Genomic DNA, 1,070,633 nt, shown 5'->3' with positions numbered 1-1,070,633 from the left:
GTGAAGCAGAAGACTGGGGTCAGCAACCCCTGCTGCGTGTGCCAAGAATAGCATGCAAGACAATTTTCATCAGCATGCAAGGGGGGAGCTCAGCTCTGCCCCTCCTGTGCCAGACAGCTACCCCTCTTCCCACAGGTTCAAAAGTCATGGGGCTGCTTTCTTCTTTCCTGGCAGCAGCTGCCCACCTTGGTTCTCCCAAACCTCTCCCCTGGCGTTGGCAGCCAGCTGCTCTGGATGCCCCATGTGGCAGTATTTACTCTAACCCCCAGCTGAGCTAAACAGCCCAGCCCCTCTCACTGTGCTGAGTGGAAAATGACTAAGCTCAGAAGGGACAGCAGGTTACTGAGCTCCTATGCCAGGAAGCACAGCCAGGCAGATTGGGAGGCCAGTGAGGCTGCAGAAAGGGAGCACCACAAGCAGATCAAAACAGCCTAACCAGAGCTTTGGGGAAGAGTGGTAGGGCTCAGCCTGGCTCCCCGCAGGCCACCAAGGCAGAGCAGTCGCCTTGGAAGGCACAGTGCTGCCACCAGCCCTGTTAAGCAAACCATAGCATGCCCCTCTGTTTTCCAAGGGCCAGGGCCCAATTCTGCCTTTCCCTACTGCACGCCCAGGCCCCACCCCAAGGGTCGGTGGGGAAGCAAGAGGCACCAGCAGACTGGGCATGTCCTGGCAGTGTCATGCTGTGGAGGTGTATTGTGCAGAGTGCCAGGGCAGCATGGAAGAAGTTGCAGGTAGCTGCTGCTGCTGCCGCCTGAGTTCAAGTGGGGGCCAAGGGGCCGGATATCAGCTGCCACAGTCGGGGAAGCACTGATAATAGTTGCAGATGTGGTGCTGCCTGCCATCCAGCCTTAATTCTGGGCAGGGGAGGGAAGTGTGCCCCTGGCCAGTGCCTGGGCTGTTCCATGACTGTCAGACAGTGAGTTCCCCAGGCTCACTGTGGGGCACTGGGCACTCTGGCACTCATGGAGAGATACGAACAGAGGCGGATTCCCCTTGACTGACTCTCATTCACTGGGGCCATCCACTTTATGGAAGGCAGCAGGCTCCACCCTCCAGCTGCTCCCTGTCTTTGCCTGCTCAGTCTATCCTGTTTTCAGCTGCCTTTATACTCAGGAGCAGACCCACCAACAGGAAGGTGTCCTCTTCTCCTTGGTGATATGTGAATCCACTCACAACCCCTTAGTGATTTATCATGATTACTTACTATTAAAATATCTGGCCCACACGCATACTCTCAGAAAGGAGGTCCGATTCTGCATTGCACTTTGAGCACGTGCTCAACTTCCACCACCTGCCTATGTGCTCTTGACTTCAGGAATATTGACTGGAGGTTCAGCATGTTTAAGTGATTTGCTAAATTGGGTCCTGACCATAACCTCCCATTTGTCATAGCTCCCTAGCAATGAATGTGAAAGAACCAATTATCCTCTCCTACTGACAGAGAAACTGAGGGACAGAGAGAGACCGAGTCTGAGGTTCTCAAAAGTGCCTATGAGTTCTGTGCCCAGCTCACATTGGCCATGTCTACACGTGCCCCAAACTTCGAAATGGCCACACAAATGGCCATTTTGAAGTTTACTAATGAAGCGCTGAAATGCATATTCAGCGCTTCATTAGCATGTGGGCGGCCGTGGCACCTCAAAATTGATGCGCCTCGCAGCCGCGCGGCTCATCCAGACGGGGCTCCTTTTTTAAAGGACCCCGCCTACTTCGAAGTCCCCTTATTCCCATCAGCTCATGGGAATAAGGGGACTTCAAAGTAGGCGGCGTCCTTTTGAAAAGGAGCCCTGTCTGGACGAGTCGCGTGGCTGTGAGGCACATCAATTTTGAAGTGCCGCGGCCGCCCGCATGCTAATGAAGCGCTGAATATGCATTTCAGCGCTTCATTAGTAAACTTCGAAATGGCCATTTGTGTGGCCATTTCGAAGTTTGGGGCACGTGTAGACGTAGCCATTAAGTTTCAAAGGACACTAGTTGCCTAAATATCTTTGAAGATGGAGGCCCTAACTTACCAAGACTTCTTTGAACCTCTACCCCTGCCCCCAACTCTCTCCAGTGACCGGCCAGTGGATGCAGGGAGTCAGTAGCTCGGACAGGATTCAGTTGAGGTCAGATTTTAGGAGCTCTTTCCTCTTAATCTGGCTGCCTCCCCTGAACTTTCACCCACTCTGGCACCAAACACCAAGTAACCCTTTTGGCACTGTTCCAAAAATAGTACCAGAGAGGAAGCCGTGCTAGTCTATACACTCTCAAAACAAAAAGCAGTCAAGTAGCACTTTAAAGACTAGCAAAATAGTTTATTAGGTGAGCTTTCGTGGGACAGACCCACTTCTTCAGACCGTAGCCAGACCAGAACAGACTCAATATTTAAGACACAGAGAACCAAAAAGAGTAAGCAAGGAGGACAAATCAGAAAAAGATAATCAAGGTGAGCAAATCAGAGAGTGAAGGGGTGGGGGGGAAGATCAAGAATTAGATTGAGCCAAGTATGCAGACGAGCCCCTATAGTGACTCAGAAAGTTCCCATCACAATTTAAACCATGTGTTATTGTGCCGAATTTGAATATAAATGTCAGCTCATCCACTTCTCTTTCTAAAACTGCTTGTTATTACCTACAGCCCTCAGCTCAAGCCCCTGCAGCACATCATTAACAGCCTATACTGGAAAATGATACTACTACACTCTGAGAAGCTTTGTGTGAGAGGCCTGTTCTCTTCTACAGATAACCACATAACCTCAGGAAAATTCTCACTAGCAACCATGGCTCATACCACAGTAATACTAATCCTGGAACTTTTCCTTGCAACAAACCCTGTTGCCAGTTTTGGCTACATATGTATTCTGGAGATACCATCACTGGACCTAACTACAATAGTTACAGGATTAGGGGCTCATATGCCTGTACCTCAACCAATGTGATATATGCCATCATGTGCCAGCAATGTGCTCTGCTGTGTATATTGGAGAGACTGAATAATCACTTGCCAAAGAACAAATGGACGCAAAGAAGATATTAGGAATCTGAATATACAGCAGTCTGTCAGTGAGCATTTCAATGGTGTGGGCCATACTGTTAAAGATTTGAGAATATGCATCCTACAACAAAGAGATTATAACAGCAGATTACAGAAGAAGACATCTGAACTGCAGTTTATGCTCAAATTCGATACATTGACACTTGGCCTTAATAGAGATAGCAATTACTTTATGCATTACAAAGACAGCTTCCCCACCTTTGATATTCATAGTGTGTCCAGGCAGGACACTCACAGTTAGTAATTCTCTCCCCTCCTCCCTACCCTTTATTCCCACCCCCACCTCGAATCCTATGTATCTGATTTGTCAGTTCTTATTTCAACTTTTTTTTTAATCTCTTGTGTTATAAACCCGTCATGCCATTTCCAGTACAGCACTGTCTCCAGACCTAAAGAAGTGGGTCTAACCCATGAAAGCTCATCACCTAATAAATTATTTTGTTAGTCTTTAAAGTGCTACATGACTTCTGGTTTGTTTTGTTAGGATATAGACTAACATGGCTACCGCTCTGTTACTATGGTACAGTTAGATGTATTTAAAATTTTTACTTCATTTGATTCTATGCTTTCTTTCGCATACAGTGCCACTCTCCACCAGCATGCCCTACTCTGTCTTTCCAACAGATTTTGTACCCTGATATTACTGTACCCCTCTGGTTTTCCTCATTCCACCAAGTTTCACGGAGGCTGATCTCAATATCTTCATTTATGTAACACTCTGTTTCATCATGCTTCTTATTTAGACTTCTAGCACTGGTAAATACACACTTTAAAAATTGGTTGTGATTTAGCTTTCTGTCATTATATCATGTAATTGAATGGGGCTCTTTTTCATTTGGCTGTTTCTGATCAGATCCTGCCTGTGTTTTATCACTTTCTATTCTTTCCTCATTACTAGGACAGAGATTCTCCATTAATAGATCCCCCACATAACGGATGCCTCTGTCTGAATCAGGTAATCTCCTACACCTGTTGGCTTTCTCCTAGCTCTTAAAACTGCTTCACAACCTTCTTAATTTTAAGTGCCAGCAGTCTGGTTCCATTTTGGCTTAGGTGGAACCCAACCTTCCTGTATAGGCTCCTCCTTTCCCAAAAGTTTCCCCAGTTCCTAATACATCTAAACCCCCTTCTCCCTACTCCATTGTCTCATCCACCCATTGAGATCTTACAACTGTCTGTAAAGCACTTTGGGATCCTTCAGGAAGGAGGCTGCCAGATACAGGCTAAAAACAAGCAAATAGATGAACTGCAACCCAACTTATACAATATTCTGATGTAATTTGTCAAACTGATGTCTCTACCATCCATTTACTTCTGCTTTTGTTGAGACACAGAGCAAGTTGAATAGCTTTGGCTCACAGTAGTAAAACATGGTTAAGAACTTTATTACTTACAATGTACTTGAAAGCATAGGCATATATCATGGTTGTCATCAATAACCTACAGCCTGTCTACTCTCAAGGATTGGTCAGTTTTATATGTTTTCAAGTCAATTATCTAGGAAATCACTCATTTCATATTGTAAATTACAAAAGACATGTATTGGTAGGAACATCTTACTTCCAGAGCGGAATTGTTTTGCTCACATACAATGCCAATATCACCAGCGTACGCATATTCCTGTGTCTGCCTAGAACCTCACCAAAGTCATTTCAGATTATAGGCCCTGACTTTATCTGTTGATTTCAAATGGGCTTTGTATAAGCGCAGGGGTCTGTTTGCACAGATTTACTCGCATGGCCAGAAACTATAATCTGAAATATCATCAAAGACAATCTTTTTACTCGTGCAGCAGAGAAAACATGACATATATGATGCACTGTAAGACCATGGGTTATTCTGACCTCCCAAAAATAAATGATGGCACTGCCAATATCAAATCCATTTATTCTGTCCATCCAAGCTCCATATTACAGAGGGATTTAATAATATATCAGCACAGGTTGAAACTCCCAACTCCAGCATTCTCTCACCCAGCAACATCCATCATTGGGCAGGATCACAGATCTTGCAGGGCCAGAGAGTCATGGGCCTGGGAGCAGGAGGGGCCAGCAAGACCAATGGCAGAAGCCCAGACCAGGGCAGTTACAACTAGTCTGGTGACAAGAAGGGGCCAGCAGCAGCCAGGAAGCTCAGGCTGGTAAGCTGGCAGCCCAAGCTCACAGCAGCTCATCCCCAGGGGCCAGCCAGAAAGCTGTATCCCCAGGAAGCTGTGCCGGGGCTACATGCAAAGCCTTGGCCCCAGGAAGCTGCAGCTGGGGAGGAGTGGCTGGGGCAGGGATCCAGTGGTTGGGGAGCCTGTGGGTGGGGTGGGAGAGTCGGGAAGCTGTGGGTGACAGCTGGGAGGGAGCCCAACAGCAGGGGCTCAAGCCAACAGGGAGGGGAGGAATTCATCATCCCTAGTCTGGACAACTCAGGTCCCAAGGGTGCTGGACCACAGAGGCTGAACCTGTACTATTTTGATTTAATAACAATAATGTTGGGAGATTAAAATCTTTCTTTGGAGACAACCTGCTTTGCAAAGCAAAAAGAATTCAGTGAGAAATCTTCATCAGGCTCTCAAATTCTCATAATTTGAAAGAATGGATTTCTGGACAGTTAGGTGCATTCAGAAGAGTTTCAGCTTTATCTGAAACCTCAATGTGACTTTCTGAGACAGTACTCTGATCTGTTACGGCAAATTCCGTGGTCTTCTGACGTTTGGAACCATGTATCAAGTAAGTACTAAACCCTGCTAAAAACTATTCTTCTTTGTCACTTTCCCAACAATTCATAAATGTATTTTTGAGCAATTGGGCAATATCAAATTAAGAACTGTTGCAATTGCATAACTATTGTCACTCATTATCTCTTTTCCAGCTGGAATTTGCCTAAATTCTATTACTTTTATAAATAACTGTATGCCTCCCAAAGGTATACACAAACTTCCTGCATATTCCCTGGTTTCTTTAGATTTTTTTTCCCTCACCTTTCCATTCCAGGGTTTTTTCCCCCTCCCTTTCACATTATGGCCTGCCATCTGCTCAACCTTCAGTTTAGTGACAGTATGAAAAAATGAAACTGTTCTTGGGGTTACTCCTTTTAGAATTAAATTGTTTACCCATCAGCCTCCAAGTAGCGTGCCTGCATTAGGGATCCACTGTCAGAAATGATCCTTAGTTTAATAACATTTGCTGGATATAGCACACATGGATCACCAGGCATTTTATATTTATGTATCAAAACTCAGAGCCTAGCTAGGAGTTAAGCACCGAAACATTCATTTTACATGAGAAAAATAAGTCAGAAGGCATTCAAGTGTGTTATCAAAGTCACGCAGCAACAAGACTGTGGCAAGCCAGGAATAGAACCCGAAGTCAGGGTTTCCAATTTCGTTCTTTAAACACTAGATAACGCTGTCACAGTTCACAGTAATTGCAGCTGTACATCCCCTCCATGGTCCATCACAGCCACCTATTGTGAGGCTTTCACCTCCCCAGATGTCATCTCTCTTGGGCTGAGTCAAGCATCTCTCTCCCTCCTAACTGGATTAATAATTCCAGGCTGCATAGTTTCATGGCTACACTGAATTGTCCAGCAAGTCAGACTACCTAAGCAGGCTTACTTTGCCCTCTCATCAGAGGCTATAAACAGTATAATTATCTAGTTACGTTATAACACAGCCCTATCTGAGCAAGTATGTTTATTCTCAAAGTAAATACATTACAGAGAAAACCTACTACTAATCAATAAAAGAACCTACTACATGCATGATAATTAGCTCACCATAGAGATCAGGCTAACTGACAAGAACTGTAGCCTATGAACATTCCTTCAACCCATATGTCAGTGTTTTTCTTGTCTACAAGTTCATAACGCCTTTTGCTCAGAACAAGAACAGTCATGAGAAGTTTAATCCCTCTTTTATTCATCCTGGGTATTTGGCCTGGGAATAGCTAATTCATAGACAATGGGCTTCTCCTCCAGGTGTACCTTCAAAAGGTTGGGTCCAGATGTGGAAATTCGCGTTTCTTAGGAAATCCACTCAACTAAAAGTTCATTCTTAGAATCATAGAATCTAGGGCTGGAAGGGACCTCAGGAGGTCATTGAGTCCAGCCCCCTGTCTAAAGCAGGATCAACCTCAACTAAATCATCCCAGCCATGACTATGTCAAGCCAGGACTTAAGAACCTCCAGGGATGGAGATTCCACCACCTCTCTAAGCAACACATTTCAGTGCTTCACCAGCCTCCTGGTGAAAGAGTTTTTCCTCATATCCAACTTATACTTCTCCCTCTGCAACTTCAGACCATTGCTCCTTGTTCTGCCATCTGTCACCACTGAGAACAGTCTCTCTACATCCTCTTTAGAGCTCCCTTTCAGGAGGTTGAGACCTGCTATTAAATCACCCCTTACTCTTCTCTTCTGCAAGCTAAATAAACCCACATCTCTCAGCTTCTCATAGGTCATGTGCTTCAGTCCCTTAATTATTTTCATTGCCCTCCACTGAACCTGCTCCAATGTGTCCACATCCTTTCTGTACTGGGGGCCCCAGAAATGGATGCAATATTCCAGATGTAGCTTCAGCAGAGCCAAGTAAAGTGGAATAATAATGGCTCCAGGTCTGCTAGAAATGCTTCTCCTAATGCACCACAATATGCCATTAGTTTTGTTGATATGTATCCAGCCTCTTATCCACTATAATCCTCAGGTCCTTTTCTGCTACACTGCTACTTAGCCATTTGGCCCCCAGCCTGTAAGAATGCTTAGGATTCTTCCATCCCAAGTGCAGGACTCTGCACTTGTTCTTGTTAAACCTCATAAATTTCTTTTGGCCCAATCCTCCAATTTGTCTAGATCACTCTGGATACTATCTGTACCCTCCAATGTATCTACCTGACCCCCTAGCTTTGTGTCATCTGTAAATTTGCTGAGGGTGCAATCCATCCCCTTATCCAGCTCAGTAATAAAGATTTTTAACAGTACTGGCCCTAGACCTAATCCTTTGTGCATTCCACTGGAAACCAACTGTCAACCAGGCATTGAGCCACTGACCGCTATTTGTTGGTCCCATCCATCAAGCCATCTTAAAATCCATGTATCCAATCCATACTAATTTAACTTATGGGCAATAATGTTGTGGAAAACTGTATCAAAAGCTTTGCTAAAGTCAAAGTATAACACATCCAGTGACTTCCCCATGTCCACAAAGCCAGTTACCTCACCATAGACGCTAATCAGATTGGTTAGACATGACTTGCCCTTCATGAATTCACGTTGACTACACTTGATGACTTTTCCTTATTCCAAGTGCTCCAAAATGGATTCCTTGAGGATCCCCTACATGATTTTTCCAGGGACGGAGGTAAGACTGACTGGTCCATACTTCCCTTGACTGTCCTTCTTTCCTTTTTTAAAAATGGACACTACATTTGCCTTTTTCCAGTCATCCAGGATCTCTCCTGATCTCCACAAGTTTTCAAAGATAATGGCCAAATGCTCTGTAATGACATCTGCCAATTCCCTGTTACCATGGATGCATTAAATGTGGACCCATGGATTTGTGTACCACTTTCCTGATTACTCCCTGGCATTCTCCAGGAATATATTTATACTTGTTCTTAGTCATTCTTGGCTGGCCCATTGTTTAAGTATCTTAACAAAAGGTTAAAGAATTCACAGCATTTCCTGTGGTTTAGACATGGTCAGAGCCATGTCTTCCCCTTAAAGAAGTTACATTCAATTCCAAAATAATACATAAATATGTCCCTTTTTAATACATGAACTCCTAAGATACTTAAACATAATTCAATAAAGTTTGTCTAGGGTCTAACAAGAAATTGCCCTATCCATCACAAACACTACGGGTATGTCTACACTACACAGCTTTTAAGCTATGTCTACATGGACAGCTTCTGTTGACAGATGTTACTGTCAGCAGAATTACCCTGGCAAAACATCTGTTGACAGAGTGTCCATAGGCAAAAGAGTCTCGCCGCTCTGTCAACAGCGAGCGTCTACACAGCACCCAGATCTGTCGAAAGAGGGAGACCTTTAACCCCAGAAGCAAGGCATTCATGGAGGGTAAGCCCATGCAGGATCACTGGCTCTGAGTGGCCTGAAAGGGCCCCCCACCCGGCCTCAGTTCCTGTGCATGGTGAGCTTTGCAGAGCCCTGCTGGCTCAGCCAAGCCCCTGCAGGGACCACAGCCTCAGTTTCCAGAGCCTGTTGGTGACACCCCAGCAGCATGCCAGGGAAGCTCCCAAGCTGTCCCTGGAATGATGGGCAGCTGCTGCTCCCTCTGTCTCTGATCCTCATAGAGGTCTTCCATTAACTATGGGAGGACGACCCTGAGGAGGAGTCCACAGACAACAGCCCTGTGGCCCCAGTACCCAGGCAGCCCTCCCTACGTCGGGGCCCATGACGAGTCTGGCAGTATCCCAGCAGCAATGACTAGTGGAACTGTCTAGTGATGGGGCAGTGGGATGGCCATCGCCAGCTTCAGAATTTCCAGATGCAGAAAGCCACCTGTCTAGAGCTGTGTCACTAGCTCACCCCTGCCCTGCACAGACAGGATACAAACATGCCGCCCACCCTCACCCTCAAGAAGCAGGTGGCCATAGCTGTGTGGAAGCTGGCAACACCTGATAGCTACCGCTCTGTGGGTCACCAATTCAAGGTTTGGAAGTCCACCATTGGAGCTGTTCTTATGGAGGCAAGGCAGCCTCAGGCTGCGTTAGAGGAGAGGAGACAGGGGAAAGGGGAGGGCAGACGGGGTAGGGGAGGGGAGGAAGACCAGGTGGGAGGGCAGGAGGAGGAGAAGGGAGGGGGCTGTGGAGCTCCCCAGATCCTGGGGTGCCTTCCCCCAAGTGCCTCACGGCCATGTCCAGCGTCCTCTTCCCGCAGGTGGTACATGCCATCAATGACATCTTGCTCTATAGGCTCATCTGCATCCATGATGTGTACGCCCTGGTAGCCAGCTTCCACAACCTGGGCCTCCTCAGTTGTTTTGGAGTACTGGATGGCACGCACATCCCCATCTGGGCCCCAGAACACAGTGCTGGAAGCTTTATCAATTGGAAGGGGTGCCATTTGGTGATCATGCAGGTCCTGATGGACCACTGAGGCCAGTTCCTTGTCATCTACGTCAGGAGGTCGGCCAATATGCACGATGTGCTGGTGTTCCGCAACTCGAGCCTGCTCCGCAGGATGGAGGAGAGCAACTGTGTCCCCCACCAGGAGCTGGTCATGTGGGGAGACATGGATGTCTCTCTGCATTGTGGGGGATGCAGCCCGGCCACTCCTCCTGTGGTCCAGGAGGCCCTACACCGGCCACCTGGACTGCACACAGAACACCCCACCATGACCCTCTGCTACAGCCTCCCCCCACTCCAGGAGGAACAAAGGGGTTTGAGGAACAAATAAACCTTTACAGAAGGAAAATACCTTTACAATAAAAAGACAACAGTTACATATACAGGTGCCCTTCTAATTACAAATGGGGGAGGGGGGCACCTAAAGCAGTGGGGTGGATCAGTCAGGGGTTGACAGCCGTCACCCACAGCAGCTATGTGAGCCCCTCGCACCCAATGGTTGGCCTCTTCCATGCGGCTGGGTTGGGGCTGGGACTGGGGGATGTAGGGGGGCTGCTGCAGCTTCTGGCTCAGTGGGTGGGGCAGCAGGGCTGTTGGTGCCCTGGGGGCAATGGATTCCCACCATCTCCATCACCCACCACATGTCATGTGCCATCACCTGTGGCATGGGGCCTGGGGGATCAGGGGAAGGAGGGCCCTACAAGCCAAGGGTCGAGAGCAGCAGGCTCTGTGGGTGGGATGGGACAGGCTACCCAGGACTCCAAGATGTCTGGAGCCGGTCCACCCAGGCCAGCCACTGATCTGATCCATGTGAGCCATCCCAGTGCTGCTCATCCTTCCAGTTCATCTGCTCCTCGGCTAGTTCATTCTGCTGCCGGAGGGTGGTGGTGTATGCCCAGATGGTGTCCTCATCCAGACATTATTCCTGTATAGGCTCCTCCTTTCCCAAAAGTTTCCCCAGGTCCTAATAAATCTAAGCCCCCTTCTCCCTACTCCATTGTCTCATCCACCCATTGAGATCTTGCCACTGTCTGTAAAGTACTTCAGGATCCTTCAGGAAGGAGGCTGCCAGATACAGGCTAAAAACAAGCAAATAGATGAACTGCAACCCAACTTACACAATATTCTGTTGCAATTTGTCAAACGGATGTGTGTACCGTCCACTGAAGTGTCCTCCAGATGCCTGGATGTTCTGGGGCCAGTGGGCTGCCATCCCTCGAGGGTGCCGGTCATGGTTCCCCTGCCTCTGCCTCCTCTCCCGGGCTGCCTGGGTGCACAGCAGGGCTGCGCTGGCCTTCAGATGCTGCAGCTATGGGGAGATGGTGAGTCCTTCTCACAGCACAATCCTCAGGCCTCCTGGCGGTCACACCCCCCACCCCTGTGCTGAGAGATAGAGCTGTCCACAGTGCGTACGTCTGGGCCCCACGCATGCTTCTGCTGTCGGGAGGAAGGGTCTGACCGTGTTTTCTCCACCCCCCAGAGGCCTGTGGGATTGCCGGCATGGATGGCAGGGAGCCCAGTGCTGCTGGGGCCTCCCTGGGGCCCTGCCACATGTGTACGGCATGCACCACCATGCAGGGGCCTTAGCAAGGGTGGCTGCTCCCCAGTGACTCAGGATGTCACAGCCCCCCCACCCCCATGGTGCTGGCAGCAGCCTGGTGGCAGCCTGCTGTGCAGGTGGTATGCACTACCATGGCCATACACGTGAGTGGTGAGCCCTCAAGGGGCCTGCCCCCCTCAAGCCCAGGAGGATGGAACAGTCGAGGTACTCAATGGATGGTCCTGAGAACAGGTCTGGGGATGCCTGTGCAGTGCTGGTGGCACTGGGGGTGGTGGAGTCCAGGGCAATGGCCAGCGTGCCCTGGCTCAACTTGGGATCCAACGGGGGCTCCTTCTGGGGTGACTCTGGTGAGCTAGTGGGCTCCAGGGTGGCACCTTCTGGTGGGGGAGCTGCTCCCCAGTGTCCATGGGGGAAGTGCTGAGGCCCCACCCTTGCCCCTGAGGAGATGGTCTAGCTCCTTATAATATGGGCAGGTGGCAGGCCCTGCCCCAACTGCCGCTGTGTATCCTGGGCCCACACGTAGTCCTGGTGGCACTCTTTCACCTTCACCCACACCTGCTCAAGGGTACAGGTGGGGTGACAGCGCTCCACCAGGGTTTCGGCTGTCCATGCACAGCCTGGGGCATTATGGCACTTAGCGGTGTGGTCCAGGACCAACTCCTCTTGGACCCAGACAGCCAGCAGATCTTCAATTTCAAGGGCAGACCAGGAGGGGGCCCACTTCCTGCTGCCTCTCACAGAGGCCTGGGATCCCTTCCCTGAGCTGTGGGAGGGCCTGGGATGGTCTCCAGCTACCTGGGACGTTTTTTTTTCTACACAGGGAATGGCTGCCAGGGTGTGCCTGCAGCCACATGCAGCAGGCCTGTAGTCACGCCTCCGGCTTCCTGCCTGGGGCTGCTGGGCTGCCCACCCCTTTAAAGGCGGCCATAGGCAGGAATGATAGAGTTGTGTCTCTGGGGGAAGAGTGCCTCTCAGTGCCAGCTGGCCAGCGCCATGGAGGCCTTGTTCTGTCAACAGAATGGGCCCCAAGTATCTACACAGCAGTTTTGTTCATAGAATACTGTTGACACGGTTATTATGCCTGACTGGGGAGAGGTATAATGCTGCCAGCTGAAGAGGAGGGTTTTGCTGACAAGCTCGTGACAGAGCACTTTAACCGTGTAGATGCTCTGTGAGTTTTGTTGGCAACAGGCTTCTTCTGTTGACAGAGGGTGCCCATGTTAATCCAGCCTTAGTTGGCTGTGTTGACACAGCTGTCACTGGAAGTTATGCAGCATAAACAGTGGTTGTCTGCACTTTTCCCAACAAAAAGCTTCCATCCCCTAAGTTTTCTTTGTCTGCAGGAGTTCCCTCCTCAAGACAAAGCACTATACACACTAGTACTTTCCACAGCAAAGCTTTTGTCATTGCGGGTGGAGGTGGAGGGGGCAAGCACCTGTGAATGATAAAAGCTTTGTCACTCAATTGCCAGTGTAGACAAAACCTACTAAAGTGCTGTAAAAACTGGGAAATGGAGAAACTCCAATAAGATTTATCTTGCCCTTGAAATATGTGCTGACCTCCTCTATACAAGAAGATGGGGGGGCAGGGTCTAGTTAGTAGTGAAAACTTTCCTGTGGAGCACAGAGGAAGGTGCTCGTCAGATGGAACACTTGGAAATGTGCCCCCCCCCTTCTTTTAATTATGAGGTGTAAGAAACTCGCGCAGGCTGCTGAGTATAATGTCCTTAAACGACAAACTATACAAACTATATAAAAAGGGGAACAAGAATAACCCGGGAAACTACAGGCCAGTCAGCTTAACTTCTGTGCCAGGAAAGATAATGGAGCAGGTAATTAAAGAAATAATCTGCAAGCAATTGGAAGGTGGTAAGGTGATAGGGAACAGCCAGCATGGTTTTGTTAAAAACAGATCATGTCAAACCAATCTAATAGCTTTCTTTGATAGAATAACGAGTCTTGTGGATAAGGGACAAGCGGTGGATGTGGTATACCTAGACTTCAGTAAAGCATTTGACACGGTCTCACATAATACACTTATCAATAAACTATGCAAATACAACTTAGATGGGACTACTATAAGGTGGGTGAACAACTGGCTGGATAACCGTACCCAGAGAGTAGTTATTAATGGTTTTAAATCCTGCTGGAAAAGTAGAACTAGTGGGGTTCCGCAGGGGTCTGTTTTAGGACCAGTTCTGTTCAATATCTTCATTAACAATTTAGATATTGACATAGAAAGCACACTTATTAAGTTTGCAGATGATACCAAGCTGGGAGGGGTTGCAACTTCTTTGGAGGATAGGGTTCATAATTCAAAAGGATCTGGATAAACTGGAGAAATGGGCTGAGGTAAACAGGATGAAGTTTAATAAGGACAAATGCAAAGTGCTCCACTTAGGAAGGAACAATCAGTGTCACACATACAGAATGGGAAAGGACTGCCTAGGAATGAGTACAGCAGAAAGGGATCTAGGGGTTATAGTGGACCACAAGCTAAATATGAGTCAACAGTGTGATGCTGTTGCGAAAAAGGCAAACATGATTCTAGGATGCATTAACAGGTGTGTTGTGAACAAGACACGAGAAGTCATTCTCCCGCTCTACTCTGCGCTGGTTAGGCCTCAGCTGGAGTATCTTCCTTGCCTCTGAGGATAGAACAAAAGGCAATGGACTAAAATTGCAGCAGGGGAGGTTCAGGTTGGACGTTAGGAAAAAGTTCCTAACTGTCAGGGTGATCAAACACTGGAACGAATTGCCAAGGGAGGTGGTAGGATCTCCATCACTGGAGATATTTAAGAAGAGGTTAGATAGATGGCTTTCAGAGATGGTCTAGAAAGTGCTTGGTCCTGCCATGAGGGCAGGGGGCTGGACTCGATGGCCTCTCGAGGTCCCTTCCAGTCCTACTCTTCTATGATTCTATGATTCTATATACGTAGATTCTGGTATCAAATTATTCATAGGGAGCAACAGGTATAAAACAGATGAAACACCTGTGTAGTGAGAAATGTGCTGCAGCTAATATAAAGGATAAACTAGTTTTTAAGTCAATGTGAAAAAAGCAAGTTTAGGTTAAATGAGAACATGTTTTCTGTGATGCTTCCCAGAGCATCTCATTTGGGCCCCTTTGAAGTGCTGTGGTAGTGGTGCTCCAGCTGCACATGGCTATTGGGTAGGACCCCAGCATTGCTGTCTGGGTGGCACCAAGAGCTGACCCTTCTGGTCTCAGCCCTGCCCCTTCCCAGGGTACAGAGCTGGGCCCCCTTCCCACCTTGCCCCTGGGTGCCTGTCGGTGCTGCTGTATTCATCCAGGCCCTCTGACAAGTGGGGCAAAGGGAGCAGTTGCATTGGGCCACAGCATTTCGAAAGGGCCCAGAGCTCTGGCCACTACCACTGCTGCTTTGGCTTTGGCAGTGGCAGCAGCCTGGGCTCCGGTCCTCTTTAAAGGGCTGCAGCAGCTCTGCTTCACTTTGCTGCATGGCTGGGGTCAGGGGCAGCGCCATGGTCCAAGCAGTGCTAAGGGCTAACTGCCCTAGGCCCTGCACCTTCCACCTGGGCCCCCACTTCTGGGGCACGAAGCCACACCCCCCCTCCCAGTGTGCCTTGGGACCTACAGTGGCTGTCGGCCCTGCTGCATTCATCTAGCCTGAAATTCCAGATTTTAGAAACCGTAGCACCTCCTAGCATTTTATGGCATCGGGTCATTGCAGTTTTCAAAAGAAGAATTAAGTCTATTTCAGCAAAATTTAGAATATACAAATCTCCGCGGCGGTTACGTTAAATCTCTGTTAAAAGCCACCTGATGAAGATAGAATCATAAAATTTGAATTATTGTTTTAAACTGTAAATCTGTTTGTTGAAAAGCAAGAGAGCTAAAATTGCTTCTAGCAGAATTAAGTTCTTTCCAAATGAACAGGGTTTTTCAAATCAAGTGTTAATTTGCAAGTCACTTTACAAGCACAACTAGTCAGTTAATGGCATGGTAATATGCAAAGGAGGCAAATGGAATGAGATTAATAGGACAAAATATGTATATTCACACATGTAAACTCTGATTTATTTGTCTTCATATAAACATACATGGTGAAACCTATTTAGAAATGTATAAATGTTTCTGAAGGAAAGTCAGTATAGGTCACAGTAGAAAAATGCTGTCTGTAAAACACTTTGGTATTCATTAGAATGAAAGGCATCACATACAGTATATATTTTCTTTAAATTTTCACAGACATGAGTAGACAAACAATAATAGCCAGATGAATTCAGTTAATCTGAAATTTGCTCCACATTAGCAAAGGTATTTTGAGGTACATAATTCCTTTACTATACATATTGAATAGGAAAAAGCCAATGAATTAGTAAAATACAACTTTGGTTTCCTACATAAAATAATTTCCTATTACATTCAATGCTATATATAAAAACTCAGATGGTAAGTATGCAATGGATATTGAAAATGTGGTAACATTTTGGTGAAATATTCCAAGGAATACAGTTTTCTAATATAAAAGATAAGGATTAAATTCTAGAATTCCCTTTTTCCATATAGGCTAAGATGCATTTCTTGTTCAGATGGAAGTAACATATATCATGCCCTTTGATCAAATCATTAGAAAAGGAGAGGAAGATGAACTTTTACAGTGCACTCCCAACCCCACTAAGAACTCCAGTTGTAAGAAACTGTAGGGAAAGAGAGAATCAAAATGTTGAGCCCAAACGTTTTATAGAATCATAGAACACTAGAACTGGAAGGAACCTCCAGAGGTCATCGAGTCCAGTCCTCTGCCCTCACCATCCAGAGTCTTTAGACCACCACTGATAGGTGTTGATCTAACCTGCTCTTAAATATCCCCAGTGGTGGAGACTCCACAACCTCCCGCTTTTCTGAGAAAAAGATTCACATGAACCACTGGAAACATGTCCATGTGCACATACACATTTCTGTGCAGTACAACATTCTTGAGAAGGGATACTTGTCCCTTAAAGAGATTACTGTCAATAGCTGGAGGATGTTCAGGCTTATGTTGGGGAGAATATGGCAAACAGGATTCCTGCACTGGCTGGAAATGCATCTGCAATGTAGACGTAGCATATTAAGGCTATACAAGGGTGAAACAAGGCAGAATTATGTGTTGCAATTACTTTACTCATTTACTAGATCAAACGTAATACAAAAAGAACAGAGAAGAGCATGAATTTTTTGCTAACAGCTGCTCACATAACATTTGCAGCTGAAATGAAATAAGTGGTTCGGGAAAGAATATAAAGTGTTGATGAAAACAACCACAGACCCTTCGCCCCTACCTTCTGTCCTATGTAGCTGATTTGTCAGTTTTCATTTAATCTTTTTCGATCTTTCTGTTAAATTCTAGTTGTGCCAGTTTGCTTTCACCAGAATTTCTAGATGTGAAGAAGTGGATTTGTCCCCCGAAAGCTCATCACCTAATAAATTATATTGCTACTCTTTAAAGTTGTACTGACTGCTTTTTTGTTTTGTGAAGATACAGACTAACACGGCTGCCTTTCTGTGATAACCACACACCACAGACACATGAAATATTTTCAAATCCATTATTTGTTGAATTGTGTTCTGAACTTATTTTTAGATTGATAATATAATATTTCCGGGAGATGCACAGCTGTATATGAAGAAACAATGTCAACATTTAGTTGAGCAGCCAACATAAATAAAGAAACTAGCCCATGATGTTACAGCAATATATCACATTCCATTTGGCAAAAGCCTATATGAACAGATGGAGTTCTCCTCATGTTCTAAAAGTCACCACACTCTTGACTATTTCAGACCAGCAAAGGAAATTAATTCCAAAGTCAAAAACATTCCAGTTAATTTCCCTACCAGCAGCCAACAGACATTTTAATTTAGGCTTGAACATCTCAGCTGCCCAGGCAAAACTTGGGGAGAGGTCAGTTCTGACTTAACTAGAACTTAATTCGTACAAGCTGTTATCCATTGATAGCAATCTTGGATTTGAACTTCAAAACAAATAGGTAGCCAGTGTAATCAGTGGCTCCCTACAACCAGTTCATTAAACTACACAGGTGGCATAGGTATGACGTGGAGAGTCAACCACATTAACGTGATAACAGCTGTTAGTCAAACTTTCTAGGAAAGACAGTGTCATGTATAGACTTTCTTTCACAGGCCTGCCTCTGTATGAGAATAATGCAGAGTTTCAGTCCTTATTAAAGAACCTGAGGCCCATTCCCATTGTGGTAAAAAAAAGTGGAATTCCTTAAGAACATTTCAGAATAGCATTCCTGAATAGTACTCAATGATTTTTTCATAGGTGAACTTTGATACTACTGACCATAAGGTTTGATGTTCTGCTTGCAGTCTTTGGCTGGAATAGACAGGAGCATGCTTGAGTGATTGCTACAAGTTATAAGAGATATATCCAGAGGCTTTTAGGGAAGCTAAGGATCCAGAGAGGCATACGGAAACCATGATAATTGGGAGAGGCACTGGTATTATAGTACACATCCCTCTATGCTGCTCTAATTCCAGAATCAAGCCACACTATGGAGCAAACTTTTCATACCACACTCCAAGATCTGAGCTATGAGTCCTATCCATCTCTGCTTCATTTGTAAAATGAAATCTCATAGAGGCCCAGTGAGGATGAATTTGTTAATATTTGGTGTTCTATAGGCCTAGCCAGACTGCCTCATTTAGGGACTGAGAGGGGAATTTACCTCTGGACAATACAGGTCCATGCTTGGTTGTGTTTTGTACCTTCAACATAGCAGCCCAGTGGTCTGGTTGGTAATTTTGGGTTGCTAAAAGAAACAAACAAGCAAACAAGCCTACTTCCCAAAAACCTTTGTTGCAGTTTATTTTTGGTATCCAGTGTCGACAGAATCAGACAGTGACTAACCCAGGGGGTACCTGAGAACATGACTCAGGAGGCAGTGGCACCAAGTGTCACTGGTTTGGAGTAAGTGTAGTGATCTTGTACATATTAAGTCGATCCCTTGAAAATCTCAGCAACACGGTTTGATCCATCTGTACTGTCACAGAGCCTGCAAGCTGCACCAGTGAAAGAAGCTGCAACAGAGGGAATTATTTAGGCTGGGGGAGAGTAGGCTTTGTGTATACAGGCAGCTTGCTGTTGAGCACCCATAGAAGCCCATATGTGAATATTGTCTGGAAAATGCTCTGGATCAGCATATGGATGTACCAGATTTAGTATCGTGCTTGCTGCCACAGTTCACCCAACAATGTTTGGTTTGTAGATATTTGGTGTTGCTGCAACATTTCCACCCCCTGGGATTCCGAGCAGTAGGATCCTGCATGCTGGTTTTCCATGACCCCAGGTAGTACAGCCAAAGGCTGAACTGATTCTGTCTCAGAATCACTGCAACAGTAACACCAGATGAGAAAAAGTGTATAGTCCAGTCTGATTTGGCAGCCCTTAGTCACAACAAAGTTAACCCTTTATGGAGGAAGAACAAATTAATGGTTAACCCAGGCACCGGTAGATAATGTTACCACTTCTCAGTGGACCAGAGAGATGAAGCCAGGTGGGGAAGAGAAACAGAAGCCTATGCTACACAGAGCAGGAAGCAAGCTGAACTGTGTCACCAATTGGTATTTTTCTGCTTTCCTGTAGGTGACAGAACTAAGTCATCCATCCCTTGCTGATACATTAAAACACCACAGGCCACCAATCAAGATGAGGTAAGCAGCAATTACTGATGTTAATACAAGAATTGGTGTAATCATGGCAACTAAATGTGTGGGTGCTAATTGCTGGTCATTGACGCACTTCAGATGATGAGCAGCCTATTAACCTCAGAAATGCGGAATGTGTATTACTTTCACGTTCTGTGATCAGCACATCTTTGTTAACATAATTTCCTGTGGAATAAAAATCAAGATGAAATGAGCAGTTCCTTCCTTTCAGCAATACGAAAGATTATATTGGGATGTTGGAACATGTGTGGGTTTTTAAAAGGTATTTATATGAAATGTTCAGATGGATCATAATGAGGAGGGGGGAATTTCCTTGTTGTTAGCAAATTTCCATTTCCGCGTCTGGACACAGCAAAAGCTTCCCTGTCTCATAACAATATTTCCAAAGTTTGGACTGCAGCAAAGTGCATCAAATCTAGGCTTTCATCTGACACTCATCACTGTAGATTGAAATGCCTGCTGCAGCTGTAAACTACGCTAATGTTGGGCCAATTCATGTTAGTCCCACCAAAGTCAAAATCATTGCAACTTCTTGAATGAGAAAGCCAACAACAGAATTTGGTCTGTTGTTATGAGAGAAGGGCCAACATTAGAAATTTAAGTTCAAATCCCTTTGGCAAAAAGTTGTTTAGGGATATGAAAGCAAAAGACTCCATTTTAGATTCAGCCATTATTCCAGATTACTTTTGCCCATTTTTTTGTTAGCCAGGGATGTTTCTTTGGGTAGAAATTACATCAAAACTAAATTTAGAGTCAAAGTCAATTTACTCATTGTGTTTAGCACATATTTTTTTCTTTATAACTTTTTAAGATATAATTTCAAGTCTGTATAGCCACTTGCTTTTGCATTTGGTAATCTGCATTATCTGGCTTATCTGAACATTCAAAAATGAACATGCCTGCTATCTTTCCATCTCTTCTCATACAGAAATCTTCCCAATCTTAATTACTTCTGTCTCTGACCATGTTCTATTTCTGTACTCTTGCTCAAAAGAGATGGGATAACCAGAACTAAGGACAGAATTCAAGATGTGGGCATACCATTATTTTTTCTATGACTTTTTTCCTACCCTGTTCTTTATATATGATACCAGATGGTTAGTATCATGAGTCTCGTTAGGCACTGAGCAGATATTTTCAGTGAACTGACTGCAGTGATGTTCTTTTTCCTAATTACATGTAATTTAGAATGCAGAACTCTGTGTGAGAAGTTCAGATGTTTCCTTCTAGTATGTACAAGTTTCCAGTTGTCAAACACTGAATTTCATAAATCATTTTAGTTTTGTTTCTCTGAAGTTCTCACAGTTCTGATACTGATGTAACCTAGATGATTTTGTTACTTAGCATTAACCTCCCACCATGCTGAAAACTGACAGCCTGGTCACTTGGGTCAATACTACAAAGTTAGAGCATGTGCCTACACTCAAACTCATCTTCTACTTATGTAACTACTCCATCATAGTGAGGTAGTAAAACCACCTCCCGAAATGCCTTTGAGCCATGACTGAAGCAGTGTGAGACTAGATATTGGGTGGTCTATGTTGATAGCATGCTGAGATACGTGCTGGCAGCCAGGGTAAGTGAGTGGCCAAAGCTGCCAGGACTCCATGGGCTTATATATCTCGCTGCCTATGATGCCAACATAACTTGTATCAGCCATGGTTTTTAGTGTAGAGGTGGCCTCACTGGCACAGGCGGTGTGTGAAGCTTTCACTTGGGGGCGCAATTTCTCCCTTGCACAGGTCCCACCTCCCGCCTGACACAGGTCCTGCATCCTTCCCCCGCCTCCCTCCTCTCTTCCCTCCCCTTCCCAGCACATCTCTTGTCCCTGTTCACTGCATGCTTTTCCCCTTCCAACCAAACCCCTGAACCCAGGGAAATTATTTTTGAAAAAACCTTCCCCTTTTCTGCAATTTCTTTCTCAACAAAATGCACTATGTTTTGTACCATGAGCCAGATACGGAGAAGGTAACTCATTAAAAGCACTAAAATTTGGGAATCAGAAATGTCAGTCACAGGTTTTTTATATAGTTTGATTGCAAGTTGTCCGCATGTCAGCTAACACCACAAATCCCTCTCATTAATCCTGGGGAACGCATAATGGCGGGCAACAGTGAAAGCTAATTGAGAAATCTCTGTCCTTTCTTCAGGATAAGACCACAAGGTATCCAGGCCTCCCCATCAGCTGGTCTTTGCATCCTGACAGGAAGAAAACGACTGCAATACGACTGCAAAAGTTGCTACCTCATTCTCACTTCTTCACACAAACAAGCTCGAGCCCTTCCTGGCCACGTCTACACAGGCACTTAGCACAGTGCTGCTGCCGGCAGGACCATGCTAATGAGGTTTCTAGAAATTGCAAGTGCTTGGCCATTTGCAAACTTGCATGGCTCATTAGCATAGCCATGCAAGATTTTGCTGTTGGCAGAGGCGGGTGTCGGCAGTACAGAGGCTGTGTGGACATGCCTCTGTCAGGTAACCCCCCGCCGTCGCCAGCCCCTTATCCATGAAAAAATTCAGGCATAAGTGACTGGCGACAGAGGTGGTTTTTGATGGCAGAGGCGTGTCTACATGGCTTCTGTACTGCTGGTACCCCCCTCTGCCGACAGAGAAATCTTTTGTGGCTATGCTAATTAGCCGTGCAAGTTTGCAAATGGGCAAGCATTTGCAATTTCCAGAAACCTTATTAGCATAGTGCTGCTGGCAGCAGGTCTGTGCTAAGTGCCCATGTAGATGTGGCCACTATGTTTACTGTTTCAACGGCAGTAAGCACTTTAGACAATGAATAAGAATTGCAAAGGGACGTGGATCCTGTGGGTAAAATCCAGACTGTCTGCTACTGCTTTAAGAACAACAGCACCCATTCACCTCACAGAGCCAAGAGAACAAAATGTCCCATTTGAGGCAACATGATGGCTCCAGACCCTATGTCCCTGGGGTGACAAAACCAAATCACCAGCCCTGTTGTGACCAGGCAAATGTAATTTCCCATTCACTGAAAAGCATTAAGACCTATCCTAGCAATACCTCCTCACTTACCTGTCACCATGTCTTTCTTCCCTCCACACCCGCCTCTCTCAGGCTCACTGCCCTCCCCACCCAAGCACTTCTCCTGACCTGCCCATCAGAGAATTTGAACAATAAAAAACCTAACTGCCCTAGCCCAGGCCACTGCTTACCTGTGGGATGCTCTGATTGGCCCTAGGCCAAGTGACCGGGGATCCATTCCTCCTGGCTCTTTATTGCTCTGCCTGGTCCCAGTTAGCTGGCCCTGATGCCACAAATGACCCAGCCCTCCCTGTAGCACATGCACAGCATAAGGCTGGCTGGCCTACATGTGGCTTTGTGTAGAGCCCTTTGAAACATGATGATGGGTGAGGCTGGGTGGGACCCTGCTCTCACTACCCCAACCTCTTCTGGCAAATTACTCCAGTATCACACAAGGGGAGGAGGAGTCATCCCATAAAGCCCCAAACTGAAATTCTCCTGTTATCTAAGGCAGTGACTAGTGCATGAATGAAGCAGAAAGCTTTTTGAATTGTAAAAAACACTTTGCAACATTGCACTTCCCATCTACTGACCTCAAAGCACCTAGCCATAAACAGTGAATGTACACAAAATCCTCTGAGGCAGGCAAGTGTTATTAGTATCCCTTCTTTTTCCAGATGAAGAAACTGAGGCATAAAATAATTAAGTTCCTTATTCACTTTGGAAAAGCTCCTCTTGAGACCAAGCCTTAAGTGAGGGCTCTGCTGTCATACTGGAGGTCTGTGACAGGAGGACCATTAAGAAAACCTCAGATCTTCACACTTCCAACAGTGGGGAGCACAGGCCACTGGCTGCATTGAGGTGGGGAGATCTCCCAGAAATCCCCACCTCCCCCCGGACAGGAACTCAGCCGTGACTTTGAACCTGAATCGTACACTGTGTAAGGGCCGTTTCTGCCCCTGCACGCCAGGCATACCAGGTGTGGCTGGGCAGGCTCAACCCAGCATGATCCAAGTGTGGAGGCGCTTAGTGTAGGGGGGGTGGAATCCAGATGTAGGCAGTTCAGTAGAAGATCTGGATGCACAGGGGATCTTTGGGTAGGAGGGTTCTGGGTATAGGGCAATAGGACTCTGGCTGGGCTCTGTGGAGGGGTCAGTGGGGCTTGATGGGAGATGCAGGTGCTCGGGAAGTGGGGCTTGATGAGGAGGGAGGTCCAGGTGCAGCTTGCTGAGACTCAGTGGGCTGGGGGTCTGGGAGTGGGAGGCTTGTTAGATGGGTCCAGGTGTCAGGGAGCATGTCTTGTCAGGGTGAGGGTTAGATGGGCCTGCAGCTGTAATTCTCACTGACTTCTCTATGAAATGTGAGAATCAGGCCATTGATTTTATGTAATTTTAGGTAATTATGTTTGAAAATTATAGCCTATACTTAAAGATGCAGAAAATACCTTAACACAAAAAAGATGAAATTACCTCCGGATCTCTCTACTTATTGGTCTGTGTGCTATTTATGGAATCATTAAACTCTTTAAAAGACTCTTAAGCAGATTTCCTCTGAAGTTGTTATTAAAGGCTTCTGCTTAGTTAGCTGGATGACTTTCAGAGCCTCAAAACCCCTTTAAGGTATTTAATTTTGACAAGCCTGTGTACAGAATTTAGATCCAATCAAGCTTGAAAGTGGAAGCTGACCCAAGTGAAATAAACTTGTAAATGCATTTAATTCATATCATTTATTGTAGTTAGTATCAGAACTGGCAAGGAATGATTCCTTAGCAAAGTCATTTAGTTCAATCTATCCACCATAAAATTTCTCAAAGAAAATTTAGCATTTTGATACAAGATGAATATATATTTCTTTAAGGAAAATATATACTTTAGGTCAAATTGTCAGTTGTCTTTTGTGTAAAGATGAATTCAAGCTACAAAATTCAGATGTCAGGGGCCTGGAGTGTATTCACCATTGTATTACTATTGATAACAATGAATATTATAATTACTGTAGCACTTAAGAGCCCTAGTCATAGGCCAAGACCACACCATGCTACAGAAACACAGAACAAAAATATGCTACCATCTAAATAGTTATCGTGTAAACTGCAAATCCAGATACATTCCAAGCTGAAATTTTCCCTCAAGGGCTTTTTCTACTTATGATCATGCTGAAGTTTGCTTACAACTAATAAGATACTGGTGATATCTGCACCATTTATATCCTGAGATACTTCTATGGGAGTTACAGGTCCTCAGCATCTGACCAAAGTTCATTCTTTGTTTGCAAAGATCTGAAATCCAAATACATACTAGAATGCTCATTGATTATCTAAACCTTCAGACATGTTGTGGCCACTGCTAGGAGAAACAAAACTATATCATTGCCTACACATTATCTACGCCTACTTTTCATTCATTTCAAACTTTTGTAAAATATTTAAAACTCTGGTGTTTTGAGCTATATCTCCTTCTCCCATGTCATCTCCTAACAAAATCCAGCTTTTGTTCAGAGGGTTCCACTTAATAAAATGGCAAACATGGACATTGAGTAGAACTTATGTCTCTGTCAATTTTATTTCTTCCGTAATCAGCAACAGTTACTTTCGTATTATTCCTTTTTTTTTATTCTGATAGGAAAACATTAGATTACTATGAATCCCATAAAAATCAGAAGTTTATTCTCTGCATTCTTTTGACACTGGACATGCTAATATAGTGAAGCTGCAATATTTTATAAACATCAGCAAAATCTCTAGAATATGGCTAACATTTTAAATGCATTTGAACTTTAGCATAACAGTTTAGCGCGTGAAGAACTGGTGTGGGTTTTAAAATTTTGTTATTAATATGGATATTTTAAAATGGGCTAATCAGCATTCGCTAAGCAAATGTGCCTTTTTGTTGTTTAAATTTTATACCAAAGAGCTGAGAGAATAATGCAAAACTATTCATGAATATTCACTCAATATTTAAATGAGCGTTCCTCAGCTGTGATTGCATTGTCTTTTGTGTTCATTTTTCATGAACATTTTGAAAGACTCAGTTTTATTGACACAGATGTCTGCATAAAGTTAACAGCATGTTTCAGTGGCTATAATATCAACATTTTAACAGTCCCAAGCCTTCCTCAGTTTAGTCCAGTTGTGCTTTCCATATGTCCCAGGGCTCTTAGGTACAAGGTGTCTTTTGCATCAAGTCATCAGTCTACATCTTTTCCATCAAGACTTTATCTCATAGGCTACATCTACACTACAGAGATCTTTTGAAAGAAGTCCCTCCGGAAGATCTCTTCCAGAAGAACTTCTTTTGTAAGAGTAACAGAGAGGTAGCCATGTTAGTCTGTACTCCAGCAAAGCAAAGCTGCAGAAATGTAGCACTTTAAAGATTAACAAAATGATTTATTTGGTGATGAACTTTCGTGGGACAGACCCACTTCATCAGATTAATTTCATTTCCAATACAGACTGACATTAATAAGTACAGAGGACCAAAAAAAATATTAAATAAAAACTGACAAATCAAATAGGATTGAAGGAAGAGGGTGAGAGGTGGGAGGATGTTAATTGTGGTGTCTGAGATAATCACGAGCATCAAAGGAAGGGAAGTAGTCCTTGTAATGCGTGAGGTAATTGATGTCTCTGTTCATACCACCTGTTAAGGTGTTGAATTTGAATATGTACTCTAACTCGCAAATCTCTTGCTCTAATCTGTTGTTAAATTTTTTTTGTTCCAGGGCACATATTCTCAGGTGTCCTGGAACAAAAAGAATTTAACAACAGATTAGAGTGAGAGATTTGTGAGTTAGAGTACATATTCAAATTTGACACATTAACAGGTGGTACGAACAGAGACATCAATTACCTCACTCATTACAAGGATTGCTGCCCTTCCTTTGACACTCGTAATCAGCAATAGTTACTTTCATAGTATTCCTTTTTTTTCATTCTGACAGGAAATCACTAGGTTACCACTAAATCCCATAAAAATCAGAAGTTTATTCTCTGCACTTTTTTGACACTGTGATATAGTGAAGTGGAAATATTTTATAAACATCAGCAGAATCTCTAGAATATAGCTAATATTTAAAATGCATTTTAATTTAACATAACAATTTAGCAAGTGAAGAATTGATGTGGGTTTGGGTTTAGGTTTTAGGAAGATGGGGCTTTTGAAGTCCAGGGGTCCTTTCGAAAGGTACCCTTCTACATGGGCAGTGTATGATTCAAAAGCAGTGCTTTTGAATTGCGTGCAGTTGCCATTATGCTAATGAGGTGCTGCATACTCATGGAAGTGCCTCATTAGCATCTTCCCAACTTGTTCATTACCATTCTCCTTCCAAAAGGATGGGGCTAGTGTAGACATAGTCGACATGGAATAGCACTATTTCAAAATAAGCCAAAATGGCGTCCAATGACACTATTTCAAAATAGGCACTATGGGTCCAGACACACTGTTTCAAATTGCATTCTTGTGTGTAGCTGTGTTACTTCAAATAAGATATTTCAGAATAGCTATTCCAGAATGGATTATTTCAAAATAACGCTGCTGTGTAGACATAGCCACAATGTCCTGGGGCAGTAGGACAAGAGCTATGGACTGAAACATATAAAACATATAAAAAGATGGGTGCAAAGCTTGGGGTGAGGAGAAGTTCTTCTTGTCATCACCACTCTGCAGGAGTTAGTCTCAGCTGGTTGAGGAGACAGCGCCTCTCTCCAGGATGGGTAGCACTGACTGCTCCTGAGTACTACATTCATAAGGGAGGAAGCTGACAAGGGAGCAAGTTGGCAAGAGAGCATCTGACAAGGGGGGTTGCATGATCAGCTCGCTGCCCCAGATCCATGACTGCGGGCAGATACACTGTACATACTATGCCTTGGCTTCCTCTGCTGTCTCTGTCGCTCTTCTCCTCTGTAAGTTGCCTGTGTCAGGCTATGAGTACAAGAGGGTATGAGTGTTCATGTGGGTGTGTGCTTGAGAGCTAGTTTCCTCTTTTCCTTTAATCCAACAGCAGCATTTAATAAAATACATATGATTGTAACCTTGGGGTGGTCTTTTGTGGAAATAAGGTATCAAAGGTTCGAAGTCTAGGTACTTTTTAAAAAATCTCACTAGGCACCCGTCTACTTGGGTGGTGTGTGATTCAAAAGCAGCATCTAAATACCTTTCAAAAATCTGGCCCAAAGTGATTTAGAAACCTAACTCTTATTTAAGTCAGTAAGACTTAGACCCCTAATACCTAATTTATGTTTGAACATGGCTCTGTGTCTCACTGACTTAGGTTCAGCTTCTCCAAAGGTAATTGGGTACCTTTGTTCCATTGGAATGAGACAACTCACTATCTTTGATTATCTGGGCCTTAGGCACTTTTAAAAATTTCAACTTTAGTCCCAAAAATAGGGTTTATATTTTTAAAAAAAGTGTTTCATAAAATCTAGAATAAATAGAAATATTTACATTTCAGAAAATCAATCAAAACAGCTGTTGAATATGTAAATATTCACCAAAGTGAAAACAGCAGCATCAGGCTATTTCATTTCAGTGGGCCACAAAATCGTCATAACCAAGATGGTCTCCTGGTATAGGACAGTTTTGTTAACAGCGCTTGTGAGGTGTGTCAGCTGGCTCACAGTCAATATTGTGTGCAATCAGCACAGCTGCACTTCATGTATCCTTGCTTTATGTGCGTGTCACTTTAGTAATACTAGCTGGAAAAAAAGCTACCTGAATGGAAACCGGCATAATCTGGCAACCCCATGCCTGGACAACAGTAAACAAAATGTCTCAGAGGGCACACATGTAACCCTGATGGGCGCAGGTTGCAAACTGCTGGGCTAATGTATGAAAACCAGAAAAGGAAACTGCCTAGAAATCCTATTAAAATTAACATTTCCATTTTTAATGTCTAATCAAATGCAAAAAGCAAATTCCAGCATAACAAAAGTGAAAAGCAAATCAGATTTTAAAAATGCATTCCAGTTTAGTAATCTGTGGTGTTAGTTCTCTAAGAGATGTGGGACAGTTTAATTTTTTTTATTATGCCTGTGTTCCTTTCTGACTTTCTGCGTATGAAATTAGAGATAAAGACAGTTTAAATATTTTTATCATGTCTGTTCTCCTTCAGACTTTCTGGTTATGAAATTAGAAGGTTTGTACTGTTATGCATTTCTTTCAGTTATTTTAATTGTTACTTTTATTTTGTACATCAGTTTATTATTTATTATTGTATAAACAACAGTGCACTTCTCGCCCCTGGGAAGCAAGTCTGTGGAACACATAAAAATGCTGTACTGATCACCAGGGGACCAAAACTAGTTTTCGAACCACTGTTTCTGTCCACCCAATGTTATGTAATATAGGAGCTATCTAAAAAAGCTAAACATACATAAATCCATGGGCCCAGACCTAATTCATCCAAGGGTTCTGAGGGAGTTGGCGTATGTCGTTGATGAGCCCTTGGCCATTATCTCTGAAAAGTCGTGGAGATTGGGAGAGATCCCAGATGATTGGAAAAAGGCAAAAGGGAAGAAGGATGATCCAGGGAACTATAGGCCAGTCAGTCTTACATCAGTCCCTGGAAAAATCATGGAGGGGCTCCTCAAGGAAGTCATTTTGAGGCACTTGGAGGAGGGGAAAGTGATCAGGAAGAGTCAGCATGGATTCATGAAGGGCAAGTCATGCCTGACCAATCTGATTAGTTTCTACGATGAGATAACTGGCTCCGTGGATAGGGGAAAATCAATGGATGTGATTTATCTGGACTTCAGCAAAGCTTGTGATACGGTCTCCCACAATATTTTTGTCAGCAAGTTAAAGGAATGTGAATTGGATAAATGGATGGTAAGATGGATAGAAAGCTGGCTAGAAGGTTGGGCCCAGCGGGTAGTGATCAACGGCTCGATGTCGGGATGACGATCGGTTTCTAGTGGAGTGCCCCAAGGTTCATTCTGTGTCCTGTTCTGTTCAACATATTTATTAATGACCTGGATGAGGGCTGGATTAAGCTAGGGGGAGAGGTAGATATGCTGGAGGGTAGGGATGGGGTCCAGAGTGACTCAGACAAATTGGAAGACTGGGCTGCAAGAAATCTGATGAGCTTCAATAAGGAAAAGTGCAGAGTGCTGCACTTGGGCCAGAAGAATCCCAAGCATTGTTACAGGCTGGGGTCCCACTGGCTCGGTAGTAGTTCTGCAGAAAAGGACCTGGGAGTTATAGTGGATGAGAAGCTGGACATGAGTCAACAATGTGCCATTGTAGCCAAGAAGGCTAATGGCATATTAGGTTGCATCAAGAGGAGCGTTGCCAGTAGATCCAAAGAAGTGATTGTTCCTCTTTATTTGGCTTTGGCGAGGCTGCATCTGGAGTACTGTGTCCAGTTCTGGGCCCCCAATTATAGGAAGGATGTGGATACACTGGAGAGGGTCCAGCAGAGGGCGACCAAAATAATTAGGGGGCTGGAGCATATGACCTATGAAGAAAGGTTGAGGGAATTGCGACTGTTTCATCTGCAGAAGAAAAGACTGAGGGGGGATTTGATAACAGCCTTCAAGTTACTGAAGGGAGGTTGCAAAGAGGCTGGAGAGAGGCTGTTCATAGCGGTCACGGATGGCAGAACATGGAACAATGGTCTCAAGTTGCGGTTGGGAAGGTCCAAGATGAACATTAGGAAAAACTTTTTCACTAGGAGGGCGGTGAAGCATTGGAGTGGTCTACCCAGGGAAGTAGTGGAGTCTCCATCGCTGGAGGTGTTTAAGTATCGTCTCGACAAAGCCCTGGCTGGGCTGATCTGATGGGTTTGATCCTGCTTAGAGCACGGGGCTGAACTCAATTGCTTTTTTAGGTTTCTTCCAGCTCTATTGTGTGCAAAAGTACCTGGTGACCCTTAAGTGAACGGCCACGCTCAGGCATGTTAGGGTGAATTGCATGGGCACTTGAACAACGCGGTGAGGTAGGTGGGGTGGAGGCAGGGTCCAGAGACTCTTTTAAATTGTGATAGGGAAATATGCACAAAAGGCTAAACCATAAACTCCAGACCAAGAACTGAGGAACCAAGTGAATTGGGGAAGTCTAACCCAGTTAGCAATGGAATTTACTGACTTGCTTGCAGACTGCACTGCCTGCAGCCACCCCACCGGTCTAAACTTGACAAACAGGAAAACCCTATACAGAAAAGAGCCATGGCCTCTGACCTAGCAGCCCAGAGGCATCAGCTGCATACCTTAAAAGGGAAAAAGAAGTATGAGATGTATGGTTGTGTAAAAAGGGGAGGGGGCTGAGAGGGGCTGCAGGTGAAGAGAAGCAGAAGCAACCAGGATGTGATGTGTCAGGCCTCGGGTGGAGCCAGCAAACGGTAGATCATAAAAGGGGGCAACAAAGTAAGGAGGAGGAGGAACTCCCGAACCCTGGAGAGACCGGATGCATCTGTGACAAGGACTGATCACCCTTCGCTGCTCCTCCCGCCTGCTCACAAGTTAAATAGAGTAGTGTGTGAAAACCTATTGGTACCATGAAGAAATTTGTAACAGTATAGCTTAGATAGCCAGATGCAGTGTTTTATTGTTTTGCTCCTGTACCTGCTCAGCTACATAAGTAAAAGTTAGCAGTTGCATTTTATCTCTGGCTTTTCTTTTGATACCCTGCCATAGCTATGTGTATTGCTGTGTGTGTGTCTTTAGTTTTATGAGTCTGTAAGGGTCACGTGTAAGGCTGAGGCAAAGCTGCCCCAGGACCCCCGAGAGGGCTTTGACCCAATGACCAGGAAGTTCTGAAAGCAAGCTGCCTCAGCTGGGACGCGTGGTCCGCTGAACCTTCGTGTTCTACAGAACAGTGTTGTTTGTGTCTGTACGTCACTTTCTCCTATTAATCCTTAAGTCCTATCCCCTGAAACTCAAAACTCACACTTCTTGGGGATAGCTAACAGCTCTTAGAAATCAGGATAGATAACAGCCAATGAATTCCACCAACCCGTGGGCTATTTTAGAGAACTACTGGGAGTTAGAAAAACCCCAGAGGGTGTTTCTTTTCCTTTTGGGTGTAATCCTATTCCTCCTGTTAGTAGTGTCGTGTAAGCCACAGCTATAACTACGTCAGTTTCGTAATACATAGCACAATCACTCTCAGTGGAGCGGGCCATCACTGAGAAGCAGCCCCCCCTTTTCCCCAGTTCAACACTTCACCCACCCCTCACCTCCACCCTTATTTAGGACTTGGAGCACAGCATATTTGCTCCACATATTGTTTTATGATTCTATGATTACCTTTGCAATCATTTGTCACTTTCCCCACTAATGTAAGGATCATGTTCTCTTTATTATATTAGACTTTTTACACCTTCATTCGGCTATTGAAGAATTTTGGACCATCCCTTGAGGCTTGCAGAGAGCTAATGTTGGATGGAGTGCAGCTATAAAACAGAGCACAGTGGTTATTTCTACTTAGCTGTGTCTATACTAGCCCCTTCCTTTCTGATGGGGCATGGTAAAGAGCAACATCAGAAGATGCAGCTCATTAGCATAATGCCAGCCATAGCTATTTGAAAGTGATGCTTTCAAATCGCGCGCCGCCCGTGTAGATGGGAGCCTTTCGAAAGGACCCCCCAGTCTTCAAAAGCCCCTTCTTCATATCTGCACACAGCGCTCCCCTGGAATGGAGCAAAACAAACCTGTTGGAAAACATATTTTGTCCACTGAATGGCACTGGCTTCATATTCAGATATTTAGCAGTTATATTTCAAATCTGAACGCTTGGGCTTTATTGGAGGTGAAGGATTTGAGCAAATGTCCGAATATGCAATGAATGTCATCATCAATGAGCTTGCCACAAATGGGGTGCTCCTGCGGTCAGCTAGAAGTTTTGTGCCAAGACAGTGAAGTGGAGGGGAGTTGTAGATTGACCTATGCTCCACACAGAGCGCAAAGAGTTAAGTAAGTTTCCACAGAGCACACATACTCTTCAGAAGAATTCCACTTTATCTCTCAACAATTCTTGCTCTGGTTGAATCCTCTTCTCCAGATTGGCAAGTCCCCTTTTTCCTGGCACTGATAGACGTTTTACGACAGATTCTCTTCCCAGTGTAATTCTACTGACATCAATGATGAGACTAAACCTTTGTCAGTCTGTTGTAGGAACTGCAGGTGCCTTTGATATGGCTAGAGACAGATTTTAGGCTAAAAGGGTTCAGTAGTTCTTGAAAAAAATGTACTCTCCACACATCACATTATTGAAAGGGAATAATATCCTCACTATCACAACCTGGGCCTCACACTGTGCTTCAAATATTCTCGCAAGATTTCTGAGCCACCAGTTTGACCTATATGATATCTTAAACGTGTTATGGAAGACAGATCTTGCAAACATCATCTTTCACAGTGGGTAGCCAAGACTACAAGAGGAATCAAAAAGAATTAGATAAATTTGCAGTGTTCTTGCTAATACTTCCCAGAGTGTTATTTTTATTGGGTCCAGAAGTGTGGGCTCAATCTGGGGATCCAGGCTCAGGAGTGGGGCTGTAGTTGTGGGGCCCAGGCTAGATCAGAGGAGTTGGGTGCAGGGGTGTGAAGGCTCTTGCTGGGAGTGCAGGTTCTGGAGCAGGGTGGGGTACAAGGAGCTGGGCTGTCACAGAAGATTGGGGTAGAAGGGCTCTGACTGGCAGCAGGTTCTGGGATGGGGCTGGTGATGAAGAGTTTGGTGTGCATGTTGCATGGGGAGAGAAGACTACCCCCAGCCTTCTCTCACCACAGCAGCTTGGGGCCAAGTGAGAGGTGCCTCTCCAATGCTGCTGCCACTGCAATGAGAACAGCTAGGGAGGGGTGCTTGTTCCCCAGCTGGGGTCAGTTCCAGGCTAGGCTGGGTTTGGGCCATAAGAGGGACATCTATCCCATCAGCAGCAGTTCCAGGTTGGGTAACAGGGCTGTGGGGAGAGGCATCCTCTCCCTCCTCTGGCCAATGCAGAACAGCTGTGGCAGAGGTGAGGCACCCTCTTCCCCGATCGCAGCATGGAGCAGCCATGGCTGGGGGGTAAGGCACACCCATCCCCCTCTCCTGGCATGGAGCTGCTGCTGGCAGGTGGGAAGCACCCACGTCCTGTGGTCAGCAGCCAGGTGTGGAACTCTGCACAGCCACCCAGAGCCCCTGCATAGGGCTTGTAAGGCAACTGTGTGGCTGCTTGGCTGCATAGCTTAGAGGGAACTTAAGAGGATAGGTCCATCAATGGCTATTAGCCTGGATGGGTAGGGATGGTGTCCCTAATTTTCTCATGCCAAAAGCTGGGACTGAGCACAAGGGAATGGATCACTTGATGATTCCATGCTGTCCCTCCGGGGAACCTGGCATTGGCCACTGTTGGAAGACAGGATATTGGGCTAGATAGACTACTTACAAAAGAAGCAAACCACTCATGAAAGTAGTTTAAATTGGAAAAGAGAAGTCTCAGAGAGGACATGACAACAGCTGTCAAATACCTAAAAGAGTGTCACAAGTAAGAGGGAGAAAAATTATCCTCCTTAACCTCTGAGAGTAGGACAAGAAGCAATGAGCTTAAATTACAGCCAGGGAAGTTTAGGTTGGACATTAGGAAAAACTTCTTGCCAGGGTGGTTAAATACTGGAATAAATTGCCTCGGGTGGGTGTGGAATCTCTCCATCACTGAGATATTTAAAAGCAGGAGAGACACATATCTATCCAGGATGGTCTAAATGGTGCTTGGTTCTGCTGTGAGGGTAGGGGACTGGATTTGATGACCGCTCAAGGTCCCTTCCAGTTCTAGTGTTCTGTGATTCTATGGGCTCTTGGTCTGACCAGGGCCATCCCTAGGCACAAACACAATATATGGCTGCATAGGCCACCAAATTTTCAGATGCCCCTATGCAGCTGTGTTCTCATGTACGCCTGAGGATATGCGACTGCTGGTTCCTCTCTGGCCCCTCCATGGGACTGCTCTGTCCTATCCACTGCAGGGCTCTTAGCCAGCAGCAGTAGATTAGTGACAGCTCCCTGCTCCTACACTGGTGGCAGAGAGCAGTTTCCAGCCTCCATAGCTCAACTCTGGGTCCAGGGTAGACTGTGAGCCCCACTAGGAGCTGGGGATGGGGGAGAGTGAGGGAAGAAGCAGAGGGAGTGTAGTAGGGAAGCCCTGAACCCCAGGCCCCCAACAGAAGCTGCAGAGGAGCAGCAGGAGGGGAAGCCCCAGGTCCCCAGCAGGAGCTGTGAAATGTGTGCAGGTGGGAGAGGGCCTCGGTTGCTTAGCACCCTGTAATGCATAAGGCTAGCTCTCTGTTTGTCACAGTATGGCCATTCTGATGTTCAGACATTACTTGCTGCATTGTTATTCTTCATGTGCTGATTCAGAGAGTTGCAAAACTGGCAAGTTATTTTGTTGTCATACTACTAAGGTTTCCACTAACATTTGATGAAGCTGGGGTACATATTTCCTTTTGGGCAGCAACAAAGATGCAAAAGCCTCATGGTACACTGGCCTAGTAGTGTCAATGGTGTTTTTTATAAAGTACCACTTTTAAAAAAATGTAAGTACCCCCAGACTTCAGTTGTGTACCCCGAAGAGTACAGGTACCACTGTTTGAGAAACATGGTCCTAAGGTAATCTGAGGTCTTGAAACAAGTGCCATTCAACCCCTCCTGATGATTGTACCCTTTTCAGGAGTTAGATTTGTTTTGCGTGCCACCAAGTTACACCTCACTTAAAAACTACTTACTTACGAAAACATGCAAAAATATCATAGAAGACTATTACTGAAAATTTTACTGACTTTTTAGCATCTTATTATCAAATAAATTAATTGGAACAGAAATATTGTAGTTACATTTCAGCATTAGGCATACAAAGCAGCAGAAACAAGTCACTGAATGAACTTTTAGATTGTACTGACTCTACTAGTGTTTTTTGTGTAGCTTGTTGTAAAACTAGGGAAATGCTTAGATGAGTTGACATACCCCTTGGAAGACCTCAGTGTATCCCCAGGGGTAAACATGCCCCTGATTGAGAAACATGGGTGTATGCAACATGAAGTCTGAGGGGAATGCCCATCTTTCCCTTTATTTACATACTTTTTAAGTTTTGGGTGGATGTGGTGCGTCCTGCTGCACCCTTAATTGTCAGTGCATGTAACTCTTTGTTAAATTATAGACATGTGAAAAACAATCCTGTATTACTGCATGTTTGGACAGTCCAAACCTGACAGGTAATAAGGACTTCTGGGTTCCTTAACATGCCGCTGCCGACTCCCTGGGACACCAGCAAGTGATTTAAATTCCTTTCTACTTTGGTTTCCCCACCTGCAAAACTAGAATAATAACATCACATTGCTATTCTCATGATTCTTACCCTCTGGAAGGCCTTTTTCTGAAAAATTGCTTATCTGTTGAGTAATCAAATTGCCCATATCTGAACAGCCCTAATTCCTCTTTTCCTATGGAGTCAGCTGTAAGGACTTTCCTAAAAGCCATGATGAGCACCAAAGGATTAATTCTACTAACCAGAAATGTGAATGTCCACAGAGGCGTACAGTAACATTTTGATCCTTCCAATCAAATATGAAAAAAATTTCCCCCATGGCCTTTGGGGGACCGTGTATGTTGCGCTCACACTAAATAGCTCTAGGAGCGGGATGGGTTTGGATCATAGAATCATAGGGCAGGAAGGGACCTCAGGCCACCTAGTCCAGCCCCCTGGAGGCTAAATCAAAGTTCAAAGAGCGTTTTGAAATGAAATGGTCGCTGAAGAGGAGGCACCATGGCCGGAGCTCGGCTCCCCTGCGTTTGGGAGACACGCGGGTGAGCCAGAGCAAGTCGCGTGGCGCCCGATTTCCAGGCTTTCTGGCCCTACCCCTCCACCTGTGCTCAGAGCTGCAGGGGCCCGTCACCTTTGCTTAGCGCCGCCGCTTCCCCCGCCAAGGCAGCGCAGCGCGCCCCCGGCTCCGGGCCGCCCGGCTCCCCCCGCCCCGCAGCGGCCAGGCAGCCTCCGAGGCTGGAGAGGCGCCAGCGCCCCCGAGCAGCCCCGGAAAGCGAAACAAAAACCACGCGCTGCCGCCGGCCGCCATGTGACACTCGCGGCGGCTCTCCCCGCCCTCCCCACGACCCAGGGCCGCTTCCGCCCCGCGAATAGCAGCGCGAGGCGGGCAGCTGCGAGCGCTGCCGGCGCCTCCGGGACACGAGCAGCTGCGCTCGCCCCCACCGCCGCTCGCCCTGCCCGGCTGGGCCCCAGGAGCCAGGGAGACCCCGCCCCCTCCCACCTGCAGCCGGCCGCGGGCAGGAGAATGGCCCCGCTCGCTGCCCCCTCGCCGCGGGCGCTGCTGCTGCTGCTGCTGCTCCCGCTGCGCTTCTCCGCGGCCTCCAAGCTGAACATCCCCAAGGTGCTGCTGCCCTTCACCCGCAGCACCAGGATCAACTTCACGCTGGAAGCCAGCGAGGGCTGCTACCGCTGGTGAGTGCGGCGGGGACAGCCGCCAGCCAGCTCCCCGCCCGGCGCAGCACGTGCGGGGAGCCTGCGGCCTCGGGGCCGGCGCTGCGTGCGTTCGAGCGTGGCCAGAGCGCGCGCCGCTGCACCTTGCGCTGCAGCGGGGACCTGGGCCGCGCATCCTGCCCGGGCAGAGGAGCCTCGCGAGCTGGGGGCGGGGCCTCGGAGGGCTGGGGCTGGGCGCGGCGAGAAAGCGCGGGCCCTTGCACTGCCCCGCGGCTCCGTGCCTCGCGTGTTTGCAGGGGCCCGGGCCTCGGAAGAGCTGGGAGGGAGCGCGGTGTACGCAAGGCCTCCCCCGCCTATAGTGTGCTGAGTGGGTGTGAGGGGTGCGGAGCAGGCCGGGGGAGGAACACCTGAGAGAGGGGGATGCTTGTAGGTATTGACATTTTCATCTGTGAAAGCGACCTCAGGTAAACGGGCAACAGCAGAGCAATCAAATAATCTTATCACGTGGGAAGCACACCTGTTTTCTTCAAAACGTGCATACGTACAGTTTAACAAATAGACTCCGATTACTGCTTAAGACAGTAAACTCTCAATTTAGAGGACCTCAATTTAGCGGACTTGTGGAATAGCCCCCCCGCCCCCCCCAGGACAGTAAATGCCAGCGATTCGCCAGAGGAGCTGCACGGGGGTCGGGTGGGCTGGCAGTTGGGCGCAGGAGCTCTCTTCTCTCAGCCACATGTGTGCAGAGTGTGTCAGCTTCTGGACGCTGGAGCCTTCAGCGGCGCTGAGCAGCAGCCGTGGTGCCACAGGCTGCTCTGCTGTAGCATGGGCGGCTTGGAGCCTGGAAGACCGCACTGCTGACCATACGGAAAGATGTGGAAGGAGCCAGGCCAGCGTGCAGGTCTTCTCCTGATAACTGGGGGAGAGAGATGGAGGTGTGAGGGGAAGAATGGGGCAGGAGGGTGGAGAAAGGGAGAGGGGGCAGAGGACAGGAGTGAGTGATGAGCTGGTGAGGTCAGTGCACCATCATACAGTAAACCCTCAGATTTAATTTAATGGACTTTTGGCATTAACTAACTCCCTCTCCCTCCTATTAGGCTTTTAAATTGAGGGTTCATAGTAGTGGGAATCTAATATCTACCTTGGCCAGCTCATCCCAGGATAGCACATACGCTACGTTTTTTGGGAGCACCAGGCATTCTCCCATTCTGTGACCACTGGATGCTCACCTGCCTTTGTAGTGTAAAGAAAGGAGAGGAGAAAATCCATAAGGGCATGATTGTATATAGATTTTTTAAAAAAAGTCTCATGATTCTCTACCATTTGCATGAAGAATTCTACACTCAGTGGAATCTCAGCAGCAGATCACAGGAGAAGTTTGGATTTAAATAGCTTTTTGGCTCTAGGTCAGGGTCAGCAGTCTTTCCCAGGTCGAGTGCTGAAATTTGATCTTTTGACCTCTGTGTACAGGCCAAGTGCCAGTGATACTTTTTAAAGTTCTACTTACAACAGCATTAACAACTAAATTAAGATGCAGAGCTTTACTGTTTCATTCTTTAAATCTCCACCTAGTTAGGTTTTTAAAATATCTAAAACTCTCTGGGATTTTAATACAGGTTGAATGCTCTTGTCCTGGATTCTCTGCTCCAGCAACCTCCATGGTCTGGCAGGACCAGAGATGTGGCTGAATCAGGGAGCCTCAGCCACAGAGCTTGCCTGGAGAGAGGCGTGTCTTGCTGCTCTGATTGTCTGGAATTCCTGCCAATCAGAGCAGGTGGCAGGCAGCGTGTGGGAGCATGGAGAAAAAGTTGCTTTGGGGCAGTTTTCTCCTCACTGATGTTCCATTTGCCTAGACCACCACCCTCAGCCTGTCCCTGCACCCCCATCCCATCTAGATCCCAAACACGCATCCCCAGCTCACTCCTGCACCCTCTCTCCTGGCCAGAACCCCCTTCCCCCAGCCCGTGGGGGAGAAACAAGCCTGCAGCAGGATCTTCAGGGCTCCACGGTGAGGACTGTTGGCGGCAGGGGCTCTGGCCCCACCTCTGCACTGTGGTGGAATACTGGGGGGCTCTGACCATAGCCCCATACTGCTGTGGGGTCCTGTGCTGCATGTGGGGAGGAGGGGCGGCTCTGAGCTCTTGCCATGTGCCATTTAAAATCAGCTTGTTAAGGCTGGCTGTAAACCTTTTAATGTGGCTATAGGCAAGTTTGAGTCCCACCCCTTCCCTGAGTAAGAAGAACAGTAATCAGAGTTGCATCCAAAGTTTATTTTAATCTTAAACTGCATGTGCAGAAAAGAAAGAGGAAGGAAGTTATTAGGTACAACATAAAAAAAAATTGGTACAGATGCATCACAGTGGTATTTGGTTTGTATAAGCCATATATATTCGTTACTCCTAATATATGAAAAATAGCAGTGAACATTCTCACTCACTCACTCACATGTGAATAATTTATAGGGAAAATAATAAAACTTTCTCTCCACCAGCTTTCTCAGTACTAGTCAGAATGTTAATTTCTCTGTTCTGCATGATTAAAAGCTTGCAGTGGCAGCTACCATTGAGAGATGTCAGTCAGATATTGGTCACAGTGGAACTACTTCCTCAGGTGGTATGGCCTCGTGGAGTGGACACTGGGCTTGGTGAAAGTTGAGTTCTGTTCCCAGCCACTGGCATTTTGGATGACCTTAGGTAAATCATGGCACTGTTCTGTGCCTTTATCTCCCTATCTGTAAAAGGTGATTCATGGGATGCCAAACTCACTTTATAAGGCATTTTGAGATGTGCTAATGGTTTTATTATATTTGAAGGAGAATGACCCAAGATGTGGCATCAATTTGAGTTACTAAGATGTGCCCTCATTTCCAGCCTTTGTGATATAAACCAATCTTAAACTGTCTCTTGCAGAGTGACAGGCAGGATGTGGGTGACGGTTGGTGTATTCATTAAATCTTGTGGAGGAAGTAGCGGCTCTCTGAAGGGCTGAATACAGAAATGAAGATGGTTTAGGAAATCTGAAAATGATTAGTAAATTTCATTGATTAATCTTTTTTTCCTGTCTCACAACCACCTTCCAGAAAGCCAATCATATTTCTCTGAAGCATCTGATTCTGCCAATTATCAATGAAAAAAATTGGACTGGATGGATCATGGTCTGATCATCATCATCATCAATAACCGTGGGCTCAGCGCCTGTTGGTGTCTGATGCCTCTCTCACTATTTCCTTCCATCTTTCCCCATCCAGTGCAGAGTGGCTTAGTTTCTGTAGACGAGCTCTGCACCAGTCTACTATATCATCTATCTATTCTCTGTGGGGTCTGCCTCTCCTATTCGAACCATCCATTTTGTCGAATACTTGACTTGATTTTTCGTTCGTTGTTCATTCTGCAAATATGCCTAAATAGTTGTAGCTTCCATTTTATAACCTTCTGCAGCAGGTTCTCTTTCGGCTGTATCTTCCTATATAATTCCTGTATAATTTCTGTAGACTAGCTCCACACCAATCTACTACATCATCTATTACGGGCATCAGAACTGTGCATGCAAGAAAAGAACAGAAGATCAGAATTACAATTACAAGACACAGGCTTGGGTGTGTGAAGAGAGAACTGAGAATGTGTAATGTGCAGCAGTGCTACTAGATGACAGAGGTAACATAGTATAAATATTTAGGGCATTAGTATAGTTTTCATCAGTTTTACCCTGTGAAAATAAAACAAGTAGATAACAGTGAATTTTTCTTCTTTCTTGAAGAGCAGATACTTGCCTCTGTAAGGAATGCACTCTACATTATCAGCTAGGAGATGGGAAGTGGGTCTCTTCTGGGATGGTGAGGAGTTGTGAGGAGTTTTGTGTAGTTACTTTTTTCTCCTGCTTTTAAAGTTCCTTCAGATTTCTCTTTCTACACCTTCAGACGAGCCATATCTTGACTTCCCTTTTGATGATTTATGCAGTCAATCGTTAATCTGTTTAGATTGCATTATAATAATTGGATTATCTAGGTTGGTTTTTTTTCTTAAAAATACTAAGTTAGCTAGCAGTTGGTTAATGTGCTTGTAGCCTTTCTGTATGACTCTCTGTAGCTAGTGGGGAAAAAAGTTTCAGTAGTTACATTAAAATACTTTGTAGCCACCTATCCATGACAGTTACTTTTATCTTCCCCTTAAAAAAAAAATCCAGACAGTATCTCCAGTTCAGTTGGATAAAACACTGTTTCTTTGTGGAGAATTGACAGTTTGCCGTTACCATTAATAGGTCACAATCTATAACCATAGGGGAATGGGATATTCTACTTTAGAATTGGTAAGATGGCCTGGGAAGTCTGACACCAGCAGCTTCAGCAGAGAATTGCTTCTTTTTCAGGATAGTAATGTGATGGTTAATACAGTAAACGCTTTCTTATCTGGCATTCTGTTGTCCAGAACTCTCAAATAACCAGCATTTTAACCATAAATAAAGTACCGTGAAAGTAAATACAAATGAATACAGCAAATACAGTGTAAGTTTACAGTGGTTATGAAAGAGTTTACTGTATAGAACTTCTCTTAACACTAAGTAAAGTTCAATAACATCTAGGCAAAGTCAGACAACAGTAGTGGAGGGAAAAATCTCTGGCTGCTTCTACACATGCCACCATCCGTTGGAGGTGGCCTGGTAATGAGGCAATTCAAAGAAGGCTAACGAGGTGCTAACTTTCATATTCAGTGCCTCATTACCATAGGGGTGGCTGCGCATATTTCAAAGTGGAGACTTCAAGCTGCAGATTGACAGTGTAGATGAGTAACAGCAACGAAGGGTCCTGTTGCACCTTATAGACTAACAGAAAAGTTTTGAGCATGAGCTTTCGTGAGCACAGGCTCACTTCATCAGATGCAGTGGTCCGATTGGTGCCCATGACACCACAGAATCCCCATCCAACATGGCCCACCATCCAGGGGGCATGGGCACGCATGCCTCAGACAAACCCATCTCATGGCCCAGCAGGGGGCTGCTGCTTGCATGAGGGTAGACCACAGACGCTATGCAGCAGTATGACCCATGTTCCCCCCACTTCCTGCCCTACAGCTGCCCCATCTGGGGGCCAGGCTAGCCCCACTGCCCAGCCAGGCAGCCCCAGTGAGGAGCCCGAGGCAGTGGGACCAGGACAAGTGTCGCCCAGGGAGGACATATCACCACCCCTGGTGTGCACCTGCAGCCCAAGGGTCTGTCGCCACCTGGCAGACAACAGCTACTGGGTGTTGGCGGGTGTCCTGAACCTGATCAAGGCCTGGGTGACCTATCATCATCATCATCATCAATAACCGTGGGCTCAGCGCCCGTTGGTTCTCTTTCAGCTGTATCTTCCTATATAATTCCTCATTGGTGACCTTCTGCATCCATCCTATTCTCAGAATCTTTCTATAACAACTCCTTTCAAATGCCAATATTCTTCTCTTTGAATCTTTTTTCATCACCCATGTCTCACATCCGTACAACAGGCTGCTGAATACACACATTTTCAAGACGCTCAGCTTTGTTCTTAAGCTAATTGCATTGCTTTTCCAGATCTTATCCATCACCTTCAAACACGTTCTTGCTTTCACTATTCTAGTCACTATTTCCTTCTTACAGTCTAGATCATACGTTATGTTGCTCCCCAAATATGTGAACTTCTCTACATTTTCTAGTTCAATACCATCAATACTGATCTTCCTTCCTATTTTGTTATCTCCAAATGTCGTTGTTTTTGTTTTATTGATGTTCATAATCACTTCGTACCGCTTCCCTTCTTCATTTAACATCTACACTGTTTTCAATAGCTTCTCCTCATCTTCCTCAATGCTAACTATATCATCTGCGAACCTTAAATTGTTAATTGTTTTCCCATGCACAGATATCCCTTCTACCTCTTCCTTGATCTTGTCCATCACTCTCTCCAGATGTGCGATGAAGTTACTTGGCAATATTGGATCTCCTTGTCTTGTACCTCTGCTTGTTTTAAATCAACTTCCCAACTCTCTGCATGTTCTCACTGCTGCCTCCACATTGTCATTGATATCCTTCAGCAAATGCATCAGTCCGCTATCCACTCCGTATATGGACTCCAGCACCGCCCAAGTCACTTTCTGATGTATCCTGTCAAATGCCTTTTGAAAATCAACGAAGCAAGCGTATACGTTCTTGTTCTTTCGTCAGGCTTTTTCTGCTGTCAGTCTCAGTGCCAATATCTGCTGTATGGTACTTCTATGTTTTCTGAACCCGGCTTGCTCATCTGCTATATGTTCTTCTGTCTGTGATCTTGTTCTCTCAATCGGTATCATCATCAGCACCTTGCCTAGATGACTCGTTAGGGCAATCGTTCTGTAGTTCTTGCACTCCAGTGTACTTCCTTTCTTGGATATTGTCAGTAGCACATATCTTGTCAATACCTTAGGTGCCTTCCCTTCTTTCCATGCTATATTACATAGTCAGTGTATTTCCTGAATCATGCTTTGTCTGCTGTGTTTGATCATCTCTCCTGTGATCTTATAATTTCCAGGGCTCTTGCTGTGTTTTTAGTCATTTCACTGCTTTTTCTACTTCCTCCTTCCAAGTATCGGTCTCGCTCTTGATGCTCGGTTGAGATATCTTTTTCAGTTCTTCAGTCAGTCTCTCTGAGAGTCGGGTCCAGCTGTGCTTTGTATAGATCGGTGCAATTTCTCGTCCATCACTGCACAATCTTCTCCCTGTTCATGAGCATTTCTTCATTCTCATCTTTGATCGCCACCTGCTTCAGTTGCCATTTCCTGTTAATATTTCTAATTGTCTTATGCACCTCCCGGTCTTACATTCACTGTAATACCTCTCTATATATTCACCTTGCTTCTCTAATCATTTCTCCTTTATCCTTTCTGGCTGCTTTCCTTACCTCATTGCATTTCGCCCTATATTGCTGTTGTGCCATCTCAGAAATATCTCTTCTGATCTTCAACACTCTCTTCTCTTGAACCAACTGCAGTGTCTCCTGAGTAATCCACTTCTTATTGATCTTTTCTTCTGCTGGAACAGTCTGCTCAATTGCCTCTTCTATAACGATGGCTATCCCTGCGACTCTCTTCTCTAGGTCTTTCTCTGTGGCTATATTCTTAATCTTCCATCTGAGTGTTGCTCTGTATGCATTCCCTGGTTCTTCCTCACATAACCTCGCCACATCTCCTCTTTTCTTAAACTGTATCTTACGGGTTTTTTTTGAGTTTTATTTTGATGTTTGCGATCACTAGACTGTGGTCTGAGTCTATATGCACTCCTTGGAGAGGTCGGCACTGCTGTAGTGATGTTATCCATCTTCTTATCAAAATCATATCTATCATATTCTTGGACTTCCCATCATTTGATCACCATGTCCACTTTGTACAGTCCTTTTGTTGGAATCTGCTGTTGCAGATCACCATTTCATGCTCTGTAGCAAACTCTAGCAGTTTCTCACCTCGTTCGTTTCTGTCTCTATATCCAAACTTTCCCATGACTCTCCCCCAACCTTCATTATCTGTTCCAACCTTCGCATTCCAATCTTCTCTGATGATCAACATATCGTTCTTCAGTATCTCCTACACTGTCTTTGTCAAGTCTTTATCGAATAGCCCAGTCTCTTTCTCCGTACAGTTTGATGTGGGTGCATACACCTGAATGACTGAGTTGTTGAATGGTTTTTCTTTGAATCTCGCTACCACCATTCTTGCACTCACCAGTTTGTATCCTAATAATGCTCTTCTAGCTGTTTTGCTCAGAAGGAATCCAACTCCTGCTTCATGCTTCGTTTCATTTCCCGACCAAATGACTTCGGAACCGCATCTCTCTCTTGATTCCGTCCATCGCATCTCTGCCAGCCCCAGTAAATCGCATCAGTATCTCTCCCTCTCCTTCCAAAGCAGCTCTAATTTTCCAGTTGCCCACAGTGTTCGGACGTTCCACGTTCCAATGGATAGCATATGTGTTAGTTGTAGTTTTCTTTCGGTAGCCATCTTATCAACCCAACCCTGATCACTCAATTGCGGACCTTGTTTATCTGGGCAACGTTCTTGCCGGCATCTTTTATCATTTAGTTGTACTGGCATCAGATTTCATTTGTATTGTTGTCTGATGGTCAGCATATCGACACGCATCTGACTAACCCTCCTCCTTCATCCAGGCTTGGGCCTGACATGGATCTCATAGAGGATTCGTGGCAGAGTTCTGGGTGGCCTAGGGCCTGGTATCCTGGGGCCCTGCCCCCCTAAATCCCTGCTACCGATGTCTCCCCTGCTGTTCCCGTTGTCCCTGAGCACATGCCCCAGGTGCTCCTACAGGCCCTGCAGTGTACAGTGATGGTAGCCCATGCCTCCCAGCCCTCCCTGCTCCCCCCGCCCTACCGCTGAGCCCAACCCCACAGCTGACCCTCCGCCTCCCTGTGCTCCCAGCCCAGCCTCAAGGCGGGCTCCAGACTGAGGGTGGATGGGGAACTCGTGGCCGGCATGGTTCGAGACTATCCTCCCTCTCCCTAGGATAGTGCCTCCCTCCCAGTTCAGAGGCCCCTCCATTCTGACCCCCCATAGTTATGTATATAATTCACAGGTGTACAGAGTCCATATAGAAGTTTTGATTAATGTACAATTAGTTGGTTTAGGTCTTTCACAGTTACCTATCATTTGGCAAATGGTTTTGAGTTTTTTTTGTTGTTAAACTTTGGGGTTGTTTTAAGACTGAACCCGCATGCTTTGTTTTGGGTCTGGGTAGTGGGGAGGTGTGGATTGATGGGAAAGGTGATGGTGGTGTGTTGGAAGGGACGTAGGCACGGGGTGGCCCCCATAGGTGACCGAGGGAGGGTTATCAGGGGCCAGGGCGAGGTGCTCCTGCACCGCCTCCTGGATGTGGACCCCCTCAGCATGCGCCAGGTGGCTGGCCGAGGCACCCAGATGTTTGTAGGGGCTGCCGCCCTCTGGCTCCCACCCCTGCAAAAAGTCCTACCCTTTCCTCTCTACCAAGTTTATGGAGGGCACAACAGGCAGCCACGTCATGTGGAATGTTGCGCTCCCCCACCTCTAGCAATTCAGGAAGCACCGGAACCTCCCCTTCAGGTGCCTGAAGGTGAGCTCAACCGTTTTCCATACCCCCGTCAGCCTGGCATTGAAGTGTTCCTGGGTGAGGTCCAGGTGCCCTGTGTACAGTCTTGTTAGCCATGGAAGGAATGCGTAGTCTGCAACACTGACGATGCACGGGGCATTTGCATATCCCCTGTGGCCAGCTCCTGGCAGCGTACCCAGATGCCTGTCTCTATCCACTGGAACAGGCTAGAGTTTTGGAACACCCTCATGTTGTGGCTCCAGCCCGACCACGCGATGTAGATGTTGAGGAATTGTCCTTGGTGGTCTACCAGGACCTACATCACCACAGAGTGGTAGCCGTTCCTATTAAGGTGTTGCCCAGTGCTGTGGTTGAGGGCCCGGAGGCGGGTGTGGGTCCTGTCCACTGTCCCAAAACAGTTGGGGAAGCTAGTGTGATCGAAACAGGGGCTTCCACGAGCTGACAAGGGCCTCCATCTTGCCAGTCCACACCAATCTCCCCAGTAGGATGGTGTTTATGGCTCATGCCACCTGTGAGTGGGGGAGACCAGACATACCCATGAGGGTCAAGAGGGATGGGGCCCCTGAGCTACAGAGCGCCTCACATCCCTCTGCCCCCTGTCTCCTGTGCCTCTTCCCTGCCCCCTCCTGTCCCCCCTCCCCCTGTGCACAGCCTGCAGCTGAATGGTTTCCTTATCTGCATCATGATGGCCCTGATGGTGGACCTCCTGATGCTGAATTGGTGACCCATGGAGCAGTTGCTGTTGTGGGTGACCAGCTTCCAGAGGCAATGGTGACCCTCTTCTTCACAGGGATGGCCAGCCACGTGTTGGTGTCATGATGTCTCAGGGCAGGGGCAAGCCAGTTGCACAGTTCCAGGAATGTGTCGTTGTGCACCCTGAAATTCTGTGTCCATTGCTGGTCACCCCATTGCCCCAGGACCAGCCAGTCCCATCAGTTGGAGCTGGTGGGGTGCCACTAGATCCACCCAGTCACCCGAGGGGATGAGTGTGGTGGTAGCGCTATGCTGTCGGGGGCCTGCTCTGCAGGCTCTCTCTAGGGGCTGTTCCCCCAGATGTGGTCATAGAAATTGATGATGTCCAGTGGCAGGGCCAGCAGGAGCTGGTCTGCAATCCCGGGCATGCCCAGAGGCTGCTCTGCCATGGTTGCGGTTGGGATGGGTGGGTGCCAGATGTGGGGGTGCCAGGTAGGGTCAGGGAGGGTGTGGGGTTGGGGCGGTTGGGTGTCAGGAAGGTTGAGGGGTCAGTAAGGTAGAGCAGTTTGGAAAGAGCAGTGTCTCCCACAAACTGCAAGGAGCCCTGCAGCAGCTTAGAGTTCCCTGCAAGAGGTAGGCAAGCCTCGGCATGGGCAGGGAGCGTGGGTTGGGGAGGCCTTTTAAAGGGTGCACAGAGGCTGTGTCCTAGGAAGGGCTCTCCCTCTATGCACGCCTGCCTTCTGGGGTTATGGGGCCAGTTCTTTTGACAGAGTGTCGGGTGCATGTAGATGCTCTCCGTTGACAGAGCGGCTCATTCTTGTGAGCCGCTTTGGTGTGTAGACAGAATCTGTTGATGGAAGTATTGTCATGGTTTTTCTATTGACAGTGACCTGTGTCGGCAGAGGCTGCCCGTGTAGGTGTAGTCTTAGGTTGTAAGCTGTTTTAAGCCTTTTCGTCCTGTGTTTGTTCATTGCCTGCTGTGATGGATGCAGAATGATCCATACTTAGGCCTCCAAATCACAGCTCAGTATAAACTGTGTGCAATGGTAACATACCATTTGTACATTTACATGTTTGTGTAATTTTTGGAAATGTATCACAAATTAAACATTGGTTCTGGAACTGATCTGTTGTTATATGTTGCATTTGAGGAACCTGACTCTGAGCATTGCAACTGACTATGAAAATCTCTTGAACTTCCTTTGACTCTGCTTGGAGTTGATGGTGTTCAGTGCATTGTGAGGCTGGGTTCAATACAAAGATGGTGATTTTCTTCTGTTTGATGTTGCTGTGAGACAAAGAATTATGTATTTGAGTTAATATAACAGACGTGGTTCTGTGTTCTTCTTGACTGGGTAACTAACTGTAAGACAACTGCAAGTACTGCAAAATGCAGTATAGATGTAATGTGTTTTTAATGGGTGTGGATAAATCAAAAAGGAAGGGGCTGTTTTTCCATTCAGGCTCTTGCAGCATTTAATAAAATGGGCCCCAATGCTGCAATGACTTCTGTGTGGAAGCAGGGGTATGCTTATGCAGAACTCACTACATGATTGGAGTAGAAAAAGAAATACAATTTTGGGCAATTTTTTTAAAAGAAATACAATTTTGAGCAAAAATGGGGTTGGTCAAATTTTTAATGGTTCAAACTGCTGCATAGATTTAAATAGCACCAAATTGTATTACACAGGTGTTGAAACACACACTATGGCTACGTCTACACGTGCAGCCAACATCGAAATAGATTATTTCGATGTTGCGACATCGAAATAGTCTATTTCGATGAATAACGTCTACACGTCCTCCAGGGCCGGCAACGTCGATGTTCAACTTCGACGTTGCTCAGCCCAACATCGAAATAGGCGCAGCGAGGGAACGTCTACACGTCAAAGTAGCACACATCGAAATAGGGATGCCAGGCACAGCTGCAGACAGGGTCACAGGGCGGACTCAACAGCCAGCCGCTCCCTTAAAGGGCCCCTCCCAGACACACTTGCACTAAACAACACAAGATACACAGAGCTGACAACTGGTTGCAGACCCTGTGCCTGCAGCATAGATCCCCAGCTGCCGCAGAAGCAGCCAGAAGCCCTGGGCGAAGGGCTGCTGCCCACGGTGACCATAGAGCCCCGCAGGGGCTGGAGAGAGAGCATCTCTCAACCCCCCAGCTGATGGCCGCCATGGAGGACCCAGCAATTTCGACGTTGTGGGACGCGGATCGTCTACACGGTCCCTACTTCGACGTTGAACGTCGAAGTAGGGCGCTATTCCTATCTCCTCATGAGGTTAGCAACTTCGACGTCTCGCCACCTAACGTCGAAGTTAACTTCGAAATAGCGCCCGACGCGTGTAGACGTGACGGGCGCTATTTCGAAGTTGGTGCCGCTACTTCGAATTAGCGTGCACGTGTAGACGCAGCTTATATGGCATACATTAACTAGACATTGTCAGATTTGAATGTCTTAAGTAGAAGAATGTTACACATCGCTTTTTACTATTAATTGGTCTCTGGCACAACAAATCTATGGATAATGGTTATATTTTGTAATTAGGGAAAAAACAACATTTTTTCATCCATACCTTTGCCATGGAAGATGCCATTTTTGATTGCAAGTGATGAAAAGCATTTATCTTATGACTGTAATTGATAGACTTAGTCTTAGGTTGCATATCAGTATTTTGTTTGTGTTATGTCATACAATCTCTGCTCAATAAAGCACATGGTGAAGGGTTTTTTGGCTTAGTAAGTGCATCTCTTTTTTTTTTTTTTTTTAAAAAAGCTAAGTGGCTAGCATGAGCTGATGTTCTTGTGCTTCTGTGAGGTGTGTATGTTTGAACTGATAGAGGTTTCCTGGAGCCAGGAAGCTAAGGCTGCTGCCTTGCTCAGTTTCCCCTCTCTGCAAGTGGACAGGAGCCAGACTGCTGCCTGGTTCCCAGCTCCCTGCTGCTTGTGGCACCCAGGAAACTGAGTGCTGGGCTGGTCAGTTTCCTGGCTCCTGTAAGCCCAAGGCAGCTGGGAACCCTGCCTCCCGTCTCCCCTCGACTTGCACGAAAATTTGAGTTACGAGAGCGTTACAGAAACATAACCCCCATGTAACTTGAGGGTTTACTGTACTCTGCACTTGCAAAAGTCAGTCCCCTTGCCTGTAATATGAAGGTAAAGATTTTACAGATGGTAATGGTGGCAGTTTCGATAAAAAGCTTACTATTGCTTTTCAGTAAGTGTCTATGCATTTTTCCTGATAGCTGGCTTATATTTCAGTTGCTCAGGGTGATTCTCTTTGTAGGTCTTCGACAAGGCCAGAGGTTGCCAGCATAGAACCTGCAGATCAAGATGAACGTCAATGTTCACAAAAAGCTGTGGTCCAGGCACGTTCATCTCAGCCAACACGTCTGACAAGTATCATTTTTGCTGAAGATATATGTAAGTTTTCAGCTGTTTTTAAAGTTACATTTTGTTGTGTTGATTAAAAAAAATGTACAATACTGCAAGTTTATGAGCCCTAAGATATATTTAGGTATATTTAGATAAACTATGCACATAAAACATTCTTTCACATGTACACTTATATATAAACTCCTAGATGGAAAAGACCATGTGAACCCTGTTCCACAAGGAGGACAAGACATTTTGGGGTAGATGGTAGGTGTGTTTGAAATCCTCGCAAGTCTGGGGAGTCCTGGAAGTGAAGATTTCAATTTGAATTTTACATAGTTCAGTTTTGGATATTTGAGATTTGGAACATTTAAGCTGTGTCTACATGTGCACGCTACTTCGAAGTAGCGGCACTAACTTCAAAATAGCGCCCGTCGCGGCTACACGCGTCAGGCGCTATTTCGAAGTTAACTTCGACGTTAGGCGGCGAGACGTCGAAGTCGCTAACCTCATGAGGGGATTGGAATAGCGCCCTACTTCGACGTTCAACGTCGAAGTAGGGACCGTGTAGACGATCCGCATCCCGCAACGTCGAAATTGTGGGGTCCTCCATGGCAGCCATCAGCTGGGGGGGTTGAGAGACGCTGTCTCTCCAGCCCGTGTGGGGCTCTATGGTCACCGTGTGCAGCAGCCCTTAGCCCAGGGCTTCTGGCTGCTGCTGCTGCAGCGGGGGATTCATGCTGCATGCACAGGGTCTGCAACTCGTTGTCGGCTCTGTGTATCTTGTGCTGTTTAGTGCAAGTGTGTCTGGGAGGGGCCCTTTAAGGGAGCGGCTGGCTGTTGAGTCCGCCCTGTGACCCTGTCTGCAGCTGTGCCTGGCACCCTTATTTCGATGTGTGCTACTGTGGCGTGTAGACGTTCCCTCGCTGCACCTATTTCGATGTGGTGCTGCGCAACGTCGATGTTGAACATCTACGTTGGCAGCCCTGGAGGACGTGTAGACGTTATTCATCGAAATAGCCTATTTCGATGTCGCCACATCGAAATAGGCTACTTCGATGTAGGCTTCACGTGTAGACGTAGCCTTAATGTTTACTTGCATGCCTACATCAATACAATATGCTGTCTGATTTTAGAAAGAAAGATGTGCAAAGCAGATGAGTTATTAGACATTTATTTGTAATGAAATCATTGTATAATAAATTGGTTCAGTTATATTGTGCCCTTTACCTTGAAGGAATGTAGGGTGGTTTTTCTGAATGATACGCATAGGGCAGGGGGGTTTACCTGTTTCTGTCCCTGAATTGTATGTAGGGAGCTGCTGTTCTGAATCAGCAACATTATGCCAAAATTCTCTCGAGGGGAGGAGAGGCAAAGCAAATTTCCTTAACTGACAGTATGGTGGGTGTTGTAAATCCTCTACCAATACTTTTATTTTGAGCTTAAAAGGGTGGAACTACTTCTCTTGTCTTTGGGACCTCATTTGTTTTTCACTAGCTTTAAGGATTCCATGCCCTCACTGGCAAAGCTCTGTGCTGCTCTTACTTTAGATCTGCCAGCTGGTTAAAACATACTTCATCTTACTTGCTTAGTAGTTCTGGTGATAATCATGCAATCAGTGCTATAGGCTTAATGTTTTCTTTTCTTTGAGTGACTGGTCAAGTGCTTCGTTGTGATGCTATTGTTGACATAATTCATGATATCCAAATTGTGTCCACCACAAGAGAACTTTATCTTGAAGATTCACCGCTGAAGCTGAAAATTCGGGCTTTGGATTCTGAAGGTGAGAGCCTAGTATTAATATGGCTAAGATTTTTATTAAAGTCCTTTGTGTGTGAAATATAATGTGCTCAGACTTTACCTAGGACAGGATTGGTTTTGGAGACCAATCAAGATAGAATAAAGGGGAATTGTCCTCTCTGCATACAGGTACTAACCAATTTTAATATCTCTGGTTACGTATAAGCAGGCCAATCAAGAAATCCTATATTGACCAGTTAGACACTGTTTCATATCTGACAATCTCTGCTGATTTTTTTTCTGGGTTGTCCAGGAATCAACTAGAGTATTGATGACATTTTCAGCTATGAGAATCCCAAGTAAAGATATTTACATGTGAAAGCTTCAGAGGAAAGGTAGGAGGGAAATAAAAAACAGGAAGTAATAACATTTGACCTGTTTAAACATCACATCAGTGTCGGTCTGGTCTGGTCTGGTCAGACCTGCAAGGAAGTTTGAAGCAGTAGTGATACAAGTCTGCAAACTACACTATAACTTCTCTAGATTTTTGCTAACCTGAGGGAAAAAGGCAGCATTTTTAAGGCAATTTTGTAAAAAGACATTTTATTTAGCGCCAGATAAGTTTAATAGGGCTTCTTTACATACATCTGTCCCTGTTCCAGCCACCAACTGATGGCCTTCATATCCCTCATTCTAGCATAATTAAATGTTTATGGTTGGCTCCACCCAAGAGAGTCTGATCTTCTGGAGTCTGTGAGTCTCTTCAGTGGAAGATGGACTGTCCATCATATCTAGGGCTGTGTCTAGACTGTAGCGAGCTGTTGGCAAAGGATACACAAATTGCGGTGTACAGTTTGTGTATCTTTTGCCCACAGTTCTGTCGGGAGAGCCTTTTTTGACATTTGGCATGACCACACAGGGCCAAATGTTGAAGAGGAGTAAGGAGACTTGGAAGTACTGGCGGGTGAGCTGTGGCTAGACACGTGCTGGTACTTTGAAGTTAAAAACTTCGAAGTTGCTGTGGGGGAGAATTTGCTTAATGAGGTGCTGCCTATGCACAGCAGCACTTCATTAGTAAACTCCCAATACCCTAATTACCATCCTTCTTTCAAAGGAGGGTGGTAGTGTAGGCAAGCCCTATGTCTTCAGGACCTTTGTTTAAAATTTGCTTTCAATGTTTTATTAGATTTTGGTGGAGGTGATAAAATCACATTTCTAAAAATACCTGGCATAGATATTTAGATGTACAATCTGAGTATTCAGCTTTAGCCTTAAATGCTTGGACCTTCAAAAGGCCACCCTTATCTAAAAATACACTTTAATTACTACAGGACAAAAATTTGCTTTCATAGTCTTCCTGCCCTTTCTGTCTATCCCTCCTTACCTTTCACATGGTTGAAGGGCCAACATTCCTTTTCTTCCAGATAGCAAGATAAGTGAGTTTCCCTTTACTTCTGGCTATTTGATGAACTCTTTTTAATTGCCCCTCCACCAAACCAGTACCTTACTAAGATATAAAATCCTTTCATGTGCTTAAATCTTTGGAAGCAATATTTCAACATAAATATATAATTACATTTCACAAACATGTCTTGTTATGAAAATCACACGATTTAGTGTTCCCTTTTTTTTTAAAAAAAAACAAACAACTTTGTTATGAACACACTAAATTACTCTGAGTAATTTAAGTCTTAGCTTGGTGATCTTAAATGTGCATTAATCTGGAATGATGATTTTATGATGGCTTATCAGTAGATTTAAAACATAAAATCAGTTTAGAAAGACTGATGAAGAAGACGTAAAACAGAAAAGAGCTTCACTGTGTCTTCCATAATGTTTAATGTAGTCAGCAGAACAACTGACTTGCACTTTCTACAAAGTTTTTGCAAATAAATCTCTGACAAACTTCAGGTGATATTTAAAAAAAAATAACAAAAAACAAAACGAAACGAAAAAACACATGACTGACATAGAATCATAGAAGAATAGAGCTGGAAGAGACCTAAAAAAGCCATCAAGTCCAGCCCCCTGCCCTAGGCAGGACCAAACCCATCAGATCAGCCCAGCCAGGGCTTTGTCAAGGTGAAACTTAAACACCTCCAGGGATGGAGACGCCACTACTTCCCTAGGTAGACCATTCCAATGCTTCACCACCCTCCTAGTGAAAAAGTTTTTCCTAACGTTCAACCTGGACCTTCCCAACTGCAACTTGAGACGACTGTTCCATGTTCTGTCATCCATGACCTCTGTGAACAGCCCCTCTCCAGCCTCTTTGCAACCTCCCTTCAGTAAGTTGAAGGCTGTTATCAAGTCCCCCCTCAGTCTTCTCTTCTGCAGACTAAACAGTCCCAATTCCCTCAACCTTTCTTCATAGGTCATATGCTCCAGCCCCCTAATTATTTTGGTCACCCTCCACTGGACCCTCTCCAGTGTATCCACATCCTTCCTATAAGTGGGGGCCCAGAACTGGACACAGTACTCCAGATACAGCCTCGCCAAAGCCGAATAAAAAGGAATAATCACTTCTCTGGATGTACTAGCAATGCTCCTCTTGATGCCATCTAATATGCCATTAGCCTTCTTGGGTACAGTGGCACACTGTTGACTTATGTCCAGCTTCTCATCCACTACAACTCCCAGGTTCTTTTCTGTAGAACTACTACCGAGCCAGTGGGACCCCAGCCTGTAACAGTGCTTGGGATTCTTCTGGCCCAAGTTCAGGAGTCTGCACTTGTCGTTATTGAAGCTCATCAGATTTCTTGCAGCCCAGTCTTCCAATTTGTCTAAGTCACTCTGGACCCTATCCCTATCCTCCAGCATATCTACCTCTCTCCCTATCCTCCAGCATATCTACCTCTCCCCCTAGCTTAGTGTCATCCGCAAACTTGCTGAGGGTGCAATCCAACCCCTCATCCAGGTCATTGATAAATGTGTTGAACAGAACAGGACCCAGAACCAAACCTTGAGGCACTCCACTAGAAACCGATCGCCATCGCGATATTGAGCTGTTGATCGCTACCCACTGGGCCCAACTTTCTAGCCAGCTTTCTATCCATCTTACCGTCCATTTATCCAATCCACATTCCTTTAGCTTGCTGACAAGAATATTGTGGGAGACCATATCAGAAGCTTTGCTAAAGTCCAGATAAATCGCATCCATTGATTTTCCCCTATCTGCAGAGCCAGTTATCTCATCATAGAAACTAATCAGATTGGTCAGGCATGACTTGCCCTTCATGAATCAATGCTGACTCTTCCTGATCACTTTCCCTCCTCCGAGTGCCTCAGAATGACTTCTTTGAGGAGCCTCCATGCTTTTTCCAGGGACTGATGTAAGACTGACCAGCCTATAGTTCCCTGGATCATCCTTCTTCCCTTTTTAAAATATGGGCCGTAAATAGAGATACACATCTCCTAGAACTGGAAGGGACCTTGGGAGGTCATCTAGTCCAGTCCCCTGCCCTCTCAGCAGGATCAAGCACTATCCCTGACATCTATTTGCCCCAATGCCTTAATGGTCTCCTCAAGGATTGAGCTCACAACCCTGGGTTTAGCAGGCCAAGGCTCAAACCACTGAGCTATCCCACCTCCCCTACGCTACATTTGCCTTTTTCCAATCCGGGATCTCTCCTGATCTCCATGACATTTTTTGTTCCCAAATTTAGTGCTTTTAATTAAGTACTTTCTTCATGTCCAGTCTTCACAATCTGAAATGCAGTGGGAAAATGCTTCATTTACTTCATAAAGAAATTTTAGAAGAGTGTTTGGGGTTTTTTTTCCCCAAATGTCCTTTGCCACATTTGGGTTCAGGGATTTGGCTGGAGTAGATGAGCAGAGAGAGGAGGAAGGCAGTGGGAAGGTTTAGGGTAGTGGGGAGGCGATGTAGCCTGGGAGGAGCAGGGATGGTGTATGGGCAGGGCCACAGGCTCAGGAGTTTGCCTCGGAAGAAACAGCTTCACTCCCTACCTGTGCTTGACATGAATTATGCATAGTTGAATAAAGTGAAAGCTTCCTGTTAAATGCTTAAACTTCTAATTGTTGGTGAGACAGCAGATTAAAATTAAATTCTATCTCAATATTTTAATGTTCTTCAGACACTAATGAATGGGAAATAACTTGGCACACCTGGTTGGTCTTAAGTTCAAGAATAGTTTGTCACAGATGTAAGAGTGTGTAGGGCCAAGTCAAATGTGCAATTCTTATTAAAGGCAAATGTCCACTGAATTCCCATTGTTTATGGAAACTGGACCCAAAGTAATTTGATAAATAGGATTCTAAAAAAAGTGTTGGAACCAGTGAAGTTCCTTAGTAGAAATGAGTTGGCTGGGCCAGGATTTTTGGGGAAGGGGTAGAATTTCAGTTACTTAAGATAATGGGTTGTCTTAGAAATGATGAGCAATTCTTGATTTAGAGCGCCACTGGCAGGAATCATTGCAAAGTATACATTACACCTATTTTAATACCCTGAGTTCTGATCTTGCATTTGGTTACACATGGCTGGTAACTGTGCTGTGTTATCATAACTTTCTGACCTGTGTTAATTCCCTGCCTAGCAGTAGAATCAGAAATTTTCAACCTATTTCTTACATAGCTTTTCATCAGTGTGTCTTCAGGTAAAGTCAAGTGGGAACAATCGGAACTTATCACAGTCCCTGTATTCTTATGGCAAACTGACAACAAAAATTCAGAAGTATTTTGAAGGGAGTAGAAGATTTGAATTTGGATTTTGTTAAAAGAAACTTGTTTATCACCAAACTGAGGAATATTGAGAAACTTCCTTTGGCACTTCCCTATTTTTGAAGGATCTCAGTACCATCTGACAAGAAAACATACACAGTCCATTGAAAAATATAATTAATTTTTGTTTTGAAGTTGTATGCTATTTTTGGCATAATCTGAGAATAGGGAAAATCCATCTTTATCATAGTATGTTATGCCAAACAATTGGTATGGTTGTGGGTTTATAACCACTGTCAGAGAACTATTAGCAAGAGCAGGAAGGGGTAATACCAACGTATCTAAAATGATTTTTTAAACTCTTGTGCAAATTTAATCTTTACCTGGTTGATCAGAGTATTCTTGGCATAAACTTTATGTAAGAATTAATGGAGGCTAATCTAGTTATAATGGAACCAAAGACCTTTGAATTTCTAACAGGCAGGATGAAATTTAAAATATTATAACATTTTTGAAAATTGTACTTTGGACTAAATCCTTCTCCTAACTTAAAGTCCAAATGAAGTTTTTCCATTGACTGCAGAGAGATTAGGTTAGGACTTTCTAGCATTTATTTACCTTAAATAACTCAGAGGGCCTGCCTCTGTTGTTGAGAAGGGATTTCACTGTGCATCTGTTGCCTGTTTGCTGTGGCACTGTTCAGACACATCATCTCTGCATCACTACAAATTGCTTTTTTCTCCTTGCCCAGCTTACATCTTATTTTGAGCAAGAATAAAATACTTGTTTTAGCCTTGAAAAACTAAAACTTAGAATTGTTAGCAATTTACCACTGTGCATCTTAAATAATTCTCAAGCAGTTTAAAATGTGCTGCTCCTGTAGCCAACTGAGTTAAAGAAAGAAGCTTTAGAGTGGAAGAATAGAAGGGTGCTTCTAAATAGTCACAGTCTTGTTGATGCAGGATACAAAGCATTTGTATCTCTGTAATGTATATTTGGGAGAGGAGATATGTTTTGAGTTGTATTACCACTGTTACAACATTTCTATGGTTTACATGATGCAACAAGCCTTTAGTTGTAGGAAGCTGGCAATGAAGTTACAGTGATGATTGTAATTTGTCCATGAAAGGAGAATGAGAGAGGCAAACAAAGACTATAAAGGAAAATAAGTGTTTATTAATAAAAATACTAGCACAATATAAGGCTTCAGCCCTTCCTCCTTAAATTTTAATGGGTACTTAATTGATTTAAGTAGGAGCAGCAGCTATCCCAAAGACTGCAAGATCATTCTAAAAGACCTTTCAGATTCAGCATGTGACAATTATCTGGCTTCAGTAAATTTATCCTGTTTATAATCCAAAAAAATAAATAACTCAAATTTTTGTTTTTAGTGAACAGAACATTTAGTCTGTATTGTAGAAATATCCATTTAAGATTTAAAAAAGCCAGACTGAACATATATATCCAAAATGCATTTCATTAAAGTGTGGATCCCAAATATCAGGGAGTATCTCAGATCCACATGTTCCGAAGTGCTGGATTTTACACTTGAAAGAGGTGTAAAGTTACATGTAGGCTGATAGTTCCTTACTGATGTATGTGGCTTGTTTCCATTGGAATGTGGTGCTTTAGGAGATATGACATACACATGCCCTATAAGAGATTTGCCACTGACTTAAGGGGCATTAGAATCTGGCCTTCTGCAAAGCCAAGATGAAAGATTTAACCCTCTCCTTTTCTGACAGACTAGGACTTGAATATCATCCCAACATAGTATTAGTGAGTCAGCAAAATATATGTGCGCAGTCTGTTAGCACATAAGTTGCAAAGGAGCTTCTAATTTTAGTATCACAGAGACACTTGGGGATAGGAATCCATCAGATGTGTGAAAACAAGTTTAAGATAAATTGTATAGTAATGTTTTGGCATTTTAACAAAGATGTTTCATATCCACTTGCCCAAAAGATGGTGGGAGTTTTGTTGTTTGTTCCAGTGGAACCAAGAATGGATCCATTGTCACATCTGAATTTTGTAATAACCTATGTTGAAGACTGCATGTGTTCCATTGGTATCCACAAAGTAGCTAGGGAACCTAATCATAGTTTAGGAGGTTCTTGTTTTGAAGGAAGAAGGATGTGATTTGTCTATCTCAGAAGCATCTTATTAAACAATCAGTTAATTTAATTACCTTTTCTCTAGAGCAGACATGCTGGTACGCTTAGTGTGACCAGAAAATACAAATCTGAAGTTGAGCAGTGAGGGGCCTGTGATAATACCTGTATTTATGTCCTGGGATCCAAAGTGCGCCTAATGTCATATGTTGGGCATAAAGTGGAATAACTGCATTCATACCGCAGACATTTATGGTCACTATAGGTTACTGGGGCTATTGTCTGTACCTGGCATCTAATGCTTTTTGGCATCTCATGGGAATGCCACAAGATGTTCCAGCAACCCCTGTAGCATCCAGGAGGAACAGAGGCAGCCCCCCATTACATCAAGTCCAGTGCTGGATTCTTGGGCCATCAAACCCTTGCAGCTGCACAAAAAGGACCAAAAGGCAAATGATTTCTGCAACTGACCATTTGGCTAAGCACTGAAGAAGAAGCTCAAACTAAAACTATAAACTATTTTCTATTCTGTTTTGATTCTCCAAATCTTCCAGTTATCTGGCTTACAAAAATCCACTTCCATTTTAACTTTAATGAAGAAATTTCTTGTTTGAATGATTTTTTGCCAATTTAAGATGTTCCTGCTGCTGTTGATTGATATCCTGTGTTTGTTTCCAAGCAATAGAAGGACTTCATTGTCATTTTGAATTTTGTTACTAATTATTAATTTGATTTATAGGAAACACTTTTAGCACGTTAGCAGGACTGGCCTTTGACTGGACGATAGTAAAAGATACTGAGGCTGATGGCTTCTCAGATTCCCACAGTGCACTGCGGTAAGCAATATTTACATTATTTTCAGAGGTCCTGGGTTTAATCATGTTTTTTAAAATAGTGTATGAACCAAAATACCTTGCTAAATCTGGGTTAGCAAACTGAAATGATAATATCTAATATATTGTAGACGGGTTCCTTGTTTTAGATTTCTAACGGCTGATCCAGAGTTCTGGGCACTTTCATACCCATTTAAAGTTCTCAATAATGAAAATACAACTGTTGAGGTTCAGAAGGTGCCAAGACAGCTCAAAACCACCAACATAAAATGAACAATAAACTAAATTCAGCCAGAGCTGACCCCTACCTGAACAATTAGGGAAACAATGAGGTATTTGTGCTGTGATTGTTTTGTAATGATGTAGGGAATGGCTCTGGAGGTCAAAGATTACCCTCTCATTTGGAGCTATAGCCTCTCAGCTGAGACTGCCAGGAAGGTGGCTGAAGTGTGGTTGACGTGTTGGTGACTCTTGACTCTGTTTACAAGGGGGTGGACTGTGAAATGTTTTATTTTTAAAAAGGTTTTAATGAGGTTTCTGAAGCTTTCAGAGCAGGACATTTAGCATTCTAAAGTAGCAGATTTAGCCTTATACCATTTGGAAAATGCAAACCACTGTGTATTGATTGGCACTTTCAATCTGTAGGAGCCCTAAACATCACTCTGGGACCTGTGACTCCACTGACTCATAAGGAGGATGTGGCCCAAATGCTGCACTATAGTGGAAACTGCCATCCACATTCTTCGTGTTTAGCAGCTTCTTAACAAATTAAGCCTTGTAACTCTTCTGTTAGGGAGGGAAATGTTACAGGTTGCACCTCCCTCATCTAGCACCTTTGGGACCTGAATGGTCCTCAGTGAGGGAATTTACCAGATGAAGGGAGGTCCCCTGCCTCTGCCCCCCCAGTCTTCTGCTCCTTCCTGCCGCCAGCTCTGTGTCCTGCTGGCCCTCTTGCCTCTGGCACCCCCACCTCATACCTGTGCAGCCCTCTTACCTCTGACTGGACCCCTGCTGTACCGATACCAGCTGCCAGCCCAGACCCCAGATGCAGCTGGGGTGCTGGACGCAGCGCCGGATACTAGCTGTGCAGAGGACAGCTCTAGTTGGGCTGCCAGACACTGCCCCAGCCCTGGGGGCACTGGCCCCAGCCCTGGTTGGGCTGTTTAATGGGACCCCAACTCCGGGGGTGCCAGCTCCAGCCACAGTTAGGCTACTGGATGCGGCCCTGGGCCTAAATACACTCGCTTCAGCCCTGGCTGGGCTGCCAGCCCTGGTAAACAAGCCCTGCCAGAGTCCCCTCCTCACACGGTCTCTTAGCCCATTATGGTGCAGTTGCATCCATTGGGTGGTAAAACCTGTATTATCCCTGTTTAGCAGATGGGTAACGAAGACCCAGGTACGTCAAGTTCTGGCCAAACCTCATACTGAGAATTTGTGGTGGGGTTAGGAACGATGCTGCTTCCTTTGCTTACCCAGCAGCAGTCTTCCCACCCCTTGCAGGTAGTGCATAAGCGTCCACTATACTTGCTTTAGTATTCTGCTGATTTCTTTTGGCTGGGAGGAGTCACACTTCAGGGTTTTCGGTTTCCGCCCCTATTAAACTCATGAACTTTGAAGGCCACCCAGCATTGTTGTATCCGGGATGTTCCCAGTTCAAGTTCCGAGCATCCTGTTCAGCCCTTGTATTGATACTGCATGGTAATAGACCTTCGTAGAATCACAGAACACTAGAACTGGAAGGGACCTGAAGAGGTCATCGAGTCCACACCATGTAGACCATTCTCGATAGGTGTCTGTCTAACCTGCTTTTAAATATCTCCAGCAATGGAGATTCAACAACTTCCCTAGGTAACTTATTTCAGAGTTTAACCATCCTGACAGTTAGGAATTTTTTACTAATGTCTAATGTAAACCTCCCTTGTTGCAGTTTAAGCCGATTGCTCCTTGTCTTATCCTCAGAGGCCAAGGAGAACAGTTTTTCTCCCTCCTCCTTGTAACCCTCTTTGAGGTACTTGAAAACTGCTATCATGTGCCCTCTCAGTCTTCTCTTTTCCAGACTAAACAAGCCCACTTCTTTCAGTCTTCCCTCATAGCTCTTGTTCTCTAGACCTTTAATCATTCTTGTTGCTCTTCTCTGGACCTTCCCCATTTCTCCACGTATTTCTGGAAATTTGGTGCCCAGAACTGGACACAGTACTCCAATTGAGGCCTAGTGAGCGCTGAGTAGAGCAGAAGAATGACTTCTTGTGTCTTGCTCGCAGCACTCCTGTTAATACATCTGTTAGCCGGTGGCCGGGTAATGTGCGGTGAGGTACCAACTATGCCCTTGTTACCATTCGAGTTTAAAACTGCGAGAGCAGGGAGCTTGTCACTGCAAGCAGCCAAGACAGGCTGATGGATTTCCCTGGGTTCTAAACAACCCAGTTTTTTTTTACTGTTAGAGCAGGGAGCTCCTAGCACTCTCACCTACGGCCAGGCTGTGGTAACCAAACAGTTAAAGTTTTTTTTGTTGTGCCGGCTGTGTTGTAGTGACAAAAGGGTAACAGCAGTTAGGCTTAAATTTTAACTGGTTACAAGTTTATTAAGCTACAGTTATAAGCTTGTGGTTACAAAAAGCTATTGTTTACTTTTTATATGCTAGCAAAGTACATGTGTTAACAAGTTATATTACAATTCAACACAACAATATTTTAATACAACAACATTTAGTTACAAAGCTTTAATTTTTTAGCTGTGCACAAAAAAGAAACAAAACCTAGCATGGGTATATTTTACCCTCTCTGCGTCTTTTAATACCAGCGTAGCCAAGCCGAATTGGTCACTCAATTCCGCGAAAAAACAAATACAAGGTTGAGTGCCCCCAGTTGTGGACCTTGGAAGGCAATTACCTGACCCAACCAGCAAGTAGTTGGTAAAATGCACTTAAAGTTAAAGTTCTGCTGGGCCCACCTTTTATATCCCTTTTGGGTTACATATTTTTTTTTTTATCTATGGTGCCAGATTGTACTGGTCTGTCTTTTGTAACGCCAGTTTGTTACAAGGGCAATTCTTACTTAATTTGCACTTATAAAACAAAAAATAACAATTTAAAAGTACAAAATATTCTTTTTGTGTGGGCAAAAACTTTCTTTTTTAAAATGGTATGTGTGTGTGCATCAAATCCATCAATGCCAGCTGGGGTAATTTCCTAAGGTCCCCCCCCCTTGTTAACAGTTTGGCCTGTTAGCCTTTTATTTATACTTTCTGTTTCTTAGGGTTACAATAAGCTAGCACATCTGGGCCTTAATAAAAGGCATCAAAAACTGTGCTGTCAGCAGCCGTTTTCGTGCCCTGTGTGCTCCTTGGGGCGGGGGGGGGGGGGGCACCAAGCAAGCAAGCTGGCTTGTAAGGGGAAAACTTTGTTTGGCTACAACATCCCAGAGTCATGTTTGTTTTTTGTGCAACAGTATCACGCTGTTGACTCATATTTAGCTTGTGGTCCACTATGACCGCTAAATCCCTCTCTGCAGCACTCCTTCCTAGATAGTCACTTCCCATTCTATATGTATGAAGCTGATTGTTTCTTCCTAAGTGGAGTACTTTGCATTTGTCTTTATTAAACTTCATCCTGTTTACCTTCAGACCATTTCTCCAATTTGTCCAGATCGTTTTGCATTGTGAGCCTATCCTTCAAAGCATGTACAACCCCTCCCAGCTTGGCGTCATTCAGGATCTTCAGCAAAGCAGGATCATTTTACCTATTAGTATTATACTAGTATCCATCACTGTAAATGCTACAAGGAATATTTGCTTTGCTTGATTTGAATGTCAGCCCCAGAAATGCCTGCCTGACATACTTTTAAGGTTCTGGCTATACTAGAAACATATAAAATAGTAAATTAATTTCCTTGCATATCAAGCATTCCTTTGCTCTAGCCAAGTAGAATATTAAACTGCCATTCTTGTATGCTACATCTGCACAGTGTACTGCTGCCAGTTGGATCATGCAAATAAGGACAGTTGACAATACAAATGGCATCTTATTTGCATAGTCTCATGCATCATTTGCATAGTTGCATGAGATCGCTGTTCCAGCAAGATCTTCTGTCATTGCAAAACAAGTCCTGTAGATGGGGTTCTGTTGTCGAAAACCCCCTTCATTGACAGATCCTTATCCCTGGAAAAAAATGAGAGATAAGGGGCTATTGACAAAGGGGGTTTTCACTTACTGAACCCCATTTACACAGCTTCTTTTGTGACAACAGAAGCCTGTGCTGGGACAGTAATCTCATGTGACTATGCAAATGAGGTGCACAACTATGCAAATGAGAAGCCATTTGCATTGTTGAGTGTCCTCATTTGCATGACAGATTCCTCCCCCTCCCACCCGGCAGCAGTGCACCATGTGGCTGCAGCCATAATAGATAAAAGGGACAATAAGACACTGTAGATTTAACTTCAAGTGCCAGGATTTCTATTTACTTAAGAAAATAATATCTGGCAAAATTTGAAAATACCACCTATCTCTTAAAATGACATCCCCTCTATATCTAAAAACTCAAAGGGATGGAAACGCTGTCACATCCTTGTTAGTTTCTTTTAGTGATTGTTCTTTCTCTTTAAAAATATGTGCCTTTTTAATAAATTTGTGTATTCATGAGTTTGCAATAACATTATTAAACTCTTGAGTATAAGTGCTCCCCCCTACCACCCAAATGTTTTGAAGCAAGAAATTTGAAATCATAGAATCGTAGAGTCCTAGGGCTGGAAGGGACCTCAGGATGTCATCAAGTCTAGCCCCCTGTTTAAAGGGCAGAAGGGTGGGAGGGATAGCTAGCTCAGTGGTTTGAGCATTGGGCTGCTAAACCCAGGGCTGTGAGTTCAGTCCTTAAGGGGAGGCCATTTAGGGATTGGGGCAATAGATATGAGGGATGGTGCTTGGTCCTGCCAAGCAGGCAGGGGGACTGGACTAGATGACTTCCTGAGGTCCTTTCCAGTTCTAGGAGATCTGTGCCTCCAGTTGTATGTATTATATAAAGCAGGATCAATCCTATCTAAATTATCCCAGCCAGGACTCTGTCAAGCTGGGACCTAAAAACCAGGATGGAGATTCCACCATCCCTTTAGGTAACACATTCCAGTGCTTCACCATCCTGGTGAAATAGTTTTTCCAAATATCCAATCTACACCTCTCCCTCTGTCACTTACGATCATTGCTCCTAGCTCTGCCATCCATCACTACTGAGAACAGCCTCTCTCCATCCTCTTTAGAGCCCACCTTCAGGAAGGTGAAGGCTGCTATCAAATTGCCCCTCACTCTTCTGTTCTTCTAACTAAATAAGCCCACATCCCTCAGCCTCTCTTCATAGCTCATGTGCTCCAGCCATGTAATAGTTTAGGTTGCTCTCTGCTGGACATTCTCCAATACCTCCACATCCTTTCTATACTGGAGGCCCAGAACGGGACATAGTATTCCAGATGTGGCCTTACCCATGTCTAATAGAGGGGACTAATAACTTCTCTAGATCTGCTGGACATGCTTCTCCTCATGCACTCCAATATTCCATTAGCCTTCTTGGATACAATGGCACACTCTTGAGTCATATCCAGCCTCTCATCCACTGCAATCCCAAGGTCTTTTTCTGCTGTAGTGCAACTTAGCCACTCAGTCCCCAGCTTGTAACAATGCATGGGATTCTTTTGTTCTAAGTGCAGGACTCTGCAAGTGTCCTTGCTGGACCTCATCAGGTTGTGTTTGTTTTCTTTTTGGAGGGGGGGTTCCAATTCTCTAGGTGATTAAGGACCCTATCCCTACCCTCTAATGTATCTACCCATCCCCCTAGCTAAGTGTCATCTGCAAATTTGCTGAGGGTGCAATCCTTTCCCTCATCCAGGACATTAATAAAGATGTTGAACAGTATTAGCTGTTGAACAATATCAACCCTAGAATCAATCATTGAGGCATGCCGCTTGAAATGAACCGCCAACCATACAGTGAGCCATTGATAACTACCCATTGGACCCAATCATCTAGCTAGCTTTCTACCCACCTTACAGTCCATTTTTCCAATCCCTATTTCCTTAACTTGTGGGCAAGAATATTGTGGGAGATTGTATCAAAAGCTTTACTAAAGTTAAGGTATATCACATCCATTGACTTCCTCTTGCCTATACAGCCAGTTACCTTATCATAGAAGCTTAATCAGGTTGGTCAGGCATGACTTAGCCCTTGGTGAATCCATGTTGACGACTCTTGATCACTTACCCATCTTCCAATTTCTTCAAAATGGATTCCTTGAGGATTACCTCCATGATTTTTCCAGGGACTGACATAAGGCTAACTGATTGGTCTATAGTTCCCTGAATTGTCCTCCTTTCCCTTTTTAAAGATGGGCACTATATTTGCTTTCGCTCTGTCATCCAGGACCTCTCACGCTCTCCACAAGTTTTCAAAGGTAATGGCCAAAGGCTTTGCAATGACGTTTGCCAAGTTTCTCAGAGCCCGTGGGTGCATTAAATCCGGATCCATGGATTTGTATATGTCTGCCTTTTCTAAATATCTCTTAATCTGTTTGAGTTTAAGGCTGTTTTTAAGTAAACCCAAGAGAGTTAATTCAGTGGAGGTTCAATGCCTAACATTCAGCTCTTCGAAAAATTCCATCCTGAGTTTTGTTTTTGGTGGGCTTTTAGCAAGCAATTTTCAGAAATTGACCAGTATCAGCACCTACCCAGATATTGTCCACTGGAAATTCCTTTTGTCCTAATTACTGTATTTCATCTAAATTTCCAGCAGAGACTACAAAACGAACAATTTGCTTCCTGTCCATACACCTGTAACCAGCACGTCCTATCCACTTCCCGTTGAACACCCTTAAAATTCACTTGAGCAAAAATCCGCAATATCACCTTAATCACAAACAGAACCACAGGGCCTTTCCCATCTGCATCACTGATCAAGAGGGCCCTCCTTATGCTGACTAGGAACATGATTGGAGATACCTCATCCATGCTTCTTGTAGGTCTCTAAGAAGGTCCTACCTTTTATACATCGGGTTCAGATGCACTTTTGTCTCAGTCATTACATAGATTAGCCACAGAAGCCAGAGGACCACAGTGTCAAAGCACACAGAGGTATTGTGCACTCTATGCCCATTGCAGAATATATTGCAAACTCTGAATTATAATGGTATTCAGTATAGTTATGTCCAATAGTCACCGTACAGGTTAGGAAAGGGACTTGCACATTGGTATTACAGGTCTCTGTCTGTTCTAGTCTTACACAAGCCCATACAGCACCCATAACAGCTTAATATTCATGTGTTCAGGAATGTAAGTTGAAATTAAGCCTTTTCTTCTCACCATAGCACATGTCTCTTGCACTTGCTATTGGGATTAATGCTAGAAGTAGACAATACTGTTGTTCTGATCTGGGTTAGCATACAGTATTGAAGACTTGTCTCATAAAGTTCTGTTCACTTTGCAGTATACTGAGATTCTTAGAATCTACTTACATACCGCCTTCCTATATCTCAGAGATGGAAAAAGTTGCCAGACAAGGGGACACCATTCTAGTGGCTGGAATGAAAACAGGCAGTTCCAAATTAAAAGCAAGAATACAGGAATCTGTCTATAAGGTAAGAATTTTGCATGGCTCATTTATTATTTATTTTCGTGGCAGAACTTTCCTGGATCTCCATTAGTTCTCTCTACAATATTACTATGTACTGCATTCCATCATCTCTTCCTTTAACAGCTATTGTAGCACTTCCCCTCTTCCTCAGTGGGTAGATTATTTGGCTTGTTTTGTGGTGATTGCCAATACTACTGATTTTTTGCCCGGTGCTTAGGGTGACTGATACAGTTATCCTGTTCAGTGAGCACTCCAGAAGACGTGAATCCCAAAGCTAGTTTCTAAATCTGACTCTGTGACATGATGGTGTAGATAGCTCTTTTAGATGTTGTTATACAAAGGAATGCACTTTAAAGTCAGTTATTTTCCTTCTCTTAGATCATCCGTGTCCGATAGTATCAAAGGGGTAGCCGTGTTAGTCTGTATCTGCAAAAACAATGAGAAGTCCTGTGGCACCTTATAGACTAACAGATATATTGGAGCATAAGATTTTCATGGGCAAAGACCCGCTTTGTCAGATGCAATGTGTTCAATAGGAATTCAAAACTCATCACGCTTGTGGTTGTCATCTTTCCGTGTTCACCACAATATAACATACAAAACTTTGGTAAATAATATTAGAAAAATAAATACTTTCTGGCCTTTGAATGCGCACAAAACTGAGATGACATAATAATCGCAGACACAAGTATGTCAACAGGACTCGTAGCAGCAAAGAAAGGTGAACTATGGAAAGGCTTTGAACCCCGCATAGCCTGTAGCAACCACCCTCCAGGCATGGCTGGGAGAGGCACAGCTACAGCTGCTCCCTTCAAGTAATGTGTAGTCAGTGGTGCTGTCCCCACGCACTAGAGGGCATGATACCAAAACCCCATCCCTGCCACGCCCTGCAACGCTCCCTTTCAGTGCGGGCGGCATCAGTGCCCACAGGGGTTCCCTGCTGGCTGACAGGCTGCCTTGGCTCGGGGAGCACCTGCACTAATCATCTTAAGTACGTGTGATGAATTCAAAGAGTTATTATTTCGTATGAGTTAGGTATGCATACATTCGCCACAGTGCCATGTCCTGTTTGCCACACGTGGTGAGTAGCAAATGTATTGGACACCGCAGCCTTAGTTTGTTAGCTCTTCCAGATGGAGACTGCCTTTCACTCAGTTTATATGGTACCTAGTACGGTGAAGCTCCATTTCTTATTGGCATCACTAATCACTCTTGTTATACAAATGCTTAATAATAACACGAACTTACTGCAGTGATGAGCAAGCCAGAAGTAAGACATTTAACTGTTGAAGTCCCAGATTGTGCAAGTCTTCCAGTTATAAAAACAGCTGGTCACTAGTGCACTGTGCATGCTTCTACTGGAAGTTAAAAATGGCATCTTGGGATACCACGTTTTTCTTTCAATCAGAGTGCAATGAAATTTCGATGGTTGCATGGTGCTTAGATGGATGTTTTTAAATAAATGCTGTTATTAATGTTTGTTTATTAATATCCTTGGACAACATCTGCCAGATTCTGGCCTCCTCTTAATGCTGTACAACACAATGTAGCTCAACAGGGTGCTGATTCACCAAGACACCTAAACATGTATTTGTAAGCATTCAAATTGTCGTCCTGACTCAAGTGGGACCATTCATGTTTAAAGCAACACATATGCTTAGGTACTTTGCTGAACTGGAGCCTTGATCTCTTACTGCAACCAAATAGAAGCATTCCCAATGCTAAGTGACAAGTTTCATATGAGGCTTGGTCTGTACTAGGAGGTTAGGTTGAATTTAGGTGACTTAGACCGAATTTCTAAGGACTCAGCCCACACTACAGGGTCCATTCTGTCAATTTTAGGGGCTCCTAAGGTCGACTTTTCTACTTCAGCTTTTCATGAGTAGTGCCAAATTCGACCTTGTGTGGTTGTCCTTAGGGTAGTACAGATGAAACATTGTGAAATTTGACATTCTTGGCCTCTTGGAAGGGTCCCGCGGTGCCCCAATGTGACCACTCCAGCCACCACTTTAGCTGTGTTGCTCTCCAGGTGTGCAGGAACCAGCCTGGGAAAATTTGAATTTTGTTTTGTGTTTGGCCACCACGGTGAGCAGAGCAGACAGCACACCTCAGTGGTACATCTGGCCATGAATTTTCAGAGTTGCTGATGAGCTGCAGCATGGAGCATTCAGTATATCCAGGGACCTCATTGCTGAGTTGGGGGATGAATCTGTGCTGGGAAAACCATGAAACAGCAAGAGAAATGCAGGCATATACGACAAGATCTCACAGGGGATTGAGGAAACAGGATACACCAGATGTGCCTAATAGTGCCTTGTGAAAATAAAGGAGTTCAGGCAGGTGTACCAAAAAACAAAGGAAGCAAACAGAGGTTTCGGGTCATCATTGCAAATATGCCCCTTCTGTGCGAAGGTGGTAGGGATTCTAGGGAGTGACCCAATGAGTCTCTGGATACCTCCAAAGAGATTCCTTGGGAATCCTCTGGCAAATTCAAGGAGGACAAGATGGATGAGGAAGAGGAGGACAACAGGGGTCAGCAGATGAATGAAGTGGCTCATCTCACCGACAGCCAGGAACTTTTTGTAACACTGGATCTCATCTTCTCCTCCCATGACATTTCACAGGTGGATCCTGAAGGCAGGAAGAACACCTCTGCTGCGTTTTCCTTTTCAATCATGCCAGAAGTGGGCTAAGGCCATTGAGTTCAATCTGTGGTGGGTGCTGTACCTACACAAGTTGGGGTCCTTGGAAGAATTTGTTCATGTGTCTGGGGACAGAGCACTTGATCCTCCCTGCACATCTCTGTAAAGTCCTCATACAGGTACCCTGTAACTCTTCTCACAAGGTTTTTGGAGAGACCTGCCTTTTTCTGACCCCCTCAGTAGGACACCTTTCTGTGCCAAGCCACCAGTAAGTAATCTGGAGTCATGGCACCACAGAGCAGTGCAGCATAATGACCTGCCTTGTGCCCACTTTTAGTCAGCATCCATTCCTCATCAAAGTTTGTCCATCTAAGGAGAATAATATCTCTTTTGCAACCTAGAGGAGCAGGGGAAGGAGCATTACGGTACTATATGGTAACACAATCTTCTTGGCCATGCCTAGATTGCCATTCCCTTCCCTGGGCTGCTGGGGGAAGTGAAATTTTCGCTATCCCAGCCAAGGAGACAGGGGGAACCACATGGTGGTTGAGAGAGACAGGCACATGTGGTGACCACCACTGTCACAGCCCCTGGGCCCTCCCACCTCTATCTGCTTGCAGTGTGCACAGCTGCAGAAGTTGCTTTTGCGATAACACGCTTGAAAGCACGCCCCCAATCTGTGCCTTATCATAGCAGGAAGTGACCTGTGTCAAGCAGATCTCTTAAAATCTCTGTGTAGTACCTGCTTAAAAGCCAACATTTTTTCTTGCAGGGAATACATCCCTGCTGTCTTTCATAGAGGTTCACTCATCAGATGACTTTGTGTGTTCTTAAATTTATCTACAGTAAGTGTATCTCCTTAATGTCTGGCCTTCACTTTTGTTTTCTTGCAGTGTGGTCAAAGAACTTGCTGTTGAGCAAGGGGGGAGTTCTTTGTCCACACTCCCCTGCCCCCTACCCATCTCTCCACCAGCTGTGAGACGCACAGATTCAGAGGAGAAAATTAACATAGAAAGATATGTTCATAGAGCACATGGAAGCCACCTGCACAGAGAGGGCACAGTTAAATGCATGGAGAAGAACCAACCTGGATGAGAGCTGAGTGTATCAAGAACAAGGAGAGCGGATCGTGAGTTGAGGAGACAGCACAGAGACTGTGAATCGGAGACCCAGAGGGAGAAGTTGCAGCTGATGAGGAGGCAAACAGAGCTCCTGCAGTCTCTGCTGCAGGAGCACAGAGCCCCACTGCATCCCATGATGAATAACTTGCCTTCCTCATCATATTCTCCCTAACCTGCCTACTCAACAACCTAGAATGTGGGAGGTAGGGGTTAAGGACAGCCTTACACTCCTCTCCAAAGGATGCTTCTGAGAGCAGGCAGCTGACACCCCCCTCCTGTGATGCAAAATGCCCTTCCCATAAATTCCTTTAGTGTCTCACGAATAAAAAGTATTAACCGCAGAAAACCAGTGGTTTTATTGCTTGTGTGGCACAGGGATTTGGGGGTTTACAGGCAAGCACACATCATTAAGGCAAGACCTCTTAAGAGCAACAGACATGACTGTCATCTCGCTGCCTGGTCATTCATATAGCTGTTTTTCGAAGCCTTCCTGATTAGCTATGCCCCTCCCTGTGCTCTCCTCATTGCCCCCATGTTTGGCTGCTCATAATTACTGGCTAGATGATCTGCCTTTGCCCTCCAGCCTGGCATGAAATTTTCCCCCTTGCTGTCATATAAATTATGAAACACACAGCAAGCTGCCACCGTGAGGGGAATATTGTCTTACCTGAGGTCTAACAGAGTCAGGAGGTTCTTGAACCTGGCTTTTAAAGGGCCAAATGCACATTCTATTACCATTCTGCCCTTGCTCAGCCTGTAGTTGAACTGCTCCTTGCTGCAGTCCCGGCTGCCCATGTATGGCTTCATTAGCCAAGGGAGCAAAGGGTAAGCTGAATCTCCCAGGATCACTATTGACATCTTTACTTCTCCAGGGGTGATTTTCTGACCTGGGAGGAAAGTTCCATTCTGCAGCTTTCTAAACAGCCCAGAGTTCCTAAAGATACATGCATCATGCACTTTTCCCAACCGTCCCACACCGATGGTGAAATGACCCTTGTGATCCACCAATGCCTGCAACACCATGCAGAAGAAGTACCTCCTGTGGTTTATGTACTCTTTGGCCAGGTGGTCCATTGCCAAGATAGGAATGTGTGTTCCATCTGTCACCCTGCTGCAGTTCGAGAACCCCATCATGGCAAAACTATGCACTGTCCTGAATATTTTGCAGAATCACTGTCTTCTGTAGCAGAATTGCTTTGGCTACCTGGATCACAGCAACCTCCACTGTAGCCTTGCCTACTCCAAATTAATAGCTCTCTGACCAGTAGCAAGCTTCTACACAGCAATTGCCATGCACTTCTGAACTGTCAAAGCAGGTCTCATTTTGGTATTGCTGTGCTTCAGGGCAGGGAAAAGCAGTTCACAAAGTTCCATGAAAGTGGCCTGACACACGCAGAAGTTTTGCTGATTGCCCCACGCATGCAGAACAATACAGTCCCTCCAGTCGGAGTTTTTCACCGCACCTTACAGTGTACAAAACATCAGTGCAGCAAGCGTCTTCCTGTTCCTCCTCTCCATTGTCTTACATTCATACGTGTCCATGTCCTCCTTAGAGTCTGTATCACTCTCACGGCTGCTTAGGCTTTGCCCGTACTGCAACACAATGAATGAGGTGCTCATAATACTTGCCACAACACTTTTAAGTTGTATAAGCTCCGTGCTAACCTTGCAGTGGTGTCTGCACAGAAATGGAAAAAGGGTGGAAAAACAATTTTGTTATTTGTTTTCCAGATGGAGGGGCAGGAGAGAAGTGCATTGAAGGATGCTGACAACACACACCCACAACCATTTCCCCATCACATACTTGGGCAGAAACCCACAGTGTGGTGGGGCAGCAGTGCATTGCTCACAAAGTTGAACCTGGCAGGGCTAATGGGATTTTATGTTAACTTTATGTACCAGTGTGGACATGCACATTTAGAAAATTGAGTGCTAGAAAATCAACATTAATAAATTTCATCTCATTTTGTAGTAGAGACATACCCTTGTTCAGCTTCAGCAAAAATAACAAGGAGTCCTCTGGTACCTTAAAGACAAAGGCTGCATATACACTATGAGATATTATGAATTTGAATTGTGTCCACAAAGCTTCTTGAAATTAGACCCACCTTTTTTCTGTTTTGAGTTTCCGCATCCCCATGACCCTATGCAAGTTCGACAGAGTGAGCACTGAATTGTGGGTATCTATCCCAGAGTGCCTTAGCCTGGTTCGTTGTGGGCATTTCATGTTTGAATCCCATATTGCAAAGCACTGTCCCAGAATTCAGAGCACCAGTAACCACCCAAAAACAAACTGGAGATTGCACCATTTCCTGCTGCAGCTTTCAAGTGTAAGCATGGATCACCAAATACTTCAGCTTATAGCACATATCGTTTTGGCAATCACATTGGCTGTCGGGCAATTTTTCCTTCAATTACAAAGCCCAGTGATGGTTCAATAATCATAATGGTGGTGATGATGAGGACGATGATGGTTTGAAGAGCAAACCTCCCAACTGCAATCCAAGACTTCAGAGCTGCTGGCTGCGCTGGATGCATTGGTGACAGTGGAGTGGTGGTTTTGGACTCATGAGACCAGCACACACTGGTGGGACGCCACATCATTTTGGAGTCCTGGGATGACCAGCAGTGGAAGCAGAACTTCAGCATGTGCAAGTCCACACATGCACATGCAATGTGCTGGCCCACCCCCGAAGCGCAGCAACACAAGAATGAGGCTGGATTTAACAGTTCAAAAGCAAGTGGCAATCACACTGTGGAAGTTTGCAACAGCCAGCAGTTACCGGTTAGGGGCAAGTCAGTTTGGGTTGGGCAGATTTACAGCAGGGTCCGTGGTGATGCAGGTGGCCTATGCAATCTGTTGGTGTCTCCTCAGGAAGACTGTTACCCTGGGAAATATACAGGCCATAGCGGATGGCTTTGCTGTCGTGGGGTTTCCTAACTGTGGTGGGGCAATAGGTGGCGCACACATCCCCATCATGGCCCCAGACCACATGGCCTCTGAATATATACACCAAAAGAGGTACTTCTTGATGGTGTTGCAGGAGTTGGTAGATCCCAAAAATCATTTCACTGACATCATCGTTGGCTGGACAGGGAGGGTTCATGACATGCCCATCTTCCAAAATTCTGGCCTTTGCAGAAAGCTCCTGGATAGACTTTTTCCCCAATCCGAAAATCATGATTGGCGACGTGGAAATGCCTATAGTTATATTGGACAACCCCGCTTGCCCTCTGCTCCCTTGCCTTATGAAGCCCTGTACAGGAACCCTGGGCCCCAGCAAGGAAATCTTCAGTCACAGACTCAACAGGTGCAGAATGGTGGTTGAATACACCTTTGGCCATTTAAAAGCAAGGTTCAGATGCTTATTGACCCATTTGGACCTTTCTGAAACTAATGTTCCCACCGTTACTACAGCATGCGCTGTTTTGCACAACACGTGAATCCAGGTAGGAGATTTTCCCATCCATCTGGAATTCCAAAGCTGAGGCCATAGGAAGGGCTTACTTGCAGCCACCGATACAACCATCCCCCAGTAACCATGCAGAGGCAGCAGCAATAAGAGACACTTTAAAAATAGCTTCAGGAATGATGCAGCCTGTTATACCATTAGCCTTATTGGCTACAACAGCACGCTGTTGACTCATGTCCAGCTTCTTGTCCACTACGACTCCCAGGTCCTTTTCTGCAGAACTGCTGCTGAGCCAGTGGGACCCCAGCCTGTAACAATGCTTGGGATTCTTCCGGCCCAGTGCAGGACTCTGCACTTGTCGTTATTGAAACTCATCAGGTTTCTTGCAGCCCAGTCTTCCAATTTGTCTAAGTCAATCTGGACCCTATCCCTACCTTCCAGCATATCTATCTCTCCCCCTAGCTTAGTGTCATTTGCAAACTTGCTGAGGGTGCAGTCCAACCCCTCATCTAGGTCATTGATAAATAAGTTGAACAGAACAGGACCCAGAACCAAACCTTGAGGCACTCCACTAGAAACCGACTGGCATCCTGACATCGAGCCATTGATCACTACCCACTGGGCCCGACCTTCTAACCAGCTTTCTTTCCATCTTACTGTCCATTTATCCAATCCACATTCCTTTAACTTGCTGACAAGAATATTGTGAGAGACCATATCAAAAGCTTTGCTAAAGTCAAGATAAATCACATCCATTGATATATTTTTCCCCCTATCTACAGAGTCAGTTATCTCATCGTAGAAACTAATCAGATTGGTCAGGCGTGACTTGCCCTTCATGAATCCATGCTGACTCTTCCTGATCACTTTCCCCGCCTCCAAGTGCCTCAAAATGACTTCCTTGAGGAGCCCCTCCATGATTTTTCCAGGGACTGATGTAAGACTGACCGGCTTATTGTTCCCTGGATCATCTTTCTTCCCTTTTTTAAAGATGGGCGCTACATTTGCCTTTTTCCAATCATCTGGGATCTTTCCCGATCTCCACAACTTTTCAAAGATAACGGCCAAGGTCTCATCAACGACATACGCCAACTCCCTCAGAACCCTCGGATGAATTAGGTCCAGGCCCATGGATTTATGTATGTTTAGCTTTTTTAGATAGCTCCTAACCTGTTCTTTCCCCACCAAAGTCTGTCCACCTTCATCTGTGGGGCTGGAGCGGCAGGGTATCCTTGTCATCTTTCCCAGCATGCAGGGACTGCGATGATTGGGGGGTTGGTGACCTCTCCTCGGGGGACTCCAGGTATCAGCTTCTGCAGTGCTGTGTTGGGAGTCCCTCTGCAACTGCAGGAGGGATTGCAGGACCTCAGTTTGCTCCATAGCTGCCATTATGAACTTTGCCATGGCCTCACTCTGCTTTGCCACTTGCTGTTGCTGCAAGTCAAGCATTGTGTGATGCCTCTGAGCTGTACTCTGATGCCGCTGAGCAGAGTCCCTTTTCAGCTCGGTGTGCTCTGCTTCATTCCACTCCATGTGCTAGAGGATAACATCCTGCTTGCAATTCTTTCTTCTTCTGTTCTTCTCTGCTACACCAGGCATTGCCTCTGGAAAATGAAGGTCAGAATTAAGATAAAATTCACATAATGTGCTTTGAAATGGAATGAATGGGTCTCTTTGTCTACTATCAGGGAAAGTTAACTTTTTGAAGGACACTGAAGGGTTATTAAGGATGGGACAGTAAGCGTGCCTTTCACAATACGTCACTTGCCATCACTTATTCAGCACGTTTCTTTGTGGATGTGGTAAGCTATGAGCAATTGTCTGCTTTTCGTTGGAAGGGGAGGGCTGCAAAACAGGGGAAGCTGCCAGGTGTTCTGGGGGCGTCTTGCAGCAGGGAGAATTTTTTGTCCATTCCTGGAGCAATCCTGCACAGTGATCAAGCTTGGTTCAGGAGACGGGGGGCCTGGCATGGAGGGGACTGCTGTGGAGGAGACCGGTTCTAGGGCTATGGTGGAGAGTTTGAGGCTGTCTGGCAGAACTTTCTTGGTCCACTGCTCATTACCACTTCCTCCTCTTCATTGCCCTAGTACTCTGGGGCACCCAGCTCCTCTGGGCTCACCCCAAACTCCATACCAGAGCCTCCAGAAGTGTCATAATTCACACTGGGCTCTGTGGTGGAGTTGCTCCCCATAAGCATGTGCAGCTGTTGATAATAGCGGCATGTACGTGGAGCTGCCCCGACCATTGATTGGCTTCCCTGACTTTTTGATAGGCCTGCCAGAGTTCTTTCACCTTTATCCAGTATTGCAATGAGTCCTGAGACTAACCTCGTGTGATATTTGATCATAAATTGCCTCATTTCTCTCGGCCACTCAAAGTCTCTTCGGCACCAACTGGTCTTCTGAAATTGCAAGAAGATCCAGAATCTCCTGGTGGGTCCATGCTGGCGTGCTCTTGCAAGCCTGAGAAGTGCTAGGCAGATCACTGCGCTGAGTGGTTATGATTACAGTAGATAGTTAATGAAGTAATTGCTACTGATGCAATGTGATGGCTACCGATGTAGTGCGATGCAGTGAGCAAAGAAATTTTTTCTTAATGGGTGCCCTTTATATTTTCAGGGCTGGGCACTGCTGAAATCCAGTTCAAATTCTAATTCAAATTTGTGGGCTTGGTGGGCTTCCTGTGACCTTCTTCCTGTACACGTGGATGGAGAGCAGCATACAAGGAAGTGGCCATACATGGCCTGACGCTGTGTAGCTTTGTGGGATACGTATGGGACACTTCTGGAGGCTAATAAATTTGAATTAAGGACATGGCGCTTCCACACGAGCCTTGATTCAAGATTTTAAATTCGAATTTGATGCTATGCCCGTCCCGTAATATTGATATTTTGTTATCGGTATTACCACTCAATAAATCGAGCTAATGGTAATAACTGGGAATACACTGACATTTTAATATTGAGGTACTGCCTTCAAATTTGATTATATCTCACGGTGGAGATTCAGTCAAACAGATTTTTTTGGGCATAAGCTTTTGTAGGTTGGAACCTGCTGACTTCGTGCATATGACAAAATGGTATCCAGGACACGAAAGCTTATGCCAAAAGAAATCTTTTTGTCTTTAAGGTGGCATAGGGCACTTTGTTGTCATTGGCTCAGTGACTGTCAGTATGGCTCAACCAAATTCATAGAATCATAAATTCACAGCCAGGAAAAACACACCATGGGCCATGAATTCTGGTCTTTTGAGTAGTTTTATGGATTTCATGAGGAAGACCAGCATTTCCCAAACTGGGAGCTCTAAGCCAGAAACAAGCAATAGGAGAGGCTGTTGTAAGGGCAACACAGCATTACTTGCTTACTTCTTTTTTTACTTAATTACTTATTTTTAAAATTAATTAATTAATTACTTCTGTGCTGTCTTCAGAGGTGGGTGGCCTGAGGCGGGTAGATGCCCAGCTCTGAGGACAGTGCTGCCATCAGCAGCCATGCAGAAGTAAAAGTGCCAATACTGCAATTGTCCTGTAATAATTTTGCGGCTCCTCTACCTCCTCCTATGGGTCAGGACCCCTACAGTTAAAACACCCTGACTCTAGGGCTCTAGATAGCATCATTTATTGTGGGACAAGGTTTTGGCCCACTTGTTCCCTGTCAACAAATAGTAAAGATTTATCTTCAGAGAGTTTTGTTTTGTGTTGTCCATTATATTCCACTGAGACTGCCCATGTAGTTCACCGCATTATACCAATCCCTATTTTTTAATGAATTCAGTCTCTTTAAATTCCAGTAGCAGGAAGCAGTGAGATCAAATGTCAATATTCAGGTGTGTTTAACTATAGCATTGGCCTTTTTCCCAGCTCACCTATAGATTTATGCTGTTCGTTTCTTTGTAATCTACAGTAACCCTGTTTTCATTTGAACGCTGGTAATGGCTTTTCTGTTGATACAATCTGTTTAACAGACATTTATTGGTTTATAAACTGTTTTTTCCCCTACAGGAATGTTTTGCATTTCATTACTGTTTTAAACTTTTCAGTCTTTTAAGAAATAAATGTTCACTTACATGATGGAATTTTTTAAAAATACCATATCTGGATGCAGTTATTTGATATATTGCCATTTTTTCTACTAAATGAACTATCTTATCTATAAAATAAGTATGAAGGCAAAAACCAAAACCAACTACATGTGATGAAAGCAAAAATTAACATTATTAATACAGGGACACACTTTCATCAGCAATAGCAAGAATCTGGAGTAACTGCAAGGAGAGGGGCAGAATTCCTTTGCAATTGGGGCAGTAAAAGAAATATATGGTTCTTAAGATGCACTATTATCTTTGTAATTCTAGACACTTGGTCAAAACTTCAAAATGGCCATGCAAATGGCCATTGCAAAGATTACTGATGAGGTGCTGAATTGAATATTCAACGCCTCATGAGCATTAGGACACTTCTGGCTGCGCCGCTTCGAAAGCGCCGCTTTCAAACACTCGCAGCTCGGCGCAGCTCCACAGGGGTCCTTTTCAAAAGGACCCTGCACCTTTCGAAATCCCGTTATTCCCCTCAGCTTTCGAAACGGACCCCCCATGTAGTCACGCCGAGCTGCGAGCATTCGAAAGCGGTGCTTTCAAAGCACCATGGCTGAAAGCGTCCTAATGCTAAAGAGGCGCTGAATATTCAATTCAGTGCCTCATCAGTAATCTTCGAAATGGCCATTTGCATGGCCATTTTGAAGTTTTGGCCAAGTGTGGCCACAGCCTCAGTCCTCTGAAAATATCTAGAATTACAAAGATAATAGTGCATCTTAAGAACCAAATGTTTCTTTTACTACCCCAATTGCAAAGGAATTCTGCCCCTCTCCTTGCAGTTACTCCAGATTCTTGCTATTGCTGATGAAAGTGTGTCCCTGTATTAATAATGTTAAATTTTTGCTTTCGTCACATGTAGTTGGTTTCGGTTTTTGCCTTCATACTTATTTTATTCTGCATTGATTCTGGCATTAGTCTGTGAATTTTGATTGAAATGATAGTCTCCTATGCAGAACTTTTATATGACTTGCTTTGTTACTATTGCCTGTAAATCTTTAACTCTAGTCAGACTCTTGTTTTCAGCTGCATATCCCTCAAGCAAAAGGAACAGAACAAAATTTGGTTTTGTGTAGTGTATTGCATACGCCAAATATTTTCAAACTAAGGAGTTAGACACAGATGCCATGGCACAGCTTTAGAGAACATATCAAACAAATGCGTTGGACCACGTTGCAAAAACTCTCTTTCCAGATCTCAGGTTATTGTGTGCTTGTCTCCAAAAGTCCTCAGATGGAATGCGTTTGCCACAAGATTAAGCTGCACAGGTGCCTTCCACCCCATCCTACTTGCAGCATTGCTGAGCAATGTGTAATTTGGAATTGCTTCCTTGGGCTGTTGCAGGGGCAGGCTTTTTGCATCTGTAGGTATGGCAAAGTATGATAGGCGGTCAGCAAATTCTAAAGGACCACAGAATTTGTGGGCTGTGCCAAGATGTAAAACATAATTTCTGGCTGACTCTACTTGGGTGAATGGGAAAACTTTTATTGACTTTCGTGGGCCCAAGATATCACCCAGCTTCTTTGGTATTTATCTTGCTCTCCAGGCTCATACGCCTGAAAGGTGGTAGAAGGACAGGAATATTTTGCATTTCATGGTATTCACTGCTATCTGACGACTTAACATTTTTATGAACATTTTGCCATGTCTTTGGGCTACACCAGCAAATATAAATAGCTTGCACAGAAAGGAGAGAATGTAACAGATATCCATCTAGGCATAAACAAATTATATTCCCTGTTAATAAAAAAAATCCAAGAATTTTCTGTTACACTACTACCCTCTTTTGTGTGTGTGTGTGTGTGTGTGTGCGTGCGCGCGCGCTGTTAAGAATAAAGGAAACTATGAACAAACTTTCAGTGCACTGAGCCACCCAATTTGTTCTACCTGGATATGCAAAAGACCATAAGGAGAGAACATCTGGTTGTAAAGAGAGTCATGACTGAGAAGGTGAAAGCACAAACAGTTCAGGAATTCTTCATTGTACATATTCCTGGCTGCAAAGAGTTTGGATTAATTACTTGTACACCCTGCCTCAGTGTCTTTATCTGTGAAATGACGTTAGTATTCATAGTGTTGTGAAGTTTACTAATGTCAGCAAAGAATTTTCAGGCTCTTGATTTGAAAATGCTATGCAGTTTAAATTATTATGTTCTAATTGTGATTTTTGCCCCCCCTTCTTGGTACAACCACAACTTAGCAGCCATTTCAACTCAGAGTCATTTTTCAAAGTGCATTAAAATCATGCCACAGCCAGTTGTATTGAGCTGGAGTTCAGGGATGGTGTTGCTAAGCTAGATTTTTTTTTCTGATGGTTATACTGGCTATGCCAGCACTGTTGGCACCAGTTTGTGCAAGAAATAGCTGGCAAACTATCCATGAATCTACAACACACCAGCTCTTTGTGAATCAAGTTTCATGTGGGTACTACTAGTAGCAAACTGAATGTCCAGGGGTGCGGCTTGGCTTGAAAGTACTACATTTGAAAAGCATATTCCATTCCAAATGTCTCCTCTTAAGTATTTGAAACCTATCATACAATTAGAGGATTTAAATGTTTGTTGCCCTGTAATGTAAAAAGAAAAAACACTTGCAGCAAATATCTGCTGAGCTTGTCTTATTCTGGGAAAAAATATTAAAAATTCTTTAGCATTTTGATATGATCCATGGATATTCTGGGCTAGTGTTACTGGAAGAAATCAGGGATTGAGGGTTAAAGAGAGAGGGCATTTTTGCCAGCAGAACCATATCTGCAGGGCTTGTGTTTTACTGTGAATATGCAAATAAGCCACTCAGCTATTCAAATGAGCAGCCATTTTGCATTTTCAAGACTTCCCATTTGCATCAGGCTGCAGGTGCTAGGGGTGAGTGTAGTCCTAGTGTTGGAGTGCTGCTACTTTTAATCTGTGTAGACCAAAGAGAGAAAAATGTTAGATACGCTGACCTTTCTAGAGTTCTGCAGGAGACATGCACATTTTTTCACTGAAGTCATGTGATGTTCTTAGCTATCAATATTTACTGAATGGTACATTTCGTACAAGCGAAAAAACCCCAGAAGTGTGCCAACATTGAGAGTTTTCTAGTTGTTATGCAATTATGGGTGCAAGTGAAGAAGACTTTATGAAAACAGTGGTTGACCTTAAATAAGAGGTGCATAAGTACTGTTATAATGATTAAAGAAGAATGAATGTGACCAAAATATTTTGATTATCTTTTCTGTAATACCCTGTTCAGTTTTGTTTATTTTTGCCTGTCTTCTTTCATGGTAGAATACTCCTCAGCTCTGTATATCTGAAACCTGATCTTTGTGTTCATTTCTTGCTATTTTACACATCAGTCACTAAATTGACTGCTCATTGGCTTGAACCTGCTCAGATATATTCAAATGCTTCATTTTGCTTATCTCTTTTAGCATCCTTTGTAAGGCTGCAAAGCGAAGTTGTGTGACTGTGCATGGCTCTGAGCTCTGATGCTGTTATAAAAGTGATGATGTTAAACTGCTCTTCAGGACAGAAATAACTTTGCATATTTTTAATTTGCTTATTATAAATTTTTGTTGTTTTTATTTAATGCAAATGTTTGTTACGTTAAAATCTAACTTGTTTCTTCCTTTAACCAATAGAATGTACATCCTGCAGAAGTTAGGTTGCTTATTTTGGAAAACATCCTTTTAAATCCAGCTTATGATATCTACTTGCTGGTAGGAACATCTGTTCAATATAAAGTTCAGAAAATAAGACAAGGGAAGATTACAGGTATGTCATCCTCCATTTTTCTTAATATTCCTTTTTCGATAGGAATTTTTCACCTGGGAATAGAACATTAAAATATTGTGTATAATAATAAGGAAATGGTTTTAAATTTACTTTAGATTGTTTAATTTTCATAATAAAATTTTAATGAGACACCACTGACCTCCCTCCTTTCCCTCATCACACAAACACTTTTGCATATGCTTATCTTCTATGTAGGACTAGTTCTATTAAGAATTAGTTATGCCCATGAATTTGGGCACATGCATAACAGTTTGCAAGTTTGGGACCCAACTCTCTATCATTTAAACATGTTCATCTGTCTTTCATATTGGGGAAACCTTTGAATTGTTAGTACATTGTTTTCCACAGAAAGGCCTCACTCACTTTGTAAAATGCCTAATTTAGTTGTTAGTTCATTTTCTTGGCAAATTAAAATGAAAACTGGAAAAAAAAAAGTTTGAACTAGTTGCATACTAATTTCAGAGGACAAGGAGATTTGCATATAAAGTACAGACACAAGAAAGTTGCAGTATTGCTGATGGGAGTTGTTTTAAGAAACTAGATGTAAAATAATATATTCATTTAGACTTACGCCGGCTCTCTAGCTGTCAGTATGGGATGTGGCAGCATCCATTTCAGTTGCTCATATAAAAAGTTCCCTTCGCCAAGATCAGAAGTTGGTCCGATGACATTCTCCTTTAGGCAGAAAGGCAGTTTTAGTGTGACACTTCAGCAGTGGGAAGAAACTGTTGTTTTACTCATCTATCTCAGATTATGCTTCCTGCCTTGGTGTAGAAAATGCATTTTTTACACAGCACGAAAAGCCCAAGTTTAATGTGTGGTAGGCATCAAATAAAAAATTAACCAGAAATAATTAACAGATTTCAAACAGTGACATTAACTTGTGTTGTTTCATGTGTCTTCTTGCTTCATGTACAGAATTAATGATGCCTTCAGATCAGTATGAACTGCAGCTTCTGAACAACATCCTCGGCCCTGAGGGGGATCCAGCTCGGCCTGTTGCCAAACTGGATCAGGCAACATCGACCGTAACTGCACTGCAGCAGGGACACGTGAACCTAGTGCTGGGGCACAAAAATATCCTTTCTGCACAGGGTGCGCTTGAGTTCCATGCTGTACTCAGTGGTCTGAAAACCAGCACTAGCTGACAGATGTGTGGAAAGCAACGCTTCTGTGAATTCAGTCACATGCTGTCTCCAGGCACCTTGATGTGCTCCTAGAAATTACAGCTTTAGGGCTGTGCCATTATATTACGTACGAGTACAGTCCAATAGTAATTCAAGGATCACCACACTTGTGGTTATGATCCTTGCAGATTCGCCACAGCCTGACCCCCAAATGAATGACTTCCCCCTTCCCCAGAGACAGGCACCCCCAGGCTGCTCCCCCCGCCCCTTCTCTGACTTTACATTTTGGCAACTCGCTGGAGCTTCTGCCCCTGGATATATTATATTACAAGTTGAACCTGTCTAATCTGGAACTCTCTTGTCCGCAAACTCCGTAATCTGGCATCATTTTAGTCAGATGGACAACCACTTGTCATGGGTGTGTCAAAGTTTCCTGTGGTCCCTTGAAGTTTGTTTACAGCCAGCCACCAGTCCTGGTTCTCAGTGTTCTGTGCTGTTATTTAGCTGTAATTTACCTCTAAATGGTGTAAGAACCCAGTAAACAGTGGAAGTGGTGTTAATATGCTAGAAAGTATTGACCTCCAGTTGTCCGGCAAATTCGTCCAGTGCTAATCAGGTCTTGAGGGTGCTGGACAAGAGAGGTTCAACCTGTATATGTTCCCCTCCTGGGAAGGAGGAGTGAGGGGAAAGCAGCATATCCGGGAAATGTTCACTCTTAAAAGAGGTTTTTTTTGGTCTTTCTTTTCAGGAACGTGGAATCAGTTTTAAATAGCTATGAAATCAGTGATGGACAAAAGTTATCTTAATGTTCTTTTCTGAAAACCTTTTAATCCCTTGACTGAGATTGCAGGTATTCGCATGCAAGGTGCTTCCAGGTTACCAAACAGCACTATCTATGTTGTGGATCCTGGATACTTAGGTTAGTATTTTCCGGTTGTCTTTATTTCTTTAATACACTGGCACATAGTGTGAGTATTAAGATGCCTTTCTTCAGTATTGGTGCATATGGTATCTAAGTTCCTGTACGTGCTCACATATGTAAATTGCACATAATAGAAGTATATTTTTAATAAGAAAAGGTTTCATATTAAGCCATGTTGGCCTTAACTATTGATTTCCTCATTTCCACACTTTTAGTCTTTAGCAGTTAGAGCACATTTTTAAATTTTATGAACCAAAATGTTTGTGAATACATGGTATATAATAGTTCATCACATAAATAGCCTTCTGGTGTGTACTGTTAGATGTTTTCTGTTCACAGGATTTACTATTCATCCTGGTGACAGGTGGGTCCTAGAAACAGGAAGACTTTATGAAATTACAATTGAAGCATATGACAAATCAAGCAATAAAGTGTATTTATCCGATGTAAGTGCAGTATTGTTTTATGTTTCTGTTCTGTGTTACTGGATGTTGTCTGTGTATCCATCTGCCTATTGATCTATCTGTCTGTCCTGTGTTACTGGATGCTATGTATCTATTGTGTGTGTGTGTTAGCTGAGCAGTCCTCTATGTACACAGAATTGGAAAGTGGTAAACTTGCTGTTAAAAAACATGCTGGGTGGCTCTGTTAGAGGGCACATCTTAGTACATGTGAAAGAAAAACTGAGAGAAGTTTGGATGTGTGTGATGCCTGTTAGCATGTTTGTTGTAAAATGAGACTTCCAACTAGTTCAGCCATTGGGGGAGAGCATCACAGTGTAGTTAGTAGGTATCAAATCTTATTGCATCTCTTGTCAAAGACAACAAGTCCTGTGGCACCTAGAAGACTAACAAAGTTATTTGGGTATTATCTTTCATGGGCTGATGATGAAATGTGTGTCTCGGTGTTTATCCCTGGAAACACTTAGTAATATATTTTAATTCCAGAATATCAGAATTAATACTGAGTTGTCGAAAGAATATTTTGAGATTCTGAAATCCTCTCTGAATGGATCATATCACTATGTGAAAGCAATAAAGAAGGGTCAGACCATTATCGATGCTGCTTTAACATCTGTAGTAGATCAGGTATGTCTTATTGAGAAATGTTCTAGCTTGCTCAAATGCATAGAAAAATAATCATGTGCTCACACATCAGAGTTGTTTAAATTGGTACACTTTGCGAGCAGCAGGCACTCAGGAGATGAAGCCGCACACAAAATAAAGAGAAGAAAAAGGTGTTAGTCATATATAAATGGATGAGGGGCCAGAGCCTGAATTCCTTAATTAAACCACGCTCTCCACAAGCTGTTTTTGTTCTGCGTTTGTACCGTGCCTAAGACAATGTGGTCTTGGTCCACAGGGGGAGCTCTTGAATACTACGCTAATACAAATAACAACAGAGAGGAAGCCGTGCTAGTCTATACGCTCTCAAAACAAAAAGCAGTCAAGTAGCACTTTAAAGACTAGCAAAATAGTTTTGCTAGTCTTTAAAGTGCTACTTGACTGCTTTTTGTTTTGATAATACAAATAATGAATAATAGGTACTTTGCCTGAGTAAGGGATGTAAGATTGAGGCCTAGCAGTGTGCCGTTTAGTGTGATTTAAATGCACTACGCTGAATTTCTTAACTAGTAGGTATGTGGAATTTGTGGGTGTGGGTTGTATCAGGGTGCTGACTAACAGCCCAGTCACATACCCTGAGTAAATGTCAAGGCTTTGTCGTATGTGTCAGGAAATATTCTGCCGCTGCCCTGCATTACATTAGAGTTTGGGATGATTTCTGGCACTTGGTAAGTGATCGTTAAATGCTAGAAAGAAGATCTGCCAAACATACCAGCCTACAAGCCTCTTAAAAGCTAATATTGATTAACCTTTTTTGCTATCTGAGTAGCTGTGGCATCTGCCAAGCGTTCAACCCCCAGACACTTCAGTTTGGAAGGGTTCCTCTCCATTTGGCAGTTTGGATTTATGTCTGAAACTTCAGACATTTGTTCTGAAATTTCTTGCTAACCACTCCTTGAAAGGGATGAGCTAGTTCCACCCTCGGCTTCAAGCAGTCATCCTCCTTGCTAAAATCAGCTTCTCTCTTGGGCCTCCCCAAGATCTCTGAGAGGTCCATGCCTTCAGAATGCCAGGAGGAGTAATAGTGGGGAATTACATTTTTGTTGGGCATCACAGTCATGGAAGGCTCTTCAAAGCAGCTTCAGAGTATGGCATTAGGGATACCTTCCTCCGTCTACAATCTGCCCCTTTTCCCACTAAACAGGAAGTAGTCGCTAGGTACTGTGAAGAGTGTATAGAAAGGTTGCAGAGAGAGACTGAGACTTTTCAGTCTAGAAAAGAGGAGATTGAGGGGCGATATGATAGAGGTATAAAAATCATGAATAGTGTGGAGAAAGTGAATATTGAAAAGTTATTTACTTGTTCCCATAACATAAGAACTAGAGGACACCAAATGAAATTAATGGGTAGTAGGTTCAAAACTAATAAAAGAAAATTTTTCTTCACACAGCGCACAGTCAACCTGTGGAACTCCTTGCTGGAGGAGGCTGTGAAGGCCAGCACTCTAACAGAGTTTAAAACAGCTTGATAAATTTTTGGAGGTTAGGTCCATAAATGGCTGTTAGCCAAGGGTAAAGTGTGGTGCCCCTAGCCTTTGGTCAAAGGCTGAAGACAGATGGCAAGAGACAGATCTCTTGATCATTGTCTTCGGTTCACCTCCTCTGGGGCACCTGGCACTGGCCACTGTTGGCAGACAGGATACTGGGCTGGGTGGACCTTTGGTCTGACCCAGTATGGCCGTTCTTATGTACAGAGGACAAGGAGGGGAGGACAGATAACTGGGCTCCTTGTTTTTTAACTTTCCTGTAAATCGCCGTATGCATCTACAGCTCCATAGCGGTGTTTCCTCTAATATTTTCCATCCATAGGTGGAATAAATTTTGTTATGTGCATCAAGACATAAGCTGATGTGCATATGCCTATAGAAACACATGCTTCCAGCTGTGGGCACTGTGCTAATCAGCTTGGCTATACCTGAACCTCTCCTGGACAACTGCCCTAGCAAGGAACACTGCTCCGCAGTAATGACAGTAGTAATATTTATCTATTACAAAGTAGATATTGCTTCAATGAGTTGTTAATTTACTCACAGGAAGTACAGAGCTAATGATAACACAAATGGTGCTAAATTTATCTTCTTCTGCGTGTTTCTCAGCAACCTATTTATAAATATCAAAACAAAAAGCAGTCAAGTAGCACTTTAAAGACTAATTCCTCTTCAGAGGAATTATCGCACCATTCTGGAAAGAGAAGCAGCTGAGCTGGCTTTTATATTCAAATTCAGCACATTAACACATGGTTTAAATCATGATGGGAACTTTCTGAGTCACTATAGGGGCTCGTCTGCATACTTGGCTCAGTCTAATTCTTGACCTTCCCCCCCACCCCTCCACTCTCTGATTTGCTCACCTTGATTATCTTTTTCTGATTTGTCCTCCTTGCTTATTGTTTTTGGTTCCCTGTGTCTTAAATATTGAGTCTGTTCTGGTCTGGCTATGGTCTGAAGAAGTGGGTCTGTCCCACGAGAGCTCACCTAATAAACTATTTTGCTAGTCTTTAAAGTGCTACTTGACTGCTTTTTGTTTTGATAGTATATAGACTAGCACGGCTTCCTCTCTGTTACTATTTATAAATAAAGACAGAATTTTATTTTAAAAATGTTATGAATGTCATTTATAATTGTACCTGCTGTTACTTCTTATAGGATGGAGGTGTTCATACATTGCCTGTTCCAGTACGAAACCAGCAGGAAGTTGAAATTTATGTTCCCATTGTCCTTTCACCAAGAATTTTGACATTTCCATGGCAGCCAAAGGCAGGAGCCTATCAGTACACAATAAAGGTATGCTAAGGAAGCCATCTAAATTCCAGAAGAGTCAGTCTGGCAGATTCAGCGAGGTCAGTAGATGTTTGTGGAATCAGGTGCTACATATTAACTTGAGGTGCTGCAGGCATATTCACGTTGAAAATGTGTTTAGTGGAACTTTGCTGGAGTTCAGTTGAAATGACTGGTAATTGCTTTAAAAAGAATTGCACCTTTGTTATTTTTGTCTCTGGGTGTACTTGTAAAGCATAACTACCAAATAGCCATTCTGAGCAATGGTTGGGTATGACAGATTTCACACCAGGAGACAGAAACCTAATGTATTTCAAATAGGTTCCCTGAATTAGTTGGGATGACTACACAAAAGGCCTCCTAAGATGAATGAGCAACTCCCTAGAGCATAGGCCTTGGCTTCCTTTCTTCTGTCTCTCTCCTTTGCTTTACCAATAACACTAATATTTGAAGGCAAAGGACACAGATTTCTTTACAGTAGATATTTTAAATTCCCTCTTTCCTGTACTCCTGCTGTCCTCCTCTTGCTACCATACTTGCCAAGACACTCTATCAAATCAAACTATCTTCTGAGTGTGCTGCCCTGGAAGCAGAGTTTATTTACAAAGCAAAGCAGTATTTGCTTGTTACACAAAAAAGAGTGTAAAGAATGGCAAAGGTGGAAAATGCACCTTCTGTCTATCAGTTTTGTTTTCACTGCTTCAAAAAAATACTGACATAACACATAATCTTATTAGCCATACCTGGCAAACCTGCACCAGCATTGGACTGTTTAGGATGTTGCTTTGAGCTGCCTGTTTCTGGACACAGGTTTACAGCAGTGTTGCAAATTATGCAGCATTGACGAACTAAGCCAGACTCGTATTGGACAGAAAGAATAAGGTGAGCAATAGGAAAGGGGGAAAAAATAAGGTAGGGAGGGAACAGGACACATTTCAGGGGGAGGAGATAAAGTTTGGCATCCCAGGTGATCATCTCTCAGGATAAGGGAACCCCAGGTCCCAGCAGATGGTGAGTGTGAAAGTGAAGCTCACTTCAGGAACCAGTTTTTCTCCCAAAGTCTCTTTCTTTAAGGGTCCTCAAAGGAAGTGATAGGTAGAATTAGCCCATCCATTCATTAAATTGTCCATCAAGTGGGCCTAATTTCAGACACACACAGTTTGATTAATTGACTTTCAGAATTGTGCTCCAGTCACGGTTTTATCACGATCCTTTTTTGTTTGTTACCAATTCAGTCGTTCCTTCTCACTTTTCCCATCAATGCTTGTTGTAACAGGCTACTGTGACATTTTTATGAACTTGTACTTCCTACAGCTGCCTGTGCAATTATGGCAAATTTGTAGGCATAATTATCACAACAGCAGTTAGTGCTCAGTTGTAGTTGGTTATTCATGTCAGTAGACAGCTTATGACTGCCATTCTTGCTGCAAATCTTTCTCCTCTTCTTGCTCTCGATGGGTTTCAGATAAAGCCCTTTTAAGTCACAGAATAAACTCCCAGAGATTTCAGTGGCTTTGGACTAGTCCCAAAGATTATTTAATTTTACAAAAACATTTCTGCCCAAATGGCATCATGGGGATTCCATGTTGACTTTACATTGCTGATTTCTTGATTTTTTTTTTCCTTCCTCCCCCCCCCAACTGGCTATGAATACATGTAAAATAGAGTTTAAACATCTTTGGTACTTCACTTATTTCAGAAAAATCCAAGTGTCAAACCTGCAAAGCTAAGAATCTGAAAATCAAGTTGTTCTCTTTCTGACTTGTGCATCATCAGTCAAATCCTGCAGGTAGGGCTCAGTTAACAAATCCATGGATGATATGCAAGTCAGAAAGGAATCCAGTTTATTCACCCCGAGCTGTACAATAAAAAGTAGCAAAACTTTTTTTTTTTGGCTGCTTAGTAAGAACATGTTGACTCTTCATACACATTAAAAAGGTGCCATTTTTACAATCAGTTTTCTGGTTTTTATTTGAAGCTCTGTTTATCGAGATATATCTGAGATCTCTGAAGCATTTTGAACAAGCAATTTTGCATTTTCATAAGGAATCTGAGATTTCCCCCTCCTCTGGGCCTATCTCCCAAACTCCATCCAAGGCTCCTTTTCACAAACTGTTCTGTTTGGCCAGTAACTCTTCATTTTTTTTTTTCTGATTGTTTTCTCTTAATGGGTCCTGCAGGTGCACATGAGAGAAAAGGAATTACTTTATTAAATTACCTCCTGTTGGGTTCCTATGGGAAGAGCCTACAGATGTCTCATCTGTTCTTCCTTTTTGACCATCAGTTACTGCTCACATAAACTTTGTGTTTCTTTGTACTTTGGCTACAGCAGTTGAATGATGAAACTGGTTATAGAAAATGTTTATTATGCTACAGAAATTAACCACCACATAATTTGAAGCTTCGTTTAGTAGAATGGTTTTTTTTTTTTTTTGGAACATTATCTCTTAGGTAAACCATAGCATGTGGAGAAGGGCACCTGAGTGATAAAGGTACTTTTTTAGAAAAAGATAGGAGCTACAGTACAAGTTTTATTATCTGGCAACCCTAGCGCAACCACAGTCTCTCAGCATGCTGGTTAACCAAATGTGCTGGTTATCAATGTGCTGGATAACCAGGCTTTTACTCTATTCCCTGGACCTTTTGCTGTTCAGCATGATGTTGCCACAAATTGTTCTTGTAATTTACCATAATGCTGTTTAAATGCTATGAATTATATAGTAATGTTTTTTTAATATAAGAATGTTACAGATTGAGAATGACAATGTTCCTTCTGATGAGGAAAACTCAATGTTAATGTGGAATTGCAGCAGATAGCAGCAGATTGCTATGATATCAATATGCTAGAGAATTACTGTACTACTCAATGGGCAAAGTCATTCCTCTCTCTTTGAACGCTGACTGTAAGATTGTTGTCCCCACCTTGCTCTACAAAAATAAAGTAGCTAAATCCTGACAATTTAACTTAAAACTCTTCAAGATCTAAAGAGCTCTGATTCTTGGAAATGCCCCCATTGGACCTGAACATTTAGGTTTGAGAGCCTTGCTGAGGATGTCACTTGCCCAGTGTACACGTCTCTGTATTGCTCAAGGTGAATGTGGGCAGTCTGCATCTCTACCTGTCACTCCTGACTGATACATTGCTGGAGCAATATGTATGCTGTATGTATACAGAAAGACCTGCTAACATACACTTCAGGGTAAAAATAAAGGAGCAATGACAGCAAAAATCATTTTTCCTTTTCTCTGCCCTTTTTTTTTTTGCTTTTTAAAATTCTCAGTGATTTCCATTGGAAGAAGTCAGTTGGCATAGGTACAGTGGGTTGTTGTACTGAGACCGAAGATGGTCCACTTGATTGTCTTTGGCTTTCAGCAAAAGAAAATTAATCAGAGATTTGAAAAATACAGCAATCACCCATGCTGGGTCTGTGTTTGTGCTGACTTGTGAAGTGATATGCGGACTGCAAGTGTTATCAATCATAGGGCTCTTTGAACATTAGAATTTTGCAGCCATGGTAGAGAGAGACATTTAATTTAGCGGCAATGATTAACAAAATGTCCATATGTGAAGAAATTTGAAGTTAAAATGAATGAGGGGTGTAGTCTGCTAATCCCTGACTTTTCTAATTTTACATCTTGGGGCTTCAGTTTCATTGTACTTCACTGGTAGTACTCTTAACTGTGCTTAGTGTGTGTGTAGCATTTTATGCAATTTGTCCAAAAGTTAGGGTGGATAGTAACCAAGAGAACAGGATGCCGTATTAATACACATTGTTATTTTTTTCTTCATAATTTAGGCTCATGGTGGAAGTGGAAATTTCAGTTGGTCCTATTCTAACCAGGCTGTTGCTACAGTAACTGTCAAAGGGGTCATGACAACTGGAAGTGATCTTGGTGTCAGTATTATACAGGCAAATGATGTTCAGAACCCACTGCACTACGGAGAAATGAAGGTAAACTGCCTTTCCTCTGGTTGGTTCTGAAAGTTGGCTTTAGTAGCTGTGGAAAAGGCAGGGAGAGCTGTCAGTCAAGGAGCAGAATATCTCTTAAACAACAATCCCTTTTCATGTGCCCTACAGATTTCTGTGTTCATGCCTGCTGCAGGCAAGTAGAATTGGAACCCACACTAATTCATGTCATCTTCAGGGGTGAAACAGCCTTTCTCTTTTCCTCCTCTCCCAGGAAAGGAATTCTTTTTACTTCCTCTCCTAGTTGAATTCTTTACGTTTAAAAAAGGTAACAAGGCCTGTTGAGCTGTAGACCAAATAATCAGCCTGATAACCCTGAGTAAAAACACTGTTTATTACTCCTCTAGCCTCTCCCAGAAACACTTTTCTTTTTTCCATATGTTAAATGATAGAAGACACCATCTGTGTGGATGGCCGTTTATTTTCAAGTATAGAAGGCCAGAATCCCACACAAAAGACACGGTTGACATCCAGATACCCAAATGAGCTAAAGCTATGTTTAGAAAAAACACCATGATTTCTTCAGGGAGTTGTTGCTTCACTAAGGATGCAGGTGACAGAAAAATATACCACAGTCAGGAGGAATCTGGAAGTGTTTCCACCTGTCTACAAACCTTCCACCTGCTCTTCCTGCTTTTCCAGGATAATCTTTGCTTGGGGTAGTGACCTAGTGGAACAAATCTAGGAACAAGCTTCACAATCCACCTACAAGAAAATCTCTGTGAAAGGAGGTGTAAGAGGAGAAATTTCCTTGCTTGGCGCTTGGGATGGAGTTCCATGAATAAATACTTTTCCCTAGCATTTTGCAGTTGGGGGAACTTACAAAGCGTCCTGTTCCTTAATGGAGAGTTGTCCACTGCCTTTAACAGATTAGAGTTTAGTCGTCTTTAATAATAATAATAAACTGGTAGAAAATAAATTTCATAGGCAATTTTATTTTATTTTACAAAAGAAAAGCAACAGCCTCAGTTGTCCTGGTCAGATTCTGAAGTTGATAAATTCAGAAACTTCTCACTTCAGAAATGTTATTTTTATCTTCATTCAAATGTTGTGTAACATTCTTGGTGCTGTTAGGAATATAGGCAGCTCCAGGACAGCATGGTACATAAGCTCCTATTTTGCTTTTTAAGCTAGATTCAGGCCAAATTGATCACACTCTTGTCTGTCTCCATGAAATTCGCCTCTGAAGAGCGAGCATAGCCCAACTGCAGATTTTTAAAAGAGACAGAGTAGAAGTGCTGCTTTTAAGAGCTGCACATTTATGTGTGATTTATGTAACTACAGTCTTCCCCCGCCTTAAGAGGGTAATTCGTTCCTGAAAAACCCCTCTCAGGGCAAATTCTCGAAAGTCGAAAATGTAATTACTATTAATTTCAATGGGAAAAAATTTTATGCGTTCCTGAGCCCCAAAATTTACACCCATTTATGCTAAAACAACACCAAATCCCATTAAATCCGGTGCAAGGGGGTGGGCAGAGCAGGGCGCGGGGAGGCAGCCCGGCCTGAGCACAGCTTAGGTTAAGCGGGGAGGGGCTGCTGCCAGGAGCTGGCCACGCGGGGAGCTAGGCACGCACAGGGGGCTCCCAGCTGGTGAGGGGCGATGCCTCGCTCGTGTGGGGCTGTGCAACGGAGAGACCCTGCCGGCAGCAGCCGAGGGCAAGCCAGGTACTAAATGGGAGGGAGTGCCGCAGATGAGAAGCGGCGCCCGAGGCACAGCTGCGCAGGGTGGGCAGCGGCAGCCCCCTAGCTGCCCAGGGGGTGAGCAGCAGCAGCGGGACTGGGATGGGCTGCGCGCCCAGCGTCCACATCTCGCAGAGCGACATGATCTAGTGCCGGGACTCGGACGAGTCTACCTCCCCGCACCAGACTGCCGCCCTCTTGCAGGGCGCCGACGCCCCCCTGCACGGGCTCTTCGTCAAGACCAATGCAGTCGACTCCATCCCCTCAGTGCTTGCCTACGAGAGCCGCCAGCCTACAAATCGGTCCTCGTAAATGCGAAGAAATGGCTTGTAAGCTGAAGTAGGGGTATTAAATGAAACTCCTTGTAAAGTCGAATTCTCATAACTTGAATGGGCGTATCTCGGGGTATGACTGTATTCTGGGACCTGAAGTCTGTATATTTGCAAACAATATGGTCATAAATAGAAAACTTCTCATCTGGAATATGCCAAGCAGACAATACCCAATGTAAGACCCATGCTGGTGAACAACCTTTCACCCTTACATCCAACTAAGGTCATCATAAAGAAAATGCGGTCCGTCTTCAAGAGAAGATGGCAGTTGATTGATGAAGAGCATTTGTAGGCTTGCAAGAATTTGCCTGCATAACAGATGCATGCATATAATTTAACAGCTCACATGGAGTAAATTGATGGGATTAAAATTTCAGACATCGGTGACCCAAATGCCTAATTGTATTTAGGACCTTACATATCCAGCATAGAGCCCTGCAGGTTCCACGTTGTGCCCTGGTTTGCTTCAGAGTTCCTTCTGGCAAGAATGTGAGGCTGCATTTACGCTATGAGATAAATTCGATATATAATAAAATAGAATACTTTATTCAAATTCATGATATTGAGATTGTGTCCACAAAGCTTCTTGAAATTCGACCCACCTTTTCTCCATGTGGAATCTCCGTGTCCCCATTGCCCCATGCAAGTTCGACAGCATGAGCACTGCATTGTGGGTACCTGTCCCACAGTGCCTCAGTCCCTGTTCTTCTGGGTGTTTCATGTTGGAATCGTACAATTCCAATCAGTATCCCATAATTCACTGCATCAGTAACTGTGTGAAAAAAGAACTGGAGATTGCACCATTTCCTGCAGCAGCATTCCAGTACAACCATGGATCCACGAATGCTCCAACTCATAGCACGGCTTGTTTTGGCAACCACAGCAGCTGTCACACTATTTGTCCTTCAGTTCCAAAGCTTGATGGCGCTTGTCTATCCTGCTGCTGCTGCTGCTGCTGATGATGATGATGATGAGGATGGTGTTTTGGAACGGCGATTATGCCAACTGTGGACCAAGAACGCAGAGCTGGTGTCTACAACAAATGCATTGATGACAGTGGAGAGGCATTTTTGGACTCGAGAGCAGCACACATTGATGTGATCATGTCATTTTGGAGTACTAAGACGACCAGCAGTGGGTACAGAACTTTCGCATGTGCAAGTCCACCTTTATGGAACTTCGTGATACACTGGCACCTGTCCTGAAGCACAGCAACACCAAAGCGAGGCTGGCTTTAACAGTACAGAAGCGAGTGGCAATTGCACTGTGTAAGTTTGCAACCTGCAACAGTTACTGGTTAGTGGCAAATCAGTTCAGGGTGGGCAGATCTACAGTGGGGTCTGTGGTGATGGAGGTGGCCCATGCAATCTGTCAGCATCTCCTCAGGAAGATGGTGACCCTGGCAGATGTACAGGCCATAGTGGATGGCTTTGCTACCCAGGGCTTTTCTTACTGCGGTGGGGCAGTAGATGGCACATGCATCCCCATCATGTGTCTGGCACACCTGGCCTCGGAGTGTATTAATCAGAAGGGGTACTTCTCCATGATTTTGCAGGGGTTGGTAGATCACAAAAGTCATTTTACCGACATCAACATCAGCTGGTCAGGGACGGTTCATGACGCACATATATTCCGAAATTCAGGACGGTACTGAAAGCTCCTGGATGAGACTTTTTTCCCCTGATTGGAAGATGAAGATTGGCAATGTGGAGATGCGCATTGTTATATTGGCTGCACCTTCTTACCCTCTGCTTCCCTGCCTGATGAAACCCTACGCAGGAGCCCTGGACCACAGCAAGGAAACCTTTAATCGCAGACTGAGCAGGTGCAGAATAATCATGGAATGCGCCTTTGGATGTTTGAAAGTGAGGTTCAGATGTTTATTGACCCATTTGGATGTTTCTGAAGCTCATGTCCCCACCGTTATTACAGTGTGCACTATTTTGCACAACATATGTGAATCATGGCAGGAGAGTTTCCTGTCTATATGGCATTCTGAAGCAGAGTTATTGGCAGGGGTTACTTGCAGCCATCTACACTGTCATCCACCAGTAGCCACACTCAGGCTTCAGCAGTAAGGGACGCTTTAAAAAACAGCTTTATGAATGACCTTTAATGCACATGGTACCTATGTATGTTTCTGCCGTAATGCCAGTAAATCAACCATGCCATAATGAATGAATGCTCTTTTTTGGTGGGACAAGGCAGTTTTACCGCCCTCACCCCTCACCACCTGGTTCCCTCAGCCACACGTTTGCTGCGGACTAAGGAGGTTCACTGGGCAGCTGTGCCTTCAGTGACACTCACCCTTCCCACACCCAGCCATTTCGATTTGTCCTTCACCCACCCCCACTCCTGCAGGACAAGAAATCACACCGAGCTCAAAGGAATGATTTTATTTTGGGGTTAGGAGATGTTTAAGTGGCTAGGCAAAGAAGCCTTCTCAAGGGTGCTTGAATAGCCTTTTGCAGTGCCTCTTGGGGCTGGAGCGGCAGGGAAGCCTTGCCCTTCCTCCTGTGTAGGGGACCTTGATGATGGGGGCTGGGTGACCACCCCCCCCAGCGGACTCATTGCACAGATCACAACGACGGGGGGAGGGGGTGGCAGCCCTCTCCTCAGGGGACTCAAGCCAGCTGGTATTAGCTGATGCCCTGCTGGGTTGGGAGTCCCTCTGCAGTTGAAGCAGGGTGTGCAGGATCTCCATCTGCTAAGTAACAGCCTTTACAAGCTTTGCAGTGAGCTCGGTCTGCTTTGCCTTGGCCTCATTCATTTTGGACAGCTGCTGCTGCTGCTGCAGGTCAAGCATTCTCATTGAATTTTACTTGACACTGACACCACTCAGCTGTATTGTGATGCCACTGAGCAGTGTCCTTTGTCAAGTTCTCACACTCTGTATGAGTGTCTTGCATGTGCTGCATGATCATATCTTGTTTTGGTTTCCTGCATCTCCTGTTTTTTCCTGCAACACTGGGCACTGGGTCTGGAAAATGAAGGCCAAAACTAAGATACAATTGACATCATGTGCTTTGAAGTGCAATGAATGGGTCTTTCTGTGTACTACCACTGAACATATACATCACTTATCTAGCACATTGCTTTCTACATATGGTAAGTTATAAGCAATTGTTCTCTTTTGGTGGGAATGAGAAGGTCAGCAAAGCAGGGGCAGCTGCCAGGTGTGCTGGCCGGGTGTCCTGTGGCAGTGACAAATGGATGGCTGTGTGTGGGGCTTCGATGCACAATAAAAATAATGTAAAGAACAAATAATCCAAAGAGAGGCTGGATGTAAAGGGATGTGAGAGGGGAAAAGCACAGCAGAGCAATCCCATGCATGAAGCAGGGGGATTCTTCAGAACTGAAAACAAATGGTGCTTGGTAAGGGACATGAGAGCGGAAATGCCCAGCAGAGCCTGCCAGCTGGGTGACACCTGGGAGTCCTGCAAAATCCAAAGAAACGCTGGGAAAAGGGGGATTGGGAGGGGAAACACCCAGCAGAGCTCGGCAGCAGCATGGCGCAAGGAGGGTGGATCATGAAAAGTAAAAGAAATGCTGGTTGGAAAGGGACATGGGGGGGGCAGAGGTTGCAAACCGCATTGTGGGGTGGGGATCAGCATGTCTGCTGGCTTCTGCAGGCCAATGTGAAGGGACACGAAGCATGTATTAAAAAAAAAAAAGTGCGAATTCCCATACTTCTGTAGGTTGCCAAAGAAGACATCACCTGCCTAAAAGTGACAGATATTGAGAAAGAACAGCTACTCCTGCTGTGTGACCAAAAGCCTGGAAAACCTGCGAAAATGCTATGTGCGGCCATGGCACCAGATCTCTATCTTGTTGCCTGGCGTGGCAAGGTGCGCTACCATGGAAGCCACAACACATCAGGCCTGCCCAAGAATCTCATGAAAAAAATGCAAGAGTGCCTGGATGAGGCCTTTGAGGAGATCTTCAAAAAGGAGAAGCGCTGCATCCCAAGAAACATTAACACACTGTTCTGGGGGACACAGAAGCACAGCTAGCAGCCCTGTACCTATGCAAATCCCCTTAGTTATACCCACTTCCAACCCACTTTTAGCATGCAGATTAAAGACTCACCTGAACTGCTTGCTCCAGAGAGCTTGGTGACCAACATGGAAGGGCCTGCCGTGGTGTGGCCCACTATAGAGAGGACCAGTTCCATGTTTATGATGAAGAGCTCAGGGCTGTCTGGAACAACTTCCTCTGTCCCTTGCTCATTGCTCCCTTCGTCCTCTCTGTTGCCCTCTTCCTCTGGCCACACTACTCCTCTGTGCTCAACCCGGAATCCATACCAGAGCCTCCACAAGTATTGTAATTCAGTTTGGGTACCATGGTGCGGTCATTCCCATAAGCATGTGGAGCTGTTGATAATAGTGGCAGGTCTGTGAAACCGCTGCAGCCACTGGTTGGCTTCCCAGACTTTGTGATAGGCCTGACAGAGTTCTTTCATATTCACCCAGCACTGCACAGAGTCCTGGGAGTAACCTCAGGTGGCCATCTGATCATAGATGGCTGTTTCTCTCTTGGCCACCCAAAGTCTCTTCATGACCAGTTGGTCTCCCTAAATGGCAGTAAGATCCAGAACCTGCTGGTGGGTCCAAGCTGAGGCTTTTTTCATAATGGATGCCCTTTTTTTTTTTTTTTTGCAGGCCTGGGTTGCTAAATTCCAATTCAAATTTTCATTCAAATTCAATCCGAACTTTGTGTGCTTACTTTGACCTTCTTCCTGCATACCTGGCAGCATTACTCAACGAAACTGCCATACTGGAGGGTCACCGCATAGCTTTGTGGGATACATATGGGATGCTTCTGAAGGCTAACAGATTTGAACTAAGGACATGATGCTTCCACACAAGCTTTGATCTGAGATTTTAAATGCAAGATACACACTGTATCTGGCCCATAATATCAGTATTCTATAATCAACAATATGTCTCAATAAATCAAGTTAACAGTAATACGTGTGAAGACCATCGTATTTTAATAAGCCTTGAAATTCGAATTTGTCTCATAGTGTTGACACAGCCTGAGAGTGTGTGCTTGTCAGACTCTCCAGCACTGTCTCTGAATGAAAAGAAAGCAATTTCACCAGCCAGGCGTTTGTTTGCTCATATGTGCGTGTTGGTCAAAATCTTTCGAGACAAACCTTATTGCGTAGAACTGCATCTGTCTGTGCAGGGTGCACCAGCTTGCTTTTAATGTATTTTATGTTAACTACATCTGTTGTACAAAATGTAGTTTAAATGGACATTAAACATAGTGTTTAAATGTGTAAACGGTGGTGTTCTTCTGTCTGTTAAGCCAGTGTTAAAGCAATATCTTTCTGTGACTCTGTGCCCACAATATCTGTGTCCCAAATATGTCACTTTTTAACTAAAACTCTATTTCCAAATACAAAAATTTTATCTACAGGAATAGCTTGCATGGTTAGAAGTATTTTCTCAGGTTTTTAGAACAGTAGATGAAGCAAACAGAGAATTGTCTACAGGATCATCTGTAGACATATGTGGAATGTGCAGCTGCATAGGGCGCTGCTAAATTTGGGACAAAAGGGTCTGACTCTTCATTCCTTGTAACACTGATAATGATTTTTCATGCCCAGGTAATGCAGGACTGGGGCACAACAGGAAGTACTGCATAACTGCATTTAACTGTTGGACTGATTGTAGAGAGTCAGTTCTAAATGGCTGGATTTGTACAGTGCCCCAAATTCAGTGGTGCCCTCAACAGCAGCATGCCAGCCCGGGCCTCCCTTTCCTGCCCTCAGCTGAGCCCAGCTGGTGCTCATCCACTCTACTTCATTGGGGTCAGGAGCAGGTCCATGTATCTGGATGGTGAGGACCCTGATGGGGCATGGTGCCAAGGCTTGGTGCATGCGTGGGGCTGGGAGTGGAGCCTCAGGCAGTAGCTGGGACCCCAGAAAGGGGCTGTTGAGAGAGCTCTTTGTGCCGGCTGTGATCCTAGACTCATGCTCTTGGCAACAGGGAACCCATATAAAATGTGAAGGTGCTGCAGCACCCCCATTTTCTGCACCTAGTCTCTTTTCACTGCTCCTGTCTTCACAGCCCTGAGTGCATCCCCTACCCGATGGAGTGAGCGTTCCTCCATTCCCCACACCTCTGTGTAGGATTCCGTAAATCAAAAGAGTGGCTCTGATTGTCCAAAGATGTTAAATGTTCTGCTTGGAGCAAGTTGAAGTCTTTGGGGTAGGAGCTTTATCTGCTGACCTTGAGAAGCAAGTTATAAGAATAGTCATTTGTGTTCCATAAGGATTGCAGTTTTAACACCATACCATATGGTCGAACAATTTACCCTGAAGCTTTGGACAGATGGTTTGAAAAGTTAAAGATGCTGCAAATGAAAAGCTTTGATCACAGCAATATTATGAAGTGTTACAATCCATAGTGAGAATGTGACAAATTAGAGTAACAAATACTATTCAAAGGCCTGTTGAGCAACGCTTTGCATAATGTGTTTAAATATTGTATTAATCATTTCAGGTCACCTGGACTTCTAGGGTCTGATGCTGCCTTTCTTATTTACAGAGCTAAGCCCTTTGATTGCGCATCTCATGTTTAGGAGTGCCTGCATGAATGAAAGTTGCAGGATCAAGCTGAAGATTGTCATTTTAGTTACTGAGATTTCTGCTGGTGTATCAACCCCCACCCCCAAACTGTACCAACCACTGGACATCCCTGATAAGCTGCTATAGACCATTGAAAAAAGATTCTCTTACTCACAGTCTATTAACATAATTGTAGAAAAAATAATGTAAACTCCCACAAGCATATAACCCTCACTGAAGCCTGTTGAAAGAGTCACATTGTCATCAGTGGGGTTGGCTCAAGTCCTTACACTATTGGAATTTTAGCTCAGAAACTTCCACTGTCAGAATCTGTGGCACCACATCTTAAAATGATCCCAAAAGAAAATAGGCAGCAGGTAGAGTTCAGAAAAATAAGTACAGGTTCCAGAGCTCTCTTGAAAAGATTTCTAGTCTGCCAGAGTATTAATGTTTTAGATAGTACTTCTAGTCACTTTGTGGCACCCTCCTTGGCAGTTATGGGGAACAGCACTGGTAAGGCTGTTTGTAATCCCCTTTGCTCAGAGGGAAGTTGTCCGTGGTGAGGTGTCCTTGAGAGGGGGTGCATAGGGGGAAAACATGATTAGTTTGTCTTAAGCTTTCTCTCTAGTTCCTTATGTAGCAGTGTCTTACCTCATTGTTCCTTCTTGCCTCTCTCAGGTCTATGTAACTGAACCTAGAGGCATGGAGTTCACACCATGTCAAGTTGAAGCTCGTGTGGGTCAGATACTGGAGCTGCCCTTGAGGATTAATGGTGTAATGAATGTTGAAACCAGCGAGATGGTCACACTGAGCGATTGTTCACATTTCGACCTAGTCGTCGAGGTAGAAAACCGTGGTGTGTTCAAGCCACTCTCAGGTGAGTTCAAACAGACAAAAAAAAGAAAGCCCTTTGTATTCCAGTCAGATTTACAAAGCAAACAGAGGTATTACAAATATAAAGCATTATCTACTTATAAAGCTGTATTTAATAGATTCAAGGCAGATATCCAGAGGGGTTCCCAGCTGCAAATTCAGATACCATAGTATTTCTGTGAATTAAAGATGCCTCTTCTTTTATGGAGTAGCATTTTATTTATTTGTCTCTGGCAACAAATAAGCCTAGTACACTGAGGAGTGTTCAAACACAGGCGCGTGCACTGTTCTGCCTCAGATCTCTCCACTGTTTTTTCAAAGTCCTTACTATAGCAACCCTGATGGTCATAGCTGGTGAGGAACCCATTTCAGTCAGGTGTCTGGGAGTCACATTGGCTGACGTGAGGGTACCAAACTCTTGCCAAAGTACCCATTAAGTTCCCTTGTCATTTCCATTAAGCCATTCACCCATCTCATTGCTTGCTTGATGCTTTATGGACGAAGGAGCAAGGGGAGGGCGGTGCACAAGGGTAGCAGTTTCTTAAATTTCATTCTCTGCAGTCAATGCCCCTTGGAAGCTTACTGCTTTACGCAGTGTGTTTCCTGTCCTGCTTTCCCAGCTCTTTCCATCACTATAGCAGTTGTTTGACTGGAGTAGGGAAGATGCATTTTGTCATTAGTGAATCATCCTGCTCTAACAGGATGAGCAAACTTGTTGTAGTCTGGTGTCTGCTGGACCAGATTATGTTTTACCCACGATCTTGTCAGTTAGTTCTTCCTTGTGTTATACTCTTGAGCCAGCCAGAGCAGTTACTTATAGCATCTGCTTGCTGAAAAGTCATCTCTTTAAGATGTCTTTCTACCTAGTTATGTACCTTTGTTGTGTTAAAAAAAAATGTGGTCATACCAAAAAAAAAAAAAAAAGAGAAGCCCACAGAATGATTGGGTCAGTTAACAGACACAGGTAATGAAATTAATAACTTAATTTCTCCTGAATAAGCTTATCTCCTAGATAAACTTAATTTCTTCTAGATAAAACGTAGATCTTAATCATTAACTTGAATTTAAGATCTGTGCAGTTAAGATTGCTTTAATGATGTGTTTTATTTGGGCTTAATTGCAAGAAAGTTTCAATTTACAACAGAAAGGAAAAACACTGCTAAAAGAAGGACCAAATTATATTACTTTGTATCCCAAAGAGATGACTGGTATTCTTTTAGAACAATTAGAAAGGAAGAGAATAATAAAGTTTTGTGTTTCATAAGTCGACAGTTTTGAGGCTAATGACAATACGTTATTCGGTAGAAATATGTGTAAGGACCCACCAACTTTGTGGCAATGAAAGACACGTTCCAATGGTGTTTGTGCACTTTTACTCTGTACTATACAGATAATCTGAAGAAGTGGTTCTTATCCACAAAAACTCATTACATAATAAGTAAAATTGTTTGCCTTTAATGTGCGACAGGACTGCTTTCTTTGGTTTGCAAAGATACAAACTAACATGGCTACCCCCTGAGATCTCTTGGGGAAGACCATTTCTCGGATTGATGGTCCTGACTCAAAAGGGAGTTGCAGGTGGATTGCAAGGCTGCAAGGTTATTTTAGGGTTGTCTTAGTATTGTTTACCTTACTTCTGTGCTTCCAGTAGAGCTGGCTGGCCTGAGAGTGATGGCTGTTGGCTGGGCATTCAGCTCTGAAGGCAGTGTCCCACCAGCAGCAGCACAGAAATCTGGCTGGCAATATCAAACCATGTCATCCTTACTTTCTTGCTGCTGCCTGGGGGTGTGTTTTGGGGACTGGAGAATAGGAGCTGCTGTTGGAGGGAGCAGAAGAGTTGCAGTGCCATACTGTGCTATGCTTCCTGTACTTCTGCACTGCTGCTGGCAGCTGTTGTGGCTTCAGAGCTGGAGAGCAGCAGCTGCAGGCCAAGAGCCCAGCTCTGAAGGCCATGCTATCACCCCGACCAGCACAGAAGTAAGACTAGCAGTACTGCAACCTCTCCTACAGTGACCTTGTACCTACCCCACAACTTGTTTTTAGGTCAGGATCCCCACAATTACAACGCTATGAAATATCAAATTTAAATGGCTGAAATAATGAAATATGTGATTTTAAAAATCATAAGACTCTCAAGTTGATCAAAAAGGGCCATGAATTTGGTAGGACCCCAGCTATTTGTATTGCCTTTCCTCCAAGGAGTCACAGACAGTCTCTGTATGTATTCCATGACAATTTCTAGCACAAACATAGGACTGCTGAGAAGGTTATATTAAAATCTGTATTAAAATGTCTCATTTATTCTCCACAGATGTTTACTTTTTTTTTTTTTTTTGACAGGGAGACTTAAGCCAAGTTCTGATTTTTGCAGTGGTGTCAGAGTGAAGGCTGAGGCTCAAGGATACACAACACTTGTTGTTAGTTACACTCATGGGCATGTCCACCTTAGTGCTAGCATCACCATTGCTGCCTATCTGCCACTAAAAGTAAGCCTGTAGTAGGATAGTCTCTTTGATTGCTGCTTTTAAAACAGTCTACTCTTGAAAAGTCATTTAATCACAACTGAGTTATGATATTATGTAGCTAATATATGAAAATGAGATAGTACTTTGACTTTGAATGTCCCAATCAGGTAATCATGTTCCTTAAGTTTCTGCTCAAGTCCCAATGACTTAAGTGATTTTCTGAATCAGGCCTATACTGTGATGGGGTGGGGGTGGGGGGGAAGTGGTGGATGTGTGTGAGCGATAGGCTGGGGATGATCTCCTGCTGACTGTAACCTCTAAACCTGGAACCAGTCCCTGCAACAAACCTCACTGCCAACTCTGCTCACATATCTATACCAGTGATATCATCATAGGACCTAACATCAACCACACCATCAGGGGCTTTTTCACCTGCACATCTACTTACATAATACATACCATCATGTGCCAGCAGTGCCCCACTGAAATTTACATTGGCCAAACTGGACAGTCTCGACGTAAAAGAATAAATGGACATAAATTTATGTCAAATAAATGGACATAAATTTATTTTTTTCAAAAATAAAAAGGAAGAAATTTCTGAGGTGCGATTCATTTGCAAATTTGACTCCACCAACCAAGGACTGAACAGAGACTGAGAGTGGTTGGCCCATTATGAAAGCAGTTTCTCTCCTCTTGATGTTCACACCTCCACATTAGCATCTGACAATGGGCCGCATCCCTCCGATGAACTGACTTGTTTTCTCCTCTCTTGATGTTCACAACTCCACATAAACTGCTGATGATGGGCCATTTCCACCCTGACTGAATAAACGTTGTTAGCTCTGGCCCTCCCCTTTACTGAGACTCCCTCCTTAAATCCTCCTCTGAAACCAACAACACCCCCCCGCCAGTCATGTATCTGATGAAGCGGTTCTTTGACCACAAAGGCTTATGTTCCAAAATATCTGTTAGTCTATAAGGTGCCACAGGACTTCTTGTTGTTTTTGACCTGAGGACGTGGCTTGCGGACTGGAAGCCAGAGGACCCACACAGCGCAGGGAAAGCTGGCTGATGACTTCATGGACAGCCAGCCCAGGTGTGAAGGGGAATCCTGGAGAGACAGGGAATCACAGAGAGATGGGGATGTGCAATGAAAGAATCACTTGCAGAGTGAGCCCAGGAAATGGGCCAGCCATCCGCCCCCCAAAGGGCCAGCCAGGCCTGGACCGAGTAGCCAGTCCAAGGGACACAACGAGACCTGTTCTGTTATTGCTGTGGGCAGAAGGGGCATAGACAGGCCCGGTGCTCCAAGTCCCCAGACAGGCCCAGCTGGCAGAGGCCTCATAAAGTTAACTGGGTGGGGTCCCAGCAGCCAGAGGAGTCAGCTGCCCAGGTGGGAGGGACTGGTAATATGTCCTCAGGTTGGGAGGGGATGGAGCCACAGGCCAGCGTCTCTGGGAAACCTGACACGCCAGAGGTGGGCCTCACTGTGTACTGAGTGGGGGCAGGATGGCCCCTGCAGAGCAAGTGTCTCGTGCCCCTGGAGGTGGACAGGAGGAAGATGGTGAGCTTCTGGTACATGAGGGTGGAGGTGATGCTGGCCTGGCCTGAGCTAGTGGTCCTGGACTGCACAGTGTCCAACACCCAGCTGATCTGAGAGGCATAGATGGGACCCCATTCAAAGTACCCGTAGCCTGGGTGCATCTGAAATAGGGGGCTAAGGAGGGCCCCAGGAAAGTGAGGGTGCTCCCGCACTTGCTGACAGAGTTGCTGATGGGGGAGCAACCTAGTGGAGTGGCCTCACAGTGCTCTGATTGCTAGCTAGTAACCAGCGCCAGCGAGGAGTTAGCGACCCTGGCCCAGGGGACGGCACCCTGCAGGGGGCCCAGGGTCTCAACCTGACAGGCACAGGGCTCAACAGGGCTGGGTCTCCAGACCCAGGTAATAGTGGGAAACGGGTCCCTGTCCCGTCCCCAGCTGCCAGATTCCAGGCCAAGGTGTAGGCAGACTGTTCATTACAGATGCTGAAGGACCAGGCTGGCCGTGGTGTGGCTCAGCTCTGTGAGAAGGCTGTCAGGAGAGAGTCCTGTGGTAGAGGGGGTTCCTGTACTGGGAGTGGCTTTCCCCCAGGGAAAGCAGGATCATGGGGGTCCAGTGGCAGCTGGTGGTTCCCCAAAGGTATCACCCCAGATTGCTGCACCTGGCTTATGATGACCTGCTCTCAGGGCACCTGGGGATCCAGCGCACCTGGCTGAGGTTGCTTCAGACCTTTTACTGGGGATGTTTATGGCCTTGCAACGGTATTGCCAGGCCTGCGACTCATGCCAGAGGTGGTGGAAAGCCCAAGACTGGGGGAAGGCTGCCGTGAGGTCCCTGCCCTTCACAGAGGAGCCTTCCCAGAGGGTGGCAATAGATATAGGGGGGCCTACTGGTAAAGCGAACCAGATGGGGAAGAAATACATCCTGCTCAGGGGGTATGTCACTACCCACTACTCCAAGGCCGTGGCTCTGTCCTCTACTAAGGCAGACACGGTGGCAGGTGCTCTGCTAGCCATTTTCAGCAGGATGGGGTTCCCCAAGGAGGTCCTCAATGACCAGGGAACCACCTTCATGTCCGTCCTGGTTTGGTGTTTGTGGGAGAAGCCTGGAATCTGGTTCTCCTGGGCCTCAGGGTGTCACTTCCAGCCTGATGGGCTGGTGGGAAGGTTCCATGGGACACTGAAGCAGATGCTGGATGCCTTTATGCACCAGCATCTGCAGGACTGGAAGCAGTACTTGCCCCAACTGCTTTTTGCACACAGGGAGGTGCTCCAAAGGTCCACCAGGTTCCGCCTGACTGAGCCATGGTGCAGATGGGGAGGGGTCCCCTGGGCTTTCTGAGAGAGTTATGGGACGGGGAGGCTTCCCTGGATGGAAAGTCAGGAGTGTAGGACATGCTAGATTTCTGGAAAGGGCTTGCTGAGCTCAGGGGCCTGGCCAGGGAGACCCTGGGCAGAGCCCAAGTGAAGAGGAAGGGCTGGTACAACTGGAGAGAGTGAGCCTGCACTAACCCCCTCAAAGTCACCCAGCAGCCAAACAAGGTAGATCGAGCTCCAGCCGGACATTACTTCAGCAGGCCTGGGCAAAGGGGAGCACTGATGCCACAGTCAATGCTTTATCCAGCGGGGGAGGGAGGGCCCAAACTTCCCCAGGTCCCTGTCTAAGTGAACTAACTCAGTTTGGTCTGGAGGTGGGGAGAGATGTGATGTAGTGGCAGGTGGATGTGTGAGTGACGGGCTGAGCTGCTCACACAGGCTGTGACTGACCCCTTGCTGTCTGTAACCTAGGCTGTCAGGTAACACTTGGGTCCCTGAACAAAGAGCTGGGAGGAGCCCAGGTGGTTTTGAATGAGAGGCTGACAGTGAGAGAGTGAGGGGAGAGTAGGAAGGCAGTTAGCCTGTACTGAGGGGAGAGGGAGAAAGGTGGTTAGTCCCTAGGTGGGACACCCTTCAGGTCTCCTCTCTCCAGGACGGATTGGAATGACTGCCTCTGCTGCTGTACTGACACCTCTGCACTATGCTGTGTCTCTGTAGACTAACAAACTTCCTGTTGTACCTGCTGAGTGAAGATCACTTCTGGCTGCTGATGGGGCTAGTGCTTAAGGATCCCCTGAACCCCATTACACTTAGTGCAAAAAGCTGGATTTCTGTACCACAACTGATTTCACATCTTTGAGATTTTTCTTTTCCAAATCAGTGCCCCAAACAATACAAAGGGCTTGGTAGAAGTCTGTAGTAGGTTAGTGTATTTCTGTTTCTCCCTAAGTTCACAAATGAAAATGAGTTTGGTGCTCTCGCAAAACAACTGCGGGTAGACATGACTTGGGAAGAGATTAGGACTACACAAGCATGGGATCCTGCCAGCCTGAGTGTGGAGTTGCTGGCCGAGTGATACATATTTCATGTGAGCATAGGACAACTGGGGTGCACTTGCTATTCAGAGCATTCCTGTCTCTAGCTAATTCTGCTAGTCCCTAACTTTTATGAATGCTGGATTTGCCCACGATCATCTTTATTTTAAAAAGGAAATGTAAAAAGCACAATAATGAAGCAAAGGCAGTGGACTGGAGATGTCAGTAAGAATAATACAGATCCTGGGAGATGAAGATGAATTAGATAAATTAAACAGGGAAAGTGTGCTGCTACATAACATATAGTACATGGCTTATAAAGAGATCTGGACTCACTGGTTCAAGAAATCTAATCATTGTGAACTCAGCTACGTTTTGCAGAAAATTATTGTCACTCTGAAGTTAATGAGTTACTCATCAGTAAACTTCAAAGTGGTGGGTGATTCAAAGCCTTCATTTTACCCAACTGCCTGTTTAAAATGATTGACAATTAGCCTAATAAGCTGTTAATGAGAGTAGTCACAACTCACGGTCACAGCAGCAAGTAGAAACAATTATAGCCTGTGAACACTGCAGTCATAGCACACCAAACTATGATTGGTAAAATGCAGAGCCAGGTAGCCCAAATACTCAGTGATTTTGTATATACAGTTCCAGCTACAATCAACTTACCTGGCCATCCCCACAGAAGGAGGTGGACGGGAGAGTTTCCCTTATTCCTTGTGATATGGAGGGGTACTGTCAATCCGTGATAGTTTGATTTCACACATCCCTGTTAGGCACACAAGATGAGACTCTGGAATATTGACCCTGACCTGGTCAATTTTCTGGGTAGTAAAGGCATACCTCTGGTCAGTCTTAGCCCAGTCTACTTGGCTACCCTGGCCAAAATAAAATAAGGGTCCATTTGCTGCTGTGTCTCACTACCATCCTCTGAGTTCTGCTTTCCCTCTGCCAGTAAGTCTTCCATCTTCTTGATGGTTATATTTGTTGCAATTTTACTCTTATAAAGTATTCTAAATTGAACTCTGAGCATTACATAAAAGATGGCATGAATTTTCCATTGTGCATCTATGATTTAAGTAAACTGTTGGTCCCTGAACGGAACGGAGCATAGAGACTAAATTCAAATGATTAAATTGACATGTAAGAGTTTGTACAAGTGAATATAGGTAATGTATTAAAAGAGTGTGGGGGTTGATAGAACTGAGGAAAGAGTTATATGGATTGCATCCATTGAAGAATGAATGTTTCATTTCTTGGAGAGAGATTATAAAATGTAATGTATCCACATTAGAGAAATTAAATATAGCCTTTAACAGCAGGAAAAGCATATCAGATCAAAGAAGTCTTTTTTTAAAAAAAAATGAGAGCTTTATATGTCTTTCAGATAGGAAGATGTTGAGAGTTCCAGAGCAGAGTAAAAGATGTCTCCCATTGACTTAATACGTTATTTATAAAAACATGCAGAAAATAAGATGTTGGGTCATACATTAGAAGCATTACCAGTATGGCATAAGTGCTTCCCTTCTCCATGCAATGAATAAAAGGCGCATAGGTGTATGGAGGTGGGAGGTGAGTCTACTTTAGGGATTACTCAGTGTTACCTTTTTACTCAGGCTTACCTTTTTGGCTGATGCTTATATAGCACAGTGAAGGAGCTTTTAGAAGTAGTTTAGAACTGTGGTTTTCAAACTGTGATCCATAGCAAACTTGTTACCATGCGAAGAATGAAGTATTTTGATGTGTAAAAATGGGGCGCAGGTCAGACCCTGAGAGGAGTTGTTTTCCATCCAAACATCTCTAATGGAATGGTCCACAGAGTGATGAAGCAGAAGAATCCCTGCAATAAGCAGACAAATAGTTAAGAGCCAAGTAGGGACAGGACCAAAGTACATGAATGAATAAACTTTACAGTTTTGGCAACATGTGGATTTGTGAAATGAGAATAACCTATGTGCGCTAAGTGAAAATTAGCTTGTGCTTAAAATTTATAACCATGTTCCTCCAACCAGCATGCACAAATTCTCACAGAAAGAATTAAGCCATCCCGTGTCCAAATTGATTGTTTTAAGTCTTGGTCAATCTAATAACATCAGGTTGTGGAACACGTGAAACAAACAGTTGTGTATTAAAAATATCAAAACAATTCCTGTGTTGATTTCTATTGCAAGCAGGGTCAGCAATGAGATGGCCTAATATTTAAATCTGTGTGCGTGCATGCATGTGCACGTGTGTATACACTCTCTCTCTCTCATCTGAAGATACATATAGAAATAAATATGACTTTTGTTCATTTCCAGACTATAGATCCTTCTTCTATTGCCTTGGTAACTTTGGGTTCTTCCAAAGACATGTTGTTTGAAGGTGGACCCAGACCATGGGTACAAGAACCTTCAAAATTCTTTAGGAACATCACAGCTGAAGATACTGAAAGTATTGGTTTATCTTTATTCGGTCCTCCTACATCTCGGAATCATTTCCAGCACTGGGTTAGAGTATCTTGTAAAACCCTAGGAGAACAAGTAAGTGCCAGAAGGTATTCTGTATTGTTCTCTGTCAAATCCTGTACCAGGTTAATTGAAATGAGAATCCCAATTGTTTTATGGTAACGTATCGCCTCCAAATGATTACCAGCTTCTGTAATAAGCCAGTAGGAAATGTGAATGAGTACGTGACTGTTGCTTATACACTCTTCAGTCTGATAAATGTCAATGAAATTGCAATGGCTTTATTGTAGTATGAAGTATCATGGAAGGTATTCAGATAGACAGATCCTGATACCTGGTGTTGAATGGGTTTACCATCAATAGGATCACTGCAGAAGGTTTAAGAAGAAGCTGAACTCTTTAGTCTAAATTGCAATAGAGGACCAAATTAAACTGTGGTGTAACTCCATTAATTTGAATACATATTGCTAAGTTCTGTCTGTGGTGTACCAGCCTGGACCATTTGTCCAGTCACATATGGGAAGGTGCCCAGTTCTAATGCTCAGATTGGGTACACACAGAGACAGGTTCTATTAGTGCTTGTTTCTCTAATTTGTAGAAGTGACCTCCCCTGCCGGCAGACCCTTTTTGGTTTGTATATTGTCTTGCTTTGTTCTACATTTTGACCAGTTATCTAATCATCTGCCAAGGACCAGTCACTGCCCAATGTACTTGTCATCCCAAAATGCGCACTGCACAAAACCCAACAGAATTTAGCAGAGTTAATCCAAAAGAAACAGCTTAGTAGTGATGCCTCCCCACTGGGGACTTCTGTAACAAAATATAATCTGGAACTTCCATGATACAGAAATGGTCATATTTGAATGACATTGCAATAATTCAGACCAATAGCTGATAGGGATTATTCAGAGGCAGCCAGCAAGGGGAAAACAGCCCAAGGTGACTGCACTATTCGGTCTGATAGTATTGTGGGTGAAAGAAAGATATGCGGGGGGTGGGGAAGAAGGGTGGGGAAGAAGAGAGAGAAATGGAAAAACCAAATGCAGTTTTTAAAGCTGCTCAGGTGGCTACAGGACCTCCACCCCTGTAGCGCTATTGGCTCCCTTCCAGTGAGTGAGTGGCACCAGAAGACTGTCTTTACCCGCTCTGAAAGCCTCTTTGTTGTTTTGCTTTAAGATGGTGAGATACTAATAACCACGAAAGGGGACTGAGAATTGGTGCTTTGATAAGGGTCTGGGGCAGCTTTTAGAATAAATGAATCTGCTTCAGTTGTCTGCCTATTGTGTAGAATGTGACTGGAGCATGAACTCATGAGCCTTTTATATTATCACTTATTTATTCTGTCATAGCACTGGTAGATAACAGATGCCTCAAGCAGCGTAGTTTTACCTGTAAAAATATGCTTGCACTCAGTTCTTTGCTTTCATCTATCTGTCTTGTTCATCTATCTATCTTTCATCTTATCTTCTCAAATGTTACACAGGTCATTGCCTTGACAGTTGGAAATAAGCCCACAGTTACCAACCCTTTTCCAGCCATTGAACCTGCCGTTGTGAAGTTTATCTGTGCAGCCCCTTCACGACTCACTTTGACTCCTGTTTATGCAAATCCTCAGCTTGACCTCTCCTGCCCTTTGCTGCAACAAAACAAGCAAGTGGTAAGTCCAGTCTCGAAGAAGAGGCAAAGCAGCAGTCTGTTATTTGCACTTCTGAAAGGCAAATTGTGCCTCCCTATGGCTGTCTCCCGAAAGGGTCATGCTCACAGGCTGTAGGAGCAGCGGTAACAAGCCCATGTACTCTGGTGAGTACTCAATCCACCTCCACCCATGCTGGGAGCTAGAATAATTAGGATGTAGTGGCAGTAAAGGCATTGCTTGAGTGTGTGTATGTGTAGCTGCCATAGCAGATAGTATGATGTGTGTGTAAAACCACCTGGGTCATGCTCTTTGATTCCCTAGTGCCCCTGTCAAAAGGCCTGTGGAGTGAGCTCTTCTAGGATTTTGAGAGTCATCTTGAATAAGAACAGACGATCTCCCCCTTTTTACATACTCTGTGCTGTCCATGAGTTTCTTGTCAAATTTGATTTTATTTTGTTATTTTCCTTCATCTCATCCTGTTTTTGGAGTGTATTTGATAACATCCTTGTTTTGTGTTTTTGTTTGAAAGCACAGTACAAACAAATGGCAGGTAGCTACCTTATTCTTTAGACTTTAAACAAAATATGCTTTTGACATCTCTTTCTGAGTACAGCAGTTGATCCTCAGACCCTTTGGATAGTCCAAGTTTATTGTATATATACAGCCAGACTTTAAAATGTTTGTGGGTACGTATATGTGCCTAACTTGTATGAGCACAGCTGCTTGTGTACAAATAGCTATTATGTCCACGAATTAGCATGGGAGAAACTGTTTTGTGTTGAATTTGGGCATATGTAAAAGGACATGCATACTTGAAAATCTGGCCCAGAATATATAGGTAATGTCCTTAACATTGGCATACCAACCAACTAAACATCATCCAAATGAATAAAATTACGCTCCCCTGCTAGCATATGAGATTCCTGACATCCCAACATCAGCATTTGTAAGTTAGGCAGTGAGTCTTTCATGGAAATCACAGTTTCTGTGACTTCCCAGAACCTCTGTGACTTCTGCAGTGGCTGGTGCGGCTGACCTCAAGGCTACCTAAGCAGTTGGGTCAGCTCTAGGGCCAGCTGCACCAATGACTCCTAGGATGGGTCCAGCAGCTGGTCCTGGGCACTGTCTTGGAACAGCATTGCAGGGGTAGTGGCAGGGCCCTAAATATTGCAGCAGCAGGGCCCCAGTGCATGCCTCTTCCTACCCCAAGCACCAGTGTCCATGGGACTGCTCTCTCTCCCCCAGTGCCTAAGGTTTAGTTAGGGGTCTTTGTAGTAAAAGTCACCTACAGGTCATGGACAGTGACATCTTTTTGGTTATTGCCTGTGACCTGTCCATGGCTTTTACTAAAAGTAACTACGACTAAATCATAGCCTTTTTGATAAGTACAAAACATGTTAGTTTCACAAAATTGGAAAAGTCTTGCCTTTATGTGTAACTTTATATTTTCCTGCATAGATGAGTATATACATAGGAGGAGATCCTCTGTCCTTATTCAAGATGACTCTCAAAATTCTAGAAGAGCTCACTCCAGAGGCCTTCTGACAGAGGCACTACGGGGTCAGAGAGCATGACCCATGGGGTTTTGCTCACACATCATACTATCTGCTATGGCAGCTATACATACACACTCAAGTTTTTTTTAAAGACCTTGAGGTAGATATTTTCCCATGTTATGAAAAACAGTCTTGGACTGAACTATAGGTATAGGCTCCATCTACACTGGAGAGTTCTGTAGACAAAAAATGGGCTTTTGTCAACAAAACTCCTGGAGCATCTACACACAAAATGTGTTTTGTCAACAGAAACTGTCGACAAAAAAGCTGTGCAGATACTCTGGGGGCCCTTTTGTCAAGAGAGCAGTTCCGAAGATCACTCTGCTTTCATGTGTAGACATGACATGTTGACAGAAGTTTTGTCTGAGCATCTCTTCTGACAGTAACTTCTGTAGACAGATGCTTCTAGTGTTGGTATAGCCATAAATGCCTCAGGCTTCCAACTTGCAGTTTGATATCTTTAGTAGGCCCCTGAAAGATTTGTTACTTTGAAATGCATCCTGTGTATAATATCAATTGAATATCTCCAGACCTAGTAGACTCATTGGCTTAAAAAAGAAAAGCGGGGGGGCGGTGGGGAGAAAAATCTCATATGGCTTTTAATTGGTGGCTGGTTTAACATTATGTTAGTCATGATATGTTCTAATGACAAATCTTACCTTAAAAACCTCATAGAACTTAAGAAGGCAATGTCTTGGTTTGAACGTTGCCACTCTGTTCCACATAACTGTATTTAAGGGCTCAGTGGGATTCTAGTATCTCTTCAATTTCCAGTCGAAATTAATTTTTTTTTCAGGTTCCTGTTTCAAACTATCGTAATCCCGTATTGGACTTGGCTGCTTTTGACCAACAAGGGCGTAAATTTGATAATTTCAGTTCTCTTGCTATTATCTGGGAATCAACAAAAGTTTCCTTAGCCAGCATTGAGTCTAGTGTGCCGATGGAGCTGTCTCTAAAAGAAGATGGAGGTGGTCAGAGGAAAATGCATGGTACAGATCAGTTACATGATATGCTAAGTTGTTTAGAGGAAAACTGTGTTCACTATAATTAATAATATCTTTTGCTAGAGTCAAGAAAATGGAGTTCCTTAATCAGACCGACAAAACATTGTCAGTTGCAATTTTTTTTAAAGCTTGTGTTTCTAACTGGGTGTGAAATTTTTGCAAGAGAAATTTGCATATAAAAATTCTTGTGCTATTTAAAAATGTGCAAAATGAGAAGTGAAAAGATGTTGAACATTAAATGGCCATAACCTCCCTTATCCTCCTGCCCTGAAGCCTGATTAATATGACTTCAGTGGGGATGCTTTAAGCTAATATGTAGTAAATTGTTCTTCCTGTTGTAAATCTGTCATTTTGTTTTTGTTTCAGGCTTGCAAACTGTTTTAGTTCATCATGAGTCTGGAACAACTGCTGTCTCTGCTACTGCGACAGGATACCAGCAGTCTCATCTCAGTGCAGCTGAAGTGAATATACCGGTACTTTGAAGTATAATTTATTCTTTGCTTTTCCCAGAGTGCCCTAATGGTGGTTGCCCTATATATTCATTTCCTTGCTACATCACCCTTAATTAGATTTCAAAAAATAGTAGCCTAAACCTTCATTAGCATTTTTGCAAGGCAGAACCATGTCATTCTATTTGTATAATATTCCCATTTGTTTTATTTTTTCTCTATTCTTAGTTATTTACCTACATTAAACATAGCTGTTTTTCTTTTCACAATCTAGATAAGAGACTTATAAAGAATTTTCATAAATTGTTTCACTGAATTTTCTTTGCTACAGGGTGTTTTATGTACAGGAAGTCCCCAATTTAAAAACAGGTTGTGTTCCAAAAGTTCATTTTTAAGTCAGTTGTTTGGAAACTGGAATACATTTTCTAATAGAAACAGTGTTATAAATGGTACAACAAGAAGTCCTGTGGCACCATATAGACTAACAGATATCTTGGAGAGCATAAGCTTCTTCTTCAAGTGTCCCCGTGGGTGCTCCACATTACGTGTCGGGCTCGCCCGGCGCCACAGATCGGATCTTCCAAGCAGTTTCTGCCGGACCGCGCATGCGCCGGTGCGCGCTGCTCCCTTGCGCGCTCCTGGCCACGTGCGCGATCCGGTCCCCGCCAGTTCCTCTTAACCGCCGTCGGCTGCAGACGGAATCTGACTAGGCTATGGCCAAGTTAGCGTATTCAATGGTTTTAACTGTTTTTCTTTAAAGTTTTCAAGTTCTTAGGCTACTGTTAAGTTAGCCAGTTGTTATTTTCAAAAAAAAAGAAACAACAAGCGGGACGGCATTCAGTCCAGTCCTAGTAACAAGCGGAGCCGGAGGCCAGGAGCCTAGGGCCATTAGCCCTCCTGCCGTGGCAGGCTATCAGAGAGGGGGAAAACAGCACAGAGAAGGTGCTAAGTACCCCATTAACAACTGAAAGACTCACCAACAATGTCCTATTCAGGATTCAAGGAATGTGAGTCTTGCCGAGAGGCAATGCTAGCGTCTGATGGGCACAGTCACTGCATAAGGTGCCTGGGGGAGTCCCATGTCACGCAGAAATGCTCCTTCTGTGCAAAATTAACAGCCAGAGCAAGGAAGGAAAGGGAGATGCGGCTTGAAATGCTGCTCTTTGACAAGGCCCTCTAGCCAGACGTGCTGGAGCGGCCGCAGCAGGAGGGACCCTCTGGGGCCCATAAAAGGGAAAGCCGCCTCCCTCACCCCATCAGCGCAAAAACGGAGGAAAATCTCCCCAGCCCGATCCCTGCCGGCAGCAACAGCGAGCGGGACGGGAGGAGCGCACAGCCCCAGCCGCAGCAACAGCTGATCGGCGGCGGCACGGAGAGCCACGTGGAGGTGGCTCAGCCTCTGATAATCAAACAGCCGCCCCGCACCGCAGGCAGGGCAGCAGCTAAACAAGCGCCGGTACCGGCGGCACCGCAAGCAGCGGCACCGACCCCGGGGAACCGGCGGTGCAGAGCGCGCAGGCACGCAGCCTGCAGGCACCAAAGGACACTGCCCGTGCGGCACCGCCCATAAGCATGCCGAGCACGGCGCGGACGGGGCTGAGATCCCCTACACGTCAGGGGGCGGAGCTACTCCCTCAAGGGAGGGGGAAGGCTGCACACAAAACAAGGCACTGCAGCCCCTCTTCAGACGGGGCTGCAGAGTTGCTTTCTCTCAGCCCTCTGCTCATGCTGCAGACTCCGACTAGGAGGCAGGGGTCCCCCCTAGCCTACCTGGAGCCCCCGTCTCCATTTTTACAACCAGCCTCGCCCTGGCTGGGACCACCTTCACCCTTCCTGGGGTTTGAGCTGCTGGAGTACTATCACAAATCGCTCTCTCCAGTTTCCCAGGTCTCTCGACGATCTCGCTCCCCCAGACGCAGAGGGTATGCACCAAGGGAGTGGTCTAGGTCACCTTCCCAAGAGCAGTGCCCGTGCTGCCACGGTCGCCCCTATCATGCGGGGCATAGACACCACCGGCAGTCTACCAGGGAAAGATCCCCACAGACGGTCCCGTATCCCCGAGGGCCATTGCGAACGGGGACAGAGACTCAAGTATCTCAGGGGGAACTGGTTTTGGAACCCCGAGATTTTTCCCTTGCAAGCTTCCAGCAAGCGGATGTACCATCACCAACAGGAACCGGAAGGGTCCAGAGAGGCGTACCCTAGTGGTTCCTCGCTCTCCTCCCCGGACGAGGCTACGGCCCCGGGGGATGTCCATCCTCCGGACGATCTCAAACAGTTCCAAGAGCTGTTTTACGAGGGTGGCCTTGATGCAAGGCATCCAGACAGCAAAGGTGCAAGAGAAACACCATAAGCTCCTCAAAAATCTGAGACCTCCGGCCTCCTCCAAAATAGCAATACCGCTTGATGATGCAATCTTGGAGTCCACCACTATGATATGGCAGACTCCTGCAACTATTCCGCCTGTCCACAAGAGAGCGGATTTAAAAAAAAAAAAAAAAAATACTTAGTGCCGACAAAGGGCATGGAGTTCCTGTTAAGCCACCCACAACCAAATTCCTTGGTGGTGGAGTCGTCGCAACACGGGGGAACAGACAAACATGCCAAGAAGCTAGAGCTGTTCGGCAGAAAGGCCTACTCCTCCTCCACTCTACTGTTGCGAATGGCAAATTACGCAGCGCATCTAGCGAACCATAATTTCGACAACCACACTAGGTTAACCTCCCTCATGGACTCGCTTCCAGAGGGCAAGAAACCAGTGCTCAAGGCCATCATGCAAGAAGGCTACGCAGCCTCGAGGACGGGAGTTCAGATCGCCCTGGATGTTGCGGACACAGCAGCACGCTCCACAGCTACGGCAGTGGTGATGCGAAGGGAGTCCTGGCTCCAGACTCCGGGTATACCGAGGGCCTGCAGACAAAGATAGTCGATCTTCCCTTCGACTCACAGAAGCTGTTTGCTGAATTAACTGACTCGGTCCTTCATTCCAGTAAAGATTCAAGAGCCACACGTAGGACCCTGGGGATTTACACCCCTCCACACAGAAAGAAAAAGTACTACCCTCAACAAAGACGGTACCAGTACCAGCAACAGCGCCCCCAGTATCACAGGGGTTACGAGCAAGGGTGACATCAACAGCACCAGCAGTACAGAACTCCCAGGCGACGTTCCCAACAGAGCCGTGCGTCCTCGGGGCGGGGCCAAAGGCCACAAGTTTGACACACAGATCCAGGGCTGCGCCATCACTACCATTGCACAAGGTCATCCGAAGCGGTTATTCCACCATCGCCTCCGACCATTCTATAACCAGTGGCAAAGGATCACCACAGACAAATGGGTGCTGGAGATCATAGCCACGGGGTACGCCATCCCCTTCCAGTCGCTCCCACCGCCATGACCTCCACCCAAGCCCCACCTCCAGGAGGCCTCCCACGTAGCGAGGCTCAAGCAGGAGGTAGACCATCTCATGCTCATAGGGGCAGTGGAAAGAGTGCCGGAGCAACTGCAAGGGAGAGGGTTCTACTCGAGGTACTTCCTCACGGGGAAAAAGACAGGAGGCTGGAGGTCCATCTTAGATCTTTGAGGCCTCAACCGGTACCTGCGCAAGCAACGCTTTCGGATGATCACAATCACCTCCATCCTTATGGCACTAGAGGATGGAGATTGGTTCGCAGCCCTCGACTTACAAGACACGTATTTTCACATAACTATTCATCCGGCTCACCTACGATTCCTCTGGTTTTCACAGTAGGCAAAGAACATTTTCAATACAAGGTCCTACCGTTTGGCCTCTCCTCGGCCCCCAGAGTCTTCACGAAGACCTTGGCAGTGGTGTCAGCCTACCTGCACAGACAGGGGGTATTTATATTCCAGTATCTGGATGACTGCCTACTCAAAGGGGCCTCGAAGGAGGAGGTACTACGCATGATATGCGTCACAGCAGGCACGTTCTCTTCGCTCGGCCTGGTTATCAATCTGACAAAATCAAAGATAGACCCCACACAGGACATAGAGTTCGTAGGGGCACGCATAAATTCTATTACAGCGAGAGCGTATCTACCAGAGACTCGCTTTCGGGCCATCGGCTCCCTCGTGCAAGTCTTCACCTTCAGCCCTACGGTGCCGGTTCTGACGTGCTTACAGCTGCTGGGCCACATGGCAGCAGCGACGTTCGTAGAACAGAAAGCCAGGTTACACATGCGCAGCATGCAGCACTGGCTGGCGAGCGTATACAAACCGGCAGCACACACCGTTCACAGGGTGGCGTCGCCCTCAACAGAGGTGCGCAAATCCCTGCAATGGTGGGTAAACCCCGAGAACCTGCTAACAGGGGTACCCTTCCACCAACCACACATATTGGTTTTTCTTACTACAGATGCCTCCCTCATAGGGTGGGGAGCACACGTGGGCGAAGAGGTGATGCAAGGGCTGTGGTCCTCCACGGAGCAGTCACTGCACATAAATATACTGGAGCTCAGAGCAGTGTTCAACGCCTGCAGACACTTTCGAGACCATATAAAAGGCAAAGTAGTCGGGATCAGTACAGACAATACCTCCACCATGTTTTATATAAATCGGCAAGGAGGAGCTTGGTGCCGTGCCTTATGTGCGGAAGCAGTCCGGTTGTGGAACTGCTGCATCGCCAACAATATAACCTTGAAAGCCTCGTACTTACCAGGCACTCACAATGTGAAGGCAGACCAGCTGAGCAGGCGTTTCGCACTCACGCACGAGTGGCAGATCCATCCCGATCTGCTGCGACCGATTTTTCACGCATGGGGTTTTTCCCCAGATAGACCTGTTGGCTACTCAGTACAACAAGAAGTGCCCACGATTCTGCTCCAGGGCAGGACTGGGACGGGGGTCCCTGAGGGACGCTTTTGCGATCTCATGGAGGGGCCCCCTGCTTTACGCTTTCCCTCCCACAGTGCTCATCCACAAAGTGTTGCAGAAAGCCAGGAGGGAAGGAGCCCGAATGATCCTGATAGTCCCAACGTGGGATCGACAGCAATGGTTCCCCCTACTCCTGCGCATGTCGGACCGTCCACCAATGCCCCTTCCTGTGGCACCGGATCTGCTCACGCAAGCCCAGGGGTCCATAGTGCATCCGCACCCCCAAGGCCTGCGACTACAAACGTGGTTAATCCATGGCTTAGCTCCCTAGAGAGCACATGTACGGAGGAAGTGCAGCAAGTCCTAGAAAGTAGCAGGAGGACTTCCACCAGGAAGACCTATAAGCAGAAATGGACTCGCTTTACGGCATGGTGTTCTACCAAACAGCTAGCCCCCCTTTCGGTGCCTATACCTGTGATATTAGAGTATTTATTGGACCTCAAGAGAGGAGGAGACTCACTATCCTCGTTAAAGGTCCACCTTGCCGCCATTTTGGTGTTCAGACACGAAGAGGAAGGGCACACGGTGTTCGCCCATCCCATGGTTACCAGGTTCCTCAAAGGGCTGGTAAACCTATACCCCCCTCAGAAACCGCTTCCACCTTCGTGGAACTTGGACCTGGTGCTTAATGCGAAAACGGGACCACCGTTCGAGCCTTTGGCCACGGTTTCCCTCCGCCTCCTTATGATAAAGACGACCTTTCTTCTCGCAATCACGTCAGCTTGCAGGGTGAGCGAGCTTGCGGCAGTTATGGCAACGCCACCCTGCGCTGTTTTTTCCAAGGAGGCGGTAACCATACGGCTGCATCCAGCCTTTGTTCCTAAAGTTTCTTCTGAGTTTCATACTAACGAACCTATCGTTTACTCTCGTTTTATCCAAAGCCTCATAACTCTAACAAAGAGGCGCGCCTACACCTCCTGGACGTGAGGAGGCGCTAGCTTTCTATATAGACAGGACCAAGTCCTTCCGGAGAACGGATAGACTCCTAGTCTCTCTCACTCCCAAATCGAAAGGAGAATGTCTCTCTTCGCAGAGAATCTCGAAACACATCGTATCTTGCATAAAAATGTGCTACGAACTCAAAAAGACTCCTTTACTGGCCATGCCCAGGGCTCATTCCACTAGGGCGGTGGCGGCATCAACAGCCTTTTTTCAAGGGCGTTGCGCTAAAAGACATTTGCAGAGCGGTGACCTGGTCATCCTGTGACACCTTCGCCAAACATTACGCCCTTCACAGGGTATTCCAAGAGGATACCCGTCTCTCGGCAGCGGTCCTCTCGGGGACAAGCTGCACATAATCCGATTACCCACCTCCTATCTTGGGTTACTGCTGGGTAGTCACCTATTGTGGAGCACCCACGGGGACACTCGAAGAAGAAAGAAAGGTTACTCACCGTAGTAACGGTGGTTCTTCGAGATGTGTCCCCGTGGGTGCTCCACTACCCGCCCATCCTCCCCGCTCCGGATCTCTGTTTAGTGTTTTGCAGGAGCATCCGAGGCGGTTGGTCAAGGAACTGGCGGGGACCGGATCGCACACGTGGCCAGGAGCGCCCAAGGGAGCAGCGCGCACCGGCGCATGCGCGGTCCGGCAGAAACTGCTTGGAAGATCCAATCTGCGGCACCGGGCGAGCCCGACACCTAATGTGGAGCACCCACGGGGACACATCTCGAAGAACCACCGTTACTACAGTGAGTAACCTTTTTTTTCGTGGCCAAAGGCCCACTTTGTCAGAAGCATGAGTCAGGGGGTTTGAAGAGGGAGTTTCAGTCAGGGGCAGGGCCAGGACCAGAGCTGACAATGGGCCACATCCACCCTGATTGAATAGACCTTGTCATCTCTGGCCGTCCCCTTGACCGAGACTCCCTCTTTAACGCGCCAACTCATGCCTCTGGCAAAATGAGTCTTTGCCCACGAAAGCTTATGTTCCAAAATATTTGATAATTTGTAAGGTGCCATAGCACTTCTTATTGTTTTTGAAGGTACAGACTAACTTGGCTACCTCTGATACCTATAAATGGTAGCTATGTTTCTGGGGTAGCCCACAAAAGCCTATTTGACCTATATACTTAAAATACTTTATTTAACCTTGAGTACTAGTGTTTGAGGACAGACAGACTTAATTAGAGGAGGATGAGGAGGTAGGTAGAGATTCTTGAAGGGGACTTCTGGGCATACCCCACTTGCCACTCTCCTACCCCTCAACCCCCACCACCCGTGGACTCTGCACTGGCTCATGTGGTCAGCTCTTTCTTCCCCACCTCCACCCCACTACTTTCCCCTGGCACACTATTCCCAGCTCCCGCTCACGAGTGCAGGCCCGAGAACTCTGGAGGAGAGAAGCAGCTCTTGCCCCTTCAGAGTGCTACTTCTCTTTAGCCGTGGTTGCGTGAATGCCTCCTGTGGAATCCTCTGGCCAAGCACTTGCCATGGCCTGTGTCTCATGCCTGTTCTCCTTCACCTGCAGGTGAGCATTTGTTTGTATGGGTGGATGTTCATAAGTTGGATGTTTGTAATTTGTTGAGTGCCTGTACTTGGTGACAGGTTGTCCTTCCATAATGCAACCATTTGTTTGATACAACTGCCATTAGGAAAACAAATATATTTAGGATTTAGTTTTAAAATGGAGCAGAAGGTTTCAGCCTATGCAACTCTGACACACTGATGTTTGTCACACTGTATCTCTATAGTCTTACTTGACTTGTCTGTTAGAACCAGGAAGTTATTATTTATATAGGACTATCCATGTTCTAGCTGGGGGATGTACATAGCCATATCAAAAGTCATAGTACCTGACTTGAAATGCTTAACTAAGTAGATATTTTGCAAACACAGGGAAGGGTAGCAGCAAAAAGCAGCCTCTATAGCTAAGTCTCACATAAATTAATGACTTAATTTTTGAAAAATCATGTATTTTTAAATTGGAGAAGGCAGAGTGATGAGCGTTTTCTCATGGAGTGAACTAAGATTTGTACACAGCAAGTTATTGGCTTACAAAAAACAAATCCAAACAAACAAAAAGAACCCTGATCATGTATTGCTTGTCTTGGCGCTTGTGTCAAATAGATTTATAGTGTCAGAACTTTGCTAAAAAATGTCTAAGTGTTTCTTTAAAACCCGTTGAGGGTGGAAACTTATGTAGTATTCAAGCAAAATGCTTGGGAGACAGATGTTAACATAGCTGATAACAAATACATTCTGACACCAGTCGTGTGAGTTCCTCCCAACTTTGTCAGTATGCTCCAGGTCTGCTCTGGAGGTGAGATCTTTTAGAAGGGAGAGGATAATCAGAATTGCCATACAGGCCTTGGCTTTGCATTGAGAATGTCAGCAAGGATCCCAGTTAGTTCCAGCTGGAAAGTCATTTTGCATCACCTGGGCATGTGTCCAAACAGGATTTAGACTGAAACCACCTCTTCAATGCCATCCAGTGATACTAGGTTTTTGTTTTTGTTTTTGTTTTTGTTTTGAAGGGAGTCCACTGTTACGCAGTACTAGATTTAAATTGACATAGAGGGTTAATTGGTCTGTATCTCTTTTCCCACTGACCTATTCAGCCCCTCTTGTGTTGTTCTGGTCAAAACAAAAGAGTAAAGTAGCACTTTAAAGAAAAACAAAATAGTTTATTAGGTGAGCTTTCGTGGGACAGACCCACTTCTTGGTGTAGGGAAGATGGTGTAGGGAAGAGGGGTTTAGATTTATTAGGAACTGGGGACACTTTTGGGGTAGGGGGAGCCTATACAGGAATGATGGGCTCCACCTAAATCAAGGTGGATCCAGACTGCTGGCATTAAACATTAAAAAGGTCATAGAGCAGTTTTTAAACTAAGAGGTGGGGGAAAGCCGATTGGTGCGGGGGAGCACCTGGATCGGACGGAGACTTCTCTTACACGAGGCTCCATAGACAGGGATTCCCTAGAAGTTAGTCAGATAGGGAACGTGGGAAATAATATATGGGCAAGAACAGATGTGAAACAATCGTGCATAAAAAAATCCAACGCATCTGTGAAAGGCGGACATATAAATAGTGGTAGTTTTCTAACATGCTTTTACACTAATGCTAGGAGTCTGTCTAATAAGATGGGTGAACTGGAGTACCTCATATCAAAGGAGGAAGTTGACATAATAGGCATCTCAGAAACATGGTGGAATGAGGAAAATCAGTGGGACACTATCATACCGGGATATAAATTATATCGGAAAGACAGAACAGGTCGTGCGGGTGGCGGAGTGGTACTATATGTGAAGGATAATATAGAATCAAATGAAGTAAAAATCCTAAAGGAATCAAAATGTGCCATAGAATCATTATGGATAACAATTCATTCCTCTAATATGAATATGGCATTAGGAATATATTACCGACCACCTAACCAGGACAGTGATAGTGATGCTGAAATGTTAAGGGAGATTAGAGAGGCTATCAAAATAAAAAACACAGTAATAATAGGAGATTTCAATTATCCCCATATTGATTGGGTGCATGTCACCTCAGGACGGGATTCAGAGATTAAATTTCTTGATGCCTTAAATGACTGCTTCTTGGAGCAGCTAGTACAGGAACCCACAAGGGGAGAGTCGATTCTCGATCTAGTCTTGACTGGAACGCAGGATCTGGTCCAAGAGGTAACTGTTACTGGACCGCTTGGAAATAGTGACCACAATATAATAACTTTTAATATTCCTGTGTTGGGAAGAACACCGCAGCGGTCAAACACTCTGGCATTTAATTTCAAAAAGGGGAATTACACTAAAATGAGGAAGCTAGTTAAACAGAAACTAAAAGGTAGAGTAATTAAACTAAAATCCCTGGAAGCTGCATGGAAACTGTTTAAAGACACCATACTAGAGGCCCAACTTAAATGTATACCCCAAATAAAAAAACACAGTAAGAAACCTAACAAAGAACCACCATGGCTAAACAGCCATGTTAAAAAGGCAGTGAGAGAGAAAAGGGCAGCTTTTAAAAAGTGGAAGTCAAATCCTAGTGAGGAAAATAGAAAGGAACATAAACACTCCCAAATTAACTGTCATAATGTAGTAAGAAAAGCCAAAAAAGAGTTTGAGGAACAGCTAGCCAAAAATTCAAAAAACAATAGTAAAATGTTTTTTAAATACATTAGAAGCAGGAAGCCTGCTAAAAAAGCAGTGGGGCCCTTGGATGATAAAGATATAAAAGGAGCGATCAAGGAAGACAGTGCCATTGCGGAGCGATTAAATGATTTCTTTGCTTCAGTCTTCACGGCTGAAGATGTTACAGAGGTTCCTAAATCTGAGCCAGCCTTTTTAGGCGACAAATCTGAGGAACTCACTCAGATTGAAGTGACATTAGAGGAGGTTTTGGAATTAATTGATAAGCTGAATAGTAACAAGTCTCCAGGACCAGACGGCATTCACCCAAGGGTTCTGAAAGAACTCAAATGTGAAATTGCGGAGTTATTAACAGTGGTTTGTAACCTATCCTTTAAATCCACTTTGGTACCAAATGACTGGAAGACGGCCAATATAACACCAATATTTAAAAAAGGCTCTAGAGGAGATCCTGGCAATTATAGACCGATAAGTTTAACATCAGTACCAGGCAAATTAGTAGAAACACTAGTAAAGAGTAAAATTGCAAGGCACATAGAAGAGCACGAATTGTTGGGCAAAAGTCAGCATGGTTTCTGCAGAGGGAAGTCGTGTCTGTCTAATCTATTAGAATTCTTTGAAGGGGTTAATAAACATGCGGACAAGGGGCACCCAGTGGACATGATATACCTAGATTTCCAGAAAGCCTTTGACACGGTCCCACACCAAAGGCTTTTATGTAAATTAGGTGGTCATGGGATAGGAGGAAAGGTCCTTTCATGGATCGGGAATTGGTTAAAAGACAGAAAACAAAGGGTTGGAATAAATGGTAAATTTTCACAATGGAGGGGGGTAACTAGTGGTGTTCCCCAGGGGTCAGTCCTGGGACCGATCCTGTTCAACTTGTTCATCAATGATCTAGAAAATGAGGTAAGCAGTGAGGTGGCAAAGTTTGCAGATGACACCAAGTTGTTCAGGACAGTCAAAAGCAAAAGGGATTGTGAAGAACTACAAAAAGATCTCAGCAAACTGAGTGATTGGGCAGCAAAATGGCAAATGAAATTTAATGTGGGTAAGTGTAAGGTAATGCATATTGGAAAAAATAACCCAAATTACACGTACTACATGATGGGGTCAAATTTAGCTACGACAGATCAGGAAAGGGATCTTGGAGTTATAGTGGATAGTTCTCTGAAGACATCCACGCAGTGTGCAGCGGCAGTTAGTAAGGCAAATAGGATGTTAGGAATTATTAAAAAAGGGATCGATAATAAGACAAAAGATATCATACTTCCCCTATATAAAACTATGGTACGCCCACATCTCGAGTACTGCGTGCAGATGTGGTCTCCTCACCTCAAAAAAGATATATTGGCATTAGAAAAGGTTCAGAAAAGGGCGACTAAGATGATTAGGGGCTTGGAAAGGGTCCCATATGGGGAGAGGCTAGAGAGACTGGGACTTTTCAGTTTGGAAAAGAGGCGATTGAGGGGCGATATGATAGAGGTATATAAAATCATGAATGGTGTGGAGAAAGTGAATATAGAAAAATTATTTACCTTTTCCCATAATACAAGAACTAGGGGACACCAAATGAAATTGATGGGTAGTAGGTTCAAAACTAATAAAAGGAAATTTTTCTTCACACAGCGCACAGTCAACCTGTGGAACTCCTTGCCCGAGGAGGCTGTGAAGGCCAGGACTCTATTAGGGTTTAAAAAAGAGCTTGATAAATTTTTGCAGGTTAGGTCCATAAATGGCTATTAGCCAGGGATAAAGTATGGTGCCCTAGCCTTCATAACAAGGGCAGGAGATGGATGGCAGGAGATAAATCACTTGATCATTGTCTTCTGTTCTCCTTCTCTGGGGCACCTGGCATTGGCCACCGTCAGCAGATGGGGTGCTGGGCTTGATGGACCTTTGGTCTGACCCAGTATGGCCATTCTTATGTTCTTATGTTCTTCAGACCATAGCCATACCAGAACAGACTCAATATTTAAGGCACAGAGAACCAAAAACAGTAATCAAGGTTGACAAATCAGAAAAAAAATTATCATATCATAGAATCATATCATAGAACACTAGGACCGGAAGGGGCCTCGAGAGGCCATCGAGTCCAGTCCCCTGCTCCGACGGCAGGACCGACCACTATCTACACCATCCCTGATAGACATCTATCTAATGTGTTCTTAAATATCTCCAGCGAGGGAGATTCCACAACCTCCCTTGGCAACTTATTCCAGTACTTGACCACCCTGACAGTTAGGAACTTTTTCCTAATGTCCAACCTAAACTTCCCTTGCTGCTGTTTAAGTCCATTGCCTCTTGTTCTCTCCTCAGAGGCCAAGAAGAACAAGTTTTCTCCCTCCTCCTTATGACACCCTTTAAGATATCTGAAAACTGCTATCATGTCCCGCCTCAGTCTTCTCTTTTCCAAGCTAAACAAGCCCAATTCTTTCAGCCTTTCTTCATAAGTCATGTTCTCCAGACCTTTTATCATTCTAGTTGCTCTTCTCTGGACCTTCTCTAATTTCTCCACATCTTTCTTGAATTGGGGTGCCCAGAACTGGACACAATATTCCAGCTGAGGTCTAACCAGCGCAGAGTAGAGCGGTAGAATGATTTCTCGTGTCTTGTTCACAACACACCTGCTAATGCATCCCAGAATCATGTTTGCTTTTTTTGCAACAGCATCACACTGTTGACTCATATTTAACTTGTGATCTACTTGTGATCTACAACGTGAGCAAATCAGAGAGTAGAGGGGCGGGGCAGGGAGGTCAAGAATTAGATTAAGCCAAGTATTCAAAAGAGCCCCTAAAATGACCCAGAAAATTCGCATCGTGGTTCAAACCACATTAATGCGTCAAACTTGAATATAAAAGAGAGTTCAGCAGCCTCTTTTTCAAGACTGTTGTGAAAATTCCTCTTCAGTAAGATTCAGACTTTCAGGTCATTAACAGAATGGCCCACTCCATTAAAATGTTGGCTGACCGGTTTGTGGATCAGGAGTGTTGTTATGTCTGTTTTGTGTCCATTAACTCTTTGTCTAAGAGAGTTTGAACTCTGTCCAATATACAGAATATCTGGGCATTTGTTGGCACATGATGGCATATATGATGTTAGTTGAGGACTATGAGAATGTGCCTGTGATTCTGTGAATAACCCGGTTAGGTCCAGTGTTGGTATCTCCAGAATAGATGTGGACAATATTCCTTCAAATGTTACCTTATTAAGCCAAAAAAAAATTACCATATATTTCATCATTTCAACATCAAACATCAGGTAGACAATCTCGGAGATGGACAGATACCTAGAAATAGTGACTTACTAGAATTTGTCTTCATGAGTTTGGAAAACTCTGTGTTTTTCCCCAAAATATGAAGGGCTGATATCTTGGGCTATGCTTTTGATAAAACACCCCCTCAAAATTACTCCAGAGAGCTCTGAAGTACCAGGTTTTGGCTTTCGTTTATTATGAATTTAAGATATGGCAGAAACCTGTATTTTACAAAAGCAAAGATTGGTTGCAGAGCCAATTTCTGGTACTCGCACACACGTATCGGTAATTTAAATGATAGAAAATACAGGTTTGTTTGCTCATTCCTGTTGCAACGAAAACATGTCTAAGAAAGCTGGCATGTCTTAAAAATTCTTAAAAGCAAGAAAAGTCAACTCAAGTATCTGTTAAGTGCTATGCTAATTAAGATATCATGACTGACAGTTCTCTCTTTAAATATCCAAGCGTTTATTGTGTACAGCATCCCATCTACATAGAGCAAAACAATTTAAGTTGTTGGGTTGAGTTGGGATATAATACTAGCTTCCTCTGAAAAGGCTGCTGTGCATTTTTCCTGCATAACCTGAAATCTTTGAGTTCAATGATTAAGCCAGATCTTGACTACAATTTTGTACAATGGTTATGCAAGTAATTGTGGGATGATTTTATTTAATTTATTGATTTCTGTGGATAATTTATATGTAATTCTGAAATGGAAATGTGGAAGGACAAAAAGAAATTCAGCAGATAGGCTTACAACCTATTGAAACTTGCAACATCAAGCCTCCAAAATGTCTCTGGTGATCTAATAAGCCCTACACATTTATGTCAGTCATCACAAATTAATTCTTCCATGCCCTTAATGCATAGGCCTATCCTCTTTGTCTTGCCCTTTTGGGAATAATGCAGAATGCTTTGTGTGCATTGTGTACTTCTGCATACAGATAGTTAACTGCATCTATATCTTTATCCTTGAAGGTTTTCTGTTATGTAATCTCCACTTCTGTTGTTGTCTATTTACACATCTGGGTAATCCTCTGTTTCCAACATAGAAGAGTAACTTTTTTGTTTTGCATTAACTGCATGTTACCACAACTGATCACAACTGATCTATAATCTGCATTATTCCTTTCAGTATGAACCTCTTCTCCCTGTTTCTGCTACTATTGAGCTGATACTTGTAGAAGATGTGAAAGTGAGTCCTAGTGATGTTACAATCTACAATCACCCGGATGTCAAGGTAAAAAATCTTTGTGTATATTTTAATTTCTATCTGGGATAAGGTGAAGTGTCACAAATGTTGCGAGAGTGTTTTGCAGTTTTGGCAATGTTCTAAGAAGATGTAAGCTGTTTTTCCTTTTTGCAGGCAGAGCTGCTCATCAAAGAGGGTTCTGGGTATTTTTTCATCAACACAAGTGTTATAAATGTTGTAAAAGTGGCTTATCAAGAAGCTCAAGGCATTGCTTTGGTAAGTAGAATAATACTTTAGAGTGTGTTAATGATCTTCGTATGTTAATCTCGTTGTTCAGTGCGTCTTTTTCCTATGGTGAGAGAGAACTTGTCCATAAGAGTACTATTAACAAATTATACAGAGAAGAGACACACTCAACAGATTATAAAAATCCTTTGATTTTTATTACACCATATTTGACAGCAAGATCTAGTGGTTAACTTCTTGCACTCTTTACAGTCAAGATCTCTGAGCAGTGACTATAGATGGCCCATCATTTTGGTGAGGAAAAAGCAGGGGAGTTTACTTACTTTTGCATGGTAAGGACTTAAGAAAAAAAATCAACATTTGGCAGTAAATGCTTTTTCTAGGTAAAGTGTTTTAGGAGTTTTCAAATGATCATCTCTGATTGTGGAAGATATTCCAAGTATTTTATTAGTGCTAATTTGTTGTTCCTACTGTGGCAGGTCTCTTTCTACACCATACGTGGCTCAACTAGTAGGAGCACTTTTGTCATTTAAAACAAACAAAAAAAAAAGCAAATCTGCCATATTTAAATGTGTGTAGTTGAAGTTTAAACTCTGTCCTTTGAGAGAGCTCTTCTGAGACTTTTTGTAATGCTTCTTTTTGTTGTCTAAATCTGAGATTTGCAAATGTGCTCGGTACTGGCCTAACTTTTGCTCTAAGGGAAGTCAGTGGCAGTTTGACTTAAATGGAAGCAGCGTTAGGCCAGCTCTGAGTGATTTTTTAAATCCCAGCCTAAATGCTTCCCAGATAAATGAGACCTTCCTGGAGAGGCCCAGCATTGAACATGAGTGTTTTGTCCTTCTCCTATCCCTGGTAAAACAGCCTGGGAATGTCTACACTGGCACAAATCTTTGAAATAGCCATGCTAATGGCCATTTCGAAGATTACTAATAAGGCGCTGAATTGACTATTCAGTGCCGCATTAGCATTAGCATGCTTCCAGCTGCAGCGTTTCAAAAGCGCCATTTTCGAACGCACACGGTTCAGTGCAACTACACAGGTCATTTTTGAAAGGACCCCACACATTTCAAAATCCCCTTGTTGCTCTCAGGTGAGGGGTGTGCCAGTGCTAATGAGGCACTGAATATTCAATTCAGTGCCTCATTACTAATCTTCAAAATGGCGATTAACATGGCCATTTCAAAGTTTTGTCTTAATGTAGACATAGCCCCTGTGTCATGCTACATTTTGCTCAGGATCTAGACATTTTTCAGGTGTACTGTAACCAGTATAAGATCCTGCTTTTGTGAACACTCACGCACGTGCTTCATATTAGTATCCTGACCACCACCATTGATTTAAATTGAGTTACTGTTGGTAATAAAGTTAAGCAGAATTGTAAAACCAAATCTTCCTTCAGGCACTGGAATGTGTTGCCTAGAGAGGTGGTGGATTCTCCATCCCTGGAGGTTTTCAAGTCCTGGCTTGTCAAGGTCCTGTCAGGGATGACTTAGTGGGTGTTGATCCTGCTTGAAGCAGGGGGCTGAACTAGATGACCTCCTGAGGCCCTATGAGTCTGTGATTTTGTTTTAACAGGTGCCCGTGGAGTCGTACTTGTGCACTTGGAATCTTGATATTCCCATATAGGGGCCAGAGAGTGGGGCAGCTGCTATCCTGCCTCATTTTCATCGTGCTGCCCTGGGCTGCATGACTGAACTGGACATGGTGGCTGGCTCTGGTGCTGAGCTTATTATTTGACTGGTGCAGCTGGTGCTCTTCCTCCTATTATCTGGGAAGGATATTTCTTGCCTGTCACATACAGTGGGACCCATACTGATGCACACTCAAAGAAGTGAGAAACATGACTAATCCTGTAGTTAATGGTGGTTCACTGTCGAGTAGTGTCCCCGTGGGTGCTCCACTCTGGGCATTGGTGCATCCTCGCACTGGCACCTGGATATTCTTCTATAGCTGTGGTTTCCTGTGCTGCGCATTCACATGCAGTGCAGGCTCCTCAGTTCCTTCTCTACCATCCTTGGCTGCAGGCAGACCTTTGTCCGCTCTGTGAACAACAGAGTTAGAGAGCGTTAGTGGTTTTCTGTTGTTTCCCTTTTTCCAAGCTTATTTCCCAGGTCTGTTTGGCTGTTTAAATAACTACATAACTTTTTTTTTGTTGCTGCATCACTGCCATGCTGGGCTCCCCAGGCTTTAAGCAGTGCAAGACTTGCAGAGAAGCCATGCCAGTCTCCGACGGCCATGCTTCCTGCATCAAGTGCTTGGGCGAGGGTCATCAGATTCAGTCCTGTATGCACTGCTCCAGCTTGACTGCATGGGCTCAAAAGGATTGAGCCAATAGAATTAAACCCTACCTCTACAAAAAGTCTGTCCAGCTGATGGCTCCCCAGCAACTGCTTGCTAAAGACTCGGTGCAAAATCCCAAAGGTCTGGACTCTGTGCATCCTTCTGCCTTGGCAGGCACCTCTTCTGTGCCAGACACATCCCCAGCGTGCTCCTGTCCTCTGGTGCCAACATCAAGGGCCATGCCAGTGGAGAAATCTCCAGCAGCCTTCCCAGCACCATCCTCGTTGGCACCACCAAGTGTCAAAAGAGCATTTTTGGAGCCAAGCTGCAAGCATTCAGCACCTCTCACACTGTCACACCATCACCTCCACCAGCCCTGACTTCACTGACACCAGGGCATGGATGGTCTTCTGTCACCACGACCCTGCCCTCTGCACTGGGCTCAGAGCACCTGGCCTCCGCACTGCATGCACTAGCCACAGGCTTCAGCACTGCAGAAAAGCAGTGCTGCGACACTGCCCCATTCCCATGTGGAGTCAGTCATGGCACCGAAGCAGCACCACAACACTGTCTCATCGGAACCTTCTGCACTGGGGCACTCCGCTGGCTTCCAAAGGAGAAAGACCAACTCGTCAGGAAAAACGACTTACATGCTGGGTCCAACCCTACATGGCTCTTGGCATCGTTCTTCCCTGGGTCTGCCTACCTCCCTGTACTTGTCTCAATGATCAGGGTCATCACGTGCATCAGACACTAGACCCCTCACCCTGGGAAGAGGCGATTCCAATTGCCCACGTGTATTCTCCTCCCAGCATTCAAGCCTGATGCACGCTGCACGGCAGGACATGCCACCTACTCTGGCGTATCCTCCTCCGCCTCCCCCAGAGTTCGTGCAACGCTATTCCCACCACTGTGACCAGGCACTGCAGTGGTCCTTGTGACAAGTGCAGTCTGCCCCTTTTTACACCTAGTCCCATTCAAAGTGTCAGAAGACTATCTCCTGTCATCACAGCCACCAGCTGCAGCACTGGACCAGCCATGTCAGTTTTCAGGCACCAAGGACTCTCTTTTGGAAGCGGGACAGGACTCCCCACTACACCCTTTCTCATTCTCACCTGAGGGTGCGGTGCTTTCGGTATCTCCTCCTCCCACAGACAATGCCAGGGCCTTTCAGGACCTTTTTCGAAGGGTGGGCCGTGCCCAGGAAAAGGATTTGAAGGAGGTGCCCATCAAACAATATGGACTCCTTTGCAGGTTCAACCTCCCCTTCACCTCCAGAGTGGCGCTGCCGGTGGAGTAAGCTGTAATGGACCCTGCCAATGACATCTGGCAAATACCAGCCTCCATTTCTCCCACAAATAAAAGGGCCAACAAAAAGTATTTTGTGGCCTGCAAGGATGCAGAGTTTTTATTCACATACCCACACCCTCACTCACTGGTGGTAGATGTGGTCTGCAACAAAACCAGATCTTTCCACTGTAGTCCACCCTCACTTCCAGCCCCACCCCAGGACAAAGCCAGTAAGAAATGGGACATAATGGGGTGTAGGGTGTACTTGTCTGGAATGCTCCTGCTGTGGGCAGCCAATTGTATAACCATGCTAGCTGATTATGACCACCAAAATTACTTCACGCTTTGAGAGCTGGTTCCAGCCCTACCAGAACACCAGTGCCAGGTCCTTGTCAGTGTCATTCGAGAAGGTCACACCATTGCCAGTATGGAGGTACAATCTGCAATGGATATCGCAAACATAGTGGCTCAGGTTACTGCATCTACTGTAGTCATACGACAGACATCTTGGGTTCAGTCTTCGGAGATGCCTAAAGAGCTACAACAGAAAGTGCACAGATGACTTCCTTCGATTCACAGTGGGGCCCTGCCATTACCAGTACCAGGTCCTTGTGTTTGGCCTCTCCACCGTGTCCAAGGTATTCGTCAAGATTCTGGTGGTGGTGGGCCGCCCACTTGCAGTGACAAGGGGTCATTATTTTCCCTTACCTGGACAATTGCCTTCTAAAAGGCATATTGTTCACCAAAGCTCAAGACATGGTGTGCATCACCATGGAACTCTTACTCAGTCTTGGCTTTTGCATAAACTATGAGAAGTCCATGCTTCAACCCATGCAGTCTCTGGAGTTCGTAGGAGTGCACATAAACACTGTCACCACTAAGGCCACACTGCCTGTCCAGCAGTTTCAGACATTCTGCAACTTAATTCAGGTGGTGTGCCTATCACCCACGGTCATGGTGCGCACTTGCCTTACACTGCTGGGACACATGGCTGCTACCACCCATGCGGTCTGGCTGGCTAGACTCTGCATATGCTACCTCCAGGTATTGCTCACCTCCTGCTGTACCCCAGCCAGGCACCCTCTCTCCAAGACTGTGGCTATTCTGTTGCATGTCCTTGCCTTGCTCCACTGGTGGACATGCCCAGGCAATATTCTTGCCAGCGTGCCTTTTCACCAGCTGCCACCATCTGTTACCTTTCCTGTGGATGCTTCTCTTCTGGGCTGGGGGCCCATCTGGGTTCCTGTGTGGAGCAGGGCAAATGTCATTCAATGAACAGACACTCCATATCAAGCTTTGGCACTCCGAGCAGTTTGTTATGCTTGCAGGCACTTCCAATGGTTCCTGGCATGCAGGTCTGTCAAAATTCTTACCCACAATGCTATCTGCAAGTATTACATCGACCACCAAGGAGAAGTCAGGTTTCCATCCCGAAATGCAGAAGCCATAAAGCTGTGGACACGGTGCATTTGGCATCGGGTCACCCCCTTGTTCAGCAACCATCATGAATGGGACATCAATACAGCTGTTCTCAGTCAAGTGTTTTGTCTCTGGGGCCAGGCTTACATAGGCCTGTTCACAACCTGATGCAACAGGAAGTGCCACCAGTACTGCTCCAGGGCAGGACTCAGGACACACTCCCTCAGGGGTGCCTTTTCCATAAAATGGGATGTGCCCCTCCTTTACATGTTCCCTCCCATTCTCCTGATTCACAAACTGCCAACTAAGGTCAGACAAGACCAAGCCCACCTCATCCTGGTAGCTCCGGTGTGGCCCAGACAGAGTTGGTACCCTTACCTCTTCCAGATGTCAGCAGTGGCTCCTTACCCCTTTCCTCCTTATCATGACCCTCTGTCTTGGAATTTTGAACATACTCTCCATCCTGACTCCCTCAGGCTATGCCTTCATGTGTGGCTCCTTCATGGCTCCAAATGCCAAAATGTTATTTCTCAAAGGGAGTAAAGGAAATTCTCATCAACAGTAGACAGGAGTTGACACAGACATCCTGCCTCTACAGATGGTGGCAGTTTTCTGACTGGATGGACACTCAGCATTCCACACCCCTTCCTGTCTTCCTGGACTATCTACTGCACCTCCATGAGTTGAGCGTAAGCCTTAGCACTGTCCAAGTACATGCCAGAGCACTGGCGTCGTTCCACCAGATGGAAGATGGATTCTCATTCCTCGCTCATCCCATTACCAAACATTTGTGATAGGTCTCCAAAACATCTGTCCATCAGTTATTTCCCTGGTCTCCGCTTGGGATTTTAACCATGTACTTCATTGCCTTCTGAAACCACCTTTTGAACCCCTGGCGACTTGTCCCTGCTTCACCAGTCTGTGAAAGTCTTGTTTCTAGTGGCCATCATGTCAGCTAGGAGGGTAGGGGAGCTTGCTGCCTACACGGCCAAGCCTCCCTACACTGTCTACCAAGGATATAGTCATCCTTCTACTGCACCCCAGGTTTCTTCCTCAAGTTCCTTCTCCATTTCACATCAATGAACCTATCCACTTACTGATGTTTTTTCCAAAGCCGCACTCCAACTTTGCACCTGCAGCGTGGCACACCCTTGATGTTCACTGGACTTCGGCCTTCTACATTGACTGTATGAAGCCTTGGCACAAATCTCTGAGGCTCTTCCTGTCTTTCATGGAGAGGTCTAAGGGCCTAGCTGTTCCTCTCAATGGCTCTCTGAGTAGATTTCCACCTGTATTCAGACCTGTTACACAATTTAACATAAGGAGCTGCTGGGAGTTGTCACCACCCACTTAACCCAAACTGTGTCCTCTACCAACTTTCTCAAGAACGTGCCCCTTACAGACATTTGCAAGGTGCCCATGTGGTCTTCCAGTAATATGTTTGTTAGACAGTATGCTCTTTCATCTTCCATCACTTCCTCCATCCGAGTGGGCCAAGAGGTGTTGTCTACTGTGGCAGTTAGTGAGCTCCAAACCCACCTCCATTCTGCAACTACTGCTTTATGGTCACCCAGAATGTAGTTCCCATGGGAACGCTACTTGAAGAAGAAGAGGAAGGTGTGCAGTAATGGTGGTTCTTTGAGATGTGTGTCCCCATGGGTGCTCCACTTCCCTCCCTTCTTCCCCTGCTTCGGAGCATGCTACTCTAATTGTCAGGTAGAGAAGGAACAGAGGAGCCCGCACTGTGCAGACCAGATAACACAAGGAGGCCCTACCGCTCATTCGCAGTGTGGGAAACTTTGGCAATAGAAGGTGAGTAACTTCCTCTTCGAGATGTTGTCATCAGAGCATGACTCTCACCTCTCTCCTTCCATCCCCACCTCTCAGCAGTGTGGACTGAGAAGTGAGGGGGCACTGAGGCAGGGACATTGCCACCCTTCTTTTATAACCTCATGCAGGAGCATGAAGAGGCACAATGTAGTCCTGATGGACAGTGGTGTTTATAAGAATTCAGTGCTACATATTGTGCTTTCTCGGAGTGGGATCAACACTGACTACAGTGCCTCAGACAACTCCAGTTACTCTAGGGCCAGTAACTTCTTTCTCCAGCAACTGTTGAAAGTCAGTAGACCTTGGAACCAAATGTTAAGATTAATAAGAGAATCATGCTTCATATGAGTAAGATTAGAAGTTACAAACTACAATAATTTTCAAATTTAACTTGCCACCAGTGGCAGAGCAAATAGGCAAATTGTGGTGCATTGTGTGGGTGTATTGTTTTGGGGAAAGGGTAGGGGTCTGGTATCTAGATTACAAATTCCAAGTCTGACTGAGGCTTGTCAACTTTGCAAATAACCAAAATTTCTTCTCAAATACTTTTAAGCCCACATGAGTGATTTTGCAGAACTATACTTATAAATACACAGACACCTTGCAAAATTAAAGTTGCTGCACCCTGATTAAGAGCTCAGGCTGCATAATGTAAACACCACTTGTGCTCATTTGCATGCTATTACTCTAAGTGCCCTTGCAGCTCAGAGAACTGTCCCTTCCCAAGAGGTTTGATGAAAACAGCTGAAACAAGCTGAGTTTTAACCAAAATCTTATTACAATTAGAATCCCTACTTAAATAAGCAGCATTCATATAGTTATCATCCAACAAACAAGCAAGTAGTTAATCTTGCTGATAGGATAAAAGTTTGTATCTTTATACTAAACTTCAGGAAGTAGTAACAAAAAAGGAGTCTAATGTGATAAGAATATCTATAATAAACTCTTCCTCTACTGTTGGAGTGTTATAAAACCACAGATTTGTTCAGAAATAACATAGAGAAAAGATAAGCTGATTGCATCTGTATTAGTTCAGCAAAGACACTTGCCAGATCTTCAAATTCTTCTGATAATGTTAAGGGAGAAAGTTTTGATGTTTTCTCACCTCAAAAAGGTATAAATAATATTGTAGCTAATGATGGAAAAGATTTGTTTAAGTATCAGGCCAGCTTCTTACAGGTGTTTGATATAGTCCCCCGGAAGAAGAAGTATTAAGTATTACTCTCCAGCTATGCTTGATTTCATCCATCGATGCATTTGAATTAGGAGTTACTGCAATGAACACTAATACGGGAGAACCACGGTTATCCAACCTAACCGGGACCACAGGTTTGTCAGATACAGGGATTCTTGGTTAATACAGAGTGCCGATGAAAGAACACGCATGCATACTGTAGCTATAAACTAAATTTAGTGTATTACTAATCTGAGTGAAAAGACAGCATGGCCATCAAATAGAAAACAACATCACAAACAAACTTTACAAACAAACATAGCATTTATGGTTGCAGCACCTGATATTTAACATTACTGTAATATTAAAGGGCTCATTATGTAAATCATGGATGTCAGAAATGAAGTGAGAACGTTGCATCCAAACCAGCAAAAAAACAAAGTGCATGTTATCGGAGAAAGCGTTATGTTCTTTCACAGTAATTTTGTGAATAAAACAGTTCATTATTTAAAATTGTGAGTGTCTTGGATTTGGTTTTGAGCTTCCCTCCTTTTCTTTGTGTCAAGGTCACGCCAGCACCTGAAGAGCAGTACATCTATAGCAATCGCTTCCCTTTGTTGTACAGTGTGAACAAACTCAGCCTCCAGAGCCTTCATTCACTCATAATGACTCATTCCATCTGCTTTCTCTAGTCTGGTGTTATCGTCTTCCATATTGTCATCATCACCATGATTCACAAGTTCTATTATGTCATTATCAGTTAGTTCTAGTTCTTCATCTGTATCCATCCATTGCTGTATGTCGTCATTACTCACATTTTCACAGCCTGATATTTTCAATAAAGGCAAAAGACTTTCACAGTTTTCTTGTACTATTTCTTTGGTAGGCTGATCTTCATTTACTCTGTTTTCTTCTGGAAGCGGCTTTCTCTATGATTTTACCAGTGTTTTGATTTTTTTTTTTAATTTCTTCCCAAGGTTGCACAATCCCATGGACAACATTTTTTAGGTTTATTTTTTTAAATTTTTCTACTATGCTATCTCCATCATCAATAACTTCTAGAAGGCTACGGTTACATTAGAGCAATACTTCAAAAGAAGTTCTGCTGGAAGATCTCTTCCAAAAAAGCTTATTTCAAAAGACCATGTCCAAACACAAAAGAGTGGATCAAGAAAATAGATCTACTCTTTCAATACAGAGCGTCCACACAACCTCCACTCTTTTAAAAGAATGGGCCAGAGACTGAAAAATCCAGTGCCATGAGGACTGTTCTTTTGGGGAAAAAAAGGGCCCTCAGGGCATCTACAATAATTTTTTTCTGAAAAAATTAACCCTGATAACCCTTCATTTTTTTTTTATGAGTCTGAAATTGTTCTCTGAATTTTATAAATGGTTGTGAATCTGCCGATAATTTTTCTCCACAAATGTGGAGCTGCCTAACTTCATAACATCTTTTTAGTGATGTAGCCCACCTTCACTAGCGGTAAAACTGGATTCTCCTTCATTAAACTGCTTGGCTGGGTCTATGTGTGCCCCTTCCTTTCGAAAGGGGCATGTTAACGAGCCTGTTGGAAATGAATATTCATTGCAGTGCCTCATTAGCATCTTTCGAACAGGCTTGTTAACATGCCCCTTTCGAAAGGAAGGGGCATGTGTAGACAGAGGGCTGTGAAAAGCCAGCACCTTTTGTTGTAGAAGAGGTCCAGTTATTGGTGTGTTTCCCTCTTTGTTGTATGAACCACAAAAATAAGGCTTCACTTACCTTTTCATGCTCTCATTTTTTTCATTGTCTTTTTTTTGTGACCCACATTCGCAGCCCTACCTGAGCACCACTTATCAATTTCACTTCTGATCCTCTTCCAGTCACCAACAGTAACATGCCCCACACCATTTTCTGCCACCACTTTTTGCATAGTTTCGCCTTTATCTAGCCATTGTAAGGCTTCACAATTTTGTTCTGTGTAGACAACAACTTTTTCCCTTTTCACATGACGTTCTGATAAAAAGTTCAAAAGACAGCTGGCAATTATTGTCTTTACTTAAGGATGGAATTCTTTTGCATAGTCACAAGGGGCAATATTCTTGATTTAACCTCAGGTACAATGTAGTTCCTGTGATGCTGTATGGTAGCATTTTGAATACTGTAGGTGCTGTACTACAGGTTGAAAATTAGTTTTCCTTCTCTCTCCACTCCAAGAAAAGTGTTTATTGCGCTATATGATTTGTGGTTTGTTTGGTTTTTTTCACTGTCCTGATAGCATGAGAATACAGGACCCCAAGCTACCCCATGTTAGGGTCCATTACTGAAATTGTTACCCAGAAGCCATTTACTGTCTCTGAGTGGTGTGAGATTGCTTACATAAATTTTATAACGTTACTTTTGCTTCAGTAAATAAAATAACTGTATAACCGATACTTTGAGATGACGCTTGTTTATGTACAAGACTTTGTGGTCCAAATTGATCTGTACTATAGGGAACATTTAATCCATAAGAAAACACAAATTAAATTTTAAAAAAAATTAATAATTTCATCAACTAATAGAATTTTCTTTTGGCATTTTAGGTATATCCTATATATCCAGGAGCAGTAACACTGATGGTTCATGACTTGTGCCTGACTTTTCCTGCTCCAGCTAAAGCAGAAATCTACGTATCTGATATACAGGATCTGTATATCCGAGTTGTTGACAAGGTTTGTATTTTTTCAGTAGTCAATATTGAAGGCTCTCTCAGAATGTCATTGGCTTCAGTGCTTATTACTAGTGTATGCCTGAGGCACACAAGAGGTAGTGTGGACTGGTGGTTCAGTCAGTGGGGTTCTGTTCCCCTCTCTGTCCCAGACCAGGAGTACAACCTTGAACTAGGGCATTTCACTTCTTTGTACCATTGTTTCCCCACCCAAACTTGCCTATCTATACTGTAAGTGCTTCAGGACAAAATCCAGTTCTTACTATGTATCTGCTCAGCTTGACACTCAATTGATTCATGGTCACTTGGTGCTTCTAGGCATTACCATAGTACAAATGTTTATGAATAAAAACACATGAATACTCCTGAAAAAAATATTAATACACATCTTGTTTTTCTTAGTTTAGGAGAGCAGTCCCTGTACTAAAATATTTTCAAGGTCATTTTCCCTATATTATAAAAAATACTTGTATGTTTCTGTATGTCTTTTACAAAATTAAGTTTTGATATTTCCGGATGTTTGCGTTATATCCCTGCTACTTGAGTGAATTCAGGTGTTTCATTTCATTTGACACTAATGATGCCAGGCAGAGACGACTGTTTAACACTAGAACATTAGGGCCCAATCTTAAATTTTTATTAGAGCATTAAAGGTTTATTACTCATTCCAGTAAAAAGGCACTCATGGCACTAAATAAGAATGGTGATTAAAATGCCTTTTCAGAGAAAACGTGAATGATTGTGAATCTATATTTCAGGTGGAGATTGGGAAAACCATTAAAGCTTATGTTAGAGTATTGGATGACTCTAGGAAACCTTTTCTGGCTAAATATTTCACTGTCATGGATTTGAAACTGAGAGCAGCATCACAGATCGTGTCACTTGTGTAAGTTGATTCATGTTATGTTTTCATTAATTTCCAAGCAATTGTCTTTTAGGGAGAAGAAGCAAAAGTTATATTGTGGAAGTATTTTCTTGCCATTTGAAAGTTGATCATTTCTAAAAAGGCCCCCATGCAGCCTCCATCGTTTTATTCCCAGTCAAATTCAGGCAGAGAAGTACACTTAAAAAATGTCATCTAGAAAGAAGTGTTTCTGTAGGGCCTAGTATTAGAGGGGTAGTTGTGTTAGTCTGTAACCACAAAAAACAGTGACACTTTACAGAGTAACAGATATATTGGGGCATAAGCTTTCGTGGGTGAAGAACCACTTTTTCAGATGCATCTGACAAAGTGGGTCTTTGCCCATGAAAACTTATGCCCCAATATATCTGTTAGTCTGTAAGGTGACACAGGACTTCTAGTTGTTTTTGCAGGGCCTAGCTATGCTTGAGCAGTTATTTACTTCCCATTCATTTTCCAGATTTGATGCCTTAATCATGCACTATAGCACTTCATTCCATTCTGAACATCTCATTAGCAGAGAATGTGGTAATGATTTGATGTGATGTGAAGTGAATAAATGCCTACCTGGAGACCAGTATAAGCACATCAAACTCACAGTATGGTGTTGGTTACTGAGTCTAGAAATGGCAGAGCTGTGTCACCATGTCGTCTAGGAGCCCTTTATATTTTCTAACTTGAACGTAGATGATGGTTTCAGAACAGCTATCAGTAGAAACAGAAGCCTTCTGTCCTCTGACTAGTTAGAGTTCAGGCATCGTTGATGTAACCGCTGTATGTGCTGTACTATCAGTACTTCATCCTGGTTGCAAAGGTACTCCAGCTTCATGCAGTTTAGAAGTTAGTTTTCCTGCTGCTCCATGTTGAACTGAGATCCCTGCATATTATTCTGCTTGGGACTCTGTCACTTAAGACTCCTTGAGATGATAGATGAACCTCTTGTGTGCTAGGTCACTCCCTTATTAATGTAATTCATGCATTAACCTCCCTAATTATTGTATTGTCTTTGTTCCAGTCCTCTCAATGAAGCTCCTGATGACCATACTGCTGCTTTCCTAGTTCATGGCATTGTTATAGGTCAAACCAGCCTTACAGCAACCGTCACTGATAAAAATGGACAAGAAGTGAACTCTGCTCCCCAACAGATTGAAGTAAATAACTTCATTTCTGATTGTATGTTATTTAAAATGCTTGTTCTGGTGGGGCTGGAGCACTACGAAAGCAGTAATTTGCAAGGTCTGCATATGTTCTTTCCAATAAAAAGTCTGGAAAAATTATTTCTAAAATAACTCTTGCAGTATTTGAGGGGCATAGTAGTACTTGTCTGCACACTTAGCTAAGGGCCTGGAGTTAGCTGCACTTTCTAGAGACTCAGCTTGCCCAGGCTAAGCGAGTTGCCATGAACATCAGAACACACTCAACTGGAACTGGCTAGTGGTGAGAATCCAAATGCTTGTGCTTTCTTTCTAGGTCTTTCCTCCATTTAGGCTACTGCCGAGAAAAGTGACTCTGATCATAGGAGCAGTGATTCAGGTGAGGCATTTTTAAATTTGGTCCAAGGTAATTCCTGTCTGAGAAGTCTTGTAAGAGAAGCCTTTTTTTTCCCCCCTCCATTGTATTTGGTAGCACAGCTACATTCATGCCAGAACCTCTCTCCAGCACTTACACCATATAAATAGCTTCACACTTGACCTCCTCTCTGTTTCAGCATATCGTCAGAACAATATTTTGATATTTATTTCATTTGCACAAAGAGCCAGCTCTCCCAGGATGAATCCTGGTGCTCAGTAAACCTGTCATCAGTATAAGACACAAAGCGAGGCAAGCCACCTGCGAGGGAGGAATAGTTGCTTCCAGAATTCCCAGTCATGGGGCTGCAGCAGGCATGCTGCAACAACCTTTTGTGTGTGTAGCTCGTTGTCCCCATTTCCAGGTTCCCATGCACCAGTTCTCCTCTGTGTGCTGGTGTATGTGGAAGATGGAAGTCTGGGTGCCGCTGAGGGTGCCCACCTGATTGCCCTCTTGCAGTCTGTGCAAAGAAAGGAAGCTGTGAATAGCCTCTGCTGCTACTGTGCACCCCGGCCCTGTGCACATATTAACTAGCGAAGAGCTGTGATGGATGCAGTCTGTTGATGTGCATGTGTCTCTGTGTAACTACAGGTTACTTCAGAAGGAGGTCCTCAACCTCAGTCCAACATAATTTTCTCCATCAGCGATGAGCATGTTGCATCGGTGAACAGCACTGGCCTGGTCAGGGGAGAAGCAGTTGGAAATGGGACAGTAACTGGAGTGGTTCAAGCTGTTGATGCAGAGACTGGGCAAATCGTGGTGGTATCTCAGGTAGCATTTCGTTATCTCACGTGTCACAGAACCAGTTAAGAGTAACAGAGAGGGAGCCATGCTAGTCTGTATACTATCAAAACAAAAAAGCAGTCAAGTAGCACTTTAAAGACTAACAGAATAATTTATTAGGTGATGAGCTTTTGTGGGACAGACCCACTTCTTCAGACTGTAGCCATACCAAAACAGACTCAATATTTAAGGCAAAGAGAACTAAAAACAGTAATCAAGGAGGACAAATCAGGAAAAAAAATGATCAAGGTGAGCAAATCAGAGAGTAGAGGAGTAGAAGCGGGGCAGGGAAAGGTCAAGAATTAGATTAAGCCAAGTATACAAACGAGCCCCTATAGTGACTCAGAAAATTCCCATCCCGGTTCAAACCGCGTGTTAATGTGCCGAATTTAATGGGCACAAAACAGACATAAAAACACTCCAGATCCACAAACTGGTTAGTTAACATTTTAATGGAGTGGGCCATTCTGTTAATGACTTAAAAGTTTGCGTTTTACTGAAGAAAAATTTTTGCACCACTATTGAAAGGGAGACAGCCGAGCTGTCTTTTATATTCAAATTCGGCACATTAACATGTGGTTTGAACCGGGATGGGAATTTTCTGAGTCACTATAGGGGCTCGTTTGCATACTTGGCTTAATCTAATTCTTGACTTTCCCCCTCCCCCACCACACCCTTCTGCTCTCTGATTTGCTCACCTTGATCACTTTTTTTAAATTTTAAAACAGTGTTCTCTAGGGTGTTGCACTTGAAGCTCATAGCTCTTTGTGTTTCCCTGAGGTGGGGTTCGGGCAGCTACTGCACAATGAAGTCCTTTGGTCTTTGCTGTGAGGGGGTGGGAAGTGGTGTTCCACAGGGAGATTCCCAGGTGAGACCAGCAGAGGAGACAGATCAGAATTTTGTTGAAGGATTTCCTGTGTCTGCAGCTCAGTCACCAATGTCTGCCAGAAGCAGATTGAACTGGGAAACCAAATCTCCTGCCTTGTGACCACCAGGTGTGGTCCTTTCCCCACGACTGCACTGCAGACATAAAACACAGAGCAGAATGACAGAAGATGCACAGAAGAGAAATCAACAAGTTTCACATCTATCTGCCTCCCGGTCTTACTCCTCTTCTCTCTCGCTCTCCATTCTACTCTTATCCTCCTAGTTCTCTTACTCCTTTTCTTCCAGGTTGTAACAGGCTTGCTCCCTCTCTCTCTTATGCTGTTACAATCCCCACCTGGGATCACTCACTTCTCTTCCTCCTGGAGAGTCCATCTTTTGCTTCTTAGTTCTTCTTGTCATTGGCTCTGCAGTCGTGACAAAGACTGTTTATTATTTAAGTAGTGCTGATGACTTGCATTGCACCATACAGACATGTCTGAAAATACGGCCTCTTTTTGTTAGTTCATAATCTGTGATGGGACATGACTTACCACTGCCGTGCTTCCTACTGGCTGCCCTGGGGATTAGCTTTCTATTCCAGTGAACCCTGTTTTGGTAATGTCTCGCACCCGTCACTCCTGCTCCAGGGACCCAGGTCGCTCCCAGGACCACAGAGTCCTCTTTATGACAGCCCTCTGGTTGGGCCACACTTTGTGTTCCCCCTTCTGGGGGCAGAGTGTCACAGACCATCAGTCACTTCTTGACAGATGGGGATCGAGGGGACATGGACCCATCCTCCACTCTGGGTCTGGGCTTAGAGACCCTGTAGAAGACCACCACTTGCTTTGTCCCCTCTGATTCGTCTCTAGATCTCCCTGTGTCCCCAGCACCCTGTTTGCCCTTGTCTCAGGGTCTCAGCCTGCAGATCCCTGCTGCATGCCAGGACCTGCCTTTAGAAACCTGAGTTATTGCCTGCAGTACTGCTGTGTCTAGCATGCTGGCTGCCCTCTACCTTCAAGGCAGCCAGTCCTCCTCCTCCTCGCTCCAGAGAGTGAATCCAGCTGTTCTGCTCTGTGGCCCTCCTTACATGGGCTCGCCCAACCCTGACTGTCTGTTCCTTGTAGCTCCCCCTTTAATTGGCTGTCTCTTGCACATCCTCCCATGGATGCTTTAAGCCCTCATGGGCCAGTGTGGTGCAGATATCCCATCACATAATCATACTGAATTATGCCCATGTTTATATTGGTCTTCTGCGGTAGACACATTCCCTACAGATGAGCCTTTGGTACGGTACATGGTAGACACATTCCGTATTTTATCTAAGCCAGAATTAAACAGCAATCTCCAGACCATGTCCATTTAAAATACTCAGTTCTCATAAGGCTGCTTTTTAAATTATTCACCAACTAATATGCATGTGTGACTTTGTTTTCCCCTTCTGCTGTGGTGGTTCTTCTATCTGGGAGTGTAAATCAGCTCATGTTGTTACAGTGATATGCAGCTGAATTTTGATGTGTCCTTTAATGGCTAAGTGTTCTGGGGGCTGGTTTAGCTCAGTGGTTAGAGCATCAGCTTTGTAAACCCAGGGTTGTGAGTTCAGCCCTCAAAGGGACCTTTTGAGAGTTTTGGGCAGGTTAGATTAAAAAAAAATATATATATATCAGGGATAGTGATAGGTCCTGCTGTGAGTGCAGGGGACCAGACTCCGTGATCTCTTGGGGTCCCTTCCAGCACTATGAAATATGTGTGTATCTGTGTTTCATTTTATTTGACATTGGATTTATAGTGCATTGGTTTATATAAAATCTGTGATTTCATCTGTTAGATTTCAGTTAAATCACAATGATTTTTTTCCTTCCATTTTTTCCTGCAAATGTATCCGTTTATTTTTACAGGGAGAATAAGATAAAACAATCAAGTCATAATGTACCTGCCTTCAGGCATGCTCAAACCTGGCACCTCTGGAGCTTAGTGCAGGCACCTCTACAAGTTGAGCTAAAGGCCAGCTGGCTTTCGGTGTAGGCTGTAGAGGGGACACATTCTTTCTCTGTGAAGTGGTCTTGGTACCACTACATGGGACAGTGAACCACACATAGGTGTGTGGGTTGCAATAGCAGTTCATTACAGTGTGTGCTGAGGCCAGGGAGGAGTGGGGTGCCCCCACCTACCATTTATTTTTCAGGCTTCCACTTTAATGAGGATGACACAATTAAAAATAATCTATACAATGAGTCATTTTGATTTCTTATTGCAAAGAGATATTTTTGTTACACTTTTTAAAAAAAGTGTATTCTTTTAAACTTTTAATTGGGTACAAGGGTACAAGGGAGGTTCTGAAAACACACATACCAGTGGGAGCCACTTGTTAGGGGAAAAAGCGTAATCATTGTTTTCCTTGTCTTCTATTTGCCTCATGAAACTGGGAGGTTTACATCTTGTTATCTCTGCTGGAAGTTGGTGGTTTTAGTCTTTTGGAGAGCAAGATCCGTTCATCAGACAAAGATCCTGGCTGTGCCTCCCACTCATTTGTAGGCTGCTCCATTCCCAGCCTTGCAATTTTGAGACAACTGGTGTGGATCCATTGCAGTGCAGTGTTCATTACAAAGGCCCTGATCCTGCACTCAGCCCTGTGGAGACAGAAGGATCGGCTATGTGAACCTCAGAGCAGCCTGCAATAATAAAAGGACAAACCTGAAGTCCCTGTTTTGATATGTGTAGAATGGGAACTTGTCATTTAGTTCATACTAAAAATCACAGAAGTCATTAAGGCCGTGGCTACACTAGTCCCATTTGGTTTTGGGAAGAAGAGGCTTTCGAAATCCAGGTGTCCTTTCGAAAGTCCCCTGTCTACACAAGCAGCATGTGTTTTGAAAGCAGCACTTTCAAAACACATGCAGTCACCAATACGCGAAATGAGGCACTGCATATTCATGGCAGCGTCTCATTATCATCTGCTGAAGTGACTCATTAGCATCCCCCTCTTGAAAGGCAGGGGGTAGTGTAGCTACGGCCTAAATGAAAACGTCTGTCACTCTCAAAGCTGGTTTTTTTTTTTTCTTTTTTTCTCTTTAGGATAAAGTAGAAGTCGAAGTAATATGGCTTGTGGCTGTTAGAATCCGGGCACCCATTACACGAATGAAAACTGGTACCCAGGTTAGCAGAATTAGACTTTGGGGTCTTTCAACTCTTGTTGTGTGTTAGTTTTGTTAATTTTCAAATGTAATGTGCTAATGAGGATTACAAAGAAAAAGTTAATACTTGGCAAATATTTTCACATCAGCCAACCAAAGTTCTAAGCTTGATCAGGTGGAATAAAACATTAGTTCATGATTTTTTTTATATTAAGGATTGATGATACAAACCCTTCCTGTTAATTTGAGCATATCTCTAGTTAACTTAATGAGCCATTACTTGTGCCACAGTAAAGCACATGCTATTACACTCGTGTCTTAATTGTTAATGACAGCTCCTCCTTTGAGACAGTGTTTCTCCAACCACAAGTTGAGGAAACAAAAAAGCAGTCCAGCAGCACTTTAAAGACTAACAAAATAATTTATTAGGTGATGAGCTTTCATGGGTCAGACCCACTTCTTCAGACCATAGCCATACCAGAACAGACTCAATATTTAAGGCACAGAGAACCAAAAGTAGTAATCAAGGTTGACAAATCAGAAAAATTATTATCAAGGTGAGCAAATCATAGCGCAGAGGGGCAGAAGGTGGGGCGGGGGGAGTCAAGAATTAGATAAAGCAAAGTATGTAAAAGAGTCCTTATAATGACACAGATAATTGCCATCCTTGTTCAAACCAAGTGTTAATGTGTTGAATTTGAATATAAAAGAGAGTTCAACAGCCTCTGTTTCCAAATGGCTGTTAAAGTTCCTTTTCAGTAGAACGCAGACTTTCAGGTCATTAATAGAATGGCCCACTCCATTAAAGTGCTGGCTAATCAGGAGTGTTTTTATGTCTGTTTTATGCCCATTAATTCTTTGTCTAAGAGAGTTTGAAGTTTGTCCAATATACAAAGCATGTGGGCATTGTTGACGCATGATGGCATATATGATATTAGTTGAGGAACATGAGAATGTGCCTGTGATTCTGTGAATAATCTGGTTAGGTCCCGTGATGGTATCTCCAGAATAGATATGTGAACAAAGTTGGCAATGGGGCTTTTTGCAAGGAAAAGTTCCAGGATTGGTATTCTTGTGGTATAGTCTGTGGTTGTGGGTGAGAATCCTCATAAGGTTGGGAGGTTGTCTGTAGAAGAGAACAGGCCTGTCACCCAGGGCCTTCTGGAGTGTGGCATCCTGATTAAGGATAGGTTGTAGGTCTTTAATAAAGCATTGCAGTGGTTTGAGTTGGGGACTGTAGGTGATGACCAGTGGTGTTCTGTCATTGGCTTTTTAGGGTTTATCTTGGAGTAGCTGGTCTCAGGGTATTCATCTGGCCCTGTTGATTTGTTTTTTTATATCTCCTGGTGGGTAATTCAGGTTTATGAATATTTGGTAGAGATCTTGGAGTTTTTGGTCTCTGTCCGTAGGATCAGAGCAAATGCAATTTTACCTAAGGGCTTGACTGTAAACAATGGATCTAGTTGTGTGTGCAGGATGGAAGCTAGAAACATGTAGGTAAGTATAGTGGTCAGTGGGTTTCTGGTAGAGTACGGTACTGATCAGGCCATCCTTGATTTGTACTGTAGTGTCCAGGAAATCTCTCTCTCATGTGGAGTAGTTGAGACATAGGTTGATGGTGGGGTCCAGATTGTTAAAGTCTCTGGGGAATTCTTCTAGAGTCTCTACCACATCATAAAGATGTCATCAATGTATCGTAAGTAAAGGAGGGTTAATAGGGGGTGAGGAGCTGAGGAATCGTTGTTCCAGGTCAGCCATAAATATATTAGCATATTGTGGGGCCATGCGGGTGCCCATATCAGTTCCACTAATCTGGAGGTATAAATTGTCCCCAAATTGGAAATAATTGTGGGTGAGAACAAAGTTACAGAGGTCAGACACCAGAATGGCTGTGGTGACATCAGAGACAGTATTCCTGATCGCCTGTAGTCCATCTTCATGTGGAATATTAATGTACAGAGCCTCTACATCCATGGCGGCAAGGATGGTGTTGTCAGGAACTTTTCTGATGTTTTGTAATTTCCTCAGGAAGTCAGTGGTAACTTGGAGATAGCTGGGAGTGTTGGTGGCATAGGGTTTTAGGAGGGAGTCCACATAACTGGATAGTCCGGTGGTAGGGGTGCTTATACCAGAAATGATAGGGTATCTGTGGTTTCGAGGTTTGTGGATTTTGGGAAGTAAATAGCATAATCCAGGTTGGGGCTGAGATGGTGTGTCTGAGTGAATAAGGTCCTGAGTAGCAGCAGGGAGTTCCTGAAGTAGTAGTTGTAATTTCCTTTGGAATTCCAAAGTGGGATCAGAGGAGAGAGGTCTGTAAAATTTGGTGTTGGAGAGTTGTGGGGCTGCATCCTGTTCATAGTCTGATTTATTCATGATGACAACAGCAGCCTCTTTGTCAGATGGTTTGATTATAATGTCTGGGTTATTTTTGAGGCTCTGGACAGCATAGCGTTCAGCATAGTTGAGACTGTCTCTCGTTTGGTATTGTTTGTATATAATGTCAGTCTGAGCACGGTTGTGGAAGCATTGTACACAGAAATCCAGACTTGCACTATAACTATCTGGGGGAGTCCACACAGAGTTCTTCTTTTGGTGTGGGTGGGCTGTGGAGGCGGGGGGGCGGGTCGAGAGAGTCAGACTGCTGTTCGTAGGTGTGGTGGAAGAATTCCTTTAGATGGAGGCAGCGAAAGAAGGCTTCGGGGTCACCACAGAATTATATTAAGTTTGTGGAGGAAGTGGAACAGAAAGGAAGACCCCTGGATAAAAGAGATTCTTCTGCTGGGCTGAGTTGGTAGCTGGACAGGTTAACAATATTTTTAGTTGAGCTGTGGTGGTTGTAGTTGTAGTATCCTGAGGTATGAAGTATTTGGTTGAGGAAGAGGTTCTTACAAAAGGGAGTGGTTTAAAACTTTTTAATGCAAGGGTTATTGGCATTGTGAGAGTCCTATGCATGATATCACTTCAAAGGTTCACTTGGTAACCTATATTTTAAAAAAGCATTATTTCTTGAATAATAAATCTCTCAGTTTGGTTTGTAAATTTTATTTTGAGTTGTTTCCTGTCTTCCTTCCTTAATCGTGTAACAAATTTCTCTCCTGAAGTCACACCTTTTTCAAGCAAAACTCTGCTCGTCTGCTTTCAGATGCCAGTTTACGTGATGGGCATCACCAGTAATCAGACCCCTTTCTCATTTGGCAATGCATTGCCAGGGTTAACGTTTCATTGGTCTGTCACCAAGAGAGATATCCTGGACGTCAAGACAAGACACAACGAGGTAAATTCTACTGTGAACCTGGAAATGGAGTTGGGGGGAGTGTTTTGTTTTGTTTTTTTTAAAGAGGCCAAACTTCCCCAGAATGGGAATTGAGAAGATCTACTGCATCCATTTGACCCAGGAGGGATACCTGTGTTAGTGTCAAAGATGGCATTCCTTTCTTGCCAATTCACATTATCTCCTTGGACACAATTAATGAATATTTCCCATTTCAGGCCTTCCTTCAGCTGCCAGCAAAATACAACTTTGCTATGGATGTTTATGGCAGAGTGAAGGGAAGAACAGGGCTGAAAGTTGTTGTGAAAGCCACTGATCCTACTGCAGAACAGTTACACAGCCTGGCAGGGGAGCTCTCAGATGAAATCCAAATTCAGGTAAAGTCATCTGGCTGAATTGTCTCTTTTTAAACAAGAATCTACGTATTAATCAGTGTTACAGGTCTGAATTAAATACAGCGGTAAAAGTACATATCCAGCCTTAGACCCCACTAGATATAGATGCCATAGGTGGCATCTCCCACTGCTAAGTGAAGAGATTAATTTGGGGTTAAGTGTTTGGCATTCAGACCCTGTTAGTGTCTGAATATAATTTTGTTGTATTTTCTTTTAAAATGGGACGGTACTGAAAGTGCCTTTTGATTGGCTGTGGTATTAAGAAAAAGTAACCTTTAAGATGCTATGGTAGGTGGTTCTTTCAGACTACATGTCATTGGCCACATTAAGATTAATTTTGTGTGGTGGTGATGCGGGCTATGTCACTCAAGCCTTCAGTGCCATTTTACCAGTGTGGTCTGCTCTCAGTAATACAGATATAGAAAGATTTACTTGATAGTAACCGAGATGCGTATCATGCCCACTAGAGCCACTCAGAGAGGGAATTTCACCTTCACTACCTTGAGGTTCACAGAAGTGGAGTTTGGGTAAGAAATCCATCTTTCAGTAAGCCAGTGTGGGGAGAACATCTCCACCCTCTGGATTTTGTCACAAGAGGGAATGATATGAGGAGCACGTATTAAAAACAACGTATTAAAATCTCACGTGTCTATGAAGCAAAGTGACCTTCATTGTTGTCTTTTGAAACAGTGACTAAAGTCAGAGTTGCTGTGAGTTGAAAAATAGAGGATAGCGAATCCAGTGAAAAAATATTAGACAAGTATAGAATTTTAGTTAAATGTCTAGATTTATTGTGAAGAGAAATGCGTATTTGTCAAGAAATGAGACACCCAGCATTTAGCCCCCTCTTCACAAGCTGTTATGTTGAGAAGCCAGCTGTGCCTGGCTTTAATGAGAGAGACTAAATCTTCCCACATTCTAAAATATAAACACCACTGCTGCCTATTATTAAAAATCATATTTTAAAAGTTTCTCAAAAATTGCTGCCTTTGCATTTTCACCTTTGTGCCTAAGTGACTCTACTTCAAATGTGCACAGTATGTTGTTACAAGTAATTTACAGATATGAACAATTTGTGAATATATTTTTTTCTTTTAGTTTTTTTATAGCAGGGAAACATTTCAACCCTGTATTTGCATATGTGCATGTGAGTAACTTTACCCTCTTCATCGAGTGTCCCTGTGGGTGCTCCACAATAGGTGTCGGGCTTGCCCGGCGCCGCAGATCGGAAATCTTCCAGCAGTTTCTCCTGGATCGTGCATGCACCGGGGCGCGCCACTCCCCTGCGCGCCCCCGGCCACGTGCGCAATCCAGTCCCCACCAGTTCCTTCTCAACCACCATCGGCTGCAGACGGAATCCGCTCAGGCTACGGCCAGAGTCAGATTAGATAGTGTTTCTACGTGTAAATTGTTGTTTTTTTCCGGTTAAAAAAAAAAAAAAAGGACAAAGAGAATATCAAAAATATATATATATATATATCATAAAAAGAGAGAGAGGAGCGGAGAAGAAGAGTGGACGTAAGGCCAGTAGGCCTCCCGCTGCCCTGCAGGCCAGTGTCCGCGATTCGGGTAAACAGGCACGGATTAAGTGCTAAGTACCCTATTAACAGTAAAAGACTCACCGTGATGGCCTCTTCAGGCTTTAAAAAGTGTGAGTCTTGCCGTGAAGCTATGCCGGCCTCCGATGGGCACAGTGAATGTATCCGATGCCTGGGGGAATCACACATTACCCAGAAGTGTTCCCACTGTGCTAAGCTCACAGCCAGGGGCAGGAAAGACAGAGAAATGCGTCTTAAAATGCTCTTGTTTGACAAGGCCCTCCAGCCGGACTTGCCGGAGAGGCCTCAACCAGAAGGGCCCTCTGGGTTCCACAAGAGGAAGGCAGCTTCTTTGACCCCCTCGGTGCAGAAACGGAGGAAACTCTCCCCAGCTTGATCCTTGCTGGCGGTTTCAGCGAGCGGGACGGGCGGAGCACACAGCCCCCAGCCACATACTCAGGCAAGCGGCAGCGCACGTGGCAGAGGCTGAGCCTCCGGTTACAAAACAGCCGGCACGCACGGCGCCCAGAGCGTCGGCCAGGCGAGCGCCGGAACCAGCAGCACCGCCGCAGGCGGCACCAACCCCCACGGCACCAACGGTGCAGGGCCAACAGGCATGGAGCCTGCAGGCACCGGAGGACGTTACCCACGCGGCACCACAGCTGAGCGGTCCGAGCGCGGCGCCGAAGCGGGGCCGAGATCACCGGCGCGGGAGGGGGCGGTGCCAGCCCCGCAGGGGAGGGGAAAGGCAAGAACAAAAACCCGGCACCGCAGCCCTTCTCCAGACAAGGCTGGGCTGCTACTGACAACAAGCCCTCCCCCTGTGCTACACACGCCTCTCAGAAGGCCTGGGTCTCCACCGCCTATCCAGAACCTCTTTCTCCGTTCCTCCAATCAGCGTCACCATGGCTTGGGCCACCTTCACCCTTTCTGGGATTGGATCCCCTGGAGTACTACCACAAACCAGTTTCACCACTATCCGTGTCATCATGGAGGTCTCGCTCTCCTAGACATTGGGGGTACACACCCCGAGAGTGGTCCAGGTCTCCATCCCTGGACCCGTGCCCATGCTGCCATGGTCGTTCTTATCATGCTGGACACAGACACCCCAGGCCTACGCCCAGGGGCAGGTACCCCCCGGCCGTCCAATACCCCCGTGGACACTCTCTATCAGGGATGGAAACACAGTTATCTCAAGGGGAGATATTTTAGAACCCCGAGACTTTCCTTCGCAATCCTCCAGCGAGCAGGTGTATCATCGGCTGCAGGAACCTGAGAGTTCGAGGGAGGTTTATCCTAGTGGTTCCTCCTCATCCTCCCCAGATGAGGCCATGGCCCCCGGGGATGTTGCTCTCCCGGATGACCTCAAACAGTTCCAGGAGCTGTTTAAAAGGGTGGCTTTCACGCAAGGCATTCAAACGGCAGAAGTGCAGGAGAAACATCACAAACTCCTGAAAAATATGAGACCCCCGGCTTCATCCAAAAGTGCTATCCCGCTGGACGAAGCCATTATGGAGTCAGCCACTACCATATGGCAGACTCTGGCCTCCGCTCCGCCTATGAACAAGAGAGCGGATAAGAAGTACTTCGTCCCGGCAAAGGGCATGGAGTTCCTCTTCAGTCACCCACAACCAAATTCTTTGGTGGTCGAATCGTCCCAGCAGAGGTCAAAGACTTCTCAGTACAAATCGGGGGGATCGGACAAAGATGCCAAAAAGCTAGAGCTGTTTGGCAGGAAGGTATATTCCTCTTCCACCCTGCTACTGAGAATGGCAAATTATGCGGCACACCTAGCGAACCATAATTTTAATAATTACTCCAGGCTTACTTCTCTCATGGATTCACTTCCGGAAGATAAGTAGCCGGTGTTAAAGGCAATTGTGCAAGAGGGCTACGCAGCTTCGAGAATGGGAGTCCAGATCACCCTGGATGTGGCAGATACGGCGGCACACTCAACGGCTACAGCAGTGGTCATGCATAGAGAATCTTGGCTCCAGACATCGGGTATCCCGAGGGACCTACAGGCGAAGATCGTGGATCTTCCCTTTGACACGCAAAAGTTGTTTGCAGATTCAACCGACTCGGTCCTCCACTCTAGTAAGGTCTCGAGAGCTACACTTAGAACCCTGGGTATTTATACTCCTCCATATAGGAAAAAAAAATATTACACTCAGCAAAGACGCTACCCGTACCAACCACAGCATGCGCAGTATCAACGGGGCTACGACCAAGGGCGACATCAACAACAGCAACAGTACAGAACTCCCAGACGACGTTCTCAACAAAGCCGTACACCCTTGGGACAGGCCAAAAGGCAACAAGTTTGACGGGCATGTCGAGGGCTGCACTATCACTGCCATCGCGCAGTGCCACTCTCATCTCATGTTCCATCATCGCCTCAGACCGTTTCACTCCCAATGGCAAAAGATCACCGCAGACAAATGGGTGCTGGAGATCATAGCCACGGGTTACGCAATCCCCTTCCAGTCGCTCCCACCGATGAAGCCTCCTTCTAGGCCTCACCTCCGGGACGCTACCCACGAGGCGAGGCTCAAGCAGGAGGTGGACCACCTTATGTTCATAGGGGCGGTGGAAAGAGTGCTGGAACAATTCCAGGGGAAAGGTTTTTATTCACTCTACTTCCTCACAGAGAAGAAAACAGGAGGCTGGAGGCCCATCTTAGATCTTCGGGGCCTCAACCGCTACTTACGCAAGCAACGTTTTTGGATGATTACAGTCGCCTCCATACTCACGGCACTGGACGGTGGAGATTGGTTTGCAGCCCTCGACTTACAAGATGCTGACATTCATAAAACGATCCACCCAGCACACAGGCGCTTCCTCCGCTTCATGGTTGGCAAGGAACACTTCCAGTACAGGATTCTACCGTTCGGCCTCTCCTCGGCCCCCAGAGTCTTTACCAAAACCCTGGCAGTGGTGTCAGCCTACTTGCACAGACGGGGGGTGTTTATATTCCCATACCTGGACGACTGCCTACTGAAAGGGGCCTCGAAGGCAGAGGTCCTACGCATGATCCACATCACAGCGGACACGTTTTCTTCGCTGGGCCTAGTCATCAACCTCGCGAAGTCAAAGACCGACCCCACACAAGACATAGAGTTCATAGGGGCACGCATAAACTCTATCACAGCAAGGGTGTACCTACCCGGCGCCCGCTTCCACGCCATCATTTCACTGGTGCAAGTCATCACATACAGCCCCATGGTGCCAGTCTTAATGTGCTTACAGCTGCTGGGCCACATGGCGGCAGCGACGTTTGTGGTACAAAATGCCAGATTGCACATGCGAAGCCTGCAGCATTGGCTGGCGAGCGTCTACAAACCGGCATCCTACACTGTCCGCAGGGTGGTGTCACCCACGACAGAGGTGCGCAGATCCCTGGCGCGGTGGATAAACCCCAAGAACTTGCTAGCAGGGGTGCCTTTTCACCAACCACAAAATTCTATTTTTCTTACTACCGACGCCTCCCAAGTAGGATGGGGAGCGCACATCGGCGACAAGGTGATGCAGGGGCTATGGTCCCCTGCGGAACAGACACTGCACATAAACATACTGGAGCTCAGAGCAGTTTTCAAAGCCTGCAAACATTTTCGAGACCACATATATGGCAGAGTAGTCGGGATCAATACAGACAATACCTCCACTATGTTTTACATAAATCGACAAGGAGGAGCCCGATCCCATGCCCTATGTGCGGAAGCAGTCCGACTGTGGAACTGGTGCATCGCCAACAACATAACGTTGAAAGCCTCGTTCTTGCCGGGCGCTCACAACGTGAAAGCAGATCAGCTGAGCAGGCGCTTCGCACTCACGCACGAATGGCAGATCCGCTCCGATCTGCTACGACCGATCTTTCATAGATGGGGGTTTCCCCAGATCGATCTGTTTGCCACCCAGCACAAAAAGAAGTGTCCCCAGTGCTGCTCCAGGGCAGGAGTGGGACGGGGGTCCCTGGGGGACGCATTCATGATTTCATGGAAGGGCCCCCTACTTTACGCGTTCCCCCCCCACAGCGCTTATCCACAAGGTCTTGCAGAAAGCCAGAAGGGAGAGAGCTCGCATGATACTAGTAGTCCCAGCGTGGGATCGGCAGCAATGGTTTCCCTTGCTTCTGCGCATGTTGGACCGTCCACCGCTCCCTCTACCGGTGGCTCCGGACCTACTCACACAGGTTCAGGGGTCCATAGTGCACCTGCACCCTCAGGGCCTGCGCCTACAAGCATGGTTAATCCATGGCTCAGCTCCTTAGAAAGCACATGTACGGAGGGAGTACAACAAGTCCTGGAAAGTAGCCGAAGGACCTCCACGAAGAAGACTTACAAGCAGAAATGGACTCGATTCACAGCCTGGTGTTCCGCCAAGCAGTTAGCTCCCCTTGACATTCCTATACCGATAATACTAGAATACTTATTGGACCTCAAGAGGGGCGGGCTTTCCTTATCCTCGCTAAAAGTCCACCTCTCCGCTATATCAGCCTTTCAGCATACAGAGGAAGGGCCCACGGTATTCGCCCATCCTATAGTTACCAGGTTCCTGAAGGGGTTGGTAAACATGTACCCCCCTCGGAAACCGCTTCCAGCATCGTGGAACTTGGACTTGGTGCTCAGCACACTAACGGGTCCACCTTTTGAACCATTAGCCACGCTTCCCCTATGTCTCCTTATGACAAAAACAACCTTCCTCCTTGCAATTACGTCAGCTCGCAGGGTCAGTGAGCTCGCAGCAGTTATGGCAACGCCGCCCTGCACAGTATTCTCAAAGGAGGCGGTAACCTTACGGCTGCACCCAGCCTTTGTTCCAAAAGTTTCTTCAGAATTCCATCTTAACGAACCAATAGTTTTATCCTCATTTTACCCGAAGCCTCACAGCTCCAGCAAAGAGGCATGCCTGCACCTCCTGGACGTGAGGAGGGCGTTGCCCTTCTATGTAGACAGAACTTAATCCTTCCGGAAGACGGGCAGGCTTCTAGTGTCTCTCGCTCCCAGGTCAAAAGGGGAAGGCCTCTCTTCACAGAGAATTTCAAAGCACATTGTGTCCTGTATAAAAATGTACTACGAGCTTCGAAAGACTCCTTTGCTGGCCCCGCCTAGGGCTCACTCCACCAGGGCGGTGGCAGCGTCAGCAGCCTTCTTCAAGGGCATCGCCTTGAAAGACATCTGTAGAGCGGCGACCTGGTCATCCTACGATACCTTTGCCAAACATTATGCCCTACATCGGGTATTCCACGAGGATACCCGTCTGTCGACAGCAGTCCTTTCGGGGGCAAGCTGCACATAAACCAATTACCCACCTCCTTTCTTGGGTTACTGCTGGGTAGTCACCTATTGTGGAGCACCCACGGGGACACTCGATGAAGAAAGAGAAGTTACTCACCGTAGTAACGGTGGTTCTTCGAGATGTGTCCCCGTGGGTGCTCCACCACCCGCCCATCCTCCCCACTTCAGATCTCTGTCTAGTGTTTTTCAGGAGCATTCGAGGCGGTTGGTCAAGGAACTGGTGGGGACTGGATCACGCACACGGCCGGGGGCGCGCAGGGGAGCAGCGTGCGCCGGCGCATGCGCGATCCAGGAGAAATTGCTGGAAGATTTCCGATCTGCGGCGCCGGGCGAGCCCGACTCCTATTGTGGAGCACCCACGGGGACACATCTCGAAGAACCACCGTTACTACGGTGAGTAACTTCTCTTTCATCTAGACCCATTAAAGCCATGCGATTAAAGTTATTTACATGCATAAGTAAGCACATGCAGGATTCTGACCTTATTCCATCATAAAGGACAAGGTGGTGCAAGATTTAACACAACCTTCCTGGTTAGAATGCTTCTGATTCTTACATCATGGCATATAGCATGAATGGTGGGCTAGTGCTGTTTGGCTATGGATTTAGTGGTTAATATGTCACCATAATAAATGAAAAAACTCAGAGGTTGCCTTTTTTAAAAAAGGTTCATTTGAGATCTTGACTGTTGTCAGACTTAAGATTGCATGGATGATTTTGATAATAAGAGTTGGCAGCTTTATGAGTCAGTTGTAGTTTCTCAGCTGAATTCTTTGTATTTCTCCTTTGAGGGGTGTCCCTGAGGGTGCTCTACATAAGTTGTTTCAGCACCTTGCACTTCTAGTCAGAAGATTTTTAGCAGTGGTACCCCAGCGGCAGTGCTTGCCCGACACACAGATCACGCAGCTGTTGCACACCACCTACCATCCTCAGTTCCTTTCTACTGCCATTGGTTTAGGTCAGAACCCTTGCAGCTCCCAGTTTACCTCCCAGTTAGTTTTTCTCTAAAGTACTTTTTTCTCTTTTTCCCCTAAAAAAAAGTTTCACTTAGGTCTTCGTTAGACAGTTTAATTTTTTTTCTCTTACTGTTGGATTCAGCATCCATTGGCACTATTTCTGCCATTATGTCTGGTCCCCCAGGCTTCAAAAAGTGTTCCTCATGCTTTCTCTCAATCCCAGTTTCTGACGGTGATGACCAATGCTAAGGCTTACCCCAGAAGTGCATTCACTGTAAAAAATTGTCAGCGAGGCCCTTAAAGGCAAGGGGTCTCCAACTAAAACTTATCCTAATGGAGAAATCCCTCAGACTGGCTTCGGGCCCTGATGTGAGCTCCCCACCAAGGCAACCTTTGCCCACAGCAGCCTCTGACCAAGTGTAACCCACACACCTATGTGTGGTTTGCTGTCCCATGTTATACAAGGAAAGAATGAGTTTCCTCTCCAGCTGTAGCTGCATGCCAGCTGTCTGTTAGCTCAAACTGCAGAGGCTCTCCACTAAGCTCCAGAGGACCAAGGTTAGAGTCTGCCCCTGGGCGGTTACACAAGAACCAGCTAAATAGAAGTTAGCCGTGAAGCACAGACTCTCTGCCTCGCCACATGGAGAACAGCCCAAGAAGAAGCATTCTCCAGCACATAAATCTGCCTCAGTACCAACAGGAAAGTCTTCTGTGGACCTCGAGGCACCAGGCCTGCCTGATACTCAGATGGCCTGAGGGGATGAGGCAAAGCAAAAGCTGGCCCTGATTCCTGCAGCACAACCAAAGAAACAAGTGGCTCTGGCACCAAAAAAGTCAATACTGACTCCTGATAAGCCATCTCAGCATAGTTCACACCGGTTCCGACTTACAGATATCATCAGCACCAGCAATGGTACAACCATCCATTCTGCTCACCCCAGGTGCCTTGGTACCAACCCCTGCTGTACCACTGGTACTGATTGTCTCTGCGCTGGCAGCTCTATCCACCCAAGCTGACCTTGCAGTCACATCAGTGCCCAGCACACCACTCTTCAGCACCAACACAACCCTGATGTGTGCCATGCACCAGTGCTGATCTTCAGATCTTTTGGGGACCTGTTCAGGCAAGTAGCTGAGTCCTTGGAGATGTCCCTCTCTGAAGTGCCTGAACCAGTGCATAGACTGACTGATATCCTTCATCGTTCCCCAAGCGCTGAAGTGGCTCTTCTAGTTAACCATTCCAGAATAGACTCTGCTAAGGAGCTATGGCAAACCCCAACAACCATCCCACCAAAAGCTAAGCGGGCAGATAGGAAATACTATGTCCTGGCGAAGGGAGTAGTTTCTGTTAACGCATCACTGTCCTAACTCCCTTCTGATAGACGCCATTCATAACGGGGTAAACAGACTCAATTCTGCTACACCTCATATGACAAAGACCGGAAGTCTATGTCTGTGCAGCAGCGTTACTTCACAATAAGCTATTCTGAAAAAAGATTTTCTAGAATAGCTTATTCTGAAATATATCAGAGAGGTAGCTAGCTGAGTTAGTCTGTATCTTCAAAAACAACAAGAAGTCCTGTGGCACCTTACAGACTAACAGATAAGTTGGAGCATCAGCTTTTGTGGGCAAAGACCGCTTTGTCAGATGCATGAGTTGGGGGGTTTCAGAGGAGGGTATAAAGAGGAAGTCTCAATCAAGGGTAGGGCCAGAATTGACAAGGTCTGTTCAGTCACAGAGGATGTGGCCCATTATCAACAGTTTGTGGGAAGTTGTGAACATCAAGAGAGGAGAAATCAAATCAGTTCAGTCAGGGAGAATGTGGCTCGTTATCGGTAGTTAATATGGAGTTGTGAACATCAAGAGTGGAGAAACTGCTTTTGTAATTGGCCAACCATGGCCAGTCTCTGTTCTGTCCTTGGTTGATGGAGTCAAATTTATAAATGAATTGTAGCTCTGAACTCTCTCTTTGGAGTTTATTTTTGAAATTTTTTTGTTGTAGGACTGCTACTTTAAAAGCTGTTACTGAGTGTCCAGGGAGATCGAAGCGTCCTCCTACCAGTTTTTGTATGCTACCATTCCTGATGTCAGATTTGTGTCCTTTTATTCTTTTATGTAGAGACTGTCCAGTTTGACCAACGTAAATTGCAGTGAAACTCTGAAATAGTGCAGCTACTCAAAATGCATTTTGACATAGAGCTGAGCTATTTAGAAATAGCACATTTACACACAATAGAGCCTGTTTCGAAACAGAGACATTGGATGCACTATGGTTTATTTTGAAATAGGCTCTACTTCCTGTCTACACAGCCCCTATTTCAAAATAGGTGTCATTCCTCATACAGTGAGGTTTACCATTTTCGAAATAAGACACCCTTTGAAATTATTTTGAAATTTGAAATTTTGGAATTATTTTGTAATAGCTGTTGCATTGTTCAGATGCTTCCAAAATTATTTAGGAATAGCAGCTCTCATTCAGAGATAACTTAGTTGCGTAGACACACCTGAAGGCCATGTCTACACTTGCCCCCTCCTTTTGGAGGGGGCATGTTCATGAGGCACTGACATAACTATGCAGTGCCTCATGAGTGTAATGGTGGCTGCACGTTATTCGAAAGTTCCACTTTCGGAATATATGCTGCCAACGTAGATGGGGGCCTTTCAAAAAGATGCCTGACTTCAAAAGCCCCTTCTTCCTAAAACCAAATAGGAACAAGGGGCTTTCAAAGCCAGGGATCCTTTTGAAAGGCCCCCATCTACATGGGTGGCATGCGTTCCAAAAGTGGCACTTTCAAATCGCACGCAGCTGCCATTATGCTAATGAGGTGATGCATAGTCATGTCAGTGCCTCATTAGCATCTTCGGAACTGCCTCATTAACATGCCCCCTCAAGTGTAGACACAGCTAAAGAGATTAGACCTCGTAGACCAAAAATCCCATTCTTCTGCATCTCTTCAGTTTAGAATTGCTGACTACTCAGCCCTGTTAACAAAATACACAAACAATTTATTCCAGAAAATGAATGTGTTTATTGAACAGCTGCCAGCAGACTACATATCTCACTCCATGGCCAACTTGTCAGAAGGTTCTTTAATAGCCAGAACAGCCCTTCAAGCATCTCTGGATTCTGCTGACACTGCAGCCCATTCCCTCTCCTCTGCAGTGATAATGAGACAGGAGTCCTAGCTCCACTTGTCCAGTTTTCCTAAAGCATTGCAAACCAGAATTGGAGAACTTTCCTTTGAAGGCCACAATTACCTGCTCCACGGATGTGTCCCTACATGCTGTGAAAGGTGATATAATACACTTAAAACATTGGGGACATGTCTACACTTTCTAAAAACTTTGAAATAGCTATGCTAATGGACAAATCAAAGAATACTAATGAGGCGCTGAAATGCACATTCAATGCCTCATTAGCATGCCGCCGGCCACGGCACTTCAAAAGTGCCGCAGTTCACTCACCCGCAGCTCGTCTACGTGGGGGTCCTTTACGAAAGGACCCTGCCAACATCAAAATCCCCTTATTCTTGTCAGCTATAAGGGGATTTCAATGTTGGCAGGGTCCTTTCGAAAAGGACCACCGTGTAGATGAGCCGTGGGTGAGCAAACTGTGGCACTTTCGAAGTGCCGTGGCCGGCGGCGTGCTAATGAGGCGCTGAATGTGCATATCAGCACCTCATTAGTATTCTTTGATGTGGCCGTTAGCATGGCCATTTCAAAGTTTTTAGTAAGTGTAGACATAGCCTGGGTGTGTGTGTGTATCTCAAACCAAAAAGAAAAAAGGATATTACTATACCCAGCACTTCCACCTGTCTCCCTGTCAGCAGTCATGCTCCTCTGACCAAAGGAAGAGGCAAAGACAATCTAGAAGGCAGCCGCAGCAGGAACGATCTTTATCTTCCCAACAATCTACCTTGAGACAATTGTTTTGAATTATCGGGCAAGGGTTCAACAGATCTCCCTTGCCAGCAGCCTCCAGAGTACCAATCTTACCACCACCAACTCCCACTTTTCTACCTACTACGGAATTCTGTAACTCTTCTTTGAGTAGTGTCCTTATTGGTGATCCACTCTGGGTGTCGGTGTGCCCTTGAGCCAGTGCTTGGAGATTCTTCTGAACTTGTGGTTTCTCACACTATGCATGTGCAGTAGTGCCTCCTTGTTCTGTCTGGCACATGCATAGCACAGACCCCTCAGTTCTTTCTCTACCATCTTTAGCAGCATATGGAGTTTCTCTCTCTGGCTGCGTCTACACGACAAGATAAATTCAATTTTTAATAAATTTGATTTTTTTTAACCTCGTTCTTATGAGTTCAGTTTTAAATGTCCACAGAGCTTCTTGAAATTCAACCCATTGTATTTCCATGTCGAGTTTCTGCATCCCCATTACCCTGTGCAAGTTCGACAGTGTGAGCAGTGTATTATTGGTGTCTATCCCACAATGCCTTAGTCCCAGTTGCTTATGAATGTTTCATGTTTAAATCCCAGAATGCAAAGCACCATCCCAAAATTCAGAGCATCCTGTAACTGCATGAAAACTAACTGGAAATCATGCCATTTTCAGTGGCATTTTCTCTCCCAGTGCAAGCATGGCTCCCCAAATGGTTCAACTCGGCACACATCATTTTGGCAACCACACGGGGGCCATGGCTACACTAGCTCCGCTCTTTCAAAAGGGGGATGCTAATGAACCACTTCGTCAGATGCTAATGAGGTGCTGCTATGAATATGCAGCACTTCATTAGCATAACAGTGGCAGCACAGGTTTCGAAAGTGTTGCTTTTGAAACGCATGCCGCCGGTGTAGACAGGGGCCTTTCAAAAGGACCCCCTGGATTTTGAAAGCCCCTTCTTCCCAAAACCAAATGGGAAGAAGTGGCTTTCAAAATCTAGGGGGTCCTTTCGAAAGGCCCCTGTCTACACCGGTGGCATGTGTTTAGAAAGAGGAACTTTCGAAAAGCACACGGCCACAATTATGCTAATGAGGCACTGCATATTCATGGCAGTGCCTCATTAGCATCTGCCAAAGTAGTTCATTAGCATCCTCCTTTCGAAAAGGAGGGGGCTAGTGTAGCCACGGCTGGGATGTTGCACAATTTTGCCTTCAGTTAGTTCAGTATCATGATGATGATGGTTTTGAAGAGTAAATCTCACAGCTGTGGTCCAAGAACTCCCAGCTGCTAGCTGCCCTGGATGCACTGGTGACAGTAGAGCAGCAGTTTTGGACTCAAGATCTGCACACCCTGGTGGGACCACATTGTTTTGGAGTCCTGGGACAACCCGCAGTGGGTGCAGAACTTTCGCATGCATAAACCTACTTTTATGAAATTTTTTGATGTGCTGGCCCCCACCCTAAAGTGCAATAACCCAAGAATGAGGTGGGGTTTAATAGTTCAGAAGTGAATGGCAATCGCTGTGTGGAAGCTTTGCAGTGCCCCACAGTTACTGGTCAGTGGCAAATCAATATGACATGGGCAGATCTACAGTGGGGTCTGTGGTGATGCAGGTGACCCATACAATCTGTCGGCGTCACCTCAGGAAGACTATGACCCTGGGAGATGTACGGGCAATAGCAGATGGTTTTGGTGCCCCAGAGTTTTCCTAGCAGTGGTGGGTCAATAGATGTCACACACATCCGCATCATGGCCCTGAGCCACTTGGCCTCTGAGTATAGAAACCAAAAGGAGTACTTCTCCATGGTTTTGCAGGGTTTGGTAGGTCACAAAGATTGTTTCATCGACATCAACATTGGATGGTCAGGAAGGGTTCACGAAGGGCACATTATCAAAATTCTGGGCTTACAGAAAGCTCCTGGATGGAACTTTTGTCCCAGGCCAGAAAATCCCAGCTGGTGCCGTGGAGATGCCTATTGTAATATTGGGCAACCCTGCTTACTTCTGCTTCCTTGCCTTCTGAAGCCCTTGACAGAAGTCCGGGACCCCAGAAAGGAAAACTTCCATCAGAGACCCAGCAGGTGCAGAATGGTGGTTGAATGCTCCTTTGGCCATTTAAAAGCGAGGTTCAGATGCTTATTGACCCATTTGGAACTTTCTGAAACTAATGTCTTCACCATGATTACAGTGTGCCCTACTTTACACAATATTCGTGAATCCAGATGGAAGACTTTCCTGTGAATCTGGAATTCCGAAGCGGAGGGCATAGGCAGGGCTTACTCGCAGCCACCTACACAACCAACCCCCAGTAACCACACTGAGGCAGCAGCAGTAAGAGCCACTTTAAAACATAGTTTTATGAATGATCTTTGGCACACATGCTACCAATGTATTTCTCTGTCATAACGCCAATAAGTTATACCATGTCTTAATGAATGAAAGTTTTTACTTAGTGGGAGGCAATTAAGTTGCAGTAAGTAGAATGCGTGTGGCGGGCAGCTGTGCCTTCAGCCCTCCCCCAACCTGCCTGGTTCCCTCAGCCATGCATCCACTGTGGACCTGGACATATCAGTGGGCAGCTGTGCCTTCAGCCTTCCTCCCAACCCCCGCAATGATTTGTGTTCCCTACCACTCCTGCATGCCACAAAATCTCACTGAGCTCAAAGGAATGATTTTATTTTCAGGGGAGGAAAGGTTTCAGTGGCAGGGAAAACAAAGCCTTCTGAAGGGTGCTTGAATAACCTTTTACAGTGGCCCTTGGAACTAGACTGTCAGGCTATCCTTGCCCTCCCTCCCCACGTTTGGGGACCACAACAATGGTGGGTAGGCAGCCTCTCTTCAGGGAATGCTGGCCAGTAGGTATCGGCTCCTGCAGTGCTGTGTTTGGAGTGCTTCTGCAGCTGCACCAGAGAGCGCAGGGGCTCCATTTGCTCCGTAACTGCCATTATGAGCTTTGCCACAGCCTCACTCTGCTTTGCCACTTGCTGTTACTGGAAATCAAGCATTCTCTACTGAAACTCAACTTGACTCTGACACCAGTGAGCTGTACTATGATGCCCTTTGTCAGCTTACTGTGTTCTGCTTCATTCCTCTCCATCTTCTGCAGGATGAGATGTTGCTTGCACTTTTTTCTCTTTCTGGACCTGTCTCCCACGCTGAGCCTGATAGCTGGAAAGTGAAAGTCAAAATTAAGATACAGTTCATATATGGAATGAATGTGACTCTGTGTCTACTATCGAGGAATGTTTCTATTTTGAAGGCCGCTAGAGGCTTATTAAGGAGGGAATTCCAAGCATGCATGTCACAATACATCATTTGCCATCACTTTTGCAGCACATTTCTTTGTGGACATGGCAAGCTATAAGCAGTTGTCCACTTTTTGGGAGAAGGGGTGAGCTGTGAAGCAGGGGAAGCCATCAGGTGTCCTGGGGGTGTCCTGGGGGCAGGGGGAAAATTTTTCAGACAGTCCTGGAGCAGTCCACCCCAATGAGCAAGGAACACAGTGCCTGGCAGCCACATGTCGAGAGGGGATGCGGGGAAGCGTTTGGTTACAGCCACATGGATGGCTGCTCAGGGGGTATCCCACGAACAAAAGGGCAAGCAAGAAGTACTTCATCGCCTCCAAGGACACAAACTTTTTGTTCATTCATCTGCAGCTTAATTCACTTGTGGTTGATGATGTCCCAGCTAGTCCAAATCATTTTGCTCTAACCCTCAGGACAAATCCAGTAAAAAATGGGACATTATGGGGTGCAAAGTTTAGTCATCAGGAACATTGCTCCTTCAGGTAGCCAACTGCGTGGCCATGCTGGCTGACTATAACCATTCAAATTACTCAAAGCTTCAATAGCTTGTCCCATCCCTGCCAGGACAGCAGTGCCCAGCTTTCCTAAATGTAACTCAGGAGGGGCACACTGTCGCCCATATAGCACTCAGTACACTGTGGATGTTGTAGACACGGTGGCAAAGGTCATAGGCTCTGCAGTGGTCATGAGGTTGCACCTTGTGCCTCCAGTCGTCGGGGGTGCCAGAGAACTTCAGCAGGAGGAGGACCTACTGTTCAAGAAACATCATTTGTTCACCGACAAAAAAGATGAGGTCCTGCATTCCATGCAGGATTCTTGTATGATTGCTTCGCACAATGAGGATATACATCCCCCTATTCAAATGAGCCCGAAACTCTCCCTATCAGAGACCACAGGGGCTGTTCCAGCAGCAGTGGAAGTGTTATCAGTCCCAACAGCAGCACAGGCCCCAGCTTCACAAGCTTCATCGGCAATAGCACCAACTGTCCAAGGCGTCCCATCCTCAGCAACCTAAGTAGCGGTTTTGAGGCTTTGCTCGGGAGCCCAAGAGATCTTTAATTTAATCAGGCCATTTAACAGCCTGGTTGCCATCAGCTCCACCACCAGTTCTGCCCCCTTTTTCCATTACTGGGTTGCCATTACTGCAGAAAAATGGGTCCTAGAACTAGTGGCCCTTGTGGAATTCTATCCCATTTACCTGTACCCTGTCACCTGCCCTCCCTGCCTGGTCTCTCTTCAGGGTCCCTTCTCATAAGAATCTGCTTGACCAAGATGTACAGCAGCTCCTGTGTCTGGAGCCGTTGAGATGGTCCCAGCAGCGTTTCAAGGCAGGGTGTTCTACTCCACCTACTTCCTAACTCAGAAAAGAAATGGGGTGGGGTGGAGGCCCATCTTCAGCCTCCAAAGGCTCAACAAATACAACCTCTATCAACACTTCAAGATGGTGAAGTTCACGATCATTAGTCTGACACTGGACAAAGAAGAGTGGCTCTCAGCTCTCAACCTACAAGACGCTTCTTTCCATATGACCATCCATCCAGCGCACAGGCACTTCCTGTGTGTCATGGTGAGGATCTGCCACTACCAATACCAGGTTCTTTCATTTGGGCTCTCAAACATGCCCCGGGTGTTCTCCATCAAATCTAGTTTTAATAACAGAAAATACGTACCATCAGTGTATTTTTCCAAACACTGGCAATACACCTATGTATTGTTCATGGGACATCAGGTTTCCAAGGAACATAGTTTAAAAAACACTGCTCTATACCATGACATCATATCCTTGTAGTGAGAAACAATTGATGCAAAAGGGCTTCCATGTTTGTAAAAGTGCACTTTTTACAGAAATAACAGGGACAAAAAAAACTGTGTAGCATAAGTGAGAATTTCCATATATAATATTTGATTTTCCCATTACATTATATAAGAAAAGTATTTTATTTATTGTTTTCAAAAGATTTTCACGCATGATTGCAAATTCCTACTAATGAGTACAATCGAAAAACACAAAGCTGACAACAATGCAGAGATAAACATGCAGGCCACGTCTACACTACAGTAATCTTCTGCAAGACTATCTTCCAGAAGATCATGTCTACACACACAAAAGCGGATCGAAACAGCAATCTGCTCTTTCGAAAGAATGGGCCAAGGGATTGAAAAATCCGACACCATGAGGACCACTCTTTTGAGAGAAGGGCCCCTGGAGTGTCTACACACACTTTTTTTGCTGAAAGAAGCTTTTGGAAAAAGACGTTTTTCCTGATCTGGGAGTGGAACACCGCTTCCGGAAGAAGAGTCACATTTTTTCGATCTCTTACCAAAAGAGTACATTTCTTGTGTAGACGCTCCACATGCTCTTTCGGAAGAGGCTCTGATTTTCCTGAAGGACTTGCTAGCCTAGATACAGCTGCAGTTTGCATGCAGGGCTCTGTGCAGAGAGCTAGTCCATCCACTATACATTGAGAAGGCATACTATTTCTCAACACCTACGTAAATAAAAATATCCTGCTTCAAACAGAAACAGAGCACTTACGTATTAAACAGATTAAATAGGTGATTTTTGTTGCAGTTTGTTCTGTTTGCAATGTTAATTCTTTTTTCTTTGACTATACATCTTTTCAGTACGCCATACATAGAGTGATAGAACCCATAGAAATGTAGGTCAGGAATGTGCCTGGAGTGAGTCCAACCTCCCATGCTGAGGGTTGGACCAAATAAAGCTAGACCATCCCTGATAGGTGTTTGTCCTGCCTGTTCTTTGAAACCTCCAGTGATGAGAATTAAACAACCTTTCATGGAAGCCTATTCCAGAAATCAACTACTCCTATAAGTAGGAAAAAACTTTCTAATTATCTACCCTAAATGTCTGTTATTGCAGAATAAACCTGTTGCTTCTTGTCCCAACTTTAATGGACTCAGAGAATAATTGATCACCGCCCTCTTTGTAACAGTCCTCGTAACACACTAGAGGATTGTTATAGGGATGCCCCTTCTTTTCTGGAGACCACACGTGTGCAGTCTGCTTTGAACCATTCTTGATAGGTCACATTTTCTAAACGTTTAATAATTGTTGCTGTCATCTGGACTGTCTCTCAGTTTGTTCACAACATACCTAAACTGGCGCACAACTTGCACAACATACCTAAACTGGTGCACAACAATATAGCTAAGGCATTAGCACTGAAAAGTTCAAAACAGTTGTTCTGATGTCCTTATGTTGTTTTTCTTTTTGTTTCTTTTGTTTTTGAAGAGGAAGAATAAATATTGTAAATAAATAGAATCAAATGCTCATAGAAATAAATAAGGCTAGCTTTTATTTTCCAGGTATATGATAAACTTCTTCTGATTACTCCACAAGTGGATGCAGATCAGATCTTAATGTCACCTAACTCATTTATTAAACTTCAGACAAATAGGTAAGTGATAATTTTTCACAGCAGGACTGTGTGCCAGCAGTTTATTGAAGCTGTAATGTAAATTCTAGATATTTAAAGAAACTTTTTTTTGATCTTTCACTTGTTTAAACAAGTTCCCCTGTATATTCTTACATTGAAGGATTTGTCTTCTTTAGGTCTGCTTAATAGACCTTCATGTCAACATTTCTTTTGTCAAATGTTGTGCTAGTCTTTCCTTGATTAGAAAACTGAAGCTAGACAGACATACAGATCTTGGCTTTAAGGGGTTCTGGGAATTTGTAGCTGACTTCAGCTAGAGGTTTGGGTGAAACCAGCTCCTAGGTGTTCTTCTGACTGGGAATCAGGGGCTAAATTTAGCAACCAGAATGTGTTTTACATAATGATCACAGCCTAAATACACTGATTGTTGTGGGCGTATTACATTTTTATGTAAAAAAACTTTCAAGCCACCATAATAAAATCTACATACTTTTGTTTTTTCTTAAAATGATAAATATAGGTTTTTGTGTCTTATGATTTTCTGTCACAGTCACTAATAATGAGCATATTTAGAGATGTAGCTGTGTAAAAATGGCAGATATATTATTTCCTAATGCTTTCCAACTCCAATTACTACCATTTACAACTAAGAAAAGATGCCATTATTTTTTGCTTGACTCATTTATGATCACTGATAACTCTGGTATTAGCATACAGAGCTGTAAGGGGGGGGTGGGGGGAGCCGCAGAACAAGGTTTTGCCCTGCATTTGAAACTTAGGTGATAGCTCTGATGATGGCTTGTGAGTCAGAAAGGAAAGCTGCTTTCATGCCCAAATGCTAACACTCGACATACAGACCTCTAGAGATGGAAAAAAGCAGAAACATTTATCCTACCGCAAGCAGATCTGCGGAATAAGGAGCTGCCCATTCTGTATCATCACTTTTCAAAGCTGTGTTCTTTAAACTTATTTCTGTCTTAGTGGGTGAACATTTCAAGCACAGTGTTAGTGAGGGCAGCTGTATTCCAGGGGAATTAACTAGGAGATCAGGGCAGGTGGTGTTTGTACCACTGCTTTCTACAAGGGAGGAAAACTTCCAAGTTTGACATGTCTTCACTGGCTGCAGCATCTAGTGGCAGCCTGAGGTATAATGCACAGAATTCATTCACATGTCTTACCAGTGAATATATTACTAAATCAAATTCCAATCCTGGTGCAGTAAACACCCTGCAATAAAGAATCGTCACCCACTCCCAGAAGACTAGCAGAGTTAACAAGATGCATTCATGCCTGAGCAGTCCTATGAAATTAGTTGTAATCTTTGTTCTCCCTCTCTGTTTTCTCTCCCTTATTCTTACTACCAGCTGTGGTGTTATTTCTATCTCTTAGCATATTGTTTCTAACGCTCCTCTCCTTTCTCATGCTGAATAGCGAATTACTCAACACATGGCACTATTGGCCTGCTCATTTTATAAACCGAGTAAGAGTATCAGAATCTGCCCTTTCCCTATAAGTTATCAGGGACAAGAGCCGTGTGTCTTGTTCCCTAAATGGCCCATCACACTTAGCATGGTCAGTAAATTAAAGTAATCCTTGTGGCTCCCTGGCCTCTCTGCTGAATCGTTTTTGCAGTTTACTCTGAGCAGCCAAGGGCCCAGCCACTGGAGATAATGTGCATGTGCCTTTTTACTACACATCTTCTACAGTGGTCAAATCAGTTTCGCTGTCCTGAGATATGCCTGTCACAATGAGCCCTCCCCCCTGTCAGAGCACGAGTGGTACGTCTAATAGCCCGGGGAAGGCCACACAGCCCATGTGGCCCTACCCAAACTACATCCACAGGCCACCTCTTGCTACTAATTGGGAACAGCCTAGACAGGATGCTCGCTTTCTGGGAAGGGGGCATCTGGGACTTGGTGTAGCTGCAGTTGCCCAGTTCTGAGCCATGCCACTGAGTGCTCCAGGGCTACAGGGTGGGAGGGGGCACATGCCACCTGCCAGTCCAGGGCTTGGCCGGGAGTCTGGATGGGTTCTGGTAGGCTGCCTGGTGCTCCTGGGCTGAATGGGACAGTGGGGGGTGGAGAGGAGCAGGAGGGGCTCAGTGGAAACCAGGTTACGCCACCATAATACACAATAATCTTGTCAGGAGAGAAAGCTGCGGGATGTTTCTAAACCTGGCACAAGGCCACCAGAAACAGTTTAGCCCCATGGTATAATGAAGCCTGAGGGCACTTTTGCTGTTTGACCAGCCACCAAGGACCCTCAGGGTAGAGTTTGATTGTAGGTTCCACAAAAGGAAAATGTTTATTTGCAGCTGAATGGAAAAGTACATGGGGGGGAGCAGGAGAAAAAAAAGAGCAGGATGTTTATAAGTATTGTGGAAAACATGTAAGTGGTTCTTGAAAATATCCAGTGTGTCAGTGTGCCTGCTAATTAGAGTTTGCATGTTTGCCCCCTTTGCTTATTACGTGCTCATACCATGGAGAGCATCAGTTCAAAAATGAACCTGGTACACAAACAAACAATTTCCAGGAAAATCCTGAGAACTACTTAGTCACGTCTCTGTCTTTATCCTCAGTATCAGCGTTGACCCTGGCAGACTAATCTGCGGCTGAAGACTGTTGATAGAAAATGTCCATGAGAGCTGCATGCTGTACCCTTATACATTAGTATTCTGAATCAAGTTCACATCAGTGAGTGATGACACTGCAAGGTAGTGGACAGCAAGTGGATTTTAATATATGCCCAAGCACAGAGAAGACTTTCTCTAGGAAGGCTTGAATGAGGGTCTGAACACTTGATTCTTAGATTAGATCAGAACTCTTTGTGGCTTTATAGCAAAAACATAGTGCGCACACACACAAATTAGATAACAATAGCATACACTTGGTATAAATAAATCTCATGAATGTAGATTTTTTTTTAAAAAAAACTTTGTTTTTGCTTTGTCAAGGGACAGTGTCGCTTCCCTGAGTTACCGTGTCCTGGATGGTCCCAGTAAAGTTCCTGTTGTGCAGGTTGATGAGAGAGGCCTTCTGAATTCGGGGTCCTTGATAGGATCATCAACAATTGAAGTAATTTCCCAAGAGCCACTTGGAATCAACCAGACCATTGTAGTTGCTGTTAAGGTATTATTTTTCTCTTTATCTTCACTAGGGTCAATATACTAATAAGGCTAACACAGTTTTGTCTGTTAAAAACATACCTTCTTCTTCGAGTGGTCCCCAGGGGTGCTCCACAATAGGTGTCGGGCTCGCCCGGTGCCGCAGATCGGAATTCTTCCAGCAGTTTCTCCTGGATCGCACATGCGCCGGCGCGCGCCGCTCCCCGCTGCCCCTGGCCATGTGCGCAATCTGGTCCCCGCCAGTTCCTTCTCAGCCGCCATCGGCTGCAGACGGAATCCACTCAGGCTAAGGCCAGAGTCAGATAAGATAGCTGTTTTTCGTGTAATTTGTTGTTTTTGTCATTAAAAAAAAAAAAAAAAGGGAAAAGGAAAAGAAAACAAGGACAAAGAGAATATCAGCAAAAAAAAAAAAAAAAAAGAGAGAGGAGCGGACGAGAAGGCCACTTAGGCCACCCGCTGCCCCGCAGGCCGGTGATCGCTATTTGGGGCGAAAAGGCACTGATTACGTGCTAAATACCCTATTAACAGTAAAGGACTCACCGCGATGGCCTCCTCAGGTTTTAAAAAGTGTGAGTCATGCTGCGAAGCTATGCCGGCCTCCGATGGGCATAGTGAATGCATCCGCTACTTGGGGGAATCACATGTTACCCAGAAGTATTCTCGCTGTGCTAAGCTCACAGCCAGGGCCAGGAAAGTCAGAGAGATGAGGCTTAAAATGCTCTTGTTTGATAAGGCTCTCCAGCCGGAGTTGCCAGAGAAGCCTCACCCAGAAGGGCCCTCTGGGTTGCATAAGAGGAAGGCAGCTTCTCTGACCCCCTCGGTGCAGAAAAGGAGGAAACTCTCCCCGTCTCGATCCTTGCCAGCGAGTTCAGCGAGCAGGACAAGCGGCGCGCAGAGCCCCCAGCCGCGAGCTCAGGGAAGCGGCGGCACGGCAGCGCACGTGGCAGAGACTGAGCCTCCGGTTACACAACAGCCGGCACACAGGGCGCTGAGAGCACCAGCGAGGCAAGCGCCGGAATTGGCAGCACTGCCGCAGGCGGCACCGGCCCCTGCGGCACCAACGGCGCAGGGACACCAGGCACGGAGCCTGCAGGCGCCGGAGGAAACTACCCGCGTGGCACCGCAGCTGAGTGTGCCGAGCGTGGCGCCGACAGCGGGGCCGAGATCCCCGGGCATGGAAGGGGGCGGTGCCGGCCCCTCAGGGGAGGGGCAAGGCTAAAGCAAAAACCCGGCACCGCAGCCCATCTCTGGACAGGACTGCACTGCCTTTAGCACCAAGCCCTCCCCCCCGTGATACACATGCCACACCGAAGGCCTGTGACTCCACTGGCTTATCCAGAACCTCCCTCTCCGTTCTCGCTGTCCCAGACATTGGGGGTACACTCTCAGTGCGTGGTCCAGGTCTCCATCCCCAGGCCCTTGCCCATGCTGCTATGGTCGTCCTCATCATGCTGAACAGACACCGCAGGCCTACATCCATGGGCAGGTCCTCCCCCCACTGCTCAATACCCCTGTGTACACTCTCGATCTGGGACGGAAACACAGTTGTCTCAAGGGGAGTTAGTTTTAGAACCCCGGGGCTTTCCTTCACAGTCCTCCAGGGAGCAAGTGTATCATCGACCACAAGAGCCTGAGAGTTTGAGGGAGGTTTACCCCAGTGGTTCCTCCTCATCCTCCCCAGATGGGGCCATGGTCCCCGGGGATGTCTCCCCCCAGGATGACCTTAAACAATTTCAAGAACTATTCAAACTAGTGGCTTTCACACAAGATATTCAAATGGCAGAGGTGCAGGAGAAACATCACAAACTCCTGAAAAATTTGAGACCCCCAGCTTCATCCAAAATTGCTATTCCACTGGACGAACCCATTATGGAGTCAGCCACTACCATATGGCAGACTCCGGCCTCTATCCCGCCTACGAACAAGAGAGCGGATAAGAACTATTTCGTCCCAGCAAAGAGCATGGAGTTCCTTTTTAGTTACCCACAACCGAATTCTTTGGTGGTCGAATCGTCCCAGCAGAGGTAGAAGGCCTCTCAGTACAAATCGAGGGGATCGGATAAAGATGCTAAGAAGCTAGAACTGTTTGGTAGGAAGGTATATTCCTCCTCTACCCTGCTATTGAGAATGGCAAATTACGCGGCACATCTAGCAAACCACAACTTTGATAATTACTCCAGGCTTACTCCCCTCATGGATTCACTCCTGGAAGACAAGAAGCCAGTGTTAAAGGTGATTGTTCAAGAGGGCTACGCAGCATCACAGATGGGAGTACAGATAGCCCTGGACGTGGCGGACACGGCGGCATGTTCAGCAGCTACAGCAGTGGTCATGCGTAGAGAATCCTGGCTCCAGACGTCTGGTGTCCCCAGAGACCTGCAGGCGAAGATCGTGGATCTTCCCTTTGACACACAAAAGCTGTTTGCAGACTCCACCGACTCAGGCGTCCATTCCAGTAAGGACTCGAGAGCCACACTTAGAACCTTGGGCATTTGTACTCCCCCATACAGGAAGAAAAAATTTTACCCTCAGCAAAGACGCTACGCTTATCAACCACAGAGTGCTCAGTATCAACGAGGCTACGATCAGGGGCACCATCAACAGCAGCAGCAGTACAGAACTCCCAGGCGACATTCTCAACAAAGCCGTACGCCTTCGGGGCAGGCCCAAAGGCAACAAGTTTGACGGGTATGTCGGGGGCTGCATTATCAATACCATCGCTGAATGCCACTCTCATCTCATGTTCCATCATCGCCTCAGACCGTTCCACTCCCAATGGCAAAAGATCACCACAGACAAATGGGTGCTGGAGATCATAGCCACGGGTTACACGATCCCCTTCCAGTCACTCCCACCAACGAAGCCTCCTGCCAGGCCTCACCTCAGAGACGCTGCCCACGAGGCAAGGCTCAAGCAGGAGGTGGATCACCTTATGTTCATAGGGGCGGTGGAAAGAGTGCCGGAAAAATTCCAGGGGAAAGGTTTTTATTCACGCTACTTCCTAACAGAGAAGAAAACAGGAGGCTGGAGGCCAATCTTAGATCTTCGGGGCCTCAACCGTTACTTGCGCAAGCAACGTTTTCAGATGATCACAGTTGCCTCTATATTCATGGCACTGGACGGTGGAGATTGGTTTGCAGCCCTCGACTTACAAGATGCTTACTTTCATATAACAATCCAGCCAGCGCACAGACACTTCCTCTGCTTCATGGTCGGCAAGGAGCACTTCCAGTACAGGGTTCTTCCGTTTGGCCTTTCTTCAGCTCCCAGAGTCTTTACCAAAACCCTGGCAGTGGTGTCAGCCTATCTGCGTAGACGGGGGTGTTTATTTTTCCATATCTGGACGACTGCCTGCTGAAGGGGGCCTCGAAGGCAGAGGTCTTACGCATGATACACGTCACAGTGGACACGTTTTCTTCGCTGGGCCTAGTTATCAACCTCGCAAAGTCAAAGACCGAACCCACACAAGATATAGAGTTCATAGGGGCATGCATAAACTCTTTCACAGCAAGAGTATACCTGCCCGACGCCCACTTCCGTGCCATCAGTGCGCTGGTGCAGGTCATCACATACAGCCCCACGGTGCCGGTCTTAACATGCCTACAGCTGTTGGGCCACATGGCGGCAGTGACGTTTGTGGTACAGAATACCAGGTTACACATGCAAAGCCTGCAGCATTGGCTGGCGAGCGTTTACAAACCGGCATCCCATATTGTCCACAGGGTGGTGTCGCCCATGACAGAGCTGCGCAGATCCCTGGCATGGTGGGAAAATCCCAAGAATCTGCTAGTGAGGGTGCCCTTTCACCAACCACAAATTTCTATTTTTCTTACTATCGACGCCTCCCGCATAGGATGGGGAGCGCACATCGGCGACAAGGTGACGCAAGGGCTATGGTCCTCTGCGGAACAGACACTGCACATAAACATACTGGAGCTCAGAGCAGTGTTCAATGCCTGCAAACATTTTCGAGATTACCTTCACGGCAAAGTAGTCAGGATTAATACCGACAATACCTCCACTGTGTTTTACATCAATCAACAAGGAGGAGCACGATCCCGTGCTCTATGTGCGGAAGCAGTCCGATTGTGGAACTCGTGCATCGCCAACAACATAACGTTGAAATCCTCGTACTTGCCGGGCGCTCACAACGCGAAAGCAGATCGGCTGAGCAGGCGCTTCGCACTCACGCACGAATGGCAGATCCGCTCCGATCTGCTACGGCTCATTTTTTGTACATGGGGGTTTCCCCAGATCGATCTGTTTGCCACCCAGTACAACAAGGAGTGTCCCCAATACTGCTCCAGGGCAGGAGTGGGACGGGGGTCCCTGGGGGACACATTCATGATTTCATGGAGGGGCCCTCTATTTTACGCGTTTCCGCCCACAGTGCTTATCCACAAGGTTCTGCAGAAAGCCAGAAGGGACAGAGCTCGCATGATACTCATAGTCCCAACTTGGGATCGGCAGCAATGGTTTCCCTTGCTTCTGCGCATGTTGGACCACCCACCGCTTCCTCTACCGGTGGCGCCGGACTTACTCACGCAGGCTCAGGGGTCCATAGTGCACCCGCACCCTCAGGGTCTGCGTCTGCAAGCATGGTTAATCCATGGCTCAGCTCCTTAGAGAGCATGTGTATGGAGGGAGTACAACAAGTTCTGGAATGCAGCTGAAGGACCTCCACCAGGAGGACTTACAAGCAGAAATGGACTCGATTTACATCCTGGTGTTCCGCCAAGCAGTTAGCTCCCCTTGACGTTCCTATACCTGTAATACTAGAATACTTATTGCACCTCAGAAGAGGCGGGCTTTCCCTATCCTCGCAAAAGGTCCACCTCGCTGCTATATCAGCCTTTCGGCATACAGAGGAAGGGCCCACTGTATTCACCCATCCTATCGTCACAAGGTTCTTGAAGGGGTTGGTAAACCTGTACCCCCCACGGAAACTGCTTCCACCATCGTGGAGTCTGGACTTGATGCTCAGCACGCTATCGGGTTCACCTTTCGAACCATTAGCCACAGTTCTCTTCCATCTTCTTATGATGAAAACAACCTTCTTCCTTGCGATTACATCAGCCCGCAGGGTGAGCGAGCTCGCAGCAGTGATGGCAACACCGCCCTGCACAGTATTCTCAAAGGAGGCGGTAACCTTAAGGTTGCACCCAGCCGTTGTTCCAAAAGTTTCTTCGGAGTTCCATCTGAACGAACCAATAGTTTTACCCTCGTTTTACCCGAAGCCTCACAGCTCCAGCAAAGAGGCACGCCTGCATCTCCTGAACGTGAGGAGGGTGTTGGCCTTCTACATAGACAGAACTCAGTCCTTCCGGAAAATGGACAGGCTTCTAGTCTCTCTCACTCCCAGGTCAAAAGGAGAAGGTCTCTCTTCACAGAGGATCTCAAAGCACGTTGTGTCCTGTATAAAAATGTGCTACGAGCTTCGAAAGACTCCTTTGCTGGCCCCGCCTAGGGCTCACTCCACCAGGGCGGTGGCGGCGTCAATAGCCTTCTTCAAGGGCATTGCATTAAAAGGCATCTGTAGAGCGGCGACCTGGTCATCCTATGACACCTTCGCCAAGCATTATGCCCTACATCGGGTATTCCAAGAGGATACCCGTCTGTCAGCAGCAGTCCTCTCGGGGGCAAGATGCACATGAACCGATTACCCACCTCCTTACTTGGGTTACTGCTGGGTAGTCACCTATTGTGAAGCACCCACGGGGACCACTCAAAGAAGAAAGAAGTTACTCACCTGTAGTAACAATGGTTCTTCGAGATGTGTCCCCGTGGGTGCTCCACCACCCACCCATCCTCCCCGCTTCAGATCTCTGTCTGGTGTTTTTCAGGAGCATTCGAGGCGGTTGGTCAAGGAACTGGCGGGGACCGGATCGCGCACGTGCCCGGGGGCGGCGGGGGGCGGCGCGCGCCGGTGCATGCGCGATCCAGGAGAAACTGCTGGAAGAATTCCGATCTGCGGTGCCGGGCGAGCCCGACACCTATTGTGGAGCACCCACGGGGACACATCTCGAAGAACCATCGTTACTACAGGTGAGTAACTTCTCTTTCTTATGACACCAACTGACTAAAGTCAATTTCATCTTCAATTCTGCAGAGTATAAAGTACACAGATTAATTGTCAGTTCAGTGTTCTTTTCAAGAAGGTGTTGGAGTACCAGTTTGGTGCTGGTCATAAAGGATTAAAATATGCTTCTTCTCAACACCAGACAATTCTCAGCTTTAGCACAGTTCACAAAATAATGTGCTTGTGAGTTGTATATGTACTTGTAAGACAGAAAAACGTTGTCCTAAAAAAGCCCTGTTCAGAAATGTTTTCTTTTAAAAGTGTTTGATGCTCTGTAGCTGCTGACATCTGTCATAGGCAAGTCATTCCTCAAGGAGGGGAAAGGGATAAAGCCAGCTAGAGTGATGAATACTGTGTCAGCTACAAGGTGACTAGCAATGGTGCTTGAATTTTCAGCAAGTGTCTGTGCAGAAATCTCATTTTCTTCTGCTCCCAAGTACGATAGCTCTTAAGAGACTCTTCCTACCAGAGAGTGACTGCCCTGAGCTTCACATTTAGGTGTTGTCCAATGTACTTAGTAAGCTGGACAAGAAGCATGTGCATTGCCGGCATGTGTGGCTTGTAATGCTAAAGTTACAAGAGAAGGCACGAAAGTTTCAATTGGAACCAGCAGCGAAGGGATTAAATCAGGGGTGGGTAATAATTTTTGATGGGGGTGGAGGCCACTTCAAGATTTTGGTAGATGGTCAAGGGTCTCACTTTTCTAGGGAGGGGGTGCGGGTTCTGGTGTAGAGGCTGAGTACAGAAGGGAGCTCAGACTGTGGTGCTTGAGAGGCTGCGAGATTGGAGAGGTAGTTTGGGTGAAGGAGGGGGTTGTGCCCTGGGTGGGGTATTGGCATGCAGGGTCCAGAAAGGGGCATGGGTGCAGGAGAGGATTCTGGCCTTTTGGAGGAGCAGAAAATGAGTCCTGGTCTCCAGGGTGACAGTAAGCTAGTTCTCACTGGGCCATCCTTCCTCTAGCTAGTTATACAAATCAATAAACACATGCAGGTATTTTGGCAGTCTTTACTCAGGAGAGGCTGTGCTCCTGAAACAGCAGGAGGCAGTGGAAGTAAGGAGTGATATGCCAGAACTTTGTGAGGAGGTAAGCTCAGCACTTGTTCATGTGCCGTCTGGCACCAGTCCACCCAAGCATCAAAGCATTAATACAAGAAATATTCAGACAGTCAAGACGTTCTTAAAAATAAATAGCTGTTTCTTCATCAATATTAGATTTAGCAGTTGTTTCTTGCAGACCCTGTTTTGAGACTGTTTAGCAAACCAGGCTTGACAATCTGTCATGGAAAGTGGCATTTTTGTTATCTTGCTACATCAGTTAGTTGGGCAGATGGCCATATTCACTGATATTTTAGCTTATTACATCAGCTTGTGGAGTAGACAGCTGTACATACTGATATTTTAGCCACAGTTTTCAGACACAACAAAGATGCAGTTTCCTTGAGGCCAAAGCTGTCTTTTCCTTTTCAAGTTTTGACAAGTACATTTTGAGATAAAATGTAAAACTGTTATCTGAGCCTCTTAACTCCAAAGAAGGGAATTTCCTACAAGGCACGCTTAAGGCGGGTATTTTAAATGTATATGGTTGAAGCTTGTTTTTTCTTCCTTTATCCTTCAATTATTTATTTTCCAAAAGTTGTATCAGAGAAAACCCACATTGTCCCTTTATTTTTGACCGCTAACCTAGATAAGTCAAGCAGATTTTCTTGTGATTAATAACAGAAATACATTTTCATAACAAATCATGAGTGACTTCCCCATGGCCAGAACGATTCTGTGCAGGTTAGTACTGCTGCCAGAATGGTCTTTGTTTTTGCACAAATACTTATTTCTTCCAACAGCTTGAGGATGGGAGTAGGGATTGCAAACACATTTCAGTTTTCTTGGATTGGGAGCCACTGAAGCAGTGGAATGCAGCATGCTGACCAGTCAGGGCTTGGTAGGTGCAAGGTGGGCCATAATTGGCAACCCCAATCAGTCAAGTCATAGGAGAGTTGATTTCAGAGTGACCTGGGCCCTTCTGCAACATCAGAAGTATGCCCTCCCTTTGAATGTCCTGGCTGAGATTCTGTGCTGTGCCTCTCAGGGATGTAACACAGAACTCATAGCCCAGTGGAAGTTACGTAGCTACAGTAGCTTTAAACCAACTTTGTGCCTTTCCAGTCCTGGGCAACTCTAGCAGCAGCTCTAGCATAACAAAGACAGCCCAGGGGAGCTGTCTGAATTGCACCAGCGTCTATTTGGCTGTCTATAATCTCCACTGTTCTGCAGCCACACCCTTTTATAGCAGGTCTTGAGAGGTGGTCATCAGAAAGCAGCCTTATAGATGTCTTCCCCCTGCCATTTAGGCTTTAGGAGTCTATTTGTGCAACACCAGCCCTTTTTCCTTGTATAGGGGGACTAGCGCAGATATTAGAATCTCATCCCTTGTTCATATCAAAACAAAAAAGCAGTCATGGAGCACTTTAAAGACTAACAAAATAATTTATTAGGTGATGAGCTTTCATGGGACAGCCCACAAAAGCTCATCACCTAATACATTATTTTGTTATTCTTCAAAGTGCTCCATGACTGCTCTTTTTTTTTGGTAGAATACAGACTAACACAGCTACCTCTCTGCCCCTATCCCTTGTTCATATTTACCTCGTGCAGCACTCGCCCACGGACTGATATTTGGGCATATCTAATATTTATGTATCCACCTTTGCTGGGGAGAAGTCTACAGGTTATTAGCTGAGTTTTATATCTGTTTAATTGTCTAGTTTTGTTTTACAGGATAATCATATCATCTCTAATTTTGTTCATTTGTTATATGTCGTTATTACTCCTCAGCTCCTGTAGCTATACAAGCAGGACACACATTGCAAGGATTGTGTGAAACATAATGTGCCCTTTATGAAATTAAAAGCTCCATCTCTTAATGCTCCTGTAATATCCAGGCTAAAAAAATGTAGTTCATAAAGAATTCTACATGTACCAATGTCTGGAAACTTATTTAATGGATTTAGTTAATAGGCACCCTACAGAGGAGGGGGAAGGCATATTACAGAATGTCATATTTTTATGAATGTCATGCAGGTGTCTCCTGTTTCCTACCTGAGAATCTCCATTAGTCCTGTTCTGCACACTCAACACAAAGAGGCTCTGTTGGCACTGCCATTGGGTGTGACACTGACCTTCACGGTCCATTTCCATGATAGCACTGGAGATACCTTCCATTCGCACAATTCTGTGCTCAACTTTGCAACAAACAGGTAAGTATCTACATCAGGATTTTAATTATTTATAGGGGCAGCAACGAAATGTAAAGTGTGCTGTATTATACTAGTCATGGGAGCTGCCACATTAAAGGAAAGGGGATAAAGGTATATCAACAAGAGTATGGCTGTGCTTCGGGTGGCAGACTGAATTCATTGATTGACTCATGAAAAGTGTGCAGCCTTCAGAGGTGCCAGAAGGAAGGGCACCAATTATCACAAGCTGATAGAATGGAGTCATGCCTAAGCAAAGGGCCAGTGGGAACGGGATATATATGTGTTTATTCTTCCAGTGATTCTGAACCACGAAGTTGTACAAATTATTGGCCTATGTAACCAGTTGATCTTATTAGTGATAGTCTTTCCCTTCCTCTGTCCTGCCATTTGTCACACTCGCTGCAACTTGTCTTAAACTAGATAGTAGGATATTTGGAGTTGGGACTGTCTCTTCAGCTATGTTTGTAAAGGCTATAGTACGGTGGAGATACAATCCTGACTGGGGCCTTTGGGCACTACCAAGATATAGTAAAATCATATTTGGACAGTGGGGTTTTTGTCAAATTCCACCAGAAGATTATTGACGAAAGTTTGTCTTCCACAGAATTCCTTGTGAAAATACTTGGCTGATAGTTATGAGGAAAAGAGGCAGGAAAACTATCCTGTCTCTCTTCCCCCCCCCACCGCCAACTCTCATGGAGGCATCTTCATATTAATATGGTCAGGAATGTGCAGTGTCAGTGGGTGCACATACCTCAGTAGAAATTTGAAGACACTGCCCTAGTAGAGTTAAGAAACTGTGGCTGACCTGCTGCATTTAGTGTTAGACACATTTGTAGGGTTTTCATTTTGTTGTTTCCTTCATCTCACAAAGTAGAAGAGGAGGCTTGTTGTCTCTCCTAAAGAACGTCTTCAAAGGCTTGAAAATGATATATAAGGTCATGATTTCCTCTTCTGAACTCTTAGGCTTTAAGATTAGAAGGGACCACCATGCTCATCTAGTCTAACCGGCTGCCCACTGCAGGCCTCAGAACTTTGCCGCTTCCTGAAATAGACTTTTACCCTCTGGCTGAGTTACTGAAGCCCTCAAGTCATGGTTTAAAGATTTCAAGTTACAGAGAATTCACCATTTATATAGTTCAGACCTGCAAGTGAGCCATCTGCAGAGGACAGTGGTTAGGATTCAAATTTTCTTAAATGATAGCTAAATAAAGCATTTATATATTTTGTTCCTTTTGGTTAATCTGTTAGTTAATAACCATTCCAAAAAGAGAGTCAGGCAAAATGAGGTTTTTAAAAAATACAGTAAATATCTGTTAGCCAGGAGGAGAGTAAAGGGAAGGGTAGAATTTTCTGGAGACAAAATCTTTGGTTTTGTTTTTTCAATCTACAGAGATGACTTTGTGCAGATTGGGAAAGGAGCCACGAACAATACATTTGTAATTCGAACTGTAAATGTAGGCTTGACATTGCTTATGGTTTGGGATACAGAGCACAGTGGAATTGCAGATTATATTCCCCTTCCTGTGCAACATGCCATTTTCCCTGAGCTCCGAGATGTGGTAGTGGGTGATGTCATCTGTTTTAGTACCTCGCTGGTAAATCAGGAAGGTAAGAAACACAAGCTATTTAAATGCATGTCAGCGCTGGCTCTGAATTACCATGGAAACCGTGTAGTGCTGTGCATTGCGACATTTTAGGAAAACCAAATACATTATTTATGATGATGATCAGAATCAAATGACACTCCCTTTTCTTGTGAATACGACAAATAAGTTTGATCAACTGTAATTTTTAATTATATATTTCAAAAACTTAACATGCATTTAGCTCTGAGGCATCGAACAGCTGCAGTTTCCAATTCAATTGTCTTAAAATATAAAACATTCTGGAAAAAGCTTAGTTACATTTTTTTAACAAGGATAATAAGACAAAGGTATAGTCTTGAGGCCTCTATTCAGTCCTCTACCTAGTTCTTTGGACTTAAGGGGATTTTTGTAGAGTGGAACTTTTGCTGGTGTAACTGGGAGCAGAAGGTGGCTCTGAAGCATGGAACTCGGAATCTAGCTCCCCCCCCCCACCCCCAATTGGATTGCATAGCTCATATCACACACACACACACACACACACACACACACACACACACACACACACACACACACACACACACACACACACACACACACAGAGAGAGTGGTAGGAATTGGTGTATAAAATGGTGGATACCTGGAAATAAACACTTCAGTTTAAAAGCAACCATGGCCAGCATATTGCACCCCTGTTAAACAGTTAATTTACAGATAGTCTTCTTACAGGCTTGTCAGGAGTCTGGAGCTCTTCACTGAGCAGCGTTCTTCAGGTTGACCCAAGGACTGGTGTAGCTGTGGCGAAGGATTCAGGAATTATCACTGTTTATTATGAGATTCCTGGTCTCCTTAAAACATACATGGAGGTGAGAGACTTTTAACTTTCACTAGTGTTGTTGTGTTTTGTTTGCTGTCTGATGGACACATATTTCTACTTCTAGTCAGATACTTTTTTTAGTAACAAAATTTTAATCTCCTCTTGCTACGATTTAATTTTTTTTCTTAAAAATGTATAAATGTGTTCCTATATCTGTATTGTTAGGGTTACCATATTTGAACTTTCAAAAAAGAAGAAACCCCTGAAAGGGAGTGTATCTGTATCAGTATCTACCAACTCATGTTGTCTGAATGGGTGCGTCTACACTAGCCCCTTGTTTCAACATTAATTTTGAAAGGGGGCCCAATTTCAACAGAGGCTGCGGAGCATCTACACGCACAACAGCCTCTTTTGAAATTGTTTTTGGCAAAAAGAGGCACAAATTTCGAAATCGCTCTTCCCATCCAGGATCGGGAAGAGCAGCCCCTTTCAAAACCAAATTTCGAAATAGGGCATGTGTAGACGCTCTGGGCCTGCAATTTCAAAATTGCAGGTCTGCCGGGGTGGCATCTTCAGGGAGTTTGGAGACACACTAGCAAGCCCTGGCGGGGCTCTGTGGTCCCTGGGCCAGCCCCTTAAAGCCGCACAGCACCAGAAACCCCATACAGGAAGCTGTGAGTGTACCCAGGGCCTGAGGAGCACGAGCTCTGCCTGGCACACACTCCAGAAGCCCAGACAGATGTGCCACACAGCCCATCAGCTGGATGGCGAGCTGCCCACACTCCAGGGACGCCCAGGAGGCCCCCACCTCCCAGCCTGAGGGGTCACCCTAAGAGAGCCAGGGCCAGAAAAGGAGGGGCCCCTCCTGGACAGAGGCCAAGGTAAAAGACCTCCTTGGCCTCTGGGCGGAGGAGGAGGTGCTGCTCCGTAGCACTGGGCGGCTTCGCAACATGGATGTCTTTGAGCGGCTGTCACTGGGGCTGTGGAGGCAGGGACACCCCCAGCACATAGCCAATCAGATCCAATCCAAGGTGAAGGAGCTGAGGCAGTCCTATAGCTGGGCCAGGGACACCTGCAGGCAATTGGGGGCAGGGGCCAGCCTGAGGTGCCTGCATTACCAAGCATTGGAACAGCTCCTCGGCCCGAAGGACATCCCCAAGCCGTCGTCGGTGGTCGACACATGCGGGCCCGACACCGACTGGGAGACAGACCTGCATGACCAGCTGGGACCCTCAAGCCAGACGAGACCAGCGGAGCCAGGGAGCAACTGGGAGGAAGGCGGGGGCCGCTCATGATCACTGTCAGCTCCAGTACCTCCAGCCAGGCGTCCCCAGACCTGTTCTCCGGAGCCCTCAGTAGGTAATGGGTGGATCAGGCAGCCTCAGGGGGGTGGCCTATCCCACGGTCCCCTGCCCCGTCCCAGACCCAGGCATGGCACCATCCAGCACCCGTGCCCATGGACAGCGCCCCAGCCCTCCTGACCGGAAAGGGATGTGGGGGCCATGCTGCAGCTGGCAGTCGCCCCACAGATGCGGTCCCAGCGGGCACATGGGAGCCCCAGGCGGTGGAGGGGGGTCACTAGGCGAGGCACCACCTCGGGGGATGGTGGGGGTGGCACAGGCGACAGCACTGACAGGAGGCCTCTCTCCCCCTTATGTCTCCACAGCATCATCCTCTGACGGCCAGACCACACCCGCCCCACCATCCGATGGAGCCAGAGAGCTCTCCACCCCATCGCCTAGGCTGCTGCCTGCCCAGCCCCAGAGGACCCAACGGCGCCGCCGTTACGACCCTCAGGAGGCAGCAGAGGCCCACACTACAGCCATCTGGGAGCAAACCTTTGTGGATGAACAGGGCCTGGTGGAGGGAGGTCTGGGCTGAGGTGGCCGCAGCCCTCTGACAGCTGGCCCCCCGAACCCGCTCTCGCCACCCCCAGTCTCACCGTCCTTATCCCACCCACCCTCACCCTGTCCTCCCGGCTCACCTTGGGCTGCTGGCTGATTTGCCGGTGCGAGCCTGGGGGAGGATCTCTCCCCTGCCTCACCCAGCTCACCCCATTCCCCCTGCCTCACCCAGCTCACCTCATCCCTTAGCCCCTGGCTGATCCTACCTCCCCATCCTGCCAGCCCCCTCCCGGCCCCAGTAGGGCCCCTGCACCCAGGGCGGCAGGGGTACCTGTACCTGCTGGGGGTCTCACTCCCCCACCCCCACTGGGGACTAGGCCTGCCCATGCCTGTAGCCCTGGCCACACGGTTGTGCCCCCGCCACATTATATATAATTCTCCCCTGTTCTCCACCATATTTAGCTCCCAATTAGGAAGACCTCACACCATATTTTCTAGAGCTGTTTATTCACATGTATATAGTTGGCTCCCAGTTATTTAACCCATTTTTTGTGCACCCCAGTGTGCCCTGTGTGTTGGGGGCCATGCTGCAGGGTGCGTGTGAGCCAGAGTGCCAGGTGGAGGGCAGCGTGGCTCCTGCTCGAAGGCCTCCTGGAGAGCTTCCCAGACCCTAACCCCTTTGCGATGTGCTTGGCGGCACTGGGCCATGGTCAGCTGCTCGTAGCTGGGGCTGTGGTCCTCAGCCCACCCTGGCATGTAGCACTCATGCTTGCTGTCCACCATATTGTGCAGAGCACAACAGGTAGCAACCACCCCAGGGACGTTGGGCAGGCAGGCTGACGTCGAGCCGTGCATTCAGGCATTGGAAACACCCCTTGAGGTGCTGAAGGCCCTCTCTACAGTGTTGCGGGCGTGGTTCTGGCGGTTATTAAGTGTCCTGGCTGGTGGTGGTGTGCCCAGTGTAGGGGCGCATCAGCCATGGCTGCAAAGGGTACGCCCCATCAGCCACTATTCACGGTGGCATTGTTGGGTCCCCTAAGGGGAGCTCCTGGGCAGGGATGTCATTGTCTTCCTCCATGCGCCGCCCCAGCCAGGAGTTGCATAGTACCCAGGCATCGTGGGCTTGCCCAGACCAGCCCACGCAAATGTCACAGAACCGGCCCCAGGCATCAACGAGCACTTGGAGCACCACCAAGTGGTACCCCTTGCGGTTTATGTAGCGTCCCGCACTATGGTCCAGGGTGCGGATAACTATGTGGGTGCCATCAAGTGCGCCGAAGCAGTTCGGGAAAATGAGGACTGTGAATCCCACCATGGCATTGTCCAAGTTGCTGAGGTAGATGGCCCTCCGCAGGATAATGCTATTGATGGCCTGGACCACCTGTAGAAGGGGGGGCATGACGTGGGGTCTGCACATGGGGGCTCCCTCCCCCTTCTCCTGCAGGCCCCCCACTCAGGGGTCCCCTACCCCCCCTTCCCAGGGTGGGTGTGGGGCCCTGGTCTGACTTACCTCCAGAAGGACGGCTCCGACGGTGGCCTTGCCCACCCCGAATTGGTGCCCCACTGAACAGTGGCTGTCTGGGGTGGCGAGCTTCCAGAAGGTGATCCCCACCTGCTTCTCGACTGGGAGCGTGGGCCGAATGCGGGTGTCCACGTGCTGCAGGGTGGGTGTGAGCCATTGACACAGCTCCAGGAATGTCTGCTTTGTCATTGTAAAGTTCTCAAGCCACCTTTCATTGTCCCACTGGCCCAGTACCAGCCTCTCCCACCAGTCCCCACTGCTGGGGTGGCTCCAGAGGTGCTGTAGGGGATGGGGAGCGGAGGTTGCCCCATTGCCAGGGCCTGCAGGACTCCAGTGGGGGGGAGGTGGACCCCAGTGGGAGCCGGAGGTGGGCCCCAGGGCATTCACAACACCCAGGATGGCAATCACCACCTGGCTCCTGGTGTGGGTGGGGGCATCGGCCTCAGGCAGCTGCTGTTGCTCCATTCTCCCCCTGTTCTTGGAGCACGGTCCACGCAGTGCTGTGTACTGCTCTGCGGTGCTCTGTGTGCGCAGGGTGGGTATGTTTGGGAGGGGCCTTTTAAGGTGGCTGCTGGCTGTGGGACCCGGAAGGGCTTGTCGGCCATGTGACCCCCCCGTGCATGGTGTTTCCCAGCTGCTTATTTCAAAAGGGCCTGCGTTCCTGTGTGGATGCTCCCTTTCGAAGCATGGGCGGGTGGTCTTTCGAAATAGCAGATCGGTACAGGGATCTGTTTTGAGTGTGTAGCCGCACTATTTCGAAATCGCTTATTTCGATTTTATTTTTCAGTGTTCCCCCTTTTGAAGTTTCTTTGTAGCTAGACACAGCCAAGCTGTGTCTACACGTGCATGCTACTTCGAAGTAGCGGCACTAACTTCGAAATAGCGCCCGTCGTGGCCACACGCGTCGGGCGCTATTTCGAAGTTAACTTCGACGTTAGGCGGCGAGACGTCGAAGTCGCTAACCTCATGAGGGGATCGGAATAGCGCCCTACTTCGACGTTCAACGTCGAAGTAGGGACCGTGTAGACGATCCGCGTCCCGCAACGTCGAAATTGTGGGGTCCTCCATGGCAGCCATCAGCTGGGGGGTTGGGAGACGCTGTCTCTCCAGCCCGTGCGGGGCTCTATGGTCACCGTGTGCAGCAGCCCTTAGCCCAGGGCTTCTGGCTGCTGCTGCTGCAACGGGGGATTCATGCTGCATGCACAGGGTCTGCAACTCGTTGTCGGCTCTGTGGATCTTGTGGTGTTTAGTGCAAGTGTGTCTGGGAGGGGCCCTTTAAGGGAGCAGCTGGCTGTTGAGTCCGCCGTGTGACCCTGTCTGCAGCTGTGCCTGGCACCCTTATTTCGATGTGTGCTACTGTGGCGTGTAGACATTCCCTCGCTGCGCCTATTTCGATGTGGTGCTGCGCAACGTCGATGTTGAACATCGACGTTGCCAGCCCTGGAGGACGTGTAGACGTTATTCATCGAAATAGCCTATTTCGATGTCGCCACATCGAAATAGGCTACTTCGATGTAGGCTTCACGTGTAGACGTAGCCCCAATGTGTTAGGCTATGTCTACACTACAGCATAAATTCGAATCTAAGGCACTTAGCTCACTTTTAAATTGTGACTGTTCACACATCAAATACCCTTATTTTGAATTTAGGGGGCACTATGGCCAATATTCTTACTCCAGCAACCTGAGTGGGAGTAACAGAAGTTTGAATGTAAGCATTCACGTTAATGGTAGTGTGGAAACAGCTTCCGCTTAAACCTGTTTTATTGGCCTCCAGAGGCGTCCCACATGTATCCCACAATGCCCCACAGTTGTCTGTTCTGTCCGGTTGCAGCTCCAATGCTCTCCAGTTGCACAGGAAGTAAGGTGACAGGAAGCCCACGAATTTAAGATTTCAGGAGCTGGCTGTCACTGGGTGGGGAAGTCTCCTTCTGAAAAAATTGACATTTGCTTTCCACAAGAGGGAAATAAGGGCAATGCAATGTGGGAAGATGCCATCACATACCCATAACCATTTGCAGGGCATTTTTTTCCCCATACTGCACCAGTGAAAAAACCCAGAATGCTACCAGGCTGATGGAACTGTGGGATAGCTTCCCACAATGCACTGCTGCAGCAGTCAATGTTTAGCGATTTAGTGTGGCTGCACTAACTCGACTTCGTCTGGGCTTTGTAGGGAGGTGAGGACACTCAGGTTCAAATATATAAAACCCAGAGTTACAAAATTGATTTTAGTACAATCCAATTTATTTCATAGTCTAGATGTAGCCTTATAGTATATATAGTACATTAATATAAGGTGAATTGCTAGATACTGATACAGATATACTTCCTCTCAGGGGTGTCCTCTTTTTTGAAAGTTCAAATATGAAAATCCTAAGTTAATATTGAGCAGGAGATGAATCGATGGGGAAAGTGTTGGGCATACTTCCAACCGCATCATGGTTATAGTTTGTGGTAAAGAAGGCAATTTTACTTAACAGTTTGCAGTTTGAGTTTGTACTGTTCTTTTATGGCACATTTCACTTGTTTGCTTTGCCAAGTTGGTTCCGGATGCGAAACAACTTTTGATTAAGGCTGTGCTTTTCTGAATGAAGGTTTGCTGTTTGAATGAGATACCAACTAGATTTTTTTAATGAGGTACCGTATATACGGTGCATTGGCCTGCCAGTATTACTGAATTTAAAGGGATTTGCATGTATTTGATCTTCATTGAAATAGTTCTGTCTATGCTGAATTCACTGTATCAGCAAACATAAGAGCACCAGACATTGTTTTTAATTAAATACAGCACTTTTTTGTGCCTGTTAAGCAGACTGATTTATGAGGATTTAATGGAAATAGTAAAATGTTTTTCTAATTTAAATTACTGAGAAGAACAACTTCTAAAATTAGAGAAATGCAGCATTTCTTAAAAAAAAAAAAAAAAAAAAAAGCATCTTTTTTTGGTGTGTATAAGAGGGGAATCAGTGTTTTGACTTGTTAAAATCTATTTCTGCCTTGACTCCTCCTGTTCATTTAACGGTCTTCTATACCAGGGTTCTTTGATGTCTTTTTTTAGGTTTCAATCAGTATTCCTCAAAGGACGATGGCCATGCATGTTAGTGGAGTGAAAACAAACTTACAAGAAGCAGCAGCTTCAAAAGTTATAGTTGCAATTGGTGACAGAAACAGAAATTTGAAAGGTACGGCACTGAATCATCTTCTGCTTGCCCCTTCATTACTTAACTGCACGTGCACCATACACTGTCTTCTAATGTTTAGGAGTGAAATAAGAAATAATCCTGCACTCGTGTTTCACTACTGCCTTGAAAGCTGTGTGCCAGTCATCAGGGTTATATTGCTAGTGTGTAGGGACTTACTGTTTTTATCCTTACTTTCCAAAATCTCAATGTGAGATGTCCATGGACATACTCCTGAGTCAGCTCACACAGCAATGGGGGAATGCACAGCCAATGAGAGTCTCTGGGCAGCTGGACTAGAATCAGGAGAGAGGGGAGAAAAAGCCCACTCTTTCCCTTCCAGTAGTCATGAAAGATGAAGTGCTGAAAGTCCCTGTCACTCTGAGCAGTGGTGTTAAGTGCAGGAGATGTTCATAATGCTACAGGGTGAATTCAATGCAGAGATTGCACAGTGTAGAGATGCTGAATAACAGTGAAGCATCATCCTATAGTGATATACTGCTGTGATTCCAATGTTGCCCTGCACTGTCCGGTTGTCCCAGTGTGACTCTTTTGTGGCCAAGGAGCTGCCTAGCTATTAATATGGAAGTACTGCTGTCCTGTGCAGGGAGTTTTTTCATAATCATTGTGAGGCCTTTGGGTATGACTTTACAGGTTGAACCTCAAACCCTGTTGCACTGGGTCTCAGAGCCTGCGTGTATAGACCTAGAGGTTCCTTCTGCATAGGCTCTGAACCTCTATTGCTGGGTTTCAGACTCTGTGCAGGAATATCTGCATGGATGCGTTTAGCTCTGTAGCACAAGCACTGTGCCACCTGCAGCCTTACTGCTGTGGGGTTTTTTTTCTCAGTGCAGATGTACTCTTCGTACGGTCAGTCACAGTACTGTCACAACCACTAGGATCTCAGAAGAAGGTCCTGACATGTTACATATTACACTGGAAAAATCCCTCATCCTGCAGGATAGGTAGAGCACAAACACAGTCTATTCAAGCCTTCTATATGATATCTGAACCTTGTGGCGGAGGAACCACTTCCATAGTGAGAGGAGACATTACTCTCCAGGCCGAGGCAGATCTTCTGATCTCTGCTGAGATTGCCAGCAAAAGCAGTGTTTGTTTTGATCTAGACACTTGTCTGTGAGCACAAGGAGTGATGCTCTCACTTCATCCACAGAGGTCATGTCAGAAGCCTTTCATTCTGTGCTGACAGGCTGGATTCAAATGGGGAACCTAGTGAAGAAATACTCGGTATCTCATTAGCAGTTCCCTGAGCCATCCAATATGCAATTTTGCCCTTATGAAAACAAAACAGATTTTAAAATAACTCCAATCTGTTCTGCTTAACTACTGAAGAGTGCAGCTTCTGGTCAGGATGTTTTAGGATGCTCTGGAAAGATTTTTAATTGAGGGCCATTATGTACAATTGCCAAAAATCCAATGTTCAGCTTTAACTGGTATGTTCTGATTTTGAAATTTGTCCTGTATGGAAAGAGAGAGAAAAGAGATGCTTGTAAAGTTTGCTTTCTCTTGATTAAGGTTAAGTCTGACCCAAACCATCATTTTGCAGATTAATCTGTAAGCAAAGCAAATATTTGTTTTCAGAATTTCTAAACTTCAATTTTCTTTTTCTTTTTAAGACTGGGCTTTTGTTTTTCATTCCATGGGCATGGAGTTATCATGGACTAGTCTGTTAACGCTTTTGTATAGAGCTCTTTTTGAACTACTCTCATTCATTATTTTTGTGACTTATGGACACTTCATGATTTTTGAAACCAAAGAGATCAATAAACGTCTTATTTTCTTACTGATGAAAAGGTGCTAGCCAGTAGCTTGACTGGTTTGCTGCTATAATGTAATTGATTTTCGAAAGTAATAAATTTAGCATTAAGCTTGCTTACTGTGACTGACAAGGATTGCACCAAAAATATTACTGGCTTTTGGAACCACTTTACAGGCGATGTTAAAACATTGTATTTTCTCTTCTGATTAATGAGCCATACTTGAATTAATCACAGTGCCTTTTTGTTAATATTGAACAGTCTGAACATTTAGTACTTGTTATTAATATATTTTTGTGTGGAAATATTCACCTGTTGAGATCCAATAATAAATTACATACATTTCCTTCCTGGCAACTACTAAAAATACATTTTAGTAAGGTCTTCCAGAGTCTGCCTAACGTATGACCTACAAGCTATAGCAAAAAGTAAAAAAGCTGAAATCTATTGTTCAATTTGTATCACTGATAAAAAGTTTTTTTTACTTATCTAAATTACCATTATAAAATTTCTAGTTACTCACACTGCATCAGGCTACATGAGACAAGACAACTGCGTTAACTTATTGGGAGATATTTCTGTAGTACAGTAAACTCTCAAAATACGCATCTTCAAGTTGCATATAACTTGCTTTAACAGGAGTTAAACACAACTTAAAGCTCCTCTATGGCTGTCAGCCTGCCTAGCTGCCTGCAGCTATGGGCAGCCAAGCAAGCTAAGAGCCCCTTCTCGTTGACTTTCCCCAGTAGCACTGCTGTCAGCCTGACAGCACCACTGGGGTAAGGTAAGGAGAAGACCATGAGCTGGTAAGTTTCCTGGGCCCCCAAGCAGCGGAGAACTGGGAACCAAGCAGCAGCCTGGTTCCCGGCTGTCCTGCACTGGCGGGAACCAGGAAACTGCCCAGCCATGAGCTGTCACTTGGTCCCAGCTCCCTGCTGCTTGAGGGACGCAGGAAACTGACCAGCACGTGGCAGGTCAGTATCCTGAAGCCCACAAGCAGCTGGGAGATGGGAACAAGGTGCCACTCTGGGAGCCAGGAAACTGACCAGCCCTGGGTGGCTGGTCAGTTTCCCAGCTCCTGCAAGCCCAGGTTATCCAGGAACCAGGCTGCAGCCTAGTTCCTGTCTACCCACTCCCTATGACTTGTACAAAAATTTGAGTTACACCAGATTGCAGGAACACAACCCCTGCATAACTCGTGTTTACTGTATGTCTAAGATTGTAATGAAGGTGGCAGAACAATGTGAAATTCTGTCTCAAAGATGATGTTGAGCCATCCTTTTGTGTTAGCAAAGTTCACTTTTTACCTTACTCGCCTGTTTTTTTCCCCTTTTTTTACCATTAGGGGACTGTTCACCTATTCAGATTGAAGCCATTGCAGAACTACAGCCAGAGTCTAATATCCGCTGCCACGTTCATTTTAATAATGATGCATTTGATTTCCAAGCATATGATATTTTCACTGCAGAACCTGGATTTGATGCACTTTCAGGTAAGAGCAGGAGGAAGCTGAAATTGCAGATGCAGAGCTATGGTGCTACTGCAGTTTGTTCTAACATTCTTTGTGCATCCAGGACTCCTGTTGGAGCCAGTGGGAGTCTTGAATGCATAAGGAGTTAAGGAGGGAGTCCCAAGCATAACTTAATTTTTAATGTCAGACAACTACACGTAATTAACAAACTGACATTTGTATCATCTGTTACAGTTTGATCCATGCAGCAGAAAAAATCTTAATATTTTCAAACAGGTCCTCAACAAGTGGGGTTTTGTTAATTTCCACCTGGATTCTCCTATGTATATAGTACTGCTATGAGAAATTTTATGTGATATACCACCCCAGGGATTTCATTAAAAGAATGATGCACCTGGTGGAAATTTGGGGTGCCTCATTAGCCCAGACATTAATGCTAAGAAACCACTACCTAGGTCACTTCCAAAAAGGCTGAGGATGCTAATTAAGGTCCTGATACTGCAAACACATGTGAGTAGCTGCACACACTTGATTCTTTCCAGTGCACCTTGAAGTGGATGAGAAGTGAATGCTATCTTTGAAACAGAGACATCCCATGCTTATGCTGACTCCACTCACGTTGGGTGGCCATGTTTTGCCTCAGTGAATTGTATAAAAGTAGCCCTGACTTGTTTGCCTTGCAGTAGTTCAGTATGGAGGTGGGCCAACTTCTGTGAGAAAAGGCTTTAGTTTCTTAGCTAAATACAGATGAAAAAAATCCAAAAAGTGCAAACAGCCACTGTTACCTGAGCATGCCTGAGCACTCAGGTGTCAAAAAACACCCTGACATTGAGAGCCTTTGAGAAAGGAAGAAACAGGTAGAACAATTATAATTCACATGATTTTGTCTAGCTGTTTTCCCTGCCAAGCACAAATGCCTTTGTCTTCTGTCTAGAGTCCGCCTCAGACTCAGTTTATGCTCAGATGGGACCATTAAATCAGCTGGTCTGACCCGTACAGCACAGGCCACTGAATTTCACCCACATACCCCTTTATTGAGCTCAAATATTTTTTGGGCTAAAGCCATTCATTGTCCTTGTCTTGTGCAGGTATTGCAGTATCCCCAACCCAAGGATTCAGAAATCACAAGAATAGCTTAAAAATTTAAAATTTTTATCTAATTCATTTTAAATTCTTCTTTATTTGGTTTCAGGTATCAGAGAGGTAGCCGGGTTAGTCTGTATCTTCAAAAACAACAAGAAGTCCTGTGGCACCTTATAGACTAACATATTTCGGAGCATGATGAAGCTGGTCTTTGCCCATGAAAAGCTTATGTTCCAAAATATCTGTTAGTCTATAAGTTGCCACAGGACTTCTTGTTTTTTTTGTTTGGTTTGTGAACATTTTAGGACTTCATGTTTTCAGGTTTTGCTCTGCAACCAATAGGACTAGAAATCCTTTTTTGTTTAAATGTATTAGGTAAGATTCTCCTCTGACACAGGAACTAGGGCAATGAGACGCACTAGGACATAGTGGCTACATCTACACGTGAAGCCAACATCGAAATAGCTTATTTCGATGTAGCAACATCGAAATAGGCTATTTCGATGAATAACGTCTACACGTCCTCCAGGGCTGGCAACGTCGATGTTCAACTTCGACGTTGCGCGGCACCACATCGAAATAGGCGCTGCGAGGGTACGTCTACACGCCAAAGTAGCACACATCGAAATAAGGGTGCCAGGCACAGCTGCAGACAGGGTCACAGGGCGGACTCAACAGCAAGCCGCTCCCTTAAAGGGCCCCTCCCAGACACAGTTGCACTAAACAACACAAGATCCACAGAGCCAACAACTGGTTGCAGACCCTGTGCCTGCAGCATGGATCCCCAGCTGCCGCAGCAGCAGCCAGAAGCCCTGGGCTAAGGGCTGCTGCCCACGGTGACCATAGAGCCCCGCAGGGGCTGGAGAGAGAGCATCTCTCAACCCCCCAGCTGATGGCCGCCATGGAGGACCCGGCAATTTCGACGTTGCGGGACGCAGATCGTCTACACGGTCCCTACTTTGACGTTGAACGTCGAAGTAGGGCGCTATTCCGATCCCCTCATGAGGTTAGCGACTTTGACGTCTCGCCGCCTAATGTCGAAGTTAACTTCGAAATAGCGCCCGACGCGTGTAGCCACGACGGGCGCTATTTCGAAGTTAGTGCCGCTACTTCGAAGTAGCGTGCACGTGTAGACACAGCTTATGAGACTTGTGATAAAATCATGGGAGTTGGAATACTGGGGAAGCCGGGGAAAGGGTAGATGAATCATGGTATAGTTTTTAAAAAGCACAGATTATGTGAAGAGAGCTTTCTTAGAATAGTGACTTAGACCTGCCACTCTGCTTAACAAAGGTTGCCTTTTTTGGACGGTGCTGCAGAAGGTATGCAGAAAGGGGCTAAGACATGTCCAGTTTCCTTATACAGACCAAAAAGGGGATATCTGTCTACCCTTGCTTCAGATCAGTGCTCAGACACATGGTCAGCCAAACCTTCCAAGGTGTGATTGTGTGCTTACTCCCTCCCCCTCAAATTCTTCTAGAGACAATCACTCGTCTTCTGATGTACAAAATGAGAGATGAAGAAAATGGCCAAGGAATGGATAGATTTGAGAAAATCAGCTTGTACTGATCAACTCCACTCGATTCACTTTTTATTTCTTATTTTCTTAATCCTCAGTAAGAGAAAGGGATGACTGTTAAGGGTTTGGTGACAATCACTTACTATTTAAATGTAATGGACTAGCCTTTACTAAGGTAGTATGCAGGATGAGTTTCTAAAGGACAAATCATGCCAGACAAAGTTGATGCTGATGGCTTCAGGCTAGAATTATGGCACTGGATGATGAGAAGAGTGTATATGTTTGTGTTTGGATTGGAATAAAGCAGTTGATTCAATGCTCCCAGAAATCATGTGCTCAACATTTAGTTCAGACCAACTGAGCCTATGAACAGTTTCACATGGATTGAAAATGGGCCAATTGTTCTTCATCATACTGGGGAGTGAAGGGAGTCTTCTAGTTCATTTCCACTGGGAATTGGTGGTGGGCCCTAACCCATTTGCCCACTGTACCTGCATTCCTTTTTCAACTCTTGGAACACCTCGGGCATTGCAATTTGTCAGGATGCTGCCCTCTGCTTCTTCAGTTCCCCTCTGAAGTCTTCCCTCTTCCACAAGAAGTGTTCTTGGGTGCATATGTGTTGGGGTGGGGGTGGGAGGCATAAAGAAACACAAGTAATGCAACAAGGGATGAACTGTTTTTGTCTTTGTAGGACATTATACCTGTTCCATCACAATGCACAGACTTACGGACAAGCAGCTAAAGCACCTAAGCATGAGCAAAACTGCCCTCCTCATTACAGCTTCTGTCCAGGGAAGCCATTTCTCTGGAGAGCAGATCAGTGCCGAAGTGCCGTTCAGTCCCGGGTTTTATGCTGATCAGACTGAAATTCTCTTAAGTAACCATTACACAAGCTCCGACATGAAAATATTTGGAGCCACTGAAATTCTTGACAAACTAGAGGTGAGTCTGTCACAGGAAATCATCATTATATGTTTAAGGCTATATTGATCTGTTGTGTGCAGCTCTGAGCAAGGGACAGTAGTGTAAACTTCAACATGCCCTGGAGGCAGTGAATTTCTGACATCTCTCTCAGGCATAATGCCCTCTGCTTTCCTCTTGCTCCGGAGAAGGAAGCATGTTTGGCAGGCTTATACCTATAGCAAATTACACCACACAAACATATGCCCCAATTGGCTCAGACGTGCTGGCCAACTGGACACGGGGACTGGTGCCAAAGCTGTGCCTGCCTGGTCTAGGGAATGTTTGTCCATCTGTGTGGCCAGAACCCAGGTAGCCTGTGCAAGATGTCAGAAATGGCTCTTGCTTTCCCATGTGTGGTTGTGATCGTGCAGGTAAGTGACCAGCCCAGAATGTAAGTGACACTTTAGAAAAGCAACAACAGCACAAGGTAAAGGCATGTGTACGACGGTAGTCCCAGCAGGCAGGGTGAGGTATAAACTGATGGGGTGACTTAGAAGAAATCAGTCAGTAATAATTGGCAGGATTGTTCATCATGGTTAAAACCTTCCTCTGGATAAATCGAAACAAATAGCCCCAAGTCAAACAAAATTTCCCGTCCTGGGGTTCAAACACCCTCCCTCTCTGCTCCCCCTGAGCTGTGCTAGCCTGGAGCATTCCCAGACCCTTTCTCTCTTTCCAGCAGCTTTTCTCAGTAAAATTCCCCTAGCCACTGTTCAAGGGGATGTGAAATTGTAGCTGGAATTTAACCCCCTATGTATTATGGGACAATTGTTACCCCTACACCAAGTCACAACCAGCTGTAACCTGTAACCCATTGTTACATGTTTGTGGATTTTCAGATTTTTAGATCCATTCTTAGTAGCTAGTGTGAGAGCCCCAAACAGACTTGCTTTTGAATAAAAATAAAGTGTCGTCATGCTTTCTAGTTTAACATCTGTCCAGGGACCATGCGCTGCACTTTCTGTGGACTGAATCAATTCTTTCCATTTCTAACTGCTGTGATTCTGTGGTTTTATGTATTAATACATGCGTAACCTTTAAAATTCAAACATCTCTTCTGATACTACCTGCTATGGCATGAACTGTGGATGTTTATAATCTCTACAGAGAGGAAGGATAATACATTAGGGCTATGTCTACGCTAGCCCCAAACTTCGAAATGGCCAAGTAAATGGCCATTTCAAAGTTTACTAATGAAGCGCTGAAATACATATTCAGCGCCTCATTAGCATGCGGGTGGCCGCAGCGCTTTGAAATTGACGCGGCTTGCCGCCACGCGGCTTGTCCCGACGGGACTCCTTTTTGAAAGGACCCCGCCTACTTCGAAGTCCCCTTATTCCTGTGAGCAGATGGGAATAAGGGGACTTCAAAGTAGCCGGGGTCCTTTCAAAAAGAAGCCCCGTTGGGACGAGCCGCGAGGCGCGTCAATTTCGAAGTGCCACGGCTGCCCACATGCTAATGAGGCGCTGAATATGCATTTCAGCACTTCATTAGTAAACTTCGAAATGGCCATTTACGTGGCCATTTCGAAGTTTGAGGCTAGTGTAGACACGGCCTAGTTTTTGTAATTGTACACAGAAAATTGTGTGTGTTTTGTCCAGCAAAGTGAACTATATTTGATATATTTTAGGATATCTAGTATTTAATTATTTTTCCTCTCAGTTAACTCCAGAGCTTGTGTAAAAGGTAAGGAGCTGGGAGTGAAAATATATTTCCGTTTTCTCTGTTTCTCAATGGTACAGTTTAACTGTTTATTGGATGGTCACTCATATTTGGTTCATGCGCTGGCAGGACAATATTGCTTTCATATGCTACTGTGTGGGAAGATCACCTGCATGCTTTTCTTCAGCTTTGCACGAGGCCATTTATCAAAACATGCACTGGATAAATAGTCAAAAGACAGTTTGTTTGAGTAGGGCGAGGGAGTGAATCTGAGGGTACTGCTCTATGGTTACAATGTAGGCTCCTTTTTAAAGCAAATAATTTACTTTCATTCCGAGAGAGTGGCAGTTCTTCTGCAGCTCCTCCACATACAACCAGTAAAAGAAGGCATGTCCAAGCGAGCACTGTGCAGTATGTTTGTCTTGCAGGTGAAAAGTGCATCCCCAATGGTGAAGGCTCTTGAGAAGGAGAAATCGTATGGATTGCCTAGTTATGTAACCTACACAGTTAGTGTGTCTGATCCAAGAGTTCTGAGCCAGGAGTCCTTATCAACCATCCTTACCATATCTAGCCCAGTGACTGACCAGTCTATCACTGTTCCGGTGACAGTGATTTACAGAGCTGACAGAAGTGAGCCAATGAGACGTAAGTTTATCTGTATATTTCATGTATCAGAATAAATTCCAATATCCATTAGTGTTCTTTGGTGGTATGGACTTCAGTGCAGTGTAGATTTGAGCCAGCGAAACAGTCAGCTAAAAAGTTGTTGCTGATGTGTAAAATAAACCCTAACATCCTGACAGCAAGCTTTGCATGCCAGTGCTTCTTGTGGCTGAAGCTGGACTGGTTTCCCTTTCTGGGTCGGTCCAATTACTGTCTTTGGAATGTGCTCTGTCTAATGGCTGCTCGCCCACCCCAGCTGGCACAAGTTGCTCAATGCTATAGTATCCAACTGCTCTCCTTGCTTTATTTTTACATATTCTCAAACATGGCTTGGCATTTACAAAACTGATTAGTGGGTTGGGGATATGGGAACACTGTGTGTGACATTTCAATCTATTCTGAGCTATCACTGACAAGCACATTTTGAACATTATGTTGGAAATTGCCATTGTAATCTAAGTCTTTTGTGCTATTTATACTAATAAAATATATCATTCACAAATAAATATTCAAAGTGAAAAAGAAAAAACTAGGACAAGAGCCCAGTTGTCATTAAAGGGGGTTAGAGAGCCAGTGCTATTTATAACATCATACGGTATCTCTCCTTTTCAATTGGTTCTACAGATGGAGCCAGCTTATTCCAACACTTCCTTGATTCCTATCAAGTAATGTTCTTCACGCTCTTTGCACTGTTGGCAGGGACAGCTGTTGTGATCATAGGTAAGGAAGGAGAAAACTCCAATAATATTTTTTCTAACTTTTAAACATTTTAACTGTGATTTAAAGGAATAATTTCCACATTGAAATGGTTTTGATAATGTCTTTCAGCCTACCATGCAGTTTTCTCCCCAAAAGAACAGAACACTTACCCAGCCTTTACCCAAAGGACAACGCCTCAGCACAGCTATAACAGTAAGCAGCTGTCACCCAGTTATAAATGAAATTAATTGGTTACTGTAGATAGTGCATCAGAATTAATGCAGGCAGTTTCGCTAAGAGAAGCCTGTCTCCTGAAATGGGTTATAAGGCTGGCATCTCTTCACCATGCAACTGTTGTGGTCCTGGTTCTGATTCTACACACACCTGTTTTACACTGATATAACTACTTACACCTCAGTGGAAATAGTTGTAATTTACCTTTTGGACCTGGAGACTAGAATCAGGATCATGAAATGGTCACTTGGAAGAAAAACTTGGGAGAAAAAAAAATTCACTGCTGTAGTGGGACAACTGAGATCTAGAGCAGCAATGGGCAACCACAAATCATGAGCGGGCCACACAACTGGCCCTCCTTCGACTCAGTGGGCCACAGCAATCAGCAGGCCACTAGGGTTTCACCCATGGTCCCTGCCCCCATGCACTTCTCGTGCCCTGGGGCACTGGAGCTCCTCCCCCCACCCCCGCATGTTCCTCTGCTCCTCCCCTTCCCTCCTAGCACTTTTGGAGTGGACAAACTGCCTGATTCACATTCCATCCCTGCCCTTCTCCTGAGATGGATCAGCCACAAACAGCTGATTTGCAAGATTCCAGTTCTGGAAAGGTGGAGGAAGGAGCAGAGATGGGGTGTGAATCAGACAATTCACAGCTCCAGAAGTGCTGGGTGGGTGGGAGGGAAAGGAACAAGCGAGCGCAGACCTCTGGTACAGCGTGCCAGAGGCGTGTGAGAACTGGAGGAGAGCCAGACAGGCCACAGGTGGAGCCCCAATGAGCTGCATGCACCCTGCAAAATGCAGGTTGCCCACCACTGGTTTAGAGCCTGCTTCTATGGAATCCAATGACACAACCTTGGTGACTCACTATGCACCTTCTGTGGATGTTGTTTTGCCTTTTATGTAACAGCAGAAATCCCAGTGTTATTTTGAGTACACACTTAGGTTCGATCAGAAACATAAGGAAAAATCAGAGTTCTTTGACCTTCATATTTGTTTATTTTTAAAGGAGCTTTAGCGGAATGAAAGCTAGCCGAAAGAGTACCGCGGGTAAAAATGTTTAATGCTTCAGGCTCCGTTCATGAAAAGCACATTGTGGATCCTAGAAGATTCAGGCAAAGTCAAGACTCCCAAAGCTTTACCATCATAAATGTCAAGTCTGTTGAGAGAAAATAAATGTGGAAAGTAGTGGAATGTTCCTTTCCTTAAAAAAGGAAAATGATGAACTGAGAGATTATTTAATTTTTCTTTGGAAACTGAGCCCCAGGATAACTGGGAAATACTCAAAATTCTGTTATTGTTATATTTAGTAAAATGAACTTAAATTTTCTTTCTTCCTCCTTGGTTCTACGTTTCCCTTTATTAAAGCCTGCACAAGGGCCTGCAAAGAATCAGAATTAATTATCTCAGTTTTCCATTATCTTAGTGATCTTCTCCGCAATACCTTCTACAGTGTTTCATTTGTTAAATGACTCTTGTGAGATAACTGGCTTACTGCAGAGGAAAAGTCCCATTCTCTGCATAGTTCTACATAGTACAGAAAGGCAGCTTCTTCACTCTAAAGTAAAGGTTCCAGAAGGGGTTGCAGAAGGGCCGGAAGGCTCACTAGCTGTAAAAAAATTGCTGAAATAAAAAAGGAAGAACATATCACATCAGGGATGAGGGAAGTGAGTAAGAAAGCCAGGTGCAAGGAAAACTAAAGAAGCTGTTTATTTGCTTCTCCTTGTCTCCTGCTTTCCCATACAATAGAAAATCTTAAAAATAAATTGCCATAAGCATCACTCAACTGCAGCCAGTGATCAGTGAAGAAAAGGTGAGATAAAAGAAATAAAATTACCAGACTTCCAAAGAAATTCTTACTTCCCTCACGTATTTTCAAACGGTACCTTTGGGACCTCCCATCTTTCCTTGTTCCTTTTTCCCTCTGGCCAGAGAAAGTAATTATTTAAAACCCAGTATTAATGAATTCAGACCAGATAGACCAGCTTGTTCAGTTGATGCTGTTAGGGTCAGAGCTCCCACTACCATATATCCAAAAATCCAAGCTTTGGGTGTCAATGTGCTATTTATTCTGTTTGAATAAGACAATGTAACTGACACAACTACAGCTGCCTAAAATTTTCATACCAGATTTTTTTCTTCACACACGTCTGGTTTAGAGTTTGGAAGAGTTCACAAAATTTTGTTCAATTTTATTAAATTTTGAAATTACTTGGGAGAAAAATAGATGTAGCTGTCAGGAGGCTTGGCTTCTGATCCTTTCTCTGACACTGTGTGGCCTTCAATGTAATTGTGCAGCTGGAGTTCCCCTTGTGTTAAATAGGAATACAGAGACTGTTTCTACACTATGAGATAAAATCGAATTTAAAGGCGTTAGCTCGATATTAAAACATAACTCTCTTCACAGTTAATACTATTAGCTCAATTTATTGAGCCATAATATGGATACAAAATGTTGATATTCCGGGACAGGTAAAGCATCAATTTCAAATTTAAAATCTCAAATCAAGGCTAGTGTGGAAGTGCCATGTCCTTAATTCAAATTTATTAGCCTCCAGAAGTGTCCTGTATGTATCCCACAAAGCTACACAGTGACCCACCATGTATGGCTGCTTCCTTGTACACTGCTTTCCATCCAGGTGCACAGGAAGAAGGTCACAGGAAGCCCACAAATTTTTGATTGAATTAGAATTTGAATTGGAATTCAGCAGTGCCCAGCCCTGCAAATATAAAGGACGCCCATAATGAAAAAATCCCTTTGCCCATCGCATCCCTCTTCCAAACTATCGTCATCAGAATTGGCAGCATCATTATGATACTGAACCGTCACTGAGCTTTGTAATTGAAGGCAAAGTTGCGCGACAGCTAGTGTAGCTGCTGAAACGATGCATGCTATGAGTTGAAGCATTTGGGGATCCATGCTTGTGCTGGAATGCTGCAGCAGGAAATGGCGGGATCTCTGGTTCATTTTTGCATGGTTACTGGTACTCTGAATTCTGGCACAGTGTTTTGAATTCTCAGATTCAAACATGAAACACCCACAAGCAAAGCTGGGCTATGGCACTGTGGGATAGGTACCCACAATGAACTTCTCATGTGTCAAACTTGCACAGGGTAATGGGGACATGGAAGGGTAACACGGAAAAAAGGTGGGTTGAATTTCAAGAAGCTTTGTGGATGCTTAATTTGAATTTATAATAACGAGATTAAATGTCAAATTTATTAAAAATTAAATTTATCTTGTAGTGTAGACACAGCCAGAGATTGACCTGCTTCCAGTAAAGTCCTAAATTTGCTTACAATTCATTGAGGTGATGTGAGAAGATAATTCACAAATCCCTTCTTCCCCAGTATCACAAACCCCACCAGCTACTCATCCTTTTATTTTACTTTTTACAATACTGTTCAAATTGTTTTTGTTCCTTGCTGTGAATTTTTGTTTGAATTTGAGTTGCCATGTAGCTGCCCATGACAAATTTTCTGTTGCTTGAACTGCCATGGAACATCAAAACATCAGGTTCTCAATAGCCTTATAAAATCAGATTAACTTTCATAAAAACCACCCTTGAGATCTATCAATTTCATAGATTCCTACAAATGAGTAACTGAATACATATTGTGGTATAGGACCCCGAACCAGCAACACACTTAAGTACACAAATAATCCAATTTACTGTAGCTGAACTACTTACTTATAAAAACAAAAAAAGCAGTCAAGTAGCGTCTTTAAAGTGCTACTTGACTGCTTTTTTGTTTGATAGTATATAGACTAGCACGGCTTTCTCTGTTACTTACCTATAGTTATGAACATGCTTGAGTATTTTGCTGAACTGGAGCCTGGCTTTGTAATAATGACATTTGAGTATTCAGACTGAGGTAAAAAAACCCAGATTATTAGTTATTGTCATTCTTACTGAAATGAAATTTATATGTGGGTCTCAGGAGCTTTAGCACTGCATTAATTCATGCAGCTTGTAAAAAGAAATACGAGATTTTCATGTTCTCATTTAATGAAAATGTACCTGAAAATATAAAGGTAGAGAGCTTTTTTTCAGTGAATCCTTAAGAGTCTCTTCCCAGTGTAATTCATTCTAAGAGAAGCTGTTTTTTTTTTCCTCCTCCCACTTCTTTAATATGATTGTTTCCTCTCCTTTTCCATGACTTCAGGTTTTTCTATTTCATCTGCAACTTCGCTAAGTCCTTCATCCTCAAATCGGAAAAATAGCCCTCCCTCCAGGCTATGGAGTACTGGTTATGCTTCACATTAAAGAAAGACCACAGGATTCATCTGCACAAGGATGTATACTTGTGTTAAAAGAAAAGTCAATGTTTTTACTAATAGCAAAATCATTTCACACTGGGAAATTTTTCAGTTAGGCTTAAAATTTTTCAAATGCTCAGTGTAATACAAATCATCTTAAAAATGCAGTGTAATATACTGTGCAACACCTCTTTAATGCATAGTGCTCTGCAGTATTTTAATGGGATGCTTTCAATCCTATAAAATCTATTCTTGCTTCTTTTATTTTATGCTCAATTGACCAAAATGCCTGGACAATTAGCTATCTTTGTGCTAAGCTAGCTTTCCTGTGTACTTTACCCAGTTAGAAGAAAGTAGATAAGTATTAAGGTTTTTTGTTTGCTTCGTGTGCAAAGAAGGGAAATAGTAAAACAGGTAAAATGTGAACCAAAAATGTGAAGGAGTCTGTGGTTCAAAAGACTAAAGTTTTCTTTGGGCTTGCATATTATTATCATGAGACTCAGGAACTTACTGCACTGATAAGTGTTCTTATATTTTAGCCTTACAATGTGATTTATCTTCATAATTTGCCAGTTTAAGAATAAGAAATGCTGGAATAACTGTGAATAGATTAGTCCATTTTCTTTATTTTTTTATGCAAAATGTTAAACTCAGCTCCACGTAGGTACAATTGCAGTATATTTATGGTTGCTGTACTCTGCTGTGCTAATGACCGAGAATGCTACAAAGCATGTGCCTTTCTCGAGTAACAATGATTTATGAATGAAGATTTCTAGAATTGTTACAAAAAAAGGGTGCAAATCATTTTGTTTGAAGGCACTTGTTGTTTTTGGTTTTCTGTTTGGTAATACAAACATGAAGAACAGTTATTTTTACAGGTTGGTTTAGAAATATAAGTACCTCAGCAGACACTGAGCCTCCATGCACCTCCACTGCCCCAGTGACTTAAATGACAAAAGTGAAGTGAATTTCAGTTTCTTTAACCTGTTTGTCTCTGATAACTATAAAGGCACACTGAAGACATTGACTTCTACTAGTAGATATTAATGGTGTATATAAGCAGGACGTGCTGCTAGTATAATTAATATCTAATAGTAAAAAGAGTGCTTATTGTATAATAACTGTATAATAAAATAAGTGTATTTGGCATAGTGCATAGATAGTACATTGTTGAATTTTTGGTTCTCTTTTTTTTTTTTTTTTTTTTTAAGTTTTGATTGGATAGAACCATAGACACCAACTGCATTATTGACATTAAAATCAGAAGGTACTTTACCAAACCATGAGGTGGTTAACTGCATGTGCTCAGACATGCTGAGATTGCTCCTAGGATGGAAATATTACCTCAGTTGTGGTATCTTAAATCAGCTGATTAAAACTGAAGTCTTGGTCACTTTCTTTTATCATGCAGGCAATATTTGGAGCTATCGCTGTCAGAATCAAGCTTTGTTTACATATATGTAAGACTGTCAGGGTATGTCTACACTAGTGTTACGCTTTTGAAAGAGGCATGCAAATGAGGGAACTTGAAAATGCAAATGAGGCACAGATTTACATATCTGGCACCTTACTTGCATATTCTTTCGAAAAAGCTTCTTTTGAAAGAAGAAAAGCAGTGTAGATGTGGCTCTTTCGAAAGTAAGCCCCATCTTCGAAAGAACCCTTCTTCATAAAAAAAAAAATTGGAAGAAGAGTTCTTTCGAAGATGGGGTTTTTCTTTCGAAAGAGCTATGTCTACATTGCTTTTCTTCTGTTGAAAGAAGCTCTTTTGAAAGAATATGCAAATGAGGCACCAAATAGGTAAATCTGCACCTCATTTGCATGCCTCTTTTGAAAGGGCAGTCCTAGTGTAGATGTAGCCTGAGAGTGGTAACTGTGAATAATTGTCACAAAAGAACAAAAGGCTCAGTTAAGGTAGTCAAAGTAATCTACTTATAAAGAACAGAACATCATGGCTACGTCTACACTAGCCACTTCATTTCGGAAGGGGCATTGTAATGAGCAAGTTGGGAAGATGCTAATGAGGCGCTGCGAGGAATATGCAGTGCCTCATTAGCATTATGTCAGCCGCACGCAATTCAAAAGTGCCACTTTTGAATCACATGCCACCAGTGTAAACCGGCACTTCTAAAAAGGACTCCTGAACTTCGAAAGCCCCTTCTTCCTAAACTGAATAGGAAGAAGGGGCTTTCCAAGTCTGGAGGGTCCTTTCAAAATCCAGAGGGTGCTTTCGAGAGGCCTCTATCTACATGGGCTGTGCATGATTCGAAAGTGGCACTTTCGAATCATGTGCGGCCACCATTATGCTAATGAGGCACTGTATATTCCTAACAGTGCATCATTAGCATCTTCCCATCTTGCTCATTACCATGCCCCTTCCAAAAGGAAGGGGGTAGTGTAGACATAGCCCATGTCATTACAGTGTGAAACAATAAAACCATTCAGCTGTTCTTGTGTTAAACATCAAATATAGAAAATTATACAGGCAAATATTCAAAAGATATGAATGTACATATAGACAGATTCTCTGGCGTATAATTTTCCTTTGATATTACTGGAAAATGCCACCTTGTTCAATAGTGTTCCTTTGTGGGTTTTTGTATAATTTATTTACTAGTACTTGAGAATTACAGATGTGCCTTACATGCTGGTGTTCCTTAAAATTGACAGTTTGAATGTAAATATGAGCATTTATACTTATTTTATTTAATAAAGCTTTATAAGATTCCTTAACATAATATTGCTGGCAATTTTTGTGTCTTGGCTGCTTAATAGCGAAAAATACATTATGAATTGTTTGTCTTTTGTTATTCATGTCCCATGCTGTGCCTTTTATTGTAATTAACATGCAATTCTACACTACAAGGTGACTGTAAACATGTCATGTTTATTGGCTCTGATGATTAACAGGCATATCAAATTTGCTTAGGGTAAAAGCAATTTCTTTTCTTACTGTCAGTCCTGAAAATTCACCCTACTATTTGAACAGTCTCTTTTGAAAGGCTGTTTTCCTCTGACCTATCACGAACACCACAAAGAGAGATCCTTTACCCTAAGTTATTTCCTCGGTGACACCTGTGCAGTTCTGTTGTCACCAAACCAAGCCCCTCGATTTCGCCAGCGTAGTTTCTTTTTCTTTTGTTTATAACTGATGTAATTTATTCATAACTTGGGCTATGTCTACATTAGCCCCAAATTTCGAAATGGCCATGCAAATGGCCATTTCGAAGTTTACTAATGAAGCGCTGAAACACATAATCAGCACCTCATTAGCGTGCGTGCAGCCACGACACTTTGAAATTGACGCGGCTCATCCAGATGGGGCTCCTTTTCGAAAGGACCCCGCCTACTTCGAAGTCCCCTTATTCCCATCTGCTCATAAGAATAAGGGGACTTCGAAGTAGGCGGGGTCCTTTCGAAAAGGAGCCCCGTCTGGATGAGCTGCGCAGCGGCGAGCTGCGTCAATTTCGAAGTGCCGCGGCCTCCTGCATGCTAATGAGGCGCTGAATATGTATTTCAGCGCTTCATTAGTAAACTTCGAAATGGCCATTTGCATGGCCATTTCACAGTTTGGGGCTAGTGTAGACACGGTCTTCGAGACACTGGGATTATGGTATTGTCACTGAAAGTGCATTTGCCCTACAGGATTTTATCTATCTTGACTGTTCAAACCCAGAATAAATATCTACACTTGCCAAGTAAGAAGTTTTGTTATTAGTCTTTTATTAGTAAGATGAGTAAATTTGACTCACTGCAATACAGGCAACCTGGAACCCTAGGATGCCATTTTTCCTAAGGTACTTTGCCACATTGAACTTGATGAAGATAACTGCAGAATAAAGTAAAACATTTGGGTAAGTCCATGAACAGCAATATTACATGCAAGTTAGTGGTTTCCACCTGCACTTGCATCTTGCAGGTGACTTCTGACATATCCAGGTGTGGGGTCCAGATTATCCTTTCATTCTGTTCTTTAATATGAATTTGACAGGGAGTGGCTGAGAGTATCCTCCTGAAAGAGGTGAGGATTTCCATAAATCTTCTGTTATTGAAATGGTGGGAAGCACTCTGGGCCTCTTCCCTGAGATTCCTCAATGTTAAGAGTTGGTCGAGATTTTCCAAGGGGTAGTTTGTTAAATCTTTCTTCAAGAATAGATTTTTCTATTTAAATATATTTTCTCAGATTTTCAGGGTTTTTTTTTCAGGTACCTCTGCTGAACTTCCCAACCTCCTTGTATTCAGTGACGATAAAAAGAACCGTAGTTTCTACACCTATGACTTGGGTTTTTCAAAAAAATGCCCTTTCCCCCCACACTGAGAGAGAGCTGAAGAGATCTGAGAGATACCAAGTTGCTATGGTGATAACTACTTTGGAAATGCTTAAAGACAGGTTTATTCTCCTCAACATAAAAAATCATCCTCTGTTCCAGTATTTAGTTCCTTTGTAGTCTAAATCATCAGCCCTGTGTTGCATGTATTTAATTAAGTAAGACCCCAGTGCAGTTTTTTGGCATGCACCTAGCTGAATTGTGACTTACATTAACCTGCTAGTGGTAGAGGACAGGGGGGATAAAAACACCTTAAAAGCAGGATGGCTTCTTTCATGAAGCGTTTGAGTTACAGAACCCTGTACATACGGTTACATCAAACCACTGGTGCACTGGAGGATTATTTCAGGCAGTGAATATTCTTTTCTAAACAAATTGCTGCCACTTTAACTCAGTCTTTTCTTGAATGAGCAATTTGACTGGACTAAGGTTCAGGCTTTTTGCACCTATTGCTGAGTTTTTCTCATACATTATTTTAAGCTAAAGAATTGGCAACTATTATGAGTAAGACTATGTTTTAATCACTGATGTTTTTGGTAAAAGTCATGGACAGGTCATAGAATCATAGAATCCTAGGGCTGGAAGTGGTCTCAGGAGGTCATTTAGTCCAGCCTCCTAACACACAGCAGGACGAACCCTAACTAAGTCATCCCAGCCAGGACTTTGTCAAACTGGGACATAAAAACCTCTAGGGATGGAGATACCACCACCTCTCTAGGCAATGCATTCCAGTGCTTCACCACCCTCCTGGTGAAATAGATTTTCCCTAATATCCGACCTGGACCTCTCCCATTGTAACTTGAGACCATCCTCTTCACAACCCACCTTCAGGAAGTTGGAGGCGGCTATCAAATTGCCCCTCACTCTTCTCTTCTGCAAACTAAGTAAGCCCAAATCCCTCAGCCTCTCCTTGAACCTCATGTGCTCCATCCCACTAATCATTTGGGTTGCTCTCTGCTGGACCCTCTCCAGTGCATCCACCTCCTTTCTATACTGAGGGCCCAGAAACGGATGCAAAACATCAGATGTGGCCTCACTAGTGCCAAATAAAGGGGAATAACAACTCTAGATGTGCTGGAAATGCTGACTCATATGCAGTTTCTCATTCACAGTAATCCCTACATCACAGGCCCTGGTTCTCATGGTGGATTTTAATCACCCTGACTTCTGTTGGGATACCAATGAAGCAGTACACAGACCATCCCAGAAGATTTTGGAGAATGTTGGGGATAACTTCCTGGTATAAGTGCTGAAGGAACTGATGAGGGGCAATATGCAGCTTGACGGGCCACTCACAAACAGGGAGGAGCTAGCAAGAGGAATATATGTGGGTGATAACTTGGGTTGCAGTGATTCTGAGATGGTAGATTTCAGGATCCTGACAAAAGGAAGAAAGGAAAGAAGCAAAATATACACCCTGGATTCAGAAAAGCGCATTTTGACTTTTTCAGGAAAATGATGGACAGGATCTTCTGCATAGCTATTACGAAGGGGAAAGGAGCCCAGGAGAATTGGCAGTATTTTAAAGAAGCCTTATTGAAGGCACAGGAATAAACCATCTTGATGCTCAGTAAACAAAAGTAAATATGGTAGGCAGCCTGCTTGACTTACCAGGGAAATCCTTGGAGAGCTTAAACTCAAAAAAGAAGCTTATAAGAAGAGGAAAGTTGGACAGGTGACTTAGGGGGAGTATAAATATCATAGAATTCTAGGGCTGGAGGGGACCTTAGGATATCTTCTAGTCTAGTCCCCTGCCTAAAGCAGGATCAACCCCAGCTAAATCATCCCAGCCATGACTATGTCAAGCCGGGACTTAGAACCTCTAGGGAGGGAAATTCCACCACCTCTCTTGGTAATGCATTCCAGTGCTTCACTACCCTCCTGGTGAAATAGTTTTTCCTAATATCCAACCTACACCTCTCCCTCTGTATCTTCAGACCATTGCTCCTTGTTCTGCCATCTTTCATCACTGAGAACAGTCTCTCATCATCCTCTTTAGAGACCCCTTTCAGGAAGCTGAAGGTGGCTATCAAATCACCCCTCAGTCTTCTCTTCTGCAAACTAAATAAGCCCAAATCTCTCAGCCTCTCCTCATAGGTCATGTGCTCCAGCCCCTTAATAATTTTCATTGCCTTCCGCTGAACCCTCTCCAATGTGTCCACATCCTTTCTATACTCAGGGGCCCAGAACTGGACACACTACTCCAGATGTGGCCTCACCAGTGCGAAGTAGAGGGGAATAATAACTTCTCTAGATCTGCTGGAAATGCTTTTCCTAATCCACCCCAATATGCTGTGAGACTTCTTGGCCACAAGGGCACACTGTTGACTCACATCCAGCCTCTCATGCACTGTAATCCCCAAATCCTTTTCTGCTGCACTGCTATTTAACCGGTCGGTTACCAGCCTGCAACAGTGCTTGGGATTCTTCCTTCCCAAGTGCAGGACACTGCACTTGTTGAACCTCATCAAACTTCTTTTGGCCCAATTCTCCAATTTGTCTAGATCACTCTGTACCCTATCCCTATCCTCCGATGTATCTAGCTTACCTCCTAGATCAGTGTCACCTGCAAATTTGCTGTGGGTGCAATCCATTCTCTCATCCAGGTCATTACTAAAGATGTTGAAAAATACTGGCCCTAGAACTGAACCTTGAAGTGTTCCACTGAAACCCGACTGCAAACCAGACATTGAGCCATTGATCACTGCCCTTTGGGCCCATCCATCATGCCAGTTTTCTCTCCACCTTGCAGTCCATTTATCCAATTCATACTTCCTTAACTTATGGACAAGAATGATGTGGGAGACTGTATCAAAAGCTTTGCTAAAGTCAAGGTATGTCACATTCCTTGACTTCCCCATGTCCACAGAGCCTGTTACCTCATCATAGAAACTAATCAGATTGATCAGGCATGACTTGCACTTGGGAAATCCATGTTGACTACCCTTGATCATTTTCCCCTCTTCCAAGTGCTCCAAAATGGATTCCTTGAGACTTCCCTCCATAATTTTTCTGGGGACTGAGGTACAGCTGACTGGTCTATAGTTCCCTGGATTGTTCTTCTTTCCTTTTTTAATGGTCACTACATTTGCCTTTTTCCAATCATCTGGGACTTCTCCCGATCTCTGAGTTTTCAAAGATAATGGCCAAAGGCTCTGCAATGACATCTGCCAATTCCCTCGGTACCTTTGGATGAATTAAATCTGGACCCATGGATTCTTTTCTAAATAGCTCTTAACCCATTCTTTCCCCACTGAGGGCTGCTCATCTCCTTCCCATACTGCTTTGCCTAGTGCTTTAGTCTGGGAGCTGACCTTGTCCATGAAGACAGTGGCAAAAAAAGCATTGAGTACTTCAGCCTTTCCCACGTCATTTGTCACCAGGTTACCTCCCTCATCCAGTAACAGCCCCATACCTGCCCTGATAACCCTCTTATTGGTAACTTCCTGTAGAAACCCTTCTTGTTGCCAGTAAACCCTCAAAATAAGAAGCTTCAAGTTGCACGTAACTCTCTTTAAGGCAAGTTAAGCGCAACTTGAAGCTGCTCTGAGGTTGTCAGCTCATCTGGCTTCCTGCAGGTGTGGGCATCTAGGCATGCTAAGAGCCCCTTCTCCCTGTCTTCCCCCAGTAGTGCTGCTGTCAGGGTGACAGCTGTGTGGCTGGGGCAAGGCAGGGAGAAGCAGCAAGGAAACTCAGCAGCCCTGGTGAGTTGTTCAGTTTCCCAGGCCTTGCAAGTGGCAGGGAGCTGGGAACCAAGCGGCAGCCTGGTTCCTGTCTCACCACTCTGATTTGCACAAAAAATTTGAGTTACACAAGGGTTGCAGGAACACAACCCCCGTGTAACTCAAGGTATTACTGTATTGCTCAAGAATGCAGGAGAGCAATCAGGATGCTGAAAACACAATTGGAAGGAAGGAATTGCTAGCAAGGAATGTGAAAGGTAACAAGAAAGGTTTCTACAGGCATTTTAACAATGAGGGGGGTGATCAACGAGGATGTGGGGCCCTTACTGGATGAGAGAGAGAACCCTGTGATAGATATAGGACAGTCTGAAGTTCTCACTGCTTTTTCTGCCTCTGTCTTCACAGACAAGGTCAGCTCCCAGGCTACTGCGCTAGGCAATGCAGTATGGGAAGGAAATGGGCAGCCCTCAGTGTGGAAAGACCAGCTTAAGAGCTATTTACAAATACTAGATGTGCGCAAATCCATGGATCCATATTTAATGCATCCAAGGGTACTGAGGGAGTTGGCAAAAGTCACTGCAGATTACCTGAATGGTCTACCTTCTCCATTCAAATCACACCCAATGAACTCAGTCATGGTTTCCATACTTTTCTCAAGAAAAACTAGAGTCCTACAGCACCTTATAAACTAACACATTTATTTGTTAGGTAATGAGCTTTTTTTGTGTAAGATCCGCTTCAGTCTTACCCACAGAAGTTCATTACTTAATAAATAAATGTGTTAGTCTTTAAGGTGCTGCAGGACTGCTTGTGTTTTGTGAAGCTGCAGACTAACACAGCTACCCCTGTGAGACTTTCCTCAAATATGCTTGGCCTTTCCATCTGCGAGGCTATTTTTATTGCAGGTGGTGAATATTACTGTTTCCCTCTGGTCTAGAGAATTTTGTGTTAATCATCTGGTTCCTGCAATTTATAGTGTCTCAAAACAATTCAACACAGCATCTTTTTCTCTCTCTTGTGTGTTGTTTAGCTTGGACATTAGTGGTTCAGCGTGTATTTGGTTTGTAGTAATTACTCCATAGCATGCATTTAGCAACAACTGCATCAGTTTATCATTCACTCAGGTTGTTTCTCTTTCCTTTTTCTCTCTTTTTTTTTTCTGCTTCATCTTTTAAATGGTGCTTCTGCTCTGCTCTAGCTCAAATGGCTGTGTGGTCACTCTGGCTCTTACATTTTATTGATGTAGTTAGCACTGATAACTGTATTTCCTGGGACCAGTAGTTGCTGTTGTGTAAGTAGTGGCACTGTTATGACTCACTGAATTTTTTGTGATTCTTGAGTGCTTCTGGCCTCACTTGCTTTTTCCTCTGGAAGAGGCTCTTTACTGAAATAAGATGTTTCATGGAACAATCTGTAGTTATAATTCAACTTGATCGTTACATGCTCTTTTCCAGTGCTTCTTAGAATGGCATTGTTAAAACACAGCAGTGCCCCTGAGGAACTTCAGAACTCACAAGATCCCACTGTGAGGTTAGAACTTGTCTAAATTCAGACATTGTGCCTCTTTGGCTGCAGTGAAAGCAGCCTAGCTCCTGTTGTGTGGATGCGGCTCTGTCAGTATAAAGGTGGGTTTTGTACTAATACAACTATTCCTATACAAGCAGACAAGGAAGTTATACCTGTGTAAGGCCCCTTTCCACAGCTCCAAATGCAGCCATGTGGGATGGGCTATGGGATATACTGTTGTGGGGGTCTCTAGAGCTGTGTCTACACGTGCACGCTACTTTGAAGTAGCGGCACTAACTTCGAAATAGAGCCCGTTGCGGCTACACGCGTCGGGCGCTATTTCGAAGTTAACTTCGACATTAGGCGGCGAGACGTCGAAGTCGCTAACCTCATGAGGGGATCGGAATAGCGCCCTACTTCGATGTTCAACGTCAAAGTAGGGACCGTGTAGACGATCTGCGTCCCGCAACGTCGAAATTGCCGGGTCCTCCATGGCGGCCATCAGCTGGGGGGTTGAGAGATGCTCTCTCTCCAGCCCCTGCGGGGCTCTATGGTCACCGTGGGCAGCAGCCCTTAGCCCAGGGCTTCTGGCTGCTGCTGCGGCAGCTGGGGATCCATGCTGCAGGCACAGGGTCTGCAACCAGTTGTTGGCTCTGTGGATCTTGTGTTGTTTAGTGCAACTGTGTCTGGGAGGGGCCCTTTAAGGGAGCGGCTTGCTGTTGAGTCCGCCCTGTGACCCTGTCTGCAGCTGTGCCTGGCACCCTTATTTCGATGTGTGCTACTTTGGCATGTAGACGTACCCTCGCAGTGCCTATTTCAATGTGGTGCCGTGCAACGTCGAAGTTGAACATCGACGTTGCCAGCCCTGGAGGACGTGTAGACGTTATTCATCGAAATAGCCTATTTCGATGTTGCTACATCGAAATAAGCTATTTCGATGTTGGCTTCACGTGTAGACGTAGCCTAGCTCTCCTGTTCAAACTATTCCACTGTGGATCAATAATGCAAGCAAGAAGACTGAACTGTGGGTCGCCTGCCACCAGGTTCCTACCAGGTTAGTCTCTCTTTCTGGCCTGGTGATTTCTTAAATATGTATCCAGAGTGAAAAAGCTTCAGCATGAGAGACTGAAAGAGACCATCACTAGACTATCCCATAGCCTAGTGGTTAGGGCACTCTCCAAAAGCAGAGGAGACTCATGTTCAGTTCTTTTTTCCCCATCAGGCAGAGAAGGGAATTGAATTCAGATTTCCTGCATCTCAGGTAAGTGGTCTAACCAGTAGGTAATAAGTAAGGCTGCTCCTTAGATGTCTGACTCCAGGAGAGGGTTCAGGGTTGTGAATTCCAAGCAGCGAGATACACCTTCATCCAGCCCATCTACTTTCTTCAGAAGCCTGGGGCTAGATTAGGTAACACCTTCCCGCACACACCATCACCACCTAGCATGCTGGTTTTTGTGGATTTCATTTTTAGGCACCTCTCCATGCATTTTTGTGTAGGGAGCCTTTACTCCTGACTCAGGATTTGTGGATTCCAGTAGCTTTTCCAAAAAGTAGGCACTGCAATGCTAAGCTCTGCAATGCCTGCAGTCATGTTGTGTATATGGGCCTGAGATCCGATCATGGATGAAACTCAACCCAAGAGCAAACTGGCTAAGCCATCAACAAATAACTCGCAGTATGTCCTGAGCTAAGAAGTGTTCCACTGTACCTTGTTTGGCGATAACAAGGGAACTTTCATCTTAATGTCATCGTAAAAGCCAACAATTACCACAATTTTTTAATAATAATCTGAGTTGAATTATATTAAATCCCCCACCCTCTGGATCATCACCTTGTTGTGGTAAGTGGGTTTGCATGTTCCATTGAACCCAAGAGCAATTCTGTAGGGAGTCTTGTACTCCCAGCAGGGTTGCCCATGGTGGCCAGGTTAAGGGGGAGGGTCCAGATGAAGAATGATCCTAAACGACTTCAACAGCACAACAAGTGATGGATGGGAAGGGTAATGTTACAATGGCTGTGAAGGCGAATGAAGGCTGCAGCAGACAGTAGAATTCCAAACGTCATGGATCCCATGTCATTGGACCTTGGCCTTGTATCCATCAAGGATCATGTGGTGGCTGCAGTGCAACAGTCCCACCATGTTAAAAGAAGTCACACACAGGCATCTTTCTATGTACTACTCTCTTAAACTTAAGCCCTACAGCGAATGGCAACAAGAGCAGGATGTAAAATCTGGAAGTTTTTAGTCATCGATCAGTTCATAGGCAGTGGATGTATGTATCAGTCATTTCATTTCAAGGACTGAAGTGGTAAAACAGCCCAGCTGCTGTGTCCATGACTGAGCATCCCAATTTAGAATCAGCTGTGCTCACCCCACTTGGGGAGGGGGTTCGAAAAGGTGCCCTAAACAGCAACTTCGTTGGAGTGCTCCTCCTTACATGTGCAGCACAGGAGCTTGTCATCACAGACACCCTCTTCCACCAGAAAAACAAATTTAAGATCTCATGACAACATCCTCTATCAGAGCACTGGCACCTCAGAGACTGTCATTGTCTTTGCTTGGGACTGACCCGATGTCCTGCTCACACATGCAATGATTAGGGCTGATGACTGCTTAACTGATCTCCGCCTTATTTGATCCACAATGGCAGTTTGGATGGACACCAAATGGAGAAGTCAGAGAAAACAGATCTGACAAAAGATCAACGGAAGCCTTGAAGGACCCCATCAGACAAAGTGACTTCCAGAGAGCACTCTAAAGAAAGCTCTTTATAATAAGACAAAAGATATCATACTTTATAATAAGACAAAAGATATCATACTTCCCCTATATAAAACTATGGTACGCCCACATCTCGAGTACTGCGTGCAGATGTGGTCTCCTCACCTCAAAAAAGATATATTGGCATTAGAAAAGGTTCAGAAAAGGGCGACTAAGATGATTAGGGGCTTGGAAAGGGTCCCATATGGGGAGAGGCTAGAGAGACTGGGACTTTTCAGTTTGGAAAAGAGGCGATTGAGGGGCGATATGATAGAGGTATATAAAATCATGAATGGTGTGGAGAAAGTGAATATAGAAAAATTATTTACCTTTTCCCATAATACAAGAACTAGGGGACACCAAATGAAATTGATGGGTAGTAGGTTCAAAACTAATAAAAGGAAATTTTTCTTCACACAGCGCACAGTCAACCTGTGGAACTCCTTGCCCGAGGAGGCTGTGAAGGCCAGGACTCTATTAGGGTTTAAAAAAGAGCTTGATAAATTTTTGCAGGTCAGGTCCATAAATGGCTATTAGCCAGGGATAAAGTATGGTGCCCTAGCCTTCATAACATGGGCAGGAGATGGATGGCAGGAGATAAATCACTTGTCTTCTGTTCTCCTTCTCTGGGGCACCTGGCATTGGCCACCGTCGGCAGATGGGATGCTGGGCTTGATGGACCTTTGGTCTGACCCAGTATGGCCATTCTTATGTTCTTATGTTCTTATGCCAACAGCACACCCTGAAGAGGAGGAAGTACTCTGGTGTCAATTGAAAAATGCCATAATCAGAGCTTGTGGAGAAACCATTGGCTAACAGTCCAGGAAGCATGAGGACTGGTTTGATGAGAACAATGTGGAAAGTGAACACCTGATTGAGGTGAAAAAGAGAGCCTTTAGGCTTGGCAAGGCAACATCAACCGCACAACAAGGAGCATCCTCGAAGAGTCGAACATGACCAGGATTGAAGCCATTATCATTCACCAACAACTTTGTTGGACAGGTTACGTGGTATGATCAGCCCCTCCCAAAACAGACTCTGGTTTTGGAGTTGAAGGAAAGATGGAGGAGCATTAGGGGCCAGAGGAAGTGGTTTAAGGATATGTTGAAGGCACATATGAGGGAGTGCAGCATTGGTGGCAACGCTCGGGAGAGTTGCCCGGGAAAGTCTTGCCCAGGACTGTCCCCAGTGGAGAGTGGTAATCCATGAAAGGGTGGCACAATGTGAGAAGTCCCATTGCAGTGCAGATGAGGAGGGGCGGAGAAGAAGAAAAGAGCAGCAAAAACTGTGCGGTGCCCCTCCACCAACTACCAGTACCTGCCCCTTCTGTGATATGACCTGCAGCTCCAGAACTGGGCTGATCAGCCATCAACAGACCCACGAATAGGAGGGTCACATGAAGATGTCCTATTTGTTATGGAGTGACCACCAAGAAGAATATTAAATGCAATAACAAGAACAAATGCTACAAACTGTGATCTTTTAGGAGAAAGAAAGCTTGTTTACTTTAGGAAAGAGTCACTCATAATTTGATAGCATGAGTCACTCAGAAATTGAGCTCAGAAATAGAAGAGGCACTGAAAATGTTATTTTAAAAACCTAATTGGGATAATCGGTAGCTCACAAAATGTCAGTAGGAGGGGAGTTAGCTAAGCTCCTTGGAAATCAGTGGGAGCCTTTCAGTCACATTGGATCAACGCCCCGGATCTGATCATACAATCTTAAGTCTCCCAATTGTTAGCTCTTACAAAACTTTGGTAGGTAAGGCTGGTAATTTCTCAGACACAGGATGCTCACATTTGTAGTACAGCAAAAAGGAACAAAGTGATCATGACAGAAGTGGGGGAAGGCAAATGGAATGGAAAGAAAAGAGCAAAAATTAAAGATGAGAGGAAGTGTGGGGAAATGAAAGAATTAAAGTAAGAGAGAACAAAAATGTCAGTGTGACATTTATTTTGCTGTGTCCTAAATTTAGATCAAATATTGTGTTATAGAAACATTCTGGAATCATACATCATCAGAGGAGTTAGAATTAAACTGGCTACGTGATACTTCTACAAAGGTTTAAGAAAGTCTATTAAAATGTTCTGCAATTGCTCTTAGTTGTGTAAAGAGATTGTTTCTTGAAGGGTCAAAAAACTTGAAACTCTGTTGACCAGGTTGGTAAGGTAGAAATTTGCTTCATATGAACATCTTAAGATTAATGGCAAAACTGAAAACTTTCATGTGCTATGAAAGGAATTTGTCTCTTAGATAACGGAAAAGGCAAGTGAGAAATTGAAATTTTGCTGGAAAGTGAGTGAAGTGTAATAATTCAGACCTTATTTCCAAGTTAGCTTGTCAATTTTTATTATGTACAGTTTTTGAATCAATGGCCATTATAAAATATAATAAATGAAGAAAGTTTTCAGTTATTTTTCCTACCTATTCTAGCAAACGTGGAGCTTGATCCTAATTCCATTGTAGTCAACCAGAATTTCAATGGAAGTTAGATCACAGCCGTAATTAGGAAAATATTCCATATTGAAGGCCCTGGTCCTATGAACATTGTTGATGCTTATGTGCCTGTGGAGTTTGATTAAAGTCAATGCCAGCAGCAGTGCTTCTGTTCACAGTATTTGTACTTAGCTATGTAATCATAGGAGCTTGAGAAGTAATGTTGCTCAGCCTCTTGTGCTGAAGCAGAATTAAATAGAAGTTTGAACAGAAATTTGTCTAACCTGTTATGAAAAACTTCCAATGATGCAAGTTTTACAGTCTCACTGGGTAGCCTGCGGCAGTAGTAAGAAAGCTTTTTCTAATAGCTAACCAGACTCTCCCTTGCTGTAGACTCAGCAAATTACTACTTGTTCTGCCCTTAGTGAATATGGAGAACAGTTCATCACCATCTTATTTTCTCTTGCACGGTGTTCTAAAATGGTTTAATTGGATTAGTCTTGGGTTCCTCATTAAATGAACCTACACATTGTACATTTGGATGAGTGTAATCCATTTACTGGTTCACTTACCCAAAGACCTCCACATACTTTCTCTAATTGCTAGATATGGCATAAGGATTTCCGACTGAGCTAAAAACTAGATAAAAAAATGCACATAGCCGCACAGCTGTCTGTTGGCCACATTTCTCAGGAGACCCAGGAACGTATGCTAGTCCAGTTAAGAGCTGCAATGATATTCTATACACTAGTTCCAAACTAACCTATTCAGAGGTCAGCTTAAAAAGCATTGTACATTTTTTTGCTAGATCTAACTCCTGGGACCAAACTGTGCCTCTGGAAGAGATCTACCAGCATGGAAGAGCAAGATTTGGGTGATCTTGCCATTCCAGGAGATGGCAGAAAGCTGTGATGACCCTCTCAGCTCCTCTGTGTCTATGCTGTATGGATGTGATGGCACAGTTTAGTCTTGAAAATGGTTATGTGGAATGCAAAAGCACCAGAAAAAGATGTTTGTTTTGGCAAATTGCAAGCCAATAAAAGTTAAAGAAACAATTGGATTTGCACTGTGTGTTTTACCTCTGGACAAGGTATGAACTACCCCTATATTATCTGGCTCTTTCAGCCAAGAGACCCATGTTAAGGACTGTAATCTACTTATGGAGCTATGGCCCTAAAGTGGGAATTTAGTGGGTGACTGGGTGCAGCTGTGTCCTTTCAATGCCTATTTCCCATTGTCCACCAAAAAGCTATAATTTAGCCCATTAATGTCTCCTTAGCTGCGTCTACACGTGCACGCTACTTCGAAGTAGCGGCACCAACTTCGACGTTAGGCGGCAAGACGTCGAAGTCGCTAACCTCATGAGGAGATAGGAATAGCGCCCTACTTCGACGTTCAACGTCGAAGTAGGGACCGTGTAGACGATCCGCGTCCCGCAACGTCGAAATTGCTGGGTCCTCCATGGCGGCCATCAGCTGTGGGGGTTGAGAGATGCTCTCTCTCCAGCCCCTGCGGGGCTCTATGGTCACTGTGGGCAGCAGCCCTTAGCCCAGGGCTTCTGGCTGCTTCTGCGGCAGCTGGGGATCTATGCTGCAGGCACAGGGTCTGCAACCAGTTTTCAGCTCTGTGTATCTTGTGTTGTTTAGTGCAACTGTGTCTGGGAGGGGCCCTTTAAGGGAGCGGCTTGCTGTTGAGTCCGCCCTGTGACCCTGTCTGCAGCTGTGCCTGGCATCCCTATTTCGATGTGTGCTACTTTGACATGTAGACGTTCCCTCGCAACGCCTATTTTGATGTTGGGCTGAGCAACGTCGAAGTTGAACATCGACGTTGCCGGCCCTGGAGGATGTGTAGACGTTATTCATCGAAATAGCCTATTTTGATGTCGCAACATCGAAATAAGCTATTTCGATGTTGGCTGCACGTGTAGACGTAGCCCTTATGACTTAGAAGCTGAAAGAATGAGATCCTCTGCTGCTCTATTCCTTCAAATCAATGCAGATATGCCTATTTACCCCAGCTAATGATTCGGCTCATAGCAAATAAACAGGAAAAAGCTGCAACACAGCGTCTCCCGGGGAGAAAGAGAGACTGTCTGTTAACTTCAGAGTGTGGCTCCTCCGTAAGCATTCTCGCTGCTAGTGGTAAGGGAAAAAGTGAGCAGAGTGACCAAAAAACAGGGCCATCTCCAAATATTGAGGGCTGAATTGTTCCTCAGGAGCCATAGAGACTGATTTCAGGTGATCAGCTAAACTGAGGGATTATCTTGGCAGCAATATGGATGTGTAAAGCTGCTGGAAGAGTCCATATGTCAAAAAGGGACTTTCCGTTTCTGAAACTGCTTCATTCTGCCTTTTGGATGTGGCATTTGGTCCTGATGCATCCAATTCAGAAGTCAGAACTTCATGGTACATAGATTGTAAAGCATCAGTAATCGCAACATACTCCTCTGCAAGAGAGAGAGTGAAAATGGAACAAAAGATTAGTCTCTGATTAATAGTAAACTGGATTAAGTCACTTGAATTGACCAAGAGCTATTTTGAAAGCAAAACGTCAACAGATGTTTTCCTTTATTTCCAGCTTCTTTTTCACTTGCGTCATGAAAGCCAACCAGATTTTTGTTTAAAAAAGTTTGTGTGGTAACAGTGCTGCAAGAATCCCAGCCTCTTCAAACGTTATGTTTCAGCAGCAATTGCTTTCTGTAGGGTTCATCTGACAGTTCCACCTATTTTGCATAAGTCATACACTTGGCCCCCCCTTCTCTAGCTCTAGGGAGGGTTTCTGCAAGGGCAGAATCTGTACTGCCGTGCAGCTTGCAATATGGGAACCCTGTGAGTGCCATGAAGTACACTGCATCAGAAAACAAGTTTTCTATGCAGCTCACAGGTCTAAAAAGTTAAGGAAACAGAGAGGGAGCTTGTTTTTTGCAGCATCTGAGATCGAAGTAAGAGTCAGAAATCTACATCAAGCAGGATGAATATGACCTTAGCCTCGGGAACAAAAGTAGGATAGTCCTGGCTGAATTGTTCACATTTGCATTGCAGCAGATTGTGGGTGTAAGACTGAGATTAATTTTAAAAATCAAGCCCTTAATATTATATTTACACCTGGCAGTCGTGGCATTCACTTACACTGAAGTATTATGAATACCCCATGCAGTACATTCATCTCAAAGCCTGAGTCACTAGTAAGACTTAAATTTGAGGGCCTTTTCACCCAAGTGTCTTGTTAGTTTAAAATAGCAGCTCTGCTGTTTCAAAAAGGACAATGCTGAACTTCACCTTCATCTGAGATGCCATATTTTTAGTTGGTTAAATACCTAACAAAAAGTTCCCATCAGAGGGTGACTGGATCCTTTAAGTGGACACAGCTCCACTTGTGATTAATCAGCTGCCTCCCAGCTGAGCTTGTGGGACAAAGGATCAGGTCATGACAGCTGAACCTTATAAAGAGCTCAGTTCAGTGGGTGAAGTGCAGGGGCATGAGTTTAGCTAGTAGTTGACTTTCAGGTCAGATAGTATGGGCAGTGTAAATCGTAGGGAGCAGGCTCAGAGAGATGAGGAGACTGTCTCAGGGAACTATAGCCCCTAGTGAGCAGAATGAGTACTTTATTTTGATATTTTGTCCTTGCTTTTGTTTAATCAACGAATTGTGCCCTGAGGCAAGGCTGTCAAACTGACTGTCACAGTATTGATTTCTCCTGAGCAGGTAAGAGCATCCACCAACTTACAGTTCCCTAAGCATGGGTCAGTCTGAAGATAACTTGATTGTACATATGTGAAGTACTTTTTAAACTGCTTGCCATTTCAAAGTGTAATTTGTGAGCTGGAAGTGCAACATTCTGAAATGAAAGTAATTTTATTTGGAGGTATGGAAGCCAGACTAGTGTTTACTGAGATATTGAATGTGTCCCATGATCATTTACCAGAAAGAGAGAATACATGGTTCAATCTATGCAGCATTTGACTACATTTCATAGGGTTCATTCTTGGTATTAATCACAGGTTAGATCTGAGAAATAGGAAAATCATCTTGTATAAGAATAATTTTTATTTTCCATGGTGCAAGTAGGGATATAAATTAGATGTATTATCCTATAGGACACTGAGATACTTTAAAAAAAAAAAGCAGTCCAGTAGCACTTTAAAGACTAACAAAATAATTTATTAGGTGATGAGCTTTCATGGGACAGACCCACTTCTTCAGACCATAGCCATACCAGAACAGACTCAATATTTAAGGCACAGAGAGCCAAAAATAGTAATCAAGGTTGACAAATCAGAAAAATATTATCAAGGTGAGCAAATCAGAGAGCAGAGGAGCGGCGAGGAGTCAAGAATTAGATACAGTCAAGTGTGCATAAGAGCCTGTGTAATGACCTAGAAAATTCCAATCCCAGTTCAAATCATGTGTTAATGTGTTGAATTTGAATATAAAAGAAAGTTCAGCAGCATCTCTTTCCAAACTGTTGTGAAAATTCCTGTTCACTAAGACGCAAACTTTCAGGCCATTAACAGAATGGCCCACTCCATTAAAGTGTTGACTGATTTGTGAATCAGGAGTGTTTTTATGTCTGTTTTATGCCCATTAATTCTTTATCTAAGAGGCTGGGTCTACATGTGCCCCTTCCTTTCAAAAGGGGCATGTTAATGAGTGGGTTTGAAAGATGCTAATGAGGCTCTGCAATGAATATGCAGTGCCTCATTAGCATAATGGCAGCCGCAGTGATTCAAAAGTGCAGCTTTTTGAATCACTTGCCGCCCATGGAGATGGGGCCTTCCGAAAGGACCCCCCTAGTTTTCGAAAGCCTTTCTTCCGATCACCAGATAGGAAGAAGGGCTTTCGAGAACTGGGGGGTCCTTTTGGAAGGTCCCATCTGCACGGGCGGTACGCGATTCAAAAAGCCACACTTTTGAATCACCATGGCTGCCATTATGCTGATGAGGCACTGCATATTCATTGCAGCTCCTCATTAGCCTCTTTCGAACCCACTCATTAATATGCCCCTTTCGAAAGCAAGGGGCACGTGTAAACATAGGGAGAGAGTTTGAAGTCTGTCCAATATACAAAGTATCTGGGCATTGTTGGCACATGATGGCATATGTGATGTGAGCTGAGGAACATGAGAATGTGCCCGTGATTCTGTGAATAATCTGGTTAGGTCCAGTGATGGTATCTCCAGAATAGATATGTGGACAAATTTGGCAATGGGCCTTGCTGCAAGGAAAAGTTCCAGGACTGGTGTTCCTGTGGTATAGACTGTGGTTGTTGGTGAGAATCTTCATAAGGTTGGGAGGTTGTCTTTAGGTTTACTAATTTAGTAATTACTAATTTACTAGTTTAGGTTAACTGATTTACTTTAAGTACTGAACTCTGTATATGTGTATACATAAAAAATGGAAGCCATTCGCAGAGTGCATAGATATTGCATAAGGAGAAAGGATAAGGGATTATGTGCAAAAGTTTTAGCTTAATTTGCTTTGGGTGAACTAAGAAATTGAATTAAGGCTGCTTTAATTCTGAATGAGTGTCCACACAGTAGTTTAATGCAATTTAGCTAATCCACTTTAAAGTCACACCCTTAACTAATCCAGAGTAATTTTTCTGGATTTTTGGTTGAACTCTGGTGATCTATTCTTTATGATTTATGTGATTTATTCTGGGGATGGGGGAGGGGGAAAACAGAACACTTATTTGAAAAAATGAGAACCGTAGTATAATCTGCTCGGTCTTAAAGGACACTTCTAGTCTGAAAAATGACAGTGAAAAATATCACCAACCTAATCAAAAGATCATTGTGTATATTAAGAGACATCTGCTCAATGGACAAAGTTTACGGTTGAGGATGTTCTTATATCTGCTAGCACTGCAGCACAAGCAGAGGTAAGAGTGATTATATAGTAGGTTCTGTCCTTGTGTATGTTCACTGGAATTGTTTGCAAAGTTCCAGTCTGTGATGCCTGCATAAGATTACTAAATGGCAGGGGGATTTGTTGGTCTTGCTAAGGCCCAATTGAGAGACCAAGGTCTTGCACACATTTTAACAGAGGGCCTACTTTGGCCAAAGAACACTTATTGCTTGTAATAGTTCTTTAGAACCAAAAGAACCAAGCAGGATGCTTAGATGCAAAGAGCAGCACACAGATGAGTTAGGAAAATACCTCATATTTCTACTTGTCAGTTTATCACATTGGCTATGGAAATTAGAGACACTAACATGCAGTCTTCGTGGTACTATTTAACAGTAAAGTCTTGTTTTCAATTTTTAATCTTTGGATATTTGAGTGAAATTTGTACTGACAAAACAGAGAAATGTGTCCAAGGAGATGCCCAACAGCTATAGAACCTCCTGCACCCAAGTAGAAGCAGCCCTACTGAGCCACATGCTGGCTTCAAACCATCACCTGAGATAAGTTCAGCAGAGCCTAGTTAGGCTGAGAGTCCACTGAGATGGGTGGAAGGGAACAGCCAGGACACAGAAGAAGAGGTGCCTTGATTTCAAATGTTTTGTTTGGTGTCCATTATGACAGACCCAGGCCAGTGGGGTACAGTAGAATAGTAAAAGGTAGATTTACTGGCCATTGTATAAGCAGTTTTCTGTAGTTGGAACAATCCAGGAAAAAGTCTACTCTAAGCGAATGTGGTCACCTGACTCCAATTAACATGCAGAGAGTCACTTGTGGCTGTTAGTCTAATACAGACACCTGCTTCCAGTAAAGGCCCCCCCACCATACTATTTAAAAGCTCACCTTCTAGTCAGTCTCAGTGAGGAACCACAGGTGAGGAAGCACTGGACGTAAAACGCAAACTAGCCACAGGGAAGGAAGTCCTGGGGTAAGGCAGAAGGAGACAGAGAGGCCAAGGAGAAGTATCTCCAGGAAGTGTAGGTGCTCCAGTAGTAAAGGGAAAGCTGCCAACAGCTCTTGCCACTAGCATCCCTGGGCTCAAATCTGGAGTAGAGGATGAGCCCAGCCCCCTACAGCAACACCCTTTGGGTAAAAAAGGGGACTGGCTCCTGCTAGAACAGGAGGCCAAGCTATTCTCTAGCCTAATCGGGCAACAGACTGGGAATTCTCTCAGAACAAACCTTGCCAGCCTAAGACGGGAGTGGCTCAGTAGGCTGTGATACTTGCTGAGAGAGAGAGGCTACAGTGAGTCGCTGAGAGAAGCATAATCTGCCAGGAAGCACAGGACCCACCGAATCCAGGTTGGAGCCTTGTCGCCGTGCATACTGATGAACTAAATGGAAGACACATGGTAGAATTTTCTTGGGTGGTGATGTGATTAAACTGGCGAGAAAATAGTAGGACTTTTTTCCTGGCAGGACACAGTGGAACTGTCCCCCACCACCTTTATTCCCAGCATAATTTTTAAAAGGCACCACTGCCACCGCTCTGCCTCCAGCTCCCCGACTGCAGAGGAAAGAGGAGAACTCTAGTTAATTGGCTGAACAGCCAGCCAGACCATTAAACCTGTTAAATTGACTCCTGCTCTTCCAGTGCACAGGTCAGAGAGCTGCTTCTGCGGCTATATGTGGGGGGAGCCACTCAGCTGGGGAAGGAGCATGAGCATGTGGAGCTCTTTTTGAAATGTAAGCCCTGGGTTTGGGGGAGGACGGTTGGGGAGGGTTAAGCCTGGCGGTGAGTTGAGCCGGGGTCATGCAGCTGCACAGGGGGTTTTGCCTGGTGTTGGGGAGCATTGAGCCAGGCGTGGGGCTGTGGGTGGGGGTAGCGTTAAGCTGGGAGGGCCAGAGGTTGTGGTTTGGGGCTTGAGTTCCAGCACCATTTTATGTAGGGAAAAAAGTACTGGAAAATAGTAAAACACAAACTTGAAAATACATAGAGGGTTTTTACTGAATAGCTTGTGACCTGTGATCACCTGAGAGAGTAACGTGGCCCAGCTGCTTGGTTCTGCTTCTGAATACTCCTGCTTCGTATAGGGCTAGGGTGCCATTGAACTTGCTTGGGAACTATCCATCTGTTGTGTTCTTACCACCAGCCTTTATGTTGACTGTTAGTGTTTTGGTCACAGTGAGATTTCTTTATATCTTGGCTTTCCTCATACAATTCCATTAGGATCTCCAAAGAAGCTGCTGTTGTCTCACTGTAATGATGGAAGACTGACAAAATTGACTTTTTAGTACTATCGCTTTCCTGTTTTCCACTGTACAAATTAGCAATGTGACTGGTGGTACACATCCATATAGTGCTCCTTAACTAATTTTACAATGTAAATTTGTATATAACAAAAGAAGGTTCTATAAGACATGATCACTGAGCTTCAAGCTCCATAACAGAGAACTTTCTTGATTTTACAAGGTGGTTGTAAGGCTGAATATTTCTTGGTGAGGAGACAAAGCAGACCCCAGACCAGTCAAAGACATCATGGAGTAATTTCTCCACAATTTGTGCAACTCCAGCATTTCAAGTCTGAGTTAAAAATGGGAGGAAATTAAAATGGAATAGTGCAGTACATGAAGCATTAAAGCAGTAAAATGTCCTGAACTAACATAGCACCATTAAATTATAAAGATCAAGGACAGAGCTTGACTGAACAACTTAATAAAAAAAATCCTCTATACCTATTGTTCTCTCAAGACCGTTCCCCACTCTGGCACTTAAAGCTTTTTGTTGGAATGTTCCCATTTGGATAAAAACGTTAGTGAGAATTCTGAAATGGATTCTTCAACGTGAGTCATCAGTATAGCTAATTTCTCAGTGGTGAGGACACCCACATTGGTTGTTGGCCCCCCCCACCCCTTATTCCATCACTGCTCTTCCAGATATGCAACAGGGCTTTGAACCTGGGTCTCCTATATCCCATGTGAGCTACATCTACACTTGAAGCCTACATCGAAGTAGCTTATTTCAATGTAGCGACATCAAAATAGGCTATTTCGATAAATAACGTGTACACGTCCTCCAGGGCTGGCAACGTCGACGTTCAACATTGATGTCGCGCAGCACCACATCGAAATAGGCGCTGCGAGGGAACGTCTACACGCCAAAGTAGCACACATCGAAATAAGGGTGCCAGGAACAGCTGCAGACAGGGTTACAAGGCGGACTCAACAGCAAGCCGCTCCCTTAAAGGGCCCCTCCCAGACATAGTTGCACTAAACAACACAAGATCCACAGAGCCGACAACTGGTTGCAGACCCTGTGCATGCAGCATGGATCCCCAGCTGCAGCAGCAGCAGCCAGAAGCCCTGGGCTAAGGGCTGCTGCACATGGTGACCATAGAGCCCCGCAGGGGCTGGAGAGAGCGCGTCTCTCAACCCCTCAGCTGATGGCCACCATGGCGGACCCCGCTATTTCGATGTTGCAGGACGCGGATCGTCTACACGTGCCCTACTTCGACATTCAACTTCGAAGTAGGGCGCTATTCCCATCCCCTCATGGGGTTAGCGGCTTCAACGTCTCGCCGCCTAACGTCGATGTTAACATCGAAATAGCGCCCAACACGTGTAGCCATGACGGGCGCTATTTCGAAGTTAGTGCCGCTACTTCGAAGTAGTGTGCACGTGTAGACACGGCTGTGATGACCTATGTTATCACCTCCCAGTGCTGCAGAAGGGGGCATTTTCTTTGGCTATGCTGTGGAAAGGTATGTGTTCTTTATCTCTCTCTCTCTCTCAATATTTCCGGAGGAAAGAAAGGTCTGGTTTTAGTTCCAGACTTTGAAAACAAATATAAAAAACCCTAAGCTTTCTGTGAGACAATTCTTGTTTCCCAGGCAGCTTTAGACACCAGTTGTGACAAACACTGCAGTCTCACACAGTATCTTTGAGGAAATACTCTTAATGGTTTATATATGATGGTGGGCTAAGGATTATAGGCAACTCCATAGGGGGAGGGTTACCAGGAGTGAGGCCTTTAGGCAGCTCCAGGAGGGCAGGTTGGTTTTATGTGCCATTTTTACCTTAAGAACGAAGATGATTGTTGAGAGAGCAGTGCAGTAATTTGAAAGAGCTAGCATGGGTGGCTTGTAGCCCTTGGGAAGAAAGTAAAGTAGAGCTGCTGGCCATTAGGCATAACAGCTTGTGGGGAATGTTCCCTTGGATGGCAGGGGGCTACACAGCCTTGAAACTCCCTGGTGAAAATCATAGGACAAGGGAGATGAGCTGGAAATCTGAGACTTGGCTGGGCACCCTGGAGTGGAATTTGCTGGGACTGAGTAACTGGCTCAGCTCACCATCATGGCACCTCTTCAAGGCCACTCCAGGAATTAGCTTGGTCCAGCTTCAGCGGTCCTTCTCCTAGTGGTCTCGTGCTGTTACCTGCTTGCTATCAACCTCCATGCTTTGTCAGGACATGTGTTCCTCTCAGACCATAGTGCCCTTCCCTCTGTTTGCTGTTGTCTGGTCAGTGCCCACGTCTAGGTTCCTCTCCTCCCAGGGAACACTGAGCCCACCTTGCCTCAGTGACCCATGACCATCCTTCAGCTTGTCCCTTCCCTCAGGTCCAAACACCAAGACTTAGCCACTCTGATTATTGGCACTATTACTACCCTGGGCTGCCCCTCTGCAAACCTGGCACCTCCTCAGGCTCCTGTATCAATCCCTTAGCTTGAGGGTTGACCAGGCCAAACTCCTTTGTCTCTCCCAGGCCCACTCCAGCACTACTCTGTCCAAGGTATCCTTCCCTCTCCCAAGCTGTTGCTCTGCTGCCCCTTTTTATAAGGCTTAGCCTGGCCCTGATTGGCTGCCTCATGTCCTCTTCTGATTGGCTATGGAAATTAGCCTTCTCCCAGGACTGTTTTAACTGTTCAGACTGGAGTTTCCACAAACTGGGGCAACCACCCTGTCACCAGTTGATAATAGGTGCATTTCCCTTGAAATCCATCTGTGTTGTGGAAGTGATCCTTGGGAGCACCAATCTTATATCACAGCTTATTCTAGCACAAGAGGGAGGGGGCCTCAACTGGCACTTCTTCCTGAGCCCCAGATACCTTGCTGCTCTCCTCCCCATCCACACAGCCTTCCCTTGGTGTTACTTTGAGTTGGAAAATAAAGAGCAACAGTAGTTTCACCTCATTGTCCTCATTCACCTCATTGTGGCTTAGCTGATTCACCACCTGATGATATGCAAAACTTCACCTTCTGGGCAAACCCCAGGTGCTCTTTTTTTCCTCATCTATATAGAGGAGTGGCCAGCACTCTTGCCTAAGCGCTGTGTGTATGCAGTGATTTGCTCTGTTTAACACACAGCATTGTATTGGTTTTGCATAACTTCAAAACCTGTGCTGAGCCATGTGGCTCTCAGGTAAATGGTAGGGATATCTAGCATTCAGGGCGAGTGAGGGCAGGGTGTGAGCTGTAACTCAAAATATAACCGTCTCCGTTTATAGTTTCCTAAGTGTGAATTACAACTTTTTTTTTAAAGAGTTATCCTAGATAATAAGTTTGAGAGTGAATAGCTTGATACTGGGCTATCTAACCTGACTCTATGCATCAAACAGGATCTAAGAACACTCTGCTCTTGCCATAATCTTATTTTACCTTGCCATTAAGTTGTGTAATCTTGTTGTAATTTTAAAGAGACTATTACTGTGTGTGACAGGGTGCACCCACCCTGCACTGAGCAGGGCAGTGGGGGCCAGGCCTATTGGGTGGAAAAGGCCCTGCCCCTGAGACACTGCTAGGCATGCTTCAGCTGCAGCCCAGATAGAAAGGTCGGGGGAGTCTGGCAGTGGGGGTCTGGTCAGCAAGGGGGAGGGAGCTTCCGCTGGATTCTGGGAGTGACAGCCACCGGAGGACCAGCCACGGCAGCTACCTGAACAGCAGCAGCAGTAGCAGCCACCGCTGCAGTAGCCATTTACAGCAGGAGCAGCTGGAGGAAGTGCCACCAGAGCTGGGATGACGGACTGCACCAGGAACAGGGTAGGAAGTAGCCCAGAATGGGGAAGTGGAGAAGGTTGCCAGAGAGCTCAGTGTGTTGTGGTGAGGATCCCTGCTGAGCTGGTGGCTGGGGTCACACACCTACCACCAACAGGGCCCTGGGCTGGAGTTTGGTTGAGCAGGAGGGCCCAAGCTCTCCCACCCCCAACTCCCTGTGAGCCTGAGGCTGGGAGAACCTCAGCCGCCCAGGCCTGTAAACAGGGACTAGGCCACTGAGGGCTGACTGGGCTGGGAGACCTATGAAGTTTGATTACTTTGCGGAGGCTGGACTGTGGCTATAAGGCCTCACTACCCAAATGTAGGGGTCATGAGTAGTGTCTTTAGCCATTAGGCTACATTACCCTGGCATCAGAAGCAAGGCATGTTAGACAGCCAGGCCTGTGGACTCTGACCAAACCCCCTGAGGCTCGACGAGGGTGTAAAGCCCAGGCGGACTGCGCAAGCACCCTTGGGAGCAACGCAGGGCAGGAGAGCCCACCACACTGTGCTACATAGTTTGAGATCCACTCCTACTCTAGGGGCAGTGAAAGGTCCATATGCTCAGGAGGAATTCATTCCCCTGTCATGCAGTCAGACGCTGCTCACAAGCTGCTTGCCAGTAGTAGACCTTACATTTGTCCCCTTAACTCCTTCAAACTTTTCCACTTTGTTTTAGCATTATGTAAAATATGTACTGTATCATTCCATCATTAACATAGTGCCTACATCACTGGGCTAATTTCTAGTCAACTGAGACAATCTACTTCTACCATCCAACTACATGCCTTTCTGTTGCTTTAAAAACATAGTAAAAATCCTAGTGAAAATGAGGCCTGTACAAATCAATCACTGGTTCTGCATAGCAAGCTAATTAATCGCTGTCAGTCTGAATTCCGTCCACTTCACTCAACTAGTGCTACTCTTGTGGGTATACCAGAGCTCTCATGGCCATTATTAATCACTCCAAGTGCTGCACGGTTTTTATGCTTTTGGCATAGTTTTCCTATCCAAGCTAATATCCACTCCTGTGTGACTTTTCTTCCCTTGCAGTTACTCTAAAGGATTTTCCATTACAGGAAGTAGTTTCCTCTGAAGGATTTTCTATGTCTTGGGGTGGAATTTCAAGGGTTGTTCTTTATCAGTTTTATCAATAGCATAGCCTAGTTGAGGGATTGGTGCATCAATTATTGATTGATGTCTTAGGCTGCAGTGATCAATAAAGATTCAGCCTCTTTAACAGCTAGAGCATCAGGAAGATTATTGCCATTGTAATTAGAATGAAAGGCCCGAGGAGCACAAGGAAAGAACTACTCTTCATCACAAGTCACTTTATTAAAAATCCCGTTTGGCAGACAAATAAAGAATCCCACAAACGCTCAGGTATAACAGCAGGCAAAGTGCAAAACCAGTAGTCCTATGTCTGGCATCATTCCTCTCTCCTAAGGGGAACTATGGAGTGTCCTTTATTGTTGATGGTGACAATGAAGATAATGGGTGTCATCCTGGCATTTCCTATAACCCAAGATAGCTTTCATAAGGAGTTTGTGTTGAAGCCCACTGGACTTGATACATGCTTATGAGATCTTCAGTTTCCTCACGGGAAACACCACACTCTGACTTTGAGTGCCCCATTTTTCATAGTCCAATTGTTGTTTTGTTTATACTTATTAGCATGAATATCACTGTGACAACCTATGATTACTACATTGCTGACACTCTACACCTGCATAAGTCTCAATAATATTCTAACTGGTTTTAACTGGTGCAATGCAAAACATATTTCCTTCATCTTGGAATTTAACAATGCTCACTTAATGCAGGGTTTTATCGCATGGCATCTTGTGATGAAGGGTCATTGCTATCTTGTGACAACTTATGTTCTACGGTCACTTACTGGGTAGCTGTTTTTCAAGTCTTCAGGCACTGTTTGGCTAAGCTAAATGTCTTACAGCCTTGTAGCCCACGTGTTAGAGCATCAAGTGACCCGTTTCACATCTATAGCCTAAATACACTGGATGTGCCATAGTGTGGCTACAAAATCAAATGTGTTTATGCAGCTCAGGTGGGATGGGAGAGTTGCAGCTGAGAACCAGTCTCAAGTTGCCTGCCCCATGTTTAGAGCTAGCAAGGATGGGCTAGCTAAGAGGAACTAATTAATCTTCCAACCCACACTATTGAAGAGAGATGCTACAAGGAACTAAATTTGACTGCAAGTAGTGAGAGTCACAGAAGTGGGAACTACTGGCTAATGGAGAACCAGGAGTTCCTTTTCACCCTCCTATTTTAGCAAGGAAATGCTGGACTTTACTATGTGCTGTGGCTCTTGGGGCATTAGCTGAAGTAAGCCATCATTTATAACATAGTTCGGGGGGGAGGGGAGGGGAGCCTTTTAAAGGTAGGACGCTCTTTAGGTACATCTGCCCTTCAGGCTGGAGGTATAAATCCCAGCTCAAGGAGACGAACCCATGCTAGCGCTGAGCTAGGACACTAAAAATAGAATACCTATAGTTGCACTAGGAACCCACTTATGTATCTGTTCGAGATACAACGTACGTATTTCAATAGCTGCCCCTCATGCTGCTGTGGATTCACTGCTCTTTCTAGCACATTGGCTCAATCAGAGCTGGCATAAGAACGTCATCTTGAGCTGGAATTCACACCTCCAGTGCCCTTTGTGTTGCAACAAATGCTGGAGCTGGAGTCCTTCAGTAGCCCCGCGGTGACCGGGGGAAACACCAGCCTGAAAGCAGGGCTGGAGCTGAAGTCTCCCATAGTTCTGCGGGTTTAGCACAGGGCGAGGTTAGGGATGGAGCCACAGCCAGAGTCCCCCAGCACCCCCACAGGGAGAGTAGCATAGGGCCAGATCCAGAGTCTCCTGGCAGCCCCACAGGGGTCAGCAGTGCAGGGCATGTCAGGGTTGGAGCTGGACCCCCCTTCCCCACAGCAGCATGGGTCTGTGGCTAGAGCTCCCTGTGGCAACATGGGCTGGGCCAGAATCTGGCTGCCCCATGTAGCAACTTGGTGAGCAGCAGATGGAGGTCGGGGGGCATGGCAAGGGACCGCTCATGGTCTGGCAAATTCTATTCAGGGCCAGTCAAATCCCAACCATTGTACCCAAGTCTCATGTGACAGGGGAAATCTTGTGCAGAACAAGCAGTGCAGCCTGTAGTTCTCTCCCCTACGCTTAATGTCTGCTAGTAACAGAGAGGGAGCCGTGCTAGTCTATATGCTATCAAAACAAAAAAGCAGTCAAGTAGCACTTTAAAGACTAACAAAATAATTTATTAGGTGAGCTTTAATGGGACAGACCCACTTCTTCAGACCATAGCCATACCAGAACAGACTCAATATTTAAGGCACAGAGAACCAAAAACAGTAATCAAAGTTGACAAATCAGAAAAAAATTGTCAAGGTGAGAAAATCAGAGAGCGGAGGGGCAGCGCGGGGGAAAGGCAAGAATTAGATTAAGCCAAGTATGCCAAAGAGCCCCTACAATGTCCCAGAAAATTTTCATCCCAGTTCAAACCACATGTTAATGTGTCAAATTTGAATATGAAAGAGAGTTAACAGGCACAAAACAAACACCAAAACTTTCCTGATCCACAAACCAGTTAGTCTACATTTTAATGGAATGGGCCATTCTGTTAATGACTTAAGAGTCTGTGTTTCATTGAAGAAGAATTTCCAGTCTGCTTTAGAAAGAGAAGCTGCTGAACTCTTTCATATTCAAATATTCATATTCAAACTCTTTCATATTCAAATATTCAACAAAACCACAAAGTGAGCACAATGTAAAAGTTCATTCAGATAATGACTTGTTTTTACTGCTTCATATGCCTGACACTGAAACAAATTGAGTCTGTTCTGGTATGGCTATGGTCTGAAGAAGTGGGTCTATTCCACAAAAACTCACCACCTAATACATTATTTTGTTAGTCTTTAAAGTGCTACTGGACTGCTTTTTTGTTTTGATAGACTATAGACTAACACGGCTATCTCTCTGTTACTATCTAACACTGAAATGTAAGTACAAGATCTCTTTCAAATTATAAAATGGTAGAAAGTCAGCAAGTTTTCAGTAGTAATCTGTGATACCTTTGTATGTTTTTGTAAGTAAGTAGTTTTCAAATGAGGTGTAACTTGGTGGTATGCAAAACAAATCTGGCTCCTGAAAAGGGTACAGTCATCTCAAAAGGTTGAATGGCCTGTTTGAAGAACTCAGATTACCTTAGGACCATGTTTCTGAATTGATGGTACACATACCCTTAGGAGTAGGCAAGAGAAGTCTGGGGGTACTTTTAATTTTTGTTTAAAACAGGAGTATTTTATAAAAAATGGTTGAGGAGCACTGAACTAGCTTAATAATATGTGGTACCTGACTGTCAACACAAAAAACACTGTAGCTTTTCTGCTTTCTGGTAAAAGGCCAGTCCATGTAATAACCTTAGAATCTGAGATTTGGTGGCTTCACCTTGACCTACATGTTATGTTGAACCACATGCCACTGCAGTCTTGTGTGCTACTTCATCATCCAGTAAACACACTGATGATATGACAGCCAACATTTTGCCAAATGGAGCTTTTTGTGCAATGTTCAAGTATTGCTTCAGCACTGAGTCATGTAGTAGAATGAGGTGGAACCTCAGTTGTTTTAATATGGCTGGGCTGTACTGCGATGTACACAACGTGAACAAATCTGTCAACAGCACTTTCAAGCCATTAAATGTGCTGGGAAACAAAACAGCCCGAATTACAGTGTGATGTTACTTTTGTGAATGCTATCGTAAATGTGTCAGAAGTCATTCTGGCTATTAACAGGTTTTTCTCTGAATAGCATCTACAATTACTAATTGTTGTCATCAATAAAAACTTATTCTGGTTTCAACAGTAAAACCAGTCTGCTTGTATAGAGAACCCAAAAAGTGAATAGTACCTTAAATATTTATTTCCCTGTAATCTTACCTCGCAGCCTGCCCCTTTCACTAAGGCAGGTACCCAAACAGTAAAACACAGAACTTCAAACTGCCACTATCTTACAAATCAAAGCCAGTTTAAAGTAGTGGGGGCAGGCTGGCTGTCCTTCCAGCACACTGTCAATGCCTCCTGCTGAGACCCATTGTTAATCTGAAGGTCTGCAATGGAGAGAGGATTAGGATTAATCACCCGTTAACAGAAAACCAACCCATGTGAAGAGAGAGTCCCAGACCCAGAACACTATCTGCTCTGGCAGATGTAAAGCACTGGAAGTTGTTGTATGGCACACAGAGCACACAGCAACTCTTGTGTGTTAACACTGTCAACAGCCAGTGCAGTAGCATGACCATATTTGCAGAAGTTGCAGCAATACTAAACCTTGGTCTACACTAGGAGATTAGGTTGTGTTTTTTTTTAAGGTGACTTAGGTCGATTTTTGTCTAAGCAGTCAGTCCATACTACAGAGACTGTTCTACCAATTTTAAGGGCTCCAAAGGTCAACTTTTGTACTCCTGCTTTCCATGAGGACTAACACCCAATTCTATCTTGCATGATCAGCTACCATAACCTGTGAGATCTTGGCACAGATATCTACATTTCTTTTGCTGCTTCATAGTTTTGCCAGCACAGATTCATACCCCCCCCCAAAGAGGGGTCCTAGATCTTCTTCATGGTCCATGCTGGATCTCGACTGCAACCCTGGGAATTCATGGCCAGATGTGCTGCCCACGCCACTCACCATGGTGGCCAAACAAGAAATGAAATTCTTACTTTAAACATTCCAGGGCTGAGCTGAAAGTGGTGGCCAGAGTGGTCACATTGGGGCAGTGTGGGATACCTCAGGGAGGTCACATTGGGGCAGTGTGGGATACCTCAGAACATCAAATGTCACAGTGCTCCATCTGTACTATGCTAAGGTCAACCATGCAAGGTTGAATTTGGTGTTCCTCCTTGTGACAAGCAGGAGTACAAAAGTCAACCTTAGGACCCTTAAAGTTGGCAGAAGGGATGCCTTAGTGTGGCTGCATTGCTTATAAAATTGACCCAAGTCACCTAAATCTGACCTAATCTCCTAGTGTAGACCAAGCTTCTGTGTTGCCATAGAAATTTTGTCTGTCTCCAACAATTTCCCAATGACCAGTGTTCAGATAACTGTGCACTATAGTTTGATGTCCCATGACTTAGGTTGTATCCTTGATATGAAACAAGCCAGGGCTCCATTTTTCAAAGGAGCATTGAGGTTATTCTCTTCTTTCTGGGATCATTGTAGAATTCTTAAACTGGAACTCCTTGTCTGGTTTGTTGATAAAATTGAAAGAGGCCATAAATCATGGTATAGCACCCAAATATATAAATCACTTTGTAATTGTATTCAACCTGGTCATAAATTATTCTCATTTTCCTATTGTATTCACTGATAGCTGACAGCTTTTCATAAAATTAAAACATTTTAGTTTCACTGATATTAAATTACTTATAATGAATATAGTAATGACTTTGTTCATGCTCTCCTACATTAAACTGTTAAATTTATGTATGTCAAAACTTATCCGGTAAATGTAATATTACAGAAATATCTTTCAAATGACCCTGATTGTCTATAGAGTACACAGATAGTTTGACGATTAGAAGCACAATTCCACCCTAAGACAATCTAATGTACAAACACACACTTTGGGCTATGATTTCCCCAAATCTTAAATGTTAAACTGGGTTTGATCTGGACAGCATGTAGCTAGGAGAGCCCTAAATCAGCAGGCGTTAGTGTTGATGACATAGTAAGTCCCCTAGAAGGTACACTCCAATACTGAGTCATATGTTTCAGTGAATTAACTAACAGGGTTGTAAAATTTTCTGTAGCTAGAACATGTTCATTATGAGTCATGTTTGGGGTCTGTATACACTAAAAATTACCATTGCGTGACTAAAAATTCAGAAGTGATTATAGTTGATTGAACATCAACATATGCCTCAAAATGATGGTAGAGGATGCCATGCTATTTAAATTCCTGCTCTAAATAATTAAAGCATTATGCGAGAGCTTTTAAGAACCATGAACGTGTGGTGGAGGCTGGGTGGGGGGGTCAAAGGGGACTAAACGGAGGTTCACTTTCATCATGGATGTATCTCCATTGCAGCTCCAAAGACTCTACTCTCCCCATCGTGATGCTGGAGTCTGAACAATACCTTAATGGAAGGATAACTTGGAACCAGGCCCCCCAACAGCAATTTGCAGTCCCAGGACAGAAATCAATGGGCCCCCTACCCCAACGCTCAGCAGGGGCCACAAGCCTCAACCCCCCTGCACAGAGAACCCCCAAGTACCCTTCCCCTTCCCCACCCCCTGCTAGAGTTGTTACTCGCAGCCCCTGCCCAAGATGGAACATGCTTGCTCCAGGGGAAGCTGCAGCAGTCTTTTGATTGTAAGTTGCTTTTCGTATGGTCCATGAAGTTTGTGGTCAGTGGGCTTGCTTAGAATAGGGGATCTGTGCATGGAAAAGCAGCAGTCTGAGGCTGCCAGCTTCTTAGCAGATTGTCCTAGGGTATGGGGTAAAAGACAATGTGCACAGTGCCTGTAAGGTAGTACAGGACTTCTTATAGACTGACAGATATTTTGGAGCATAAGGTTTTGTGGGCAAAGACCCACATGCATCAGATGCAAGCGGGTCTTTGCCCACAAAAGCAGCGGCTTTATACAACACTTCTAAAACACCTTCAGGGTAAGGAAATGATATTTCCACCACCACCACCCTCTGCTGCTATTTTACAAAAAAGGGGAATAAGGTATAGAGAGCCTAAGGGTCAGATTGTTAAAGACATTTAGTAACATAACTTCCATTTGAATGAATGGAAGTTAAGTCACACAGAACTTGTGCTAGAGCAGGGAATGTCAAGGAGGTCTCTTGAGTCCAGAGCTACCACCTTAGCCATTGAGCTATTTGTCCATTCTATACAGTATGCTCTCATTTTTTCACAACAAAATACAAAGTTCCAAAGTAGTATTCTACAACACTTAGAAAGGCCATCGGGCTATTGTCATGTCTCTCCAGATTCTCAAGTTTCCCATCAAGGTAACTTTACATTCTTTCATATATAAAAAAAGAAATCTTGAACATCAAAATTAACAATATTCCATGGCAGCAATAAACACAGCAAATCTACTCTTAGTTTATGGTATCTAGTGTGAGTCTGTACATTTCTGTCACCTGTTGGTTCCACTTGCCTACGTTGGTAACATTTAGGACCCAGTTCAGGAAATCCTCACTATTTAGGAAAGCATGTCAGAGTCCAACTGAAGTCAAAGTGCACATACATGAAGTTAAACATGCTCATGTGCTTTCCCAAATTGGATCTTAAGAGAGCAAAGTCTTCCTTTATTGCAAATATACAATACTGACAAGTTTAGTGAATGGCACTGGTAGTAATTCTTGCTTTTTTTTAAAATATGTTCTGTTAATATAGTTACAAAGTTCTTAGTATTTGTCACACATTTGCTTAGTACCCAGTATACACACAATATACACCTGGCAAAGCCCTTTATAGCTCAATGGACATACATTATGCATCCCTCATGTTTACTAAAAATTAGTAGTGCTGTATTAAAATTGAGAGAGGTATCAGACACCCACGGGCACTGAGTCCATGGTTAATGATGATGATGATGATGATGATTTAAATTGCATATACAGGATTAAGACAGCGTGTTTTTGCAACGAAGGTGTTACTAATACAACTGAGGAAAACAGGCTGTCCATGTAAACTAGGACAGTTGCTGCATCAAGTAATTATGTGCTAGGAAAAGCAGGTGGGAATAGAACTGGATAAATATTTCATAGGGAATTACTTGATTTTTTTTCCTCTTTCTTTTAATTTTTTACTGTTTTTTCCAAATATACTAAAATACTGGCCAATCTGTGAGGGCCAATCTAAAGTCAGACCTCCTGGAAAACAGGGTAAATGGGTTGCATATTGTATAATTAGATTTCACCAAGCCAGTAACAATTGGGATTACTATGGAATCCCAGAGCCCTTAGGTCTCCAGCCTTTCTTGCCACCTAGACAAACTGGACTTCGATACTGGTTCCTATACCAAATATCACCTCACGTTAGATTACTCTTAATCCCAAAGGGTCAGTCACTTAACTCCAGTCTATGGATACTCTTAATCTTACACCAGCAATGAAGCTGGCAGTCAATTTCACTAGTATAGTGGCCATGGGGTTATTAGTTAAGAAAAAAGAACTTAGAGGTTAACGCAGGTTAAGTATATTTATGTAGTCAAAGTCTATAAATCCAAATGCTAGCAGTCATGCAGTAATTTGGTAATTTTCTATAAGTCTCTTAGATACCCCTTAAGTAACCCTGTCTGGCATTTGGAATGCTTCCTGTGAGTATTCATGTAGCTTAGAGATGCAGGATCACCCCCTGCCCCAGCCCCCGTAAGCCAGTATTTATCGCTCTGGCTCTCAAGAAGGCAATCTGACCAGAGTTTTTCATCCTTGTGGGTTTTCATTAGTAGTAATTGCAGACTGAGTCTGTGAATTTCCATTGACCCTTGCTCTGAAACTAGCATTCTGTTCCGTTGCATTCACGAGTAGTTTAGTTACAGTGATATACACAAGACAATTGCCTGCCGTTCTATTATAATAGGACAGGTAACTGGAAAATATTAGGAGTTGTCATGGAGTTTACATACTTCTCATGGAAGTACTAACACAGGCTTTGATCTAGGAATATCTGATTACCACTGACCCCACAGACAAAGTGAGGAGCTAAAAAAGAAGAAAAACCTCACTGTGTATGGGGGCCAGGGCTATGGGGTCTGAATGGCAGGAGGTACAGGAGTAGGCTGTAGATGGGGGATCTGAGCAGTGGGGCAGGAGCAGGATGAGGGTATGGGTCTAAGTGGGAAGAAGGGTACAGGAGGGTTTGGGGTGTTGGGAGGGGACAGAGTGGGAGGGAGGGCATGAGAGCAGGGCATGGGTGGGGAGCCTGGGCAGGAAGGGGGTGCTGGAGGGGTGTAGGATCTGGGCAGGATGGAGGGCTTTGGGGTGAGGGGTCAGGAAGAGAGTGAGGGGCCTGAGATGAAACAGTCAGGGTGTGGGTGTAGAGTCAGGGTGGGAGGATGGGTTCAGGAAGGGGGTGGGTCTGGATGGGAGGGGACATGAGCAGTTGAGGGGAGAAGGGCCTGAGCAACAGGGGTGCACTTACCCGCTCATCACAGGATGCACACGGGTCTGCATCCCCTCCCTCTGACCCCAGGCACTGTCCTCCATTTCTGTGATTGGCAAGAATTCCAGCTCATCTGAGCAACAGTATGAAGCTTCTGGGCAGGCTGCTGAGGCTGCTGCTGCTTGTCCTCTTCTTACCCAGCTGGAAGAACAGCAGCAGAGCCAAGAACTGACTCCTGTCTCCCCAGCAGAGGCTACTGTCTGAATCTGGCCCTGGTTTGCCTGATCCAGCCCACAAGACTTGGGACTCCAAACCCTCCACCCCACTGCAGGCTGGGGAGGGGAGCCCTGAACCTCAGGGTCTGGATCCCGACAAGGTTGGGTCTGGATCTGGACCACAGGCCAGGGCTTTCCCATCCCTGGATTACAGGTATGCATAATGTAATGGAATAGCTATCAGTAAGTTATAGATAAGTGGAGACAAGGACATTCACATTTCCTTTGAACTAAACCAGCACACAAGTGAATTAGCACATTTACCATTTTGTTGATATTCACACAAAAGTGAATTGTCCTGAGACTTTGGAATGTGCTGGCATCTGGCCTGTCAGTGTCACTCATCATACTACAGAGAATAAATGAAGAGGGTAAGGATAAAAGGAGGGTGGGAGAGTCACACATATATTCAGGATCTACATTAATTTTTTTTTTTGTAGGTAGACTGTCATCTCCGATGATGACATCTTGAGCTTGCACAGGCTTATTGGTTGTGGACTCACATGTGGCTGAGGAGTCCAAGCTTTGAACAGCATGGGCATTCACAGTGGGGGGCAAGGGAATTGTCCTGGCTCTGTTGGTGCGACAGCTGCTGTTGCTGTCTTCCTCTCACGAGCATCAATGAGGCGTACGCATCGCTGCTCTTCAAAGTTGTCATACGCATGTTGTACATTAATTATAGACCTCCAAAAAGTTGACCCAAAGTGCTATACATTTTTTGGGCATTCTCTTTCTGCAGAATGTCAGTTGTTTACTAAGGTGCAAGCTTAACCATATCAGTGATAGCAATATTTGATTTGGAATCTAGTCTTCCATCTTTGCTAGACTTTTTTTTTTCTTTTAGTAACCAAAGCTGCACATTGTAACCTCATGGCCAGGTAATCTACAGGTACCAGGAATATATTCAAGAATAAAATATAAAGAGAAGATAATATACTGGTCCTCATTTAATCTGCACTGATGGAGGTCTGTGAAGTCATATTTAACAGTCACAAAGATGCCGTGTCTAATAAAAAGGAGCTATGGCGACTTTCACAGTCAGAAAAATGAAATCCTTACAGTGCTAGGATGAGCTATAATTTGTTCAGAGCCTGTCTAGTTTTCTTACCTGTGCCTCCAAAGAAATGTTCTGAAAATATTTGAAGAATAGCACTAGAGAGACCTTTCAGGATGTACAAAATTTTGAGGACATTCCTTTTCAGTTTTTCAATGTAATATTTTACACTGCAAACTGAGTGTTTACAAATTCCATCTACCCCAAGTCATTAGCTATTTGGGCAGTAATTGGTTCTAAATTTATCTTGGGAATGGCTTGAATAATCTGGGGAATCTGTATTGACAATGGGTAGAAGAAGGTTGCCACTGAAAGTCCCTGTTTGGGGACAAAAATGTCTTTTTGGGCATATTTGTTAATATCTATTGTTTCTGATAAGCCCCAGTAAATTTTATAGCTTGAAAGAAGTGCCAATTATAATGGTTAGATAGCAATACAAGAGCATAATCTGCAAAAACCATAATTTTGTGCTTTGTTACTTAGATGACAATAGCTAAAGGTTATAAACAGAAGAGTAAAAAGAAGGCAAACCTGCCTCATACCCCTCTGCATGGGAAACAGGGCAGAAATAATAATACTGGAAGTTGGTTGAGAACGACTGCAAACCTTCTTTATCCTTATGGGCCACATACACAGCTCTCTACATATTACGTGGACCACATCCACACAATATATGTATTACCTGGATGGGCTTGAGGATGTCATGTGGATTACAGATATATGCTGACTGAGCTACAAGTGGCCCATGGGTTGAGACCCAAAGGGTTAGAGAACAAATGTTTAATCTAAGCAATAAATTGTTTACCAAACTTTGCTAACATATGAACAAGGGAGTCCCAGAATATTCAGTAAAGGACCTTTTCAGCATCTAAAGAAATGACAGCTAAAGGTTCTTGAGAATCTCTTGACATGGCAATAATAGCAACTAGCTGACACAAATTAACATCACAAGATATTTATTACCATGGAAGTCTAGCTTCCCAGTATCACCATTCATTAAAGAACTTGGTCTGTATTTACTACATACTCCAAGGTGCAAGGTGACCATCTGTCCCATATTTGGTGGGATGGTCCTGTATTTGGGACACCAAAAAGGTGTCCCTACTTATTTTTTAAATTGGGCTTAATTGTCCCATATTTGCCCCCACCCTGACCTTTTCTGCCAGCAGCTGCTGACCAGAGAGCACTCAGCTGCCACATCCACGCTACCTCCCCGGGGCTTGGGTGGGTGGAGGCGTGCCGGCGGCTGCTGCTTCCTCAGGCTGCAGGGTATGTAGGGGCAGCGCTGGTGGCTGCCACCTCCTTCCTGGCTCCCTGTGGCTTGGAGGAGCTGGGAGGAGATGCAGCCTCCAATATCTCCCCACATTTGGGACAGGGAGATATGATCACCCTATCAAGGTCTTTCCCAGGCTTAGGAATAATTTCTGCTCTTAGAGTGGGTAAAAGGCAGTGCTCATTCTTGGCCTCATTGAACACCTTCACTAATGAAGGTATTAAAGTTTCAGAGAACTATTTTGTAAAATTCACTTGGAAACCCATCTGTACCAGGAGTCTTTCTGACCTTCATTTTTTTAAATAGCCTGAGTCACTCCTTTGATTTGTAGAGGGGTAACTAAAAGTTCCTTCTAGGAGTCAAGAGAACAGTGGCAGAGAAAGTCCACTAAAAAGTTATCTAGGACTTCTGCAGTGATTCCCTTTTCAGCCGATTCTAGTTTTCAAAAAACTGCTGACATTTGTTAATGTCTGACTGTTGGATATAATATGCTACTACTTACGTGAACAGCAGCAGTCTTACTTTTAAAACCTTTTGCTTAAGTCTGTATGCCAACAGCTCTCCAACTCTTGCCAGATTTCCAGTAGTTTTGCTTCAAACAGAAACCTATTAGGATAGAAGTTGATTTCCTGTCTTAGGCTGGTGAAGGTTCTCAGTTTCTCTGTGGAGGGGGCAGAATTATTAAATGTAGTGCCCATCTTCAAAAAATGGAAGAAAGAGAATCTGAAGAACTACAGACCAGTCAGCCTTACCTCTGTCCCTGGAAAAGTCATGGAAGGCATCTTCAAGAAATCCATGTTGAAATTCTTAGGGGAGAGGAAACCAATCAGGAATAGTGAACATGGATTCACCAAGTTCAAGTCATCCCTGACCACTTTGATAGCCAGTTACCTCATCACAGAAGGCAATGTGGATATGGAGCAGGTGGTGGATGTAATATCATGAATTTAGCAAAGTTTTTGATACAGTCTCACACTTGCCAGCAAGTTATAGAAGAATGGATTGGATAAATGGACTATATGGTGGGTAGAAAACTGTCTAGATTGTTGGGCTCAACAGGTAGGGATCAACAGCTCTGTATCTTGTTGGCAGCCAGTATTAAGTGGAGTACGCCAAGGATAGGTTCGGTGCCCAGTTTTGTTCAACATCTTTATTAATGACCTGAATGAGGGGTGGATTGCACTCAGCAAATTTTTTGAAGAACACTAAACCAGAGGGACAGGGTCATATGTTGAAGGGTAGGGATAGGGTCCAGGGAGAACTGGACAAATTGGAGGATTGTGCCAAAACAAATTATGAGGTTCAACAAAGACAAGTGCATATTCCTGCACTTGGAAAGGAGGAATCCCAAGTGAATCAACTGGCTAAGAGTCCTGGAGATTATAGTGGATGAGACGCAGGATATGAGCCAAGAAGGCTAACAGCATAGTGGGATGCACTAGTGTGGCAATGCCTGCAGATATAGGGAAATGATTATTCCCCTTTATTTGTCATTAGTGAGGCTGCATCTGGAGTACTGCAACCAATTTTTGGCCACCCATTACAGAAAGGATGAGGACACTTTGAAGAGAGTCCAGTGGAGGGCAAAAAAATGATTAGGAGACTGGAACACAACTCATGAGGGGAGGCTGTGGGATTTGGGCTTCTTAAGTCTACAGAAGAGAAGAGTGAGGGGGGATTTGATACCAGCCTTCAGCTACCTGAAGGGGGGAATTCCACAGAGGATGAAGAGAGGCTGTTTTCAGTGGTGACAAATGACAGAATAAGGAGCAATGGTCACAGGTTGCCATGGGGGGGAGGTTTAGGTTAAAGAGAAGGAAAAAAACATCTCACTAGGAGGGCGGTGAAGCACTAGAATGGGTTATCTAGGAAGGTGGTAGAATCTGCTTTCCTAGCGATCTTTAAATCCTGTCTTGACAAAGCCCTGGGTGGGACTATTTTGTTGTGATTGGTTCTGTTTTCCGCACAGGGTAGGACTCAATGACATCCTGTGGTCTTTTCTAACCCTATGATTGGAGGATAAGTATAGTCTACGTTCAAAGCCTCAGTTTTCCTAGAAAGGGTATTAATTCTGTTCTCTCTATTTCTCTTCTGGTCTCTGGTGAAGGCTTTAGAAGTTTTCCAAAGTGTGGCAGCTGAAGAAGCAGTGAAGGCATTTGTTTTTTTAAAAAAGTTCTAACACTTGATGGATGAAGTTAACAAATGATGTATTTTAACAGCGAAGTATAAATTCCCCACATTTTATTTGGTGGCACACATATCCCAGGAGGCTAAAGGTAAAGGAATAAAAGCATTGTCACAACTATAGTACTAGTGCCATAATCAGTGACAGAATTTATCATCCTGTCTTGTAACACTAAGCAATAGTTCAGTATAGAATATGCTGAATGATCTGCAAAAAAGAGGAGGGAAAAAAAAGCCCAAAACATCAGAACTATAGTCTCTGGCCATTGGATTAGTCTTCCTACATTTTATAAATCTTAATCAGACACATGTGCAAAGTACCTCTCTTGTATTCATATATGGAGATGGAGAAGATTTATGAAGGATGGGAACTAGAGTTTCTTTAAAGTCTCCAACCCTCATAACAAAGAAGATTGGTCCATGTCACTTATAAAAATATGAAAAAAAGATTTGGAATCAACCTGGCTTGGCTGTTAGAGACTGGCAAAGATGATCATAGCATTGCCAAGTTCAACCTAGAGAAGAATAAATCTGTCCTCACTGTCAAACTTTGTGCTCAGAACGTTAACATTCACCTTTTTATCAAAACAAAAAGCAGTCAAGTAGCACTTTAAAGACTAGTAAAATAGTTTATTAGGTGAGCTTTCGTGGGACAGACCCACTTCTTCAGACCATAGCCAGACCAGAACAGACTCAATATTTAAGACACAGAGAACCAAAAACAGTAAGCAAGGAGGACAAATCAGAAAAAGATAATCAAGGTGAGCAAATCAGAGAGTGGAGGGGTGCGGGGGAAGATCAAGAATTAGATTGAGCCAAGTATGCAGATGAGCCCCTATAGTGACTCAGAAAGTTCCCATCATGATTTAAACCATGTGTTAATGTGCCGAATTTGAATATAAAAGTCAGCTCGTCCACTTCTCTCTCTAAAACGGTGTGGTAATTTCTCTTCAGTAACACACATACCTTGAGGTCATTGACAGAATGCCCCATTCCATTAGAATGTTGACTAACTGGTTTGTGGATCTGGAGTGTTTTGATGTCTGTTTTGTGCCCATTGACCCTTTGTCTAAGGGAGTTAGAAGTCTGTCCAATATACAAAGCATCTGGGCATTGTTGACACATGATGGCATATATGATGTTAGTAGAGGAGCATGAGAAAGTGCCCATGATTCTGTGAGTAACCTGGTTAGGTCCAGTGATGGTATTTCCAGAGAAGATATGTGGACAAAGCTGGCAGCGGGCTTTGTTGCAGGGAAAGGTTCCAGGACTGGTGTTCCTGGGGTATAGGCCGTGGCTGTTAGTGAGGATCCTCATGAGGTTGGGATGTTGTCTGTAGGACAGAACAGGCATGTCACCCAGGGCCTTCTGGAGTGTAGCATCCTGATTAAGAATAGGTTGTCGGTCTTTAATAATTCGTTGCAGTGGTCTGAGTTGGGGGCTATAGGTGATGACCAGTGGTGTTCTGTTCTTGGCTTTTTTGGGCCGATCTTGGAGTAGCTGGTCTCTGGGTATGCGTCTGGCCCTGTTGATTTGTTTTTTTACTTCTCCTGGTGGGTAATTCAGGTTTATGAATATTAGGTAAAGTTCTTGTCGTTTTTGGTCTCTGTCATTTGGATCAGAGCAAATGCGATTGTACCTAAGAGCTTGACTGTAAACAATGGATCTAGTCACATGTGCCGGATGGAAACTAGAAGGGTGTAGATAAGTATAGCGATCAGTAGGTTTTTGGTACAGTGTGGTACTGATCAGGCCATCCGAGATTAGTACTGTAGTGTCCAGGAAATCTCTTGCATGTTGTAATCGAGGCATAAGTTGATGGTGGGGTGTAGATTGTTAAAGTCTGTGTGGAATTCTTCTAGAGCCTCTGTACCATGGGTCCAAATCATAAAGATTTCATCAATGTATCTTAAGTAGAGGAGTGGTAATAGGGGACGAGAGCTGAGGAATCGTTGTTCCAGGTCAGCCATAAATACATTAGCATATTGTGGGGCCATGCGAGTGCCCATAGCAGTTCCACTAATCTGGAGGTATAAATTGTCCCCAAAACGGAAATGATTGTGTGTGAGAACAAAGTTACAGAGGTCAGACACCAGATTGGCTGTGGTGGCATCAGGGATGGTGTTCCTGATTGCTTGTAATCCATCTTTATGTGGAATATTAGTGTACAGAGCCTCTACATCCATTGTGGCAAGGATGGCGTTATCAGGAACTTTTCTGGTGTTTTGTAACTTCCTCAGGAAGTCGGTGGTATCTCGGATATAGCTGGGAGCGTTGGTGGCATAGGGTTTGAGGAGGGAGTCCACGTAACTGGATAGTCTGGTGGTAAGGGTGCCAATACCTGAAATGAGAGAGCGTCCAGGGTTTCCAGGTTTGTGGATTTTGGGAAGTAAATAGAATAATCCAGGCTGCGGCTCAGATGGTGTGTCTGAGTTAATGAGGTCCCGAGTAGCAGCAAGGAGTTCCTTCAGTAGTAGTTGTAATTTCCTTTGGAATTCCAAAGTGGGATCAGCGGAGAGAGGTCTGTAAAATGTGGTGTTGGAGAGTTGTCTGGCTGCCTCCTGTTCATAGTCTGACTTATTCAGGATGACAACAGCACCCCCTTTGTCAGCTGGTTTGATTATGATGTCTTGGTTATTTTTGAGACTCTGGACAGCATAGCGTTCAGCATAGTTGAGATTATGTCTCATTTGGCATTTTATGTATTATGTATTTTTATGTATTTTTATGTAATACTTTTTATGTATTACTCAAGCAATTCCCCTCACTTTAGACTTAAACTAAGTATTGAGAAGGCCACCCAATCTCCATTCAGCTGACAAATTTCAAGTTCTGTCAAATGTGTCTCCTAGAACACAGCTCTGCCAATGCTCTTTTTTGAAGCAGAGAGCGAGTGAGCATGCAAGAAAGAGAGAATGTGTGTGCCTCTATATATTAAAACTATTTATATTCAGGAGACATTTAATTATCAGAGCCATCATTGTTAGAATATAAAGTCATTTTGGGAATACATATGAAATTGCAAATTCTGCAAAGCAGCACGCAGTTCCTGCATATCTAATCAGCAAGAGATACAATCTAGGGGAAAGGTGCTGCTTCCCAGTATACACCCTACAGGCGTAGGAAGGAAATCCCCAGAGGCAAGGTAACAGGAGGGAGACAGAAGAATTGAATTCAATAAATGAGAAAACAAAATGGAAAAGATAGTGGAGATAGAAACACACATTAGTATCATGCAATCAAAAAGAAGACTCTATTAACAGTTCAAAAACGTATACTTGACCCCAAGAAGGGTGCTGCTGGCTCAGCTGAAACCTGGTGATTCTCTGAGCCTCAGGAGCTCGAAACCTTACAACTCCAGTGATCACCTGTTACCAGTAGAACCTTAATGCCAGTCTCCATAAGGAAGAACCAACTAATAAAGCAGTAATACAACTACCAACCAAATGCTAGAGATTACAGTGATGCTGCTTTCCTATGAGTCAAGGCAATGGTAAGTAAATGTATGACAAGCCTTTGACCCCAATGACCAGGCCTCTGGGTGCGGGGGGAAGTTGAGGGGGGCAAAGAGGGCAGTTGTCCCAGGGCCTGGCATTTCAATGGGGCACAGAGATCCAGCTGCCACAGCCACTACTTTGGCAGCAGTTACAGCTGGAGCCCTGGGAACTTTTGAACTGCCATGGCAGCACGGCCACTCCACTCGTGCCACTGACAGAAGGCAGGAGCCAGAGGTGGAAAGCCAGCATGGCCATCTGAGCAGTGCTAAGGGCTAACTTCCTTGGGCCCTGCCCCCTCCACCCATGGCCACGCTCCTTCTGAGGTACAGAGCTGAGCCCCACTCCCATCTTGCCCTGGGGCTAAGGTGGCTGTTGACTCTGCTGTCAATGACAGAGGTGAAAAAAAATCAAGTACAGGAACTAACACATGATTATCAGCTAGTGCCCATCAGCTTGTTCGGAGCAGCCATATCAAAAAGCAGAGAGCAACACACAAATTCCGTCTGGTCAGCTCATTCAATAGTTGTCTCCCATTGGCAGGGAGGAATCTGCAGATTTTTGAGTGAGTTTCCTGCCTCTGGAGGGGAGCTGATGATTAATACTATCTTCTCGTCACTCTTAATAGGGAGGGAGTGTTGTTGATCGTAATGGAATACTTCCTGGTCAATTGTTCTGCTCACATTATGGGCATAATATTGAAAGAGCCATTTTTTTCATTGCTGCTCATCCCCAGAGCACCTCCTTTCTTCCTCTGTTTGGCTATATCTGCACTAGCACAAATCTTCCAAATGGCCATGGGATAGGAATAAGGGGATTTCGAAGTTGTCAGGGCCCTTTTGAAAAGGACCCGCATCTGGATGAGCTGCGTGGCAGTGAAAAGTGGCAATTTCGAAGAGCTGCAGCTGGCGGCATGCTAATGAGGTGCTGAATATGCATTTCAGCACCTTATTAGTAATCTCTGAAAGGGCCATTTGCATGGCCCTTTCGAAGATTTGTGCTAGTGCAGACACGGCCTTTCTGCTGTATAAGGGCCTTAATGGTGAATTTTGCACTCAATGCTCAAATCTAGAGTGAGCTCCTGGAGCTGGCCTGGGAGCAAGGGCCAAGTGTGCCCATTCAATATCAAAACAAAAGTCTACTGACAAGTCCAGCAACTTAGTTAACAGTTTAGGGACATATGAGAGGTTTAGCTCTGTCAATTCCCATAGGGGCACTAATAATTCTGATGCTACATCATTGCAAGTGGCTGTCTAGATCAATTAACTTGGTCTTGGTCTCATTACACTTCAGGTCCTCCTCCCACCTTGCCCTGCAGCGGCGGTTGGCACTGTTGCTTGGCCCTTAACCTGTTTGTGTGTTCGTTTGTATATGTGAACTTTCCAATCTTTAAAACGGAGACAATAATACTGAATATATAGATGCTGAGGTGATGGTCACACTGCAGTTATGAAATCTGGATATAGTGCTTCCCTTTCCTCATGGGACTGTTGAGAATTAGTGACTATTTGTATAGAACTCTGGATCTGTAAAACACTGTTATAACAACACCTAGCAGCTGTACAGCCCTCTTCATGAGTAGAGCTCAATGAGTGCAGTGTCGATAACCGTATTTTATAGTTGGGAAAATTGAGACACACAGCTAAGTGATTTGGTCAAGGTCACGAATAAAACTCAGGTCTTCTGAGTCACAGTCCAGTGCTCTATCCACTAGATTACACTGCTTTGAAGAAAAAGCAGAACATAAGGAAAGGATTATTACATAGACACCTTCATAAATGGTCATATAGTCAAAGTGACATGCAGTCCTTCCACACTTCTGGGGATAAAAACCTGTTAACTTTGTAGAAAATGAGTTGCTGTGCTAAAAGAATAAACCTGTTAGCTGAAGAAACTGCCTGTGAGCCTATGGCAGATATAAAGCAACGTTTCACCAAGTTCATTTTAAATAATACCATGCTTGATAAAGTAATAGGACTGCATCTGTTTTTAGTGCATTACTCAAGATGATTTTGTGTTTCTCTGAATCCATCAAACTTCTGTTTTCAAGATTAGTCATGCGTGATAAGAGTAACCTAAGGCTCTGAAAGAGAAGAGACATGCCATTGGTTGACTACCTGTATTGGCAGGCAAGCAAATATATCTTTGCTGGAAAACCTTGCAGCTGCAGAATTTTTTGGCTGCAGTGCAGCTAAAAAAGCTTAACAACAATAATGTCCACAAGTTAAAAGCACTGTGTTTAGTGGGATTGTTCGTACAGAAAATATTTGCATGTTGAAAGCAGAATTGCGAAACTAGCTTATTTCACTTGCAGCTTTATTTTGCTTTTAATTTAATATACTTGAATATTATTGCTCATGCACTGACAATCATATAGGGCTGAGTATAGCAGTATACCACATGGGCAGTATTTCATAAGTACAAATGTATTTGAGCCTTCACTAGAGATTTGACAGCCATGTCCAAATGGGCTTTTGTTGCATGAGCCATGTCTACACATGCCGGCTACTTCGAAGTAGCCGCACCAACTTCGAAATAGCACCTGTCTTGGCTACACGTGGCGGGCGCTATTTCGAAGTTGACATCGACGTAAGGCGGCGAGACGTCGAAGTTGCTATCCCCATCAGGAGATGGGAAAAGCGCCCTACTTCGACATTCAACGTCGAAGTAGGGAACGTGTAGCTGTTGTGCGTCCCGCAACATCGAAATAGCAGGGTCCGCCATGGCGGCCATCAGCTGAGGGGTTGAGAGACGCTCTCTCCGGCCCCTGAGCTCAATGGTCGCCGCATGCAGCTGCCCCTTAAAGGTCCCCACCCCCTGCCTTCCTGTGCAGGAAGCTGAGAGAGCGTGCAGGTGGCAGCCCAGCCACGTGGCCAGCCTGCATTCTCCTCTGCAGCCACACAAACCCCCCACCGCTGCGATGGCCGCCCCCCAGCCCCCTAAGTGCCCCCAGGGCACGCCCCCCAAGGGGAGCCAGGGCTCCCAGACCGGCAGCCAGGCTGGGAAGCGGCAGTGGGGCCCCTCCTGGACGGAGGCCGAGCTTCAGGACCTCCTGGGGCTCTGGAGCGAGGAGGAGGTGCTCCAGGTAATGGGGAGCAAGAGGCGGAACGCAGATGCATTCGCTCGGCTGGCCGAGGGCCTGGCCGCCCGGGGTCACCCTGCCCGCACTCCTGACCACGTCGGGAGTAAGGTGAAGGAGCTGCGGCAGGGTTACGTCCGGGCCCGGGATGCAGCCGGCCGATCTGGGGCCGCCCCCATCACTTGCCCCTTTTACAGGGAGCTCAGGGCCATCCTGGGCCCCCGGCACACCTCCTCCCCTCCGGCCACTCTTGATACCTCGGCCGACGAGCCCCAGCAGGCCCCGGAGGTGGAGTCCGCCCCAGAGGTAAGCCCCGCACCCCAGGCGCCCCCCCAGGAGCCCAGCCCTGGGGCACCGGAGGAGGAGGAGGAGGAGGAGGGGGGATCCTCCTCCAGCAGTGGGGGGCTCCAGATCCACATCCCATCCCGGAGCTCCAGCAGGGCATCCTCCCACCGGGTGTCCCCGGACTGTGGGAGCGGACCATCAGGTATGTACCCCCCTGGTGCACAGCCCCCGGGGTTGAGGGGCGGGGGTAACAGATATGACCAGGGCCCACCACATACCCAGATGACCATGTCCCAAAGGACAGCAGTGGCATGTCTCTCAGAAGAGTGCATCAGCCCCTGCCCCCCCAGCAGGACAGTGCCATGCCCCATCCCTGGGGATGCAGGGAGTGGAACCTAGGGTCCCCCAGGGGGCGGGGGTGGGACACCCATCATCATCAGCAGCAGCATCTCCCGGGGATGGGGATGGGGAACCTGCAGCGGGGGGGGGGGACAAGGGCCACGGCTCGGGGGCCACACTAACGGCTGTCTCCACTCTTCTTCCCCCCCTGTGTTCCGCAGCTGCACCACTGGAAGGACCGGAGAGCGCCAGTGAGGTGTCAGTGGTCCCGGAGAGCCCACCGGGGCCATCACTCCAGGCCAGCCCCTCAGCGGAGCACCGACTGGCCCCAGGGCAGGGACGATGGCGGAGCCAGCACCATCCGAGGATGGCGACGGACCCCCAGCTGCTGGCCATCCTCCGTGGGCAGCTGGAGGTCTCTGAGCAGCGCCTGCGGGTGGAGGAGCGGCACCTCCAACTCCAGGAGTGGGCGCTGGCTTGGCGCCAGGAGGCATGGGGGGCCTTTATGCGCACATTTGAGCGCATCGCAGACTACCTGGCCCCCTATGCCGCGCTGGCCACCGCTCTGCCCGTCCTGCCTGCTCCACCCGCCGCTCCACCCGCTGCTCCACCTGCCGTTGCACCGCCGTCCACCACCGAGGGCCCTTCCGCTGAGGGGGACCTGGGGCCAGCTGACACCCGCCGGCCTTATCTCCTGGTCCACCCAGCCCCCAGCCAGACCCAGCATGGTCTGCGGCTGAGGTGCGGGTCGCAGCTGCCCACCCCCAGCGCTGGACATTAGGGGGTGTGGGGCCCAGGACGTGCCCCCCCTTTATATATATCCCCTTCACCTATCTTTTGTAAATAGTTTGTATTAGACGCCTGTTCTGTTATGTTATGATGATACCTGCCCCCCCATGTAAATAGTTCTCCCCTTCCTTGTCTTCCCCTTTTTTTTCCTTTCATCTTATAATACGTATATATATAATATTTATTTTGGCTGTACATAGTTATGATATAATAATGAGTTCAACATATATATTCTGGTTTGACGAAAAACATGTCTATTTTTATTTACAAGAAAAGTGGGGGGGGGTGCTCTTGGGTGCTCAGTGGTGTGGGCGTAGGGGCAGGGAGTGTTGTGGAGGATGGGAGGGTGCAGTGGGGGGCCTGCCAGCGTTCACCCCGCAGCCTCGTCGAACTGGGCCCACAGGGCCTCCCGGACCCGGGTCCCTTCGGGGTCCACCTGGCGACTGGGGGCAGCGGGTGGCTGCACGTCAGCCCTGAAAGAAGGCCTCCCCCTTGCTCTCAACAAGGTTGTGGAGGGCGCTGCACGCGCCCACAATCTGGGGGGATGTTGGTGGGACCCGCATCAAGGCGGGTGAGGAGACACCTCCAGCGCCCCTTGAGGTGGCCAAATGCGCGCTCCACCACCTGGCGCGCATGGTTCAGGCGCATGTTGAAGCGCTCCTGGCTGGCTGACAGGTGGCCCATGTAAGGGTGCATGAGCCAGGGCCGGAGGGGGTATGCCGCGTCTGCGATGATGCAGAGGGGCATGGTGGTGTCCCCCACAGGGATCTTCTGCTGGCGGATGTAGGTCCCCACCTCCAGCCGGCGGCACAGGCCCGAGTTCAAGAATACCCGGGCATCATGGGTGCTGCCAGGCCAGCCCACATATATGTCCAGGAAGCGGCCCCGGCTGTCCACCAAGGCCTGGAGGACTACTGAGTGGTAGCCCTTCCTGTTTAGGTAGCGTCCTCCACTGTGCTCCGGGGCGTGGATGGGGATGTGCGTCCCATCCAGAGCCCCAAAGCAACTGGGGAAGCCCAGGGTGGCAAAGCCCGCGATGGCGGCATTCGGGTCCCCGAGCCTCACGAGCCTGTGGAGGAGCAGGGCATTGATGGCACGGACGACCTTCAGGGGAAGCACATGGGAGAGCACCAGTGAGGGGTGTGCAGGGTGTGTGTGGCCGTCCCTTGCCAGGGCTTCCCTCCCATCCCAGGGCTGCCTCCCCCTCCTCCCGTGGGTCCTCTTACCTCCATGAGGACAGCCCCGATGATGGCCTTGCTGACGCTGAACTGCTGGCCCGCGGATCGGTAGCTGTCTGGAGTGGCCAGCTTCCAGACAGCGATGCCGACCCATTTCTCGATGCTGAGGGCACGCCGCATGAAGGTGTCCTGGTGCCTCAGTGCGGGGGTGAGCCACTGGCATAGCTCCAGAAATGTCTGCCTGCTCATGCGAAAGTTCTGGAGCCAGCGGTCGTCGTCCCACTCTACGAGCACCAGCCGCTCCCACCAGTCAGTGCTCGTCGGGTAGCTCCAAGGCTGGCGGCGTGTGAGGTGGCGGGGGGGCGGGGTGCTGCAGGGTTGGGGGTTGCTTTCTCCTCCCCTGCGGGCAGCTCCTCCTCTGTGGCTAGGATGTGATCAGCTGCCTCCTGCATGGCATGGAGCAGGGCGAGCACCGCTCCTACAGGGGCGGCTGGGTAGACCTCTGGCGGCGGCTGCTGCTGCTGCTGCTGCTGCTGCTGCTGCTGGGGGAATCCATGACTGCGTCGCTCGAGGTGTGTGTGCCTATGGCTCTGCAAACAGCGTGCTGTGCAGGCTGAGTGTGTCTGGGAGGGGCCCTTTAAGGGAGCGGCTAGCTGTTGCCCCAGACGTGCTAGTCCACCCTGTGACCCTGTCTGCAGCTGTTCCTGGCACCCTTATTTCGATGTGTGCTACTTTGGTATGTAGACATTCCCTCGCCACGCCTACTTTGATATGGTGCTGTCCAACGTCGACGTTGAATGTTGACGGCACCAGCCCTGGAGGACGTGTAGACCTTATTCATCGAAATAGGCTATTTCGATGTAGCGTTCACGTGTAGACGTAGCCATGATCAAATATCCACAAGGGACAAAGTAGAGACCATTAAACTAATATTCCTTGTAATCTAAGTGCCAGGTAAAATATGAATTGACTCATCAACTGATATTTGTAACCACTTTCTCCTTAAGTCTCCTTAACTCTTCCACCTGTGCAATGAATGGCGCTTGGGCGGCTGGCCCGCAGCTTGGGCAGGTGGCTGGCCCCAGCAGCATGGGGCTTGGGTGGCTGGTGGCTGGCTCTGGCAGCGTGGGGCTCAGGTGGGCAGCTTGGGTGTCTGGCTCACGGGGCTCGGGCAGCTGGTGGGCAGGTGGGTGGGCAGCTGGCCTTGGTGGCTGGAGGGCAGCTGGACCCAGTGGCTGGTGGGTGGGCGGCTCTGGCAGCACAGGGCTTGGGCGGGCAGGCGGCTGGCATGGGAAGCTCTGGTGGCTGGCATGGAGCTCAGACAGCTGGGCAGCTGGGGCTGCATCAGGTACCCACAAGGGGCCAAGAAAAACTATTTCTGCTTATTTTTAATTTTCAATAACATTTTTATATCAAGTTTTTGTGTTTATTTTAAATTACAAATTGAATTTTTTGTTAAAAGGGGGGTTGGATGATGGTAAAGAAGAGGTGAGGGGGGTTGAGGGTTTCTCAAACATCAAAAGCAGCGTGTGATGCCAAAAAGTTTGGGAACCATTGGTTTATATACTCTACTTTAGCTCTGTTTTAGAAGTGGGCAGCAAAGAGTTTTCAAATATTTGGCTTAAAGAAAATGAACACCTGTTGGAAAAAGGTGGAAAGCCATGAGAGAGCTTTCGTTATTCACAATGCTTGAGAATCAAACAGGATTGAGTGAATCCTACCATGAGGGCAGGGGGCTGGACTCGATGACCTCGCAAGGTCCCTTCCAGTCCTAGCAATCTATGATTCTAAGTGGTGCTGTATAATTCCATGATATTTGGATGTAATTTACTTTCCCGCATACCAGACCATGCTTCCGTGTACTGCAGTTAGAGCGACCTGCTTTTCTTTATCAGGGGGAAAGTTACTTGCACTACATCCAGGCAGGAAAGATTTGCCTGTGGGCCAGAACTGGCCTGCCAAGTCTTTTGGTTTGATCCACCTTGCCAGGACCCTGAGGCAGGCTCACTGCCTGCTGCAGCCCACGCCTGTGCCAAATGACTGGCAGCTCCCTCTAGGCGCTGTGTGCCCCCTCCTGGGAAGGGTCTGGGTACAAGAGACTGTGTACTGCCTCTGTCCCCAGCCCAATCATAGCAGCTCCCACTGGCTGGAAGTCTCTCCCCTCGCCCACAAGGGGCACATGGCACAGAGGGAGCCCTCAGCCATTCTGAGCAGCCTGGGGCTGCAGCAGGTAGGGAGCTTTGGTCACATGGGGCTGCTGGCTGGGAGCACCCAAACCCTCTGCAGCCACCTCCCCCAGGTCACAACTCCATCCCAGACCCTGCACCCCCCCAGGTCCGAAGACGCTCCTGCACCTATAACCCCTGCTTCGGACCCTGCACCCCAACCCTTGTCCCACGTCACAAACCCCTTCATCCGAACGCCCTCTCACACCCTACACCCTCTCCTGCACCCCATTCCCCTACCCTGAGCTCCCTTCTGCACCCAAAGTCCATCCCAGAGCCAGCAAGCCCTCTGTAGAAAGTGCAGCCCTCCACCACCTTCCAAAGGCTTCATCAAAATTATTGCCCACTCCTGCTCTAGAGAATTCCCTCAAGAGGTGCTACGTGCCCCTTGTCTTCTCATTCTTGTTGTAGCACAGGCAGTAATTACTGGGGTGACATTGACTTAGCTCAGGTGTTGGCACCAGGGTGCTGTCCACCCCCAGTTTGAAGTGATTGTCCTCAGATACAGCGTTTGCAGTTTGGCTCAATGGCTGTCAGCTATATAGATGGCTTCAGTGCCACGGTACAAGGGGGTTAATACAATGTGCGTGGGAGCCGGTTGTTTGTTTTGACTGGCTTTGGCACAATGTTGATTCTAGAGCCTGGGCAGCAAATGTCCCTCCACAATTAAATATTTTTGTTTGTACCATGCTGCTGTGTCTGTGTGACCACGTATGTGCGGTGGCCTCCAGCTGGAGATTACTGTAGGCCACTCTATGGCCCGGAAAATCATGACAAACACTGAAAGTTGCATAATGCTGCTTTGAACTACCATTGTTTTATTGCTGCAGTAGTTTTGAAAGGGAAGACACTGGGTTTATTCTTTTCACATTTGACTTAAGTTAGGCAAAAGGACAGCAATAGAGCAGTGAAACTGGTCCAGAATCCATGACAACCTATTGGGTTTGAGCAGATTTAGAGGTGCTGAATAAAGTGACTGCAGAGAACAAGAATGCAAAATGAATGTAGGATGATTAGTGGGCTTGTTTAATAAACCAAACACCAGTGTAATCGGAGTGTTTATCACCAGTTTTTGGTTATTAAAAAAGCAATTACAGGTATATGACAGCGATTTAAATTCTAATAGGCAAGAGCACTGTGTGTGCAGCTTATTGTGTGTTTACACAGGGAGCCACAGAGAATGCATGGAGGGTTACCGTTAGCATGAAGTGGCAGCAGGGGGCTTTAAATGGCCTGGGGCTTTGTCTTTATTGCCTCAAAGCAGTGCATTGATGGGGAGAAAACTAATGCCAGGTATCCCCTGCTGTACAGTCCAAGTGGCACCTATGCTTTCACTGTAGGTTGGCATGTGCAGCTGACCTTGCCTAGCTTCCTCCTGGTAAGCAATAAGGGACCTTGTATCCATAAGGAGTCGATAGTAGGATAGCATTGCACATCACTTACCTTGTTCTAAAAGGCCACTGTTTTGTGGCGGCAGTGAAAACATTGCTCTATCTCCACACCCCCACTCCCAAGGCAACAACCTCCCAACAAGCCGCTCCTTCGCTCTCCAACGCTTCTAGAGGGGACAAAAAAAAAAAACGCGCACACACATGCAAAAAGTTTGCTCTGGAACTGTCTGTCACAATTACCAGCCTCGCTTTCAGTTAGATGCAGTGCAGGGCTATGAGCAGCTTGTGTGTGGCCCTCTCAGTCCTTTCTCTCCTGTTTGTAGGCTGCAGCTATGCAAGCAAATTGAACCAGATGTCAGCACTGGTTCGGTGTGTCTAAATTAGAGCTGGATGAATTTTTTTTGGACTAATAGTTTATTTGGTCAAAAATATAGACTGGATCAACCTGAGTCGGTTTAAATGTAACAGGAATAATCTGGGCCTGTTACTGAACAGGAGGAGGAGGAGAAGAGATCTACTACCTTAATGGCTAGCCCTGGGCTTGGTGTGCTTAGCTAGAAGGTGGCCAAAGGTGCATTCAACCACCATTCTGCACCTCCTGAGCCTGTGACTGAAGTTTTCCTGGCTGAGGTCCAGGGCTTCTGTGTAGGGTTTCATAGGGCACGGCAGCAGAGGGTAACCAGAGTTGCCCAATATAACAATAGGTATCTCTACATCACCACATGATTTTCCATTGGGGGTGGGTGGGGGAAAGTCCCATCCAGGCACTTTCTGCACAGCCCAGAATTTCAGAAGATGTGTTTATCATGAACCTGGATAAGTGTAAAGTAATGCACATTGGAAAAAATACCCCAACTATACATACAATATGATGGGGGCGCTAATTTAGCTACAACTAATCAGGAAAGAAATCTTGGGGTTATCGTGGATAATTCACTGAAAAATCTGCATTGTGTGCAGCAGCAGTCAAAAAAGCAAATTAGATGTTGGGAATTATTAAAAAAGAGAGAGAATATAAGACAAAGAATATTTTACTGCCCCTTTATAACACTATGGTGAGCCCACAACTTGAATACTGCATACAGATGGGGTCTCACCTCAAAAAATATATTTTGGCATTAGAAAAGGTTCAGAAAAGGGCAACTAAAATGATTAGGGGTTTGGGATGGGTCCTGTATGAGGAGACGTTAAAGAGACTGGGACTTTTCAGTTTAGAAAAGAGGACACTGAGGGGGCATATGAGAGAGGTATATAAAATCATGAGTGGTGTGGAGAGGGTGAAAAAAGAAGTTATTTACTTGTTCCCATAAGATAAAAACTAGAGGACACCAAATGAAATTAGTGGGTAGCAGGTTTAAAACTAATAAAATAAAGTTCTTTTTCACACAGCGCACAGTCAACCTGTTGAACTCCTTGCCGGAGGAGACTGGGAAGGCCAGGACTATAAAAGAATATAAATAAAGAGCTAGATAGATTCATGGAGGTTACGTCCATAAAAGGCTATTAGCCAAGGGTAGGAAAGGTGTCCCTGGCCTCTGACTGTCAGAAGCTGGAGATGGATGACAGGAGACAAATCGCTTGATCATTGTCTTCAGTCCACCCCCTCTAGGGCACCTGGCACTGGCCACTGTCAGCACACAGGCTACTGGGTTGGATGGACCTTTGGTCTGACCTAGTATGGCCGTTCGTATGTTCTTATGGATGATGAATGTGCATTTGGATGCTTGAAGGCAAGGTGACACTTCTTGTATGGGAGGCTTGACCTGTTTCAAGACCATAAAAGGCCAGGGGGTAGAATGGTATCCCTGGCCTCTGTTTGTCAGAGGCTGGAGATGGATGGCAGGAGACAAGCTACTTGATCATTGTCTTTGGTCCACCCCCTCTAGGGTACCTGGCCACTGTCAGCAGACAGGATGCTGGGCTAGATGGACCTTTGGTCTGACCCAGTAATTAATGGCCATTCTTATGTTCTCCTTGATCATCCACTGTTGATGTCGGTGAAACGACCTTTGTGATCTACCAACTCCTGCAACACCATGGAGAAGTACCCCTTTCAGTTTATATAATCAAAGACCAGGTGGTCTGGGACCATGATGGGGATGTGCATGCCATCTATTGCCCCACTGCAGTTAGGAAACCCCTGGGCAGCAAAACCATCAACCATCAACTATTGCAAAACCATCAACTGTTGCCTGTACATCTCCCACGGTCACGGTCTTCCTGAGGAGATGCCGACAGACTGCAAGGGCCACCTCCATCACCACGGACCCCACTGTAGATCTGCCCACCCTGAACTGATTTGCCACTAACTGTTGGAGGGTTGCAAACTTCTACAGCACGATTGCCACTAGCTTCTGAACTGTTAAAGCCGGCCTTGTTCTTGTATTGCTGCACGGCATGGCAAGGGCCAGCACATCGCAAAGTTCCATAAAACTGGACTTGCACATGCAAAAGTTCTACACCCACTGCTGGTTGTCGCAGCACTCCAAAGTGATGTGGTCTCACCAGTGTGTGCTGGTCTCACAAGTCCAAAACTGCTGCTCCACTGTCACCAGTGCATCCAGGGCAGCCAGCAGCTCTGAGTTCTTGGACCACAGTTGGGAGATTTGCTCTTTCAAACCATCATTGTCATCATCATTATGATATTGAACAGTCACTGAGCTTTGCAACTGAAGGCAAAAAATTGCACGACAGTCAGTGTAGCTGCTGAAACGATGTGTGCTATGTGTTGAAGCATTTGGGGATCCATGCTTGCGCTGGAATGCTGCAGCAGGAGATGGCATGATCTCCAGTTCTTTTCATGCAGTTACTGGTGCTCTGAATTCTGGAACAGTGCTTTGCATTCTGGGATTCAAACATGAAACCCCTCCTAAGCAACCTGGACTAAGGCACTGTGGGACACGTATCCACAACGCACTGCTCATGCTGTCGAACTTGCACAGGGCAATGGGGACACGGAAAATTAACATGGAAAAAAGGTGAGTTGAACTTCAAGAAGCTTTGTGGACACAATTCAAAATCATAAAAACAAGGTTAAAAATCAAATTTATTAAAAATTGAATATATCTTGTGGTGTAGACACAGCCTTTGTTAGTAGCTTATTTGACTTGGTTCCCAACCGGCTCCTCTCTTAGGAGCTCTGTAGCCAGCTCAATTTTTTGGAACAAAGTGTTATTTATTAGTTTACAGGAATGCAGTCAGAGATGAGAATAAAATTGGAGAGGGCCTAGGCACATAAATCTTGCTGAACATTTATTTGTTCCTTGCTAGCTGTGGCTAACTTCCACTCAGTGCTGGTATTCCTCCTTCTGGGCTGAGAGAGACATACAGTCCCTGCAGCACGTTCTGTCAGGCTTCCTTTGGGTTGCCAACCCTCCTATTTTCACCGGGAATCTCCAGAATTGGGCTCCAGCTCCTGAAGGCTCCTGAAGCCAAACTAGGACATCAGCTTCTAAAAACCCAGTGGCCCAGCCTGGCTAAGGCAGGTTCCCTGCCTGCCCTGACTCCGCTGTTCCTCTAAGTTGGTAGCACAGCCTACCCTGTGACCCCTAGGTGTGGATGGGCAATGGGGTTTTGAAAGTTGCCCCTACCCTGATCAATGACCCTGCAGCTCCCACTGGCCATGTCACAGCTGAGGCAGCTCCACAAGACAACATTGGGTGCTCCAGAAGGACACAAGCCAAGGCTAGCAGTTGATGCAATTGTTGCTCCAACACTCATGCCCCACCCAAACCTGGACCAGGCAAACTGAGCTAAGCTGAAGGAAAGATGGGTGGCTGAACTGGAGCCTGACCCGCTTGGCCTTGCAGAAAACTATTTGTTTCCTCAAACATTCAGGTGCAGGAGTGCTGGTCAGCTGAAATAACTGCAAATCAGAGTGTGAAATCCTGGTCCCTCTGAAGTAAATGGCAATGTTCTCAATGAACAGGTCAGGACACAGTTTACTCAAACTGTATCTTCTCCCTCCCTCCCCGCCCCCATTTGTGCTGAAATGACAGTAAGCAGGAAAATATCACAAGCCCTGTTTCACTTAAAGGACTTAAAAGCAGTCATGTAGCACTTTAAAGACTTCTTCATTTTACTTAAGGGACAGTTCATGAAATTGTGCTGCAAAGGGATGTTGTGTCATTGGGATACTGGTTTAGGCAGGGGGCTGGACCCTATAACCTCCTGAAGTCCCTTCCAACCCTAGGATTTTATGATTCTATGAATAGCCACGTGGGTTAAATAGCCCCATTTCTAGAAGGCAGTTGTAGTGAGGCTGAACAAAATATCTGACATAGCATTAGGAAGGGCAGTGCCCCAAATGCCAGAGGCCTGTGCTTCCTCCATATCCATTGGATTAGGCAGCCACTCACACATCAATGAGGGATGAGACTGCATCCCAGGGCTGGAATGGGCTGACTGCTCCATAAAAATACAGCCATGCTTCCTCAGACCATCTCCTCAAGATCTTCCATCTCCACCTGGTCCTCTGTAAGTGGTGCAGCTAGTAGAGTTCTGATCAGATGGTGGGGATGGATTTTTGGTCAACCAGCTACTTTTGCAGCAGGGATCACTTGAGTAATGGCAAGAGATGCATCTCATAGACAGGGCACAGGGTTTTGGCAGCCTACAGGAGGATTTTTAGGCTAGCAGGAGGGGGGTGGGAGTTTCTAATATTAACTGCAGTGCAGTTGAATGGTAATTTTGCTTTGTGCTGTTTGCTCTCCTGGCAAACACACAGACCCTCTGGGGATGGTTTGTCTTGATGCTTTTTGGTAGGTTATTTGTAATGAGGTCATTTCCCTGCATGCCATTTACATATACAATGACAAACACTCATGGAAGAAAGCATTCATTATTGCTATAGTATGGCCCATGCCAGTAAAATCTGCTGCTTCTGTTAATCAGCCCCATATAGTACAAGAAATGCCCTGTTTCTCTTTCTGTTCAGAGTTCAGATCAGTCACAAAAACAGTAAAGGAACAGGTCATCCTAATTATATGGTGTTCAAAAGCTGGGGAGTTGACTTGGAATTTATTGTTCTTTGAACCATAGAATTATTCTGCTAATCAATATAATCTGAGTCTTTTTATGGCCAGGAAAATTTTCTGTCTTTTCTACTGCATCTGGAGTTGAAATGCTCAGCCACTTGAGTAACCAAACAGTCTTGTAAAGTGAATGGATCTTGCTGTTTCAGGGAACAAGCCAATGTGACTGAGATGTACATTTCAGGCATAGCTCTTACAGAGTTAGGTTTTTATTGCTTATTACTCTAGGTAGGAAACAACATTAGACAAGTGTACCGTTCATATAATATATTCTCTGTACATTGTTTGGAAAGCTCAGTGTCCTTGACAGAATATTAGAATCAAATAATTAGGAACACTTAATCTATACAGCACGCCTATGCCCATGGGAACATGCTCACCACCCTCCTACGTGCAGTCCTCATTAGTATTTATCCTCCTTTTTCAGTGAACCACCATTTTGTATGTGAGACACATCCACAGCTGCATGACAGACTAGTTGGGCAGCTGGGAAGGGGCAATTTGAGCTTTTAACACCAGGCTAGCCAGGGAATTTCGTTGTTTATCATCCATTCCTTACCTTTGCACATTCAGTCAGATGATTCACTGCATCTTGTCCCAATATTTGCCACTTCCTCCTCCAACCATGGGAGAAGCAGCTCAACGTTTCTGCTAAAATAGTCAGCAGTGAAAAAAGCAAACAGTGACCTATGGCCTTGCCTCATTAGGTTTGAGCCTGTTCCCCATTTGCAATGAAAGGAGTGGGGAGCAGGGCACACTAATTTCAAAGCTGTTATTTCAGATTGTTGGCAGACTCTAGCAAATGCTAAATGATTGTCAATAATTGTCAACTTTGCACCTCGAAAGGTTAGAGGCATTTTACTTTTTAAAATACCAACCTAGATTTTGGAATATAGCAGCTTTTACAAGGAAGGACACGTATACAGCAGCAAAAAGCTCTGTTTCAGACTGGAAATCGAAAGATAGAGGAGAGACAGTTTATAATTGTCTGTCTGTTTCCTGGCATCTTTATTGCACTGGGCTGGATTACAGGCCCACCTGAGGAACCTACAGTGTAACTTTCAATATAGTTTTCATGCCGAATGCTGACTGGTTTTGTGTGTGAGAGAGCCCAGGAGAGGAATTAGCCCTTTTAAAGAAGAAATTGCTTTCCTTCAAAAACTTATACTAAAGCAGCATACACTTTCATGACACACTCTCTAATTTCAAGTCTGCAAAATCCCGCCCCCCTCACCACACACACACATGTATTTCATAGAATCAGAAGGTTGGAAAAGACCTCAGGAGGTCATAGAGTCCAAATGCCAGCTGAAAGCAGAACCATCCAAACTAAATCATCCCACCCATGGCTTTATCAAGGTGGGACTTAAAGACCTCTAGGGAAGAAGATTTTACCATGCACCCAGGTAACCCATTCCAGAGCTTCACCACCCTCCTAGTAAACAGTTTTTCCTAATAGCCAACCTCTCCCACTATAACTTGAGACAACTGCTCCTCATTCTTTCATCTGTGACCACTGAGAACAGCATCTCTCCATCCTCCTTGGAAACACCCCTCACATAGTTGAAGGCTGCTATCAAATTCTTCCTCTCTTTTCTTTTCTGTAGACTAAATAAGCCCAAATCCCTCAGTCTCTGCTCTTAAGTCAGATACTCCAGCCCCCTAATAACTTTTGTCACCCTTGGCTGGACTCTCTCCAGGGCACCTGTATCCTTTCTGTAATGGTGGACCCAGAATTAGATACATAATTCCAGATGCAGCCTCACCACTGCCAAATAAAGGGAAATAATCACTTTCCTAAACTTGCTGGCATTGCTCCTCCGAATGCACCCCAATATACCATTTAGCCTTTTTGGCCAACAGGGTGCCCTGTTGCCTCAGATCCAGCTTCTCATCCACTGAAATTCCTAGGTCCTTTTCTGCAGAACGACTGCTTAACCAATCGGGTCCCAGCCTGTAATTGTGCTTGGGGTTCTTCTGTCCTAAGTTCAGGACCCTGCACTAGTCCTTATTGAACCCCATTATTTTTCTTTTGGCCCAATCCTCCAATTTGTCTAGGTCACTCTGGACTCTGTCATTACTCTCCAGTTTATTAGCCTCTCCCCCAGTCATCTGCCATGGATGCAATCCAACCCTTTGCCTAGGTCATTTAATAAAGATGATGAAGAAAACCCTTGGGGTGCTCTGCTTGATACTAGCTGCCCACCAGCCATACAAGTGATTGATCACTACCCAGCCAGCCAGCATTCTTTCCATCTTACAGCCCATTTATCCAATCCATACTTCTTTATCTTGCTGGCAAAGATAATGTGAGAGACCATATCAAAAGTCTTGCAAAAGTCAAGGTATATTGTGCTCGTATTTCAGTGCACATGAGAGCAGGAGATTAGGCAGTTCCATGCTCATCTGCACATGCAAATTTAATACCTGTGGGTTCAATTTTTGTTTTTCCTAGAAGGCAATCTCCTGTGCACGCTACAGCTATGCTATGTAGTTTCAGATAATATGGATTCTGTTTACAAAAAGATACTAAATATCAAGGTCCCTTTCTGTGCCTTTCTTTTGACTTTTCACATAGCCTTCATCTACACTAGCGGGTTTTGGCAACCAAACCGGGGTTTTGCCGACAACTCGTGGCACTGATAGAATGTGTTTTGTTGACAGTGTGTTGACAAAACTTGGCACTTTCATTGACAGCCGTCTGCCTCTCCCCCCATGAGGCAGAATGCCTTTCTCAGCAGAATCTGACTATAAAAAAGCCATGAGGGACGCTCCAGTGGGGCCCTCTGTCGAGACAGGGCTTCTGGGTCAGCAAGCAGCCCTGTCTGCTGTGCTTCCGATTGGCCGTTCTGTCAAGAGAGTGGCTGGGCAGTCCAGCCACTTGCTGCTGACACAGTGGATGACTTTTTTTAATCCACTTTTGTGTGTGGCTGCACTCTGTCAACAGAAGTTTTGTCAGAAGATCTCTTCCGACAGTGACTTCTCTTGATAGATTGCTATGTCTACACAACAACAGTGCATGAAAAATATACATTAGCTTATAAAATATAAACAATCTTTTAAACAAACTGGAAGTCTTCCCTTAAATCGGAAATCTGCATTAGCTCTACTTCTCTGCAACTGGTCTCGAATCTCTGGCAGACTACCATTGGAAAACTCTTCATAAGCCCATAAATCTACCTCTACTATCTTGCTTCACTTTTGCAACTTCTGCCAGGTAAAATCTGGACTTTACTTCACAAGAAGGTTGTGAGGAACAATGGTTTAGCAGATGCTTTGAGGCCCTTTTAGACCAGGGGTCTGCAACCAAAATAGCAAGAAAAGCCATTTTTTCAAACTGAGTTACAAAATCAATACTTCAAGAGCTGCAATGCAGTGAATACGAGACAGTGCTTAATAAATAATACCAAACCATACCTTTTGTAACCTCTATTTTAAGAACAGCACTCACACAATGATTTCTACCAGTTAGAAAGTTGTGACTCCCATCTCCAGGCCTTGTCACCCATCCCACAATCCCCCCATCCCCACCCCAAGGCTTAACCTCTCTCAGCCCCAAACCCTCCCGCCTCGTCCCTATAATTAACCTGCCTCAGACAACACTGCTCCTTCACAGCCACTGCCTCTTGTCCCTGCCTTCTCCTTCTGAGCATGGCTCTGGCAGGGGCCAGCTCAGCTGCCTCTCCCCTCTGCTCTCCTGCAGGCTTAGACTTCCCCCATATGCAGAGTGGGCAGCTCCCTGCCATGCCAGCTTTCTCTTCCAGGTCTCCCTCCCCTGCTGGCTGACTTCTCCAGGACTGACTGTTCACTTAAACAAAAAGCCTAAACTCAGTTGGTTTAATGGTGGGCAACTGAATTTAATTTTTTTGTTTAAGAGACAGTAGCCTCTGGCGCCACAAGAGGAGTCAGTGGCAGCAGCACTCAGAGCTGCAAATGGCTCCTTAGAGAGCTACATGTAGTTCCAGAGCTGCAGGTTGCTGACCCCTGCTTTAGACTATATGAACTCTCATCTTCAACTATATATTTGAGTGTTTTGAGCATCTGTCTGTCCATCCATCTGTGAGTCCATTTGTTCAAGAGCTCCTCCTAAACTGTAAGAGCTAGGACCACCAAATTTGGTATTGAGCTTATTGTTGACTTACTTGCCTTGTACTCCGGGTGGGACATAAGTAATCCGCAAACCTTCTTCACTCTGTCTCGGGACAAAACTTCTGGCTGACACCAGTGGTAAGCCAGTTGTTGTCCTTCACAGAATCATAGAATCCCTGGGCTGGAAGGGACCTCAGAAGGTCATCTAGTCCAGCCCCCTGCTTCAAGCAGGATCAACCCCCACTAAGTCATCCCAGCCAGGACCTTCTCCAGCCAGGACATAAAAACCTCAAGGGATGGAGAATCCACCACCTCTCTAGGCAATGCCTTCCAATGCTTCACCACCCGCCTGGTGAAGTAGTTTTTCCTAATATCTAACCTACAGCTCTCCCTCTTCAACTTCAGACCATTACTCCTTGTTCTGCCATCTGACGCCACTGAGAACAGTATCTCATCCTTTTTAGAGCTCCCCTTCAGGAAGTTGAAGGCTGCTATTAAATCACCTCTAAGTCTTCTCTTCTGTAAGCAAAACAAGCCCAAATCCGTCAGCCTATCCTCATAGGTCTTGTGCTCCAGACCCTTAATCATTTTTGTTACCCTTCACTGAACCTACCCCAGAAAATCCATATCCTTTTTAGACTGGGGGGCCCAAAACTGGACACAATATTCCAGATGTGGCCTCACCAGTGCCGAATAAAGAGGAATAATTACTTCTCTAGATCTGCTTGAAATGTTCCTCCTAATGCATTCTAGTATGCCGTTAGCCGCCTTGGCTACAAGGGCACACTCTTTACTCATATCCAGCCTTTCATCCACCATAACCCCTAGGCCCCTTTTCATCGTACTGCTGCTGAGCCAGTCAGTCCCCAGCCTGTAACAATGCTTGGGATTCATCCGCCCCAGGTGGAGGACTCTACACTTCTCCTTATTGAACCGCATCATATTTCTTTTGGCCCAGTCCTCCAATTTATCCAGGTCCCTCTGGATTCTCTCTCTACCCTCCAACGAATCTACCACTCCCCCTACTTTTGGGTCATCCGCAAACTTGCTGAGGGTGCAACCCAGTCCCTCATCCAGGTCGTTAATAAAGATGGTGAGTAACACTGGCCCCAGAATCGAACCGTGAGGCACTCTGCTTGAAACAGACCGCCATCCAGATATTGAGCCATTGACCACTACCCATTGGGCCCGACCATCAAGCCAGCTTTCTATCCATCTTATAGTCCAAGGATCCAATCCATATTTCCTTAACTTATGGACAAGAATGTTGTGGGAGATCGTATCAAAAGCCTTGCTGAAGTCAAGGTATATCACATCCACTGAGTTCCCCATGTCCACAGAGCTTGTTACCTCGTCTTAGAAGCTAATCAGATTGGTCAGGCAGGACTTGCCCCTGGTGAATCCATGTTGGCTACTTTTGATCACTTTCCCCTCTTCCAAGTGCTCCAAAATGGATTCTTTGAGGATTCCCTCCATTATTTTCCCAGCGATTGAGGTAAGGCTGATGGGTCTATAGTTCCCTGGACTGTCCTTCTTTCCTTTTTTAAATATGGGCACTACATTTGCCTTCTTCCAGTCATCCAGTATCTCCCCTGATCTCCAAGAGTCTTCAAGGATAATGGCCAAAGGTTCAGCAATGACCTCCGCCAATTCCCTCAGTACCCTGGGGTGCATTAAATCCAGACCCATGGACTTGTGCACATCTAGTTTTTCTAGATAGCTCAGAACTTGTTCCTTCCCCACTGATGGCTGCCTTCCACCTTCCCATACTGCATCGTCTAGGACGGTCATGTGGAAGTTGACTTTGTCCATGAAGACTGAGGCAAAAAAAGCATTGAATACTTCAGGTTTTCCTGCATCATCTGTCACTAGGTTACCTCCCTCATCCAGTAATGGCCCCACACCTTCGCTGATAACCTGCGTAATGTTCACATGCCTGTAGAAACCCTTCTTGTTACTCTTCACATCCCTTGCCAGCTGCAGTTCCAATTGTGCTTTCGCTTTCCTGATAACTGCCCAGCATTCTCCAGCCATATGTTTATATTCCTCCTTAGTCAACTGTCCACGTTTCCATTTCTTGTATGCATCCTTTTTGAATTTAAGATGACTAATGATTTCCCTATTAAGCCAAGCTGGTTGCCTACCATATTTGCATTTCTTACTATGCAGCAGGATTGTTTGTTCCTGTGCCTTCAGTAAGACTTCTTTAAAATACTGCCAGTTCTCTTCAACTCTTTTCCCCTTCATCTTTGTTTCCCAAGGGATCCTGCTCATCCATCCTCTCAGGGAGTCAAAGTCTGCTCTTCTGAAATCAAGGGTCTGTATGTTACTGCTCACCTTTCTTCCTTTTGTCCGGATCATGAAATATACAATTTCATGGTCGCTGCAGCCCAGGTTCCCTCCCACTTGTATTTCTTCTACTAGTTCTTCCCTGTTTGTGAGCCGCAGATCAAGTTGCACACAGCCCCTGGTTGGTTCCTTCAGCACTTGTACCAAGAAGTTATCCCCAACATTCTCCAAAAACTTCCTAGATTGTCTGTGTGCTGATGTATTGGTCTCCCAACAAATGTCCAGATGATTAAAGTCTCCCATGAGAACCAGGGCCTGTGATTTGGAAGCTTTACTTAGCTTCCTGAAGAAAGGCTTGTCTATCTCATCTCCCTGATCTGGAGGTCTATAGCAGACACCAACTACAACATCATCTCTGTCACTTCCCCCTCTAAGCTTAACCCAAAGACACTCAACTGGATTTTCTCCCTCCTTATACTGGAGCTCTGAGCAATCATACTGCTCCCTCACCAAGAGCGCAACTCCTCCTCCTTTTCCCCCCGTCTGTCCTTCCTAAACAATTTATAACCTTCCATGACCATGCTCCAGTTATGCGAATTGTCCCACCAAGTCTCTTCACCTTCAGTAGCTCTTTTCCACATTGTCCAAGGTCTTCTCCTTTTGCATTTTCCTTGTGGGTTCCATTTGAGAGCTTGACGGACTATGCTGGATGATGGTTTTCTGAGAATGTGGCCTACCATCTCTTCTTTCTTCTCTTGATTTGAACGTCAATTGCTTCTTGTCCTGCTCTGTTCCAAAGCTCCTCATTTGTAATGAAGTCTTGATATTTGATGTGACGGATGTACCTCAGGCATCTATTTATGAATGTCTGTAGCTTGTGATTTGAAGACTCTTTTAGTATGCCAGGTCTTACATTAACACAAATGTGAAGAGTGTGCTCTCGTATGGAAGAGCCGAAGTTTCGTCTCCGCAGATAATTGTGAACTCCATACGGGATAGCGAATCTTGAATGCAGCCGTTGCTTTCTGTATCCTAGCATTGATATCCTTGTCTGCTCCTCCATCTCTGTCCATAATTCAGTGGACACTTTTCATACAGCTGGAGGACATTGATTTTGCTGGTTATGTCGCCCTCCTTTCACAGATATATGAAAGCATGGAAGAAAAGGTTGCAACACTAGACATAACTTCTTCAATGGACTGAGCATTAAGAATGGAAAGACCAAGACAATGAGGATCAACCAGTCCAACAACAAAACCATCACTCTGGGAGGGGATGACCTGGAAGATGTAGAGCAGCTCACCTATTTGGGGAGTATTAGGGACAGCTTCCTTTTATGCTAACTTAAAGCAAGGTCAGGGTTTGATTGTGCTAGGATAACGGGATGTGTGTGGAATGTGTTTGCTTCTCATCAAATAGACAGGGAGGGGTCTATTATCTGGGACAATTATACTGAAGAATGACCACAGGAGAGAAGCATGAGCTCTCCAGAAAGCTGCAGAGCAGCCGTTGGCCAGGCAGCACAGCCCCTGCTGCCCTGGGCTAGCAATGGAGAGCAAAACCAGTCAGCACGGCACTCACTGTCCTGGGGAGCAGCTGCTTACCCTCTCCCCCTGCCCTGAGCCCTTTCACAGCTCTCAATACCCTGCCCTCACACCCGTACCTCCCTGGCCCCCAGCCCTGGCTCCTGCAGCCCCCCACACCTCTTGCTCCGAAGGACCCAAACAACGCTGGGCAAATGTAATTTAGTATATATTTGTAAAGAACCTAGCACAACCTGTTTTTTATCTGATTTTAGATCTCTAATCACTGCTTCACTGCAGATAACTTCTTGATGTGTTCCTCAGTATTTATTAATGCTTGCTTGTGGATACAGACTTATGCTTAAAAAAACAGATAACATCAGTATGTCTTACTGCCGTAAACCTATCCTGGTTTGATGTAAACTATTTAAATGTCATGTACATTTCACTGTACATCTTTTAATATACGCTTTATGCTTATACAGTGCATGATTGTCTAAAGCCACACTTTATCTCTGACTACGTACAGGTAAGAAAGGACCTTTGTAAGAGAAAAGAAATCTAACTCTCCATAATAGTTTTTTGGAAAAAAATAGCCAAGATAAGCAATGAAGGATGAAAGCACATAAGATGACAGTCAGTACATGGGGAGAATACACTCACACATTGCACAGCTAGGGTGGCTGTTTGGACTTCTTCTGCAGTTCAGAGCAACTTTGTAATGTTGTTTTAACCCACTTTCCCATACTTTGTTCATTTCTACTTGAGAGCTGATAATACACAGACTGCAACAGAATTTTTATTGTCTTTGGATTATCTGCTTATTTTGCCTTTAAATAGTGGACATATTACATAGAATCATAGGGTTGGAAGAAACCGCCAGAAGCTTCAAGTCCAACCCTCTGCTAAAAGCAGGATCAATCCCAACTAAATCCTCCCAGCCAGGGCTGTGTCAAATGGGGACTTAAAAACCTCTAGGGATGGAGATTCCACCACCTTCTTAGGTAACACATTCCAGTGCTTCACCACCCTCCTGGTGAAATAGTTTTTCCTAGCATCCAATGTAGACCTCCCCACTACAACGTGATACCATCATTCCTTGTTCTGTCATCTGTCACCACTGACAACAGCCTCTCTCCATACACTGTGGAAACAGCCTTCAGGTAGTTGAAGGCTGCTATCAAATCCCAACCCCCCCCTGTTAGCCGGCGGCCAGGTAATGTGCGGTGAGGTACCAACTATGCCCTTGTTATCATCCAAGTTTAAAACTACAAGAGCAGAGAGCTCGTCGCTGCAAGCAGCCAAGACAGGCTGACGGACTCCCCTGGGTCCTAAGCAACCCAGTTTTTTTACTGTTAGAGCAGGCAGCTCCTAGCACTCTTACCTACGGCCAGGCTGTTGTAACCAAATGGTTAAAGTTCTTTTGTTGTGCCGGCTGTGTTGCAGTGACAAAAGGGTTAACAAAAATAGTTAGGCTTGGATCTTAACTAGTTACAAGTTTATTAAGCTACAGTTATAAGCGTGTGGTTACAAAAGGCTATTGTTTACTTCTTATATGCTAGCAAAGTACAGGTGTTAACAAGTTACGTTACAATCCAATACAAAGATATCTGTTACCATCTAACACAATGATATCTTGATACTAGTTACAGAGCTCTAATTCTTTAGCTGTGCACAAAAAAGTCAGAGACCTAGCATGGGTGTATCTTACCCTCTCTGCGTCTCCTCGATACCAGCGTAGCCAAGCCGGATCGGTCACTCAATTCCGACGGAAAGACGAATACGAGGTTGGGCGTCCCCAGCTGTGGACCTCGGGAGGCAATCACCTGACCCGACCAGCAGGAAGTTGGTCGAATGCACTCAAAGTTAGAGTTCTGCTGGACCCATCTTTTATACCCCTTTTGGGTTACGTATTCTCTTTCTTATCTATGGTGCCAGATCATACTGGTTTGTCTTTGTGACTCCAGTTTGTTACAAGGGCATTTCTACTTAGTTTGCACTTGTAAGACAAGAGATAAACAATTTAGGAGTACAGGACATTCTTTTGTGCGGGCGGGGCACGTCCCCTTCTGAGTGATTGTGTGTGTGCATCATATTGATCAATGCCAGCTGGGGTGATTTCTTGAGGGTTCACCCCCCCTCTCTCATGTTGACAGTCTGGCCTGTTAGCCTTCTAGCTGTACTTTCTGCTTCTCAGGGTCACGATAAGCCAGCATATCTGGGCCTCAATGAGGGCATCAAAGACTGTGCTGTCAGCAGCCATTTCCGTGCCCTGTGTGCTCCTCAGTGGGGGGGGGGCAACGAGCAAGCTGGCTTGTAAGGGGGAGACTCTGTCTGGCTACACCCCCCCCCCAACTCTTCTCCCCTATAGACTAAATAAGCCTAAATCCCTCAGCCTCTCCTCACAAGTCATGTGCTCCAGTCCCCTAATCATTTTTGTTGTCCTCTACCAGACTATCCCCAGTATGTCCACATGCAATGGGGGCGTTTGTATGCAGAATTGGATGCAGTACCCCAGATGTGGCCTCACCAGTTCCAAATAAAGGTAAATAATAACTTCTCTAGATCTGCTGGAAATGCTACTATTAATGCCATTTTGGCTACAAGCACCCACTGACTCATATACAGCTTCTTGTCCACTGTAATGCCCAGGTGCTGTGCAGAGAACTATTTACATCTACAAGGCTTGGTCTGTACATATACATGCATGTGTAACTACTCCGAGGTGCTGAGCATACCAACCCCTATTGACAAATGATTCGATTTTAAGTTATGGAAAAAATGTTCTCACATCCCCATAATACACCAGGGTTTGAAATGTATTGTAACTATTTATAAAACACACGCACCGAGATATTTGGTAATGTACTACCATACAAACTAAGAGGCACACAGAAGATGTCGCAAAACTTTTTAAAGTTCACAATGCACTGTGTAGGTACATGGGTGCTCAGATAAGTATTTCTCATACTTCTGTTATAAATACATTCATATAGTTCTTCCTTTTCCTTTAATGACATTCTTTCTACTCTAATAGGGTTTTATTTCTTTGAATTTGCCTTCATCACATAGTTCATGGTCTTTTTTCTTAATGTCTGAGGTCTATGGCTGAGATCAGACACAGCATATTCAGTTATATTCCCATTTTTCTGCTATGGACTATGTTTGACTATTGCGGCCACCTTTTTCTAAAGTTAGGAGGCTTGGATTTTCCAATAGTCCAAGGGGTATAGTGAGAGAGGTTTTGCTACACTTTCAGTGGTGTCACAACCACATCCCCATAATATGCTTGTCAGTAGCATTTCAGTTAGTCTGAAAATGTGCCTCTCTGCACACCATGGAATTCATCTTCCTTCCTTTCACAGCTGCAGTGGAATGAAATTTCTGCCAAAGAGATAATGGTGGGCAGAATTTCTGAGAGCCCACAAATCCATATGGGTAGCATTGTATGTTTTCTCATGGGAGAAAAAGAAAGTGGTTTCTAGTTTATTCAGATGCCTGCTGTGATGCTACCAAATTGCCACAGATCAGATTCTATGAAGTGCCTGTGTTTTTTCTTCTGATCTAGATCCTTCCTAAAGCTCCAATCAGGGGAGAGATGAAGAAGGGAAACTTCAGCACCAAAAGGTGCCCACAAGCATCACCAGGTTGTGGGCACTGTCTGGTCATTGTATTGCCCCAGAAACCTCCTCTGGTGGGACTCTTGACGACCTCCAGCCACAGAATAGAGATAATCAGAGAATCACAGAAATGTAGGGCTGAAAGAGACCATATGATGTCATCTAGTCCATTGTCTCATGCTGAGATAGGACCATGTAGAATTGGATCATCCTGACGGTGTTTTTCTAACTGTTCCCAACAAGCTCCACAACCTAACAAGCAGGAAGGTTCCACAACCTCCCTACATGCTTGTTACAGGGTTTATCCTTATTTGAAAGTTCTTCCTGATAGTTTCTTGCTACAGAGTTAAGCCAATTTCTTGTCCAATTTTCAGTGAATATGAAGAATAATTGATCACCATTCTCTTTTGAAGACAGCTACCAGGTTCCCTTCTAGTCAAGACTAAACATACCCTTTTTTTAACCTTTCCATATAAGTCAGGTTTTAAATTTTGTTCCTCTCCTTTGGATTCTCCAAGTCTTCATATCTTTCATAATATGGTGTCCAAAACTGGACTCCATCTGAGATCTCATCAGGTCTGAACATGCTGGAAAAATTCTCTCCTGTGACACAGCTGTTAATATACTCCAACAAAACTGAATTTTCTGCACCTCCATCCCATTGTTGGATTATACTTAGTTTGTGACTATAACCTATAGATCCTTTTCTGCAGTACTACACCCTGCCCAGTTATTTTCCATTTTGTATTTGTGCATTTGATTTTTCATTCCTACAAGTAGTGGTTTACATTTGTCCTTATTAAATTTCATCTTGTTAATTTCAAACCAGTTGTCCAAGTGGTCAGGGTCACGTTGAATTCTAACCTTGTCTGCCAAAGTCGTTGAAACTCCTCCCAGTATGCTACCATCCACACATTTTATAAGGCTATTTTCCACCCATTACCCAAGTAATTAATAAAAATGTTGACTCATAAATGCAGTAGCTGAGGCAGACAACTGGGAAGTCCTACCACTTACCAGGTCAATTCCATTCATCTGCCTGGATGCTAGTCCTTGGGCTCATCTGATGGTGCTCAATCCCTGACTCTGTCAATGAAGTCATAGCGCTCCCAGATGCTACATAAATGAACCACCATATACTGCAGTTCCTTACTTGTTTGCCGAATGACTCCTCCAACAGACATTGCTCCCGTCAGGTGGTTCCTTCTGCCTGTCTTTCTTCAGCAGGGACGTGCAGGCTGAATTCCTAGCAAGTGAAGCACAGGACCTGCTAGAGCCTGGAGGGTAAGGATGCTTTCCTGAGAAGCCACTCCCCACCACAAGTGCAGGAAGACGAAAACCTGGCAATGGTGTAGGAGAGGCACAGTTTTCTTCCCATTGTGGGTGCTTCCTTGCAGAGTACCTGGGAGTCGAAAGAAAAAGATTACCTACCTGCCTTTCTTTGTTGAAGAAATCAACTGGCTAATCTCCAGCTGTCATCATTTTAGCAGTCCTTAATTCCCTTCCAAAAACATGACAGTAGGGCATCTGGTGTCAATACTGACACAGATTATATGTTTCTGTGAAAACCAGTTCTAGAGCCCCTTAATCCTTTTCAGGATCTCTGGCTCCCTCACCAGCCCGCTTTAGGAAAAGCCACGGAACAACACTAGAGAATGGCTCAGTCAGGTCACATAGGCTCAGGTAGCTCTAATGAGTCAAGTAAGGAGAGACTGAAAGAGATTCTGGACAGTGAATGAAGAGAGAGTGGGGCAGAGGTGGGCCATGGAGTATATGTCTGTGCAATTAGGTATGTGATTGGAATTGTATTTTGCTGCTTGGACCTCAGTGGGATGAGATTCATTATGCCTCTGGGTTAAGACAAGGCGGGGGATTTTAGTGTGCGATGATGATTGAAATGACCAGAGTCTGTAAACCCAGATAGCATGAAGAGGCTTGTTGTTGCTTTAGCCAAGCCTGGTGGCATCATACACTCTTCTGTTGGATCAAAACAAAAAGCAGTCAAGTAGCACTTTAAAGACTAGCAAAATAGTTTATTAGGTGAGCTTTCGTGGGACAGAAACGAAAGCTCACCTAATAAACTATTTTGCTAGTCTTTAAAGTGCTACTTGACTGCTTTTTGTTTTGATAGTGTATAGACTAGCACGGCTTACTCTCTGTTACTCTTCTGCTGGATAGATCACTTCCTTCTCACAGGCTTATTTTCCTTGCTTTCCACCACTATGAGATTTTTCAAAACTGCTAATGAGGTTCATGTCCCATTCAAGTATGGGAAATATTTCCCAAGACATGTACCTCCAGGAGCAAGGTGGCATGGTGGACAGCCTAGAAGGGAAGCCTTTGTCACTGGTTAATAGTAAGCATACCAGACTTTATTCTCTTCTCTCTTACAGTGCTTAGACACAAGCAGTTTCACTGATTTCTGCGGGAGTTATTCTGAAGGGAAGAACAAGGACAGAGCTGACATTGGAAGCTAACTCAAAGGGTTGGGTCTATAGTCTTTGGTGAAGGCATCTTCGCCAAAGAGTGGTCAATTCTCTGCTCCGTGAACTTGTAACTTTTATTTGTATGTGAATATGTCTGAGTATGTGAGGAACAGCTTCCCCTCTAAAGCTATTTAACTATCCATCTCACACAGATATTTTTGGATGCTAAATAACCCGAAAGCACCAGGTAGTTCAGCTTTTCTCTTTGGACAAGGAAACCTGCAACATATCCAGAGTTATTGTGTTGTTACTTTAAAGAATAGTTGATGGAATAACCCTTCTCCGTGAGCCAGTTTCAGCCTAAAAATGAAGTGGTGGTTGTGCATTTATAAACATTGCAAATTAATTCTTTTCCCCTCATCTGTGCAGTTTTAACTACTGCAATTGTCAATTGTTTTGAGGGGACAGATAACATCATGTCACACTTTCTGAAACCAAGCCAACCAGAATGTGCCATTTGCTGAGGACATGTCTGCAGAATGAAAATGAATGTTGCTCTCTGTAGCTCTTCTGAGGCAATGCACTGACTGAGCTTCCCAGATCCAAACCACCTTTTTCCATGGCCAAGGAGGCTGCTCTCAATACTCCGGAAATATCCTTTTCTAAGAAAGGAATTTAGTGCTGACAAAAGATGCCTGTTTGATGCTGAAACCCTCGAGTCATAAATCTGGCACAGTGCAGAGAGAGGTAATGCAAGCCCAGAAAAGAAGCCTCAGGGTGATAGGCCAGCTTTGAATAGCTAATCGTAGTGGGTCAAATTCCTCCCTGGTGTGACACCAGCTGAAGCCAGTGGAATTTCACCAGTGATTGATTCAATCCGTTCTGTTTCTTTTTCTCTGTTTAAAGTTTTATCTCATTAAACCCTCAGACCATGCTGTGCTCACAAAGTATAAGGAATTATGAATTCTAAGTAGCAAATACCTCTACAGCCAGCAGTCATAGTTTGAAGCTGATCCTTGGAAGTTGCTTTTGTTTTTAAAGGCAAAGTTACAGTAAAATGTTACAATACTACATTGTATAGGAAATGGAAGTAGGAGGCTTACTTACTGAGAAGTTTTCCATGGTGACTTAACCAGCATGATCTTTCCTTCCGTGCACTGAAGCAATGTCAGGATAGATCTTTTACATCACTACTAACTCCCACCCCTGGGATTCTTCCTGTATCTCCACTCAGAGGCCCGTGGTTACTGCTCATCTGACAGAAGGATGTGATGTCACTCCTGAGGGAGGAATCTGCTGCTTCATGTTCCATCCCTGCTTCTCACTGGTTCTCGTTTTTGCCTCACAGGAGCCCAGTTACCCCATGTTGCCCTGGAGTGAGGGGCAGGGACTATGAGATTCCCAGCCCTTTGAAGCTTTTTATAAAATATCAGTGTATGTTTGCTCTCATAGCATTAGTTTGCTCAATTTTGCTTTAACTATTTAATCGGGTAAGTCAGGTGCAAGTGGCCTTGGGGAGCTTGGATTTCTTTGTGGACACCTGAGTGAGCCTAACTCTGCTAATCCCTCAGGGCTACACCTCCACCTACTGATGACCCCTCTAGCTACCTGCTGCTTTGTATCTCACTTGCCTGTTATCTTAGGGGCTGATCCAAAGCCTGTTGAAGTCAAATACAATAGAAGAGCTGCAAGTGTGGAAATGCACATGTGTACAAAATTACTTTGGGCTTGCAGGTGAACTTGGCCAATGAAAGCAACACCTGGGTAAGAGGCCCAAGAGGAATGAACTCTGTAGAGTAGAATGGACATTTCATATAAATCAAGGACTTATCAGCTGTATCTACACTTGCATTCTTCTTTTGAAAGAGGCGTGCAAATAAGGGAAATTGAAAATGCAAATGAGGCATAGATTTACATATCTGGCACCTCATTTGCATATTATTTCAAAAGAGCTTCTTTTAAAAGATGAAAAACAGTGTAGACACGACTCTTTCAAAAGTACACCCCATCTTCGAGAGAACGTTTCTTCCTTTTTTTTTTTTATGGGCAGAAGGGTTCTTTCGAAGATGGGGTTTACTTTCAAAAGAGACATTTCTACACTGCTTTTCTTCTTTCAAAAGAACATGCAAATGATGCACCAGGTATGTAAATCTGCACCTTTTTTGCATTTTCAATTTCCCTCATTTGCATGCCTCTTTTGAAAGAGGAATGCAAGTGTAGACAGTCATCAAGACAAACCAACATTTTAATATACATAGGAAAAGTAATTCAAAATTCGTCTCTGGATGCCCTTTAGTATTATTTGTAAGCACCTGCAGTATCTACAGGCAACCATACAGAGCATAAATATACCACAGACTTTGGTTTATTTTGTGATACCCCCCCTCCACCCACTTGCATAGAATGTATTACTTAAGTGGCTTGTGTGTACTAACCCAAGAGAAATATCTGCTTTGGTTAGAAAACAAAACTATATATTTGGGAGAGCTACACCCCATAGAATACAGTTCTTGTTAACATTAAAACCCTTTCCACATGTTCTAATTATTTTAGAATGTCCCTTTCCCTACAGAGGGAAAAAATAAAGGAAATGCATTGTTTGCCTAGAAAGGAAAAGGCTCCCTGAGCCAGCCTTGCTAATCATCTATTTTCCTCTCTCTTTTCTGCCTCCCTTTGTTTCCTCCCCAATAACCGTCTAAAGCTGGCTCAGGACTGAAACAAAACTAACAAGTAAAAGCTGGAGAGCCTCCTCTTAGTTATATTCATGGGTGGCAATTTCATCAACAGCCCAGTTCTCCAATGTGACCTGGAAGCCTGGGGTAATTTGTGTCTTTTATAGGGCTACAACTCTGACAAACAAGCTCTAAACCAAATGGCTGTTTTGTGCTTTTTGTATTTGGGGATATGGACTAATATAAATGAAAGGAAACGACTTCACAGCAGAGAACTCATCATCCAAGTATTCATGCAGATGTGGGGAAGGAAGGGAGAGGAACTTGAGGGTGCATCTAGAATGCAAGATTGGGGCCTTGTTGCTTCTGAGCCCTCTATTTTGCAGTGCCTAATGAGTTATTTGTAGTGAACAAGCACTCACTCTGTCTTTTATTAATCTCTTCTATGTTTGTTTTTGAAAACATCTTGTAACATGTTTGCCAGCTATCATGTCTCCTAGTAAACAACTTCATTAACCCGTATAACTAGAGAGAATGACTTTTTTTTTTTAACAGAGAATGTACCTATTTCTTTGTCTCTACGAAACTAAAGTTCAAATTCAAAGGAATTACAAACTCTTCATATAGGTTATTTCCATAAACCATTTTCTTCCCCAAAATAGTTTTCCACACAGTTACCCATTAGTCAACTCATCAGAGCAATTCTAGAAGCAGGAATGCCAGATACCTCTCGTCATTGTCTTTTCAATCATGGAATAATTTCCACAAGCTAATATAAGCCAATAGATTTCTTTTACTTTTAAAAATAACTACAGCAGAGTGACCTTGTTTGAAACAGCCTATTGAAGGCTATTTGGTGACTTACTGCCTCTGCATAGCTCCAATGCTTTTGAAAAATGTAACCTTTTTTTTTTGTATAATGTAGCATTCTCAAAACTGTAAAAATGATACTAACATCTGCCATCTGATTTTCCTGTTTACCTCCTACCACGTTGATACTTAAGAGTAGAAAGGAATTTGGTGCTTTTGTTGAGATGGAATCTGAAGGAAGGGTTGGTTGGCTTGTGAGTAAACGATGGGTTAAAGAATTAGATCTGGATTCTACTTCTGCCTCTGCCACACAGTTCTAATGTGATGTTGGGTAAGATGCTTAGTCTCTGTGATGTTCCCCCACCTGTAAAATGGTCATTCAAACTTTACCCACAAAGTTGTTGCGATCGTCTTTCAGGTCCTTGGAATGAAGGGTACAAAAATGGCCAATACAAGGCAGATTCTCGCTCCTGAAATGCAACGCTGAACTGTGTTCCTTAGTCTACCAATGATGAATGTTCCTGATTTCTCTGTTTTTATTTTGGTTGGATTTGCAGTGTATTTTTCTCTTGCTTTCATCCTTCAGATAATTTACTGAAAACTCTCTTCACATTATAATTTTATTGTAGTTAATAGCAAGGCACCAGTGACATTTTCTTAATAGTGAAGTCTTGACTTGTCACACAGAAAAAAATGTGACTCCATTTGATGGAAATGCTGGATGCTCTGTTCTTTCAGTTACAAAAACTTGTCCTGAATAGTGCACTGAGGCATCTCAAATAAATTATTCAGATGGATTGGCTTTTACCTGTCTGTTTCTGAGGGTGTTGCTTAGAGACAAAATACAAAGCAAATCAGAGTTGTTATATGCTTTGACTCATAAGAATCATATTCAATTTGACAAATTACAAATTCTGTTTTTGAAAAAGTGTAGTAAAATAGATTTTTTTCTTTAAATGGGGGTCTAGATTTGTGATCAGATCATAGTGAAATCTAGCTTGGAGACTATTATTTGTTCCTTAAATATGCTCAACTCACACTCTCCCCAATATTTATTGATGAGGCCTTTTTAGCACAGTGGTTTAACACATTTAGCATGATAAATGAGAAGAAACATTTGCTTTGTTTTTTTCTTTTCCGCACTCATTTGGAAATGCGCTGTCTTAGCACCGGAAATAGCCTGGTGAAACCAAAATATTAAACGTCAAGAGTCGTTTTCATAAATGAGAGAAATTAAACCTGCTCATTGATGCTGTCTAGAAAGAGGAAGTGGGGGAAACCAATTCTCTGCATTCCTCAGGCCTGACTCTGCAATTTTCCTGTATTAGACTGTATCTACAGTATGTATCCTGGCACCATTAAACTGGCAGAATTATACTGGCATAACCTCACAGCGTCAACTCAACTAGACCCATGTTGCTTTTTAAACATGAGGGCATCAGCTGTGCTGATTCATTGCAGAAACTCTCTACAGCTACGTCTACACGTGAAGCCTACATCGAAGTAGCTTATTTCGATGTAGCGACATCGAAATAGGCTATTTCGATGAATAACGTCTACACGTCCTCCAGGGCTGGCAATGTCGACATTCAACATTGATGTTGCGCAGCACCACATCGAAATAGGCGCTGTGAGGGAATGTCTACACGCCAAAATAGCACACATCGAAATAAGGGTGCCAGGCACAGCTGCAGACAGGGTCACAGGGAGGACTCAACAGCAAGCCGCTCCCTTAAAGGGCCCCTCCCAGACACAGTTGCACTAAACAACACAAGATCCACAGAGCCGACAACTGGTTGCAGACCCTGTGCATGCAGCATGGATCCCCAGCTGCAGCAGCAGCAGCCAGAAGCCGTGGGCTAAGGGCTGCTGCACACGGTGACCATAGAGCCCTGCAGGAGCTGGAGAGAGAGCGTCTCTCAACCCCTCAGCTAATGGCCACCATGGCGGACCCTGCTATTTCGATGTTGCGGGACACGGATCGTCTACACGTGCCCTACTTCGACGTTCAACTTCGAAGTAGGGCGCTATTCCCATCCGCTCATGGGGTTAGCGGCTTCGACGTCTCGCCGCCTAACGTCGATTTCAACTTCAAAATAGCGCCCAACACGTGTAGCCATGACGGGCGCTATTTCGAAGTTAGTGCCGCTACTTCGAAGTAGCGTGCACGTGTAGATGCGGCTTCCAGCTATGAAAGGAGGTTCTCCCATTTCTGCAAGGAATACTCCTCCCTGAGAAACTGTAGCTTGGTTAACCTAGCACTGTCCCAATCAGGGGTTAAGTGCGCATTCAACAGAAAAGGGTTACATGCAGGTCAAAGGAAGTCTGTGCAAAACTGGCCAATCAGGGTGAGGGGCAATCGGCCATTCAGGGCTAGGCTGAGCCTTATAAAAGGCTGCTGTGCTGAGGGAAGTTAACTCTTGACCTGACCAGCAAGGAAGAAGGAGCTGGGTTCCAGCAGGGGAGGGAACCAGGGTGCCTCAGGGGAGCCACAGAGCAGCTCCAACCTAATACTTCCCAAGTAAGTAGGCAGCTAAGTATGCGAGCCAAGTGTTTCAGCTTTGTTTTGTAAATAATCTCACCTTCTTAAGACTATGATCTGAGTCCTGTGTTCTAGAAGGTGGCAGGTTGTGTGTGCACAAGCTCTCTGCAAAGGGAGGGTTAAGAGCTTGGGGTTACCCACAAGGAGACATCCCAAGTGTGCCTTCCTGGGTTCTCAAAAGGGATTTTTGCACTTGTGTGGTGGCAGCATCTCTCCCAAGCTCACAGATCCCCTGACCTTGGAGAGGCTTCTTTTTTAAGCAGAAGGTTCTAGTGGCAGGGTGCTTAAGTTCTTGTGCCCCCGCCCCCGGAGTGGAAGTGCCAGAGTGGGGATCAGCCTTGACAGAGCTAATTCCTAGTGTAACTAGTAGGAGGTGCTGTGGCAGTGAGTCCCACTCAGCTACACTGCATCTCTCAGAAGTGTGAATTCTTCATAGTCCAGAGAGATGTAGCTATGCCTGCGTAAATTTTCAGTGTCGGTCTAGCCTTCAATATGGGGATGTGATCACAACTCCCTGAATGAAGTTAGCTACACCAACAGATGCATTCTTCCACCTGCAGAGCTGTGTCTACACTGAGTAGTAGGTTGGCATTGCTGTGTCAGCTAGATGAACCAACTTTTAAGTAAAAACAAAAAGGCGGTCATGTAGTACTGTAAAGACTAACAAGTGCTACATGACTGCTATTTTGTTTTGATAGAATACAGACTAACACGCTGTCTCTCTGTAACTTTTAAGTGTATATGAAGCCTGAAGGACCTTCAATGAGCTTTTAAAGGGAATTGCAGGTGCCGGGCATTTCTAGGACTCATGCAGTGACTTACATAGAAGAACAATAATATCGGAACTTTTTGGATGTCTGGCCTCCTGTTCAACAGGGTATTTCAGCACATATCAACTTCAGGTAAGAAAAGTAGTCCCTATGAATGGAGTCTGCAAGCTTGCTGCCTCCAAAGCATGCTCAAATCTTTCCAGTTGTCCCTAGCTCTGAGTGACTGTGGTAGTGTAGGAAGAAGGGCTGAGCTGGAAGAGCTCACCATGTACTGCCATGCACTTGGATCTAGCATGCTGAACTGCCACAGCTGGGGACCTGGATGAGCACCTAGTTAACCCAATGGCCTGCATGAACACTGTTACTGTTGAAAAGTTCTGTGACAGCCTCCAGAGACACTCAGCTTTCACTAAACTCTGTGAAAAGACTCCCTTTGACTTCAATGGAAGCAGAATTAGGCCTCAGCTATAGATATTCTGAAGCAAAATGTGGTGCTGTGCATGCTCCTGTGCAGATTACCCAGTTTTAGTCTTGCAAAGGTCAGAGTAAGTGGGCCAGGGGGGAATATAATAGCCTTCAAATAGAGATATGGTTGTTATAATTGTCACATTTTCCAAACCTCTGATCGTATTTGTTGCGTGCTATCCTCTGGACTCTCTCCAGTTTGTTTACATCTTCTTGTAACTTCCTCACCCCCTGCAGCAAATAATATACTTTGATTACTTACCAAAATACATTACACATAGAAAACAAGTTATTCCTTTGCAACATAAGTTTACCTAAGCGTTCAGGTTTGATAGTAACCTGTGCATATCCTTCCCTCCATACATCTAATCCATAACTTTTTCATATGGACGCCTCTGTCACAGGTGGATGTATAAACATCTCTGTTTAAAGGAGCACCTATCTTTCATTCTAGGTACTGCTTGACGATTCTTCAATATACAGCTATGAAGTGGAACACTCCAGAAACATCCTCATCTTCCTTCAGCCATGATTTAAGAAATTCACCACAGTCCAAAATAACCTAGCAGCAAAACACTTTTTAAATCTTCAGTAGAAGGTCCTCAGGAGCCTATTTGTCCCACGATGCATGAGCATACATCTGCTTCATAGTGTGGAAAAATCCTCCTCTGAGGTGATTTATATGTCCCTGTCCATGAGCTGTGGTGTCTGTATGGTTGCCCTGCATCCTAACCAAATCGCCTTCCAACTGAGCGTTTAAATTTTATAAATCTGCTTTGTCAGCAGTGGTGACATATTTCCCTCACAAACCACATCAAAACTAAATAAATTGTAAAATGCATATACTGTTAAAAGTGTGAGTTTAGGTACACAAAATGGCCGCCGGTAAATGACAGTTGGTAAATGACAGTTGGTATACATATTCATAGGGCGGTAAATATTAATGAAGTTAGTGTTTGAAATACTTCAAATTGATTGGTTAACTTAGGATCCTCATACATATGTATTAAACAAATGCCGCCTTGATACATTGTAACGCTGGAGAGGACCTGGCAGGGACTAGTTTCCAAACAGGTCCATCCAGGAAGCATATATTCAGGAGAACAACCCTGCTTGGGGCATTCCGGACCCGACCTCGGAGGAGAGCGGACGAAGAAGAAAGAAGACTACGGGAAAGGACTGAGCTAAGAGCTGGACTGAGCCCATAGCCGAAGATCGCTGGCGGAAGAGCCGAAGCTGACCTGCGTGTCAGTCATCGCTCGCTAGCCGCCATGGGCCGTCGAAGACCAGAAGAGTTCCAGCCAGAAGATCAGAAGAGTTCCAGTCTACAAAGAGCAAAAATCACTAGTAAGGCTCCGGTCCCTTTATCTGGAGGGTTTGCCCGGCAGACCGCGCCGCCTAAACAACGGTGCCCTGCACGGGGAAACCGCAGCAGCGACCCTGCCCTTCCAGTCACCGACCTTAGCTTGGGCCGGTGTCTGAAATATCACGGTCATTCCTAAAAAATCCAGGAGGTTTTTGTCTACCAAGCCAGTTTTTCCTCCTGGCTTCTCTCTCTCTTCCTCCTTTCCTATCTGACCTGACCCGGCTACCGTACAAGCGTGCCGTGAGGGTCATAACTTCCTAGCCTCTGAAGAGACCTACAGGCCCAGCGCCTGGATTACAGAGCAGGAATAAGGAGGTATTTGTGGTCTGGGTTTAAAGCCAATATAAGTAATTTGGTGAGCTGTTAATGTAAAGATAGCTTTATAGAGTTTTTGTTGCAGAAAGTGGATTGGGACTTCCCCAATTCCACTATTCGCACCTTATATTTTGTACCCCTTGTTTCTTTGTAAAGGCACAGGAGACCAATGCTATTGGTCTAGCCTGAAACTATTACATGCATACAGAAGATTAGCTAGGACTGCTTTTGTCATTTTACCAGAGCTATAAGCTCCCCCCATTAAGGGGGGTAGAGCGGCCAGGGATAACCCAGTAAAGGGAAAACCCTGGTATTCGTTGAAACCCGTTTGGGTAACGAGGTTCTGCAATAAAGGGCTACCATAACAAGGTGGTCGAAATAGGCAGTACCGTTTTAAGGGGATAACCTTTAAATAGGAAAACCCCACTATTGTTAAGGGGATAACCTCTTAGAAGGAAAACCCCGGATATACTGGGCTCTCCCCTGCTCGGCCGGCAGGGCAACCCACTTTATAAGGAATTGACCTAGCTTAGCGCAGGCAAATTTCTATTCTTAGTAAGATCTGCTAACCCCGGGGTAGTCGGCCAAGGGTCGAGCGACCTGGTGAACCTCAGGAAGATCCAGGAATAAATAAAAACAATATACAAATATAGCTCTGAAGTAATCCTTTCCATTTTACAGCACGCGACGAAGACTAGCATTGTCCATCCCGGAAGCACAGTAAGTAGCTAAGGGATTAGATAGCAGTGCTGTTATTACAGTTGCCTATTGTTTAAGGCTATAAGCCAATTAGCATTCAAATCCTGTGCTTACACTAAAAGACAAGGGCCTATATTTTTGTATCACTTGGCAAATCACATGCCAAACCTTTACTTTGTTAAATAAACCCTTTCTCCCTGTTTGAACATAAAAAACTTGTCTGTTGTTCTTCCTTGGGCAAACACACTGTAGCAGCGCAGTTCACACACCCTGAAACCCCGTTGTGATTAGACCCGCCGTAGACGGCGAGCAGGGTCGCGGGGTAAAATCCTGGGAGCATTGGTAAGCACTCAGCTTTAATCCAGCCCATTGCTCTGGTGTGACTGACTTAGCCTAATTGATATTCAAATTTATTCTTACGTCACTCACATCCTCGATACATAGCATTGGTTATATAGGAAATGGCAGATATCTAATAACAAAACAGTCACTTTTTACAAATTCACTATGTCACTAAACACTGAAAATGGAGCATTCAAAGTGAGCGGGGAGGGATCATCTTCCATTTTGGAGCTAGAGAGTAAAGGAGATTTGCCTTTCCACAGAACCACCTGTCATGTGTCTCATGTTGAACTGAATCGTGTCTAATACGCCTTTTTTATAAGGATCATACAGACTAGGTGAAAATGGAAATTAACAATTTCTTAATGCCTGAGGCCACAGACGTCCAAAGACTAACAGTATGAGAACCAAATATCTGTACTGTTGGATTAAAACAAACTCTCTCCCAGCCTATTTCCTTGCCCTTCACCAGGCCCCAGTCATCCTTAGTGCTCTTTCACTGTCCCTGTTTCAGTTTTATATTGCCCACTGTGGTATCACTGTGACCCTGATACTGTTCTACCCACAAATCAGAGACTCCGGTTATATTTAGTGTGAGCTTTTAACATACAAAGAATTCAAGATATGCCTCTTAGCAATGGAAATTTCAGGCAGTGGAACAATAAGTAGGAAGGTAAGTAGCTGTTTGAGCTAACGCTGTCATGAATGATCAATAGTAAAGGTAACGTCATTGTCCCTTACTTGGAGGAGAAGGGTCTGTGGAATTACTCTTCACAATATAAATCTGAAAATACTATCAGCTTTTTATGTTTCTTAAAAAATTGACAAGTTGTTAGGAGCCTATGGCAGAAGGCATTATAAATGGGCCAAGTAGTAGTAGTTATATAACTTTGAATTACTACACCTGAAAATCATCACAAGTGTGGTTTACTGCTTCTTGTTCTGTCAGGATGTAATGTGTTCCCTGGTCCTGTTTTGAGTGGCACAAATATATCTCAAATCTTGTCACTTCTGTTTGTGCTTTGTGACTTTCTATACAGATAACAAGCTGTTACTGAGACATAAGCAAGTGACCATCCATCCCATATTGGGTGGGACAGTCCTGTATTTGGGATGCTAAAAAGGCATCCTCACTCCCCCTTTTATAAAGGACTCTCTTTCCTATATTTGGGCCATACCCCTGCCCCACTTCCCTGAGCTGCCCCTCCCCCCCATATCTCTCTGTCCCATATTTGGGACAGGGAGATATGGTTGCCCTAGACCTAAGAACAGTGATCCATAAAATATTCCCCCCCTTACTTCAGTTCAGCCTAACTCAACCAACTCATTGTAGTCCTTTTGAATCTTGTATTGTAACTTAATCCTATTTATAGTCATTTCTTGTGCCGTTTTGTGGACACTAAATAGTTAACTCTTGCAAAATATCTAATGAAGCACTGCCTGTAGTCTGTTTGTTTCAAGAGCCATTGTGACTCATACATAATATAACAGTACAATTGCTAACAGGTTGAGCACACTAGAAAATTCAGACTTTTTTTCCTTGTCATGATGAACAGGTCTTGAAGCTGCCCCTGAGGAATTTCTACTCGATCCTAAAAGACACTGGAAAGATTAGCTTTGATCCAGCTGAAGGGCTAGTTTAAATCATACATGTGAATTTGCATTTTGCTGTTATTAAATGGAAACTGGGTAACTTAAGCAATTAGCAGTACCAAAGACTCTAACTCAACTGCTTTTTTTATTGTTCTACAGCAATTTGTTTTATAAACGTAAAGAATATGCCTGCCTTGTGCACAAAAGATTTTTGATATTTAGTGATTGAGATCTGAGGCTACATTTATATCTCAGACAATTCTTGTTCAGCCTTTGTATTAAGGGCACAACTTACCAATAACATATAAAGCCTTATATGTGTTATATAAGCACAATACAGACAAAAGGAGTATGGGTTAGAGATGGTAAGAAGCATGTCGGTTGAAGGTGGTTTAAATAGCCTTCTTTATGAGCAGCATTTTGACCTGTTGGAACATTTTGACCTGTTGGACAAACAGGAGAAAATCATATACAAGAGAATAATTTATTAACTAATGTATTCAGATTTAGTAATTTAACTCTTAATGAGGTGTTCACAGATGTACCCTTACTAGGGTGAAGCCAAACTTTTAACCATGCCTGTTGTTGTATGTAGGTATTTAGTATGGCTTGAAGGAATGGTGGGCCCTTCTAAAGGAGAAGGTCTGTCCTGCGAAGGTCTCCCTAAGTTAGTATCAGAGGGGTAGCCGTGTTAGTCTATATCTGCGGGAAACAACAAGTTTGTCGCACCTTACAGACTGAGATGTTTTGGAGTGTAAGCTTTCATGGGCAAAATCCTGCTTCGTCAGATGCAATGTCATTGCATCTGATGAAACGGGTCTTTGCCTCCAAAAGCTTATGCTCCAAAATATAAGGCGCCACAGGACTTCTTGTTTTCTCTAAGTTAAGTATCTACTGTACCACCTGCTTCATATTCTTGGAACACGTACAGCTAATTGTAACACAAGGGCACTAAGTGTAGTGTCAAGATCAGTGGCTCAGGAAACTGAAAAGCATTGCTTCCTTGCAGGAGCAAGGCACTCTTGGTGTCTGAGCTTGGAGGGCTGAGTTCAGCAAAATTCCAAGACTCTTAATCAGCCCCGTCAGTTGCCTCATTCCCCCAGGGTTCAGCTGGAGACAACTGTTCTTAATCTCCTGTTTTGGGGGCAATGCCTGTGTTTTTTGTACAGCGCCTAGCATGGTAGGATAATGGTTCGAGGCCAGGGCTAATGGGCACTACACTAACACAAATAAAAAAGTTAGGTATGAGACAGTACTGTCTCCCTGGAATGAAAAGGGCACCTGCCATCACTATGCAGCTAGTCTCATAGCCCATGTAGCCTAGGACAGCACCCAAAGGTTGTCCATAGAGCAGGGAAAGGACTTACCACTAAGGAACACTTAACACCAGAGCTTGGGGTAAGAAGAACATTTCACTATTGAGGCATCTGACAAATAAGTCAAAGCATAGCCAGCTTAGCTCGAGTCTTCATCGCAGAATGTGTCCTAACCTTGCACGAAAGCATGTCATGTGAAAACAGGCACCAAAAGTTCCTCTCTAACAGAGTGATGTAAAAGCAGGTGAACTTGTGATGCTAGTCTGTCAGCAAATGTGGTTTCACAAACAGGTAAGGTCCAAACAAGGTAAGGGAAGAAACCACATCTGCACTGCTAGCGCCTGGAGAGCCAACACCTAGCAATTGTGCGTAACCCCTTAGTAATCCCTCTCTTGCTCATAAAAGGTAACGCCAGGCAGCAGGGATTAGCTCACTCAGGCATAAAGATGTAAAAGTGTGCCATAAGGAAGTGGTATGTAAAATATTTGTGTATGGCTCCCCAGAAAGGCAGGTTACATAGAATAGGAGCAGGATATGTTGAGGTTATGTAGGGATTGTGGTTGTCGGGCACAAGTTCGGACTGTGGCAGTGCTGAAGGCACAGCCAGTATAAATTAGCTGCTGCTGCCACTACTGCTCTGAACTCCTGTAACTTCAGAGCACAGTACAACATCACGCTATTGCTCTGTTATCTCATACAACATATCGCTGTATTTTGAAGGCAGAAAGTGTCTGATAGGCCTACCTTTGCTCCAGAAGAGAACTGAACTGCTAAGCAATGCTAAACAAAGCAAAAGGATTTAGTAATTGTCCCATCTGAGCAGAATTGATGGAAATTAGGTAGCAAAGTTAAGTCAAAACTCAACTGTAAACAATAGACCTCCAGAACCAACTTCAGAGTGATGCAGTACTTTTGCCAGCCCCTGGGACCCTACACAAGAATATTTTGAGCCTCCCCTCCACACCTGCTGGCAGAGCATAGCACATACTAAGGGTACGTCCTTGAGCTTCTTGGGCGATTTCCCTTGTCAGCATGAAACTGGTTGCAGAGATATGGCAGTAAGCTAGTTTGATTCTCCCGCATGAGGGAGCTGGCTGGCTGGGCAATCTGCCACTGGAGGAGCTACAGGGGGCTCCCTGCTCTGTTCTGCAGGCTTCCTGCAGGCTGCCCCAGTAAAAAGCAGGCAGCTGGGTGAAAGAGGCCAGCTGGGGGTGCGCTCCCTCACCTGCCAGGGACTGGCCTAGTCCTGAGGCCCTGCAGGGTGCCATTTAGGGAGGGCAGAGGACTGAAGATCATACTGGGGCATTGCTTGAGGAAAGCACACAGCATGGGTACATTCCTCTCGCTCAGTCTGGGGAACAAGTGACCCAGGCTGTTTGATCCCCCCTAACCCTCTGAGAATGACTAAGGGCAACAGCAAATACCCTCCTGGCGAAGATCTGGGTGGCGGAGGTGGTTGTGGGTGACTTCTGCCCTTCCTAAATAGCACCCTTACCCCCTACCCTCCCTCCGATCCACATATACCCTTGCCCCTGCCCTGGCCTCCCCACACACTGGGGTGTGTGCATGACAACAGTACCTGTGAGACAGTTATTGGAGGGGCAGCCGTGTTAGTCTGGATCGGTAACAGCAACGAAGGGTCCTGTGGCACCTTATAGACTAACAGAAAAGTTTTGAGCTTTCGTGAGCACAGACTCACTTCTTCAGATGCACCTGTTTTCCCTAATTCTCAGGCCTGGTGCAACAGGTCCATGAAAGTTAAAAAAGGGAAAGTGTATCCCAGTGGCAAGGTCACAGATAAGTCTCCCTCAGGTGCATCTGAAGAAGTGAGTCTGTGCTCACGAAAGCTCATGCTCAAAACTTTTCTGTTAGTCTATAAAGTGCCACAGGACCCTTCGCTGCTGTGAGACATTTGTTACTTTCATTTCTGGTGGTATGTTTCAAAGTGATTCATAGGTTCCACCTAGCAGAGGGCACCAGGTTAATTAATCTAGAGAACACACACACAAGCAACTGACTTCACTTTTACTTTTTGTATAAGCATTTTCTATGTGCAAGAGCAGCGTTATGCTTCTCCAGTACGTTATGGAGATGCAAAGGAGTGACAATTTTAGATAGATGTGTGGGGGAAATGCCTGGAAAGGAGGGAGCCAGGGTTATTGTGCCTACATTCCCTGTTTCTGAGCCAGCAGAAATTCTGCTCCCCACTCCCAATAATAATGTGTTTAGGGCTTCATCTGAAACCAGGGGATGTAGGTGGATAAAGAAAGGAAGCCAGCTCAGAAGCTGTTACACCATGCAGCTTGAGCCCTTCCAGAAACCCTTAATTTCCTGCTGTGGGTGACACAGAACATGGTCCTAAATTAACATTGCATTATCACGGACTGAGAATCAGCAGCAATACGGCCACAGACTGAGCTGTAACATTAAGGAGGAGCTCAGTGGTATTTGTGGATGCTCTTAGACGTGCAAGGCCTGGGCCATGATTCACCACTGATTTTTGTGAGTGCCAGGTGGGCTTTGCTTCTCTCCCTTTTATACCCATAGGGAGACTGTGTTATCTGTGACCTTTCCACTGGGATACACTTTGCCTTTTTTAACTTTCATGGACCTTTTGCACCAGGCCTGAGAACTGGGGAAAACAGTTTTACTTTCCTTTAAAGTAAATGCGAATGGTATGTAAAAGTTAGGGGGCTGACAGCTCTGGAAAGTCCTGCACTTGTTTTAAGGTAAAGAGGATGTCAGAGTTGGAAACACTAGCACAAGAACGGCAACATCGCTTCAAATCTACCTTGCAATCATCTCTAGCATTACTCAGTGCTTGACGTCTCCACTGAGATGGATCCAGATGTTAAGCTTTAAGATGCAGTGGACAAATCAGACAGTTTCCTAATGAGGTAACTAGGCTACTGCTGTATTTATCTAATTAGGTAGCACAGTTACTGTTGTATTTGAACTAGTCATCTAGAGGAGCAAAGCTCTGTAGTCTAGCTTGTTCCCAATCCTCAGGCATCAAGCAAATGGTAATAAAAAAATACCTTTAATGTGCCCCCCTCATACTGCAGTTATCAAAGCCTGCCTGGTCTGACAGCCTGGTCCATGAATGGTATTAATTCCAACTTTTTTGGGTGTTGTTTGTATTTCCAGTGAAATTTTTTCATGGCCATGTTTTCAGTCATTTTATTTCTCTCCTGATTCCTGAAATATGAAGCATCCCCTGAAAAGCAGAATGTCATTTTTACCTCTAGACTGTGGAGTTGTCATTTTGAACCACTGCTTCACACTAACAAAAGTGAAGGTCTTATTACAAAAATCATTACATGGCATTCCCAGTAACAATTAATTAATAATTGGCTTGTTAATAATTAATATTAATTATTAATAAGCTGGCTGCTTATTGCTTTCAGCAATAAGCAGGCAGCAATGTCCCTATAAGTGCCCTGCTTCACAGAATGATATTTTCAGCCTTTGTTTTACCTCGAGGAACTTTTGTGGGAGATAGCACAGACAGCCGAGAACCTTTCATTTGTTTTTCATATTTTCCCTTGGCCCTTTTGCTAACTATTGGATATATTTACATTTAATAATAAAGTTGGCACTTACTGAGCATTTGTCTTCCAAGAGTCTTTCCTTTGTAAGTGTCCAAGCTCTTTGAGAACATCAGTTGAAGGGCATGAGCTGTCTCAAAGCACTTTACAAACATTAATTAAACATGGCAGCCTCCTGGTTGTGCAGTTAAACATCTTACAGCATGGGGAACTGACAGGATGACTGCACTGGGCTGGAGGAGTCATTCCCAACTCAGGCAGATGGACGGGCCCTATCTGTCATTGAGCCAACATGCTGGAAACAGAAGTGTAGTTGCAGTAGCTTGGGCGGTGGGAGGTCTAGTACAAGCCCATCTGGGACCCTAGGTAAGTACACAAGTTGGCTAGCCCATTCTGCCAGCCGGGCCATGCCATGCTCCATGGCTACATTGCTATTTCTTGCACACTAGCTTAACCAAAGTTAGCATGCATACATCTACCTGAGCTGGAAGTTACACCTCATGTGTGGATGCACTCTGAGATTCAAAGAGGTCTAAATGTCCTCCTGAAGGTTGCATGGCAAGCCAGTGGCAGACTGGGAAAACCAGCACAGGAGTCCTAGCTACAGCTGGGTTGTAAAGGAATTGGTTGGTTTGTTCTACACAGAAAATGCTGGCAGTGATTTGAGTGCAGGGGAATCAAAAGCGAAATATTTTGATTCTGAAATGCTGCTGTGGTGCCTTGCTGCTGTGGTGCACTTTTGGCATCAACAATGAAATTCCCAGGAATATTCTTTCTGGGTATATTTGTGCTAGTCAATTAAGCAGCTTATTTTACAGTGCCTGTACTTCCTTTCTGAGGTGTCCATGGGACACGATTACCTAAACCGTCATCTTGCCCCTGGCAGAGCACCAAGAATATTGCATTCAATAGGTACCAATACAGCCAACATCAACCAGGACTTGAAGTTGGGGAAGTCTAAAACCCCTTTCAAGGGGGCTGTAACTAACATCATTTTATTTCTTAGAATCCAGAACCCTAACACACAACCAAGAAAACCACAGAGACATAGCAGGTGGATCCCTAAGGCAAAGAGGTGCAACTCACCTCACCTGAAGGGTGGCTCTCTTCAGATTCTCCCTATAGGTCTAAGTCACACGGCTTCCCCCAGCATTCACAAGCTGGCAAGCACGGCCAGGAACCCCTTACCATTTAAAATGATAGCTTGTCATCTTAAACACAGTTTTCAATACACTCCAGATACTGTACAAAGGATAACACCCTGGACTTACTGAATCCAATTACAACGCTCCCACTTACTATACTGGGGCCAAGCTTTCAAGGACACTTGATTTTTTAAAAACTCTTTACTGCAGGAGATCAGCATGAACTTGTCTAGCACATGACATGTCAGTTTGTCACTGCTGCCGCTAAGGAAAGACGTGCATTATGGGGCATGACCCCCTTTCCCTTTCATGCCCTACTCAATGATGAGGCTGGCTAGGTCCCATGGTGAGTAACACAAGGAGTCAAAGGGGGACCAGTTGTGTAGTAGAGCTGTTGCTGGTAATCAAGGAAAGGGAAGGAAGTAGGAAGAAAGACACAAAAATATGTTTCTGACATGTTTCCTTTAAAGGAAGCAGAGCAGATCAAAGAGTAATTATTGGAAAACAGGGAAAGATGTGCTCCAGAGCAGTGGAGGCAGACCTGAGAGTTATGAGCAATAAGGACAGAGGCATGGATCGCCCTTGGGGAGAGCGTAAAAGGGGAAAAGGAGATATTCAAAAAAGAAATCCCCATGAAGAAGGAGGGCGAGGGCCTTGACGTTCTTGGCTCTTGAATGAGAGCCTGTCTTGGAAATAATTAAGACTGATATTTTTAGGAAAATATCCTTTCAATTGTATATTTTTGGCTTCGAATTACGAGTTAGACATGTAACATATACTTATTATGAGTGTTAGTGGAGATGTACAGCAATGCACTGAATTTTTGCTCAAACTATTGTATCCACATTTTATTTTTATATGTGCATCTGAGTGTTCGGGAATATTCTGATGCCCTGTCTCTTACCTATCTTTGTACTTGAAACAGAGAGTTTTGACAAATGTTAGTCTGTGTCTGGAGAAAAAAATGCAGAAAATAAATGTTTGCTTGATTGTAATGTGGGTATTTTCCCCAAACAATATTCTATTCACTTCTTTTAAATAGAGTTTATTAATAAACAGAGAGAGGCAATGACACTTGGGAAGTCCTTGTGGCTGAATGCAATGTGTTGTTTTTCATCAGCATGAAAAATACAATTTTCAGAACACCATGCTTGCCTGCCTCCCATCTTGTACTCAGGAAGGAGACAGAACAAACTAAAACATTACCATTATGGCATGCTCCGATGTTGTGCTAAGAAGAGTGCATTATATTGCAATTATGATAATAAGTCCTTATTATTGTTTCATGCCAGGAGCATGCTTCAGAAGATCCATCTACTACTTGTGTGCTGACTGAGAGAGGAACTAATCACATTTTTATTGAAAATAAATGATATCCAGGAATTGAAAAGTTCACTAACATAAGATTCAGAACTTGTTATATTCAATCTTCGAACGTAGTCTTTACTGGATTTTGATGAACGAACAAAAGTCTTGCAATCTACCAGTGCTAGGAATGGCTGCTGCAGCAGGAACGTGGGAAAACCTGGGCATCTGAGAGTAGTGAGCCTTTGTCTACAACTGCCATGGTACAGAGAAATCAAATCTTAAAATCATGTTATTCTGATTGCCATCTTTATTTCCTATCCAAAACTTCTGACTCCAGGTGGGTAAGTATCAGGAAGCAGTTTTGAGAACCAATACATCTTATCTGGCTCAAACAAGAAACTCTGCAGAATAAATCCTTCTAGGAACCAATACAATTTCTAAACCTTGGGTTAGTGATCAGATGGGGAATATATGAATTGCAGATGGCATGCACTCAGTTTTATCACCTTGGTGAAGCTTGGCTTTTCAGAGCTAAAACCTGGCTGACTCTGCATAGTGATCAAGGCCTTTGGGGAAAAACAAACTTAACAGGGTATCTATGCAGCAGGTGCTCTTCCACCATATGGCAGTCAGGCGCCAGAGTCCACTCCATCTCAACTTTGTTGATGGCAAATCCAGTAAGTTTTCAGAAATACCATTTGCCACAACCTTCACTACCAATGACTTTCTCTCAGTGGGGGCTCTGCAGAGAGCTACCAAGGAACTCAACAGTAGGAGTCTTGCAGGGGAACTGCCTGACTGCTCCATTTCTAGCAAGCTCTGACTATCCCACACTGCAACAAGTCTTCTGTGGCCATCAAGAGAGCAAGAAAAGCTGGTTACCACCAACTTCCTGCATCTCAGTGTCCCGGGACTGTCACTTCCAAGTGCCTCAAAATAGCGAATTTGAGCAGTGCTGTATAGGAAGTGTATGGTGCAGAGCAGAGCCCTAACCCATCCTTCCTTAAATGGGATCTTAGTTCAAATATTGTATCACTGACACAGGGAGACGGGCTGCATTGCATTTTCTTCCTGGAACAACGGGCTTCACTCAGCTGTTGGACTTTGACTAGCTTTAGTTTGGACTTTTTCTAGCCTTCCTGTATTTATTTATATCAGCCTCCTCAATTTATTCATGCAAAGTCATACCCTGGCCTAAATACACACACAGCAATAACAGATAAATAACACAGCTTTACCTTTAACACACAAAGTTATTTTCAATGTTTCATGGAATTCTGATAGCCTGTGAAATGGGTGATATGTGCCTTGACAATTTGGATATGATTTATCTTCATTTGGGGTCAGACGTGAATTTCCAAAACACTTTAATCTGTGATTACAGGATTTTTTTTAAACAAAACTTCCTCCCATTGTTTCAAAGAAAAGGTCATCAGCTAGCAGCCACAAAACACATTAAAAGCTCTATGAATTAATTGAGTTATGCACAGGTGAAAATAAAAGAGGAAATTAATGAATGTTTACCCTGCAAACTAGAGCTGACCAGAGTGCGCACAGTGGATAAATTGTATAAATGTAGCCCCTTTTCTGACCATTAACTGTTGATGTTGTGGTCTTGCCACTAGAAGTACTATAATTATCTGCAAGTATTCATGAATAACTTGTAAATATATTGCAGCCTATGCATTTTTCACACACAGTTTATGTTAGTAGTTCATTATGTTCACAGTGCATGGTTGGTCACTTAAATGACTGAGTTATGGAGCTGGAAGGGACCTTAGGAGGTCACCAAGTCTAGTCTTCTGCCCTCTTGGCAGGACCAAACACCACCTCCAATAGATTTTTTTAAAAAATCTATTTGCCCTAGACCCCTCAATGGCCTCCTCAAGGATTGAGCTTATAACCCTGGATTTAGTAGACAAATGCTCAAACCAGTAAGCTATCCCTTTTTGCTTGTTTCTCTTTGGTTGAAAGACAACTGAAAATTTTTAAACCAGAGAACAATGAATGATGAAAATGAATTCTACTGATGGCCAGACCCCCTTTTTTTTTTGTGTACTTTCAAAAAAATCCTAAAACCCCACGTTTGATTCTTCTTCAATTTAGTTGCCACAGAAATAATCACGACATCACAGAATATTGTGCCTGCCAAAGATGAATAAACTATAGGAGCTGTCTTTTAAGAAATTAATATCTAGTTTTCAGGTTTTCATATTGTGAGAAGTCCATGTGTGAGAGAAAGAGAAATCTCCTTCAGAAAACACTCTTCTTGGTTCTAATTTAGATAGAGTTTTAGCTTTACATTGGCTGCAGTGGAATTTTTAAATACCTCCCATACTGAATCATATGGTATAAAGTAAAAACTGGTTCGTATATTTGCAGCACTTCACACTTTCAAAGGTATGTTTTTGTTGTTGTTTTAACCAGTCATTGAAGTAGGGACAACAAAAGAAACTAAAACTGGAAGCCTGGCCTTCTGTGAGTTAATGTTTTTGGTGTTCAGGGTAAAACAGATTACAAATATCAGCACATGTCAATGAGCTAGAAAAGGAAGTTGATTTTGGCAACAACTCTCTATCTGGGTGGAGGATAAAGATGACATTCTACTGCTGAGCAGGAAAAAACATAGGGAGTCAGATCAAATTTCCAGGCTTCTGTTTTGTGGGGAAGGTTATAGCAATATCCCTTCCACAGCATTTTCCCTGGGAATCACTGTAATGAGGAAAGAAAAGAGTGGCGCTGCAAGCATGTGGTGATCAATTAAAAATAAAAAGTCTAGTAATGTACTTCTTTCTCCTGCAAAATGCTCATTGAAACCAGTGCCTAGAATAATGCATGGTAATAATACTGTCATGGACAATAGTGTTTATTATATTATCTTTCATGTTAAATCACTGATAAATGTTTAATGGGATTAAATCTGTCTTCTGCTCTAGATTTATATGCCACTGATATTGCATAAGCTTCAATAAAGTTCTAATAGATATTTTAATTTTGATTGGGACATTTCATTTTAAAACATCACCTTAGTTTTATGTTCTTAATTTACTTCCAGTTTGATCTTTGCTTTCCAAAGTATATTCCCATCAATTTAATGTTCTCATTATGTTTGTTTACCTTTAGTAACTGCTGAGCTAGCCTTTTCAACTCAGTCTTGCAGATTACACGCTTCTCACATGGGGCTTATATCACATTTGCACCCATTCATGCAATATGCTTCAGCACCCTCAGGGGAAACTAACCCATCAGCACAACTCAAGAGTGGATCAGGATCTCACAGGATTGCCCACAAATAATTCCTAAGCAAATGTAGTTTTGTGTTTCTTTGTTTGTTTATTTGGGGGGGGGGGAAGAGTAGGAGTTACCACTTAAGTTTTCACATGGAAATCAAATAAGCAGAGAGAAGTTCTACTGGTTTGATTAATCAAAGTGTTTCTCAATATGCTTAAGTTCATCCCTATTTGGCAAATAATGGAAGCTGAGCATACACCTAAGTGCTTTGCTGAATCAGGACCAAAGTACTTCTTTGTGTGGTAAACAGTTATAATTTAAAGGGGTGTATGTCATAGGACTCTGGGTTATTCAGTAACTAAAGATCTTGCTTGAAGCGATATCTCTAGTATTTAAATCTATATGAATGAGTTGGCTTATACCAAGGAGCCTGCCCATTTTACGTGCCCAGTATATCTAGTCTCAACTCCCATTTAATTAGCAATGCTCTACCACAGGGCTCTGTTGGGTATAGGACTTAAAAAGGATGAAAAGCAGCAATGAGGGTAGAACAACTGTAGAGAACAGGTAAACTAGGTTGGGGCTGGAATGCTGAGTCACAGGAGTGGTCTGAATTCCCCCAATGAGCCCTGGAATAATTGACTAGGCTCTGGGGAAACAGTTCTGGGGCAAATATTCTCTACAGGGAAGGGAAGAGAAACCGTAAGGGGACTGAACTTTATGTACCCTGGCGGGAGTGGAGGAAGGAAAGGCCATAGAAGACCCAGATGACAGTAACCAGGTGGAAGAGGTAAACAAAGGCAAAGCCCCAGTAACGCCACATCAGCCAGTGGATTACCTCCATGCAGATCTGTCTCACTCTGGATGGGATGTACCAATGGATTGCAGGGATTATATTTTGTGTATAGCTATAACTATACTCAGTGTGTGGGAGTCTGTGTTGCAAGATCACTTTATATAAATGCTTAACAGTCCTTATCCTATTGTCATTCATGACTTAAAACCTAAGGTTAGGGTTTTTGAAATCCGAGGCATATTAGCTGTGTATGTAAATTCTTGTTAGTAGAAGAGCACAATCTATAATATCTCTACATTCACACAGTTAAGCAAAGTAGACACTTCCACAACTAAACTGAAATATTGATCTTATTGGGAAAGGGAGTACAATATGGCAAACATCAGTGGTACAGAATATCTGTCTTCACATCAGTTTGCAACATCATTTATTTTATTTTTCAATTGTATATTGTGCCCAAACTTTTTACGAATTCACTGCAATTAAAATAAGACTAAGACAGACTTCTAACCAGACTTCTAACCACACTCAGTTTTTTAGCTTACAACCCAAAAGCTCAAATCAGTTTCCATAGTCTGAACTCTTGGCTGGACAACAATACCACTGCTTAGTACAGAGATGCTGCACTAATTAAATAGCCTTCTAAAGGATAGTACCCAGATATTCTGTATGGTAGTTATCTTGTTAACCAGGGTCTGGATTATATACCAGTAAAAGTGTGTGTGTTTAATTAAAATAGTCTGTATCTTTGAAAATATTTACCATGTATACAAGTTTCCATTATAAGCAATGTAATACCAAATTACATTAAAACACAGAAACATGGGCTCTTTAGCTACCCATGAAAATTAGCATCTCATCCTTTGCATTATTTCGGCTTTGAAAAGACTTGGGTTATAAAAATGTAATAAAATGTTTAAAATCTAATACTTAACGTTCGAAGTCTAGAACAGCTGTTCCAGTGAAAAAACATTTCTGCATTCTGATTATAAGAAATTGCACATTGCAACTGACTCTTCTGCTGTCACTGCATATTCCATTCAGGTGCATAACTGAGATGGCGCCAATTATTTTTACAGAAAAAGGATTTTAATGAATTACAGAATCTTGCATTTTTTCCCCTATGTAAAGCAAATGAATTGCACATTGCCCCTTTCCACCAAGATCCTTGCTGTTTGTAGCAGATGGGAGAATAGGTCTATGGTAAACAAAAGTTTACCACAAGACATACGTGTTTGTGTGTGTGTGTGTGTGTCATTTTAAAAATCAGAATTAAGGACTCATTTTAAAATGCAATTATTTTGGACACAGCAGTGCCCGTATACAACATGGAATGGGAGAAGAAATTCAAGATAAGATTTTTAAAAATATTTATAACTGAGCTGAGAAATTAGATTTGGGATTGCTGAGATAGTAACTTTAAGGAAATTCCCATTTATGAGAGAATGGCAAGTGGACAGTGAGGAAGAGGAGATGAGACAGATGGTTGAAATGTTTATTGGCCTAATGCTGGTTTATATTCAAACCACCAAACACGCAGCACATGACAAGAGATGGCACTGTGGCCCCTTAGGACCTGTTATGCTGAAATGTCTAATGTGTGTGATGTGACCCTCTTTCTCCACTTGAACTCCTTTCACAAGAGCCTGGTTTAGTGAGTTACTAAGTGCTTAGGAATGAAAACTGAAGCCGAGTGGCTACCCAGACTCACACTTGCTGCTGTACCATTTATTGGCAAGCAGGTATAATAGCTCAAGGGTTTTGAGACATTACTGACATGTGGATGAAATAAGATGCTGAGGAGCAATGTTCCCAAGAGAATACAAAGTAACACTAATACATTGTCCCTTGTCAGAGGAAGGAGACAAAACCCCATTGCAGTGAAGGTGAAGGAGCTTGCTGTTCCTGGGAACACCGGGGCTTTCACTACACTGGCAAAGTTTGTAGAGGAAAAGTTTCATTCATTGACAAAACTGCATGAGTGAGTGGTCATGCTGCAATGCAACTTTTGTCAGGAAAAAAGTCCATTATCATTGATTTTATAAACTTCCAGCTCTACACGGGACTTTTGTCTTTTACCTTGACTGTGTTGTTGACAAACATACAGTGTAGATACCTCAAGGCGTTTTGTCACCAATTCTGTTCTTCAGGCACAGGCTCAGGAAGTGGCCCACAATTCCCAGTGAGTCGTTTCGACTCCATTTCCCTGTCCCTGTTCAATCCCTGCAAAATTTAAATTCCATTTCCTTCTGACTGGCTTGTCTCTGTGAGCTTATTGGAGAGGAGAATAACTGTCTGTCTGGTTTCAGCCATGTGGTTGTTGAGCCATTTGATGCAATGGACGAGGTACGCCACCTTACTCATCATGGGCTACGTCTACACGTGCAGCCAACATCGAAATAGTCTATTTCGATGAATAACGTCTACACGTCCTCCAGGGCCGGCAACGTCGATGTTCAACTTCGACGTTGCTCAGCCCAACATCGAAATAGGCACAGCGAGGGAACGTCTACACGTCAAAGTAGCACACATCGAAATAGGGATGCCAGGCACAGCTGCAGACAGGGTCACAGGGAGGACTCAACAGCCAGCCGCTCCCTTAAAGGGCCCCTCCCAGACACAGTTGCACTAAACAACACAAGATACACAGAGCTGACAACTGGTTGCAGACCCTGTGCCTGCAGCATAGATCCCCAGCTGCCGCAGAAGCAGCCAGAAGCCCTGGGCTAAGGGCTGCTGCCCACGGTGACCATAGAGCCCCGCAGGGGCTGGAGAGAGAACATCTCTCAACCCCCCAGCTGATGGCCGCCATGGAGGACCCAGCAATTTCGATGTTGCGGGACGCGGATCGTCTACACGGTCCCTACTTCGACGTTCAACGTCGAAGTAGGGCGCTATTCCTATCTCCTCATGAGGTTAGCGACTTCGACGTCTCGCCGCCTAACGTCGAAGTTGGTGCCGCTACTTCGAAGTAGCGTGCACGTGTAGACGCAGCTATGGTGTCCTATGCAGCCTGCGCATTTGGACTCTGCCCCTGCCACTGCCCCTCCCGCCACCACGCACAATCTGGCATAGTGATCTCATGACATCTTCCCCATTGCCTCACACAGCAGCACCTGCCACCTATCAATGGGAGACGAACAGCCTTGTCCTCCTCCAGAATACTTTGGTTCAATCTTCCCCCAGTTTCTCAGTCAAATCTCATCCATCTATAACCCAGCTAGTAGGGGAGGAGTGGCCCATTACTGTACTAACAGACTCAATCATTGTCCCAGACCAGGGGTGGCCAAAATACAGCCCTTGGGCCATTTCCAGCCTACCAGATCAGCACATCTGCTCCCTGCTTGCCACCTCTGCCCCCAGGCCACTCAAAGTGGCTGGCTGGGGGAGGCAAGAAATCCATATATTATGTATATAGTTTTCCTTCCAGCTTATTCTTTTAGTCCCCATTTCTGGCTGTACTTTGATATTTTGGTTAAATGTTAGTTCTTGTATTCTGCCTCTGCTGATATTCAGTTAGGAAGAGTGAGCAGGAACAGATTGATTGTTGCTTTTGATTGACTTGGGGAAATATTTTATATTCCCAGAAGCTGTCTCTTAACTTCCTATTTCATAAATACAGTTTCCCTCTTGTAGTGCAGCACACGTTGTTCTCTTAAGGCTACATGTAGTAGAAATGTGCTGCATAAGCTGCCATATGAGTTCCAAAAGCCTCCAGCACACTTCCTCCTCATATCAAATTAATAGGTAGAACAAAAATCCACTCTGTATTTTCTTTTAACTGTTACCTGTTGTCTGTCCCCCTTATGCCTGCTGCTTAGCTCTGGGGAACTTGCACCACTGGTCATGCACTGGGAACCATGGCAGTGACAAGATGCCAGGGGCAGCATGTGTTCACCAGTCTCCTTACTGCAGTAAAGTCACTGCACATTATTAGGTATGTCTGAGAGAATGGTTGGTTTCCCTATAGAAGTTAGGGCAGGAGAGCTTGATATTATCCACTGTTGCTCATTGCTGCTCTGATCTCCTCTTCACCAATACAACTGTGTGGCCTCTTCACAGCCTATTTGCCTGACTCTGTGTCTGCTGATACATTTTTTGGCCCATTTAACAAAGTCAGATGTGCCAAGTGACAATAGGTTGTGGTGAGCAGTTTGTCCCATGCTGCCAAGATCCCCCCTCCTGTATTACTGCCACATGTTCCCCCTTGCTTAGGCTGACAATACCTGTTGACATGTATTTGCATGAATGATTTAACTCGGGGCATTCTCCTGCATGTGGGTATTATGCCATGTGTGAGCCTTGTTCAGTAGGAAGATTCAAATAACTGCAAATGAGGTGATTGTTCTTGGCATCTAGTGGAGAAGGAGGCGTGACCTCATCTCTCACTGCTGTTTGACGGCACAGCAGCTTTAGCTAGGAGGGATTTCTGAGAGTGAGAGTTTGTTAAATTGTTCATTTTATACTTGTCTATGAATATTCAGTAGGAAAATAGCAGAAGGGAACACAGCTCATCATGCCCCTTATACTTCTTGAACTGAGTAATAAGAAGTGTCTTTCAGACAAGGGCCTTTGCAATCTCCATATTATTATTGCTCTGCACCCACTGCTTTGGTAGACCCTATCGGTATTTGCCTCAAATGCTGGCAGTTTGCCACATTCCTCTTCTTGATTTCCTTACATGGGAAGGATTTGTGCATAGAAGTTACACTGCTGGAAGTTCCTTGTCACCCTCTTGAGATCAAAAGATGTCATCACTTGGGAGTAAGGTCAGCCACACAGCTGACAGAAGCCAAGATGCAAGTCGTACTGTTGCTTTAAGTAGTCAGCAGTGAGAGAGGCAAATGACATTGACAAATCGATGCTAGGGCATATGATTCTCTCTATTGTGGAACAATAGCCAAAGGGGAGAGGGATGGAGGGAAATTGCACAATGTTTGTTCAGCAATAGAAGCACAGAGGGTTGTAGAGGGTGCCAGGGAGACCCCAGCCAGTTCTTTGTCACTAGTTTCAGTTTTCAGCACAGAGGTAGTAATAATGGAGATGCACACAGGTAGGTATCATCATCAGCAGGCGGTTAAACAGCTTACTTTGTGACAAATAAATAGTGAATTGTTTCAATCCAACTTCATTTCTGAATTATGCCACATTGATTTACTGTACACGGAGCTGTTACAAGTCTACCAACAATCTGTTTGCTAAGGGGAATCAACTGTCCTCTGATTTAAAACATCCCCCATTGGTATGTGACACAAATTTCAGGTTATTTCTTCTGTCAGGAATCACAGAATCACAGGGCTGGAAGGGACTTCAGGAGGCCATCTAGTGCAGCCCCCTGCTTCAAGCAGGATCAACCCCCACTAAGTCATCCCAGCCAGGACCTTGTCCAGCCGCGACTTAAAAACCTCAAGGGATGGAGAATCCACTACCTCTCTAGGCTACGCATTCCAATGCTTCACCACCCACCTGGTGAAGTAGTTTTTCCTAATATTTAACCTATACCTTTCCCTCTTCAACTTCTGACCATTACTCCTTGTTCTGCCATCTGACACCACTGAGAACAGTTTCTCACCCTCCTTTTTAGAGCTCCCCTTCAGGAAGTTGAAGGCTGCTATTAAATCACCTCTAAGTCTTCTCTTCTGTAAACTAAACAAGTCCAAATCCCTCAGCCTATCTTCATAGGTCTTGTGCTCCAGACCCTTAATCAATTTTGTAACCCTTCACTGAACCTGCTCCAGCAAATCCACGTCCTTTTTATACTGGGGGGCCCAAAACTGGACACAATATTCCAGATGTGGCCTCACCAGTGCCGAATAAAGAGGAATAACTACTTCTCTAGATCTGCTCGAAATGTTCCTCCTAATGCACCCTAGTATGCTGTTAGCCCTCTTGGCTACAAGGGCACATATGTTGACTCATATCCAGCCTTTCATCCACCATAACACCTAGGCCCCTTTCCATCATACTGCTGCTGACCCAGACAGTCCCCAGCCTGTAACAATGCTTGGGATTCTTCCGCCCCAGGTGCAGGACTCTATACTTCTCCTTATTGAACCACATCAGATTTCTTTTGGCCCAGTTCTCCAGGTTCCTCTGGATTCTCTCTCTACCCTCCAATGAATCTACCTCTCCCCCTACTTTTGGGTCATCCGCAAACTTGCTGAGGGTGCAATCTAGTCCCTCATCCAGGTCATTAATGAAGATGTTGAATAACACCAGCCCCAGAACCAAGCCTTGCGGCACTCCGCTTGAAACAGACTGCCATCCAGATATTGAGCCATTGACCACTACCCGTTGGGCCCGACCACCAAGCCAGTTTTCTATCCATCTTATAGTCCAAGGATCCAATCCATATTTCCTTAACTTATGGACAAGAATGTTGTGGGAGATCGTATCAAAAGCCTTGCTGAAGTCAAGGTATATCACATCCACTGACTTTCCCCATGTCCACAGAGCTTGTTACCTCATCATAGAAGCTAATCAGATTAGTCAGGCAGGACTTGCCCCTGGTGAATCCATGTTGGCTACTTTTGATCACTTTCCCCTCTTCCAAGTGCTTCAAAATGGATTCCTTGAGGATTCCCTCCATTATTTTCCCAGGGATTGAGGTAAGGCTGACGGGTCTATAGTTCCCTGGATTGTCCTTCTTTCCTTTCTTAAAGATGGGCACTACATTTGCCTTCTTCCAGTCATCCGGTATCTTCCCCGATCTCCAAGAGTCTTCAAGGATAATGGCCAAAGGTTCAGCAATGACCTCTGCCAATTCCCTCAGTACCCTGGGGTGCATTAAATCCAGACCCATGGACTTGTGCACATCTAGTTTTTCTAGATAGCTCAGAACTTAACCATAACTGGTAAGCTTCAGCTGTTTAGGGTGATACTTAGTGGTTAACCGTTAACATCTCTAATAAGTAGAAATTAAATGAGTTACTGTTAGAGTATATGCAAACTCTATGTCACTGATGTCCACTCCACTGGGAAGCCAACATGGTACTGGACATTTCTGGGGTGACCAGATCAAAAGTATGGGAAAAAAAAAAGTATGAAATGTGGACACTTTTTCTGCGGAGGGGATAGCAGTTGCATATCTAAGGCAAAGCCCCTAAAATCAGGATGTTCCATCTAAATATCAGACTATCTGCTACTACGGGTAGTGGTCAATGGCTCATTATCTGGATGGCAGTCTGTTAACCAGTAGGGGCTGGAGCAGCCCCTGCCTGCATCGGGGCAGGTGTTGCTTCAGCCCCACAAGGTTGCTGCAGGTGGGGGGCACTCCAGCTGGGCCAGAGCAGCCCCTATCCGTGGCAGACAGAGTCGGGGGAGGGTGGCTGGGAAGGCAGGAGGGTAACTAAGGAGGCCATGCCAGCCCAGCTGACTGGAGCAGGCCCCTTGCTATGTACTGGCTGGAACACCCTTGTTCTGCTGTGTGCCCAGAGCTGCCACAGATGGGGGCAACTGTGGGGGCTTGGAGCACCCTTGCTGCTCCAGCTGGGCCAGAGCAGCCCTGGTCCCTGGTGTGCTGGAGGGGCAGAAATGCTCTAGCCCAGCTAGCTGAAGCACCCTCCCCAGCTGGTCCCCCACCCATGTAATAAGTTAACACATTAAACATAGTGTTTAACTGGTTAACTAATTGAACAGGGTTTTACACCTCTAATATGTATACATCAGTCATGTAAGTGATGTGGCCTCACACCACATGCAGGTAATCCCTCCTTCAGGAATGTCAGCCTAACACTAATGCCTGGTTCTCAGGGAATAATTCTGCCCCAAGAATTGACTCCCATCAGCGACCAGCCATAGAACTGGAAGAAATTTCAAGAGGTTCCCCTAGTCCAGCCCCTGTATTCACAATAGAACTAAGGATTCTCTAGACCAGTGGTTCTCAGCCTGGGGCCCAGGAGTTTGAAAATATAAAAGGTAAATAAAAATTATCACAGAAAGCAGAATAGACTTTGATGGGGTCCACCAATGCTTTGGGACGTGTGACTGGGGGGTCTGCACTAGAGAAAAGGTTGGGAAGCACTGATCTAGACTGTCCCTGACAGGTGTTTGTCTAATCTGATCTTTAATATTTCCAGTGATGGAAATTTCACAACCTCCCTACTTACTCCGCTGATTTATCATCCTGGAGGAAGTTTTTTCTAATGTCCAACCTCTCCAGATGAAGCAAACCCTGTTTTTTTTCTCATAGGTCATGCTTTCCAGCCCTTTAGCCATTTTTGTTATTCTTCTCTGAACTTTCACCAATTTGTCCACATTTTATCTGAAATGTGGCACCTAGAACTCAACACAATATTCCAAGTGAGACCTAATTAGCACAGAGTAGAGTCGAATAATTGCTACTTGTGCCTTGGTTAGAACACTCCTGCTTACAAATCCCAAAATGATGTTTATTTTGCAACAGCGTCACCCTGTCAATTCATATTTATCTTGTGGTTCACTATGATGTCCAGATCCCTTCCTGCAGAACTCCTTCTGCCACCGTCATTTCCCATTTTGTATGGGGGCAAATCGGTTTTACTGCGTAAGAGAAATATTTTGCATTTGTGCTTTTTGAATTTCATACTAGTTATTTCAGACCATTTCTCCAGTTTGTCCAGATTTAATCTTACCCTCCAAAATATTTCCAGCCCCCTCCCAAGAGAGAGCGCACGACTGAGCCAGAACTGTTCACTACAGGAGTAACCTCACCATACTTCATATGTTTTTTTTCATGGGCGAACCTTTCCTCTCATTCTAAGGAAAAGAACTTGGAAGCTACCAAGTTCACCACCTGGTGGCACCTGCTACAACATATATGTAAACACTGTGCATTAGAGTCCCCAAGTGGGTATTTACCATGTAGAAGAAACCAAAATATATTTGGCATCATCATCTCCTTTGTATTCCTTGAGAGAGAGAGAGATCTCAAACATTTCCCCTAAGAGCTTTCACCAGATGGTAAAAGGTGTTGTAATAACAGTTTAGGCATAAAATCGCTTCAAATTCTGCTGTGGACACCATGGATAAAATATTCTCCCCTTACAGAAAACTCACTCCAGCATACCAAAACGCTCTGTCTAGACTGCAGGCTGCAGGCTTCTGTCGACAAAACTATCAACAGAAGTTTTGTCAACAGAGTGCATGCCCAGACTGCAAATCTGTTGGAAGAGATCTGCTGGTTGGGAGCATTTTGTTGACAACCCTGTACACCTTGTTCCACAAGGAAGACGGGATGTCTCAACAGAGGGGTTAGGGGGAGGTCCAATACGTGGCACTACGTGGAAGGGCCAAATGTTGGAAAAACCTTTCCTGACAGAAATGTTGGCAAAATATACCAAAACATTTGCATATCTTTTGCCGACAGTTTCCCATAGTCTAGACACAGCCAAAGAGAGTGTGTGTGGGCCCAGTGCTTGGCAGTGATGGTGTTAAATGCTTTCACATTAGAAAAAGGAAAGGAAGTCTTTCCCAGCTGGTCAGCATTCTCACTATTCTTCTCACTTGAGCTAGTCTTTCTAGTGATGTTGATTGAAGTAGACCGGTAATAAGAATCATTTAATGAAGTGCTGTTATAGTAGCCAGTTGGATCCCAGGGTGTTAGAGACAAGATGGGTGAGGTAATATCTTTTATTGGAGCAGGCACAGAAGCTCTCACCACAGAAGCTGTTGTAATAAAAGATATTACCTTACTCACTTTGTCTCTCTAATCATTTAATGACACAGATAAAGAATGAAGCAGGTTTCCTCTTATTCCTAGCTAAGTTCTGCTCTGACATAACAAGTTTAGCCCGATGTGGAGGAGGAGAACTTGTCCAATGCCTCTTTATTTATGTTGTAAAGCTGGTGAATTGATGGCCTGGCTATGAGACTTTTAATTTGTGTGTTCTTGTGCTGATGAGTTACCAGCCATTTGCTGACTTCAGCTGATCATTTGGTCATCTACTTGACCCACTAGATGATCATTGAGGCATCTATTTGTAACACCAGGAGCACTGAGACCACGGTCAGGGGAGAGTGAAGTCTTTGCTCTATGGCCTTGGATGAGAGTCAGCTGGCTTTTAGCTCATGCAGTAGAGCAAGTGTGGCTCTAGCCCTTAAGGACACAGGTTCATTCCCTCCCACTGGTTAACCCAGGTCCTTTGGCCTTACCTATTTTATGGTATTTACTACACTGGCACAACATAGAGCTTCAAGAACAGAGTTCATTTTCATCCTGAACGGTCTTGTTCTTGTGAGCTGTAATCAGATCTGGAGGAATAAATTTTTCCATGTGCTGCAGGAAAGATTTATTTGCACAGCTCCATTAATGTTCATGGGACACACATGGTTAAATCACTATGCCAGCAATTTACCCCATGATGTTGCTTAACACACTTGGTGGCTTTAATTTAGTTCTACCACCAGATGGCACTTGCAGAGGATTGATGTTCAGATACATTATCTGCTACATGCTAAGGTAAAGCATCAAAACCGATTGAAGACAGAACACCCTTTACAAACATGCATTTCATACAAAGGAGAAACTGTTTTTCTTGCCACTTGGCTTTGGTAAGAACTGAGGTGCAGCCTGTTGATGACTAATGTCTTTCTGTGGAGCAGTACATTTGTTTGCCTGAATTATTATATATGTATTTTAGTCTGTGGATGGGCATCTTATAAGACTTGCATCATTTAAAAAAAAAGGTGTGTGTGTGTCTGGCTCATGGTTTTGCTGACCCCGAGTATGCAGATGTGATGCTGTAAGGGTGCTAAAAGTGGAATATGGTCGATAGCTTCAGATAAAGTCATCAGCATCTTTTCCCATGCAAGAGTCCATGTCAGATGATAGCTGTGGTTACAGAAAGCAGACCAAGGGCAATGGCAGGCTAATGTAGCTTTAGCAGCAGGATATTATTTACAGGCATAGATCCCTTTCGTGGCAGATCTTCTCTGAAATGATACTGCCTAATAAAGCAAAGGTCTGTGTGCATCAATAAGCTGTACTCTTGCTAGAACTCCATTTCAAAAGTGACCAAAAGAAGAACAGGGGCAATGTTTAGGCTGTGTCTCTGTGGTCAGCCTTCCAGTGTGTGGCTGGAGAGATGGCTGAGGGAATGGGAGCTTTAAAACAAAAAGTGACCCGCAAACCCCCTGTGTAAATGGTAGTAATGTTAAGAGTACCTTGATGGCACACAGAGCATTGAAATTAGAGTGACTGGCACACTTTGTTTTCAAAGAGCATTTTATTGTTCTGTGGGAAGTGAAATGTTAAGGAAAGTCTGTTGTAGTTGGGCATAGTCAGAAAAGAGGAGATAAAGGAAAAAAATACAGAGAGTAAGAGCTGGGAAATCATTCCTAGGAAGTGAGGAGACCTTCTTTTAACATGCAGCTGAGGCATAGGCTGAAGGTTTTATTGTTGGTCAATAAAGACCCATAGAAGGAAAACACATTTGATAGATAGATATAAGGCACAGCTGGAATAAAAATGAAATTGACTATACTGAGAAGGTAAAACATATGAGTCAAATTTTTCTTTAGCTGCTCAATCTTAATGCTGTTGACAGGGCTAACTGACAGCAGAATTTACCTTGTTCTTTATAAAATCCCTGCAGCTCTATTTTAAATAGCAATTTCCAACTAATGTCAAATAGGGGAGTTACACATCGGTGGTCATGACTTTGAAAGCCTTAGCTGGAAGCCAGATTGGCCACAAGGTGAGAGAGATACCAGAGCCTCTGGGCAGCTCATATATCAACAATACATGGCAAAACTATGTTTCATGAGTCCTCATCAGAAGTGAGTGAAAATAAGGCAGCATGTTTGTGAGCATTTATTTAAGCTATCTCAAGTCCAGGAATGCATCTTTTGGGATCACATGAAATTCATAGTTTTGGCAACTTAGGCCAAAATTAGAATTATAAAGGGAACCTAAACAAAACAAAAAAGCAGTCCTATAGCACCTTAAAGACTAACAATATAATTTATTAGGTGATGAACTTTTGTGGGACAGACCCACTACTTCAGATGATTTCAGCTGTCTCAGGCATGGACTTAGAACTATATTTTCCAGAGAGGAAGCAAATTCCTCTTCATGCTTTTCTTGACATGACTTAGTTTAGTTCTGGCAAAGTTAGGTCAAAATCAAAACTATAAAGGGAAAATGATGATCCAGGAGTGCCAATGAAAACATGTTCCCAAACTAATGATGGTTAAGAATCCCTAATTATGCTGTCCATTTTCAAGGAGATGGAGAGTGTACAGCTTTTCCCTCATGATGGACAGCATTTTAGCTGTGAAATTCATGTTCATAAAGTCTAAGGCCAGAAGGGGTCATTATGTCAATCTAGTCTGCCCTCTTGGATAGACCAGGCCAGGCTAGAGACCTTCCCTGAGATAATTTCTTGAGAATCGCTTGCCGGAAAAAGCATCCTCTTATTGGCACCAGGCTCCTGCTTTTTTCCTCTGCAGGCTAGCAATTAGCACACCCGGCCTTATTTTCTGGTCACCCACAGCGAACACTGATCTGCTGCCTCCATCCTTCTTTGCTTCTATGAGGCAATTACCAACTAGTGTTTTTGTTTTATTTTTATGTTAGTGATGACAGAAATAACTCTCAGGCCTGCAAGCCTGCATGGGGTGTGACAGTAGAGCTTAACTATGCTGCTGCAGGACCTCTTGGTGCAGAGGCAGCAAAAATGCTCATATAACAAGAGCTGACAAGTTACAAATAGGTTACAGTTCCTAGATACAAATTATGTAGATTGTATATTTGCTAAAATCACAGTGATATTCTGCATATCAACACTGTTACTCCCTCTTAGATCCTTTTCAACATGGGATGGAAAAAAAGTAATCTGATGTTAGCATTTACTGCTGAGATTTTCATTTTCTGTTTTTGAGTCTTCATCAAAGTCGATACACTTCCTTGAGATTTAACACCATTTATCTGTCCAGAGAGCAAATGAAATTGATTTGTTTAGATTGTGACTTTGTTTTGCATTTTTTTTTTTGGTGGGGCTATAATACTACACAGTTTGAACTTCCCATATCATCTTAAAATCTCATTAGTTACTGCAAATTTCATTACTGTCAAAAGAATTTTTATTTTCCCTGTAATTATTACCAGTTGATATATATTTTTCCTATTCCCTATTCATGAAATGTAAATGAGAAGCTGGTTCTCTTTCCCTGCCATGTTTTTAACAAAGACATACTCTGAATTTAAAAAACAAACAAACATGAAACAGAGAGAATATCCCCAATTGCTGATAAGTCAGAATGGATATGTGGGGGGGGGGGGTGGTTTCAGAAAAGAAACTACCCTAATAGACTACCAAAAGGATCTGTAGTCATGATACAATAATCATGATGGTGTTGATTTGCCAACTGTCTCTTAGACCAATCACAATCTGTAAGCAAGACAGGGGTTCTAACATCCATAAGACAGCACATCTCTCTGCTGATCATTCAGGGTGTTCCTACATTAGGAACAAGGTGGTATCAACCCTCTTTGCAAAACCCAAGATATGTGGTTCCTCCTCACCAGATGCATCCAGGTAAAGCTACAGCTATCGTGCTGTCTGCAGTGAGAGAGCTAGCGTGGGTTAGCTACTTCATCTGTTGTCCCCTCCCCCTCACTAGACATACTGCCTCACTCCTACGACAAGCTTGTGTTCAAAACCACAACTTAGGTTGCTATGTTAAGGAGAACGGGGTTTAACATGGTGCCAATAGCACCATTGCATCGGGTCTATGCTCAGAAAGGGCCCATTATGGTTGCCCACAGTCCAGTTTTTTGCCAGGAAGTCTGGGCAAAAAGTGGACCTGGTGGTGTCACTCAGCATGGCTGATTAGACACTAAAAATCTGGTTACCGGTGTGACAGCCATCAGCCACCCTGCCAGGAGGGAAGAAAGAGCATCTGGTACAGCCTGGTGGAGCTGTAGCTCTGCTGCAGAGAGAATTAGCTTTGCCCACCTCTGGGGGATCTTTTATGCCCCATCCCCAACACACACACCTCTGCTGTGCTCTTGGTCCCTGCCCCACTCTGAGAACCGCCTCCCCACAACCTCCCTCTTCCCCACTGTGCTAGGCCCACAAAAGGTTAATGCACCACTGATATTAAAGGTACTTCTTTTCTACTATGACCGAGTTTAACAATTAGGAAGTTCTAGTCTAACCATCTTCCTGGGGCACGTATCACTGTGGTTTCTGAGCAACTTCATCATCATTACTAGTGTATGGCTCTAGCTTTCAGAAATCCAGTTACTCTGGTATTAGTTTAGTGCCATTTTATATGGTTAAATACATTTCCTTTGTGCGAAATTAGTATTGGTCATCTAAAGCAGAGATTTGGGCTTGGTTAATTATGGTAATCTGGAAAGGCTAGGGCCACACTACGTTTTTTTTATTTCAGGATACATTTGTATGACAAAATAGAAACAGCACAACCAAACATTGCATTTGAAATAGTGGGCCTATTTTGAGCACAGAACTTTGGCTCCCAATAGCCCTCATTATGCGAGGGTTACCAGGAAGTTCAAAATAGCACCTTAGTAATATAGCCCGTACTGAGTTTGAAATAAGGTAGCTCGGAAGATTGTGCACTGCAGTGCAGACACTTCAGAGAATGTGTGAGCCGTGTCCTTGTCAGAGGGCAGATTTTGATGCGGACACACAAAGGCACGTCCATAGCACCAGAGCAAACACTCTACCAAATTTACAGACTCTGCTTCAAAGGCTGGCAATGCTAAGGCATCTCAAAGTCTGTAAGAATCTCTTTTCACATGGGCAAAACAATGCATTTCCCCCGTAACCTTGTTCTGAAAAACAGCTGAACATTTTTTTACTAAAGTTTTCCAAAATAAGTCCAGCTGAGGCAGATATCTGGCATGGAAAATTTCTGCCCACCCAGTTAAAGTTTGCAAAATCATGAACAACTGAAAACAGCGTCTTTTTATAAAAGAGTCGGGTAAACTTTAAGCAGTACAAGATTTATTCTTTATAAAGTAACTGCAGTACAACCATCTGATGTGACTTATCTCATAAATTTTAGTTTCTTATTGGAAAATAGACTTTTCATAAAAAGCTATTCCTGTTTGCTATTTTAAAAGGGAGTTTGCATTTACTTTTTTTACTGTATATTGGCAAACTTGGCTAGGAAGGATGACATCATGAAGTCATAGCTGATTATTTTAAGCTACAATGGTGAAAAACATAATTTAGTACACCATCTTTTTTCCTTTCAGAGATTGTAACAAAACTGTAATTTTAGCACAGGTTTTTATTTGTCTTTTTCATAAATTAACTTTCCAATCTCTATAATTTTGATTCATAGTTTATGAAAAAAGCTTCTGTTCATCTTTAATTAATGCAAAGTATTGCTTTCTGATACTTAACTTCATTCTTCAGATGATCTATATTTTTCTTTCTGATTCATGACTTTCTTATCTTTGTTAATTAGACTTTTGTTTTTAAAAAAAGTAGCCTTATTCAGTACAACTTTGATTTGTCTTGAGACAGAGCTTAATTTGAAAAAATAAGTGAAATTATTGTCTGCCCTGTTTAAAAATAATTTATTTAACTTTCGGTGGCAGGAGTAAGGTTGTGTTCTAAATTAATGGATGGTCTATCTAAATTTGAGTTACTGATTCTATTCTAATCCCACTATTTTTCAATTGCTCACGACTTTCTCAAGCAAACTTATTTTGGGTTAAAATGGCCCATGCTTGGTTTCAGTCCAAAAGGCTAATTTTGAAAGGAGTGAGAGAGATGTTTTAGAAGAATGTACTTGGTTTGGTTTTCATTATGAAAGCATGAGAAACCAAAATCTTTTCCCCCGGATATTCCGTTTTTTAAGGTTCTGATAGCTTGCTACAAACAAACCCCAAGCCACCCAATGCTGAAATCTTCCAACTTGTCTTTTATCTAAAAAGAGGTCACATTTTAAGAATATTCCACTTAGTAATGCTGAAGTTACAAACATTTCAAACTACCAATTGCACACACACAGTATGCTTTTCAGTTGGCTTATTTTGAGCATATCTGTTAGGCGCTGTGCCTAACTCCTCCTAAACTCATTGGGTAGGTGTATAATACAATGATCTGTCAACAGAAGTCACTGTAGGAAAATATCTTCTGACACAACTTCTTTCGACATACCACAGCCACACATGAAAGTGGATCACTTTTCACAGAACAGCCAACAGGAAGCACAGCAGACAGGGCTGCCCAGTGAGCCAGAAGCCCTTTCCGTCGACAGAGGGGCCTCCGAAGCATCCACACAGCTTTTTCGTTGACCGATTCAGTGAGAGAGGCTTCAAGGAGGAGAGGCAGAAGGCTGTGGACAGAAGTGCTGAGTTCTATCAAGAGTATGCCGTCAGAACACATTTTTTGGGGATGCTCCATAGGTTTTGTTGACAAAACTTTCTAGCGTAGACATAGCTATTGTGTTTAAGATCTAATATGAGACTGTCTCATATTACATACAGTTTGGGATGTCTTTAAGCAAGTATATTCTAAATGGAGAGGCTTTAAAACAACAGAGACTCCCCCAAAGACTATTCAAATTCAGGCTATCCAAGATTTTTTAACAGTTCTTCAATAACGTTGCAAACCAGGACATCATAAACACAAGGCAGCCCAGAGTAAGAGGGCTTAGCAGTATAGACTGGATAAATGGACTTTAAAGTGAACAGAAATCTGGCTAGATTGTCAGACTCAACAGGTAGTGATCCATGGCTAAATGTCTGCTTAGTCATTGGTATCAAGCAGAGTGCCCCAAAAAGTAAGTTCTGGGGCTAGTTTTGTTCAACATCTTTATTAATGACCTGGATGAGGGGATGGATTGCACCCTCAGCAAATTCACAGATGACACTAAGTGAGGGTAAGAGGGAGAGTAGGGATAGGGTTTAGAGTGACTTAAACAAACTGGAGGATTGGGACAAAAAGAAATCTCATGAAGTTCAACAAAGACAAGTACAGAGTACTGCACTTTGGACAGAACAATCCCAAGCACAGCTACAGGCTGAAGACTGACTTGCTAAGCGACAGTTCTGCATAAAATGACCTGTATGGAATGAGAAACTGGATATGAGTTAACACTGTGCCGTTGCTTCCAAGAAGGCTAACAGCATTAGTAGGAGCATTGCCAGAAGATCTAGGGAAGTGATTATTCTCCTTTATTTGGCACTGGTGAGGCTGCATCTGGAGTACTGCATCCAGTTCTGGGCACCCTATTACAGAAAGAATGTGAACACATTGAAGAGCCCAGTGGAGGTCAACAAAAATGATTAGGGGACTGGAGCACATGACTTATGAAGAGAGGCTGAGGAATTTGGCCTTATTTAGTCTACAGAACAGGAGGGTGAGGGGTGATTTGATAGCAGCCTTCCACCACCTGAAATGGGGTTCCTAGGCGGATGGATAAAGGCTGTTCTCAGTAGTGATGGATGACAGAACAAGGAGCAATGGTCTCCAGTGGCAGTGGACAAGGTCTAGGTTGGATATTAGGAAAACCTATTTCACTAGGAGGGTAGTGAAGCACTGGAATGGGTTACCTAGGGAGGTGGGGAAATCATCATCCCTAGAGGGTTTTAAGTCCTGGCTTGACAAAGCTCTGGCTGGGATGATTTAGTTGGGATTGGTCCTGTTTTTAGCAGGGGGGTTGGATTCAACAACCGCCTGAGGTCTCTCTCAACCCTATGATCCTATTCTATGATTCTAAAACTTTGCTTAAAACAGTACATCCTGAATTTGAGGTATTGAAAATTCAATATTAAACAACTCTTTCCCAGATCTGGGCTGTTTCTAACAGAGACTATCTCAAACCCAGTTTGTCCTTACTTCAGGCAATTTGAGGTGACTCAGGGGATGAATAATTTCTATTCAGAGCCATATGTGCACCCCCAGAAACTTAGCACAGCTAGAACACTTTAAAGCATGTCTGATTATTCAGAAATACATTCATCAACAAGTTCTCCTCTTACATATTCATGGGCACTCAATTGCTGTTACACAAACATACAGCAGCATATACAGATGTCCTCACTGTGGCCATTTCTACACATGGCACTTTCTTCGAACTCCAGAACGCCGTTTAGAAGCGCAGCCCCTGGTGGGGGTCTTCTGGAAGGAAGTCCTTCTTCCAGAGACCCCTTCTTCCTGAAAAGTTTTGAGAAGAAGGGGCCTCTGGAAGAAGGACTTCCTTCCGAAAGACCCCCCTGGGGGCCACGCTTCTAAATGGCATTTTGGAGTCCAGAAGAAGAAGATCTTCTGGACTCCGAGTCATGTGACCTTATGCTAATGAGGCGTGGGAAATTTGCATCCGTGCCTCATTAGCATATTTTGGGCTGTTTATTAGCATGTGTAGAAACAGCCTATGTGTTTTCATACATGAAACTGAGCACCTGGATGGACATTCATTTGCTGATCCTATGAACAGCATTCCCTTTGCTGTGTAGCACATTACAGATCTCTCTTCTTCCATCATCCATAGACAGAAATGTTCCTTCCCACTCTCTGCCATCTCCAGTCCTGCACATACAGCCTCTTGGTAATTTTAGTATTCAATAATCATTGACAGGGCTTAGTCCAGAAAGAACTAAAGGAAGAAGTGATCCTTGCCCAAGGAGCTTATATGTCAACTGTCCTTGTCCAGAACACAACAATTTCTCTTGTCATAGATAATTTTGAGCTTTGGGCTTCTAAACAGGAAAAAATAACACAGGAGAATTAACAGAAACATCCAATATATGGAGGAAGACAGAATTTTATTGCATAAACCACAGAATTGAAGACTTGGTTAAAGATGGCTGGGTTTATCAGCTGTCCAGACACATTAGCATCAGATCAAATTTTACTGAGGAAGCCTGTTGAATTTTTAAGTTAAACAAGCTGGAAGAACAAAAATTTATAATTTTGTTTTCCTTTACAAATTAATGTCATACAAATGTCTTACAAATAGGAATAATTAAAGCACCAAATTTAAGAAACTAGACAGAGTCAGAATACAGAATTAAAATTGAACACACAAGTCAACCCCCTTAGATGTATGTCTCTAAATATGATCTGTAATCTCTTCCTGTGTCATGCTTTTCTTGCCATATCTTTCCTAGCTTGATAATGACTAAAGGAAACAATGTCATTTAATTCTTCTGGGTGTGAGGTAGACTGGTAAAATATTATGTGGTTGTGTTGTCCAATGTTTGGGATCTAACCCTATTCTGTGAAGATGACAAAGCCAAGTTACACTTTTAAATGTCAATCCCCAAGAGAAACTGTGGAAGCACAGGAAATTCTGACATTAACTATGTAGAATTGCCTTACTTTCTCCTTTCGGAGAACAGTTAAAGGCCATGTGCCCCCCAAAGGAGGCAGGCGTGAGCCTTCTATGGAAAAGAACTCCCAGTCCTGCAGGAGGACCCACACAGGTGCACAGTAGCACATATAGAGGAGGACCCATTAATGTAAAGCCGCTTCAAACAGCATTTGTGCTACATCAAATTTTCCAGAGGAGATCCTCGTGTTCAGAAGAGTACAGGTTGCACTTCTCAAATCTGATACTCTCTCATGGGCAACATCCAGGATGAGAAGTTACTGGGCTGGGGTTGGGAGCTGGTGCAGGAGCTCCAGTGGGCCCGGGAGCTGAGCCTGTCCCACCCATCCTGTGGCACAGCAGGCTGTGAGCTGGAGCTCCCCCTACCCTTGGCAGTGTGGGGGCCAGGAGCAGAGGCCTCTCTTCCCACAACATGATGGGGGCCAGGAGCTGGAGCCTCCCTTGAGCTTGACCCATGGCAGCATGGGGGCTGGAACCCAGAGTCCTTCCTTGCCCTGCAGAGCCAGTCCTGTATCAGTGAGGGGCTGGCCAGAGCCCCTGTCAGCCCTGCAGCAGCAGGAGGCAGGGGCTGGAGCCCTGTGGCAGCTGCTGGGAGCTCAGGCTGGGCTGGAGTCCCAGGGGAAAGGAGTCTGGGGCTGCCTGGGTGCAGAATCTCTGGACCTCCCCATGTCCAACAAATTCTCCTGTTTGGGACCTTTCAGGACCCAAGCATGCTGGATAAGGTTAGTGCAACCTGTATAAAATAGTGACAAATGATGAGATCTATTGCTCCTTCCTCTCACAGATAAAGGGTGCCAGGGAGGAAGAACAGTGCTGCATGGAGTGCCCTTTCTGCACATGGCAGCTGGGATTTTCTGGCTCCCAATCACTTCTGTGCAATAGTGTCACCGTGCCAAAGTGAAATGGTTCAAGGTCTGAAGAATGTCATACGACCAAGAAATGAATACAAGCACCTGTACAGCAGGAGAGATTTGGGAGAAATCCAGCAGAAAAAAAGTGTAATGATCTCCAATGATTGTATGCCAAAATGAATGTAATTGAAATAAAATGCCAATTTTTAACAGCAAGGGTAAGTAACCAGAGAACAACTTCATTAGGAACATGGCAGATTCACTGTCATTTGAAACAGATTCACTTTTGCTTGTGTTTTTGTTTGTTTTTGGAGGTTCAAACATAGTTCAAACAGCAGTTATAGGCTTAATGGAGAATTTATTGGGTAATGTTCTTTTCTGTCATGCAGGTGGTCAGAGTAGATTATCATAACAGGCTTTTATGATCTTAAAATCTATGAATCTTTGAACATGATGAAAGAAAGTTTGAGAGAGTAAAAGTTGATTCCCATTCATTTTTTAAGACTCAGAGACAGGAACAGAGTTAAGTTACACACAAGTCTCTGGAAATTTGACTTTTCATCCTTAATGTTACACTGAGCTAATTTATAGTAAAGGAAAGCCTTATTGCTTACATGTAAATCCTTGCTCTGAATTTCAATTTTGTGTGCATAGGTAGCATAAATTCACTGCTGGCACTCTACACCGATACTTGCAATTGAAATGTAATGAGAAATGCTGTTTTCTTGAAGGACTAAAAATTAATACAAACTGTATGTAATACTGGAACACAGTAGAAGGAGGGCACCCATAAACATCATATAGCAGCATTACACAGCACTTTAGGACAGTGAACTAAGACCAAAACCAACTGAAATTACATGAAAACTTTAACTGCATGGAATGTAACTACCACTACCTGAGGAAGAGCTCTATGTAAGCTCCTCTCTCTCACCAACAAAGTTGGTGTAATAAAAGATATTGCCTCACCACCTTATCTTTCTAGTGTCCTAGACTAACATGGCTACAACAACACTGCAGAAAAGTCTCAAAAAAGAACATGCAAAATGTTTCTGCACTTTTATACATGTCAGACATAGGTACAAGAACAACTGTGTGCTAACAAACCCTGATTTTAAAGATGCAGATCAGAGTCTGCACAGGCACATCACAGCTTCAGTGTATGGAAGTAAAAGACCTCTTTGGAAATTTTCTGATGCAACATTTTTCCATTGGAAAGTGTCAATACATTAACGTGATCCACAGAAACTCATTTCAATACTTTTCTAGTCCGCAGGCAGCTCACTACAATGCTGTTTCTCCTCCTTGTGGTATGAGGGAGAGTCGGGAAGCTTGGGTCATCAGAACGTCCAGGACAGCTCTGGGGCTGTCTGGGCAGCTTCAGAAGCCTTGGAAATATTTCAAAACGATCAAACCCGAAATGATTTTCTTTTCCTAAATGAAATTTTGGAATTCCTGTTCTGTGGGAAAGGTTGCCTTTTTTTGTTTGTTTGTATCAAAAGAGATATTTTGAAAGTTCTGAATTTCATTAGAAACAGGAACTGGGGTTTAAGTTTTCAACTCACTCTAGCAAATTATTAGTGGCATTATAACAACATTTAGAGGCGCTAAACATGATCAGAAAACTATTGTGCGAGAGGCTGTACAAATATTAATAGAGCAATTCCTGTTCCAAAGAACTTACAGTCAAAATGGACAAAGGAAATATTGCTGTTTTACATTTGAGGAAACTGAGGCAGAGTTTTTTTTTCCTGCTGCACCCCCGCAAAGGTCTCACAAGAAGATGGTCTGTAACAGACCCAGGAATGTTACTCACATCTCCTGAATCCAATTTGTTGCCATTGTCATAAGACCAGCCTTCGCCCATAATCATAAACTGAGAACTGAGTGCAGGCTGAGCACTCAAGACAAGAAAAAAGAAAGTATCTTAATAAAGTTTTTCATCACTGCTTAGCCAGAACATGGAATTTAATGCTCTTTCTCTTGAAAATGCTGTCATGGGCTTGCATGACTATAATAGGTCCAGTGGTTGGTATGAAACATCTCAACTGATAATGGTTCCTCTTCCTGACAAAGGGTGTTTCTTCATTATTGACTAGGAAAGGAAAGTTCTCTTCCTAAAATGATCAACAACACTTCCTACAAGTTTTCATTGCATTGACAATCCTGATTAGTTTTTGAAAATAGGACCCTTATCCCAAGGCAATGAGGTTGCAAATAAGCACAGTGCTATTTCTGTTGCATTCAGATTTAAACAGGTTAGGCTTGAATTCCCTTTATTGTTCTAACAGCACAAGTCCCAGTACAACTGGATTTGTTGTAACAAATCACTTGTACCTACCCCATATTGACATGGAATCTGAATGTTTTACCTAGTCTATTCATATGCTTATTTTTAGGTTTTCTTAGTGTATCCACCATAACTTCCAAGCAAGCCTTTGGCAATCAAGGGAAGAATCCTCTCTAGGGTCACTTCCCTGTTCTTAAACATTGCAGCAGTGAATCACGAGGATGTTAGTGGAAGTCTAAGAAACCAGCTGTTGTTCTTCAGAAGCGTCTGGAGATTAAATGCACTCTTTCCCCCAGCCAGCTGGTGGGTACCTCGGAGTAGAATTCCTGCTGGGTGTGTGCAAGATTGTCTCTGTCTAGTGTGGTTGAAGAAAAAAAAACAACAAAAACCAAAACAGCTGGACTTCTGACTGACAGGCAGACCTCATTAGCTTGTTAATAAACTCACGAGGGTAGACAAACCACTGGTGTCCTCTCAGAGAAAGGAGAAGCTCCTGACAGACAGCTGGCACCTTTCAGATTTAGCTTACTCTAGTGGCTTATCTTAAAGAGGGACAAGCCATGTAAACAAGACATAGCTCTGTACTATAATTGAAGAAGTGAGGGACTTCTGAGGTTTTATTTCCCCTGTGGAAGAAATTAAAATAGTAACTCTAGGAAGAGGAAAATGTTTCTTTCAATCAAGTTTAGTGTCACTTATGCCAAAGCTGCTTGGGTTACACGAATCTCTATCTACAAGAAATGTCATTTAAGCAGATACTAGCTGTACTAATGGTTGGTGTGGTTCTGCATGTGGAATACTTAATAAAGCTGTAATGTATACAGCTACACTAATGAATTTTGGGTGTCCACATTTGCATTTTATTATGTACACATGATTTTCTCCACTCCCTTTACTGCTTCATTTAACCCTGTGATGAATAAACTGGTTGCATCCACTCATATTTTGCAGTTAGTTCAACTGGGAATAGCTGTGATGGGGGCTGCTTCCTATTTTACATCTATTCAGCAATTTGTATGAAAATTGTACAGTTTTTTCCAACAGAGTGAGTTGCAATATGTTTACAAATATTTTGAAAACACTTTTATTTACAGCAGCTTTCGGGTAAGCAAAGGTAATTGAGTTGTGGAAGGCTTTAGCCCTAACTTAGCATCTTCTGTATGAATTAAATTGTGGTAGTGTATTTAATAGAGGTGGAGGAAGAGTCTTCAGACCAATGGGATTTTTCTACCCCTTGAAAGGAGCATTAGTTCTGTTAGCGATTGTTAGTCTGTAGAGGAAAACAGCCCTTTAGTGCAGGAAACTGTCTCAGGTGCAATAATGAGATTCGATGATTCATATACCTTTCAAAATAAAAGTGTTAATGAATTATTTCAATTGTCAGGAAGGAATCTTTCCATTTTGGGAGGTTTGTATTCTTCCCCTTTGTGCGTTTGTAAGCCGGCAGTACTGGCGAGGAGTGTTCCCTGTAAGCTGAGTACTTGGGCGTCCACCCCAGAGTGATTCAGGTGCTTCTCAACTAATTAGCAGAGCGCCCATAGCTGGCACCATGTGTTTCAATTGGTGGTGCACATAATTTTTTTCCCACCCATAGATGGAAAAAATAAGAGGAAAGACTGCTGACAAGATAGGAAAAAAAATCTTAATGAGGCTAATGCTATAAGTGAGTGAGGCATGTATGTCCCCATTTTCTACATTCTATACTGCAGGAAAACAAGTCATGAAAATGTTCAACGGTTTGGTCTGTGGACACAAGAAGACAAGTGCCTAGTACAGTAGCCACAGCTGCTACTAGCCCTCTGGTTTGCACTCTGCTGACTCAGCTATGCTCTAGAGGCAGTACAACCTGGCAAAGAAGACAAAATGCTGCCTCCAGAAGGGCTGACGCTGCAGAGGAGGGGCACAGGGAATTAGTGACAAGAGCAGCAGCACAGGTTAGAGACACTGAAAACTTAAGTTGGGGATGGGGGGAAGGGGAAGGAGAAGGAAACAGAGTTCTCCCTCCCCACCCCCGGCGCCCGCCTGAGTTCCTAAGCCCTCTCTGAATCCATTCTCCCGACTGGGGCACGAGACAGGAGGGAACACGCGTCCCCACAACTTTCTCCAGCCTGCCGGGACCTCGGCAGGCCGCCGCGTCTCCGTTGCGAGAGGTTTGCCAGGCCCGGCCGGCACACGCAGCCCCCCGACAAGTCTGGCTTGAAGCAGGCCGGGAAAGCCCCAGCACGCTGCTGCCAGGGGACCAGAAATCGCTGCACGGCGGCCTTAGGACAAGGCGGGCCCGTCCTTCAGCCGGGAGCGCCAGCCGGCTCGGCTCGGCTCTGTTCTCCTCCCTGCGCCGCCACCTGCTCCCCTCGCCCCGGACACGCCCCTGGGCTGGGTGCGGCGGGAGCCGCCTCTTCCCAGCGCCCAAAGAGGCGGCCCGGAGGAGGCGCCTGCCGGGCACCTCTCGGGGCTAGCGTCTCCCCCGGGCCGTCCTGCTCCCCGGCTGGCGCTGACGCGGAAGCTGCCCCGGAGATACTGCGGGAGGCGCATCCGCCCGGCGGGGCAGTGCTGGGATGCGCCCGGCCCAGACCCGCCACTTCGCAAACTCCGCGGGCTACCGGCGGGGGCAGCGGCTGGTACTTAACGCGCCAGAGCCGCGGGACTGAGCGCTCGGGCGGCGGCGGCAGCAGCAGCAGCAGCGGGCAGGGCACAGCACAGCCTCGCGTCTCCCGTCCTGCTCCCGCCGGCGGCCAGGGGCTGAGCCCGCTCCTGCTGGCAGGGCTCCCGCAGGAGGCGGCCGCGGCGTGGCGGCTCGTGCTGCAGCCCCGGCCAGCTTCGTCCCCCGGCTCCGGACCCGGCGGAGGAAGCCGAGCACCAGCAATGGCGGCCCTGAGCCGGAGCCGCTGCGCGCCGCTTTCGCGCTCTGCCGGGCATCCCTAGCTCCGGGCAGCGGCGCCCAGCGCGGGAGCGGCCCAGCGTGGGGCGCTCTGCCGTCCCGCTCCCGAGTTGTCCGCCCGGCCAGCGCCTCTCGCCCCTCCCCGCAGCCGCCGGGCGGCCAGGCCATGGAGAGCCCGGCGGAGAGCCCCAGCCGGGCGGCGGAGTACCTCCAGGAGCTGACCAAGATCATCGAGACGCAGCAGGGGCTGCTGGAGAAGCAGAAGCGGAGGATCGACGAGCTGGAGCAGCAAGTGGCCCGGCTGTACCAGGAGAACGCCCGCCTGCAGGACGAGCAGCACCGGCACCTGGCCACATGCGGGCTGCACCGGGGCGTCCTCCCTGCCTGCGCGGCCGCCCTGGGGGCCGGCCAGGACCACGCTAAGCACGACAAGTAAGAGCCGGCGGGCTGTGGGCCTCCTCTCCCGGGGCTGCCAGTGTGGGGTGCACGGGTCCTCTCCCGGCCCAAAGCGGCTGGCCTGCGCCCCGGCTCGCTCCCGGGCGCCTAGGGCCACGGCGGGCAGGTGGGGGATACCGGGCGGTTGGCACTGGAGCCAGGTCCGGCTGCGAACTCCGCCGAGCAAGGCAGCGGCCGCTGCTGTGCGCCCAGCCAGACGCCCCGGCCAGCCCTTTGAGCTTCGCCCGGGACGCGCTGGGAGGCTGCTTCCCTCCCGGCCCCGCGCTCCCGAGCCGAGCCCTCTCCACACCCGCTAAGAGCCTTTCGCGGGGCACCGGCCCAGCGCGGAGCCGCTGTCGTTCCGACGGGGGGTCGGGTTGGGCGTAGCGCGCTCCGCCGGGCGAGCCGGAGCGGTTTGCAGGGCGGTCAGCGTGGCGAGCGCTCGCTCCCCCCGCTAAGGCGAGCGGAGGGACCGGCAAACCTTGGCAGCCGGTGACACTTCGGCTACCGCAGGGCGGAGCGTGGAGACCTGTTTGCTCCCAAGTTACAGACTCGTGAGCCGGTAGCTGAGCCTGTGCGCGGCCCGCGGAGGGAGAGCGAAGCGCTGCGCTGGCCCCAGCGGCGCAATAGCTGCGAGGCGTTAGCTGGGCTCGAGGGGAGCACAAGCTGCTGGAGCAGCCCCTTGGCTTGAGGGCAAAGCACCCCCGCCTCCCGAGCCCGCTGCGCCGCGCCACTTGCACCCGGCCACCTCTGGCTCTCCCCTTTGTAAACTTGTACCGCGGTTCTGGGCGCCGGAGCAGCGGTCACCCCTCGCCGCTTACTGGGCGGGCGCCAGGCCCGTGGGCTGCCGCGGACACTCGTGTATTGCAATGGCGGCAGCACGCGGTGCGGCTCAGCAGGTGGGGTGGGGGGCAGCACTTTCCCACCTCCTGCTGCGGGCGTGGGCCTGTTCTCGCTCCCCCGTGTGTGGCAGGCGAGACCCAGCCGGGTGCTCAGTCTCTTGTGCAGTCCAGCCTCCCGCGCTTCGTTGGTTCTCCAGCGCGCGAGCCGTGCACGCGCCGCTCTGCCCGGGAAGCCAGGAGGCGCCGTGTGTGTGTGGGTGGGTGGGTGGGGCGGGGGCTGCGGACGCAAACTCTCTTCTCTGGCCGCCTCGCTCCTAGGGCAGCGGCTGTGTCCCTCCGCACGTGTCCGCGTGAAGCGGCGGCGGCGACGCACCTCCCCGGCCTCCAGCTGCGGAGCGGCTCCTGTTGCCCCGGCGGCGCCGGGCTGGGGGCGCTTTACGCCAGGATCCCGAGCGCGGCGCCCCGCCTCCCTGGCCTCGCTCTGGTGAGCGCCGCCGCCAGGCCGGCCGCGGAACAGGCTCGCTCCGACTCTCAGCCTGGGCCTGGCCGCGCCCTGCTGCCGCTGCAGCGCCCGGCCCGCCCCGCCCCCTCGGGCTAGGGCCGCTAAGTGGCTTTGCGCGGCTCAGCTCTAAGCCGGGCTATTTCTGGCCGGGCCCTCAGCGGGACAGGCCCTCAGGCTGGCGAGGAAGTGGCGCGGCCGCGCTGCGAGCCCGGGCTGTCTCCCGGGCCCGGCGGGCAGCAGTGCCATGGCAGCCGCGCCCCCGCCCTGCCTTGCATCGCGGTCCCCGCTCGTGGCGCCCCGCGTGTGAGCGCCAGCCGCGCAGGAGCGGCTAAGGGGGAAGCCCGCCTCGCGGTGTCCCCCGCCTGGTGCGGATGGCTGGGCCGGCCCCTGTTTGCGAAGCGCCGCCTAGTTCCCACTCTTACAGCAGCGGTTTCCTTCCCTGCTTTGCCAAACCCGGGGGTCCCGGCTGCCTCTTCCCTGCCACGCACGGGGGGGAAACGGAGGCACAGCACAGGCTCAAGTGTAGTTCCCGGCCTTTGCCTCCTCGGAGCAGGAGTGGGAAGCAGTGAGTGGAGGTTGCCCAGCATGTCACTGGGGTGCATGATGGGACTAGCCCTCTGAATGTGGCTGCAAAATGAGTTTAGGTCGGGACTCTCTTCCCCCTTTTGCCACACTGTGCCTTGGGCATGGAGTAGGGACCGGGGTACAGGAACAATTGTTGGAGTGGGAGCACTGATGGCGAAACCATGTGTCTGTTAATACTTTAAGCTGGAGGTGCTGCTCCACCCCTACTCCCCCCCCCCCACCCCCCCGCCTTGGGCTTTATCCTGGGCTCTGCAGTAACCTGCTGTCTGACCACAACCAGTCATGTCTCCTCTTGATGCCTCTGTTTCCACTCCCACCCTCTGGGTTGCTTGGTTAGACCATCAATTTGTGCCAGAGGCTTTGACTACGTGTGTGGCTCAGGACAGTGAGGCCCAGGGATGGTTGGGACTCTGTATTTCAGTAGCATCTATGGTGGTAATCTTCCTCTGGCCAAGACAGGGACTTGTAGTTCTTGGATATCGGCCCAGGCTTTCCCTACCAGATCTTTCCTTCTAAGATAAAGCCCCATGGGAGTGGTTGCCCTGGGCAGTCTGACCCTGGCCTCTACTTGCATCATATGATGTGAGTTGCTGCTGATCAGCTGTAGGGGAGTCCCCTCCCATAACAGCCAGGCAGGGGCAGTGGCAAGGGATACTACTCCAAAGGAAGAGTTCTTCCCACTCCTCCAGGAACTAAAAGCCCTCTAAAACCCCTTTTTCCCAACCCCCTCTGCTTCCCGGAAGGTTTTCAGAAGTAATAGGTTTGTCTATGAAAGAGATCAGTGGTGCTAGTCTGTAATGTAGTCTGTTGCCCCCATGCAAGAGGAGGCTTGTTCTGGTTTGACTTGCCCTGATAAATTGCCATCAGGAGAAGTCAATGGGCTACTCCAGCAACTTGTTCTCTTTTTGAAGAGCTTCTGGGGTCTGAATAGTCTTCCAATTCAGTTCCTTAATATATGTGTATATATTCCCAGATATAGCAGAGCACTCTGTATGTACCCTCAGGGATATGGGAGATGCTTCATTTTTTATTTTTATTTTTTATAGATAAGAACATTTGAACCACTTTAAGTTGAGGTGGAACTGCTCGGATTTGGCGGACCTGCCCCTCCATCATTGTGGAAGGCCAAATTTTGGGGAGTGGTGTTGCAATCCTGTGTGGCAGATCACAATACCTACTTGGTTTGGGAACCTCTTGAATGGGGGTCCTTTGGCAAACTGTCCCTTATCACCTGCCCTTGCCAATAGTATATACAGTGTGCAAACTTCATATGACTGTCGTGGCCACTGAATAGAAATACTGCCATTCACATTTTTTTTCCCCAGTGTGAGTCCAAATAATTTTTTATCTGCTTAGCCCTTGCTGTTTTCAGTAGGGAGTTATGTATGACAACAGCATGTTACTTAGAGTTCTAAAATCTTGTATTTTCCTGTAATTGGAAAAGTTGTTTAAACATTGGAATTTGCCATAGAAGGGAAATTCTGAATGCTTTTTTTTTTTTTTTGTTTAAAAGCAGTTCCTTTGTTGATGTGTCTGCTTTGGTTGGGGGTGGTTTGGGTCTCCCTGTAAAGACACCATGCTAGGCAATCTTACTTTCAGTGCTGCCTCACTTGGTTTAAAAGTAGCAAATAATTATAAAATTAACCTAAGCAAAAACCAATAGGCCTGCTGATAGACTAGTTGATTATAAGGCTTTATATTGGGACTAATGAACCAGTACAGTAACAATAACCAATGCGTACTCATCTCAACAAGGAGGACAAGTCTTATTTGCAGTTGATCCATTTCACTTAACACAGAGTTGGAAAAACAGGAAAGCTTTTCAAAATTACAGATCCAGCTCAATCTTCCATCTGTAGACAGCCAGCCACACACGTCGCTGCTTGCTTAAGTGATCAGATTTAATAATCCTACCTATCTGCTGTTTGAATGTTGTGAAGTGGTTTTTTTGGATTTCTTCAGATGCCATGTAACTGTCTGTCTGCACAGGAGTTATTCCAGGACTGGAAAAAAATTGAAGTTTATCAGCTCAGGTGCAACATTTGGTCACTTCCTTAAAACCCAGGATGGATCATGAAGAGGATTGTGGGAGAGAGAACAGATGTTTTCCACCTACTTGAAAAACAAATGACCAAAGTCATTTCTTCCTCCCACCTGCTGCCCATCTCTCTACATGCTGTGAGGGTGGTGGGACTGTTTGTTATTGGCTATTGTTTGATTGCTTTTTTTTTTAACTTTTCAATTGCTTGCAGTACGTTATAAGCAAGTACTTAAATTCTTAGGTTGACTGTTTATAAACAAATCACCATTTATAACAGTAAAACACTCCTATTTTATTAGAACATAGTGAGAGTCTCAACTGAGGCCTCTACATATAATACTGGTTTACTTGAAATTAGACTCAGACGTGGTTACCAGATCACAGGAGCTTTGTGGCCTATATAAAATAAGTTTTGTGGTTTTTTTTATGTCTCACTATTAGCCAAGCAAGGATAGCCTTTAATGCTGTCTTGGCAGAGATGCCAACAACTGCATTAGTGTGGAGTCTAACCTGATTTCTTGCTCCTGGAGGGCCTTTACAAAGTAGGACTGAGGCAGGCTATAAGTTTAAGGTAGTTTGTGTTCCTTTGCTTATGCTGTGTGGCCAACAAGAGGTCTTTTGACATCTTAGCAGCATCACTTCTAGTAGCAGATGCTATGGGAAAAAAGCCACCATCAGTTACTATTAGCTGGACTCTTTTCGCTACCTTTACCTCTCTGCAAATGCAGGATGTAGTCAATAATTTTATATTTTGGTTGTTTCAGTAGATTTTTTTTTTTTTTTTAAAGCAAAAACTTTTAAAACTTCTGTTATCTGTTTCCTGGTTAATTCTATTGTACGTGTAACTACTGAGCTATCAGAGTGAGAACTTAATGCTCACTTGGGGAATGCACATATCAAAAGGAAAACATGGGAATCTCATAACTTAATGCAACTTACACGTGAATTAGCAGGAAGTCTATATCTCTTAAAACACAGAGGCATTTTGTTCTGGCAGGCAGATGCAGAGTATGTAGTGTGGTGGTGTGTGTGTGAAAACTAGAATTTTGGAGAAAAGTTCTTCTTTCACCAAAATTATCTGTTTAAATCTCCAAGTTTGTAAACTATCTCCTGAAGTGACACTGAGACCATTTATTTTTACAAATGCTGGATATCAGTAGGTTTTTTCCATCAGCCTGCTGGATACAAGCAAAACTAGCATAAGCATAGTACAAGCTGGTGTCACAGGTACCCCTGAACATCCTTGGAAAAAGATGAATGTGCTCCATCGTAGGAAACTTAATCAAGAGATTGTGGTGAGATTTAACAAACAAACCTGGCAAAAGGTTTGAAATATTGTAGCATAAAGTCTGGTCTAAAACCAGTTTCAAAATGTTAGAGTGCACAAATAGAGCACCTGTGGCATCAGGTGACCTCGGTGAAAGCAGCAGGTGCTCTGTAGAGCTCCATATTGGGCTTTTAACTGAGACTTTTCATTCTTCTGAGCCTGGAAATGTAGTTATCAGCTTCTTCATGTTTGTTTTAATCACAAGTAATGCTGAGCACCCCAGCTCCAAAAATATAGCTGTTCATGGTACCGAGTGCGTGCTCTGCTCCCTCCTCCCTTAACTGCTTGAGAGTAAATCTTTTTTAAGGTAAGTCCTCTTTTGTGATTCATCTTATGGAAACTGTTCAGCTAATTATCCTGTGTGGTGTTCTGGCTTGTGCTTGGCACCTAGTCTCTGCTACAACAGAATGACAATGAAAGGTATGCTCCCCAATATAGAGATGGGAATAAGGAGAATGTTTAAGTGCAAGAAAAAATGGAAACCAAGAGTTTGTCTTCATGTGGAGGTCCACCAGTTTAACTTGTGAGATTTTTAAATTTAATTGAACGGGTGCAAAAGGCTAGGTGGATGCTTATTCTGCTGCAGGTTTATTTTGGGTTAGTTTAAATCAGTGAGGAATGGATTTAAGCTAAACTGAAACAAGTGCGCCTAGGTAGGGGGTTACACAAGACTTATTAATTGTAGCACATTTGTGTAGCTTTGCTTAGACGAAGGTAAAACAAAAGCTCAGGCATGAAGAAGGACTGTACAGGGTAAAGTGCTGTCTCTGGATCTACCCTCAGCCTTTTGTGAACAGCACTGTAATATATTGGGCTATGGACTTGTGAAAAAAGGTGATAGGTTCAGCACTGTACTCCGATTAGGGGGATCTCAAAGAAAACTTGCCTGACACTTGCAGCCTTCTTTCTCCATATAGAACCAGCATCTCAGGTTGGTGGCTTATTGGCTTTGCATTTTTTGGGTGAGGCCTAAAACCAAGTTCCTGATCCTGACATCAGTAGTTGCCACTCCTGAGATATTACACCAGTACTCTGAATGTCACATTTAAATCTATGCAGTTGGATTCTGTCCTGCAATGCAAATAGATTAAAGACTTGTGCAGTATTTTTATACACACTCTAATGGCTGCTGAGTTCTACTGTAGCTGTTCCCATGTGTCAAAGTGCTTTTAGATCCTTTTAGCAGAAAGGTGCTACATCAGTATAAGTCATAAGTCAATAAAAGATGCAAAATGGGGAATAAAAGGTATACTTAATGATACTACTTTTTGCTGAAAACATACATTGAGTCTGGTATGCTAAGATTTGTTACCCCATCTCTCTCTTCTAAGAGTGCCACATAATTCACTTCCCTGTGAGACAAGCAAAATGTAGACATGAATGTCACAGGTGCTTATTTGCAGGCTCAATCCTTTTTTTCATAGACAGATATTCTTAGAATTTGAGGTGGGGAAAACAGACTTCTATCATCCATTGGGGAAGTTGTCTCCTAGCTAGGTACAAGCTGCAATTTGTTTTTGAAAACTTGAAATAGATGAACAAAATACATCTGACTCGAAGGAATCTAGCTATCAGGAAAGCCTTGTTTTAGTGGCAGATGGTGGAAGCTATGAGAGAGAACATGGCATTTGAGAGTTTTCTTATGGCATACAGACAAGAGAAGTACATTATTGAAACCTCCTTACAAACCAGTATCTCAAAATTTAGGCATGTAAAATGAAATTAGGAGGCCTTTATTCACATAATGGCCAGAGATTTTTTTTTTAAGGGGCCAGATTGATTACTCCAGGTCAGGCCAAAGACCCTGGAGGCAGAAAGTCTGCTTGGATTGGTTGCAGCAGTGCGAGCTCCTGGAATTAGGTTGCCTCTGCCAGGGCAATGTGTACCCGTAGAGCCTTGTGCAGTACCATTTTTCTTAAATCCTATTCCAACTCTTATGGCAGGAGATCCTGTAGAACTCATGTGATCTTGATCCCACTGCAGGGGTCTACACCAGGCCCACACAAGGCTCCAGTGCCCAGAAATTATGCTAATCCAGCCTGTTTCCTGAATGCCTTCAGCCTGAAAGATGCTGTACTTTTCTGGCAGAAAGTGGTGGGGTTATTCCATGACAGCCCTCTATGAAAGAATCTCTGGACAGACTATTTCACAGGTTAATAACTCTCAGCAGCAGGCAGAGCTCTTTCCTGCCATCCAGCCTACATTTCCCTTTCCAGTTGATTCTGTTCTTGCCATTTAGATGCCCCTCTTACAATAGTCTTTCTCCTTTGTGCCTATGTTTTTCCAATATCTGTAGGCCATTACAACTACCACCACTCCAGTATTTCCAGCCCATGGTTATTGCTTATACAAACCATAAAAAAGGGCCTGCCAAATTTAATTCTTTGTGCTCTTGTTCCATTTTCATGATGATTTTTTTTCCTTCTCTGAAGAGGTGTTAAACTAGAAACACACTGCGGGGGCTCAGCCTCGGTGGAAGATAGAACAGTGTGAGTCAAAGGTATCAAATGAGCTGTGTATTTTGTGAACCTTGGTTTTAGTCTTCGTTGGTTGTGGGGAATGGTTGTGCTTTCGACCAGTCTCACTTGGGGGGACTTTTTCCTCTCATTTCACAGAAAAGTGGGTAAGATTTTTGACAGGTGCAAATCAATATCACTGTGATGACTTACATGAGCTGAGGATCTGGTCTAGTATGTCATCTTGCCTTGACTGAATATTTAATAGCATGGTTCTGTGAAAGAAGTGGGTTCTGTTCTCATCTCTGCCCATGAATTATTTGATCCCAGGAAAAAATAAAGCACAAAGGACTGTTGACATCTCCATCCTTAAACAGCAGCATTTCCTCTTTACCAATGTTTTATAAAGTGCTTTTAGAGCTATGAGTGGAAAGTGCTATGTGGTAAGCGCTACATATTTCCTTGAGAGACTTTGTCATTCAGTATCAGTATCCTGCATGGTTACATTGTTCTACTAAACTTTTTCTAAATGACCTTATTGGGTGGTTAGTGTGACTAAAATATCTCTAAGAATAACGTGGTTACAAAATAAGTATTCTTGACATTCTGAAGTTCAGAGGGTGAAGTTGGTCTTGCCTTAGATTAGTGTTTCTTAAACTATGTTCTGTGGAAGACTGGTGTTCCATAAACAACTTGCAGGTGTGCTGTGACACTTTTGATATCATACACTGATATTTTCTGTTGTTAAAACCAGATACTAATTCATTGCTATGATACCCGATTAAATTGCTTCATTTTTGGTTTTGTTGCATATGCTGCTGTGGATTTTTTTTTTTTTTTTTGAAGAAAATTTTCATAGGTGTTCTGTGTTTAAAAAATATTATTTGGTGTTCTGTGATCTCAAAAAGTTTAACTCTGCCTTAGATTATTATATGTGATGAGGCTTGCCTTCAGTACTTCACATCTACTTTTTTCCTCCAAGTACCATATAATTCTGGATGAAATCCCACAAAAGTAACAAGAGCAACTATTTTAGTGACTCATAAAATAGTGATTTGTGCTCCCTCTACTGGCTTGTTAGCAGTAGATCACTGTTCCCAAGACACCAGATCGGTCTCCTGAAACCATTACACAAACCAAACCTCTTCTGATGAGTAACCATGCAAGTCAAAATGTTTTTGTTTTGATTTATGAAGATGAAAAGTCTTTATACCCATTTCAATAACATTTGAAACACTGGAAAGAAAATATATATCTGAGATGGCTCAGGATAGGGGAGAATCAATATGGTAGGACTAGTCTTAACTGTAAAATCATAGAAATGTAGGGCTTGAAGGGATGAATGGTATTTATGTAACACATTCCCTCATGCTGAGGCATGACTAAGTAGATTAGGGCCATTCCTAACAGGTGTTTAACCTATTTTCTAACAACCTCCAATGACAAGGTTACCACAACCTCCCTATGCAACCTATTCTAGCCTTATGGCTGGAAAGTTTTTTTGTTGTTGTTGTTTTCTTTTTCCCCCCCCCAATTATCTAACCTAAATCCTTGTCTGTTTGTAGATTAAACTGATTACTACCTTTCCTACCTTCGCTGGATGTGGAGGACAATTGGCTAATGCACTCTTTGTAACAGCCCTTAACATATTTCAAAACTGTTGACAATTCCCCACTCTGTAGTCCTTTTCTCAAGACCAAACATACAGAGTTTTTTAAATAATTCTACATAGGACAAGTTTTTAAACTGTGTAATGCATCATCTTTGTTTCTTTCTCTCCCCTGGATCTTTTTCAGTTTGTGTACCTCTTTCCTAAGTTGTGGAGACCAAAACTAGACATAGTACACTAGCTGAGACCTCACCAGTCCTGAACAGAATGGAACAGTTACCTCCTGCATCTTACATGTCTCTCTCTTGTTAATATATTTCAGAAAGATTTTAGCTTTTTTGCATCGCATTGTTGACTCATCCTGAATATGCAATCTACTTTAACCATCAGATATTTTTATGCAGTACTACTGCCTAGACAATCATTCCCCATTTTGTAGTTGTGCATTTGATTTTTTTTTTTCTTCCTAAGTGTAGTACTTCGTGTGTGCCTGTAAGAAATCAAGGTGAAATGCAATAAAAACTCCCTAATTTGTCAAGGTCATTTTGAATTCTAATCCTGTCCATCAATGTGCTAGTGTGCCATTGTAGATTGGTATCATCTGTATATTTTATAAGCATAATCTCTACTTCATTATTCAACTCAATAATCAAAATTGCTGACTACTAGCAGACCCTTATGTAGGGTGACCAGATGGCAAGTGTGAAAAATTGTTTTTTTTTCTTTTTTGGGTGGGGGCATTGAGGACCCCAATATCCAGATGTATTAATGAGGTTCCCTTGGAGTAGGGTGGTGAGTCATTTTGCTCCTCTATGAAAGCAAGGGATTGGTAACTATTCTTTGAATATTGCTTTTCAACTAGTCTTCACCCATGTTCAAGTCATTTTATCTAGACTGTATTTCCATAGTTTGCTTATGAGAATGTCATGTGGGAGTACATCAGAAGTCTTAAACATCAAGATATGTCATGTTTTCAGTTTGCCCCTGTTCATTTGGCCAGTTGATGATCTAGAGAAGGGGAGTATTACCCTTCTGAAACTCGAATCTGTACCTTCCTTTTAAAAAATGATCAGACAAATCATGCCATAGTCAGTACTGACATCCTTACACTGATTGACTTCAGTAATTTACCACTGTCTACAGAAGAAGGTTTATGTGCCTCCTGCTCCTATTCTCTGGGTCAGAACGAGGTCTTTAGAAATCTTTCTTTTAAAACATGTTGGAACTGGTGATTTTAAACTATGTAAACTGCACTGTTCTTGTATGTTGTTTTTTCTTTAAATAATTTAGTTGTGAGGCACTCTGTAGTGAAGAGATCAGAGCTGGAATTTGAGTAAATGGTCTCTTCTACAAACTTAGTATAATTAATTGTCATAGCCCAGCTTGAAAATTGACATTGGTTGTATGGGAATAGCATGATGTGACCCTGAGTCATTGTCTATTATTTGGAAGCACACTGAGCATTATTTCTTTCAGGATAAATTTTTCACCACTTAAGTTCACCTTCCCTTAAAACAAAACAAAAAAAAACCCCACTTCCTTCCAGACAGCACTACTCTAATCCATACACAAAGCAAATGAAAGAGCTGTAGACCTCTGAGTGGATTGAACAGGATACGTCATGCAAGTAAGGCAGCAATGAGATTAAAAATTGTGTGCATTACTTCCGTTTCAATGGAAGAATTGGAACCAAAGTTCCCTAACAAATGGGATTAGAGACAAAGCATTCATATAGCTGTTCAGCTTTGGTGATGTGCATTTTTGGTATTAAACTATTCTCTAATTTGGAATGTAGGAAAAGATGTGGGGCAAGTCAAAGTAACTTTATAATTCTTTTAGCTATGTCTACATGAGAGGTTTGACAACTCATGGAGCATCCACACTAAAAACTCATTCTATTGACAGTAAATTGATAGAACATGGCACTTTTGTCGACAGACTTGTGCCTCTCCCACGTGAGGAAGAACACCTTTCTTGACAGAATGTGTTGACAAAAAAGCCATGTGAGCACTCCGCGGTGGCCATCGGTTGATGGACAGCACTTCCAGCTCACTGGGCAGCCCTGTCTGCTGTGTTTCCAGTTGGCCATTCTGTTGAGAGAGCGGCTGGGCGCTCTAGCTGCTCTCTGTTGACAGAGCTGATTTAACAGAGCAATTTGGTTTTGTTTGTGGCCGCAATCTGTCAACACAAGTTCTGTTGGAAGATCTCTTCGGATAGTAATTTCTGTCAACAGATCGCTGTCATGTAGACATAGCCATAGATTTTTTTCTGTGATCCTGTAGTTTTCAAAGGATTTTTAATCACTGGAAACATCTGCAGGTTCTGCAGAAAATTCACAAATAAGTTTGTAATGACTCTTTCCTTTGCTCTCTGACGGCCATGGAGACTGGGGACTTGCTGAGCCATGGTGGAACCCTGCCCAGAGACCATAGATGAGAAGGGCTCTGTTGCTAACAGAATTCTTTCCCAGGTATCAGGCTGGTGGGTCTTGCCCATATGGCCAGTGTCTGACTGATCACCATAGTTGGGGCCAGGAAGGATTTTTTTTTTCTCCCAGCTCAGACAGGGGGAGATCTTGGGGGTTTTGTCTTTCTCTGCAGTGTGAAGCATGAGATGCTTATTGGTTTGAGCAAGAGTAGTAAATGCTGGATTCTCTGTAACATGAAGTCAACACTTGAAGATTTCGGTAGCTCTGGCAGAGGTTATGGGCTTGTTACAGGAGAGGGTGGGTGAGGTTTTGTGGCCAGCAACATGCAGGAACAAGGTTGCCATTTAGGGAGGTGCTAAAGCTCCTCCTGCTGGAATGCTGCTTGCTCTTGTTCCTCTTCCCCTCCCCTCCTCTCAGTGATCAAGAGAAAAGTACATGGCTTGTGTGTGTGCCTCTCACACTGGGCTGGTTCATTGATGTTTCTTTGTGGCCTGAAATCTTCAAAAATGTATCCGGTTCTATGAGCATGTAAAGCTAGTTGGCACATTCATTTCCTGTTCTGTTTGCACACAAATAGGGATTCAAATATTTGTTAAATAAACTTATGAAGAAATGCTGTTTAAGATTTAGTATTCTTTTTTTACACCATCTTGTTTGTATATCTAGCTTAGGGCTTGGTCCTATAATCACTTTAGCAGGCGAGTAGCCTTACTCATCTGCGTAAGCATCTGTAGACTTGGGCTGTTTCACAATTGAAAAACATTTCTTTTGTATGAGGCTCACCTGGCAAGAGATCAGAGGAAGCTCTGACCCTACCATTCTGTAGCCACTAGTGTAAAGGATCTGTATGTAACAGGTTTCTGCCATGTGCTCTTTCTGCCGAGAGCAGTGAGCAACTGAGTGTGATATATGGAGAGAAGGGAGCCCATAGGCAGAACACTAAAGTGTTACTCTGTGAAGTGATAGCTATACCATGATATCTATAACCAAACCATGTTTAATATAAGCAGGAAAAGACCAAAGATACTAATTCATCCTCCTAAGTGAATTATATATAAAAATATGAAAGAAAAGACTGGAAATGAAGAGCTTAATCAAAAAAAAAAAAAGGTTAACCTTTTAAAAATAAGGAATAGCTGAGTCCTCAGAGTTTCAAGATGGGAATGTTTGGCTCCCCTGCTGCTCAAGCGTGTTCTGGAGTACTGAGAATTTGGGTTCCCTCCTGCAGGCTGAATCCCATGAAGAATTTTGTGTGAAGGAAGCATTTTCCTATCTCCTGGCACAATTGTTCAGTTCCTCTGTTTTATATGTCTTTCACAACCATGTCAAGGACAGAGGAATGCAGGAAAATAATGATTGTAATGCTTTTGGCTGGGGGACTCAGTAGCAGTTTCAGACACTATAGCTATCTCAGACTCATTATTTCAAACTGACTATATTGCAAATTTAGTGTCCCTCACAGCTAGAAAACAGGTATTTTTCAAAGTATGGTATTTGGCCTGTGTCCTCACTCAGGCAAAATTCCACGTTAAAAAGTGAAAACTTGAGTAAGAGCCACATGATTGATACCAACAAGTAATTTGTTCCTTGAATTACGCCTTCAAAATACTATCAAAATGTTTTTAACACTGTGAAAAAGATTGTTTCCTTCTTAAGTAATTCTGAATTATAACATTTTTCAGTATAGCTCAGTTCTTAAACTCAAAAAGAGCATTTTATAATAGATAATTTAAATAGCATACCAAGAAAAAACAAGCTTTTCAGATTAAAAGTCCTTTTTATTTTACTAATTCATAATCCTAAGGGGTAGAAATATTAATGTAGTTTTGAAGAACCCCATGAAATAAAGGGGGGGGAGCGTGAGAACCATCCTCCAACCCTCCCTCCCAACCAGACTTCTTGAAGTAATAAATATAGACCTCATTTGGAACTTGGCAGGAAAATCAGATAAAGCTAGGCAGATGAACAGTATTTAAATCCCATAAATTACTTTTTTTAAAAAAGGCTTGGCATGTAAGAACAATCTGTGACGTTTAATTTAGAAAGATTTAAAGTACAGCCTTGAATTTCTCAAGGCTATGAAATGGCATCTCCTGTATTTACTCCCTTCCTGCTTGAAATCTAATGTGAAATTGGTTTGTTTCAGTCTCAAATGTAACACTGGCAGATAGAGACAAATTAGGTGAGAGAATATATTTTACTGGCCAAAATTCTGTTTGTCGGAGAGACAACCATTTGAATCATCCAGAGCTCTTCTACATACAACTGTGTTCTTTCGGTGTTTATGAAGAAGTTTGTATACATTTGGTCTGTATCCAGTACACTTAGCTGTATATCCTGAACTCTGTAGTAGGTGAAAGTAAACAGTTGATGACATGTAAACCAAATGTATAATGGAGTTTTTATTAAGTGATTTGAAATATAAAACTGATTGCTTCTACATCCTCCGAGTCCACACTACTACTTATGTAAAATGGGGTGAGTGTGTTCAGTAGAAATGTCAAAATTCTGTAACTTGATGTGAAAAAAGTTGTCTGATAGTGCTTCAACAAAACAATGTTTTAGTTTGAAGATATCCAGCCTACTGACCAGAAACACTCAAGTACCAAGTACCATGAAATAAGTACATGGTTCTCTCCCTCTGCCCCCCAATGCCAAGCAAGGTATGATACTTTAAAGTTGTGTTCATCAGCAAAAAGGATGCATACAAGAAATGGAAACATGGACAGTTGACTGAGGAGTATAAACATACGGCTGGAGAATGCCGGGCAGTAATCAGGAAAGCGAAAGCACAGTTGGAACTGCAGCTGGCAACGGATGTCAAGAGTAACAAGAAGGGTTTCTACAGGCATGTGAACAATAAATGGGTTGGTGTGGGGCCATTACTGAATGAGGGAGGTAACCTAGTGACAGATGATGCAGGAAAAGCTGAAGTACTCAATGCTTTTTTTTTTTTTGCCTTGGTCTTCACGGACAAAGTCAACTTCCCAGTGATGGACCTAGAGGATGCAGTATGGGAAGGTGGAAGGCAGCCATCTGTGAGGAAGGAACAAGTTCTGAGCCATCTAGAAAAAACTAGATGTGCACAAGTCCATGGGTCTGGATTTAATGCACCCGAGGGTACTGAGGGAATTGGCAGAGGTCATTGCTGAACCTTTGGCCATTACCCTTGAAGACCCTTGGAGATCGGGAGAAATACCAGATGACTGGAAGAAGGCAAATGTAGTGCCTCCTTTTTTAAAAAAAGGAAAGAAGGACATTCCAGGGAACTACAGACCCATCAGCCTTGCCTCAATCACTGGGAAAATAATGGAGGGAATCCTCAAGGAATCCATTTTGAAGCACTTGGAAGAGGGGAAAGTGATCAAAAGTAGCCAACATGGATTCACCAGGGGCAAGTCCTGCCTCACCAATCTGATCAGCTTCTATGACGAGGTAACAAGCTCTGTGGACATGGGGAAGTCCAGTGGATGTGATAGACCTTGACTTCAGCAAGGCTTTTGATACGGTCTCCCACAACATTCTTGTCCATAAGTTAAGGAAATATGGATTGATCCCTTGGACTGTAAGATGGATAGAAAGCTGGCTTGATGGTCGGCCCCAATGGGTAGTGGTCAATGGCTTGATATCCGGATGGCGGTCTGTTTCAAGCGGAGTGCCGCAAGGCTTGGTTCTGGGGCTGGTGTTAGTCAAAATCTTTATTAATGACTTGGATGAGGGACTGGATTGCACCCTCAGCAAGTTTGCGGATGACTGAAAACTAGGGGGAGAGGTAGATTCGTTGGAGGGTAGAGAGGGAATCCAGAGGGACCTGGATAAGTTGGAGGACTGGGCCAAAAGAAATCTGACGCAGTTCAATAAGGAGAAGTATAGAGTCCTGCACCTGGGGCGGAAGAATCCCAAACATTGTTACAGGCTGGGGACCGACTGGCTCAGCAGCAGTATGATGGAAAGGGACCTGGGGTCATGGTGGATGAAAGGCTGGATATGAGTAAACAGTGTGCCCTTGTAGCCAAGAAAGCTAACGGCATACTCGGGTGCATTAGGAGGAACATTTGGAGCAGATCTAGAGAAGTAGTTATTCCTCTTTATTCAGCACTGGTGAGGCCACATCTGGAATATTGTGTCCAGTTTTGGCCCCCCCCCCCCCCGTCTAAAAAGGATGTGGATTTGCTGGAGCAGGTTCAGTGAAGGGTAACAAAAATGATTAAGGGTCTGGAGCACAAGACCTATGAGGATAGGCTAAGGGATTTGGGCTTGTTTGTCTTACAGAAGAGAAGACTGAGAGGTGATTTAATAGCAGCCTTCAACTTCCTGAAGGGGAGCTCTAAAAAGGAGCATGAGAAATTGTTCTCAGTGGTGTCAGATGGCAGAACAAGGAGTAATCGTCTGAAGTTGAAGAGGGAAAGGTACAGGTTAAATATTAGGGAAAAACTACTTCACCAGGTGGGTGGTGAAGCATTGGAATGTGTTGCCTAGAGAGGTGGTGGATTCTCCATCCCTTAAAAACCTCAAGTCCCAGCTGGACAAGGTCCTGGCTGGGGTGACTTAGTAGGGGTTGATCCTGCTTGAAGCAGGGGGCTGGACTAGATGACCTCCTGAGGTCCCTTCCAGCCCTATGATTCTGCAATTCTGTAATGTTTTACCATCAGCGATCACTACTAGTAGACAAGCTTGTGTGGGGTTGTTTTTAATGTTTCTGTGAAATTACTGTTTTTTTATTGTTGAAGTGTTTGAGGCCTGGGAATTAACTGCCATATAGTGTTACACATTTTAGCTCCGACTGAAATTATGTTCTGATGAATTTTGTAATTGATACATTTTAGTTTGCTTTATAAAAACAAGATCTCTCTTTAGTGCTAGGTCATCTTGAGGCATGTGTTTGAATGTTTGCTTCCTTTTTGAATGAACACATATGTAAAAATCTTCAAGGATCTCTGTAGGCAATAAAGAAAGCAGAACTGTTTTTCAGTTATGCTTTGACTTTTGCACATGACTTTTGCTTTCCAGATAGTGACTTCTGCCAAATGTAGCTATCGTTGTCCCTTTTTTAAAAAAAAAATCAATTGGTTGGAACACTGACTACTTTGAATAGATATTTAAATCCCTGCAAACAATTCTGAATAAATGATTTTGAAAAGTCCCCTTTCATAGTTCATTCGTGAATTTTTCTGCCTGAGGTATTTCCAGCAGACACTACTGCTACCATTCATAAGTACCGTGATGGTAGTGTATTAGATGGAGTGAGCTTATCAGATCTAAGGCAGGAGATGCTTGTAAAGAGCTGTGAACTCTTTGTCAGTGGACACAAATAGATGCCTTTCACGCATGCTTACAGAACCTTTAAGCCTGAAAACCAGAAGGTAAATAAAACGAACCAAATGGCTTTACTTTGAATCCTTTTTCATGATTTTAAAATCTTGGGTTTGACCATATACATGTGAAGAAGAAACCCTATAGAGAACTAGGACTAAATGGGTGTAGCTTGGTTTAGTCGGAATGTAATGCTAACTCACTCGTCCTACAAAGGCTTATTCACATAGCCAAGTTATTTGTGTGATTGGGGCATAAAAGCCAGATTTTAAAAGATACATAGAAGTCAAACTCCCTCTGACTTCACTAGAAGTGCCTAAATCCTCCAGAAATCTTGTCCTGATTCTCTGGTGTTTGTGTCCTTCAAATATTTATTCAGGGAGACAAGCTGTTGAAGTTTGCAAGAAGTATGCCTGGGTCTGTGATTGGCAATGTTTGTGATCCATCCTCTTAATATCTGCAAAAGACATGCTTTTGGTGGCAAGAAGAGGTCCAGATGTTTTCCTAAGACTATAATGGGCTGTTCAGTAATTCCCCCTAGCCTTTGTGGCAAAGACACAATCTTACAGAGCACAGCTAAACTTAAAGGGTGACTTTTGAAACTACTTGGCACTATCCAAACTGCTCTCCTGTTAAATTCAGTGGGCAGAGCTAAACCAGTACTGAAAACCTTTGATAGTTCCACTCACTGTAGATTCTCCTGAAGAGCATGCATGTACTGAAAGACTTCATTGCTCACAAAGTTTGTTTCGTACGCCATTCATGCAGTGCTCTGACAGGAGGGAGGTGCACTTGTTTGCCTCTAGGAATAGCAACAGTACAGAAATGTGCAGGAAAATGTCACTGGGGCAATTCCCTTCCCCGCCACCCTGTACCTCCTCACAAAAAGCAATTGTTTTGATTTTGTTCAGTGCACTCACGTGACCTTTCAGTTTCAGTACTTTAAAGTGAAATAATTTGTTTGGTTTAATATTTCAGAATGAGTTCTTTTTAGACAAATTAGCAGTGATGGGAATTCTGAGTCTCTGTACTTGTGTACTGAATAAATGCACCTTCAGAGCAACATGTTATAAAGAGGTTTTTTGTTTTTTTTTAAAAGAGTAATCTCAAGTGACTAGTAAAACCTTTCATCTTGTACTGTATGCCAGAACAGATTAAATGTCATTCTAACATAGCATAATCCACCATCTCTAATTGAATGGAAAGTTGCAGTTCTACCAAGAGGTTTGGAAATAACACCTTTCCACAAAACAACATTAATCCAGACAGGAATTTTATACAATAGTCATGGATAGGATTTGAAAATCCTGTCCAGAATCCTATTGAAATTTATGGTAATTTTTGGCATAACACCAATAATCAAATTTGATCATTAGATTGTCTTTGATTTACCAGTGACTTGTTTGACTAAACTGAAAAGGGAAATTGTGCCTTAATACTCTCATAAGTCTTTGAGAGGGGTTAACAAACATGAATGCAGGTGATCCAGTGGATATAGTGTACCTGGACTATCAGACAGGTCCCCTACCAAAGGTTCATAAGCAAATTAGGCAGTCATAGAGTAAGAAAGAAGTTTCTCAAGTTTGCATCCTGTCTTTTACCAGTTACTAAGACTTGAGAGAGAGAGAGAGTAGGAATAAATAGTCAATTTTCATATTGGAGAGAGGAAGACAGCAGTGTCACCCAGAGGTCTGTACTTGCACCAGTTGGACAAATTTATAAATGATCTGGAAAAAGGGGTGAACAGTGAGATGGCAAAGTTTGCAGACAATTTAAAAAAATGGTGAGGTCTTATGATATATTTTAAAAACTAACATACTTATTTGGGCATAATCTTTTTTGGGGCAAAAACTCACTTCATCATCCATGCAACTGACAAAGTGGGTTTTTGTCTGTGAAAACTTATGCCCACAAAATCTGTTAGTCTTTAAGGTGCCACAGGACCCATCTGTGTTTTTGCGGACAAAGACTAAAACAGCTACTGCTCTGAGACAATACAAAATTATTAGGGTAGGTAAGGCTAAAGAAGGTCACAAAAGGGATCTCACAAAACTGGGTAACAAACAGATGACTTAATATTCATGAATGCAAAGTAAAGAACGTTGTAAAACATAATCCCGAGTATATATACAAACTAAGGGAGTCGAAATTAGCTGTTAGTGCTCAAGACAGATACCTGAGTGATGGATAGTTCTGAAGGTTGTTGCTCAATGCAAAACGGCCTTGTCAGTGTTTGGAAGAAGAGCTAGAAACACGAACGACTGGTTCGAAGCTAACTCTGATGAGATGATTCCAGTCATTGAAAAGAAGCGCGCTGCACTCCTGGAGTACAAACGCTCACCGAGCCAGAGTACCCAGCAAGCACTTAGAGAGGCCAGAAGAACAGTACAGCAGACAGCCAGGCACTGTGCCAACAACCACTGGCTCCAGCTATGCAGCAGCATTCAGACCTGTGCTGACTTTGGTAATCTCAGAGGAATGTACAAGGGTATGAAGAAGGTATTAGGACCCACCCAGAACAAGATGGCACCTCTGAAATCCAAATCTGGTGAAGTCATCGCTGACAAAGCCAAACAGATGGAGTGCTGGGTTGAGCACTACTCCGAGCTGTACTCACGCGAGAACGTTGTGGTTGACGCAGCCCTCGATGCTGTCGAGCTCCTACCAGTAATGGACGAACTGGACCACGAGCTGACTGGATGAACTGAAGACAGCCATCGACAGCATTGCAGCTGGAAAGGCCCCTGGTCAGGATGGTATACCACCAGAGGTAATCAAATGTGCCGTGGACACACTCCTGGAACCCCTACATGAGCTACTGTGCCTGTGCTGGAAAGAGGGTGAGGTTCCACAGGATATGCGCAACGCTAACATTGTAACGTTGTAGAAGAACAAAGGAGACAGAAGCGACTGCAACAACTACCATGGAATCTCCCTCCTAAGGGTCACTGGTAAACTGTTCGCTCGCGTCATCCTGGGCAGACTCCAGAAGATTGCTGAGAGGGTGTACCCCGAATCGCAGTGCGGATTCCGCGCAGAGAGGTCTACCATTGACATGGTCTTTTCTCTAAGGCAGCTGCAGGAGAAGTGCAGGGAGCAGAGAAAGCCACCCTACATAGCCTTCATCGACTTGACCAAGGCTTTTGACTTGGTCAGCAGGGATGGTCTGTTCAAACTGCTCCACAAGATAGGCTGTCCTCCACAGTTACTGAAGATGATCCAGTCATTCCACAAAAACATGAGAGGAACCATCCAATATGATGGCGCATTATCGGATGCTTTCAGAATCAGGAGCGGCGTCAAACAAGGATGCGTGCTTGTTCCGACATTGTTTGGGATCTTCTTCACACTCCTCCTGAAGCATGCCTTTCGATCCTCAACGGAGGGCATCTTGCTGCACACAAGATCTGATGGGAAACTGTTTAACCTTGCAAGGCTGAAAGCTAAGTGTAAGGTGCGGGAAGTCCTCATCAGAGACATGCTGTTCGCAGACGATGCTGCTGTAGTGTCTCGCACAGAAGACCAGCTTCAAAAACTGCTGGATCGGTTCTCCAAAGCGTGCAAGGACTTTGGGCTTACCATCAGCCTAAAGAAGACGAACGTACTTGGTCAGGATGTTGCTGAATCCCCATCAATCAGCATTGACAACTATACGTTAGAGGTTGTCCACGAGTTCGTTTACCTCGGGTCCACCATCACTGACACCCTGTCGTTGGACACTGAGCTAAATGGGAGGATTGGAAGAGCGGCCACAACTCTGTCCAGACTCAGCAAGAGTGTGTGGAATAACAACAAGCTGTACACTCACACCAAAATGCAAGTCTACAGAGCCTGCATCCTCAGCACCCTCCTTTATGGCAGCGAGACTTGGACCCTGTATGCCCGCCAGGAAAAGAGGCTGGACGTCTTCCACTTGCGCTGCCTCAGGCGCATCCTTGGAATATCATGGAAGGACAGAGTGACCAACACTGCCATCCTCGAGCAAGCTGGAATCCCAACCATGCACACCCTCCTCAGGCAGCATCGACTCCGCTGGCTTGGCCACGTCCACGTCCACAGGATGAACGATGGAAGGATTCCAAGAGATATCGTGTATGGTGAGCTAGCCTCTGGCAAAAGACCTCCCGGACGCCCCCAGTTGCGCTACAATGATGTCTGCAAGAGAGATCTCAGAGAGGTAGACATCGAGCTGGACACCTGGGAAGATCTAGCAGACGACCGCAGCAGATGGAGGCAGGGGTTACACAAGGGCCTTCAGAAGGGCAAGTTGAAGATCAGACAGCTAGCAGAGGAGAAGCGAGCGCACAGAAAGCACAATAAGGACTTGCCAGACACCCACTACATCTGCAAGAGATGCAGCAAGGACTGTCACTCTCGTGTGGGTCTTTATGGTCACAATAGACCCTGTAAATGAAGTCCTCAATTGAAACTTTAAAGGGCGCGATCCATAGTCTATGCAGACTGAAGGATGCCTACTACTACTGCTCAATGTGCAGCAGCAGTCAAAAACTGTTGAGCACCTTTAGGAAAAGGATAGGCAATGAGAGCCAATATCATAATGTAGCTCTAGAAATCTATGGTACAGCCACATCCTGAATGCAGGTCAGGGTACTCCATTTCAAAAAGATTACATTTGGAAAAAGTACAGACAAGGACAAAGAGATGGTTATGGGTATGGAACAGCTTCAGTATGAAGAGAGAGTTTAAAAAAAAAAAACAAACCTGGCCTAGTCATCTTAGAAAAACAAGATGAGCGAGGGTGGGATGTGATTAGAGGTCCACAGAATCATGGATGGTGTGGAGATAGTGAATAAGAAAATGTTACTTAATTATTTACATAATGCAAAACTAGCGGTCACTCATTGAAATTAACAGGCAGGTTTAAAACAAACACAAGGAGGTATCTCCTCACACACTTCCTATAGTCAGCTCAGGTAGCTTGTGTAAAGGCAAAAATTCTAACGGGGCTCTAAACCAAATTAGAGTGGCAATTTGATAGCAGCTTTCAACCTCCTGAAGTGGGGGAGGGGGGCTCTAAAGAGGATGGAGAGAGGCTGTTTTCTGTAATGATGGGTGGCAGAATGAGGAACAATGTTCTGACATTAAAGAGGGAGAGCTGTAGGTTGGATATTAGGAAATAACTATTTCACCTGGAGGGTGGTGAAGCACTGGAATGCATTACCTAGAGAGGTGGTGGAATCTCCATCTCTAGAGGTTAAGTCCTGACTGAGATGACTTAGTTAGGGTTGATCCTACTTTGGGTGGGGAGCTGGACTTGATGACCTCCTAAGGTCCCTTCCAGCCCTAGGATTCTATAAGACGCACGCATCTGATGAAGCGGATTTTTGCCCATGGAAAGGTTATGCTCCACAGTATCTGTTAGTCTATAAAGTACCACAGGATTTCTTGTTGTTTTTGAAGATACTAACTCGGCTACCCCTCTGATATATGGTAAGTAAATGGAGGACAGGTCCCTCAGTGGCTATTAGCAAAGAGTCAGAGATACAACCCTATGCTTTGCTTGTTCCTAAACCTCCAGTTGCCAGACGCTGGGACTGAATGGATCATTTGAATAACTGCCTTATCCTCTTCGCTTCCCGTGAAACCTCTGGCCTTGGCCACTGCGGCATACTGGGCTGTATGGACTATGAGTCTAACATAGTATGGCCTTTCTTATGCAAAAGGAAAGAGCTTTATTCCACAGCTTCACTTGTCCCAACTTTCCCCACTCCATGTGTACTACATTACACCATCATATCAGAAAAATGTTGAATTATTCAGTGAACTTTACTTGCCTTTCCTGTAACTAATGTTGCAGATGAATAGTGAGCTTTGGCTTAGGCTTTCTCAGGGCTCAGCCTACAGAGTGCAAATTGTAACTTTGTTTTTCAGCACATTTTGGTTTGTTTTCCTTTGTCCCTTCAGGGAATATTCCTAGCACCATACTGCTTTTGCTGCCCTCCACCCATGTATTTGGCTATGAACTTGGGTGCCAACTGATAGGCTTAGATCAGACCCTACACCCCTCCTCCAGGTTAGAATCCTCTTCTGCACCAATATCCACTCCTGCATCCTAATCCCTTGTCCCAGGTCACAACCCCCTCCTTGACTCAGACTCCGTCCTGGACCCCCCCCCCCACACCTTCCTATACCCCAGTCCCTTAACCCAAGCTCCCTTCTGCATCCAACCTCCATCCCAAACCCCAGACTTCCTCCATTAATCTCATGGAAGTGTGCAGGCCTTGATCACTTAGCAACTCTTGGAATGCACCCCTGCCCCATCAAAAATTATTGCCCACCTCAGCTGGAGATGATGGCTTTTCCCTTCCCTGGAAAGCTAGAAGGCATCCAGGAAATAGTCACGAAATGAAAGTTAGAAAACTTTATGACAAAAATAAATGCTCCAGTACTGAGCTGCTTTTGTTCTTAACATGATACGTCAGGAGAACTGGCTGACATCAATAAACTTCAGTCTTCACCTCAATGTTCTAGTTGGATTTCACCAAAATCATTTTATTTCTTCTTGACCAGCTTATGCACAGACACAGCTTTGTAAGGCTTGCATGTTGCTTTGAAATATATTTACAGTGTCCTCTTCAATTTAAGGAAAAGGTGGCAGGTTGTCATGTCAGCATTCTGGGTGTCCTGTCTGTTTTCAGACTTTTAATGGACTTACTAGTAACTCTTGAGATTGGATGATCTCTGTTTAGCTCTCTGGGTTCTCTCCTGTTTCTGATTTTTATGATTCCTGTTTCTGATTTTTATGTCAGCAATTTTGTTACTATGAATTTACATTCCCTAAAAATTTCTCCCAAAGTTCTTCCCTCCTCATAAATTGGACCTGTTGCATTACAGATAAGGTGTTTAAACACCTTTTTGAGTCTTATTGGCTGTGAGGTGACATGAATCCAAGTCTTTTACACTGGAAGGAGTGAGTCACTTTGAGACCATGCTATTGAACTGAAATTATGTTTTGGTAGGGATAACCTTTCCAATGACCGTTGATGCTCAGATACCTACATAAAGCTAATTAAATGTGTCAGTAAAGATAATTGATTCACTAAGGTCCTTGGTGGTTTACCTCTGTGCATTTATGTAGATGATATCCTTCTTCCTACATGGTGGTTTAATTAATAAAATGATAGTGAATAAATGTGAATCATTCTAATATATTGTATGAATGAAATGCAGTGGGTAAATCTGCCCATCTGTTTGTATTTTGGTAAGGACTGAAATAAAACCAGTACCAAAAGGGGATTCTGTGGAGAACACCCCAAACTAGAGGTAGTCAGTAAACTGTTGTGCTGTCCCACCAAAATTTTTGAGATGACAACAAAATCTTCTGGACTGAAGTTTCAGGCTTGAAAAATATTTCTAGTTTGTATAAATTGAAGCACTTCAAATTTTACTACTTATTTTTTTCCCTCTGTAATTAGACCTATTAAAACAGTTTTTTTGTGTCAGAAGACAAGTTTTTTTATTTAAAAATTAGAAAATACCAAATTACAATATTGCAACCATTTAATTTTGTTTTGATGTTTGTTTGAAAAATTTGTCAAAACTTCCTCTTCCTGCAGGCTGTTCTGTAATCAACCAGCTTTATCCAAAAGTATATAAAAAGCCAAAGGCAGAGAGTAACTTCCATTTAAAACAAAATTTCAGCAAAAGGTAATGCCACTTAAAGAGGGGAAACCCCCTATTAAGCAGATTTTTAAGTCACTCACTAAAATGAAGCACCTACTAAATATTTCAAATCTGGTATGTCATCTGTTCAGCTGAGTGCAGTATCTCCCCGCTTCGTTCTTCAGCTGAATAGAGGTTTCTGTTGGTGGGGAGTGTGAATGATATTCTACCAGTAATCTCTATTCTTCCAGGACTGATCACAAATTGAGATTTTTTTTTTTTTCAGCCATTATAGATCTTTTTCCCTTTTCTGATAAAGGGATTCTTTTAAGAAGTCACTTTTAATAATTGATGGCTGTCGTATTCCATTATTTTTACCAATTAAAATGAATTGTTTCTTTATTCTGGAAAGGGAAAGTAATAGTAACTAAATTAGAATGTGCTGCTTTAGGCTTTCCATCAATTTATCAGCTAACAATGTTAGTTGGATTGTGTTTGCCAGGAAGGTACAAACGTTCATGGCTCAAGGAGGTCCCTTCCATTCCCCAAAATAATGAAAGGGTAGAATAAATCAATGCTTCTGCTTCAGTGTTCGAGGGGGAGAAAGATGGAAATGAGAGGGCATTAGACCTCCAGTGACTTGAAAGTCTGATTTTTAGTTAGATTAGAAATCCTACCAGGTAGTAATGCCTGCAAATGGTTACAATACTTCAAATAATTCTTTGAAGACCGAGTCTTTTACTGCCAAAGCATGTGCTTTGGCTTCTTCTATTTAACGTAATTCTGTATTTTGATTTAACTCACCTTCCTTAACATGGTGATATGATGTCACAACTAAAGAATAGCTGTTGACATTAACTCACCTTTGCTCTTCATAGTATCTGGTGCTTTTGCGCAGTTCTCACAGCTTTTTACAAGGGTGAATAACCACAACTGTCAATGGTCATTTTACAGATGAGGATATTGCGGCAAAGAGAATCCCAATGATTTTGATTTTTCAACAAATATAGCATGTTTGGTAGTGGACAGGGTCAGGAGCTCCTTAATCGCTGGGGTACTTTGCTTCCCCCTCTATAGTAATTGCTTAGCACAGACATTTAGATATGTTTCTCCAAGGCACCATAAAAATACCTTCAATTAGAAAATGTCATTGGTGGATGGCAAACTGCTCTTGCAGTATGACATCAGTCATAATTAATTCACAAGCCATATGTGATAGGGAAGTTCAAAATGTTTAGCTGCAACATAGAATGGAATGAAGCAAAGAAAGCATTTTTTGAAATAAAGTAATACAGTGTCTTGCTTAGCTATTTGTTGTCTGCTCTTCCTTCAGATAATGCATTTGGTTTTCAAGGCTATCTTGCTGGATTTATTCTAGTCTAAAATCAGAAATGAATAAATAGCTCTTGTTGACTTGTTTGCACTCATGAATTACGTGGACTAGCATTGGGCTTGTTTTAAACAAACAATCACTCTCTGTTATGGTCCTTGTGTGTTAGCAAAGTGAAACTAACAGCATATTGGGGTGCATTAGGAGAAGCATTTCCAGCAGATATAGAGAAGTTGTTGTTTGTTCCTCACTGTTTGGCAGTGATGAGGCCACATCTGGAGTATTGTGTCCAGTTCTGGGCCCGCACAGTGTAGACAGGATGTGGATGCACTGGTGCAGGTTCAGTGGAGGGCAACAAAAATGATTAGGGGGCTGAAGTACATGAGCTATGAGGACAGACTGAGAGATTTGGGCTTATTTAGTTTGCAGAAGAGAAGAGTGAGGGGTGATTTGACAGCAGCCTTCAACAGATGGCAGAACAAGGAGTAATGGTCTGAAGTTACAGAGGGAGAGGTGCAGGTTGGAGATTAGAAAACACTATTTCACCTGCAGGGTGGTGAAGCACTGGAATGTGTTGCCTAGTGAGGTGGGGGAATCTCCATCCCTAGAGGTTTTTAAGTCCCGGCTTGACAAAGTCCTGGCTGGGATGAGTTAGTTGGGGTTGATCCTGCTTTGGGCAGGGGGCTGGATTTGATTACGTCCTAGGGTCCCTTCCAGCCCTAGGATTCTATGATTCTAATATACTGCTAGGTTAAGATGTCAATATCAAGAAGGCCTCTAAAATTCCTCCTCTGAAACTGAATTAATTGTAGTTGCTTATGGTAAAGGTTTGCTCACTCTGGCACCAGAGAAACCAAGAGCAGGGGGGAGAAGAGTGTTCCCCATCTCATTTTCTCCCTGCTATTATTGCCTTCCCCTTACTCCCCCGATCCCCCTCCCCACCCCGCTTGCTTTGTTTCGTGCCGGAGAAGCACACTCCTCTGCATTCACATTGAGGGTCTTCCATTGCCTCAGAGGCTTCTGCCCTCACACAGACTTTCTAGGGGTGCTTCTTGGTGTTACTTAGGCACTAGTCATCTCTGAAGGAAGCTCTAATCCTCTCTTCCCCACTATTTGGTGTGTCCTTGTGTCCTACTCTGGCATGTTTCCTGCCTCCATCCTGCCTCTTACTTTAGGAATATCCCACATTATTTTTTATTGCACTCTTCATTTTGCCTTTTTGTTATGCCAGGCATTCTCCTGCTTGAGCCAGTCTTAACCTCCTACTGAGATCCTTCAGTTATGTCACTTTCTCGCCTTCCTTTTGCTCCACCGCCCCAGGAAATGTGCTACCATCCTATTTCAGTGGCAATAGACAGGGTGCATGAAGGTATTTACACAGCACCGCCTGGTGGAAGGGAAGCAAAGAAAGAGCAGTTGAGTGTGTGGCATGTGGAGGCTTGTGTGGGTGTGTGCGGGGGGAGAATAATGGTTTTAATAGTATAGCTGTACATCTGCACTTTTCAAAATCCTTCCATTAGATATTAACAGATCTGTCTTTATGAGAAATCTTTGTGAAACTTATTTTGCAACTTAAAGGGGTTTTCAGTTGCCATCATCTCCTGATCCTGTACAGGAGAGAGAACTTCAGAATTTCCAGGGTGAGTTGGAGTCTGATGAAGGTGGCTCTTTCAGAAGACTTGTTACTGGGGGTGTACTTTGGTCAGACAATCTATAAACCCTACAGCATTCTCCTCCTGTATTTACTTGTTTGCATTTGCCTCTTTGCTGTTTTGAGCTATTTAAATGTGGGGGGGTCCCACTGTTTTTTTTCTGTAGCCCAAGTTAGGTTAGGTTAACATGGGCCTTCTTCACTGACAGGTAGCCCTAATACAGATCTGTCTTGCTTTTGGGTTTCTTTTTAAAAATTGAGGTAAGCAATTTGCTGCTTTTTTAAATCTTGTACTATCCAAAAAGATATGGAAATTTTTCATTTGGATGGGGCCATTAATCTTCTGAGACATCAAAGTCAGTTGCTAGGAGAGAGACGGTTAAAAATAGGATTATAAACTTCAAGAGGTGATTACGTAGCCCCCAACTGATCAACTATTAATATGTTATTTCCATGTAATTGCTTTAGGACCTGTTTCTTTAGTGGCTGTGTCAAGTCAAAGGGAGATTCACTAACGGACTGACTTCAGAACTTTATATTAAATCCCTTTGTTTATAAAAAGAAGGGAAACAATAGGATTGCTGTAATGCTATATCTCTGAATTAGAACTGAGGAATTCATCTTGCTAGTCAACACCCTCCCTCCATGACCTTAAAGTAGGGATGCCAATCCTGCAGGTTTAGCCTGGAGTCTCCTGGATTTGGCACAAATCTCTCCATGACAGTTGAAAACAATCCTGTAGATTTTAATTGGGTGTTTTAAGAAAATGATCATGTCATGTTGGGAAGAAAAACCTCTCCTGGAATAGCTTCAGTCAGATTTGACAACCCTATTTTAAAGGGTGAAATCTGGTAACAATTGTTATGGTTGGGATTAAGGACAATGCATGTGACTGGTTAGTACTGCAGAAAAGGGTGTGGTGGTTGTAGTGGATTACAAATTGAATGAGTCACTAGTGTGGTGCTCTTTGGGGGGGAAACAAAAGTCTAATGGAATTCTGGGATCTATTAAGAGGCATATCGTGTGGAAGATGTGTTAAGTAGCTATTCTGCTCTATTCAGCACTGGTGAGGCCTCATCCAGAGTACGGCATTCAGTTTGAGCACCATGCTTTCAGAAAGATGTGGACAAACTGGAGAGAGTCCAAAGGAGAGCCACAAGAATGATGGAAAAAGAGAAGGTTTAGAAAATACAGCTTAGGAGGAAAGTCTTAAAGAATTGTGGAAGGTTAATTTAGAGAAGAAAAGAATTGTGGTGGTGGCAGTGGGGACTTTTATGTATGGAGCTAAAGTAGGGATATAAGTATGTAATGACTGTGAAGGCCCTATGCTCCACTAGGAGCCAAAAAGTTGATGATGATGGTGTTCATCATGATCTGTACACTTTTCAAATTTATTTATATGTATAATATATAAAAACTTTTTCAAAAAAGAAAAACAAATCAAGAGATCTTTATGGGGTAACAAAATCTCAAAAGCTTAGCACAATACTTAACTGATTTTGATTACCATCTCAGGGGTTCTCCATGTCAGATTTCTATTTGAAACCTTAAAAAGAGAAAGTTAGTTTAGAAAATAATCAAAAATATTACAGCTATTTCAAATCAGTTCTTTTCTCCTTTTTCCTGCAGCTTTATTTGGAAACCACTATCAGAGAGTGGCTGGAAAAAATCAAGTAAATGGAGACAAGAAGAGGAATGAAACTTATTAGCTTTCACACAGTGAAAACATTTATATGTATTTAAATTTGACTCATTTTAAATATATATATTTAAAAAGGTTGTTATCAAGAGATGGTGTTGAACTTGTCCTCCACAACCATAGGGAGTTGGAGAAGAAATAAGCATGTGAATCTGCAACAAGGGAAATTTTTAGGTTAGATATTAGGAACAACCTTCTAACTATAAGGATAACTTTAAATACTGAAATAGTTTTGCAGCTAGATTGTGAAATCCACAATCAGGAGTTTTTAAAGAAAATAGCATACTTGTATCATGTATACTTGGCCCTGCCTCAGTGTGTGAGGTTGAACTAGATGTATTCTCAAGCACACTTCTAGCTCTACTTTCCTACAAGTCTATGAAAACAAATTCTAAATAGTCTGAAGTTTTCCAGGAAATACAAGCATCTCTTTAATATTTAAATACATTTCACACTTTGTATTCATTTTAAGAAGTACATTTCACCTCTCAAACACTCTGAATAAAGTGGATCCAGATTTTCTATAAGGAAATCTCCTTTGGCTGTGTATTCTATATTTTTGTCACATATGTATAAATAATGATGTTAGACACAAAAAAATTTAGGGCACCCAAGAGAGCATTTTTTTTCAGAGAGCATGGATTTTTTTTTCCCCCGAGCTGTCAATTTATAACAGATACATAGAATGCTTATGTGAAATATAATTCATTCAGTTTCTTAGCTAAAGTCTGTTTTTAATTTTTAATGACAGCTCTGAAGGGGAGGGGGCAGGAAAATAGGCAAATGTAATGAAGCACAATTTTCATTCTGTTCTTGTGCTTTCTACTGCATTTTAGAATTAACTTAAAATGCATCATATTATTTTAGCTCGTGCTGTTTTCACTCTGTGTGAAAGCTAATGAGTCTCATTCCTCTTCTTATCTCTCTTTACTTTCTGTAATTTAAATTCTGATTTTTTTTTTTCTTTTAATGGTGTTCCTTCCTCAGTTTTTCTACCAATTCAGGGATGAAATCTGTCCAAATAAAACTGACCTATAAATATTATTTGAGCTCTCTGAGCTGGAGGGCCTTTTTTTCCCGTCTTCTTTCACATAAGTTAAACACTCTGGAGGGACACTTACGTAAAATGGAGGGATCTGACCTTGGAGTCTTTATTTCTCATGAGTGGCACTAGTTGCAAGTAAGTCAAGGCTAATCCTGAGCTTGACCTGTGGGATCAAGTCTTGTATTTGCACTAATATTTATTCTTGTACCTTTTTTCTTTTCTTTTCCAATTTAGGGGGGTGGGCTTGGCCACTGTCCTAAGGTGACCAAATAGGAGCTGCCATAACATGTTATAAGAACCTAGAGGATGTGGACACGCTCTCTTTTTACCCCGTAATAACACTTAAGTGTGAATTAATAGCCAGCTACTACTGTGCAATCAAATCACTTTGGTGACTCAAGTAAGTAAGTGTGTGTTTGGCTCTGCAACATTATGCTCAGTGTAGCACCAAACCCTTCCACCACTTCACCAGAAAATGAATGGTGCTGAAACCTAGGTTTGGTGTATACTAGGAAAATAAGTCAATTTCGGATACACAATTCTAGCCATGGCAATTGCCTGGCTAGAATCGATATATTGAAATTTACTTTTTTGATTTCACTAATTAAGGTCAATAAGAATGTTTATCCCATCAACCTCCCTTATGCCTTGCGAGAGGGGTCGACTGCCAATCCCAGAGAGTGATTTTTTTTTTTTTTGCGCATCTTTACCAGACACACAGAATCAAACTCCCGAAGATTCACCCTGACCGAGTTGCTCTTTGCGGAAGCAAAGACAAGCCCCGAGTTAATTAAAATCCTCTGCACTTTTGCAGCAGTGTACATTTTGAGTCTCATGGCACGTCACAAATAGTTCTTCTTCGAGTGTCCCCGTGGGTGCTCCACATTAGGTGTCGGGCTCGCCCGGCGCCGCAGATCGGATCTTCCAAGCAGTTTCTGCTGGACCGCGCATGCGCCGGTGCGCGCCGCTCCCCCGCGCGCTCCCGGCCATGTGCGCGATCCGGTCCCCGCCAGTTCCTCTTAACCGCCGTCTCCTGCAGACGGAATCCGACTAGGCTAAGGCCAAGTAGCGTATTCAACGACTTTATCTGTTTTTCTTTAAAGTTTTTTTCAGGCACTTAGGCTACTATAAGCTAGCCGGTTGTTATTTTGTAAAAAAAAAAAAAAAAAAAAAACAACAACGAACAAGCTACGAGAGGGACAGCTCAGCCAGTCCCAGTAACAAGTGCCGGAGGCCAGGAGCTAGGGCCATCAGCCCTCCTGCTAAGGCAGGCCATCGGATGGGGGAAACGGCACAAAGAAGGTGCTAAGTACCCACTTACAAACTCAAAGACTCACCAACAATGTCCTCTTCAGGCTTTAAAAAAAAAAAAAAAAAAAAAAAACGTGAGTCCTGCCGAGAGGTGATGCCAGTGTCCGATGGGCACAGTCTATGCATAAGGTGCCTGGGGGAGTCCCATGTGGCACAGAAATGCGCCTTCTGCGCTAAATTAACAACCAGAGCACGGAGGGACAGGGAGATGAGGATAAAAATGCTGCTTCTTGATAAGGCCCTCCAGCCTGAAGCGCCGGAGCGGCCGCGGCAGGAGGGACCCTCCGGGGCCCTTAAAAGGAAAGCTGCCTCCCTCACTCCATCAGCGCAGAAACGGAGGAAAGTATCTCCAGCCCGATCCCTGCCGGCAGCAACAGCGAGCGGGACGGGAGGAGCAAGCAGCCCCCAGCCGCAGCAACAGCTGATCGGCGGTGGCACGGAGAGCCACATGGAAACGGCTCAGCCTCCGATACTCAGCCAGCCACCCCGCACCGCAGGCAGGGCGGCGGCTAAACAAGCGCCGGTACCGGCGGCACCGCAGGCAGCGGCACCGACCCCCGGGGAACCGGCGGTGCAGAGCGCGCAGGCACGCAGCCTGCCGGCACCGGAGGACACCGCACATGCGGCACCGCCCTCGAGCGTGCCGAGCTCGGTGCGGACGGGGCCAGAATCCCCTGTATGCTCCCCAGCCCGATCCCTGCCGGCAGCAACAGCGAGCGGGACGGGAGGAGCCAGCAGCCCCCAGCCGCAGCAACAGCTGAGCGGCGGCGGCACGGAGAGCCACGTGGAAGCGGCTCAGTCTCCGATAATCAGCCAGCCGCCCCGCACCGCAGGCAGGGCGGCGGCTAAACAAGCGCCGGTACCGGCGGCACCGACCCCCGGGGAACCGGCGGTGCAGAGCGCGCAGGCACGCAGCCTGCCGGCACTGGAGGACACCGCACGTGCGGCACCGCCCTTGAGCGTGCCGAGCTCAGTGCGGACGCCGGAATCCCCTGTATGCCCCCCAGCCCGATCCCTGCCGGCAGCAACAGCGAGCGGGACGGGAGGAGCGAGCAGCCCCCAGCCGCAGCAACAGCTGATCGGCGGCAGCACGGAGAGCCACGTGCAAGCGGCTCAGCCTCCGATAATCAGCCAGCCGCCCCGCACCGCAGGCAGGGCGGCGGCTAAACAAGCGCCGGTACCACCGACCCCCGGAAAACCGGCGGTGCAGAGTGCGCAGGCACGCAGCCTGCCGGCACCGAAGGACACCGCACGTGCGGCACCGCCTTTGAGTGTGCCGAGCTCGGTGCGGACGGGGCCGGGATCCCCTGTATGTCAGGGGCGGAGTTACCTCCTCAAGGGAGGGGGAAGACTGCACACAAGAGGGGGCATTGCAGCCCCTCTCCGCACAGGGCTGTGGAGTTGCTTTCTCACAGCCCTCCGCTATGTTGCAGACTCCAACTAGAAGGCAGGGGTCCCCCCCCAGCCTACCCGGAGCCCCCTTCTCCATTTCTGCAACCAGCCTCACCCTGGCTGGGACCACGCAGGGCATAGACACCATCAGCAATCTACTAGGGAAAAATCCCTACAAACGATCTCGTACCCCCGAGGGCAGTTGCGACCGGGGACAGAGACTTAAGCATCTCAGGGGGGACTGGTTATGGAACCCCGAGATTTTTCCTCGCAAACCTCTAGTGAGAGGGTGTACCATCATCAGAAGGAACCGGAAGGGTCCAGAGAGACGTACCCCAGCGGTTCCTCGCTCTCCTCCCCGGATGAGGCTACGGCCCCGGGGGACGTCCATCCTCCGGACGATCTCAAACAGTTCCAAGAGCTGTTTTATGAGGGTGGCCTTCACGCAAGGCATCCAGACAGCAAAGGTGCAAGAGCAACACCATAAGCTCCTCAAAAATCTGAGACCTCCGGCCTCCTCCAAAATAGCAATACCGCTGATGATGCAATCTTGGAGTCTACCACTATGATATGGCAGACTCCTGCGACTATTCCGCCTGTCCACAAGAGAGCAAAAAAAACAAAAAAAATACTTTGTGCCGACGAAGGGCATGGAGTTCCTGTTCAGCCACCCACAACCAAATTCTTTGGTGGTGGAGTCATCGCAACGTGGGGGAACAGACAAACATGCCAAAAAGCTAGAGCGGTTGGGCAGAAAGGTCTACTCCTCCTCCACGCTACTGTTGCCAATGGCAAATTACGCAGCGCATCTAGCGAACCATAATTTCGACAACCACATTAGGTTAACCTCCCTCATGGACTCGCTTCCAGAGGGCACGAAACCAGTGCTCAAGGCCATCATCCGACCATTTTATAACCAGTGGCAAAGGATCACCACAGACAAATGGGTGCTGGAGATCATAGCCGCGGGGTACGCCATCCCTTCCCAGTTGCTCCCACCGCCATGACCTCCACCCGGGGCCCCACCTCCAGTAGGCCTCCCGTGTAGCGAGGCTCAAGCAGGAGGTAGACCATCTCATGCTTGTAGGGGCAGTGGAAAGAGTGCCGGAGCAACTGCAAGGGAGAGGGTTCTACTCGAGGTACTTCCTCACGGGGAGGTCCATCTTAGATTTTCGAGGCCTCACCGGTACCTGCGCAAGCAACGCTTTTGGATGATCACAAACGCCTCCATCCTTACGGCACTAGACGATGGAGATTGGTTCGCAGCCCTCGACTTACAAGGTCCTACCGTTTGGGCTCTCCTCAGCCCCCAGAGTCTTCACCAAGACCTTGGCAGTGGTGTCAGCCTACCTGCACAGACAGGGGGTATTTATATTCCAGTATCTGGATGACTGCCTACTCAAAGGGGCCTCGAAGGAGGAGGTACTACGCATAATATGTGTCACAGCAGGCACGTTCTCTTCGCTCAGCCTGCTTATCAATCTGACAAAATCAAAGATAGACCCCACACAGGACATAGAGTTCGTAGGGGCACGCATAAATTCTATTACAGCGAGGGCGTATCTACCAGAGACTCGCTTTCGGGCCATCGGCTCCCTCGCGCAAGGCTTCACCTTCAGCCCTATGGTGCCGGTTTTGACGTGCTTACAGCCGCTGGGCCACATGGCAGCAGCGACGTTTCGTAGAACAGAACGCCAGGTTACACATGCGCAGCATGCAGCATTGGCTGGCGAGCGTATACAAACCGGCAGCACACACTGTTCACAGGATGGCGTCGCCCACAACAGAGGTGCACAAATCCCTGCAATGGTGGGTAAACCCCGGGAACCTGCTAACAAGGGTACCCTTCCACCAACCACACGTATTGGTTTTTCTTACTACAGATGCCTCCCTCATAGGGTGGGGAGCACACATGGGCGAAGAGGTGACGCAAGGGCTGTGGTCCTCCATGGAGCAGTCACTGCACACAAATATACTGGAGCTCAGAGCAGTGTTCAACACCTGCAGACACTTTCGAGACCAAATGAAAGGCAAGGTAGTCGGGATCAGTACAGACGATACCTCCACCATGTTTTATATAAATCGGCAAGGAGGAGCTCGGTCCCGTGCCTTATGTGTAGAAGCAGTCCGGTTGTGGAACTGCTGCATCGCCAACAATATAACCTTGAAAGCCTCGTACTTACCAGGCGCTCGCAATGTGAAGGCAGACCAGCTGAGCAGGCGTTTCGCACTCACGCACGAGTGGCAGATCCGTCCCGATCTGCTGCAACTGATTTTTCCATGCATGGGGTTTTCCCCAGATAGACCTGTTTGCTACTCAGCACAACAAGAAGTGCCCACGATTCTGCTCCAGGGCAGGACTGGGACGGGGGTCCCTGAGGGACGCCTTCGCGATCTCATGGAGGGGCCCCCTGCTTTATGCTTTCCCTCCCACAGTGCTCATCCACAAAGTGTTGCAGAAAGCCAGGAGGGAAGGAACCTGAATGATCCCGATAGTCCCAACGTGGGATCGACAGCAATGGTTCCCCCTACTCCTGCGCATGTCGGACCGGCCACTGATGTCCCCTCCGGTGGCGCTGGATCTGCTCACGCAAGCCCAGGGGTCCATAGTGCATCCGCACCCCCAAGGCCTGCGACTACAAACGTGGTTAATCCACGGCTCAGCTCCCTAGAGAGCACATGTACGGAGGAAGTGCAGCAAGTCCTAGAAAGTAGGAGGAGGACTTCCACCAGGAAGACCTACAAGCAGAAATGGACTCGCTTTACGGCATGGTGTTCTACCAAACAGCTAGCCCCCTTTCGGTGCCTATGGCTGTGATATTAGAGTATTTACTGGACCTCAAGAGAGGAGGACTCTCGCTATCCTCGTTTCAGGTCCGCCTGGCCGCCATTTTGGCGTTCAGACACGAAGAGGAAGGGCACGTGGTGTTCGCCCATCCCATGGTTACCAGGTTCTTCAAAGGGCTGGTAAGCCTATACCCCCCTCAGAAACCGCTTCCACCTCCGTGGAACTTGGACCTGGTGCTTAATGCAAAAAGGGGACCACCGTTCGAGCCTTTGGCCACGGTTTCCCTCTGCCTCCTTATGATGAAGACGACCTTTCTTCTCGCAATCTCGTCAGCTCGCAGGGTGAGCGAGCTTGAGGCAGTTATGGCAACGCCACCCTGCACTGTTTTTCCAAGGAGGCGGTAACCATACGGCTGCATCCAGCCCTTGTTCCTAAAGTTTCTTTCAGAGTTTCATACTAACGAACCTATTGTTTACCCTTGTTTATCCAAAGCCTCATAACTCTAACAAGGAGGCGCGCCTACACCTCCTGGACGTGAGGAGGCGCTAGCTTTCTATATGGACAGGACCAAGTCCTTCCGGAGAACGGATAGGCTCCTAGTCTCTATCGCTCCCAAATCAAAAGGAGAATGTCTCTCTTCGCAGAGAATCTCTAAGCACATCGTATCTTGCATAAAAATGTGCTACAAACTCAAAAAGACTCCTTTACTGGCCATGCCCAGGGCTCATTCCACTAGGGCGGTGGCAGCATCAACAGCCTTTTTTCAAGGGCGTTGCGCTAAAAGAGATTTACAGAGTGGCAACCTGGTCATCCTGTGACACCTTCGCCAAACATTACGCCCTTCACAGGGTATTCCAAGAGGATACCCGTCTCTCGGCAGCGGTCCTCTCGGGGACAAGCTGCACATAATCCGATTACCCACCTCCTATCTTGGGTTACTGCTGGGTAGTCACCTAATGTGGAGCACCCACGGGGACACTCGAAGAAGAAAGAAAGGTTACTCACCGTAGTAACGGTGGTTCTTCGAGATGTGTCCCCGTGGGTGCTCCACTACCCGCCCATCCTCCCCGCTCCGGATCTCTGTTTAGTATTTTGCAGGAGCATCCGAGGCGGTTGGTCAAGGAACTGGCGAGGACCGGATCGCGCACATGGCCGGGAGCGCACGGGGGAGCGGCGCGCACCGGCACATGCGCGGTCCGGCAGAAACTGCTTGGAAGATCCAATCTGCGGCGCCGGGCGAGCCCGACACCTAATGTGGAGCACCCACGGGGACACATCTCGAAGAACCACCGTTACTACGGTGAGTAACCTTTCTTTTAAGCTTCACAACCCATCTGTGAGATAACTTAGGATTCTCTGTTTTGCAGGCCATGCCCACGCTACAGAATTAAGCTGGCCTACCTTAAATCTGCATGCAACTGCCACAGTAACTGCATGGCGTGTATGTGTCTGCACTTGGCTCCTTGTGCCAGTGGTATACATGCTCCCCTGGGGGTGAGGTATCAGGTGTATGGCCAATGTCCATACTGTGGGGCAGCACCTGAAAGCCAGTACCAGTAGATGTCAGCATGGACATTGCATTGCTTACGCTGGGTTGACTAAACTATGTCAACCTTGATTCTAGGCCATTTGTGGAGATGAAGTTATTAAGCTGCCATAGTAGGGCATTTACATCAGCAGGAGTGACATTTTCATGTAGATGCTGCAGTAGTTAAGTGGATTAAAGCTGCCTTGCATCAACTGAATTCTGCAGTGTAGAGCAGACCTGAGGCTATAAAATAAGATGCCAAAAGTAATACAGCAAGGAAGTGACAGAGATGGGGGGGGGGGGAAAGCCAGGAGTCCTGATGATCTTGGTGGTCTGACCTTACTCCTAGAGCATGATCTCCAAATTCAGCACTTGACTCCAGAAATAAACATAAAAACACTCCCCCCACCCAACCCAACCAGTCTCTTTGCTGGCTTTTGCTTTTCAAAACAAGAAGTGATGATATGGCTACGCTGCAGCTTTTTTCCCCCCAACATTTCTTATTTCAACATTCTTACATCTAAATAAGTGATGTCAGAAAATTCTGCTCACACAGCCGTAGCATTTTGAAAAGTAGCATTCACACTGAAAGTGCCCAATTTTGAAAAAACAGCTGCACGTTTTGGGCACATATCCCACTGTGCCTGCTGTTCCATTCCCTTTCCAGGCATTGTGGGAAGTCCAAAGAAGTGCAAAGTTTCCTGGGAATGAGGAAATTGTCTCTCCAACCCCTCTCTCTTCCTGGATTTCCCTCCCCTGCCCCCAGCCATTTCTGGTTCCTTTGCACACCATTTTAAGCTTCCAGAGCTAGGCCAGCTCACCAGCGGCTTCAGGCAGCAGTCATGGATGCTGCATTCCAAGATTTACTGTGAGAATCATCACAGACCTGGGATGCTACACAGCAGGTGGTGTGGCCTACACACAATGGCCCTAATATTGAGCTTTCTGTCCATGTGGACAGAGGAGGAGGAGGAAGAGGAGAGCCGCAGCTACCTCAAGTCCCATAGTCTCAGCAGCACATTCTTCCTGCTCTGTCATGGGGCCTGGGCACTGTGGACCTTGGCTTCTGGGCCTGGGAGACCAGCAACGAGTGGTGGGATCACACTGTTCTGCAGACCTGGGGTGATGACCAGTGGCTACAGGACTTCAGGATGCGTAAAGCCACCTTCCATGAGCTCTGCACTGAGCTGACCCCAGAACTGCAATGCAGAGATACCCAAATGAGAGCTGCTCTCTCTGTGGAGAAGCATGTTACCATTGCTCTGTGGAAGCTGGCTACCCCTGCTTGCTGCTGCTCAGTTGCCAATCAGTTTGGAGTGGGGAAGTCTACTCTTGGGGCGGACGGTACTGGTGCCAGTGTGCAGGGCAATCAATCCTGTTTTGCCGCACCAGATTGCGACTCTGGGGAATGTGGATGAGATTGTTGGTGACTTTGCCTAAATGGGGCTCCCTAACTGGAGGGGTGGTTGATGAGCCTCAGATTCTAAACCTTACCCACCTCCCACCGTGCCTCAGGCTATATCGATTGTAAGGGATACTTCTTGGTGGTTATCTAAGTATTTATAGATCACCGTGGCCATTTTATAGATGTAAGTGCTGGGTGGTCTGGGAAAGTGCATGACACATCTATTTTCAGAAACAATGGTCTGTACTGAAAGCTGCAGGAAGGCACTTTGTTTCCAGATTGCAAAATAAATTTGGAGGGGGAGTAGAAATGCCCATCCTGATCCTCATGGACCCTCTCTACCCCTTACAGCCCTGGCTTATGAAGCCTTAGATCAAACAGCTAGAGAGCAACGAGGAGTGGTTCAACATCAGGCTCAGTAGATGCTGCAAGGTATCTAAAATTGACAGGTATGGAGAGGGTGAATAAAGAGGAGTTATTTACTTGTGCCCATAATACAAGAACTAGAGGACACCAACTAAAATTAATGGGTGGCAGGTTTAAAACTAATAAAAGAAAGGTCTTATTCACTCAGTGCATAGTTAACCTGTGGAACTCCTTGCCAGAGGAGACTGTGAAGGCTAAGACTATAACAGAATTTAAGAAAGAGCTAGATAAATTCATGGAGGTTAGGTCCATAAAAGGCGATTAGCCAAGGGTAGGAATGGTGTCTGTGGCCTCTGATTGTCAGGAGCTGGAGATGGATGGCAGGAGACAAATCACTTGATCATTGTCTTTGGTCCACCCCCTCTATGGCACCTGGCACTGTCCACTGTCAGCAGACGGGCTACTGGGCTGGATCGACCTTTGTCTGACCCAGTATGGTCATTCTTACGTTCTTGTGGTTGGCGAATGCGCATTTAGATGCTTGAAGGCAAGGTGACACTTCTTATATGGGAGGCTTGACCTGTTTCAGGACCATATCTCCATGGTCCAGGCCATGTGGTATTGGCTTCACAACCTGTATGAGAGTAAGGTGGAAGTATTTGCTCATGGCTAGAGTGCAGCAGCAAAGCATGTGGCCAATGCATGTGAGCAGCTTGGCACTCATGCTATCAGGGTGGCCCATGTGGTGGCCATTGCTATCAGGGAAGCCCTGAGGAACTACTTTGACAAAGGAGAATGCTGAGATTATTGTGATTTGTGGGTATGTGGGCTTGGGTGACACCCTTCTACCCCAGCTCCCTGCTACGCGTGTTCCCCAGATGAGTTGTTAGACTAAAGGCATTCAACACACCTTCATGTTTTCTTTAATCAAACTGTTACAGTTCATAACAGTGGCAATGGATACAGGTTGGAAAGAGAGAGAAGGGGGAATGAATAACACCTGACTTTTTTCCTTCATCCGAGTGTGTAAATTTAAAACCATAGCTGCAGTGGATCAGGGTTGGGGGTATTGGAAACAGAGGGGAGAGGGAAGGATCACAGCAGTGACAGGGACCAGATATCACTCTGGTCATAGCTGTGGTGTGGGGTTGAGTGTTTCAGGAAGGGAAGAAGGGAGGGGAGGCAACATCATGCCAGGGTGGGCTTTGCAATGGGTGCATGGAGGGCTTATGGCAGTGGAATTATGCTGGCTGTGCAAGTGGGGAGACCTCTGCCAGTGCTGTTCATTGGTCTGGACAATGAAGCATATGAGCTCAGTCTGTAGCCCAAGTAATCTTTTGAGTTGTGTGATCTCTCCTTTGCATCTATCTTGGCCTCAGGCCTTGCCTCATATCTCTTGATGCCTTGTGGTCTTCCTTATCTTCCTGTCACAGCACTGCCATTTCCTGGTTACAGGTTTTCATAATTTCCTTGAACACCTCTTCTCTGGACCTCTTTCTATGTTGTCTTAGATAACTCACATGGCTACCTGGGTTGACTGCAGAGACAGCTGTTAGAAGCAGAGGAAAAGAAAAGTTAACCTGCAATATTTCCTTAGAATGCCTTTCTGCTATGGGAGACCTGGAGGGATGAAAACATTTTATCATGCCTGCATTCCAATCTGTCCTGTCCAGAGAAAATTCCTGTTTCCAGTGCACTCTCTGCTGTAAGCCTGGCAGAGACCTCTGAGTCCTGAAGATGAGTATTTAGCCCCACTTTTGGGAGGATTGGAGGGAAACAGGAGGAAATAGGGGCTGTAGGTTTGGGTAAGGTGTGGGGGTAAAAGGTGATGAGGAGGGTTTGACTGGGTGTTAATACTAGGCAGATGCGTGGAGCAACCATTGTAACAACCCTTTCAGTGGGGAATATTTCTATGCTGAAAGCTGACAAGAAAAAAGAATAGCTTCTGCTAGAGTTCAGAATTGCTACTTACACCTCCCTCTGTGCTGCTCTGGTCCCACCATGGCAGCTGCAACAGTGAATTGGCATGGTAACTTACCACAGTGATGGGGAGACCCTTGCACTCCCGTGGAATCTTAGGGAGAAGATTTACAAGTACCTCCGAAGATCCTTTGGCAATATCTTTGAGCCTGATCAGATGGAAATATGTGACAGTATTAATGCACTTCTGGGATACCTTCTGGCTCCCCAACCTTTTCTTTAGCAAGCTACCAGAAGTACCTCTTGGCTGCACACCCCAATCCACCCCCCCCAGCCTCAGTAACGCTTGTGCAGTCTTCATCGTGCTCTCCTCCTGCAGTTCCAGGCTTGCCTGTGTGTTGCTTTCCTCGTGGTAGCTGAAGCGTTCCTGACTGCTCGCTGGGGGCTGGGAAACTTGGTGGGCTGCAGGGATCCTCATCAGAAGCCAGCTGCCCCTCCTCATTAGGACTGTGCTGTGACTCCTCAGTATGGGTATCCACAGAGCTCTTTGATCCTGGTGTGGGCTGCACCCCCAGTATTGTGTCTAGCTGCTTGTAATACTGGCACATATGGGGGGCAGCCCCAGAGCATGTGTTTGCTTCCCAAGCCCTGTGGTATGACTGAAGCTCCTTTACCTTAGCCGTACACTGGTTTGTGTCTTGGTTATAATTCTTTGCTCTCAGGAACATGAATTCAGTTCATAGATGTCCCTGTTCCTCTATTTCCCATGCAACTGGGGAAGAAAAGACTTCTACCCCACATGCTCAGGAGGTCAAACAGCTTGTCCTGATACCAGGCAGGAGCCATTTTGGAGCAATAGGCACCCTGGGAAGACTGATCTGCAGAAGGCATGAGGGCTGAGAAAGCCAGCATATGTACAAGGAATAAGAAACCCAGCAAAGCCATGCAGCTGGGGTGGGGGGGAAATGCTTTTTTAAAAGCTGCATGGCTAGTGGGAAGCTACCCATTAAAATTCCTGGGCCTTGTGAGGAAAGGAACAGTCTGTGCACCCACAGTTGGGGGAAACCCTAAAAAGCAGAGTTTGTAGTGCTGACTACCTGGAAATGCTTTCTCAAATTCTCGGGGCTTCCATGGGATGCTGAGCAGTCCCAGAGAAGGGGGGAAAAAAAAAAAAAAAAAAAAAAGCAAAGCTCACAGTGCTGGCTACCTTTTAAAATGCCCAGGGCTTACGGGGTGTGGGGTGTACACATCTTGGGACACCTGGGGGGAAAAAAGCTTGCAGCACTGACTAGAGTGATTACTTACCTGGGCATAGAATCAGAATCGTAGGACTGGAAGGGACCTTAGGAGGTTATCTAGTGTGTGATGGGAAGCCTTCCTGGAGGCCAATACCTCTTCCTGGTACACAAACACTCAGTTTTGACCTTGAAAAGTGGGAGGCTGGTGAAAGTTGTTCTTTGGGCTGGAGTAATTATTTCGAGGTAAAAGCCATCTTATCTTGGACAATCAGGCTTGGCTGGGTGACTGCTTTGGGGTTTTTCTGAAAGAAAAAAAATGTGTAGACAAGCCCCCTTATATGGGGACAGCACCAGCCTGACAGTTGCCTGTAAAAAGAGGAATATACTTTTCATGTTTGTAATACGTCTTTCTGTATATTGAATTGGATGATACAATAAGCTTACAAAGCGACATAGCAAATCTGTCATGATTTTTAAAAAGCCACACTTTTAACACTGATAAATTGAACTAGTATGAATGTGTCTCGCATTCTTTATAAACTACAGTATGATGCGGAGAGCCTACTATTACTTGAGTACCTGAGTTCATTTGTACTGTGGCAACTGTTTGTACTCCATTTGAAACAAAAAGCAGTCAAGTAGCACTTTAAAGACTATCAAAATAGTTTATTAGGTGAACTTTCATAGGACAGACCCACTTCTTCAGACCATAGCCAGACCAGAACAGATTTAAGGCACAGAGAACCAAAAACAGTAAGCAAGGAGGACAAATCAGAAAAAGATAATCAAGGTGAGCAAATCAGAGAGTGGAGGGGTTGGGGGGAAGGTCAAGAATTAGACTGAGCCAAGTACACCCCTCCACTCTCTGATTTGCTCACCTTAATTATCTTTTTCTGATTTGTCCTCCTTGCTTACTGTTTTTGGTTCTCTGTGCCTTAAATATTGAGTCTGTTCTGGTCTGGCTATGGTCTGAAGAAGTGGGTCTGTCCCATGAAAGCTCACCTAATAAACTATTTTGCTACTCTTTAAAGTGCTACTTGACTGCTTTTTGTTTTGATAGTGTATAGACTAGCACGGCTTCCTCTCTGGTACTCCATTTGGTTCTTGTTTAGATAAAACGTCCATTAATTTGAAAGGGAGCTTTGTTTTGAGCCTCAGATAAAGTTGTACATGTAGTAAAATGGAGGTATTAAAGAGTATCCGTAGTAGTAGTACTGCTAAATAGAAAGTGGTAATATGGAATGCCAGCCAGTGGGCGCTGCAAGGTTTCTAAAGAATTACCCTATTTATATTCCACTAAGTAAATCTCGAGTCTGGCATGGCACATAACTAAAGAGGGTGGCAATGAATATTTTATGAATGCAATAGAAAAGCATTTTAGTTTAAGCCGTGAATTTAAAGACCAGTTTCACATAAATAAGAGAATGGTAGGTATATTCTCCAAATAAGTAACAAGTTAAATTGCTTTAACTGGGGGGAAGTGCAGGTCAAGAGGGGCTTGCTGTATCATCATTTTGGAGTTGAACTGAGCTATTCTTCTGTCCTCTCCTGACTTGGCTGCCAGATTTCTGGGCTGGAATCAGATGGGCAATATCTGTACAGGACTGCCACCTGTGGCACTTACACTTGTGCTTGCAGGGTAAAACAAGCTGGTTTTCCTTCCAGATGCCTTGTAACTGGGGCTTGGTGAACTTTTTCTGTTAAAATAAACATTCTTCCAGTTCTTTGTCCTTCTCTTTTCCCAGACACAAATATTTTTTGGTTGTTTTAAAGCTGTTTGGTTAATATCCATAGTTACTTCCCCGTGTTATGTTCTCAAGGGTTGGGGGAAGCCAGTCCACCTACACTAATCCAATAAGATATGCTCTCCAAGGTGCAATCTGGTGGCTTGTCCCCTGCCTTTCTCTTCCCTTTCATCCCACACTGGCTTAGTGGGACCCAGTCACCCACCCAACCCCCGATAATAGGGTGGGTAGTGCAAAGACCTTAAAATCTATAGGTATCCTACGGCTTCCCAGTAATTTATGTATCAGAATATATTGCAGAATTAAGAATTTCTTCTTTTATGTTGCCTTGTCTGCTGATAGTCTGATTACAAGAACCTGGTAATGAACATCTTGCCTGTGTCTACACTACCACTCCATTTCAGAAGAGGCATTTAAATGACACAGATTGGAACTGGTTAATGAGGTGCCGATATGAATATTCAGCACCTTGTTAGCATAATGGCAGCCAGTCACACTTTGAAAGTGCTGCTTTCGAAATGCAAACGGGCCATGCAGACATGGGCGCTTCAGAATAAACCCCAAACTTTGAAATTCCTTTATCTCCAAAACGAATTGGGAATAAGGGAATTCCAAAGTCTGGGGTTTATTTTGAAGTGACCGTGTCTACACGGCCAGTTTGTGTTTCGAAAGCAGCACTTTTGAAGTACAAATGGCTGCCATTGTACTTATGAGATGCTGAATATTCATATTGCCTCATTATCCAGTTCCAATCCATGTCATTTAAATACCCTTCTGAAAGGGACGGGCAGTGTAAACACAGCCTTAGTGTGGACTTCCACTAGGTAGCAACTGATTGTCTTGATTTGCTATTGAATGAATTGCCAGATGACAAAGAGAAAAGACCAGCCCTCCAGTGTTACTATTAGTATTTCTTAATTGTCTGCTCAGATTCACAGACTGTTTGAATAGGAAATTTGTGATATCACTAAATATTGAACTAGCAACAGCAGACAACAGCAGCATGTTCTAACTCAGATTTGGCTGGTGAGCTAGAAAACTGTGCAGGAACAAAATAAATAACAATGTGGGAGTTACTGGAATAGGATTTTCCTTTATGAATTTTATTTTGTTTCCCTCTGTTCTTTTATGTGTGTGTGGGGGGTGTGTGTGCTCATTTTTTCATAGATGTCTCCTTATTAGCAGACTTCATCATTAAGAGACAGCTCCTAAAGAGGATTTTTCATTGCAAAATACTTTGTGCACCCACGCTCAATTCATAAATATAAAGCTGTTTGAGTCATGGGGAAGCATCCTGATATATCTTGTATGTACTGTTTAAACACTGTGATTTAGAGGGTAAATGAGCTTCTCTGCTTATTCCCTTTTAAGATTCCCTTTTTTATCTTCCCTTACAACAAAATGGTAAATAGGCATAAGGCTAGGATGAAACAAAACATTTTCTTTTTGTATGAAGTGGCACTGAAATCTAGAGAAAAAAAGTTTAACAACAAGGGACAGCTTACATAAGGAAAACTTTTGCAATAGAAATGTATTCTTGAAGCTATCCATAGGAAATTAAAGGGGCTGCCACCAGGTAAAACAGCATTAAGAATGCCTTAAAGTTATTTAGTTCATCTAATTCTTACCATTTTCACAGATCTCCTATCCTGATCTTTCTGCAGTTCATCAGTTTATTCTGTATGGAGTTCTATCTGCCATTCTTCCACTGAGGAAGCAGTCTCTCTAGGAGTTGGAAATCTCTCCAAATTACATCATGAGCCCTCTTGTGCTGTGGGCCAACAGAAATTCTGTCAGCTGTGTCATCTCCAGAGAAAAGCAATAAGGTCCAAAGAAGAGCAACAAGAATGATTAAGTAACAGCAACGAAGGGTCCTGTGGCCTGTGACTTCATCAGATGTGAGTCTGTGCTCACGAAAGCTCATGCTCAAAACTTTCCTGTTGGTCTATAAGGTGCCACAGGACCCTTTGTTGCTGTTACAGATCCAGACTAACACGGCTACCCCTCCGATACTTGAAGAATGATAAAAGGTCTAGAGAACAGGAGCTAAGAGGGAAGACAGAAATAACTGGGCTTCTTTAGTTTAGAAAAGAGAGAGGGCATGCTAGGGATCGATAAGTACCTAAAAGAATGGTACAAGGAGGAGTGAGAAAAATTGTTCTCCTTGGCCTCTGAGGATAGGACAAGAAGCAACAGGCTTAACCTGCAGCAATGGAGGTTTAGATTAGACATTAGGAAAAACTTCCTAACTGCCGGGGGCTTAAACATTGGAATAAATTGCATAGGGAGGTTGTGGGATCTCCATCACTGGAGATATTTGAGCAGCTTGGATAGGCACCTGTCAGGGATGGTCTCTTCTAGATGGTGCTTTGTCCTGCTGTAAAAGCAGAGAGCTGGACTCCATGACCTCTTAAGGTCCCTTCCAGTTCTAGTGTTCTGTGATTCTATGATCTCTTCACCTGAGTCTTAATCTTTTCTTCTTTAAATCCCACCAAGATGTGCAGCAGCCTGCATTATGCTTTTATTGTGGCAGCTCTGGGATGTCTACAGAATGACCCAGTGATACAGGCTAACTTTCTGTTCTTGTATATAAATTTCTGGCAGTGGGATGGAAAGATAACATTTGCACACAAGGCTAAAATTACCCATTTGTACTTACAGCATAATTCATATGTAGTCAAATGGAACTGATTTCCTGATGTGAATTTACATTACAAACCTTAAAACCACTATGTCTTCTGTTTTGTAGTTAATTTCTGAAACTGATAGATAAATCGTTTTATAGTTGGGTTGGTACTATGTAGCATCCAGTATACATAGAGACTGCAGAACTTGCAGAGATTTCTATTCTTCCTGTCTAATATCAAAAAGAGTTCAATGCAGTGAAAACCTGAAGAAGATGGCAGTGCCCAGCTGTAAGTCTGATCACAATAAAGGTCATTTTTAGAAACAAAGCAATGAAGCCTGTGTCGAATCACTGCAGATACCTTTAGCTGCCTGTTACTGTCTTTACAAACGTTGTGCAGGACGAATCTGTGACAGTGCCAGGTTGACAATCCTGGGTGCAAAACCCTCTTTGTGCCCACAGAAGAGGGAGATCATGTGCAAATCCCGTCATCTCTGTAGTCCCTCCCCCAGCTGCTCCAATTCCTAGCTCTGTTTAGGTTTAGCTTGTTTTTTTACTTTTAATTAGTAATAACTGGCATGCCTGTTCAACAGCTTCAGGCATCTCAGTGCTACTTAAGCTTGCAGAAATTCCAAATGTAAAGGTGCTGTGCAGCCTGGAACTACTACCAACCAGCTCCCACTCCATTAACTCAAAATAATGGTAGTCCATTGATCCGATGATGACAAATTTGTGCAGATCATCTGTTATTGGTCTCACGGTGTGCCCTCTGGTGACTGTATAAGCCAATTCTAAAGGTGCACATTTTGCCGCAGATGGTGCATGGGAAATTTGCAATCTGTGGGTTGTGCATTGCTGATGCTCTGTGACGTCATTCGCGTGCCTCTTGTAGATGCTGGCAGAGGTCTTCCTCAAAGGCAATGCAGGTATTTCTGACTGTTGTACACCACTGTGTTCTGTCACTGGCGGCGTCCTCAAGGTTCCTAGGTCTGGTACTGCAGATTGGCCTTGATGGTATCCTTGTAGCGTTTCCGTGGACGACCTATACGCCGGATGCCCTGGGAGAGTTCATCATACAGAAGCTGGCGAGGGATTCTGTTGGCATCCATGCAGCTGACATGACCGGTCCAACGTAGTTGTGACTTCATAATCATAATTTTGATGCTTGCCATCTGGGCTTTCTCGAGGACCTCAAGATTGGGCACTTTTTGTCTTTCCAGCAGATCTTCATGATGTTATGGAGGCAGCGCATGTGGAATGCTTCGAGCTGCTTGATGTGACGCCTATATAGTGTCCATGTTTTGCACCCGTACAAAAGAGATGAGAGAACAACAGCTCTGTATACAAGCAGTTTTGTTGACATCTGGATGTTATGGTGGTTTAGAACTTTGACACGCAGACAGGCCAGTGCCTGGCTCGCTTTGGATAGTCGTGCATTGATCTCGTTATCCAGTGATCCATCACTGGATATGACACTACCCAGGTATTTAAAGTTCTCCACTACTTTAAGCCGAGTGCTATCAATGGAGATTCTTGGGACAGGAGCATTTGATCCAGGTGCAGGTTGATGGAGAACTTCTGTCTTTCTGAGGCTGATAGATAGTCCGAAAAGTTGGAAGGCCTCAGCAAACTTGTTGACAATGTGCTGAAGATAGTTTTCAGTGTGAACCATAAGGGCACAGTTGTCGGCAAAGAGTGCCTCAGAAAGGAGTTTCTGCACTGTCTTAGTCTTTGCGTTCAGGCGACGGAGGTCAAAAAGTGAACCATCATGCGGTATTTCAAGTATATACCTCAGTCCAGATCTTTGCATGTGTCCTTAACCATGCAATGAAAGAACAGGTTAAATAAGACAGGAGTGAGAACACATCCTTGTTTCATGCCGTTGGTAATGTTGAAGGGGGCTGATGTGGCTCCATCAGACAGTACTTCGCCTGCCATGTCATCATGGAAAAGGCGTATAATCTGGACAAGTTTTCTGGGGCAGCCAAGTCCTATTAGAATGGTCCAAAGGGCTTCCCTGTTGACGGTATCAGATGCCTTTTGTCAGATCTATGAAGACAGCATACAGGTGTATGTTCTGTTCAATGCACTTTTCTTGTATTTGTCTGACAGCAAACACCATATCGGCTGTGCTCTGGCTAGGTCAAAAACCGCATTGACTTTCAGGTAGATTTGCCTCGGAAATACTGGCTATTAGGCAGTTCAAGATGATGCGGGCGATGATCTTCCCTCCAACGGAGAGGAAGGATATGTCTCTGTAGTTTCCACATTCTGCTTTGCTGCCTTTACTCTTGAAAAGGGAGACAATAATAGCATCACGGAGGTCCTGTGGTATGTTTTCATCCTCCCAGATGCTGATGATCGTGTTATGGAACGCTGCTAGTACTGCTGGACTTGCCGCTTTATATATCTCTGCTGGTATCCCATCTTTTCCAGGAGTTTTTCCTGAACTCATCCAGCTAACAGCTTTCTTAATCTCATCTATAGTGGGCGGAAAGTCAAGATCTGTCGGGACAGGTTGTTGTGGAATTTCACTGAGGACGTTGTTATTCACGGTTGATGGTCTGTTAAGGAGGTTGCTAATGTGTTTTCACCATCTTTCGTTGATGCCCTCTTTGTCTTTGACCAGCGTTGTGTTGTGTTGTGTGATGAGAGCAGTGGGGTAGCCCTTGGTTTAGAAGGTCCATAGACAGTCTTGATAGCACTAAAGAACATCTTTGAGTTGTGGGTCTCAACATAGTGCTCAATTTCTTTGGCTTTGCTCTCCCACCAGCTGTCTTGTATCTGACGGCGGTCTTTCTGTGTTTTGCTGTGAAGGTGCTTGAAATGGTCCCGTTTGGAGGCTGAGGAGGGGTCATCCTGCCATTCAATAAAGGCTTTTACTTCCAGTGCTGAACATATTTCTTCTTGGTTCTCATCGAACCAATCCTGATGTATTCTTTTCTTTGGTCCAGGTGATGTTATTGCTGTGTCAGTCACTATCTGCTTGAACTGATCCCACTTTTCGGTTACAGTACCAACCAGTTGACTGTGGGATGTTAATTTGTCATCGAGACTCTTCTGAAAATTGTTTAAACATTGGGCATCCTTCAGTTTGGCTTTGTTAAAAGCAAGTCGCACATGCTTAAGGCATTTGTGCAGAGAGGGAGCGATGTAAAGTTGAAGAGACATCCTGACTAATCTGTGATGTGTCCAGTACTCTGCGTGTCACATTACTCTGGTGATCAGTACGTCTCGGATGTCTCGCCTTCTGACAATGGCATAATCTATCAGATGCCACTGTTTAGACCTAGGGTGCATCCAAGTCGTTTTGTATTTATCCGCTTGTCGGAACAGAGTGTTGGTAATAGTCCAGGTTGTTTTCAGAACAAAGGCTCAAAAGGAGTAGTCCATTGTTCATTTTGCCTACACCATGCGGCCTGGCTACTCCTTTCCAGTTCTCATTGTCAGCCCCAACTCAGGCATTGAAATCTCCAAGTAGGAGTAGTTTGTCTGTTGCAGGTGTGGCCTTGATCAGTCTGTCGAGATCTTCATTGAATTGTTCCTTTTGAGTTGTCAGGGCATGTTTAGAGTGGGTGCATATGCACTCATGATGGTGGCATGACGTTTGGCGTTTAGTGGGAAGCATAGTTTCAGCAATCTTTCATTGATACCCACTGGAAGGTCTCGGAGTTGACGCATCAGTGAGGTTTTTATTGCCAGACCGACTCCATGTATTCTATCCTCTGTCTCAGTCTTACCCTTCCAGAAGAAGGTATAACCACTTCCTGGTTCACTCAAGAAACCTTCCCTAGCCAATCTTGTTTCACTTAATGCTGCTATATCGATGTTATAGCAGGCTAGTTCACAAGCAATGAGATCTGTCCTTCTCTCAGGTCTTGCAACAGCTTCTCGATCCATGAGAGTATGAACATTCCATACACCAATGGTAAGTTTTCTCAAAATTTTCTTTTGGTTTCGACCGCAAGTAGGGTTGAACTGCCAGTCGTGGGTTTTTGGCCAGTTATTGTTGTAGGGCAGGCAATTTTTAGGCCACCTTTTCTAGGCCCCTCCCTTACTAGGGTGAGCAGTGCTGTCCTAAAGAGGACTGCTCAGACGCGTGGGATGCTGCTGGGCAACTCTGCTGCCCCAGGTACAGAGCTGGATGACCACTTGTCTACAGGCTGCCTATGTGCAGGATTGAGACTACAACTCCCAGTGGTAACCTCCACCTGTCGCTTTGCCCCTCCCCCATCACTGCATGACTTGGGTGATGTGATGATATGATGATTTGCACAGGACCTGTACATGAAAGCTTTTTAAGTGGTAGAGCCGTTGCACAGGAGCAATCCCACTCTCTTGACCATGGAAGCCAGGCATCAGTGGTACGTAGAATTGTCACGACTGGTAACTTCTTTGGTTGCAGTGGATGGCCTTGATGTCTTTTGTGCCTTGTCAAGCCCTTCACTTTCCACAAAGCGTTGCAGAACTGCCCTCTTGGTCGTTGGATCTAAATGATCTCTTCCACCCAGTCCGCCGGAACTGACTTCACATGCTGGGTAGGCACATCCGAAAATTCACTGAGGGTTTGAGCCCCATCGGTTACACTCACCTGGTTCGGCCGACCTGTCGAAGCTGTTGCCCGGGGTGTGGCCGCTGCGCATGCTGCAGCTACTTGGAGCCACAAGTGAGAGCTGAGTGACAGGCAGGGACCAAAGTGTACGGACTACCCGCGAAGGGGTACGACAAGTCCCTCCAACAGAGATACTACCCCTCCCTGTACACCCCATACACCCCTAACTCAAAATAGCAAATTGATAACCCTTTCTACTTCCAACCCCACTCCTGCTTCCCCTCTCAAATGCTAAAGGCAAAAAAAAAAACAAAACAAAACCCTAATTAGTGCCAGGTGTTGTGATATGGAACTGATCTACTGGACTTTTTTAACATAGACCACTTAATTGCCATTAGATAGACATATCAGTCCAGAACTCACTTGCCTGACCCCAGTAAGACCAACACCATTTTGCCTGTCTTTCAATCACCAGTGAGCTGGGCTGGATTTGACCTGGTGACCTACAGCTGAAAATCACAATATCCCATTACCAATGTTTTGTGCCATCTGGTCCCTAATTGCTTCTCTGTTTTCAAATACATTTTTTTTCTTGAATAATTGTGTCCAGTATTAATCATGCATATTTTGGCAGGTTTTCTAAGATTTTTCAAGTTTGTAATTTTAGATACCAATTACAGGAGACTAGCAATAAATAGGCAACTAGCACATGTTCCATTCTCAAACTGTAGAACATCCCAGCTTTAATATACCCACTTAGCAAGCTCTGAGTTCTATACTGTAGACACCATGATATGTCTAGTATCAGAGGGGTAGCCGTGTTAGTCTGGAAGTGAGTTAACTCACGAAAGCTCATGCTCTAAACTTTTCTGTTAGTCTATAAGGTGCCACAGGACCCTTCGTTGCTCTCATGATATGTCTGTTAGTGTATGTTTACTAGGCATGTACAATTATTTGGTAACATTGTGCAGCTTTTTCATTTTCATAGCAACATTCAAAACCATATGATAGTCTCATTTTACGTAGCTATTTTTATTGCTTGTTATCACATTTGTTTTAGTATAACATCTAATGCCAAATAAAATCTGAGCTAACTTTCAGTGGGCTGTAACTGAGTTTAAATGATAATTGTGTTATTTTTATGGTAATATAGATACTTTTGTTATGTGATAACATTCTGATAAGTAATTGTTTCTTGCAGGTTGTGCTGGCACACACAATTTGTTTCCAGTGACAATTAGTATGCCTTTAAGTTTTTGTTCAGTTCAACCCATCTCAGTCAGCATAACAATAGAGGATCTTATGACATCAGTTGGCAGTAATGACTGCTGATTTCAGCCTATTAATGGTAAATGACAAAAATGCCGGCAAGCTTCTAGTACCTGCAGTTGTGGATGGTTAGACAAACACTTTAGATGACTTATGTATATTACTTCATAACGCATTATTTGATTTCCTTATACAAATCAACAGATTGAATGTTGTCAGCTTGAAAATGGTAATTTAAAAGCTCTTGAGCACAAGAAGAACCTTCCAAGACTGCCATAATGTGTTTTATGTGATGTATTGCTGGTTTATATGTGCTAGGGGGGAAAGTGTCGAGTAATCTCTTGATTTATTATGAACAATAAAAACATTCTAGTCACTTCTTCTGGCAAGAGCTACAGAGGAGGAATTGAAGTGAATTGTTTATTCAAAACAAAAGCCATGTCCTATTATTCATAATGCAGTACTGATAGTTATGCTGGAATAACCTTCTCTTTTCACCACCTGATTTTATACTACTTTAATAAAATACCTCTTTATATTAAATGTACATGAGAACCAATATTTAGTCTTTGGAAAGTGAAGTGCTATACATAGTAGCCTTCTAACCAGCTAAATTGATTTAAATCCAGATTAAAATATTAAACCTACACTAAAAATCATCCATAATATTTTCTGGATGATTCAGAGGCCCACTTACTGCTGTGTCAATGTTTTCATTTAAGAAAGACTGTTCAGGAGCCTGTTCTGGCCATTGGAGAAATCATTTTCTCATTGATACTGTGCAGAGCAACTGAATGTGTGATTGTATGCCACTGAAGTTAATTAAAAGACTCAAGTTAACTTAAGTGGGTTTTGGATTAGGCTCCATGTACTTCTCTCATGGTGTAGGTAGCACTAGTTCTGAAAGGTGACAGAGAGAGAGTCTTGTAAGTCTGTATTTTATCAAAACAAAAAAGCAGTCAACTAGCACTTTAAAGACTAACAAAATAATGGTATGGCTATGATTTGAAGAAGTGGGTCTGTCCCACAAAAGCTCATCACCTAATAAATTATTTTGTTAGTCTTTAAAGTGCTAGTTGACTGCTTTTTTGTTTTGATAGTGCTGAAAGGTACAAGTAAATAGATAAAGTTAACCTGTGGTGACCACTTACACATTGTTAAAATGAAGTTACTTATTTTAGATGTACTGGACTGAGTACTTTGTCCCAGAGGGGAAAGAGTCACTAACAAATATTTAGCTAATTCACTTTTCTATGCCTTACAAAAAGAATTAGCATATCTACATACAGCAAACCTGCCCCTTGCCATTCTTAAACTTTTTTTCTTCTATTAACTTGAAAGACCCAAAACACCTGTGGATGAAATTCTAATTGCTTGGAGATCAATGGTAAAACTCCTAGTGGTTTCAGTGGGGGCCAACGTTTCACCCTCTGTTTTTAATAGTTTCTTGGTTGTTGATAGCTTGTTCATGCTTACATACGTCCTTAAAATAAATAAGTAAATAAATATAATAAAAATAAGGGACGTGATCATTGGAGGCTCAGAACTTCTTTCAGTGTTATTGATCTCAGTTGGAGAGGAAGCTGCTCAGTATCTTGCCAGGACTAGGCCCCACTTCAGCAAAGCTTGTGCTTAATTAAGCATGTGAGCAGTTTTGTGGGGGACTACTCTTCTGCTTAGAGTTAAGCATGCACTCCAGTGTTCCCTAGAATCAGGGTCTGTATGAATAGTTCAGCACTTTGGTATAGCCGAGGAATGCTAGATGTTACTATCATTGTCTTTGCAGGTGTGGGATTGTTTGCAGGCATTGCACCATTGTTTCCTTTCCAGCACAAAGGGTTCCATATGTGCAAAGCACACAGTTACCAACAGACTTGCACTCTCCAGGATTCAAAAATTGTAGAAAGTTTCAAGTATCTCCACTCTGCTGCAAACAATTCTCCCTCCAGCTTCTGGCTGAAAATTTGTAGCTGTCGAGAGAAACCCAGAGGGGAGCTAGAGCCAATGCCAGCTGGAGAAGGCATCTAAACAATCATAAACAAAGCATTGAGGAAAAGTTCTTGTTGATCTTGTTCACCAGGCATATACTTTTTGAGTATCACATGTCCCCACTGATACCTGTGGAATGCAGTATTTCCTGTACAGCTAGAGAATGCAGTGTTGTTCAGTATGGAAACCAAGGGTGAGGATGGGTGTTATGGATCTGGTTTTGGGACAAGGAAGAAATGGTAGAATTTAGTTAGTATAATCTCATAAAGCTGGAAGAGACCTTGAGAGGTTGTCAAGTCCAGTCCCCTGCCTTCTCAGCAGGAAGAAGCACCATCCCTCACAGAATTTTCTTTTTTAAATCTGTTTTTCCCAGACCCTTAAATGCCTTCCTCAAGGATTGAGCTAACAACCCTGGGTTTATGAGGACAGTGCACAAACCAGTGAGCTAGTTCTGTGCTGATCCTCTGGAAGATGTAGCATATATCAGTTCTGTAATATTTGGTGTCTAAAGTACTTTCTATTGTAGCCATGGTTATGTGTGAATCTCAGCTTTTTTTATAATAAAGTTGAGTTTCTAGCACCTGCGGTTGCAAAGCTTGAAAAAGTGACTTGAGCATAATCTCGGGTTGTTCTTTTTTTTTTTTTTTTAAAAAAAAAAAGAAAATATCCCTTCTCCAAAATCGTTAAAAATCTTCTGACTTTTTAAAACTAATCTTATAATGGTGGTTATAGATCATGATTGCTGTGTGGTTGTGGTTGGTGGTACTGAAGGGAGTGAACCTCACTGTAACTAGGGAAATGTGGAGGAGTTACTGTAGAATGACTCAATTTTGGGTTTCCGCAGACAACCACCTATTTAGACTGTTCAATAGCTACTAAATTTCTGAAATCTCTTGTAGAAAACTGCTTCTCTAACATGCCAACAAGAGAGAATAAGATAAACTGGTGCATTTGATGGTTTTTATATATAAGTAACATTCTTGGAACAGAATTAGCAAGAGAGAACTCCACCGCAAAGTAGGGATGGATGAAAGGTTTGTATTTCCTAATCAGAATGAATACTGAATATTGGCTACGTTGTGTGAGCCAGCTATTCTGTGAACAAAGACGTAGGCTCATTTGGAGCTAGTACTGCATGATTCTCATTCTTCCAAGCACTGTCGGAGGGGAGCCTTTAGTGTCATGTGGTCATAGGGTTTGCTTGTACACATGGTTACAGCATCTTCAGGAGATGATGCGGGAGATGGAGGTCCATAATCAGAATAGAGCTCAATGCAAAATGGAATATGGATTTTTTTTGAACGCATTTGTCAGATACACAGACTGTTGTAGTAATCTCTGTGGCTGCTGTTGCCTAAACGTGGATGATTATTATTTAAACACAAAACATAATTATCAAATATGTCCTCATGAGATGCAGATGGGAACCTCAGTCCTCCTCTTAGCCCCGCACCTGATCATGTCTAAACATTTCCTTCCTACTTACACATCTGTATGCCCATATTATGTTGTGGCCTGAATATTTACTGGATTCATTAAGCCTGCTCAGGATTAAACATCTTGATCTCTCTGTTCTGGCCAGACAGAACAAAAGACCCTCTCAGTAGTAACAGCTTCAATTCAAACCTCATTCTTTTCATTGGCTCACCTGGCTGCTTGCCAACAGAGAACCCGCTCTCTCTGTGCTTAACCCTTTATAAGCATTCATTCATGGCAAAGGGTCAGCGTGGTTTTTTTTTAAACCAAGAAAGTGATGGAGAATAAAGTTTTGGAAGGACTAGGAATGCCTGAAAAAAAATTTAACAGCTAGTCTGGCTTGTATACTTCTATTGATGCCACAATGTGCACATTGATGTGTAATAATTACTCTGTGGAAAGCGCAGTACAGTCCTCTTCTAAGCTGCTAACCACCTGGGACTTTGTCTGCCCTAGAGCTGCCATCACAAAGTATTGATACATCTGGATTGAAGCAGTTACTATGAGATACCCTAACTGCTTGTAGCTGAGGACAAGTGCAAAGTGTCCGAACCTATGAAGCTTTAAAAAAAAAAAAAAAAAAAAAAAGGTGAATTATCTATTTTTCCCTTCTGAAAAAGAGGAAAGCATCGTCTCTGGAAATCTTGTTATGACGTTAATGTGAAAATTAAACCTTTAAGAATAGGGTGCCAAGAAGCTATTGATTTTAATGAGTTTTCAGGGAACCTTTTGAACTCTTTACCACAATTTTGCAACCTAAATGGATTTTTAAGATTTTTTTTCTTATTTTAGACACAACAGAATTATCCTGTGAAGGCTTTGGTTTGTTGAGTATCTTTTGAATCCATAAATCTTTTGGAGTAGCAAGTAAGAGCAATAGTGGCATTAACATTTGAAATGTGAACAATTTGAGAATGAGACAGCTTTTTTATTGTAGCTGTGTTGAAGGAGAGATTTGCTGAACTGCATCCCATACTGTGTGTTATTTTATGGGACTAAAATAATTTGTGTTCTCATACAGTGAAACAAGGTCTCGATTCAAAGCACACAGTAGTCTGGCACTCTGTGCAATGCCTCTAGATCAAGTCTTCATTTGAGATTCTCAAAGTATTTTACAACGTCTTATAGTGCCCCCACTGAGATCTACCAGAGTGGTTTATACTGCACATACAATAGTTTCCCAGTGCTTTTTGTAAATATTGTGTCAGCAAATAATATAAGCTGGTTTTGGATCACAGGAAAATGCAGGACTTGTCTGAAGTGCAAAGTTCTACAAGTTAAACGTGTGTGTGTGTGTGTGTGTGTGTGTGTGTTAAAACTGATTTTGAATTAAATCTGTTGACATCCCAGTGTGAACACTTCATCAGTTGAAAATTGATTGTATTGGTTTAGCTTTCTTTTGTGGTCTTATCTGCAAGCTAAACTGATATAAACCAGAGAGATAGCCGTGTTAGTCTGTATTCCAACAAAACAAACCAGCAGTCATGTCGCACTTTAAGGTCTAACAAAATAATTTATTAGGTGATGAGTTTTTGTGGGACAGACCCACTTTTTCAATAGCATTTCGAGTACAGACTGACAGTTATATAGCACAGAGGTCACAAAAAAACAACCGACAAATCAGATACATAGAACTGAAAGTGGGGTGACGGGGACAGATAGTAATAGTCTTGCCTCAGATCATTACAAATACCAAAGTAAGGGAAACAGTCCTTGTAACGTGTGAGATAATTGCTATCTCTATTGAGACCAAGTGTTAATGTATTGAATTTGAGCATGAACTCAAGTTCACACATCTCCCTTTGCAATCTGCTGTTAAAGTCTCTTCATTGTAGGATGCATATTCTCAGGTCTTTAATAGAATGGCCAACTCCATTGAAATGCTCACTGGCAGGTTTACGTATATTAAGATTCCTAATGTCTGCTTTCTGCCCATTCATTCTTTGGCAAAGTGTTTGCCCAATTTGTCCAATGAACATAGTAGCGGGACATTGCTGCCACATGATGGCATAAATAACATTGGTTGAGGTACAGGAGAATAAACCCCTGAACTGGATATTAACATAGTTGGGTCCGGTGATGGTATCTCCAGCATAAATATGTGGACAAAGTTGGAACAGGGTTGGTGCAAGGAAAAGTTCCAGGATTAGTATTACTGTGGTATGTTCTGTGGTTGCTAGTGAGAATTGCTTTGGAGGATGTCTATGTGAGAGAACAGACCTCTCATCTAGGGCCTTTCAGAATGTAGCAGCATGTTCCAGTATGGGATATAGGTTTTTGATGATGCACTGCAGGGGTTTGAGCTGGGGGCTATAGGTAATGACAAGTGGTGCTCTGTTATTGACCTTCTTGGGCCTATTTTGAAGTAGCTGGTTTCTGGGTATTCATCTGGCCCTGTCAATCTTTTTTTTTTCTCCCAGTGGGTAATTTAAGTTTTATGAATCCTTGGTAGAGATCTTGAAGTTCTTGGTCTCTGTCCATAGGATTGGAGCAGAAGTGATCCTATCTAAGTGCTTGATTATAAATAATGGACTGTTTGGTGTGTGCTGGATGCAACCTGGAGGTATATAGGTGAGCGTAGCAGTCAGTGAGTTTCCAGAAGAGAGTGGTATTCATCTGGCCATCAGTGTTTTTGTACTGTGGTGTCCAGGAAATGTAATGTCTCCTGTGGAATGGTCAAGGCTGAGACTGGTGGTGGGGTGCAGGTTGTTAAAATCTCAGTGGAATTCTTCCAGAATCTTTTTACCATGGGTCCAAATGATAAAGATGCTATCAATGTAGCATAAGTAAAGGAGGTGTGATAAGAAATGAGAGCTGAGGAAATGTTCTTCTAAGTCAGCCATAAAAACGTTAGCATACTGCTGGGGCCATGCGAGTCCCCATAGTAGTGCTGCTAATCTGGAAGTATAGGTCGTCCCCAAATTGGAATAATTATGGGTGAGAACAAAGTTACATAGGTCAACCACCAGATTTGCTGTGGTAACATCAGGGATGGTGTTCATCATCATGTGGAATATTGGTCTAGAGAACCTCTATATACATGGTGGCAAGGATGGTGTTGTCAAGAAGGTTTCTGATGTTTTGTAATTTCCTCAGGAAGTGAGTGGTATCTCAGAGATAGCTAGGAGTGCTGGTAGTGTAGGGTTTGAGGAGGGAGTCTATGTAGCTGGATAGTCTGGCAGTCAGGGTGCCAATATCTCAAATGATGGGGTGTGTGGGGTTTCCAGGTTTATGGTTTGTGTCCACTTAAGAGTGTTAACACACAGGCTATGACCATAGGCCATTTAGCCAACAAAACCCACGGAGTGTCCAGGTTCCCAAGTGTTCTGTTGACAGTAAGTTGAGAGAACACAGCACATTTCTTGATGGCTTTATCCAGCTTTTACAAAGAATAATGCCTCTACTGACAGCGAGCTGTTGACAGAGAGCCAGTTTGGACATTCTGGGGGGTCCCTACATCAACAGACAGGGCTTTCAGGACACCGGGCAGCCCTGAGTGTTGTGCTTCCAGTTGGCCATTTTGCTGATAGAGCAGCTTGGCAGTTTGGCTGTGATCTATTGATAGAAGTTTTCTTGCAAGATATGTTCCGACAAAACTTTTGTTGACAAATCCCTGTAATGTAGACATAGTCGCACACAGTTTAATTTAAAGTGGTTTAAAGTCAAACTCATAGGAATTCCTATGTAGACCAGGCTGCACTGACTCCAGCAATGCAGGACTCAGCCTCTATTTGGAATGCTGTTGAAGTTGAGGAAGGTCAGCACCTCCGTGTTGGTCAGTTCATGGCAAGCTGGGGCACGACTCCTGTCTTGCATTAGCCTGCTGGATACTACGGGACCCTTCTGATGCAAACTAAGGCCGTTTCTACACATGCCACTTTTGGAGAGAGTGGCATGCTAATAAATGGCCCAAAATATACTAATGAGGCATGGATGGGGCCGCTTAAAAGTGTTAACGCACAGGCTATGACCATAGGCCATTTAACCAACAAAACCCACGGAGTGTCTACATTTCCAAGTGTTCTGTTGACAGTAAGTTGAGAGAACACAGCACACTTTTTCCAAAAGTGGCATGTGTAGAAATGACCTAACAGTTCCTGTGTATTTGCATCTACACTGCTGTAAAATGGGTAGATTAAAGAGAACTAAGGAACGTTTTGGTCTCCGAAAGCAGGATCCACCTGGGTTCATTGCCTGCAAGACTTTCTTGGGCTTTGATTTACACCACTTCTTGTTACAAAATAACATCTGTGTAGACAAGCCCTTGGTTCCTACTCAGGCATAACTTCAGCACAAATCTGAACATGCACATGAGCACAAGGCAGCATCTTGGGTCATGATCTGTTAAAGCACTTAAGCACTTTTAATGTAAATATTGCACAGCTTTGTTTCATTTTTCTGAATTCCAGAACATAGTTTCCTTCAGTGGCCCTGACAAAGGGCTGGCTCACCTGATTTTTGACTACCATAGAAATAAATCTTGACTCATAAATCAAAATAAATTTTTTCCCCTTAGAGTTTGGATTCGTATCCTTCACCACAACACTGGGAGCCCAGTATTCCTGCCACCATTATCTTTATTGGCCAGCATGCTGGGGCTAGGGCTCCACAAAACAGCAATACTCTTCCGTTTGCTCCTAACAGCAGGCAGACAGAAGTTGTTAATGCTGTATTGGTACGCTCCGATACATTGCTCGATTGCAGCTGGGATCAAGGTGATGTATCTATGTCCTGCATAATCTAGACATAGGTAAGACCAATGCAAAGCATATCACTTATTCTGCTTGTTATGTGAAAGCTTTGTATACCCACTCAGAAAAAGTATGAATGATCTTCAGCTGTGGTGGGTTTTTTTGTTTGTTTGTTTGTTTGTATTGGATTGACTGCAGTTCCAGTTCAGTCTACAAATCTGTGAATATAGTAAAACCTCCCGTTCCCTGTGTTTTGTCATCCTGAACGGTTTACATATTTCCTGTGCTATGTATACTGCCTTTCTGGAGTCCGAAAGGGACCATGAGCCTTGGCTACCTTGTATGTCTGTTATCCAGTTAGATATTCATGTACCAAGCTAGTCTGTGTCTTTAAGTGGAGAAGATTTGTGGCTCTTTTTATTAGTGAAAGCAAACTACGCTGCAAATGTTGGACTGTCATCTGTTCCCTAGAGGAGGCAGGGCACCACTGTTTAAGCGGGCACCGTGGCAAACTAACACATTAGTAGGCATGCAACCCGTCCTGCAGTCATACTTATTGTTCAGGATATTTGTGTGGTTATAAATGCCTCAAGAGAATTTCAGCTACAGCAGTCTGGCTAAAATGTCTGCATTTAGGTTATTAGGGGATATATTATTGCCACTGCAGCTCAGAGCTGGATTAACTTCAAATGTCTAAAAATAGCTTGCAGAGCTATGGAAAGCAAGAACTTTTTTTTTTCCCCAGTCTAGTGAATCAAGTGTTCAGGGGTGGGGGATATAAAAATTAAATCTTCACTACCTCTCTTTCTCTGTGGAAATCATACGTAGGACTGGCTAACCAATAGGACACACTGTTTTATAGTCTGAAAAGGCAAAGAATCTTCCAGCGACTTCACAGAATAATATGTGATACACGATTGTTTTAAATGGATTACGTTAGATTTAAAATGAATGTAGTCACCAAATACTCTCCATTTGCTTTTGAATTGGTTTCTTTCCATACTTGAAGTTTTCACCTTTTTAAATTCTGGATTCCATAGCCACTAATCATGTCCCCTGCTCTGTCACTGAGCCAAGCTGTTCTTTATTAGCTCTTTCATGATTTCTTCATAATTCAGTCCTCCTGGAATACTTGTCATTTATAATAACACTTAACACAGATAATTTTTGTTGCTCTTTCAGCTCCTCCCAATTGATTGCTATTCTTCTGGTAATGTGGTACCAGACTATAACAAACTATTTTAATGTCTGATCTCGGCAGAGGTGCAGAAAAAGGGACTACTTCTTTTCTCAGAAAGCCCCATGGCCTGCATATAAATCCAATGATGTTGATTTCTTTTATACTCTTATCTCCTTGGAAACATGTATTTACTTTTTCACTATCACCCCAGTTTCTCCTTCAGCATTATTATTTTCTAAATTCTGCCAGCCTCGAATGAGCTGTTATTTCCCCTAAACACATTAGCTACATCTACAGTGGGATGCTACATTGAAATAGCTTATTTCAATGTAGCGAAATCGAAATAAGCTATTTCGACGCGTAGTGTCCACACATCCTCCGAGGCTGGTGCCGTTGATGTTCAGTGTCGATGCAGGAAAGTGCTACATCGAAATGGGCCCTGCGGGGGAGTGTCTACACACAAAAGCAGCCCCAATCAGAATAAGGGAGCTAGCAAAGCCTGCAGACAGGGTCACAGGGCAGACTAGCCCTGCCGGGGCAACAGCAAGCCACTCCCTTAGAGGGCCCCTCCCACACACACTCAGCTTGCACAGCACGAGGTCCGCAGAGCCAACAACAGGTTGCAGACCCCGTGCACGCAGCATGGACCCCCAGTTGCAGCTGCAGCAGCAGCAGCAGCCAGAAGCCCTCAGGGCCTTATCCAAGGCAGGGCCCGACCTGCTCAGCGCTGCAGAGGAGGCTGCCCAGCATCTCCTGGAAGACAAGCCCTCCTCGGGATGAAGGATCTGCCCCAGACCATCATGGGGCCCTCCTGGCCCCCCCCATCAGGCACGCCGCCGGGTAGGGAGGTACCCCACCAGCATGGAGTGGTGGGAGCACCTGGTCCTCGAGCAGTGGGATGACAACCACTGGCTCCGGAATTTCAGGATAAGCCAGCAGACATTCCTCGAGCTCTGCACGTGGCTCACCCCTGCCCTGCGGCACCAGGACGCCCCTATGCGACGTGCCCTCACCATTGAGAAATGGGTTGACATTGCTGTCTGGAAGCTGTCCACTCCAGACAGCTACCGATCCATAGGACAGCAGTTCGGTGTGGGCAAGGCCAACATTGGGGCTGTCATCATGGAGGTAAGGAGGCCTGGGAGGGGACCCCGGGGAGGAGGGACTCCCAGGGTTGGGGGGGATCCTGGGGGCAGCTCGGGGGGGTAGGCACACCCTGCACACCCCTCACAGGTGCTCATGTTTACCCCCCCCACAGGTGGTCCGTGTGCTGAATGTTCTGCTGCTCCACAGGGTCGTGCGGCTTGGGGACCTGGATGCAGCCATTGTGGGGTTTGCCAGCATGGGGTTCCCCAACTGCTTTGGGGCACTGGACGGGACCCAGATCCCCATCCACGCCCCGGAGCACAGTGGAGGACACTTCCTGAACAGGAAGGGCTACCACTTGGTGGTCCTCCAGGCCATGGTGGACAGCTGGAGCCAGTTCCAGGCAGCACGCATGACGCCTGCATTTTTAGGAACTCAGGCCTGTCCCACCGGACGGAGGCGGGGACCTACATCCCTCAGAGGGAGATCCCTCTGGGGGATGCCACTGTGCCCGTCCGCCTTGTGGCGGATGCGGCCTACCCCCTCCAGCCCTGGCTCATGCGCCCCCACACGGGCCACCTCAGTGCCAGCCAGGAGGGGTTCAAAAACTGCCTGAACCATGTGCGCCAGGTGGTTGAGCGGACTTTTGGCCACTTCAAAGGCCTCTGGAGGTGCCTCCTCACCTGCCTGAACGTGGGGCTCCCCAACATCTCCCAGGTTGTGGGTGCGTGCTGGGCACTCCACAACCTGGTGGAAAGCAAGGGGGAGGTCTTCGTGCAGGGCTGGGCTGTGAAGGCTGACACCAGTCTACCCTCAGCCAGCTGCTGCCCTGAGCCACCAAGCTGACCACAAGGGGGTCCCGGGTCCAGGAGGCCCTGCGGGCCCATTTCGACCGGGCTGTGGGGTGAGCGCTGGCGGGGCCATCCTGGTGGACCACTCGCTGCCCCCACCACCACCCACAACACACTGCTGTGCCCACACGCACACTACTGCACCCTGAGAACACACGACACGTTTTTGTTTTAAAAATAAACCTGAACATTATTGAAACCAACAAAAATGATGAATATTTTTAAACAGGAAGAGGGAACTATGTACATTGGGGGGGCAGCTACTAAAGGGGAGGTGGGACATGACAACTATGTACAACAAGGCTGGAACTATGTACAAAGGAGGGGGAGTCCTTGGCCCCCTTCCCTACTGTCCAGTGCCTGGCGGGGGGAGTGGGGCGTGACCCATGCCTGGGCTGGAGGCCCCGTTGAGGCCGGGTGGGGGCCAGGAGGACCGGCAGGTATGGCCAGACTGGCTCCTGAGCCCTGTAGTCCTCCTCCTCGGCAGGCTTCAGGGCAGGTGGAGGGCAACTGTGAGGGACGGGGGGCAGCATCCACTCAGCAATCCACTCAAAGGTCCTCATGGAGGACTCCCAGGTCTCCTGGTGCCAGGCCAGTGCCCGCTCCTGCAAGTGGAGGCGGCACTCCTCCATTTGCAGGTGGTACTCTGACACCTCCACCTGGTGCCGCAGGGTGGCAAGGACCTGGGGGTCAGCGGACACCTGTGGCTGGCTCCAGTGGTGGCAGGCTCATCCCGGGGCTGGTCCCTGCTCTGTCACCTGGCTGCCAGGGTGCAAGGTCCATGTCATGGCCCTCAGATGGTGCGGCTGCAGAAAAGAGCGGGGAGAGTGAAGACAGCCGTTAGTCTGGGCGCTGACCCATGGCCCACACCCCCCCACCCCTCCCTGATGGGTCCCTGTCCCCTGCCCCCCACGATGGTGGGTGTAGTGTCCCCGTGGGTGATCCCCTTCAGGGGTTCTGCTGCCCCCCTATCCTCAGGGATGGGGTGTGGCACTGTCCTGGGGGCAGGTGCTGACAGGCTCTTGGGGCCATACCGCTGCTGTCCTGGGGCCATTGTCTGGCTGGACTGTGGTGGGCCGGGGTCAGCTGGGTGTGTGTGGGGCCCTGGTCATGTCCCTTAACCTGGGGGTGTGCGTCTGCCGTACATACCTGACAGTCCACTCCCATGGTTGGGGGACACCCGTTGGGTGGACGCACTGCTGGAGCTGCTGGAGGGGTGGTCAAACAGGAGCGCCCCCCCATCACTGAAGCCCTCTTCCTCCTCCTCTTCCTCCGCTGTCCCAGGGCTGGGCTCCTCTGGGGGCCTCTGGAGTGCAGGGCTGGCCTCCAGGCCAGACTCCAGCTCTAGGGCCTGCTGGGGCTCCTTGGCTGAGGTGTCAAGGGTGGCCGGGGAGGAGAGAGTGTATGAGGGGCCCAGGATCTCCCTGAGCTCCCTGTAAAAGGGGCAAGCAGCGGGGCTGGTTGGCCCTGTCCTGGGCCCGGGCGTAACCCTGCTGCAGCTCCTTGACTTTACTCCTGACATGGTCAGGAGTGAGGACAGGGTGACCCCAGGTTGCCAGGCCCGTAGTCAGCAGGGTGAACATGTCTGCGTTCTGCTGCTTGCCCCCCCATTATCTCCTTGCCCCAAACCCCCCTCAGGTCCTGGATCTCAGCATCCGACTGGGAGGGGCCCCACTGTTTCTCCCCCCACCCCCCAGCTGAATGGCTGGGAGCCCTGTGTCCTCCTGGGGGATGTGCGCTGGGGGCACTCGGGGCTGTCTGGCTGTCTGGCTGCCATGGGTGCTGGGTGGTAGATCGGGGCGTCTGGAGGGTGTGCAGGGTGTGCACGTGTGTGCTGCTGTCTGCACGCTCTCAACTTCCTGCCGCAGGAAATCCAGGGACGTGGAGCTTTACGGGCTGCTGCATGTGGTGACCATAGAGCCCCGTAGGGACTGGACAGAGCATCTCTCAACCCCTCAGCTGATGGCTGCCATGGAGAACCCCGCTATTTCGACGTACCAGGACGTAGATTGTTTACAGATGCCCTACTTTGACACTGGACATTGAAGTAGGGCACTATTACCATCTTCTGATGGGGATAGCAATTTCGATGTCTTGCCGCTGTATGTCGATTTCAACTTAGAAATAGCGCGTGGCACGTTTACATGCGCTGCGCACTATTTCAAAGTTGGGCCAGCTATTTCAAAATAGCTGGCTAGTGTAGCTGCAGCTATTAACTGGCATTTTGCCAAGTTCCATTTTGTTGTCTTTCACGCCTATGTGCCCAGTCATTCTGGTCCATAATTTTTGTGATTGCCATCCCAAAAGTAGCATTTGCAGTTTTTTCTGTCAATATGAAATCATTTACAATTCTATGTTAAAATTATACATGAAAATGTTTTTATTGAAAGGCCACATTATAAAGTGAGACGGGCAGACTCATCTGACCTAATTAGGAAATCACTCAACCATAGAAAGTTTAAAAGTTTAGCTGAAACATGAACAATATTAAGTTCACACTTGCCTTTTAAGGGGTTAGGCTGGGCAGTGGCGTGGGGGTTGAGGGAGTATGTTGAAAGATGGTGTGGAGGATATTGGAAAATTTCTAATGAAATAGGAAAACGTTTGTGCTATCTACAAGCTGCTAGTTGTGTTGCCCAAGGAGGTTGGATTCCATCTTTGAATTGCACAGGTTTGCAGGATCAAATTCGTAGGTCCTAAAGACTTAATCACATCCTTAACTTCCCTCACTATGAGCACTCACATGGAAGTTAGTGGAAGTATTTAATGTTATGCAGGTCTCTATGGCTACATCTACACGTGAAGCCAACATCGAAATAGGCTATTTTGATGAGTAACGTCTACACGTCCTCCAGGGCTGGCAACGTCGATGTTCAACTTCGACGTTGCGCGGCACCACATCGAAATAGGCGCTGCGAGGGAACGTCTACACGCCAAAGTAGCACACATCGAAATAAGGGTGCCAGGCACAGCTGCAGACAGGGTCACAGGGTGGACTCAACAGCAAGCCGCTCCCTTAAAGGGCCCCTCCCAGACACAGTTGCACTAAACAACACAAGATCTACAGAGCCTACAACTGGTTGCAGACCCTGTGCCTGCAGCATGGATCCCCAGCTGCCGCAGCAGCAGCCAGAAGCCCTGGGCTAAGGGCTGCTGCCCCCAGTGACCATAGAGCCCCGCAGGGGCTGGAGAGAGAGCATCTCTCAATCCCTCAGCTGATGGCCGCCATGGCGGACCCCGCTATTTCGACGTTGCGGGACGCGCAACGACTACACGGTCCCTACTTCGACGTTGAACGTCGAAGTAGGGCGCTATTCCTATCCCCTCATGGGGTTAGCGACTTCGATGTCTCTCCGCCTAACGTCGAAGTTAACTTCGTGTAGCCGTGACGGGCGCTATTTCGAAGTTAGTGCCGCTACTTCAAAGTAGCGTGCACGTGTAGACACGGCTTATATGATAGAGACCTAGGATGGTAAGCTCCTCTGATCCATAAAACAGCATTCTCTTCTCTGGTGCCATTAACTGATAAATGACGTAAAGTCAGTGGAAGTTCCACTCAGCCAAATTCTGCCCACAGATGAATGTACGCTTATCTGTTTAAATTGGATTTTGTCACTTAATCATTTTTTCTGTTATTCTGACTAGTAGACATTCAGTACACAACAGCTCAGACAGAGTAGCTACCAGCACTAGTATATAAGTATACTTTGACTCTATGCTCCCGTTCAACAAAATAAACAAATGTGTCTCGGTGTTGGCAAGGTAGGAACTCTCGCTCCTGTGGTACTGCTACAGAACCTATTCCTTTAGAGAAAAGTACTTCTTTCAGCAGTTGAGAATGAGGGAACAAGAATAATGCAATAAAAAAGGAGTTATTATCCTAAACACATATTTTCAGTTAATGAGATTTGGAATAGCTACAGGCTGTTAGGACAAACACTGTTAAACATTCAGCTGTCTGCTGGGAAGAGTAGTGACCTCAGGTCACCATTGATTCCACTGATTTTTTTTTAGAATCATGTATTCAAAGGATTTCAGTGTGTAGATGAATTTTTTTGGTACACTTATGACCAAAGAGAGTTTTAAAAGTAAAATTTAACTCCAGGTACAGGAAGTTGAGGTCATACTTGCTGCTTAAAGCCAAAACAAAAACTGGGGAAAACTGAAACTTAGTTTTTGAAGAATTTTCACAGAACTCTTCAAGGTGTAAATTATCCATTCATCTTTGACAGTACGTAGAAATTGATCTAATCTAAATAGATTATTTATAAGAACTGCATCCAGAACTTTAAAATGCATGTTATGCAAAGAGTAAAAACAACATAATTTCTCAATCAGGAGTTTATCAGGCTTGCACAAAAATATCAGTTCCTACTGTGGGTAAATTGAAATAACAAAGTTGCCAACAAAATGGTATTCAATGAATCTGGCACAAAGTGAAAGCGTCTTCAAGAAAGATTGTCTCTTAAATATGAGGACAAAAAGGACTTAGCATTAACTAATAGTAAGGAAAAGTGAAATTAAAGAGAGATTGAGGTGTAGGTAGTGTGAAGGAAAAGGATAAGTCTATTGGATCTTCATACCAATCTCTATTTGTAGGTGTGTCAAGCCAACCAAATTAGAATGCTGAAAGGGATTTTATGAACTAATTTCCATTTTTGTTTTCTGTGTTATGTAGTCTTTTCCGTAAATTTTTCAATGCTTTACTTATATTCAAAGTTTAGAGGATGGGTTCAGATTTTCCTTTTTTTCAGTGGATTCAAACAAAATACTTGAGTTCTTATAATAGCCTTATCAAATTAGTGTTCGGAACCAGAAGAAAATGCATGTGCAAGCTGATCCTGTATTCCATATGCTACTTGCTAATAAAATGGTGACTGAAAAATTGCTCCATTTGTAGTGACAAGCTTGATTTTATAGTTTACTCTACTGTTCATTCTTGGCAGCTTTTTTCACTATCTGTATAAAAGAAGTCGAGTGTTTACAAACCAATTGTTCCTTTCCTAGCCTAAACTATCCCTGTCCCATCCATGCATGATCTTTCCCATGTTACTCTGTACACAGTATCAGGAAGATATACTTGGGAAGGACAAAATCCACCCATGACCACGCAAGCAAATGATAGCAGTAATGGGTGTAAACCAATGAGCTGAGTTTTAAATCTCAAAGGATGTTCTGTGAATGGCAAAATCAGGATGTGGTTTAGTGACCACAATGAAAAATTATGAGGAAAAATTTGGAAAACTTTTCATTCGACTTGAAATGTTTGTTTGATTTTTATTTTTAAACTTTTATTTAAATAAAATGTTAGTAAAATTAAAGTTATTTTGGATAGAAAAATCTAAACTGTTTTGCAAATGCTAATAAGTTTTGACTTTTTGAAACCTTTTGTTGTATAATTTGTAAAATATTGAATCAAATATGCATTTCTGGGCTCCAGGCCCACAAAAATTCAGCCTGAAAAATTTCACCTGGAGGTCTGTGTATGGAGGATACCTATACTGACTGAGAATCTGGACCTCAATTGATGGGATGTACAAGTTAGCTGCATGCATCTTCAGAAACTGCATACTTATTAGATCATTTCTCACTGTGGAAGATATATTCTTTATTCAAATTTTATTTATGCAGAGACTTAATTTAGTGTATTAGTTTTGGGGTTGGAGCAGGGCTGGCTTTTTCTTCATTGTAGGACAGTCCAGCACCCTCTGTAGTCTAACACTGTTGGGACCTGACTGATGCTGAACCATGGGAGGTCAATATTGTCCAGCAGCATTACCAAGTCTTCCATTAGTGAGTGGTCTCTTAAAAGACATTTGGGGTAAATTACCGCTAAATAACAGCACAGAACACTGAGACTCAGGACTGGTGGCTGTAAACAAACTCTATGGGACTGCAGGAAACTCGGCCACACCCGTGATAGACCAGAGATGTTGCCAGACCAGAGAGTAGTGGACTTAGAGAGCTTCAGTCTGTAGCTGTCAGTTGTATGGAGGAAAGAGGAGAAAAATTACTGAGTCTGAACTTGTAGTTAGGATTTGTTGGATTTCAAGGAAAGGAATTACAAATATTGGGTCAGCTAGCTCAGGTTTTGGTGTCCATAGTTGTGCTTTGTCTTCTCTTCTCTCTCCTTGGTGGTCATTCGATAATGTGTAGGAAGTCTTCATGTCACCCTCCTGTATATGCATATTAGGACACAGGAATGCCAGGGACTTTCTGGATCATCTGAGACCAGTCCTCTGCTCCATGGTTAACCATTTCATATAATGCCTTTCATAAACACATCAAGCTGAGATTTTCACAGAGCATTCCATCTAGGGACTTCAGAGTACTTTTTTGATTAACCCTCATAACTGTCCCTCTTATGAGGTAAGCAGCATTGTCCTTACTGTGAAGATGAGCAAATAGAAATAAGAAGTTCAGTGAATTGCCCATGGTCCTGCAATGACATGGGCAGAGTCTGAAACAGTTTGAGGGATCCTTACTTCCAGTCCTATGTTCTTATCGCCTGGTCCCTCAAAGAATTGCTTTAGCTCTTAATGGCCATAAATTATTTCAGCTTTTATTGCAAACTTTTCATATGTGTTTAGCCTGCACTGAGAGGCAGATAAATGACATCAGTCTGTAAAGAAGTGTTTGGGTCAGCACAGACCTAATGCAGTAAGATAAATTTATTATATTTGTTTGGTTTAGACCAATAGGTATGATCAGTAGGACAGAGCTTTGCAGCAGTTTTGTTTCTTAGTATAACTAAGTTTAGAATTAATGCTGAATGTACTATATAATAAGCCAAAAGGGAAAAGATGTTGCTTGAAAAGTCTGATATGAAACGAATATTTATTTTACAGTTAAATATACTACAGAAGATTCTCTTGTTCCTCATTAGAAAGCGAGAAATCTATTAAGAATACACTGTTTCCCCATATCACTGGTTTTTAAGAAGCACTGGGAAATTAAAAGTTCAGAAAGTCCAATGGATATTGCCTTTTGATTTCTTGTAAGATGCATTTTTCCCTGAACTCGTTTGATTAGAACCTTGTAAGGCTAATTTGCTGCATACTAGACAGAAAACAGCAGCAATAGTGCTCTCCTGTGTAATTAAATTAACATGAGATAAGGATTCCTCCATCGTGGTTGCTGAGCTTGTATCTGGTGCAAGACTGCCTGTACCAAAGGGAGGGTGGGAAAAAGCCATGTGGGAGAAACATGGGGAAATGGGCAGGCAGCAGGCTGGACAGTTAGCAACCTTAATCTCGGCTGTTGGTATGACCGCTGCAGACTGTAATAAAAATGACTTTTTCAGGCTAAATGCTCCCTTAGGAAGCTGTAGTATACATAGAAATGTTGGGCTGGAAGGAATATTGAGAAGTCCAATCCAGTCCCCTGCACTAAACAGGCCAAGCAAACCTAGACCAACCTGTTCTTAAAAACCTCCATGGAGCAGGGTTTCACGTCGCTCTTGGAACTGTATTCCAAAGCTCAACTACCCTTATAGTTGGCTTTTTTTTTTTTGGGTACTATCTAACCAGTGATGTAAATAAACAACATTTCTTTCTGGTGCGGGAGGGGAGGGTACACCAGCTAAGGGGAGGCCACGTGATTCCCCATGCGAATATTTGTTTGGCTTACATTCATAGGTATGAGCAGTACAACAGAGATTTGGGGTGGGTTTTTTTCTTAGTATAGCCTCTTCCCTAGCCCGGGACCCCCATGCTTTCCCCCACCCTTCTCTGTCCCACACTACTGGGAGCTGGGGAGGCCCTACAGCTGCTGAAGAATCTCCTTTTCCTTTTTTGCTCCTTTTCCTGCTGCCCCTCCACAGAGTGGCTGCATCTCTGTATACAGAGCTGGGGCTCTGAGGCTGGGAGTTCTGCTCCTTTACCCCATTGGAAGGGGAAGTGGGGAAAGATGCAGAATGCAGGCAGGTCTTCTGGGCTCTTCTCGTAGTGCACGCAGCCCCGGCTCCACTGCTGTACACAGAGACCTGGCAACCAGAGGAGGGGCTGGGCCTGGCTGACAAGAACTCTTTTCTGGTATGCTGCGCTGGCAAAAAATCACTGGGAGGTTTGGTGTATGGGGCCATACTGGCCCACTTGCATCATTGTATTTAACATAAATCTCCCTTGCTGCAGACCAAGCCCATTTCCTCTTGTTCCACCATGAGCATTCTTCATATTCAGTCTATCGCCGTTCTTTTTATAGCAGGCCTTAATGTATTTGAAGATCATCAGGTCTCCCTGCCCTCCAGTGATCTCTTCTCGACTAACATGCTCTGTATTTAAAATGCTTCTACACAATAGTTTGGGTTTTTGAAAGTTTATCATTTTTGTTGCTTCTCTTTGGACTCTCTTTCCAATTTTTCCATTTCTTTTCAATTTTTCTTTCCATAGTACCTAGATCACATTCTGTGTTATACTGGCTAACCAGTTATTTCCCATATTGTAGTTGAGCCTGCTGCATTTTTCCTTCGTAAGTGCAGCAATTATTTTGACTGAATGTCTTTCTGTTGAATTTAGACCTATTCTCAGGTTGGTCAGGGTTGTTTTGAATATCTAGTCCCATTCTCCCAAGTTCTGTTGACTCCCGCTTGTTGTCACCCACAGATTTTATGAGCATACTGTTCACTCCATTTTCCAAGTTATTAATTAAAGCATTGAGTAGTACCAGACCCACTATATAAACCCACCCAGTTTGCAATCTGTTGTGCACTCACCGTATAGTAATTTCCATAGTTTGCTTATGAGACTGTGCTGGGGGTCTGTATCAAGTCTTAAAATCAAGATGCATCACATCTACTGCATCCCTACCATCCATTAGGTCAGTAGCCTTGCTAAAGAAGGAAATTACTTTGGTCTGGCATGATTTAATCTTCTCAAATCCATGCTGGCTATTCCTTGTAATCCTATTATCCTCTAGATGCTTACAAATTGATTGTTTAAAAATTTGTTCCAGATCTTTCCAGGTATTGAAATTAGGCTGATGAATGATAATTCTCTTTGTCCCTTTTTAAAATATAGGTAAGTTTGCCCTTCTCCAGTCCTCTGTGACCTCTCTGCAGCAGGTTCTCTTTCGGCTGTATCTTCCTATATAATTCCTCATTGGTGACCTTCTGCATCCATCCTATTTTCAGAATCTTTCTATAACAACTCCTTTCAAATGCCAATATTCTTCTTTTCGAATCTTTCATTAACACCCATGTCTCACATCCGCACAACATGCTGCTGAATACACGTTTTCAAGATGCCCAGCTTCATTCTTAAGCTAATTGCTTTGCTTTTCCAGATCTTATCCATCGCCTTCAAACTCGCTCTTGCTTTTGCTATTCTAGTCACTATTTCCTTCTTGCAGTCTAGATCATACGTTATGTTGCTCCCCAGATACGTGAACTTCTCTACATCCCCGGAGACGCTGGATAATAAACCTTGCACCATAATTGAGTGGATGTTCACTATTAACCTTTGTAGTGAAGATTAAAGCCAAATGAGCATTAATACCTCAGTCTCCTTGATGTCATGAATTATTAAGTTTCCTTCCATGCAATGGAGGACATACTCTTTCTTTCCTCTTTCTCCTTTTCCTCATGTATTTAATGACCCTCTTATTATTATTGTCTGTTATGTTCCTGGCAGGCGTAACTCATTTTGTACAATAGCCTTTCTGATTTTGTTCTTATGTGCTTGTATTCCTCTTTTATTTCTTCTTTTAACAATTGATCTATGTTTTCACTTTTCAATAGAATTCCTTTTTAATTTCTCAGTCATTTAGGAGCTCCTGTTGGAGCCATATTGGCCTCTGAGTATTCTTTCTGTCTTTCTTTCTCATGGGCACAATTTAAAGCTGTACCTGTATGAGGTGCCCAGGACTAGGCCAGGGAGTGGAGAAGGGAGTGTGGGCCTGGGAGTGGAGCTCAGAATGGGGGTCCAGACTACCTCAAGGGATATAGTGTGAAGAGATGATTGCCCCCAGCTCTTTCTCCCAACAGCAGCCGTTGAGCTAGGGAGGAGAGGCACCCCTCCTCTCGCTCTGGCAGGTCTGGACTGGAGCTGGTTTTGGGCTGGGGGAGGTCCCACATGGTCCTGGCAGGTCTTGGGTGGACACGTTCCCTGAGCATGTTAGGGTGTTTAATAGGTTGCTTTGTGGCTATGGGGCCTGAAGCTTACCGGGAACTTAACCTTCATGCCTTTCTTTCCTTAGACTCACGACAGCTGTCATTGTCTAATAACATTCACCCAAACTGCCTCCATTCGTCAGATTTGCAACCACTTCCTCCTCGTTGGTCAGAATCAAGCTTAAAACAGTGGTGCCCCAGTACGTCCTCCGCTGTCGGTAACGAAAAGCCGTCCTCAATACGAATTGTGAAAATTGTGTTTTATCATATTATTTTTCTAACAGATGTGGGGGGTTAGTTTGCGATCGCTGCCAGGTCATGGGTGGTGAACATTGGTGCCTCCCTCGTTTTTATTGCTTTTATTTTTAACTTTCACTTTCCACTATTTCAGCTGCCTCTCACTTCCTTCTCAACAGTAGAACAAGTGCATATATTCTTCATGCATAACACAACACCTACATTCTCTTTTTCCTCCTTGACATTCCTGAACATGCAGTACCTTTTACCAATGTTCCAGTCATGACACCTACCACTTGTGATGCCAATTGTCATAACTAGCCAATGGTCTAATACTTCCAGTTCCCCCCTGCTTACCTCCTGTGCAAAATTCATCCTCTGATTTCTCTCTTGTTGCTTTTGTGACCTTATTTTAAGTTTACATGTTACTCCAGGCTGTGTTATCTATTGCAGAAGCCTCTCAGTCGCAGCTGAGTAGTTGTTGATTCTATTTTTTGTACCTATCATATTGTCTGTAAACCAGAGCTGCTGTTTATGTAAATGAATAATATATTTATTTAAAACTATTTCTTGTTCTGAAGGGCTTTTTTAGAGCACATATGTGGTTTGTCAGTCCTAAAATAAGGAAACTACACCTTTTTTTTTTTTTTTTTTTTTGAGTAAAGACTGATATGACATTGTTGAATAGAAGAGCTGCTAGTTGGATAAGATGCAGAATGACTATTCAATGCGTACATTACTGTAACTGGGATGGATAATCTGATATTGTGAACTATTTTAAAGAAAATCAACAAAAATACTATTTTCACTGCCAACCTACTGATCAAAAGGAGGACAACTGAATTTGTAAGGCACAATTTGCTCTAAGTGCTTGTTTTGTTATTTAAACACAAAAGGGTGGAAAAGAGAAAAAATGGCCGAAGAAAGTAATCTAATCCTCAAATATGCCCAGAAAAATGAATGCAACATGAAGAGCAGAGAGACAAATGGCAGTTTTTCTCTTTATCAGCCATGCAGTTTGGCTGTGTTGCTGCCCCTCTTTAGCAAACAGTGTGCGGGTGTCTTCACTGGTGTGGCAGAGACGGGCATGGCTCTGATGATTTTTCCAGTGTATTCTCCCCAGTCTTCAGTCTAGCACAGTTTTGTGGTATATTTTCCAATATCTGCACTGCCACTAGTAATGTGCCCTAAGGGGAAATGTAGCCAACTAACAGCCGCTCATTTCTTTTGTGGACTAAACTCCCTTCCTGAGGTAAGAACAAAATGGCCCTACTGGGTCTAACCTGTAGCCAGCATCTGCCTTCTGATAGTGGCCATTGCAGTGAGAGGTTTAAGGAAACTCAAAGCATGGGGTTGTATCCCTGACAATATGTCAAGGACAGTAGCCATTCATGGACCTATTCTTCTTGAACTTATCAAATTATTTTTTAATCCAAAACAATAAGCAGTCCTGTGGCACCTATAAGACTAACATTTATTAGGTAGCTTTTGTGGAGAAAACCCACTTAATCAGATGAGTGGATGTAACAGAATCGAGCGTGTATACATAACAGCAAAAATAAATTAATAACCAGGTTAAAAATAAATTAAATAAATAAAATGAAGGAAAAGGAAGTTTCCTGTCATTAATAGGACTAGTTAATGAGCAAATTAAGCTGGATGCATCTCATTCATAGCATGTGATATAGCAGTGCAAATATGAAAGCCAAGGAAATTGCCCTTGTACTGTGTTAGCCAGTTAAGATCTTCATTCAAGCTTAAGTTAATGGTGTTAAAACATCTAAACTGAAATTCATTTACAAATTTAATTTCTATGGATTCTTTTTTTCCCCACTCATCTGATTAAGTGGGTTTTACCCATAAAACCACCTGACCTAATAAATTTGCAAGTCTCTTCAAAGTGCTACTGAGCTGATTGCTTTTTTTTTGATGTTACAGGCAAAAGTGGCTACCTCTCTGAGAGGCTTTTGTTAATCCGGTTATGGTTTTGGCCTTCACAACCTCTCTACCCCATGAGTTGCACATTGACTATGTGCTATATGTACAAGTATTTCCTTTATGTTTATTTTTAAACCTGCATCCTATTAAATTGCACGGGTAACCCCTGTTTATTTTGCATGAAGGGGTAAATAGGATGTCGTTGTTCACTTTCTCATCACTAGTCATGATTTTACAAATGTCTCTTATTTTCTCTTTACCCAACTGAACAGTATTTTAAATTTCTCCTCACAAGGAAGGTCATTTTGATGCCCTACTCTGACAATTTCTCCAGTTGTAATGCATAGTTTTTGAGATGGGGAGTCAAGACCTGCATGCGGTATTCAAAGTTTGGGCACAACGCAGATATACATAGCGGAAATTATATTTACTGTTTTATCTATCATTTTCCTAATGGTTCCTACGTTTCTGTTAGCTTTTTAAACTGTCACTCTGCAATGAATAGAGATCTACCCAAGATGATGACAAAATCTTTCTTGAGCATTAATAGCTAACCCCATCATTTTCCAATATGCATTGTTTTGCATTTATCAGCATCAAATTTCATTTAGTTATCTAATCAGTCGGTTTTGAGAACCCTTTGTTCTTTCTTAAATATGGAATATGTAACTAATATCTTACGTTTAGAGTTGACGGTGCTTTATCAACACCTGATAAATTAAGCCTCTTGATGCCTGTGGAGATAGGAATAACCCATTTTTATGACATGAGGAAGTGGAAGTATCAGTAAAGTAACTGCAACTCTGATGTTGAAACATAGTTTCACCTTTTAGAATTTAACGCTAAACAGATATAAAGCTTCTGTTGATGCTGTGCGTCAGCTACTGGATGCAAACTGGGTTCATGGAGTAGGCTTTTTGATTTTGCAAAGTGATGTTCTTTCAGCTTTATTTTCTTTGCTGTCCCATAAGCAAACTTTTTTTGTCAATCTGCCTTTTTAAAATGTTTTTGGAGGGCTCTCATGTTAGTGAAGGTTCACAGAACTTTTCCTCTTCTTTTGTGTGTAAGTTCTCATACAGTTCAGTGTATTTAGCTGATGATGTCATATGACCAGGACAGAAATATTGAGTAGTCATGTAAGTTTCTCAGTGGAGAAATACCGATACCTACACCATTCCAGGGTGTCTTTGAATTCAAAATACTATCCTACTCTGAGGCTTTTCAAAGAATGTTGATGAAAATAAATTGCTAAAAATATTCAGCATTTGCAATAGTCATACTTTTTAAAGTTAGGGATCTGTTGATGGTTTGTTGTACTGACTATCAGGGAGGAGCTGTCAAATAGCATAACCTGCTGTTTGAATTTTATTTTTGTAACTTTCTTGTTAAGGTACATAGAACACTGGATAGGTAGAAATCCAAAGAAATAACAGATAAAAATTAGTGTTTAGTCCAAACAGTACTTTATGTAAGTATCAATAGGTGCAATAAACTGCAAAAGGATAGAGAGACTTTTTATATACTCCTATTTTCTTGGACTAACTAGGGAAAAAAGGGCAGTATTTTGTAAAGTTACCTAGACAGATGCTATGTGATCTTTAATTTGGTCTAAAACCTGTACCAATTACATTAGCAGATGGACCCCAATTGCATCCTGCTGTCTACATATACCCTTTGGACAAATAATTCAAAGCCAGCTGGTTGAAATAAGAACATATTCTTGCCTAAAACCATGGAGCTATACCAGTCTACAACACCAGAAGACCAGTTTTCAAAAGGAAGAAAACTCTCAGTAGGAGTTGGATTTTGAGGACAAATAGTATGATTTTTTTCTTTAATTAGCTAAATTTATTTTAGCCTTTTTTCTACACTAAATCTTACAATTTGTGAGATTAAATCCCATTCCTAAACATACTACATTATGTTCAGTCTGTTTACTCATTGGCACAAGGCTGTAGTACTTTGTCTAGGCTATTTTTCAGTGTTGCACAGGATGGCACTTTTACCACTGATAACCTACTAGAAACTTATTTGGGAGCTAATTAGTGTACAGACTCATCTGGAAACACGAGGAATCTGGGAAGTAGTAGTAGAATCTCCTAACGACCCTGCAAGATAAAGTGTGACTTTTGGGCCGTGTCTACACTAGCCCCAAACTTTGAAATGACCATGCAAATGGCCATTTCGAAGTTTACTAATGAAGTGCTGAAATACATATTCAGCACTTCATTAGCATGCGGGCAGCCGCGGCACTTCGAAATTGATGCGCCTCGCTGCCACGTGGCTTGTCCTGACGGGGCTCCTTTTCGAAAGGACCCCACCTACTTCGAAGTCCCCTTATTCCTATCTGCTCATGGGAATGAGGGGACTTCGAAGTAGGCGGGGTCTTTTCAAAAAGGAGCCCCGTCAGGACGAGCCGCGTGGCAGCGAGGCGCATCAATTTCGAAGTGCCGCGGCTGCCTGCATGCTAATGAAGTGCTGAATATGTATTTCAGCACTTCATTAGTAAACTTTGAAATGGCCATTTGCATGGCCATTTCGAAGTTTGGGGCTAGCGTAGACACGGTCTTGTTTGCTGGGTTTTATTATCCCCATTATATAAAGTGGTGACTGTGCCATCCATGGCTGTACAGATGTTCTGCACAGTGTGTCCTGTTGGCAGGGGAAGAGCTAGGGATGGCAGCCAGGTTCCATTGAGCATACCTAATGAAACATTTCTGGATTTGCCCTGTCACTGAGAGAAGGTGAGGTGACTTGACCAAATCATGCAGTGAACCGGTGATAAGTCTTGGTCTAGGCTTAGGCTTTCTCATTCCTAGTCTGGAGCTCTTTCCCCTTGACTGTGCTCCCTCCCATGTGGTGCTGTATTACAGCCATTTAATTAATGGGATCCATCTGATATTTGTGGAGAGGCTTGTTCCCTTAGGGTGGATCAGTTGTGTGTGCTGTAACTAGCTTGCCCAGCCTCTTTTAAAATTAATGTTATTAATCAATATCTATTTACAACCTCGGTTCTATCTTAATTACTTTTTTTTTTTGTCTGAGAATTTGATCAGCCATTAAAAGCCTGACGGGCTGTAAAATTTTGTTGCTCTTATTAAATGTTATTTAGCACCATTTGGTGCTTGACAAGCATGGAAAAAGGCCCTAGTCCTAAACAAATTGCAACTTAAAAATGCCTTGAACTTTCCAGCATAGTTGGTGGGCATTCTAATAGATAGTGAGCAGCCTCACTGAAGTTTGTGCCAAACCCCATGTGTGAGCAATGCTTTACAAAGAGCCAAATACCATATTCTCATAACTTAGAAACTGTTCCTGCTTTTTGTTACAATCCTTAGAGCAATTATTCTAGTGAAAAATGACACTTCTCACTCCATGCAGCAAACCAACTGACTTTGGAGCTTTTGGAAATGAACCTTTATGCATTTAGTGCCTAATAAAGTAGGCATTGTAGCATAGAGAATGAAATAGCATGTGCATGTTTGTGTTCATAGATTGTGTGTGTTTGGAATACTAAATAATGAGAATGATGGAACTTAGTGCAACACAACATATTTCAACTCTGGTTTATGTGTGAAAAGAAAATACACTCATTGACACCATTTTATTCTACTCTTGATCCTTTATTTTCCTGTTTTGGAGTGGAGAGTTAAAGGGGCCTCTCTCTGTCTTGCTTTCTCTCTCTCTCTCTTGCTCTCTAACTATTTCAAACAGATGTGATGCTAAGTTTTGACTTCCTCTCTGAGTAAATGCTTACGCAGGAAGCAGTATTTGGGATTTTTTGTGAAGAGACTGCCATTTTTTATGTAGAACGTATGATGAAGTGTGACAGAAAGTTTCAGTGCTTTGACTTCCACATTGCTAGAGACCATCGCCAAAGCTGGCCTGTTTGGAATGAAGTGAGACTCTTTGTTTCACTTTCTTCCTCCCTCAAAGTGGCTGACAAGATACCACAAGTCAAGGCAAACACTGATAATATCTGTCACCCAGAAAAGCACTTGTTGGCTAAGAGATTACACTAACAGTGGAATTATAGAACTTATGGAAATGTATAACCATGTTCATACTGTTCCATTTCACGTTTACTGACCTCTTGTACTTCCTGTGCATTCATTGCTTGTAGTAACAACAGGGCACAACAAAGCGAGTTGAGAGGAGGATTCAGGCTAGGAACTGCACAAAGTAGGTAGTTGGGAGAGAAGATTACTGCTTCTGTGACACAGGAATTACCATGCTGTGTACTCAGCCCAATGGCCCATGTAGATTAGTAGCCTGTCTCCAACAGGAAATTCTACCAGAATAATGCAACAATCCACAAGGCAATATTTGTCATAACCCCACGTAATTTGCAGTTGTCTTATGCCTTGCAGTATGAGTGATTATGTCCTTTGTAATTGTTTATTTCCTTTGTCCCCCTGAATGTCTAATACTGTGTTGATTCTTATTAAGCACTTGCCTTTGATACTGGGTAGCAATGAGTTCCACAGGTTAATCATGTAGACTTTCAAGTTTAAAGGTTTCTTTTCTGTTTCAATGGATGTTTCCTTGGTTTTGCAGTTGTATGTGTGTAAAGGGGAATGGCTAACTTTCCATCTTCGTATTATTCATTGTTTTTCTATGTTATATTTCCTTCAGTCATCATTTTACAAATGAAATAGGACTAATCTTTGCCCATTTCTGGAACACTTTCTGTGCCTCTTCTACCCACTTTCATCAAATGTCTCTGAAGGCTTTATTTCTGCTCGGTCCTTTTTTTTTTGATAAGGGGACAGAAGTACAAGGAACAAGATGGTGGAAGCTTGAAGCCAAAACAAAAGAGAAGGGAGAAGACCCAGAACTTCACAAATTAGGATAAAACCTTTATTACCAGTCATGTTAAGCCTCTACAGCTTTTAGGCACAGCAAAAAAAAAACCAAAAAAAAAAACCCTACAATTCATATAGTTTTCCATTGACTTCAATGGACTTTGGATCAGGCAGTTATTTAGACTAGTTGTAACGATGGCTGGCTTATTTCAGAATCTGCGTAATGAAAATTTACTAAATGAAGGAAATTAGAAAAAAAATTCAATTTTGGATATGAAAATCTTCATAGAAAGCCTGTACCTGCTGCAGCAGAGGTTGAAAAAAAGGCTGTAGAAATGTTTGTTGTGGATGTAGGACAATTCCAAATATTATCATTTGGTTCCCTCATGATATTTGGACACTGCCCAGTTTGTAACAGCTGTGCAAATGATAGCCAATAGCATCTTACTTTGTCTCTTTTATCTTGTGCTGTGTGCAGTGTTGGAGGAATCCTAATTCTGAAAATTGGCTCAGTTTTTTCAATCCCATTGATGCTAAAATGATGCTGATTGGTCTGAAGGGAGACCAGTAGTATTGGCCAGAGCACTTGTTTTGTGTCTGCAACAATCAACATCCATCATGTTCTGTAAATAACAATTTCACTATTTCTTGATGGGCAGATGTTTCAGTATGATCAATATGATATATAGTCTGGCCATGGCTTCTGAGTTGTCCCAGCAGCTGGCTTTTATTCAGGTTGCCCCACTATGCTTTACATAGGGCTACCTATCAAATAGGGGCAGGTGGAAAAAATCATTTTCTGATATAATACTATATTCTCTTGAGTTAGTGTTGTATTGCACTATCTAGAATATGTGGAAAGGACTGGTAGACATGTAACTAAATGTTGTGTGAAATATGAAATATAAGATTTGTTTTCTTTTTTGTGGGTGGCATACAGAGAATATAAACTCTAGAAACCATACCTCCAGTGACATTTCTCCTCTGAATCCAGTGGTAGGGACACAGTATTTTGATTAATAAAATTGTCTAAATTCTGACTTCACAGATGAAGTTTGTCTCCAAAGTCATGGCTCTCATGAAATTAATGTCAATGTATTTATTTAGTTTGTGTAAGATACCTGAACATGCTAGCAAGTTTGGTTTACCACTGTTATCCATTCTTTGATGGAAAGATAGTAGACTTTTGCTTATACACTGAGAGTGAGATAGTAGGTATCACTTATGACTTTCCAAGTCATGCTGCTGCATAGATTATTCCTTTTGGGTGAGGTGAGGGTTTGAGGCTGAGTTCAATTATTCATTATGTTGAGTGATATTTTTCAAAATATATATTGAATAAGAAAATGAGCAATGGATTTGTGATTTTACAGCAAATAAGAATGTTTGCTATATTTTTAATTTTGGCAAATGATCAAGATGAATAATATGATTATTATCGTTCCGGTAGTGAAAAGTCATAGATCTCTGTATCTCAATCTTTTTGTGCATATTTCCAAGTAGCAAGTAACAAAGCATCAAGAATGCTTCAAAACTCTTACATGCAGAAAAATCTTGGTTTTTTTTTTCCCCCCTTAAATGTTACTAACAACAAGCATTGTAAAACCCAAACCAAAGTGATACAGAAATATATTTGCTAGAGGAAGTGGAAACCTTCCTAATAAAGAGACTGTTCACAATTGCCTATAAGATCATGATTGATTCATGTAATTGTCTCTGAATCAGAATTGCTAATGCGGCATGATGCTAGTCAAAAAATTGAATGATCTTTGAAACACATAACTGGGATAGAACTAAAGACCAGTATGAACAATGTGATAGTGAGCATAAAGATGGATACGTGAGGGGTTTGCATGGTAAAATATGGCTGGGACACTCAGAGGAGTTAAGCTAGTTTCTATTGTCAATCTGAGCTGATGTATACTTGTAAGAGAAGAATTTTAAAAAAATGCAAAATGTGGACAATACTTCAGGCTTTAGCTTGTAAGATTTACTTCATGTGACTGTCAGTTTGCCAACCAAGGGTGGCTAATGCCACAAAATGTATTATTAATAATTTCATAGAATCATAGAATACTGGGACTGTAAGGGACCTTGAGGGGTCATTGAATCCAGCCCCCTGCCCTCATGGCAGGACCAAGTACTGTTTAGACCATCCCTGATAGACATTTATCTAACCTGTTCTTAAATATCTCCAGAGATGGAGATTCCACAACCTCCTTAGGCAATTTATTCCAGTGGTTGACCACCCTAGTTTATGTGCATAGCTTCTTGTTCTATTCTCAGAGGCCAAGAAGAACAAGTTTTCTCCCTCGTCCTTATGACACCCTTTTAGATACCTGGAAAACCTCAATCATGTCCCCCCTCAATCTTCTCCTTTCCAAACTAAACAAGGCCAATTCTTTCAGCTTTTCTTCATCTGTCATGTTCTCTAGACCTTTGATTATTCTTGTTGCTCTTTTCTGGACCCTTTCCAATTTCTCCACATCTTCCTTGAAATGTGGGGCCCAGAACTGGAAACAGTAACTGGAATTTGTCTGCTGTGGGTAGTGTGGCCAACTTTCTAATCACACAAAACTGAACACCCGTGCCCAACTCCTTCCTTCCCAGCCTGGTCCCTTCTGTGAAGCCTTCTCCACTTAAGTCATTCCCTTACCTCTGTTGCTTGCTCTCCCCTACCCTCATCCACTCATTTTCACTGGGTTGGGGCAGGGTGTTGGGGAGCAGGAGAGGTGAGGGCTCAGGGCTGGGGCCAGGGCTGAGGTGTTCAGAGTGTGGGAGGGGCTCTGGGCTGAGGCAGAGGTTGGGGGTGTATATGTGTGGAGAAGGGAGCATGGGCTCTGGGCTGGGGTTGCAGGCTCCAGGGTGAGGCCAGAAGAGGAGTGCAGGAGGTGGCCCTGGGGTATGGAAGAGAGGGGGAAAAGCTCCTGCTGGGAATGTGGGCTCTGAGGAGGGAGATGACATGGGGTAGAGGGCTCAGCACTGGGGTTTGGGACCTGGGTGCAGCAGTGCCATTTCAGATTTTCGGGGGGAGAGTATAACCAAAGCCTGTCATGCTAGTGGGAGCAAAGTGAGGGAATTGGGTGCGGGGGGTGGGGTGGTGGCAGACTGAGGATAGTAGTTTTCAGCAGTGTTACTGAGCATATTCATTAGAAACCAAACAGAAAATCTTGGTGGAGGGGGGAAGGGGAACTGACCCTGTCTACCCTCCCTCCTACCTCTTTCCAGGGGCTAATTAAGGCACTTCAGTTTTTGGCAAATAACATATCAGTTAGCTGAGAGGCTCATTGTACCTAATTGCTGTATGAAAAAGAGAAAATTAAATAAATATTAGACCCACTCATCTCTAATACTAACATGTTCTGATGTCTTTTGGCAAGTCACTTAAGGGACATGGGTTAGAATTTTAATGTATATTCTGACTTTGTTACTAACTCCTGTGAGGGGAGAGAGAGAGGGAGACTGACCGGCCCTGTCAAGACTCCTGGCCTCTCAGATCTGGGGATGGGAGTAGGGTCTAGTGGGTTACAGAAGGGGCAGGTCCATTTGGCCTTGGTATAAGAATGGCCATACTGGGGCATGCCAATGGTCCATCTAGCCCAGTATCCTGTCTTCCATTATAATAGCATATGGAGATACACACCTCATAGAACTGGAAGGGACCTCAGGAGGTTGAGTCCAGTTCCCTGCCCCCTTGGCAGGACCAAGCAACATCCCTGATAGACTTTTTTTTTAAATCATTTGCCACAGACCCCTAAATGGCTGCCTCACGGGTTGAGCTCACAACTCTGGGTTTAGCAGACCAATGCTCAAACCACTGAGCTATCCCTCCCTCCAATATCAGGTGCTTCAGAAGGAAGGAACAGAAGAAGCAATTCTCCAGTGATCCATCTTCTGTTGCTCATTTCCAGCTTCTGGGCACCATCCCTGCCCATCCTGGCTGGTAGCCCTTGATGAACTTCTAGCCTCCTTGAACTTATTTTGTTCTTAATGAAGCCCAGTTATAGTTTTGGCTTTTCTACCATTCCCCAGCAAAGAGTTCTACAGGTTGACCATGAAGAAATAATTATTTTTTGTTTTATATCTGCCACCTATACATTTAATGTGTGACCTCCTAGTGTTGTATTAGTGAAAGCGTAAATAACATTTCCATATTCAATTTTTCCACATAATTCATGATTTTCTAGGCCCCTAACATATGAACCCTTCTTTAGTTATTTCTTGTCTGAGCTGAAAAGTCACAGTCTTGTTAATTTCTCCTAACATGGAAGCTGTTCCTTACCCCTAATAATTTCTGTTGCCTTTTGGTGTACCTTTTCTTTTAAGATGGGGCAATCAGATCTTCATGCAGTATTCAAGATGTAGGGGCACCATGATCTATAGAGGCAATGTATTATTTTCTGTATTTATTATCTCTTCCTTTCCTAATGATTCCCTGTGTTCTATTGGCTTTTTAGACTGCTACTGCACATTGAGCAGACGCTTTTCAAGGAACAATGATTTGGAGATCTCTTATGTGGTAACAGCTAATTTAGACTACATTGTTTTTTATGTACAGTTAGGATTATATTTTTCCATGGGCATTACTTTGTATTTATCAAGATTGAATTCCATCTGCCATCATGTTGTCTGGTCACCCAGTTTTGTGAGATCCCTGTGTAACTCTTTGCAGTCAGCTTTGGACTTAACTATTTTGAATAATTTTGTATCATCTGCAAATTTTGCCACCTTGCTATTTACCCCTTTTTCATTATCATTTATGAATAAGTTGAACAGCACTGGTCCCAATACAGATATTTGGAGCACACCACTATTTAATTCTACCATTTGATTCCTGTCTTTTAAGTGGAGTACTTTGCAATGTTTTCATGATCATTTAATGACCTTTAAGTTACTTGCATGATAAGCATTTCGTTACATTAATCACCCTGCCTCTGTTTGTAACTACACTTCCCTCCGCAAAAGGCAAAGCTGAGAGCAGCACAAGCTCCCTTGCAGTTAGGAGCTGCCTCTAGGCTAGAGCTTGCACTTTAAGCAAACCTCAGGTGTGAAAATCAGGGGTTCATACTTGGGAGGGGGACCACTGCCTCCCCTAGTCCCCCTGCATGGTGCCCTGACCTGGGAGGGGTGAGATGTGCAAGATTGGGGTGGCTCTCACCTCACACAACTCCCTGCAAGCCCTTGGGTCCTACGCGAAGTTACATCCAAATGGTTCTCCACACTGCCTCTGCCTATAGGGGCTGCCCCTGCATCTTCCACTGGCCACAGTTCCTAGTCAATAGGGGCTGCACAGCAAGTGCTCAGGGCAAGGGTAGGAGCAGAGCATGGAGGCTCTGCAGCTGTCCCTGCACTTAGGAGGCATGCAGAAGCACGTAGGGAGCCAACCAGACTCCGAACAGCTCATTTGGTGGTGCTGACTGGGCCTGCAGGGTTCATTTTCAGCCAGGCATTCTGGTCGTAAACAGGATACCTGGAAACCCTGCAGACTGTTAGCATTCAGAGACTGACATAATGCTATATATTGTTCACTTAGCACCTTCCAATTTCTTTCATCCTCCCTTCCCCTTTCCTTCCTGTTACGTGATCTTGTCTTTAACCTGAGATTGTAAAATATCTGGGGCAGAGATTGTCTTCCCATATGCTTGTACAGCACCTAGTTCAATCCTGTTTTGGGGCCTCTGGGTTCTACTTTAATAAGAATAATTATTACGGCTGAAGCGGAAACCTGAAGTGGCATCAGTTGTCATGTGCCTGACTCATGGACTGCACAGATCTGTCCTTGCGGCTCATGCTGTGGCTGTGTAAGCAAATGAGCGCTATTAGCATTTTGCTTTTGAAAGGGTTTGTCTCAAGTGGGAGCTGTATGTGTTTATACTTTGTTCTGTGTCATGTTGGACTAGTTTAGAGTCTAGCTTGCTAATGTCTGTGCTCTTTCTATCTGAGAAAATGTTTTTGACGTGAGGCATGTTGCATTTGGTTTGGAAATAGACTGCAGAAATGGTCTGTTCTGGGAAGAGAAATTGCACGCTCTGTCCCCAATTCAAACTCTATTGCTGTCAGTAAAATGGGATCTGGATCAGGCCTTGTCTTGCCTACCTCTGAACATTTCATGTTAGATGAGACAACAACAGCAAGATATAAGCTGTTAGTGCAGCACTGTGATTTATTGGTGGGAGGGCAGTGACTAAGGTGGGGGAAGCAATGTATTATTTGTAGCTATTTTTGTTTAATATGTCATTTGCACAGCACACATGGCATTGACTCCCCTTTCCTGCTTGCGTGTCATGATGGATGCTCCTTTTCATTAAGTCTGCCCTCTCATTCTCTGCTTCTCGGGGAAGCCTGCCAGCTGTGGTTATCCATCTGGATTGGGCACCTGCTTTTCTCTCTTTTTTTTTTTTTTTTCCAACCACCTGAAGATTTAGTATCATGTCAGTGGCTCTGCAGCCTTTACAAGTTCTTAATTTCAGATGTAGCCAAGCTTGCTAACTCCAGGGTTGGGGGAGAAGAGGGGCAGATGGATCATAAACAAATCTGATGATTGACTTTTCACATTTTCAATTGGTTTGTGTTTTGAGGGATACCAGGTCAGACCTATTGGAAAGGATATGAAAGTTATTTTCTTGCTGGGCATACAGACCATAAGAGGCTTATTCAGAGAACTCTATGGGGTTAGAAGTGCCCTAGTTCAGGTTTGTCTAAATCTGTAAAACAAAAAGGGGGAAAGCTGCTCCTGAGAGCAGGGAAGTGATTTCAGGAGGGAGAGCCCATCCTGCTGACCTCAACCTTGCCTATAGCTTCTGAACTACAGCTGTGGAGTCATCTGGAATTTCCTTTTCTCCTGGTAGTAAGTTGCTGGCTCCTGTTAGCTTCCACAGATATAGGTTTTGCTGCTGGTAAAACCTGCTTGGAAATAGAAGATGTAAACAAACAGCAACCTCCTCCCAGACCAGGTAGAGACTTAAGAGGGAGCTAGCCTGGTTGAGTGGCATGTTCTTGAAAGAGATTCTCTTATGCATAGGTGTTATAACCCAACACGTGCCCTCCCTGGCATCAGATGTTAGTTTAAAATGCTGATTTTCAAGTCATCTGAAAGAAGTGGTTTCCATATGCAGCTTGCTAATCAATTCCAGCAGTGGCTGGGACACGTAAGCTTTTAAGGCCTTCCATAGCACAACGTGAACTGAGATGGACATATCTATATGTAGTGACTTCATGAACTCACAAGTCTCTGACAAGAACTGGAGACCCAAAATAGAGTCTAATGTGGACCTTTTTCTCATAAAGCCTGACTGTTGTGGGTGACTCTTCCAATGCAACAGGTGCTGTGAATGCACCAGCAGAATGCACACAAACAGCGTCCCTGACGTGGACAACAAGGTGAGTGACGTGTGGTTCTTACGTTCACTGTGTTGTCCATTGTTTTTCATAAAGTGGTATCACAATACTGTTCTCTGGTGGGTTGGCAAAGACCCAGTTCTGCATACAAGCAAAAGATGGCCAGCAGTGATTCTGCTAGGGAGTCAGTAGTACATTTTAGCAGGTCTGGGGCAATGTAATCAGCATCAGCAGTGTGTCCTTTCAGTTTGCTTCATTTCAGCCAGTGTTGGCAGCCGTACAAGTGTCTGTGTCTGGAACCACAGCGGCTGCCAAATCACCGTTCTCTGAGCAAGTGCCAATGAGAGGATGGCTGAGGACACTGTGGTGATGTACCATCCAGCACGAGAGGATGTTGTTATCTGACTAACAAGGGTGGCCTTGGCATTTGTTCAAGCTGTCCTTCCTCTTGACCTCTTCCTCTTGACCACTGAGATTGCAGATCATGAAGAATGGTGGCTTTAGGTCTCCCCCGGCTAAGCTGAATTATAATATGCGTCATGTCGCCAGGGCATTGAACTTTCACTTCAGCTGATTGAGGCTCAGCACATGGTCAGGGCTGGGTGAGGCTTTGAAGTTTCTGGATTTGATCAGTTGAACTGGGCTTTCAGTGTCTTGCAACCAAACCACTAATACTACTCGTCTTATTTTCCTCATAAAGACTTACGACATCAGCACTTTGTCCTAGTGCTGTGTGACATCATCTGTGCAAATTCATGTTAATCTGAAGGTACTGTGTATCTCTAACAAAAGGCTGAGGCTTTGGTTTTCGCCTTGGAATGCACTAAACAGATGGGCAACTGAAAGCAAAGTGCAGTGTGTGTGTGTGTCTATTTAACAGTATTGTACATTGAGCACATCTATATCAACAGGTGTCTGTCTGTAGGGGATTATCACTAATATTTTGCATTAAGCAACCAGTAAAATAAACAGTCAGTGATAACCCAATTGGAATGCTTTATTACTATGCAAATCAGATCACGGTTGTGTAGGACAATAAGCAGTAATCTTTTAAATATACTCATTCCTCATTTAACGAGTACTTTACTTATGAGTACTCACTAAAATGAGACACACATACTATTGTTCACTATGCGAGTGAACTTCCACTGCTTATATAAGCCAGCCACAGTGTCCCTTGCCGGGGGTGGGGAGGTACCTGCAGCCCCGCCTGGCCTGCTCCAAACACTCCCTGCACACCCTCCCCCATCCCACTTGGTCCCAACACTCCCCCAGCCCGCAGCTCCACCGTCCCCTCCCGAACCCCCTGGCCTGCCGCCCCCCTCCCCATATCTCTGCTGCAGCCCAGAGGAAGAAGTTGCCATCTCCTCCACCAGAGCCGCCACCAGGTTTTAATCCTCCACTCATGGCCCCAAATTGCCCCCAGCCTTTAACCCTCCGCACGCCCTGCTGACCCAAGGTTCACTTACCTTTCCAAAGCAGCCACCCGCTGCAACTCCTTCTCTGAGTTAGGAGCACTAGGAACCAATCAGAGACTTTTACATGTATTTTAATGGGAATTTAATGTCCCTTTTACGAGTTTTTGCCTATGAGCAGAAAGTTGGGAACCAATTGTGCTTGTATAGTGAAGGATGAATGTATAGTTATACAGTGTCTGGCTGGTACCTCTGTTTTGCTAATCATGAATGACCAAAAACTAGTCTTTTTTTGTTTTTTACAGTGAACATTCTGTGTGATGATCACTGTTGATTACTGGTAGTTTTCCACCTGTGGCCATAAAAACAAAACAAAACTAACCGAGGAGAACTAATTAAGAGGACCCTATAAGTAACTCTCATGTGCATAATCTTTGCCTCCAATAATGAACTGTGCTGAAGTTTCACACTTCTGACACTAATGTATGGATGGCTTGAATGCTTAATTGAGTAGAAATGTTGATTACATTAATACTGTCGGGCAAATCAGATTTTAATTTTATGCATATAATTTTACACTTAAGGCACTGTACAGATATTTTTAGAAATACAAGAACGCTGATTCATGAAGTCCACTTTAATGTTAAATGGGATTAGACTTGTGTATATATGTACATAATATTATAAAATACACTACAGAAATCTCAAAGATTGAAAAATAAAGTATACCTACATTTGGTGCAGGACAATGGGGAAGGAGGAGAGGCAAAGGGACAAAGGTGCATAGCACTTCCCCCTATAGAATTCTCAGCCCCGGAAAGAAACTAGAGCAATGGGGGGCTGCTCTGATTTGCACTCTGATACCCACAACTTCCAAGGACCTTCTGACCCATGAGCACAGCTACAGTGCAGCATGCTGTGGGCCAGGCCTGCCAACAGGGGAGCACAAAGGGGGCAGTTGAACAGCTATCCAGAGTACTCGGGGCCCTTTTGAAATGCTGTGGCAGTGCTGCTGTGCCACTCTGGTGGCTTCAGAGGCTAGGGGAGGGGAACAGTTGCAGTCTGAATGGCACTAGGGACTGACTGCCCGAGGCTCTGCCCCTTCTGGGGGTGCAGAGTTGGGGTCCCACCACCCCCCTTGCCCCAGGTCCCGCAATGGCCATCAGCTCTACTGCTCGCTCTCACTCTCTCTCTCCGTATCTGTGTACTATCTAGGAAATCCCCTTACAATCTGGTGAGCGAATCTGCTTGATTTACAGCTACTTGATGATGCCAGAACAGCATGAAGGGCTGATGATGTAACCCAGATTCCAGCCACAGATTATTTTCCCCACAAAGTTTTAAAAAATTAAAATGATTTTTAAACTTAAGGATAAATTTAAAGTGGCATTTTATTTTAAAAGGGCTGGGGATTTAGTTAGAAGGAACATCGATAAACTAACTATTATGACCATATTGAAAATTGTGGCCTCACATTGTACAAAGTTTATAACACCACTTTCTAAAACAAGTAAATAAAACTTTAACTAAATCAGCACTTGGCTTTGAGTTGACGTGCCCAGTTGTGTATAGTTTATGTGGAAGTGAATTTCATAACCACAACACATGTAGACCACAAGCTGCAAAAGCCATGGAAATGGGCTGTGCATCTGGCCAGACAATTCAGTAAGAAATTAGTCCCTGGGTGATGTTTTGCCAAGGCATGGAGACGATGAAAAAGCAGATGAGGCAGGATAAGCCTGCTCCTGCCGATTGTCTTGCCCTGTTGTTTCAGGTCCAGGAATTGCTGCTGTAGGCTATAGAACCTTCGCTCACTCTTGCCCCAGCAAATCTTTCTGGAATCCCGAGTTACTCCCCACCCCAATTCACAGTTAACTTATCTTTGAAGCAGGATGATCTGGACACCTGTGTCCCCAAAGCTCCAACATGCTTACATGAGCAGTGGTCAGAGCTAGCTGCTATGAAGTGGTTCCTTTGTCTGGCTCCCATCCCTCTTATCTGTCCTAGGGTGCCACCTTTTTAGAAATTTTAGATTCTGATAGTCAATAAAGGTCAAGAAAGAATGTCTGTGCTGCATAACACCATTTCGGAGCATGGGGAATTTACAGGTTTCTCATAATGTAGTGCATAGTTTTTTATCCTGATTCCTGGGGTTAGTAGTTGAACATTGCAGTCGATAAAGAAGCTTGCGTACATTTGCCTTAATGGCTCTGAAAACTAAATTAACCCTTTATCTTTTATGAAATGTCAGTCAGAAAAGTTACTGACTCTAGATTGCAGCCAAAGCATTATCTGGATACAATGCATTGTTGCAAATGTATGCAATTTCTCTAGTGTCTGGGTTACAGACTGTCAATGAAAAATCTGCCAAAGCAAGAAGCTGCTTCATGGACTTGCTGCAGGATGTGTGCTGTCTGATGGACTGCGACTGAAGCCAAATGGCAGTATAAGGAATCTTTATAACTTTTTTCAGAGACAAATTTCTCTGCTCACATTCCCCATCCAGCCATTCTGCCCAGGTGCTGCATTCTGCGTAACCCACCAGGCCTACAGCTCCCTGTCCCAACCCTGTATACCATGCCTCTTCCCCTCTACCTTAAAGTCTCTGCCTAAAAGGGCACTCACTCCTTCCGGGGGCTATAAACCCGAGTCCTTCTAACAATGCTAATAGAACCTTTTAAAAAATAACAGTCAAAACAACTAGACGTGCGCCTTGCTAACAACAACAGCTGGTTGATTTTACTCCTTAATTCTTGTTCCACCTTCTCTTTCCATGGTTACCAATCTTCATTGGATCACAAATAAAATTAGACCCTGATTGATTAACACATGTATGTAAGTACTCTGCTGAGTGGGGCCATAGAGCATAAACTCTTTAGGGAGGGTCATGTTTCATTATTTGTCTCCAGTCTGACAACCACATATATGGTGCTATATGAATAATAGCTAATCAAATGGTTTCCTAGCAGCGCAGTCCTGTGATTCTGTTGTTTCGTCCCTATAAACCATATGGAACAACTCTGCCAAGGAGTAGGAAATATGGGCTAACTAGCAGATGTACCTGGTGTTGCTCAGGTCTGAAGGTTTTTTTCTGCTCCCTGGGGCGGCGGGAGGGGTCCTGGCTCCCCCACATCTGTCCTCAGGGGTGGGGCGGGTGCAGTTTGGGCTGCAGCTCCTGGTCCCCCTCACCTATCCCCAAATTGGGCGAGTAGGTCAGGCCATGGCTCCTGGCCCCCCGGGTTCTGATTTGGGTCACAGCTCCCAGCCCAGCCTGTCCTGGGAAGGCTTGTGTGGGTCATGCCTGAGATCCACCAGGCGCTTGCTTCCCTCAGTAGTGAGTCAAGTAAATCACCTGTACTGTTGGTGTTCCTCCCATACCATGTTCTGGAAAATCCTGGGATTTCAGGCATTTCCCACTTTCCAGGCACAACCAAACCCTAATCCTTGGTAAGTTAGGTTGAGAGGATGCTCTATTTTGTGGTTGTAGCTCTTACTGTTTAAGAGGAGTTCTTGAACAAACACAGCATGACAGGCAGACAGACAGGTGCACTCTAAAATATGTAGTAGGTTGTAAAAGCCAATCTTTTTATTACTTACTAGAGGGACCTTGTTTTTCTGGCTCATTCATATTATGCGGCTTTGGTGTTGCTATACATAGGGTTCTACCCTACGGGTGTAAGGCTATCAGACTGGGTCCTGAATGTTACTAAAGAACATCCTTTTCCACTTTCCTTACTGCCCTCATTACAATTTTCTATCTTTTGTTTATCCTGCACAAATGCAGTACGTTTCAAGTTGATATTAAAGGCACAGATATGTACTTAGCATGTACTGTACTCCTGAGCTTGGCAATTATGAAAAAGTATGCAAACTGAAACAGCTGCTGCACCTGCTCATTAGCCATTTTCAAACATAAATGTCTGCACTCAATAAAAATATTTTGTTTTAAATATCATCAGGCACCTGGTCATGATGAAGGCTGATTGATTCCAGAAACATTTTAAAATAATAATTTGGTGAGAATTTCTGGACCACACAATCTTCCCCTTTTGGTTTTGTTTTGAAAACTTTTTACCTTAAATTTAATTTACAGTGAGAACTTAGTGGTTTTTCTATTTAGTTCTATCGAGGATGTGAGTGACGTAAGAATAAATTTGAATATTGATTAGGCTAAGTCAGTCACACCAGAGCAATGGACTAGACTAAAACTGAGTCCTTACCAATGCTCCCAGGATTTTACCCCGCGACCCTGCTCGCCGTCTACGGTGGGTCTAATCACAACGGGGTTTTAGGGTGTGTGAACTGCGCTGCTGCGGTGTGTTTACCCAAGGAAGAAATACGGACAAGGTGTTAGGTTCAAACAGGGAGAAAGGGTTTATTTAACAAAGTAGAAGTGTGGATTATGGTAAGCTAGGTGACACAAAATATATGGACCCTCGTTTTTCTGAAATAAGCACAGGATTTGAATACTAATTGGCTTATAGCCTTAAACAATAGGTAACTGCTATAACAGCACTGCTATCTAACCCCTTAGCTACTTACTGCGCTTCCGGGACGGGCCGTGCAGCCTTCGATGCGTGCTGTAAAATGGAAAGGATAACTTCAGAGCTGAATATTGTATTTATTTATTCCTGGATCTTCCTGAGGTTCACCAGGTCGCTCAACCCTTGGCCGACTACCGCGGGGAGCAGATCTTACTTGGAATAAGAATTTGCCTGCGCTAAGCTAGGTCAATTCTCTAGTTAAGTGGGTTGCCCTGCTGGCCAAGCAGGGGAGAGCCCAGTATATGCGGGGTTTCCTTCTGAGAGGTTATTCCCTTAGTTAAATGGTGGGGTTTTCCTAGTTAAAGGTTATCCCCTCAAAAAGGTACTGCCTATTTCGACCACCTTGTTATGGTAGCCCTTTATTGCAGACCTTCATTACCCTTAAAGGGTTACTAAGAACACCAGGGTTTTCCCTATATAGGGTTATCCCTGACCGCTCTACCCTCCTAAATAGCGGGGAGCTTATTGCTCTGGATTATAATTATAAAGCAGTTTGCCTAACTATTTTTCTGTGTGCATGTAATAGTTTTAGGCTAGACCAATAGCATTGGCCTCCTGTGCCTTTACAAAGAGACAAGGGATACAAAATATAAGACACAGATCATGGACTTGGGGAAGTCCCAATCCACTCTCTCTGTTACAAAACTATATAAAAACATTAACTGCTCACCTAATTAGTTATATTAGCCTTAAACCCAGACCACAAATACCTCCTTATTCCTGCTCTGTAATCCAGGCGCTGGGCCTGTAGTTCTCTTCGAGCTAGGAAGTTATGACCCTCACGGCGCGCTTGTACGGCAGCCGCGTCAGGTCAGATAGTAAAGGAGGAAGGAAGAAAAAGAGAGCCAGGAGGAAAAACCGGCTTGGTTAACAAAACGTCCTGTGTCTTTTCAGGAATGACCGTGATATTTCAGACACCGGCCCGAGCTAAGGTCGGTGACTGGAAGGGCAGGGTCGCTGCTGCGGTTTCCCCGTGCAGGGCACCGTTGTTTAGGCGGTGCAGTCTGCCGGGTAAACCCTCTGGATAAAAGAACCGGAGCCTTACTAGTGATTTTTGCTCTTGGTAGACTGGAGCTCTTCTGGTCTTCTGGCTGGAACTCTTCTGTTCTTCGTCGGCCCACAGCGGCTAGCAAGCGATGACTGACATGCAGGTCAGCTTCGGCTCTTCCGCCAGCGATGTTCGGCTACAGGCTCAGTCCAGCTCTTAGCTCAGTCCTTCTCTGTAGTCTTCGTTCTTCTTTGTCTGTTCTCCTCCGAGGTCTGGTCCGGAATGCCCCAAGCAGGGCTGCTCTCCTGAATATATGCAGCCTGGGTGGACCTGTTTGACAACCTCTGCCTGCTAGGTCCTCCTTAGTGCCACAATGTATCAAAGGGGCATTTGACTACTACATATGTATAAGGATTCTAAATTGACCAATCAGTTTGAAACATTTCAAACCATAACTTCATACATATTCATAGCCCGCCGAATATTAATTGCAACTGTCATTCTCTAACTGTCATTTTGTGTATCTAAACACCATTTTGACAGTAAATATATTTTACAATTTATCTAATTTTGATGTGGTTTGTGAGGGAAATATGTCACCACTGCTGGTAAAGCAGATTATAAATTTTAAATGCTCAGCTTAAAGGCTGTTTGGTCAGGATGCAGGGCAACCACACAGACACTACGGCTCATGGACAGGGACATATCAATCACCTCAGAAGAGGATTTTTCTACAAGTTCTAGGTCTGAGCCTGTACATACCTAGAAAACCTTAGCAGACCCTGTTCTAAAAATCAAATAATATGCAAATGGTCTTTGTTTTGTGTGAGGGGCATACCCTCAGAATCTCAGCTTGTGAGTTGACTCATCTGGTAACTAGAACAGAGAGAGGGCCTGAGTAGCAAAACATGTTTTAAATATAAGGATGTTAATAGGTAATATTGACTTCAATGGGACTAACCTTAAGCGTGTGCTTTCGCTGAATTGAGATCTTTGTGTTGTCTCTGAGGTCATGCCCCCTTGCAGACGAGGAATTGACGTGTAAGAGACAACGTTTTTCCTTAGTGACAGTTAATGAAGCATTACCAATGGAAAAACCATAAATAGATATTACAAAGTGGTAACACATGGAGTTTTATAATTGTTTCATTTTTTCTAGACGGTTCATATTTAGCCCTCTGTGCCTTTCACAGGTGTGAAAAGCTGTCATTAAGAATCATTTGCTTAAATTATTTCAATAAGTAGCCATTTATAACGAAATAGATAATTATGTGATTTTATTAAAATGTCAGGAACATAATAAAATATTCCTGGTATAATTGTTTCATCAAGCTTTAGACATGTCCCTTAATCATTGCTTAAACAGTCTTACCTTCAAGTATTGAGCTCCCAGTTGGTTGACAGACAAGACACTCTTTTAGACATACATTTATCTGATGTGTTGAATGTGCCACTTAAGTTATAACAATGTGTGTATCCGGAAAGATATGAAGCTCAAGTAAAACTCCCAAGAAATTGTTTTATAATAATTAATTCTTTGGAAAGAGTTTTGTATTGTACTGTCATGAGAGGAATGTACAGGATATATTGTGTAGGTAGAATTTATCACGATATAATCAGTTATTTTATCTTCTTTTTCTGGCAGGTCTGAGAGAATGAGGGCAGAGGGCTACAGGAGAGTAGTCCTATTGGAATCCAGGGCTAAAGGAGAGTAATAGAAGGAAGATATATTAGCCCCAGATTAAATAGGTCCCTGTTCTCAGGGTAAACTTATGGAGCCTAAACTGGAATTAGCAGAAGCGTGGTGCCAGTTAGGAGACTTCCCTGTGTAATGTGCATCAGACTCATCAGAACAACTGGGGCCAATTAAGAACCAGTTGAGATTGGTTACAAAGGGCTTTTCTTCCATTAGCTCAATTCTTGCAAAGAGCTGAGGTAAGAAGGTGCTGTGGATGGTCTGGGAGAAGCAATCATGAGCAGATACCAGAAAGAAGAACCTGTGACTAAGAAGCGTGCTGGGGGTGGTTGTGAATAAGTAGCCCACGGAATTGTAGTTGTCGGGTGGCTGGCATTAGAGACATTTGTGACCCCGATAAATTGGAGGATTGGGTCAAAAGAAATCTGATGTGGTTTAACAAGGAGAAGTGAAGAGTCTTGCACTTGGGACGGAAGAATCCAAGCCTTGTTATAGCCTGGGGGCCGACAGTCTAAGCAGCAGTACACCCGAAAAGAACCGAGGGGTTATGGTGGATGAAAGGCTGGATATGAGCAAACACTGCCCTTGTAGCCAAGAAGGCCAACAGCATATTAGGATGCATTAGGAGGAGCACTGTGAGCAGATCTAGAGAAGTTGTTGTTCACCTTGATTCAGCACTGGTGAGGCCTCATCTGGAATATTGTGTCCAGTTTTGGGGCCCCCAGGATAAAAAGGATGTGGATGTGCTGGAGCTGGTTTAGTGGAGGGCAACAAAAATGATTAAGGGGCTGGCGCACATGACCTATGAGGAGAGGCTGAGGGATGTGGGCCTATTTAGTTTACAGAAGAGAAGACTGAGGGGTTATTTAATAGCAGCCTTCAACTTCCTGAAACGGTGCTCTAAAGAAGATGGAGAGAAGCTGTTCTCAGTGATGACGGATGGCAGAACAAAGAACAATGGTCTGAAGTTACAGAAGGAGAGGAGTAGGTTGGATATTAGAAAAAAAAACTCCTTCACCAGGAGGGTGGTGAAGCACTGGAATGTGTTGCCTAGATAGTGGATCTGGTCTCCACCCACCAACCTTTCCCCATCACAGCATGGGAACAAGGCTGCTTTTGGTCAAGAGGTTTTGTCCTGCCCTGTACCAGTTGAAGGGTCCGCAGAGACTATGGAATTTGTTTTCCCCACTTTTTCCCATGCTGGCCAACGATGAGAGCAAGTCAACAAACAGCATGCTGGTGCCCTGGAGAGAGTATCTAAAATCTGGGCTGCTGTGAGCTTCTGTGTCAGGCAAGCTGCCTAAAAGCGCAGGACTGACCAAGACTGAGGAGGAGCTTTGCCACACAGGCTAATATGTGAAGCACTTTTTAATTTAAACTGTAGTCTTCCCAATTCACATGAAATATATCTTCCTTTATTATACTTTGACTTTGTTAGGACATGAAATGCCAGATCTGGTGCAATAAAATAAGACATGTTTTAAATGCTAAAGAACGGCAGTGGCAGGATTTAGATTAATGTGATTTCAGTGTTTGATATGAAGCATTGTGATGTAGACAGGTCACATGAAGTTTGGCTGGAAGCAGATGCACTCCTCATAAAAGTGGCAACTTTTGGCTCTAATCCTGCAAATGCTTCAGCATCTGCTTGATTTCACTGCTGTCAGGAGTGCCAATGAAATCAATGTGACCACTCAGGCCCACCAATGGCAGGAGCCCTGGGCCTTTTAAGTTGCCATGGGAGTGTGGTGCAGTGGGTGTGGCATGCTCCAGGAGGTGCTGAGGGCTGACTGCCCTTGCCTTGCCCATTCTGGGAACACAGAGTCAGGTTCTCCACCCTCCTTGCCCGGGGTTTGGTGAGTCAGCTCCTCTCGGAGGTAGTAAAAGGGCTTTGGATGCACATATAGACTCATGAGCAATAAAAGGTCCAATGCCAATACTCAAACCACTGAGCTATCCCTCCCCCTGTACTCCCTTTCTACTCAAGCGAAAAGGAGCAAAGATCTGTCCTCTCCCTAATCCCAGATTCCTACACAGGGAGTGGTCACAATAAATCTTTTTGCTCTGCATTGTCACTAACCCACCCTTAAGGGCCACCGTCCAGATAACCTCTTCATATTGTCTAGTAGAACTGGCCGGCTGACAGTGGAGCACATACTACACAAGTGCCTTTTCTGTGTACAGCTCAGGGGATTTCCTTCGTGCTTGCAGAAGCCCTCAAGCTGCATGCCGCCCTCAAGGAAGACCAGTGCCTTCTAGGCCCAGTAGCATTCTTATGCAGCAAATATGTTCCATTAGATTTGTAACAGCTGTACAAATTTTATATCAGTATCCAGTGGGATGGAGACAGCACTGTTTATTTTGTATCGTCAAACACACAGTCTGCACTTAATAATGATAGAAAACCCAGTGGGATGTTGTAAATAAAGCCTGGGAGACTTTCCTAATGGTTGCTAGGAAAAGACCAGTTCAGACAACAGAACATTGTATCCATGGCAATTGGTAGTAAATAATTTGATTTTTTTTTTCAGTATGTCTGAAGGTAATTGCTTTAATTTTCCTCATCTTATATGTTCATGGTTTATTGTAGCAGAAATTATTGCCAAATTTGACATTTCCTGAGTGGTAATTACTTGCTGGGTTAAAGATACATGGCTATGGCACAGGTCCTCAACTTCTCCAACTATTTAATAATAGCCAGAAAAGGCTTATCCTGAAGTCATCCTTGCCTAATTAGAGCATCTTTAATTAATTATGGTAATTATTCACAAATATTTGCTAAAGCAATATGCCGTTGGAGAAATGGCACAACAGCTTCTTTAGTAAGGTACAAATATTGTGCCTCACGTATCATCTTGGCGAGAGACCATCATTTGAACATATGTTCTATTTGCTTCAGAAAACAATAGCCATTCAGAAGCCTTCAGGGAAATGTTTAGCTTCCTATATGCTGAAGCACCCAGAGCTGTAAACTGAGCAATCCTGTAGAACAGAACTATTGATGCAAAATGGTATCTTCAGTCAGCTATTTTGCAGCCTTACTTCGTGTTTGTCTGGGTCTAGTGTCTCTTACCCAGAATGGAGGTTTATCACAAAGGATGCAGATGTCCATTACCTCTTCCCCCAAACTAGCAGTTATAGTCTGTGGACCTAGTTCCTGCTGTAACAAAAATATTTTTGGCAGCTTGAGCAAAAAGGAAGTTGAGGAGGAAAGCTGTCAAGAACTGCTGTCTGCACTTTGGGGAAAAACAAAATGACAGGAACAAAAAAGTGGGGAAAGATAAGATGGTGACAGGAAGCGTCTGGAGTGTTCTTAATTTCTCTTGTCAGCAGGGAGATTTTAGCTGAGTTATTGTCTGACACTGATTGGCTACTTTTGGGAAAACTGTTCACATGGAATGAACTTGTCATGAGGCTTTTACTATAGAATATGTATTACAACTGACTTTTTTGGTGTGATGTGTGTTTCAGACAGGCATTTTAGAGTACATATAAAATATTAATGGTATCAAAATGTTTTTGTGTTGTGCTTTAACCTTAACACACTGCACAGCACAAATGGGAATTCTAAGACCCTGTTTAGCATTGTGAGCAGTGAACTCTGTCACAACCTACTTACAAAATACTGCAGTGCTGACTTTCATTATGGCCCCTTTGTTACACATTCTCAAATATTTTATAGACAGTACTGTGTAATCACGTGAGCCACATCTACACTAACGAAAATTGCAACTCTGAGCTCTTACTTAATTTTGTGCTAGACAATTTTTTTTTTAAAAAAAAGCCACCCCCCATACTGTGAAACTTGAATATTTCATGACTACTTTGTATGACGTTCTTTTCCCATAGTACAGGGAGATGTATTGAGTTCATGTTGACATATTTACATGATATGATATGTCCATTTTCTGTGAACATTACTATTTGTTTACAAATTATATATAAAACATAGTATTACATAACTTTACAACACATGCGTACATTTGTATCTATATATATATATATATAGCTGCATCTACACTAGCATTTATTTTCAAAATTAGCTTTGAAAGGGGGCCTAATTTCAAAAGATGCCATGGAGCGTCTACATGCACAACAGCCTCTTCTAAAATTATTTTTGGCAGAATGGGGCATGCGTTTTGACATTGGTCTTCCTGTCCGATTTCAAGAAGAGCGCCCTCTGTTGAAATCCAATTTAGAAAGAGGGCTTGCATAGATGCTCCGCAGCCTGCTGTTTCGAAAGAGTGGGTTCGCCAGGGTTGCAGGTACAGGGAGCAGGGAGACGCCCTTGCCAGCACCAGTGGGGCTCTATGGTCTCTGGCTCTGGCCGCTTTTAAAGCTTCAAGGACATGGAAACCCCATGCAGGAAGCTGAGACTGTGCTGGCAGCCACAGGAGCATAAGCTTTGCCAGACACACCCTGCAGCTGCTCCCACACCCCAGCGATACACCCCACCAGCCTGATGGTGAACAGTCAAGACCCCTGGGATCCCCAGGAGCCCTTCTCTTCCCATCCAGAGGGGTTGTCAGAGGCCAGCCAGGCGTGGCGAAGGAGGAGCCTTTCGTGGACAGAGGCTGAGGTGAAAGGTCTCCTCAGCCTCTCGGGGGATGAAGAGGTGCTGCAGCTCTCCGGCCCCAGATGCTGCAGCCTTTAAGCAACTGTCTCAGGGACTGTGGAACCATGGCCACCCCCTCTGCACAGCCAGTGAAGTCAGATCCAAAGTGAAAACTTTGGCAGGCCTACGGTTGGGCTAGGGACTCGGCCAGGGGCTCGGGGAGCAGGGGCCACGCCACGCTGCCCACATTACAAGACACTGGACCACCTCCTCTCCCCCAAGGATGCAGCAGAGCTGGAGGCCATCATAGACACTGGTGGCCCCAAGACTGACCCCAAGCTGGAGCCGTAGGACCATCTGGGAGCCTCTGACACGACCAGGCCAGAGAAGCCAGAGGCTGCTTTCTTGGAGGAGGGCTCCCTCGTCAGTGCCGTCCCCCCCTTGAGCCACGCCTCCCCAGCTGTTTTTACTGGAACCCCAGGTAGATAACTTACGATTCGGAAACCCTGGGCTGGCGGGGGGTGTCCTTCCTTGTCTCCCTCAGCCATGTCCCAGGCCCAGACGCAGCAGCACTTGCACCTGTGGCCAGCACCACAATCCTCCTGCCTGGGGAAGGAGGCGAGGGGCAGACCACATCCAGTGGGTGCCACACAGATGCAGCTCCACTGACTGTATGGGACCCGCCTCCCAGTGGAATGGGAGAATGGCTGGTGAGTCAGGGGATGGCTTGAGGGGAGTAAAGTGGGGCCCTCGGGGCCAGGTGGCAGCACTGAAGCATTGCCTCTGTCCCCTTATGTCTCCTCAGCTACGTCCTCTGAGGGCTGGGACAGTCCCATCCCAGAAGCCAGCAGTCCCACCCTGACCTCCGAGGGAACTGGGAAACCCCCATCCCTGTGGCCCGGGCCATTGCATGGCCAGCCCTGGAGGGCCCGGCAATACTGACACAACCTGGACAAGGCCACAACTGCCTACACTGCAGCCATCCATGAGCAGACGGCTGTCCTACAGCAGTGGCTGCATGTGGAGTGTGAAGACAGGGCCTGGTGGTGGGAGGTGTGGAGTGAGGCGGCTGTGGCACTCTGGTTCATTGCCTGCTCAGAGCTGGAGTGGCCAGCTGCCCCTTCTGATGCCCCTCCTGCCCTCCCACCTCCTGCTTCTAAATTGACAACCCTGATCCCTTTCAATCTCTCCCCAGTTGCCCAGATCGCACTGGCCAAGTGGCTCAGCGGCAGTGCAGGCTCGGGCAAGCCAGGCCCTACGCCACGCCCCGCCCCATCCCATCTTCCCTCCTGGCCTTCCCAGCCCCCTTTCCCCCCTGAGTCCCCCAGCCCACCTGGCCCCAGCCCAGTCCCCAAGGCAGCACCCCTCCTTGGCCTTACCTCCCCATAGTCCCTGCCCTATACCAGCCCTGGCAGGGCCCCCTAACCCAGGGTGGCAGGGGCCCCCCCGCACCCACCAATGATCACAGCCTTCCACCCCCATGGAAGTGTAGGCTTCCTCACCCATGCTTCCCCCTCCAAGGTGCTTGCCCCCACCTTGCACATAGTTCTCCCCTGTTAACCCCATAGATAGGTAGATAGATTTCACATGTACCTGTTTACTGTTACTGACATTTATTTACATGTTCAGTTTAGTTCAGTTCTTTGTGTTAAAATAACCATTGCTAAAGAGTTTATTTTTGTGCACCCCAGTGTCCCTTGTGCTTTTAGGTGCAGTGGTGCAGGGTGGGTGTGTGGGGGGCAGCAGTGCGGGGAGGGTGTGGGCTGGAGGGTGCCTCGGGGAGGGTCACTGCAGCTCCTGTTCAAAGGCCTCCTGGAGGGCCACCTTAACCCCAACCCCATCCTGGCATGCCTGGTGGCATCAGGCTGCACCCACCTGCTCATAGCCTCATAGCCAGGGTTGGCCTCTCCAACCCTCCCCTGCACGAACTGCTCGTACTTGCTCTCCATGATGTGGAGAACACAGCAGGCTGTGACCACCTGCAGGACATTGGGGAGGCTGATGTTCAGACGCATTTGCAAACTATGAAAACGCCCCTTCAACTGCCCAAAAGTCTGCTGTACGTTATTGTGGGTGTGGTTCAAGTGCTAGTTAAAAATGTTCTGGCTGCGGGTGGTGTCTCCCATGTATTGGTGCGTCAGCCATGGCTGCAGGGGGTACACAGCATTGGCCACAATGCAGGGCAGCATCGCGATGGCTCCCCTGGGGAACCCCCCCGGCAGGGACGTAGATGCCCTCCTCCATTCAGTGCCCCAGCCAGGAGTTCTGGAAGACCCAGGCATCGTGGGCTTATCTGGATCGGCCCACACAGATATCAGTGAGGCGGCCTTTGGCATCAATGAGGGCCTCCAGCACTACAGAGTGGAGCCCCTTCCAGTTTATATATTGCCCCATGCCCTCGTCCAGGGCGTGGATCGCGACATGGTTCCATCAAGGGCACCAAAGCAGTTTGGGAACCCAAGGGTTGCAAATCCTGCCATGGCGGCATTGAGATCCCCAAGCTGGATGGCCCTTGCAGTAGGACACAGTTGATCGCCTGGATGACCTGCATGTAAGGCAGAGCATCGACAATTACGCCTTCATTGTGGGGTGTCCTGTAGCACCCCTTGCCCCAGCCTGGTCCCCTGCAGGGCCCCCCCGTCCCAGGAGCCCTCTCTGTGGGGGGTGTGAGACCCAGCCTGACTTATCTCCAGGAGGACAGGCCTGACAGTGGCCCACCCCAAATTGGTGTCCGACCAAACGGTGGCTGTCCCAGCTGGCCAGCTTCCACAATGTGATGGCTACCCTTTTCTCAAGAGGGAGTGTGGGCTGCATGCAGGTGTTGTAATGCTGCAGGGCAGGTGAGAGTCAGTGGCACATCTCCATAAAAGTCTGCTTGGACATTCTGAAGTTCTGGAACCACCTTTCATCGTCCCACTGTCCCACCACCAGCCTCTCCCACCAGTCTATACTGCTGGGGAACTTCCAGAGGAGATGGGGAACAGAGTGCTGAGAGTGCCCTATGGCCAGGGCCTGGGAGGGTTTGTAGGATGGAGGGCCTCCATGATGGCCAGGATGACTTCAGCCAACTGAGCCATGGCGTGGGGGGAGCATTGCCATTGGGCAGGTGCTGGGGCTTCTTGCGGGCAGCTGCAATAAGGTCTTCGCTCCTGGAACAGAGTCTGCATTGCTGTCTGCTGCTCAGCAGCCCTCTGTGTGTTTAGGGTGGGTGTGTCTGGGGGGGGGCCTTTAAGGGAGCAGCTGGCTATGAGCCCAGAAGGGCTTGTCAGCCCTCTGACCTCGTCTGTGGCATTTCTGGGCTTGTTCTTTTGAAAGGGCACGTGTTTCTGTCTGGATGCTCCCTTTCGAAAGAACGGGACAATCTTACAATCTGCTTTGTGCATGTAGACACGGTCTTTCAAAATCCTTTCGATCCCCAAATTTCGAAAGTCTAGTGTAGCTGTAGTTCATATGGCTGTGTGTTTTCTATTAAAATAAGAATATTCACAAACTAAAAACTTCTTTGGGTGTTAGGGTTTACTATAATAATTAACAAATCCATTCAAAATTAGGAAATTCAAAGTTGACAATTCAAAGGTTGCAAAGTCAAGCACTGAAAAGTTGAGAAATACCAGAATTTATATACTCTATGCAGTTCAGTCTCCTTTTGTAGATATGCCGTGATGCAGTTTTCAATTACTGACACCCTGGGGACTTGGATTCTGCCTCCTACTTGTGGCACCAAGTCCCTATGTGAGGCTTTGAATGTTACTTACACTAAACTTTCCACAGCTAATCAGTTCTGAAGGTAATTAAAGGCTGCATCACGTGCATATGAGGAATGAATTCAAGTTGCATGGACAGCATTCATTCTGGCATTTCTGAACTTGAGTGATTTACTTTACAAATCTTTAAGCCTTTTTAATCCTTAATTTTGTTTCTTAATTTTTTTTGGTTATTGTATTGATGAGAGGAACCTTAATTAACATTAACCGAAGCTTTTATTTTTGAATCAAATAGGCAATGGGAAAAAGCTACAGATTACTGACTTTTTATTCAGAGTCTCATGACAGTGGAAGTTGAAAAGTGAATTTCCACAGTTTGTGTAAGCAGCGGACAGCGGAGTGGACAGCTGCCCCAGGGCAAGGTGGGTGGGGGGCTGCTCCATGCTCCTGGAGCAGGTGGGGCTGATGACAGATGGAACGGGGCTGAGGCCAGTCAACCCTTAGTGCCACCCAGAATGCAGCATGCCCCACCCCCCTCAGCCCTTAGACTCATGTGGAATGGCACTCTGGCAGAAATTCCAAGGGGTCTGCAGTAGGAATGGTGTAGCTGGGAATTCTGGGCCCCTTTGAATCACTAGGCCCAAGTACAACTGCTTCCTTTGCTCCTGCCATTAGTGGGCCTGGCAGTGGAGCCTTCCACAGAATTGTGATTCTGTGTAAACAAATCCAGTTCCCCAGTTGTCCTCACTGAAAAGAAACCCATTTTCTGGCACAAGAGGAAAACCTGTTTGGGGTGGCAGGCCTGCTCTAGTTTGGAGACCACCTAATACAAGTAAAATCTTTTCATTGAGACCTGCAGCTCCTGGGATGCTAATTCTAAAGAAGCTTCACAAGAGATAATAAGGAATAAAAGTACATCCATTGAGAAGCCCTTTTCATGAAGTTCAGTGATTTTTCTACTCTTGGCAGCCGTTGCCTTCCTAGAAGCCTATCTTCTTTATTTGTGCTTTGGAAAACTGCATGTATTTGTTCTGCTTTCTGCTTTCTTCTTTTGGATTCTTGAAAGGAGCTCCTCTGGGTCCTTGTCCCCAACCATCATAGAGATAGTGTTGTAGAGTTAAAGGCCAGAAGAGACCATGTGTCATCTGGTCTGATCTGTATATGAGATTTCTAATGTTCATCCAGGTATTTTTGAGTCCTTGGGAGACTAAACTGTGTACTAGAGGCAGAAAACAGAAAACCAATGTGCCATTTTGTTTCCACATGCTAAAGAAGCTTGGATAAACTTGCAAAGTGTCTCTATTTATTTAATTTTACTCTTTGTTGTTAATTTTAACCTCAGTCAGGGGCTTGAATGCCTATCTGTTTAAATCATTGCACTCCTGCTCTCCACATTTGTCTGTGATTCCACCTCTGAGAACTGCTGTTCTCCACCCACCTTTCCTTTCACTATGATTGAATAGGTTTCCTCTACCTTGTTAGCAATGTCTTAAATCCCATTTTTTGTAAAATTGCTATCAGCTGTAGATCACAGCAAGGATTTTTGTTTGGATTGCAAGAGGTTTTATTCTTTTGTTTGTTTGTTTGTTACCTACCTCTCTAGTGTCCGTTTCTGTAAAGTTCAATATACAGAAGAATCTGAGTCAAAACTGACCAGTCAACCTGCACACCTCTTTGGTACCAGAAGTATGCAAAGAGACTCCTTAACTCCCTTCAAAAGCTAAATACACTATTGTGTTACACACAAAAACTAGAAAAAAAGTAAAGGTGCACGTTTATTCTGCATAGTAAAGTTTCAAAGCTGTATTAAATCAATGTTCAGTTGTAAACTGTTGAAAGAACTTTCATGACGTGTTGTTCAGAGTTATGAACATTTCAGAGTTACAAACAGCCTCCCTTTTTGAAGTGTTCCTGAGGCCAAGGTTTTACCATATGCCACCAAAATTAAATCAAATACAAAGATAACATTTCTGAAGAACTTTGAGCATATATTCTATGCTGTTCCCCTTGCACCAATTTAATGTCCTTGAAAGATTCAGAGGTTGAAGAATCCCCAAAACACACGTGTGAATTTGAAAACTTAAACAGGCTACTTCAGTACTTTAAATCCATTCTAATTACCTTAGCTGTGACAACAACTCTTTATCCTATTTAACCTGCCAGTCTCTCAAGTACGATGTGTAATGTATGCCGCATACATTATTCATTTCAAGTGTTATCTTGGGAAGACTAGTTGGGCAGTGATTGAAGCAGTGAGACTGCTGAGTGCTTGCGTGACTCTCTTTTTAGGACTCAGATTGCTGTGGTAGATATATCTTTGAATGTTTGGGGAAAATAAGGCAAAGAATGATAATGATGGTCTACTAGCAGCAACGTGAGTGCTTGTTTCAGTTTGTATTGCAATCTGGCCTTTCTCAGCCTCATTCAGTATGCTTAGCTTGAGGATTTAAGTATCTAGAGGGTGGAACCTATCAGGGCTCAGAGCCTTCATCTAGAATAGATTATATTAGCGTTGGCTCTGGCACCACAATCCCCCAGCATATCTATAACATGCTTCTCAAGACGGTGTTGCCCAAATATTCTGATCGTTATTGTGACTGTCATTGCTCGTGCTCTGAGCAAAGCTAAGAACTGTTCCATTTGCATTCCATCGCTGTACTCCTTGTGATCCTGGTCAGAATGCCAAGCAGGTAGGCCTTCCGAATGCCCCTGACTTCCTAGTGCTCAGCCTGAACTGATAGCTTTGATGTTGGAGTATTAGCTATGTCCTTGTTCAAATCATGCCCTGGCCCCCCAGCTGTGTGCAGACCTGCAACCAATTGGAAAACCACTCTCCTTTTCCACTTAGACAGATGGACCCACTTGTTGTTTCCCTTAGCTTACAATGCTAATTGAGAGAAATGTGGCTTCTTTCAGAGATCAAAAATCTCTTTACTATGTAAATAGACTTAAATGTATTCTGTGTGTCTTAGGAAGTGGTACCTGTATGGCGTTACTGTCTATTTTATATACCAATGCTTATTTGATGCATTGCTGAAAACATATATGCCGCGTCTACACTACAGTCCCATTTTGAAAGGGGAATGAAAATGCAGCCAATCAACATGCAAATAAGGCACTGATTTGCATAACTTGTGCCTCATTTGCATAATGACAGCCACTCACCATTCCGGAAGTGCGGTTTTCAAAAGCCAAAACAGCCATATAGATGGTGGGTTCGGGGTGGGCAAAGCAGGGGCAACTGCTATGGGGCCTGGCAGTTCTAAAGGGCCAGGGTTCCTGACCACTGCTGCAGGTGCAGTGTGACAGAGCATGGGCCTTTTATATAGCTGCTGGAGCCATGTGCAGTGTCCTCCGCATAATTCTTAGGGCTGACTAGGCTAGGCATGGCGTGGTCCAGGTGGCATTGAGGATGTCTGCGGGAGGCTAGCCCCAGCCCTGCCCCTTCCCAAGGGTCCAGTAAGTCTGTTGGCCTCACTGTATGTTGTTTAAAACATCTTCCATGGCTAATGGTCTCAGCAGTGAGTTACTTTGCAATTTCCATGATTTGGGAAATACAGCTGACAATCAATGCAATCAGACAGCAAAAGTCAAGTAAGATGATATTCCCTATGCTATGTCATCTCTATGCTTAGGAGAGTTCATAGTAGTTGAAGCTTCTTTTGGGGAAAAGAAGCACACAACAGTTTCATTGACTCCAGACGAGAACAAATGGATTGTTTAATAATAAGAACATAAGAACATAAGAATGGCCATACTGGGTCAGACCAAAGGTCCATCAAGCCCAGCATCCCATCTGCCGACGGTGGCCAATGCCAGGTGCCCCAGAGAAGGAGAACAGAAGACAAGTGATTTATCTCCTGCCATCCATCTCCTGCCCTTGTTATGAAGGCTAGGGCACCATACTTTATCCCTGGCTAATAGCCATTTATGGACCTGACCTGCAAAAATTTATCAAGCTCTTTTTTAAACCCTAATAGAGTCCTGGCCTTCACAGCCTCCTCGGGCAAGGAGTTCCACAGGTTGACTGTGCGCTGTGTGAAGAAAAATTTCCTTTTATTAGTTTTGAACCTACTACCCATCAATTTCATTTGGTGTCCCCTAGTTCTTGTATTATGGGAAAAGGTAAATAATTTTTCTATATTCACTTTCTCCACACCATTCATGATTTTATATACCTCTATCATATCGCCCCTCAATCGCCTCTTTTCCAAACTGAAAAGTCCCAGTCTCTCTAGCCTCTCCCCATATGGGACCCTTTCCAAACCCCTAATCATCTTAGTCGCCCTTTTCTGAACCTTTTCTAATGCCAATATATCTTTTTTGAGGTGAGGAGACCACATCTGCACGCAGTACTCGAGATGTGGGCGTACCATAGTTTTATATAGGGGAAGTATGATATCTTTTGTCTTATTATCGATCCCTTTTTTAATAATTCCTAACATCCTATTTGCCTTACTAACTGCCGCTGCACACTGCGTGGATGTCTTCAGAGAACTATCCACTATAACTCCAAGATCCCTTTCCTGATCTGTCGTAGCTAAATTTGACCCCATCATGTAGTACGTGTAATTTGGGTTATTTTTTCCAACATGCATTACCTTACACTTACCCACATTAAATTTCATTTGCCATTTTGCTGCCCAATCACTCAGTTTGCTGAGATCTTTTTGTAGTTCTTCACAATCCCTTTTGCTTTTGACTGTCCTGAACAACTTGGTGTCATCTGCAAACTTTGCCACCTCACTGCTTACCTCATTTTCTAGATCATTGATGAACAAGTTGAACAGGATCGGTCCCAGGACTGAGCCCTGGGGAACATAATCCGATGGTTAAATAATTTTTTAAGTGAGCGTGAATTTCCCATGCATAGTATTTGCACCTCTGGTTAGATGGTACCATATACCTAAGTATCTAGTGCAGTATATAGAGTATAGTTATATTTAAATCTTAGAAACATTTTTTTAAAGAAACTGTTCTATCAATGTTGATATTCCGTGAGAGAGAAGAACCATAGAAACTTCAGTGACATCCCTAATAACCCTATTGATAGGACTTGGATACTAATAAGACTGTCTCATTTGACTATTTGGGTACATCCATGTTGTTTTCATGCCAGGAATATGGGGACAATTAGAAAGGAAGAGATGCATGGACTCTTCAAGAAAAAAGAACCTTTCACAAAACTCAATGGCATTTCACAAGCCAGTCCTCATTAAGAATGGGCAGAGAAATAAAGTACAGTAATAAATTAGGAGCTGTTTGAGAGATGGAAAGCCACACAGTAAGAATAAATAACTCTTAAAATGGCAAAAAGTAACCGGTCTAATAAAGGTGGATGAATGGGCACCATGTTGGCATTTACTTGTGAACAATTAACTTCAGCATCAAGAAAAAGCACATTGGAAAGAATACCTTTTGGAGAATTCATCCATGAGCCTGGGTTTTATATTAACTAACCACTCAGGAAAATATAATCTAGGTATCATATTTGAATGGATCAGTGTGATCTTCTGAGGATGCAGCAGTAGACAAAAAATGCACAGACAATTAGGGTGTATAAAGAATAGAACAGAAAATAAAGGTGGCTCTGTTTAAAGGCTGTTGTATACACATGACATCCCCGCACCTTGACTTCTGTGTTCTGTTCTGGTCACTCTGGAAAAAAACAGCAGAAAGAGGGGATTCAGAGACTAACAAAGAAAATTAGTGGTGAAAAGACTCCTTCATGACAGATATTAGGCAGAGAAGGAATGCTGAGAGAGATGAAATAACATTATCTCTGATGAGACTGAGGCACAAATGGTGGCAGAACTTTGTGACTTTGTCCTCACCCACAACTATTTCAGATTTGAGGACAATTTATACTTTCAAATCAGTAGCACTGCTATCGGCGCCCGCATGGCCCTACAATATGCCAACATTTTTATGGCTGACCTGGAACAATACTTCCTCAGCTCTTGTCTCTTGGCATCCCTCCTCTACTTGTGCTACATTGACATCTTCATCATCTGTACCCGTGGTAAAGAGACTCTTAAAGAGTTCCACCATGATTTCAACAGTTTCCAGCCCACCATCAACCTTAGCCCGGACCAGTCCACACAAGAGATCATTTCCTGGACACTACTGTGCAAATAAGTGATGGTCACATAAATACCACCCTATACCAAAACCCCACAAACCGCTAAGCTTATATACATGCTTCCAACTTCCATCCAGGGCTCACTACGTGATCCATTGTGTACAGCCAGGCACTAAGGTACAACTGCATTTGCTCCACTCCCTCAGACAGAGACAAACATCTACAAGACCTTTACCAAGCTTTCCAATACCTACCTAAGGAAATGGAGAAACAGACTGACAGAGCCAGACGTGTACCCAGAAGCCACCTGCTACAAGACAGGCCTAACAAAGAAAACAAAAGAACACCACTGGCCATCACATACAGTCCCCAGCTAAAGCCTCTCTAGTGCATCATCAGTGATCTGCAACCCAGCCAGGACAATGATCCTTCACTCTCACAGACCTTGGGAGGCAGCCTGTCCTCGCCTACAGACAGCCTGCCAGCCTCAAGCAAATTCTCACCAGCAACTATAGACCACAACACAGTAACTCTAAAACTGGAACTAATCCCTTCAACAAAGCTCGCTGCTAACTCTGCTCACATATCGACAACAGTGATATCATCACAGGACCTAACATCAACCACATCATCAGGGACTCTTTCACCTGCACATCTGCTAATATAATATATGCCATCATGTGGCAGCAATGCCTCACTGCAATTTACATTGGTCGAACTGGACAGTCTCTACATAAAAGAATAAATGGACATTAATCAGACATCAGGCAACATACAAAAACCTGTAGGATAAGACTTTTCAATCTCCCTGTACGCTCAGTAACAGATGTAAAAGTAGCAGTCCTACAACAACAACAGCAACAAAAAATCAAAAATCACATGGAGAGAGAAATTTCTGAGCTGCAATTCGTTTGCAAATTTGACCCCATCAATCAAGGATCAAACAGCCACGGAGAGGTTGGCCCATTACAAAAGCAGTTTCTCTGCTCTTGATGTTGACACCTCCACATTAGCATGTGACAATGGGCCACACCCCCAATGAACTGACTTGTTTTCTCCTCTCTTGATGTTCACAACTCCACATAAACTGCTTATAATGGGCCTGAATTCACCCTGACTGAATAGACCTTGTCAGCTCCGGCCCTCCCCTTTACTGAGACCCCCCTCTCTAAATCCTCCACTGAATTCCCCCCACCCGTCCACTCATGCATCTGAAAAGTGGGTCTTTGCTCATGAAAGCTTATGCTCCAAAATATCTGTTAGTCTATGAGGTGCCACAGGACTTCTTGTTGTTTTTGACGATACGGACTAACACAGCTACCCCTCTGATGTATGAAGTAACTAGTAGTACAGAGAAGAACAAATAAGGCAATCCTATTTACTGTCTAATAATACAGACATGATGAACGTGGGGGTTCTGTATGGCTTTGAAATTTGGATGATTTTTTGAAATGGTGTCCTAGAAAGTCTAGAAGTGGGTGGATCTGCCACAAGTTATGAGGTTGTGTTGTATCTCTGCCAAACCAGACACATTGCTGAGTGATCTGCATACAATGAGAATTTCTTCAAAGTCAAACAACTTAAAATGAGAGGTAACTTCCTCTCTTATCATAAGAGAGAGTCACAAGGCGGCTTGGGGAAGAGAGCCATGCTGAATTAGATTGAGATAAGGAAGGCTGCTCTAGGGTCAGTGTATGCAAAAGGATGGAGGATCCTACCTTACTGAAGGAAGCACAGATGATCCCCCCAAGGATTCCCAAGGGAAGAGCAAATGAGGGATTTTGTGTTAGGATGTTCTGTTGTCTTGTGTGATCTGTGTTCTTCTGTGCTTTATCTGTTATTCAATGAGTATAGAGTTGATTAGGCTAAACAAAATGTGTGTGCATATTGCATTTTACAATTACTGTGTGTGCTTGCTTCAGTTAATGCGCAAACCAGAAACTTCATCCCTTTTGGGGCAAGATATGCACGAGAGGTGTTTAAGTGTGGGGGATTCTGGAGGAGTGGTGCTGTGCCTAGGCCTCGGTAGCTAGATACAAGGTTTATACATTCAGAGGTGTCAGTCAGCTTGACCCCAGAATGTGCTTAGGGTCCTTGAGAGTGGGGCAGTGACTGGACTCTGTTCAGGCTCCAGCAGCTCAATATACTCCTAGGTCTCTAGAGTTTAGGACCTTGGATTCTCCTCACACAATCCTGGTGAGTGGCCAGGAAGGAGTACTCATCAGGACTGGGTAAGGATGAGCCAACACTAACTGAAGCCAAAAGGCAACAGATTTAAAGCCGGTGAAAGGAAATTCTCTTACATAATGTATCATTTTAACATGTGGAATTCATTATCACAGGATAACATTGAGGCAGACAGACTACTAGGTTTATCTGAGACATGGTGTGAAGCTAAGTAGATCACTCCTGTGATCTGGCATAGCAAGTCCTATGTTAATACTATTGGTGTAGCTCTTCACTTATATCTAACAAACAATTCACAGATATCTTGAAAGAGTTTCTCAAGCTCTCATATTCACCAGCATGCCATCTTTTGGCCCTGAAGACATCAAGAAAGATAGACTGGCCATCTTCTCTGAACAGTTAACTCATTTTCCCTGAAGAAATGACTTCAAGGAATTGGTGTTCAGTCAAATCTACCTGAGGTAGGTCTTGCCTCTCCAAAAGTTATGCATCAAGTGTTGCAGCCATTATAAAGTGGCAGACATACTTTTGCTAACTACTTCACAAATTTTACCATCAAATTGTCTGCTTGTGCTGTGATGTGCTTTTAGCTGGAAAATTTGTTGCTTTTCCAAGTACACTAGATTGGATGGGAACTTCAAAGATGGCTTTTAGCTGGAAGGCTTTCTGAGAATGAATGTCCTGGTGCTATCAGATGTACATTTGCATGTCTCCCAAACAAGATCTCTTGAGATAGTGGTATGACTTGCTTCAGGGCCAGATCCTCAGGAGGTATAAACCAGCCAAGCTATGTTGAGTTAAATGGAGCAATGCCAATTTATAATTTCCACCAGCTAAAGATCTGCCCCTGCTGTCTGGATTGATGCTCTCATTAGTGAGAAAAGGAATTTTTGTCCATATCTGTATATTTAGTTTCTGCTAATTAGATATACCAGTCTGGAGCTTCTCCATATGTTGTTTGTCTTGATTAGCCGTATTTGTGCATTCTTTGGGCAATGTGCAAGTGTTACACGTTTGACATTTTTGATGGCAGTAGCAAATGCACAAGGGGGCAGATTATAGGAAAAAGTTATGCCAAAATCTCAGTCAGGCAACTGGTCCATCTGCTTTTTGAGCAGAGTGAAGAAACCTCTCTCTAGATGGGGATGTCAAATTAGCAAAACCTTATTATATAGATAAGGACCAGCACACCTATATTGCATCTTCACTCATGCTTTTTCATAACTGCAGGCATTAACAGTGTAGTATATTTTTAGAACATGTCTATCAAGATTGGGTTAATTATGGGGATGAGATTGCAACTGTGAGCCTTTGACTGGCAGTAAGCTGTGAAAGCACTTTGTGTCATTCTAGGAACTTTTACAGAGTCTGAGTCCTTCACAATTTGAAGAACATTGTTCTTCCATATGACAAGCCTACCTTTAAGAGGAAATCATACACCGAGCTGGTATTTACTTAACCCTTCATGTTGTGACACAAACTGATAAAAGGATTATAATTAATCATTCCAGTCCATGAGATACTCCACACGTCTTAGACACTGGGAACCCCATTGGCAATTTGGCTCTAGGCTACCCAAGAGGTATAAAAATGAACATAAGATAATATTTATATTTTACACAATAATACACATTGAAAAATCTCTAGTCGGGCACCCTTGGGACCTGACCAATATCAAACCAGAGAATTTGCTGGACCACAGTAGGTCAATATTATCTAGTACATTACCAACACTTCCACTGCTTACTGGGCTCTTAGAAGACATTTAGGAGTAAATTACAGCTGAATAACAGCACAGAACACTAAAAGCCAGGACTAGTAACAGTAAACAATCTGTGGGATCAGGGGAAACTTGGACCAAGTCCATGATAAGTGGTCGTTGACCTAACTAAAATCACGCCAGATTATGGATGTTGCTGGAGGCGAGTGTGCCAGACTAGAGAGGGTCAATGTATACTTGAATATTCCTGGATAGGCAAAAAGACATTGCTTGTGCTTTGCATTGATTTCCCATAAACTGCAGTTCTAGAGCTTTGTTCTCACTTTGTAGTTAAAAGGTGAGAGTGGCTACAGCCACATCTGACCACTCTTCATCACTTCAGTAGTGTAAGTAATGTATGCATCTTAGGTCAGGATGCTGTGGGAAGTAATTCTGATTCTTGCAGGGATTTGATAACAGCCTTCAATTACCTGAAGGGGGATTACAAAGAGGATGTGAGGGAGGCTGTTTTCAGTGGTGACAAATAACAGAATGAGGAGCAGTGGTCTTAAGTTGCAGTGGGAGAAATCTAGGCTGGATATCAGGAAAAATTATTGCACCAGGAGGGTGGTGAAGAATTGGAATGGGTTACTTAGAGAGGTTAAGTCCCAGCTAGACAAAACCCTGACTGGTATGGTTTGGCTGGGATTGTTTCTGCTTTGAGCAGGGGGTTGGCCTTGATGATCTCTTTGAGGTCTCTTCCAACCCTAGGATTCTATTAAATAAGTTATTGGTGTCTTCATTCATGGACCAGTCGTTCTCGACCAGAGGTATGCACACACCTAGGGCTGCACACAGCTCTTCTGGGGGTACATCAACTTATCTTGCTATTTGCCTGGTTTTAAAACAGACTACCTAAAAGGCATTAGCAAAGGCTGTACAAACTAAAATTTCATACAGTGACTTGTTTATACTGCTCTATATATTACACAGTGAAATGCAAGTACAATATTTATATTCCAATTCATTTATTTTATAGTTATGGTAGAAATCAGAAAGTAAGCAATTTCTCAGAGTGACTTTTTTTTTGTATTTTTATGTCTGATTTTGTAAGCAAATAGTTTTTGAGTGAAGTTAAACTTGGGAGTATGCAAGACTCCTGAAAGGAGAAGAGTAGCCTGGAGAGGTTGAGAGCAACTGCTGTGGGTTACTATACTGCTGTTGGCTCATGTTCCAGCCTTATAATTTACCCTGGTTTCTGTGTGTTTGCTCATGTCACTGGAAGTAGCTCCTTTCACTTTATTTTCTATTTCACATACTTTTTCCTTTCATTCTGTAATAAACAGTTAAAGCAGTTGTTTGTAATACTGATGGTTTGTAGGAGAAATTGCAAAGCAGAAACATGCTTTTAAAACCACCTTTCACATTATTCTGCTATTAGCACTCTCCCAGAATTGGATTAGTTCTAATCTGAAGTGCTTTCTCTGAACCAGTGTCGGGGTGGGGCAAAGAAGTAAAACTGTCACATTGATTTGGGGAAAAGTGGATGCTATTCATTGCATGATGTGAAAATCAGTGAATGGATATACAGAATAAAATTAAGATCTCCACTGAAAACAAAAGAGTTCTTTATGATTCTGGAGCTGACAATGGGATACTGAGTTTTTATTTTTTAGTTCATTGGTTCAAAGTCAGTTCAACTGTGTGGTGCCCATATTCCTGGAAATGGTGAGTGTTGTGGCCTATAAATGTGTAGTTTTAATCAGAGACCCACATTACACCTGAAACAGTACAGGGTTCTAACAAAGGATGTTGAATAAGCTTGGATCCTTGCTAGCCCTTCATCTCTCTAAAAGAAATTTGACAAATCCCTGTGGCAAAGTTTGCCTGCGCTGTATCTTTTTAGAAGATAAATACAACATTCATGTTAGATATCTGTAAGTACTAGTACACTAAATTTTTAAATGAATTCTTGAACTCCTAATAGATGTACAAGTCTGTGGGACAGTGCTACAATTAAACATATAACTAGGAAAGAAGCTTTTAAATATGTAACAGCTATTTCTCTTGGTGAATAGACCATACTATTTTCCCTTATTCCTTAATTTTGGCAAGAGCAAGGACATATGTATGTACCAGAAATGTGACCAGGACCCCCACCCTGCCTGCAAAAAAGGGGTTTCTTATTTAGAGAGCTTCTCTGAAGATACTTTGACAAGTACTGATTACCTGACATCCGTACTAGTTAAGAATAAATCTAATTCTCAGAAACAATAAGCAAAGTGTCCTAAATTGCATATCCCGCTATTAAAATGCCTACCAATCAATAGCCATTTGTGGAAAATTTTGCCCTAGCTCTCTTATCAGTAATATTCAAGAAGTTGCAGCATGCCAGGATTTATTACTTCAGCTAAATAAGCATTCTAAAGTAAGTAAGCATTGAGTAGAGATTGGCTGGAACCAATCTCATTTCTAAACAATCCTGAACTTTGAAATTCAGACGTGGATCTAAAATTTGTGGATCAGGCTTAGTTAGGCTGATTCAAAGGTAGTTAATGTATAGATTGTGATGAGTTTCTCTAAGTGCAGCTGCCTATGAGGAATACTGTACTATGACATTCATCAGCTGTTATTAGTCTTAAGTTTATATGGCTCTGTCCAGACTGCAGGCTTCTGTCGACAAAACTTCTGCTGAAAAAAGCTTTCTCAACAGAGTGCTGGTCCAGACTGCAGATCTGTCGGAAGGGATCTGCTGGTCAGGAGTGTTCTGTCGACATCCCTGTACACCTCGTTCCACGAGGAAGAAGCGATGCCTCAACACAGGGGCTTTTCTGACATTTGTCCCTGTGTGGATGGACAAAATGTCGGAAAAGCTTCTCCTGACAGAACTGTCAGCAATCTAGACATAGCCTGTGTGTTAACTTCTATGGAAGTATATTTATTACCTTAAGTGGAAATCCACTTTGGTTTGCTTTCATGTTGTCTTGAGTCTTAGATCTTTCAAATATAGTAGGTGGCTTTCTTCTGTCAACTTCAAAAGGCTGGCAGATGCTTATCACCCTTAAACACGCATAGAAATTTATTTTTTCTGTTTGGCTTTCGTGGACTGGGCCTGTGTTTCAGTTTTGGGCATATAACATGATTAAGATCTAAAATCATTGTACTATTGAAACTTCCATTGCCAAACCTGCCTCACACAACTAACTCAATATATAAAAAGGGCATTCCCAATGTAATCTCTACCTCAAATTTACTTTCTCTGGGAGAAAATAAAACTAGTTCAGCAGAGATGCATATATGTGGTGTGTATCTTTTTGGTTGTGTGGTAATAAGATTAACATACATGTGTGCATATATAACTTTTTCCATATGCCCATTGCCATAACATGGGTGCTTCATATCATTGCAACAAAGAACTGAAAAAACCCACAGTGTCTAAATGATACATTCAACTAAATTGCTGAACAACCAGAAGTTGACTAGAGGCCTGATTGAACAGATAATTTATTTTGCTGCTCTCTCTTTTGAGGGCTGCAAATTCCCAGAAAAGAGGACTCATTATCGGTTTGTCTGTTGTCATTCTTATTCCATTAACACACCATTGCATGGTGACTTTTTTTGTTGTAGCAACAAACAATGTAAATTTGTTTTTTTTCTCTCCTAAAGTCATTGATTATAAGACTCAAAGGTCCTAGTGACTAGTAATATTACACCTGTTACTGACGTACATGAGATGACCATTTCGTTGTGATATAGCAAATTGTTTATGCGTTAGGAACATGAATTAGAGCACTTTTAATTGTTATTAGAGCTGGAAAAACCTGAGGGGGCAGGAAGGGAACAGAAATATGCTGTTAAGGTAACTAACTATAAGGGAGGCCAGAAATACACAGATTTTTATTCCCAGTCTTCTCATTTTTGTCCCATTAGAAACAATATTCCTAGAGAGAGTTTTGAAAATACAGAGGAGCATATATATGTACCTGTGCGGGTATCTATGTGTATAAATATGGAAGGATTACTTGTGATTATGTGCAGACCTGTGTGCTAAATCCTCTAACATTACACATTAATCAGCAGCTTAAAATCACCCCTCTATGTCTAATATATAAATCAGTCTGCAGCAGAAATGTGTGTTCCTTTTCTGCCAAAAATGGTATTTTCTCCTGAAAATTTCATCTTCCTGAAGGTCGGGATGGGGAAGATGATATTTCGGGACCAGTGACAGCTCTTCGCGACATAAACATGTCATGATTTTGAAGTCAGTCCCCTTGCATTTCTTGGCAAGGTACAAATGTAAGGTTTTAACCATTTTTGAAAGAATTACTTACTGCCCAGTGTGACATACTACCTATTTTCTAGCTTTGGGAAAAAGTGAGATAGTAGGCTTTAAAGCTGTGACATCTTTATAAGTAGAAAGCTATTTTAGCTCTCTCCGAGAGGTTTTATGGCTCCCTCTGAGTCCTATACAGCTGGACAATGGCTAATGCAGGGTTGTGGAAAAAGTCTCACATGTTTCAAATTCTCAAACTTCGACTAAAATGCTTTTTCCAGGAATGCACAGAACACACAGTGCTGTCTAATAATTTGCATAACTCCATATATTACTTCACCAATTAGTTATGTGGCCATCCCAATCTCCCGTGGATGAAATTTGTGTGTGAAATTGTAACTCTAACGAAGCCAACGGCAAAATTTCTAGTGACATTAGTGGGACCAGGATTTTATCTTATTTACCCATGCCATGATCACAAGTTTAAATTATTATAATTCACTTATGTAAGTATTTTTGGAGGAGTAATTTAAATCAGAATTTGAGATTCATCATAATAATGTTATTATTAATAGAATGGTTATACATATGTCCATACATATGAAACAAGCATATTTTATACTCGTACATGATATATAGGAAATTCATGATGGTGACACATAAGGGTTTTACCAACCTGAATCCAACGTGCAACACCTGTTGCAACTTCTGTGGACCATTTCAAATATTTGTATTTAAAGAATTAGCTTGTAGCTCTTCAGAAATTTAAAATGAACAATTATGGCAAGTATTACCCAGTCAAACGCTATATATATGTATATTGTGTGCATGCTGGCAAATGATGAGCTAGATAAGTACTTATTTGTACATATAATTTCTGTCAGTACTTATAAATTATACACCAATGTTTTTGTTCAGACAACTGCTAAACATGTATCTTTAAACTTACATATAAATATATAGCTCTAAATAGTCTGTAAAATAAAAAGTACAGGTTGAAACCCTCTCTTCCAATGCTCTTTCTTCCAGCAACATCCCTCGTCCGGCAGGATAATGGACGATACTGGACCAAAGAGCTCTAGCTGTGTGGGGTGCAATGGAGACCTGCTGGTGGCAGGGAGCCCAAGGGGCAGGCCCAGGGCTGGGAATCCCACTGCCAGGATCCTGGCTGAGGTTGTGGAGCTCCACTGTGGTGACTTCAGCCTCAGTGGGGAGCCCTGCCAGGAGCCCCATGGTGGGGAGATAATGGGGATCTCAGATGTGGCACAGAGCCCTGCCAGCAACCCTGCAGTGGGGAGCTGCATGGGGCAGAGAGCCTTGTTCACAGTTCTAAAGCCACAGGGACCTCATCCAGGGCAGCAGCAGGGAAACTGGCCGGGGGGAGGGGGGAGGGGAGTCTGGCAGCTGCATGGGGGAGGTCTGCAGGAGTGGGTCCCCCTTCCAGGTAGCCTGGGGGCCTGACTTACCCTGGTGTGACAAATCCCCTCATTTGGACCACTCAGGTCCCTCGGGTGCCAGGCAAGGGAGGCACAACCTATACAGCACAGTGTTTTAGAATTCAGCACCTCAATTCTATAGTACCAAGTCTGTGTAATAAATTGACTAAAGTAGACCATTTTGTCTTCTTACTGTTTCTTTCTTTCAGGTAAATGCAGTTAAGAGCTATTAGAAATGTTAGGATTTAACAATTCTAGAATTCATTGCAATTTGTTTATTCATACTTAAAGGCAGAATAATCAGTAGGCATCAGAATGTAATGAACTATTCTATCCTTGTCATGGTTGGCTAATGAAATTATGCCTGTCGCTGTTCATAACTCAATACATGTAACACATACAGCTAATCCCATTTTTAAGGCTCTTTTGCAGTACTACTCATTCATTCCTCTTAGAGGACTTGTTTTTCATCTTTATACCCTCCCCTTGGATGGGCCTAGTTATGAGGTAATTTTCTGAAAATAAAAATAAAAAGGTTTCAAGTGTTTTAACAAGTTTAAATGTCAAGGATAAATCATCAAATATAATGGCCCAGCGAATGTACAGTATCACTGGACTGTTTATTTTATAAAACAGTTGGGGAGGTCAGCAGATGAAACCATAATCCTCCCCTCCATTGGGAGAATGCCTAACAGACCTGCCATTTTTCTATCTATTGCTCTGCCTGTCTGTTTACAAAAGCGGTTGCGTCCTGCCCTCTGCACTGTTCTTCTCTGGGCTTGAGGTAGGTATGGAGCCTGCTGAACAAATTATTTGATAAACTACTGCGTATGATACACTTTCAATCACTCTCCAGACTGCTGTACAATGGAAACATCTACAGATGACCAATACTCAAGGGAAAACTATGAAAATCCTGAAGTTTTAACTATATTTCTTTATAAATGGATAAAATGAGGGAAGAACCATCCAACCTACTAGACTACCTGCTACCATCCCCACCCGTCCAGCAATCTCCTCTCTTCCAGGCCTCAAATTTCAGTGCAAAAATGACATTCGTAAAGGAGAACAAAAGAATAACTGGAGCAAACTCTATCTATTTGCATTGCTGAGCTATCTGCACTCAGTGCCTCCAAGTACTGCCCCTAAAATCTCCTATGGATGAGGGGGCTGGAGCAGAAGGGAGTGTGAATGTGCTGAAACTGTCTTCAGACATTCCCGTATTTTGTCCTACATTCATCTTTGAAAATCAAGTTCAAATTTCCATCCTCATGTGGATTATTTTTTTTAGCTAGAGAATTGCCATATATTTAATTTCCACAAACAGTGATATCCGATTGCTTTTTACGTCTTGTCGTGCATACATATGAATATTTCATTTGTAATTTGTTCAGACAGGAAGATTCGTAGCCCTGACCACTGTGTGTATTGAACTGGGCTCATTTGTTTTTGGTGTGCAACTCATGCTTCTGACTCTGGGTCAGCATTAATAACTAATCTGACACTTTCCAAATTGTTCAGTGGATCAGTCTGAGATATCTCTTAATATTAATCATAAATATTTCCTGTTTCTTTTCACTGTATATCTAACTTGCTGCTAGGGACAGAATTAGCACAGTAGCACATAAGGATTTATTGTGCAGGTAAAGGCTGCATGACACTTCATCGCAACCCATCTACATTTCTCTATATTTCACCTCCCAAATGGGCTGAGATTTTCTTTATTCCCTTCGCATCTTCACCACAAGAATGTTTAATTGTCTGTTGAACTCACTTAGATTATTGCCCTGTATGGTCTCATTAGGCACATTACTCCATATTGTTACCACTTAATGTATGTAGTAAATCACTAATCACTGTTGTGACTCTGACTTCTCTCTGAGAGATCACAATCCTGAATGGTTTGTCAACAACACTGGACTGATTATTTCAAGGACTGACTATTTACCATAACTCTTCCATCTTTTCCCAGGTCATTCTTCTGCCTAATAATTTGCTCAATATTTTACAGCTATATACACCTTGACACATCTTCAAAATTTTGGAGCAAAGATTAAAATGGGCAATTTAATCATTTCCCAGTAATCCATTATCTATGAATTACTGATATTATTAGATTGTAATGGCTTTTGTAAGAGAATGTTTAAAGTAACTTTGTCTTTGGCTCTGAATTGGCATATCTGGAATTACATATACAATTTGGGAATTTGTTTGAATGTACAACATTTTTTTCTCTACAAAGAATTGGTTAAAATAACTTTGTCTGAACAATGTACATGTAAATTTAGAGAACGCTTGTGAAAAATGGTGACAAGAGTTAAACATGTTGAAATTCAACTATTATTTTTCACTCTCCAGTGTATGCACTGAGCTAAAATGTATCTGAACGCTTTGTTGACAATGCCTAGCTTAAGGGGATTTAGAGGTAAACACGTAAAGGTCTTAGACAAGGGGTGGAGCTACACAAGTGAGAAGCAAAAAGAAAACAGCCCCTCCACACCCCAAAAAACCCACAACGCTCCCTGACTTAGTCCCTGACTGAAAAATAGCTACAGGAAAGACACCCTCCTCTTTCTCCTTGCACACCAGCCACAGAGCCGGGAGGGGAGAGGGCTAGTAGATTTTTGTGGCCCCCCCTAGGCTCTTGGATGGGGCAAAATGAGGGGTTCATTGTGAGAGGAGGCAAGAGCGGGTTGGGGGGATGGAGTCTGGATGGGAGAGGTGAGCAGGAGTCCACTCCCTGCCATCACCTTTTGCTGCTCTGATTGGCCAGAATTCCAGTCAGTCAGAGTGCTGGGGGAAAAGCCTCTCCAGCGAGTGCTGCACTGCTGTTCTCCAAGCTGGAGGAAGGAGAGGAAGAGGGGCGGAGGGAGCAGTGGCATATAGAGCCTGGGGTTGCTTCCAGCCCCTGCCAGGCAGAGTCTGTGGGCCAGTCGTGGCCTGGTCTTACCTGACTCCAACCCACAAATCTCAGGGATCCACACTCCCCACCTGGCCGCAAGTCGAATGCTGGACAGGGGAGCATTGGGAGCCAGATCCATGTGAGCCATGGGCTGGATTCAGACCACAGACTGAGGGTTCCCCGCCCCTGCATAGGATCTACTAGAGCTGCTAGTAATATTTGGAAGAAAATTAAAAGACCATGACAGAAAAGGTTTAGACAAAATATAGTGAAATCATTAGGGTGTTTTGTGTTCTTAAAAAATTGGCCAGTTCTTTGGTTAAGTATCAAAGTAATCCTGTTTTCCTGAGGCTTTGTTTTAACCAAGATAATTTTTTACTTTTTATTTTTACTATTCTTATTTAAGCACCCAGGAAAAGAAACCTATAAATACATGCCCAAGATTGAAATACTAAAAACAAAGTTCAGTATTTTGGTAAGCCCAAGAAAAAACAAACAGAACACCTAAGGGTATTAGTTGTTAAAGTGGTTAAATAATTGAGCGAGAACTTAAGTATGGAAGACTAATGTATACTAAACTGCAGAAGCAAGCAGTGTAACCAGACATCCTCATATTTTTTCTAAGCATTTTCCAAGCACTTTTCCAAGTTAGTATATTTCCCCATTAATGCAGCATTAGACAGCCCACAAAGCCTGTCTGGGTATGTAGGAGGAATTGCAGATTTCCAGCTTTCTCAAAAAACTCTTTTGGCCACTAAATTAATTACTGCAATTGATTTATTTCTTAATGGTAGTTTGTTTTTTTTCCAAACATCCAGGACCTCTAAGCTTGGAAATGGAAAAATAGCAACACTTGCCTTTTTTGAGAGAGAACTGCTAATGGTGTTCCAGAACACATGTAGCTTTGGACAGGAATAGATGACATATGAAATGTTGGCATGGGACTGTTTGTATCTCCAACATTCACTGTGTGTTGCTAATCCAGCCTTAAACTCCTTGGAGTCTCATAATACCTGTTAATATCTTCTGGAAGAATTGCATAGATGGGGAGCTTGAAGTACCTTTTCACATTAAGCTAGATATTCTCCCAGGTTTCTGGTGTGATAGTTGGGCTAAGTCCTTTTTTCCATTTTTCTTTGAGGTTGAGAAGGTAATGCAGAGCAGTAAGCTGCCTGTAAGTAATTCTTACAAAATGATTTTTGTTTCCATGTTTCTTAATATGTTCTTTTAGCAGTGAGAGAGTTCAAATGGACCATTGTTCTCTATACTTGCATGGCTCCATAAGCATAACCACTTAAGGCTTGTTTATACTTGGGGTTTTCTTCCATTGAACCCCTCCTTTTTCCATAAGAAAACCCGTTGTGTCCATACAACTGAGCCTGTGATTCTGGAATAACAAGGCATGTAACTCGGAATAGTAACACCACCAAAACAAATAACTTTCACCACCCAGCTCCCTTTCAATTTTATAATTGAGTCAGTGTGTACTAAGAAGTGCTAATTATGATGTAATTGGCCTCCAGGAAGGCATCAGAGAGGTATCCACCCTTGCTCATAGAGCTCCATCCCTGGCCTGTGGCACTGCAAGTTGCAGGGTTCCCCACTGGGCCCATGGAGAGTGCTTCAGCCCCAGCCCAGGACATTGCAGGGATGCAGCGGGACACTAGACCAGGGTTATAACAGAGATGGAGATCAGTGCAGGTCTAAGATAAAGGAGCTTCATCAGCCCTACTTCTGGGCTCAGGAATTAAACAACTGCTGTAGGGCTGCCCCCGACACCTGCAAGTACTATGAACAGCTGGACACGGTACTGGGGCGTGTCCCACATTAGTACCTAAGGCACCCTTGTATACCTGTACTCAGTCATAAACCACAGACCTCATGTTACCTGCTTTTTCACATTAAAGATCAGTGATTGCTCTGCCACCACATTTTGTTCCTGCAATGATCATAAGAACGGCCATACTGAGTCAGACCAAAGCTCCATCCAGCCCAGTAGCCTGCCTGCTGACGGTGGCCAGTGCCAGGTGCCCCAAAGGGGGTGAGCCAAAGACAATGATCAAGTGATTTGTCTCCTGCCATCTAGGATCCATGGCTGCTTTCTTGCATACGCGAGTGAGCTGAGCTCCTTGTAGCACATTGAGATGGCATGGAAAGGAACAGGAAACTGAGGGCAGAGATTCAGGAAGAAAAGAGCCTCGGGATATTTTCTTGATTCCCTGGGCACCTTGTACATTCTCTTAGTGTGGGTACTACTCCGAAATAACTTTCTACTTAACAAAGTATACTTGTGGTTTGTTGTTAACTTTTGTTGATCCTTTTTCTATCCAAATTGTCTAAGGCACAGGGTTGGCCTTGATCTTGGAACATAGGTTATCCAATGGTGTCAGAAGAGGATTAGTAAGACTTGGTGCAGTAATTATCATAGCATGTTGCAGGATGTCCAATGTAGATGCAAAGATTGGTGTTTTTCTTAAAGATGTGTGTAGGCAAGTAGCAAAACTAATGCTGTTTTTATTTTTTCTTTCTCATACTAGGCCGGTATATATACAGAACTACTGGAGGAGAATCAAATTACAATAGGACACATTTGGGATTCTAGATTATATAGACATGAACCTGGCAACCCTCAAACTGCCAAGAATTTTTTAAGAGTCTGGTGTGCCATGCAAGTCTGTGTTTTATCCTTTGTAAATTGCATGATAAGCCTGGTTATTCAAGCAAAGAGCAAAGGAGAGACCTTGAAATGCAGTCAGTAGGCTAATGATATGAGTCATTCTTGGGCAGGTATTCATTTTGTTCATTTCTGTTCGCCCCTGTAGAGATCGAGAGAAGGCACCTCCTCTCTGCAGCCTTTGAAATTTATTTTCATATGTAGTCTGTTTCTGTAAACATAATTTTGGGAAGATGAGGACAAATTTTAATACCAAAATAAATTATTTTTTTGCATATTTCAAAGTGAAAATGGTGAAACTGAGAAGAATCTGGTCTTCTGGATATATCCGTAACTTTTAATTTTTATTTTCGCTAGTGCAGAAACCAGAATTCTCTTCAAGAGATGTCCCTGTGGGTGTGCCACTTCTGGTAAAAGATACACCGCAGCGCCTTTGACCAGAGATATTGACAGCGGTACTTGCCCAGATCATACATGCATGTTGCCTGCCTCACAAGCTGTCATTGATTGAATATCATGTTCACTATTTACCTCCTTCCCTTTACCAGAGGTCGCAAAATCAAAATAATGACTGATAATGTGGCATGTATATGCTACATCACCAGGCACGGAGGGGCCTAGTGCTATTCTAGGCACAGAAGCCATTAGGCTCTGAAACATGTGTACAGCATAATATTCATATTTCTGCCTCAGACCTACCTGTCACGCTCAACACCAATACAACTGCTGACCAGGGTAATGCAGAAGATCAAGACAGCAGATCCAGTATCAGCCCAGTAGCACCTTCATGGCGTAGGCAACCATGATATCCATTTCTGACATACATATCCTCAAAACATCCAATCCACCTGCTGCTTATTCACTATCAAATGCTTCATCTTAATATAAAGAATCTTCACCTGCAGGCATAGCTGCTCAATTACTATCTCATGCAGAGATAGCATGCTCAAAACTAGCCAGGACAGTCCTCCTACATGGCAGGATACACAACACCTACAATGCTTAGCTGTACAAATGGAAGAGGTTCACAAATTGGTGCACAAGAAAACATCTCTCTCCTTCTTCCTCCCCTCTTCCTCTTAGTCTAGAACACCTTCATAGAAAACTTAAGTCACCTGGCCTTTCTTCAGAGTCCATCTATTATCACATTTCATCACAAAGTGGGGAGGACCACAGTCTTTGTCCACCCAAACACCAAAAGATTAATGAAGGGCATCCAGTTGCTATACCCAGATATAAACCTTCCAACCCTCGCTGGGACCTATCTTCTCAACGGCCTCACACATTGCCACCTGCTTTGTTCTCCACCTGTCCACTAAAATAGCCTAGTTGCAAATTACCTCGGCAAGAAGGGCAGGAGAATTTGGGACTCTCTTAGGTAACCCTCCGTATCTAATGTTCTTGCAAGACAAAGTCACACTCCACACTTACCCCAAATTCCCCCCAAAAGTACACTGCACATTTCATCTCTATGAGCCCATCTGGTTATCAATATTCCTTCTGAAACCACCTTCCAACATGCTTAAACTACCATGCACACTTCAAACGTACAAAGAGCCCTGTCCTTCTACCTCAACAGAATGAAACCTTTCAGATGCACACTTAAGCTATTCATCTCCCCCATGTGAAGATCTCAGGGCAATGTTATCTGAACGCAGAGACTCTCCAAATAGATCACTGACTGCGCACACCTGTGCTACCACCTGAAGAAAGTCCAGCCTCCTCCTGCTATCAGAGCTCATTCTGCACACCCTGTTAACAATTCCCCAGCCTTCTTGTGTAATGTACTCATAACAGACATTTGCAAGGCAGCCACATGGGCATCATTCCTCACATTTGCTAAACATTGTGCCCTTTCACAATACCTGGCAGCTGACACTAGAATGGGAGAAGCTGATCTGAAATCCCAACCATTCTAAGAGATCCTGCTTCACAGTCACTGAGGCTGTGTCTACACTTGCATTCCTCTTTCGAAAGAGGTATGCAAATGAGGGAAATTGAAATTTCAAGTGAGATGCAGATTTGCATATCTGGCACCTTATTTGCTTATTCTTATTTCAAAATAGCTTCTTTCGAAAGAAGAAAACCAGTGTAGACACTGCTCTTTTGAAAGCAAACCTCATCTTCAAAAGAATCCTCCTTCCTCCTGTTTATGGGAAGAAGAGGGAAGAAGGAGTCTTTTGAAGATAGGGTTCACTTTCAAAAGAGCAGTGTCTACACTTGTGTTCTTCTTTCAAAAGCAGCTATTTTGAAATAAGAATATGCAAATGAGGTGCCAGATATGCAAATCTGCACCTTATTTGAATTTTTTATTTCCCTCATTTGCATACCTCTTTCGAAAGTGGAATGCAAGTCTAGACACGTTCTAAGAGTGGAGCTCCCACAGGAACATCTCGTGAAGGAGAAGAGGAGATTATTCACCTGTGCAGTTACTGCTGTGCTAGGAAATCAGTGTGCCTGTGAGTGCTCTCCTCCCTTCTGCTTCAGGCCTGGATCTCACTCCACTGCAGGAAAGGAACTGAGGAGACCCAGGCTGCGCATGTGCTATTCAGCCAGTGGCAGCTCGTGAGGAAGGCAGTATACTTGCATAGCCCGGGCAGATATTGCTGTCAAATATCTCTGATCAAAGGTGCTGGGATGCACCTTAATCAGAAGTGGAGCAACCCCGGGACACTTACCTTGGAGTATGTCAGTTACTGCCCTCAAGCATGCAAACTGCTTTTGTGTTTTTTCCTCTTTACAGGGGCACATTCAATGGCTGTATGACAGACACATTTTTGAAGGGAAAAATGTGAAAAGGCAATACTGTATACATGACGTTCCATTTTGTGGTGATATTACAGATATTGGAAATTTGACTATTAAATTGCCAATGAAAAATATTTTTTCAGGCAACTTATCAAAAATCTAATTTTCACAATTGTATTGTTGAGTAACAGCAAAATGTATCAAAACAAAAAGCAGTCAAGTAGCACTTTAAAGACTAGCAAAATAGTTTATTAGGTGAGCTTTTGTGGGACAGACCCACTTCTTCAGACCATAGCCAGACCAGAACAGACTCAATATTTAAGGCAGAGAGAACCAAAAACAGTAAGCAAGGAGGACAAATCAGAAAAAGATAATCAAGGTGAGCAAATCAGAGAGTGGAGGGGTGGGGGGGAAGGTCAAGAATTAGAATGAACCAAGTATGGAGATGAGCCCCTATAGTGACTCAGAAAGTTCCCATCACGATTTAAACCATGTGTTAATGTGCCGAATTTGAATATGGCCTGATCAGTACCACACTGTACCGAAAACCTACTGATCGCTATACTTATCTACATCCTTCTAGTTTCCATCCTGCACACGTGACTAGATCCATTGTTTACAGTCAAGCTCTTAGGTACAATCACATTTGCTCTGATCCAACTGACAGAGACCAAAAACTACAAGAACTTTACCAAATATTAATAAACCTGAATTACCCACCAGGAGAAGTAAAAAAACAAATTGTCAAGGCCAGATGAATACCCAGAGACCAGCTACTCCAAGATCGGCCCAAAAAAGCCGAGAACCGAACACCACTGGTCATCACCTACAGCCCCCAACTCAGACCACTGCAACGAATTATTAAAGACCTACAACCTATCCTTAATCAGGATGCCACACTCCAGAAGGCCCTGGGTGACATGCCTGTTCTCTCCTACAGACAACCTCCCAACCTCATGAGGATCCTCACTAACAGCCACAGTCTATACCCCAGGAATACCAGTCCTGGAACCTTTCCCTGCAACAAAGCCCGCTGCCAGCTTTGTCCACATATCTTCTCTGGAAATACCATCACTGGACCTAACCAGGTTACTCACAGAATCATGGGCACTTTCTCATGCTCCTCTACTAATATCATATATGCCATCATGTGCCAACAATGCCCAGATGCGTTGTATATTGGACAGACTTCTAACTCCCTTAGACAAAGGGTCAATGGGCACAAAACAGACATCAAAACACTCCAGATCCACAAACCAGTTAGTCAACATTTTAATGGAATGGGGCATTCTGTCAATGACCTCAAGGTATGTGTGTTACTGAAGAAGAATTATCGCACTGTTCTGGAATGGGAAACAGCTGAGCTGGCTTTTATATTCAAATTTGGCACATTAATACATGGTTTAAATCGTGATGTGAACTTTCTGAGTCACTATAGGGGCTCGTCTGCATACTTGGCTCAGTCTAATTCTTGACCTTCCCCCGCACCCCTCCAATCTCTGATTTGCTCACCTTGATTATCTTTTTCTGATTTGTCCTCCTTGCTTACTGTTTTTGGTTCTCTGTGCCTTAAATATTGAGTCTGTTCTGGTCTGTCTATGGTCTGAAGAAGTGGGTCTGTCCCACGAAAGCTCACCTAATAAACTATTTTGCGAGTCTTTAAACTGCTACTTGACTGCTTTTTGTTTTGATAGTGTATAGACTAGGACAGCTTCCTCTCTGTTACTATTCAGCAAAATGTATTTGTATCTTAACAATGAGAGGGGAAAGATTTTGGAAATAGATCTTCATGTTCTGATTTGTGTATAAGTTAACCGCCGAATGGGTTATTTTTAAAATAATTCACAAAAAAGAATCCTAATGCTTTCACATTTACTGGTATTCCACAAAGAATCTTTATGGCTGGATTTCTAATTCTCTGGCGCCAACAGCCGTTTATGGAAATTCAACTCTGTCACCCAAACACATTTGTAACATTTGGGTTTGTGTACACGTCAGGCCAGCTGACAGGAATTCTGGGCCCCAGGGCAGAAAAGTTAGTGGGCCCCTGTGCCTGAACAAGCCATGTCCCCGTGGATGCAGTGGTCTAACATTTGGGCAGTGCTGCTGCCTGTGTTGGCTAGGCATGCTCCTCTGACATAGCCAGGACCATCTGGTAGGGTTGTCAACTGCTGAAGAGTGCAAACCCGAAGACCCATGCCCTGCCCCTCTCCTCAGAATATTCCACTGTCCAGGCCCTTTTCCAAATTCCTGTTCCATACCCCTCCCTCAGTCACTTGCTCTTCTCCACCCTCATGCACTTCCACCGGCTGGAACAAGAGGGCTGGTGCACAGAAGAGGCTCTGGGAGGTAGTTTGGGTGTGGGTGGCTGTTAGGCTGGGATGCAGGAGGGGATGAGGGGGCTGGTAATCAGCACGCTCCTTGGCAGCAGAACAAGGGGATAGCTGCACACTGCTGTCTACAGGTCACCACTGCCACAGCTCCCATGGGCTGCTATCCCAGCCAATGGGAGCTGCAGAGTCAGCACTTGCAGCAGAGGCAGCATGTAGCGATTCCTCTCCCCACCAGGTTTGTTGGTTGGGGACCCTTGGGCCCTTTAAAATCTCCTGGACCCCAAGCAGTTTCCCTCTTTGCGTCTCTGTTGGAGGGCTTGGGAAACACATAGGCTGTGGCTACACAACTCCTCCCTTTCGGAAGGGGCATGTAAATTACGGCTGTTAAAATGCAAATGAGGCACTATCATGCATATGCAGCACCTCATTAGCACAATGACAGCCATGGGAATTTCGAACTGGCTAACTTTGAAGGGCAGATACGCAGTCTAGCCACGGGTGCTTTGAAATATGCGCCCAACTTCAAAGGTGGGTGTGTATTTCGAAGCACCTGTGGCCAGACTGCCTGTTAGCCCTTCAGAGTTAACCAGGTCTAAACTCCTGTGGCTGCCATTATGCTAATAAGGTGCTGTATATGCATATCAGCCCCTCATTTGCATTTTTGAATGGTCATAATTTACATGCCCCTTCTGAAAGGGAGCAGTAGTGTGCCCACAGCCATAAGGTTGTAAGCGTTCAATTAACTATTTTGTGAACCAAAGTACTTATTTATGATTTAAATCCAGACAGGCATCTGATTCTTTCTACTCAGTGCTTTCCTCGGCAGGCTTTTTCTTTCAGGAGCAGTTCAAATTAATCCTTTATCTTTGCAAGGGGGATTCTTAATCCTACTTCTATCAAGTGTGTGCAATCTTAGATTAAAGGACTTATATGATTTCAAATATTGACATTTCCTGGTTTAATCAGCAATCCCTTGGGGAAAAGTCTCTGTTTCTACTGTATACCTGAAAGACATTCATACCAAAAGCTTGGTTAACTGTCAGTGACTAGAGAGCTAAGTCGTTTGGCAGATAAGTAATATTATTGTGAACATATGAGCCTGCACTCTGATCACCCTGCCACCAAGTAGTTATCTAGAGAAAGCTAATAGGGAACGAAATGCAAGTAGCTAACCAGATAGCAGTGTGGGTGAGCATAAAAGCTAATTAGCCCATCAGCTGAAGACTGATCAGAAAGGTAAGGAAGGGATTGCGAGAGGAAGAGGAGGACTGCCAGAGCCCTGAGCCACAGAGATCTCCAGGAAGAAAGACTTCCTCTCCTCTTGGGCTCTGCTTAGAAGGGCTGAGGATATAAGGGATGTAAATTGTATTACTGCACAAAACTGTAAAGATGCTGGAGGAGGGAGCATAAACAAGTGGTATAGAAAGGATTCTCAAGCAGGGGAGTTTGAGCAGGTGTGTATGGTGTAAGAAAAAGCAGACCTCACCCTGCTGCAGTGGCCCTCTGTTGAAGATTCCCTTTTTCTAGCAGTGCTTTCTGTTAGCTTTCAAAGAACTGGCAATACATTACAACAATTTCTATAACTTCTGGGTCACAGTAGGGTTCCAAACGTGTCTATTCTGTGTGGGTATATATGTATTTATTTAGAGAGGACAGTGTATTCTAAAGTCCACTCTGATACTGGGTTTTATTGACTGTTGATCTGCCTCAAACATTAGTGTCCTCAGTTGCCATTGTTGTGATCACAGGATGATTCTTGTAAACAGAATTCTCCTTTATTACTGCTCATATTGATAATCATCTAGTTTTTGCTCACTCTTTCCTGTCTTGCTTGGTTTGGAATTCTGACACTTCAGAAATAGTATGCGTGCACTGAGATTTTCAAAAACCTGCTATTATTACTTAATATACAATGTCAGGTGAAACTTTGATTCTCAGGTGCCCTACATTTCCAGGCATTTCTGTGTGGGAAGATCAAGGCTATAGTAGGTTTATAGGATGTGTTTGCTCCTTTGCATGAGAAGAGGAATATTGGAGTTTTTAGAAGGGGTAGCTGTGTTAGTCTGTTCCCACAAAAACAACAAGAGGTCCTGTGGCATTTTATAGACTAATGGATACATTGGAGCATAAACTTTTGTGGGCAAAGACCCACTTTGTCAGATGCATTTTTTAAAGGAATTTTTTTTTACCAATTGCTGGTTCATTAAGGCCAAATACTGGTGGTATTTACTGAGACTGAAATGCTAACGAGTATGTGGGCTAGTTCTATGAAAAAATGCCTAGCTACCAGAATGAGAGGCACTCCTTCTAATTCTTACGATAAAAGCTTCTCACAAAATATAGTGTACTGGTTGTTAATTGCCAAGTGTCTTAACAGACGATCTGCTTTTATCATTGAATGGCCTCACTATTTTGCTATTGCCCCCAGGTGTATTCCTGTCCTCAGAATCTATAAAAGCTTTGTCAACTGCAAATGGAGAGGTAAGAAAATCAGCACCCAGGAGATGTGTTATACAGGACTGAAATCAAAACATGTCCAAAATACCAGTTTGATTATGCATTTCATTCTGTTCAAAGTTGGAAGCATGTGCAATTAAAAATGAAATGAACATAAAGGATATGTCAGTCAATTTATCTTGAAGGATGTATTATTGTCAAAATCCAATAAAAACTTGTTCAGTCAGGTAGAGTTGCTAAACAATCTGAGAAATATAAGCATTTATGGGATATTGAATAGCATAGCTGACAACGGAATTGTCCATTTTTATTGAAGAATGTTTTTAAAAAAATCTCTGGAGACCTGCACACTTTAACAACCCAAGCATGGGAGTTTACACTGCATGTACTGATAGCTTATAGTCCCCAAATGTAAAATACGACATCTACTGCATGAAGCAGTGTCATTTTTACAGGAATAGTGTTGAGTCAATGGAAGTTCCCTGACAGGAAAGACAAAGTCTCGTAAAGGACAGGTGAAAATATAAAAACTGTACTATCTTATCAGATTGGACTGTTATACTGACTCGAATGAAAATTCTCAGCTCAATATTGGAACTGTGAGACAAGGAAAGGAACAGTTGTACATATATGCTGAGTATCTTACCAAGACTACATAGGGAAGACTCTCTGCTCACTATAACATTTTCAATTTTCTTGATATTCAGATTTCAAAATACACACAAATATTTCATAACTGCAGGATCATTAGTTACTGGTCACTTTACAATTATTTATGAGGTGGGAGAGGATCTATGAATAGGGCTACAGAAGGGAAGGAGAAACAAATAACAAATCAAGTAAAATGTTTGTAATGTGTCTTTCTCCACCTCTCACCTTGTTTAAGTCTCAGAGGAGTAGCCATAGCAAACAAAAAGGGGTAGATGTGTTAGTCTGTAGCTTCATCAAAAGCAAGGAGTCCTGTAGCACCTTAAAGACTAACAGATTTATTTATTAGGTAATAAGTTTCATCAGATTCCAGTAAAAATAAGAATCCAGAGATTATAGAGCAGGGAGGTGGGGGAAGGAGGAAGATGAAGGGAAAAAATGGGGGATGGGGAGCAGGTTAACTGTCATTAATTGGACCAATTGAAGAAGTAAATTAAGTAGTTAAGTGGGATGGGTGCCATTCCTGCAAATATCAAATGTGGGGAAATTGCTTTTGTAATGTGTTAGATAATTGAGATCTCTGTAAAGATCAAGTTTCAATGTGTCAAACTCACAAATGAATTCCAGTTCAGATGTCTCCTGATGGTGTGGCTGGTCCAGTGATGGTGTCTCTAATATAGATAAGTGGGCAAAGTTGCCAGCTCTGTCCACATATCTATACAACATTACTGGGCCTAACCACATCAGACAAACCAATAGGAGCTCATACAACTACTCATTCACTAATGTGATATGTGCCATCATGCACCTCTGCCATCTACATTGGGCAAACTGGGCAGTCTGCACCAAAGGATAAATGGACATAAATCAGACATCAGGAGTTGGAATATGCATAAACTTGTAGGGGAACACTTTAACCTCCCTGGACATTTAATAAAGGATTTGAAAGTAGCCATTCTTCTACCAAAGGATTTTACCACAAGGTTACAGAAGGAGATGCCAGGTTTGGAATTCGTTTGCACCCATCCCACTTCTTGTTTCCTGTTTTAAATCCATGCACATACCCAAAACGTCTGATTCTTACTTGGTAGCTTGTTTGGCCATTATGTGCTTTGCACAGTTGAGGAATAGTGGAGAATTGGACCTGTAACTGTTATTGAAAAGTAGCCAGGAGAGAAATGGGAGCCATGATAGAGAAATGCTTTGATTGAAGACATCAGCATTTTTGTCTACAATCACTAATGTACAGCCAAATCAGATTTCATGAATGCATTCTGGGTGAAGGTGGGGGACGACAATCTTCCTCATGTCCCAAAGTCACAGAGGTACCGTTGTACACGTGAGCTCAAGTAGAAAGCAGGAAACATTACACTGGAACTTTGACCAGGAGGCTTACATAGGTTTGCTTTACTGTTGTCAGCATTTTCCAAGTGCTGTGTAGTTATTTTAGAAGGAGCTCTCAGTGAAACTAGGTCCGTTGCATTGTAAGCCCTTTGTGGATTGGCTTCATTTCACCATATTTGACCTGGTATGTGATGTTCCTCTTGGTTGGGACTGTCTGAGACTCAGCATCATACACCATTGTTTTTCCATATATAATGTTCTATGCTGAAATTTTCAGAGGAACCTACAGTAGTGAGGAAAAGAGATGTCACTCTAATTTGAACAGAACTCAACATGATATTAAATCCCTTTTCAGCCCACCTTTTCTTTTACAGTACTGTGAGTGTGTTAGGAACCTAGAGCTGACTTAACATCTGGTCACTAATGTACTAGCTATTTCTCCCAAGCAAAGACTTAATTGGGAGATAGGTGCAAAATGATTTTTTTTGGGCAGGAGGCTGTTGAATTAATGAGGACAATGAACCCTTGGAAAGTTTCAGGAAAGGAAGGAAATACAAAGGGAGGAAGCTGTTAAGCACTAGTGTAAGACAGATCTCAGGATGGTGAGACCTTGTCCTCTCCAGAGGGGGTTGTGGGATAAGTTTTCTTCCAATTGTATGTTGCTGCACAAGGCTGAACTGGTGTTTATAAACTGAAATTATCCTAGTCTCTGTGTGCTGGTCAAAAGGGTGGAGAAGGCAGTCTTCAGTCTTTAAATTTAGGATGAATTCTTTATTATGGCATTCACTTATGAGTCTAAAGAAACAATTTAAATTATGGTTTCATACAAAATATAATTGTAGCTTCATATTGCTTTTTGAAGCTGTTAATTCACATAGTTTTGCATTCTCCATGAATAATGTTATGTTTCTAAGAAGCGCACAGGATCTTTTTTGGGGAAAAGGTAATACACTGTTTTTATTGAGAATACAATAGAAAAACAGTTAGCATATGCTCTCTTACACACCCAGTCTTGCCAGCTGATGTTATAGGTACCAGAGTGTTGCTCACATTCACTAGTCAGTCATGCTAATGAAGTAAGAGAATTGGGATCTGAGAAATGAGATCCCATTGAAAGTGGCAGACGAACCTGAAGTTTGTGTCCGAGCAGCCCCCTTCTTATGACAGTTTTCTTGCATTGAGATAAGTGGATACTGTATTGTCATGTTGTAAATAATTGCACTTTCATTGAAAGAGACAATGTAAGTATTTAGACAAGAACATCAAGTTACAGTCTTAAACAATTATCACGCTTTTTCACAATATCTGAGTTCAAATAACAATCATAAGGGTCTCTTCTTGTCCTTAACATTGGGTACAAATACAAGCAATTTGTTTGTTTAATGCTAACCTATTAACATATTATCCTAACTTAGATATAACTAAAATAGAATTTCTTACTACACCTGTGGCAGGGTCCAAGGATTTGAGTCATGAGTGCTTACTGATTTGCATGTGGATGGAAGAAGGGAGTCTAAGCCTAGGCTTAGTGTGCAGAGTGGATGGACCCACAGTGGACAGTTGTGATATTACTGGATTTTAAAATGAATATGTAAAACACATTTGCAGCCACTGTCCTAGGTTTGCACCAAATTTTACGTCAAGTGGCCGAGTGAGGTGTCCAGTGAAAGCTGCTGATTCATTGAATCTGTCTATGCTGCTTATGTGTTTGTATCATTTTTACATGTGGAATTATAAGTATTGGCTCTGTGCTTACTGTTGAAATTTTAGTCTTTGGGAGGCCACAATAGGAGGCGTTGCAACAATTAGTAATTGTTACAATTCTATTAGTAGAAACAATAGTACAATAGTAGAAACAATTAGTACAATTCTATTAGTAGAAACAATAGTAAAGAATAAAATTGCAAGGCACGTAGAAGAGCACGAATTGTTGGGCAAAAGTCAGCATGGTTTCTGCAGAGGGAAGTCGTGTCTAACTAATCTATGAGAATTCTTTGAAGGGGTTAATAAACATGCGGACAAGGGGCACCCAGTGGACATAATATACCTAGATTTCCAGAAAGCCTTTGACACGGTCCCACACCAAAGGCTTTTATGTAAATTAGGCGGTCATGGGATAGGAGGAAAGATCCTTTCATGGATCGGGAATTGGTTAAAAGACAGAAAACAAAGGGTTGGAATAAATGGTAAATTTTCACAATGGAGGGGGGTAATTAGTGGTGTTCCCCAGGGGTCAGTCCTGGGACCGATCCTGTTCAACTTGTTCATCAATGATCTAGAAAATGAGGTAAGCAGTGAGGTGGCAAAGTTTGCAGATGACACCAAGTTGTTCAGGACAGTCAAAACCAAAAGGGATTGTGAAAAACTACAAAAAGATCTCAGCAAACTGAGTGATTGGGCAGCAAAATGGCAAATGAAATTTAATGTGGGTGAGTATAAGGTAATGCACATTGGAAAAAATAACCCAAATTACACGTACAACATGATGGGGTCAAATTTAGCTACGACAGATCAGGAAAGGGATCTTGGAGTTATAGTGGATAGTTCTCTGAAGACATCCACGCAGTGTGCAGTGGCAGTTAATAAAGCAAAGAGGATGTTAGGAATTATTAAAAAAGGGATAGATAATAGGACAAAAGATATCATGCTTCCCCTATATAAAACTATGGTACGCCCACATCTTGAGTACTGTGTGCAGATGTGGTCTCCTCACCTCAAAAAAGATATATTGGCATTAGAAAAGGTTCAGAAAAGGGTGACTAAGATGATTAGGGGTTTGGAATGGGTCCCATATGGGGAGAGGCTAGAGAGACTGGGACTTTTCAGTCTGGAAAAGAGGCGATTGAGGGGTGATATGATAGAGGTATATAAAATCATGAACGGTGTGGAGAAAGTGAATATAGAAAAATTATTTACCTTTTCCCATAATACAAGAACTAGGGGACACCAAATGAAATTGATGGGTAGTAGGTTCAAAACTAATAAAAGGAAATTTTTCTTCACACAGTGCACAGTCAACCTGTGGAACTCCTTGCTGGAGGAGGCTGTGAAGGCCAGGACTCTATTAGGGTTTAAAAAAGAGCTCGATAAATTTTTGCAGGTTAGGTCCATAAATGGCTATTAGCCAGGGGTAAAGTATGGTGCCCTAGCCTTCAGTACAAGGGCAGGAGATGGATGGCAGGAGATAAATCACTTGATCATTGTCTTCTATTCTCCTTCTCTGGGGCACCTGGCATTGGCCGCTGTCGGCAGACAGGATACTGGGCTGGATGGACCTTTGGTCTGACCCAGTATGGCCGTTCTTATGTTCTTATGTTCTGTGAGAGGATTCCTAGTCAGGTAAAATAGTACTTGATTCCAATCCACATTTGAGGAATTTGGCTGTGGACATGTAGCCCAGGAGACTGGCAATGCCAGAATGCCCAACAAGGGATGTGGACATATCCATGTGGCAGGCTCCATTTTGGACGTGCCTCCACACAGGGAGGAGCAATGAAATTCCCTCCACATGGGCAAGGGTGTGAAGGGGACCCTGAGGTTCCTTCATCTTGTCTTCAATCTAGCTCATCACTTCAGAACTACCTCTGCTATGAACTGAGTCCAGAAGGATTGCTCAGTGTAGCTCAAGACATAAAGGGAACCAAGAAAACATTCCACAAGCATCTTAGAAGCAAGAGGAAGACCAAGGACAGGGTAGGCCCATTACTCAATGAAGAAGGAGAAACAATAAGAGAAAACATGGAAGTGGCAGAGGTACTTAATTATTTCTTTGTTACAATTTTCACCAAGAAGGTTGATGGAGACTGGATGCCTAACAGAGTGAATGCTAGTGGAAATGAAGAAGTTAAAATAGGGAAAGAAAAAGTTACAAAAGTACTCCACGTCACCAGGGCTGAAGAAATGCATCCTAGAATAGCCCAGGAACTGATAGAGGTGGTATCTGAACCTCTATCATTTTTGAAAAGTCATGGAGAAAATCTAGAAGACTGGAAAAGGGCAGATAGTATGCCCATCTATAAAAAGGGAAATAAGGACAGCCTAGGAAATTACAGAGCAGGCAGCTTAACTTCAGTTGCAGGGAAGATGATGAAGCAAATAATTAGGGAACCCTCCTGCAAACATCTGAAAGATGGTAAGGTGACAGGTATCAGTCAGCATGGATTTGTCAAGGATAATCATGTCAAACCAACCTGATAGCCTTCTTTGATGGGATAACAAGCCTTGTGGATAAACAGGACATGGAGGATATGGTATACCTAGACTTTAGTAAAGCATTTGATACACTGTTGCATAATCATCTTATCAGTTAACTAGGATAATGCACTGTAGATAGGGCTACTGTCAGAGAGTTGTTATTAATGGTTCACAGTCATGCTGGAAGGGAATAACGGGAGATTCCACAGGGGTCAGTTTGGGGGCCAGTTCTGTTCAATACCTTTAATGTATGATTTAGATAATGGCATAGAGAATTTTCAGATAATACCAAGGTGGGAGGGGTAACAAGTGTTTTGGAGGATAGGGTCAGAATTCAAAATGATCTGGAGAAATGGTCTGAGGCAAAGAAGATGAAGTTCAATAAAGAGAAATACAAAGTACTGCACCTAGAAAGAAACAATCAGTTTCATACATACAAAATGGGAAGTGTCTCCCTAGGATGGAGTGCTGCAGAAAGGGATCTAGGGGTCATAGTGGACCACAATCTGAGTATGAATCAAGAGTGTAACACTGTGCCCCCAGAAAAAAAGGCAAACATGATTCTGGAATGCATTAACAGGAGTGTTGGGAGCAAGACATGAAAAGTAATTCTTCCACTCTGCTTTGTGCTGGTTAGGCCTCAATTGGCCACATTTTAGGAAAGTTGTGGAGAAATTGGAGAAGGTCCAGGGAAGAGCAACTAAAATGACTAAAGGTCTAGAAAATATGAGCTATGAAAGAAGATTAAAATAATTGGATTTGTTTAGTTTGGAAAAGAGCAGGCTGAGAGAAGACATGATGGCAGCTTTCAAGTACCTAAAAGGGCATTAGGGGGAAGGAGAAAAATCGTTCTCCTTAGCCTCTGATGATAGAACAAGCAGCAATGGGCTTAAATTGCAGCAAGGGAGGTTTAGGTTGGGCATTAGGAAAAATTTCCTAACTGTCAGGGTGGTTGGTTACTGAAATAAATTGCCGAGGGTGGTTATACAATCTCCATCATTGGAGATATTTATCTAAAATGTTCTTAAATATCTAACAGGGATGATATAGGTGGTACCTGCTCCTGCTGTGAGGGCAGGGGCTGGACTGCACTTGATGACTTTTGAGGTCCCTTCCAGTTCTAGTATTCTGTGATTCTCTGTCCCCACACTGTGGATTTTTTGTGTGTAGTTAAGTTTTAAATGACATGAAAAGCTTCCCAGGGTTTAGCTTCAGTTTTGACAATTATCAGACTTCTCCAAACCACCTGGGTCTCCAAGTGGAATTTCGGCTGGAAATCTAATGCAAAGAAGTGTGTACTTGTATGAGTTGTACTGTGTGCAGTGTGTCTGAAAGAATACTGACATGCCATACGTTATATAGCTAAAAACATTGAATCAAAAATCTCTCTCCTTCCAAAGCTACTTCTAAAAAATCCTGACTCCTATGTCCCAGAATTTTCTACTAATGGATGTGGTGATCTAATGTTGTAAGCCAGGGAGCAACATATACCTCAGTCTCACCACAGTACATTGGGGTCTATTAAATTTACTCAACCTAGACTAAGACCCATGACGGTGACAACATAGCTGCTGTAGCCCTTCAACCAAAAGCAGCAGTATTCAATGCAACTTTCCCTGTTGAATTTTGCCCAGACATTTCTCCAAAAGAGATTTTAAAAATGTTTACAGCATTTGAAAATGAAATTAACCAGCATGTTTCCTTTGTCTTTACTAATAAAATCTGTTGCCTCTGAATTCCACTGATGATGCGAAACTCCCCAACAAGAAGTAATGTTTGCCATAATAAATGAATCCTGCATCTTCTAGTTAACATACATTAATGCAATTCCTATGTAAGCTTGACCCTGTACAGTTGTCTTAATGACCCAGTACAGCCCAAGGATATTGGCATGCCACTTTTGTTTTTTTTTAATTTAAGAGAACCAAACAAATGACTAACTTAAAAGTCAAATGAACACAAAAGATAAGCCATTCAACTGCATCCAGAGCTTAGGATCAGTGACTAAACAAAAACAGTCCAATGACATTGTATAGGTTTCTTACTTTTCCGGGCAGGATGACTTGAGTATAGGTTCACAGCAGCTCAGCAGTCCAGCTCCCTCTTCAAAGGAAACACCAGATAGTGGTGTTTTTCTCTCTCTCTTTTTTCCATTCCAACACCTTTTTCTATCTATTTTTTCAACTTCCCAGACAACATGTCTTGACTCTTTCCCAAGGGATGTTTGCACAAATACAGAGCTAAGACTCCAATTCAAGGCACATGTACAAACACACTGGCTTGAAGCCTTGATGCAGCTTGCATAACAAAGTCCAAGTCAAAATTGACAAACATCTGCTTCTGCAAAAAGGGGTTGAGATTACAACCTCCTAACCTCAGCATTTTCAATTTTGTAGTAGCTTTCAAAGAAGAAAAGGAATGAGTTTAACGCAACTGCAGATAAGGTGTTATTCCTGTTTCTTCTTTTCACTACAAGTAACTGAAAAAGAGGCAAATACATAAGGTGTTATCATAATGTTTAGAAATATGTTTTTATTCCCTACTTTGCAGAAACCAGTCACAGTGAAACAAACAAAATCTTTTAATAACTTGATCAAACTAAAATAAGGGTTTTTTTAGACTTTTGCCTTTTCAATTTTATTACCATTTTGAAGGAAAGAATATGCTTAAATATTGATCAGTTTAAAGCCATGTTGACTATTTGTAAACTCAACTGATGCCAGCTTGTATCTCAGGACAACATGATATCTAGTGTTATTCTCAACTGAGTCTTTATTTTAAAGTAACTAATGACAAAATACAAAGTTTGGATGTTTTATTGTGGATGACCCTAACTCTTGATTATTTCAAATACACCTGGTGTTCTTTACCTAGTTCTTTCAGCTTGTTTATTGTTAGGTGAAGGTCTAAATTAGGCGTGTCCAACCCGCGGCCCACGGGCCGCATGCAGCCCTGGACAGCTAGTAGTAATGCAGCCCCACAAGATCATAAACTTTTAACATTATTAGGTTATTATATATTTTGTATGTGGCCCAAGACAATTCCTCTTCACTCAATGTGGCCCAGGCAAGCCAAAAAGTTGGACACCCATGGTCTAAATTGTGGATATATTGAGCTACACAACAAATTTCAAATCAATACAACATATGTATCACTTTTGTTACATTGAGGGTGTTGCAGGTTGTTTCTGTAAGAAGAAACTGGAATCAGGTGTTTTTCTTTGATGTAGACTTGTTCATTAAAATTCTGTTTCCTTGGACACAAGGGCTGTCTCTCCATGGTCAACTGCATTATTTTGATTCTGGTACACCTCATGCTACAGGGAATAATGCCTATTTTGAAATGCTGTTTCAAAATAGACGCTATTAAGACATGGATTAGTAATATTTCATAATAAGCCCTCATGGGTTCCAATGTCATCCTTTCAAAATAGTGCTGTGGACCTGGAAATGCTATTTTGAAACAGCTGGGTGTGCTTTCAAAATGTATTTTGTGTGTGGTTGTCTTATTCTGAAACACGTTTCAGAATATTTTGGAATAGTGCTGCCATATAGATGTAGCCAAGAAGACCAAAAATGGAGTGAGTTTCTCCATGTCACCCAGGGCCATGACAAGGGTGAGTTGAGTGAGGCACTTGACTTGAGTGCAGGGCTGAGGATGCGGTTCAGGGCGCTGGAGGAGTTCCTGCCACGCAATGCTAGTGCCTTACTTGCCTCACCCTTGTTACACTGCCTCAGCCTGCTCCCAGTCATGGGGCTGTATGGCAGGTCCCAGCAGGAAGATGCAAGCAGGATTGGGTTGGGGGCAGGCAGCAGACATAGCACAGCCCGAGCCCTACACTCACTCAGAGCCTGTGCTGGGCAGCCATGTGCCGCATGGCTGTGTGCTGGCTCACCCCCCTGAGTATCAAGTACACACGCCAGATTCACCTTTTGCTGCTCCACGCACACACCCCACCACGTGGTAGGACAAGTGCATGGCAGTGGCAGGGGCGACCCCTGTCACCGCTGTATCCCTGGTGCCTCTCCTGTGGGCCGATGTTGCCTGGACAGCTGCGGCCAAGTACAGCACCTACAGCCCTGGCTCCACTGTAGCTGCAGCCTTTAGTCAGCACCATATCCAGAAGCCCCTTTTCGAAGCTACACTCAGGGGTTGGGTCACACACTGCCTGTTTATGTGTAATTGTGTCAGACAATATTCAGTATATACTCCTCCATCTAGGTTTTTTGAATTTCTGAGCAGCCTTGTATTTGCCTTTGCTTTGGGCAGAGACATGTGCCAGTCTTTATAGACTGTTATTCCAGCCACTTTACATTCATATGGCATGGAAGGCAGTATTGATGTGCAACTCATACAAACAAGGTTTTGCTCAACCTATCCACAACATTCTAACAGGCTCGCCTTTCCTGCACTTCCAGCTACTTTTCTGCTGGAGTACAGGCCAGAGCTCAGTCTTTTCAGGATTTCTAAATCTCAGACTGTCAAGGAGTGAGGTGTAATATATCCATAACATGTGCAGCCTGCATTCTGAGATGTAAAAGTCCGGAAAAGACTGAGCTTTGGGATGCAGCTCACATGGCAGACACATCTCACTCCAGCTTTGTTCAATGGCTTAATCCACAGGCCAGGCTCCAGCTCTCCCTGTGTATAGCATTTTATGCCCACTGACAGTGGAGAGCAGAACCTCCTAGACTGCTTGCCCTTTAATGGATATTTTCTGGATAGCCTCAAAGACTGCTACTGAGCATGCTGAGTGCTTACCCTATCCACGTGGGCCTTCAAAGAGCCCTTCCCTGCTTGAATTCCCTATGTAAGTGGAGACACAGACAACAAAAAGTCAGGTCCCCTCCCCACTGCTTCTCTCCCCATTTTAAACTTTAAAAAAAAAAAATCAGTTGCTGTGATACTGGCATGCAGTTTAAAAGAAGTTAACCATGAGATATTTGATTACTGTCATTAGTAAGGTAAGTAGCTCTCTAGAAGGATTGTGCTGCAACACAACTTCTTGTTGCACTTGAAACTAACTGCCAACCAGACACTGAGCCATCGACCACTATCTGTTGGATCCATCCATCAAGCCAGCTTTCTATCCATCTTACAGTCCATGTATACAATCCATACTTCCTTAATTTGTATCAAGAATGTTGTGGGAGATCGTATCAAAAGCTTTGCTAAAGTCAAGGTATATCACATCCATTGACTTCCCCATGTTCACAGAGCCAGTTACCTCATCATAGAAGCTAATCAGATTGGTCAGGAATGACTGGCCCTTCCCAAAAATTTTCAGGAAGAAGGGGCCTCCGGAAGAAGCACGTCCTTCTGGAAGCCACCCCCCACCCCGGGGCTGTGCTTCTACACAGTGTTTTGGAGTCCAGAAGAACGGTCTTCTGGACTCCAAATCACGTGACATTATGCTAATGGGGTGCAGGGAGTTTGCATCTGTGCCTCATTAGCATCTTTCGCTCCATGTATTAGCATGCCACTTCCAAAGGAAGTGGCCTGTGTAGAAATGGCTCTGGAGGTTAAATGCTTCCAGTTTTCTTCCTCAGTTTCTATTACCCTCATTGGTTGCTGAGCTTGCTATGCCTGTAGTACTAAATGATACCTTCTATCAGGGAAGTCTTCACATTGTTTGATGGACTGAAGGGTTGATATTTGCACCTCAGATCCTCTAACCTTTTCTTCCAAGATGGCTACCAGCTTGCACTTGGTACATAGGAGGGATTTCATATCTTCCAGGAGGAAGGCAAACATAGCACATGCTGTGCAGGTCACAACAGCTGGCTTGTCAGTGGACTTGTCACTATCTATTTTTTCCTTTCTTCAGAGAATTCCCTCAGAAGATATTAGAGCCACCTTGAAGGGCAGAAGAGAAAAAAAATATAAAAAAAATAAACCAAATAATAATTTGGAGCTCCCCCCAGGGTGAACTCCAGACAAACTCCCCTGTTTACAGCTCCCAGATAGTCATGGTCGTGCTAGTTGCTCACCTGTGGCTTATGAAGTCTTCTCTCCTCTGGTCCCTCCTCCCCCTGGTGAGTCACAACAGGTGGAGCTCACTCACACACTCACTAACTGACACAGTAAATGGACTTCAAATTCAAACACACAATCAGCCTAGCAAACTGAAATTCAAATTCAAACAATCAGCCTAGTAATCAAACTCACCCACAAGTTACTGAGATTAATCATAGATGGAGTTTACCACCCGCTTTGGGCTGCATAACTGTCTTTCAAATTCAAATAACCAAACAGCCCAGGAAACAAACACACCCAATAATTCTCACCTGATTTAGTAGGGTTCACCTTCTCTCCCAGGCAAACTCCCCTGTTAGCAGCCCCATGTTTGCAGCTCCCAGGTGGTCACTCTCTGACTAGTCGCTAGCCTCTGGCTTGTGAAGCCTTATCTCTTTTGTAGGTATGACCCTGTAAAGGGTGAAGCTTGGTTAAGTAATCCACATATTGAGTAGCAAACAAATGTTATCATAGTTATTAACCTGAGGCTGTGCCATTCATGGGCACTATTTAAATTTTGATGTTGGCTCATAGCATTGCTAAAAATAGAATGATTGGTTTCCAAAGGCGTTTTGACCACAGCAAAATTAAAACCATTTGATTTGCTGAAGGGGAGGCACAAAGCCAAATAAGTGCTGCAGCTAAGCTTGGCAGTGATAATTTGCTGAAGTATGCTCTGTTGTGTGCTTGTTTTTCCTGCTCTTTTCCTTTGTTTGCTTTACCATAAGCATCTTTATAGCAATAATCTTTTATCTAATTTATAATATAACTTGTATGCTACATACAGTAAGCTGGCTCACCTGTTCTGTTCATTCCTTCTGGGGCACCTGGCATTGCCCACTGTCAGAAGACCACTTATTGGTCTAGATGGACCTTTGGTCCCAGTATGGCCAGACCTTTGTTCTTATGTACATTTTTGGATTACATGCTATATTCTGGCTAAGTACGTATGTACATTCCAAAAGAAAGCACAGCCAGAACAGGAAGTAAAGGGCAGAAGAGTAGTTGCTGGGGAGATATACCCAAAATCTTCAGCTGGTGTAAATTGATATATCTCTACTGAGGTCAATATTCTATAGCTATGGAGGTTTACATCAGCTGCAGACTTGTCTCCTAGTCCAAATCCATAACACTGAGTACCTGCAAAACACAGGAAAACCATTCTATAGGAGAGGTGGAGTTTTGTTTCCAGAAATGCCCTTCGGTCACTAAAGAAAGTAGATCCTACTATGAATACAGGCTCAACAAATAGTTTTTCATGTATGGTAGTGTAGTTATTCCACAGAAGCTTTTCAAAGTAGGACTGTTCCTTAGCAGAGGCCCAAGGCTTCCAAGTCTAATCAGCCTTTGAGTGTGCTGCAAGACAACTGGTTAAAGAACACTTCAGTGCACTTTGAACAGCAGCACATGAGTAAAAGGGACTCTAACACAACTGGACTGTTACGATTTTCTGGTCATTACCCATGCAACACAACGGCAAAATCCACAAATATATTTAGGGCTTTCTAAACAGAAAAGAAAAGACTATCCTTGTCTCAAAAGAATGCACCAAATAAATAACACAGCAGCAGGAAAACAGATGGAGAGTGGGGAACGGCTTACAACATAGACATAATGGTCAAGAGGGGTGTGTGTGTCTGTGTGTGTGTTGGGGTGAAAGCCCATAGCATCATACATGCCATTCTCAGTCACTTTCCCAGAGGTGTCACAGCAAGAGCCTCCTTGAAGACAGTATTCAGTGCAGTAAGGTCATAGAATCATAGGATCATAGAACAATAGAGCTGGAAGAGACCTAAAAAAGTCATTGAGTCCAGCCCCCTGCCCTAAACAGGACCAAACCCATCAGCCCAGCCAGGGCTTTGTCGAGGTAAGACTTAAACACCTCCAGGGATGGAGACTCCACTACTTCCCTGGGTAGACCATTCCAATGCTTCACCACCCTCCTAGTGAAAAAGTTTTTCCTAATGTTCAATCTGGACCTTCCCAACCACAACTTGAGACCATTGTTCCCTGTTCTGCCATCCATGATCACTGTGAACAGCCTGTCTCCAGCCTCTTTGCAACCTCCCTTCAGTAAGTTGAAGGCTGTTATCAAGCCCTCCTTCAGTCCCAATTCCCTCAACCTTTCTTCATAAGTCATATGCTCCAGCCCCCTAATTATTTTGCTCGCCCTCTGCTGGACCCTCTCCAGCGTGTCCACATCCTTCCTATAATTGGGGGCCCAGAACTGGACACAGTACTCCAGATGCAGCCTCACCAAAGCTGAATAAAGAGGAACAATCACTTCTTTGGATCTACTAGCAACACTCCTCTTGATGCAACCTAATATGCCATTAGCCTTCTTGCCTACAACGGCACACTGTTGACTCATGTTCAGCTTCTCATCCACTACAACTCCCAGGTTCTTTTCTGCAGAGCTACTACTGAGCCAGTCGGACCCCAGCCTGTAACAATGCTTGGGATTCTTCCGGCCCAAGTGCAAGACTCTGCACTTGTCCTTATTGAACCTCAACAGATTTCTTGCAGCCCAGTCTTCCAACTTGTCTAAGTCACTCTGGACCCTATCCCTACCCTCCAGCATATCTACCTCTCCCCCAAGCTTGGCATCATCCGCAAACTTGCTCAGGGTGCAATCCAACCCCTCATCCAGGTCATTGATAAATATGTTGAATAGAATAGGACCCAGAACCGAACCTTGGGGCCCTCCACTAGAAATCCACTGTCATCCCAACATCGAGCCGTTGATCACTACCCGCTGGGCCTGACCTTCAAGCCAGCTTTCTATCCGTCTTACCGTCCATTTATCCAATCCACATTCCATTAACTTGCCGACAAGAATTTTGTGGGAGACCGTATCAAAAGCTTTGCTAAAGTCAAGATAAATCACATCCATTGATTTTCCCCTATCCATAGAGCCAGTTATCTCATTGTAGAAACTAATCAGATTGGTCGGGCATGACTTGCCCTTCATGAATCCATGCTGACTGTTCCTGATCACTTTCCCCTCCTCCAAGTGCCTCAAAATGACTTCCTTGAGGAGCCTCTCCATGATTTTTCGAGGGACTGATGTAAGACTGACTGGCCTATAGTTCCCTGGATCATCGTTCTTCCCTGTTTTAAAGATGGGCACTACATTTGCCTTTTTCCAATAATCCGGGATCTCTCCCGATCGCCATGACTTTTTAAAGATAACGGCCAAGGGCTCATCAACGACATACACCAACTCCTTCAGAACCCTCAGATGAATTAGGTCTGGGACCATGGATTGATGTACGTTTAGCTTTTTTAGATATCTCCTAACATGTTCTTTCCCCACCAAAGGCTGTCCACCTTCATCCCACAGTGCGTCACTTATGGCATTAGTCCGGGAGCTGTCCTTATCCATGAAGACAGAGGCAAAGAAAGCATTAAGTACTTCAGCTTTCCCTCCATCATGGTCACTGGGTTACCTCCCTCATCCAGTAGGGGCCCCATGCCCTCTCTGATCACCTTCTTGCTAACATGACCGTAAAAACTCTTCTTGTTATCCTTCATATTGCTCACGAGTCACAGTTCCAGTTGTGCTTTCACCTTCCTGATAACTGCCCTACATTCTTGACCTATACCTTTTATGTCCCTCCCTAGACATCTGTCCAAGTTTCCACTTTTTGAAAGCTCCCTTTTTGTACCTAATTTTTCCAAGGGTTTCCCCAGTAAGCCAGTCTGGTCTCCTACCATATTTACTTCTCTTGCTGCGCATCAGGATGGTTTGTTTCTGTGCCTTCAGTAGGGCTTCCTTAAAATACTGCCAGTTTTCCTGGACTCCTTTTCCCTTCATGGTAGCATCTCAGGGGATTCTGCCCATCAGGTTCCTGAAGGAGTCAAAGTCTGCTTTTCTGAAGTCCAAGGTGTGTAATTTACTGCTCTCTTTCCGTCCTTTGGTCAGGATCCTGAAGTCTACCATCTCATGATCACTGCTTCCCAGGTTGTCACCCACCTCTACCTTCCCTATTAGTACCTCCCTGTTTGTAAGCAGCAGGTCGAGCCGTGCACGACCTCTGGTCAGGTCCTTCAGCACTTGTACCAAGAAATGATCCCCAACATTCTCCAGAAATTTCCTGGACTTCTTGTGTACCTCCATATTGGTCTCCCTAAAGATGTCAGGGTAATTAAAGTCCCCCACGATAATGAGAGCCTGCGATCCGGAAACTTCTCTCAGTTGTCCAAAAAAAGCCTCATCTACCTCATCGTCCTGATTTGGCGGCCTGTAGCAGACATGAACCACCACATCTCCAGTGTTGCCTACACCACTAAGCTTGACCCATAGATTCTCAACAGGCTTTTCTCCCTCTATGTACTGGAGTTCCAAGCAATCATAGTGCTCTCTTACGTACAGTTCAGCTCCTCCTCCTTTTCTCCCTTGCCTGTTCTTCCTGAACAGTTTATACCCTTTCACAACAGCGCTCCAGTCATGCAAAACATGTCACCAAGTCTCTGTTATCCCAATCAAGTCATAGTTCTTGGACTGGGCCAGGGCTTCTAATTCTTCCTGCTTGTTACCCAGGCTTCTGGCATTGGTGTACAAACACCTTAGATAACCAGTTGACCTCCCCACCCTCACTACTCACACCAGGGGTCCACTTTTGTTGTGCATTCCTCTTTACATTTCTTCTCGGCCTCCAGGTTCCTTTCTACCCACAGGGTTTTGGTCACCGTCCCCCAGCAAATCTAGTTTAAAGCTCTTCTCACTAAGTTTGCAAGCCTACTTGCGAAAATGCTCCTTCCTCTCTTGGTTAGGTGGACTCCATCTCTTTCCAATAATCCTTGTACCCAGAACAGTATCCCATGATCGAAGAATCCAAAGCCCTCTCTCTGACACCACCTGCATAACCATGCATTTACTTCCTCAATTTGATGGTCCCTACCTAGCCCTTTCCCTTCGACAGGAAGGATGGACGAGAACACCACTTGCACTCCGAATTCTTTGACCCTTCTTCCCAGTGCCACGTAATCTGCAGTAACCCACTCAAGGTCATTCTTGGCCATATCGTTAGTTCCCACATGCAGAAGTAGGAAGGGGTAGTATTCTGAAGGCTGGAGCAGTTTTGTAAGGCTCTCAGTCACATCCTGAACTCAAGCTCCTGGTAAACAGCACACCTCATGAAATTCCAGGTCCGGTCAGCAAATGGATGGTTCAGTCCCTCTTAGGAGGGAGTCCCCTACCACCACCACCTGTCTTTTTCTTATGGGGGGTGGTCATTGAACCCCCACCCCAAGGACTACACCTCCCCTGTCCTGCAGTAGAAGCAGTTCCCTTCTGATTTTTTCCCTGTGAGGCTCCTTCCAAAGCATTCATCACTGGAGAACCAGTGGAGAGAACCTGAAAGTGATTACTCATCTCTGTCTTGATGGGGAACTTGTGTACTGGCCTTCTTTTTCTTCTAGAAGTTACATGCTGCCAGTTCTCCGCTTCATCCCTTACTGCCCTCCCCGATTCTTCCACCTGCCGTGCTTGCAAGATTAAACGCTCCCTTCTGTCAAAGAAATCTTCATCCTCCCTGATTGAGCGTAGTGTCAACACTTGAGCCTCCAGTCCTCTAATTTTTTCTTCTAAAATGGAGACCAGCTTGCACTTAGTGCAGATCAAATCCCTTCTTTCCTTGGGGAGGAAGACAAACATGGTCCATCCTGAGCAGGTAACAGCAGCAGACCTGTCACTATCCATGCCTGCTATCCTAGAACAGGGATTTAAAATAAAGGCAAGGGTCCATGGCCCCTTTCACTCCCTTCCAAACTCCCTCTCTAAACTCCCTGTTTGCAGTCCCTTGTTCCCAAACTCACCTGTTCACTTGGACACTGCTTTATAAAGCCCTGATCTGCCTCAAAGTCCCTCCCCTTACTGAGGCTCAGCCAATCAGCAGCGGCTTCTAGATATAAACCTTATTTAGAAGCCAACAGTTTCCAAATGCCAGTCCCAGTACATCCTCTGTGGGGGGAAAAGAAAAGAAAAAAGAAAGGTGCCTTTCAGACCACCTCAGAAAAAGGTACTTTTATACATAGAGGTGGCACTCAATAAAGAATAGTCCGTCCTGTGAGAAGTTGATGAATAGTCAGACATCACTGGAAGATAGGGCCAGAATTGGGGGATTTGATCCAAAATAAGGCAAGTTGATAAGGAGACAGCAGCAGGGCTTGGAAAACTGTGAGAGGAAGTTTGTCCTTGATACAGTAACTGGTGGATGGTTTCAAAGACTGAGCTGATCTGGTAAAAGCTATGGGCAAGGAAGATGACCTTGGTGTCAATATTTTACATGGCCTGAAGCAGAGATAATATTGACATCAGAGAACAAAGAAAGGAGATGGCAATTTTTACAGTGAGAGTAGAGCAAGGCAAAGACGGATCTCAGAAATATTGAAGAGGAGACAGTGGCCATATTTTGACTTTTTGAAGTGTGGAGCAATGTGGGGGGAGGAAAGAGGGGAAAGTCAAAAATAACCTGAAACAATTGCCTTAAGAAGATTGAGGGGTTTTATAAGTCACACATCACTAGCGTAGGCTATGATAATTGGTGAAAATGAGTATTCTGACCTGCCAAATGGAGAATTTGGGTAGCTCTGGTCAGGAGTGACGAAGAGAATCACCAATGAAATGGGAAAATTAGGGGATGAGCTACTGTGATCAAAGGGATTTGGGTGGGAAAGAGATGTTTCAGTGATAATTTATGGGGAAAAAGGTATTTTTATGTTGTATGTCAAATTCAAGTCAATTAAGTAATTAAGTTACTGTAGTAGCTGTTCTGATTAGCCATTAAACCGCTTTCAGATTGCTGTAATACATATAAAAAGGAGTTTGCATTTTGGGTGACTGAAAGAGGAGAAAAGTGTAAGTAATGGTTCAGAATATAAGAATTCAGTTATGTAACTACCTAAATTGTTTCAAAAAATTTTAAGACTAGTTGATAATTGGGAAGGTCATTTGATTTCAAAGCTGTCTATGGCTCAGTAACCACTGTGGTGCTTAGTGTTCTCACTAATAGCAGAAAAAAAAACCCTTTCGCTATAATAGAAACTGAGGCCTGCAGACATCTAAAATAAAACAAGGAGCCTGACTACAGATGCTTTATCCTAGGCCAGCACATTTTCTTTTACACATGAGGCTATTAACACCTGAAATTTCAAAAGACGACACATTTTTCATAAATTAATAAGATTTATCTTCTATGAACATGATATTAAAGGCATCACTGGTCATTTATTACTTTCAAATATGGATTTGTGTGGTGTTTGGATCCAGCTTATATTTAGGCTAGTGCATCATGACCAAATCGTGGTTGTACTTTATATTTTGTTGACCCCAGAATCTCTCAAGCTCTAGTCAATAAGGTCCATGATCCTGGAAACTGCCCCATGCAGTAAAGACTGTATGACCAGTCACAGTCCATTAACTTAAAGGATGCCATGGTTTGCCTATAGTCAGCTGCTTATGGGATTGGGTTTAAGATTTCAATTAAAAATTACAGGGCCAGGGCAGGAAGGGAAGAAAGAATGTCTCCATTTTGCTCCGCCTTGGCCTTGGCATGCGCTTCTCTCTTCATTGTGCAGTTGATATCACTTTGACAGGCCCTAAAGGCTTTCCTTTTTGCTTCAATCAAATATTGTTTATTATTATATTATTCAATTTTCACATTGTTCTCATCAAGCCAGTCTTGATGCTTCCTGGTCTGGTGTGGTAGCCAATGGTTTCTCCACAAGCTCCAATGATGGCATTTTTCAATTGACACCAGTGTTCTTTCACATCTTCAGGGTGTACTGTTGGCAGCTTCCTTTGGAGCACTATCTGGAAGTCACCTTGTCTCATGGGGTCCATCAAGACTTGTACATTGATCTTTCATCAGATCTGTGGATCGAATAAGGCAGTGATCCATCCAACGGTCATCAGCACTTGTAATTGCATGTGTGAGAAGACATCACACTGATCCCAAGCGCAGGTGATGACATAGTCTAAGAGGTGCCAGTGCTTCAATCAAGGATGTTGCCATGAGGTCTTATATTTGTTTTTCTGGCAGAACAGTGTGTTCATGAGGACTAGCTTGTGTTCCGCACATTTTGTAAGGAGGAGCACGCCATTGGAGTTGCTGTTGCTTACTCCTTCTTTCCCAACGGCTTTGCTGAATAGAGGACAACTTACTTACATGCTTAAATCCTGAACTGGAATTTTATTAGAAAAGAGTTTGAAGGATGATTTTTGCAGTAGGACAGAATAGATTTACATTAACCATTCACTAGTGAGCACATCACAATCAAAAGCTAAAACACAAGAAACGTGGATTTTGGAAAGGAGGACATGAAGCAGGTATAATCTCAATCTTTCTAGTATCAGTGAGTTTGGTAGTAGAAGGGACTCAAGACCTATAAACAATTAGCCATTAACAAACCAGAAACATCTGTAGGGTGTTTTTAATGTATGATAAAAACTTACACAAATAAGTTCAGATATTGTAAGGCTTTCAAAAATAGTTTCATGTTATTCTGATATGCTGAGTTTGAAATATGCACCAGGAAAATAGATATTTATTTTCTTAATCCTTAGCAGCTCACTGGCTTTTCTTGAGTGTTACAACCTTAAAGCCCTGACTATAGCTAATTCGTACACAGACCTCTAACTGTCTCTAGGAATACATCCAGCCAAATTTGGCAACCTTATCTTTACTCTGTTCACTACCAGAAGTGTAGCTGCTTCTTCAGATCTGAAAAAAACAACATGTTTCTGTTATGTTCTGGAAGTACTCACAGAGTTAGAAACAAACCACACACTTCCTGAAGGTTTGCAAGGTGGCACCCCATTGTGAGAAACCTGACCTAATGGTGAAACCCAGTGTAGAGCAGAGGTCAGTGATTCCCAGGGTTGCAATCAGATTCTGAGATGGAAGCGAGCCAAGGGTCAAAATTAGTGTCAGTAACTGGGGTCAGGCCAGGGGCTTTGCAGAATTGTGGGGCCCCTGGGCAAGGTCAGGGCTGTGTGCTCTGTGCTCCTGCAAGGGCCTTGGTCAGAGGGGTGGCACTGGGGCTAGTTTCCCTCCACTAGCCCTTCGGTGCCACCCAGAGCACACCACCTGGGACTCTGGTGGCATTTTAAAGAGCCCAGGGGTCTGGCCACTGCCACAGTAGCAGCATCAGTGGCTGGGAACCACAGGCTCTTATGAATCACCAGGCCCCAAAGTAGTTGTCCTGCTTCCCCTGGCAGGCCTGGGTCAGATTGAGGCAGCATGAAGGAAGAATGGGATCCAGGCAAGGAGGCAGGAATTTGCTCTTCGAGACCTGGTCAACAGCAAGCCTAGCAACTGGTTGCCCAGACAACGGGTGTGGCAGGAATAGGAAGCTTTATGCCATAAGGTGATCAAGCAGAAGTGGACTGCTGATCTGGGGCAACTATATCTCCCTGTCCCAGGTACAGGACAGGAAGATATGGTGGGGGGAGGGGTGGCTCCTCCTGGCTCCACCAAGCCCCAGGGAGCTGGGAAGGAGGCGGCAGCCACCAGCCTGCCCTGGGAGCCCAAGGAAGCGGCAGCTGCTGGCCTGCCCCAGGGAAGCGGCAGGGACGCAGCAGCCATCCATGCTCTCACTGCTTCCCAAGGCTCGGGGAAGTGAATCCTGCCAGCAGCTGTGCCTCTACAGCTGCCATCAGAAAAGGTCAGTGAGGAGAGGGCCCAAATATGGGACAGTTAGTCCCTTTTAAAAAATAAGTACAGACACCTTTTTGGTGTCCCAAATATGGGACAATTTCCTCCAATACAGGATGGATGGTCACCTTATGCTGATCAGCTGATCCCACCCTCATCCCCCGAGTCATTGGCTGTAGCCTGTTTATGGGATATGATATGCAGTTTCCTTGTTTGCCCTGGCAGTTGGTTGGCACAGCATAGGGTTCTGTTCAGCAATCCTCCAAGAGTGGCGTTGTGACTGTTGGTCCCTGACACAGTGACATGCAAAGCAGGAGGCTGCTGCTTACCTCAGAGAGGCACAACTCACCCATGCTGCTCCAGAGTAGGTCTTTTGCAGGCTGACTGCTGAGCATCCAGAGCCCTGACTCCATAAATGAGTCCTGAAAAAATGTGTGTTTAGTTGTTGTGTATCACATTTCTGGAATCTAAAAAATCCTTCAGAGCCCCCAGCCTGCAAACAGGACCAGGATTCCCTGTAGACAACTTGTAATTTTGATGCAGTTTTCCGTACGCCACAGCTTTTTTGCAGGGAAAGCAGCTTAATTAGGCAGTAGTGGGTCCTCCCAGTCAGCAACAGCAGCAACATCCAGAACTACTTGGATGCAAATGCAAAGTTTTTGAGAAGTTGAATCCTGTATGGATGAATCTATTGTGTAAGTTGAGGGACATAGCCACTATCTGACTGACTACTTACTGCTTTCTTTCTCCCAGGGCTTGTGGCATGTGGCAGAAGTTCCTGAGCTCTGTCATATTAAAAAGCAAATCTAAATAGAGAACTTGTCCTCTCTTCTTGTACCATTTACAATCACGTACCTTTCCTGTGGCAACTACACCAAATGCACACTGAGAAATGTAATATTGGAAAAATGATGATGAATGAGCCATTTCTACTAGGAGGCCAGTAGCCGAAGTTGGGGAATGCTTGAATTTGTGTTGGAGTGTTTCCAAAAGCAAGAGCATAGCTAAGATTTTGGTACAAGTCTCATTAAGAAAGATTTGTGGCAACTTGAGTTGCTCAGAATGTGCCTGTTTCCTTCCATAAGCAGTGAGAATGGTCTTACCCATCACCAAATAAAGCAAGCAGGAGCTAAACAAAACAAAAAAAAACAAACCAGTCCTGTAGTGCTTTAAAGACTAGCAAAATAATTTATTAGGTGATGAGCTTTCGTAGGGCAGATCCCACTAGCTGGAGCTAGTGAACTGATTAAATTTCACCCTATGTATAGCTGGAGAATTCTACAAAAAGCACAGCACTGTTCTTCAGATATTTCCCATGTGCCCCAAGATACATACCAACTTTTCTATTTCTGTCCAAATAACTTTCAGCTCATATAATAGCTTTTGTCACATCTTTAGCCACTGTGACAGGGCCATCCAGGTGGTAGGATGAAGGAGCATCTGCCCAATGATCACTCTTTATTTTTATGCTGAAGAGAGAATTGTTTTTATGCTTGTGCAGTAAGCAAGCAGATGGTATCCATAATTTTAATATAAAACACTCCGCAGAAACAGTGTCTCATGAAGAAATGTGCAATTCTGTATCCTGCCCATTGTTTCAAACATGAATTGTTTGATTTCTTTTTTTTTCCTCTTTCCCTGGGGAGAGGAGAACAGGGTTACTGCAAACATGTCCTGGATAAGCAAAATGACTCTGTGCAAAGAGCATATTATTATCTCCAGTTCAGTTATCCTGAAGCAGAGTAGAAGATGTAACAGAAGAGGAAGAGTGGTAGCATGAACAATGGTCAAGCTATGACCTTCTTCTGAATTTGTCACCAGTGATCAGAAAAGTCTTCGAGAGTGAACTGGAGAGATCCATTTCTAGTACAAAAATAGTGGTTGTACTGTCTCCAGAAGCTAAAATGTCTAACTCTTCAGGTGAGACCTATGTTTTAAATTTTGTTTGTGTGAACCTAGGAAGTTATACTTAGACAGCATCTAGGACAGTCACTTCTGGGCAGCGCTATAAGATAAATTATATATTAATATTGTCCTCTGCTTGCAGGACAGCTGGGTATATATTTATATATGGCAAACTATTAGAATATTGAAAGTAGAAATGGTGTCTATTTAACCAAGCAGCAGTTGAAGTTTTCAGAAATTCATACTCAACTCTTTGAACAGCAGGAACTATTGTGATTCCCTTCCACAGGGATCATATGAAGGTCAGAGAGAGAAGAGAACTTAGGTCGCAACAAGAGTAACCAGATGTCCCAGTTTTATAGGAACAGCCCCAATATTCAGTTCTTTGTCTTTATATGGGCGCCTATTTTTGGAGTCTGGATTTTTCACCTTGGTCTCAGGTCACCCCCACAACAGCAAAGCTGTGTCTGCACTAGCATTCCTCTTTCGAAAGAGGCATGCAAATGAGGGAAATCAAAAATGCAAATAAGGTGCAGATTTACATAGGGTAACTTATCAGCTAATAAATGATTTTGTTCGTCTTTAAAGTGCTACAGGACTGGGGTTTTTTGTTTATTTTGTTTAGCTCCTGCTTGCTTTATTTGGTGATAGGTAAGAACACTCTCATGGCTTATAGAAGAAAACAGGCACATTCTGAGTAACTCAAGTTGCTGCAAATCTTTCACGGGTAACTACAATTATTAACTATTAACTAACTACTCAACTTAATTTGCTTCATCTACTGATCCGAGTAGTGACTGGTAATCCCCCATCCACTGTATAAACCCTGGATTCTAATAGTGTACTCCAATAATCTGAGGAAATGGGATTTACTCATGAAAGATCATTACCTAATAAATTTGTTAGCCTTTAAGATGCTACAGGACTGATTGCTATTAGTTAGGTTCCTAGTCACTACTAACTGCTGAACTTAGACACTTTTCAAAATTTTACCTCATGTCAGCTTTTAAGAAATGGTTCTTGTTTGTGATAATTTATCCCTTTAGAATACGGATCCTAATGCTATATACATCCCCAGATACTTTCACAGATTTTGAAGCCAAAAGGGACCAACCACTGTGATCAAAGAGAGAAGGCCAGAGCCTGCCTGTGGCTTCATTACACAGTTGAAACAGGCTGCATTCAAGTGACTTCCAAAGTCATGCTAATGAAGTCCTATGAAAAAGTACTCCTGAGAGTCTTTAACAATTAAAAAGACCCTTCATTTAATTTTCATGCAAGAATATGTTTTGCTTAGAATGGGTAGACATAATAGGGTATCCCATTAGGTAGTCATGTAAAAAATAGCCATTGAAAACTAGAAGCAATTCTTTCCTCTGTCATAATAAAGTTTATTTATGTGAGCATGTGTACATGTATTGCCCTGACTCTGAAGAAGAAGAATATCTATTCCAGCCCTGATTATCTATAACAACTCACATCAAAAGGATATGAACTGTAATTAGGCTGATATTTAGACTAATGGTACATTCTTGCTGCAGGTCTCACAGGAACTTGCATTCCTTTCTTCCACACAGCAACACCATCAATTCTGATCACTTTGGAAGATAACAAGTACAAGACGAACTGTTTTAAATAGTGATGTTAGAAGGTAGGTCTGTACAAAAATACATCAGAGGGAGATTTTCCAAGGCACAAACAATAGTAGGCATGCCTAACTCTTACTGAAAATCAGTGGCAGTAAGGTGGCTAATTGCCAACTGTACTTTTGTAAATTTTCCCCTACTGCCCTGGTAGCATGCTTACTTATACAAAAAACAAGTTATTGTACCATAAAAGTGTCCACAAGAAACAGCAGCAATGGACTCTATATTCAAGAGCATTCCGAATTTCTAATGGTAGGAAAAGGGAGAGTGACTTTATAGTTGTGAGTGAAAAATATTTCTCTGTCTGTAGTTTTCTTTTTAGACGCATGTTAGAATTCAGTCTCAACACAATAACTGGCAAACCAAGAAAATCTAGTTTATAGAATCTATAGTCTATTTAACAAAGAATGACAGAAAAATAATGACATACCTCTAATATAAAAAGCATAACCTTTAAATAATCATGTTTACTATATTGCTTTGTTTTTCCTGTTTATATTGAAATTTTAATGTGTTGGCTTTTAACTTTGAAATCCCAGTCAAATTTTGAAAACCCCTAACATACAGCGAATGGCAGGATTTTTTTTTTCAAAATGTGCAAATTCCTGGGGGTTCAACATCACAGCATTTACTTGCATGTGTTAATTACAGGTGTGTTCATGAGGCTGCCTTCCATAGACTCTTCAGGCTTACTGCAGCTCTTGGACTGTGTCTACACTTGCATTCCCCTTTCAAAAGAGTCATGCACATGAGGTGCAGATTTATATATTTGGCAACTCATTTGCATATTTTTGAAAGAGCTTCTTTTGAAAGAAGAAACCCTATTTTCAAAAGAACCCTTCTTCCCATAAAAAAATTACTTTGAAAACCCCTTTCCCTTTGAAAGCCCCTTCCTATTTGGTTTTAGGAACAAGGGGCTTTCAAAGTTTGGGGGATTCTTTTAAAAGGCCCCCGGCTGCACAGGCAACATGAATTCTGAAAGCAGCACTTTCGAATTGCGCACAGCTGCCATTATGCTAAGGAAGTGCTGCATATTCATGGAAGCACCTCATTAGCATCTTCAACATGCCCCTTTCAAAAGGGAGGGGCCAGTGTAGAGGCGACCTTTATGTATATTCACATTTATATACCAATTAACAAAGTTTCTGCATTCTGCATACTTATTTTCTTACACATGCTGTAGGGGATTTATTTTCATATAACCATAACCAAAGTTTGTCAGTTTGCATTATATTAGGTTGTGGGGCGGCGACTGCTAATTGCTAGGATGAAAAGTGCAACCTGATGTAAAAAGTTTGCTCACCTCTGTTTTAAACCATTTTAGCTGACATTAGATTGTCCAGTCCTCAGGTCAAGGAGGATGTGTGTATTACTAACCAAGGACTCTGGCACTTCAACATTGACTGGGCCTTTGATGCTGCCATGGTGAAACATGAAATTCAACTGATCCAAAATTGGAATGAAATGGAAACATGGCCAAGTAATGCTCAGATTAAACCATTATTGCCGATGGAGTGAAGTGGCCATGTGCCTTGTTTGTACAAAGCCTCAGGTTTTTGCCTTGAATACACGTTCCACTTTATCTGAGCCATCAAAAGTTGCTGTGAGGGGAGCAGGGAAGAGATTAAATTAGAATACTTCTCATTAATTTCTCTGGCCATCTTGTGAATGACTTATATTTAACTTTGTACTGCATTGTTCCATCAACCACTTTTCATTTTTTATAATAAGCTGTATAAAAAGATCTAGCAGATATGGTGCTTTTCTTTGTGCAATTTAATAGGTTGTATCTTGGAGCATCTGTGATGGAGCAGTTCTAAAGAATGTATTTAAAATAGTCTGATGTTTCTGGTTTTTTATATCCTGAGGAAAACATTTACTGAATGTTGTGCTAGTGGCACATTCCAGGTAGATTTGACAGTCTAAAGCCGTGTCTACATGTGCACGCTACTTCGAAGTAGCGGCACTAACTTCGAAATAGCACCCGTCACGGCTACACGCGTCGGGCGCTATTTCGAAGTTAACTTTGACGTTAGGCGGCGAGACGTCGAAGTCGCTATCCTCATCAGGAGATGGGGATAGCATCCTACTTCGACGTTCAACGTCGAAGTAGGGACCGTGTAGTCATTGCGCGTCCCACAACTTCGAAATAGTGGGGTCCGCCATGGCGGCCATCAGCTGAGGGGTTGAGAGACGCTGTCTCTCCAGCCCCTGCGGGGCTCTATGGTCACCGTGGGCAGCAGCCCTTAGCCCAGGGCTTCTGGCTGCTGCTGCTGCAGCTGGGGATCCATGCTGCAGGCACAGGGTCTGCAACCAATTGTCGGCTCTGTGGATCTTGTGTTGTTTAGTGCAACTGTGTCTGGGAGGGGCCCTTTAAGGGAGCGGCTTGCTGTTGAGTCCGCCCTGTGACCCTGTCTGCAGCTGTGCCTGGCACCCTTATTTCGATGTGTGCTACTTTGGCGTGTAGACGTTCCCTCGCAGCGCCTATTTCGATGTGGTGCTGCGCAACGTTGAAGTTGAACATCGACGTTGCCAGCCCTGGAGGACGTGTAGACGTTATTCATCGAAATAGCCTATTTCGATGTTGCTACATCGAAATAAGCTACTTCAATGTAGGCTTCACGTGTAGACGTAGCCCAAGAGATGAAAACCTTTTACTTGCAGAAAAAGTACAATGCATGTTGAGGGAGAGTAGCTTCCCCAGGACTTAACCAGTTCAGCATTTCACTTGTCTCCTGAGGTTCCCAATTGGGCTGTTGCTCAGTAAGCATGACAGTGGCTTTTGTTAGCCAGAAGCTTGACCCAAATCTGCATTATCTTATACGTAGGTCAATGAACAGGCATAAGGTGGTAATGACTTCTAGTCACTGCCAACCTTGCTGAGATTGTAGAAATAGTTCAATTGGGGAAGTTTTGGTGGGAAGAAGTGGCTTTAGGCCACCCCTTAGTGCCTTCCTCTCTGATCTTTTCGATTATCCTATCATCCCCTGAATAACATGGAGCTGCTTAGAGGCATTTATACACCACTATCCACAGTAGCAGTCAGAGATTGCTGTTAGCTACACCACCTTTTCCCTGTGAAAATCCCCTATGATTTGGTATAGACGAGGTTGATGTAGATCTGCTACACTCACTTTCCACCTGGGGATTCCCCTCATGTTAGGTGAATCCCCCAACAGATAATTGAGTTGTGTTATGGTGCTTTGTGCCTCCAGCCCAAAAGCAAGATAGCAAAAGTGTGTCTTAGGATCTGGCTCTTAGGTTCAAAGAATGATATTCATTTCCAGTCCTTGAATCACTGCACTTCCTTAGGCTTCATTTAATGTTCACTTTCTTTCTTTCTACTGTTTTGATTACTGGTTCCACCCCCATGGTGATTGTCACACTGTCTGGAGTGATTGGTGACTCTGAGTGTCCACTGCAGGGCAGACTTTCGAGAAGCGGTACAGAGGGTCCAAACCGGTTAGATGTTCTGTAATTAGATTTCACCAACTCAGTAACGAATCTGAACTGTGGAAGGGCTGTAATAGTTTTACCATGGAGTCTCAGACAGTCCCCATGAGCATGATACCCTATTTTGTTATCCAGGCAAACTGGGGTTTAGTGATAGCTGGTTGCTATATACCAGGACTCCTCAACCTTTTTCCTTCACAGACCTCCCCCACCCCCGACACACCCAACATGCTGTAAAAACTCCACAGCCCACCTCTCCCATAAAGCTCATGCTGGCCCTGCTTGGCGGCACCTCTGAAACCTGCTCACAGTCATCCCCTCAGAGCCTTGGCCCTGGTTGAGAACCCCTGCTACACATTGGCTATGTCTACACTAGCCCCCAAACTTCGAAATTTCTAAGTTTACTAATGAAGTGCTGAAATACATATTAAGCGCCTCATTAGCATGCGGGCAGCCGCGGCACTTGGAAATTGACACGGCTCGCTGCCACGCGGCTCATCCCGACGGGGCTTGTTTTCGAAAGGACCCTGCCTACTTCGAAGTCCCCTTATTCCTGTGAGCAGATGGGAATAAGGGGACTTCAAAGTAGGCGGGGTCCTTTCGAAAAGGAACCCTGTCGGGACAAGCTGTGCAGCGGCGAGCCGCATCAATTTCGAAGTGCTGCGGCCGCCCGCATGCTAATGAGGTGCTGAATTTACATGGTCATTTCAAAGTTTGGGGCTAGTGTAGACATTGCCATTAAGGATTACAAACTATTCAATTTGCTCCCTGTCTGAAGAGTCTAGTTGCTGACCCCCAGATCAGTTTGTATCTTCAGTATTTCACCAAAGACAATATGTATAGTTCATACAGAATTGGCTAACAAAAGATTCATAAATTAGGGGAAAAAAATGAGTTTTATCGCAAGGTTAAAACAAGAAGCATGTATAGACAAAGGAGTTATAGCCTGCAGCTTCGAAAGGTGACAATTGTTCTAAATTGTCAACTCTGAGGCCACAGCCACACTAGCCCCTCCTTTTGGAAGAGCTATGGTAATGTGGCAGCTTGGAATATGCTAATGAGGCACTTTCATCAATATGCATCACCTTATTAACATAATGGCTGCCGCATGTGCTTTGACACGGCCAGTTTTGAAACACACACTGCCTGTGTAGCTGGGGTCCTTTCAAAATGACCCCCCTGCTTTCGAAAGCAAATTCTACTGAAGCAGAGTGTGTGTGTTTGTGTGTGTGTGTGTGTGCATGCGCACAGAGGGTGTGTGTGTGGGGGGGCTTATTCTTTGCTTCCAGAAGGAACTCTCTATCAATTCTAAGACTGAAGAGTCTGATTTTTATGTAAAAATGCAGATAGGCACATATGGCAATTTTCAAACTTCCTAGCCAAGCTTTCAAACTTCCACTGATGACCTATCTTCATTGAAGTTTAAGTGCTAATATTATATTTCTCAGGCCTAGTGCCCACATTGCTTACAGGAATGCCATACTAAGATTCAACAACACTGCTTCATTTATCTTTCATCTGTACCTACCAGATATCTAATTTCTGTGGCATCAAACTTTATGAAGTAATTTGTTTTCTTTTGTGGAAATATTTTAGTGCTTAGAGTCTGCCTAATGGGATTCTAAATTATGTGGAAATGCCACATGTAAGGTGGTTTAAAGACTGACCTTTTATGTGATATGTGGCTGGAAAGAAGAAAAGAGTTAGGCATTTTAATTGCTCTGTTTTATAATGGCACATGAGAAATAGCTGTTTTCATACTGTGTGAGAGATGTAACTTTTGTAAGTGTGAAAATACAAGGCTGTGTTTCTAGTAATTCATGGCATATTTTTTTGAACATTTGTCCTTGATTATTATTGCTAGTGCTGTCTCCAAAGCATGTTTTCATAGTGAAGGCTCTGCGTTTGGTTCAGTTACAAGTGATAACAATATCCTGTTGTTGAAATGGTTATAATTTAGCATTAGCTTGAAACATACAGATTTTCATGTAATATTGTGTTCGTAATGATATTGGAACTTTTTGGCACATTTTTCCTTGCACTTTTTTTGAAAAAATCCCCCAGCAATTTCATTTTAAAATCTACCCAATGAGTAAAATTTTGTACAAATTTTTAAACGCCAAGATTTTCAAAAACAACTTGACTGCTACAAAAGTAGTTTTTCTAACTTTGTGTACGAGGGTGACCATATTTCCCTAAGTGAAATATGGGACACCTGGTAAAATTGCTTTGAGTTAAGTCAGTTCAATGGCAATCCATTAGAACTAAGCAGTACAAACATTCATTATAACATTAAGCTGACTGTGCACCTATTTAAATGACATATTGTAACACAAATAGGTAAAAATTAAAAATATATACTTACAATTGAATGGTTATTGCTCTATAAAAGTGCCTGCCTTGTCCTCATCTTGTTGTCCTCCAGAGTGTGGGCTGGTAGTGAGAGAGGAAGAGGTACAGGAGCCAAAGCAGGGGGCTGGGGAGTAGGTGGGGGAGGTCTGGGGTATGTGAGTGGGTTGCTGGAAATCAGGACTGGGTGTGTGGGCAGGAGGGCAGGAGTCTGGGAGAAGGGAGTATAGCAGCAGTATAAAAAGAGGATGAAACTTACCAGGCCAATTTTAACTCCCTCCCTTCATCCCATTAAAATTACACTGGAATCTGTGGACTTATAACAGATGATTTATGGTGCTTGTTTGTTTCCTAGGTGCTGTGTGTGGGCTCCACCCCATCCCCCAGTCCTGGTCTAGCTAGTTCCCTCATTTCCCAGGGCAGGGCCAGAATAAAATAAAGGCTGAAGCCTTATGGTTCAAATAGCTCTTTCCAAACAAGTGCTAACACTTGATAGAAATCACTTATCTGGAAATCCAATTCTAATTGAAAAGTCAAACAAATAAACAGGATCTATGGTAAAATTCTTCCAGTTTTTAATTTTCCATATATCAATTAGTAAAGTAACACAGGATATTTAAAAAAAGTTCATCAGTTTTCAGATAGTTCCAAAACTCCCAAAGAATTATAGAATCATAGAATGCTACGACTGGGAGGGACCTTGAGAGCCCCCTGCCCTCATGGCAGGACCAAGTATTGTCTAGACCATCCCTGATAGACATCTATCTAACCTGTTCTTAATATCTCCAGAGACGGAGATTCCACAACCTTCTTAGGCAATTTATTCCAGTGTTTGACTGCCCTGACAGTTAGGAACTTTTTCCTAATGTCCAACCTAAACCGCCCTTGCTGCAGTTTAAGCCCATTGCTTCTTGTTCTATCCTCAGAGGCCAAGAAGAACAAGTTTTCTCCCTCCTCCTTATGAAACCCATTTAGATACCTGAAAACCACTATCATGTCCCCCCTCAATCTTCTTTTTCCCAAACTAAACATGTCCAATTCTTTCAGCCTTTCTTTATAGGTCATGTTCTCTAGACCTTTGATCATTCTTGTTGCTCTTTTCTGGACCCTTTCCAATTTTTCCACATCTTTCTTGAACTGCGGTGCCCAGAACTGGACACAATACTCCAACTGAGGCCTAACTAGCACAGAGTAGACCGGAAGAATGACTTCTCATGTCTTGTTCACAACACACCTGTTTATGCGTCCCAGAATCATGTTTACTTTTTTTGCAACAGCATCACACTGTTGACTCATATTTAAGTTGTAGTCCACTATAAACCCTAGATGACTTCCTGCCATACTCCTTCCTAGACAGTCGCTTCCCATTCTGTATGTGTGAACCTGATTTATGATGTAAAATGAACTGTTTCCCTTCTAAACAGTTAACATCTATGCAAAGTGGAGCAGCCAAACTCCCTACCCTCCACCATTTTTCTCCCTTCACCTCACCTTTTTTGACCTCTTCTCAAAGGTGCGGGAGGGGCTGTGGCTCTGGCCTTTGAGGAAAGGCAAAAGCAGGAAGAATGGAGGAGGTGCTGAGCCTCCCCAAAAGCGGCTTCCAGCTGCCACACCTGCCTGAGCAATTGAAAAGGGTCTGGGACTCCCAGACCCTTTTAAATTGCCTGCGGTCCTAGGCACTTGCTCACTTTGATCCCTCATCTGTCAGTGGACCAGGCTGAGTCCCCCTCACACTGCAAAGCCCTGGGCCCCAGCCTGAAGCCCCCTCCTGCTGCACCACAAGCCCTTCATCCCACTGTGAGCACCCTCACCCCATCTCACACCTCACCTTTCTGGCCCAGCCTCACCCCATCCCGTATTCTGAACCCACAATTTCTGTGCTCACTCCAGATCCTAGGGGCCCCCACAAAATCTAACAGCCCTGGCCGCCAGAAGAGTTAATCCAGCCCTACCAGCCCTCCTCCGTGATTCACCTCCCTTGTTCCCTTCATCCTGTCTCTGCTCCCTTTTGAGCCCTGTCCCCACCCTTCATGGGACTCTTCCAAACTCCTGATCCCCCATCTAACCCCCGCCTGGGTCCAGCTGCCCTTTACTCCTGCGGGCAGTCGCAGGGCTCTGAGGGCTGGGGAGGGGCAGAGGGGCAGCACCATGGTCCACTGTTTCCTGCTGCCTGTGGGCTACTAAGCTAAATGCAGCCCCACAGCAGCTGCCCCCATTTCCCACAAGCATCAGGCCCTGTCCTCCCTACGCCAATCCTATTACCTGATACCAGTATGCATGGTGGTGGTGGTGGTGGAGCAGGATATCTGAGACACAGCCACCCTACTCACTCCTTCGCAGGCAGTGTGAGCACAGTGCTCGGCAGCCAGGTAGCCTGACCCCTTGCCCCTCCTCCATCTCCCCTCCCATCGCTCTGGGGGCTGCCAGCACACTAGCAACAGCATGTTTATAAACAATCTGTTTATGGAGCCCACCCACCTGCCTCCTCCAGCCTCTCCAGCTAGCTCTTTAAACAGTCACTGGTGCTTAAGGACATGTCTCTTTAAATTTCAAGTCCCTGCTTTGCAACAAACAGGACAATTAGCCTATTTTTTAAAAAAACAGGTACACTATCCAGGGAGCTGAAAAAAGGGACAGTCCCAGCTAAAATGGGACGGATGGTCACGTTGTGTCTAACAGGCATAGCATTAGATACCACACTTCAGAAAAAGTTGATTTTCCTCTTGGTATGTTGTAGCCATTTGTACCTAACTCCCAGTAGCATTAGCTGGTGTTGTCTGCACAAATCTCAATGCATTCACACTCAACTAGACATTATGCTATGGGATGGAGGGAATGCACCATGTTTTTTAACAGTGAACAAAACACCATACAATGGTTTGGACCAGAAACTGATGACTAAGGACATGATCCTGCAAATTTGGAAGGCAAAAATTACTGACATGCATAAGTGTCTGTAGGATTTGACTTTTACATATTACTTTCCAGTCTTGGCTGTTCCACGGCATTGTGTGCACTGTTAAGTAAATGATAGATTTCACCCCATGTATGTCAGTAGTGTAGTGGTGGGTGAAGTGAGCTGCTAATTAATTTATATTTCAGAAAAAAAGTAGGTAAAGTGATTTTGAGATCTTTTTGAAAGACTGATGCTCTGGTTTTTATTAAATGAATACTCTAATGAAAGTTTAATATGTAGGAGTTAAGAGAATGAACATCAAGAATGAAATAAGAAGCTTCTGAAAATATTAGAATATGTACAGCTGGGAAAGCCAGAATACTGCGTATTTGCTCTTCTAGGTTATTTTAAACTTACTGACCATTTATATCTTCAACTGCTGGACTGTATATGCTGGCTGGACTTTTTTAATATGAAAAAAAACTTACTCCAAATCAAAACAATGCTTCAATTTTTACTTTAGTGAGAGGGGTCATGATAACAGTTTCCAAGTATCTAAAAGCTTGTCACAAAAAAGAGTGGGAAAATGGCTCTGTTTAATCTCTCCTTCTTGTCCAGTCATCAGTGGGTTTAAATTGTATCAAGTGAGATTTAGACTGGACATTGCTAAGTGTCATGGTGGTTAGCCACAGAAATAAATTGCCTAAGGATGTTGTGGAATCTCCCTCACTGGAGATAGCAGGTTAGACAAACCCCTGTCAGGGATGGTCTTTAACAGGGCTGGGCACTAATTTTTGATGGTGGAGGGGACAATCCAAGGGTTGTATGTTTCTGTGGGGTCAGGCTCACAGAGATTGGGTGCAGAAGGGAGCTCGCATCAGGGGACTGGGATGCAGGAGAGAGGGATGGTTTTGAGATGGAGTTTGGATGAAGAAGGAGGTTGTGACCTGGGACAGGAGGTTGGGGTTCAGGGTCAGGGAGCAGGTATTGGTGCAGGATAAGATTCTGGTCTGAGGGAGGGGCGCAGAAGGGGGCTCAGGGTCTGGGTGGGAGTTGGGGTGCAGGAGAAGGCTGCCAGAAGCAGGTTCTGGCTAGGTGGCATTTACCAAAGCAGTTCCTGGCCATCACCACCCTTAGAAAAGCTTCCAGTCTTGATAGCAGCCCTAGATCACTATATGTGGCTCTTTATGCTGTGGGGAATCTTCACATACTGCCCATGCATCTAGCAAGATCACTCAATTCCTATTGGCTGGAAACTGGCCAGTGGGAGCTGAGTGATTTTTTCTGGTGATGGAGGCAGCACACAAAGCCTTTTTCCCACCCCTACTGGCAGAGAGCCACAGGGAGCAGCCAGCCATGTAAGTGCTGTTCCAATCACAGGCAGGCTGGATTTAAAAGACTCAGTGGGCTGGATATGGCTCATCTTGCCTGTCTCTGGTCAAGGTGGTGATTGTTCCTGTCATGAGTGCAAGGGATCAGAATTGATGACCTCTTGAGGTCCCTTCCAGTTACAGTATTTATGATTTAATGCTAATCATACCCTGTACGTTGCAGAGATGCCAGAAAACAAAAGACATCACACACATTTTTAAACAGTTCTCCTTGTGATGGTGCACATATAGCAGCTGAGACAGATACAGGTTTGTGTAAATGTCTCAGTGAACTGGAAACAGGTTGCAGTTTCTCCCAGCTCCTTTCAGATAGTCAGGTATAAAAAGACAGACTTCTGGGTTTGAAATGATCAGGCTTCCTCTCTAGTTGCATCAGCATTCTATCTTCAATTTCTGTTCCATCCCATTCATAACGCTCCTTGGAAATTTCATAACCTTTCATCTGCAGAGGCAGCTGTATGTCATTTGGAACAAATTTTGCTCTCATTCATCCCTAGGCATCTCTCAGCATAAGTTCAGGTGCCCGGATATAACAGAGAGGAGCTATTCCCCTCCCAGCCCCTGTTTATAGAATTTGTCAGTTCTGAAACCCACAAAATTTGAGTTTAAGCTGGGTGTTTTTGAGTATATTCTTCCTCCTGTCATCTGATTCAGCCTCCCTTCTTCCTACCATGCTATTTTTTTCACAGAGTCATAGAATTCTAGTGCTGGAAGGGACCTCAGCATGTCTTCTAGTCCAGTTCCCTGCCTAAAAGCAGGATCAACCCCAACTAAATCATCCCAGACATGACTATGTCAATCCAGGACTTAAAAACCTCTAGGCATGGAGATTCCACCACCTCTCTCGGTAACGCATTCCAATGGTTCACCACCCTTCTGGTGAAATAGATTTTCCTAATATCTAACCTACACCTCTCCCTCTGTAACTTCAGACCATTGCTCCTTGTTCTGCCACCTGTCACCAATGAGAACAATCTCTCTCCATCTTCTTTAGAGCTCCCTTTCACAGGAAGTTGAAGGCTGTTATCAAATCACCCCTCAGATTTGTTGTCAGATCTTCTCTTCTGCAAACTCAATAAGCCCAAATCTCTCAGCCTCTCCTCATACGTTGTGTGCTCCAACCTCTTAATCATTTTCATTGCCCTCTGCTGAAATTTCTGCCATGAGTCCACATCCTTTCTATACTGGGGGAACCCAGAACTGGAGGCAATACTCCAGATGTGGCCTCCCCATTGCCAAGAAGAGGGGAATAATTTCTCTAGATCTGCTAGAAATGCTTCTCTTAATGCATCCGAATATGCCATTAGCCTTCTTGGCTACAAGAGTAAACTGTTGACTCATATCCAGCCCCTCATCTACCATAACCCCCAGGTCCTTTTCTGCAGCACTGCTTCTTAGCCAGTCAGTCCCCATCCTGTAACAGTGCTTGGGATTCTTCTATCCCAAGTGCAGGACTCTGCACTTCTCCTTATTGAACCTCATTAAATTTCTTTTGGCCCAATCCTCCAAATTGTTTTAGGTCACTCTGGACCCTGTCCCTGCCCTCCAGTGTATCTACCCAACCCCTAGTTTAATGTCATCTGCAAATTTGCTGATCCATCCCCTCATCCAGGTCATTAATAAAGATGTTGAACAATACTGTCCTTAGAACCCTGGGACACTCCACTTGAAACCAACTGCCAACCAGACATTGAGCCATTGACACCACCTGTTGGGCCAGTTCATCAAGCCAGTTTTCTATCCATCTTACAGTGCATGTATCCAATCCATATTTCCTTAACTTGTGAGCAAGAATGTTGTGGGAGACTGTATGAATAGCTTTGCTAAAGTCAAGGTATATCACATCATTGACTTCCCCATGTCCATAGAGCCAGCTACCTCATCATCGAAACTAATCAGATTGGTCAGGCACGACTTAGCCCTTGGTGAATCCATGTTGACTACTCTTGATCACTTTCCCCTCTTCCAAGTGCTCCAAAATGGATTCCTTGAGTATCCCCTCCATGAATTTTTTGGAAACTGAGGTAAAGCCGACCAGTCTATACTTCCCCAAGTTGTCCTTCTTTCCTTTTCTAAAGATGAGCACTAAATTTGCCTTTTTCTAGTCATTCTGGATCTCTCCCAATCTTCATGTGTTTTCAAATATAATGGCCAAAGCCTCTGCAATCACATCTGCCAATTCCCTCAGTATCCTTGGATGCATTAAATCCAGACCCATGGATTTGTGAATGTCTAGCTGTTCTAAATAGCTCTTAACCTATTTTTCCCCACCTAGGGCTGCCCATCTCCTTCCAATACTGCATTACCTAGTGCTGTAGGTTGCGAACTGATCTCGTCCGTGAAAACAGAGGCAAAAAAAGCATTTAGTACTTCAGCTTTTCCTGCATCATCTGTCACTAGGTTACTTCCCTCATCCAGTAGTGGCCCTACACTATGTCTGATCACCCTCCTATTGTTAACTTGCCTGTAGAAACTCTTCTTCTTACCTTTCACATTCCTTGCTGGCTGCAGTTCCAGTTGTGCTTTTGCTTTCCTGTTTAGTCCTCATCATTCTCCAGCAATTATTTATAGTCCTCCTTAGTCATTTGTCCAAGTTTCCACTTCTCATATGCATACTTTTTGAGCTTGAGCACAGCAAGGATTTCCCTGTAAAGCCAAGCAGGTTGCCTACCATATTCGCTTTTTGTTACCGCACGTCAGGATGGTTTGTTCCTGTGCCTCCAGTAAGACTTCTTTACAATACTGCCAGTTCTCCTGAACTTCTTTCCCTTCATACCTGTTTACTAAGGGATCCTACCCATCAGTTCTCTCACGGAGTCAAAGTCTGCTGTTCTGAAATAACGGGTCTTTATTTTACTGCTCACCTTTCTTCTTAGATACTATTAGTCCCAACTCACTGAGCTAATATGCAGAAAGGAAGAAATGAGTCATTTGTAAGTGCAGTTACTTATCTTGATTTCCATTGATCTGGAACATTTTTCCAAGTTTCTTCTGAGGCCCATTTGGAGGGTGTCGTGGAAGAAGACTTTGTTACTGCAGAGAACATGGCAACTTCCCTTAAAGTAATACATCTCAAATGTCCCACCTGTGACACCCACTGTCAAAATGTTTGTCAAAGGACTGAAGTGTGGGGTTTCTATATTTTTTGTGTTGTACTATAATGGGCCAATTCCTAATGATTTTTAATTAGGAGGCCTGTTTTGAAGGGATGCCTTCTAATTGTATGAATTAAACCAAAAATAAAGCAGCAGGTTTAAAAAAAACAGAAAAACAAATGTTTTAACTCTCAATGGTAAAGTGATTCTGGCATGATTCTTAAGCAAGATTTCAACCCAGTACTCTCAGACCTCTGCACAGATTTTTACCACTTCAGCTACAGAGGCAACTATCATATGTGTGACCCACCCACGAAAATATAACATGACATACCTTTCTGTATGAAGGGCAGTATGTAAGAACCAAGACAGACTAGAGATCTAGAATTCTTAGTTCCATCAAGGGTTTTTGGAGGTTAGTGTAATCTACCTGCTCTTTAATCACTAATCTAAGAACACAAATTTAGTACATTAAATTTGAAAGACAACATGATTGAGGAGATAAGATTTCTGTTCTGTCTTAGTGACTTGAGTTCTAGTCCCAGCTCTACTTGAAGTGAGCTTGTATAGCTCGCAATATATTTGTGAAACAGGATGGACTAAAATTTCACTGCTTGCAGAGTCCTTGGAGAGTAATAAGTTCACTGTAATATAAATGGCAGTCAGTAGAGATGAGACTTAGAATTTGTAGCTGTCCAGCTCCCAAGGCTAAAAAGAACTTGAACAGCTTCCTGTTTCCCCCTCCTTCCTGAGTGTATGAAGTGTCATCTGATGTGGTAATACAGTGGAATGGGCAGCCTGATTTACCTCTGAAGTGGAGTACTCTGTCAAATCCGGTATTCTTGAGTTCCACTTCAGAGCCTTTGAATTTTACTTTCAGTTTCAAATGAACTCCGAAAACCAAAACATAACCCAACCAAAATTAACAGTTACCCTTGGTTGGCTCTTGAAACTCTGTCTAGTCCTAGGACTGTTTAAGAACTGCACTTGTACTGCTGAAAAGTTTGCTTACTTTGTCCATGGTTTGGATTGATGGTAAAACCTAACCCCAAGCTGTCTCTCGTTCTTGTCATTTGGTAGAAGTATTTCTCGCTGCCCTGCATAGGAACAGTCTAGTGAGGAAGCTGAGTCATGTTTCAGTATATCCAACTTTGTCATTCACACTGGAGGCAAAACAGCCAATTGAATTGTACAATCCTATTTCATGGAGTTTAAGTCCTACTTGCTGTGGGTTTTCTCCATTCACACACAGTACTGCAGATAAAGGGAACTGCAATGCATTCAAAAGTGCCCTTTTTATAAGAGCATTGGCCCTCAATGACAAGCACATTTTCTCTGATGAGATGATTCCAGTCATTGAAAAGAAGCGCGCTGCAGTCCTGGAATACAAACTCTCACCGAGCCAGAGTACCCAGCAAGCACTTAGAGCGGCCAGAAGAACAGTACAGCAGACAGCCAGGTGCTGTGCCAACAACCACTGGCTCCAGCTATGCAGCAGCATCCAGACCTGTGCTGACTTTGGTAATCTCACAGGAATGTACGAGGGTATGAAGAAGGCATTAGGACCCACCCAGAACAAGATGGCACCTCTGAAATCCAAATCTGGTGAAGTCATCGCTGACAAAGCCAAACAAATGGAGCGCTGGGTTGAGCACTACTCCGAGCTGTACTCACGTGAGAACGTTGTGGTTGACACAGCCCTCGATGCTGTCGAGCTCCTACCAGTAATGGATGAACTGGATCAAGAACCAACTGTGGATGAACTGAAGAGAGCCATCGACAGCATTGCAGCAGGAAAGGCCCCTGGCCAGGATGGTATACAACCAGAGGTAATCAAGTGTGCCGCGGACACACTCCTGGAACCCCTGCATGAGCTACTGTGCCTGTGCTGGAAAGAGGGTGTGGTTCCACAGGATATGCGCAACGCTAATATTGTAACATTGTATAAAAAAGGAGACAGAAGCGACTGCAACAACTACCGTGGAATCTCCCTCCTAAGCGTCACTGGTAAACTGTTCGCTTGCGTCATCCTTGGCAGACTCCAGAAGATTGCTGAGAGGGTGTACCCTGAATCGCAGTGCGGATTCCGCGCAGAGAGGTCTACCGTTGACGTGGTCTTCTCTTTAAGGCAGCTGCAGGAGAAGTGCAGGGAGCAGAGAAAGCCACTCTACATAGCCTTCATCGACCTGACCAAGGCCTTTGACTTGGTCAGCAGGGATGGTCTGTTCAAACTGCTCCACAAGATAGGCTGTCCTCCACGGTTACTCAAGATGATCCAGTCGTTCCACAAAAACATGAGAGGAACCATCCAATATGATGGCGCATTATCGGATGCTTTCAGAATCAGGAGCGGTATCAAGCAAGGATGTGTTCTTGCTCCGACATTGTTCGGGGTCTTCTTCGCACTCCTCCTGAAGCATGTCTTTGGATCTTCAACAGAGGGCATCTTGCTGCACACAAGATCTGATGGGAAACTGTTTAACCTTGCAAGGCTGAAAGCTAAGTCTAAGGTGCGAGAAGTCCTCATAAGAGACATGCTATTCGCAGACGATGCTGCTGTAGTGTCTCACACAGAAGACCAGCTTCAAAAACTGCTGGATCAGTGCTCCAAAGCGTGCAAGGACTTTGGGCTTACCATCAGCCTAAAGAAGACAAACGTACTCGGTCAGGATGTTGCTGAATCCCCATCAATCAGCATTGACAACTATACGTTAGAGGTCGTCCACGAGTTCGTGTACCTCGGGTCCACCATGACTGACACCCTGTCGTTGGACACTGAGCTAAATAGGAGGATCGGAAAAGCGGCCACAACTCTGTCCAGACTCAGCAAGAGAGTGTGGAATAACAACAAGCTGTACACTCACACCAAAATGCAAGTCTACAGAGCCTGCATCCTCAGCACCCTCCTTTATGGCAGCGAGACTTGGACCCTGTATGCCCGCCAGGAAAAGAGGCTGGACGTCTTCCACTTGCGCTGCCTCAGGCGCATCCTTGGAATATCATGGAAGGACAGAGTGACACAACACAGCCGTTCTCGAGCAAGCTGGAATCCCAACCATGCACACCCTTCTCAGGCAGCGTCGGCTCCGCTGGCTTGGCCACGTCCACAGGATGAATGATGGAAGGATTCCAAAAGACATCCTGTATGGTGAGCTAACCTCTGGCAAAAGACCTCCCGGACACCCCCAGTTGTGCTACAAAGATGTCTGCAAGGGAGACCTCAGAGAGGTAGACATTGAGCTGGACAACTGGGAAGAACTAGCAGACAACCGCAGCAGATGGAGGCAGGGGTTACACAAGGGCCTTCAGAAGGGCGAGATGAGGATCAGACAGCTAGCAGAGGAGAAGCGAGTACACAGAAAGCACACTAAGGACTTGCCAGACACCCACCACATCTGCAAGAGATGCAGCAAGGACTGTCACTCTTGTGTGGGTCTTCATAGTCACAGTAGACGCTGTAAATGAAGTCCTCAACTGAAACTATAAAGGGTGCGATCCATAGTCTATGCAGACTGAAGGATGCCTACTACTACTATGGGTCCCTATATATATATATATATAATGTATATGTAATGTAACATAAATATATATACACTTCTGTCCCTGTGTGTGTGTGTATACATGTGTGTGTGTGTGTATATATATATATATATATATATATATATATAGGTAATGGAACACAACACAGTAACAGCAATACAGCTTTGGCCAAATACAATACAGTACAATAAATTGCTAATTTAGGAGTTGAGGCAGTGGGATTTGTGCATGAAAACATCAACATGTAATTTGTTTTAACAATTATAATCTGTTTTTTTAAATGAAATATAGCACTTTAATGTGTTTCCATTTGAAAGCCTGTCCTAATAGCACCTGTAATATTAAAGAGTATTTATACATCATGGTGTATGTTTCAGTTATGCACATGTAATTTAGATGCACATAACAAATCTGAATGTCATAAGATTAAAAAAAGAAACTTTATTATTAAGTTCCAGGAAAAATAGTTTCAGACCATACAGAAATAGTTTTTGACTTCTTTATAAGAGATGTAAATATTGTGTGATAACCGAAATGTGTTTTTATGCTGTTTTGCTATCTTCTTTACAAAAACGGTATGTTACAAAGCTAGTGTTTGATTTACCTGTTGATGTGGTGATTAAGCAGGTAGTATTATTTATAGCATGATAAACGTGATAGCCACTTTGCAAAGAAAAAGCCTGGCCTGTAATCTAAAGCTATTGCGAAGTACAGATAGCAAAAATCAGTTGGACAGCTTCCTCAGGGTCAGGCGAATACCAACAAAGCATATGCTCTTCTTTTGTTTAATGACTGCCAGCATACCCAATGCAAGAACTGCTTGTGGGCAAAGATAATACAGTAGAGAAGTTCGGTGGCTTAGAGCACTGGGTGGAATTGGAATAGCTGTACTATATGGAATGTTTTCAATGTAACATCCCTAGAAAACTGGCACATAAGTTAGTACTGACAGTTTCAGCATTGTGTCTTTCAGTTTCATGTGCTACAGGAGAGGTCTGAGCTGCCTAGTCAATATAGGGCCTTCTAATGAAGGAAAGACATGGCAAGCAGCCAAGTGTCTCTGCTCTCTGTCTTTGACGCATGTGAAGACAGCAGAACTATGTCCTGGTACACATGAATTTCTGCCTTTTCATCACATGTGGATATTTATGGTTTGCTCAAGTACAAGGAAATCCAGATAACTCTTGTGCACTTCCACTTATTGAGTAGTTCAAGGGACAAGTGTAAAAAAAAATTCCTTGGAAGTCATGATCTGTAATGAGTAACTTTCCTGCTTGTTTTTTTAGGGGAATGAGGATATGTGTCCCATGGCTTTGCAAACAAAACAGAATATTGTAGATCACTTCTGCAATATAAAAGGTGAATTTTCACAATCTTAAACTGAATTGTCTTTTTATGGGAGTGGGGAAAATTCAAAGCATGAAAAGGATTACTCACATCTCTCTAGTATAGCCTTTTTTCTTCCAGCTGCTTTCTTCCTGTGAGAGACTTGTGAGCATTGATTTTAGTTTCAAGGCTGGCTGCATCACAGCTGGCTATGATAGCATTTGTTCCTTATGGCCTCTGCTTGAAGTGGCCTGAGATTAAATCCTGCTAGGAGAAAAATGATAGTTTTGTCTCTGGCTGCTCTAATCTTAAGGATGTTTGGTTGCCAATTTAGGCACATTTCCCAAATGAATAACAGTGATCTGTCATTTAAAAGAAAACCCCAATTCAATGGCTTGTAAGCATAAATCCAATTCCATTCACCCAGTGAGAGCAGAAATTCAAATTTCTGCAGCTGAAAAATGTTGTAAACCAGTAATAGGTGTATAAAACACACTGTACCTCATTTCCCATACTATAGTCCATTAAAATAGAAGGCAGAGGAAGTAGGCAGTAAACTGAGATTTTTTCACAGGTTACTTTTTGGTTGTTTTGTAATTAATAAAGAAGATTCACAGGGTGCTGTAGAAAATAGTTTTCTATGAGAATCTCCTTCTTAATTTAACTGCCATAGTTAATTGTAAAAAGCTGTGCTCTTTTGTAATTTTCTGGCATCTGCTGCACTGCAAATCTTTGCTGGGAGGCAAAACAGAGGAATCAGGCAGTCCGCTGAAGACATTTTATTCTAGGGATGGGGAAGGAGTGTTTTTGGAGATCCCACAGTTTCCTCCCTGATTTTATTTTACCCACCCGATACTGATTCTCTTGAGTATTCCAGAGGTGTACTGGGTATGGCTTCTTCTGGAGTCTGCTGACTTATTCGAGGAGGAGGAGGATGATACCCTCCCAGCTGAAGAAAGGAGTCTAGGTATGGATTGTTGAATTGTGGAAGTAAATGTGTGGTTGTGAATGTGGTGTCTGAGGGCTTTGGTTTCTTTGACAACGGGATTGTAAGGATGGAAGATGGAGATGAAATCTTCCTAACAAAGGGAGGAAAGAGCATCTTTGTGGTCAGGCTTGCAAGCCTAGTGAGCAGGGCTTTAAACTAGATTCATCAGGGGATGGTGACATAAGCCCTGAAGTAAGTGGGGTACTAGGAAGAAACACAAGGAGGAAAGAACAACAAAGGAGGATCCCTGGTTCAAAAGGAGAAGATAGGCCAATCAGCAAACTATCTAGGGTGTTCGTACACAAATGCAATAAGCTTGGGAAACAAACAAGAAAAATTAGAGTCCCTGGCACGGTCAAAAAAGTATGAGGTGATTGGAATAACGAAGACTTGGTGGGATGATTCACAGAACTGGAGCGCTGTCATAGAAAGGTATTAACTGTTCAGGAAGGACAAGCAGGGGATAAAAGGAGAAGTTGCACCGTATGTGAAAGAGCAGTATGATTCCTGAGAGCTCTAGTATATAGAGGGAGAAAAGCCAGTTGAGAGTCTTTGGGTTAAGCTTAGAAATGAAAGCAATAGAGCTGATGTTGTGGTTTGTGTCTGCTATAGGCCACCAGATCAGGTAGATGAGGTAGACAAGGATTTCTTCAGACAACTAAGAGAAGCTTCCAAATCACAGGCCCGTGTTCTCATGGGAGACTTTATTTACCCTGACATTTGTTGGGAGACCAATACAGCAGCATGCAGATAATCCAGGAAGTTTTTGGAGAATGTTGGGGATAATTTCCTGGTACAAGTGCTGAAGGAACCAACCAGCGGGTGTGCAGAGTTTGACCTTCTGCTCACAAGCAGGGAGGAACTAGTAGAAGTAGAAGTAGAAGTAGGTGGCTACCTAGGCTGCAGTGATCATGTGATGGTAGATTTTGGAATCCTGACAAAAGGAAGAAAGATAAGCAGTAAAATACAAACCTTGAACTTCAGAAGAGCAGACTTTGACTCCCTCAGAAAACTGATAAGCAGGGTCCCCTGGGAAGCTAGTATGAAGGTGAATGGAGTCCAGAACTGGCAATATTTTAAGTAAGGGTTATTCAAGGCACAGGAACAAACCATCCTGATGTGCAGTAAGAGAAACAAACATGGTAGGCAATGAGCTTGGCTAATCAGAGACATCTTTGGAGAGCTTAATTTCACAAAGAATGCATATAAGAAGTGGACACTTGGATGGATAACAAAGGAGGTGTATTAATTGCTCAGGAATGTAGTGGAGGAATCAGGAAGGCAAAAGTACAATTGGAAGTGCAGTTAGCAAGGAATCTGAAGGGTGAGAAAGTTTTTTACAGACATGTTAACAATAAGAGAGTGATGAGGGAGGGTTTGGGGCCCTTACTGGAAGAGGGAGGTAACCTGGTCACAGATGATGTGGGAAAAGCGGAAGCACTCGATGCTTTTTTTGCCTCTGCCTTCATGGACAAGGTCAGCTCCCAGACTACTGCACTAAGCAGTTCAGTGTGAAAAGGGGGAAGGCAGCTCTCAGTGAAGAGAGAGCAGGCTAAGAGCTATTTAGAAAAGCTAGACATACACAAATAACATGGTTCTGGATTTTACACTGAGGGACCTGGCAAATGTCATTGCAGGGCCCTTGTCCGTCATCTTTGAAAACTCGTGGAGATGGGAGAGGTCCCAGATGGTTGGAAAAAAGATAAATATAAGGCCTATCTTTAGAAAAGGAAAGAAGGGCAATCTATAGACCAGTCAGCTTTACCTCAGTCCCTGGACAAATCATTGAGGGGAACCTCAAAGGGTCCATTTTGAAGCACTTGAAAGAGGGGAAAGTGATCAGGAATAGTGAACATGGATTCACCAAGGGCAAGTCATGCCTGACCGATCTGATTAGTTCCTATGATGAAGTAACTAGTTCTGTGGACATGGGGAAGTCAATGGATGTGATAGAATCATAGAATACTAGAATTGGAAGAAGGTCAAGAAGTTATTGAGTCCAGTTCTCTACCCTCTTGGCAGGACCAAACACCATCTAGATCATCCCCAATAGGAGTCTATCTAACCTGCTCTTAAATATATCCAGAGATGGAGAGTCCACAGCCTCCCGAGGTAACTTATTTCAGTGTTTAACCACCCTGACAGTTAGGAAGTTTTTCCTAATGTCTAATCTAAACCTCCCTTGTTGCAGTTTAAGCCCATTGCTGCTTGTCCTATCCTCAGAGGCCAAGGAGAACAATTTTTCTCCCTCCTCCTTTTAACCCTCTTTGAGGTACTTGAAAATCATTATCATGTCCCATCTAAACCTTCTCTTTTCTAAACTAAATAAGCCCAATTCTTTCAGTTTTCACTCATAGCTCATGTTCTCTTGACCTTTAATCATTCTTGTTGCTCTTCTCTGGACCTTCTCCAATTTCTCCACATCTTTCTTGAAATGTGGCACCCAGAACTGGACACAATACTCCAACTGAGGCCTAATGAGCGCTGAGTAGAGCAGAAGAATGACTTCTCATGTCTTGTTCACAACCCTCCTGTTTATACATCCCAAAATCATGTTTGCTTTTAGGAAGATCATGCGAGGCCATGTCAAATGCCTTACTAAAGTCTAGGTATACCACATCCACCGCCTCTCTCTTAGCCACAAGACTTGTTACCCTGTCAAAAAAAAAAGCCATCAGATTGGTCTGGCATGATTTGTTCTTTACAAATCCATGATGGCTGTTACCTATCACCTTATTTTCATCCAGATGTTGCAGATGAACACCTGGATGGAGAGCAGCATGCAGTCAAGTGGCCTTACTTGGGAAGGTCACCATGTAGCTTTGTGGGATACATACAGGACACTTCTGGAGGCTAATAAATTTGAATTAAAGACATGGTGCTTCCACGCTACCTTTTTTTTGAGATTTTAAATTTGAATTTGATGCTATACCCATCCTGTAATATTGATATTTTGTAATCAATATTACAGCTCAATAAATTGAGTTAATAGTATTAAGTGTGAAGATAGTCACATTTTAATATCCAGCTAACACCTTGAAATTCGATTTTATCTCATGGTGTAGATGCCACCTCAGAGAGGTAGCTGTGTTAGTCTTTATCTTCAGAAAGCAAAAAAGTATTCCTGTAGCACCTTAAAGACTAACAATATTATTTGTTAAGTTATGAGCTTTTGCGGGACATACTCACTTCTTGGAAGGGATGGCCCACAGGCACTAACTAGGAAACAAACAGGTACCATGTAGCCTGGCCGACTCTGGAGTGGAGAAGGACATTTGGGCTTTGTGGTTAGATGGTTTAAATGGGTGCTCAGTCAGCTTAATGTTATACTGACTGTTTGTACTCCATAGTTCCCATAGATTGCTAATGAACTCATTTAACTCCAAGCAATTTAATGGATGTCCCATATTTCACACAGGGAAATATGGTCAGTTTATATAGAAAGGATGTGGATGTACTGGAGAGGGACCAGCAAACGGCAACAAAAATGATTAGCGGTCTGGAGCACATGACCTATGAGGACGAGAGACTGAGGGATTCTGGCTTATTTAGTTTGCAGAATTGATGAGTGAGGTGGGATTTGATAGCAGCCTTCAACTTCCTGAAGAGGGGCTCCAAAGAGGGTGGAGGGAGGCTGTTCTCGGTAGTGACAGATGGCAGAACAAGGAACAGTGATCTCAAGTTACAGAGGGGGAGGTGTAGGTTGGATGTTTGGAAAAACTATTTCACTAGGAGGGCAGTGAAGCACTGGAATGCATTACCTAGAGAGGTGGTGGAATCTCCATCCCTAGAGGCTTGTAAGTCCCAGCTTAACTTGATGATTTAGTTAGGGAAGGAGCTGGACTCCATTTCCTGAGGTCCCTTGCAGCTGTAGGACTCTATGATGAGAGCAATAGAAAATGCTTTCTACTTCTTTCCAAACTGTGATATGATCTCATACTTTTTCAGGGTACACTACTCTGTGTTTTATACGGCTAGTAGCCTTTAAATTCTAACCTGTGATGCAGTGAGTTGAAGTTCAGTGTGCTTTGTATGCTAGTTTTGCAAAAGAGTCCTTGAGTTTCTTACATTTATCTTATATGTCAGTGCTTCAGATACCTAACTGCCTGATACATTTCTACCTGGATGTTTAGCATATTGATTTATTCATAGAGGAATTGGTCAAAATATTTTCTGTCTGAAACATGTTCGCATATGAGAACTGTAGGTTTATCAGAAGCAAAATATTTCACTGGAAAATGATTTTTAAAGGTTTCAATTGTTTTTCAATAGATAAAAACAAAATTAACAAAAATTTCTGAGCAATTATCATGAAGTTTGTTCGTTTTTCTGTATCTTTTGCCACTTTAATATTTGCAGAGATGTAGGACGGTATGTCTAACTTAAATTCTGTTGTGCAGAGAAAGAAACAAATAAACCAGAACCAGAAAAAACTACTGGATTTTGAAAACAAAGACAACATTTTGAAGCCAATAGAAAAGTTCTATTCCAATTTACAGTTGCCTTGAAAAACGGAAACTTCAATGAAATATTCTTTGGTCTAGCTTTAATTAGTAGGGCTGAGTCATGAAATGTGATGAGAGAACTCTGTTCCAAAGAGGCTTGTTCACTCTCTGACACTCACAGGCTGTGTCTACACTACTTCCCTGCTTCGAAGGGAGGATGGTAAGAAGGGTGCTGGGAGTTTATTAATGAAGTGCTGCGCTGCATATGCAGCACTTCCTTAAGCAAATTCCCCCCCAAGTCAACTTCGAAGTTTTAAACTTTGAAGTGCTGGCTCCCGTGTAGCCACGGCTCACCCGCCGGTATTTCGAAGTACCCCGGGCTCTTTGAAGTACCGGTGGGTGAGCCGCGGCTAGACGCAAGTTAGTACTTCAAAGTTTAAAACTTCGAAGTTGACGCGGGGGGGAATTTGCTTAATGAAATGCTGCATATGCAGCTCAGCAGTTCATTAATAAACTCCCAACACCCTTCTTACCATCCTCCCTTCGAAGTAGGGACGTAGGATAGACAAGCCCACAGTGCTTATGCATAGTAAGCATGTTTAGAGCGTCAAAGGAACACCTTCCTCTGTTTGTTATTTTAGACTGGATAGAGACACAGAAAACAAAATAGTTTTTCCACTTTAAACATCTATTTTATATTTTTATTGGTACAAACTTTATAAAAAGTGTGTAATATCTGATTTGGGATCAGTGAGATCAAAAAGGGTCCCAACCCGCACTTTTTGTGGTTATTCCAGAGCCATATGGATATACAAACATAGCTGTTTCAGAACACTCCTTTTAAGATAATGTTTTATTTAAAGATTTAGTAATGAGATAAGAACATTGGGCTCCAGCAAATTAGTCTGAAATGTTTCTGTGACATTCTTCCTTGGCTACTTCATTTGTAAGCTTGTGTTCTTCTCGCCACACAATTTGCTTGTTCATAGGGCTGATTGGACACCATGCGGAAAATACAAAACAGCTCTTAATAACCTTGTTGGCATTGTCCTAACTAAATTCCAGCCTTGCAGGTATGAGTGCAAATTTTGACAATTACTATGCAAATACAGAAATTGCACTGCCCCTCAAAAGGTTTGGATGCTGCTAACCTGCTCCAGCAGAGGAGAAAAGGGGATATTGTTTATCCTCCTTGGCTGCCTCCAGTTCAGTCCCAGAGAACCATTCATACTTGACTGTGTGCAGTTGTTGGGCACAGCAACACAGCATTGTGTTGCAAAATCAAACCTCTTCATCTTCACACACACCCTTGCTTCTGTGTATGTACAATTAGGTATGGTAACCTGAAGCTTAATTGTGTTTAGGTAACAAATTGCATTTCTGCAGAGTTCCTGAACCTCAAAAGCAATACAAAGGAATGCATTTCTAGTGAGACCGTAGAAAGGCAAGCTGAGGATGGCCATTAAGACCTTGAAAGAACATCTTTGTGTGATTCATAAAATACTGAGGTCAAGCAAAACTGTGTACTGTAGACTTGTTCTATGAGTAATGTTGCTATAGTTGCCCTATCCATCTCAGCTAGGTATAAATACTTTCTGTTCAGAGTGTGTCTGGATGGACAGCCTCCAAAATTTTAATCACCTCAGATGGGTGGGTGAGGTGTATTTGTGTGGTTTTATTTTAAACAGATAAGTTAAATAGCACTAATTTTTCATAAGGTTTGGGTGGGTAGAGTTTTTGCCTTGGCAAAGAGATTTTCAGGATAAAGTATCTATGTAAATTTAAGGTGAATTAAGTAATCTTTTGTGTGTGGGCACATACACGGATCCACATAACAAAATAAAACAAAAAGCCTCTCAGTGCACATAAAAATCTTTCTTTTTGAGAGATTTTACTGAAATATGATGCCAAAACCTACATTTTTCAAAATAGAATACAATTTAAAAGTGTTACCATTATTATAGTTGGTGAATTGTATGTTGTAAGCCATGTAAGCAAAGGGACCTGGTTTTGCTTTTTTTAAAAAACAGTAACTGGAGATACACAGCTCCTAGAACTGACAGGGACCTCAGGAGGTCATCTAGTCCAGTCCCCTGCCCTCTTGGCAGGGCTAAGCACCATCCCTGACATCTATTTTCCCCAATCCCTAAATGGCCTCTTTGAGGATTGAGCCCACAACCCTGAGTTTAGCAGGCCAATGCTCAAACCACTGATCTATCCCTCTCCCTGAAGCCATGACTTTATTAATGTATTTACCTGCAATCATTTGGATACCCCATGTCAACAAATTCTGGCTTATGATTTAGTTGCTTTCTGTGAATATCTGTGAGCTAGTCTTTAAAGTGCTGCATGACTGCTTTTTTTGTTTTGCAATTAATGGTATGTTATTTCTTTTCCCTGACTGGATGATCTCTGTTTTATAATTAGGTGGCATCTATTCTTAGGTTATATATTTCAGGAACCTTTCATAAATCAAATATTTTGTTTAAGTTAAAAAAATGTTTACATAATGCCCCTGGAATAATGTTCAGGCAGGTATTTATTTGTGCTATGATGACAGTTTTGCTTTCGATCAATAAACCCATATGCATGTTAATGTTCTCAAAAGAGAGAAGCATGGTCATAAATAGTAAAGTGAATCAACAGAGTTTATTTTGAATCACCCTTTGAAATAGTCACTAATCAGTGTATTTGATTAATATCAACATTCAGTCTTTGACCATTTCTAAGTTTAGATATTATGCAACCTGGCATAAGCAAAAACAATCTTTGTTTTTATTCTACCAGGGAGCTAATGTTCCAGGCCTTCCAGTGAGGTGTGGAGTATGACATTCATTTTCTTCCTCTATCATTCATCAGTATCACTGGAATTATTAATGGAAGTATTATTTATGCAGGATATTATCATGACACTAGCTTAAGGCTACGTGACATTTATGCAATTGCTGTAAACATTATTAAGGGCTCAAGAGCAAAATATTCTGCTGCATTGAAAAGATAGGAAGTCTGATAAGAGACCATGTTGGCTTGACCAGGTGGTATCAAATGATCTAAAAGTCAAAAAGGAGTCCTACAAAAAAAGAAACTAGGTCAAATTACAAGGGATGAATATGAACAACATACATATGCAGGGGCAAAGTTAGAAATATAAAGGCATAAAACAATTTCTAACTAAAGACACAAAGGGTAACAAGATAAAATTCTACAAATACAGTAGAAACGAGAAAGATCAAGGGCAAGGCAGGAACATTACTCAATGAAGAAGGAAAAACAATAAAAGAAATTGCAGAGGTACATAATGACTTTTTTGTTTTGGTTGGTGGTGATTGGACACCTAGGCTGCGTCTACACGTGCACGCTACTTCGAAGTAGCGGCAGTAACTTCGAAATAGCGCCCGTCACGTCTACACGTGTTGGGCGCTATTTCGAAGTTGAAATCGACGTTAGGCGGCGAGACGTCGAAGTCGCTAACCCCATGAGCGGATGGGAATAGCGCCCTACTTCGACGTTCAACATCGAAGTAGGGACGTGTAGACGATCCGCGTCCCGCAACATCGAAATAGCGGGGTCCTCCATGGCGGCCATCAGCTGGGGGGTTGAGAGATACTCTCTCTCCAGCCCTTGCGGGGCTCTGTGGTCACCGTGGGCAGCAGCCCTTAGCCCAGGGCTTCTGGCTGCTGCTGCTGCAGCTGGGGGTCCGTGCTGCATATACAGGGTCTGCAACTAGTTGTTGGCTCTGTGTATCTTGCACTGTTTAATGAAAGTGTGTCTGGGAGGGGCCCTTTAAGGGAGCGACTTGCTGTTGAGTCCGCCCCGTGACCCTGTCTGCAGCTGTGCCTGGCTCCCTTATTTCGATGCGTGCTACTTTGCCGTGTAGACGTTCCCTCGCTGTGCCTATTTCGATGTTGGGCTGAGCAACGTCGAAGTTGAACATCGACGTTGCCAGCCCTGGAGGACGTGTAGACGTTATTCATCGAAATAGCCTATTTCGATGTCGCAACATCGAAATAAGCTATTTCGAAGTTGGGTGCACGTGTAGACGTAGCCCTAGTATAGTGAATACAGGAGAAAATGAGGTAGCTTCAGAAGTTAATATGAGAAAAGAACAAGTCAGATTGTTTAGAAAAGTTAGATGCTGAGGGCCTGATCAAATATATCCTAGAATACTTAAGGAACTGAATGGGGAGCTATCTAAGCCATTAGCTATCATCTTTGAAAAGTCATGGAAGATGGGAAAGATTCTAGAAGACTGGAAAAGGACAAATACAGTGTCCATCTATGAAAAGGGAAGTTAGAACAACTGAGGAAACTAAGGACCAGTCATGTTAAACTCTGTGACAGGAAAAATAATTGAGCAAATAATGAAGGAATCCATTTGCAAACATCTGGAAGATAATGCAGTGATAGACAACAGCATGGATTTGTAAGGAAGAAAATATACAAAACTGATACCTTTATTTGATAAGATAGCAAGAGGAAACAGTAGAGCTGGTATATCTAGACTTTAGTAAAGCATTTCATACAGTTTCACATGACTTTACGCATAAACTAGGGAAATGCAACTTAGATGGAGTGACTACAAGGTGGGTGCATAACTGCTTGGATAACCATTCCCAGAGAGTAAATACAAATGGTTCACAGTCATACTGGAATGCCATAACAAGTGGGGTCACGTAGTTTTTTTGGTTTGGGACTGTTTCTGTTTAAGAGCATCATCAGTGTTTTCGATAATGGCGTATGGAGTATGCTTATAAAACTGACGCATTGCAAACACTTTGGAGTGCAGGATTATAATTAAAAATGAAGAAACTGGAGAAATGGTGTCGGGCAAATTAGATGAAATTCAATAAGGACAAGGCAGAATACTCAGAAGGGAATAATGAGTTTCACACATATGGAAAATGGCTATCGAGGAACGAGGGGTCATAGTGAACCATCAGTTAAATATGAGTCAACACTGTGACACAGCTGCAAAAAAGGCAACCGCCATTCTGGAATGTGTTAATAAGTGTGTTTGGTGAGCAAGACACAAGACTTGAGTCTTCTGCTCTACTCTACACAGAGTAGGCCTCACCTGGAGCACTGTTTCCAGTAGGCCTCACCTGGAGCACTGTTTCCAGTTCTGGATGCCTCATTGGAGGAAAGAAAGGTGGAAACATTGTAGAAAGTGCAGAGAAGAGCAACAAAAATGATTAAAGGTTGAAAAACACGATTTAAGAGGAAAGATGGAAAGAGTTGGGTTTGTTTAGTTTGGAAAAGAGGAGACTGTGAGGGGCCACAATAACAACTTTCAAGTACTGAAAAGGTATTTACAATGAGGAGGTAGAGAAATTATTCTCCCTAACCTCTAATGGTAGGACAGGAAGCAATGGTCTTAAACTGCAGAAAGGAAGGTTTAGGTTGGACATTAGGAGAATTTTCCTGACTATCAGGGTAATTAAATACTGGAATAAATTGTCTAAGGCAGTTGTGGAATCTCCATGAGAACTGAAGAGCTGTTTAGACAATGATCAGGGATGGTCTAGAAGGTGCTTGTTCCTACCATGAATGCAGGGGACTGGATTTGATGACCTTTTGATGTTACTTCTAGTTCCAGTATTCTATAATTCTATGTCTTCTAGTTTAAATAACCAAGTGACTACAGCCAAACAGTAACAAATGTGCTATATAATTTAGAAATATGCACCTGTCTGTCCATCTGTAAGTCCATTTGTTCAAGAACTCCTAAATTATAGGCACTAGAGTCACCAAATTTGGTATGCAGAGTCCTCTTATCAAAACTTAAAGCATAGTTATGGTTTGATTGTTCCAGGACAATGGACTTTGCCTGGAATCTGATTTTTCTCATTAAATGGAAGGGGAAGGGGAGCCTGATAGCAGGGGCAGTTATACTGCAGAGTGACCACAGGGAACAGCCACAGCAGTAAGACAGTGGCCAGCTGAGGCTGCGTCTCTGCATGGTGCAAGCCACCAGCCACAGGTAAGCGGCCCGCCTGCACCAAAGCCTCAGTCCAAACCACTCCCTCTCCCTAAAAGCCCTTGGCTCGAGTGCCAGCCCCAGTGGTGAGGAGCCCCAGTGGCCCCACCACTGCAGCTGGCCCAGGAAGCAGATGCTAGCCAGGGCTGGGCAGTGCAGTCCCTGCTGCTGCTGCCCGTCGGAAAGCACTACTAGTAGAGCAATGCAGCCCCCACAGGCCCAAGAAATAGACACTGGCTAGGGTCCCCCAATGCATGCCACTAGTGCCCTGAGCCCCACACAGCTCCAAACCCTGCTCTGACTCCTACTCCTCCTGCCCTGAGCCCCCACAAAGACCCACACAATGCTGGGTACGTCTGCTAGTTATTTATAAGCACGTGGTCAAAATATTTACACGTGAACTGAACACAGAGATTTTGGTTGGTTCCAGCTTTGTCAGGGAGATGTTAACAATAAACCTTCCTCAAGTTTATGCTTTTATTCCTTTTAATAAACAAATGATGTTATTTCCTGTTATTTTTTTAGCTGAAATCTGGTTTGGGGTAACTACTGGTCCAACATGCACAATCCTTTTTAACTAGACTTCAGAATTTGGGTCTCTTCATTCTTCTGTTTTGTCAATTACCTTTCAGACTCAGTTTTGCCAAGAGAACCATATTCTGTCAATGCTGTCCCTTAACTGCGAACAGACCTGCACTTTATGTGATGTGAAAAAACACATACTTGCTTTTTTAAAAAAGAATTAACCTTTTATATTCTATACAGCCCATTAGCATCCTACTTCATCACTTACAGATCACTTCTGGAAATGTATTAGAGTATCTATTTCTGTCATTCATAGTTACCAAGAAAACCTGGCAGTGCAGGCACACAGGGCTTTCTACATTTTCAATAATGATTTTGGGGTGACTCAATTTTTGGGTGTCCAACCTCAGACATATCAAAGGGGAGTGAGTGCCAGTACAGAGGAGCTTCTGTCTTCTGAAAATCACTAGTTGTGTTGGAAAATTTAAGCTTGTATTGATGGTTTTTAAAGTGCTAAAATATTCTTCCCAAAATACTCCCTCCAAAAACCAAAAGTTGGTAGATGGGAATCTGTGTGTTTTAGGGAGTTATGGTGTTTTAGGGTGTTGGAAAGTGATTTGTCAGATGAAGGTTAAGTGTTGAGATGCACATTCCTGGTGATAAATATCATTGCAATGTGGTCTATTTCTCTGAACCAGGTCTTTCAGAACCATCTGCCTGCTCTGCAAACTCACTGATGCACAGTAGAATTATGGGCATTTGATTTCTATAACCTAGAGCACGTGTCAGGTTATTTGCACTGGAACTGAGTATGATCGGTCATAGTTTCTTTAAAACAGAAGTAGGGCAGCGTGCATCCCTACAACAGCCCCTTGCAGTGTGGTACATTTATTCATATCTCTGACTCACAGGATAGTCCAACCAATTCTCGGAAAGCTTATGCTAGATGTTAAAAATCTTGCAGATTATTGTCCTATCTCTAGTCAAACAAGTAGCAATGACCTTCCACCTGTAGCACATGGTTCCAATGGGCCCAGCATAAAAATCTAGTTTCTACCATGAGATAACTGGCTCTGTGGATAGGGGAAAATCAATGGATGTGATTTATCTTGACTTTAGCAAAGATTTTGATAGGGTCTCCCACAATATTCTTGTTGGCAAGTTAAAGGAATGTGGATTGGATAAATGGATGGTAAGATGGATAGAAAGCTGGCTAGAAGGTCGGGCCCAGAGGGTAGTGATCAATGGCTCGATGTCGGGATGGTGCTCGGTTTCTAGTGCAGTGCCCCAAGGTTCACTTCTGGGTCCTGTTCTGTTCAACATATTTATCAATGACCTGGATGCGGGGGTTGGATTGCACCCTCAGGAAGTTTGCAGATGACGCTAAGCTAGGGGGAGAGGTAGATGTGCTGGAGGGTAAGGATAGGGTCCAGAGTGACTTAGGCAAATTGGAAGCCTGGGCTGCAAGAAATCTGATGAGGTTCAATACGGACAAGTGCAGAGTCCTGCACTTGGGCGGGAAGAATCCCAAGCATTGTTACAGGCTGAGGTCCAATTGGCTCAGTAGTAGTTTTGCAGAAAAAGGCCTGGGAGTTGTTGTGGACAAGAAGATGGACATGAGTCAATAGTGTGCCATTGTAGCCAAGAAAGCTAATGGCATATTAAGTATCGGAGGGGTAGCTGTGTTAGTCTGGATCTGTAACAGCAACGAAGGGTCCTGTGGCACCTTATAGACTAACAGAAAAGTTTTGAGCATGAGCTTTCGTGAGCACAGACTCACTTCATCAGATGCTGGTCTTGGAAATCTGCAGGGCCAGGTATAAATAAGCCAGAGCAAGGGTGGGGATAACAAGGTTAGCTCAGTCAGCAAGGGCGAGGCTTACTACCAGCAGTTGATCTGGAGGTGTGAATACCAAGGGAGGGGAAGCTGCTTCTGTATTTAGCCAGCCATTAGCAGTCTTTGTTTAAGCCAGAGCTGAGGGCATTGAATTTGCAGATGAATTGTAGCTCAGCAATTTCTCTTTGGAGTCTGGTCCTGAAATTTCTTTGCTGTAGGATAGCTACTTTTAAGTCTGCTGCTGTGTGGCCTGGGAGATTGAAGTGCTCTCCTACGGGTTTTTGTATATTGCCATTTCTGATGTCTGATTTGTGTGCGTTTATTCTTTTACGTAGAGACTGTCCAGTTTGTCCGATGTATGTAGCAGAGGGGCATTGCTGGCACAGGATGGCATAAATTATATTGGTAGATGTGCAGCTGAATGAACACACAATGGTGTGGCTGATCTGGTTAGGTCCTGTAATGGTGCTGCTGGTGTAGATATGTGGGCAGAGCCAGCAACGAGGTTTGTTGCACGGATGGGTCCCTGAGTTAGAGTGACTGTGGTCCGGTGGATAGTTGCTGGTTAGGATTTGCTTCAGGTTAGCAGGTTGTCTGTGGGCAAGGACTGGTCTGCCTCCCAAGGCCTGTGAAAGTAGGGGATCATTGTCCAGGATGGGTTGTAAATCCCTGATGATGCGCTGTAGAGGTTTTAGCTGAGGACTGTAGGTGATGGCTAGTGGTGTTCTGTTGGTTTCTCTCTTGGGCTTGTCCTTTAGTAAGAGGCTTCGTGGCACACGTCGGGTCTGTTGATCTGTTTTTTCAATTCCTCAGGTGGGTATTGCAGTTTCAAGAATCATAGAATCATAGAACACTAGGACTGGAAGGGGCCTCGAGAGGCCATCGAGTCCAGTCCCCTGCCCCGACGGCAGGACCGACCGCTATCTACACCATCCCTGATAAACATCTATCTAATCTGTTCTTAAATATCTCCAGTGAGGGAGATTCCACAACCTCCCAACTGATTAATGAAAATGCAGGTTACTCATCCTTATCTCACAAGGATACACAGAAAAATATTTTAGGTCTGCTGTAGTGCCGAGACCAGATGTAGTTTTTGACAGAATCAGACAAATGATATTTTATATTCTTCTCTGGATTCTCTACTCATTCATGATATATTAAAACTGTACCACATCCAACACCCCTCCTACAGACTGCACCCCACACTGCCTCTCCCCACCCAACCCTCTGCTCCAGCCTGGTGCAAGTAAGTGAGGGTGAGAGAGAACAAGAAATGCAGGGATGAGGCACGGAGTGTGTGGCAGGCAGGGCCTCAGAGAAGAAGCAGGGAGTAGGGGCAGGGCATCGGGTAAGGGTCTTTGGGTTTGTGCAGTTGGACAGTTGGCAGCATACTGCATGGGCATGTGGAAGACCCGTCTGTGCCAGAGGAGTGCACCTAGCAGCACAGCTGGCAGCTTGCTGGGCACCAGCAGCAGAGGTACAGCACTGCCCAAATGCCAGGCAGACCACATCCACACTGGCATGACGTGTGGGAAGAGGTGTGTGTGGCTCTTGACTATTTTGCCCAGGGTACTAGAATTGCTACCAGCAGGCCTGGGAATGCACACGGTATATCCCTGACACACTGCAGTCTTTCAGCCAACAGGACAGCCCCTGTTCCAACTATTTGTGGTTACTAGAGCATCTCAACCACAAATGGTTGTAAGAACTTTTTTAACAGTCAAATTAACTTGTTTTCCCCTAACTTTAATTTTCAGAAACAACTGAGCCATGTTAAATGAAACTTTCTGAAAGCAATTCAGTCACAGGCAGAAGCCCAGCATGGAAGCCTTCAGTTTGAATAGTTTGTTTGAGAAAATTGTAAACAACTGAAAACAAAGGATTTATAATGGCATGTGTCATATAAACTGGACTATAAACTCCACTACCACCTCTGCTTATAATTTGAGTAATATTTAGAATATGTGCTGCTTAATAATGCATTCCACAAATCACACTGGCTATGTCTACATGGGCAGCCTCTGTACAGGAAATCTCGACAGAACTTCTGTCGTCAGATTGCACCTACACACAATTTGCTCTGGCGACTGGGATCTGCCAGTCTGCACTGCCCTCTGGTGCCAGAAAGCGGAATGGCAGCTCTGCAAAGAGGGCTGCCAGGCAACTGGAAGCACTCTCTGTCGACAGAAGTGGCTACACTGCATTTTTTTGACAGTACTCTGTGCAGAGATTGTTATGCCTCAAATTTTTTAGGAATAATATTGTCGAGGAAAACGCAGAGTTCTGTCGAAACTTTGTCGACAGAACACTTTCATTGTGTAGGCCCTCCCTGAGTTATGTCGACAGAAGACCCTGTAGTGTAGACCCAGCCCAGAAGCCCTGTTCTGTCGACAGACCTTGCCCGTGTCCATGTAGCCAGTAATAGTTCCATTTACTTCAAATGGGACTTTAATCTGAAATTTAGTGATGTTATTGCTAGATTTACTTGCAGTAACCAAAACTCATTCTATATTCTCTAATTAACATCTCCATTTTGTGCAGAACTGCTTAATATGCTCATGGACAGTTGGCATAGTGGTACTTCATTTGTGCAATCATGGCACAGCTCTTACCATAGGTAACTGAAAGTCCTAAATGAAGATTCAAAACAATTGAGCAATAGAGATTGGTTATAGTTGCCATAGTTTCCTTTCATGCATTTTATTTGGGTTCTCACAAAGGATGTGACACATGAGTTTTGTTCTTCCCTTTTGGAAATAGCGAAGAAGAATCAGTTCCCAACTGATTAATGAAAATGCAGGTTACTCATCCTTATCTCACAAGGATACACAGAAAAATATTTTAGGTCTGCTGTAGTGCTGAGACCGGATGTAGTTTTTGACAGAATCAGACAAATGCTATTTTATATTCTTCTCTGGATTCTCTATTCATTCATGAAATATTAAAACTGTACCAAGTTTCTATTTTTCTTCACAGAAGAGAAGTGTGTCAGTTTGAATGATAGCCTATTCAATCTCCATATTTAAAAATAGCAAACATGAGAGGGGAAAGTAGCTTTTGCATCATTGTGGATTCATAAATTTATTTTCCTTTTGGAAAACAAAACTTGATGGTAACTCTTAAATAACTGCAGTAGAGCACATTTTCCTTCACTTTTCCACAATTTGAGAAACATACTCATTTAAAAAAATGATATTTTAGGTTGATTGTATTTACAATTTGTAGCTTTTTGGAAGCTATGCAACACTTGAGAAACCTGGGGATTAGGTTCCTAAATGTATTTATCCATGACCTTTCAATACTGAAGATTGAAGAAAGACTAAAGAATGTGAAAGCTAATCTGCTACCAGTATGGTATGTCAGAAGCTGACATTTTTAGTTTACAAATGTGGAATGAGAATCTCTTATAGTGCACAAAATAATTTTACAAAAGGTCTTTATGAAAGTTCAAGAGTGTGACCCCTTAAGTTGAAGTGTACCCTTTATTGACTTTTAAACTATCTTTTAATCGGTTTCTTGTTACTTAAAGAAGAAACCATTTTAATTACTAATTTTTAATATAAAAGCACTGGAGATATAAAATTAAAAATAGGTATTTCTGTTCGCAGAATGTAGATGAGGGTGAGCTGAAGTGCTAGTGTTTTAAGTACTGCTTCTTGTTATTTTTCAGGTCTGAAGGTGAAAGCTCAAGAAGCATCAGGTATGTCTTTCCTTGTCATTCCTTCCTTCTGTAACACAGTCCCTATGGAGCTGGCTATTTTAAGGAAACAATATGCTTTGATTTCTGTCTGAATATGGCAAAATCACTGCTTAGCATTAAAAAGGCTTCATTTAAAAGCACAATATAAAGAGAATGTTTTACAATCTTAATTTTTTGTTTTAAAATTTGTCGTTTTACACAAAAACAAAAGTGGGCTAAAATCATTGTGTTTCAGTTGGGACCAACGAAAAGAGAAGCACCATTTTTGCTGGCCTTGTTTAGCTGCAATGGACTGCAAGAAAGTTTAGTTCAGATATGTTTGAGAATTTTCTGTACCTTAGTAAAATCAAGACTGGGATAGCCAGAGAATATAATTTCATTGTTGTTGCTAGAATTCTTAGTTCTTATTGTATTGCACATTGGCCACTACTTGGGCAAAGGAACTCAGTGATGTTGGTTCTTGGATGTAACAGCTGTCAAAGGACATATCAATACAAAAAGTATGTCCCTCTGCTCTCAAGTTTGGTTTTCTTTGTACAGTCCTGTTTCTTTTCTGTATCAGAGGAGAGACACATCTCAGTTTTTCCTTAAGCTAATTTTATTTCATAGAGATTTTGCTGCCCTTGGAAGATTTTGATGCTCAGGGCAACAGAGCTGTAATGCAAGTAACATATTTTAGTTACTGTCTTGAATTTTCCACACACACTGAAAATATATTTATATTTGTCATAGCTGTGAACTGTGGAATTCTCAGTGGGCATTTAAAATGAGACAGACCTTTTAAAACTGCATGCTTGGAGCCTGTTTCTGCATTTTACTCACATTCATATTCAGTTTAGCTAAAACAAATACCTTGATACACAAGGAATGAAGGCTTCAGTTCATAATTGTTAGATCCAGAATGGCAGACAGAAAATCTCTGCCAAAGTTCTGCAGTTTGCTATTTTTGTGGTTGCCATGTTTCTCTTCCTGCTGACACTTGAAGCTATTGCCATCAGAAAACCACCACCACCACCATCACAAAAAACCCACCCCAGGCTGCTTCTGTCTGTAATAGCTGCAAAATCTCACTGGCTTGCAGATTAATCAGTTTGAAATTTGTGTATCAGACACCAGGGGATTTTCTAAAAAATGACTGCAAGCTCTGCTTTGAATCATGCACCAGCATCCTCTGCTTTTCAGCTGATTGCTTAATTAGGACACTTTCCAATAAATAGTGAATCAATGTGGAGCTGACCTGCATGTGTAAGAGAACCAGAAAACCTGTTCTGTTCATATAATAGGAGAATTAGAATAATTGGCCAGTAGTTGGTGAAGAAGGCATAAGGAGATGCACAACTCCCTTAAATTAGTAATTGGCATGGCCCTACATTCCTAGCATTAAAGAAGAAAATATTCTTAGTGCAATAGATTCAGATTATTCATAAAAGAATGAGTATATAGTTACTGTTTCAAAGTGTTTGAAAACACAGCATGCTATAAATGTGCAAACTGCCATATTTTGTTCATTCAGATAAATTCTGAGGTCCGTTTTAAATTTGCCTGAAAACTGAAAAGGGAGCACAGAATTTGGTCTATTTATTATGCTGAGAAGCAGCACTATAAAGGCCCCCATAACTTAAAGCCTTGCCTAGAGCTGCTTTCTGTTCCCTTAATTGTCGAAGATACTGTAGGTTGTCCACACAACAATTATACAGGGGTAAGAGAACTTCTTATTGCACAAAGTCCAATGGCCAGGCAGTGGAGTTTGACCACTTCAATAAAAATTATTAATAATATGCGGTGTGTTTTTTCCTAGAAAAAAAGGTGCCAGAACTCAAGTCTGATTCCTCATAGGGGTTGATGTGTTCCGTTTTAATGCCTTGGTCCCCATGCTGCTGTGGGACTGGCGGGGACTCCTGCCTCGGTCCTCATGCTGCTGTGGCACCAGCACTGAAAATTTTTTGGTGTTCTAATGGACAAAATGTTCCAGAACGCCAATCTGGTGCATTCCACCAGACAAAAAGCCCTGATAACATGCACATTTTACCCATAACCTCTTCCTGTTCTTTGCATTATTAACCTACTTAGGAGGCAAGTGGTATATAAAAAAAATCACACACTAGCTAAAATTACATTGATTTATATTCTGATCTCAATTCTCTCATAAAAGCTGAGACTCACTCTCCTGCCATCAGTAGAGTTACTACAGCCATACAGTGATATGCTGAGATCAGATGAGTCCCTAAAGTGCCGGAGAACTCATTGTGAGTTTTGTCCCTAATGAGTTGCTTCTGTGGCTTGTTCATTTCTCTGTCTTTGGGTTATCTTCATGTGACGTTACCACTACCAAGAGCTTGAGTTCCAGGCATGGACCATGACCCGAGCCCTCCCTTGGCAGACACTCTGTGGCCTCAAGCCCCGACCTTAGCCAGCCAGTCCTGCTGTGGCCCCTGCCTTTCCCAGTGAGTCAGGAACGTAGACAGTTTAGGGAAGACAATTCCTTCCTTACCTGCATTCCTGTCCCTCGTGAGTGGGGAGTTCCATTAGTCTTCATGCTGCCTTCAAACAAATGTGTTTTAAAGTATTTACTAGCCACTATAATGAGGATAACAGATTAAACTCAAACTCTTCAGCCCTCAGTACACCTTTACCCTAAATACATGTGAAAACAAATAGGATCTGTAGCTCACTTACAAGACTAATAAAACCAGGCTTTGTTGACAGGAGGAAGGGACAGAGTTGTAAAGTTGGGGAATGTCCTGTCTATAGTATCCTGCTGTGGATTGTTTAGCCTGAACATTTCAGCAGACTGAAGTTGTGACGGTGCAGACAGAGGCATTTTCTCAGGTAACCAGATCTGAAAGCATCTAGTACTTGAATGACAAATACCAACACCTTGAATTCCTCCTAAAAGCTAGATGTGATGTTCTCTCACTTCTTCACTACAGGGAATATCGACCCTGCCACAGTCGATTTTCCAGAGTTCAGTTTAGCGCACTGTGACAGGGTCAATCCCACTGCTAGGCCCCAGCTCCCTGTCTGGATGGGGCTGGAGTAGAGGACCCATGGTAGCCTGTGGCAAGGGGAGCCCAAAAACTTCCTGTCGGAGCTCTTTACCTCCCCTCTGCGGTCTTTGGCAATGCTGGTCTCTTCTGCCCCTACTTCTCTCTGTTACTCTCTGCAAGTCACCAGGGCCTGATGAAATGCATCCTAGAATCCTCAAGGAGCTGATAGAAGAGGTAGCTGAGCCGTTAGCTCTCATTTTTGGAAAGTCATGGGAGACAGGAGAGATTCCAGAAGACTGGAAGAGGGCAAATATAGTGCCCATCTACAAAAAGGGGAATAAGAACAACCCAGGAAATTACAGGCCAGTCAGCTTAACTTCTGTGCCAGGAAAGGTAATGGAGCAGGTAGTTAAGGAAGTCATCTGCAAGCACTTGGAAGGTAGTAAAGTGATAGGGAACAGCCAGCATGGTTTTGTAAAAAACAAATCATGTCAAACCAACCTGATAGCTTTTTTTGACACAATAACGAGACTCGTAGATAAGGGAGAAGCAGTGGATGTGGTATACCTAGACTTTAGTAAAGCATTTGATACGGTCTCGCATAATATTCTTATCGACAGACTAGGCAAGTCCAACTTAAATGGGGCTGCAATAAGGTGGGTGCATAACTGGCTGGCTAATCATACCCAGAGAGTAGTTGTTAATGGTGCTCAATCCTGCTGGAAAAGCATAACAAGTGGGGTTCCGCAGGGGTCTGTTTTGGGACCAGTTCTGTTCAATATCTTCATTAATGATTTGGATATTGGCATAGTAAGTATGCTTATTAAGTTTGCAGATGATACCAAGCTGCGAGGGGTTGCAACCACATTGGAGGATAGGGTCATAATTCAGAATGATCTAGATAAATTGGAGAAATGGTCTGAAGTAAACAGGATGAAGTTTAATAAAGATAAATGTAAGGTGCTGCACTTAGGAAGGAATAATCTGTTTCACACATACAGAATGGGAAAAGACTGTCTAGGAAGGAGTACAGCAGAAAGGGATCTAGGGGTTCTAGCAGATCACAAGTTAAATATGAGTCAACAGTGTGATGCTGTTGCAAAAAAAGCGAACGTGATTCTGGGATGCATTAACAGGTGTGTTGTGAACAAGACACGAGAAATCATTCTACCGCTCTACTCTGCGCTGGTTAGGCCTCAGCTGGAATATTGTGTCCAGTTCTGGGCACCCCAATTCAAGAAAGATGTGGAGAAATTAGAGAAGGTCCAGAGAAGAGTAACTAGAATGATAAAAGGTCTGGAGAACATGACTTATGAAGAAAGGCTGAAAGAATTGGGCTTGTTTAGCTTGGAAAAAAGAAGATTGAGGGGGGACATGATAGCGGTTTTCAGATATCTTAAAGGGTGTCATAAGGAGGAGGGAGAAAACTTGTTCTTCTTGGCCTCTGAGGAGAGAACAAGAGGCAATGGACTTAAGCTGCAGCAAGGGAAGTTTAGGTTGGACATTAGGGAAAAGTTCCTAACTGTCAAGGTGGTCAAGTACTGGAATAAGTTGCCAAGGGAGGTTGTGGAATCTCCCTCGCTGGAGATATTTAAGAACAGATTAGATAGATGTCTATCAGGGATGGTGTAGATAGTGGTTGGTCCTGCCGTCGAGGCAGGGGACGGGACTCGATGGCCTCTCGAGGCCCCTTCCGGTCCTAGTGTTCTATGATTCTATGATTCACCTCCCCCAGCTTCCTCTTCTGCTCTACTCCCCCATTCCCAGAAGGGGAGGCTTTTTAAACAGTCCTGTGGCAGCCCAAGTGAGCTCAACTGGCCCTAATTGATTTGTAGCAGCCTCTCCTTGGCTTCTCCCCCAGGTCGGCAGCTCCTCGCTGCCCTGAGGGATCCCTCTGTTCAGGTTACTCCTGCACCCCAGAACCTCCACTCCTCCTTTAGGAGTAAGGGAAGTTGATCAGAGTGCAGGCTCCCATTGACTTCTAGTAGCAGAGAAAGCACAGAAAGCTGAATGTAGGTACATTGACTATGTAATTAACGTAACTTCAATTACCTGCCTTAATTTGCTCTTCCTTTTTAGGGTAGAATCCCTATCTATGTGAAAGTCAGCTCTAGCTTGAGTGGTCTTAAGGTGTAGTGCCAAACAGACTGTATTATGTAAATTAGAAATAGCCTAGCACAAAGGGTGTATTTAAGGGTAGGCCAGGCCTAACATATCTTGTGGCTGAGAAACCCACAGTGAGGCAGCCCCTACACAGTCCACTTATATTGTGATTTGCAGAGTGTAGGTGAATTGAATCCAAAATGGCTTTGTATCCTTCTGTCTGTTTGTGCTCCTGCTTTTGTTCCCTTCTGATCTTACTACTTTTGCTTTTCTTTGTTTTCCACAAAGGCCTTTTATATCCTGAAATAACTTCTTGACCTTGTGGTCAAGCTGCCTGTATTGATTTGCTGCTTTATTGCGTTGTTCGTAGTACATAGCTCAAGGTGCAATTTAATCATCTCAAATGATGCTATGAAGGCAGTGCAGAGAGCAACACTTCAGTTCATTGACAAGCAGAAATAATCACCATTTTGCTACCCACAAATGAACACATCAGTGAATGTGAAAATGCTGGCAAGATCAATTTGTCGATCATAATCTGGGTCAAATTGTTCTCCATAGAATCCATGGCATACTGTAGAAAGGTGATATGCTGCAGTCTGGTAACAATCCAGGAGTACGCTGCTGTGTGTGAATAGTGACCGGACAGCTAACAGACACTGGTGAGCAGTGTTATTCAGGGTTTGGTACACTTACAGAAGATAAGCAAGAGAGGGGGCAGTGCCTGGAATTCACATATGTCAGACGCTTACTAGCAACTGAACAGAGACATCAGTTTGTACTAATAAAAGTAAGCATTGTTTTTGCAAAGAAGGAAAAAAATAAGGCGTCTGTAGGATTGGATAACTAATGGGACCAATAATGAAACACAGAGCCCCTTGCCCCAGCTCAACAAAAGGCATTAGCATCCTGTGCTATTTAGTGACTTAACGTATGCAAAATGAGTCTTAATACCTGTTGGAATAGTGTACAAGTTATAGCAGCCAGTACCATAATTATGTTTGCAGGCTCAGCAAATCGACATAGAAGTTTAGAGTGGTAGGGGAGCTGGGCTTCTCTCCCATCTGTAAATGTGCTCAGCGTAGGTCAGAGATGAAGCATTGTGGAGAATGGGTCAATTAATGTCTGTGACTCTTAGTTCTTTACATTAACAGATGGATTAATTTAGCTGCCCTACTGGCACGTTTTATATATCAGTACCAGTCTTGTTAAGCGACCCTACCTAGAATGTTCCTTCCCATCCAATGCATCTGATAAAGTGGGTCTTTGCCCAAGAAAAAGCTTATGCTCCAGTACATCTGTCAGTCTATAAAGTACCACAGGACTTCTCATTGTTTTCAAAGTTACAAATGGAGTTTTGCAATGGTTTCAGGACCTGGCTCCAATTTAACAAATAAAACAATGATAATCATGGAACTTAAATACAGTTTTATCAAATTCAAATGCTTGGTAAGATTTGGATTCACACAGTAAATTGGAAGTGAATGAATACATTGGATAAAGTATTTTGTGTCTAACTTATGTGTTTATTATTTGTATTATGGTGATTCCTGAAGGCCCAAGCTGAGGTGAGAAGTTGGTCCTATAAAACCTAGCAGTTTACCTATGTTTTCTCTCTAATTTCCTGGGACCAGTATAGAAGGATACTGCATGCTTCCAAGAGTGTAAGAATACCATTAGCAACACCTCAGAATGAAAAGATTTTTATCTTATCTCTGATTACGTAGCTGAATCTTTAATGTGTCTGACAGGCAACAAAAAGACAAAGAACTGAAGAATGTCTAAAGGGGTGTGGGCATTTTGGAAGAGACTGATTTACTTGTCATCTTCAATGAGGTGAGGGTCTTTCTGCCAAGCAAGGCTATGAAAGCATTCCCTAGCAGCAATACCAGTATCTGTACTATTACCTTCCTTAAAGTTCACTTTGAATTTCGTGTCCATTTCTCCTCTCTCCAACCCCCCAGGTTCCCTAGCAAGTGGGTGTCTACACTGCAGTGACAGAGTGTGATTCATGATTGCAAGATGTGTCAGAGCTAGCTTTTATCTTGCTAGCCCTGGAACTGCCAGTGAATTCATGGCAGCATGGGCTCTGCGCCAGGCTAGCCACTGAGCTGGATTCAGGCAGACTTACACAAACTGTACTGAAGTCGATGCAGCCACAGTTTCAACATGTAGCACTTGAGGTAGCTAGATTTAATCTCTCTGGGGTACCTCTTTGTCATCTGCAATCACACCCTGTCACTCCAGCATAGACACACGGTGTTAGACATATGGACAAATCCTCATCCTTTCCATGCACTGCAGCAGCCCAGAGGGGCTATGAAAAGGCACAATACTTTCTCCCATTGTCAGGCAACTGCTGGGTACTACAGGGGTAGTGGAGCTGCCCAAAGCCTTTCCCTCCACACAGCCTTTGGTGCCGTAACAGAGCCAGTTCCATAGACCCAGGTTCATTTCTCTGGGGCTCAATAAATATTTCATTATGTATACAGCACAGAGCTGCTCCAACAGGAGACACTGACAGACTGACTCTATAGCCCAGTTTTTGTGCACCCATCAGACTGGTGTTCCCACCTGCGTCCTTGAGGGCATCCATTGCACCAGCCTAATGGAGTCTGACTGTTCTGGCCAGCATCAAGGGAGAAGATGATTGTGACCTTACTCCCCAGCCCTTTAGTCCCCTTTCAGGTATCTGACACTTAGGAAGGAGCAGGGAGTACATGCCCCATCAAAAATGAGATCTGTTCCTGATCAGGAAGGCAAAGGGGCGGATTAGAATGAGGCACTGAAGAAGCATTCCAGGTCTGAGAAGAAACAAAACAGTTTTCTCCAATTACTTTATTTTGATTGATTGATTTAGAAAGAGGTTTATTAAAACTCAGTGTATGCTTACAAGTCAATTTCACATAAAATAAAGGTGTACAGAACTACAATGTGAATGTCATAGTCCAAGGGTCAGTCACATCAGTGTTCAGTTACTGTGTCATCTCTGATTCACTGAGTGCACATGACAGGGACCCTTGGCTGCTTCAGTTGTGATAGAAAGACTTTTTGTATGGTATTTATGGCAACCCTAAACATTAACAAAGTTATCACGGTATTAATCAAATTTTCTAAGTGCCAACATTGTAAAGGTCCAGTTGACCCTTCAGCTTTATGATGGAGTCTTCATCTTAATTTACTTATCACTTTTATTATTGTTAATGAAGATTAAATGGACAAAATAAGTACCTGATTATAAAAATAGCTTATATTGCTTTTGTCTTTTTAAAGATCTAAGATACATGTATTATTAGATTGAACTTCCTGTATGGTATTGCAATAAGTTCAGTTTAAAATGTTGTCAAAACTTTACTAATGTATTCTATAATAATATTTTCTATACTACAACCAAATAGGTTTTCAAAAAATTATCATCAGAAAATAAGCTCTTGATTGACACAGGGAGGAAATAGGATGCTTCAAGAAATAAAGAAACATTCACAAGAATGTGGGTTTTAGAGAGAAGTATAAACTGAAGATATCATTGTATTAGGCGCTGTGCAAATGTATCCTGAGTGTGTACTGCATATACCTACATGGCACACACAAAAGACATGATGGTATGGTCTCAGGGGGTAGCCATGTTAGTCTGTATCTTCACAAAACAGAAAAGCAGTCCTGTAGCACCTTAATTTATTAGATGATGGGCTTTTGTGGGAACTCTGAAGAATAAAAGTAGGTCTGTCCCACAAAAGCTCATCACCTAATAAATAATATTTTTAGTCTTTAAGATGCTAAGGACTGCTTTCTTTGTTTTATGATGGTATGGTGTAACGATGGTTGTGTTACTCAGGGGAAATGAAACTACAAATGAGGTCATCCCAAGTGCTGACCTCACCTTTATATCACACCAGTAGGTGTTCTATTTATGCCAAGTAGTTAACAAAAAAGTGTTTCACAAATATTTTAAGGAAGTGACAAAATGTGCTAGGTGCTGTACAAACACTAGTTTGAGACAAGTCCCTAACCTGAAGAACTTAGTGAAAAGAAATGAGACTGATTGGAGGTGAAAATGACTTATTTAAATTAGAAGAAAAGGTCTGTGTTAGAGACAAGCATAGAAACCTCATCTCCTGCCTCTTACCCCAGTGCCCTGTTCACTAGAATCACACTATCCATTGGGTCTTAATGAAGTTTACCTACTTTTTAGGAAAATATATAAGATACAAGTAGGGACAGTAGATAATACATGTATCTTTAATGACATTACATATGGAGTTTGATAATTAGATGTAATGGTCTGTGTGTATATTAGTTTTAAGTATATGTAATTACTTATACAAGTGCTGGAGTATAAAGATGCCAGCATATTAGCTAATAAGCATTCTTAAAAGGTGAGTAATGTTTTCCCTGTGAATCTGCTAATTAGAAACACACATCTCTTCCTGTTAATGTTTTTAAAATTAGATTAAGCTCCTATTAATACGTAACTGTAACTAAATGTTTTCTACAGTTGTTCTTGGCACCTATCAAAACCAATTAGCCATTTATTTATTAGCTCAGTCATGGGCTGGTGTATGTATTTATATAAAGGGAGATAAATTAAAATTAGATTTCTAAGGATGCAGGTGCTTTTTTTAGCATAACCTTTGTGAGCTCTAAGTACAGTAATTAACTTTAGATATTTTCCATTGTCCTTATTCAGTGTATATCTGCTAAGGTCCTGTCCGTAATGATGGATCAGTATATATAAGCACTCATCCTTCCACATTTTTTCATAATACAAATTCACAATATCCTCCAGGATTCATACACCGCACAGACATAACCCAATTCCTTGATAGTAGTGGAGATGACCCAGGCTTACCCTAGTGGTACAGAGAGCAGAGTCTGATGATTTTGCAGAATGGGAGTCAGCACTTGACCTGTGTAAATGTGATGGATTTCACAGTTTGCATCCAGTTTCACTTTCTAGGAGTTTGCTTCCATCATCTTTCCATGAACTTTTATAATAGAATGCATGCCAAAAAAAATTTGCTCAGTTGCAGATGGATTCAAATTAGCATTCCTTTTTCAGTGCTGGAATTATCATTATTTTATGGAAACCAAAACACAGCAGCATCAGTAGTGTTTTCAATTCCAGCAAAGTGAGAACTAGAGAATGAAACTAAACACAGACAAGATTTTCAAGAAGGTCTGATGGTAAGAGTCCAGCTTGAGACAACTTAGAAAGGTGAGACTTTCAGAAAGCACAGAGTACCAACTCTCTGATAATTAAGCTATTTAACGTGTCTTGGACTGGCCATGCAGAAAATTAAGAAAGAAGAATCACTAGTCGCTTCTGAAAACCTTAACCAGAAAGCAAAATTGCCAGTCCAGCGTCACTGTTTAAGCTGAATGAAATTTAACGGTTAACAAATAGTATAAATTATTTAAAAGAATGTTTTTATAAGCTTTCAGATTTAAGAAATAGATCATTAGTATGAAACAAGGAGCTTAAAATCTATTTTCATTTTAATATTCTCTTTTAGTTTTAATGGATGTGTGATTTTTTTTTAAAGGCAGAATTGCGGGTGGAGGAGGGAAATAACCTGTGATATAAATAATAGTTTTGTGTTTGGGTTCAACAAACTAAACATAAAACTAAAAGAGTCAGATGAGTTCTGGTACTGTATTGGCTGAATCATGCCACTGCCTCAAAAGTCGTAGCTCATGGCTGCGTGGTAATATGAGGTAACAGTAAGGGGAGAAGCAAAATAGCCTTTTAACCTAACTTCCCTGCCTCCAAATTATCTGTCAATGCCTTCAGCATATTAAAGCACCACTCTGAAGATTAGAATCCTTCATAACTGGAATAAAACTCCCAGATACTGTAAATGCTCCTAAAATAATTAGTCACAGCATACATTACGTTTTTGTTACAAAACATCTTTTATATGAGCTAAGCTAATGCTCATTATTTTACTTGTTCTCTTGCTACATTGAGTCCAATTTGTGAAGAAATGCAACAATAGCAAAGGGTTGATATGTTCATCAAGGGAAAATCAATTCCAAATTGACACAAGAATATATTTGACATGACAGCAGCTCTGAAAAGTGCCATAAGCACATAATCATTTTAATGAAATTGTTGGTTCAGGTAATGCATGTTATTAAAATGATTTAAGGTACAAAAGCAGATTTATATTTGTACTGAAAAATAGAACTGTAAATCCTATCAATATAGCACTTGTAAACTCTTCTGACAAAAACTTCTGTCGATAAATCACTGTAATCTAGACATAGCCTTATGCACTGAGCTCGACAGTCTAAACTGAACAAACACATCTTCATACCTGCCTATATGCAGTTGTGACTGTTCAGGGAAGCTGGGTAGTTGTGTGTTCCACATACGAATCAGTATTTGTACTTGTACTAGTGGCAGAATTGTGTGCGCACCATTGTACATATTTTTCTCATAAGCTGCGTCTACACGTGCACGCTACTTCGAAGTAGCGGCACCAACTTTGAAATAGCGCCCGTTGCGTCTACACGCGTCGGGCGCTATTTCGAAGTTAACTTCGACGTTAGGCGGTGAGACGTCGAAGTCGCTAACCTCATGAGGAGATAGGAATAGCGCCCTACTTCGACGTTCAACGTCGAAGTAGGGACCGTGTAGACGATCCGCGTCCCGCAACGTCGAAATTGCTGGGTCCTCCATGGCGGCCATCAGCTGGGGGGTTGAGAGATGCTCTCTCTCCAGCCCCTGCGGGGCTCTATGGTCACCATGGGCAGCAGCCCTTAGCCCAGGGCTTCTGGCTGCTTCTGCGGCAGCTGGGGATCTATGCTGCAGGCACAGGGTCTGCAACCAGTTGTCAGCTCTGTGTATCTTGTGTTGTTTAGTGCAACTGTGTCTGGGAGGGGCCCTTTAAGGGAGCGGCTTGCTGTTGAGTCCGCCCTGTGACCCTGTCTGCAGCTGTGCCTGGCATCCCTATTTCGATGTGTGCTACTTTGACGTGTAGACGTTCCCTTGCTGCGCCTATTTCGATGTTGGGCTGAGCAACGTCGAAGTTGAACATCGACGTTGCCGGCCCTGGAGGACGTGTAGACGTTATTCATCGAAATAGACTATTTCGATGTTGGCTGCACGTGTAGACGTAGCCATAATCAGTTTCGAAAAACAGGGCTAGAAGCAAGAAATATCTCTGTGATAGACTTCTATAGTCTGTCTTGTTTCCATACTGACTCCAGAACATACTTCACACTTTCACTCCTATTGTTAGATGACCTTTTTTTATCTGAAGAAGTAAAGGGCTGGAAAAATTACTGACCATACAGGACTTTTTAGCCTTAGCCTTTTCCTGGGGTTATGAATATCTTTATTCCCTTTATTACATAAGAATTTGCATTCTAGTCTCCTCAGTGGCTAATAGTTTAATTAAAAATGATCCTGGGAGTAGTGTTTAAACATGACTTAGATATTTTGCTCATCTTCTGTGCTGTTTTAATGACACTGTTGGAAGGATTTCGATAAAAGTGTAATTGAAGGCAAATTGAAGTTGAGTGTCATAAATGACATTTTGTGAGAGCAGTGAACAATATAACATTTTAATGCAAGCATTTCCCCTTTCATTCTGTGTCTCAATTGCAAAAATATAAAACAAGGGCTGGCAACCAAAAGGGTATGTAGAGCCATTTTTTTTTCAAATTTATTAAAAAAAATATTCAAGAGCTGCAGTTGATGTGGATATGAGATGGTCTTTAATAAATAATGTCAAACCATACTTTTTCTAACTCCTGTTTTAAGAACAGTGCACACATGTATACCACAATGCCCTGCACATATTAAAAGGGGAGTTATTTTGAGATCACATCATTTGCTATTTAGATATCAGTTATTCATTGTTCGGCTTTTAGATGTTCACTTTTTATCAAAAGTAATCAGGAGGGTTTTTTTTTTTTAACTTTGCAATTACAGTGTCAGGAGCCATAAAGATGTCCTTATAGAGCTGCAAGTGGTTCCAGAGCTGTAGGCTGCAGACCTCCTGATTATGAAATTTGCATTCTGGTCAGTTCTGACTCTATTAAATTAAAAATACCAATCATTAATTTACTTTTCTAACCAATTCATTCGGTTCTATCCAGAATGCTAACCTGAACAACTAATGCTGATAATAAAATGTCATTTATCTTGATCATCATCCAGGTGCTGAGTAGATGGTATGCAGCCCTCAGATCCCACGCATCCTCGTTGATTTTGGCAGACCCCCTGAAACCTGCTTGTAGCCCCTCAGGGAGTTCCAGAGCACTGGCAGGGAATGGCTGCTATAGGATACTGTAATAATGACAAAGGATTAGCCAGCACATGCCCCCAAAATAGCAGAGAGTACTTTTGGATCCTTACTGAACCTCCAAATAAATGTGAGATTTGAGCAACTGGGAATTTTCACATCTTTTTGTTTTCTCATTTACCAGTCCACAAACTCAGCACTGCAGCTGTCTGCATTCGACTGCAGTGAGACATACTTCTCTATATTCTCCACGTACTTTGACATCAATAACCCTTCAGGTACAGCTGGAGATAAGGAATCTATCTCTAGAGATATTGATGTTCTTTTAATTTTCCTTGCAGTAATTCAAGCACTTCTTTCTGACCTTCATTATTTTTGTTATACTTTGTCAACTGTGAAATAAGCAAATGACAGCAATACACTTTATAGACAAATTCTCCATATTAAAACCACATCCATGGGTTAACAGAATCATTTAGGCAGAGCAAATATTCTACTGTTGATATGGTTATCCCAGGAGTATCACCAGAGGAAATTGTGTTTGGGAATAGAGCAACTTCAGAAGAAGAAAATATGTAATTAATAGTATAACCTTTGTTAAAAGAATTCTAATGATGACTAATGTAAAAGGGCATTAAGTTTCTGATAGCAAATTGAGCTGTCTTTATTTTTAAAAAAATGGTTCACCTTTAAACTCTTCCTGATTTTTATATTTTAATATATTATGTATTATTGTACTTTATATGAAGTCAAAATTGCAAGGAGTGAAGTTGTATATGCAGGTTAATTGAATTTTAACTAAATAAGTGCTAGAACATTAGCATTGCACAAATAAGATGTAAACTGATCTGAAAATTTGAGTTCTCATTTTCTGCTTCATTCTTGAAAGATTTTTTTTCTTTTTCTCCTTGTTTTTCTCTCTCTCTAGATTTCAGGTTGTTTAACCATAGGGCTCAGTACTGAATTTAAGAAATATACTAACTAAGAGTATGCCTGCACTAGGAAATTAGGTTGAATTTGTTAAGGTTGATTTTCTACCACCCAATTTTGTAAAGTTGAGGGTGCATGTCCACATTTGGATTGTGTCCTCATTAAATTTGCCAAGTTTGACTTTGTCAGCAAGGCACTGTGGGTACCAACCCACAGTGTTGCATTGGGCTGCGGTATGTTCTGGGCCTCAGCAGCCATGAGAGTGATGAGGACATCAGGGAGGACATGGACATATATCAATGTGAGATGCTGGACAGGAGGAACAGACAGATGCTGGCTGCACTTGATGCTTTGTACACAGTGAAGCATCAGTTGTGATGCCATGAAACAAGCTCAGATTAATGTGACCACATTGCTCTGCAGGACAATTGGCAGTGGCTACAAAACATTCATGTGCATAAGACCACTTCCATGGAACTTTGTGAATTGCTTTGCCTACCCTGAAGTGCTACAGTGCCAAAATGAGACCTCCTCTGACCATTCAAAAGCATGTGGAAATCACTCTGTGGAAGCATGCAATGCCAGACAGCTACCAGTTAGTGGGCAATCAATTCAGCGTAGGCAATTCGGAGTGGGCTGCTGTGATCCAGGTAGCCATGTCTATCAAGACCCTTCTGCTATGAAAGAGAGTGGGTGCATCTACACTAGGAACTAAATTCAAAGTTAACTTCGAAGTTAGGCACTACTTCGAAGTAGCCAGTACAGAGTCTACGCACATTTTCCCTCACTTCAAAGTTGGGAGTCCAACTTCAAAGTCCATTCCTAGGAAGTTTAACTTCAAAGTAGTGTGTGTGTAGATGCTCAACTTTGAAGTTGCTTCCTTTGAAGTTGTACTTTGAAGTAAGCAACTTTGAAGTTATTTTTGTAGTGTAGACACAGCCAGTGATTCTGAGAAATGCGCAGGACATAGTGGATGGTTTTGCCATGATGGGGTTCCCTAACAGCAGCAGGGTGATAGATGAAGTGCACATCCCTAACTTGGCACCTTGCCACAGAGCACATAAACCACAAGGGGTTCTTCTCCATGATGTCACAGATGTTGGTGGATCACAAGGGTCTTTTCACTGACATTAATGTGGGACGGTCAGCAAAGGTGTATGATGTATGCATCTTTAAGAACTTTGGTGTGTTTAGAAAGCTGCAGAATGGGACTTTCTTCTCAGACCAGAAAATCACCATTGGAGACATGGAGATGCCAACAGTGACTCTGGGTGTCCCAGCTTTACCTCTTGCTCCCTTGGCTTATGAAGCCATACACAGGCATCCTGGAGTTCAGTAAGAAGCAGTTCAACTACAGGATGAGCAATCACAGAATGGTAGTAGAATGTGCCTGTAGCCATTTAAAATCCAGGTTCAGGAACCTCCTAACTTGGTTAGACCTCAGTATCATGGTGGCAGCCTGCTGTATGCTTCATAATTTTTGTGAAAGCAGGGGGGAAAATTTCATGCCAGGATGGCAGGCAGAGGCAGATGATCTCACCAGTAATTATGAGCAGCCAGACAGCTGGGCAATAAAGAGAGAACAGTGAGGGTCACTGGTAACCAGGGAGGCTTTGAAAATCAGCTTTATGAATGACCACACAGTGACATGACAGTCATGTCTATTGCTCTTAAGGCAGTCCCGCTGAATGTTGTGTGCTTGCCTGTAAAACTTGTAAATTGATTTCCTCTCTTCCCCTCCTCCTCTTTCTCATACTCCATGTCTTCCTTGACAGAGGCTTCCTGAGGAATGTCCTCAGGCATCAACAGACTTTTTGGAGACAGTGTTTGGGTCGCTTCCCAGAATCCCATGCAACCACTCATAGAAGTGGCATATTTGTGGATATGACCCCAAATGTCTGTTTGCTTTCTTTGTTTTCTCATCTGTCTGCTAGAGTACCTTTATTTTCATGCTGCACTGCTGGTTGCTGCTGGTGTACCCTTTTTTCCTCCATGCCATGTTAGATATTTGCATATATGCCTGAATTTCTTTTTCTGCTTCATAGTTTCAGGAGCATAGATTCTTCCCCCGCCCCAGCAATGAGGTCTTGGTTCTTCTGCATGTCTCAAGCTGGAGCTTGTGTGTGACTTTGAGAATTCATGGCCAGATGTCCTGCTGAGGTGTGCTGTCTGCTCTGCTCATCACACTGGCCAAATTGGCAATGAATTCCATCTTTCCTGAGATGCTTCCTACTTACCTGGAGAGCAGCGGAGCTGAAAGTGATGGCCAGAGTGGTTACACTGACACACTGTGGGGTACATCAAGAGGCCTAGGAAGTCCAATTTCACGAATCTCCACTACCCTAAGGTTGACCATGCAAGGTCAAATTTGGCATTACTCCCCGTGAAAAGTAAGAATACAAATGTTGACCTTAGGAGCCCTTAAAATCTATTCCATGGCCCCTCTAGTGAGGATTGATTCCTTAAAAATTCGGCCTAAGTTGCCGACATTCAAATTCATCTCCTAGGCTGTGTCTACACTAGCAAGTACATTTGAAATTAGGATCGGAAGACTGAGCTCTTTCGAAAGAACCCGCGGAGCGTCCACACACACATACCGTGCTCTTTCGAAAGTAACTTCGAAAAAACTCCTGCGTTCTTTTAAAGTCGGTCCTCCGTTTCCAGGATGGGAAGAGCGCCCTCCTTCGAAAGATAATTTCAAAAGAGAACAAGTGTAGACGCTCCATGGCCTGCTCATTCGAAAGTGGGAGTCCTTCATAGTGGCGATCAGCTGGCAGGTGGCAGCGCTGCTGACAGCACAGATGGAGCTCCATGGCTCCAGCATCCAGCCACGCTTAAGAGGACGCAGGCTCCCAGAAACCCTCAGGCAGGAAGCTGAGAGTGTGCAGCCAGCAGTGAGGCCACACTGCTCTCCAGCTCGCCAGCCAGTCCCCCACACCACCCGGACCCATGGCCAGCCACCCAGACCCCCGCCCACCCCAGGGGCCCTCCAAAGACGGTGGGGAGGCGGGCCAGGCCCCAAAGCACCGAGCCCCCTCCTGGACAGAAGCCAAGATCCAGGACCTCCTCTCCCTCTGGGAGGATGAGGAGGTCCTCCAAAAACTGGGGTCCATCGCCGCAATGCGGTCACCTTCGAGTGGCTGGCAAAGGGGCTGCTTGGCCACGGCCACCCCACCCACACAGCGGACCAGGTCCGGTCAAAGGTCAAAGAACTGCCGCAGGGGTATTGCAGGGCCCGGGATGCAGCCGGGTGGTCAGGGGCAGCCCCCACAAGCTGCCCCTACTACAAGGATCTCCACCTCCTCCTGGGGCCAAAGGAGGCTGGACCCCCACCATCCTCCTTGACACGTCCATGGGTGACACTGAGCCAGAGACAGCAACTGAGGGCAAGGAGCACCCGGGGCCATCAGCCAGCTCCAGGCGACCACGGACAGCACGGCGACTCAACTCCACCAGCGATGATGAGGGCTCAAGCGAGGGGGCTCTCGTCATCGACCTCCCATCCGGGCTGTCCAGTCAGGTCCCATCTGACCATGCTTTGCCTGCCTTCCGGGAGGGCCCCATAGGTAGGTGGCATGCACACCAGCCTCCCCAGTGCTTGGGGAGGGAGTGTCAGGTCCCACCTGGGGTGGCCACAGGCATCCCACACGGCCACCAGCCCAAGTGCACGTTGACTCTGGACAGCTATGCTACCCAGGCTCTCAGGGGGATGATGCACTGCACTCAGCATCACATAGATGGGACAGCACCAGGAGCTGGCCAGACTTGAAGGAACCAGGGAACAGCGGGTGGCAAGGGGCGTTCTCGGTATCCCTGCGGGGCACCCAGGGACATGGACCCGGGCGGGTGGGGGCAGGACATGAGGACCTGCAACTGGGACTAATGGCCCATTCCCCCCCCCACTTCTGTCTCCACAGCTCGTGCAGCCAGTGGCTGGACCAGCCCCACCATGGAGGGCGAGGGGGAGTGGCCCAGATCCCAAGCAAGGACCATGTGGGGCCACTGCCGGGCCATCTGCTGGCGCCACCAGGGTGGCAACGAGGCGGGGGACACTGCCCATAACACAGCTCGGCAGGACCTTACTGGCGTGCTGTGGGAGTGGCTTGCCACAGAGCTGCAGGCCTGGAACCAGGTCACGGCGAACGTGGACGCCCTGACCCATGCAGTGGCGGGCCACCTAGACCCAGCTGCCGCCCCATCAGAAGCCACTCCCATACCCACCCACCCCACCATCCCTCATTCCCCCATCACCCAGCCACCCCCCCACCTCTCCTGTCCCCCGGGCAGCCTCCCGACCCCCCCGGTCAGCCCCCCGACCTCCCCCACCTCCCCACCCCTCCGGTCAGCCCGCTCACCCCTGACCTCGACCACCTCCCCAGTCCCTTGGTCAGCCTCCCCACCCCCTGCAGTGAACCCCCGCCCCACGAGCCCAACCTCTCTGAACTTGTCCCAACCCACCTGCCCGAGGCTGCCCTGATGCAGCTGGCCCATATGTTGATGGCCAGGATGAGGCCATCCCCCCCGCTCACCACTCCTCCCATGCTGAACCCAGGGAGCCCGCAGGGGCCCCATCCCAGCATCTCCCCTACCTCTCCCTGCCACCCACCCCAGCCCAGCTGCGATGGACCACCCGGACCCGGGGGGAGAAGGGGCAGACGTGGGTTACAGGGATCCCATCCCTCAACCCTGGTAAATGAATAGGGCATTCCACCCTTATCTTTGGCCCTCCCAGGGCCCAGAAGGTGACTACCTGGGGCCGCAAAGCCCCTGTATATAGTTCCCTCAGCCCCCCTTCCTGTGCTATCCCCTGTATATTGTTCCCCCCAGCCCCCCTTTCTGTGATACCCCTCCCTGTACATAGGTGGCAAAACAGTAAGAGCGGTTAAGTAAAGCGTTTATTTTGTGCTTCCATCTGGGTCCCCTGTGCATGTGTGGGAGTGGTGGGGCATGTGTGCATGGGGGTGGGGGTGCTGTGTGTGCATGGGGGTGAGGTGGTTACTGCGGTCCCTGCTCAAAGGCCTGGCGCAGGGCCTCCCATACCCGCACCCCATCCCACTGCCCCAGCAGCATGGGGCAGCAGGGGGCTGTTCATACCCACACCCTGCCTCAATGGCCCCCCCACGCGTGAATGGCTCGTGCTTTGCCTCCATGAGGTTGTGCAGGGCACAGCAGGCTCCAACCACTGCTGGAACACTGGGTAGGCCAACCTCCAGCCTCATGAGGAAGCATCTGAAGTGCCCAAATGCCCGCTCCACTGTGTTGCAGGCCCAGTTCAGCTGCTGATTAAAAACGTCCTGTCTGGGCTGTGTGTGTCCCATGTACAGCCTCATGAACCAGGCGTGCAGGGGATAGGCTGCGTCTGCCGCGATGCAGGGTGGCATTGTGGTGTCCCCAATGGGGAGCTCCTGCTGGGGGATGAAGGTCCCCTCGGCCATGTGGCGGCCCAGCCCCGAGTTCCGGAACACCCTGGCATCATGGGCACGGCTGGACCAGCCCACACAGGTGTCCTGGAACTGACCGTTGGTGTCCATGAGTGCCTGCAGGGCCACAGAGTGGTAGCCCTTACGGTTTATGAAAGCCCTGCCAATGTGCTCTGGGGCCCGGATGGCGATGTGCGTGCCATCCAGGGCCCCAAAGCAGTTTGGGAAGCCCAACTCCTCGAAGCCCCCGATGGCATCGTCCAGGTCCCTGACACAGACCAGCTGCTGCAGGAGAACCCTGTTGATGGCCCGAACGACCTGCAGGGAGCAGGAGGAGGATGCACTCATGAGCATGGGGTAGGGTGTATTGTGCCCGACCATCCCTGTCCCCTGCAGGGCAGGCCTCCCTGGGGCCCCTGTCCCCATCCCTGTCCCGTCCCTGGTGAGGGCTGCCCTGTGGTCCTTGATGGTGCCCCATGCCAGAGTGCCCCCATCCCCTGGTCCCCGCATGCGCATGGCTTACCTCATTGAGGATGGCCCCAACGGTGTCCCTGCCCACCCCGAACTGATCGGTGATTGTCCAGAGTGGCCAGTTTCTAGAGGGCGATGGCCACCCATTTCTGGAGCAGGAGCTCTGGCCTCATGCGGGTGTCCTGGTGCTGGAGGGCTGGGGTGAGCCAGTGGCTCAGCTCTAGGAACATCCCCTTGGTCATCCGGAAGTTCTGTAACCACCAGTCATCACCCCAGTCCTCCACTACCAGCTGGTCCCACCAGTCGCTGCTTGTGGGGAAGCTCCACAGGCGGCAGATGCCCCGGGGGACCGACTGGGGACATCTCACCCTTAGGATGACTTCCAGGAGGGTGGCTAGTAGGCTGGCTGCCATAGACGCTGATGCACGGTGGCCAGGACCACAGCCAGTGCGCTGGCCACAGCCTCGATGGGGATGGGGGGCTGCTCGGGTACCATGGGGGCCCGGGGTACCTCCTCTGATCTCCTCCGTGTGCGAGCCTGGGGACAGGTGGCTGGCCCTCGACGTGTGCAGGCCGATGTATGGGAATCGGGGGGGCCCTTTAAGGGGACAGCAGGCTGCAGTCCCGGAAGGGCTCATCCGCCATGTGACCCTGCCTGCAAGACTTCCTGCTCCTGTACTTTCGAAAGAGCGCCCTGCATAGTGTGGATGCTCATTTTCGAAATTGCACTCCGGGACTTTCGAAAGAGCAGATCGCACCTGTGGTCTCTGTTTGTCTGTGTGGACGTTCCCTTTCGAAAGGACGGCTTTCGATGTTCTATTTCGAAAGCCATCCTTTTGAAAGGGGGCTGTAGTGTAGATGTGGCCCTAGTGTAGCTCAAGCCTCAGACAGGGCCATTTCATTCTTGAATGTTTGTTTTACAAGTCAGTCTACATAGCTGTAAGTGCATAACACACCTCTAATGTGCTGAATATTCCTTAGCTATAAGCTAACAATTATCTCTGAATATTTCTTAGCTGTAAGTTTAAAAAGTCTCCCCATGTACCCAATAATCACTTTTCCCTTCTTGTTGTTTGCCTCTGAAATTTTTTTCTTGAGTCATCCAGGACATTTCATCAGACGTTCAGAACACATTAACTTTATTCCATTTTAGGCTTATATCAAGATCAATTTGGTTAATGACCTTATGAAGGAAATAATAAATACCAATCTTGCTGGATATACAGATCTTACTGAAGAAAAGCAGGCAAGTAATCTATTGTAGGTCCTGAAAGAAGTCTTCTGAGACTGTGCATTTTAAAAAGTTACGTACAATGCAAAAACAAATTCAGAAGACTGTTATTAGTGTAATAAATTGGCTTGCTTAACCATTTCTCCCAAGCGTATGTTCCCTCTTTTATGGCAATTCATGCCACGTATAGTGTGTGAGTGTGGTGGAGGGGAACTAAAAAGGTACGGTACATTGGCCTGACAGTGAGTCTCTTTTCAATTTACCATTCTGGTGAATACAAGTTTCACAGAGGAGAGATGAAATCTGGTTGTAGCTTAGGTGTAATTCCATTGGCTGAATATAAACCAGTATCACCAGTGGTGCCAATACACATGTAGTATGAAGAGCAAACCACAACCTGTGAGATTATCTAGTTTCAGAGGAGTAGCTGTATTCATCTGGGTCAGCAAAAATGAGGAGTCCTGTGGCATCTTAAAGACTATCAAATTTATTTGGGCATAAATTTTTGTGGACTGATGAAGTAGGTTCCAACCCACGAAAGTTTATGCCAAATAAATGTGTTAGTCGTTAAGATGCCAGAGGACTCCTTTTTGTGTTAGGGATTATCTAAACATTTTTAAAACATCCCAAATATTGTGGTTTGCATTTCATGGTGAAGAGCACAGACTGCAAAATGATTCCAATCATTTTTAACCTACTGTTAAAAATCTCCAGTGATGAAGATTCCACAATTTATTCCACTGCTTAATTATCCAGGGAGTTAGGAAGTTTTTCCCTAATGTCGAAACTACACCTGCCTAGTGGCAATTGAATAACAAATATAAAAGACCATAGAGTATTTTTAAAATGTAATCTTTTTTTCATTCAGAACATTCTGAATTTATTACACATCAGGGGAAATCAAATGAATAGAATTACATCAGCTGTCCCAGTTACAGACTGCAGATGAAATTATATCTTTGCTCTAATTATGTTCAAATAGCGAAGCTTTTCTGGGGAGGAGTGAGGAACAGAAGAGAGCAGAACAGAGGAAAGAGCTTTGAAGTAGTGGCTCTCTATTGCATCTTTATAGTTTTTTCTTCATTGCATGTGTGTTGAGCACTGAATAGACTTGAAAACTGATCAGTCAAGAGCTAGCTTGCAAATGAGAGGCAAATGCGGGGCTCATAAATTGAGGATGGTGTGTGGATTTGAGAGACTGTTGGCCCTATTTCCTTACTGTGCAGTATAAATACTCCCACTGAAATTAATGGGCATTGTTCAGATTATTTGGTTGGTGTGTAGCATCCATTTCTGAGATCTTGTTGCTGCCTGGGATGATAGTAGTCTAATATAGTGGTTGGAGCAGACATCTGGCCTACTGGTTGGAGCAAGCATCAGCAAACAGAAGCTGGAACTGAGGGTGAAACTGGATCTTAGGAGCTCGATACCAGAGCTGAGGGTCAAGCCACTGTCTGTTGACAGTACCCAAAAGCACAGGTCAGGCTGGAGCTCACATAGGTTTGATGGTGTCACATAGCACATAGGTCAGGTACTGAAGCAAGCAGAGCAGCAGGCAAGGAGGAGCTCACATAGGTTTGATGGTATCTGTTTTTCAACCAGAATGTCCAGTTGAAAAGGGAGCTTGGTGGCACCAGTCAGCACCACTGACCTGGTCATTAATGATCAGATTGGTGGGTGCTGGCTGGCTCCCTGTGGCTCTGAGACACAGGAGTACCTGGGGGAATCCGTGTGCCCATACACTGGCTCCACAGCTCCTACTTCTCAGGAACCACAGCTAATGTCTGCACAGGTGCTGCCCCTGCAGCTCAAAACCTTGTACATCACACAAAGCTGTTTGACCACCCTAAGCTCAGGAGCTGAGGGACTTGTTACCATTTCTGGGGAGCCCCCAGGGTAGGCACCCCCTAGAGCCCCACAGTGTGCATCCCTCCTGCACGCCTGCCCTACCCAGAGCCCCATCCCATGCTCCAAACCCTTCAGCTCCAGCCTATAGCCCAGTGCCCTCTCCTGCATCCCAAACCCCTCACCCTGGCCCCACTCCAGAGTCTGTACCTGACCCTCCTGCCCCAAACCTGAGCCCGCAACCCCTGCTGTAGTCTTCACCCCCTCCTGTACCCCAACCCCCTCCTCCAGACCAATAAAATGGAACGAGTGAGTGAGGGGGTGGTAGAGCGAGTGACGGTAGCAGGAGGGAGTGGAGTGAGTGGGGCCTTTGGAGAAGAAGCAGGGCGGGGTGGAGCCTTGGAAGCAGGACAGCAGCAGGGCAAGGGTATCCAGTCTTGTGCAATTCTGAAATGGGCAACCCTAGTTCAATGTGGGGCAAAATGCAGCGGTGACTGGTCAGGGGGGCTCCAGGGGAGGTCCCTTCCCTCAGCCTGGGGAGGGGCAGGAAATGAAACCCTCTGCCCCAAGCCCCACCTCTCCCTCCACAAGTGCCTCACCACTTCTGGTGAGTGGAGGGACAGTCCTGCCCCTCCCCCTGAATGGTGCAGCCCAAGAACAGCACAAGCTGAAACAATCTCTCTCTGCTCTCAGCTGCACCACTCTGGAGGAGGGACGGCAGTGCCCCTCCATGCACCAGAAGCAGCGCGGTGCTGATGGTGGCTGCGGGAAGTGGGGAGGGGAGGAGCAGGGATGGGTGTGACATGCTAATGCATCTCCACTTGTCACCCTGGCAGGATGGAGACAAGGCAGGAGTAATGAAGGGCTGGAGCTGGGACAGTAGCAGGTGTAAGCACCAAGCAACAACCTGCTCCTTCTGGCTTAAGATTGGGCCTGCTGGTCTCTGTGTTACATTGCTCCTGCCAATCAAGTGGCAGGGTCAGTCAGGCAGCCTGTAGCAGGCCAGCTGTACTGATGAAGCTGCCTGGAGATTTGCTCTGCTTCAGGCCCTAGCTGCTGAGATCTCTCTCCAAACTGATACATCTACCAAGGCCACCCCCGGCAGCAGCATTAGAATGGGATGTTCCTGGTTACAGATGTCGGCAGCTTGCAGCAGCAAACGATTTAGTTTTAAGTGAATTCCCATAATAGTGTAGTTGAATATCGGTTTGTCTTTCCATTGTTACGAAAATAAGGTGTTAGATTTTACTTTCCTCTTTTGTGGAATGGACTAATAGGAGGAAATAGAGAGGTAAGAAACCTTTCATGGAAGGATATCTAAGCTGAATGAAATTAGGACTGTTAGGTTTTGGAGACTTTTCCTGCTCTTTGTAAAAATGATTAACTGTAAGCATTAACCTTCTGTACCTGCATTGCTTTGTTCTTCTAATTTATCATTAGCAGTACTGTTTTGGAGTCAGAAAGTAGAGCGCTGGTTACTTTTTCCCGTAATGAATCCCCTCATATGCTAAAATCTAGTATTAATCTGCACTATTTTATCTTAATATATCTGTAAATAATTGTCAGATAGTCTTCACTACTTCATGCCATCAACTTGGCATCATTAACTTCTGGGTAATTAAATCAAATACATTACTTAAGATACTCATAATTAATTTATAACAAATAACAATTTTATCAGGGATAAAGGGGAAACCTTCCTCTAGATTGATTTTTTTATTGCAAGAAGCCAGTATTACCTCAATATTTATGAGGGGCTCAATCCAAATTATTTGGACTTCACTAAACAGTTCATATGTTTACCATCTCACAAGTGGAAAATCCTTTAATTCAGATATAATTAAATCATATTGTTTAGCTTCCTCTCATTTTAGTTCAATTCAGTGCAACTGTATACGTGGGGTATATGACTCATCACTTGTGTGTAATGCTCTACAATTTCATAATGAGGAGATTTAAGGTAAGTAGAGAAGAAAGAACACTCCCTGGATGAATTTAGTTTTTAAGGAGCTTCTCTTTGGGCTTTTGTTTCTTAAATAGCAAATTCAGCTTGACTGGGCATTAGAAATAGCACTGATTGATCATGTCACTTCCATTAAAACAGACCTTAGATTAGCTTCCAATAAGCAAATTGTGTGCATGATGTTAAACAAGATAGTCTTGTTGTGTTCACTTAGATATACTGAATCTTCTGGAGGCTTTTAAAAATTACCCTCCACAAAACTCTCAAATCTGAGCACTTCTGACTTTGGAAACATTTCCAGTCTCATCTGAAGATGAAGGGTGATGCTCAGAGCCATCTTTGCTTTTAGTATGTGCTCAGACAAACTATTACTATTAACCTAACCTTAGCTACATATCACTGTATTTTTTTTTATTCCAGGCTTCTTGTCTTTCCCTTGTTGATTGACCTGAACAGGTTATGTTCATGTATAGCTTCATTAGAAGTGCTCTGCTTGGCCACAGAGTGTCTCAACCAAAGAGGCAACAGTGCTTTCAGATATGTGACTCCTCCAGGAGAACTACCTGCATCGCAGTTAGCATTGTTTTGACTTTCTGGCTGAGACATGCACATCAGAAATGCTTGATGAACTTTCATGATCTGGCCCTATAAGGCGTATATTACAAACTATAATTATTTTATTTGTGTATTTGTTTTATGATGGTACCCAAAATGTTCTACCTTTGGGATGAGTTGACTGGAGTTGCTGCTTGACATACAGCAAACACCAATGCAGTTCCATGGAATACTCACACTAATTATCCAGCCACATCTGGGAAAAAAAATGACAGGAGGCAATGGCTGTGGTTTAATAAGGCTGTAATTGTATTGATTTAAAACATGTAGGACTATCTCGCCAAATATTGTACAGTGTATGTCACTGTGAAGTGTCCCTAGCCTCTGCTTGCCAGAAGGTGGGAATAGGTAACATGGGGTGGATGTCTTGATGTTTACCTGTTCTGTTCATTCCCTTTGAAGCACCTGGAATCGACCACTGTCAGAAGACAGGCTACTGGACTAGATGGATCTTTGAGCTCACTTAGGCTGCATCTACACTACAAGCTAAAACTGAATTTATTAAAATTATTTTATTAACACTGGGTTTTATCCATTTGATTTTGAGCATCCTCACCCTCCCACATGCTCCCCACAAAATTGACTTGTTGCTGCCACACCCAAGTAGCTTAAATCGAGTGCTGTAGCAGTGTATTGTGGGAACCTGTCCCACAGTTCCCTGAGCCCTGTAGCGTTCTGTCTGTTTTCACTAGTGCAGCATGGGGAAAAATAAACTCTGAAAGTAGAGGTGGGTATCTGATGACATCTTCCCACATTTCATTCTCCTCTTTCCCCTGCCATGTTAAACAAATGTCCCTTTTTCCAGATGGGGGTCTGGCTTGCCTTTATAAAAGATGTGCTTTTCATAATTGGTGGGGGGCAGGGGTAATAAACCTGTCCCAACAGACAGGGTTTTGAAAACAGGATGCAAAAGCACTGGATCTTTGCAGGCTTGGATCTAGATTAAGACCTCATGGCAAAGAAGACTGTCAGAAGAATATTTTAAGTAGACACGGGTGCTACACTGAAAACTGCAATGAATCATTGAAACAGTTATGGCTTGGGGCAGCTAAAAGACCCCAGACTATAGCCAGCCCTGAAAATCGTGACCGTCAGGGAGACCCACCAGCAGCCCCTATTAACAGTGTGCCTAGGGGCTTGGATCTACGTTTGGACCTGAATCTGGATTTAGACCTCCTGGAAAAGAAGACCCTTAAAAGAAGAGTATGTTTAGACATGGGTGCTACACTGAAACTGCAATGCATCATCGAGACGGTTATGGATCAGGCCAACTAAAAGACCCCTGGCTACAGCCAGCACCCAAAATTCATGACCGCTGAGGGAGACTTCCCTTGAGTGGCTGAAAGACCCCCTACTGCAGCCAGACCTTTGACCATCCAAAAATTGCCTTTCAGAGGACAGCCATGCTAGTAAAACAAGTATTTTCTTCTGTTGCCCAAAAATCATGACTGAGCAGGGAGACTTCCCCTGGCTGGCTACAGGACCCTCACCGCATGCAAGCTGCCTGGCACCTTGCACAGCACATCCTTTTATTGGTTCAGGTCAAGCCATGTGATGTGGCTGGGTGCAAGAAAGTTCCAGACTGTGTAGCACCTCTGGGGTGAGGGAAGGGAGGGGATGTGGGGGTCAGGACAAAATGTTAGTGGCTGAAAAGAAGTTTCTCATCTAAGCACAACCCCCCCCACCCACAGACTAGCTGCCATATGATGCGTGTGTGGGAAAGTTCCAGAATGTGTGGTGCCTCTCGGGGAGGGAAGGTAGGCAAAGCAAACTATGATGTAACCCTTCTGTTAAGGCCAGGTGCCTGCCAAAAGGGCCAGGTTCAATTCCTGGAGGGGTTTCCTGTCAGGGATACAACCAACCAGTTCGAGTCCCCACCCAGTGGCCTGGGACAATTTCACCCCCGTGCTGGGTGCCTGTAAGGTGGTTCTCTCCCCCTTGCAAGCACAGAGTCTGAGATAGAAATGGCTTGTTTAATGACCATAACCTACCCCAAGGTTACAGTGACAGATGCAGTATATCTAAGCAAAGAAGAGACAAACCCCCTTCACCCAGATACCATCCCCATATGCAGTAGGACCAAGTCTCTTGCTGGGGCTCTTGGCCCTTTACCCCACACACCGTTACAGGGTGTACCTCCCGCAGTGCAGTCCCGAACCCAGAGCCCGCAGATACATCACCAGGGCAGTCCTAGCTGTCCACTTGTCTGCAGCATCCCCCTGCTGCCACCTGCTGCTCCAACAGGCTGCCCACCAGTCACCATCATCACTCCCTTACTGATCACACTGCTAGGGATTGCCCTGAGGCAGAACCCTGTGATTTCAGCTCTGCATGGCCTCAAGCTGCCACTTTGTGATTTCAGCTCTTAGTACCTCCAGTGGGGTCTCATGAACACCCAAGACCAGCATCTGATGAAGTGAGTCTGTGCTCACAAAAGATCATGCTCAAAACTTTTTTGTTAGTCTATAAGGTAGCACAGGACCCTTCGTTGCTGTTACAGACCCAGACTAACACAGCTACTCCTCCAATAACGAACACCCTCATAACCAGCTCTATCTTTCAACAGGTAGGAAGGGCTAGTCAAACCAGGCTTATAACTATATGACCTCAGCAAGTTAGCTCAACTAATACCCCTCCCTTACAATGCTTTAAACCAGGGAGCCCTGTGTAATCAATGTCTTATGCAGCTATGGCGACTACCCTGTCCCCCACAACAACCCAGAGCATTGGTGTGATCTCACAACTCCCACACTGAGTGTCAGCTTAAACTGTGATTTTACAACAACGTGTTTACAATAGACCAAATCTCATGGCTTTCTTGCTACCCATTAGGCTTTTCCTGAAATGTATCACACATGCAGCCCTTTGTATTCTCATGCAGATGACCTCTGGGAGACACATTCCTCCCAGCCTTCAGCAGCATTGCGTTCCTGCTGCCACATTCCCTACAATGATAATGTAAAGTTTGTTGTTATTTGTAGAACAGATGGCTACTATGTCTATAAAATACCTGAGTACAAAAGATGGGGTGGTGGGACAACATGTAAATCACTGAAAAGTTTCTTGTCCTATCAGATGAGCACAACCCCCACCGACAGCCTAGCTGCCACATGGTGCCGGTTGTGGCGTGGCGTGGCGTGGCGTGGCAGCTGGTACTAGACACTGCAGAAAAAAAAAATGGTAGCTAGCAGGTGTATGCACAGAACCAGAGACCTCATAGTTGCTCCACTAGCAAACAAAAAGAAAGATTTTTCAGCCTCTTATGACCCTATAGCCACAGGCTTCCAGGTGCTGAATTGAAACAGTCTTCCTGTTGCCTAATTCCTCCACACCTGAGAGTGGTGGAGATGGAAGAGGTCAGAGCGGAGAACTGTGGGGCACATATGGGACATGTCTGGAGGCTAATGAATTTGATTTAAAGACATGGTGCTTCTTTCCCACCCTTCGTTCGGCTAATTGGGCTAATTGACATAAAATTGGTTGTAAGAATGTGAGAGCAAGGCCAGGCAGGGCAGGGGTTAAACAGCACCTGTTGGCCCAGTCAGCCCCACCCCAGTTCACCTGCAGCCAGTGTCAGTCCTGGAGGGGTATAAATGGAAAGAAGCCAGCCCAGTTTGGTGCTGACCAGTTAACAGGAAGGTTCTGGCTCTGAGGCAGCAGGGCCCAAGCCAGAGCTGCCACTCGGTCAGCTGCTAGAGGGCAGAGCCTTAGGACCCTCCCCCAGGCACAAAGGGGTGGAAGCCCCTCCTAGGGAACTCCTCTCCCACCAGAGGGGAAACTAGGTTCTCAAGGCCATGCCCCAAACTTATTCAACAGACTCTTGGGTGGGGCTGAAGACCCAGACCCTGGCAAGGGGGCCTAGCCACTAGACCACCATTGGGAACTGCTCACATCAGTATTATCTTGTAGTGTAGACATAGCCCCAGTGTGGCTGTTTTAAGCCATGTCTACACGTGCACGCTACTTCGAAGTAGCGGCACTAACTTCGAAATAGCACCCGTCGCGGCTACACGCGTCGGGCGCTATTTCGAAGTTAACTTCGACGTTAGGCGGTGAGACGTCGAAGTCGCTAACCTCATGAGGGGATCGGAATAGCGCCCTACTTCGACGTTCAACGTCAAAGTAGGGACCGTGTAGACGATCCGCGTCCCGCAACTTCGAAATTGTGGGGTCCTCCATGGCAGCCATCAGCTTGGGGGTTGAGAGATGCTGTCTCTCCAGCCCGTGCGGGGCTCTATGGTCACCGTGGGCAGCAGCCCTTAGCCCAGGGCTTCTGGCTGCTGCTGCTGCAGCGGGGGATTCATGCTGCATGCACAGGGTCTGCAACTCGTTGTCGGCTGTGTGTATCTTGTGCTGTTTAGTGCAACTGTGTCTGGGAGGGGCCCTTTAAGGGAGCAGCTGGCTGTTGAGTCCGCCCTGTGACCCTGTCTGCAGCTGTGCCTGGCACCCTTATTTCGATGTGTGCTACTGTGGCGTGTAGACGTTCCCTCACAGCACCTATTTCGATGTGGTGCTGCGCAACGTCGATGTTGAACATCGACGTTGCCAGCCCTGGAGGACGTGTAGACGTTATTCATCGAAATAGCCTATTTCGATGTCGCCACATCGAAATAGGCTACTTCGATGTAGGCTTCACGTGTAGACGTAGCCTTAGTGTTCTTTTGGAGTTGACCTCCCTTTCCATTGGATCAGATGTAGGAGCCCCAAATTCCTTCCCAGCAGCACTGACACCTCCTGCTCCCTCCCACACAGTGCTCTGCAGCATTTCAAAGGGGCCAGAGCTCCAGCTGGCACTGCCGCTACCACTACTGAGACAGCAGCTGGAGCTCCAGGCCCCTTAGAAATGCTGGGCCTGAAGTCACTTGCCCTCCTTGTTCCCCCTTATCAGCAGACCTGCTCCTTCCTCTGATCCACTTTTAATCTGCCTTGTTTGTACATACTGCACTCATGAGAGAGTCCCTGCATGATCAAAGAAACGTATCATAGAACTATAGAATGGGGGTGAGGAGGGGAGGAACCGTAGTAGGTCATCTAGTCCAGTCCCTTGCACTGACGCAGGACAAAGTATTATTTTCTAGGCCCTCCTTGACAGGTGTTTGTTTAACAAGTTCTTCAAAAACCTCCAGTGACTAATTCCAGAATCTCCCAAGTTACTTTGTTCCAGTGTTTAAGTACCTGACAGTCAGGAAATTCTTCCTAAGGTCTAACCTAAATATCCCTTTCTGCAATTTAAGCTCTGTCCTCAATGGTTAAGGAAATGATTTATAGTCCTTTTCTTTATAACAATCTTTTACATGCTGTGGGCTGTTTATTGTGTTCCCCCTCAATCATCTCTTTGTCAGATTAAACAAACCCATTTGTTTTTCAATTTTTCCTTAGAGGTCCTATTTTCTAGACCTTTAATCCTATATATTTCTCTCCTCTGTATTTTCTCCAGTTTGTCCATATCGTTCATAAAGTGGGGTGCCTATATTTGTACACGATATGCAGCTGAGACCTTATCAGTGATGAGACTACACCTTACCTGATGGAGTAGAAGAATTACTTTTTGTATCTTGCTCACAACACTCCTGCTAATGCATCCCAGAATGTTGTTTCCATTTTTTATTTTTTGCAGCACTGTGACACTGTTGGCTCATATTTAGGCTGTGATACACTATGGCCCCCAGATCGTCTTCTGCACTAGTCGTTCCTAGGCAGTCATTGTCCATTTTGTATTTGAATACGCCTTCCTAAGTGTAATATTTTGCATTTGTCCTTTTCTGAAGTTCATTCAGTAATTTTGAATTCTAATCCTGTCCTCCATAACCATTGTGAACATATCCAGTCATGCAGGGAAGGAGATAACACATAAGGAGCTGGGGTATCAAGCAAAGCAAACCAAAATGTTGGTTCCATTCCAAAGTCAGGAAATTAAATAATATGGAAATTGTTGTTATTGCTTATTATAGCACCTATACCTCCAAATCAGGGATCACAGCCCCATTTTATTAAGCACTGTATATGAGACAGCCGCAAAGAATTTACCATCCAAGTATAAAACACAAACATAAAATAAATTGGATACAATAAACAATGAATCAGTAGTGATCACAGCACACCAGCTTCCTAACCATTGCTGAAATTCTTGATAATTAATGAGAGTTTATCCAGGAATATGCACATGTAAAATACAGATTTCCTTTATTCTACTTAACCACCATCTAAGAAAAACAGGACATAATCCTTAAGTGAAAGAAACATAACTTTCTCTTTTCCAGAATGCTTTTTCTACTCCTAAAATTCAACAATGGTTTGAAATTCTGCAGGTGGTTAATTTTGCATGACATAATTCATTTGGGTTATAAAGAAAAATACACTCAAAGGCTATGTTTACACTAGCCCAAAACTAATGAAGCTCTGAAATACATATTCAGCGCCTCATTAGAATGCCGGCAACTGTGGCACTTCGAAATTGACGCGGCTCGCCGCTGCACGGCTTGTCCAGACAGGGCTCCTTTTTGAACAGATCCCGGCAACTTCGAAATCCCCTTATTCCTAACAGCAGATAGGAATAAGGAGGTTTTGAAGTAGCTGGGGTCCTTTCGAAAAGGAGCCCCGTCTGGGCGAGCCGTGTCAATTTTGAAGTGCTGCAGCTGCCGGCATTCTAATGAGGCGCTGAATATGTATTTCAGCACTTCATTAGTAAACTTCAAAATGGCCATTTGCATGGCCATTTCGAAGTTTTGGACTAGTGTAGACACAGCCAAAATGATCATGTAGGAGCTAGCTTAGTTGTCTCCTAATAGAGTGCAGTGCGGTGCCATGCCGTGCCATGTCATACCATGCTGTGCTACGCAAACACACACCCTCGTAGCGTGGATCAAGAGTGCTGCAGAAGTTGACAAGGAAGAACTGCATGGTATGCCCAGCTTTCCTTTGAAGAATGAGGCAATGCACACTCTGAGGGAAATCACAGTAGGCTCCCCTAATTTTATTGTAAACGAGTTATTTAAGGAAAAGTAATTTTTGCTCATCTACAGAATTAATTTTCCTACAAAGAGAGCTTTAGTTGTGTGGTCCTTCCTTTTGAATGACTGATAGTAATACTGTCAGAGTGGCATATGCAATCTTTCACTCAAAGCCTCAATCTTAAAAACACTTACACACATGCTTCACTTTTTACCTATGTGAGTCTCAGTGAAATATCTTTTAAAACATGAATGATACTTGTTTAAGCATGTTAAAGACACGGAGATGTCTTCTCTACAGTGGAATCATAAATCCACAAATTAGCACTTCTTTAATAAACTCTGGGACCACAAAGTTTGATAACATTTAAGCTTTACATCTTTGGCATTCTTATGGGACTACGGATATGGTTAAAATTAAACACATGAAAGTGTTTGCTGGTTCAGGACTTAATTCCTAAGCTCTCACAAGAAACTCCAATGCTTCCTTTTCCAATTTGCGGATATAAATGCCAAAGCAAACAATGATAATGTTAAGTTTGTTGTTATTTGTAGAACAGATGGCTACTATGTCTATAAAATACCCGAGTACAAAAACATTTTTTCAAGAACCTGAATTCGTATGGTATTTTTAATCTAATATTCTAGAAGTCCTAGGCACCTAGAGAATCTATATAAATTCAGGCATCACAAATTATGTGCTCAAAGTAGTTATGAAAGATTCTGAAATCATGCTTATTTATATAGTGGACCAAAAGGGCTTGTGGGGAAATGGTATAGTCGATAGCAACATGAATGCAGATAATAATGAAACAAGTATCTGTGTTTTTAAAGGAAAAGAATCTTTGTCTAAAAGAGCAATGGGACTTCATGAAAGATACTCCATTTGAGTTATTTTGGTGTAATGTATAAATTAAACACTTACATAGCTGTAAAATGTTTATTAAAATCCCTTCGTACATATTATCTCATAAATCTTAACTCTGGAAAACATAGTGTGTTGGTCTCCCATGTTGATTATATAATGCGTGTCACCAACAGGACATTCTTTTATTGTAGCAATACAGACAAAAACCTCACTATTTAACAGAGATGAGCATATCAGCTTTGTTTTTTCTTTGTTCTTTCTGTTATTAGATTAAACAAAATCTATTGCCACAAACATAAAACTATATGTTAGATTTACAGATATTAAACCCATGTTGTTAGTATCTTTAAATGTTAATAGCATTTGAATATTACATTCTCAAAATACACAATTATAGGTTGTTTGATTTATATCTTGCTGTAAGTTATCTTGTCTCAGTTATAAAAAAGATTAGCTCATTTAAACCAGAGCTTTGATGACCTGAAATTACATAAACATGGGAACGTATGCAGACATTTCTCTATTTTCATATATCTCACAGAGATTAATAGCCATTGGCTTTTGCTTTTCTGTTAGATAGTTAATGATTCTTCACTCACTAGTAGTGTCTCACCAAAGCTATTACCAGTCTGAGTTTTTATGTAGGGTACTTAATAGAGAAGTGCAGTTCAGCAACAATCAACTTAATTATCAATTCAAGGGCAAAGATTTTGCTGTTGTTTCTGAAGAGGACAATGCAAAACTGCTTGATTGTAAGAAACTGATGCAGGCTGGGGCTTTTTTTTGTGCCTGGCTTTTGGCTTAATTCACATGAACTCCGCCAACAGAGCTAGAGAAATTAATGGACCTCAACCAATGAAGAATTCAGAAGAGAAGTGAGATGAAAAGTGAAAAATATTTTATATGATCGAGGGACTTGGTTGAATTTTTATTTTTTGTCAGAACTGAGGATGACAAACTTACCACTCTAGTGCATATTTTTTCTGCCACTATCTCAGGTGAAAATTATTAATTAGTAAAAATCATGCCCAGTGAAATAACAAACCAGAAGAGCTCATGGGTGGGTGTTCACATTACAGTGTAAGCCCAAAGTTCAAACACTGTCTGAAGCCTAATCCACCTCTTGTCTACTCATAGCTTGTGCTCTGAGCTCAGGCTCTGATGCAGATTCCAAGACCCACTAGGTGTGGAGGGTCCAAGACTGAGTCAGGACAGAACTCAGGCTGGGACTGAAGGTTCAACCCTAGTTTTTCTGTAGTGAAGACATAGCTCCACTTGACCCATGCTCTGGAAGTCTTCGAAAAGTATCCCACAATACCATCAGCCAACATCCTTTTTTCCTCAGGACAGCCAAATTTTGTAGACAGTAAAGTTTCTTGTGAAGACTTTGTTAACTTCAGCTGTGACATTCAGAGGTAAGCCACAGCATTTCATAGATTCCAAACCAGGAAAGGATCACAGGTTACAAGGGTTACCAGGAGGAGGGAATAAAAAATGTTCTTCTTGGCTTCTGCTTGGACAAGAAGCAATGAGCTTAAACTGCAGCAAGGGAGGTTTAGGCTGGACATTAGGAAAAACTTCCTAATTGTTAGGGTGGTTAAACACTGGAATAAATTGCCTAGGGAGGTTGTGGAATCTCTATCACTGCAGATATTTAAGAGCAGGTTAGATAGACATCTATCAGGGATGGTCTAAACTGTGCTTGGTCCTGCCATGAGAGAAGGGGACTGGGCTTGATGAGCTCTCGAGGTCCCTTCCATTGTTCTAACCTGACCTCCTGTATCCCATGGGCTACCAAACCTCTTGATAATAATTACTAAAGCAAATATTTTAGGAAAACATCCAATCTTCCAAACCTTGTCAAATTGTTCAAATAGGTGATTACCCAGATGGTTAAAAGTTTATGCTTTATCCATTCTTCTATTTGAATCTAAATTACATCGATATTTTAATTTTTAAGGCTGCCTTCACTTTTCATCTAACCCAGCTTAGTTTTATAACCAGTCTGAACTTCTTCCTCAATTTTGGCTTCGTCATCTAGTACATTTTGATCTTCTCTAATTTGGAACTCTCTCATTCAGAAAACTCAGTAATCCAGCATGATTTTAGTTAACTGGACGACCACTTAGCATGGGTGTGGGAAAGTTTACCATAGTCCCATAAAGTTTGTTTCTAGCCACCAATCCTGGCTCTCAGTGTTCTGTGCTGTTATTTAGCTGTAATTTACTCCTAAATGTCTTCTATGAGCCCAGTAAACAGTGGAAGTATTTTTAATGTGCTAGAAAATATTGACCTTCCATTGTCCAGCAAATCCTCTTGTCCAGAACCCATCAGGTCCTGAGGGTGCCAGAAGAGAGAGGTTCAACCTGTAAAGTGTTTTTAAACAATTCCCAATCATCATTTATCTTATTAAATTCTTCCTCACAGCTGATGTGTCTCCTAATTGTTTTCAGCTGTGTATATCTAGCCTTTTAAAGAGTGTGTGTGTGTGTGTGTGTGTGAAATAATTACTGGCCCATATGGTATTCTGGGTTGTGCCCTCTTTTAGAAATGCTATTATTTGAAGAAAAGGTACACTATGAATGTGAAACACTTCTGCACCAATGGAGTAAACAAATAAGATCATTGTTATAAAGTTAGACAAACATGGCTACATTCATGTCATGCACCCTCTTCTTGATGAAAATTGGCTTATGAAAATGCATAACTTGAAGACGCATAATTTTTAAAGTTGCAGTCTACTAAATGTGTTTGTGTGTGTGTGTGTGTGTGTGTGTCCTGCTTGGCTGTGAAGTTAGAAATATGAAGTGTGGTTCTGTTTACAATTCTAAATATACTAATGAGGGCAATTACTGATACTCCAGAAACTTAACCTCCAGGTGCTCAAGGTAATAATGTGTGAATTGTTTTGTTTTTGCTGTAAGTCTCGATTGTGGTTTGTCATGCCAGAATATGTGGCCAGGCCACCTCGTGGTAACCCATTTTGGATCTGGTATTTTTTCATTCAAGGAAAGAAAAAAAAATGAATTGAGCACAAAGAATTCCCACCTTGGGTTAAAAGGGATATAAAACAATATATAAAAAAGGGATATAAAAAAGGAAAGCAAAACAATAGTGATAGTGGCCAAATGCCAGGAGACCCCCCACTTGCCAGCAAAGATGCCTGCTGGAAACAAACAGAAGACTGAACAGGGGAAGGACTGGGCCTAAGCGAGGAGGCTGTGTCACATGTGAAAAAGATTGTTAGAACTGTTAAGATAAGAATTTGCACATAACAAATTTCTTAGTGTGTTAGGATTAGCTGGTCTGGTTTGTTTATTTTGGCTCAGTAACTTACTTTGCTTGTTTTCATTTGCAACCACTTAAATCTTATTATTTTTAAACTTTTGAGTTTATTCTCAAGAGCAGTGTACATAATTACCTGTGGGAAAGCAATCACTGTGCATATCTCTCTTTCTTTGGTAAACAGGGCTAACCTTTTGAGTTTCCCTGTGTAAAACTTTTATACACAGTAAGACAGATTTATCTGGAGTTTTGGTCCCTTTCAGGCAGTGTTCCTGGGTACTGTCAGCAGCCCTGTAGCTGAGCCTTCCCAAGTGGGGAAGCTGGTTCAGTGTTTGTGTTGCTCTGCGGTGGCCAATTATTCCAACTCGGTGCCTTTGCTGGGGGGAGACCAGAGCGTCTGACCCAGCAGAACAGGGTGGTGGGGCACTCAAGAGAGAGTGTAGGTGGCGTGACCAGCACAACAGCTGACAGTCTTGACAAAGGATTCCTGTGATCCAACCTGTCACAATTCATATCTATGTATATGCACAAATACTAGATGTGCTGGCATAGTCTGTATCTGTGTGTGCACATGGCCTTTAGGCATAACTAGAGCAACGGAATTATGTAAAGCTGCAAGGATCCTAAATTCTCCCTCCTCTTGTCCTACGACCAGCTCCACAGCTTTTCTCAAACACAATAAAGAGGCAGCCTTTCCCAAAGACTGACCCATCAGTTATTTTGTCTGAAAAAAATCCATCCTGCTGGAAGACTCGAGTTTCTAGCTTTGCCTCTGTGGATGGGAAAGTGGACTATACCATAAGAAACCAGTCTGAGCGGGCACTTGATGATGTCAGTGTGTTCCTCTGTGCTTCCATGCTCTTTAAAGGTTCTCTGTGTATTCAGTAATCTGTAAAAATCTGGAAGCTTGTCGAGAAAGTTTAAATAAGGTACCTGGACCTCATTGTCCTTAACTAATTTGAGTGGGTTACTCTACTCTACAATTACAGGACTCATCTGAGTGATGACAGCATTATAATTTATCACATGCATTGGTTAAGACTAGGAATGGGTGAGTTTGCATCTAAGGTATATCCTATATCCCTATCATTTCAGGGGAAATCTCTCCTTTGGGTGTAGCTCAAGCAGGCCCATGAATGATATGACTGATCTCAAGACATCATTAATAAAAGCTGGAAAAAACACAGATTAGCTAGGACCAGCTGTCCTTTCAAGGGTCCTTAGGTTGCTATTCTTCCAGGCTCCAGCTATTGAAATAAACCACACACAACTTGTGAGCTGATGGAGTCTACAGACTTGTTAATCAGCTGGTAGGATGGAGAGCCTTTTAGGAACGGCTTCCAAGCCAGATCCTCTCCTCTTCCCTGAAATTACCCTAGCGGTAACAGGGAGTATGAAGATAACACTTCAGATTGGTTTCCTCTATCCATTACCATTGTCTCATTTTACTCCAGCTCTTCTGTTGGCCTCTTCTCCACTTTTCATCTCCAGAAAAAAGACACCCTAGCTGACGCTCTGTGTTGTTGGCCAAACGTCCATCTTCAGGAAGGCTGTGGCCACACTAGGACTTAACTTGGAAAGGGGAATTTCTGAATAACCATTTTGAAATTTCACTTTTTGAAATGGAGTGACTACACACAAAAAGCAGATTGCTGTTGCAATTCGCTCTTTTGAAAAGTATCCCCGTCCTTTCAAAAGGGAGCGACTACACTGCACAGAGCTTCCTGTCAAAATAAAGGGGTAGGAGATTGCATGGAAAGAGTGACAAGCCCTTCCAGGAGCAGAGGCCAGCTGCTCCCTTAAGGGGCCCCTCCCAAACACCCGCCCTGTACACATGCTGAGGGCCCAGGCTGCGTGCAGCATGTGTCCTACAGCTCAGTACCAGCACCGTCCTGCTCAGCCCTGGTACCACACCGCGCCATGGATCTGCAGCAGCTCCCTGAAGAGGAAGTCCTGCAGCTCATGGGTAGCCTGATGGTTGGACTTGTGGCTGTCCAGCTATGGCTCTGGACAGCCCACCATGTGTCCTGCTTCCTGCGGGTCCCTCACAGTGCGGCCAGAGGACCTCCTTTCCCGGGTCCGCCATCGCCTCTGGCAGTACCCCACCAGCGGGGAATGGTGGGCCTATCTTGTCATGCAAGAGTGGGATAACGAGTGGTGGCTCCACAATTTTCATTTGACTAAGACCACCTTCCTGGAGCTCTGCCAGTGGCTGGCACCTGCCTTCAGCACCAGGACACTTGAATGCAGCCCGCGCTTCCCCTCAAGAAAAGGGTGGCCACCGCCTTGTGGAAGTTGGCCACCAATTCAGGAAGGCCACCATTGCGGTTGTCCTCCTCAAAGTAAGTCAGCCTGGGTCGTCCACCCATTACGGTTTCCAGGGACGGGGATGTGGAGGAGTTTCGGAAGGGTCCCAGGTGTTCCCATGCACCCCACCTCATGATTACAGGCACTTTTGCCCTCCATCCCATGCAGGTTGTTGCTGCCATCAACAGCATCCTCCTGCGCTGGCTCATCCCTGTGGGGGATCGGCATGCTGCCATGGCCGGCTTTCAGCAGCTGGGGTTCCCCAACTATTTTGGTGCCTTGGATGGCTCCTGTGTCGCACCCAGGCCCCACCACACAACGGCGGAAGGTACATCACCAAGAAGGGGTACCATTCAGTCATCCTCCAAGCCTCTGTGGATGCCAGTGGGCTATTTATGGATATTTGTGTGGGCTGGTCGGGGAGGGTCCACACTGCCTGTATCTTCAGGAACTCCTGGCTTGGACACAGGATGGAAGAAGGGACCTACCTCTCCCCACAGGAGCTTCCAGTGGGAGACACAAGTATGCCCCCATGCATAGTTGCTTATGCCATATACCTCCTTCAGACCTGGCTAATGCAGCCCTATATGGGCCACACAAATGTGAGCCAGGAGCTCTTCAATGCCTGTCTCGATCAGGCCCATAACACCATTGTGCGGGCGTTCAGGTACCGAAGGTGCACTTCAGGTGTTTATTGACGTGCCTGGAGGTCGGCCTCCCCAGCGTGCCCGCCATTGTGGGCAGATGTTCTCCCCACAATCTAGCGGAGAGCAAGCACGAGCTGTTCATGGTGCAGTGGGTGGCCAAGGACATACCATATTACAAACAGCTGGGTGTGTCCCTGTGCCACCAGGTGCATCGGGACAGGGTGAATGTGAGGGTGGCCCTCCAGGAGGCCTTTGCCTGGGGGCCCCTGTGACCTGCCACCAGCCTACACCCCACAACCCCCTCCTGCACACCCACCCCTCACCACTGCCCAACCATCACCCCACACACACACACATACCTCACTGCTCCCCCCCCCAGATTGTGATGGGCACCATGCAGTTCACTTGTTGTAGAAATAAAATAACTGTTGGTTTACTTGAACATAACTGAATAAAAGAATCCCTTCTCCAACGGTGTACAGGGTGGGTGGGGGAAAACTATGTAAACGGGGGGCCATAGTCACCTGCTGGGGTGGGAGGACAGGAGCCCTGGCACCCATGGGAGCCATGACTGCCTTGGGTCCAGGCCCCCCTTCGGGGCTGGGATGGGGCGGGAGTGCAGGAAGGTAGGGCCATGGCGGGAGTGCAGTGACCTCAGCCTTGGTGACGTGGGGGCGGAGTAGCCAGGCCCAGGGTAGGCACACCTGCCTGCAGCCACTGCATCAGTTCCTTCTGTTCAGCTAGGGTGAGGGGGGGTGGGAGCAAGGCAGCAAGGGCAGGCACAGCTGGAGGGGTGGTGGTAAGGGCGGTGGGAGGGGCTGTCAGTGGAGAGGGCGACTGGCCCAGCTGGGTGGTGACAACCCTGGTGAGGGCATCAAGGGATTTGGCCACCTGGCCCCAGGCTGCCCGCTCCATCGAGAGCCACTCCCACAGGAGACGATTTTTGCTCCTGCCACGCGACCATGTATGCTGCTGCGAGGTCCTCTGGATGGATGCAATGACATGCTCGCCTGGTGCAGCGCCCTGTCCTTGGGGGTGTCACCCTGTCCCCCTTGCCAGCTGCAGCAGGGCTCTCCAGGACATCAAGGGGGCTGGGCTGGCTCATGGACATTGCGTCTGTAAAGACATAAGGGAAGGTGGGGGTCGCCCCATCAGTTGAGCAACCAGGCCATGTGCGGCAGTGGCCCCATCCCTGTCAGCTGTCTTTCCCTGCCTGTGGGAGTGGAGGCCCCGGGGCATCCTGGGTGTGGAAGGGTCCATGCATGGGTGGAATGTATGCTGGGCTCAGTCACCCCTGCCATGTCCTCCCATGCCACGTGTGGGTAGCCCTATGCCAGCTCTGGCAGAAGCCAGACCCCCCACATGCTCTGTGGTACCTGAAACACCCAGTCCTACCTGAGGGTGCCTTGGGAAGCTCAAGCGGGGCCCAGACAGAGGTGGACTCTAAGGGCACGGCAATGACAAGGGTCCCCTCACTGCAGCACTCCCTGTCGCTGTCCCACTTCTGCTGCTTAGGCTGTGGACGCGCAGTGGGTAGTGTTGTTGAGGGCCCTGGTTCTGGCTCTTTGACCTTCACTCTGGCTCCACTGTGTCCAGTGCCTGTTCTGGGGGACCTGCCTCCCTTGCTCCAAGGAGCTGGTCAAGCCTGTGGTAGTAGGGGCAGCTTGCAGCCACTGCCCCTGACTGCCTGGCTGCCTCCTTCATCTTGGCATAGGCCTGATGCAGCTCCTTCACCTTTGAGCATACCTGCTTGGGGGTCCAGGAGGGGCGCCCCCATAGGGTCAGGGCCTGGGAGAGGTGGGTGAAGGCAGCTGTGTTCCACTTCTGGTCCTTGGTGTGCAGCAGGGCCTCCTTGCCCCCTCCCCACCCACACACAGCCAGGAGGTCACAGACCTCAGCCTCCGCCCACTTAGGGCCCCTTTTCTTGCCTGGCTGGCTGGAGTCCTGGGAGCCCTGTCACCCAGTGCCCTGGGATTCCTGAGAGTCACAGGGGTCCTGGCTGCTTGTCATGACTCTGAGGGGAGCTTTTATGGAGTTCCGTGGGGTGCTGGAGGGTGTGTGGCTGCAGGCATGTGCATCTGTGGCTGCAAGCACACTCTCAGCTTCCTGTGCAGGGTTTCTGGGTCCCTGTAGCTTTCAAAGTGGCTGGAGCTGGCAACCATAGAGCCCTGCTAGTGATGGCCAGGGTGTTGCTGTGCTCCAGGTGGCCAGCACCATGGAAGAGTTATTTTGAAATAGCAGCCAGGGGAGCAACTGCACACATTTCCTTTAGAAATTAATTTTGGCATTGGCCTGCTAAACGCAGGGTTGTGAGTTCAATCCTTGAGGGGGCCATTTAGGGATCTGGGGCAAGTAGGTTTTTTTTTTTGTTTTGTTTTTTGTTTTTTTTGTTTTGTTTTGTTTTTTAAAGAGGATGGTGCTTGTTCCTGCCAAGAGGGCAGGGGACTGAACTCTGTGACCTCCGGAGGTCCCTTCCAGTGCTATGAGACCCGTATCTCCATACCTACATATATATATAAATGAGGCACTGTTTCCAACATGGGAATGGAACAATGCTTTCGAAATGTCTGCGTCATTATTTCAAAATTAGTTTTGAAAGAAGCAATTTGTGTGTAGTCGCTCTCATGCGAATTTTGGAATGTCCCCTCCTTTGGAAATTAATTTTGAAATTAAATCATAGTGCTGCCACAGCTGAAAATCATAGTGTTGCCACAGCTGTTTCCTTTTCTTCTCCCTGTAGTCATGCAAACATCAGGAGACTCTCTAGTTCCGAGTGTCAAGTAATTGAATACGTTTATCCAGCTCAATCCATGTCTCAGTTGCCACTGGGCTGAGTGAATTTCTCACATTCATAGAGCTAAAAGATCTAGATTCTGTCAGATCTACAATCCCAGTCCAGGCTTTACCCTTAAACAGAGCCTTTGTCCTGAGCACTAAGGATGTTCACAAAGATCATATTAGTGACAAAAAGCCAGATGATTTTCTGTATGTGCAGGGATCATTACTACAAACAAAATAGTTTTTGAAGTCTTTATTTTTTTATTTACCTAGCTACATGTCTGGTGGGGAGGAAAAACACCCCAGAAGTCTGTGCTTGGTGACTGTATTGCTTGACTATAGACAGCTGACTTACAAGCAGAGAAAACATCCCTTTTCTTTTGGCATTTAGTGCAATTCACTGCTAGTTTTGGATGCTTGTACAAGTATCAGTGCTAGCCAGGTTAGGTATCCTATGCACATGTAAAATACCTACTGTGAAGTCATGTGAAATCATGCAGCTGTAAGTAATGTAATTCTCATTTGGAAAGGTATGTTTGCCATTTATCTAATTTTAGTATATTCATTTTCAAGCTTTAAAATTGTAACTTGAAACTATTACCTTTCAATTGGTTTGCAAAAGACAGAGATTTTGTTGAAGAATCTAAAACTCTCGTATTATCTAAAACTGAAGGTATGTTAATTAATCCTTAAATGAGCTTTCAGAATGTAGCCCACTGGAAATGGAGGTTTTGATAGATGCAGATTAAGATGAGGATTCACCTTCTGCAAGATCAGGTGGAAGTAATAGGCATATTTGCAGGGTTAGGCACTTTTCTAGTGAAATAGAATTTGGGTTTAAACATGCTCCCAGCAATAGTGTACTTCAGGCTTTATCACAAAAAAAAAATTATATTCACTCGGAGCTCCAATACATGTATGTCAGTCATTGTGACATGACATTTTGTTTGATCTAATCTTATTCTGTACAATTCTCTTCTCACCTATTTTCTTGCATACAGATACCGAAAAGCTCTACGAAGCATATTATATTTTGATTGAAACTGAGGTCAAGAAATGAAGTAACTGCATGATACTTTAGGATCCAAATGTCAAGTTGCATTCTAAGGGATATCCTGTGACAAAGAATCATAACATATCAGTAGATGTTTCAGAAAATTTGATTACTTTCAACAGATGCCAATGATAGAGTCTGGTCTTTTCTTTGGTACAATTTTGTCTATTTACAAGGCCCTGTTCTTCAAATACAGGAGAAACCAGAAATAAGAGTATTTTCTTAGCTTGCAGCCCTACCCTCTACCCCACCCCCGAAATCCTTTTCTCTCTATCTTATTTGCAGGCCCAGCCACTCTGTTCACAGATTGCTGCTTGGCTTTCTTGCCTTTTCTTCTAACTTCTTTTACCTTGTCTCTCATGCTTGTCACACACTTTACCTGAAATAATTCTTAGCAAAAGCCTCTGCATCCACCCAGTTTAAAACTCCCAGGTAGGCTCATGTAATCTTTTTATCTTAGGTTTTGGGGGTTCACTTATCTTTACAGTTATGCCATTTATAGAGTGCGATTGCATCTGATCATGTATCTGAGGTTTTTAACTCAGCCTAGATTGAGGTTTTACCCATCTCGGTACCTACTGTCACTGTGATGACTGGCATTCCTTTTCACCCCAGACTCATGAGAATCCTAACCAGCCTTGGAAGCAGCTCACTCTATCCTGGTGCTCCATAACTACCCTTATTTGAGCTCTTGTTTGCAAAGAATTTAAGTATCTGCTTTGTTAAATTGGAATGGGAGTGAATGTACGCATAAATACTAAACTGGGGACTACATTCAGCAGAAATCTTGTCACCCTAAGCAGCAATATTCATGAGCTGCAAGCTCAGGAGATTGTTCTTTTTGTGTTAAATGCACATACAATCTAAGTATACAAATAAATTATTTTACTGTGCTGATAGTTGAAAAGAAGACCAGTTTAATCTCGGGAATTAACAGCCAATTAGCTTGACGTCTGAAATAATAGCTAGCTTGTGTTTAAAAAGCGCAATAAATAGAACTAGCATGTGAATTAATAGAAACTGTCCTCAACGACAAGTTAGATTGTTCGCATATATGCTTCTAATAGAAAATGACAAGTGTGACATGGAAAGATTAAGATCCTGGTCGATAAGACTTTTGAGTACGTTTTGAACAAGCTTGATGATTACAACATACATAGTGTTATTTATCTGACAGTTCATCATGCTGTCCCGAAAGAGCGATCTTTTGTGAATCCATCATTAAAGATTGCCCATCTGGAATGAAGGCTTGGGCTTCTCCATTGACACAGTGATTACTAAAAGTCAACTAGTTTTCAGTGACTTTCTTTTCTTTCCCAACCTCTTTTTTTTTTCTCAGCCCCACTTTTCGAGTGTCTGCTTCAATTCAGTTTTGATAACACCTCCCTCTGATTTAGAAATTATCAGTATGTTGAAGAAGAGAAACCTGGAAGAGTTCTACTTCTTAATGACTAGTCTAGTCAGTTATTACAGGCTCCATCAGAATCTACTGTTTCATGCAAGCTGGAATATAAAGTTGTGTTTATTCCCATGTTGTTTATTTTACAGTGCCCCGAAGAGTACTGTGTGCTCTGGTTTCAGGAAAGAAGCTCTAGACTCAGCGAATACAGGTTGCACCTCCCTGGTCTGGCGCCTGGAGGAACTGAGTGGTCCTGGACCTGGAATTTTGATGGACCAGGGGAGGTGAATGTCTCCTGCTGGCCTCTGGCCCTGCTCCCGGGCTCTCCTCCCAGCTGTGAGGCCCACTTCCCAGCTGTGACATGGCTGTTGGCTTTCTGTCCTGGCCACAGACTTTTGGCACCAGCTGCTGCCCCCCTAGCTATATACTGCCATTCCCTGACCCTGTCCACTAGCGTGGCCACATACTGTCACTCCCTGGCCTTGGATGATGCTCCATGGCTGCCAACTTCCCAACTCCCCAGCTGCAGCCTGCTGGCTCCCTGCTTGCGGTTGGTCCCCATGTCATCAGCCCAGCCAGGGTTCCTGGCTCGACTCAGGCTAGCCAGCTGCCAGGGCTCTCTGGTCCAGCAACATCCATGGTCCTGCCAGACACAGAAGCTGCTGGATGAGAAAGTACCGGAGGTCAGAGGTGCAACCTGTAGTTACCAGTTTTCATAGAATCATAGAATCCTAGGGCTGGAAGGGACCTCAGGAGGTCATCTAGTCCAGCCCCCTGCTTCAAGCAGGATCAACCCCCACTAAGTCATCCCAGCCAGGACCTTGTCAAGCTGAGACTTAAAAACCTTGAGGGATGGAGAATCCACCACCTCTCTACGCAACACATTCCAATGCTTCACCACCTGCCTGGTGAAGTAGTTTTTCCTAATATCCAACCTACACCTTTCCCTCTTCAACTTCAGACCATTACTCCTTGTTCTGACACCACTGAAATCAGTTTTTCACACTCCACTTTTGAGCTCCCTACAGGAGGTTGAAGGCTGCTATTAAATCACCCCTTAAATCACCCCTTTTCCTCCACTCTGAGAGTATAATTCTTGGGTTCCAGAGCCTTGCCTGTTTGGTGGATTCCACTATATTTACTGGGAACAATTATTCCTCCCTTCATCTAACACAAGCGAGTCCGACCATAGGTCATCTAGCTCAGTGTCCTGTTTTCTGGCAGTAGGCAATATCAGGTGTTTCAAAGGGAGCGAACTGAACAGGGCAATCATAGAGCGATTCCTCCCCTGTCATCCAGTGCCAGCATCTGGTATTCAGAGGCCTAGAACACTTGAGGCTGTGGCCACACTAGCCCCTCCTTTTGGGCACTTTGGAATATGCTAATGAGGCACTACCAGGAATATGCAGCATCTCATTAGCATAATGGCAGCCACACGCACTCCAAAACTGCCGGTTTCAAAACACATGCCACCCATGTAGCTGGGGGCCTTTCAAAACGCATCCCCTGATTTCGAAAGCCCCTTCTTCCCATCTGATTTTGGGAAGAACGGGCTTTTGGAATCAGGGGGGTCATTTTGAAAGGCCCCCAGCTACACAGGCAGCATGCATTTTGAAACCGACAGTTTTGAAGCACGTGTGGCTGCCATTATGCTAATGAGGAGCTGCATATTCATGACAGTACCTCACTAGCATATTCCAAAGTGCCACATTGCCATAGCCCCTCCAAAAGGAGGGGCTAGTGTGGCCACAGCCTGAGAGTATAGGGCTGCATCTCTGACCATGTTGGATAGCAGGCACTGAGGGACCTACCCCACTTCACGGTGAACTCTGCTTTAAAGGCTGTGCTGCATGAAAAAGGTCAAAGTTTTCTCTGGAAAAAACCCCTCACAAAATATTGAATATTTGCTGTGAGAACCCCATGAGCCCCCTGGGGGAGGTTGTGAACTACTGCAGGAATAGAGATCCATTGCAATACATGTGTGTTCAGCATGTACGTTCCACAGGAGCACAGCTTCTCATTAAACCATGCCCACCAACAGTAGGACCAAAAGGGGCAACTGCCTCTGGGCCCAGCAATTCAAAGGGGCCCAGGGCTTCCAGCTGCTGCTGCTGCTACTGTGCCAGTGGTGGGAGCTGGAGCCCCAGGCTCTTTAAATGGTTGCTGGAGCATCCCTCCGTGTGGCTCTGAAGGCTGCGGCCTGGGGGAGAGGCAGCGCCATGATCTGGACAGCACTGGCTGTCTTCAGTCCCATCCCTTCTGACTGAGGCCCCACCCTTCTGGGGCTATGGAGCCAGCCTCTGCCCACACACACACACACACACACACACACACCCCCTCCCTCCCTCGCCTGGCTACCCACGGAACCTGTCAGCGCCCCCCTGTATGAAACACACAGGAGTGGTTCATTCCTATATCTCTGCCTAGGCACATCTTTCTGCCCTCTGACCCGGGTTTACATCTGTCTCATATACTCAAGTACAAATCTTCATGAACTATACGTGGATGAAAGATTGTTTTTCATTCTAACAGAGAGATAGCCGTGCTAGTCTATGTATTATCAAAACAAAAAAGCAGGCCAGGAGCACTTTAAAAACTAACAAAATTATTTATTAGGTGATGCGCTTTCATGGGACAGACCCACTTCTTCAGATCATAGCTATACCAGAACAGACTCAATATTTAAGGCACAGAGGACCAAAAATAGTAATCAAGGTTGATAAATCAGAAAAATAAGATCAAGGTGAGCAAATCAGAGAGTTGAGGGGCAGAAGTGGGGGGGAGAGAAGTCAAGAATTAGATAAAGCCAAGTATGCAAAAGAGCCCCTATAATGAGCCAGAAAATGCCCATCCCGGTTCAAACCACGTGGTAATGTGTCGAATTTGAATATAAAAGAGAGTTCAGCAGCCTCTCTTTCCAGACTGTTGTGAAAATTCCTCTCCAGTAAAACGCAGACTTTCAGGTCATTAACAGAATGGCCCACTCCATTAAAGTGCTGGCTGACAGGTTTGTGAATCAGGAGTGTTTTTATGTCTCTTTTATGCGCATTAATTCTTTGTCTAAGAGAGTTTGAAGTCTGTCCAATATACAAAGCATCTGGGCATTGCTGGCACATGATGGCATATATGATGTAAGTTGAGGAACATGAGAATGTGCCTGTGATTCTGTGAATAACCTGGTTAGGTCCAGTGATGGTATTTCCAGAATAGATATGTGGACGAAGTTGGCAACGGGCCTTGTTGCCAGGAAAAGTTCCAGGATTGGTGTTTCTGCTGTATAGACTGTGGCTGTTAGTGAGAAGCCTCATAAGGTTGGGAGGTTGTCTGTAGGAGAAAACAGGCCTGTCACCTGGGGCCTTCTGGAGTGTGGCATCCTAATTAAGGCTAGGTTGTAGGTCTTTGATAATGCGTTGCAGTGTTTTGAGTTGGGGGTTGTAAGTAATGACCAGTGGTATTCTGTTATTGGAGTTCTTGGGCCTATCTTGGAGTAGCTGGTCTCTGGGTATTCATTGGGCCTGTCGATTTGTTTTTTTATTTCTCCTGGTGGGTAATTCAGGTTTATGAATATTTGGTAAAGATCTTGTCAAGTATCAGGGGGTAGTCATGTTAATCTGGATCTGTAACAGCAATGAAGGGTCCTGTGGCACCTTATAGACTAACAGAAAAGTTTTGAGCATGAGCTTTCGTGCGCAAAGACTCACTTCATCAGATGCTTGTCATGCAAATCTGCAGGGCCAGGTATAAATAAGCAAGAACAAGGCTGGGGATAACAAGGTTAGCTCAGTCAGGAAGGATGAGGCTTACTACCAGCAGTTGATCTGGAAGTGTGAACACCAAGGGAGGGGAAGCTGCTTTTGTATTTAGCCAGCCATTCACAGTCTTTGTTTAATCCTGAGCTGAGGGTGTCGAATTTGCAGATGAATTGTAGCTCAGCAATTTCTCTTTGGAGTCTGGTCTTGAAATTTTTTTGCTATAGGATAGCTACTTTTAAGTCTGCTACTGTGTGGCCTGGGAGATTGAAGTGCTCTCCTACGGGTTTTTGTATATTGCTATTTCTGACGTCTGATTTGTGTGCATTTATTCTTTTACGTAGAGACTGTCCAGTTTGTCTGATGTATATAGCAGAGGGGCATTGCTGGCACATGATGAAATAAATTATATTGGTAGATGTGCAGCTGAATGAACCCACGATGGTGTGCCTGATCAGGTTAGGTCCTGTAATGGTGTTGCTGGTGTAGATATGTGGGCAGAGCTGGCAATGAGGTTTGTTGCATGGATGGGTCCCTGAGTTAGAGTGACTGTGGTGCAGTGTATAGCCGTGTCTACACGTGCACGCTACTTCGAAGTAGCGGCACTAACTTCGAAATAGTGCCCGTCACGGCTACACGCGTCGGGCGCTATTTCGAAGTTAACTTCGACGTTAGGCTGCGAGACGTCGAAGTCGCTAACCCCATGAGGGGATAGGAATAGCGCCCTACTTCGACGTTCAACGTCGAAGTAGGGACTGTGTAGTCGTTGCGCGTCCCGCAACGTCGAAATTGCGGGGTCCTCCATGGCGGCCATCAGCTGAGGGGTTGAGAGACGCTCTCTGCAGCCCCTCAGCTCAATGGTGGCCGCGTGGAGCGGCCCCTTAAAGGTTCCCTCCCACTCCCTTCCTGTGCAGGAAGCTGAGGGAACATGCAGGCGGCAGCCCAGACACGCGGCCAGCCTGCACGTTCCTCAGCCACCCAGAACAGGGCCAGCACCTGCGATGGGTGCCCGGCAGCCCCCCCAGCGCCCCCAGGGGACCCCCCCCCAAGGGGAGCCAGGGCAGCCAGCCCAGCCAGGCGGGCAGCCAAGCTGGCAAGCGGCAGCGGGGCCCCTCCTGGACAGAGGCCGAGCTGCGGGACCTGCTGGGGCTCTGGAGCGAGGAGGAAGTGCTCCAGGTAATGGGGAGCAAGAGGCGGAACGCGGATGCGTTCGCTCGGCTGGCCGACAGCCTGGCTGCCCAGGGTCACCCTGCCCGCACTCCTGATCACGTCAGGAGTAAGGTGAAGGAGCTGCGGCAGGGTTACTCCCGGGCCTGGAATGCGGCCGGCCAATCTGGGGCCGCCCCCGTCACTTGCCCCTTTTACAGGGAGCTCAGGGACATCCTGGGCCCCCGGCACACCTCCTCCCCTCCGGCCACCCTTGATACTTCGGCCGACGAGCCCCAGCAGGCCCTGCAGCCGGAGTCTGCCCCGGAGGTAAGCCCCGCACCCCGGGGTTCCCCCCCGGAGCCCACCCCCGGGACATCGCGGCAGGAGGAGGAGGAGGAGGGGGGCTCCTCCTCCGCAGAATCCAGGCTGCAGATCCTCCTCCTGCCATCCCGGAGCAGCAGCCGGGCCTCCGCCCCCGGGGATCTCCGGACCGTGAGAGTGAACTGACAGGTATGTACCCCCCTCTGATGTACACCCCTGGGCTTGAGGGGCGGGGGGTAATAGATATGTGTCCAGGGCCCCCCACATGCTCACATGGCCATGGCCCCAAGGACAGCAGGGCCATGTCCCTCACAGCAGTGCATCAGCCCCTGCCCCCCGCCACCCCTCATGACAGTGCCATGCCCCATCCCCGGAGCAGGGGGGAGCGGAACCTCGAGGGGCCCCCGGGAGGATGGGGTGGGACACCCCGCAGCAGCAGCAGCAGCAGCATGTGATGGAGTAGGGGGAGTGCAAAAGGGAGACTCAGGCTAGATATGAGCAACAAGAGCCGAATAGCTCCCAGGGGCAAAGGATGATCGTGGGGCTACAGCTGGCAGGTGACACCTCTGCCCTGAACAAAGAGGAGGGAGGAGCCGAGCTGGCTTGGAACTGGGGGGGGGAGGGCGGGGGCCACAGGTAGAGGCTAGGGGAAGGGAGAGCTGGAACGCAGCCAGCCTGAGGAGGGGGAAAGCTGCATCCCAGAGGGGCACCCCTTGGGGTCTTCTCCCCAGGACGGGTTGGAAGGACTGTCTCTTCCGACAGCTGGTGCTGTCACTCCTGGGAGAAACTGGTCATCTGTGGCCTAAGAAACCTCTCCTGTCACACCCTGCGGAGTGAAGTGAGAGTCGCTCCCACCAGGGGACGGGGTGCAGTGCAGGGGGACCCCTGAACCCCATCCATTACAGCAGCATCTCCCGGGGACGGGGATGGGGAACCTGCAGCACAGGGCTGGGGGGACAAAGGCCACGGCTCGGAGCCCACACTAATGCCTGTCTCCATTCTTCTTCCCCCCCTCCTCTCCTGTGTCCCGCACCTGCACCATCAGAAGGACCGGAAGAGAGCGCCGGCGAGGCATCAGTGGTCCCGGAGAGCCCTTCGAGGCCATCACTCCAGGCAACCCCTCGGCCAAGGACCAACCGGCCCCACGGTGGGCCAGACGGCAGACCCCGCGCCACCACCAGCCGATGGCGACGGACCCCCAGCTGCTGGCCATCCACCGTCGGCAGCTGGAGGTCGCGGAGCAGCACCTGCAGCTGCAGGAGCAGGCGCTGGCCTGGCGCCAAGAGGCATGGGGGGCCTACATGGACACTTTCAACCGCCTGGTGGACTACCTGGCCCCCCATGCCGCGCCGGCCGCCGCAGCGCCCGACGTGCCTGCTCCACCCGCCGCACCACCAGCTGCTCCGCCCGTCGCCGTCCCATCCGCCGTCGCCCCGCCACCCACCGCCGAGGGCCGGAGCACCGAGGGACCCCTGGAGCCAGCTGAGACTCGCCGGGCATATCTTCCGGTCCGCCCCGCTCCCAGCCAGCCCCGGACAGGGCTGAGGCCGCGGCGGGGCTCCCAGCCGCCCACGTCCAGTGCCGGACTTTAGGGGTGAGGGGCCCAGGACATGGCCCCCCCCCTTGTATATAGTTGGGACTTATTATTTTGTGCCCCCCGTTTACCCCGTCCCCCCCATGTAAATAGTTCTCCCCTTTATCATCCCTGGTTTTCTTTTTATTACTGAGCACACTTTTTTCTTACTATTGTTTTATTTGTACATATTACTTTGGTTCCACACATGTTGCATATAGTTTGTTCTTGTTTTATATTTATAGTTAAAAAAAAAGTTCTAAAAGAAAAAGCAGTTTAAGTTCAGCCACAAGTGCGTGCTGTCATTTGTCCAGGAAAAGTGGGAGGGGGGTGCGGTTGGGTGCTCCATGGTGTGGGCGTTGGGGCAGGGAGTGTGGTGGAGGAAGGGGCGGGCAGTGGGGGGCCCTGGCAGAGTTCACCCCGCGGCCTCATCATCGAAGTGGGCCCGCAGGGCCTCCCGGACCCGGGTCCCTTCGGGGTCCACCTGCCGACTGGGGGCAGCGGGTGGCTGCACGTCGGCCCTGCCGGCCTCCACAGCCCAGCCCTGGAAAAAGGCCTTCCCCTTGCTCTCCACTAAATTGTGCAGGGCGCAGCAGGCACCCACAATCAGGGGGATGTTGTTGGGGCCCGCATCCAGGCGGGTCAGGAGACATCTCCAGCGTCCCTTCAGGCGGCCAAATGAGCGCTCCACCACCTGGCGCGCGTGGTTCAGGCGCTGGTTGAAGCGCTCCTGGCTAGCGGAGAGATGGCCCGTGTACGGGTGCATGAGCCAGGGCCGGAGGGGGTATGCCGCATCTGCAATGACGCAGAGGGGCATGGTGGTGTCCCCCAGAGGGATCTCCCGCTGGGGGATGTAGGTCCCTGCCTCCAGCCGGCGGCACAGGCCCGAGTTCCAGAAAACCCGGGCGTCGTGGGTGCTGCCAGGCCAGCCCACATAAATGTCCTGGAAACGTCCCCGGCTGTCCACCAAGGCCTGGAGGACCACAGAATGGTAGCCCTTGCGATTCATGTAGCGTCCTCCACTGTGATGCGGTGCACAGATGGGGATGTGAGTCCCATCCAGAGCCCCGAAGCAATTGGGGAAGCCCAGGGTGGCAAAGGCCGTGATGGTGGCATCTGGGTCCCCCAGCCTCACGAGCCTGTGCAGGAGCATGGCATTGATGGCACGCACAACCTGCAGGGAAAGCACATGGGACAGCACCAATGAGGGGTGAGCAGGGTGTGCGTGGCCCTGCCCTGCCCTGCCCTCCCCTGCCCTCCTCTGCCCAGGCCCCCCTCCCCCCGTGGCTTCTCTTACCTCCATGAGGACAGCCCTGACGGTGGCCTTGCCGACACCAAACTGCTGCCCCACGGATCGGTAGCTGTCGGGAGTGGCCAGCTTCCAGACAGCGATGCTGACCCGTTTCTCCACTGTGAGGGCACGCCGCATGGCAGTGTCCTGGTGCCTGAGTGCGGGGGTGAGCCACTGGCACAGCTCCATAAATGTCTGCCGGCTCATCCTGAAGTTCCTGAGCCAGCGGTCATCGTCCCACTCCCCAAGCACCAGCCGCTCCCACCAGTCGGTGCTGGTGGGGTAGCTCCACAGCCGCTGGCCTGTGATGCGGGGGTGGGGGCGGGGTGCTGCAGGGTTGGGGGTTGAGCCCTGCTGCCCTGGGGGCAGCTCCTCCTCCGGTGTAGCAAGGAGGTGCTCAGCTGTCTCCCGCATGGCATGGAGCAGGGCAAGCCCTGCTCCTGCCGGGAGGGCTGGGTGGACCTCTGGCTGCTGCTGCTGCTGCTGCTGCTGCTGCTGCTGCTGCTGCTGCTGCTGCTGGGGGTCCATGCCTGCGTCGCCCGGGGTCTGTGTGCCTATGGCTCCTCAGACTGCGTGCTGTGCAGGCTGAGTGTGTCTGGGAGGGGCCCTTTAAGGGAGCGGCTAGCTGTTGCCCCGGAAGCGCTAGTCCGCCCTGTGACCCTGTCTGCAGCTGTGCCTGGCATCCCTATTTCGATGTGTGCTACTTTGGCGTGTAGACGTTCCCTCGCTGCGCCTATTTCGATGTTGTGCTGCGCAACGTCGAAGTTGAACATCGATGTTGCCAGCCCTGGAGGACGTGTAGATGTTATTCATCGAAATAGCCTATTTCGATGTAGGCTTCCTGTGTAGACATAGCCTATAGTTGCTGGTTAGGGTTTGCTTCAGGTTGGCAGGTTGTCTGTGGGCAAGTACTGGTTCTGTTCTGGTATGGCTCTGATCTGAAGAAGTGGGTCTTTCCCATGAAAGCTCATCACCTAATAAATTATTTTGTTAGTCTTTAAAGTGCTACTGGACTGCTTTTTTGTTTTAATTATTTGTATATCTAAACAAGGGTGTACACGAGTATATAAAATAACATTTTTCTTTATTCTTTTCTAAATTAAATGAATCATGTAGGAGAGAAGGAATCTGTTTTTGAGAATTAGTTCAGACATTAAATTAATTTTAGTTCAGATGTATTTATGACCCTTTCACTTCTTAGCAGCAGATGAGCATAAGTAGGAATGAATGTAAAGCTTCATTATTTGGGTAAGATTACTTTAAGTTGGAATTATCACTTTGGGTGCATTAGTCATTCATGTTTTCCAGTCAGGAAACAGAAGCACTGTGATGTGATTTATTTGAATAACCAGTAAATTGGCAATTAGAATATTGCCAGAACCAGATCGTTCCAGAACACTTAAAAACTGAGATAAATTTTTAAGATTGTTGGCATTAGAAATAGGTATCTAGCTGTCTGAGAAGATTGACCCCTATATAAGCATGTAGATACATTTATATAAAACATTATTAAAATATTGTAGTTATAAACATCTAAATGTCAAGATTGGTAAACAATGAATTAAGATTCCAGTGCCACCCTTACTTTTCATTCCTGTACCTCAGCAACAGCCTCTGATCTAACTGCCTATAATAAAAACTCATGATTCTAGACAAATTTCTACAAACTAGTCTGGAAACTGCAAACAGCCTCATATTAGTTGTCAGAGCGTGAACTTCAGACGACACCCCAGAAACCATAACATATCATTTGTTACCCCCATCCCTCACTTATGCTGGCCTGCCCCTTTCTTTTTCTGGATATTTATATACAGGCCTGCTAATGGAAGGGAAGAGGGACAAAAGGGCAACTGCCCCAGGACTGATCATTCAAAAGGGCCCAGGGCTCCCACCTGTGCCTGCCAGAGCCCTTTAAATCCCTGCCAGCACCCCAGATGGTATGCTTCAGGTGGTGCTAAGGGCAGGGAGGGGCATGGCATGGCATGGTTCAGGTGGTGCAGAGGACTGGCTGCTCCAGCACAATGCTTTTCACCTGAGGTTCCACCTATTCTATCCCTCTCCCCCGCCCCGCCCCACCCCATATAGTCCCCATCACTTTAATAACTGAGCCTAAGACCTCAGCGCACTGTACTGATTTTAATGAGACTCTGGTATAGCATGAAACCATACTTTGTGCTAAATGTTGGAACTCAGTTGTTTAATGGCACTCATGTAATCTCTAAGATTTATATATTTATGGAGACGATGCCTTTGTATTTATGCCTTTGGAGCTAAGGCTCCATTACTTTGCATACTTTCCTTTTCCTATGCCAGGTGATTGAAAAGTGGGATAGTGTTTCATGCTCATTTTCTGAACAGGTTTAAATGACTGCAGAAAGGCCAAAACAATGGAAAAATAGGCACATTGCATTTAATTCTGATCATTGCTTAATGATGTCACTTTAAAAGACTGAGGGGATTTCAGCCATGATTGATCCCAGTACCAAGTATAAACTGAGAAGTTAAATCAATGCCAGTCCATCTAGCTTTTAGTGGAAGTAGTGAGAAATGGCTCTCTCCAAAGCAATTACAAAATCTGAAACACTGAAAAAAAGTATCATGCATTTCTAAAATCTCCCATGGTATCAGTTATACCATCATGAGTTAATATGTTCACAATCTAAAAGGAAGAATAAGATAAGAAAAGGATAAAAACATGTTTTCATGCATAGAATATTAAATGTGTTGGAGGAAATGTCCAAGCAAGGTTATTGAACAGCATACTGCACTTATGGAAAAATATTAAATGACATTGTGGGGGAGATGGATTACTAAAATGGCCATAAATCCTGATGAATCATAAGGCAAGGCTAGAAAACTGTGTTGTGTTTTGTTTATAAATCTAGATTGAATCATGCAAAGAGTCTTTTCTTTAAGGATATTGCATATGTGCGTCCAACTGGATTATTTTAACATGCATGCATAAATAGTTTTGGAGGGAACTTGCTTCTGCTTTTCAAAGTGTAGGTGCATGTGGTATTTGACTTCAGTTGTTCTGTGTGTGTGAAGGCAGGATTTGTTTGTCTAGTCATTGCTTTATTTAATCTTCACCAATATTGTCAACATGTGAGCTGTGTACCTTTCATATTAGTATCTGGGCTGATAATCTCTGCGTCTTTTAGAAGACAACAGTGTCAGGCACACATGAACAAGTCTCATAATCTAGTCAGGAAAGAGTGGGAGGCTGGAGAGAGAGAGAGGCATAGTTTATTATATAAACTGTTACAGAATGGGAGAAGATAATTGTTGTAAATACCCCTACCTGTGAAAAATGATCACAATACTGCACGTCTCATTAATGTACTGCACAAGAGTGGAGGAGGAAAAGGAGAGGTGGAGCAATTCAGAGGGAAGTTCTGGAGCAGAAAAAGATGGAGGACTCAGAGATTGAAGACTCCAGAAGACAGAGGGCTACATGTTACAGATAAATCTTAAGGTAGATGTGGTTAGGGTACAGAGATAAAGAACATGGTTGAAAAGAGAGGGGGAGAATAGCTACCAGAGGAGATAGATGTGAGGGCAGATTTATGCAAAGGAACCAGGGGGTACATAGAGAAAACTGTTGCTAAGAGCCTTGAAGTAGAGAGAGAGAGAACAGAGGCATGACAGGCAGCAATTGTTTCTTTTATTCCTATCTCCACACCATGGGTCCGAGGAAGAACCCTGGTGTTGTGACTCAACCAACCTTGCCCTAATGATTTTCTTCATTCAAGGATCTGTGCTATAAAGAATTCAGCATGGTTCTACTACTCAGTAGAACCTCACCAGTTTCCCTTCAGACAACAAGCCATGCTTACAGAGTGGAGAAGCACAGATTTTGCTCCACTTGCCTAAAAATTACAAAACTCTTTAAAACGACAAAGCATGGGAGAACTAGCAGGGCCAAACAGGTATATTTTAATTCATTTCTTTCCAAAGAGTAAAGCTCAGACAACCATTAACAAACTGCAATGCCAGATTCTGCTCTCACGTATGCTAATGTGACAGAGGGATGTTAGCCTGTATTCTATCAAAACAAAAAAGCAGTCAAGTTGCACTTTAAAGACTAACAAAATAACTTATTAAGTGGTGAGCTTTCCTGGGACAGAGCCACTTCTTCACATCTGAAGAAGTGGGTCTGACCCATGAAAGCTCACCACCAATAAGTTACTTTGTTAGTCTTTAAAGTGCTACTTGACTGCTTTTTTGTATGCTAATGTAAATGAGGAGTAACTCCATTAAGACCAGTGGAATTGCTCCTCTAGGGAACTTGACAAAAAGCAATCTTTTTACAATAAATTCTTCTAGATAAGATGTTTCCTGTTTAGTCCATTGATGCATATTTTAGTTCCTTCACAGTGAGCCAATGTCACCCTGTTCCAGTCATCTGGCAGAAGGAAGTGGTAAGGACATAATATTAACATATGATAAGCATTTCATAGCAGGGAACATCTCTGAAAAGGACAGGACCAACATCCCATGAAGCTAGCTCTGCAGGAGGAAGCGGAGTGGAACTCATCTGCTTCATTAAACACATTTTATGACTTGGATCAAACTCTGAGACAAGATGCTGAATCAACAAATAGATTTGTGTGTTCTAGGAACTCCCCACCAGCAAAGGAGCATCTAATAAGTCTAGTTTGTTAGGATTAGTCAGATATCATACCACTGATACGCTGAATACTATCTCATTTTCTCAGTTTAGATAAAAGGGCATTCCCAAACGTGGGCAGCAGTGAATCTTCTCAGAGAAATGTTCCTCTCAGGAGTGGCAGGAAAGGTCATGTATCAGGAAGAATTCTGTGCAGGGATGGCTTTAAAATGTCCTTTTTCTTTCCAAGGTTGAGACTAGTCAGTCAAATCCTTAGATCAAAGTAGAGGAGCCTGCTCAATTTTATTTAATCTGGTTGACAACCACCATCAAGGGGCTGATCAGCAGCTAGGGGTTGCTAGTATGTAGGATCATAAGCCATTAGGGGAATCCTTACAGTAAGAGCAGCCAGGTTTATGGATGTTTGCACCGCTAGAATGATACAAAGTGGCTACAATGCAGCCAAGAACTGGAGCCAGTATGTATAAAAGGACCAATCAATTTAAAGTATTTATTACTGAGAGTTGACAGTGATTTTAAACAGCTTTCTAAATTTATTTTCTCTTAGAAAATAGTATGTCAATGGCCTTGAGATAAAGGAGGGTTTAGAGCACTTTAATATCTTTATAACGAATAAGTAATCTTCTTTGTGATGTTAACACAATTCTGATATATGAAAGACAAAAATATGTTGCTGCAATTTAGTAGCCTCATTCTTGAGAAGATCCCTCTTGAGTGTAGACCAAACACAGGCTGCTCAGAGAATAATAATAGGTTGTGGCATAGATTTATACTGTTGAGCATTTGTAGCATCCAGCAATATTGCAAGATAATAAAACTAGTCTGTCTCAGATATTTACTAAGTTAATGGCCTCTTTAGTCAGTTTCACACCCCTTAACCGTTTGACCATTGAAACAAATAGTGGGGGGGTGGGAAATGTGATTAGAAATCCTTCCTACTGACAAGCCTTCTCACTGAAGTAAGAACAAGGAAACCAAGTAAGATGTGGTAACACTTGCAAATTTCTTCCTTTATTGACATTTTTGCCTGAATGTGTGACGCTAATTGTGTACTTTAATATACCAAGCAACATAATAAATACAGCACCAGTTGGCAGCTTCATTTTTATAGTTGACATTCTGCATTTTTTTACAATGTCTGTTTTGTGTAGAAGTCATTGTGTTTTTGCATTGTCTTCAAACATTCTGTTCACAGTGACTTATTCACATTTAAAGTGGCTTGCAGATATAACAGGAAATATGGCCAAGTTGGTTCAACCCAATCATATTAATCTTATAAGCTTTAGATGTAAAACAAGTCTAAACTTGTGTAAATGTGGTATTTGATCAAATATTTCACACTGTAATATAGACCCAGTTCCTGCACTGTACCTTTTTCTCCACTCTTCGAGGAGCCTCTGCGCTGCCAGGTGCTATGGCAGCAGCCAGGTGCTATGGCAGCAGCCAGCTGCTGATGTTGGCACTATGTTAATAGACAGGGTGGGAACACAGTGCAGAAAGAAAGGAGGAGGAGTTGATCAGCTTTGCACCAAAACACCTAGGATCAGCGTGAGAATATATTTTTAAAAATTGACCATTTATTCACCAAGACCACAATTTATAATACCTGCACTGAGAAAGACAGGTACATCACATTTATACATGTACATTTCACAGAATCATAGGGCTGGAAGGGACCTCAGGAGGTCATCTAGTACAGTCTCGTGCTTCAAGCAGGATCAACCCCCACTAAGTCATCCCAGCCAGGACCTTGTCAAGCCGGGACTTAAAAACCTCGAGGGATGGAAATTCCACCACCTCTCTAGGCAACGCATTCCAATGCTTCACCACCCTCCTGCTGAAGTAGTTTTTCCTAATATCCAACCTACACCTCTCCCTCTTCAACTTCAAACCATTACTCCTTGTTCTGCCATCTGACATCACTGAGAACAGTTTCTCACCTTCCTCTTTAGAGCTCCTCTTCAGTAAGTTCAAGGCTGCTATTAAATCACCCCTAAGTCTTCTCTTCTGTAAGCTAAACATGCTCAAATCCCTCAGCCTATCTTCATAGGTCTTGTGCTCCAGCCCCCTAATGATTTTTATTGCCCTCCACTGAACCTGCTCTATCACATCCACATCCTTTTTATACTGGGCGGGGGGGGGCGGGGGCAAAACTGGACTCAATATTCCAGATGTGGGCTCACTAGTGCCAAACAGAGGGGAACAACCACTTCTATAGATCTGCTCAAAATGCTCCTCCTAATGCACCCTAGTATGCTGTTAGCTTTCTTGGCTACAAGAGCATACTGTTTACCCATATCCAGCCTTTCATCCAGCAAAACCCCTAGGTCCCTTTCGATTGTACTGCTGCTGAGCCAATCAGTCCCCAGCCTATAACAATCCTTAGGATTCTTCTGACCCAGGTGCAGGACTCTACACTTCCTCTTGTTGAACCACATCAGCTTTCTTTTGGCCCTGTCCTCCAATTTATCCAGGTCACTCTGGATTCTCTCTCTACCCTCCAGTGTATCTACCTCTACCCCTAGTTTTGTGTCATCCACAAACTTGCTGAGGGTGCAGTCCAGTACCTCATCCAGGTCATTAATGAAGATGTTGAATAACACCAGCCCCAGAACTGAGCCTTGCAGCACTCCGCTTTAAACTGACTGCCATCCAGATAGTGAGCCATTGACCACTACCCCTTGGGCCTGACCATCAAGCCAGCTTTCTATCCATCTTATAGTCCAAGGATCCAATCCATATTTCCTTAACTTATGGACAACAATGTCGTGGGAGACTGTATCAGAAGCTTTGTGGAAGTCAAGGTATATCACATCCACTTACTTTCCCCATGTCCACAGAGCCAGTTACCTCATCATAGAAGCTAATCAGATCGGTCAGGCAGGGCTTGTCCCTGGTGAATCTATGTTGGCTACTTTTGATCACTTTCCCCTCTTCCAAGTGCTCCAAAATGGATTCCTTGAGGATTCCCTCCATTATTTTCCCAGCGATTGAGGCAAGGCTGACCGGTCTATAGTTCCCTGGATTGTCCTTCTTTCCTTTTTTAAAGATGGGCACTATGTTTGTCTTTTTCCAGTCACCCAGTATCTCCTGCGATCTCCAAGAGTCTTCAAAGGTAATGGCCAAAGTTTCAGGAATGACCTCTGCCAATTCCCTCAGTTCCCTTGGGTGCATTAAATCTGGACCCATGGATTTGTGTACATCTAGTTTTTCTAGATAACTCAGAACTTGTTCCTTCCCTGCAGATGGCTGCCCTCCACCTTCCCAGACTGCATTGTCTAGGACCATCATGTGGAAGTTGACTTTGTCCGTGAACACACATTGTTTGTATTTGAAACAATATTGTTTCATAAAAATAAAATTATATTTCTTTTATTTTATTTATCATCTGGTGACAAGAAAAATGATATGTGGCATCATACACAAGATTGGCTGGTGTTCGTCATCTATCCCTCCCTCCAACTTGTTTCTTGCTGCTTTACTGATGAGTTGCAAGATATGATCTGGGCATGCATTGCAATCAAACTTACTTCTTCCCTCCAATTAATGTGTCCTTTTGTTATCTTCTGGTTGTAGCACTTTTTGGTTAATCTAGTGAAATATGTAATTGCTAGTGTCATAATCTTCAAGGAATTTTTTTCTGTTACAGTTGTTCTCCTGAAGACTCTCCCAAACCCAGTAAACACAGGTTCAAACTAACATATTTCCTTCATTATTGTTCTCATTGAATATTCATGATATCTTTACAACACAAATAAAAGTTATTATATTAGTGAGTGCAAGACATGAATATTTCTAAATGTAAATATGTGATAGAATGAGTTACAATAAAGTACACTGTACGAGAATAGTCAGTTTTGGCTCCCGGAGGGGTTCCTCCTCATGTGGGTCAGTGTGCAGCCTCTCCGCCCCACTGCCACAGGTACCATGACAACCCCCAAGTCACTAGTCCGGGGGGGGGGGGGTTCCCACCTTGCCTCAGGTGGGGGAGAGGTGATAATCAAAGCCCAGTCTTACCTCAGGCGGGCACTGGGGAAAATTAGCTCATGTCAAAGCCTAGCCCTAAGTCAGGATGACAGCAAGCCCACAGTCTTAGAAGGCCCCTGGCCCTAGCTCAGGGCAGGGCAGCAAACAGCAAAAAAAGGAGCCCACACCCTGGTGCATGGTGGGGCAACAAACAGTCTAGGAACACCCACGCCCTAGCTCAGGGTGGGGCAACAAACAGCCAACAGGAACCCAGGTTGTCTCTTCACTCAGGAGATTGCAGGCATGTCGCCTGCCTTGGCAGAGCAGGAGGAAACTGCCATCCAGCAGGTGGATGGCAAAGGGCCAACCCACTCCACCCAGCCCACGGGCCCTGGTCGCAGTAGCATGGTCTGCTGCCCAGGTCAGAGGGGAATCCAGGCTGCAACTTGCTGATCCGAGGCCCTTTAATGGTCCTCTTATCCCCTGGGCCACTCGCAGTCCCCTGCTCCCCAGCACATACCCAGTGTCCAGCTGACTTCTCAGGGCTCACTGGGTTCCAGTTCCAGCTGGGGTCCAGGTGTCCCAGTCCAGGTGTAAGCAGCCTATCATTTCTGCTGCCTCAGGTTGGCTCAGGGTGCAGGCTGAGGCAGGTACTCAGATTGGACCTCTAGGTCTGGCTGTCTTCTGCAGTCAGGTTCCACTGAGGTCCACAGGTTGCCAGGACCAGCAGGGGCCCAGGTGGCCCAATCCAGGCCTCAGCCCTGCTTGGCCAGGCCTCAGCCTCCCAGGCAGAGATCCCAGAGCCATCCTCTGGCTCCTCTGGAGGCTCTGCCCAAATTGAGTCCTCAGCCTTCCACACAGGGAGCCCAGAGCCATCCTCTGGAGGCTCAGCCCAGACTGAGTCCTCAGGCTGGGCTTTTAGAGTCCTGGCCCCGCCTTCTGACTTCCGGTCCGGTGACTGGGTAGGGCCAGGCTCAGTACAAAATGGCTCCCGGAAGGGTTCCTCCCCTTCTGGGTAGTGGGGTGTCTACTCTGCCCCACTACAGAGTGTATTGTGAATTTAAAACTAGAAAAAGAACTCAGAATAGTGTATTAAGCAGCCTAAGCATGTTTCAGTTTGCCATTTGGTTTCTTAAATTTAAGTGCTAACTCATTTTAGATGAACTCATTGTTTTTTCCCAACTTGATCATTTTATACAGTAATTCAGCTCTCAGATATATTAACTAAGTGTTAAGCCATAAATCTGCTGCACAACTTTGAACCCATCACTGGATATAGTAAAGATGACATGTTAAGCACTTGGCACATGTATTTAATAAAGCTTACAGTTGCTATGAAGAGTGACAGTGTGTGACTATAATGAGGTTTAATTTGAAACTAAGCACTCTTTTATAGTACAGTCAGCCAGATATGAATCAGATACATGGGTAAGAACAGGGTAGATAAATCACTATTGATTTACAGTAGTTTGTTCATTTTTAAAAATAATAATATACCAATTTAATCAAACTCAGGCAAAGCAGTTTCTGTACTTACTGACATTTGCCCTCTTTGGTTCTTATCTCCATTATTGAAGTGGTTGGTTTCAAAAAAGACAACTTGCAGCTGAAACTGCCTTTAGACATGTGAATGCTATATTTTTGAAAATAACTAAAATCCTTTGGTCAGATCAATCTGAGTTACTGTAACCCTTCTATTAATGCCAGGTGCCTGCCAGAAGGGCCGGGTTCGGCTCCTGGGGGTTTCCTGTCAAGGATACAACCAACCAGCTCAAGCCCCTACCCTGTGGCCTGGGACAATCTCACCCCACTTGCTGGGTGCCTGTAGGGCAGTTCTCCCCACCCCCCGCCTTGCAAGCACAGAGTCTAAGATAGAAACAGCTTATTAAATGACAATAACCTACCCCAAGTTTACAGTGAAAGATGCAGTATATCTAAGCAAAGGGGAGACAAACCCCTTTAACAAGATACCGTCCCCATATGCTATACAACCAAGTCTCTTGCTGGGGCTGTTGGCCTTTACCCCACACTCAGTTACAGGGTGTACCTCTCGCGGTGCAGTCCTGGACCCAGAGCCCACAGATACATCACCAGGGCAGTACTAGCTGTCCACTTGTCTGCAGCATCCCCCTGCCTGCCAGTTGTGCCATCTGCTCCTGCTGCCTTATCAACCACTCACCAGTTGCTGTCATCCACTGTTCCTCCTACCAGCCACCCACCAGCATCTGCCAGGAGAATCACCCTGGGGTAGAACCCTATGATTTCAGCTCTTAATACCTCCAGTGTAGAGGTTCATGAAAACCCTAGTATCTAGCTCTATCTTTCAACAGAAGAGGAGCACTAATCAAACTAGACCTACAGCTACCCTGCCATACCACAGAATCCTTTAACCCAGGGAGCCCTGCATAAGCAATGTCTTACACAGCTATGGCGAGTGCCCTGTCCCCACAACAACCCAGAGCATTGGTGAGATCCCACAACTCCCACATGGATTGTCAGCATAAATAGTGATTTTACAATGTGTTTACAATAGACAAAATCTCATGGCTTACTTGCTACCCATTAGGCTTTGCCTGAAAGGTATCACACATGCACACCTTTGCATTCTCATGCAAATGATCTCTGGGAGACACATTCTTCCCAGCCTTCAGCAGCATTGCATTCCTGCTGCCACATTCCTTACATTACAATGTAGAGTAGTGGACTTTAAAAGTACAACAAAAACAAAATATAAATAACCTAGAGGTGGCAGTCCCCAGACCTGCCTCTTCCACCCAAGACACCACCCTTTCCAGGAGCACGAAGCCAGTGCTCCCCACCCTCATCTTGCCCAGGGGCCTGGTAAGACTGCTTGCTCCCCATTAGACATAGACTCATAGGACTGGAAGGGACCTCAGGAGGTCATCTAGTCCAGCCCCCTGCTTCAAGCAGGATCAAACCCCATTATGTCACCCCAGCCAGGACCTTGTCAAGCCAGAACTTACAAACCTTGAGGGATGGAGAGCCCACAACCTCTCTAGACAACACATTCCATTCACCCTCCTGGTGAAGTAGTTTTTCCTAATATCCAACCTACACTTCTCCCTCTTCAACTTCAGAGCATTACTCCTTGTTTTGCCATCTGACACCACTGAGAACAGTTTCTCAACCTCCTCTTTAGAGCTCCCCTTCAGGAAGTTGAAGGCTGCTATTAAATCATCCCTAAGTCTTCTCTTCAGTAAACTAAACCAGCACAAATCCCTCAGCCAATCCTCGTAGGTCTTGTGCTCCAGCCCCTTAATCATTTTTTGTTGCCCTCCACTGAATCTGCTCCATCACATCCACATCCTTTTTATACTGGGGCGGGGGGGCCAAAACTGGATACAATATGCCAGATATCGGCTTGCTAGTGCCAAACAGAGGGGAACAACCACTTCTCTAGATCTGCTTGAAATGCTCCTCCTAATTCACCCTAATATGCTGTTAGCCTTCTTGGCTACAAGGACACACTGTTTACTCATATCCAGCCTTTCATCCACCATAACCGCAGGTCCCTTTCCATCGTACTGCTGCTGAGCCAGTCGGTCCCCAGCCTGTAACAATGTTTGGGATTCTTCTGCCCCCAGGGTACAGGACTCTACACTTCTCCTTGTTGAACCACATTAGATTTCTTTTGATGCAATTCTCCAATTTATCCAAGTCACTCTGAATTCTGTCTCTACCCTCCAGTGTATCTACCTCTACCCCTAGCTTTTTGTCATCCACAAATTTGCTGAGGGTGCAATCCAGTCCCTCCTCCAGGTCATTAACAAAGATGTTGGACAACACCAGCCCCAGAATCGAGCCTTGCGGCACACCGCTTGAAACCAACCGCCATCCAGATATTGAGCTATTGACCACTACCCTAGGGCCTGACCATCAAGCCAGCTTTCTATCCATTTTATAGTCCAAGGATCCAATCCATATTTCCTTAACTCATGGGCAAGAATGTTGTGGGAGACTGTATCAAAAGCTTTGCTAAAGTCAAGGTATATTACATCCATTCCCCATGTCCGCAGAGCCACTTACCTCATCATAGAAGCTAATCAGATTGGTCAGGCAGGACTTGCCCATGGTGAATCCATGTTGACTACTTTTGATCACTTTCCCTTCTTCCAAGTGCTCCAAAATAGATTCCTTGAGGATCCCCTCCATTATTTTCCCAGGGATTGAGGTAAGTCTGACTGGTCCATAGTTCCCTGGATTGCCCTTCCTTCCTTTTTTAAGATGGGCACTACGTTTGCCTTTTTCCAGTCATTCGGTATCTTCCCTGATCTCCAAGAGTCTTCAAAGATAATGGCTAAAGGCTCAGCAGTGACATCTGACAATTGCCTCAGTACTCTTGGGTGCATTACATCCAGACCCATGGATTTGTGTACATCTAGTTTTTTTAGATAGTTCAGAACTTGTTCCTTCCCCACAGATGGCTGCCCTCCACCTTCCCATACTGCATTGCCTAGCACTCTAGTGTGGGAATTGATTTTGTCCATGAAGACAGAGGCAAAAAAGCATTGAGTACTTCAGCTTTTCTTACGTGATCTGTCACTAGGTTACCTCTCTCATCCAGTAATGGCCCCACACCTTCTCTGATAACCCGCTTATTGTTAACATGCCTGTAGAAACCCTTCTTGTTACTCTTCACATCCGTTGCTTGCTTCAGTTCCAATTGTGTTTTTGCTTTCCTGATTACCCCCTGGCATTCTCCAGTCATATATTTATACTCCTCCTTAGTCATTTGTCCAAGGTTTCACTTCTTATATGCATCCGTTTTGAGTTTGAGCTTGCCCAGGATTTTCCTGTTAAGCCAGGCTGGTTGCCTACGATGTTTGCTTTTCTTACTGCGTATTGGGATGGTTTATTCCTGTGCCTTCAATAAGACTTCTTTAAAATACTGCCAGTTCTCTTGAACTCTTTTCTCCTTCATCTTCATTTCCCAAAGCATCCTGCTCATTAGTTCTCTCAGGGAATCAAAGTCTGCTTTTTTGAAATCAAGGGTGTGTATGTTACTGCTCACCCTTCTTCTTTTTGTCAGGATCCTGAAATCTACTATCTCTTGGTCACTGCAGCCCAGGTTTCCACCCACTTCTGTTTCTCCTACTATTTCTTCCCTGTTTGTGAGCAGCAGGTCAAGTTGTGCACAGCCCCTGGTCAGTTTCTTCAGCACTTGTACCAAGAAGTTATCCCCAACATTCTCCAAAAACTTCCTGGATTGTCTGTGTGCTGATGTATTGGTCTCCCAACAAATGTCTGGATGATTAAAGTCTCCCATGAGAACCTGGGCCTGTGATTTGGAAGCTTCACTTTGCTCTCTGAAGAAATCGTCATCTACCTCATCTCCCTGATCTGGTGGTCTATAGCAGACACTAACTACAAAATCACCTCTGTTACTTCTGCCGCTAAGCTTAATCCAACGACACTCAACTGGATGTTTTCCCTTGCTATACTGGAGCTCTGAGCAATCATATTGCTCCCTCACATAGAGAACAACTCCTCCTCCTTTTCTCCCCAGTCTGTCCTTCCTAAACAGTTTATAATCTTCCATGACCACGCTCCAGTTATGTGAATTGTCCCACCAGGTCTCTGCTGTTCCAACCACCTCATATTTCTTTGACTGTACCAGGGCCTCTAATTCTTACTGTTTGTTCCCTTGGCTTCTGGCATTTGTGTACAAGCATCTTAGAGAAGTGGCTGATTGGCCCACTTTCTCCTCTTCACCGAGGAAACCTACTTGATTGTTCCCTCCTCTTTCCCCACTTACCTCATCTACAAATCATACATGAATAATTAAAATCTCAGTTCCCCACACTACCAAATTACCATGCAAAATAGATATGACTCAAAGACCATGAAGTCAGTGAAAAAAGGCTCCCTTTAAGTCCAATGGCCTTTCAGTCAAGGCTAGAATGAGTAGAGATGGGGAGAAATTTGGCTGCTAGGGCATGAAGTTGCTTGTAAACATGGAAGGGTAAGAGCATTCCTGACTGAATGGTAAAACACACAAACAGGCTACAAATAGTTTTGCCCTGAGATTTGGTTCATTGTTAGGCACAAATATTTGGCTGACAGAAGTATCAGAGTCTCAGAAGGTGCACACTGAGCAGGAATGTTTATCCATCCAAAAATGAACACTTACAGTATATTGGTTATTTTCCTATTTTAAAAGTTTCACATAGCAAATCCCAGTGCAGAAACAATGCCATGTTAGTTTAGCTAACCTATCGGGAGATATAAATAATAAATAGTCAAAGCAAGTAGTTTGCAAACCACCCACAATTCAGAAGACTGTAGAGATATGTACAAATGATGACTATCAAGGCAGAAATCATGGTCAATTCATGAACAGAAAGAAAAGATGTCTACATTCGCAAAGAATATTATTTGCAACAAATGATTTGATCAGTTCTTCAGTTAAATTTTGTTTCCCCTGCTGCAAATGGTTTTCATGGCTCCACAGAAGTTGCAGATGGAAAAGATTACTGTAGTGTACAGAAGGGCAGTGGTTATGGACCAGGGTACTCCATAGGGTGCTTATGTAGCCATGCAATGAGGACACTCTCAGATCTTGGTCAAGTCCGTCTCAAAGTTTTTTCAAGCTTTTCTGAGTTCAAAGCCTCAGGCTTTCCTTGATGTTTTCAAAATACTTGTGGTAACTGAAGTTTAACAAAAGAAATACAAATCCCAGTATATCAGCAAATTTCTTTTAATTGAGAATTGTTACCTGTAGGACGTTAATATGAAATATTTGCCCTGTAGTTATGCTTCTTATAGAAACCGATGGTCAGTTGTTTCTTAAATAGGGAGTTGTTTTAGGGCAAAAATCTGAATCTTTCCATGTGTTATGCAGAACCTAGCACAATGGGACCTTCATGCTGACTAGGACATCTGAGGGCAACAGTAATGTAGGTATTTAACATTTTAAATTGTAATACAATATGTTTATGCTTTTATATTAACCCTGTTCAGGTGCATGCTGTGTACTTACACTTGCATATTCCTGAGCCTGTTTTTCATTCTGATCTTTGTTGTGTGGGTAGCCAATGTGTTCTTCATTTATTGTTACCTACAAGAAAGCCCACAATAGTCAAAAGTTCTGGATCACTGCAGACAATGGATAAAATTCATTTCTGGTGTCAATCCACTAGTTTTAGGGAATTTGCCCCAGAGTTGTATTTGGCTTAGTAAGTATTCATATGATGAGCCAACAAAGAGTACATTTGATGGACATATTGACGAGGTGAGCAAGTGCTGTTCAGCGGTGGTGGGCTTGGGGAAAATTATTTGGTGCACTTATACATGTTAAACCTTTCTAGTATGGGACTTTTTCATCCGGCAACATCCGTAGTCTGTCATGATTTTACCTGGACAACCGCTTATCAGGAGTGTGGCCAAGTTCCCCCTATGGTCCCATAGCATTTAGAACCACCAATCCTGGCTCTCAGTGTTGTGTTCTGTTATTTAGCTGTAATTTATCCCTAAATATCGTCTCAAAACGCAGTAAGCAGAGAGTAATGTACTAGACAATACTGACCTCCTGTGGTCCAGCAAATTCTCTGGTTTGGCACTGGTCAGGTCCTCAGGGTTCCCAATGAGAGAGGTTCAACCTATACACGGCTTCCTGAATTCAGAGGAAAATGACTTCGGTGGGCATTGGATTCAATGATCATTATAATATTGAAATCTCCATGGGTCACATTCTGGCCTGCACGCAAGTTCAACTGTAGGCTTGATCCAACACATGGATAATTCCCATTGACTTCAACAGCAATTGGCTTCTAGAGCTAATTTGTGCAACACCAATGAAGTCAATAGTCTGACAAGATAGGAAATTAACACAGGTTCCTTCTGCTTCTTTATTTCATATGAACATATAGCTCCATTATTTAAACATGTTGTCAGTTTATGCTACATCTGACCCCTTTAGAGAAAGCACAGTACATGGGGCTCTCTGCAATGAAAATAGCCAAACTCCAGCTTGCTGATGAAGCACTGCCTTTTGCTTTGCGATACATAGTTACCCATATGCTTTTCAAAGGCAGGCAACATTACCAAGAAGCAAGACATTTTTAATGGGCAAAAATTCAAAAGTTTCCATTTGGGAAGCATCCAATCACCTTCATACTGTGGACATATTGGGGCTAACATCAAAAGGCTGTTTTCGCTTGATTCAGACACAAGAAGAATTTGAGGAAACTTGATCTAAGTTTTTGGAATTTTACCACTACCGGTTGAAACTCCCTGGTCCAGCACCCTCAGGACCTGACCTGTCCCAAACTAGGAAATTTGCTAGACCTTGAGAGGCCAAGGCTGCAGGTGTAGGGCTTCACTGTGGTAGTAACAGAGGGACCAGCACTGCTAAGCAACTGGGAGGGTACTTGGGAAGAGGTGGGGTGGCTACACAGCCCTGCAGCTGGGGGCCAGGAACAAAATCCCAGAGCTGCAGGCTACCAGCTGAACTGCACTCCCAGTCGCTGGCTTTTGGGCTCGTTTCTTGGCCTCTGGCCACAGGGGTCCACAGCAGCCACACCTGTTCTTCTGAGTGTCCCCCATCCCTTCTCCTCGCCCTCTCTCCTTGAGCTTGAGTGCTGCAAATCAGCTATTTGCCTCACTCCTGAAGCTCTGGGAGGGCTGAGGAAGAGATACTGAGTACAGGAACTCAGGCTTTCTTCTGCAAGTACCCCAGATGCCAGACCACAGATTTTGCTGGACAAGGGAAGTCCATATTAGTTCAATCTATAATATAGTGTTTTTTACCAGCTTGGTTCTTTCAGCTAACTTGTAGTTTGTTTGGATTTCTTTAGCTTACCATTTTTATGTGATATGTTACTTTAGATTCTATTATATTTTATTTGGAAATAAAAAAAGTTTGAAAGCTAAACAAATAGAGGATAAAGGGCAATATCCTGGAAAAAAATATGGATATTTCTGAAAACAGATCTTTATTTCTCTCTCTCAGTCTCATTCTTCACATTTTTTAAGGGATGGAAAATAAATCTTACAAAATTTGACACAATCTTCTGATATTCCTGCACAGGATATTGAAGTTTCTTGTTGTTTCTGACCTTCTCACAAGCTTTCTGCTTTGATGTTTTATCCACCCACTGCAATTCATCTCGTGTTTCAATAAACACTTCCCAGATTTTGTTGATGAAGTCTCGAACCTAAAATAGAGCCAAGTAAGAAAATCACTACTGAAATGCATTTTTTTCTTCTCATCCACCACTAGAGAGAAAGCATGCTCCCAATGAAGATTAGTTTCCTCAAATGCTTTGTGGTAGCACATAGCACACTTAAACATGCCTCGTAATTGAGTTCCCTGTGCTTGCACACTGTTGGCTGATCAGCAAAGTTCCCAAGACTTGGCTGTGTGTGTTTCCTGACTTACCTGAACTGTGGGAGGCCTAAATTAGAGATCTGAAAGGCAGGCAAGGGATAGGCAGGCCTGCAGATGGGGATGGGGAGCAGGGTGATGGAGGGCCAATTGCTTAGGAGCATGGAGTTTCACAGGGGCTGTCACTACTGCGGCAGTGGTGGTGGCTGGGAGCTCTGAGCCCCTTTGAGATGCCATGGGAGCACCACTCCACTTCTCTGTGCAGCATCTGATGGCTGGGAGGAGATAGCACCATGCTTCAGGTGGCACTAATGACTGACTGCCCTTGGCACTGCCCATTCTGCCCAAGGCTCCTCCCCTTCTGGGGCACTAAGCCATCCGCTCCCAACATACACCTTGTCCCCAGGGCTGCAGTGGCTGTTGGCCCCGCTGGGGATAGGTATCCTTCTTGGTGGCTAACCATGCTGGAATAACTACTGAGAGGCAATGAACACATAACTATTCAGCAGGGTTGTATTGGAGGGTAATTGTTTATAAAGCAATTGAGAATCTCAGATGAAAAGTCCTACGTAAGTTCATATTTGCATTCTTTTGGTGTGGCCTTGGGAGGTCACTCTTACAACTTATACCATAATTATGTTGCAATTTTGATTGAGCTGCATAACTACAACTTCAGCTGTTTATGTATTCAACCGTGTATGATGGATTTGGTCTCCATTATTTGGTTATCTTTGCAATGTGAAAGAGTCACATAAAAGCAAGCGAGAGAGAAGGTAAGCAGGCAAGGTAGACTGCAGTATATTTTGCAAGCTTTTGGTGGGCCCAGATGTATAAAATTAATTTAGAGCTGTCTTTTTACAAGATATATGATAAATATGCCTATCTCTATATCTATATCTATATCTATATCTATATCTATATCTATATCTGTATCTATATGCTGTACTTAAACTATTTTGAGTTTCTGCAGCCTAGATGAATAAAGGTCAGATTGCTGTGTGTATTGCATTAGTTTTCGACATGTTTATGATACAGTCTGATTGATTGTGGTGTGATTTGCAATGCAATTGGTTTATGAAAAGAAATAAAATGAAGCTCCCAATAAATGAAATTGGAAATATTTTTAGAACCTCTACTACTGAGAACCCACAATCACACATCATGAAACACGTTCTCCCAAAATCTTCCAACAAATAATGAAACAAAGCAGGCTCTCATTTTTATGACACAGGGTTTGCTGTAAAGTAAACACTTGACTCTGTATTGATTTCTGCATAAATATTGTATTTTGTGTAATAGCTATTAATGGCAATTTTAATAATATTCTGTATAATTTATTAAGCTTACAATCAATCAGCTGAAGTCAATGTTAACCTTTTAAAGTTTAGAGGTATCAAAATGTGCATTATTTTTCAATAACTTATTTCCAAATAAACATGGAAATCTATTTAAAATGTTTTCTTCTTAATTATTCTATCCTGAGATGCCATGGTTTCTTAAATAATTACAGTATGTTTAAAACTTGCTAAATAGCACAAAAACCCCTATATAAAAGTAAGGGTTTCTCATAAATATTTCTGCCTGGAAGGATTATTAGTTTGGTAAATATGAACTAGATTAACTCTACCACATCATTTCTCCCCACTGCAGAAACCTGATGAATCCTGAATCTAGCAAGTGGGAAAAATTCTCAGTCTGAGGCTACATATACACTATGAGATAAATTCAAATTTATTTAAATTGATTTTATAATGCCATTTTTTAAAATTCAATTTTGAGTATCCTCACTTCCCACAGGATCCCAACAAATTTAACCCATTGCTTCCACACTGAAATCACCAAACATCGACTGTTGCAGCAGTGCATTGTGGGAACCTATCCCACAGTTCCCTCAGCCCCTCATTATGAGCCAGGAGCCAGGTGCTGCAGCACTGTCAGTTTCCTAGGTCCCTCTAATACAGTACACCCCCCATTTAATGGACCAATAGGGGTCAAGGGCTGTCCATTCTTCCTGATAGTCCATTAAATGTGTGGGTTTACTCCCCGTCCGTGCAGGCTCCCCCAGCTCCACCCCAACTGACTGTGCCAGGGTCTCTGATTCCTCTTGTTTGTTTCCGAAGGCTTCTTGCATTTGTGTACAAACACTGATTTGCCTACTTGCTCTTTTCGAACAAGGGGTCCTCCTTTTTTGTACCTTCTTCCTTCGCCACTTACTTTGGGGCTTGTTTCACCATTCCCCGACGAATCTAGTTAAAAGCCCTCCTCACTAGGTTTGCAAGCCTGCCTGCAAAGATGCTCTTTCTTCTCTTTGTTAGGTGGATACTGTCACTTCCTAGCAATCCTTGTTCTTGAAACAGAATCCCATGGTCGAAGAAACCAAATCCCTCTCTCTGACAACACCTGCACAACCATGCATTTACTTCCTTGATTTGATGATGTCTATCTGGTCTCCTTTCTTCAATAGATATTTATACAGAAATTTATTAGATGAGTTCTTAAGGAGTCTTTTTATGTCAGTGTGTGTTAATGGCTGTTGTCCATGACATGATATGTGTTCCATTTTCTAAACACTAAAGTAAATTACCCCTGTTGCAAAAAGAGTAGAGCTACATAAAACCAAAGTAGTACTGTAATAACATTTCAGCACAGATGATAGAGGTGGCAACATTTAGAAATAATCATAGCTTCCCATTCCTTTTCCAAAAGAATGAGGAAAACCTGGTGGTTTATTCAGTGCTTGAGGCAGGTGTTAAACTATTAATGGATAACTAAGTGATGCTGTAATAGTGAAGTATGAGGATATTGATTTTAGTTCTCAGTAAAGAAGAGGGAAAATATAAGGCAAAACCACAGTGATTTTTAAGTGTTACTTGAAAATGAATGAAATTTTAATACATTTAGGATATGTTTACACTACAGAGTTATTCCAGAATAGCTTATTCCAGTGTTATTATTCCAAAATAAACTATTCCAAAATAATACATCCACAATACAGGGAAGCCCCAAAATAAGCAAACCTTATTCCAAAATAGTGTGTCCACGCACAATACAGCCTTTTTCAGATTAGAGCACCTGGAAGCGCTACCTCCAGGTGCTCTAATCCAAAATGTTATATCGGCACAGCAGCTTTATTTCAAAATAAGATATTCTGGAAGAGCTTATTTCACAATAGCCCCTATCTCCTGTTTACACAGACTCTATTTTGAAATATCTGTTTTGAAATAGGTGCTATTCCTCATACAGTGAGGTTTACCAAATAAGGTGTCTCCTGTCAGAGCCTCAACAGATCGTGGAGCTCCGGCTCGGTCCAGGAGGGGGCCCTGCACTTGGTGCCCTGGCTGGCCTCCTGGCTGCCCTCCACCAGCTCCCTCAGGGGCCCTTCTGGCCATGGTGCCTCCTGCTCTTCCAGGGTGTCTGTGGGGCATGTGTGGCAGAGCTGCACATGCTCACAGCCTCTGTTCTCTCAGCTTCCTCCCCAGGATTTCTGGGTTGTTGCATCGTTTAAAGTGGCGGGGGACTGGGACCAGTGGGCCCCGCAGGTGCCGGCCAGAGTGCCTCCATGCTCAGCCTGCCTGTCGCCGTGGTGGCAGTGGCAGCTGCCTCACTGCTGGCCATGGTCAGTGCGAGTAGCTAGCTGTGATGGTGTGATGCAGATTAGCCCATAGCCCTGACTGTCCAAACGCTGCCAGTCCTATGCCCCAGGTACCCAGGGTCACAGCAGCTGTACATGCATCTGGGATCGCATGGCCACCAAACCCTTCTGGGGGTATCACGCCATGCTCACCTGTACAGGGCCTCCTGGCGTTATCGACCCCAGCACATGCCGAGGGGCCCCAGGGCTTGCATGGCCTTAAGACCACCTGCACGTTGTACTCCCTGTGCATTCCAAGGGAGACCAGTGGGTGTGTCTGCCCAGTATAGGGAGCACTAGGCATTGCACATGGCTGAGCCCCAGGCCCCAGAGGCATAGACCCTCCATCTCCCCATGCCCGTGTGCATGGCCTGACTTGCCTGTTGGCCTCCCTCCTGACCGCCATCGTGTATGTGTTCTGTGTGCCAGTGAAGGTTCTGGTCACCCCTGTTTGTGGCCCCCATGGCTGGCCCCACCTAGTGGAACCAGGTGATCCTCCATGAGTGGGACAATGCATCTGGCTGCAGGGTTTCCACATGAGGAGCCCCTGGGCCCAAGGCCGACCTCATGGCACTCCACATTTGGGACACCTGCTGGCAGGAGTTTGTCCGTGAAGCCCCACGAGCAGTCCCCTGTTGCCCAGGGTCAGCTCCTCATACTCACTGGGTGCTGCACTACCTTGGTCCCACCAGGCCCCACCCCGCTATCCTTCCCATGGCCTGGGCCGCCCTTCCCAGGCACCAGGGACACAGGGGTGCTGGCCCATCGAGCAGAGTTTACCTATATTGCTGTGATGGCCCTTTTGGGGCACTGGATACTGTACCTGACTTAGATAGCTCTTCCTATGTAATAAATGATGATGCTGAAATAGGTGCACCATGGTCAGGCTGTGCCATTTTCTTGCACCTATGCACATGGGTGCCTGGTCTTTGTTGGGGGTGGTGTGGGATGGGGATGGGGATGCGGGTCTGTGAGGGGGTTCTGCACAGGGTGCATCCTGGGATCCCATGGGGGTTGGGAGTGCAGTGATCCTTCCAGCAGTGGGGTGGGTGATTCCCCCTGACCCTCGGGTGGTATGGTTGGCTGGGTAGGGGAAATGGTGTGTCGTTTGGGTAGCTGGGCACAGGGGGCCATGCCCTCATCCCCCCTGGGGAAGGGGGCTGGTGGGCAGGGGGTTTGCCTAGACACAGGGGTCCCTGCATGGGAGGCATGTCGGCCATGTGCGACTGGTCCATTCCCGAGGCGCTTCCCATGGATGTGTGGCATGCAGTGCTGTCCAAGGACGCAGGTGTTGGCTGTTGAGTGCGGGCAGGCCCGTGTGCTGGGGTGGCACTGCTGGGAGGGGCCGCTGGGGTCGGGGCATGGCCACGTGGCAAGCCTGCTGTGGGGGGCAGGGGTTTCCTGTGCTCCAGTGAGTGTCTCCTTGTGTGGCCCATCCCATGCTGTCTGTGGGGGTGGGGGCAAGCATGCTGGTGTCCACCCTGCAGGTGGGTGTGGGGAGTTGTGGGTGCCCAGCCTGTGTCCCTGCTCATGTGGCACTGTTGCCTTGGTGCCCAGGGTCTGCTTTAAGGGCAGCTGGAGCATGGGGCCATAGAGCTCCACTGGGGCTGTGTAGAGTGTGTCCACGCTCCCTGCTGCTGGTGCCAGGGAGGAGGGTTCTTTCAGAAGAGGGGCTTGCAGATCATCTACACATGCTTTCTTCTCAAGGAATCTTCCGGAAAAGGATGCTCTTCCTGAAATGGGAGCGGAGTATGGACTCCAGAAGAGACTCTGCATTCTTCTGGATTTCTTCCAGAAGCATGCCTTTTGTGTGTAGACACTCCCAGGATCTTCTGGAAGAGTGCTGCCTTCTTCCAGATGAATTTGCCAGTGTAGATGCAGCCTTAGATTTTTCTTATAGTACAAAAGGTGCAAATTATTTTCAGCTATTCTTATAATCCTTTAAGGTCACTTGGAATTAATTTCATTAAGATGGTGGTATATGTGGAATCCTTTCAAAAAAAGCCTGAAATAGCATTCAGTTGCAGTTTGGCTTAGGGTCAGAGGGTGGGCTTGTTAAATTTCATTACTGGCATGTAATGTTGCTAAATGAACTGCCTGGAAAGAGACTGCATCATATGCATGTAGACATTACAATCAAGATTTGTGTTTGTAATAAGGCAAAGTGCATATTCGTGTTTATAATTAGTTATACTACACTGTGTAAAGCAGTATGTGCACTCAAAATACAAACCTTTGTGAAATATAGCCCATCTTTTATGGTGTCATGTTTTATAGCAGCACAGAATGCTTGCACAATAAAGGAATAATGGTATGGTCAATGCAAGAAAAATTCCAGTAAGCAAGACAGAGGGACAGGGAGGACAAAAAGCTGCACAAACTAAAATTAAATCAGGCAACCTTTACTATTATGTACTTTCCATACCATCTGTTATACATCCATTATAGAAAGGGCACAGCCACACCATTAATGTGGGATTTGAGTATTTTCTGAGGATTATTTTTATGCTGCTTTGTGAAATAAATTAAAACATATGGGGGATTAAGGGGTAGCATTTTGTTCTGATCCATGGTAAATTCATACCAGGACTGCTCCATTGGGAGAACAGAGATTATCAATTCTCTACAATAGTATATCCCTGCCTGGAAGTGTATTTAGAACAGGAAAAAAAAACCTGAGAACAAGACAGGAATAATTCACTTCCCTGGGAATAAAGAAAAATTGCAAAGATGTTTATTATCCCTCTGTGAATCTGACAGATGTTACCTTTAGAGACTCATCCTGAAAGTTGACACCCTCAGAGGAAGACTGAAGAGAAATGGTTGAAATCCATGCAAGATAATCAACTTCAAGGTGCAGCTGGAAGGGAATCAACGGGCAATATCATCCAAATTAACCATCCAGGGAGCTGAGGCTGGGAGGAGAGAATGAAGGACCCAGCATGCCACATACCAAAAGAAATTGATTCTTAGGGTTTCTATGGTGCCTCACACCTGTAGCTGTAAATATCAGATAGGTAATTTAGAAGGGCAAAGTATTCCCATGGGGCAGTTACACTGGGTTTTGCGCCAGAATATTTGTACAATTTACAAAAAGTGCAGCAAGGTGTAAAAAGCAAACAGATGCAGAACAGCATGTGAAAGTATTGGAGGACTGAGAGGAACTCCAAAATGCATCATGCATGGTCCAGAAACTGAAGAAACTCCTGATTTCTGTCTATTTTTATAGAACCTTTTTCTTACTAAATTTGTAGATGTCAACATTTTAGGATTCTCCCTGAATACTGTATATATTTAAGGGTCCCAATGTGTAAGCTAGATAGTGGACAACCAGGGAAGAACCATTTTTTGTGCCTTCAGATAACTATGTGTCCGTTCTATTATTCAGAACACACTCTTAGTACTCGGAGCAATATATTCTGCCTATTATAATAAGAAAAGTAGTCAGACACTTTATGAGGATGACAAATTGAATGCCTTTCATGGCACGGGTTGAACCTCTCTCATCTAGCACACTCTCATCTGGCGACATCTGTAATCCATCCTGGTTTTAGTTAGCCAAACAACCACTTACCATGGGTGTGGTCAAGTTTCCCACAGTCCTATAAAGTTTGTTTACAGCCACTAGTCCTGACTTTCAGTGTTCTGTGCTGTTATTTAGGCTGCTGCTACACTACCCCTCTCCTGTCAGAGGTGCCCTGGTAATGAGTCAATTTGAAGCAGATTAATGAGGAGCTAACGTGCATATTTGGTGTCTCATTAGCATAATGGTGGTTGCACAAATTTTGAAGTGCAGACTTCGAATTGCAGATTGACAGTGAAGATGGGGGCAGCTTCGAAATAAGCGCTCCACTTTCACATTCTCTTACTCCAGTCGAGTACTGTGGGAGTAAAGAAATGTCAAAGTGGGGTGCTTATTTCAAAGCTGCCCCCATCTTCACTGTCAATCTGCAAGTCGAAGTCTGTTTGTGCACTCACCATTATGCTAATGAGGTGTTGAATATGCACATCAGTGCCTCATTAGCCTGCTTTGAATTGCCTCATGACCATGGCACCTTCAATGGGAGAGTGGTGGTGTAGCAGCAGCCTTATAGATGTAATGTATCCCTAAATATCTTCTAAGAGCCCAGTAAGCAGTGGATGGGTTGGTAATGTGCTAGACAACATTGACCTACCGTGGTTAGGCAAATTCTCTCCTTCAGCACTGGTCAGGTCCCGAGGGTGCAGGACTAGAGAGGTGGTGAAGCATGCAGGAAAAAACACAGATTGTTTAGAGAGGGTCACTCATGTATTTCTGTGTCCTGTCTTCCCTCACTTCCCTGTGTTTCTGTGTGCCTGTGTGGGGCCCCCCAAGGGTAGCCCAGACCTCTTGTGCTTGAACTGATGCAGCCAGTTGCCCGGTTAAAAGACATTTGCACTTTCCTACTAGAAGAAAGGAAATTTCCAGACAGGCAATATGTCTACTGTTGTAATGCATAAATGCAAAATTGAAATACGGTTAGGACTAGTGGGTGATTATCTGTATTAAATAGTAAGACAAGGACTGGCATTGGAAGGTTTGATTTATGCTTTTATTCAGGATTGTGTCCAGTCTATTTTCTAGAGTGTCAAAGATTAATCTTTTTTCGGTTTTGAAAAAAGAGCTTTTATAAAGGCTTTTAAATTATTAGTCTTTTTTCTAAATCTTATTGCAGTACTTAATGGCTATGGCGTGCCTGTAATGCCAAGGAAGCATTTTCAAAACAAAGCCTTCCCAGAGACTACTGTTGACCTACTGCTGCAGTATAGAATTTGCTGAATAATTTCTGCAGTGTTTTCACTATCTTTACAGCAGGGGCGCATTACAAAAAGTTCCTGTTTCATAGTGTGTGCTGAATTATGGAACAAAGTGCGAGCAACACCTGTTTGGCATCTGGAGTATGGACTGTCCCAGCTGTCTTAGGCTCAGGTGGCCAGCAGAAACTAAGTGGAGCTAAGAAGTATGTGTGTGCAAGGAGAGTGTCTCTTTATTATCTCACATGAATAGCAATTAAGCAGAGGAAAGAGTCATGACAGTTGATTCTGGGAAAGGTTTCTAAATGGTATGCATCTATAAAACTTGTATAGAGAATGACAAACTATAAGCTTCCTTCAGGAGATGTTCATTCCAACTTGTGTTTTTTTGCTGTGGCACTGTTCTCCGCTCCAGTCAGCTTTAGTGCTGAATGTAAGCCAAATATGGACCCCATTCAAACACGGTTTTCCTCCCTCCTCTACGAATCAGTCATTTCTGCGTCTAGTAAACTAATTTTATGTTCAGGAAAATGAATAATAAAGATACTAAACAGTTGAACTACTGGTATGAAAATGTGCAATTTATGTATTACTCCTTAAGGTACTAACTTCCTACTTTAAACTAATGAAAAATGAAAGGAACTGTTTATGTCAAATGAAGAGAAATATCCAATACAGAGTAATACAGTTAAACTAATTATCTGGAATAAAGCCTATGAAATTGTGTAATCTGTGCAAATGTTCAATAAATTCGTAAGCATTTCTCAATGCCTACTGTACTATTTCAAATGTACAAGAATGTACTCAATAAGATCTGCAAGTTTCCCTGTAGAGTATTGAATCATTTCACTCTGTGTGATGTAATGCAGGTTTTTTAAAATTATAGACTCTGTATATCTAATGCTAAACTAGGCTTTATGAGAACTAGTTAGATATTTAGCAGTAGGAAATGGAATCTGCTGTAAATCATGAATACATATTCTAAGCATTTTTCCAGCAGTGTGTTGTTTTGCTTGTTGAAATGTAAATTTAATATCTTTCAGGGCTTGTCTACACTATCACCTTCCTTCGAAGGAGGGTTGCTAATTAGTAGGGTATTGGGAGTTTACTAATGAAGTGCTGCCGTGCATAGGCAGCACTTTATTAAGCAAATTCCTCCCCGCCCCCATGGCAACTGTGAAGTTTTAAACTTCGAAGTACCAGCATGTGTCTAGCCGCAGCTCACCTGCCAGTACTTTGAAGTGCCGGGGCAACTTTGAGGTCCCTTTACTCCTCAAAATTACTCCTCAAAACTCCTCAGTTTCAATAAGAGAGAGATTTTACAACTAAGTATTTAGTGTTTTTTTTTCCTGTTTCATATTCAGCTATGCAAAGAATAGCACTCAAGCCAATCTTAGAGGACTGTGCATTTGAAATTTACTTTCAGGGAAACTTTGCATCATAAGTATGAGAAGTTTGGAAATTCATTTTTCCTTTAACAATTTTGGTTCAAGATCCATAAAGGCATTGAAACATGATTATAAGTAATTGCTAAGTTTGTTAAATGCAAGATAATTTACCAAGAAAATTTACCAAGAAGCATTGCATATAAGAAGACTATAAATGGGTTTAATGTAAAATTGAGTGAAGGTTTCATTTCAGTGAAATTCACCCTTGGGCAGAGGATCCTGTGACACCCAAATCCTGCTATGGCTTATTTTGAGATTTTATGTGATGTAGGCAGCATAGCTCAGTGATTTGAGCATTGACCTGCTAAACCCAGGGTGAGTTCAATCCTTGAAGGGGCCATTTAGGGATCTGGGGCAAATAGGAGTTAAAGGAGGTTTAGGTTGGACATTAGGAAAAAGTTCATAACTGTCAGGGTGGTCAAACACTGGAATAAATTGCCTAGGGAGGCCATGGAATCTCCATCTCTGGAGTTGAGATACTTAAGAACAGGTTAGATAAATGTCTATCAGGGATGGTCTAGACAGTACTTGGTCCGTGCAGGGGTTGGACTGGATGACCTCTCAAGGTCCCTTCCAGTCCTAGCATTCTATGATTCTATGGTGGGCTTTGTGCTAGGGGAACTGAATGTGGGTGGTTTAGATAACTATTGCATATTGCGACAGGGTGAGATTAGAGAGAACACAGCACAACACAGCCCTGGCAATCAGGCTGAGTGGGAGCAGCTGGGGAAGAGGCTTCCCTAAGTCAATGAGGGCCAGCTGGTCCCCGTTAAGGCTGCCTCTAAAAACTCTTCCCAGTAGGGCTGAGGGAGAGTGTGAAGAAGGAGGTGGGTAAGGAGGTTGGAGACTCACATAAGCGAAGGAGGGAGTTAGAGAGCAGTCCAGAGACCGGATATTCACCCCAGATAGAACAGAGGTGGGGAGTGGCTCCTGCAGGTACCCTGAGGGCTCAGCCAAAGGCTGAGGGTAATGAGGACTGAGCCTGTTCAAGCCAAGCAGGGCTCTTACCTACTGCGCTTTGGGACTTGGAACCAAAGCCCAGACTCCCAGCAGGGGCAACTGAGCTCCATGCTGTGGGACTGTGGCCTGAACAGCAGAATGGGCCCAGCAGTTACATGGACCCTACCACAGTATGAAATGGATTGTCTCGGGTATTACATCACAAAGTGAAGAGTGTATTGTCTGCCTCTTGGAGGGCATAAACCTTCCGATCACTTGTGACCACTTGAGATTCCATATTGTTTTTCAAAAATGCAGCATGTATATCTCAGTGTTTCAACTTAATTTCACTTGAGATAGATACTTCCTGACTAAATTCTCCCTGCAGTTTCAACTGGCTGTGGTACCATTCTTTACTTCTTGGCTTAAACTATTCACTGGTGCTACTGTGTTAAAGGGCTGCGGCATCTCACCAGCATCTGCCTCACAATGTTGAAAGTAACAGTCCTCATTGCAGGAGGACCTGAGCACTACAAATCCCATGGATTAAAGGAACAATGTTCCAATAAGAGAATAAGGACTACCACGCTCAGCACTCTCCAGGATCAAACCCAGTGATCGTAAAGTGCTTTGAGGGCCTCTGACACTCCAAGCATGGGCTCTTTGAACTCTTCCTAGTTTATTAGAAAGAAATATAATTCCCAGCAACATGCATTAATTTTCCTTTTTTATTCTTTCTATCTAGAACATCATAATTAAAGGTTGAGGTACCAGACATAAAGTGCTACTCGCTTCATTAGCTTTTTTAAAAACCTACATTTTAATAAGTTAATGTGTTTAGAATTGTTTCACTTCTGGCATAGCCATTTTTAATATTTCTCTTAATACAAATGACCTGCTCTCGTTTTGTTGAAGTCCATATAAAATGAATCATTGGCTTCAAAAAGAACAGGATCAGGCCATAACTCAGGGACAACCACTCAATTCTCAAATAGCAGACAAAGGTTATATGTGTATTATCCAGTGAAGCAAAATTTATTACAGCGTATGTTGCTGCTATTATTGTTATAGTCTTGATGATTGGCTCTGCGTGCAGAATGCTTGATGGAACTCCAGAGGGCTGTCTGCATATGCAAAGATACTTTTAAAGCACTGTCACTTCCCTCTGATCTTAGGGGCCAATGCACTTGTGCCAATTAAAGCAAGACTGAGCATCATGGCAGCCATGATTGTATCAGGGCCTAGGGATCCTCAGGCGATGTCCCCTTTTCCCCCACTCACTGTCCCATTGTGGTGGTTCTATGTGACAAGAAGGTCCTCATGTGCCTGTTTTAATGTCATCTAATCAACTAAGACTGCATCTACACTATGAGATAAAATTGATATATAATAAATTTGAATACTTAATCTCGATATTATGAATTCGAATAACGTGTCCACAAAGCTTCTTGAAATATGACCTATCTTTTCTCTGTGTTGAATCTCTGCATCCCCAATGCCCCATGTAAATTCGACGGCATGAGCACTGCATTGTGGGTACCTATCCCACAGTGCCTTAGCCCTGGTTTCTTGTGCATGTTTCATGTTGAAATCCCAGAATTCCAAGCACTAGCCCAGAATTCACTGCATCACTAACCACATGAAAAAAACAAACAAACTGGAGATTGCATCATTTCCTGCTGCAACATTCCAGCACAAGCATGGATCCACGAATGCTCCAACTCATAGTGCAGATCGTTTCGGCAACCACAGCGTCTGTCGCACAATATGTCCTTCAGTTCCAAAGCTGAGTGACATGTGGCTATATTACCGGTGCTGCGGCCGCTGCTACTAAAGATGATGATGATGATGATGATGATGGTGAGGATGGATGGTTTGGAACAGCAGTTGTGCCAACTGTGGTCCAAGAACTCAGAGCTGGTGGCTGCCATGACTACATTGCTGACAGTGTAGTAGTGGTTTTGGACTTGAGAGACCAGCACACATTGGTGGGATCACATTGCTTTGGAGTCCTGGGACTATCGGAAGTGGGTGCAGAGCTTTCGCACATGCATGTCCACCTTTATGGAACTTTGTGAGGCACTGGCAGCCGCCCTGAAGCACAGCAACACCAAAATGAGGCCAGCTTTAATGGTACAGAAGCCAGTGGCAATTACACTGTGAAAGTTTGCAGCCCCCAACAGTTACCAGTCAGTTGCAAATCAGTTCAGGGTGGGCAGATCTACAGTGGGGTCCGTGGTGATGCAGGTGGCCCATGCAATCTGTCAGTGTCTCCTCAGGAAGACTGTGACCCTCGGAGATGTACAGGCCATAGTGGATGGCTTTGCTGCCCAAGGCTTTCCTAACTGCGGTGGGGCAATAGATAGCACGCACATCCCATGCACAGTGATCGTGGAATGCGCCTTTGGACATTTGAAAGTGAGGTTCAGATGCTTATTGACCTGTTTGGACGTTTCTGAAGCTCATGTCACCACTGTTATTACAGTCTGCGCTATTTTGCACAACATATGTGTATCAAGGTGGAAGACTTTCCAGTGTATCTGGAATTCTGAAGCAGAGGCAATAGGCAGGGCTTACGCTCAGCTGTCTACACATCTGTATCATTAAAGCTGTCCTGCCAGCCTCAATGGTACAGAAGCGAGTGGCAATTACACTGTGAAAGTTTGCAACCCCCAACAGTTAACGGTCAGTTGCAAATCAGTTCAGGATGGGCAGATCTACAGTGGGGTTCGTGGTGATGGAGGTGGACCATGCAATCTGTCAGTGTCTCCTCAGAAAGACTGTGACCCTCGGAGATGTACAGGCCATAGTGGATGGCTTTGCTGCCCAGGGCTTTCCTAACTGCGGTGGGGCAATAGATGGCACGCACATCCCGATCATGGCCTTGACCCACCTTTCCTCAGAGTATATTTATCAAAAGGGGTACTTCTCCATGGTGATGCAGGGGTGGTAGATCACAAAGGTCATTTTACCGACATCGGTGTTGGCTGGGCGGGGAGGGTACACGATGCGCGCATATTCCAAAATTCGGGACTGTACCAAAAGCTCCCGGATTGGACTTTTTTCCCTGATTGGAAAATCAAGATTGGTGACATGGAGATGCTCATTGTTATAGTGAGTGACCCTGCTTACCCTCTGCTTCCCTGCCTGATGAAACCCTGCATAGGAGCCCTAGACCCCAACAAGGAAAACTTTAATCATAGGCTGAACAGGTGCAGAATGATCGTGGAATGCACCTTTGGACATTTAAAAGTGAGGTTCAGATGTTTATTGACCCATTTGGACGTTTCTGAAGCTCATGTCCCCACCGGTATTATGGTGTGCGCTATTTTGCACAACATATGTGAATCAAGGCGGGAGACTTTCCAGTGTATCTGGAATTCTGAAGCAGAAACAATAGGCAGGGCTTACTCTCAGCTGTCTACACTGCCATCTACCATTAGCCAAGCTCAGGCTGCAGCAATAAGGAATGCTTTAAAAAACAGCTTTATGAGTGATCTGTAACACACATGGTACCTATGTATGTCTCTGCCATAATGCCATTAAATCAAACCATGCCGTAATTTATTAATGCTCTTTTTTGGTGGGAGTGGGTTAAGTTGCAGTAAATAGAATGTGTTGTACCCTCAGCGCCCCCAACAACACACTTGGTTCCCTCAGCCAAGCATCTGCTGCAGACAAAGGAGCTTCACTGGGCAGCTGTGCCTTCAGCAGCACTTAACCTCCCTCCACCACCTGTTTTGATTTTTTTCCCTCCTCTCCCCACTCCTGCAGGACAAGAAATCACACCAAGCTCAAAGGGATGATTTTATTGTGGGGTAGGAGAGGTTTGAGTGGCTGGGAAAAGAAGCCTTCTCAAGGGTGCTTGAATAGCCTTTTGCAGTGGCCCTTGGGGCTGGAGTGGCGGGGTAGCCTTGCCCTCCCTCCCTGCGTGCGAGGACCCCGATGATGGGGGGTGGGCAACCTCTGCTCAGGGGACTCCAGCCAGTGGGTATCAGCTGATGACCTGCTGGGTTGGGAATCCCTCTGCAGCAGGGAGCACAGGACCTCTGTCTGCTCAGTAATGGCTGTTACGGGCTTTGCCACGACCTTGGTCTGTTTTGTTGCAGCCTCCCTCTGCTTTGCCATGGTCTCATTCATATTTCACAATTGCTGGTGCTGGAGGTCAAGCATTCTAGTGTTGAAATTTACTTGACTCTGACGCTACTCAGCTGTACTGTGATGCCACTGAATAGTGTCCTTTTTCAAGTTCTTGCGCTCTGCCTGAGTGTTTTCCATGTGCTGCAGAATCATATCTTGTTTGCATTTCTTGCCTCTCCTGGTTTTCTCTGCCACACTGGACACTGGGCCTGGAAAATGAAGATCAAAATTAAGATGCAATTCACATAATGTGCTTCGAAGTGCAATGAATGGTTCTTTGTGTCTACTATCACTGAAAGTATACTTTGAAGGACACATGGGTAAATAAGGATGGGACAGTAAGTGTGCATTTCACAATACCTCACTTGCCATCACTTATCCAGCACATTGCTTTGTGGACATGGCAAGTTATAAGCAATTGTCCTCTCTTGGTGGGAATGGGAAGGTCTACAAAGCCGGGGCAGCTGCCAGGTGTCCTGGGCGGGTGTCCTGTGACAGTGACAAGTGGATGGCTGCGTGTGGGTCTTTGATGCACGATAAAAACAACGTAAAGGAAAAAAAATATCCAAAGAAAGGCTGGATGTAAAGGGACTTGAGAAGGGCAAAGCACAGTAGAGGAATCCCCTGCATGGTGCAGGGGGATTCCTGAGAACTGAAAATAAATGGTGCTTCAAAAGGGACATGGGATGGGGAGAACACCTAGCACAGCCTGGCAGCCTTGTAGTGCTGGAGAGTCCTGGAAGATCACAAGAAACGCTGGGGGAAGGGTATTGGGAGGGGAAACGCCCAGCAGACCCTGGCAGCAGTGTGGCACGGGGGGGTCCATGAAACATGAAAAGACATGCTGATTGGAAAGGGACATGGTGGGGATCCTTCCCAGAGCCTGCAAACCGCGCTGTGTGGTGGGGAATGGAGTGCCCACTGGCTGCTGCAGGCCAATGTAAAGGGGCAGGAAGCATCTTAAAGAAAAAAAAAAAAACCAACAGATGCAGATTCCCATGCTTCTGCAGGTTGCAAAGAAGACATCACCCTCCTAAAACTAACTGACAGCAGTGCACAGAGAAATGGCCATACTTGGAGGGTCCCCGCATAGCTTTGTGGGATACATATGGGTCACTTCTGGAGGCTAACAAATTCAAATTAAGGGCACGGTGCTTCTACACTAGCCTTGATTTGAGACTTTCAATTCAAAATACACACTATACCATCCCATAATATTGATATTCTGTAATCGGCATTACAGCTCAATAAATCGAGTTAACAGTATTATGCGTGAAGACAGTCACATTTTGATATTGAGCTAAAGCCTTGACGTTTGAATTTATCTCGTAGTGTTGACGCAGCTGAAGATGCCTTTAGTGATTATGCCAACAGCTAATCTCACTGATTATCTCACCAAAAAGAAAAATCCCTTCTCTAGCTAGCATATTTATGACGTTTCCTGTGACCTTCCCATGAAAGAAAGAAATTTTGCTTTGCCTCCATTTATCTAGAGCTAAAGTGTATTTTTATCTGCAAGCTTTGTTCATATCTAGATAGATACATGAAAAATGTTTCTGGTTGTCACTGTTGATGACAGACTTACTTTCAAAGGTGTGTCCTGTGGTGCCATCTGGAATACAGGTTTGGCTCCAGCATGTTCCCTTCTGGCAAGTAGTTCCTACTTCCATAGCTCTTTCTGGCAAAGAGTTCCTAATCTTTTGCTATCCTTCAATGCACTCTGAATTATCTAGCCCCAAGCTTTGCTCAGTTCTTTGTCATGTTAATGACATTGTTTTGTTTTTGTTTCCTCTGATCACTATGAAGCTAAATTTTGGGCTAAGGCACCACTATATCAGTAAATTATTTCCCCTTCTCCCCTCGCCTGGATTTCTTCTGGGTTGGGAAGATTAAATGTTTCATTAGAGATCCTGTCTGGTAATACCTTGTTTGCTGATAGGTTTTTTCTTTTGTTCTTCCTGTGAAAGAAGATTATTTCTTCTGTGTGAGTCTGATTTCATAGAATTACTATGTTGATAAGATGGATGGCATTCATTTATTCTTTTATTATGTAGTCTGTGAGCAACTGTATATGACTTATTTACAATAAAACTTTCTCAGATATGTAATGTGAGATCCGCTTCTGTTCTGTTGTAACAGTAGGTACCTAATAATTCCACGATTTTCAGCAAAATTAACACTGCATAAGCACCAGTGTTATGGAGAACAGAATCCAACTTGTTTTGTGTAATTAAGTCTGTGAAAGCAGAATTCCCTTTCTTTTCTTGGTCTTGCTAAGAACAACTGTGCAAAGTTGTAGTACCTCTTGTATTGGAGCATAAATATAAACGCAATACATTACTGTTGGATTTGTACTAAGGACCTGACTGCATGGTTAACTTCAGGTATGTAATTGATCTTGTCTGTTCAGCAAAAGCTCAAGTGCTGTGCTGACCTGGGCCCAAACATTCCTACGGAATTCCTGCAGATTGCCTGACTCCACATCCTGCCTACCTTTTCCTCATATAGCCCCTCCATAATCCAGTGACAGAGACACATTTCCAGTGGTAGATTTTCATATACCTTCCTATACTTCCTTCATATACTGATATAGGGTAGGGACTGTAATGATCTTGTTAAGTAAGAAACCAAATGAATAAGAAGGGAATAAAGAAACTGGAGAGATTTTGTACTGAGCTGTTGCACACAGCTAAGTGGTGTTTCCAGCCCCTGCCTCCAGGCCATCTCTCCAAATTTGTATATTCATCGTGCTGTCCCTTCTGAGGGAAGGTCTCCAAATTATAATCTTTTACAAACATATCTCTAGAAGAGCACAGTCTGACTCTGGGTGAGGTTGGGAAAAATAGGCCAGACTTTAGTCCCAAGTTCAACATCAAGCACTTCAAGCTTGGCGGGGGGCACAAAAAAACCAAACTTGGTAAAATTTGAAATGTGCGCATTGTGCTACATCACTTTTATAACTAAAACGTTTTTAACTACATCTTACTGAGAGAGAAATCTTACCAACAACCTGTCTCATTGGTCACCACAGAGGCTTTCTCTTGGTGTCTTTGTAAACTTTTCAGAGAATTCTCTAGTATTTACCCTCAGTTTCATGTTCTGTCAGGAAAGAGAGCTTTAGAATAAGACTCCAATCTCTATTCAGGATTTTTTGGCTTTTCTCTGTTTGCTTTTTTCAATACCTAGTCTCAAAGACCCTTTCAGCATAATTTCCTCCTGTAGTAGTATTGGTGCAGTTAAAACCTTTGGGGTTTGCCTGGGGGAGGTAGTGGCTAGGTTTTCAGTTTTGTTCCAAATAGCTTTACAACATGTCTCTAGATTAAATGAATGAGAACACGTAACATCACTGCTAGTTTACATAAATCTTCTCCTTGTCTCCAACATGAGGGATAATTAGGGAGAAGTTACCTAATTTATTCTGTCCTCAAGTCATGTTACACCTCTGTCTAGATATGAGACATTAAGGAATTTCTGTTGCAGTCTGCTTGCTCACATATAAACCTGCATAAGGATAAAATCTGTCCCCATCCTCAAGACTAACTTAGCATTCAGAGTTAGGAGTATACCTTCACCCAGGGCAGCAATTCAGGCAGGTACATACTGGGAAAAGGGCTTAACCAATAAAACAGTATAAATCCAAAGAGTGATTCGTATACAGGGTGGCTCCTACAGCGCCTCAGCCTGTCCCCACAGAGTGCCACATGCAGTATGCAGATTCTGAGAATCCTGCTGGGCCTACACTGTGAGATAAAATTGAATTTAAAGGCATTAGCTTGATATTAAAACATCACTGTCTTCACTGTAAATGCCATTAGCTCTATTTATTAAGCCCTAATACCGATAACAAGATGTCAATATTACAGGATGGGTATAGTGTCCATTTCACATTTAAAATTTCGAATAAAGGCTAGTGTGGAAGCGCCATGTCTTTAATTTGAATTTATTAGCCTCCAGAAGTGTCCTATATGTATCCCACAAAGCTATGCTGTGGCCCTCCATGTACGGCCACTTCCTTCTCCGCTGCTCTCCATCCAGGTGCGCAGGAAGAAGGTCGCAGGAACCCCACGAATTGTTGATTGAATTAGAATTTGAATTTGAATTCAGCAGCACCCAGGCCTGCAAACATAAAGAGCACCCATAATAAAAATATTCCTTTGCCCATGACATCACACTGCATCAGTATCGGTGCATTGCATCGGTAGCAATTGTGTCAGTAGCCATCTCCTGCACTCATGAGCAGTCAGGGCAGTGATCTTCCTAGTACTTCTCAGGGCCACCTGAGAGCGCAGTGTGGACTCACGTGGTGATTCTGTATCTTATTGCCATTTTGGGAGACCAACTGGTGGTGAAGAGACTTCGGTGGCTAAGAGAAACATGGCAATATATGATCAGATGTTGTGCTAGATGACCGCCAGAGGTTACTCCCTGGACTCTCTGCAATGCTGGGTAAAGGTGAAAAAACTCAGGGAGGCCTATCAAAGAGTCTGGGAAGCCAACCAGCAGTCGGGGCAGCTCCACAGACCTGCCGCTATTATGAACAGCTGCACATGCTTATGGGGAGTGACCCCACCATGGAGCCTGGTCTTAATCACAACACTTGAGGAGACCCTGGTCTGGAGTTCGGGGTGAGTCGAGAGGAGCTGGGTGCCCTTGAGGAAGAGGGCAAAGAAGAGGAGAAAGGGGGCAATGAGCAGGGGAATGAGGAAGTTCTTCCTGAGAGCTGGAAGCTCTTCACCATCGACCTGGAACCATTCCCCTTCACACAGGTTCCCTCCATACTGATCTCCAAACCTCCTGGACCAAGATGTTTGGGTGAGTATTTATTCTGCATTCTAGAAGCAGGTTGGGAGTGGGTATAGGCATAGGGTTTGCGAGAGCACCGCTCCCACCCCGACATCTGAGGCATCCATTTGTAATGGGAACTCCTTTGAGAAGTCAGGGCTGTACAGGACCGGTTCTCAGCAGAGCTGGGTCTTTAGGGACTGGAAAGCTTCCTCACAAGCTAGGGTCCATGGGACACGGTTGGGAACCTCTTTCCTGAGGAGGTCAGTGAGAGGGGCTGCGATGGAGGAGAAGCCTGGGATGAAGCGGCGATAATACCCTGCTAACACCAGGAACTGGCACACCTGTCTCTTCGAGGATGGAGGGGTGTACTGCTGGCAGGCTTGGACCTTCCCCACTAGGGGGCATACCCTGCCCTTTCCCAAGGTGTACCTTAAGTAGGTGGTCTCATCCCTTCCAAGGAGGCATTTTGCTGGATTTGCCGTCAGGCCCACTTCCTGGAGGGACTGCAATATGACAGACACATGTTGCAGGTGGGTCTGCCGATCGCAGCTGTAGATCACTATATCATCCAAATACGCTGCGGTGTATTGGCTATGGGGATGTAGAAGCCAGTCCATTAGGCGCTGGAACATAGCCGGGGCACTGTGCAGTCCGAAGGGCATGGTTCGGAACTGGAAGAATCCAAAGGAAGTGGTGAACGTCTTCTCCTTGGACTCAGACGTTATGGGAATTTGCCAATAGCCTTTTGTTAAGTTGAGGGTAGTGATGAGCACAGCTTCCCCAAGCCGATTGAGCAACTCATCTACCTGGGGCATTGGGCAGGCATTGAATTTGGATATGGCATTCAACTTCCAGAAGTCGATGCAAAACTGCATGCTCCCATCCGGTTTGGGGACTAGCACTAATGGGCTTTTCCAGTCACTGAACGATTCCTTGATTACCCCCAGCACTAGCATTGACTGCAGTCCTTGCTTGACCACCTCCCTCAACTTCTGGGAAAGGGGTTGAGGCGTTTCTCGGACCTTAACCCTGGGTTCAGTCTGGATATGGTGGACAGCCAGGTGAGTTTGGCTGGGTTTTGTTGAAAAGACCAAGGAGAAGTCAGCCAGTAACTTCTGGGCCTGAAGTCTCTGCTCCAGGGTAAGGTTGGGCCCAAACTGTACCTCCCCAGGGTTTGCTACCTCTGCTGCCTGGGGCCCCAGTTCTGGGTCTGGTGAGTACAGTGTGATTAGTAGCCCTTCCTGGGCCTTCCAGGGCTTTAAGAGATTTACATGGTAGATCTGCTGCCCCTTATGCTTATCCGGCCGGTCTACCTCATAGTTCACTGGGCCCACTCACTGGACAATCTCGTAAGGGCCCTGCCAGCGGTCGAGGAGCTTAGAGTCAGTACTTGGCAGTAGCAGTAGCACTCAACCCCCTGGCTGAAACTCCCGGAGTCTGGCCTGTTTGTTGTAAGTTGCCTCCTGGGCCTGCTGTGCTTGGAGGAGGTTCTCTTGGGCAAATGTCCCTAGAGCGTCAAGCCTCTCACATAGGTTGAGCACATATTGCACCAAATTATTGCTTTGTTAGGGCTGTTCCTCCCACATCTCCCTTACTAGGTCCAGAATCCCCCGCGGCTGCCTCCCATACAGGAGTTCAAAGGGTGAAAACCCTGTGGAGGCCTGGGGCACCTCCCAGACTGCAAACATGAGGGCGGGGAGGAGCTGGTCCCAGTGACATGCATCCATCAGCACAACATGCGGAGCATGGCCTTCAAAGTCCGATTGAAGCGTTCTACTAGTCCATCGGTCTAGGGGTGGTAGACAGATGTTTGGAGGGTCTTGATCTTTAGCAGCTGGCAAAGTTGTTGCACCATTTGGGACATAAAGTTTGTCCCTTGATCCATTAGGATCTCCTGTGGGATCCCGACCAGGGCGCAGATGTTCATGAGCTCAGTTGCCACCCTCTTGGCACTCATGGAGCGTAGCGGCCACAGCTTCCGGGTACCGACTTGCATAATCAATAACTACAAGGATGAACTGGTACCCAGCGGCACTCTTCTCCAGGGGGCCGACTATATTGACGCCAATCCGCTCGAAAAGTGTATTCATGAGCGGGAGAGGAACTAATGGGGCATTCTCCATGGACCGAGGGGCTGTGAGCTGGCATTCTGGGCAGGAGGCACAGAAGTCTGCAACCTCTCTGTGGATGCCAGGCCAAAATAAGCATGCCAGGATCCGGGCCAGGGTCTTGTCTCTCCCCAGATGTCCCGCTATGGGAATGGCGTGGGCAAGTCGCATGACCTCTCTCCGATGGTGCACTATGTCTCTGATAGTACATCTCTCCAGTCTGTGGGTCCTTCTCCACATGGTAGAGACGGTCTCCCTGGATTTCAAAATGGGGCAACTGTCCTGCTGGATGGGCTCCAGTGGCCTCCCCATTCAGTTCTGCCACCTGATCGTAGGCACGACTCAGCATCACATCTGCCCTCTGCTCCCCCACAAAGTCTGAGGGCCATACAAGGACTGCAGATTCAGGCAGTGGGGGTGGTTCCCTGTCCAGCTGATGGGGGCTCAGGTCCACCTGCGCTGGGGCTGGCCCCTGGGAAGTCCCTTCCCCTGGACACTCAACACAAAAATGGTGGGTCAAATTTCAAGAAGCTTTGTGGACACTTAAATTCAAATTCATAAGAATGAAGTTAAAAATCGAATTAATTGAAAACTGAATTCATTTCCTAGTGCAGGTGCCGTTTCCCTCTCCCACTCATCCTGTAGCTCCCAGTCATGTCACGCTGCCACTGTCTCTGGTGCATGTGCCCGTGCATTTCTCACTCTTTGATGGGGTAGGGGTTGCAGGCTGGCTTCCCCAGCATGATGTTGTAGGCAGCATGCTACAGCAAACCTGCTTTCCTTTCATAGATGTCAGGGCTTTGGCTTGCAAAACTGAAGAAGGTTAATGGCTCTAGAGGGATGCAGATGAGCTGCCTTTCATATGTTAGTAAAACCTTTCAGAAAGTGTTCCTGTTTTGGATTAGCACCACCCCTCTCGCAGATGCCTGTCACAGGGATATTCAGCTTTTCACCATCAGGTCACAGCTTGAATCTGACTTAAGAACTAAAATCACTGTCGAGCTGGCTCTAGAGCTGGTCAGAAAATTGAATTTACATTACTTGGGAAATTCTGATGCTTTTAATAGCGGCAAAGTGTTTTTGATTTGGGATTATGAAAATGTGGCGTTTCAATAATGTTAAAATATTTCATTTTATTAGAGTAAATATGTTTCAATAACTTTGAAAAATAAAAAAGTTTATAAATATATTAAATATTAAAATCAATATTTTATGTAAGCTAAAATTAAATAAATTGAAACAAAGTGGAAAAGATTTTCCTTAATGAAACAAAGTTTTATTGCACTGAAACTTGTAAAATTAACACATACCCAAGATTTTTTAAAATTTCACGAGAACTACAGTTTACCAACAGAAATCTGTTGCAGAAATGTTTCAACCAGCAGCAACTGGTACTAAGTGGTAAAGCTGTTCTAGTCTGACAGAGAGGCCAACATCTGAGTGAGTCTGGAGATTGATCTGTTCATTCATCACTCCGTGTAAAACAGGATCAGTGGTGGGACGCTGTGGAGTACATTGTGCTGTTTGCCATGGCATCTAGTCATAAAACAGAGGATTCTCATTTCCAGGATTTTCATTGTGGTATCTCTTTAAAGAGCTGCCTCTAAAATTTTGCACTCAACAGTCTTCATAGGAGTGTGTTTCATTTAATATTCATACTGCTTCTTTTTACATTAGTATATTTAATTAGTTTGTAAAGGTGCTCAACAAATTCATAACATACAAAAATTGTAGGCTTCTTGTATATACTGTAAACAATCATGAAATAAACTTCAGGAATCATAGGGCTGGAAGGGACCTCATCGAGTCCAGCCCCATGCCCAAAGCAGGATCAACCCTAACTAAATCATCCCAGCCAGAAATTTGTCAAGCCAGGACTTAAAAACCTTTAGTAATGGAGGTTTCACCACCTCTCTACGTTATGCATTTCAGTGCTTCACCACCCTCCTGGTGAAAGAGTTTTTCCTAATATCCAACCTATACCTCACCTTCTGTAACTTCAGACCATTGCTCCTTGTTCAGCCATCAGTCACTACTGAGAGCAGCTTCTTCCCATCCTCAGCAGAGCCCTCCTTTAGGAAGTTGAAGGCTGCTATTAAATTGCCCCCTCCTCTTCTGCAAACTAAATGACCCGAAATCCCTCAGCCTCTCCTCATAGGTCATGTGCTCCAGCCTCTTAATCATTTTGGTTGCCCTTCACTGGACCCTCCCCAATGCATCCACATCCTTTTTATACGTCGGGGCCCTGAACCGGACACAATACTCCAGATGTGGCCTCACCAGTGCCAAACAGAGGGGAATAATAACTTCTCTAGATCTGCTGGAAATCCTTCTCCTCATGCAGCCCAATACGCCATTAGCCTTCTTGGCTACAAGGGTACACTGTTGACTCATATCCAGCTTCTCATCCACTGTAATCCCCAGGCCATTTTCTGCTGCACTGCTACTTAGCCAGTCGGTTCCCAGCCTGTAACAATGCTTGGGGTTGTTCCATCCCTGTGCAGGACTCTGCACTTGGCCTTGTTGAACCTCATTAGATTTATTTTGCCCCAGTGATATAATTTATCTAAGTTACTCTGGACCCGTATCTACCTCTCCTCCTATAATAGCATCATCTGCAGATTTGCTGAGGGTGCAATCCATCCCCTCATTCAGGCATTAATAAAGAAGTTGAGCAATACTGGCCCCAGAACTGATCCTTGGGTTACTCCACTTGAAACACAGAACAACACAGGAAGCACAACAGTAATCTCATATGCAAACCTTCCTGAATGTACAGGTTAGACTTCGCTGATTTTGGCCTGGCAGAGTTTACAAGATGCCAGCCACCTTACCGTTAGCCCTGGCAAGCCCTGTTGTGACTGGCTCTGGCACTGGCCAAGCTGCCAGATGCCAGCTGTCTTGCCAATGGGCTCCCACGCCTGGGGCTCTCTGGTCCAGGAACATCCTTGGTCCTCTTGGACCACAGATTTTGCCAGAACAGTCCTAGTTTTTGGAGGTACAATCTGTATCAGATAGATATTACTTAGTAATGTTTCATCTGTAATGTAAATCTTTGGTGCTTCGTTTCTGCATAATATTCTAAGAAATGTCTGTCTTCGGCAATGGGCTTTTGTACAGCTGTGTCTAAAAGATAAATAAGGAGCAGTTTCATATTTGCTGGTGAGAGTCACTTTAAATGCACTATTAGTTTTAAAATGTTCACTTCTACATTCAGAAAATGTTACCTCTGACAGTGGGATTTAAAAAGTAGATCAGATGAATAGTGATGCTTTCAGTATGAGGGGCTGAAAGGAGTATTTTGACTGCCAAAACTACTAAAATATAGAGTCTAAAGAAAAAGAAAATAAGAGGCTAAATTTTAATTTCTTTTATTGCTGCTTCAGATTGTGACTCCCACTCCCTTAGCCACATGATTTCTTCCCAAGCTTTAGGAGACAACACAAAGATAAGTAAAATAATTACAGTTATTTTCTATTAATAGCTTATTATTGAAGAAAGAAGGGGAAAATAGAGCTGAACACGAACCAGTAAACTTCTACAGTCTTTTCTGCATGTATCTCTGTGGGGAGCATTTAACACATTACACTTTTAAAGGGAGTCTACCCAGGAGGGGATTCGTATCTAGGTAAACTACAACTGAAGTACATTATTTTCCAAATCACCAGTGAGTTCTGTCTCCATGGATTTGTGGTAGCTGAAAGTGCTGATAAATGGGAAAAAAACTTTCATTTAATCATAGATAAGTCCTGTTTGGTTTATCGTGAATAACCTAAAGTGTTCCTAAACAGGCAAGGCGAGCCTAGTGACTAATATTAACTAAATCCTATGGAACCAGAGATGATATTTAAACCAGTTACTTAAATGAAGCCACACATAAGAAGCTGTGTTTAGATCAGCATATGATGACTGCAACAAGTCCTGTGGCACCTTATAGACTACCAGATAATATGGAGCATAAGCTTTCATGGGCAAAGACCCACCTCATCAGATGCCCTGCATCTGTGCAAGTTTTTTCATGAGGTTGATGGATTTCCACTCAATACGGCTAAATGCAGAGCTGTGCATGGTGACGGGTATCAGAGGGGTAGCCAAATTAGTCTGCATCTTCAAAAATAACAAGAATTGCTGTGGCACCATGTAGACTAATAGATAATTTGGAGCATAAGCTTTTGTGGGCAAAGACCTGCTTCGTCAGACGATGAATGACTATTGATATTCTTAAATCCTGATTAAATCCTAACCTTAAATTAAATCACAATATTTCTCATTTACCAAGTGTGACATTGTGTGTCAACCCCACGCTGGGCCTAAAGGGTTAACCTGACTCACCTGTCTGAGGCAGCCCTGCCTCCACAGCCCTACCTATAAAAGCCTGTGGAGGTACTCAGGATGATAGCCACAGGTGAAGAAGATGCCACAGGAGCCCGAGAGGAGGAAGCACTGACAGACTGAGCCTTGGGAGCCACCTGCAAAAAGACTGCAGAAGTCCCAGGTCCGAGCGAAGGGATTGTTGAAGCACAAGACTTCTCTGAGTTTAGGCGGCTAACATTCAGCTTTATTGAATTCAATAAGGCAACAGATGAGCCAAACTGGACACTAGTAAAACCAGGTCCAGCAAGGCTGCTTGGTGCAGCTAACTCTAGTACTTTATACCCTTACACAAACAAGCCCAGTGTCAGAGGCAATTAGTTAGAGAATCGTAAATCACTTTTCAAAGAGAAACCATTATCAGGAAGGAAAAACAGGTACAAGGGAGCTGGATCCCCAACTCCAAACAGTTCATTAACGCATTGCATAGAGCTCATCCTCCCAGCCATTCCCAAACCGGTCAAGGTAAGGACAGGTTCCCGTGTGCATGCAGAAGTAAGGGATGTGAAATGGCTTCTATACAAGATGGCTTCCACAGGGTGGAGAGGCCTACCCCAGGAGACTGGCAGGAAGAAGCCCTGGGCAGGGAAATGTAACGCCAGGAGTTTGGTGTGTTGCCACGCTGCTCTGCAGACTGGGGGTGAGTTGACTGACTGGCTGTCAGGCTGCACTGCCTTGCAGATTGAGATAAGGTCACAGCCTCTGGCCAGTTGGTCACATGACCCTGAAAGGAAAGGGGTCAGATACTGTGCGAAGGGTGATAGAGGGCTTGATGCTGCCCCCAGAACGGGACAGTCAAGGTGCCCCTTGACATTAAGAGTAATCTAAGTCTTCTGTGCAGGAGTACATTATCTAACCAATCTGGCATGTATAACAGGAGAGGCTGCTATTCTCTTAGATTATGGGAACATTTCAATATCCTATTAAAATAATTACAAGAAAAATGTAAATCGCCTCTCTGGCAGTACTTTTGCAATTTTCCTTTTACCTGTGATGCAGCAGAAACATTGCTGAATTGGCAGGTTACTGCTTTTAAATGCAGGTTTGTAGATTCTTTTCCCTTATTAGCTGCTTGTTGCAGCTTCCGCTTTCTTGTGTAGTGAGTTGAGCTTCGAGGATATTGTGTTAAGCGCTATTACTGAGTTTCTGCCGGGGCGCAAATTCTGGTTTTGGTTTGCTGAATTCAGAGAGATTTTACATTCTGAGAATGTTCATAGGTCGACCAGAAGAAAAAGGTGTACCACTTTGAGGGTTTGGCTGGATTCAAAATATTGCTCCTTTTCATCACCTACACAGGATTGTCTTAGCCATTTGAATCATCAGAAGCATACTGTATAGTCTGCAATGTGGGAAATTCTGAGAGGATCTTTTAAAGAGCAAAGTTTTAAATGTCCTTTGTTCAGTCCATTTTCTGAGAGATCCGGCCGGTTGCTGTATGGTTTAGTAGGAGCTGAAATTCTGTCCCAGGTGAATCTAAATGCTCCTGTTTTCTATTTAAAGGTCTGCCTTTTGGTTCTCAAAATATCCAAGTTTTGAAAGATTAATCACAGATTTAAATGTAGTCACTTGTGTGAAGGAATGTCTACACTGCCACACAGCCCAGGCTAAGGGAGAGTGAATAGCCGCGCACACTTCAAATGCTGTGTTGCAACTCCCCCATGTGGACTCCATATGCACCAACTTAAAAGTTCCAAGTTTGCACTAATGTAGTGCAAATGTACTTTCCATTCACAGTGTCTGCGATGGAGAGTTACAGAGAAGCACCGTGGTGTGCATTGCTGTGCACACCCCCTCGGTCCAAAGTGGTAGCCACTGTGGACATGCCCTGGGAAGGCATTTATCTCTTCTTAACAAGCTTTGGAGAGGTTCCTTGTCTTTCTGAATTCTGTAAGAAGTTCCTCAAGAATTGCCATATTAACTAATTCCCCAATTGATATAAATATTCAGTATGCAAATAACTTCTTAAATTATCAACCAGGCGTTGGAATGCAGATTGGCACATAAAACATCTCACTGTTTACATAGCAATGATATTAGAAAGTTATTACAATAGAAGCTTTGCATTAAGTTACAAAATATTTGCAAATACTTCTTAAATATTTTTGTCTCAAAAGAAACTTACACCACATGTAAGCATGAAGGAATTAAAGGGTTTTCACTATTAAGAGGAGAACTGGGTTACATAGACATAACCATCATTTTCCAACCATTGGTGTCCTGCTAAAAAAGTGTTGAGAATGAAGACCATTCAAACATGTATAAGAGTAACTAATTTAAACAGTTATATTCCTAGAATCTTCTGCTGAGGGGATTGAAAGCAAGGTTTATCTTGCAAAGGAAGGATAAAGATAAGCTTGGTGTTATGATGCAGTTTATGGCTCTGAACAAAACAGCCCTAAACATCATTTCTCTTTCAAGTAACCAGAATCCTTACATTTTGACAAGTCTGTTGCTTTCGATAAAACTCAAACATAGAAAGCTGATATCTTATGTACCAATGGACTTTTCTTTTTCATCTTTGATAACACAATCTTGCTGGGCTCCTTGTCCTTTCATAAAAAGGTTTTTAGATTTAAAATCTACCATTTGTAATCTAAAACTTCCATCTAATGTTTGATACAGAAGCACAAGTCACAATAACATTTACGCATTGCTTATCGATGAAAATAGTGTAGAATATTATAGCAAAATAGCAGTTGTAAGGGATGATTCAACGCCTTTAAAAACACATGCAGGTGTTCTATGGCCAAGGTTGTTGCTGTCATTGACATGTGAGACCTGTCATATTGGTGGAAAACAGAATTCCTCCTTGGAACTACCATGGCTAGCTTGAGTCTTTCAGATAATTAAATAAGCACTTAGACCACAAGCATACAGATTACAGTATTCTCCAAACATCATGTATGTGGAAAATAGTTGTAGGTATTTCTTAAAGTTGATTAAAGGTTTCAGCATGTTTGCACTACATTACAAGGATACAGAAATAATTAATTTTTGCTGCAATATTGTATACATTTTCCTTTGCATATCTGTGGTTCTGTCTTGGGGAAAGAGAACATAAATACTCAGGGATATTTCTATTTTCTGTAAAATAATACAAAGTACTTGGTTTCTTATGCATTTATTTGCTTGGTAAAGTGTGGAGTTTTAAGGGTAAAGCTACCATTTTCTTTCTTTCTGTGGTCCCTGCACACTATGGCTACGTCTACGCGTGCACGCTGCATCGAAATAGCTTATTTCTATTTCTTATAGTCTATTTCGATGAATAACGTCTACACGTCCTCCAGGGCTGGCAACGTGGACGTTCAACTTCGACGTTGGGCAGCACCACATCGAAATAGGCGCTGCGAGGGAACATCTACACGCCAAAGTAGCACACATCGAAATAAGGGTGCCAGGAACAGCTGCAGACAGGGTCACAGGGCGGACTCAACAGCAAGCCGCTCCCTTAAAGGGCCCCTCCCAGACACAGTTGCACTAAACAACACAAGATCCACAGAGCCGACAACTGGTTGCAGACCCTGTGCATGCAGCATGGATCCCCAGCTGCCGCAGCAGCAGCCAGAAGCCCTGGGCTAAGGGCTGCTGCCCACGGTGACCATAGAGCCCCGCAGGGGCTGGAGAGAGAGCATCTCTCAACCCCTCAGCTGATGGCTGCCATGGCGGACCCCACTATTTCGATGTTGCGGGACGCGGATCGGCTACACGTGCCCTACTTCGACGTTCAACTTCGAAGTAGGGCGCTATTCCCATCCCCTCATGGGGTTAGCGACTTCGACGTCTCACCGCCTAACGTCGATTTCAACTTCGAAATAGCGCCCAACACGTGTAGCCGTGATGGGCGCTATTTAGAAGTTGGCACCGCTACTTCGAAGTAGCGTGCACGTGTAGACGCGGCCTATGAGATTCTGCCTGAGGACAGAATATATAAAGGCAGTGGTGTTAAAGACAAGTCTGTGGCACTGTCCTTGAAGAATCAGGCTATTTGTTTGGTTATAAGAAATGCCTACTGGTAATTCATAAGGTTAGTCCTCTCACTTTCGAAGCTTTGACATTGTCAAATGCATCTTGGTGGGGTGAAGGGGAACCTTTTTGCAAAGAGCAGGAAGAAGAGAGAGTTTGACCCACCCGTAAGATTTTTGTTTTAATTTTAATAGGACATTGTGAATCTTTTCATGGTGTACAACATGGCTCTGGTCTCTGTGAAACTGAGCCTTTGGGCCTGGCTTTGTATAGGAATGTCAATAATATTTTTTCTTCATTTGCAAAATATAAATGTGAAGAGGACATTGGAATATATGCTTCCAATGCGTGCATGTAAATGTAAGTGATTCTTAGGATGAACTGACAGAAACAAATATTCCTAATTTGAAAAAAGGATAAAACCACAAGGGCTACTTTAAACAGTACCACTGTTTTCTTTGTTTTTAAAAGGAGAGATGTAAAGTGTGTGTAGTACTTTAGAGGTGAAAAAAGAGTGGAGCTGATTTTGTTGGCATCTGGATGCCATCACAGTTAGAATTCAGAATCTTGGAAGGACAGGAGCCACCAAGAGTTTCTGAGCTCTTTAATCCCTGTAGGCAGCAGTAGCAGCAGGCAGAGATTATTCCAGTCCCTGTTAAGAATTTCTTAGAAGAAGCTTAAAGGCAATCACACATTTAATATCTCTACTGTAGACATAGCTATTTTAATGTGTAAACTTGTGGAGGTAAACTCTAGATTTCCTGCCAGGACTGACTAACATGTGATCAACTAACACATGATAAAATAAGGTGTTATGTCATGATTTAAAATTACTTCTTAAACCTAGTCTAGACCTTCAATAACATTTTTAAAAGTAACCAAGGAACTTAGGAATCTGAGTGCTGTTTTCAAAAGTGACTTAAATCAATGGGATTTTAGTGCAAGTATCGAAGTCACATTTGAAAATAAAAATCAGAAAATATCTGTTCAGCGAGTTTCATATGCTGGTAAATAAAGATGCTTATGGCTTAAGTGACTAACTGAAGCATCAAATAGTCTTAGAGGGGTAGCTGGGTTAGTCTGTATCTTTGCGAAACAAAGCAAGCAGTCCTGTAGCACATTGAAGACTAACAGTTTTATTAGATAAAGAGATTTCGTGGGAAAGACCCACTTTTTCAGGTTCAAGGGATCAAAATAAGATGTAGTCCTATGGAACTATTAGTCTTTAATTTCTTTACAGTTTCATACTCTCTATCTGAGAGCGAGAGAGAAAATAAATTAATTTTGATAGTCAGATAAGTCTGTGTGACATTTTTTGGCAATGTTAGTTTAGCACGTTTTCCCATGATAATAGAATGTTGCTACCTGCTTTTCAGATCATTGTATACTGGAATGCTGGGGGGGACAGGGGCATTAGAATGCTAACTAATTTATTTCTATTGAGCAAGGACAGCAAATTTCAACCATCATAATTTCAGAAAATATATCTGATGCCCTCAATGTTCATGATTAAAGCTCTTGTAATATCTGCTTAAACTGCTGTACTTTGACACTAGAGAGTCAGTCCCAGTATCTGGCATAAGAACATTTTTAGAGACTTTGCAGTTTGATACTTTAGAATCAAAGAGCAGCATTAAAGTTGTCTTGTCTGGGTTTGTTGTTTCCTTTTGCTTTCCCCAGGGTTCTGAATTGCAAAAGATATTATTTAACGTGCCTGATAGTGATGCTGATCTATGCCATGTCATTCTGAATAGAAAAACCTCCCATACTGAATATTTAGAAAGGAAACTCCTGATTTTTTAACACTTCAGCTCATCAATTTGAATTTGGGAGAAGTCTAAATTGTGGGAAAAACTCTAATTTGCTTTTCGTGACTTGCCAAAACCAAAAAGTGGAGTGTGATGGGTAGACTAAGCTCCGATGCCCTCTACAGAAGGCCAAACATCTTTCTACACCCCGTCCCAGGGAGAGGAGCAGACAAGAGGTCCTTCAGGGAGGATAGACCAGCTGTCTCTATGGCAGCCAATCAGGGCACAACAGGCCAATATAAAAGAAGCTACTGGGTTAGGGCCAGGCAGTTCCATTCAGGAGCTCTTCCCAGGCAGATCCCTATGATTCATGGGAGCTCAGCAGCAGTTGGACAGCTCCGAGTGTGAGCTGAACTTTGCCCTGGGCAAGGCCCAGGCCCTAAGGCTGGAGACTGGCTACCGGCTACCAACGTAATAGGGGAGCTGACAGCACCCTGGACAGAGTGAATTAGATCCCACCTTCAAAACCTGGAATGCAACAGACAAAACTGCATGAGGTACTCTTGGCCTCAGAGGGGTGCTGAAAAGTAGGTCAACCCTATTACATTGGTACCAGGAATGGGATGTCGAGCCACCCCTGTATCCACAGGGTAATGGAGGATCTGGTAAGGCTGCTGGCTCAGCAGCAGCATAGTGGCACAGAGGACCCTGCAGGAAGCCCAGCGAGATGCTTGGTGAGCAGCTCTCCAGCAACAGAATATCCTCCAACTTTCAACATGGCACTACTCCAATGATTGGCAAACCTAGCTCCTGCTAATCTGATCAGCTCAAGACCTTGGATACTGCTAGCCAAGATCAGGCTGCACATTGATCCAGAAGTGTACCTGGTAAACTTTGCGTGCATAGCCATGAACGCCAGGTGGGACTGAAACAGCTGGGCTGCCTGCTTGGCTCCATTCCTCTCAGGAGAAGCTCAGGCAACTTACTGAGCACTGGATGATGGGTCTGCAGCTGATTATGGGATAGAGAAAACAGCCATACTGGATCACCTCGGAGTATATCCAGAGACATATAGACTATAGTTCCATACTGAGCCCTTTCGTACTGGTGCCTGGGTCTGAGTGGTGGCCCAATGCCTAAAGGACTGAGCCTCCCATTAGCTACAGCCTGAGAGCTGCATGGCTCCATAGTCCTAGAGCAATACCTGGCAATGTTCCCATGCCAGTTCAGACCTGGGTGTGCCATCTTAACCCAGATGCTGGCTGCTGCGTTCTAGACTATGGAAGATTTTCTTCTGGTGGTGGGGCCTAGTACATCTGCCTGGCCAGTTCTGAGAACTCTTGTACTCAAGGCACCTAAGACCCAGCCTGGGCAAAGAAATAGGTGCCCAAGAGACTCAAACAAATGAGAAATGAGATGTGCCTAGTAACCTAGATCACTTTTGTATATGTATGATGCAGGTTAAGCTATATCCTGTATCCAGACAACTTCTTTAATGTTGGTTTTTCCTCCTCTCTAAAAGAACGAGGTGTCTTTTTTTTTTTTTGGTGGGGGGCGGGGGGAGGCGTCGTCTACTCCAGGAAATGTGTAGTTCAAATTTAACCTCTGACAGGCTCACCACAATTTTATATGATTAATCCTTGTCCAGATGAAGAAAAGGGATCATTGTCCTTTGATGGGCTGCCCCTGAAACTGAGAGCAGAAATGGAGGAAGGAAGAAAGAGCACATACCATAGTGGATATGATATTTATGCTCCATGTGGTCCTGGAGAAGCCTCTGTACCTAGCTTGGGCATGCTGCAGCCACTCATGTACCGACAGAATCTCTAAATGGTTGGGTCTCTTCCTGTCTCATTATATGTGCCGCTCTTTAACGTGGGGGCTGGTAAGGAATTTTTTTTTCTTCACTATCACACTGGCCAAATCTGGCAGAAATTTTTGCCTTCTCCTTCACAGGTTTGGGACCCAGCAGGGTGAGCCAAGTGGAATTAGGATGTAATGTTGAAGTGAGCTGTAAAAATTTGTGGCAGATGTCCAGTGCAGATGTTCATTATGAAAGGGATATGGTGCTCAGGTAAAATGGGTTAGAAAAGAATGTAAAGCAAAGCGTCCCTTGAGAAGTTGAGGAAAGCTGTTTGGGGCACCTAGATCCGGTCCAGTGGGGAGGCAACCCACGTGAACTTCCACAGATGGGGAGGGTTGCAGGGTCCCAGTCACGGCACAGCTAAGACCAGGTTGGGGATTATGTGGAGATAATTAAAAGAATTATGATGACCTGCACCATACAGTGTATTGCCGGGTACTTCCAGATATTTTAAATAAAAAAAGTTGTAGCCTGATTAAACCACATCCATTGCCTTCTGTCCGTCTTCAGGCATGGTCAAACAATGACTCTGTGGGTCTGACACAATCACATAACATCGCTCTATCAGCTTCTCTGTCTGTAAATCTGGACAATGCTCACACACCTCACAGGGCTGCTGAGAGGATTAATTCTTTATCATCTTTAAAGTGCTTTGAGGATGAAAAGCACACGTTAAGTGCTGAGCTCATTGTTTAACTTAAACATGGACAGGTGCACATTCAGTACACTCTACATACAAAGTTATTGTTGGCTGTCTTATCTGTACAGATCAATTCCCTATTGCCTATCAAATTAAAAAAAAACTGCTTCCTCCCAGTGTCATCCTGTGACAAGACTGGTGATGTGTGGGTGCATGTTTTTGAAAATTCCCCCAAAATACCAGATTAAGGCAGATTGTTTTGTTTTTTTTTTTCCTCCCTCCATCTTTCTTTTTTTCTGGTTACTATGCAGCATGACTTCAAGGGTTAGAAAAACAGAAACGAAAAAAAAAACCAACTTCATCTGACAATAAAATCCCCTTCTGGAATCTCACTTCTTCCATGAAACCTCCAAATACTAACCTTTTTTGTGAGGGAGGGGGAAGCCTATCTTATAGGTAGCACCATTCTCCAGGTCTCACAGAATGTTCTTCCACTGTCTATTTCGATTGCATGCTCTGAGTCTTCTCCTGTGCCCTCATTGAGCATACTGTCGGCTTTTAACAAGTTACCACCATTTTCTATAATAATTCTGGTTTCTGCATATGATTTACTTCAGTGCTTCCATTTTTCTTGTCTTAAACTTGTTAGAGGAACAGAGCCAGAGAGGTGCAAAAACTGGGAGATGTTAGTGATACAGCAGTTTTATATAGATCATTTAAATATTTGCTGTGAGATACCTAAAGTGTGCCTGGAATTCAGCGTTGAAATTTTTGCTGTGAGGGTGGGAGACATCATTTTTCTTTAATTTCTGCCCTTAGTCATGAAGCAAACAAGTCCTAGGAAAGTCACAAGCCTATAATCATGTATCCACAAGGTATTTAATAGATTGACTAAGCACAGAATGAACAGGTGTATTCTATGTACTGAATGCAAAAAAAAAAAGCGATCAGAAAGGTAATTTTCCTTTATGGTTTGGTCTTTGGCTCCATTGTCTAGCTAATTACTAGGGATATCAGTCATTCCCTTTTAGTCATCCCAATGGACTCAGTGATGCTTCATATTTAGACAAGGTAAAGTATCTTTTTGCTATGTTCATTCTTGCAGTTAATTTTAAAGCTTAAGCTAAACAGAAATTTTAGCAACTTTTTCATAAGTCACCCAATATTAGCAATTCTTTATTGTAGGATAAGTAAATTAATCAATTCATTTCCTAATTCTTTTATGAAGACAAAATGGCATACAAAGATTTATTTGCTTTCAAGTGAATTTAGCAGCCCAGCAGCCTCCAGGCCTCCCTTGCTGCTATTAATATATTTTATTATCATCCTCTTTAAATTGTGAGTCATCTAGTTACTGCAGGCTTGTCATTAGGTTCAAAAAATTGTTTTGCTATACTGTACATAATAAGGATTGGCCAGGGTCTAACACAAAAGGCTGAGTTTCAGCAGAAGTGAATTCCCCTCTTGTTTCTACCATGGACTTTGGCAAATCACTTAACTATCCACATTTTGTTTCTCCATTTGTAAAACACCTGATTTCCATGCCCCCACGTGTGTTGTGAAACCTAATACAAAGCCAATAGCAACAGTACTGTAGAATCTCAGAGTTGCAACACCAGAGTTTGAACTGACCAGTCAGCCTTACACCTCATTTGAAACCAGAAATATTCAGTCAGGCAACAGCAGAGACAAGAAACAAACAAATCAGCATCATGCTGTGCTAAATGCAAGCCCAAGAACATGGTGATTCTACTGGCTGCCGCTGCCAATTCTATGGCAGCAGCGGCACCTAGAGCCCTGGGATCTTTAAACCACTGCTGGAGCTCTGTTCAGCTATGAAGGCTGAGGAGGACTGCGGGCTGTGCTCTGGCTGCTCCCGCCCCCGCCACAGCCCTTCCTCTTCCATCTGAGGCCCCACCCTTTGTGGGAGGGCTGAACAGGCACCTCCACCACCTTGCCCAGGCTGTCAACTCTACTGGTTAAATGTAAACTACTACAAAAGTGGGGTGAGATTGACATTTTTTCTTCTACATAGTGAAGTTTCAAAGCTGTACTAAGTCAATAGTTAAGTGTAAACTTCTGAAAGCTAGGCATAGCATTTCGTTTAGATGTATGAATATTGCACTTCTATAACAACCTTAATTCCAGAGGTGTTCATAACACTGAGGTTCTATCGTAGTAATAACAAGCATCACTAGTATGTTACAGTTCTGGGGAGATTCGTGTGTGTGCCCTTTCTCAGTTTGTGAGAGGTACGACACTTTTTTTGAAAAAGGATAAGATCTCAGTAATTTCTTCAGAGTATGTCCACACCTCTTCAAACTATGCTCAGGAATCACTGATCTAATCTGAGGTGAATTGACTGAGTCATGTCTGAGAGAGGGCCAGGAGAAAACAAGAGTGATTCACATTTCTTTTTAAAAGCTTAGAGGTTAGATCTTCACCTAGTGTAAATCTACAACAGAACACTGGCGTGGTGTGGAGCTTGTCTGCTGAAGGCCCTATGGTGATGGGAGAGCACCCTCCTGTCAGCATAATTGCTCAGTCTTGTGAGAAACAAACTGTGTCAGTGGGAGAGAGTTTCTGTAGGGGTGGGGAGGACTTTTTCACACCCCTGTAGAGACATAAATTAGACTGACTTAAGCAGTAGTGTGGACCTGCACTAGAGTAGCTCAGACTTCAGTGGAGTTATGCTGAGGATCTGTTCCTTTTGCTACTATTTTCTTTTCATCTTAAAAATGGCCTGGCCTAGAACCTTCAAACGTGTTTAATTCAGAAACCCTTGATGTGATGTTGTGCACAAGACTGTTTTTGAACAGTTAGTTGAATGTCTTTGTTTTTAGAATTACTTACCTAGGAAAGAGGAATACATTGATGCTTAGTCTGGGACTGTATTTATTTTGGCAGACTTTGCAGCACTGCACACATTGGTGGCAAAACCAAACTGACGATGATATGAATAAGGTGGTCAGATCTCCCTATCTCAAATACAGGACAGGGCAATATGGGAGGGGAAGGGGCAGCTCCTCCCAGCTCCACTGAGGTGCAGGGAGCTGGGAACTGTGTGACAGCCATGCAGGTGGGCTCCTGGCTTACATATGCCTCAGGAAGCTGGGAAGGAGGTGGCAGATGCTGTTACTCCTCCTGAATCCGCAACATGTGGGGAGCTCGGAACTGGGTGGCAGCTGCATGAGTGGGCCTCCAGCTCCCCATACCTCAGGGAGCTGGAAGCCAGGTGCAGCCATGCCAGTCCAGCTCCCACCAGCCATCAGGAGCTAGGTGCAGCCACTCCAGCCTGGCTCCCTGCTCCCAGCTCCTTCAAGCCATGGGGAGCTGGAAATTGTGTGGCAGCTGCACTGGTGTGCAATAGGAACCAGGCAGCAGCTGCTGCCCCCTCAGATATGGGGCAATTAACCCCATTTTGAAAATAAATTGGGACGCCTTTCTGGTTCCCAAACTATGGGGCTGTCCTGCCAGAAGTGGGACAGATGGTCACCTTAAACATGAAGTGCCATAACGTCGATACTTTATTGTGCCACCAGAATCTCCTTTCATCCAGCTACCATTCTGTCACAACAATACCTTTCCTACCTTTCCAACAGTGACCACAAACTCTCAGCTCCCAAACTGCATGTGTCTCTACCTGTAACGTTACCCCTTTACCAAAAGCCACCAGTTTTAGAGGTTTATGAGTAGATCAGTTCACAGTTGGAGGAGGTGTTTTGGATGTTTATGTGTGATATGTGAACAAGCCCTGTGTACCACGAACAGAGGTGGACAAAAGAGCAGCAAAACTGCACACCCAGGTGAGCCGGTGCTTGGGTGGGCAAAGGGAGCTGTTGTCCTTAGGCCTGACGATTTCCAAAGGCCTGAGGCTCCAGGGATACTACCACAGCAGCAGCAGTGACTAGAGCTAAGGGCTGACTGGGGAAGGCACAGTGTGGTCCATGTGGTATTGAGGGCTGGCTGCCCCTCGCCCTGCCCTGTCTTCCTGAAGTCAAGCCCCAGCAGCATTAACCCAGGGCTCTGTGAAGTCTGTCATGAGCCCTGCACTTGGGATAATTCTACCTGCAGAAACTACATCTAATGCCTCACTATATGCAGTCCAAATAGCTAGAAGAGCTTCCTTCCTGGCTACATCTCCCTAGCCTCCTTTCAGCACACTGTCTATTCCTGTGTCTTGTTTGTGCCTTGCGCTTTTACCTGGGATTCTTCTCAGCCCAACTGACACAGACATTATTGCTCTTAAGGCTGAGCATGAACTACTTCAGTTGAGGTATGGAGCATTAAGTCGCCTTTGTTGACATAAACGAACTTCCTCAAAAAGAATGGTCCAATGACTGGGGTGTTGTCTTGGGATTTAGAAGATCCATGTTCAGTTTCCTAGTCTGCTGCAGGCTTCGCGTTGGACCTTGAACAAGCCAATTTTAATTTCCCTGTGCCTCAGTTCCCCAGTTGCACAATGGGGATAACAGCATTTCCCTACAACACAGCTGTGTTGTGATTAATCAGTTAAAGTAGATATGGAGGTGTTCAGTCTCTTTGGTAATGGCTGGGCATATAAGTATAGTGGACAGGAGTACCTGAGATATGGCTTCTGAATGTTATTAAAAGTTTCTGCATTAAGATTAATGACTTGAAGACACTTGCTGAAAAATCCATTTCATGTGATGCTGCTGCTTCATAAATGCATAATATGTAATTGTGAACCACTCTAAACCAGTTGTTCAGTACTGGTTGTTGTTGTTTTGTTTTTAAACAACTGTTTATCACATGAGTTTTGGCTTTATTTTAGCACATTTTAGCTGCGTCTACACGTGCACGCTACTTCGAAGTAGCGGCACCAACTTCAAAATAGCGCCCGTCGCGTCTACACGCGTCGGGCGCTATTTCAAAGTTAACTTCGACGTTAGGCGGTGAGACGTCGAAGTCGCTAACCTCATGAGGAGATAGGAATAGCGCCCTACTTCGACATTGAACGTCGAAGTAGGGACCGTGTAGACGATCCGCGTCCCGCAACGTCGAAATTGCTGGGTCCTCCATGGCGGCCATCAGCTGGGGAGTTGAGAGATGCTCTCTCTCCAGCCCCTGCGGGGCTCTATGGTCACCGTGGGCAGCAGCCCTTAGCCCAGGGCTTCTGGCTGCTTCTGCGGCAGCTGGGGATCTATGCTGCAGGCACAGGGTCTGCAACCAGTTGTCAGCTCTGTGTATCTTGTGTTGTTTAGTGCAACTGTGTCTGGGAAGGGCCCTTTAAGGGAGCGGCTGGCTGTTGAGTCCGCCCTGTGACCCTGTCTGCAGCTGTGCCTGGCATCCCTATTTCGATGTGTGCTACTTTGACGTGTAGACGTTCCCTCGCTGCGCCTATTTCGATGTTGGGCTGAGCAACGTCGAAGTTGAACATCGACGTTGCCGGCCCTGGAGGACGTGTAGACGTTATTCATCGAAATAGACTATTTCGATGTTGGCTGCACGTGTAGACGTAGCCATTGTCTTTACATGTGAAACATCTGCTTTTCATTGGTCTCACAGAAACTGTACTCCTTTTTCTCTGTATTGCTTTCCCTCTGAAGAATATAAATTAATTAAAAGTGTGAAATGAAGCCCTGTGCAAAGCTACAAGCAGCAGAACACTCTTAAGAGAGATTACACACCTCTTAAATAAAGCTGCTATTAAATTACAGATGTTTCAGTTCTGATTACATTTTTGCTGCAGAAAAATATTCCCTCAACTTTGCGTTTTGGAACAGTGTCTGAAAGAATTAACATATTTGACTAATATTTTCCTTGTGCTAAAACAGTCATACAATATATCCGTGTGGGCATGTCCAACTCTGCATGTACCCTGTAAGTATCCAGACAGAGGAGTTAGCTAAGAAATCTTGAGGAGGTAGGGTTCAGATGAGATTGCTTGTCTGTTCCATCCTTACAGAAACATATTAAAGTGAAAACAACCATTTAAATATGGTAGCCCTGTGTTGGATGACAGGACAGCTTAATACAGAAAGTGTGTAGCTTAATCAGAAATGCAAGCAAATCTCATTTAAGGTCTTAAATAGAGATGCAGCAAAAATATCAAAACTGAGTGACTATCTATCCTTGCTTGTTGCTTTCACCTTTTTATAGACTGAATTATAGTATCATAATAGCCTTTTGGAACTACAGGTTGAACTGCTCTCATCCAGCACCCTTGAGACTTGACTAGTGTTGGATGAGAGAATTTGCCAGATGATGGGAGGTCAATATTTTCTAGCACATACCCAGCACTTCCACTGCATACTTGGCTCTTAGAAGACATTTAGGGGTAAATTACAGCTAAATAACAGCACAGAAAACTGAGAGCCAGGACTTTTGGCTGTAAACAACATTTATGGGACCATGGTAAACTTGGCCACAACACCCACGATAAGTTGTCGTCTGGCTAACTACGTCTACACTACGAGATACATTCGAATTTAAGGCAGTTAGTTTGATATTACAACATCACTGTCTTCACTGTAAATACCATTTGCTTGATTTAGGGAGCATTAATATCAATCTCATAACATCGCTGAAACCGGGTGGCTGTAGCGTCAAGCTTGAATGAAAGCAAGTGTGGAAGTGCCATGTATTTAAACCAAATTGATTAGCCTCCAGAGGTGTCCTGCATGTGTTCCACAATACCCCACAGTGCTCCGCTTTGGCCACTTCCATCTTCGCAGCTCTCCAAGTGCATAATAATTAGGTAACAGGAAGACCATGAATTTCAATTAATGACCAGGAAGCCCATGGCTCTGGGGTCATGCATCTATGAGAGACTGAGAAACGTCTTTCTTTCTTTGCTATTAGCACTTTGAGCACATCTTCCTATTACAAATAGCCCCAACACAGAGTTTGTTGTTCTGTCACTACCTCTGCTAGCTGAGCACTGCCTGGTGCCAGCTGCTGAACCATGTGGCAGGTAGGCTGTGGGTGGGGGGGTTGTGCTTGTATGAGAAGCTGAAAAACTCAGTAGTTTACATTTGCGCAGTCCTCCCTCCCCAGGTGCTATGCAGTCAGACTTTGTCGCACCCAGCCACATCACATGGCTAGCCCCCAACACAGTGAAAGGACATCCCTGCCGTTCACTGCTGACCGCGCTTCCAGGCAGCACCATGTCCTGGCGTGTGTGTGTGGTGAGGACTCCAAGGGTGGGAAAGATTTTCAGGGGCTTGCAGCCACCCGGGGGAAGTCTCCAACAGCGGCTGAGACTTGCAGGGCCTGGCTGCTGCCCAGGGGGAACACCTCAATTGATCTTCCATCCAACCCTCCCCTCACACCCCCACAGAACAAGGAAACGGGGGGCTAGCTGTCATCGGGCAGAAGCCTCCCCTGGAAGCTACGAATTGTGCGGCCTGGCTGCCACCTGGGAGGGACAGTTCAAGTGGCCCTCAAGCCATGGACCCTACACCCCAGTGCCCAAAAATATTTTCAGGGACCATGTCAACTGGCCACTCAACCTCCCAGATATCACACTCCCCCATCCCCCGTGTTGGCCATGTCTGTCTAGTGAAGAGGGAAGTCAAAAATCTACTTTCCTAGCTTTCTCTATCATCTTTCTCCTAACCTTGGCCCCCTCCATTCAGGGAAAAGTGGGTGGAGGGCCAGCTGAGAAGACACAGGCTGCTGGGAGATCCCAGAGCACAGAAGCTGTATAACAGACTGGGAAGCCAAAAACCCTATGCTATGTCTTCTGACCTGAAAGACCAATCTCAAACAGTTAATAGCTAATAATGAAGGCTTGCAGGCATCTATTTTTATTAAGTAATTTCATATAAATGTAATGCTTCTGAATAATTAATAAATACGATAAAAATGAAACTCTGGCTAAAGCCTCACTTTGGCAAAATATAGACCCTGTGTACATGTATAAAGCATTAGCAAAGTCAGTACAAACTAAAATCGCATATAAAGTCTTGTTTATGCTGCTGTATATATACTCAAGTGAAAGTGCAATATTATATTCCAACTGATTTAAAAATATATGGAAAAATAAGAAAATAAGCATTTTTTTTCAGTAATGGTGCACTGTAGCCCTTTTATGTTTTTATGTCCAATTTTGTAAGCCAATAGGTTTTAAGTGAGGTGAAACATAAAACTAATTGGACTCCTGAAATTAAGGAACAGTAAGGAAAGGCTGGGAGCCACTTCTCTAGCAAATATCCAGACTCTCAAATGGTTCACAAAAGTGAATTCTGAAACAAGGAATCCTAAATTCTATGTTTCAATTCTATTTATAAACAGTAGTTTATAAACAGAATTATTTATATTTATAAACAGTAGTTTATTTATTTATATTTATAAACAGTAGTTAATCCATGATAGCCAGAAGACAGGAAAAAATAATGAAGATGAATTTACAAGGAAGATGGTCAGAGGCTCCTGTGTTTAGATTCTCTAACAGTTGACATGACAAAACCCTTAGAACTTTTTCATCAAGATTCTCTTCCACCTCTATGATTTGCAGCAGACCTTTGGTGCTCAGTAGGCAGAACAGCCTCAGACTAACAAAACACCTTGTCTTATTCTGTGAAATTTCAAGTAGCATTTGCTGAGGTATAACTGGTTTAAAATCACTATTTCCCTCTTCTACTCATTTTCCTCATAGAAGTGCTTGTTATCTGCCAAAATAATAAGTAAAGGCACAAATGTTAGAAGACCAGTCCCTCTCCCTTTAACCTGACTTTTTGGCTCCAATATTCCATACCCCTGTCTATGGGCACCACATGGGACACAGTTCAGGCCGGGCTCTCTTCTATTCTGAAAAAAAATGTACCCATTGTACCCATTTTGGTCCCAGTGGCCTGTTTCTTCCTGTAGTGGCAGCCACTGGGGCTGGAGCTCCTACCCTTTGAAGCGCCTACCCTTCCAAAGGTAGGAGGGAAAGAGAGCAAGCCTGAAGGAAAGCCATGTGTGATGTAAGTGAGTCCTCCCAAAAGAGTGCCTGCAAAAACTTTATTCTGCCTCATGCTATCAGGTATCATAGCTATGTCACATTTAACAGGAATATTATTTTGGAAATATTTTAGCTTGAAAAATAGTTTCTTGGACAAAATGTAGTGTTCTCTTGTCTGTCAAGTTAGGTGCTTTTGTTACTGTACGTTGAACTGTAAAAGTTTTGGAAGGAAAGAGCTACAACTAAATAGATTTAAAAAAAAACTTTTAAAATATACCACTGCACCTAAAACAGCTTTTCTATGCATGACTATATGCTGATTTTTAAATTCGTATTATTGGGGAACTTTGTGAGCTAGAAACAAGTGTTCTGTGCCTCACTGAGGAGTAAGAAGTAAGGAATATCCTCTTCTCAGTGGCAGTAAGCTCCTGTTACATTAGTTATGGGCCCAGAATCTCATATCAAGCCACAGAGTAACATAATAAATTGTAAAGCTCCACAACTGTGTCATTGTTGACAGTTTTGTGAAAACATCCTCTCAGTGTTCTGCAGCAGTCAATAAAACCAAAAAAGAACATCAGGAAAGGGGTAAAAACAATTGTAATACCACTATAGAAAATCCATGGTCAACCCACGGCTTGAATACTGCAGGCAGTTTTAGTTACCCTATCTCAAAAAGATATGTTAGAATTGGAAAAGGTACAGAAAAGAGCAACAAAAAAAGACCAAAGGTTGTGGAACAGCTTCCCTCTGAAGAGAAATTGAAAAGAGTGACACTTTTCAGCTTGCAAAAAAGGGGTAAAAAGACATAGAAGAGGTCTCTAAAATCATGAGTGGTGTGGAGCAAGTGAATAATTACATGTTATTTACTCTATCACGTAACAAGAACGTGGGGTCACTCAATAAAATTAAGAAGCAATAGGTTTAAAACACACAAACTGCTTCACATAATTCACAATCAGCCTATGGAATTCATTGCCCAGGGTGTTCTGAAGGCCAAAACTATTACAGCCATAAAATATTACTTAAGTTCAAGGAGGATTGGGTCCATTAGGCCTAAATGGTCAAGGATGCAACCACATGCTCTGGTGGTCTTTGGCCTGTGTCTTCTAGAAGCTGGGAGACTGCTGTCCTGGGCTACATCTATGTTGACAAAAACCTTCAAAATGGCCATGCAAATGGCCATTTCGAAGATTACTAATGAAGCGCTGAAATGCATATTCAGTGCCTCATTAGCATGCTGCCGGCCACGGCTCTTCAAAATTGCTGTGTTTCACTCCCGCATGGCTTGTCCAGATGGGGCTCCTTTTTGAAAGGACCCTTTTTGAAAGGACCAGGAACTTAGAAATCCCCTTATTCCTATGAGCTAATAGGAATATAGAGATTTTGAAGTTGGCAGGGTCCTTTCAAAAAGGACCTGTGTCTGGATGAGCTGTGCAGGAGCGAAACATGGCAATTTTGAAGAGCCGAGGTCGGCAGCATGCTAATGAGGTGCTGAATATGCATTTCAGCACCTCATTAGTAATCTTCGAAATGGCCATTTGCGTGGCCATTTCGAAGTTTTTTGTCAGTGTAGACATGGCCCTGATGTCTTGTTTTGTTCATTCCCTCTGAAGCCACAGACATTGGCTACTGTTGACATTGTTCCCAGAGTATGGTGTTCAGTACTGTTGGTCTGACCCCAGTATGTCTGTTCTTACATACTCATGTTAAGGAAGGAACATTGCATTGGCCGCAGTGCCTTTCTCCAATTTACTGGGTGATATGGAATGTTTAAGTAACAGTGATAGAGTTGGATTAATAGGGCAGAATGTAGCTGAGGCTAAGATGCATGAAAAGTAACATTTTGTCACCAAAATCCATGTTTCACATAGCCATCTCCACTAACTCTCTGCACAGCTCCTCTCCCTCAACCTTCCAGAGCTAATCCCCCATGTTGCCGAGTGACAGGTTTTAAATTATGGTCTCTTCCAACCATCCCCTTGCAGAAGAAGTCCAGATCCAAGTCACCAGGCATAGCACTTGTGCTGGACTCTGTGTTAAGATAGTTTTGTCTCTTCTTTCTCTCAAATGAATACCAATCACCCTGCAGCTGTGACCAGGGCTAGGAACTGATGTTTCAGGCTATTAGGTTGCCTCATGTGGGATGTGCCAGGGATGAGCAGCAGGAGACAGTTAAGTTTGCAAAGCCTAGGGCTGAGATTGTGTTATACGTGTGTTCTTAAAAGACAGCATGTGGTTCAAGACATAGTATATTTCAGAACAAGTAACAATGCAATGTATTAGGCTTCACTACTAGCAGTTGATACTTCTAGTCAGTATTGTTTCTTAGGTAAACTGCCAATTGTATTTAACTTGAGTAGCAAATTCAATATCACATCATGTTTGGCCATTTAAATGTGCAGGCTCAACATAGTTTGATTCTCTTTCTGTGAAACTGTAACCCACACACCTATGTGTGGTTAACTGTCTTACATAGTGGTAGCTAGACCACATCACAGAGAAAGAGTAAGTGTTGTCTGCAGCCTAAGCTGAGAGTCAGCTGTCACTGTAGAGGTACCTGCACTAGGCTTCAGAGGTCACAGGTTTGAGCTGGTCTGTGGGCAGTTATAAGTCCCAAGGGCACTCTATTCATTTCTATGTCTGAATTTCTTCTGTCTTCAAAGTCAGTTGCTTATTGATATTTTATTGCTCTAAAACTCTTGCCTGATTCATTTAATGTACTTTCCTGAGACAACCTGTATGAAATGTTCTTGTCGATATTTTTGCTTTCTTGCTCAATTTGTATACAATCATTTGTCTCCTGCAGGTTTTCTGCTTTCTGTTTGCTTTCAGCAATCTGTTTTGTATTTATCTCTGTGTTGCATACTCACATTGGTGTAATCAGTATGCGTATTATGGGATGAAAATTTACAGGACAAAAAAATTCTGTATAGTCACACGGGCACTAAAATCACAGTACATAAAGAAGTTGTGATTCCCTATTGTAGTTTGTTTATATAATTATTTACCCAGGACTGGATTATTGACAATACCATTGTTTGAAATGATTGAGTAAAATAGAACTGGAACACAGCTGCATTCTGTTATCGTCCATTTGTTAGAGAAGTAGCTTGAGCTATTTTCAGACAAATGGGACACTTCAAATCCTGACCCCAGCTTCACTCACTGAATCTAAAACCTCTTGTTGCTGGTAGAAAAGCATTCATATCAAAATTCATCAATTTTAGCAAGCAAGCTCAAATGAAGGGCACATCCCATTTTCTTCTTGCTTAAATTGGCATCTTCAGTTCTTCCTGGCGAGTTAGTGAGCACTTGTGCAGTAAAATAAACAGGATTAATCTCTGTTCATAGATTCTACTGAAATAGCTGCCTTGCTCTGTGGCCACCATGTGTGACCACCATGCAGAAAAGCAGGCCTCGGGCAGCAGTTTAAAACAAAAAACAAAAAAAAAAGTATAACACAAAAGAAGATTTGATTGCCCAGGATTCCAACTAGTGTTGCTGCACCAGCATTTAATGAGCCACTGATGTTTCCTGTCTTGTGGGTTGCTCCTGCAGCTGGCAAGCTTTTACTGTACTTGCACAGTCTTAAAATTAACAAGAAGCCTTGTTAAAATTAACAAGAACTCAGCTAGTCCTCTGATTCTTAAAATTGAACTTCTTTTAAAAAGAAGTCTGTTTTATTTGGCCATAGCATCAGGAGTCATGGGAGAGGTCTGGAGAAGGTTGATGCATGAGACTGGGATTAGCAGTGGACCAGAAGAATGGGATTATGGCAAACCCCAGCCATATATCAGCAGTAATCTTGCTTTTCCTGCAGCTAAATCCCAGCCCATGTATTGCCTACCAAGCTAACGGAGGAAACAACTATCCTCACAGCAGGATCAAGGTAAACAGATGCAGTTTAAATAAATATAATGTGAAATAGTCCTAGCATTAGAAACAGAATTTCAAAAATGTACAGTGGTACTTTCTAGAAATATACACATCTTCATTTAGATTATGGGATGCCAAGGAAGAGGCATAAGCAATAGCAGCCTTGAGGCTAGAACAACCATAAAAAAGCTCTCAGAGATGTAAGTGATGGCTTTTTTATAGCTAATCTTTAGGTTTTAGTCTGAAGAAACAGCAAGAGTTCAGGAAAATGAGAAGTGCCTTGATTTTCAGGGTCTTATTACCATCTCCAAATCTGGTGTTTGGATGGTCAGATTAGCATTTAGACATATGAATTCCCATTTTTAATATAGAAGAGCCAATTCAGAGAACTGAGCCATAGCATGGAAAGAAGGTTTTCTTGATTTCAGTGATTTGACTAAAATGTCAGCTCTTTACTATGAAGAACACTATTCTGTATTAAAGTCCTCATTTAATTGCTTTCAGGTTTCTCTGTTTTAATCTGTGTAATGCAGAGAAGAATCACCAAACATTGTGATGTTCTGCTCTATCTGTCTTGAAGGAAGTTGCAAAGCAGGATGAATATATTGTTGGTAAAAGAATGCTGGAAAAAATAAACATAATTAACATGGGCATAGTTCAGTACTGAACTGAGGGGAAATCATTAGCACCAAAACAGTGTGGTTACTGAAGGGGAAATGCCGTGACATAAATTGGACATATCCCTCTTTAGATCAGAAAATTACTCCAGCACTGGAAACTTCACTTCGAAAACCATATAAGGTTACCAAGTGACGAGAGTTTAGTTACTTGTCATATCATCTGCAAAATCAAGCACTTTACAAGCAAGTAAAGGAATAATTAAGAAAACAGTAAAATGTTGCACTGCCCACATGATAGGCAGTCAGAATTATAGGTGCTCAGCACTTGTGGAAAAATCAGGTCACTTTTATTTTAGAAATCTAAATTGGATACAGGAGCCTTATTTTAGTCAGCCAGAGCCAGTCTCTCTTTCTGTCCACCTTCTATACTAATAACATGTCTCCTGAATGGGTGCAAGCTTGTAGTATTCTGCATTTGGTCTCCCCTGCAGTTTTTGGTCACATATGCTTTATCCCACAGATGGGTCTTTGGTTATGTGGTCAGCGTGGCACACCTGTCTTCTCCTATTGTGTGAGGACCGAGGGTTTTCTGAGGAGAAATATCCAACTCAAAACTCTCCCAGTTAGAGGTCACTGAGGAGCTTTTCCTTCTTCTCAGCAGAAATATTGGTTTGACAAGGAACAGAGGATTTCGTGAATAGTCTGCATTTTGTCCCCCTAATTTGAAAAAAAATATTCTCAAACAGAAGTGCCTATGTACAATATCGTGTCCCGTGAGATTTTTCCCTGCAAAGAACAACATGTGAACACATCATGTTCCTAACACAGCCTCTTAGCATATGGTGCCATCAGTACATTGGGGTGGCTTTGAAATAGGTACTGTCCAGACTGTTCCCCCCCTGACATTTCATGTGCAGAAAGCAGGGGCCCTCAAGAGACTTTAAAATTACCTTGCCTCTATAGGCTTCTGCTAAAAAGCTTTCCAAGGTCACCTATCCCCTGACCTGGGGAGGTGGCTACCACAATCTGAATGAGGAAACCCATACTTAGAACCCAGGAAGACACAGTTATAATGTCTTCCTCTGGGGTAATCCCAAGCTCTTAACCCTTCTGTAGAAGTGAGCTTGAAAACAAAGAGAAAATAAACTGCAGTCTCTGATAGCTGACCTTTCAGTCTTAGACATGCACACACACATGCCCTTCTTCAGGATGCAGGAATCAAATCATTGCCTTAAAAAGGTGCCTTATTTAAAAAAAAACAAAACAAAACAAAGAAATGTGTGATAAAACATATATGATTGCAAGTGTTACAGAGCAACTATGAGGAAAAAAGGTACATTAAAGTGGAGAATTACTTTCCTGGGATTCAGTTTAAAAGTTACACTGTACCGGGGGTACATCAGCCAGCCTGAGGAGCCCCACACCAACCCTAGAATTAAAAAAATAACAGAAATCACCATAGCTACGTATCTCCATTTGTGCTACCAAGAATCACAATCCAGCCAATGCAACGCTGGAGTGACGTGCTGTAGAGCCAGGTATCAGTTTAGACCTTTGTAGGTTTCCTCAATTTTCTGTAGTTTCTTATTTATTCTGATTTTATTGTTTCTGCCATTAAAAGGTACACTCTAAATTTGCACTTATAGGTAGATGTGGCCAAGACTCAAGATTTCTGGTTTCCAAGAAATTGCAACATTTGGAATTTTTTTAAGTTCTTGTGAACTTGAAAGACCAAAATATCATTTTTCTAAATAGAAATTAGTTCCTTGGACCAACAGCTGCTGAGTGAAATTGCAGTCATGAAACTGCTACAACGAGCCTGGAAATTTTTGAGGACCTCAGAAAATCAGGGTTCTCAGGACTTCCAGTTCTTTCCATGATAATCACCATTGTATTTTTTGTTTGCTTCATTCTTCTCCATGCTGTCCTTTCTAAGATCATACCAGTGCTCATACATTAAACTGTTGTCCAGAGACGTTGCCATAGAACCCCTCCCTCACCCCTCTCATCCCCAGTCTGGCCTTAGACCAAATCGTACTGCAGGTGAAGACTGTCTTTGGCAAACACCTGTCCATTTATTAAACTTTTGAACACCTTATTTTTATTATTTTTATTGCATTCATACTCCAGTTCATGAATCTGATTTATCACTGAGAAATGGGCATATTAGGAACTGTAAGTCTGTGTTTAATCATGTCATATAGAAGAAATTTTTAAAAATTTGTCTCCTCTAATTTGATATATATATATTTTTTTTAAATTTTAAGAATACCTGAAATGTACTAACCTCAAGAAATTGAACTGTGCTCCAACATTTGGTGGGCTAATATGAAGTGGTGTTACAGGAGGTTACAGACTTGGAACGTTAACCCTAGTCCTATATTTCAAACAGTTACTTTTCTCACCTTGCTTTTGCGAACTGAAGCAGAGCATCGTATCCAAAGCCTGAAATGTTTTATTTCAAACATTCTATTTTCCTTTTTGTTGCTAACAGCAAAAACACACACCCCTAAACCTGGCACCTGAGGTGGTTTCCTGCTCCTAAATCCAGCCTTGGACCCAGATTGTATTTCAGAGATCTCTAACCCAAGCAGCAAGAGACTTAGGGTATGTCCACACAGCAGCATTAATGTGAAATAAGCTATTCTGGAAGGCTGCTTCTACACTTGCCCCCTCTTCTGAAAGGGGCATGGTAAGAAGTGAAATGGATTATGCAAATGAGGTGCAGATTAAAATATCTTGCACCTTGTTTGAATATTCACACGACATCTCACTTCTGAAAGATCCTCTTCCAGAAGCAAAAGCTGCCTTGTAGATGAGGCTCCTTCAGAAGGAAATGGGGTTTCTTCTGAAGGAGCCCCATCTACATGGCAGCTTTTGCTTCCGGAAGGGGATCTTCCAAAAGCAAGATCTCATGGGAATATGCAAATGAGGCATGAGACATTTTAATCCACGCCTTATTTGCATCTTCTGCTCTGCTCATTACCAGGCCCCTTTCAGAAGGGGAGGCAAATGTAGACACAGCCAAAGAGATATTCTGGAATAATTTATTTTGAAATAATGCTGCTACAAACAAAATTCATTTTGAAATGTTTATTTCAAAATAAAGTGTCTACACACAGTAGAACCTATTTCAAAAATAGATTGATTGGACACACTATGGCTTATTTTGAAATAGGTTCTATTCCCTGCCTACACAGCCCCTATTTTGAACTAGCTATTTTGAAATAGGCGCTATTCCTCGTAAAATGAGGTTTACCTTTTTCAAATAAGCTACCCACTATTCCTAAATTATTATTATTATTATTAGTTGGATGTTTAGTTTTCAATAGCAATGCTGCTAAAGGAAGTCTACAGCGAGATTATGAACATTGATCAAACAAAAACAATGGTATGTGGAGATAAGGAAAATCAGTATAGATGGGATTGAACCAGAGACTGTAGAGGAGCTCACATATCTGTGGAGCAACATAACATATGACTTAGACTGTAAGAAGCAAATAGCAACTAGAATAGTGAAAGCAAGAGAGAGAGTTTGAAGGCAATGGATAAGATCTGGAAGAGCAAAGCGATTATCTTAGGAATGAAGCCGAGCATCTTGAAAACGTCTGAATTCAGCAGCATGTAGTATGGATGTGAGACATGGGTGATAATGGAAGTGTCAAAGAGAAGAATATTGGCATTTGAGAGGAGTTGTTATAGAAAGAGCCTGAGAATGGGATGGATGCAGAAGGTTATCAGTGAGCAATTATATAGGAAGATACAGCTGAAAGAGAACCTGCAGAAGGTTATACAGTGGACGTTACACCTATTCAAAAATATTTGTAGAATGAATGACAAATGAAAAATCAAGACCCTGGTATTCAGCATAATGGATGGTTTGAATAGAAGACGCAGACCCCACAGAGAATGGATAGATGTAGTAGACTGGTGCGGAGCTAGTCTACAGAAACTAAGCCACTCCGCACTGTAAAAGGAAAGATGGAAAGAAACAGTGAGAGAGGCATCAGACACCAACGGGCACTGAGCCCATGGTTGATGATGATGATGATGATGATAAAGGAAGTGAACTTAAAACAGGCATCTGACCTTCAGAGGAAACAAGGGAGAAGGTTTTTTTTTTCTTTGTTTCTTTTTTATTTTTTAAATCTTACCGTAGCAGTCAACAAGAGGATTCAGAGAGAAATCCAAAGGTTATATAGTGGGTCAGCTCTCTGCATGACACCTTTATCCAACTCCTTTTGCCACGAATGAGGAGTACATTCATGTATTGGGAGTGGATGGAAGAAGGACTTGGAATACAAGATGACTGACTGTTTCCTAATCACCAACAAAGAGAAAGCAACACAGATTTTATACCATGTTGCCTGTGGTGTATTTCACATATTAAATGCACTTTTATATAGGTGTTTGTTTTATACGGATATATGTTAGGTTGCCATGTGTCACTGATTCATAGAGCCTTGTGCAGGTACAAAAGTCAGAGCTGCATCTGTATCCACAAAAATGACCAGCAGATATTCACACTGACACCTGCAGATGCAGGTGGCTCTGGATACCCATGAATTTGTAGGGCTTTACTGACTGATTTAGCAAGAAGCAGATTGTAGCAAGGGGGAGAATGTTCAGATGGTGTTGATTTAGGGCTAGCTCATGTCAGTAAGGGGTGGAGCCAGACGTGTTCAGAAAAGCACAATTCCACAAGTTCTCTGGTGTGCATAGGAAGAAAGGATTCCATATCTAGGGGTAGACATGCCCTGGAAAGACTTGCCTCTATTAATATCTGTATGAGGAAACTTCTCGAGAAAAATGTATCGTAAGTGTGGATGCATGGGAGGGTTTTCAGGTTGGCTGGGAGAAGAGAACCGTTTTGATGGTTCAGAGGAGGAGAAGAGACAGCAGTTCTTGATGGCTGGGGGGAAGGGAAGAAGAAACAAAACCACTGGAAAAGGGGCCAGCACAGTGGCTGACTCATCATCCAGGAACGAGGGGTTTTGAAAGGTCAGCCTGTGCTGGGAACCTCCCATTCTATTCATGGAGCAGGATCTGCAGCACTCAACCTACCAATCTAATCTGATGGTAAATTTACCAGGTTATTGGCTATATCTGCTCGGAGCCCATTAAGAGGGTCTGGGAAAGAATTTTTCCCTTTTACCATATTGGTGGGGTGTAATTGAGGTTTTTTTGCCTTCCTCACAAAAGGTTCAGGTGGGCTCTGCTCATGCAAAGTGTGACAAGTGGTAAGCCATATATTGCAACTCATTATTTAAGTGCATAGTGGATGTTCACTCCAGGCACTCTGTAAAAGAAGGCACACAGGAACAGATAAATGACTCGAGGAAAGGATTTATGGAGAAGTGCTTGATAATTAAGCAAGCTGGGAGTAGTTGGGGACTCCTGCAAGTGATACAGCATGGAGCCATCTTCCACCCCCACCTTACCCCTCACATGAGGTCCTGTCAATGTATTTGCTGGAGAGATCTGGACTGAAAGCAGGGGAAGTTGGTTGAACCCCTCTCCCCTCCAGCAATGGATCTGCTAGAAGGACATGGGTGGGAAAGGCGGTGGGGAGCTAGTAAAGGCACTCCCCCCACAGCTAATTATGAGAGCAAACAAGGGAGGCCACCTGCCCTGCACATGTGATCTGCTGGGTAGTCCCAGACATCGAATAATGAAGTTGTGGCCTGATTAAATCTATATAAGAGTTCTCCTCTGCATTCAGCATAGCCAGACAATGAGTCTTTTATACTCCCACATCCTGTCCCATCTTATAAATGCAGAGTTTTGAAAGAGGAAAACTCCCAGAAAAGCCCATTTTGAAACAGCAGTGGGATACAGCGCTACATAACCAGATACCCAAGTTGTTTATTTTAACTAGCAAATTACTTTCTCTTTGTTTTAGAGATGCATCTTTTGTCAGGGATTTTTATTGATATTTTTAAGGCAGTTCTAGTCAGTGATTTTGTTGTAAGAAAGGAACAATAATATAGACTGCAGTGCATGACATTTGAAATAATGTCTTGAAGTCTTGCAGTGCCTCTGCTTTTCTGTGTAAACTGACAGTTACTTGGAGATTTCAAAAATGGAAATGGCTAGCTGAGTCATGCAGCTTGTTGTATGAGGATGGGTTCTGTAATCACATGTCCTTCAGTTAAATTATTCAAATTTTTCCTCACTGCATGAACAATGCAAAATGCTAATCACAAGTCGTACTCCTGGTAGACAGTATAAAGTTGCATACCACTCAGGCATCAGCCTGGCATTAATTGCACTTAGGTACCATCCACTTGAAGAGAATATTGACATTAGGGAAAGTATTTTTGTTTTAGTGGAGATTTCTTCTGCACCTAAGCAGCAGAAATGCAAATTTAAACCCAGCTTCCTCAGTATGAAGCGCTAAATCTGTACAAGATATATATACACTAGAAGCATCTATCTACAGAAGTTACTCTCAGAAAAGATGTTCCAACAAAACTTCTGTCCACAGATTGTGTGTACACGTAAAAGTGGATTGATCTTATGATCCGCTCAGTTGACAAAAGGGCCCCCCGGAGCATCTACACAGCTTTTTTGTTGACAGGTTTTGTCAACAAAATGCATTTTGTGTGTACACACTCTGCGCTAGTGTAGACATAACCAACATGGACTCCTTGTGGAAGGCGAGTTCCCATATGATGATAGTCTCAGGGGAGTAGCCATGTTAATCTATATTTTCTCAAAACAAAGCAAGCAGTCCTGTAGCACCTAAAAAACTAACAATTTTATTTACTAGTTAATGAGATTTCATGGGAAGGACCCAGTTCTTCAGATTCTGGAGCAGAACTGAGAAAGAATTGAGAAATCAGCAAAATTAAAAAAGTTAAGTGGGGAGACTTAATGAGATGCCCGCCATCCCTGTGAATATCAAAGGTGGAGAAATTGTCCTTTTAATGCATAAGATAATTGAGATCCTTGTTGAGTCCCTGGTGAAAGGTATCAAACTTGCAAATGAATTCCAATTCAGATGTCTGCTTTTGTAATCTGATGTTAAAATCTCCCTTTGTAGTAATACACAAATCTTAAAGTCCTTTATTGAATGTCCTGTGAGATAAAAGTTCTCTCCTACAGGTTTATGTATATTCAAATTCCTAATGTCTGATTTGTGTCTATTCATCCTTTGGTATAGGGACTGTCCAGTTTATCCAATGTACATGGCAGAGGGGTATTGCTGGCACATGATGGCATATATCACATGAGTGCAAGTGCAGGAATATGAGCCCCAATGCTGTGACTGATGTGGTTTGGTGCAGTGATGGTGTCTCTAATATAGATATGTGGACAGTGCAGGCAACAGGATTTGTTGCAAGGAAAGATTCTAGGGTTAGTGTTTTTGCTGTATGGTGTGTGGCTGATAGTGAGAATTTTCTTGAGGCTGGGTGTCTGTGTGCAGGAAAGAACAGGCCTGTCACCCAATGCATGTGCTAATGAGGGGTCATGTTCCAGTATAGGTTGTAGATTGTCAGTAGTGTGCTGGAGGGGTTTAAGCTGAGGGCTGTAGGTGATGACAAGTGGTGTTCTGTTGTTTACCCTCTTGGTTCTATCTAGAAATATCTGGTTTCTAGGCATTCATCTGGCCCTGACAATCTGCTTCTTTACTTCTCCCAGTGGGTAATTAAGTTTTACGAATGCCTGGTAGAGATCTTTATTTTTTTTTGTCTCTGTGCATGGGGTTGAAACACATGCAGCTGTATTTTAGGACTTGACTGTAAACAATGGATCATGTGATGAGTCCTGGATGGAAGCTGGAGGCATGTAGGTAAGAGTAGCCGTCTGTGGGTTTCAACACAGGGATTTCAACAATTTGCACCCCACCATCAGTCTCAGTCTTGGCCATTCCACACAAGAGATCCATTTCCTGGACACTGCAGTAAAAATCACTGATGGCCAAATTAATACCACTCTTTACCAGAAACCCACCAAGAGATGACTAGCTCCTCTGGCAGCTCTTGGTCGGCTCCAGCAGTAGGGAAGAGACATCCTGATCCTCTGGCAGCTGTTCCCCAACTGAGCTAGAGGGCTGGCTTTTCTAGTCCCACATTCTGTCCCATCCTTGTGCTCCTAGTGGGGTGGCCACAGGTGTCCCAATCAGGGGGCAGTTGTGGGTCTCTCCCTGGCTGGTTGGTGCCAGACCATACCCCATGCTACACTGTGCACAAGTTGTTTGTATTTTTTTAAACCTGGAAAATTTAAAAATTAACAATGCTGCAAAATTTCTTGTGATACCTATCTCTGCACTACATTAAGGGGCATATTGTGTGCTGATACCCATATGCAACTGACTTGTAAGCCACAAGTATCTGAAAACAGAGTTTAGCATTAAGATAAAGCTTCACAAAATGAGACCTCACTGCACAAGGGATTCCATGAGTAATCTTTATCAATATCAAAGGCATGCAGATTCATTCATAAATGGTAGATTAAGAGCCTCATACCTGTTTTCCACCAAGGTTTCCTACCTCTAGATTTCCTGCTGCTATTCTGTAATTTTGTTTGTAGTGCTAGGTATGTGTATAAACTGTTCCACTGAAGTCCCCTTAAGCAGGTGAAGATAATGTGGGAACCACATTATTAATTTTTCCCCAAAACACTAAAAAAACTGTTGGAAATCAATTTATGGAACAACAAATGTTGGAAACAAACAAACAAAATATTGGAAAAGAGTGGAAGCTATTGATCTCCTTAATGGGAAGCCGATATTATCAGTGAAAGCAGACAGCTTGGGCATTATGGTGGCAGCAAAAATAAATGTAAACTTTCTTCTTGAGTATTAATAGAAAAAGATTTATGTGCAGAAAAAGCATTTTGCTGTAATGCTGCTGGGCAGTTCATTAAATTTCAGCTGGATGCAACTTCAGGATTTGAGAGTGTCAATTGAATAACTGCATTCTTGATCACAAAAAAAGTCATTTCTGAATCTGATTTATAAGGCACAGAAGCTGTAACTGAGTTTGCCATTTATCAATGAAACCTATGGTAGAGTCCATTGAATCATATTTATTTAGTATACCATTGATTCAGACCATGTTATTAAACACATTTAAAAAGTTCTGTGTTTATTTGAAATCCATATGAATAAGCTGTATTCATTCTTGGCTAAAGATGGACCCTGGCTCCAGAATATGGATTTAATTCCAATTTCTCTTCAGTTTGGGTGTGGTTGTAACCAGGTGTTTGGATTAGGCTCTCATCCACGCTCAGTTCATTATCATGTCCATAATTCTTATCACAGACCATAAACTTGTATGTGCAGATGAAAAATGCTATCTAAGACCTATATGTGTGACTGCATAATATATTTTATTTAATTTTTTGCAAAGGTGTATGTTACTAAACAGTTTGCTTCCATAACTCCATATTCATAGAACACGTCACAGAAATCTAACCTTCTCTTTTAAATGATTGCAAAAAAGTATTCTACAGGAACCATTCACAAGTTTGCTTCAGACATTTTATTTTAATCGATTCATACAAAGTGCAACCTTTGAACTTGTGCTGGACCAAAGTGAACACATTTTGGGCTTAGATAAGGGAGGCCTTGACCCAGGCTCCCAGATCTGAACACCTCTTGGTTATTAGATTAGGGTCATGATTAGAAGTTATTTCAAGATTCCAAATTAATACCTGAATTTTGTGATGAACTCTATATTTAGTGTCAGTTCAGAATAATGTATGTTTTCCATCCTATTCTGTGTATATGTTTTGATTTGGTTATTCACGTACACCTTGTACAAATCCAAAATCTCAAATAAGGACAAGGTCAAAACTGTGAAGTTTCATCTGTTTCTGTATAAGGTTGGAATAGTTTTGATGCAAAACCCACAAAATCACCCATGGAGAGTTTCAGTAAGAAGACATTTTATTATCATGGTCAGAGCTTTGAGTTTGCGATGAAACCCCTGTCCAAGATAAGTTTCATATGGATTTCAGATGATGAAGTGTCCATCATTGTCTTGAGGTAATTTTATGCTATTAAAAATTGACTTGGTTACAGGAATAATGGTCTGTTTTTTCTCTCATGAAGAATTGTTGAAATCCTACCTCAAGCCAGGAGGTATCAGAGAGGCTGTCTTCATAGATATCTCTGAGGGATTGGCTTGAAGTCCAGTTGCATGCAGTGTATTTGCACAGATGTAACCAACTGGAACACCCATGTAAATTGTTTATGATTCACATGAAATAATTTCTCCTAGCTTTTTTCTATGAAGTCAGGCCATCTGCTGCCTATGGAGCATATTTTAAAAAAATGGAATTTTAGTATGAGATCTATAAAAACTCCATGATGTGACTCTCACATTAGTTTCATTACAGACATTTGCTATTTTTGCTTTCTATCTGCATGAGATGGGCCTCAGTTACTTACACCAGGAAAATCTTCAGCAGCAGTATCAGAAAAAAATTGTAAATATAGGTCAGATGATGTTTTGGGACAACCTGTGCTTTTGATCCCTTTGAGTCTCTAAGGCCGCAGCTACACTACAGCGATCTTTTGAAATACAGTCTTCTGGAAGCTGTCTTCCTGAAGATCATCTTTCAAAAGATCACAGCCATGCACACAGAGCGGACCAAAAGAGCCATCTGGTTTTTTGAAAGAATGTCAACACAGCCGTGAGTGCTCTTTTGAAAGACCAGGGCTGGAAACGCCACTGACGGGGTGGCATGGCCAGCAAGCCCTTCCGGGAGTTCCGGCCAGGCATTCCTTTAAAGGGCCCCTCCCAAACACCCACTCCCTGCACACGCTGCTCAGACCTGCCGTGCTGCACACAGCCAAGAAGAGCCCATCTGATGATCCTGAAGCTCACAGCCAAGAGCCAGGGACCGACAGGAGCCCCTGACCTGCATGCTCACCCTGGCTGGGCTGCTGGCCACCATCGCGGCAGCTGCCCTCCACCCACCCACCTCTGATGACCAAGAATTGGCCCCAGGAACCGCCCCCACCATGGCTCTGGTCACAGCACAGCCCCCCTCCCCCACACCAAGCCATCTGCTGCCTCAGGAGCTACCCAACCAGTTCCGATAAATGGGACCAGCTGGTCCTGGGTGAGTGCGATGGTGTGCACTGGCTGCAGAATGGGGGCTGAATGCAGAAGGAAACAGTCCCAGTGCTCCGCAGCTGGCTCACCAGGGGGTGGTGGGAACTGCTTGGCAGGGACCACTGTGGCCAGGAGCCAGTAGCCAAGGACCTGTAAGGTGGCAGGGGGAGGTTGGGTGGCAGCAGAGCAGCGAGCTCAGTGGGAGATGGAGCAGGTGGAGCGGCTGGGGGAGTGGCTGCAGGCTGGTGGACTCAGGAGCCTGGCCAGTCAGCCTTGCGAGGATCCCCAGCAGCTTGTCCCACACCTCCCACTGCCAGGCCTGCTCAGCCTCGTCAAGCCGCAGCCACCTCTCTGTGAACTGGTTCTGGAGGCAGATGGTGGCTGTTCTGGTGGCGCCCTTGGCTTCCCCTGGGTGGCGCCATGACACTGGCCATGGGTCCCAGCACTCTCCATGGCCTCTGCTCCCAGACTTGCTGGCCCAATGTTGCGGACAGGGCTGTCCAGCCTCCATGCAGTGCTGGGCCTCTCCCAGCTCTCGGATGGTGCAGCTGTAAGGATGGAAGGGGAAAGAGAGACTGTCCGTCAGTGCCCCCCATGCCCCGCTGCCACTGCACCCAAGCAGCATGGCCCCAGGCACCCTGAGGAGTTGCCACTGGAGCAGCATAAGAACAGCCACACTCGGACAGACTATAGGCCCCTCAAGCCCAGTATCCTGTCTTCCGACAGTGGCCAATGCCAGGTGCCCCAGAGGGAATGAACAGAACGGGTAATCATCAAGTGATCAGTTCCCTCTCACCCATTTCCAGCAGTCAGCGAGCACTGAAACCCAGGGACTCCAGCCTGCAGCATGGACAGGAGCTCATCCTAAAGCAGGCAACAGAAGTGATGCACTCAGGCCTGGATGTCCCACTGTGCACTGGTTCTGCCTAAGGCAGCCTTTGCAGGGCTGCATTCCAAGCCTAGATGTGGGCAGTAAGAATGGGCACCCCCACTCCCAACTCCCACCCGGTTCCTGCACCCCCACAACTCCCAGCCTCTTGCCCTACCTCCTGCACTCCCCCACCCTTCTATGAGACCCCACAATGACCTGAGCAACCCACAGTAAATCCTCTAGTAATAAATAATTAAAAGGTAAAACGTTTGCCTATTTGCCAAGATTCAATCCCAGCAAGTCTTCATAGCCAAGTTCACAATAAACACTGGCTTATTTTTGTACCAATTTAAGTCTGTTTACAAACAATCTTTGCTGATAGATAATGCTTTGATATCAATACAACAATGCCCACACCTCTTGTTACCCCAATTTAACCATTTCTAGACCATTACAGGTAAATTGATGCAAATGCTATGTCTAGAGCAGCTCCAACTCTCCAAATGGGGGAGTTACATTGAAAATACTGTCAGATTTTTATTTTTGGACTTATTGCTGGGATGAGATGCCACTGTGACTATGCACTTTTGAATAAAAGGTTCATTGTGTTAGTCACCCATAATCTGGCTATTGTGCTGCATTGTTGGATGTCTCAGTACAGCCACTGACCTTTGATATGAGATGCCTTATTTGACAGTATCAGATAAATCAGAGGATCATTTATCTTTTCCTATTTAATTAGTGTAAATATTGGCTTTTGCTTCAATTGATTTTATTGAAAATGTCACTTGCAACAAACTACATAATATAATAAGACTGTGGCTTTGATACGCATTTTTTAACTTAATAAGATGGATTCTCCTGTTTAGTTTCAGTGAACAGAATTATTAGTGGTTTCATATGCCTTGTTCACAGTGACAGTTACTAAAAGCTTGACACATAGAATGAATGTCTGACATTGTCATTTAAAGGTTCCATTTCTTCCTCAGAGTCAAATTAATCCCTCAGTGAATATAAGGGGAGAAATTGTTGCCTCTGTAGAAGCTGTAGACTCATCTTCTTTGCAGACACTATCCTCATTAAAATGGACAAAGTGTTGTTTCAGAGCGATAGCCACGTTAGTCTGTATCTGCAAAAGCAACAAGGACTCCTGTGGAAACTTTGAGACTAACAGATTTATTTGGGTATCAACTTTTGTTATGCAAAGCTCACTTCATCAGATGCAACTAATAGTTTGTCTGCCAAAGCAATAATAAAAAGAGCCTAGTTTTGGCTTTACAGATGAATTCTAGATAACAGATGTTGCAATTTTAATGAGATAGAACTTGTGAAGACAAGAAGAATTTCCCTGAGTTAAGATAATGCAAACAAGAAATGGAAACATGGACAGTTGACAAAGGAGGAGTATAAACATACAGCTGGAGAATGCCAGGGAGTAATCAGGAAAGTGAAAGCACAACTGGAACTGCAGCTGGCAAAGGATGTGAAGGGTAACAAGAAGGGTTTCCACAGGCATATTAACAAAAAAAGGGTTGTCAGAAAAGATGTGGGGCACTTACTGGATGATAGAGGTAACCTAGTGACAAATGATGAAAGAAAAGCTGAAGCACTCAATGCTCTTTTTGCCTCAATTTTCATGGACCAGGACAGCTCCCACGCTACAGTGCTAGACAATGCCATATGCGAAGGTGGAGTGCAGCCACCGGTGGGGAAGGAATGAGTTATGAGCTATCTAGAAAAAACTAGATCTACACGAATCCGTGGGTCTAAATTTAATGCACCCAAGGGTACTACTGAGGGAACTGGCAGACATCTTTGCTGAGTATTTGGCCATTATCTTCGAAGACTCTTGGAGATTGGGAGAGACCCTGGATGACTGGAAAAGGCCACTATATTCGCCTATCTTTAAAAAGGAAAGAAGGACAATCCAGGAAACTATAGACCAGGCAGCCTTACCTCACTCCCAGAGAAAATAATGGAGGGGATCCTCAAGGAATCCATTTTGGAGCACTTGGAAGAGGAGAAAGTGATCGAGAGTAGTCAACATGAATTCACCAAGGGCAAGTCATGCATGATCTATCTGATTAGCTTCTATGACAAGGTAACAGGCTCTGAGGACATGGGAAAGTCAGTGGATATGATATACGTTGATTTCAGCAAAGCTTTTGATACAGTCTCACACAACATGCTTGCCCATAAGTTAAGGAAGTATGGATTAGATCCATGGACTATAAGATGGATAAAAAAAACTGGCTTGATGGTCGGGCCCAGAATCACAGGGCTGGAAGGGACTTCAGGAGGTCATCTAATCAAGCCCCTTGCTTCAAGCAGGATCCACCCCCACTAAGTCATCCCAGCCAGGACCTTGTCAAGCCAGGACTTAAAAACCTTGAGGGATGGAGAATCCACCACATCTCTAGGCAACGCATTCCAATGCTTCACCACCCGCCTGGTGAAGTAGTTTTTCCTAATATCTAACATACACCTCTCCCTATTCAACTTCAGACCGTTAGTCCTTGTTCTGCCATCTGACACCACTGGGAACAGTTTCTCACCCTCCTCTTTAGAGTTCCCCTTCAGGAAGTTGAAGGCTGCTGTTAAATCACCCCTTAGTCTTCCCTTCTGTAAATGAAACAAGCCCAAATCCCTCAGCCTTTCTTCATAGGTCTTGTGCTTCAGACCCTTAATCATTTTTGTTGCACTCCACTGAACCTGCGCCAGTACGTATACATGTTTTTATACTGGGGGGCCCAAAACTGGACACAATATTCCAGATGTGGCCTCACCAGTGCAAAACAGAGGGGAATAACTACTTCTCTAGATCTGCTCGAAATGCTCCTCCTAATGCACTGCAATATGCCAGTAGCCTTCTTGGCTACAAGTGCACACTGTTTACTCATATCTAGCCTTTCATCCACCGTAACCGCTAAGTCCCTTTTGATCATACTGCTGCTGAGCTAGTTGGTCCCCAACCTATAACAATGTTTGGGATTCTTCCACCCCAGGTGCAGGACATTACACGTATCCTTGTTGAACTGTATCAGATTTCGTTTGGCCCAATCCTCCAATTTATCTAGGTCACTCTGGATTCTCTCTCTACCTTCCAACATATATACCTCTTCCCCTAGTTTGGTGTCATCCACAAACTTGCTGAGGTAGCATTCCAGTCCCTCCTCCAGATTATTAATAAAGATGTTGAACAACACCTGCCCCAGAACCAGGCTTTGCAGCACTCTGCTTGAAACCAACCACCATCCAGATATTGAGCCATTGACCACTACCCGTTGGGCCTGGATGTCAAGCCAGCTTTCTATCCATCTTATAGTCCAAGGATCCAATCCATATTTGCTTATGGACAAGAATGTTGTGGGAGACCATATCAAAAGCTTTGCTGAAGTCAAGGTATGTCACATCCACAGTCTTCCCCATGTCCACAGAGCCTGTTACCTTGTCATGGAAGCTAATCAGATTGGTCGGGCAGGACTTGTCCTTGGTGAATCCATTTTGGATACTTTTGATCACTTTCCCCGCTTCCAAGTTCTCCAAAATGGATTCCTTGAGTATCGCCTCCATTATTTTCCCAGGGATTGAGGTAGGGCTGAACGGTCTATAGTTCCCTGAATTGTCCTTATTTCCTTTTTTAAGGATGGGGACAACATTTGCCTTTTTCCAGTCATCCAGTATCTCCCCGGATCTCCAAGTTTTCAAAGATAATGGCCACAGGTTCAGCAATGACGTCTGCCAATTCCCCCAGTACCCTCGGGCGCAGTAAATCCAGACCCATGGTTTTGTGTACATCTAGTTTTTCTAGATAGCTCAGAGCTTGTTCCTTCCCCACAGATGGCTGCCCTCCACCTTCCCATACTGCATTGTCTAGGACCGTCATGTGGAAGTTGACTTTGTCCGTGAAAACTGAGGCAAAAAAAGCATTGAGTACTTTAGCTTTTCTTACATCATCTGTCACAAGGTTACCTCCCTCATCCACTAACAGCCCCACACCTTCTCTGATAACCCTGTTTTGTTAACATGCCTGTAGAAACGTTTCTTGTTACTCTTCACATACCTTGGCAGCTGCACTTCCAATTATGGTGGATGAAAGACTAGATATGAGTAAACAGTGTGCCCTTGTATCCAAGAAGGCTAATGGCATATTAGGGTACATTAAGAGGAGCATTTTGAGCAGAACTAGAGAGGTTGTTGTTCCCCTCTATTCAGCACCGGTGAGGCCACATCTGGAAAATTGTGTCCAGTTTTGGGCCCCCAGTATAAAAAGAGTATGGATGTGCTGGAGCAGATTTAGAGGAGGGCAATAAAAATGATTAAGGGGCTGGAGCACATCACCTAGGAGGAGAGGCTGAGGGATTTGGGCTCGTTTAGTTTAAAGAAGAAAAGACTGAGGGATGATTTAATATCAGCCTTTGACTTCCTGAAGGGGATCTCTAAAGTGGATGGAGAGAAACTGTTCTCAGTGGTGGGAGATAGCAGAACAAGGAGCAATGGTCTGAAATTACAGAAGGAGAGGAGTAGATTGGATATTAGGGAAAACTTCTTCACCAGGAGGGTGGTGAAGCACTGGAATGCATTGCCTGGAGAGGTGGTGGATTCTCCATCCCTAGAGGTTTTTAAGTCCCAGCTTGACAAGGTCCTGGCTGGGATGACTTAGTTGTGGTTGATCCTGCTTGAAGCAGAAGGCTGGACTAGATGAGCTCCCAAGGTCCTTTCCAGCCCTATGATTCTATGATTTTATGCAAAATTTGGGCCTAGATGCATTTGCATTGTTTTAGAGAGAATAATACTCCCCGTCTTGCCAAATGAGCACCTTAAAACCCAGAACTGTAATCTTTTAAATCTGAATTTTTGGCTTATTATCTAAAGTAGATTACAAATAATGTTTCCATTTTACAATCTGTGAGGAGAAAAATGCTAATATTAACCATGAAAGGTATTAATAAATTTAGTGAATAGTTCTTTGGCAGAAGTTCTTCCTGAATGAAAGCATAGAATGCTTGAAGCACTGACTCATTAATACTCATCAATTTTAACTTATTTTTATATTTGCATAATGTGAAAAACCATACTGGTGTTTAAAACTGTTCAACAGTGTAATTGTTCCTGTCCACAGCAGTGGAACTCTTCTTACTGTTTTCCAATTATTACCACAGGCCTATGCTTCTATAATTTTGTTATCACTGTCAATTTTCTGTCCCTCTTGGAGCCTGCCTGCTTTCTCCACATATACAGAATTCTGCACCACCACAAGTCAGAAATCCAGACCTGTAATTGATTTCATTTTTTTCAAGTCAGTTGCCTTTTGTCATTTTAAACAGTCTCTTTAAATAATGATATGTATTTTCTCTACCAATTAATTTAATCTGTTCATTCTTCTAATTATTTTCTTGGAAAATCCTTTTAATTTTTGGCCTGTGGATTGTTGGTGGGCCATTCAGTGCAAGTATTTGATATTCAGAATTAGATATTTGAACCATGGCAATTGGTATTTTGGATGGAGCAGTCACATACATGTACATCGCTGCGAAAAGGCCAATGTGTGGTCTTCTTCACTCAGACCCTGGTATTCAAAGTCATCAAAACACTGCAAAAAAAATCTTCCTACTTGTAAAGTAGAAAAAACAAACCTAACTAAAACCCCTCTCTTCCTTAGGAGTGTTTGAAAACTGTGCTGGAATTATACGCTGACATTTTATTTGTAAGGGGTTTGTGGTCCTGCTTGCTGAATAAATGGCTCTGGAGGAAAGTGTGCAATTAGTCAGTCTGGAAAGAACAAACCTCAAACAAGGGGACTGAGTTGTGCCTCTCTGCCTTAGAGAGCTGCCTGACTTGTCTCTCTCTCGCTCTTTTTTTGGTTGCTATATGTTGCCATTCTGGATTCAAAGTATAAAACTAGTGTTTCTTTCCAACTTTCCTGAAAAAGTATTTGATATTTTTATCTAACTCCCCTGTGTGCCATGCGCATGATGCACCCAGGTGGTTTAGACATTAATCTTCAGTCTAAGCCTTTTCCTCAAGCTTGGCTACCATTCTAATTGCTTTATCCAAGGCTTAGTTACTTCTAGGGTTTGTTCCCTTCAGACCTGTTTCTCTCAAACTGTTGTGTTGTCTGCCTGATGGTAGTTCCCTTGCCCTTATATCTGAATGAAATTATGAGCCGGAAAAAACTGTATAACACTTGTGTAGCAGAACCATCACCTTGTCTCAGGGGGTAGCTGTGTTAGTTTATAACTTCATGCAAACAAACAGTCCTGTGCTACCTTAAAAATTAACAAATTTTTCTGCTCCAATTTGAAGAGGTGGGTCTTACCCATTCAAGTTCATTACCTAATAAATATATTTGTTAGTCTTTAAGGTACTATAGAACTGCTTGATTTTCATCACCTGATAAAGTGATGGGATGTTTCAGCATGTTTCACAGTGCTGTTTCACAGTGCTGCCCACATATAACTGTCTGTCTCATGGTGCATGCTTGTTACATATTAGTGCACATGTGTCATCTGAGTACAAAATTATGTTAAAATTAGTCGCAAGGAAGAGCTATTACTAAAGGACAATAAGAATAAAGGGCACTTGTTCTTGTCTGTTTATAACAGCAGGTGATATAGGTGTAGGATATGTATTTGCTTTAAAGGAGGAAGAGAAAGACATCAATTTAAAAAGGGAGTTTACATTATAGAAGATAAATGGAAAATAAGGCACTGACCCTGTAAATACTTACACATGTGCTCAACTTGTCTATGTTGTCCCATTGCCTTAAATGGAATTCTTACTTTACTGGGGGTTCAAATGCTTTATTGGTAAGAAAAACATAATATGAACAGGCTTTATCAGTGTATTAATCAAAGATAAATCAGCACAATAGAGAAAGTTTTGAAAATAGTCTTGCAGCATCATTACTCTGTCCCAAATTATGAGCTTAATTTTGCTCATATTTATATTCCCCTTAGTTGCAACAGATACAGAATTGCACAGCCTTCACAGATCTTACTCTTTTTCTTACCTAGGTTTTATACACTCCAAATGTCAGTGGGCCATAGGAAGATCTAGATCATGGTTTCCCAAACTGGGGGGCATGAAGAAATTCAGGGGTGGAGGCAACCTGCCATTTTACATGAATGACCCGATGCAGCTGCTATAAGTACCAGGCAGCTAGCTGCCTCCTGCAAAGGTGATTGAATGTGGGTTGGAGCAGGAGAGGGAGGAGGAGGAGGATGGGGTTAGATGGGAGATGAGGGCTGGGGGGGGGTGGGGGGGTGGGGTGGGGGGGGGCTAGTGATGCCTGCCTTTGTGGGAGTGGAGGGGCTCAGGTGGGTGGCTTGCAGGGTGTGTGAGGCTCAGCTGGTTTATGCTGGCAGATGGGCAGCTGGGCCCAGCAGTGTGGGGCTCAAGTGGCTGACATATGGCTGGTGCTGGTGGGCAGGCAGCTGATTCTAGCAGGGCAGGGCTGGGGTAGGGGGCAGGCAGGTGGCTCGTGGCTTGGATGGGCAGCTCCGGCAGTGCAGATCTCAGATGGGTGGGTGGCTTGTGCAGGCAGCTCTGGCGGCTGGCACGGGGCTCAGGCACCCAGCCAGCTGGGTCTGTACCAGGCACCCACAAGGGAAAAAGGAAAAAAGAAAAACTGTTTGTGCTTATTTTTAATTTATTTTAAATAACAAAATTTGAATTTTTTGTTAAAGGGGGGGTTGGAAGATGGTAAAAAAGAGGTGGGGAGGCATGAGGGTTTCTCAAAAATCTAAAGGGGGGCATGATGCCAAAAAGTCTGGGAACCACTGATCTAGACTAAGTGTGCCTAGCTCACACTAAAATATCAGTGACAGCAATGAAGGGTCCTGCGGCACCGTACGGACTAACAGAAAAGTTCTGAGCATGAGCTTTCGTGAGCACAGACTCACTTCATCAGGTGCTGGTCTTGGAAATCTGCAGGGCCAGGTATAAATAAATCAGAGCAAGGGTGGGGATAACAAGGTTAGCCAAGACCAGCATCTGATGAAGTGAGTCTGTGCTCACGAAAGCTCATGCTCAGAACTTTTCTGTTAGTCTATAAGGTGCCACAGGACCCTTCGTTGCTGTTACCGATCCAGACGAACACGGCGACCCCTCCGACACTTGACTAAAATGTCAGGTGTCAGTAAACGTTAGAAATTTGTACGTTACCTGGCACATAGCTCATATGTGGCAAACCTTAGCCAAATACGCATCACACTTTTGGACTGATTCTAAACTTACAAATAAGAGAGGATATAACAGTTTAATGTGAGTAGATTTCTACCATAAAGCTTAGCAACAGCACAGAGCATTCTGCAAATACAGTTTACAGTTACACACATTAGCCTGAGTACAAAATATTCTGGGAGCACATAATATAGCCTAATATTAAAATTAGGGTGACCATCTGTCCAGTTTTAGCTGGGACTGTCCCTTTTTTTGCTCCCTGGAGAGCTTCCGTACATTTAAAAAAAAAAAAAAAGCTAATTGTCTCCTATGTTGCAAAGTAAAGATTTGAAGTTTAAAGAGACAGGTCCTTGAGCACCAGGGGCTGTTTAAAGAGCTAGCTGGAGAGGCTGGAGGAGGCAGGTGGGTGGGCTCCATAAACAGGTGGTTTAAACAAACTGCTGTGGGCCTCCCAGGAGCCCCTGAGGCAATGGGAGAGGGGATGGAGGAGAGTAAAGGGGTCAGGTTGCCTAGCGCTCTGCTCATGCTGCCTGAGCCAGTTGGCTGTGTCTGAGATATCCCCCTCCACCACCCACACTGCTATCAGGTAATAGTATTGGCATAGGGAGGACAGGGCCCTTTGCTGGTGAGAAATGGGGGGGCAGCTGCTGTGGTGGTGCGCTTAGCTTGGTAGCCCACAGGCACCAGGAAACAGTGGACCATGGTGCTGCCCGCCCCCCCCCTCCCCCGCCCAGCCCTCAGAGCCCTGCAAGTGCCCACAGGCATAAAGGGCAGCTGGACCCAGGCCAGGGGTTAGATGGGGGATCAGGGGTTTGGAGGAGTCCCATGAAGGGTGGGGGCAGGGCTCAAAAGGGAGCAGAGACAGAAGGAAGGGGACAAGGGAGATGAATCATGGAGGAGGGCTGGTAGGGCTGGATTAACTCTTCTGGCAGTCAGGGCTGTTAGATTTTGTGGGGGCCCCTAGGATCTGGGGTGAGCACAGAAATCGTGGGTTCAGAATATGGGAGAGGGTACTCAAGGCTAGGCCAGAAGGGTGGGGTGTGAGATGGGGTGAGGTGTTCCAGCTTGGAGTGCATGCTGTGAGGTACAGCCTGGGATGAAGGGCTTGGGGTTCATCAGAAGGTGGCTGCAGGCTGGGGCCCAAGGGTTTGGAGTGTGAGGGGGGCTCAGCCTGGCCCACTGATGGATGGGGGATCAACGAGAGCAAGTGACCAGAACCACAGACTTTTTCAAAGGGTCTGGGAGCCCCAGACCCTTTTCAATTGCTCAGGCAGGTGTGGCAGGAGGAACCTGCTTTTGGGGAGGCTCAGCCCCTGCTCCATCCTTCCTGCCTTTGCCTTTCCTCAAAGGCCAGAGCCACAGCCCCTCCCCCACCTTTGAGAAGAGGTGGAAAAAGGTGAGGTGAAGGGAGAAATAGGGTGGAGGGTAGGGAGTTTGGCTGCTCCACTTTGCGTAGGTGTTAATGGGTTAGCAGGGAGAGAATTCATTTTACAACATAATTCTTCAGGAGTTCTGTGACTATCTGAAAACAGATGAATTTTTTCTATTTTAAATATCCTGTGTTACTTTACTAATGGATGTATGGTAAATTAAAAACTGGAAGAATTTTTACCATAGATCCTGTTTATTTGTTTGACTTTTCAATTAGAATTGGTGTAACCAACCAGGCTCGGGTTCCCCAGAAACGAGGCTGCACCCAGAAGGTGAGTGCTATATTTGGTTTATTGAAAGCGAGACATCCATGACGGGAGCCCTGGAAATGCCGCAGTCACCAGTGGGGGAAAACCCGATGCATTGGAGCTTTGCTCGGGGGAGAGGCTCTGTAACAGGCCTCCTAACACTAGCTGATAAAGCTCAACTCATTAACATAAGATTGCCTAAAATTGCCTATGCATTCCTGTCACTATCTCTTGTGGCCTACTGCCAGTGTAGCCTTGAAGTCTTGGCAAGCATGCCTTGTTCTGCAGTAGTTCCCATGGCAGGGTTAGTTATTTTGCAGCTTTTCACCTTGCACAGACTGGTCTGTTTAGATTCTCCTGAGGATTCACAGAGGGGTCGGACTGCACTCTCGACCGTTACAATGTCTTCTCGCACCCTACAATTGGATTTCCCCATAAGTGATTTCCATCAAGTGTTAGCACTTGTTTGACAAGGGCTTTTTGAACCATTAGGCTGCAGCCCTTATTTTCTTCTGGTCTTGCCCTGGGAAATGAGGGAACTAACTAGGCCACGACTGGGGCATAGGGTGGAGCCCACACACAGCAGCTAGGAAACAAACAGGCACCATAATTTATCTGTTATAAGTTCACAGACTCCAGTGAAATTTTAATGGGATGAGGAGCAAGGGTTAAAATTGGCCTGGTAAGTTTCATCCTCTTTTTATACTTCTGCAAAAATATGAAATGGCTTACATTGTTCTAGAACTGAGCCCCAGGGCTCCTCTCTGCTTCCTGACTCCTGCCCTCCTGCCCACACACCCAGTCCTGATTTACAGCAGCTCACTCACATACCCCAGATCTCCCCCACCTACCCTCAGCCCCCTGCTCTGGCTCCTGCACCTCTTCCTCTCTCACTACTAGCGCACACTCTGGAGGACAACAAGAGGAGGAGAAGTCAGGCACTTTTATAGAGCAATAACCACTTAATTGTTGGTATATATTTTTAATTTTTACCTATTTTTGTTACAATAGTGCAGTATATCATTTAAACTGGTGTGCAGTCAAATTAATGTTATATTGAATGTTTGGACTACATAGTTCTAATGGATTGCCATTGAACTGGCTTAACATAAAGCAATTTTACCAGGTGTTCCGTATTTCACTTAGGGAAATATGGTCCCCTTAATTAAAATAAAGATAGGCACATGTGTAAATGGCTCCAGCATTGATGCCTAGTAATGGCTCTGAAAAGAAGGTTCATTTTCCACTACTAAATGTAATTCAACAGTCAAAGTACTTACTGTGATCTAGACAGTGTGAAAGGTATGGATAGAGACAATTGTCTTATGAAAGTAGCACATCATCTTGAGAGAAACTAATAATCTTCTGAAAAAGTAGTGCAACAAAAGACAGATTCAGAGATACTGTGTTTCAGCAACAGCAACGAAGGGTCCTGTGGCACCTTATAGACGAACAGAAAAGTTTTGAGCATGAGCTTTCGTGAGCACAGACTCACTTCATCAGATGCTCTGTGTTTCAGCAGAATCATGTTCCAGAAGACTACCAAATTGCCAGTTATACTTAGTACAGAGAGAAACCAGAAACTACATGGGTGTGTCTACACTTGCATTCCTCTTTCGAAAGAGGTATGCAAATGAGGTAAATCAAAATGCAAATGAGGTATAAATTTGCATATTCTAATTTCAAAAGAGCTTCTTTTGAAAGAAGAAAGCCAGTGTGGACACTGCACTTTCGAAAGCAAACCCCATCTTCAAAAGAATCCTTCTTCCCATTAAATATAGGGAAGAAGGATTCTTTCAAAGGTGGGTTTACTTTTGAAAGAGCAGTGTCTACACTGGCTTTCTTCTTTGGAAAGAAGGTATTTTGAAATTAGAATATGCAAATGAGGTGTCAAATATGCAAATTTGTGTCTCATTTGCATTTTTTTCAAATTGCCTCGTTTGCATAGCTCCTTCGGAAGAGGAATGCAAGTGTTGACACACCCTATGTTGCTGAAGTATTGTCAGAAGTACTGACAGAATTTGAAGGCCCAGTTCCAAGGATAGATGACAAGACATCCAATTTAAAGGCAAAAGCCCTCTAGGAAGGAATATTTGTAAAGAGGAGATGATCACAACCAGTGCCAATCCCAGCTGTAGAGAGCTGTTGTGGAAGGGAGAAGTGAAGCAGCTCAATATTTTCTAGTTATTTCTGTGGCTATGTCTACACTAGCCAAAAACTTCAAAATTGCCATGCAAATGGCCATTTCAAAGTTTACTAATGAGGTGCTGAAATATATATTCAGCTCCTCATTAGCATGCAGGCGGCCGCAGCACTTCAAAATTGACGCAGCTCGCCACTGCGCAGCTCATCCAGACAGGGCTCCTTTTCAAAAGGACTCCGCCTACTTCGAAGTCCCCTTATTCTCATCTGCTCATAGGAATAAGGGGACTTCAAAGTAGCCAGGGTCCTTTCTAAAATGAGCTCTGTCTTGACGAGCCATGTCAATTTCAAAGTGCTGCGGCCACCCGCACACTAATGAGGCGCTGAATATGTATTTCAGCACTTCATTAGTAAACTTCGAAATGGCCATTTGCATGGCCATTTCGAAGTTTTTGGCTAGTGTAGACATGGTCTATAATTAGGTTAAAACAGTTTTTGTCTTTCTTTTTATACCTTTTCTGTCAGTTAGAAAGAGTTGTGTATTGAGAAGAGGTTCAACCGTATGAGCCTTGCAGTCTCTTCTTACCCCATGATTCTTTGATTCTAAGAATCAGTGGTCCTGACACTCCATTGCATTGAATCTTTATCTTTGTACAAAGTAGATATAAAAAGTTACCATCATATGGGTACATCTACACTAGAAGCACCTGCCTACAGAAGTTACTGTTGGATGTTCCAACAAAATTTTTGTCGACAGATTGTGTCTACACTTGAAAGCAGATCCATCTTTTGACCTGCTCGGCTGACAAAAGGGCCCCCCGGAGTGTCTATATGGTTTTTGTCGACAGTTTCTGTCGACAAAATGCATTTTGTGTGTAGACACGCTGCAAGTTTTGTTGAGAAAACCCCAGTTCTGTCTACAAAACTCTCTAGTGTAGACATAACCTGTGTCTAGGCAAGACAATAGAGACTAAAGTGCAACAAAAGTAAATAGGTGTTTAACGTCAACAGGCAACAGAGGAAGTTGTTAAAGAAGAAGCCACTTGTTTGCTTGCCAAATTTGCAAGAGTGGTTGTAGTACTGCAGGGGCACAGCAACACTTAATAGTGGAGGTGCTGAAAGCCAGCCCCTTTAACTGTCTGCCCCCATGCCAACCTGTGGATGGGCAGAAGGTGAGCACTGAAGCCCTGGGGCTGAGAGTTTGGGCCCTGACTAAACCATGCAGGTACTGCAGTGTCCCCTGCTGTCCTAGTTCCCATACCTATGAGAGGTTGTGCCCAGCTACATGGCTCATAGTAATGCCTCCTTTGTTTTGTGGCCCCAATTCCTCCATAAAGTGTTAAAATCCACAGAATCTAAGATAGTGGTGACACCTTTTGAGTCTCATGCTCTGGGCACACAGAAAGTGCAGTGATGTTAACAGTATGAAGCCATAAAATAAAATAATATATATGATTGATAGTTGTGTAATTGTAACTCCTTGATGCATGAGGAATAAAAATGATTACAGCCAAACTCCAGATGTTTCCTCTCCCAGAAATACACACGTGTGTGTGTGTTGGTTCTATTCTTTTATTCAATGCACATCTCCATGTATAGCTGTTCAAAATTATCCATGGAAGACATGCTGATTTTTTGCAATTTTTATCATAAGTCTCGTGATAGGCAATAAATACCATTTTAAAAGTTCTCATGAATTTGTGATGTCTGCCTTCAATCCCCCAATGGTTTTCTGTTATCAAAAATAGCCACTGTTTCCCATTACTCTCAATAGAACTGACAATATCTGCAGGGGAAAATGAAGCTGCCTGTAAGAGAGAGAGATTCTATGGATTTGTAGCCAGGTTCCTCTTAGGGAATCTGATGATCCCTTGGTAACCTTTTGAGAGCCAGTCAGAAGACAGGAAAATAATGAACGTACTGGGAAAGATAGTGGGAGCAGTGGGAAACAGAGGGCATTAGGAAATATGACAGGAAATTGGGGCATGCAGTGGAATGGCAAGAGTGGAACACAGAGAGCAGCAGGAGTATGTGGTAGGGCAGTGAGATACTCTGGTGATAGCAGATTGAGGGGAAAATAGGGGCAAATGAATATAGGGTTTCAGTGGAGGTTCGGAAAGTGGTGAGGAGTGTGGGGAGAGAATGTGAATGGTGTTGCTGCCTGGCTTGCTTGCACTGGGAAGGAGACAGAGAGGGACAGAACGACCACTCTGCACATCACTAGGAAGTAAAGAAGGCAAGTGGAGTTCTCGATGAGTGGCGGACATAAGGGCCTTCAGTTTCTGTGCATGTTTAAGGTTAAGCAATAGGATTTATTACTGGGAGGATCTTTTGATCTTCTTGAGCTTCTTTAAAATCGATGTCATGATTTTAGGGAAGGGGAACAGACTAAGGGTGCTGTGTTTGGGGTTTTTTTTGTTTTGTTTTTTGTTGTGTTTTTGGTTTGGTTGGTTGGGTTTTTTTATGCATGTGTTTGCCAATACTTAACATACAAATCCTCAGCTATGAATATTGGTGTTGGGCCTTCAAATAGACATAGTCATATAAATAAACCAGTGTCTTTAAGGAAGAGGATTTCATTATGAGAAGATAATGTGGCTTTTTGGCAGCTGGGTTGTGAGCTGGTGGGGTGAGTATCCAAGTGTCTGTCTGTCTGTGAACATTTGTTTGACTGTATGTTGGGCAGTTTGAAAAGTTTGATGCATTGGAGAGGGTCCAGCAAAAGGCAACCAAAATGATTAGGCAGCTGGAGCACATGACCTATGAGGAGAAGCTGAGGGATTTGGGCTTATTTAGTTTACAGAAAAGAAGAGTGAGGGAGCATTTGGTACCTGCCCTCAATTTCCTGAAGGGTGGTTCCAAAGAGGATGGAGAGAGGCAGTTCTCAGAAGCGATGGATAGCAAAACAAGGGGAAATAGTCTCAAGTTACACAGCAGGAGATGTAGGTTAGATAGTAGGAAAAACTGTTTCACCAGGAGGGTGGTGAAGCACTGTACTGCATTTCCTAGAGAGGTGGTGGAATCTCCATCCCTAGAAGTTTTTCAGTCCCAGCTTGACAAGGACCTGGCTGGGATGATTTAGTTAAGGTTGATCCTGTTTTGGGCTCAGTGTATCCCCATCAAGGGAGTGGCTGTATAACAATATACCATCTGCTTAGTATTTGAAGCATCAGGTGTTTTCAGTGATATGTAACTAGCACCTTTACAGCAATTTTATAGCTCTTCACAATACCAAAGCTTAAAATGTGTATAAATGAGCAGTCAAGGAATCTAGTCACTTTCCTCTGATTGTTCATCACTCATACCTATTCTACATCTATACTGAACACCTACAATTTGCGAATTTGTCCCTTTCTCTTGGCAGTCACTCAGTAACAAGTAGGACATCTTCATATCACCCTTCTATTTGTGATCCCATTGATAGCTGACCAGTCCAAAAGTTTAGGAGAGTAGTATGCAGAGGACAATGCCAGTGTATGACTTCTTTTAACATGGGGGAAATGTTGAACTGCAGCCACCATGTGATCAGCCCATGTCCAGTGGCATAGGATCCACAACAATTGTGAGCCTCTTGTCCCCTGCAGGCTTCATCTACCTTCTCAGCTGTTGTAGCATTACCCTTGCTATCTACTTGTTCTGCCACTGAGGACTTCTAGGATTGTTCCCCATCTGGATCCTCCCCCTGGACTTCCTGCCATGCATGACCCTGCTAGGAGTATGCAAGCCCACTTACCATGACGAGGTGACAATGACACTGTAATATTACATTATTTATTAAAGGATTTCTTTCCAGTGATATTTCTAATAGCATTTAATTAATAGATAATTTTGAGAGTAGTACCAAAACATCATAAAGATGTAAAACTGGAAGGGATCTGGATAGGTCATCTAGTCCAGTTCTCTGCACTGAGGCAGGACTCAACAGAATCTACACTATCACTAAAAAGTGTTTGTTTACCTCTTCTTAAAACTTCTAGAGAGAAAGATTCCCCAGCCTCCCTATGTAAGTTGTCTCAGTGCTTAGCCACTCCAATGGTCAGAAAGTTTTTCCTAGTATTAACCTAAATCTCCCTTACTGCAATTTAAGCCCATTATTTTTTCCTTTTCCGCAGTGGATAGGAGAACAATTCATCACACTCTTCTTTATAACAATGTCTTCTTGTGTTATCAAAGACTGTTTTCATGTCCTCTCTTAGTCTTCTGTTCTCCAGACTAAACAATCCCAGCTTTTTCTGTCTTTCCTCATAAATCATCTCTTCTAGATCTTTAATCATTTTTGTTGCTCTCCTCCAGTGACGTTCTTCAGTTTATCCTCACCTTCCTGGAAATGTGGTACTCAGAATTGGATGCACTACTCCAGCTGATGCCTTATCAGTGCTGAGAAGAGTGAGAGAATTACTACTTTTGTCTTGCTTACAAATCTCCTGCTAATATATACAAGAATGCTGTTGACTTTTTTGCAGCATTATCACTTTTTTGACCCACTTTTAGTTTGTGGTGCACTCTAAGCCCCAGATTCCTTCCTAGGCAGTTGTTTCACATTTTGTACTTGTGAAATTAATTATTGCTTCCCAAGTGAAGTACTTTTAATTTGTTCTTATTGAATTTAATCCTATTTATTTCAGACTAGTTCTCCAGTTGGTCAAAAATAATTTTGCATCTAACTTTATGCTCAAAAGAGCTTTCAAGCCCTCTCAGTGTGGAGTCATCCTCAAAAATGTATCATTATCCAAATTATTTATGAATATATTGAGTAGAACCAGGTCCAGAATAGACCCCTGCAGGACCCCACTCAATATACTTTTCCAGCCTAAGTGTAAATTATTGATACCTCCTGAGCTCTTCTTAGGCTATATTTTCCTGGTTGCTTGGCTATGTCTACATGTATTTTGTTTCAAAAAGAAGGGTTCTCTCAAAAATGAGGTTTGTTTTTGAAGGAACTCCATCTACATGGCTGTTTTTGTTTTCAGAAAAGCCTCTTCTGGAAGTGCAATTGCGTGAGATTATGCAAATGAAGCTTGAGATTTGTAAATTGGCGCTTCATTGGCATTTTGATCTAACTCATCTGCATTCTGCTTTTGAAAGCAGAATGTGGTATAGGCATAGCCCTCATGAGAAGGTCATGCCAGAGAGTATCAAAAGCCGTACTAAATTCAAGATATGCCACGTCTGGTGCTCCCTACCCCCATACACAAGGCTTGTAACACTGTAAGAGCAGGATATTAGGTTCCCTGAACATTTGTTCTTGAGAAACCTATGTTGACTGTTACTTGTCATCTCCTTACCTTCTTGGTGATTACAGAGTGATTCTTTTCTCCGTTATCCTTCTGGATACCAAAATTAAGATGACTGGTTTATAATTCTTTGGGTAATCCTTGTTCCACTTTTTGTAAATACGTATTGTATTTACCCTTTTCTGGTCCCCTGGGATCTCTCCAGTTCTCTATAGGTTCTTAAAGATAACCAGTAATGGTTCCAGAGATCTTTTCAATCAGTTCCTTAGGTAGTCCATGATATATTTCATTGGGCCCTGCTGACTGGAAGACATCTAGAATGTCTAAGTAATTCTTAACTTGTTCTTCCTCTGTTCAGATCCTCCCCCATTTACACTGATGTTCACTGTTAGCCTTCCCAACCCTGCTTCCCTTTCTGGTGAAAACCGAAACAAAAAAACATTGGGCCACTGCTTCCTTTTCTGTTATTGTCTTACCCTCTCTTTCCGCAATGAGCCTGCTTGTCCTGTGTCTTCCTCTTTCTTCTAAGGTATTTATAAAATGTTTCCTTGGGTTTTTTCCCTTCGCTATTTTAATTATTTTTCATGTCTTAGCCTTTCTAATTCTATGCTTACGTGCTTGTGTGGGGTTTTTGTTTTGTTTTGTTTTGAATAGTCATTGTTCATTGTATGGCCTACTTTCCATTTTTGTATGACACTTTATTGAGTTTCAAATCATTGATCTCCTGGCTAAACCATGTGGTCTATTACCATACTTCGCTTATTTTCCATACATTGGGAATAGTTTGCTCTTATGCCCTTAATAATGTCTCTTTTGAAAAACCAACTCTTCTGAACTTTTTCTTCTCCCGTGAAATTTTACTTACCAATTTTCTGAGCTTGCTGAAGCATGCCTTATAGCAGTCCATTGTCTTTATTTTCTGCTTTGCTTCTTACCATGCCTTAGAACTGTGGTACTGAGTCCATGGGTCACGAGTTACACATGCCTCTTTCAGGTGTAACCTGTTGGTCTTCCAGGCTCCTTTGGAGTCCTGAAAACAGCTGAGTCCCCCTTCCTTCCCTTTCTTCTATGAGCATGGCAAATCAGCTTGTTGGAGAAACAGGACTAGTCGAGAATTTCCAGCAGATCTAGAGAAGTTACTATTCTCCTCTATTCAGCACTGGTGAGGCCACATCTGGAGTTTTGTGTCCAGCTCAGTGTCCCCCAGTATAGAAAAGATGTGGATGCATTGGAGAGGGTCCAGCAGAGAACAACGAAAATGATTAGGGGGCTGAAGCACATGACCTATGAGGAGTGGCAGAGGGATTTCGGCTTATTTAGTTTGCAGAAGAGAAGTCTGAGGGGTGATTTGAAAGACACCTTCAGCTTCCTGAAGGGGAGCGCCAAAAAGGATGGAGAGAGGCTGTTCTCAGTGGTGATGGATGGCAAAACAAGGAGCAATGGTCTCAAGTTGCAGAGATGTAGGTTAGATATTAGGAAAAACTATTTCACTAGGGCTGTGTCTACACTAGCCAAAAACTTCGAAATGGCAATGCAAATGGCCATTTCGAAGTTTAGTAATGAGGCACTGAAATACACATTCAGCACCTCATTAGCATGCGGGCAGCCACGGCACTTCAAAATTGACGCGGCTCACCACCGCGCAGCTCATCCAGATGGGGCTCCTTTTCTAAAGGAACCCGGCTACTTCAAAGTCTCCTTATTCCTATGAGCAGATAGGAATAAGGGAACTTTGAAGTAGGCGGGGTCCTTCCAAAAAGGAGCCCTGTCTGGATGAGCCGCGCGGCAGCGAGCCGTGTCAATTTTGAAGTGCCGTGGCCGCCCTCATGCTAATGAGGTGCTGAATATGCATTTCAGCGCTTCATTAGTAAACTTCGAAATGGCCATTTGCATTGCAATTTCGAAGTTTTTGGCTAGTGTAGACGTAGCCTAGGAGGGTGATGAAGCTCTGGAATGCATTACCGAGACTGGTGATAGAATCTCCAGCCCTAGAGGATTTTAAGTCCTGGCTTGACAAAGTTCTATCTGGCCTGATTTAGTTGGGATTGATCCTGCTTTGGGCAGGAGGCTGGACTTGATGACCCCCTGAGGTCCCTTCCAGCCCTAGAGTTCTATGAATCCATGTGCTCAGAGGTAGAGCAAGCTCCAGGAGGGAGATGTTTAATCCTTGCTGGCTCTGGCTCAAGGGATGAGGCTATAAAGGATGTTGCAAATAGCATTCCTGAATGGAATGGTAAAGATGTGGGTGGGAGGGAATGACATAAACAATATAGTGAGCTCAGCCAACCCATAGAGTCTGATCAGCCTTCTGTGTTTGCTAACATGAGGACCCCAGTTAAAAACCAATTTAGAATTCTTTGAACAATCGTACATTCCTCTAGGGGAGGTTAGTACCCCCCTGCTGTTGGCACAAAACTACACATGGAGAAAGCAAAGAAAAATGCAAGCATGAAGACTAGTAGAGATCCTTTAAAGAGGAGTGGGAACATGATTATTCTCCAGGAGTGGAAATAAATTTATCTGCTTAATATGTGACAATACCATTACCCAATTCAAAAAATTTGACAGCCAGACAATTAAGGACATGCAATAAATACATTAGCGAAGCTGAGATTGCATTGTATTGAACATGTATTTGAAAAATTTAGAGTATTTGGTTATATTTATAGTTCCATTGTTTAATATCATGGTATGAGTGTTTTTGATGGTGTGGTGCACAGAACACACAGTAGTTACACAGCTCTTTTGGAGGTTGTAGATGTGGCTCCAGAGTCACATAACTGTGCGTACGAATGTCTTAGAACCATGAACTCATCATTTTGTAATCACTTTCACCTAGGCTGCCTTCCACTTTCAAATTCTCAGCCTGTTTCTCCCTGTTTACCAGAATCAAGTTTAGAACAATTTCTGCCCTACCTATTGAATTCCAATAACCTGTAAGGTAATCTGTGGCTCATTCTATTTTCCAAACAGGTTTCTGGATGGTTGAAATCCCCCTTTTGCAGCAAGCTGTGTGCTTTGGATGATTTTTGTTGTTGTTTAAATAAAGTCTTACCCACCTCCATTTCCTGGTTAAGTGGCCAATAATAGACACCCCCCCGCACCAGGCCACCCCCCACCCCTTTTTTAACCTGTTATTCTTCCACAGAGACTTTCTATAGGTCTCTCTTTCACTTCTGTCTCAATCTTAGATATACAAGGCAACATCTCCTGCTTTTTCCCTGTTCTTCCTGAAATAATCTGTCTTTCAATGCCAGTGTATTAGGGATGTGAAGTATCCCACCAAGTATACATGATGCCCATTATGTTCTGTGATTATTCACTGATATGTCTGGTTCTTCCAGATCATTTCCAGTAGTTCTTGCACTGGTGTATCTTTGTGTAAGGTGTTCATTACATTTCCCTTCTATATACCCTCTTGTCCCTTCTTTATGCCCGCTGTCATTGCTCATGTTCCCTCTAGACTGTGAATGTCCACACATATCTCCAGGTTCTACTGCAGGCTTTTGTCACTAAACCTTCTGTAAGGCCTACCTTGCCAAGTTAGCTAGCCTGTATCTAAAGATACTCTTCCCTTTCCTTGATAGCTGGTCCCCCATTTCTGCTCAGCAGTCCTTTTCAGAGCAGCATCCCATAGTCAAGGAGCTAAATTCTTCCTGGCAAAACCATTTGTACAGCCATGCCTTCACCTCCGGAGTATATGCATCCCTACCTGAGCTCATACCCTGGGCCAGAAAGATTGGTGAGAATATCACTTGCATGCCCAAGTCCTTCGTTCTCACACCTAGGTACCTGTACTTGCTTCTGGTCTGCCCAGGGTCATACCCTGCAGTACTATTAGTCCCCATATGGATGAGCAGCATTTGATAGTCAGAGGGTTGGATGATCCTGCAAACCCTTCTGTGACATCTCAGATGCAGACTGGAGGCTGGCAGCACACCTTTAGAGAATCAGGTCAGGCTGGCAGATGGGTGTGTATGTCTCCCATAGAAGGGAGCTGCTGAGCACCACAGTTCTTCATTTCCTTTCTTCAGTGATGGCTGCGATTCTCCTGGCCCAGAGGGAGAGGAAGTACATAGTATCATCTCTTCCACTTTTGGAGATTCCTCCCCCTTGTTGCTGGTGCAGCATATTGGTTTTTCTTTTAATCTCTATGGACAGTGTTGGGAGCAGAAGTGCTGCTCTGCCTGCTGTCAGATGTAGCCAGCAGCCAGTTTCCTTCCAGTGAAGGAGCCATTTAATCCTCGGTGGGTGCACCTGCAATTCTCACCAGCTGGATTTTTGAACTTTCTCCTTGACCTTGGAGGTCTCCTCTGCACAGATGTTCTTGTCACCTCCTCCAGTAGCTCTCGCTATGGAGGATTAAAGGGTAGAATAGCATCTCGCACTCTGATCTTGCAAACACGTATTAAACTATTTAAACTGTATTTGTGTTAGCTGCTTGCAGGATAGGACCTTTAGAACTGTAGATCCAGCAGGCAGTGAAAACCTAGTAATTGGGAAAGGCAGAACACCATAACGGAGTTCTATGGATGTGTCAAAAATCAATGAAGGTCACATAAAGTAATCATTATGTTACTTGTTTAAATAAAATCAGGCTGTTAATGTCTGAGCTTCAGCAAGTCTCATGAAAATGGAAATGTTGCTAATTTTTGCTTACTATATCGTCTATATTGCAGAGTATATTATTTTAGAGCTAATGTTGTAAAATGTATCTACACTGTGTGAAAGATAATTAATGCATATTTGTTTTATGTATGTGGATGGGGAATTGTCAGCGTGCACTTGGCCTTCACAGCCTCCTGCTAGAGGCCATCCTGCTCTCCTGCACCTGACCCCCAGGACATACTTTTTTGAGAGGGAAAGAACAATTGGAATTAGACTTTGAACTTGCTCAGAGAAGCATTCTGGGAGCAGCCATTCAGGAGCCATTGAGATCTGATCCTTCAGGAACTAGAAAGGCTGGGGATAAACAATAGGCAGTCAAGACTAAGCAGGCTGAAATGAAAAGAGCTGCCTGCTGAACAGAGTCTAGAATGAGAAGACCTTTTCCACAATATTATTCAAATTGTTGCAGTGAGTTTCTGTTCTTTAAATGAGTCTGAAGACTTGCAAACTCCCTTCATATTGCCATTCATGATTTTATATTCCCCATTAAAAGGGGGACAACTGAAACTACTTTATTTCTAACATTCAATAAAGATAATGCTCCAGAAAAAATTCTAGGAGCCCTGCCGAGCAAGATAAATCTGCACACAAGTGAAGAGCAGTTCTTTAAAAATCTTCTTAACAAGGTGTTTTCTTTTTTCTGCCTTTTTTGAAAGGCATTTAACATCCTTCTTATAGCCTTCCTACACACACATTCCTTCTGGTTTTGCTTGTTCAGCTATTTTATTTTATTTATAAAGCCAAATGTCTCTCCCTTGTTTTGTGAAGTTTTCTTTATGCATCTTTAGACATTGTGCTCTGGCAAACATGGCAGCTGATTGCACATTTTCCTGTGTAATCAACTGTTTATTGTACTTCACCATCAGTAATTTTCATGCAAATTACTTATATAACAAGACACCATCTAGACTTTTAGTCATAAAAGTCACAGATTCAAAACACAGTTGATTCCTAAAAGGCATGTAATTGCTTCAACTATTATAGTTTCCATTGGGAACCTATTCCTGAAGTTGCAAAAATAGCACATGTGAAATGACATTGTTACACACATAGTTATAATTTAATGTAAAGTATGATTCATTCTATGTTTGTTTCTAGGGTGCACTTGCTATGTGCTTTAACCTGGAAAAATCATAACTTCAGTTTGGTTATTTGCAAATTATGTCTAACATGGAAGCATTTGTTGGTTAGAATATATAGGACTGTGACTGTACCAAGAAATGCAATATATGTGTAAGTACCAGATGTAAGCAATTAACCAGTGAGATGTGTATGCTTTTTACACATGGACTCTTGTGCTGCAGGCAGTGTTAATGATGCATATTTCATTTAAATTACCAGTCAAAGTACAGTAAACCCTTGACATGCACAAGTTCGAGTTGCGCTTAACTCATATTAACGTGAGTTAAGTGCAACTCAAAATCTCGCTCCCTCAGGCCCTGGTTCAACTCACCCCCAACCCGCTCCCCCCACCCTTCATGCATCCAGTTCAACCCCCCACCATCCGGCTCACCAACCCCATGCATGGCTCTAGTTCAACCGCCCCCCCATCACATGTTGCTCCAGCTCAGCTCTGCCCCCTGCAGCCCTAACCCACCCCAGGCTTAACCCCCCTATCCCCCATCCATGGCCCCAACTTACTGCCAGGTTTAACCCTCCCCAACTGCTCCCCACAACCCCAGGACTTACCTTTCAAAAGGAGCTCCAGGTGCTCCTGCTGGTTCCCCAGCTGCAGAAAGTGTGTGCTGCCGGGGAAAAGGCCGCATCCCCAATTTACGTGAAATTCAAGTTATGCAAGGCTGTGTGGGAATGCAACCCTCACGTAACTCGAGGGACTACTGTAGTGCCTTTGAGGAAATGGGTTAAGAATTTATGCAGTTGAGGGGATTAGGTGGTGGCTATAGCTCAAAAGAAAAAAGTGGAAACATGATCTTTACAAATATATTTGGGAAAAACAGAATAAAACAACTTCTCTCCTATATTTTCATTCATTATGGAGCTTTTTAAAGTATATAGTTGGGCATAAGCCTAGATTGGAGAGGAGAAAAATCGTAATTTGATCCATTTTCTTTCCAAACTCTTTCTCCATGTTTGAACAAAAAAAGTATGAAGTTAAAATGCATTCTTGGGATCAGCTGAAAATCTACAAAGCCTATCTATATAGTGTGTGAAACCTCATAAATATTAACTTTATAAAATGAAATATAAAATGTAAAGTTGTTTACTGGATACGTCATACCTTCCTTCTAAACTTTACTAGAAATTGATCACTTACGTTTGCTCAAATCTCTGGAATTCTTATTCCCAAGGTGTAACAACCCACAGGGCTAAATATATCCCTAATGTAAGTGTACGAGAGGGCAATCTGAAGTCACTTGACTTCCACTAGGATTGTAAGAGGCCCTAAGGCTCTGTAAAGCCAATTAGTATATTCTGCATGTATGACAAAAAGGAGAAAACGTAAAACTGAATACACTTAATTTTAATGTGTTCTCTCATTTCATCTGACATTTCCCATGTCCTTAATTATAATGGCTGTTGGATTGAGTCAGATATCTCCAAGCCTTCAGGTGAGCATACTTTAATATTGTGATCAAGATGTATGCCTTGCGTATATTTATTTGTGCTTCTAGATCTCCTCTCACAAAAGTTTCAGGTTCAGTACAGCAGAGTCATAGTCATATATTTGTGACATATGCATTCCCTCCTACAGTAAGGGGTGTATCATCTTAATTGGTTTCCTTCTCCCTTTGCCTTTATGTTCGGAATCCCGAATGTGATGAAATCTATTCAGAATGCGTGCTAGTTTTATTACTATATTTATACAGGCATTTTCCCTTCATAACTTTGATTCAACTGGACTACATACAGGCTGTGTCTGCATGTACCAAAAACTTTGAAATGGCTGTGCTAATGGCCAGATTGAAGAATACTAATGAGGTTCTGAAATGCATATTCAGTGCCTCATTAGCATGTCACCAGCTGCAGCACTTCGAAATTGACATGTTTCGCTCCCGTGTGGCTTGGCTACCTGGGGGTCCTTTTCGAAAGGACCCCACCAACTTCAAAATCCCCTTATTCCTATGAGTTTATAGGAATAAGGGGATTTTTGAAGTTGGTGGGGTCCTTTCGAAAAGGACCCCCAGGTAGCCAAGCCACACAGGACCAAAACGCAGCAATTTTGAAGTTCCGCAGCCGGTGGCATGCTGATGAGGCACTGAATATGCATTTCAGTGCCTTATTAGTATTCTTCAATCTGGCCCTTAGCATGGCCATTTCGAAGTTTTTGGCAAGCGTAGGCACAGCCACAGGTAATTCACTGATTGGCATAAGAAAGAATAACCTCTCATTTTGTATTTACAGAGAAATAACTTGTAACTGCAACATTTAACTGCAAATCTGAGTTCAAAAGTAGAGCATTAACAAAAATAATTTCTTATGATTTAGACGTTTTGCATAAGAGATATTTAAGAATGTTAATATTGTGGGTAGCAGATGATTTATACCCTTAGGATTATGAATCTACTTTAGATGACCTGACCACCACCACTAACGTTAATGTATGCGTAGTTACCTATAAAAGAATGAGAGACTCCTTCCTCTCATTCTTTCAGGTTATGTCGTCTTGAACTTCAGCACAAGCAAGGCAAGTGACTGCTCAGGACCCATCTATTTTGTGGTAGCCTCAGCAATTGCCTGCAAGTGTAATTCATCTATGTGTAGAGAACCTGCCCATGGCCTATGAAACACTTAAGTCTTGTGTCAGCAATTTGAGAGGTTCATGGGCTTTAAGTGACTCATAAGACTTGCTCTGACACATTGCACAGGTGTGGAATTTACATACTCTTTCTGTTCTGTGGGAATTATATAAAGGAGGAAGACATACAACGTCTGCTTTGTTCCCATCCATCAGCACTTGGAAACACCTCCCAACCCAGTTCTTGGCTGAGCACTCTGAACCACTCTCTTGGCAGTCACTCAATAATGAGTAAGATGTCTTCATGTCACCCTACTTGGGAGTCCGTTGATGGCTGACCAGCCTGTTTCTTGAGCCGCAGGTCTGGTAACTGTTGAAAGGGCACTGGGTGGTTTTTGCCACTCTTTCTACTTCTCCACCTCTGCTCTTTTGTGGTGAAGCAGGACCTCTCCAATTGTGCCATCCCCTTATGGATTAAAGGCTACCATTAGTGTCATGACCTTAAACTTAAGTTTAGTGCTACATGCGCATGTTGCTACTTTTGACCTTCTAAAACATTGTTGGGAGTCTGATAGCTAAATTCATAAACACCCTGCTAGAAATGTATTCAGGTACTTGTACTGCCAAGATTCCTTGAAAATACCATGGATTTCATTATAGACAGGCAGAACTTTGCACAAGGTTGTAAACTTTAAGTTCTGTCACAACTCTTAACATCAAATTCTCCACATCAGATACATTGAATGGCCACAGTCACCCTGACTGATCACCCTAATTTACAATGGATGGTAACATCTGTCTTTTGCAGTAATTTTCTTACATATATACCTGGCTTCTTATTTCTTTTCCATTATATCTGATGAGGTGGGTTTTAACCACAAAATCTTTTGCCCTCATAAATCTATTACTCTCTAATGTGCTACAGGACTCCTCATTGTTTTTATAGATACAGACTAACATGACTGCCTCTGAGTCAAGTTCTCAGGTTATTAGATCCTTGCTTTTGTCAAGCTTTGCTTTATGTATTATTGTATTGTGATAAAAATAAAGAGTACAATTCTTAAGCAATTGCTTAGCAGATTCAGAATGGAAAATATTTTTAAAACACTTTTTTCTTTGGAAAAATAGTGTTGGCATCACTTTTTTTGGTGTTCTCTATACTTCTTGCTGAAAATAAGGCTGTATACCCATTAGACTTAACGCTTCAGATTTGGGGCGGACGTAATCCATAGTGAGGAATACCTGGTAGTCAAGATCAGAGAGAATGTGGTTAAGTAATGTAGACATGTTGAATGAGTGAAAATAGCATGTTTCAAATATCAGAGAGGTAGCCGTGTTAGTCTGTATCTTCGAGAACAACAAGAAGTCCTGTGGCACCTTATAGACTAACAGCTATTTTGGAGCATAAGCTTTCATGGGCAAAGACCTGCTTCATCAGATGCATGAGTGGTGGGTGTGTGGTTTCAGAGGGGTATTTAAAGAGTAGGGTCCCAGTAAAAGGAAGGGCCAGAGCTGACAAGGTCTATTCAGTCAGGGTGGAAAAGACCCATTATCAGTTTGTCACTCTTCTGCTTTCCTTAATAGTATAAGTTGTTGCAGGTGTTGTATATTTGGATATTCATGCATAACTTTCTCCATTAAAAATATTTCTGGACTCAGCCAATCCATTGGCACAGTCCCAGAACATGCAAACTTTTAAATTAATATGCTCTATCTTAGGATCAAACATTCAAATGTGTACTTATTTTATTTGCTCTGAACAGACTCCTCATAGACTCATAGAATGCTGGGGGCTGTAAAAGACCTCAGGAGGTCATAGAGTCCAGCTCCCTGCCCAAAGCAGAAGCAGGACTAACTAAATCATCCCAGCCAGGACTGTATCAAGCCACCACTTAAAAACGTCCAGGGAAGGAGATTCCATCACCTCTCTAGGTAACACAGTCCAGTGCTTTACCACCATCCTAGTGTTTCACTTTTTCCTAATATCCAACCTAGACCTCCCTCATTGTAATTTGACACCATTACTCCTTGTTCTGCCATCCATCACTACTAAGAACAGCCTTTCTCCATCCTCTTCAGAACCCCCCATTCAGGAAGTTGAAGGCTGCTATCAAATCTCCTCTGACTCTTCTCTTCTGCAAACTAAATAAGCCCAAGTCCCTCAGCCTTTCCTCATAGGTAATGTGTTCCACCCCCCTAATCATTTTGTTGCCCTCTGCTGGACCCTCTCTAATGCGTCTACATCCTTTCTATGATGGGGAGCCCAGAACTGGATGCAATACTCCAAATGTGGCCTCATCAGTCCCAAATAAAGGGGCATAATAACTTCTCTAGATCTGCTAGAAATGCTCCCCCTAATGCTCCCCAATATGTTATTAGCCGTGTTGGATACAAGGGCATTCTGTTGACTCATAAGCTGCGTCTACACGTGCACGCTACTTCGAAGTAGCGGCACCAACTTCGACGTTAGGCGGCGAGACGTCGAAGTCGCTAACCTCATGAGGAGATAGGAATAGCGCCCTACTTCGACGTTCAACGTCAAAGTAGGGACCGTGTAGACGATCCGCGTCCCGCAACGTCGAAATTGCTGGGTCCTCCATGGCGGCCATCAGCTGGGGGGTTGAGAGATGCTCTCTCTCCAGCCCCTGCGGGGCTCTATGGTCACCGTGTGCAGCAGCCCTTAGCCCAGGGCTTCTGGCTGCTTCTGCGGCAGCTGGGGATCTATGCTGCAGGCACAGGGTCTGCAACCAGTTGTCGGCTCTGTGTATCTTGTGTTGTTTAGTGCAACTGTGTCTGGGAGGGGCCCTTTAAGGGAGCGGCTGGCTGTTGAGTCCTCCCTGTGACCCTGTCTGCAGCTGTGCCTGGCATCCCTATTTCGATGTGTGCTACTTTGACGTGTAGACGTTCCCTCGCTGCGCCTATTTCGATGTTGGGCTGAGCAACGTCGAAGTTGAACATCGACGTTGCCGGCCCTGGAGGACGTGTAGACGTTATTCATCGAAATAGACTATTTCGATGTCGCAACATCGAAATAAGCTATTTCGATGTTGGCTGCACGTGTAGACGTAGCCATATCCAGCCTGTCATCCACTGTAATCCCCAGGTCTCTTTCTGATTCACTGCTACTTAGCCAGGTGGTTCCCAATCTGTAACAGTGCTTGGGGTTCTTCCATCATGAGTGCAGGACTCTGCACTTGTCCTTGTTGAACCTCATCACATTTCTTTTGGCCCAATCCTACAATTGGTCTAGGTCAGTCTTGACACTGCCCCTACCCCTCATCTTATCTACCTGTTAAAAGAATATACTTTGAAAATTGAGATTCTCTCTTTGACTAGTTTCATATGGATAGCTCTGTGAATCTGTTTTAGCAAAAACAACTAGGAGTCCTGTGGCACCTTAAGAACTAGCAAATATATTTGGGCATAAGTTTTTGTGGGCTGGAGCCTGCTTCGTTAAATGCTTAATGAAGATATCCTTAAGTATGTCCTTAATTCCCACTGAAATCATTTAAAAAAACCTAATATATAGTATACATTTTAATGCAAAAACTGCAGAGGAACCAGGATCACAAAATGTTAAGAAATATAAAATTTAATGCCTAGAATGTCTTTTATATAAGTTCAGATATTTTCAGAAAAATAGGGGCTGGTGACGGGGGGGGGGGGGGGGGGGGCTTAGTCAGCAGAGGCACGGCCACACAGCTTCTGTACTGCTCACACCCCCACCTGCCAACAGCAAAATCTCTCGCAGCTATGCTAATTAGCTGCATGATTTTGCTAATGGTCCTCCATTTGCAATTTCATGAACTGTCATTAGCATAGCACTTCCAGCAGCAGCACTAAACTAACGGACCATGTAGATGTGGCCATTGTGTCTAAACTTTGAACTTAAATATTCATTTCATGGGGAAAGAGAAAGTAGAATCTGTTGTCTGAAAAGTCAACTATTTTACTTTTACCAAAGTAGTTAATTCTGCCTGGTACTACAAGGTCTTACTTAACATGGAGCAAAAATTACATTCTGCCATCTTACTATGATTTTGTGTTTGCCTTCTTCTCTGTATGGGATTGTTTAACAGCCAAAGATAAAATCAGATTTGGCACTGTTTGAACAAGAGCATAATCTGTAATAAATATTAGATTTACAGACTAATGATGGTGTTAGCTACATGTTTGCAGAATATTCTGATCCAGCAACTGGATTAACAGAGAAGCAGTATTTTCTAGCTGCTGTTAAAGCTCAGGGCTGGAAGTTGGAGAGATCTGTACTCTATTTTTAGCTCTGCCACCAATTTTCTTTGAGCACATCATTTAATCTCTTTGCTTCTGTTTCCCCGTCACTGAAAGAGAACGAAAATACTTTCTTACCTCTAGAGGGATGATGAGGGGCTTAATTCAGTAGTGTATGTAAGCAATTCAGATCCTTAGATGGAAGGAGCTGAAGAAGATAATTCATACCCTAATTTTAAGCACTAAAAGAAATCTGAGTGCATTCTTTTTGTTTCCTCAATACAGAATGATTTATCTCTGGCTAATATTTTAATGATAATGCTCATTAAAGTGATTGAAGGAAATTGTTAATGTAAAGATCAGTGACCAGTGATTTCTTATTTCAAGAGGACAGAAAGCTCAACCTCAGTTATCTGAAAAATAGGGAAGATTTATATTCCTAATAATTAATCCCTATATAATAGGATGTTTGAAATAATTATGAAAAGTACAGTCTAACCAGTTACATAATGCAGTTTTGTTTCATTTATGATGGGGGCAGGGAGAAGGGCAACGGCGACCTGGTGATTCAAAAGGGCCTGAGGCTCCAGGCCCTGGTCCCTTTCAGTTGCTACCAAGGAGGTGCACACAGGGTAGTGAAAAGAGCTGGCTGGGAAGGAATGGGGCATGGTGCTGTCCCCGGGGCACTGAGGGCTGGCTGTCCCCAACCCCACCCCTTCTGCCTGAGGATCCCATGCAGTTCAGGAGCCTGGAACTAGGCCAAGGGGCCCTGCTCCTGCCTGTACTCTCTCTCTCTGATTTGTGACTGTATTTTAAAATTCTGTTTGTGACAATGTATAAATGACCTTATCTAACTGTTTTATTTGCTACTAGCAACAAGATTCCCTTGTGGTAAAGTCCCTAAATAAAGGAAATAATTAATTGCTTAAAGATATTTTAATTGTAAATGGGCAGAGATTAAAAAGGGATGGGTTAAAAATTTGTTATGCAGTCTAGAACCTTTTAATTGCCCTACATCATCAGTAAAAACTGATTTAGAATTATGCTAATTGAGTTTTTGATATGGAGATATACCTATCTCAGAGCTGGAAGAGACCTTCAGAGGTCATTGAGTCCAGTCCCCTGCCCTCACAGCAAGTCCTGTCACCCTCCCTCACAGATATATATATATAGATATATATGGTAATCTGTTTGTGCCAGATCCCTAAATGGCCCACTCAAGGGCTGATCTTGCACCCTGGATTTAGCAAACCAATACACAAACCACTGAGGTATCCTTCCCCACTGCTTGGCTTGTTCTTTTGTGAAATGAGCTGAGCATCTTTGTCCATTTTCTTACAAATGTCCACATCAAAAATACCACTGTATCATTAATTTAAAGTCTCAATACCAAATAGGTTTGGAGAAGATATGAATCTTGTTTCTAAATGCCCTACTGGCTTTCTGAAGTTGTGAGATGCTAAATTAAGCTGAGGGATTTCATTTGTACTGCCGCTAATTTAAAGCAGAACCAGATGCAACTTGTTAAAAATTAATAAAACACATATTAGATTCCCGTGTCACAGGGCTAATATTCTCTCCGACCTGTCTCTCACCCAGACTTGCAACAAGGATCCCTCAGCTGTGGCTACTGTTGTTTTCTGGGACTCTGCCATAACACCCTGCTGTGGATAACCATTGAGTCAGCCTGCCTCTCATGTTCTAGAGGTGCAGTGGCAAGTGCATCTTTTAGTGGGCACAAAAGTGAGGCTTCTGCAGAATCCATATTCATGTAGGGGTGAAGCTCAACTCTTTACGGCTTTCACCTTGCAACACACTGGGGAAAGTTAGGAATAGGTAACAAGAAAGAAGACATCTATGTGTAAATCCATGGTATGCCCTCACAGAATCATAGAATACAAAACCTGGAAGGGACCTCAGGAGGTCATTAAGTCCAGTCCCCTGCCCTCACAGTAGGACTAAGCATCATCTAGATCACAGAATCATAGAATTCTAGGACTGGAAGGGACCTCAGGAGGTCATCTTTTTGGCTGCAAGGGCACACTGTTGACTGATATCAAACCTCTCATTCACTAGAATCCCAAGGTCCTTTTCTGCTGCACTGCTACTTAACCAGTTGGTCCCCAGCCTTTAACAAGGCTTGGGATTTTTCCATCCCAAGTGCAGGACTCTGCACTTGTCCTTGTTGAACCTCATCAAATTTATTTTGCCTCAATCCTCCAATGCATCTAGGTCACTCTGTACCCTATCCCTACCCTACAATCTATCCACCTGACCCACTAGCTTAGTGTCATCTGCAAATTTGCTGAGGGTGCAATCCGTCTCTTCATCCAGGTCATTAATAATGATGTTGAACAGCACTGGCCCTAGAACTGATCCTTGGGGCACTCCACCTGAATCCGATTGCCAACAAAACATTAAGCCATTGACTGCTGTCTCTTCGGCTCATCCATCAAACCAGCTTTCTGTCTATCTTAGAGTCCATATATCCAATCTATAATTCCTTAACTTATGGGCAAGAAAGTTGTGGGAGACTGTATCAAAAGTCTTGTTAAAGTCAAGCTATATCACATCCATTGACTTCCCCATGTCCACAGAGCCAGTTGCCTCATCATAGAAGCGAATCAGATTGGTCAGGCAAAACTTGTCCTTGATGAATCTATGTTCACTACTCTTGATCACTTTCCCCTCTTCCAAGTGCTCCAGAATGGATTCCGTGAGGATACCCTCCATGATTTTTCCAGGGACTTAGGTAAGGCTGACAGGTCTATAGTTCCCTGGATTGTCCTCCTTTCATTTTGTAAAGATGGGCACTACATTTGCCTTTTTCCTATCATCCAGGATCTTTCCTGATCTCCACAAGTTTTCAAAGATGATGGCCAAAGGCTGTGCAATGACATCTGCCAATTCCCTCAGTACCTTTGGATGCATTAAATCCAGAACCATGGATTTGTGTACACTAGCTTTTCTAAGTAGCTCTTAACCTGTTCTTTCTCCACTGAGGGCTCCCAACCTTATTCTGCATTGCCTAGTTCTGTAGGTTGGGAACTGATCTTGTCTGTGAAGACTGAGGCAAAAAAGCATTTGGCCATTATCTTTGAAAATTCGTGAGAGGCTGGACATGAGGGCACATCTGGAATATTGCATCCAGTTCTGTGCCCCCCCCAGTAAAGAAAGGATGATGATGCAGCAGAGCAGGTTCAGTGGAGGGCAATGAAAATAATTAGGGGCCTGGAGCACATGACCTGCGAGAAGGATTTGGACTTATTTAGTCTGCAGAAGAGACAAGTGAGGGGCAATTTGACAGCAGCCTTCAACTTCCTGGAGGGGGACTCTAAAGAGGATGGACAGAGGCTGTTCTCAGGTGTGACAATAAGGAGCAATGGTCTCAAATTACAGGTTGGATATTAAGAAAAACTATTGCACCAGGAGGGTGGTGAAGCACTGGAATGTGCTACCTAGAGCGGCTGGTAGAATCTCCATCCCTAGAGGTTTTTATGTCTTGGCTTGACAAAGTCCAGGCAGGGATGATTTAGTTAGGGTTGATCCTGCTTCAGGTGGGCGGCTGGATTAGCTAGGATGGGTAGAAATGGTGTCCCTAGCCTCATTTGTCAGCTCTGGGAATTGGGGGCAGGGGATGGATCATAAGAACATCAGAACAGCCATAGTGGGTCAGACCATAGGCCCCTCAAGCCTAGTATCCTGTCTTCCAACAGTGGCCAATGCCAAGTACCCCAGAGGGAATGAACAGAATGGGTAATCATTAAGTGATCATTTCCCTGTTGCCCATTTCCAGCCTCTTGCAAACGGAGGCTAGGGACACCATCCATCCCCATCCTGGCTAATAGCCATTGATGGACCTATCCCTCATGAATTTATCTAGTTATTTTTTAAAATCTTTTATAGTCTTGGTCTTCACAACATTCTCCAACAAGGAGTTCCACAGGTCAGCTGTGCGTTGTATGACAAAATATTTCCTATTGTTTGTTTTAAACCTGCTGCCTATTCATTTCATTTGGTGACCCCTAGTTCTTGTGTTGTGAGAATGAGTAAATAACAATTCCTGATTTATCTTCTCCACATCAATCATTATTTTATACACGTCTATCATATCCCCCTTTAAGCATCTTTTTTCCAAGCTAAAAAGTCCCAGCCTTATTAATCACTCCTCATATGGCAGACATTCATATCCTTGATCATTTTTGTTGTCCTTTTCTGAACCTTTTCCAGTTCCATTAGATCTTTTTTGAGATGGGGTGAGCACATCTGTACACAGTATTCCAGATGTGGACATACCTTGGATTTATATAAAGGTAATATGACATTTTCTGTCTTGTTATCTATTCCTTTCTTAATGATTCCCAACATTTTGTTATCAATTGATAAATCAACCCAGGGTTTTACCAAACTTTAAAACAGTGGAAGGAATGTTGGTGTGGGCCATGGGTGATATCAGAGGGGAACAGTGCAGAGCGGTGGTGGCCAGGCAGCGGCGGTGGTGGCCCCGGCACAAAGGAGGAGGAGGAGGAGGAGAGAGCAGCCCTGGCCCCTCCGCCACCACATCGGCAATGACACCCATAGGGGAGCGCAGGTCCCTGCCCAGCCTGGAGGTGACGCTGGGGCAGCCCTGGAGGCACTGGTTCGATGCTTTTAAACATCATGGAAATGATGGAACAGCATTAGAAGAATGTTTAAAGGAGTATGGGAAAAATCGAGAAGCAATGAGACTCTGTAGAGTAGAGTTAAATGACTATGTCAGAGAGAGCTTCCGTAATCCAAACAGGTGACCAACAGCTTTTTTGGCTGCTGCTGCACACTGAATGGATGTCTTCAGAGACCTATCCACAATGATTGCAAGATCTCTTTCTTGAGTGGTAACAGCTAAGTCAGACCCAATCATTTTATATGTATAGCTGGGATTGTATTTTCAAAGTGCATTACTCTGCATTTATCAACACTGAATTTCATCTGCCATTTTGTTGCTCAATCACCCACTTTATTAAGATCCTTTTGTAGCTCTCCACAGTCTGCTTGTAGTACTTGTAGTAGTACTTGTAGTAGTTTTGCGTCATCTGCAAATTTTGCCACCTCACTGTTTATCCCTTTTTCCAGATCATTTATAAAAATGTTGAATAGGACTAGTCTCAGCATAGACCCCTACGGGACACCACTATTTACCTCTCTCCATTCTGAAAACTGACCATTTATTCCTACTCTTCGTTTCCAGTCTTTTAACCAGTTACCAATCCAAGAGAGGACCTTCCCTCTTATCCCATGACAATTAACTTTGCTTAAGGGCCTTTGGTGAGGGACTTTGTCAGAGGCTTTCTGAAAATCTAAGTACGCTACATCTACAGGATCCCCCCATCCACATGCTAGTTGACCCTTTCAAAAAAATTCTAATAGATCGGAGAGGCATGACTTCCCTTTACAAAAGCCGTGTTGACTCTTCCCCAACAAATTATGTTCATCAATGTGTCTGACGATTCTGTTCTTTCCTAGAGTTTCAACCAGTTTGCCCAGTACTGAAGTCAGACTGACTGTCTTGTAGGTGCCAGGATCACTTTTGGAGCTCTTTTTAAACATTGGCATCATATTAGCTGTCCTCCAGTCATCTGGAACAGACACTAATTTAAATGAGAAGTTACAAACTATAGTCAGTAGTTCTGCAGTTTCACTTTTGAGTTCCTTCAGAACTCTTGGGTGAATACCATCTGGCCCTGGTGACTTATTACTGTTTAGTTTATCAGTTTGTTCCAATACCTCTTCTAATGACACCTCAATTTGAGACAGTTCATCAAATTTGTTACCTGAAAAGAATTGCTCAGGTTTGGGAATGTCCCTCACATCTTCAGCCATGAAGACTGACACATAGGAATCATTTAGTGTCTCTGCAATGGCCTTATCATCCTTGAGTGCTCCTTTAGCATCTCAATCATCCAGTGGCCCTACTGGTTGTTGAGCAGGCTTCCTGCCTCTGATGAACTTAAAAAAATTGTTGCTATTACTTTTTGACTCTCTGGCTAATTGTTCTTCAAATTATTTTTTGGCCTTCCTAATTAAATTTTTACACTTCATTTGGCAGAGTTTATGTTCCTTTCTATTTTCCTCACTAGGATTTAACTTCCATTTTTTGAAGGATGCCTTTTTGTCTCTCACTGCCTCTTTTACTTTATTGGTTAAACATGGTGGCACTTTTTAGTTCTCTTACAACATTTCCTAAATTGGGGTATACATTTAAGTTGAGCCTCTATTATGGTGTCTTTAAAAAGTTTCCATGCAGCTTGCAGGGATTTCACTTTAGGTACTGTGCCTTTTAATTTCCATATAACTAATGTCCTTGTTTTTGTGTAATCCCCCTTTCTGAAGTTTAATACTACAGTCTTGGGCTCCTGTAGTATTTTCCCAGCCACAGAAACGTTAAATTGATTTATATTATGGTCACTATTACCAAGCAGTCCAGAAATATTCACCTATTGGACCAGAGGTCACTTGATTACCTGTTCTGTTTGTCCCCTCTGGGGCTGTAATTGAAATTGGCCATTGTCATAAAAAAGGATACTTGGTCTTATCAAGAATGGAAATTCTTATGTTACATGCATGTATTCTCTGTGTTTTATGTGTCTTGTAGGTGGGTGCAGAATAGCAACCTCCAAGGCTGTCATTAAAATATTTTGTTGGTCTGAAATTCCCTTCTGAGCAGATGAATCTAACACATTTTTTATTGAGGTAAATCAGTAGTAAAGAATGATCACTTACTCACCAGCAGAAATCTCATGAAGAAAGCAGCTCACAGTCACCCCCAGTGCCAGACAATTCAAAGCTTTGGTTTGCTTAGGCTGAGTGATTTATAGTTTGTTATATGTTCTTACACGTATTTATTAGTCTCTAATTTCCATGACAACTCTAGCCTGTCAATATCAGTATTGTATTATTCAAACCCATTTCGTGTACCTTGTTGCTACTTTTATCTTTTCCTCACAAACACAATTATGTGACGTCTTTTTTTGATACATGTGCAATACCATTCATGATTACTATGCGATTTCTTACACATGCTCAGTTCTGTTTATGCTTAAGATGTTCAATAGTATCAGAAGAGACTCTTGAAAATTAAAGCAAGCTTTGGTCAGGCAATGTGTCTTTTGCTCCCAACAGTTTTCATAGCCACGACATTCACACCATTACGTTTTGCAGCCATGTATAGAAAACTAAACCCAAGTTATCTGCTACTAAACAAAATGACAAGCAAATCTGGGTAACTGGAAATATCAATAAGTTTTATAATTCTAGTACTATGCCAATACCTGTGTCGTCTTAACATTTTATAAGTATTTTAAACTCTTCAGAAAAATGAAAGCATCATCCAAATTATCAGTGACCTAGCTCTCACCGAGCATTGTACCTGCCATTCTCTGTGCTTTTTTCAAATAATTTACATATTATAGTGATCTCCCTTTTTTTCGTGTGTTAACTGTGTTATCTCCCAGCTTGCCTTCATGGCACATTTGTCTCTGAGCTCTGTGTTTTGAAGTTTTAACAGAGAAGCTATACACACTTCACTGAAGCCAAAATTTCTGAGATACGATCAGATTTCCCCTGGGCTCAAAATCACTGCAGTGAGAGGAGCAATTAGAGGTGGATTCTGTGGATGCTTCTGGACAATGTGAGGAAATATCAAATGGGTTAGCAGAGGTTGTAGAGCAGAAAAACCCATCACTTCATTTTTTCCCTTGTATATTGGAAAGTATTGGTCACGCACATATGAAATATGATAATAAGACCATGTTTTTTTGGAGGTGTGCATATATTATGATATACTTGCTGGAAATTTCCATATAAACAAATACTATTTTTAAAACTTCTGAATAGAGCTATTGTAACACTGACAGACCCAGGTTGGCAGCACCAGGGATTGAACCTGCAATCATGGGGGCTAAAGCCCTGTGTACTAACCCATGAGCTTAAAGCCACCTGCCTTTCAGGCAAGTCTGCAGACTAGTGACTTCACTCACCCTAGTATGAGGTCTCAGTGCCTCTGGGTACTACATAGTAATTATCAATGGTCTCAGCATACTCAAAAGTTCCCCAAACTTACAGAAGGGGCAAATTTTAATACGATGAATAAAATATTATCAATTCAGGCTTTCAGCTATTGCTTTCTCCAGACTCCTTCACAGCTATACCAATGGCTGGCCATTCTCAGACATGCTGAGAGAAGAACCTTTTGCAAAACATCAAATGACTTAAAATACAGGAAATAATTTAATGGCCTTGTTTTCCTGTGATAACTTAGGGGGAGGATTTCAAAGGTCGTGTCTACACTAGCCCCAAACTTCGAAATGGCCATGCAAATGGCCATTTCGAAGTTTACTAATGAAGCACTGAAATGCATATTCAGTGCTTCATTAGCATGCGGGTGGCTGCAGCGCTTCGAAATTGAAGCACCTCGCCGCCATGCGGCTCGTCCTGACGGGGCTCCTTTTCGAAAGGACCCTGCCTCCTTCGAAGTCCACTTATTCCCATCTGCTCATGGGAATAAGGGGACTTCGAAGTAGTTGGGCTCCTTTTGAAAAGGAGCCCCGTTGGGATGAGCCATGCGGCGGCGAGCCGCATCAATTTCGAAGTCCCGTGGCCGCCCGCATGCTAATGAAGCGCTGAATATGCATTTCAGCGCTTCATTAGTAAACTGCGAAATGGCCATTTGCATGGCCATTTCGAAGTTTGGGGCTAGTGTAGACACGGCCAAAGGGAGTTAAGGGTCTGACTCCTTTAGGCCCCTTTGAAATCCACAGCCATAGCAATTAACACAGCTAAATATGTTCTGTATCAAGGGTTGTTTGATCACAAACAGCTTCAATTACCATATCTACTTCCCCACCATGTGTTACATTTTCAAGAGATTTAAGAATGCTTGGCCTTGAATCAGTCATTGTGTGTAGGGAAATCAAATATGCAATGTCCTAAACAGCATGAAATACTATGTACCACCACTAGAACCTGCTCAGATATCTGCAGTTGTGATTTGTGCTGAAGATTTCCAGGGCCCATTCAAGTGCTAATATGGCTGCCAGCTCTGATCTATCAGGGCGAAAATCTTAGAGCTGTCACAATTGAACACACCTCTTCATGTAGGCCTCTGATAGGATGACCAGATAGAAAGTGTGAAAAATCAGGATGGGGGTGGTGAAAAATGGGCACCTTACATAGGACAAAGCCCCAATCTCCAGACTCTCTCTAAGAAACTGGGACATCCGATCACCCTGTCTCCAGGGATGGGAGGAAGAAAGGAGAATCCCCTGCAACTTCTTGCTCTGGGAGTCAGTGGGAGGGCTGCAGATCCTCGGAAAGGCCAAAAGAACACTGACCATCCCTCTCCCCACCCGCCTCCACCCCAATTTGAGTTGTCCTGGTATGTCCTGGGGCAGCCTCTGGGATATGTGCTAAGTGAGTAGCTAATATCTGGATTTGAAGGTCAGTGTCAGAACAAGCTGAACCACTCAATGTAGCGTCATCTGGATGAGAATACAGGAAGCCTTTGCATCCTGAGTTCACATATTTTCTTGAATCTTCCCTCCATTTTAGTGGGAAAGTTAAAACATAGTTATTTGTGGATATCTATAGTACTGACCTGAAACCAGGATTGGGACTGAGCAGAGGCATGTTGTGCTAGCATCTCTTCCTTCAGAATACTTGCTGCATAATTTTGATAACAGCAGCAGGAGTACATAGGATTTCCTACATTCAGCTTCTTTTTTTATATATAGAAATGGAGAAGCTGTTAAATGATTTCTACAGGCAGGCACTGCCCTCTGCTGGATGCGAGGTTCACTACATGCCAAAACAAAACCCCAAAACCTGAAGATTGTTATACCTGCTACTGTAAACATAAAGGAAGTCACCCCTCCTCTAATTCCATGAACTGAAATTATTTAATCTTTTCAGAGTCTTTCCCTTCCATGAAGATTAAACAGAGTAGATATGGCAATGGAATGATAATTGAGATGACTTGAGCACATTATTTCAAGACACATCAAAACTTCGTAAATTCGGTACGCTTGCTGATAATTGACTGTTGAAAAGAGGTCTTATATGTTGGTTCTTCGCGGAGTGTTTTAGCTGAGAATAGGTTGTTTGTGTCCTTTTAATGAACACTGATGTAAAAGCAAATACTTAGGTTTTTAAAAGTTTACTGAAATTCATCTAATTCAGCATAATATTTTAAATGTGCAATATATGTATTTATAAAATTCAGCCTATTTCAACTACCTGATTTTCCACTGTTCCCTGCAAAAAACATTTTCCATTTTAGTTTGAATGACCTTTGTTGCTAATGTTGGAAATTACACAAATGGTGAGAAGAATGTCATTAAGAAAGAGATTCAGAATCTGTTTTATTTTTTAAAAAATAGTTTCAAAGGCATGAGGAATGTTCTTCTGATTATTAAATAACAGTGTTTTGACTAAAATCCTTGTCATTTCAATTCTGAAGTATGCTGGCTTGGGTGTAAATCCAAGCAGCCCTCAATATACAAATCAAGAAGTTACTACATATTTTATATAATAATCCCACAGCAGCTTTCACTAAGGAGAGAAACAAAGGGGTAAAGGAGAAGGCAAGGCTTCACTTATTAGCCAGTGCTCTCAGAATTTATTGACAAAGCTACATATGTATGCCTTACATTCTCCATTACCAATTCCAGCAACCACTTATGTTATTCCTTGATTAGCTAATTTGTTCTAATTTTATAGAAAATAGATCTCACTTTTCTCTACCCTGATTTATTCATTTTTCAACAAGTTATTCTCCCACAGTGTACTGGTTTTTAAAAGAACAGATGCATTGGTTTCAATAAAAGAAAAAGTTCCAAAACTCTTCACAAAAAATGAAAATAATTTTTCTTTTCGGGGGAGGTGAGTGGCAGAGAGATACATTGGAAGAAAGAGAAGTCAAGATGTTAAAGTAATTTGCATCCCATTCTTTTCACTTTTGCTCTGGTTTGAACCTCCCAGTTCTGGTCGGGACCAAAACGGACATGCTGAAATGCCACAAAGCAGCTGCTGTGCCATTCATACCAGGCGTACTCTACAGAAAGCAGAGAGCACTGGAAATACCACAAGGGCAGTGGACCCATTTAGACAAGACTTTTCTGTGAAGTTTTACAAATGGAGAAGGTTCAGATAAGCCTCTGAACTACCAGATGCTTTGTTGAGGTGAACTTATTGCTCTTTTGAGGTAGATGCACTCCTGCTCTTTAAGGTGCTTTACTGATAATGATCTAATGGCTGGAAGCTGAAGCTAGACAAATTCAGACTGGAAATCAGGTGTAAGTTTTTGACAGTGAAGGAAATTAACAATTGTAGCAATTTAACAAGGGTTGTGGTGGATCACCATCATGAACAATTTTCAAATCAGGACTAAGTTTTTCTGAAAAAAGATGCTCTAGGAATTATTTGGGGGAAATTCTGTGGCCTGTTATGCAGGAGATCAAAACTAGATGATCACAATGGTGTCTTCTGGAGTCTGAATCTGTGATTAAGCCTGAAAATTAAGGAGATGTGTGACCATCTCAATATGATTGCTCTCATATTAGCATGTAGGCACTAATGTTAATGGGAACTGGTCATTCTGTTGATAGTGATCTTCCATGAAAATCTGTGGATAGGAGTGGTGTATATACCGCAGCTTCCCCTGCAAACAAAATGTAGTACTACAAAAGAAAAAGCAGTATGTCTCCCCTCCTAAATAATTATTCTCATACAGAGTTCCAAAATCACATTCACTCAAAAGTAGAATCAGAGAAGCTTTCGGGAACAACCAATATCTCGGTCCATTTCCTGTATTAATGGTATTGGTGTCTTATGCTAACCCATGCTCATCTAATTTTATATTGATTTGTAGTAATCTCTTGAAACTCCTTTCATTTGTATAAATACTGTTGTAGATTTCAACTTTTTTTTATTATTAAAAATGTTAATCATGACTGACATAGGTGTCCAGTTGCTATGTGCTTTGGAAATTCACTCACTCTACGCTTCCCTCCTCTGTATAATCGTATAATTAGGTTGAATTAGCTGCCCCACATCTCATTTGAGAATCTTGGTGTTGTTTTGTTTTGCTTTTAAAGTAACTTCAGGTAACTGCACCTGTGGCTTTGCAAAAGTATTCACTGTTTCAGTGCTATTTTACTCTGAAAAGTGTCTCTGTAAAGTATTATCACAGCTTCCATCTATATTGTCACTTGATGAAATGTAGTATAAGTGTGTTCAAATAAAAATTTGTTTTCATTTGAGAGCCTTTCCATTTTCTCATTGACTGGTGTTAATGGTGGGATCTTCTCCAAGCAAGGTCTGCTAACGTGCCCATGCCCTTCCTCCCTTTAGTGTTTGCATTCATTCTGAGGGGTTGGTAAAAAAGAGAGCACTGTGCCGTTTACCTCTTCCGTTCCCTCAAATTGTAGTTCCAGAGAGAAGATGGGGGAAAGCTGGGTGCCTGGATGGAAGGAAGGTTTTCTCCTTTTCACCACTTCGTATTAGGGCAACTAATTACCAGGCTGCAATGGCCAACTACTGATTTCATCTGTACAGAAAATATGGCTGTCTTTTTGTCAGGACTAATCAGACAATCAAAACTTGCCAGCGGTATCCTGACAAAGGGTCAAAACATGGCAAAATATTCTCTCAGGCTTTTTTTGATGTTTCTGACTGTGCACCACGGTTCTTACATTATCAACTTCTCTGGCTAAGAAGAACACTGAATTTAAGCCTGAAGACCTCCCATTTGAAGGTGATGGACTTTTTAGTGATAAAATCCAATGAACACTTGAAAAATTCGGAGACCATATTTACCTCTTGAGTGCTTGGTTTGTACTCTCGTTCTGAAAGTTCTCCTCCTTGTTTGTACTTACTCCTCATTTGCTATCGCAAGGTACTTTATGCACACAGTCCTCCTCGTATTTTTGGCTCAGAATCTTGGCAAAAGAAGTCTGTTTAGACTTATGCTAAAGTTAAAAATATTGGTTTTGTCATCATCTTTGCTGAGTATATGGTCACTAATTTGATTTTCGGATTGAGAGCTGTGGGTCACCTTGCACCTTGCATCGTCCTACTTACCTATTATTTGGTGACAGAGTAACCCATTTTGTCCACACTTAGAGGCTTATTTATTGCCTCAGACAAAGGGATCCTAGAAATAACAGTAAAAGGATACTCAACACAGTTCAAAGCACTATCTCCTCCTGAGAGCCACTACACTTCCCTTTTCAGGGAGTCCTCTAATGAACTTGTTTTTCTATCAGCAGTTTGAAAATTCCTTCTGATGGAAGCTATAGGGAAAGGTCCAAAAGTCTTCAGGTGTCAAGAGTTTTAGTCAAGATATTTCTGGATGCGGAGAAAAAAAGGTTTCCATCCAATTTTAGATTTTAGAAATTGATTGTGTTCATCTGGAACTTTCTGTCATTCTTTCGTTCTCACATATGGATTGGAAACTCTTGATTTTGAGGATGTGCATTTCTGTATTTCTGTTCAGCCAAGTCTCCAAAAATATCTTCATTTTGTACTAGGAGAGACATTTTAATACCAGGTCCTCTCATTTGTCCTTTCTCTGGCTTCGACATTCTTTACAAAGTGCCTTTCTGCAGTGGAAGTGTCTCTCAAGATACAAGATATTTTTGTTTGCCTGTATTTAGAGGACTAGCTCCAGAAGTCAGCATCATGAGAAGATGACTTAAAAATCACATTAAGGACACAGCTCCCTTTTTTCAGGTCTGGATCTGCTTCTCAGTGCCGGGAAGTCAAATCCTTGTCAAACTCAAAAAATCCTTTTCATCAGATCTGTAACAGATTCAGTGGCCAGAGGGGCTTTTCTCTGGGAGGGTAGATTTCTGGAGATAATGGTTTCAGTATCAAAGTTTCAAGATCATAAAAATCTGAAACATGCTGTGACATCAGTGCACCCCAATGTAGGGTTCCTGGTATCTAGCATTAAAACTCATTTGGTCTGACCAGCTCACTACACCTCACACACTGTAGTCATGTTTATTTTAAAAGTATCATGTAATACATCATTTGAAAACTAAAAACACACTGGTCATTAATAACACTGTGAAAATGTTCATAACACCATAAAATTAAAGTATGGATGGTCTAATATATTTGGAGACAAAGAAGGCACCATTTTTTTGCTTTTTGTTTTTGTTTTTTTTTTCCCCCAGACACAGGGGAAAACAAAGGCCTCTGGTTCACCAGCAGGCCAAGGCTGGTGTGGCCAAAGACATGGACAATGGGCTGCTTGTTTTCCCTGGAGATTACAGGGCTTTGCATTGTAAAATCACAGACCATTGCAACAGCAGCTCCCTGGAAGACACAGCAAGCAGAGACCAGTTGAACCCCTTAAATGTCTTCCTGAATTTGACATCAAAGATACACTTTGGGAAATGTAAGGAACGGTAGTGGTTACTGTGATGATAGGCTAACCTCTCATGTTGGTGTAATTCATTCACCTCCCTGAGAGGTGGTACCTGTGTTGGTGGGAGGAGCTCTCCTGCCAAAATAGAGCTATTGTTTTAGACAGGGGTTAGGTGTTTTGCAGGGACACTCTGAGGCTATAGTTACACTACCACGTCTATCAATAAAACTAATGTTGCTCAGGGGTATGAATGAGCCAGGCTGGCTTATTCACACCACTGAGTGACATAGCTCACACTAACCTAAAGGCAGGTGTGGACAATGCAGTGATGGCAGGAGAGCTTCTGCTGACTTAACTGATGCTGCTCATTGAAAGTGGAGGCTTTCCCAACATTTGGCCGATCCACATGGGGCCAAATGTCAGGAACCCCCCTCTGCCGAGACATCCCTTCTTCCTTGTGGAACGAGGAAGACAGGGATGTCAGCAAAATGCTCCCGACATGGCAGACTTCTGCTGAGAGACCTCTGGTTTCCTGACAGAAGCCTGCAGTTTAGACATAGCCCTAGAGAACTAACAGAGTGGTGCAGTTGCACCAATGTAATCCCCTTTAGTGTAGCCATAGCCTCAGTTAAGCGTCCTCGATGTGAGGAACTGCTCATCTTGAAAGCTCGTCTCTCTCCCCAACAGAGGCTGGTCAAATAAGAGCTATTATCTCATACATACTCTTATCTGTTCATTTTTACCGTTAGCCTTGCAAATTCATTCTGCAAGCTAACGTCAGGCTCTGTACTTCTGGCTCAAGTAGTAAAAATGATACTGTGAGTCAGATTCTGTCCTCATTTACACCCATGCTACCTCAGTGTATTCAAAATCTGCCCCGGTCGACCCTGTGCCACCTTTGTTGCTTTCAGTGGGTTGTACAGGTAGATCTGAGACCAGATCCTGGAACTTGGATTCAGTGAGCAAGCTTCTGAAAATACATGAATTAGAATCAATCCCATAGCTATTAAGGCTAAGCAGTGCTAAAAGGAATAAAAAGGAATCAAAACATAACATTTTCCCTAAAGTCAGCCAATATCATTCTGAATACACAACAACAGGTGATTTATTTAATGAGGGGATGCCATATTGACATAGATCAGGTGTTGGCAACCCCTACATGCATGCAGATTTACAGTGGCACATGCCAGGAGCTCAGCCCCCTCCCCTCTTCCCCCCATGCAGCACAGGGCCAGGGTCAGAGTCCCCATTGCGGAGCCCTCACCAAGGTGCAGGGCCAGAGCAAGGGACCTGTGCTGGCATCTGGGGTTGTAGCCAGGCCCCCATCAGAGCACTGGACTGGAGCCTGGACCCCGCTGGCATGCAAGGCTGCAGCTGGAGCCCAGCATGGTACAGGCCAGAGTGTGGGGCCCCTGCCGGAGCACAGGACCAGACCAGAGCCCTGCCATATTCCTGTCCCCCTCTTCCCCCACAGCACAAGGCTGGTAACAAAACCCTGCCAGACAGTGGACTGGGACTAGAGCCCCCACCACATGTTCCTCTCCCCCCATAGCACAGGGCTAGGACTGCAATCCCCACCTGAGCCCCCACCACAAACTCCAGCTACGTCTACACGTGAAGCCTACATTGAATAGCTTATTTCAATGTAGCAACGTCGAAATAGGCTATTTCGATGAATAACGTCTACACGTCCTCCAGGGCTGGCAACGTCGATGTTCAACATCGACGTTGCGCAGCACCACATCGAAATAGGCGCTGCGAGGGAATGTCTACACGCCAAAGTAGCACACATCGAAATAAGGGTGCCAGGCACAGCTGCAGACAGGGTCACAGGGCGGACTCAACAGCAAGCCGCTCCCTTAAAGGGCCCCTCCCAGACACAGTTGCACTAAACAACACAAGATCCACAGAGCCGACAACTGATTGCGGACCCTGTGCATGCAGCATGGATCCCCAGCTGCAGCAGCAGCAGCCAGAAGCCCTGGGCTAAGGGCTGCTGCACACGGTGACCATAGAGCCCTGCAGGGGCTGGAGAGAGCATCTCTCAACCCCTCAGCAGATGGGCACCATGGCGGACCCCGCTATTTCGATGTTGCAGGACGTGGATCGTCTACACGTGCCCTACTTCGACGTTCAACTTCGAAGTAGGGCGCTATTCCCATCCCCTCATGGAGTTAGCGGCTTCAACGTCTCGCCACCTAACGGTGATGTTAACATTGAAATAGCGCCCAACACGTGTAGCCGTGACAGGCGCTATTTCGAAGTTAGTGCCGCTACTTCGAAGTAGCGTGCACGTGTAGACACAGCTTCCTTCTGCATGCTTTTTAAGTCACTGAAGGTCAGCTTTCTGTGCCTCGATTTGCCGAGTGCTCTGTGAAGCTAGGAGAATGCCCTATGTACTGAAGCTTTGTAAGGAATGAACCAATGTTTGTGAAGAGTTGGGGGAAAGGCACTGTAATAGCACATAATAGTAACAAGGTTGGTCACTTACTTTGTCATTTCACAAATAGTTAGACTTCCTTTGGTTTTGCCCCATTGTAAGACTCTTATCCACAACCATAGCATTTATTTTCAGGCTTTATGCACTGCTATGATATAAATATAATAACAGGGTCACTGCCAGCCATTAAAAGTCCTAATTGTCCTAACAATGAATTTGTATTTGATGTCTCTGTACTCCGTTTTGACCTGATAAAGAGTAAGGTTGCCCAGTGTCCAAACAGTAAAGTTCTGCATCTTAATTTTTTTATTAATGAAGCTGTTGTAAGTAGGACTATTAGTAATTTAAAAGTATCACCGACACTCAGACCATATAGAGGTCAAAAGATCAAATAACAGCACTCCACACTGGAAAGGCTGCTGATCCCTGACAGATGCTTTTCATAATAGAACTGCCTTATAAAATAAGCATAAGAACTGCCAAATGGGTAAATGAATCATAATTATCCGTTCAAATGTATTTAGCAAGGCTCCACAAAGTGTGCCTGGCACAGCAGAAGATTCATTCCAGCTAAGAGAATAGAATGATTTCTGTGCTGAATGTTAGCTAAATTTTTCACTTCAGAAACGAAGCATTAGTAGTCAATGACTCAGACTTCTCATAAATATGTCCTAAATAAAGGCAGACTACTGCTGCATTACATCAGGGTCTGAATGAAGACACCAAGTGCGAATCACTGAGTCACACTAGTGACTCAGCTCATGTTAGAAAAAGTGCCCTACTGTTCAAGAGCAAACTTGATAGGGAATCTGCCTAGAACTGTATTCCCTAAAACACCTTGTGACATGCACACTGCTCTAATCAGAAACTAAAGCTGCGTGACAAACATGCCATGAAAATCCATTTTAAAGCTTATTCTTTCCTTAGCAGGTGAATATCCTGTATTTCACAGCCAGCTTGCCTTCCTCAGGTCTAATGGGTTTGTCTCTTCACCTGCTAAGGGGACAATTCATTTTGAAATTGATCTTTGTTATATGAAAGCCAAACCTCTTTACTTTCTCTGGGCACTGCTGAGTGCATAGCACTACATTTTTGATGGCATACTATCTGCCACGAGCGAATTGACTTGAAGGGGCTAGCAGTCATTGTTCTTTCCTAAGGTCATTAGCTATAATGGCATAAGACCCCCAGATCTAACTATCACATGCTATTTTGAATCCTTTGGCAATTTTACGTATATCTACTCTCAGCATCGCATACAAGATGTATAAAAATATCTGTAACATGATATAACAATAGAGCTATTGCTGGCCTAAAATAAGGAAATTCATATATTAATGAGAGAGAAAAAAATCTTCACAAATTAACTGTACATCATTGTTCTTTAAGTTTGTAGCAGGTTTGCACTCGCTGTCATGGTGCCTCCTGCTGGTCAGTCCAGGAATTCTCTCTGTCAGCCTGGAGCGCACCCTTCTAGGCAGAGTCTGCTCTGACCATGTTTCCCAAATCTCCACCGCATCACTCTGTCAGGGTCTGCATCCCAGTCAGACTGAGGCATCTCCTTTCTGTGGGTACTACCCTACTGCAGTGCCCCGCATTTTAGGGCCCTCCTTCCCCAGGGAATCCAGTTGTAGAAATGAGAGGGCCTGACAGTTGGGCTCGGTGTAAGGCTAAAGGCCTAAACGACGGTCAATGCCTTGCTAAAGCACCTCAAGACTGAACCACACAGGGTTAACTATATTAACATAGTGCAAAGCTAAAAGCAAAAAGCCAAGCTGTGAGTGAGACAGGCTCACAGGAAAGTGGCAGAGACACGGCTGTTCCGAACATTAGCCCTAAGTGCTAAGCACTCAGTGATACGCAAACACATTATAGAAAAATAACAGGACATTCTGCATGGTTCCAGCACCCTTCCCGTAGATAACAGCTTAGCACCAGGTACACTCTGACCCAGGTTCAGTACACAGTCATTATGACAACGTGGATAGTGTTGTTTTGATGGAACCACTATCTGCAAGGTAATGAGTAGGATCTAGTTACATTAAGGGGTGTCAACATATTATAACATAATCAGGGCTTGTACCTGGGATACATCACAGATACCTAACTTGTTTATAACCTTTGTATAAAGCACAGGGAGTGACCTAGGAGGTGATGGAGCCTCCTTGCCATCAATTGACTTGCCTCCATTGTCAAGGCACATGCATGTATTAGTGTAAAACTGCTGGCATACAAGTGGGGATACCCAGGGTACTAAAGTGCATGTATCAGTGACAATAAACCTGGTTCCAGTTCCTTCATACCTCACTTGATTTGTGGTTATTGGGGGCCCCTCAGAAGTCTGCTGTGTGGGCTAACTGATCAGAGCCAGCACTGGGATTTGAAGAGGGCAAATATGCACACAGCCAAAGATCAACACAGCAAGGAGCAGAACAGAGGCCAGACACCACACCAGTAATGGCGTCTCACTACACCAGTTACCCCTAAACCCACCACTTGCCTCACTGACTGACTGCCATCCTTTCTCTACTCCTTTCTCTCAGGCAAATGGCAGTCAAATTTGGCCGCACTCATCGTTTGCCAAGGGTGTGGACGTGTTGCCTATTTCTGTCCTGGTTGCCCCTCTGTAGCCCAAGTACCTCCTAAGTACTGTACAGCAAGGCCTCAGCCTGGGAGTTCACTAGGCTGGAGCTCCCTAGCTTGTCCAGCTCTTCAAAAGGAACTTAAGCTCTAAATCCTGCTGTCATTTTTCGTTTCTGTGACTCATTAACAAGAGCTATATCCAGCAAAATTTAAACTCCATTTCCTGGCTATATGAAGTGATCCCTAAATTACAAGGTTGCCAACCTCCTAAATTACCATAAGGAATCAATTGTCATTGTGACATACAGAATAAAATAGAAGTGGAGTTTTGGAGATAGTTTGGTGCTCCAATGTGAATCCAAAGAAGCAAGGAATATTTTCAAGTGGTGAACCACAGATCATTTTGTCCAGGCTGGTTTGATTTACACCAATTGCCAGCACACAGGGGAGCTAAACTCAGTAAGTCTAGCCACTAAAGGATTTCTTGTGTGTATGAGGGTCCTTTACAACACAATTTCTGTAGCAATTCATACCCAACTCACTTACATCTGCTCTCTGTGTGGAGGATGAGTAGACTGACAAAATAAGGAAAAACATTGTCGCCACAGTAACCTAATTTTAGGGACAACTCTAATCTGCACCAGGCAGTTGACTGTGTGATTATCTAGTCCAAGATTGGGTGAGATTTACAGGCTCCTTTTGGACTCCTATCCTCCACCACTGAAAAGGGCTCCTCAGTGGCAGCAGCTGCTACTGCTAAAAGCCTGAGCCTTTAGTTCTGAAATTGTTAGATTGCCTCAACTGTTCAAATGAACAAACTCACTTTGGCATTAGATCTCACATGGTGAAATTTAAGGTAGGTCTGGGAAGGCTTTTATGACTGGATTTCTATTGGAAAGTAATGTTTAGCCTTTACTATGAAGAAACCAGTGCCTCTTCATAATTTACTATATGTAAACAAATATGGAGTGTTTTTAATTGTGATATAGGAACTGTAAGGTGATATATTGGGCTGTAGGAGAAATGTGCCAAAAAGCTTCCCTTATTTATGAGAAGAAAAATGGGTTCATGCATATTGACATTAAAGTTGGTAGAAAACTATAATGCTGGCAGTTATAAGGATGTTGTTCCAAAACTGACGATTTATCTGGCTTTCCATGAGAAATTCCTGGTTTCCCAGTTTGACTCCCCCTTCTTTCTCATTGGGGAGAGGTGTAATATGTTACATTTAACATCTGTCTAAGGCAAAGAAAAGGATGATTAATTTATAGGACAAGACTGAAAAAAAAATCACCACATTATTTGCTCAGAAAAGTGTGGCCTTTATTCTATCCATCCTGGGCTTTAACATACTAAAGGAGATTTTATTTTTGTATGCTTTTCCAAGCCTGCCAAGTCGCCCCATAAGCTGGCTGCTTTCTTCTACTTTTCATGGAATCCTCTTTTTAATGGTCTTAGCAAGCGTTCATTTTCCCTGCCTCTAAGCAATTCCTTGCTTGTAATCTCTCCCAAAACCTTATGGTTTAGTGTCTGCTTGTGAGAAGTTTCAGGTTCTTTGAGTCAAGCATTTCTGGATAGAATTGTGGCATCTTCAAGTTTTACTTTCAAGAGTCCAAAGGAAAATCTACTATATATTTTAGAGAGTTTGTCTGTTTGATCAAGAACTCCTAAATGGTAAGAGTGAGAACCGTCACATTCAGCATACAGTTTCCTCTTATCCTAAATTAAAACAACATAAGGGTCTAGTTGTGCCATTAAAATGGGATGTGCCTGAAATGGGATTGCATCTCATAAATCCAAACAGAAAAGAGACAAAATCACCAAAGTACATTTCTCACAATTGACTTCACTGTGTGAATGTCGAAAGAGACTACACCAAGATGCACCAAGTAATCTGATGAGGTTCAACAAGGACAAGTGCAGAGTTCTGCACTTGGGACGGAAGAATCCCAAGCATTTTTACAGGCTGGGGACCAACTAGCTACATAGCAGTGCAGCAGAATAGGACCTGGGGATTACACTGAATGGGAGCCTGGGTCAGCAGTGTATCCTTGTAGCCAAGAAGGACAATGGTATATTGGGGTGCATTAGGAGGAGTATTTTCAGCAGTTCTAGAGAAGTTATTATTCCCCTCTATTCTGCACTGATGAGGCTACATCTGGAGTATTGCATCCAGTTATGGGCCCCCTCAGCACAGAAGGGTTGCAGATGCATTGGAGTGGGTCCAGTGAAGGGCAAAGATAATGATTAAGGGAATGGAGCACATGATCTATGAGGATAGGCTGAGGGATTTAGGCTTATTTAGTTTGCAGAAGAGAAGAATTAGGGGCAGTTTGATAGCAGCCTTCAATTTCCTGAAGAGGGGCTTTAAAGAGGATGGGGAGAGGTTGTTCTCAGTAGCAAGGGATGGCAGAACAAGGACCAATGGTCTCAAGTTACAGAGTGGAAGGTGTAGGTTAGATATTAGAAAAAACTATTTCACCAGGAGGATGGTGAAACACTGGAATGCGTTACCTCGAGAGGTGGTGGAAATCTCCATCCTTAGAGATTTTAAAGTCATGGCTTGACAAAGTCCTGGCTGGAATGATTTAGTTAGGGTTGATTCTGCTTTAGGCAGGGGGCTGGATTCAATGACCTACTGAGGTCCCATCCAGCCCTAGGATTCTATGATTCTAGATGAGCCAGAAAATAGGATGAACCTGGCATAGGATGGCTTCTCAGTAAACCTTACAGAAAAGGAATCGAAGGAAAGACTTGTAGTGCTGTGTTTTGCCATAGCTAAATCAATACTTAAGGCTTGAATACTTAAAGAAAATGTTATTGGAAACCAAATTGACTATAGCCCTTTTTTGATAAAACTTGGCAAAGAATTAGAGTATGTAGGAGTGAAGAAAAAATACATTTGATAGAATTCCCATTTAAAAATAAACTAAAAAAATAAAATGGACAATTTTTAAAAAAATCAGAAATAAAAATTAACTTCATAAAAGTAGCACTGTATTTTTATGAGTTAAATAAAGCATGAATTTATCTAGTTCTTTTTTAAACCCTGTTAAAGTCTTGGTCATCACAACATCCTCTAGCAAGGAGTTCTACAGGCCTACTATGTGCTGTGTGAAGAAAAACTCCCTCTGGTTAGTTTCAAACCTTCTACCCATTAATTTCATTTGATGACCCCTAATTCATTTGTTATGGGAATAAATAAATAACTTTTCCTTGTTCACTTTTTCCACACCAGTCATGATTTTATAAACCTCTAACATATCCCCGTCTCCTTTTTCTAAGCTGAAAAGTCCCACTCTTTTTAATCTTTCTTCATATAGCACCTGTTCCAAACCCCTAAACATTTTTGTTGCCCTTTTCTGAATGTTTTCCAATGCCAATACATCTTTTTTGAGACGAAGCAACCACATCTGTATGCAATATTGAAGATGTGAGCATATCATGGATTTGTATAGAGACAATAAGATATTCCCTGTTTTACTCTCTGTCCCAGCCTTAATGATTGCTGGCATTCTGTTTGCCTTTTTGACTGCTGCTGTACATTGAGAGGCTGTTTCCAGAGAACTATCCACAATTACTCAAGATCACTTTCTTGAGTGGTTATAGGTAAATTGCTCCCCATCATGTTTTATGTATAGTTGAGATTTTTTTCCAATATGCATTACTTTACATTTATCCACATTAAAATTCATTTGACATTTTGTTGTCAAAACACTTAGTTTTATGAGATCTTTTTGAAGGTCTTCACTGTCTACTTTGTTCTTAACTATTTTGAACGGTTTAGTGTCATCAGCAAATTTTGTCACCTCACTGTTTACCTCTTTTCCAGATCATTTATAAATAGATTGAATAGGATTGGTCCCAGTACAGACCTTTGGGAGACCTTACTATTTACCCCTCTCCATTCTGAAAACTTACCATTTATTCCTACCCTTTGTTTCCTATCTTTTAAACCAGTTTTCAGTCCATGAGAGGACCTTCCCTCTTATCCCGTGGCAACTTATTTTACTTAAGAGCCTTTGGTGAAGGACCTTATCAAAGGCTTTCTGGAGATCTAAATATACTATATTCACTGGAACTCCCTTGTCCACATGCTTATTGACCACCTCAAAGAACCCTACTAGATTAGTAAGGCATAATTTCCCTTTACAGAAACCATGTTGACTTTTCCCCAACAGGGTATGCTCATCTGTGTGTCTGACAATTTTATTCTTGACTATGTTGTCAACTAATTTGCCTGATAATGATGTGTGGAAACCATCTTGTATAAGAAACCATTTCACATCCCTTACTTCTGCACGCACACAAGAGCCTGTACTTTCCTTGACCTGTTCGGGAATAGCAGGAAGGATGAGCTCTATGGAATGCGTCAATGAACTGTTTGGAGTTAAGGCTCCAGCTTCCCAGTACCTGTTTCTCTTTGCTGATAATGGTTTCTCTTGAAGAAGTGATTTACGATTCTCTAACTAATTGCCTCTGACACTGGGCTTTGTTTGTGGAAGGGTATAAAATACTAGAGTTGGCTGCATTAAGCAGCCTTGCTGGACCTGGTTTTACTAGTGGCCTGTTTGGTTCATCTGTTGCCTTATTGAATTCAATAAAGCTGAATGTTAGCCGCCTAAACTCAGAGAAGTCTTGTGCTTCAACAGATGTTAGACTTAATGGTCTGTAATTTCCAGGATCAACTCTAGAGCCCTTTTTACATGTTGGACTTACATTAGCTATCTTCCAGTCACTGGATACATAAATTGATTTAAAGGATAGATTACAAACCACAGTTAATAGTTCCACACTTTCACATTTGAGTTCTTTCAGAGCTCTTGGGTGAATGCTATCTGGTCCTGGTGCCTTGTTACAATTAATTTTATCAGTTTGTTCCAAAACCACCTCTAATGACACCTCAGTCTTGGATAATTCCTCAGACGTGTCACCTGAAAAGAATTGCTCTGGTTTGGGAATCTCCCTAACATCCTCAGTGGTGAAGACCAAAGCAAAAATTCGTTTAGTTTCTTCACAATGGTACTTTGAAAACAGTTGAATAAATAGCTTCATGTTAATATAAACGACTAGCAAATGTACCTGGCATTTCTTGGGTCCTGAACTTTAGTAACGGTTGTTTTAATTTTTTAAAAAAACATGCATGCCATATGTAAATGATCATGTACAGCACAGCAATGGGTGCAGGAGGGGGTGCAGGAATCAGGGCACGACTTGGGCTGTTCAGGGCTGGGATTGGAGGTGAGGGCTGTGGCCAGGGGCTGAGGGTGCCAGAGTTAGGGCAGAGGGTGTGCAGTTCATGCCAGGGGGTTTGATGTATAGAAGATCTCAGGGCAGGGGCTGGGAGTTCATGGAAGGGTGTGTGGGTTTAGGAGTGAGGACAGAGGTCTGGGGCTCATGGGGGTGGGTGAGGTGCAGTGTAGGGGGTTGGGTATGTGGTGGGGCTCAGGATAAGGGTGGGTGCAGGACCCAGGAAGGAGGCAGGAGTAGAGGACATGGGGCTGGGAAGTGTGAGGGTCTTACCACGGTCACCCATGGCTGCAAGATGGCATTTGTCCTGGGAATGGAGGGAACAGGGCTATGCTGCCCACCCCCAGCATCTCCCCCAGAGGGTTGGGGGGGTTGAGCTGAGGTTCCTGGCCCTGGCACATCCTGGGAGTGGTGCTGTGGCAGCAGAGCCAGTGGCTGGTGGGGCTCCCTCCAATCCAGCACTCAGCCAGAGGGTCAGGGAGGGGGATTTGAGGTAATGGGGCCACTTACCCAATCCATTGGCAAACACTATGGAAAGCCCTGTCGCCAGCTTGCCAGTGTCTTCCATGTGTGCCTGTCCTCCTGCAGTCACTCCGCAGCATATCTGTCCCCTGCACTTGCTTCCCCCAGCTGCCGCTCTGCAGTATAACTGTGCCTCTTATCAACCCCGTCCCTTTCCGCATCATGGAGAACAATCGATGCCAGGCACAGTCAACCCCTGACCTTGCTGTAAGTTAGGATAGGAGAAAGCTGCCTACCAAGTTTGTAGTTTTAGCACTTACTGTTTAGGAGTTCTTGAACAAACAGACTCACAGACAGATGCAATTTTCTAACAGAAAGAGGGAAGATAGATAAAAATATGGGGTGACAAAATATTTTGAGTATCAGCCAATCAAATTTGAATTAGTGAATTGAATACATACCTTTTATCTGAGTGGGTATCAGATTAATGGGGCTTAAGCAATCAGGTGCTTTGAAAATCCCTCTAGGTCCCTGCCTGCGTCCTGTCTGCATGCTGGGCTGGCCTAAATCACTTTAAAAAATCAAAAACAGGTTTGAAAAGGGCAATCTATATTTTGTATAAATACGCCATAGAATTTGCGTACAAGACAGGAAGTTAAAGCAGATTGAGGGCAAAGAGGGAGTTCATTCTCTCTCTCTCTCTCTCTCTCTCTCTTTCTCTTTTTTACAAATACCATATATGCAATCATTGGCCATGTCTACACTACAGCAATCTTTCCAAAGAAGATCTTCTTTCAAAAGAGCACGTCCACACACAAAAAAGAGGAGTGAAAGACTGATCTGCTCTTCCAATAGAGAGCATCCACACAGCCCCAGCTTTTTTGGAAGAACAGGCCAGGGATCAAAAATCCAGAGCCATGAGGGCTGCTCTTTTGATAAAAAGGCTCCCAGGGTGTCTGCACATGTTTTTTTCCTAAAGAAGCTTTTGAAAAAGGCTTTGTTCCTGATCCAGGAGTGGAAGAGAGCTTCGAAAAGAAGAGTCACATTCTTTCGACTTTGTATCAAAGGGCGCATTGTGTGTGGATGCTCTGCGTGTTTTCGAAAAAGGGCCTGATTTTCTGAAAGAATTTGCTAGTGTAGATGCAGCCATATAATCTGTGTGCTGATAGCCTGCCTACAGCCATACCCATATGTCAAAGGAAGGGGATCCATCAGGCTTTGAAAAATGGCAAAAATAAGATGCCTGAGGCAAACAGTTTCAAAGGAGGTAGGAGACCATTGGGCAATCATTTGGGAAGAAGGTGTCTGCCTGATTCCATCCAGGTTAAAATGGCTTATTATTCAGAAGGCCAAGTCAAGGATCAAAGGCGGATGCTAAACTGTTACAGGAAATGGAGCTTAGAAAATCTATGTGGTAAAGTGTGTGACCAGCAACTGCAGCTACAGGTAATGTCAATGAGAGCTTAACAGGCTGACAAGGCAGAGTGAGAGACAAACAGATTGCAGCCCAGGAGCCTGCTTCTCCCAACTCAGACCTCCATCAGGCCTGGCTCACTTGAGAATATTTATTAAAGAACTGAAATTGCAAAACAATTACCAAGTTTCTTACTGTGATCTGTTGAGACAGACACAGCTAGTGAACTCTGCTCTTTTCCAGATGAATACTGACAAGCTTAGCTTCTTCCACAGTTAAATATCCAAGATCATTTTTTCAAAGTTGCTGATATTTCGATGTAGCATCCCAGTGTAGACGTAGCTCTGGTGTCACATTAAAGCTTTCCCGTTCCGGAGAGAAACTTTCTGTTCATATGACCCTCTCACGAGAAAAGGACAAAATTAGGTCCTTAACTCTTGTGGTTCATCACAAAAATATAATTATACAGATCTGATATCCAGTATAAAACTAACACCCTGACCAGGAAGTTTGAAATCTAGCATTAATTTAACGAGCCTTTTGTCAGTGTTGTGTACCTTACAAATCAATGAGGGAAATCCTGGTATTTTTGAAATCAGTGGGAGTTTTGCTATTGACTTCAGTGGGAGCAAGACTTCACCCATAATGAAAAAACACAGTAAAAGGAGTAAAACTATGGGACAGCTGTTTAATACTCATTTTTATCTTCACTGGCTATGGTTACATTGACCTGAACTGCCAGCAGCAGTATGCAAATAATGCAAATAGGCAGTCTTGAAAATGCAAATAGGAGCTAAGTTGCATATTTGCTTGCTGGCAGAGGCTGCTGCCCACAGAAAAAAAGCAGTGTAAATGCAGTACTGCCAGCGACACCTGATTTTTTTCCAGTCATAAGAAGCTGCCAACAAAGGGGTGGTGATGGGGGTGGGGCGGCGTTGCCGGCAGAACCACATTTACACTTTTTTTTTCTGTGGGCAGCAGCCTCTGCCAGAAAGCAAATATGCAAATGAGCTTTCATTTGCATTTTTGAGACCGCCTATTTTCATACTGCTGCCACCAATTTGGGTCAGTGTAACTGTAGCCATTCTATGTTAGCTCATGTCTCATACACTTCCCACTCTGAAATCTCTGGGCTACCATCCTCTGCCAATGGCTCAGGACTTTTCCTTCAGCCAGGAATGTTGTGTCCAGGCTGAAATTCCATGTACCAAATTGCAGCTTGAAATGTAAAAGTCAGGCAGTGCCCTTATCCCATGCAAGCTATTGGTGCAGCTGCTAGGAGTTCAGACTATAAATCACAAGTGGCAATAGTGTCAGACAGACAATAAAGACTTGCTTTTAATGTTGATAGCTATAAAGTGTCATCATTGGGCAGAAAAGGGAGGAAAAGAATGCACTAGATTAAAGACTGAGGAACTTTCTTAGTTTATTTTCCCATTTAAGTTCTCTGATTGCTTCTCTGAGCTGGCAAATCTCTGGTGTGGATTTCCTCAAGCTTGCCAAATTAGATGGTGTCTGACTTCACAAAATCTCTCACAAGAGGAGTTAGCCAGCTCCCCCAGCTGCCCACTCACTCAGGAACATAGCTGTTTGAACACATGTGTGACACAGCATTGGCCAAGTTTGCAACCTCTTCAAAAGTCTTATTCTATGACTAAAGTCTTCTTAGCAAAACAGCTTGACTACATCTGGGTTTCTACACTGAAATCTTTATGCTCTATTTGCAGAAGGACTAAAGTTCATTAAGATGTTTGTAAAAGAGGCTTCATGTGCTGGAGACTTAAATTTTTATAGATGCATAAAATCCCCGAAAATAATAAAATAAATAGTGTCTCAGGGGAGGACGGTCAGTAGTATCAAACCAAAAATAAAATAGTCCCTTTGACTGCATATGTTTGGGATGTGTGTATTCATATGTGTCAAACAGTGATCAATAAAATTCATAAGATTTAACTAAGAGCCAAGATTTGCCATTCAAAACAGTGGTGACAAGCTGAGGCTTCTTTACATCACTTTAAAAGTATATTAGAGAAAGCGAGTGTCAGCAAAAATAACATTCATTCTAAAGTTGAAGCCCAAGACAAGATCAGGGCATATGCAGAAGACATCCTAGGAGGTTGAGAACAGTAGAGAGCACACTGTAGGATAATTTAGGAGACCTGATAAATGCGAAAAATCAAGTTACTATAGTATTGAAATACTAACCTTGAACCCACCATTTTGCATATTTGGGGCCTACCTAAGTATAAAAAGGAATTAAATGTAGTGCTAGGGAGAATGGATCTCCACAAGTGATACCTTTTGATTTGAGAGGATATATAAAATGCCTTTAAGAAAAATGATAAAGCAACAAGCAGTGAAGAAACTATAATTCTCTACTATTCAAAGATCAGACACAAAGACTGTACTAAAAGCTGCACAGAAAAAATAAGTTTTCTGGAAGAAGGATCATGTGTCATGTTAGGGGTTCTCAACCTCTGGGCTAGGACCCTAAAGTGGGTCGTGACACCATTTTTAATGAGGTTGTTGAGGCTGGTGTTGGCCCTGGGATCCAGCAAGTCTAAAGCCCAGGCCAAACTGCCTAAGGCTAAATTCGCATGCCACTGTCCCAAGCCAGAAGGCCCTGGGCTTTGTTTTGCCTCCCCATACCCGGAGGGAAGGGTCTCGGGTGATGGTACTTGGACAAATTCAGTCTTCAGTCCCCTTCCCTGGGTTCAGTAGTAATTTTGTTGTCAGAAGGGGGTCACAGAGCAATGACATTTGAGTATTGCTGTGTTCTCTAGCTGTGTGATGTGGTGCCAGCTGCTTAGAGGAGAAACAATGTCCCTTTGAAAGGATAAAGGCAGACCAGAATACAGTCTGTTGTACCTAATCAAACTGAAAATATAAACCAAAAATGCACCTTTTGGGGAACTGGATAGCTGCAGAAAAATCATTTGGATGTATTAAACAAGGAAGGAGAAGCAGCTTGATGTTTTATTTGAGATGTTTTATTTGAGAAACTAATATGTTGTAAGTGTAAAGTTGTACAATACATCAGGAATCTTAAATGGGACATTGTTGGGCACAAAATTCCCTGGAAAAATCACAGAGGAAGAATCATTTTGAAGCATTTGGAGGAGAGGAAAATGATCAGGAATAGTAAAAATGGATCCACCCAGGGCAAGTCATGCCTGACCAGCCTGTTACCTTCTATGATGAGTTAGCTGGCTCTTTGGATAGGGGGAAGGTGGTGGACATAATATTCCTTGACTTCAGCAAAGCTATTGATATGGTCTCCCTTCCGTATCTTTACCTATAAGTTAAAGAAATACGGCTTGGATAAATGGACAGTAAAGTGGATAGAAAGCTGGCTATATTGTCAGGTTTAATGGATAGTGATCAGTGGGTCTAGGTCTGGTTGGCTTCTGGTGTCAAGAGCAGTCTCCCAGAGTCGGTTCTGGGGCCAGTTTTATTCAAGGTCTTTATTAATGGCCTGGATCAGGGATGGATTGCACGCTCAGCAAATTTGCAGATGTCAGTAAACTGGAAGAAGAGTTTGATGTGCTAGAAAGTAGGTACAGGATCCAGGAAGACCTAGACAAATTGGAGGACTGGGCCAAAAGAAATCTAATGAGGTTCAGCAAAGACAAGTGCAGAACAAACAGCAATGGTCTCAAGTTGTGGTAGAGGCGGTCTAGGTTGTATATTAGGAAAAACTGTTTTAGTAGGAGAGTGGTGAAGCTCTGGAATGGGTTACCTATGGAGGAATAGAATCTCTTTCCCTAGAGGTTTTCAAGTTCTGGCTTGATAAAGCCCTGGCTGAGACGATTTAGTTGGAACTGGGCCTGCGTTCACCAGGGGGTTGAAATTTATGACCTTCTGAGGTCTCTTGCAACCCCATGATTCTATGAATATGGTGGAATATAACAGAACCTGTGATTTAAAATAAATGTGGTTTTTATCTCAAATAGTATTTCTCATTGTCCACAAGTTTGAGACTGGTCAGTAAAATACCTTATGGTACCAGCTGTGCTGCTTGTGGAGCCCAGGAGATCTACAGCCTTTAGCTATGTATTAACCCCAGGTCTTCAGCCTCCACTTGCCTATCAGTCTGTGCTTCGTGACTGTTCTGCCCCATTGCTGGCTGCTTACCAGAGAAGGGCATGCAGCAGAGAGCCTGCACAGTGGAGTACACAGATATTAAATTCCCCCTTCCAGTCAGAAGATAAGGGAGCACATCTGCCTCAGGAAGTAAATTATTTGTATTTATTCCACATAATTAACAAGATAATAAATTATTTAAATTCAAAACAACTAGCAATTAAAACAAACCCTAATTCAGAAGAAATGTCCTCACTTTTCTAATGCCTATTACAGTGTAATTCATTAGACCTATATTATATTGTTAGTGAGGACAGCAGCTGTGCATAGATGCCATGAGGCACAAACCAATAGCTTAGGCCAAAGTACTGTACTGGGTGCTTTTCAGTAACTGTTTCCAGGCTGTGTTCCAAATATTCCTTCTGCTGCAGCTTGCTTATTGGAAATGTTTCAGTCTCAGCATGTTCCTGCCTCTTTTGAGATCAAGTTCAGTTCTGTTCTCCTCTGTTCCAGGGTTACCTCATCTCCAAAGCATACTCTTTTGGTAGGCTACCACTTACTTTGCTTCTCTCATTAAAGCATTGTTTTGGGTCTTCCAAAGTGGTATGTGGCAGCTAAAGTAGTGTTTTCTGTGTCATTTGCAAGCTGGACTGCTTCCCTCCGTTTGATGCTCATAATTATTTCAGACAGGAAAATTAACATCCCCCCACCTCTTGGCCCCCTCCTTCAATCCTACTTGGTTTGTCAATTTTTATTTTTGTTTGTTTGTTTGTTTTTGGTCCTCTGTACTTACAGAGATCACTCTGCATTTGAAGGGAGGGATGGCTCAGGGGTTTGAGTGTTGGCCTGCTAAACCCCCGCTTGTGAGCTCAATCCCTGAAGGGTCATTCAGGGATCTGGGGCAAATAGATTTAAAAAAAGAAGGGGGAAGTGGTCCTTGGTCCCGCTAAGAAGGCAGGTGACCAGATTCCATGACCTCCTGAGGCCTCTTCCAGCTGTATGAGATGTGTATCTCCATATACTTATTATTAAATTAAATTGATCTGTTGATGTGGGTCTGTCCCACGAAAGCTCATCACCAAATAAATCATTTTTGTTAGTTTTTACAGTGCTACTTTTCTTCTGCTTTGTTTCGTTGGAGTACAGACTGACACGGCAACCTCTCTGTTACTTTAGAAAGAGGTTATTCAGTCTCTTGAACAATTAGAATTCTTTTCAGACTAGGAAATAAAACCTGGATGATTAAAATAGGAAACATGTTCCATAGTAATGCGATAGAAGGCTGTAAGGACAGCCCACACCTCTGGATGTCTAGTACATGTTTTATGGCAGTTGTTTGCAGTCTGGGGAGTTATGACTCTCAAGGAAGTTCTCACCAGCAATTTATGGGGATTCAGGTGCTGGTTCTCCTTTTCAGTCCATGGTCCGTAGAAGCTGATTTGCTGAACTGCCTCCAGAATGAGAAAATCTGGAAAAATGTGATTGCTCTGGTACCTCCTGTAAAATATCTTAAGATATTGATACAGTGTGTGCTAGGGTGAATCTGAGGATGAGTAGTTATAGGTGTTTGTATGTGGAGTTATAGTACCCAATTTTCTATGGCCAGCTTTTTCAGGGTTCCGCACCCACAGTTGGGGCTGAAATTGTGGAAGTGCTCAGCACCTAACAGTTCCCATTGGGAAACATGTCCCAAGAAGTGCAGAACACCTTCAGCCTCACTGACCTCACTGGGAGATGCAGGTGCTCTCAGGATCAGGCCCACAGTAGTTACATGGGATACGTATACCGTCCCACAGAAAGTAGTGAATTAATTCTCAGCTTTAACCTTGGTTAACTCATGCATCTGACAAAACGGGTCTTTGCCCACGAAACCTTATGCTCCAAAATATCTGTTAGTCTATAAGGTGCCACAGCACGTCTTGTTGTTTCTGAAGATACAGATTAACTCAGCTATCTCTCTGAACCTTGGTTCAAAGATATATAACCCTGGAGGCTAACTTTTCTAATTGTCATAACTTTTCTAATTGTCTAATTGCTGCTGGATGAAGATCCTCCTGGACTAGCTTGTGTAAATGCTGCCTATGGTTACTGCACTTTCCTTCAAAATATTTGTTACTAGAAGCATCAGTTTCTGTGCCATAACATAGATGTTCAGTCAATCAAACATGAATTGATTTTCAAGTGATGGTCTGGGTTAGGGGACATGGAGCAGGACAGTGCTATTTAGTGTTTTGATAGATCTATAGATATGGACTATGATGAAATGAATAGTTAGACTAGACGGTTGCTAAACTTTTCTTCCGTGTAACGCATTTTTCATTGTATTTCTGAACATGCAAAATGGAACCTTTTTCAATGGAGAGCTTTCTGCAGTAAATTTAAATATCAGCATAGCCATAGGTGACTTCAGAACAATTCATAAAAAATTTGGTGGAGTTTGTTCTGAATCTAATCTTACATAAAGTATAATTTGCTTGCTTAGGTTACAAAACACAACAGCAGACAATGCATTTGAACACAACATGTGTAACACCATATCCATCACCAATACAAATTGCTGCTTATGAAGCTGCATTAAATTGGAGTGTAGAAGCCAACATTCTAATTGTTAGACTATGGCTGGTGGGTTACAACTGAACAATATTAAGATGGCCAGGAACTTCAACTTCTGAAATGTTCCTATTAAATCCCTTTAATACTATGGGTAGGGTGACCATCCCTCCTGTATTGGGTGGGCTGGTCCTGTATTTGGGACACCAAAAAGGGATCCCAGCTTTTTTTTTAAGGGACTCATTGTCCTGTTTCTCCCCCCGCCCCACACACACACACAGCCTTGGGGAAGCAGGGAGAGCGTGGGCAGTTGCCATTTCCCCAGGGCTCCTAGGAAGGCTGGCAGCTGTGGCTTCCCTGGGGCTCCAGGGGATCACTGGTGGCTGTCACTTCCCTGGAGCTCCCAGGGAGCGCCGGCAGCTGCCAACTCCTTCCAGGCTCCCCGGGACTTGAAGAAGCCATCCATCCCACCATATCTCCCTACCCGATATTTGGGACAGAGAGATATGGTTGTCCTGACTATGAGTAAGACCTTGAAAGAACAACTCTTTAAAATACAAACTTTGCTTTACAGTTAGGATATCATCAAATTATAGGTCAAAGAGGCAGCAACAATATAGATTCTGTTAATAGGAGGCCTCCAAAAATGAAATGAGAAATTTTGTGCAGACTGATCCTTTGCAAACTCCATGCCTCTTCTTGCTTCAGCAAAAACAATGAGAAGTTCTGTTGCACCTCATAGACTAACACATTTTTTGGAGCATAAGCTTTCCTGGGCAAAGACCTACTTCATCATGTAGATGAAGTGTGTCTTTGCCCACACAATCTTATGCTCCAAAAAATCTTTTAGTCTATAAGGTGTCACAGGACTTCATTGTTTTTTGCAGATACAGACTAGCATAGATACCCCCCTGATACTTGCTTATCAGTCTAGGTCACAAACAACACTGCACTAGAAGTACATACTACACTGTTAGGCTCTGTCTACACAGCAATGTTGTTTGAAATAAACTATTCCAGAAAACATTTTTTGAAACAGAGCCTCTAGACCTAGAACCTATTTTGGATTAGAACCCTTGGATGCGTTATAGCTTAGTTCAAAATAGCCCTTATTCCCTGTCTACACAGGCACTATTCCTTGTAGAATAAGGTTTTCCAATTCAAAATAAGTCATCAACTATTTTGAAATAACAGTTGCATTGTGTAGACACTCACACAGTTATTTTGGAATAGTGGTCATTATTCCAAAATAACTTTGCTGTGTAGACACACCCTCAAGCTACGTCTACAAGTGAAGCCTACATCGAAGTAGCTTATTTCGATGTAGTGACATCAAAATAGGCTATTTCGATGAATAACGTCTACACGTCCTCCAGGGCTGGCAACGTCGACGTTCAACATCGACGTTGCGCAGCACCACATCGAAATAGGCGCTGCGAGGGAACGTCTACACGCCAAAGTAGCACACATCGAAATAAGGGTGCCAGGCACAGCTGCAGACAGGGTCACAGGGCGGACTCAACAGCAAGCCGCTCCCTTAAAGGGCCCCTCCCAGACACAGTTGCACTAAACAACACAAGATCCACAGAGCCGACAACTGGTTGCAGACCCTGTGCAGGCAGCATGGATCCCCAGCTGCAGCAGCAGCAGCCAGAAGCCCTGGGCTAAGGGCTGCTGCACACGGTGACCATAGAGCCCCGCAGGGGCTGGAGAGAGCATCTCTCAACCCCTCAGCTGATGGCCACCATGGCGGACCCTGCTATTTCGATGTTGCGGGACGCGGATCGTCTACACATGCCCTACTTCGACGTTCAACTTCGAAGTAGGGCACTATTCCCATCCCCTCATGGGGTTAGCGGCTTTGACGTCTTGCCGCCTAACGTCGATGTTAACATCGAAATAGCGCCCAACACGTGTAGCCATGACAGGCGCTATTTCGAAGTTAGTGCCGCTACTTCAAAGTAGCATGCACGTGTAGACACGGCTTCAGTGGCATACCGTCAGTAAAATTCCTGACTTGCACAGGACAAATGGAATGGAGGAAAAGGGGATTGAGATGCTTCCTATTTTGCAGGAATCCTTACAGCCTTGGTAGGATTCCTCACAACAAACTCGTCTGGGCCTCAGTCCTGAAACACATTCACATAAAGCAGGTGACAGGGAGCAAGGACACAAGGCCCCAGACAGGAAAAAAGTGCACCTTCCACTTTGCTGCCTGTACAGCTGACACATACAGTACATGCTAGTTATGAAGGGGCTAGATCCCTGAGCCTGGAAACCATGTTGTGCTGGCAGTGTGGTACGCAGGCTGGCATGTCAGTTGGCAGCTGTTCTTGGCATGCTCAAGTGCCATACAGAAATAAACACAAAGCCACACAAACATACCTAGAAAAATAAATTTTTAATGGCAGTGAACCAACAGTGTGCTTTTCAAGAAGAACACAATAATTGTACCAAGAGCCATCATAATGGATGAAAGGTTCTATAGTCTTTTGCCCCTGGAGCAATACAGAACAAAGCTGTGACAGCATGGAGATTCCAGGCTGGGGAAGTGAGGGAGGGAGAGAAGAGCATGAGTGTTTGTGGCATATATTCAAATAATGAAGGGCTTTGATTGCCAGGCAGGAGGCCTTATATTGATTTATTAAAATAAAGACTCCATCGTTTTGTTGACAGAAGGCCTCTTCTGCAGACAAACCTTTGTAGTTTAGACACAGCTAATGTGAATGGAGAGATGAGTCACTATGAACACTAATGCCCAGATTTCACACCACAGCTGGAGTGATATGCACAGTGTGCAGTGCCACAGCTCAGGAGTCGTGATCCTCTAGTAGTAGTCGTAGTAGTAGTAGTAGCAGCAGCAGCAAGTTAATATTTTGCATGGGAGTTTGTAGCCGGTTTGGGCTTTCTGGAGGGGCTCCTACCCCTCCAAGTCAGTGGACGGCCACTCTGCCCCATTGCTACCGGTATTATAAAAAACCCCAAGTCACTAGGTCTTAGCCTACCTTGCCTCAGGTGGGTGAGAGGAGATAGTATGGGAGCCCAGCCTTGCTTCAGGTGGGCGCTGGGGAAGTTAACTCAGATCAGGACCTCGCCCTAGGTCCGCGCAGTGCACACATGCTCCCAATGTGCCCAGGCCCTAGCTCAGGGTGGGGCAGTAAACCCACAGTCTTAGGAAAGCCCCAGCCCTGGTGCAGGGCAGGGCAACAACTAAGCAGGCTCTGGAAAGCCTGGCCCTAGCTCAGGGCAGCAGCAAACCAATAGTTTCAGTGAGCCCCGGCCCTAGCTCAGGGCAGGGCAGTAAGCAAGCTCAGTTTGTGTGTGAGCCCAGGCCCTAGCTCTGGGCAGGGTGGCAAACAGCCAAGAGAGCCAGGCCCTGGTACAGGGCAGAGTGGCAACACAAACACAGTTCACAAGAGAGCCCAGGCCCTAGCTCAGAGCAGGGCAGCAAACAGCCAAGAGAGCCCAGGCTCTGGTGCAGGGCATGGCAGCAAAATAAACACAGCTCACAAGAGGGCCCAAGCCTTGATGCAGGGTCATGCTGGCCCAGGCCCTGGTGCAGGCCGGGGCAACAAACCAACAGACACAGGTTCACCATTCAACCAAGCCAGTTCGCCATTCACACAGTCCCAAGACCAGCACAGACACTTCAGCTGGGCTGGAAGAGAGGGAGAGACTGCCACCTGGCCGGTGAGTGGCGGGTGAGGGGGGTGGCGCAGGCCCATACAGGCCTACAGGCCCACGCAAGCCTGCCCACATTGCGTCCCGGCACAGGGGCCCTCGTTGCAGCAGTATGGTCAACTGTGAGGGCCAGCAGGGAATCCACACTGCAACACGCTGACCCGAGGCCTTTGGGTCACTCCTGGTCTCCACCTCAGCACATCCCCGGTGTCCAGTCGACCTCTCAGGGCTCATGGGGTTCCGGCCTGGCTTCGGGTCCAGATGGCCTGATCCAGGCCTCTGCAGCCTGTAGGTTCCGCTGTCTCAGCCTGGCTCAGGGTGCAGGCCGAGGCCCTTATTCAGTCGGTCCTCGAGGTCTGGCTGGTCTTCTGCATCAGGCAGGTTCTGATAGGGTTCAAGGGGTGCCAGGACTGGCAGGGGCCCAGGCAGCCCAATCCAGACTGCAGCTTCACTCAGCAGATCCTCAGCCTTGTGGGCTGGGAGCACAGTGCCAACCTCTGGCTCCTCTAGAGGCTGGGCCCAGACTGAGTCATCAGACTGGGCTGTTATAGACCTGGCCCTGCCTCCTGATTTCTGGTTATGTGACAGAGTTTAATCCTGGTCTGGTCAGGCTCAGTACAAAATGGCTCCCAGAGGGGTTTCTCCTGCTCCAGGTCAGTGGGTGGCCACTCCACCCCGCTGCAGAGTTGTATTCATTCTGGGGAAGACATTAAAATAGTGCAATGTGATACTCTATCCTTTTCAGGCAAGCCAATGAACCATTATACTCTCCACTGCAAATGTGACTTTTTTTATGGCAACTGTGAGAAGAGCGAAGAAGTAATTTAGTTACAAATATTAGAATAAATTTAATAATGGTCTATGAAATACTTCATTCATGGAATGAAATTTTAAGCCAAAATTTTCAAAAAATAGCTACTGTTATTGGCTTCCTCATTTTGTGAATGACTGGTTTGAGACCCCTTCCAATGTTTGGTTTATCAAATAGCACTTATCAGTAAAGCGCTTCAGGCCCTTTTCATCATCTCTCAAGTTGGACACCTAAAATCAGTAGCTATTTTTGAAAATGTAAGTTCTAATGTGTGGTGATTATGTAATTACGAAACCAGTGCTCTGTCATCTCTGGCTATGTCTATGCTAGAGAATTTTGTAGACAAAACTCACAGATCATCTACACACAAAATGTGTTTTGTCAGAGACTAACAACAAAAAGCTGGATAGACACTCCAGGGGGCCCTTTTGTAGACAGAGTGGATCAAAAGATGGATTTGCTTTTGTGTGTAGACGTGATCTGTCGACAGAAGTATTGTCAGAATCTCTCTTCTGGCAGTAACTTCTAGTGTAGACATAGCCTCTGAGTCTTAAAATGTGCTTTACATGTCCTGCACAATGCCACTTGAGTAATCCTATTCATTAAAGTACTTAGGACATGGAAATTAATTTCTTCCCTTTCTAAGTTCATAGACCTGGATGGGAAAGAGTTAACTACTCTTGTTTCTCCTTTGATGTTTTACTGACAGGTGGATTAAACCTGAAGCCATTTCCAGTGGCAATAAAACAGAATGAACAGAGCAGGAAACATGTTTAATGAAAATAATAATTTATGGGATTTCATCTGCCAATGTCAACAGTTGAGTATGATGCTGTTAATAATTTTCAAATATGTAATAGGTCCCAGTACTCACCTCAGTGGGCTAATAGCATGTGAATAAAATGGTCAGCTATTTGTTTTATAATATAGTAATGACATTCTGTGAATCAGAGGGAACAGAGTAATTTGTCAAACTGACAGGCTGTAGTTTTGAACCACTCCTCCACTGGGGTATTCCACCCTTTATTTTATTATTTATAAGGATCTTGACATTTACAAAATATGTTTAGACAGAACAAGAATGCAGGACATTGTCTTGAACAAATTGTGCTTGTAGTCCATAATTATTTCTCTGATGTAGTGGAAATTTTTATCTCCAGAGCACAGTGTTTATAGAATATGCTTGATGTGCAGAATTATTAATTTGCCCTTGAAATTGTAAACTAATCTTCTTGGCAATTAAAATGTTTTTCACTTTTAAAGGATAAATTTTTCAATAAAAAATTCAAACTGGGAAATCATGGAAACAAAGAAGCAGATTCTGATCCCTGCCTCACAATTATAAATCTCTTAGGGTTTGTCTACACTTGCCCCCAGCTTCGAAGGGGGCATGTTAATCAGGGTGATGGGAGATTACTAATGAAGTGCTGCAGTGAATATGCAGCACTTTATTAGGCTAATTCTCCCCCACGGCAAATTCGTAGTGTCAAACTTCGAAGTGCCGGAATGCATGTAGATACAGGCACTTCAAAGTGTCCACACTACTTCAAAGTGCCTTTACTCCTCAAAATTTTGCCCACAGAAGTAACTTGTGAATGAGTAGAGACATAAGCATGTTAGTCACATGGGCTATGTCTACACTAGCCCAAAACTTCGAAATGGCCATGCAAATGGCCATTTTGAAATTTACTAATGAAGTGCTGAAATACATATTCAGTACCTCATTAGCATGCCGGAGGCCACGGCACTTCAAAATTGACGTGGCTCACCACTGCATGGCTTGTCCAGACGGGGCTTCTTTTCGAAAGGACCCCGGCAACTTTGAAATCCCCTTATTCCTAATAGCAGGTAGGAATAAGGGGATTTCAAAGTTGCCGGGGTCCTTTCGAAAATGATCCCCATCTGGACAAGTTGTGCGGCAGCGAGCCACAGCAATTTCTAAGTGCCGTGGCTGCCAGCATGCTAATGAGGTGCTGAATATGTATTTCAGTGCTTCATTAGTAAACTTTGCAATGGCCATGTGCATGGCCATTTTGGAGTTTTGGGCTTGTGTAGATGTAGCCATGGACAGTAATTGCAGCCATGTCTGAATGAATTACTACTGAGGCTGCCAATTTGGAGACAAATTGCTGAGAAATAGGGCATACTTACTGGTGGATTTTCTACCATTAGATTATACCAAGCAAGGAACAAAACTGAACTTCTGCCTCACCACTAGTTAACAAGAGGTCAAAGGTGTAGTCTCTTTAGGCATTCTCACCATCCAGGCATTGGGCTCTGATGAATGGTTACCAAAAACCAACGTAATCCAACACCTCTTGGAGATCCGCAACAAAGCCAGATCAAAATATTACCCAGCTTTCACCCAATAATCGTACTGATTAGTAATTAAAAATGAAGGTTTAATAATAGAAAGGAAGAAGAAGAGAGTTAATAATGGTTAATAGATCATATACTTATTGAACCTCTCTCATATGGCACCCTCAAGACTTGACTGGTGCTGGATGAGAGAATTTGCTGGACGGCGGGAAGTCAGTATTTTCCAGCACATTAGCAACACTTCCACTGCATACTGGGCTCTTAGAAGACATTTAGGGTAAATTACAGCTAAGTAATACAACAGAACACTGAGAGCCAGGATTGGTGGCTGGCAGTAAACAATCTTTATGGGAGCATGGGAAACTTGACTACACTCATGATAAGTGGTCACCAAGCTAACTAAAATCATGCCACATTACAGAGTGTGCTGGATGAGAGAGTTCCAGATTAGAGAGGTTCGACCTATATATACAAATAATTGCAAAGTCCTTATATTGAGTTTTTAGTAGTGAAGGAATAGAGTGCTGGCTTTAAAAAAAAACAAAAAACAAAAACAAAAAATAAACACTGGTGACTTCCAAAAGATCGTAAAGTCCTCTGACTGTAGTTCAAAATAGTGTCCTTTGTTGTAAATTCACAGTCCAAAGAATCAAGGCAGGAAATAGAGAAACTAGAGCTATCTCAGGGGCCTCTTATATTCTATATCATGTGCCTGGAGAATCATTCATCTTTATTAGTGGAGAATTACTGGCCTAAGTTGGAGACCAGAGGCACATGAGCACATTATATATATCCTTACATGGCTTGATGACTCTCAGAGTATACCCATTGCCAATATTCATGCTGAGGCATCCACAGAAAGACCTAAATGGGTGAATGAGTTTCTTCTATGGCCCATCGTCTAAGTATCCTAGAGGTGCCATCAATACATAGCTCTCTGGCCTTACTAAAAATTGTACTTGGTGGCCATTACCCAGTGATGCAACATGTATGTATGATATTATTGTATTCCTGATGTCAGGTACAAAAATGATGCATGCATACAAACAGAATAATTATACTTTGCAAATCATAAATTTTCCATTGGCACCATACATGAAATACTTTGTACAAGACTTGCTGCAATTGTATAACTGTGGCACTATCAGTGGTGTAAATGGTCATATTCAACCATTCAGCATCACATCAAGACATTGTAAATAATGATGCAACACAAAGCAATAATTTCTATTGTAAGGATGCTGCAGAATTAGACACATCATGTGAAGTGAATCAATAGGATCTTTTCCATAGACTTCAATGTAAGCAGGATTTCATTCATATCATTACTTTTAGATCATGAACTTATTAGGACAGCATCTGTCATTTTTTATGCCCATCTGCAGCACTGCTGAAGGTCCTGGGGCAAGGTGAGAGCAGGGGGACCCAGTTCCATGCCTTGAAAGGGGCAGGATCAATGGTGCAAGGGAATGGGGCCTAACGCATTCAGACCTCAGTGCCACCAGGACCACAGTACTGCCCCCCCCACCCCTCCCAGCCCTGTTCAGCCAGAGCTGCACTGCCACTGCAGTTCAAAAGGACCTGGACCTCCAGCCACTACTGCTGTTAGTTTGGTAGTGGCAGTGGCTGGAGCTCCAGGCCCCTTTGAAAGGCTGAACCAGGGATTCAACTGTCCTCTTTGCCACCTCCATCGATAGCCTGCCCATCTAACCCATGCCTGACTGGTGAGGCATTCTGTTCCCACCTCGAGTGCTGCTAGACTAGCTAGCAGCCTTGGCTAAGTAACATACATCTTTTAGCTCATGCATTAGAGGCTCCTGAGTTACGCTCCAGGGGTCTCAGGTTTAAGCCACCAATAACTGCAGTATCTTAGGCAATGGTGCCATATAATTAGTAATACTATGGCCTGTGTTAGTCACGAGCATATTTTAGGCAATGGTGCTGTGATGGGGTTCTGGGGTCCCCAAAGCTCTGCACCCTGTCCACAGGCAGGAGAGTCTCTCACTTAGCAGGATAACAGCGGGTTTATTAGCCAACAGGACACAGCATCGTACAGAGGAGTCAGTGCAGCAGGCAGAGACAGCCAGTCCAATTCATGCTGGGGAGAGGAGGCCCCGAGGGGCCCCCAGAGCTGGGGACTTGCCCCCTCCTTTGTCTCTCTCTCCCTCAACCCAGACTCACTGCTTCCAACTCCCAGTTCCAATTCAAACCCCTCAGGCTCCACCTCCTCCTTTGTCTGCAGTACAAAGGTGTTACCTGGTCGTCAGGGTTACCCTCAGCAGGAGCCCCACACCCTCTGTGAGCCATACACACACACAGGTATTCCCCACTCCATCACAGGTGCCATATAAATAGTAATACTATGGCCTGTGTTAGTCACGGGCATATTTTAGGCAATGGTGCTATATAAATAGTAATACTATGGCCTGTGTTAGTCACGAGGTCAGACCAACTGAAATTTAAAGGAAACTACCAAGAAATGTCTCCAGATTCTATCAGATTACCTGTATTTTGAAACTGTTCCCCTGCATACAAATAATTAAATATAGACTGTGAGAATGACTTTGTAGTCCTCTGAGTAGCATGCTTATCTGAGAGATGCAAAACTTATGGGTCAGTCTCTGCAGGTGAGATAAGCAAGACAAAGCTACTTTGAAGATCTTCCTGTGAGGCAGTTGTGCATATCCTCACTAAGAGAAACTTAGGCACCTAGGAGACTTTAACAGTAGAAACTCTGGTGCCTAGGTGTTTTAGGTGCCTAGGTGTTTTAGATGCCTACAGAGATAGGTGACTGTTGAACAGAATCTCAGTGTATCTGAACGATGGACTTAGGTGCCCTCTGTCGCAGTTTGGCTCCTAAGTCCTTTTGTGCATTTAGCCCCAAAATGTTTTGCTGACTTTGGGGCAGGTTAGATTTTCCAGTTATTTTTATCCTTGAAAAAACCAAACACTCAAGCCAAACAAAAAAGGCCATGTAAGTAACTAAGTGGTAGAAGAGTAGTACATTTCCAAAAAGACAGACAATCGGACAATTTAAGCTTTTCTGAAGTGTGTGTGTGTGTGACAGGGTATGTGTGTTTTATTCTTACATAGGCATGAGTGATCTCTCTGGCCATCTTATTGGAAACAAATTTTGTACAGCTAGAGTCTTCAAATATTGGTAGCTAGTGTCTGACAATACCTGTGTTCCATATTTATGTGATACCTGTGTTAGCACAACAAGGAGTTAATGAAAAATAAACCAGTAAAATTCCATGACTGGTAGAGAGCACCCTGAAGACAAAGTCAGTCGTCTTTTAACTCACTGGCACACTTGGAATCCAAATTCCTTGGGTCAAGTGCAGAAAACAAAATATTGTAAGCAGTGGGTGAGAGGAGAATCAATGCTTTAGCTGACTCTGGTACTCCTACAACAGTTGAGTCTTTTGGCAGAATTAAATTTAGTGAAGTCCACTTAAAGCATCACATTGCTTAAACTTGTTGTTTTTACTTGTTAACTTGGCCAGGGCTATCCTTTCCCATATGCAGAAGATGCAGCTGCATAAGCACCCAAAATTGGGGACAAGACTAGGTCTTAATGTCCACCAACTCACTTCTTCCTATCCCTGTTCTGTGGCTTTGCTTCCTCCAAAGAGTATCTAATTAACTTAAAAGTGAAAAAGCCTGACAGACTTATTAGCAGCACACGGAGTTTCTGAAAAAGCATTTCAGATGGTAATTAAGCCAATTAATGGGCATTTGCCAACCACAGGTATATACTATCAGTTTCTAAATTACAGGACTTTAGTTTAAAAATTTCTTCAAAAATATTTCATTAGTGTGTTGCTGAAGATTATAAAATCACATAACTAAAAATCATCTCCCAACAACCCTGGCTGTCATCTGGATTTGGGACACAAGTTTAATAGTGCTATATAAGAACCCATAAATCCTAAGGATAGCCCTGGACTTGGTATTGTAGTTGGACTGTTTTAAAAATTGTTTAGTATTTGTGAAAAATATTAAATATTAATTAAAGAAAATATCTAATTTTACTCTGCCTTCAATGTTGGTTCATTATAATGTAGTATCTGAATGAAAAGGCATTCATGGATGGAAATATTTTTTAATATAATTTATATGTACTTAGAGGTCACATTCAATGCAATAAGCAAAAAATATACAATCATTTTCTATCTATTGTAGTCAGTCTTACTGCATGTGAAAGTCATGCAACTTGGATGATTTCAAATCTGTCAGATTGTTTGCATGTCTAATAGCTGCATTCTCCAACTCTTGGTCCCTGGCAATCTGTAAGCATGTATTACAATGCAGGATCAGAGTGTTGGTCAACCCTACATTTGGTGTGTGAAGTCACATCACTTCATAGGTATATTTTACACAAATATATCTCTCCTAAATTTGACTCTGTGAAGCACTTATCACTTTAGTATCTAAGGATAAGAACAAAGTTTTATGAGTAGCAATAAAATATCCTTTCATTTTGTTATCATCAACACCAGTAAAATTAAGAACCCTACACAGGCTCTGTACACCAAGATCCTAAGCATGCTTAATGCCTCAGCCTAGCAAGCAAGCATGGGAAAGAATTGACAAGAACCAAATAGATAACTAAACCCTCAGCTTTAACTTAGCAGATTCCTAGTAACTAGGTGATAGTACTACCACATGGACTATGCCGCAACCCATAATGCTCTCCTCTCTGTTAATCAGAAACTGATCAAGAACACCCTGTTTTGAGAGAGATTCCTGCTTCAACAACTTTTCATTCCCAAAAATTATTAATTTAGCTGCAGCTACCTGGCCTAAAGCGTCTGTTGCCTGGAGAGCTTAACAGGTATAGATGTGGTATGGAGAAGTTTGCTAAAGACCTCAATCTCTTAGCCAGGAGTGATATTTCAAGTCTGTGGAGCAGTCTTGAACCAATCACTTGATGACAGCTGATGAGCGGCTCTCATCCAACTGTCCTCATATATATTTAACTTTAAAAATATGAACAGATGGTTATTATGGTGATTCACCAACAGAGAGAGACAGCTTAGCTATTGTCACTATGTACCATTGAGAATCTAGCACTAAAACTGGAGTGAGTATTGTCATTTGGAGACATGGTGGACACTGAATAATTTGTGAGAAGGCTGATTGACTGATCAGGTCTCTAAATTCAGGTCATTGTTGAGGGGAGCAGGCAGTCAAGATTCTGTTTGTACATAGAAAGAACATCAATTTTAGGTGCAGCCTCTACTGGTGCAATAGAAAAAAAAATGAGTTCAGTAGCTGCAGTATCTCTCTGCCACTATAAGTTCAAATGACAGCATATCACTGGAAGGAACATCAGAGAGGAAAATATCATGTTTAATTAATAGCTTAACTGTAATTTTCTTTACAAAAGAACTTTGTTTAGCTGTCATCTGCCATAAGAACATTTTGACAACACACAGGGGCTATGTCTACACCAGCCCCCGCCTTTCGAAAGGGGGATGCTAATGAGACACTTTGGCAGATGCTAATGAGGTGCTGCCATGAATATGCAGTGCCTCATTAACATAATGCTGGCTGTGGTGATTCAAAAGTGCCGCTTTCAAATTGTGCGCCAGCCATGTAGACGGGAGCCTTTTGAAAGAACCCCCCAGTCTTTGAAAACCCCTTATTCATATTTGGTTTTAGGAATAAGGGGCTTTCGAAGACTGAGAGGTCTTTTTGAAAGGCCCTCTATCTACATGGGCGGCACATGATTTGAAAGCAGCACATTTGGATCGCAGTGGCTCGCATTATGCCAATGAGGTGCTGCATATTCATGGCAGCATCTCATTAGCATCTGCTGAAGTGTCTCATTAGCATCCCCCTTTCGAAAGGAGGGGGCTAGTGTAGACATAGCCAGCCTGGCCATTTCTACACATGCCGCTTTCTCCGAAAGTGGCATGCTAACAAATGGCCCAAAATATGCTAATGAGGCATGGATGCAAATTCCCCACACCTCATTAGGATAAAGTCACATGATTTGGAGTCCAGAAGAACATGTGTCCAAAAGTGGCATGTGTAGAAATGGCCGCTGTGTCTACACTTGCATTCCTCTTTCAAAATAGATATGCAAATGAGGGAAATTGAAAATGCAAATGAGGTGCAGCGTTTCATATCTGGCACCTCATTTGCATATTCTTCTTTCAAAAAAGAAAAGTAGTGTAGACATGGGCTCTTTCAAAAGTAATCCCCATCTTCGAAAGGACACTGCTTCCCTTTTTTTATGGGAAGAAGGGTTCTTTCGAAGATGGGGTTTACTTTCGAAAGACTCATGTCTACACTGCTTTTCTTCTTTTGAAAGAAGCTCTTTCAAAAGAAGAAGAGGCAAATGAAGCACCGTATATGTAAATCTGCACCTCATTTACATTTTTATTTCCCTCATTTGCATTCCTCTTTTGAAAGATGAATGTAAGTGTAGACACAGCCACAATGCTGGACTAAAGATCAACCAAAATGCCTATTTACGTAATCTATCTGTATTAATGTATGCTGTCACCTGAACTATGGAGTTCATGTATTGACAAACCATGCTGGGTCAAAGGATCAGCTCATGCATTATTTCTTCATTTTGGGATAATAAACACTCAATCTGGAAAAACAGTTTGCTGCTGAAGCAAGAGCCTAAAACTAATCTTCTGTTTCTGATAATGTTTCTCCTCGTTGTTGATTAGCTTTGCTGCCTTACCAGTTCATATCATAGTAGACTATAAATTGACTTTGCAGTAAAGAGGGAATAGGGTTTGCCTCCACAGATGCTGGTGTTACCATGGAGATAAAAGAACCAATGGCCTTTTACTGATTTGGAATGTACTACAGTGTTCATATAGAAATGGTGTATTCTAAAACTGCATCACTTGCTCCTGAAATCTCAAACTGAGTATCACATTAAGAAGCTTGTTTTAAAGATGTTGTAGATGAATAATATAGAGGTTTCCACTGGAAGCGCGAAGCAAAGATTGGGAAAACAGCACTGATGCTTTATATATTTGCAAATCCATCTCCTTGGGAAAAATCTTTTGGCTTTGCAAAATGTAACCCCTTAGAGCCTGTGGGTTCATCTGATGCAGCGTTTCATGCTGGTTACATCACAGGCTCACTTGGCTGTGTTATTCTTCTGTGGTCAAGCTTGAATGAGCACGCAAAGGCAGTGAATGTAATTTTTTTTGGCTTGTTACAAGAGTGACCTCTTCTAATTCCAGTTGCTTGAAACAAGAGGGAAAAAATAATCCCACAGTACATTAGAGGATGGCTTGCAGAAGGTGTTATTTGTGAGTACTCTTTCCTTTTTCATCTGTCTTCTGCTCTCTGACGTGTGTTAAGGATTGCAGACCTTTTGAGACAGAGCTATTAGTAGTGATCAATTTCTTGCCATGAACCATTTTTGGGTGTTACCTCTTTGGCAGATTACTGATGTGCATTTTAAAATGGTACATAAAAGGGATGTTTTTAGACTGGCAGAAATAAAAGTGATCCAGCATATTTTGTATAAAATGCCTATTCTGCAGTTAGCAGTGTGAGAAAAAAATTGATACTTTGAACAAAAAGAAAGGAGTGCAGAATTCTCAGAATAGTCTATTGCAGTAGTTGAAATATATCTTCCATCTTGTTTTAATGCTTCGTTCTACTGAGACATGCACTGTCATTTAAATACACTACCTATTCATGGAAATGGTATACTATCTTAGGCATTGTGACCTTGATGATGTATAAACTTATCTCATTCAATCCTTCATGAGTATCATATATATATATATATATTGTTTTCTCATACCCTAATGATGCAGTAAATGCCTCAGAATCAGATCATATGATATACATAATATTGGTAAAAGCATTGCAGGCAACACAGCAGACATTTAATAGTTCATTTATTTAACGCAGTGTAGCAGCTCTTTGCATTAGTTGTCACCTGTGGTTGAAGAGCTGGGTGGTTGTACACTTGTAGCCAAAGATGATTGATGTTAAATTTTGTACGGTGCTTGTGACATCAAACAATCTAAGTAGTATGGAACCCACATCTGGCAATTTTATTCATGTGTGCTTTGAAGGATCAAATGGGCTTCGACCCTGAAGCTTGCTGTCAAACACACTGTAGTATCAATGTGTCATCCCTCCGCAGCCCAAAATCAACACAAAATTTATGCAAGTTCATAATCCAGTTCTTCATTTTTATTACTTTTTACTTCTAACCCATAATAAACCATGAGGACTGTGCCCACTATTTGCATTCATCATTTCCATTTCAAGATCTCCTCCTCCCAGGACTTAATTTAATTTGATCAAATCACTCTAACGTCAATGTCAGGGCAGCTGTTCATGTCCCCAGTCTCAACAATTTCAGTAACATCAACTTCAAACCATTCACATTCTGATACCTTTGTTAATGTTCCGTAAAATCAGCTACTCAAGAATAAGGTGCTTCTCAACATTAATAGAGAATCTGGCCCCAAATTTCTCTTTGCTGTGTGTGGCAGGGGGATGTGGTGGCTGACAGAATCCATTTAAATATTCTCACATTAGGCTGAGTTTTGATATGTTGTGTTCAGATACAAGGAGGTAAGAAAAGAAAAGTGAACTTAAATAATAGATTTCAGCCATCAATATGGATTAGTATGAACTATTGGTGTTTACTCCAAGTTAAAAGGAAGAAACGCTCAGCGCAACAGATTCAAATGTGTGTTGGTTTTGAGGTTTCTGGTTTTCGTTACTGTCCCTAATGGAATAGTGTTGTTTTAATGCACAGCTTATCTTGACTAGAAAGCCAATGGGCATGTAGATAATTTGTCCCTCAGCATGCAATGTAATAGATTTCTGTAGTAACTTATTCTTATGGTGTAAGAGGTTTTCTTTGCCACTTGTTACAATACTCAATTGCTCTACTATATAATTTTATGTTAACAATGCATATTTGGTTTTGATGACTGCTTTGTTACTAATTTCATCATGATTACTTTTGAAACAGTTGGAGTTGATTTCTGCCCTCCATAAAAATATTGGAGGTCATTCGGTATTAGTGAAAAGCGTTTAACTCAGAAGACTCCTTTGACAGTGGCATTGCTGTCTTGTTTTTAGAACCAAATGGCAATTTATCTCCTTTCATTGCTACTTGTTTTTCTGACATTTTCCCTGATAGATATGAGAGCATTTACTCTAGGAAGTAAGGTCTGAACTATCACTTACTCTGCAAGTGCAGTTTTAACTTGTTTAAGAGAAATTAGGTGCATGGAGCTCTCTATAAAGAAATACTGTAAATCTAGATATTTCAGAAATATTTTCTGTAGTGTTATTTATTCATAATCTGCACATCTGTCTTTTTATCTGATGAGCTATTTTGTGGTAATACAGCAAATATTCATCACTATGGTAAATTCAAACTAGTGCATATAAACAAATGTTAATCTATATGCAGTAGTTATTATGGCTTCAAATAACACTGTAAATAAATGTGTACCATGTCTAAAGATACAGAACATGAACATTCATAGATACTGTGTTCCCCTTCAGAATACTACCTTTACAAATATCAGATTTAGAAAGCTTAAATTCCTTCTGCTCAGTGTTTACAGATCAAAATCGATTTCAAATATATGAGTTAGTAAAATCACTGTATCTACTAGATTACTATAGTCTGACATTTCACTGAGCAGAACATACATTATTCCACAGTCATATTAAGAAATAAGCTTTACCTTGCTTGCAAAGGTCTCTTTCTTTCCATGTGACAGTTTTTATCCTCATTTTGAGTATTAGATTAGAAATTACCAACCTTGTTGGTGACGCATTTGGTTTCTGTGTTGTTAGTATAAACTGAAAAAATGTAAAATGATAAATGGAATATAGCAATAATATTTGTATGCAACTAGATCCCCAGTAGTATGTTAATGAAGTGAGAAACATAGAATATCTTATTTCTTCCTCTCTTCATCATTTCTGATGTTCTCTAACAGCATTTATTCTCCTTTCTATGTGTTACTTCATTTCTCTCTTTCTAGACTCCTGTGTTTAATTCTAGCTTTGAAATGGCATCATTGACTCTGGGATGCTTCTTTGTACGAAAAAAAATCAAAGGAAAATAATTTCATTTGTACAGTAAATTCATTACTATAGCCCAACCTTTAAGAACAGATCTTCCTAATCAAACTTAGAAAGGGAATTAAATGCTCCAAAGTTATAGATAGCTACACATTAGTATTCTTAATTAAATTCAGTCTAATTTCCTACAAGCTGCACTGTGGGTTAATATATAAAAGTAGCACCTCTTGATGTATATATTTTACAGGGGATATTTGTGTGTTTACATGAAATTAATATTGTTTGGAAGAACTACTTTTTATAACCATCATGTATAATGTAAGTGCTTTTCATATTAGGATGCTACAAAATATAATTCATACTCCATGCTTACTATGCTGTTGGAAATTGTAAATATTTTTATAAAGGCAACAATCTTAGTCTTCTGGGAGAGTAAGTGATTTATTTTAGGATCATTTTGTTAGCATGTAGGAGCGTGAAAAGTCTATTTACTGGTTCTTTGAAAAAGTGAAGATTTTTGGCTGTAGGGTGAAACTCTCTAATCCAGCAACATTTTTGGTCCAGCATGATTTTAGTTAGCCAGATGTCCACTTATCCTGGGTGTGGCCAAGATTCCTGCAGTGCCTTAAAGATTGTTTACAGCCACCAGTCCTGACTCTCCTTGTTCTGTGCTGTACTTTAGATCTAATTTACCCTCAAATGTCATCAGAATTTTGGGGAGTTCAGGCACTTCGAAGTGCCCACAGGCTACACAGCATGCCGGTGCTTTGAAGTTTGCAACTTCAAAGTTGCTGAGGGGAGAATTAGCCTAATGAGATGCTGCATATTCATCGCAGCACTTCATTAGTATTCTCCTCTCAGGCTAATTACTATGCCCCTTTTGAAGAAGGGAGCTAGTGTAGACACAGCCATACACAATGTGGGTGTTTGACTATATCGGTAATAGGGCAAAAATCATCTAGTCCTTAGTCCCTCCACAGGCAAAATTACTAGTGAATTCAATTGGGGTGTTGTATGGAAAAGACACAATCAAGAATATAAGACCTAGCCCATAATTATGAGATCTAATTGAATTATTTTTTCTTCCTCCTTTTTGTTTGAATGTCAGTCTGTATTGGAAATGAGATTGATCTGATGAAGTGGGTCTGTCCCACGAAAGCTCTTCACCCAGTAAATCATTTCAATAGTCTTTAAAGTGTACATTCCTGCTGTTTTGTTTTGTTATCCTCACATGCTTTTAATTCTTTTTCATGGTATAAGGTGCTCTTTTATACCAAAGAACTAATCCTCAGCATAGAGTAGTGCTGCTTTTTTTTTTTCCTTTTAAGTCAAAATGTCAAGTTACAGTAATTGCAGATGCTAGCCCTTCATCATTAAAGTGAGATCACAGGGGATATTTTCAGATCCATTGCTCAGGATAAACAGAAAGAAAGGCATGGAGAATTACTTGTGTTGCCACTTATTTGCCACCAGATGTCTCATTCTCTTCCTGCAAGTATATGTTTGGGCAGCTGTGTAAAGCATCTTGTTAAACTAAAGAAATGAGATGACCATAAGGCTATTGACACACAATTGAGAAAATTATGGCTGGACAAAAACCAGAGAAACAAAAAGTTAAATTAGTAAAAAAAAAAGGTTTAGCTGTAAGTACAACTGAGTCAAACTACAAAACACATTTTGCAAAAAGTCCAGCACTCACACAGTGAAAGGGAGGCCCTTGCTGCCAAAACAATTGCAGTTTGTCCTTGTGACATTGAAGACCACATTGACTGGGTGAAATTCACTTCTGTGCAGAAGGCCAGCACAAAATGGAGAGTTAAGTAGTGTATAAGACTTTTGCCGGTCCTTCATATTGAGTTGGTGGCAGGGATATCTGCTAAGGAATAGAGCAGTCTAAGCAATTAGTAGGGAGAAAAGTGACCAAAACCCAGTGATGGACCCAAACTCAGAAAAGAGGGGCACTCTTCCAGAAACAGTATTTTTATTAGAAGAACTTTCCCAATAGACTTGGACTGAGTAACTTCCACTGTTCACTGCACCTTCCATGTAATGAGATATTAAACCAACAGTCTCTTCTATCCATATGTGATAGCCAATAATTTTGCTGAAAAAAAAAAATCCAGTGCTATCGTAATGATTAAGAATGATACAATTTTATTGTTTTCTTTTATAGTACTTCCAGCAGTAATAGTAATAATTTAAAATACCATGGCGGTGTCTACACTTAGGAAAAACTTTGAAATGGCCATGTTTTGCTCATGCGTGGCTTTTCTATATGGGGTTCATTTTCGAAAAGACCCTGCACACATCAAAATCCCCTTAATCCTATCATCTGATAGGAATAAGGGGATTTTGATGTTTGTGGGGTCCTTTCGAAAAGGATCCCCATGTAGATGAGCTGCGCATGAGCGAAAGGCGGCACTTTCGAAGTGCCATGGCTGGCAGCATGCTAATGAGCACTGAATATTCATTTCAGTGCCTCACTAGTATTCTTCGATTTGGCCATTAGCATAGCCATTTCAAAGATTTTCCAAAGTGTAGATATAGCCCATGCTTTGTAAGTGGAAGAAAGTTATATAAGCAGTTGAATTTCCCACCCTGTTCTGGACAGGCACTTCATTTGTTTACATTGGTCCTGGGGTCTGTGTGTATTGATACTGATACCAAACAATCTCTGGAAAACATATCCTAAACTTTCTCTCAGAACAATGTAGGAATTACTCCTAGAGTTGCCTTGCAAAAAACACACCAGCCCACACCTTAATTTTTGCTAACTGAAGAGCTACTGTCACCTGCTTCATACCCCTGGTGAAATAAACAGGCCAGACCTACTGCAGTCTGTCATCAGGAATTGGTTAACATCCCTGAATCCAACAAACCAGAACTTTGGCCTCTATCAGTGTAAATGAATTGAAATAAAGCTCAAGCTAAACTGCCTGAGGCTTTGGAAAATGGAGATCTAAATGTGGACCTGAACACAGCAACTTGGTTTCACCTGTAATTAAAATACAAGATGTCTGAATTCCAGCTCTGCAATTTGTTACTATTGAATCTCAGTACCACTGATGGGGACTGCCACAGTATTATACTTTTCATTCAGCTGTTAGATACCTCTGGATTCATATGTTATGTGGTTATTACCTGACCAACAGGAAGCACCTGTACATTGTATACAAAGCCTCCAGTTTGCTTTTACAATGCACTGTTCATATGAGAATCTCAAAGCATTTAACCATTATTCTGCCTCCAGAACCCCTTGAAATAGATGATTAATATTAATCCCCTTTGCAGATGGGGAAACTGAAGCACCAAGAGCATTAAGAACAAATCCTGTCCTTATGGCGGTTGGGAATTGTTGGAGCAGGGAGAAGCCAAGTGGTCCAGGATCTTTTTTTAGGCAGTGAGGGAGCAGTGGTTAGTTTCTCTTTTTCTGCCAGAAGCGTCAGCAAAAGCTGTTATGGGTCAGCAAAATCTGCGTGCCTGCTCCCTTATTCCCAAGTGTAAGATATTTGCAAGGTGGAAAACAGATGTGTCTGAGACAACTTGGCATTAATGAGCACAAACTTTGTCATGGAACAGGGGCACTTTTCACACATGTCCTGCTTTGGTGCCCCTCTTTGACCTTGCCTTGGCTTCTAGATCAGAAGAATCTTATAGTCCTGTAGCAGTGCTCTCATCAATATGGGATCAAGCTCATACCTATAATGGCAATTACCCTTTATGTTGCAATTCTCTCTCTCTTCCTCTGTAGCATCACAAGTCAATATATAGATTGTTCAGCCAATTGACTGCTGTGTCATTGATGGCCACAAGGTGCAGCATATCCTCTGTCTTCTGACTGTGTGGTCCTGCACCATACATTTGGCTATCTGCATTGCTGCCTAATAGTAAAGATTGGGCTTGGCAGGGATATGTGTAACACAGCATGTTATTGTGCAGCACAGAGCTCACTTCCCTTAATAAACTTGTATTTTACTTGTAAAAATAATATTGTGTGATATGTTTTTTCTGAATTTTAATAACTATGTATCCAGGAATGTTAACCCCCCAACACACTTCCTCCAATCTCTATCTTCTTTTCCACTGTAAGTTGCTTGTGAAGTTGCTACTGCTATACCATGATGGAAAGACATCCTCCCAAGCACATGATTATTCTTCAGATACATGCATGGTGGTTATTTGATGGATATTTTTATATCTTCCCCAAGGAACAAGTTCTTTTAGGAGAATTGCCATCTTCAGTCAGGAAAATTGTCATCCTTAATCAGGAAAAACTCACTCACCTTGGCCTTGCAGTGGCTGACGCAGCTGTCAACAACAGGGATCAGAGCGCCTTCACCTTCATCTTTCTTTCTTTCTGTTGAAGGAGGACTGTGTGGCATTTTTTTGCTTAACTACTTCTTTTGATCTTATAAGGGGATGACCTCACTGGAGTCTGTCTAAACCCAGTAAGCTTTTTAAAAAATAGGTGATACTTTTGTGACACTCAGGAGAATGCACTCAGCAAAAGAAATGAAGGCTAAAAATGACTTGTGTTTAAACGCATCATAAATAGTCTTTGTTTTACTGTTTTTACAATAAACTGTATAAAGAATACCTCTTTAGCAAAGCCATCTTCTTCATGTAGACATTGCAGGAGATATGAAATATTGGTTTGACTTTCAATTATTTGTATCTAGTTTCCAGAAAGTTTTTATTTTCTTGTTTTGTTATGCAATATTTACTGCACTAAACTTTGTTTAATGCATCTCCAAAGAAATACTAAATATTGGGGAACACTACTGTATATCACTTGTAAATTATTCACATTTCTCTATCTGTGGCATTTTGTATTGCCTTGAATCTTTCACTTAGCTATGATTGATTTTACCAGGTTGACTATATTCATTCTTAGTAGTAGTAGTAGTAGTAGTAGTGATTCTTAATACAAAGTTGACATGCAATATATTTGTTTTTATTGTGAAATAAGGACTTAATTTGGAACATGTGGCCATAACTAATTTATGTTACTGATTCAGGGACTTTTTCTTTTAACTCAAATGTTAACTCACATGCAATAAGTTAGCAGACTACCAAACAATATGGTGCAATTTATTTATAGTTGCTGGGCCTTGAGAGAGTTTAAAGATATTATGTTAATTTACTTACATATACATCCCATTCTCCTCTTCACATTTGTAAGTGTTGCTGCAATATGAATAGCAATGAAACAGCTTGACTGGTGCAGAGTAATTCAGACATTTGATATTTTATATTTCTACAGGAATTTTAAATCTTAACTTCCATGATCTTTGCTTCTGTTGTTCCACATGACAAGGCAAAGACATAAAGTCATAAATTAGCACCTTTTTCTTGTTTTGTTTTGTTCTTTGCAACAAAAATTTGACTCCTTGTTGCAATACTTCATCATAATCATTCTTGATGTTTACATACGTTTAGGAGTATTCCCTTTTATTTTCTGGGAATCGGAGTTGACAGTTTTTCAAATTTCACTCAAATTTATGGAAATTCTCAAACATACCTGTTAGTACTTACCTCTCCCGAAAAGCCCCTTTCTAGACACTTGGTGTTTTGACTTTGTGTTTTTCCTTGTGTCGTAGGTCTATAAATACTCTGCACCAGTTTTGCTGTCCAGCTCCATTGTACCATACCCAGCTAACTGTCCCTGCCACACACTCAGAGTACAGGTAAGAGTAGATATGGTCCACCCACCTGTATTGTTAAAGAGAGATCTGGTTTTATAATCTTATGATACAATGATTCTCAATTTGATTTAAAGCATCCCACAGCATCAGATAAAATCAAAATAGATTTTATATTGACTAAATTTGAAATCTAGTAGGACACTCCTGTGTCTGTTGATTTCTCTCAAGCAATACTGAACATGAGAGAGAGTAAAGTTATCTTTATAACGCATTTTGGGCAAGCCTCCCCAGTCTCCCTGTGAGAAGGAAAAATAAATATTTCTAGAAATTGTGCTTACAAGACAAATGTATTAAATTGATTAATTTCCCCCTTAACCTCTAAGTTACAGAAAGAAGCATGGTTTAGAAAAACTGGAACATTTTGCCCCAGAATATTGTGTGTAAAATCAACCACGTCTGGCTCTCCAGGGAGTAAGGGCCTGATCCTGCAAGATGCTGAATTCTCTCCATTCCTTTTTAACTCAGTGGAATTATAGGGTATTCCAAACATCGTGACTAAGTCTACACTAGCCAAATGCTTCGAAATGGCCATGCAAATGGCCATTTTGAAGTTTACTAATGAAGCACTGAAACCTTTTCAGCACCTCATTAGCATGCAGGTGGCCGTGGCACTTCGAAACTGACGCGGCTCGTCCAGACGGGGCTCCTTTTTGAAAGGACCCTGGCTGCTTCAAAGTCCCCTTATTCCTATCTGCTCATTGGAGTAAGGGAACTTCGAAGTAGCCGGGGTCCTTTAGAAAAGGAGCCCTGTCTGGACGAGCCGCGCAGCAGTGAGCCACGTCAATTTCAAAGTGCCGCGGCCGCCCGCATGCTAATGAGGTGCTGAATATATATTTCAGTGCTTCATTAGTAAACTTAGAAATGGCCATTTGCATGGCAATTTCTAAGTTTTTGGCTAGCGTAGACATGGCCCATGGGTGTGTCTACACTTGCATCCCTCTTTCAAAAGAGGTATGCAAATGAGGTAAATCAAAAATGCAAATGGGGTGTAAATTTACATATTCAGCACCTCATTTGCATGTTCTAATTTCAAAATAGCATCTTTCAAAAGAAGAAAGCAAGTGTAGATACTGCTCTTTCAAAAGTAAACACCATCTTCGAAAGAATCCTTCTTCCCATTAAACAAAGGGAAGAAGGATTCTTTTGAAGATGGGTTTACTTTCAAAAAAGCAGCATTTTCGATTTACCTCATTTGCATTTTCAATTTACCTCATTTGTGTGCCTCTTTCAAAAGAGGAATGCAAGTGTAGACACACCCCATAGGAAGCACTTGGCAAGATCATGCCTGGTACGGGTTGAACAATGCACTGCAGTAGGGCTAACTCTGCCAGTTATATGTAGTGCACATGGATTTTAAAACTCTGTTTAATTGTAGACAGAAAATATTATACACCCCCAACAGAAAATTTATAGAAGCAGTGAGATATTCAAGTGAGCTTTATGGAAACACAATGGGAACAAGTCATCCAAGGTATTTAACCATATAGAAATTATTAGCATACTGTGCATGCTATGGACAGCCTGTTTTTTATTGTACTTGTCCTGTCAAATTAGCTAGTAATAATTGCCAGCTCATGAATAATACTTGTACCAAAATTTTGGAGCTATAGCGCTGAAAAACCCTCTACTTACCTTGTATTGGTAATAAGGAAAGTTAAAAAAAGCAGCAATGAATCCTAAATCTGTAAATGCACAAACATGTTCTGTTATTTACTTTATTTCAAATGTTAACTTCCCCCTGTCATTCACACTTGCATGCTGTCCAGCATTTCAATATTCAGTCTCCATCTATCTCTCCTTGTGCTGGCTTCTTTTCATTAGCATAATCATCACTCCATCTTTGGCAGTGGCAAATCAGTCACTCGTTTGTAAATATTGACTGTGGATGTCCTCCTATGCTGAAAAGAGTCCTGACAATGTGCAGGTTCCCACCTCTTATTTTGTTAGGAGTTTTTAATTTTGTGTTAAATATAATTGCTCCAGAGAGGAGCACTGCCGCCAGTCACTAGATACAAAGGTCAGAGGAGTGTTAGTTTCCTGACCATGTGTGGATAGCTTTCTGGAAATGGATTATTTACTACAAGTTAAAACCTCTCTAGTGCAGCATTATCAGGCCCAGCAACATCTGTGGGCTGACATGATGGTGTTTAGCTGGGTGTCCACTTATCATGGGTGTGGCCAAGTTTCCCAAAGTACCATGGTTTGTTTAAGCCACCAGTCCTGGCTGTCAGTGTTTTGTGCTGTTATTTAGCTCCAGTTTACCCCTAACTGTCTTCAAAGAGCCCACTAGGCAGTGGTAGTGCTGGTAATGCTGCTAGACAATATTCACCTCCTGTGGGTTGGCAAATTCTTTTATTTAGCACCAGTCAGGTCCTAAGCGTGCCACATCTATAGCAACAATAGACTATAGTACTGTTGCCATTTCTTTTGTTGATTCAGATATATACCAATATGTATATTTAAAGCCCATTAGATCTGTAGCTTAACCTAATAAATATTTTCAGTTTAAAATACACATTGTTACATTGAGGCAGTCTGGCCTAGTGGATACAGCACTGCACTGTGATGCTATTGAGTGATCTTAAGTGACTTCCTCTCCTTTGCCTCAGTTTTCCCATTCCTCTTTTATAAAGTGCTTTCAGGTCTACTGATTAAAAACACTATTTTTATTAAAGTACTATTTTTTATACATTTTCTAAAGCATTTTTCTACTCAGTTATTTTATATAAGTATATGGAGGTTCACATATCATAGAGCTGGAAGGGACCTCAATAAGTCAAGTCCCCTCCCCTCTTGATAGGACCAACTACCATCCTTTTTTTTCCCCCACCTCTTCCTATTTTGCCCTAGATCCCTAAACAGCCCCCTCCACAACTGAGTTCACAACCCTGGGTTTAGCAGGCTAACACTCAAACCACAGAGCTATCCCTAATTATTGGCTATTAAGTCCAGTCCCCTTAGCAGGGGAAAGCATTGGCACTGACAGATTTTTTTTAAACCTATTTAGTCTGGGCCCCTAAATGGCCCTCTCAAGGATTGAGCTCACAACCCTGGGTTTAGCTGCCCGGGGCTCAAAGCACTGAGCTATCCCTGTAGTACAGAAAACATAGAGTTCTTGTTTGTGCTTAAAAGCAATATTATAACATGTACAACTTATGTTAACCAAAATGCAAATTTGACTTGAATTAAATGAATAGTTTCAAATGAACAAGTGACCGTGGGGATTGAAAAAATTGCAACATTTAATTTCAACATTCTTCAAACAAACTTGTGATTTTGCATTTTAAAATGACATATGATTCTGAAATGTAGCTTGGTATTTTATGTTTTAAAAACACCCCCAAACAAAATTAAAGAAAATTGTTTGGGGTGAAATGAAACATTTTGTTTAATATAAATTCCTCCTTACTCACCCACACAATTCAGCAAGGAAAACTGAAAACTTTCTTTTTCTGATTAAAGTGAAACATTTTTAAACGTTTTTCCGGATCAAGGCCTTAATTCAACAGTCACCTGGTAGCTTACCACTACATCCAGAATTATCTGAGTCTTGAATTAAGGGCAGTATTCTGATACTCTCTCATTGTGAGTAAGGCTATCAGAATCTGGCCACAAATAATTAGTTGTTGTTGATGTTACTTCTGGACGTATGAAATTATCATGTAATATACATATAAATACAGTTGATTTGATCTTGTAAGTGCTGATCTTGTAAGTGTTCTTTACATGGAACTTTCATTGACAATAGTAGAAGCGCAGCCTGTAAAACATTTATAAATTGGGCCCTACATTTACATATGTTTTAATAACATTTAATGTAACCTTAAATCTTTCAATTTTTGTTACTATTACACACCCCAGGAAGAAAATAAAGAATGGGTGCTTAATTCTAATTTTAGGTTTTCACCTTTATTTGGAAAATATAAAAAGGGAAGAATTTTGAAGCCCAGAATTAAAAGTGAAATTTGTTTTGAAAGAGAAACAATTAATGAGTGCACTACTGTGAAATCTGGAGCATCTCTGATTTGCTGTTAGTTAATTTCTGGATTTTTTATTCACTCCAGCAGTTTTATTTCTAGACAAGATGATCCTTGGCATCTGTTTTGAATTGTTAATAAGGAAATAATGCATTTTTAATAACTGTAACTTGTATAGCAATTCCTTGCTTACTCGTTTTACATAGTTCAGTGTTTGCTGTAATAATACAAGATGTTTCTTAATTTTTCTAAGAGAAAGGAGAAAGCAAAGTAAGCTAATACATGCCAACATCAGCTCATTGCTTGTCCCATTGTGCTCAAATTAGCCCCTACACTTTACATCTCTGTCCTTTTTCATACATTCTAAGAAACAGATTGTAAACGGAATACAGTTTGAATAGTTAGTTAGCTTTCATAGAATCATAGCTTTAAGAACCCACTTTTCAGTACTAGCAATGATTTTGTAGAGGGTGGGGGAGAGGTTTGAACCACATGCACCCGACAGCTAAGAGGGTACACTTTCCATAGAAGCTGGCCCCATCTCCATCAGTGATTACGTAAATTTGAGTGTAATTGGCAAAGGCATAGCAAAGTATTACTTTATTATAGATCCTCATTTATCTAAGAAGCAGTGTCATTTACCCACTAAGCCCTGGTCTACACTACACATTTATTTTGGTATGACTTTGTTACTCTGGGTTGTGGAGAATCTAGAAGCTTGAGCAACAGAGTTATACCAACCTAATTCCCAGTATAAGCTGTGCTGTGTCAACAAGAAGGCTTCTCCTCTTGACATTGTTTCTGCCTCTCAGGGAGGTAAAGTACCTATGCTGACAGGAGAACATCTCCCATGAGGGTAGGTAGTGCCTTCACTAAGGAAATAGTGAGAAAGGCAGGCAAATCAAATAATAGAAGGTTTAAAATGATGCAGTCTACCCCTTTCTGAAGGGGAACCTGCTTTTCTGAGCATTACAAGTCAAATTTCAAATTCAGCCCTGCTGTGAGCATTCACTTGGGAAGTGAATACACTACACCACAGCTAACTGTCTGTGGTTGCCAGTTACATTCATTTTGTACACCCCCAGCTGCAAAATTATTACATATTACTTTGCCATTCATCACTGAATTTGATCCTTAAATGGGTGCCTTCACGAACTGTGGTGGCAATCTGCCAGTCTAACCTTGTAAAAGGAGAGACTGCCAGGTCCGCTGGATGTATCGGCTTCTCAGGTTTCTGTAGATATGGTCAGAAGCTGTCTGTGATGATTGACTGCAAATAGGAGAAGAAAAAGAGAATGCATATGGAAAATAAACATGTAACGTACATATCTGTATTTATGTGTACATGTGAGTATATAAGCATGCACATATTACTACAGCTGGACAGATTTGTTTAACATCCGTGCTTGAAAGACATTAAAATATCTTTGAAAGGCTGAATTCCATTGGATCAGATCTGTTTCTTCTTGTAAACATAATTTATTTGTTTTGCTTGCATGACTCCAAACATTTACTCCTCCAAACATTAGTCCTCCATCTACTGTCTTCAGTTTTCATTACTGATATTTTCAAACTATATGTCTTGTCATGACCAAACATTATTTCTAAAATCTTGAAACTGGAGATTTCTTTTTCTTTTCTTTTTTTTCCCCAGCGGTGCCTGTGAAAACAAAAAGATATTGCAAAGGATGTTATAGTACCAAAGAAAGCCCACCATTTTCTTGCACACTCTTCCTGCATAATGTTTAATCAGCACCTCTGTGAGGTAAAATTATTCTTCTGACAGTTCTGTACTTATTCAGAAATTTAATACCAAATTTTTCAGTTTTAACTAGCAGTGTTGACTAACATGTAACAAACCATGGCATCAAAAATAGCAGATGGATTGATGGTGATCATCGGTTTTACCTGTGCCAGTAGTAATCCGTGTAGCCAAATATTGTAGCAATGGTAAATGGTGAAATTCACCCTCTAATAATAAATGAAATGCCTAGCTGCTGGCTGTCGATGTATAAGTGGCAGGTTTCCTTTTCACATTCATTTTTCCCAAGAGTTCTGTTAAATAATTTTCATTGTCAGCACAGTCAGGGAAAAATCCATTTTTGTTAGATTTGTGCAAGTGAAAACTTAATTTTTATAGTTTAAAAAGCCCTTTCCTTTCCCTAATTCAACAGAAGTACAGTCTAGTCTCAGAGAAAATACTCCAAACGCATCTGTAAAATCTCACATAGAAATGTCTTTTGGTCCTAGAATGCCCTGTCTTCCTGGGAATGCCCCCAACTCCACAGTCTACTAGTGAGGGTGTCCTGAGGTGGTTTTCCAGCCCAAAGTCCATCAGAGGTACAGATATAGTCCAGTGAGCTATATTTGGCCAAATGCATTGAGTGGTTAAAATGACAGCTTACTGAGGCTTCACAAAACACCAAAAGTTGTTGGAAAGGTATCTTCCTTTCACATATATGGCAATTTGCTAAGGCTGACTTTTTACCACATTTTAAGTGTTGTAATTTTTTTGTTTAAAATTCGAAGTAAATACCAGGCCATATAATGTCAAACCAATCTGAATGATAAAAATGACATGACTCATGCAAACTGGAGCAGAGGTTCATAACTTTGATGGCTCCTGAGAGAAATATAACAATTCCAAACAAAGAACTGATGAATCTGTCAAACAATATATTCTGTAATAAGAGATTTCAAAGCCAGTAAAATATGATTTTTGTTTTGCTTAAATTGTCTCGTTGCACAGGGAAGTTTGTGTAAAAATAGAATAACACTTTCAGTTCCTCCTCCTTGTGACCTCAAGGACCTAGATATGGAAAAACTGTAATTTGCACGTTCATAGCCTATGCACTCTTAAGAGCAAGTGGTAAGCTGTCATAAGAGCTGCTCTTTGTCTTTGGATTTCCTTGTTTACCTCCCTTCATTGTTTCCTTCCCATGCTTCTTCTTTAGCCCTCTATATAGTTAAAGAAAATGGCAACTGGTGGTGGTGTTGTTACTGGTAAAGAAGTGACATCGTGCAAGCTTCCCAGTAAGCCAGCATCCCTTCCTCCACTTCCTCATGCTATAGGGTACAACATAGCATTACAGATGTAGGCATTCCAGATCACTTTTGTAATTTAACTGCATATGTAACATCTGGTTTGTGGCACTATTCATGATGCTGGCAACTCTGAAGACAGAGTTCTACATAGCTTAAAAGAAAAAAAGGAGTACAGCCCTATCTGTAAGAATTTCTTCACCATGTAAATAACCATGTGAAAAAATTATGCCTCCTCTCCTACATTTTCAATTCAATGTTTCTGGAAGTCTTCATGGAGTCTTGCTCTTTGATCAGTTAAACCCAAAGTCCTTTATCCCTGCAGTAGACTTGGGACAGATGGAGGAGTTCAGTGAATTGTACACCATGAATATTTGAAATAATTTTTTTCTAATGGTAAAAATAGAAAGTACCCTTCCAACAAGTAGTGAGGCACTTTGATACAAAGCTTTCCACTTCAAACAGTCTTTGATGCCATAAACATTAACCTGGGTTTGTGTTGTCTTTGATTGTTGCATGAAATCTACTGACACTGGGGCCCAGATTTTAGCACCATATATGATCTCACAGAGATTCTTGTAAGCGGTGCAACTGGGCTATCTTCCATTGCTTACAGATGGGCTGTGCTTTTTTTAAATATTGTAGCTGAATTCTCCTAATGTTGTTCCCTTGTGATTCTGTTCCCTTCTCTCCCTCCCTCCCACCCTTTCTCTTTCTTTTCTTTTTTGCCCTCCTTGGCAGGGAAGATAATGTTCTCCACCAGTTCTGTTGTCCACCTTCTGGGTCTAGTAGTCCATCCTCAAGATAACAGAGAAGCTCTGGGTCGCTAAGTGGGCAGTCACAGTGCCACATCTGTATAGTCCATCTCCTTCCTCTTCTTTCTCTTGCTGGTGTGTATGGAACCAACATTAACTTGCATGGAAATAGTAAAGATTCTGGTTCATATCAAATTTAAATTTTATTCAAAATGCCTGGTAACTTCCCCTCTGCACTTTCTTCTCCAAGCTTTCACTGCTCACTTTTTTCTGTATCAAGTGCTTAAAATGCATATGGAGTATAAACAAAAATGTAAAATGCACTATATATTTTGAACCAAAATAAACAGTGCCATAAATCTGCCAGTGTACTGCGCATTTTGTTATCACATGCAGTCGTAATGATTTCTTCTAGGCAGTTGATGTGGTAAGTAATGTAATTTATTTTATTTCAAATAGATTTTGTCATGTGTATTGCATCGAGCCTTTTGGAACAGCCCTGAATGCACATTTCAAAATTGGACTCTAGTTGCATTGTTCAGATCCAAATCAGAATGTGAACAGTGTTGTTAGAATCTGGGGCTTAGGTTCAGCTGCTCTCCTATCGCTGTAGGTGTTTGTTAGACTATCCCAGTGATTTGGACAGATGAGTACTGTAGCTGCATAACCATATTTTCCTAGGCTTTAAACAGCTGCACTTCTCAGTGTTTTTAAACATCTGTGAATTTACCAAGTGTATATTTAAATATGTTTGTGCAACAGTCCTATTTTGTACTCAGCATTGATAAACACACCTAACTGAATAGTGGACCTTTCACTAAGCTATAGACAGTGTCATGTAAAGGCCCAGATATGTCTGTGGATGATTAGCTCCCACTACAGTAAATGCAAACTGCCCATTCAAGAGCTCAAAGATTGTGTCTACGCTATGAGATAAATTCGAATTTAAGGCAGTTAGCTCGCTATTACCATGTGACTGTCTTCACTGGAAATACCATTAGCTCAATTTAGGGAGCACTGATATCGCCATCACATTATCATCAGTACCTGCTGGGTACAGCATCAAGCACGAATTCAGAAATTCAATTAGAGGCTAGTGTGGAAGTGCCACGCCTTAAAATCAAATTTATTAGCCTCCAGAGGTGTTCCATGTGTAACCCACAATGCCCCCAAGTGCTCCGCTCTGGCTGCTGCTCTCCAGGTGCACAGGAATTAGGTAAGAGGAAGACCATGAATTTCAAATCAGGACCAGGAAGCCTGTAGCTGTGGGCTCATGTTAATATGAGAGCCTGAGAAATGTCTTTCTTTCTTTGCTACTAGTGCTGTAAGTGCATCTACCCATTACAAATATCTCCAGAAGGGAGGTCGTGGTTCTGTCTCTACACTTGGTATTTTTTTCTACGCTGTTTGGAGCCAGCCGCTGCCCCACCACACTACATGGCAGCAGGGCTGTTGTGCAGGTCGTGCTTGCATAAGAGGCTGAGAAACTTCTCAGCAGTTTACATTTGTGCACGAACCCCATCTCTTGACCATAGGCTCCACGCAGTTGGGGTTCTTCCTGCACTCAGACACATCATGTGGGTAGCACCGACCCACTAAAAGGACGTGCCTGCCATTCAGTGTTGACTGTGCTGCTAGACAGCTCGATATCCTGTCTTGCTCACGTTTAGGGCTCCAAGGGCAGGAAAGATTTTCAGGGGCTTGCTACTGCTAGGGGGGCGTCTCCACCGGCATCCAAGATACTCAGGGGCTTGCTGCCACTGTGGGGGGAAGTCTCCCCCGGTGGGTAATATATTCAGGGGGAACAATTCAACTGGCTCCCCACTGAAACCCCCCACGCCCCTAGCACTGGACCAGAGGGGGGTTGCTGCTGCCAGGGGGAAGTCTCCCCTGGCAACTAAGATATTTCGGGGAAATAATTCAACTGGCCCCCCACTGAACACCCCCCACACCCCTAGCACTGGACCAGTGGGACTTGCTGCCACGTGGGGAAGTCTCCCTCAGCGGCTAAGATATTCAGGGGGACTATTTTGACTACTTCAACATTTCAACCGGCTCTGCAGCCACAGACCACAGCACCCACCACCACCACCAAAAATATTTCTGGGAGTTTGCTGCCCATTGCAGACACCTGCTGGTTTGATATTTCTGTTCTAAAATCTTTTTGCTGACATTTCCTATCTTTCTTTGTGCTTTGACCCCTCCAAAAACACAGGGTGAGGGCCAGTTGAGATTCCTGTTTCCATTACAAGTTCAGTGTCTGAGATTTCACTGCCATCCCCCATGTTTGCAATTTCCTTGCAGTGAAGAGGAAAGACAAAGATCTTTTTTCCTAGACTTTGCTAGCCTCTTTCTTCTAACTTTGAGAATACATTCTGTCCCTGTGTTATTTTCAGGGATCGGATGCAATCGCAGGAGGAGGGACACTCAGTGGATGGCCAGCTGAGAACACCACCTGTGCACAGAAGCCTTGTAGTGCAATGGAAAGCCCAAGACCCTCCCCTCAGCAGCTCTCTTTTTTTCATACACTTTCCTGTCATTTCTCTCTTCAAGCTTTTCAGGGTCACTGTATTATTTTCAGGGATCAGATGCAATCATGAGAGGGGGGACACTCAGTGGATGGCCAGTTGAAAATTCAGTTACAGGAGAAAGAGATTTCTGTTAACTTTGCCATCTCTGTGGATGCCCTACTTTTCCTTCTTTCCGACAGGAAAAATGGACATTTGCTTAACATGGGAGGGGAATGAGGACAATGCAATATGGGACGATAATGTCAAAGACCAGCGAGCAGACCCAGAATGCTACAGGGATGAGGGAACTGTGGGATAGGTACCCACAATGCACTACTGCAACAGTCAATGTTTGCCAGTTGAGTCTGAGAACAATAAGTCGATTCTGTGAGGAGTACATGGGGAGGTGAGGTTAGTCAAATTCAAACTTACAAATTCTGGAGTTACAAAATGGATATTAATAAATTCAGTTTTATCTTGTAGTGTAGATGTAGTGTAGCTGTCTGGTTCTTGGTAGATGGAAAAGAGGGAATCAGCTAGAACATGCCACCTGCAAAATGACTCTTTGAGGGCTGCAGCTGTTTGGCTATACTCACCATAAAGGGGCAGACTCAAAATGACATTCTGGGAAATAAAGGTCCTATAACAAAGTGACCCATTTTTTCATGTGGTTCCCAGTCATTGTTAATAGGAAGCAAAAAATCACTGAAGAAACTGTTCCTGGGGGACAGGCTGCTTTTGATAATCGGTCTATCACACCCCAAAATGCAATCCTAAAGGATATGAATGATCTAGGGTTTAAATGGAGATAACGAGGAGAGATGGGAGGACAGGATGAAAGGGTGTAAGATGGAATGGAAAGGCTTGGGATCAGTAGGATCAGGGAAAGCAGCAGACTAAGACAAGGCAGTGTAAGGGTTGCCATCTTCTTCTCTTGTTCCACCCTACACACAAATCAAGGTCCAGTAATGGCCCCAAATTTGCCGATGAGTCATCTGAATCTGTGCATTGGAGGGCAGAAAATAAGGAATTTGCTCTTTGGGGTAGTTTTTGGCTGCTGGCTCCTCAGTTTTTCTTCTAGTTACCTGATATAGGACTGCACTTTAGATTGTCTTTTACTTATCTGGGACATGATCAGGAAGTTAAGAATGTCTCCTAGCTGGGGAAGAATTTGGCCCTTAAGGAACACATACCCTGGTGCTGTTTGTGCATTTGTAAGATGCCCTACACGACTCTCAATCTGTGGGAGCAGATTGGGAGCATTGTATAGCTTGAGCCTATGTTTTGAGACTGAATACATCCATTCTATGTGGATCCCAGTCATATGGCATTACAATGGCATTAATGGGCATTCCTTTTCTATGAGGAATTTGCAGGTCACACATGAAGAAATTGTTTAGAGGATTTCATATTTTTGGCACAGACATATCAGTGTTCTCGTGTTGACTCTGTTAGAGTAGAACATTAAAATGTCTGGATGCCACTGACATTTCCTTAGCCTTTTATCTCTTTCATTAATTAGGCAGGAATTTCTCACAGCCTTGTTACACTTGGCTAGAAACAGTAGGGATTTCTGTTATTTTGACTTGTTTTTCTCTGTCACAAATGTAAACAATAATTACTTCTCTCTACTCTGTGTACTGATCTGAAGCATAGTAATTATTCTCTTCTCCAGGCTGGGATCTGTGGGAAGTTTTCATCTGCATTTTATTTAATTAGGTGTTGGTTGGTTAATTAGTTAGTTAAAGAGAAATAGAGGCATGACTTATGTATATGAAAGTCCCAAACCATTCATTCTGGGTATCATTCCCATTACAATGAAGAAAAACCATCCTCCTCAGTGTGGTTACAGTTAACGATACCTTTCATGAAAAAAGGCAGTGCAAGGCAGATCTGTGCTGGTGCCTGTATAGCAAAGAAATACGATCATTTTGTGGTAGTTGCATTTTGCCCTTTCAAATTAAAGGCAAAATTTGAGTCCTTGGAAATTGTTGGCATACAAAACTCTCACGTGAGCAACTACCATGGATTGTTCTCCATCAGAAAGCAGACTGCCATGGAAGAAGTGCAAAAGTGAACATTTTCCTTTCTAAATAAATTATGGCTAGCTAAATGAAACATGCTATATATCTCAGGATTCATCCCTAAAACTGGGTAGAATTCTTGTCTGGTTAACTTGTCCAAGGTTTATGCATATGACCTAATTAGTGTACATTGTCATAAAATAAAAGGGCTGCACTGAAGATGGTTTTTCCCTTTTCTTCTAATTTCTGTATACTCTCTGCAAATTTCCATAGTTGGGAGTGTAGAAGATGCCTCTGCTTATGCTTGAATGAGCCATTCAACAAATGACCACAACACATAAATCTTTGATGTGGAAGGCTGAGAAAAATCATTTAGCCGCTGTTCTCATATGTTATTCACTTACTTTGTGTGAATGCATTCCAGAGTGCCCCTGCATTAAGTATTGAAGAAGTTTGCTGCCTGGGTGGTTTCAAATAGAAAATGTTTTATTGGGCATTTTCAGATTGGTATCAATTAAGATCTCGCTCATTTTTTATTTTTCCACTTTGAATATAGGGGCTTCTTTTGTGAACATCTTTAGGTTTTAATCATGTTTCTTTTTTGGATGGTTTTGGCTGTAATGAACATACGTCAAACAGCCTTCCGTATTTTGCGTGCATTGTAACTGCTGCTACTTTCATTTCCCTTCTGCAAATATGATGTTAATTTTCAGTTTCTCAGACTGTAATTCATATTATTCTATTTAGCAACTCAAAACAATTTCCATATTTGCATTGCATATATGTATAACATGGACTTTATTATGTCATTAGATGGAGCATATAGCAGTTCAAACCATGACAAATTCAAGAACCTCTGTTCCAAATGTAGACTGTATCTTAAAATAACACTCATTATTTGGACAATCTAAATATTGAATAGCCATCCACTATATGAGTAGAAAAACTAAGTTACTGCAAAAGTTGAGTGGTTGTTTGCAGAAGCAGTTCCACACAGGTCTCATTAGCGATTCAGATCAACATTTCAGATTTTTCCCAAGATTATAACTAACTCAGGGTTCACAAAGGAGAAGTAGCTCAATTTCATTGTGGTGAGAAAGCTCCTTCCTTGAAATAGATGTGTTCATAGAAGCCCAGTCAGCGATTGGGGTCTAATTGTTCAAAGCACTATATACAAGTGTTGCAATGAAGTCCCTGTCCTAAAGAGCTTTCAGTCTACCTAAACCCAGATAATTAAAGCTGTGGAGTGTGTTGACAACATGACCTTGTCATTCCAATGTAAACATAGATTAAACAAATGCGTATTTGGTTCGGTTGTTCATAGTTTTGAAAATTGCTGTTCATACTCATTCAAATGATCATTTTGGTGAGCTTACTTTTAATATTTTTGATCTTAAATCTTGTTTTTAATTGTTTCATTACAAATGCTGAAAATGTTTAGGAAAAATAAGTTTGCAAAATATAGAAAATAATAGGTCATGACAAGTACTATGAATCACTGTAATAGAAATACGAAATGTACCTTTTTTCATTAGATTTGTAGATATTAAGCATATTCCAATCAAGAATATTTTTATGAGTAACGGAAACAGATTTTACGTGATGCTTAAGATTCCTGCAAATGATTGCTAGAGGGAGCTCTGCTACAATGCATTTCAAAGCTTTCACAGTATTGCTTCTACATGCTTTACAATCTTTTGGAAGCATGAATCACGAATAAAAATGTGAGTCAACTTTTCTTTGCTGAATGCTAACACTCTTATGTTAGTTCATTAATATTACAGACTATATATATTTTGTGGCTGACAGTTTTCATTGTTAGCCAGCTATGCATGGCACTGTCCCGCTTTTAAGTTAACACTGAATTTTTCCTGAGGATAGCGTCTCAGACTCATGAAGACGATAACAATACAAATACTTACATGGAAACTTCTTTGAAAACTGTACTGGTCCTATCAGTGATGATTAGCCCATCCCTTTTTTATCCTCCCATCACCCCCACTACCCTTCTCCCTGCTATATAACCCTGGATTCTAATTGTCTCATCCAAACCTGAGGAAGTGGGTCTTACCCACAAAAGCTCATTACCTAATAAATAAATTTGTTAGTCTTTAAGGTGCTGCAGGACTGCTTGTTGTTTGGGAAGCTACAGACTAATATGGCTACCTGTTTGAGTCTATGCAACTGGGCATATTCTTCTGAGGTAGAAACAGCAGCGAGATATGAAACAAATATTTTGGACCCACAGAATAACTCTATTTACTACAGTGGAGTTATTTCTCATGCGCATGATCATAAATTAAAGGAGAATGTGGCCCTCCACTTACAAGAAATTTGTACATATTAAGTTTTTTTTCATTTGCCAGCAGCTTTAAGAAGCTTTAGCAGATTCAGCTAGTCTGTGGATATGCCAAAAATTTGCAAAATGGGCATTGCAACCAGTACAGTAAGTACTGTCATTTGGGAGAGAAAATTTGTAAACAGACACAGCTGCAAAGAAAGTCTGAATCATCCAGCCCTATGATTCTGTGATTCTGTGATCTAACACAGTAACAACCCTGTTGAGCTGAGTCATATTAGCAGGTTGTTTTTTCTGGTAGCTGAGAAAGATACCAGCTCAACCTCTGCTCTGAAATTAAGTATCTAGCTCTGATGGACAGGATGATCTTAAAGTTTCAGACTGGTTTTATTCAGGTGGTGGGAAAAGAGCATATCCTTAGTGGACATCAGAAAGAAGAAGCATGCTGTGAGGAGTACTGCAGTGGAGAGAGAAGCAGGAGACCTACAATCAACTACAGTAGGGCCATAAGTAGGTGCAACTGCTCATGAAGTCAGTGGGTGTTGTGGCTGTTTGTGCCTGGGCTAAATTTATCCTCCCCTTTCCGCCACTGGGGACCTTTGGATGAGTCATGTAATGGCTCTGCTCTTCAATTCTCTCATCTGTAACATCAGGAATGGTAATGGTAATATTTCCCAGTCCTTGAAATAGCGTTGAGATTCTTAAATTAAAATCTCTACAGGAGATTACACTTCATCTTATTGCATGGGGCCATAGAGAAGAATATACATTCAAACATCTATTCATTTGTTTTGGATAATGAAGGCTCATGGTAGAAGGTATGTATCAGAGAAGTAACCGTGTTAGTCTGTATCTTCAAGAACAACAAGTCCTGTGGCACCTTATGGACTAACCAGTTAGTCTATAAGGTGCCATAGGACTTCTTGTTGGTAGAAGGTATGGTGGCCATTCACTGAGAACTATCTCCGTTTAAATTAAAAAAAAAAAAAACACGTGGTAAAAGTGGTCCTGCTAAACAAAACCAGTAATGATCACATGACATTTATAGCGCCTAATCCAACTTCTACTGAAGTCTCTGTCTTTGGTACTTACCTGAACTGCTGATGGTATTTAGGCTCCTAAGCAGCTAAATCCCTTTTGAACATAAGGTTTAGGCTCCTAAATCAGTTGCTGAGCACAGCAACTCCAAAACACCTTTCAAGATCTGAGCTTAAATGGTCCCATCAGGAGTCTATGGCAGAGGAGGGAATTGAATCATGGTCTCAGGGTAGCACCCTAACCACTGGTCCATTATTTCTCTCCAGGAGTTCCCATGGGAATTCTTACATAAATTTAAATGGGGATTGGATTAGGCCTCTAACTGAAGCCAGAGCCCCCACTTCAATAAATGACACTGTCCCTTTGTGTGTCAGCCCCACTGCTGGTGATTTTATTGATGCAGTAAGGTCTCAGGAGAGGTGACCTCAGGGTACGCGATCCTGCTCTTATGCAGCTGACCCCGATTCCTACAGTAAACCCTGGAAATGCACAATTTCCAGTTGCCCTTAACTTGCTCCCGGTCATCCTGGCTCAACACCCCTCAGCTCCGCACGGCCCCAGCTCAGCCCCCCACCCTCAGCTCTGCTCACCACCTGTGCACAGCTCCTGCTCACCCCCCACTCCCGTCTCTAGCGCTAGCTCACCACCCCTCAGGCGTGACTCCGGCTCAATTTCTCCAGCCTCAGTTTAACCCCACTACTGGCTCACCACCCCCATGCGGCTCTAGCTCACTCCCCACGCCCACACCCAGCTCTGGCTCACTACCCCTCACACACAGCTCCATTTCACCCCCGACCCCCGCCCTGATTCAACCCCCCCCCCACAGCTCCAGTTCAAACCGGCTGCCCCAGTTCAAACCCCTCGCACTCGGCCCCAGTTCCATCCTCCCACCCCGGTTCCAACCCCTCACACTTGGCTCCGGTTCCAACCCCTCACACTTGGCCCCAGTTCCATCCTTCCCCTCCTCCCCCGGTTCAAACTCCTCACACTTGGCCCTGGTTCTATCCTCCCACCCCGGTTCAAACCCCTCGCACTCAGCCCCGGTTCCATCCTCCCACCCCGGTTCAAACCCCTCACACTCAAACCTGGTTCCATCCTCCCACCCCAGTTTAAACCCACTACATGTGGCTCAGGTTCAACGTCCCTCCCACACGCGGCTCTAGTTCAACACCCCACCCCCAGTTCAACCCCTCTGTCAGCTCACTACCCACTCCTGGCTCTGGCTCTGGCTCACTGCCCCTCAGTCGTGGCTCTGGCTCAACCATCCCCCACCCAGCCCCCAGCCCTGCTCACCACCCAAGCAGGGCTCTGGCACCCCATGCACAGCTCTGGCTCAACTCCACCCCTTGCCCCCCTGTAGCCCTAACCAACTCCAGGCTTACCTTTATCCCCCCTACCACCACCACGAGGCTTAACCCTCCCCCACCCCAGGATTTACCTTTCTGCTGCTTCCCCAGCTGCAAAACATGTGCTCCGCTGGGGAAAAAGCCGGACCCCACTTATGCAAAATTCCGGTTATGGGAGGGCACGCGGAATGGAACCCTCATGTACTCTGAGGCCTTACTGTACAATTTCTTTGAAAATCTCAAATACATTTGCAGCACCGATGCCATGGTGGGGACAGAGATTAAAAAAGAAAACACAAAAGTTATAAAATCTGACATCTAAGTGGAGTAGTCAAGAGCGAGATATAAAATAATGGAGCATTTATTTGATTTTATGAGCTTAATCTAAAGTTACAAGGCCCAGTTGCCAAAAGCACAGTTATTCATTTGTGTGCACAAAAGGCAGAGACTGAATGTGCAAATGGTATATACAAGGAAGGTTGGGTAGTTAAAGTTCACTTGCCCAGCATATATGTGCAAATAAATGCCACGTTTTTGTTGTTGCAGGTGAAAAAAATGTATGCACAAAATGAAAGGTTTTATTCAGGCTTTGTAGAGACAACTTGACTGTATTTTAATTTTTTTTTTCATTTCTAATGTTTGTGGACTGTAGTTTGGGTGCTCTCTACCAGTTAGGCTTGTTCATTTTTTGTCCACATGTATTTTGTGATCTTTACAATTTTTTAGATGATGCTCTTATGCAGCAAACCAAATAAAAATCAAATCAGCCTCTGACCCCTGAGCATAGAGCTCAGTCTTTTCAAAGAAACTCACACTTCTCTAGGCCAGCCACTCAGGGAGGCAAAAGGGGGCAATTACCCTGCAGGCTGTGGGGTTCAAAAAGGCCCAGGGCTCCCAGCTGCCATCACTGCTACTGCAGCAGCAATGCAGCAGCTGGAGCCCTGGACTCTATACTGCTGCTGAAGTACCAGGCGGCACACTTTAGGCATCTCTGAGGACTGGTTGGGAACAGGGTGGCCATGGATGGTATGCTCGGAGTTCCACCCCACCACCCGCTCCACTTCTTCCAGGAGCACAGAAACCCCTTCTCCCCAGCCTAGGGGCCCAGTAAGTCCATCAGTATCCCTTCTCTTCTCCTTTCCCTTCCTGTCCCCAATCCTGGGACCCTTTCCTGAGCACTCAGTAGGCCTCCCTTTCTTTGAGCAACTGTAGATCTGAAAACTGAGTTTATTCTCTGTCACCTTGGATGAAAAAGTGCTTGAGGAAAAAGTGTGACACAGTAATTGCATCTTCAGCAACACAGAATTGCAACACAGAATATTATGCATGTGTCCGAAAGGTCACCTTAATATAATTTCGTTCATTTAAACACCATGATCCCTGTGTTAGTCAGGGGATGTATTTATAACTTTGGAGAGAATGGGTGACTAATCCATTGTGTATTCTCTTGTATGCAGCAGATGTTTCTGACAAATAAGTTTGCTTGCTTGCTGGCCACTAAGCGTCTGATTAAAGCAATTTCACTCTGCTTTGTTCTTTGTTAATCTGCGAGCTGTCAGCTGAGGCCTGTCAATATCATCTGCCCATGAAATTGACAAAATCACAACTGTGGTAAACAAAGCTTCTCCTCAAATGTGTAGGCTGTTCTAAAGCTCACATATACTCATCTATTTTTAACCACATCTTTCACCAAAAAAAAAATTCTTTTTTTAACAAGTCATTGGATATCAGTGAAACAGTATTTTATCTACTGATACAATAGAATTGTTGTGTTCCAGATGAAAACAACAGCAGAATGGCCTTTTTTTCTCTGTAAACTGGTGAATTAGCTTATCAGTTTAACTTATCAAAGCATAAAAGCTGCCTATTTTAAAAAAATTAAGAATCATAAACTATACATTATTCAAAGCATTTGATATTTTCATCAGAGACTCAGAAATGAACAAAGAGCAATTAAGAAAGCTGAGGTTTATTTACACAAAGCAACAGAAACCTGTCACTGTACTTTTAACCAATCTACCTGCTCTCATGCTTTAGCTTCATGTTTCATTAGTCCCTTGTGTTTCATAACCACTAAATGTATTGCATCTTCTGAAAGTGTTACATTAATTTTGACATTGAGAACCTTGGTTGGTCTGTTACAGTCGCAGAACAAATGTTCTTATTCTAAACAGTCTACGTGCAAACAAAGGTCCTCCTACCAAGTCTTGGGTTGGAAAACATCTTGTTCTATACAAACAATTCAGGCTTGTTGAGGCTAGAAGTAAAGATGGAAGAAATGGCTGCTCCTGCCAAACATGGTCTTGAGAGTTGACTGGTCATCTATCTCATCATTGTTATGGTACTTCACTTGCTAATGCCAATGAATTAGAGCCCTGAGTAACAAATGTGAAATTAAAGAGTGTGGCAGACAGGCTGAAACCTGTGTGGGATGAGGGGTTTGAAAAATAAGACTCCACAATGTTTTCCTAGACAGTTTAACAGATTCACTATAATTAGCTGTTTTCCTTGTTTTAAGCTAAAAATTGCAGGAAAAAACTGCACTTCTGATGCAAATGTGCTCCATACCCTGTGCGTGGTCTCCCATCAAGCAGGGCCAGCCATTGGCTATCTCTGGTGGACAATGAAGTGGTTACTGTCTACAAGTGTCTGCAAGGGGAACAAATAATTTAATCATGGACTCTTAAATCTAGCAGAGCAAAGTATTAACACAATCCAATGACTGGATGTTGAAGCTAGACAAATTCAGACTGGAAATCAGGCATAAAATTTGATCGTGAGGGTAATTAGCCATTGGAACCATTTTAAAATCAAGATTGGATGTTTTTCCAGAAAAGCAACACTCCAGGAGCTATTTTGAAGTTCTGTGGCTTGTATTATATCAGATTAGATGTTCTCAATGGTTCCTTCTGGTCTTGGAATCTGTTAATCTGTATGATTCTGTTTTGTAGCAGACATGCTGCTGGAGCATCTAGCGTATTTGGCTTCATGATCCATAAAGGTTTGCTGGTTGCATGTTGTTTGACTGACCATTTGTTAATCCTCTTTTTCCAGCAAACAAATCTGCTTTCAGAAGTCTAACCCTACTGTCTGTCCAAACAGTTTGTAGTGAAATATAGGCAGGAAGCTGTGAAAATATTTCCAGTGTATGTGCTCTTTGTAAGTTTCTGGGTCCCCTATTTAAGAAAACTTTCATTTTCCGACTGACTGATAAAGCAGCATATAGACAGGAATTTTGTTCAGCAGCTTTGACTGTCAGGATATATTCTTATCATAGGCTTTTGTATTGAGTGCCCAAATAGAGTAGATTCAAACTTATTGAATATTATTAGTGTGCTGCAATAAGAAACAATAGTCAAGAATTGTGTGTATAGTTCTTTAAACCCACTTGTTGCAGTTTATATACAGTCTTCCTTGGGAAATAGAAGGATTGTTCACGTGGGTCTCCAATTCAAACATTAATCGAACCAGACAGATTTTGTTGTTTGTCAATGTGCATGTAAGTATTTAACTGTAACTACTAAATCTATGGGAACGGGTTGAAAACTATGTGAATTCGTGACCTACATTATTTCTGCTCCTGGAGATCCAGAATAGTGTTGTGGTGGCCTGTGAAAAATTAGATTGCGAGGCCCAGACCATGGCTCCATGCCGTCTGTGTGCATGTCTGCTTAGATGTCTACAGGGGAATAAAATCCCCTCTGTGCCCCTGCACGCTCTCTAAAGAGCTTAGGTCGGGGCATGTGGGAGTGAGCAGGTGCAGTGTGCTAATGGCTGTCTGCACAGGGCCATAAGCAGGACAGCGGAGAATGGATGGAGAAGGGCCGTAAGCAGGAGAGCCTTATTTTCCAGTACCCCAAGTGCCCACAGCAGAATTTAGCTGAGAGATGGAAGTGTAGCTGCTGCAGATATGGGTCAGTACCAGCTTACTGCCTGCTGGATTGAGGAGGAAGCAGGGAAAGGTCCTTCTCTGTGGTTTCCCTATGGTTGTGCAGCTGTGCAGCACCCAATAGCAAGGCTAATTCTAGCCATAAACATATATGGCATTTGAGCTGATGTTCATTCCTTCTGCTGTCAGTAGCTACAGTGTTTGTGAATGTCGATCTGCAGGAGATGTTCCTGCAGCAATCTCCACGCTACAATGATTTTTTTAAAGGATTCAGTAAGAAGAAAATGGTGCCATGTCCTCAGGAGATAATGTAACAGGGCTCTGGAAGACAGCCTGAACTGCTGTCTCCCAGACTTATCTTCCTTTCATTGTAGGTCACAATTGTGGTCTGTTTGTTGAGTGTGTGTCAGAATAATGGCAGTGCAACTGGCAATAAGCAGTTAGAGAGTATTAAACATTTGTTTGAGTAAAACAAGAACTGCACTTCAGCTTTAGTCATTTCTGTTTTATATTTGTTTTCTGTGGTCTTTCCTGTAAGTGACTTTGCATGTGCATTTGTTTGTGTGAAAGGGTTCGTGCGGTCATTTTGAAATCTCTCTGGTTGTCCTCTACTGTTTAGTGAATGTAGTCTCGTGTGACTTAGATACCAGGAATAGACATCCTCACCTCCAAGTATATTCTTCACACAAAAACCATGTAAGCATGAAGTGTTCAAGTGCTTTCAAATAAGGAAAAAATCATAAAATCAGAGTCTGTTGACACCTGATCTCTAAATACAAATCAGGTTAAAATGCTTCAACATGCAATCTGTGTGAATAGTCTGTCCTGTTCTGCCTGTGCTAAACATCCTTATGTAACATAGAAAAGAGACCATCTTAAGCTTGTTAAATACATAGTGGGAGAGTCAGCCACGAATTTCTAAGCTTCTGCTGTTATCCTAATGACACATTTCTTTATTCACCCAAAATATTATGCATTGAAAGATTTCTGAGTACAACAGTAATGCTATATATGTAATTATTAAAGCCTAACCAAACTGTTTAAAAATATAGACTTTGACTAAATAAGACTTTTTTTGTATTTTGATCAACATCTGTGAATTTTTAACTCATGCAGCCCTACTATTATATATTCAGATAATTGTAAAATGTAGTGAAATTATATGAAAAATGAAGATCTGCCCCCTTGCCTAGTTCTAGTAAATTTCAAACTTTCAATTCTTGGATTATATTAGCATCCTGGACACTTGCCTCATGAAAGATGGAGCACGGTAATTCTGGAAGCTTTTAACATCTGTAAATTAAATTATATGCAGTTGGATATCATACATCAGCAATGAATTCTCTCTTCCTATTTTTGGAAACATGAATAAATTTCCCTGGTGTGTTATGTTGATAAGTTTTGTTTTATGGTTCCTAATTAAAGCAATCAGCAGAGCTTGGACTGGCAATTGGAGTTGGCAGCAAGCAGCAGATGTATGCGTATGTGTACGTAGCTTTTCTGAGTTCATGAAAATGCTGCTCAAATCATGAGGTTTGCTAAAAACTGTGTTTGACATGAACGGGCTAGTTCTTACACTGAAGTGCCATCTTGAATGTCACAGATCTGAACAGTCAATAAGGACCAAAATTTCAGAAGATTTTGCATCACTTGTTGGCTGTCAATTTTAAGACCTCCATGCCCGGGCTAGCCTACTCAAGCTAGTTTGAATCCAGCTAGTGCAGGTAAGAAGACATCAAAGACCAGGCTTCAGTGTAGGTCCTATAATCCCAGCACAGACCTGCACTGTCCCAGCACAGGCACAAGAATGAGGACCTTTTCTGCAAATGTGGCTGCCAGCCTTTGGAGTCGAAATGCCTTGGTGAGCAGAGTTATAAATGTAACACCCCTGCCCCCTCCAACCTGCTGAAGTGCTTGCCATCTTATCTCCTCTAAGGGTTCTAGTGAAATCCTTTCTTGCAGGAGATTTACCACAAACTTCAAACTAGAGCTTTTCTTGAGCATATTTTCCTTATTACCCCAATGTTAATCACTCACAGCTACTGAGTTGGGGATGAAGGCCAACACTTTATTTATAATTCTGGTACTTTAATTTGTATTTGCCTGTTCTGTGTAGAAAGTTTACAGGCTTAACAGTGTGCAGTCTTCTCAATGATGGTAAGTCCACCAACATGCGCTTTGCTGGGAATCTGAACACAACAGTAGTTCCCAGTCTAAATATTATCCGATTACTTTATGGTCTTCCTAGAATAACTTGTTTCTCCCCTTATTGCTTATACCAGGAGTGCACAAAATGGGGGGTGGACCCCTTGTGAAGGGCATGAAATTTCCTGGCGCAGGGGAGCTCAGCATGATTGGCTGCTGGGTCTCTGGCTCATCTATCTCATTAAAAATGTTGAAACGTATTACTGTTTTTATGTAGCTGTAGTCCCATTTATATACATGCTGATAACGTTTTTACATTCTACATATTTTCTTACACATGCCGAAAGGGACTGTTTTTTTCCCATATGAACATAAAGGAAAGTTCCATCAGTTTGGATGAGTTTAGACAGGTTGGGGGGGCCCTGCTAATTGCAGGGATGAAAAGTGGGGCGCGACGTGAAAAGATTGCTCACCCCGATTTATACTATAATCTGAAATCTAATCATGGCACCATGCTAGTAACTCACAGTCTGGGAGGCATGACAGAAAGATGAATGCGTCAGTGCACTCATATAATCACATTGCAGTCTTTCCAGTACTCCTGAGTTGATGGAGTCTTGTGACATGTAATACTCATCCCTAAAGCAGAGGATCAGAAAGGAAGGGAAACAGTTAGCTTGCATGCAGCCAATATAAATTACATAAATTTCCGGCATGTCAGATAAAGAATAAGTTCAAAGACCTCTGTTTTTTCTTTGATGTGCTCTTTTCTCTGAGGCAAAAACTCTTCAGGGCACTTAGTCATCGGTCACATGGTGGGTAGAGAACCAGCCAAATATTTTAATAAATCAGCATTCCCCCTGACAATCAGGTAGCTGTGATATGCTCATATAAATGGGTCTTTGAACCATTAGTGAGTCTGAAAAGCACACGAGGTTCTAAGCGTTGAGAAGCATGATGTGATTTGCCACTGGGAACACAACAGTCTTTTGAGGGAGTTTCCTGCACATGCCTGGCAGAACTCTATGGCATCTTCATGTTTCTGCTAGATCAAGTTCATGACAATTTCCCCATTGTCAACAGCAATGAAGTAGGTGCTTATGTGCTTTCCTGGAGTGTGTCCTGAGTTTCTGAAGTATGTAGTGCAGATTAGAAAATAGAAAAATAGATCATTTTTAAGGAGACCATTTAAAGTTCAGTAATAACTTCATCTTAAAGTCATTTGATTCAAATTAGTAAACAGCATTAGTGTGACAGAAAAACAATTTAGAAGTTTGTGGGCTACATCCTCAGCTATAAATGTATGTTGGTTCTGCAGATGCAGGCTAACACGGCTACCCCTCCGATAAAGGCATGTTGAACCCTGAGGCTGCGGGTGGTAAGGGCTACCCCTGGCTTGGAGCCTGGTTGCAAGCCCAACCCCCACCCAGTGCAGGGAGAAGGCAGAAAGGGCCATGGAAGCGGGAGGTGTGGGGCACTGGAGGATGCCAGTTTTGGGCTGTGGGCAAGGGGCTCTGATAGAGATTGGCTGTTGGCACTCACTTGTTCCAGGAGGGGGTTGCCTGAACTGGTCCCACAGCCAGAAAAGGGAAGAGTCTGTCCCTCCAAGACAGATGTCTGAAAGATCAGGGGTAGGACAGTGTGCAGGCTGCCTCCTGGAGTGCCACTACTGAAGTGGTGGAGCACTCAGACTCCGTGATAGGCAGGAGGCAAAACTAGCAGCCAGAAGAGCATAAGGGGAACAAGCTGTAACTGAGCAGCTCGGGCCTTGGGGGTGCAGGCAAACAAAAATAAATGAGGGGGAATCCCTGCTTCAGGGATTGCTCCCTGAGGTATGTTAGCCCCCCAAAGTGTGGGGCTTGGGACTGCTGCTCCACCTCATCCTATGGACAAGGCAGCTCTGGTTGGCAGAATCCAAAGTTACTGCATTAAGGCATCTTTAAGGCCCCTTTACTAGTCCAAACTATTCCAAAGGGGACCTCTGAGGATTGAGACTCCAGCTGTGGATCGTGTACTAAACTTCCAATTTGTGGGAATAAGGTCAAGGCAAGGCAAGGCCTAGGGCAAAGCCATTCAGAACTCTGCATTGTGGGACCTGTGGCAACTGATTATCTCCTCTCTTCCTGCAGTGCTTGCTGTTCATCTGCAGATCCCCGCACCCATACATTCCCTGTTGGCCGTCTCTGGCTCAGGCAGAACAGGCTTGTTCCTGCATGCTGCAGTGTGAAGGGGACAATGTGGGGGTTCCTCCTAGGGCAGGGGTCTGCAGACTGTGGCTCTGGAGCCACATGCAGCTCTTTAAGGACTTATTTGTGGCTCCCAACACAATCATTGCAAAGTAAAGAAGAAATCCTCCTGATTTTTTTCAATAAATGATCAATGTCTGAAAGCTGAACAATGTACAACTCATATCTAAATAGCAAATGATATGTGATCTCGAAACGTTGGATAACTCCTCCTTTAATATGTAGAGTGCACTGTGGGATGTGATACTGTGTCTGTGTTTTGATCGTGTAGCTGTTAAAGTCTTATTCGCATGCATTGCGGCTCTTGAATTATCGAGTTTATTACCAAACTTGAAAAAAATGGCTTTTTTTGCTATTTTGGTTGCTGCCCCCAGTCCCTGTGTCATATTGGTCATTTTGGGAGCTGCAGAGAGCTAACTGGCTCAATTGTGTAGGAAGACTAAGTTGGTACACAGAATTCTTATTCCTCTTGCATCCCGTAGATGGATGTGCTGGATCTTATGGATCATTTGTATTGTCAGTTGCCTTTCTTGAGTTCTGGAAGGGCTTTCCTCACACACCACAACTGGCAGACAACTTTGTGGGGTTGTTTACTTGGCATTCAGGTTGTGTCTGGCCTGACTGGGAAATACAGGTTTTGGCACAACTTGTGGTCAGTTTCCAGTGCAGTATGAGTTGTGAGCCTTAACTTCAGCCTGAGAAGTTATTCAGGCATGGGTCGTGGCTACTGGTTCATCATAAAGGGAGTGACAGCCTCTGTCTTATAGCAGCTTGGCTTCCCCATCTTAAAACCATAACTCAGATGAGTCTGGGACATGTATCCTGAGCCTGTCTCCTTAGCTGGTGGTTAAGGGTCAAGCTTAATATAAATGAACAATAATAAAAAAGCCGTTGTTTGATTTAAAAAGTGAATGTCTTTGGAGTGGGTCTTTGCCCACAGAAGCATATGTTGCATTGTATCTGTCAGTCTATAAGGTGCCACAGGACTTCTTGTTGTTTTTGCAGGTACAGAATAAACACTGCCACCCCTCTGATACTTGTCTTTGAATTGTGACTAGAATATGAGACTTGTGGGATACAGTCTAAAAACACACACAATGGTCTATGCGGTGTCTTTTGTGAAAAAAAAAAAGAGGAGGCCCCATGGCAGGGGCTGCTGAGGTGCTGGTACTCAGTACTGGCAAGTACCATCACAAAGAAAGCTCTGGGGTCTATGAGCATGAAATAGATTTTGATAAAACATTTGGTAATGGATATTGAAAGCTACATGTACTGAGGATTAGAAACGCTAATAGATTATGTGTCCAGATATTTATCATACAATTATTATATTTGAATACGCAATTGGGGAGCATAGGGGTTAGGAGCAAGGGTTGGGATTTGTGTCTATGCTTGAAGAAGCTATTTCTTTTCTCCATGAATCTTTGGAACTACAGCTTGAATCTGTCAAGTCCAGCAACATCTGTAGTCTGGCATGGTTTTAGTTTGCTGGATGCTCACTTATCAGGTGGCTGAGTTTCCTGTGGTACCATAAAGTCCATTTATAACCACCAGTTCTGGCTCCCTATGTTCTGAGCTCTTATTTAGCTCTAATTTACCCCAAAGGTCTTCTAAGAGCCCAGTAAGCAGCAGAAGTGTTGGTATTGCTGCCAGACAATATTGACCTCCTGTGGTGCAGCAAATTCTCTCATTTGGCACCAATCAGGTCGGAAGGGTGCCAGAGTAGAGAGGTTCAACCTGTATAATTCATAGCGGATAAAGACGGTGACTGATTTTCTTGTTTAAATATTAAAAGACAAATTGACTAATGTTATTGCATCTAATTTGATAGCTGCAAGGGATATTATTTCCTCCTATGAAGTACTTTGCAGTGGAGGCCTAATATCCTTTTCCCCTTTGTTCTGGGGAATGGAGAAAGACAGTGAGCTCTTTGCAAAGTTAAAGCTTAGCTGAATTCATGTTTTACAAGACTCTTTTTGGCTCCAAATAAATTGTGTAACTACTTGCTGCACGTGTTCTTCGAGCTCCCAGTGAACACATTAGATTAGAAAACATCTAATTGGACACAGACCTTTGTGCCAGTCTTGATGTTACAGTGTATACACAATTCACTTTGTCAAAGTCCTGTGCAAACATGCACGTGTTCCAGACTAGCTGATAATGACTAACCAGACTGTAGCCAGTGCAGATTTCCTCTACTCCCCACCTAAAAGGCTCTTGCAAACACTGTACAAAATGAAGATGGGAAAAGATCTTTAGGGTATATAGTTCATTTCCCTGCCAGTGCAAGGTGACCCTGCAGGACATACTCTGCTGTCCAGCATTACCATCTCATACACTGACACTTTCACCACTTCCCTCGGGAGATTATTCAATAACCCAGTACTAGCTCTGATGCTTTAAAGTTTATTTCTTGTGCTGGTACTAAGTGGAAGTGTTCTACCATTCTTTGGACTAGCTATCCCCCTACTGTAATATCTTTTATCCTGATACCTTGGGGACAGTATATGGTTGTGGTTCCTTATCTGGGCTACATGTGTATTGGGACAATTCTTTTTTGAAGGTTCCTCTACAATGATTGCTGTTGGGCCACTGGATAGGGCTAATATATTTGCCCTGTTATCCATCTGTGCCTGTTGCTCCTCCAGGGCAGAATAAGCCCTGGTGTGCTTGAAGGACTCACCCAGGACTTGCTCCTGCTTCTTACTATTCCTCATGTTTGCCATAATACTCAAGTTTCATTTTATTCTTCAGTATTCCAGCTGAGGATTTTAATATTTTGTTTCCTTTGTGCTGCCCTCGTTTGGCTTCCACTGCTTATTCAAATGCATGGAATTACTCTTCAAGTTCATTTTTTCCTGTGTTTAAATATAGATTTGATTTTACTTCTCTTAGGCTATGTCTACACTAGAAGCATCTGTCAATAGTAATGTCTGTCGACAGAGTTGTGTCAACAGAAACTCGATTGACAGAGTGCTCCTACACACAAAAGCAAATTGACAGAGCAATCCATCTTTTGACCGAAAGCAGCCAGGCTGCCATGCCCTCTCTTGACAGAATGGCTGACCAGAAGCTCTCCAAACAGGGCTACAAGATGAACCAGAAGCCCTCTCTGTTGACAGAACTCTGTTGACAGAGGTGTTATTCCTCAGATTTTTCAATGGATAACACTGTTGAGACAAATGCAGAATTCTCTCGAGACGCTGTCGACAGAATACCTTATATGTGTAGACGCTCCCTGAGTTATGTTGACAGAAGGCCACTTCTGTCGACAAAACTCTCTAGTGTAGACACAGCCTTAGGAAAAGGAATGTAGCACAGTTTCCACGTAGTTACGATCCTCTATCCACTCAATACTCCAGTAATGTTATTTCTTCAAAGAAGTTACTTCCCAGGTTTGGGACTTATCAGTGGCCAAATGTTCCAGCCTCTCCCTTCTAGAGGCCATCTTTGTTGTTGGCAGAACTTGTGGAATTACAACCTGGGTTACCTGTATCAGCTCTGACCTTTATTATCAACAATACCCATGGGGCCTCTGGTTGCTTACTTATCCAGGCCTTCCGAATCCTGTCTAAACTTGGGAGAGTGGTGGGGAGCTCTAAATATTTCTCACTTTTCTTAACACTAGAGCATCCTTATTTGTGTTAGCTACATTGGCAACAGTAGCACAGACAGGTTGCCAGCTACTGTTGGCATAAGCAGCACACTGATTAGATCTGCTCTGAACAGAGAGTTGGATCACATGGTGGTTAAAACTCCAGTTAACACTCTCCACAAGCACTTCCAGTATTACCATTGTCAAAATGAACAGATGTTCGTAGCAACGGGCAACTTCTAGAACATTTCGCTAGTATAGATTGCTCTTTTCAGCCAAATTGCTTCACAGTCCCAGAGACAGTTCTTGAATGTTTGAACACACTGTGCCACAGAGATCTTCAATAGAAAAGTGGAGTATGGGAATAGAAACAATTTATCCCACATTAAAACCTTTCTCTTGAGTACATATTTCTAATTATTTGGAGAACCTCTCTTTTTTTGTGTCTGAGTTTAGAAAGAAAATTTGCTATTTTTAATTAATCTATAGTCTGACTAGTTGTGACTGGGTTGCATGTTTCTTACCTCACAACAGTTCAATGTCATTCTGCACAATCAAGGTTCCACTGGGGCTGCAAGCTAATCAGTATGGCTTAGTTTCTCATTACCATCTCTTCACTATGCACATCATATTGTTCCTGCACAAAGATGTTGAGAGTCTGTTAAATATTTATTTATAGTAACAAGGGTCAAAACCAGTTAATGCAGATTTTAAACTATTTAGCTGAAAGTAACGGAAAGTCGTGATCACAGAGCAAGCTGACACTTGCGCATAAAGACTGTGTTAAGCAATAAACTAAATTACTAGTAAATTAAGTTTTCCTTTTCAATTGTCAAACTAACAAAGACCCACAAGGCAGACATATGTAAACCACCCCCTCAAATTCATTACTATTCATAAATCTTGAACTCTGCTGAAAGCAAGCAAATTATGGCGTGGAAAAAGGCACATAAAAGGCATTTTAAAGCCATGTATATCATATAGTTTAAAGCTATTTGTACAATATGATTTTCTTCTATTTTTGAATAGTTGCATTTTGCATACATAGTGCTTATGCCCTTCTTGCTATCACTACCTAATAAAGCCCAAGTTACTTCTGTAGACATATTAATCTCAACACAGAAATTGAGTCAGTGCAGTCAATTTCCAGTGATACCATCTAGTTAGTTCAATTTCAATTTTACTTTCATAAGCCTGCTTAGATGACATGCTCATAGCTTGGCTATCAAAAGTTAATTTGGAGCAGTTTGCCTATGTGTCAATTATTTGCAATAGACTGGTAAGAATAAAATAAACATTTTCACATTTGTGTTTGCTCATGAAGGATCAGCCATTATAGTATTTGGAACAAATAGGTCTGTAAAACTTTGATTTTCCTTTTTGTTTCCCCCTCCCAACATCAAATTATACATTAGAAGGCAATAAATTTAAGTGTCAAGCTTATCTGTACTCTGTGGGTAAATAGTTAATAAACAGTAGTGTCACTCTAGGAAGTATACCAGTTTAACTTAGATAAACAGCTGTGGTTACCTCCATACTTGCTATAGACTAACCTTAAATTTCCTTGTACCTATCTTTTAGGGAAGACCTAAAATATTTTAAAGACTAAGTAAAGCTATTTAGTTATCTGAAGCAATTGAAAAGTGTTTTAAAGAATGATCTTGTCAACAATAAATGATAGCAAAAATTTGACTAAACATGAGAAAAGCCAGCAAATATATACATAAGCAGGAATGCCTTCTGGGCAAAATTTCCTCTCTCATCTGTCCAGGCAAACCACTCAAGAGAGCAGAGAGTAGGAGGCAAGTTTAATGCTGCTCTGATAGAAGAATTTAGTTTGTCTCCTTCCTGTAAGCAGCTTTCTGTTTTTGCATGGTTGGGTATATTGGGGATGAAAGGAACTACCTCCCCATCAGTGTGCACATGGAAACTACACAGGCCCAGCTCTGCTTTTCCATAAATATGATCAATTAACTTGCATTATACTCCATTCTGTAGCTCCTTCCTGCACAGAATTCTCTTTGAAGTCAGTGGGGATTCCCTATAGAATGGTGACAATTAATGATAATGGGACTTACTCATGTGGGGAGACTTAATGTCAGCATTAAGTTATCAGCATGATGGAAGGAAGTTAAGGTCAGGATCAAGTTCCACATCTGAGTATGTGATTTGACCTGGTAATTCAGGTTATTTTATTATGGGAAGAAGTCAGGAAGTCTGAGAGGAACACACGTGTTAGTTGTCTAGAATTTGTTTATATAATTTATAATGTTGTCACAGGTTTTGCCCAGTTCCAGCATATACTTGTGTGCATATCAATGTCTGCTATTCAAAGGTTAATAGGCTGATATTAAAAATGCCTGCATGAACTATCATTTTCATTGCTGGTAAATCCAATGCTACACTGAATAACAGGGGCAACGTTCTGAAATGCTCATTAAAGTAAAATGTATTGACAGCTGCAATACATAAACAATAATTGGAGACATGGGCTTTTCATTGCAAATGAATATATTCACAAAATATATCAGAAAACATACTCTATGTATTCATCTATTTACTTACTGAAGAAAATCTGGAGAACAAAGTGGTGTTGGTTAAAATATTTGATTTCTGTTTTTTTTAAAATATGTGTTTTAAAAATCAGTTTTTGAAAACATTTTGGTTTTCAGAATCCCAAAATTTTGTTTTGGTTTCTCTGTCAGTTTTCAGCCTAAATTTTGAAACATTTTTGTGAGAGATTTTGAAAAAAAAAAAAACAGGAAAAAATATCCAAAAAAGTATTTTTTGTCCAGTTTCAACTAGAAGAGTTAAGTTTGTGTGAATGTAGGTTCGTATGATTTGCATGCTCTAGCAACCATTTTAAAATATTGAGACTTGACCATAAATCTGTCTAGTAAAACAAAATTTCCAAACTATGTGTAATGCAGTATTGCCGTAGCCAGGTTGGTCCCAGGATATTAGAAACGCAAGGTGGGTGAATTGTGTCTTTTATTAGAATGACTTCTGTTGGTGAGAGAGAGAAGCTTTTGAGCTCACACAGAATGGTTCCAATAAGAGATATTATCTCACTCACCCTATGTCTTTAACTGTATTTAAAACACTTCTTCAGTGTGTGCCATTGTAAACATGAGAATCGCTGTCAATTATTTTTTTCTAAATAAATTCATAATTTTTTAAAGAGCACATGATTACTGACACTCATAAATATGTGAATTAAAAACTAGTAAAAATCCTGGCAAAAACCCCTCACTTTTAAACTTTTGATGACTTTTGTGTTTTATAATTTTATCAAATCATAGTTTTAATATTTTGTAACTTTATTCTTTTGCTGCTATCTCAGGACCTCGCTGGAAACAAGAAGCAGCATCTCAACTGATCCACTAAGGTACCGTATATTAATATATACATTAAATGGAGAACACAAATAGCAGTTTCAACATCTGTTCTATCACAAAACACCAAGACCACAGCATATAATCTTAATTTATAATGCAAAGATGGAAAAGTCTTTATCTAAAGAACTGATTATTTATCAAACCTCACACATAATATCAGAGAAGATAAAGGATGCTTTTCTGCTCCATGTGAACATGAGTTACTTGGAAGGTTCCGACATTAAATGCTTTGCAATCTCACATGCATTGTGTGTATTTGTGTGTGTGTGTGTGCATGCATATGAAAAAAACCCATTACTTCCTGTAAAACCCCAACCTGGGCTTAAGGAAGGTGTGGCCTTTTGTTCTGGGTATGTACCACTGTTAATGTTAGTTTGCTGATGGCTGCATCTCTATTCCTGTGTTTTTCCCCTTGCTCAGCATTCTACAAAGAACATGTATGTAAACATGGTAGCTACGTCTACACTAGCACCTCCCTTTCGAAAGGGGGATGCTAATGAGACACTTTGGGATAGGCTAATGAGGCTCTGCAATGAATATGCAGCACCTCATTAGCATAATAGCAGCTGCAGCGCTTCAAAAGTGCCACTTTTGATCGCGCATGGCTCGTCTACATGGGGTCCTTTTCAAACTTTGAAATCCCCTTTGAAATCCCCTATTTCCTACAACCAAATTTTTTTCTGATTTGTCAACCTTGATTTCTATTTTTGGTTCACTGTGCCTTAAATAAGTCTGTTCTGGTATGGCAATGATCTGAAGAAGTGAGTCTGTCCGACGAAAGCTCATCACCTAATAAATTATTTTGTTAGTCTTTAAAGTTCTGTTGGACTGCTTTTTTGTTTCAAATAGGAATAAGGGGATTTCAGTGTCTGCAGGGTCCTTTCAAAAAGGACCCTGTGTAGACAAGACACACATAATTGAAAGCGGCACTTCTGAAGTGCCACAGCTGCCTTTATGCTAATGAGGTGCTGCATATTCATCACAGACCTTGATTAGAGGCTTTGAAATCCCCTTATTCCTGTAACCAAATAGGAATAAGGGGATTTCAATGTCTGCAGGGTCGTTTCAAAAAGGACCCCGGGTAGACAAGCAGCACATGATCGGAAGCAGCACTTTTGAAGTGCCACGGCTGCCTTTGTGCTAATGAGGTGCTGTATATCATTACAGAGCCTCATCAGCATATCCCAAAGTGTCTCATCAGCATCCCCCTTTCAAAAGGGGGGTGCTAGTGTAGACATGGTCCAGAAGGTGCTTTCATGTAAATCATTGCAGCACCTTCCATTTTCTTTTGATCACTTAATCTGGAAAAATGTTGGCCCCTTTAGTGTAGGGGTGCATCTACACTAGCCAGCTACTTCGAAGCAGCTGGCGCAATGACGAAATAGCACGCGTCGCGTTTACATGCACCGTGCACTATTTCGAAGTTGAAATCGACGTTAGGCAGCAAGACATTGAAATCGCCATTCCTATCCGAAGATGGGAATAGCGCCCTACTTCGACGTTGAACATCGAAGTAGGGCATGTGTAGACAATCCGCGTCCTGCTATATTGAAATAGCAGGGTCCTCCATGGTGGACATCAGTTGAGAGACACTGTGTCCAGCCCCTGCAGGGCTCTATGGTCGCCGCCTGCAGCAGCCCTTGGCCTAGGGTTTCTGGCTGCTGCTGCTGCTGCTGCTGCAGCTGGGGGTCCATGGTGTGTGCACGGGGTCTGCAACCAGTTGTCGGCTCTGTGGACCTCATGCTGTGCAGGCCAAGTGTGTCTGGGAGGGGCTCTTTAAGGGAGCAGCTTGCTCTTGCTCCAGAAGGGCTAGTCCAGCCTGTGACCCTGTCTGCAGGCTTTGCTGGCCCCTTATTTCGACGGAGGGTGCTTGTGTGTGTGGACGCTCTGCATTTCCTTCCAGGGTGGCTCCTTTCGACGTTCCCCGTCGCTACTTAGACATTGAACATCAACGGCACCAGCCCTGAAGGACATGTAGACGATACACATCGAAGTAGCCTATTTTGATGTCCTTACTTCAAAATAGGATACTTCAACGTAGTGTGCTAGTGTAGACGTAGCCTAGATCTTAAAGGCTACATCTACACTAGCCAAAAACTTCAAAATTGCCATGCAAATGGCTGTTTTGAAGTTTACTAATAAGCGCTGAAATACATATTCAGCGCCTCATTAGCATGCGGGCGGCTGCAGCACTTCAAAATTGACGTGGCTCGCCGCTGCACGGCTCATCCAGACAGGGCTCCTTTTCAAAAGGAGCCCGGCTACTTCGAACTCCCCTTATTCTTATGAGCAGATGGGAATAAGGAGGCTTCGAAGCAGCTGGGGTCCTTTCGAAAAGGAGCCCCATCTGAACGAGCCATGCGGTGGCGAGCCGCATCAATTTCGAAGTGCCGCAGCCACCCGCATGCTAATGAGGCGCTGAATATGTATTTCAGAGTTTCATTAGCAAACTTCGAAATGGCCATTTGCATGGCCATTTCGAAGTTTTTGGCTAGTGTAGACACGGCCAAAGAGGCACTTCTGCTCTCCTGTCATACAGTTACACATTAAATAATGCACACTTCCTTTGGTTCATCTGGGGTAGAATCACTTTATCTTAAAAGAAAAAGCTGGCAATTGTTTTCCAAAACGCCTCCCTTAAGGTTTGGTCTGTGTTGAGAGGACATGTGTTTTGCAGCTGGTGCTATGCCTAACCGTATTTGTACCAGAAAACAATTGAAAGGTGTCCATTCTGTTTGAAATAACTCAAACTAAAAGGTCTGGTGGCTATTTAATTTCCTCTTGGTTTCAAAGCATGTGAAGTAAGTAATGTAAGTAACTGTAAGTAATGTGATAGAATTAACAAGGGTTCCTAGAAATACATTAAATCTTTCTAAAACATCCCTTTCCTCTTCAGTGGCCTAAGAGCATGGAGTGATACTCAGTCTGAACTCCATTGTCATTCAAATAATCATTGATTTGCTTGTACTTACTTTCACAGTCTCCATCATCACTCAGATACAGTTTCTGGTTTTGTCTTTTCCCTACAGCTCTGCAACCTCATTTTAGCACAGGGCATGATGTGGCTGATGATGAAGCATTCACTGGGAGGGAGTTACCAGAAACAATCACTGCAGTGCAGACATTGTCCTGGATAAAATAAATCTTTGTGCAAGGGGCAGGTTTAATGCCATACTTTGGCCGTGTCTACACTTGCCAAAAACTTCAAAATGGCCAAGCAAATGGCCATTTCGAAGTTTACAAATGAAGCACTGAAATACATATTCAGTGCCTCATTAGCATGGGGGCAGCCACGGCACTTTGAAATTGATGCAGCTCATCCAGACGGGGCTCCTTTTCGAAAGGACCCCGGCTACTTCGAAGTCCCCTTATTCCCATCTGCTCATAGGAATAAGGGGACTTCGAAGTAGGCGGGGTCCTTTCGAAAAGGAGCCCCGTCTGGACAAGCCGTTTGGTGGCGAGCCGCGTCAATTTCGAAGCACAGCGGCTGCCCACATGCTAATGAGGCGCTGAATATGTATTTCAGCGAGTCATTAGTAAACTTCGCGTCATTAGTAAACTTTGCATGGCCATTTCGAAGTTTTTGACTAGTGTAAACATAGCCTTTGTGTCGTTTTGGGATTACTTCCTTGGGGCAGATGACACTAAGAAGGATTTAGGGAATAGAAAATTGAGGAAGAAAAGGAGGGGAAAATCTAACAGCTGAAAAAGGAATGGAGAATTCTTTATGAACAGTGTCAATAGCACTGTGAATAAAATGACTGTCCTTTTGACAATACAGTTTTGGGTCCACTTAGAAATGCACAAGAGAGACAGATAAAGGTATGTTTTATTTATAATTGGTTTAATAAAACTGTTTCCCCAAATCATGGCCTGGAGATTATTATTCAGTATGTCCATTAACTTTACCTAATGAGAACACGAAAATTGGTAAGTTCATAATGCAAGTTGAACCTCCCTCATCCAGCACCCTTGGGACCTGAGTGTTCCCAGCCAAGGGGATTTGCCAGACAAGGAAAGGGCAGGCCTCCTGGCTGCCCTGTTGTGGAGCTGCCAGACTGCTGGCTGGGCTCCTCTCCTGGCTGCAGCTGGCTCCCTGCCCCAAGGCTGCTAGCGGGGGTTCCACTCCTGCAGGGCCCCAACTGTTGGGCTGCCAGGCTCCCCTCAGCCCAGCTGGGCTCTCCACAATTGTGGTGTTTACCTGAAGCTGCAAGGCTGTCAGCTGGGTCAATGCCCCAGCCAGGCTCCCCGCTATCGGGGGCTGACGGCAAGACTCCAGGAAAAAGGATTCTTTTGAAGATGGGTTTACTTTTGAAAGAGCAGAGTCTGCACTGACTTTCTTCTTTTGTTAGAAGAATATGCAAATGAGGTGTTGAATATGCAAATTTATACCTCATTTGCATTTTCAATTTACATACCTCTTTCGAAAGAGGAATGCAAGTGTAGACACACCCTCTGGCCATGTCTACACGAGCCCAAAACTTCAAAATGGCCATTTGCAAATACGTATTCAGTGCCTCATTGGAATGCCAGTAGCCGCAGCACTTCGAAATTGGCGCAGCTCGCCGCCGCACGGCTCATCCAGATGGGGGTCCTTTTTGAAAGGACTCCAGCAACTATCTGCTGATAGGAATAAGGGGATTTCAAAGTTGGTGGGGTCCTTTCAAAAAGGAGCCCCGTCTGGATGAGCCGTGCGGCGATGAGCTGCGTCACTTTTGAAGTGCCACAGCTGCCGGCATTCTAACTGGCGCTGAATATGTATTTCAGCAGTTCATTAGTAAATTTAGAAATGGACATTTGCATTTGAAGTTTTGAGCTAGTGTAGACATAGCCTCTGAGTGGCAGGGAAATGGCAGGAGAAACCTCTCTTGTCAGGGGTGGCAGCCTGACTCTCCCTGCCCCTGACAGGAGTGGTTTTCCCACTTCTGTCAGGAGTGGCAGCTGCTCCTGTCAGTGGTGAAAGCTGAGAGTCAGGTTCTCAGCTGCCGCCACTGACAGAAGCGAGGAAACTTTCCTGGCTTCAGTGAGTGGAGGGGAGCCAGCTCTCCTGCCTGGTTCCTGGATCTCCTTCACTCACTGCCACCATGGTCATTTTCCTGGATCCCTGAAATTTCACTTATGCAGGGATTGTGAGAATGCAACCCCTATGTCAGTCGGAGGTCTACTGTACCTGATTTCTTTTAACACACTGAATTTCCTGACAGACAGTTAATGTCCTCCCAGGGAAGCTGGATGTGTGCTATACCTTCCTGGTCTCTTTTGTCCCCTTACTAAAGATGAAGATGTGATTGGCTCTGCATGCCAGGCATTGTGCACTTCTGAGAACATTTAGTATTATTTGCATTTTGTATGTATATTTGGTTTAGAACACCAGGGGACAGGTGCTGATCTCAGTTACATGGGAATATCACAGATCCAGACATTTGATTAAAATTTAGTTTTATACAAATTCCATTCCAAAGGGTGTGATGGGACTACATTAGATTAACTCCTTTGACTAATTAGTGGTAGTCTAGATTTACAGGGCAGTACTGGAGATTAGATTTGGGTCCATAATAATTAAAATATCACTACTACTATTATAATTTTGCTCATGTTCTTTATGAAAGCATCTTCATGTGGATTGTTATTCTTTGTCACAGTTAATATTGTATTTTGTATAAGTTGTCTTCTGCTATATATTGCATCAAAATAACTGACCTCCATATGCAGGCGTTTTGAAGCCGGACCTGCCATCTTTCACCAGTATCTGATGTGACATGGTTTCCTAAAAAAATGTGTCTTAGTGTTAGACTTTGAGCCTACTGATCACTTGAGACACTGAATTCTAATCATGTAGGTGTTTAAAGAATAGGAATTATGGAGAAGATATTCAGAAGTGAAAAGCATCACAATGAATTTCCTACTATTTCTGTCTCAGAGGGATAGTCATGTTTTTTCTGGAGCACCACCAATAACCATCAGTTCTGTGGCACCACAAAAGCTCAGGACCTAATGAGGATTTCTTCAGAAGAAAGAGAAACTTCCAAATCACAGGCCCTGATTTTCATGGGAGACTTTAGTCACCCAGACATTTGTGGGGGGAATAATACAGCAGCACACGGACAATCCAGGAAGTTTTTGGAGAATGTTGGAGGTAACTTCCTGGTACAAGTGCTGAAGGAACTGACCAAGGGCTGTGTGCAGCTTGACCTGCAGCTCACACATCAGGAAGAACTAGTTGGAGAAATAGAAGAGGGTGGCAACTTGGGCTGCAGTGACCAGGAGACAGTAGATTTCAGGATCCTGACAAAAGGAAGAAAGATGAGCAGTGAAATACAGACCATTGCTTTCATAAGAGCAGACTTCTGCTCCCATGAGGGAGCTCATGAGCAGAATCCCTTGGGAAACAGATATGAGAGGGAAAGGAATTCAGGAGAACTGGTAGTATTTTAAAGAAGTCTTATTGAAGGCACAGGAGCAAACATGGTAGGCCACCAGCTTGGCTTAACAGGGAAGTCCTTGGTAGGCTCAAACTCAAAAGGATGTGTATAAGAAGTGGAAACTTGGAAGATGATTGAGGAGGAGTATAAATATATAGCTGGAGACTTCCAGGGTGTAATCAGCAAAGCGAAATCACAATTGGAATTGCAGCTAGCAAGGAATGTGAAGGGTAAAAAAAAGGGTTTCTACAGGCATGTTAACAGTAAGAGGGTTATCAAAGAGGGGGTGTGGCCATTACTGGATGAGGGAGGTAACCTGGTGATAGATGATACAGGAAAACTTCAAGTACTCAATGCTTTTTTTGCCTCAGTCTTCATGGACAAGATCAGTTCCCAACCTATGGCGCTATGCAGTGCAGTATGGGAAGGAGGTGGGTAGCCCTCGGTGGGGAAAGAACAGATTAAAAGCTACTTAGAAAAGCTAGTGGCACACAAATCCATGGATTCGGATTTAATGCATTCAAGGGTACTGAGGGAATTGGCAGATGTGATTGCAGAACCTTTGGCCATTAACTTGAAAACTCGTGGAGATCAGGAGAGATCCCGGATGATGGGAATAAGGCAAATGCAGTGCCCATCTTTAAGAAAGGAAAGAAGGACAATCCAGAGAACTATAGACTTGTCAGCCTTACCTCAGTCCCTGGAAAAATCATGGAGATGATCCTCAAGGAATCCATTTTGGAGCTCTTGGAAGAGGGAGAAGTGATCAAGAGTAGTCAACATGGATTCACCAAGGGCAAGTCGTGTCTGACCAATCTGAGTAGCTTCTGTGTTGCGGTAACTGGCTTTGTGGACATGGGAAAGTCAATGGATGTGATATGCCTTGACTTTAGCAAGGCTTTTGATAAGTCTCCCACAACATTCTTGCCCATACCTTAAGGAAGTATGGATAGAATACATGGACTGTAAGATGGAGAGAAAGCTGGCTGGATAGAGGGGCCCAATGGGTAGTGGTCAATGGCTCAATGTCTGGTTGGCAGTCAGTTTCAAATGAAGTGCCCCAAGGATCAGTTATAGGGCCAGCACTATTCAACATCTTTATTAATGACCTGAATGAGGAGATAGATTACACCCTCAGAAAATTTTCAGATCACACTAAGCTAGGGAATCAGATAGATACATTGGAGGGTAGGGATAGGGTCCAGAGTGACCTAGGTAAATTGGAGGATTGGGCCAAAAGAAATTTGAGGAGAGGGCAATGAAAATGATTACGGGGCTGGAGCCCATGACCTATGAGGAGAGGCTGAGAAATTGGGACTTATTTAGTTTGCAGAAGAGAAGAGTGAGAGGAGATTTGATAGCAGCCTTTAACTTCCTGAAAGGGGGCTCCAAAGAGGACGGAGAGAGACTGTTCTCACTGGCAATAGATGACACAACACAGAGCAATGGTCTGAAGTTACAGAGGGAGGAGTGTAGATTGGATATTTGGAAAAACTGTTTCACCAGCAGGGTGGTGAAGCACTGGAGTGTGTTGCTGAGAGGAGTGGTGGCTTGACATAGTCATGGCTGGGACGATTTGGTTGGGGTTGGTCCTGCTTTAGGTTCGGGGCTGGACTAGATGATCTCTGAATGTTCCTTCCAGCTCTAGAATTCTATGATTCTTACAAATCTGTTAGTCTCGAAGGCGCCCCAGGCTTGCGATTGCAGTTCAGGCTGATTTGGTGCCTCAGAGCCCGAATAAATGGAGATGGAGGATAACATCAGACCACATTGTGTGTCTGTAGGATCACGTAAGCTGGTGTTTTGAAATGTTAAAAACACAGTAACTCTGTTCTGGGGCATTAGAGCATTCTGAGAGGCACTTTCACTCTTGAAATGCAGAACAGAAAAGGAGGAGACTGGAGTGCAGGATCCTGGTGGTGCTTGTCTCAAGTAGCTCCAGGGAGCAGCAGCATGTTCCTCCTTCAGCTCCCACTTGTAGGCACAGCCAGGCAGTTCTGTGTGCTGCCCCAGCTGCAGGCTCTGCCCCCACTACTCCCATTGGCCACAGTTCCCAGCATCTGAAAGCATGGGTATAGGAGCAGTGTGTGGAGCCTCCTCACTGCCCCTATGCATAGGAGCCAGAAGGGTGACATGGTGCTCTTTGCAGGAGTCACTTGGCACAGAGGCTAGCAGGGAGCCTGCCCACTAGCAGGAAAGTCACAGGTCTGGTTAGCACACCCAAGATCCCTTTTTGACAGGGGGTACCTGTCAAAAACAGGACACCTGGTCACCGCAACCCTACCTGCTAAACAAGAAAAGCATGGTAATAAGCGTCATGTGTCCAGAAGTACAGCTGATAGGTGAACAGGTAGTGTTGGATGGGCTATTCCATCCATCACCCCTTTTGGGGGGGCTCTTAAAAAGAGATTTTTGGGGTCAGGACTTGTGAACCAAGTGGGGAATTCTTGGAGGAAGAGGAGGGTTGTTAGGATTCCATCCTGTTCAACCCCATGGACTTTGCCATTTCCCCAGGACTCGAAAGATTGCCACAATCAGACATTGGGAAGTCCAGACTTTGGCACAACAGTGGGAATAGCTGGTCATCACAGTGCATCACCAGTGACTGCAGCCAGGGACACATGAAATTCTGCTTGTCTCCCCTCCCTTTGCATGTTCCTTTCTGCCCCATTATATTTCCTCCTATCCCCCTTATTCAGCTTGCCAAAAAATCTGATTCTGTAGTCAGCTGTATCGCTGGCTCGAGCACAGTGAGAAGAGACAGCGTCAGAACTGTTAAAAACACAAGTATCAGGGAGGTAGCCGAGTTAGTCTGTATCTTCAAAAAGAACAAGAAGTCCTGTGGCACCTTATAGACTAAAAATATAGACTCCAAAATATCTGTTAATAAGCTCCCACAGGACTTCATGTTGTTTTTAAAAACACAAGAAATCCGTTTGGAAGCACTAGAGCATTCTGAGAGGCGCTTTTTCTCTGGAAATGCAGAACAGAAAGGGAGGATCCGGGTGGTGCTTACCTCTGGCAGTTCTGCCCCAAGTGAAAGGTACAGGTAAAGGAGAGGGAGCAGACCAGCCAGGTAATATCCTATACCCATGACCAGAAGATGATCCAGAATCCAGAGCAATGCTATTGCAACTGACCTGTCGATCCTCAGACCCCATCTGACCCAACCCTGAAATCCTGTGAGCATCAACAAAAATCATCTTTCCTGTACTTTTACTATCCTTTCTCCCCATCGTGTCTGTCTGTTGATCAGTTAAGAGCAGGAAAAATGATTATCCTTCACATCTCAGAACTGAGAAACAAAACAAACCCCTTCCTTCCAGACAAAGAGGGTTGCCCTACTAAGCTTTTTAACTTTTTATCTTTTATGCATCTTATTTTTCATATTTCTAAATGTGGTGCATGGGTTTCTTAGTGTGTGTTCCATTAAATAACAAGACAAAGTCTCTGTTTGTCAAGCCCAAACCTTGTATATAATAGTTTAAAGCTGGTCAGTTACAGTGGCTATTTGGCACTGGTGAGGCCACATCTGGAATACTGTGTCCAGTTTTGGGCCCCCCAGTATAAAAAGGATTTGGATGTGCTGGAGCAGGTTCAGTTGAGGGCAACAAAAATGATTAAGGGGTTGGAGCATCTGAACTATGAGGAGAAGCTGAGGGATTTGGGTTTATTTAGTTTACAGAAGAGAAGACTGAGGGGTGATTTAATAGCAGCCTTCAACTTCCTGAAGGGTATCTCTAAAGTGAATGGAGAGAAACTGTTCTCAGTGGTGTCCAATAGCAGAACAAGGACCAGTGGTCTGAAGTTACAGAAGGAGAGGTGTAGGCTGGATATTAGGAAAAACTGCTTCACCAGGAGGGTGGTGAAGCACTGGAATGCGTTGCCTGGAGAGGCGGTGGATTCTCCATCCCTAGTTTTTAAGTCCCGGCTTGACAAGATCCTGACTGGAGGGATTTAGATGGGGTTGATACTGCTTGAAGCAGGGGCCTGGACTGGATGACCTCCTGAGGTCCCTTCCAGCTCTAAGAGTCTATGATTCTATGACTCTTTGGGCCATTTTTTCTATCTAAATTAATGAAACAGGCCACAAGCCTTTTTGTGACTTGCACGAGACAGTATGAACAGGATGTGCCCCCACAGAGTTTAGACTTTATTTGTTGTTTTCCACTGACAGAGGGCTTGGTATTGTAGAAATGATCTTTGAAAAAGTACAGATGATGCTGTTTTACTGGTTACCCCAATAACAATCCTACATAATATGGAAGTCAAATCTTATAGTCCACAGTCCAACCATGCTCCCACTAACTCTTTTAATCTCTCTGTTTTCAAGCAAAGAAATTGAAGAGACATTTTAGAGGAAAACAACGCTTATATTAAACTTTTCAATTCCAGCTGTTGAATTTGAATTAGCAAGAACAGCTCTCAGGTCCTATGATTAGTTTTACTCAAGTAAAGGCTGAATTTCAGTCCCCCTCCCCCGAGTCTGGCAGCTGATGGTACTAAACAAACTCTCCTCAGTTTCATTGGTGCTACTTCACTGACTTCAGCTGAGTTAAATAACTGCAAGGACTAGGGGTGCTAAACAGAAGGAAAATTGGCCTTAAGTTGCTAGTATAAACATGAACTTGAAGAAATAATTGTATGTTTTGTGCAGATAAAGATAAAATAAATGAATCAGGAAAACTATTAAAATTTTCTTTCAGGCATTTCCAAAAACTGTAACATTCAGTCTCTTGCTTGAAAAGTTCACAAAATCCAGCAAATTCACCCCACAATTTAAATAAAAAATATTCAACAGGAGACAAGAAAAATTGATTCTCTCTGCCAGATTTTTGAAACTATTGCGCTAGTAGGACTACATCAGAACATTTGCTACTGAAATGACACAGCTTTCAGAAAGCACATTTTTCCTGCACTTTCTTTCTCTGCCGGGGATATCCTTTCCAAAATAAATTATTGTATTTCTCCCCTTAATTACATATTTTAAAATCTTGAACTTTCATTGAGTGAAAGCTACTTGCCTATGAATTTTCTGACAGCAGCTAATACTGATTATGCTTTTCTGCATGCACAGGAAATGCTAATTAGGGACTTTTGTAAAGGAAACCCACTATGGTCTCCCCATGCTCTTCATCTTTTCCCTTGGAAAACAAATAGCCAAAAACATTAAGCTTCATCTCACGCTCAGCCTAGATATAAAACTCATTCTTTGAAAGAGGCATTTTACTGCTACTGTCTTTGTAGAAAATGCATATGCCTAATCATGTAGCAATCTTTGGATGTGGTGCAGCTTCAGCACAGTAATGCTAAAAAGCACTGTACTGCATCTCCGTATTCTTTTGCAATTTTTGTATGTGGAGGCAGGTCTGACAACAGCGTGCTGTGGACTCAGGCTGGCCCTTCGAAACTGGCCTTTAAAAAATCTGGTAAAGTTGAAAACATACAATACACAACAGTCCTTTGAGGATGGTTATCTTGACAATCCATGAAGTACTGAGGCTGCACTGTAACGTACTGCTATTGAGGAAGATTCCTCTCCAAAATAAATACAGCCTCAACATAGAGCTGGCCACACTTGCTTGCATGATGGCAAGACAGCCTTGAAAATGATCCTGAAAATTAACCAATCATTGAACCCCACATTATACAAAGAAAATGTGTTATGAAATTGACATTTATTTAGCAGTCTGTGTGTCTCAAACCTTAATGATATTTTATTGGCCTGGAAGTACTCACCCAGGCAAGTGGACAAATTCAATTCTGCAAGCCTGCAACAAGAAATTAATTTGCTCAAACCTTGCACAATTCCAAGAAGAAATATCTACTCTGAACAGTTTCAAGAATGCCATTAGCCCTGGTTTAATGCTGTGGAGCCAGAGTGTGGCTGGGGAATAAGAATGGGTCATTGTACCATTCACTTTGTTTCACAGCCTGTGTGTGTCAGCCTTGAATGAGACTGTGATGGGGAAGTCTGAACAGCATTCTGTGAGGCAGTCTGGGTGTATGCATTTCAGCTGCTGGATATGCAAGATCTGAGATGGCTACAAAGAGCCTGTGGGGACATCTTACAGGTTTAAAGCCACCACAGCTCAAGCCTCAGAGTACCCACAGAATTTATATGTGTAAAGGAAGCATGTGTCTTAGTGTTAGAATTCATGTAGTCTCCTTTGTAGCTATAGGAAGAATTTCCTCAGCTCCTTGCAAAAGGGTGTTTCTGTGGATAAGCCACTGGAGGAGAATTCTAGAGGTCAAGTTTCTATTCCTGGCTCTGCAAACCTTCCAATATGACCGGTGAAAAAATCATTGAAATCACTCAAAGACTCACTTCCCCAAGGGTATAATGGAATATAGAACATAAATAATATTTCCTAACTTCTTGGGATGTTCCAAGGGTAAAGGATGTTTGTGATGTGCGCTGTAGGAAAACCATACAGATTAATGAAGAAACTTCAGTTCTTCCAAATCCCTTCCCCAATTCCCTTCCCACACTCAACCCCTCAATCCCAACTTGGAACACCCTTCTGCACCCCAAATCCCATCCTCATTCCACATCCCCCAGAGCCAACACTCCCAGTCCTCACTCTCCCCTCATCTCTGCACTCCACCCCCTCTGCCCCAGCCCTGATCCCTCTCTCACCCTCAGAACCCCTTGATCCCAGCCCAGAGCCCTGCACCCCAAACTCCCCAGGCCCACCCCAGAGCCCACATCCCTAGCAGGAGCCCTTATCTCTTCCTACATCTCAGCCCCCTGAGCCAGCCCAGTGAAAAAGAGCAAGTAAGGCTGGGGAGAGAGAGCAGTGGCTGGGGGTGTGGAGTGAGCAGAGCAGAGCCTCAGAGAAAGGGCAGAGCCACGGGGGGCGGGGTCATGGCAGCAGCAGGGCAAGGATGCTCAGTTTTGTGAGACTAGAAAGTTGGCAATGCTACGTATGGTCTCAGCACAGGGCTGGAGCTTTATCACTGAAGCCTGTTTGATTGGATTCATTCAGTCTTTGTGTTTTTTATTTTAGTAATTCATATAAACTTCACGTCTGAAACAGGCTAAGTTGGACTGCTTTTTCCAGCACCCTTTGTTGTTATAGTTGATGGAACCAGTTTATAAAGTTCCATCTTTTTTTCCCACATTTAGGCTCACAACAGGACTAGGTCTTCTAGGCCCCCATTACGACAACATATTTTGACTTTCTTTCTGCAGCTCATTTCCAAGTTGTGCATTTATTTGTGTGGAAGTGTAGAATGCCAACAATGGCATGAAACTGTTTGACGATAGCTGAAACAACTGCTTCTTACCGAAAAACAAGCAGTGACCTTTCAAATAAATCTATATGAAGCAGTGTTCTAGGAGTTGCAAGGCATGAAAACAAGGAGAGAGTGTGACTGAGTAATGCCAGAAGCCAAAACGTAGAATTCCTAAATATAGTTTATTATCCAGGCACTTGTGGAATTAGATATGCCATAATGCAGAGGAACTTTCATTGTAGAGCTTCAGATCATTTTACAGTGATGTCAAATTGAAGTGCTACAGGTCATATTTCAAAAAGCTCCAATTTCAAAAGTGACTTAGGACTCTAATTCTTGTTGACTTTATGTAGTGTCAACTCCTAAGTCACTTAGGCACTTTGGGAAAATGCACTTAGATCTTCCTTATTGGTGTATTTTCAAACATTTCTACAAAATGAGAAGTCTGCATATGCTTATTTCTACTCTTGAAATCACACCTAGAGTCACAGCAAAAAACAAGATTACATTCTGGCTTTCCAATAATGCATTTGTTTTCCTTGATAACAACTATCATTTGCTACAAATATTCTGCAAGCACGGCTCTTGCTTCTCCAAAAAACATACGGCAAAATTGTGCCATCCTGGCTTGTGCTAATAGGATCTGAAATCAGTGGAACTGCATGCAAAGCATAATACCACTCAAAGTGAAAACAGATGGCAGAATTGGGCCCCATAGTGTCTCTTAGAAGATACAAGTTTAAATGGCTTGACATTCTAAAAAGGCAAAAAATTAAAGCTGCTTTTGTCATGCCTCTTCTAGCCAAAGGATTTTAACAGAAAATGCCACTAATTTTGAAGTTTCTCTTTTTAAGCAGTACTTTGTAATTGGGTCTGTGCTCCCTTCAGAATAAAAATAGGTTTGGATTTCCACTGTAACTAAATGACAAGTAGCTGTTATTTTGCATTTCACCTCATTAGTCCAGCCCCAGATTCACTCTCAGCTGATGAGGTTGCTATGAGTGCCTGAGCATTGCTTGTTACAGAGACATTATGTCCCGGCAAGCCAATGAAAAGCTGTCATCAAGGTTCCATTTTAGATTTTATCAATGTGTTTCTGTTGCCTTAGCAACTGAAATCAGCCTATCTCAGTGAAGCTTTATCTTGCTGGCTTTTATAGCTGGGAGCTTGCCCTACTGTGCACCATGTGGTTCAGATGATTAGTTTTTCTTCACACAGATCTAACTGGCTAAGTGTGTTGGGAATAAGATAAGCATAATTTATTTTGTGAGTGGGGAGGGTCCACACTTTTGCTTGTCATTTTTTTCCCCTCTCATAAGGAAATCCACATTTTTCATATGTTCTGGCAGACAATGGAACAGATGTGATTCACACCAGAGGAGCTGACTAAAACAGTTGTGTGCTTCTAGAGAACTGAGGACTTTCCATAGGATGGGATACTAACACTACTGTGATTACAGGGCAGCTGTTCTCCGACCTGATTGAGATAATTGCTTGCATTTTCCTAAGGGCTGTGAGCTGCAAGGATGCTTTCCAGGGGGCCATCAAGAATCCTGACTGGAATATATACTAATTGTTTGTCTACAGAGCTTTCAGAATGGCCTAAAATAGCAAAAAGAAGTGGGATTTTTGTGTAATAACAGCTACTTTGGTTGTGTTTGGAGACACTTGGAAATATAGGCTGAAGTCTTTGTTCGGCTGTCTCTTTGCCTTAAAATAGCGTACTGTAAATGTGCAGGTGCTGTGCCATGTGGATGAGTTGTTTTGTACATTGATAGCAATTAGAAACACGTATGCTTCAGCAATAAGGTGTGTGGGGCGAATATTGGATTGGAATCAAGTCAAAATAAATAAAAAGTGCTGTATTTTAAAAATCTAGCTGTAGACTACAGTTGCTGCAGTAGAACTATTTGAAAATGCTGAAATTGAAGGCCTTCTGCTTGGATTACTGGCAGTTTTTATGTCTCCAGCCTCTTCATGGTTTCTATAAAAGGTAAGAAGACATTAATTTTGAAATGCTTTTCACTACTGGATGGATGCATGTCATCCACCAGTGTATTTACTGTCTCTTCTGTTTGTTTAAAGGTAAGCATACATGCAGGAAAAAAAGGGAGGGGTGCAGAAATTAATGGGAACTTGTGAAAAAATACTGTAAAGCTGCTTATTATTGCATTAGTGATCACCACTTGCATGTCTGCAAATGCAGAACGTGATATTGTTCATTGTAACTCTAAAGTAATATGAATTTTAGTTCATCTAATTATTTTATTCTCAGGTATAGCAGCTGGTGCAGCTTTGTTTGAGAAACATAAATGGGGTGATGAGACTGAGTGACTCAGATGTCATGGAATTTTCTGTAATGAAGATAAGACATTTTCTTGCAGGAATATTTGATAATACAATTACTGTTTCTCTTCTGAAACAATCAATGGAACATTAAAGTCATTCAAAGCAATGTTCCTTCCAGGCAGGTCTGATAGCTGAAATGATTGATGGTGAATTGTGATCATAAAGAATAGAGAAGTGGTATCATATGAGTTTTATGCTAGCAGAATAAGCAGTTCCATTTAATATGTACACTGCACATACAGTTCTAGCTCAACTTTGGATTTTTCACTTTTTAGAATGCTATTATGTGTTATGCAGCTGAACTTTCATTTTGACTATCCACAGTAAAACCAAAATGCTGTTCATTTTATTGTTAACAAAAGTGGTGTGATTCTTTAAAATGACATTTTGTACATCTTCTTTACACTTTGTATTGTCAGCTTCTATGATCAGACTGCAGAAAATACTTTGTACTAAATACTAACTGCAACTGAATTTATCATGTAGCAGAAAAAGGGAACTTTTCTGATAATTTTCAAGGAATTAGGTCCCCCCATTACCTTTTTAATTCAGCCTGTCAGATTGGGTCCTCAGCTGTGACCGTTTGCCTGAGGAAGATCTGTTTATGCTCCCATTTTATTTATTTATTTTATGATCTCCCCTTTAAACAGATTCCAAAGTTAGCTGTATGCTTCAGAAGATTTAATATCCCTACAAATGAAGTAAGATAGGTTGTATTCTGCTGCAGGTGACAACTTGACCTGATGCTTTTTCCCAGTCTATTGTGACATCTTTCTTCAAAGCTAAGAATGGGGAGTTACTGCCAGATTGTTTTGAAATGATGCCTGCTCTATAGCTCTTGGTAGAGGGTTGAACAGGAGTCAAGCAGACTGTGTTCGTTTCCATCAAGACCATTGATTTATTTGTCACCAAAATCAATGTGAATTCAGTCCCTGGTTCTACAGCTTCATCTGCACAAGCATAAACAAGGGCCCATCCAGGTAAACCTTGCCATAAATACCAAACCAGAGAGTGATGGTTTTGTTGAGGTGTGGTGTTTTTTGTTGCGCCAACAACTTTGTAGAAGAGAGTATTTAAAAATAAAGCTCATAACAAAACCTTAATTTCCCACTGAAACACAGGGACAAAACAATGTGTGCAAAACTACTTGCCCAAAATGAACAGTAAAGCTACATGCAAAGTACTGATTAAAAATATATGCCTCACTTTCAGAATACTTTTAATTTATTCTTCATTAGCGATTTTAAATTAGCTCAGAATGTCTTGGAACAGAGCCAAATGCTGGCTATAAAAAATGTGTAATTTTAGTGTCCAAAATTGGAAACTTAATACTTGCTTTACAGAACACTCAGCACATGAGCTTTGGGCTATAGCATTATTTGTCACCTGCTCTGTGTGCTGGTGCCTTGGGAAAAGGAGAAGAGAAAGGAAGCAGGAGGGTGGTTACTTCAGGGAACCTTGGCAAGAACATGACAGGATGCAGGCCTCACAGGTGCTGTACCTAGGAGCTGTAGGTGAGGGGCTTAACTAACATGCCCAGTGACAATCCCCAGGCTCAGGAGAGCATGGTGAGACCTACTGGAGTCAAATCCTTAGCCTACCATGCTACTGGCAGCAGATGCTTTTCAAAGCAACGGTGGAGAGCATTGCGAAGCATGTTATCCCTTAGCCATGCTGCTGAGCTTAGACAGCATGTCTCTCCTGGGCATGCTGCTTTTGTAAGTATAGCTGAGCAAGCAGTTTATAACAAGTCAGGTGACTGAAATTTTTTTTTCTGTTTGTGGGGTGTCTCAGCCAAGTATGACTTCTATGCTCAGATTTCCTCATTATTTAAAACTGATTAAGCCCTAGTATTGTCAATTTAATGGCACTCTGGCCTACTCTTTGAAATTCAGCAATTAAACTGTTCGTTGTGACTTGTCAGTAAAGTCATACAGTATTGTTGTTTGGCCTGGCATTGCAATAGGATTCATTATCACTGACACTTCCACTGAAGTGGAAATCTCTTTGACCTCAAAGGGATTCCTTGAAGGGCGGAAGATCACCTATAATACTGCAAGACTACCATGGTGTTGGATGTGCATCTGTGCACAGAACAGAGAATAAAATAGTCAGGTTTCTTGTGTGTGTCCATGGGGGAAAAAGTCCTGGCCAGTATTTCAGCTGCAAACCTCAGATCTACTTCATGCTCATGGAGTGTTTGTACAATTGCCCCAGTCGGTATGTGTGCAAAGTCTCAGCTGATGGTCAGGGCCCACTTAAGCCCTGTTTGTGGGTCTGTGTGGGCCTCATTTAATGTGTTGGCCTGTTGATGAGATTTCACTCAAATGGCAAACTTAGGTCCTGTGTGTCTTTGTATATATATTTTTTTTTAATTTGGCATATTAGATCAATCACACCGTGGGTGGAGATAAGCCTTCTTTGTTTGCAGCTGTCCAAAGATACACTTGGATGAAATCCTAGACATCAAAGGCGTTTTGCCATTGACCTCACCAGGATTTTACCCATCGTGTCTGTCGCAGCATAAACTTTGAAGTCTTCAATTTAAAAATGGTATAGTTAAAATATCTCCCTGTTGGGTTGTGATAGCGATGCCTCATGTATTGATGCAGGAGCACAAAATTACTCGTCTTTTGTCTGAGTCACAATCTGTGGTTTGCTAGACGTAGGAAGTATCTGCATAAACTTGCTATATACAGGTTGAACATCTCTGCTCTGACAAAATACATGGTCCAGTATAATTTTTCGTTAACCCAATGTGCACTTATCAGGGGCATGGCCAAGTTTCCCACAGTTCCACAAGGTTTGTTTGCAGCCACCAATCCTGGCTCTTAGTGTTCTGTGCTGTTATTTAGAAATAAATTACAGCTAAATATCTCCTAAAAGTCCTGTAAACCATGGAAGTGTTGGTAATGCTGCTGGACAATATTGACCTCCTGCAATCTGGCAAATTCTCAGGTTCTGCACCAATTGAGTCCCAAGGGTACCAAACTAGAGAGGTTCAACCTATAAATGTTTAATATATTAACTAATGATCATTTCTGTAAAAACTCAGATTTCCTGTCTTTTTCTCTTGTAGATGACAAAGTACTGGCTAACTTATGATCAGTGCTATAGCCTCAAGTTATATATTTAATTGAAGAGATTTCACCACTTTCTTTGAATTTAAAGGGCACATGCATGGTAAATATCCTTCCATGATGGATTATAGCCCAAAATGACTTTATGGGCATTTGAGGGTGACTCTGTCATGTTTAATTAGAGGATTATGATGATGAATTGCAGATCCAGGTAATTTTACTTCAAGTTTAGAGCATGAAAATAAAGGTTCCCTTTAGTTCAGGCACTCTTCCCGTGCATCATAATGTGCATCTTCCAGGTGGTAACATTTCTCACGTTGGCTATTACACACCATTAGCTCTGTGTTACAGATAAAACATAAGGTGAGAAAAGCTGTCACAAGAGTGGAATCTGTAACTTCTCTGTAGGACCAGTTCACCTCAGTAGCAGATAATTCAATATTAAAAAATCCACTAGCCACAATTTCTTTAATGGACTATCCAGTCGCTTGATGTTATAGTTTATTTTTTTAAATAGTGAAATGATTGAACAAGGAATTGAAATATGCCATTATGTGGACAATATCTGAGCTGCCTTCTTTTTAAACTAGCATAAATCCCTATTATAGAACAGCTGGGGCCTTTTTAACAAGCCTCACTTTCCAGACATCCCAGTAGATGAGTGTGATGAATAGTACAGTCAGTGAGATGTGAGCTAGATGTAATTTAGACATTGCACAAGTTCAGCAAGCAGGGATTATCTAGAATTCTGTTTGTTTCCAGATAGCCTGAAAGTAGGTTATTCCAATGCCTGTGTTCCAGGATAGACTTGGGCACATACTTAAGCTCATCTGTGTTCAGGTCAGCCCTGAAAAAGTGTTCACGTGTAAGTATGTACATAAATCCGACTTAGGTATTTCGCTGGTAAATAAAGATGCTTTTCTGAAATAGGCCTTAATTACAGACAGCAGGTAAATAAGTTTAATAACAAACATAACTCGGGTAGAGAATCCACTCCTAATACCTTTCATTGCACCTTCTTCCTAAGACTTGTAGCAGTGTAGGCCATTAGGGAAATCATTTGCCATGGTTGAGGTAAAGTTTGGAAGAAAGGCATCAGATGTGCTAAGTATCGGAGGGGTAGCTGTATTAGTCTATATCCACAAAAACAATGACAAGTCCTTTTGGCATTTTGTAGACTAACAGATTTATTGGAGCATAAGCTTTCATGGGCAAAGACCCACTTGGTAAGATGCATGTGACAGAAGTGGATCTTTGCCCATGAAAGCTATGCCCCAATAAATCTGTTAGTTTGTAAGTTGCCACAGGACTTCTCACTATTTTTATAGATGTTCTAGATAACTATTGTCTGCAAATTTTACTCTTTGCTTAAAATGTGCTTAATTTGTTGTTAGGGATCCCTGGTACTTACTGGCTATGCTGATACTATACTGATAGTTCTAGGACAATGGTCGACAAACAAAATAGCAAGAAAAGCCATTTTTTTTCCCAATTTGTTAATCTTAATAATTCAAGAGCTGCAACACATGTGAATAGGAGACTGTCCTTAACAAATAATGTCAAACCATACTTCTTGTAACCCCTATTTTAAGAACAGCGTGCACACACAATGATTTGTAATGTGATGCATGTTTACTGTAGGATGTATGCAAACTTTTTACATATTCTATTTTCTCGCATGCGCATGTGTGTGTGCGTATACCATTGTCTTCCTAACTTTCACTCCCAGACCTTATCTATCTCTGGCAGACACTAGGGGGAGTTATCCAGCATTTCAAGATCATAGTTTGCTATGTAATACCAGTTGTACACTTAGGGGCTTGTAGACATCTACTGTTAAACAAAAAAGAACCCTTGGTGTTACACAAATCAAAAGGAAATATGACCGATGTATTAATTGGTGGGGTTTTTTTGTTTAACAGAACTAAGCAGTTGCTATTGTACAGTTACAAAGGGAATAATGTTATTGACTTTATTTTCTATTATAAAAGGAAATGGTAAGGTTAAAGGGAGAGGGAAGTATTATCTAGATGAATTATTAGCAAATGTCAAAAGGCCCAGCCAGCAAACAATAATTAAAATTAGGAAGACAAATTATAGTCACAACTGCTGTGGAGAAAGAGAGAAACTACTTCTGGCTGCCTGTTTTCTGCTGTATTTTTATACATAATAGTCACCAAAACTAGTGCATTTCTTTACCTGGGTTTTAGAGATTAGAGAGTTGAATTATTACCTTTCTATCATCTCAGCTAAGGAGTCTATTTAGGACTACTATCTGTACCCTGAGCAGAACAATGGCAAAGATGATGGAAAAAGTCAATGAAATTTTATCTTGAACTCACTATATATGTTACTAGGAACAAACAGTTTGCCTTTACTTGACAGTGGCTTCATCCAGGGCAAGGCTGAGTCATAATGCCTGCAGTGCAGTTCTCTAGGGAGGTTCTTGTTTGGCAGATTTGCTGTAAAGCAGACAACAGCTGAGAGTATGAAATCTCTTTTCCAGACCAAAAAAATTTATCCTCCCTGAGTGGGGTTATTACAGTGTATGCAGTACATGTTGCAGAACTTGGCTCATTTCTGTGTAGAAAATGATAGGCTTTTGCTGTTTGCAACACTTATCTGATGGGTTTCATCCTATGTAATAATACTTCTAAAATTATTTTACACTCTGGCTTTATGCTTAAGGGTCTTTGAGTATGAAAATTATGTAGCAATATGGTCCTTTTGTACTTTAATAAAATGTAACTTGAGTGGTAATTGACTGTCACATGCAGGAAACAGTGAGAACCCTGAAATATGCAATTGTTTTATAGCACATTGGATATAAGTGTTGAAGGGATCTTGTATAACTGTTAAGTCTCGTTCTCTTGGTTGTGTCTGCATGCCTTCTGGAGTATAACTTATTAGGGAAGGTGATAGGTATTTCATCTACATAGTTCACTTGAGCAGTCTACTCTTGAGTTACTTCCCTCATCTTAACCTATCGCAAGGAGAGCTGCCACACTGAAGAATAACAGCTGAGTTAACACATAATGACACTCTGCTACTTCAGGTGTGGCTCAAAAGCCTCTCATGGAAGTCTTAACTACCAGTCCTGGGTGCGTCACTTCGGGGAAGTTCTTTAACCACTCCATGCCTCAGCTTCCCTATCTCTACCAAAGCAATAAAATATCCCTCAGACTGTAAGAAGTTGCAGGTAGAAGAATGTTGGAGTGGCTAGTTGTGGCACAGGTTGAATGACTTATCAATTAGGTTCTTGGAGGATGAGGTGGGATATTCCTCATCCAAACTTTTCTGAACCTTAAAACATTTCATTTGATTTCCTATTAGAACTGGGATTTGGACGAATTCTGTCTGTTTAGCCATCCCTGATAGCACAAGGAAAACTCAAGCCAAATAGCTGAGAAATTACTCAAAAATATTTTAAATGTTCTGTAAATGCTCACTTTCTGTTATCTAGCATGTGTCTAAAAGAGTAAAATCAGAGAAGGAAAGTAATGTGGAAAAACATAGAGCAAAAACTAAATGAGGAAAAAACACAAGGTAAAAAGGACAGAAGAATGTGTTTAAGTACCATTTACTGAAAATGGTGACTCATTACAAATGAGAGGTCTAAAGTTACTATAAATTGCCTAAATAACCAGAGCACCTTTTGATCTAAAACTTTGAACCATTCCTTCTGCAAGGCTTCTGTCCATCCTTAATTGGTAATAATATTCCCTTTTTATGCCACCACTTGGCTAGCTAAAAATAGGTCTTGATCTTCCCTGACATCCAGATATGTATGTGATAGTTGCTAGCTGCAACACTAACTCATCTCTCTTAACTGAGGGCTGTACAAGTATTATCTGTCAACTTAATTTCATAGCAAAATTGTCTTGAAAACCCTGTTGCTTGATCAATTCCTGCTAGAAGAAAATATTTAAGTATAAACTAATTTACTTGTCAGACTCTCTGACACTTTTGAATATGAACATGTTATGCCTTTCCTGAGTTGTCATAAAAGAGAGAACAGTAGAATAGCTTAACTAATAAGATTAGCATCATTTAAAATAACGTGAGGTGTACTTGTTATCTGATTTGCTTTTGAGGAAGTCATGTGGTACACATGTCCTTGGATAACAACACAAAGTCCTGTGGCACCTTATAAGCTAACAGATATTTTGGAGCCTAAGCTTTCATGGGCAAAGATCCACTTCATCAGATGACTCGCACATCTGATGACGCAGGTCTTTGCCCACAAAAGCTTAGGCTCCAAAATATCTGTTAGCCTATAAGGTGCGACAGGACTTTGTGTTGTTCTTGAAGTTACGGCTACCTCTCTGATACATGTCCTTGGATTGTTGCTTTACTGATGAAGCACTTCAGAGTGACTTGCATGACCTTGTCAGACTGCCTCTGCAACTGTAGTGGCAGAAAACTCTGCGTATCAAGTTAGCTGTTATGGATGGCTCTTGTGGAGGTGAAAGAGACTAGAACTTGATCCTGTACCTTACGTGTTCCCTTCCTGTGAATACCGCATAAAACTGGCAAACAATGTCAATATCCATTAGAGCAGTGGCTCTAGCAAGTTAAAATGTTTAATGTATGTCCATGTACAATGTACATTCTTATCTGAAGCAGACTTGCATTCTGATGTTAGAAGTACTAGATAATATCAAATGTGATTATGATTCTGTGGCCTTTGTGGCTCTCAAATAATTCCCAAATTGTAGCTCTCTTTGAAAATGTAATACATTGCCCACCTCATTCTTTAGGGTAATGTTTCAAGGCACATACATATCAGACAAGCATTCAGTGAGAGGCTAAGGGAGGATTTGAAAGAGGCAGGGTGAGGTTCAGGACCTTCCAGTAACATGCATTAAGAGTGAGCTTTGTCCAAATCACAGAACCATAGAATTCTAGGGCTGGAAGGGACCTCAGTGGGCTGGACTAGATGACTTCCTACCTAAAATCAGGATCAACCCCAACTGAATCATCCCAGCTAGGACAATGTCAAGCTGGGACTTAAAAAAACTCCTAGGGATGGAGATTCTGCCACCTCTCTCAGTAATACATTTCCATAACAAAAGTTAAACCCATTCTTCTTCATCACCCATTTCACCAGGAGCATGGTGAAGCACTGGAATGCATGTGTAGTTTTGTTTTGTTTTTTTGGCTTGAGTGTGAGAATGACGGGAGACTATTTTATCTTAATCATTAGGATGTAATCCCGAATACATGCACAAATACCAGAATACTTCAGAGGTGGGTGGTGGTGGTATCTCTATTTCACGAAAGCAGAAACTGAGTCACAGGGAGGTAAAATGAGCTGAGCACTCGATGGAGAAAGCCAGTGGAAGTCAGAGGTAGGCAGGAGGAAGCTAAATTCTGATGTGGTCTGCTAGTGTCAAGTATTATTAGATGTATTAACAGATCTGAAAGATGGGGATAGTTGCAGAGGGGTGTTAAAATGGTTTAGCTGGTTGTGTTTGGGGAACCTTCAGTGAAGTGAAAGGAAATAGCTTTATATTGCTCATTTATATGCCATGACCTTGAAAGCAGATTGTGGTGAATTGTCTATGTGCTGTCCGGATGCCATCATTGTAGAGCTGTTCGTTGCTACTGAGAATAATAACCCCGTGGTGTGTGATACAGCCCCCAATCAAACTTGTGTCATGATGCTTTGCCTGAGAGCTGCACAGGAAGGGCAGTGCAGAGCGAGGACTAACTGACTAGTGGGAGGAGAAAGTGTGTGTGTGTGGTTCCACTTCATTCCACATTACTAATACCCTCTGAAGTTTTTTCCATGAAAAATTAGGCCCTTCCCCCCCACCCCCGCAACTGCCATTGTAACCAATAGCACAGCCTTTACGGTACTTAAGATGCAGGAGACATGGGAGAAGAGGGTTCAAGGCCCTAATCTGCCTGATTCAGAGCAGGAGCCCAGACCCAAAGTTAGTGTCCTAGTCACTGGATTGTCAAGTCAGTCTCTGTCTCTTAATCTCTCCTTTTGTAGTTGTTCCCCTGTGTATGAATAACTAAATATTTGTTGGGCCGGAGAGAGACTAACTCTGACCATTCTTAGGGCACTTATCTAGTATGTGGAAGGCCTGCTCCAGTGAATCAGTGTTTTTACAAAGTAGAACAGGGCCCACCCTCTGTAAGAAAAGGTTTGCGAGTTGACAAATCAGCATTGTCTGCCAAAAAGCTGTTTCATCAAAATTCCTGACCAGCTCTGCTGCTCCCAGAGCAGCATGAGGCGAGTGATGTAGCGTTGCTGGTCCTTAGCATTTCTCCAGATCAGTCCCTTGAATTCTATGGGCAGATTAGCAATGAAAAACTTATTGTCAAATCCCTGAAGATCAACAGACTTTCCCAGAAAAGTTTTCTGAAAACAACCCTCTCCCCCAGCCCCTCCCATTTACTATATTGATTTGTGCAAGTGACAGTAGACAAGAAAATTGTCCCTTATTGTAGTTGTTACAGTACATTGATTGTATGAAATAGAAAATCCACATCTACTGCCCATAAGATAGATATGATACTGAGCTGTGCTCTGGTACATCCTGGCTGGTGACATGTGGTACAAGAGAATGAGTCCTCAACAAATTCTCTCTCTCTTTTTTTTTTTTTTTTTTTTGATGTGATCTTTTTCCATCATATTTCAGACTCACAAACATCGGGGAGAATTAAAGGAAACTAAACAGCCAAGACAAAAGGCACTTAGTTGTGTCATTGCAGTTAAAATCTTCCCCTCTCCCTCTCCAATAAAATTTTAAAAAGAAGTGAGCTTGAAGACCAGAGAAAATGCATAGTTTAAGTAATCAGACCATTGTCTCAGCCAAGAGGAAAAAGTAGACACAAGGGATGTGATTTAGTTAACTGATGTGGGAACAATCAGTAATTAATTGTACCATGCAAGTAGATCTTTGTAATTTCTTTGATCATCTATACATATTTGGAAGGGCTGCCATCACTTCCCAGCTTGGTTATAACAACCTGTCATTGAGACCCCACCAGAATCCTCTTATATGAGGACTGAGAGGCTTGGTAGGTTGTCATTTCTGCTCTACCAAATATTACAGCCTCAACCCTCCTTCCTCAATTTACATAGGAGATGTTTCCCCACAAACCCTCTTCCATATCCTGGTCATTTTGTTGAACCATATCCCTTCTGCAACAAATACTTGCACAGGATATCTGCCAAATCTGTTGCCTACCGACTTTCAAAATTATTGACCTAACTGCTGTCTCCACTGTGTCCCTGACTAGCTGGAGGTCCATGTGACAGTATAGGGGGGAAAAAAAATATCCAGTCTGAAATGAGCACACAGCCAGTCATAGAAACCCGGTTTTAATCTGATTCCTGCAGGGTAGGTGTTGCTGGCCCATGCTGGATGTAGAGGCAGGGAGAGAAAGGGAGAGAATTCCACTGGTATAAATATCTCCTCCACCCCAGCATGCATTGAGCCAATATACTCAATAGCAGACTACAAAACAAAATAAACACTTGGTCTTCCTAGGGTACACACAATGTGCCTCAGGTGGCAGGTGACTTGGATTCATCACCTAATTTGGTCCACTGGTTGGGTCACTAACTTACTCTGTTACTGTTGGGGAGTTACAAGTGGGGGTCAAATCAGCCACAGGTTGTTTCAATTGCCACCTCTCAATAAAAGAATATTGGGAATTGGTAGTCCACCACAGTTGGTGTGGGATCAGTTGCATTGATTGAATGTTTGCTTGAGGCAATGGTAGAAGAAGCCTCGCCCAGCAGGTTTGAATCATACTTTTCAAATGGCCCTCACTTAGAGGCACATCCCCTATGTACTCCCAAAGTTACCTACATTGCACACAAATGTAATAGCTTCTCAAATCTATTGTAGGAAATAATTAACATCAGAAATAAAAATCAATAAATATGGGACTGTAGAAAGAGTTACTAACCCCATAGCCCACCAATATTCGTGTGTGTGTGTGTGTGTGTGTGTGTGTGTGTGTGTCTTTCACACATGGAGTCCCAAACTGTGGTGATGTCAGGTAGAGACTATGAAAATTCTACACCCTGCAAAGTGCATAAACCTGAGCAGACAGGTTACTTCGTTTGACTGAGACCTCATTGTCAATTAGTGATGTAGCTGGGAACAGAACCCAGCAGCCCTGAATGCCACTCCATGGCTATGTCTACACTAGCCGCAAACTTTGAAATGGCCATGTAAATGGCCATTTCGAAGTTTACTAATGAAGCGCTGAAATACATATTCAGCGCCTCACTGACATGCGGGTGGCCGCGGCACTTCGAAATTGTCGCGGCTCGCTGTCGTGTGGCTCGTCCCACCGGGGCTCCTTTTCGAAAGGACCCCGCCTACTTCGAAGTCCCCGTATTCCTGTGAGCAGATGGGAATAAGGGGACTTCGAAGTAGGTGGGGTCCTTTCGAAAAGGAGCCCTGTCGGGACGAGCTGCGTCAATTTCGAAGTGCCGCGGCTGCCCGCATGCTAATGAGGCGCTGAATATGTATTTCAGCGCTTCCTTAGTAAACTTCGAAATGGCCATTTCAAAGTTTGGGGCTGGTGTAGACACGGCCCATGTGACTGTAGTCCTTCACTTGCATGTCATACTAGCTAAATGCAATAAAGACAGGTGTTAACCTCTAGGTTTTACTTATGTTTGTATGAGATAATGTAGTGATACGTTAAACTTTGTTCTTATATGACATCAGCTGGAACAGATTTATTTGCACAGTCAAAATCTGGCAACATTTAAAACAATTCAGTGGGGGGGAAAAATCTTCTGTCTTAAGACTGATCTCAGCCTGTTATCTTTCTAAACTTGTAGACAGTATTTCAATGCACTTTTATCATTCTGCGTTCTCTACTTTCATGGATCCCCATTCATGTAACCAGGTCAATGTACGTAAGGATATTACAATATTGCAGTTTAGGTTAAAGAGGAGAATGTAGCTTAATTTTGTGTCTTTCAGAGCATGTAAATTATAGAGAAACAAATGGAACAAGTAGATGCACAAAGATACCAAGGGACCGAAAGCAAAGAATTTCCCCCAAGCTCTACAATGCTCCCAACAGAATACAAGGAAAAGGGATCGGTATCTGTCTTGTGGAATATACACCAATGGTTCTCAAACTTCAGCAGCCTAAGGACAACCATCTTGATTTAAAAATTTTCAGGGACCCCCAACCCTCCCAGTCAGCCCTCTTGCTGCCCCCTTCCCTGTGGCTCTGTCCTACCATTTACTCCTTTCCCCCTTCATCCATCACTCATTTTCCCCACCCACTTTCACTAGGCTCAGGTGGGGAGGCAGGGTGTGTGGGGGAGGGTGTGGGCTTTGGGCTGGGGCAGGAGGTTGGGGTACAGGAGGGAATGTGGACTCTGGGAGAGAGTTTGGGTGCTGGGTGTGAGCTGTGGGCTGGGGTAGAGTGTTGGAGTGTGGGAGGCAGTATAGATTGTGGACTTTGGCAGAGCTACTCTTACCTCAGGTGGCTCCCAAAAGTGAAGAGCACATCCCTCTGGCAGCAGTCCCTAGGTGTAGGGGAGGAGGAAATTGTCTCTGCACGCTGCCCCTGCCTACTGTTTCCAACCAGAGCTGTGGAGTTGGCACTCAGGGCAGGGGTAGCACGTGCAGACTCCCAGGCCCCTGTACGGGATGAAGGGACTTTCCAGTGCTTGCAGGAACGTTGCAGAGCCCGGAGAGGTAGGAAGCCTGCTGTGGCCCCAACTTTTGGCATGGAGGAAGATGGAGGAGTCAATAGTACCCCACAGGTACTCCCGAGATCCATACACTGAGAAATGCTGATGTATACACTACAATATTATTTATGTCAAATGAGCTGTTCCAAACATAAAAGAACAATTCCATTTTTGTAGGCACACTTGTAAATTTTTTTTTTAAATTCAAAAGATAGACTAGACCCAGTTGGTCTGTATGAAGTTGTGTACTGTGCCTCTAATGCAGAAAAGTTGTTTTAGTAGCTTTAGTTATGTTAGTAGCTGATCTCAGCTATAGTGGAAAAAATCCATTCTCTCTTAAAGCTGCTGATTTAACACGTAACATGCCTAGGACTAATTTTAATTGTTCCCAGAATAATTGTCAAGGGCCAAGATATTTGCATAACCTGTGAAAGTTATTAAAATGCATTTTGTGCATCTTGACTGGATATCTCTAGTGCATTATGCAAATAGAAACAAAAACAAGGATTGAAGTACAAAAGCATGTGTTTTTTAACAAGTTAGTTCTTTCTCTCAATAATAATAATAACGCAAATGATTGCTTAATGTCTCTTATCCAGAAAGACATAGAATTTTTTATTCTTGACCTTTAAGTGGCGGGACAGTGATCTGTTCAGACAGAGCATGACGCCAGGAGATGAGACCTTTTCAGCCCTAATCCCTGTGCTGCATAGCCTTGAGGAAATGAAAACCAAGAGCTGCCACAACCTGCCCACCAAGTAGTAGTAGCATCCTTCAGTCTAGGTAGACTATGGATCGCGCCCTTCATAGTTCCGTTTGGCATCCTCATTTGCAGTGTCAGCTGTGACTGTGAAGGCCCACACGAGAGTGACAGTCCTTGCTGCATCTGTTGCATATGTAATGGGTGTCTGGCAGGTCCTTGCTGTGCTTTCTGTGGGCTCGCTTCTCCTTTGCTAGCTGTCTGATCCTCATCTCACCCTTCTGAAGGCCTTTGTATAGTTCCTGCCTCCATCTGCTGCGATCGTCTGCCAGCTCCTCCCAGCTGTCTGGTTTGATGTCTGCTTCCCTGAGGTCTCTCTTGCAAACATCTTTGTAGCGCAGCTGGGGGCATCCGGGAGGTCTTTTGCCAGAGGCTAGCTCACCATACAGGATGTCTTTTGGGATCCTTCCATCATTCATCCTGTGGACATGGCCAAGCCAGCAGAGCCGCCGCTGCCTGAGGAGGGTGTGCATAGTTGGGATTCCAGCTTGCTCAAGGATGGTAGTGTTGGACACTCTGTCCTTCCATGATATTCCAAGGATGCGCGTGAGGCAGCACAAGTGGAAGATGTTCAGCCTCTTTTTCTGGCAGGCGTACAGGGTCCAAGTCTTGCTGCCATAAAGGAAGGTGCTGAGGATGCAGGCTCTGTAGACTTGCATTTTGGTGTGAGTATACAGCTTATTGTTGTTCCACACACTGTCGCTGAGTCTGGACAGAGTTGTGGCTGCTTTACCGATCCTCCTATTTAGCTCAGTCTCCAGGGACGGGGTGTCAGTGATGGTGGACCCGAGGTAAACAAACCTGCCCACCAAAGAAACTGAATACTTACTTAGAGTAATTTTTTTTAACAGAGATGGGTCTAGGTTTAATTAAGGTCTGTACAGTAACTTCAAAATATATAATACTATATAAATGTTAAAAATAATACATAGCATTTTATCAGTAGAACTCAAAGTGCTTTACAAAGGAGAGAGGCTTTGTTATCCCCATTTTACAGATTGGGGGTGGGGGAAGCTGAGGAAGGTGAAGTAACTTACTCCAGGCCACCTAGGAGGCTGGCAATGGAAACAGAAATGGAAACCAAGACTCCTGAATCCCAGTCCGGAAGTCTATCCACTGAGCCACACTTATCTTTAGAATACTTCCCCTACTGCTTTGGGTTGATTGACGAAACATGTCACCATCCAAACGCCAGCGCAGAGCGGAGGCTGATTGGTTAACAGGAAGGGGTACCACTCCATCATGCTCCAGGCCCCAGTGATCCACCAGGGCCATTTCTCGGATATTTATGTGGGCTGGCCAGGGTTAGTGCACCATGTGCACATCTTCAGGAACTCCGTCCTGGCCCAGAAGATGGAGGCCAGGACCTACATCCCCCAACAGGAGTGTGCCATCAGGGATGTCGCGATGCCCCTCTGCATGGTAGGGGACTGTGTTCCCCCTGTAGCCCTGGCTCATGCAGTCCTACACGGGCCACCTCACTACCTCCAAGGAGGTCTTCAATGCCCACCTGGCACAGGCATGCTACCCCATTGAGTGCACGTCTGGGCGCTTGAAGGCAAAGTTCAGGTGCCTTGAAATTGTGGTGGAGAAGGTCCCCTGGGTTGTGGCAGCCTGCTGCACCCTCCACATGGGAAGGTAGAGCTGGGGAGGGCTGTGGCCTCAGCCTTGATGAAGGGGGCAGTCTTGGCCTTGAGGGGTGGGTGATCGGCCTTGGCTGGCCCTGCCATGGCCAGGAACCATGCCGCAAGGCCTTGGAAGATGGCTGGCATCATGTCATGCAGGACTTGCCCAACGAGGGCCCCTAGGGCAGGTGGGGTGGGCAGGAAGGGCAGAGGCAGGGGCAGATGCTTGAGCAGAGATGTGCACACTGGGTGCAGCAAGCCCAGCATCTCTCCATGTCTCTCACTGCCAGGCCAGCTCTGCCTCATCCAGTGCCAGCCATCACTCTGCCAGGGTGTTCTGGTGGTGGGGGGCAGCTGTACAGGCTGTGGCTCCCTCATCCCATATGCAGTGTCAGTGTTTCTGGGTGTGGGCTTGCCAGGGTGTGGGCAGTGGAGCAGGTCTGTGTCTGGAGCCCCTATAGGCTGGATGCAGCCAGCAGGCCCAGGAGGTGTGCCAGGGCTCCCCCCCACCCATGAATGCTGCAGCTATAACAGGGGGAGGTTAGTCGCCCATAGTGGCCGAGAAGGCTGTGCCCACGTGTTCCTCACGTGACCTGAGGGATGTGCAGGTCCTAGGGGGGGCGGTGAGGTGCAGGGTTTCCCTGGGGCTGGTGGTGGCTGGGGCAGGTTCCATCAGGCACCCACCCACAGGCATGGCTGGCCTGGGGAGGGGGCAGAGGTCAAACAGGCATGGGAGAGCCCTCTGCCAGGTGGCAGATGGGGCAGGTGATAGGTGCCATCTGTGGGCACTCCCACTGGGCATGGTCATGCCCTGGGGTGGGCCATTTGGAAAGGGCAATTGTCCATACGGGTGGGGGTCACCCTTCCTACCCAGGAACATGACCGGTGGTGCACCTACCAGAGGGTCCCTCAAACAGGTTGGGGGATGTCCGGCACAGCTGGAGGAGGCAGGGGGGACCTCTATCACCAGGGACTCCTCAGACAAGTTGTCTCCAGATGGGACCTGCAGCTCCAGGGCACTGGCCTGGCCAGAGGTTCCAGCCTCTTCCTCGCTAGGCTCTGGCTCCCCCTCCATGACCAGGTGGGATTCAGGGGCTGTCGTGACAGCGGAGCTGCTGGGTGGGGAGCTGTCCTCACCTACAAGGAGCTCTTGAAGCTGCCTGTTATAAGGGCAGCTGGCTGGGGCTTGTCTGGGTCCCCTGGTGCTGTCCTGGGCTTGCATGTACCCTGCCACAGTTCTTTAACTTTGCAGCAGACCTGTTTGGCTGTTGGAACAGGCTGGCCTTGGGTGGCAAGTCCAATGCCTGCGTGAGCGAACACAGGGGTGTTGCGGCAGTAGCTGGTGGTGTCCTCCAGGACCTCCTCCTCCTGCCAGAGCCTCAAGAGGCCCTGGAGCACTGGCTTGGTTCAGGAGGGTGCCCTATGCTTGGTGCCCCAGCCAGCCTCCTGGATGCCTTCTGCTAGCTCTCTGCAGGTGGGCCCTTTTCTCCCAGGGTGGCTAGCTGCTGGTCGTGGGGCCTCTTGTTGCCTCTGGGGCGTCTGGAGGGACGCATCCAGCAGGGCTGCACAGGCTCACAGTCTCCACCCTCCCAGCTTCCTGTCCCAGTGTTTCTGGGTCATTGCATCATTTAAAGTGGTGGGAAGCAGGGACCAGAGGGCCATGCAGCTGCTGACCAGAGCACCTCTGCTGACCACGTTTGAGTCAAGCAGCTGGCCATGAGGGTGTGGGGCACAGTAGCCTATGGCCCCGACTGTCCACATGCTCTCAGCCTGATGCCTTGGAGACCTAGGGGTCACATGGCCACCAAGCCCTTCTGGGGGGATCACACCATGCACACCCATACAGGGTCCCCTGGTGTTATCAGCCCTGGCACATGTCAAGGAGCCCCCAGGCTTGCATGTTGCACTCCCTGTGCATTCCAAGGGAGGCCAGGAGAGCTGTCTGCTCAGTGCAGGGAAAGCTAGGCATTGCAATGGCTCAGCCCTGAGCTCCAGAGGCATGGACCCCTCCCCACCCCCGCCCCCATGCCTGCCTGTATGCCCTGACCTGCCTGCTGGCCTTCCTCTTGATGGCCGTCATGTATGTGTTCTGGGTGCTGGTGAATGTTCTGTGCCACACACACACCCCCCAGCCCAGGCCAGCACCCCAGCACCCTCGTGCCTGACAGCTGCTGTCATGGCCTCGTGGCCAGCCCCACTTGGTGAGATCAGGTGGTCCTCTGTGAGTAGGATAGTGCGTGCTGGCTGTGGGATTTCTGCATAAGGAAGGCACACCTTCATGGAACTCTGCAGGTGCCTCACCTAGAGCCTCTGTTGCTAGGACACCTGCATGCAGCCCACAGTGACCATACATAAGTGGGTGGCCATCGCCTTCTGGAGACTTGCCACCACCCATAGTTACTGGGCCATGGAGCAGCAGTTTGGGGTGAGCAAGGTGACCATAGGCACTGCACTACACCTGGTAAGGCCTGCCCCACTTGCAGCCCTGGCACTACAATGGGGCATAGTGATACCAGGCCCCGGGCACCCATACCATCCCAGCTAGGGCCAGGCCCACTACTGGAGGGGCTTCCCTGCTGAGGGGAGCAGTATTTCACCACAGGGCCTGTGGGTGGCAAGGCCAGGAGATGGCAGGGGCAGCCATGTGGCCAGCCCTGAACGTGCCTGCACGCCATCCCTGGCAGGTGATGGCAGCCACTACCCATGTGCTGCTCTGGAAGCTGGTGCATTAGGGGAGCTGGATGAGGTGGCCACAGGGTTCACGGGCCTGGGCTTCCTGCACTGCTTTGGCATCCTCCACGTGACATATCACCATCCGCACCCCAGACTGGGGCCCTGGCTCTTATGGGAACTGCCTGGCTATCACTCTGTCATGCTGCAGGCGCTGGTGGCACTTCATGGACCTCTGTGGAGTGTGCCTTTGCCAGCTTGCAGATGCACTTTTCAAGCCTCCAGACACTCATCAATGTGGTGGCGGAGGACATCCCGCAGGTCAGGCTGGCCTGCTGTGCCCTACAGAGCCTCATTGAGGGCAGAGTAGACCCCTTGCCCCAGGTCAGCTGGATGGGGCTGCCCAAGGCAGCCCCTGGGCCCAAGCATGATCTCCTGGCGCTCCGCATTAGGGACGCTGGCCGGCAGTAGTTTCTCCGCAAGGCCCCATGAACAGTTCCCAGGTGGCCAGGGCCAGCTCCTCGTGGTCTCTAGGTGCTACCCTTCCAGGCCCCCACCCAACCTCCACTGCTCCTGACCCACCCTATGCACCAGGGACACAGGGGTGCTGGCTCCTCAAGTGGGGTTTACGTATATTGTTCTGATGGCCCTTTTGGGGCACTGGGTGCTGTAGTTAGCTCTTTGTATGTAACAAACGATGCCTCTGGAGCAGGTACACCATGATTGGGCTGTGGCATTCTCTCCCACGGATGCACGGGCTGCCCTGTCTCCATTGGGGGTGGTGTAGGATGGGGATAGGGACGTGTCTGTGGGGAGGTCCTGCACAGGGTGCAGCCCAGGCTCCCATGGGGGTTGGGAGGGCAGTGATCCCTCCAGCAATGGGGTAGCTGGGACGGTCTCCCTGGTCCTTGGCTGATGTCCGCGGGGAGGGCCACGTGTGGCTTGCAGCGCTGCCCACAGTTGCGGGTGCTGGCTGCCATGTGCTGGGGCCACACTGCTGCATGAGTTCCCTGGGGTTAGAGTGTGCCCAGCTTGCCTGGGGGGAACGGGGGGATTTGCTGTGAGCACATGACTGTCCCTGCATGGCTCCCCTGCATATCAGAGCTGCAGTGTGCGGGTGTCCACCCCACGGGTGGGTGTGGGGATCTGTGGGCACCCAGCCTGTGTCCCTGTCATGCAGCACTGTTGCCTGGGCGTGCCGGGGTCTGTGGGACTTGCTGCCACTTTAAGGGTGGCTGGAGCACCAGGCCATAGAGCTCCGCTCAGGCTGTGTAGCTCCCTGTGGCCAGTGCTATGGCCGATCTCTTTCGGAAGAGGGACTCGTAGAAAGTCTACACGTGCTTTCTTCTGGAGGAATCTTCCAGATTCCCTGAAATGGGAAATGCTCCCTGAAATGGGAGCAGAGTACAGACTGCAGAAGAGACACTGCATTCTTCCAGAAGAACGGCTTTTGTGTGCAGACGCTCCTGGGATCTTCCAGAAGAGTGCCGCCGCCGCCTTCCAGGCAATTCACCTGGAAGTGCCTTCTTCCAGGTGAATTTACCAGTGTAAACACAGTCTAAGAGAAAAACATGGGTACAAAGGGTGGTTTTCTCCCCTTTTTTGTTCAATCACTGCCATCACCATTTGAAAATGTAACTTACGGTCTCTATTGACAGTTCGTGTTGCTGTGTGTTTATGTACAGCTTTGGAAAATGACTCATTACTTCTTTTGGCACTAAAAACATTTATGACGTTAGCCAAGTAAGAAATTTGGCAGACAGGAGTTAGGAGTTTATGCAGGCTCAGCCATATGATGTAGGGTGTATTTGGGAACCACTTTCAGGTCTAGTAAATGATATTGTAGGGACCCGTAGTCAAACTGTTTTTTAAGTGGAATAACTTGGCTAATTTTTCCTAGGCTGCTACATAGGTTTTTCTTACTTCACAGTTTGGGACAATGACCTGTTACTTTCCAAACAGCCTTTAATAATGTTCTCTGGTTTGTGAAGAATATAAACAGTTCTTGTAAATCATGAAGGAAGTAACTTGAGACCTCAGATGAGAAAGCTGGCTTCCCTCTGCAACTTTGTTTAGAGTGAGTGGAGGTCTGAGGAATCATTTAGAGATGATGATTCACTGCCTGGCTGCTGCCTGAACCTTGGACTAACTTTTTTTCTTTTGCTTGCTAAACTTATTTGTTCCGTGGAATCTGTCTGATTTCATGAACGCTTCAGAGCACGTCATGAAGGGAGATGGCAGTGCAATGTGGAATCTGATGTGGAAGTACTGCATTTCTGTCAGGACAATCAGGTACAGTAAGATTTCTTTAAAACTTCAGTCCACAGCCAGGCTCTTAAAGTAGCATGCATTACAAACTGATCTCTTCCAATAGCTGTATTTTACCCTAAGTTGTTTTGTGTCGTTATCTCTGAGCTATGGGAAATTACCATAAGGTTTGATTCCTTTCTGTACCCCGCAACCCCTCCCCAAAAATACCCTTGAATTTATAGTACAGTTTTATGTTAACAAATCTGGAAGGAAAAGCAGCATTGCCTTGTTTTTGGTATCTTGGAACTGCCTTCATCTAGCAGCCTATTCTAAACGCTGCCAGATGTTGGAACATGAAAGAGATCTTTGCTTTTGTACGTATCTGCCAGTTGTCTATCTTGCTGTCTTGTATCCCAGTTACTGCACGTGCCCCTGGCATTCCACAAACTGTTTGCTTCAGAAGAGAAAAGCTACAGTTGTAAGTAGTCAGTGCTGTTTGTATGAGGAGCTGAACCTTACTTGTGTGTATTATGTAAAAAGACAGCTCGTTTCAATGACAGGCTGTGGGTGCTGTGCATCACAGATTACATTCTTTGAGCAGTTCACACTTGGCGTTCAGCATAAGCCTGGCCAAACTTAGTTGCTGTTGATTCCTGCGGAGTTTTATTCTGGGAAGGAAACCATTGAAGGGAGACACTCGGAGACTGTGTTTTCCCAGTGGTTAAAGTATGCATATATTTAAATACAGTTAGTCACTTTACTCCTGGGCTATAATTCCTTAATGCATCAGGGTTGTATGTTGTGTGTGTGTGTGTGTGTGTGTGTGTGTGGTTTTTTTTTTTTGTTGCCAGCTTCCCTCAAGGAATTGCATAATCTAAATTACTACACTTCACACATTGTAATTATTCACAGTGCCAAAGAAACAGTCTTGAACCTGTCTTCCTACATGAACATTCACAACAACCAAAAGGGATCTTGGAAACCTCTTTCCCTTGGGGACCCTGACTTCAAGTACCAAGTCTCCTGATCCGCAAAAGGATTTGATTAGCAAAGACCTCCTTAATAGAGGATTTAAAGAAAATAAGCTCATTCTTAACGATCATCCTGGTGAGGACTGAAGGCAGTGGGATATTGGTTGTCTGAAATGAACTTGACTTGTGCTTATGTACAAGAGCTGCACTTTCAAAGCACAAACTTTGCCCTGATCTCAATAACATCAGACATGCTCAAGGAGAGAGCTACACAAAATGTAAAAGAAAAATGCAAGCATATGCCATTAATAATGCAAAAATTATTACCAATAACCAGAAGAGTTTCATAGATCTCTGTGGGCATTTTGTGTGTAGTGGTAATACTCCTTTATTTAAAATTCAACATTAAAGTCATGCTCATCAGTAAATAGTATCAGAGGTAGCAAAGTTAGTCTGTTTTTTGAAGATACATTATAGAGTAACACATATTCTGGAGCATAAGCTTTCGTGGGCAAAGACCCGCTTCGTCAGATACGTGAGTGGGGGCATTTCAGAGGAGAATTTAAAGAGGGAGTCTCAGTCAAGGGGAGGGCCAGAGTTGACAAGGTCTATTCAGTCAGGGTGGATGTGGCCCATTATCAGCAGTTAGTGTGGAGTTGTGAATATCAAGAGAGGAGAAATCAAGTTAGTTCGGTCGGCGTGATGTGGCCCATTATCAGTAGCTAGTGTGGAGGTGTGAACATCAAGAGAAGAGAAGCTGCTTTTGTAATGGGCCAACCACTCCCAGTCTCTGTTCAGTCCTTGGTTGACAGAGTGAAACTTGCAAATAAATTGCACCTCAGAAATTTCTCTTGGCAGTTTTATTTGTGAAGGTGGTTGTTGTAGGACTGCTAATTTTAAATCTGTTACGGAGTGTCCAGGGAGACTGAAATGTTCTCCTGGTTTTTGTATGTTACCATTCCTGATGTCTGATTTTATATCCATTTATTCTTATGTAGACACTTTCCAGTTTGGCCAATGTAAATTGCAGTGGGGCATTTATGATGGCATATATTACACTGGTAGATGTGCAGGTGAAAAAGCCCCTGATGGTGTGGCTGCTGTTAGGTCCTGTGGTGATATCGCTGGTGTAGAGGTGTGAGCACAGTTGGTACCAAGGTTTGTTGCAGGGATTAGTTCCAGGTTTAGAGTTACGGTGTTGTGGTCTATAGTTGCCGATAAAAATTTGTTTGAGGTTGGCAGGCTGTCTGTAGGCGAGAACAGGCCTGCCTCCCAAGGTCTGTGAGTGAAGGATCATTGCCCAGAATGGATTGTAGATCACTGATGCACTTTAGCTGGGGGCTGTATGTGATGGCCAGTGTTTGTTCTCTGTTTTCCTTGTTGAGCCTGTCTTGTAGCTGGAGGTTACTGGATACACGTCTGGCTCTGCCAGTCTGTTTCTTCACTTCCTTAGGTGGGTATTGTAGTTTCTGGAAAGCTTGGTATAGGTCTTGTGGAAGTTTGCCTCTGTCTGAGGGATTGGAGCAAATGCAGTTGTACCTTTAGTGCCTGGCTGTATACAATGAATTGTGTAGTGTGCCCAGGATGGAAGCTGGAGGCATGTAGGTAAGCGTAGCAGTCCGTAAGTTTTTGGTATAGGGTGGTATTTATGTGATAGTAAAGTCCAGGAAGTGGATCTCTTGTGTGGACTGGTCCAGGCTGAGGCTGATGGTCGGGTGGAAACTGTTGAAATCACAGTGGAACTCTTTAAGAGCCTCTTTACCATGGGTCCAGATGATGATGTCCTCAGTGTAGCGCAAGTAGAGGAGGGGCACTAGGGGACGAGAGCTGAGGAAGTGCTGTTCCAGGTCAGCCATAAAAATGTTGGCATACTGTGGAACCATGAGGGTGCCCACAGCAGTACCACTGATTTGAAGGTATAAATTGTCCTCAAATCTGAAATAGTTGTGAGTGAGGTCAAAGTCACAAAGCTCTGCCACCATTTGTGCCTCGGTCTCGTCAGGGATAATGTTCCTAACAGCTTGAAGTCCATCTTAATGTGCGATATTGGTGTAAAGGGCCTCTACACCCGTGGTGGCATTTTCAGGAAGGTCACCAATGAATTGTAGTTTCCTAAGGAAGTCTGTAGTATCTCGAAAGCTGGGAGCACTGGTAGCGTAGGGTCTGAGTAGTGTCCACATATTCAGACAGTCCTGTAGTGAGAGTGCCAATGCCTGAGACAATGGGGCATCTGGGATTCCCAGGTTTATGGATCGTAGGTAACAGATGGGTTCTAGGGATGTGTCCTGTGTGGATTTGCTCCTGTGTTTTATAGGGAGGGTCTTGAGCAGATGCTGTAGTATTTTTGTGTATTCCTCAGTGGGATCCTGGGACAGTGGCTTGTAGAATGTGGTATTGGAGAGTTGCCTGGGCAGACTACCAAAAGGAGGCTGCCTAGTCATGATGACAACAGCACCTCCTGTGTCAACCTCTTGGATGACAATGTCGGAGTTGTTTCTGAGGCTGTTGTTGATGGTGTTGCATTCTGCATGGCTGAGGTTATGGGGTAAGCAGTGAGTAAATAGCCACTTCTCTTCACTTGCTTCAGAAAGTTTATTTTTGTTTAGAATGTTTAGGCTGGACATCAGGTTAATTGCATTCAGCCGTGCTTGTGTCCTGCAGCTTATGTACAGCAGCTTATATTGGCACGACTAGTGCAATGTAAAATCAAGTTCTTCTTCTTTGCATAGCTCTGAGCATTATTTGTGAGGTTTTCAGCTATTTTAGTAGTTCACCAGAACCTCTCTTCTTTCAAGGTGCTTGCTACGACTGTCAGCAAGTCCAGAATAAAAAAGGAATATTCTCTTTCAAAAAGCCCCACTGTCTTCATAATTTGTCTCACTGTACCTTATTTTTCTTAAGCAGCTCTCACATCCTCTTTTCAGAAAGCTGAATTGTACCACTAACCCATCCTGTTTGTTCCTCATTTATTCCCACCAAGTAGCAGTCTCTGTCTGTTTTCTCCCCCCCGGCCCCTGCCCAACCCCATTCTACACAGAGGGAGCAGCTGCTGCAGGAAATGCATTGCATCCAGATTTGGAAAATGTGAGGTACTAACTCAGAAGTTTAACCCCAGTTGAATCATATTCTGTCTCAGTGCAGCAGGATTCACTTACAGTAGCCTGTCATGGTGGCACAAGTGTATGCCTAGTATTGTCCCAAGAAGAAGAGTCCTGGATTTCTTGCCACACTGCCGTTTTGGACCAGTATAGCTATTTTGGTTAGGGATGTACGGTTTTTTTGGTTTTAACTGAAATAGCTCAACTTGTAAAGCTGTAGAACAGATTCATTTATACCAATATAAATGTGTATCACACCAATATACCTTGTTCCTCTTCTGCTACAGGATTAAATTATACTGGCATAAGCAACTCTATAATGATATAACTGTGGGAGTTTGAGTCATGCTAAGTATACTGGGATAGATAAAACAGTACATTGTTTGTTTGTTTGTTTGTGGGAAGACAAGCCCAAAAAAGCCATCATAAAAATAAATGCCTTTCTGTGAAAGAAAATAATTACTGTTTGACACAATAATTTAGGGTCCTGTCCAGCACTCATTAAAGTCAATGGAAAGACTCCTATTGACTTTAGTGCAAGCTGAATTAGGTCCTTGTTGGAACTGTGCTCTTAATGAGTGTGTCAGGACAGGGCACATGTCTGCCAACCACTCCTAGCCTGCAAATACTAATACATATGTTTAACTTTACTGCAATGGGAAGCCCTCCTGAAAGCAATGCTAGCAAAGCTGAGCATGTGCATGAGCATATGCAGAGTCAGGACCCACGTGTGGTGATACACACCTGCACTTACAAGGGGGTTTGGTCCTTTTTTTGGACTCTGCACAGTACTTCATCCAAAACAATGATAAAACTAGCAGTCAAGGGGTGCCTGGAAATACACTTAACGGCTGAATACATACTTTCCCTTCAGCTTCAGCAAGAACCCACTCAAGCTAAGGCTAAGCAATTGTTTCTATTTCGGGATACAAATGTATCCTGAAATAGAAACCGCACGGCCAAATGTGGTGCTGGAAATAGCAGGGCTATTTTGAGTGTGGTGTTCTGCTCCTGGTAACCCTTGTACAAGGAGGGTTACCGAGAAGCTCATAAAAGCACCTATTTCCCACTCCAGTGCAGTGCATTCTGCACCAGGTTCAAATTAAGATGCCTTGAAATAAGTTATGGAATTTGTGCAACGCAAATTGTGTAACTTCTTTCCAGCTAGGGCTACAACTTCGCCTTAGGGTATGTCTACATGGCAATTAGATTCCAGTGATTGGCCCGCCAGAAGATGTGGGTTTGCAGGGCTTGGGTTGCAGGGCTGTTCAACTGCAGTGTAGATGTGTGGAGTCAGACTGAAGCCTAAGCTCTAGGATCCTGTGAGGTGGGACTGTCTGAGAGGTTGGACTGCAGTCCAAGTCAGAAGCTGTGTACTGCATTTAGGCAGCCCCACACCCTGAGACCAAGTCAGCTGCCACAGACCAGCCAGTGTTATCAGATTTCAGTATAGACATGTTCTTACTGGATTGTATTTGGTTGTCCCACATAAGGGTACTCATCCTGCAGAAGAATCCCAAACACTGCTACAGGCTGGGTGCCAACTGGCTAAGTAGCAGTGCAGCAGAAGAGGACCTGGGGATTACTATGGATGAGAAGCTGGATATGAGTCAACAGTGTGCCCTTATAGGCAAAAGGCGAATGGCATATTGGGCTGCATTAGGAGGAGCATTTCCTGCAGATCTAGAGAAGTTGTTGTGGCCTCATCAGTGCTGAATAAAAGGGAACATCTGGAGTTTTGCATCCAGATCTGGCCCTTCCCCCACCCACCAATATAGAAAGGATGTGGATGCACTGAAGTGGGTCCAGCAGAGGGCAACCAAAATAATTAGGGGCCTGGAGCACATGAGCACAGGTGAGGCTGAGGGATTTGGGCTTGTTTAGTTTGAGGGTGGGATTGATAGCAGCCTTCCTGAAGAGGAGCTCTAAAGTGGATGGAGAGAGGCTGTTCTCTGTAGTGATGGATGGCAGAACAAGGAGCAAAATGGTCTCAAGTTACAGTGAGGGAGGTCTAGGATGGATATTAGGAAAAACTATTTCACTAGGAGGGAATGAATTACCTGGAGGTGTGGGGGGGTGGAGTCTCCGTCCCTAGAGGCTTTTAAATCCTGACTTGGCCAAGTCCTGGCTGGGATGATTTAGTTAGGGTTGGTCCTGCTTTGGGCAGGAGGCTGGACTCCATGACCTGTTGAGGTCTCTTCCAGCCCTAGAATTCTATGAGTCTAAATATGCAGCCCTGTCCATCTGAAGATGGTATGTTAGGCAATGGAGAACAGCTGCTGCTTTTGTTCCTCCACTCTCCTTCTGCAGGAGTTCATGGCTATTGGTGCAGTGCCTGTTATGATCCAGGATCCCCTAGCCTACCCCAGCCCCAATGTTCCCATCTTGCCAGCTATGACTATGGCAGTGTGGAGCCCACCTCTCCACGCACAAGAAATGCAGAGATCTCCAAGGGAGAATGTTCTACCTGTGCTCCAAAGCAAAAGATGACTTTGCAGGAGGTACGCAACACAAGGCCATGGGTGACTTTTTTATTGTGAAGTTTCATGTCATTAACGCTTGGTTCTGTTGCACACTTTCCCTCAGAATGCAGCAATTACTGTCTGTTTACTAGGGCTGCATCTACACTAGAACATAAAATCAATTTTAAGTCAGTTAGCCCAATTTTTCCCATTAGCTTGATTTATGGACCACTAAAATCGACATAGTAACAGAGGTGGCTGTGTCAGTCTGCACTACAACAAAACAAAATAGCAGAAATGTAGTACTTTAAAGACTAACAAAATGACTTATTCAGTGATGAGGTTTCGTGGGACAGGCCCACTTCATCAGATCAATCTCATTTCCAAAACAGACTGACATAAGGACAGAGGACCGCCCCCCCCCCCAAAACATTTCAATTAAAAACTGACGCGGGTGGGATGTTAATCGTCCTGCCTCAGATCATTACGAGTATCAAGCAAAGAGAAGCAATCCTTGTAATGTGTGAGATAATTGATTGCTCTGTGCATACAACATGTTAATGTGTTGAATTTGAAAATGAATTCCAACTCAAATATCTCGCTCTGATCTGTTTTTGTTTTTGGTTTTGGTTTTGGTTTTTTTTAATTCTTTTAGCTCCAGGACACAAATTCTAAGGTTTTTAACAGAATGGCCCACTCTAGTGAAGTGTTCACTGACCAGCTTCTATGTGTTAAGTTTCTTGACTGCTCTGTGTCCATTTATTCTTTGAAGGTTTTGCCCTAGTGGCAGGGTATTGTTGGCACATAATGGTGTATATAATGTTGCTGGAAGTGCACAAGAACGTGCCTTTGATCTTGTAATATGGTTAGGTCCAGTGATGGTATCCCCAGAATAAATATGTGGACAAAGTTGGCAGTGGGGTTTGTTGCAAGGAAGAGTTCCAGTAGTAGTACTGTGGTGTAGCCTGTGATTGCTGGTGAGAGTTTTCCTTAGGTTAGGAGGTTGCCTGTAGGAAAGGACAGGCCTGTCACCTAAAGCCTTCTTGAGTGTAGTATCATGATCCAGAACTGGTTGTAGGTTTTTAATGATGCATTGCAGAGGTTTGAGTTGGGGGCCATAGGTCATGACAAGTGGTGTTCTGTTCTTGATCTTCTGGGGCCTATTTTAAAGTAGCTGGTTGCCAGGTATTCATCTGGCCCTGTCAATTTGTGTTTTTTGTTTCGGGTTTTTTTTTTACTTCTCCTGGGCCATGTCTACACTAGCCCCAAACTTCGAAATGGCCACGCAAATGGCCATTTCGAAGTTTACTAATGAAGTGCTGAAATGCATATTCAGCGCTTCATTAGCATGTGGGCGGCCACGGCACTTCGAAGTAGGTGGGGTCCTTTCAAAAAGGAGCCCCGTCGGGACGAGCCGCGCGGCGGTGAGGCGCGTCAATTTCGAAGTGCTGCAGCCGCCCGCATGCTAATGAAGCACTGAATATGCATTTCAGCGCTTCATTAGTAAACTTCGAAATGGCCATTTGCGTGGCCATTTCGAAGTTTGGGGCTAGTGTAGACATGGCCCTGGTGTGTAATTAAGTTTTATGAATGCTTGGTAGAGGTCTAGTTGTTTTTTTGGCTTTTGTCAGTAGGATCAGCGCAGATGTGATTGTATCTAAGGGTTTAATTACAAATGATGGTTCATGTGGTGTATGCTGGATGGACGCTGGAGGCATGTAGATAAGCGTAGCAGTCAGTGGGTTTCTGGTAGAGAGTGGTGTTGATGTGGCCATCAGTGATTTGTACTGTGGTATCCAGGAAATGTATTTCTCATGTGGAATAGTCAAGGCTGAGATTGATGGTAGGCTGCAGGATGTTAACACAACCTGTATTCTGCAGCTGTTAAAATCGACATGATATCAATATCCTAAAATCGAAGTAACCTGACAAGTGTAGTGTTCTATTCGAATTTAAGAATCCGAATGGAGGGTAGTGAGGTTGTAGCATGTCTTTAAATCAAATTCATTAGCCTCTACAGATGTCCCGTATGTGCCCCACAATGCACCACAGTTCTCCACTCTGGTCTCTTGCATCTCCACTGCTCTCAGTTGCATAGGAATTCGGCAACTGGACCATGACAATTCAGCACGTGAAAGCCTATGGCTGTAGGGTCATGAGAGGCTGAAAAATCTTTTTTTCTTTGCTAGGATCACAGATATGGGGACTGTGTGCTTCTGTGTGTGTAGTCCTGCTGTGTGGGGGGGGGGGGGTTCCCCCCACCCATACCCTCGCACTGCCTGGTGCCAGCTGCTGCTGCCCCCTCCCCTCACCCCCATACCATCTGTCCAGCTATGCTGTGGGTGGTGGTTTGTGCTTGTCTGGTAGTATGAGAAACTTCTTTTCAGCCATTTGCATGTTGTCCTGACCCCCACATCCGCTTTCTTCCCTCCCCCAGGAGACGCCACACAGTCTGGAACATTCCTGCGTCCAACTGCATCACATAGCTTGATCCCGAACCAATAAAAGGACATGCTGTCCAAGGTGCCAGGCAGATTGCCCACAATGAGGGTCATGATTTTGGGAGGGCTGGCTGTAGCTGGGGCTCTTTTAGCCTGCAGGGGGATGTCTCCCTGGGTGGTCACTATTTTCAGGGGCTGGCTGTAGCCAGTGCTCTTTTATCCACCCTGAGCAATTACCACAATTGTTGTAGTAAGGCTTGCAGTGGGCAATATTCGTGTCCTAAGGGTCTCTTTTCCATGTGCAAACCTGGCTGTAGTATGGGGTATTTCAGCCTGATGAATCATTCCAGTTTAAAGCAGACATGGTTGTCACACTTAAGGTAAGGGTCTTCTTTCTTAGGTGGCCTAAATCCAGATCCGAGTCTGAGAGAGGCACTCTGTGAGCAGTCAAAATGTTGCGTGGCTGTCAACTGAGTACCATCTTTTAGCCACACTGGGCCATTACTGATGATTCATTCGAGTTTCAGTGTAACAATCCTCTCTATTTACAAATACTTAACATGGGAGGGGAAAGAGGGGAATGACATGTAGGAAGATGGTGTAATATACCCACATCTGCTTGTGGGGCCAGAATGCAGCGGGGATCAGAAACCTGTGGAATAGGTTCCCACAATACACTGCAGCAGCACTCGATTGAAGATCAATTTAAGCTACTTGTGTGTGGCAGCAGTAAGTTGATTTTTGTGGGGAGAAGATGCTCAAAATCAAATGGATAAAACCCAGCATTAGGAAATAGATTTTAATAAAATCAATTTTTACCTCATAGTGTAGACACAGCCTGGGTTTCAGATGCTTCATCCCCAAAAGATTAAAAATTCCTTTCCATCTGCTGTATTGGACAAGGGGAAGAAGAATGTTTACCACTATCCAGGGGCTCCCAAATTATGACACACAAACAGGTGCTCTGTGATCTTCAGGGTTCCTCCACTCCCTTCTGAACACTTTGTAATGATGTGGTATGTTGGGATCTGCTGCATCCTACGACTGACTGAGGGGCAAAGAAGGAGTAAGCTAGCTACTTCCCACTCCCCAGTAAACCTATTAACTTGCAGAGAGTGAAGGGCGCCCTTCTTGTCACACCTGGGCTGAGGTAAGAAGGAATCTTTTACCAAATAAAGACTTTCTTCTTATAGTGAATCTTCACTTTTAGGGCTGGAATAAGCCCCTGCAATAAGAGGGCCCCATTAGATATACTTGCCTTACAAAACATGAAAGTGACCTTTGTGGCTAACACAGAGCTATTCATATAACTTAGTGTTACCTTTAAGTACCTTTCCACAGTTTGGCTGCATAGCATAAGCAAATATTTAATTAGTATCCAGTTAACATTTTTATTAGGCTCCTAGTTGTTATGACAACTGTATTTTCACAGACACACAGGTAGGAAAACAGAGTGACAAGTACTGTAGAGGACTAAGTTAAAATCGTTTGCCTATTAAATTGCTAGTGCTCTTAATAATGTGCCATATGCTAGCTTACTCACACAGATGGGGTTCGTGGTTAGAGCAGACTGGAACCATTTGAATCAGCAAATCTGCCGCCCACAGAGATTCAAATGAAGGGTTTATAATAAAACAACACATAGTTTTGAGATTGCATCTCATAGTTCCATTTGCAAGTAATGGAGCAAAATAGTCAATAGTGTGCTTTCTATGTTCCACACATCTGGAAAAAGTAAAAATGTGTTATTTTGGTATGTGAGTTGTCATGGCACTTCTTTACCCACCCAGCCCAACATTTTCCAGTTTTCCATCCTGTATCTAGTCATCTTACTTTATTTTCAGTTATTCCATGTATCTTTGACAAAGAAGTGACACAAAAACAGTACCAGAGAGGTAGCCATGTTAATCTGTGTTCTAACAAAACAAACCAGCAGTCATGTAGCACTTTAAAGACTAACAAAATACTTTATTAGGTGGTCAGCTTTTGTGGGGCAGACCCACTTTTTCAAATCTGGAGAAAAGGATCTGCCACATGAAAGCTGATCACCTAATAAATTATTCTGGTAGTCTTTAAAGGGCAACATAACGGCCGTTTTTTGTTTTGACCCAAAAATAGTTTGACTTTCCTTCATTTCATCATGAAAGAACACTTCTCAGCAGTAGTTACGTCTAAGGCCAAGTGAAAAACCTGAGTATTTCTGGGGCATGTCGACTGCAGGAACTCTTTCCAGGACTGTAAAAGAGAGGAGGGGAGCAAGTGTGAAATCTGTGTCTATCACTATATCTTGAACAAAGCGTGAGCCTGTTTATAGACGTAGTGAGTGTCCACAACTCAAAATAAAGTGGAAGGTGCTCAGCACCCTCCACTGTAGAGGGCCCCAAAAGCAAGTATTTAGTTTGTGCAGTCGTCTAGCCAAACGATGGCCTCTTCAATGGTGTGATGCAGTTCTTCTAGACCGTTGCTGACCTCGTCAGTCAGCATTCACTGACGAAGTGCATCATCCCCGTGTTGCACTGCTGCAGTGAAAGGGCTATCGTAAAGGTGCCCGCGATATTGGATGGCTGCACAGAGACTTTGCCTGGTGCTGACCCTGTTCAGTAGGGGCCAGTTGCAATGGGGAAGGTCAAAACCAGGTGGGCGGATTGTAGGTTTGGTGGCAAGGGACTAGTTGGGAATTATAACAGGTATACATTGCTCTTGCCAAAATGTTTCTGCCCTCACATCCTGCCATGGTGGTTGAGGCTAAAATAGGTGATGTAATGGCGAGTGTGTGTGGCTGGCTGTTCAAAAGGTCATTGTGTGGCAGCAGGCTTGGTTTTCATGTATTTTACCCAGAAATTTGCCAGTGGCAACCACTCATCTGATAGGAGGAGAATCAATATTGCTTAGAACTGGAAGCCATGGAAGTAGGCTTGGGCACACGATGCCAGAGGTGATGTGAATGGTGGCATATGTCCATCAGTTTGGTGTGTGAAGATCAATTCATAATGATCACAGACTCATAGGGCTGGAAGGGACCTCAGCAGGTCATCTAGTCCAGCCCCCTGCTTCACGCAGAATCAACCCCCACTAAGTCATCCCAGCCAGGACCTTGTCAAGCTGGGACTTAAACCTTGAGGGATGGAGAACCAACCGCCTCTCTAGGCAACACATTCCAATGCTTCACCACCCTCCTGGTGAAGTAGTTTTTCCTAATATCTAACCTACACCTCTCCCTCTTTAACTTCAGGCCATTCCTCCTTGCTCTGCCATCTGACACCACTGAACAGTTTCTCACCCTCCTCTTTAGAGCTCCCCTTCAGGAAGTTGAAGGGTGTTATTAAATCACCTCTAAGTCTTCTCTTCTGTAAACTAAACAAGCCCAAATCCCTCAGCCTATCCTCATAGGTCTTGTGCTCCAGCCACTTAATCATTTTCGCTGCCCTTCGCTGAACCTGCTCCAGCAAATCCACGTCTTTTTTTAATACTGGGGGGGGCCCCAAAACTGGACACAATATTCCAGATGTGGCCTCACCAGTGCCAAATAGAGGGTAATAACTACTTCTCTAGATCTGCTCAAAATGCTCCCCCTAATGCACCCTAGTATGCCATTAGCCTTCTTGGCTACAAGGGCATGCTGTTTACTCACATCCAGCCTTTCATCCACCATAACCCCTTTCCATCGTGCTGCTGCTGCTGAGCCGGTCGATTCCCCAGCCTATAACAATGGTTTGGATTCTTCTGCTCCAGGTGCAGGACTCTATACTTCTCCTTGTTGAACCGCATCAGATTTCTTTTGGCCCAGTCCTCCAATTTATCCAGGTCACTCTGGATTCTCTCTCTACCCTCCAACGTATCTACCTCTCCCCCTAGTTTTGTGTCCTCCGCAAACTTGCTGACAGTGCTATCCAGTCCCTCATCCAGGTCATTAATAAAGATGTTGAATAACACCGGCCCCAGAACTGAGCCTTGATGCACAGTTCTCCACCATTAAATATGAGGTGGCAAAAACTGATGTCTGCAGGACTGGGGCATGAGCACCCTATGACAAACCTGCCAATATGCTAAGATGATCGGCAGTGGGCTTAAATGGCAGCAAGGGAGACTTAGGATGGCACTGAGGAAAAAAATTCCTGTCAAGGTGGTTAAGTACTGGAATAAATTGCCTAGGATGGTTGTAGAATCTCTGTTATTGGAGATATTTAAGAACAGTTAGATAAATATCTAACAGGGATGATACAGATGGTGTTTGGTTCTGCCATGAAGGGAGGGGACTGGACTTGATGGCCAGTCAAAGTCACTTCCAGTTCTAGTGTTCTATGATGGTTGCATGTCTTAACCTTAGCTTCTGTCTTCCTCAGGTGGACGTGGGAACTCCAGGTGCAGTCTAAGCTCATACCTTGAGAGGCCAATCCTACTTAATGCTTCACCTTTGACCATTCGATAAACATTCAGTCTTCGGGTTATGCTAGCATTATGAAGATGGCACAAACTGGAGACTGTTTTTTATGATGCTTGGTAAGAGGTGCCAAATCCTAGAATAGTCAGTTAAAAGTACCATGTCCCAGGTTAAGGTGGCAAGCTTTTCAAACATCCAGGCCTAGGTATTGCAAAAGATGTTGTCTACATAAATGAACTTTCATGAATCAATTGTTGACAGTTCACTGATGTATAGGTTGGAGAAAGCACAGAGCCCTGATTTAATCAATTTCTCTGTCATCTCCAAAAACTCACCTTCTCCCCCTTATGGTCTCTGAACTACTAATTCCGGAGGAACAGTTCAACATCAGTGACCCAAGGTAACAGGACTCAAGATACCTTCACGAGTAGGCCAGTGTGTCATACGCTATCATATGCTGTTGTCAGGTCAATGAAAATTGTGCCTGTTTTCAAATTTCCCTGGAAGGTGTTATCAGAGTCAACAGAAAGCCAGTCTGGACTTTCTGGGAGGCCTTCTGTCGACAGACAGGGCTTCTGGGACACCAAGTGGCCCTGTCTGCTGTGCTTCCAGTTGGCCATTTTGTCAAGAGAGCTGCCGGGCAGTCCAGCCACTCTGGAGCAGATTGCTCTTTCGATCAGCTTTGCAGTCTGGCCACAATCTGTCAATGGAAGTTTTGTTGGAAAATATCTTCCAACATTGACTTCTGTCATCAGACCACTCTAGTGTAGGCATAGCCTTAGATTTTTATAACTGTGTTCACCGTATGGCTCTCTTTAAAACGGTTCTTCTTTCAGAGTAATAAAGTCTCAATTATCATAACCCAAGCTGTCCTTTGAGCTGAAGGATCTCATTAGAATGACAACAGCAATAATTATACACCATGTGGGGAATTTTTTAAAAATGTCATTTAGGCTACATAACAAATTATATTGTGATGCAAGCATAAAGTAAGTGACAATCTTTACAATTCTGTTACATATTAGGCATATCAGTGGACACAATCCTTGTTAAGTATGATAAAGAATATTATGATTCAATTTGATAGTGTGTACTGTTTTCTGAAAATGTCTCTAGTCTGTATATGGGAATCTAGAAGGATAATTTTAATGTGGCGACTAATCTTTGCAAACAGCAGCACCCTCCATTGTAGACTTTTTCAGCGTGAGTCATCAAATCTGCTGCTTTGCTTTAACTACTCTTACCTCTTAGCTTCTTCATCTCAGTTAGGCTGTGTCTAGCCTAGACCCCAGCTTCGGAGAGGGCATGGTGATTAGGGTGTTGGGAGATTACCAATGAAGTGCTGCAGTGCATATGCAGCACTTCAAAGGAGCGTGGGCACTTTGAAGTACCTGCAGCTACACACAAGCCGACACTTCGAAGTTTCATACTTTGAAGATGCCGTGGGGGTGATTTAGCCTTATGAAGTCCCTTTACTCCTCAAAGTTTGAGGGGGTAAGGGACTTTGAAGGAGTGGGGGCACTTCGAAATACCTGTGGCTGACCACCTGCTACATGCAAGCCGGCACTTTGAAGTTTCACATTTCGAACTTGCTGCAGGGGTGATTTAGCCTAATGAAGTGCTGCATATGCACTGCAGCACTTCATTGGTAGGCTCCCAACACCCTAATCCTCATGCCCCCTTCGAAGTTCAGGGATAGTCGAGACATAGCCTCAGGGTTTGAGATCAGGATGACCTGAATTCTAACATCACTTCCCACAGGGTAGTCATGGTGAGCTTTACAATGTGAGAAAGTAAGCCTGGATGGTCACAGAGCCATGAAAGCATTTAGTGGTTTGTGCAGGAGACAGCAACTAGCACAGCTGGGTGCCATTATGGCCTTAACTTGAGTAAGTTGGTTAACATCTTGAACAGTTACTTACCTCTTTGTGTCTTGTTTCACCTCTGTGTGAAGGACATTAATAGGGATGATGTTTGTAAAGCACCTCAAGATCTGATCAAATTGGTTTTGCTAATTATCATTAGACATTCTCATCTTGATAGACTTTGTTTCCCATTAGAATCCAAAGCTTCCAGACACATGCATAGGAGAGGTAGAGTAGCCCAGTAAAGTGGGTGGTCCCCATCTAATACTACTGTGCTTTCATCCATGTTGTAAAACCATTACCCTGGGAGTATTACTACAGAACTAAGTCTGTTCAAGCCTAAAGATTTGAAAGTTGGGGTGAGTGCCAGGGTACATGGAAATAAACATAGAGCTTAGTACAAATTAAGTACTGTACTCTTATTCTCCGTAAAGAACAACTGAACACTCACACCAAAATAATTGCACTGATTTTAATGATGCAAGTTTGTGTGTGGATCAGCCCGAGGTCTTAATCTAAATTATGCTGGAGTGATGGATTTTCATGGAACAGAACACTAATGGAATGCAATGAAACTCTAGAAGTCAGAAAGTTGATCCAAGCTGCCTGGAGAAGTTAACAGGAACTGTTTTATTATTTATTTACATAGAGCCTTTCGGAAGAGCTTGTTGATGCAGATCCACAGTAGACAAGCCTGGTAAAGTGGTTTACTTTGGGTTGGGGGAGTTAAATTCTATTTAAGGAACTTTATGCTTTTATGCACTCCCCCAAATTGATGCGGCCATCAAAAAGATCTGTTTCTTCTTTTCTCTGAGACAGCTTTCAGGTACCCTGCATGTAGCAGTACTGGGATGTTTAGTGTTTAACTCTTTATCTTCACTGCTTGTTTCATTGCTTCTCTGGTCTTCGAGTCACTCAAATTTTCCCTTTAGGAGTTATACTGACTTGCCCTCTGCTATTAATATTAGATTACACAATCATTTAGTTCCTGGACACTTTATTTTTAATATCTTAGGAAATCCTGAAGATAAAAATTTCTTGTGCTTTATAATTTCAGTCAGCATTTCAGTGCATTGTATAGGGTCCCTTTCCTACTCTAAATGCCATTAGAGACTAGGTAAGGATGTGAAACTTATCTTTTGTACTTTAATGGGATTATTTTCTGAGTGACTAAAGAATAAATTAAGTGAATGTGGGGAGAGAATAAAACTCTTAGCTTTCATAGCTACATCTCACATTCTTCCTGGAGGAACTGGATTGTTTTTAAATAACTGGTGAGTACTGAGCTATGTAATAGTTACTGGCAACTTTAGTGGTATAGATGGACACGAATGACTGTCCCTACTTTATGAAATATGGAATGTGCAATAACATGTTCTTTTAATAAGTTTGTGATATTTAAAATATACCTCTTTCAACACATCAACTAATATCTAGAAAAGGGTTTTTTTATTCACCATCTTAGTTTCTCAATAGAAATTTTAGTTTTTGTTATGCAGTTTAATCATTTGTACTTGATGTTTGAGTGGTTTTTTTAATACCATAATAAATGTTGCATGTAAGGAACTTCTTTGAGGGGCTAGCCATATGATATCTATATTGCAATCATTTTCCTTGGCATCTATATAGTAAAAACAAGAAGAATTTGTGTGGTAAGCAGAGCTTTGCTATCATTCCTAACTGATAGATTGAAGACTGAATTCATTTTCTCTTGCTACAAATAACTGTTTGACAGTTAAATAATTGAAATGTTTGAAGTGGTAGTTCTTTACCATTAGATAGTGACAGGGGAAAAAAGGGAAACAGTGATATATATTTTGCCCAGTTTCTTAAATGAACAGAAGTTCTGGGGATGTTTATGTTCCACAAGAACAGTTTTTAAGAGCAGAAGCTAGACATCTGCTTTGTTACTTTAGTACCTTAAATTTGCTTAATTTAAAAATTCTGTTCAGAATTTGAAAAAGCCAACAGCAGTTGCTTTACTAGGCATGTTTTGAATGGAATGTTTCCACAATGAAGGTTTACTGAAGTCTGTAACTGGTGTGTGGTTTGTTTGTTTGTTTTTTTTCACAAACTGATCGATCACAAATAAATGTGGTTTCAAGTTAGGTGCACCCTCTTTTTCCAAAAGTGTTAACAGTATGCATGGCATTTTGCCTTGGATAAGTTCCTATTATAGACTTCCATCTTGGTGGTAATACAGTGCCCTTTCATAGCATTAGGGGGCTACTTTGATCTCATGAAGCCCATTAGCAACACTGAGGACAATAACATGCTTGTAAATTATATGGAAGGAATTGCTAACCTGACATGAATTACTTTTGGGAAGAAAGGTGCTTTTGAAATTGGGGGTTTCCTTTTGAAGGAACACTGTCTACATGGCTAGTTCTTAGTTTGAAAGTGGCACTTTAGACACTGTTTGGCTGCTATTATGCAAATAAGGTGCTGAATATTCATCACTGCCTCATTAACATTTCCGATCTGCAGTATTTCCATACCCCTTCCAAAAGGGAGGTGTAGTGTAGACATGGGTTTGGTGTCTTCAGGATATGTTAGGCGTATGGATAGGCCAGACACTATATTATTCAAATACAGAGGGTGCTAAGTATAATGACTGTTTGCCATCTGTGTATACCAGTAAACTCTGTCTGTCTCTCTCTCTCTAACCTTCAATCCCCATCTTCCGCCTTTTAATGTTAAGCACCCTGATGATGCTGTAAGAACCAAAGTTTTCAAGTAATCTGGAACAGTGAGCCACACAAAATGCGTGCAGGCCCACCCTGCCACTAACCCCATGTTTTGCAGAGGCAGGCAGAGAGGGTGCTATTGGCAGATATGTTTGTATCAACTCCTTTGAAAATGATTCCCAATCAGCCTCACATCTGAACAGTGCACATTATTGTCCCCTAAGGACTGGACCAGCTTGAGATATTCGAAATGGCCTCTGGTTACGTGATTCTTCTGATGGCTAAAATTGGGTTGTATTTTGTGAAAAGTAGATACCTCCACTTAAATCGGGCATTTTGGTGCAGCTTCATCTGATACAATGTAGGCATGGACAAGCACTTGTCTGGCAGCATAAGTATGCCAGCTCAGAGAAACTTGTGTTGTATGGGGGTGTTTTTTTTCATGCCTCTAAGCAACGTCCGATTAGACTCAGACTGTAGTGTAGACACTGGAAACGGAAGAACTATAGCAAAGGTGTCCAACAGAAATTTCAGGATTGCCACAGCCCTCCCTTCCCTCAAGTCAGCTCCCCACAACCCCACAGAGCCAGGCACTGCCTCACCCCATAAAGCCAGCCCCTCCCCCAAATGCTAGTGACTCACCAGAGCCACTGGGCCTTGCTGGGCCCCGCAGAGGGACATGCACTGGGCCCCATGGCTGGAGATGCAGCTGGCGCAGTGCTAGGCGCTCTGTGCCATGCCTGGAGCTGTGCCAGGCCACAGCCACCAGGGCTGCCGCTGCTGCTGCCGTGTTCTTGTGCCACCAAGTTGTCAGGCACGTGTGCAGAGCAGGCAGGGGGCGATCCATTTCTCCACATCTCGGTGTAACCATTTGCTGCATGTGTCCAAGTGTACTGGACGTTGCTGAACTATAGGACTTTTCACAAAGTACTCTCAGTATCTTTTAAAAGGTCTCTTACAACAGAACGTGTCGTGTGTTTTTTTTTTTTTTCCTTCTCGACAGAAGAAGAATTCTTGACACAACCATCCTAAGTGGTCAGTAACCCATTTCTCCCCCCACCCTTTTCAGTTCCTGAAACCAAACCATCCTACATTTCAGTCCATCTGCTTAACCTGAGTACTTACTGGGACCTGCATTATTCAAAGACCTGTTACCCCTTTCAGTTTACTGAGCCACAGAGCTCAGATCTGCCTGTGAATCCATGCCATCTCAGCACTGAAGTTGAGTTGATGCTGAAGAGAGAAGAATAAAAGACTTAACTTTGGTAGGGAGGAGGAGACCCAATGCTGATGAAAGGAGTATAACCTATGCTGCCAAAGCCTATCATTATACTCTAATCCTGTGAAACAAACTTTGCTAGGGTGGGCTTTTTCACTTTAAAATCTAGACGTACTGTGTTGCACAAATTCTGCAACTGTTTTAAAGTAAAAACAACCTATGCACATGTGTAACAGTAACTAATGTCCACAGCATACACATGCACTGACAAACCCACAAGAGTTATTACTAAAAGCCCTGGCACAGTTAAGAAAGGACATCACCAGCAGGGACATAGGTAGCTCCACCACTCCAATAATATATGAATGTAGCTGAACAAAGGAGAGAGACAGTCACTTGAAAGCCCCTAAATGTCCAAAATGAATTTAAAAACAAAAATCAAAAGCTCAGATTGGTCACTTCTGTACTCTACCCATTATATTTAGCAGGAGTTCAGCCATGTTCTGAGTTCTTGTTGCCTTAGTTTCACTAGAAATCTTGGAGGTTTTAGTGTCTGCTTTTGATCTGCTGGTTTTTTGGGGGGTTTTTTGTTGGTTTTTTTGTTTTTGTTTTTTTTTTTTAAGTTTGGATTTTGCATGGATGGAATGTGCCTGTCCTGCACATAATAAAAATGCCACTAATGCAAACCCAATATTTTCCTCTTCAAGTGGTCTTCAGGGAGAGTAATTATTCAGCGTTTTCAGCGTGCCTATCGTGCTCTAAAAGGCACTGAAAAGTTAATGTCTGTGTTTGTTTTTAACCATAAAAATATTCAGAAATATCAAACCTTTATTTACACTCACAACAGTTGAATTGAAATTTCTGAGGAGATAGTTGAGACTAAAGCTCTTTACTTAATGGATACTAAAGCTTCCTCTAACTAAGGGCTGAGCAAAACAGAATAACAATCTAGTTGCTGCTTGGTGTCTGATGACTTAACCCTTTCAGTTCTCCAGCTGTCCATGCAGCAAGGACTGTCACTCTTGTGTGGGTCTTCATAGTCACAGTAGACTCTGTAAATGAAGTCCTCAATTGAAACTATAAAGGGCGCAATCCATAGTCTATGCAGACTGAAGGATGCCTACTACTACTACTACAGAATGTTACAAGAAGAAATGGTAAGTAAAGTATTTGATTTCCTAATGTAAAAAGAAATAGGGGAAAAAGGAGAGAGAAATGCTTTGAGGCCCCCTTTATACAAAGTAGAGGATAGAAAAAAGTTAAATACACTTTTCTGTAAGACGGTGGCTTTCCACGTCTCAAAACCAATTCAGAACTAGCATCATGCTGGGCAATTGTTTCTTTCATTTAAAATGTGGCTATGTTGGTCTGCAGCTTTTACCGTTATTGTTTCATTGTTCATATTAAAAATAATTGTACACCTAACCCTCCATTGGGGCATTGGAAAATATGTGCCTTTTTGCCCTTTTAGTGCAAATGAACGATACATATCTATGATAAACACAGAGACCCAGTATACCAATCAAACCTATTTCCATAGAAGCTCCGAATATTTCATGTCCCCAAAAGCACAAAAGATGGATTTCAGTGTGTCAAAATCTGCTGAGAGAAGGAGGGGGTGGGGAGGAGTTCTGCAAAGTCGTCCAAATTCAGCAAAAGGTATCACAACATCTACAAAGTTTAAAACAAATTATAATCCTGAATGTCAGATATCTATTAATCTAGCTTTTTTTTTTTTTTTTTTTTTTAAAAAGAAAAGTAAATGGTGGTTTAGGGTTGTGAAACAATCTTCGAGTATCTTGGAATTTATCTTCAGTTTACTGTAATTTTAAATCTTTTGATCTCCTGTGTCAACAAGCTTGTTTACATTATTGTCATTTCCCTCTGGAGTTTTAAAAATTACATCTTGGTGAAATGTGTGATCCATATGTACAGTTTGTCTGAATATATTAATAAAAATCAAATGTAACACCAGAGAGAGTCATTCTTCTCTGATTAAAATGACATGCCAGTTTTGTGATATTGACTAGTGATTTCTGGATCTCCACTCGAATGACAATATTTTTTCCTAACAGAATAAAAGAATTACCTAGAATTTTCCTCTTCACAGTAAAATACACAAACATTTGATCAAGTCATTGCTATTCTCTTGAATAAGTTCAGTGTCAGGGAAATCTGCTAGTGATTGAGGATTTTCTCAACCCACATCATACATTTGCTGGTAGATGGTGAAAGAAGCTAAATTTAATCAATCAGTATCTCCAAATAAATATAAATGCTGCTAAAAAAAGTACATGGCTGATAACAAAGGTCTCAAACCAGAGTATCTTGGTTTTTGGCAAGCACATTGCTTCCTCCTTTTCCAAACATAAATCTTTCTAATTAAACAGCTATGACAAGAGACCCTGTCTGGCTGCGAGTCAGAAAAAAAAGTTCAAATCCCAGATGGTCACTATCTATACATAACCCGTTTACCAGATGTGTCCCATCATGTTCCACTGATTTTTTTTTTTTTCCCACCCCCCCCCCGACCTCCAGCGTTAAGGCAATTTGTTATAGTCTTAATCAAATATTTATCGACCTCAAGATTTTTGCTAGGAAGAATTCAGCTAGTGCTTGGTTTCACTACAGCATATAAAGGTTTGCATTTTACAGGTAGAAAATAATGGAAAAGAAATAGTGGATGCAAAACAGCAAAGAATATGATCTTATTAGAATGAAAGAGGTAAAAGACATAAAGATGGAAAAAGCAGTTTGATATAGTTCAGTTTTACTCTTCTGCAGGAAAAGCTAATGGTTAACTGCATTCCTAATGTATATTACAGTATTGTCCATCTGGACAAAAATATTTAACATTTTTAGTAATCACCAGAGCCTAAATTGGCTTTAAAAGCCTATAGCTACTGAAAGCTTAGAGAAATAAGACACTTCTTATTATGACTTTTATATTGTGATGGAATTTATATTATTAAACAACACAGAGTAGTAAAGATGACAGGATATTGACTTAAAGTGAGCACCTTCACTAAATTGATTACTTCAGAGCCCACTTACTTTTGGAAATGAAAACATCCATCTCAACACCTTTCTGTTTCTAGATCTTTTTTGTTTTTGTAATATTGTATAATCTTTCGTCATCAGTCCAAACAGCTGAGGGGTTCAGTAGTTTGCCTCAAACAATGCTGAACTGTTTAAATAAAGCTGGGCCAAATCTTTAGTCATGTTGAAGTCAAATAAGGCAAAGCAAGGAGGGCTTAACTATTTTGCTTAGTTATAATTTTATTCAATTGTTTTAAACTAGGTTGTTCTTGGTTTCCATCAAACTGGTGACATTCCCAGACAATGGTTGATGTTCTTCAAAGCCTCAGTACTTTAAACAGTGTGGGTGCATCTACACTAGGTCGCTACTTCAAAGTAGCTGGCACAACGTCGAAATAGCATGCATCGCATCTACATGCGCCGTTCGCTATTTTGACATTGAAATCAATGTTAGGCAGTGAGACATCGAAATCGCTATTCCTGTCTGAAGATGGCAATAGTGCCCGACTTTGACGTTCAACATCGAAGTAGGGCGTGTGTAGATGATGCAAGTCCCACTACATCGAAATAGCGGGGTCCTCCATGGCGGCCATCAGCTGAGGAGTTGAGAGATGTTCTGTCCAGCCCCTGCAGGGCTCTATGGTCACCACATGCAGCAGCCCTTAGCCCAGGGCTTCTGGCTGCTGCTGCTGCTGCAGCTGGGGGTCCATGCTGTGTGCACAGGGTCTGCAACTGGTTGTCAGCTCTGCGGACCTCATGCTGTGGAGGCAGTGTGTGTCTGGGAGGGACCCTTTAAGGGAACAGCTTGCTGTTGCCCCAGAAGGGCTAGTCTAGCCTGTGACCCTGTCCGCAGGCTTTGCTGGCCCCTTATTTTGACGGGAAGTGCTTGCGTGTGTGAATGCTCCGCATTTCCTTCTGGGGTGGCTCCTTTCGACATTCCCTGTCACTACATCAACAGCCCCAGCCCCAGAGGATATGGAGACGATATGCGTGGAAGTAGGGTATTTCGATGTTCTTACTTCAACGTAGTGTGCTAGTGTAGACGTAGCCTATGTGTAATTTCTTAGTGGGTTTAACATACAATAATTCCCACTGCATGACCTTTGAAGCTTCTAACTTTGGAGCTGCGGCAAGCAGCATAACTGGAGTAAGGGAACTTCAAAGTCACGTGGGTACACTGCTTGCCACCGCTTCGAAGTTAACAACTTCAAAGTTCATGAAGCAGGAATTGTGCTAGTTGAGGCACTGCATATGCAGCACAGCACCTCCTTGCTATTCTTTAATCGAGTTTGTTTACGTGCCCCCTTTGAAGGAGGGGGCTAGCATAGACAAGCCCTGAATGTTCTAATTTAATCAAGCCCTGAGTGTTCTAATTTAATCCCTACACAACTCCCGTAGAACAATTTGAAATGAATGAAATGTCTAAAGTCCAAGAAAGTGACTAGTAATAATGTGGCCTTATGGAGGCTGGCATAACCCAGAGTGTCCTTTCTCCACTGGAGTACACACTTCATACTCACATCTGACCAAGTCTTTGTCTCTGTTACTCTGAGTGTGCCCTTCTTAGGCTGCTCTCCTTACAAAAGATGTCCAGACATAATGATTCAGCTTAGCTCCTGATGTAGTGTTTTGATAACACTTTGAAGTTACCCAAAAATTTCCCCCACCAGAAAACTGATGTTTACATGGGAGGAAAAAAGGTACCTGTTTCCACATCTAGTCGTGTGTGTTTTAAATAAAGATGGATGTCTCAGACTGCAAATTTTGTGCCTATATAAGACGTACATTAACTCAGCCATGTCTAATCTAATGTAGGCATTCACAAAGTGCCGTGAATTTTCATAAAGGCACAACTGGCTGCTGGATTTCAGGCTCATCCATATCATAAAAACAGTAATATATTTCAACATTTTTGATGTTTTTGTATTCCTGTTTATATCCCAATTAATAGATTTTTACATGCTACATAGTTATTTTCTTACACATGGGCTGTGTCTACATGTGCCGCTTCTTCTGGAAGCGACACACTAAAGAGCTATCTGGACAATGCTAATGAGGCATGGATGCAAATTTTCTGTGCCCTATGAGCATATTGGCACATGGTTCGGAGTCTGGAAGAGCTCTTCCAGACCCCAAAGTTTTGAGGAAGAAGGGGCTTCCAGAATGAGGGTTTCCTTCCGGAAGATCCCCGCAGGCCATGCATCTACACGTGCACTTTGATGTCAGGAAGAGCTTCTTCCGTACTCAAAACCACATGCTGATATGCTAATGAGGCATGGAAAACTTTCATCCATGCCTCATTAGCAGCTTCTGGATAGCTCATTACTGTGCCGCTTCTACACAGGCATGCTGAAAAGGGTTTTTGTTTAGTTTTAGTTTTTTTTCATATGAACATAACTGAAACTTCCATTGGTTTGGTTTACATTAGACAGGTTGCAGGGACAAAAATTGGGGCCTGGTGTAAAGTTTTGCTCACCTCTGATCCAATGAACTAGTGCCATAGCCACATGCCCTGGTAAAGCGGCAAACACTGGATTGATCATCTGCTCTAATAAGATTCAATGTGTTTTGATTTTAAATTCATGATGAGAGCTGAGTTGGCACTACAAAGATTTACCAAGATAGCATTAAAGCATCGGTCCAAGTGTACGAAAGCCCTCAACAATTTACCCACACATGGGCTAAGAAGGAAGAATGAGTAACCAAAAAAAAAAAAAAAAAGTCCTGTGCATTGCTGATCCACTGAGCCTTGAGAAGAAGCTGAGTGAGGATGTTATGTTCTCACCAGGGCACTTCTAATTCACTCTCCATTTTTAATAAACTCTTTTTAGTTGGGTGAATTTTTGGCCAGGGTTTTGGATTTGTGTGTATATAAATGTCTCTGACAGCTCTATTCATTTTTCATGTTGCTGTAACTTAATTATGTTGTGTTTTATTTTTTACAATGAGCAACCCCTGTTAGCAGGTGAGGAGATCTCACTTTGTTTGCTTAGTTAATATCATTCCCAAATTACTATCAGTCTTGAATTTGATCAGCTGGCTGTTGTGCAGATGATGCCCCCTCTGTTTTTTAGCATGGCTGTAAAAACAAAAGGCAGTCATGCATGCATTTAACTCTCTGTTTTGCTGTGGGTACCAGAGGGGACTGTTAAGCTGACTGGGCAGCTGGTAGACCCACTTCTTTTAATGCAGGCTAAACCCTACTCCCAGTCAGTAGTCCCCATCCAGCAATCTGTTTTCTAGGACTAAATTAAAAGCAGTTTTAGCATATGATTAGCTGTGTAATCAAACCATTCTAGTGGTCTGAAGAACAAAGAGCGTAGGAAGGGAAGGGTACATGCATTCTATCGTTTTGTGTACCATGATTCAGAAAGGAACAGTACTTTCTAAAAATTGTACTAAATAAAACAGAGTATTTTAAACAGATTAATCATGTTTGAGCCATAAAAGATGCTAAAGAATCATTTAAATAGGGGGGTTTGTGTGTTCCTATGACATATATTCAATAGCTTAAATGTTCCACAGAGTGACTACTCTGTACAGAAGTGCTAAGGCATGCATGTGCAAATGGGGAACCGATATTAGGAAGCTGTGGAATTACCTGATGAACTTCAAATAGTCTGTGCTTAAACTTCTCTTTTCAGTTACAGCCATTGAACAGGGCTGACTAATCCAAAAACACCATTGGCCCAAATGAGGGCTACAGCTTCAGAGGTCATGAGACTAAAGAATGTTAGCTTCTCTCATCCACTTCTCCAGTACAGAAGGTTTTTAACCCACCTGACATCAAGGAGGGAGAGTGGGAGAGAATGGATTCTGAGAAGAGTGAACTTGCCCCAGGCATCGCAATTGGATGTTAATGGTAAAAGTCATAGAAAAGTGACTGGCAATAAAGAAGCTCAGATGCTGTGATCAGTCCATGACTTGCAGGTCCCCAAAGCACCTGAAGTGGGGTAGCTGCACAGTGCCTAGGAGCTGTGGGGACTCCCACCATGGGTTGGGTGTTGGAGCTGCAGGGTCCTGGGAGCTGTGGGGTGCCAAAGACCAGGAGTCCCCTCCCCCCCACTCTGTGCAGCAGCAAGGAGCTGTGGGATGTACTGAAGGGCCTGGGAGCTGTGGAGCACTCCCACTGTCAATAGCTTAGAATCGTAGACCCCTAGGGCTGGAAGGGAACTCAGGAGGTCATCTAGTCCAGCCCCCTGCTTCAAGCAGGATCAACCCACACTAAGTCCTCCCAGCCAGGACCACCTCAAGCTGGACTTAAACCTCTAGGGATGGAGAATCCACCAACTCTCTAGGCAACGCATTCCAGTGCTTCACAGAGCCTGTTATCCCATCATAGAAGCTAATCAAATGGGTCAGGCATGACGTGCCGTTGGTGAATCCATATTGACTACTTTTGATCACTTTCCCCTCTTCCAAGTGCTCCAGAATGGATTCCTTGAGGATCCCCTCCATTATTTTCCCATGTACTGAGGAAAGGCTTACCAGTCTATAGTTCCCTGAATTGTCCTTTTTTTTTAAAAAAAAAAAAAAAAAAGATGGCCACTACATTTGCCTTTTTCCAGTCATCTGGAATCTCTCCTGATCTCCAAGAGTCTTCAAAAATAATGCTCATGGGCTCGGCAATGACATCTGCCAATTCCCTCAGTATCCTTGGGTGCATTAAATCCAGACCCATGGATTTGTGTATATAGTTTTTTCTAAGTAGCTCTTAACTCATTCCTTCCCCACCGAGGGCTGCCCTCCACCTTTCCATGCTGCATTGTCTAGCACGGTAGTGTTGGAGCTGTCCTTGTCCATGAAGACTGAGGCAAAAATAAAAATGAGCACTTCAGCTTTTCCTACATCTGTCACTAGGTTACTTATCTCATGTAGTAACAGCCCTACACCATCCTTGATAATCCTCTTATTTTTAATATGCCTGTAGAAACCCTTCCTTTTACCCTTCACATCCCTTGCCAGCTGCAATTCCAGTTGTGCCTTTGCTGTTCTGATTACTGCCTGGCATTTTCCAGCTGTATATTTATACTCCTTAGTCATCTGTCCAAATTTCCATTTCTTATACGCATCCTTTTTGAGTTTAAGCTGATGAAGGATTTCCCTGTGAAGCCAAACTTCAAGGGACCTCTGCATCTGTGGCAGCTGGAAGCCTGGGGGTTCCCCAACTGCCTGCAATGACTTAGAGCTCTGAGGTTTGCCTGAGGTATGCCCGGGCTACCCCACAGATCCTGATGCCCCACAGGCAACAGGAGAACGTGTAGCTCCTATGCACCAGAGGCTGGAGTCACAGACGGTGCCGAAGTCCTGGATACCTGCTGAGCAGATTAATTCTGGCTGCAGAGATAAGTACCATTGGCCTCCCTCCTGCTCCCCACTAGAAAAGGAAGGCTGGTATTCCGCTTGCATTCCTTGGGAGAAAATTTCTGCTGAGTGCATAAGGTAAGACTAATAGATCCATGCAAGTGGGGGGAGCATGTGTTTTCTTAATTCAGTGCTACCCTTTTGATGATGAATTTCTTTAAAACAACTTTGAAGAACTTTAACACAGTGGGAGACACTTCCTGATCTGTACAGGACAGAAACCTCATCTCCCTTTCAGCTAGTGATGGAATTAAAATAACCACAGAGAGAGGTTCCAAAATACTGTCTGTGTATTTAAAGTTAAGTAAAATGTGCTCTTAGGTTGTCTGCTGTCTCTTTGTATTTTGATGGCATGCTCAATGGATTATATTTCAGTGTAGCCAATTAGATTCAAGTAACACTAACAGAGCATGTTTAGAGGGAGGCAGTTCTCTATAGGCAGGTCACCTCGCCCCAGGTACATGTCTTGTGGTTAAGACGTGGAACTGAGATGGAGTTCCCCCCCACCCAGGCTCTGCCATGCATTTGCAGAGTGAGCTTGGGTAAGGCTGTTGACTTAAGTTTGCCTAACTTTTCCCTTCTGCAAAATGGGGATTACATATACCACATAGAGTTACTGAGGCTTAAAATATGTCTTATAAAGCTCCTTTTGAATCACAGAATCAAAGGGCTGGAAGGGACCTCAGGAGGTCATCTAGTCCAGCCCCCTGCTTCAAGCAGGATCGACCCCCCATTAAGTCATCCCAGCCAGGACCTTGTCCAGCCAGGACTTAAAAACCTCAAGGGATGGAGAATCCACCACCTCTCTCTAGGCAACACATTCCAATGCTTCACCACCCACCTGGTGAAGCAGTTTTTCCTAATATCTAACCTACACCTTTCCCTCTTCAACTTCTGAGCATTACAACTTGTTCTGCCATCTGACACCACTGAGAACAGTTTCTCACCCCCCTTTTTAGAGCTCCCCTTCAGGAAGTTGAAGGCTGCTATTAAATCATCTCTAAGTCTTCTCTTCTGTAAACTAAATAGGCTGAGGGCTTTGGGCTTATCCTCATAGGTCTTGTGCTCCAGACCCTTAATCATTTTTGTTGCCCTCCACTGAACCTGCTCCAGCAAATCCACATCCTTTTTATACTGGGGGGCCCAAAACTGAACACAATATTCCAAATGTGGCCTCACCAGTGCCAAATAAAGAGGAATAACTACTTCTCTAGATCTGCTCCAAATGCTCCCCCTAATGCACCCTAATATGCCGTTAGCCTTCTTGGCTACAAGGGCACACTTTACTCATATCCAGCCTTTCATCCACCATAACCCCTAGGTCCCTTTCCATCATACTGCTGCTGAGCCAGTCGGTCCCCAGCCTGTAACAATGTCTGGGATTATTCTGCCCCATGTGCAGGACTCTACACTTCTCCTTACTGAACCGCATCAGATTTCTTTTGGCCCAATCCTCCCATTTATCCAGGTCCCTCTGGATTCTCTGTCTACCCTCCAACGTATCTACCTCTCCCCCTAGTTTTGTGTCATTTGCAAACTTGCTGAGGGTGCAATCCAGTCCCTCATCCAGGTCATTTAATAAAGATGTTGAGTAACACCAGCCCCAGAACCGAGCCTTGCGGCACTCTGCTTGAAACAGACTGCCATCCACATACTGAGCCATTGACCACTACCCGTTGGGCCCGATCATCAAGCCAGCTTTCTATCCATCTTATAGTCCAAGGATCCAATCCATATTTCCTTAATTTATGGACAAGAATGTTGTGGGAGACCGTAACAAAAGCCTTGTTGAAGTCAAGGTATATCACATCCACTGACTTCCTCATGTCCACAGAGCTTGTTACCTTGTCAAAGAAGCTAATCAGATTGGTCAGGCAGGACTTGCCCCTGGTGAATCCATGTTGGCTACTTTTGATCACTTTCCCCTCTTCCAAGTGCTCCAAAACAGATTCCTTGAGGATTCTCTCCATTATTTTACCAGGGATTGAGGTAAGGCTGATGGGTCTATAGTTCCCTGGATTGTTCTTCTTTCCTTTTTTAAAGATGGGCACTACATTTGCCTTCTTCCAGTCATCCGGTATCTCCCCTGATCTCCAAGAGTCTTCAAGGATAATGGCCAAAGGTTCAGCAATGACCTCTGCCAATTCCCTCAGTACCCCGGGGGTGCATTAAATCCAGACCCATGGACTTGTGCACATCTAGTTTTTCTAGCTAGCTCAGAACTTGTTCCTTCCCCACAGATGGCTGCCCTCCACCTTCCCATACTGCATTGCCTAGGACCGTCATGGGGAAGTTGACTTTGTCTGTGAAGACTGAGGCAAAAAAAGCATTGAGTACTTCAGCTTTTCTTGCATCGTCTGTCACTAGGTTACCTCCCTCATTCAGTAATGGCCCCACACCTTCTCTGATAACCTGTTTATTGTTCACATGCCTGTAGAAACCCTTCTTGTTACTCTTCACATCCCTTGCCAGCTGCAGTTCCAATTGTGCTTTCACTTTCCTGATTTACGGCCAGACATTCTCCAGCCATACGTTTATACTCCCCTTTAGTCAACTGTCTATGTTTCCATTTCTTGTATGCATCCTTTTTGAATTTAAGCTGACTAAGGATTTCCCTGTTAAGCCAAGCTGATTGCCTACCATGTTTGCATTTCTTACTACACAGCAGGATTGTTTGTCCCTGTGCCTTCAGTAAGACTTCTTTAAAATACTTCCAGTTCTCTTCAACTCTTTTCCCCTTCATCTTCATTTTCCCAAGGGATCCTGCTCATCTGGTCTCTCGGGGAGTCAGTCTGCTCTTCTGAAATCAAGGGTCTGTATGTTACTGCTCACCTTTCTTTTTTTGTCCAGATCCTGAAATCTACGATCTCATGGTTGCTGCAGCCCAAGTTCCCTCCCACTTCTATTTCTTTTACTAGCTCTTGCCTGTTTGTGAGCACCAGGTCAAGTTGCACATGGCCCTTGATCAGTTCCTTCAGCACTTGTACTGAGAAGTTATCCCCAACATTCTCCAAAAACTTCCTGGATTGTCTGTGTGCTGATGTATTGGTCTCCCAACAAATGTCCGGATGATTAAAGTCTCCCATGAGAACAAGGGGCTGTGATTTGGAAGCTTCACTAAGCTGCCTGAAGAAAGCCTCATCTATCTCCTCTCCCTGATCTGGTGGTCTATAACGGATACCAACTACAACATCACTTCTGTTACTTCTACCTCTAAGCATAACCCAAAGACACTCAACTGGATTTTCTCCTTCCTCATACTGGAGCTCTGAGCAATCATACTGCTCCCTCACATAGAGCGCAACTCCTCCTCCTTTTCTGCCCTGTCTGTCCTTCCCAAACAATTTATAACCTTCCATGACCGTGCTCCAATTAAGTGAATTGTCCCACCAAGTCTCTGTTATCCCAAGCACCTCATACTTGTTGGATTGTGCCAGGGCCTCTAATTCTTCCTGTTTGTTCCCCAGGCTTCTGGCATTAGTGTACAAGCATCTTAGAGAAGGGGCCGGTTGGCCCACTTTCTCCTCTTCACCCAGGAAACCCACTTGATTGTTCCCTCCTCTCTCCCCGCTTACCTCTGGGCTTGTGTCACCTTCCCCGGGCAAACCTAGTTTAAAGCCCTCCTCACTAGGTTTGCAAGCTTGCCCACGAAGATGCTCTTTCCTCTTTTAGTGAGGTGGATCCTGTCTCTTCTCAGCAATCCCTGTTCACGAAACAGAATCCCATGGTCAAAGAAACAATATCCTTCCCTGCTACACCACCTACGCAACCCTGCATTTACCTCTGTGACTCAATGATCCCTACGCGGACCCCTTCCTTCCACAGGGAGAATAGACGAGAAGACCACCTGTGCTCCATATTCTTTGATCATTCTCCTGAGGGTTACGTAATCTGTCGTGATCTCATCAAAGTTGTTCTTGGCTGTATCATTGGTTCCTACATGAAGAAGTAGGAAGGGGTAATAGTCTACAGGTTTAAGAATTTTTGGCAGCAACTCTGTAATATCCTGAATTCTAGCTCCAGGCAAGCAGCAAACTTGCCAGGATCCTAGGTCCGGGCAGCAGATGGATGACTCTGTCCCTCTTAGGAGGGAGTCCCCGACCACCACCACTCATCATCTTCTTTTGGGGGTGGTGGTCATAGGACTGCGCATCCCATGCCTTTGTGAACTGTGGGGACTCTTTCATATACCTCCCAGGGATTGTATCAGCCCCAGTTATCTCTGCCATATCACCTGTGGAGAGAGGCTGAGAGCGGTTACTTAACTACACTGGAATTGGAGAGACTGGAAATGGTTTCCTCCTCCTGGAGGTAACATGCTTCCAGTTCTCCTTGTTTTGGGTAGCCTGCTGTTCCTGCAGTATTAGCTGTTGCCTTCTATCCATAAAGTCTTCACCCTCTCTGGACCTGAGGGTTGATTTTTGTGCCTCAAGTCCTTTAACCTTCTCTTCTAAAATGGCTACCAGCTTACACTTGGTACAGAGAAAATCCTTTCTGTAGTTCAGGAGAAAGACAAACATTGCACATGACATGCAGGTCACAACAACAGACCTCTCACCAGCCATATCACTCTCCATTTTTTTTCCCTTGACAGAGATCCCTTATTTGTTTCTAGTGCCACCTTGAAGGGCACAAGAGAAACACCGTATAAGAAGGTAAAAACAGGTATGTGGCTCCTCCCGAAGGCAAACTCCCAGGCAAACTCCCTGTTAGCTGCTCCTGTTCACTGCTCACAGGGTTCTATGGGGCTGCCTTCTTATAGAGCTGCTAGCTGGTTAGGCGTGGCTCAGAGCCTTTGCCTCCAATCTAATCAGCCCTTGAAGGCCCACCTGGAAGGAAGCTCTCCCAATTCACACCTTGCAAACTTGCCAAACACGCTTTCCAGATGATCAGGCACACAGGCAGCTATGCAAACTGCCCCTCACTGCAAAATGAAACAAATGCACAGACACCACGGACAGAAATTCAACCCACCAGCTCACAATGCAGCCCTCCAAATGCCACACTCACCTGAGCTGCTCTAGGATGCTTTCCCAGGCAACTCCCTGTTAGCTGCTCCTGTTTCTGTTTAGAGACAGTGGTTAAATGTTAACTGTTAAGATTATATATTGATTGGTAGTCCATTGCATCAGACAATGATGTCTTGAACTTGCACAGGCTCGTTGGTTGTGGACTGTCATGTGGCTGAGGAGTCCAAGCCTTGAATGGCATAGGCATTCACAGTAGGGGCAAGGGAACTGTTCTGGCTCTGTCAGCATGGCTGCTGCTGTTGCTTTCCTCCTCTCACGAGCATCAAATGCATGTCGTATGAGAGCATGCCAGCTTGTTCGGTCTTCTGCATGCTCCTCTAGCTCCTTTGGCTTTAATCCAGTATGAGCAATGTTGGCCTTCACGCAGTCTTTATTCCTTTTGTGAGGCCGACTGTGATTCCTTTTGCCATGGGAGAGCTCACCATAGAGGAGTTGCTTAGGGATTTTTGATTCCTCCATTTGTATGACAAGCCCTGTCCAGTGAAGCTGGGCTTTCAGAATCACGGCTTCAATGCTTATGGTTCCTGCTCTGTCAAGGGCTTCCAGGTTCCTGATTCTGTCCTGCCATCGAGTGTGCAGTATTGACCTCAGGTTGCATGTCTGGATGTGCTCCAGCAGTTTCACATGTTTTCTGTACAAGGTCCAGGTTTCACATCCATACAGGAGATTTGTCAGGACTACAATCTTGTACACTTTCAGTTTAGTGGACTGTGATATTGTGCTGAGTCAACACTTGTGCTCTCAGACATCCTACGGCCTGGTTGGCCTGGCAGATCCTGGCATTGTCAAGGGAGCCATCACTGGCTATCATGCTGCTGAGGTACTTGAACTCATCTACTGGTTTTTAACTCTGTTCCTTCAATAGAGATTGAAGTGGGCAGAGCAGCAGATCCTGGAGCAGGCTGAAACAGTACCTCAGTTTTTCCTAGGCTGATGGTCAAACCAAAGAGGCGAGTGGCTTCAGCAGACTTGTTAATGATACGCTGGAGATCAGATAGGTGCACATTTGTCAGCAAAAAGGGCTTCCAGGATGAGCCTCTCAAGCATCTTGGTTTTAGCATTCAAATGATGAAGGTTGAAAAGTGACCCATCAAGCCTGTACTTTATGTAGACTCCATGGTTCAGTCCATAACTGCCTGGCTGAAGATGCATGCGAAAAAGAGGATGAATAACACTGGGGCCAGCACGCACCCTTGCTTCACGCCATTGGATATCTCAAATGGATCTGAGGACTCGTCATTTGAAAGAACAAAGCCAGTCATGTCATCATGGAACAGGTGTACAAGGTTAACGAGTCTTCTTGGGCAGCTGAATTTTGACAGCATAATCCACAGGGCTTTTCTGTTGCAGGTGTCAAATGCCTTGATCAGGTCTATAAAGATGGCTTATAGATCCAAGTTCTGCTTTATGCACTCTTCCAGGATCTAACGAACAGCAAAGATCATGTCAATGGTGCTGCGGCCTGGGCAGAAACCACACTGTGCCTCTGGTAGGCTCACTTCTGAGATGCTGGTGATCAGATGGCTCAAGCCAAGATCTTCCCAGCAGTAGAGAGAAGGGAGATGCCCCCGTAACTTCCACAGTCAGTTTTGTTGCCCTTGCTGTTGAAGAGCAAGATGATTGTGGCATCCCTAAAGTCTTCGGGCATGTTGTCGTCTTACCAGATGCTGGTCAAAATGCTGTGAAAGGCTTCAAGTGATGCCTGCCTTGACAATTTCAGCAGGGATACCATCCATCCCAGGGCCTTTGCCAGAGCTGGTCTGGCTGATTGACTTCATCCATTGTAGGGGGCAGGTCAAGACGGTCTATCATGGGTTTCTAAGGGACCTGCTCTAGGGCCGCAGGGTAAGCAATGGAGTGCTCTCTCTACCTCTCGCTGATGCTGCTCTTCTCCCTCAGGAGGGTCATGCCATCTGCAGACAGGAGAGGTGCAGTACTTGGCTTTGAGGGCCCATATACAGCTTTGATAGCACTGAAGAACATCTTGGAGATCTTGGCATCAGCATAGTACTTGACTTCATCAGCTTTTCTCTCCCACCGCTCATCTAGCATTTTGCAAAGTGCAGTCTGTGCCTGATCCTGAAGGTGCTTGAACAGTCATACCAGAAGTGCATTCTGTTTTTTCCTCTAAGATCTTCATGATGGTCTCATCATGTTCATCAAGACAGTCTTGGTGAACTCTCTTTTCTGGTCCTAGTGTCGACTTGGCCCAGATTCAGAAATGCCAAAATATGTTGTGAATTCTTGCTGAATTCATCTGTTTGTTTGTTTCAGTCAAGACTGCTAAATCCCAAATGAAATCGTTTGTGGAAGAAATCAAAATGTTTTGGTTTCAACATTTTTCAGAATTTTTTTGGGGGGGTGGGGGGATTCAAAGTAACTTTTCATTTTGAACTTTGCCCCAATTTTATTTATTTTAAATAAGTGCTTGAAATAAAAACTAGATGTTTCACTTCAGATTGACTGGAATATTTTTTGAGTAGCCCTAAAGGAAATTTATTTACTTTCTGATTCTTCAGAAATTTGGAAAAATTTTGGCTTCAGGTCAACCTGAATTGTTACCTAGCTCCAGCCTAAGTTCCAAGCACCAGTTCAGCAAAGCCCTCAAGCATATGAGTGTACACTGATTTCCTCTGACTGCTTGGCTTCATCTATACTACAGCAATCTGTTTACAGAAGCTACTTTTGGAAGAGATCTTTTGCCCTTGGGAGTGGGAAGGATAACTCAGTGGTTTGAGCATTGGTTTGCTAAAACCCAGGGTTGTGAGCTCCATCCAGGAGGGGGCCATTTAGGGATCTGGGGCAAATAAATTTAAAAAAAAACAAAAAACTTATGGTTGGTAATAGATCCTGCTGTGGGGGCAGGGGACTAGACTCAATGACCTCAGAAGGTTCCTTCTAGTTCCTGAGATAGGGCATATCTCTAGACATAAAACTTCTGTCAACAGATCACATCTACACACATAAGCAGAGAAAAAGAGTAATCCACTCTGTTGACAGAGTGGCCAGATAGCCTGGTCCTCTGAACAGAACAGCTTACTAGAAGCTCAGCAGACTGGGCTGCCCCCTCTGTTGACAGAGGGTTCCACGTTCCCCCCCCGGCCCAAGCCTCTACACAGCTTTTTGTATTGACTGATATTGCTGACAAATGTGTTTATTCCTCATCATGGGAAGCTATCTCCAATGACTAAGATGGTTTTAGGTCAAAGCACTTCCCCTGCAACAGAAGAAATACTATAAAAACAAAATATGCAATCAGTCCGCATTACACAGTATAGTAACAATAGTCACATGGCTCTAGGAAAACTGAGGGTGGTGCCATTTACCCAGGAACCTGTCTGAAATTCTGGGCTTAGCAAGCAACATTCAATCAATTGCTGACACTGTACTGGAACAGTTGTGCAGAAGTTTATTCTTCTGCATGTACTGCATCTGCATTGACAAAGATTTTTTTTCCAGTATTCCAAAATTGGGTTCACAGGTTAGGTCCCTAAGTACGTGGCCTGATTTTTTGCAGGTGCTGCCTTTTTCGCAGCTTTAGCTGAAATCCATAGGAATTGAGTGTGCAGCACCCCTGAAAATCAAGCATATAGCCCCAACTCAGTGAAGTACTTACATGCATAATTTTAAGCACATGAATATTTAAAATTGAATGCTTAAAGTTACTCATACTTAAGAATTTAAATAGGAAAACTAGAACAATAACTGGGGGTTGTTTGAAAACATTTACTAAAATGACCAGAAATTCATATGCTTACAATTGAAAAAGAAGGTTACCTTAGCTTAAAAAAAGCAGACCAGACTTACTGGGGGATGCAAAAGCAGCTATATAGATTAAAATTTACTGAACTAGGCTGAAACGTGTATGTTTTGGTCCAAACATTTCCGTCCCCTGCCACACCTTACCATGTTCCTCAAAATATTTTTAGGGGCTATATTAAGTTATTTTACATTAGAAAAGTGAAAAGCAAAGTCAGACAATTATGAGTGTACTGACTATAGTAAGTAAGCATCTCAGTTTTACAAGTAATTAACAGCATTACAAATGTGAGCATACCGATTATGGTAATTTAGTTTCTCAGTTTTACAGATAATTAATTACTTCTGGCTGCTTTTCTTTTCCAAGCAAAGATATGGAACAGGATGGTTTTGTCACTGGAAAATTTTGATGTTGGTATTTGGTACTTGGATGTACAATTTATTGCACTTGACTGTATGTCTCATAATGGTGCTGAAGGAGGTGCTCAACTGTATCAGATCAGGGAACTGAAAATTAGATCTTGACCACTTACTGATCCATAAACTAAACATATGACTAATACTTTGTAACAAAACCTTTTAGAGGGCTGTGTGAAGGATCATCCTTGTAACGTCTATTAACAGTTATGCATTTTTAAAAGTCCTGTTCATTTGGCTAGTAGTTAAAAATTAGTTGCATGTGTCTTAAGTTCATTTTGTACCAAAGGCAGTTTATGCATAGTTCTACACTTTTCAAAAAGCATAGCTAAATTAATGTTTTTGTTTATTCTCTGGCATGGACCATTCCTATGAAAAATTCACTCTTTTGCATGAACCTGTTTCTGAAAAAGTATCTATTACCTATCCCAGTCCTGTTCTATTATGCCATACAAATGAAATTTCATTTTCAAAAGACTTTCTACCCAAATCAGCTCTCAGACTGTGATAAATCCGTTGAACCAATGTTGGCATGAAACAAAATCAGCCACCGTGGTTTTTAAAAGACTGGAGTAAACTCAGAAAAGCATTGAGATTTAATGATTAAATTCTCATTCTGTACACCAGATGTACATAAAGGAAAGAGAATCAGTGTGAATTAAAATCTAAAGACTGGATCCTCTGGTACGTCTGTGCTATGCTTGCCACACTTTCAGGAATGCTTAAAGGCTGTCATTGTACCATTCTGGACCTGCTGTGGGTTAAAGTTGCCTCAGAGTTGCTCTAACTTGTGCTACCTATACTGGCTTAGATTATTTGAGTGCAAAGGGCTCCTGCCATGCCTCTTCTTAGTTTTGATCTGACTGTGGCAGAGAAAAGAAGCAGAGCCTGTGTGTTTCTTCAGTGAATATTGAATGTTCTTGTCTTTGTGTGTTTAGAAAATATTTTTGTTACTTGATCTTTTCTTTTGCAATACAACTATACTGGAACAATTGAGAAGATTATTTTTAATGTCTTCCATCCCAAAGTCTCTGTCTTTCAAAGCTCGGGTAGAGACAATGCAGTTTATAAAGGTTTCTGTTTATATCTATTATATGAAATCAAGTGGAGACATTCTGAACTGATTTTGTTCTGGTTGTCTTCAGAGCTTTGGAATGACTGGAATAACTTTAGTAATGTCTAACTTGAAAGTTCATTTGGCAGTGCATATTTGCAGACATCAGGCAAAACTGTCTTTGACCTTCCCTTTTGTTTGTCTCTGGACAGTTTTACTAGCAACTCCTTGAACATATGGAGCAGTCTGTTAGAAGAGACTACAGCCATGACATAGTATTCATATGGTTTTACAGCATCCTATCATTAATTACTACTTAACACAAATGATATCATTGCCTTGTTCCCCTCTCAGGATTGAAACCTTAGACACAAAACTAAGCGTAGACACTGAGGGCTTGGAAGCAAGGTACATGATTTCATTATTCCTTAAGATTAGCTTTTACCAGCTTGTAATTTAAAATAGTTCTAGCTTGATAAGACTAAATGTAGCACAGAGAAGTGTGATGGTAATGTATTAGTACTTCTAGCACTCGACTTAAGTTGCTGATCCTTACAGGATACACCAGTGGTTCCCAATTTTTTTATTGTGTGCTCCCTTCGAGATCTACTGCCTTCCCATGTACCCATACCCACCTCATCACTGATCCTTGGCATGCTTTTTCTTAATGCTGGCTGTCTTAGCCATCTGTTCAGGTTTCATTGTTACGTACTGCTATTGTAGTGGCAATGGTCTCAAGTTGCGGTGGGTGAGGTCTAGGTTTGATGTTAAGAAAGTATTTCACTAGGAGGGTGGTGAAGCTCTGGAATGGTTACCAAGGTAGGTGGTAGAATCTCCTTCCCTATGTGTCTTTAAGATGGCTGGGATGATATAGTTGGATTGGCCCTGCTTTCAGCAGGGGCTAGGCCTTGATGACCTCCTGAGAAATCTTCCAGCCCTATGACTCTGATAGTTGTAGTGTCAGATGTACAACTGAAAAATATCCTGTCTAAATTGTGAGATCAGTTAGACTGTGCAGTTTCTGAGCTGCTGAACCTGGTCTGTACAGCAATCAGAAGACAGAGCACTGTACATCAACATCTCTGTGTTGTTATCATTGTAACTCTTGAAGTAATAGAACTACCATCTTTTTATATAAAAAATTCCCACAAAATGCTTCATTAGAGTACTCTGTTATGAAAATGTAATGAATACAATCATTTAGAAATAAAATTCACTAATATACTCTCTCCTGCATATCTCAGAAGTCTCCTACCACTAGGCAAGTAATTTGTTATAGATCTTGATGGTTTGTAAACTTATATCAGCTTTATTTGTTTAAAATACCCCAAATTGTAACCACTCTCAAATTAGTATGCAATTAATTGGCATTATTATTATTATTATTATTATTATTGTATAAAAATTTCAAGTAGCATTTTGTCAGATCTCTAAGGATTTTACAAAGATAGTAAATATCATTATGTCCACTTTGCAGATGGGTAAACCGATGCCTGGGGCAATGAAGAGACTTGCCTGAGGTCACCCATTATGCCTAGAATATAACCCAACTCTGCTGAGTCTCACTCCAGCATTCTGTATAGTAATTCACACTGCCAGCTCAGTAGTTATCTATGCATTACTAACATATATAAATCAAAACACCATTCACTGTAGATTATTGAATAGTAAAACACTCGCTTAAAAATTAATTAATTACATGTAAAGAAATTACGTATGAGGAGAGGCTGAGGGATTTAGGCTTACTTAATTTGCAGAAGGGAAGCGTGAAGGGAGATTTGATAGCAGGCTTCAACTTCTTGAACAGGAGCTCAGGAATGGAGAGAGGCTGTTATCTGTCACCACTGAGGGCAGAACAAGGAGCAATGGCCTGTAGTTACAGGGGGAGAGGTGTAGCTTTGATATTAGGAAAAACTACTTCACCAGGAGGGTGGTGAAGCACTGGAATGCATTACCTAGGGAGGTACTGGAGTCCCCAAATCCTGGCTGGGATGATTTAGTTAAGGTTGATCCTGCTTCAGGCAGAGGGCTGGGCTAGATGACTTCCAAAGGTCCCTTCCAGCCCTAGGATATGTGATTAGATTCCTTGTATAAAATAGCGTGATGACTTTACATCTTCCTCCCAATGCTCATATAAACATTTTGAGGTTACCTGTCAGCATAAGGAGACAATAATGCCTCCTTCATAGGGCTGTTGAGAGGATTCATTTGCCATTAATCATGAAACATATTCTAAATTCTAAGCATGATTACTATTAGTTCTGTCAGAACAGCCAGAAGTTGAAATTACTCCCCCTGGTGCTATCCTATAGCATTACTTTTATCTTCTGCTGCTACAAAGATGATAGGAGGAGAGAGTGTGAAAACTGTTTATCACTGTCAAATTTCTTCTACAAAACAGAAAACTATTGAACTATGAATATGTTGGCAAAATTTGTTGGCATTCTGGATTCATAAGCCAGGATGTGAAGAGCATAAAGAGAAAATTACTGCCACACGCTTTGCAGAGTTGCAGAGAAGGCTGGAAGTTTTTGCAGCTTATCCTGGCACCTTTACAGGAATTTTTTCAAGGTACTGGTATTTCATTTCTTTAAGTTCATGGTTTAGACCCCTTTGTTCTGCTGCCTGCCTGTCCACCCAAAACTCTCTATGGGAGGCTGCACAAATGTACAGGTAACAAATGACGTTCAGGCACCAAGAGGACTATCTAAGGATGATGAGTTATGCCATCTGCTACATGATGAAGCCAAAGGATCACTTTTTATCCTTTTAAGTAGTAAATGATGCATTATCTGGAAACATTTTTTATTTTCCTCTCCTCTGTCCCTTAAAGGCATCAAAATTGTTTCCATATGAGGCCCAAGGGTGACTATTTCTAGCCCTGTTGGCTTTTATTAAACACAGCTGTGGCTGAATGGAGTGACATCAGTTCATGTCTGATTAGTCCTTAGCTTTCCTTTATTGGAAAAAGGAAGAGAATTGTATCTTACCAGCCCCTAGGAGCTAAAGCTGACACTGCTCTCCCATCTTGACTCAGGAGTGGAGCTTTGGTTTCAAACTGTTCGGAGAGTTCAGTGGAAACTTCCAATAGACACTGGATCTCAGTCCCAAACATCCCAATCCAGAAACCCTACCTTATTCAGCAAAGTGCTAACTGTCCCAATGACTTTGATGGGTCTTAAGCACATGTTTAAAACTGAGTGTGTGCTCAAGTGCTTTCTTGGATGAGGACAACAAGACTCAAAATCTAGTAAAGACAATTCCAGGAGCAGCACCGAGTAAACTAGAGCATTGGAGAGTATCCTGGCTGACTCTTCCTACACACCTATGAACAACAGTCTGACTCTCTCGACTCCCACCACCAACACCAAAAGAAGAACTCTATAGCCACGTCTACACGTGTCAGCTACTTCGAAGGAGCGGCGCCAACTTCGAAATAGCGCCTGTCACGGCTACACGTGGTGGGCGCTATTTCGAAGTTGACATCGACGTAAGGCGGCGAGATGTCGAAGTCGCTATCCCCATCAGGAGATGGGAATAGCGCCCTACTTCGACATTCAACATCGAAGTAGGGAATGTGTAGTCGTTGCGCGTCCTGCAACATCGAGATAGCGGGGTCCACCATGGCGGCCATCAGCTGAGGGGTTGAGAGACGCTCTCTCCAGCCCCTGAGCTCGATGGTCACTGCGTGCAGCGGCCCCTTAAAGGTCCCCGCCCCCTGCCTTCCTGTGCAGGAAGCTGAGAGAGCGTGCAGGCGGCAGCCCAGCCACACAGACAGCCTGCACGCTCCTCTGCAGCCACCAGAACCCCCCAGTGCTGCGATGGCCACCCCCGAGCCCCCTAAGCGCCCCCAGGGTGCCCCCCTCACGGGGAGCCAGGGCTCCCAGACCAGCAGCCAGGCTGGGAAGCGGCAGCGGGGCCCCTCCTGGACAGAGGCCGAGCTTCGGGACCTGCTGGGGCTCTGGAGCGAGGAGGAGGTGCTCCAGGTAATGGGGAGCAAGAGGCGGAACGCGGATGTGTTCGCTCGGCTGGCTGAGGGCCTGGCCGCCCGGGGTCACCCTGCCCACACTCTGGACCATGTCCGCAGTAAAGTGAAGGAGCTGCGGCAGGGTTACGACCGGGCCCGGGATGCGGCCGGCCGATCTGGGGCCACCCCTGTCACTTGCCCCTTTTTACAGGGAGCTCAGGGCCATCCTGGGCCCCCGGCACACCTCCTCCCCTCCGGCCACTCTTGATAGCTCAGCCGACGAGCCCCAGCAGGCCCCGGAGGCGGAGTCTGCCCCAGAGGCAAGCCCCGCACCCTGGGGGCCCCCCCAGGAGCCCACTTCTGGGGCACTGGAGGAGGAGGAGGGGGAGTCCTCCTCCAGTGACGCAGGGCTGCACATCATCCTGTCATCAGGGAGCTCCAGCAGGGCGTCCGCCCACCGGGTGTCCCCCGACCGTGGGAGCGGACCATCAGGTATGTACCCCCACTGGTGCACACCCCCAGGGTTGAGGGGCGGGGGTAATAGATATGACTAGGGCCCTCCACATGTCCAGATGACCATGGCCCCAAGGACAGCAGTGGCATGTCCCTCACAGGAGTACATCAGCCCCTGCCCCCCTAGCAGGACAGTGCCATCCCCCATCCCTGGGGATTGGGGGAGTGGAACCTAGGGTCCCCCGGGGGGAGGGGGTGGGACACCCAGCAGCAGCAGCAGCAGCAGCATCTCCCGGGGACAGGGATGGGGAACCAGCAGCACAGGGGTTGGGGGACAAGGGCCACGGCTCGGGGGCCACACTAACAGCTGTCTCCACTCTTCTTCCCCCCCGTGTTCCGCAGCTGCACCATCGTAAGGACCAGAGAGTGCCGGTGAGGTGTCAGTGGTCCCAGAGAGCCCACTGGGGCCATCACTCCAGGCCAGCCCCTCGGCAGAGCACCGACCAGCTCCACGGCGGGGACGACGGCAGAGCCAGCCCCACTCCTGGATGTCGACGGACCCCCAGCTGCTGGAGATCCACCGTCGGCAGCTGGAGGTCGCTGAGCAGCGCCTGCGCGTGGAGGAGCAGCACCTGCGGGTGGAGGAGCAGCGCCTTCAATTTCAGGAGCGGACGCTGGCCTGGTGCCAGGAGGCATGGGGGGCCTTTATGCGGACATGCGAGCGTATCACGAACTACCTGGCCCCCCATACCGCGCTGGCCGCCGCTCTGCCTGCCCTGCCTGCTCCACCCGCTGCTCCATCCGCCGTCGCACCGCCGCCGAGGGGGACCTGGGGCCAGCTGACACCCGCTGGCCTTATCTCCCGGTCCGCCCTGCCCCCAGCCAGCCCCGGCCAGGGCTGAGGCCGAGGCATGGGTCGCGGCCGCCCACCCCCAGCGCTGGACATTAGGGGGTGTGGGGCCCAGGATGTGGCCCCCCCGCTCCTCCTTTGTATATATCCCCTTCAGTTTTATCTTCTTTTGTAAATAGTTTCTATTAGACCCCTGTTGTTATGCTGATACCTGACCCCCCCCCATGTCTTCCCCTTTTTTCTTTCATCTTATCTGACTTATATATATAATATTTATTTGGCTGTAAATAGTTAGTTAAGATAATAATAATGAGAGTTCAACATATATCTGGTTTGACGAACAAATGTCTGCTTTTATTTACAAGAAAAGTGTGTCGGGGGGGTGCTCTTGGGTGCTCTGTGGTGTGGGCGTGGGGCAGGGAGTGTTGTGGAGGATGGGGGGGGTGCAGTGGGGTGGTCTGCCAGCGTTCACCCCGCGGCCTCATCGAACTGGGCCCACAGGGCCTCCCAGACCCGGGTCCCTTCGGGGTCCACCTGGCAACTGGGGGCAGCGGGTGGCTGCACATCAGCCCTGCCAGCCTCCACAGCCCAGCCCTAAAAGAAGGCCTCCCCCTTGCTCTCGACCAGGTTGTGGAGTGGCTGCACGCGCCCACAATCTGGGGGATGTTGGTGGGGCCCGCATCAAGGCGGGTGAGGAGACACCTCCAGCACCCTTTGAGGCAGCCAAATGTGCACTCCACCACCTGGCGCACGTGGTTCAGGCGCATGTTGAAGCGCTCCTGGCTGGCTGACAGATGGCCCGTGTAAGGGTGCATGAGCCAGGGCCGGAGGGGATATGCTGCATCTGTGATTACACAGAGGGGCATAGTGGTGTCCTCCACAGGGATCTCCCACTGGGGGATGTAGGTCCCCACCTCCAGTTGGCGGCACAGGCCCGGAATACCCGGGTGTCGTGGGTGCTGCCAGGCCAGCCCACATAAATGTCCAGGAAACAGCCCCAGCTGTCCACCAAGGCCAGGAGGACCACAGAATGGTAGCCCTTCCTGTTTAGGTAGCGTCCTCCACTGTGCTCTGGGGTGCGGATGGGGGTGTGGGTCCCATCCAGAGCCCCAAAGCAATTGGGGAAGCCCAGGGTGGCAAACCCCACGATGGCGGCATCCGGGTCCCCAAGCCTCACGAGCCTGTGGAGGAGCAGGGCGTTGATGGCGTGGACGACCTGCAGGGGAACCACATGGGAGAGCTCCAATGAGGGGTGTGCAGGGTGTGTGTGGCCCTCCCCTGCCAGGGCCCCCCTCCCCCTCCCCCCGTGGGTCCTCTTACCTCCATGAGGACAGCCCCGACAGTGGCCTTGCCGACGCCAAACTGCTGCCCCACGGATCGGTAGCTGTCTGGAATGGCCACCTTCCAGACAGCGATTCCGACCCGTTTCTCCACACTGAGGGCACGCCGCATGAAGGTGTCCTGGTGCCTCAGTGCGGGGGTGAGCCACTGGCATAGCTCCAGAAATGTCTGCCGGCTCATGCGAAAGTTCCTGAGCCAGGGGTCGTCGTCGTCCCGCTCTCCAAGCACCAGCCACTCTCACCAGTCGGTGCTGGTGGGGTAGCTCCACAGCTCGCGGCGTATGAGGTGGGGGCGGGGCGGGGTGCTGCAGGGTTGGGGGTTGCGTCCTCCTCCCCTGCGGGCAGCTCCTCCTCTGTGGCAAGGATGTGCTCAGCTGCCTCCTGCATGGTATGGAGCAGGGCGAGCACTGCTCCTACAGGGGCAGCTGTATGGACCTCTGGAGGCAGCGGCGGCTGCTGCTGCTGCTGCTGCTGCTGCTGCTGCTGGGGGTCCATGACTGCGTCGCTCGAGGTGTGCATGCCTATGGCTCCTCAGACCGCTTGCTGTGCAGGCTGAGTGTGTCTGGGAGGGGCCCTTTAAGGGAGCAGCTAGCTGTTGCCCCGGAAGTGCTAGTCCACCCTGTGACCCTGTTTGCAGCTATTCCTGGCACCCTTATTTCGATGTGTGCTACTTTTGGCGTGTAGACGTTCCCTTGCAGTGCCTACTTCAATGTGGTGCTGCCCAACGTTGACGTTGAATGTCGACGGCACCAGCCCTGGAGGACGTGTAGACGTTATTCATCGATGTAGCGTTCACTTGTAGATGTAGCCTATGTGCATTCCCCTGACGGTCATAGTGGAAAGTCTGGATTTCTATGCACAATCCTTCCGCAACTGTGCTCAGACTGACAATTATATGCAAACAATACCAAATGAGACACAGTCTCAACAATGCTGAATGCTATGTTGTCCAGAGTCTCAAAAATAATCCACACATTATAATCAAACCAGCTGACAAAGGGGGTGCTGTTGTCATGAATAAGTCAGACTATGAACAGGAGGCAGCCAGACACTCTCCAACACCAAATTTTACAAAACTCTCTCTGCTGATCCCACTTAGGAATTTCAAAAGAAATTACAACTACTACTTAAGGAACTCCCTGCTGCTACGTGCGACCTTATTTGCTCAGACACATCAGCTGAGCCCCAACCTGCATTATTTTATTTACTTCCCAAAACCCACAAACCGGGAAACCCCAGACGCCCAATCATTTCAGATATTGGCACCCTTACCACTGGACTATCCTGTTATGTGGACTCCCTCTTCAAACCCTATGCCACCAACACTCCCAGCTATCTCTGAGATACCACTGACTTCCTGAGGAAATTACAAAACATTGGAAAAGTTCCTGACAACACCAAACACCATCCTTGCCACCATGGATATAGAGGCTCTGTACACTAATGTTCCACATGTAGACAGATTACAAGTGATCAGGAATACCATCCCAGATGTCACCACGGTCAATCTGGTGTCTGACCTCTAACGTTGTTCTCATCCACAATTATTTCCGATTTGGGCACAGTTTATATCTCCAGATTAGTGGCACTGTTTTGGGCACCCACATGGCCCCACAATATGCTAATATATTTATGGCTAACGATTCCTCAGCTCTCATCCACTATTACCCCTACTCTACTTATGACGCATCAATGACATCTTTATGATTTGGACCCATGGTAAAGAGACTCTAGAAGAATTCCACAGAGACTTTAACAATCTGCACCCCACCATCAATTTATGCCTTGACTACTCCATGCGAGAGAGAGATTTCCTGGACCTACAGTACAAATCAAGGATGGCCTGATCAGTACCACACTCTACCGAAAACCCACTGATCACTATACTTATTGACCATGCTTATAGCTTCCATCCTACACACAACTAGATCCATTGTTTACAGTCAAACCCTTAAGTACAATCCTACTAACAGAAACCAAAAACTACAAGATTTCTACCAAATATTCAGAAACCTGAGTTACCCACCAGGAGAAATAAAACAAATAAATTGACAGGACCAGATGAATACCCAGAGACCAGCTACTCCAAGATCAGCCCAAAAAGCCAAGAACAGAACACCACTGGTCATTAGCTACAGCCTCCAACTCAAACCACTGCAATGCATTATTAAAGACCTACAACCTATCCTTAATCAGGATGCCACACTCCAGAAGGCCCTAGGTGACAGGCCTGTTCTCTCCTACAGACAACCGTGCAACTGTGAGGATTCACACCCACAACGACAGTCTATACCACAGGGACACCAATCCAGGAACTTCTCGCAACAAGGCCCATTGCCAACTCTGTCCATATAGGTATTCTGGAGATAGCATCACTGGACATAACCAAGCTATTCACAGAATCATGGGCACATTCTCATGCTCCTTAATTAACATCATATATGCCATCGTGTGCCAACAATGCCCAGATGCTTTGTATATTGGACAGACTCCAAACTCTCTTAGACAAAGAATTAATGGGCATAAAATGGACATAAACGCTCCTGATTCACAAACCGGTCAGCCAGCACTTTAATGGAGTGGGCCATTCTGTTAATGACCTGAAAGTTTGCATTTTACTGAAGAGGAATGTTTACAACAGTTTGGAAAGAGGCTGCTGAACTCTCTTATATTCAAATTTGACACATTAACGCGCGGTTTGAACTAGGATGGGAATTTTCTAGCTCAGCATAGGAGCTCTTTTGCATACTTGGCTTTATCTAATTCTTGACTCCCCGCCCCTTCTGCCCCTCTGCTCTCTGATTTTTCTCACCTTGATAATATTTTTCTGATCTGTCAACCCTGACTACTATTGCTGGTTCGGTGTGCCTTAAATATTGAGTCCTATTCTGGTATGGCTATGATCTGAAGAAGTAGGTCTGTCTCATGAAAGCTCATCACCTAATAAATTATTTTGTTAGTTTTTAAAGTGGCACTGGACTGCTTTTTTTGTTTCCATCATGGTATGCGTGTGTGTATTGGGAGGGAGGTATGCGAAAACGTCAGCACCTGGGGAGCTTCTAAGGAGAAATAAGAATCAATAGCCATTTTTCCCAGTTACTCTGCTTGTGTTAGCTGCTGATATTTATTTTCATTAGTAGCAAGCAAGAGTCTGGAGCTATTTTAGGAAGTCTGAAATGTATCAAGTGGTAGCTCTCTCCCACCAGAAAGCCAGGCTATCTTTTCCAGCTTGCAGATATATTTGATGAGCTCCCCTGAGACAGGCAAAGCATGATGTTGTGAAACTGCATTTGTTGTGTTAATTAAAAACATAATGAGATGCTAACAATGATTGTCTCAAAGTCCAGACATGGTGCTGTTTATAGTACTTCCTCTTTGGATAAATAATTGTGTAGTGTATACACAAGTCTCAGGGGAAGATTAACATTTAGTGTTGTCATGTATAAGTGAAATAAAAGGTTTACTTAGTGTGAAACATCAGCAAGAGCTGGAGTACTCGTGCCTGTTTCATAAAGCTGTTTTTCTGGAAACAAAAGGGCTGCAAAAGCATAGTAGAATCAATACTCTATTTTATATTCTTATATATATATATATATTGGAGACCTGGGTTAAATGCTGCCTGGCTGGCCTAGTACAAATCTTCTGCCATATGAATCCTGACACCAAAGTGCAGCCAGGGCACCAAAAATAGGAACATATTATTAATCTTCTGCAGAGAACCTACATATACATCTACCAATTATCATATGATTGTATCATCTAACTGTCTAATGTCTGATTGGGCATGTTAGCACACATCCTGACAAACTATTGAGTACTTTAAAGAGATCAGCTTGTGTGGTACCTTTCACACCTTCTTTCCCTGCACCTGCACATCAGTGTGTGTTTGGGGTTTGAACCAGACATGGTTCCAATCACCATGTTCAATGCTGTTTACAATTCATCTGAGGATTTGCAAGAAATATTTAGATGGTGCCAATTAATCATCAAAGCAACCAGTAAGTATAGTAATTATAACAAGAAAAGAGAGTTGATTTAAGAAACTCCTGCTTAAAGTTAGCTAAATGCAAATAATAGTATTTACTGTTGTTAGCTCCAGGAAGTTTTAGATATTGAACACCCACATGAGTGGTTATTTTTATAACCAGTGACTTGCGAGAAATATTTTTGAAGTGCTCCAAGATAGTACATTATAGAATTAAATATTTGTACAGTGTAGGCCAGGAAAAGACAGGGCAGCCCAGCTCAAATATTGGATACATAAGAATGGCCATACTGGGTCAGACCAAAGACCAGGATAAAACGTCGTAATGCAACACACACACACAAACACACACACACAAAATGAGGAGAGGGAAAACGGGTGGGCTCAGGGCAGGGTATAGGATGAGGATACTCAGGATGTGGTGTGGGGGTTGCACAAGGTGACCATCCTGTTTCTGGTGAGACAGCCCTGTATTTTGGGCTCCAGGAAGACATCCAGATTTATTTGCAAAACGAGGCTACTTGCCCTGTATTTGTGAGGGAAGCAGATGCTGCTTGGTTCCCACCAGATGCCAGCACAGCTGCTGCCCAGTTTCCAGCTCCCCACAGCTCATCTGAGCTGGACCCACATGGCTGTGCCTGGCTCCCGACTTCCCGCCATTCACAGGACCTGACTGGTGCAGCTGCACCTGGCTCCTGGTGGCTGGCAGGAACCGGACAGGCATGGTTGAACCCCGCTTCTGTCTCCCTGCACCTCAGTGGAGTCAGGAGGAGCCACCCCAGCTCCCCATATCTATCTCCCTCTTCTGTATTCAGGATAGGGAGATATGATCACCCTAGAGCTGTGAGCACCAGGGTCCTTCCTGGCTGCCAGCCCCACATGCCATGGCTCCTCTTGCAGCAGAGCATCCCAGTGCCCGCCAGAGAAGTTCGGGGGGGGGGGCACCACCTTACTTTTACCTCTGCCAGAGGTCCATCCATTCCAGTATCCTGTCTGTCAGTGGTCGATGCCTGATGCCCCCAAAGGAATGGACAGAACAGGTGATCATCAGGCGATGCATCCCCTGTTGTTAATTCCCAGCTTCTGGCTAACAGAAGCTAAGGACACCATGCCTACCCATTCTGCCTAACAACCACCTGTCTTCCATGAACTTATCTAGTTCTTCTTTGAACACTGTCATAATCTTAACAAAAAGCAGTCAAGAAGCACTTTAAAGTGCTACTTGACTGCTTTTTGTTTCGATAGTGTATAGACTAGCACAGCTTACTCTCTGTTACTATTGTCATAATCTTGATCTTCACAACATCCTCTGGTAAAGAGTTCCATATCTTGACTGTGAATGATGTGAATAACTTCTTCCTTTTATTTAAAATCTACATCCCATTAATTGCATTTGGAGACCCTTAGTTCTTGTGCTATAAGAAAGTGTAATATCACTTCCTCATCTACTTTCTCTGCACGAGTCATGTTTTATAGACTGCAGTTGTATCTCCCTTTAGTCATCTCTTTCTGAAGCTGAAAAGTCCCTGTCTTCTCAAACAGAAGGTATTCCACACCCCTAATCACTTTTGTTGTCCTGAACCATTTTGTTTCTGAACCTTTTCCAATTCCAATGTATCTTTTCTGAGATGGGACAACTACATCTCCATGCAATATTCAAGATATGGGCATAACATGGCTTTATATGGAGACAATATAATAGTTTCTTTTTTTATTATATATCCATTTCTTAATGATTCCCAACATTAAGTGGATGTTTTCCAAGAACTATCCACAATAATACCAAGATCTCTCTCTCAAGTGGTAGCAGCTAATTTAGACCCCATCATTTTATATGCATATTATGTTTTCCGATGTGCATTACTTTGCATTTATCAACATTAAATTACATCTGCCATTTAGTTGCGCAGTCACACCGTTTTGAGAGATCCTTCTGAAGCTGTTCGCAGTCTGCGTGGGATGTAACTATCTTGAGTAATTTTGTATCATCTGCAAATTTTTGCCTCTGTTTATCCCCTTTTCCAGATCATTTTAAGAATACATTGAATAGGACTAGTTCCAGTACAGACCCCTTGGAAACTCCTTCTTCATCTCTCCATTCTGAAATCTAACCATTTATACCCACCCTTTGTTTCCTATTCATGACCAGTCCATGAGATGACCTTCTCTCTCATCCCATGACATCTTATTTTGCTTCAGAGCCTTTGGTGAGGCAAAATCAAAGTACAAATCTTTCTGAAATCTAGGTATAATAGATCCACTGAATCCCTCTTGTCCATATACTTGTTGACCCCCCTCAAAGAATTATAGTAAATTGGTGAAGCATGATTTCCCTTTACAGAAATCATGTTGACTCTTCCTTGATAAATTATGTTCATATATGTTTGGTAATATTGTTCTTCGCTATAGTTTCAACCATTTTGCCCAGTACTGAAAGCAGGTCTACTGGCCTACAATTGCCAGGATCACCTCTGGAGTCCTTTTTAAAAACTGGGGGCACATTCACCAACTTCCAGTCCTGTAGTACAGAAACTGATTGATTTAAATTATAGACCGTAGTCAGAAGTTCTTCAATTTCACATTTGAGTTCCTTGAGTGAATGCCATCTGACTCCATTGACTTAGCATTGTTCAGTTTTACAGTTTGTTTCAAAACCTCCTCTCATGACACCTCAATCTAGGATAGTTCCTCAGAGTTGACACCTAAACAGAATTCCTCAGGTTTGGGAATGTCTTTCACTTCATCAACCATTAAGACCAGTGCAAAAAATTAATTTAGTCTGGTTCTGCTGATAGGAATAAGGGGATTTCAAAGTTGGTGGGGTCCTTTCAAAAAGGACCCCCATCTGGACGAGTCACGTGGCAGCAAGCCGCAGCAATTTTGAAGTGCCGTGGCTGCCCATGTGCTAATGAGGCACTGAATATGTATTTCAGTGCTTCATTAGTAATCTTCAAAATGGCCATTTCAAAGTTTTGGGCAAGTGTAGACATAGCCTAAATGTCAGTGTTGTGCTGCCATGGAGTTTTTCTTTCCACAGGGATCTTAAATTTAACTTTATCATGGCCACTATTAGCAAGAACAAGTAGTAGTCCTGTGGCACCTAATAGACTAACATATTTTGGAGCATAAGCTTTCATGGGCAAAGACCTGCTTCATCAGCAGATGCATCTGATGAAGCGGGTCTTTGCCCACGAAAGCTTATGCCCCAAAATATCTGTTAGTTTATAAGATGCCACAGAACTTCTTGTTTTTTGAAACTACAGACTAACACGGCTACCTCTCTGATACTGTTAGCAAGAGGTCTAGCTATATTCATGTCTTGGACCAGATCCTGCCTCTTCTCTTGTGGTTTCCAGGACCAGCTGCTCCAAAAAGCAGTCCTTTACAGTGTCAAGAAACTTTCTCTGCATCGCATCCCATCCCATCAATATGGGGATAGTTGAAATCACCCAATTATTGAGCTTTTTATTTTAATAGCCTCTCTAATCTCTCTCAACATTTCACAGTCACTATCACAATGTTGGTCAGGTGCTCGGTAATAGACCTCTACTGCTATACTCTGATTATTAACGCATGGAATTACTATTAATTGAGATTCTATGGTAAAGTTTGGTTCATTTAAGATTTACTTCAGTTGATTCTACACTTTTTTTCTTTTACATATAATGCCCCTCCCCCACCAGCACAACATGGTTTGTTCTTCTAGTATATTTTGTACTCTTGTATTACCTGTACCTTAGCTGAAAAGTATTAAAGAGAGAGCTCGTCTGGGAGGCTGAACCAGGAGCTCCTGAATTCTAATCTCACCTCTTTTACATCCTTTCCTTTGTGATCTTGGGAAAGTTATGTAAACTTTGGCAGATCGTCAGCTGGTGTAATTTGACATCACCTCTGAAGTCAATGAAAACTATGACCATTTACAGCAGCTGATGACTGGAATTTCTGTACTTTAATCTTCTTATGTGCAAAATGGGGATAATGAGCTGTAACTACCATGCTCCACAAAGTTGACAGGGTAAAAAGCACAATGGAAGTGATAAATACTGAACAAAAATAGAGAGAGTATATTAACAGTATCCCTCAGAGTGAATCTGTGGGAGCACGGAGCTGATGACCCCCATGTGGGATGAGGGTGTGTGAAAGAAAGCATTAGACCAAGGTGCAAGCAATACCCAACCCACACCCAAACAATGACAGAAGGACACTGAAAAAGTGGTGCCCCATTGATGCAAAAAGCTATGTCATCAATTTGTAGCACAAGGAACTACACTCAGGGTCAGGGTTAATTGTCATGAAGTAATAAGTAGTCAAAGTACAACTAGTTTAACTAAATAACTGAAGGTGCAGGCAGGCAGGATTACTCAAAAAGCTAAACCACAGTATCCAGATTATAAACAATAACGTAAACACCCAGCATAAGTAGCATCCCTCACTCAGAAATGTCAGCAAAGAACATATGTTTTCCCCCACACTAACCCCACGCCCACCTTTTGCATTTTTTAAGGTGGTATCTTACTGGTGACTGGCCAAATTATCTCTTGCCAAGTTGCCTATTGGCAATGCAGAATGGATCTTTGCATTCTTTTAATGAAACTATCCCCTATGCCCTGAGTCTCTGTCTGGAATTCAGAGTACGTTACCTGCCTTGTAGGACATAATTTTTGCAAATCTGTCCAGTGCTATCAGTACAAAGTACTAAGACACAAATGCTGACTGTAACTTATTGTGCCCTCCTTCTTTCTCCCAAACATTTCAGAGCTGAGGGCTATCTGCCAATGAAGTGCAGTAAAACCTAGAAAGAAGGATAATCTATGTACAGAATTTACTGACTTAAAAGTTTTGTCTTCTGACTTATTGCCTTATTTTTGTGAAGTACCAAAGAGCGTGAGAGGTCATAAAAATTAAACTTGAGTTCTGGTCCACTATGCTTAATTTTCTTTGCCAATGAAAAATAAATGGTGGTGCATGTAATATCTGCATAAAAGTTACATGGTCTACATCCTCTCAGTGGGGTAGCCATGTGCGTCTATAGCTTCACAAAACACAAGCTGTCCTGTAGCACCTTAAAGACCGACATTTATTTGTTAAGTAATGAGCCAATATGAAAATCCAAAGGAGTGGGTCTTACCCACAAAAGCTCATTGCTTAATAAATAAATGTTGTTCTTTAAGATGGTACAGGATTTTTTTTTATAGTCTACATACATCAGTGCAATGTCCTCTGGAAGAGTGTGTAAATGCCATGAATGTGCAGTGCCTCATTAGCATAATGGCAGCCACACATGCTTCAAAAACTGCCGGTTTCGAAATGCAGCTGCCTGTGTAGCCAGGAGCCTTTTGAAATGGACCCTTGATTTCAAAAGCCCCGTCTTTCCAAAACCAGATGAGAATAAGGGGCTTTCGAAATCAGGGTCATTTCAAAAAGCCCCCGGCTACACAGGTAGCAGCATTCTGAAACCAGCAGTTTTGAAGCATGTGTGGCCGCAATTATGCTAATGAGGCACTGCATATTCATGACAGGTCCTCAGTAGCATATCCCGAAGTACCACATTACCATTGCCCCTCTGAAAAGAGAGGCTATTGTGGCCACAGCCCAAGTAAATGAAAAAAGGAATCTGCAAAATGATGAGGCATTTTCCTTCGCTTACTTTGTCTGACAGCAAAAGAGAGGCTGGGTCTGCCCATCTAGTCTCCAGGAACCTGGATAGACAACAGAGTAATTCTAGGGCCAATGGTACGAACTGCCTGTGGATCCCTTCAAAGAGCTAAGTGCTGCACCATATGATCGTAAACCATTTTTTGGACCTCTACTATATAATTGAGTGTGGACTGGAAAAGCTGTAGATCTGAAGAAGTGGGTCTGTCCCACAAAAGCTCATTACCTAATAAATTATTTTGTTAGTCTTTTAAAGTGCTACACGACTGCTGGTTTGTTTTGTTAGAATACAGACTAACACGGCCACCTCTCTGTTACCATTTTACTATAGCCATTTCACTGAGGGCATCACCTACTTTAGATTGGGTGTGCAGGGAGAAGGTGGCTGTTTAGGGCCAGTTACAATGCATAGTGGTCACAATAAGACTTGAGGGAGAATGCTCTGCTGTGGCAATGAACTGCTGAATATGTAAGTAATGTAAAGCAATATGTGGGTTCTGGGAAGAACAATGGATTAGCACTGGAGATGTTAGTTCAAACCTGGTTTTTCACATGTACATGAGTAAGCAATCTCTGCTTAGGCGAAGGTGAATGTCTGCATCACAAGCTATTCATTGAAGCAAAGTTGATGTAGATTCTCAGTCTAAGAATGGAAGAGGACTGGAATACTTGAACGTTTGTAACTTGCTGATCACATTTTCTCAGGCATTAACAGAACAGAATTGACCTGCAAGATTAAAAAAAAATCCTATTTCCCAGAGTGAAAGCAATAGTTGAATTTGCCAACCAAGCTAGCATAGGCTTTGTGGTAAAATAAACTGCAATTTGATTGCTTGCTTCTGCCAGAGTATGGGCTTCTGTTTATATTTTTTTCTGCATCCTCTTGCAATTACAAACTTAGATTGTACTGTAAGAGCGAAGCAGCTGAATTTGCAAATGAATTCTTAATGTTATATAGTCACTATTTTAACAGGCTTGTTTTGATTTTTTATAAATTGAGCATATGCTTATCTCTCCGTATATTTTAGAGTGCAACAATCTGTGTGTCCATCTGTCTGTGAGTCTGTTTGTGAGTCCATTTGTCCAAGAACTCCTCCTAAACCATAAAAGCTAAGACAACCAAATTTGGTATGCTGCTTCCTCTTACCCTAACTTAAAGCAAGCTCAGAGTTTAATTGTGCCAGGAAAACAGGAAATGCCAGGACTGGGACTATGTTCAATTGCATGTAAATGGAGGGGGCAGAGAGTGGAAGAATGTGAAAGGGAGGGACACGGATAAAAGGGACACAATACTGAGAATGGCCACTGGAAACAGACGTACCACCTAAGACCGTGGCCAGCAGGGCAGGGGCTCCACCATCTTGCCTGCCATCAGATGAGGTAAGTAGTCCCACTATCCTAAACACTTATACCCCAGCTCCTGGCAGCGGGGAAGGGATGTTGGGAGAAAGAAGAGACCCCTGCTAACTTGGGACTTGGGGGCAGACAGGAGAGAGAGAGAGTAATTAGTTCAGGATGGGATTCTGTACTAATGTGGCAGACTTAGAATCTGAGACATCTGATAGTATCCAACATAGTGTAAAATAGTGTTCAAGATTGTGAAGATCAAGGCAAAGAGTACAAATGAAAACTGATTGGCCTGAGTTTAGATGGAGAACCAATGAAGATGGGGTTTTCGAACAGTGTGCAAATCAAGTTTAAAAAAAGTATTCCTTTTGGTTTTTGTAGCTATGCACTGTATCAGCACAGCTGACCAGTACAGAATCTCCCCATCTTAAAAAGTTTGAGTACTTTGAAAGACTTTCAAATTTTACTATTTAAATCCCCACAGTGCAATTTCAGCGTCCTGTGGATACATCTGAGAGAAGATTTTTGAGTTACCCATTGTATGCTCAGGCCAAAGCCCTGAGATATGGTCAAAAATTAATCTCCTGGTTGTCATCTGGTTTTGGAACACAATCTTTGTAGTATAGTGAATTGGGAATGAGGTGCCTGAGATAAGTGCGTTCTGAAGGTGATGAAGCTAGGCACTTTTGTGGGCATGCTGGATTTCATAATAGACTCTTCTCCCCTCCAAATAGGGAGAGACATCACTCACCATGATGAGTAAAGTTCTTGTTGCTTGAGGCTTTGTGAAAGCTAGAAAATATGGAAACTCTCCGAAATGAAAGCCAATTCTGATCCTTCCGTCTAACAGTTCTCAGAAACGGGAGACTACATAGGGTGAAATCCTTCTGGATCTTTAAATGTAAAACTGCAGAAACTTCAGGTTTATCTGCTAGTGATTGCCACTGAATATCAGGCTTGCTTGAATAACTCTTATAGAAAGCTGGCTAGCTGGTTAGGCCCAACAGGTAGTGATTAACAGCTCAAAGTCTGGTTGGCATTTGGTTTCAACAGGAGTGCCCCAAGGATTGGTCCTAGGGATGATATTGTTCAACATCTTTATTAATGACTGGGTGTGGGGATGGATTGCACCCTCCACAAATTTGCAGATGACACTAAACTAGGGGGACAGGTAGATACATTGGAGGGTAGGGATAGAGTCCAAAGTGACCTACCCAAATTGGAGGATTGGGATAAAAGTAATCTGATGAGGTTCAACAAGGGCAAGTGCAGAGTCCTGCACTTAAGACAGAAGAATCTCAAGCATTGTTACAGGCTGTGGACCAACTGGCTAAGTAGCAGTGCAGCAGAGAAGGACCCAGGAATTACAGTGGATGAGAGGCTGGATATGAGTCAGTAGTGTGCCCTTGAAGCCAACAAGTTGTTGTTCCCCTCTCTTTGGCACTGGTGAGGCCACATCTTCTCCTCCCCCCCCCCCCCACCCCCCGTGCAACATAAAAAAGGTAGGGACATACTGGAGCAGGTCCAGTGAAGGACAACGGAAATGATTAGGGGGCTGGAGCACATGACCTATGAGCAGAGGCTGAGGACTTGGACTACTTAGTTTGCAGAAGAGATGAGTGAGGAGTGATTTGATAGCAGCCTTCAACTTACTCCCTTCAGTAAGTGGATAGAGAGGGGCTGTTATCAATAGTGATGGATCACAAAACAAGGAGCAGGTCTCAAGTTACAGACATGTAGGTTGGATGTTAGGGAAAAAACATGTTAGGGGAAAAAACACGATTTCACTAGGAGGGTGGTGAAGCACTGGAATGCATTACCTAGAGAGGTGATAGAATCTCCATCCCAAGACGTTTTAAAGTCCTGGCTTGACATAGTCCCGGCTGGGATGATTTAGTTGGGGTTGATCCTGCTTCAGACATGGGGCTGGACTAGATGACCTCCTGAAGCCCCTTCCAGCCCCAGGATTCTATGATTCTAACTTGTACAGTGTATAGCAGAGGTGCTGATTATGGAAACCATGGAAGTGATGTATTTGGTGTTTGTTTCAGGCCAGGGGGTCTGGCAGCACCCTCAGTACTCCTAGTTCCAGCAGCTCTACTGAATATTGGGATTCACTAAGCTACAGCAACTACTTGTCACATGATTTCAAGGCTTGAACACTATCAAGTGAGTTAATGGTTAAAGGAATTGGCCAATTAGGCCACTTCCATAGTGAGAGGAAAACGGAGGGTATCCTAAAGCAGTGGCTGACTTTCTGATTACACTTAGACATCATAAGAGCCACACAAAACAATGCATATGCATATTAAATAACTCTTTTAAATACCTGCCTCTTAGATTATTAGGGTCGTGGTGGAAATACTGTTGTCATTTGTATTGTTACAATGCACTGAGCAAATATGGGGTTTCCCCAAATCTACACAGCTCTCTCAATTTTATGGTGTCTGTTTTCAGACACGAGAGTGTTTTTGAAATGAATGAAAGTATTGTCTATAGAGTGATCTGCACATAGGACTAGGAGACAGGAGCTGAGTTCTAATAATGCTCTGACATAGACTCCCCTTGGGAAAGAGCTCCCTATCTCTGCCTTGGTTTCCCCCTCATGAAACTCAGACTGTGGGTCTCATGCCACCAGACCAAAATAGTGCTATAGACCTCCGCACTCTGACTGGAGCTCAGAACTCTGAGAACCACCTTGCTCTCCATGTTTCAGAGCCCAGGCTCCAGCCTGACCAGGAAAAGCATGCTGCTATTTTTAGCCCGTAGCTTGAGCCTGAGTCTGTAGCTAGGGATTCTTAGACTTGCTGCGACGGCAGTGGTTTGGGTTTCTTCTTTCTCCATATCGATGCTAATGCTACTCTTGGTTCAAACAGAGTTATTCAATAATGCAACAGCTGTCTGGCATGTGCTAACATCCAAAAGATGGAATGGTAATCTTGATGAGCCAGTTGGTTGGATAGAAATGAAGTACATATAAAACACTGTAATAAAACAAGTTTTCTACTTTAAAAACAAATATATTGGTTTGTCTTTGACATGTATGTTTTTATTAAGCGACAAGGCAATACAGCAAGCCAACCTTACGTAAGTGTGGTAAATTCCTCTGTAGTTATTCAGGCTCTCTTTCCAACTCACAATTATCCTTTGCTAGTTTTGTTGCAATTCTTTGGCTACAGCTTGTCATCTTTCTGATTTTCTTTTTCTGCCTACAGAGGTTCAATTAGCCAAGGAAAACTTCTGTTGAAGTAGGCAACCATGCATGTGAAAAATAGGCATGTCACTTGTCTATTACAGACCTGACATTATCACATGCAGAACACTATTAGCTTTTCTGTTATCTGGTGCATTTAATTTTTGGATTTGGAAATATTGTTTATTGGATAATTCTAGCCCTTCTTGATCTAGGTATTCTACCTTCCAAATTAGTTTAAACAATAGCAGAACAGATCCTAGCAAATATAAATAGGACCCTGCCAAATTCACTGTCCATTATGGCCAATTTCATAGCCATAGGGTTTGAAAAACAGTAAATGTTTTCAGCTGTTTAATTAAAAATTTCACCACATGTGAACTCTGGGGTCCCAACCCAAAAGCAAACCTTTTGGGGTGAGGGGGAGATGGGTTTGCCACACTCACTTATGTGATATTTTCAGAGCTGGACTCTGAAAGCAGGAACCACAGAGCTTCCTGCAGTACATGTGGCTCTAAGAGGTAAAAATGGGTTTGCTCTCCTGTGCTGCTGGAAGCTTCCCAGCAAGGTGCTTCTCCCTGCTACTCCTGGCTGGTTTAGGAGGGACAATACTCGCTCTCTTACGTTTGCGAATGTGGGAACTTTACTGTACAATTCGAAGTATTTATTATAACATAACAATATTCTGAACATACAATACAGGTTTCTATTCAATCAGTAACCTTGGTGACCAACAATTGTGACAGTGTGTGTGTAAAGACAAATGTGCCTTTAATAGACTGGCAGGGTTTATTGGACTCTGTCAGTCTCTTTACATTGCCTTTAGCTGAGTAGTATTCAGCGACTGCTTAATTTTAGGTCTCCGTAGCCATTAACATCTTCCCTGTGACTACCATCCAGGCAGTTCAAAAATCAGTCTCCTTTCCCTCAGTCTCTTAGCTTTAAAAGATTACATTCCTCCATAATGTTGTTGTCATTTACACAGCATACAATAGTGTACAATTTTGTTTCTTTTTCTCAAAACGCTTGATTCCATCTCAGATGAGTTCCATAACTTACCTAGACACAAGCAGGGGCAGGTGACAGGCCACAAGAGGCTGCATGCTCTGCTCCAGTCCAACCCAGCCTGGGGATCACAGAACAGCTCACCCACCCATCCACGTATGCAGTGCCAATCCAGAGCAGTCAGCTCTCACACAAGGACCCCTTGGTCTTCCCCATGGGATTCCTCCTAGCTTCAGAGCTATGGCATGATGCCACTGAGTAGTCTGGGCTCATGGAACTGTAAAACAACGCCATCCATGGCCCAAGATCTTGCCTGTGCCCAGGGAGCATTCAATCCTGAGCAAGTGCAGTGATGCGGAGGTGACAGATCTCGTGCCCATGAACCTGCCAGGCTTAGGGGCAGAGGGGAGCCCATTAGGCTCCACCCCTACTCTGACAAGTGGTGCCTGCCACTCTCCATGTCCCTCAACCCCCACCCTCCAGTGGGGAGGGATGGCCCCTACTCTGCCTGCGGCATGCCACGAGGGCTGGGTCCAACACTTACAGGACACAGAAGGATGCCTAGCTGCAATATACAGCCTTGCCAATAGCACATTGCCATCATTTGCAGTGCCTGCCTGGGGATCAGGGTTGGGCATCATACACAGTCTCATCCTAACCTTTCTCACAACTGGCCCAGCTACAAACTCAGCACATCCCCCGCCTACCGCTGCAAGGTCTCCACAGGTGAAAGCCCACACCAGCCAACCTGATGCAGACTCAGATGAGCTGCCTACAGTCCCTTATCCAGGCACTTTGAAGAGGAGAGCGAGGACCAGGCCACCGACCAGGAGCAGAGAGTGGCCACCGGGCTGAGCTGGCACACCAGCAAAACACCAAGTTTCGCAGCCATACCTCATTGCTGGAGCACCTGGTTGCCCCTCCCACCCCATGCACACACATGCCCCCGGTTTCTCCTCCTAAACCCCCCACCAGGGACTACAGGGGCTCCATTACCTCCTCTGTTGTATGTCCTTCTCCCCCGCCCCCCCGCAAAAAAGAGTCCTTTTGTTCCACATGTGCTGGCTTTATTATTTGCTCTGCAGAAGAGTGGGGAAAGAGAGGGTGGGGGATGACAGGCACACACAAGGAATGCAGGGGTCCCTTGTGGAGTGCCATGAGATAGTGTCTCAGAACTGGTTTTGCATGAAACCCTCCTTCAAGGGCGCACTGATGAGCATGGCCCCTCGGTGTGCTCTCCAAATAGCACCAGTGTCTGGCTGTTCCTACTTCCTGGCCAGACAAATTTAAAGTCCCTGCCCATAGCAAGTGTTTAGCTGAACAACATAACGATTAAATATAACTTGAGAAATGTTACTTAAGCCAGGGACTGGTTTAATTCTGAAGAAGTATGCGTAGCTCTGTGTGTGTGTGTGTGTGCGCGCGCGCACGCTCGCAGTTCAGCATCTGCCACTTAACCCTTCTGATATGTCAGGAAGGGCTCAACAGTGCAGCGACCTTGCAATAACATTACTTAACCAGAATCACCATGAATATTGGGTATTAGTCAAGTCATACTGGCTATGAAAGCTGCTGAACAGAGAAGCCTTGAGGTCCAGCCCATCAGAACGACGTTAGGTAAATTTGCTGATCAGTACAGTATATCCAGCAGCTAAGAGCTCTGCACTCTGTGCTCATAACGAGGCATTGACCCAGCCGTATCCTCTGGTAGAATAGCAATTTTTTAAAATAAACATTCCTGCACATCCACTGCAAAGGGATACTGTGACAGCTCCACCTGGATGTTTGATTTTATTTATTCATGGCCTGTGGAACAATGAAGTCAGAGGTAGGTGAATGATGCAGTGCAGGAAGTTACTGCAGCACTAGCTTTTGCTGGGGAGATGATGAATTAACGTACCAGCTTAGCGGCAGAGGAAAATGTTCATAAAATCTGTTTGTTATGCAGGAGTAGGGGAATACTTTCGAGACAGAGATTTCTCTCTAGCTGCAGCACATACTGCCCTGTTTTGGCATTATTAGTGTTACTGAGCCGCCTCATTTTGCTTAACGTAGTGCTGTAGGGAAAGAGGTTGTTTTCCTTAAAATCAAATCTAGCAACCATTTTTTCATGGGATGCGATATGTCTAACTTATCTGAATTAATGGAATGTTAGTGCCTATAACTGTAATGAGTTCCGAGCGCAAAATAAACATCCCTATCATTGGAACTGGTGCACTGTTATGCAGATTGTTATTATTGATTCCAGGCAGAAGGTTCAGACTTCTTATTTGCATTTAGTGAATTAAGCAAATGCCCATCCTGAATCGCTTGTGGTAAATTTCTGTTGATTTATTACAATATTTAAGATTTATTCTTCTCCAATTATCTGTATTGCCTGTGAGCAGAGGAAACAGCAAATTGAAAATTGTGAGGAAGCAAAATAATTTCATTTTATAAAACGAGGTAAAATCTCTCCAGTTTATAGAAGGAGCTTTTTCATCTAAACCAAGATCATATTACTAATAAGGCATTATTTTGAATTATACACATTAGTCATATGGGTTCTGGAGACAGAACTGTAAACAGATTCTTAACATAGTTTGTAAACCACATTTCAGATACCAAGGTACACGAATAGGTATTTTATTACTACACAATGGATAACAAGAGCATATTATTAAAGTGGTTGAAAGTTAACTCTCTTTGTATATTAATGTATTTGTAAAAGTCATTATTATAATTCATGTTTGACTTTTAATGTGCCTATAGAAGGAATGTCATGCTTGTTTCTACCTCTCATTGGGTTTGGCTTTGAAAACAGTGTAAGAGTTATTTATTTACTTAATTACATGCATGCAGCTGTTACTTTAAATTCTTTTGTATTGGGCTTGACTGCATATTGACAGATCTGAAATATAATTGGAACAGATAAACTAGAAATCGGACACACTGTCAGCCAATGTTGGGAAAACTTGCTAAATTGGAGGCAGGACCCTGCTATGCTCATATGTAAACTTAGAAAATAAGAATGAATAAATGAGACTTGTCAAGAAGGCACTGTCCTTAATATTTATATGTTGGTTTGCTGTCTAGATAGCCTTATTGTAGATATTTCAATATATACAGCTAGAAGTACAAAATTGAAAAATCACTGCAAATCATACCTCTGGCACAGCTTTAGTTAAAATTCATAGCCAGATGAATGTTTTATGAGAAATTGTGTAAACAGAATGAAAAATGTCCTGAATTGTCATATGTTGACTAACATACATGCCAGAAATATTCATCTGTTACACAATGAATAGAGATGAGTTCAAGTCACAAAAGTTAGGTCCAGATTTTGAACAGGGATATTCAGATTTGGGATTTTGAACAAGGTCCATCTCTGTATACAGCATTTGCTTGCACAGAAAAGATGCCAGCAGCATAGCATCAGGTGATTAAAGGGTAATTGGAGAGTGAAACTTCATGTCATTTTGGGAATGTTGTGCATAAAAAATGTCAGCCTTTTTCCTGGGTATGTACAATTCTGTTGCCTTTTTACTTTGCCATTTTGTAGCCTACAGTGCAGTTTAGCACAAAGACAAATGTTTGCAGGCATTTCTTCTTTCACCATTTAGTTCAGTGTTTGGAAAGTGCCTGTCAGTGTGCACATTGGGGTTTTGAATAATTTAACAGTAATCTCTCAAATCACTGTTCTGGGGCATAGGCCCAGACAGCAAATTAGCAACTAAATTAAAAATTTGCTTTCTGAGTTACAAAACACTGAGAATTGCACTTTCTCTTTCACCAAATTAGCCATCTGGTTTAAATTTAAATACAGTAAAAATGTGTTAGAGGAATTTATGTGTTCAGCTGGTTTACATGATTGATCTTGATTTTTTTAAATTATTCTGTAGCATGTTTACTCCTATTAAAGTTATAAATGTTTTCCTTGTTTAAGTGCTAATTTAGTCCTCAGTCCTGAAAATATGTTCATTATTTTTCAGTGGAACATCTCAAACTTCCACATTAGAAACACTGCTGTCTTTCATAGAAGGGATGGTCTTTTAAGGTCTGTTCAGGTGCTACAGAAAAGTTACCGTACTGATTTCATGCGTCTTTGCTAGAGGCCTGCACGTGAACCTCCAGTTCTGCTTGATAAAATTACTATCTTTAAAAGAGCAGAAAAGATTGAGGTACTCCAACCATCAGGGCATTTTCTTTATAGCAAGAAGCTCTGTAAAAATGCTAACAAAAACCTTAATTTCCATATGCCAAGTTCTGGATTTTGGACTGTATACTACTAGGAAAAATATGCCACATCAGCAGTAGAGTGAAGTAGATCTGAGCTCTTTTCCATTTATCAATCAACACAATGAGAAGTTATAGCTGTGGAAATATTGTTTGATATGGTGTACCAATTTGGGGTTCCTACAATTGATGTCCACAGCCCAGTTTGATAAGTGAAGAATCTAGTCTTTTGCTTGAGACTCTTGAATTCACCTGTGTTGAATTCCCTAGATGTTAACTTCTGTAGCAACCTAGAATAAAGGGATAGCCTTACTAGCAAACTCAATAGCCATAAATCACTCCTGGTTATAGCAGGTGGGGAAGCTGTTGTGTAGCCAGAGTTTGCATGATGTTTGGGAGAGTGGACAAGGCCCATGAAATCAAAACACTTCAAAAACAAGTTCCTACTTACACTGAGAATTTTCACATTGGCAAGAAGCTGGGACAAGCTTCTGCAGCTTACTATAAATCAAACGAGGCTGGGCAATTCTGGTAACAGGACACAACCTAGAATCAGATATAGAAAAAATGTTACAGCAGCAAGACTGGTGCTTCTACTTCCCAATCTGACATCACCAGCAGCTCAGATACCTCCAAATTAGTATATTAGAGCTAGAGAACCTTGTTTTTCAGAGTCATCAGCCACATTATTCTCAGTAATATTCAGTAGCTTTTTATTGCCTATAAAGGTTTTTGTAGTTTAAAGGAACATGTAAATGCAACAGATCCCTCAGATTCTGTAAGGCAACTTTTGACGTTTGGAAATGCCCATTTCTAAGGTGAAACCTAATAAAAATGCCCTTTTTGTGCATGTCTCCACCAGCAGAATTCAAAGTGATCCTAACACTAGATCTGTTTCACATCTGCCCAGATCAGAGTTTGGAGGCTTTGTAGAGCTCATACATTTATTTTCTGGAAGGGAAGCAACTGTCCTGAGCATGGAGACACTTTGCAAGCAGGTCAAGGAGAAACAGTAGTGATGTCAGCTGAAATTGCCTAGTGTACTAGCTAGGAAACAAGGTGCAGGAATCCACTGATGCATAAGAAAGGAATGAGAGGAACAGTAAAGGTTTGCTTCTTTAAATAGCTGTATTCAAACTTAACAAAGTTATACACATGTAATACCTGTGCCTAACATTTACAGCACTATTAATGGTTGTTTTTAAAATCTGTTCGATGAAACCAAAGGATCATCAGTATAGGCTAGGGTTACCAATATCATGGACTGTGTATTAATAACATACATTTTAAAAAATCAAAACAGCTGTTAAGCCAAGATATATAAATTATAGGGATAGGGATTGTTTTCTAAGGTGATAGTTTTAACCTAGTCCTGTAATAGTTGAGCTGCTATAGTATTGTAATATAGGAATTTATAGCATTAATATAAGAGATCTGATTTAGAAATTTTTCTCAGACTTTTGGAAAGAGTGGCTGAGGGGAGAAAGAAATTAATTTATTTTATTGTCCACAATTTAACTGGTGGATAGTTATCTATTTATCAAAGGGAAATGAATACTTCATAGAATCCTAGGACTGGAAGAGACCTTAGGAGGTCATCAAGTCCAGTCCCTGTCATGTGTGTGGCACGGGCAGTTAGAGCTGATCAAAAAGCCTGTGAAGTTGAGTTGAATGGCTTTGTACTAAGCTCTGTCATGAATGTTTTAATATGTAAATTGAAAACAATAAATGTGTCAGATCATCCACATGAAATTTTTCATCTTCAAAACATCTTATAGACATTATTGATTTTTATATTTACACTGCCCTTCTGAGTTCAGGAAGTAAATATTTCCCAGCTCTATTGAGGGAAAGCCAGAGAGATGAAGTGGTTTATGCAGTAGCACAATGAAGTTTGTGTCACAGCCAGGGCTAGAACACAAGAGTTCCTAGCTCCCAGTCCTGTGCGTATACTACTAGTTCTGAACTTTATAGAGGAAATTAAGAGGAAATATAGAGGAAATCAAAAATGGGAAGAAATACAATATTGAAAGCTATTGTGTAATGGTGATAGACAATGAAACTTAGAAACCACTGTGTATATGAAGAGAGCAAAATGAGATGACAGGCAAATGTAGTACTCGGAGGCACTGAGCCCTCATCTGGGGTGAGTGAAGTCTCTGCTCTACAGCTTCAGGTGACAGCCAGCTGGCCTTTAGCTTGTGGTAGAGTGCAGGGCTTTAGACCCTGTGTTTCCAGGTTCTATCTGTGGGGCCAGCAACCCAGGTCTGTTGGTGTTACAGAAAAATTAATTTTTCACAGGTTATTGCCACAAAAAGTGAAACCAGTTGAGGTGCCTAAGCTAAAATAACAAGTCTGGCAAACTAAGGTGAAATGATTTGCCTTTATCTTTGCATTCAGTCTTTAATGCAGCATATTTTCTGCATTCCCATTTTTATCAGTGTATTTAGTTAAAAAAAGCAGAATATCATTGGGTAAAGCTCTTTAGATTTTCAGGACATAGACATCAGGACAGCATAATTGAGAATCAAAGTAAAAAATACAAGAGAGGCTTTTAGGTTGAATTTTTTTTAAATTATTATTTCAAGCTCTTCCCATCTGATTTCTTGGAGTAGCAAAGGTGAAACCACTGCGCAGATAAAAAGACCTTAGTTAAACAGTATCTAAGCTGAAGAGTTATAGTTGTAAAATAAAAACTAACTTTGCTGGGCAAAAGTGGGGTAGAATCAGCCTCTGAATTGAAAGTTTAATATTGATGTTATGCATTCCAACTGCATTTTGTTAAGATTTAAGCCTCACATAGAATCAGTTGCAACAGTCCTCAGGGCAGTAATCAACAGAAAAGAACACAAAGATCAAAGAGAGCCGTTTGAGAAATGGTCTCTCGTGCCAGTGAGTGTTTATTATGTTAGAGTGTGGAATAGAGGGTGTTGGTTCAGCTGCACACCTCCCTCCATGTACTGTTTCATCAAGAGACATTTACAGAACTCTGTTACGAAGAGGAAAAAATAACACTACTTTTTAGATACTCCCCTTTCTATGTTTGATAGCAGCTGCCAAAGCATGCTGGATGGAGATAGATTCCTTTCCAGTGCAAGGGAGTAGGAAAACATTTCCTGTTAGCAAGAATATATGGATGGATGGATACTAACTGTAAAGTGTGTTGCAGGCATTAGTGTAACTGGAATGTTTGACAAGGTCGTTGCTGTATAACTTCTGATTAGCATAATGAATGCACTAATGCAAAAAGTAAAACTCCACTCTTTTATCCGTAACAGAACTGATGAAATAGAAAAGGAGGAAAAAGAAGGAAAAAAATCCCAACCTGTTTAAGAATGTATTCAACATAATGCAATTGTATTCCATGTCACGATTTATCTATATCATCACACTCTTAAATCAGTAGTATGCAATGAATTTCACAAGTATCGTGTGGGGTTTGGAATGATACAAACACTGGCTTTCTGAAAGCACAAGCAAAAAAAAAGTACTCATGTAGCACTTTAAAGACTAACAAAACAATGTATTAGGTGATGAGCTTTTGTGGTCTGTCCCCCAAAAGCTCATCACCTAATAAATTATTTTGTTGGTCTTTTAAAGTGCTACCTGACTGCTAGTTTGTTTTGTTAGAATACAGACTAACATAGCTACCTCTCTGTCACTATTCATCATGAAAGCACAAGAGGTTGGGTTGAAGGAAATAGGCCAAAGAAAATATACTGCTGAATTTTTATTCAGCTACCATTTCCCTCCTTCCTTTCCTGTCGGTTTGTGTGTTACTTCGAGCCCTGTTGTCATGGCACTCATCTGTAATACCATTTTGTTTTGTCATTTCATCTCACCCCAGTCCTTACTCAGCTGAGCTTTATAGCTTTCCAATATCGCTTGCTTGGTTGCTCTGTTAACCTCTCCACACCGCACCACGCTTCAGAAACTTCTATTCCTTCTCCACAGCAAAACGTATAGCTGCAACTTGATATGCAAGTCTGCCGCTCCAAATAGTGAAATTGCCTGTCTCAATCCAGGCCCCAGTCTGCATCACACAACGCTTATCACCAACAGTCAGCCTTTCTGGCAATCTCAACAGGACCAAGAACCACATGCATCATGGAAATAGAGCTACTCCTGAATACCCTACCTCCCACCAAGACTGAGCATGAGTGGAGTGGTGTGCTGGTGTGAGGTATCTTACTTTTCCATCGCCCGTGCTACTCTCAGATCCAGCAACCTTTTTTCAGCACAGAATTCATATTAAAGATATTCTTATGGTAATAGAGCACAAGTGAAAGAAGTAGGATCATGCTGTTTTGCCAAGACTCCAAGTGGAATTAAATTTCAGATTTGGCCAGAGAAAGGAAGACCTGAATGTGGAGGAAAGTGTATTGGGGAGCAGGGACACCAGCCCCAGTTGTGTAAGGGGGCAGTCAGCAATGCCAGCCCCTTGGAGATGGCTGGGCAGGGCTCAGGCAAGTAGGGATGCCAGTAGGGTTTGAACTGGCCCCATGCATGGGACAGATGGATGGCCTTGGGCTGGCCCTGCACAGGTAAGAGGCAGGGAAGGCTCAGGCCAGCCCTATGAGTGGGAGAAGGGGATGGTGTGTGGGCCTTGAGCCTACCATGTGTGTTGCCCTGTTTTCCGTCTGGGAAAATATAGTCACTCTATATTGCTAGGAATGGGCCCAGTCAAAAATCCTGCTTCCTACCATCCCAAGGCATGGAGGGAATTAGGAAGTAGGAATCTAGATCCTATCTGGCTATCTCTGCATTGGGCTGAACCTAAAACCCAGGAATCACACACCCCTTAGCTTTGCAGCTTGTGCCTCTCTCTGTATCTCACGAGAGCTTATTCTCGCTTTTCTTTATGGATGGTAATGAATTCCCCAGAACAGAGCTGAATGCACTGAACTCTACCTTCTGTTTTGTTCCCAGAGCTGTGAAACTAGCAGCTGCTATGAAATAGCTGTCAGCTAGAAAAGGGCTCTCAATATTAGTATGCAAAGAGGCATGCACCAAGCAGCCCACTTTGTTTTGAGGTTCCTACATCCAGTACAAGCTGTTTGCTGTGCCTGTGTCAAATCTAGGAATTCTAAAGCAAAGTGAACTGCCTGCTGCGTGTGTTTGCATATCAATACCAGAATGGTTTTCTGGCTTCACAGATGATTCATAGCAAGACTGGCTTGAGCTCCAGTAATAACATTAGGTGTCTGGATATGTGTGAATACAGTGAAATTTTTGTTTGTTTTTCAAGGCCAATTCAGAAAAGATTTCCTCGGTTTGAGCCACCTTCATTCATTAGTTTGGGCTGCAACCTATATGCAATCTACACTTAAAAAATCATGTTACTGCACCATGCTGATGGTGACTGACAAGGAAATAGATATGTCTGCATCTGAATATCTAAAGCGTATAAGCACAGTCCATTCCAAAAGCTTATGCGGGGAGGGGTTCAGACAGAATTCTGCAAAGATTTATTCAGATGCTTACCTTAAATCAAAAGCACCTCCTGAGATTTGAAAAATGGCAGATTTAAAAACAAAATATTAATATTGGAAACTTATTGACTCAGTGGGTGGAGTCTTTATCATCACGAGTTTGATCCAGACTGGTAGCAACCACTGAGCAATGTGGCCTGTTTTTCAGAAGCTCATGTAATAGTGAGGTGGGCCCAGGGTGGGTCCAAGAGGAGGGGCAGCAGGCCACAGTGGGAGGAGGGAGACAGGGGGCCTTGCGGGGGGTGGGAAGATGGGCAGAGGAGGGCAAGAGTAGGGGCCAACAGGCCTGGTAAGGAGTTCCACAGGTTGACTGGTTGCTGTGTGAAGAAATATTTCCTGTTTGTTTGTTTTTAAACCAGTTGCCTATTAATTTCATTTGGTGACTCCTGGCTTCCATGTTATGAGAAGGAGTAAACAGAACTTCCTTACCTACTTTATCCACACCAGATTTTATAGACCTCAGTTATGTCTCCCCTTAATCATCTCTTTTCCAAACTGAAAAGTCACAGTTTCCTTAATCTTTCCTTGTACAGAAGCTGTTCCATACCCCACTCATATCAGTTGCCCTTTTCTGAACCTTTTCCAATTCCAGTACATCCATTGTGAGATGGGGAGACCACACCTGTACACAATATTCAAAATGTGCATGTACTATGGATTTCTATAGAGACAATGTGATATTTTCTGTCTTATGTGTCCCCTTCTAATGATACATTAGAAAATGATACTTCTGTTCACTTTTTTGCTGCTGCGGCACACTGAGTAGACATTTTCAGAGAATTACCCACAATGACTCCAAGATATTTCTTCATAGAATCATCAGGAGGTCATCGAGACCCTGCCTAAAGCAGGATCAACCTTAACTAAATCATTCCAGCCAAGACTTTGTCAAGCTGGGACTTAACAACCTCTAGGGATGGAGATTCTACCACCTCTCATTCCAGTGCTTCACCACCCTCCTAATGAAATAGTTTTACTAATATCCAACCTACACCTCTTCCTCTGTAACTTGAGACCCTAGTGCCTTGTTTTGCCATCTGTCACTACTGAGAACATCCTCTATCAATCCTTTTTAGAGCCCCCCCTTCAGGAAGTTAAAGGCTGCTATCAAATCACCCCTCAGTCTTCTCTTCTGCAAACTAAATAAGCCCAAATCTCAGCCTGTCCTCAGGTCATGTGCTTCAGCCCCCTCATCATTTTCATTGCCCTCTGTTGGACCTTTTCCAGTGCATCCACATTCTTTCTATACTGCAGTCTGGGAGCAGAACTGGATGTACTCCAGATGTGGCCTCACCAATGCCAAATAGAGGGAAATAGTAACTTCTCTAGATGTGCTGGAAATGCTCCTTCGAATGCATCCCAATATGCCGTGCTTGGATGGTAACAGCTAATTTAGATCCTCTCATTTTATAGTTTATGTATAATTGGGATTATGTTTTCCTTTGTGTATTACTTTGCATTTAGCAACATTAAATTTAATCTGCCATGTTGTTGCCCAATCACACAATTTTTGAGAGATCCTTTGTAGCTCTTTGCAATATGCCTGGGTCTTACCTGTCTTGCAGTAATTTGTGTAATCTGCAAATTGTGCTACCTCACTCTTTACCCACTTCTTCCAAATCATTTATACCCTCTCTTTGTTTCCTATCTTTTCATCAGTTACAAGTCTACGAAAGGACATTCCCTCTTATCCCTGACAGCCTATGAATAGGGTCTTTGATCAGTGGGGAACTAAAAATATTTAGAAGCATTTTAACGAGTTATGTAATAATGCTGTTTTCCTGAAGGGGGTTTAGCAAGTCTTAATTAGAATGGTTGCTTCAGTGGTGTGGAAGAGGATGACTGAGAGTTCAGGAGTTTTGGGTGGCTCTGTCGTGAGAGAGTCTCAGTTGGCTGCCTTTTCCAGGTTGGGTTGACTGAGCAGCCAATAACAAGTTAGACACGTTGTAGGGTTGCTCTGAAAAAGGAGAACCAAACCTATGTTGGAAAGAACTGAGTTATGTCTGGACTGGCATGGACCAGTGGACCAGATGAAGAAAGGAAATTGTATCCATTTGTCTGTAAGTAGTTGGGCAGTAGAACTCTGTTTGTTTTCAAATAGACTTTCCTTTCATAGAAAGTCGAGTGTGGATATTTGAAAAATTGAGGCACAGTGCTCTCCAGTCGGCCATCTTCTTAGAATATGGTTATACAGTCTTTTGAAATGTTCTGACCATTTTTATTTATCTTGGCACAAAACTACCAGTCAAGCTGTTTCCCCTTTGAGCTCATTGTTTTTAAAGGAAGCTGATGGGCAGACACTTGCTGAGATTTTTTTTTAAATTGGTAGGAAAAATGCAGATAAAAAAACCAACCCTGATTCATAAGAACTTTCCTCTAGATCTCTATGGTTCTCATATGAAATTAAAAATGTTAATATAGAAAAATCTCAGTTTTGTAAGTCTCATCCTTGTGTGAACTTGTTACTATGACAAAAGAAGTAGTTTCAAAGGTTAGGCTGTGTGCTGTAAATACATAATCCTATTACTGAATTTTATTTTATGATCTCTGTGCAGACTGGACGAAAGAACCCAACTATAAAGGGTGAACAAGGCCTGACATTCCAATAGATGCTTCTTAGAAGCTTTAAAAATATTTCCATGCCTCTGAATTTTGAATTCTTGTAAAATGGATAAGATATTCTTCTTATTTTAGTTACTCCCAGAACCTAACCATATTTGTGTACAATAAAAATGAAAATCAAGACATGGTCTGTCCTTCAAATTCATGAAGTATAAGTTTATTTATTGCCTGATGAGATTTACTTGTAATATGCACCCCGCTGTATTTTAGAACACTGTTGCTTGAGGCACCTAGCAAATGAAAGAAAGTGAAATAGCAAACCCAAGAAATAAAATTTGTCAACAATGTTATTTTATACTCTTGTGGAAGGAGTTAAATATGCCCATATAATCTCACTAAATCCTTGTGCTGTCATGGCATGAGGGGGAAGGTCCTCTTGTGGATTGGTAAGTGGTTAAAGGATAGGAAACAAAGGACAGGTACAAATGCTCAGTTTTCGGAATGAGAGAGGTAAATAGTTGTGCACCCCCCTCCATCACCTAGGGTCTGTTGTGAGACCAACTGTACATTTCCTAATAAATTAGACGAGAAGATTGTTTAATAAAAAGAAAAAAAAAGTTGGCTGAAAACTATTTGGTATGGAAAGAAATTACATAATATTTGTCCTTGCAGAAGATGCCCCAACCCTTAAAAATATGCACAAGCCACTGAAATGTGGCTACTTCCAGGTTAGGTGATAAGTCAGTTGGCACTGAGCACACACACACAATGTTGTGGAGAGCAGAAACGTGGCCAAGGTCAGTGGTAGACCCCTTCTCTTACAAACGTCCTGGGAACTGTAGGGTAGGATTCCAAAAGCAATCAACATTGACATTGATGTCAGCAGGGGAAAAGCAAGGGTCGTGTTCCTATTGGCCTCAGTGGGAAGAATTATGCAAGGAGAGAACAGTTCTGAAAATCTCAGCCTTGGTTTGTTCGCACTGAGCACATAGCAGGTAGGCTTATTTCATTCCTTACTTCTTTCCAAAGATCCCATGTGCTCTCCTCAGCTGCAGTTCTAAATAGGGTTATCCGCCTGTCTAGGGGGTTTCCCAGGATCATCCTTCTCTGTAGGTGCTATCCCAGGAAATCTCAGCATATGCTGTCAGCTGTCGACTTTTATGGGCACAGGATAGTCCTCAAGTGCCCAGTATTTTGCATTTCAAAAGGGTCAATCCTGTTTTAAAAACAGGCTGCTATGCTCACAGTTCAGGAGTTGGGTCTCGGCCTAGTATTTGTTACCAAAGGAGCCCCAGAATGCTGCACTCAGTGCTCACTTCACAGTGTTTCCGCTCTGCTGCTGATCCCCTAAGATTGATGTCTTTATTCCAAAGAGAGCCCCACGTCAGGCAGCTCCTCTGTCAGCCTGGAGAAGTCCCACTGTTCACAGAACAGGGAACACACCCTTATTAGCTCAGCTCTATTCAAGCCAAGTCTGCTCCTAATATTGTCACCCCCACCATACCACCACCACCACCACCCTTCCCGGTTTATCTCAGCTTATGCAGCAAGAGAAAGCAATGGAAGCAGAGGGAGGAGAGCAAGGGGTCATTAGCAGAAGGAGGTGGGGATTTCAGTTACCCCTTCAGAAAAATGGAAAAGACTTGGGTTAAAAAAAAGACCTTTAGAAATATAAGCTTGCCAGAAATGGAGCACCTGCGGATAGCAAATACCTCCGTACCCAGCAGGTTGCACAGTGCCAGTCTTAAGCACGTCCCTCTTGCTATGCTAATGGAAGAGCAGCAGCAGAAAGACAGTTGAATGTAAAGCATTCTCTTGTTTCTAGTGCTGAGCAGAAGCATCAGACTGTTCTCTGCCTATAGTGTCTCGGCAGGGAAGTATTTCCACTCTGTTCATTAGGTGTCAGATTACACCTATAAATCAATGTAGATTTATTTCATTGGTGTCCCAGGCAAGGTTTGAAACAAAAGCCTCCAAAAAGTGAGGCTGATGCATTCACTGAAACCCCATGGACTAATAGGTGACCTAAAAGCATTTTGTAAAACAAAGGTTAGAAAACTAGAAATGTTCTGTTTTTTGGTACATACGGCAGGATTTTCTTTCCTAATTTTTGTAAACAATCAGTCTAAAACCTTGACTTCATACTGTAGACAGACCTCTAATCAGTACAATACAAGTACAATCAATGTAAAATATACACCATACTTCACAACACCCCTTATTCTGTTCCAGTTCTTATCAATGTCTTGACTAATGATTTAGATAATGACAGAGTGTATTTATACAGTTGGCAGATGATACCAAGCTGGGAGGAGCTGCAAGGGCTTTGGAGAGATGGGATTATAGCTCAAAATGATCTGGAGAAATGGCCTGAGATAAACAGGATAAAATTCAATGTGGATAAAGGTAAAGTACTCTACATAGGTAGGACGTACACATCCAAAATGGAAAATGACTAACTGGGAAGGAGTACTATGGACAGGGATCTGGAGGTCATAGCAGACCACAAGCTAAGTAAAAGTCAGCAGTATAATACATCCCAGAATGATGTTTGGGTTTTTTGCAGTGGTATTAGCAGGACTGTTTGTGAATAAGAAGTCATTCTTCCAGTCTACTCCACGCTGATTAGCCTCAACTAGAGTATTGCATCCAGTTTCAGGTGCCATATTTCAGGAAGGATATAGACAAATTGGAGAAGGTCCAGAGAGGAGCCACAAAAGTGATTAAAGGTCTAGAAGAGTGGTGTCCAAAAAAAATTTAAGGATTGCCACAGCCCTTCCCCCACAAGCCAGGCACCCTCTTTCCCCACCCCCCTGGCACCTGCCTTCCTCCACACACCCCCATCTAAACTGCCAGCGACTCAGCAGAGCTGCTGTGCAAGGTGCTCTGCCACCACTGGAGGTGCCACCCTGCGAAGAGTCCTGCCACTGCTGCAGGTGCGTGGCTGGAGGTGCATGGTGCAAGGTGCCGTGCCACTGCTGGAGGTGCTACCACTGGAGGTGTGAGGTGCCCTGCAGCTAGAGCCATGGCCTGGGGCTGTGCCTGGGGCTATGCCTGGAGTTGTGCCATGAGCCTCAGGAGGAGCCACCTCTGCTGCTGCCATCATGCACTTGTTCCATGGAGGGTGCTGCATGTGTGCTCTGACAAGCTGCTTTGCCATACCATGGTGTGCAGTTTGTCACACATGGGCCTAGAAACCTCAGGTTTAGACACTGCAGGTCCAGAAAACATGACCTAGGAGGGGCAATGGAAAGAACTGGACTTGTTTAATTTAGAAAAGAGGAGACTGAAAGGGGACAAACAGCTTTCAAATACCTAAAAGGCTGCCACAAGGAGAAAGGAGAAAAAAAAATCTCCTTAATTTCTGTGGATAGGCCCAGAAGCAAGGGTGTTAAATTGCAGCAAGGAAGATTTGGGTTGGACATTAGGAATAACTTCCTAACTGTCAGGGTGGTAAAACACTTGATTAATTTGCCTAGGGAAGTTGCAGAATCTCCATCACTGGAGATTTTTAAGACCATGTTAAACAAAAACCTGTCAGAAATGGTCTAGGTGGTGCTTAGTTCTGCCATGACCGCAGGGGATTTGACTTGATGACCACTCGAGGTTCCTTCCAGTTCTAATAGTCTACGATTAAGTTTAATATGAAACAAAAAAAAAATAGGAAATATATGGGAGCAATGCTAATGAGTTAGTTTTTATTGATCGATCCTGAGGGCTCATCTACAGGTATGGCTAAATTAGCATTGCTGCCATGGATGCAGCAGTGTTGCTTTAGTTGTGAAGGCGTCAGTTAGCAGTGAAGGTAAGTCAATGGGGAAGCATCTCTCATTGACACAGAACAGTGTAAACACCACTATAAGTTTATCTAAGTTATGTCAACTTCAGTTAAGTAGCTTAAAATAGTGAAACTTATGCTACGTCTACACTACAAGATAAATTTGAAATTATTAAAATTGACTTTATAATGCTTTTTTTCTAAATCTATTTTTAAGTATCCTCACTTCCTACCAGCTCCCAACAAATTTAACATATTGCTTCCACACTGAAATCAAACGTTGACTGTTTGCAGCAGTGCATTGTGGGAACCTATCCCAACATTCCCTCAGCCCCGCATTCTGAGCTGGGAGCCAGGTGCAGCAGCGCTGTTGGTTTCCCAGGTCCCTGCAGCTTGGGGGACCCAGGAAACTGACAGCGCAGCAGCCCTGGTCAATTTCCTGGCTCCCGCTAGTAGGGAGAGCGAGGAGCCAGGTGCAGCGCGTAGCTTTGTGGGATACATACAGGACTCTTGTGGAGGCTAATAAATTCGAATTAAGGATATGGCGCTGCCATGCTAGCCTTTATTAGAGATTTTAAATTCAAAATGGACGCTATACCCATTTGTTAATATTGACATTTTGTTATCGATACTAGGGAAGACTAAATCGAGCTAATGACATTCACAGTGAAGACAGTGACATTTTAATGTTGAGCTAAGTCCTTTAAATTTGATTTTTATCTCCGTGTAGACACAGCCTATGATTGACTTACTGCATTTCCTTGGTTATTTTGACCCTGCACTGCAGCATTTCACTAGTAAGTTGATTAATGTAAGTGGGATCATCTTGCTGCCATTGTTTGACCAAACACCTTTAACTAATTGTTAATTAATGATTTAACTGGGCAGATATCCGTGTGATATGGTTGTTTAGATAAAGTGGTTAGAAGAATGTGGTGTGATGCTACTGGTTTTTGCCTTCCCTCCTTTCCCTCCCCCACCCTCAAACCCACCTAAAACATAAAAACAACAACAATTATAGTGATACTGTTCATGGGCCAGTAACCACAAAGGCTGCTTTCTGCTGAACAGGGGCTTTATGCCTATGAATTTTTGTAGTTCAAATTGAAATATTTGTAGTGTTTTTCACTAGTAATATAGTACAGTACAGTATTACTCACTATAAACCATATAAACATTCAGGCCCTGTGATGGAACTCAAATGGGAAGTGAGAATTAGAACCAGAGAGAAAACCACAAGGGAGATGGAACTGCTAATAGTAAAGAGAAAATATGGTGTTTTACATCTGCATAAATTGCAAATCTGATTTGATTTTAGAGCAGGGTTCTATCTAAGAAATTAATTTTAAATAAAGGCTTCTGAAAATAGAATGAGATCGTGATGCGACCAACCATGGAAGTGTAGGCCAATCAGGTTTTTCCTTATGTAATGTATATATGAATATAATGTATGTTTCAGCTTCTGATATTTGCTTTTTTAGGGCCACTTGTGTCCTTCATTTCAGCAAAGCCTCTGGCTAGTGGGAATAATTTACAACATAATAAATGTTTAAGAATAGCTGATGTAAATTAACTTTTTTTTTTAAATCTACCTGCCTGGGCACTGATTATTTCTCTTTCTTGTCCCCTCCTGGATTAAAAACTGAGTGTGGGGATTAATAAACAAATCTGCACAAACGGGGTGAGGGAGAAAGTCGTCTCATGCATCATTAACTGCTGATCAACTGATGGGAACAAAGGGTAGGAAAAGGTCACTTTTCAGAATAGAACTAGATAAGTAGTGGTGTTCCTCAGGGATCAGTGCTTGAAACGGTGCTATTCAACAGATTCATAAATTACAATAAGCTCTTCAATCTCCCCAACCCTGGGAGTGGGATGTTGCTGGATATTCAATTATTCCAGTTAATGGAGAGGTGCTGGGGGTCAGTGTCCCCCCATAAGAAAATTCAGCTCCTCCCACCTCTCCAGTGCCAGCTCCCACTCAACTGCTGCCCCCTTTACCTTTTGGTGGGGACAGCAGGACCTGTTTGCCGGGCAGCGGTCACAGTCATGCTCCATGGAGCTGCTTGCAGCACAGCCACAGAGCACTGAAAGGAGCCTCTTGTTGGGTAGTGGAGCCACCTGTGAGGCAGTGAAGCCCCACAAGAAGCTGCTTGCAGCACAGGTCTCCCATCTCATAAAAATATACTGGAATTGGGAATGGTATAGAGCAGTGCCACAAGAATGCTTGGAGTATGGATCAGACTCCATCTGAGGAGTGATTAAAAAGACTGGAATTTTACATCTAGGAAAAGAAACAACTAAGATGGGCTATGACAGTGGTCTATAAAATGTTGACTGGTGTGGAGAAAGTGAATAAGGAAATGACTTTTACTCTCTCATAATTTGGTGACTCCTAGTTTTTGCATTAAATCCGTAGGCAGCAGGTTTAAAATTAAAAAAACGCTTCTTCCCCAAATGCATGTTCAGCCTGTGGAACTCATAGCCAGGGGATGCCGTCAAGGCCAAGACAGGATTCAGGAAAGAAGTTCATGGAGTATAGGTCCATGAATGATTATTAGCCATGCTGGGCAGCGATGTAGCACCATGCTCCCCCAGGGGTCCATGAAAAAAATAAAAACTCAAAATGATCATAGAAAATAGTTGGTTTTGATAGGGGAACGCAAATGGTTTGGGGGTCCACACTAGTGAAAAGGCTGGTGGTTTCAATCATTGTCCTGCAACCCACTAACAGTGACCTGTTTACGTGCATTGTTCTCCAGCTGTTATATACTTAGGATCTCATGTCCATTTTTTTAATTCACAAATTGTGTACACAGTTCTAAAGATTATTTTTTCCTAGTGCTCCTTACCCATTAGATTTTCCACATTAACTTGTACGAAGCATCTACAGATTATATTCATATTCTTATCAGGTCTTTAATGTACTTCAGCTAGTTAAATCTCTTCAGTTCTGGACTTTTTTCAGTACATTGTCATAGTTTTGGTGCAGCATACAAATGACTTCTTTTTAAATTTTTCTGTGTATTATTTTACAAGAAACTAACAAGAATGGGCCACTTTTTAAAGAGGATCTAAAGGCTCCATTTTGAGGCCTGCAATAATTATAGGTACAAATATGCAGGCACAGCCAAGTACTTAAGTCCTAAATGTTGTTATTACTTTCCTGAATGATTGTGGGCACAACACTGGAATCTCAGGCTCAAGAAAATTCTCCAGGGCATAATTTACACTGGCACTGAGATTTGGCCCCAAACTGCCATTTATAAAAAAAACAACATTGTACAAATTCTATGAGAGCACTAAAGTACCAACTCCATGTCTTGTGATATTTTTCATTAAACTGGTTGGTCTTTCATGACAGTTGAAGGCACACTAGTCTGCTGATCAGTAATAGAGAGGGAGCTATGTTAGTCTATATACTATCAAAACAAAAAAGCAGTCAAGTATCACTTTAAAGACTAATAAAATAACGTATTAGGTGAGCTTTTGTGGAACAGACCCACTTCTTCAGAACAGACTCAATATTTAAGGACCTCTCTCCACTGATCCCACTTAGGAATTCAAAAGGAAATTACAACTACTGCTCAAGGAACTCCCTGCTGCTACCCAGGACCCAATTCAATGGACACACCGTCTGAGCCCCAGCCTGGATTATTCTATTTACTTCCCAAAATCCACAAACCTGGAAACCCTGGAGGCCCTATCATTTTGGGCATTGGCATCCTCACCACTGGTCTATCCAGTTACATCGACTCCCTCCTCAAACCGTATGCCACCAACACTCCAACCTAGCTGTGAGAGACCACCGACTTCCTGAGGAAATTACAAAACATTGGAAAAGTTCCTGACAATGCCATCCTTGCCACAATGGATGTAGAGGCTCTGTACATTAATATGCCACACAAAGACAGATTACAAGCAATCAGGAATACCATCCCTGATGTCAACACAGCCAGTCTGGTGTCTGACCTCTGCAACTTTGTTCTCACCCACACTTATTTCTGATTTGGGAACAATTTATGCCTCCCAGATTAGTGGAACTGCTATGGGCACCTGCATGGCCCCACAATATGCTAATGTATTTATGGCTGACCTGGAACAACGATTCCTCAGCTCTTGTCCCCTATTACCCCTCTTCTACTTAAGATACATTGATGACATCTTTATGATTTGGACCCATGGTACAGAGGCTCTAGAAGAATTCCACAGAGGCTTTTAACAATCTACACCCCACCATCAATTTATGCCTCGATTACAACATGCAAGAGAGACATTTCCTGGACACTACAGTACTAATCAAGGATGGCCTGATCAGTACCACACTGTACTGGAAACCCACTGATTGCTACACTTACCTATACCCTTCTAGCTTCCATCCTGCACACACAACTAGATCCATTATTTACAGTCAAGGCCTTAAGTACAATTGCATTTGCTCTGATCCAACAGACAGAGACCAAAAACTACAAGATCTCTACCAAATATTCATAAACCTGAACTACCCACCAGGAGAAATAAAAAAACAAATTGACATGGCCAGACAAATACCCAGAGACCAGCTACTCCAAGATAGGCCAAAAAAAGCCAAGAACAGAACACCACTGGTCATCACCTACACCCCCCAACTCAAACCACTGCAACAAATTATTAAAGACCTACAACCTATCCTTAATCAGGATGCCACACTCCAGATGGCCCTCGGTGACATGCCTGTTCTCTCCTATAGACAACCTCCCAACATCATAAGGATTCTAACCAATAGCCACAGTCTATACTGCAGGAATACCAGTCCTGGGACTTTTCCTTGCAACAAAGCCCGCTGCCAGCTTTGTCAACATATCTATTCTGGTGATAGCATCACTGGACCTAACCAGGTTACTCACAAAATCATGGGCACATTCTCATGCTCCTCAACTAACATCACATATGCCATCATGTGCCAACAATGCCCAGATGCTTTGAATATTGGACAGACTTCAAACTCTCTCAGACAAAGAGTTAATGGACACAAAACAGACATCAAAACATTCCTGATCCACAAACTAGTTAGTCTACATTTTAATGGAATGGGCCATTCTGTTAATGACTTAAGAGTCTGCATTTTATTGAAGAAGAATTTCCAATCTGCTTTACAAAGAGAAGCTGCTGAACTCTTTCATATTCAAATTCGACACATTAACACGTGGTTTGAGCCGGGATGCAAACTTTCTGGGACATTATAGGGGCTCTTTGGCATACTTGTCTTAATCTAATTCTTGACTCCCTCCCCCTACCGCTCCCCCCCCGCCCCTCTGCTCTCTGATTTTCTCACCTTGATAATTTTTTCTCTGACTTTTCAACTTTGATTACTGTTTTGGTTCTCTGTGCCTTAAATATTGAGTCTGTTCTGGTCTGGCTATGGTATGAAGAAGTGGATCTGTCCCAAGAAAGCTCACCTAATAAATTATTTTGTTAGTCTTTAAAGTGCTGCTTGACTGCTTTTTTGTTTGATAGTCTGCTGATGGCTGTTAAGATGATTTCCAGCATCTGAGAAAATACTGTGTTCTCAAAATGTATGTATTTGTTTCACTTTTGGAAGCAGATTTTTTTTCCTGTCAGCCTCTGTGAGGAATGCCTTTCCTGCATGCTACAGCTTGGCATGGATTAAGCGTCACGTGTCCCACTGAACAAGACCAATTCTCAGGACCAAACTGCTTGTAGGCCTGTTGTATAACAGGTTTAGGAAGGCTGGCCTGCTCTGAAGATTCCCTTTAACCACTCCCCAACAGCTGCTTTTTCAGTAGGCCACAAGGATTTAATCTTCACTTGGTTTTGTTTTAGATGCCATCTCATTAAAGCTCAGTGGTGTCCAGTTCATATTAACCTAATTATTACTTCAAGACAAAAGGGGTCCTACATTTCTGTTCCTGAATTTTAAAATCACTGCAGACTCTATGGAACAGAAGTGATGGCTGCTCTTTGGCCTCTGACACTGCAGCCTGTTCCATATAGTCAGCACGCTTCCCCACTTAATAGTGGCCATTCAGTGCCAATCTTGCGTCCATCCGTATCTGCTCCCTTCTCACAAGTAAATATAAATACTGCAGTTCCTGACAGTGAGAATCCCTTTCTTCCCCTTTCCTTGGAGCTGTGAAGAAAAGGGGGGGAGGTCAAGGAGAGGATACAGGAATGGTGAATGTTTAGACTTTCCTCCCAAAAGCCCCCGAGTTCAACAACCAGGGCTCCTGTTATTTTTGCCATCCATAGGCAGAATAAATTTTGTTAAGTGCCCCAAGGAAAGTGCAGATGTGCAGCACCAGTGGAAACACGTTGCCCACTGTGGGCACTCTTCTAATCACCTGGGGGGTGCCTGAATCTCTCCTGGGTGGCTGCCAAGCACTCGGCACTGTCCACAACCCCTTGGAACAAAGTAAATTTAATCTATGTATAAAGCAGAAGGGAAGGGGAGTAAAGATTGCAGTATGGAAAAAGCCACCTTCTTTCTTAGATAGCATGGTGCAGAGTCAGCATCCAAGTTCTTCTGGGTGCTTTGATGAGTGAAGGCTCTTGCTGCAGGAGCAGCATTTCTAGACAGAGTAACATGAGAAAAACAGAAGCGGAAGTGTGATGGGGATAAACTCACTCCACTGGAGTTCATGTTTCCAGAAAGCAAGGAACTGCTTCCATCTTGGCTTTCATTACAGAGTATGTTTGTATTGTACGTAGGTAAGAAAGTTTGTGTAATTGTATAGTCCCCAAGTTTGGGTGGTAATTTTTGATAGGGGGTGCAGAAGGTTTGAATTGTGACCTGAGGAAGGGGATTGGAATGCAGGATCAGGGAGTGGGTATGGGTACAGGAGAGGATTCTGGCCTAGGGCAATGGAATTGGAGGAGGATCAGGGTGTGGAAGGAAGTTGGCGTTCAGGAGGAGGTGGGATGTCAGAGGCACACGCTGGCTGAGAGGTGCTTGCTTAAACACCCACACACACAGAACCACAGAGAGAAGACCGCGGCTTTGAGCGGCACTGCTCCATGCTACAGAGTCAGGCCATGACTGGATTAAAATGCTTGGGGAGCTGGATCCTCTGAATGGCCCTATCTTACCTTAACCTGGTATAGTTAGGATATTTTGGAAGGCTTTTGGAGAGTGCAGTTATACTGTGATGCTGATCTCATGATGAGAATAACTTGAAAGTCACCTAGCCTGTAGGTGTTGATGCAGTTTAATGGCAGCATGGTATGGTTATGGATGTTTAATTTTACAAAGGTAGTAAACTGAGTTTATATGTATACTGATGCAGAGCACAGTATGTTAGGATAAATGCCTCTAAGAATATCCAGTAGACCATTCCAGAATGTGGCATGAAATAAAACATACATAGCGTGAAATGGAAAGCATGATGGCTTGGTTATTTTAAAAGTTACTTGTATTCCTCTAATACTGTCAGTAGTATATAACAGCATATTCTCAGATGTGTGAGAAGGGTGCCTATTGTTAACTTACCTGTTTGTGATCACAATGGACGGGATTATGAACAGGACAACAGATGGCCATCAGTGAGGCATTCATTGGACACTTTTCAAACAGCTAGAGGACATAGTCAGCAAAATCAATGTCACCCACCTTTCACATAGACATGAAAGCATGGAAGAAAAAGTCACAACACTAGACAAAACTGCTGCAAGCACCAGACTGAGTATTAACAAGGGAAAGACCAAGACGATGAGGATCAACCTGTCCAACACCACCACCATCACACTGGGAGGGGATGACCTGGAAAATGTGGAGCAGTTCAACTACTTGGAGTATTATGGGCAGAGATGGAGGAACAGATAAAGATCTCAATGCCAGGTTAGGGAAAGCAACAGCTGCATTCATGATCTCTGTCTCATATGGAATTCACAAGCAATCTGTGAAGATGAAACTGTGGATCTTCAACACAAATGTAAAGAGTGTGTTCTTGTATGGATGTAAGACCTGGTGTACTAAAAAGTCTTCAAACCACAAATATACCTCTTATAGAACTGGAAGGGACCTTTACAGGTCATTGAGTCCAGTCCCCTGCTTGCAGAGCAGGACCAAGCACCATCCCTGACTTTTTTTTTTTTTTTAAATCTATTTGCCCCGGATCCCTAAATGGCCCCCTCAAGGATTGAGCTCACAAGCCTGGGTTTAGCAGGCCAGTGCTCAAACCACTGAGCTGTCTCTGTCTCTCTCCCACTTTTGTACACAGATGCCTGAGATACATCCTTCACATCAAATGGCAAGACTTTGTCACAAATGAGGAGCTTCGGAACAGAGCACGACAAGAATGAATGGACTTTGAAATCAAGAGAAGAAAGTGGGAATGGCTAGGCCACATGCTCAGGCCCTGTATACACTTGCCCCCTCCTTTCAGAGGGGGCATGTTAATGAGGCAGTTCGGAAGATGCTAATGAAGGGCTGATGAATATGCAGCATCTCATTAGTATAGTGGCTGCCACACGCAATTCAAAAGTGCCACTTTCGGAACACATGCCACCCTTTTAGACAGGCGCCTTTTTGAAAGGACTTCTGCCTATTTGGTTTTAGGAAGAAGGGGCTTTTGAAGTCAAGGGGTCCTTTTGAAAGGCCCCCAGCTGCCTGGGTGGTGTGCATTCTGAAAGCAGCAGTTTCAAACTGCGTGTGGCGACCACTATGCTAATGAGATGATGCATATTCACGTCAGCCCCTCATTAGCATCTTCCAAACTGCCTCATTAACATGCCCCAACTGTACATACGGCCTCAGACAAACCATCATCCAGCATAGTCCATCAAGCTCTCACATGGAACCTGCAAGGAGAATGCAAAAGAGGAAGACCTCAGACAACTGAGACTGAAGGACAACAGGGGTACTCCTGGAGCCGGCTAGAAATTTTGTCCTTAGATAAAGTGAAGCAGAAAAGACTTGTAGATGACCTATGCTCCATGTGGAGTACAAGGGTTAAGTAGTAATACTATCACAGAATCACAGGGCTGGAACAGACCTTAGGAGGTCATCTAATCCAGCCCGTTACTTCAAGCAGGATCAACCCCAACTAAGTCATTCCAGCCAGGACCTTGTCAAGCCAGGATTTAAACCTCTAGGGATGGAGAATCCACCACCTCTCTAGGCAATGCATTGCAAAAACATTATACAAAAATTGCATGATCAAGAATGACTGCAAAACATAGAGCATGATTGGATTGGGCTTGAATAAGTACAATTTACATGTATTCTCATAAATTATGACTGCCAAACAAGTGTATTCTTTAACAACCATCCATGAGCAACATTCTCTGGTTGATGAGACAGATTTTAAGATGCTTAATACAGTACATGTAAAAATAGAAAATTTTAAAAACCAATCTCAGAGATGTTTTCATTTCCTTCTCTGTTGTGATAAATAAGGCAGCAGATAACTATTAGTTAGAAGTGGCATCTTGGAGATATGCTATTGAGTCTGCCCTTTCATCCTTCTTATTAATGCCAGCAAAAATCATCTTTGTTCCTACGATGTACTACTTCAGATTTTCCCAGTACTCTATCTGCTTCTCCTCACACCAGGTGATTCCTTTAGTTTTGTTTGCTTCTGTGTGAGAGAAGACGTCAGCTTGGCCAGTCTTCCTTCCAAAAAGGCCATTCAGGTTCCGGCCAGTCTCGTGCTTACTTCCCTTTTCAGCTGTGTGGCACTGCGCACACTTCTGAACAAAGATCTTCCCCTTCTCAATGTCTCCCATTTCCGATGCTGCCATCCTTCTCTGCCTCCGACCGCTGTCACCAACCCACACTCACTGTCTGAGCCCAAGGACACGCCGTACCCTAGCCTATGTAGTAGTAGTAGTAGCAGTAGCAATAGAAGATAACAGATGGCACTGTAAACAGGCCTGCAGTTTTGGGGCATTTACTGAAATGAAAAGTCGGGACTACTTGCATTTTTCCCCTTACATGGAATTCAGTCATCTGACAGGAAGGCTAAAAGGAAAAGTTCCTCATTTCTTTGCAGGGCAGTGGAATTTTCAGGCCTTTTACATATTATTTCAGCAGTATTTGGGTTGACCACATATAACTCCAGTTAAAGTCAATGGGAGCACAGAGTGCAGAGCAACTCTGAAAATCAGATCCATGTTTCCATGCAAACTGTATTGTTAAGATCTTACATAATTTCAGGCCTAGCTCATAAGAATGGCCATACTGAGTCAGACCAAAGGTCCATCTCACCCAGTATCGTACCTTCCAAAGTGGTCAATGCCCCAGAGGCATAAATCAGATAGGTAATCAAGTGATCCCTCCTCAGTCACCCATTCCCAGCTGTGGTAGTCAGAAGTCACCAGTATGGCCTTCTAACAGGTCTCCTATTCCATCAGTAGTGATACCTGCGTGTTTTGGCTCGTCTGCATGTCATGTTGGCTTGTGCAAGTAGCTGACACAGCAGACTCCAAGACAGTCCAAAGACACCAGATCAGATAAGGATCGAATTATTGTAAATGAAACGGAGTAATAAGATCTCTGGATCAGATGTCTATAGATAGGTTAAGAATGTGTGACCATGACAATGTACATGACTCAGTGACATGGGATCTGTCACTGCCCCCCCAGGTCAGTGAAAGAATTTCCTTGGGTTACATTTTTATACATGGGTACAAACAAGTTACACATCACTCTTGACACGTTGAATAGTAACAGAGAGGGAGCCATGCTAGTCTATATACTATCAAAATAAAAAGCAGTCAAGTAGCACTTTAAAGACTAGCAAAATAATTTATTAGGTGAGCTTTCATGGGACAGACCCACTTCTTTTTCTGATTTGTCCTTCTTGAGTACTGTTTTTGGCTCTCTGTGCCTTAAATATTGAGTCTGTTCTGGTCTGGCTATGGTCTGAAGAAGTGGGTCTGTCCCACGAAAGCTCACCCAATAAATTATTTTGCTAGTCTTTAAAGTGCTACTGGACTGCTTTTTGTTTTGATCACTCCTGACATATCAGGTTGGCACCCTGTGACTTTACCCTGCTTACCACTCACTACTTTACTCTTCTTGGCAGGCCCTTGATTACGAGTAGGATGTCTTCATGTCACCCTCCTATTTGTAAGTCCATTGATGGCTGACCAGCCCTATTCTGGAGCCACAGGCCTTATCGCAGAAGGGGCAGGTACTGGTGGCTGTTGCAGAGGCACAGGACAGTTTTTGCCACTCTTCTGTCTCTCTGCCACACCTAATCTGTGCTGTGATGGGACCTCGGAAATTGTGCCACCACTTCACAGATTACTCCAGTGGGGACAGTCCTAGCCAAGATTCTTCTAAGTGTCCACACCAATGCTGAACTATTTCATGAGTGCTTTCAGCATGTCCTTAAATTGCTTCCTCCGGCCCCCTTCAACTCAGAAAACAATCTGTTTTTGGAGACACTGATCAGACAACTGGACCACATGACCAGTCAAAGTTGTTGGTGAATGATAATGATTTCAGTGCAGGTCATGTTTGACTCTTCCAGGACACTAGTGTTCATTCGCCTCTCCTCCCAAGAGATATTTGATTCTCCTCAGGCAGCGTTGATATTATTCAAGTGCCTTCCCATGTATCCTGTATGTGGGGGTTTGATCATTATCTATTGTATTGTCAGTTAAGACCCCTTTGAAATGTACTTTCCAACCTATGTCTAGTGAGAATTAAGTGTAAGAGTTTTCTCCAGTATCAACCCTGTTTGTATAGAAATCTAGGGTTGGAAGAGGCCTCAGGAGGCTCAAAGCAGAACCAATCCCAACTATATCATCCTAGTCAGGTCTTTGTCAAGCTGGGACTTAAAAACCTCTAGAATTTGAGATGCCACCACCTCTCTAGGTGTAACCTAATCCCATGCTTCACCACCCTCCTGCAGAAATAGTTTTTCCTAATATCCAACCTAGACCTCTTCCACTGCAACTTGAGAAGTTCTTGCCAACTTCTGTAAGCAGGGACCTGCCTTTTGCTCACAACTTCAGCTTTTTATTAGCAAACTCTTGACTACTTCCTACACCAGCTTCTGACAAACAGATGCTAGGGCACCATTCCTACCCATCCTGGCTAATAGCCATTGGTGGGCCCATCTTCCACCAGTAGTTACTGCTAATAGAGAGATGGGGGAGGGATTAGGGGAGATTGAGCGAGAACCCATGTAGTCTGACCCCAAGGATAATCTAAATTTCTAATGTGCTATATTACAAGTGGGTTATACAGGTGTTTCTGAATCAAAGGTAAATCCTCTAACATATCATTTGCCCATTGCATATTTGTCATATGTTACAGTAAAAATAATTTTAGTTTTGGAGCATTACAAAGATTAGTCCTAATAATTTTTAATCCCTGCACCTTTAAATCTAAGTACAACAGTCACTTTGCATTTCAGAGGGAGAGAAATTTAAACCATAAATAACCTAAAATAGATCTAAAACTGTTGTGACTACATTCAGCTCTATCTCATGCCTGCTCAGTGTTAAAAGTAGAAGATGGGAATCTCCCCCTTTTCTATGAGCTAGAACTACCACTTTCTGTGTTTGTTGAGTCATGACATACTGGACTTTAGAACCACTCCATTGTTTTACTAGCAGCAGCCATTACTGAACCCTTGTCCTCAGGCTCACAATTTACAGAGGAGGATGAGAAAAGATTTCTCTGGATGGCAGGTCCAACTTGGAGAAAAAAATAAGAGCCACTATTTGAAGGTTGTTAGGGTGGTGGAAAGCAAGGTTAAATCCTGGCAAGATAGATTAGTAGGCAAGTGATATGGGCATGGCCATATGTTAGATAAAACTACCATATGTATGTTACCTCAACCTGTATGGGGTATGTATTAATTGGTGAAATAGTGGCTCTTGCAAAATTCCCATTGGCTTCAGTGGGGCCATGATTTCACCCTGTATGTGTGCACATTTAAAATTATATATATATATGCCGGTATATTTGTGTGTGTATTTACATGGTCCTAAACATGGTAACAAATTGTTAAATAAACATATTCAACTTAACAGTTTCCAGCTATCCAAATCTTTAAACCTTAACACAAGCAATCCAGGCTCAGCAAGACTCAGCATGACCCTCAAGCACCTGCAGTTTACTAGTGTCTTTCAGACCCCAGTGCCAATACTGGGGTAAAATACCCAGGGAATAGCCTCTATTCAGTCCACTGGGCCCACTTAATGGCCCAGTTGCTCTCACTGGTGTGAGGTGTGGTCTGGAGGGAACCCAGCCACCACCCACTCACGCCAGGTTCTGGCCAAGGGACCATATGCAGCTGCTAGAGGGAGGCACTGACTCCCTTAGCACAGCAGCAATTCTCCCTGGGCCAGTTGCCCAGGCAATTCCCCCTGTACCTTCTCCAGGCTGCAGCAGTTATGAGTCATGAAGCTCCTCACTCTCCCTCTATGGTTTCTAGTGTTCCTGCTGCTCTCAAACCTGCTCTCTCCCACTATTCTGGTGTCCTTGCATCTCCCTGCTTACCTCTCACAACTCTCTCCACACCCTTCCCACTGTGAACACCTTTTAAAGGCCTCTTTTTAGCCCTGTGTGTGTGTGGGGGGGGGAGAGAGAGAGAGAGAGAGAAAATATATATCATGGAGTAAATCGTAGACTCATAGGGCTGGAAGGGACCTCAGGAGGTCATCTAGTCCAGCCCCTGCTTCAAGCAGGATCAACCCCAACTAAGTCATCCCAGCCAAGACTTTGTCAAGCCGGGGCTTAACCTCTATAGACGGAGATTCCACCACCTCTCTGGGCAACTCATTCCAGTGTTTCACCACCCTCCTAGTGAAGTAGTTTTCCTAATACCCAGCCTACTCCTCTCCTTCTGTAACTTCAGACCATTGCGCCTTGTTTTGTCGTCTGTGTCACTAGCCCCAGAATGCAGACAGCAAATATCTCTGTGCAGGGGATGTCTATATAAGTGCTTCCTGATTCCAGAGAAGTTCTTCCATTTATAAAATCAGAATATATAAATATACTCTTCCCAAAATGAAAGAGGCCTTATTCACATTTTTCTGTAATTTTGGTGGCACATTACCCATTAATGAGAAACAGAAGGTACAGGACTTTCCTGCTGTGTAATTTTTGGCCTGTAGCAAAGATAAATAGCGAATTCAGTACATTTCAGGTGAGCTGCCATTACTGCTCTTCTAGTGCTTCTGGTTACAGTTGCTGTCAGATTCTAGTTTGGAAAAAGAAAAATAGCCAATTAAGTTTTGTTTATGTTTCATCTCAGTCTGGAAAGTAATAAACTCTGAATTGTCCTTAAGAATTTATTACCAAAATATACACTTCAGCTTTCATTTGCATGTATGTGTGTCCTTGAAAATCAGCAGTTCCTTAAGTCATTATTCATTTGTAGATTGCCAAGTTAAAAAAAAAAACCTGTGAACTAATAACAGTCATAAACACAATATGATTTTATAATCATATCTGTTGATTATGCAGCCCTGGGAGGGTGATGATGTGCCAAGTCTATCCAACTAAAGAATGACAATTTCATTGCATGAAGAGGTAGACTGTTTGCAGGTGGGGGGTGTCATTTCATATCAAATACTTAATTTTCTTCTGGTTGCCCAGTTGTTTCACAGCAGGTTTAACTTCTTTCTGCCGAGGTGTGGCCTGATATGAGTGCTCTTAGCTTATTTAATAAACAGTGGAGCCAAGAAAAAGATTGTCACAGTACCTGAAGAGAAGAAATAAACTAGAAACTCACTTAAAGACACTTCAGATGATTTTAGTTATTTCTGTGCCATTGGGAAGCTTTTTTTTTTAATATTAAGGCTATGTCTACACTTGCCCCCTTTCTTTAAAGGAGGCCATAGCAATCAGCCTCATCGGAGAATGCTAGTAAAGTGCTGTGATGAATATGCAGCATTTCATTAGGCTAATTCTCCCCCGCGGCAACTTCGAAGTGTCAAACTTCAAATTGCTGGCATGCCACGTAGCCACGGGCACTTTGAAGTCTGACACTGGGAAGTTTCCATGGTGAGAATTAGCCTAATGAAGTGCTGCTTATTCATCACAACACTTTATCAGTATTCTCCGATGAGGCTGATTACCGCATCCCAGTCAAAGAATGGGGCCAGTGTAGACACAGCCTAATAATCTGCATATTGTAATACTTCTAGTGGCACAACTTTATAGGGTATGTACAGGGTGGCCAGTGGAGTCTCCCAGTCTATGCGTTACGTAGCTAATACATTCCATCCATGCTTCCTTCCTAAAGGCATTTTTCCAAGTGCCCCTCTGAGGTCTGCTGATGCAGTAGGGCTGTTCAGTCATGTCCCATGGCTCAGGCTGCTTTAGAGACACATTTTTGTAAATTTTTGCATTACTGAGTATGACATTTGGGAGCAGCTACTTTAAGTTCAGTCAAGTTCATGTATATAATCAAATCTCAGAATGGAGACAGAAGTCAATATATTTTACTCTGGTTTTATTTTCTCAACTTATTGTGAAGTGGGGGCAGTGCTGCTCTGTCTGCTATCTGGATTTGTAACAAGCCTAAAGGCAAATCTTTCATAGTCGGCTCTAAAATATTGAGGGGCCTGATGCTCTTCACACTGGATACAGAAATAGACAGACACTTGCGTGTGTAATTTTGCACAGTTACCACACTTACAGTTCAAATAATTAAGGGTAAATATGGCCAGTTTTGAATCTAGCTAGGCTTTTACGGATCCAATTATCTGATTTTAGTGCATAATTACAGTGACCATGTGCAGAAGAAAAGAGCTTCATGTGGGTTTGCTTATGAACTGTTTAAAATATCAGGCCCTCAGGGTAGGTGTTCTTTCCAGTTTAAATATGTTGGTGAATTTACTCACCACAGAGGTAAAAAATGAAATGAGTGGCCCAGTTCTGCTTATCTGAGCACCAGGCCGACCACGTCTTGAGCACTCTCAGCTTCCACTGATTGTACAGAGTGAGGATGGTAATGAACACCTTTCAGAGTCAGGCTCCCAGAACAGGTAACACATAGTGCACACTTCCCCCACAGAGTTCAGCTAAAATACAGTAATTGGATCTTGTCTTCCAGCATGCCCTGTCCTTCTCAGTGCCAGATTCTCACACATCTCTGCTACTCTAGTCATGGAAGTCTGCTGAGGGGGGAGGTAGTGATTGTGTGATAGGTTCTTGCGCGTTTGTTTTTAGTAAAGAAAGTTTTAATTTGAGATATTTGTTCTCATGGAGTGCAATCAGGCATATTCATTGTGGCCACTATTTTCATTAGCAGGAGACGAAGAGGGGAGACTTTCAAAGGCAAAGGTGAGACTTGTCACCATCTCCTTTCTACACTTTTTAAAAATCAGAAATGGTGAGCAACGAATGAGTCCATCCACCTCAGGTCAATGAGAACAAGTGGGTCCTCATGGGTTTGAAAATCAAGCAGAAACTAAATCTGGAATTTGAAGCATATCTTTATGCTTCTGTTTTTTAAAATTGTGATCTGCTCTTTACACACACAATGGATGGTCCTAACTGGTTGTTCTGAAAGCCGTAAGGTGTTTCAGATCAGTAATGACACAAAGCAGACTCTAGCAGAAAGATTTTGGGTCTCCCTTTTCACATTCTCATTCCCATTTTGAAGTAGTTTCCTTATGTTCCCTGATGGAGTCTAGAGAAACCAAACTGTTGTTTTTTTCCTTTTTCCTTTAGATCTAAGCCAGGATTGTTAAAAACAATGCTTTTTTGTGCCAGTACTTGCCAGAACTGACACTTCAGCAGCACTGGTTAAAAATATGTTTGAAACTAGAATGGAAAACAGCAAAGAATTTCAACCATCTTAGAACTGGGGTTTGTTCTTCATCTTAACATTTTCTTTGTTTTTGTGTATAAACTAGTGTCAGTGATTTTTGTGGACATCAAAACTATTGCTCACTCCCAAAGAATCTGTAACTTACAGCTAGGAATGATTGCTTTTGCATTGTAAAGTCTCCTCTCTTGCAAGTAAATTCTGTAGAAAAGACTATCACTACTAGTATTTGTAAATCAGCAGATTATATACAATCCTTTTAATAAATGTAACTCTTATAACTACAGGTTCTGCCTCTAAAAACTGGGATTCTCCGGTCTGGCAAACACAGATGTTCCTGAACTAGAAAATCCCAGGCTGCATCTACACTACAAGATAAATTTGATATTTAATAAATTTTGAATATTTAAACTCAATATTAGGAATTCAAATAAAGTGTCCACAAATCTTGAAATTCAACCCACTTTTTTTCCATGTTGAATCTCCATGTCCCCATTGCCCCATGCAAGACTGACAATGTGAGCACTGCATTGTGTGTACCTGTCCGACAGGGCCTCAGCCCTGGTTCCTTGTGGGTGTTTTATGTTGGAATCCCAGAATTCCAAACACTGTCTGAGAATTCACTACATCACTAATCCTATGAAAAAAAGAACTGGAGATCGCGCCATTTCCTGCTGCAGCATTTCAATGCAAGCATGGATCCATGAACACTCCAACTCATAGCAAAGATCGTTTCAGCAACCACAGCGGCTGTCATGCAATTTGTCTTTCAATTCCAAAGCTCAGTGATGCTTGGCTATCCTACTGGTGGTGCTGCTGATGAGGAGGAGGAGGAGGAGGCAGAGGATGGTGGTTTGGAACAGCAGTTGTCCCAGATGTGGTCCAAGAGCTCAGAGCTGGTGACTGCCATGACTTCATTGCTGACAGTGGAATGGCAGTTTTGGACTCAACACCAGCACAAACTAATGTAATCACATCATTTTACAGTCCTGGGATGACCAGCAGTGGCTGCAGAACTTTCACATGTGCAGGTCCACCTTTATGGAACTTTGTGGTGCACTGGCGCCAACCCTGAAGCACAGCAACAACAAATTGAGGTCAGCTTTAATGGTACAGAAGCAAGTGGCAATTATACTGTGAAAGTTTGCAAGCCCCAACAGTTACCAGTCAGTGGCAAATCAGTTCAGGGTGCATAGATCTACAGTGGGGTCCATGGTGATGGAGGTGGCCCATGCAATCTGTCAGCATCTCCTCCGGAAGACTGACCCTGGGAGATGTGCAGGCCATAGTGGATGGCTTTGCTGCCCAGGGCTTTCCTAACTGCGGTGGAGCTATACATGGAACGCATATCCCCATCATGGCCCCGGCCCACCTGGCCTTGGAGTACATTCATTGAAAGGGGTACTTCTCCATGGTGATGCAGGGGTTGGTAGATCACAAAGTCTGCTGTATCAACATCGACGTTGGCTGGTCAGGGAGGGTTCATGACACGCACATATTCCAAAATTCAGGACTGTACTAAAAGCTCCTGGATGGGACTTTTGTCCCTGATTGGAAAATCAAAATTGGCGATGTGGAGATGCCCATAGTTATATTGGGCAACCCTGCTTACCCTCTGCTTCCCTGCCTGATGAACCCGACACTGGAGCCCTGGACTCCAGCAAGGAAAACTTCAGTCACAGATTGATCAGGTGCAGAATGATCATGGAATGCACCTTTGGATGTTTGAAAGCAAGATTCAGATGTTCATTGACGTGTTTAGATGTTTCTGAAGCTAATGTCCCTACCGTTCTTACAGTGTGCAGTATTTTGCACAACATATATGAATCAAGGCAGCAGAGTTTCCCATCTATTTGGAATTCAGAAGTGGAGGCAATAGGCAGGGCTTACTCGCAACTGTCTACACTGCCATCCATCAGAAGCCACTCTCAGGCTGCAGCGATAAGGGACGCTTTAAGAAACAGCTTTATGACTGATCTGTAGCACACATGCTACCTATGTATTTCTCTGCCACGATGCCAATAAATGACACCATGCTGTAATGAAGGAATGCTGTTACTTGGTGGGAGGGGGTTAAGGTGCAGTAAATAGAATGCCTGTGGTGGGCAGCTGTGCCTTCATCGCCCCGTGCCCCTCACCCCCACAACCTGCTTGGTTCCCTGAGACACGTCTGCTGCCAACAAAGGAGTTTCACTGCCCAGCTGTGCCTTCAGCAGCACTCACCCTCCCCTCTGCCCAGTTTGATTTGTACTGCCCCCCCTTGCCCCCCACCCAGGACAAGATGTCACACCAAGCTCAAAGGGATGATTTTATTTTGTGGGGAGGAGAGGTTTAAGTGGCTGGGAAAAGAAGCCTTCTCAAGGGTGCTTGAATAGTCTTTTTCAGTGTCTCTTGGGGCTGGAGTGTCAGGGTAGCCTTGTCCTCCCTCCCCGTGTGTGGGGACCTCAACGACAGGGCTGGGCAACCTCTCCTCAGGGAACTCCCGCCAGTGGGTATCGCTGATGCCCTGCTAAATTGGGAGTCCATCTGCAGCTGCAGCAGAGAGCACAGGGTCTCTGTCTGCTCAGTAATGGCATTTGCAAGCTCTTCCACAACCTGGGTCTGCTTTGCCATGACCTCACTCTGCTTTGCCGCGCCTCATTCATTTTTGACAATTGCTGCTGATGCAGGTCAAGCATTCTCATGTTAAAATGTACTTGACTCTGCCTCCACTCAGCTGTAGGGTGATGCCACTGAGCAGAGTCTTTTGTCAGATTCTTGTGCTCTCTCCATGTTTTCCACGTGCTGCAGAATCAGATCTTGTTTCCATTTCTTGCGCCTCCTGGTTTTCTCTGGAATGCTAGGTACTGGGTCTGGAAAATGAAGGTCAGATTAAGATACAGTTCACATAATGTACTTTGAAGTGCGCTGAATGGGTCTTTCACTGAAAGTATACTTTTGAAGGACACATGGGTTATTAAGTGTGGACAGTATTAAGTGGACAGTATTAGGATGGGACAGTAAGTGTGCATTTCACAATACCTCACTTGCCATCACTTATCCAGCACATTGCTCTGTGCACATGGTAAGTTTTATAAGCAGTTGTCCTCTTTGGGTGGGAATGGGAAGGTCTGCAAAGCAGGAGCAGCCACCAGCTGTCCTGGGCGGGTGTCCTGTGGTAGTGAAAAATGGACGGCTGCATGTGGGGCTTCAATGCACAATAAAATAATGTAAAGAAAAAAATATCCAAATAAAGGCTGGATGTGAAAGGACATGGGAGGGGAATGGCACAGCAGAGGAATCTCCCATGTGGCACTGGGAGGGCGAGGGGGGAATTCCTGAGAACTGAAAACAAATGGTACCTGGAAAGGGACATGGGAGGGGAAATGCTCAGCAGCCGCCTGTCACCAGGAATCCTGGAAAAGAAAGAAAATGATGGAAAGGAAATGCTGGAGGAAGGGGACATGAGATGGGAAAATCACAGTGGAGCCCGGCAGCAGCATGGTGTGGAGGGGTCATGAAAAATGAAACAGAATGCTGGTTGGAAAGGGACATGGGGGGGAACCCCCTCAGAAGCTACAAACTGCATTGTGGGGTGGGGAATTGCTCCAGGCCAATATAAAGGGGCAGGAAGTATGTTTAAGAAAAAAAAAAAGATGCAAATTCCTGTGCTTCTGCAGGTTGCCAAAGAAGGCATTGCCCTCTTAAAACTAACAGATATGGATAAAGAACAAGTACTCCTGCTGTGTGACAAAAAGCCTGGAACATTTGCTAAAATGCTGTGTGATGCCATGACACCAGATCGCTATCTGGTTGCCTGGCATGGCAAGGTGTCCTACTGTGGAAGCCACAACAAATCAGGTATCAGAGACAGCCATGTTAGTCTGTCTCTTTTTGAGAACAACAAGAAGTCTTGGGGCACCTTATAGACTAACAGATATTTTGGAGCATAAGCTTTCATGGGCAAAGGCCCACTTCATCAGATGCGTCAGATGAAGTGGTCCTTTGCCCACGAGAGCTTATGCTCTAAAATATCTGTTAGTCTATAAGGTGCCCCAGGACGACTTGTTGTTCACAACAAATCAGGCCTGCCCCAGAACCTTGTGGAAAAAAGTACAAGAGTCCCTGGATGAGGCCTTCAAGGAGATCTCTAGAAAGGAGATGGGCTCCATCCCAAGAAACATCAACACACTGTTCTGAGGGATGCAGAAGCACAGCTAGCAAACCTGTACCCATCCACAACCTTACAGCTATACCCACTCCCAACCTGCTTCTAGTATGCAGAATAAATACTCACTGGAACCTCTTCCTCCAGGGGGGTTCAGGGACTGGCGTGGAGGTGACTGGTGTGGAGGGGACTGCCATGGAGGGTCCCAGCATGGAGGGGGATGCTGTGGAGGGGCCTACCATTGACGGAAATGGTTCCAGGTTGATGGTGAAGCTCTCCGGGCTCTCTAGAACAATTTCCTCTGTCCTCTGCTCATTGTTCCTTTCCTCCTCTCCATTGCCCTCCTCCTCTGGACCACCCTGCTCCTCGGGGCTCACCCCAGACTCCATACCATGGCCTCCACAAGTGGTATATTTCAGTCCTGGCTGCATGTGGAGCTGTTGATAATAGCGGCAGGTCTGTGGAGCCGTCCCGACCACTGGTTGACTTCCCAGACTTTTGGATAGGCCCGATGGACTTCTTTAACCTTCACCTAGCATTGCATAGCATCCCGGGAGTAACCTTGGATGGCCATCTCACGCATCATCTGATCACAGATGGCTGTATTTCTCTTGGCCACCCAAAGTCTCTTCACCATCAGTTGGTCTGCCCCAAATGGCAGTGAGATTCAGAATCACCTGGTGGGTCCAAGCTGGGGCTCTCTTGCGAGTCAGATTGCTACCCTGAGTGCTCATGATTGCAGTACAGGGCTACCAAAAATATGCTGTGTAATGGCTACCGATATGGTATGACAGCTACCGATGCAGTGCAGCATGATGGGCAAAGGGATATTTTTGTAATGGACACCCTTTTTATTTGCAGGGCTGGGCTGCTAAATTCCAATTCAAATTTTAATTCAAACTCAATCAAAACTTTGTGGGCTTACTTTGACCTTCTTCCTGAGAGCAGCGCACAAGGAGGCGGCCATACTTGGAGGGTCACCGTGTGGCTTTGTAGGCTATATACAGGACACTTCTGGACGCTAACAAATTCAGGGCATGGTGCATCCACGCTTGCCTTGATTCGAGATTTTAAATTAGAAATAGATGGTAAACCCATCTGGTAATATTGATATTTTTGTAATCAGAAGTGCAGCTCAATAGATTGAGTTAACAGTATTGTGTGTGAAGATAGTCCCCCTTTTAATATCGAGCTAAAGCCTTGACATTTGAATTTATAGTGTAGTATAGACACAGCCCCAGTCTGGAGCCTGTGACAGTGGGGGGCTGTGGCTGTGGCCACAGCCCTTAGCAGTAGCAGCAGAGCTGCAGCAGGAGCCAGAGCCTGCAGCCAGTGGCAGTGGGGCTGGAGCCAGGGGCTGCAGCAGGCAGCATCAAAGCCTAAGGCAGGGGGAGCAGACTCAAGACAGATGGGGCTGGTAGCAAGGGACCTCCCCGATCTGACAAATCCCCTCATTTGGGATCAGTCAGGTCCCAAGATTTCTGGACCAGGAAGGTCCAACCTGTAATATTAAAAAGTAAATTAACCATGTGTATTAATAACAGTGCATTCCATTTTAGTGCATATATTGTAGGAACTAAAATCATTTGAAGTAAAAGCATGATGTGTTTACTAATGCCTACTTAAACACCTCGGTCATTCAGTGTGGTTCATTCTGCTGCATCCAGTAGAAACAAACACAATGTGTAGCTGTTTCATTATACTGCATGCACTCATTCATCTCTCAAAATATAAACCTAAAGTGACAGATCCTCAGGTGGTGTAAACCAGCATGGTTTCTTTGACTTCAGTAGAGCTACACCAGTTTTTCATTTTTGGATCTAACTCAGCATATTGAATGTGACCCTCCATATACCAGTATTTCTCCATTTTATTTCTTTGATCAGTGTAACATTTTGTATTTCCTGTTCACCCCAGCACATAAGGCCTGAATCTTCAGTTGTTCAGTTGTTAATTGAAAGTCACTCTGTCAAAGCAAGTGGATTTTGACTAGTGTAAATGCATATTAAGGAGACCTCCATAATGTTTAAGGGTTAAAAAAACCTCTTCAAGAATCACATTTTTATATATTGCAGACTCTTCTCCCTCCTACTATGCAATATTAAATGAAGTATAGAGTATCTTATTTGATCTTATATTCTCTCAGATGTGAGATATTACAGCTTGCAGGAGAAAGTGTTAGACATACAAAGTGCCAATACGGTGCCACCAATAAAGTTCTGAGCATTCTTCCTCTAACTCTCTGCAAACAGACCTGTATGCTGCTTAACTGTGTCAGATGAAATCATATTCAGTCTATTAGATTTAAGAATTCTGATCTTTAAATAAAATGTCAAATGTGAGAAGCGAAGGCACAAATGTTTCCTGAAGTCAAGTTTACTTCTGCTTTTATCAAGCAAAGCTTGTTTAACAACGGCATTATCATTAATGCATTGTTTTGATAAGAGCTGAATATGAATATTGATCTTTTTCAGAAAAAAGATTTTTACTTTAATACCATCCCCTGTCCTCCAAGACTGTTCTAGTCATTGTGTCAGTTTTTTTGATACAAACATTCTATGTCCAGAGAGCTAAATGATGCCTTCTTTATTTTTTACCTTTCTTTTTAGCAGAGCAGGCCAAATGGCTACAGAAAACAGTGACGGCACCTGCCATGTGTATTTCCTAGAGTACTTTTTATTATCTGCTTACTGATGTTGCTAAAAAAAAATTGAACCTGTAGGGACTATGTATTAAAAAATATTGAATCTCACAGATTCTAATTTGAGACATGCTTTAGGAATTACCAGCTGTTAAATGGAACTAGGCAAATAAGTCCAGAGAACATCCCCCAAATGGGGCTAGCTTTTGTTTCTGCATTAGTTGCCTCATTTTTAAAAGCTGTAAATCTGAAGCTGTGTGAGAGGTCAATAAGATTCACTGATGAAATCCAGGAGTTTATATGGACTGATCCTGCCACCATTATACATAGGCAGTTTCAAGAGCTTGAGCAGTAACAGTGACGATAAAGGAAGCATTAGACCCCTGAAATGCTTCCATCATTCTAGCATTATAAATAGAATAATGAGCTCTGCTCTGCTTCCTGGCCTCTTTGCCCTACATTTAAATGGTCAAAGTAATACCTTTTAGGATTAATTTGCTCTGGTTCTCTAACATGCAACTAATGTTAAACCACCAAGACAAGGGCTGAGTCTGGGTCATGTAATTCATGCAGGCACATTGAGTAAGGCAAGCTGGAATTGACAGGGGAGCATAGGAACCATCATCTAAGCAATGAAGTGGTCAGATCCTGGCTGTGCACGCAAGGAAGGAAGTGGGATTCACCTAAAGGAAAATCCCATTTAGGATGGCTTTTGGGGGCACTTATGCTCTCATGATGGGGGGAGCGGTAACAAAAGCATACTTTCTGCCCCATCTTTAGTCTTTGCCAAGTTCCTTATAAAGGTAGAAGTTGGTCAATTCCGTATAGAAAATAGAATTAGATGGGATTGTACCTCTGCTGTTCCCACAGGAGACATTCTCCTCAGTGAATTTATTAAATCCTTTTTGGATGAGACAGTCTTTGAGCATTCAACATGTTCCTGATGCTTCCTGCAGCAGAGGCTAAACTGCTTCAGGTACTCATTTCCCTCTCGGCAGTTAGCACAGTTCCCTCATTCTGCCAGCACCATTTGACGTAGCTCTGGCAGACTCATCCCTAAGACATGCAGCCTGTAGTTTAATTTGCAATTCTAAAATTAATCCTAATTTGTCATGCTATGGTTTGATGGTTTGGCCTTCAAATCAGCTACACTCACCAGGTCGTTATGAAAACAAAGACCCCAAAACACACGGGGAAAGCAATATAATTCCTATATCCCTATCAGCAATTTATTAACAAGTCAAGCAAGATCACACACACTGCTGTGTTACAAAGGAGAGAGAGAGAATACAGGATGTCCAGCACTTACATTACTTACCGTGTCCTTTGTGAGGAGCCCTGAAGTAGGCTAGGGGATCCCTAAGGAGTCAGCAGCTGGTCATAATCTTGGTGTATCACACTGATGTCGGGGTTCTCAGTTCCTGTAGCTTAATTAACCATTACATCAACCTCATTAATATTTGTCAATTATTTGCCATGTTGCTCATATTGTATTCCTGCAGTTTCACTTAGATTTATTCTTTAAACTTTTATTTGAATATCAATAGCTTCTCTTTGTTTCATATGTTGTTCGCTTTTTTTATGACTGGTCTTAATCTTGTGACTTGCCTGTTAGTTCCTTATATGAAGCTACTCATGTCAAGGGAGGGCTCAGTTAAGCTAAGCAACCTATCATGAACTCTTCCCTGGTACTTGTAATCTTGTAGATAAATTGTAAATGGCTCAATAACAATGTAGTCCTGAAGTGATCTTCTGTAGACCATGGCTTGCTGTACGTGTGTGTGAGTGAGCATGCATATATACTTGCATACTCACAGGTGCACATATATTCAACCTGTTTTAAAAAGTAGAAATACCTAAATGTACTCTAAGTGTAAAAGTGATTGAGATATTATTTGCAATATGATGACAAATAATACAAGAGTATACCATCCTTCTATGCTGATAATTTTGCCTTGATTTAGGGGGTGTTATGTGTATATCTATTGTACCTTCCATTCACATATACACACATCCTTTATTCTAAAAGATAAAAACCTGTCTCTGGATAAAAATCTGATTTGAGTTTGATTTCGCCCAAACAAGGAATGCAGTAGTGAGACTTTTATGTAGTGTTTTATAGACTGGGAAAACTTTACAGTGTCTCTGGATTTTTCTTTACTAATATATTTCAAGTATTGTGTGAATCTATTTTTGAAAAGTGTGTCCAAAGGTGGTGTGTGACATGGTAACTCTGATCCGAGGATCGTTCTAGTGCTGTGTGTCAACAAGCGGCGTGCATGGGATAATCTCTGCCAGATGTTGCATGAATGTATATTTCCTCTATATTTAATTAGATTGTAATATGAGGCAAGGGCTTCAATGTGTATTCTCTGATAACATACAGTGAATGTGTGCATGTGTGTGTGAGACACCCAGCAATGGGCAAACTAATTCAGGTAAAATATCCCTCCTTCTCTGAATGTTGTGCCTACATCCCAATATCAGACCAAAGCTGAAGTTCTGAAGTGCTTTGTCTCTCATAAGTCCTCCTCAGTGTGTGCTGCTGCTGTTCTTTAGGGCTGGGACCAGGACTGAAAGCAACAGCAACAAATTTCAATTTCAGTAGTGACTACCCCACCCGCCCCTGGAGGAATGCAATGGATGTGCTTTTCTTACTTTGCTATTTAGAGTTGCCAGTTTTGGTAGGACATATTCCTGGAGGTTTGATCACATGAAATGTTTTAAATCAAGATTAATCTTGAATTCCTGGAGACTCCAGGACAATCCTGGATGGTTGCAACTGTACTCTCCGTGCTAGGGTTGCACATCTGGAAGGTAAGCACTAAGGAGTAGGGCTGAAGTCAAACAGTATTTACTGGCAGTTCTTTAGATTTACTCTTGGCCTTTAGGCAATTCCTGGCATGTTATCTGGGCAACATGGGGCAGCTTGTGCTGCCAAGAGTGCTCTATTGATACCCAGAATACTTTGCTCTCCTTTGCTGCCTGTTCTGCTCTTTTTCATTAGCATTAAATCCATTAAAATATAAATCATACATACAGATAAAAATATTCACTCTGGTTCAACTCTGTTCTGTCAGTCTGCAATTCTTTTTCCTTCATTTTACATACAATGACATGCCTGAGGCAAAAAACCACCACCTTTTGTACACCATTTCTCATTAACAGATAAGACCCATATGTTTAGAGAAGTGTCCCAAGGGTTCCCTCACATTTCTGTTCAGTTTCCAGCTGGAATGGAATTTTATCTATTCATCCCTTTGTCTATATTTTTCTGTTCCTGCTCCTTGCTATGATGGAAGGAAAGATTATGTATTGCATGCCTCCATCAAAGGAAAAGATTTGGCTGTCAGTGCCTGCTACAAGAGAGACACAAAGGTGCTTCTGTAGCATGTTCAGGTTCCCCATCCTTCCCTTCTAGGCCCATTTCACTTTCCTTTCCTTCTGTTTCCCATCCAATCTCACAGGCTTCTTGCTGCTTTTATATACATAGCCAGCCTCCACTTGCACTTCAAAAATCATCCCTCTGAGTAATCAGGCAGTGCAGGGGCTTTGTAGATTCCATAATCCAGGTCAGAGGTGGGTGAATTTACTTTTTTGGTATCCAGCCCAGGTCAATGCATTGTTGCTTTTAATACATAGAAGATTAACTGTGAAAACAAATAAATAAAGAAATATGATTGTTTTTTCAGTGAAAGATCTACCACATGTGGAAGAATTATATAAACCCTGTGGCATGAATAGTTTGAAAAAAAAATTGCTCTGTATGTGATGGAGAAGACGAACTGAAGATGGTATGCAAGAGAGAACTTCCAGAAAGACTATATAAAGTATTTTACTAAGAATGACTGTAGGCATTGCACAATCATCTGAAACATCTTGCTGGCAGTGGGAGGGGAGTTGCTGTGAAATCAGTAGAGAGAATTATGTAGTGCCCATCTTTAAAAAAAGAGAAGAAGGATAATCCAGGGAATTATAGGCTGGTCAGTCTTACATCAGTCCCTGGAAAAATCATGGAGGGGCTCCTCAAAGAGTTCACTTTGAGGCACTTGGAGGAGGGGAGAGTGATCAGGAATAGTCAGCATGGATTCATGAAGGGCAAGTCATGCCTGACCAATCTGATTAGTTTCTACGATGAGAACTGGCTCTGTGGATAGGGGAAAAATCAATGGATGTGATTTATCTTGACTTTAGCAAAGCTTTTGATACGGTCTCCCACAATATTCTTGTTGGCAAGTTAAAGGAATGTGGATTGGATAAATGGACGGTAAGATGGATAGAAAGCTATCTAGAAGGTTGGGCCCAGAGGGTAGTGATCAACAGCTCGATGTCGGGATGGTGGTCGGTTTCTAGTGGAGTGCCCCAAGGTTCGGTTCTGGGTCCTGTTCTGTTCAACATATTTATCAGTGACCTGGATGAGGGGTTGGATTGAACCCTCAGCAAGTTTGTGGATGACACTAAGCAAGGGGGAGAGGTAGATACGCTGGAGGGTAGGGACAGGGTCCAGACTGATTTAGACAAATTGGAAGACTGGGCTGCAAGAAATCTGATGAGGTTCAATAAGGACAACTGCAGAGTCCTGCACTTGGGCCGGAAGAATCCCAAGCATCCCCAGTCGGCTGGGGTCCAACTGGCTCGGTAGTAGTTTTGCAGAAAAGGACCTGGGAGTTGTAGTGGACGAGAAGCTGGATATGAGTCAACAGTGTACCATTGTAGACAAGAAAGCTAATGGCATATTAGGTTGCATCAAGAGGAGCATTGCCAGTAGATCCAGAGAAATGATTATTCCTCTTTATTCGGCTTTGGTGAGGCCACATCTGAAGTACTGTGTCCAGTTCTGGGCCCCCAATTATAGGAAGGATGTGGATACACTGGAGAGGGTCCAGCAGAGAGCAACCAAAATAATGCAGCATCTGATGAAGTGAGTCTGTGCTCACGAAAGCTCATGTTCAAAACTTTTCTGTTAGTCTATAAGGTGCCACAGGACCCTTTGTTGCTGTTACAAAATAATTAGGGGGCTGAAGCATATGACTTATGCAGAAAGGTTGAGGGAACTGGGACTGTTTGGTCTGCAGAAGAGAAGACTGAGGGGGGACTTGATAACAGCCTTCAACTTACTGAAGGGAGGCTGCAAAGCAGCTGGAGAGAGGCTGTTCACAGTGGTCACGGATGGCAGAACATGGAACAATGGTCTCAAGTTGCAGCTGGGAAGGTCCAGGTTGAACATTAGGAAGAACTTTTTCACTAGGAGGGTGGTGAAGCATTGGAATGGTCTACCCAGGGAAGTAGTGGAGTCTCCATCCCTGGAGGTGTTTAAGTCTTGCCTCGACAAAGCTCTGGTGGGGCCTATCTGATGGGTTTGGTCCTGCTTAGAGCAGGGGGCTGGACTCGATGGCTTTTTTAGGTCTCTTCCAGGTCTATTGTTCTATGATTCTATGAATTACAGAATCAGATCATCAATAGTTTTCTCTGATGCTCTGGAAGAAAGAAAAAGCACAGCTGGCAAGGACATCTTTTCTACAATGAAACCTGACCAAATTTGTGATATTAATTTAAACAAGTTATCGTTGGCTTTTTTAATTGCTTGTAGTTCACAGTTTAAACAATAGATGGTGGAATACCCAAGCTGGTGATATAATCAACCAATATTCAGGGATTCCAAAAGTGCTTTGTGAGGTTAGATATGGATATCTTCCCCTTTCCTTCCTTGCAAGGAGAATCTTAAGTGCTATTTTGGTACCTAGTCTTTGCTGCAATCTCCCTGCCCCATTCTCTTGGTATCCAAGCAGACAGGTCTTGGATAAATATAAAATGAAGGACATGTTTTATTAAGAATAAAGAGATTATTTCTTTCACTACTGCAGAGTACAACAAAAACTGTAACATTGCCTATGGTATTCAGTCCCAGATCAGTTATCTGTTCATGGTGTATGAAAAGAAGGCTGATTTGTTTTAACACCTCTAAAACAGTTTGTTAAAATGCTTCATTAAAACAAACAGGTGTCAGAGAAGATTTATAGTACATCTTCACCAAGGCTATGGCTACTCTAGAAGCATCTGTCTACAGAAGTTACTGTTGGAAGAGATATTCTGAAAAAACTTCTGTTGACAGAGCGCATCTACACATACAAGCAGATCAATCTTTTGACCCCCTCTGTCGACAAAAGGGCCCCCGGAGCATCTACACAGCTTTTTTGTCAGCAGTTTTTGTAGACAAAATACATTTTGTGTGTAAATGCTCTGCAAGTTTTGTCAGCAAAACTCTCTAGTGTAGATGCAGTGCAGGAGTGAGTGAGATTCTTCTAAAGCTTGGCCATATTCCATTTTTATACGAGGGTAAAATAGGGAGTAAATGTATTGATTTCAGCATATACCAATGTTACTGAGAACAGAAATTGGTCCAATATGTTCATCAAAATATTTGTTTCTTTTAATAACTGAAAACAAGTTTGTCATGACCACACTGTTGTGCAAGACAAGTTATGCTTCTGGTAAAATGTTTCTCAACAATTTGCCATGGTCTGAGATGTGCCTTCATCCTCTACTATGTATGTGTGTGGTGGCAGCACAAATTAAAGTTTTCTTAAATTTATTTGGGATAAAGGGAATTCAAATCTACATTTCAAGTTTGGGAAACATTTTCCTACCTAACCTTTCCCTTAGACTTCCAGTATATGAAGTAGCCAATTTAAATCAGACAGATTTTCAACTACACAGGCAGCTATTATGCTCATTCACTTACAAAGCCATTGTCAGCCTCTTTAAGTTTCAGTTGGGCTTTCCCCCAAGTGCACTATGTGTAACCTTCAGATTACAACCACATAGTGCATGTCAATAGCAAGTGGTACCACATTTACATGTGTAACCCTTCTGTTAACGCCAGATGCCTGCCAGAAGGGCCGGGTTCAACTCTTGTGGGGTTTTCCTATCAAGGATACAATCAACCGGCTCGAGCCCCCACCCAGTGGCCTGGGACAATTTCACCCCCGTGCTGGGTGCCTGTAAGGCGGTTCTCCCCCCCCCCACAAGCACAGAGTCTGAGATAGAAATGGCTTGTTTAATGACCGTAACCTACCCCAAGGTTACAGCGACAGATGCAGTATATCTCAGCACAGAAGAGACAAAACCCCTTTTACCCAGATACCATCCCCATATGCAGTAGAACCCAGTCTCTTGCTGGGGCTCTTGGCCCTTTCCCACACACACACAGTTACAGGGTGTACCCTTTGCGGTACAGTCCCAAACGCAAAGCCCACAGATACATCACCAGGGCAGTACTAGCTGTCCACTTGTCTGTAGCCTCCCCTTGCTGTCACCAGCCGCCCGCCGGTCGCCATCGTCTACCGCCGCCGCCGCTCCTACCGGCCGCCTGCCGGTCGCCATCGTCTGCCGCCGCCACCGCTCCTACCGGCCGCCTGCCGTCGTCTGCTGCCGCCGCTTCTACCAGCCGCCCGCTGGTCCTGCTGTTGTCCGCCAGTCCTAACCCCACTGCTTGGGACTGCCCTAAGGCAGAACCCAGTGATTTCAGCTCTGTGTGGCCTCAGCTGCCACTCTGTGATTTCAGCTCTTGGTATCTCTAGTGTGGGGTTTCACAAACACCCTAGTATCCAGCTCTATCTTTTAACAGGTGGGGAGGGTTAGTCAAGCCAGGCTTATAGCTATATGGCCAAGGCATAGGCAGGGCCAAGGCACTCAGCAAGCTGGCTCAACCCATACCCCTGCCCTTGCTCTCTCACAATGCTTTAAACCAGGGAGCCCTGTGTAATCAATGTCTTACACAGCTAAGGCGACTGCCCTGTCCCCCCACAACAACCCAGAGCATTGGTGAGATCTCACAACTCCCACCTTAAGCGTCAGCTTAAATTGTGATTTTACAACTGCATGTTTACAATAGACCAAATCTCATGGCTCACTTGCTACCCATTAGGCTTTGCCTGAAGAGGTATCACACATGCACACCTTTTGCATTCTCATGCAGATGACCTCTGGGAGACTCATTCCTCCCAGCCTTCAGCAGCACTGCATTCCTTCTGCCACATTCCCTACACATGTAATTGGCCAGATTCTGCCCACCATTACCACTGTGCAATCCCAATAACTAAATAAAAAGCCCCTACAAAGAAGTTAACTTAGTTTTCTGGATGGTAGACAAACACAGCTTTGGGCAGTTCTAATGAGATAAATTCTTCTCTAGGGGATAGGAAAGCATCTTTACTGTGTTAACATAAATTATATAAATGGATAAAATTACCAGGGTTCTTTAGCTTGTTTTTAAAGTAGCAAAGGCAGAGGCTATTTGAATCCACAATGTCTGTCTTCAATATTAATGAGGGTAGATAGTGCTGATACAGGGAGTTCATCTGAAAAGATTATAGTGAGTACATAATCTATTGCTATTTAAGGATCATCCAATTATAACAAATTCTCCCTCATCTATTTTATTTAGTGCTCATTCATTTTTACTTGCCAAGATGCAACAGTTCAGACTTCAAATGGATTAAGAGAAAAAACAAACTACTGGCTTCTTGTAGTAATGGATACAATTTCATTTACTTTGCTGGTTACTTCATGTTTTATTCCACAAGCTGTTCTTAAGTAGCTCCTTGAGGAGTTGAGGAGGATTCGTTATACAGAAAGGTAAATTTCTGCATTTGAAAGGCCTCTTGGGTGCTCAACATTAACTATGTCCTGTTGTTAATTAGCATAATGGAGTTCCATTTTATTTTTATCTCAGGTTTGCATGGGACACAATTTAATGAATGAGTTCAGGAACAGGACAAGAAGTCAACTGAATGTTAAAAGTTCTCTTTCCAACAATAGATAAATTGCCAAGGGGGAATCTCTTAACTTTTCATGCCTGATACAAACAAACAAACAGTGTTATTTGTATTGCCTTGTCCACAGCCTACAAACAGAAATTTTAAATGTACACTTTTGTGTGTAATATGATTTTCCCATCTTCTTCCAAAGACTTGTGAGCAAAATAGAGCTGCTGCAAGGAACAGCAGCTTTTGGATTAGAAGAAAAATCATCAAAGGGAAGTTTTATTAAAAGCAAACCCTTCCATCCAGTGCATTGCAGTGGGAGCTTTCTGGTCAAAGGCCATTGGTTTGTTTTGTGCACAATGGTGATTTCTTATGATATGCCCTTTCTGCTACAGAATTGAAGCAAATACCGTATAGGGTAATAATTTCAGCTGTTTGATTGCTTAGTAACATCTTAAAATGTTGCTATTATTTCTATATTCTTGTTAGTGCATTGCTTGGGCCAAGGATTATCTAAGTTAAACTTTCCCAGATATGCCTGGCCACACAGTTTAACTAAAGGGGAAACATCAAGTAAAAGTTTGAACGTCTTTTATCACATAATTAAAAAGAGGCAGAAATTCTTCATACTGTATATGCAATATGTGGGCAGGAAAGCAAGACCTTTGATGTCTTAGTATGTACATATCATTCTGTCATCATTTGTAAGCTATTTCTGCTACTCAGCCTCCTGCTAGGGATGTCTTACAGATCTGTCAGGCCCTACTGATTGGCAAACATTATTGATTGGCTGTGCACAGGTAAGGGGAGAAATTTTCTGCTGTCTTAAAAAGGCGAAGCACTTTGCCCCCAAGAACTTCTGAAAGGCTTTCTGCTGGCCTTTTTCCCCCTAAAAGGCACAATCTGGCTCAAAATTAGAAGTAACACAAGTAATTGGAAGCTACTCTCTTCTGGTGTCATTGTTCTGTATACCCGTCCAGCTGAACAAATGTTTTTGAATAACACCATCAGTGTCCAACCATTTTTTCTCCATATACACCAATCGGAATTTTGAGTCTCTGTTAAGGTTTTCAGGTTCACTGCTCCTTACTTTCTCACTTTAAAATCCAGCTACCAATTATGCAGTATTTTTTTTAAACAGGAACTCAATCAACTTGATGTTCATTTGAATGATTTTATGGCATAGTTCTGATTGCTTGTCTTTGAAGTTGCTTCAATATAAATAATTTTACCAGATGTCCTGCATTCAGCCTGGGGAAATATGCTCACCCTGCTTAAAGACTAACAATTTTATTATGGCATAACTTTGAGATAGCCAATACTCACAAAAGCTTATGCCATAATAACATTGTTAGTCTCAAAGTTGCCACCAGAATCCTTGTTGTGTTTCAGTTGCTGGAGATACCCAAACAAAAATATTTCTTTTCTCTCCTATTTAAAGTGACTCTGTGGCACTATGGGAAATGTCTGTCCTGAAGTGTTTGATTAATCATGTATTTCTGCTGCTCTTTTTACATGTGTTTGAAAACAAAATATCTTTGAAAACTTCAGCTGGATGCAGTGGTCACCATGACAAAAATCAGTATGTGCTAGTGTAATCCACACTAGGAGAGAATGGGGGTCTCCCACTTCCTGTCACAGGTCCCTTTACAAGTTGTACGAGTCGTAGTGCATCCAGCTAAAGGAATTAGTCTGCTAGTATAAGTTCATGCTCAGTTATCACAAAAGTGGAAGTGACAATATTATAGTCATTTTTCAGAGTGTAGGGAATAAATCTAATTCTCCTGTGTAATCACTGTTAGCAAATTTCTTCCCTGGCCAGTATGGGTTGTAGTATGTGTACTATCTTAGGCTGCAAACATGCAATTGTTCTGCATGGATGGACCCTTGAGCCCATATGGAACAGCTTGTGGAATTAGGACTTTATTGTAATAAAAATGTGTGGTTACCAAACAATCTCTCTCTTTAAATATACGCACTTGAGTTTCTAAATCTCTTATCTAACTGGCTAACAGAATAACTCTTAATATTGATGTATTTGGCAAGCACAACATGCATGTAGGAAGTTTTCTGTGTGGATTAATTACTCTTATTCTATTGGTTATGTTTACTGGTATGGTAATACTGAATCTATTCAGATGTTTTAGTGTAATAAGCTGTTACTAAATATAACTTCCTTATTGTAATTCCCTCCATCTTTGATTGACTTAGTTTTAATAAGACAAAAACAGGTGATTTATGACATGTTTAAATGAATATTCTTTGTCCGAAGGTTTTGTTTCTGTAAAGGCTTTCAGTGGTGCTCAGCCTTGTAGAAACACAAGTAACTTGGCAGTAGCTGGAGCAACAAAAAATCTTCCACTGCAATATAGACTTTAATCGCAAGAATTTATGTATTCAAACAATATACCTGAGTATATACTGTAGAGGAGTGTGCCATGTTTACTTACAGATGATGCACCTCAGTATAACATGACATATTTATTGAGCCACATCACAAAATGCTAGCATAAAGAAAAGGCTTCTTATTGGACGTAAATATCCATATTCAGAGTATTTTTCATAGATCAATCGGTAATTAATTTGACAAACTGTCAGATGGAGCCTCGTTTGCATATCTATTTCATGATCAAGGATAATCTTTTGCGTAACGGAAAAGACATTCCTGAATCTGAAAAATTAGACGATAACTTTCTTGGGTACTAGAACTGTATATAGTTCACCTTGCTAGACTCCAGAACCAGAGACTCAGCCCTTCCAAATCACTCCAGTTGCTTTTAGACTTTCTCAGTGGAGTCCACTTGGCTGTCAGAGCTGTGATTTTCAGTTACACGCTTCAGCTACAGTTACACTGTAGTGATCAGTTGACAGAAGTCACTGTCAGAAGAGATTTCCTGACAAATCTTCTGTCGACAGAGTGCGGCCATATACAAAAGCCAATTGAAAGAGCACTGTGCTCTGTTGACAAAGTGGTCAGACAGCCCAGCCACTCTCTCAACAAAACAGGCACCTGGAAGCACAGTAGACAGGGCTGCCCATTGTTCTGGATGCCACGTCTGTCAAGAGGAGGGCCCCCAAAGCATCCACACAGCTGACAGGCAGAATGCTGCCAGTGAAAGTACTGAGTTTTGTCAACAAACTGTGAACAAAATGCATTATGTGTTTGGACACTCCACAAAACTGGGGTTTTGACAGCAAAACTCACTAGTGTAACCATACCCTTTAGGTACAACGTAGTATTGAAGAAAGGAAACAAACATAGCAAAGGAATTTGTTATGCATGCACATTTGGTTCTGAAACCCCAAAATGGAGTTACAAGTCTGTGAAAAACAACAAAATCCTGAAGGTGATTCCCCACTATGTCCTCACCACCCCTCTGTTGTAATCAGTCCCTCCTCCTCCTACTCTTTCCCATTGGATTTCTGGCTTCTGTTGATGAAATGGCTTGATTGTTATTGTTTATATCATAGCACCTAGGAGTCCCAGGAATATTTGGCTTACAGAGAATACCTTTTAAATACCCGTGTGTGATAACTTTTCTGGTCATGTGCTTGTGTTGGATAACTTCCAGTCATCAGACCCTCTCCTTTTTGCTCCTTTGCTTGTGGTCCTCTGGGCCCACTGGGGCAGAACCATCCTCAGTCTGTGACAATTGTATCCTGCCTTATACTCTATAATTAGTATTTCAGTGAGTGAGAGAGGTTTCTTTTATAATGGCAAACAGTAAACTCTCTTTAAGGTGAAACATCAAAAATGTGTCTTAACTGAAATTATGAGATGTGCTAGAATAGATAAATCATGAAAAAGGAGACAACCTAAAAACAGAAACAGCTTGAGGAAACAGCTTGCTGCAAGACAGGCCCAACGAAGAAAACAAGAGAACGCCACAGCCCCCGGCCAAAGCCTCTCCAGTGCACCATCAGTGATCTGCAGCCCATCCTGGACAACGGTCCTTCACTCTCACAGACCTTGGGAGGCAGGCCTGGCCTCACCTACAGACAGCTTGCCAACCGTAAACAAATTCTCACCAGCAGCTAGAGACCACAACAGAGTAACTCTAAACCTGGAACTAGTCCCTGCACCAAACCTCGCTGCCAACTCTGCTCACATATCTACACAAGCGATATCATCACAGGACCTAACATCAACCACACCATCAAGGGCTCTTTCACCTGCACATCTATTAATATAATATATGCCATCATATGCCAGCAATGCCCCACTGCAATTTACATTGGCCAAACTGGACAGTCTCTGCATAAAAGAATTAATGGACATAAATCAGACATCAGGAATGGTAACATACAAAACCTGAAGGAGAACTTTAGTCTCCCTGGATACTCAGTAACAGATTTAAAAGTAGCAGTCCTACAACAAAAAAAAAACCCAAACCCTTCAAAAATAAACTGCAGAGACAGTTCAGAGCTGCAATTCATTTGCAAATTTGACTCCATCAACCAAGGACTGAACAGAGACTGGGAGTGGTTGGCCCATTACAAAAGCAGTTTCTCCACTCTTGATGTTCACAATTCCACATTAACTGCTGATAATGGGCCACATCCTCCCTGACACAACTGACCTTGTCAGCTCTGGCCCTCCCCTTGACTGAGACTCCCTCTTTAAATCGTCCTCTGAAACCCCTCCCCCCACCTCACGCATCTGACGAAGCAGGTCTTTGCCCACGAAAGCTTATGGTCCAAAATATCTGTTAGTCTATAAGGTGTGACAGGTGGTCGTGTTGCTTTTGAAATACAGACTAACTCAGCTACCCCTCCGATAGCTTGAAGAGTGTTAATTATCTAGAATTCGAGGAGTGTTATGGGAACGTAATGCACTTGACTGGGAGCTGTACCTCAAGTTAGTGCTTCAGAGCCTATTTCTGGTTCAGAGCCTATTGACACCACAAATCCTTAGTCATGGGAGTGCATCCAGTGAATCCATCGACAGGGTGATAGCCTTAATTTACAGCTCTGTCTAGATTGCAAGCTTTCTGTCAGGAACCTGGAGCTCTCCTGACAGAAGTCTACTGCTCCAGGAGCCCTCTTCTAACATCCTGGTCATCCTCATTCCACAAGGAAGAAGGGATGTATCAGCAGAGCGGGTTTTCTCGACAAAACTGTCAGCAGGAGATAAACAAATATGTTGCACAATTTGCTTATCTTTTACCAACAGATCTCTTCAATCTAGACATAGCCTAGAAGTGCTAATGTAAGTGAGGGCTTCTATGACTGGCCATTTGTTTTGGAGGAACAAAATATGAGAGTTCTGTAACAGTGAACTTTGAATCCAAACTTCTGAGCTTTATTTCTGGCCTTGATACTGATGGAACTTAAGCAAGTCCTTTATCCTCTCTGCACCTTGCTTCTCCTATCTGTAAAGCTGCTTTATCTACCTCAAGAGTTTTTGGGCAAGCCTCTTTTACCACAACCATGCCCATTTCCTGTGGCTACAGGCTGGCTTGCAGTTAGGAGGAAATGAAATCCAAGCCTGAGCAGTAGAGTTGTCTGAATCACATCTGAGCATTTACAAACACCCTTACCATTTCCCTGTGTAAGACCATTCTTTTATCCAAAATTATTTTCCACAAATATTTTCCAGATATATAGAGGGTTTTCTTCCAAACCCCATTATTGTCACTCTCAAAAGGCCAGCCAGGCTTGCTGTGGAGGCCAGAGGCTCATCATCAAGTGTCTTTACTCTCCCTAGAAGTTAAATATCTTGTGTTTTAGGAGGCACGGTAGTTCAGTAGTGTCATAGAGTAGATAGACCCCATGCTGACTTTGCAGTCGAGGAGTTAATGCAGGAACTACTAGCCACCGTTAATTGGCAGCCTCAACACCCCTGGGACAACAAGAGAGTTGAGAAGCAGAAGAGCAAGGTGGCTTCTGGAGGAGTCAGCAGGCTAGAACAAAAAGGTCCTGCTAGCACGCTGATGAGATGCTGTCCAACAATGACAGCACCCCAGGAGGGGAAATGGCCAGGACCATTGTCTGCAGATGCCTCCTGAGCCAAGAGTGGTAGTAAGGAAGTGATAGCACAGCAGGGGAATTTGAGGGTTGATTCTGCCTGCTCAGTTTCAGACCCTTCAGCTGAAGCCTAGTGAAGTGAGTGCATCTGGGTTCCCCTACTTTCTCTTCCACAGAGACTTGAAAAACCAAAAGAGGTTCCAGGCCTGTTGAAAACAAGGCCCCACTGACCCCTGACAAACATACAGGGAAGTCCATACACCTCAGTGGGACATAAATTAACATCCTGGCATCCAGAGTAGGATGATAAAAGATTCAGACAAAAGAGGCAGACTGATCACCCCACCAAACCGAACAGACTGTGCAATACTCTATCTGGCCAAAAGGTGTGTTTATGCACTAGGGAATCAGAAGATCTGGATTCTCTTCCTCGTTCTACCATTAACCAGCAGAGTGATCTTGGGCTTCAGTTTCCCCATCTTTCAAATGGGGATAAAACTCTATATATTTTGTAAAGTGCTATGATATTGGAATAAAAACTACTTAAGACCCTGATCTCTAGTCTACTGAAGTCAGAGGAAAGATTCCAATTAAATTCAATGGGATCAACTCCTTGGAGAGCACAGTTCTATTGTTATTGTTCTATGGAGGTTCACTATTATGTCTACTTCCTGGCAGTACATGTGGTGCTGCTAGTAGGCATTTCCAGTTGTACAGTAATTGTTAAAAAGCATCACAGGGTCTTTTGAAAACAGAAGGAAAGTTGGAGCTAGCTGCCCTTAAGCTCTTATTTTTATTTATTTTCGTGTCCAGAGTTTTTTGAATAGCCAAGGCAGACAGCTACCAGAAACTTATTTAAAACATCTGATTAGAAATCAATTGTGGGGAGAGGAAAAGTACAACAAGCACTGTATTTATTGATACTTGAACAGTGGACTGATAGGAGAAACCACACAGGACTCCATCACCATACAGCACATTCTCTTGCAATGGAAGAGCAACCCAACATTTGTCACACCAAAATATAATTTCTAGGAGACAATAGTCCACCTGCAATATATTCATGCTGCTAAAAGCTCGGAAATAAACAATATTTAATTCCCCTTAGCACTAAAATTAGTGGCCAGAAGGCAGGGAGATCTTCCTCCTTATTCTCCTCCCCTTTTTGAGAATCTGACCCATATGCAACTGGGTACAATGACTATGACATACTTTGTTTTTTCCCTTAGACACTAGCAAATCCTGTTTATGACACAAAATGTGTTGGAAATGAACGAACATTCTCAAAAGCTGCTCAGTGGAAGAACAGGACTTTTAACAGCATTTTGTATTTTCTTCCTGGGGCATAATCACAATCCTATGGAAGGAACTACCCTGGTATAGTTACATTGTCTTTTAGGTAACCCCCTTGGTCTAGTCAAGCAAAACCAAAATAAATACTTGTTTTAGATTTTTAGATCTATGTGAAAAACACCGTATTAAATGTGATTAAGTTTGGAATTACTCTTAACTAGGGTAATAATTAGTGTAGCTTTAGATAATGTTGTAAAAACTGCTTTATGCTCGTAACTACAACTTGCATTTGTTTCACTTGGGTGGTTTATAAATCCTGATATCTTAGCTATTAACACATTTAAATTACCATGATTTATGCAAATTGTTGGAAAAGCCAAAATTTCAGCGTTGTGCTCTATGTGAGGGTTTAATTATACTCCTGCAGCAGCAACAAAATGGGGTCCATTTTACAATTAGTCTATTCTGCTTTCCTGGCTGATGATAACATTCTTTTGTCAAGTTAGTATCAATCATGCTAACAGTAACAAAATGGAATATTATACATATGTTAATTGGCCGCGCATGAAAAATGCTTGTTTACGCCAATATAATACCGGGATGATGCGGTGACAATCGGAACCTGAGAAAGAGAGGTTGAAAGCTTGACTCTGCTCTTAAGGCATGGTCATACAAGTGATTTTCTTCCTGCTGCTTTCTTCGATGCTTGCAGATAGCTGATTTCTTTTATGCTACTATAAAAGCCGATGAAATTACAATAGCTAAAACAGAATTGTTTAAGGCAGCTGTAGGGCTATTAGCTATTACAGAAGAACACAGAAGCTTGAACTTGGAAGGTAAGGAAAGGGGTTGTTGTTGTTGTTATTATTATTATTATTCAGAAGAAGTCAGCAGTGCTCGTGCACTTGCCAGCAAAATCTGGTATAGTAAAATACCTATCCATGTGGTACCTAATGCCTTATTATGGACTGTCCCTGAAATGATCCAACAGACATTTCTAAGTGAACTATGGTGCACAAGTATAACTAATGTGTAAAGTATAGTAGGGAATTTCATACATATTGGGGTGTTACTTAAGGGGTATTTTTAAGGTGACCATCTGTCCTGTTTTCGGCAGGACAGACCTGTATTTTGGGTGCCATTCTGACATCCTGATTTATTTTGCTCTGTATTTCAGAGTTCACCGGCTTCTCCCACTGGGGGAGCTGGGAGCCAGATGGCAAAGTGGCTCAGCTTCCCCCAGCAGGGGCTGGAGCTGAGCTGGGGCCACAGGGGTTGGAGCAGGAGCTGCGGGGGGCAGGAGGATGAAATGAAATAAACCAGGGCTTCAGTGGAGTTGGATCCAGGGTCTGGGCAATGGGGGTTGGAGCAGGGCCGCTGGAGCCAGAGCGGCAGCGGCTTGAGCCAGGCTGCGAAGGCTGGAGCGGGAGTCTGGGCTGGGGAAAGAGTTGGAGTGGAGCTGGGGGAGCGGGGGCAGGGGCTGTGAACCATGGCCACAGTGGGATTAGAGCCAGAGCTGCCCACCTTCTGCCAGCTGGGAACTGGAGCTGTGCAGCGGCACGGGCTGCCACCCACAGCTCAGGAAAGCCAGGAGCTTCGCTGGCGGAGCAGCAACCCTGTTCCTGGCACCCAGGTAGCGTGACCATCTGTCCTGTTTTGGCCAGGACTGGGGTCATTCCCCATGTACCATATCTGGCTGGGGGAGATATGGTCACCCTGGGTATTTCCCCGCTTCTCTGTAGTTTTATTTCTTCTTTATGTAATACCATTTAGTAGACATATATGCCCTGTTAAAAATTATAATGCATCAGAATCATAACAAAAAAGAAATCAAACTTATTTTTTAGGTTCTGTCAGCTGTGTAACCTATCCACTTATTAGGGACAGTTTCTGGCTAGAGCTCTGTCCAGATTCACACTTGCGAAAAGCAGTGATAACCATGTTAACAATGTATATATAACAATGCTTCTAAAAAGCAGTGTGGCCTAAATCAGTCAAGTTTCCACCTCTGTGGAAAATCACAACCACAGGTGTTGTCTCACTGAGAGCTGCAAGCAGTAATATAGGAACTGGTTTGCCAAAGGTGAGTGTGGTATGGCCAAAGAAAACAGCATTAGATTCTCCTGGCTCATGCTACACAGATAACTCTCTGTGCAACCCAGTCAGAATTTGGTTTTTAATGTTTAATTTCCCTCTATGGAAATACATGAGACGAATTCCATCTTAAATCCATAGGGGATATTGGTGTTTAATCCCTATTTTATATTTGGTGGGCGGGAGAGAGGGGAAATTAACATTTTAAAACCTAGAGTGAATTCAAATGCACTGATACAATGGTCAGAACTATTTAGGTGTGCTTGAGATGCAGAGGTGTGGGGGAGGGGGGAGCTAAGGGGCTGATTCTGATATTTTTGAAACAAAAATGCACCACTGTATTCTCTCTGGTCCTTTGTGTTAGTAAATGGGCTTCTGATCTGTAGAAGGAGGATCCAGTTTAAGACTCAAGGCCTTGATTCAGGAAAATGCCCTTCTTCTGTAAGCACTTAGCATATGTGCTTAAATGTTACAGAAGTCTCGTTAAGTACATGCTTAAGTGAATGAGGGCCTCACTGTATTTTGCATGTGCTAAATAGCAACCCATGTAGAACAGCACTGATGTGTAATATGGTATTGTGTTTAGATAACGAACCAGATGTGGAGGATTTTGCTAACTGAGGGAATTAGAATTCTGATTTATAGCTGGTTGATAAATGGAATTTCCATCCCATGGGAAGTTCTAAAACCTAACAGTTTAACTTCCTAATCAAATCAGAAGTCAAAATTTCTACATGATATAGTAAAATGTTAAATGTTGGATCATATTACAATTGATATAATTCAGATCAATTTTGACTCAAAGTAAAAACTAAATGGTTCATCTTATCAAAATGAGATCTTGACTATTGAACTGAAATGATAAAAATTAAAATGATGCATTTTGTCTTTTTCCTATCAAACATGTCATTGAAATGAACATGTTCCTGCAAAAAGTTTTGATTTTGATTAAATTGTATTTTGCAATAGAAAACACTATTGTCAAAAACTTTTAACCAGTTCTACTCAATGGAACCTGACCCTTTCTTAATCACCTGCTTTTCCCCACCAAAATACAATGCAAAATTATGTACCAGCTGCCAATACTTAAATGAGTGCAGTTAAAATTTCATTAGATTTTTCACCAGGAGGAGTGATGATATCAATTCTACTTACATTCCCCCTTTTAAGTATAGGTAATGTTGTACCTGCTCAAACCGGTTGTGCTTTACCTACTGGTAAAAATCTTACAGGAACTAATTTCATGGGAGAAAACAAGATGTGCATGTAAATTAAGGGAACAGTTGTGCCCAGGATATTTTCTTACACCTGCTTTATTCAAGCAATGTTTTCAGTCTATTAACAAAGCCATAACTGAGTTCTCTAAAGCCCAGATGATTGGCCAGTATTTTCTTTTGATTTATTTTCATGGAGTCCTTCTCAAAGGGCATAATTCAAATTATTCTGTTGCTGCATAATGATTGCCCATACTTGTGAATAAAATCTTGTGTAGTGAGACAAAGTTTAACATTTCCTACATTTGTAAAATTAGCTTCTATCTTGCTGTCAACTTTGTTTATTCAAAAAGGAGGTGTGGCTAATAGTTTGTCCTCTTGTGCAGACATGATACAGACAAAATGAAAGTAATTTGGAGAGGGAAAAGTATTTTACACTGGCATGGAACACTGGCTTGGCTTAATATGTGTTTCTTGTACAGAACCTTAACTATATTGACGTGACAGCTATATCCATATACAGTACGTTCACTATATTTGAAGGCTACATCATTTGTCTGTTAGTTTCAAGGTAGAGTGTTAGCATTGTGTTTTTGTTTTTAAATCTATAAAGCCACAAATTGTTTGGGACTTGCCTATCCCAGAGACTTGTCTCTCTCCCCATGCTATATTGCTACAGCTGTGATCAGCAGAATTGGCCATGCTCTGGTTTAAATGGGAGGGGGCAGCTGGTAGGCTGATCTCCAATGGGGTAATGGACTCTGGAACTCATTCCCCTCTTTGGAGCTCAGATTTGTTAATGATCCAGATACACCATACGGTTCTTACAGGATCTCTTTCCTGGCAATCTGGGGAGCCAGACTTGGAAAACATAAATGGAGTTTGTTATAGTGTTATGTGCATGATATTACTATAATGTAATAGTGCATGATATTATTATAATGTAACTCAGTTTTAATGTCCTAATTTTTGTAGTTGTGTGCATGCACATATACACACAAACACCATATAAGATGGGACCTTAAAAATACTGAAGAGGGAGCCTTCTATATACATCTGTAACATATAATTGGTTCTATTTATAGGTTGCAGCATAGTAGGCTGAAGTCAGAGTTGATATTTTTGAAATATTTGTTTTTATCATATTGCACTGAACCTTTGTTTTGACATATTTGAAAAGGATCTCGTACTTCAATTGCATGTGGTGCAGATAAGTGAAACTGGTCTGGATTAATTTGGATTTACACACTGTATATTCTAGAGGGATTGTTGTAAGCACTGTAAGGCTTCCTTTTGTTCAGCTTCTGATGGTGAAATCATATTTGATCTTAAACTTACGAGGCTTGCTCCTCAGATCTCTTATGTGGTCCAGAGAACATATGTGGTCCATTAGTATCACTCAATGTTCTCTCATGTTAATATTCAGCTTCATAGCTAACTATAGTTTAAGGGGCTTCATATACATTATGTAAAGAATTACACATGGCAAAAGCCTAAGTCTACAGGCATGTTTTTAAAGTTCTTAAACAAAAAAGTTGCATAATTATTTTCAAGATGGAGGACAAAGACATCATTCATAGAAAAAGGGCTCTGTTGTGGACTGAGGGGTGGAATGTTGACAAGTACAGGGGACTGGGAGTCATCAATCCTGGATGCTAGTTCCAAATCAGCCTATGACTCCCTACATCTTGGACTAATCTGTTTCTCTCTCAGTGCTTCAGTTTATCCATCTGTAAAATGGGGCTGTTTCTTCCTGCCATCATCAGCATTAGCTAAACCAGGCAAAATTCTGCACTCCTGCCAGAGCAGAATTCAGTGGAACAGAAAGAATAGGGCTTTATGGCTCAAACAATAGTTTCATTATTCATTCACACATCAGCAGCCCTTAATATGCACAGTCCTTTTTTCATATATTTATTGGATATTGATTTCTTCACAGGTCCAGTGCTGTATAGAACATAATTAGCATTTTAATTAATGTTCCTAGGAATAAATGTTGCATTAATAACCAGGCGACTTAGGAAATTAGCCTTTGTTATTTGAAGGACAAAATCCCGTATGTTCACAAAATGGTTCATAATTCCATAGTCACCTGCTTTGAATTGATCTGTGGAAAATAAGTGGAATTTTTGAATCCGTATTTTGCAGTGTAGCCCCCCTGCTTCAAGTTATGTCGTAAGAAAGTGGTTGTAATTTTTAACTTGGTTCTTATTTGGATGTATTTAAAAATATTTTTAGCCTTGCTATTTCTGGTCACTGTGCACATGGGCCATCTCATGGAACCTTAGCTGTAGTTGCTTACAAGCCCCCAAAAAAGAAATGCACACACCCCCTCTCCTTGTCACACGGAGGGAATCTGTTCTCTCAAACCACCTCCTTTTGCAACATGGTTTAAAAGAAAGATTCAAAAAAACTTTAAAAGTTAATTGATAAATGTGTAAGTAGTTAAAAATGTGTGCAAAGAAAATTAAACATATTAAGGTTGTCAAGCTCTGAGTGTGAATGAGACAGATAATAAATGAGTGAAATTATAAATACCTCCTCAAACCATTTCTTGTAGAGTGGCTATTTTAAAATCTACCTTAAAATTAACCCCGACGGGGGAATTCTTGCTCTGAATGAGTGAGGCTCTGTTTAATCTCAAAGGCTGGGTGCATTCCTTGTGCTACCGCCTAAGCGCCCTGGCGCGTTTCCTCCTCTTTACAGCGGAGTAAGAGGGGCCAGAATTACGGCGGCTCATTCTGACCCCTCTTGTTGCACTGTAAGCAGGGAGGAACCGCCGAAGTCAGCCGAGTAGCGCCGCTCTGGGGGGCGGGCAGCAGCCGGGCCTGTGCGCCAAGCCCCCTCCCCCCTTGTTTTGCAGAGTTCCCAGGTGCACATCTCGGCGGCGCTCGGGGACCGGCGCTGTAATGAAGAAACGCGCAGGTTTAATACAGTTCGGGAACAATCCGCGGGGCCCTGCGCCGCTCCGCCGGGAGATGTTCCTGGGCAGCCGCCTGGCCAGTGCCGGGGGGCTGGGGTGGGTCGGGGAGCCGCTGTCCCAGGAGCCGCTCCATGTGCGAGCTGGAGACGGCGCAGCCGCCTCTGGTCGGGTGGGAGGGGGCTCCCGCAGCCGCAGCCCCAGCCCCAGCCCCAGTCCCAGTCCAGCCCTGGGGCGGGGGCAGCCGCCGCCACCGCCTCGCTCCGGCAGCCAATCTCCGGCCGCCAATGCAACCCCACCGGGGGGGGACCTCGCTTGGCTGCTGGCGTCTCAGGCCCGCCGCTGCCAGCAGCAGCTGCCCCGAGGGAGGCTGGAGGCGCGGGACCCACGTGGCACTCGGCCGGCCGGACCGCGGAGGCCCGCGGGGCTGTGCTGGCCGCCCGGCCACGCGCTGCTGCTACCCCGCCATGTGGTGCTTGCACTGCAACTCCGAGAGGACGCAGTCGCTGCTGGAGCTGGAGCTTGACAGCTGGTAAGCGCCGCAGCGCGCTGCTGCTCGCGGGCCGGGCCGGGCTCTTGGGTAGCTGCAGGGCAGGAGCACCCGGCTCCCCGAACGTGGGGCTGCAAATCCAGCGCGATCCCGGGGCACGGCGCGACTTGTCTCCGCGGCTCCCAGCTTCGCCGCCGCCTCCTTCGTGAGGCTTTGCTGGGGCGGGGGCGGCCGCGTTCCCCGGGAATTCCCAGCGGACGGGGTGGCGCGCGCTGCTGTGTGTGAGGAATGGATTCCCTGGCCCTGGCCCCGGCCCCGGCCGGCCCAGCGCCCTCTCGGAAACCCACGCGGCAGCCGCTGCAGGCTGGAGCTTCCCAGCACAGACCAGCCGTCCTGGGCAGCCTCACAGCCTACCAGTGTTATCAGTTAGGTGATGAGCCTTAGTGGGACAGGCCCACTTCTTCCGGCCTGGAGAACAGGAGTGAGTGGGTGTGTCCCACAAAAGCCCATCACCTGATAAATAATACTGTTAGTCTTTAAGGTACCATCTGACTGCTTTTTTGCTCTCTGTAGCCATGTGCCCCTGCTCAGAATCACAGTAGCACTTAAGGATTTTCTTTGCATACAGCACATCCTTGTACTCTGTAAAGTTTTAAATGTGTCAGAGTGGTAGCCTGTTACTCTGTATCAGCAAAACCAAGAAATTCTGTGGCACCTTACTGACTAACCTGATTATTTTTGATAATCGGTGACTAACTAAAAGCCCCAAAATGAACAACTTATATCTAAATAGCAAACTATTGAAATATTGGATAATTCCTCCTATTGTCCGAGAGAGAGAGAAGGTTCGGGAGTGAAAGTCAGAGGTCAATGGTACAAGCACACACCTAAAGTGTGGGGAAATAGAATACGTAAAAAGTTTGAGAATGTCCTGCAGTAAACAAGCCACTCATTACAAGACAAGGTGTGTGATTTTTCTTAAAAATAAAGGTTACAAAAAATATGGTTTGATGTTTATTAAAGACCATCTCATATTCATATGCATTGCAGCCCTTGAATTACTGAGTTTTGTACTGAATTGGAAAACGTTGCTCATGCTATTTTGGTTGCTGACCCCTGGACTAACCAATCATTTGGAGCATAAGCTTTTGCCCCAGGGAAAGTTTTAAGTGGTTGCAAATGTGTGCTAATTACAGTCACTTTCTAGTAGACACCCCGGTGTGTTTTGTGGTGCTTCTATAGATGAATTTCATAGCTCAGACAGGTGTAAGACAGGAGTCTGCAACCGAAGTAGTGAGAAGAGCCCTCTTTTCATATTCAGGTACAAAAATCAATCCCTCAAGCTGCAATGCTCATGAATACGAGTCAGTCCTAAATAAATAATGTCAAGCTGTGTATTTTTATCACCCCTATATCAAGAACAGTGCGCACACAATTGTTTGTACCAGTTAGAAACTTAAGTTACACCCATCCCCAGGCTTTTCTCCCCCATCCCACAAACCCATCCTGGCATCCCCAGGATTAACTTCTCTGAGCCCCAGCCTCCCCCCCCACACCCCGCAGGCTTAACTCACCTCAGCACGTGCAGTTCTGCAGCAGCTGCTGCCGCCATCGCCACCTCCCCTGACTACCACTTCTTCCTCCTTGGGATAGCTGTGTGGCTCCAGCAGGGGCAGGCTTGGCTGCCCTCCCTCCCAGCTCTCCTGCTGGCTTAGACTTCCTCCCAGGTGGGGCTGCTCCATGCCCAGCTAGCTCTCTCTTCCGGGCTCTTTGCTTCAGCTGACTGCTCAGAGACTCTGGCTGCTGTTGCTTAAACAAAAAAGTCTTAAATTCAGTAGGTCTAATGGTCTTTTTGTTTAAGTGATGGCAGCCTCTGGAGCCACAAGAGGAGTCAGCGGCAGCAGCGCTTGGTGCCCCAGCAGACTTCTTAAAGAGCCGCATGTGGCTCCAGAGCCACAGGTTGCTGAGCCCTCGTCTAGGGGCAAACACAGCTGCAGTGCCCTTTGCCTTTTATAGACATAGCCCTACATTAATAGTATAGGCCATTTGAATATGGGATCAACAGTTATAACTTTTAAACTTATTGCTGCATATTAGTGATAGATGATATTGCTGTTTTTAATTTTCCACTTATAAAAAGTGCTGATAGTAGGATACGGTTTGCCCAGGAATGTGCACTGTTTTACACATACATTATCGCTTCTTTTTTAATTTCAGTTTAGGATGTACTCCAAGAAAGCATGTGATTTGTATCACGTTAACCACAAGCTCTACTTCAAAGCCATTTTATGCACTGTCCTTTGTAGTTGTCAGAAATCCTACAGGGAAACCAGAGTCAACGTTGTCAATATATATTTAGTGTAAGTGTGGTGAAATCAGTGATGTTTCCCAGTGTAAATAGTGATCTACAATCTTTGGCTCCAACAAAATAGTTGATTTTTATTTGAAGGATTTAATATTATGTGTACAGTAAGATTAAAAAAGGGTAGTGACAGTATTGGTTATTTTGATATGTACATAGGAGTCTCCACGTAGCTACATATTTAACTTTGTTAAATATTTACTTGGGCTAAAGGAGAAGAAAGCAGAAACGTGGTGTTAACCAGTGGATGTATTAGTTAGTTGTGCAGACTGGTGTCTCTAGGCAGTCTTCAAAATGCTGCACTGTTATGCAAAGTTCAAATAGGCAAGAAAAACAATTGCTTTTTCATATGTCAAAGGCTCTGTTCAAAATAATCTCTTGTCCATTTAAAAATGTAAAACAACAGGCAATATGAAAATAATCTGAGGTGATTATTGAATTTTTAAAGGTTAAATGGGTAAATGTAAGCAACATATACAATTGGTAAACTTTGGCAAAAAGTACAAACCATTCTAAAAATGATCATCTACAATGTGGCTTTATATGGATACAAAATAGAGAAATGGGCTGTTGGGCAGGGATGGGAATTAAAATACAATTTACTATAGTTCCTAACAGAAATTTAATGAGCCTGAAGCCCATTTATCCCTTGAAAAAGTAGTAACAGAGAGAAAGCTGTGCTAGTCTATATACAATCAAAACAATTTATTATTTTGTTAGTCTTTAAAGTGCAACTAGACTGCTTTTTTGTTTTGAAAAATTTAGTAGTACAGAAACCTTCTTTATATGGAAATTTGGAACTTGTGGGTGGCTTTGAAAAAATTGATACACTTCATGGATGGAAATGTGACAGTTTCCCACAGTTGTGCACACTTAGTAATATTTGACGAAATGACATTCCGATTGGGCAGTAGATTACAAAATATTATGCCCAATGTGTTTCATTAATGGCAGAGTGGCTGTCCTTGCTAAGCTATATTTTACCACTAGGACCAGGTTGACAAGTATTGGAGAGGTAGCAGTGTTTAGTCTGTAGCTTGAAGAACAACAAGAAGTTTTGTGGCACCTTATAGACTGACAGATATTTTGGAGCACAAGCTTTTGTGGGCAAAGACCCTCTTCACCAGATGCATCAGAGGCGGGGTGGTTTCGGTGGGGTGTTTAAAGAGTGGTGTCCCAGTAAAAGGGAAGGCCAGAGCTGACAAGGTCTATTCAGCAAGGTGGAAATGGCCCAGTATCAACAGTACCTATCAAAGGAGTTAAAAACAAGTCAGATCAGACAGGGGGATGTGAGCCTTTGTCAGTGTCTATTGGGGAGATATTAACATCCAGAACAGAGAAGCTGTCTTTGTAAGCTGCGAGCCACTCTCAGTCTCTGTTTAGTCCATGGTTAACAGAGTCAAATTTGCAAATAAATTGCAGCTCAGAGATTTCTCTCTCCATTTGATTTTTGAAATTTTTTTGTTTCAGGACTGTCACCCTTAAATCTGCCACTGAGTGTCCAGGGAGATTGAAGTGTTCTCCCACAGGCTTCTGTACATTACCGTTCCTGATGTCTGACATGTCCATTGATTCTTTTACGGAGAGACTGTCCAGTTTGGCCAATGTAGATTGCAGTGGGGCATTGCTGGCACATGATGGCATATATTATATTAGAAGATGTGCAGGTGAAGGAGCCCCTGATGGTACAGTTGATGTTAGGTCCTGTGATGATGTCACTGGTGTAGATATATGAGCAGAATTGACAGTGAGGACTGTTGCAGGGGCTGGTTCCAGGCCTAGAGTCACTGGTTTGTGACTTGTAGTGGCTGGTGAGGATTTGTTTAAGGTTGACAGGCTGTCTGTAGGTGAGGACCGGCCTGCCTCCCAAGGTCTGTGAGAGTGAAAGATCGTTGTTCAGGATGGGTTGCAGAGCACTTTGTTTTCTGTAGTCCTAGTTAATGTCTGTGCATGCATGGAAGTATTCTTTTTCTAAACACAACATTTTACTTCCTTTTTATACCAGGGCTGTTTCATAAGCATGGTATGTCCTTCTAACACCTGACATTGCTGAGGCTTCTGATATACTTATTCAGTAACTAGAAGTTTTCATTCTCTTTGGCTACATCTAAACTACATTCCTCTTTCGAAAGAGGAATGGAAATGAGGGAAATTGAAAATGCAAGTGAAGCGCTGATTTACAAATCTTGCACTTCATTTGTATAATCTCATCCGATTGCTTCTTTGAAGGAGTTTTTTTTTTTTTTTTTGGAAAAAAAAGTGTAGACAGGGTTCTTTTGACCCCCTCCCCCCTTTTTTTGAAAGAACCCTTATTCCTGGAAAAAATAAGGTGTGCAGGTTGTTTCAAAAACGGGATTTTTTTCTCAAAAGAAACCCCTCTACACTGCTTTTTTTATTAATCTCCTTCAAATAAGTGATTGGACAAGATTATGCAAATGAAGTGTGAGATTTTTTTAAAATCAGTGCTTCATTTGCATTTTTGATTTCCCTCATTTGCATGTGTTTTTCAAAAGAGCAATGTAGTGTAGTCATAACCTTTGTTAAATAGGTGGCTTAACCAATTCTGGCATTCTGTGTGTAGAGTAGGATCTTTGTACTAGTATTTGTAACATGGAATCATTTTAGCTTTCATCAGAGATGTCCGAAGTTGCAATTTCAATAGATGATGCTAACTGATGAAATATTGGTTCTAGACATTATGCAAAGATGACTTACTATTTGAGGGAGAGGGCTGCCTCAGAATTCTTACTTGAGTATCAGCTGCAGGCCTGTCTAGTACAGTTAATTGATAGGACAAAGAGCCATGCAATTTTATTAAATGATGTGCACTACTCGGGTGGGAAAATCCTAGACTCCAAGTACCCTTCGTCATCTGAGAAGTGCAGATAGCCAGTCTAGCTATGCCTCTGAATTTGTTTTTCCATTTAAAATCTGTACTGAAACAGTTTTTCTAACAGCAGGCCTCTCCTGTGTCATTTCTTCTTTGCTGAAAAAAGTATTTTTGTTTAATTTTCACTGGCAGTGTGTTTTTTCTGCAGCATGAGATACATGCGCTTTGGTCAAAAAAGCTCTGGACTAACTGAGGGATTTATGTGGGCCTGATTATCATATTCACATAATGCAGAATGAAAACTTTTGTTCTGATTTTTGTTGTTTCTATCCGTTGTGGGTATGGAAGAGACTCTTCTGAATATGAAGTAAAGTAGTATTATCTGAGCCTGAAACAGCAACGTAAAATAAAAAAGCCAGTTGCCCCCATTTATCGTGGTGTCATGTCAGCTCTGAAGTTTAAAGATGACACTTCCAAGAGTAGATATGACAAAGGTTATGTGGCTAAATTGCACTCTCAGTGCAGATGTGCTTGCAAATTTGTTAGTTGCCCGTGACCAAATCAGAAAATGTGGAAGTAACTGTGATTCTAAGAGTGGATCTGTATCACATAACAGCATATGAAAGTTCAGGCCAACATTTTCAGAGGTGGTCTCTGGTTTTGATGGCTGCAAAAGTTGGAGGTAAATTGGGCTTTTGGATAGTGCTGAGCACCTGCAGTTCCCATTGACTCCAGTTAAAACTAGTTTCTTGACATCCTGCCCTGTCAACCTCTGAAACACACAGAAATATTAACTCCAATCCCTACCTCCCAACCCAGCTCTCACTCATTCCTGGCCCATCTCATGCCAACGTGGAGGCACAGCCTGAGGAAACTATAGTTAGTTGTTCTTACTGAGAATATAACACCACATAGATTTGCACAGAGCCTGTCTGCTGTGCCGGTATGTTGCAGGAGTTCATCCCCATTTGTGAGAGGATGACAACCAGCAATACAGTAGACCCCCAACTTTTGCAGAGGTTGTGTTCTTGTGCAACCCTGTGTAAGTCAAATTTTGCATAACTTGGGGGAGCCAGGAAACTGACTGGCACTAGCACAGCAGCGCAGGTCAGTTTCCTGTCTCTTGTGAGTGGCAGGGACTCAAGAGCCTGGCTCTGGGCTGCCTGCAGCTCACAGGAGAGGGGAAACTGACCAGCGCTGTTCCACTGCTCAGTTTCCCAGCTCATCAGTGGCAGCAGCCAAGAGTCAGGCTGCCTCCTCTCACAGGAGCCAGGAAACTGCTCCTGTCAGGGACAGCAAGAGTCAAGCTGCTGCTCGTGACAGGAGCAGTTTCCCCACTCTGGTCAGAGGTGGCAGCCAAGAGTCAGGTTCTCGGCTGCCCAGTCAGGCTTCTAAGAGTGGTGGGGAGCTGGCATCTGGTTCTGGCTGCCTGCCACTTGGCGGGGAGCTGGGAAACTGACCAGTGCAGCAGCACTGGTCAGTTTCTTGGCTCCTGTGAGTGGTGGGCAGCCAGAAGCCAAGGGACAGCTCCCTGCTATTCAGAGTCATGTTAACCTGAGATATGCATGCTCAAGTTTTGTGAATCTCAGGGTTCTACTGTATGCATGTGTTATACACAAAGACAGATATTGGGGTGATGTTTTCAAAATCCTTTGATTTTGGCCTAATTCTGCTCCCGTTGAGGTCAGTGGGAGTTTTATCATTGACCTCACTCATAGTAAAGGGCTTCTTTAAAAAATCCCACCCTAGATGAGGATGACTATGCTGCTGCTGCTGCTGTTGTAATATTGTAATTATGGCTGATTCTAGGAACCTTAATCAGAATGAGGCCTCCACAATACTACTTGTATATTAAACACATATGAAGAGCTGTTTCTCCACCCCATAGAATTTACAATCTCTTAACAGTTATTGTGAACAGGGGCATTCTATTGAGAGAGTTGTGTAATTTTTCAGCTCCATGATTTTAATAGTGCATCATACAGTATTTGAGTTTTCTTTTTACACTCAAATTGATTATGATGTAAGGGCCAAATTCTCATCTCAGTTTCATCCATGAATTATTATCATCTAAGTTTGCATAAGTGTGAAAGGAGAATCTGGCCTAGAATTTGAATGTTAATTTCCAGCATCATGGAAGTTCTCACCTTATGTCAAAAGTTATTTAAATATAGATGGTAGTTAATTGTGTTTATGAGACTTGGGATTGCAAAGATAATTACTGATCATTATCTTCTCATGACATGTATTAACAGAAAATATTTAAATTCACGTGCCCGGTATCACTTCTTATGTCACACCAGATTATATCACTGTGTTATGAGGTGGACATTTTTAATTAGATGGAGACTGTAGATTTATTTCACTGGGTTAATAATGATTTTATTCCATTGCGAGAAGAGAAACCCATGCTTTGATCTGCTATACTACAAAGCACTAAGATCTCTTCATTTTAATGTTAATGGTGAACTGCTGTGACAAAAATAGATTTTGCTCTCTTTTGATTCTTTACGATAGACACGGAGGGCTTGGCAGTGTCTAACTTGAAGGCTTTTTTTTTTTTTTTCAAAAACCTTTACCAAGATCAAGTATATCAAATTGTTTTCTTTTGTTTGTGTGGAGAGAAGGGGAGATTTAGCATGAGAGTTTTCACAATGCAAGAAAACTGAGGTGTTTGTAAGTGTAACAAACTGTTTTTGTTTTGTTAATATCTGTCTAACTCAAATGACTTCTAAACACCTGAAAGCCACAAAGGGCCTGGTTCTGTTATACTGCTCAGCATGTAGCCATTTGGATAGCACAAAGCGGATGTGAAATGTTACTGTTCTGACATGGAATAACTTCACACTCACTTTGCGTTGGTATAAATGACTGTACACGGAGCAGAACAACGGAAAATCAGGCCTAAGGATTGTAACCATTCTGACGAAACTACTATAGCTGTCTAGCTCTTTTTGTCCGCTGAGTGTTCTAAGCTACATAGGGCAGACAAGTCCTATGTTTCTAGTGTGCTTAAAAACAAACCAACCAAACTCCAATCACTCTTCTCCCCACCCGTAAACTTTCAGAAGGAAAAGGGCACAAACCAATGTATTCGCTCTCATATGGAACTCCTTAGCATACTGGAGAACTCACAGCAGACCCCTGGATCTGAGCAGCTCCCAACTATGGGAAAGTTCAAATTTGGATTCAGATCTGAATCTTGCACCTGGTTCCTATCCGCATAAGTGGCCAAACCACATGTGAACACTTCTGACATTTGGGGAGGTTGAAATGCACATCTTACTCTGAGCATTGTGGCTCAGGCTCATCTGTTTGTTAAAGCAAGGGTGTGCAAAGTGGGGGGCAGGCCCCCTTGAGGGGAGTGAAGTTTGCAGCATAATCAGCTGCTGGGTCTCAGGCTCATCTGTCTCATTAAAAATGTTGAAATACGTTACTGTTTTTGTACATGCACATTCACATTTATATACCAATTTATAAAGTTTTTACATTCTGCATACTTGTTTTCTTACATGTGCCCAAAGGGTTTTTTTCACACAAACATAATGGAAATTTCTGTCGGCTGGATGTTAGACAGGTTAAGTTGGGGGAGGCTGCTAATTACAGGGATGAAAAGTGGGGCCCGACGTAAAAAGTTTGTTCACCCCTGTGGTAAAGCATCCTTAACTTGGGTTAGTATATACTTAGTCTGCAGCCATAACAACTTGTGCTCTGATCCTTTTAGTTCTCATAAGCTGAGCAGGATAAGGCTAGGTTGGTACATGCATGCATGGGAGATCTCGGCAGGAAGCAATGTGGATGATTCAGCTAATAATTCTCCCTCTCTGAGTTAGCGTTGCACCAGTACACTGGTGGTGTGTTGGGGTTCTGTGTTGCTCTGGCAGGAGGTGCTATCATTCAAATGAGATGTAGCAGAGAAGTCCTGACCATCTGGGTTTTAGAGCTCCAACTGCACTTTCTGTATAAGAGAGACTCTTAAACATTGGCTTCTTGGTCACATTTCAGCTTAAGGTAATTACTTTTCTTTTGAGGTAAATTTCTTTTGCACTTTCAGTCAGATAGAAAATTTACATTCACTTTCTTTTCTTATGCTCTTATGTATTATGCTGTTAAACAATTGTGTTCCACTTTAGAGGTGACTGCACTGATCTCTGGCAGGAAGGTTAGCTCAGTGGTTTGCGCATACTGAGGGGCTATATGCTGAGGGGCCAGGATGGGGTTGTGTATGCCATCAGTTGGCCCACCACAGTTAGGGAACCCCTGTGCAGCCATCCACTATGGCCTGAATATCTCCTAGGGTCACAGTCTTCTTGAGGAGATGGTGACAGATTGCTTAGGCCACCTCCATCACCGCGGCCCCCACTGTAGATCTGCCTACCCCGAACTGATTTGCTACTGACCGATAACTTTCGGATGTTTCAAACTTCCACGCAGCAATTGCCACTCGCTTCTGCACTGTTAATGAGGCCTCATTCTTGTGTTGCTGCACTCCAGGGTTGGGGACAGAACATCACAAAGTTCCATAGAAGCGGACGTGTGCATGCAAAAGTTCTGCAGCCCCTGCTGGTTGTCCCAGCACTCTGAAAGTATGTGGTCTCACCAGTGTGTGCTGGTCTCACGTCCAAAACCGCCACTCCACTCTCTGCAATGCATCCAGGGCAACCAGCATCTGTATGGTCTGGGAATGCAGTCGAGCGACTTGTCTATTCAGTTGAGCAAATTTTCGATTACCATTTTCACCATTACAGCCATTATTAGAAGCAGAAGCAGGATTTCCATGATATGGAACCCTCACTGTGAACTGATTGTCTGAGAAATTGGACAACAGTGGGGATGGATGGGGTGGATGATGAAATGATGGATGCTCTTGAGTTGAAGCAGCTGTGGATCCATTTTCGCACTTGTGGAGAAAATGGTATCATCTGCATTTTCTTTCGCACAGTTACTGGGTGTGCGAATTATGCAAAAGTGCTTTGAATTATGGGATTCGGGCATCAAACACCCACAAGCAACTGGGGCTAAGGCACTGTGGGATAGGTACCAAGAATGCACTGCTCACAAGGCCAAAATTGGATAAGGAAATGAGGACACAGAAACTTGACACAGAGGATCAATTTTCTACAGCGTTAGTAGACACTTGAATCAAAATTATAAAAACAAATGTAAACAATCACTTCTCATAAACATCGATTTTTAACTCATAGTCTAGATGCAGCCTTGGTGTGTCCTTTCCCTGCTGGCAGTGCATTGGCCTGTCCTGGTCTCTCTCCGCTCCTTCAACTGGTGGCTGGATGAAGTGGTAGAGGAGGAGAGCCCTGCATGGGTATCTGCATTCACATCTGCAGGTACAAAGCAGATAACTGTGGATCTGAAGCAGCTATTTGTGGGTATGAAGCAGATATGCAGGGCTGTAGTAATCAGGGCTGAGCAGCTTTAATCATTTTTTCCCCTTTTGCAACACACTGAATTGCAGTATGTACAATATTTTAGGAAGAGTCTGGAAGGGAGATGGGCTCTGTATTGGGGAGGGGCCAGACAACACATTAGAGCTTCTTGCATTCTGTGCAAAGCATCTAAACAAAACAACGTACATAAAACACTTGAAGTCTTATATAAAAATATACATACAGTCTTAGTATGTGTGCACCCTCGGCTCTCAGGATGAGAGTGAAGGGAGCAGACCACTTTGTCTCTTAACAAGTACAAGAGCTCATCTCTGAACTGAGCCTGTGATCTGTCAGATCTCTGATTGATATATTAATGGTCCCACCTGTATAAGGGAGAACTGAGTGCTGCCTTTCAGTGGGTTGGAGGTGGAGTTTTTTAGCCTGGGTTCTCACTGATCCCAGTAAAAAGGTGGAGTAGGTCTAGGGCAGTATTTCTCAAGGACCAGTCCATGGACTGGTGCCAGTCCCCGAGGTCTTCCTGACACAGCTTAGGGAAGCCACAAGCTTGTCCCTAGTATCAAAAAGGTTGAAAAATACTGGTAGGGGGGCTATCATCACCACATGAATGGTGGGCCTTCCTGTGCTCCAGAATCTGGAGAAGTGGGTCTTTCCCATGAAAGCTCATCACCTAATAAATAAAATTGTTAGTCTTTTAGGTGCTACAGGACTGCTTGCTTTGTTTTGCACAGTTATAGACTGACATGGCTACCCATCTAAGACTAGAATAAGATGAGTTGAGTTGTGCCTCTCTGTTAGGGACCAGCTGCTTTCTCTCTGTCTCTCCCCCCCCACGCCATTTGTGGGCTTGTTGTTCTGAATTCTGAGAAATAAAGTAGTGTTGTACTGTAATTTGCCAGTAAGAGTATTTTATGTATTTATCTGACTTTTTCTGTATGGATGATACGAAACATAAACTTTAAGATGCAGAGGTTTGGCCTGTCCACTACTGCTTGCTTGAAACTAAAGGCTTACATTATTCCATATACAAAACTGCTGCCCTCTTGCAAAAAGATTTGCACAACTGATTCTCCAGCTTGTATAAGCTGTGTTGAGAAGTAGCGAACAGTGGAGGCCATGACCCACCACCTACAGTTACCCCATTCAGTCTTGGGTGGCAGCAAGGGGCCTATTCTCATGTCAACAAACAAGTGGTGGAGAACTGGATAATTTGGAGTTCAGCTCCACTTCCCTCGCTCTTGGCAAGCCTGTCCCTGAGACAACCCCAGCTTATGCTAGGGGCAGACAGACACAGCAGGCAGAGGAGGATGTTGTATTGTATAAATTTCGTCTACACAAGGGAAACGCTCTAGGGGGACTCTCTGGCCTATATAAATTCACTCTGACTTTTCTGAGCACAATTTAGCAGACTAGAGAGTGCATACTATTTGGTTCTGGACAAGGAAACTACAATAAAACATTCAAAATAGGTAGACTTTATAGGCCATTAGTCATGGCTGGTACAATCTAATCTTTGAGCCCGAAGAAACACTTTTCTGAAACTGAAAGAAATAAACACTAAGATGGCTTCTCTGTTCTCTTTTTTTATCCAAACTTGAGACAAGCTGGACACCAATAAGCAGAGGCCACTTTTGAAAATGTTGTCATGATCAACATAAAGTAACCCTTCATTGTACACACCAACATGGTAGGGTGGGAATGAACAGCATTAATTCTTTTTGATTAGGCACTTGTCCTGCTCCACTCTCTCTCTCTCACCATGGCCTGCTACTAAAAATAAAAACAAAACTTGAGATTGCCATGAGCCTGCACAGTGACAACCATTTCCCCTGCATATTGAAGAAACAGCCTCTTCTTCCAATTTCTTCAAAACAAAAAGCACTCCTATTGTCCAGTGTTTTCCCAATCTCAATGTCTTATTAATGTTGAAAAATGTTTGGGATAAAGTAGCTCAATGTAAGGAGTACAGTAGGGTCTCGACATTTGCAAGTGCTGATTCAACCACTAGCTCTCCCCCTTCTTTCATCTCACAATGCTTAGATAGAGAGAGCCCTGTGCAATCCATATCTTACACAGCAGTGATGACTGCGCTGTACCCCCACAACAACTTCAAGCATTGGTGAGACTCCACCATTCTTACACTGGGTGGTAGCATAAATTGTGACTTTACAATATGTTGTTTACAATAGACAAAACCTCATTGCTTCAGCTGTTCCCATCAGGCTTTGTTTACAAGACATTACATATGCGCACCTTTGCATTTTCATGCAAATGATCTCTGAAGGACACATTCCCCAAATCCTTCAGTAGTATTGAGCTCCTGCTGGCTCATTTCTTACATGGAGATACACATCTCATAGAGCTGGAAAGGGACCTCAGGAGGTCATCGAGTCCAGTCCCCTCCCTTCTTGGCAGGAACAAGCACCATCCCTGACAATTTTTTTTTTTTTTAAATTTATTTGCCCCAGACCTCTAAATGACTTCCTCAAAGACCGAGCTTGCAACCCTGGGTTTAGCAGGCCAATGCTTGAACCACTGAGCTATCCCTAGACACAGGAATTGCTACGTTGTGTGCACCCGCTATGTTTGCAGCACTGGTCAGTGCAGAAATCATATCAAATTGTGACCCTCTTCCTCCGCACTGGGATGGAAGCAGACATACAAAAGAAGGTGCACTACACACGGGACACCTCAGGAGGCTGATGAATTTGAATTACAAACATGGTGCTTCCACACTGGCTTGCATTCGAGATTCTAAAATCAAGATTTTTTACATCTGATGAAGTGGGTCTTTGTCCACGAAAGCTTATGGTCCAAAATATATGTTAATCTTTAAGGTGCCAAAGGACTTCTAGTTGTTTTTAAAATTGAGACTGGCGCTATACCCATCTCTTAATATTGATATTTTGTTATCAATATCAGGGCAGATTAGATCGAGCTAATGACCATGACAGTGAAGACAGTGAAGTCTTAAGGTCAAGATAAGTCATTTAAACTCGATTTTAACTTGTATCTAGATGCAGCCAAGTTTCATCCTAAATTTCCCTGCAGAAAGGCTGAGTGCCTGATGCCTCTACTCTCTGTCTGGTGAGCAATGACCTGCACAGCCCTGGTTGCAGATCTCTGCTGCTCCTTACCCCCACTCCCTGCTTTGCTGCTGCCTGCCTCTTCTCTGAAGGACACTGTCCTCTCCTCTGTGTTCCCTCCCCACTCACCTGTGGATGCAGGTAAAATCCAGATTGCAGATCGGGTGACAGGTTGATTCTGGCAGATGCGGATTGGGTGCGGAGCCACATTTTTGTATCCATTCAGGGGTCCATTAATTACTTTCCGGGGGTAACAACAGGGGGTGGCAGGTTTGCAAAAATGCTGGTGTCCAGAATGCCTGAGCCAACACTACTCCTCCAGTCGCTCTCTGCCCTGATCCCATGTGCCTAAGGCTCTGAGAAGGAGTTTGAGTGGGAGAAGGATGCAGGTTCTGGGAGGGAATTTGAGTGCAGGTGTGGATCTGGTTGCAGCCTCTGGGAGGAAATGTGGGTGAAGATGGAGGTCTGGAACATTGTTCCTTGTAAACTGTGCATTTTTGTGGCTGCTCAGCAGAGATTCAGACGCCACCCAGCTGATTAACAGAGTGCCAAAGCTTGAGTTTTTGTTTCTACTGGTGGTGCACATTCTACATGTCTCAGTGAACATAAAATTATTCTACACATGGATGGACAAGATTAGAGGGAACATAGATCTGGACTACAAACTCTGTGAGGGAATGTGGGTGTTGGCCCTGGCCTGAGGCAGGAGGTCCTGGGTACAGGCACTGGGAGGGAGTTTTGGGGCAGGAGGGAGGAAACATGGGGGTGGGTTGGAGGAAGAGGGTGCAGACTCCAGAGGGAGTGCAGTGCACACAGGAGAGAGTTGATTACCTGGGAGCAACCCCTCTGATAATGGCTCCTGGGAAAATGAGGGTCTCTGCTGCTGTCCCCCCATGCTCTCCCCCCCCTCATTCCCCCTCCCATCCCACATGTCCTCTGGACTTGCCTGCTGCCCTGGGTGATTTAAAATGCCCTGGGGGACCCCGCCCTGTGCAGCTAGGTTAGAGCTGCTTGTGGCCACTTGCTCATCTTGGCTGCTAGTATGTGCATTTCTGTGGCAGAAGGGAAATAGCCCTGCTGTGCACTGCTCCGTGTCCTACCGCAGTCCTCCCCCGTCTCATCTGCTCCTGACACCCATCTCCCACACCGTTACCCCCCCGGCCCTGCTGCCCACATTCTTCCCCCACTTCCCCCCACAGGGTCTGCCGCTGACAGCCCAGCTGGCCCTCACTGTAGACTCACACTGGGGGAGAGGGCATGAGAGATGGCGCTGCCCCGTGCATTCCACCAGACATTCACCCAAAAACATCCCCTTAGGAAGCAGCTGATTGAGCGCCAGGACTCTCCTCTCCTCTCCTCTCTTGCTCCACGGGAAGCCCCATTGTCATCAGGAGGTCACTGAGTCCAGTCACCTCCCCTCTTGGCAGGAACAAGCACCATCCCTGGCTGGGAGGAGCTGGGAGCGGGGTCTAATCTTGTCACATTCTCCTTTCCCCCCAGGTGCAGCAGCCAGGGCTACCTGCTGCCTCAGGCACTGTGCCGTAGCAGCTTCCTAACTCCGAGAGGCCTGGGTCTTTGAACGCTGCTGGAGCTGAACTCCCAGCTCTGAATATTCATTGTGCTTGAGCACCTCCAGCCCATATAAGTTGAGGCCTATAGGTTACAATATAAAGACCTCTTTTGGAGGTTCTGCCTCACTCCTGGCCAGTTCCTCATCTCATTAATGACATAACTCTCATTGACTTTGCTGAGTGCAGAGGTAGGCTCTGTATGGTAACTGTGTTGGATCAGTTATCCAATTTTCTTGTTACCCACTGAAGTAAAGTCTTATGTCTGTTTTGTATGCATAGTGAAATTTATATTGTTTTCCTTTGAGGTAAAACACTGCTAAATCATGTCCAAACTTGAGCTGGGTTAAGGGGCTGTCAGAGCAGAAAGCGGATTGTGCTGCGTTGTCTCCATTATGTCTCTAGAAATAATGGAAAAATAAGTCTTTCTGTGCTGGCATTCTCCAGTTTATCTTTTTTACTTTAGCTTTATTATTATTAATTATCCTCCTTAACATCATTTCGTTTATTCATTCCTGGTTAAAATCCAGCCACGGGTAGAATATAAAAAGTGCCTTCCGATTGAAGTTGTCAGAAGGAGAGAACTCTATTCAGGCCTTTTCAAAAAAAAAAAAAAAAAAGAAATCTAAGTAGAGCATGGGGCATCCAAAGCTGCAGACTAATTGTAAATCCATTGTAAATTCACTCATCAGATTGTGTCAGAATTGAACCTGTTTTGGTACTTAACGTGGCCTTTGTGAAAGTATGAAACTGAATCCATTTGTTGATTAAAATACTTTCTGAGAACCCAGTTCTCCTTTAAAGTATTCACATGCTGCCTAAATGAAAATGTTTGGTTTTAAAATAAATACTACATAAAGTTGGGAGGGGTAAGTAAGTAAAATAGAACAGCATTTGTTTTTGTCATTGTTGCTGGAGGCCCTTGGTCTTTTCTTTAGCTCCTGATTAGTTCCTTAGCTTCTTTCTGCCTATGAACCCTGAGGTGCTCGAGGGGAAGGCTGGCCTGCTCAAAAATTGTTCCCAGCTGTGTATGCTGTATTAGCAGTTGTTTCACGTGGCTTATTTCAGGGTTTTTCTCATGCACTAAGTGATAGAAGTCATCAAATCAATTGATTTAGGATCCAAGTGTAATTGTGTTGCTTGCATGAGATTTCAACAAATGAAACATTTTCTGGCTCAGTTAAATCATGTTTTGTTGACTGTGTTTAAATTAACTTCTGTCTGTTTGAAATACAGTAGATCTCTCAGTTAGGAAGCAAAATTAGAGAGAGAGAGAGAGAGAATACTATTTTTCAGGGCCTGAAAAGAAGCAGGAATCTGATGCTTGACTTCCTACAGTCTGAATGCCAGCAAGCTGGATTTTAATTCTGTGAGTTGTGATATCATTCAGAGTTACCTCTCTCTCATTGGCTTGACACAACAGCTGAAGCCAGAACAGAGCAGAAAAGCAAGGATGGCTAGTATGAAGAGAAGGATTATTGTACTGTAGCAAATGCTGTCTCAGCTGTGCACTCAGACCAGTTCTTCCCCAGCTGCAGAAATGGAATCTTTCTTTTTAAAATTAGTGTTGTGTAGGCTGTAGTGCATATCATGATAGCAAAATATTAATGTCTTCTGCAGTGATTCAAAATTTAAAAGGGGCTTTTTCATGCCTGATAATGCATCAGAACTGATCATCTCCTTTTCTAAATAAATAGGTATTTCAGAGCATAATTACATCTAACACTAACATTGAGAAATTCCACTGATGTCTGTGGAATTATGCAAAAAGGTGGTAGACAATGTGAATAAGGTGAAACAGAAGCGCGTCTGGTAATAAGTATCAAATAATTAAGAACGAAACATAACATATAGTCATGTTTGAAATGACAAATGGCTGCTTTATAAAATGGCGTATGATTTTTAGGTTTGCTTTTTGTGTGGAGGGTAAGTATTCTTTTGATGCGTGTACAACATCCATTAGCATTAACGTGCTTTGCCCATGAACGCTAAGAGACCGTATCTGACACCAACTACCTTTCTCTAGGAAAGTTCCCAAAATGTTACTTTTTCATTAGCTCCTTTTGCAACATAAAACTAGGTTATAGTTTTATAACCTAGATCTTAATAATCTTTATAACCTAGATCTTTATAATCTTTTTGGTTTTTTAATTTAAAGTGCAGAATAAATTCATTGTTCAATTAAACTTTTCATAGAAAGCTGAGAATCCTAGTTTACTGTTCAGGAACATCCTGTAAACATTCTAAATTTGCCAGAATTATCAGGACGTTGTTAAGACTCACAAGTAGAGTGACCATATTTTCCTACTCCAAATATGGGACACCTTTGGGAGGCAGCTCCCTGGCTGCCCAATGCCATGGGGCACCAGAGGGGGCCGGTTGCCCCACAGTGGAGCTCCCCATTTGCAGGGGTTGTTGCCCTGAAGAAGGAGTGGGATTTGCCAGATAACCCAGGTACCAGGAACTTGGGGAATCGCCCTGGATTCCCCATGTCTCCAACTGCAGGGAACAGGTCTGCAGCCCCACCAGTGCAGCTCCCAGCTTCTCCCCAAGCTGCAGGGAGCTGGCAACAGGGCTGTGCCCCTGCCAGTGAGGCTCCCAGTTTCTCCCCAAGCTGCAGGAAACAGGGGTCTCCCTGGCTGGAGGGCTGGCTTGTTGGCAAATTTTGTATTTGCCTTTATTATAAGGTTTTTGTTGCAAATTTCTCAAAAATGGAACAGTAAGTCCTATCTGTTTTATTTCTTGAGATAAATCTAAAATTAATAAAATCAACTGATTTATGACAAGATTTTGATGTGATTTTGAAGGTTGTTTATTTTAGTTTTAGCAGAAGCAACTGAATTTGAGAAAGCTTTCTAAATAAAAGAAGTTGAGCAATATTTCTTTCCCAGATCAAAATTTTTGTCATTCTCCAGGAATGAGGTCATTTGCAAGGACTTGGAATTTTGTGACATCACAAATTTAAAGAGAGATTAGTTATGCAGCTTGTTAGCATTGCTGCTGCTTTTGAGGAGGGGAAGTTAAACTGTTTTGTTAATGCATCATTAACTAGCATATTTCAAAATAGAAGTGGGAATGAGCTAGATTCTTACCAGTTGTAAATGTTGCTAACCACATAACTCCACTCACTTTATCTCACCAGTTGAAAATGGATTGGAAATATTTTGGTATAGAAAGAAGTAGAAGGTATGAAAGCAGTCAACATGCAATGTTTATAGGAAGAGTTCTGCATTTTAAAGGCTACTTTTAAAATGTCTCACATGAAGTAATTTGAGATAATCCACCATGTTTAACAGAACTTTAATGAAGTGGACTTCCTCTCTCTCATTAGAAAGCACCAGAGGCCTATAAATCTAACCCTGTTTTGAAGAACTGGGGTGCACTTTAATGTCAAATAATTGTCAAAATTAAGTTACGTGCAGTGTGGCATAGCTTTGCTTTGCTTTGCTTTCAGCCTCATTGTGTGTGTTTGCTTTATACATTTGAGATAACTGTGGTCTCAGACTTGGGATTTAAATACAAGACCTTGTGACTGTCATAAGCACCGAATTGTTTGAGAACTCCTTTTCTTAGGTTATCGCTCTGTGTGGAATGTCAAGACTTTGACCTGAACATTTTTTGCCACTCTAATGCTTTTCTCAGGCGTCATCTCAGGAGGGTCTAACTGTAGCAGTTGCTTCTGCAGCTGCTATTCCATTTCTCTGTATGAGTGACTTCAAGTCAGTTCCATTGATGACTTCTGGCTACATAGTGCTTTCCTTGAACCAGGTGTGAGAAGATGAATACATTTCAAGGCAGTATTTATAATTAGTAGGAACTACAAGAGCCATCGACACCTAGAGCACAAAGATACATACATGATATAAAACCGACAGGCAATTCAGCTCCCCTTCCAGATTTTTGAGTACTTAGTAATATTTATTTTTAAAACTAGGACAGATATTTTGGTGTGGAATACTTTCCAACAATGGTGTTCTTCTACAAAGTCATCCGGTGTGATTTGCATTTAAACCCTCTTCAACAAGTCTCAATGACAAATTCCTCAAGTGCCTACTTATTCCAATTCTGGATTTTGTGGTAGTGCTTGTGGATAGATGTGCCACTATGACAAGAAGAACAAAAGTAAGCTTGTGAAATTGTCTTTCCTGTTTGACTTTCATACAGTATGTTTGTATGCATTCTGCTGGAGAGATGATTTGAACAGATTTGGGGAGGAGGTAGGAAAAAAATGAGAGCCAGAGAAGTGGCAGATTTGACTGAAGAATTTCCCCAACTGATATCAGTGGAAAAAGAATGTGAGGGATAGACCAAGTTGGTGCCTTGTCTCTTTTAGGTATTTGTGGAATCCTAGGGGGCTTGGTGGTTTAGGAGATTGGAAGTTGTGTTATCTAGTGGGTTTGAGTCATGTGGGGCCCCTGTGTTCTGTTTCTAACTCTGCCATTTACTTGCTTTATAACCTTGAGCAAGTCACTTAATATTCCTTGGGAAAGATGTATAGGTTTGAGATCCTTGAAGGAAATGCCCTATAGAGGAGCAGTGTCTCACTGATATTGTAATAGCATGTAGAGAGGCCTGCTTCTCTAGGTTATTCATCTGACTCCAGCTCATGAGAGTAGTGACTTAAAGGTATAATGATGGTAGAACAGGGATCTGTTCTAATTAAGATTAGTGGTTTCCACCCAGTTGTCAGTGAACAACTACCCAAAATAAATACTAGGGAAAAAAAAAACTACAGCCAACGATATCAGAAATTGTTCAAACAGGCCAACAACTGTCTAGTCAGGAATAATGAACTTTTCCTCTTGTCCCTAGAAATGGTTCTTCCAGACCAGAACTGAAGTTTCTGGAGGTGGTTTGCACTGCCACGCCTCATGCTGTACTTGATCAGTGATAATCAAGAGTGTATCCTGAGCACTAAAAATTATATTTTAAAAAGGAGAATGTGAAGAACGTCTTCTTTCTAGTGACTGCTTTGTATATGTCGAGAGGGGAGTTTTTACAGACTTCATCTTTCACACAGGGTCCAATTGCACATTGAATCCTGGGGAAAATAAACTGTCTAGAGTTTTGCTTTATACAAGCTTAGTACAGTTCTTACTGGCTTATTCACAGAAAAGCTTCAGACAGCTTCAGCTGGCATAAGGAGTGGAATAATGGAGATCCTGGATCAGCTCCCAAATGTGGGTAAGGTACAGGATGCTCACATCATGAATCCAGAAACTGAAGGGAGAAAAGAGGACTCTGTATTGGTTAAGTCTTTTTTATCCAGCCACCAGTTGGCAGACTCAACAGAAAGATTGCAGTTCCCAGGGCTAGGGTTTGTTTGCATTTCCTTGCAAAATATTTTTGGTCTGGCAATAAGGAAGCAAATGGCCTGGTCACGGCAAGCTAATGTGAATGCTTTAACTGTCACAGTGGAATACGTTTCTGGAAAAATGTAGAATCCTACTTTTTCTGAATAAGAAACTCAGGCATAAATATTTTATTAGGATTTGTTTTAATTCAGATTGTGCAGACTGGCTGGAGTCTGGACTGCCCTTCCTGACAAGTAATGTTTAACCCCAGCCATGCTTTAGAAATTGTCTGCTTCCTGTGGAACAGAATGTAAGTACTGGCATGGGCAAGCTGAGTGTTGTTTTTTGGGTTTTTTTTGTTTTGTTGTGTTTTGTTCTGATGTCAACTAGGAAGTCAAGAAGTTGTCTGTTCTTCAGCGTTTCAGAAACTACAGAATTTTACTGTGCATGCATTAGAATTATTGTTCATTTTTATGGTTCTAAAACATTATGGCAAAATATCGAAGACCGGAGAGCTACCCATAAGCTTATGAAAGAAGCAGTAAAAACGGGGATTACTACATTGTGGTGGGAAATGGGTCCCAGCCAGGGGACACCCTTCTCTGCTGTACCCCATGGGCTCAGAACTGTATAGGGGAGACCTGCCTCCTGAGATTCTGGGGACACTGGAACCCAGATGATTTCCATCTGTATGCAGGTTTTGGTGAAAACTGCTGAGAATAGCCAGCAGGAGCAGAAACAGGCAAAGCAAAGTTCTCTGGGCATTCCATTCAGCACTGTAGAGCAATATTTCTTGCGCTGCGGCTGCATCTACATTACAAGAGAAAATTGAATTTAATTGTTAGCTTGATTTTACCACGTGACTGTCTTCACTGTAAAGACTATAAGCTCAATTTTGGGTGCAGTAATATCAAGGTTACAAAATGACAATTACCTGATGGGTGTAGTGTCAAGCTCGAATTCAAAAGCTTGCTTAAATGCAGGTATGGAAGTGCCATGTCTTAAAAGCGAATTAGCCTCCAGACATGTCCCGTATGTAACCCATAACACCCCTTTCAGTGCCCTGCTCTGGCTTCTCCTCTCCAGTAACGGGAAAAGCCTGAATTTCCAAGTGGGAGCACCAAGCCTTTAGCTGTGGGCTCATGTTAGTATGACAGCCTGAGAAATGGCTTCTTTCTGTCTATGCTGTTAACAGTGTGAGTGCATCTACCCATTCAAATGGCCCCTGCAGGTGTTCGCAGTTCTGTCTGTACACTTGCTATTTTTTTCTGCACTGCCTGGTGCTAGCCCTTGACATGCCGTACCACACGTCAACAAGGCTGTACTAGGGGTTGTGCTTGCATAACACACTAAGAAACTACTTCTCAGCAGTTTACATTTGTGTGTGAACCCCCTTCCCTCCCGCACAGGTGCTATGCAGTCTGGGTATTTTCCACGCTCTGCCACTTCACGTGGGTTTCCCCCAACCCAACCCAATAAAAGGATGTGCCTGCCATTTGGCGCTGACGGTGCTGCCAGTCACGCCACATTCCACCCTGTTTTGTCTGTCGAGGCTGTAAGCCTTTCAGGGCAGGGGTCAGCTATACTCTGTGTTTGTACAGTGCCTAGTGCAATAGGGCCCTGCTTTGGCCTGGCCCTTAGGCTGCGTCTGCACTACAAAGTAAATTTGAATTTAAGGCAGTGAGCTCGATATCACCATGTGACTGTCTTCACTGTAAATACCATTAGCTCAATTTAGGGAGCGCTAATATCGATCTCATAATATCTTTGGTACCTGCTGGGTGTAGCATCAAGCTTGAATTCAAAAGTTCAGGTAAAGGTCAGTGTGCAATTTATTAGCCACCAGAGGTGTCCCGTATGTAACCCACAATGGCCCACAGTGCTCCACTCTGGCGGCTGCTCTGCGGATGCACAGGAATTAGGTAATGAGAAGACTGAATTTCAAATCAGGGCCAGGAAGCCTGTGGCTGTGGGCTCATGTTTGTAAGAGAGTCTGAGAAATGTCTTTCTTTCCTTGCTGTGAGTGCATCTACCCATTACAAATAGCCCCAGCACAAAGTTTGTGGTTCTGTCTCTACACCTGGTATTTTTATCTGCACTGCCTGGCGCCAGCTGCTGCCCTGCCACACCGTGTGGGAGCTGGTCTGTTTTGGGAGTTGTGCTTGCATAAGAAGCTGAAAAACTTTTCAGCTGTTTACATTTGTGCATGTCCCCCATTCCTCTGTAGGCATAACTGGGGTCCTTCCCACGATCAGCCACATCACATGGGTACCCCCCAACCCAACAAAAGGATGTGTCTGCCATTCCGTGCTGACTTTGCTGCCAGGCAGCACCATGTCCTGGCTTGCGCACATTTAGGGTTCCAAGGGTGGGAAAGAATTTTGGGGGCTTCCAGCTGCCAGGGGGAAGTCTCCCCTGGCGGCTAAGATTTTTGGTGGCTTGCTGCCACCAGGGGGCAACTACTTCAACTGCCCCCCCCCCCCGCCCCAAAAGGTTTTCAGGGCCTTTCTGCCGCCATGGGGAATTCTCCTCTGATGGTTAAGATATTTGGGGACAACTACTTTAACTGCCCCCCCACTGAAATCCCCCCGTGCCCAGCAAGGACCCTGGGGGCTTGCTGCCTCCAGGGGGAAGTCTCCCGTGGCGGCTAAGATTTTCAGGGGCAGTGGAACATTTCAACTGGCTCTGCAGCTGCAGACCACAGCCTCCATCTCCAAAAATACTTTGAGGCTTGCTGCCCATTGCAGACACATGCGTCATTTGGCAAAATCTTTAATATTTCATTTATTAATTTTTTGCTAAACTTTCCTATTCTCTTTCTTCATGGCCAGAGCACCATGCAGCCCGAAGGGCATGGTCCAGAATTGAAAGAGTCCAAAAGGAGTGGAGAAAGCCATCTTCTCCTGGACTCCAGCGTGAGGGGAATTTGCCAATAGCCCTTCGTTAGGTCGAGAGTAGTAATGTTTTCTGTCTCCCCAAGCCGATCAAGCAACTCATCCACAGGGGCATTGGGTAGAGTTTAGACACTGCATTCACCTTCTGAAAGTGGATACCAAAATGGGTGCTCTCATCTGGCTTGGACTAGGACTATTGGGCTTTTTCATTCACTGAAGAACTCCTCAGTTACCCCCAGGGACACAGGTTAAACCATAAAATAAACTATTTACTTTGAAGAACTGTGCCCTGTGTTTTCTAGGGGGAGCTGTGTACATGTGGGGGGAGGGTAAGTGGGGAGAACTATTTACATGTGTGTGGGGAAGGTGAACAGGGAGAACTATTCACATGAGTTGGGGGGAAGGTGAACAGGGAGAACTATTCACATGAGTTTGGGGGAAGGTGAACAGGGAGAACTATTCACATGAGTTGGGGGGAAGGTGAACAGGGAGAACTATTCACATGAGTTTGGGGGAGGGTGAACAGGCAGCTGGGGTGGGGGGCCCCAACCCTCCACGGGGCTTGATGGCCAGGAGCCCCATCGCCTGTGCCTGCCCCTTCCTCCCTGGGTCCGAGGGACCCGCAGGGGCTGGCAGCATGGGGAGGTAGGGTCACGGCTTGGACATGGTCCCCACGCCTGTGCTGGGCTTGGCACGGCGCCTGGACCTCCAGCTGTCCGGCTCTGGCCAGCAGGGTGTGGGCCAGGTGGACGAGGCTGGCCAGGGGGGAGTGGGAGAGGGAGCCAGGGCCTCAAGCCTCTGGGGGGGGCAGCGTGGGGGAGGCTGGGGGATTGGGGCGGAGGGGAAAAGCTGGGGGTGAGGGGACGCACAGACGACAGGGGCATGGGGGAGGAGTGACGGGGGGGCGTGGGTGTGGGAGTGACCCATGATGGAGCAGTGGCAGCGGCCAGGTGGCTAACCACAGCCTGGATGAGGTTGTCCAGGTTGGAAGCCACCCGGTCCCATGCCTGCCACTCCCTGACAAGCCACTCCCACATGACACCAGTCAGCTCCTTCAGGACGGATGTGTGGGCAGTGTCCCCTGCTGCCTCCTCCCCTGCCTGGTGGCACCGGGGGAGGGACCGGAGGCAGCCTCATGCTATCCCTGTCTGGGGCCTGGGCTGCTCCCCCTCGCCCTCCAGGGTAGGGCTCCCCAGGAGTATCATGGGACTGGTCTGTCTGTGGTTGCTGGAGTTGTGGAGATATGAGGGGAAAGGAACAGGCCATTAGTCCCAATGAGGGGCCCCCTCAACACCATCCACACCATCCTGGCGGTCCTGCAGGGACTGCATCTGGAGTTCCCCATCTGGGGGGAGCACTGTCTCTCTCCTGCCCCCCTCGGTCCCTCCGTGGCATGGCAGCCTGAGGTACTGTCCAGGCCACATGGTGCTGAGTGCCACACATCGGTCCTGTCTGGCCCGCCTGTGCTGTGGGGCTGATGTCCCTGTGGGTGGACTGCAGCCCCCCTGGGCAGGGTAGCACGCCCATGGCCGCCCACATGCATGGCACATACCTGTAGGTCCCTTCAGGAGCTCAAGGGAGACACAATCCGAGGGGGGCCAGGCTGGATGGGCCTGAGGGGTCTTCAATAACAAGGGCCCCCTCACTCAAGCTCTTGTCATTGCTGGTGTCTGGGATCCGTGGTGGCCGCCTGCGGGTGGCTGGAGTTCTGGGGCGGTCCTCTCCCTTGGTCGCCATCCCCTCCAGCTCCGTCGGGGGGTCTGCCATGTCAAGGTACACGGCCGGGGGTCCCGCCTCCTTGAGCCCAAAAAGGCAGTCGAGATCTTTAAAGCAGGGGCAGCTAGTGGGCGCTGCCCCTGACTGCTGGTGGGTGCTGCCCCGACCCCCCAGCCGTGTCCCGAGCCCGAAAGTAGGCCTGATAGAGCTCCTTCACTTTGGACCTCACCTAATGTGGGGTCCGGGTGGGGTGACCCTGGCTGGTGAGGCCCTTGGTGAGGCACTTGAATGCGGGTGCATTTTGGCGCTGGAGCCCTGTCTGCCCAGCGGGTGAGGACGTCGTGTAGCTTGGTGTCGGTCCCGGAGGGGGCCCGGTGCTTGGGGGTCTGGCTCCCCTCCTGGGAGGACTCCCCGGTGTCTTTGGGGGGCCCCTGGGGTGGGTGGAGGTTGGGGCGCTGGCCATGGTGCCAGGGATGCTGGTAGGCGGACTGGAGAGTCACCCTTGCTGGATGGCTGCGCAGCATCATGGGTTCCCTGCTGCCTGCACGCTCTCAGCTTCCTGCCTGAGGGCTTCTGGGAGCCTGCGTCCTGAAATGTGGCTGGACCCTGGAGCATAGAGCTCCGCTTGTGCTGTGAGTGGCGCTGCTGCCTGCCAGCTGATCATGGTCATGGAGGACCTGCTACGCTTGCACTCTTTTGAAATTATCTTTCCAAAGAGGGCACTTTTTCCATCCTGGGTGTGGAGGACCAACTTCAAAGAACGGGGAAGTCTATTCTGCACTTCACTGTAAATATGTTTTCATGGTTACAGGCTAGTTGGTAGGTTGCTCATTGAAAATCTGCATTCATAGAATTCCGGGGCTGGAAGGCACCTCACAAGGTCATCTAGTCCAGCCCCCTGCCTAAAGCTAGATTAACCCCAACTAAATCATCCCAGCCAGGACTTTGTCAAACTAGGACTTAAAAACTTCTAGGAATGGTGATTCCACCGCCTCTTGTGGTGACACATTCCAGTGCTGCACCACCCTTCTGGTGAAACAGTTTTTCCTAATATCCAACCTAGACCTGTCCCTCTGTAACTTAAGACCTTTTTCTGTCATGTGTCGCTACTGAGCACAGCTTCTCTCCATACTCTTTGGAGCCCTCCTTCAGGAATTTGAAGGCTGCTGTCAAATTGCCCCTCACTCTTCTCTTCTGCAAACTAAATAACTCCAAATCCCCCAGCCTCTCCTCATAGGTCATGTGCTCCAGCCCCCTAATTGTTTTCATTGCCCTCTGCTGAACCCACTGCAATGCATCCACATCCTTTCTATACTGGGAGGCCCAGAACTGGACACAATACTCCAGATGTGGCCTCACCTGTGCGGAATGGAGGGGAATAATAACTTCTCTAGATCTGCTGGAAATGCTCCTCCTGTGCCGTTAGCCTTCTTGGCTACAAGGGCACTCTGTTGATTCATCTCCAGCCTCTCATCCCCAGGTCCTTTTCTGCTGCACTGCTACGTAGCCAGTGGGTCTCTACCCTGTAACAATGCTTAGGATTCTTCCATCCCAAGTGTAGGACTCTGCACTTGTCCTTGTTGAACCTCATCAGATTTCTTTTGGTCCAGTCCTCCGTTCATGCTTTGCTCCAATGCAGCCCTTCATGGGGGAGCAGCGGACATGTCTCTGGGCAACTGGCCACTGACCTGTGCTGTGCCTTTTTGGTCCTGCAGCATTCAGCACAGCTACAAGGGTACATGGAGACTTCTCCAACAGAGCCACTCACTAATGGTGATCAGCTGAAGCAGGGTGAGTACTTCAGGTGAGATTGGTAAACAGGCCAACTGGCTGGCAGGTAAAAGAGGGACGGGAGTCAGCAGGAGAAAGTGGGTGACCAAAGCAGTAAAAGGATTTAGAAAGGCTGGTTCACCAGGCCACCACATAGAAAGTGGAAAAGAGTAAAGGCAAGAAAAGAGCTAATATACGTGGGAAGAAGGAGAAAGGACAGGGAACACAGCCTGAGACCAGTGCAGGGAACAAAAAGTGTGCGTGCATGCTCATCCCTCGCTATATGAGCACAACTGGTTCCCAAATTTCTGCTCATAGGTGAAAACTCAGAGTGACACTAAATTCCCATTAAGATGCATGTAAAAGTCTCCAGTTTGTTCCAAGTGCTTCTAACTTGACATAAACCAGTTGAGTTTAGGTACTTTTCTGATGTATTTGAATAGTTTGGCAGCAGAAATAGGATATAGTGTATGTAGAACAGCGATTCCCAACCTATTGGTCCCATTAGATTTGTTAAGCGTCACCAGCTGGGCAGTTCCCAGCTGAATGTGGCTGTTAAAGAAGCCATTTGCAGTATCTTAACACTGCTGCCTTGGGCAGGTATCTATCAGCAGAGATAGCTTTGCTGGAGATGGCCACTATCTCTATCACTATGGATGGCAATTACCTTATACCTAGGTGCTGAAATCTTAACCCTTGAGTTAATTAGCTTTAACAACTGTTACTTGCTGGGAGCACGAGGGCTGGGGGAGCCACCCAGCCTAGCAGACCTAGTGAAGTGGCTGTGGGATGAGGAGGAGTGTCTAATGCTGGGGCCGTTTAGGGATGCGGGGGAGGGAAGTCTAAGACTGGGGTAAGTTTGGGGCTGCAGGGAGAGTCTAAGGCTGAGGGCAGTTTGTGGCTGCTGAGGGGCTCTAAGGCTGGGGGTGGTTTGGGGCTGCTGGCCAGGGGGTTAAAACCTGGCTGAGGGTGAGGTCTGCAGGATGGCGGGCTGTGGGGAGGGGCTAATACAGTAACCCCTGAATAACTCAAATTTTCCTGCAAGGGGAGGGAAGCCAGGAACCACCAGGGCTGGTCAGTTTTCTGGCCCCCACAATGGCAGGAGCTGGGAACCAGGGGCAGGCTGGTTCCAGTCTCCCCATGGCTTGCGGGGCGGGAAACTGATCAGCTCATGGCTGGTCAGTTTCATGTTCCCACCAGTGGAGGGGAGGGAACCACGCTAAGAACCTTCTCCCTCTCTTCCCCCAGCCTAAAGGCTGTCAGATAGTTACATGTCTGAGGGAGGGGAGGGAGAAGGTTCCAGCCGCCAGGTTCCAGCTGTGGGTCTTCCCACACCCCAGACGGGGACCCCGTGACCGGAGCGGAGCCAGCCACAGGGCTGCGGGTTTCCCCACCCCTCCCACGAGGGACCTTGCAGCTCGCTCATATAAGCGGGGGAAGTTCACTCGTTTTGTGAACAAAGTTATATATGTATGTCCCTCATTTTAGCGAGTACTCATAAGTGAAGTATTTGTGAAACGAGCGATGAGCGTATTTCTTGGTAGGGAATGGGGAAGCTCCAGGTGACTTCCCCCAGTTCAGTGGGAAGTGAGGTAGGTGGGAGAGGGGAGCCTGCATAAAGCCGGTAGGGCAGTCTGACTCCAGCCAGGGAGTTGCCAGAGGAACTGAAAGACCGGTCTCTTAGCTCCTTATGTCAGCAGAAATGCTCCATTGGAGATACGTACCACCAACCCCAGTAAGGTAGGGTGGACATTCATAACTGCAGGGGTGAGCATGTGGGGGAGGGCAGGCTCCCACGGGGAGACATAAAATTTAATAAGAGGGGTGCAGCATGATTGGCTGCTGGGCCTCAGGTTCATCCATCTCATTAAAAATGTTGAAATACGTTACTATTTTTATGTCTGTGTAGTCACTTATTTACCGGTTGGTAAAGTTTTTACATTTTCTACGTATTTTCTTACATATGCCGAAAAGGTGGGGTTTTTAATATATGAAATTTCTGTCGCCTTGGATTACATTGGACAGGTTGGGGGGCCCTGCTGATTGCAGGGACGAAAAGTGCGGTCTGAGGTAAAAAATTTTCTCAGCCCTGCACTACTGCAATAACTGCTCTAGTGGCTATAAGTCAACCTAACGTAGGTTACCGTGACTTATATTTCTAGGATAGCTGTACATGGCTCTTCTCCCTTTGACAGACTTAGAGCTGGATCAGTCTTGAAGGAAATGAGCTACCTTTAATATTGTGGTTCTCAGCCTGGAATACAGATACGCAGGGGTGGGGGTACTCAGTCTTCTGCAGGTACGGCAACTCATCTAGATATCTGCCTAGTTTCACAACAAGCTGTGGGAAAAGCACTCGGCAAATCAGTATAAAATAACTTTCATACAATGGCTTGTTTTTATAGGAGAAGGGAGTGCTGCTGAAGTGTGAGTACAACATTTATGTTCCAGTTGATCACCTTTATAATTATAGTACTAGAGAGGAAGCCGTGCTAGTCTATATACTATCAAAACAAAAAGCAGTCAAGTAGCACTTTAAAGACTAGCAAAATAGTTTATTAGGTGAGCTTTCGTGGGACAGACCCACTTCTTCAGACCAGAGCCAGACCAGAACAGACTCAATATTTAAGGCACAGAGAACCAAAAACAGTAAGCAAGGAGGACAAATCAGAAAAAGATAATCAAGGTGAGCAAATCAGAGAGGGGAGGGGTCGGGGGGGTCAAGAATTAGATTAAGCCAAGTAATAATAATTTTATAATTATATGCTAAAAATGAGAAGGTGAGAAATTGTCAGTTAACGTACTCCTGTGACACTTGTATTTTTTTCTGATGGAGGAGGAGATGATCCTCATCAGCCCATTACTGGTGGGGAAACAAGACCTACTCTCTTCACGGTCACAAGTCTGTTAAATGCATCATAAGATGGGGCAATGTGCAACCCAGTAATAGTTTGGAGAAAATGATGTCTGCTGTCCTTAATACCACACACACACATCACGTTTATTAAAACGTTCATGCTTGTGCTTTAATAAGGAGAGAGGAGAAGTGTGTGTTTGACAGCCAGGCTGTATCTTTTATTTTGTTCTCAGTCCGACACGTGTGTATGCACGCACAGCCCCTTACATTAGTGGGCAAGGAAGGTGGGGAAGAAGAAATCCTTCAAATGTGCGGAGCAGGTCTGGCTTGCTTACTTGAAAAGTCTCTCATACATTGTGCAGAAGTCTGCATGTTGTAAAAGATAATCACTGCTCTGCTGCTTCAAAGGTCAAGCACATGGTAGCAGGGAGTGGGTTTAAGACTAAAATGAGATTAGTCATACCAATCATTCAGGGGTTGTATTTACTGCGGGGGGAAAAAAAATAAACTAAAATATAAATAAAGAAACCAAAAGGACTTTAGAAAATCAGTGCCTTGGCTCCCAAAGATGAAGTCTTTCAAGTCAGTACTGTAACTTTTTATTCAGTAAGTCAGTAGGTCAGTAAGAAGCCATGTACTGAACGAATCATCATTAAAATGTCCGTGTGGTAGTCATCAGAGTAAAAGGATTATTAAACATTTTACAATTTAAGATGGGAGGAGGACAAAGACATCAGAGTTAAGAAAGGAAAAATATTGAAACCTTGTGACATTCTGGCATCTCTTGTCATAATTGGAGTATAAAACAAAGTTAATGTGCTTGTGCTGAAACTACTTACATGGATAGATTTTAATTAAGACCTTACTGGTTACAAACACATGCTGTCTAACAATTCAACCCTCAACTGGAAAAATACTTCTTAATGCTGAAAGAGGCATTGTGATGCAGTTTGGTGAGGAAATCCTCAGTGGAATTTATTAAGATGGAAAATGTAAGTGTAAGTTTGTTTGTTTTTTTTAACATGTGGCTTCATATTTTCAATGCCAGTTACTAAAGTTGGGATAATTAATCTTTTTTAAATTGAAACCCAGCTGTATTTTTAGGGAAGGGGATTTAGTTTTCTGTTAGTCTCCTGTTGGGAAAAAGTGATTGCTATATAGACAGAAATCTTTCCAAATGGTTTAAAAATACCTTTTTGTGTGTGTGGATAGTCGCATTTTGATGAGCAAAGAAAGAGGAATTGCTTTCAGCTTTAAATGTTTTTAGAAATAGTTTGAGAAATCTAAGGGTCTTTTTTTCCCCACTTATACAAGTACACACTGTTCAAACCAGGAGAGTTTTGAGAGTGTTAACCTTGATTTGTTCTGGCAATGCAATCCCCTGGAGTATGTTCTTTCAGAAATCACTCTGTACTTTGAACTGCTGAAGGAAATGCTGTGATGTGTGTCCAACAGGGGTCATACCATTTCATTTCTAAGAGACAAAAGGAAAGCTTCTTGTATGTTTTTGTATGTGACGTACATGAAAGTAACTCATGAGTGTAAAGCTGGCTGAGATAAGTAAAATTTTTGGTTTTTGAGAGTCCCGCTGTGTCCGTTCTTAAAACAAAAGGTAGGTAGGAGAAGTGTGTTTCAGTGCACACAATCAGAATGGAGTGTTGCTGAGTCTCTTGAAAACCAGTATAAGTGAAAATCCATTTCCTATCAACATTATGTGTAAGCAGGATACATAAATTTGAAATCTGTCAGTGGTTGATTTGACCTATATGAGTAAGAAATATGGCATCCTGTACTGTTAGAGTTTCCTAACACAGATGGAAAGAATCCATCTCTTGGGGTATTTTAAAACTGGATTGGACTAAGTTCTACAAAAGATAGTGTTGGAGTAATTCTGTACTGGCAGAGAAATTAATTACCCTAATACATCTTTTTTTCCCCCATCTTTAATTTCTATGAATGCATTGTACATAACAGGCCACAGAAAACCCCATACTTACTTTGGGTGAGGGGGAAAGTAATCTTTTTATGCTGCATTGAAACTTGAAGATGTGACCTTAATTTTTATATTTAGTCCTACATGACAAAAATATGAAAATACATTTGTGGTTTTGCAGTGGACCAAAGTAGAAATGAATGTGAAGTGCTCCTTTTGGAAATATTCCTTTTTTGCCTATAAACGCCCAAAGGAGTTGTTGCTAAGATTGGTACGTGAAGTTAAATAAAACAGGAAATCTCACTTTAGCAGTCTCAAAAGACCTCTATATGAAAACCAAAAATCTGCTTAAGTGAATTTGTGGTAGTTAACCTGTCACCTGCATGACCCTACGGTATAAATAATTAAAGGTGAATTTTAACGAATGGTGAATTAAGTCTGGATAATCTTAAGCTAAATAAAGCTGTACTTATAGTTAACTGCTGTGAATTGTTTGTGTATAATACTTACTGGAGACTTCCCCCTACCCTTTCTGTGTTTATCTAGTGTTGAAGGCGAAGCTCCAAGTAGTGAAACTGGCACATCTTTGGATAGTCCATCTACTTACCATCAAGGACCTATAACCCATAGTTCATCTATAAGCCCAGACCATTACGACCATTCTGCTTATGGGCTATATTCTGTCTCCCCTGGGCAGCAAAGATCTCGGAGGCCTAAGCTTCAGCATTCAACATCAATACTGCGAAAACAAGCAGAGGAAGAAGCTATTAAAAGGTCAAGGTCTCTTTCTGAGAGCTATGAACTCTCCTCAGATCTACAGGATAAGCAGGTATTTGAATTATCTTGCTTTATTTATGAATAAGACAGAAGGGCCTGTGTGCCAACAAAAAATACTTTTGCAAGGTTCAGGTGTGTTGCTGAAAATGGTGCCTTTTCATTTGTCTGAATCCAAGTCATTCAACTACACCGGCTGTGAACTATTATTCAAATTCCATCCCTTCCACTCTGCTTTTTCTTTGGCTCACTGAGGCAACAGCCAAAATTATATTAATAACAAATATGGCATTTTTTCCATAGTGAAACTTATTCTCCCAGTGTTTATGATTTCATGCATTTGGCTTATATTATGTTCATGGCCTGAAACAATGCAATGTTTTCCTCATAAAATACATAACTTTAAACTTGGAATGGCTTTGGTGCTATTGAAAGAAAGAAAGGAAAAGACTACTTCCTGCGTACAAAAAACAAGCAGTCCTGTAGCACGTTAAAGACTAACAATTTTATTAGATATTTTTTGTGGGTAAAACCTGATGAAGATCTGATGAAGTGGGTCATTTATTTAATAAATGAAACTGTTAGTCTTTACAGTGCCACAGGGCTGTGTGTTTTTTTGTGAAGCTACAGACTGAGGTGGTTTCCTCTGTAGATGCAATAAATTGGAACTGCTAAATCCTGAGTTGCTCATTCAGTTTTTAACTCAGTCGGGCAATGCTCCATTTGACTTCACTAAAACCTGAGTGGAAACTGCCAGCAGTTCAGGATATGTCTCTAAAAAGACTGCTTTTTTATTTTTTTTTCCTTTTCTAAATGTATGAAACTTGAAATGTGACTATTATAATGATGAAGTGGGTCTTTGCCCATGAAAGCTTATGCTTCATAATATCTGCTAGTCTATAAAGTGCCACAGGACTTCTTGTTGTTCTCGAAGATACAGGCTAACATGGCTACCTCTGTGACATTATAATATATGTTAATAGTAGACTTGTTTGAAGTGTTTTACCTTACGTGTTCTCTCCAGTATCATAGAATACTGGGACTGGAAGGGACCTTGAGAGGTCATCGAGTCCAGTCCCCTGCCCTCATGGTAGGACCAAGTGCTGTCTAGACCATCCCTGATAAACATCTATCTAACCTGTTCTTAAATATCTCCAGAGATGGAGATTCCACAACCTCCCCAGACAATTTATTCTAGCGTTTGACCACCCTGACAGTTAGGAACTTTTTCCTAATGTCCAACCTAAACCTCCCTTGCTGCAGTTTAAGCCCATTGCTTCTTGTTCTATCCTCAGAGGCCATGAAGAACAAGTTTTCTCCCTCCTCCTTGTGACACCCTTTTAGATACCTGAAAACCACTATCATGTTCCCCCCTCAATCTTTTTTTCCAAATTTAAACAAACTCAGTTCTTTCAGCCTCCACATCTTTCTTGAAATGTGGTGCCCAGAACTGGACCCAATATTCCAACTGAGGCCAAAGCAGCGCAGATTAAAGCAGAAGAATGACTTCTCATGTCTTGTTCACAACACACCTGTTAATGGGTCCCAGAATCATGTTTGCATTTTTTGCAACAGCACCACACAGTTGACTCATATTTAGCTTGTGGTCCACTATAACCCCTAAATCCCTTTCTGCCGTACTGATTGTTCCTTTCTAAGTGGAGCACTTTGCCTTTGTCTTTATTAAACTTCATCCTGTTTACCTCAGACCATTTCTCCACGTTGTCCAGATCATTTTGAATTCTGATCCTATCCTCCAAAGCAGTTGCAACCCCTCCCAGCTTGGTATCATCTGCAAACTTAATAAGTGTACTTTCTATGCCAATATCTAAATCGTTGATGAAGATATTGAACAGAACCGGTCCCAAAACAGACCCCTGCGGAACCCCACTTGTTATACCTTTCCAGCAGGATTGAGAACCATTAATATCTACTCTTTGAGTACAACTATCCAGCCAGTTTTGCACTCACCTTATAGTAGCCCCATCTAAGTTGTATTTGCCTAGTTTATTGATAAGACTATCACGTGAGACCGTGTTAAATGCCTTACTAAAGTCTAGGTACACCACATCTACCACTTCTCCCTTATCCACAAGGCTTGTTATCTTATCAAAGAACGCTATCAGATTGGTTTGACATGATTTGTTCTTTGCAAATCCATGATGGCTGTTCCCTATCACCTTACCACCTTCCAAGTGTTTGCAGATGATTTCTTTAATTACTTGTTCCATTATCTTTCCTGGCACACAAGTTAAACTGACTGGTCTGTAGTTTCCTGCGTTGTTCTTATCCTCCATTTTATAGATGGGCACTATATTTGCCTTTTCCCAGTCTTCTGGAATCTCTCCTGTCTCCCATGATTTTCCAAAGATGATAGCTAAAGTTTCAGATACCTCTTCTATCAGCTCCTTGTGTATTCTAGGATGCATTCCATCAGGCCCTGGTGACTAGCAGACATCTAACTTTTCAAAGTATCAGAGAGATAGCCATGTTAGTCTATATCTTTGAGAACAACAAGAAGTCCTGTGGCACCTTATAGACTAGCAGATATTTTGGAGCATAAGCTTTCATAGGCAAAAACCCGCTTCATCAGATGCATCATCCGATGAAGCGGGTCTTTGCCCACGAAAGCTTATGCTCCAAAATATGTTAATCTGTAAGGTGCCACAGGACTTCCTGTTGTTCTCTAACTTTTCTAAGTGACTTTCAACTTGTTCTTTTGTCATTTTATCTTCTAAACCTACCCCTTTCCTGGTAGCATTCGCTATGTTAGGCATTCCTTCTTCAGACTTCTCGGAGAAGATCGAAACAAAGGAGTCATTAAGCATCTCTGCCATTTCCAAGTTTCCTGTTACTGTTTCTCCCTCCTCACTGAGCAATGCGCCTACCATATCCTTGTTCTTCCTCTTGCTTCTAATGTATTTATGAAAAGTCTTCTTGTTTCCCTTTATGCCTGTAGCTAGTTTGAGCTCATTTTGTGCCTTTGCCTTTCTAATCTTGCCCCTACATTCCTGTGTTGTTTGCCTGTATTCATCCTTTGTAATTTGTCCTGGTTTCCTTTTTTTATATGATTCCTTTTTTATTTTGAGATCATGCAAGATCTCCTGATTTAGCCAATGTGGTCTTTTGCCATATATTTTCTATCTTTCCTATGCAGCGAAATATCTTGCTTTTGGGCCCTTAATAATGTCCCTTTGAAAAACTGCCAACTCTCCTCAGTGTTTTCCCCTGAGTCTTGCTTCCCATGGGACCTTACCTACCAGCTCTCTGAGTTTACCAAAATCTGCCTTCCTGAAATCCATTGTCTCTATTTTGCTGTTCTCCCTTCTACCCTTCCTTAAAACTGTGAATTCTATGATTTCATGATCACTTTTACCCAAGCTGCCTTCCACTTTCAAATTCTCAATCAGTTCCTCCCTATTTGTTAAATCAAATCTAGGACAGCTTCCCTCCAGTAGCTTTTTTAACCTTCTGAAATAAAAAGTTGTCTCCAATGCAGTCCAAGAACTTATTGAATAGTCTGTGGCCTGCTGTGTTAGTTTCCCAACATATATCTAGATGGTTGAAATCCCCCATCACCACCAAATCCTGGGCCCTGGATGACTTTGTTAGTTGTTTAAAAAAAGCCTCATCTACCTCTTCCACCTGGGTAGGTGGCCTGTGGTAGACTCCTAGCAGGACATCACCCTTGTTTTTTACCCCTTCTTGCCTAACCCAGAGACTCTGAACACATCCGTTTCCTATGTCCATCTCCACCTCCGTCCAAGTGTATACGTTTAATATATAAGGCTACACCTCCTCCCTTTTTCCTTTCTATCCTTCCTGAGCAAGCTGTACCCTTCCATACCAACATTCCAATCATGTATCATCCCACCAAGTTGCTGTGATGCTAACGATGTCATAGTTAATATTTATTTATTAGCACACCCTACTTATTACCCATACTTCTTGCATTTGTATATAGGCACCTAAGATATTGATTTGATCTTGCCCTCCAAGTTTTGCCCTGACCCTCCTTTTTCTTTGCCATTATAGCCTGTGCTCCCTCCCATTTCCAGCCTATCTCCCAGTTCTCCATGTTCTCTACTTACCCGTGGGCTTTGCTCCCCTGTCCCCCTCGAACCTAGTTTAAAGCCCTCCTCACTAGGTTAGCCAGTCTGTGTCCAAATAGGGTCTTCCCTCTCCTTGAAAGGTGAAGGCCATCTCTGCCTAGCAGTCCTTCCTGGAATAGCGTCCTGTGGTCAAGGAAGCCCAAAGCCCTCCTGGCGACACCATTTGCAGAGCCAGGCATTCGCCTCCAGGATGCACCTGTCTCTGCCTGCGCCCCTACCTTTGACAGGAAGGATTGAAGAGAACATCACGTGCACCCCAAACTCCTTCACCCGTACTCCCAGAACCCTGTAGTCACTCTTGATCCGCTCAGTGTCACACCTCACAGTGTCATTAGTGCCCACATGGATGAGTAGCATGGGGTAATAGTCAGAGGGCCGTCATTGACAGTGTGTGTCATTTTTGAATCATAATTTCATAATTTATGAGGGTATGTTTGTTGTATGTGGGTATGTGTTCATTGTTTTAGTTTTGTTGACTAACAGGTGTGTAATAATTTGTACACCAGTCCATAAAGGTTTTGCCACAGAGATCGTATTTACCATACATTATTTTGTTTACTGAGTCATGCACTAAGCCATATGTTGGTTTCTTTTAATATTTGTTGTGACATTCATAATTGGCTAAAAAAACAAGCACATTATCTAAAAGATAAGATACTTTAGACAGGACTAGAATTAAGTTATTTAATAAAAATGACACAGGATGCATATTGCAAGACAGATGCACTGCAAAAGAACATGCAGCCTGTTTCTGGCTTACAACTTTATACACCAGACATCATTGTATTAGTTATACTGAAACAGACAAGGTTTTCCAATTTAACAATGGTCATGATCAATTAAATACTATTTTCCACCTCATTTTTAATCAGATAAAGTATTTGTAGGAATGACATTAAAAGGCAGATTCTGGTACATGCTATGCCCCATTGACCAAACCATTTTATAGTTTTTATTTTATTCATTGAGCTGTACCTTGATCTGTGAAACACAAAAGCATGTCACGGTATGTAGAGAAGAGAGAGTGAGCTGCTCACAATATTTAGCCATGTACTGATAGTGAGTGCCAAAAATAAGGGCTCCAGTTTGCAATTTATTTAAACAATGAGACATAGCTCCTGTGTGCCAAGTTAACATCATCAAATTGCAACATGGAGAGCCACACTCTGAGCTGTGCCTCACAGGTGCAGGCCAGGGTTGTGAGGTAAGTGTGGTTTTAAGTCAAATTCTGGGTCAGGCTAGGGGAGTGTCCAGCCATCAGTGCAAGTTAGAGCAGCCACAAAGGCTGTTCTAACTACGCCAGCACTGAAATGGCCATTTATGGTTCTGGCATCCCTGGCACACACCTACACCAGGGACTGCTATAGAGCTCTAGACTAGCTGAAGAGGCCTCTTCCACTGCAGATATTCCACAGGATCTGATTTCATCTGCTTCCTGCCATGAGGGCAGGGGGCTGGTCTCGATGACCTCTCAAGGTCCATTCCAGTCCTACTATTCTATGATTCTGTGGTGTCATCTTAATAAAGAGTATGGGCTGTACATGTTGCATCATGAAACGTGAATCTGGCATCACAAACATATAATGAAGGATGACAATCCTTCAACACAATATAAATATGTGGCAGATCACTTTCCTGGAAAACTTTATTTGCAGTCATGAAAAATATTTGAGATATTAGCAAATCCAGGCAAGGGTTCATCAGAAAGCAAGATAAATAGTAGAAAGATATTACAAAATGTAGCTACAGGTCTGGTGGGCAATCATGTGATTTCCCCTCCCCTCTGCACCTCTCCCTCTCCCAACGCCCAAATGCTTGTCAAGCAAAGGGCTCCGGAGAAAGCAATTGATCCTGGAATATTTGACGAGTAATCATCATCATCTGGGTGTGGCTAAAGGATAATAACCTTAGGATGTTTTAAGGAAAAACAATCCTTGCTGACTCTTGGGGAAATATATTTTATGAAATGTCAGCATTAGTTTTACTGTTTCTTTTGAATTAGTAGTAGTAGCTTTTAAGGACAGCAAATGTCATGAATTATTCATACAGTATTTTGAGATTAATGCAAATGAATATCCTCCCAAATGAAATTGTACGTATTAATTTGTGTGGTTGGCTATTAATGGATATAGTAGTAAATATATTTGACAGGATTTGAGTGGTTATGATAATGCTAGGTCATAATAATAAACATTCATGATGTCCAGAACATTTTATCAACATCCTCTCAGTATCACTGCAAAGTAGATAAATCAGTGTTGTCTCCATTTTACCGATGAGAAAACTGAGGTAGACTGTTTTAAGTGTCCTGTTTAAAGTCAAGTTAACTTAGATACACGTCTGTTTCATTGCTTCTTTAGTTTGCTTGAAATAGTTGCAGGTTATAAAAAATGAGCGAGAAGGTACATTAAGCACCCTGCAGCTACAACCAGGCGCTTGGAATAGCTTGTCAGGAAAATATATGTTCCTTATTGCATTCTTGCATATGTAGTTTTAATTTTTTACACTTTGGTTGGCTTTTGAAAGCTTTTTTAGATGTGGACCTAAAATATACAGTAAATGCTTTCAAATCTGGCATTCTGTCATCTGGAACTGTCAAATAACTGGCATTTTAACCATAAGTAAAATTTAGTTATGTTTTCCTTAAGTACGGTATAGTGGAAGTATATATAAATAAATACAGCAAATACAGTAAAAGTTTACAGTGTACAATATTACTGTTGGTAAATAAAGTACTTTGCATGCATTTTTGTTTGTTTGTTAATATCTAATCTTTTTAGTGTTATGCATTGCTAGGTATACTCTTTATTATCCAGAATATTTTAATATGCTGGGGCTGCTGGATATGAAAGAGTTGACTGTATAATTTTATATGGTACTGTAAGGTCCCCACATTGGTGAACTTAATATTTGTGAATTCAATTATTCGTGAGCGGCTCCGGGGTGGGGAGCACCTGCGCTGCTTCCCAGGGTCCCGGGCAGGAGCACCGGCAGCTACTGCTTCCCTGGGGCCCCAGGCAAGAGTACTGGGGGCTGCCACTTCCGGGGGCTCTGGAGCCGGGAGCACCAGCGGCTGCCATGGTTTCCCCAGGGCTCTGGGGCCAGGAGCACCAGCAGCTGCTGCCACTTTCCCGGGCTCCAGGGCTGGAGCGCAGGCAGCCCCCGCTTCTCTGGGGCTGGAGTGCAGGCAGTTGCTGGTTTCTCGGGGCTCCGAGCCCCACCCCGCATTCACGAAAATCAGCATTCGTGAGAGTTCTGAACTCTGAATCCTTGCAATTGTTGTGACCTTACTGTATTTATAAAGTGTTATTGAAGCATTAGTGTCAGATAGACTCATTAAAAGTTACTGCGTGCTTTCTAAAATCGTTTTCTTTTGTTTCTAGGTGGAAATGCTAGAACGGAAATATGGGGGCCGTCTCATAACTCGACATGCTGCTCGTACAATACAAACAGCTTTTCGTCAGTATCAGATGAACAAAAACTTTGAGCGGCTTAGAAGTTCTATGTCTGAAAATCGTATGTCAAGACGCATTGTGCTGTCCAATATGAGAATGCAGTTTTCCTTTGAAGGACCTGAGAAAGTCCATAGCTCCTACTTTGAAGGGAAGCAAGTTTCTCTTACAAATGATGGGTCAAAAATAGGAGCCCTGGTTCAGTCTGAATGTGGTGATCTTGAGGAATCGGCTACCATGAAATCTCCAGCTGCATCCACGGATTTTGCTGATGCTATAACAGAGCTGGAGGATGCATTTTCAAGGCAGGTCAAATCTCTTGCAGAATCAATTGATGATGCACTAAATTGCCGTAGTCTACATTCTGATGAAGTCCAGACTCCGGATCAAGTCAGAACTCGTGAAATGGAGAGGGACAGTTGTAGTCAAATTAAGCCAGCAATCCATAATGTGGATCACAGGAAACTTGATGAGATGACTGCATCATATAGTGATGTTACATTATATATTGATGAGGAAGAGCTATCTCCACCTCTTCCCCTTTCCCAGTCAGTGGAGAGACCATCAAGCACAGAATCTGATTTGAGGCTTCGGTCAATGAACTCTTCTCAAGAGTACTGGTCCATGACCCATAAGGATGATAAGATAGACACCGATACGAGTTGCAGGAGCACCCCTTCACTGGAATGCCAGGAACAAAGGATGAGAATGGATCATCTGCCATTACTAACAATAGAACCACCTAGTGACAGTTCAGTGGACTTAAGTGATCGCTCAGAAAGAGGCTCATTAAAGAGACAAAATGCATATGACCGAGGAATCACTAGTCAACAAGGAAGCCCGAAACATATCCCACATGCTATTCCTACCAAGATTATACCCAGAGAAGAACAGGAGGCTAGACATAAGCCAAGGCCCATTGATAGTCACTTAGCTATTAATGGCACAGCAAACAGGCAGAGCAAATCAGAATCTGATTATTCTGATGGTGATAATGACAGCATCAATAGCACTTCCAATTCTAATGATACTATAAATTGCAGCTCAGAATCCTCTTCTAGAGACAGCCTAAGGGAACAAACCTTAAGCAAACAAACTTACCATAAAGAAACTCGTAACAGCTGGGATTCACCTGCCTTCAGTAATGATGTGATCAGAAAACGCCATTATAGGATTGGTCTGAACCTTTTTAATAAGTGAGTATACAAGTGTTCTGTTTCCCCCTCCTCCTGCCTCCTCCTCCTGGTAACATTTCAGTTCCTCAAACGAAGAAATACGTAAATCAGAACCAAAGGATGAGTAAAATCAATTCATTATGCTGGCTTTTCAGCCAATAAATAAACCTCCCAGGCCCTCTACTGGCCGAGTTTTTTCTGTATGGATAGATACAGCAGTTGAATGTGGGAAACAGGCCAATTACATAGTTGTTCTCTTTCTCAGTGCATGATTTTTCTGTGCGGCCATCATGGGTAAAGGTATCTTTACAGTTGGCTGTCAGTATCAGAAGAAAAATAGCTTTTGCCATGGCTACTAAGCATATGATTGTAAGAAAAATCAGGGAGATGTGAGGGGAAGGTAGCCATGAATACCCCTCCACCAACCTCTGGCCACCACAGGTGATGGTGTAGGAGTGCTTGGAGCTCTGATACCTAACACATGTTGAGGTCCCTGGCATCTCTTAGTAGGCCCCATGCACCTGCCCTGCTACAGGCAGTGTGGGAACCTGTTGATTTCCATTTTGTCACAGACATTTATAGTAAAAGGCACACACAGCTCATGGTTTTACCCTTACTAATGATTGATATAGGACAAAATAAGCCACTAGATTCTGGAAAATGATTTTCATCCTGTCTGGCTTATCCTGCATATTCATATGTGGAAGATATACATTTTGTCACCCATGCATTTAAAAGAGTGAGGAAGCACAATTAAAGTCAGTGGGAATTTTGCTGTTGACTTGATCAGGTATTTTCTTCACGAGACCATTGTGTAGCTGTTAACCAATACAGATGGTGGAGGGTAACAAATACCACTTTTTCTTTAAATTGCTGGATTTAATTAGAGATCTAATTGCAAGTACTGGTTGAATCTCTCAAGTCCAGCATCCTTGGAACCTGACGGGTGCTGAACAAGAGAATTTGCCACACCATGGGAGGTCAGTATTGTGTAGCAGTATTATCAACACTTCAACTGCTTACTGGGCTCTTGGCAGACATTTAGGGGTAAATTACAGCTAAATAACAGCACAGAATGCTGAGAGCCAGGGTTGGTGGCTGTAAACAAACTTTATGGGACTAGGGAAGATTTGGCCATGCCCATGATAAGTGGTCGTCAGGCTAAATAAAATCATGCTGACAAAACAAAACAGTCACGTATCAGAGAGGTAGCCGTGTTAGTCTGTGTCTTCAAGAACAACAAGAAGTCCTGTGGCACCTTATAGACTAACAGGTATTTTGAAGCATAAGCTTTCGTGGGCAGAGACCCGCTTCATCAGCTGTCAGGTAGCACTTTAAAGAATAACAAAATGATTTATTAGTCTTTGAAGTACTACTTGACTACTGTTTTGTTTTGTTAGAGTACAGACTAACACAGCTACCTCTCTGTTACTATTAAAATCATGCTGGAATACAGCTATTGCTGAACAAAAGAGAGGTGGACTAGAGAGGTTCAACCTGTAATGTAATCTGGTGGCTAGAACAGTGTTACATAGAATTTCTAGATTCTATTCTTGGCTGTGTTATTGTTTTTGCTCCATGGAAAGAAACTATGGTGCCTCTAATTCCCCAGCTGTACAATGGGTATAATTATCTTACTTAGTCACAAGCTTGTTCTGGGCGTAATTAACATCTGTAAACCTTCTCTGTATGTGTGACCATTTTAAACCCCTGGGATGCCAACTGAAGTGCTTAAGAAACATTGAGTCAGCTTATATGCGATGGAGACATACAGGTTCATATTCCTAACTTCAAATACAAAAATGATGCATGCCTACAAATGAAATAATCATACACAGTAAATCATAACCTTTCTTTCTGAGGCAACTTTCAAAACACATCTGTTATGTCATTTGTATCAAAAGCATCTTTTCATAAAGAGAATGGAATGCTGCATCGCAATACGTTTAGGTGAAAGGTGCTGAACAAGTGCCAAGAGATTCATTCTTATTAAGCTTTTGAAAACATTCGCAGCCATGGTACTGGTTGTAGGAGTCTTGGGAATTCTCAGTCTTGCAGGACCTTTGTGTGAGTGTTGTGCACCTTGTTATGAGCTACAGGATGCTTTGGATTACGTTGCAGTTTTGTGCAAGTCAGTTTACTGGTCCTGTTCAGCTGTTAGTATTGTAATGTATTTGTCTGAATAAATCATCAGGTCGTCTGTTATATGTTGTATATTGTAAATCATGTTAACCTGTTGGTATGCTCATGAAGGGCTTTGAATTATAAGGGATTGGCTGAGGAGAGGGGGCGGGGACCTGACTGAGTACCAGCACCTCTTCCCCCCCCCCCCCCAAAAAAAAAAAAAAAGTGCTGGATTTATAAATGGGGGCCCCAGAATCCCTACCTGTGGGTAGTTTTCATTTTGGATAGATTTTACTGTGAAATCTTCAGTATCCCTGTGCTCTTAGACATTTCTGCCAAATATGAAGAAAGGTGTTTTATAAGGCACATGCTTTCCAGCAATTGTGTGGCAAATCTTTGTTTTTTTTAAATATAATGATGTGCGTATCCACTGGAAGGTTAATCAGATATTTTCTTACAGTTTCTATGCATAGATTCATTGAAATTTGGAACTGGAAGGGGCCTTGGTGAGTCATCTAATCCAGCTGCCTGCAGTGAGGCAGGATTTAGTATTATCATTTCTAGCCCATCCCTGACAAGTGATTGTTTAGCCTTTTTTTAAAAATTTCAAATGAGTGATTCCTTAGACTCCCGAGGTTTGTTTGTTTGTGTGTTTGGTTTTTGTTTTTTATTTTTTTTTTAGTATTTAACTGCCATTACAGTTAGAAAGTTTTTCCTAATGTCTAACCTAAACCTTCCTTGCTGCAATTTAAGCCATTACTTCTTTTCCTGCATTCAGTGGCTATGGAGAGCTACTACTTTTACAATAACCTCTTCTGTAGTTGAAGATTGTTACCATGTGCCTCCTCAGACCTTTTGGCTATATGCATGTGTTCCCCTTGTGTGCTGCACTGGTTCTGTGTCAGTAGCCAGCACAGCGGCCTCCGAAAGAACCCTCGGAGACCACACATCAGGTAAGAGATGAACGCACCCAGCCAGATGTAGAGTAATAGAACCTGGTAGACTCTATGTGGATGCTAAGAATATGTGCTGTGACAGTGGACTCCACTCAGTAATGGGATTGCCACTGCCCCTAGGTGGACAAGGACAGCCCCTCTAAGGTAAGTTTTACACACAGATACAAACAATTTATGCATCACTCTTGATATTTCAGGGTAACACCCTCCAATGTATCTAGTTGCTACCTGTTATATTGTACATGGTTGTTTGGCCAAAACATCACTATGCGTCATGCTGTCATCCTGGGCCCTATCCTCAACCTGGGTCAGTATGTCCTGGTTATGGAGGGGAGAGTGTTGCTACCAAGATGTCTCCTGATAAGATGCTCTGCTACTATCCCTCTGGAATGTGTGTTATGGCCTGTGCCTAGTACTGCTTAGGTAAAAATATTTCTGCAGTGTCACCCCTGTTCTTGCTCAGTTTTGTGGGCAAGGTCTGCCTCTTGCTCATAGCTTAGCTTTTCTTTATTTGATCCCAGTCTTGACCATTGTAGCTTAGACCGCAAAAGAGGCCTGTGATTACATAAGTTTGTTTTAGGCCCTCTTCTTACCGCACTATGTACTGTTTTCCAGCCAGTTGTGCACCCCCTTTTGTATGGTAAGTTGATGTAGGTTACATTGCTGTAGGTTGTTTTGTGACACAGTCATACAAGCATTATCAAAAGCCTTACTAGAGTCAAGATATGACACCTACTGCTTCACTCCTGTCCACAAGACTCATTGCATATGGAAGAGTGAGCTGTCCTGTGCCAAATGAGAGAGCACTTTATATTAGCTGGAGGAGAACTTCCCCATTTTATTCACAGAATTATGTTTGTCACCAATATGAAGGTTAATAAGCCCACAAGATATCTTTGACATGCAATCCTTGAAGCTTCTAGTTACTTCTTCAGTTTCTAAGTGATCTTGAAGTCTGTCATTTTTGGAAGTTTCTGATAAAATGTTTCAATTGTAGGAAATCACATATAGGTTCCACGGGTGTACTGGAAGTCTTTTGCACGGATTCTGGATTCTTCATTTCCTTCCCTTTATTTGGCTGCTGTAGTCTTTGCAAGCTGACTTTCCTTCCTTTTGTAAAATAGATTCTTCTCTGGAAAGAAGCTTGGATTTGAAGGGAATGGGGAATGGCAGAGGGGGAGTCTGTAATAGGGTGTGACTCAGTGCTGTGGCACCTCTTGCTAGTCACACTGGGTATTAGCTCAGTCCTCAGCAGGACGCTCTCTTCTGACTGCTGTCTTGCCCATCGTTGCTCTGCTACATTGCCTGGCTCAGACCCACATCACTCCCTCAACGTTCTCTTAAGGACAGTGCCTGCTACTCAGTCTCTCACCCCCATATGGGTGAATCAGCAGTCACCAGTCTCACCTGCCAGTGTGGCCAACTGCAGCTCCAAAGTCTTTCCTCAGGGGCAAACTGCAGTCTGTGTGGGCCACTATCTGGTGGCAAGGTGTGTTGTAAGCAGGAAGGGGTGCCCAGATGCACCCATTACTCTGGGTCCTGGCCAAGGGACTCTCTGAAAGCATGCCCTCCTTCACTCCCCCTTGATTGCCTCCTGTTCTCTGGGCCACTTCCTCTGAGACCCCTGTGTCTGCTCCCCTGAGCCTGCCCAGCATTGCTCTATCCAGAGTGCTTCCTATTGGGAACCAGTGCTTCACACTGTCTGGTCAGGACTCAAATGCTCTCTGCTCCGCTGAGCAGCTCCTTTTAACAGGTCTACTCCAGCAAGCTTCTCTCTGATTGGTCAGAGCTCAGCACAGGCTCCCTCCATCTTCCCTTAACCCCTTCTGGCCAGAGTCGGGCAGCTGTGCCACTACAGAGTCTTTCTGAAGATTTGGGAGTTTTGGTAAGAAAATTTTCTTAAGGTGGTAGTGAAAGCTTCTCTCTCCAGCAAGCGTTGCCACTGTCATTTCATGTAAAGGCCTTGTTAAGGCTGATGACCTGTGTGACACTCCAAGGGCAGAAAGTGGGAATCCTCAGAAGACCTTAAAAGTACCTTGCCTCTACAGGCTTCTGCTGAAAAGCTTCCCAAGGTCACAGACTCCCTGACCCTGGGAGGTAGCTACCACCACCCAAGTGAGAGAGCCCCTCTTTAAAGCCCAGGAAGACACACTTGAAATGTCTTCCTGTGGAGTAACTCCAAGCTCTTAACCCTCCCTTAGGAAAGAACTTGAAAACAAAGAGGAAGAAATTAAGTTGCAATTTGATAGCTGACCTTTCAGTTTTAGGCATGCATATACACATACCCTTCCCTAGGACACAATCTGATAATGGCCTTAAAATGGGGTGATGTATTAACAAAGCAAAAGATTTACATGATAAAGCATACTTGGCTGCTAGGTGTTACAGAGCAACCGAAAAAAAAATAAAAAGGCTAGGTTAAAGCACAGAGAATTACTTCTGTGGGATGCAGTTTAGTGTACAAGGGGAACATATCAACTAGTTTGAGAAGTCCCACACCAAACCCAAAATAAAAAAATAGCATGAGCGCATCTGACTAAACATTTCCTTTCCACTTACATGTCTGTATGCCTAGATCTTCTTGTCTCTTGCATATTTACCTAATTCCTTAAGCTGGCTCAGGCTTAAACAACTCTGTTTCTCCTCCAGGTACACAAAAGAGAGACTCCTCAGCAGGTAACCATTTCAATTCAAGGAATCCTGCTTTCTCTTCCCATTGGCTCACTCGGCTGTTTGCCAACAGAGACCTCTGTCAAGGTTTAACACTTTCAAGGCATTCATTCATGACAGGCCTACAATTACACTGTCCATTACTGTCCACTTCAATTTGAGGCCACCACTGCTGGTCTATGAAAGGATGTTATAACTCTAGGGATCTTACTGCTCCAAATATAATATAAAATTGAGGACTTTAATTCTTCATAGAGATTTCTTTTAGAAGTCTTTGAAATAAGAATGTAATTTTAGGAAGAAGAGACATATCAACCAATTCACAGTGTTGCTAGCTTGTCCTTTTTTATTCAGTCTTTAAGCCTGCACAGCAGAGAGACTTAATTTGCATCTTTTTGGCTACGTCTACACTTGAAGCCTACATCGAAATAGCTTATTTCGATGTAGCAACATCGAAATAGGCTATTTCGATGAGTAACGTCTACACGTCCTCCAGGGCTGGCAACGTCGATGTTCAACTTCGACGTTGCGCGGCACCACATCTAAATAGGCGCTGCGAGGGAACGTCTGCATGCCAAAGTAGCACACATCGAAATAAGGGTGCCAGGCACAGCTGCAGACAGGGTCACAGGGCGGACTCAACAGCAAGCCGCTCCCTTAAAGGGCCCCTCCCAGACACAGTTGCACTAAACAACACAAAATACACAGAGCTGACAACTGGTTGCAGACCCTGTGCCTGCAGCATGGATCCCCAGCTGCTGCAGCAGCAGCCAGAAGCCCTGGGCTAAGGGCTGCTGCCCACAGTGACCATAAAGCCCTGCAGGGGCTCGAGAGAGAGCATCTCTCAACCCCTCAGCTGATGGTTGCCATGGCGGACCCCGCTATTTCAAAGTTGTGGGACACGCAACGACTACACGGTCCCTACTTCGACGTTGAACGTCGAAGTAGGGCGCTATTCCTATCCCCTCATGGGGTTAGCGACTTCGACGTCTCGCCGCCTAACGTCGAAGTTAACTTCAAAATAGCGCCCGGCGCGTGTAGCCATGACGGGCGCTATTTCGAAGTTAGTGCCGCTACTTCGAAGTAGTGTGCACGTGTAGACACGGCCTTTGTTTCCCCAGATTGGATGCAGTTTGGATCCCTAGACACTTTACTGAGTTCACAAAGTGCTGAATTTCGACTCCTGCAATTTGCTCACACAATCTTTTGAGTAAAAGATGGGTTGGAAATCTTTAAAGAATTAGGTTTTAAAGAAAGATTCTTTTAGAAAAAATGCTTGGTCCTAAAAAATGCTTGGTCCTGAGCCATGTGTTTGTTACAAATCTGTTATCTTAATAAGGGTTAAAAGAAGTTGGGTACTCCAACTTTTCACCCTTTTTACTGTTTACTTTTTAAATTTCATTCTGGTTTGGAGGTTGAAAATAATTTCCCATTTGTTTATAGTCAGTCAGTCACATGCATCAGTTCAGTGTTGTAGAATATGAAGGGAAAATTACAATTGACTCCATTTAATTGAGACATTTTTGCTGGTATTAGGCTTATTTCTGAAGTGGGAGTCTGATCAGACAGGGTTCCTTGAATTTTGTACGTTTTTCCCCTTTTAGACTTAATTTGTTCATAGCTTGTTCATTTGCTCATAGCATGTTTCTTCTGTGAGGTATATATTTAATTCTATAGAAAAAGAAAATGGGCTGGGGGGGCGGGACTTGCCGAAGATTTCATATCAGAGATGAATTTGTTTAACTCACATTGACTCTGTTCAGTATAACAAGGGTGTTACTATTGTTACTGAGACATCTGGATGGCAGATTACTCAGCAACAGACAGTTCCTAAACAAATTATAATCAAACCCCTCCATGCAGTTTGTCCATGCAGAGGGATATGGAAGAAGAAGAAAATGTTCATAGTATGACTCTGATGAATCTAAAAACACTTGACCATAGATTAGGACACCCAAGGAATGGTCCTTTGTTTTTGATCTCATGTATTGTTTTACAAATGCTGGTATTTCCTCCCGCAGCAGCACTTTTTATTCCTTCAACAAAATAGGTGCTTCAGAATACATTCTGTTCTGTCCAAATAACATCTGAAATGTGTAACCATCCGAGATTCAGCTGCTAATGTATTTGAATGCTGATTTCACATATACATGTGAGGATTCCTGTTGTTTACATTAAAATGTAGCATAAATACCAAATGTTGAAAATGAAATCTAGCTCATGAAAAGCTGCAGTGTCCCCAGCATAAACCACGTCTGAATGTCCTCTGGAATTCTAAGTGAATCATTACCTCACCATCACCCAGTCAGATCCTTTGCTCTTAGGGGGAAACGTGTGCTTGGACTCCTTAACTGCTCTGTGCTAGGAATAGGCAAATATTCTTTCACAAAGCCTGCAGAGCCATTTGGGATGATCCCCCTTACTAGAAAATAACCAGTATAAAAGGAGACATTTGGTTGGCTGCCGACAGTTCGAAGCAGGTGAGTAGCTGAGAGAATTGTGCAGGCTGAGGCTTGTCAGCCAGTTTATTTTCCTCTCAAATCCCCTGTGCCCAGATTTTCAAAATGGGAATAGTTGTCTGTGCAGCTCTGCAAAGGCTTCAGGCTGCCGGTTTGGATAGTGGTCAAAGAGGTACGCATGGGAAAGTGTTAGCAGCTGGAGCCTGTAGAATGAAAAAAGGGGGTACCCACTCTCACCCCCTCCTCCACAACCTGGCATCCTTTTTTCTCCACCCCGCCCACCCCCATGGATTTATCTCTTGATCAGAGTTCTGACTAAGGGGCAGAGTAGTCACATGCGACAGAGAAGTCCTTGACCTATTTGTTTAACCAGCCTGGCCCCAGTTTCACTGGATCATGTGATAATCAGCTTCTTAGAGTGCTAGTCTGCAGGGGTTTGCAAGAGCAGTGACAAAACACTGCTTTTCTTGGCAGGCAGGGTGTGAGGTGGAGAGAAGAGAGATCATGTGCAGCAGGGACCTGGCTCAGACCTATAAAACAGAAGCCATTGGTGATTTCCAGGGACCTTATTAAATGATGTCTGACAGTGATGGCAACAGCTGTGGGAGAGCCAGTAGGGAAGTGATATTTCCCCATCTGTGCAAGCCACACTTCAGGAGCACAGAGACTTTTAAAGTCTTACTGGAGCTTCTTTTGCTCTGCCTGTCACTGGGCATAGTGAACAAAGCACTGAGTGACTGACTGTGTTGCTTGAAAAATGCAAGATTGAGACAAGGGCAGGTGAGGGTAGGAAGAAGACACGGAGCCAAGTACTGAACAAGTAGGCCAAATAAGCATCGAGGAAAAAACCTCCCTGCAGCCAAGAGAGGAAGCCACAGAGCTGCAAAATAACTGCAGCATAGCGTTCTCAGCATTTTGTTTTTTCAGTTTTGCTGCTGCTTCCTTTGTTAGAATAAGGCCAAATCTTACTCTGTGTCCTCTGAAGTCAGTAGGACAGCCCATCTGAGTATGGATGAGCAGGATTTGGTCCTAAAGTCACTACTGTCTACTTGCCTAACAGTCTTGCTGAGTCTGTAACTGCATCGGAATTGCCCCGTACTCTACCAGCTCCTTTCCTATGTGCAGGAAATTGTGTGGCTGTAGAGGGAAAAGAGATAAAGGGTTTTATGATCATCCTTTACAGGTTATAATTTTCAGATAAGCCAAAAGAACATTGCCCAGCAGTACTAGTCATAATATGAAGTATATAATTTACCCAGCACATTGTCACATGGGAGTAGCACAAAGAAGCTACTTTTTTTTAATGTTATAGAAAATAGGGTTAGCATATTTGAACTTTCAAAAAATAGGACACCCCTGAGAGGGGTGTATCTATATCAATAGCTACCAACTCACAGGGTAGATACTGATACAAATACACTCCCTCTCAGGGATGTCCTCTTTTTTTTTGAAAGTTCAGGTACGGTAACTAATAGAAAATGATGCTGGAACTATTTGGTTAAATTTTCTATCCCATTTTCTTTAGCAATAGCTACAGAGTTCATTCCTTTTATCATCATCTCCCCACCACATTATCAGCTAAAACAGGACACTAACGCCTGAACTATACTATGGAACAAAGTCAATCCTAGATGCACAATTCTAGCTATGACATTAGCATAGCTAGAATCAACATATCAACATCATCTTTGTTCCCTGGAGTAGATTTGGGGTTGTGCCAACGTCCCTTACTCCACATGGTAGCATGGAGTACCAGAGTCAATGGAGCCATGTCTACACGTGCACGCTACTTCGAAGTAGCGGCACTAACTTCGAAATAGAGCCCGTCACGGCTACACGCGCCGGGCGCTATTTCGAAGTTAACTTCGACGTTAGACGGCGAGACGTCGAAGTCGCTAACCCCATGAGGGATAGGAATAGCGCCCTACTTCGATGTTCAACGTCGAAGTAGGGACTGTGTAGTCGTTGCGCGTCCCGCAACTTCGAAATAGCGGGGTCCGCCATGGTGGCCATCAGCTGAGGCGTTGAGAGATGCTCTCTCTCCAGCCCCTGCGGGGCTCTATGGTCACCGTGGGCAGCAGCCCTTAGCCCAGGGCTTCTGGCTGCTGCTGCGGCAGCTGGGGATCCATGCTGCCAGGCACAGGGTCTGCAACCAGTTGTAGGCTCTGTGTATCTTGTGTTGTTTAGTGCAACTGTGTCTGGGAGGGGCCCTTTAAGGGAGCGGCTTGCTGTTGAGTCCGCCCTGTGACCCTGTCTGCAGCTGTGCCTGGCACCCTTATTTCGATGTGTGCTACTTTGGCGTGTAGACGTTCCCTCGCAGCGCCTATTTAGATGTGGTGCCGCGCAACGTCGAAGTTGAACATCGACGTTGCCAGCCCTGGAGGACGTGTAGACGTTATTCATCGAAATAGCCTATTTCGATGTTGGCTTCACGTGTAGACGTAGCCTGGCTGAGCCCAGAATGATGGATTTTACTGCGTTTTCACAGAAGCTGCAAAATCAAACTGTGGAGGATTGCTCATGGCATGTCAAATGCAGGGTGAGTAGAGACATACCCTAAGATCACTTCTCTGGAGCTGAACTCTAACTTACACCTGCATGAGTCATCCAGAGCTCTGTTCTCTGGATAGCTTGGGTGTAGGTGAGAGCAGACCTAGGCCTTCAGCCCAATCTTCCATTCAGCACAGGCCTGAGAACTGAGGCATTGTACTGAGGAGATGAGCATGGGGCAAGTGTAAAGAAACCTTCCTCCCCAGCTCTGGTGTTGCTGTGCAATTAACTTTGGGTAGTTACCTTAGACTCTGTAGGCTTTACACAGCCCCTGTCACAGGCAAGGGAAAGGCAGCCGTCTAAAGCACTGCTTCACCTGCCATAGCTGCAGAGGAGGGGAATGTCGATGCTCCTCACTAAACAGCATCCTTTTAGTAACAATTAATACATAGCTCTTATATGGCCCTTACATGTACAGATCTCTGAATGCTTCACAGTGCAGGGCTGTATCATTATCCCCATTTTACAGACTGGAAAAGAGCAAGGGAAGTGGAACTAGTCCAAATCCAGTGCCCTCCCCACAATATTTCTTTATTGTAATTTAGATCTTTAAACTGAAGGGCTCCTTGATACCAGAAAGATGCAGAGAAACTGGAGGACATTCTATCAAACCTGCACAGTTGATTGGAGGAACAGCAGGGAATGATGCATGAGAAAAAATAAAAAGAAATAAATATATCTCTTTGTTAAGCCACATATAAGTGTGGACATACCTGTCTACAGGTATTTGGCAGGTGCAGACATCGAAGCAAGCTATGAATTAAGGAGCTAAAGAAGAGCAGTGGAATGAAATAAAGCAGAAGTGTTGAGGATGATTAGCAGCAAAAACTACCTGATGTGACAGATCTCATGGAATAGTCTGTCATGGAAGTGGTAAAGTACCAGAAGGCTGAATGGATGTTTTCCATTTTCTAACTTCTGTGGCTGTAAGTAATGTCAAGGCCCTGTGCTTTGTTATCTGTACAGTAGAACCTCAGAGTTGGGACCTGACCAATCAACTGTGCCCCTGATTTGGAATGGGAAGTACACAGTCAGGCAACAGAGATTTAAAAAAAAAAGTGCAAATACAGTACTGTGTTAAATGCAAACTATTAAAAATATAAAGAGAAGGCGACATTTTTTCTTCATTATGGTGTTTTAAAGCTGTATTTAAGTCAGTGTTCATTTGTAAACAACCATAGCTATTAGTTCCACATTACCAGCAACTGCCATTCTCTGAGCGTTTGTAATCCTGAGGTTCTGTTTGTGTGTGTGTGTGTGTGAGAGAGAGAGAGAGAGAGAGAGAGAGACTCCCACGTGATGTAACAACCCAATTTCTCATGATTTTGTGACCGGTTCCCTTCAAAGTACTAGTGAAGGGCACCCAAGCCTGGCACCAATGGGATAGTGGAGTCGTGCAAAGCAAGAAGCAGCCTCTCTGTGATCAGCTTCCCTATTTTCAGTGATAGACTTGTGGAAGCCCCTCTGCAGTTTGGACATTCACTTTGAGCTTGTCTCTTGACAAGTAAAGGAATCACTGCTCTCCATAATATGATTCTTTCCTCTGCCACAGCCACAGGAATAGTCCAGCCTGATATAATGCTGATTTTTGTTTGCATCTTTTCACGTGTTTGGGAGATTTAGGGAGTGGTGAATGTGAAAGCCCATGAGGAAAATGAAAATAATAGTGTGTCACACCAAGTGTCCCAAGCCTTGCAGGATTCTTTCTGTGGTTCTTTCTGTGCGTCTCTGTGGGCTAGAAGAATCATTCTACAAGAGGTACTTCACTTCTAAGCACACACAGCCAATGGCAAAAGCTGAAGAATATAGCTGGTTTCAGCTTGCCGAGTTTCATTGCCTGTAACTGGGTTTTTCCTGATCAGGGGATGACATCTCCAGTAGAAGCAGGGTTTTATTTTCCTTTGTTCATTAAACAGTTTCTCAGCGTGAGGAAGGTGCAGATCAAACATTGTGTACGCTGAACTTCTCTTGGCCTGCACCCTGAGAACCTTACCAGTGCCAGATGAGAGCATTTTCTGGCCATGGGAGGTCAATATTGTCTAGCACATTACCAACACTTTCATTGTTCACTGGGCTTGTAGAAAACATTTAGGAGTCAATTACAGGTAAATAACAGCACAAAACACTGAGAGCCAGGACTGGTGGCCGTAAACCATCTCTGAGGGACCATGGGTAACTTGGCCACACCCGTAAGTGGTTGTCCATCTAGGTAAAATCATGCCGAATTACAGATTTCGCTGGACAAGAGATTTACAGATTAGAGAGGTTCTTTTTTTAAAATCTCTTTCTTCTCTTGCTGTGTTGCAGAAAGAAGTCTGACAGTGTTCCATTGGCTCTGATTTTTGTAGCATTTTAAGGTGGTGGTTGTTTCCTTCTTTCCCAGAGGGTTTAAAATAAGCTCAGCAGTTGCTTTTAAATAGCTGCAGTGCGGCAGCAGTGGGAAGCTGAATAGAATGAAAGAGAAGTAGTAAAGCTGTCAAAGCAAAACTTAGCTGCCTGCCGGAATTAGTGTCTAGTCAGCCTACTATTTGCCTTTGGCAATTTAAAAAGTATTTTTATTTTTAATCTCTGAGAGATGTCACAGATTTCTTGCATTAAAAGGTTAGTCTTTCCTGGAACAAGGTTTTAGTCCTGTAGTAGATGTTTTTGTGTACATTTCAGTTACAGACTAACAATTGGTTATGAGAGTGCTTGAAGTACTGTAGAGATTTTCAAACTAGAATTGCTAGCATCAGGAGACTCCGAGAAGGCCCTGCTATCATTAAATCTGGATCGATTCTCCCTCATGAAAAGTGTTCCTCAGCTTTAGAATCTGAACCATGGCCTCTTAAACTGAGTTAATGCTTCTTGTTCTCATTTAGTTGTTCAGTAAATGTTCCTATCTTGGAACTCCTCTGAACTTGCGGAAGAAACTGAAAAGGAAGGATGTGCTTTTGGAAGGACTGAATTCTTTTGTGGATGCTTCACAAAAGTTTGAGAGTTTCTTCACCTCCATCAGACTGAATAGCAATTCCAAATTTGAAGAGGATCTGTTGTTGTATGTGAATTGTGAATAAATCGCTACTCTAGTTTACTACTGCAGACAAAATCTAGCATAAAGGGAGCATCTTGGTGTGCATTTACTTATTCCAGTTTCTACATCCATGTTTGTGTGTCCACATGTTTTAGAGCTCAGAAAATAGACTTTAGAGGATTGATTGTGATTTTGGATTAATTGATTCTGCAGGTTTTACAGGCCAGTAGTGTGGAAGAGTTTTGCATATATTTAGGATCAGTGTTTGATTTGTGGCTTTGGTTTGTATTCTGTTATGAGCAGTTAGGACAAGTCAGTGTGCGCTGGGAGTCACCAAACCATCAGCTGCCACTGACTGGTCGATCCTGGAGCCTGAGCCAGTTGATCTTGCTCCCCCAGACCACTGAAGTCCAGCAGCGCAACAGGCTGCTCATCTCTGTGTTCACTTGGTGGGAGGGGGCAGTGTGCTTCTGCAAGCTGCTCGTGCCTGCAGCTCCCATTGGCTGTCTCGTGGCGAAGGGGACCTGTGGGTACGGTGATGGGGGCAGCAGGCAGACACATTCTGTTCTCGTCTCCTCCTCCTCCCAGGGGAGCACAGAAATGAATCTGCTGCAGGACACTTCTGGGATTGGCCTGGAGTCACAGCAGGCAGGCATCTGTCTGAGTGTTTCTGCATAGTTGGTCGGCAGCCGCCTGTACTGAGCACCTTCCAGCCAGAGCCTGCACCTTGCACCCATCCTCCACCCCTTCCTACCCCTGACCCCTTCCTAGAGCTAGAACCCACTCCTCTGCCACCTCCTGCATCCCAACACTTTGCCCCAGCCTGGAGCCTGCTCCTGCACCAAACTGTCCCCAGAGCTTGAAGCCTGCTCACCGCTTCCTGCTCTGCAATCCCTTGACCCAAGCCCAGAGCCTGAATCCGCTGCCCCATCTCAGTGAAAGTGAGTGAGGGTTGGAGAGGGCAATGCTTTCAGTAGGGGCGTGGCAGTCGAGGCTCTACCCTCCCCCTTCCCTGAGGCTCTGCCCCTACCAAAAGATGGATCTGGGAGAGGGACCCTTGATGCACCATCTTCTGATTTGGGGCTTTTAAGGCTGAACAGCCGCCACCATTTGCTGTGATATCCCCAGCAAACCCGACTGACTGCCCGATGGCCAGTCCCAGTGCTTTGCCTTCCCTCTAAGCAAGCGAAACACATTCAGTATATTCTAAAATAAATGTTTTGCTTGCTTGGCGAGAGCTGGGCGGTTACGTGTAACTGCTGTCGTTGCATCACTCACAGCCATCGAGAGAGCTTTAAACAGAAGCACTTCTTCATGCCACGTGTGCCATTGCCACTGCACAGCTGTAAAGTCTCCTGTGTAGCTGCTCTGTGCTGATGGGGAAACGTCTCCCACTGGCGATGTGCTGTCCGCACCAGTGCTTCTGTTGGTGTAACATTTGTGGGGGGAATTTCATACCACTGACTAGGGCCGTCCCTGGACGTTTTGATGTCCCATCCCCTCACTCACTGCCGGTGGCAGGAAGCAGAGTGACCTGACTCCCACCCACTCTCTTCCCCTGGCTCCGAGCTACGTCACTCAGAGAAGGGAGTTGGGGTGACAGGGTTGAACCTCCTCCTGCACTCACCAGCATGAGGAGGCAGCGTGTGTCTCAGAGTGTGGTGGGAAGGGACGAATGCTGATGCCAGGCCCCCTGCTTCTCCCCTGGGTTTTGTGCGAAGGGGTAGAGTTGGGGCAGAACAGGGGTGTGTGTCCTGGGTCCTGCTCCCCTCTCCTCCCCCTCCCCCCCCGGCATGGCACTTCTGGGCATTGCCTGCAGGGAGGCTGGGTGGTCAGTGGGGCTGGCGGCCAGAGCTGGCACTGCCCCACATGCACATAAAGCTGTTTAGGGGTATGTTTACATAGCATAGTATGTTTCAAAATAACGCTACTACATGCAAAACTGTATTTCAAAATAGCACTGAGATACAGCATTTAAACACATAGCACCTGCTTTGAAATAGAGCCATGGGATGCACCACGGCTTGTTTCAAAATAGGCTCTATTCCCTGTCTTAACAATACCTGTTTCCAAATATCCGCTTCCAAATAGGCACTATTCCTTGTGAAATCGGTGTTACCAATTTTGAAATAATTTTGGCTGTGTCATGTAGTTACTAGGTTTGTTATTTTAATATAATAGCTGTTATTTTGAAATAACTGTGCTGTGTATACCTGCCCTCGGGTACCACAGAATTTGGGACATCTGTATATTTTGTGTATTGGTAAGGACAGCTTTGCTCCAGCTGACGAAAGTGGTAGTGTAGACATAATCTCATTCAGAAGGGCCAGGAGGCTTGCTACCTTTCATAATATTATATACAGACTACTTGTAGGGCCTGAGATAAGAGCCATTGCTATGTCTCAAGGCCCTTTTTTTTCTACTTTCCAAAACTTCATATATATACACAGGGACATGGGGAAAAGAGAACAAGGATGACTTTAAATTCTGTTGAAATATATTGGACTAAGATGATGCTGGAAGGATAGAGACTGGAAATGATCCATGTTGTTTTAGAAGAGAGCCAGGCATCTGCCTGTGTGCCTTTTTCTTAACTTATTGTAAACTGAAAGGTCTGGGCACCACTTCTGCGGTTCCAGAATTCTCTCTCCCAGTCATAGAACCCCCAGTTCACTCTTTTCCTGTCTGATTAGAGTAATGTTTTTTTCTAGGTAAGCCATTTACAGAGGAAGAAGAAAGACAGAAAATCTGAATAACTGATTCTTTTCTCTTGTTCAAAATAAGACACAGCAATACGAGTCTTCATGACTTTCGCAGAAAGATTTCCTGAGAAATCTTAATTCAAATTAAATTAATACTCAATTTAAAATATGAGTTAGAGATTGCAGGTCCTAAGGAATCCATTATTAAAAAAGAAATCTTTCGCATACAGCAATAAAAAATGCTGAAACCATTCAGTACTAATTAAATTATAGACAGCGTGAGAAGCTGAAGATGTATATTGTAGGTGAGAAACATTTTCTTCCTCAGGAATTTAATACATGAATGGTGATGGATACAGAAGGTACCTCTACACTAGTCTGGAAGATTGACGCTAAGCAGATCAGTCTTCCAAGGTTTGATTTTGTGCCTTTAGTAGTGATGCATGAAATCAACCTCTCAGTTGTCGCAGTCATCCCCTGTAAGGGAAGTCAGCAGAGAAACTTTCCCGTTGAATTTGTTCAGTAGGGACAATCAAGTAAGCTGCGTGCAGATAGGTCAATTCTAGCTATGCAATTGCCATAGCTAGAATTGTGTATCTGCAGTCAACTTCCTTTGCCTGGTGTAGACATACCCTCAGTATTTATCTCGTACGTCACATATTCAAGGCACTTTATAAACAACAGTCCTCAATACACATTTCTTGTCCAAGAAATTAAATAATATTTTATCTATTTGAGAAAACTGAGCAACAGGGCAGTTAAGTGATTCACCAAAAACCATGTCGTATGTCAGTGTCAAAGGAGTAAGAATTAGAGTTCAGGTTCTCCAAGCCACTAGGTCTGTGTTTTGTCCTTCAGACACTGTCCACTGTTACTTCGGACAAGTTACCAAAGAACCAAGGTAAACCTAAAAGCAATTCTGTTGCTGATGCTTGCTTCAAGTCCTTTATTACGACTAAAATTATGACTGTGTGACCGTTTGAAGGCTGATAAAAGTGGAGTAAAAGAAAGAGTCTGAATTCTCCTTCCAGGAGGCAGGAGTCATTCTCAACTGTACCATTAAATTCTAGAATGTGGCACTGGTTATTCGAACTCAGTGGAGGTTGTCTGGTTCTCGCTGGTATCACCAAAGTAGGATTTATCCCCAAATAGCTTAATACAAGGGAGGCAATTACTTTTTTTTTCTTTTTTTAAAAAGAAGCTGAAATAAACAAGGATGTCTTGAAAAGAATGGCACTTTTAGTAGACTTTTTCCATCAAACACTAACATGGAAGTAATCAGATTTTTTGGAAAAACCGCACATCTGCTGTTGCCTAAAGGAAGCAATAGGTCTGCTTATCAATTACTGATCTTCACGTGTAACAAAAGTTATTGACTTTTTAGAAAAGTTTCTGTTTTGGAGAACTTGACTTTTTGGAGAGGATTTATGGGTATCATAAACCTTTAAAGAACTTTTTAAAACTGAAGTCTGCTTTTTATCCCTGAAGTTGAAAGACAGAACACTTTCTCTACTGACACCAATTTTTCAAATGGTTCAGAGAGTCTGTGATTTGACATAAACCAAAGTTTAGAACTCTGGATTTTGTTTTTATGTACTTCGAGACTATATCATGTCCCCCTCCATCTTTTCTTCTCCTGACTAAACAATCTCAATTTTTGTAGTCAGTTCTCATTGGTCATGTTACATGGGACTTGTAATCATTTTTGTCACTCTCCTCTAGAATTTATGCAGTCTATCCACATCATCTTTAAACGTGTGCTGCCCCAAACTGTATATAATACTCCACAGAAGGTCTTACCGGTGCTGAGTAGAGTGGAAGAATTACTTCTTGTGTCTCAGTAACAGAGAGAGGGAGAGCTGTGTTAGTCTCTATACTATCAAAAGAAAAAAGCAGGCCAGTAGCACTTTAAAGACTAACAAAATAATTTATTAGGTGGTGGTGACCTTTCGTGGGATAGACCCACTTCTTCAGACCACACTAACAAAATAATTTATTAGGTGGTGACCTTTTGTGGGATAGACCCACTTCTTCAGACCATCATTGTCTTTAAAGTGCTACTGGACTGCTTTTTGTTCTTGTCTTGTTTACAACACTCTTGCTAATACATCTCCAAGTGTTATTTGCATGCTTTATGTCTGTATTACGGTGTTGATTTATATTGTGCTTGGGGCCCACTATAATACCCAGATATTTTCTGGCAGTTCTCTTTTCGAGACAATCATTTCCCATTTTGTGTTTATGGCATTGATTATTCCTTCCTAATCATAATACTTAGCATTTGTCTTTATTGATTTTCATCCTATATATTGCAGTCTGCTTCTCCAGTTTTACAGATCATTATGAATTCTAAGCCTGTACTACAAAAGTGTTTGCGTGCCCTTCTGGCTTGGAGTCCTCTACAACCTTTTATAAGCATACTAGGTCATTATTCAAATCACTTAAAAAATATTGATGAGAACCCAGTAGATACCTGTGGGACTCCCCTGCCCCCCAATGTACCTTTCCAGCGTGAGTGCAAACCATAGAATACTAGAACTGGAAGGGACCTCGGGAGGTCATCAAGTCCAGTCCCCTGCCCTCATGGCAAGACAAAGCACCACCTAGATCATACCCAACAGATGGCTATCTATCTCCAGTTATAGAGGTTTCACAATCTCCCTAGGCAACTTATTCCAGTGTTTAAGCACTCAGACATTTAGGAAGTGTTTTCTAATGTCTCACCTAAACCTCCTTTGCTGCAATTTAAGCCCGTTGCTTCTAGTCCTACTACTCTGAGTGCTGCTGTCCAACCAGCTGTTCTACTTACCTTATATTATAGGCTATCTTTCCTTTCTTTTGTTTATGAAAAGGTCATATAAGGCATTATCACAAGCCTTCCTAAAGTTGAGATATATCACATCTATTGCTTTCCCCCAGTGTCCAAGCATAATCTTGTTAAGGAGATGAGTTAATTCAGTGTGATTTTTTTTTTCCTTGGCAAATCCTTATTGATTTTCAGGTTATTGAAGATCTCATGGCTAACCCACAATTCCTGTCTTTCCTGCACACTGAGCCAGGTCTACACAAGACCTTAAAGTCAATTGTAGATATGGCAGCTGCAGAGGTAAAATTGACTTATCTACAATTTACTTACCTGGCCGTCCTCTCCCAGCAAAGTCAATAGGAGAAACTCTCTCATCAACCTCCCTTACTCCTTGCAATATAGAGGCATACGGGGTTCAACTGTTGACTCCGATAGTTCGATTTTGTGCATCCTGCGGCAGATCAGAGGCTGCAGCTGACAAGTGCCTGATGGAGGGTGAACGTTTTGGGTGCTGGATGAAATCCTTTTTGTTCCCCTCCTAATTTCCCAGAGGGTGTTGTCCTGCAGGCTGGATAGGCAGCTGGGGCTTGTCAGGGGTCAGCCAGCAGCAAGTTGCAATCAAGCACCTGTGGCCAGTTAAGGCCTCCAGGCTCCCTATAAAAGGCTTTCGTTAGGCAGTAGCAGAAGGGAGAGTGGTGCCCAGAGGGAAGGAGGCTGGAGGTTTGAGAGAAAGGCAGAATAGGACAGAACAGAGTGACACCAGCCACAAGGTACCAGAGGGAAGTGGAAGGTGAAGAGGCCCAGGGAAAGTTCGCTAGCCCTGCTAGCTCCCTCTGTTCCTAGGGTGTCTGGGCCAGAGTCCAGGGTAGTGAGTGGGACAGGACTCCCTACACCATTCCCATGGAGGGTTACCCAACTCGGGCCAAACCAGGCCAGCTCGAGACCAGTGGAGAGGGTCCTATTCCACCTCCAATTCGGACTGGCCTGTGATGAAAATAGCTCAATAAAGGGAGGGCCCAGGGCAACAAAGGGGCCTCTGTGAGTCTCTGAGGTACACAAGGAGCCACCTCTCAACTCAACTCAAACCTGGAGAAGCCACCTCTAAGTCATACGAAAGAGTAAAACCATGAGGTCTATTTACAATTTTAAAACTGGGCATAGCAAGAAAGAGCCAGGATATTTCTTCTGTCTTTGTTCAGGCTCAGAGATGCATTTGAAATTTCGAGGTTGCCCATGGATGCATCTTTTGGCCAAGAACAATCTCCAGCTGCTTGTAGAGGGGTTCCATAGGCTCTTAGAATGCACTAGAGGCTTTATCCATGTATGCTGTCAAAAGCCTTCTCAAAGCTCCTGCAATGCCACCAGGAGGATATGACCACGATCACCATGAGAAGACACCGGAGATAGATAGGGTATGTGACGAGAAGGGAGGCGGACACCATTGTAAAGATAGCACTTCACTGGATGCCTGAAGGACAACGGAAATGTGGAATGCCCAAGACAACATGGTAGTGTACTGTTGAGGCAGACACGAAGAGAATGAACTACAACTGGGGGACACTGGAGAAGATGGCCAAAGACAGACAGAAGTGGAGGACCTTTGTTGCTGCCTGTGGCAGACCACTGCCTGGAAGCTGCAGGAGCCTTCTAGAAGGAAGATATGCCGACTGGTGGGCTAATGCATTTCTGTTCCCTGATTAGGCCCAATTAGGACAGGCAGCTGGGCCCTTGTTAGGAATCAGCCACAGCTGAGTCTAATCAGCCCTCATGGTCAGCTGAGACCCTGCACTCCCTATAAAAGGCTCCCCCACCTGGTTGCAAGGGGGAAGGTTTTGGTCGGTGCACCAGAGAGCAGGAGCAGAGCGAGAAGGTACCACGGGGAAGTGGTGGGCAAAGTGGCCCAGGGTGAGGTGGCTGCATTGGGGCAGGCATAAAGGCCCTGCCAGATGCCTTTTGTCCTCTTAGGAACCCTGGGCTGGAGTCCATGGTAGAGGGGCGGATCTGGACTCCCCCCACCCTTCCCCAGAGGTTTACTCCACTGGAGCAGGCACGGGCCTGCAGGGGGCCTGGCTGTGTCCTTCCCATTCTGGATTTGCCTGTGATGAGGATGGTCACTAAGCAGAGACACCTGCCTCTGGAAAGGCCTGGGCAGATAAGGGGTCTCCATGAGTCTCTGCGGTACAACAGAGAACCGCCAGGAAGCACAGGGATCCACACAGGCTGACAAGGGAATTTGTCACACTGCCCTACACGCCGGTGGGCATAATAGGCTTTAACTAACTAGAATTCTAACCTGTGGTTCAGACATATAAGAATATAGCTCTTAAATATTTTTCTTTTGATGAAATGGTCTATTTTGGACGTGGGAAAGATTATTTTACAAGTTTGTCCGGAGGAGGTAGCTGCATATGCTACAACATGAGCTTGAAATGAAAAGGGCCATCAAACTTGATTTGAGAGATTGTGACTACATCTACATTGGCCCCTTCCTTTCAGAATGGGCATGGTAACAAGCCACATTGCAGATGCTAATGAGGTGCGCTACCATGAATATGCAGTGTCTCATTAGCACACTGCTGGCCGTGCGCATGTCAAAAATGCTGGTTTTGAAACTCACACCAGCCGTATAGACAGGGGCCTTTTGAAAGGACCCCCTGGACTTTGAAAGCCCCTTCTTTCTAAAACCAAATAAGAAGGAAGGGCTTTCGACGTCCTCTCAGAAGGCCCCTGTCTACATGATTGGTGCGCGATTCGAAAGAGGCACTTTTGAACTGCGTGTGGCCAGCATTATGCCAATGAGGCACTGCATATTCATAGTAGTGCCTCATTAGCATATGCCGATGTGGCTTGTTACCATGCCCCTTCTGAAAGGAAAGGGCTGGTGTAGACGTGGCCTGTGAGATGGAAATTTTGGAGACTGTTGGCTGAGTTTTGATGAAACATATGCTTTTTTTCTGATCCACTACTTAGTTGGGCATCAAACATGAATGGGAACTGAACACTGGGTTATTTGGTAATGTCATTTTCAGTTTAAAATGTCAAGGAAAGAGTTAGGGATGTATGAACATCTTTGTATGAAAATAGCAGTGTCACTTTTTTCTTTGAAATTGATTGCACTAGCGTTAAGAAATTCAATAGCTTGCAACTCATTCAGAAAGCTGCAAACCATTCGTTTTTACAGGTGTCCCTTGTGTCATAATTCCTTACCAAATGGAGAAGGTGATGAAACTACTGGAGCTGCAAATGTATTGTATTACAAATTGTGGGTGTCTGCTGGGTAACAGCACCGGAAACCTAGCATATTGTTTGTGCTATGAGCAGGACTTCGTCATGTAAAATGAAAGCAAAAACACAATTGCCTAAGCTATAGAGTTATAGCAAATAGGAAATCCTCACTATTTAATGTATATCAGAAAAATAGCTGCATATTTTTCCTTTCCATGGGATCTGAAACTTTGCAGTGCTGCATTTGGAGGTGTTGTACAAAGGAATGTAAATTACATAGACATAAGTGATTACGAATTAATAGAACTTTTTAGTAGAATCAAAGCTGCTGTGGGGTATATGATGGGTAGCAGGAAGAAGTAATAAATTAGAGGAAGGGGAGTTACCCTTCTTTGGTTTACTACTTCTACCTTTGTCTTAATTGCATTTTCTGTTGAGCTTACCTTCTTTTCTTTCAGCCTGTGAGTTGTACAATCCTAGATGCCTCTTATTTTCTCCCAGAATCTGCGATTTAGGTATGCTGATTATTTTTTTAAAATTATGTTTTCAGAGGACATGGCTCGCTCTCACTCTCTTTGGTAGCACAAGGTTTTTATCTTGAGTTTAGCACTTGATGATGATGATGGTTATTTTAGACCTTGGCTTGTGATCTGTCAACTTCTATGGCATGTTTGAAGCTTTGTAAGTGCTGTGTTTGTTTGGATAGCCTGGCTTCAGGAAAAATCTGTAAGACAAGTCAGCCTAATTGGGATGAGTGCAGCAGAAATGCAGTTGGAGATATTTTTAGTGCCTCTTTATCATGAAGATCCATTTCAAAGCCAGTCCAACATTAAAAATCAAACCACTCTCTGGGTTTTACAATACAACTACACTTGTGTTAAAACTACCGCAGTCCACCTTCTAACGCATCCAGCCTAATGTGACTTATGAACATCTGAGGTTCTGGGAATGAAGGAGATGAAATAATTGGTTTTGTGTTTATATTTCTCCCTAGAAAACCTGAAAAAGGAGTCCAGTACCTCATTGAGAGAGGTTTCGTGCCAGACACTCCTGTTGGCGTCGCCCATTTTCTTCTACAAAGGAAAGGACTCAGCAGACAGATGATTGGAGAGTTTTTGGGCAATCGACAGAAGCAGTTCAACCGAGATGTATTGGAGTGAGTAGTGTGTGAGGAGATAGTCACGTGCGGCTTGTGCTGAGGTAGAGCCCTGAGCCAGAGCAAGTAGTGGCTTCTCCACACTCGTGCCTGTAGACCCCCGTGCTTATGCTGGGCTAATGTGTGTAGGGTGCACAGGCGTCCCTCACCCACTTGGTGCTTCTGCCAAGGCATGAGGCACCCCATTCATGTCCTGTTTGGCCTTGTGGGACTCTTAAACAGGTTGATGCTTGCTGAATGTTTTGGGCATGGAGTGAAAATGTTTTCCAGAAAAAATTTCCAGATTGTAAGGATTAAAAAAAAAAAGAACCATGCAAAAATATGCTAACGTTTCTCAGCAAAGCCAGTCAAGTAGAAAGTTTATAAGGATTTATATACACTATAGTAATTCAGGTTTACTCTAAATTTATGTTGTAATTTCACTGCACAAGATTATGTCCATTAATTTTGAGACCGTTTGCTTTCCACAAGCTCTAAAATAATTTGCATATTTTTTAAAAAGTAAACCATTATGTGCTACAGCTACACAAGACTTCATCAGTAAATGAACATGAAAATAATCATTATTATTTCATAGATACACAGCACTTCTTAAGATGGTAGTTGTGTAAAAAGTGTGTCTGAGAATCTGTCTCTTGCAAAGGATTAGATAAAAGCCCATTTCAAAAGGAAAGAGAAAGAGGAACAGCAAATGACATTCACCATTAATTTGGTTAGGGTTATTCAAACACTGTCAAGGATGGAGATTGATATTGTTTATTTTAAGTGTTTTGCTGTTTCATTTAGTAGCAATTATTTTCAAGACCTGTATGGATGATGCATTCACAAACAAAGCTCATTACATCTTGGACCAGATTTATTGACTTATGAGAATGTGATTTGCATGACGAATTGCCACTTAACTGCACTACAAGCCAGTAAGATATTTAACAGGCTGACCAAGAGTTACAGAGAGGTAGCCACATTAGTCTGTATTCTACCAAAACAAGCAAGCAGTCAAGTAGCACTTCAAAGACCCCCAGATATAAGGAAGTGGGTCTGCCCCACGAAAACTCATCACCTCGTAAATTGTTTTGTTGGTCTTTAAAGGGCTACTTGACTGCTTGTTTGTTTTTGATAGGCTATGTAATAGCATTTGGTACATAGAGGGGAAAATACCGCTTTTTTTCCAAACTAAAAAGGCAGTTTGGGCCAAGATCACACCAAAACTTGCCAAGATTTGCATAGAGACAGCCCTTATGGAGAACTGAATGCCTTTCGTGGCTTTAGGGCCTTTCAGGGATTTTTAAGCTTTAAATACGTAAGAAAAATCATTCCCTGAGCCTGGTCAGCAAAGGCCTAATTCTGCCCCTACACAAAATCTTTGCATTGTATTGGAAGTGGATCTCTAACTTCTTGTGATACTGTCACAAGTCTCATGATATTTGGTGTTTCTCTTAAAGCCAAAATCCAACAGCCATGTGATTACATGAGGCCCTGGGCATTCCTTTTTAAAAGTAAGTTTCTAACCCTAATCACTAGGGAGAAAATCTTGACAGGGTGACCCCCGAAAGACACAAAACCCAGAAAGCAAGGTGAAAGAACTTCCAAAGTTTTTTTTTTTTTTTTTTTAAAATCTAATTTTTAAGCCGCCTTTTTGGTTTTGAAGTCCTGAGTCACAATTTTGGGAAGCATGAGGTTGGGCATACTGCTGCTTTGTGAGATTGTTGCTTGCATAAACACTGAGGTGGATCCAGGGGAACCTCTTGTGTTGCAGAATACTACATGCTGTGCGCAGATTCCTCCATGTGAACTTTAACGTATTTTTGATATCATCAGCCGATCCCAGAATCTGGGGCTGGAAGCATGGTGTCTAATGGCTAACCCAGGGGTCTGCAACCTGCAGCTCCAGAACTGCATGTGGCTTTTTAAGGACTTCTTTGTGGCTCCCAATTCTATAATTGCAAAGTAAAGAAGAAACCCTCCTGGTTATTATTAAACGGTGATCATCTAAAAGCCCCAAAATGAATAACTCATACCTCAGTAGCAAGTGATATGTGATCTCGAAACATTGGATAATGCCCTCTGTCATCCTCCAGAGAAAGAGTAGGTTCAGGAGTGAAAGTGTAGGGAAGTAAAATACGTAAAAAGTTTGTGAACGTCCTGCAGTAAACATGTTTCACATTACAAATCATTGTGCGTGCCCTGTTCTTAAATAGGGTTTACAAAAAGTATGGTTTAACTTTATTTATTAAGGACCGTCTCCTATTCACGTGCATTGCGGCTCTTGAATTAGTGAGTTTTTTACCGAATTGCAAAAAATGGTGGTAATTGCTATTTTGGTTGCCAACCATTGGGCTAACCTAACCCAAACTTGTTTTTACCACACCCATCTCAATGAATCATGCATTCCAAAGCCAGAATGGGGCTCGTATAAGTGGGGGCATCAATCAGAGGTATTTTGCCTTTTCTAAAACGTGGAAATTAAATAATTTATGGCATTATACAATTTCAAGCACCCAAATGAAGGAAATGAAAATAGGGTTCCTACTGTAAGGGTGTGCGTACACTACAAAATTACTTCAAAGTTAACTTGGAAGTAAGGGGCTACTTCAAAGTAGCCTGCAGAGCGTCTGCATGCATTTTTCCTTATTTCAAAGTTAACATTCTGCACTCACTACTTTGAAGGAACAGAGGGGTAACCATGTTAGTCTGGATCTGTAACAGCAATGAGGGGTCCTGCGGCACCTTATAGACTAACAGAAAAGTTTTGAGCATGAGCTTTCGTGAGCACAGAGTCACTTCATCTGATGCTGGTCTTGGAAATCTGCAGGGCCAGGTATAAATAAGCCAGAGCAAGGCTGGGGATAACAAGGTTAGCTCAGTCAGCAAGGGTGAGGCTTACTACCAGCAGTTCATCTGGAGGTGTGAACACCAAGGGAGGGGAAGCTGCTTTTGTATTTAGCCAGCCATTCGCAGTCTTTGTTTAAGCCTGAGCTGAGGGCGTCGAATTTACAGATGAATTGTAGCTGAGAAATTTCTCTTTGGAGTCTGGTCCTGAAATTTCTTTGCTGTAGGATAGCTACTTTTAAGTCTGCTACTGTGTGGCCTGGGAGATTGAAGTGCTCTCCTACGGGTTTTTGTATATTGCCATTTCTGATATCTGATTTGTGTGCGTTTATTCTTTTACGTAGAGACTGTCCAGTTTGTCCGATGTATACTGGCCCTTGACGAGGAGTCCAAGGGTTTTTAGTGCCTGGGCAAGGGGCATGCCAGGAGGGGACACTCCTGGACCAAGGCAGAGCTGAAGGACCTCCTTTCTCTTTGGGGGGAGGAGGAGGTCTTCAGCAAACCAGCACCCGTCAGAAGAATGCAGAGGCACACAACAGGCTGGCCAGGGGCTTGCCGCCCAAGGCCACCTTAGCCACACCAGGGACAGCATTTGGATGAAAATGAATAAGCTGTGGCAGGCCTACTGCAAAGCGCAGGACGCTGCCAGCTGTTCGGGGGCACAGCCTGTTCACTGCCCCCACTACAGGGAGCTTCATGGGCTTCTGGGGCCAAGGGAGGCAGTCACCCTGGAGCCACCTTGTGGACACTGCCACCGGCCCCCACCGCAGACACTGATGAGGAGGCAGGCCCTTTGGGCACTACCAGGCCACCAGGACAGAGGGCGATGATGAGGGCTCCAGCAATGAGACCCTCATCATTGCTCTCCCCTCTGGGACACCCAGTCATGCCACGTCAAGCCGAGCCTCATGAGGTTGCAGCCAATAGGTACGGAGTGAGCGAGATGTCACACAGGTCGGGGATATGGGCCCCCCAGAACAGCCCCACAGCCCACACACTGGGGATGGGGCGTGGAGTGAACACAGCCCAACTCTCACCAGGTGGGAATCTCTGGGCACCCAGGATCTCATGGGCCATCAGGTGGCAGAGGAGCAGGGAGTGGGTGAGTGGAGCAGGGGCCTTGACCCCTCCCAGGGTTGGGACCCAGAATTCATGGGCTGTCACCCGTCCCCTTCCGTCTCCACAGATCCATCGTTGGGCAGCTGCCACAGCCCTTCAGAGCAGGCCACAGCTGCAGGGGGCCAGGAGGCTGCCCCATCACTCCAGCCCAGGCAGTCATGATGGAAATAATGAGCATGCTCGACGACTGGCTGGGCGATGGAGCAGGAGGTGTGGGTGCAGGTGGCCAACAGCCTGGACACCGTGGCCCAGGCTTGGCCGCCCGCCTTGCTCAACCTCTCGCCCCCTCACCAGCCCAGCCCACAGCCACCCCTCCAGCAGCCCCCACCCATACTCAGCTTCCGGGTCCGCAGCCCAACTCAGGTAGAAGGGCTCCCACTTGCCCTCCACAAGATTGTGGAGGGCACAGCATGCAGCTACCACCACAGGGGCATTTGGGAGACTGACATCCAGTCTCATGACGAGGCTGTGAAACTTCCCCTTCAGCCTCCCAAACACCCACTCTATTGTACCCCTGGTGTGGTTGAGACGACTGTTGAAGGTGTCCTGGGACAGCATGGTGTCTCTGGTATAGGGCCACATGAGCCATGGGCGCAGCTGGTGCGCGGCGTCAGCTATGATGCAGGGAGGCATCATGATATCCCCAAGCAGGAGCTTCCACGGTGGGACATAGGTGCCCTCCTGCATCCAACGTCCCAGTCACGAATTCTGGAGCACCCGGTCATCATGGGCCCTGCCCAGCAACCCCACGCACACATCCAGGAAATGGCCCCTTGCATCCATGAGGGCCTGGAGTACCACTGAGTGGTACCCCTTCCTGTTAAAGTAGGTGCTCCCACAGTGGTCCAGAGCCCAGATTGCCACATGCTTCCTGTCCAGGGCTCTGAAACAATTTGAGAACCCCAGGTCCGCGAACCCAGCAAGGGTGACGTTCAGGTCTCCAAGGATGACTACACATCGCAGGAGCACCATGCTGATGGTTTGGACATCCTGCAGGGGTTGGAGGACGGCACGTCCATGAACGCCAGGCTGGGAGATGCCCCTTCCCCTTCTCCCCTCTCCGACAGGGTCCCCTTCCCCTTGCCCAGTAGCCCTCTCCCCAGGGTGGATCCATGGTGGGGGCCGGACTTACCTCTATCAATGCTGTTCTGACGGTGGCCTTGCCAACTCCAAATTGGTAGCTGACAGACCAGTGACTGTCAGGGGCAGCCAGCCTTCATAGCATGATGACCACCCTCTTCTGTGCCAGGAGCGCTAGCTACGTCTGGGTGTCCTGGAGCTGGAGGACTGAGGCAAGCCAGTGGCAGAGGTCCTTAAATGTCTGGCAGGTCATCCTGAAGTTCCTTGGCCACCACTTGTCATCCCAGTCCTCCAGCACCAGCCAGTCCCACCACTTGGTGCTGGTGGTGAAGACCCACAGGCGCCAGATCAGGGGAGCCTGGCAGAGGGGCAGCAGGGCTCTGGTCAGGGCTTGGAGGCTGGGTCCCATGCGGGTGACCCGGCCGCACCACTGGAAGAACATAGCAACCAGCATTAGCATTGGCTGTCACACTGCCAAGGTACTTGAACTCGTCCACTGTTTTTAACTGTGTTCCTTCAACAGAGATTGGAGAGGGGAGAGCAGCAGATCCTGGAGCAGGCCGCAACAGTACCTCGGTCTTTCCTAGACTGATGGTCAAACCAAAGAGGGAAGTGGCTTCAGCAAACAAAGCTGATGTTCACAACTCCATGTTAACTGCTGATGATGGGCCACATCCTCTGTGACTGAACAGATCTTGTCAACTCTGGCCCTACCCTTGACTGAGATTCCCTCTTTAAACCTTCTCTGGAACCCCACCACCCCCCTTCCTCTCATACATCTGATGAAGTGGCTCTTTGCCCACGAAAGCTTATGCTCCAAAATATCTGTTAGTCAATAAGGTGCCGCAGTTGGTCTTGTTGCTTTTGAAGTTACAGACTAACTCTGCTACCCCTCTTCTATCTCCATTGTGCACTCTGTACAGTGTATAGTATAGCTTATTTGCCTTTATACACATCACATATCTTTGCTTTGAGGGGTCTTCTCTTTGAAAGCCATCTGGTTCAAGAGCTGCATCCTTACTAGACAAACAGCAGGAGGCATTAATTGAATGGGGCCTGTGGGTTCTATGCAAAGCTATGCAATGATATTGAGGCTACGTCTGCACTAGCCCAAAACTTCAAAATGGCCGTGCAAATGGCCATTGCAAAGGTTACTAATGAAGCTCTGAAATACATATTCAGCGCCTCATTAGAATGCCGGCAGCCATGGCACTTTGAAATTGACGCGGCTTGCCACCACGCGGCTCGCCACCACGCGGCTCGTCCAGACGGGGGTCCTTTTGAAAAGGACCTTGGCAACTTTGAAATCCCCTTTTTCTTAACAGCAGATAGGAAGAAGGAGATTTCAAAGTTGCTGGGGTCCTTTAGAAAAGGAGCCCCGTCTGGATGAGCTGCGTCAATTTCAAAGTGCTGCGGCTACCGGCATTCTAGTGAGGAATTGAATATGTATTTCAGAGCTTCATTAGTAAACTTTGAAATGGCCATTTTCACGGCCATTTCGAAGTTTTGGACTAGTGTAGACACGGCCTGAGTGACTAGTCCTACTGCCTCAAGCCCCAGAGAAGTGGCAGATTGCAATTCAGAAGATCAGCCAGTCAGACAATTCATCCAGAAGCTTGTCAGCCACATTCTAACCCCTTGTTGCCATTCACTTGATCTGTGCCACTGTAAAACTGAGGGGAAGATTTTTCCCAGGAAGATGTATCGTCAGATGACTACAGTAAACTGTGGTGATCAAGAAAGAGGCTGGATTCTAACCTAAAATGAGTCATTGATTCACTGTGTGATGCTGGTCAAATCATTTAACCTCATTTTGCCTCAGGCAACCTAGCAGAAAATTGGGAAGAATCTCATTGATAGCCAGATGGTGTATGTCTGATGATTTTTCCTGGATGAGTAAATTGCCAAAAAAGGCATCCATCTGTCTACAAGCTCCTGATTGTGTGTTTGCTATAGTTAGTCTGTCTTTGAAATAATATGCCCTGGCCATGATAAGGAAAAAAAGATTGTTCTGAAGCAACCCCAAGGTAGACTAAAAGACTTTACATAGCACTGTGAGTATTGGCTTCAAAAAGCACAATAGTTTTAATCAAGCCAACCAACTGTTAGGTATGTTCACACACATTCTTTGTTGTGCTACAGCAAAATAACTGTTTTTCTATTGGTAGTGAAGACCTGCTATCAGACTTAAAATCATATCTTACAGAAAAATCATAATTGAAACCTAATTTCATTCCACAGAGATACTACTAGTAGGTACAGGTCTTAGAAATGGAAATAATTTTAAATATGTAATTAGTTTGCATGAGAAACATGTATGCTGGTTTATCACTCTATAGCAATACATTTAATAACAAGCCTTTTAACCTGAATCATACATTCTTATTGTAGCACTTTTTTACTGTGCTATTATTTTGTGTAGTTGACCGTATATCATGTCATCATGGAGTGCTCCCTGGTGTTTATACATAAACATATGGACACCCCATAAAAACATTTCATTACATTAAAAATTTCTTCACCATGCGATTCTGAAAGCCTCCAAGAAAACTAAATGTCAGACTCTGGCCTGGATCATTGCCACTCTCCTACTGCTTTGTGATGCTCTGTAATTGGCTATCTGGGAATTTCCATAATGTCAGGGTATCCCTGGTTTGGTGCTGTACTCCTGGTCAGAATGGGTTTGTTAAGGAGCTTGCCTAGAACATTGCTTCCAGTGATACCTGTCTGCCAGTATACCCCAGGAGGGTAGGAGGGAACAAAGCCACCTCTTGCCTCTCCCATGTATCTCTGCTGCCATGCTGTGCCTTACCAGCACAGCTGAGGATCTGGCTCTCTACCTAAATATCTACTTATCTACCCACTTTTTAAAACATCAAATGGGAAATCTTTGTAGATTTGTATTTGAAGAAAACAACTGTCTACCAGTATAGGTGAATAGCTAGGTAAAACTCTCAGCATCCAAGTGCCATCTGGAAAACATGCCGATGTATGTCACAACCTCTTCATTTCCATGATTTCTGCATAAAGCGTAAGATCATTGTGCTCACCCCTGCAGTGCTGAAGGGAAGTAAATCTCAGAGGAAGTTGTATTGTACATTGATATGGAAAAGCCGCAGCAGGGGATGTGTTCTGGTACTCTTTTCAGTGCTGTGCCCTAGGTCTGCAAAGAAAAGGAAGGCAGGGAATATGCTCCAGGAAGAAGCCATGTTAAGCGGAATGTCTTCCTCTAAACACACATCCCACACAAGCTTAAGACCTGGAGTAAAGATCATGGAAAGCTAATGCTGAGTGAGGCTATTGCTTGCAGTTATGGGCTCTTGGTACTGGCAGCATAAATACTATCCCTGTAGCTGATGAGGACGTTGAAAGGGACAATAGAGAAAATTTCCTGTTGTACTGCTGGCCATGAATATTTGGAGAATCACATACCCATACGTCTTCTCTTTCCATTTTGATTCAACCCCAGTTGAGCCATGTACCTGCTGTTCCTTTAAAAATATTCTGCAGAGTTGATGAGAGAGTGATGTTGCAGACCCCAGTAGTTTATATTAGTGATTCTGTTGTGTTTGTGGAATCAGTGTTGTCTTTACACTGCTCCTGTTTCTCTTCTCTTTCTTTCTCGTTCTGACCATAGAAGGAAAGGCTGAAGTTATTACAACATTTTGGAAATTAATCTGTGGTATCACACTGCTTCAGCCTGCTAGTTTATCACTTCAGTACATTTAACAAAAAGGCTTTTTACCTAAATCATACTTTCTTCTTTCAGCATCTGCATTACTGTGCTGTGACTTGCAGTGATACAGGTTTGGTTAATTAAAACATAAAAGCTAAATTAGGGAAACATAGAATCCGTGGCTCTTTGTTTGAATGTAGCCTTTCAAACAAAGCATTAGAGAGGCATAGCTGGATGAGGGATCATCCCAGTCTAATAGTTCTTGGTGCTGTCTGTTCCAAGCTAGAAGGTACTTTTCTTGCCTAGCATGTGTTAAGTGAAGGATCAGGTGAATGATGATGTCAGGGCTGCCTCCTCAGTCTGAAACTCCAAGTTCAAAAAAGTGGGGGCCTGCAAAAACCTTAAAAATACCTTGCCTCTGTAGGCTCTGTTTAAAAAAGCTCCCCAAAGACAGATTCCCTGACCCTGGGCGGTAATTGCTGCCTCCACCGCCACCAAGTGAAAAAGCCCTGCTTAAAATCCAGGAAGACATACTTGGATATCTCCCTGTGGCGTAACCCCCACACTTCACCCTTTCATTAGGAGATAGCTTAGAAACAAAGAGCTGTAATCTGATTGCTGATCCTTTGGTCTAGGCATGAAAAAAATAAACAAAAAAAAAAACAAAACAAAAAAACAGATACTCCTCGAGGACACAGGAATCGCATTATTGCCTTTAAGAAGTAGTTTATTTACAAAAATGCCAAGAAAATAAATAAGCATGCTTGGTTGCTGGATATAATAAACTCACGACATTCTGGTTTGAGCACAGAGAATTACTTCTCTAGAATTCAGCTTAGAAGGTACAGAGTACAAGGGGCAAAAAACATCAATCAGCCTGAGAAGTCCCACACCAAATCCAAAATAAAAATAACCTGTTCGCATCCAACTAAATGTTTCCTTTCTCCTTACATATGTATGCACTGATTATGAGACGGACAGGATATTTACTTGATTTTTTTCATCCTGCTTAAGGTTTAAGGTCTGTGTCTCCCAGCTCCAGCCCAGCACAAAGACCCCATCTCTCAGTAGTCCACTGCTTCACTTCAAAAATCCCTCTTTTCTTCCATTGGCTTACCTGGCTATCCCACCACAGAGATCCCTCTCTCTGAGTTAACCCTGTACAGGCATTCATTCATGACAGATGAGGATTTGAGATTTATTGGAAAAAATTGAGATATCCCATAAAAATATCATACAAAGCCAGAAAATGTAGACCTCTTAAGAAAATTCTTGGACAAACAGCATGTTGGTGCAAGGCATCCTCTTTGCTATACAGCTGTTTGAGTCAGTATTTTAATCAGTATAAAATCTTTTTTATTAGTATTATTAGAGCTGACTGATGATAATTCACTGATTTGAGAACACAAAACTGATAATGATTTATGGTAATGTGGAGGTTTTTTTTACACTGATCAGGATTCATCATGTCAACATCTCTGCAGTAAAGAGAAATCATGGCTTGCTTATATCGACTCTCCCTTCCACCCCCTTTGATATGTTTCTTACAGTTTTCCTCTTATGCTTTCATGGACAATTACTGCAACTGCCTGAACATTCTGGAATGTATCTGTGGCTTAGTATTTTACCATCAGTGGGGGAATGCTGAAGACACTGAGGTTTTTTCCTGTGTAGTATATTTTGAATGAAGTATTGTTGGAAGGGCAAAGAACAAATGAGAATGTGTTTTGTCCTAGCTGCGTTGTGGATGAGATGGACTTCGCAGCAATGGAACTGGATGAAGCACTCAGGAAATTTCAGGCTCATATCCGTGTTCAAGGAGAAGCTCAGAAAGTAGAACGACTCATTGAAGCTTTTAGGTATGGCATGCTGTCCGAACTCCTGGCGTCATCCAGCTGTCACATGTGAGACAGGAAGGTTAGATGGAGCTAGGCTATTCCCTGCAAGATTAAGTTGCCTTTGAGAATAATAAGGGGTATTACGTACTTACACGATGGTATGAGTTTATTATACTTTATTAGTTACAGATACATGCATTATAGAATATAAGGAAATTTTATGTGCTATTGTTAGTGTATATTATTAGTGTAATGATTTGTTATTATTATGTATTATTATTTTACATAATATCTTCTAAATGGAAAAATCCTCTCCAGAACAATTTAATTGCTAAGATTTCTTTTAAACTTAAAATATCTGCCCCTGAAAATTCAGTGTTGTTATTTTAGGAATTCTGCAAATTGAGGCATTGGTTTTTGTTTACGTTTTACAGTATCTACATCTATTTTAGAACCTTCTGTTAAGCACAGTGGGCAAAGAGCATTAATTTATTAAAGCCCATGTGAATGTTCTTTATGGAAAGAAAAACTGTAAAGCATTTAAACTATAAATGTAAAAATCCCAGACAGAGCCTCAGCTGCTGTAAGAAGGTGTAGCTCCACCAAAGACAGCAGAATGTTGAAATTACTCAATCTGAGAATCTGAATTCTAAAACTGAAAATTTAAGCCTTCAGAATTCCAGGATGTTGGTTCTGAGAATGTCATGGGGCAGAGAAGTATTATAGGAAACTAAATGTGTATGAAGCATAAATAATACAAAACTTGACCTCCTGAATGTAACATTCGTTGATGGATTTTTAGTTCTTGACCATTTCTTAACTCTGGCCTACTTCCCTGTTTTCTTACAGCCAGCGATACTGTATCTGCAATCCTGGTGTTGTGAGACAGTTCCGAAATCCTGATACCATCTTCATCCTAGCTTTCGCAATCATATTGTTAAACACAGATATGTATAGCCCAAATGTGAAACCAGAACGCAAGATGAAGCTTGAAGATTTTGTTAAGAATCTGAGGGGTGAGGAACTTCAATGATTGCTAGTAAAACTTTTTACTTTTTAAGGAAATATTATTTATATATTAAATTTCCTTAGCCATTCTGAAAGCAAACATACTTCAGATATGGTCTAAGACAAAGATAAAATCAGTAAAGCCTAGTTCTGATTTTACTTACATTACTTTTACACTGCTGTGAATATATTGACTTCAGTGGTGCTCTTCCTAAGGTAATATGAAAGCAGAATGAGACTTGTAATTCCGCATCATCCATATTCTGTGTTTATTATAAAGCACGTCTATCCAGTGTTTCATTCCCAATTCCCTTGAGATAAGTTATAAATATCTTTTACATTGTATTCACTTCTTTGTAATGTGCCAGTTTCTTGCATGTAATTGAAACTTCGCAGGCTGATGCCCTTAGTGTAGGTCAGATGGCAGCTCATAAAGTTTTTGTAATTTTACATACATAAATGAGGCTTGGATAATCTTTATTGTATAGCAGAGTTGTCCAACAAGTGATAGGGAGTGCAAAAGATCAGTGGTGTGTAGACGGGAATGGGCAGGAGTCGGCAACCTTTCTGAGGCAAAGTTCTGAAATTTGGCCTTTTGACCTCTAGATATGGTCAGAGTGCCAGTGGTACTTTTTAAAGTCACTAAAGCTGCGTCTACACGTGCACACTACTTCGAAGTAGCGGCACCAACTTCGACGTTAGGCGGCGAGACGTCGAAGTCGCTAACCTCATGAGGAGATAGGAATAACGCCCTACTTCGACGTTCAACGTCGAAGTAGGGACCGTGTAGACGATCCGTGTCCCGCAACGTCGAAATTGCTGGGTCCTCCATGGCGGCCATCAGCTGGGGGGTTGAGAGATGCTCTCTCTCCAGCCCCTGCGGGGCTCTATGGTCACCGTGGGCAGCAGCCCTTAGCCCAGGGCTTCTGGCTGCTTCTGCGGCAGCTGGGGATCTATGCTGCAGGCACAGGGTCTGCAACCAGTTGTCAGCTCTGTGTATCTTGTGTTGTTTAGTGCAACTGTGTCTGGGAGGGGCCCTTTAAGGGAGCGGCTGGCTGTTGAGTCCGCCCTGTGACCCTGTCTGCAGCTGTGCCTGGCATCCCTATTTCGATGTGTGCTACTTTGACGTGTAGACGTTCCCTCGCTGCGCCTATTTCGATGTTGGGCTGAGCAACGTCGAAGTTGAACATCGACGTTGCCGGCCCTGGAGGACGTGTAGACGTTATTCATCGAAATAGACTATTTCGATGTTGGCTGCATGTGTAGACGTAGCCTAATAGTCCTACTTACAACAGCTTTATTAATAAATAAATAAAGATTCAGAGCTTTACCATTTAGATGGTGGCTGGTAGCATTAGTTGCTCTTTTGTTAATCCACAGGCAGCATGGCTTTGAGCAAGCTCTCGGTTGCATAGGGGAGGAGCAGTGGGGCTGAGCTCCCACCCCGCATGCCAGTGAAAATCAGCTCGCATGGTACTTTTGGCACCTGTGCTGGGGGCTGCTGACCCCTTCACTAAAGCATAGTCCAACAAACAAGTGTTTCTTTACCATACCCCTCACTATTCCTTCCAGCACACCTCACTCACACTTTTTATCCTTGGGGTTGGTGGAGACTTGCAGTTTAGAAGTGCCTTCATGTGAGTTCACCTTCTCGTCAGGGAGAAGAAAGCACCTTGCTCATTCCTCCAACCACACATTCTGAACGGGGTTGTTTGTTGTGCTACTGATCACTCCACCACTCTGTTGCGTATGGTCCTGAGTCACCACCTGCAGCTGCTCCAACCTGCCACAGTGACATTTGCAAGTTGGTCTAAAGTGATTTCAGTTCTTGGCAAGGAAATCTCACTGTTAGTGCAGGCTGGGCTGTCTTTTCCACAGAAACCCCTACTCACAGTAGGTCTAAGCACTTCAACCTGATTATCAGAGACTTCAGCTCTAGTGGTCACTTAATGAGGCTGACTGTTGAGTCTAATCAGCTCTGTCTCTGAACAGCAGAGAGTAGCAGGTCAGTTAGTGTCTGTGCTTCTCTCCACTGCTGCTCACAAACAAGGAAAAACTAGTAGGAGAAATAGAAGTGGGTGGCGACCTGGGGTGCAGTGACCATGAGAAGGTAGATTTCAGGATCCTGACAAAAGGAAGAAAGGTGAGCAGAAAAATACAGACTCTTGATTTCAAAAGAGCAGACTTCGATCCCTGAGGGAGCTGATGTGCAGGATCCCCTGGGAAGCTAATAAGAGTGGGAAAAGAGTTCAGGAAAACTGGCAGTATACTAAAGAAGTCTTACTGAAGGCACAGGAGCAAACCTTCCCACTGCGTAGTAAGCAAATATGGCAAATATGATAGACAACCAGCTTGGCTTAACAGGGAAATCCTTGGTCAGCTTAAACTCAAAAAGGATGCATATAAGAAGTGGAAACATGAACAGTTGAGTAAGGAGGAGTATAAGTATATGGCTGGAGAATGCCGGGGGGTAATCAGGAAAGTGAAAGCACAATTGGAATTGCAGCTGGCAAGGGGTGTGAAGGGTAACAAGAAGGATTTCTGCGAGCATGTTAACAATAAGAGGATTATCAGGGAAGGTGTGGGGTCATTACTGGATGAGACAGGTAACCTAGTGATAGATGATATAGGAAAAGCTGAAGTACTCAATGCTTTTTTTGCGCCAGTCTTCCACAACAAGGACAGCTCCCACACTTCAGTGCTAGACAGTGCAGGATGGGAAGGTGGAGGGCAGCCATTTGTGTGGAAGGAACAAGATAAGAGCTACTTAGAAAAATTAGTTGTACACAGATCCATGGGTTTGGATTTAATGCACCCAAGGGTAGTGAGGGAATTGGCAGACGTCATTGCTGAGCCTTTGGCCATTATGAGTGAAGACTCTTGGAGATTGAGAGAGATCCTGGATGATTGGAAAAAGGCAAATGTAGTGCCCATCTTTGAAAAAGGAAAGAAGGGCAATCCAGGGAACTATAGACCGGTCAGCCTTACTGGTCAGTCCCTGGGAAAATAATGGAAGGGATCCTCAAGGAATCCATTTTGGAGCACTTGGAAGAGGGGAAATTGATCAAAAGTAGTCGAGGAAGTCATGCCTGACCAATCTGACGAACTTCTATGATGAGGTACAGGCTCTGTGGACATGGGTAAATCAGTAGATGTGATATAGCTTGACTTCAGCAAAGCTTTTGATACAGTCTCCCACAACATTCTTGCCCATAAGTTAAGGAAATATGGATTGGATACATGGATTATAAGATTGATAGAAAGCTGGCTTGGCGGTTGGGCCCAATGTGTAGTGGTCAATGACTCAATATCTAGATGGTGGTCAGTTTCAAGTGGCATGCCCCAAGGCTCAGTTCTGGGGCTGGTGTTCAACATCTTTATTAAAGACCTGGATGAGGGACTGCATTGCACCTTCAGCAAGTTTGTGGATGACACCAAGCTTGGGGGACAGGTAGATACATTGGAGGGTAGAGATAGGATTCAGTGTGACCTGAATAAGTTGGATGATTGGGCTAAAAGAAATCTGATGTGGTTCAACAAGAAGTATAGAGTCCTGCACTTGGGACGGAAGAATCCCAAGCAGTGTTATAGGCTGGGGACCAACTGGCTAAGCAGCGGTACAGCAGAAAGGGACCTAGGGATCATAGTGGATGAAAGACTGGATATGAGCAAACAGTGTGCCCTTGTAGCCAAGAAGGCTAACAGTATATTGGGGTGCATTAGGAGGAGTATTTTGAGAAGATCTAGAGAAGTTGCTGTTCCTCTCTATTCAGCACTTGTGAGGCCACATCTGGAATACTGCATCCGGTTTTGGGACCTGCCCCCAGTATAGAAAGGATGTAGATGTGCTGGACCAGGTTCAGTGGAGGGCAGTGAAAATGATTAGAGGGCTGGAGCATGTGACCTATGGGAAGAGGCTGAGGGATTTGAGCTTATTTAGTTTACAGAAGAGAAGACTGAGGGGTGATTTAATAGCAGCCTTCAACTTCCTGAAGTGGAATTCTAAAGAGGATGGAAAGAAACTGTTCTCAGTGCTGACAGATGGCAGAACAAGGAGCAATGGTCTGAAGTTACAGAAGGAGAGGTGTAGGTTGCATATTTGGAAAAACTGCTCACCAGGAGGGTGGTGAAGCACTAGAATGCGTTGCCTAGAGAGGTGGTGGAACCTCCAACCCTCAAGGTTTTAAGTCCCAGCTTCACAAAGTCCTGGCTGGGGTGATTTAGTTAGGGTTGATCCTGCTTTAGGCAGGGAGCTAGACTCAGTGTTTCCTGAGGTCCCTTCCAGCCCTATGATTCCATGATCTGGCATCAGAACCTCCTGCTTAGCCAGTGCATTTTTATTGAGGGGGGAGATGCTTTCAGTCAGGGCAGGCCAAGTACAGGTCTGCTGTAATTTACTCATAAGGTAAGGATAACAATGTTTTATTATCCAGCATTTAAGTGATTTGAAACCCAACAGCTGCCAAAATTGTTCACTTGGGTAACCGCAATGTAACTGGTTGACAACTGAGCAGGGGCAGGGGGAGAATTCAGGGTGTTTTAGACCCTACTTAGGGGAGGTCCGGGGAATGGACTGAACTCTGGAGGAGTGGACTTATTGCAACATGTGTAAGGGGAGTATGTGGCTCAGCTTCTACCTCTCCCTATGATGGCCAGCGCCGTTGAGGTGCCCAGTCTTTTTCCCTGCACCATTTCAGGTGGTGTATGCCCCAATGGGCTTTTAGAGGACTGTGATTATCTCTGGTCCTTGAATGAAGGGCACAATGAATGGAAGGCTGCATGTGCTTACCCTCCGCTGCTTCGGGTTCCCAGACAGGGTCCAGCGCAATCATTGATCTGTAGTGTCTTTTCATTGGTAGCATTTGATTTGTGACAGAGGGTGGTGTCAGTACAAATAGCAGAACAGACACTGGAGTAATACAGCAGTAAGCACAGATCCTGGCTATAAAAATCCACTCCCCCCCCCGCCCCAACAGAAGAACTTTCTCCATAGCAGAGTAGTTGACAGCGTGGCAGGAAGACGCAAGTGGAGTTTATTAATGGCCATTGGCCAGACATAGTTCAACAGACTTCAGACAAATGTCAGTCTTTCATTTATATCTATAGATGTAGTTGGTTCATCTAGTTGCCAGTTGAGTCATGGATACTGGTGCAGCCTAGAAATTTGGACCTTGAAAAGGAAAGTGTCATTTGTCCATTTACTTCCCAGTAAATCAGTGTTAAATGCTCTCTGGAGCAAGTGTTTTAGTTTAGGATGAAATCTAAACACGGACTTAAATAAAACAATACCACTAATTTTAAGTTTACAAAAGAATAAGTTTGAAAATCACCTAATATTCCTATCATTTGTTGTCATTTAAACAATGACGTGTTTGATTGTTAATTCAGATCCAGGGAGATTCTAGGAGCTCCTACTTATTGAATCCCTACTATTTATATTTATATGTAACTTTTATCAGACACAACAGTCTAATACATTGTATTGTTCCTAAATTTTAATGAGTAAGTCTTCAACTGTGGTGTGTGAAGAATTTGCATCTGCTTACAAGATTCAAGCTCCCCCTCATTCCCAGCTGCTAAGAAAAGACTAAATTCTGTCATCAGACTATGCAAGCAATTGCTTTATTTGCCACCGGCATGTTCTATGTTTGCAAATGGGAGAGGGGATAGTTGTTAAAGGTGTATGTTAAAAACCTTGAGGACCCCCTACTTTACGTGATGTACAAAAAGTGTATTTGGATTCTGTCCATGGAAGTTAGGAAATTAGGAGTAGCTTCTAAGATTCTGAAGCACTTGTTAGAATTCTCACCTTAATTATTCAATACTGAAATTTAAAATATTAAAAATTAATACTAAAAATCAAAAATTAAAAAATATTACAATTAAAAAGACTCAGATGTGAACTAGTATAAAATATTCTTCTAAACCAAACTGCATTCTCATAATATGAAAATATGTAGGGTGCATCTCTGCTAGGAACTAACTTCAGTGTTAGACACTACTTCAAAGTAGCCTGCAGAGTCAACACAGTTTTTCCTTTACTTTGAAGTTAACTTTGAAGTCCCTTACTCCATTCCCATGAATGCAATAGTGCCCTATTCGAAATTTAACTTTGAAAATGGGTGTGTGTAGATGCTCAACCTCGAAGTCAGTTACTGTTTGAAGTAAGCAACTTCGAAGTTCTTTTTGTAGTGTACACACGGTTGTAATGATTAGCTAGAATTATTTTAATCATTAATCGGCCCACTTGCATGGTGAGTGTCTCATCATTTAAGACTGGATAATAGTTATTAATTTTGGTAGAATATCTAGCAAATGAGTTGTGTGAAAAAGAGACTAATGTGTATTATTAATCTGGTTTGTATAAAATTTGTGGCTTAAATGAAAAGTTCCATTAAAAAGGGGAGAGAAAAGTATTTTATGTGGCATGTGGGGTCCAGAGCTTCTGGTTCACTAGTTCAAATCCAGCTGTGATGACTAGTGGCCAGAAGTCACTTAAAATGGGAAAACCATTGTGTGTGGTTTTTTTCTTTGTTTTAATGAGTCTGGCTCCCTGGGATCTGTGTGTTGGTGCAAAGGTCTGCCCATGCAGGTCAGCTTGCAGAAAGGGGTGACCATTCCTTTCCTGTTAGACAAGTGTCGCAATCACCAAAATTACCACAACCACTCTCAGTGGCTGGCTCAGTTGCTGGTAGTGTCTACCGTAAGATCAAGGTATGAACAGACATGAAAACTGCACTACCGTCTTGACTGTAATGGTAATCCTTCCAGATCAGGGCTGAAGAGCATTGGTGAGGCAGACCGGAATGGTTGCAATGGTTCTGACCTATGCTGCTGTGGTCTGGGGAAATGGGTAGAATTTAGTTTCCAGGAGCATTTTCTGGTAATTTTTATTTGCATTAAATTCATTTAAACTTTTAAGAGGGTGGGTTTTTTTTAACTATGTCAGCTGTCCTAGTAGCTATGAAGATTTGCATGGAGAATTACTCTTGTGGGCAAATTTTGGAATAGTAATTTAAAAAAATCAAAAGTATAATTCACAAAATATTGGACTCAGTGGATGTGTGGTAGTGATGAAGGGCTGAGAAGTAACCCTTTTCTTCTGTGTAAGATTCACTGTAATTTTGCCAAGCAGAAAAGGGCTTAGATTCCCTCATCTGCTGGTTGGCTGGAAGATTATTTGGCCATATTAGGTCATTGACCATAATACTTAAATTAACAGGTGTATCAGTGATCCATATAACCAAGGCAACACCTTTTTTATCATTAGTAAGGTAAACAAACAGCACCTATGTCTTTATCTTGTCCCTGTTAAGAGCTCCACATTATTAAGCTGTAAGTGGAGAGTGGAGCTAGTGTCTGCTAGTGCAGTCATTGTAATGAGGGCTGTTGGTTTCTGCAGGTGTTGATGATGGTGAAGATATCCCACGAGAGATGCTGATTGGAATATATGAGCGAATTCGCAAACGGGAACTGAAGACAAATGAGGATCATGTATCACAGGTCCAAAAAGTTGAAAAACTCATCGTAGGAAAGAAACCGGTAAGTTAATTTTGCACTGAAACTTCATCTCATTATGCCAGATGACTGAATTGCTGGGGAAAGGGATGCTACTTAAGGCTGCTTGTAAATATAAATTGGACTTGGCAGTGACAAAAGATCAGAAGTATGTCAATGCAATAACATTTCTACAAAGATGGCCTTGTTTTCAGAACTCTCACTAAGCAAGTGAACATTCCTGTGCGTTCTAGCCTGCATCGGAGCACACATCTGCACATGGTGAAGTCATGAATGTTACATATTATTTTAAAAAATTTGTACTTGTTTTACCCACTTATTCTGCTTGCTTGTTTCAGTTCTGAATTCTGCCTCTGAAATGTCTGCATTTTAAACCTAATTAATGATAATATTTCAAAAGGACTAGAGCGTGTTGCTGCAAAGTGACAGCTTAGAAAAAAGCATTTCAGCTTTTAATTAAAGATTGTATTGGTGTCAATATTTCCTCCTTCTTAAAACAAGCTGTATATGCCCGTGTTTAGAAGAGAGGTGATCTGTGTCGTAGAGTAGTGTAATCTTGTGGTCTAAGAGACCATCTGGGAACCAAGTCCTCTGGAGTTCTAGTGCTGGTTCTTACTCTCCCCTGCTCTCTCTAGGCTCTCTCACTCCGTCTCACTTAACTCCTCTGCCTCAGGTTTTCTATCTGTAGGAATGGGATAACTATATTTACTTAGTTCCCAAGGGTTCTGAGTATGATTCTGGCTGTGTTGTACTTAGCCATTGACTTTTATCCTGGGATCTTGAAGTGCTCTGCAGTCATTAATATCTCCTCACGGCATATCTCCACTTTAGAAATGAGGTGATTAAGGCACAGAGAGATTCAGGGCAACATTTTCAAAAATGTCCACTCATTCAGGGTACCTTCTTGGTTTTTGGATCCCACCCCCAAAACTTGCAGCTGCAGTCAGTGGTGGATCCAGACAGTCAGCGATTCTGAAAGTCAGGCCCATGGGGGAATGTTGTCATTTCAAGTTGGGCACCTTTTGAAAATGACTTGCTTGAAGTTCCATAGGAGATCTGTACCAAAGATGGAGGTTGAACCCAGTCTTTCTAACTTCCACACTGTAAATTAGTTGATTCCTGAGGTCAGGCCGCTGTTTTTGATGGATCCTTGGCTCTTATTTGAGGTTTAGCTTGTTATTCCTCATTGGGAGTTTTAGGTGAATAAAAACATATTAGAAACTGAGGATCTAAAGATTTGCCCAATTATTTGTAAAGTGCTTTGAAGATCAATGCTAAGTATTATTTATCTGACATGTTGCTTTAAAGCATACCACAGAAAAATATAGGTTGGATCCTGTTGTCAGGAGTAGTGCAATCAGGGCATGAAGGCAAATGGAACCCTCTCCCCACCCCACAGAAGAACTTGGGAAGATGTCACCAAATATGAGAATGCTAATAGTGCCTTCCATTAGCAAAAGCTATTTCCATATGCTTTTGGGGTGCAGGGGGTGGGAGTCAGGGAGAAAGAATGGACTTCTGAACTGTTGTGTAGCAAATGTTTTGGGGGGGTCATGTTTAATGTCACATAAAATTTTCATTTGAAAATATTTGTGTATATTTTTGACTCCTGTCTTGTTCAGATAAATGAAATTCCAGACACAGGGCTTGATCATGCAGGATGTCCATGCAGTCAATGGAGTTAGTGACACTCAATAGCCTTTCTAAAAGCATAGGGTTTTTTCATAGAATCAGGTGCATTTGATTAGATTTTTTTTTATGCGCAAAAGAAAATGCAGGAAATTGATAACTATCCTTATTCATGGAAGTGTTTTGTTTTTACTTTATGGGGGTTTGGTCACGGTAAGGCCATGAAGTATTTACTTGCTATAATACAATACTATTTTCTCTGAAGTTTAACAAATTTGTATATATCTTTCTACTGTAGATTGGATCTCTGCATCATGGACTTGGTTGTGTAGGTATCTCTTTTCATATTGATTCATGCTTTATAAATCATGCTGATCAGAAGCAGTTTAATATTCAAGACTATCTGTTACTAACACTAATATTTTTCTTCTACATTTTTGGCTTTTTTCAAAACATAGTATTTTTCTCAGTTGATTTATCTTTTAAGCAAATTTTTTTCACTGTTGAAATAGGAAAACATGCTAATGTTTCCTACAATTCATGGTCTAAGGTATAAAGATTTCTCAAGAATGAAAGTTTTCCTTAAGATAGTTTGTAATTTACTGTCTAGAATAGTTTAGATTTTGTTTTCTCATGCTCTGCATTTTTAATTGTCATCACTAATACAAATTGTCATAATGCTTTCTAAGTACCTTTGGGAAAAAATAAAAATTGCAGTGATTCTGTCCCAAAAGAGACACCCTTCTGTCTGATTCTCACTTTGTAATCTATTCCTAGTACATTTCAGTATTTGTTTCCTAAAGGATATTGTTTACTAATTTGCAGCTCTCTTTTCAAAGGTAGATGAATACAGCAGACATAAAGGAAAAATTGAAGCCCTACACAAATTTGGTTTAATTCCTAAAATTGAATCTCCTTAGAATGTGTTTCACTTTTTTTAATCTCAGGCTAGTATTGCCAATAAAGTTTGAAAAATTACTGTGTTGTTATTTTAAGGCAGTCAAGGGGAAATGTAAAGCTAATTCCCCATTACCTGACTTAGTTTTGCGCTGTGTTAAAATGTAGCACATTCTCTCAAAAGATGAGATGCCATTTTACAAATTTAACTCTAAATGAATTTGTATTATGATTTTCCTTTGTATTATTTTTACCCTAAGATGATTACTTTTCAGCTGCACTGCTTTTAATCTGCATGCTTCTTGCCATCCTTGCATGAGCAACCAAAGTGAAAGCCTTGGAGAGCTCTGTAGTCAAAGGAAAGCATCTATTTATACTTCCTAGGTGTATGTTTAGCAATACCTGCAGACTATGGAAATGCCCTGGAAGAGATGTCTGTTGATTGTTAAGTTTTGAGAACTACTGATTTAGAAGAAAAGTGAACACTTCCTTGGTCTAATAAACCATACTCTTCCTGTACAGAATCAGAGGTTGTAATGAAATAGCTCATTTAAAATAAGATAAACAAGCCTAGGTGCAAAGGAGTATTCTGTGTTTTACGTGAAAAAATAAATTTAAAACATCCCTTTTTAATAAAATTAGCAGAATAATCTTATTTGCATTTTAAAGCCATGACATCTCAGGTTCAGAACAACTATCTTCTATCGATTTTTTTTTTTTTTTTTTTTTTTTTTTTTTTTAAGGCAGGGACTTTTCAGGTAAGAAGGTGGGAAGTTGTTACTGTTCTTATCAACATGAAAAAAAGGTCAAACTGAAAATGCATTTACTTTTTCATGATGTTCATATGACCTTTCCTTGATATGAGAAATGCACAGATTGATTTAAACAATTAAAAACATATTATTGAAAACAGAAAAATCTGAAACCCGGCAATTTGCTGTCTCACAAAAGGTGAAATAATTATGCACCCCATTTTTTGGGATTAGATATTTAAAGTGTTCAGCAAAATAGAAACACATTGTTTTGTGATCACACTTTCTGCCTTGTTTGGCTATGTCTACACTAGCAGCATCTGTCTATAGAAGTTACTGTTGGAAGAGATGTTCTGACAAAATTTCTGTCAACATAGCGCATCTACACATAAAAGTGGGTAGATCTTTTGATCCTCTGTGTTAACAGAAGGGCCCCCAGAGTGTCTACATGGCTTTTGTCAACAGTTTCTGTTGACAAAATGCATTTTGTGTGTAGATGCGCCTTGAATTTTATGAACAAAACCCCAGTTTTGTTTACCCAATTCTCTAGTGTAGTCGTAGCCATTTTGTTCAGTGTTTTATAGCCATACAAACTAGGGATTGCTCCTTCTCCCATTAAAGTCAGTAGCAAAACTCCCGTTGGCTTCAGTGTGCTGGATACAAGTCCCTAATGAATGTCTGACATCATGATTTCATTATGTTGCAGATTTGTTGTAACTTTGAAGTAGATATGTGTTGTTACGTTGTTCACTCTTTGATGACAGCCTACCATTTCTCTTAAAGAACTAAAGATGTTAGAAGTACATTATTAGCATAAGCATAAAGTCTTCAGGCAAGAAAGTCGCTCTTTATTAAGCGAGATCAGCATTGCATTTTTTCTGTATATCACAGGTTCTCTCTCTACCCCACCGGAGACTTGTTTGTTACTGTAGGTTGTTTGAAGTTCCAGACCCAAATAAACCTCAGAAGCTTGGTCTGCACCAGCGAGAAATATTTTTATTTAATGACCTCCTTGTGGTATGTATTTTCAGATACAAATGTACTTTTTTAAAATAAGCTTATGTTAGCACAGAGATTCTGATAAGTGAGGAGACTTCCTAAGTGTTCTAAAAAGGGTGTAGAAAACTGTATTTTTATTGCCTGATTTTTGCAGACCTTCATTTGTTTATCTTTGCTTGGAGAAAGACAGCTTAACCTTTGCCCAGATAGTCTTATCAGTGTATTTTTGGCAACCTAGCTGAGGGCTTTGTTGCTAGAGAGCTTTACAAGCACTGTCAACCAGATTGTCTACAACATGTTATTTATCTTGCTTTTAAGGTCCAGTCTTCTAAAATCCAAATGTTTTGCAGAGATTACTCAAGGCTGGGGGCCAGAACTTAAAGGTATTTAGGTGCCTAAGGTGTAGATGGCACGTAGCGGGACTTTCAGAAGTGCCTAGATGCCTAAGTTTTATTGATTTCAGTGGGAATCATGCACATAGATGCATCTTTAGACACCTAAAATTCTGGCCGTCGGTCCTTCTTGGAGCTGAACACTGTCTTGATGGAGCTTGGTGCATTGAACTCCCATTGATTTCCATGGGAATCGGGACGTTGAAAGCCCAAGGGTTTGTATGTGCTAAGAGTCATGGCATTGATATGCATCTATATTTAAATAGCTATAAAATAAGGATTTTGTATCCTGTAGTTATTTAAAACATTCTTTGCATGCTTCGTCATATCTATTTGAGTTGGGTGTGTGTACGTGCGTGTACATGGCTATCGGAAAGTTTTGCCTAGCAACTAGCCAGCCGGTTTGGCTGGGGAGCCCCGTGGAGTGGCACCTATGAGAACCCAGCTGACCCAGCACCCCTCATTTCCTTTCTTGCCACCTGTGGTGGCTGGTCCATTGTTCTAGTCAAGTACCTGTTGCTATGCCACTGCTCCCTAGCTCTTCCTGTGCAGATAGTTGTAAATAGCTGTGTTTAACATAACCATTTTTTTGGTTTAGTCCCTTTAGCAGGACCGTCATGACAGCTGCCTCTATTATTTGGCAAACACTAGTGTGCATCCCCCTGCCTGCTCATGGGGTAGAACTCAAATACTTTGCACCAGTGAAAGGCTATACATGCAGCCACCACCCTGCTCCTTGGTGGTGGATGTCGTAAACAAAAAAAATGCTAAGGCCAGCAAGCTGCAGCCCCAAAGTCCAAAGATGCCAGCCACCTAGGCCTCTTCAGATGAAAGGCCTATTCAGTCAGGGGACTTATGCTATGGGTGGCTAACCAACAGGTTGTCTTCAGCCACTACAGTTATGACATCGTGGGCTGATACTTAGTTCCATATTTCCATCTGTCCTTCTTACCAGCAGTACCTCCAGTCCACAGTGAGCCATCTGCACCTTCCATTCATGGCCCTCCACTTTGGACTCTCTGCAGCCCCCGAGGGTGGCATGGTAGTGGTGGCCACCTTCCTCTGTCGTCATGGGGTCCAGATGTTCCCATATCTGGAGGACAGGCTCCTCTGGGGGCAGTCTGAAGATCAGGTGTAGTCACAGGTGGCATTCACCAGACAAATTTTGGACAAGTTGAGTTTGCTGCTCAACTTGGCAAAATTCTCACTGACATCTACTCTGTATATAGAGTTCATTGGGGCAGTTCTCAATGCCACACAAGCAAGGTGTTCCTTCCCGATCAGCAGTACCAAGCTCACGTTCAACTCCTGTGCTCCCTCTGTCTTTGGCTGCTGGATTACATGGTGCCATTTACCAGGTTTCATCTCCTCCCTCTGAGGTGTCGGTCTTGGCGTACCATCCCAGTTGGGATGGCCTAGGTATGGTCGTGACCTTGCTTCACCGCATCTCCAACCACTCTTTGCTGATGGCCATGTGTGCAGAACATCCTTGTAGGCTTTCTCTTTCATGCTTCTCAGCCCACTGTGTCCCTGGTCACAGACACATCTGCTTTAGGCTGGGTGCACACTTGGGATGTTTCACAACTCGGGTGTTGTGGACAGTGGAGGAGCTGTCACTCCACTTCAACATGCATGAGCTCCAAGCCGTTCACTTCGCTTGTCTGATATTTTCACCTCATCTCTGCAGCCACTGCATAACAGTCATGATGGACAATACAATGCCCAAGTATTACATCAGCCAGTGGAGGGGGCTCTGCCCATGTTGCTCAGAAGCTCTTGGTCTGTGGGAACACTGCATAGCCCACTCTATTCACCTGGAGGCATCCTATCTCCTGGGGGTCCAGAACCAGCTTGTAGACTGTCTCAGTTGTCAGTTCCTGGCTCACAAGTGGTTGATCCGCATGGACGTCCTCCACCCAGTTCTTCCAAAAGTGGGGCTTTCCCCGGCTGCACCTCTTTGCATCCCAGAGAAACCACAAGTGTCCTTCATTATGCCCCTTCTGAGGCCTGATGCCGGGATCCATAGTGGACATATTCTTCATTTCATGGACTCTGGGACTGCTTTACACCTTTTCTCCATTTCCCCTTGTGCACAAGGTGCTCCTCAAGGTTCTCAGGGGCAAGACAGATGTAATCCTCATAGCCGCAGCATGGCTCACTAGCATTGGTACCCCACACTAATGGAGCTCTCTCTGTTTCCACCCATTTGACTTCCCCTGGTTCTGGACCTCATCACTCAAAACCCATAGTCACCTACCCCAGCCAGACCTCCAGTCTCTTCATTTCATAAAGTGGCAGCTTTGTGGTTCACAGTTGCCAAGCAGGCTTGCCCAGGGCTGGTACAGTGGGTCTGCCTCAGCAGCCACAAGTTGTCCACTTGATGGTCATGGATGGCCAAGTGGATGCACTTCCCCTGCTTGTGCACTCAGCACGATCTTGTGCTTCTTGTCTTCCTCTGTCCTGCAGATGTTAGACTATCTCATGTCTCTGAAGCAGAAAGGCTTTACTCTTTCATCAAGGTTCACCTGGCAGCCATATTGGCCTTCCATCCTGGGGAAGGCGGGCATTCCATTTTTGTTGTTTGTGTGGCTCTCCAGGAGATCTGTCGTGCTGCTATGTGGTCCTCTCCGCAGACCTTCACATCTCGCTATGCAACTGTGCAGCAATCTAGATTAGATGCAGCCTTTGGGGTTGCTGTCCTACAGTTAGCCATGCATTGACTCTGACCACCCTCACCCGCCCCCCAGGTTTAGCTTGGAAATCACCTAACTCAGATATGAGCAAGCACTCAAAGAAAAAATGGTTACTCACCATTGTAACTGTTGTTCTTTGAGATGGGTTGCCCATCTCTCTTAAAAACCCACCCTCCTAACCCTCGGTTCAAGTAGTCAGTAAGAAGGAACTGAGGGGTGCCAGGTCAGCTGGGTCATATTTAGGCTTTACATAAGGATCACTCCAGGTGTTAGTGCAATGTGTTACTTGCATAAATATCATTAATACCTCCTCACAACAAAGCCTGTCATTTTCCCCAGGCCTTTGGTAAGTAATCCCAGCCAAGGTTCTGAGTTATTTTTATTATTTGACTTTAGCTAATTAGTATTTTTTTGAGTCAAGGTAGGTTGAGCAGTCCTTTTTTATTGTACACTCTGAATTAATTATAGGACAGACACCCAGAGCATGGGTCGAGAGCTTGGGATTTTGTTAAGTATATTTAAAAATAAGAGTCATGGATAAAACTGAAGACCTACAAATACAAATTGTTTTCTAATGATCCATGAATATGACTTTGAGCCTCAAATAGTCTAGGAATAATACATGTGCAACTGTTCATAATCACTGCCAGTCCCCAACCCAGTACATAAATTGTTACTACAAGGAGGAGGGAGGGAAGAATGTTCTCCTGAACCTCTAATGATAGGACAAGAAGCAGTGGACATTAGGAAAAGCTTCACAACTGTCCAGATGCTTAAGCACTGGAATAAATTCCCAGGGATGCTATAGAATCTTCATCATTGGAGGTTTATAAGAGCAGTTTAGATAAACACCTGTCAGGTGTGGTCTAGATAATCTGTAGTCTTGCTATGAGTGCAGAGAACTGGACCAGATGACCTCTTAAAGTCTCTTGCGGTCCTGCAATTCTGTGATACTGTGATTTTTGTTGAAATCTGCAGAGTCTGTCTAGTTCCTACTGGTAATTATAAGAAAGTTATTTGGTACAATAGTTAATTGTTGCACAAGATATTTGTGATAAACTGGAACTATCTGCTTCAAATAAGGCTCATCCTGCTATTGAGATAATGAAACAGAAAAGGATAATTATGCCTGATTATTGGTCTGTGTTCAGTAAATGTGTTATGAGTCAGACACAACTATTCACTTGAATATCATTTGAGTATGTTGAAATATGTTGTACAGTTGATTTTCTTTCTCAGCATATATTTAGCTGAGCCCAGTGTTTGTAAAAATACAAATAAAAGGAGTGACCGGTTGGAAGCGTTTAATTGATTTACTTTCAAAACCAGGAACACTTGTAGTACTCTGAAGTCTTGAGTGTGTTTTGATTTTTATCTGGTGAATTAAGTTGGTTGGATATAGTATGCCATATTTTGCTCTAAGGGGTGACATACAGGTACTCTGCCTGGTTATTTTATGTACCTTGTACTCTTACTCAGGGCTTGAACAAAACAGGTTTTCTTTTAAAAATAGAAATATATCCTTCAGATCAAATGTGATCATATCAGCATCACATTGTCATCTTCTGCAAAGAGTATTTTGTCTTCCTCAGGCTGATGCTAATAATTTTGCCAAATATAGCCGAGTGAAAACTGACCAAAGTCTCATTAGTGGTGAAAATGAGGAACTCTGTAGTCAGAAGCTAAATTAATTAGAACAGAGTCAGTTTTATTCTGCCACAAGATGAGCAAGTTGTAAACTGCAGCAGAGGCAGGATCTAGTCACTGTGGAAGTGATCCCAAAAACATAGACTGAAGGTTATTAGTTTCTAATTTGAATTTCTCTAGTGCCTAGAAGCCTCAGTCAAAATCAGGGTTTTGGTGTAATAGGCGCCATACAAAAACACAGTCTCATCAGGCAAGGCAGACTAACAGCAGGAGGTGAATCAGAAGCACACGGAGGTGAAGAGTTGTGACCAACTCACGTATAGCAGGTCAACAGTAGGTTCCAGAATAGAATTGATATCTCCTGAGTTCTACTCCAGTGCCCTGTTCCCTTTCTCTACAATCTCACTGTAAGACAGAGACTGCTTCCATTCTAGCAAGTGCTTTCGGAAAAAATGAGCCTCTTCCGAAAGAGTCCACCGAGCATCTGCACACAAAATGTGTTCTTTTGATCTGAATCAATAGAACACAGCACTTTATCTGGCAGCCCTCTTCCTCTCCCACATGGGGAAGAGCACCTTTTGCCATAACAGTCTTTAGGGGAAAAAGGTATATACGTGCCCCGAGGGCCCTTTCTTCTAAAGAGCAGTCCTGGCCCATACTTTCAAAAGAGCAGGGGCTGTGTGGATGCTCTCTATAAAAAGAGCAGATCAGTTTTTCAGTCTGCTTTTTTGGTGTGTGGACACACACTTTCAAAAGAAGTTTTTTCAGAAGAGATCTTCCAGAAGTTTTGAAGATCACTGTAATGTAGATGTAGCCAGAGAGAAGCAGAGCTCCTTCTGTCATGTAGTAGCCGGAAGGGATACATGACTCTGACTTATCAGACCTCCTAGTGGGTGGAGGCCAAAGTCCAAAGAAAGACCACACACTAATAGGAATCCTACCACGAACCCTTTGGGTTGGTTCAGTTTCTTATCTGTGGTCTTGGGAAATATGTTAATACATCTTTTTATACATATTTTCATCCCAAGCTTTTTGCATGTTAGGGATCATGTAAATTTGTCAGGCCTTGTTTGTCTTTCTGCAAGTGTAATTGCCCACAGGCAGACTCGAACCTGGGATCCCTGAAGCTTAGTGCAGGTGTCGCTCCAGTTTGAGCTACAAGTTAGCTGCCCCTCAGCTTAGGCTGTAGAGGATACCCATTCTTTCTCTGTGAAGTGCTCTAGATGCTCGTATCTCATTAGACCAATCCCAGTGCAAGAGGATAAAAATCATAGCTGTGTCTACACGTGCACGCTACTTCGAAGTAGCGGCACTAACTTCGAAATAGCGCCCGTCGCGGCTACACACGTCGGGCGCTATTTCGAAGTTAACTTCGACGTTAGGCGGCGAGACGTCGAAGTCGCTAACCTCATGAGGGGATCGGAATAGCGCCCTACTTCGACGTTCAACGTCGAAGTAGGGACCGTGTAGACGATCCGTGTCCTGCAACGTCGAAATTGCCGGGTCCTCCATGGCAGCCATCAGCTGGGGGGTTGAGAGATGCTCTCTCTCCAGCCCCTGCGGGGCTCTATGGTCACTATGGGCAGCAGCCCTTAGCCCAGGGCTTCTGGCTGCTGCTGCGGCAGCTGGGGATCCATGCTGCATGCACAGGGTCTGCAACCAGTTGTCGGCTCTGTTTATCTTGTGTTGTTTAGTGCAACTGTGTCTGGGAGGGGCCCTTTAAGGGAGCGGCTTGCTGTTGAGTCCGCCCTGTGACCCTGTCTGCAGCTGTGCCTGGCACCCTTATTTCGATGTGTGCTACTTTGGCGTGTAGATGTACCCTTGCAGCGCCTATTTCGATGTGGTGCCGTGCAACGTCGAAGTTGAACATCGACGTTGCCAGCCCTGGAGGACGTGTAGACGTTATTCATCGAAATAGCCTATTTCGATGTTGGCTTCCCGTGTAGACGTAGCCCATAAGTAACAAATAGTTACTGTATTGTAGACTGGAAGCTGTCTCTGCAAGGGAAGACAAATTTCTGATATGCCAGTACCAAAGTGATTGAAGTAGTTTGCATAAAATTGTTTCACTATTATAGTTTTATACTTTCCACAAACATCCAGATAAAAGAACACATTCTTATTTTGTCTGTTTTTTTAAATTGATATTTTCAGGTCACCAAGATCTTTCAAAAGAAGAAGAATTCGGTCACGTACAGTTTTCGACAGTCCTTTTCCCTCTATGGAATGCAAGTTCTTCTTTTTGAGAATCAGTGTAAGTCTTTTTCTCCGTTTTTGAAGTGTGTTTATATTGACCCATTTCTTGTTGGAAAATTAAGCGTGCTCAATTTTTTAAAATTATCAAAATAAAATTAATTTTCCAAAATAAGTTTAAAACCAATGTATGCAGCCAACCTGTGTGTAAACTGTGGACAAAGATCTCAGAATGTGACAACTGTATCTATCACAAGGGGAAGAGAGAGTGCTATTCCCTGCAAGCTGTGAAGTTTGTATTCTCTTTGTCTCCTCTGATCCACGGGAGTGCGTCTACACTACAAGATAAATTTGACATTTACTAAATTCTCTTTTTAACCTCATTATGAATTTGAATTAAAGTGTTCACAAACCTTTTTGAAATTCGACCCACCATTATTCCGTGTCAAGTTTCTGCATCCTCATTGCCTTATCCACATTTGACTGCATGAGCAATGCATTGTGGGTACCTATCCCACAGTGCCTTAGACCCGGTTGCTTGTGGGTGTTTCATGTCAGAATCCCAGAATACAAAACACTGTCTCAGAATTCAGAGCACCCCGTAACACGCAAAAACGAACTGGAGATCATGCCATTTCCTGCAGCATTTTGTCTGGAACAGCAGTAGCCCAAGCATGGATCCCTATATGCTTCAAGTCATTATGCACACCATTACGGCAGCTTCCTGGACTGTCGTGCAATTTTGCTTTCTGTTAAAAAGTGTAACGATGGTTCAGTATGATGGTGGTGGTGATGGTGGATTTGAAGAAGAAATCTTTCAACTGCAGTCCAAAAACTCATAAATGCTGGCTGCCCTGACTCCATTGCTGACAAGGGAGCAGCGGTTTTGGACTCATGAGACCAGCACTCACTGGTGGGACCGCATTGTTTTAGAGTCCTGGGATGACCAGCAGTGGGTGCAGAACTTTCGCATGCACAAGTCCACTTTTATGGAACTTTGCGATGTGCTGGCCCCTGCCCTGAAGTGCAGCAACACAAGAATGAGGCTGGTTTTAACAGTTCAGAAGTGAGTGGCAATTGCTCTGTGGACGTTTGCAATACCTGACAGTTACCGCTCAGTGGCATGTCAATTCTGGGTGGCATATCTGCAGTGGAGTCCATGGTGATGGAGGTGACCCATGCAATCTGTCGGCGTCTCCTCAGGAAGACTGTGACCCTGGGAGATGTGGAGGACATAGTGGAAGTTTTTGCAGCCATGGGGTTTCTTAACTACACTGGGGCAATAGATGGCGCACACATCCCCATCCTGACCCCGGACCACTTGGCCTCTGAGTATATAAATCGAAGGTGATGCTTCTCCATGATTTTGCATGCATTGGTAGATCACAAATGTTGTTTCACCGACATCAACATGGGAATGTCGGGGAGGGTTCATAAAGTGCGCATCTTCAGATATTCTGGTCTGCACCAAAGGCTCCTGGATGGGACTTTTTTCCTCAGACTGTAAAATCAGGATTGGCGACATGGAGATGCCTATTGTAATATTGGGCAACCCTGCTTACGCTCTGCTTCCTTATCTTATGAAGTCCTACATAGGAGTTGTGGATTGCAGCAAGGAAAACTTCAGTCAAAGACTCAGCAAGTGCAGAATGCTGATGGAATGCACCTTTGGCCTTTTAAAGGTGAGGTTCAGATGCCTATTGATCAATTTGGACCTTTCTGAAACTAATGTCCCCACTGTGATTACAGCATATGTTGTTATGCATAACATTTGTGAATCCAGGCAGGAGAATTTCCCATCTGCCTGGAATTCCGAGGCTGAGGTCACGAGCAGGGCTTACTCGCAGCTGTCTGCACGGCTGCAATTACCATGTGGAGGCAGCAGCAAACAGGGATGCTTTAAAAAATAGCTTCATGAATGATCTGTTGTGCACATGATAGTGATGCATTTGTCTGTAATACCAACCAAGCCCCACTCCACCATTTGATTTGTGCTCCCCAACAAATGTGAACCAATAAATCAGACTATGTCTTACTGAAATAATGGTTTTATTTGGTGGGAGGGGGTTAAGTTGAAGGAAGCAGAATGGGTGTGGAGGGAGGGTTATTTTCCTTAAAAAAGGCACTTCTGCTTTCAGTACTTTACACCCCCACCCCCGACCTGGTTCCATCTGCTGCAAGTCCTCTGCGGATCTTGGCTTAGTAGTGGGCATGGGCCACTGTGCTATTGGCCCTCTCCATTCCCACCCAGTTCTGTCTGCTGCGAGTCCTCTGCAGACCTTGGCATAGCAGCAGGCACCTGTGCTTTCAGCCCTCTACTTCCACCCCATCCCTGTTCCATGGGCCACGAGTCCTCTGTGAACCTTGGCCTAGCAGTAGGCAGCTGTGCTATCGGCCCTCTCCACCGCTGCTCATCCATGTCAAAAAAAATCACACCAACCTCAAAAGAATAAGCCTGTTTTGGAGGGAGAAGAGGTTTAAGTGGCAGGGAAAAGCAGTGTTGTCAAGGGTGGTGCAATAGCCTTTTATAGCGGCCCTTGGTTCTATGGCCACAGGCTGTCCTTGCTCTCCGTCTCCACGTTCAGGGATCGTTATGAGGGGGTTGGGCAACCTGTCTTCAGGGGACTCTGGGCAGCAGTGAGTAGAGCCTGCAGTGCTGCATTGGGAGTCCCTCTGCAGCTGCAGCATGGAGCCCAGGACCTCGGTTTGGTCACTCACTGCAGTTACGAGCTTTTCTGCTTGCTCTTGCTGGAACTCAAGCATTTTCTGCTGCCACTCAGATGCAACCTGCTGCCACTGAGCTGTGTCTCTTGTCATCTTATTGATTTCTGCCTCAGACCGCTCGATGTGCTGCAGGATCAGATCCTGCTTGCACCTGTTTCACTTCCTCACCCTGTCTCCTATGCTGGGGGTGGCAGCTGGAAAGGGAAGGTCAAAACTGAGATACAGTTCACACAGAGCACTTCCCCATGGAATGACTGGGTCTCTGGCTGTCCTATCAGGGCAAGTTTCTTTCTGCAAGGCTGCTTAAGGCTTATTAAGGATGACATTCAAGGAGTGCATTACACAAGCCATCATTTACCATCATTTAGTCATAACATTTTGTTGAGGACATAGTATGTTGTTATACACTTTTTGGGGGAAGAGGAAAGGCTGCAAACTGGGGGAAGCCATCTGGTGTCATGGGCCAGGTGAAAACTGTTTTGGATGTTCCTGGAGCAATCCTCCACTATCAGCAGGGCCACACAGAGCTTGGCTGCTGCATGGCAAAAGGGGATGGTGGGGAAAGGTTCCATTCCAGCCGAATGGATGGCTGGGTGGGGACGGAGCACTGTAAAGTAAAAAGAAATGGCAGGGGTAGGGTTTTTTTCCTGCCATCTGCTGGTCGGGAGAAGAGAATTTCTCATTTCTCACAGGAGCACTTCTCTTCAGGGAAGAAAGGCCATTTAGAGGAGGGCAAATCCACCTGTGGTGCACATGCCAGTTTGCGGTAGCAGGGTCCTCAGAGCCTGGCAGCCATGTGGCAAGGGGGAAGGATTCGATTCTAGCTGCATGGATGGCTGGGTGAGGAGGGATCCCTGTAAAGTAAAAAGAAATGCTGGGGGAAAAAGACATGGGAGGGAAGGAAGCCCGGAAAGCCTGCAACCCGCATTGGGTGGGGGTAGGAAATGAAGTGTCCACCAGCCACGTAGTGCAGCAGTGCGGTCCAGGGAAATGTAAAAGGGCAGGAAGCATGGGGGAAAAAATTGATCCAAATTCCTGTGCTTCTTTACGTTGCCAAAGAAGACGTCACCCTCCTAAAACTAGCAGATGTTGACAAAGTAGAGCTGCTCATCCTGTGTGACCACAAGCCTGGAAAATTTGCCAAAATGCTGCGTGGTACCATGCCACCAGATCGCTATCTAGTTGCCTGTCATGGGAAGCAACAAGTCAGTCCTGGCCAAAAATCTTGTGCAAAAAATACAAGAGTGCCTGGATGAGGCCTTTGAGATCTCCAAAAAGGAGAAGGACTCCATCCCCAGAAGTATTAACATGCTGTTCTAAGGGGCACAGATACATAGAAAACCTGCACCACCTGCAACCCACTTCTAGCGTTCAGAAAAAAATGCTCACCAAAACAGCTTTGTCCAAGTACTGGCATAGAGGGGACCTGTTCCAGCTCTAGAATGACGAGATCTGGGCTGTAAGGAAGAACTTCTTCAGGCCCCTGCTCATTGTCCTGCTCCTCCTCTCCATTGGCCTCTTCTGGGTCCCCAGCTTCTCTTGGATCACCGTGGACTCCATACCAGGGCCTCCACAAGTGTCGTAATTAATAATGGGCTCTGTGGTGGGGTTGCCCCCCACGAGCACATGCAGCTGTTCATAATAGTGACAGGTCTGTGGAGATGACTCTGACTGCTAGTTGGCTCCCTGGAAACTGTTGTAGACCTGCCGGAGTTCTTTCACCTTCAACCAGCGTTGCACACAGGCCCAGGAGTAACCTCTGGAGGTCATCTCGCACAACAGGTGATCATAGATTACTGCATTTCTCTTGGCCACCCTAAGTCTCCTGACACTGACTTGTCTCCCCAAACTGCAAGAAGATCCAGAATATCCTGATGAGTCTACTCTGAAGCTCTCCTGCGAGCCTGAGAACTATTAGGCAGATCACTACCTGGAGTGCTCATGATTGCAGGAGATGGCTACTGATGCGATTGATATCAGTGTGGTGTGATGGCTTTTGATGCGGTGCAATGCGATGGGTAAAAAAAAAGTTTTCATTGTGTGCACCCTTTATATTTGCATACCTGGGTGCTGATGAATTCAAATTCAAATTTAATCTAAAATTTGTGGGCTTTCTGCGTCCTCCTTCCTGCGCACCTGGATGGAGAGCAGCGGAGAAGGAGGTAGCAATGCATGGCGAGTAATCGTGTAGCTTTGTAGGATACATTCAGGACACTTCTGGAGGCTAATAAATTTGATTTAAAGACATGGCACTTCCACACTGGCCTTTAGTTGAAATTTTAAATTGGAACTTGATGATACACCCACCCGGTTCCAATGATGTTATGATATCGATATTAGTACTCCCTAAATTGAGTTAATGGTATTTACAGTGAAGACAATCACATGGTAATATCGAGCTAACTGCCTTAAATTCGAATTTATCTTGTAGTGTAGATGCAGCCAAAGTAGAGCAGGCAAGTAATCAATACCATTCCACCCAGGAAATCTGCACGTTGCAGCTGTCGGAATCATCTTGTTCTTCGCAAATAGAATTCATGAACATTCTGAGGCTACTGTCACCACAGCAAAGGGAGTGATAGCTTTGAATTTGTCTACTGATGAGTTTACTAAAATTAATGACATTCGCATGGTTGAAAATGGTAAAATATTTTATGGGATTTGTTGACTCCAAGCAAGAGAAAATGGCAAGTGTCTCCAGTGCATAACTAGGCTGGAAGGAAAATAATTTATATTCACAGACAAGTCATTTTTAAAAAATGTTAATATTGGTAGCATATTGTCAGTGGAGTCCAACTAACATTTGAATTATATATTTCAATGTTTGCTGCTGTAGGAATATCAGTAGTATTAATAGTAGTGCTGGCCATAGGAGTTTGCTAGTGGGGGAGTTTGAATGGTTTGTGTAGTGAAGCTGATGCCTGCATTCACTGGCTTCAATTTCTCTGCAGGGGTCTTTTTTGTTAAGTTCTTGTCTTCCACTTAAGACATTCCTTCCACTTGGCCTGATTAACCCTTTGGTTGAAACTATGTGCTTTGGGTGGTACATGTGTCTTTGTGCAAATTATACCTGTATTTGAGTCTGCAGTTTTTAAGTATACATATACTTTTTTTTGGATCACATGGACCTCGGCAGCTGGGGATAGAAATTGTCTCATACCAGATTGTATTTCACGAATGAATGACTGAGAGAGGATTTGTTGTTCGGCTTAAATAGAAATCTGCAATGCTTGAATTGCAGTTTGTCGTGTACTTGGAAGCACCCTGATGACATCTATGTTGCATTCCCCTTTTGGAGGAGGAGGAGTGCAAGTGAGGGAGATCGAAAATGCAAATGAAGCACTGATTTACAAATCTCACGCTTCATTTGCATAATCTCGTATAATCTCATTTCCAGAAGAGGCTTTAAAAAAAAAAAACAGCCGTGTTGATGGGGTTCCTTCAGAAAAACACCCATTTTCAAAAGAACCTTTCTATTTTATTTCAGGAGGAAGGGTATTTTTGAAAAACAGGCTTTTTCCCCGAAGGAATCCCATCTACACAGCTGTTTTTAGTTATCAGAAAAGCCTCTTCTGCAAATGCGATTGTGTGAGATTGTGCAAATGAAGCACAAGATTTGTAAACCAGCACTTCATTGGCATGTTTCCTCCCAAAGGGGAATGCATTGTAGATGAAGCCCCTGTATTGGAGTAATGCATGTTAAATCATGAACTTTAATACCTGCAGGTGATCTGATCCTTCTTGAGTATTTAGTTCAGTATTCAGTTTGGGGAAACTGCTGTAGCTCAATAAAATCAGGTGATTCAGGAAAAAAATGTTATTAAATTATTTATTGCCCATGTTTTAAGACTTTGGGAGGCCTCATTTCCGAGGGTCGGTAGTTCAAGCAAAACAGATTTCAGTAGTGGAGAAAGTCTTCATTATGTGTTTATCTCTGAGTGTCTCTACCTTTCTGCTCAGCTGGCAGATGTTCATATGACCAGCTCTTAGGACCTGCTATGTTAGATGCACTACTTTACTATAGGCAGTTAATTCTGGAATTAAAATGCGGACCATGATAGGCAAGGGCTGTTTGCTCCATCATTGAGTGGGCTGTAATTAGATGCCTTGACAATGATCCTCACTATTGTAAATAACGATCAGGATGTCTCAGTTCATGCCCTACAGAAAAAGCACATTTTTACTTCCTGAAAGCATGACATTGGTGGGTAACATTAAACAAAGAATGGGATTGGAGAGCTGAAGTTAATACAAAGCATTACAAGTCACACACACAAACACATCCTACCTGTTTACTCTCAATGAATCAAAACATGATGACCAAAAGAAGTCTAAGTCTGAGGGATATTCTTAGTCTTTGCTCAGCAGAACTCCCGCTCAGGCACGAGTCAGACAGCAGGATCAGGTCAACTGAATATAAATTATCATCAGTCCCATTGGGAAGAGTTATGTATGTGTTTTGCTCATGGATTTTTTCTTCCAAGATTCACAGCACTGCCAGAGCTTAAGGGAATGACTATAAAAAGTTCACATACTTCAATATTTATTATGGAACATTAAGTTAAGCAGCTTCATAGAAGTGTCTAATATGCCTCAAAGCATGTTCATTAAGCCCTTCCATCTCTTGCTTTTGTTCCTGTTACGTCCACCATGGGTGCGTCTACACTTGCATTCCCCTTTCGAAAGAGGTATGCAAATGAGGTAAATGGAAAATGTAGATGAGGTATAAATTTGTGTGTTTGGCACTGCATTTGCATATTCTAATTTTGAAAGAGCTGCTTTTGAAAGAAGAAAGCCAGTGTAGACGCTGCTCCTTTGAAGGTAGACCCATCTTTAAAAGAATCCTTCTTCTCATTATTTAAGAAGAATCATCTATCTGATTTCCACATGCAAAAACAGACAGGGTTGTGTGCTAGCAGTAGCATGTACAAAGATGTCAGGCATCATTTTTGAGAAAGGTTTGAAAATTTGGCCCATAATGAGTAAACATATTGCATTTAATTTATAACGTATGGCATTCTTGAAGTCTACTAAATCAGATTGCACTAGTAATAGAATATTTTAGATAAATGTTTAAAATATGTTATTTTGTAAAGACATTCAGTAGAGTTTGTTTGCTTGTTGCACTATTGTTATGTCTTTGTTAATGTTAGGTTTAATCTTTTCATTTAAACTATGCAGGCTTTGGTTAGTGGTTTTGTTTTTTAAATCTAGGAATACTGATTGGGATATACTTTAGTTTATGACTAAACAGGGTGTTTCTTCGAGCAGATCAGCCAGACCGCAAACCTATTTTTTCCTTACATTGCCACTATGACCCAAATTTCCTTATGTCAGAGTGAGTGCGCATGAGCGTTAGTTATCCGTGAAGATGTTCACTGAGATTTATCTTCATTTAGAAGATGCTTCTGGGTCATGGGCAGATAAAATGGTCTGAGTTTTTGAATGTGGTGCTAAAAACTCACTAAGCTAGGGAGAGAGGTACCTATGTTGGAGGGTAGGGATAGGGTCCAGAGTGACTTAGATAAATTGCAGAATTGGGCCAAAAGAAATCTGATGAGGTTCAATAAGGACAAAAGCAAAGTCCTGCACTTGGAACAAAAGAATCCCAAGCACTGTTACAGGCTGAGAACCTGAGGCTAAGCAGCAGGTTTGCAGAAATGGACCTAGGGATTACAGTGGATGAGAAGCTGGATATGAATGAACAGAGTGCCCTCATAGCCAAAAAGACTAACAACATACAGGTTTAGTAGGAGCACTGCAGCATGTCTAGGGAGGTGATTTAATTCCCCTTTATTCAGCACTGGCAAGGCTGCATCTGGAGTACTTAGTCCAATTCTGGGGTCCCCATTAGAGAGAAGACATGAACACATTGGAGGAAGTCCAGCAGAGGGCTAGAGCACATGATGTATGAGGAGAGGCTGAGGGATTTGGGCTTATTTAGTCTACAGAAGAGAAGAGAGAGGGGATTTGATAGCAGCCTTCAGCTTCCTGAAGAAGGGGTGTAAAGAGGATGGGAGAGAGGCTGTTCTCAGTAGTGATGGATGGCAGAACAAGGAGCAATGGTCTGAAGTTACAAAGGGAGACGTGTAGGCTGGATATTAGGAAAGCTATTTCATCAGAAAGGTGGTGAAGCACTGGGGATGCTTTACCTAAGGAGGGGTGGAATCTCCATCTCTAGAGGTTTTTAAGTCGTGGCTTGACAAAGTCCTGGCTGGGATGATGTAGTTAGGGTTGGTTCTAGTATGGGCAGGGGGCTGGATTCGATGACCACCTCATGTCTTTTCCAACCCTATGATTCTATTATTCTATGAAAAACTGTTTTTCTCTGATAGCTGACCAGGGTTTTAGAATGTTGACAAAGAGAATTACTGGAAAAATAAGTAAAAAGAGAAGAAAGTTAAAAATGACAAAAACAATTTAACAAATAACAGGCAGTCCTGTAGCACCCTGAAGACTAACAAATCTATTTATTAGATAACAAGCTTTTGTGGGTAAGACCCACTTCCTCAAATTTGAGGGAACTTCAATAAGTGGGTCTTACTAACAAAAGCTCATTACCCAACAGATAAAATTGTTAATCTTTAAGGTGCTACAGAACTACTTGTTGTTTGTGAAGCTGCAGACTAAAATGGCTACCCCTCTGAGAAAAATAATTTGGCTTTGTCTTTTCTCCCCAATTTTTCCCTGCCTATAGATTACCCCAATGGCATACGGCTCACATCAGCTGTTCCAGGAGCAGATATCAAAGTCCTAATAAATTTTAATGCACCCAATCCTCAGGATAGAAAGAAATTTACAGACGACTTGAGAGAGTCTGTTGCAGAAGTTCAAGAAATGGAAAAGCACAGAATAGAGTGTAAGTACAAAGGTACATAAAATAAAGCATTTTCAAACTAATCAACATTAGTAAACCTGTTCAAGATATATGTAATATAATCCAAAAGGATTTAGGGCTTAAAATAATCTAGATCTCCATCTGTGGCTTTAATACTATTTTAGAGATAAAACTGTGATTCCTAAAACTCCTGCCAAGGTCTTTGATTGCTAATGTACTCTGTAAGTGCAAGGGAAACATACCATAAGCACCAGCAAAAACCAACTGATGAGTAAGTCAGTCGAGGTGGGTCTGCACCAAATAAGGGAAATAAATTGTGCTGTAAATTAAAGTGCTAGTTTAAGTGACTTCTTAAAAAGAGGTATTGTCTTTTAGAGATGGATTTTAGAGAAACTTTTACTCTCTTTCTCTTAATGTCAACTTTGTTCTTTTGAAAAGCCCCATGTCTGCTGCTGTTTCAGTAGCTATTGTGCATATGAACATGCTGGAAGCTGAAGATATAAACAAAGGATTTTTTAATATTTTTTCCAGAATATGACATCATTTAATCATATATGTTTTGTTATAAAGCCATTGGGAGAAGGATCGAGTCTTTCTCCGTGTATAGTTCAACTGCAGAATAAACTGGTATTTCTGGATACATCATCATCATGTTCACTTTGTCACGTCTTTGGCTCCACTTCATTACAGTCAATAACTATGAACTGTACAATCATTCTGTTTGTTTCAGCTGAGCTAGAAAAACAGAAGGGTGTGGTACGTCCAAGCATCTCCCAGTGCTCCAGCCTCAAAAAAGAGTCTGGTAATGGGACGCTGAACAGAGCCTGCCTGGATGACAGCTATGCCACGGGGGAGGGACTGAAAAGGAGCGCACTTAGCAGCTCCCTTAGAGATCTCTCTGAAGCTGGTAAGCGCCACACTATTTCCCCTCTCTGCACAATGGTGTATGCAAAGAAACGTGAGGTGTGTAAAAAGGAGCTCATGTCTGAATGGTGACCCTGTAAAGAAGCAATACAAAAAGGTTAACTATTTGCTCTTTCTTTAGGACTTCCTTGGTTTTATTGTTGGGTTTTTTTTTATTTATTTTAGCTTTGCTATACTGGACAAACTTGGTATTTTCAAATAAAACTGATAATAGCTTGCTATGTGTACTTTTAAAGGGGAGTGAAGACAGTGGAAAAACTTGTAAGTGAATTCTAGAAAAATGATTGACCCACTTAGAATTCCTTTCTTTTGTCTCTTATTTTTTCCTCCTTGTTAGCGTAGACTTAGACAGGACAAGGAAAACAGAGATCTCTGTGCAATGACTGCTTCCTGTGTATTTGGTGCTTAAGTGTACCCATGTACTATGTTGATGAATGAAATTGAGTGAAGCCCTATCAAATTCTGTCTAGAGTGATAAAAACTAAGTTATACTGTCAAAACAAAAAGCAGTCAAGTAGCACTTTAAAGACTAGCAAAATAGTCTATTAGGAGAGCTTTCGTGGGACAGACCCGAAGAAGTGGGTCTGTCCCACGAAAGCTCACCTAATAAACTATTTTGCTAGTCTTTAAAGTGCTACTTGACTGCTTTTTCTTTTGATAGTGTATAGACTAGCACGGCTTCCTCTCTGTGTGATTGATGCTACCTCAGTGTTGCATTACGCACAACAAAAGTCCCTAATTTTTGTGGAAGCTGTTGTTTGCAAAATACAATTGCCAGAGTAATAGGCAAAAGCTTTGCTGGAGCCAGCAATAATGTTCACAAGACTGAGAGCTGTTGCTGTGGCTGAAATTGGAACTGACCAATCTTCATGGAGGTTTCCTAAATATTTATATATTTAAAAATTGCAAAGTGTGGTATGCCCCAGTTGTTGTTTTACTTTATTTGGTACGTGCCATTAATTATTAGTAATTAGCACTTGCATGTCTTCCAGGCTGCCAGGGAGGGGAAAATGTTCCAGCCCTATGCTTATAGTATTAGGCACACCATGCCTGGTATTGCTAATGAAAGTGATAACACCAGCTGTACCACCCTGAGAGTACCCATCAGAAAAGCAGCAACAGGATCTTTTTAAAAAGTTTTGTCTGTCTGTAGTATTTATTTTGACTTGTTCTTTAAATGCTGTATGATTTCCAGTGGAGGCATAATGTGCTTGAATAGTTAGCTGCTGTTAGCCTTTTCTCATAGTATCAAAGAGGAGGATTTAACTGTGCTGCAGTAATTAAAACACTCATAAATTGAATATGCAGCATGTGTGTATGTGTTTGTGTGTGTATTTATGTATGCGTGTATATATACGCATACACATACACACGCACCCCTATTCTATCACTTATGTTCAATCGTTGTTTATATCCATCTATACCCATCTGCCTCATTAAAAGACTTAGAATTTGATCCAAAGCCCATTTCAAATTAGTGAGAGTCTTTCCATTGACTTCAGTGAGGCTTAGATCAAGCCCAAAACCTCACTGTTGTTAAATCTAATTTATGCGGATACCTTCATCTTTTGTTTTTGTTTTATTTTAAGTTCATGTAGAATGAGGACAGCTATGCTACTGGATGTGGGAGTTTCACAGATATACAAATCAATTTGCATGTTTCCTGATTAACACTTTTCATCCCATAGGAATTTTCCATCACACTCTTCCAAATATTGCCACGTAGACCGTTTTGTACAGTAAACGAGATGAATTGCTCTTGATCATGAAAACATTCCGTACTTCAAAACCACATGGCTGCTGTTGGCATGCTTGTTCCTGAAAGTGGTCTTTTTTCATGATACATAGTAGAGATATTTTACAGATGAATTTGTTAAACACAGCTAAACTTAATTTTAATATTTTCCCACTGACAGTTATGGACAGCTTCTGTTTGGTCTTGTGCAGTGCAGTTAACTTAAAAATTATACGCCAGTCACCTGATTTGTTAAAAAAAACATCATTTTCAGTGCCTGAATATCTACTACTAGTTCTGTGATACATCAAAGTCACTGTAATGAGTTGACTGAGTTGACCAGTATCTCCTTAAGTTTTGTTTAGTTGGGCTGGGGGGATTCACTCTGTTAGCATGAAACATGTGACTCCTAGGGAAAAAAAAACTTTTCAGTTAGCAGAGACACTGATTGTACTAAACCAGCACACATTGAAATAAGTTCTGGAAAAGGTGGGCTGAAACTAGTCAGACCTAATTCTTGAGGTGCTGCTATGGCATGAACCATCGGATGATAAAGAAAGATACTCTGGGAGTACAGTGGATGGCTATGTCTACACTATAGTGATCTGTTGACAGAAGTTACTGTCAGAAGAGATCTTCCTACAAAACCTGTCGACAGGTCATGTCTACACATAGAAACAGCTCAGAAGAGAAATCTGCTCTGTTGACAGAGAGCAGCCAGACTGTCTGGCCACTCTCCCGACAGAACAGTCAACTGAAAGCTCAGCAGGCAGGGCTGCCCAGTGAACCAGAAGCCCTGTCTGTCGACAGAGGGCCCCCAGACCACCTACATAGCTTTTTCGTTGACAGAAACTGTCAAACGCATTAATCCTCATTGCAGAGGGGCAGAATGCTGTTAGCAGAAGTGCTGAGTTTTGTCAACAGACTGTTGACAAAACGTATTTTTTTTGTATATACACTTGGAATTTTGTCAGCAAAACCCCAGTTTTGTCAACAAAACTCCAGTGTAGATGTAGTCTCTGTGTTTAGAAAATGAACATAGTGGGCTAGATTTGTAAAGGGTTTCTTTAATTGTTTCTGCAAAAATCCAGGCTTACATGTGCAAACTAAATAATTGCATATTCACAGTTTGTTGCATAATTTTCTAAGCAGCACTGCAGAGATGTTCTTGATAGCGCTCTGAAAAACGCAGAAGGGCAATCTGATTCCATAAAGAAAGTTCTGACTTTTCAGATTCCCCGATGAAATTGTGGATTGGAATACATTAGCTAATTTCTGCTTTTCAGAAGTCGTTGTACCTATCACAAATGAATAGCAGTTGGGAAGAGGTGCCTTTGAAATGTTTTCCATGCTTAAAAAAGAAAACATAAACGAGTCTCTCATATTTAAAGAGAAAAAAAGATTTCTGAACCTTTTCACCTCTTAAAAGCTGAAATTATTTGTGGAAAGCAATACTTCATTTCCCCCAGAGGCAAACAGTATCTTACATAGACAAAGTATTCTTTCCTCCTGGCTGCTTTTCCATTCATTTTTGCATGAAAACATACATTGTATTTGCAGAAATTAAGTGAATGAGGGTTTTTTGTTTTGTTTTGTTTTGTTTTCAGGTTAGTAATTAGTAATCCTGGCCTTGTTCTCTCTAATCTGGCATTGGCTGCCATGGAATAAGAAGTAAAAATGAGAACTGGCAGCCAGCTGTGTTACAAAATGTGAATGAGTCAAAAGCATTTAATACTTTATCCTTTTTCAAATATGAAAAAGATGAACATTTTATTGCTCATAACTGTACTGACAAATGATTAGCTCTGTCCACTGAAAAACAGTCTAGAAAAAAACTTGTTTACCCTTGAATGTAGAATTCCATATTCATGTGTAAAATGTTGGAAGGGAAAAAATTCAAAATGCAACTAGAAAAAGAATTGACTATGACAAACTAAGAGAATTTTGAACAATTACTAAGCTTTCTTTTGTTATGATATTAAAATGGGCCCCCACACAGCTAAGAAAGATGAAAGGCCCCCCATCACAACTCGTACTGGGGGAACAAGTGTTTTGTGTTAATAAACAGGACTAGGTGGATATGTGGTTTTCTGACTCTACAGCTCTCTCAGCTTTCCTGGGTGACTTAAAACAAGTAGTTCTCGGTGGCTGCCTGTGGATTTGGGAGTACTCAGCACCTCTGGAAATCAGGCCTCTGAGCTCCTTATGCTTCTCTGTATCACTGTGTAAAACAGACAAATATTTACCTTCCTTCCAGAGATGTGGTGAAGCTACGTGCATTCCTAGTGGTAAAATGTTTTGAGATAATGTCACAGAAGTGCAAGGCTATTTTTACTACAACTACAAGTGGGCACTGTTCCAGGTAGTCTCAGTAAATATCCCAATACTTGTGCTGCAATAATGAGAATATTGAAGGGCAATAAGGGCCAAAAAACTATAAAATATAGCCCAAGTGTAAAAATAGTCCTTATGCTTCTTATCTATTGCTACCAAACTTCATTGGTTATTTTCGTTTATGCCATTTCAGCCCTTAAAAACAATACATGCTATTTTTATTAACCCTTTTTAGTGTTTTCCACTTTTCCTCTTGCCCAAAGTTTATCCTCTGGAAAAAGACTGAAGAGACTGTCCCTCTCTCTGGCTATGTCTACACTTGCCCCCAACTTCAAAGGGGGCATGGTAATCAGGGTGATAGGAGATTATTAATGAAGTGCTGCAATGCATCAGCAGCACTTCATTAGGCAAATTGTCACCTGCAGGAACTTGGAAGTGTCAAATTTGTAAGTGCCAGCATGCCATGTAGCCGCGGGCACTTGGAAGTGCCTTTACACTTCAAAAGTGCCAGCTACACCGCATGCCAGCATTTTGAAGTTTGACACTTCATTCGTAATCTCCCATCACCCTGATTACCATGCCCCCTTCGAACAAGGGGGCAAGCGTAGGCGTAGCCTCTATGTTCCATATATAGAAGTGGACTTCATATAGCTGCAGAACCTTTACCTACCATTAGGAGGAATCTTCAAGAGAATGGATAAGGCTCTAAGTACCTCCCTCATGCACATGCCGCAGGAGAAGATTAAAAGTTTCTCTCTATTCATCGTCTCCCTTGGGCTGAGGTTAAAGGGGGCAAAAAGAACACTATTTGGAGTATGAGACATTAAAGTTCTTCTCCTTCCTTAGCAGACGAGGTCTCCAATGGAACAGACAGGCTGAATCTGCTCCCAAAGAGAAAGTGGTGCAGGGGAGATACTGGACAGGAATGCCACCAGTTTTCTCTTTCCTTGCAATCCTTTCTTCTGCCCCCATGGGATGCCAATGATGCCTGGCCTGGTACATGTCTCTGGGTGTGTCTGCTTTTATTGAGTCACATCATATACCCCATTTTAACCAAGTGGATTCTTATGAAAAAATCCAATACCTTATGTTTATGTGAATAACCAAAGCATTCTGACATATATATACCGGGACTAGCCACATATTCACCCTGGAATACAGCCACCTATAGAACTACTTCACTAGTTTATAGAGAGGAAATTACACTTCTCCAATGCAAGATAATTTAGGTAGGTAAGATATGCTTAAGGTGACCAGTGTGCCCAGGATAATGCTCCTCGTGATGAAATCCAGGAGTCTTTTTTTAAATGATCATAAGTGTCAAGCTCATAATTGTGTGCCTCATCTAAAAGACAGGATTAACAGACTCCTAGACGTGGTCTTTCCAGATTGCAATTGAGGCTAGAGATGTAAAATCCTGTTCAATTGGTTAACTTGTTAACCTGATTAAATGGATTGAGGGGCAGCTGAGGAGGCTTCTTTGACGGGGCACCCTCATGCACACTGGGGCCTGGGGCTACTCCGGCTTGTCACAAGCATCTCTGCCTGCGCTGCTGTCATGGGTGGGAACACTACAGTGCACCCATCTGCAGTGTCCTGGCCTGGGAGTGCAACAGGGCAGGGTGCTCCAATGGACTGGAGCAACCCAGGTCCTGGCGGGTGGGAGTGCCCCAGCCTGGCCAGAGCAGCCCATGTCCATGGTGGGGGGCTGCTCCAGTGCTAGAATGCCCCTGCCTGCAGTGGCCATGCAGAACTAGAGCAATCCTCTGCCTGTGCCATTTAGGATGATGTTTACAGGTTAACCTTTAACATCTCCAACTGAAGCACATTGGTGAGGTAGCATTGGACATTTTGAAGTACCTCAACTTGTGCCAGTCCTGGCACCATGACAGCAGTTTCCACTCCTATGAATACCCCTTCCACAACTTTCTTCAGTTAGTACAGTGAGTCATTATGTGTTGGATGACTGTTAAAATAGTTTGCTTCTCTAAGAACTTAATTTGAATCCTTTTCCAGACTGCTAGCCAAGAATCACAAGAGGTACCCTAGATCTCAGGATGTCTCTCATTGGTGTAAGAGCAGGAAGTGCGGCATAGTAGCAACAAGTGAAATATTTAACGTTTCCTGTAACATTCTCCGTATCTGTGGGGACAGGTTTTGCAAGGATACAGTGGATTTTTGTTCATAACTCCCTGTAAGGGCTTACAGAGTTTGCCCATTTCCGTAAGGATATTCTGTTCCAAGTGTATCAAATGTAAAGTGTCCTTGTTTGTGTATGTGAAGGTGTGTTGCATTCATGCATATTGCTGATGCTTACTCAGAAGCAGCATACAACCTATTGCATTCCATTGCCAATAAGAACTGCATTGGTCAAGGGAGAAAGAATTTAACTTTTCAAAGAGGGGAAGGAAAGTTGGAATTTACCTTTACAAAGAGAGGAATGAGAAATGGTGTTGTACTGGGACTTTCAAAAGTAAAGCACAATTTGCTGAGCACAATTAGTCCTCAGTGTGATTAAAAATCACCTGGTTTTATAGCATGGCAGCTAATAATCATTCTAGTGTAGGGTTATGCTGTATGTAACCACTGAATGAGCTCCTTCTATCCCAGAGTTGCCATTCTCTGCAAGTATCAGAGGTAGCTGTGTTAGTCTGTATCTTCGAGAACAACAAGAAGTCCTGTGGCACCTTATAGACTAACAGATATTTTGCAACATAAGCTTTCTTGGGCAAAGACCCGCTTCGTCAGATGCATGAGTGGGCATGTGCATGCATCTGACGAAACGGGTCTTTGCCCATGAAAGCTTATGCTTATGCGCCAAAATATCTGTTAATCTATAAGGTGCCACAGGACTTCTTGTCATTCTCTGCAATACATTTTGAAGTCTGCTGGTCAAAGAAAATATTTTAAGCTGCTTCAGATGTAGCACTGAAGAATAGTTGTGTGATAAAATGATCCTACATTGTCAAATGGAATACTCTGTAAGATCTGTTAAGTCATTTCTATTTCTGATTATCTACAACTTTCAGTGAACCTGTTTCACATACTTAAGAAACGAAGTCTTTTCTCTGGGAAGAATTTACCAGAGAGCTCTTTATTATACAGTGTATGTGGAACATCTCTGGTCCCGCTATATCTATTGGCTGGCATGAATTTATTTAGCTGGATGTCCACTTACCTTGAGTGTTGCCAAGTTTCCCATGGTCCCATAAAGTTTGCTTACAGCCACCAGTCCTGGCTTTCAGTGTTCTGTGCTGTTATTTTAGCCCTAATTTACCCCCTAAATAACATCTAAAAGCCCAGTAAGCAGGGGAAGTGTTGGTAATGCTGCTAGACAAACCTTCAGTGGTTTGGCAAAATGTCTGGTTTGGCACTGGTCAGGTCCCAAGGGTGCCAGACTAATGAGGTCCAACCTATTTTGGTTAGTGATCATATGAGGGTTATTATAGATGTCACAAATTATGATTTCACTTTTTTCCGCTAATATTCCTTTGCCCACTCTATTCTTAGGTTCATAGATGTTCACCCATCTGTCCACATATGCTGCATTCATCACGGTGGCATCTGAGCATTTACACTCGTGCATCATGTTCCCTGTAGTGGGAACCCTTAGGTTTTTCTGTAGTCCTTCATGACTAGCCACTTTTATTTGCCTATGCCAGTATAATATCTGATATTGAATGGGGAGAGGATATTTTCCTTGAAGACTCTGGATTGGCTAGCAGGAGCGATTTGACTGTCACAACCAGCATCATTACTACCAGCAAACAAAGAGCAAAATTCCCTCCCTGGCTAGACAATAAGAATTCTAAGATAATCAAAGCCTCTTCTCTTTCATGGTGCACAATACTGTATAGTTAAGTTTTTGAGCAAGTTAAAACTGCAGTAGAGAATGTACCACAAAGTTACCAGCAAAGGCTTCTTCCACAGGACTTGCTCATCTGCAAACACAGAATCTCAGTTTAGAAGATTTATGTTGATAACTGTGACTTATTGCAAAAGTAAGACCCTTGGCCATAGCAAGAGATAAGAGAATATCTTATATCCCTCTCCAGCAACACTTCGGAGCAGGCTCTGAAGAGAATCTCAAGAAACCTCTACACAGGAGGGAGGTTTGCTGTGACACTGGGCCTTTAAGAAAAATGGTGGTACATCAAGAGAGAAATAAGGAATGCATGTGACTTTTGAAGATGCTTAGAGAAGCTGACTACTCCTCACAAAGAGGCTGATGATGTGAACTTTGCTTGATCATCCCCTAGACAGAACATTCTTACAATTGTTAAGATAATAGCCAGCAAACTAAATTCAATAAAAATAGCTATTCTGTGTCAACCCAGCCCATTATCTCTGCAGAATTAAAATCTGCCTGCATAGTGTTATATTTTGGCATTCTGGATTTTGGCACTTAGATTCCTAAAATCAGTACTGAGAAACCAACCAAGGGTTCAACATGTAAGGTTTGGGCAACTAACCTTAGAGAACACGTTAGGAAAATTTAGGCCCAACTACTAAAGCCGAGACTGTCATGTCAGCTTTAATAGCTAAATGTAGAGCACTGCATAGCTAGACAAACAAAATCTTTCCATACTGCAAGGCCCCCTTTAAATGTTAAATGTAGAGACTAGAATGTGGATATTTGAGACTTTTTAAAAATGGTAATAACGACAACTTGCTTCAAAACAATCTTCTTTTCTAGGATACATTTAGGTACAGAAACTTAATTTAAATATTGACCTTACATGTTAAGTTTCTGCCTTAGGTAACTACTGTATCAATCTAACATACCATGTTAAATTAGTCCCCTGAAGCCCCTCTAGTTGCATTTAGAGGCTCCTGTAGTAATTCAGGGAAGCAGATATTTGTCACCTAGGTCTTGTCTCAGTCTCTAATCTATGGTATTGCATGTCCTGGGCAGGCAAGCGTGGGCGTCGCAGCAGTGCAGGATCGCTAGACAGCAATATGGAAGTAAGTAGGAAGTTACTGATGTCTAGCTGGATGTGATGATGTGCATTTCAAACCTTTCTTTTATATACATATTTTTTTGCTCTTTTTCTTCTAACATATAACCTGCCTGTCTCAGATAAAATGCATGCGTAGGCTACTCACTTTGTATTATTCCAGCTTACAAAAACACTTCTGGCTTATTTTAAATTGAGCACCATTTTTGGTTTCAGCTAACCTTGTCCCCTCTGTTCCTGTAAGCATGGTTAAATGAACATGATGTGTCCTTTTGCCACCATTTCAGTCTGATCCCAGCCTGAAGGCCCACTTGCTCTTCGTTACAGAGTACACTGTTCTATGCTGTTTGATATTTAGCTATAACTATTGACTTTCATGCTCAGCCATTCCCATTGCTTATTTTCTAGTTAAATTGCTAAATGTATTCAGTCATGATGCCATGGAATTGCATAGATAGGGCATGGGAGGAGAAAATGAATAAGACGGAGGAATTCAATGTGGATTTCATGAGATTTCATTCATCTTCAAACCATTTATATATATCTATATATATTGTTCATGTCGTTGAATTCAGCTTGCAGATTTTTTGTGTGTGTGTTTGCGTTAGGTAGATTGCAGTTTAAATCTAGCACACTAGGCCTAAGTACTGCTTTGTCCCCTAATTGTCTTTATGGGGGGAGGGGGGAACCTCCAAAGATGAACTAGACCATTCAAGGCTAAATAGTAGAGAGTGTTGAGCCATGGGTCAAAAGAAAACGATCACACAGAAATCTTACTGAAATGAGTTATAGAAGTATCGGTGCAATCTAACGCACATTAGCCGCGTCTACACAAGCCGGCTACTTTGAAGTAGCCGTGCCAACTTTGAAATAGCGCCCACCACGTCTACGCGGGGAGAGCACTATTTCGAAGTTGAAATCGACATAAGGCGGCGAGACGTCGAAGTCACTGTCCCCATCAGGAGATGGGAATAGCGCCCTACTTTGACGTTGAACATCGAAGTAGGGCACGTGTAGACAATCCGCGTCCCGCAACATTGAAATAGTGGGGTCCGCCATGGCGGCCATCAGCTGAGGGGTTGAGAGACGCTCTCTCCAGCCCCTGCAGGGCTCTATGGTCACTGTGTGCAGCAGCCCTTAGCCCTGGGCTTCTGGCTGCTGCTGCTGCTGCAGCTGGGGATCCATGCTGCATGCGCAGGGTCTGCAACCAGTTGTCGGCTCTGTGGATCTTTTGCTATTTAGTGCAAATGTGTCTGGGAGGGGCCCTTTAAGGGAGCGGCTTGCTGTTGCCCGGGAAGTGCTAGTCCACCCTGTGATCCTGTCTGCAGCTGTTCCTGTCACCCTTATTTCGATGTGGGCCGCTTTGGCATGTAGACGCTCCCCTGCAGCGCCTACTTCGATGTAGTGCTGCCCAACGTCGATGGCACCAGCCCTGGAGGACATGTAGACGCTATTCAGCGAAATAGCTTATTTCAATTTCACTACATCAAAATAAGCTATTTCGATGTAGCATCCCCGTGTAGACGTAGCTATTATAGGATTAGGTTTATGACGCAGCAGCACAACCCTTCCCTATGGGGCTTACAATAAAAGCAAGCTATTTTTACATTTAAATTTAAAAAGACTATATTATGAAATATAAATGGTAACTATCATTTGTTACTGTGTGTTCATTTCAGTGTAATGTAGGATGTTTTTTATTTTTTTAAGAACAACGTGACTGGTGTTTTAAAATGCATTTTTCCCTTTTAAAACAAATTCTCAAGTATAGTGTCATCTTTCATTGACATTTCTAGTAATTTACGTATCAAACTTTACCATAAAACTACTGAAAGATAAACCATGTAGTGGTTGTTAATGTTTACAAGCATTCCAAGAAAGGCATGAATGCCTCACTTGTAGTTTGAACAGCTGTCAGAGAGAGAAGTTCTCCTATGATGCTTAACATAGTCTGCCCATAGGAGCATATAAGAGAGACTTGATGGATCAGTATGAACTTTTTCTTTTAAACATATTTTAAGATTTTTTTTAATTTTCATTTCTATTAATTTCTTTTAGGGATCCATCATTAGCAGTCCTCACATGCGCCGAAGAGCTACATCAACCCGAGAGTGTCCATCTCGCCCTCACCAGACTATGCCTAACTCTTCCTCACTCCTAGGTTCCTTATTTGGTAGTAAAAGGGGGAAGCCACCTTCCCACGGCCATCTACCACCTGGCCCATCACAGCAGCCTCAGCACCTACCTGTAATCCCGCATCAGCAACACTCCCAGCATCCTTCTGCCATGCACCATGCTGGGCCAGCTGAGGGGCAGACGCAGGCCCAAGTGCACACGCACCATTCACAATACTGTCATATGCAGCAGAACCCGCCCCCTTATCATCACCATCACCATTATCATCCTCCACAGCACATCCAGCACACACACCAGTACCACCCACATGTGCCACATTCCCAGCATGCGGCACATTCTTCTTACATGCAGCACCCTCATTCTCACCCTCCATTGCCCCCTCCTCACCCTGGGCACTCTTCTCATTCCCAGCATGCTCAGCATCACCATGGACAATCAGCTCCTCCTTCCACTTCAACCAGCGCTAAGCCCAAACACAGTGGCATCAGCACAATAGTCTAGAAGTATTTGTTCTACTAACACTGTAGTTTTAGGCAAAGTTATAAAGGCACGTAAAGGAAGCAGCAAATAAAACTGTGGATTTTTACCCAGCCAAACAATTTATTTGACTTCTGCAAGCTTAAGGGCCTGCTGTTACTAAATACAACCATTTGAATGAGTGTGATCGATATTGGTTTTACTTATCTGCTCAGTGGAGATCTGCCTTCTGGGCCAATCCTTATTTTCAATTTGCCTTGAAACTATGCTGCTTGCTGAAAATAAGTTAAGCTTCCTTTTTCACCAAATACCATGACAATTTTACATGCATACTATAAGCTTAACCGATTAAAAAAGTGATTCAGAACCAAGTGTTGCATTCTTGCTCTTTTATTGTCAATAGGCAAAAAAATAAGTAGACCTGATATGGTTGATGAAAGTACGTAAGTAAACTTTATATAATATAAATATATATAAATATATATATATACTGTATAGTTAACATTTGTGCTTGGAAAGAACGTTTTCAGTCCACAAAACTAGCAATATAGACTTTACAAGGAATTACACTTACTTGATAGAAGGACAGTAACAATAGATGAATAGCATATGAAAGAGTAGACCAAAAACATTAAATGCTAGGAATAAATTTTAGATATTTCAGTATTTTAATTTAAAAGTTCTCTACACATACTAAGACTCTAAGCAATCATTACTAAAATGTGCCAAGTAACATAGCATTTAACTGTTACAGTCAAATATTGCTTTTGTATAAATCCTTATTTTACTAACATATTATCATATGTAATCAGTATTATAACTGTTCTGCTATTTCAGGTAAGCAAACTAGTTAAGATGCAGTAACTGTACAGTAGCAAAACAGGATGACCATTTACCATTTGGTTATCTTAAAGCATTGGATACACAAATTCTTAGACACTTTAAAGGCTGTGATAACTGTGAATTTACATGATCCACATTTTTATATGCATATGATTTTATGAACACATCTGAAGAGTTATATGAAAGGTGCATACATACATTGCAAAAATTCATCTCAAGCATGAGCATTACAAACACCCATCCTTCTCAGCCACTTCATTTCCCTATTGATTATGACTTGCTCGTCTTGTTCCATTCTGACAGTATTTCCAGCTGGAACTGCTCTACAATTTTAAGGTTTATTTTAGTATCTAGTGTAGTGGGGTTATTCGGTTTTGGTTGGGGTGGGGTTGGTAGTGTAATTCCATACAGCCATATGCTAGCGACAAAGTGGGTTCCCCATATTTACTCATCACATTTGTTAGTTTCCAAGTACAAAGCACTCAGCAGGCTGAGTTGATGCTCAAACCCTCACTGTCATACTCCAGTTAATTTCAAGACATCATATTAAAGCAGGCTGTGCTGTTGTTGCTTATGTGTTGTAATCAAGCCATTTGCAAATTTGTATGAGATTTTGTATCCCTGAATCCTGTACATAGTCATACATGGAACGTACTTTGTAGTTTCAGCATTTTGAACCACTGCAAGGACTTTGCACCTAAATGGTAGAAACAAGGCAACGACAACTGCAAAACTGCACCAGCTAAAATGCAAAACTTGAAGAAGGAAGAAAACGGCGTTCCAGTGTGAGATGGGTAAAAAGAAATCAGCAAGGAACCAGCTCTGTCTGTTTATTTGAACAATACAAATATACAGGAGCACTGTTTGAAGAAAGGGTCAACTTTCAATACTAGGTTACTTTTCGTATCTTTAATTTTGATTTTTCCCCTCTCCATTTTCCATACCAGTGATGATATAATACCAGCAAACTGCAAACTGAGCACTTTGTTAATCTCCATAGAGAGCAAATACAGCAATCTAGAGTTTAGCCTTTTGCTTAAATCTGTTTGTTTCCTCACATGTGCAATATCTTTTCTCCCTTTTCCTCCTATAAATCTTACATTAAAAGGAAAGTAAAAGAAGTATATTTTCGTGTAATTCAAGCTATCCTAAATTCTGTGTCTTGCCTTAAGAGGGCTCGTCTCAGCCCTCTGAGGTCCTGTTCCTTCCAGTTTTAAAAATACTGTTCTTAAAAGGGAATATAGAATTGTCTGCATGTCACCTAACATAATTAGTGTGAGGCTACACTCTACCTATTGTATATTTGCAAAATTCACCTGTTACTGTTGATATTAGTTAAAGTGAAGTGATACATATTTAAATGTCATCTTTTTTTTCATACCTCTGTACCAACTAGAATGTATAGGTTGTTCCAGAAAAGATAAGAATACCGTTAGGGAACAAAAAGTCTTTCTGAAAGTGCATCTTTTAATGAAATCTGAGGTAAAATACTCCTCTCCATCACATACCATATATTCTGCGCATGTTCTATATGCAAATTATTGATATCAGTGAATGTGCCGTGTTCTCAAGTGCAAAATATGCACTGGTGTTCTCCATTGTGTCATGGGGAGGAGGTTTTGGTCCCACACGTCACTTAGTTAGCATACAATGCCTTAAGTATTTTCGCACTGAAATGTTTCAAATTTGTTTGATTGGTTTCACATTATCATTTAGGGTCATTTAAGAATGGTGTAATAAATATAGTTGTAGATTTACACTGTGAGCCAGATTTTAATTTTGCCTGGTGCAAAATTGATAATGTGCAAAAGTTGTCACAAATTTTGTACATGTAAGAAACCATTTCTGCATGATGTTGCATAAACACGTATTGGGGAGAAGGGTGAGTGCTTACTTAGTAGACTCACTACTTACACATGCAAAATTAGAGGCCATCTTTTGGCTAAGATTACTGAGTCCTTTTAGAATACAATATTTGAAAATGTTCTCAGTTAAAACCATTGAGAATATACACAGTATGCTTGTTGTTTCTTTCTGTTTGGAACTAATTACCTTTAATAAACATCTTGGTTTGGCATAAATCTTAAGAACCTCACTGCTACTACTTTAAGGCTGTGTCTACACTAGCCCTCTTCTTCAAAGGGGGCATGGTAATCAGCCTGAGCAGAGAATACTAATGACGTCCTGCAAGGAATATTTTGGTGAGTAAGGGCACTTGGAAGTTGTGCAGGTACTTTGAAGTGCCCCTGGCTAAACAGTGTGCTGGCGCTTCAGAGTTTGCAACTTCGAAGTTGCTGTGGGGAGACTTAACCCAATGAAGTGCTGCATATTCATCACAGCAATTCATTAGTATTCTCCACTCAGGCTGTTTACCATGTCCCTTTGAAGAAGGGGATTAGTGTAGACATAATTTAGGAGAGCAGCCTAATATATCAGAATACCTCCTAGATTAATAATTGAATAGAACACCATAGATCACTCTTAAAATGGGAAGATGACAGTATTCTGCTAGTGTGTGCTGTTGAAGTAAATGAAATCGTAGTTGTTGAAAGGTTTTAGTCCTATTTCCTTATTGATTAAAAATTATGATGTCTCTACCAGAGACCACGTTTCTCTGTTGCCATGAATAATGTGGCTAAGTAATGATGTCAGCTTGAAAGAACAAAAAGGAACCCTAAAATACACTGATTAAAAAAAAACAGATCTTTTCTGGGACAACAGTCAAATATGTATTTGGGTTTTTTAAATTTTTTAAGTTAACGAAATGTACAGTGATGTAAAAAAACAAAGTTCATCCTAATGTATATGTCTTGTGTTGCTTAAAAAAGTCTTCAAACTGTAGAATGATTTTCCCATCATGTACTGCATGCAGCAGAAGCTCTTGTTTCTTGATAAAATGAGCTGAAAGACAGTCAGCAGATATTTAAACAATGAATCTCTAGATGTTGACTTGCTGTTCCATATGAAGCTGTGTGTTTTCTGCAGTTGAGCATGCATTTGCTGTTTCCGTTGTAAAATATCATTGCACTTGTTGCCTGCAGAATGAGTTATTATGTATATAATTAAAAGAAAAACCAATAACAAGATTAAATCTGGGGGAGGGGAAATGATGTTGGAAATGGGACCAAGTAGGGGGAATAGATAAATCTCTAAATTGTACATAGTGTGTAAATTAGTATTACTATAAGTGCAGTCACTTTGAGGTTGCATACAATATCTATCTCCTGCTAGGAACTTTAATCCAGCTTCAAGTTTTATTAAACTATTAGGATTAGGTCTTGAATGCAGACTGTTAAAGACTTCAAGAAACATGCTCACAAGAAGCTTCTGTTCTGGGGAGGCTCAAGACCCATTTTGTAATGGTGGGGAAGAAAGGAGTGCTTTTGTTTTATTTAATATGCATTCTGTTTGTAAGTAGTAACAGACCCTGTTGATGTAAAACTATAACTGTGATCATGTGGAGAAATCAAATAAATAATTGAAAATGGTTTCTGGTGCTCATTTTTGTGCAGTGTAAGAACATCAGTTCTGCTGGCTGAAAGAAAAGAAAATCAATTTTGAGTGAAGTGTTGACCTCTCTGAAGTCAGTGGGAGTCTTGCAATTGACTTCAGAGGGATCAGGATATTGTCTTTAGTGTTTGTTATCATTGCAAATCTATTACAAAAATCCTGGTCCAGTCACTTAAGGTTTGATTTGGTTTGATGTTTGTGCGGGTAAGTGTAATCCTTCAAACACTTAGACTGGGTCTACACTACAGAGTTTTATAACTCAGGGAGTGTGTACACATTTAAAACATTCTCCCAACACATTCTCAACAGAGCTCTGCATTTTCCTCAGCAGTGGAGGGAGGGGTGGCTCATTGGTTTGCACATTGGCCTCCTAAACCCAAGATTGTGAGCTCAATCCTTGAGGAGGCCACCTAGGCATTGGGGCAAATAGATGTCAGGCATGGTGTTTGGCCCTGCTAAGAGGGCAGGGGACTGGACTAGATGACCTCCTAAGGTCCCTTCCAGTTCTGGGAGATGTGTATCTGCAGCATTTATTTACTTATCATCCCTCAAAAATTTGAGGCACAACAATCTCTGGACATAGGACTGTCGACAAAAGTGAAGCGTAAACACTTATGTCAACATAGAGGGCTTCCAGTTGCCAGGCAGGCCTCTTTGCAGAGCTGTAATTCCGCTTTCTGGCACTAGAGGGCAGCGCAGTCTGGCAGTTCTTTGTGGACAGAGCAAGTTGTGCATAGATGTAATCTGCTGACATGTTCTGTCGATATTACCCTGTCTACAGTAACTTCTGTCGACAGATGCTTCTAGTGTAGGCATAGCCTCAAGGAACAGTAAAACTGGTTTGAGCTGGACAAAGCAAGAGGTGACGCTTTAGCAAGCTTCTTCACATTCTTTTGCTAAGTGATTTAACCAAATGCAGAAGTTTCATCTTAAACAGAAACTACCTGTAGCAACCAACTGGGGCGTGGTTTTGTTCTGTTGTCAAATGGAGAGGGAGGGAGAACTATAGAAGATCTGTGCTGAAAGTTTAGTTTTATTGTGATGTGTTCATCTTTTAGAACCTGACCTCTTTGCGGGCCTGATCCAAAATCCATTGCTGTTAATGGGGGTCTTTCCAGTAGCTGTCAAAGATGCATAGATTATATGGTTAGAAGTGACCACTGTAGGGCTGAATTAAGAATGGGGCTTTAGGGGGATGCAGCTTTGGGCTGCAGGGCAAGGAGGGGAGCCTGGCTGGGCTGCATGCTGCATTTTGGGGCAGTTTTGCTTTGTAACGGGAGAGGAGAAGTGGCACTGCACGTTGCTGTTCCTCCTCCCACCCTCCCAGAGCCAAGTTCGTGCAAAAATCGCTATGTGGCAAGCTCTGTCCTGACACTGCCCTCACGTGCAGGTTCTACCCCTGGAACTCCCAATGGCCAGTGAGGACGGTGCTGGCAAGTGAACTCAGAACCATCTGTTCCCCCCACACACACACCCACAAAATGGGGTCTGCCACAGGTAAGACACTGTACCCTGACAGTCTGCCCACCCTTGAGCCTCTCCTGTACCCCCCATAATTGCATCCAGTCCCTGAAAATTATACAGGGACCTGGACCCTATTCTCAAAGTCAGAATAAAGAGGATAGAAAAGTCTAGGAAAAAAAGATTTTTGACTTTTCCCCTTACTACACAGACGTTGCAAAGACAGGTGATGGCAGTGAAATATCATACATTGAGCCTATAAAGGACACAGGACTCTCAACTAGCTACCCCCCGGGCTTCTCAGGGGGGTCAAAGCATGAAGACATAGAGGAAATGTTAGCAAAAGGATTTTACAGCAGAAATATCAAACCAGCAGGTGTCTGCAATGGACACAAGCTCCTGCAGATCTTTTTGGCAAGGCCGGGGGCTGCGGCTGCAGAGCCGCTTGGAATGTTGAAGTAGCTAAACTAGTTCCCCCAATTACCTCAGCCACTGGAGGAGACTTCCCCACCCCAGTGGTCCCTTGCTAAGGATGTGGGGGGAGGTGCGGGGGGGGCAGTTGAAACGGTCCCCGCCCCTGCTATCTCAGCTGCTGGGGTGGACTTCTCCCAGCATCTGCAAGCACCACTGGTCTCTTGCTAGAGGCATGGGGCGGGGGTGGTAGTAGGGAGGGCAAGCCCCTGACGATCTTTAGTTGCATGGGGAGACTTCCTTCCGGCAGCTGCAAGCCCCTGAAATTCCTTCCCACCCTGGGAGCCCTAAATGCGTGCAACCCAGGTCATGGTGCTGCCTGGCAGCATGGTCAGCACCAAAGAGCAGTCACGTCTTTTTTACTGGGTCGGGGGCTACCCACATGCTGTGGCTAAGCACAGGAAAGACCCCAACTTCGTGGCACCTGTGGGGGCGGAGGGGGTTCGCACACAAATGTAAATGACTGAGAAGAAGTTTCTCGGCCTCTTATGCAAGCACGACACCCAGCAAAGCTTTGTTGCCATGTGGTGTGGCGGGGCAGCAGCTGGCACCAGGCACCGCAGATAAAAATAATATGTAGAGACAGAACCACACACTCCCTGCAGGGGCTATGTGGTGCCTAGAGAGGAATGGGGAACACGCACAAATGTAAACAGCTGAGAAGTTTCTCAGCTTCTTATGCAAGCACAACTCCCAAAACAGCCCTGCTCCCACACCATGTGGCAGGGCAGCAGCTGGCGCCGGGCAGCGCAGATAAAAATACCAAGTGTAGAGACAGAACCATGACCTCTCTGCAGGAGATATTTGTAGTGGGTAGCTGCCCACACAGCACTAATTGCAAAGAAAGAAAAACATTGCTCAGGCTCTCATACAAACATGAGCCCACAGCCACAGGCTTGCTGCTCCCACTTTGAAATGCATGGTCTTCCTGTTACCGAATTCCTGTGCACCTGGAGAGCTGCCGCCAGAGCTGAGCACTGAGGGGCATTGTGGGTTTCATATGGGACGCCTCTGGAGGCTAATGAAGTCCACTTTAAGGTGTGGCACTTGCACATTGGCCTTTAATAGCACTTTTAAATTCAAGCTTGCGGCTACACCCAACAGATAACTGCAATTTTGTAATCTTGAGCTTAGTGCTCCCAAAATTGATCTAATGGTATTTACAGTGAAGATAGTCATGTGGTGATATCAAGCTAACTGCCTTAAATTTGAAGTTATCTCATAGTATAGATGCAGCCTTACTCTTGATTTTAAAAATTCCATGATAGTGAATCTTCCACAATCTTTATGGCTGTGTCTACGCTACAAAAATAACTTTGAAGTTGCTTACTTCGAAGTAGAGCATTTACACACACCCTACTTTGAAGTTAAACTTCGCAGTCAGGCACTACTTCATTCCCAGGAATGGCCTTCAAAGTTGGGCTCCCTACTTCTCAGTAAGGGAAAATATGTGTAGATTCTCTTCTGGCTACTTTTCTGTAGTGCCTAACTTCGAAGTTAGTTCCTAGTGTAGATGCACCCTATGGCTATGTCTACACTAGCACACTACGTCGAAGTAGCCTATTTCGATGTAAGAACATCGAAATAGGCTACTTCAATGCATATTGTCTACACATCCTCCAGGGCTGGTGCCGTCGACGTTCAACATCGAAGTAGCGATGGAGAACATCGAAACGAGCTGCCCTGGAAGGAAATGCGGAGCATCCACACACACAGGTGCTCCCCATCGAAATAAGGAGTCAGCAAATCCCCAAGCCGCTCCCTTAAAGGGCCCCTCCCAGACACACTTGACCTGCACAGCACAAGATCCACAGAGCCAACAACCCGTTGCAGACCCTGTGAACCGCAGCATGGACCCCCAGCTGCTGCAGCCAGAAGCCCTGGGCTAAGGGCTGCTGTGTGCGTAGACCATAAAGCCCCCACAGGGGCTGGACAGAGCATCTCTCAGCTGATGGCTGCCATGGAGGACCCCGCTATTTCAAAGTAGCGGGACGCGGATCATCTACACACACCCTACTTCGACGTTCAACATTGAAGTAGGGTGCTGTTCCCATCTTCGGCTGGGAATAGCGATTTTGATGTCTAGCCGCCTAACGTCGATTTCAACGTTGAAATAGCACACGGCGTGTGTAGACGTGACGCGTGCTATTTCGACGTTGTGCCAGCTACTTTGAAGTAGCCGGCAAGTGTAGACGCACCCTATGTGAGTTATTTCAAGGGTTCCCTATTAAAGCATGTGCCTTATCTGTAGTCTGAATTTGTCTGGCTTCAGCTTCCAGCCTTGGAATGCTTTATAAATTTGTTTGCTAGATTGAAGAGATGCCTATTATAAAGTTTCTGTTTCTCTAGTTGGTACTTGTAGACTGTGATCAGAGTAACCCTTAGCCTTCTCTTAAATGAATGCAAAAGCTCAAGCTCCTTGAATCTTTCACCAGAAGACATGTTTGGCAATCTTACAGTTATTTGTGTGGCTTTACTCTGAACCCTTTCTAGCACACTTTTTGAATTATGGATGCCAGAGGTGGACACAGCGTTCGAGTAGCACTTGCACTAGTGCCAAAAAAACAGAGGTAATATAACCCCTCTACTCTTATTCAATATTCCCTATATATAGGCAGTGCTTTTTTGGGTGTGTTTAAAAAAAAAAAAAAGAAAAGAAAAGAGGAGCCACTATGGCTCCTCAGACCCCCACAACCTCTCACACCCCTCCAGGGTCCTGCGGCTGGGGCTGCCACAGCAGGGATGGGAGCTCTGACTCCCAGCCATGCTCTGGAAAAAGGTGGTGGTATGTGGTGCTGGTGCGTACTGTCACAAGTAAAGAACTGCTTGAGAGTCTAGGAAGTCCATTCCAAGCAGCGTTTGGCTAGGCAGAGAGTCACCACCTCTTGTAAGGGGTGTATCTGGAAAAAAATATGTTCCTCTTATCTTCTGTCCCTGTATCTCTTTTGTTGCATAGGGTATCTGTCCAAAACAACAAGATGATCAAATTCATTTCCACATATGATCTACACAGTGTTTGAGGCTGGTTGGTTTGCTAAAAGGCCTTGGACAGTTCATTTGTTTTAATTTTTGAATGGTAACAGAGAGGAAGCTGTGCTAGTCTACACACTATCAAAACAAAAAGCAGTCAAGTAGCACTTTAAAGACTAGCAATATGGTTTATTAGGTGAGCTTTAGTGGGACAGATCCACTTCTTCAGACCATAGCCAGACCAGAACAGACTCAATATTTAAGGTACAGAGAACCAAAAACAGTAAGCAAGGAGGACAAATCAGAAAAAGGTAATCAAGGTGAGCAAATCAGAGAGTGGAGGGGTGGGGGGGAAGGTCAAGAATTAGACTGAGCCAAATATGCAGACAAGCCCCTATAGTGACTCAGAAAGTTCCCATCACACTTTAAACCATGTGTTAATGTGCCGAATTTGAATATAAAAGCCAGCTCGGCTGTTTCCCTTTCCAAAACAGTGCGATAATTCCTTTTCAGTAACACACATACCTTTAGGTCATTGACAGAATGCCCCATTCCATTAAAATATTGACTAACTGGTTTGTGGATCTGGAGTGTTTTGATGTCTGTTTTGTGCCCGTTGACCCTTTGTCTAAGGGAGTTAGAAGTCTGTCCAATATACAACGCATCTGGGCATTGTTGGCACATGATGGCATATATGATGTTAGTAGAGGAGCATGAGAAAGTGCCCATGATTCTGTGAGTAACCTGGTTAGGTCCAGCGATGGTATTTCCAGAGAAGATATGTGGACAAAGCTGTCAGCGGGCTTTGTTGCAGGGAAAGGTTCCAGGACTGGTATTCCTGGGGTATAGACTGTGGCTGTTAGTGAAGATCCTCATGAGGTTGGGAGGTTGTCTGTAGGAGAGAACAGGCATGTCACCCAGGGCCTTCTGGAGTGTGGCATCCTGATTAAGGATAGGTTGTAGGTCTTTAATAATTCGTTGCAGTGGTCTGAGTTGGGGGCTGTAGGTGATGATGTAGGTGATGTTCTGTTCTTGGCTTTTTTGGGCTGATCTTGGAGTAGCTGGTTTCTGGGTATGCGTCTGCCCTGTCGATTTGTTTTTTTACTTCTCCTGGTGGGTAATTCAGGTTTATGAATATTTGGTAAAGTTCTTGTCGTTTTTGGTCTCTGTCAGTTGGATCAGAGCAAATGCAATTGTACCTAAGAGCTTGACTGTAAACAATGGATCTAGTCACATGTGCAGGATGGAAGCTAGAAGGGTGTAGATAAGTATAGCGATCAGTAGGTTTTCGGTACAGTGTGGTACTGATCAGGCCATCCTTGATTAGTACTGTAGTGTCCAGGAAATGTATCTCTTGCATGTTGTAATCGAGGCATAAGTTGATGGTGGGGTGTAGATTGTTAAAGTCTCTGTGGAATTCTTCTAGAGCCTCTGTACCATGGGTCCAAATCGTAAAGATGTCATCAATGTATCTTAAGTAGAGGAGTGGTAATAGGGGATGAGAGCTGAGGAATCTTTGTTCCAGGTCAGCCATAAATATATTAGCATATTGTGGAGCCATGCGGGTGCCCATAGCAGTTCCACTAATCTGGAGGTATAAATTGTCCCCAAAACGGAAATGATTGTGTGTGAGAACAGAGTTACAGAGGTCAGACACCAGATTGGCTGTGGTGGCATCAGGGATGGTGTTCCTGATTGCTTGTAATCCGTCTTTATGTGGAATATTAGTGTACAGAGCCTCTACATCCATTGTGGCAAGGATGGCCTTATCAGGAACTTTTCCGATGTTTTGTAATTTCCTCAGGAAGTTGGTGGTATCTCGGATATAGCTGGAGCATTGGTGGCATAGGGTTTGAGGAGGGAGTCCACGTAACTGGATAGTCCGGTGGTAAGGGTGCCAATACCTGAAATGATAGGGCGTCCAGGGTTTCCAGGTTTGTGGATTTTGGGAAGTAAATAGAATGATGACACCAGATGACACCAAGTTGTTCAGGACAGTCAAAACCAAAACAGATTGTGAAGAACTACAAAAAGATCAGCAAACTGAGTGATTGGGCAGCAAAATGGCAAATGAAATTTAATGTGGGTAAGTGTAAGGTAATGCACATTGGAAAAAATAACCCAAATTACACGTACAACATGATGGGGTCAAATTTAGCTACGACAGATCAGGAAAGGGATCTTGGAGTTATAGTGGATAGTTCTCTGAAGACATCCACGCAGTGTGCAGTGGCAGTTAGTAAAGCAAATAGGATGTTAGGAATTATTAAAAAAGGGATAGATAATAGGACAAAAGATATCATACTTCCCCTATATAAAACTATGGTACGCCCACATCTTGAGTACTGCGTGCAGATGTGGTCTCCTCACCTCAGAAAAGATATATTGGCATTAGAAAAGGTTCAGAAAAGGGCAACTAAGATGATTAGGGGCTTGGAACGGGTCCCATATGGGGAGAGGCTAGAGAGACTGGGACTTTTCAGTTTGGAAAAGAGGCGATTGAGGGGCAATATGATAGAGGTATATAAAATCATGAATGGTGTGGAGAAAGTGAATATAGAAAAATTATTTACCTTTTCCCATAATACAAGAACTAGGGGACACCAAATGAAATTGATGGGTAGTAGGTTCAAAACTAATAAAAGGAAATTTTTCTTCACACAGCGCACAGTCAACCTGTGGAACTCCTTGCCCAAGGAGGCTGTGAAGGCCAGGACTCTATTAGGGTTTAAAAAAGAGCTTGATAAATTTTTACAGGTTAGGTCCATAAATGGCTATTAGCCAGGGATAAAGTATGGTGCCCTAGCCTTCAGTACAAGGGCAGGAGATGGATGGCAGGAGATAAATCACTTGATCATTGTCTTCTGTTCTCCTTCTCTGGGGCACCTGGCATTGGCCACCATCGGCAGATGGGATGCTGGGCTGGATGGACCTTTGGTCTGACCCAGTATGGCCATTCTTATGTTCTTATGTTCTTATCCAGGCTGCGGCTCAGATGGTGTGCCTGAGTTAATGAGGTCCCAAGTAGCAGCAGGGAGTTCCTTCAGTAGTTGTTGTAATTTAATTTCCTTTGGAATTCCAAAGTGGGATCAGCAAAGAGAGGTCTGTAAAATGTGGTGTTGGAGAGTTTTCTGGCTGCCTCCTGTTCATAGTCTGACCTATTCAGGATGACAACAGCACCCCCTTTGTCAGCTGGTTTGATTATGATGTCTGGGTTATTTTTGAGACTCTGGACAGCATAGCGTCCAGCATAGTTCAGATTATGTTTCATTTGGCATTGTTTGTGTATAATGTCAGCCTGAGCACGGTTGCGGAAGCGCTGTACGTAGAAGTCCAGACTTTCACTACGACCCTCAGGGGGAGTCCACATAGAGTTCTTCTTCTTTTGTTGTTGGTGGCGGGGGTCGAGAGAGTCAGACTGTTGTTCATAGGTGTGCTGGAAAAATTCCTTTAGACGGAGGCAGCAAAAGAAGGCTTTAATTTTTGGTTTTCCTATTTTATTTCCCTGCTTTCAGGGGAAATAGAATTAGAGTGTAAAACCTCGATTAGGGCTAATCTTGGTGTACATGACTGTTGTCTAAATGTTTTGTGTTTGTTTATTTATTACAAATTATAGGAGAAGCCTCAGTTGGTTTGGAGAGAGAGTCAGCTGTGACCTATTTCTGAATTAGTGTCATTGCAAGAAGTATATCCTGAATGATGATTGTTTGACAGGTATGTAGCCATTTGTCATAAAATGTCACCCACAGTTCCCCATTATGGTACATTAGAAGATAATTTGTGGTCCTACTCTGCCATACAAACACCTGAGTTCATGTCTTGTCAGCTGAGTGGAGGGACTTCTGCAAAAATGTAATTTATTGGACATAGTATTTAGACCTGAGAATTGCAATAGTTTAAGAAAAGCCTAGGTGAATCTGAGCTTGTTCTGTGGGGAAAAGGCCAGCTGTGTCTTAGTACGTGTACATATAGTTTCTGTCACAACAGGGTTGAGAGACATTTCAGTTGGGGCTCTAGACACTTCTGTAAAAAAATCCAACAAATACAAACTCTTCCTTGTCTACCTTTTTTTTTTAAATTATTTTAAAGGACCTAACTAGCCACTAACTCCTAACTGCTTGCAGCTCCCCACCTCAGCTGAAGCCCAGACTTAGTACCCTTTACTGCTGCGGCCAAATTAAGGTGTATATTCACAGGAGTAAAAGCCAGGGTGGATCTGAGAGTGTTGCATCAGTATCAGCAACAGCACGGAGTTTAAAGGGAAAAAAAACTTTGTGGAGACAAAGGTTTTGTTATATTCCCATCTGTATTTTTTATTTTGGTAAGTGACTGACATTTTCATTTTAATTTTAGGCTGAGACTCTAGTCTAAGATAAGTGTTGCACATCTTGAAATATCTCCCACCTAGCTTTCATGCACATGCCTACTTACAGAAAGATTCAGAATAAATGTCCAAACTTGTATAATTATAGTTGAGCCCAAAAATAAGAAAACATTCCAAGTTTCCCAGCTGAAAATCAAACATTTTGGAACACAGAGCTCTCGTCTCAAATCCTGTCTTCACATTTATTCTAACTTCTGTGCATTTTGTGTATATAGTAACGATATTCCAAGTTACCATCTGTCTAATGCCAAACTATGCAAACATGGGCAGTATTGTCATCACTTTCTGTGTTATTTTGTACAAAACACCAGGAAAAATAACAAGTACAAACCTAAATTAGCTTAAATAGCGAAATGCTGTAATCAGTCTTGTCATTCTTTATTTCTAAGATCTGTGGAAGTCTGTATTGTTTGTTTCTTTGACTATTTTTCAAATAAATAATTAATGACATTCAGAGGAATTTTCTAGTCAAGGGCTTTTGGCTAAGTCTACACTAGGATCTTCGAAGTTAACTTGGAAGTAAGGGGCTACTTCAAAGTGGCCTGCAGAGTGTCTACACACGCTTTGACTAACTTTGAGGTCCTTACTCCATTCCTGGGTTTTGTGTATTTGGTCTGCACCCACTGCTTCAAACTAAGGGGTCAGCCATGGCAGTCCCCCACCCCCCCGAGCACGAAGACACTCCGGCCAGGCCAGGCAGGGCTCTATGATCCCTGCCAGTTGCCTGACAGGAAGCACCTTCACAGCAACCCCAGGCAGGAAGCTGAGAGAATACCACAAGCAGGGGCAGCATGCGCTCCCGGTTGGATTGCCTCTGCTCGATGCGCCAGCCAGCACCCGCACCCCCGGCGGCCATGGCAGCATGGGAGGACCCCTCTGCCACCTCAGAGGTCCCAGACGACACCTCTGAGGGCTTGCAGTGCCCAGGCAAGGCGCATGCCAAGAGGGACCCCTCCTGGAGCGAGGAGGAAGCAAAGGAACTCCTCTCTCTATGGGGGGAGGAGGAGGTCCTTACGAAAACTGACGCTCGCCAGCACAACGCTGAGGCCTTTGAGAGGCTGGCTGGGGGCTTGACACCTGAAGCCAGCTGTCCACACCAGGGACAGTGTATGCACCAACGCTGAAGAGATGTGGCAGGTGCACTGCAAAGCCCAGGACACTGTGAGCCCATCGGGAGCACAGCCAGCCCACTGCCCCCACTAGAGAGAACTGCATCAGCTCCTAGGACTGAGGGAGGTGTCTGCCCCACACTACCTGGTCATTACTGCTGCCCCATCTCCATAGACACCGACAATGAGGCAGGCACCTCCGGTGCCACCAGCCTCATGCACAGGGGCCAGCCCACCGAGACTGAGGGTGATGACAAGGGGGCCAGCAACAGGACCTTCGTCATTGCCCTCCCCTCTGGGATGATCAGCTGGGCCTCTTCCACCCAAGCATCACCTGAGCTCCTGGAGGTAGCAGCCGGTAGGTACGGGGTTCACAGTGTGTCACAGAGCCTGGGGAAGGTCCCCCCACCCAACCCACAAACAGCCCTACAGCCTGGGGAAGGAGCAGGGGGGCACCAAACCCAGCCCAACCCTCACCAGGCGGGAACCCCTTGGCACCCAGGATCCCATGATCCCCCGTCCCCTTCTGTCTCCACAGGTCCACTGTGTGGGAGCTACTCCAGCCCATCCAAGCAGGCTGCAGGGAGCCAGGAGGCTGCCCCATTACCCCAACCCACATCCCTGCACAGTCATGGCCAGGCCAACTGAAAATGGAGCTGGCAGGGTGAGGAGGTGGCCACCAACTGGGTGGTCATGCATGAGATGACCGCCATGCTCTGGGACTGGCTGGCGATGGAGCGAGAGGTGTGGGTGCGGCTGGCTGGCAGCCTGGACACCCTGGCCCAGGCCATGGCCACCTGCCTCGCCTAACGTCCCGCCCCCCTTGCCAATCCAGCCTGCATCTGCCCCGTTGCACCTGCCCTGCCCACAGCCGCCCTCCAGCAAACCTGTCCTCAGCTGCCTGCCTTGAACTGCACATCCTGGGGAGGCCAAGCCCATTGCACCCCCGCCACACCCCTACCTCTCTGTGGTCTCAGCTCCACAGTGCGCTCCAGACCCAGGACAGTAGAGGTAGCCATAGCCGCCACGGCTCCTGGCCCTCCACTCCAGTGGGCAACTGAGCCCTTCCCCATCCTGGCCCCTCTCTAAGTTCAATCCCCATCCTGGACCCCCTCCAAATTCAGTCACCTGTCCTGGCCCCCTTCTTCCCCTCCTTAAATAATTTCCCCCATGTAAATAGTTCAAGTCATTCCATTGCTGTTGTTTCAAAAACTGTTTATTACCCCAAACCAGTAAATTTTGATGTGCCCACCCTAAGCCTGAGTCCCCAGTGCATGGTGTGGGTGGGGGGTGGTGGTGGGAGAGGGCGTATGCAGTGAGGAAGGTGGGGTGTGGTGTGGTGTGGAGTGTAGCTGAGAGGGTCACTGCAGGCCCTAGGCAAAGGCCTCGTACAGTGCCTCCTGGACCCTCACCCCATCCCTTTGGGCCTGGCAGTACAGGACAGCAGGGAGGCTGCTCATACCTGGCACCTGGATCTGTGGCCCAGCCCTGGATGAAGGACTCCCACATTCTCTCCACAAGATTGTGGAGAGCACAGCAGCTGGCAACCACCACAGGGACTTCTGGGAGGCTGCTGTCCAGCCTTTTGAGGAGGCTGTGAAACCTCCCCTTCAGCCTCCCAACCACCCTCTTGATGGTGTCCTGGCGTGGCTGAGGCAGCCATTGAAGCTGTCCTGGACCAGGGTGAAGCATCCTATATAGGGCCACATGAGCCATGGGTGCAGTGGGTACATGGCATCAGCCATGATTGGGGCGGGGGGGGGGATGTCCCCCAGTGGACACTCCTGTCGGAGACATAGGTGACCTCCTGCATCTGGCACCCCAACCATGAATTCCAGAACACCCACGCATCATGGACCCTGGCCGGCCACCCCACACATACCTCCATGAAGCAGCCTCTCGAAAGGACCAGGGCCTGGAGTACCACAGAGTGGTACCCCTTCCTATTAACATAGGTGCACCTGCTGTGGTCCAGGACCCAGATCGCCATGTGCGTTCCGTCCACCATGCCAAAACAGTTCGGGCACCCCAGCTCTGCAAACCTGGTGAGGACGGCATCCAGGTCCCCAACAGTGACGACGCATTGAAGGAGCATGGTGGTGATGGCTCGGATGACCTGCAGGGATGGAAGAAGATAAGTCCATGGACACCAGATAGGGTGGTGCCCCCTCTCACTTCTCTCATCCCTGGCAGGGGCCCCCTCCTTCCTTGCCCAGTAACCCCTTCCCCAGAGTGGATTGGTAGTGTGAGAGGGGCTTACCTCTAGCAGCCCTGCTGGGACAGTGGCCTTGCCCACCCCAAATGGATGGCTGATGAACCAGTGTCTGTCTGGGGTGGCCAGCCTCCACAGTGCTATTGCCGCCCTCTTCTGCAGTAAGACTGCAGGACGCACCTGTGTGTCCCAGTGCTGGAGGACTGGGGCGAGCCAGTGGCAGAGGTCCTTGAACGTCCACCAGGTCATTTGGAATTTCCTCAGCCACCACTCATCGTCCCAGTCCTCCAGCACTAGCCAGTGCCACCATTCGGTGCTGGTGGGGAAGGCCCGTCAGTGCTGAATCACAGGGGACGGGCAGCAGGGCCCAGCCCAGGGCCTGCAGGATAGGGCCCATGCAACTGTCCCAGTCTCTCCCAGTCAGTCCACTCAAAGATGACAGCGAGCGGCATGGCCAGCACGCTGGCCACAGTGGTCAGGAGATCCTACTGGGGGACCAGCTGGCTAGGCATGTTCTTCAGGTCTGCTCCCAAGCATGCCATCTACCTTGTTGTGTTCAGTCTAGCAGCCCTGAACAAATGGAAGGGGGGGTTGGGAGGGGCCATTTAAGGGAGAGGCTGGCTGTGAGCCCAGAAGGGCTTGTCAGCCATGCGACTCCCTTCCTGCTGGGATCATTTCCTGACCTCTTATTTCAAAGCAGGGGCTATTGCTGTGTAGATGCTTTCCTTCAAAGTACAGGGACCCTACTGTGAAGAAAGGGTGGGCTGCTTTTTGTGCGTAGACACAACTTAGAAGTTGTACTTCGAAGTACACAACTTCAAAGCTGTTTTGTAGTGTGACACAGCCTTTATGTAGAAAAAAATTTACATGTCACTGTTTTAAACTGTATCTACGCTTACCAAATTATTTGGAGTATATACAGTGATTGCAAGAAGCTATACTTACTACTTAGTATGCATGAGCTATAATTTAGAATCAAGTATTTCTCTCTTTTTTCATTCTCTCTTTCCCATTATTGCCGACATTGATTACAGAATTACAGGTGCAAAATGTTTTCATTACTTTTTAAGAAATATTATTGCTGTATGAGGGGATGGACTGCATCCCCAGCAAATTTGCAGATGACACTAAGGTAGAGAGTCAGGTAGCTATATTGGAGGGTAGGGATAGGGTCCAGCATAACCTAGACAAACTGGAGGATTGGACCAAAAGAAATTTGATAAGGTTCAACAAGGACAAGTGCAGAGTCCTCCACTTGGGACAGAAGAATCCCAAGCACTTGTACAGGCTGGAGACCAACTGGTTAAGTAGCAGTGCAGTAGAAAAGGACCTGGGGATTAGAAGGAATGAGAGGCTGGATTTGAGTCAACAGTGTGTCCTTGTACCCAAGAAGGCTAATGGCATATTGGGGTGCATTAAGAGAAGCATTTCCAGCTGATCTAGAGAAGTTATTATTCCCCTCTATTCGGCACTGCTGAGGCCACATCTAGAGTATTGCATCCAGTTCTGGGACCCCCAGTATAGAAAGGATGTGGAGGCATTGGAGAGGGTTCAGAGGATGGCAACAAAAAGGATTAGGGGTCTGGAGCACATGACATATGTGGAGAGGCTAGGAGATTTGAGCTTATTTAGTTTGCAGAAGAGAAGAGTGAGGGGTTATTTGATAGCTGTCGTCAACTTCCTGAAAGGGGCCTCTAAAGAGGATGGAGAGAGACTCTTCTCAGCGGTGACAGGTGGCAGAACAAGGAGCAATGGTCTGAAGTTACAGAGGAGGAGGTGTATTTTGGATATTATGAAAAACTATTTCACCAGGAGGGAGGTGAAGGACTGGAATGTGCTACCAAGAGACGTGGTGAAATCTCCATCCCCATAGGTGTTTAAGTCCTGGCTTGAGATAGTCATAGTTGGGATGATTTAGCTGGGGTTGATCCTGCTTTAGGCATGCGGGGTGGGGGGCTGGACTGGATGACCTCATGAGGTCCCTTCCAGCCCTAGAAGTCTATGATCTTGAACATTATTGATGGAGGTGAAAATACATTTAGCAAAGACAATGTGGCCTGGTCTACACTAGACGATTAAATCAAATTTAAGGGTCTAAATTTGAGTTTATAAACTATTCATCTACACCTCAGTGATCAAGAGGTCAGTTTTAAGGAGCTCTAAGGTCAACTTGTTTTCTTTCCCCTGAAGTACCTCTTATAGTTTGACTTTGCACATTCGACTTCTCAAGTGGAGATGGCAACATTATTAAAATCAATTTTATTGGCTTTTGAAACTGTCCCACAGTGCACCTCGAGGTGTCCTTTGTGGTCCTTGCTCCACCTCCGCTGCTCTCCAGGAGAGCCAGAAGTAGGTGACAGACAGCAGCAGTCATCAGCCTGGGAATTTTGATTAGATTTCCTCTCCAGCCAGCGTGGCAAGCAAATATGTGGATCACATCCCAGCAGCACACCCTGTAGCCGGGGGGTTCCTAGGGTTGCAAAAAGGCCTCAGCATGGAACCATCAGGAGATGTTGGACCTTATTTCAGTGTAGGGGAAGAAGCTATTTTCCAACAGCTCAAAGTCAGCAAAAGGAATGCTGATATTTATGCTAAAATATTGCAAAGCAAGATTGAGAAATGTTACAGCAGGAACACTCAGCAGTGCTGTGTGAAGATCCAGGAGCTGAGGCAGCACTATCAGAAATGCAAAAACGCCAACAGTCTGGGGCCTCTCCCCAAAAGTGCTGATACAACAATGAGCTACACACTGTTCTGGGGGCAGATACAACCTTTCCCCCCCGCCAGCAGACAACTCAACTCCTCCATGAAGAGTTTTCCATGGGATGATGAAGCCCACCCTGATGTGGAAGAGGTGGATAACAGCAGGGTCATCAGTGCTGTAGTAGATGCTGAAAGCCAGGAGCTGTTTATTTAGCTGGAGCTTATGCAGCCGGTCCCTTAACTCAGGAAGCAGCTTTGTAATCAAGCCCGGAGCCTGGAGAAGGCACTTGTAAGTATACTCTTTTATTAACTGATAATAGTATGTTGCGATCATGGGATGGAAGGTCTATGCCCCTTTCCCTGAGAACAGCTTGTTAATATGTCTGGGGATGGAGCATTGATCCTGTTTGGACAAAAAGCTGAAGGTCTTGGGCAGGCAATTTTGGATTCTCCTCACAAGATTTCTGGGGAGACCTGATTTGTTGCTGCTTCCATGGTAAGGCACCTTACCGCACCAAGCCACCAGTAAGTGGTCTGGAAGCATGGCCCCACAGAACATTGTTGCAAATTTTCCAACATGGTACCTGAACAGAAGGCGCAATCTTTCCTTATTCCTTTTTCTTATTGTGATGAAGCTGATGTCTTGTTTGGCCACCTAGAACCCATGGGAGGTTTTATGAATCACTAGTGATTTTTTCCCTGTGACTTACCCATGCAGAGCAAAACTCATGTATCTCCTGGAGCAGCCACTTTAAAGTCCAGGTGCTGCTTTAATCAGCACATACTCCAGGAAACCCCCCACCCCTTCCACCATCCAGTGGGCGATCAGACATACAACATCACCCACCTCCTACAACCCCAGTGACTTTTTATGAGTTTTTAAATTCCTGAAGCAGCCACTTTAAAATCCAGGTACTGCTTTAAACAGCAAGCACTCCAGGCAACCCCCACTCCCATTCCTGGGCTGCCCCCACCCCCACCCTGCGCTGCAGGACAGTCGGACCCTTCCCTGGTTCATTTGTGTGCCCCTAGTAATTCCTTATGAGTTTTTAACTCCTGGAGCAGCTGCTTTAAATCCAGGCAGCTGTCCCCCAACCAGAGGGAGTTTGGTTACATAGCAAACATGTCCCCCATGGGGATGTGGGTGATCGGACATACAGCAGCCCCACCCACCCCAGGCCAGCAGGTAATCGGACCCTCCCCTGGTTCATGTGCAGATCCACAGTGACTTTTTATGATTTTTTTTAACTCCTGGAGCAGCCGTTTTAAAATCCAGACACTTCTTTAAGCAGCACATGCTCCAGGCAACCCATATTCCCTCCCAGACTGGCATGGTTTAGAATGCCACAGTGCAGCCACCCACTCCCCCATGGGCTGGTATCCCTGGGGCATGCGGTGCCCCACTTCCCTCCTTTCGTTAAGAACTTTTTTTCCCATGAATCACAGATAGCTTACCATAGTGTTGAAGGTAAACCTCAGCCCTAGAACAGCTGAAATTATTCTGCTTGCAACAATGTATTCTTCAGTCTTGAGAGTCACCAGAGTGATGTTGCAGTTGCAATATAGAGACAGACAGACATTCTTTCTGTCAGTATGGTCATTGTTCCGAGTACGGATAAAAACGTTGCTCTTATCATTGACCTTAATGTTCCTAAATTTATTTTATCAGGAAACAACTTTGTTAAGAGAGAAAGAGGGCCCAGTCCAACCAGTAACAGCTTGCCGCAAATGTGGAGGAAGGCCCAGAATGAATGTTGGAAAATTATTTTGATGTAGTGACAAAGGAAAAACGAGAGCTCTGTGACTGGAGAAAAAACATGATGGACTCTCAAGAATGAATGCATGACTCATTCATCTCCTTTATGAGCAAGCAGACAGAATTGATTGTCAGCGACTGAGAAATCGCAGTCAGTGGCCTCTACCTTAACTGAAGCTGTGCTTTTGAAAAAGTCAGCAAACCCCACTCCAACACACTCCCTATGACTTGCCCGCCTAGCCCTACATTACCGTCACTTTTTAGAGGGACTGCATCCCCCATCCATTCCTGGCACCATCTTTTGAGACCTCTCTAAACCCAATCAGTCCACTCCCCTGCTCCTGGCTCTGCATCCCCCTACCCATCAATGACCCTTCCATATCTCATCCCTCCACACATTTGCCCCGCTCCTCATGTCAGGGAACCAGAACAGGGGTGGGTAGGCGGGGATGGCCATGGAGAGCCCTGCTTCATAGTCCCACAAAATCAATATCCACCAGAAGGCTAAAGTTGATGAATAACCTTGACCTTCTTATCCTTTTTTTCCCCATACCACCCACTTTTCCATTATTGTCTTCCCTCCCCAAAACAACGTTTTTTGAAAAAGTTTTGTTTATTGATTAGCATGCTTTGGGGTTGTGTGGGTTGTGGTGGTTGTCTCATGATTGGAGTGGGGTTCCATAAAGGGCACGGAAACAGCATGGGTGGGGGTTACCAGTTAATGCCCTTCATGCTCATGCACAAACTTTTCTTTTCAAGGCATCCCTGATTTTTAGTGCCTCTTTCTGGGCTTTCCTGTTTTCCCTTGTGGTCAGTTGCTGATAATTTCTTGCCAGGATCTCTTCCTCAGTCGTCCTCGAACAGGCATTAAACTACCCTCCACTCCACCTCGCAAATGTTACTAAGAAATACAGAGGGCCCCAATGACAAGGGTAGTGTTTTCTTCATTGAGGTCTAAGCGGGTCAGCAGGCACCTAAACCTGGCTTTTAAATAGCCAAAGGCACACTCTACCACCATTCTGCACCTGTTCAGCCTGTAGTTAAAGAGCTCCTTATTGGAGTCCAGGGCACCTGTGTAGGGCTTCATGAGCCAAGGGAACAAGAGTTAAGGAGGGTCACCCAGAATCACTCTGAGCATTTCCACATGCTCAGTGTTAATTTTCTGGTCTGGGAAGAAAGCTGCACTCTGGAGTCTTGTAAACAGACCAGAGTTCCTAAAGATTTGCCCATCATGCACCCTTACTGAATGCCCCAAGTTGATGTTGGTGAACCAACCTTTGTGATACACCAATGCCTGAAGCACCATAGAGAAATACCCCGCCCCGCAGTTAATGTACTTTGAGTCCTGGTGGCCCAGTGCCAGGATGGGAATGTATTGGCCATCTATGGCCCCACCACAACTGGGGAACCCCATGGTAGCAAATCCATCAATGAGCTCCCACACATCCCCCCCCGCACAATCTTCTGCAGGAGAAGCCTGTTCATTGCCTTGGCTACCTGTATGACAACAGCCCCCACCACAGAGTTGCCCACTCCAGATTGCTTTCCCACTGACCAATAGCTGTCTGGTGTTGCAAACTTCCAGAGAACAATTGCCACATGCTTCTTGACTGTCAAAGCAGATGTCATTCTTGTATCACTACACTTCAGGGTGGGAGACAGCAGATCACAAAGTTCCTTGAAAGTGGCCATATGCATGCGGAAGTTTCACAGCCACTGCTGGTCATCTGGTGACTGCAAAGTGATGCAATTCCACCAGTTCGTGCTGGTTTTGTGGCTCCAGAACCTGCATGCCATCCTGTGCAGTTCTTCCAGTGTTGCCAAAAACTCCATGGTTCTTCACTCCAAATTGTCTTGTCTGTAATTATACTGCTTGGGCATTTTGTTCAGAAGATACTGCATCAAAGTATCAGGAGCCTTGTTAGTCTCTGGTATGGCAGCCAGCAGCCAATACGACAACCACATGACCATTCCATTTTTTTTTTCCAGCTGGACGGGGGAAGTGAGGGAAATACATTCTGCAGCAATGACATCAGAAACCCAGAATCACTTGTAATGACTTTTTTTTTTCAGACAAGATACCAGCACAAAATCCCAAAATGCAACAAGGCTGCTGGAACTGTGGGCTAGGTGTCCAGGATGCACTGCTTGTACAGTTGGACTTAGGCAACCTTGTGGGGACAGACTAAATCAACTTTCTGAGCTGGTCACGATACTCAACTTCAATTTCATAAAAATCTAGTGTTAAAAAAAATCAACTTTAAAAAAGTTGGCTTTATTCACAAGTGTAGACATACCCTGTCTTTTAGTTTGTCACGCAATTGCTCAAACAGTTGCCACTAGATGTCAGGATTACACTGCTGTTAGCATGATGGGATGAATTGTACTTCAACAAGTATGGCAGACTTAATTGTATAATATTAATAATGTATTACAAGCACATGCCACATTAAAGACTGGTATGCTTTCTTCTAGGCTAACAAAAACAAGCTACCCAACATTTGTATGCCTCAACCTTCACATTAGCATTGCTCAGGCGGAAGACCCACTGAAGTGCTCAGGATGAAATCTTCACCATATGTTACTCAGGCTATGTCTACACTAGGCCCCCATCCCCCTTTTGAAAGGGGGATGCTAATGAGACACTTTGGGATATGCTAATGAGGCACTGCAATGAATATGCAGCACCTTATTGGCATAATGGCAGCTGCAGCACTTCTAAAGTGCTGCTATTGATTGCATGCAGCTTGTCTACATGGGGTCCTTTTTGACAGGACCCCATAGACTTCGAAATCCCCTTCTTCCTATTTGGTTATAGGTATAAGGGGATTTTGAAGCGTGCTGGGTCCTTTAGAAAAGGACCCTATGTAGACAAGCCGTGTGCAATCAAAAGCAATGTTTTAGAAGTGCCACGGCTGCAAGGCACCGGATATTCATTGAGCACTTCATTAGCATATCCTGAAGTGTCTCATTAGCATGCTCTTTCGAAAGGCAAGGGCTAGTGTAGACATAGCCTCAGAGGCAAAACTCCCGTTCTCTTTAGTGGGGCCAGGACTTCATCCTGGGAGGTTTTCCTGAAGAGAGACTGAGTAAAGGATTCAGGACTTGGCCCATTGATTGGAATTTGGCCAGTTTAATGAGTTAGTGTGCTATTCAACTGTA

The 1,070,633-nt window shown here is 43.9% G+C and overlaps 2 protein-coding genes, 1 long non-coding RNA gene and 1 pseudogene across 11 annotated transcripts; 2 read left to right on the top strand and 2 right to left on the bottom strand.

Moving 5' to 3' along the window:
* The first annotated feature begins 36,610 nt into the window (after positions 1-36,610).
* NUP210 (nucleoporin 210) lies at positions 36,611-206,778 on the top strand. The gene is made up of 40 exons (XM_075005043.1): positions 36,611-36,798; positions 49,839-49,975; positions 51,579-51,710; positions 59,195-59,291; positions 66,751-66,901; positions 81,785-81,917; positions 82,857-83,033; positions 83,916-83,984; positions 84,327-84,433; positions 84,935-85,075; positions 87,756-87,893; positions 91,685-91,840; positions 101,123-101,321; positions 103,658-103,803; positions 109,978-110,199; positions 111,608-111,781; positions 114,113-114,305; positions 114,687-114,793; positions 129,146-129,250; positions 129,377-129,478; positions 140,007-140,135; positions 140,890-141,017; positions 142,048-142,183; positions 142,503-142,565; positions 143,193-143,372; positions 147,324-147,404; positions 150,525-150,656; positions 150,872-151,030; positions 169,368-169,459; positions 172,392-172,566; positions 181,717-181,892; positions 183,286-183,503; positions 184,208-184,344; positions 190,722-190,845; positions 193,966-194,112; positions 197,385-197,635; positions 199,747-199,963; positions 200,606-200,701; positions 200,810-200,893; positions 205,078-206,778. Exons 1-40 carry the CDS (start codon positions 36,632-36,634, stop codon positions 205,176-205,178), a joined length of 5,679 nt encoding a protein of 1,892 aa, XP_074861144.1. The 5' UTR covers positions 36,611-36,631; the 3' UTR covers positions 205,179-206,778.
* Positions 206,779-325,249: 118,471 nt separating this feature from the next.
* On the top strand, positions 325,250-1,049,205 carry IQSEC1 (IQ motif and Sec7 domain ArfGEF 1). Of its 9 annotated transcripts, none has more exons than XM_075006127.1 (17): positions 325,254-327,117; positions 522,010-522,039; positions 738,417-738,503; positions 770,731-770,775; positions 961,029-961,311; positions 968,752-970,016; positions 993,495-993,656; positions 1,004,097-1,004,219; positions 1,005,048-1,005,214; positions 1,012,609-1,012,748; positions 1,014,652-1,014,681; positions 1,016,894-1,017,019; positions 1,023,888-1,023,987; positions 1,033,348-1,033,521; positions 1,034,219-1,034,395; positions 1,043,397-1,043,446; positions 1,045,498-1,049,205. In XM_075006127.1, exons 1-17 carry the CDS (start codon positions 326,852-326,854, stop codon positions 1,046,074-1,046,076), a joined length of 3,804 nt encoding a protein of 1,267 aa, XP_074862228.1. In that variant the 5' UTR covers positions 325,254-326,851; the 3' UTR covers positions 1,046,077-1,049,205. The 9 variants fall into 9 exon arrangements, with proteins under 9 accessions (XP_074862236.1, XP_074862228.1, XP_074862230.1 ...); XM_075006128.1 differs by having other exon boundaries at positions 325,255-327,117; positions 1,033,348-1,033,509; XM_075006135.1 differs by lacking the exon at positions 1,043,397-1,043,446 and having other exon boundaries at positions 325,250-327,117; positions 1,045,498-1,045,662.
* On the bottom strand, positions 891,909-892,343 carry LOC142019360 (cytochrome c-like; annotated as a pseudogene).
* Positions 901,567-903,644, bottom strand: LOC142019361 (uncharacterized). The gene is made up of 3 exons (XR_012647044.1): positions 903,623-903,644; positions 902,578-902,631; positions 901,567-902,088 (listed from the first exon to the last, which is right to left on the bottom strand). It is a non-coding gene; the product is annotated as an uncharacterized LOC142019361 (long non-coding RNA).
* Positions 1,049,206-1,070,633: the final 21,428 nt, after the last annotated feature.

This window comes from Carettochelys insculpta, chromosome 11, assembly GCF_033958435.1.
Source record: "Carettochelys insculpta isolate YL-2023 chromosome 11, ASM3395843v1, whole genome shotgun sequence".
Lineage (NCBI taxonomy): Eukaryota > Metazoa > Chordata > Testudines > Carettochelyidae > Carettochelys > Carettochelys insculpta.
Note: the sequence above shows the minus strand (reverse complement) of the source record. Positions and strands in the feature narration are given on the sequence as shown.

What these genes read in the sequence shown, in the direction of transcription:
- NUP210 (XM_075005043.1), top strand. Translation starts at nt 36,632, where the DNA reads ATGGCCCCGCTCGCTGCCCCCTCGCCGCGGGCGCTGCTGCTGCTGCTG. An exon ending in GAATGAAAACTGGTACCCAG is followed by an intron (nt 147,405 to 150,524) that starts GTTAGCAGAATT and finishes GTCTGCTTTCAG; the next exon opens with ATGCCAGTTTACGTGATGGG. An exon ending in CAGATGAAATCCAAATTCAG is followed by an intron (nt 151,031 to 169,367) that starts GTAAAGTCATCT and finishes TTTATTTTCCAG; the next exon opens with GTATATGATAAACTTCTTCT.
- IQSEC1 (XM_075006127.1), top strand. Translation starts at nt 326,852, where the DNA reads ATGGAGAGCCCGGCGGAGAGCCCCAGCCGGGCGGCGGAGTACCTCCAG. An exon ending in ATCTCAACTGATCCACTAAG is followed by an intron (nt 770,776 to 961,028) that starts GTACCGTATATT and finishes GTGTTTATCTAG; the next exon opens with TGTTGAAGGCGAAGCTCCAA. An exon ending in TCATCGTAGGAAAGAAACCG is followed by an intron (nt 1,012,749 to 1,014,651) that starts GTAAGTTAATTT and finishes TTTCTACTGTAG; the next exon opens with ATTGGATCTCTGCATCATGG.